Here is a 1,004,770-nt window from a genome sequence, read left to right on the forward strand (position 1 = left end):
TCCTTTTGCATTGGTGGTGGCTATATTTTTTTTTTACGGTAGACTGGGCTCCTACATTAGACACGCAGCCCATTTCCCATACATTTGTTTTGGCTTTTCACACCCTGGAGTGCGAATGGCCATCACCCCTTTGTTAGGAGGCGGACATGGCCCGCAACGACCCACAGCCCTCGCTTCGCTCAAGACTGCTCAGGCTCGGGCTGGTGGCCATTAATCTACTATAGAATGTTTCAAACTTAAACACAAGGTGGTTATTTTGGAGTTATTGTGATTACCCCTACAGGTCTTCATCACAAGGTCTTAAAGGACTGAACTGAGAAATACATTCTCACCCCTCATTTTCTGAATACAATCATCAGTATGCAGGGAAACCTCAATAAAAGCATGTGCATGTTACGGGTCAAGTATCCTACGTTGAAATAAGACTCATAGTATGGTAGTCCGTTTTCAATGCCTGCACATGTGATGTGTATTGCGAGTTAGGGCTTCACAGACATGGTCAAGGTGGTACCCATAGTGGTGGTAATACAATACTGTTTTAATATGTGTAGTTTGGCAGTAATTGAGAGACATGAAAGCAACAGATAAGTAGCCAACGTAACATTAGAAAGTAGTCCAGTGGCATAGGTCACAAAGATGTATGCAATATTGCTGCACATATTGCAGATCATACATCTTACTTCATCATGACAGAATTAAGGTGGGGTGAATAAATCCTGAACATCCGATTATGACAAAATTACTGAACACTCAAAAGCAACTAATTTAGAAAAATAACATTGCAAAAACGTACGTTCCACCCCTCATTCATCCCTGAGGGAAAGATGCAATGTAAACCAAAATATTGGACAAGTCTTTCCTCCCTGTACCCTCCTTGTGGATGTTTGAAAGAACATCAATGATTTAACATTTTAGTGGGGGGGCAGGGGGGGGAATTGATGCTGATGTTGCATGAAATGTCGGGCAACTTGCAATTCTTATTTCCCTTTGTCTCTTTTGTGTTCTCCAATACGTTCTTTGGTTGGTCTGATGGTTTTGCCACACAGGCTTTTGCGAAATAAAAATGTATTGAGCCACCTTAACTGGTTTTCAATAAAAAAATAATCCATTAAAAGCACAGTGACCATCACAAATCTGTTAGACTGTCTCATTTAGCGAGGAGTTAGATGCATCTCCGAGATTGTTGGTATACTATTTAAACAATGAACAGGCTACAAATTGTTGAGACAGTACCTTAAGCACATTAAAAACTTACTTGGTATCCCTTGTGAGTAATCTTCACCCTATACCAGAGTACACCCCTCCTATTAAGGCAGTATGTGGACCAACCCCTGTTTACCTTAATGGCGGGTAAGACACTTGAAAAGAAAAGGAAGCCAAACCTCTTCGAGTTAAGTAACATGGCCACAGCAACAAGGCCTAACTCTCAGATAGAGGTAGCATCTAGGCACAAAGCTACAATTAGTACACATACATCTCTAGAAAATACACTACGCCGATATACTTAAAAAGTATATACTTTATTAAGTCACACAGAAATCAGGTAAAATAAGTACTTCAGATATACATGGTGCCTTTTTGATTAGATAAAAAAACAGTAATGGTCTCAAAGGATTCTCCTTACCCCACTGCTTGTATGTGGGTTGGTCCACAAAACCAACAATCAGGTAAAGCTCCTTATGGGGCTGCACAATCAAATACTGTGTCCTAAAGCCAAACCCAACCCCTGGTATATGGGGACGGCCCTGGACGTGGTGGTCAGAACATAAACATTGGCAGGGTAGGCCGGAAATTGATTCAGACAGGTTTACCTAAAAGAAAATATTCTAAAAATCCCTAAGGCCTACATCAAGACTCCACATTAATGTTTACCCTATAGGGCATGGTATTAAAAATAATACGTATGCACACTGGAGTAACTGGCATCTATGTGTGTGTGTTTTCTGGTGTACACCAGATGAGCACTGTTGCCAGGTGGGATACAACAAATATTTGAACTTCTCGGTTGTTTGAAGCTGCTAGGTGCGGGTTGTGAGTATGAATAAGCGGTGGCCGGTTTAGCGTGCATGTTATCACTAGCCATCTGGGGCGTGTATGGTCAGTGTGTGATGAGTGAGGGTGGTTAAGCAGTGAAAGTGTAAGTACGTTTTGGGTATCAAATTGTGGAATAGCCACTGATCACAGCGTAACTGTGCGATTCGTCTTTGTTGGGGCAACTATTTTCACACTGGCGTGGGGAATGAGTTGCTTCAGAACTGAGTGTGGTAATGTTGGGCCTCTGGGTGAGGAGAGAAAGGATGGAACAAGTTACTTACCTGGAACTATTGTTCTCCAGCAAAGGTCAGGCATGGACTCGTACTGCTGTGTATTCATTATTCATGAGCATCTAACATCACACAACCACAGGAGGTAGCAAGACTCAACAGAAGCAATTAACGCTTACCTCTGGACCAGACTCTGCCAAGCAGTGCTACGCAACCTGGTCGCTTGAGGGAGACTCTGGACTCCTCCATGTGATGCAGCAGAATCTTGTGATGGTGTGCGTGGACCTCCACGTAGCAGCCCTGCAGATGTCCAGCAGGGGCCCACCAGCTAGGAACGCTGTAGTTGCAGCTATCGCTCTGGTGGAATGGGCTCTTGGACGGTCGGGCAGTGGTCGGTTCACCAACTGATGACAGTGCATGATGCAGCCGCAGAGCCACCTTGAGATGGAAGCCTTGGACAGGGCCCGCCCAAGGTTCACTGGACCAAAATTCACAAACAGCTGTGAAGTCTTTCGAAAACTCTTCATGCGTGCCACATACAATTTCAGGGCACGAGCAATGTCCTGCGAGTGCAAGGCCCTTTCATCCGGTGACTAAGGTTTTGGGATAAAAACGGGCAATATACACGGTTCGTTGAGGTGGAATTCCAACATAACGTTCGACATAAAAGGTGCACAGCACCACCCTTGATTTGTGGAAAGCCAGGTACGGATGCTTGGAGGATAGGGCTTGTAACTCACCCACCCTCCTAGCGGAGATGATGGCCACCAGGGAAGCCGTTTTGAGAGGGCCCTGATCTGATACATAGGCTTGAAGGGGCCCCCCCACAGGCCTAGTCAGCAACACGTTGAGTTCCCACGCCAGGGCAGAAGCCTTCACCGACGGGGAAAGAACGAAAAAGTCCTTTGAGGAATTCCTTGACGAGTCGAGGAGACCAAAGTGAAGACCTTCTTGGAGACCTGGTGTATCGGGAGATAGCCGCCAGATGTACCTTGATCGTGGCATGCGCCAGTCCTGCCTTGGACCATGCATAGCAAATATGGAAGAATCTGCAGGCCGTGACCCTCAGAGGGGTATCATCTGTGACTAGCACAACGTAGCAAAACACTTCCACTTGTGACTGTAGCACTTAAAAGTCACTGAAGTCCTGGCCTTGGCGAGGATCACCCTGCAGTCCGCAGGCAACTCATATCCTCCAAACTCTAGGGCTGCAGGTGCCAAGCACTCAGGTTCAGCGATCATGGGTTGTGATGCAGGATTGTGCTTCCTTCTCTGGCATGAAGATCCGGGCCCACTGGTAGCTTGATCAGAAGTGACGCTGACAAACTGAGAAGGTCCGGATACCAAATCTGCCTCGGCCACGAGGATTATACAGCACTGACACTGTCTGAGTGTATTGATGACTCATAGCAGGAGAGGCAGTGGAGAAAATGCGTACAGAAACATCCCTTCCCAGAACGCATTCCCCAGGCTCCTCGGCTGATGGAATTTGCTGGCAAACATCTGGCATTCAGAGTTCGCCGCCATCGCAAATAGATCGATCTAGGGCCTGCCCCACTTGGCAAAGATGTGGTCCACCTGGTCCTGATCTAGGGCCTGCCCCACTTGGCGAAGATGTGATCCACCTGGTCCTGCCAAGGTTCCCACTCGTGGCAGGGGCGCAATTCCCTGCTGAGGGAATCCGCAATAGTGTTCTTCACTCCTGCTAGGTGAAGTGGGACGAGGAACATTTCTTGTTGAGTGCCCCTTTGTTTCCTGATGTAGAACATTGTAGTGGTGTTGTCCGTGAAGATCATCACCACCTTGCCCTTCAGAGACGGAAGGAAGGACTTGAGGGCCCAGAACACAGCCCGTAGCCCCAGGATGTTGATATGGAGTTCCTTCTCCTCTGGCAGCCACAGGCCTCTAGCGTGCAGATGTCTGGTGTGGGCTTCCCAGCCTTCCAGGGAGGGGTCTATGGTGACCGTCTCCTGGTATGGAGAGTTTTGATATGAAGTGCCTTGGGCGATGTTGGAGTGGACGCCCCACCATCTTATCGCCCAACGGAACTTGTCGTCCAGAGTGATCTTGTCTGCCACGTTTCTGGACACTTGGTCGTCCGCACTGTGGCCGTCTTCATTGACAGCTGCTGCACCTTCCCCTGAATGGCCGCTACCCTCTCCACGAGGGTTATGCTAGGCATGGTACTGTATTGAGTCTGGCCCCCAGGAACTGCGCGTTCTGCAATGGTATCAAGCAGGACTTCGGATAATTAATGGAGAATCCCAGATCCGTCAGCAGCTTGACGGCCGCCTCCGTGTCCGCCGGCCATCTCTCGCGAGCAGGCTGGGATGAGCCAGTCATCGAGGTACGGGAATACATGAATCCCCCGTAGATGCAGATGGGCCGCCACCAGTGCCAGGCACTTTGTGAACACTCTGAGGGCCGACTTCAAGCCCAAGGGTAGGACATTATGCTATGTAGTGCAGGGACAGCACTACCAGTTCAGTCAGTGTTTCCTGTGAATAGAGACATAGAAGTAGGCGTCCTCCAGGTCCAATGACTTCAAGAAATCCCCTCTTTCCAGTTGGCCAAGCATGTGCTGCAACATGACCATCCTGAATTTCTGAGACTTGAGGTACTTTTTCAGATGTCAGGTCTGGAATGGGCCTCCAGCCCCAGTCTTCTTTCTTATCAAGAAGTATCTGGAATAGACACCGGAGCCCCGGTGTCGCTGGGGAAACAGCTCTATCACCCCTTTTTGTAGCATGACCGGTACCTCCTCTGAAGGATGTGCTGCTCCTGACTGACCACAGAAGGGATCCGCAGACACCTGTGCTGAAACTCCAGGGTATTGTTACTCACCGGCCGGCGAGTGGTTTGGCTAAGCGACCAGGAAGATTGTACTGGATGTTGCTTGAAGAGCTCGGGATGGAGCCTCCACCTGAGCCTCCTCTCTGTTGAGGGAATAAGCTCTTTTTGATGATATGACACTGAGCTGCACTAAACTACAGACTGAGAGACCGATCACCCAAAAGAGCGGGGAGAACACACCGCCACGGACCCAGCTATAAGAAAAAGACAATTGGTACATTTTTTGGGAAGAGCAAAGTTCACCACAAGAAAAAAGCCTCTCAAAAGCAGAAAGTACCTGGGTCACCCACTCCCCTTGTAATCGGAAAGGAACAAAATGGAATTTCCCCTGTAAGTACAGAGAAAGAGATTAACCTCTATTTTGATGATTCAGATAGGAACTAATAAAGAAAGTCTTACCAGAACAGGAATTGAAATAACCTAAACAATCCAGGTTAGAACGAAGGTACAAAATAATAAACAGGAAGGTTAGTAGGGATGCTATACCAGGGCGGCACGAGGGGCGCACTAGATACGGGTAGGTGCACACTTCTCAGCAAGGCGTCCCTGTGTGCACTTTCTGAAATGAGTCTTTGTGTATAATCAGCAAAGCGTCCTTGCGTACATTCGAGGGAGCAAATCCAAAACAACGGGATGGAGTCGGTATCCACAAAAGAACACTGGAATTGAAGAAGGAAAAAGTACCCAGTACTTGGAGTCAGCTGGGAAGGTGAGGAAAACCAGTTGAAGGCGGTGGTAGTTAAATCAGGACAAAAGGAAGGCAATCCAGTAAACAGGCAGCGAGATCTGATACACAGGCGGGCTAAGGACAGTACAGAATCGGGAAGTAAGCAATCCGTAGGACAGGCAAGTCTGGTACACAGGTAGGTAGAAGAGAGTACAGAATCAGTAAGCAAGCAAACCGTAGAGCAGGCAAAGGTACGGTACACAGGTAGGCAGAAGACTTGAGAAGTCTCAAGGCAGTCCGTAAACAGGAATTGGTACACAGGAAGGCAATGGTTGGAAATGCACAGAAGACGAAACTTCGGGTGCCGGTTGCAACTTTAATCAGGCACTGCAGCGGTAAGGACGCTGCTTCTGATATTCCCGGGAGGCGGAGCGCCATAAGCCCGTCAGAGCTCACGTTCCGAATAGTCGGAACTACACGCAAAAAGTAGGTTTCCTGGGAGTTGTAGGCAAAGGCTGGGTTGTCGATACCTTTGATGTTGTTGAGCCCAATCTCCAGGGTAACCGCGACCAAGAGAAATAAGGGGCTGAGAAACGTCAGATACTGTGGCGAAGTGTCACGACTTTGGTAGGTACCTTGAAAGTCCTACCCTGTTGGCAACGCTGTCCTCCTCCAGCATAGGGAACGGCCTCTGTGAGCTTCATGGGTTGTGGATCTGGAAGGCTGATGGTATAAGGAGGAAAAACCTTTCGAAGACCTGCTTGACTTTACTCTGGAGGAGCGAAAAGAAGAGCAGTGATGCTGAAGGGTGCCCAGGGAACAGGGCGTCTCTGTATCCGCTTTGATAGCCTGTAGGGACTCGTCGACGACCTTCCCGAAAAGGTTATCTCCATCGAAAGGCATGTGCAGTACCTTCGTTTGGACCTCCTGGTGGAAATTCGTGGCCTTCATCCAGCCTTGGCGACGAAGGTAGACACCGTTCCCCATCTGCCGGAACTCTGCATCTGGAACGTCCAGCGCCACTGCGATGGCGTGATCCAATGCTACCTCTCCCTCCTGAAAGAGGGCGATCGCCTTCATACTCTTATCGTCCGACAGGAACTCCAAAATCGGACCAAACTTGTACCACAGCTCCCTATAGTACCTAGGATTGCCAGTGCGTTGGCCACCTTGATGGTGGACGCCGCAGTGTAAATCGCCTTCCTCCCCATGGCGTCCATCTTCTTACCCTTGCTGTCCAGAGAGACTGAAGACGAAGACGGGTTAGATGACCATTTCCTCACGGCCACTGAAACCACCGAATCCGGTGATGGTATGCGACCTCAGGCACTTGGGTGCAGATTCCGGTACATCTTCTCCAGCCTATCCCGCTTGGCTGGAACAGTGCAAGGGTTCTTCAAGAAGGCCAGGCCCTCCTCCCACACGTTGTCCAGGAGGGGCACCGCCATGATTGTCTTCCTCTTGGCCTAGTGTCATGAACTGCCGATTACGTCCATTCTGGACATCCTGGTCCCTGACAGATAAGAGGACTGAATTCCGTGATCCTTCCAAGCGCGGAACACAGCTTGCCAGCATTTACGCGCTACGTTCAACTTCCTACAAAACAGTCACGCCCCCGCGGCTCTGCGCGTCTTAACGCTACCGCTCTGTGTAGTCAGAAGGAAGCCCCGAGCAAACTCCAGCGACACACGTCTGAGTCCTGTTTTCCGATTCCTTGAATCACCTCCTCTCCTATTCCCTTCCTTGAACTTACCCTCTCGGGCATTCCTCCTGGATCTTTTCCTGTGCTCGGGTCACGGCGTTCCGTGCCCCCGAGTTCGGACATTGTTTCCTTCCTGGTTCTCGGTCCTGGATACCTGAACGCTACTTGGCGTAGGGCTGCTATCCTCACGCTGGAATCCGAAGACCTGCACACAGGCCTGTACAAATCCCGGACCGTGCGAAAGAAAACATCCAAGAAAGTCACAAGCAAGGAGAAACAGGTGAGAAGGGGGATACTTGTGACAGATTGAATGGAATTAACCACTGAAGTCCTGAACCTTAAGGCAGAGAACGCTGCTTTAAAGCAGCTAGTCTTGTCTCGTGACTCTGCAGCCAAAGAAAGTGTTCTGTTGGGAGGAGTAGTGGACAAATACGATGGCTCTTCAAAGACCCTCCGTGCCTTCCTTGATCCGCGTTTGGTGTATTTTACCTTCAAGCCCTACTACTTTTCCACCCCAAGAGCAAAGGTGGGATTCCTGATCTCACACCTCACTGGTAACGCCCTGACTTGGGAAACCCCCCTAGTCAATTCGAGCGACGCACTCCTGGATGATTATGATGGGTTCGTGGAAGCCCTAAAAGCCATGTTTGATCGCCCAGAGCTTGTTTACAGCGCCCAAGAAAGACTTCTTGAATTTCAACAAGGATCCCAGGATATGCTTACTTATGTGACCCGCTTTACACTGCTAGTAAAAGAGGCTGATTGGTCCCAAGAAGCCAGCTTCATCCTCTTCAGAAGAGGCCTAAATGAAGAAATAAGGGACGAGTTAGCAAGGGTAGCTCGCCCAAGCTCCTTCCAAGCCCTCATGGACCTTTCCCTACAAATCGAGTTTCGGATCCAGGAAAGAAAGGCAGGGAAAAGAAAGTCTGAGTCAATATCCCAAAAGGCTGCCACAGACCACCATACAAACCAGAGCCCGCTGCATCTCCAACCTTGGACCCAGAACCCATGCAACTAGGGGCCTTCCGTGGACCCATTACCCCACAAGAAAGGATGTGTTGAATTCACACTGGACTATGCATGTACTGCATCTCCGATAAACACCTTGTCAGAGAGTGCCCTATCGCTCCACCACGGCGTTCGGGAAACGCCAGCTCCCGATCCTAAGTGGGGCACAGTTTCGGGAGAAAGGTGTCAGCTCCTCATCAATACCTTCCTTGAACTCTTCTGGACAAAACAATCTTGTGATTCTACAGGCATTCCTATCGCCCTCTAAGAAAGAATCCTACCCCATCCTGGCATTAGTGGACTGCGGAGCCATGGGCATATTCATAGATCATGATTGGGTCACTAGTTATAATATTCCCCATGAAACACGAGAGACTATGCAACCTGTTGAAGCCATTGATGGGAGATTCTTATCTTCATGTCCCATAACCCTTCAAACCAAAGAAATTCTTCTTTCAATAAACCACCACCAAAAGAGGAAAACATTTGATATCATAAGATCTGCTCACTATCCAATGGTTCTAGGCATGTCCTGGCTACAGAAGCACAACCCCTAAATCAACTGGGCAGCAGGCTCCTTGTTTCTTGGTTCAGAACATTGTATGTCCCATTGTTTGTCCCCTACCACGTTACCAAGTTCCTTCGAAGACTCCCAAGAAACCCAGCAATTTCCGGTCACGGTCTCTAACGTTATCCGGATTCCCCAGGCCTACCAGGCATACTCGGGTCTGTGGGGTGGTAGAGCTTGAACAATTGCCGTAGAGAATACATCTGAGGATTGTGCCATTGACACTGAGCCTTCAGCAGTGATTGCCTTCGGAAGAATGTTTATTCTATCCGAACCTGAAAACGGGGCCCTCTGGGAATACCTGGACACCAACTAGGAAAACGGAACTATTCGACCATCCAAATCCCCAGCGGGAGCTTCCCTCTTCTTCGTTCCTAAGAAGGATTCCAAGGAGTTTAGGCCATGTTTGGATTATTGTGGCATTAGGCAATGGGTAATAGTCCTTGAGAGTGCATTGGTTGTAATCCTGGACATCCTGGAAGCAGTGAGAGGTGCAGTCATCTTCACAAAACTAGATCTCAGGGGTGCTTACCATCTTATTCGGATAAAAGAAGGTGATGAATGGAAAACAGCCTTTAGAACACCCTTTGGCCATTTTGAATACTTGGTCATGCTCCTTGGACTTGCTAATGCCCCTGCAATTTTCCAAAGTTTCATGGATCAGGTTTTTTCTGACAGGTTGTTCCTCTTCGTCATTGTTTACCTAGACGACATACTGATTTACTCCAAGGACCATCAGAAACTCGAACACGTAAGGGCAGTTTTACGTTTACGAGAACATAAGCTCCTGGCCAAACCTGAGAAATGTCTTTTCCATGTATCAACTGTTCACTACCTCGGATTTGTTCTTAGCCCAAAGGGGATCGGAATGGATTCGTCCAAGGTCGACTCCATTCTATCCTGGCCTGTTCCAACCACTGTAAAACAAATTCAATCCTTCCTGGGGCTTGCTAACTTCTACAGGAAATTTATACCCGCATTCTCTGAGATTGTGCATCCCATTGTCACACTATTAAAGAAAGATACCCCCTTTCAGTGGACCTCAGCTCAAGACTCGGCGTTCCAACGGTTGAAGTCGGAGTTCACACAAGCTCCCATCCTAGCTCAACCCGACACTGACTGTCCCTTCGTTGTTGAGAGTGATGCTTCCAACTACGCCATCGGGGCAGTCCTGAAACAGTAACTTGGCGACAAGTTAGAACACCCCATCGCCTATCTCTCCCGCACTTTGACTCCCAGTGAAACTCATTATTCCGTCCTGGAGAAGGAATTGTTAGCCATTTGTCAAGCCTTCACCGATATGCGTCATCTCTTTCTGGGAGCCCAACACCCGGTACAAGTCCGTACGGACCATCGGAATTTTCAAGTCCTACAATCCCTGGAGTGCAGAAACAGTCACCAAGCTCGTTGGGCCTTCTTTTTTGCTCAATACCAATTTCAAATCCATTTCCCTGGAACACATAACATCATAGCCGATGCCTTATCCAGGCATCCTGATTATGAAACCCTTGAAGACCGGACCTTTCCAAGATGTTTCCCAATACAATATTTGTAGCTCAAGCAGTTACTCTCCTGGAGGATATTCGAGTCCAAGCTCAGTCCTCCGAACCCTGGAAGGAGTTTAAGAGAAACAATCGCTGGAATCTTAAAATAAAAGACGGATACCTATTCAAGGATATTCGGCTGGTCATTCCCACTCCTGGATTGAGACAAAAGATCACAAGCTTATGCCATGATACTCTCCATTCAGGACACCGAGGCATCACCAACACCCTCCATCTGATGCAAAGACAATTTTGGTGGCCAAGAATGAAGGATGACAAAGACCTATGTCCAGACTTGTGCAATCTGTAACCAAAATAAACATGATAATAAAAGACCAGCAGGTCGTCTCCACCAACCAGCACTACCAACAAGACCCTGGGAAATCATTGCCACGGATTTTATCGTGGAACTACCTTTTTTCAGAGGCTACACGACTATAATGGTTACCATTGCATAGAGGTGTAAAATGAGCCATATGAGTGAATAAATCAAACTACCATCCTCATCTAAACTTGCTGGAATCTTCCTAGAACACATATTCCAGCTTCATGGACTACCTTCCAAAATCATTTCCGACAGAGGGCCCCAGTACATATCCCAGTTTTGGAAACAGCCCAAAGACGAGGCACGTTGAATTCCTAATATCCGACATAGCTATCATCCACAGACCAATGGAGCTACTGAACGAGTAAACCAAACCCTGGACCAGTATCTTCGCTGCTTCGCCACCAAAGTCCAGGATGATTGGTCACTCTTGATATCTGTGGCGGAATTCGCATACAACAATTCGGATCATTCTGCTATCAAGACCAGCCCTTTCTTCTGTAGCCAAGGATTTCATCCTTCAGTCCTACCATTCGTTCTTCCACATCCTACACCAGTTCCTGCAGTTGATTCCTGGATTGAAACACTAATCAATGTACACAAAGAAGCAAAGGAACACCTAGAAAAGGCCCAAAGAGACGTTCAACACTATGCAGACTCCAAAAGAAGACCTGATCCTTCCTATTCAATAGGCGATAAGGTCTGGTTGTCCTCAAGACTCCTTCCTCGTCACCTACGACCAAATAAATTGGCTCCCAGGTATTACGGACCGTTTTCTATAAAAGAAATCATTAATCCAGTGGCCTTTTGACTCCAACTACCAGAATCATGGAAACGGATTCATCCCGTCTTCCACACTTCTCTGTTAAAACCATATATGCAGTCCTCTCGAACTGCTCCAATATCTACCCTACTGATTGTCGATAACCAACTCGAATATGAGGTTTCTAGAATTTGTGACTCTAGGTACCGACGTGATCAACTGCAGTATTTGGTCGAGTGGAAAGGGTATCCTCCCAGTAAGAGCACTTGGGAACCCGTCTCAAACATGAATGCCCCCCCGGCTGATACGAAGATATCGCCTCATCCACCCAGGCAAACCCGGAGGTGCCGGGCTTCAGAGGCATACTGTCATGAACCGCTGATTACGTCCATTCTGGACATCGTGGTCCCTGACCCATAGAGGACTGAATTCTGTGATCCTTCCAACATGGCCGTTTGGTACGGAACGCAGCCTGCCAGCATTTACGCGCTACGTTCAACTTTCTACAAAACAGTCATGCCCCGCGGCTCTGCGCATCTCAACACTACCACTCTGTGTAGTCAGACGTGTGTCGCCGGAGTTCGCTCGGGGCTTCCTTCTGAGTCCTGTTATCCGATTACTTGAATCCACCTCCTCTCCTATTCCCTTCCTCAAACTTACCCTCTTGGGCATTCCTCCTGGATCTTTTCCTGTGCTCGGGTCACGGCGTTCCGTGCCCCCCGAGTTCGGACATTGTTTCCCGGTCCTGGATACCTGAACGCTACTTGGCGTAGGACTGCTATCCTCATGCTGGAATCCAAAGACCTGCACACAGGCCTGTACAAATCCCGGACCGTGCGAAATAAAACTTCCAAGAAAGTCGCAAGCAAGGAGAAACGGGTGAGTAGGGGGGAGACTTTTGACACCTAGAGCCTCTGGTACAGGAAACCCTACTTCCTGGTTTCTTCGGGCATAAGCTGGAACAGCTCGGAGGCTCTGGCGATCATGGAATGGAACAACCCAACCTCGTCTGGTGTGGATGCCCTAAGCTGAAGGGACCCGCTGCCCACTCGATATTGTCTGTCCTGCCCTATCCGTCCCTGTAGCTGGGTCTGCTGAGGGATAGGGAGCCCGACACGGATGTGGAGGCTGAAATGGGGGCATCGGATGGCGCTTCCACTTCTTCCCCGGCAGTTGGTCGAGGAATGGGGTACCATTGGAACTGCCCTTGTGGCATCCTCTTTTGAAATCCAACATCAAGGTGTGGAGGGTTCACGGGATGGAATTTCCATGGCTTGGGCTACAGCCTGGGACTGATCCAGGGCCTCCTTGCCCCCCCCTTGCCCACCCTCTGGGCCTGGAACTGGGTTCTGAGATGGTTTGCCAGCACACCGGAGAAGAGGACACCATCTCCAAGTCACTACGCGGGCCTCGGGCCTGGAAGGGAGGGATACCTTCAGTGCTGTGGGGGCTACCTTCTCAGGGTCAGCCACTTAGAGCGAGTGGCGGCTGCTCGCTTGAAAGCTTATCGACAAAGACTTCTCCTGGGCCGCATGGGCCTTGTTGGGCAGTTCGGCCTTCTTCTCCTCCATCTGCGGTTTCTCTGGCTTCTCCCGCAGTTAAGCCAGGTTGGACGACTTTCTCTTGGAGGAGGAGCACGTTTGCTGGCTGGCAATGGAAGAGGAAGGTGATGTCGATTGCGCCCTGGCTCCTCTGGGACCCGCTTCCACAGCAACCCCAGTGGTCCCGGACTTCCGGTTCTTGGCTTTATCTTGGGCTCCCATGGATGAAGCACCATCACAGGACTTAGAAGACTGCTCCTCGAACCAACCGGCCTTTGGTGAGGAATGCCCCTGCTCAGAGCACGGGGCACAGACCTTGGTGTTCAGCCACGCCGCCAGTCTACTGTGCATGTCCTTTGTCGTCTTCTTGGAGAAGCCACAGCATATTTCGCAATCTCCTTCCTTGTGCTCCAGGTGCAGGCAGTAGAGGCGTTGCAGATAATTGTCCTCCACAAACACATTTCGAAGCCCGCACTTGGTGGAGGACATGAAGAGGGACCATGGTCGGATGCAGCGAATTAGGCCAGATGGCCTTCTGGAAACTTCAACGATCTTCACACTTGAGGGGCAAGAAAATTTACTGACAATGGATCCCTGCTGTCAGCAGATGTAGAGTAGAGCACACAGGCTCTTTTGGAACAAAAATAGAACCTTTTTTGTGCAAAAATACACGAAAAAACATAGAAGGAGCTCACAGAGCAAACTCGAGGACTACCAACAGTGAAGCGTGCTGCAAAATCTGAAGATGGCTGCCAGAGGAGGGGCTTAGGGAGAGGAATGTCATTGGCTGGAGGCAGTATGACCAAGAGGACAGTGATTCGTTTAGAGGAGGAGTATAGTTTGTAAGTAAAAGTGAAAATGTTTTTATTTTTACTGTGGATTCCCAGCCTGACGGTGGGGAATACTCATAAGCATGTGAATCCATGCCAGACCCCATGCTGGAGAAATGGGAAGGCGATATTGTAGAGATTATTGTTGGGGTAGCCCTGTCTGTCTCAAGTGAATGTGTTTGTTTTTCCACACTGGACTAACATGTTTGCTGCATTAAATAATCCAGACCTTCTCAAATCACTAATTTAGGAATTTGGGTTTGAAAAACATTCAAGGAATGGCTTGGGCATTGTGTGGAAAAGACGACGCCCCCAAAAGGGAGGATCAGTAACTGGTTGTTGTTGGTCTGCCTCTATCCCAGAATGTTGAAAAACAGTTTTTTAGCAGTTTCCGAAATGTCAGGTGGTCCTCAGCCAAATTATGGAACGTGATTCCTAATATAATCAAGACTATGACAATGGAGAAAGCTATTCTTCAGAGTTTAGCTTTCCACACCGCCTTGTGTCTATGAGGAAGTCGGTACTTGATCTCAGAGTTCTTCTTGGCTTCTTCTTCGACGAAGACGGTGGGAAACATTTTCAAAATGTAGTCAAAAGCTTTAAGAGTACATTTTAGCAACAGTTACCTTAGCAATAAATTTCAGGGTAATATATTTACAGAATCACCAAAATTAACTACAGTGTTAAAACCATTTACCATTAAGAGAAATGCAGAGCATAACTTAAAATGTATTTATGTCATCTTTGATGTCCTGGGTGTTAATCTTAGCAGTGCACGGTGGTGGCGCACGTTATGGTTGCTTAGCTTACTACAACTAGGGAATTTCTTAGGTTTTTTGGTTTTATTTGTCCCTTTAACTACGTTTTTTCATTGAACTTTATAGTTTTTTTATTAGTGCAACTTAACCATAACGTCCCTTTAACACATTTTTTTCAGTGAATTATATGGGGTTTTACAACTGCATGCTATTTTCCTAGAACTTACTAATATCATACTTACCCCAATATAGCAACATTTTTGTCCAATTTACAAAGTTTCACCTTAATACTCTGCCATTTCCCACCTTCTAGCATCATTTTAAAATATTTCTGGACATTTTTTTGCAACTTTTTTCACTGTTTTTGCATCCGTCGATGTCCGCGTAATTGCGGACCTACGTGCCACGTGACCATGGGGCAGCGTGCGGCATGAAGACATGTCCGCAAACACATCCGCACTTAGAGATCGGGTCTGTTTTTCGGGGACAGTTCAGAACAGCATTTTCGACTGATCTAGGAACTTTCAAGCTCAAAATGTACCCTTGCACAGCTCCTACACCTATTCTTACGCATCCATTAACAATCTAGTTAAAAGCACATACTTGGAAGAAAATTAGCAAAACTGCTATTTATCTTAAAAGTGACATCAGTTATTGCCATCCCTCCTCCCCCAAGAGCCACTGCCACCAGCTGGAGGACCTACACAACAAAAAAAGCTGAGTACTTCTAAAGACAATGAAGAGGACCAAGAAGATGGGTGCTAGAGGTAGGCACTTCCTCTACCAGAGAGAGCATCATGGGTGGAGCAGTTGTTTACCACTGTTGGGAATTGGGAATGTAGCAAAGTGAAATGCACTGAGTGTACTCAGTCGCGGACTACCTGGACAGTACTCCTACGGGACCACCTCCATGCGCTGCCACACCAAATCCAACCACTGCAATGCTCTCAGAAAGGTGGTTCCTTTCTTAGCAAGTAGTAGGCTATCTTCCTCAACCAATACTGAAAGCACACAGCTGGTGGGATTTTGTGTCCCATAGAAGTAGGCTATCTTGCAGGCAATAAAAGAGGCTGTTGATCCATATTGTATTTATTTTTTACATTTTTTTTATTTTTTACATTTGTATAGCGCACAAACAGCCCTCGGGCATCGCAGCGCTATTACTTGAGGGGCACTTAGTTACAAGGGAAGTTGCATGTTATATATACATTGACAGAATATACATTTATACATTTACTTAGCAGCTTAGGTATACATTTAAAGATTATACATTTGTACCTTTATGCAGTCAAGTCGGAATATCTTTCGAAGACAACAGTCCTCTGCGTATACTGCAACACACCACTCTGAAATTGCTTCCTCCAGCAAAGTGCTTTTGAAGATGTAATCAAGGAGCATGAGAAACACTGCCCCCTACCCAAGAAGTAACACATGTGCACCATCTTCCCCTGTCCACCTGCTCTCCATATTAGTGCTTGGTGCCTCCTCCCACGTTTCCCTCCCCACTATACGTTCTAACCTCTCCTGCAACAAAAAAGACATTAAAAAACAACAAAAGAAAGGTTCCTTTAGAAACCACCTTTCACAATTAAACAGAACAAAAAAATCTTATAGACTCCATCTACTTTACATTTTTCAGTAAAGTACATAGACTCAAGATTTTCCAACATTTCCATTAGCATTTTGTGTTATGCTAATGGGAATAATGTGGCATTTGTCTCCATATCAGGAACTGGAACCGGGATAACAGCCCAGCAGTCCAAGTTATCGGCCCAAGCCAAGCAAAGGCGGATAACAAGGGCTCTGGACCGTTATCCCCCATTCCAGCCCCTGAAATGGCTAATGAAAGCCATTAGCACCCCGGTTTCCAAGGGCGGGAACCAGGGGTACTTTATAAACAAATCCTATTTTAAATACTTTTTTTTTGTTTTTCTTCTTCCTACACCTGTAGGAAGGAAAATCTTTTCCAAGATGGCCACCATGGAAGGGAAGGCAGGGGCCCTCTTCCCTTTACATGGCAGCCTGCAGAAGGCGAAGAGAGAACCCTATGACCATATTACCACAAGCACATTTTTTTCCCTTTCAAACCTATCCCACTTTCAAATAACTCTACCACATAGCCGGTCCGAGGTGGATATGGCCACTTTAACCCCATTTGTGTTCCCTCGTGGTCATGGTCAGTAGCCAGATTGTCCGGGTCATGACCTTATGCAATGACCCCGATAATCTGCCAACTACCCATGGCCACATGCTATACCTTGGTGCAAAAAACAGTGATATACCTTTGGTGACTTGCATTATGACACTTGTCAAAGACTAAAACGCTGGCACATTTGCAAAACCATGCTTTGAGGTCCTTGCCAATGCACCTTACACGAGTTTGCTGGAAATCCGCCCATGTTTTATTTTTACAAAAGTGTCAAAATGTATGTACATACAATAGTCATATAACTTAGCCCCCACTTGACAAAACCCATTCAGACTTTAAACAAACATTAAGGGTTGGGTCTATAATCTTTCTGAAAACCTTTGTTCACATTCGTCAAACAGCAACAAAGTTATAGGCCATCTAAAAATGTTGAAACCCCCTCTAATTTAGCCCCCTCTTTCCAAAATCCCACCAAACTTTACAAATACATGTATATCAAGATCTAAAATCTCTTTGCAAACTTGTGTGTAGATTCGTACAAATGGCACCACATTTATAAGCCTTTATAATATTTTGGGACCACCCCCCCTCTGATTTTGTTCCCTCTTGACAAAATGGCTCCACACTTTCCAGAACCATTCAAAATCATGTCGATAATAAAATGCCAGAATCTCATTCAGTTTCATTGAGTGGCGCCAATGTTATAAGCCATCCAAAAACTGCTTTTCACCAACCCAGTAATGCAGAAACGGGTATAGATGTCCACGAACATCTGAAGTGTTCGTGAACATCACAGGACTGTACCCAAACATCCAGTCTGTTGGCGGACTTCAGGGATGCAAAACACTCGTTTTTTGGCTTCATAGGGCCATATCGCCATCCCATCCGCATCACCCCCCACTGCCCCAGAGATTGTTTGACGAGTATGACAAGTGCATTGTTTTTTAATGTTTTTACTGCGAGATTCGCGGACACCGGCGGATGTCTGAGAATCCAACATAGTGGGCATTTCCAAAATTCTGATACACTTCACGCTTTTTACCATCCAATCAGTGGGTGCGTCCGATGACCGCCGACATCACAACGCCCTCTTGGCCAATCGGAGACCCGTCTGCAGTCCGAACAGGGAAGTGATTCTGTGGACCGAACCCATATATTACAAATTTCAATTTGTATCTACATTTGGCTCGTTTGTAAATCTGGTGTAAATCCGTCCAGTCTATTTTTTTTTTTTTTAAACGCACGCTTTCGGGGCTGAGCTGCCGCTCCGGTCGCAAATTTGGTGAAAATCCGTCCTGTGGTTTGGGTTTTATACATGAGCAACATTTCCTTTCCATTGCGTCTATCTAAAAAAACTAACTTTTAGACCCCCCCACAACTTTGCCCTCCTCCCCCACCCCTTGATGACACCTCACCAAACTTGCCAGAACAATTCAGACAGGGCCATATCCTTTTTTTGCAAAGTTTGCTCCCCTGGATGAATCCTTACCAAAGTTAAAAGCCGCCCAAAAAGTGCTCTTCCTACGAGTTGACTAACTTAACCATAACTACAGGGCCTGTAATAATGATACATTACTCACCGCAATCTTATTTCTGATGCTTGTATCTGCTTAGATTCACATGCTATGTATAGGCTGACATCTAGTGGTAGTCGCAGAGTATTACATTATTTGTTTACGAAACTGGAAAAACGGACGTCGACAGGCTGTCTCAGTGATACTATCCCTAGTGTGACATCCACTGTACCCATGGTCCTTCACACATCGAGGATCCCTCATGTCAGAAACAAAACAATCTAAGGTAGGATGAAGTGTAACGTGAGTACAGATGTAATAAAGTAGATAAGTGATAAAGCAAGAAAAACATCTATGCATCTTTTACTCCAAGAGGGGAGGCAGGGTGGGCGCATGTGAATCTAAGCAGATACAAGCATCAGAAATAAGATTACGGTATCCCTTATGAGGCTTGTGGTTCTTCTTAGATCACATGCTATGCATAGACTAGCGAGCAGTATCTGGAGAAGGAAGTGGGTTGTGAGAATGTGCGGCAGCAAATAGATGTTTAGCGCCGCTTTTCGAATGGATTGTGTCCTCCAACGTATTCCACATCTTTCACATGTAATGTCCACAGCTGTGCTACTTCAGAAATTTTTCAGCAGAGGCCGTCCTGCGTCGATGATGTTGGGTCAATGTCGCTCAAAGGCCTCCGTCGAGGGCGACCTCACCGGATGTTATAAATAGGACGCACGGTGCCCGTAGCCTCAGTTATGTTTTTTCCGCAAACGTGTTTGCTTAGAGAACTCGGTGTGCCTTGTGCATTCTTCGTGAATGTCTTCTTCATCTACCCCTCCGACTCCGCGGTCTGGCATTAAGTCTTGATGGGACTGTAAGTCTGAGATGTCGATTATGGACCTGCACCGCATTTGTTTGAGGTGTCTGGCATTTCGAACAGTCGTCGGCGTCATGACGCTTGCCCAGTCACTGAACGCTAAGGTCTTGCGGGAGCGTAAGGGGAAGTTACTGGGTTTAGTACCCCGACCTACCTGTAAGTCCTGAAAATCTGCAAAAGGGATGTCCACCAATGATTTAAGGGGTGACTCTCCTCGTCGGAAGTCGTCCCGGGGATCTTGATCCCGGAGTGGGTCCCGCCATTCGTCGTCCTCGACTAGGCACTCCCAGAAGAGTTGTTACTGATCGCCTTCCTCGTCAGATCATGGCACCGCAAGGAGAGTGGCTTGTCCCACTAAGTCCTCGACTACAGAGGGACTGGAGGCCTTCAGGGAGCAGATGCTGGTGATTTTTCAATCCCAGGGCACAGTTCCGTCCACGCCTTTGGAAGAAGCTGGCAGGGAACGGTCTTGGTCCGATGCTCACGCTGCTTTGGGCCCGGTTTCTCAGCGCGATAATCATCAGGAACCTTTGCGGTCCCGTTCGGATAAGGTTCAGGTTGATCGCCAGCAACGTTCTAGATCCAGGTCTCGGTCTTCGTTCCTGGCGAAACCGCAGAAATCTGGTAAGGGCTCAAGGTCGGCGTTGACTCCGTCAGAGCCGTGTCCGTCGGATACGGAGGCTGATGCTTTGACTTCACACCAGCCCTCTGCACCGTTGACGCCGAAGCCGTCGGCGCCCTCGACGCCTTCGGGGGCTTTTTGCCGGAATTTGCTGATGGAGGTCCCTGGTACTGTGGATCCTCCAAGGAAGGCTAAATCCAGACCCACTTCTGTCCCTAGGTAGAATTTCTTTCTTCCTCTGGATGATATCTATGAGGATGAGGAGCGGTCAGATTTGGAATTTGACCCTGTTGAGCCTGATGTGGCTCCTGTCTTTCCGGGGACAGTCAGTTGGAAGACCTACGCCAATCACTACATGATGCCAGTGCCTTAGATACATCTACTGAGGTGGAGTTTGGCAGGCCTGGGCCTGGCGCTCATGCCGAGTCCTCTTACTCAGTAACCCTAGCCATCAGTCTCCTGTATCTTGGTTGGTCTAGTCCGCCGGATGCATTTGTTCAGGATGGCTTGACTGATATTTTGGATCAAGGTCCGTCCACTGACCCCGTGTTGCCTTTTCATTTGACTTTGCAAAAATGGGTGGCGGCTGCTTTGTAGACCCCAGTGTCTCTTCCAGCGGTTAACAAGTCGTTAACTAAAAAATACCACCCTTCCAGTAGCGACCCCAGCTACCTATCCACTTGCCCCACTCCCGAGAGTTTGGTGGTTCAGGCGGCTACGGCCACCTCGAGGCAGGTGGCATACCCTACCATCCCTCCTAAAAGGGACAAGCGCTTCGATGGTTGGGCACGCAAGGTGTTTTCTGTGGGGAGTATGGCGCTGAAGTCAGCCAACTCCACTTGTGCCATTGCAAGATTTTCACACACTCTGTGGAATTGCTTCTCTCTAGAGGCTGAGCATATTCCGGAGGGGGAAAAAAAGGGATGGGTTCCTTGTTCTTGTGCAAGGATGCCATGTGTGAAGCCCTTCAGTCTGGGTTGAACACGGCCGACAGTGTTAGCCGGTTCATGGCTGCGAGCACCCTTATACGCAGGTTTGCGTGGTATGCGGAAGTCTGGTTTTGCTCCAGATGTACAGGCCCGTCTTCTGAACATGCCCTTTGATGGCTTTCATTTGTTTGGCAGCAAGGCTGACGAGAGCCTTGAGAGGTTGCAGACCTCCAAAGCTGCTGCTAAGTCTTTGACTGCAGCAGTGCGTCAACCAGCCACTCCAAAACAACTGAGGCCATGTTCCATTGTTTGCCGGTTGGGGGCAGAATGTCTCAGCATCTCGACGAATGGCGAGCTGTTACTTCGGATGCGTGGGTTCTGGAGACAAGTGGCCTCATGACAATCCAATGGGAAATCTCTCTTTGAAGCTTCCAGATCCGCTCCTTTTGCAGGAAATCTTAACCCTGCTGGAGAAAGGTGCTATAGAACTATAGTGGAGAGCAACAAGGGATGGTATTCCCCATATTTTTTTATTCCAAAATAAGACGGGAGACCCATCTTGGACTTGCGTTGGTTGATCAAGTTCCTCCGGAAGGACTAGTTCAAGATGGTTACTCTTTCTCAGGTCCTTCAGGCCCTGCCACTTCAAGATTGGTTGGGGTCTTTGGACCTACAGGATGCTTACATTGATGTGCTGATGCATCCAAAGCACAGAAAGTACCTGAGGTTTGCGGCCGGCAGGTTGCACTTTGTTTCGGGTCCTGCAATTCGGATTGACATCCGCCCCTAGGGTCTTCACCAAGCTAATGGTGGTGGTGGTGGCAGTGTATCTCAGGCGAGGGGGGATTCACGTCTCTCCCTACCTGGACTGGCTGATCCGAGCACATTCTCCCAAGCAAGCTCTGGATCATCTCAGTCTCACCTGCTGCTCCTTCCACAAGCTGGGCTTCTCCCTCAATTTCAAGAAGTCGCATCTGACAACACCAACAGCTCCAGTACATCGGGGCTGTGTTGGACACGTCCTTGGGAAAGTGTTCGCCTCCCAAGGTGAGGGCTCATCAAATTGTACAGATGGTGGACAAATTTGAACATGCCCAGAGTCTTCCGGCTTTCCTATTCTTAATGTTGCTTGGCCTCATGGCATCCTGCATTTTTCTTGTGCCAGAGGCCAGACTGCGGATGAGATCCCTGCAATGGGTCCTCAAGATGCATGGTCACAATTCTTAGGCAAGATGTCGGATCCCGTTCAGGTTCCACTCTCGCTCTCACAGGATCTTCTGTGGTGGGCCAGCGAAGGGAATCTGATGAACGGGAGCCATTTTGGCAACCTTGGCCGGTGGTGACGGACGCCTCACTCACTGGATGGGGGCTCATGCCGATGATCTGACTGCCAGCTGTGGTTGGTCTTCGTCAGAGTCCAAACTCCACATCAACCAGTTGGATCTGACAGCAGAAAAGCCTTCAGGGCCAGCATGATGGCTGTCTATGCGGGGGAAGAGTGTCCTGATCATGACGGACAACACAGGGGCCATGCATTACCTCAACAAAAAGGGGGTGGGGGTAGGGTATATCCTGTTGTGCAGAGAGGCAATGCAGCTCTGGTTCAGGGCAATCCAGCAAGGAATTTCACTCTCAGCAGTTCATCTGGCCGGAGAGAAGAATGTGAGTAGGAGTTGGCTCAGGAAGTCCTTCTGGAGACCTTCGCCCTTTGGGGAACCCCAAAAATGGATCTGTTCGCGACCAGTGCCAAACCAGAAGTGAGAGATTCTGCTCAAGGGAATTTCCTCCGAGAGGAGCCTTGGGGGACGCATTTGTCGTGGATTGGTCAATCCCACTTCTGTGCGCGTTTCCTCCGGTCCCTGTCATTCCTCATGTGCTAAGGAGATTGCGGAGGTACGGATCCCACATGATCCTCATTGCTCCAGATTGAGCCAGGAGAGCGTGGTACCCGGACCTTCTAGAGATGTCCATCTTTCCGCAATGCCGTCTTCCCTACCGAGAGGATCTTCTCTCGCGCAAGGAGGGGGGCGGGTTGGTTGGGTAGTGGGAAATCTGGTTCTCCAGCCAGAGATCAAGAGACTCAACCTTCACGCTTGGTTTCTGAAAGGTTGAGATATAAGAATTGGGACCTCCCGGATGACGTGATGGAGGTGTTGCTTTCAGCCAGGCGGCCGGCAACCAAATCCCTGTACCGTTGCTGTTGGCATAAGTTTTGCGACTGGTGCAGAGGACATAATGTCGATCCTTTTCCCTGTTCCATTCCCATGGTTTCTTGCTTTTTGTCCCACAGGGGTCTTCAAGTAGGTGCCCTTAAAGGTTGCCTGGCGGTGCTGTCTATCTTTAAGCGCTTGTCTGAAGAATGTTCTTATTTTAAGATTCCTTTGATTTCTCAATTTCTTAAAGGGCTCACTAATGTGTTCCCACCGTCTCCGTTTCAGGTGCCGGTATGGGATTTGAATTTGGTCTTGATAATCCTGATGGGTGCTCCGTTTGAACATTTGCACTCTGTCTTGAAAGACAAACAGTCTCAAAGGACAAGTTTTCTTGGTTGCAGTTACATCCGCTCGCAGAGTGAGTGAATTGAAGGCACTTTCATCTAAGCCACCCTTTACTGTATTCCACAAGGATAGGGTTGTACTGAGGGTACGTCCATCCTTTCTACCTAAGGTAGTGAGTTTCATTTGAGCCAGAAAGTGGTACATCCTGCTTTCTAGCCTACTCCTCATCCTGGTAAGGAAGAGGAGCGACTCCATAGGTTGGACCCTAGGAGAGCTCTGAGCTTTTATATTTCTAGGATGTCCAGGGTCAGAGTGGACGATCAACTCTTTGTGGGGTAGGCTGGACACAGATTGGGCCAGGCTGTTACCAAACAGACCTTGTCCAGGTGGATTATCCTCCCCATTACTGAATTTTACAATTAGCGGGCACGGACTCTCCTCAGCGTTTGCGGGCTCACTCCACTAGGGGCGTGGCTACTTTCACTGCCCTGCAGCGGGGGAGTTCCTATTGGAAGTCCTGTAGCTGCGTCACAAATATTCCTATCCAAACCTTTGTCAAACATGACCATGGAGCGTATTGAGGGAATAAAGATATGGCCTTTGGTAAAGCAGTTCTTTATTCTACCATCCGATTGGGTATTCTAAACTCTTCTCCCTCCTCAATTTTCTGGTACTGTTTTGGGATTCGGTCAAAGATGTGGAATACGTTGGAGGAACATCCAGTCGAAAGAACGTTACCAGTTGGTAAGTAACTTGTTCTTCGAATGGATTGTGTCCTCCAACGTATTTCACATTGCCCTCCCGGTGTGCCCCTCTGGCGCATTTCCTATGCTATTGCAGCTTGTGCTCCCACAAGGCTATGTGCAGTCAAGCAGGTCACACGTTATGGAGGAAAAAACATAAACTGAGACTATGAGCACCGTGCGTCCTATTTATAGCATCCGGTGACGTCGCCCTGGATGGAGGCCTTCGAGAGACATTGACCCGACGTCATTGACGCAGGACTCCCTCTGCCAAAAAAATTCTTAAGTAGCACAGCTGTGGACATTACATGTCAAAGATGTGGAATACGTCGGAGGAACATCCAGAACGCATTAGGAAAAAAAGTGGACCTCTGGGATTGGCTTGAAAATTTTGCACATATAAGTAGCCTTAAGACCCATCATTTTGTGAAATGTAGACTGTATAATTTAATGAAACCTCAAGCCTACCTATACCTCTGCCCCTCTAGAAGACTTAGACGTTTCATCATCCTGTTTCGATTGGAGCAATTGCCTACTTTGCATACTAGAGGAGCATGGGAGAATATCCCGGCTGACAAGCGTATATGCCGTCTTTGTAAATCCTCAGAATGCCTAGAGACAGCCAGACATCTCACTGAATGCCAGATACTGAAGGACACAATTTTACGTTATTTGGATGAATTCGTGCATGATCCTGCAACCATAGTGCAATAGAGCCAGAATGGCATTTCGCATAACACCTGCAATATGCACTTATTCATTGCACTTTATAATATCTGGCAACAGGTCGAACTTGGCCTGGCCCGTGGACTGGAACTACTTTAATAGTGAGGAGATCAAGGAACTCATAGAGCACTTTATTTGAGACAGAAATTAGCTATGTTTTAAATATACTCATTTCAATTCCAACTTAGACAGAAGTTGGCATGTGTAATATACTCATGTATGATCCTGTGTAAATAGTATAAGGAAAACTGTTTAACTGTTCCTTTTTAGTTGTTTTTATATTTGGTATTGACTCGTGTTTTTGTATATTTCTGTATATTTATGATTTGAGTATAATGTTTTGTAAACTGAAAATAAATTCAAACTTTACACATATTAAAATTTACAATCTATACCACATTAAAGAATTATTATTATTATGAAAGAACGTTACCAGTTGGTAAGTAACTTGTTCGTCCCACCTGTGAATGTGAATCTGCTTTAGAACGTGTCAATGTAGTAACGCTGCTGACACCCCATGTAGCTGTTTGTAAATGGCGTTTAGGGGATGTTTGCCTTTCACACCAAGAGCCCACTTTGCAATAAATGCCACTGTACATTTGGTAGAGTTTTAAGATGGTGTTCTTTGAAACTTGATAACCTTCCCTGTATTTGTATTTTATTGAATTTAGATTGCATTTTAATCCAAAACGCTTTACAAGAGGAACCAACAATATACAGCAAGCATTACATAACAATTGAATTAAACCAGAAAGCAGTACAAAAACAATTTACATTATGGAAGGGGAAGAAGAGAAGGGAGTGGTCAAGAAGAGAGAAGAGATAGTGGATACGAGGAAAGGTGAGAGCAGAAGAGAGGAGGCAGAGGGAGTAGGGAGAAGGAAGGAAGTAATGAAGGAAGAGGATTAGAAACATACAGGACATAAGGAAGGAGAGAGAGAGAGAGGGGGAAGGGAAGTAGGAAAAGGAGGTGTGGGAGAGAGTACTAATAGAATTAAGAGAGGAAGCAAAGGGTTTTAAGGAGGAGAATGAAAGAAATAGGATTTTAGGGAGGTACGAAACTAAGTGAAGGAAGTAGAGCGGATGAAGAGAGGAAGGCGGTTCCAGTGGTAAGGGGCAAGGAGTTGGAAAGAGCGGAAGCGATAAAGGGCACAGGGTGGAGGTGGAGGTGGAGAGGAGAGTAGGAAGAGTGGAGAGAACGAGAAGGAGTGTAGAAAGTGAGGCGGGAGGAAAGACAGGGGAGGCAAGACCATGGAGGAATTTAAATACAAGACAGGAAATTGTATTTGAGCTGGGAATGAAATGGGAGCCAACCTAGAGAGGTGAGAGAAGAGGAGATGGAGTGATGGGGAGAGAGAAGGCAGAGAGAGCGGATGGCAGAGTGGTAGACAGATTTAAGGGAGGAAAGGTGAGAGGAGGGAAGTCCAAAGAAAAGAGTAGAGCAGTAGAAGAGTCTAGAGAAGATGAGGGCGGAGATAAAAAGTTAGGTAGCGTGAAAGGTTAGGAAGGATCGAACTTCACGGATGTTGTAAAGGTGAAAGCGGCATTGTGCTATGGAGACAAACAGTTGTCCGTTTTTCTTAGCGGTTTTGTCTTGTTTACATAGTACAAAACCGCCCTCCTTAGCTCCAGTGTATGGAGGTTTTTCTCAACTGAGTTGGATGTATTTTGAAAGAAAGCGTGTACTTCAATGGATTGGTTAACATGGAACTTGGATATGAATTTAGGTGAAAACCTAGGGTGCGTCTTGTGGATAACAAAGAAAGGGTCTTGCACTGACAAAGCTTGTAGCTCACTAACCCATCTTATTGAGGTGATGGCTACTAGGAAAGCTGTTTTGTATTTTAGGTGTTTGAGGCTGGATTAGTACATAGGCTCGAATAGTGAACCCCTGAGCTTTGAGAGTACAATACCCCCCATTTCCAACCCGCCTGCAGGTTGGGATCTTAGTCTCTTCACTCCCTCCATGAAAGCCTTAACATGAACTTTCCACAAGGACACCTTGTTTTGTGAAGAAGTGCAGGTGGATAGAGCCGCTAGGTGAACCTTGATGCAGTTAAAATAATAAGCCAGAGTCTAGTAAGTGGAGCATGTAATGAAGAATGTGTGAACGAGTACGTTCAAAAGGGTTTGCATCCTTAGATTGGCACCATATTACAAATCGTTTCCATTTGTTGAAGTAGCAGTGCCTGGTGTTAGGTTTGCGTGCCTCCTAGAGGATTGCAATACACCTTTGAGGTCATCTTAATTGCAATACACCTTAGAGTTTGGGCATTTAAGATGACCTCAGACTTCAGGAGTCAGGCTGCCAAGTTCATAAACTGAGGATGTGGGTGGAATGTTGTCCCCCTGTGCTGGGATAGCATGTTGTAGGGCCACGGCAGTTTGATTAGTTCGCACATCGCCAGTTTGAGCAGATGTGGAAACCAAGGTTGTCTAGCACATGGTGTGTTATCAATAGTATGGAAAGATGGCGGCCCAGTGATGGAAAAGGAAGGATAGGGAAACAGGCATCTTTAAAGAAAAGATCATGACCTCCTCCCCCCACTGTGAAGGGCCGAGGCCCATTGAGGCCTAAGTAGGCCACAGTCAAAGTTTGTCGAGACGGTCAAAGTAGTCGTTGCCGCTGAAGAATCTGTCCTTGCAAGCCATCGCGGAAGATTTTACGGTTGTACAGCGTTGAAAGGATAGGAAGAAATCTAACCTTTAAAACTTGTATGATCAAAAGTGTTAGCCAGAAAGAAGGACTCTGCAACTTCGGTCCAACTATGATGACGGAAAGAAGGAACTCTGCAACATGGGTCCAACTATGATGGCGGAAAAAACAATCTGAGGGACTGTGACGCGTGAAGGACCATTTGTACAGTGGACGCCACACTAGGGATAGTATTACTGACACACCCTGTCGAATACCCTTTGAGTTTCAAAAACAAATGTAATAATCTGCATAGGCCGACATCTAGTGGTAGTCGCAGTCTCAGAAATATGGGATACATTACTCACCGTAATCGTATTTCTGATGCTTGTATCTGCTTAGATTCACATACTCTGCAGCTTCCACTAGAGGTTGGCCTATGCATAGCATTACAGTTGTTGTTTTGAAAACTCAAAAAGGGATGCCGGCAGGGCATGCCAGTAATACTATCCCTAGTGACACATCCGCTGTACCCATGGTCCTTCGTGCGTAGAGGTACCTCAGATTGTTTTGCTCACACATGAAGTAGCATGAAGTGTATCTTGAGTACAGGTGTATCCAAGCAGATAAGTATCAGAGAAGCTCATATAACATCTATGCACCTTCTCTCCAGGGAAGCGGGGTGGGCGCATGTGAATCTAAGCAGATACTCACCGTAATCCTATTTCGAGGGGAATGTGTTCTCCGACGTATTCCACATCTATGACAGTAATGACCACAGATGTGCTGCTTCGGAACATCTTTCGGCGTAGTCGTCCTGCGTCGATGACGTCGATACGCTGTCCCTCGAGGGCCTCCATCGAGGGTCAACGTCACCGGATGTTATATCTAGGATGCACGACACCTGTAGCCTCAGTTCCGTTTTTTCCACAAACGTATTCGCTTCAGAATCTCGGCGCGTTCGGTTGTTCTACTTTGAATTGCGAAATGTCTTCCTCTTCGTCTACCCCGAAGTCGGGCTTTAAAAAGTGTTGGGACTGCGGCTCCAAAATGTTCATCACTGCTCCGCACAATGTCTGCCTCTGGTGCCTCGGCGAAAGCCACGCCACAGACGACTGCGATGACTGCCATCGAAGGCCTTGCGGGAGCAGAAGAAGAAATTATCGGTAGGTAGTGTTTCTAAAACCCGTAAGTCGAAATCTGCTGGGCTTTCGACCGACGACTTGAGAGGCGACTCTCTGCGTTGGCACAAGTCCAGGGGGTCTCGGTCTTGGAGTGGGTCCCGCCATTCCTCTGCCTCTTCTAGGCATTCTCGGAAGCGCCGTCACCGGTCGCCTTCCCGGTCCTCGTTGGAGGACCGTGCCAGATGGCGGGTGACTTGTCCGACCAAGTATTCGTCGCCGGCCGAATGGGACGCATTCCACCAGCAGATAATGGCGATTTTCAAATCGCAAGGCACTGTTCCGTCCGCGCCTTCGAGAGAAGCCGGCAAGGAACGAGCTAGAGCCACCACTCACACGCCTTCGGGCTTGGGCGGTCGGCGCGATCATTGGGAGCCGCCGAGGTCACGATCGGACAAGGTTGATCACCATAGCCGTGCCAGGTCCCAGACCTCGACGCCGTTTAGACCGTCGGAGCCTATGAGGCCTTCTAAGAAGTCTTTGAAGAAGTCGTCGACGCCATCAGCGCCAAGGCAGTCGAAGGACACACTCGGGGCTCCGGCCTCGAAGCAGTTGTCGAAGTCATCGGTGCCTCGGTCGACGCCAATTCCATCAGTGCCCTCGATGCCTTTTGAGGAGAATTTGCCGGAGGTGCTCCGGAGGGCTGCGGAAACTCTGAGGAAGGCTCCCTGTAAGTCAGTGAGGCCTGTTTTTGAGCCCTTCTCCTCGATCCAGATTGAAATATAATCCAAAGGTTGGAATAAATCTAGAGGTGGAAGAAGGGTTTGATGAGGAGAGAATTGTGCCTCCGGAGGTTCCTGATGACCTGTTGTCTGGTCACAGTCAAATGGAAGACCTTTGTCAGTCCTTACATGATGCCAGTGGTCTTGACACCTCTCTGGAGGTTGTTTGCCAGGCCTGAGCCTGGTACGCATGCCGAAATCCTCGTATAGGCGTCTCATGTCAAGGGTGACTGAGTACTTGGGGTGGTCAGATCATCCTGAAGAAAATCAACAGATGGAGCAGACAGCTATCCTGGACCAAGGTCCACCCACTCACCACGTGTTGCCATTTCATATGGCTTTGCAAAGAAGGGTGGCGCCGGCTTGGACTGCTCCGGAAAGTCTCCCGGCAGTGAATAAGTCGCTTCCGAAAAAATACCGTCCAGCCAGTGGTGACCCCTGCTACTTGTCAACGCACCCTACTCCGGAGAGTTTGGTGGTGCAGGCGGCTATGGCCCCAGAGAAGCAGGCTGCGTACCCTACCATCCCTCCTGATAGGGACGACAAGCACTTTGATGGTTGGGCGAAGAAGGTATTTTCTTCTGGGGGTATGGCTTTCAAGGCAGCCAACTCCGTTTGTGCCCTGGCAAGATTCACTCACACTCTGGGAATATGCTCAGGCGCCAAAGATACACAATTCCACAAAGAGGAAGAAAGGGATGGTTTTCTAGCCCTCGTGCAAGATGACAAGGATGCCATGTGTGAATCCGTTCAGTCGGGTCTGGACATGGCAGACTGTCAGCCGGTCCACGGCTGCGAGCACTGTGATACGCAGGTTTGCGTGGTTGCGGAAGTCGGGGTTTGCTCCTGCTGAGCAATCTCGGCTTCTCAACATGCCCTTTGATGGTGTCCATCTTTTTGGCAGCAAGGCTGACGAGAGCCTTGAGAGGTTACAGACCTCCAAAGCTGCAGCCAAGTCTTTGAGCGCTGCAGTACATCAACCTCTGCCTTTTCGTCCTAGGGGACAGCAATGGAGGGGAGGTTCCTTTCGGTACTACTCTGACTGGCAGCTCCTCTCGATCTACCAAAAGAAAAGGGGCCACCGTAGGAGTACCAGAGGTGGAAAGCAAGGTACTCGAGGTGCCAAAGCCGCTTGGGCAGTTGCCTCTTTGCCCTCATGACTGAGCGGGCGCGGCTGCGGCAGTGCCTGAGGCCATGTCCCATGGTTCGCCGGTTGGGGGCAGACTGGCGCTGTAACGCTCACCTGGTATCCACGGGGACGTCACTCAGCCTGTTCTGACTGCTTATGACCTCAAACCCTTCCTTGGAGGCTATTCGACTGGAGACTGGGCCTGAAACACAGAGACAATAGGGAGTTAAACTCTACCAATCCTGTGTGCTTGAACCCCTTCTTCCCCGGGGTCCAACCCTTCCCTTACTATCCAAGAAAACAAGGTGAGCAGTGGATCTGTGTTCTCCGTCCTGCTTTCAGCGCCGGGGCACGCTGATTGATGAGGGCTCGTTGCTGCCTAGTTACTTCACTAGCAAGAGTCCGACAGAGAACTGTTCAAAAGACTCATACTTACCTAACTTGGTTCCTTTCCTTCCTTAGATGATGGCCGGCGTCCGGGGATGGCGGTGTGATGCTGAGATAAGTAGCGCTGAAGGTGAGTGAGAGCACGATGCACCCCTTTCGTATTTGCATTGAACTGAGTTCTTTTTCTGTGTCTTTTAGGTGCTGCAACGTTTTCAGCGTGGATGCCGGTTATGAAGAACAAATGTGGTGGGTATGCGCAGTATGCGGCGCCTCTAGATGTTTCCATGCTAACCTGGAGTGTCTTTTCCCTCTTGCAGATGGATGAGAAGTTCCGGAGACAGAGTTCTCCCAGAGCGGCTGGGATTCAGGTAAGCGTTTGAAGCTCGTACAGTATTTAAAAATAAGCGAAGATTTGCAGAATGCTTACTAATGCCTTTTTTCTGTTCTTTTCCCTTAGGAAGCGGTGTGCCGGGATGGGAATGACACCGCCGAAGATGCCTGCAGAACAGAAGGAGCGATGAATGATAGGCAGAAGCGCGGCAAGGTAAGGCTGTTCCTAACGGTGTTCTTGCAGGAGCTGAGCGCAGAAGAAAGATGCAGGCCTACTGGAGACCGATCCGAACACGGTGTCACGCTGCAGGTGCAGAAAACGCAAAGCATGTTTCTCAGCCTGGGTGTGGCTTAAATAGTCTCTGGGCTGAACCACACCCAAAAGACTAGACCGCAGTTCTGGAACCGAAATATGTGGGGGCATCCATCTTGTCCCCATCAATGCACTACAAGTCCAATCCCCAATGTTATCCTATGGGAGTGAGGGAGTCAGACTTGGCGCTTGTGGCACCAGACTCAAAGTGGGTCTTGGGAGGGATGGAGAGGCCCTTGAGGGCCATGTAGGTGATTGTGGCCTGGATCCAGCCTGACATCTTGGAGGGATGGGGACATGAGGGGCAGGAATCATGACAGGCGCAGCATCTTAGAGAATGGCATGCCATTACTTCAGATGTGTGGGTTCTGGAGATCATAGCCCACGGTCTTCCTTTCTGGCAGAGGCCTCACGACAATCCACCGGGGAAGCTCTCTTTGAAGCGTCCGGATCCGCTCCTTGTGCATGAAATCCTATCCCTGCTGGAGAAAGGAGCCATAGAACTGGTGCCTTTAGTGGAGAGGAACAAGGGATGGTATTCCCCTTATTTTTTGATCCTGAAAAAAGACGGGGGATTAAGACCCATCATGGACTTGCGTGGGCTGAACAAGCTACTCAAGCTACTCAGGAAGGACAAGTTCAAGATGGTAACTCTTTCTCAAGTCCTCCAGGCCCTTCAACTGCAAGATCGGTTTGTGTCTCTTGACCTCAAGGATGCTTACTTTCATGTGCCGATTCATCCAAAGTACAGGAAGTACCTGAGGTTCGTGGTTGCCGACTCGCATTTTCAGTTTCCGGTCCTGCCGTTCGGTTTGACCTCCGCCCGACGGTCTTCACCAAGCTGATGGTGGCAGCGTATCTCAGGAAAGAGGGGATTCACGTCTACCCATACCTCGAAGATTGATCAGGGCATGTTCTCCAGAGCAAGCCCTGGATCATCTGTCCGTCACCTGCCACTCCCTCACATGCTGGGCTTCTACCTCAATTTAAAGAAGTCCCATTTGACACCTACCCAGCGGCTCCAGTACATCGGAGCAGTGCTTGACACATCCCTGGGGCTGTGTTCACCTCCCCAGGTGAGGGCTCATCACATTCTGCAGATGGTGGACAAGTTTCAACATGCCCAGAGTCTCCCGGCGTTCAAGTTCTTGAGGTTGCTCGGCCTCATGGCATCCTGCATTTTCCTGGGACCAGAAGCCAGGCTGCGGATGAGATCTCTGCAGTGGGCTCTCAAGATGCAGTGGTCACAGTTCTCCGGCAGGATGTCAGATCCCGTTCAGATTCCGCCCTCGGTTGCACAGGATCTTCTGTGATGGGCCGTCGAAGGCAATCTGATGAAGGGTGCTCCATTCTGGCAACCGTGGTCGCAGGTGACGATCGTGACGGACGCACCCCTCACAGGTTGGGGAGCTCATGCCAACGAGCTGACAGCCAGCAGCCGTTGGTCTCCGTCGGAGTCCAGACTCCACATCAATCTGTTAGAGCTGTGGGCTGTCAGGCTAGCCCTAAAGACTTTTCTGCCATCAATGCGAGGGGAAAATGTCCTGATTATGAGGGACAATACAGTGGCCATCCACTACCTCAACAAAAAGGGGGGGGGGGGGGCAGGGTCACTCCCGTTGTGCAGGGAGGCGATGCAGCTCTGGTTCTGGGCCATCCAGCAGGAGATTTCGATCTGAGCAGTTCATCTGGCTGGAGATGAAAACGCGGCGTTGGACGCTCTGAGCAGGCAGAGCACGGTCTCTCATGAGTGGGAGCTGGCTCGGGAAGTTCTTTTGGAGATCTTCGCCCTTTGGGAACCCCACAAGTGGATCTCTTCACCACCAGTGTCAACCGGAAGTGCGAGAGATTCTGCTCACAGGAATTTCCTCCAAGAAGAGCCTTAGGGGACGCATTCATAGTGGAGTGGTCAGTCCCACTGGTGTACGCGTTCCCTGCAGTCCCCATCATTCCGCAAGTGTTGCAGAGGTTAAGTTCCCAGATGATCCTCATTTCTCTGGCATGGGCCAGGAGAGCGTGGTACCCGAACCTTCTAGACATGTTCATCTGCCCGCCACGCTGTCTTCCCTACCGAGACGGTTTGCTCTCACGGGAGGGGGGTTGAGTTCTCCATCCAGAGGTCAAGTCTCTCATACCTCAGCCTTTCAGATACTAAGCATGAAGGCTAAGGATTGGGACCTCCCCTAAGACGTGATGGAGGTGTTGCTTTCGGCCAGAAGGCCTGCAACGAAATCCTGTACTGTTGCCGTTGGAGGAAGTTCTGCAACTGGAAAGGATCCGCATTCTGTACCCTGCACCAATGTTCCATTGCTTTGGTTTTGTCTTTTTTGATTTCTTTAGCCCATAAGGGCCTGCAAGTAGGAACCATCAAAGGCTTACCTGGCGGCGCTGTCCATATTTAAGCACTCTAAAAGAGCTAACTAATAAGAACATTCCTCAGATGAAACTGAGAAATCAAAGGGCAGATTACTGGGCCTAGTAAGATCGCTGTTTTATCTGTTTTTTCTCTCCCTTGTTCCCCCTCCCTTTTTGCCTGATCGCGCTCTGAAACACTTGGGTACGAGCGCGATATAAATAAAATATCATTTCATTTAAATGTTCTGATTAGTTAGCCCTTTTAGAAACTGAGAAATCAAAGGGATCTTAAAATGTGTTTCTACCGTCACCTTTCCAGGTGCCGGGATGGGATTTGAATTTGGTGTTAAAGTTCCTAATGGGAGCTCCATTTGAACCCTTACATTCTTGCCCGTTGAGACTGTTGTCCTTTAAGACTGTATTTTTAGTTGCGGTTACTTCCACACGCAGAGTGAGTGAGTTGCAGGCATTTTCCGCCAAGCCACCTTTCACTGTGTTCTATAAGGACAGGGTTGTTCTTCGGGTTTGTCCTTCTTTTCTTCCGAAGGTTGTGTCGGAATTTCATTTAAGTCAGAAGGTGATTCTTCCAGTGTTTTATCCTCCTCCACATCCTAGTAAGGAAGAGGAGAGGCTCCATAGGTTGGATCCTAGGAGAGCTTTGAGTTTCTATCTCTCACGGATGATCAGCTCTTTGTTGGTTATGCTGGAAGGCGTTTAGGTCAGGCGGTTTCCAAGCAGACCTTGTACAGATGGATAATTTTGACGATCTCCGAGTGTTACCGTTTGGCGGGTAAGGACCCTCCAGCAGGCTTATGGGCTCACTCTACTAGGGGTGTGGCTGCCTCCACGGCTCTACAGAGGGGCGTTCCGATTCGCAGTATTTACAAAGCAGCCACATGGGCTTCTGTCCATACCTTTGTGAGACACTATTCCCTGGACTCCATCCATGGGCGGGATTTGGCCTTTGGTAAGGCAGTCCTATATTCAGCAATTTGATTGGGCATTCTAAAATTCTAAATTTGTAAACTCTTTTCCCACCTCCATACGTTGGTACTGCTTTGGGAGTCTGTCATAGATGTGGAATACGTCGGAGGACATAATCCCCTCGAAGAACAAGTTACTTATCTTACCTGGTAACGCTCTTTCGATGGGATGTTCCTCCTACGTATTCCACATCAAACCCTCCCAGCCTGCCCCTCTACAGAATTTCTTATGCAATTGCAGCTTACGTTTCCGCAAGGCTTTCTGCAGTTATACTAGCAGGAGATTGGTGCCACACATTCTGGTAAAAAACTACAACTGAGGCTACGGGCGTCGTGTGTCCTAGATATAACATCCAGTGACATCGACCCTCGACGGAGGCTCTCGAGGGACAGCGTATCGACGTCATCGACACAGGATGCCTACGCTGAAAATGTTTCCAAAGCAGCACAGCTGTGGTCATTACAGTAATAGATGTGGAATAGGTCGGAGGAACATCCCATCGAAAGAACGTTACCAGTTAAGATAAGTAACTTGTTCTTCTGATGCTTGTAATGTATCCCTTTTGAGGCTTGTGGAATCTGTTCTAAAACATCTATTTGCTGCTGCCCCTTCTCACGACTGACCACCTTCTCCTAACACTGCTCGCTAATTTATGCATAGCATGTGAGCTAAGCAGTTTGACACCCATTCCAAAGCAAATACACAGGTGGGACAATGCAGTAGTGCTGAGTGAAAGTTTGTACTGAGCTCCATGTAGCTGCTTTGCAAGTGCTGTCTAAGGGGACATTTGCAATAAAAGCCAGAGTAGCTCCTGTGCCCCTTGTGGATTGAGCTCTTGGTGTGAAAGGCAGATGCATACAACTATGTATTCATTATGAAATAAAACACTGACTATTCATCTGGAGATGGCATTCTTGGAAATTCGGTCTCCTTCTCTGCCTGCTGCTACGGAGACAAACAGTTGGTCTGTTTTCCTAAGCGGTCTGGTCTTGTTTACCTAGTAAAGGACCGCCCTTCTCACATCCAGTGTGTGGAGTTTTATCTCAGCTGAGCTAGTTGGATTCTGAAAGAAAGCCGGAAGCTCTATGGATTGGTTAACGTGGAATTTTGAAATAACCTTAGAAGAGAATCTAGGGTGTGTACGTTAAATCAATTTGTCTTTATGGATAATAAAGAACGGGTCTTGCACTGAATGCTTGCAATTCGCTAACTCTTCTTATGGAAGTAATAAACACCTGACTTACAAGACTGCCTTCTTAGTGGCTAAGACTTGAATTATACATAGGCTCGAATGGGGGCCCCATGAGCTTTGCGAGTACCACATTGAGGTCCCATCCTGGCGGTGGATTAGAAATTGGAGGGTGGAGCCTGTTTACGCCCTCCTTGAATGCTTTAATAAAGTACCGTGGTAGAGAAATCTCTCTTATATTTCACCAACGATGCCCTTCCTTTTTTTTTTACAAAGAGACGGGAAGAAATTAAATGACAAATTGTCATGCCTCACTATCACGGATCTAGAGGAAAACTGTAACCCCGAAGGTTTCAAAAAATTCATTTGGGCCATTCATCCTCCAAGTATAAGCGGGTCCCGGAAAATAACTCATCATCAACATCTATTTGATGAAGAAACCTGGGAGCGTAAAAAAGGTTTAAGAAGAGAAAGCAGACGTCTGAAAAGGCTTATAGCAAACCCATCAATATCACACAGAGAATTAAAAAATTTAGCGAGAAACTATAAACAGTGGTCTCGTGCAAGAAACTTCCAGCGTCATCAACAAGACAATGAACAGATGCTCAAAGCTCTCTGTGAAGATAATACTCGTAACTTCTGGTCCATTATAAATAAATCTGGGCAAGAAACCTGACGATAACCCCACTGAATGTAACTTAGTCATGGAAAAGAGCTGGGTGGTCTATCTCACAGATAGCTTCAAGAATACATCCAAGATTCCAAGAGGAGAAGAGGTTAACTCAAAATGGGAGCTCAAGTTTCATGTAAAACTAATAGAGGATCTAATTTTAAAAGCCTCATCAAAAGCAGCAGGACCAAATGGGTTAACTTAACCCAGGTTTTAACGTTGTTTTTTAATACCTGTTAATTTCCTATTCATCCTATATACGGAAATATAAAAAAAAATGCATGTTCCCCCCCATCCTGGAAACAAGCAGTGATCATACCATTCTTTAAAGGGGGAGATCGGTCGATGCCAGAAAATTAAAGGCCAATTGCCCTCCTCGACATTGAAAGTTAACTCTCTCATGATCAACCTCATAAATAGTTTGAGGACTGGGCCAAGCAGGCAAAAACAACTTCTAAATTTCAAATTGAATTCAGAAGGAGAATGCCCACCACATTAAATGGGCTAACACTGTCCTTGCTGTCAGAATATTACAAAGCTTCAGGAGAAGGTCCGATACATGGAGCATGGATAGACTTCTCCAGGGCCTTCGACTTGGTGAGCAGAGATCGCTTATGGGAGAAGCTGAGAAATTGGGGTGCACCGAAGGGCTTGCTGGCCATTCTTTCAGAACTACATAAAAACACAACTGATGGTACGCCTGGATGAGGCTGGGCACCTAAGTAGCCCCATAAGGGTGGAGCAAGGAGTGAGACAAGGCTGCTTGGGAGCACCATACTTCTTCAACCAGTATCTATCAGATCTAGGGCCTTTTTTGGAATCATGGGCAATGGCCAGCCCGAAACTATATGCAACCAAGGTTTTGTGGCTCGCATATGCGGACGATATTGTCCTGATCGACAGAACAGCGGTAGGACTACAACATCTTTTGAATGGCCTAAGCAAGTACATCAAAGTGAACGGCCTTCGGGTAAACCCTAAGAAATCAAAAATCTTGATAATGAAACAACCAAACAAACGAATAAACTATACAAGCTGGTTCTTTGAAGGTGAGGAGATTCAGAGAACGGAAGAACTAGTGTATTTGGGGTTTGTGATTTACGCCTCTCCCTCAATTTATAAAATCGAAGCTGAAATGAGAACAAAAATTGAAGGAGCAATACCACAGAGAATTTGCAAAGCTCCCCAAAAACCTTTTTCATCTATCATACAACTGATAAAGTTTTACATTGCAAAAATAACTCCTGTGTTATATGGTCTGGAGGCCAATCCAATTCTTTGGGAGATAGACTGAAAGCCAGGTATGGAAAAGATTACTAGGATTGCCAATTTTTTGCCAAACTGCCTACCTATGTCGGCCCTGAGGTTCGAACTTGGATTGAAATCCCTGGAACAACAAGTAAATTGGAGATTACTATCACTCTATAGGCTGATAAAAGACCCACAAGATAACTCGCTATACAAGGATATAAAATTGCAGATGCAAGCGAGGAAGTCGAACTCGCTAAAAAATCTAGAAGTAAAAGTTTGTAAAATACTGGCGGCAGCGGATACCTCGATAGAAGTCCTGATGGCTAATCCATTGAAAGTTAAAAAAGAAACATTTTAGTTGCTTTTCTAATCCAGTCCAGAATTTATGAGGCAAATATAACCCAAAAATAGTTTCCTCATAGTGGACAAAAAGCTGGGACAAATGCCGAAATATTTACAAAAACACCCAAGTGCTGACTCAAGAAACAGGATTTCTCCTGTATGAATTAGATTTAGGCGAGCCCTCAGGAATCTAAGTATTCAAAGTCAACACTCTAAAGCCATTTCTTTATGTGATGGCTGTTCAGAACCATCCAAGCAAAGCCTATACCATCTGCTTCGAGATTGCAAAGGAACATGGGATGTGAGAGCCAACCATTTCTACAAATTTGTGGATAAAATAGAATGGATGACGTCAGAAAACTTCTGGAACGTAATGATTTCAGGACACGATTAACTGCCATAATTATTGCAGTTAAAGTTCTGGCAAAAATTGGACTGCTGCAACAAGAGGCAGACATAAAACAGGCTCAAATTGAAAGTTGAAGTAAAGGAACATTGGGGGTCGGTGGTTTTGTAGTAAATTAATTTGGGTTAATAAATGGGCAGGATTGCCATTCTAAACCATGAATGGCAAAGATATGTATTGGCAGATAATAAAAAATGAATGCCCTGTTAAATGTGAAAATAAGGGGAAGAAAGGCAGAAGAGTATATGCAAGATATAACTGTCTCCTCGATCCCCTGTCTTACTGCTATCCTCTTTCTCCCCCCATTATTTCTTATTTTATCTTTTTCGTAATTCGGTTTTCTTGTTTAAAATTCTATAACACTTCAACATATTTACAGCTTAAAAGTGATTACAAAAACATCAATTTCGTTTAAAAAGATAAAGGTCAGATCTGATCCAAAAAAAAGAAAAAAAAAATTCCAGTCATTAAAGTCCACCTGGCAGTTTTATCAGCGTACACCACCACTCAAAGTAGAGTTGAATGGTAACCCTGAGTCTAACAAGAGGAGCATATAATTTAGAATGTGGGATGGAGTACATTCTATGGTTTTCGTGCTTCTTTGGACTGGCACCAAATTACAAATCTCCTCCACTTCTCAAACAAATAAACCCCAAAGACTAGAAACTGATATTTTGACGAGATTTATACACCGCTTTGGGAAATTGAGATGTCTGAACTCTGATTTCAGGAGACATGCTGTCAAGTTCATTGGGTGTGGTTGAGGATCCACTGTTGTTCCCCTGTGTTGTGTTAATAGGTGGGCCGACACGGGAGTTTTATGGGATCGCACATCGCCAGTTTGCGCAGATGTGGATACTATGGTTGTCTCGCCCACATGGGAGCAACTAGGATGAGCGTCATCTGTTTCCCATGGATTTTGTTCACTATTCTGCTCATTAAGGGAGTTCGGAGGGGAAAAGCGTAAGCAAATTTCCCTGACCAGTTCATCCATAGGGTGTTCCCCTTGGAGTCTGGTTTGGGGAACCTGGATGTAAAGTCTGGGCATTGCTCGTTTTCTCCTGTAGCTAACAAATCCAAAGTGGGGTAACCCCACTGAGAGAAGATGTGTTCTATGACATGTGAGACTAGTTGCCACTCGTGTTCCTCTAGCAGACTCTCTGGTAGGGGATCTCTGCTCAGAGTGTTGAGTACTCCTGGAACGTGTTTGGCTCGGTCTCAGTGTCATGAAGATCTTCCTCAGTCAACTCGTGAGGATAAAGTCCCCTTCTTCCTCACCTGAAGCGCTTGGCTCCGAAGACTGAATCTTCTTCCTTCCCTTTATCCGATACTCTTTTTTTTTTAAATGAAGATCTGTCCTACCATGGAAGGAAGCAGCTATGGCCGTAAAGTGTCAGCGGGCCAGTGACCTCGCTTCCAGAGCAGCCAAGAATTAGTGTTTTTTTTGTGCCTGGAGGCTTTTTCCACTAGTTGTTCCAAGATCCAGGTATGATGATAGGTGTCGCGATGGAACACTCTTATTTTTATAAAACATTTTATTATTTTCCAAGAAAACCTAACAACTTACACACACCTCGCCACTGCACATGTCGTGGTCCTGGATAGGCTACTTAACAATCACATAACTTGTAATTATGGGATTTTATGTAACATTACATTCCAACCCACTTGTCCTGCAAATGTCTACAGGGTCTTCAGTCCTCTCCCTCTTCCCATTTTCCCCATATCTTGTTAGCTTTCATTGGATATTTGGCCAGCAATGGAACACAGAATATACACTGCACAGGGCTGTCCATCTCAGCTGCCCATTGCGCCTGGGTCGGGCATTCCGGTGCTCCCCATTTCTGAGCTATGTCGCGTTTTATCAGTCCCACTGCTGTGGATAAGAACAACTTTTACCACCTGTAAGCGTTGTTCTCATCTGGCACCCCCAATAGCAGTATTGTTGGATCTAGTGGTATAGTACGTCCCAAGACTGCTGTCAATTTGCCACAGAATTGTCTCCAGAAGGTTTTGATCCGGGGGCATTCCCACAGGATGTGGATGAAGGTGCCTTCCCCCTCTCTGCACCGTAAACAATTTGGATCAGGGGCCCGTTTCCAGCCATACAGTGCAACCCTGGGGTAATAGACGCAATTAAGTATTTTGAGTTGTATCAAGCAAAGTCTGGAGTCTATCGCAATTTCTCCCAGGTGATGGTCTCAAAAGGAACTCCTCTCCAAGAAAGTGTTCCATGGATACAGGTCTGGTAAGAAGCAATGCGAGTACTGCTAAACAAGGAAGGCAGATTGTTCCTTTGCCTAGGGTTCTGGTTGCTTTTCCCCCATTCTCTTTGGACTGAGTTCTATATAATGGTCAGACCCCCAGTCAGGGATAGACTCAGGAAAGAGCAGCCCCCGGTATAGAAGACTGGGCACAAAACAGAGTGAGCGTAAGCAGGGCGAAACGAAACAGGCGGCAGAGCAGAGAAGCCACACAGAGACAGAGAACACAGGGAGAAGGAGAATAGGAGCACAAACGAGAGGGAGAGAACACGACCGCAAGTGGGAAGCCGCTGCAGAAGGTGAAGGAGAAAGAGAGAGACTGCTTTCCGCCGCGGTTCTCTTGCACCCGCAGAGTGCTGGCAAATGCAAGAAAGCATGGTCAGAGGACCAAAGCAAGGTATCAGAGCACCGCAATAGAGGAATACTAGCAGAGCGCCCTCAAAGGAGAATCATAGAGAGTTTCAAGGTGCCGGCCGCCAGGAGGAGGTGGAATAAGAATCTCCCGGCGGTGGCCATATTGCAAAACCACTAGACCGCGTAGAGATACGCGGCGTGAGACGTGATGGCAAGTTCAATGGAGTCGTCACCTCCACCGATTCCATATGCGCCAGCACCCTGGGAACGTGACGGGCACTCAGACAAGGGATGTCCCCATCCATTTCCATATTTTCTGCACCAGCTTCGACAGACTTGGAGCGTGTGTGCCCCCTTGCTTGTTTACATATATCATTGCAGTGGTGCGGTCTGTTGGAATTTCTAGCAGTATTCAAAGCACTGCAAGCATTCAAAGCCCAACTCATGAACCAGTCGGTTCAAATTCTAACAGGTTGATGTGATTCTGTGCCGAAAAGTGAGTCCACTGACCCTGTGCTGTGTGGTGAAGGTAGTGAGCCCCCCCCACCTGGAGAGTGATGCATCTGTTGTAACGATGGCTTGCGCTTCTGGGTCGTGGAAGGGTTTTCCCCTTAACAGATTTTTCTTTGTCCACCAGCATAGGTTTTGAACTAGTGTTGGTGAAACGACCACTAGATCGTCCCACTGACTGCTTGCCTGAGACCACTGTTTGCGCATGCAACCAAAGCAGGAGTGGTTGGCGAGACATGCGTGTGGGACCAAGTATATGCATGATGCCGCCATGTATGTACGCAAAGCAATGCGATTACTACTTACCTCAGTGTCAAGCCGGTCTCCAGATATTTGCCGAAGCATGTTTTGCACTCTTTCCAAGGATGGAAAGGCCAAGCCTGTTCTTGTGTCTAAGACAGCTCCTAGGAACTGTTTTGTTGTGTTTGGTAGAAGACTTGACTTTTTGAGAAACCCAATTGGAAGAGAAGTTTGATGGTTCTTTGCGTGTTTTGTTTGCAGAGATGGGGTGATTCCCCTATGATCAGCCAGTCGTCCAGGTAGGGGTACACTGGGATTGCCTCCCTCCGCAGGTACACTGCCACCACTGTCAGGCACTACCAATTCAAGGTGCTACCCTTCGGAATAGCTTTGGCTCCAAGGGTATTCACCAAGGTACTGTTAGTAAACTTGCATTTCAAGATGACAGGCATCTTTCATATCAAATGCTCCCAGCGCACTATTTTCATATTTCAGTGTTGCCATGTAATCTCCCTGTTTTAGCAGGGGGATTACCTCATGTAAAGCCACAAAAATTCAGCATGACAGACCTACACCCTACAAACACTTTTGTAGCATTAACACTCAGTGCATAGTTAGATCTTTTTTGGGCACAAGGAAGTAGATTGAATAAATACCCTTGTTTACCTCGTTGGACGGCACAATCCCTATTGCGTCATTGAGAAGCAATGCCTCGACTTCTCCGAGAAGGATGAGCTGCTCTTCCCTTGGTGCGGGGTATGGTTTTTGAAGAAGCTCCACACATTCCCTCCCATGCGTGGGTGAAATCTACAGTAGCAGGAGGTTTTTAACCACGGACAAGTGGGTGCTGAGTGAAATTCATCCCCCTACTGGGGAGGCATGGGAGGGGACCTGTAGCGGGCTGTCATTGCTTTGGAGGTGTTCCTCCACCTCTAGATGTGGAGGATCTCCCCCTGCCGTGGGATCTGCGCTGGCCTCTCTGGTAACCCTGTGCCGCCTGCCCTTGGTGGTTATTCCAGGAAGTATTTTGATTTTGTCCATACCAGGGGCGCCTCTGGGAACTTTGGCCACAAAAGCAGCAAAAATTGTTCCTGCCTGTCTGGCCAGAAGGTTTATTAGTTACTTGCCCGAGGGGCTTGAGGGTGTCGTATTCCTCCTTTGTGGACTTTAGGGCGTCCTTTACCGCTTTGCTGAATAAGACTGTTGTTTCCACTGGCATGTTAAGTAACGTCACCTGGGTCTCTAGCTTAAAGCCAGACTGGCGAAGCCAAGCGTGGCGCTTGATTATGGTCCCTTGAGCAATTATTCGGCCTGCAATATCTGCAGCGTCAAGGTTATTCTTGAGGATGCAACTAGCACTAGCTTTGCTTTCAGCAGCTACTAATGCTCGTTGGGACTTTAATGGTTCGGGAGCTGAAGCTATTAAGGTTGCCATAAATGGGATGACATGGATTTCATAACTTGCCTAAAGTGTAGAATTATTTGCAATTCTCACCCTGGCACGCTACCAAAGTCGCTACCTTCCTTCCCATGGTATAGAACTTTTTGCTCTCTTTGTCTGGGGAGCCTCCGAGGAGGCTAGTGGTGACCCTGCCCTCTTACGTGTGGTTTGACTATGAGCGAATCCGGCTTAAGCTGGCCCCTGATATAAATCGGGTCAGAAGGCGCTGGGCGGAGCAGTTTCTCTACCCGCGTGTTTACATCCCGTGTTTGATTAGGTGTCTCTAGTGAAGGTTGGATTCTTCTCTGGACAGATTTAAACATTGTGGAGGATATTTTGGGAGACCAGAAGGCTGCCACCCAGTTCATCCCAAAGTCTTTGGTATCCAGACACAAGAGATTCAGCAAGACAAAGTGCTCAGCTGCTTTGATTATTATGTGATTGTGGAGGGGTTGATACTGGAGAATCGGGCACTGGAGAATCTTGCTGAAGCGATGAAGAGGCAGATCATTACTATGATGGGGATGATGGTGAGGCTAAGGTATGTACACCTCTGAGTGTTGGTAATCCTCATTATAGCCTTCCGTGTCTGTATTAATGTCATAACGGTCAGGTGCTGCACGAAAACTCTTATCTGGGGGCTTGGCTAAATCAAGGGGCAGAGAGCAGGAAGTCATGGGCTGAGAACTGGAAGCCTGAGTAGTAGGAGGTGTATTTTGAATGTTTTCGAAAGCCTGAGGGTTTTTTCAAAAAGAATTCTCCATATAGGTCCTTCTTTTCATCACCCGATCTATGTCCTCCGCAGTCCATTGGGCTGAACTGGGGATGACACCAGGGAATTGTGGGGTATGAACTTGAACTAAGGGTGTAGGTGTGGTAGGTCCTTTTTCTTAAATACCTCAGCCAAAGAACCCTCTTCCTGTGGGACAGGTATTGTTTCTCTAGAAGGAGTAGACTTGTCTACCCCCTCTAAGGTTAAGTCTCATAGGGACATGTCTTTAGGAGACTTGTCCTTATGACTAGAACTCTTGGGTGAAGATTTTTTGGTATGAGAAACCTTTCGCAGGCACTCGGGGACATGTTTTTTTTTACCAGATGTGACAACCCAGTGTTTTTTGACCTTACAACCAATTTCGACGGCTGTTGTCAAATTTTGGTATTGGGATAGACCTCCGCCTCATCTGCCGACATTCGGTCGATGTTGTTTTATGGGCGGCGTCTCTCGATTTTCAGGGCCTATCATGTGACAATCAGGATCTCGAGTGCCCAGAGGACAGTCCGGGGAGGATAGCTCAGTGGCAATGTGTTCGCCTTGGAAGCAAGACGACACGAAGCAACAACGGTTTGATCCCCGGGTCCGCACTTAGAAACCTCTGGGTATTTAAGCATGTTATAAATACACAACAAAGAGAAAAAATAAATCAATTACGCAACTAAAAAAAAAAAAAAACTATTCCTGTGACAGTGTCTTGATGCCCTCGGCCTGTGTGTGCGCTCTAAAAATGCAAATAAATAAACAGTAAATCTACACATCCCCCCCCTAGACGCCGTATCTGGGCGTTCGGTCGACGCCACTACACATGCCACTAAACACATCCTGGGGTGATGAGTCGGTGCCAAGTGCTCTTGCCGCCCGGTGTCTTCCCCGTAACAGAGCTGCCGGCTTGTCTCTTAGCCAAGTTCCCAAGTGCAAGCCCCCGACCCTGTTCCCAGTTGCCGTCCGAAAAGACGGTGACGCTGCAGTCACTGGATGCTCCCTCCACATCAATGGCAGCCTTGGCCTGCATTGTGTGATGGGCCTAGCGCTTAGACCCAAGACTAAAAGATCGAAGAACTAAGGCAGCCAGGCGAGAAAGCTAATGGGTGGGAAATGCATTGTACAATGACTGCCCCCCCCCCTCTCCCTACTGTAAGGGCCTATGCCTGGTGGGCCTTCTAAGGCCGAAAGTGTCAGTCGAATCTTGACTTCGTCCGACGGCGCTCTTGTTTTTTCCACTGCATTAATTGGTCCAAGTAGGAAGGAAAGGACAGAAAGAGTAACTATTTTTTTGAAACTTGTCATAAGCAAATGGCGTTCTGCTGAAATTGAACTCCGCGCTAAGCGTCCGCTCACGATGGCAGAAGAAAATAGGGACCTTGATGCGTGAAGGACCATGGTTACAGAGAACGTCGCACTAGGGCTAGTATTACTGGCATGCCCTGACGACATCCCTTTTCGAGTTTGAAAAACAAATGTCATACTCCACAGCTTTCACTAGATGTCGGCCTACGCATAGCATGTGATCTAAGCAGATTCCACAAGCCTCAGAAATATATATACATATATATATATATATATAGAACGGCAGCAAAAGATACCAGGAGGTGAATAACGGATGGAGGCGGAGGCACCCTCGGACATCCCAAGCATAGGATGTCCAAGGGTGCCTCCACCACCCACCAGATCCTATGCTTAAGATCTGGAGGGTGGTAAAGTCTCTGCGCCCTTCTAGCCCACTGCAGCGTCCCATAACCAAGCGTAAGACTTTGGTGGCAAACGGATGATGGTGGGAGGAAATGGCACAGAAGACGGTTCCAGCAAGGAAGGCTCAACCCATTAGATGTGAGGAGGCAGGAGTGTTCAAGAAACCTGGACTGGCCCTTCAAAAGCAAAACCCAAACTCAGATACGCCCAAGTCAATGTATGAAGCCTGTATGGCCAGGTAAGGAGCAAGCGACTAGAGAAAATGGAGAAATGGGGACCAGGCAGGGCTTTAGGTACACTGCAAAAGGTGACTGCCCTCAGTCCTTCTTTAGTGATTGGGCCAAAGGGTCAGACGACCAGGCACCTTACTGGTGGTTAGTAGGACTGCCACTGAGCCAATTCATCCCCCACAGGAAGTAAGTGGGAGCTCATTGACTTAAACTGGGCAAAATCAGTTTAAACCAATATAAAAGCTACCATTGTAGGATTACAAAGAGGCCACATGGTCAGAACAGCCATTTTAAGGCTAGCCTGTGATTGCCCTGAACAAAGGAAGCTCAAAAATACAAAATGGCCATTGGCCAAGAGGAGGATTTAAAAATAAAAAACAGTCTGTGCTCCAATGGCTACCCCAAAGCCACATTGGACTACCAATGCAGTAACATGGCTTGCACCCCTAAAAACGAAAGTACAACCGCCACCAACCTACTCCATAGACACCAAATTCTTGCCCTAGATTGTTTTTGAGAGGCACCCATGGAACTAGGCACCTTAGGTGTGACCTACCATACCTTAAGTAAGGGGAAAAGGATCATACATGGGGAGGGCGGGGGACTTCAGGGGAAGTTTATTTGGCCACCAAAACAAAGTCAATGATCCAGAGAAATTAAAGGAAAATGCAAACAGCTGAGGGGCCCTAAAAAGAGACTTACTGCTCTGTAATGGCTATTTGTGGGGATGCAACAGTGTTTACTTGGGAGGTGTTAAGCCCAAATTCCTACCAGTGAGAGTTAGGTCTACATTTTGAGGAAATCCTTCAGGTCTACAATAGGTTGCTTGCTAAACTACATAGCTGTGGTGGGGGTATCAAAGGACCCTCCTAGCACTCAACAATGAAAAATAAAATAAAAACCGGTGAACTCTCTTCAATTAAGATCCTACCGCCTACCATGGAATCAACAGGTGGTTAATGGAACAAATGCAGCACACAGAGTCCATATCAGTTTTGCACACTAATTACTCTTCAATGCCTGGACTACTGCCACTCTTCACATTTAGTAGTTCAGCATGGATAAACTGCAAAATATTATAAAGCAAAGTGGCCAAACTTTATTTTTAGAACAGGATGGCAGAGGCTCTGGCTTTGAAATGACTCCACTAGCACAAAGTAGCTGTTCTACAATACATCTGCTGTGGTCCGGTTCAGCCCAGGAACAAGTGGCGGGAAGGTCACGTTGCCGTATCCACCCTATTCTTTGAAGGCCAGTGGGAGACGCTGGAGGGAGCAAATGCCTCCCAAGCAGCAAGGTGCTTCTGGCAGCGGGCCTGACTGCATTTTGCTTGCTGTCTGAGGTGAGGTGAGGGGTGGACGGCAGCTGTGGCAGAGCTGGAGGAGGGCCGTAGCTTGGTTGTGCCCTGGGAGCAGGTGACTGGAGTCCAATTTGGGCCTTTTAAGGACAGTGGGCCTCATTACAAGTATGGAGGTAGCCATGCCGCTTTTAGCGGCATGGCTACCCCCGGAATTACCGGGCCATTCCGACCTTGGAGGGCCCGGTAATTCCCTTTCCCTGGACCGGGTACATCCCCATTCCCATTTGAGCCCCCATAGGGCTCAATGGGAATGGGGAGGATGCTAACAAGGGGGCCGTTAATGGCAGGCCTGTTGTTAGCATCCTGGTCTGCTAGCGGGTCCCGCTAAGGACACCAGGTTTTACCAGAAGTCTCTAGCGGGACCCGCGAGCAGACCTCGTAATGAGGCAGTAGAGGGTTAACGGTGCTGGCAGCTCTACCGGCGCTGTTAACCCTATACTGCCTGGGTCGTAATGAGGCCCAGTATCTCCAATAATGAGCACTACTTTTCAGAGTTTGACGGTGATGTGGTGGCCCTTATTGGGAGTCAATTGGATATTGGTGTTCCTTTCATCAAATCTCTGTTTGTAGAAGCCGACCCAAATAGTCAATAATACAAACTGTCCATAAATGCCTGCATTATTTTTGCATCCTGTTGGTACTCCAGTTTCTCTGGCTAGTTTTTATACTTGATTTGCCGTTACCGTTTGTCATTCAAAACTTTAAACTGTCCAACCACAGACTTGGATGACAACTGGGGTGAGAAACCAAGCTTTAGTTTGTTTCTTTGTAGAGTGCACCAAGCCCTGAGGCATCTGGGCGCTTATGTTGCAGGTTACAAAATACATACATTTATGATTCTTTTTACACAGGGTACATAACAGCTGTTAAGTAACATATAGTGAGTTTACATATTTACAAGAAAGTAGCGAGTAGAAGGTTATATACAGAACTATGAATACAATAAGTTAGTGTCAATGTGGAGTAGTTAAAGGCCGTTTCATGGGGTGCTACAGTCTTGATCCTGTAGCCAAAGCTTTGCATTTTGTCTGAACTGGTGACAGGAGGGTTCAGATCTTAGTGAAATGGGGAGACAGCTGCCAAAAGCTAGAACTAAGAGTAGGAGGAATGAGCTTCCCAGTCTTAGACTGGCTGTAGGTTGAACCTGGGTATTTTGAGGCAGAGTGGCTCTGGTGGGTCGGGCTGGTATGTTGCGTGAGATACTATTGGATAGATATTTAGGGGCCAGATTGGCGAGGCACATGTGTCTGACAAAAAACCCTTGCTGATGGATAGCCATTTCAGATTGCGTCTGGTTTCGGAAATATGTTAAGACCTAGGTATGTTCATTGCTGCTCTAATGGCACTGTTTTGGGTGACTTGCATTTTGCTTAAGGTTCTGATGTGTTGTTCCTAAACATAGAGCGTTACAATGGTCTAGTTTTGACATGAGTAGTGTTCTGGCTATTGTGATGCAATTTGCCATCGTGATGAAAGGTCTGCATGCAGTAATTAATTTACACGTGTAGGCGGATGAGGAGGCAATTGCGTTAGATTCGGCTCTCTCCCTAACAAGACAAACCATGTAAATGCGCAAGGGTTTTACAACCTTTGAGATTTTGATTGTGTTCCCAATAATGTTAAACTTGATGAGCAATTCACCTCATTTAAGGTTTGATGCGGAGCCTCGGAGGAGCAGCTCTGTTTTATCATCGGTAAGACAGTGACATCTACCTCATAGTCCATGCTTGGCCACCCAGGCTTGAATAAAGGGTTTTGCTATCCGTGTCCTAGTATCTGTGATGGGGATGAGTATGTGGGTGTCATCAATGTAATTGATATAGGTGACACCCAAATAGTCAAGATCATCGAACAGGGGCTTTGTGAACACATTATAAAGTGTTGGGGACACGCAGGATCCTTGGGAACTCTGCATGACACATGAGTTGGTTCGGCAGAGGCTGAAGGTGCAAAGACCCTCAAAGATCTGTTCTTTAAGAATGATTGGATCCACGCATCGGCTTTGTCCGAGAAGGGCACAGCAGATGTTAAGTGGTTGCAGAGGATTTTATGGTTTACCAAGTTGAACATTGGCCATTCTCTTCCTACTAGATCTGTCAGCAATTTGCTTTTGTCCTTTAGGGATTGAATTTGGGTCTTAGGGTTCAGACATGGCACTGAAACAGCCCTGATTGATCTTGATTGTCTGAGGCCAAGTAGGTCGTTAGATGGAGCAGCATACTTGTAGATTCAACAACACCTACAATCAAATACCTTCAGCAGAAAAGGTACATTTGTGATGTGTCTTTAATTAGATGGATTATTGGGATCTAGGGTTGGCGTTTTTAGTAATGGGAGTACCCAGGCATCCTTTAGGTTGTTGGGTACGATGTTGGATTTGAATGAGGCATTATTGAGGGATGTGATGAAGGGGCGAGTTCCTTCACTGCCTCTTTAAGTGCCAGGGAGATATCTGCCCTGCTCCTATTATTAGAGAACATCATGATGAAGCTAAAACCTTCTACCTCTTTAAACAGTGCCTTGGTGTAAAGCGCTCTATAAATAAATAAATCAATAGAGAGAAGGGTGAAGTTCAATTGGTAGTGGGTGTCCCGGACCTGTGTGGTGGGAGCTGGTGACGGGATGTATTTGTGATATGTAGTTTTGTGGACACTTTTTTTTCTTGAAGCATTGAGATTTTGTCTTGCAATGCTTTCTGGCTATTAACTGCACTAAAGATATTTCTTTGTGCACTGTCTGGAGGTGGGGCTGGGGATACGAGTTGTACGATAATGTTGAAGAGTTTCCTGGTACTAGATTTGGCTTTGTGGATGCAGTCATTGTAATTATCCTTTTTGGCTTGGACAATGGCTTCTTTATAGTTGGCAGCAGCTAGTATGAAGTTGTCTTTGCAAAGGTCTCCCTTCTATAGCCAACAAAGGACTTCAGCGTTTCTTTTGAGTTTTCGTAGGGCTCTAAGGTGCGGGGTGTACCATGAATTCAGGTGCACACGAGGTTTGGATTTGCGAAGTTTTAGTGGTGCTACAGTATTGATGGCGTTGAGTAAAGTATGATTATGAAGCTCAACTAAGGCTGATGGATCTGTAAGTGTTGTTGGGGAGTTGATGATTGGCTGAAGTAAGGGCAGTCGATTCTCCACTGTGATGTTTCGGTGCTCGTGGGTGGGGCATGATTCTTTGGGCTAGGTAGATTGTCTTCCTTTATGGTGAAGGAGATTATGGTTCTAACACACCATGCTCATGGTCAGATCACCACATAGACTGGTTAGCTGATCTCAACTGCGATATAAACATTGTGTCCACCTTTCTTGTGAGTTGGTTCAGTTATGTGGTGTAGGAAGCCTAATTCTGTGATTGTATTAGCTAGGGGGCAGGCCTTTGAGTCTTTGGGGTCTTGGAAGCCTAGGTTGAGATCACCCAAAAGGATAACTTGTGAATTTGTCTTGATGTTGGTCGATAGGAGTAAGGAGATATCGTCTTCAAAAGTAGAGATAGGCCCCGGCGGTCTATAGATAAGATGGTCAAGCTCCCAACATCACCATCCGATAGTTCTGCGGACGGCATGGTGTTCTTGGCGCTGGCCCTTAGCCTAGTGATGTTTTGTAGAAGAAGGCAATGTCTCTGCCTTTGGTTTGATTAGCGTCTCTGTCATGGCGGATAATTGAGTATTTGTCAGGGATGGCAACGGTGAGTAGTGGACCTGATGCAGCATGGAGCCAGGTCTATGTGATTGCTAGAAAATCGAGGTCTTGTGATGTTATATAGTCGACAATTTCTAGCACGTGGGCTGGTAGAGATCTGGCATTGATTAGAGCGCATTTGATCTCAGAGAGGGTGTTGTCCAATTCGCATTTGGGATGTGGGGGGGGCATTGAATGCTAACTTCTTTGAGGGATCACTTGCGTTGGGAGTGCATTTGATAGAAATCTTCGATTAGGCTCCAGACTGCATACCCCTTTTACTGTTTTTGGTTGGGCACAGGCAGGTAGTATTGGGTGTTAGACAAGCCTTCTCACACTACTCCCACATCTAGACACAAGCAAGCCCTCCTAATGGTGGTGGTGCATTTGGCAGAAGTTTGGGGGTCACTTGTAGGTGCGGCTGTGGGATACCAGGTGGGGGTGTGTGAGCTGAGGAATGTCCACCCACAGGTGAGATTAATGTGGCTATGGTTACATGATGGTAGCCAGTAGGTGGTATTAGATCAGATGGAGGTAGGCTAAGTGACATAGATGAGCGAACACTTGGTGTGGCGATAAGGTCCATTGTAGGTGTCCGTAAGTATGAGCTTTTCGTTGTGGCTAGGGTGGACAGGTACATAATCGTGAGGCAAATTTGGATGTAAGCTACGGTGGGGGATAGCATACGCATGACTAGACACCTTGGAGTTAAATGCTAGGGTCAGTGGTATGGGGCACGCAGTACAGGCAGCAATAGTGCAATGCCAGTGTGTTAATACAATGCAGGCAATGGTTGCAGTAGTCTAGTAGGGGCTGGGACACTTTTTCATTGCACTGTGAGCACTATGTACATGGCACGCAGTGCAGGTAAAGTTAGCGCAATGCCGGCGCTGGATTCAATGGTCTAACAAAGGCTAGGGTACAATACAATCAAGCACAGCTCACAGTGAATAATACAAAGTACAGGGCACCTAGTGCAGGCAAAGTTAACATAATGCAGGGAACGGGTAATTTAATCTAACAAAGTTTCAGAACTCCGCACATTTCGCGTACCACCTCAGTTGCCCATAACTACTGCAATCATATAGTTCAGTGCCTAGTGGTAGTTATGTAGGAGCTTGACATGAGAATTGGCATAGACTGACGTGTCGAGCACGCGATGTGTACAGGCGAGGTATGGGTGTGCTGGGATGGGACGTGTAAGTCAAGGCTGCTGTTGCAGGCAAAGTGACGCTTAATTACCAGGACTGGTCTGCAGAGCGCTGGGATTGTCGACCGATGCTATTATGGTGTAGTGGTGATGGATATGATGTGTAGTCCATGACAGTGAGGAGACATGCAGGCAATATTTCTTAGACTGTTTGGCTGGAATCAGGGCTATGGATACTGCTTAACCTTCTAGTTGGAATCAGGCAGCGTGGCTGGCCCCTAGGCTCCGTCAGGCCCCAACAGGCATAGACAGGCTCTGGCCTTATGTGGAGGGCCTTGGGTGGGAGGGCCAGCTTGCCCCTTTCCAGTGGTGCAGGTCGGGAGAAAAGGACTTCTGGAGCCAATCAAGGAGAGCGGCAGATCAGCTGATTCGGTTGCTTAGCAACCGGTACACACACACATTGCGGCAGCCATCTTCTGAAGCAAGCCTCGTGCCTCTGCATGGGGCTTCGGGGATATCGAAGTAAGACCAGATTTGCACACAAATGCGCAGGTGGGGAACACTATAGATAGGTGCACATGGGCACAGCAGAATGTAGCAAAATGGGCTACCGTATCGAACAGATCCTCGTTTGAGAGCGCTTCTTCAGATTCTGGCAGTGAGGGATGGGCTCCTGCCCTCCTGAAGTTTATTGTCCAGCATGTTCATTTTAATCCTCAACTTTAATCTTGGTCTATTTGGTACATCATATCATTTTCTTCCTGTATGGTGTTCTTTTGTTCTGGCTTTTTTATTTCTCATTAAGTTACATCATCTTATCATTACAATCCCATTAAGTTTTGTAAAGCGCTTTGATCCAACGCACTATAGATGCAAAATAATAACCTACGCTCAAGACTAGATGGAGGAAAGACACTATGAATTTGAACAACTTTGGAGAGAGTTTTTCATTTTTTCCTGAACATCTAGACAAGTCTAATAATTAGGCTATTGAGACCATTCCCTGCTTGGGTTCGACTCCTCGGGACATAACTGCTTTTTGTAGCCTTTTATATTCCATTCCACAATTACCAAAAGCTACATTCCTAGTCTTCAGGTTCAATGACAGTGGGCAATGCTGCCATGTAAAATATCACCTTAGTGGCCCAGTTCATCATCAAGGCGGTCTTCATCTTTTTGATCATACTGTCTTGCACATAAAAGGCTGAAACTCTCAGATGTGGCAGAAAAGCAACAAGTTCCCTATTAGAGGAGCATAAATGTTTTTGTTGATACAGTCCTGTAAGAACCTTGTTGACCAATGAGAATCATTTACTGTCATTACCGCACCTAGTGTCACAAATCTGTTACATTTATTAGTAATAGCCCCCATGGTAAGAGCCCACTTGGGAATGAAAACACAACAAGAACCAGGATCGGCGAAATAGAAACCAGGAATTTCTACAAAGGAGCCACTGGCAGCTACAACAACTAATCTCTGTAAAAGAGAAGTATCATTTTCAGTAGATTATAGAAACAATTCTTGCTCAATTTGACACTTTTATCTTTTGATAGGCTATTACTATACCCTAGAAAAAGGCATGGTCATGTGTGCAGTCTCCCAGTCTTCAGATTGTTAGAGTACGACTGAAACATTTATTTGTAAAATGTCTTCTAACCAGAAAAAGATGTCCAGTTCTCTCATAGGTGAAAGGAATTCAGACAGTACAATTATTGCCTCCAGCAGGGTTTTAGGATAATTGTTCCAGCACATGCATACCATTCCCAGCTCTAAGTTATGGATCACTTGTGTCGTTGCCATGTGCAGCAATATACACACGCTTGAGAGGTTTCATCTTTCCCACCTTTTGTATGTTGGGAAAGGTGAACAGTTTGCGTTTGTCTTCCTTGCAACTCGCTGAATCTGTTGCCAATATCATGGAAAGGGTCGCTGATAAAATTCGTTCACATGCAATGTCAATTAACACTATCCTAGCAACATTGTTCTAAGGCATTTCAGGCTGCACTTGACGAATGGCTGCCAAAACCTAACTTTGCCAATGCGTGCCATTCCCTCCTACTGTACAGACCCACATGAGCCTCTGGCAACTAACAGTAACCAGAATCATTTTGACTGTCATAGCCAGAATCATTTTGACTGTCAAAGCCACCATTGGCTGTAAACATAGAAGTCATGTATGCAGCCTAATTACAACAATGTATGATCCGATCACAGAATTTTAAAAATAATGGCTCTTCAAACAATACAGTAAGTGATTAGTTACTGAGCGGAGTTCATAATTTCGATCATTTAGCACTAGGCAACTCTTTACTAGCCTATGCTACTGTACAATTTACACTTTCTTTCACTTACCATATTTCTATTTATTAGTGGCTCAAAAGGCACGAGTGCCACTGTAAGAGAATGCATTTGATGGGCCAAGGTATTGGACACATGAAGGTTATATGGTTTGATCTGAAGAGTTCTGAGCTAATCAAAGACTGTCCAGGCATGGTGTAATAGGGAATGATTCATTACTTAAATATCGTCTCCCCTCCACATACAATTGTTTCATTTCTTTAGTCCATACAATCCATACATGTTATTTGTTTGGCTTTTCTGAAAACAACTAAAGATTTGTGCCTAAACTGCTAAAGACAGCAGGACCACCAAATCTGTAAATGCCTGTGTATTCCAAAATGTTTATGCCCTTTACTGCTTGAGGCACTCGCATAAACCTGCTTCTTCAATCAATCAAGTTTATTCGGTTTGGATCATCCATCCAACAAACAGACATATACAGATGGGAGAAAAAAAAAATCATTATTTCGGCAGTAAGTGCATAACATTAAAAGGGACTTTAACAGTCACAAAAAAACCTTCACAGAGGAATTAAGACCAGGAGCTCTAGACAGTTAAAAACTGCCCAGACTTTTTAAATCCCCTTCCTCAAGTACATTGGGCCCTCCTGTCTTACCTGAAAAGACCAAGCAGTCGATTTCCATTCTGCCATCAGGACTAGCAATAGTGCTTGCCTAAGAAGGCGGATGTTGTTATTCTTCACTACCGGCAAGATGGTGCTCCTTCTGATCTCCCCAAACTCGGGGCAGAATAGTAAAAAGTGCTTCCGGTCTTTCCTTGCCGCCCCACACATTGGGCTACTTAGTTCATTGCGGAAACCTGGCCACTTTGTTGTATTCCCCTTAACTGTAGCCAGTTAAACCTGGCCCTCGTTAGGAGCCATCTATGCTTCATTTTTGATGCCCAAACCTGGTAAGGCTGGATCTCATCGACCCTGCTTATCGGGCAAATGTTGGAACAATCAACCTACTCAGAAAACCAAGTTGACCCGTTTTTCACATCCCCGATTCAAAGCCTGCTTGCATACTTTCAATCGCGCGGTTGACAGCAGTGTATTAGGGGGGGAATTCAACCAGAGTGTTGCTGGAACACATAGACTCCTTTATATACATTAGCCATGGAATTTTACTGCAGTTTTCCCTGCACAAGGTGGATCTAATAATAAAATGGCATAAAGTAGCATGCTTATTGGCCCATAGGCGTAACCAAAAATTGCAAGGGGCAGCTGCCCATTCATCTTTTCAATACTCCATCCCTAACTCCCTGTGGACTGATGCGCAAGGGGATGTGCCAGGGAGGCCCATTTTCCTTCCCTTGGAGTTCTGAGGGCCATTGTGTGACCCCATAGTGGGGCTCCGTACAGAGTAGCCACATTGGAATGAGTAGCATAGACCTTCAGAGCAGGTTTCAGGGGCTGTCCCTTAGCAGGTATTTCTCGTTTTCTAATGAGGTCTGACTCATTTTTACAGACACTTTTTTCAGATGAGCAGTGCGTTTAACGGTCTCCAAGTATCTGACCCTTAAATAGTCAAATTCTTTTACTCTCAGAATAATTTCCCCATTGCAAGCCATGGGTCGGATCTTTGCCGGTTTCTTCCTTCCTACACAGCAGACTTAGTAGTATACATTTTTAACCCCAGCCCCTTCATAAAGTCTGCATAGGTGTCCACCAAAGCCTGCAAAGCCCTTGGGGTTCTGGCCATAAGGACCGTATCATTAGCAGAACCGGAAAGATCCCACTACCCAGGCTCAGGTAGTCCATGCGTGTTGTCCACCAAGGCCTTCAGAAGCCCATTAATGTAAAGTGTGAATATGGGAGCGAGCACACACTCCTGCCGTACCCCCATTGAAACACTCAGGACAGTGCCCCCCCCTGTCCAATACAATGTTGGAGACACGTGCCATGTTTTGCGAGTGGATCTCTCGCAGGACCACCAATATTTCCTCTGAGCACCCCAACAACCCCAGCACGGCTCACAAATTAAGTCTCTCGACTTTGTCAAAGGCAGTGCTTCGGTCCATAAAGACCAGGTAAACTGCCTCTCCCTTGCAAAACACAAAATTGGAGACTAGGAGATACAATCTCAATCCTGGTCGGAAACCAAGTTGAATGTCCATCAAGACTGATCCTTCCTCGAGCCAGGACTATGTAACCACACAGGACCCTTCCAAAGATTTTAAATGAGGTGTCTAATCATGACATAGGGTGCTAGGATGCCGGACTAGTGGGATCTCCTGGTTTGAAAATTAGAAAGATAGCAGATTTAAGCAGGCATTAAAGGCAAGGTCAATACCAGTCCCCATAATTTGATCCAGAAATAAATCGGTCGGTATTGCATCAGGTCCTGGGTCTCTGTTACGTGCCTGTGCCCAGATACCTTACAAGACCTCTTTGATTTTGAATCATAGAATCAAATTACTGTTCCCCCTCTCCTCCAGAAACCCCCCAAGCCCAAACAAAGAACCAAAATGCAGCACTCAAACTTCCACCGCCACCTGGGAACTACTATGCTGCTCATTTGGATTATATACCAGCCCCCCCTTAACAAATGACCAGAATCTTTCTTGGGGCTAATGGGACCAACGATGCTAAAAGTCTTGCCAGGCCACTTCCTCAAGCTCCATTTTTCAGTTTTCTATCGCCTGGTGATAACGCGCTCTTGCCCGGATGATCTTAAGAGAGGACCAGTGATTTCAGGGCGTTTAATAGCACTTGTTTAGCGTTCCTGTAGGCTTGGTTGAAATATCCTGCCTCCGATTTTCCCTCTGGGTTTTTTCTCTACCACAAATCCTCCAGTTAGGCCCTCCAGGATGCCCTTAAAGTGAATGCTCCAGAGACCCGAATTCTCCCCCAGTTTACCCTTTGCTTAAGGACAGCTGCTGGTTCCACTTGAGAGGTTGCATTATCACGCTGTCCTCACCCCTGAGCATCCCTCTAATTTTCGAAACCAAGGTGTTATGATCACTATTACCCTCTGCAACCCCCTCAAAACATACTATATCCCTCCACAAGTCTAGGGATACACAAAAATAATCTATTGTAGAGGAGCCCAGGTGGTTATGGAACTTTTGTTTCTCTGGGATATCCGGCTCAATATGGCCATTAACCAATCTCAAGCCCCATTCGATCAGCCATGCACCCAACGCGAGACCCTTTGCACACACCCTATTATCCACCATTTGTGGTTCCTGGACATCAAAATGATCTCTGGAGATACCACACCCCATCCTGAGGTTGACATCACCCCCTCACCTCCCAACTAAGCCTAATGTGACTGCTGTCCCCTGTTCCCCTGGTACTTAACAAACCCCTTGACCTTTTCTAAACGATTAGTCTCCATTTTACATTTTTATAATAGCTCCCATAATGCAAAGTTTATCACTTCTGGGGGGCTCAGGGTCAGGAGCTGTAAAAAGTCCACCTCCGTTTCCACCACCTTCACTCTGCATTTTAGCAGTGCCTCAACCATAATGACCATCCCCACATAGTGCCTGCCCCTCTGATTTTTCTTTGCTGGTATGCCATAAGAAATATACCCATCCAGTAAGGGGATATCAGGGGCCCAGGTTTCCTGAAGGAGGATTATTTCATGAGTCCTCAATAATTCAATATCATCAACCTGTACCAGTTTCCCGATATATTCCAAGATACCACCTTCACCACTGGGGTATCCCTCAACCAACCATACCCCCTTTCATACTCACCAATTCCCGCTTCCCCCTCTCTTGCCGGCCTCTTAGGGTCCCTCAGTCAACTCATCTATGGACGAGAGGGGATTGAATCTATTTTGGGACGGCAGATCCATAGGGACATCATCCCTTCTTTGCCTTGCTGGGCACACAGGGGTTCACATGACAGTATATACAAGCTGGGTGGTCCCCCTGCTCCAGTTTCCTCACACCTAGTTCCATCCACATCTCTTTGGCCGTATATTGGTGGCATATCCCTCGCCATCGGGGAGGGGGGGGGAATAAAGAAATACAGCCCAACCAACCTGCTGTTCTAATATGACATGAGGCTTAAGGGCTAATGGATCCAGATTGAAGTGACCATATGCCTGACCATTGGAGGATTAGAGAACAAGACAACAATACAGTCACCGTCCACCGATATGCGGGTTGAACCTACCCACCCTACTGTTCTGGACATTAGGATTTATACTAGGGCCCACTTTAATCTCATCAGGTTGGTGTTAATCCAGTGTGTTGCTTTATTCATCAGCGGTCTAGTATATTCAGAGAGACCCTTGGGCAGACCCTCAAAGGGGCAGCCACCGGGGGAAGATTTAACATAATACTCTCACTTAGGGCATCTGATGTACATGAGGGTCAAACTGCCTCACATACACCCATGGATGGTCTACACATACCTCCTACCCGTGTCCAAGAACTGCTCACTCTAGCTCCCTGGCTATCCCGGCCTTGATTTATAGCAGTGTCCCCTATGGCCAGATCCACCCTAAACCCTGCCTCCTCCCCCTACTATGGAACGGTGCCAGTACCGGGAGACCCTCTGGTACTTCCTGGCCTGGATCCCTTTCTCTTTCCCAACTTAATTCCTCCACTTTCTGCTTCCAGCCCCTGACCGAATTATCTAAAATGGCTAAAGTATTCATTACCCCACTCTTAAAGGATTGGAGTGTAGCAAGGATGGCCTTAGTGTTCTCCTCCCATTTTGTACTATGGGCCATGTCACGCTCATTCTCATTGGGTGTGCTCCACTGACGAGCCAAATGCTGGTATATTGGCTTAGGTTTCCCCTCCAATAATGACGGTAACAAGCCTTCTCATCCTGTCCCAGCTCTAGCCCCACCACCCCCTCCACTATGTCCCCTTCTTCCAGTTACACTCCTGCACCCTTCCTCACACCACGTATATAAAATCAAGTCCATAAAAGATCATTAAAATATGAGTTTGAAGAGTGCAGATTTGCTGTTTGCAGTATCTTTGAGTGTTTCTCCCCCATTTATAAGCATATCAATGTAAATATTCCTCCTTTGGAGCCTATGGGCTACAATCCAAAAGCAGAGTCAATGCAAAGTTAAAAAGGCTCGAGTATCTGATCGGGTCAGAGTAAAAATCGGGAATCAAAAATCAAAAGACTGGTTCAACTTAAATGAAGTCTTAAAAAAGTCGAACTGCTTCTTGATATGGTTTAATGGCTTGGGTCTAAATAGCAGATTTGTCCGGATTTAGTTAGAAATGTTAGAATGCTGCATGCATGTACGAAAACGGCAATAAGAACAAACGTTGTGGGGGGAGGGGGGTATGCCCGTAGCAGGATTGGCCAATTTACAATTGGCAGATGGGGCTCTCACGCAATAACGTGTGCAATACGTATACAAACAGTGATGTACAAATAAATACATGATGGAACCGGGCCAAGTAAGTCAGTCAGGCTTGTTAAGCCTGTTAGCCGTTCAATGTCATTTCATTGCGGGATGTTTTTTTGCGAATTTTTTTTTTGTCACAAATTATTTTACGAAAAAACGCATTGAATTAATTTATTTTTTGTTTTTGGGGGTTCCCCCCATCTCCATTCCCTTTCAGTTTTCATCTATTCCCAAACACCCACATACATATATATAATTTTCTACCACCCCGCCCCCCAAAGAAATGCAATAGGTTTTTTCGTTAAAAGATTTGCGGTAAAAAAAAACCTGCAAAAAAAAAGTCCCACGATGAAAGGATGTTGTACTCACTGCCTGCCACGAACCACTTCTCCATGCTACAGAAGGTCACAAGGGGACTGGGGGCTGGGGGTGGGGGGGTTACCCTCAATTGCCCCCACTGGTCACAAAAGGCTAACTCAGCGGGGGAACAGGCAGCCTTTTGGTTAGCCTGCCAACCTACCAGAGTGCCAGAACGGCCGGACTGCCTGCCAGACATGCCGTGAATCAGAATTGTGGCAATCACAGGCCCCATATGCTGGACCAGGACAATGTCTTTCTCCAGACAGGCTTCCCCCAAGACTTTTCTCCTGCGACCACCAAGCGGTTTGGACGTTCATAGTAAAGCACTCTCTAACGTCCTTCTGTGTAAAGCCGCACCGATGCAAATCTCTCCAGCGTATCAGCCGCTTCCGACACAATCCCCACCTTCCTGCTTCTTAGAAAATGTTGATAAAAAGGTAGAAAAGTGATTCAGACAGCCGAGTGTGATATATGTACATTTTAATGCCATTTTTATGCTACTTACATAGTAAGATCAGTCACTGCAATTTACATTTTTGAAGATTTCCTTGGCATCCAGAAGGTGCCCATTAATAGACATTTGTGAATATATTTTCATTAAAAAAATGTGCAAATAAATCCATGATTTGGACCTACAATATTTTCATTTGGTCTTTGATTGCAGTTCAATGCAGCTAACTTGTAGAGTTTTTCATATTGGATAAGGATTATCCAAGACTGCCACGCCCGCTGCCACACCTCCGTCTTCATGCTCTGTGGCCTTTGTACGCAACAAATGCCCAATTTGCTCATTCAGAATCATTTCTTTACCTTGTCTGCAAAAGAAGAATGTACACATTATAATTATATGTTAAATCCTTCACTATCTAAGCAAACCTTTTTCCAGGTTTCATCACTTTTCAAATCAACATTTGAGTATGTCCCATCTTTTTAGAGGATGGAGAACTGTGATGAGCTCCAGTAACGTATGACATAATGCTAAAGGAGACGAAAATGTATATTGGAAATCTCTGTCAAAACTCTCACTTTTAATAAGCCCATTATTAAAATTGTGAATTACTCCCAGCTTCTCCTTGCACACACATGAGCAAAGTAAAATGGTTCAGCTAGTTGCATTGCATCACCTTCAGCACGTGGACAGATTTGGGATGCACAGATTGACATTGTACACCCTGTCTATGATCTGTGTGTGCAGAGGTTTATGGAAGATCATTGTCACTGCCTAAAAAATGGCAAATCATTATCAAAAGTAACACCCATATTTCTAAAAGCCTTGGCAGTCTTGGGTGTAGAACCCAACACAAAGGGAAAAGGCAAAGACCGAACCAGAGCAACCTAGTAAATGTACCTCAGACCAATCCCCTCTGCATCCAATCCTGAACCATTCTTCGACAGTCTTCAGCCATCAACAGCATCAAAATGCAGATACACCAACTGCCACATCAGACCACATTTCTACTGCCACATCAGACCACATTTCTGGTTCAGCTATTACAGGGGCAATACGAATGTTAAAAAAGCCAGGGCAGCACTGGAGCGTGCTGTTGGGTAGAATTTCCATCTTGTGTACATTTTGCTGGACTATTGCATTTTTGTCTGAGTGAGGAAAAAGGTTGCCACTCAGGAGAGTCATTCGTTTTCTGCGACTCTAGCAACCCTTTTTGGTTAGTTTTGATAGATGCCACAAAAAGATGGAGGAAAGCAGATTCCGTCTTTTACTATTGCAGCAGCGGAGTGCTGCAGAGTGTTTTGTGTGTAGGATCCTTGCTTACAGACCTTAACGGACACTACAGTCTTTCTTCAGGCCTAATCTGGAGGAGATGTTCCACCTGCATATAATGGCTGCTCCCTATCAGAGCGCTGCAGAGTGTTTTGTGTTCTGTGTTTTTACAGGCATTTGGGGAAGGCCCTGCGGTGTCTGAAGTGCTCGTTTGATTCAAACAGAGTCTTCACTTAATTTAAATCGGGATCATTTACCAAAGGTCTATCCGTTTGTAAATTGGACGGCAGATTAATGGTGACTGCGGGGTATAGATTATCCTGTGGGCCATTATCTTTTACAGGTGGGCTGTTGCGACTGCTGGGCGGGGGCTCGTTCCTTCTGCCATTTGAGCCATGACCAGCACTGCTGTACCAATTCTAGGAAGGTGCGACCCTGCAGGTTTGTCTCATTGAAGGAGGGGTTCGCAGATTGGCTGTTCACACGAAACTCATTCAATTAATTGGACGTTTCCTTCCATTTCGTCAGCTGCTGTTTCGGAGGAGCAGCTTTTTGACTGGCTGCTCGCACAAGACTTATTCATTCCATTGGTCGCCTTCCTCAGCTTTTGTTAGACATTGTACTGAAGGAGAGGCTTACTGATGGCCCACTATTACATCTCCTCTCCATTTAATTGGGTGCTTCGTATTTTCCTGCCTTTTGGGCGTTGACTCATTATAAATAAGGTGTGCGAGTGATTTGCTTTAAGTATCTGTGTGACGGACATGCCATCGTTCCGGTAGTTGCAGGACGTTCAGAACAGTTTGATCATATTCCCAAAGTGGTTGTGCTCTGTAGCTGTGATAGCCTTCTTAGAAGCAGAGACAAAACTACAAACACAAGTGCAGTATAACTGATCCATTATATCATCAGCGTGAAGCACTGTTTAAGTAAGAACTAATACCTATCACTTGATACAGCACTGTGGTAGAATTTGTGGAGTGTACAGCAGCAGATCTGTTGAAAATAAGGAAAAAGGATAGAGCAGCATTAATTAGGCCTGAGATCACATTGGCGCCTTTGATTTATTCCCAAAGGAGGGCTACCATGAGCTGTGCAATGGCTCTGCCTTTAGCCCCCTCCCCTGCAGAAGATGTGAGTGATGCATTTACTGGCAAGGACAAAGGCAATTGAAAAACGAGGCAAAATAAAAGACCATTTTGATTGCAAAAAATAAATGCAATGAACAATTGCCGCCTGAAGATGACGACCTAGATAATCTTCCCCAAACGATACAAAAACAAATTCTAGGCACTGCAAATTCAGAGCCATTATTATTTATAATGCGCACCAGACCCTGGGGCATCATTATTGCCAACTAATGTGAACCTGGAGGCTTTGAATTCCTCTCTCCTGAATACACCCCCCTTTCCTTAATGCTAAGAGAGACTTCGCCCTCTATCAGAACATCTACAGGATGCACAGGAGGGTGAGGGTATTATACCTCAGCTCAGGTGCAAACTTGGTTTAAACCCCCTTCTTGGTCAGATTCTGATTTAATTTTTTGGGCCATCTAGAATCTGTGAAAATGTGTTCTAAATTGAAAGACCAAACAGGCTATTTAAAGACTATATGAGACCAATTGTCCTTTTTTAAAAAGGTTAAGGACAGTCGGACCGAGGGGCAGGAGAAAGGTTGCAGTTTGAATGAATTGGGTAGAATGTTTCCTCTCGAGAGGTCTGGGGTCGGGTTTGTTGGGGATGACTTGGGTGCCCTGGATGTTCCACCGAATCGGGACCCATTGTGGAATACATTTTGGGGGGTTGGGGTTGGTGATCTAAAGCTGGTAGTGAAGGAAAGTTACCAACTTACGCTGGATGACCCAATGGGTAGCAGTTCTTTATTACTAGAGGATGATTCTCTAAGAATTATGGTGGGAACACAAGAGGATGCAGAGAAGGGGCAAGGAGACAGCTTCAAACAGCCCAATCGAGGATGATTCATAACTATGAAGCGTAAGGCGTTAAACAAGGGGCCGGAAATGTGTTAACATTAAAAACCCTCACAAAGGATCCCCTTTTTTTGAGGCACAATCAGGCGTTTGAATATGTCAGTCATTGAATAAGTACATACCCAAGTTGCTCTGCCTTGAAAGCCAGACAGACCCCTCTATCCAGGGTCGGAAGTCCACGCAGGAATATGGGGGTCTAAATAATAAACAGGCATCAAAAGACAGACGAATGAAGAGGGGAAGACGGCAGGGACCCTTGATTGAGGGTCAGGAGGTACATTGTGCAGCAGTACATGATACGACACAGGCTCAATATAGGCAGGATGCTCAGAGTCAAGTTACATGTGAGAGGACTATTAGAGAAATCATTGTGGATGTGTTGCATCAAGAAAGACAGCTCGAGCCATCTACTCAGAGCTGGAAGCCTAAACAGGGCAACGAGGAGTATTCCCAAATACAGGTGACAATTGGCAGGGGCCCTTGATTGATTGCCGGGAGATACGCGAGTAGTACCCCATAAAATGCTTCAGGTTAAACATAGGGTTCGGCTCTTGGCATCCTGCCTTTGTGAGAGGACATTTAGAATTTTAACAGGAGACTGAACAGTCTCTCTAACTAGAGGTAACCCCTCCCAGGAGACTAATACGGTCTCAGAGCTCCAGTCGAGGGCAGCAGAGGGAAAACTGAAAAATATTGCACAGTCAAATGAGTTAAGCCTGTTAGAATTCATGTCTGATAGAGGTGGCCCAGGCACATTGAAAAGTGCCAAAACACATGCTCTGTTCAATCAGGTTCCTGACCTTCGTTTAATCACTGCGAAGGATATCGATTTGGTGGAATTTACCCACGCCTCAAGATTCAATCAGGTTAAACTGGTAATACCCTCTCAAATGGTATTAGAGGTACTACTAAATGCAGCTGCAGCACCTAACCTATGTAAATTGGGCTACGACCTTTCACCCTGTGAAGCAGTTAGGACAGTGATTGAGGCTCACCAGACTTCTCAGGGGTGTGTTTATATCAACAGAGATGGTCATAAGAAGATTGGTAATCAGAACGAAGAACCTTCTGGGAAAACTATCTCTAGTATTAAGTAAGGAGAATGGTGATGGCTAGCAATGTCCTTGAGAGAAGCAATACTGCAATTTAAAGACATTAAAGGGCAACGTTAGCAAAGAGGATTCCCTCTCCTATATCTCTTTGAATGTGAGATTTTTCTTGCCCTACTGACGGACATCAATCTTTGAGAAGGTTTGCAAGAAAGAGCAATCTTCTTTTTACAAGAAACTTGGTTAGTTAATGCCTCCATTTTTGGCTGGTTCACAATTGTGACCGAGCCGGAAGAGCATGGGTCACTGGGACGTCCAGCAGGAGGATTGATAGGGGCGATTCGTAATGGGATGGGGTATAGTGTCTTTACACAATTGATCCATTTTAAGGGGGTGCTATCAGTGGGTACAAATAAAGAGGGTGAAGGAGCTCTTAGGCAAATCTTATTGGTCAATATTTACTGGGGTCCACTTATGAATACAAGCCAGACTAAAGAGAAGCTACACGCATTATTTGAAGACTGGTTTATCTCCTTTCCGGGCGAACAGGTTATTTTGGCTGGGTATTTCAATGCGGTTTGTGAAAGTATGTGGCTATTAGATTTAGATTATCAAGCAGTAGAGTGCGGGTGTAGCAAGGAGGAAAATTATCCAAATAATTGAATGGCTTAGGAATTTAGAGGGTTGGGGGCTCAATATGTTGGGCAAAGTAAAGGCAAACTTCACTTGGCATAGGTTGAATTGTTAATCTGCTACTATGTCTTTGGAACCAAAGCTCTATTAGATCTATGAACACAATTTGAAATTGTTCCCAATCAATCTAGTGATCATAGCATGTTTGTCTAGATATTCGCATGGAATGGAAAGGATTACCTCCTGCCAAAAATATCCGATTTCTAGATTGGTAAGTACGAATTGTAATCGATTTAGCTGGCACAAGGGACATTTTAAGTGATTTAATATGATGATGGTGCAAGACTTTGGGAACTGTACATAAGAAATGAAGTTAGACATACTCCACCAAGTCCTTTACTCAACATCCTGAGCTTGTAGTCGAGTCATTATATAAGGGCCGTCTGAAAAAGCTGCCCTTGAAACTTAAAATTGAACTTCCGAGTTTGTAATTGTTAGGACTGATTTTCTATACTCTGGCCTGCACAGATGTATAGAAGACCAACCTCCAGAGCCAACTGAGTGACCTTTGCAGCTCCAGCCCTCTCTTCTGTGCGACAAGGAAGATCCAGACCCGACGACTTCCTACCTTAGACTGGTCGGCATAATCAGTCTCAAGACCAGCTACAGTTTCAGCCATCTCATGACTAGCTGTGACTTTCCGGGCCTGCAATCTCTGAATACCCGGTGTCATCTGGCACTTCTGCTGTGAATCGTCTCATCAAGTGTGGTTCCGGCTGCAAACCTGTGGGCACCTGTCAAGGGCCTACAAAAACTTCGTCCTGATCGTAGACATACCCTCAATTGAGTCGTGGGCCGAGAGAAGGAACAAAGGCTTCCGGGTGACATCGGTCGCTACTACGAAAGCCTGTGTCGAGCCTCCACAACCTGATGCTGCGAAGATAGTCTCGCTGCCGCCAAATGTTCTTCCTCAAGTCGACAAGGCCAGAGACCCAAATTGGGACTGCAGTTGCCTCACCTTTAGGACGCGCCAGTGACATTGCTGTTCTACACCGAAGAAGGTACTGTCTCACACCTGGGTACTTACCTGGGCAGTTGTCATGTCGCTGTTCTCCTCAGCTTCTGGAGTCATGTTGGGATGGATGATCCAACCGAGTTCTCCAGTGCCTTAGGACAACACTACTAGAGGCAGAAATCCTTCAGGTGACCTACCAAGCCCCCTTGAACTCTTTGAATCCAATTCCATTGATTACCTGCTATGGAAATCATCTTTTGATAACGTATCACTTTGACAGCGCCTGCCTTCCTTTGTTCTGCCGGCCACGGATCACTGGCCCTCCAGTGCCCCCCATCTGACTTGCGAGACAGGTTAATAACTTTGTAGAAGCCTTAACATTAGAAGTCCAACCCTATCCATCAGTATTACTATTTAGTAAATGTTGGTTGCCAAATGATTTGCTAACATGAAGCTACTCTTATTACTTACCCTTTTACCTGCTTCTTACCTAACGGTCTACTATTGAACAGCAAATGTATTATTCTATATATGTGTAAAACTTTCTTTACTTACCTGAATTGAACACTTTATGTACACTAAGGCAATGTTAAAATCACTGTTCAATTCAGGTAAGTAAAGAAACACTGTAGTTTTAAAAATATGGTTATTACGTGTTTCCTTGACTACTAGTGTGCTCAAAGGTCTTTGTACTCACCTACAGTCATTCTCCCTCCTACACTAAGCCTGGCTGCTCGACCATAGCTACCAAACCTTTTAGGTAGTTCAGGCCACACCTACAAGTTGGAACCCTATATACCTGAGAGTGAGTCTTCTACAGTCCTACCACAGGTGGACTTTCTTTTCACCATCTCTTCACCTGACGTGTGGCATGTGTTAGGGAGTTTTAATAAACTCCCTGGTTGAACAGACTCTTTCCATAAGGACAGTGTGAACCCAAGCAAGCATTGACCCTCTTCTGCTCCTCTAACACTCCAGAAGGATACAGTGGTCGATGGTGTCATGAAACCAAGTCTACTATGCCTTCAGGTAGAGGTCATCTGATGCCTTCAAATTACTAGCTTTTTTTGCACAACCAAAATTGCGGTCACCGTCCCACCAATGGCATGGAAGCCAGATTATCAGAAACCAAGTAGTTCATTTCCAGACAGTTTTGAAGTTGACGTGTTTCTTCTGATTTAACAATGTTATAAAATGTAAGGTTAATAAAGGCCTGTAATGTTCTAACTGGTTCCTTTGGATCTAGGATAGGTTTGTCTTTTAATAATGTTAAGATCCATGCTTGTTTCAGCACTAGCAGATAAATGTCTTGTTGCAGTGATAAACTGAGTATTGCTAGATCCTGGAGCAGCTATGGTAAAAAGTCTTTCAACTACTTCAAGCTGCTTGTAAGCCAAAAGGCATAACTAGTTTAAAGAAATTTGGTTCATATTTGCATTCATTTTATTTATAAGGCGCTTCTTCCAAAGTGCTGGCCATACAGTATTGATACGGTTAAAAAAAATCGATGCATCATAGATTACAACCAAAAGAAAGAGTTGGGACATAGTGGAAAGGAGATGGCTTTAGAGAGAAGTACGAGCATCCCGGGAGGATAGCTCAGCGGCAACATGCTCGCCTTGGAAGCAAGACGACAGGAAGCAACAGAGGTTCGATCCCCGCGTCCGCGCTTAGAAACCTCAGGTTATTTATAACGCGCTTAATACCCAATAATCATAGAGGGTTTGAAGGAATAGAGTGAATATGTAGTAGTAAAGCATTCATGAGCTTGGGGACAGAGGTCGAAAGGGGGTGTAACCAGGTGTAAAGGTAATACAGAGGAGACAGAATGGGAGACAAGCTTAGAAGGCTAACCGTGGTTCTTCTAGTATTGAGGACTGAAAATATTCTGTAACTTGGAGCCTTTCCTCCTTAGATGGTTGCTTTGGGCTAAGCTTTTCTCCAATACTCGAATGCGTCTCTTGAAATTATTTTAATGGAAAAAAAAATAACCGCTCTTTTTTAAAATAATATGACCATTGCTTTAAGTGGACCGGGGCTTGCCAAAGAGGAGCCCTGGCAGACTCCAGAAATTGTGTCTGAGACAGGGCCCTGCCGGGGCGCCCTAAAGTCCCCTACTAAACCCAGCCCACAGAAGCCAAGACATTTTTTCTCCAGCCTGAAGCTCTCACGTATAAGCGAACGCTTCAGGCTTTAGAAAAAAAAAGACCTGCCTGCCTTTTCATTGCATTGCCGACCCCTTGCCAGAGACCACTTTCATTTGAAATGCAAGGATCATCACCCTTGTGTCCCAGTTGCAAGGGCAATGATCCATGAAAAGTGGTGCCTGGCAGGGGGGTTAGTGCCACAATTAAGCAGCAACACTTGCCTGATCTGAATGCCACCTGTAGGCCATGGCCCTTATCCAAAATCGAGCCGGGGCTCTTACAGAGGCGTGGCTTAACAGGTGGCATTCAGGTGAGGCATGTGTTGTCTCTTAATTGAAGCACTTGCCCCCTGCCAGGCCACGCCCTTTTTGCACACGCTGACGTCCCCTCCCGCACAGCCCTGGGTCGATTTTACAGGCCACTGAATAGGGCTAATAGACATATGCTGAATTGTCCTTTTTATGTTTTAAATAATCCTACCTCTTTCCACAAGAACTCTTTTGCTTCAGTTAGATACAATAAACACAAATCTTACATTGGCACCCTCCGTCTATATTGCATGCTTTATGGCTTCCTGACTAATTTTGTCAACAGTGCAAGCTACCTCATGTTCATTTAATTTATAAAGCCTATTCGCCCAACAGTTGCGTGATTTAAGTAAGATTTGTCCTCAGACCTCTCCGGACAAGCACATCTCATAAACCCGAAGCACTTGAATTTGATTCCGCTTGTGTTGCGCACTAGGGAAAGCCAGCTGGGCGCTCTGATAGACAGCCTGCTGCACGTGGTCTTGGGATGCAGCTGCACCAGGGAAGTGCATGGGCTCTCAACATTCATGGCATGCAAAGGTTTGAGCTGATCGGTGGCAGCCACGAGACATGCATTGTTCGGATAGGCCTCAGGTAAACCTCTGCATTGGGGAGTGCAGGAGGGGGGCATGTTTAACTAACTTGGGCTAGGATGTTTTGGGTCAGACCAAAACGCCTTATGGTAAAATCTTTGCATACGGTATAGGATCTTAAGCGCCATGATCTTTATTACCTTATGGTTACGAATAGCAAATATGCGAGGACCTTCTTAATATTGTCATTTGTGCTTGTAACAAATGAGATGGTCACTACATTACCCTATCGATCTTTGTCCTCATCCAATTAGAGTTAATCTTGTAATTATCTAACAATAATACATTGACAATACCTATTGGGACCGGTTTCATAAAATAGGTCACCACTCAGCAGGCTATAACTCTTCATTAGAGTGTCGAGCGTTCACTGCATACAGAAGGATGGAACCTCTCTATGCTTATGTTCACATTCACTCATCACACAGTATTCTCGGCTTAGCCACCCCGGACCACTAGGCTTGGCAGTCCCAGCATTACTATTCTGGAGTTTATTAGGCAGGAAAAATCAAACTCATTCCCAGACAACAAAGCCACCATGGGTGAGGGGGGGTTCACTTGGGTACAAACCCTCCTCTTTGCCTGAAGTTGAATTCCAGTTGATTAGCTTAGTTGCTATACATATTCTGATTGACTATTTTGTATGTATTTTCATGTGTTAGGCATTATTGCGCTAACACTAAACCAACATACTATGGGCCTGGTTGCGTTGGCGCTTTACAAATAAATACAAATAATTAAATCTAGTCTATTACACAGACGCACACACTACAATTATTATTATTTATGTTTTTTTTGTAAGAGCAAGGGAGTACTTATTTGAAGGCATTGTTTAACAGACATTATCAATGTACACTATATATTTAACTGCAGTGTGGAACCACAATGCATTTTCGCTGGATCAACATGCGGCCAACAAGCCAAACCCTCCTCCCTTGAATCTGCCTTGCTCCTGCTCGCATTAGCTATTCTTCTTCCTCCGGAGTCTACTGTCTGGCCCGCAACCTCCCCACATATTAAGGCTTTAAAAATGGCCCTGGGGTGCTCATGTGTGTACACATGTAACAAACTTTGGAATTAATATTTTTAGGATGTACTGATTTTTCCTCCTACTCTGAGTCACAACACAATCTGAAACAGAGATGAAACTGTGTTATAACTGTCATAGAACAGACAAACATCTAATCACTCAAATGGAGAAGATTTGGATATTGGAATCAAAAAGATAAATCCTACTGTTTGTTAGGTCCTTTAAAAAGGCCACATATCTTTCGAGGTTTTGGATTGCAGTCTTGCACTGCATACTGGGTTGTTCTGATGGTGATTTCTGGACTCCCTAGAAGCAAACAAGAGTGTATTCCAAGACAGTGAACATCAACATTATAACAACGTGTTTCTCACCTGACATAGACTCCAAACATGCCGAGTTCCGAAATACATTCCGACAACTTTAAGTCACTTCCTGCCTTCAGGAGGTAATTTCTAAAGGGCTGCGGCCTAATCTTGTCCATTAGAATATAAGACGTTCGCTCAGAAGGGTCCTTAATGTTTTCCAAAACGTCCTTAATTTCCTCACCGTAAAAGTTGTTTCCTGAACACATTTAATAGTCAAACAAAGAAATACAAGTTCATGTCACAAACAGTTTGCATGAAAAATAATCAAAAACACAGATTTTCTAATATACAATATTGTAGATAAAAATCAGTAAACTAGTAAAAGCCATAAAAATAATAGCCATGTGAGAAAGGAATCTTTGCACTAATTAGTAAAAGCCATAAAAATAATAAGCCATGTGAGAAAGGAATCTTTAAATCAAATGATGAATCCTCATTATTAGTGCATTCTCCCCTCACCTTGGCGAGAGCCGCTCTCCTGTACCCTGGGGAAGCCAGGCTCGGGCCTGCATATGGGATGATGACAGAATAATAAAAACAAGTTCGCCTCAACGCATTTTAAGATGGAAGCAGTAGGCATACGTTCTCTCTTATGGGGACACTGATACCCATGTTACTATTATCTTTGTGGGTGCAGAATTGCTTTCCTCATAGAAAAAGGCTCTCGCTGCAATGAAAGTTACTGTTAGCTATCAAATGGTGCTGCTTTGTGTCATGTGCTAAATGCAATAAGAGGAGGAGGTGACCCTGTGCCCTTGAAACCTCAGTCAGGTGAATGGTGTGCCTATCGTTGGGGGAGATCAGCTCCAGGACACTTGTTGGAAGATTAACTAAAAAGGAGCGAGAAACATCATTCTCCCCTCACCTTGGCGAGAGCCGCTCTCCTGTACCCTGGGGAAGCCAGGCTCGGGCCTGCATATGGGATGATGACAGAATAATAAAAACAAGTTCGCCTCAACGCATTTTAAGATGGAAGCAGTAGGCATACGTTCTCTCTTATGGGGACACTGATACCCATGTTACTATTATCTTTGTGGGTGCAGAATTGCTTTCCTCATAGAAAAAGGCTCTCGCTGCAATGAAAGTTACTGTTAGCTATCAAATGGTGCTGCTTTGTGTCATGTGCTAAATGCAATAAGAGGAGGAGGTGACCCTGTGCCCTTGAAACCTCAGTCAGGTGAATGGTGTGCCTATCGTTGGGGGAGATCAGCTCCAGGACACTTGTTGGAAGATTAACTAAAAAGGAGCGAGAAACATCAGATTTCACTTACAAAAACATTCATAGAGAAATATTAAAAGTAATCCACTGAATCATAACAAAATTGATTTTTATTTAATAGGTTAAAATCAATCTAAAAGAATTTTTTCTATTACAAAGGAAGAACAAAAATACATTGTATAGGTTAATTGTATTATAAATGGTTTTAAAGTGGGGTTAGTACATAAGGAGACAAAGATAGTATAAACACTTGATGTAAAACAACCAACTCTTACATGTAGAGCATTATATAATTGAACCCGCTCTATCAAATAAACAAGAAAACCTAATTGGTTTCTAAGGTTTTGTGAGAGTCGACATATGTTTCGGCTAATGGCATCAAAAACAATCAGGCAAAGCACAAACACATTGTCTGTTGATGCAAGTATAGCCGTCTTCAGGACAAGAGGAAAGGCACAGTGTAGTTAATTTTGGTAGTGCTGAGTACTTCTTAGTCGCCGTGTTCTTTGACGAGATAAACCCACTATATACAGCACAAGAAGGTTGCGGTTCGCTGCACGGAGTTTCAACGCAGGCAGGTGTCCTAATTACTGGAGGTGTATCGATAGAGAACACGGCGACTAAGAAGTACTCAGCACTACCAAAATTAACTACACTGTGCCTTTCCTCTTGTCCTGAAGACGGCTATACTTGCATCAACAGACAATGTGTTTGTGCTTTGCCTGATTGTTTTTGATGCCATTAGCTGAAACATATGTCGACTCTCAAGAAAACCTAATTGGTTTCTAAGGTTTTTTCTTTATTTGATAGAGCGGGTTCAACTCTTACATGTAGAGCATTATATAATTGGTTGTTTTACATCAAATGTTTATACTATCTCTTTGTCTCCTTATGTACTAACCCCACTTTAAAACCATTTATAATACAATTAATCTATACAATGTGTTTTTGTTTTTCCTTTGTAATAGAAACCATTCTTTGATTTTTATTTAATAGGTTACAATCAATCTAAATTTTGTTATGATTCAGTGGTTTACTTTTAATATTTCTCTACGAATGTTTTTGTAAGTGAAATCTGATGTTTCTCGCTCCTTTTTAGTTCATCTTCCAACAAGTGTCCTGGAGTTGATCTCCCCCAACGATAGGCACACCATTCACCTGACTGAGGTTTCAAGGGCACAGGGTCACCTCCTCCTCCTGTTGCTCTCTTTTTCTGATATATGATCCCTGAGAGTGGTGTTCCCAGAAATTGGATCTTTTCCTAATGTCACTTTAGCTAAATGCAATAATGTGGCCAAGGCTTGAGTGACAGGAGAGGTGTTTTGTGCACCCATGTTTAAAGACTGGAGGGGGGTTTCTGTACTCCTGCCCTCTATATGGCAGAGTAGAAGCACAGCGCACCCCAGCCAAGTTTCTCTATTTGGTAAGCGTGGACAAGCAATCGAGGCTTAAGAACCAGCCTGCATCACCTCCTGAGAGCTTAAGTACAGTGTAGTCCCCAAGCACTGACAAAGGAATGTCCACACACTTATTTATATAAAGAGCTGTGTTACAACTAAGGTTCAAGTTATATATACACCTACAACAACACACTTTGTGCTCAGGCAATACTATAATGATAAATGGACAATTTCTATGTGGTACCACGATTACTCTTTGACTTCATTAAAATGCACCAATTTCTGACAGTTTCAGATGGCATACAAATCAATAGCAAAAGGTATCAACCATATATTTGGGAAGAAAACAGGTGGGTTAAATAAATGGCAGAATACAGGGTCCCTATCACTAGACACAGTTTTGTGTGAGGATCCCCCCCACCTAGGCAACCTGTAAATAAGGTACACTAACAAGCCCAGTCCATATATTGTTTAGCAGAGTCTTGTTCCCTTCTAAATGTGCTACTACCCCAATGTACCTGGTTTAGCAGAGTTCTTCGATGAGTCATCGACAGATCCTTCTTGAGTAAACTCCCTTTAAGACAGGAGCCACGGATCGTTGAGATTCCATGAGGAAAAGGTGACCAGTGTCGTTGAGGCAGCAGCTTCGGTCCTGGTGGTGCTCGTTTGACGCTCGGTCGAAAACGTCCTGCAAAGATAAGGACGAGTGTTCGTTGCCGCAAAGAGAGGACAATGAAGAACTGTAGGCCCAACAAGGGTGTCTGGTCATTGGCGTCTGGCGCCAGCGATCTGGACTCGACCATGCTGGCTTCCGGATCTTCTTGCTGTCCTGGAAGTCTTCGGTTGGTGGGAAACCCACCGGCGGATTCTCCTCAGTTCGTCTGCGACTGGCTTTTTCCGGCGGGACAAAGCGGTCGACGGTGATGAGCAAGGGAGTCCTTGATTCAAAGTTTGTTAGGCAATGGAGCGTTGCGGCTACGGTCGACTAGATTACAGCGGTACCTCCGAACCTCGGTCGACGGCGATGGAATTCAATGTCCGGGCGCTTCAGTTCAGATTCCTCGGCGATCCCCGACTCCGGTCGGCAGCCTTTCCAGTGTCTGACTTCCAGGGAGCCTTGGTGAAGATTAGCTGGTGCATGATGGTCCCTCGTAGCACAGGAAGAGGTCTCCTAGCCAGGTCCTCTCTTGGATCAGTTCCTTGACAGACACACAGCTGTCAGATTGGCGAAGGACAGCAGCAGTAGTTCTTCCAGCGGGCTTCAAGGATAAGCAGCTGCAAATTTCGACTTCAGCTTCTGAACGATTTCCATCAGTGAGAGGTCCCCAGATATACTGTTGGTCTCTCACTCACTCTGCTGGGTCACACTTGGGCAACTAATCATTCAAAAGGGCATTCAGGCAGGCAGGCAGGCAGCCAATCAGGCTCACAGTGCATTCGGGCCATTCTCCTCCATCCAGACACTCAACACGGAATCTGTATTCGGACAAGCACCCAACCATTCAGCACTCCACACTGCATTCATACCAGTTTCGGGCAGGGCTGTCTCATTCTTTGTGTCACACACCAGATGCCAGATATCCATAACATGAAATGTGCATTCGTCACACTCCATTCACCCAGGTCCCACCCCCCGGGTGTACCCACAACATACAGTCATAGGGAAGGCTCCAGCCAGTCTGGCCTGAACTTCCCCCACAACAGCATATATGGAAATTCCAACAGCCAGTCAGGGAAAGGGACAGAGACAGGGCTTCCCGGGACTTTGGGGGAACAAGGCATCGGGCGATGGAGAGCAAGAGGCCACAGGGGCCATCTTGTCTCCCATCAGGAATACACTGATTCCTATGGCAGGGCCTGTGTATCCGAAAATGGAGGATACTCCGAGCACCTGTCAAATTCAGCATGGAGCTGCTACCAGCCCATACCCTGCTCTGTGGGCCACCCACAGGTGCCCAAAAACATACACTAGGGGTACAGGGTTGTACCCCCACCCATGGGTGCCATAAGGGTATCCCCAAGGGTCTGTTCACCAAACCAAAAAGAGGAAGAGCCGCACCGCCAGGAGTCCCACATGAATTCCTGTGCCGAAAATATCACAGAACACACATGATGAAAGGAGTATGGGACAAGGACATGGGGGCCCTATCCCTCCAATGCATTTCCAGCATCACACCATGTTCATAGAAAAGTGAGTTTTTTGTACTCTTGAGGATCTCTTATATCTAAGCACCTTGTGGTCATTTGTTGTCCTTGTTCACCCAATAATTTAAAACTTGCTTTTCCTGCCACGTTATTGGAGAAAGCAGTGGTCCAACTGCAGCAGTCATTTGTGGAAGGCCAAACTATCGTTGACCCTGTGCTGGCAGATTTTCATCAAAGACTAGGCACAGGGCCTGCAATTCTATCCTAGACTTTTTACACAAAAGACCAATGAGGGAGTTGTTTGCCACTGAGAGATCTTAAAATGTACGGCACATTCGACATAGGTAGCTAACAGAGCTTTCCGTTTAAAAAAATATATAAGATAACAAGTTCACATCAGGAAAATTAATGTATAAGCAATGCATCAGTGTGATTAAATGTGCGGGTTATTTGATTTGTTAATGTAAACAGCACTCGGAAAGTTACAGCTCAGCACCCATGGAGTAGAGTCCATAAAGACTGTCACCGTTGTTACAGGGTGAGGTAGATCTACGATTAGCTTTGTATAGATCGACTGATTGCATTAATATTACACTCATTATGAATTTCATAGCATAAAGTGTTGGTCTCGCGCCTTCTTTGTTTTAACAGGTTCATATACAGGAGTCAATCCCACAATGCAAAACCACAATCCCAACTCTAGCCTGTTTAGGAGAAGGATCGAAACAGGTGTGGATATAAAGTTTAAAAATGGGGCGCTTTGTTTTATTTTGCAAGTAGTTCAGGAATTTGTTTTTAAAAAATGGTCCACATCTGTATTTGGCAGGGAGTAGCTTTAAAAACAAAACACCATACGCTTATGGGAGGGCGGTCCCCTGACTTCCAAAATTGGACAAGTAAACTGGAGGGAAAGCCCTATGTATTGGGAAGGTCAGGTTAAGGGCATCGAAAATGCTGTTATACAAACAAGGAACTGACCTTATCCAATCAAAAATATTTAACTTGTTACACACACTGTTTTTTCCGTGTGGTGCTCTACGAACAAAAGGCTTAAGACTAGTACGCCTATGAAACAATAAATGTTGAACCCAAATACTCTGGATATCTAATTAATTTGATATCTCAGGCTACCCCGGAGCATCGAGTGTTGCTGCCTTGGAGCAAAAGACAATATATCGAGAAAATTACTGTGATAGCTTAGTGGCTATTTATTAATTGTACAGTTATTGTTTAGCAAAAAGACATGATCTCCCAAAGGAGCATTTACAAAAAATGGTACTTTCAGAAACAGAAACCATGATCATTAAAGTGCACAGTGAATTTACATCGAATGGTTTTGAACATACATTCTGGTATTTGACAAGAAATAAACATTTGCAAACAAAAAACCATCCGCACAATGTGTAACTGAATCCACAGTCTATATAATGAGTTAAAAAGACAAAGTGAAGAGAAGAAAACAAAAAGCAAAATCCCAACACGTCCTGGTTGTGTGTGATAGGGCAAAGCAACCAAATGCGACCCCCACCAGAGTCTGATGTATTAGTGGCCACGGCCAAAGAACCAAATGTCAAGTCCTAGGGTTTGGAGCCCAGGGCATGTGTGGTTCCAAACCAATGCCAGAGGTCAGGTCCTCCTGGTGACTTGGAGGATCAGCTGGTGGGAGTTTATCAAGAGACCAATCCTAGGTTCAAATTGGACAAAAGGTGCTGCCAGAAATAGTCACGTTATTAAAGCACTTCCCATCATGTCGGGGGCTCAAAGAACGGTTGACCATGGTTATCCGTTTCATGTGGGCTGCTATATCCTTTCAATAATCCTTTATTTATTTTTATTTATTTATTTTTTGGGTTTTATCATTTTTTAATTTTCACCAATAAAGTTTGCAATACAATTAGAAATAAAAAAGCTTAATAAAATTACAAACCTGGTCACAAGATTGAGTCCAAAAGAGAAGAAAAAGAAGAAAAAATCATCTCATAATGCATTACACAACATAAATAAGGAGAAAAAGTAGAAGAAGAAAGAAAATTGAAAAGAGACCAGAAAAGGAGAAGAGAATGAAACAGAAGAATATCTAACTATCATTTGGTAGTACAATTTATAAATCAATAAACACATCCCCATGTAACATGGCATGATCTTGGCTAGCATAAGAGCAAATCAGAATACATTTCAGGGTAATAGTGAATTTGGACACAACACACCAGCATGTTCAGTCACCATGAGACGTTAACCATACACATTGAGAAAGATTCCCATATGTCCATAAACCTTTCAGTCGCTCCTTTCAATTTGCAAATTGCCTTTTCATAAGTGGAGATCGTAAGCAACTCATCCACCCACTCATTGATGCAAAAAGAGTTGGACGACTTCCAAGCCCTAAGAATCATCTTTTTCGCAATCATACAGGCGCTAAGGAACCACATTCTCTTTCTAAAGTCAACATCCTCTAACAATGACACATCACCCAGTACTAAGAGAGACGCAACCATTGGAATGGTGCAGCTCAACACCAAACCTAATCTCTCACAAACTCCCTCCCAGAATACCTTAGTCTTGGGACAGAACCAGATCTGATAACTTAAAAGGTACCTCTTGCTTGTTTGCATTTCCAGCACAGATCATTTTCCAACAAGTGTCGCTTGAACAGACGCACATGTGTCCAAAAGGCCCTAAATAGAAGCTTGGTTTGCGACGCTCTTAAGCCCCAGTCCATGCTCACAAGCCTCTCATTACCACAGCAACGCCAGCATTTTTGGTCAATCACTTCACCCAGCTCCTCTGTCCAGGCATTCGCCGTCTCCAAGTTCCCCTTATGACATGTTCTCAGGACCTTGTACATAGTTGCGGCTGGGTGAGCAGCATGTTTGCATGCCTCTAAAGCTGCCCAAGCTTTGCCCTGGACCGCCAATTGTGCAGGATCCATGTTTACGGAGATGATGCTCTTCAGCTTTCTATACTCTGCGTAGGTGCATTCCGTTAGATCAAAAGTGCGGCAAAGTTGTGCCAACGGGATCCATTCCTCATCTTCAATTAGGTCTGCAATATATTGGATCCCTGCTAGGAACAATTCTGGCCAGAATAGCACTTTTCCATGTAGCTTCAAAGCTGGATTGAGCCAGATCGAAGCCACCGGAAATAAGAAGGGATTGGTTTCAATACAGTTAGACAGGTCACGCCAGCACTCCTTCAAAAAAAGCAGTCAGGGGATTTCGCCTTTTGGACTGTTTTGACACTGTAGATAATAAGGCCTTGGGGGCCAAATGAGATGATGCATTACTTTCTCTCAGTATGTCAACCGTTGGCTCCCCCATCAGTGTCGATAAATGTACACAGATGCCTAACCGTGAAGGCCAAATGATATTCTGAGAAGTGAGGTACATTCATTCCACCATACTTCTGAGATAGCTGCATTTTCCATAGAACAAGTCTTGGGAGTTTCCCGTCCCATATACATTTCTGCATCATTCTATTGATCTCTTTGAAGTAGTGGTTTGGCACTTTGTATTAAAATGAATCTCGCACCTCGTGTAAATTACCTTCTTTCCATGCTTCCAATCAATTGATTTTCCCCCATGTTGACAGCTTCAGGACTCCCCATCTATCCATGTCCGACTGTAGTTTTGGTATGATCACATCAAAGTCCATTTTTGGTAACTTCACCAACTCCGGCCCAATCCAAATTCCCAAATATTTCAATCTGTTTTGACACCAAGTAAACAGGAACTGACTACATGTGAATTGCATGCACAAGTTGTTGATTGGGAGAATTTCCGACTTACCCCAGTTTATATTATATCCAGACACAGAAGAAAATCGTTGAATGTTTTGCACCAAATAAGGTATGCCGAGTGCTGGATCCTGTATAGCCACCAGCAGGTCATCTGCGTATAACCAGATTTTATTTTCATGGTCATCTCTATTATCGGGAGGAGATTGGCATCAGATCGAAGTAATACTGCCAGTTCCATTGAAAAAATGAATAAAGGCGAAAGAGGGCACCCCTGTCTGGTACCCCTGGCAAGGTTAAATGATTCTGATATTAGACCGTTGGTGATTACACTGGCCGATGGATCCTTATATAGAAGACACACCCATTTCAAAAAGCCTTGACCAAGTCTCATTTTCTCCAAGCAATTAAAAAGAAAGGCCCATTCAATACGGTCAAACGCTTTTTCAGCGTCTAGGGATACCACAGCTGCAGCGGTCGCCTGTGCATGCCATGTTCAATTGTTAATAGTAAACGCCTTATATTGTCAGCTGCAGACCTCCCAGTGACAAAGCCGACCTGATTATTATGGATCAACGATGGTATCACTGGCTCCAGTCTTTTAGCTAGTATTTTAGCCAAGATCTTACAGTCCGTATTAAGCTGATCGGCCTATAATTGGCACATCGAGTAGGTGACCTGTCTTTTTTAGGTAGCACAGTTATCAAGAAGTGCCGCATAGTATCTGGCAGGGGGCCAGCATCAAAGGACGCATTGTACACATCACACAATAGCAGCATCGCGCTGTCAGGCAATATCCTATAGAATTCTGTGGGTAGTCCATCAATACCAGGCGATTTGCCTACACTGAGTGATGAAATAGCCCACTGAACATCTTCTATGTGTACATAACCCTCGAGAGTCCTTGTCTGTTCATCAGTTAGGCAAGAGAGTTCTGTGGAGTCTAGGAAGGACTTTACAGCCTCTTGCTCGCAGCTCAATTCCGTCTTGTGGAGTCTTTCATAAAAATTATGAAACAATGTATTGATTCTCTTTTGTTGTGTTTCAAATCCCCCTTCAGGTTTTCTGATTGCAGTGATGATACGGTCACTCTCAGCCACTTTCAGCCTGTGGGCTAAAAGCCTACCGGCCTTGTCACCATTCTCTAAGTAGTTTATCTTCTGCCTAAATAAAGCATAATCTACTTGGTCCGACACGATTTTGTTCAGTTCATACTTCGTCTCCCTCAGTTGGGTTTTAACCCCTTCATCACGGCTCATGACAAATTGTTTTTCCAATTATTTGGCTTCAGCAGATAACGTCTTCATCTTTTCTTCCCTCATCTTCCGGAATCTACTAGATTTCGCCATCAGCACACCTCTGATAAAACATTTAAACGCTTCCCAAATGGTAGAGACCGCCATGCCTTCTGTCCTGTTGTTTCGAATGAATTCTTCAATCTCATCCACAAAGGCCACTCTGGTTTGCTCATCTTGCAAAACGTTTGAGTTCAGCCTCGACCTTGCTCATTTGACCAAAGTACATGGAAGAGAGAGGCATAACGACACAGGTGCGTGGTCTGAGATGTTGATCAGACCTATCTTGGAATTAAAACAGTTTGGTGTCACCTGACCTGAGGTCAAGAAAAAATCAATGCGTGAATATGAGTCATGGCACTTGGAATTGAAGCTATAGTCTCTCTCCGACGGGTGTTCCAGACGCCATATATCATCCATGTGAAATTCGGCGATCAATCTCTCTAATGATCTCTTGCTTTTTTTGGGGTCTCTGGAGCAATCACTGTTAGATCGGTCAAGTAATTGATCCATCACCAAGTTGAAGTTGCCGGCCAACACAATTGAATGAACCTTGCAGTTTTGGATAATTTGTGTAAGTGAATGAAAAAATAGAGGATCATCTGAGTTCGGCGCATATATATTACACAAAAGTAGTATACAACTTTGTATCCTGACTGTAACACAGACAATTCTCCCCTCCATGTTTGTTTATGACTGAGCACGCCCACAATATGTGCAGCAGTTACCCATTCTCTTGACAACAACTCCATCACACAGGCAACCAATCTATTAAGAGATTATTTCAACCTAATGGGTGTTAACAACATGCCATGAATAGTTTCAAAACACTTTTTACTCTGCATGTAAAGAGGAGGAAGGTGCCATTGCCCAAATGCTATTCCACGATTATAGGGGGGCCACGATCTTGCCTATTGAGAAAAGCATCTGCGGGTAGGATAGTAAGGGCCTGGGTCAAACCCTCCAAGTAAAGGAGGTGCAGAATTACATGGATTAATATAAAGGAGGTCTTGTAAACCAGATGACTGCTATTGCTGTCACCTTGCCGCATTGCAAGATAAAGGGGGGGTTAGTGGAGGGAGAGGCAGCTGTGAATCCTGTGGTGTTGATGCTTGCAGGCTAGAAGTACCAAGTCCTGATTGTCAAAGTTATCTGAGGTGGGAAGTGACCGAGCAGCCTTGGGTTTATCACCTAGAAGTGAGACCACAGGTATCAGTTGAGGTCAGGGCTGTGAGGAACTGGTTAGCCCCTAGTGTGGGGGTCTGGGACAGGGATACAAGTAATTGAGCAGGGTTGTTGCTTTACTAATGTAGTATTTGTAAGCAGCTTGCTGTCATGTTGGGGGGCGGGGGTGAGAGAGTGAGGGAGTGTGGTGAAAGGTGGATATAGAAAAAGATGATCTGAATCGTTTAGAAGCAGAGGAGGAATAGTTATCGGAGTATCTGATTGGCATCTTTGTGGACCAAGAAACGTGCTGATCTGCTTTAGTTTAAAAGGCAAGAGTTAAGTTTAGGTTGTGTTACTGAGAAAGGCATACTTGTCCAGCAAACTGCATCTAGATCCCCCTTTCCTTATTGTGGTATGTGATATACAAATCCAAACCGACAAAATAAATATCAGTTTCTGACATGATTCCTTGCTCATCAGAGTTGGATTAAATACTTTGAGGCGCCTGCTCCTCCAACACATATAATTGTCATGCCTCAAGCCAAGTGTGAAATCGGCAATAAAAAGGGATGTGAGGTGGGAGTGCAAGGGTAAGGTCACATATTTGACTTACTAATACAGTAAACTATTCAGATTACTGAGGCATGAAGGAAACAAGAGAAGATCACACAGGGGAATCCATGCCCCAGGAGGCTTGGAGCGGATTCCTTAGATTTCCTAGATGCGAAGTAGATGGGAAGCTTGTTCTAAGTTAGTTAATGGCATCTGGGTTGATATACTTACCATGGTATTTACTTTTACGATTGCAGGATTTTAGAAGAATTTTTTTTTTAATGTAATTTTTGCTTGATGTAGTTCTTAGATTAATTACTTAGTGAACCACATTTCAAATGGACTGAACATTTTGTTAAAGTTATATAATATTAGTTTATGCGACCCTAATGTGTTGTGTATCACCTTGTCTGTATCAGAGGTGTACTTCGTGCCTAAACTTTAGTAAAAACAAAAAACTTAAAGGAAAATAATCGGCTTCATGAGGGTCAAGTGAGCAGCTACGGCATATTTTTGAATATTAGAAGCATTCAGTCCTCCTTTTCCAGAAGGGTCCTAGAGGACCATATTACTAGTGTGCAGATATTAGACCAATAACTAAGCCACCAATAACACAGTGACCATTTATCAAATGTGAAACAGGGTGTACTGGAATCAGGTCTCACTTTAGATACCTAAAAAGCCAGTTTGCTCTTGGCACTAAACTATTGCCAAACAAATGCACCCAAAATTGACATTTTAACTTTCAGGGCTGAAGTCGCAGCATGGTCCCATAAGATGGGCCCATGGAACTGGGTCCATGCCCACGCCCCTTTAAGTTGGTTAAAAATAGTCTACATTGAGGTGGATTTACATCATGCGTTTCAGAGGATGCAGGTAATGGGATTCATCTTGACACATCTCAGAAGAACCATATCTCTTCTTACATTGTAATTTCTTTAATAAAGAACAAATAGTATTTACTTGGGACTACTCAATGACTCATTCCTCCAAATAAAATAACTGAAACAATGTGGGGTAGATCTATTGATTGTTTTATTTTTGACAATATTTTATTTGTACTGCTCAAATTCTTGGCCAAAAATGTAGATGGTAAGCTGGGGTCAGGCAATATGGGTGGTATGTGGGGGCATGTAGGGACAGTGGAGTGCACTCCATGCAGTATCCGCATTTTACCACTTTGACGGCTACTGCATGGAATGCCGTTCCACTTCTGGATAAAACCACAGTTGGCTATCTGGCATATTGAAAAATCACCTTCTTACAAAATCATTGCGGAATAGATAGGATTGTCAGTGTCTGGAAGCCACCCGTGGCACTTGGTGCTCACAACAATAAAATAAATGGACACTGCACCATACGAAATCTGCTATGCAACAGCAAGTACCACTCCTCATCTTCCTCCTCTATCAAACCAGAATAACTAGCAAGTTCCCAACCACAACCTCTTGCAATATCAATCACCCTGCATTAGATTTAGGTCAATCCTTTCTAACGTATCGCCCATCTCTGGTGACATCCATCTATACCCTGTCCATGATGGAGAAAAGGTGGCCAGTTCTATAACACAACTTCGGCATTCATTGTAGGTCTAGAATCCTAGAAAGTCTGGACCCACATTACATAAAAGCCAGACAGAAAAAATTAGCCGATGCATAGGGTGACTTACCTCCTCCCTCCCGCTGTGGTTTGAGCACAAATCGCTCAGGGTTTGCGAGGGCCATTGCAGCAGTTTTATCTCCTTCCTCACCCTGTTATGGAATTAAATACATTACCGGAACAGTAAAAACCCAAATACATAATCTAGTAATGCAAGAATAATTGTACATAAGCAGGTTATTGTTGAAAATTATTATACTTTTGATTTAGGGTCCTCAACATTAGGTTGGTGGCAATGTGTAAAACAGACAATATTTTAAAAGCTGCATGTTTTCATTGCCCTCCTGATTATGGGCCCGAGTGTTTACCAACCGGAAGATTACTGTGAGTATCCTACGACGAACTTGGAAAACATTGGCAGCACTTCCAATGTAGGTCAAACAAGCCCCCTATTAACTTGAGTGAGCACCGCTAGCCAGACCCACCGTAAAGGGTGCGTGAGTGATGTTTTCCCCCCAAAAAGAAAATGTTCACAAAACAGGAGTTGCATTTTATAACATTTTGCACAGAAATTGAAGAAAAAACTATCCAGGGTTTGGAGCACCATTCATGATTTCAGTGTTCAATGATCTTCATTAGCACCCTAAGTGGCGGCACTGGTCAATCAGGTGGCTCAGAACACAGGCTGTACTGTATGGTACAAGACCGCGTTCCGAACTGCAAGGGCAGCCAGCGCAGTCTTCCTTTCACCATTTAGAAAACTACACGGGTACAAATGTTGACTTTTTGTAAAAAAGACAAATATTAAACTTGCCAATTTAACGTGGCCTGACGCCACGCAGTACTCAGGAAGTCCGCTTTCATGTTCATAACGTCACAGACATGAACATTAAAAACTGACCTCCAGATGGCAGCGCTGGCGCGAAAGAAAGGTACGTTTATTTTTTTGTATTTTTTTTAAAAAGTCACCATTAGTACCGGGTAGTAAACTTCCCAGGTACTGATGGCGACATGCCCCTCGGTGGTGTGCCGAACTTTTCAGTAACAGCACTGCTACCCTCGTTCAGGGACTTCCGCTGCACCCAGTCCCTTAACTCGGGCTGCGGGCCGTTACATACAGGGTCGGCCTGAAACCTCAGGGAATATTGCCTCAGAAGAAGAACTAGAAGAGCACCGAGTGCATAAAGCAATTTGGGCATGTTGTGTATCAGACAGCCCAGTGTGTTCAGTTGGCTTCTAGTGCTTTACACATTTGGGCCTGCAAAAGGAATCCACAACTCTGCAGGAGCATTTCTAGATGAGGTCAGATATGTTTATGTTCTTGTAACTATCGTATAGATGGCAGAGGCACTGTTAGGCACACACCATAACACTCCATCCAAGGACTCTGGTTCTTGTAGATGAAAGAAGTGCGTTACAGAGGGAACAAAAAAGGACTAAAATGGACAAATACAAAGAAGCAGCACAGGAATTGAGAGGAAAAGAAAGGAGAGCGCTTAGGAATGGAGGTTGAGGAAAATCTGCGAGCTCAGAATTGGTAGTAGAAAAAGGTGGAGGAACTCCAGGGATGCAGACGGCAAGTAGGGGGCGAAGGAAAGGTGAGAAGAAAGCGTATGATTAGATAGGAAGCAACATGGAGAGCGAGAGAAGGTACTGGGTAGCTCACAAATGTAAAAGGAGAACTGGGGAGTGAGATCAGAGTGGTACAAGGAGGGATAGAGAACTGAACAGCTCCAGAAGCAATGATGTGCTTTGACATAGCGACAAACTGAAGCACATTTTTCTCCAAAATCGGTTTAAGCTAATCATGTAACATCAATAAGCACCTGTAGGATCACACCTGAGAGTGGATTTTGTAGTAGATCAGGAGATGGCAGACCAGTTTGTGGCATTCTTACAGATGTTTTATTGAAAATAATAAGTAAAAGGCCTCACTGTCCCTGGTCTGTGCGTTTCCCTTCTTCACAATCAACGTCAAACCCCCTAGTTAGTATTTTTTAAAGTCCAAAGTAAACAGTCTGTCCTCCATCCAAAACTAAACTGCAGACGAAACTAAAGCCCAGGAGAATGACTCCCTTCTCCTGTAATGGCATCCCAAGCCTTAATATATAATTCTTAGATAATTCCTAGATATGTTCTCACCTTTTCCCTTCCTTTTGGGGACTTTTCCAACTCCCCGATTCCCCTTTCCCTTGACTTTGTAAAGTCTTTTTCTTCTGCCTTTTTGGCTTCCAATTGTCTGTCTTCCTATGGTTGTTTAGCTCCTCTTAAATAGGATATCCTATATCAGAATTCCCCTTTTCTGTTTCACTGATTTGCTCACTGGGGCACATATGATACACCCAATAGGTATTCCTAATTCTCTTGGCCACTTCGTGTATTACTGAGACAAGTAGGATAACTTTAGTATTGTTTCTCATTATCTGGGTTATTTCTGGCATTACTGTGATGAAGATGAGCTCCGTAATGATTCTCACTCTCTCGGTTCTTTTTCGTGTCACTGGGACAAGTAGTATGAGTCCTGTGAGGATTGTGCCAATAATATTCTGTTCTTATCTTTCGTACATCACGATTACTGTGACTAGTAACATTCTAGTACTTGTTATACTTGTGTTCCCTCCGGCATCTCCCGCTGTCCCAGTTACCTCTATTCCATGGTTTGGCGTCACCAGGCCTGCTTGAAGGATAGTGCGAGGGATCAGGAATATAACTCGGACACAAGTTGGACATGGTATTGGCTAAAGATTTATTGATAATAGGGGTTGGGAAAAAGCCTTGCTGTGCCTGCGCTCAAGGTGTTCAACGCCAGACCAAGGGTCTGTGAGCATCAGAATGTCCAAAACAAAACCATCCCATGGCCAAAGTACTATTCTGACCCTCACACTCTAAGGAAATAAATCTTAAGGTGAACAGGATAATGTCTTTGGCCTTCAGTGTTTCAAAAATGTTCAAATGGTTAAAGGAATAAATAACTCCCAACAAAAAGTCTCTCAAAGACGTTGCTCACTAATCCAAAGAGTGTTTCCCTTCCCCTGGATTCTTCTTCACAGCTTCATGAATAATGAATAATGACAGTTCTTGTCTTTACTCTTGTTTAATACCAATGTTATGTATATTTTGGTGAAGCCTGGTGGCGGTGAAGGGTGGCGGCTGTTTGAGCCGCAGGCTGTTAGAGTAAGCAGCTCTGACCACTTCCATGAGAGGTTCTTTGGTGTGGTCCAGGGTGGTAATAAACAAGATCCATGGTTGGGGCCCGGTGAATTGCTCTATGCACCCTGTAGACCAAACCAGACCATAGCTGAGTAAATTCGACTGCAGAGTTTAAAGTTGTAATCGGAGGCCTGACGGGGAGGCTGAATCCAGGAGCTGACACCGGGTATTTGTACTATATTTGTACCGAACTGCGCAGTATTTTGCCACTCTACTGACTTTAAAACTATAGTGGATTTTGCAAGAGTGCCTGAAACTAACATTGACTGTGGACGGACATTTTAAGATTTATGTGGATCCTTAGGTGGGAACCTTTTGCTCACACACACCCCCGTTACTGCAGATTAACAAGTTACTTCTTACCTTGTAACGTTCTTTCGATGGGATGTTCCTCCGACGTATTCCTTATCTTAGATATATCTCTTTCCAGCTTTGCTGGCCTCGGAAATTTTATCTCTCTAGAGGGCGCTGCGCGTCGACGTCCGCCGAGTCGATGTCCCTCGACAGCCGCCGTATCGACGTCGACGTCATCCTGCCTATAAAGGCCGTGCGCAGCGTCTGTTGCTCAGTTCCGTTTTGTAGCCCACAATAATTCTTTCTGGACTCAACTAATCACCCTGAAGGAGCGTAAGCTGCAACAACAAGGGAAGTAGTACTGCAGGGATGGATGGGAGGGTCGATAAGGAATACGTCGGAGGAACATCCCATCGAAAGAACGTTACAAGGTAAGAAGTAACTTGTTCTTCGAAGGGATTGTGTCCTCCGACGTATTCCTGATCTTAGATAGAATACTGCTATGAGAGCCTGTTATTGGAGGTGGGAGAACAGACTTCATGCTTCCTCTTATTGATGAATAGAGTGCAATACTGCCCTTCCAAACCTAGTTTCCTGACTGGAGGAGGAATCCAAGTTGTAAAACCGTGTAAAGGTATGGACGGACGACCATGTGGCAGCCGCACAAATGTCTCGAACCGGCACTCCTCTTTTGAGGGCCGATGAAGCTGCAATACCTCTGGTCGAATGAGCCCTAAGATTTTGAGGGGGCTCTTTTCATGCCAGTTCATAACATTCCAAAATGGCTAAAATAATCCATCTGGAAATGGTCTGCTTAGTTATCGGTAGCCCCAGCTTGTGACCTGCGTAGCCTACAAACAGCTGGTCTGCTTGTCTTATCCTAGCCAGTCTACTAATGTAAAAACTTAAAGCCCTTCTTGGGTCCAGCCTGTGAAACCTCTCTTCCTCTTTCCCCGGATGGGGAGGATAGAAAGATGGAAGGGTAATCTTCTGTGTGATATGAAATTCAGAAACCACCTTTGGGAGGAAATTAGGCTTCACTTGCAGAACAACTTTGTCTTTGTGAAAGATTGTATGAGGGGGTTTACAAGAAAGAGCTTGTAACTCGCTCACCCTTCTAGCAGATGTAAGTGCTACTAATAAAACAGTCTTAAGGGTAAGAAATCTTAACGAACAAGAGTGGAGTGGTTCGAAAGGTGTGCCCATCAGGAAAGTTAGGACTAAATTTAAATCCCATAGGGGAACCTGGAATGGTCTTGGGGGATAAACGTTAGTTAACCCCTTTAGAAACTGTATTACCAAGGGTAACTTGAAATAGGATGGTTCTTCCGCAGTGCGCTTAAAGATGGATAGCTCTGCGAGATAGCCCTTGATGGTGCCAACTTGAAGGCCTGAATTTGCTAAATAAAGTAGGAAGGACAAAACCATTGGTGTACCACATGAAAAGGGATCGATATTCTTTTCCCTACACCAGCTGCAAAATCTGTTCCAACGGCAGCGGTATAAAGATTTTGTTGCTGGCCTTCTTACCGAAAGCAACACCTCCATAATGTCATCAGGGAGGTCCCAATCCTTGTACCTCAGCCTTTCAGAAGCCAAGCGTGAAGGTTTTGATGTCTGGATGGAGAACCTGACCTCCCTTCTGTGAGAACAGATTCTCTCTGAGTGGAAGTTGAATTGGAGGGCAGATGGACAAGTCTAGAAGGTCCGGGTACCACGTTCTCCTGGCCCAATCCGGGGCAATTTGGATCATGGTTTTCCGGAATCTTCTCAACCTCCTGATCATTTGAGGAATGACAGGGACCGGTGGAAACGCATACAGGAGTGGAAACTCCCAGTCCACTATGAACGCGTCTCCCAGAGCTCCTCTCGGGGGAAATTCCCTTGAACAGAACAGATCGCACTTCCTGTTGACACTGGTGGCGAACAGATCCACCTGAGGGGTTCCCCAAAGGGCGAAGATCTCTTGAAGGACTTCCTGAGCTAGTTCCCACTCGTGGGAGACTGTGCTCTGCCTGCTCAGAGCGTCCGCTGTCAAGTTCTTCTCTCCGGCTAGGTGAACTGCTGATAGAGAGATTCCTTCTTGGAGTGCCCAAAACCAGAGCTGCATCACCTCTCTGCACAGAGGTAGTGATCCTACGCCTCCTCTTTTGTTGAGGTAATGCATGGCCACTGTGTTGTCCGTCATCATCAGGACATTCTTTCCTTGTACAGATGGCAGAAAAGCCTTCAGCGAAAGTCTGATGGCCCTCAGCTCTAACAGGTTGATATGTAGTCTGGACTCCGATGGAGACCAACGACCGCTGATGGTCAAGTCGTTGGCGTGGGCTCCCCACCCCGTGAGTGAGGCATCCGTGACTACCGTTATCTCCGGCCAAGGTTGCCATAACTGCTCTCCTTTCAGAATGTTCTCCTGACAGGCCCACCACTGAAGGTCTCGAGCCACCCTGTCGGGAACCTGAAGAAGATCGGTCATTCTCCCTGAGAATTGTGACCACTGAGTTCTCAGTGCCCACTGGAGAGATCTCATTCTCAGGCGAGCCTCTGGCACTAGGAAAATGCAGGATGCCATGAGGCCTAGCAACCTCAAAAAGTCGAAGGCTGGGAGACGTTGGGCATATTGAAACTTGGTGACCATCTGTAGAATATCTTGAGCCCTCACCTCTGGTGGCGAGGCTTTTCCCAGGGAAGTGTCCAGGATCGCTCCGATGAACTGGAGTCTCTGCGATGGTATCATTTGTGACTTCTTTAAATTGAGGGAGAAGCCCAGTCTGTGAAGGGAGTGGCAAACATGATCTAGCTGGATCTGAGCTTGTTCCGAAGATACAGCTCTGATCAACCAATCGTCCAGGTAGGGGTAGACGTGAATCCCTTCCCTCCTTAGACTTGCAGCCACTACCGACATTAACTTGGTGAAGACCCTCGGGGCGGAGGTCAGCCCAAATGGCAGCACTCGAAATTGATAATGAGAGTTGCCAATTGCGAACCTCAGGTATTTCCTGTGTTTGAGATGGATTGGCACATGGAAATAAGCGTCCTGAAGGTCCAGAGATACCAACCAGTCCTGGAACTGAAGGGCCTGAAGGATCTGAGAGAGAGTTACCATCTTGAATTTGTCTTTTCTGAGGAATTTGTTCAATTCTCGCAAGTCCAAGATGGGTCTCAGTCCTCCGTCTTTCTTTGGTATGAGAAAGTAAGGGGAGTACCAGCCCTTGTTTCTCTGCGCTACAGGTACTGGTTCTATGGCACCTTTCTCTAGCAGGTCTAAAATTTCCTGCAAGAGGAGCGGATCTGGAGCTTTTTGAGAGCTGATCCCCGGTGGATGACTCTGAGGTATGCGTAGGAGAGGCAGGCAGTAACCTTGTGCAACTGTCTCCAATGCCCAAGCATCTGACGTGATAGCCTGCCATTCCGCCAGATGTTGAGTTAACCTGCCTCCTACAGGTGTCTTGTGAGGGAAGTCCTCAGAGTGGTTTTGGGGCGGCTGATGCAGATGCCGATGGTAAAGAGGAATCTGCTGTTGCTGCGGCTTTTGAATATCTACCCCGTCCACCTCGGGTAGTTCTTTGTCCCCTTTGAGCCGGTCGTCCTCTACCTCTTCTGAATGCGGAGTAGAAGCGAAAGGACTTGCCTCTCGCAGAGGTTCCTGTGGGACGAAAAGGTGTCTGACGGATTGCAGCGCCTAGGGATTTTGCTGCTGCCTTTGATGTTTGCAGTTTTTCTAAACTGTCATCCGCCTTTTTCCCCAAACAAAGAAGAGCCATCAAATGGCATGTTCAAGAGCCTGGCTTGCACATCTGGGGCAAAACCAGAATTTCTCAACCAAGCAAATCTCCTGGTTGTTGTACTTGCCGCCATTGCTCTGCTGATACTGTCAGCCGAATCAATGCCCGTCTGGAGGGATTCGCACATAGCATCTTTACCGTCCTTTATGATATTTAGGAACGCCTCCCTTTCTTCTCCCTCGGGATGCAGTCAGCCGCTGTAGAAGCACACTCCCAAAGTGTATGGCTAAATCTAGCAAGGGTGCAAGTAGCATTAATAGATTTTAAAGCCATGCTACATGCCGAAAAGACTTTCTTAGCCATAGCATCGTATTTTTTATCGTCCCTGTCCTGTGGGACGGTAGGGTAAGCAGTCTTGATGTCAATAGAAGATGCTGCCTGTACCACCAGACTTTCTGGGGATGGGTGTTTGGACAAAAACTCAGGGTCTGCAGAAGATACCCTGTATTTAGTAGACAGTTTTTTTATTTACTGCCGGGACGACATCTGGGGTTTCCCAGTTCGTCATTATTTTTCTTTGAAGAGCTTTATGAAAAGGTACTACAGGATCCTCCTGTGGACCGTTATCAAGAATATCCGTGAGGTCATCCTGTTGGAAAGCCTGTGAAGGTGTTGACCACCCCATAAATTCTGTAATCCTGGCCATTAAGGCTCTATAAGGGGTTTCAGCATGCTCCCCCGGGTCTGGCCTAGCGAACTCCACCTCTGGGGAAGTGTCTAAACCTCTTGCCTCATGTAAGGAATCATGGAGTTCCTTTAATCTGTGTTCCTCTGAGGATAACTCCTCTAGAACTGGGATTGCAGATCCCTGCAACTCAAATGTCTCTTCTTGGTCAGACAGTTCTCCCTCTTCCATAATTGAGGACATTGTTCTCAATTGGTTTGAACTCACAAAGGGTGTGAAACCCATCTCCAAGGCAGAGGGTGCCAAACTTGTCGTAATCGGCCTCGAAAACGTTGATGTCGTCGACGTCGAAGGCTTCGAACGTGGCGTCGAAAACAAAGGTGGAGGCCTCGAGGTCCTCGATAGAATCGGAATTCTACTTGAGGATATCGACAATCTCGACGACATCGTCATCGAAGACCTGGGATTAGCCAGTGGGTGCGCCGCAACCGTGACTTTCCTTGGCGTCGACGCCGGTGTTGAGGATGGCGTCGAGTCGACAGACCCGTGTGTCGAAGGTCCCTTCGACAACGGCGTCGAAGACACCGACCTCGGCGTCGACGGAACCTTCGAAGAAGGATTCGAGGTCTTTGCTTTACTCGAGGGTTCGTGACGCGCTCGAGATTCTTCCTTCGCCGGGTGCTGCGACTCGCAGCGTTTGACCTTCGGCAGTCTTCGAGGGGGTCAAGGCCGCTTTCTCGAAGACGCTCATCATATTTTTTCGGAATTCCTCCCATTCAGCCCGGGAACTATGTTTCGTGGAGCAAGGGATTCTCTTAGGTGAAACAGAGGAAGAGGAGGACGAAGAAGGGGATCTTCGGCGTCTCCTTTTCGAGTGCTTCGATCTCGAGGAGTGATGGAACCCGCTTCGAGACCTGGAGCGCGAATGGTGACGAGGAGACGAATGTCTCGACTTCGTCGAGGAAGAAGAAGCTTTAGAAGTCTTACCTTTTTCCAGCTTCCCCCTACGCTCCTTCAGGGCCTTAGCTGTCATGGACATACAGTCCTCGCAGTCCGAACAATGGTGTTCAGCTCCCAAACACCACAGATGGACCCTGTGAGGGTCCGTCAGCGACATCTTTTTTCCACAGTCTCGGCATTTTTTAAAGCCGGACCGAGGGGTCGTCGGTTCAGATGAAGAAGCCATCGAGTATGGCTCGAATATCTCGAGGAAAATGGAATAATATCTCTACGAAACTGAGCAACGATATTCCGAGGCACTGAGTAAGCGCGGAAAAACGGAACTGAGCAACGGACGCTGCGCGCGGCCTTTATAGGCAGGATGACGTCGATACGGCGTCTGTCGAGGGACATCGACTCGGCGGACGCGCAGTGCCCTCTAGAGAGAAAAAATTTCCGAGGCCAGCAAAGCTGGAAAGCGATATATCTAAGAAAAGGAATAGGTCGGAGGACACAATCACTTCGAATCAAACTTTTGGGGCAGTAGATTGAATAGTATTTTATGGTATTGCATAGTATTATTTGAGGGTGTTCCCCCGAAGGGTCGCACCCACTGGGACAATGTCAAAAGGAAGGCACCAAGGTCTCTAGCTAGTGCCTCAGCCAGGAAACGCACCACAGAGTGCATTGATCACATTGAGGAGGCCAATGCGATGATTAAGGAGATTGCAGGTTTTCTCCATGATATAGACCCACAAAAACAAACAAATCCAGTTAGCAGTGGAACAGCCAGCCCACTAAGGTCAAACGGGGGATTTGATTGGTGTCCAATTGCGCTGCCCCAAGTAATGATGACACCATAAAACTTGATTAAAGTGAGATGGCCCACCCAGTTGGTAGTGGGAAGAGGGCCCTGAAGAAAAAGCTCAGCATTGACGAGATGCAGGCACTAGCAATAGATAACATGGGCACCCACAAGGCATGCGTAATAGCCATGGTGGGTGTGGGAGAAATGCTACCTGGGTATGAAGTCCTGAACAGCCCACGTCGAAACGAGGGAAAGTCTTACTGCATACCGGTGGAGGATAACTGGGCCCCAAGAACAGTAACTGCCCAGGGTATAGGGGAATTGGGGGAGAATGGGTGGGAAGGGCCGCAGGCGCAAGGGCAGGATGCATTGGCTGATCAGCTAGTCCCCGGAGGTGGTTACTGGCAAAACAAAATTGTGCCACCTTTGTGGCGGGGTGGCAAAATGCGGCGAGACCCTCACTTTGCTTCCCTGGGTGTGGGCGAGGGGCAGAGAGGATCTGCCCCTCCTTGGGGGTGGGGGTGAGGGTGCTGAGGGGGCTGGCCCACAGGCATGGGACCAGGCCCCTGATTCCCCCCCACCCCCAAGTCTGCCCAAAATATGAAAAATTATCTTCATGGTGATTCAGGTTCTCTCCCTCTTTCACAACTGGTTTGGAATGCCTGCTTCCGCAGACGGGCCGGAAAAGCTGGCTGTAAAAGATAGTTGTCACTTGTTTTAGAAGGGGAAGGGCCTACGTGACAACTGTGGTTCTGCCGAGGCGATAGAATTTAAGTACATGCGTAGGGATGGCTGGGTGGGTGTTGTGAAGGAGGGAGAGCCGAGACTAAGAGAACCTGAATCACCATGAAGGTACTTTTTCATTTCTCTGTCGTCCTGGCTCTCCCTCCATCCCAACTGTTTGGGACCAGACTAAAAAGCCTTTGAATAAGCAACGGTGGCTGAGACCGCATGTACAGGATTCAGGCAAACAAGTTGCAGAGAACATCTTTGCCAAATTTTGCATCATTTCTGGACTGTGTCCATAGCATAGTGCTTGCAAAAGGGAAGCGGGGTAGCTCAGGTAGCTGCTTTACAGATATCTACAATGGGAACGTGTCTGGTAAAGTCTACAGATGCTGCCTTGGCTCTAGTAGAAAGAGCCCCAAGTCTCTGCAGAGTCGCAAGCCCTTTCAGTCATAAGCCTTGGAGATACAGGAGACAACCCATCTGGCAATATAAGCCTTTGCTGCTTTATTGCCAGGAGAAGGACTGTTAGGGAGAATTCTCTGTTTAGGCTGAATTTCCCTACCTAGTGAGTCCCCCAGCAGCTTTGCTGGATTTCTTGGGGTTTCTTTTTTCTCCTGCCAAGAGTGAGACCCTTTTTCCCTCACTCTTGGGCATGTTTGAAGAGTGTTTCTTTGGTTAACCTTGTGTTGAATGGGCTATGGGGTCTTTTACTCCATAGGGCCTCATGTGTTTTTGTAATGTGGGTTACACAGCACCCTCTGTGCAGTAACCCAGGGGTGTCCTAGGGACTCCCCAACAGACTCCATACCCTGGGACTGACTACTGTCTCCCAGGGCAGGTAAAGTCTCCAAAGACTTTACTAGTCTTAAATCCTGAACAGAACCAGTACAAACCATCATATTGTGGACGTACTGGCTGGGGCAATTCGATTGCCCCAGGGTCTGTTAGTCAAGGGGGCACGTCTCCGTCCCCCCTGATCGAGTTTTGGCTGGTGGCAGTGGAAACTACTTTTTATATTCAACCGCGAATATTTTCCTATGGGATTTCCCATTGTTTTAGGCTAACACATTTAATTATTTATTTACGGTAGCCTCAAACATACCGCCGGTTTATATATTTATTATTATAACTCCGGTTGGGATTTTTTGCCAAAACTTGATCCTAAAATGGCGTTGGCGTTCGCCTCTGTAACTCTGACCCAAAGTGGAGCCCTTTGTTCCACTTTTGGCGGGCTTCTCCACAGAAGCCCTCCAAAGTGGTGCCACTCTGTCTGGGGTACTTGGTGGAGGGGGATTTAGGCACCCTGGACTGAGTTACCTTGGTAACTCAAGTCGCACTCCGTCCTGATTGGCCCAAGTGGTGAGCCGGCCGGCTCACCACTTAGCATGTTTGAGTGACAGCTAGGCTGGGTGAATGGGGGTTTGCTGCATAAAAGCAGGGCTTTGGGGACTGGAACTTTAGAAGTCGCCACAGGACCAAGAATCCGACGAGGGAAGAGCTGAGCCGACCTGCTACGACGACACCACCCGGTGGAGCCCTGCTGAACCGTCTCACCACTTTTCCCAACGACCGAGGAGAACTCTTAACGGAGTGGCTCCTTCCCTTGACTGGTGGGGACAACCAGTTTTCACCTTCTTTCCGCTCCTTCGAGGTATATCGTGGCCGCCTTGCCCGTGCCAAGCACCCCGGCAACCGGAATACCACACTTTTACCACAACCGCGAAAGTCGGTACAACCCTTTAACCGGAGGACTCCGCGGCTGGTTTCTTCCCGGGCAGTGCAACGACCACCTTCTTCTGCTCTTCAGCGAGATCTTCTTCCCTGACCGACGTCGAGCCTTGCTGCCACTGCCTGGAACAACTGCCACCGCTGGAGGATCCTTCCCGTTTAAGGTACCGTGTTCCGCCTGGCTTCCCTTGCCACCGACTGTACGGGGTAGTTTTAGCCCCCGGCTTTCGAACCTGGGATTGCCTGGGACACCCTGGCTAAACTTTCTAAGCCTCTCTAAACTCTGTCTGAACTCGTTTGCAAGACTCCGACTCCCTAATAACTGTGTGATCTTGGGCACATTTTTGCTCCGTCTGCTCTAAGAGTGGGCCCTGCCTAGTGACTTTTGCTCACCTGTGACTTTGTGCTTCCTTGAACTTACAAAGAGTGTTCTTGACCTTAGAGTGGTGTGTTTATCCTAATTCTGCTCTTTTTCCCTCCCTTCTTTGAACCTACTAGAGTGTCATCTAAAGTTAAGCACTCACCTCTGTTTGAATTATGTGGTGTTAACCAAGAGTTGTCTAGTTAGGAATAAGGGTTGGGACTGCTTTCCATATAACTGTGTTTGAAGTGTTTTACTATATATTGCTAGAGTGTTTTCAACTTATGTGTTCTTAAAATAAATAACTATATACTTCTGAAACCAAGCTCTGGTCAGTGTTTGCTTGTGCTATTGTATTTGAGTACATATTGTGTATACTTTGCATACTGCCTAACTCTTCTTGAGGGAAGTCTGACTGCTCAGCCACAGCTACCAGGTAAATCTGGGTGGTGCAGACTGCTACCAAGTGGGTTTACTGCTATACCTGTAGTCTTAAATCTTTTGCAGTGTTCCCTAAGGGAACTGCACAGGTTTCTGCCTAACAAGGACCACCGTAGGTGCCAAAGAGCTGATATGCTTTTCTAAACAGGTTGGTCCTTTCAAGGTAGAATTCTTAAGTTCTTACTGTATCTAGATCATGCAATTTCTCTTCTGCTGCAGACGCGTGCGGTCTAGGCAGAAAAACAGGAAGACATATTTCCTGGTTTAAGTGAAAATCGAAAACCACCTTAGACGGAAGGGAGGGGACCATACATAAACCAAATTTGTCTTTATGGAACACAATATATGGTTCCATTCAGGAAAGAGCCTGGAGCTTACCAATTCTTCTAGCTGACGTAATGGCAGCTAAGGCGGCAGATTTCCAAGTTAGGAATTCTAAATCGCATGAAGCCATAGGCATTAGGACTGCTAAAACCACACTGAGATCCCACTCCGATGGAGGTTCACAAATAGGGGGATGCAAAGGTCCTCGAAGTGCCATTTAACGGCCTCATTGGTAAGAGAAAAAGACTGTTCTCTATTCAGGTAAGCACCGATAGCTGATAAGTAATGTTTGCACGTGTCTATCCTGACACTGGTGGAAACAAGAAAAGACACGAAGGACATGACATTATCAATGAAAGCCTTTAGAGGGTTAAGGTTTTGTTCTAAGGCCCAGTGACAGAAACGTAACTCTTTGCCATTATGTCGGCCTCCAGGAAATCTTCCACTAAGAAGCAATATATTAGCAATGGTTTGTTCCGACAAATGCAAGTGGGAGAAGGCTAGCTTTTCAGGAACCTAGCCTTCAAGTTGAGTAATTGAGGGGAGGGGTGAACCACCTGCCCCTTCTGTTAAGTCAAAAGATCTCTTCAAAGTGGAAGATCTAAGGGGGGATTCCCCACCAACTCCAGAAGATCTGGAAACCAAATCTGGCAAGGCCAGAACGGGGTTATTAGAATCATTGTCCGGTTGTGTGACATTTTGAATTCCAGCAATATTTTGGGAATGGAAGAGGTGGGAAGGCATAAAGTGTTAGGTTCGACCAGTCCAGATGTAGAGCATCTCCCAGGGACCAAGGACCCTGACTTGTGTTGCCTTGATGCAAACTGCCAACCAAACACACTTTGCCCGCAAAGAGGTCTGCTGATGGATGGCCCCACTTCTGAAATATCATGTGAGCTACTGATGGTTTCAACTCCCATTCGTGCAGAGCGGACTGTAACCTTCTTAGTTTGTCCGCCTGGATGTCTTTCTACCCACTAGAGATGGGATGCCAACAAGAAAATGAGACACAGGGGGCAGGAGCGAGACCCCCTGCTTGCTGATCTAAAACATTGCAGTGGTATTGTCCGTTTGAATTTTCACCACCTTTCCTTGAAGTGAGGGAAGAAAAGATTTTAGAGCGAAAAATATGGCTCTTAATTCCAGGACATTTATGTGGTCCTTCCTTTCCTGTGAGGACCAAAGAGCATGAGCGGTTAGGCTTTGACAATGAGCCCCCCAACCGTACTCTGAAGAGTCTGTTACTATATGGTGAGGGAGAGGTTGAAAGGGAGATCCTGTTAGCAGGTTCTCTGGGGAGTTCCACCAGCGCAGATAGTCCTGAACTTGGCCTGGGAATTGGTTGTTTATTTCCTGGGGATCGGAGAGCTGATTCCAGTTGAAAGCAAGATGCCACTGGGCCGTTCTCATATGGAGCCTTGCAAAGGGAACTAGGTTTATGCAAGAGGCCATGAGGCTCAAGAGCCTTTGAAATCAACCAAGCTGTCAGTGACTGGTGGGTGGAAAACCGAACTATGGTTTGTTGAATAGCTTTCACTCTTTCCAAGGGTGGAAAGACTTTGTGCAGAGTAGTGTCTATAACTGCACCCAAGAACGGATCCTTTGTGAGGGACTGAGTTGGGATTTTGTCACATTCATGGAGAACCCCCGGTTGAACCGAATATGGCAAGTAATTTGCAACTTCTGAAGCAATACCTCCGGAGTCTGGGCTTTGAGAAGTTAGTCGTCTAGGTAGGGATATAGATATGATGTGTATATGCGCGTTATAAATGACATATTATAAGTGATTCAAGGCGTGACGAGGCAAGGGAGGGGGAACAGAGGGAAGACAAACAGCGATCCTACTAGGCCAGGTGTCATTCAGATTGCGCAAGTGCATGGGAAGGGGAAGGGGGAAAGTGCAAGGGAGAGGGGGAGGGGAGAGTGCAGTACATGGGATAATAGACTAATAACATAGTAAGTACTGCCAGCTGGTGGCAAGTGCAAGGGTTAGTGCAGACATCCGGTGTCAAGTGCTGGTAGAGGGACTGTAGGGATACAGCGACAGTCCAGAGTGCGGGGGTTGCCAGGAAGGCAGTGCTGTGTGGGACTGGCAGTGGAGGAGACCTAGGCCCGAGATCAGTGGGTGGGCAGGTAACCAGTGCAGTTTCAGCCAGGGGTTCAGCAGGGGAGAGGAGGAGAAAAAGCAGAAGCAAAGAGAAAGGTTTTGAGGCGCTTCCGGAACCGGGGATGGATGGTCACAAGTTTCAGTGAGGCAGGGAGGCTGTTCTAGAGGGCGGCCCCAGCCGAAGAGAGAGATCTACCGCCAACTCGTTGCTTGGAGAAGCGACTGACCCTGAGGGAGTTGGAGGCGGATGAGCGAAGAGCTCGAGAAGGAATACCTTCAACTCTCTCTTCCTAAATATCTTGAGGCCCCAGAAGGCCTTGCGGACAATGCAGAGGGTTTTGAACTTAATCCTTGCAGCCACTGGGAGCCAGTGCAGGGATTTCAGTCTTGGAGAGATACTGTCCCTGGGCTTGAGGCCAAGAACAAGTCTTGCAGTCCTGTTCTGAATAAGTTGCAGAGGGCGGAGACTAGAGGCAGGCAGATTTAGAAAGAGGCTGTTGCAGTAGTCCAGCCTAGAGAGAACCAGAGCTCTGGCGACAGTGAGCTTCTGGGGGAAGGAGAGGAAAGGAAGAATACCTCTGAGGTGGTGTAGATGGTAGTGTGACTTCTTAGAGACGTCAGAGATGTGAGAAGAGAAGGAGAGTGTGGAGTCGAAGATAACCCTAAGGTTTTTGGCATCACAGGTGGGCGCAGAACGAAGGCCAAGAGAGGCCGGCCAGAGAATGACAGGAAAGGAGGGAGCGGGTGTGCCGATGAGGAGAATCTCAGTCTTACTGGCATTAAGGCAATGATCATTGTCAGCACACCACTCCTGGATGGTGGACGGGCAGTCAGATGAGAGAGGGAGAAGAGGTGGCTGAGGGTAGCCTGAAAATGAGCTGAGTGTCATTCGCATAGCACTGGAAGTTGGGGCAGAGCGCTGCAATGCGGTGGGCATGAAGTGCCAGGTATTGGTTAAACAGCCAGGAAGAGAGGTTAGACCCCTGGGGAACACCACAGGTAGAGATAGAGATAGATGTATTGTCTGCAAACGGAGGTAGGCTGCCACTGACCCCAGAACCTTTGTGAAAACCCTGGGGCCAGAATTTAGGCCGAAGGGTAGACATGTGAACTGGTAATGAGCCCTTCCTATTGTGAATCTCAGAAACTGACGGTGATGTTTGTAGATGGGGATGTGAAACTCAGCATCCTGCAAGTCTACAGATGTCGAATCGTTTGTATGTAGAGAAGCCAGAATCTGAGGATTGGTTTTCATATGGAGAGTATCCAGAGACAGAAATTGGTTGAGGTCTGAAAGGTCCAGAATTGGACGGATGCCTCCTGATTTCTTTGGGATTAGGAAGTACCGCGAGTAAAATCCCTGACCTACTTCCGCTTGGGAGACAATTCTAGCGCTCCTAGAAGGAGTTTTTGAATCTCTTGCAGTAGCTACGGAGATGATTTCTGGAGCTTTGCAGGAGAGAAAGGTGGAATAGCCGGAAGAGCAAGGCGGTAACCATGTTGAATAATATTTAGAACCCACTCCTCTTGAGTAACGGTTTTCCAAAAAGGGAGGAAGTTGGAAAGCCTTCCTGTTACCGGGGAGGTATGCTGCTGGATGATGGTTGGTGCGGAAAGTAAGTACATACCCGGGGGAAGTCAAATAGACTTCTTTTGTTCTTGAGCAGAATTAGAGGCAGAGGGAGGGGCTGATTTATTCTTGGGTCTATACCGTCTCTTTTTGGAAGAGTAGTACGATTTAGCAGAAGTGGAAGAACCACTGTTGCCTTGTGTACATGGTTTAAACGCCTTGAAGTTTTGCTGATATGATAGCTCCATCTCGGTGAAACAGAATTTTAGCTCCTGTGACACTGGCCTTACATTTCTGTAGGATCTCATCTGTAGATGGGTCGAACAACATTTTGCCATCAAATGGAAGGTCAAGCACCTTCTCCTGGATACCCTGGTTAAGGGAAGAGGCAGACAAATATACGTGTCTCCGCACGCAGTGTTTTCTCCTCGGTGGAAAGCATAGTGAGCTAAAGCATGGTTGAGAGCCTCCTGGGGGCCATAAACCCAAGAACAGGTCAAATGGGGCGTGTTCGTACCGGCAGAGGGCTTCCAGACTGCTTCATGCAAATCTTGGGTACTTTGGGTTCTCACCCTAAGTTACCGGGGCAATCCAGACGTGGACCCCTTGCTCGCTGTGCTTAGAGAGGCACAACTCCACCTCACTGATAAGGCCCGACTAAGCTGAAACATGTGTCTGGGGATGCTGTTGGTACTCTTGTTCCTAGGAGAATCTCCTACCATTTCGGTGCTGGACTACCTATGGGTGGGACAAAGACTGATATGTGTATGGAAATTTCTCCTCTGTGGAAAGCATAGGGAGCTAAAGCATGGTTGAGACCCTCCCGGGGGCCATACACCCAAGAACAGGTCAATGGGCCGTGTTCGTACTGGTAGAGGGTTTCCCAGACCTCTTTATGCACTAGTAACTGCCCTCGCAGTTGTGTCAGTTAGGTCTTTAATGACTTGAAGCTGTTGCATAGCAGCTTCTCTGCCTTCAGAGATCCAGAATGAGAACTCGTCTGTGGTTTCCTGAGGTTGCATGTCAGTGAAGTGCTCCAGATTCTCCCAGTTAAGGATATTAAATCCCGCCAGAACTGTAGCAGTGTTAACCTGCCTAAGTTGTAAGGTAGAGGTGATGTAAGACTTGCCTTGGGTCTCCCATGCTTTTGCATTTTTGTCAAGCACAGGAGATGGAGAAGGGCCTTTACCCTTTGTGCCAAGGGCAGCAGAGACTACTGCTGATTGAGCTGGAAAATTTCCCAGAACTATGAAGGGTTTGTCCTTGGGCACCTTGTATTTATTGTCATGGGTCTTGGAGATGTGGGGATCAGAATGAGCTTTCCCAGACGAGCTAGAGCCTTCTCCATAATGGACAATTCCATGGGCAGTGGAACCTAAGACTGCTGTAATGGCAGTTTCCCAAAAACACCAGCCATTTCAGGCTTATCCTTTGGGAGGATTTCAAGAGCCTCCATGGCTTTAGTGATAATGTCATGGAACACCTTAGACTGTGAATGAGTGGTGTCCTCCTCTGAATCTGAGACAGTGTCCATTTTCTGTTTTTTGGGTGGAGGAGCAGGGTGTAACCCTTACCTGGACTCCTCAGGAGCGTAATACCTTCCCAGCCTGTGGGTCTGACACCTTGGAGCCTTCAGGAATCTTTTTATGTTTGAACAAACAAATGACAACAATAGAAATGCTATAACATCTATTAACTGAGATAATACTACATGAGTTGCGTATTCTCTTAAATCACTCCCTTCTAACTCTAGGGCTGCATTCCCTTCACACCTGTGTTATATTATTGTGGAGCTCTGCATCCTGCTTTTCTACAGGGGCGCGTTGAGATGGAGAAACAATGGTAACTTGGGTTGCTGATGAACTCTATAGCTTCTTGCCTTGAAATGTCTATTCTTTTTAGAATGAGTCTTTGCGTAAACCGGTGAAGATACTGTGATCTTTAAGGGCTTGAATTGATTCCTACGTTGGAGAGATCTCGCTAATTACTTTTGTTCTTTTTCTCCTTTTCGCAGGTTCTAGCAATTCAGGGAAAGAATTATGGCTGCAGAGTTAATCAGGATGAGAAAACGTTCTTAAAACGTCTTTGCCAATACGGAGTAACTGCAGCCTTCTAGGTGGAGCGCGGTAACAACTGTGAGGTGAAAACTTGAACCTTCAGGTACATAAACACTTATAAAAACATCTTCTCTGTTAAGTTTGTTTTTTTAATTAAATACCTCTTCTGTTTTCTGAAGGTTTTCGGAAAGCTGAGGAAAAAACCTTCGGAAGATGCGGTGGCTGCCGAAGAAACTTCTGACTGAAGATGCTGCGGCTGTGAGTGAAAAACTGCTGACTGAAGATGCTGCAGCTGTGAATGAAACTACTCGCTCGCAGTCGCAGCATCTTCAGTCAGAAAAGGTTCGTAACTGAAGAAAACAGCATCGGAGATGACTTCTGTCGGGTAGGTCTCTTCTGTGAACTATGGTACTCTGTAGCTTTTCGTAAAACTAATGTCTATATTATCTCATTTTCATCGCAGGTTCTGTGAGGAGAAACGCAGGTAGCATTACCCGCTGTCAGCGGCGCAGATGGGAAGCGCACATTCCAGCGTAGGTGGTGCTTAAGTAGCTCCTCTGCAAATTTTGAATAGAACCGTGCTGCTACTTGTAAATGGGTTTTGCGGAGGCCATGTTAAGTGTATGAAATTACTGTTGAACATCACGGGAGTCTATGGAAGTATATGCTGTGGATGTTGTAAATGCCATATGTGCCAGGCTAATACCCACCTTTGACCTGCTGCTTGATATAATGTTCCCTGCCTAGCCTGACTGCCTGCATGAGGACTATGCTCACTGACTGGGATCATGACAGTGTCCACATTGTCCACTGGTACAGGGCCGGGAGTAGGGTCGACTGGAACCGATCCCTGAGGTAGTACTGGTGACATTTTGTCCTTGATGCTTTCAGCCAAGACTTTGAGGAAGGGCTTAGAAAGCATGGTTTCCAGCACAGTGTTAGTGATGCCATTTGGGAAAGGTTAGGTAGAGGTTCTTCCAATCTGATGAGAAGAGTCAGCCCTATTAAGTGGTTGGCTAGGATTGTAATTGTTCAACACAACTGGTCTAGGAACTTGAATGTTGGTTAGAACCAGTTGGGGTGCAGGTTGTGATGGCACCAGTGTAGGTTGACCCAAATTGTCCTCAGACTGAGAAGAAAATTGAGGCAAAATGTGAGGAGTGTGAGCTCTCAAAGTAGTGCTGAACAATTGTTATGGTGGAACAGTAAGACATTTGGAAGAGTCAAAGTCTTTCAAGTCAGAAATTAAAGTTGAGTTGTCTTTTCTGGCTCTCTGGTACAGAGCCCGAGACAGAAGCCACAGAAGATTTCTTCCATTTGTGTTTTCGTGGAGAATGCAGTGCCGGACTAGATCTTAAATGAGAGTGCTTAGGCCTCTTATGAGAGGTCTTATGAGTTCTCCTCGGCACTGAGGAGCTTGCAAGCTCAACTGCGGTAGTTTTGGGTAAAACATTCTTTTGGTACCGAAGTACCAGAGGTTTTATGTGCAGAAGTAGATTTGGCTTTGTCCGGTACAGTGGAATTGGAACAGACCGAATGAATCCCGGAGGCGCAAGCCTCTGCACATACCTTTGCCTGTTCGGTGTACCATTGTTAGTTTGTCCTGAGTAAATAACTCTTTCGGTACTGGGTGGGTATTCTGTGGCACTTTCCCACCTGGTGGTACTAACACTTTCCCACTCGGAGGTACTGGTGCTTTCCCACCCAGAGGTACTTTCAGGTGAATCGGCTGGAGGTTTCCCCCTGAACGGTTGCCAGAAGACTCTGGAACTGAGGAGGCAGTCTTCCCTTGGGTACCGACAGCCGGTGCCAAAACTATTACCTCACCTGAATATATAGTCCCCCCCCCTCTTACCGATATTGGCCTCCCTCCTGTTCCGAACGAAGACCTTGGTCGCCTTTGTTACCGGTTCCAGCTCAGACATGGAGAGAAGACGAGTCCGCAGAGAGCTCAAGTGAATTCCACAGCAAAATATGCAGGTACTCAACAGGTGATGTATACCCAGACAGCGGACGCAGGCATGGTGGGGATCAGCGCTGAAAAAGGCTTCCAGCAACAGATGCACTGTTTGAAGCCTGTGGCATGCGTAGAGGGAGGCACCACAAACTGAAAAAATTAAATAAGGGAACGAATCACTAGGGAAAAAGGGACGGACAGCTAAAGGAACGGCCCGAGAACGGAGTCGCAGCGCAGCAACCAAATTCAAACCGACCCCGTAGGCAGAAAAACAGGAACTGGGTGTGGACCGTTGGTGACGTGAGGCTAAGGTGTGGGCATGGTGCACGGAGGGAAGCACGTGTGCCATAGGCCCTTCCCCTTCTAAAATTCTTAAGTGACAGCTATCTTTTTTAGCCAGCTTTTCGAGTATTCTGAGGATGTAGACGTTCCCAACCAGTTGGGAAGGAGGGAGAGCCAGGATGACAGAAATATTTGGGATAACTTACTCAGCGTAATCGTATTTTTGATGCTTGTATCTGCTTAGATTCACATGCTATGCATAGGCCGACATCTAGTAGAAGCTGCATAGTATTACAGTTGTTTTTGAAACTCGAAAAGGGGCGTCGACAGGGCGTGCCAGTAATACTATCCCTAGTGTGACATCCGCTGTACCCATGGTCATTCACACGTTGAGCTCCCTCTGATTGTTTTGTTCTGACATGAGGTAGCATGAAGTGTATCTTGAGTACAGGTGAATCCAAGCAGATAAGTATCAGAGAAGCTCATATAACATCTATGCACCTTCCCTCTGGGGAGGAAGGGTGGGCGCATGTGAATCTAAGCAGATACAAGCTTCAGAAATACGATTATGGTGAGTAATGTATCCCTTCTGATGCTTGTGGAATCTGCTTAGATCACATGCTATGCATAGATTAGCGAGCAGTGTTAGGGGCAAATAGATGTTTTAGAAACGCTTGTCCCACCTCTGCTTTGGAATGGGTTTCAATGCAGTAGTGCTGAGTGAAAGTGTGTACTGTAAGGGGACATTTGCGATAAAAGCCAAAGTAGCTGCTGTGCTCGTTGTGGAGTGAGCTCTTGTGTGAAAGGCAGTGTCTTATTTGATAATGAATAGCATAGTTGTATGCATCCGACTATGCATCTAGGGATGGCATGTTTGGAAATGCGGTCTCCTTCTTTGCCTGCTGCTACTGAGACAAACAGTTGGTCTGTTTTCCTATGCGATCTGGTTTTCTTTAGATGTGAGGAGGGCGGTCCTTTACTACATAGTGTGCAGAGTTTTATCTCAGCTGAGCTAGTTGGATTCTGAAAGAAAGCCGGAAGCTCTATGGATTGGTTTACGGGGAATTTTGAAATGACGTTGGGAGAGAATCTAGGATGTGTGCGTAAAACCAATTTGTCTTTATGGATGATAAAGAAGGGGTGTTGCACTGACGATGCTTGCAATTCGCTAACTCTTCTAATGGAAGTAATAAACACCTGACTTACAAGACTGCTTTCTTAGTGGCTATTACTTGACTTGTCCATAGGCTCGAATGGGGGCCCCACAAGCTTTGCGAATACCACATTGAGGTCCCATCCTGGCGGTGGATTAGAAATTGGAGGATGTAGTCTTTTCACTCCCTCGATGAATGCTTTAATGACTGGAATCTTCCACCGCAAAACTTTACTTTGAGAGGTGGTGTACACTGATAAAGCTGCCATGTGGACTAACAAGTGGAGCATAGAATTTAGAATGTGGGATGGAGTACATTCCATGGAGTTTATTTGTTTAGACTGACACCAAATCACAAATCTCTTCCACTGGTCGAAATAACAGTGTCTAGTGTTGAGTTTTCGTGCCACCTTGAGGATATCCATACAACGTTGAGGTAATTTAAGAGGTCCGAACTCTATGACGTCAGGAGCCATGCTGCCAAGTTCATCGAGTATGGTTGAGGATGCACTGTTGTTCCCCCTTGTTGGGTTAACAGGCGGTCCTGATGGGATTGCACATCACCAGTTTGCGCAGATGTGGATATCATGGTTGTCTCGCCCATATAGGAGCAACTAGGATGAGCGTAATCTGTTCTCTGTGTATTTTGTTCACTATTCTGCTCATAAAGGGAGTTGGGGCGGGGGGAGCGCAAGTACATTTCCCTGTCAGTTCATCTATAGGGCGTTCACCTTGGAGTCTGGTTGGGGGAACCTGGATGCGAAGTCTCTGCATTGCTTGGTTTCTCCTGTGGCGAATAATTCCAAAGTGGGGTAACCCCACTGAGAGAAGATGTGTTGTAGCAGACTCTCTGAGCAGAGATCCCCTACCAGAGTAACTCGAGTGGCAACTAGAGTGTTGTGGTGATAGGGACATCTCTTGTCTGAGTGCCCATTTCCATATTTTCTGCACCAGCCTGGACAGACTTTGAGAGTGTGTGCCCCCTTGCTTGTTTACATAGAACATTGCAGTGGTGCTGTCTGTTAGAATTTGAACCGACTGGTTCGTGAGTGGGCTCCGAAAGCATGAAGTGCTTTGAATACTGCTAGAAGTTTCAGCAGGTTGATGTGATTCTGTGGCTTGAAGCGAGTCCACAGACCCTGTGCTTTGTGGTGAAGGTAATGAGCCCCCCACCCGGGAGTGCGATGCGTGTGTTTTAACGATCGCTTGCGCTTCCGGGTTGTGGAAGGGTTTTCCGTTTAACAGATTTTCCCTTGTGCACCAGCGTAGGTTTTGAACTAGTGTTAGTGGGACGATCTACTGGTCGTTTCGCCGACTGCTTGGCTGAGACAACTGTTTCACCAACTACTCCTGCATTAGGTGCATGCGCAGACGTGCGTGTGGGACCAAGTATATGCACAATGCCATCATGCCTAGTAATTGCATTGCTTTGCGTATGCTTAGCTGGAAACCGGCTTGACACTGAGGTATTTGCTGAAGCATGTTTTGCACTCTTTCCAAGGATGGAAAGGCCAAGCCTGTTCTTATGTCTAGAGCAGCTCCTAAGACCTGTTTTTGTTGTGTTTGGTACAAAACTTGACTTTTTCTTGTTTATTGGGAAACGCAATTGGAAGAGAAGGTTGATGGTTGTTTGCAAAGATGGGGTGATTCCCCTGTGATCAGGTAGGGGTACACTGGGATTGCTTCCCTGCTTAGCTGTGCTGCCACCACCGCCAGTACCTTGGTAATACCCTTGGGGCAGTAGCTATTCCGAAGGGTAGCACCTTGAATGGTAGTGCTTGTTTGCTATTTTGAAACGCTAGAGTTTTCTGTGCGCTGGGAACATTGAAATATGAAAATAAGCATCTTTCATATCCAGTGTTGCCATGTAATCTCCCCGTTTTAGCAGGGGGATTACCTCTTGTATCGCTGTCAAGTGGAATTTTTGTGGCTTTACATAAGTGTTTGCAGGGCGTAAGTCTAACACTGGGCGCATACTTAGATCTTTTTTCGGCACAAGGAAGTAGGTTGAATAAATACCCTTGTTTACCTCGTTGGACGGCACAATCTCGATTGCGTCCTGGCGAAGCAATGCCTTGACTTCTTCGAGAAGAATGAGCTGCTCTTCTCTTGTTGTCTTCCTTTGGTGCGGGGGATAGTTTTTGAAGAAGCTCCACACAATAACCTCCCGCTACTGTCGATAGCACCCACTTGTCCATGGTTATTCCCTCCCATACATGGGTGAAGAGTGAAATCCGTCCCTCTACTGGGGAGGCATGGAAGAGGACCAATAGCGGGCTGTCATTGCTTGGGAGGAAGTGGAGGATCTCCCCCGGCCGCGGGATCTTTGCTGGCCTCTCTGGTTGCCCTGTGATGCCTGTCCTTGGTTGTTATTCCAGGATGAGTTCTGATGTCGTCCGTACCCGGAGCCTCTCTGGAAACTTAGGCCATGAAAGCGGCAAAAATTGTTCCCGCCTCTCTGGCCAGAAGGTTTATTAGTTAGTTGCCCAAGGGACTTGAGGGGGTCATATTCCTCCTCTACCGCTTTGCCGAATAAGACCGTTGGTTCCACTGGCATGTTAAGTAATGTCGCCTGGGTTTCTAGCTTAATGTCAGACTGGCGAAGCCAAGCGTGGACACTGGATTATGGTCCCTTCTGCGATTATTTGGCCTGCATTATCTGCAGCATCAAGGTTGTTCTTGAGGATGCAACTGGCAGTAGCTTTGCCTTCATCCACTACTAACGCTAGCTGGGACTTTAATGGTTCGGGAGCCAACGCTATTAAGGAGGCCATTTCATCCCATTTATGGCAAGCATAACTTGCCAACAGTGTAGAATTATTTGCGATTCTTGCTTGGAATGCTGCCGAAGTTGCCACCTTCCTTCCCATGGTATAGAGCTTTTTGCTCTTTGTCTGGGGGAGCCTCAGAGGAGGCTGGTAGTGTCCCTGCCGTTTTAAGGGTGGTCGTGACTACGAGCGAATCCAGCTTAAGCTGGCCCCTCATATAAAGCGGATCTGGGCGGTGCTGGGCAGAACAGATTCTCTACCCGGTGGATTACAGACGTGTTTGATTAGGTGTCTCTAGTGAAGGTTGGATTCTTCTCTGGACAGATTTTAAAATTGGAATGAACTGGGTGGCAGCTTTCTTGTCTCCCAAGATATCCTCTGCAAAGTCTTTGTCTTGCTGAGTCTCATGGATACCAAAGTGTTCAGCTGCTTTTATTAATATGTCATTGTGGAGGGGTTGATTGTCTACTGAAGAATCAGGCACTGGAGAATCTTGCTGAATCGGTGAGGCTAAGGTATACACCTCTGTCTCTTGATCATCATCCCCATCATAGTAGTGATCTGAGTGTTGGTAATCCTCATTACGACATTAATACAGACACAGAAGTGGATAAAGCTCAGGTGCTGTGCGAGACCTCTTTGCTGGGGGCTGAGCTAAATCCAGTGGCTAAAAACTAGAAACCTGAGTAGTAAGTGGTGTATTTTGAAAGTTTTCGAAAGCCAGAGTTTTTTTTCCTTGAAATAATTCACCATAAAGGTCATTCTTTTCATCACCCTATCTATGTCCTCCGCAGTCCATTGGGCTGAACTGGGGATGACCCCAGGGTATTGTGGGGTATGAACCTGGACTAAGGGTGTAGGTGTGGATAGGCCCTTATTCTTTAATGCCTCAGCCAAAGAACCCTCTTCCTGTTGGACAGGTATAGCTTCTTTAGAAGGGGTAGACTTGTCCCTATGAGACTTAACCTTAGAGGGGGTAGACTTGTCTTCATGACTAGAACTCTTGGTTGTTGATTTTATGGTATGAGAAGCCTCTAGCAGGCTCTCAGGTTTGGCACATTTGGCACAAACCGATTTCGACGACTGTTGTCGAATTTCAGTAATGGGCTGGACCTCCGCCTCATCAGCCGAAGATCGGCGTTCCGTTGATGTTGTATGGGTGGCGTCTTTTGGTTTCACGGCCTGTCAGTGGCGATCGGGATCTCGAGTGCCCAGAGGACAGTGAATCTACAGATCTTTCCCTAGACGCTGTACCTGGGAGTTTGGTTGACGGCACCGACTCTTCGCTTCCGGATGTGTGTTTAGTGATATGTGTCGTGGAAGTGCTCTTGCCGCCAGGTGTCGTCCCCGTAAGAGAGCCGCTGGCCTGTCTCTTAGGGTCAGGGGCTTGCACTTGGAAACTTGGCTGGTCTCCGTGCACCTTGCCGTCCAAAATGACAGCAACGCTGCTGTCACTGGATGCTCCTTCCACGTCAATGGCGGCCTCGGCCTGCATTGCATGATGGGCCCAGCGCCTGGTTCTTTGATCTTTAAGATTAATGGGTTTGAAGAACTTGCAGGCTCGACAGTGCCCCTCATTGTGGTCACGGTTAAGAAAAAGGATACACACACAATGCGTTTGTCGATCCACAGAAATCTTTTGTTACATGTGGGGCAGAATCTGAATGGTGTTCTATCCATGAATGGGTAAGGCAGCCAGGCAAGAAAGGGGATGGGTGGGAAAATGCACTGCACAATGATCGCCCCCCGCTCTCACTACTGTAAGGGCCTATGTTTCACCATCACCGTCTTGTGGCCAATGCTGGATTTGACCTTTATGGACTTCATTCATTCAGTGTGTCACCCTTTCTCAACTCTCATGCTGGACTTCCTTTGCATCTTGTACTCATGGTGGCCCTGAATCATGCTGTTCAATCTTCATCGTGTATCCTGGCTTGCAACATTATGTGTTACTACTGACTTCTGCATTGTATTCACTCTCCCCCTCTTGCTTCTCCACTCTTGACTGCTAACTCTCTGTTCTCTCCTCCTTTTCCTATCTCCTCCCCTTACTTTCTTATATGCACTTACTCTATCAGAATTGTCCCTGGACCTAGTATGATAGCAACCTCGTCTGTCTCCTCCCCCCTCCCCTTACTGTTTGTTTCCTCCCCTCCAGAACTTTCTGAAATGTCGTCAGGCCTAGTATGATAGTCGCTTGTTTTGTTCCTGCCCTACCTTTCTGCACCCCTCTCCCTCACCTCTCGTTTTTCTCCGGCTCTACCAGAAATGTCGTCAGGACTAGTATGGTAGTCGCCTGTCTGTTTCCATTTCCTTCCCACTCTCCTCCTCCCTTCCTTATCTATGTCTTAGCTCTTGCACTATCTGAAATGTCGTCAGGCCGAGTACGATAGTTAATTTCACATCCTTACTGTTCATGGCTGTTAGGCAGAAACCTGTGCAGTTCCCTTAGGGACCACTGCAAAAGATCTAGGACTACAGGTGGTTGGCAGTAAACTCAATTGGTAGCAGTATGTACCACCCAGATTTACCTGGTAGCTGTGGCTGAGCAGTCAGACCTCTCTCAAGATGAGTTAGGCAGTATATAGAGTGTACACAATAGGTACAGAGTTACAGTAGAACAAGCAAACACTGACCAGAGCTTTGGTGTAAAAGTATATAATTATTTATTTAAAGACGCTTGTAAATTACACTAGCACAAAGAGAGGTAAATAAATTCAACACACAGTCACTATTATATATATACAACCCTAATTACTTATTAGACAAGTCTTAATGAGAAACACCACTTATTTTAAGACAGAGGTGAGCGCTTAACATAAGATGGCACTCTAATAAGTTATTAAAAAGGGAGGGAAAAAGGCAGAGTTATGAAAGCACACAAATTTCAATACTTTTCAAAGAACCAAAGTGAGGCAGGTTAGGCAAAGTCTACTGGAGAGCAAGGAAGTTCAAATGCCAGGCCCACTCTTAGAGAGAGCAAGCGAAATGTGTCCAGGATCACACAGTGGGGTTATGCTCAAAGAGTCTTTGTAAATAGTTCACAAAAAGGTTGAGATCAGGTCAGGAAAAGTTAGTTAACAGGTCCCAGGCTAACCCAGGTTAGAAAGTCCAGGATTTACTGTCACCCCGAACGATCTGTCGCAAGGGAAGCCAGGCGGGACACAGTACCTGAAAGTGGGAAGAACGCTCCAGCGGGGGCAGTTGTTCCTGGCAGCGGTTGCAAGTCGGTGTTTCGTCCAGAGGAAGAGGTGGTCTCGACGTGGAGGAAAGCTGAAGGTCGTTGCGCTGCCAGGGAAGAAACCAGCCCCGGAGTTTCCCGGTTACAAGGTACCACCCTTTTCTTCACGGTAGTGGTAAACCGTGGTATTCCGGTTGCTGGGGTGCTTGGCACGGGCAAGGCGACCACGAGATGGTCCAGGAAGGCGAAAAGACGGGCAAACTGGTTATCCCCACCAGTCAAAGGAAGAAGACTCTCCGGACTGGAGATCTCCTCTGTCGTCGGGAAAAGTGTTGAGACGGTTCAGCAGGGCTCCACCGGAAGTGTCGTCGTTGCAGGTCGGCTCGGCTTCTCCCTCCTCGGATTCTTTAGGTCCTGTGGCGACTTCTGAAGTTCCAGTCCCCAAAGCACTGCTGTTATGCAGAAAACCCCCATTCATTCAGCCTAGCTGTCACTCAAACATGCTAAGTGGTGAGCCGGGCGGCTCACCACTTGGGCCAATCACACAAGAGCGCGACTTGAGTTGCCGAGGCAACTCAGTCCAGGGTGCCTAAACCCCCTCCCGCACACCCTGTGGTACCCAGACAGAGTAGCACCACTTTTGGAGGCTTCTGTGGAGAAGCCCGCCAAAAAGTGGAACAAAGGGCTCGACTTGGGTTGGAGTCACAGAAGCGAACACAAACGCCATTTTGGAACCAAGTTTCGGCAAAAAATACCAACCGGTGAATTTATATTAATTTAATAAACCAGCGGTATGTTCGAGGCTATTTTAAAAAGTGGTAGCCTCGAACAATGGGAAAATCCCATAGGAATATATTTGCAGTCGAATATAAAAAGTAGTATCCACTGCCACCAGCCAAAACCCGGTCGGGGGGGACTGGACAGTGCCCCCTCGAACAACAGACCCCGGGGCAATCGAATTGCCCCGACCAGTACATCCACAATAGGATGGTTTGTACTGGTTCTGTTCACAATTTGAGACTAGTAAAGCCAATTGTGACTTTACATGCCCTGGGAGACAGTAGTCAGTCCCAGGGTATGGAGTCTATGTTTGGGGGTCGCGACAACACCCCTGGGTTACTGCACGGAGGGTGCTGTGTAACCCACATATCAAAAACACATGAAGCTCTATGGGGTAAAGGACCCCATAGCCCATAAAACACAAACAAAGTCAAAGGAACACCCCAAATCATGTCTAAGAGTGGGAGGAAAAGAGTCTCACTCTTAGCAGGAGAAAAAAATAAACCCCAAAAATCCAGCAAAGCTGCTGGGGGACTCACTAGGTTTGGGAAATTAGCCTTTTCAGAGAATTCTCCCTAACAATGGCCTGCAAGAATGTCATTGTAATTTCCTTTGTTCCCTCCCTTGCCTTGAAGCGCTTTGAAATGCATTGTGTATAGACGCTAAATAAATAAATAAACATATCATATCATATCATGCCCGGTTGGGCCTCCCAAGGCCGATGGTGTCCATCGAATCTTGACTTAGTCCGACGGCGCTCTTGTCTTTTCCACCGCGTCGATGAATAGGTCGAATTCGGAAGGAAAGGACAGAAAGAGTAACTATTTTTTTTTAACTTGTCATAAGCAAATGGCGTATCCTGAAATTGAACTCTGTTAAGCGTCCGCTCACGATGGTGGAAAAAAACAATCCGAGGGTCCTCGACGTGTGAAGGACCATGGGTACAGTGGACATCACACTAGGGGTAGTATTACTGGCATGCCCCTCAACGTCCCTTTTCGAGTTTCAAAAACAACAACTGTAATACTCCACAGCTTCCACTAGATGTCAGCCTTTTGGCTTCAGCGTGTAATTATCATTTTGTGATGCCGGCGCACGTTGCATGTTCTGACGTCATCACGGCAACCCTGAACCCCAGGCCGAGAAGGGAAGTCCTCCCCTTCACTGCCTGGGGGTCAGGTGGTGATCAAGGGAGCCACAAGGAGGGGGGTGATCCCCCCTCAATGATAGGCAGAGTACGGAGAACAAGGTATTTCGCCCCCGCACTGGAAATGTAGTGCAGAAGAGATACCTCGCCCCCCGAACATTTAGTTACAACCTGCCAAAACATTGGCTTTGAAAATATGAATGTTCATACCATGTACAATATTAATATACAATCTTGGGTGAGTACAATTAAAAAAGCTTTGGTTTCAGAATATTGAAATATACATTTTGCATTTGCTTAAACAGGTTTCTAATAAATGAGAAGCACATGCATTTTGACATGGTGCTGCATTTTAGATATCAGTTTTCCCCACTGTTCTCCAGGTCAGTCATTCGAGGATAGCCAGGCATCTTTCCTGCTTCACCCTCCACCCCGAACAATTATGTGCATTCTAGTGTTAATCCTCAAAACATAAGCAAAATCACGAGGTGCTAAAGGCTGTGCACGCTGCTTTTCATGAAGAATAGAAGGAGCGTGCAGCGGCTGAGTAATGCATTTCAAAATAAGTGTGGTCTGCTTTCTCCAGGCATGTGTGCGTGGGGCCAGTGGAAGAGCAAGTGGGGAGGAAAGGTATGAGACCGAGTCACTGGCAGAATGGGGACCAGACAGGACATCAGAGATGCTGCCTGCTCCTAGAATAAGCAATAAGGATTTTCTTGTAAATTATTTTTTGGGGGGAAATCAGGCCTATACCAGGCTGGTCTCAGCTTGGTAACGATTGGCCATTGGCTTGAACCTCTGGTCGAGTGCAAAGGGCAACTTGACCCAAGATGACTGGAACCCAGCTTGGCTTTCCCACATCTACTAAAAAAGGAGAAACAAAGTACCCCTGCAGCAGGCTCCATCTTTCCTGCTCCAGTAGATCGATGCAAGCCATAGACATAGGATATAAAGTGATGTTTAATTGGCATGTAACTCTGGAAGAAAATATACCTGAAAGCCACACATCTCTGTTTTAGGGGCTAAGCAGGAGAATGAAAATGGAGACTACCTATACATATGGTGGTTCTGCCCAAAGTTGCTATCCTACTGCAAGCAGATCCTGCACCACTGACAATATACTTTGGTTCCCCATACTGTGCAAACCAGAGTTACAGATTTTAGGGGCGAGGACCCTCTCACATTTATTTATTTTATTGGTTATTTATAAGGCGCTTACACAACAAGACAGTATTTCAAAACACCACAAGGCATAAGGGAAGGGAGCAAATAAACAATGGAAATGAAAGAATAAATAAGAAAAAAACGGTCCTATTATTTAACATGCCAAATGCAGATGCTTAAGTTAAGCCGTTTCTGGTAGTTGAAACTAGGAGCTCATATTGGCAATTTATTGCCCCGTGGACTGTATAGTAATAGAATCCAATGAAGATTGCCCAAGCGCTCAGCGCAAAAAAAATCAACCAAAAACATGTTGTGAAAGGGAGTCCAAACTACAGCTCCTATGAGACCTAGCAGCTTAGTCTGAGCCTCAGTCCTTCCCAGCTTAGTCTGAGCCTCAGTCCTGCCCAATGAGGGCTCCCCTGCTGGCACAAATCCCTACTGCTTTAGGTCCGTTCCTCTACTTAGACTGTTGCACGTGTTGAAGCAGCTCGGAAAAAGAAAACAGTCTTAGAGAACTCTTTTTGTCCTCGCTATTCTGTGCTGACTTGCACATCTCCTCTTTACTTGGATCCTCTCTCCATATTCTCCCTGCTGACCTCATGGACAATCAATCTCGAGAGTTCTTTTACTCGTCTCCTACGTGAAAAGAGATTGATATTGTTAGGGAGGGGAATTCGCTCATGTTGATATTGATACATAATATACTGTACATTACATCACTTCAGCGAAAAAATTACAGTGGGAGGGATAATGCTCACCTCTGTGTCTTTAATAGAATCAAGACTTACTACGCTGAGTGCTTGGGCAATCTTCATTCTATGACAAGACTGGAGGCAAGCATTATGCTTGTTCAAAGCTTTGTACTACTGCTGAGGCAATATTGGAGACTGGCTTGAAATAGAAGGTTCTGAAAACCGAGTCGCTGGACCAGTCTGCTGCCTTCATGATCTCTTGCAGCGGAACTCCTGCATCAAAAGCCCTGGAAGACATAGCTCCTCTGGTCGAGTGAGCTCTAAAGACAGAAGTGTCAATTCCTGCTAGCTCCATAACCTCTTTTACCCATCTCGCTATAGTGGCAGGAGCTACTGCTTTATATGGCCTTCTGCGCGCTATCAATAGCTGAGTCACATTTCGTGGCCGTATCGCTGCTGTTACTGCCTCATAGCATTTTATGCACTGTGCTACACAGAGTTTGCAGTTATCTGGGAACTATGGGTATGTAATAACCTTGGAGCTCGTCTTAGTATGCTGCACGATATTAAACGCTATGCCGTCTGGATTAAGGGCCTCATTACACGGATGGCGGTAAGTACCGGTAAATCCTTACCGCCTTACTAAGAGGGCCCTTTGCGGGTTGGGGGATTTAACGCCTGCTTTTTGCAGGCGTTAAAAACCAACCCGCAAAGGAACCCAGGGTGCTAATTACAGTACCGCAATTTGCGGTACCGTAATTAGCGCCTTCCCCATTCCCATTATGCCCTATGGGGCAGAAATGGGAATGGGGAAGGGCAATGGTGGAAGGGGGAATTACCGCCCCGCCAACCTTGGAATGGGGCGGTAATTCCCCTTTCTGCCAAGGCGGTGCCAGTATTTTACCGGCATGAACCATGGCGCTAATAGCGCCATGGTTCTCCGCCATCCGTGTAATGAGGCCCTAAATATTTTTCCCGTCTATTTCCAGGGCTTTGACATCTGAAACTCTTCTACATGATACTAGGCAGAGCAATGTGACTAATGTTCCAGATAGTTGTCTCCCTGAAAGAAGGTTGTTTCTTGGCCACTGTTCGAATAAGTGGAGGATCTTATTAACGTCCCAAAGCGATGAGTAGCGGGGGCTTGCTTACTTTAACCCCCTTGAGAAAGCTCACCACTGCTGGGTGCTCTCCTACCGGGACTCAGTCTACTAACTCGTGCCCGGCTGAGATAGCTGACCTGTACACTCCTACCGTCCTAAAAGCTCTGCTTCTAGTAGGTAGGGACGCTAGAAAATGTATGACCTGGACTATAGGAGCTGAAATGGGAGGAATGCTCCTCCCCTGCACCATGGCTCCCAGGCCTGCCAAGCGGAATTATAGCTCCGAAATGTGGAAGGGGCCCATGATACTTTGCCAGGACTTTCAGAGGAAGCTACAGAGCTCATCAAACACCATCAGCGCCTGAAATTCTGCAGGCTAGAAGGGTCAGTGTCCTGTCTTGTATTAGAGGATATGGTGCTCATGCTGGATCAGCTAGGAGATCTGTTCTGTGAGAAATCTTCTGGGGGAAATCCGCGGAAAGTTCCATCAGAACTGGAAAGCAAGCTTCCGATTTCCATTCCGGTGTCACAATGACTAGATCTGCCTTGTCTCTGCGTACCTTTGCCAGTACCCTCGCCAGCATCGTGAAGGGGGGGAAAAGGCATAGCGGGTGTGGCCTGTCCAGCTGTGTAGGAATGCATCTTTCCCTACCGCTTTTGGATCCAGTCTCCAGCTGAGATATCTCGGCAGGTGAGCGTTTAGCCTTGAGGCAAACAGGTCCGTATGCAACAGTCCCCACCTCTGCTGTAATTTGTTGAAGACTGAGTTGTGCAGTCTATAGTCGTTGGAGTCTATTAAGTACCGGGAGTTCCAGTCTGCTACTGTGTTCATCGCTGCTGGAAGATATTCTGCTCTGATGGAGAGCTTCTTTTCTAGGCAGAAGTGCCAGAAATCCTTTGCTAGCTCTGCTAGCATCTTGGACTTCATGCCCCCCAGCTTGTTGATATCTCACCACCTATATATTATCCATCCGTAGTAGGATGCAACATTGTCCCCTGTCCTTGGTAAATGCCTTGACCGCGAAGCAGCCCGCGAGAAGCTCTAAGCAATTTATACAGAGAGCTAGCTCCTCCTCAGACCATTTTTCCCCTGTGAGTGTGGCCGCATCTGGCTCCCCAGCCGGACCTGCCGGCGTCTGATTCTATAATAAGCTCTGGTACGTCTCCAAATATGGCTCGGCCGTTCCATGCCTCCATATTGTGGAGCCACCAGAGAAGCTCCGACTTGCTGTCTTCGTCTAGGGGTACTTGGTGGCGATACCTCCATCCTTTCTGTAAGTATTTGATTTTGAGCCTCTGGAGAGCTCGATAATGTAATGGGCCAGGGAAGATTGCCTGGATAGAGGCTGCGAGGAGTCCCAACTACCCTGACTAGATTCTGAAGCGATATAGCCGGTCTCTTGAGCGCTGTCCTCAGATCCTTCTTTATGGACCTTATTTTTGGTGCCGGGAGCTCTAGCGTGGCCTTCCTCGTATCTAACGTAAAGTCCAGGAAATCTATCCTCTTGAACGGTGTAAGTGCCGACTTCTCTGTGCTGACCAGAAATCCTAGCCCTGAGATCAAGGATGTCGCCCATTGCACTTGCTTCTGCAACCTCTCCTTGTCTTCTGTCATAAACAAGATGTCGTCCAGATAGACGATCATTCGAACTCCCTGCTCTCGTAAAGCTGTCTAGAGGGGCCTCATAAGCTTGGTGAAGGCCCATGGCGCTGAATCTAGGCCAAATGGCAGGGTCTTGAATTGCCATGTCTCGTCTTTCCATACGAATCTTAGGAAGTGTCGGTACTGTGGTGATATGGGCATCGTCAGATATGTGTCTTTCAAATCTAGACGCAATAGCCAATCGTTCTTTGTGAGTAGGTCTGCTAGCAGATGGAATCTTTCCATCTTGAAGTGTCTGTACACTAACCAGCTGTTTAGTTCTTTTAAATTGATAACTGGTCGTATCTTGCCTTTGCGGTGGACCAGAAACATGTTGCTGAGGAACTCTGCTGCATAAGTTTGGGCTTTCTCTATGGCATGTTTGTGCACAAGCGCTTGAATTTCTGTATCTCATAACATAGTTGCTGCTTGCGAGCAGTGCATGCGCGGCGGGGGTTTTGACTGTTGTGGGGTCTCTATCCTCAGACGCATGGGTTATACAAATCGCTCAGGGTTTCCATCTAGAGTTCTTAGCTTGCGCCAATTGTGTATGAAAAGCAAGGTTCTCCCTCCTACTGGAGGGTATCTCGCTGTGCGCTCTCTCACATGTGGCATTGTTCTTATGTCTGAAGTATCCTCTGTGTCCCTGAATCCTCTACCTCTGTTTGGAAAGAAGGCGTCTTGCTGTCGAGTCTCCCAGTATTGGGCTCTCGGGCCCTGCGGCTGTCTGTTGGAGTTGTATCGGCCAGTCGAGCGGCCTCTACATCGACTGGCCCCTGCAAAAACCCTTCTGGGAAGACTTTTCTTATTGATGCCTGTACTTTCTCCAGGGCGGTATAAGCTCCCACAAATGTGCTCATCTCCTTCACAAACGTGTCTCCAAACAGCAAACCTTGTGCTCCCTCCCCCGCTTCATAGGATGCCAGGTCTTCGAGTTTATTGTCTATCTGTAACAGCATTGTCCTACGCCTCTCGGCTGAAATTACACCGCGTTCTCTAGCATGCATACAGCCCGTTGGGACCATCCTGCTAAAATAAACGGGTCTACTGGTTCTCCCGTGTCCTTGGATCTCTCAGGCAGGTCCATGATTTTTGTGATGGGCCCCGTCAGGTCCAGGATCTTATCCTGGCACGACCTGCAGGCACGGTCCATACCCTTTCTGGCATCCTTTCCTGCCTTAGTAACGAAGGTCAGCATGCTAGGGTCCAGCTCCGGGGTATCAGTTACCTTTCCGTTCATTCTGCCCTGAGGTGAAACCTGGTTTCCTTCTCCAGTGGTTTCCGTATTTTCTGAGACATGTACAGCGCCACTCTTGGTGACGGGGTCCACTCCCTGGACCTAGGGAGCCTAATAGTACCTGGCTCAAATATATCAGATAAGTCTTCTTCATCTGGGGGACTCTCCACTAAGCTGGCTTTATTCTCGCAGGTTCTTTTGCGCTGCGATTTTACGCTCTCTTTATCTTGACTTCTGTCGCCATCCTCCTGCTCCTCTTCCTGATCGAACTCCTCTGAAGATGAAAGAGGCAGGGCACTGCTGATTTTAATAGACAAGCGTTCTTAAGCCTGTTAAAGGCATCAGCTGCCTCCTGGGGCTTTTCCACCCCCCCACCCCCCATCGATGAGCCCAGGGGAAGGGTGGTAGAAGAGCGCTTTCTCTCCCAGGCGACTTAACTCTGGCATTTTCCAGAGGCTTATTAGTGGAGGTCCCCTCACCTGGATCATAATGCAAGCCAGCTCTGGTTTCCCAATATGTCCTCCAGGGCCTGTAATCTGGTTGTACTCCTTGAGCCACTGCTCTTACAAGGGAGTCTCCCAATACTTGTTTAAAGCTGTGGTAGAGGTCTATTTCTTCCTCCTCCAGTACCTGCCCCTGGTCGCTGTATTCGCTCTAAGCCTCATCTCCCCCGTCACAGGCCATAATTTGTATATATGTGGAGGAGGAGCGCTGCTGAAGGCACTAACAGCTTGTTAAATTCGACCTGGTTGAAAAACAACAGCTGCAAGGTTGTGCGTTTTCAATTTCCTTATTATTTCTCCCTTTAAAAAAAAATAGGCAATCTGCCTCTCTATCCTTGCTGAAACACTGTGGAACGCTGTGAAAATGCTCTGTTTCCACTCGCGTAGGCTCCGGAGCTGTGTGAAGTCCCTCTCGTTCGTTTTCAGAACGTTAGAGAGAAATAAGCTGATCGCGCGTGCGCAAACAGTTCATTAGTGCGGCACCGGCTCCGACAGACGAGCGGGTCAAGCTGAGGAAACTCGGCTCGGGAATCTTTGATGTTGCGAAATGACGACCGGAGCCCAATGCAAGAGATCGCTCGTAGCTCGGTCGCTTGAATAAGCAAGAACCAAATATGCAGAATATTGAGGTAAACTTTAAAAAATGTTATTGTGCACGCTAGGCGCATTCTCTCAGAATAAGAATGTAAATCCTTTAATGGTAAAGAAATCAAATGGGTACTTAGCTTGTCGGATAGCAGCAAAAAAGAAGAGAAAGAGACCTAGAACAGCAGGGATTTGTACCAGCAGGGGAGCCCTCATTGGGCAGCAGGACTGAAGCTCAGGACTACTAAACTGCTAGGTCTCATGGGAGCTGTAGTTTGGACTCCCTTTCACATGTTTTTGTTGATTTGTTTTTTATGCCCGTTTGGCACTTTCAAACTGTTAAAAAAAAAAAAAGTAAAAGATTTAAAGAGCTGTTGGAAGCAGTGATAAAGGAGATTAAGCACAATGCTTGTCTCCGGTATTGACATAGAATTGTAATTGGGACAGACTCTCTTGCACTTTAGGAGTATCTAGTATTTGTTGCACCATTTGATCCACAATAGGTCAGTGCACCGCTGGTCATAGGCGAGCTCCATTAATGGTCGCATTAGAGGAGTTCACAGTACTTCAGATGAGGACCATAGGTCTCACGCAAACTGAATATTGAATTAAGTGCACTATGGAACAAGTTACTTACCTGTAACTGTTGTTCTCCAGCATGGGTCTGGCATGGATTCACATGCTCATGAATATTCCCCGTCGTCAGGCCAGGAATCCTCGGTATAGAAAAAAATCAGTATCAGTTTCGTTTCCGATCTGTCTTTCTCAGTAGTAACCAATCACTGGTCTCTGGGTCATACTGCCCCCAGCCAATGACTGCCCTCTCCCTAAGCCCCGCCCCTGGCAGCCATCCTCAGATTTGGTAGCACGTGAAGTGGCAGTATGACCAAGTGAAGAGCCGCACAGGGGTAGGCGGGAGGGTTCACATGTGAATCCATGCCAGACCCATGCTGGAGAACAACAGTTACAGGTAAGTAACTTGTTCCTTCTCCAGCATGGGGTCTGGCATGGATTCACATGCTCATGAATATAAGAATACATAGCGGTATACACATGCACAACCACGGGAGGTGGCAAAAGGCTCAATATCAAGCAATACAACAACTCGGCATTAAGCAACTCTTACCTCCTCACCAGGCTCACCTTAGGCGAACAGGTTGGCAGCACTGCCTGGCCGACTCTGGACTCCTCCCTGGAATCCCGGTCGACGCAGTAGAATCTCGTGAAGGTGTGCGTCGACCTCCACGTAGCAGCCCTGCAGATGTCGAGCAGGGGCACACCAGACAGGAACGCTGTAGTAGCAGCGATCGCTCTGGTCGAATGGGCCCTCAGACGGCCTGGCAACGGTCGGTTTGCCAACCGGTGACAGTGCATGATGCAGCCGGAGAGCCATCTGTTAATGGAAGTCTTCGAGAGCCTTCCCTTGATTCACAGGTCCAAAGTTCACAAACAGCTGTGATGTCTTCCGAAAACTCTTTGTGCAGTCCACGTAGAACTTCAGCGCTCTAGCTACATCCAGCGAGTGCAGAGTCCTCTCAGCCGGCGACAAAGGCGACGGGAAGAAAACTGGCAACACCAAGGGCTCGTTGAGGTGGAAGTCCGACGGCACCTTGGGCATGAAGGAGGGGTGCGTCCTCAGCATTACCCTCGTGTCGTGAAAAGTCAAGTATGGAGGCTTGCAAGACAGGGCCTGGATCTCTACCACTCGTCGTGCAGAGGTGATGGCCACGAGGAATGCTGTCTTCCACGACAAACTTCAACGGCACTGAATGCATAGGGTTGAATGGGGCCCCCATGAGCCTAGTTAGCACCACGTTGAGCTCCCACGCCGGGGCAGGGGCCTTCACCGGCGGGAATGATCGGAACAGTCCTTTCATAAATTCCTTCACCAGACGATGAGACCACAAGGACGCCCGTCCTGTAGTTCTGGTGTAACGCGAGACGGCAGCCAGATGTACCTTGATGGAAGCGTGAGATAGGCCAGCCTTGGCCAAAGACAGTAGGTGCGGCAATACTTGAGGGGCCGTAATCCGCAGAGGGTTAATCTTCTGTGCACGGCACCAGACAGAGAACCTCTTCCATTTATGTCCGTAGCACTTGAGAGTTGAGGATGCCCTGGCCTTTGCAAGAACCTCTCTGCAGTCGGCCGGGATGTCGTATCCTCCAAACTCTAGTGCTGCAGGAGCCAGGCCTGCAAGTTCAGTGACTCTGGTTCGTGATGAAGAATGGCACCTCTTTCTCTGGAGAGAAGATCCGCGTCCGTCGGCAGCTTGACTGGCGTGGACGCTGACAAGTCCAGAAGGTCCGGGAACCAGATTTGCCTCGGCCACGTCGGTGCGACGAGGACCATCCTGCACCGGGACCTCTTGAGCTTGTTGACGAGCCGGAGTAGCAACGGCGGGAATGCATAGGCCGTCCCAGGGGAACGAGAAAGCATCGCCCATGCTCCTCGGTTGGGGAAACCTGCTGGCGAACCTCCGGCACTTGGAGTTCGCCGCCGTCGCGAAGAGATCGATCTGGGGTTTGCCCCATCGTCGGAAGAGTCGGTCCACTTGATCCTGGCGCAGTTCCCACTCGTGGCACGAGCGCAGCTCTCTGCTGAGTGAGTCGGCGATGGTGTTTTTTTATCCCTGCCAGATGAAAGGGTACCAGAAACATCCCTTGGGCGACGGCCCAATGCCACAGATCCTGGGCTTCCTTGGGCAGGGGTTCTGGTTCCGCCCTGCTTCCGAATGTAAAACATTGTGGTGGTGTTGTCGGTGTAGATCCTCACCACCTTGCCCTTGAGGGACGGGAGGAAGGACCTGAGGGCCCAGAACGCTGCGCAGAGTTCCAAGATGTTGATGTGGAGAGTCTTCTCCTCCGAGCACCAAAGGCCTCTCGCGTGGAGACCCCCGGTGTGCGCTCCCCAACCTTCCAGGGAGGAATCCGTTGTCACCGTCACCTGGTGGGCCGGGGCTAGGAAACCTGTTCCCGCTGTCAGATGAGCACGGACACCCCACCATCGTATCGCCCGACGGAACGCTTCGTCGAGCGGGATCCTGTCCTCGAAGCTGCCCGTCGTCTGGATCCAGCGGGCGTCGAGGAATTCTTGCAAGGGCCGCATCCGAAGTCTGCAGTGGGGCACCAGATAAATGCAGGAGGACACCATTCCGAGGAGGGACTTGATAGACCTCACTCTGGCCACGTCCGTGGCCAGTAGACGTTGCACCTTTCCTAGGATGGTCCTTATCCTTTCCTCCAACGGTGAGGCCCGCCGCGCCACTGTGTCGAGCTGCGCTCCCAGAAACAGGGCGACTTGCGACGGGACCAGATGGGATTTTGGAAAGTTGATGGAGAACCCCAGGTCTGTGAGCAGCTGGACGGTCTTCGCAGTGTGTTCCACGGCGAGCTCCCTTGTCCTTGCCCGCATGAGCCAGTCGTCCAGGTAGGGGTAGACGTGGATCCCCTGCAGGCACAGCCGCGCCGCCACCGGTGCTAGGCACTTGGTGAACACCCTGGGTGCCGATTTTAATCCGAACGGGAGGGCCTTGAACAAGTAGTGCCGCCCTTTGACCTCGAACCTGAGGAACTTTCGGTGCCTCTTTAGAATAGGGATGTGGAAGTAAGCATCCTCCAAGTCCAACGACGACAGGAAATCGCCCTCCTCCAGCTGTCCCAGCACGTGATGGAGGGTGACCATCCGGAACTTCTGTGCCTTGATGTATTTGTTTAGTCGTCGCAGGTCCAGGATGGGACGCCATCCTCCTGTCTTCTTCACGAGGAAGTATCTTGAGTAAACTCCGGAGCCCCGAAGCCTCTTCGGGACGAGCTCGATGGCACCTTTCCTGAGCATCGCCCGTACTTCCAACAGCAGTTGAGGGACGTGATTTTCTTTCCTGGCCACGGGAGGAATGCGGGGGCACCTCTTCTGGAACTCGAGGGCGTGCCCCAGGGCCATGGCGTCCAGCACCCAACGGTCGGTTCAATCTTGCTTGGAGGCCGCTTTGCCTCCTTGACCACCTTGGCGACGACGGCGGGATCCATCTGACTTGCCGCGTCCCCTGTAGGCCTCCTGCGACGAAGACCTTGCCGCTTGACGGTACGTAGAGGAGCTGCTGCCGGCTCCCTTGGAGGCACCCTGTCTGCCTCTGGAGCTCCGAAAGGACGGCCGTCGCTGTTCGAGCACACCCAGTGCACGGGCCGTCTCCGTGTCCGTCTTGATCGCCTGAAGGGATTCATCAACCGCCTTGCCAAAAAGGTTGTTCCCATCGAAAAGCATGTCCAAAACCTTGGTCTGAACGTCCTGGCGAAAATCCGTCGCCTTGAGCCATCCTCGTCGTCTCAGGCAAATGCTGTTGCCCAACTGACGGAAACCGGTGTCGGCGATGTCCGTAGCCACCGTAATGGCGTGGTCCGAGGCAATCTCACCTTCCTGTAAGATTTCCAGGGCCTCAGCCCTCTTGGCATCCGGAAGGAAGTCCAACAGAGGGGCAATCTTGAACCACAACTCCCTGTCGTAGCGGGCTACAATGGCCAGGGCGTTGGCCACCTTGATGGTCGTCGCTGCAGATGAGATGACCCGTCGTCCCATCGCATCCAGCTTCCTCCCCTCGCCGTCCGGAGGGGAGGTTGAAGTCGAGGCCGATGCCCCCCCGCTTTCTTCTTGGCCGCCGCCGAAACAACTGAGTCCGGGGTAGGTTGCGCCCTAAGGCACAAGGGGGCAGCGTCGGGGACCCGGTACTTCTTCTCGTACCGGTCCCTCTTCGCAGGAGCCGTGGCAGGGTTCTTGAGGAGGGCGAGCCCCTCATCCCAGATGTCATCAAGAAGCGGTACGGCGAGGACCGTCTTCCTTTTAGCCTCGCGCCGCTGGTAAAGGAACCCCTCCTTCTTTTCCTCGGGGCAGAGCTGGAAGAGCTTGGATGCCCTGGAGATCATTGCATGGAAGGATCCAGCACGTCCCGTCATCGCCTCCGTCGTCATCCGTACCCGTCGTAGTCGTGTCCATGCCTGTATCATCCCTGTGAGTAGTGGACCGGGGGGAAGGCAGAGAAGGCCGCAGAGGCGGGAGAGGAGGCCTAGGATGTGTCCTCCTCCTCTTAAGTGGTGGGCTCCCCGAAGGTCCTGGCTCCGGTTCCTCCGTCGGGTCTGGCTCAGGCTCCTCCGTCGGGGGAAGGGGCAACCTAGTCCTTATCTCCGAGCATAAGGACTGGATGGCTGACAAAATGGCCGCCAAGGTGTCCAGCGGCGCCGGAAACGACAGGAGCGAGGGCTCTTGAGGAGCCTCGTCTGCGTCACCGTCGCCCTCGTCGTCGCCCTCGTCGGGATCCCTCCCAACGGGCTGGGCCTCCTCCACGACTTGGATGAGCTCCTCTTCAGAGGTCGTGTCCGTATCCACGATGGCCACCAACCCCTACCCCCCCTTTCCAACGAGGACTTCGTGGGGGTCTTCTCGAATGGCCTGAAAGAAGACTCCCTCCGCAGTGGCAGGGAGACTCTGGTACCTGAGGGCGCCTCCACTGGCGTAGCCTCCACCGGCTGAGCCAGGGCCGCAGCGACATCCTCAATCGAGGTCTTAGCAGGGTGAATTAAGGCCAACGTCACCTTCTGTACGCCTGGGGCCTTCACCTTGGGGGGAGGGTCCGAGCCTCGCTCCCCCTCTGCCGGAATCTTCGAGATCGACCTGGGCCTCTCCAGAAGCTTCGCCGGGTTCTCGGACTTCCTCTTACCCGAGCCAGAGTGTTGGCTCGTGGTCGATGGCGCCGGGGAGGGTGCGCCCTGCCTGGCAGCCAAGGAGCCCGACCTTTCGGCGCTCCCGGTGCCCGCGGACTCGCGGTGCTTAGCCTTTTGTTGGGCCCCTGTCGCCGGAGCACCCTCACAGGACTTAGAAGACCGCCCGGACTTCTTTTTCTTCTTCTCGCCTGGTGGGCTCTTACCTTCCAGCCAGTTGGCGAGACAGAGGTGGCGATCCTTCATGGTCCGCTCCGACATGTTCCCACAAAACACGCAGTCCTTTTCCTTGTGCGTCTTGTCCTCATGGAGACAGTAGAGGCATAACGAATGCTCGTCCTCCTTGAAAACGTTCTGAAGCTGGCATCCAGGGCAGGTCCTGAATGAGGGGCGTAGAAACTCCGAAACGGATCCCCGTTGATCGGAAGTAGAAACGGTGGAGCTTGAGGCTCTATTTAACCGAAAAAATGAGAAAATCTCCTGAAAAAGCGCGAAAACGCAGCAAAAGCTCGAGAGCTAAGCACGAGGACTCCCAACACTTGAACGTGCGGTAAAAATCTGAGGATGGCTGCCAGGGGCGGGGCTTAGGGAGAGGGCAGTCATTGGCTGGGGGCAGTATGACCCAGAGACCAGTGATTGGTTACTACTGTGAGAAAGAGATCAGAAACGAAACCGATACTGATTTTTTCTATACCGAGGATTCTCGGCCTGACGACGGGGAATATTCATGAGCATGTGAATCCATGCCAGACCCCATGCTGGAGAACAGCTGTTATCATACTGTTTACATGTGACTATTGTTTTTTGCACACACTATTGCTTTGTTTATATTACATGTATGTAATGTCCTATGTTTGTTGTTTCAAGTTTCTGAATCCATAGTCATTTTAAATGTATATGCCGATTTTTTTGTAACATTTTCATAACCTAATAATTATTTCTCCTGTCACCAGGTGATTTTGTTACGATTCTTGATTGCTGTCCTCCCGAGTGGGTTTCTGGTGTATTCTCTGTTCTACCTACCTAGGACGACATATGTGGGTATATTATGTGTGTACTGGGAAGTGTTATGTATTTATTATATGCATAGGTTTATGTTCAGGAGGAAGTGGTGTTTTTTTCAGATTCTAGTTGCTGCTCTCCTGTTGTTGTACAGGGTACCCAGGCCTTTTTTGACATTTTAGGACAGCCTTGCGCTGGCTAATGGTTTTTATTAATATACTGGAGGAACAATACTCACAAAATCACAAAAGAACGTACAATGGATAAGAAGAACTAGTTACTCTTACCTTGTAACGTTCTTTCGATGGGATGTTCCTCCGACGTATTCCTTATCTTAGATAGAAATCCTTCAGCTTTGCTGGCCTCGGAAAATTTTTTCGCCAGAGGGCGCTGCGCGTCGATGATCGCCGAGTCGATGACCCTCGACGGCCTCCGTGCCGACGTCGACGTCATCCTGCCTATAAAGGCCGCGCGCAGCGTCCGTTGCTCAGTTCCGTTTTGTAGTCCCCAGTAATGTTTTTGGATTAGACTAATCACCTTGAAGGAGCATAGGCTGCAAACCCACAGGAAGTCATACTGCGGGGATGGATGGGAGGGTCGATAAGGAATACGTCGGAGGAACATCCCATCGAAAGAACGTTACAAGGTAAGAGTAACTAGTTCTTCGAAGGGATTGTGTCCTCCGACGTATTCCTTATCTTAGATAGACTCCCATAGCAGTGGTATTGTGACTGGAGGCGGGAGTAATAAAAGTTATGTTACCCTTCCAGAATGGACAGAGTGTAACACAGCCTTGCCGAATCTAGTTTCTTGACTAGAGGAGGAATCCAGGCTATAGAATTTGGTAAATGTATGTGCGGACGACCATGTGGCAGCCGCACATATATCTCGAATTGGCACCCCTCTTTGAAGGGCTGAGGATGTTGCGATACCCCTGGTAGAATGAGCCCTTAGATTTTGAGGAGGCTCCTTTCCTGCCAATTTGTAGCACTCCAGAATGGCTAAAATAATCCATCTGGAGATGGTTTGTTTTGTTATTGGAAGGCCCAACTTATGTCCTGCATAACCTACAAAGAGTTGGTCTGCTTGTCTGATCTTAGCCAATCTGCTGATATAGAAGCTCAAGGCTCGCTTAGGGTCCAGCCTGTGCAGTCTCTCTTCCTCCTTCCCCGGATGAGGAGGAGGGTAGAAAGAAGGTAATATAATCTTCTGAGTGATGTGAAACTCCGAGACTACCTTCGGGAGGAAGTTAGGCTTCACCTGAAGAACAACTTTGTCCTTGTAAAAGATTGTATGTGGAGGTTTACACGATAAGGCTTGCAACTCGCTAACCCTTCTAGCAGATGTCAATGCTATTAGCAAAACAGTTTTGAGGGTGAGAAGCTTCAATGAACAAGAGTGTAGTGGTTCAAAAGGGGCACCCTTTAGGAAGTTTAAAATTAGGTTTAAATCCCATAAGGGAACTTGAAAAGGTTTCGGGGGATAAACATTAGTTAATCCTTTTAGGTATTGTATTACCAATGGAATTTTGAAGTATGAAGGCTCCTCTGCAGTGCGCTTAAAGATTGATAGCGCTGCGAGATAGCCCTTAATTGTGCCAACCTGTAGGCCTGAATTAGCCAGGTAAAGTAAGAATGACAACACCATAGGTGTACCACAAGAAAAGGGTTCAATATTCTTTTCTCTGCACCAGCTGCAAAATTTGTTCCAACGGCAGCGGTATAGAGTTTTAGTTGCCGGCCTTCTGGCCGAAAGCAACACCTCCATAACATCATCCGGAAGGTCCCAATCCTTGTACCTCAACCTTTCAGACACCAAGCGTGAAGGTTGAGGGTCTTGATGGCTGGATGGAGAACCTGACCTTCCTTCTGCGAGAGAAGATCCTCTCTGTATGGCAGTCGAATTGGAGGGCAGATGGACATGTCTAGAAGGTCCGGGTACCACGTTCTCCTGGCCCAATCCGGGGCAATTAGGATCATGGTCTTCCGAAACCTTCTCAACCTCCTGATCATTTGAGGAATGACAGGGACCGGAGGGAACGCGTACAGAAGTGGGAACTCCCAGTCCACTACGAACGCATCTCCTAGAGCTCCTCTCGGGGGAAATTCCCTTGAGCAAAATCTGTCGCACTTCCTGTTGATACTGGTGGCGAACAGATCCACTTGAGGGGTTCCCCAAAGGGCGAAGATCTCTTGAAGGACTTCCTGAGCTATCTCCCACTCGTGAGAGACTGTGCTCTGCCTGCTCAGAGCGTCCGCTGTCAAGTTCTTCTCTCCGGCTAGGTGAATTGCCGATAGAGAGATTCCTTCCTGAATTGCCCAAAACCAGAGCTGCATCGCCTCTCTGCACAGTGGTAGTGAGCCTACGCCTCCTCTTTTGTTGAGGTAGTGCATGGCCACTGTATTGTCCGTCATTATTAGGACGTTTCTTCCCCGTACAGACGGCAGAAAAGCCTTCAGCGCTAGTCTGATGGCTCTCAGCTCCAACAGGTTGATATGTAGTCTGGACTCCGATGGAGACCAACGACCGCTGATGGTCAAGTCGTTGGCGTGAGCTCCCCACCCCGTGAGTGAGGCATCCGTGACTACTGTTATCTCCGGCCATGGTTGCCAAAACATTTCTCCTTTCAGGATGTTCTCCCGACAGGCCCACCACTGAAGGTCTCGGGCTACTTTGACCGGGATCCGAAGGAGATCTGTCATCCTTCCTGAGAACTGTGACCACTGAGTTCTCAGTGCCCACTGGAGGGATCTCATTCTCAGGCGAGCCTCCGGCACGAGGAATATGCAGGATGCCATGAGGCCTAGCAACCTCAGAAAGTCGTAGGCTGGGAGATATTGGGCATTCTGAAATCTGATGACCATCTGCAGAATATCTCGAGCCCTCACCTCTGGTGGCAAGGCTTTTCCCAGGGAAGTGTCCAGGACTGCTCCAATGAATTGGAGTCTCTGTGATGGTATCATCTGTGACTTCTTTAAATTGAGGGAGAAGCCCAGCTTGTGAAGGAAGTGGCAAACATAATCTAGTTGTCTCTGAGCCTGTTCCGAAGATACAGCTCTGATCAACCAATCGTCTAGGTAAGGGTAGACATGAATCCCTTCCCTCCTTAGACTTGCAGCCACAACCGACATTAGCTTGGTAAAGACCCTCGGGGCGGAGGTTAGCCCAAATGGCAGAACTCGAAATTGATAATGAGAGCTGCCAATTGCGAACCTCAGGTATCTCCTGTGCCTGGGATGGATCGGCACATGGAAATAAGCGTCCTGGAGGTCTAGAGATACCAACCAGTCCTGAAGCTGGAGGGCCTGAAGGATCTGAGAGAGAGTCACCATCTTGAACTTGTCCTTTCGGAGGAATTTGTTCAATTCCCGTAAGTCTAAGATGGGTCTCAGTCCTCCGTCCTTCTTCGGTATTATGAAGTAGGGGGAGTACCAACCCTTGTTCCTTTCCGCTACAGGTACCAGTTCTATGGCACCTTTCTCTAGCAGGTCTAAAACCTCCTGCAAGAGGAGCGGATCTGGAAGCTTCAAAGGGTTGTTCCCCGGTGGATGACTCTGAGGGATATGTAGGAAGGGCAGGCAGTAACCTTGGGCCACTGTCTCCAGAGCCCAAGCATCTGACGTAATAGCCTGCCATTCCGTCAGATGGTGAGTTAACCTGCCCCCTACTGGTGTTCTGTGAGGGGAGACCTCAGAGTGGTTTTGAAGCGGCTGATGCAGTTGCCGAAGGTAAAGTGGCTCCTGCTCCTGCGGGTGCGGCTTTCTTTCCCCTACCCCGTCCACCACGGGTAAATCTTCCTTGGCCTCTTTGAGCCGGTCGTCCCCTGCCCCTTCCATATGAGGAATAGTAACGAAAGGACCGTCCTCTCCACGATGATCCCGAAGGACGAAAGGTATTCTGACGGATAGCAGCTCCCAATGACTTGGCTGCTGCCTTGGACGTTTGCAGTTTCTCCAAACTGTCATCCGCCTTCTTTCCAAAGAGGGTAGAACCGTCAAAGGGCATATTCAAAAGCCTGGTCTGCACGTCAGAGGCAAAACCAGACTTCCTCAACCACGCATGCCTGCGGATTGTGGTACTTGCCGCCATGGCCCTGCTGATACTGTCAGCAGAATCTAGGCCAGTTTGTAGGGTCTCGCACATCGCATCTTTACCATCCCTGATGATGTTTAAAAATGCGTCCCTTTCCTCTCCTTCTTGGAGGCAGTCAGCCGCTGATGAAGCGCACTCCCAAAGGGTGTGGCTGAACCTAGCGAGCGTACAGGTCGCGTTAATAGACTTTAACGCCATGCTACAGGCAGAAAAAACCTTCTTAGCCATGGCATCATACTTTTTGTCATCCCTATCCTGCGGAGCAGTGGGGTATGCAGATGTGCTGCCTGATGAGGTTGCAGCCTGTACAACCAAGCTCTCAGGAGTAGGGTGTTTTGACAAATATTCAGGGTCAGAACTAGCCACCCTGTATTTTGTTGACAGTTTTTTATTTACTGCCGGGATAATTTCTGGCGTTTCCCAGTTTGTCAAAATCCTTCTCTGTAGAGCAGAGTGAAATGGAACCACAGGATCCTCCTGTGGGCCCTTGTCCAGTATGTCAGTGAGGTCATCCTGCTGAAAGGCAGGAGAAGGTGCAGACCAACCCATAAATTCTATGATTCTAGACATCAGAGCTCTATATGGAGTCTCCGCATGTTCTCCTGGGTCTGGTTTGATAAATTCTGCTTCAGGAGAAGTGTCCAAGCCACTAGCTTCCTGAAGTGCATCCTGAAGATTTTTTAATCTTCCTTCCTCAGAGGCGAAAGTCTCTGGCTCTAGTGATGTGGTCCTCTGTAAATCAATATCTTGGTCTGAATCCTCCCTTTCCTCAAAAATCGAGGTTAAAGGGGGATACATTGGTTTTTGGAATGGTATAAACCCCATTTCCAATGCAGAAGGAGCCATCATCACAGGCCTTGAAAACGTCGATGTCGTCGACACCGACGTGAAAGTACTCGAAGGCGCCGTGAAAAGCGTCGAGAAATGTGTACTAGGCCTCGAAGAACTCGAAAGGATCGGAGTCCTGCTCGAGAACGACGTCGACGTTCTCGGCGTCGAGTCGGAGGTCTTTTGTCTAACCGTTGGCTGTGGAGTAGCCGTGGTTCTTTCCTTCACCGGCGTCGATATCGGCGTCGACGTCGGCGTCGACTCGATCGACTGATGCGCCGATGAATCCTTCGACAACGGCGTCGATGGCGCCGACCTCTGTTTCGAAGGAGTTTTCGACGATGGCGTCGATGATGCTTTATCTCCCGATGGCTCGAGGCGCTTTCGGGTTGACTTTTCCGCCGGGTACTGCGACTCGCGGCGTTTAGATTTTTTGGGTTTTTTACCCGGGGTATCACCCTCAGCTGTCTTCGAGGGGGACGAGGCCGCTTTCTCGAAGACGCTTAGCATCTTTTTCCTGAATTCCTCCCACTCAGCTTGCGAGCTGCGTTTTGTGGGGCAATGAACTCTCTCAGGAGAACTCGACGAAGATGACGAAGGGGATCTCCTACGTCTCTTCTTCGAGTGTCTCGATGTCGACGAGTGGTGGGAGCCACTTCGTGATCTAGATCGAGAGTGTTTTTTATGGTGAGGAGACGAACGTCTCGACTCTACCGAAGAAGCTTTCGAGGAAGTTAAAGTTGACCTACCTCTCTCGAGCTTCCCCCTACGCTCCTTCAAGGCTTTCGCCGTCATGGAAAGGCATTCCTCACACTCCGAACTCTGGTGCGTGATTCCCAGACACCACAAACAGACCCTGTGAGGGTCCGTCAACGACATTTTCTTCCCGCAGTCTCGGCACTTTTTGAAACCGGACCGAGGGGTCGTCGGGTCGGAGGAGGATGCCATCGATATCGAGGTAAATAGTAGTTATTATATACGTTATCTTGACGAGAACTGAGCAACGGTGTTCCGAGGCACAACGAAGCGCGGAAAAACGGAACTGAGCAACGGACGCTGCGCGCGGCCTTTATAGGCAGGATGACGTCGACGTCGGCACGGAGGCCGTCGAGGGTCATCGACTCGGCGATCATCGACGCGCAGCGCCCTCTGGCGAAAAAATTTTCCGAGGCCAGCAAAGCTGAAGGATTTCTATCTAAGATAAGGAATACGTCGGAGGACACAATCCCTTCGAAATCAGATTTGAATGGATGCAGTGAGCTTCTTAAAATGGGTTGAGTTGGAGAGCAATTCTGACCAGGTTGTGGAGGGGAGTAAATGGAACAGTCACTGGGTACAATACATAAGTGAACATACATAGATTAAGGAAAACCAACATTAGAAATGTTTAAGGGCAGGTAACCAGTACGGCCGGCTGTGCTCATGACATGACCATGACAGGTGAAGTGTTAGAATGAAGGCAGAGGAAGTGATGCATAAGAGGCAGTGTGAGGAGGTCAAAGAGGCAATGGAGATAAAAGACAATCCCATTCTAACTTTCAGACCCAGCACCCAAAATGTTACATCAGCAGGTCAGAACAAAACTACATGTCCCATAAAACACCACGGGAAATGGAGACCAGGTGGGGAAAAAGATAAAATGAACAAAGGGAAGCGGTATAGATACAGCCCTGTCATGCGGTACAGTGACAGGTACCCCCATAGCAGTACAGGTTGGGATGGACAAACAGTGCCTAGTGCAGGGTGGCGGTGTGAAGGCAAGCTGGCTAAAGGTGTGGGACAAACAGTGCATGGAGCAGGGTGGAGGAGTGAAGGCAAACTGGCTGCAGGTGTGGGAAGTGGGCAAGAAAGGCGGGTGGAAGCTGAGGGGAGGGGAGGAGCAAAGTATTAGTTAAAAGAAGCCCCGGGAAACTCATCAGGTGTCTCTCATTACAGCAGTAGCACTGGCCGGAGACCACAGAGAAGTGGGAGGAATCCCCAGGTGATGAACACTGGGCGTACTAGGAGGCTGAAGGCTCGGCATCGTGGAGATCCTTATCAAGTGGCAGACTCTCTGCCAGGAAAGTCTCGAAGAGCGGCAGCGCCGGGAACACTACCGAAGCGGATTCACTGACAAGGAAAATCTGGCTGTAAACCATTTTCAAAGGACAGTGTTTCCGTGGGTTTACCCTCTCTGTTTGTTTTTCGTTTTTTTGTAACCCAATTTGGACAGCTAAGAGGAGCAAAGGTTAAAAGGACATTCATGCGAACTCTGAATTGATTCACCTTTTTTCCGAGTAAGCCTGCTGAGACACATTTAAGCATGTTTTGTTGTTTATAATGAGAGGCTGTTGGAAAGTTTAACAGCAAGAAATCATACCTTGTGAACCCTGAATTCCGACTACAGTCTACTACTTTACAGGCAGGTTTAAGGCAAGGGGAACAACGTTAGCTAGCAGCCAGAAGAGAGGTAGGTTAAGAGGGTAAACTCAGAGGCGAGGAGGTATGCTTTTAGTTTCGTTTTGAACCAATATGTGCGACTGTTTCTCAGATGTCCGGGGGAAGAGAATTCCATGCAAGTGGAGCAAGAAGAGGGAAAGAGCGGAAGCCAGAGGAAGCACTGGAAGGGCAAGGGGCCACAAGGTGAGTCGAGGAGGCAGAGCGGAGATTACGAGAAGGCTTATAGAGTTGGATAGAGGATAGATACAGTGGTGCCTTACCGTGGATAGATTTGTGAAACAGGAGAAGACATTTTAATTTGGCCCTGTTTAGAATCATCAGCCATCCAGCCTAGTGACGGCATGAGGAAGTAGGTGTTAAGTGAGCGAGTTCAAAGAGTCCAGTTAGTGAAGTTAATGATCTTGTTGAGAGGACAAAGCATAGTTGGGGAGAGGATGATGGCAGAGCAGTACAGTTTAGAGAAGACGAGAGTGGTTAAGAGATGCTTGGTGGTGTTGAAAGGAAGTGGGTGCCTGATTTTCCTAATATTTAGGAGGTTGCAGCGAGCTGCTGTTCCAGTTTTGTAGATGAAAGTAGAGCAGGTGTGAGAAGGGTCATAGATGACACTGAGGTTTCTAGCAGAGGAAGAGTACGCGAGAGGGTCAGATGGGAACTGGATATGCAGAGGAAAAGATGAGAGAAAGCATTTGGCAGGGAAGAAGAGTACCTCTGTTATTGTAGAGGTTAACAACAGAGTGCAAAGCCATCCAATATTTAATGGCAGAGAGACAGTTGGAAATTGAAATAGAGTTCAGAGGAGAGATCCGGAAAAGAGAAGAAGATTTGGGTGTCGTCCAGGAAGAGTTGGTATGAGAACCCAAAGGAGCAGATTAGTGCCACAAGAGCAGAGGTGTAAAGTGGTAAAGAGGAGCGGACCCAAGCCAGAGCCTTGTGGAACACCAGAGGAGTGAGATGAGAGGTGTTGTTGCTCCAGAAGACCGATTTGGTGAGGTGCAAGGTAGGATTCAATCCAGGCAAGGGCTTGATTGCGAATCCCAAGAAAGAGCATTAAAGAGATCAGAGTGAGCAGCAGTGTCAAAGGCAGCAGACAGGTCAAGAAAAATTAGGATAGGTTTGAGTGCTTAGCAGATGAGAAGAAGTTGGACATATTCATGAGAGCAGTATCCGTGGAGTGACAGGAGCTGAAACCTGTTTGTAGGGGGTCTTGAAGGTTGTGGATGTCTAAGAAATTAAAATGCTCGAAAGAGTTGGGTTCAACTGTCTTATCAGAGTAGTGCAGAAGGGGAGAGACAGGGTGAACGTTTGGGTCAGGTACTTGCTTTTGTAGGAGAGGGATGACTGTGGCTGTTTTCACAACAGAGGGAAAGCAAGCAGCGTTTAAGAGTTCAGCAAGGTGAGAGGCCACTGTAGGGGCAATAGGCTTGACTAGCTGAGGACCAAGAGGGTCTGATGTGGCACAAGAGGGTTTAGCTTTCATCAATAGAGATAGCACTTTAGTCACATTATTACTGACAAAGTGGGAAATGGAGAAAGAAGATGATGGTAGAGTAGGCAGAGTGTAAAATGTAGGAGGAATGAGTGTGAGGAAGGTCAGGAGAGAGTCTCTAATTTTGGTAATTTTTGCAGCAAAGTATTCAGCTAGGTCATTAGCTGTGAGAGCAGAGTTGATAGTCAGACTTAGGAGGGGTGAGTTTAGGGTGCCCCGTAGCCGGAGAGGATGGTTGGAGTGAGAGTCAATGAGGTTTAGGTAGAATTCCCTTTTAGCTCCATCAAGAGTCGACGAGAGAGTTCAGGAGAGTTGCAGGTCATAATGCGAGTGGGTACGCCTCCATTTGCGCAACAGCTGACGCATGTCTGTGTGGAGAGAGCATATGAACGGGGTGATCCATGGTTGAGGATGCTGAGACCTAGGGGTGAAAGTAAGCAGTGGGAAGTGAAAGAAGGAACAGGTCATTTACCTGTAACTATTGTTCTCCAGCATGGGTCTAGCATGGATTCACATGATCATGAATATTCCCCATCGTCAGGCTCGGAATCCTCGGTAAAAGAAAAGGTTTCACTTTCACTTACAAACTGTATTTCTCCTTTAAACCAATCACTGTCCTCTGGGTCATAATGCCCCATCCAATTGCGGTCCTCTCCCTAAGCCCCTCCTCTGGCAGCCATCTTCAGATTTGGTAAGCATGTAAAGTGGCAGTATGACCAAGAAGAGCTGCAGAGGGGACAGAGGGAGAGTTTGCATGTGAATCCATGCCAGAACAATAGACCCCATGCTGTGCTGCAGAAGGAACAAGTTCCTTACCTGTAACTGACATGAATTCACATGTTCATGAATAACGAATACATAGCAGTACAACAGTATCTCTCTGCAGTCCGCAGGCAACTCGTATCCACCAAACTCTAGGGATGCAGGAGCCAAGCCTTCAGGTTCAGCGACCCTGGGTCGTGATGCAGGGTTGCGCCTCCTTCTCTAGTGAGAAGATCTGGAACTACTGGCAGCCTGACCGGGGGTGACCCTGACAGGCTGAGAAGGTGCCTCGGCCATGCCAAGGCAATGAGTATCATCCTGCATTGGCACTGAGTGTGTTGACTCATAGCAGGAGAGGCAATGGAGGAAACACGTACAGAAACGGGCCTTCCCACGGAAGGAGAACGCGTCCCCCCCATGATCCTTAGTTGGTGGAATCTGCTGGCAAACATCTGGCATTTGGAGTTAGCAGCTGCAAACAGATCGATCTGGGGCCTGCCCCACTTGAGGAAGATGTGGCCCACCTGCTGAAGTTCCAACTGGTGGCAGGAGCGCAACTGCATGCTGAGGGAGTCTGCGATTGTGTTCCGCTAGGTGAAGAGGAACATCTCTTGACCGACGGCCCAGCGCCACAAGTCCTGTGCTTCCTTGGAGAGTGCTGGGGATTGAGTGCCCCCATGTTTCCTGATGTAGAACATTGTGGTGGTGTTGTCCGTGTGGATCCTCACCACCTTGCCCTTAAGAGATGGAAGGAAGGACTTGAGGGCCCAGAACACTGCGCGTAGCACCAGGATGTTGGTATGGACATCCTTCTCCGGCAGCCACAGGCATCTAGACGTCCGTTGTGGGTTCCCCAGCCTTCCAGGGAAGCGACTGTGGTGACAGTCTCCTGGTATGGAGGGTTTTTAAACCCTGTGCCCCGGGCGATATTGGAGCGGATGCCCCACCACCTTATCGCCCGACGGAACTCCTCATCAAGCGGGATCATGTCCATGAAGCTTCCGGGCACCTGTATCCAGCGATCGTCTGGGAACTCCTGAAGAGGTCTCATCTGTAACCTGCAGAGCCGGATGATGTAGATGCAGGACGACATCATGCCGAGCAATGACTTGATGGTTTGCACCATGGCGGTCTTCATCGACAATAGTCCCTGCACCTTCCCTTGAATGGCTGCTACCCTCTCGTCAGAGGGTGATGTCGGGTCAGAGGGTGATGTCGGGCAGGACACTGTATCGAGTCTGGCTCCTAGGACAGGGCATTCTGCGATGGTGTCAAGCAGGACTTTGGATAGTTGTTGGAGAATCCTAGATCCGTCAGCAGCTGGACGGTCGCCTGTGTGTGTCAAAAGGCCAACTCTTGCGAGCGGGCTAGGAGGAGCCAGTCATTGAGGTACAGGTATACATGTATCCCCGGCAGACGCAGATGGGCCGCCACTGGTGCCAGGCACTTCATGAACACTCTTGGGGCCGACTTCAAGCCAAAAGGTAGGGCCTTGAACTGGTAGTGCACTAACAAAGCGTATAAACTTTTGGTGTTTCCTGTAAATTGGGATGTGGAAGTAGGCGTCTTCCAGGTCCAAGAAGTCCCCTTTTTCCAGTTGGCTGAGAACGTGTTTCAACGGGACCATCCTGAATTTTTGGGACCTGACTTATTTGGTCATACGCCGTAGGCCTAGAATGGGCATTCAGCGCCCTGTCTTGTTTCTGACCAAAAAGTACCTGGAATAGACTCCGTAGCCCCAGAGTCACTGGGGAACCATCACTATTGCCCCTTTTTGCAGCATGGCCCGTACCTCCGCCAAGAGCTGAGGGATGTGATGCTCCTGACGGGCCACCGGAGGGATCCGCAGACACCTTTGCTGAAACTCCAGGGTATGTCCTTGGGCGAGAGCGTCCAGCACCCATCTGTCAGTGGTGATCTTTTTCTACTCGCTGATGAACCTAGTCAGTCAGCCTCCCATTGGGATGCACAGATGGGGGTCCGACGTCCTGATCGGTTAAGGCTTGCTTCGGCGGTGGCATCCTGCCCTGCGGGCGATGCTGTCCTCTGCCACTATAGGCCTGGGAATGGCCTCTGTAGAATTGAGTCGTGGATCAGGGAGGCTGACAGTACGATGAGGAGAAACCTTTGGAGGACCTGCTCAACTTTCCTCTGGAGAACAGAAAAGAGCTGTGCTGCTGTAGAGTGCCCATGGAGCAGGCTGACTCTGTATCCGCTTTGATGGCTTGTAGGGACTGGGCAACTACCTTCTCAAAAAGGTTATCTCTGTTGAAAGGCATGTCCAGTACCTTTGCTTGAACCTCCTGGCAGAAATGTGTGGCCTTCATCCAGCCCTGGCGATGATGGCAGACACCGTTTCCCCATCTGCCGGAATCCTCTGTCCAGCGCCACTGTGATGGTGTGATCCGAGGCTACCTCCCCTTCCCGGAAGAGAGCGATTGCCTCCATCTTCTTGTCATCTGGGAGGAACTCCAAAATAGGCCCAGCTTGTAGCACAGCTCACTGTTGTACCTGGCTAGGTACGCCAGTGCGTTTGCCATTTTGATGGTGGACGCTGCGTTGTAAATCACCTTCCTTCCCACAGTGTAAATCTTCTTCCCCTTGCTGTCTAGAGGGACTGAAGACTATGAGGACAGGATAGCTGACAGTTTCCTTGCGCCGCCAAAACCACTGAATCCGGCGATAGTTGCGACCTCAGGCACTTGGGTGCGAATTCCGACCCCCGGTACTTCTTCTCCAGCCTATCCCATTTGGCCGGAGCCACGCAAGGGTTCTTCAAGAGGGCCAGGCCCTCCTCCCACACGTCATCCTGAAGGAGGACAGCCATGATTGTCTTCCGCTTGGCATCACGCCTCTGGTAAAAGAAACCCTCCTTCCTGGTTTTTTCGGACATAAGCTGCAATTGCTTGGAGGCTCTGGCGATCATGGAATGGAACAACCCCACCCCATCCGGTGGGGATGACCTAGGCTGCAGAAACCCGCTGCCCTTTGCGACGATATCCTCGTCATCGTTGCCGTGGCCGTATCCATGTTTGTGTCCGCTTGGGGAGAGGGGGCCAGATGCGGATGCTTCTTAGCGGGCGGTTGATCGGAGGCCTGGTGGACCACTGGAACCGGGCCCTCTGGTATCCTCTTCTGGATCTCCGACACCAAGGTGTGGAGGGTCGACAGGATGTCCAGAGAGACATCCCTCAGCTGAGCTGGCGTGATCGGAACACTTGGCCCCGCGCCATAGTCGCCGTCCTCTTCCATGTCCTCGTAGACTGTGTGTAAGGACTCCAGGTCCTAGTCATCTGTGGATGCAACTTGCATGGTTTGGGCCACAGCCTGGGACTGATCCGGGCCCTCCTTGCCCACCCCTCTTTTTCCACCATGAGGAGCTGGTGACAGCGTCACCTTTTCCGGTGTGCTAGCAGACTTTGCCAAAGACACTGCAGCAGTTTCGCACCTCAGGGGCAGGATACCTTCTGCGCTGCGGGGGCCACCTTCCCAGGATCAGCCCCCTTAGCCTTCGTGAGAGCAGCCGCCTAGCCCTATTGGCGACAAAGTCTTAACTTGCACCGATTGGGCCTTTTTGGGCCGTTAGGCCTTCTCCCCCGTCCGCGGCTTCTCTGGCTTCTACCGCAGTTTAGCCAGGTTGAACGATTTCCTTTTCGAGGAGGAGTTCGATTGGCGGCTGCCAATAGAAGCAGAGGGTGATGTGGATCGCTCCTGTCCACCGCGGGACCTGCTTCCACAGCAAAGTCGGTGGACCCGGACTTGCAGTTCTTGGCCTTGTCTTGGGCCCCGACTGATGTGGCACCCTCAAAGGACTTAGAAGACCTCTCCTCAGACTGGCCGGTCCTGGGTGAGGCATGGCCCTGCTTGGAGCACCGGGCAGAGGCATTGGCGTTCAGCCACGCAGCCAGTCTACTGTGCCTATCCGTCGTCTTCTGGGAGAAGCCGAAGCATATCTCGCGTTCTCCTTCCTTGTGGTCTGGATGCAAGCAGTTGAGTCATTGCAGGTGGTTGTCCTTAACAAACAATCTGTAGCACTCACTTGGTGCAAGACTTGAAGGATCGTCCTTCCTTCTCCACCATCATGGTCGGAGGGAGCAAAGTAGGCCTGATGGCCTTCTGGAATCTTTGACGATCTTCGCCCTTGAGTGGCGCTGAAATTCCCAGACAACAGAGCCCATCTGTCAGCAGATGGAGAAGAGAGCACACTGGCTCTTTTGGAACAAAAATAGAACCTTTTTTCTGTCGAAAACATGAAAAAACGTAGAAATAGCTCAAAGAGCGAACCCGAGGACCCCCAACACTGAAGTGTGCGGTAAAAATCTGAAGATGGCTGCCAGAGGAGGGGCTTAGGGAGAAGACCGTCGTTGCATGGGGGCAGTATGACCCAGAGGACAGCGATTGGTTTAAAGGAGAAATACAGTTTGAAAGTGAAACTGTTTTTCTTTTATCGAGGATTCCCAGAATGACAGGCATGGATTCAAATGTTCATCAATATTCCCAGACCCATATGCTAGAGAATGAGTTGACAAGTTACTCTCTTACCTGGTAACGTTCTTTCGATGGGATGGTCCAACGACGTATTCCATATCTTTGACAGTAATCACCACAGCTGCGCTGACTTCGGAAAGTTTTCGGCGTCTGCGTCCTACGTCGATGCGCCGTCCCCGAGGACCTCCTCCGACGGCCGAGGTCACCCGATGTGATAAGTAGGACGCACAACGCCCGTAGCCTCAGTTGTAGTTTTTTCCCCCAGAACGTGTGCCACCAGTCTTCTGCCAGTCAGACACACAAGGCCTTGCGGAAACGTAAGCTGCAATCACATAAGAAATTCTGCAGCGGGGAAGGCAGGGAGGGAGCGATATGGAATACGTTGTCGGACCATCCCATCGAAAGAATGTTACCAGGTAAGAGAGTAACTTGTTCTTCGAGGGGATTGGGTCCTCCGACATATTCCATATCTTTGACAGACTCCTAGAGCAGTACCAAAGCAAAGAGGTGGGAAAAGAATTTAGAAAACGAATTTAGCATGCCCAATCAAATTGCGGAATAAAGGTCTGCCTTGCCAAAGGCCAGATCCTGTCCTCGGATGGAATCGAGGGAGTAGTGACGTACAAAAGTATGTACAGAAGCCCAGGTGGCTGCATCACAGATGTTACAAATAGGAATACCCCTCTGTAGGGCAGTAGATGCAGCCATACCCCTGGCAGAATGGGCCCGCAAGCCAGCCGGTCGGTCCGTACCCACCAAGCGGTAACACTCGGAGATAGCCAAAATAATCCAACGAGACGACGACTGTTTTGTCACAGCTTGTCCCAAACGCTTTCCAGCGTAACCAATGAAGAGATGATCGTCCACTCTGACCCGGGACATGCGTGAAATATAAAAGATCAATGCTCTCCTAGGATCAAGCCTATGGAGCCTCTCCTCTTCCTTACCAGGATGCGGAGGAGGATAGAATGCCGGAAGAACAACCTTCTGGCCCAAATGAAATTCCGAAACCACCTTCGGAAGAAAGGAAGGACGAACTCGAAGGACAACCCTGTCCTTATGAAACACAGTGAAGGGGGCTTAACTGAAAGTGCCTGTAACTCACTCACTCTGCGAGCAGAAGTAACCGCAACCAAAAACACAGTTTTAAGAGTTAACAGTCTCAAAGGGCAAGAATGCAAAGGCTCAAACGGAGCACCCATAAGAAACCTAAGAACAAGGTTCAAATCCCAACCGGGCACCAGAAAAGGTGACGGAGGGAACACATTAGTGAGCCCTTTCAAAAACTGAGAAATTAAAGGAATCTTAAAATAGGTACATTCTTCAGACAAGCGCTTAAATATGGACAACGCCGCCAGGTAACCTTTAATGGTACCCACTTGCAAGCCCCAATGGGCCAAAGAAAGCAAAAAAGACAGAACCATGGGAATGTCACATTCAAAAGGATCCACATCCTTAACTGTACCAGTCGCAGAATTTACGCCAACGGCAACGGTACAGAAACTTTGTTGCCGGCCGTCTGGCCGAGAGCAACACCTCCAACACGTCTTCAGGGAGGTCCCAATCCTTAAAACTCAACCTTTCAGAAGCCAAGCGTGAAGGTTGAGGGATCTGACCTCTGGATGGAGAACCTGACCCCCCTCCCGTGAGAGCAGATCGTCTCGGTAGGGAAGACGACGTGGAGGGCAGATGGACAAGTCGAAAAGGTCCTGGTACCACGTCGGAGCAAAGAGGATCATCCGGGAACCGAACCTCCGTGACCTCTGCAGTACTGGCGGGATGACGGGGACTGGAGGAAACGCATACAGCAGTGGGAATGACCACTCCACCACGAACGCGTCTCCTAAGGCTCCTTTTGGCAAGCAGAACCTTTCGCACTTCCGGTTGACACTGGAGGCGAAGAGATCCACTTGAGGGGTCTCCCAAAGGGCAAAGATCTCCAGGAGAATCTCCTGAGCCAGCTCCCACTCGTGAGAGATCGTGCTCTGTCTGCTCAGAGCGTCCGCCGTCTCGTTGTCTCCGGCCAGATGCACAGCCGAGATCGAAACTTCCTGCTGGATGGCCCAGAACTCGAGCTGCATCGCCTCCCTGCACAGAGGAAGTGACCCTGCCCCCCTTTTTGTTGAGGTAGTGCATGGCCACCGTGTTGTCCGTCAGGATCAGGACACTCTTTCCTCGCACAGTCGGCAGAAAAGCCTTCACGGCTAGCCTGAACGCCCTCAGCTCCAACAGATTGATATGGAGTCTGGACTCCGACGGAGACCAACGACCGCTGACTGTCAACTCGCTGGCATGAGCTCCCTATCCCGTGAGGGATGCGTCCGTCACGATCGTCACCTCCAGCCACGGAAGCCAAAACAGAGCCCCTTCATCAGATTGCCTTCGACGGCCCACCACAGGAGGTCTGGGTGACCGAGGGCGGCACCTGAACAGGGTCCGACATCCTGCCGGAAGATTGCGACCACTGCATCTTGAGTGCCCACTGCAAAGATCTCATCCGCAGACGAGCCTCTGGCACCAGAAGAATACAGGATGCCATGAGGCCGAGCAACCTCAAGAACTCGAACGCCGGGAGCGTCTGGGCAAGTTGAAACTTGTGCACCATCTGCTGAATGTGAAGAGCCCTCACCTGGGGAGGAAAACACAGCCCCAGGGATGTGTCGAGCACTGCTCCGATGTACTGGAGCCGCTGTGTTGGCGTCAAATGGGACTTCTTTAAATTGAGGGAGAAGCCCAGCTTGTGAAGGGAGGGGCAGGTGACGGACAGATGATCCAGGACTTGCTCGGGAGAGCTCCCCCTGATCAACCAATCGTCCAGGTAGGGGTAGAAGTGAATCCCCCCTTTCCTGAGATGCGCTGCCACCACCACCATGAGCTTGGTGAAAACCCTCGGGGCGGAGGTCAATCCGAACGGCAGGACCTGAAACTGAAAGTGCGAGTCACCAATCACGAACCTCAGGTACTTCTTGTGCTTGGGATGGATCGGCACATGGAAGTAAGCATCCTTGAGGTCTAGAGACACTAACCAGTCCTAAAGTTGAAGGGCCTGGAGGACTTGAGAGAGAGTGACCATCTTGAACTTGTCCCTCCGTAGGAGTTTGTTCAAACCGCGCAAGTCCATGATGGGTCTCAATCCCCCGTCTTTCTTCGAAATCAAAAAATAAGGGGAATACCATCCCTTGTTCCTCTCCGCTACAGGCACCAGTTCTATGGCGCCTTTCCCCAGCAGGGCTTGAATTTCCTGCGCAAGGAGCGGATCCGGACTCTTCAAAGAGAGGTTCCCAGGTGGATTGTTGTGAGGTCTCTGCCGAAAGGGAAGACATTAGCCGTGGGTTATGATCTCCAGAACCCACACATCTGAAGTAATGGCACGCCACTCTACAAGATGCTGCGCCAGCCTTCCCGCAACCGGCGAACCATGGCTTCATGACTGAGTGGTAGCGGCTGCGGCGTTGCCTGAGGGCAAAGAGGCAACTGCCCGAGCGGCTTTGGCACCTCGAGTACCCTGTTTTCCACCTCTGGTACTCCTACGGTGGCCTCTTTGACTGACAGCTCTTCTCGCTTTACTGAAGGATGAGTAATAACGAAAGGAACCTCCCCTCCATTGTTGTCCCTTAGGACGAAAAGGCGGAGGTTGTCAAACTGCAGCGCCCAACGACTTCGCTGCAGCTTTGGAGGTCTGCAACCTCTCAAGGCTCTCGTCAGCCTTGCTGCCAAAAAGATGTTCACCGTCAAAGGGCATGTTGAGGAGCCGGGACTGTACATCAGGAGCGAACCCAGACTTCCGCAACCACGCAAACCTGCGTATTACGGTGCTCGCCGCCATGGACCGGCTGACACAATCTGCCATGTCCAAACCCGACTGAACGGCCTCACACATGGCATCCTTGCCATCCTGGACCATAGCAAGGAAACCATCCCGTTCGTCCCCTTCGGGAATATGTTCAGCCGCTAATGCAACACAGTTCCTCAGATTGTGTGTGAAACGAGACAAGGCACATACGGATTTGGCCGCCTGAAGTGCCATACCCCCTGAAGAAAACCATTTCTTCGCCCAGCCATCAAAACGTTTGTCGTCCCTATCCGGAGGGATGGTAGGATACGATGCCTGCTTTGCCGGGGCCATAGCCGCCTGCACCACCAAACTCTCCGCAGTTGGGTGCCTGCTGGACAAGTAGCAGGGGTCGCTACTGGCTGGATGGTATTTTCACGACAAAGACTTGCCCACTGCCGGGAGACTCTCCGGAGCAGTCCAAGCCGCCGCCACCCTTCTCTGCAGAGCCATATAAAACGGCAGTACCGGGTCAGTGGGGGACCAAGATCGAGGATGTCCGTAAGATCATCCTGAACAAACTCTCCTGGGGGCCTGACCATCCCAAGTATTCGGTGACCCGAGACATAAGGCACCGGTATGAAGAATCGGCATGAGTGCCAGGCTGAGGCCTACAAAACTCCACTTCCGGAGAGGTGTCCAGTCCACTGGCATCATGCAGTGACTGCCTCAGGTCTTCAAATTGGCTATGGCCCGAGAGAAGCTCATCTGGCACCCTCTCCGGAACCAAGCTCTCCTCAGAGCCCTCATCAACCTCTGAAATGTACTCCAGGCGGTGAGAGGAAGGCACCTGGGGACCAAAGCTATGCCTGACCTTAGCCAGAGCCTTTCTAGGGGCTTCCCCTGTGCCACGGGGCCCCTCCGACACCACCGCCTCGAAAGGCGTTGAGGGCGCTGAACAAATCGGCGCCAGCGTCAAGTGAATCGGTGGCGTCGAGTGAATCGGCGTCAGCTGCAGCGCCGCCAGCATCAACGGCATCGACACAGGCCTCGAAGCCAGAGCTCCGAGCGTGTCCTTCGACAACTTAGGCGCCGACGACCCCCTCGGAGGCAGAGCCTTGAGAGAGACTGTCGACGACCTTGGCGCCACAGGCATCAACGTCTTCCTCGAAGACTGCACAGGATCATGCTGTCTCGAGCGTGTCGAGTACCGGGACCTGGAACGGGCATGGTGAGAACGGTTACCCTTGTCCGAGCGGGACCTCTCCCGCGAGCCGTGCCGACCACCCGAGCCCGAAGGCATGCAAACGGTGTCTCTCGACCGATCACGACCGACCCCACTCAGAGGCGCGGACGGACCGGTGCCCTGAGATTCGAGAATCGCTAACATCTTCTTCCCGAAGGAAGCCCATTCCTCCGGTCGCTTGCATGGTGGGATAAGCGACCCGCCGACGGTCGGAGTCCTCGGAAGAGGACGGGGAAGACGACCGATGCCGGCGCTTCTGGGAATGCCTCCTGGAAGGAGACCCACTGGAAGGAGACCCACTGGACCTCCGACGACGCAAAGAGTCGCCTCTCGATTCATCCGTCGAAAGCCCCACAGACCTCGACTTCCGGGGCTTAGACACCCTACCTACTGACAACTTCTTCTTGTGCTCCCGCAAGGCCTTGGCCATGAGCGACTGGCAGTCGACACAGTCGTCCGTGTCATGGGCCTCCCCGAGGCACCAGAGGCAGGCGTCGTGCAAGTCCGTTACCGACATCTTGGACCCACAGTCCCTGCATTTTTTGAAGCCCGGACGCGGGGTTGAAGACGAGGTAGACATCGTCACGAACAGGCTTTTTCACAAAACCGAACAGGTTCAAAGAACCGAGAAGATTACAACAGAAACTCCAAAGAGTCGAGGTGTACCGAGATTCACGAAGCGAACACGTTCGCTGAAAAAACAGAACTGAGGCTACGGGCGTCGTGCGTCCTACTTATCACATCGGGTGACGTCGGACGTCGGGAGGTGGTCCTCGGGGACGGCGCATCGACGTAGGACGCAGAACTTTTTCCGAAGCCAGCACAGCTGTGGTGATTACTGTCAAAGATATGGAATACGTCGGAGGACCCAATCCCCTCGAAATTAGGGATTGAAAGCTGGAGAAGGCAGTGTTGGTGGAAGAGGTATCGGGTGTGAAGGAGGATAGTGAGAACTGTAGGTGGGAGAGAAAGGGGGGAATGGCAGAAGGTTTACATTTCCTTTTAGTAATAGCTGAAGCAGTGTGAGGAAAGGTCAGAGGTGAAAAGGAGATGGTGGTCGCAACAATTGAGTGTTCAGATATGGATGGCTTGACAGTAGTAATAGTGGATGAAGGATGTGGAGATGAATAAGAGATACAAAAAGCTACCCTCTGTGTGGGTAGGTAGGTTATGGATAGAGTGGTGAGAAGGTCACTAAGAAAAGACTGAAGTTCAGAAGTGGTTGGAAAGGGAAGGTTAAAGTCGCCGAAGGGACAGAGGTGATGTTTAGTGGAAAGAGAATCAAGGAGTTGGCCAAGGTCATCAAAGAATGGTTAGGTGGGACCAGGGGGCCAATAGATGGAGATGATGTACACTGAGTAAGACAGAAATATAGCAGGGACTGAAGTCAAAAGAGGCAGGAGAGGATGTGGCAGTGGAGATTTGCAAGGCATTGAGGAAGGACCAGTGTAGAGAGGCGAGGTGGATAGGTGTTGGAGGAGGTATGGTTAGCTGATCAGCGTTCTTTGTTGGAAGAAGGTGGAAAAGAAATGGAGTACTGGGAGTTATTGGTGTATTGGTATATTGGTGGCATCAAGTAACCACTGTAAAGCTTTTTTTACTATGGAAGGCTTAGTCTTGTCAGAGGAACAAAATGCAGAACTTATCAGCAGACCATCCTTTCTTGTCACTGTCGATTGACTGGAACATCTCTAGCAAAATTGGTAGTGAGAGTTTATTACGGATCAAGAAAAAACAATTGCGTACAGAAATGCACAGGCACTTGATAAAAGAATATTTAAAAGGCAATATAATACCCTAATGCCTTCACATTAAGAAAGAACCAGGTTAATATTTGAATAATTATGAATACAAAGTACCTTTTATTCAGAAGTGTAGAAGTGATTTGTTAGTGCTTACGATTACCATTGCTCAGAGTGAAAGCCAGAAGATTCTTATTGCAAAAGCAGTGTGTTTTTCAGTCAGATCCTCAGATTAAGGATGCCAAAGAGCTGTTGGCATCGATACAAAAGGAGGTTGATGAATTTAAAATGGTCACTACTAACAAAAAGATGGAAAAACGTATTGAATTCTTTAAAAAGTGGTATATCCCTACCTATTGGATGACTTTAACTAAGGTGGAATCCAGGGGGATTCCAGGACGAAAAAGGATATATGAATTGAAGAAAATTGGTAAAATGTTTGATACGTCATCCTCTACTTCCGATTTGGAAACATTCCAAGCTTTCACTTCACATGGAGATGGTCAAAGAGAGGATCAGTCACGTTCTTTTTAGAGACACGAGGGCCGCCAAGTCGGGCGGTGTGGGAGAGGTTGAGGAAGGCCAGCACCTCCACCTCATTCAGACGCACGATGCAGGGGGTACCAGAGATTATCTCGGCCCCTGCCATAGAAGCTGTCTTTAATCTATCTGACAAAGTGTTATCCCGAGCTGAATTGGATTTAAATAAAGGTCTTTCCTTTGTTCTATCACAAGTTCCATAGGGGTATCTAATTGAAACAGAAATGTGCCAATTTCTTTGTAAGATACGCTTGCATTTTTTCTTTGGCGACTCAGAGAAACGTGCTGGTACGATTCAGTGTCTTCTGTTTGAACCCACGTCTACATTTATTTCACGCACCAGAGACTTACTCAAAGAGGTCCTTACATTTGAAAGTGTGGTTATGCACGGTAACGAGTAAATGTTGGAGCGCAAACCTCATGTGAAATACCATCTTAGCAAAGAGGAATACCTAGCAATCAAATCTTTGAAGCTTGATGATTCAATCATAGTCAAGCCTGCCGACAAGGGCGCAGAGGGGAATTGTTATTCAGAACATTGCTCAATATGATTACAAAGCATTTGGGCAACTCCTTAACTATGAGCACTATGTTCTGCTTCAGAGTGACTGTGATGCTGGAAATGCATTGGAGGGACAGGGCCTCCATATCCTTGTCCTGTGTGTGTGTTCTGTTTTGTCTTCTGCACAGGAGTGCATTTGGGACTCCAGGCAGTGCAGTTTTCCCACTTTGTTCACCACAACCAAAAGAGATCCTTGGGATACCCTTATGGCACCCATGGGTGGGGGGTACAACCCTGTACCCCTAGTGTACATTTTTGGGCACCTGTGTCTTGCCCACTGAGCCGGATATGGGCTGGTAGCAGCTCCATACTGAATTTGACAGGTCCTCGGAGTATCCTCCTTTTTGGGATACCTAGGCCCTGTCATAGGAATCAGGGGATTCCTGATCGAAGGAAAGATGGCCCCTGTGGCCTCTTGCTTTCTATTGCCTGTTACCATATTTTCCCAAAGTCCTGGGAAGCCCTGACTCTACCCCTGCCCCTGACTGGCTGTTGGGTAGAAGTTCCATATATGGTATTGTGGGGAAGTCCAGGCCAGAGTGGCTGGGGCCTTCCCAATGACTATGTTGTGGGGACACCCTTGGGGTGGGACCTGGGTAAATGGAGTGTGGGACCAATATGCACTTCATGTTATGGGTGTCTGGTATGTGTGTGTGTGTGTGTGACACAAAGAATGAGACAGCCCTACCCGAAACTGACATGAATGCAGTGTGGTGTGCTGAAAGGCTGGGTGCTTGTCCCAATCCACATTCCTTGTTACGGGTGTCTGGATGGAACTGAATGGCCTGAATGCACTGGGAGCCTGATTATCTGGCTGCCTGAATGAATCCCCTTCTGAATGATTGGCTGACTGAGTGCAAATCGGCAATGTGAATGAGAGACAGAACAGTATATCTGGGGACCTCTCACTTACCAGAATTGTTCAGAAGCTGAAGTCGAAACTTGAAGCTGCTTATCCATGAAGCCCGCTGGAAGAAGAAGAATTGCTGCTGCTTTCCTTCGCCAATCTGAAAGCAGCTGTGTCTGTCAAGGACTGATCCAAGAGAGAACCTGTCTAGGAGACCTCTCCCCGAGCTACGAGGGAACATTGTGCACCAGCTAGCTCATCTTCACCAAGGCTCCCTGGAAGTCAGTCCTGAAAGACTTTTGACCGTAGATCGAGACCACCGAGGAACCATTGAAGTAAGTGTCAGGACGTAGAGGCAGTTGATGACCATCACCGTCGACCAGGGTTTGGAGGACCGCTGTTACCTCCTCGACCGGAACCCCAAAACTCCATTACCTAAGTCACTTTAACATCAAGGACTCCCTTGCCATCACCATTGACCGCTTTGTCCTGCCGGAGAAAGTCAAGGTCGATGAACCAAAGAGAATCCGCCAGTGGGTTTCCCGTCACTCAAGTCCACAATGATGCTGACGAAGATACAAAAGACAGCCAAGGTAGAGTCCCAATCGTCGACGCCAACGCCCTTGCTGGGCCTACGTTCTTCATTGATCTGCTTTGAGGCAACAAACTCTCGTCATCTAGGTGCCCCGCACGCCTCATCTTCGCAGGACGTGTACAACTGATCGTCTACGAGCAACGTGAAGGTCGAAGCTGCTCCCGATGACATTGCTCACCTTTTCTTCATAGGAATCTCGACAACCCATGGCTCCTGCCTTAAAGGGAGTTCACTCAAGAGGGGTCTGTCGATGACCTGTCGAAGAACTCTGCTAAACCAGGTATATTTGGGTAGTGTAACATTTTTAGCAGGAAACGAGACTGTTTAAACATATGGACTGGGCTCGTTGATACAGTTCTGTATGAGGATCCCCCACCTGGGCAACCTGTAAATAAACTGACTCTGGTGGTAGGGACCAATTTTTCTGCCACTGTTTAACCCAACCGGTCTTCCTCCCCATGTCTATTGTTGATTCACTTAACTCTTGACTCCATTAAAATCACCAACTGCTGACAGTCTCAATGGCATACAAATCGAACAGTAAACTGTGGTACCAAATTGACATTGTACATATTTAGCATGATATAACTGATACCACTGATCTGCAACATCTACACAAATCAGTCGGTAAGTCTAATCAGACTTGGCTTAAGAGGCCAACCTCCAACCTTGGAGAATAAAATTCTAGCCAAGAATGCCTTGTCGGAATATAAACTGGCTATTTTCTTGGCCAAGAAAGACTTCCTGGGAAAAAAACTACAATCTGCCAACAATCAACCGAGAGAATTATTCTCCATTATATCAAGGTTCTGTAATCCTACCTGCAAAAATGCAGTGTCAGATTCTTCTGAAGCACGAGCTAATATTTTCAATTCTTTTTTCATAGATAAGATTCAACGAATAAGGGTAGAAATTGAACAAACAGTTTCTGTAAATCCACCGGCACGCGTTAGACCACAAGTGACTGAAGTAAACAACCTACCAAATCAGATCTTACCATCTGTTTTTGATTTCCATCCAGTCACTGAAGAAAATATTTTCCCACTTATTAGTGCTCTCAAACCTACAATTGATTCTCTCTCTCCTTTGCCAGTTTATGCAGCAAAGAAACTGGCACATGATCTCACCCCATTTACTACCACTTTCGTTAATAAGTCATTACGGGAAGGGATTGTTCCGAAGAGTTTGAAACTTTCAATTGTTTCACCTCTACTGAAAAAGCCTTCATTAGATGTTGAGGTACTACAAAACTACCATCCAATTGCAGGATTGCCATGGCCAGCCAAGGTCCTTTGAAAAGGTTGTAACCAACCAGCTCCAGGATTTTGTCGAACATGAATTATTATTGGATAAATTTCAATCTAGATTCCGACCAAATATGGAACGGAGACTGCCCTGCTAGTAGTACAAGATGAACTGTCAAAGGCCGCGGACCAAGAGGAGCTCACACTCCTGGTCATGTTAGACTTGTCCGCGGCCTTTGACACAGTAAACCATTACATTCTTTTGGAATGACTACAGGAGGTAGTAAGAGTATCCGACTCAGCATTGAATTGGTTTAGGTCTTTTCTGACCAACCATCAACAGCGTGTGAGAATGGGGGAGTTCCTGTCGGACCTCATTTGCTTGAACTGTGGGGTTCCGCAGGGATCCTCCTGTCTCCACTGCGGTTCAATCTGTATATTCGGCCACTTCGTGAAATCCTGAGACGCCATAGGTTGAATTTCCACTCATATGCTGATGACACCCAGATTTTCATACGAATTGCTCATTTCCAGGAAGCATTTAGCAAATTAGAGCTTTGCCTGGTAGAAATTGGCAGCTGGATCTCTAAGAATTATTTGCAACTCAGTGCTGACAAAACCGAACTCACACTATTCGGACCAAAACATGTGCTGTCAGCAGCCAAGAAACTGCCTATTCCATCACTTTTTGGGCAAGAGTCTCAAATTTGTATCCAAAGTCAAAAATGTGGGTTGTATGTGGCAAGAAGACCTGGGCAGTGAAGCCCAGGTGGGAGCCAAGATTAAAGCAGTATATTTTGCCCTGCGAAAGCTACGTCAAACACTCCCCTATATACCAACCAAAGATCATGCATCTGTGGTAGGAGCGCTAACTAGAGCCCAATTAGACTATTGCAATAGTCAACTGTTGGGTATTCCTGCCAAACAGCTTCAGCGGCTTCAGAAAGCACAAAACGCAGCTGTTAGACTAATATTTAAGTTAAGGAAAACTGACCATGTATCGCCATTACGCCAGGAGTTGAATTGGCTATCAGTCGATGATTGCATCAAATTTAAGACAGCTTGTATTGTCTACAAATGTAGGTACAGGGGAGCAATGCCATTGATACAAGAGCTAATACAGTCATATCATCCTACGAGACAACTGCGATCATGCGCCAGACATCTTCCGATTATCCCTCACTCGGTTTTCATATCTAGAGGTGACAGAAGATTCTCAGTTTTTGGTCCCAGGCTGTGGAATTCCCTGCCATTACCGCTAAGAACAATGAGCTCACTTCTTCAATTTCGCCAGGCACTGAAGACCTTCCTTTTTAGGTAGACGGCCCCTTGTCATCTGGGAGCCTGTCTCGATCTTCCTCTACCTCCAGTTGTACAAAAAAAAAACAAATCAAATGAATCAAGCATATTCGTATTGCCAAAGCATAAAGTGTGTTATTGATTGTGTATAGATTCGGAACCTTATTTATATAAAGAACTGTGTTATCACATGACAAATTGTGTGGATATTACTTTGTTGGGGGCTTGGGGACTACACTGTACTTAAGAACCAGCCTACATTACCTCCTGAGAGCTTAAGCCTCGATTGCTCGTTCAACGTTACCATGTAGAGAATCTTGGCTGGGGTGCTCTGAGCTTCAAACTCTGCCATATAGACGACAGGAGAACAGGACCCCCCCCCTCCCCCTCCCCCAGTCTTTACACCTAGGGCGGCTGAAACTACCACTGATAGTGCAGGAAGATTGCCCATAAGTATGAAAGGTGGCACCTTGTATTTGTTGTCTAGAGCTTTGGAGATGGGGTAAGCCTCATTCTGATCCACACGAGCTAGAGCTTGGTCTAGAACTGACAGTTCCATGGAAAGTGGATTCTTTGACTGCTGAGATGGCAGTTTTCCCAAAACACCCGCAGCTTCAGGCTTATCCTTAGGAAGGATTTCTAGTGCTTGCATGGGTTTTGTCACAATGTCATGAAACACCTTAGATGGTGACTGAGTGGTGTGTTCATCCGAATATGTGTCAGAGTCTTTGGTAATGTTTTGTTTCTTGGATGGAGGAACAGAATCCTTGTTGTCCACTGATACAGTGATTGGCTCAGGAATAGGATCAGTGGGCACTGATGCCTAAGGGTATAATAGGTGACATTTTGTCTTTAATGCGTTGAGCCAGAACGTCTAAGTAGGGCTCAGAAAGCATGGTTTCCAGCACTGTATTTGTTCTGTCATTCGCCATTTCAGAAGGGCTAGGTTGAGGCTCTTCTAGCTTGAAAGGGGAAGTACAAGAGTCAGCTGGTTTGGATTGTAGATGTTAAAAACCACTGGTCTAGACACTTGGATATTGATTAAAACCAGCTGTGCCACAGATTGTGGCGGTACCTGAGAAGGCTGACCCAAATTGTCCTCAGAGTGATGAGAAAATTGTGGCAAAATGTGAGGTGAATGAAGTCGCACAGTAGTGCTGAATAATTGTTCTAGTGGAACTGTAAAAAATGTGGAAGCATCAAAGTCTTCTGAGTCAGAAATTAGAGTAGAATTATCTTTCTGACTCTCCAGTACTGAATCCGAGATAGATGCCACGGGAGATTTTTTCTACTTCTGCTTTCTTGGAGAAGTCGGTAACGGACCTGATCTCAATTGAGAGTGTTCATGCCTCTTGTGAGAGGACTTAGGTGATTTTCTCGGTACCGAGGAGCTTAAGGGCTCAACTGCAATTATAGAGGATAAGACTTTGTCTTTCGGTACCGAAGTACCAGAAGATGTACATTTAGTAGCCGACTTGGCTTTAGCAGATATAGGGGAATCAGAATGGACGTGTCAAACCCCATAGGCGAGGGCCTCTTTGCATGAACCCTTGCCTGTTCGGTTAAAAGAGGCAATGGAGGGTTTCCCCCGGTACTGTCCTTATTTTGTCTTGTGTAAATAACTCGGTACCGGATGGATCTTCTAAGTACCCCAGAACTGAGGAGACAGTCTTCCTTGGGTACCGAGGGCCGGTGCCAAAACTCTTACCCCACCTGAAGGTACAGTCCACCCCTTACTGATGTTGGCCTCCCACCTGTTCCGAACCGGTCCCAGCTGTGACATGGAGAGAAGACGAGTCTGCAGAGACCTCGGGTGAATCCCACAGCAAAAGACAAGCACTCACCGGGTGATGTATACCCAAACAACGGACGCAGGAATAATGGGGATCGTCCACAGAGAAATGCTTCCTGCAACGGATGCACCTTTTCAATCCTGTCGCATACGGCATACGTAGAGGGAGGCACTACGAATTGAAAAAATAAAAGTGAAGAAGCAATTGCTAGAAAAAGGGATGACATCAAAAAGTAATGCCCTGAAAAAGAGGGAGTCGCAGCACAGCCAAATTCTGACCCACCCAGTAGGTGGAAAAACAGGAAATGGGTGTGGAACGTTGGTGACGTAGGGGTAAGGTGTGAGTCCGGCGTGTACCCCTTCAAAATTTCTTAAAGTGACAGCTATCTTTTAAAGCCAGCGTTTTCGGGCCGCCTGCGGCTGCAGGCATTCCCAACCAGTTAGGAAGGAGGGAGGGCCAGGACGGAAGAGAAACAATAAGTACACTTTACTTTGGCTAAACCAAACCTACTGCATGGTTTCCTTTGGACACAAAGTATATCAATAATCAATGTAATAAAATCCACATTTATCCCAGCGCATGTCAACAGTGTTGAATGGTTTTACTAAGCCCTTAGTTGGACTTCAGAAAAACTGTCCTAACAGAGAGAGTACAAGACTCCACTCTTTGTCTACGCTACCATGAACTGCGGTGGTACAGCCTTCTACTGAGCAGCCAGGCTCATCTTAGGAGGGAGAGAGGGCTATAGAATCAGTACAATTAAATAGCAATACAAATGGTCCAAAGAAACTCTGAAACACTATGTATTGTAAAAAATAAATGGTTTATTTAAATACAAGTAGGCCCAGATAAATCTTGGTGGCAATAAGTACTATCACAGATCATATAAACACATTATATATAAAAACACTATGCTTAACATAAATAGACCAAAGCATATAACTTAATTTGGAACACCTAAGAGAAGTTCTAAGGAAGTCAAAGCAATAGTCACTTTTTAGATTACTTTCAGTAATATAAGGGTAGTAGACCCTAGCAGTTGTACCATGATGCTCAGCAAGAAATCACTTAGTAAAACAACTGGACAATGTACTTTTTGTGAATAGTAGAACACTTATTCTAGAAACAGTAAAACACCTATAACTCTGATTCAGGAAAACCAGTTATTTTAGGGGAGTTGGACCATGGGGTGCAATGTTCAAATACAGTTGCTGTTCAATTCACAGACTAAGGGAAGCAATAACTAACTTATTTTAGGATAACACAGTCATGCTCAAGGTAATGCTAGTGGAAATCGCGGAGTATTGCATTTATCTTTCGAAGATCGAAAAAGGGACGTTGACATGGGCGTTGACTAACACTATCCCCAACGTGACGTGCAGTGTACCCAAAATCCTTCACGCATCTAGGTCCCACTGGTTGTTGTGAAGGAGCCTTATAGAGTGCGTGAGCTACTACATGTTAGGGAGAATTCTCTGTTTAGGCTGAATTTCCTAACCTAGTGAGTCCCCCAGCAGCTTTGCTGGATTTCTGGAGTTTGTTTTCTTCTCCTGCCAAGAGTAAGACTCTTTTTTTTCCCACTCTTGGACATGATTTATGGTGTTCCTTTGAATGTTAATGTATTTCATGGGCTATGGGGTCTTTTACTCCATAGGGTCTCATATGTTTTTGTATGTGTGTTACACAGCACCCTCCGTGCAGTAACACCAGGGTGTCATAGTGACCCCCCACCATAGACTCTATACCGTGGGACTGACTACTGTCTCCCAGGGCATGTAAAGTCACCATTGGCTTTACTAGTCCCAAATTACTAACAGAACCAGTACAAACCATCATATTGTGGACGTACTGGTAGGGGCAATTCGATTGCCCCTGGGTCTGTTATTCGAGGGGGCACTGTCCCGTCCCCCCTCGTCGAGTTTTGGCTGGTGGCAGTGGATACTACTTTTTATATTCAACCGCAAATATATCTCTATGGGATTTTCCCATTGTTCGAGGCTAATACGTTTTAACATAGCCTCTAACATACCGCCGGTTTATTTATTTAATATTAATTCACCGGTTGGTATTTTCTTCCAGAACTCGGTTTTAAAATGGCGTTTGTGTTTGCCTCTGTAACTCCAAACCAAAGGTCGAGCCCTTTGTCCTACTTTTTGGCGGGCTTCTCCACAGAAGCCTCCAAAAGTGGTGCCACTCTGTCTGGGTACCACAGGGGGTGTGGGAGGGGGTTTAGGCACCCTGGACTGAGTTACCTTGGTAACTCAAGTTGCACTCTTGTGTGATTGGCCCAAGTGGTGAGCCAGACGGCTCACCACTTAGCATGTTTGATTGACAGCTAGGCTGAGTGAATGGGGGTGTTCGGCATAAAAGCAGGGCTTTTGGGACTGGAACTTCAGAAGTCGCCACAGGACCTGAAAATCCAACGAGGGAGATGCTGAACCGGCCTGCTACGACGGCACCACCGGTGGAGCCCTGCTGAACCGACTCACCACTTCCCAACGACAGAGGAGATCTCCCGGCTGGAGAGTCTTCTTCCCCTGACTGGTGGGCACAACCAGTTTACCTTCCTTTCTCGCATTCCAGGACGGCTTGTGCTCGAATTGCCCGTGCCAAGCACCCCAGCAACCGGATAGCCACTTACCACTGGACCGCAAGTAAAAGGACCGCTCCTTTTAATTGAGAACTCCGCGGCTGGTTTCTTCCTTGGCAGTGCAACGGACACATGTTTTCCTCCCCGACGAGATCCTCTCTTCCTCCAGACGAAGCACCGACTTGCACCCACTGCCAGGAACAACTGCCCCCGCTGGAGCGTTCTCACCATTTTAAGGTACCGTGTCCGTCAGGCCTCCCTTTCAAAAGATTGCTACAAGGTAACAATAATCCCTTAACCTTCTGGACTGGGCTGGCCGAATTGACCATCTAACTGGTCCCTTTCTTTTTGGTCCAACTCTTTATGAACTTATTGCGAGACTTTTGGGCACTTTGAACCGTGTGACCTTGGACACATTTTGACCGGAGCCTCTTAAAGTGGGTCCGGCCTTGTTAACTTTGACTTTACGGTTTTAACCTGCCTTCTTCTCCTACTGTGTTCGTCCGAAAGTGTTGTGATCTGTTTCTATCTTTGCTCTGCCTTTCTCTCCCTTTTAAACCGATTGATTAGAGTGCCATCTTCGTTAAGCGCTCACCGCTGTCTGAAAATAAGTGTTGCTTTACTTAAGACTTGTCTAACTAATCGTTGAAGGGAGGGTATATCTTTTAGTGACCATGTTTTTGAACTGCTTGATATTAGTGCCAGTGTGTTTTACTAGATGTGTTTTTAAATAAATAATTATATCTCTTTTACACCAAGCTCTGGTCAGTGTTTGCTTGTCCTACTGTGTTCTTTTGACCTATTGTGAATACTCTGTATACTGCCTAACTCTTCTTGAGAGAAGTCTGACTGCTCAGCCACAGCTACCAGGTAAATCTGGGTGGTACAGACTGCTACCAATTGGGTTTTCTGCTAACTACCTGTAGTCTTAAATGTTTTGCAGTGGTCCCAGAGGGAACTGCACAGTTTTCTGCCTAACACTACAGAAGAGAGAAGGTGTAAGAAGCCTATGTTCCTTCTACTCCACGAGGGGAGCAAAGGTGGGCGCACGTGAATCTAAGCAGATACAATCATCATAAATGCTAATACAGTGAGTAATGCATGTCTTCTGATGCTTGTGAATCTGCTTAGAATCAGATACTGTGCATAGACTAGCGAGCAGTACCCGGAGATGGTGGTGGGATGTGTGAAGTAACAGTAGCAAAGAGATGTCTTAGCACCGCTTGTACCACCTGAGAATCAGACCTAGACTGTGTATCCAAGCAGTAGTGTTGTGTAAAGGTGTTTACAGAACTCCAGGTTGCTGCTTTGCAAATGGAATCTAGAGGAGCATTTTCACTGAATGCTATGGTAGCCCCTATGCCCAGAGTTGTCTGCTCTAGGTGTGAAGGGTAGATCTCTCTTGCTAAGATTGTAACACAGTGTGATGCAGTTTACGATCCACTTGGAAATTGCTGATTTAGAGGCAAGGTCCCCTTCTCTACCAGCTGCCACTGAGATGAAGAACTTTTTTTTTAGTGGCTTTGTCTTTTCCAGATGGTAAATAACCACTCTCCTTACATCCATTTATGGAGGCTTCTTTCCGCCACATTAGTTGGGTTCTACAAAAAGGTGGGCAGTTCTACGGACTGGTTTACTTGGAACTTTGAGATAAATATGGGTGAAAAGCAAGGGTGTGTGCCTAAAACCACCTTGTCTTCATGAACTGCAGGCCCTTTCAGTTCAGGACCTACTTGTCACGATTCACAAACTCTCCTTATAGAAGTGATAGGCACCAGAAAGACGGTCTTGTACTTGTAGGTGAGTGCTTTGAGGCTAGCCTTGTGCATTGGTTCAAAGGGAGGTCCCATTAGTCTGGTAAGAACAACATTCAGGTCCCACCCAAGAGCTGGGTTGGAAATAGGGGGATTAAGTATTTTGACCCCTTCCATAAAGGCTTTAATTACAGGAATTTTCCACCATGAAACCTTGCTCTGGGACGTGGTGTACGCCGAAAGCGCGGCTAATTGGACTTTAAGAGAATTGAAAACAAGTCCTTAATCTAACAGGTGGGTTTGGTAGAGAACAATATCATTAGGTGAGCAGGATTGACGCCCTTGACATTACACCAGATAAAGTGCTTCCATTTGCTGGAGTAGCAATGTCTGGTGGTAGGTTTCCGTGCCTTTCTGAGTATGTCCATGCATTTCTGAGGGAGCTGAAGGTGCCCAAACTCTATGACCTCAGAAGCCAGGCTGCTAAGTTGAGAGTTTGGGGGCATGGGTGTAGTGTCTCTCCCTGATCTTGAGACAGCATGTTATACAGGCACAGCAGCTTCCTGGGAGGGGAGACCGACATTGCTATGAGATGGGAGAACCACGGTTGGCAGGCCCACATAGGGGCCACCAGGATTATTGTGACTGGTTCCTGGTGCATCTTGTGCACTATTCTGTTGAGCAAGGGAATCGGGGGGAGCGGAGGGGCGTTGGTTAGTGTAGACAAATCTCCAGACCCTGTTATCCATATCCAAAGACCGTTCCCGTTGGAGCAGTTCTTTGGGTACATAGGGGCGTAATCTGGGCATTGGGCGTTCCCCAGAGTGGCAAATAAGTCGATCTCTGGTAAGCCCCATTCTGTGAAGATGCTGAGCAATATATCCTCCTGTAGCTGCCACTCAGGCTCTACGGGTAGGGGGACATCTCTGCTGTGTACGACCGCCAGAAGATTGAGTTCCCCTGGAACGTGTTGTGACAGGTGGAACATCTTGTGTTTGAGAGCCCATTTCCAAATGTTCTGGGACAGTTCGGACAGCCCTAGAGAGTGAGTGCTGCCCTGTTTGTTTAGGTAATACATGGCCGTAGTACTGTTCCTGAGGACTGACTGTCTTCCCCTGGAGGTGTGTTTGGAATGCCTTCAGGGCCTTGAACACTGCTAGTTCAAACAGGTTGATGGGATTGGCTGCTACTGCTGGAGACCACACGCTGTGTGCCGTCTGATGAAGGAGGTGGGCCCCACACCCCGTTGGAGATGTATTCGTTGTGAGAGTGGCTTCTACTGTGGGGGTGTTAAAGGTTTTCCACTGCAGAAGGTTTTCCCTTGACCACCACTGCAGAGACTGAACGAGGGCTGCCGAGAACCAGTAGATTGTCCCATTGTCCGCTGGCCTGACACCATTGGCTCGAGAGCCACTATTGCATAGGGCGCATGCGCAGACGTGCATGTGGAACTAGGTAAATGCAGGAGGCTATCATCCCCAACAGTCGCATGGCTTTGCGTACGGTCACTCCGGGACTGGCTACATAGTGAGGAATCTGGAACAGCATGTTTTGAATCCTCTCGAGGGAAAGACAAAGCCGTCTTTGATCAAAATTAGAGCCCTCAGAAACTGTTTGACTTGGCTGAGGTCTAGGCTGGACTTTCTCTTGTTGATCGTGAACCCTAGACTGAAGAGATCTACCGTCTTTTGGGTATTTGGTAGTCATGTTCCGTAAGAATCTGCTGTTATTAGCCAGTCGTCGAGGTATGGGTAGACTGGAATGGACTGCCTGCACAGGTGAGCAGCTACTACCGCCAGTACCTTTGTTAACACCCGTGGAGCTAAGGCAATGCCGAAGGGAAGAACCTTGAACTGATAGAACGTACCCAAGCTTCATGATGGAGGACACGCACTGTGTGCTGGCAACATTGAAATATGAAAGTGTGCATCTTTCGTATCCAATGTTGGCATGTAATCCTCCTGCCCCAGGAGTGGGATTACTTCCTGCAATGTTGTCATTCTGAACTTTTGCCGTTTGACATATTTGTTCGCTGGGCACAAGTCTAACACAGGGCGCATGTTGAGATCCTTTTTGGGTACAAGGAAGTACACTGAATAAATGCCCTGGTTTACCTGGTGAGTGGGGACGACTTCTATGGTGCCCTTTGCCTGAAGGATTGGCACCTCTTCCAGCAGGTTTTGCAAGAATGCTGGTGATAGGCATCTGCTCTTTGGTGGATGGTATCGAGGTAGCCGGTGGAACTCAATGTAATAACTGTGGGCGACTGTCTTGAGCACCCCCACTGGTCTGGTGTGATTCCCCCTCCCATGCGTGAATGAATGATGACAACCGTCCCCCGACTGGGGAGGAATGGAAGGGACCTGGAATGGCGAGTTATTTTGATGCCGAGGCCGGGGAGCCTCTTGGGGTGGAGCTTCTGCCTCTACCCTTACCTCTACGCTGTCCTCTTTGCCGATATTGCCTGTTGCCAGATTAACCTTGTCTGGAGGACCCTGGGGTACCTTCAGTGGCACATTTCCCGTGGGGAGATCGGGAGAAGGACTGACCTCAAAAGGAACGATAGTTTGAAACTCCCCGCTTTTGGAAAGGCGTGGCTGTAATCAGATTGAGCGATTTTAGCGTGTCATGTTCTTTTTTAGCTGTTTCTAAGGTGTCAGCTACAGCCTTACCAAACAAGTTTGGCTCTTCTACGGGCTCATTTATCAGGGAGGCCTGAGTCTGCGGTTTGAAACCTAAATTCTTTAGCCAGGCGTGTCTCTTGAGGAGAGTTCCTTGTGCCAGAGTGCGTCCCACAGTTTCAGCGTCTAGTGTGTTCTTGAGAATATTATGGGTCACCTGTCTACCCTCAGAGACGACCACCAGCAGGCATGATCGGGTGGGTTCGGGGACCTTTTAAGAGGCCTTCTTGGAGCCGGCCCCATTGCATGTCGCTGTAACTAGCGAGAAGGGTTGTACTATTTTGCAATTCTGGTTGAATAGGCTGCAGATGTGGTAATATGTTCGCCATGGGCATATTGTTTTTTGCCGTCCTTATCCGGGGGGAGCCTGTGACGTAGACAGTAGCACCCCTGCCCCTTTTCTGGTGGTTGTAACAACCAGAGAATATGGTGTGACATGACCACAAATATATATATATGGTCAGATGGGGAGGGGTGAAACAGTTTCTTTTTTTTTCAACTGTATTTATTAACTTTTGACAAATTAAACATAATACTAGAACTCAGCCTGGAGCCCAGGCCCCAAACCCATACCCCCCCTCAACCCCCAACAAGTCACATATTACGCCACACCGGACAGTTCCTTTTAAGTTCATGAGTTCCGCCCGTCGCATCCCAGACAACACCAACCCAGTCAACCACTTGTTGGCCCCCCCATGAGGGTCACTACATCGGGGGGCGTGCCCCGTGGAGTCTGCACATCCGTCCCTTTAGCTTGATCCTCAACCATGGTCAGGTAGCTCCGGAAGGCCACCCAATAGTCCCTCGGTTTGCAGTTTGACGGAAGAGTTAGGTTGTATTGGGTCTCTCTGCGTTCACAGCTCGCCATGAGGTTAAGCCAGTGGTGGAATTTAGGAGATGCAGACGCCCACCATGCGCGCGCCAGTAGGGTCCTGGCCACCACAGAGGCCATACCGACTAAGCATTTCTCGTTCTCGGAACCAGTTGTAATTAGGGCCAGTAGCCAAACTTCAGGGGAGGGATCGACGGGGACATCAAGCATTTTCGCCACTGCTTCTATGATGCCGGACCAGAAAAACATTGATTACATTCCGGAAACTTCGAGGGAAACAGATTGTGCAGGGTTAGAGGGGAGTAATACATTTGGAGTAGGAATTTAAAATAGATTAGACAGTGTCTATTATTGGAGGAGATGGATTTGGTCTGGGCACAAATCAACCCCCACGGGTCCTCTGACAAGGTTTTCCCCCAAGGTGTCCTCTCATCTGACTCTGTACTGAACTGAAGGAGAGTGCACGAGCGCACGAGCCATACCATACATTGTCGAAATCAGCCTCCTAGTGGACGGAGGTGCGGTGGTGTACGTCAGAAGTGTGGACATAGGGGGGGCATTCGGCAAGTCCGGCCAGCTGGCCCTTAACATCTCTCGCAACCGATAATAGAGAAGCTGCGTGACGGGGTCCATAGCCCTCTAGAAGCAAGGACATCCCAGGGTATGAAGACACCCTCTGGGGCGAGGTCACCCAGTGTATGTACCTGTAGGCCGGTGAAGTGTTAAATATATTTTCATGGGTAAGCGGTTTACCTCGAACATGATATAGCCAAGTCAGGAGAGTACCATTGTGCTAGGCCGGCCCATTTCGCCAAATGCTCCCACACCCTAAGGGAAATGTCTAAGGATGGTACCTCTCTCGCGCAGCCCACAAGAGTCCCCCGAGTACGTCCAACCCACCCCGGGAGTGCAGGCGTGTAAGTTTCCAGAGAGACACAGGGGTGCTTCCCAGCCCAAATTAATTTGAGCATCAGACTCTTTGTCCGTTTCCAGAAGGAAGCGGGAGGCCATATCGGGACGTTATTAAAAATATAACTTCAGGAGAACCACCATCTTCAAAAGCGATATTCGGGCAGCCTGTGTCCACTCTGTGCTCCAGCTATTGCAGCGCTGCGCTATAATTTTCTTCGTACAATTTACTTGGGGACGTGGACACACGAACACCCAGGTAGCAAATACACTGCAGACGCCAAGCGAAGGCATCCTCAACATCTTGCGGAGAGACACCCGAGGTGAGGGGGAGCAGCTCGGATTTGGACCAGTTTATGCGGAGACCAGATAATGCACCGAATTTAGTAATCTCTTCCACCACGGGCTCTAAATTAGTTTGTGGGTTCTTGATATAGAGTAACATGTCATCCGCATATAGAGAAACTATGGACGTGTGTGAGTGAAGTTTAACCCCCTTATGGGCGTGATATTCCCTCAGGGCACATGCCACCGGTTCAATGGCTAGGGCGAACAGAGTATGGGAGAAGGGACAGCCTTGTCTGGTTCCCCGGGACGGGTAGTCTGACTGGACTTAGTGTACACCATGGCCCGTGGAGCTGTAGAGAGCAAGCAAATCCAGTGCAGAAACTTGGTGCCCAGGCCAGCCCGCCAGAGGACTTCGAACAGAAAAGGCCACTCGATCGAATCGAACGCCTTCTCGGCGTTGAGCGCAGCCAATATCATTGGTACCTCAGTATTCACATTGTGCATAAGAGTGAACAACCGTCGAAGGTTATTCTGTGTGGAATGGCCCGGTATAAAGCCTCCCTGGTCTGCAAGGACCAGAGCAGGCATGTGGGGTAACAGTCTGTCGGCAAGGAGCTTCGACAGAATCTTATTGTCGGTGTTCACCAATGACAATGGCCTGTAGGACGAACATTGTCGCGGCTCCTTGTCTGGTTTAAGTAACACCGTCACCAAGGCAGTCCTGGTGGATTCAGGAAGTACACCAGCCGAGCTAGCCGCCTCAAACATACTATGCAGATGAGGAACAAGGAGAGAAGGGAAAGCTTTATATAATTCAGCGGTAATACCGTCGGTCCCTGGGGCCTTGCCGTTGGGGAGGGATTGAATGACTGAGAAATTCTTCATCTGTGGGGGGATTGTTCAACAACGAGCCTACTGCTGGGTCAAGCCATCCCAGGGCAATTCGATCTAGATACTGCACAATGTCGTGATGCCCGGCCGTACTCTAGGACGTAAATAATGCCTCGTAAATAGTGGCAGAATGTGTTATTTATCCCCCCAGAGTCCCTGATGAGGTCCCCTCCCGTGTGTCGACCTCGGGTATTGGGTCTAGGTGGCGTTCCTGCCTTATGGCCCATGCCAGAGTTCGACATGGGCCGTCGCCCTCGCCGTATCTAGCAGAAGCAATCAGGTCACACAAGAATCTCTCCTCGTCAACCATCAGCAAGCGGATTTTTTGTCTCGCCACCACCAGCCTGGCCAGGAGCTCTAGGGACCCATGCTGAGCATAAAGGTCCTTCATACCTTTCAAATCTTTTTCTTTGGACTTAATCGATCTACGAATACACTTCAAGACCCCTCCCTCATGCAAAATGCACCATCCCCGAAGAAACACTTTAAACGCTTCCCAGACCACCCTGGGGTCTGGGACAGAACCTGCATTTATCTAGAAAAATTCCAGAATAGCTTGTCGGATATCTTCCCTAAACGCAATATCCTTGAGCGCTCGGGCTCTGAATCTCCAACTGAGATGCCTAGGAAGGGGGGATGGACCTATGAACTGCACGAGGGCTGGAGAGTGATCAGATAGGGTACGAGGGAGGATAAGGGACTTGACAGATGTATGGGCCAATTCCGGAGACAGGTGAATATAGTCAATCCTGGAAGAGCTCCCGTGTACGCCAGAGTGAAAGGTGAACTCACAGCCATCTGGGTGGTGGAGATGCCATATATCAACCAGTGGGTAATCCGCAGCGATGGCCAACCATTTTTTTGCCGCACGGGAGAGGGACGTCTGCACAGAAGTGGATCTGTCATGTGACAGTGAGATGGCAAGATTACCCACACTATCTCGTATCCGGAGAAAGTTTGTAAATGGTCAGAGCAGGACTGAAAGAACTCCGGGGAATCGTAGTTGGGAACATATACATTTACAAATAGCACAGAGCAACCCGCAATTTCCCCCGCCACCAGGACAAACCGCCCTTCGTCATCAGTTACCGCTTTGTGAAGTTTGAATTCCAGCTGGCGGTGAATATATATTGCTACCCCCCTGGAGTGAGTAGTTTATGCTGACCCATATCTGTGAATCCCCCATCCGGGCAGAGCGGGAAGCTTATGCCCATTCGCTAGTTGGGTTTCCTGAATATATAGAACATTCACGTGGTGGCCTCTAACATAATTCGAAATAAGGCGAGTTTTTCCCCGTTGGTGAATCCTCTAATGTTCCATGTGGCTAAGGTAATGACTATGTTGGATTGGAGTGCAGCACTCCAGTCCAGCGGTCTCGTGACGCATCACCAAAAGTGGAATTAGAAGGATATGCTCTGAGCGGGCAGGTTAGTGTGTAAAGAATTAGAAATTTAGTAGTGGTCATGAACAGATGAATCCCCGGCTCTGCGACCAGGAAAGTCATCCCATTTCTGTCCCGTCACCCACGCCAGAAACTCCAATCTACCGGCTGCTATTTCCTACCCGCCTCCCGCGTAACTTTGTAATACAACCCCAAGAAAGAGAAACTTGCCACTGGGCAGGGGGCGGGGGGGAGGGTGGGGTGCTAGCAGCCGCTGCGCTCCTGCTGTCGAGAGGCCCGTTACCATGCCTGTTAACCCACGGTTATGTTCCTTAGATTTTGTATGGCACCAAGGCTAGCCAAACTATGGGTGACCCCATTCTGCAGAGGGAAGGATCTCCCGTTAGGAGTGGTGACCTAAATTTACTCTGATTCTGTTCAAGACGACTCCTGGGGAGAGGCCCCCAGGTCCGGAAGCTCCATAGCAAAACGCTCCGCCGCTTCCGGGGATGTGAAGAAAAACGTCTTGCCATCATGGACGACTCTGAGTTTGGCTGGATATAGCATTGCATACCGTACTCCTTTCTTCCCGAGGACATTTTTGGCGCTTTGAAATGGTTTTCTCTGATCTTGTACCTGCTGACTGAAGTCCGGAAACAAGCGGATAGTTGCGGATCCCCACTTCAAGGCCCCTTTCTCCCTTGCCGCTCGTAACAGTATGTCTGGATCACGGTAGTTGAAGATTTGTGCTATGATGGCCCTCTCGGGGGTGCTCGGGGGAGGTCTAGCCGCCAGCGAGTGGTGGGCACTTTCCACCATGAAGAGGGGCGTGACCGGTGGATTTTCAAGTACTTATTGAAGTAACTTGTCGACAAATTACTCCATGTTATCAATCGGAGTACTCTCCGCCACCCCTGTGATCCGTATGTTATTTCACCTGGATCTCCCTTCAAGATCATCGTTCTTGGCGACCACGCTTTGCATGGTTTGTTTGAGGGTAGCAACCTCACGTTGAAGCGTGCTTATATTATCTTCGCCCAGACCAAGCCTTTGTTCAGATTCAGACATCCTGCTGCATAACTTCTCTATTTGAACAGCTGAAACATCCACCTTACAGGTCAATGCGTCTATTTTCGCGCCAAGGTTGTCTGTGCTGCCTTTTAAAGCTAACGGGGTCTGATTAAGTTCCGCAATGTCCAGTTGTGAGGGGCCAGGGGACTCCTCTTGTGGAGGGGAGTCACGATCTAATTTCGCGAACTGCTCCATTTTGGCTGGTTTCTTTTGGTTTTCCATCCCGGCGAAAGCCTCCGACAGTTGGGCAGAAGTAGTGGACAGGGTGACAGCCGGAGTTTCCAGGATCCCACCTTAGGAGAGATCCGGGTAAGTGTTTTGAGGTGGCTCGGCACTGTTTTCCAATTATTGGACCTGGGGTGGGGGAGCTTTGTCCAGTGCGCAGAGTGTAGGGGTGGGCAATCCTCAGGACCGAAAGGGCAGCCGCACGCCCGTGGAGAACCAGGGGGGGACCAGAAACAGCTGTCAATAGATTTGGTGAGGATGGCACCTAGAGTCCGAGTGAAGCGGAGCACCTCCCAATGTCAATCCAGGACCTGCACAATGCCAATTGCTCTGGTGTGGGGCAACTATGCAGGGGGTGAATATAGGACGCAAGCCCCTCCAATGCCAGTCCAGCTGGGGCACAAGACCCGCACTCAAGGCGCAGCACGGGGGTAAGGTCTGCACAATTGGGTGTATTCCCTAATCAGATGGGGCCTGCCCCTTGCCGAACCTCCCTCTCCTCTACACCCGGTTCAGGGCGGGCCCCCAGTGAGCCAAGGCCTCAAGGCAGGCCCGTGGTCAAAAAATGGGCGTGAAGGGGCGAGGGGGACACACACACAGATGACACCCTCTGTCCGTGCAGGCTCACCTCGCCCTGCTCGAAGCAGTGTCCTCCAGTGCTGCGCAGGTCGGCACCGACGTTTGGATGTACCTGGAGGCGGAGCAGCTGGTCCTCCCTGCTGAATACGGTGCGCGGTCCCGGGTGCCTCTCACAGCACCCGCCCGAGCAGGAGCCCGGGCCCGGCCCCTCTAAACACCAGTAGAGCCGCCCTCACCACTGCAGCACAGTCCCCAAATGATTCCTGGCGGGTCCCACGACAGGAGTCCTCCACTGCCGCAGCCCGCCACGGCACACAGCGACACCAGCGGCACCCAGGCGAGAGGAACAACAGAATGTCGTGGCGCCGGGGAGCCGCGACGACGGGCAGTCCCCAGTGCTCCAAATGATCCCAGCAGGACAGCCAACAGCAGGCACGCCCCAAAGCAGCAAGCCCAGGGAGGGGAGGATACCCGGGGCTCGGGCGGAGACACCCCTGGTCCAAGGCTCCACAGGCGAAGCGAGTGGTGGGGGATGGGCACCCCAACGCCACGCGGGTCCTCCGAATATCGGCGGTATCCTGTAAATGCGAGGGCCGTACGAGTCCTCTGCCGCCCGGCGGGTGTAGCAGTTGTTCCGCTGTACCGAACGCCTTCACTGACGAGCAAGCAGCTCACCAAAGCACAAATTTATGGACATATGTTACAGCCTTCGACAGAGTGCTCTAAGATGGCGGCCATCTTGCGAGCCGGGCAACAGCGCCCCCCGGGCGAAACAGTTTCTCAACCAGAAGGTTGACAGCCCTTGTGAGGGAAAGAGACAAAGAAGGAGTAAGGCAGTTCTTTATAGAGTTCAGCAGAGGAAAAGCCTGACTAGTCGGATGCTTTTTGTCAGGAATAAGGGCTGGCAGAGACGTGGAGTGCTAAAATATGCCTATTAAGATACAGGAGTGTGAAAAGGATCTGAAAACTACAGTTCCAAGCAGCCTCAGCGTGCCGGGTGGCCCTGCACGCACGCACGTTGCCAGCTGTATGGGATTAAGCACATTTTATTAGCAGGCAACGACGAGTGGCAGGTGTGGCTTATTTTGTTCGTTGGCCGTTTGAGGAGCAGGCATGCCGCACACCGAGGAAAGCAATACGGAACACGGAATGAATGCAGCACGGTAGCGGTATCAGGAGAAGCAAGAGTGGTTGCGGAGCGGTCGGGTGAATCATGGCACATCATCCTTCATCTGGGCAGTCCCACGGGGCTCCCAGACCTAAGATAAGTACAGAGGGAAATTTGTGTTGCTCTGCGAAGTACTTTGTGTCCCGGGTAGTGTTACTGCAACGCATTCCGCGTCTGGGAAGTCCCGAGGGGCTCCCAGACTCAAGATAAGTACTTGGGCCAACAGGGACAGACGTGGGGTGTCCAAGCTGATGTGCATATGTTATATGTTATGTTCTAAAGTAGTTACTGTCTTATATTTTTTGAGAGTTGCGTGAGCAAATGAATACGGCTGTGTGCAGAGAAACTCACGCATACTGCATGGCTAAAAGGACTCCAGGGAAGCTTCTCTAGTGCAAATAACTAGTGGGGGCTCAATATATGTTGTGTATGTTGCTTATGCTGCCCACAGGGCCATGCGTAATTGTATGTTCATGCTGGGAGTAATCCCTATTGTGTTTCATCCCTTTGCTTGCTATATGTGTCTATTGTGAGCGAGTTAGGTGTAGTACAGGTATTAAGGTGTGCTGCTTTCACTATAGGCAGGATCGGGAGGTTAAGGAGTAGCCAGGGGATTGTATTATCTGTATGTCTATATGTTAGACAGGTTAGGTTTTTTTTCCCTGTGCTTCTTCGTCCTATCCACTGTAGGAGTTCCTTACCCTCTATCCGGTGTTCCTAACTCCCCCCCCCCCCATCCTATCCACAACCTCTCCCTAACCCCTCTTCCCCCCACTGGCTGCCATGTGGTGACCTGTTCTATAAAACCAGGTGCCTGTGCCAACCACGATGGGAGGGTCGAATTCATTCAGCTTCCGTGGTTCGGGGGAAAGTGTCGATCTCTCTTCCCTTCCATTAAGTTGTGATTGTGACAGAGAATTTCCTCAACAAAGTCAGAGTCCTGGACAGTCTCCTGCGTAGCAATTTGAAAGTGATCCGCGGCTCTCTTTAGGATGGCATTAAAAACCATCTGGTTATCTATTTGCGATGACTGTCTCTGTTGAGGGGGAAGAAGGCGAGCCCAGACAAATATTGTCTGGGTCTGGGGAATGAGTGGGTGAGAGCCAAGGCACTGGTCAGTTGTGTCCTGTCCAAAAGGATTGTCCTCATAGGTTTACTCTGGTTCTGAATACTCAAAACCCCCCTCCTGATGGGTTTGTGATGGACTAGGAAGCTTATGCAGCTTTGGTGGAATGGGACAGGAGTAGTCCTCCCTTGGTCTCTTGGGGGTTATATCTTATCCATATTATTCTCAAACCTTTGTCTAGTCCACAGGGACGAAGCAGAGGAGTCTGGAGGAGGGAAAGGCTGCTCAGAAGGGGGAGAGTTTCCCGATAATGCCCTAGAGAGGGGCTGGCGGTCTTCAAAGTACTCCTCTCGACGAAAGGGGGTGCTCCTGTGCTGTTCCGCCATGAAATAATAGCCACGAGACTCTTGCATATTTTCAGCAGATGAATACTGTATTTCGGGGGTGCCTGAAGGTGTTGTCGCGGTTGCCGATTATGCCGAAGCCTTAGGTCTGAGCGCACCCTTGGACGATGTGTCGGTAACCGTTTGCTTTTTTATGGGAACGCCCTTATGAGGGAAGCCCAGTTGCATGCCGAGAAGATGGTTGTGGGGAGGGCGGCAGACCTCTAGGTTCGGCAGGCACCGTCGAAGTCTTCGGCGGGCCTGTTGGCGTTTGGCCCTTCTTCGTCATGTCCGTCGAGGAGGCCTTGGGGGTTGTGTGTTTGTCCTTGGGTGGGGCGTGTGTGCCCCTGTCATCGGGTTGTAAACTCCCCATAACAGAACCGGGGACAGGCATCTGGGAACACGAGGGTTCTGCCAAAGGTCTATGGCCTCCAATTCGGAGGCATGGCTGCTGCTAGAGTCCTTGTCATCCGAGGCGACGGTGCCAACTGGGGAACAACTTTCGGCCTTCATTGCATAGGCTGCCCACCACTTTGTCTGCCTATCTTTTAACATCTTGGGATGAAAGAGTTTGCAGGATTTACAGGAACGCTCGTCATGGTCACGAGGTAAGCACCTATTGCATTTGCAATGGCTGTCTTTCCAGGGGTATTTTCCGTTGCACGAAAGACCAAATTTAAATAGAGTCCTCTCCATAGCAGTGGTGAAAGGCAGCCAGACCAGAAAAGGGAAGAAGGGAAAAGGAAATGCATTCTCAGAAAGAATCAACCCAGGGCCCCACTCTCCCTACTGCAAGGGCCTGGCCACGCGGTCGCCAGACATCTATTGATGCACCAGTTGCCGAACAGCAGTGGATGTCTTCGGTGTAGGAGTCCATGAAGCAGTCATCGAAGAGAAGTAGTCGAAGACTAGATAACCATTGGTCGTGGGACAAAGAAGTAACTATTGAACATTATCAACTCTTGTGAGCTCCGCATAAGGCAACAAACTAGTTGGGTGGAAAAAAACTATTTGAGGGTCCTCGATGCGTGAGGGATTTTGGGTAAACTACACGTCACGTTAGGGATACAGTTAAAGTCACGCCCATGTCTACGTTCCTTTTTGATCTTCGAAAGAAAGATGCAATACTCTTTGATTACCACTAGATGTCGGACTATATGCACCACAGCATGTGATTCTAAGAAGATTAACAATCATCAGAACTGTAGTTCTCACAAGGTTAGACAGAGACAGTTAAAACGGGAGCCCTTAGGGCAACCCAGCAACAATAGGCACTTAATGCCAAAAAGTTGTCAAAGAGGATAACTTTTAAAAGACACTATGTATGGGTGCCATTTTTGTAGACGCTCCAAAGAGTAAAAGGTTCTGTGAGTGTGGAAAAAGATTCCCACTCACTGAGGTATAAGGAAAAATAATCCACCAGTAAAAGCAAAATGTTTTGGGGTTGACACAGGTCAGGAAGATTTGTCATTGCTATGAAAATCTTACCCAACAGTGGTGAAAGGTATATCGAGATTTTCTAGGGCTGTGGGGGTTAAGGAAGATTTGTCATTGCTATGAAAATCTTACCCAACAGTGGTGAAAGGTATATCGAGATTTTCTAGGGTGTGGGGTTTAAGGAAGATTTGGGGAATGCAGAGAGGTTGGAGAAGGGAGAGGTGTGGAGTAAACAGAAGGTCACGAAATTGCCAGTGAGACGAGGTGGAAGACTATGTTCCAGGTTGTGGTAACTCAATAAAGGGAAGGAGGTGTGTTATATCTCGTTAACATTAATAAATGTACTGTAGGCATCCTGAAGTATGGAGCAGCAAAAGAAAATATAGTAAGCAGAGAAGGATTCCAACCTGGAGTGTATATTGGCAGAACATGGAATGTTAGTATTTGAAAGAGGAGGGTTGGAGGAGGTGGAGCTGGGGCTGCTGTAACATTTTATTCTAGATAGAATCGCATTGAAACCTCTTTCTGTGTGGAGTACAGCTACATACCTGGCAAAGCAAGAAGGTATGAAAAAAAGTAATAAATATGTGAAGGTGATCTAAAACTGAAGAACCATTGCAAAGAAACTTCCAGAAATGTGTATGTGTGACAAGTGAGCATGGATGGCGTATTGCTGTCTACAGGTATCATCCCAAACCTGATGTTTCTTAAGAAATAATTTAAACAAGAAGGAAAACTGTGTGTGAAAGAGAAGAGTGGAAGGAAAACACTTCCTGCTCAGCTAATATAAGAGGAAAGGATATATTTGGGTAGATGTATTAGAAAGTCACATAAGGTAGAAAGCGATTCAAACTCAGAATCTCTTCAGAGTATGAGCAGAGCAATAAGTAGCTATCAAAACAAAGCTGCAGATATGTGAGCAGCGGCAGATGCAGGGAAAACAAGTCCCAACTGCCTGGCACAGCTATTTTATAGCTGATTTGATAGACCTCTACCAAAAAGAAAGTACCTACGCTATTTCACTGCTGCCAATGATTATAAGAGATATTCATGGAAAAGCAGAAACAATCTATAAACAGCGACTTTGATGCATTTGTGTTCTTAAACATTCGACCAGCAAACTCTTGAATGTTGCCAGAGCCGTTGCCTTATGTACCAAACGCTATCTAGACAGTCAGTCCTACCCAGCTAAAGGAACCATAGAAGATGGGCAGTCATGGAGTTTGACCGGGAAAAGAGTGCTATGACTCATTCCTGCCAAACTTCTAAATACTGCATCATCTCAGCAATGTCTACAGGCTTAGCAGTACACGAGGCAGCTTCCCTCAGTTGTAAACTTCCACGACAATTCAGGGGACCGACTTTTGCAGCATTATACTTGCAACCCCCTGCTAGCTTCTGTCCATTCTTCAATTGAGTAAAACATCAACAAACACCTGTTCTGCTGAGCTTTCAATTAACTAATCTCCTGCCTCCTATTAAGCGGTCTAAAATGCTTTTGCGCACAGCAACTGTTAAGTCGTTTTTGTACCACCCTCTATTGCGAAGGCAAAAGCACCTGGCAGTAAAGGGAAGCCAAACATTCTCATAGCTACAAAGCCTAACTCTGAGGTAGGGGTACTAGGTTGACACAGAGGTAGAATTAGTACACACACAAATCTGGAAAATACACTAAAGTGATATACTGAAATATACACTTTAATAAAATAACACATCAAACTATCAGTTCAACTGAGCACTTCAATCATAATGCTTAGTACCAAGTATATTTATAAACAGTAATGGCCTATAAAAGGACTCTCCTAACCCCAATGTCTATATGTGGGTCCTTTGGCCACATAACAGGGGCTGGGGAGAACCAGGATGCCATACAACCTAAAGAGTGGATAAGTAACAAGTAGCTTGCACAGTGCAGCGTCCTAATGAGACACCCGAACCCAAAAACATGTGGAAAGTCCAAGAATCATTTAACAAATAAATACAGTTACCTTCCTGATACACTTTTTTAAAAAAAAATTTAAATATGTTTTATTGGCATTTCTTAAAACATTAACATAGGGACACAACATTGTCCCCAACCTCCCTTTCCCACCCCCCTCCCTCCCTACCGGTATTAGTGTCTCTGCAGTCCTTAGTGTCCCATGTATGCTTCGGGCTCAGCTTGTAAACATATCTAGGATACAAATGTTATGTGGGCACCATTGTAGCATGTAGTCACTTTGCAGGAATTCTAGGTGTCTCCCCAGTCTGTAGCGAATCGCTGGCTGTCCCCTTGGAGGTTATATGTTAGTCTTTCCATCGCTACATATGTCCATATCCTGTGGAGCCATTCTTGTGTGGTTGGGGGTGACTTTTGTTTCTATTTTTGTGCTATTGCCAGCCAGGCTGCTAGGAGGAACCCCATGAAGTTTCGCTTTTGTGTCTTACTGAGAGTTTTATCTCTGGGGGCCCACATACTGCACATCCAAATTTCTTCTTCTAGGTTGTCCGTTCCCTTGAACATTTCCTGCATCTTGGTTTTCACTTCCGCCCAGAACTGTTGTAGTTCCCCACAGTCCCACCAGATATGTCTCCAGGTGCCTACTGTGTCACATCCCCTCCAACAGCTATCTTGGGTTGTCGGAAACATTTTGTGTAACCTTTCCGGGGTATAGTGCCATTGAATCATCACTTTGGTCCATGCTTCCCTTGTTTGAATTGCCTGTGTCCACTTGGGAATTATATGCCACAGATATGTCCATTGCGTCCTCTGGATTTGGGGATTTGTTTTCCTAGTGTGATTTCCCATTTTTTCATGTAAAACCATGTGATGTTTTCTTCTTGGACGTTGATGAATTTGTAAAGAGAGGAGACACATTTCTTTTCTCCCGTTTGGGTTAGTATGTAGATCTCAAGGGGTTGGACTCTTGTCAGAGCCTTCATAATTCTAGGCGTTGTGAGCCAGTGGTGGATTTGCTCATACTGATATCTGTCCTTCTCAGAGAGGCCTAGTAAATCCTGGCAGTCTAAAGGATCTAATATGCCCTCCCTCAAACATGTCGTCCACTTTCGTGCACTCTGCATCCCTCCACTTCTGGAATGAGCCTTTTTTCTACCCCTTGGGGGGGGGGTCTGGATTGTCAAACATTGGAATGAATGGGGCGGGGTCTATCGTGTGGGTTTCTCTTTTGGTAGCTCTGTGATCCATTCATGTAGTACCCACAGTTGGGCCGCCTCATAAAATTTCCTGAAGTGGGGGAGCGCCATCCCTCCATCTGATTTTTGTGCTGTAAGCGCCTGTTGTGAAAGTCTTGGTGTCTTGTTTTGCCATATATATTTGGTGATTGTTTTTGAGAGTGACTTAAAGAAAGATGCTGGAACCCTTATGGGGAGTGCTTGGAAATAGTAAAGTAATCTGGGCAAAATCGTCATCTTAATGACCGTTATTCTGCCCCACCAGGAAATCTTCAGGGGGTTCCATCTGCTCAGGTCTGATTTGACTTGTTCCATGAGCTTTGTGTAGTTCCCCAAGTATAGGTTTCTTATCGTAGGTGTCAGGGTCACTCCAAGGTATCTCACTCCTTCCTCTGCCGTTTGAAGATGTAGATCTTTCGTTAGCTTGTGGATCTCGTCCTTGTTTCCTGCCATTGTCATTACCAACGATTTCTGCTTATTAATTTTCAGGCCCGATATTTCCCCGTAATCATCTATCAGCTGGATAAGATGCGGGAGCGTCCTATTCAGCTCTGTGATGGTCGTTGTCATATCACCGCATAAGCTGCTGTCTTATGTGTTTGATCTCCCATTTCTATTCCCCTTATATCTGGAGACGCTCTGATTTTTGCCAATAGGGGTTCAAGAAAGATTGCGTAGAGCAGGGGCGACAAGGGGCATCCCTGTTTCGTGCCCCTTCCTATTCTGATGGTATTCGAGAGCTCCTGATTGACTGCTATCCTGGCGGTCGTTGCGTTGTAAATGGCTCGGATCATGTTGATAAAGTCGTTCCCCATTCCCATTTTGTTTAGGGTCGCGAATAGCATTGTCCATTCGACTCGATCAAATGCTTTTTCGGCATCTAGCGAAATTATTGCTGATGGAAGTTTCATGATGCCGGCCTTCTCAATGAGATGAATTATTCGTCTTATGTTGTCGTGGGTTTTCCTGTTGGGGATGAATCCTGCTTGTTCCTGGTGAACTAGTTTGGGGAGTAGTGGCGCCAGCCGGTTCGCAAGGACCTTTGTATAGAGTTTGGCATCTACATTAATTAGGGCTATTGGGCGGTATGAACTCTGGTTTTCTGGGTCTTTCCCCTTTTTATGGAAGACGAGAATCTTTGCTTCGTTCATAGACGGAGTGATGTTATTCGATGTCTTGAAGGTATTGAATAAGGTGGTCAAATGTGGAAACAGAGTTTCCGCATATAGTTTGTAAAATACAGCGGTGAAACCGTCCGGGCCCGGGGCTTTATTCTTAGGAAGATCTCCAATTGCCTTCCCCACCTCCTCTGGTGTTATTGGCGCATCCAGGGCTTTTTTTTCGGAAGGGGATACTGTCGGCAGAGTGATGTCTTTGAGGAAGGCCGCTTGTTCTTGCTCATTCGGGTGGTGTGAGGAGTATAGGTTCTGATAGAAATTTCGGAATACTTCTTTGATGTCTATCGTTTGTGTTTTCTTTGCCCCTTGTTCATCTTTTATGGTTTGCACCGTTTGCTCCTGCCTTCTGCCTTTTAATTGTCTTGCTAATAATTTGTCTGCTATATTTGATTTCATCGCATACCAGTGTTTTGTGTAAAGCAGCTGTGTTTCTGCTCTTTTAGTTCTAATATGGTCTATTTGGCTCTGTATGTGTCTGTATGTTCTCTTGATTTTCCTGGAGGTGTTCTTAGTTAATTCTTTTCTTATTTCTTCCAATTTTTTCTCCAATTCTTCTTCCCATTTGTATGAGATCCTGTCTTTTTGCGCTTTTTAGGCTATTAAATGCCCCCTCATCACCGCTTTGAAGGCTTCCCATGTTGTGCTAGGGGAGACTTCCGGGGTGACGTTGTCCTCAAAGTATTCCTCCATCTTCTCTCTGATAGATTCTCTTGCCACTGGATCTTGTATTACTTCTCTAGGAAGTGTCCATCGCCATAGGTTCGATCTTTTTGTGAATTTGGGGAGTGCGATCCACACCGGAGCATGGTCTGAAAGTGAGATTTGGCCTTTTTCGATGTCCTATATTTCCTCGACCAGGGTCCCAGTTGTCCATATATAGTCTATCCTGGAACTTGTATCATGTACGCGCGAATGGTATGTGTATCCTTCAGTTGTTCCTTTGAGTCTTCGCCAAACGTCCTCTAGCGCTAGGTTTTGCATTGCCTTCTTCAGCGCCTGAGAGGGAGACCCTAGCTGGTTGCTTTTGGGGTTCGAACGGTCTTCCGTGCGACTCCATGCCAGGTTGAAGTCTCCGGTCAGGACTAAGTCCCCCTCTGCGAAGGATTCTAATTTGTTTATCGTGTCCTTCATGAACCCCTCCTGACCTGTGTTTGGAGCGTACAAAGTGGCTAGAGTTAGATGACGGTTATCTATATGGGCCTTCGCGAATACATAGCGACCGTCCTTGTCCATTTTTATCTCTTTGATTCGAACCTGTAAATGGTTTGCAAAGGCAATGAGTACTCCTTTCTTTTTTCCTTCATTGTTTGATTGTAGGACTAGGTAATAGCCTCTTAACCTGAACTGTCCTCTCCTTTTTTTCTGTATATGAGTTTCTTGGAACAAGATTATGTCATATTTTTCTTTGTGCAGAAAATGTTCTATTTTCTTCCGTTTCACTGGTGAGTTCAGTCCTCTAACATTGTACGTTAACATTTTCAGCCCCATTCTTTTAGGTTGGTATGTAGTTTCGTATTGTTTCCTCCTTGTGGGACTCTGTGACGTGCCTTAATACCGGTATTGGAGTGTCTCCCCCTTCGAACTCCTCCCCTCCCCCTTCTGTCCTCCCCCCCCCCCCCAACTTTGTCCCCGAGGAGGGCACTGGGCCCTATGGTTGCTCCAGCGTAGTGCCTTTGCTCCATGCCCTTTAACTTCTCAGGGGTAACAGTTCGCAGGAATCCTAAATCCTGCTTGTGTTGCAGGTTCCAAGGCCGCCCCCCGGCTCGGCCGCACTTGAATTCGCCACCTGCCCTGGCTGTCTTGTCTATGCGGATATAGCCTTTCCCTCCGAGTGTGCCTACTCTCGTGAAGAATGTCTCTCGTATCTTAGCATTTCTCTGGTTTGTGGGATTGGAGTCTTGTTTTCTGTTTCTCCGTTTGCCAGCCCTTCGGTTATCTCCTTTGTCTTCGGGGTTCGCTATCGTTCGAGGTCTCGGGTTCCTGGCATCCCAGGATCTTAAGGCCATCCTCGCAATTACTTACTCTGTGTTGTCTTTCTTCCCATGTGAATAGGAGACCAAATGGGAATGTCCATTTAGATCGAATTTGTTTTTCGGAGAGGATTTTTGTTAGCTGGCTCATTTCTCTTCTTTTTCTGAGCGTTGATTGGGCTAGGTCTTGGAATAGCAGGATTTCTTTTCCGTTCATTCTTATTTGCCCCATTGTTCTGGCCTTCCTTAGAATTTGTTCTTTTTGTGTATTGCGTCACGGCCACTAGTAGGTCCCTTGGGCGAGATCCGGGCTCCCCTATTCTGCAGGGACCTACTCTGTGTATCCTGTCAATTTGGATTTCTTCCTCAGATCCCTCCTGCAAAATTTCTTGGAACACTTGTTGTACTGCCATACAGAGGTCTTTGTCTTCTACTGTTATCGACATATTTTTAATTCTGGTGTTCGATCTTCTAGATCTGTTTCCCAAACCTTCGCATTCGGATTCCAGTTCCAGCGCCAAGCAAGCGAATCGGTCTTGGGCTTCAGCGTGTTGTAGTGCTTCCTCGTCCATGCTCTGGACCGCCCTTTCCAGATTGTCTGTTCTCTCTCCTAGGTTTTCTATATCCTTTATTAGTTCATGTACTGCTTGCTTCAATTCGCCCTTCATGTTGTCAAATTGCGCCTGGGGAGATGCGATGAACTGGTCTTGGAATTCCTTGAATCAGGATTTCATATCGTCCATCGAGGCCATGTCTGACCTCTCTATCTGTTCTGGTGGGTCACCTCCTTTATTTTTCTGTTTGTTTGATCGCTTGGATACCGTGTTTCCTATTCCCCAAATTTGGGTCAGGTCTTGGTCTTGCCTGGATCCGCCTTTATCCGCCACCGTTGCCTGTGACCCACTCTTCGTTCTGATTTTTGACATGTGTTTGAACCTCTTCTCTTGTGTTTCTAGTCTAGGTCCTCTCTTCGGAGTTTCCGGACCTATCGGAGTTGTGGTTATCTTCTGAAGTCTCCTGATTTTGGGCTGTCACGTTATGTCTTTAGGGGGAGCTTACTGGGGCAACTGATTCGCTTCTGTGTTCCCTTCAGCGAGTTCTCCCTTAGTGCTTGTCCGTTTGCTGGGGGTCTGTACTTGTGATGCTCTGAGGGCTCTCACGTACTACCCAGTGGTCCCTGCTTCGATTCTTTTGGGAGCTTGGGTTCTCGGTTACTTGTTTCTTGCCCGGTCCCGAGTTAGCCTATGACTTAAGGCCTCCCCTTTCTGTGTGTGCCTTCTACTGCTGCTTCAGCCCTCCCTGGCCCGTCCCCAGGCCACCCAGAGCGCCCCGATCCGGATTTGTGCTCAGAATGGGAGGGGGGGGGGCTCTGCCGTTGTGGAGGCCCCAAATCTCCTGCGGACTTGGTTGTGGCGCGGGGTTATATGTCCACTTATTATTTCGGGGGGGGGGGTTCTCACCGTCCTCCCCTTCCCCCTGTGCAATTTCTTCTCCGCGCTGGGGAGGGGGGCCTCGCCGCCAATGTCTGGTGGGGGGATATCCCCTTCCCGTTTGTCACCGAGTCTATCCCCCGCCTTGTACCTTTGTTTCGTTTGCTGCTCCGATGTCTTCCTCGAGGCCCTGCAGCCAGCCTCGAGCTCCTCGTTCTCTTCGCGGGGCTCGCTCGACACCTGGAGTAGGGACGGCCCCCGCCGTCTGGCCCTGTCCTTCTTGCAGCCTCGTTTTCCGATGTCCTCCTCCTCGCCCGTAGGAGCGGCGCCGTCCCCGGGCCCGGATCACCTCCTCCGGCTCGCGGTCCGCCTGGGTGTCGCTCTCCGCCCACACTCTCTCCGCCGCCGGCTGCTGAAACTGAGAGCCCGCTTCGCTCTGACAGGGATTCTTCTCGGCTACTTCACGGTACCGATGGACCTCACTCATTCTGCCCGATCTGATACTTTCAGCGGGAGTCGAGCCCCGGAGCGCGGCACGACTCCCGGTTCCGCACTGGGGAGGGGCGGGCCGGCCCGGCGCCCAATCTCATTCTATCTTCCCCTCGTACCGGCACTCGTCAGCGGGGGTCGTCTCCCCCTCCCTTTCTGGGGGAAAGGCGCTTCTCGGATGGCTCGGTGGGCTCTCAAAATATGGTGCTTTATTGTTGCGGCCCGAGCTGGGGGACGGAGCTCACACACGTCTTCCCGGCTCGGCCGCCATCTTGGATTCCCACCTTCCTGATACACTTAATGGAAAAATATACACTTTGCTACCAGTTGCCACCACAGTGTTTCAAGTACATTTACCATTGCAGAAATGAGAAGCATGATTTTAAAAAATCCATATAAAAATCACAGTTAAATACAAAAGTAGTGAAACTGGGTCCAGAGCTCACAATGTGTAAATGTGTAGATGACTCAGGGAAAAATGTCCAGGGGCAGGCAAGTACATCAGGGACACTTTAAGGAGAGTCCCAGTGTCAGTTCAAAGTTTCATAGGAGATGATGGGAAAGTTAAAGGCTCATTCACACTACTTGTGGTAAGTACAGATCTACCCCACACATGCAGATGTTGCAACGATCAATCCCAGAGAAGGCAAAAAGAGACTCCAAGCAAGAGTTGCAGAGGTCGGAAGATGATCCCCAGAAGAAGGTGATGCAGGACAAGAGGACTGTCCAATGCAAGTCTATGGGGATTCGTAATTAGGACTCACCTCCCAAGAATCACTACGTACCAGGGCGACACCCAGGAGTGAACATCGTGAAAAATCAACCTTTGTAGGACCTCAAGGTAGATATTTGGTGGAAACGCCTGGACATCCCAAACTGAAGATCTGGCGCAGTGATGAACTTGTAGCAACTTTCTGGACTCTTGAAGCATCCCACAAGCAAGTGGAAGATGCTGGTGGTAAATGGATGGATGGATACAATGGTAAAACTGACCGAGAAATAGTGGAGGGTTCGACTCATCAGATGTGGGAAGTCACTTGGGAGTCTTCAAGAAACCTGGAATGGACTTCTGGCAACAAACCCCCCAAACTGGGATAAGGCCAATTCACTGCACTTCGTAAGCATTGCCAAGCAGAGGCTTTAAAAACAGCGAAAAAGGTGCAACTTCTTCAGCAGGTCATCAGACCTGCCATCTTCAAGTTCGAGGAATACAGCAGCAAGACAGAGAATTAACAGCAGGGCAGAACCTAAGTATCTCTGTGAAAGCAGCCTGGCCAAAGGCCAGCCAGTCTGGCCCCATCCCTTTTTTGAGACTGAGGCTCAGGTGACCAACCATACTGGTTGGTGACTCGGAATGCCCTTCAGGCAAACCCATCCCCACAGGAAGTGAGAGGGCTAGTTCAGGTACCTAGATTAAACCAGGTAAAACTAGCATGGAGGCTACTATTATAGCTTCACAAAGAGCCCTCATGGTCAGAACAGTCATTCTGAACCTACCTCGTGGTCACATAGGCAAAGGGAAGCCTTATAAAACAAAATGGCCATGAGCAGGATTCTAAAGAAAAACAATGGCTACCAAAATAGTGGTTTGGGCTACCAATTTAATTTTGGCTTCACCAAGAGTGCAAGCCATTTTACTTAAGTACAGCCACTGCCAACCTATTGCCTACAACCAAATGACAGTGACACAATCACTCTAGGGCAGAAATGGGATGCCCGAGAGGCACCTCTGGGACTGGGTCCCCGATACCATATGCCTTATATAAGGTACTAGCAGGTGTACCCTTGCTGCGCACGGTAATTCCTACTTCAGTCCTAGTTTGCAGTTTATTCAATTAACTAAACCAATGCTTCCTTGTAGACAATATTGCTAGTCTTTGCTGTAGGGGCTAGTGTAAACAAATTGTCTTTGTTTCTAACTGTGGCCACATAAAGCTGACCATGAGAAAAGTATGAATAATGTAAATTGACTACAGCCACTTTGAGTTGGAGCGTTGAGATTGCACAGCAACATTATTGGTGTCCCGATCTACGGCATCAAAAAAAGTGCTGTACGTGTAGGGCGGAAGTGTGTAAGCTTGGTACTGTAATTATCATGAGAGATTTGCCATGATGTGACTAACAGCGTGATTGCGGACACTATTGAAGAGATATGCACCGTTTTACTGGCATCCGCAGAACTTCAAAAGTGAGTGTCGTTAATGTCAGCTTGAATGCTGATAGTGTGGAAAGTTTAGGAACAATGAACTGCTGATCTTTTGGAACAAACGTAGAACTACAGCAGAACTGCGGTGCAAAGAGCCATATGGCAGGGGTAAGCATTGCAGACTGCTTACAAAAAATATAAAATCAGAAAAAGTTATAGTTTATACTTGTCTACTACCATGGAACCTACCCGCGTGCCACATTTCAGATTTGTAGCATGTCAGGAAGTATGCTGAATATATATATCTCACTACAAAAAAAACTGAGGGGATGTTATGGTTAAGTTGGCCTACCAAAAACCTGTCCACCACCCCTTTATGCTTCAAATTAAAACTGAAAAACCCCTGACATTCACCAGTTATGGTAAACTAAGCCCCCAACCCTGCCACCACCCCTGTGCACTGCTACCACTAACACCCAGACCATGAAAGATGTCATCTCGAATGTCAATGCTGACATCAATGCTGACATCACTTGTTTAGCCCCTTTCTTTTTCTTCCCTGCCATACATATATATGTACAATCAGTAAAAAAAAAAAAATCACTAAAGGAATGTTATACTTCACAGTGCAACCAAACACCACTGCACATTCCCCCATTATAGTAAGCTAAGCAACCATAACTCACACCATCTACGTGCATTGCTAAAACAAACAACCAGGACATCAAAGATGACATCACAAATACCATTAATTAAGTACCATTAAAAAAAAAGGATGCCTCCAGCGTAATCACTTCACAAAAACTCGGAAGCCTGGAACGACAGTGGACGGACGCAGCAGGAGGAAGGGAGATTACAGCAAAAGAGTGAGTGCAGATCATTTTTTTTATATGAGTGAGGTTTTTTTTTTTGGTATATGGTGCATAAATAATAATTTGTTTCTGTTGTTTTGACTCAGAAATGGCTAGTACTTTGGAGTGGCTGGAGGGGTATTTCCTGCATGGGGAAATGTCTGAAGACAGCGACAATAATGGTACACATTGCTTTGCATATGCAAAATAGTGACCAGTATTTTAGAGGCATTGAACTTATGTATTTTTTTTAATTTTTTTAACAGACCAGGAAAAAAAGACGAAAGGGTAACAAACGAGACAGAAAAAGACAGGATAAAGAGGATAGAGGAGAAAATTGACATACTGAACATCAATTTTCAAAGTTTATGGGGGTTTGTGGAGGACTATGTGAGAGGAAAAGTTCGTTATCATTGCCCCATCTGCACCTGCCCTGCTTCTCCATTCCCTAGTGAACCATCCCCAAACCTGGAACAGGAAAATAGACGTTTTGACGAAATATCCATCCCTTCTTCCCCTCACAAATCTTCTCCTCATAACCAGCCCGTGTTGAATCCTAATTCCCCATATTTGTTTCAGTGTCCGCTTCCCCTGCTATTTCTTTCGATCGATGTGTGTGTTTGAAATGTTTTTGTACAGAAGGTGTAGAGAAAAAGTTTGCGTGTAGAATTAATTTTTTAAAAAGACGCAAAATGTTCGCGAACAGTGCGCCTGTTCGACCTTTCCGCAAGTAATGGAATGTGGGTGCTGTGTAATGTCAAGTAACACGGATGTGATGTGTGACTGCACTATCTGTTGAAATTGTGCGTACATAAACAGAAAGGGGTGTCCAAAGGATATACTACCTCGGCGTACCGCTTGGAAACGAGATAATACATGTTTGTAGAACACACCAGATGTCCGGAATGGGTGTAAAGGAGGAAAATGGGAGTGTGTGAAGGACAGTATAGCGGTCCGTATCGGGCGCAGCCAAAATGGTGCCGTCCGTAGAACAGGCACAGTTGCCGGCAAGTTCGTAGGCAAACAAAATGGAGTTGTCCTAAGGACACAGGAACTGTCCGTACAGTGAACATAGCATGCGTGCACATTCGCAGTAGAAACGCAAGTATTGCGAACATCGCGCCTGTTCCTAACTGTCCGTCTCACTTGTGTCGCACTTTGAAGTAGTTTGAGAACCCAAACACTGTCCGTAGGACACATGTGCGCATGCGCACATTTGATTATTTGTATTTGCTGTCCAGGAGACTTTTATTACTGAGGCGGGTGTGTTGAGGACGTCATCATGTGACCGCACCTACGCTGAGTGTGGGGACTAATTTCCGCGGTTGGTGTGCTTCCGCAACAATACAAACACAAGGCAAAGTATTGTAGAGTGTAAAAATGTAATTTCACACATCCCAAACAATAGGCCACCTCAGGACTTGCAGTGTAAAATTTGTGTACGGCTTTGTAGGGATGAAGACGGTCACGAGGCACACTCCTCAACCCCTACAAAAGACCACACCCCCGAGTGCATCTTCATTGTCCTTCTAGCTATAACAGATTGAGGTGTGTTGCCTTTACTGCTGTAGTGACCAAAAGGAAACTAATCGGTATGGCGTCCATGGCTGATGTTGCGTCATTAGCCTCTGCACCACCCCCAAACCCACCACCGCCTCATCAAGGGCCTGCAGAGAAATATATGGGTGAGGATGTAGAGATCGAGGAAAAAGAGGAAGAGAATGAAGTGGAGGAACTCCGCACTAGGAGCACTCAGCGGGAGTCGTGGGTGTGGCGGTTGTTTTCCGTTTATGGGAATGTACCAAAAGCACGTGCGAACCTGGTGAAGTGTAACCAGTCCGAGGTGGTGTTGAGTCGCGGGAGATTTGGAGCGTACAGTTTTGGTACAACAACCATAAAGCAACACCTCACTTCGTTCCACACTGTGGACATTCGCAAGGTGGTGCCATGTGAAGAGCGTAGTCCGAGTTCCTCCACAGCATCCTCGGTATCCAATCCTCCCACCACAAGAGACACTCCTGTGGGGGAGCGCCTTCCTCCAGCTGCCCCACAAACCATTCGCAATGCTGTTGACCCTTACCTTTTAAAGGTGACAGTAGTGTGCACGGAATGTGATGTAGTACTCTGCAGGGAGGAGAGTTTTCGAAGTGCTTTTGAGGCTGCAGTCACCGAGCACCAGAAGATCTGCTCCTTACCTAAATAAAGCTCACCCTAAATCTTTCTCTGTTCAGTTGCCCTTTTTATATCCCCGTGGCTGGTGTCCCTTCCTTAACCCCCTTTCGCCTCTTCTCCTAGTGTGTCGTGTGCTGTTAAGTAATGAACGTAAAAACAACACAAATTACAGAAAAGGCTCTTTTCAGAGCCGCCTTTCTCAGTATAACAATAGAACTATGAAGTAACGGCCGTAGACCCCAGCGGAATTCTCAAAATGTTTGCGGACAGACGTAGAGGAAAAAAGGGAGGGTGCATGCGGAGCAAACGCAATAAAATGTACGTTGAGAGTAAGTGGCGGCTCTGAAAAGAGCCTTTCAGTGGTGTGTTGTGTGGGTCAAAAACAGTGGATTGGGGGAAACGGATTGTCAGATAGGTTAGTGTGATTGCAAAAGAGGCCGCAATGCATTTTGTACATTGCGAAGAAAAATCTGATTGCCAGCATATGTGAGGTGGTCTCCATCTCTGCGGAAAAAGAAAGTGATGCGAAACAAAATGTTTTCATTGTTGAAAGAGGACATGCCAACATCTCTTAAAAATGCAGACACAGCCATATTCACATTGCGTCTCACCTTCTCCATTTGTGGACCAAACGCAGAAGAACGCAGCCATATGTGCCTTTGGGCAATACGGGAAAAAAGTATGTGACAATTTGGAAACATTTCTATGAGCTTGGCGAGTCCTTCCTTCTTTGCAAATTGCAAATAAATTCCAGTTACATGGCCTAATCTGTTTCCTCCACAATGAATGATCATTATATCTGGAGGACGCTCTGTCAGTAAAGTAACACAAAGAGGTACCAAGTCCAGCCATCTCATGCCAAGCACGCCATGCCAGTGCACTTCCGCATGTGGAAATCCGAGATTTGTAGATAAACTGCAGCAATGTATCCATGAGTCTCCCAAAATCCATATATTCTGTTTTCGAGCATGGAAAGCCATGGCTGTGTGGTCTCCTGTGAGGGAAAAGACGGTCTTATTAAAGTACATTAGTCAGAACACATCTACTGCACTTTATGGACCAATCCCTAGTGCCGCTCATTCTCATTTACATGCGGCTCCACCCTTGAATCCCCGGTGGTGATATGTGCTGACTGCTAACTACCGCCATGTTCGCGGACATGTACAGGATCAGAGCATGACGACGGTACATTAAAGTTCTAATCCCCTTTTTCCCCTTTAAGGTAGGCTCTGAAAAGAGCTGTTTTTTTTATTTTTGGCCAGATACTGTACAGACATCTGGTATTTTATGTATTTTTTGTCCTTGCTTTATTCTTGCAAACATTACAGAACCTTCTCTAAAGCAAGCCTTACGTTCCAAAAGAACATCGTATTTCCCAAAGAAGATAGCGCAACACCATCTCCTTCAAAGTAATGCGCATTGCTTGGAGCAATGTTTTCGTGGCTGCAAAAAAACATACCAACTCGTAGCATGAATGCACGCATGCCGCAATTGACGATACCCCTCCCGATGCTTTGATCTGGACAGAAAACAGAAGTGTTGTTCCATTGTACTCTCGGGAGTAAAGCAGAAAAAATGTCGTTGTTGGGAAGATGGTCATGTGTGCTTCAACCAACTGTGCCAAATCTGCCAACAAAGTACGTGAAGTCAGGTATCCCAAATGGCAAGCGCCGTAGTGCAAAATTACCACATGAGTGATCATTCTACGCATGTCTCTACAAACTTGCAGAATTGCCGCAGCATTGGGCATCAGTGTCAGCGTTCCACACAACCTCCACTCCTCGCATATCAAAATGGTGTGCCACATGCCTACTCGCGGCATAGTGTTGTAAGCCTTGCACAAAAATGTCTCTAAGCATCAAAACCCTGACCCTCTCCACCTCTGCCATCTTCAGTATGCGCACCGTCTTTCCACACAAAAGAGTAATGTGAACATGTGACTGGCTGATGCCTACAGTCGCCTTTCCATGCAGGATTTGCTGTAGAAACCCGTATGTGACACGCCCCACCAGCGGACAAGCGTTGCCTTTGTGCGGCACGTAACTCTTACCCAGTCCTTCCACCCTTTCTCCAACGGTACCAAAGCGAGTCCCTCATTGGACACAACTAAGCGGTCGCACAATCATCCACCAATTACATAGAACATCGCTAATTTTAACTCCGTCATCAACATTGCGCACTTCAAAATTACTGTTGATTCTGAATGCAAGTCGCATACCATTGCAAAGCACCTACTTCACAAGCTACTGTACAAGGATTACGAATTTCTACATACAACTACATACATGTCCACATGCATCAGTATAGAGTACAGGTATGTATATTTTAATCAGAGAACATGTGGAAGCCTTATGATTTAAATTACACAAAATAATGCCACTAAATAACCATAGGGAACAAATAACAACGCTCCCCCTTTAAAGTGCAAGATTGCCGATTTGTCATTCACAAACCGCACGACGGCTTACCGTCTTCCACATAACCTGTACATACGCTGCAAGCATGCCTATTTAGGGCAGACCTCAATTTTGTATGTAAAAATGTCAGAGTTCTGTACTCTGTACGGCCTACAGTAATGCTACTTGCAATGTGATTGTATGAGAATAGTAAGCGCTCCCGATTGTAGTGCTGATATTTTCTTCTGAGGGACATCATGCTTTTCATTAACAAGTAAAAAATGTTTCCCCATCTAGTACTTTGCCCCATCACTTACAAACCTCTCTCATATGCATAGTGCACTTTGTAAAGAACAAGGAATTTCCATACCCTTAAAAGATTTAGTTATTTTGAAGAACTTACACGAATCATACTGCAAGTACTATGCCAAGACTTCACAGAGTGAAGTTAAATGTGCACGTGCACGCGGTTGAAATATGAAAGTTCAATCCTCTGACGAAATAAGCACAAGTAATGTCTGCAGTATCATCACTGATGCAAACACACAAAGTAATTGATTTTGTTTTTTTAATTCGCAGTGAAGACTATTCTTCTGAGAATCAACAGCATCTACCCTGCGACGACATATCCGAAGAAACCTGGTCATCTTGTACAAAAGTAAGTACAGTACAACCTTTATATTGTAACTACTCGTTAGAGAGGCTGCGTGGGTTATTTGTTTATTTTGGGCACCAAAGCAAGCATTGATTTGTAAACCATTCTACCTACAAATATCTATTTATTGAACAAAGAATAACAGGCAGAATGGTTGACAAATCCCTGTGTGTTTGGTACTGAAATAACACAGGTAATCCTTAGAAGTTTAGATTCTGAACAGAAGTTGCTGTAGCAAATTTTGGCATTTCAGTTAATAATGGGTCTTGTCACAAGTAGGCCACTTTGTACTCTCATCTGAAGCACATTGTAGTACTATACAAACAGTAAAGTAGCCTTACCAAATGATTGGTAGAGTTCACTGTACGTTGACACACCATGACAAAGAGCTTTCCCATCAGACTTATGCACACATGCACACTGCACACATACATTGGACAACAGAGCACAGTATACTTTTTTTTCTCAACAGATACCAAAGAATGCCTACCAAAAAACAACTCTGTCGAAAGGAACGCAGAATTAGAGCAAAGAAAAATAAAGGTGCCCAATGTAAGCATCCACCTGTTGTAGTGTGTGTAGAGAATCTTGGTACAAACCAGCTAATGCAGTTGGGTAACATAATAAAGGAAGTCTCAACTACCGAAACTGTAGCTCCTCCATCAAAAAGTGTCACAAAACACAGAAATGTTGTCAAAAAAACAGCTGCCAGTGCAGCTAACAATGTTCCTAATAATCCTGATAGTGTAAGAAGAACCCATAGTAAAAAAAAGTATTTTAGCAAAAATGTTTCGTCACAGAGTCCTTCAGAATCTATTAAGAAGAGGACCAAAATCATCCTCACCCCTTAAAACGTACCGTAGAAAGTTAATTCTACAAGCACTCGTGGACAGTGCAATCCTTCTCAAAAGGAAGTTGTTCATATTAGTGTTAAATAGAATGAAAGCACTAACAATACTAAGTACCAAATTACAAAAGAAACTCAGCAATAAACGGAATGTGAACAAAAATAATTTCTTGCATGTTTGTGGTGGTGAATAGAGTCACACAACAACCACAGAGCCATATTTTAATGAAGAAGTGTACAAACAAAATCAAACACACACAATTGCCATCCATAGCAGTGGACGAGGGTATGAGAATATCAATACTACCATCATGGAACAAGAAACACTGCTTACAAAACTATCTCCTGAAAACTCTGAATTACCTCTCGATTCAGCAAAACCACACCGTCCAGTATACAAATGGCCATGCACATCAATGTGTGCCATTCCAAACAAAGCTTTCAAATCTTTACCTCAGTTCCTCAATCAATATGTAAAAGGTAAAGACAAAAGTAAAATGAAAGTGCTGCAAAATATGGATATTTGTGCAGTGCGGAAAGACACAGGACTAAAAGGACATTCATTAGCCTGCATTTCTGGGCCCATTTGCAAAAGTACCTTCCATGATATCAAAAGAATATCAGTACATCATTCCAATGTAAGATATTTAGTGTATAAAATATACTATGCAAAAAGTCCAGCTTCAGAATAAGGCAATTTAAATACCACTCTTTTACATGGTACACCCAAATACTTACAAGAAGAAATGGACCGTATTCAGAAAAAGTATTTTGGAAGTGAGAGCCACGTAGAAAATGCAACAGTGTTAGAACATAGTAGCGACAATTCTGCACATAGCAACCTTCTACTACACACATACAGAAAAGAAATAGTAAAATTGAAAAGGTCATCGGCTGAAGTACCAAACCATGTGTGTGTGTATTGCCGCAGAACGTTTTACAAAAGGAACACAAAAAATGTGGACATAGCATACAAAATAGAAAACAATGAAGACTCTAAATGGTTTGAATTAGCTTTGTACCTTTTAGCTGAAAACAAATATGAAATAACTGAACACCTAATATGTTGCAGTTACTGTACTGCACAATTAGACAACAACCACACTCCTTCACGTGCTATTACAAATAATTTTGAATTGTTTCCATTACCAAAAATCCTGCAACAGCTCAATTTGTATGAGAGCATAATAATTCAAACAGTTAACCCATTTCAAGCAATTATACGCCTTCATCCAAAAACAGCAAAATTACCTTCCTCTGAATTGGTGAAAGGCATTTGCGGCAAAGTAGTTTACATGCCATTAGATCTAACGGAAAATGTACACACTCTAGGAGTGGAACGTTCAATAGAGCATTCTTTAATAGTCTTGGTAAATGGAGTACCAACAAAGGACAAAAAATTTGGCAACAATTAGTGGATTTACACAAAGTTAGACAAGCATTGCATTATCTAAAAGACAATAATGAGTACTACAAGGAAATAAATATTGACGAAAGCTTAAGTCAAACAACTGAAATAATTCAAGAGCCATCAGAAACTGGACAATTCGAACTTCTGGATCCAGCTACAGTATCCACTCTTTTGGACCATTACACAATTCATCCATTGCATTCCAATGAAAGCATAGATGATGCACTAGAAACTTACCAAATGCGACAAACCAAAGGGTCACCAATGAGTATTTGGGAAAAAAGTATAGAAGCTACGATGATAAACCCACTCAGATTGGGGCATCATAATACCACTCATTACGAATGTATTCGCAAGATCCCAGATTTAGACAAAATGCGGAATACATATTCCACCTACTCTATGAAAGTGAATTAGCAACACTATGTTATGGAGTTGCACACATTCTTCAATCTGGAACACACTTTCAAAATATGTCAGCTAGGCAGTTAATATAAAAAGAACAAGAAAAAGATGAGGTTTTACAATCAAGTATAACAAATTTGTTTGCAAACATGCGTGGTACAAAGGAATACTGGTTCAGACGGCACGGAGACGTGTGTTGCATGATCAGAAACCTTGGACCACCAACTTGGTTTGTTACGCTAAACTGTGCAGAATTTGCATGGGAAGATTTACATGAGTTTCCTACGCATAGCAAACAGCAACAAAAACAACAGATATATTAACACCTGGAGAATTTTGCTCTTTAGATCCAGTTAATGTCTCAAGATATTTCCATCATCGTTTCATTGCAATGCTACACTTTATTTGCAATAAATCTGTTCCTCCCCTTGGAAGTGCTTTTGGAGAAAAGAATATAAAGCGAGAGGAGCACCACATATTCACATGTTGTTATGGATCAAAGGAGCACCGAAATTTGGGCACGACAGTGATAGCACTGTTTTGCAGTTTATCCCAAAATATGTCACACGTGAAATCCCTTCACAACAGACACATAGTGAGCTGCATGGGCAGATTTTACAATTTCAAAGACACAAATGTGGCAAATATTGTCGCAGAAAATACAAAAACAAAGATAAATACTACACCAAATGCCGCTTTGGTTTCCCTAGACCAGTTACAGAAACAGGTGAAGTAAACAACTTCATGTCTTCAGTTCGACATAGTGTTAAAGGTAAATCATCTAAAAACACGTATTACATAAAAAGAAGGGAAGAATCAAAATATATCAATGATTACAATGCAATCATTGCCCTATTATGGAATGCAAACAGATGTGCAGTACATTGCAGACAATTCAACTGCTGTTGCACGATATGTTACAGCCTACTTAACAAAAGTAGAAAAAACAGAGCTGCAAGACCTCTGGGACGACCTAGCATCAGACAAAACATTATCACAGAAATTATACAGCCTATGCATAAAAATGCTCTCTCAGAGAATGTGGGGCCTATGAAGCAGCAGATCGTTTAACCGGCACTGCTTTGTATGGAAAATCAGACAACATAGTATGGCTCAGTCTTGGTCCTGCAAAATCTAGAAAAAGAGTGCTAAAATCATATGAGGACATAGAAACAATTGCCAGAAATGATCCAAACAGCCAGGACATTCTAAAATACAATTTACTGGACACATACTATCCGAACAGGAGTACCACTCTGGAAAGCATGTGTCTATACACGTAGCTCAAAACTTTGCATACAAAAATAATGTAAAACCCGATGAAAGCAAACATAGATATAGAGTGACCAATTGTGAAGGGAGTTTAGTGAAACTTAACAAAGCTTAATTAATCATGTGAAATTGTTATTAAAAACTCCTCAACAGAAAGAACTATATTGCATGTCTCTGTTACAACTTTTCAAACCATGGAGAAAAGAGGAAGACATACTAGATAATTACGAGTGCTATGAAGATGCTTTCAAAGCAAATGAAAGCACTATCACCGATGTGAACTTTACGCAGTACTAAACAATGTTACACAATGAGCAGCAACAGGAAGAAGAAATTCAGGCCCAACTAGATAAAGACTCTTCCGACAGTAGTCAACCTTCTGTAAAAGGAAGTCAAGAACCATTAGGACAACCACTAATAGCAAATGAGGCTGAAGTAGCTATGACAGAAGTAGAAAACAGCATGTATCAGTATCAAGAAGATACAGAAGACTTAACTGTACAACAAGCAAAACTTAACAACGATCAGTGCACCATTTTTGAAGACTTAACAAAACAAATTGTACATGGTGTACAACACGAAAATAAAGAATGTACCTGCCAAAATTACAAACCTATACTGCTGTACGTCAGTGGTGAAGCTGGATCAGGGAAAACATTCTTAATCAAAATTATCAGCAAGTTCCTTCAACAATTGACAAACAACAAACTGTCAGCTGTTGTAACAGCCCCCACAGGTTTAGCTGCCTACAACATAGGCGATGTAACTTTACACCGATTACTACTGTTTCCAGTACAGCATTAAAATAAATTAGACTACTATAAACTTTCTCCAGAAGCTGCAATGGAATTACATAGAGTATTGAAACAAATGAAAATGCTACTAATAGATGAAGTGAGCATGGTCTCCAACCTAATGTTGGCTTTGATTCATCTCAGATTGCAAGAAGTACTTAAAAGTAATAACGAAGAACTCTTTGCAGGGAAACACATTATTGTTTTCAGAGATCTTCTACAATTGACACCAGTGAAAGGTGAACCGATTTTTAAAACCTTAGTCCACAAACTCTGCCGGAAAACTGTTGGTAGCATAGGTAATGTTAACCTTTGGCAACATTTCCAATTAACTGAGAACATGCAGCAATCTGCAGATCTCACTTACGCCAATATCTTAAAAAGTATTAGAGTTGGTGCATTATCGCAAGAAGCACAAGCTATATTGAAAAACTGGCGTATACATGCACTTTATGGCGATAATGCATGTGCAACTGATGTTATGGAACAGATAGCGCACAAAAATGTCAATTGTATGGCCTTAATGCCAACTCTTGCAAGCTATTTCAAATTCAATGAAACAATGTTAAAGAAAGAAATGCAAGCAATAATAGAAATTAGCGCCACAGACAAACTAGACGTACATGGTATGACGGTACCCATGTGTGAGCAAGCCACAACAAGACTAAATAGTTTAGAACATTCAATCTCCAACACAGCTGGGTTGGAAAAAATATTGAAATTATCATTAAATTGTAGAGTAATGCTGAAACGTAACCTTGACGTAGAGCAAGGGCTAGTTAATGGAGCACTGGGCACAGTTGTTGGCTTTCAATCATACCACGTGATAGCAACATTCAGTTTGTAAATATTTGCTTTGATAAAGTTTCAGAAGTGAAAAGGATAGGGTGCTCGATTGCTCGATTCCTTCTCTTCAAAGACATGTATGTACGTAGAGAGCAATTTTCTCTAGCTCTTGCATATGTAGTTACCATTCATAAATCCCAAGGTCTTACCCTAGAGAAAGCATTGATAGATATAGGAAAGACAGTGTTTAAGGAAGGCATCAGCTACGTAGCATTATCACGCTTACGCACACTCGACGGTCTATTGATAATAAACTTTGATTCAAGTAAAGTCAAAGCTGATATTCCTTGCATTCTAGAATACAATAGATTGTGTTCACTGTACACCCCTCATCTGAAACAATACCCTGTTCCAGATAAAGTGAAATGTGGTAAAAGAAAAGTAAGTGAAACAGAAATGCAACAGAATGCAACAGCAAATTCCACAAAGAAAAGAAAAGCTAATGTTTCATCAATTGCTGCAAACATAGAAGAACCTATTAGGGAATGTAAACCAGGCACGTCAAGAAATACCGGAAAATGCACTCAGATACAGAACTTGCTCGCCCATTCAAATTTACAAATGAAAGTGGGGTAAGTTGCTATGCAAATGTAACAATGAATATTCTATTTCAATTCCCACCAATTGTTAACAATATTTACCTGCACAGCACATACCACTTGTGTTTGCAAATGTTAGTGCTGCATAGAAATGCAACAAGCAATCCTGACAACACATACAGTGTTCATGGAGTAAGTCAACAATTGGACGACTGTGCTGGAATGGTGAGATTCACTATGAACTCACAAGAAGAGCCACAAGAATTTCTAATGTACATACTATTAGTATTGGAAAACAAAAGCACACCTGTAAATGAAATCTCCCAAATTTCATACATGTGGAAACATACATGCACTCTCTGTAACAAAGTGATGCAGGAAGAAATCCCAAATGAGCGATTTGTGTATGTTTCCATACCAAATAGTGAGAGCATTCCATTTCAGCAACTTGTACAAAATGCAAACCATGGAAGATTATGTAGTATTTGCAAATCAGACAATCGCTCTACCTTACTGATACAATCACATAGTGCCTACATAATACTTATGCTTCTACGTTATAATGCAGATGGCACCAAAAACAACTGCAAACTGACCGGATTCACACACGTTCAAGTATCACTTGGAAAGAAAACATTTACAACAGTAGGAATAATCTACCATGCAGGAGCTACAACCAATGCAGGTCACTACACTGCATACATTAAAAAGAATTCTGGATGGTTTGAATGTAATGATAGCACCATTCCTCTAAAGCAAAGGTTGCCAGCTAACCTAACAAATGTGTATTTAATGTTCTTGAAGCCAAAATTTACGAAATAATGTGTACTTCAAAATTGTCAACAAAGTTTGTGAAACACAAACAGTTAGAATACGCCCACAGGTATCCAACTACCCAACAGGATGGAAGAATGACACAAATAAATGATTATCACAGGTCGTTGGAAACAAATGCACAGGTATAATATGCCTATAGGTATCTAACTGTTGCTAAAAATTGGCAGGAAGGCAACAAAGAAAACATTAATGGGAAAGATAAATGAAACAGGATAGGACAACACCACAAATGAATGAGTATCACAAATTTGTAGAAACAAATGCACAGTTAGAATACGCCTACTGGTATGTAACTGTTAAAAATGGGCAGGAAGGCAATAAACATAACATTGATCAGAAAGATGAAGAAAACACAAAGCAAAAAACAAAGTAGTTAGTAACCATAGGAAATGAAGGTTTTTTTTTAATCCGACAAGCATTTTTTTCCCCAGACCCAAGGATTAGAAAAGCAAACACAGAAACTGAGCGCAATGCACAGTACACTGGTTGTAAACTAAATATGAGGGTAACAAAAAAAGTTAACTGTCTATTAAGCAATGTAGTACATTTTTAAAAAATTCAAACACTAACGCACCTTTTTCTTTCATCACAGAAATGGAAAAAGTGATACTTCCGCCAAGTACGATAGCCAATTAAAAAAAAGTATGTGGAATCTGAAACAAAGTAAGGAGTAAGTATATTGGCAGGCATTTTCTACACATGGGAATCTGCACGTCTAATCTATGGTACTAGATTAGACATGCAGATTCATCTATGGTACTAATATGCTGCAGTGCCTGTAGGCTGCCCTTCCATCTTTGGTGAGTAACCTACCACCTATGCCTTACAACCAAGGTACAAGGAGCATAGTTCCTATCCACAACCATCGCTGCATATGGAAACCATGGTACTTGTCAATTAGCTGCTTATAAATTTACTTTTCGGACCATGGTCTACAGCCATGAAGGTAAGACACTAGGGCATCAACACAACAAGCACATTTCACCACACCCATATTGACTTGTAACTCCACTCTTGCATGCATGGGCTTTAGCCATGCACCCAAGAGTGCAGGATCTCCCCACAACCGCCTTGGTGATGTGTGGTAGTGGGGTTTATTCTATAGGTGTGTTATCCTTTAGTACCTCTGCCCAGAGGCTTCCTTCCTAGCTGTATGTCTGTAGATCTTACATGGGATGGGTATGCAGTGTCTTCCACGTCTAATACTTACCACTTTGTTCTTAGGTGCATGGCCTTCAGAGTGGCCCATATACTTTTTTTGCAAAGTTTGGTGAGGCATCATCCAGGGGGAGCAAAGTTATAAGCTTCCCAAAAAGTGCTGTTCCTATGGAAACAGCAACTTAACCATAACTACATGGCCACTACCGTGGCCATTATATATATATATATATATATATATATATATATATATATATATATATAGAGAGAGAGAGATAGATAAAAGGGATGTAATGGCAGGGAGGACTTCAGGCGAAGTTTCTCTGGCCACCAAAGAGATCAAGGAAGCAAAGTGGGGAGGAGGTGAGGAAAACATGCGAGGTGCCCCAGAAAGTGGCCACAGAATCACCAAAATGGGAATTCTGGCTTAACAACAACCAATGTTGGTGAATAGATTCAGACATGTATTTCTACTGATGGTTTTGTATGGTAAACAGAATATCTGCAGAATTCATGAGTGCTTTAGCAAAATGTGCGTCTTAACAGTAAGTCACTGGTTTATCAAAGCCACAATGAGTATTGCCGATATCACAGTTGTGCACACTGGGAAGGTAATTATTTTGTACATTCAATACTTATGTGCAAGCTTATCTTACTTCATCCAAAGAATATAGGCCAGCAAACGTGCCTCGAATTCGGGCTATGGCCTCAGGTTTGCTGGCTAGAAATCGTTCCAACGCTCCTGGCCGGCTCAACTCTTGCTGCACCTTTTTGGTCCCAGTTAGTTGTGTGGCAATATCTGGACATTTTACAGCTTTGGACCTTTCCATCAGCAGCCGTGCCTCCCAGCCCTAAACGAAAAGAGACATATCAGCAATCACAAACATCAGAAAAAAGCAAACAATCAAGTTTACAGCATTCAGCCTTGTTATTGTGTTTCATCAACACCACCTTGTATATGAGTTGTGCGGTTGTTTCATTACATTCTGCAAACACATATCCTCTGCCAATACAACCTTCATCCTCGGGCATGAAATGAAAATTAATTTGGTGTGAAATGTAATGCTTAGGCAAAGCACAGATTATTCAAGTCCTACCCCAAGAAAGTGTGAAAGTGTGAACTGTGTGAATAAAGACTAACTGGATTTCTCCAGCATTGGTCAGACTGGGAATCCTCAGTAAATTAAATAAGTATAACTACTTAAAAAAACGTTCCCCTTGGGGAAATGCTACACACAGTCCCATAGGGCCTGGGTAGCCTCTCACTTGTACAGTCTCTCCACCTTCTTTGGTCCCTTTTGGACCTTAACCAATGAGGTGGCAGGGTTAAGCTCCAACCCAGACAGCCATCTTCAGATTTTGAACCACGAAGGCTGACAGTTGATGACTGACTGGAGAAAGGAGCATATTTATATTAAGGGTGCCTGGTAGGCCTTGATCTTCCAAGCAAACAAACAGTGTATATCAAACACAATGATCAAGGCCTTTGTGTCATACACTATTGTTTCAGTTTGTCTACGCTAAGCCACTTCTGATTATTCAACGAAAATATAATTTTATTCACATAACAAAACAATTAAACGTCATTATCATAGCCACATTTTCCAGATAACATTTAGACATATTTTTGTAACCCACATTAACATCTCATTTCATTTTCAGAGACAAAACAATCCAGTGATTACAATTTTGGGACCTATCGTCCACATAGATCAAGTATCGACAGTGCGTTTCGGCCGTCTCAAGAAACATGACTGATGTTCTTAGCACTTACGGCCTTCATCAGGACGTGACCAATTTTCAAATACCACAATGTGTATTCTGTGTCTTGGTAGTAACCAGAACCCAAGCAGGGGACTAGATAGTCCACTTGACTAATCGGGAGGTGGAGTCGTTCACCTGTGCCTGCTGTGTCTAGGTCATTTCGTCGAGTTGCTGACCTCTACTTCTCCGGAGATTAAATACTCTCAAGCTGGGAAGGACCCAAATGGAGAAGGGAGCAGCCTCTCTTCAGGGGAGGACGGCGGGCGCATGTGAACCTATGAAAGATACCAATGCTGCAGAAGGGATACATTAGTCACCGGAATCGTATTTCTGGTGCTTCGATCTGCTTAGATTCCCATGCTCTGCATAGTCCAACATCTAGTGGAAGTCGCAAAGTATTCCAAGATTTGTTTTCGAAACTCGAAAACTGGCAACGACAGGGCACTTTTAGTAATACTATGCCTAGTGTGACGTGTACTGTACCCATGGTCCTTCACGCGTCAAGGTCCCTTTGATTGTTTCTGACATGGGGTTGCATGAAATGTAGCCAAGTACAGATGTGATAAAGCAGAAACAGTGATAAGCCAGAAAACATATATGCGCCTTTTACTCCAGTAGGGGAGGAAGGGTGGGTGCATGTGACTAAGCAGATACAATCACCAGAAATACGACCACAGTAAGTAATGTATCCCTTCTGGAGCTTGTGGATCTGCTTAGATCACATGCTCTGCAGAGATTTGCGAGCAGTATTGGGAGATATAGGTGGGAAGTTAGAAGGTACAGCGGCAAAGATGTTTTAGGACCGCTTGTCACACCTGTGAATCTGCTTTAGAGTGTGTCAATGTAGTAATGCTGTGTGAACGTATGGATGGAACTCTATGTAGCAGCCTTGCAGATGGCGTTTAGAGGGACGTTAGCAATGAAAGCTAAGGTAGCTCCTGTACCTCTGGAAAAGTGTGCAGTTAGGGTGAAAGGTAAGACTTTCTTGGATAGGGAATAGCAGAGCTGAAAGAACTGGTGTATCCATCTGGAGGTGGTGGTGTTAGATATTTGATCGCCCTCTCTACCAGGTACTATGGAAACGAAGAGTTTGTCTGTTTTCCTTAGACATTTTCTTTTGTCTACATAGTACAAGACCGCCCTCCGTACATCAAGTGTATGGGGGCTTCTTTCTGCTGAGTTTGATGATTTTGAAAGAAGGTAGGAAGTTCTATGGAATGGTTTACATGGAACTTTGAAATGAACTTGGGTGAGAACCTAGGATGTGCTTGGAGAACAACCTTGTCCTTGTGTTTGATGAAAAAGGGGTCTTGTACACTGACTCGTTTTATGGGGGTGACATCTTATTTACAAGACTGCATTCCTAGTCGCTGTTTTAGACTGGCCTTGTGCATAAGCCCAAAGGATAGACCCATGATCTTGGAGAGCACAACATTGAGATCCCAACCTGGTGGAGGGTTGGAAATTGGGGGGGTATAGCATCTTTACCCCGTCTATGAATGCCTTAATTACAGGGACTTTCCACCAGGACACTTTATTCTGTGAGGTGGTGTAAGCCGACAGGGCCGCCAGATGCACCTTTATGGAATTAAATAGTAGGCCGGTGACTACTAGGTAAAGCATGTAGTTTGGAATGTTAGCTGGGGAACATTCTATTGGGTATGGTAATTGTGATGTGCACCATATCACAAATCTCTTACACTTACTCAAATATCAGTGCCTGGTGTTGGGTTTTCGTGCCTCTTTAAGGATATCCATACACCTTTGTGGAAGATTTAAGTGGCCAAAGTCTATGACTTCAGGAGCCAAGCTGGCAAGTTCATTGATTTTGGCCGTGGGTGGAGGGATGCCTCCTTGTGTTGTGTCAACATGTTGTAATGGCACAGGAGCTTGATTGGGTTGCAAATCGCCAGTTTGAGCAGATGTGGAAACCAAGGCTATCTTGCCCACATTGGAGCAACCAGGATCAGAGTTACTTGTTCCTGGCGCATCTTTGCACTATCTTACTCAGGAGTGGTGTCGGGGGTGGGTGGATCGTAAGCAAATTTCCCTGACCAGTTCATCCACAGGGTGTTCCCCTTGGACCCTGGTTGGGGAAACCATTGTGCGTTGAGGTTTGTATTGAATATTCTGTCGAAGATATCTGTCGAGTTGCCACTCGTGTTCTTCTGGTAGAGGGTGACTGCTTAGAGTGTCTGCCAGAGGATTAAGTTCCGCTGGAACATGCTGAGATGTTAGGAACATGTTCCGCTTGAGTGCCCCACTCCCAGAAAATATGGGATAGCTTGGATAGACTTTGAGAGTGTATGCCTCCTTGCTTGTTTAGGTAGAACATGACAGTGGTACTGTCTGTGAGGACTTGCACTGTTTGACCCTTGAGATGTTGCTGAGGCCTGCCAAGAGTCCTAGGAAGTTGCTATGTCTTTGGGCAGTAGCTTGTGTCCGCTGGCCGTGGGCTATGTGGTGGAGGAAGTGGGCCCCCATCCGGCGAGTGAGGCATCTGTAGTTGGGATCACTGATGCTGGCAAAGAGCCTCAACCAGGTTTAGCGAAACAACCACTAGATCGTCCTACTGTTTGCTTACCTGGAAAAACAATCTGAGGGACCTCGACGCGTGAAGGACCATGGGTACAGTACACATCACACTAGGGATAGTATTACTAAACACGCGCTGTCGACATCTGTTAGTTTCGAAAACAAATCTTGTAATACTCTGCGACTGCCAGTAGATGTCAGACTATGCAGAGCATGTGATCTAAGAAGATCCATAAGCTCCCAAAATACAGTTACAGGTAAGTAAATAAGATTTCTCCAGCATTGGATCTTTACTAGATTCACATGTTTGAAAAGAATACCAAGCAGTGAAACTAGTATAAATGTGTCTGATAGCTAGACTCATATATATGGGATACATTACTCACTGTAATGGTATTTCTGATGCTTGTATGTACTTAAATTCACATGCAATGCATAGACCGACATCTAGCGGTAGCCGCAGACTATTACATTATTTGTTTTTCGAAACTCGAAAAGGGACATCGGCAGGGCGTGCAAGTAATACTATCCCTAGTGTGACGTACTCTGTACTCATGATCCTTCATGCGTCGAGGTACCTCAGATTGTTTGTTTCTGACATGAGGTAGCATGAAGTATAGCGCGAGAACAGATGTAATAAAGCAGATAAGAATTGTTAAAGCCAGCAAACGTCTATGCACCTTCTACTCCCAAGAGGGGAGGAAGGGTGGGCACATTTGAATCTAAGCAGATACAAGAATCAGAAATACGATTACAGTGAGTAATGTATCCCGTCTGAGGCTTGTGGATCTGCTTAGTTCACATGCTATGCATAGAACAGTGAGCAGTATCAGGAAAAGGTGGGTTGTGAGAAGGAACGGTAACAAATAGATGTTTTAGCACCACTTGTCCCACCTGTGAATCTACTATAGAATGTGCGTCAATGCAGTAATGCCGAGTACCTGTATGTTTGGAACTCGATGTAGCTGCTTTGCAAATGGCATCTAGAGGGACGTTTGCAATAAAAGTCAAGGTAGCTCCTGCACCTCTCGTAGAGTGAGCTCTTGGTTTGAAAGGCAGAGTTTTCTTTGATATGGAGCAGCAGAGCTGTATACATTTCACTATTCATGTGAAGATGTCGATTTTTGAAATGTGATCACCTTCCCTGCCAGGTGCTATGGAAACAGTTCATCTGTTTTTTTTAGTGGTCTTCTTTTGTTTACATATTAAAAAATTGCTCTCCTTGCATCCAGTGTATGGAGGCTTTTCTCAGCTGAGTTTGAAGGATTTTGAAAGAAAGTGGGTAATTCAATGGATTGGTTAACATGGAACTTGGCTATGAATTTAGGTGAAAGCCCCAGTGTGTGTTCTCAGTACCAACTTGTCTTTGTGGATAACAAAGAAAGGGTCTCGCACTGAAAGCTTGTAGCTCGCTAACCCTTCATATGGAGGTGATGTCTACCAGAAAAGCTGTCTTGTATGTTAGTAGTTTGAGGCTGAATTTGTGCATATGCTTGAAGGGGTGACCCATGAGCTTGGAGATCCCAACCTGGAGGTGGTTTGGAAATGGGTGGGTAATGTCTCTTTACTCCCTCCATGAAAGACTTAAAACAAGGTGTTGTGGTGGAAAGTCCCTGTTGTCAAGTGGTGTACACGGACAGAGCCGCTAGGTGAACCTTGATGGAGTTAAATACTAGGCCAGAGTCTAGTAAGTGGAGCATGTAGTGAAGAATGTGTGAAGGAGTACATTGAATAGGGTTTACATCCTTTGATTGGCACCATATTACAAATTGTTTCCATTTTTTGAAATAGCATTGCCTGGTGTTAGGTTTGCGTGCCTCCTTGAGGATTTCGATACACCTTTGAGGTAGCTTTACGTGTCCAAACTCTGATTTCAGGAGCCAAACTTCCAAGTATAATAGACTGAGAATGTGGGTGGAATGTTGTCCCCTTGTGCTGGGATAGCATGTTGTAGGGGCACGGGAGTTTGATTGGTTCGCACATCGCCAGTTTGAGCAGATGTGGAAACCAAGGTTGTCTCGCCCACATAGGAGCACAACCAGGATTAGAGTCGCTTGTTCCTGGTGCATCTTGTGCACTATCCTGCTCAGGAGCGGTGTCAGCGGAAAAGCGTAAGCAAATTTCCCTGACCAGCTCATCTACAGGGTGTTACCATTGGATCTGTGCTGGGGAGACCTGGATGGAAAGTTTGGGCATTGTGCGTTTAGGCTTGTGGCGAACTAGTCTAAAGGAGGATAGCCCCAGAGGGAGAAAACATTGTCTAGAATTCCTCTGTTGAGTTATCACTCATGTTGCTTGGGTAGAGGATCTGTGCTTAGAGAGTCTGCTAGAGAACTGAGTTCCCCTGGAACGTGTTGAGACACTAGGAACATGTTCCGCTTGAATGCCTACTTCTGAATTTTCGGGGATAGCCAGATAGCGTGTGCCTCCCTGCTTGGTTATGTATAACATTGCCATGGTGCGGTCTATGAGGAATTGCACTGTTTGGCCTGTTAGATGAAGTTGGAAAGCTTGCAGGGCTTTGAGCCCCGCTAGATCTAGATGGTTGATGTGGTTTTGGGCTGGGATCTGTGTCCACAGGCCATGCGCTGTGTGGTGCAGGTAATGGGCTTCCCATCCCTGAGTCTAATAAGTGAAGCATGTAATGAAGAATGTGTGAAGGAGTACATGGGCCTACTGAATAAATAATTGATTTTTGTCATTCACATATGTGCCTTCCATCAGATTTACTTTGACAAAGTCCACGGCAGCCACCTGCTCTATATGAGAGCGTGGCCATGTAGAATTGGTTCTCCAATTGGTTCATTTAGGCGACAACCTTCCTTGTCCGATATCTGTATAACTCATTTGTCCCCTTTATGCTTTTGAGTTTCTCCCTTCTGTTATGCGGCTCATCCCGAGCAAATTCATTGCTTTGCGTACGGTTATCTGGCAACCGGCTAGATACTGAGGTATTTGCAGCAGTATGTTTTGCACTTTTTTCTTTGATTGAAACACTAGACCCTCTTCTGTTTTTATGACCGCTCCTAAGAACTGTTTGGTCTCGTTTGGTATGAGCACTCTGGACTCTGGTATTTGAATCCACTTTGGTCGCAGGTTCAAATCCTGCAGTTGCGCTGCTTTGCGGCTTTCTGGGGCTGTGTTCCAGGTATGATTCTGTGTCGGGACAGTGGCAATTTCTCTGCTCCTGGTGAAGGGATCAGGACAGTTCCGCTGCAGCGAATCTTAGGGCACAGGGGGAGTTTGGGGGGCACGACGGGTGACACAGCAGCAAGGCACCCACGAAGTTTTTCACCACAGCTGGGTGACAGGGTCACCGCGTATGCTCGGGTTCAGGTGTACTCTCCTAATTCCAGACCTAGGAATGCTAGGTGTACGAAACTCGGCGGGAGAGTGTTTTATACCCAGAGTTTACAGTATCCAAAGGCTCGAGACTGCAGTGGTTCCAGGGCAAAGGTCCTGTCCGAGCTGGTCTGTCCACTGGGCGGTCCAGGAACACTTCCGAAAAAGGCTCGCTTACAGGTGCAGAGAATAGTTGGTCCCACTATTCCAATGGGTTGAAAAGCCCTTGCAGGCCTTCTAGGTTCGATCAGAAACAGGGGGTCCGACAGGACGAGAGCGGGCTCAGGGTGCCAAACCTTCCAGTGGGTCACCAGCAGTTCCACAGATCTGCTTCGTTGATTCAGGATACTTGGCTCCTTTACTAAGTTTGGTGTGAGCTCAGAAGAACGACCTGAAATGGGTGTAAGATGCCTTCTCTTATCCAAAATCTCTTTCGGGCCAAAAAGAGAAACCAATTGGAGATCTGCTCACATACAGCCATCCCAGACATGGACCAATCAAGGACCACAGTGGTCCCAGTCATCCCAGTACACCAGACATCCTGGCACCCAGGATGTGTATTTGAACTAGACAGCTTCAGCCGACATCCTGGGCGCACACACACAAGGCATGCAGAAGCCTGCAAAATCTACGGTTTGCACGGGAGTCTGCATGATCAAATCAGGGATTTCCGAGTCTACTCAACCTGTGGAAGGCAAAGGGACAAGATGGCCAAAGGACAGAACAAAAGACCTTGTGGCATGGCCATTTTAGGCACTGGCCACTGTCCTGGGCCACACACGGTAAACGCGGTTGGTACCATTGAAAAGAGTTGAAAACACATTAACAGCTGCCACCAGCTCTGTCCAAGGCACACTTGTAGATTCACCAAAAATCATTTGAGGGTGTCTAAGGCCATAAAAATGAAAAAGGGACCCCAGCACACTGTACTGTAAGGTACTTTGTGTACTGATAAATTGTTTCCCTTAGTCTTTCACTTTGTTGCTATTCTTTAGTAACAAAGTCTCCCAGTGCTGACTGTCTTAAGGGCATGTCAGTTTCCCCTTAACAAAATAAGCAAAAGCCCAGCAGAGTACAGCAGAAGGCTGGGTTCCACTGGCAAAGGTCAGGCTAGGATGGTCAGACAACAGCAAAATGTTGGGGGAACACAACTGGAGGGAAAATTACCCATTAATGAAAATCTTTCCCAACACTGATCCCTTGACGAATACGACAATTTGAAGTATTTATCTTTTTTAAGTGGAGCTTCCTTTTGCAGGCCTGTGGAAACTTCTTCTGAATCCAGAATGGATTTTTCATTCCTCTTCTTTGCCTTGGAGGGTGGAGACTCTGCCCTGTCCACTGGCAAAGCTCTCCTCTTTAGAGCTTGCATGGTGGAGGTTGAAGGTGCAGTTTTTGAGGATTCTTCATCAGAAGACATTTGCCTGCTTTCTAGATGTAGCACAAGTCTTCTAGGTCTGTCCTCCAGAGTCTTCATGGAGAAGATCTGACACATTTTGGAGGACTGAATTTTATGTGGGTACAGGCAATACATGCACAATTCGTGAGGCTCTCTAGTGAAGATCACCCTTTTTCCACATGTACTGCAGTTCCTGAAGAGTTAGGACTTCTCCTTGGTTTGGCTGACTGTCACATCATGGCAGAGAATGAAATGCAGGCTGCCAACACAACGTTTTAGGATAGAAAAGGAAAAAAACATTACCTGAGCTCAGAAACGCTAAGCCAGCAAAGGCACAATCCCAATGAAGATTGTAAAAATGAACAAAGCCCGGAGAGCTGAAGAGGATTCCCCTGTTCAGTAAGACCACAGTGAAAAATCTGAAGATGGCTGACTGGGGTGGAGCTTCAGCCCTGTCACCTCATTGGTTAGGTTCTAAAAGGGACCAAAGCAGGTGAAGGGACTGCACAGTGAAAGGCTACACAGGCCCTATGGGGCCAGAGTGTGTAGCCTTTCCCCTAAGGGGAACGTTTTTTAATGTAGTTATGTTAGGGAGAATTCTGTGTTTAGGCTGAAATTCCTAACCTAGTGAGTCCCCCAGCAGCTTTGCTGGATTTTTGGGGTTTATTTTTTTTCTCCTGCCAAGAGTGAGACTCTTTTACCCTCACTCTTGGGCATGATTTGAGTGTGTTTCTTTGAATCTAGATGTGTTTAATGGGCTATGGGGTCTTTTACCCCATAGGGCTTCATGTGTTTTTGTGATGTGTGTTACACAGCACCCTCAGTGCAGTAACACAGGGGTGTCATAGTGACCCCCCAGTATAGACTCCATACCCTGGGACTGACTACTGTCTCCCAGGGCATGTAAAGTCACCATTGACTTTACTAGTCTTAAATTCTGAACAGAACCAGTACAAACCATCATATTGTGGGCATACTGGCTGGGGCAATTCAATTGCCCCAGGGTCTGTTAGTCGAGGGGGCACGTCTCCGTCCCCCCTGATCGAGTTTTGGCTGGTGGCAGTGGATACTACTTTTTATATTCAACCGCGAATATTTTCCTATGGGATTTCCCATTGTTTTAGGCTACTATCTTTATTTAATTATTTACGGTAGCCTCGAACATACCGCGGGTTTATTTAATTAATATTAATTCTCCGGTTGGTATTTTTTGCCAAAACTTGATTCTAAAATGGCGTTTGTGTTCTCTTCTGTGACTCCCACCCAAGTAGAGCCCTTTGTTCCACTTTTTGGCGGGCTTCTCCACAGAAGCCCTCCAAATTGGTGCCACTCTGTCTGGGGTACTTAGGAGGGGTGGGGGGGATTTAGGCACCCTGGACTGAGTTGCCTAGGCAACTCAAGTCGCACTCCATCCTGATTGGCCCAAGTGGTGAGCCGGCTCACCACTTAGCATATTTGAGTGACAGCTAGGCTGAGTGAATGGGGGTTTTCTGCATAAAAGCAGGGCTTTGGGGACTGGAACTTCAGAAGTCGCCACAGGCCCTAAGAATCCGACGAGGGAGAAGCTGAGCCGACCTGCCACAACACCACCACCGGTGGAGCCCTGCTGGACCGTCTCACCACTTTTCCCAACGACAGAGGAGATCTCCCGCCGGAGAGTCTTCTTCCTTTGACTGGTGGGGATAACCAGTTTCACCGTCTTTTCGCCTTCCCGACGTACCTCGTGGCCGCCTTGCCTGTGCCAAGCACCCCGGCAACCGGGATACCACGTTTTACCACGACCGCGAACAAAGGTACCACCTTTAACTGGAGAACTCTGCGGCTGGTTTCTTCCCTGGTAGTGCAACGACCTTCATCTTTCCTCCAAGTCGAGATCTTCTCTTCCCCTGGACGACGACGCGACTTGCACCCACTGCTAGGAACAACTGCCACCGCTGGAGGATCCTTCCCACTTAAGGTACCGTGTCCCGCCTGGCTTCCCCTGCTACCGACTGTTCGGGGTAGATTTAGCCCCCGGCTTTCGAACCTGGGTTAGCCTGGGACACCCTGGCTAAACTTTCCTAAGCCTCTCTAAACTCTTTTTGAACTCTCTGCAAGACTTTCTAAGCCTAGAGTAACTGTGATCTTGGGCGCATTTGTGCTCTGCTCTCTCTAAGAGTGGGCCCAGCCTTTGGACTTTGGCTCACCAGTGACTTTTGCTCTTCTGCCTTGCTAACAGTGTTTCTGAGCCTTAGAGTGGTGTACCTTTCCATATTCTGTCTTTTTCCCTCCCTTTCTCACAAACTTATTGGAGTGCCATCTAGTTAAGCGATCACCTCTGTATGAAAATAAGTGGTGTTTTACTGTGACTTATCTGATAAGGAAAAAGGGGTGTACATATTACAATAGTAACTGTGTTTAGAATATTTTACAACAAGAGTGCTGGAGTGTTTCAAACCGTGTGTTTTTAAATAAATAATTATATACTTTGATACCAAAGCTCTGGTCAGTGTTTGCTTGAATTATTGTATCTGAATGCCTATTGTGTATACTTTGCATACTGCCTAACTCTTCTTGAGGGACGTCTGACTGCTCAGCCACAGCTACCAGGTAAATCTGGGTGGTACAGACTGCTACCAAGTGGGTTTACTGCCAACACCTGTAGTCTTAAATCTTTTGCAGTGTTCCCTAAGGGAACTGCACAGGTTTCTGCCTAACAAGTTATCATTATTTAATTTACTGAGGATTCCCAGTCTGACGACAGGGAATATTTCAGCATGTGAATCTATGAATGGAGAGTCGGTGGAGCTTGAGGCTCTTTTGACCGAAAAAACGAAGTTTTTGAGCAAAAAACGTGAAAAAAATAGCACTAACGCTCGAGAGCAGTAGCACGAGGATCCCAACACATGAACGTGCGGTAAAAATCTGAAGATGGCTGCCAGAGGCGGTGCTTAGGTAGAGGGCAGTCATTGGCTGTGGTCAGTATGACGCAGAGACCAGTGATTGGTTACTACTACGAAAGACAGATCAGAAACGAAACTGATACTGGTTTTTTCTTTACCGAGGATTCCCAGCCTGACGACGGGGAATATTCATGAGCATGTGAATCCATGCCAGACCCCATGCTGGAGAAGTAGGATATTTATACAGAGGAGATTTAAAACCAGCAAAATGAGCTTAAGATATATTTTACAAAATAACTCAAAGGATTCTTTTTGAAGGGTACGATTATTACTTAGCCTGTTCAACCCACAGTCATGACAAGCAAATCATTATTATTGGTTGATATCTTTCAAAATCACATAGATAATTAAGACTTGATCCTAAAGAACTGTGGACAACCACCTCTCTGAAGTGACCAGATAAATATCAGAGACGTCTTCAGAAAGCGAGAAGTGACAAGCAAAAGAGGGAGCCAGGACTCGGGTTCTAAGGAGGAAGAAGGTAAAAGATTTGTACAACAGTCAAAAAGACTATGTAACTGGTTTTTAACAGCGCATCAATGCACAAGGGTTTTTGTGCACTTTATAAATGTAAAAATAAATAAAAGGGAGAAGCAGCAAGAAGATATTTCATGAGAGCAAAACATAAATGACAGTTTTAAGACAGATTGAGTGTGCCATAGGAAAAAGCTTTAAAGCAGACAAATATTTTACTGGTCCAACTCCCTAGGCCAACATTTACCACATCATCATAGTGGGGCAAAATTTACAGACCTGCTCATCGTAGTTGTCTGGCATGTAGCCAATTCGGAAATACACCACAGCAACTTCATGTTCATCTCTATAAAGACAGGTCAATAAATTACTACACTTCATTGTAAAATGATGTTCATAATCAAGTGTTCATGAAGAGAAACAATTTAAAATGAAATGGGGAACATATGCGAAAGGTAGTACTAACACCAACCATGCAGGCACATGTATTTACAACACATCTAGAATCACAGTTTACAGCATTTTAAATTTTGAATATTGAGAGCACTTGTTTTGTCCTTTTATACAGTTTAAACAGATGAATGACATTGCTTCACCCCAAACCAGAATCACTACCGTCCTCCAAATAAACATCAAATACTACAAAGCAACTGCATCAATTTCTCTGCGGCCGGTAGCTTGACCGATTAATTAAAGGACTTTTTTGTGATTCTCACTGTTGAAGTGAAAATCTGTTTTACTAGAGTACTCGAAGAGAAAAGAGAGATCTGGTTTCTTACTTTACTAGAATTGTGAATACTTTGATGACACAAAACCTACCAGTGAGTACAACAGCAGGTCGCTACTCAGTATCCCCTAATGCTCAATCCCCTGGCAATTCTTTCATAAGATGCTGATGTGGAACAAACAGATTCCTTTCATCTGACCCTTCCTGGTAAAAGTCAGGGGTTGGCAGTTAGTTCATGGAATTTCACAAGACTCATGGAGAAGGCGTGGGGACTCAGATTGGGAGAAAGAACCTGGATGAGCCAGATTAAATAAGCCTAACAGCAATTCTTTCCATTAGGGGATGGCCATGTGGCGACTAGTTGGTATGCAACGCCACGCGATGTTCGTTTCTGCCAAGCAATGGCCAACTAACTCCCCCAGTGTTTCATATCTCCAAGATGCTGGGGAGACATCCTTTACCATGACCTCTACAGCGATGTGTTTCTCCTGAACTATATTTGCACCATAACAAGATAAATACCATAGTCACTTTGTATAACCAACTGTGCCACTGTCACAGATGGCCTCAAGAACACACCAACTTCCAAATGAGGTTTAAGGATTTTTATTTCCAACTCTCTGTGCTAGGGTGGGTTTGCCCATCCCTAGGTTAAACGTCCCTCAACTCTGGAATGGTACAAATGATCGGTAACCAATTATCTAAAAAGCTATCTAGCATTAGGTGGTTGCCCAAAGGCAAAATGCCTTATCCATCTAGCCTCCCTCAGCGAATAATCTAAGGTTAATATCCAACAACTTTCCCAAAGTTATGATATATGAATTGTGCCTCACAGACACAAATTTCACTCGCTCTGGTCCTTCTGTGATTTGATATTCATCTCCCTCTATCACTCTTCCTTCCTCATCCTCTGCATCCTGATCTGCCTGCTGTCTATCCCCCTTTCCTTAGTTATTCCTCTGATGTTCCTCTCTCGATGTTCTACCTCCACCCATCGATCTTACTTCCTGCTTCTCTCCCCAGTAAAACAAATGACTTTCCTTCGGTAATGTTCTTTCTGATGGACGTTCCTCCCACTGATTCCTCTAAGACATCTATCTCCCAGCGCAGCTGCTCATCAGAAACTTTTCCGCCGCCAGGAGTGGCCGTGCGGCTCCATATCGGCTCTGCCCAACACCTCTGCGTGCCCCATAGAGGAAAGAACGACTGGGCCAGTATAAAGGTGATGCACCGGTGACCTCAGTTCCACCCTTTTCCCCTAGCACTCTTGATGCTGAGGGACCACAGAACCAAGGTGTACTAGCTACCCCGTGAAGGGAGGCGCCAGTATGGAGGGCGATGAGCTGTCAGTGGGAGGAAGGAATCCATCAGAAGAACAAATTGCTTACCCATGGTAATGTTCTTTCTGATGGATGTTCCTCCCACAAATTCTTCACCGTTTTACAGTCTCTGAATTTTTTCCGACAGCAGAGGGCGCTGTGCAACGCCGTTGTCGATGTCCCTCAACAGTTACCATTCCCGCATCCGGACGGGACGTCTGATAGTATACATAGCACACACAGCACCCGTTGCCCGAATTCTCTGTTTTTTCCTCTTTCTGCTCAGCCATGTCGAGGAATGAAATAACCCACTGACGTTGAAAGAGGTAACAACAAATGTGCTCACAGTCAGAGGAGAAGGCTGGGAGTGCAATGAGGAATCCGTGCAAGGAACAAACATCAAAAAGAACATTATCAGGGGCAAGTGAATTGTTCTTCTAATGGATTGTGGACTCCATGGATTCCTCCTCAGACTCCCATAGCAGTTTGGGAGGTGGGAAAAATTGATTTTAGTGACATTTTTGTTTAGCACATAATATTGTGCAGAACCGCTCTACCGAAGCGAGTTTTCTGGCCCAACAGGGTGTGTAAGCAGAAATGCTTTGAAAATGTGAAATGCTGCAACGTGATCCTCTCTCCATACATTTCCTGCGCTGGTACACCTCTTTGAAGAACCGAAGGAGGTGCCACTGCCCTAGTGGAATGGGCTCGTAAATTATCAGGGACACCCTTCCCAGCAATGGAGTAGCACTCTGAAACGCACAAGATAATCCATCTTGACAGGGTTTGCTTGGTCACGGCTTAGACTAATTTGTGACCAGAGTACCCTATGAATAGTTGGTCATCCAGTCTGATAGATGACATTCGTGAAATGTAAAAGCCAAGAGCTCTTTTCGTATCCCGCCTATGTAGCTTCTCTTTCTATGCCTAGAAAGGTGAGGAGGGGGTAGAAAGCTGGCAATATAATCTTTTGTGCTAGTTAAAATTCAGATACCACCTTTGGAAGGAAAGAGGGACGAACCCTCAAAACTACCTTCTTTTTGTAGAATACAGTAAATGGTGGTTTGCATGATAAAGCTTGTAGCTCACTATACCTGCAAGCGGACGTGATGGCTAATAAAAATATGGGTTTCCAGGATAGTAACCTGAGAGGACTGAAATGAAGCAGCTCAAAAGGCGCGTCCACTCAAGATGTAGTACTAGGTTCAAATCCCAGGACGGAACTAGAAAAGGGACCGGTGGGAATGTATTTGTCAATCCTTTTAAGAATTGTATCACAATCTGCTTCTTAAAAAAGTGTCTTTCTCTGGCTTACGTTTGAAAACAGATAACGCTGCTAAGTATCCCTTAACGGTAGCCTCCGGCAGCCTCGATGGTCTAGTTGCAGTAAAAAAAGCACTGCAGGTGTATTGCAAGAGGAAGGATCTATATCTTTAGCAATATAGCAGTAGCAAAACATGTTCCAATGGCAGCAATATAGGGCTTTGTCTGCTGGTCTTCTAGCCTAAAGCAACACGTCCTACCGGAAAACGTATGGCTCTCATCTTTATATCCAAGTCTCTTGAAACCAGGCATGAAGGTTCAGTGCTCCGATTCCTGGGTGAAGAAGACAGCCTCCCTCTTGTGAGAGTAGAGCCACACTCTGGGGGAAAAAAGAATGGAGGGCAGATGGACAGATCTAGAAAGCAACCCCTCCATAACTTCCACATGGGCCAATCCGGGGCAATCAGGATCATGGCGTTCCCAAACTTCTATAACCTCCTGATGATATGAGGGATGGCGGGGACTGGTGGGAATGTATACAAGATTGGGAATTCCCAAATCACTACGAGCACATCTCCCAGAGCTCCTCCGAGGAAATATTCAACAGAGACAAACAGGTTGCACTTCCTGTTGAAACTGGACACAAAAAGACCCACTTGAAGGGGTCCTGCAAAGGCAAATATCTCTAGAAAGACTTCCTGAGCCAACTCCCACTAACGGGAGATCGCTCACTGCCTGCTCAGAGCGATCAGCCGTTGTATTCGGTAGATGAACAGGTGATGGAGAGATCCCATTTTGTAGTGGCAAAAACCAGAGCTGCACTGCCTCCCTGCACAGTAGTCATGATCCTATAACTCCTCCATTGTTGAGGTAATGCAGGGCCACAGTGTTGTGTGTCATTATCAGGACATTCTTTCCCTGGTTGGAAGGCAAAAAGACCCTCAGCTCTAAAAGATTTATGTGTAATCTTGATTCTGATGGGGACCAAAGTCTGCTCATTGTAAGATTGTTCATGTGTGTTCCCCATCCCATGAAGGAGGCAAACGTGACTACTGTTATCTCCGACAGGGTTGCCAAAAAGGTACTCCCATCTTCCCGTTCAGCTTGCAGGGCCACTTCCGGAGATCCTGTGCAACCCTGCCCTGGAGCTGAAGAAGGTCTGTCATCCTGCCTGAGAACTGTGGCCATTGGGATCTGAGGGCCCACTGGAGTGATCTCATACTCAGCTGGGCCTCCGGCACCAGGAAAATGGAGAAAGACATGAGGCCCAGCAACCTGAAGAAGTCGAAGGCCAGCAGATATTGGGCATTTTTAAAATATCATTACCATCTGCATGATATGTTGAGTCCCCAACTCGAGAGTCAGCCCACTGCAATGAATTGAAGCTTTTGAGAAAGTGTCACCTGGGACTTCTTGAAGTTGAGGGAGAAGCCCAATTTGTGGATGGAGTGCTGTTGAGATGGTCCAAAGCCTGTTTGCGAGAACGAGCTCTCATCACCCAGTCGCCTAAGTAGGGGAAGATGGGAATCCCCTTCCCCCCTTAAATTTGCTGCCATCACTGTCATCCACTTGGCAAAGGTCCTCGAGGCAGAGGTGAGTCCGAAAGGCAGAACTCAAAGTTGATAGTGATGACTGCCAATGGTGAACCTCAGGTACTTCCTGTGCTTGGGTTGTATAGGCACATGAAAGTAAGTCCTGAAGATCGACTGAAACCATTCAGTCCAGGAGCTGAAAGGCCTGGAGGATCTTTGAAAGATTGACTAGCTTGAATTTTTCCTTCATGAATTCCAAGATGGGTTGCAATCCTCCATCTTTCTTCGGAATGAGGAAATAGATGGAGTACCAAGCCTGGTTCTGTTCTGCAACAGGTATCTTCTTCATGGCACCTTTCTCCAACAGAGAGAGAATCTCCTGTAAGATGAACAGATCTGGATTCCAAAGAGAGAGTTAGCTCGGGGCACAATATGAAGGTCTTTGCAGAAATGAGAGGCAGTACCCTTGGGCTACTATTTGTAATGCCCATGTATCGGAAGTAATGATGTGCCATTCTCGTAGATGCTGGGTCAGTCTGCATCCCACTGGGGGCCTGTGAACAAAGTGCTCAGAGAGGTTTTGGGGCTGTGGCTGAGGGCAAAGGGGGGGGGGGTTGTTATCAGGGCAGATTTTCCTCCATGACATCTTGGGGGACGTGCAAATCTTATTTGCCCATGCTTTTGTACAGTCTGACCGTTTCCCCTTTGACTGAAGGAGTAATAACGAAAGGACTGTCCTCTACAGTTATGTGAGGGTGGGTGTTGTTGCAGCTGGTGGATGGCTGCCCCCAATGATTTTGCTGCAGCCTTTGAAGCCTGTAGTTTCTCTAGGCTGTTGTCCGCCTTGGGGTCAAATAGGTAGGACCTATCAACAAGCACATCTAGAAGCCTTGATTGAACATCAGGTGAAACAGATTCATGCAGCTATGCAAACCGCCCGATTACTGTGCTAGGTCCCATTCATCTGCCAAAGCAATCTGATGTATCTATTTTTGACTGAAGGGATCGACAGGAAGCCTCCTTTCCATCATTAACCAGGTTATTAAACCCCTCTCGCAGCTCCCATCTAGAAATGTTTTCTGCAGCGTGTGCAATCACATTGCATAATGTGTAATTATATTTTGCAAGTGCACAAGAGGCATTAATGGATTTTAATGCCATGCTTCCAGCTGAAAAGACCTTCTTTGCAAGGGCGTCATAACGCTTATCGTCCCTATCTCAAGGGAAGGTTGGATAAGCTGTGTCTTTGGATGTTGAAGTTGCTGCCTGTACTACTAAGCTCTCTAGTGCTGGATGCTTAGAAAGGACATCAGGGTCCACAGAAGAAGGCTTGTACGTTATCAACTCCTTATGTACAGCTTGAGTGGTGTCTGTTCCATTATTGGATTTTTTAGTGCTGTATGGAACGGTAGCACAAGCTTCTAAAGAGGACCCTTGTCCAAGATGTCTGTTAAGTCATCCCGAGTAATGTCCTTTGCAGGACAACCCTAAACATTCTACCACCCTGTTCATCACAGTCCTATAGGCTGCATTTGGGTTTGAACGCATATATGGTGTGATAAATGCAACTTCAGGGAAGGTACCCAAGCCACTGGCATCTTTCATGCATGAGGCTAGGTTTTCTAACAGTGATTCTTCTGAAATCAATTCTTCTGGAACATGTGGTGTTCCAAAATGTACATACCCGAAGAGGAAGACATCATCTTCCTCCTTGAAAATGGACAGAGGATTTAAAGAAATCCGTCTTTGATTGGGGTTTACATTTTGAAGTTGACAGAGTTCGACGTCGAAGCTCCCTTCGACTTCAGCTCCTTAGAGGAAGATATCAACTGAAGTCTTTAGCTTCAGTGCTAACTAGGCGGTCAACACTGTCGATACTACTCGAGTAGACATCTTGGAGGGCTTTTGGGTGTGGGGGCAAAGCCTTACTCTATTCCCTATTGGTCTTGGTGGATGCACAGAGATCAACAGCCTTCTTTGGCTCTTTCGTGGGAACAGAAAGGACAGCCTTCGAAAATAGCTTCAACAATTTCTCAGGGAAATGTTCCCATTCGGCTGTCGAGGCAGTCTTCTTGGGAAAACCATCCGACGTCTGTTGGGCAAGGAATCCGAGGATGACGAAGGATGGTGTCTTTTTTTACTCTTCTTCTGTGAACATGAAGAAGAGGGGAGTGGCAGGAATCACTTCTGGATCTTGATCTCGAATGTTTTGAACTTTTTTTTGACCTTTCTGGAGACTTGCCCCTGGTTGAACTCAGAGGATTTTCTTTTTGAAGAGGTGGAGCATGAAGATTTCGAAACCGAACGACCTGGGGTGAGCTTCGACACTTCTCTCCTTCAAGGCCTTACTGGTCATCGATCGGCAGAAGCCGCAATCTATGTGGTTTTTGCTGAGGCATCTGTGAAAAATCCTGCGCGGATCAGTGATAGACATCTTCGAAACACAGTCTGCTCACCTCTTAAAACCTGTTTTTTGTGTAGACTTTGTGATCAAATCACAAGAAATGTAAAATATTACGACATTCATCAAAGAAAGTCACTGAGGCGACTCGGACCGTTCCGAGAGCGTGCTGTGCATGTGGGAAAAAGGAACTGAGGCAATGGTGCTGTGTGTGTGCCATTTATACCATCATCGATGCCAGGTCCGGACACGGGAATGGTAATCGTTGAGGGACATTGATGCCGGTGTTGCACAGTGCCCTCTTCCGTCAAAATAAATTCTGAGACTTCAAAGAAGGATACTGTGATGAATCCAATGATATCATCACTCCCTTTCCTGTGACCAGGGGACAGCATCCGCAGCCTCATCCTGACCCAGCAGGGCGCCTATAGGAGGGAGGGTCACATGGCCGAAGACAACCTAAGGGAGGGAGTGATGGTATCAGCGGGTGAGACATGGTATCCCCCCCTTTCCCCTTGCAGGATGAACCTCCTATTGGTAACACTAATGGCCTATTTGGATTCTTCCCCTGCTCCCTCAATGGAGAGTGTTGAATCTCTCTCCTTCCAATCTGCAGACCAACTCTCAAACATTGATTTGCCATCAAAACCTATTAAAAACCTTCCTCCAATTTGTCGTGCAAGTTATCCAAAAGGGACTACTGTTCACCTTAACCCTGCCACGAGGAAGAGGAATGGAGGAATGCAGCGCAAAAGAAGTCCCGAGCACAGGCAGAACTCTAGTTCCTGGGAGCATGCGCCTGTACCGGGGACCTTTAAAACAGTACCGCCAAAAATAATGGAAGACTGCTGGTGGGAGCAAGCTGCTCCTCTCTGTGCGGTCGACTCTCTGAAAGCATGTGCGGTCGACTCTCTGAAAGCAAGATGGTGGAACCACCCGGTTCAGGTGCCGAGAAGAAGAAGAAAGCAGAGCAAGGAAGACTAAACGCAGCAGGAATGCCAGATACCAGTGCAGGGCTCCTGGGCATTCGCCAGTGAAAGGAAGCAGCAAGACACTTACTTGAGACCTGCGCAAAGCAGGGCAGCCCAGCTGGAACAACGGGAAACAAGGACGTGGAAAACAGATGGTTGCAAGGAAGAAAACACCCAAAGACTGTTACCGGCAGAGTGTGAGAAGGACAAGGAACGCCACAAAGAACAGGTGAGTCCACGGTGGGACGAAGAGAACACCAGGTGTACTGGCGAGGACAAGTTGAGCAAACTAGATTGGAAAAAAAAGCAGTTCATTAAACACGAAAAAGAGAAAGTATATCTGCCAAAGAAGGGAATCTTTGAAGTTTGCCAATATGTGCCAGCTACACATATAAGAAACAGTAACAAGCCAGTACATAACGTACAAAGTGAACTAGCCAATAAGGCTTAGGTGGTGAATTACCAAGAGTAGAAGTGTGAGCAAAACACTAATGAGGCGATATGCCATGGAAAGAATAAATTAACCAAAAGGGCTAATGTGGTGAATTATTAAGAGTGGAGAATTATCAAGAAGGAAAGGCTTGTTGACATGAAATTCCAACTGAACCTTTGGCGCGAAAGAGGGGTGCGCCTGCAGCACCACCCTCGATTCATGGAAAGTCAGGTATGGCTGTTTGCAGGATAAGGCTTGTATCTCACCCCCCCAATCCCTCTGGCGGAGGTGATGGCCACAAGGAAAGCAGTTTTCCACGGGAGAAACTTGATAGGGGGCCTGATGCATAGGCACAAACCACGTTTAGTTCCCACGCCGGGGCAGGAACCTTCACTGGCGGGAAAGATAGAAAAAGTCCTTTGAGGAACTCCTTGACGAGTTGATGAGAACAAAGTGAAGACCTACTTGGTGGAGCAGGAGCTAGCCGCCAGATGCACCTTGATAGAGGCGTGCGCCAGTCCAGCCTTGGTCAAGGATAGCGAGTATGGAAAAATCGGCAGAGCTGTGACCCTCAGAGGGCTAATTTTCTGAGACCGGCACCATGTAGCAAAGCCAACAGGCCGAGGAGGTCCGGATACCAAATCTGCGTTGGCAATGCCGGGGCGATGTGTATTATCTTGCACTGGCACTGTCAGAGTGTGTTAATGAGTCGTAGTAGTAGAGGCAATGGAGGAAACACATACAGAAACATCCCTTCTCACGGGAAGTAGAACACGACCCCCAGTCGTCTCGGTTGGTGGAATCTGCTGGCCAACATCTGGCATTTGGAGTTAGACGCCCTCGCAAACAGATCGATCTGGGGCTTGCCCCACTTGGCAAACATGCAGTCCACCTGGCTCTGCCGAAGTTCCCACTCGTGGCAGGAGCACAACTCCCTGCTGAGGAAGTCCGCAATGGTGTTCTTGACTCCCGCTAGGTGCATAGGGACGAGGAACAGCTCTTGTCCGACGGCCGAGCGCCACTAGTCCTGCACTTCCTTTCCTGATGTAGATCATCATGGTGGTGTTGTCCATGAAGATCCTCACCACCTTGCCCTTCAGAGACTGAAGTAATGACTTGAGGGCCCAGAACACTGCCCAGAGCTCCAGAATGTGGATATTGAGATCCTTTTTCTCTGGCAGCCACATGCCTCTGGCGTGCAGACGCCCAGTGTGGGCCCCCCAACCTTCCAGGGAAGCATGCGGTGTGACCGTTTCCTGGAATTAAGGGTTCTGAAACCCTGTGCCCCGGGCGATGTTGGAGCCGACGCCCCACCACTTTATCGCCCGGCGGAACTCGTTCAGCGTGATCTTGTCTGCGAAGCTTCCAGACATTTGTATCCAGTGAGCGTCCAGGAACTCCTGAAGAGGACACATCTGCAACCTGCAGAGCCGGATGAGGTAGATGCAGGATGTCATGCTGAGCAACGACTTGATGGTTTGCACCGTCGCCGTCTTCATCGCCAACAGCCGCTGCACCTTCCATTGAATGGCTGCTACCCTCTCCTCCGAGGGTGAAGCCAGGCAGGACACCGTATCGAGTCTGGCTCCTAGGAGCAGCGCTTTCTGCGATGGTGTCAAGCAGAACTTTGGATAATTGATGGAGAATCCTAGATCTATCAGCAGCTTCACGGTCGCCTCCGTATGTCAACGGCCAACTATCGCCAGCGGGCAAGGATGAGCAAGTCGTCAAGCTACGGTTATACATGTATCCCCTGTAGATTTCTGCAATGCTGTCAAGCAGAACTTTGGATAATTGATGGAGATGGGCCGCCACCGGTGCCAGGCACTTCGTGAACACTCTGGGGGCCGACTTCAAGCTGAAAGGTAGGGCCTTGAACTGTCTCTACGATCGGTGCTTCCTGTGAGTGAGGACATGGAAGCAGGCATCCTCCAAGTCCCACAACGTCAAAAAGTCTCCTCTTTCCAGTTGACCAAACATGTGTTGCAACGTGACTAGCCTGAATTTTTTAGACTTGAGGTACTTCTTCAGCCGTCATAGGTCTAGAATGTGCATCCAGCCCCCAGTCTTCCTTCTAACCAAAAAGTATCTGGAATAGACTCCGTAGCCCCAGAGTCGCTGGGGAACTACCTCCATCGCCCCTGTCAGAGCATGGCTCGTACCTCCTCAAGGGCTGAGGGATGTGATGCTTCTGATGTGCCACCGGAGGGATCCACGGACACCTGTGCTGAAATTCCCGGGTATGTCCTTGGGCGAGCGTGTCCAGCACCCATCTGTCGGTGGTCTTTTCCCACTCGCTGACAAACCTAGTCAGCCAGCATCCCACCAGGGTGCATGGGTGGGGGCCCAACGTCCTGGTCAGTTCAGGCTTGCTTCGGCACCGGCCTCTGTCCTCTGCCACCATAGGCCTGGGAGCGACCTCTGTAGGCTTCCTGAGCCGTGGATCTGGAAGGCTGACGGTACAATGAGGAAACACCTTTCGAAGACCTGCTCGGCTTTCCTCTGGAGGAGCAAAAAAAAAAAAAAAGAGCGGTGCTGCTGGAGGTTGCCCAGGGAACGGCCCGTCTCCGTTATCCACCTTGATGGCCTGCAGGGACTCGTCGATGACCTTACCAAAAAGGTTATAGCCATCGAAAGGCATGTGCAGTACCTTCGCTTGGACCTCCTGGCGGAAATTTGTGGCCTTCATCCAGCCTTGGCGGCCAAGGCAGACACCGTACCCCATCTGGCGGAACCCTGCATCAGCAATGCCTAGTGCCACTGCAATGGTGTGATCCGACGCTACCTCCCCTTCCTGGAAGAGAGCGATGGCTTCCATCTTCTTATTGTCAGGGAGGAACGCCAAAAACGGACCCTGCTTGTACCACAGCTCCCTATCGTACCTGGCTAGGATCGCCAGTGCGTTGGGCGCCTTGATAGTAGACCCGTGGTGTAAGTCACCTGCCTTACCATGGCTTGCATCTTCTTTCTTCCCCTCGCTGTCCCAAGGGACTGAAGACGACAAGGACGGGTTAGCCGACCCTTTTCCTTGCGGCCGCGGAAACCACCAAATCCACTGAAGGTTGCGACCTCAGGCACTTGGGTGCCGATTCCAGCAACACATTACTTCTATTCTAGCCTATCCTGTTTGGCCGGAGCCATGCAAGGGTTCTTCAAGAGGGCCAGGACACGTCCAGAAGGGGCACCGCCATGATTGTCTCTTGGCCCCGTCCCTCTGGTACAAGATATCCTCCTTCCCGGTTCCTTTGGGCACAAGCTGGAACAGCTTGGAGGCTCTGGCTGTCTTGGAATGGAACGACCCCACCTCATCCAGTTGGGAGGCCCTAGGCTGTGGAGACCCGCCACAACGAGACCGTTGTCAGTTGTCTTCGTGGCCGTATCCATTCCCGTCCCGGTGTCCTGGACTGCTTGGGGGTGTGAACGGTGGGGGGGAGGGGGGAAGGGACCGATGCGGATGTGGAGGCTAAAATGGGGGCATCCGATGATGCTTCCTCTTAGCTGGTGGCTGATCGGGGGACTGGGGGCCATGTCTTGTGGCATCCTCCTCTGAATCTTCGACACCAAGGTGTGGAGGGTTGACAGAATGTCCAGAGACACATCCCTCGGCTGAGCTGGCGCGATCAGAACACTAGGCACCACGCTGTCGCCATTGTCCTCTTCCACATCCTTGTGGACCGTGTGTAGGGACTCAAGGTGCTAGTCATCCATGGACAAAGCTTCCATGGCATGGGGCTGATCCGGGGCCTCCTTGACCCCCCCCTCCCACTTTTCCACCCTCAGGTGTTGGTACCGGGCTCAGAGACAGCATCTCCTTCTCCGGCATGCCAGCAGACTTCACCAAACTCACTGCAGTGGTTTTGCGCCACGTGGGCGGACACCTTCAGCCCCCTTCACATTCGTAAGAGCAGCCGCCACCAGCTCTATCATCGACGAAGACTTATCCTGCGCTGATTGGGCCTCCTGAGCAAGTTCGGCCTTCTCCTCTGTCCGTGGCTTCTCAGGCTTCTCCTGCAGCTTAGTCGGGTTGGACGATTGCTGGCTGGCAATGAAGGCAGATGGTGAGGTCGATCGTGTCCTGTCCACCACGGGACCCGCTTGTGCTGTGACCCCGGCGGATCCGGACTTGCGGCTCTTGGCCTGGTCTTGGGCCCCAATGGACGAGGAGCCCTAAAAGGACTTAGAACACTGCTCCTCGGATTGCCCGGTCCTGGGTGAGGCATGACCCGGCTCTGAGCAAGGGGCAGAGGCCTTGGCATTCAGCCACGCCGCCAGTCTACTGTGCCCATCTTTCGTCGTCTTCTTGGAGAAACCAAGGCAGATCTCGCATTCTCCTTCCTTGTGGTCTGGTTGCAGACAGAGCCATTGCAGGTGCTTGTCTTCAACAAACACATTCCGTATCCCGCACTTGGTGCAGGACTTTAAGAGGGACCTTCCTTCCTTCTCCTCAGTCATGGTCGGAGGACACGAAGTAGGCCTGATGGCCTTCCGGAAACTTCGAGGATCGTCGCCCTTGAGGGGCGCTTAAATTCACCAATAACGGATCCCCGCTGTCAGCAGATGGAGAAAAGAGCACACAGGCTCTTTTGGAACATAAATAGAACCCTTGTCTGTCGAAAAACATGAAAAAACTTAGAAGTAGCTTGCAGAGCAAACTCTAGAACACCCAAAACTGAAGCGGGCGGTAAAAATCTTAAGATGGCAACCAGAGGAGAGGCTTAGTGAGAGGACTGTCATTGGATGGGGGCAGTATGACCCAGAGGACAGTGATTGGTTTAAAGGAGAAATACAGTTTGTAAGTGAAAGTGAAACTGTTTCTTTTACCGAGGATTCAAGCCTGATGACGGGGAACATTCATGAGCATGTGAATCAATGCCAGACCCAATGCTGGAGAACCTAACAATCCCAAGTTAGGGGATAAAGTGCTTGGATAAGGGTAACTGGTTGCACGACCTGTATTAGGTGGACCGTGCGGCCTGTCAATTGCATCTAGACCAGGGTACCCTAAGTAATAAAACCAGGAAAAGCACAATATTGGCTTTGAATCAGTGCAACAAGTTTGGGAAAGAGAAAAACTAAGCTTCTATTGAACACTAAGTTTATTAGTGACACCAGGCTACAAGCCTGAGCAAGGAAGACCGAAGGTTCTTGGGAACATTGTCTTTTGGAACGTTGTCTGTTGTGTACCAGCACCTGCGGCTTGGGGATAGAACCCTGAGACTTTTCTGAGCATTGGGCCTCATTACAAGTTTGCCGGTCCAGAAACAATGGTGCTGGTACCGTTGTTTCCGGACCAGCAAACTACGAGTCTGCGAGCGGTTGCCTGTAAGCCCGCCAGACCTTGGCGGGTGCACCGGCATCATTCATGAATGGTGCCGGTGCATCCGGCCTCCCTATTCCCATTGAGTCCAATGGAACTCAAATGGGAATGTGGAGTCATTGTTACCGGCACCCGGCAATGGGTAATTCCCGGGTCCGCGGGGGCTGTAATGCCCCGGTAATTTCCCATTGTGCCAGTAAAAAAATGACTACCTAGGCGCAGCAATATCCGCTTGCGGGGTATCCCGACGTCTGTCTCTGATGAGGAACTGGGAACCTATGTAAATGACCTATTCCGCTTTATCCTGACCCTCCACAATGAAGCCCCCCTAGAACTGGACAGAGTACACAGAACAAGAACAAGGCAGAGCATAGCCACCCCGCCCGACATACTGACAAGAGTACACTTTTATAGAGTTAAGGAAGAAATAATGCGGGAGGCCAGAAGCTCAGCCCGCACACACTTCAGAGAAGCAGCAATCGCCTTATACTAGGACCCATCAGCCGCCACACTGGCAAAAGAAAAAGCTCTGAAACCTATGACAGAATGGCTCTGTGAGAGAAAGATCATATACCGCTGGACCTTCCCCACAGCTCTAACTTTCACCTGGGAGGCCAAGACCTGGCACATCCTTTCCCCAAGGGAAGCAGAAAGCTTTATGAACCCAGAGGTGGAGGCGGATGAACCTGACAGGGGAGAACCCTGCACAACATCTGCTCTGAGAGAATCCCGGAGATCCTGGTCCCAGGTGGTGAGACGGCGCAGAATCAGAGGCTCCTCCTCCAAAATCAAAAAGAACAATAACCGCTGGGGATGGAACTTCTACACGACCACCCCTTCAGGGCAACTCCACTACCACGCCGCGAACCCACAAGGAATCATCGGCAAATGCAGCAAATTAACAAAGAAGCAGCAGGCGACAAAGCTAAGCTTCTACGCTGCAAGATAACCCTGCCCCCACAAGATGCAAAGCACCAACATGAATCCCACGGAGACAGGGATTCCAAGTTCCCTCCGGTGGCGTAATATACAACTCAAGCAGCCTAGAAAAAACAAATCATATCCAACCACTAAGTTGTACCAGAGTAAGAAGAGGCACAGTTGGCCCAGCCGGATGCCCCGTTGGTTGAAGGCTGGCCCGGAAAACCAGTTATTTGTTTTTGTTTCTTGATGCTTGGGGAGTGGTGAACAGGGTTGGGGGGGGTACTCAGGGAAAGCACACTGGGGGGAGCAGAACTAATATTCAAAAGGAACACAACTTAAAGAACAACATTCCACGCTGCTGAGGCCGCCTCCGGCCCACGGACCGACACAGGGGCATCCGCAAGATCACAGGGGCACACGATACAGGCCACGCAGACACCGCCTAAATGGCTACCAATAATGGAGAACTCACCACGACGACGTGGAACGTACAGGGCCTAAATGCCACGGGAAAAAGGAAATCAGTAGAACACAGACTCTCCCAGATGGCAGCAGACATCGTCTTCAAGAAACCCACCTCCTGGTAGAGGACAAAAAGCAAATAAACTTCTTACGGTACCCAAAACGGTACTTCACCTCTTCAGGACAAAAGAAAAGAGGGATAGCATTATTGATCAGCCGAAACCTCCCACTAACGCAAATTACAGTCAAAAGAGAGCCCGAGGGGATGTACCTCCTACTGAAGGGCAACCTATGCGAGCTGCCAATTAGCCTAGCATTAATATACTGCCCTAACAGTGCACAAGATAGATTTCTTCGCAACTTCCTGCCTATCATATCCGCCTTCACCAAGGGCCACCTACTAATTGGTGGTGACTTCAACTTTACCCCGGATCCGAACATCGACAAGATGTTACCCCCATCCAGGGAAGACTTCGCCAAAGCGCTGGGAATGGCAGAATTCCTAAGGGAGACGGAGACCATTGACATTTGGAGACTAACCAACAGAGGGGCTCGAGACTACACGTTCTTCTCCCACTTCCACAAAGGGTATTCAAGGATCGACTTGCTTCTGGCATCTAGCATGCTCTTTCCATGCATCAAAGATATCCAGATCGGGAGCAGAATAATATCAGTCCACGCACCAGTCATCCTGCGCCTGCGTGTACAGGGGTTGCCTGATCCCCCACAGAGACTTTGTAAACTGTGGGACTACATACTAGCGGATATCGCATCTAGTACGAAAATTGCAGAAGCTCTCACAAAGTACTTCAAGGAAAACATGACGAACGACACATCAAAGGCAATCATCTGGGATGCAATGAAGCCAGTAATCAGAGGGGTGGCAATGGACTGGTCTTCAAGACACAGACAACAAGAGTTGTTGGAGGAGAAAATAGCGGAGCTAGAAGCCAACTCAAAAAGACACCAACCACGAAAACGAGCGAGAGCTCAGAAAACCAAAAACAGCATTGCACATGCACCTGGCAGACCGATCAGCCAGAGCCCTGGCCTATATGAAACAATATTACCTAAACAGCAACAAAACAAACCACTTGCTGGCGCACAAGCTCAAGAAACTGCACTCACTGAACAACATCCCGTGCCTTCTAGACCGGAACGGTAAACGCTGCTATGCGAACTCAGATACAGGAGATTATGACGGAATATCATGTAAATATCATGACAGCCACCCCAAAGGACGAGACGGCGCAGCTACAATACCTAACCTCCATCCCAAAGGGACAGCCGCACCCCCCAACTGGAATCCCTCGAACTCCAAATCACAATTGAAGTAGGGGACACCTTTCGCTCCCTGAAGAACACGGCCCCAGGCCCGGACGGGCTAACAACCCAATTCTACTAGAAGTTCACACACATCCTGGCCCCCCAGCTAACAACATTATATAACTCATTCCTCTCAACTGGCTCTAGTAACCCATCATTGGAGGACTCCCTGACGGTCCTCATACCAAAGCCTGGGAAGAGCCCAGACCAATGCTCATCATACAGAACCATAACGCTGATGAATAATGATGCCAAAGTTTTTGCAAAAATGTTAGCGGGCAGGCTGGCTTGCCTTCTCCCAGACATGATGCATCCAGACCAAAGAGGCTTTATCCCGGGTCACAACACACAAGGCAACACAAGGCGCACCATCAACATAATAGAGTCAGCAAACAGAGCCGGGATGGAACTGGCAGTCATATCACTAAAGGCCGACAAAGCATTCGACATGCTGGACTGGGGCTACATTAGGAAGACCCTCCAGCATTACGGATTCGGCCCAAATTTCATGAAGTGGATGTTAGCCAATTACCAGCACTACTCTACAGCACTTCGAATCAAAGGCACTAGATCAGTCAAAATCAGTATCTCGAGAGGCACCCAACAGGGATGCCCCCTATCACCTCCCATATTCACGCTCTTGATGGAGCCGTTTGCCAGCAGAACCCGCCAGAATACATCAATACACGGGCTGGAATTTAAAGGGGAATCCTACAAAGCAGCCCTATATGCGGACGATGTCCTACCGACGGTGACCCAGATTGAAACGTCAATGAAAGCGCTGTGGCAAGAATTAGAAGCATTCCGGGAAGCGTCTGGATTCAAGGTTAACCTAGCAAAATCAACAGCAATGGCCGTTAATATGCCGAGAGAACTCAGGAACTCGCAAGCAGGCCCATACCCGATCCCCTGGGTGAAATCCCAAATCAGCTACCCGAGTCAAAATACCAAACAAAGCTGAGAGAATCTACAAAGCAAACTTCCCCCCATTGTTTAAAGAACTGAACAGCGACCTCAAACGATGGCAGAAGCAAGATGTCTCGTGGGTGGGCAGGATAGCTGCACTGAAGATGAATCTGATCCCAGACTGCTCTACTACTGCTCGACAATCCCAGCTGCAATCCCGAAGCAGGACATCCAGAAACTACAAGCGAGCGTGCTGGAGTAAGTCTGGGAAGGTAAGAAGCCGCAGATACCGCGACATATTAAGTCCGTGCTTCGGCAGCAGCCAGCCTAGGGGTCCCGGATGTAGCAAGGTACGCCCTTGCGGCACAACCCTCACAGGCATTCAACATGGAACAGAAGCACAAACCAGCCACGCGGGACCAAGCTGGAGCAAGACTGGAGTTGGAGCCCATTGGAATCACTGCTACATATTGCAAAACCGCAGGATTCCCCCTAACTCGGGCCCCTTAGCCGCGACCAGAAACACGGTGGAATGCTGTAAAAGGGCCGTCTGCCTGTGGAACTGCAGAAGCTCTGTGGGCCCGCTCTCCCCGATCTGGAACCACACCAAACTATTTCGACAAATGAAAGGAGGGGGGAATTGAAGTGTATAGCAGACTTTATAGAAAACGGAGCACCCTTAACTTTTATAGCTTGCAAAGCTAAATTCCAGGTCCCCGAAAATGAGAGATTCCAATGCACGCAACTCTGACACTGGCTATCTCACGAAACGATTAGGAAGAACGGGAGCAGAGACCTAACAGCCTTAGAGAGGAGGCTCACAACGCCCCCCCTCCCCCTCAGGCAAAATATCCACTCTGTACAAACTCCTAGACAGATCGGACCCCAGCAAAAAAGAGGCCTATATGCAGAAATGGGAAAAGGACAAAGGCAGAGAATTCGAACCCGAGGAATGGACCCGCATCTGGACTAGAGTACACAAAAGTTCTGAAGCGTTAGCAACAAAGAAGGTGCAATCAAAGTTTCTTACAGGTGGTATCTAACACCTGAGATCCTCAATAAATGCAGTCCATCAATCCCACCACATTGCTGGAGGGGAGGCTCAGACACAGGTTCACTGTTCCATCTCCTATGGTCCTGCCCATGGCCACTCAGTTTTGGAAGGAAGTTCTAGAACACATCAGATCGATCATGGGCCTCTCGATCCCATGGGACCCAGGGATAGTCCTACTGGGAGCTACGGGCGAAGGGCAATTCCCACTCACGGGCCGCATAGCAGATCTGTGCCCACATCTCCTCACAGAGGCTAAAATCTCAATTGCACGGCTATGGAAACAACCAGAAGGCCCAGCGATGTCGATGTGGTGGTCCAAGTGATGGGACATAGCAGTGGCAGAAAAAACTACAGCTTTTCGATTCGGAAACAGGAGCAAGTTTTGCCAGACCAGGGCACCCTTCCTGTACTATACGCAGCAATACCCAGGAATATCGAGAAAGCCTCCAACCCTTAGATGGATGTAGAAGCAGGACTAATTGCGCCACCTAGAAGGCCGAAGGGTCAGACCAAGAGGCCACGGGCCGTGCCCAACCCCCTAAGTAGCAGCTGGTCCAACAGACATAAGACAATATTCCAACCCTCACAGCGGGAGTACAGAGTCTGAACCCAACGAGGCAAAAGGTTTCCTCTAAATAGCAGACTGTGCAGGTAGCGGTCCCCCCATGGTCCCTGCCCGTCCCCCAACCCAACCCAGGAACTTTCATTGTTATGGTTTAATGTTTGTCTGTTCTTTAAATGGCACACTTAAGCCTGGCTTAGTTCAAAGAATGTCTAACGACATATCTGGAAGCGTGTATTGATAAAACTAATAAAAAGAATAAAAGAATAAAAAAATACTGCTGATACTGTCAACAGTGTCGAGACCTGTCTGGAGGGATTTGCACATCGCGTCCTTCCCATCCTTGACTAGATTTAAAAATCTGTCCCCTTCGGGGACATGCTCAGTCGCCATTTATATACATTCCCAAATTGTGTAAGTGAACCTGGCCAATGTGCATGTAGCATTCACTAACTTTAGGGTCATACTCCCTGCAGAGAAAACGTTCTTGGCCAAAGCATTGTAACGCTTGTCATCTCTGTCTGGGGGAATAGTTGGGTATACATTTGGTTTTGAGGTGGATATGGCAGCCTGCACTACCAAACTTTCAGGAGTCAAATTTTTTTGTCAGATAACTGGGGTCACTTCTGGACGCCCTGTATTTGGACGTTAGCTTTTTATTTACTGCCGGAATTAACTCTGGCGTCTCCAAGTTTGTATTTACTTGCCTTTGCAGAGTCGCAAGAAAGTGAAGAATAGGATCCTCCTGGGGTCCTTTATCTAGGATATCTGTAAAATCATCCTGCTCATATATTGGTGTGGTTCTTTTCCACTCATTGTATTCCACCATGTCTGCAAGACTCATCTGCATGATCAGTAGGATCAGGTCTCTCAAATTCTAATTCTGGGGACGTATTTAGTCCACTTGCATTTTGCAGGGACTCCTGTAGAATTCTAATCCTTGATTCCTTTGAGACAAAGGGTTCAGGGACCCCAGGTGTTCCATATTGTAGGCCAAAGGGATGTGAATCAGAGGAATGTTATACCTCCTCAAACAGATGACAGTGATTCAAAGAAATCCTTTCTTGGTAGTGGTGCATATGTCTTTTAAGTACTCCTCGATGGCGGCACCAAAATTTGACGCTGTCGACGTCAAGGACTTTAGTGCCTGACGAGGTGTCTTTCGGCACCAATGACGTCTATGACTTCTTCCTCGAAGGGGATTTGCTCGATTCGGGGGATCCTTCAACTAATTTTTTTTGGGGGTCGAGTTTTTTGACCTGGTCATGGCTTTTGTGAGTCTTTGAGCGGGTCAAGGTCTGATTCTCGACTACTTTCATCATTTTTACTATTAATTTTTCCCTCTCAGCCGTAGAGGCCGATTTCGTCAGGAATTTGACCAATTCAGAGGAGGAACTCTAAGACAGCGACCTATGGTGCCTTTTCTTCGAATGCCACGAAGATGACGAGTGGTGAGAACCACTGCGTGATCTTGATCTCTTGACGAGGAAAAATATTTCTCAACTCATCTGAAGACTGTCTTTTCGACAGAGTCGTCGATGGGGATTTAGACCTACCTGCCGCTAGTTTTCCTCTTCGCTCTTTCAGGGCTTTTAGCAATCATCGATAGGCAGGCCTTACAGTCTAAGGTAGCTTGAGAGGAACCCAGGCACCACAGACGCCTGATGGGGGTCCATAAGGGACATCTTCGCGCCACAGTCTAGCACTTCTTAAACTGATGTCATTGTTGAAGACGCCGATGACAATGCCATTCTAATGATCAAAGATTCTCGTAGGAAACCAAAGCGCACCATATCCAAAGCAATAGCTTTTGCGGAAAAACAGAACTGAAGCCAACGGTCGCTTCATGGGCTTTATACCATCGATGACATCGACATTGAGACGGGGGCCTCTGAGGGACATCAAGTCGATAGGCATCGACACGCAGCGCCCTCTGCTGGGGAAAACATTTCTGAAGCAGCTGGATATGGAAATATCATAAAACGAGGAATACGTAGGAGGACACAATCCATTTGAAGAATAAAGTCTTGAACCAGTTTGTGTAAGTTCCAAAGGGAACAAATGTTCACCAAACAGAAAATCCACGAGTGACAGTTCTCCAGCTTCCAGTTGAAAAGATTCCTTTCCTGGGGGCGCTTTTGCGCAACTGGCAAGATGGTGGCCATTGTGTAAGCTCCGCGAGTGAGGCGAGATCCCTGGCTAATTGCAGCATAAAATGAAGCATGTCTTTCACTAAAACACTGGAGAAGCTATCTGAAGGGTGTGGGCACAACTAATCCCATTGGTGGGCAGATTGCTGCAAGATCCACAGAGAAATCAAGCCGGAAAGTGCAGCGTGCCCATACAGAGTGGACTGGTTGTCGCGGACTGCTAAAAAGCAGGAGACTCCCCCTGCTGGGGTGAAGAGAGTGGCTGACAGCCAATAAGAAGCCCTGCGGCTGTGAACATTGTCCAGGCTGGTGAAAGTGAAGAGAGGAAGAGGAGGAGGCCACCTGCTGAGGTTTATTCTCCGCTCCTACAGGTGATGTCGACTCTGCATCTAAGGGTAAGTTGCTGTTTTGCCAGGTTCTCGCGTGGCTGAGGATTTTACTCCTGCAGACTGGATTGCGGTGAGCGTTACCGGATGAGGATGATTCTTCTGCAGACTGGATCATGGTGAGCGTTACATTGCAAGCAAAGTAACGTGAAGCATGGACCAATGTGAGGGTGGGGTTTAAATAGCCTTGAGCTGCTTAGCCCCGTCTTTAGGTAGTCTGGCTGTACACGCCCAGCCACACCTGATGGAAAATGCTGGACACACTCTGCCACACCTAATGCACGATGCATGTGCAGAACGAGCCTGGCAGTTAAAGAGGCTTAACACTCCACACGGTTTGGCCCTTCTTATGAGCCTGGCACCCCAGAGGCGCCAGGACAACACCCACCTGGCTCCATGATGCATTCCATGGGGAATTCTGGATTCCCCCAAGGAGTCCCCTGAATAGGGGCGGACAGGCATTGGTTCCCCTGACTGGGTGGCCGTGACACAGGGTTTGCTACAATATGGAAAAGGTTTGCCTCTTAGTTTGGGCATTGCTTGTTCTTAGAAAAAATTATAATACAACTTCAGCTTCAAGAGAATATTTGTTCAAGTTACAAGGTTTAAGCCTTCAAAAGAAAACAGTTTTAGGTATACGCGCCCTTTCTGAAAAGGTCGTTATTCTTTAGATTAACACAGATACTTCTACTCCGGTCGGGAAAGCATAATCCATCCACAGAAGCAAGATTGAGCTGAATGGCAGAGCCGGCCTCACCCGACATCGAAGACCATCATAAAAGGCCCAAGACCCATATCTGGGACTATCCGGGTGCATAAAGCGTCTCGGTATAATGCTCGGTGCAACCCACATGTGCTCGTCATTGAAGCTCCTCTCGTCACCACGAGCTCTGCATCCATTCATCCCAATCGGATGTGCCCTGATCACAGCCCCTATATTTGCATCAGAAGGTAAGGGCAGTATAGCCTCCGTCCTGCTTGACACGTATGCTCAACTTTCCTAACTCATGTATGCCTCCCTGTTCTCTGTGCTTGTGCTACTTCTGCGGCCCACAACTTCATCCGCATAAAGTCGCAGGCCCACTTTCACCTTGCTCCTGTTAATTCACTTTTCCACTTTACACGCCACTGCAAACAGGAAATGCTACCAGCTGCATAGCCCTGCAAGCAGCGAATTGGGTCCGGAACACCTACCACTACTACCGTCTGCTGCCCCATCCTATCAGATCCTACCCTCTGCTTCCAGTGGCAGGCACGCAATCCGCAACTCATGCTCTCTAGCACTGCTTCTTCAATGTACAATGTAACTTATGACCAAAAAAACATGGCCATAACTATCCCACAATTGATGACCCAATCGCCTTTGCTCTCCGATCACCATCTCTCCTCATTTCATCATTCCTGCTACCCGGGACAACTTTCTGGAACTTGATTACTTGAGTAATCCCTACTTTTCGTACCTTGGGACTTTGTGACTTGCGGCGTCGAGTTTTTCGACGGTCCGCCCTTCAGTAGTGTGTCGGGAACTTTAATTAAGGCGCTCATTTTAGAGTTTTTTGTCAGCTATCAAAGCATCTTTCGACGTCTGGTTGCAGGAACTAGAGGACTTCCCAGATTTAGACGCAGTGTCGGAAACAGACTTGGGTATCTGTTTCGGGGGCCTGCCATGTGGTGATTGCGACCGTGATGGCCCAGCGGACAGGGAAGGAACAAGTTACTTACCTGTAACTGTTGTTCTCCAGCATAGGTCTGGCATGGATTCACATGCTCATGAATATTCCCCGTCGTCAGGCTGGGAATCCTCGGTAAAGAAAAAATCAGTATCAGTTTCGTTTCTGATCTGTCTTTCGTAGTAGTAACTAACCACTGATCTCTGCGTCATACTGACTACAGCCAATGACTGCCCTCTACCTAAGCCCCGCCTCTGGCAGCCATCTTCAGATTTGGTAGCACGTGAAGTGGCAGTATGACCAAGTGAATAGCCGCAGAGGGATAGGCGGGAGGGTTCGCATGTGAATCCATGCCAGACCCATGCTGGAGAACAACAGTTACAGGTAAGTAACTTGTTCCTTCTCCAGCATGGGGTCTGGCATGGATTCACATGCTCATGAATAAAGAATACATAGAAGTACACACATGCACAACCACGGGAGGTGGCAAAGGCTCAACATTAAGCATTACATCAAACTCAACATTAAGAAATTCTTACCTCCTCACCAGGCTCACCTTAGGCGAACAGATTGCGCAGCACTGCTTGGCCGACCCTGGACTCCTCCCTGGAATCCCGATCGACGCAGTAGAATTTCGTGAAGGTGTGCGTCGACCTCCACGTAGCAGCCCTGCAGATGTCCAGCAGATAGGAACGCTGTGGTAGCTGCGATCGCTCTGGTGGAATGGGCTCTCGGACGGCCAGGCAGCGGTGGGTTTGCCAACCGATGACAGTTCATGATACAGCCGGAGAGCCATCTGGAAATGGAGGCCTTTGAGAGAGCCTTCCCCTGATTGACAGGTCCAAAGTTCACAAAAAGTTGTGACGTCTTCCGAAAACACTTTGTGCGGTCCACGTAAAACTTCAGCACTCTAGCTACATCCAGCGAGTGCAAAGTCCTTTCGGCCGGCGCCGAAGGCGACGGGAAGAAAACAGGCAACACCAAGGGTTTGTTGAGGTGGAAGTCCGACGGTACCTTGGGCATGAAGGAGGGGTGCGTCCTGAGCACTACCCTCGTGTTGTGAAAAGTCAAGTACGGGGGCTTGCACGAAAGGGCCTGGATCTCTCCCACTCTTCGTGCGGAGGTGATAGCCACAAGAAACGCTGTTTTCCACGACAAGAACTTCAACGGAGCCGAGTGCAGAGGCTCGAACGGAGGTCCCATGAGCTTGGTCAGCACCACGTTGAGCTCCCACGCCGGGGACGGAGCCTTCACTGGCGGGAACGATCTGAACAGTCCCTTCATGAATTCTTTCACCAGACGATGAGACCACAAAGACGTCCGCCCCGTGGTTCTGGTGTATCGGGAGATCGCAGCAAGATGAATCTTGATGGACGCGCGCGCCAGTCCAGCCTTGGCCAGCGTCAGAAGGTACGGCAATACCTGGGGAGCCGTAATCCGTAGAGGGTTAATCTTCTGTGCGTGGCACCAGACACAGAACCTCTTCCATTTGTGTCCATAGCATTTAAGAGTTGAGGACGCCCTGGCCTTTGCAAGAACCTCTCTGCAGTCGGCTGGTATGTCTTATCCTCCAAACTCTAACGCTGCAGGAGCCAGGCGTGCAAGTTCAGCGACTTCGGGTCGTGATGGAGGATGGCGCCTCCTTTCCTGGAGAGAAGATCCGCGTCCGCTGGCAGCTTGATTGACGGGGACGCTGACAAGTCCAGAAGGTCCGGGAACCATATCTGCCTCGGCCACGCAGGTGCAACGAGGATCATCCTGCACCCTGACCTCTTGAGCTGGTTGATGAGCCGGATCAGCAATGGCAATGGAAGGAACGCGTATAGAAACAGGGCCTCCCAGGGGAAAGAGAAAGCATCGCCCATGCTCCTCGGCTGGGGAAACCTGCTGGCGAACCTCCGGCACTTGGAGTTCGTCGCCGTCGCGAACAGATCGATCTGGGGAGTGCCCCACCGTCGGAAGAGGCGGTCCACTAGATCCTGTCGTAGTTCCCACTTGTGGCACAAGCGCAGCTCTCTGCTGAGCGAGTCGGCGATGGTGTTTTTTATCCCTGCCAGATGAAACGGCACCAGAAACATCCCTTGGGCGACGGCCCAATGCCACAGAACCTGCGCCTCCTTGGACAGGGCTGGGGACCTGGTTCCGCCCTGCTTCCTGATGTAGAACATGGTGGTGGTGTTGTCGGTGAAGATCCTCACCACCTTGCCCTTGAGGGACGGAAGAAAGGACCTGAGGGCCCAAAACACTGCACAGAGCTCCAGGACATTGATATGGAGGGACTTCTCCGTCGGAAGCCAAAGGCCTCTCGCGTGCAGATTTTCGGTGTGCGCTCCCCACCCTTCCAGGGAGGCATCCGTGGTCACTGTCTCCTGGTGGCCGGGGGTCTGGAAGTCCATGCCCGCCGTCAGATGCGCGCGGGTGCCCCACCACCGGATCGCTTGTCGGAAACTCTCGTCGAGTGTGATCCTCTCCTCGAAGCTGCCCGTCGTCTGGATCCAGCGCGCGTCCAGGAACTCCTGCAACGGGCGCATCCGGAGCCTGCACAGGCGGATGAGGTAAATGCAAGAAGACATCATTCCGAGGAGGGACTTGATGGACCTCACTCTGGCCGCGTCCGCAACCAGCATCCGCTGCACCTTGCCCAAGATGGCCCTCGTCCTTTCCTCCGACGGAGAGGCCAGAAGCGACACTGTGTCGAGCTTCGCTCCCAGAAACAGTGCGTCTTGCGCGGGCACCAGGTGGGACTTGGCGTAGTTTATGGAGAATCCCAGGTCTGTGAGTAGTTGGACGGTCCTTGCCGTGTGCTCCACGGCGAGCTCCTCCGTCTTCGCTCGGATGAGCCAGTCGTCCAGGTAGGGGTAGACGTGGATCCCCTCTCGGCGCAGCTGCGCCACCACCGGTGCGAGGCACTTGGTGAACACCCTGGGTGCTGACCTCAATCAAAAGGGAAGGGCTCTGAACTGGTAGTGACGCCCTTGGACCACGAACCTGAGAAACTTTCGGTGTCCGTTTAGGATGGGAATATGGAAGTAGGCATCCTCCAAATCCAACGACGACAGGAAATCGCCCTCCTCCAGCTGACCCAGGACGTGTTGGAGGGTGACCATCCGGAACTTCTGTGCCTTGATGAATTTGTTCAGTCGTCGTAGGTCCAGGATGGGACGCCATCCTCCCGTCTTCTTCTTCACGAGGAAGTATCTTGAGTAAACTCCAGAGCCCCGAAGCCTCTTTGGGACGAGCTCGATGGCGCCCTTCTTGAGCATCGCCTTTACCTCCAAGAGAAGTTGAGGGACGTGATGTTCTTTCCTGGCCACAGGGGGGACGCGCAGGCACCTCTTTAGAAACTCAAGCGCGTGACCCTGAGCTAGGGCGTCCAGCACCCAACGGTCGGTGGAGATGGACTCCCACACGCTGACGAAGCTCGCCAGCCGGCCTCCCACCGGGGTGCTTCGGTGGGGGCCCGACCCCACGGCCGGTTCAGTCTTGCTTCGACAAGGCTTTGCCGCCTTGTCCTCCTTGGCAACGACGGCGGGGTCCGCCTGACTTGCCTCATCCCCTGTAAGCTTCCTGTGACGACGAACGGGCCGCTTGACGGTAGGTGGAAAATCCGCCGCTGGAAACTTTGGAGGCACCCTGTTTGCCTCCGCCGCTCCGAAAGGGCGGCCGTCGTCGTTGGAGAACACCAAGAGCACGGGCCGTCTCCGTGTCCGTCTTGATGGCTTGTAGGGAATCGTCCACTGTTTTCCCAAACAGGTTGTTTCCGTCGAACGGCATGTCCAAGACTCTGGTCTGCATGTCCTGACGGAAGTCAGTAGCCTTGAGCCATCCACGCCGCCTAAGGCACACGCCGTTGCCCAACTGGCGAAATCCAGTGTCAGCGATGTCCGTCGCAATCGTAATGGCGTGGTCCGACGCCACCTCTCCTTCCTGCAAGATCCCTCGGGCTTCCGCCCTCTTGTCGTCTGGTAGGAAGTCCAGCAGGGGGGCCAGTTTGTACCACAACTCCCTGTCAAAGCGGGCTACGATAGCCAAGGCGTTGGCCGCCTTAATCGTCGTCGCTGCAGAGATGACTCTGCGTCCCATCGTGTCTAATTTCTTTCCCTCGCCGTCCGGCGGGGAGGTCGACGTAGAGGCCGCGCCCCCCCCGCTTTCTTCCTGGCCGCCGCGGAGACGACCGAGTCCGGGGTCGGCTGTGCCCGAAGGCACAAGGGGGCCGCGTCCGGGACCCGGTACTTCTTCTCGTACCGATCCCTTCTAGCCGGCGTCGTGGACGGGTTCTTGAGGAGGGCGAGACCCTCATCCCAAATATCGTCCAGTAGAGGTACAGAGAGGACCGTCTTCCTCTTGGCCTTGCGCCGTTGATAAAGGAAACCTTCCTTCTTCTCTTCCGGGCAGAGCTGGAAAAGCTCGGATGCCCTGGCGATCATGGAGTGAAACGATCCAATCTTGTCGGGTGGGGAAGCCCGGGTGGGAGGTGACGACGGGAGATCCTCGTCGTAAACCTCGTCATCTGTACCCGTCGCGGCCGTGTCAGTCCCCGTATCATCCCCACGTGTCGTGGACGGGGAGGAGGGCTGAACAGGGCTCGATGGCTGAAAAGGAGGTGGAGGATGAATCCTTCTTCTCTTAGGGGGAGGGCTCCCAGAAGGGCCTGGCTCTGGGTCCCCCGTCGGGAGCGGTTTCTCCGCTGGTGGTAACGGCAGTCTCGTCCTTATCTCCGAGCATAAGGACTGTATAGCCAACAAAATGGCCGCGGAGTTGTCTTGCGGCACTGGTTGAGGGGAGTCCGACGGGCGGTCAGGAGCCCCGTCGGCACCCTCGACGTTCTCGTCGTCTCCTACGTCGGGGTCCCTCCCGACGGGCTGGTCTTCTTCCACGCCAACACCGTGGCTTAAGACTTCGATCAGCTCTTCCTCAAAGGTTGAGGCCGAATCCACGACGACCTCCTGCCCCCCCCTTTTTCTTCTCCGTCGGAGGTTTCACGGGGGTCCTGTCGATGGGCATGAAAGAGGACTCCCTCCGCGGTGGCAGGGAGACTCTGAGCCCCGAGGTCGCCACCACTGGTGTAGCCTCCACAGGCTGAGCCAGGGCCGCCGCGACTGTCTCGATAGAGGCCTTGGCCGGATGGATTAAGGCTTTCACCACCTTAGGTGCACTCACCGCCTTCTCCTTGGGGGGAGGGTCACCGCCTCGCTCCCCCTCCGATGGGGCCTTCGAGCTCGACCGGGGTCTCTCCAAGAGCTTCGCCGGGTGCTCGGCCTTCCGCTTACCCGAGCCAGAGCGTTGGCTCGTGGTTGATGGCGCCGGGGAGGATGCGCCCTGCCTGGCGCCCGTAGAGCCCGACCGTTCGGCGCTCCCGGTGCCAGCGGACTCGCGGTGCTTGGCCTTCTGTTGGACCCCCGTCGCCGGGGCATCCTCAAAGGTCTTAGAAGACCGCTCGGACTTCTTCTTCTTCTTCTCGCCTAACGGGCTCTTCCCTTCCAGCCAATTGGCGAGACGTTGATGGCGGTCCTTCATGGTCCGCTCCGACATATTGCCGCAAAACGCACAGTCCTTCTCCACGTGCGTCTTGTCCTCATGTAGGCAGTAAAGACAAAGGGAGTGTTCGTCCTCCTTAAAGACATTCTGAAGCTGGCATCCAGGGCAGACCCTGAACAGCTTTCCGGGCGTCGAGCTTCCCTTCTCCTGGGCCATGTCCGAGATGGGCCTGAGAAACTTCTGGAGTCCTCCAAAAGCGTGGCTCGACGAAATCTTCACCCTTGAGGGGCGTAGACTAATCCGACACGGGTCCCCGTTGATCGGATGAAGAAACGGTGGAGCTTGAGGCTCTTTTGACCGAAAAAAGAGAAATTTTTTGAGAAAAAACGTGAAAAATTGCACTAACGCTCGAGAGCAATAGCACGAGGATCCCAACACTTGAACGTGCGGTAAAAATCTGAAGATGGCTGCCAGAGGCGGGGCTTAGGTAGAGGGCAGTCATTGGCTGTGGTCAATATGACGCAGAGATCAGTGGTTGGTTACTACTACGAAAGACAGATCAGAAACGAAACTGATACTGATTTTTTCTTTACCGAGGATTCCCAACCTGACGACGGGGAATATTCATGAGCATGTGAATCCATGCCAGACCCCATGCTGGAGAACGTTTGGATCTTCCCTTCGACACCGCGTTAGGCTTATCGTGCTTGGTGTGGTGCGAACTTGGGGTGGTTGAGCCGCCGGGTGTCATCCCCGTAGCAGAACCACTGGCCTGCCTGTTGGGGTCGGGGGCTTGCATGCAGGAATCCGCTGGATCCCGATTGCCCTCAGCATCACTAGCGATGCTGATGTTGCCATCGCTGGAGACTCCATTTACGTCCATGGCCGCCTCAGCCTGCATGGTGTATTGGGCCCAGCATTTAGTCTTGCAGTCCTTTAAAGTTTTGGGCCTGAACAGTTTGCAAGACTTGCACTGTTTTTCAGTGGGGTCCCTAGGAAGGCAAAGGTTACACACCCAGTGTGAACGCTTCCAGGGAAACCACCTGTTACAGGCAGGACGGAATTTAAAAGGAGTGTTTCCCATAGTTTATAAAGATGGCAGCCTGGCGAAATAAATGGGAGTACAGGGGAATATGCATTCTCTAAGTGAGACTGGAATATGAAACCCCCCCCTCCATCTCCCCCCCCACTCTCCCTACTGTGCAGGGCCGGGGCACGTTGGGGCCTTTGAAGGCTGCAGGCAAAAGTTGGTTGAGACTGAGTCCCTGTCATCGACGGATGGTCTGGTCCGCGAACCTGTTGCCGGGGTTCTTGCGGTAAACTGTTGTCGAAAGTACAAAAAGAGAAACTAAGTTTAAAATGTTAAGTAATGGCATCTGCCAAGAAGGAACTATGAAGGAAGATATGCGTCCGACTACGATTGCGGAAAAAAACTATCTGAGGGACCTAGATGCGTGAAGGACCATGGGTACAGGGGATATCACACTAGGGATATTATTGCTGGCATGCCCAGTCAACGTCCCTTTTCGAGATTCGAAAACAAAAAATGTAATACTCTGCGGCTACCACTAAATGTCGACCTATGCATAGAAAGTGATCTAAGCAGATCCACAAGCCTCAGAAATATATATATCCCTTGTGCTCCAAGGATCAGGAATGTTCACTCTGTTGGTTAGAGGACTATACCAGTCATCCAGAAAGACATTTCTCCACAAACTCATACACATTTTAATCACAACATTTTATCTGACTTCCATATCAAAGTCTTTCTTTGAAAATCCTCCTCCGAAGATTGAGAAGACCATTGACAATTTAGACTTTCTAGCCTGTAATCTGAAATATAAAGGTTGTTCTATAGGCAGGCAGTCTATTGTAGCCCTTCAGAAGAAAATGAAGATTACATCTAGCATACAGGATTTCTATGGACTAGAGGGTTTTTTGCATCCCTCGCGTATTCCTACTCTGACTCTCTATGGAATCCTATGCTATCCCATTTTTAATAGTCAGAACCGTGGCCCTCTAACAGCTGGCACCGATTCCCCACAGCTAGGCATCTTTTTCTTAACCAAGTGGTCAAGAAAAGCTTTCCTTTACACAATGCGACCTAAGCTGTTCTCGTTTCTCCCATCCTTTGCTATAGTAGCTTGTGCACGTAGAAGCCTGCCTTCTATATACTGGCTGTCTCTTGCACAATTCCACACAGAATGCCTATGCCATTGTTAGCTTTTGCAGTCGAAATTGCCTGATACTTCTAATGCTATACTATAATATTATTCATGCTTGGGAATCTCTCCATGCATTGGGAAGAATGTGCGCAAGTAGGTGGCTGTATTCGTGTTCAGTTAATATTTTGGCGAGCTCAACATTCGCCATAACAAGCTATTCATTGTATCAACTCGAGTACTCAGTCTCTGAGATCCATTGCATCACAGCACCCGTATGCCATTCTGTGCACTTTAAATGAAATGAGTATGGAACAAGTTACTTACCTGTAACTATTGTTATCCAGCATGGGTCTGGCATGGATTCACATGCTCATGAATATTGCCCGTCATCAGGCTGGGAATCCTTGTATTTCTCCTTTAAACCAATTACTGTCTTCTGGGTCATACTGCCCCCATCCAATGGCACGCCTCTCCCTAAGCCCCTGCTCTGGCCGCCATCTTCAGATATGCTAAGCACGTAAAGTGGCAGTATGACCAAGAAGAGCCGCAGAAGGGACAGAGGGAGGGGGGGTCGCATGTGAATCGATGCCAGACCCATGCTGGACAACAACATTTACAGCTAAGTAATTTGTTCCTTCTCCAGCATGGGGTCTGGCATGAATTCACATGCTCATGAATAATGAATACATAGCAGTACAACATCACACAACGACGGAAGGTGGCAAGTTTTAACAGAAGCAAATAACTCTTACCTCTGAAACAGACTCCCCTCATGGGAACAGGTTGCGTAGCACTGCTTTGCCGACTCTGGACTCCTCCCTGGAATTCCTGTCGACAAAGCGGAACTTTGTGAAGGTGTGCATGGACCTCCACATAGCAGCCCTGCAGATGTCCAGCAGGGGCACACTAGCCAGGAATGCCGTCTTCGCAGCCTCAATTGCTCTGGTGCAGTGGACTCTTGGACGGCAGGGCAGGGGTCGATTTGCCAACCAATGACAGTGCATGATGCAGCCGGAGAGCCACCTTGAGAAGGAAGCCTTGGACAAGGCCTTCCCATGGTTCAAAGGACCAAAGTTCACTAACAGCTGTGAAATCTTTTGAAAACTCTTTGTGCGTGCCACATAGAAATTCAGGGCACGAGCAACATCCAGCGAAAGCAAGGCCCTTTCAGCCGGGGACGTTTTCAGGAAAAAAAACAGATAACATCAAAGGCTAGTTGAAGTGAAATTCCGACAGAACGTCCTGCATGAAAGAGGGGTGAGTATGCACACCACCCTCGATTCGCCAAAGGTCAGGCATGGGTGTCTGCAAGATAGGGCATGCATCTCATCCACCCTCCTGGCACAGGTGAGGGCCACAAGGAAAACAGTTTTTTTTTTTGCATGAGAGGAACTTGAGAGGGGCCTAATGCATAGGCTTGAAGGGGGCCCCCCAAATGCCTCGTCAAAACCACGTTTAGCTCCCACGCCGGGCCAGGAGACTTCACCGGCAGGAAAGATCAAAGAAGTCCTTTGAGGAACTCCTTGACTAGTTGATGAGACCAAAGTGAAGACCTTCCTGGAGACCTGGTGTAGCAGGAGATAGCCGCCAGATGCACCTTGATCGAGGAGTGCGCCAGTCTGGCCTTGGCCAAGGATATCAAGTATGAAGAATCTGCGGAGCTGTAACCTTCACAGGGGTAATCTTCTGCGACCAGCACCACGTAGCGAAACGCTTCCACTTGTGACCGTAGCACTTCAAAGTCGACGATGCCCTGGCCTTGGCAAGGACCTCCCTGCAGTCCGCCAGCAACTCCTATCCTCCAAATTCTAGGGCTGCAGGATCCAAGCCCTCGGGTTCAGCACTCCTGGGTCGTGATGCTGAATTGCACCTCCTTCCCTGGTGAGAAGATGGAACAAGTTACTTACCTGTAACTGTTGTTCTCCATCATGGGTCTGGCATGGATTCACATGCTCATGAATATTCCCCGTCGTCAGGCTGGGAATCCTTGGTAAAGAAAAAATCAGTATCAGTTTCGTTTCTGATCTTTCTTTCTCAGTAGTAAACAATCACTGGTCTCTGGGTCATACTGCCCCCAGACAATGACTGCCCTCTCCCTAAGCCCCGCCTCTGGCAGCCATCTTCAGATTTGGTAGCACGCAAAGTGGCAGTATGACCAAGTGAAGAGCCGTAGAGGGGCAGGAGGGAGGGTTCGCATGTGAATCCATGCCAGACCCATGCTGGAGAACAACAGTTACAGGTAAGTAACTTGTTCCTTCTCCAGCATGGGGTCTGGCATGGATTCACATGCTTGTGAATATAAGAATACATAGCAGTACACATGCACAACCACGGGAGGTGGCAAGGCTCAACATTAAGCATCTCTTACCTCCCCACTGCCTGGCCGACTCTGGACTCCTCCCTGGAATCCCGGTCGATGCAGTAGAATCTCGTGAAGGTATGCGTCGACCTCCACGTAGCAGCCCTGCAGATGTCCAGCAGGGGCACACTAGACAACGGTGTGGTAGCAGCGATCGCTCTGGTCGAATGGGCTCTCGGACGGCCGAGCAACAGTCGGTTTGCCAACCGATGACAATGCATGATGCAGCCGGAGAGCCATCTGGAAATGGATGCCTTCGAGAGAGCCTTCCCTTGGTTCACAGGTCCAAAGTTCACAAACAGCTGTGATGTCTTCCGAAAACTCTTCGTTCGGTCCACGTACAACTTCAGCGCTCTAGCGACATCCAGCAAGTGCAAAGTCCTCTCGGCCGGAGACGAAGGCGACGGGAAGAAAACAGGGAGCACCAAGGGCTCGTTGAGGTGAAAGTCCGACGGCACCTTGGGCATAAACGAGGGGTGCGTCCTCAGCACCACCCTTGTGTCGTGAAAAGTCAAGTATGGAGGCTTGTAGGATAGCGGCTGGATCTCTCCCACTCGCCGTGCGGAGGTGATGGGCACAAGAAACGCAGTCTTCCACGACAGGAATTTTAGCGGCGCCGAATACAGGGGCTCGATTGGCGCCCCCATGAGCCTGGTCAGCACCACGTTGAGTTCCCACACGGGGCAGGGGCCTTCACCGGCGGGAACGATCGGAACAGTCCCTTCATTAATTCCTACACCAGGTGATGGGACCACAAGGACGCCAGTCCTGTGGTTCTGGTGTATTGGGAGATCGCAGCCAGATGTATCTTGATGGAGGCGTGAGCCGGTCCAGCCTTGGCCAGCAACAGTAGGTACGGCAGCACTTGAGAGGCCGTCATCCGTAGAGGGTTAATCTTCTGTGCACGGCACCAGACAGAGAACCTCTTCCACTTAGGTCCGTAGCACTTGAGAGTTGAGGACGCCCTGGCTTTTGCAAGGACCTCTCTGCAGTCAGCCGGGATATCGTACCCTCCAAACTCTAGCGCTGCAGGAGCCAGGCCTGCAAGTTCAGCAACTCCGGGTCATGATGAAGTATGGCGCCTCCCTCTCTGGAGAGATGATCCGCGTCCGTCGGCAGCTTGACTGGTGGGGACACTGACAAGTCCAGAAGGTCCGGGAACCAGATCTGCCTCGGCCACGATCATCCTGCACCAGGACCTCTTGAGCTGGTTGACGAGTCGGAGCAGCAACGGCAACGGAGGGAACAGATAAAGGAACAGGCCTTCCCAGGGGAACGAGAAAGCATCGCCCATGCTCCTCGGCTGGGGAAACCTGCTGGCGAACCTCTGGCACTTGGAGTTCGTCGCCGTTGTGAACAGGTCGATCTGGGGTTTTCCCCATCGCCGGAAGAGACGATCCACTTGATCCCGACGTAGTCCCCACTCGTGGCACGAGCGCAGCTCCCTGCTGAGTGAGTCGGCGATGGTGTTTTTTATCCCTGCCAGAGGAAAGGGCACCAGAAACATCCCTTGGGCGACGGCCCAATGCCACAGATCCTGGGCTTCCTTGGAGAGGGCTGGGGATCTGGTCCTCCCTGCTTCCGGATGTAGAACATCATGGTGGTGTTGTCGGTGAAAACTCTCACCACCTTGCCCTTGAGGGATGGGAGAAAGGACCTGAGGGCCCAGAACACTGCTAGGAGCTCCAGGATGTTAATGTGGAGCTTCTTCTCCTCTGGGAGCCAAATGCCTCTTGCGTGAAGATATCCGGTGTGTGCTTCTCACCCTTCCAGGGAGGCATCCGTCATCACCGTTATCTGGTGGGATGGGGTCTGAAAGTCTGTGCCCGCCGTCAGATGAGCGCGGGCGCCCCACCACCGGATCGCTCGTCGGAAGGTCTCGTCAAGCGGAATCCCGTCATCGAAGCTGCCATCGCTTGGATCCAGCTGGAGTCGAGGAACTCTTGCAGAGCGCGCATCCGAAGCCTGCACAGGCGCACGAGATATATGCAGGAGGACATCATCCCGAGGAGGGACTTGATGGACCTCACCCTGGCCCCGTCCGTGGCCAGCAGGCGCTGCACCCTGCCCAGGATGGCCTTCGTCCTTTCTTCCGACTGTGAGGCCAGGCACGCCACTGTGTCGAGCTTTGCTCCCAGAAACAGTGCGACTTGCGACGGGACCAGGTGGGATTTGGGAAAGTTGATGGAATCCCAGGTCCGAGAGCAGCTGGACGGTCTTTGCTGTGTGATCCACGGCGAGCTCCCTTGTCCCTGCTCGGATGAGCCAGTCGTCCAGGTAGGGGTAGACGTGGATCCCCTGCAGACGCAGCCGCGCCGCCACCCTGGGTGCTGACTTCAATCTGAACGGGAGGGCCTTGAACTGGTAGTGCCGTCCTTGGACCACAAACCTGAGGAACCTTCGGTGACATTTCAGAAAGTACGCATCCTCCAAATCCAACGACGAGAGGAAATCGCCCTCCTCCAGCTGTCCCAGCACGGGCTGGAGGGTGACCATCTGGAATTTCTGTGCCTTGATGTATTTGTTCAGCCGTTGCAGGTCCAGGATGGGGCGCCATCCTCCTGTCTTCTTTTTTACTAGGAAGTACCTTGAGTATACTCCGGAGCCCCGGAGCCTCTTCGGGACGAGCTCGATGGCACCTTTTCTGAGCAACGCCCTCACCTCCAAGAGTAGTTGAGGGACGTGATTTTCCTTCCTGACCACGGGTGGAATGCAGGGGCACTTTTTAGAAATTCGAGGGCGTCCAGCACCCAACGGTCGGTGGAGATGGACTCTCACACGCTGATGAACTTCGCCAGCTGGCCTCCCACCGGGGTGCTTCGGTGGGGGCCCGACCCCACTGTCAGTTCAATCTTGTTTGGTGGACGCCTTGCCGCCTTGGCCTCCCTGGCGACGACGGCGGGGCCCTCCCCCCCCCCCCCCCGACTTGCCTCGTCCTCTATAGGCTTCCTGCGATGAGGAGCGGGCCGCTTGGCGGTACGTAGAGGAGCCACTGCCGAATCCCTTGGAGGCACTCTGCTTGCCTCCGCTGCTCCGAAAGGACGGCCTCCGTTGCCGGAGAACACCTTGGGCCCTAGCAGTCTCTGTGTCCGCCTTGATGGCTTGGAGGGACTCATCCACCGTTTTCCCGAACAGGTTGTTCCCGTCGAACGGCATGTCCAGCCCCTTGGCTTGCACATCCTGGCGGAAATCCGTCGCCTTCAGCCAACATCGTCGTCTAAGGCAAATGCCATTGCCTAGCTGGCGGAAACCGGTGTCGGCAATGTCCATTGCCACCGTAATGGCATGGTCCGACGTCACTTCGCCTTCTTGCAAGATCTCCAGGGCCTCGGCCCTCTTGTCATCTGGTAGGAAGTCCAACAGGGGGACGATCTTGAACCATAACTCCTGTCATAGCGGGCCACGATCGCGAGGGCGTTGGCCGCCTTAATCGTTGTTGCCGTCGACGAGATAACACGTCATCCCATTGTATCCAGCTTCTTCCCTTTGCCGTCCGGCAGGGAAGTTGACATTGAGATCGACGCCCCCCCGCTTTTTTTCTTGGCCGCCGCTGAGACGACCGAGTCCGGGGTAGGTTATGCCCTAAGGCACAGAGGGGCCGCATTGGGGACCCGGTACTACTTCTCGTACCGATCCTTCTCGGCAGGCGTCGTAGAAGGGTTCTTGAGAAGGGTGAGACCCTCACGCGAAAACGCAGAAAAAGCTTGAGAGCTAAACGCGAGGACTCCCAACACTTGAGCATGTGGTAAAAATCTGAAGATGGCTACCAGAGGCGGGGCTTAGGGAGAAGGCAGTCATTGGCTGGGGGCAGTATGACCCAGAGACCAGTGATTGGTTACTACTGAGAAAGACAGATCAGAAACGAAACTGATACTGATTTTTTCTTTACCAAGGACTCCCAGCCTGACGACGGGGAATATTCATGAGCATGTGAATCCATGCCAGACCCCATGCTGGAGAAACAGAACTACTGGCAGCTTGACCGGAGGCGACGCTGACAGGCATAGGAGGTCTGGATACCAAATCTGCCCTGGCCACGCCGGGGCGATGAGTATCATCCTGCATTTACACTGTCTGAGTGTGTTGATGACTTGCAGCAGGAGAGGCAACGGAGGAAACGTGCACAGAAACATCACTTCACATGGAAAGGAGACTGCGTCCCTCAGGCTCCTCGGTTGGTGGAATATGCTGACAAACATCTGCCACTTTGAGTTCGCCGCCGTTGCAAACACATAGATCTGGGGCCTGCCCCACTTGGCGATGATGCGGTCCACCGGGTCCTGCCAAAGTTCCCACTCGTGGCAAAAGCTCAACTCCCTGCTAAGGGAGTCCACAATATGTTATTGACTCCCGCTAGGTGAAGAGGGACAAGGAACATCTCTTGTCCGATGGCCCAGTGCCACAAGTCCTGCGCTTCCCTGGAGAGCACTGGGTATTGAGTGTGGCCTTGTCCTTGAAGATCGTCACCACCTTGCACTTCAGGGGCGGTAGGAATGACTTGAAGGCCCAGAACACTGCCTGTAGTTCCAGGATGTTGATATGGAGATCCTTCTCCTCCAGCAGCCACAGGCTTCTGACGTTCAGAAGCCCAGTGCGGGCCATCCAGCCTTCCAGGGAAGCGTCTGTGGTGACCTTTTCCCGGAATGGAGGGTTCTGAAACCCTGTGCCCAGGGCGATATTTGGGCAGACGCCCCACCACCTTATCGTCCAACGGAACTCGTCCAGCGTGATCTTGTCTGCGAAGCTTCCGGACACTTGTATCTGGCGAGTGTTAAGATGGATTTCTGAACTCTGACCTGGTGGGCAGAGGTTCAGAAGGCCAGCCTAGTTTCTTGGAACAGGGTAACCTTCTGGACAAGCCAGACCAATCAAGGTAGTATTGGCGGCGGTCAAGACTAGGTCTCACAAGGGGAGAGGGTGACAAAGACCTCAATGAACACACAAGAGTAAAGGACACTTACAAATCACTCCCAGTCAGGTGTGTATATATATTAAAAATACATGTATTCAAGGCCTTTGACATTCAAACCACAGTAATAATCACAGTAATACTTTTAAACCAACACAATCCTACTAAAATACATATATACAAGACCAATGGGCCTAAAGGGTTAATGCAAGAAATGGGTCCCAACCTGTAAGGGAAATGAAGCAGGCAGTGCAAATAGTCTTTAGGCAATTCTGCAGTATTCGCAATCCTAACTGAAAGGCAGTCCTATCTCTACGATGAGGAGCCTAATGCTCAAATGTACTTGAAATGCTGGCGCACACGATAGTGCAGATGGACGAAACGGCGGCTCTTGTAGGGTCTGTGCGAGCTCAGGAAGGCAGGTGATGTGATGCAGAATAAGTTCCCACTATTCGAGGAGGGTCTCCCCAACAGGGCAGAGCAAGTTCCAGGAGTTGGGAATAGTTTGATAGCTCAGGCTATCTGTGGAAAGGAGAGGGGCCCTCAGTGACAACTCATGCGTAAAAATGGATGGATGAGCTAGGGCCCACTGGTAAGGGTTGTTAGTACTCACCGACCCCATGCGCACTCTGGACCAAACTTCGGCAGTCGCATTCACTTCGGTTGCAGGTTCAAATGCGGGAATTTCTGCAGCTCTGCGGCTTTCAGAGACGAAGTTACATCGTTGATTCCCAAACTGGACAGTAGCGATTTCTCAGCTCCAGGTGGATGGATCAGGCCAGTTTCACTATAACAGGCTTCAGGGGCAAGAGGGGCACAGCAGCAGCGTACCTGCAAAGTTCGTCACCACGGCTGGGCGACACAGTAACCGCGTGTACTCTAGTTTGGGCTCTCGCTCTTTACTCCAGACCTGGGACCGCCAAGTGTACGAAATTCGGTCAGAGTGCCGTGAACACAGAGCTTGCAATGTTCCAAGTTTCGAGGGCCTCCTTGTAACGCACCGGTGACATAGCAAAGGTCCTGCGCAAGCTGGTCAGTCCACTGGTTGGCCCAGGGACACTTTCGAGAAGGCTGACTTGCAGGGTTTGATGAAGGTGGCGAGAATAGTTGGTCCCACTATTCCAATAGGTGGAAGCGTCTTCGCAGACCTTCTCGTTCAATCAGATGCAGAGGGGTCCAGCAGGACAACAGCGGGCTCAGGGTGCCAAACCTTCCAGCGGGTCACCAGCGGTTCCTCGACTCAGCTTTTTAGTTTCAGGATACTTGGATCCTATCCTTCGTTCAGTGAGAATTCAAGAGATCGATATGGTATGGGCGTTTGGAGCCTTCTCTTATCGAGAATCTCCTTCGCGCCAAAACAGAGGACCCAATGGGAGATCTGCTCACATACAGGCACACCATATGTGGACCAATCATGGACCATGGTGGTCCCAGGGATTCAAAGCACACCAGACTCTCTGGCACCCCGGATGTGGATTGGAACTAGACAACTCAGCCCACATCCTGGGGGCACACACCCAAGACATGTAGAAGCCCACGAAAACTTGGCACTTCACAAGAAAATGCATGCCCAAATAAGGACTCACATGGGTCGACCTGGGGAAGGTGAAGGAGCAAGATGGCCAAAGGAAAGGACAAAGAACCACGTGGCATGGCCATTTTGGAGCCAGGCCACCTTTCTGTGCCAAACGTGGTAAACGCGGTTTACATGGCAAGAAAGGGTTAAGAATACATAAAAAGATAAGCTTCCACCAGCCATGTCCATGGCACACCCGCACTTCTCTAAAAAATCCCTTTGATAGTGTCTATGGCCCTTGAAATTGACTAGAGGACCCAAGCGCACTACATTGTGCACTTGTAACATGTTGTAGAAAAGTTGCAACATAGTCAGTACTGGGAGACTGTTTCCCTTAGTCCTTGTCAGTCTTTAAGGGCAGGTCAGCTTCCCCATAATAAAGTGAGCGAAAAGCCCAGTTGAGTGCAGCCGAATGCTATGCTTCACTGGTAAAGTCAGACTATGGTGTTTCAACAAAAGCAAAAAGTTGAGGGGTTACACAACTAGGGGGAAAACTTCACATAAATGGGAATCTTTCCTAACAGCGAGAGTCCAGGAATGCCTGGAGAGGACGCATCTGCAAACTGCACAGTGGGATGAGGTAGATGCAGGATGACATGCTGAGCAACGACTTGATGGTTCGCACCGTGGCCATGTTCATCGCCAACAGCCGCTGCACCTTCCCTTGAATGCCCACTACTCTCTCCTCCGACAGTGAAGCCAGACAGGACACCGTATTGAGTCTGGCTCCTAGGAACAGCACGTTCTGTGATAGTATCAAGCAGGACTTTGGATAATTGATGGAGAATCTTAGATCCGTCAGCAGCTCGACTGTCGCCTCCGTGTCTCTGACGGCCAACTCTCGCAAGTGGTCCCGGTTGAGCCAGTCATTGAGGAACGGGTATACATCTATCCCCTGTAGATGCAGATGGGCCACCAATGGCGCCAGTCACTTCGTGAACACACTGGAGGCCGACGTCAAGCCGGAAAGGTAGGGCCTTGAACTGGCAGTGTTGTCCTTTCATTATGAAGCGTTGAAACTCTGCTTCCTGTGAATGGGGACATTGAAGTAGGTGTCCTTCAGGTCCAGCCACATCAAGAAGTCGACGCTTTCCAGTTGGCCGAGCATGTGTTGCAACATGACCATTCTGAACTTTTGAGACTTGAGGTACTTGTTCAGACGTCATAGGTCTAGAATGGGCCTCCAGCCCCTCGTCTTCTTTCTGACCAAAAAGTATTTGCAATAGACTTTGGAACCCCAGAATCACTGGGGGACTAGCTCTCTCGCCCCTTTTCGCAGCATGGCCCATACCTCCTCCAAGAGCTGAGGGATGTGCTGCTTCTATCAGGCCACTGGAAGGATCTGCAGACAACTGTGCTGAAACTCCAGGGAATTTCCTTGGGCGAGAGCGTCCAGCACCCATCAGTCGGTGGTGATCTTTTCCCACTCGCTGACTAACCTAGTCAGCCGGCCTCCCACCGGGGTGCATGGGTAGGGGCCGATGTCCTGGACGGTTCAGGCTAGCTTTGGCGTCGGAATCCTGCGGGGGACACTGTCCTCCGCCACCATAGGCCTGGGAACAGCCTCTGTAGGCTTCCTGAGCAGTAGATCTGCAAGGCTGATGGTATGAGGTTAAGCCTTTTGAAGACCTGCTTGACTTTCCGCTGGAGGAGTGAAAAGAACAGTGCTGCTGGAGGGTGCCCAAGGAACGGGGCCGTCTCTGTATCCGCCTTGATGCCCTTTAGTGACTCGTCGATAACCTTCCCAAAAAGGTTATCTCTGTCGAAAGGCCTTCGCTTGGCCCTCCTGGTGGAAATTCATGGCCTTCACCCAGCCTTGGCGACCAAGGCAGAAACTGTTCCCCATCTGCCGGACGCCTCTATCGGCAATGTCCAGCCCCACTGTGATGGCATGATCCGACGCTACCTCCCCTTCCTAGAAGAGAGCGATGGCTTCCATCTTCTTGACTCCAAAATCATACTCCGCTTGTACCACAGCTCCCGGTCGTACCTGGCTAGGATCACCAGTGCGTTGGCCACCTGGATGGTACATCCGTGGTGTCCATCACCTTTCTTCCCATGGCGTCCATCATCTTCTCCTCGCTGTCCAGAGGAACTGAAGACGAGGACGGGTTAGCCGACCAGTTTCCTCACGGCCGCGGAAACCACCAAATCTGGATATGGTTGCGACCATGCAGATTTCGGCACCCATTACTTCTACTCCAGCCTATCCCGTATGGCCGGAGCCGCGCAAGGGTTCTTCAAGAGGGCCAGGCCCTCCTACCACACGTTGTCTAAAAGGGTACCGCCATGATTGTCTTCCTCTTGGCCTCGCGCCTCTGGTACAAGAAACCCTCCATCTTGATTTCTTTGGGCACAAGCTGGAACAGCTCGGAGGCTCCGGTGAGCATGGAATGGAACGATCCCACCTCATCCGGTGGGGACTCACTAGGCTGCGGAGACCTGGCGCCCACTGATATCGTAGTCAGTTGTCGTGGCCGTATCCGTCCCCATGTCTGGGTCCGCTGGTGGAGAAAGGGGTGGATTTGGAGGCTGAAATGGGGGCATCAGATGACGCTTCCTCTTAACTGGCAGCTGATTGGGGGGACCATTGGGACCGGGCCTTGTGGCATCCTCCTCGGCTCTTGCAGCATCACACTGCCACTTGGCTTCAAAGTCACGAGACCCATGAAAAAGACTGTGGCTGCCTTTGCCTCCACCTACTTTCCTCCTCCCACTCCTGCAGCTGACTCCCACCGTGACACAGCCCTCACTAACGTCAACCTCTCTATCTCCAACACTCTTGCCCCTGCCATGAGGGTCCGACTAAAGCCTTCCAAAAAGTGTAACTCTTGGTACGACTCCGATCTGGCTGCCCTTTTACGCAAATGTAGGGCAGCTGAGCAGAAATGGAACTCATCGGGCGGACCATCTGACAAACTGGCCTGCAGCCTCCTTCAAAGGCAATATCGACTTTGCAACTGATCCAAGAATAGTGTCTTTATTCAAGCCTGCATCTACGCAGCATCAAACAACAAGGCCAAACTTTTCCAAGTCTGCAAGGAACTGGCCAATCCTGCAGCAGGCTCTTCTGTCACATCCCACCCAGGACCTTTGCTCGGCCCTGGTGGCACACTTCATCACAAAAACCCAAGACATCCTCTCCTCCCTCTATTCTACTCCACAGCATACACCAACGCCGCAGCCTCCCATGGCCCCCCGCCTCTTATTCTCCCCCCTCTCTTTGCCATCACACCTGATAAGGTCACCAGTCAAGTGTGCTCTATGAAGGCCGCCTCCAAACAGGTGGACCCCTGTCCCTCTAAAACCATTAACCATTAAGGACAATATTGACTCCCTTGCCCCAGCATTGGCATTTCTCTGGAGTTTTCCCAACTGCCCTTAAGTACTCCCTTGTGCACCCCCCTTGTGAAACCCTCTGCCGACCCCTCCATTAAAACCAACTACCGCCCTATCTCCATCACTCCTTTCTTGAGCAAACTCCTGGAGAAGTTCCCATCACTCAGCTGACCCTCCACACTGAATCGATTGGCTGCTTCCATGACCATCAGTCTAGCTTTAGAGCATCCAGAGGCACAGAAACTGCTCTTCTGAAAACCCGTGAAGACCTTCTCTCAAATCTTGACACCAACACTCCCCTCTGTACTCATTCTCCTTGACCTCTCCTGCCTTTTCACATGGTTAACCACAAGATCCTGATCGCATGTCTCTGACACCTTGGGAATCACAGGCCAGGCTCTGGCGTGATTAATCTCCTTTCTCTCCAACAGGCGCGGACGGACCGGTACCCTGCGATTCAAGAATCGCTAGCATCTGCTTCCCGAAGGAAGCCCATTCCTCCAGTGTCGCTTGCATGGAGGGATAAGCGACCCGCCGACAAACGGAGTCCTCGGAAGAGGACGGGGAAGGCGACCGATGCCGGCGCTTCCGGGAATGCCTCGAAGAGGCGGAGGAGTGGCGAGACCGACTCCTGGAAGGAGACCCACTGGACTTCCGATGATGATGCGGAGAGTCGCCCCTCGAGTCATCCGTCGAAAGCCCCGCAGACCTCGACTTCTGGGGCTTAGACACCCGACCTACCGACAGCTTCTTCTTGCGTTCCTGCAAGGCCTTTGCCGTGAGCGACTGGCAGTCGACACAGTCGTCCGTATTGTGGGCCTCCCCGAGGCACCAGAGGCAGGCGTCGTGCGAGTCTGTGACCGACATCTTGAACCCACAGTCCCCGCATTTCTTGAAGCCCGGACGCGGGGTTGAAGATGAAGTAGACATCGCCACGAACAGGTCTTCACAAAAAAAACTAACCGGTTCAACGAACCGAGAAGAAAACAGCAAACTCCAAAGAGTCGAGGCATACCGAGATTCACGAAGCGAACACGTTCGCAGAAAAAACGGAACTGAGGCTATGGTTGTCGTGCGTCCTACTTATCACATCGGGTGACGTCAGCCAACGGAGGAGGTCCTCGGGGACGGCGCATCGACGTCATCGACGCAGGACGCAGACGCCGAAGATTTTCCAAAGCAGCACAGCTGTGGACATTACCTGTCATAGATATGGAATACGTCGGAGGACCCAATCCCCTCGAAATAGAGTTTGTAAGTGAAAGTGAAACTGTTTTTCTTTTACCAAAGATTCACAGCCTGATGACGGGGAATATTCATGAGCATTTGAATCCATCCCAGACCCCATGCTTGAGAAGTTTTAGAACCAAACCTTTTCAATGCAGAAACATGTGATCTTCTCATCACTAGATGGGCACCCACACCATTCTAAAGGCAGAGGCTTGATTTTCCAAAGCAGCACAGCTGTGGACATTACCTGTCATAGATATGGAATACGTCGGAGGACCCAATCCCCTCGAAATAGAGTTTGTAAGTGAAAGTGAAACTGTTTTTCTTTTACCAAAGATTCACAGCCTGATGACGGGGAATATTCATGAGCATTTGAATCCATCCCAGACCCCATGCTTGAGAAGTTTTAGAACCAAACCTTTTCAATGCAGAAACATGTGATCTTCTCATCACTAGATGGGCACCCACACCATTCTAAAGGCAGAGGCTTATTGACAGACTACTAAAAGGTATAGAGGTAAGGATCATTCACATGAACAGTCAACTCGGCTCACCACGATCACAGCCACCGGCCTTACCCCTTTTATTGAAACTCTGTCCTCCCAACCTGATAATTGATTGTTTCCAACCTCACCCATGGAAGATAGCTTGTGTTGTGAGAGTTGCAAAACGGCTAGGGGATTAGCAACAACCAGGGAGCAGAAGAGGGTGGAAAGTTTTAAAAAAAAGGGAGGTAGGGGAGACTGGCTGTTGACTATTGCTAGGATTGGAGACTAGGAGGGAGGTAGATTTGTGGCGGAGAACATAGCAGCTGAGAAAAGGTTCAGGGGGAAGAAAATAGGTAAAGAACAAGGTGATGGGGTGAAATATGCACCATGATCCAAAAAGCTTGTATATGCAACTCACACACAGTGGCAGCTATCTTCCATCATGTGAAACAGCACCCAACAGATTGGTTAAATAGTGAAGGCAGTCAGGGCACCCGACTGACGAACCTTTACATACTGTATGGAAGTAGGTAGCACAGCTTCAGCGTTCAGATAGAACCGGGGTCTGAAACCTTCGGCTCACCTAATGTTTTGGACTATAATAGCCATCTGCCTTATCCAGCAAAGTCAATGAAGTGGGCTCATGGGAGTTGTAGTGCAAAATATCTGGAGAGCCAAAGGTTGAAGAGCCTGGAGCAAGGAGAACGACAACTGCAGGTAACAGTGGTGAACTGAACAATTAAAGTGTCAATAGGGTGAACGTATGTTTTATCCAATATCTTTCGGTCACTTCCTTGCTTGATCTAAATCTGAAAGATCTGTTGAAGTGTATGTATGCCATGGAGCTGAATGTGGCTAAATACAAAGGCACCAGAGCAGTTTCCCAAGGGATTACCCTTCACGGTCTCTCCTGTTGGCAACAGCGGATTCTGCTTATTGAGTCCTTGCATATACTAGTGCATTTACCTTTTACAAGTAACAATACATTGGATTGGTTTCACCCTTGTAGCAGTTCCCATGATCTCAAACTTGTTTCAGACTACAATAACACAAAGGTGACATGACTAATGTAATGGATGTAATAGAATGCCTAAAGCCTGCACCAATCGTACTATCTATGGAATCGAGACCAACAAGGAGGTTCATTGATGGACAAGAAAGTGGATCAAAAGTCACTTGTGTACATTCCATCTAACTTTTTGTACCATTTAGGATTTCAGATCCTTTCAGCAGGAACACATCAATTTGTTTTCGATTTATTTATTTTTATTCATGTATTCATATTGCACCAGAGGCTGCAGGCATCAGGGCGTGACAATACAGAAAACATACCAGTATACAGTGCAACAAAACATACAATACATAAAGTCCATACAGAAGAACAGTAGAGACAAAGCAGTAGTGATCAAGTTTTACAAATGTACCACATCCACTACCAATTTCATGTCTGATGATGCTTTGCAAAGGCCCACACAAAGGGCAAATACGAAGGCAAGTTACTTCTGCCACAACCCTCCAATATACAGTCTTTATCTTTCTGGAAACTCTTTATATTTCTGGGAACACCCCTGGTCAATCCTAATCCTTTTAATCATTTTAAGATCAGACATTCTCACTACACCCGGACCAGTCTTCTGGCGCAGCCATGCAAGGACCTTATTCCTCAGGGCGTCTGTTGGTTCCAAACCGAAGGTCTCCACATTAGAAATAATAAAATTCCTGTGATCCATTATGCTTTTAACAGTTGTTTTTACCAGGGGAGTGTGGGGGGAGAGGGTGGTCATATCTAAAGACACCAGTAATGTGGGCATTTTCCTGGCTTTGGCTCTGGTGGTGGCCATAATGAGGATAAAAGCAGGGCCACAAAATTCGACCCACTCCTTCAGAGAAGGGGTATAATATTGTCATGCAAAGACTGCCTCAACCACACCTCGCACTTTGCTCGAGGTGCAAACAGCCCAGCCTGAAACCGGCAACAATTTGGTCAAAATCAGTATAAACTTGCCGATTATTGTTTCGGTTGTGGGAGTGCACCGCTGCCATTGCCATTTCCAACAGACACCGAGATAATTCCCACTACACCTCACTGCATGCTGCGCGGCATCCAGTTTGATGTTCAGAGAGGCCGGAGGAGGTTGAAAAAAAGCTCTGCGGGTTAGAGGAAAGGACCCACAGACCCGGGGAAGAATGTCCGTCCACCGTTCTAGCCATCAAGCCACACCCAAAGAGGACCACTTGCAACAAGCTCACATTTTTCATACGGCAGGCATGTATACATGATTTATTTACACAAACCTGAAAGAAAGGTTTATCAAACAAGCACACAAACCCAGAAAATACAAGTCCACTATTTTTACTGTGGTATTAAAAATGTACTGAGAATGTATTATTTTATAGTGTTAAACTGTAGCAAACACACACATGACATACTTACATATATAGGCTTCTATCCTGATCCAATAATGCTCTTTCAGACACGTCTTTAAGCTTCCTCCGAATAACTCTGATATTTCTTTAAAAGAAGAGATACCCAAATGTAATTGTTTTCTTTTGTCATTTAAAATCTTCATTTTCATAATTCATATTTAGGCTGACCACCAGACAATTAAACGTGATGAGTACAAAAGGCAGTCTCCTGAACTGGTTCCGATAGTGGACTGAAACCGGCAGCCACCTCTCAGGGGATAGTGGCAAACTACCACCATTTATGGGCCTAACATGGTTCCAGACCTTGCCTCAAAACAACTGTAAACCAGCTAACAGCGCCATGCCAAATGGAGAAACCTAGCATAGCCCCTAGAGTAGTGCAAGTCAGTGTCAGTATTTATCCTATGAGATGGTATGTGTATTCATACAATTTTCCCAGTAATGTCAGTGAATTCCATATGCATGCCTGAGGAAATGAGTAGCAAGGCTGTATTAGGAGGTGTTAGAAGGTATTATGAGGTATTTTCTGAATTCCTCTAGAGATGGGTTGAGAAAGACCAACATGATTTTGCAGGGTTTCCACAAAGTTAGAACAAACTCACTGGTAAAAAAATAGACTGAGCAATAAGGCTTCACTCTTAGGAAAAAAGGAGACAGGTGTAAGGCACTGGTCTCACCCCCAAACAGAGCAACTTAACGTGTATGTGGGTTAAACACACAATACAGCTTTAAAAATGTGAATGTAAAAACAAAAAGCAAAGGTTTGAAAATGTATACAAATGTCTTAAAAGTTCGACTCAAGTCCCTTGAGGAACACAGAGTTCAAAGGGAAGCAATGTTTTAAGTTACTTAAAGGGGATTGAAACAGAGTTCGAAATATTTCCATTAACAGCATGGCAGCCAAAAGGTAGGCTGTGGATAGGAAAGTATAAACGTATAGGTCTCTACGGCAAGTCAAGGGCAGCCACACAGCTGGGGCATCAGGACTACGGAACAGAATTTTCTCAGTCCAAGGTTTCACCATCCAGAGTGGAGGGATGGCTCTAAACAAAGGACTTTTGTGCAACGCAAGAATGTGAAGGGGTTGTTGTACAGTGCTCCATGGTTACATGGAATGTTTGTAGGTGACTGGCATGTGCTGACTGCATTGCAACGTGGATTGTTGTGAAAGGACTTCTAGTGAAGCCAGTTATATTGCGCTGAGGGAGCTGGCGTGCCCAGGGAGCTGGGGGTCGCTCAGAAGGATCTTGTTAGAGAATAAAGCTTTGTATAACCTTACCTGGCTACACCTTTATCATTACCTCCACGGCTTTTGAAAGGGGCATACAGAGGAGCATCACATGCCCAACTGAAGATGACCAGCAACTCAGGGTAGGTCCAAGGAGCTGTGGAAGCCTACTTGCAATACTGGCTGCTATGGAGGTCATACAGGGGCCATCAGTGCAAAGGTAGGTTCTTCTGATGGAATTGGGTCCTTGCAGCAATTTAGATATACAGTGATAAGATTCACAGTTCCACGTAATGATAGAGCAAGACCCTCATGATTTTATCTATATGCAAGGCACCAACGCATAATTTGTAAAACAAAGAAATTACAAAAATGGGAGCCATGGCCCAATTATTTTCGAGCATGCCTGTAGTACTGCGGGACAGGCAGCTCCCCACCACTGTTGCCACTACTCACAGGTCCTTCCCACATTGTAAACATATTCGGGGTTAAAGCTACAACTTGCACCAGTTCATTGGGGTTGATGGATGGACTGACTACAGCATGTAAACGATTTACAAATACCAATCAACATATTAGTGCTTCTTTAAACATTGCTTACATTTTGCTAAGATTCTATAGGTGGCAAGTGAAACTTATTAACCATCTAGCCACAGAAAATAGGGAAAAGTGTTTTCCTTCTATGGTAAATTGATAGAGAAATAAAGGCAAAATCATTTCTGAACTGCTTAATGTTCCTGTCAAACACTGCAGCAAGAGCATCTTGGGTAGGTTGGCACCCAATGCAAGTACTGCTGGACAACAGCCTTGCACCTGCATTGATGCTGTTGGCGGTCCGGTGGCCTAATGGGATAAAGAGGGAGGGTAGGCTAAAGTTGTGGACAGGAAACATGAAGGTGTGGGTTGTTCAGGTTAGGTCAGAGGAGGAGGAGGGAACAGTGGACAGGATTATGGATGCAGTTTTAAGAAATGTTTCAGGGAGAAAGTGGTACTGTTTTGTAATGGCTGTCAGAGTAGTAGTGGAACAGTAAGTAGTAGTGTTAGAGTAAGAAGTGAGTGGAAGGTAAATGAGGGAGTGAAAGGCGGGTGATAGTAGAAGGTGGGATGGAGTAGTAGTACTGTGGAGAGAGGAAAGTAGAAGTAGTAGTGTGGAAAGGGAGAACATTCAGCGCGTGGAGGTGGAGAGCAGTAGTGTGGCGAGGGCAGAGTAGCAGGAGAGAGCAGGAAAGAGTAAGATGGGAGGGTGGAGGTAGATTATAGAAGGAGGGAAACACATTGGAGGGGCAGAGGAGGAAGACATAGGGAGAGAGCGGAGAGAAGGTGGGTGGCGTCAGGGAGAGGGTAGTAGGTGGAGGAAGGAAGAGAGTGACAGAGATAAATGATACATTACTCACCGTAATGACTAACGTACTCCTAGTCCATAGTCTCCTTTCCTCCATACTGCATGGGCGTCCCTTGCTAGAGACGGGAAGACAGAAACCTTTTTTCACCAGAAAAAGAAAATCGACTTCCCCTTTAAATTTAGAGGCGCGGGGGCGCAGCCATGGGAGCATGCGCTCTACTGACTCCGCCCACTGGCACCACTCAGTCCCCATTGACGCATCGTCAATATTACCATTGCCAAAAGACACCAGTTTTATGTGTGGGGGGGATGGTGGTACATATGGAGGAAAGGGGACTATGGACTAGGAGTATGTTAGTAAATACGGTGAGTAACTTATAATTACTCCTACGTCCCGTCCCCTTTCCTCCATACTGCATGGGTGATTACAACTGAATGTAACCCCAGGGTGGAGGTGACCCTCGTAAGAAAACAAGTTCCTTAATACTGACTGTCCGAAAGCCGCTTCTGACCTAGAGCCGGCACCCAAACAGTAGTGCTTGCAGAAGGCCGAAGGAGTGGCTCACTTGGCTGCCCTGCTGATGACCTGCCACGGAACGTGCGCCTGGAACGCGACTGCCGTGGGCTTGGCTCCGATAGCCTGGTCATGCATGTTTGCCGGAAGTAGTTTGTGCTTCCCTTCCCATCCCTGAGTGAGCGAGGTGTGCAGAGAAGGATAGCACATCGTCCAACGTGCAAGTAATCGGATCAACTTCCTTTGACTCCGCCCAGTGGCAAAACCTAGTCCATTTGCTTTGTACTGGCTCCTAGTAGCATCGCTCCTAGCGCCCTGTATGAAGTCTAGGTTAGCCTGTGACAGACATAGATGCTTTAGTGTGACCTGCTCAGGAACCACGCTGCAAGGGCTACCTTCTGTGGGGCAGAGTGGATGACCCTGACTCCCCGTTGCGATAGAAGATGAGCTGGGTCCAGTGGAAGGTGAATCAGAGGTTGGTCCGGGAGGCTGAGCGGCTCTGAGACCCATGGTCATGCAGGCCACCACAGAGCTATCAGAATGATGCCGAGGTGACACCCTTATCTTGCAGATCACCCTGTAGACCAGGGAAGTGGGAGGAACTGCATATGCGTTGATGCTGTTCCATTGTAACTAAGGCGTCGCCCAGGGAGCCGAGGCCCTGTCCCTGCCAGGACACAAACTGAGGGCACTTCGTGTTGTACCAGGTGGCGAAAAGATCCACCTGGTGATGCCCACCATCAGTTGAAGATCCCCTGGAGGATCTGATCGTTCAATTGCCATTCGTAATTGTCTGCACGCAATCTGCTGAGTCTGTCCGCCTCCAGGTTGGACTCCCCCGGGAGGTGGATTGCGCTCAAGTGAATGTTGTTCTCCAGAGCCCACTCCCAACGGCTGACTGCGAGGCTGCATACGGGAGGAGACCGGGTGCCACCCTGATTGTTGAAGTAATACATTCTGGTGGAATGGTATAATGGGGTACACCTTTACCTGGTCAAACCACAGCATTTTTGACGCGATTTTTTGCAAGGGGGATATTTTTACAGCGATTCTATCACTGCATACTCAGGAGGCTGCGAAGTGCAGCTGCAATCTTCTCATTTTCAGCTTTGTGTAAGGCACTGCCAGTAAGAATGGAGCCATGAACCCCATTCGGCACAGCCTACCAATCTGCACCTCAATGCCAAGTACAGGCAACTGCAGGGGGATCCACTCTTGCTGTCGGCACACCCTCAGCCACACTCTTGGGTGATTGCTACGGCCTCACTCTACTCCAAGCCTCAGTCGTCCTCGGCTACCTCATCTTCGGCGCTTCTAGGCAAGGAAGAGAAGATCTTGGAGGCGTACGAAAAAAAGTTTATTCCAACACCTCATTGCACCTTCTGCAGTCTAATGCAGACGCCAAACTTGCAGCCATTAACCAGAGGTTTTCACGTGAAAAAGCCAACTTCTTCCAGAACTTCCTGGTGCACAGTTGGACACGCTTCAAGGCGGGGCTGGCAGAAGCTAAAATGGTGGCCCATGACATCATGGAGTCCACCATTGCACATATAGACACCTCAGGCCGTGCCATCTGCATTGCCACAGACATGAGAAGGATGGCCGGTTACGGGTGATCAAGTTCAACCTGCGCCGGTGGAAACGGCCCGTTCCCCTCAACGCGGACATGAGGACTGAGGAGTGGTGGTGGAGTCAGGGGAGCGCATGCTCCCAAGGCTGTGTGCCTCTAAATTTATAGGGGAAGAAGATTTGTTCTGGTGAAAAAGGTTCCGTTTCCCGTCCCTAGCGAGGGACGCCCATGCAGTATGGAGGAAAGGGGATGTAGGCGTAAGGGAGCAGAACATCAGGGTGGGAAAGGAAGAAGACAGAGTTGGGCACGAGTGCCTGGAAGGCACCACTACGTCCCCTAGAGCTAACTGGGGCATAGAGTAGGTCACAACTAGGAAGTCTCTGCAGAGGTTAAATAGATAAGGCACTTGCCTTTAGGCCCTCACAGCCTAAACTGAAGGAGTTAATAATCAGTAGATCCTAAGCTGTGAACCAAGGACACCTGGGTCAGAGATGGACTTGCTATATCTAGACGAGAGAAGGAGGGACGGCCCTTCGAGCCAACTTGGTAAAATCAATAAAAACCTTTGAAGTCGCTTTCGTTGGTGTGTTATTAGGGCCATCTGTGGCAAAAGGCAGAGGATGAGCAGCAAGCTACAGGCAATGCAAGCAGGACAAGAAGACTCAGCAGAGTCGCAGCTGAGACTTTGCTGCTTGACTCATCAGGTGCTATGAGAGTCTTTTCCCCATTGCTGTTGGCGTTGGAGGAGCCAGCTTTTCAAAAAGCCTTTCTGGTGCAAGGAGCGCACAGCGGAGTCGCAGCTGAGTCTTAGCTGTCTTCGCTGGCTGACGGCTGTCATCCCTCGTAAAATACGTTAGCACAAAGATCAAACTCGATGCGAGCAGAACAAGTGGATTGACGTGCTAACTAGTCTACCACAGTCATCTCAGAGGAGCTACAGCGATGTTCCACGCCTTTTTGACGTGTACTATAGTGTGAACTGAACTTCCTGCCAACCCGAGCTTTGTGGGTTGATTGCCGGCCCACACTGCACTGTGGGAACAACACAATGCAACTTCACCTAGTAAAGTTGTGTGAACACGAGCCACGGGTCGCGTGAGGTGCAGAACGAAGATGGCGTCCCCAGCCTCTTCGACAGGATCGAACGTGGAATGCTGGTCCTCTTACGAGGAGAATAATCCTGCAACACCGGCGACTGCTGAATCCATGGTCGGTAATGAAAGCTGGATCTCTCACACCGAAGGTAAGAAAACCTGTCACACAATCGAAATTCCACGCAAATGACGGAAATAACTTTAATGTCTCGAATTCATGTGTTGCTGCTAGTTCTCACTCACCGTCCCCACAGGTGACCGACATAGATAACCTAGCGGCAACCTTGAATACTAACTCAGATGCTGCATTAACTCGGACGAGCCTCACTACGATTGATCAAAATGAATTAGTAACATTGGAAGGTCTTGGTCCGGCTCCAGAGGTTTCCTCTGACATCATTTCTTCTGACATAACTTCTAACTCACTGCCCCCTCCTAGTGGTGAAGACCTTCATTCAGCTGAGTTCTATACCCCCTTTGACATAACGGATAATGAAATATTAGACATCACTGTTCTGTCAAAAAGACCCGAGAGGCAAACTTTCAACTGCTCAAATGAAGCGATGCACGAGATCAGTGGAATTAACTCAAATGACCTACCTGCCAAGGTACCAATAGGTCACGAAATCAGTAAACTCCAGGGCACTAATAAACCACCTGTAATCCAGGATGTAGTGCCTGAAGTAACATAAATGGCTGCTCCTCCAGTACTCGAACCTATTAGATCTCAAAATATCGAACAATATGACAAAACCAAAAGAGTACCGGATAATTCTGCCAATGACTTGAATGCTGCACTCTCACTAAGGGACACAAGTAGGACGGAAGAAGTTTCAAGGACAAGAGCGGAATGAAGGGAATCAATCTCTATGCCCGATGAAGACGTGAACTTTGATGTTGCAGCTCGTGAAGCAAGATTGGCAGAGCGTTTAAAAGCTGATTACCTGATGGTTAAGGAAAAAATATGTGCAAGCTTTTCTAATTTTGCACAGATTAGCGACAAACGAATATCCAATTTCTCAGACTCGGCCGAAAATTACAATGGTGACTCAATGCCGTGGCCTAAGAGTCAAGTACCATTACAAGGTGTAAGAAGCTCCTCATCACTTGAAAAATCAGGATGTGTAGAAGCAGGAGTCCCTGCTCAAAGACTACAAACTGACAAACAGAACTCAGGAAGACGTCAAAACAAAGAAAACACATCAACAAGTGGGCTAGACCACTCGCTTGACTCTGGCCACAAGACAAACTTATCAACTGCTGCTGCTATACAAATCCATAATAATGTTCTGGCTGCTACATCACTAGCACTCATACCCTTTTTTAAACTGTACGAGTTGTTGAATGAGGCTTCCAGAGACCAGGCAGCAATGTTACAGAATCTTACTACCAAAATAACGAAAATGGAAAGCTTCACTGGATTTCTTTAAAATCAGCTGGAACGCGAAGCTGAGCTAACCTTGTGTTGGCAACAGAGACTTAGTGAGCTGAGCTAACCTTGTGTTGGCAACAGAGACTTAGTGAGCTGGCTGCTAGAGATCAAGCATCTAAAAACGATCTCACTGAAGTCCTATTGGAAGCTGTTAAATGGATGAGACATACTGAGCGTGAGAAACCAGTTCAAATGTGCTGTAAAAGGACTGTTCCCCCTAAAATAACAACTGCAAGAGCAACTTTGAATGATCCGTCAAAAAAGCAATCTAAGGACTACATCAAAGCATCGGAAGGGAACCAAGTAAAACAATCTTCCCAAACACCTGTTTCTATTGGAACCACTACTGAACAGGTAGTTATAGCGACCGATGCCCACGATCATCAATCTCCACGAGCAAACGATCTAAATCCGAGCCAGCCCAGTGCAATTGATGGTGAAACATCAAATATGGACCCTGTGCCAAAAAAAGATACAAACATCAACGAGCTTTCAGGACCCAAATCAACAGATGTTAACATGAAAAAGACAACAGTCTTTTCGGCATTTTCTCGGCAGAAAAACAAACAAGTGAAGAGCTGGAGAATACACACAGTGTTTCTCGGGAGCAGAAGAAACCAAAACTAAAAAATAACCCAGCGAAGAGAATATGCCCAAACGTGAGAAAGTTCATACGAAATTTGTTGACCCCACCAAGACCAGGCCTCTTTACTAGGCCCTTAAGAAAGAGTGGTGAGTCTGTAACCAATGAAAATTCAAAAAGTGAAACATCATCGAAACTTGAGTAAACATCTGTGAGATGAGTCGGAGGATAAAGACCCAAATTCATCATCAATCTCGGTAAATCTATGTGACCTATCAACATATTCGATTGAAGACGACACGGATTGCGAAGGCGTCACCTCGAGTCAGGGCAGCAAGCCTTGGGTGCTGAACCAAAGTCACCTGTCAAAACAATCCTGACTAATAGTCAACCGAAGAAAATCTTGGGGTTTGCTCTAAAATAGGCTGCAGAAGGAAATGGCTCGAACGGGCCTTTGAAGACACATGAGCAAACAAAACTGAATCCAAAGCGAACAATAAGCCAACGGAAGAAACAAGCTTTTTCCAGTGATAAGGATATGAAAAACACAAAGGGAAGCTGTTCAACAAACCACAGAAAATTGAATCTTCAAAACATACAAACAGATGACAAGGAAATAAATCTAAACCGTGGAAACGTTATGAGACTATTCAAGTGTATTCCGGCCTTACGGACTATTGAATCCGAGGATATCAAGATTGTTGAATATGCAACTGGGAAGCGTTCTGATCAAGTCTTACTTCACATAAAATCCCAAGCAGTTAAGAAAACAATTCTCGAGGCTACTGATGAATTACTGTTCTTTGGGTTCGAGATCACCACCGAACCCCACGACCGAAACTCAGAAGAGACCGATTCATGTGTGTTGGGGAACAGAGAGGCAGTAACTAACGAAGAAAGGCACGAATATCTTAGAAGTATGACTTGTCAACCCTCGAATCCAAGAAAAACTCAAGGATCAAATGCCTGGGACAGAAACCCCGGCGATGATTATTGTCAACAAATACAACCATGAAATACCGTAGCCAAGGAACGCTGTGTGTTAATTTCATGGAACAAAAGGGGCTTTCAGCATCTATTTAACGACTTCGCAGTGAGCCTAGAAAACAACTTCGCGATTTATCTACAAGAGACATGCCTCAGGGAGACGCCAATGAAAGATGGTTATTCCATGTATTTAAACGCTGCAAGAAAAAATGACTTGGGTCGGCCATACTCTGGGTTACTAACAATGATAAACATGAACAACTGGTGGTCAGTCCTTGAGTCAAAAAATCCTAATTTGTTTTTGCAGGGAACCATATTGGAGTCAAGGGAACCCCATTTTGATGAGCATTCCCATTTGTTGCTGCTAAACTGTTACTGGAACCCTGACATGATTGTCGCCGAAGAGTTCATCAAATCAGTCACTACCATGATTGACGAATATACGGAAATGTATACAAATCTATTGATAATAGTGTGTGGAGACTTGAACTGCTCTTGGTTCAGGGAAAAACAGAAGATGAAAATCAACATCACAATGATGTGGAATGATCTTTCTCCTCGAGGACAAAGATGGAATTCTGCCCTACAATGCCGCAACTGTTCAATGCTAAATGGCAATGTCAAGGGCGACGTCCCACCAAACTTCACTTTGAGCAAAGAACAAAATCAAAAAATCTTAGATTATATCTGGGCTTCAAACAATCTATCCAACAAAATAGAGCTCTGGGTGCTTTACGAGAACAAAAGCGAACATAATGTGTTGAGACTCTCTTTGCTTATGAATGAGAAAAACCTTCGAAGTTCAGCTCTATTATGAGCCAGTAACAGTAAATTCTGGCGGCAACCGATTACGAATTCAAGACCATAAAATACAAGAACTAAACGATAAACTCTTCGACGAACAAAATCATGACATCAATTACGCTCCTCTGCTATTACAATATTTGGTGAAAATGTCACGCTCAGGAGTTGAAGGACAAAGCATGCCATAATTCGAGACCCAAAAAGAGGTGAACATATGCTGGAACTTATTGTGAAACACAAGTGAAGAGAGGTTTGGGCAATATTGAACAAGGAGACTTCAAAATGTAATCCCTGAATTGTAAATCAAATCTCAGCTGCCGAATGGGAATCCTACTTTGGGGTAGTATATAGAAAACCAAAGAGACTGGAGTCTGCCAGAACAACCATTTGTAACAAGTCCTGGAATGTACAAGAATCTGAAGAGGACATCTATGACGCCATCAAGTACTTCAAAAATTTACGGGCTCCTGGTCCGGACGGTGTCATTAATGTGATGCTAAAACAGAATAAGTAGAGCTGGACAGTGTTCATCAAAGCCTTATTTAAAAAGATCGCAGCCCTTAAAGCTGTCCCGAGTTCCTGGTTAAAGGATGTGATTGTCCCAATCTTCAAGAGGGGCAGTCGGGCAGAGCCGTCTAACTATTGCCCGATTGCACTTGTGGACACTATTGGGAAGGTCTTTGCAGCGTTCCTACAACAGAAGTTAGCACATTGGGCAGTTACTGCGAGAATCTGTGACGATCGGCAAACTGGGTCCACTAAAGGAGTTGGGACCGAGGTGAACCTTTTGATACTAAACATACTCAAACTTGACGCGATGAAGGGAAATAAACTATTCCTGGCATTTGTCGATATGAGACAGGCGTTTGACAGTATTAATCGAGACTTGTTGTGGCAGAAGCTTTCTCGATGGGAATGTCCAGACGACTTGTTGGCTCCTGTGCGTGCCCTACACACAGATACCTCAATTCGTGTTCGGGTGAACAATGAGGGAGAACTATCAAACGAGATAAGAACTGGAAAAGAAGTAAAGAAGGGGTGTGCTCTAGCAGCACAGCTGTTTAAACTATTTATAGCCGACATACCTGCCGCTCTGGACCAAGCACAGTGTTTCCCTCCACAAATAAATAACCAACCGATGAGCTGTATAACCTATGCTGATGACCTGGTACTATTAGATTGTACTCATATAGGTCTTCAGTGCCTTCTAAACAAGTTGCATCATTATCTACTACAAAATGATCTTGAAATAAACACATTGAAAACAAAAATAATGACAACTGGCTCACAAGCGGGCACAAAAAACAGAACGTTCTGATGGTATGTAGCAGACGAAACCCTCTGCTTGACCCCTTCAATAAGATACCTAGGAGTGGTTTTTAACACCTCGATCTGCGAAGAACCATGGTATCAAAACTTGACAGATCGTATGACAATATTGGCTCTTCAAGGTGCAAAACTACACCGAGATTATGGAAAATTCTCCACTCAACCAGTACTGACATTTTATCTACAAATAGTAATACCTGCCATAAACATTTGGTGCTGAGGCAGGGTGGAACCTTGACCAGAAGATATGGAGAGTGCTTGAAGGAAAATTCTGGCTAAAGGTCCTTGGACTGCCTCGATATGTCTGAGGATATCTCCCACGCAGTCACGATCATCATTGACTCTGGTGCCACGGGGAACTACGTAGACATTGCTTTAGCCCATTCTCTCAATCTACCTTTAGTGGTGAAAACCCGACCCGAACCTGTCCATGCTGTAGACGGCACTGCTCTAGTCTCTGGTCCCGTTAGGCACCAAATTGCCCCCCTCTTATTGACTATACAAGACATTCACACAGAGACGCTAAGTTTTGACCTGATTACCACACCCCAGTTCGGTATCATATTAGGAATACCCTGGTTGCGTGAGCACAATCCTCTCATTAATTGGCAAACAGGCACGGTCCTCTTTGAGTCAGATATCTGCCAGAGCTATTGCCTCCCAGCCCATCAGGAAGCAGATACTCCATCACGGGCCCTGGGAGCTCCCGCTCATCTCACATTGAATGACGGTGGATCAGTGGTTGTGGATTCCCATACTGTTGGAGGGGTGGTTAGCGGAATTCCCCCTGAGTACAAGGCATTCGAATCAGTGTTCGATCGCGGTTCTTCCGAGGTGCTTCCCCCACACCGACCATATGACTGCCCGATTGAACTCATCCCGGGTTCTGCTGTTCCTTAGGGTAGGATCTATTCTCTGTCCCCCTCGGAAGAACAGGCTCTGAAGCAGTATGTCCAGAACGCCTTACGACTAGGCCACACCCGTCCCTCTACTTCACCAGCTGCAAGCCCTATTTTCTTCGTTCCCAAGAAAGAGGGGGATCTACGCCCTTGCGTGGATTACTGGCGCCTTAATGCCATCACTAAAAAGGACAGGCATCCAATCCCTTTGATCATCCCCCTCCTGGACAGCTTATCCCATGCCTCCGTTTTTACCAAGCTGGACCTTCGGGGCGCATACAATCTAGTGCGCGTCCGTGAGGGCGATGAGTGGAAAACTGCTTTTTGCACCCGTTACGGGTTGTACGAATAGCTAGACATGCCCTTTGGCTTATGCAACGCCCCGGCCACATTCCAGCGTTTTATGAATGACATATTCAGGGACATTCTGGACGTGTACATGGTTGTTTATCTGGACGACATCCTGATCTTTTCGCGAGATCTAGATGACCACGTGCAGCATGTCCGGAAGGTCTTATCCCGTCTAAGCAAACATTCGCTGTTTGCCAAACCCGAGAAATGTCAGTTCCATAAGACGTCTGTTGAGTTTCTGGGTTTCCACATCACCCCTGGGGCCCTGTCTGTGAACGAATCCAAGGTGAGGGCGGTCCTAGAATGGCCGATACCTCAGACGCTCAAGGTCTTGCAGGCCTTTTTGGGTTTCGCCAACTTCTACAGGCGCTTTATTTCGTCCTTTTCCCCCATTCTGGCCCCACTCACGGCTGACTAGCCCTCAGGTACCCTATCAGTGGCGGAAGGAACATCAGGAAGCCTTTGAGTCTCTGAAGACCGCTTTCAACACCGCACCAATCCTTCAGCACCCCAATCCCGAACTCCCATTCATAGTTGAGGCGGACGCCTCTTCCTTCACCCTCGGTGCGGTGTTGTCCCAGACCTGTCCGACCACGGGCAAGTTGCACCCGGTGGCATACCAATCCCGCAAGTTTTCCAGTACTGAGGCCCATTATACTGTGACGGAGAAGGAACTTCTGGCTGTCATCGACGCCTTTCGTGTCTGGCGCCATCATCTCCTGGGGGCCAGGCATCCAATCACTGTCTATTCCGATCATCAGAACTTGCAACAAGACTTGGCCTCCCTGAAGTCCATCAACAGCAGACAGATCCGGTGGCACCTCTTCTTTTCCGCCTTTGACTTTCACATCACTCATCGTCCTGGGGTTACTCATGGGAAAGCGGATGCTTTGTCACGCTCTCCGGGTGGGGTCTCATTGCCAACCTTCCCTGATACTCTTCTAGGCAAGAGTCACGTGATCTGTCTCTGTACTCCCTCTCTCTCATTGTTGGATTCTGTGCGAACATGGACGAGCAGTCACTCTGACCATCTGCGAGATTGGGATCCGGTGTATTGTGACGGCTTGCCTTTCGTGCATGATCGTCTGTTTCTTCCCACGCCCGACACCCGTAACCTGGCCCTTGAATGGTCTCATGATGCCCCCTTTAACGCCCATCCCGGTCAGGAGCGGACCATGGATCTCCTAAAGCGTTGGTGCTGGTGGCCTTCTATGAAGCGCGACGTGGAATGTTATGTCAACTCCTGCTCTGTTTGCGCTCAAGCCAAACAGCCCAGGGGCTGCCCAATTGGCCTGCTGCTTCCGCTACCGGTTCCCCCGAGACCTTGGCACACTTTGACCATTGATTTTGTGACCGACCTCCCCAGGGTGCGGGGTTTTGATACCATCAGGGTGGTGGTGGATACATTCACCAAAATGGCTCGCTTTGTCCCCTGTAAAGGGATCCCTTCGGCCCCGGTCCTGGCTGACTTGTTTTTCGAATCGGTTTTCTCTTTGTTTGGGCTTCCTTCTGTCCTTATCTCTGATCGAGGGTCGCAATTCATGTCTCGTTTTTGGCGAGCTTTGACTAAGCTGCTTGGCATTGATACCAGGTACTCCTCGGCCTATCACCCCGAGACTGATGGGCAGACTGAAAGGACGAATCAATCTATGGAGCAGTATCTCCGGTGCCTTATCTTACAGCAGCAGTCCTCCTGGTTGAGTGTTTTGCGGCTTGCCGAGTTCACCTACAACAACGCAGCTCATTCTGCTACCGGTCTCTCTCCTTTCTACGCCCTCTATGGCCAGCACCCCAAGGTCTTGCCTGTCCCTGACGCTTCTGCCTCTTTGAATCCTGCTGCCACAGCTTGTTTTAGGGATCTGTCTGCTGTTCATGCTCGTACTTTGGTCCACCTTACTGAAGCGAAGGCCTCCATGAAGTCCCGTGCTGATGGCAAGCGCTTGGCTGCTCCTCCCCTTGTGGTGGGTTCCCGGGTGTGGTTGTCTTCCCGTCACCTTCGCCTGGTTGGTTGTCGGAAACTTCTGCCCCGCTTTGTTGGGCCGTATGGGATATCCCAGGTTGTGAATCCTGTGGCTTTTCGCCTGGTTCTCCCGAGCTCTTGGCGCATCCATCCCGTTTTTCATGTCTCCCTTCTCAAGCCTTGCCCTGCTTCCTCCCGTCTCTGTGCCCCGGGGGCCCCAGTGTCCCTGGCCTTTCCTGATGTCTTTGAAGTCTCGGCTATTCTGGGTTCCCGTTGGTTTAGGGGTAGGCTCCATTATTTGGTGGACTGGGCGGGTTATGGCCCGGAGGAGCGTTCTTGAATTTCTGCCCTGGACGTTAACGCTCCTCGGTTGGTGTCCCGATTCCATCGGGATCACCCGTCCTGCCCACGGGGTAGTGGGCCGTTGGGGGGGGGCTATGTTAGACGCTCCTCTGCACATCAGAACACTGCTAGTACCCCCACAACACCTTCCCCGGTTTCCCACACTAGTCCCCCCAGGTTTCGAGACTCACGTGATTTGGTTACCCCACAGGACCGAAAGCTCCGTACCAGGTACAATGTACGTGCCCGGTTGCAGCCCTTCCTGCATTGGCAGTTGCCATGGAGAGCACACAGCAGAAGGGGCGGCAGAACGCTTCCGCATCGAACAGTCGTCCGCTCACGTGACTCAGAGCGGCGTTTCCCACGTGACGATGGAGGGCGTCACGTGACTCGGAAGCGCACAGTACATAACGCTTGATGCACGGAGCACTCACCGCTTCTCAGCTGTCTTTCGACTCCGTTTGGCGCTACGTCTGGACTTTTGCTCTTCTGGTTTACCTTGACTTTGGATCACTCACTTGGACTCCCTCGGATTATCCTTTGTACCTTTGCTTGGGAACTGTTGACTCATCGCTGAACCTCGGCCCGTCCCTCACTTGCCTTCGGATCATCCCTTTGAACTTTGTTTGTCTGCACTACGCCATTGCCCTTTGAGGGCTCACGCTACGTCTCCAAGCCCTTGGTTAAGGTGGGCTGTCCTGTACCCACGTGTGACTCCGGTCCCTGTTGTTCTGGGGACTATCTCTCATCTGAGTCTCGAACCTCCTTCACTAGGTCTCCTGGGTTTTCCAAACACCGGATAGGTAAGATCTTTCAGACCCTGTGATTCTTGTATTCTATTGTAATTGCCTGGTACTTAACCCCGTTCTTTCTGCAGCAGCATCGGCGTTCCTGAGGTTCCGTGGATCCGGGAAGCAACATCTCCCACCTGTGGCTCCAAAGTTCGCACAGCGGGGTTCTTTTAGGTTCCCCTGTGCGTCACTTGGGGACGGAGGTATCACCGGGCTACACGACACTCAAGTCAGAACAAAAGTACTAACAGCAGCTGACATAAAACTAAGAACTTTTAATTGCCTGCCCTCAATTGGCAAAGAAAATTGAAAAATGCAGCTGGATTGTCAACTGCTCTCGACCTTGGTACTGGTGGAATTAGTCTGAAGGGACAACCAAAATATCCAGTAAGCTGCCCATCAAGACATCAAAGAGAACAGTTCTTAAGACTCAAACTAAATGCACTCAAGACTAAAGAGATATTGTGGCGAAGACGCGACAAAAATACAAAAGATAACTCTTGTCGCCACTGTAAGCAACACCCAGAATCAATAAAATACTTGTAGGGCAACCGCAACAGTGATATCTAGACTATTGGGACGGTTTGCTCCAAAAAACAATAATATGGAAGAGTGGAGGTCATATGCGATAACAGGCAATAACATCAAACTCACATGTGCGGTGGTTGACTACATGGATAAAATACTTGAATTGATTGCATAATAAGAGTTGGAATCTAGTATAAAAGTGAAGTAAGAAGACTGAAATTGTCTGCACAGTCCCTTTAACTTTGGCAATCCCTGTATCACTTTGGTTTGAATTATGTCTTTTTTTTTTCCTCTTTGTTACCGTATGAAATAATGAATGATGTTTTCCTTCAATTGGATGTAATAAAAGATTTGGGAAAAAAACTAAGGTTACAATAAAAAAAAAGAAAAAAAAAAGACTACTCAGCCCCCACCATCTAGCTCTGTCCGATGACCACCAGCAGTGACAGGGCCACAAGCTATATCCTACAACAAGATTGCAAATGGATGAGCACTAATGAAACCTAGATAAGTTTCCAGTTACAAGAAACCTTTCTCAAGACTCGCAGCAGTCAGTGTATAGAATAATGGGAGGCTGTGTTTCTCGGTATCCTTGAACTCAAGTTCCAGTGGCCAACTGAGGAATAGCCCAAGATATAAACAAAGGAACCAGCCTTTCTATCCTAGGCATGCAGGATTCAACGTTTTGCAGCGATCCAATCATGGCTGACCAGCCAAACTATTTGTGACATCAATGAGTAGGAATGGGGTTTGGGATTGGGGTTTGGGTGTCAGGCAGACATCTGACACACATCAAACTGGATATGATTCAGTTAGCTAACATTTGAGAGTTCTGCAAATAGCCCGAACAAAGAGCACTACATAGGGTTATTCCTGCCATCAGAATGCGAGGAAGATGCAACCAACAAAGACTGTGGTTTAAGCCCTTAAGTGCCAAGGACGAGGTATCTCGTCCTTGGAATTCCCTCCAGGGTGCCAAGGATGAGATAACTCGTCCTTTTTGGCACTCTGTTTTGAGCGATCCCTGCAGAGCAAGGATCGCTCAAAACAGTAATCCATCCCTGGGCTATGTGAGGGGAAGGTCCCCCCTAACTGCCAGGGGGCTGGATTACCTTCAGTTTCACGTCGGCGTGCATAAAGCACGCGGACGTGAAAGTGAAAGTAATTTTCACAGCAGCAGCCATTTCGGGCTGCTGCGGTGAAAATGAAAGGTGAGTCTCCACCTTTCTCACCTGGGCACGGATAGGGCGTAGAGTGCTCGATCCGCGCCCAGCAATGCCCACTAGACACCAGGGATGTCTTTGAATGCCGGGGGGAGGTAGCGGCTGCTTACAGTAAGCAGCCCCCCCCCCAACCCTCAAAGCACGGGGGCACATATGTGCAGACCCTGGGGGCAGATGGCTGATCATCTGCCCCCAGGGAAGGGGGTAAAAAGAAAAAAAAAGCAAAAAGGGAGATTTGGGTGGGAGTGGGGGGGCCACTAGCCACCAGGGATTTATTTTACAGAAAAGGGGGTGGCCCTCTCCCCCTCACCCCAAGGGGAAATGGGGGCACCCCTTGTAGCCCTCCCTGGGGGCAGATATCTGCTCCTAGGAAGGGGCATCCGACCCCAGGGAGGGCTGCATGAGATGCCCCCCTTATCTGCCCCCAGGGAGGGCTACATGAGATGCGCCACCCCTCCAATTGGGGTGGGAGAGGTGCATCCCCTTCACATTACAAAATTCCCTAGCAGTGTAGGGTGCCCCTCAGCCCCCCCTAAAGTGCAGCCTGCCATTTTCCATTTTTTTCTTTGTTTACCAAACTTGCCTTGGCGCAGAAGGGCACATTGGTGCCCAAACCTTACTGCCCCACCCACTGGGGGGCCTGTGCAACACTTTTTGGTGGCCCTCTCCCCCCCACCTCAAATGGGGGGGGGGTGTACCTCACACAGCCGTTTGTAGGAGGCCCAGGGAGGCCTGCATGAGGTGCCCCCGGCACCCATTTGGGGAGAGGGGCACCAAAAATTGTGGGACAGGCCCCAGTGGGTGGGGCAGTAAGGTTTGGGCACCCTGGGGCCTGATTGGCACACCAATGTGCCCCTCTGCGCCAAGGGGAGATGGTTTACCAAAGGAAAAAAGTGAAAATGGTGGAACGTATTTTAGGGGGGGCTGTGGGGCACCCCAAAGCGACAGGGAATGTTCTAATGGGACGTGGCGGTGAGCCACCCCCCCAAATGGAGTGGGGGCCATGTTATGCAGTCCTTCCTGGGCCCAGATATCTACTCCTAGGACGGACACTTGAGCCCAAGGTGGAGTGTAGGACAGCCCCCCCCCCTTATTTGCCCCCAGGGAGGGCTACATTAGATGTGCCGCCCCTCCAAGTGGGGTGGGGGTGGAGATGTGAACCCCCTTCACATTACGAAATTCCCCAGCGGTGTAGGGTGCCCCACCCCCTAAAGTGCAGCCTGCCATTTTCAATTTTTTTCTTCGTTTACCAAACTTGCCTTGGCGCAGAGGAGCACAGTGGTGTGCCAATCTGGCCCCAGGGTGCCCAACCTTACCGCCCCACAATTTTTGGTGGCCCTCTCCCCCCGACAACAAATGGAGGGGGGTGTACCTCACACAGCCGTTTGTAGGAGGCCCAGGGAGGCATGCATGAGGTGCCCCCGCCACCCATTTGGGGTGAGGGCCACCAACAAATGTGGGACAGGCCCCCCCAGTGGGTGGGGAAGTAAGGTTTGGGCACCCTGGGGCCAGATTGGCACACCAATGTGCCCCTCTGCGCCAAGGGGAGTTGGGTTACCAAAAAAGTGAAAATGGTGGGGCTGTGGGGCACCCCAAAGCGACAGGGAATGTTCTAATGGGATGGGGCGGTGACCCCCTCCACCTCCAATGGAGTAGGGGCCATGTCATGCAGCCCTTCCTGGGCACAGATATCTGCTCCTAGGAAGGGACAACTGAGCCCAGGGAGGAGTGCAGGACAGACCCCCCCCTCATCTGCCCCCAGGGAGGGCTACATGAGATGCGCGGCCCCTTCAATTGGGGTGGGGGTGGAGAGGTGCACCCCCCCTCCACATTACGAAATTCCCCAGCAGTGTATGGTGCCCCTCAGCCCACCCTAAAGTGCAGCCTGCCGTTTTCAATTTTTTTCTTTGTTTACCAAACCTGCCTTGGCACAGAGGGGCACATTGGTGTGCCAATCTGGCCCCAGGGTGCACAAACCTTACTGCCCCACCCACTGGGGGGCCTGTCCCACAATGTTTGGTGGCCCTCACCCCAAATGGGTGGCAGGGGCACCTTATGCAGGCCTACAAGGGGGCAGATATCTGCCCGTAGGAAGGGGCAAATGGGTTTTCATTGGGGGGGGTGAGGTTCAGTAGACCACCAGGGATGGCTTGCAAGGGGGGGGCATGCTTGAAAAGGAACAAGTTACTTACCTTTAACTGTTGTTCTCCAGCATGGGTCTGGCATGGATTCACATGCTTACGAATATTCCCCGTCAGGCTGGGAATCCTCGGTAAAGAAACAATCAGTATCAGTTTTGTTTCAGATCTGTCTTTCTCAGTAGTAAACAATCACTGGTCTCTGGGTCATACTGCCCCCAGCCAATGACTGCCCTCTCCCTAAGCCCCTCCCCTGCCAGCCATCCTCAGATTTGGTAGCACGTAAAGTGGCAGTAGGACCAAGGGAAGAGCCGCAGTGGGGAAGGAGGGAGGGTTCGGATGTGAATCCATGCCGAACCCATGCTGGAGAACAACAGTTACAGGTAAATAACTTGTTCCTTCTCCTGCATGGGGTCTGGCACACACATGCACACCACGGGAGGTGGCAAGGCTCAACATTAAGCATTACAACAACTCAACATTAAGCAACTCTTACCTCCTCACCAGGCCCACCTTCAGGCGAAGAGGTTGCGCAGCACTGCTTGGCCGACCCTTGACTCCTCCCTGGAATCCCGGCCGACGCAGTAGAATTTCGTGAAGGTGTGCGTCGACCTCCACGTAGCAGCCCTGCAGATGTCCAGCAGGGGTAAGCCAGACAAGAACGCTGTGGTAGCAGCGATCGCTCTGGTGGAATGGGCTCTCGGATGGCCGGGCAACGGTCGATTTGCCAACCGGTGACAGTGCATGATGCAGCCGGAGAGCCATCTGAAAATGGAAGCCTCCGAGAGGGCCTTCCCTTTGTTCACAGGTCCAAAGTTCACAAACAGCTGTGATGTCTTCCGAAAACTCTTTGTGCGGTCCACGTAGAACTTCAGCGCTCTAGCTACATCCAACAAGTGGAAAGTCCTCTCGGCTGGCGACAAAGGCGACAGGAAGAAAACTGGTAACACCAAGGGCTTGTTGAGATGGAAGTCCAACGGCACCTTGGGCATGAAGGAGGGGTGCGTCCTCAGCACCACCCTCGTCTTGTGAAAAGTCAAGTGTGGAGGCTTGCAGGATAGGGCCTGGATCTCTCCCACTCGTCGTGCGGAGGTGATGGCCACCAGGAACGCTGTTTTCCACGACAGGAATTTCAACTGTGCCGAATGCAGAGGCTCGAATGGCGCCCCCATGAGCCAGGTCAGCACCACATTGAGCTCCCACGCCGGGGCCGGAGTCTTCACCGGTGGGAATGAACGGAATAGACCCTTCATAAACTTCTTCACCAGGCAATGAGACCACAGAGATGATCGTCCCGTAGTTCTGGTGTAGCGGGAGATCGCCGCTAGATGTATCTTGATGGAGGCATGAGCCAGCCCCACCTTGGCCAGCGACAGCAGGTACGGCAGCACTTGAGGGGCCGTAATTCACAGGGGGTTAATCTTCTGTACACGGCACTAGACAGAGAACCTCTTCCATTTGTGTTCATAGCACGAGAGTTGAGGACGCCCTGGCCTTTGCAAGCACCTCCTTGCAGTCCGCCGGGATATCGTACCCTCCAATCTCTAGTGCTGCAGGAGCCAGGACTGCAAGTCCAGCGACCCCGGGTCGTGATGAAGGATGGCACCTCCTTCTCTGTAGAGGAGATCCGCGTCCGTCGGCAGTTGGACTGGGTGGGATGCTGACAAGTCCAGAAGGTCCGGGAACCAGATCTGTCTCGGCCAAGCCGGTGCGACTAGGATCATCCTGCACCGGGACCTCTTGAGCTGGTTGATGAGTCGCAGCAGCAACGGCAATGGGCGGGAACGCATACAGGAACAGGCCGTCCCCGGGGAATGAGAAAGCATCGCCCATGCTCCTCGGCTGGGGAAACCTGCTGGCGAACCTCTGGCACTTGGAGTTCGTCGCTGTCGCAAATAGGTTTATCTGGGGGTTGCCCCATCATTGGAAAAGTCGATCCACTTGATCCTGACATAGTTCCCACTCGTGGCATGAGGGCAGCTCCCTGCTGAGTGAGTCGGCGATGGTGTTCTTTATTCCTGCCAGATGGAAGGGTACCAGAAACATCCCCTGACGGCCCAGTGCCACAGATCCTGGGCCTCCTTGGATAGGGCTGGGGATCTGGTGCCTCCCTGCTTCCGTATGTAGAACATTGTGGTGGTGTTGTCAGTGAAGATCCTCACCACCTTGCCCTTGAGGGACGGAAGGTACGACCTGAGGGCCCAGAACACGGCTCGGAGCTCGAGGATGTTGATGTGGAGTGACCTCTCCTCCGGGAGCCAAAGGCCTCGTGCGTGGAGATCTCCAGTGTGCACTCCCCATCCCTCCAGGGAAGCGTCCGTCGTCACAGTCTCCTGATGTGCCGGGGTTTGAAAGTCCTTGCCCGCCGCGAGATGCGCGCGGGTGCCCCACCATCGAATCGCTTGTCGGAAATCCTCGTTGAACGTGATCCTGTCTTCGAAGCTGCCCGTCGCTTGTATCCAACGGGCGTCGAGGAACTCTTGTAGAGTACGCATCCGTAGCCTGCAAAGGCGCACCAGGTAGATGCATGAGGACATCATTCCGAGCAAGGACTTGATGGATCTCACCCTGGCCACGTCCGTGGCCAGCAGGCGTGCACCTTGCCCAAGATGGCCTTCGTCCTCTCCTCAGACGGAGAGGCTAATCACGCCACTGTATCGAGCTTGGCTCCCAGAAACAGTGCGACCTGCGACGGAACCAGGCGGGATTTCGAGTAGTTGATGGAGAATTCCAGATCCGTGAGCAGTTGGACGGTCTTCGCTGTGTGCTCGACGGCGAGTTCTCTTGTCCTTGCACGGATGAGCTAACAGTCCACGTAGGGGTAAACGTGGAACCCCCGCAGGCGCAGCCGTGCTGCCACTGGTGCTAGGCACTTGGTAAATACCCTGGGCGCCGACTTCAATCCGAATGGCAGGGCCTTGAATTGGTAGTGCCGCCCTTGGACTACGAATCTGAGAAACTTTCGGTGTCCTTTTAGAATGGGGATGTGGGAGTAAGCACCCTCCAAGTCCAGCGACGATAGGAAGTCGCCTTCCTCCAGCTGTCCCAGCACGTGCTGGAGGGTGACCATCCTAAACTTTTGGGCCTTGATGCATTTGTTGAACTGGCGCAGGTCCAGGATGGGGTGCCACCTGCCCGTCTTCTTTCTGACAAGGCAGTACCTTTAGTATACTCCGGAGCCCCAGAGTCTCTCTGGGACGAGCTCAATGGCACCTTTCTTGAGCATCGCCCTTACTTCTAACAGCAGTTGAGGGACATGATTTTCCTTCCTGGCCACGGGAGGAATGCAGGGGCACTTCTTTAGAAATTCGACAGTGTGCCCGTGGGCCAGGGCATCCAGCATCCGACGGTTGGTGGAGATGGACTCCCACATGCTGACGAACTTCGCCAGCCGGCCTCTGTTAGGCAGAATCCTGTGCAGTTCCCTTAGGGAGCACTACACTAGATTAAGACTATAGGTGAGAGCAATAAATCCCCTTTGGTATCAGTCTGTACCACAAAGATTTAGTTGGTAGCTGTGGGTGAGCAGTCAGACTTATCTCAAGAGGGATATGAGCAGTATTCAGGGTTTACACAATAGGTCTACTGTACTATGGTACAAGGAAACACTGACCAAATCTTTGTATTACAAAATAGTTATATAATTATTTTATACACTTCCAAGAAAACACATGTATCACAAGTATCAAGCAAGGTAAATTAAGTCAAGGAAAAATATACACACTCCCTATATAAATTGTAGGCCAAGTGAACCGGAGTGAAAACTGAGCAAAACGGCACAGTGAAAGCTATACAAGGGATGTTCTGACAATTTCTCACAAGGGAGGGAAAACACAAGTTATTCAGAAATAGCTTCTTATACACCCTAGTAACACTTCCCATGAACTTGTGACCCAGCTAGAGCAAGACAATGCATCAGTATAAGCAGTACCTAAATGAAAACTGAGCAAAATGGCATTTCACAAGATTAAACAGTGGGAATGAAAGAGTAGTTATAAGAACGAGGTGCACCACACAGTTCGAATGGGGAATCAATCTCGAGAGGGCAGATTTAACAAATATAACCAGAGTCAGTAGGCCTGTGCCAGAGTCAGTGGTACAGGGCCAGGGCCCAGGAGCAAAATGTTCTTGTAGCTGCAGTCAAGTCTTTGGTTAACGATTTTGTAAAGGTGGATGCAGAGGGCGAAAGACAATGTTGAGAGAGGGGGGCGGCCAACCCAACAGGTAGGTAAAGGATTTAAAACACCTTTAGTGCTACCGCGAAGAAAGGGTGGCCTGGCGGAACAATGTACCTTTAAAGTGACGAAGTGGCTCCTGCGGTGGCGGTTGTTCCTGGTAGTTCCTGCAGTTTGAGGGGTCCAGCAGAGGAAGAGAGGCTCTCGTCGTGGAGGAAGGTTCGAGGTACTGCACTACCCAGAGATGAAAACAGCCGCGGTGCTGCCAAACAAAGTTTAAAAGGTACGCTCCTTTTAATCGCGGTCCGGGTCGATAGCTGCCTGGCTATCCGGTCTCCAAGTGCAGGGCACTGGCGATTCGACCACGGTAGGTTCGGGAAGGCCATTGACAAACTGGTTGGCCCCACCAGCTCAAGGGAAGAAGGCTCTTTCAGATGAAGATCTCCTCTTGTCGTGTGGAGAAAAGTGGTGGGACGCTGCAGCAGGGCTTCACCTGTGGTTCAGTCGTTGCAGATGTCTTTGGCTTCTCTCCTCTTCAGCTTCTTAGTTCTAGTGGCGACGTCTTGCTCTTCCAGTACTCGGGACCCTGCTTTTATGCAAAATGATCCCCATACATACAGCCTAGCTGTCACTCACACAGTGGAGTGGTCATCTTGGCGGGAGACCCTCCAGCCTATCAGGATAGAGGGCAACATGGGTTGCGGAGGCAACCCTGTCCAGGGGTCTTACTCCCCCTCCCACACAACGGACCCACACCAGACTCAGTGGCGCCGGATAGAGGGTTTCTGGTCAGAAGCCTGCCAAACGGATGAACAAAGGATCCCCGGCCTGGGTTAGGATTGTAGAGAAAGACACGAGAAAGAAGTTTAAAGTTATGGCAAATAAAACCTACCTGAAGCAAAGTTAATATTAAAATGCACCGTTGGTATGTTTGAGGCTACCACTTTTTCTGACAGCCTCGAACAATGGAAAAATCCCATAGAGAAATATTCACGGTCAAATATTTATGGTAGTAACCACTGCTACCAGCCAGAAACTTTAGAGAGAGGGACTTTAAGGTATCCCCTCGAAAATGAACATAGGGGAAAAACTATTAACCCCTCCAAGCACCTCCATAGTAAGATGGGTTGTACTGGTTAAGTTCATAAAAATTGACTAGTAAAGTCAATGTGGACTTTACATGCCCTGGGGGACAGTAGTCAGTCCCAGGGTATGGAGTCTATGTTTGGGGGTCGCTACGACACCCCTGTTTCACTGCACTGAGGGTGCTGTGTAACACATGTGAATAAAGATGGTTCCTATGGGGGAGAGAAAATCCCATAGGCATTAAACATAAAAATAGCCTAGAACACACATAGAAAAAATGCCTAAGAGTGGGAAAAAGAGTCTCACTCTTAGTAGGTAAAAAGAAACAAACCCTTCAAATCCAGCAAAGCTGCTGGGGGACTCTTATAGGTAAGGGAAATTAGCCATTGAATGAGAATTCTCCCTAACAGCCTCCCACTGGGGTGCTCAGGTGGGGGCCCGACGCTACAGCCGTTTCAGTCCTGCTTGGCGCGGCCTTGCCGCCTTGGCCTCCTTGGCGGCGACGACGACGAGATCCTCCTGACTTGCCATGTCCTCTGTAGGCCTCCTGCGACAAGGAGTGGGCCGCTTGGCGGTACATCGAGGAGCCGCCGCCGGACCCCTTGGAGGCACCCTGTCTGCCTCAGGCGATCCGAAAGGGCGGCCACTGTTGCTGCAAAACTCCAAGGCCTGAGCCGTCTCTGTGTCGGTCTTGATGGCCTGTTGGGACTCATCCACTGTTTTTCCAAGCAGGTTGTTCCTGTCGAAGGGCATGTCCAAAACTCTGGTTTGCACGTCCTTGCGGAAATCTGTAGCCTTGAGCGATCCCCGCCGTCGAAGGCAGACACCGTTGCCCAACTGGCGGAACCTGGTGTCAGCGATGTCCGTGGCCACCGTTATTGCATGGTCCGACGCCACCTCACCTTCCTGCAGGATCTCCAGGGCCTCCGCCCTCTTGTCGTCCGGTAGGAAGTCCAGCAGGGGAGCGATCTTGTACCACAGCTCCCTGTCGTAGCGGGCCACAATCCCTAGGGCGCTGGCCGCCTTAATTGTCGTTGCCACAGGCGAGATGACTCGTCGTCCCATGGCGTCCAGTTTCTTTCCCTCGCCGTCAGGTGGGGAGATTGAAGTTGAAGCCTTCGCCCCCGCCGCTTTCTTCTTGGCCGCTGCTGAGACGACCGAATCTGGGGTCGGCTGTGCCCTAAGGCACAAAGGGGCGGAATCGGTGACCCGGTACTTCTTCTCGTACCGATCCCTCTTGGCAGGCGTTGTGGACAGGTTCTTCAGGAGAGCAAGTCCCTCGTCCCAGATATCGTCAATCAACGGCACCGCGAGGACCGTCTTCCTCTTGGCCTCGCGTCACTGATAGAGGAAGCCTTCCTTCTTTTCTTCGGGGCAGAGCTGGAAAAGCTTGGATGCCCTGGCAATCATGGCGTGGAAGGAGCCAATTTCGTCGGGCGGAGAGGCCGAGGGAGTGGTGATGGAAGGCCCATCCCGTCGTCACCACTGTCGTGATCCTTCCCCGTTGTGGCCGTATCTGTTCCTGTGTCATCCCTAGGATCAGGGGAAGGAGATGAAGGCTGAGCGGGCCGCAAGGGCTGGAAAGGCGGGGGGGGGGGGGGGGATGAACTCTCCTCCGCTTGTTTGGAGGGCTTCCCAACGGGCCCAGTTCTGCTGGGTCGTCCGTTGGGGTTAGAGGCAACCTCGTCCTCATCTCCGTGCATAAGGTTTGGATTGCCATCAAAATGGCCACCGAGTTGTCCTGAGGCTCGGGCACTGGCTGTGACGGGCGTGATGGTTGGTCCTCCTCCACAGGAGCCATCGCTCTCTTCGTCCGCCTCCTCTGGGTTCCTCCCGTGGGACCGGACCTCCTCGAACCTCTTGTTGAGGCCCTTCACGACTTCAACCAGCTCCTCCTCAGAGGCTGTATCTGTGTCTGGAACGGCCACCCCCCCTCTTTTTCCACCGGGGTCTTCACGGGGGTCTCATCGATGGGCTGAAAAGAGAATTCCCTCCGTGGTGGCAGGGAAACTCTGGGCCCCGAGGTCGCCTCCACAGGCTTCGCCAGGGCTGCCGCGACTCCCTCAATAGAGGCCTTAGCCAGGTGAATCAAGGCCTTCACCACCTTGGGCGCGCTTGAGGCCTTCACCTTGGGGGGAGGGTCACTGCATCGCTCCCCCTCGGCTGATTCCATCGAGATCAACCGGGGCCTCTCCAGAAGCTTACCCGGGTTCTCAGACTTTCTCGTCCCCAAGCCAGAGCGTTGGCTCGTGGTTGATGGCGTCGGTGAAAGTGCGCCCTGCCTGGCTGCCGAGGAGCCCGACCCTTCGGCGCTCTCGGTGCCCGCGGACTCGCAGTGCTTTGCCTTCTGTTGGGCCCCCGTCGCCGGGGCGCCCTCACAGGACTTAGAAAACCGCTCATACTTCTTCTCACCTGCTGGGCCATTCTCCAGCCAGCTGGCGAGGCGGATCCGACAATCCCTCATAGTCCGTTCCGACAAGTTCTTGCAAAACGCACAGTCCTTTTCCATGTGCGTTTTGTTTCGTGAAGGCAGTAGAGACATCTCGAATGCTCATCCTCCTTGAAAACATTCTGTAAACCACATCCAGGGCAGTTCCTGAACAGCTTGGATCTGGGTGTCGAGGTTCCCTTGTCCTGGACCATGTCCACGAGGTAGGCCTCAGATCTTCTGGAATCCTCCAAGAAGCGTAAGTCGCCGAAACCTCGCCCTTGAGGGGCATAGAAAATTCCAAAACGGGTCCCCGTTGATCGGAAATAGAAACGGTGGAGCTTCAGGCTCGATTGACCGAAAAAAATTAGATAAAACTCTTTGAAAAAACGTAAAATGTTGTAAAAGCTCGAGAGCCATAGCATGAGGACTCCCAACACTTGAACGTGCGGTAAAATCTGAGGATGGCTGCCAGGGGAGGGGCTTAGGGAGAGGGCAGACATTGGCTGGGGGCAATATGACCCAGAGACCAGTGATTGGTTACTACTAAGAAAGACAGATCAGAAACAAAACTTGATACTGATTTTTTCTTTACCGAGGATTCCCAGCCTGACGACGGGGAATATTCATGAGCATGTGAATCCATGCCAGACCCCATGCTGGAAAAGTATTGATTTGTTTTTGCTGGTGTGACCGTGGTAACGCATGTTTTTTGTTTTGTTTACAGCTGTTTCTACGTGAGCAGCTGCAACGTTATGCGAGTACTGTTTTTTTATTATTCTATGGTTAGGGCCCAATGTCAGTGGGGTGGGTGAGATTGGGGCTGGATTGTTGGTGGTGTGGGTGGGAATGGGCCGCCTGGGCAGATATGTTGGTGGGCTGGGACACAATTGCAGGGGCAGGCCACAAATTGCCCACCATGCCAGCAGAACATTGGTGTTTCCCTGGGATAGCGGATCCCTCCCATTTGGGTTGTCCGTCTGCAAGCCCAGGCTCCACCTCTGGCTGTGCTACGTTACAGATGTCACCTCCGGGGAGGAATGGGGATTCTGCCAGGGCTCCCTGGAGCTGCTGCTGTGCTTAGGGGACGGTACACCCACATGGTACATGGATGTCCAAGGCCATCACCTCCAACTGTCCTGGAGTTGCGGCTGGGCTGCATTACAGCTTTTACCTTCGGGGAGGTATTGGCATAAGGCCGGGACTCCCTGGTGGAGAGAAGCTGTAACGCAGGACAGCCAGGGCTCCAGCAAAGTCAGCGGTAATATCCCTGGCCTTGGGCACCCTTCTCCCATGTGGGTCTTCGTTGGGGGTTCTGGGTAATACATTCTAGGCCGATTTGCATAAGTCAGACCTCTGGATTCCCATGGGTGTCCTCTTTTGGGAAATGCATGGGGTTCCCTGTTTTCCTTGCTGGCTTTGCCATCCTAGGTCCAAATCTGTAGGTTGCCTACATGAACAAAATGCGCTGTGCCGAAAGGCTTGGGGTTACCAGTGGGTTACCCTTTTCCTTTTGCGCCCCCGGTAGGTGTACCCACACATGTGAGGTACCGTTTTCATTGGGACACCTGTGGGAACGCAGGACGGTAAGCCATGTGTTGTTGGTGGCGTGTTTCGGTGGGTGAGCAGAGTGAAATGTGCGGAAAATGTTTTTTTTGACCATTTCAGATTTTGCTGGGGTTTCTGGGTAATAAATGATGAGCTGATTTGCGCAAGTCAGACCTCTGCGGATTCCCACAGCTGTCCTCTTTTCGGAAATGCATGGGGTTCCCTGTTATCCTTGGTGGATTGGACACCCGAGGCCCATATCTGTATGGTGTGCCCGTCTGGAAAAAACGTGAAATTCAGCTGTCTGAAAAGGCTTGGGGGTGTTTTCGGATTTACCCTTGGCGCTCAGGTAGGTGCAACCACACATGTGAGGTACCGTTTTCATCGGGACACCTGTGGGAACGCGGGAATGTATGACATTTGTTGTATTTGTGTGGTTTTCATAAAGTTTCGACCCATTTCCTGGTGCCATTCGTCACACAACCCTTTCATTTCATTTCCCAAACGTGCCCTACATTTAGTCGCGGCTTTAGGCACCATACACTTTTGTAACCTGCACAAGCCACCTACCCTTGAAAAGGTCTGCCTGTGCTCTTTCAAAAAATGTATGCTTGCCGTTCCTCACCACATTGGTTTTCCTGATTTACACATGCTAAATACATCTGTTCAGGCCGTAAGCATAAAACTCCTGTGTACCATGGCTCAGTGTTTGGCTTGTGGTATTGCTTGTTTTGTGAAACACTACAAAAAATGTGTGCTTTCCTAACTGCAAGAGTCGGGGGAATGTAGCAGAGCATTGTTTTTCTCAAAATTCATAGAAGCCATTGCCGTACCAAGCCAACCTTGTCCACCACATACCTTTTTTTTGGTCATTTTCCCACTTTTTCCCCAAACTATGGCATTTTCCCCTAACTAGTTGTTGCCCGACCTGCGCAAATTACCCCTTCCTAAACTTGGAATTTTGCCTACTGTTCAGAAATGTATTCCTTTCTGTCCTCCAATTCAGCTTTTCTACCCTTTTCTTCCATTCCGTCCATGCATGTCCAATTGGCAAAAATGGCCAAAATTGCCTTCCTCTCACAAAACGGTTGATAACCACATCAAAATATGTTTTTTTCGTTTCCACTCAACCTGTTCTTGAAAGGCAGGAAATTGGAAATTAGGGAATTCAGCACAGCAAACCATTTGTTCCTAGCTCTTACAAGAAAAAATCCACAGGCTTCTTTGTACATCATTTTATTGGCATTTTTTGAAAAACACAAAATGTTCCCTCTTTTGGTTATTTTCTCTTACTGCAACCTAAGATTCCTGGGTGGCGTTATGACCGCCTACATGTGGGAAAAAAAGGGGCCAAATTTAGCCGAGATATCTCATTTAACAAACAAATTACAAGGCATTGAATGGTTTTAGGGAGAATTATCTGTTAAGGCTAATTTCCCAAACCTAGTGAGTCCCCCAGCAGCTTTGCTGGATTTTGGGGGTTTATTTTTTTCTCCTGCTAAGAGTGAGCCTCTTTCTCCCACTCTTAAGACATGATTTGAGATATCCTTTGACTTTTTAATGTGTTTTATGGGCTATGGGGTCTTTTACCCCATAGGGTTTCATGTATTTTTGTTAAGTGTATTACACAGCACCCTCTGTGCAGTAACACAGGGGTGTCATAGTGACCCCCAAACATAGACTTCATACCCTGGTACTGACTACTGTCTCCCAGGGCATGTAAAGTCACCATTGACTTTACTAGTCTTAAATTGTTTACAGAACCAGTACAAACCATCATATTGTGGAAGAACTGGTAGGGGTAATTAGATTGCCCCTGGGTCTGTTTTTCGAGGGGGCACTGTGCAGTCCCCCCTCGTCGAGTTTCTGGCTGGTGGCAGTGGTTACCACGCGAAATATTCCCCCAGAATATTTCCTATGGGATTTTCCCATTCATATTAAACGCACCACATTTTTGGTGCAATGTTAAAGATACCGCCGGGTTATTTATTTAATATTTGTTCCCCGGTTGGGTCTTTTTGCCAGGACTCGGTTTTAAAATGGCGGTTGGTTCGCCTCTGTAACACCAACCCAAGTCGAGCCCTTTGTTCCACTTTTTGGCAGGCTTCTGCACAGAAGCCCCCAAAAGTGGTGCCACTCTGTCTGAGTCTACAGGATGTGTCGGAGTGGGGGGTTTAGGCACCCTGGACTCAGTTGCATCGGCAACTCAAGTCACACTCTTGTGTGATTGGCCCAGTGGTGAGCCGTTCGGCTCACCACTTAGCATGTTTGAGTGACAGCTAGGACTGATGAATGGGGGTTTTCTGCATAAAAGCAGGGCTTTGGGGACTGGAACTTCAGAAGTCGCCACAGGACCAAAGAATCCGAAGAGGGAGAAGCTGAGCCGACCTGCAACGGCACCACCGGTGGAGCCCTGCTGAACCGTCTCACCACTTCCCAACGACAGAGAAGATCTTCATCCCGGAGAGTCTTCTTCCTCTGAACTGGTGGGGATAACCAGTTCGCCCTCTTTTCGCCTTCCTGGATCGTCTCGTGGTCGAATCGCCCGTGCCAAGCACCCCGGCGGCCGGACAGCCACGCTTCACCACTACCGCAAATAAAAGGGTAGTAACCTTTTAACCGGGAAACTCCGCGGCTGGTTTCTTCCCTGGCAGTGCAACGACCTCCAGCTTTCCTCCACGTCGAGATCTCCTCTTCCCCTGGACGAAGCACCGACTTGCACCCGCTGCCAGGAACAACTGCCCCCGCTGGAGCTTTCTCTCCATTTCAGGTACTGTGGCCTGCCTGGTCTCCCTTGCAACAGACTGTTCAAGGTGTCCCATAAATCCTTGACTTTCTATCCTGGGGTGACTTGGGACCTGCTAATTAACTTTTCCTGAACTGATCCAACCCTTTTTGAACTATGTGCAAAGACTTTTTAAAGTACTATTCAACTGTGTGATCTTGGACACATTCCGCCTTGCTCTCTCCAAGAGGGGGCCTGGCCTATGACTTTTTTGCTCCTCAGCAGACTCTGCCTTTTCTGACTTGCTCTGGTTCTTTTAAAAAGTGTTGGCGTTGTGTGCTTTCCTAATTCTGCGTTTTCCTTCCCTTTTTAACTAACTTATTGGAGTGCCATCTTAGGTTAAGCGCTCACCTCTGTCTGCAAATAAGTGGTGATTTAACTAAGACTTGTTCAATAAGTAATCCGAGATGTATATAGATTGATAGTGACTGTTTGAACTTGCTTGCCATATTAGTGTTCGTGTATTTTACAAGTGTGTTTTTAAATAAATAATTATATACTTTTATACCCAAGCTCTGGTCAGTGTTTGCTTGTGCTACTGTATCTCTGTCCCTATTTTGTATACTGTATATACTGTCTAACTCTTCTTGAGAGAAGTCTGGCTGCTCAGCCACAGCTACCAGGTAAATCTGGGTGGTACAGACTGCTACCAATTGGGTTTACTGCCAACACCTGTAGTCCTAAGCCTTTTGCAGTGGTCCCCAAGGGAACTGCACAGGTTTCTGCCTAACAAATGGCAACATACCGAAATCACCAAAAAAGGCCTTGGCAATGGGGGGAAAAACCCATAGCACTTTAAGGGTTAAAAGTCAAACAAGCATGTCCGGATCACACTAGCTCAGTGAGCGGATACACAGAGGAAAAATAAAATGTGACACATGGCTCCCTGCGCTGATCACCAGAGGGACCATCAGTGTAGCCCAAAAGCTTAAGTTAAGCTGGGATTCGAGGCTTAAAAAGAATGTCAGAAAAGCCAGCAAATATACCTCAAAGTGAGGAAAGAAAAGTAGCAACAAGGCAAACATATAGGATAGTATCTTACAGTTCAGATAAATCAATGAGGAGGGATTCTTCTTACTTAATCGTGGCGTGGCATGCTGCCAGAATATTATAAAGGCTGTACATGAAGGAGACTTCAATAAAAGAAAAAAACATAATAGCTAGTAACCACAAGCCAAAAAAATCAACCATAACAATAAGACTGGCAGTATACTCACATACCTTGTACGGTGTCATGTTTTGTTACATTCATTTTTATTAAGGGTTTCTCTCCAAAGCCTTACCATAATCAGTCTTCAGGTTTCTATGGCACCCTTTGGGCTGATGGTTTAAGTTACTTACCTGTAACTATTGTTATGCAGCATGGATTCACATGCTCACAAATATTCCGTCAGGCTGCAAATCCTCGGTAAAAGAAAAAACAGTTTCACTTTCCTTTAAACCAATTACTGTCCTCTGGGTCATACTGCCCACATCCAATGACAGCTCTCTTCTTAAGCCCCTCCTCTGGCAGCAACCTTCAGATTTGGTAAGCACGTAAAGTGGCAGTATAACCAAGAAGAGCCGAAGAGGGGTCAGACGGAGGTATCGCATGTGAATCCATGCCAGACCCATGCTGGAGAACAAGTTACAGGTAAGTTACTTCAACCTTCTCCAGCCTGGGGTCTGGCATGGATTCACATGCTCATGAATAATGAATACATAGCAGTACAATATTACACAACCTCGGGAGGTGGCAAGGCTCAAAAGAAATAATTCTTACCTCTGGAACAGACTCACCTCAAGCAAACACGTTACGTAGCACTGCTCGGCTGACTCTGGACTCATCTCTGTCGACACAGTAGAACTTTGTGAAGGTGTGCGTGGATCTCCACGTAACAGCTCTGCAGATGTCCAGCAGGGTCACACCAGACCGAAACGCTGTCATCGCATCGATCGCTCTGGTGGAGTGGGCTCTCAGATGGCCGACCAGCAGTCGGTTCGCCAACGGATGACAGTGCGTGATGCAGCCAGAGAGCCGCCTTGAAATGGAAGCCTTGGACAAGGCCTTCGCATGGTTCACAGGAGACCAAAGTTCACAAACAGTTGTGAAGTCTTCCGAAAACTCTTTGTGCGCGTCACATAGAACTTAAAGGCACAAGCAACGTCTAGCAAGTGCAAGGCCCTTTCATCTGGTGATGAAGGCTTCAGGAAAAAAAACAGTTTTCACCAAAGGCCCGTTGAAGTGCAATTCTGACAACCTTCGTCATGAAAGAGGGGTGCGTCCGCAGCACTACCCTCAATTTGTAGAAAGTCAGATATGGTTGTTTACAGGATAAGACCTGGATCTCACCCACCCTCCTGGAACAGGTGATGGCCACAAGGAAAGCCATTTTCCATGGGAGAAACTTGAGAGGGGTCTGGTGCATAGGCCCGAAGGGCCCCCCCTATGAGCCTCGTCAGAACCACGCAGGAGCCTTCACCGGCGGGAATGATCGAAAATGTAATTTGAAAAACTCCTTGACAAATCAATGAGACCAAAGTGAAGATCTTCCTGGAGAACTGGTGTAGAGGGAGATAGCTGCCAGATGTACCTTGATAGAGGCATGCGCCAGTCCGCCGTGGCCAAGGATAGCAAGTATGGAGGAATCTGCGGGGCAGTGAGCCTCAGAGGGGTAATCTTCTGAGACCGGCACCATGTTGCCAAACACTTCCACTTGTGACTGTAGCATTTCAAAGTCGCTAACGCCCCGGCCTTGGCGAGGACCTCCCTGCAGTCCGCAGGCAACTCATATCCTCCAAACTCTAGGGCCACAGGAGCCAAGCCCTCAGGTTCAGCGATCCTGGGTTGTGATGAAAGATTGCGCCTCCTTTTCTGGTGAGAAGATCCAGAACCACTGGCAGCTTGACTGGAGGCAATGGAGACAGGCTGAGAAGGACCGGGTACCAAATCTGCCTCTGCCACAAAGGGCGATGAGCATCATCCTACTTTGGCACCGTCTGTGTATGTTGATGACTCGTAGCAGGAGAGGCAACAGAGGAAATGCGAACAGAAACATCCCTTCCCACAGGAAGGAGAACGCATCCCCATGCCCCTCGGCTGATGGAATCTGCTGGCAAAATTCTGGCATTTGGAGTTCGCCACCGTTGCAAACATATCGAACAGGGGCATGCCCCACTTGGCGAAGATTCAGTCCACCTGGTCCTGCCGAAGTTCCCACTCGTGGCAGCAGCGTGATTCCCTCCTCACCACCTTGCCCTTCAGCGACGGAAGGAACGACTTGAGGACCCAGAACACTGCTCGTAGCTCCAGGATGTTGATATGGAGATCCTTCTCCTCCAGCAGCCACAAGCCTCTGGCGTGCAGACGCCCGGTGTGGGCTCCCCAGCCTTCCAGTGAAGTATCCATGGTTACCATCTCCTGGTAAGAAGGTTTTTGAAACCACATGCCCCAGGCGATGTTGGAGCGGATGCCCCACCATCCTATTGCCCGAAGAAACTCCTTGTCGAGCGGGATCTTGACTGTGAAGCATCCAGACACCTGTATCCAGCAAGCGTCCAGGAACTCCTGAAGAGGTGACATTTGCATCCTGCAGAGCTGGATGAGGTAGATGCAGGGCGACATCATGCCGAGCAATGACTTGCTGGCCCGCACTGTGGCTGTATTCATCGACAACAGCTGCTGCACCGTCATTTGAATGGCCGCTACCATCTCCTCCAAGGGGGATGCCAGGCAGGACACCATATGCAGTCTGGCTCCTAGAACAGCACATTCTGCGATGGTGTTAAGCAGGACTTTGGAAAGTTGATGGACGGTTGCCTCTGTGTGTCCGACGGCCAACTCCTATGACCGGGCCCAGATGAGCCAGTCATTGAGGTATGGGTATACGTGTATGCCCTGTATACGTAGATGGGCCACCACCAGTGCCAGGCATTTTGTGAACACTGTGGGGGCACGCTTCAAACCGAAAGGCAGAGCCTTCAACTGGTAGTGCTGACCCTGCACTACGAAACACAGAAACTGATGTTTCTTGTGAATAGGGATGTGGAAATGGGCGTCCTCCAGGTTCAGCAACGTCATGAAGTCTCCTTCCTCCAGTTGGCCGAGCACATGCTGCAATGTGACCATCCCGAATCTTTGGGACTTCAAGTACTTGTTGAGACGTTGCAGGTCCATGATGGGCCTCCAGCCCCCTGTCTTCTTTCTGAACAGAAGGTATCTGGAATAGACTCAGATCCCCAGAGCCGTTGGGGAACTAGCTTTCTTGCCCCTTTTCGCAGAATGGCCTGTACCTCTTCCAGGAGCTGAGGGATGTGCTGTTCCTGACAGGTAATTGGAGGGATCCACGGACATCTGCGTTGAAACTCCAGGGTGTGCCCCTGGGCGGCATGCGTCCAGCTCCCATCTGTCTGTGGCGATCTTCCACTCGCTGACAAACTTTTGTCAGCCAGCCCCCCACCGGCATGCACATGTGGGAGCCAGACATCCCGGCCGGTTCAGTCCTGTTTTGGAGCTGGCGTCCTGACCTCCAGCTGACAGCGTTGCTGTCCTCAGCTACCGTAGGCGTGGCAACGGCCTTGTTAGGCTTCCCCGAGTCGCGGATCTGGAGGGCTGATGGTACGAAGAGGAGAATCCTTTGGCAGACCTGCTTGACTTTCCCCTGGAGGAGCGAAAAGAAGAGCAATGCTGCTGGATAGTGCCCAGGGAATAGGCCGTCTGTGTCTGCCTTGATGGCCTGGAGGGACTCGCAGACTACCTTCCCAAACAAGTTCTCTCCTTCGAAGGCTATGTCCAACACTTTCGCCTGGACCTCCTGCCGGAAATTAGTGGCGTTCATCCAGCCACACTGTTCTCCATCTGCCGGAACCCTGTGGGTGACGTCCAGTGCCACTGTAATGGCTTGATATATGGGGACTGAGCGACACTGGCAAGAAGTGGCATATAATCACAAAATGAAGAAAATATTGACATCAGGGAAAGGGAAGAGTAGTCAATACGCAGAATTGTGTGCAGTGCATCAGGCATTGAAGCAGGAAGCGCCTGGTTGTTATGTAGAAACAGACTCATGGTTGGTCTGTGGCGAATGGACTAGTTGTTTGGCTGCCAACATGGCAGAAGAATGGATGGTAGATTCATGCCAAGGAGGTGTGGGGGAATGTTTTGGCAAGATATTGCCGAAATGTTGATGCACAACACAGTAACAGTTTATCATGCAGACGCCCATTGCACAACGGACTCATTGGAACGAAGGTTCAATTCTGTTGCAGATGAACATGCGAAAATGTCAGTCATGGACACGAGGTCTGAGAAAGATGATTTGGAAGGGAATGCTAAGTGGGCACAGCAGAAAAGTGGGCATCTCAGAGAAAAGGCTATCAGGTGGGCACAAGATCAAGGAATTAGCATTCCTTTAAGGATCGTGAAAACTGATTTTACAATGTCCGTTTGCCAACATCAAAAACAGAACTATTCCGCATATCATTCAGGGTACTTTGAAATGAGGCAAATTACCTGGACAAATCTGGCAGATCGATTATATCGGTCAGATGCCGATTAGCAGAGGATGTCAGTATACGTGATACGTGGACACGTATTCCGGATACTTAATGGTAATGCCATGCAAGGGAGCTACACAATTGAATACGATTGAATTGTTAGATCAAGTGGCACTGTATTATGGAGTGCCTTTGCAGATTCAAAGTGACAATCGGTCACATTTTAAAGGAAAACCGATTCACGACTATTGTCAGGCAAAGGGCGTGGAATGGATCCTTCACGTCCCGTATCACCCTGAGGCTTTGGGGTTGATCGAGATAATGAATAGTTTGTTGAAAGAACAGTTGCGAAAATCTGGTGAGAGCAATCTGAAAGGGTTGTGTGAGCATGTTTTGGATGCGGTGCAAATAGTGAATAACAGACCGATCGCCAATGGCAACACTCCATTGATGTATATGTCAGCAATTGGACTTGAATGATGATCCAGGAAGCTCCGATTTTGGAGACGTTTGGGTTGATGTCTCTAATACAATGCTCTGTAATTTTACTGTTTTGACTGCCGTCACCTGATCCATGTGAAACTTCCTACAGATTGGTTATTTTCCTGTGGGAACTTTACATATTCATATATTCCTGCTAAAATTTCTGGTGGTCCTTGTGCCTTAGCATGCCTTCACTTAATGAGGTTTCCTCTGCAACCTGCTGTTTGTCATATTGGTTTATCCCCTGACTTTGATTCTAATGTACGTTTGTTATCTGAAATTGAAGTGTTGGCCCTTGCGATTTCTTTGGTGGGGGTTTTTGGTTTAGCTGCTGGGAGCTATAAATCCTTAATTAAGCGGGCTTGTGTGGTAGTAAAAGGTCTCAATGAAACCTCTCAAGCTTTAACAGAGCTATTGTTAGACCACAAAAATTTCAGAAAAGCTATTCTGCAGAACAGAGCCGTTATTGATTGTTTTTGAAGCATAATATAGGTTTCAGTGCTGTTGAATGGATGCGTTTTGATTTGGAAGATCATTCCTGTTCTATTGAGAAACACATTGGTGGGTTGAGGGACCTCATTTCTCAAGTCACTCAAGATCAGGACGGGAGCTGATGGGATCAGATGTTTTCATGGATTCCAGGGGCATTGCGTTATATTTTTGTTTGGGTTTTCGCTGTGCTGATTGTTTTAATTATTTGTTGTTGCATTCCTTGCATCCCGAATTTGATTAGGATGTTTTGTTGGTTTCAGAAACTGACTTCGTTCATTGGGATATGGCAGTTAATTGTCCAAAGGGTGGGATGTAATGCGTGTGTGAAAATAAGCTAAAAAACATGGCGCCAGTGCGCGGCCATTTTGGACATTTACTTCTAAATCAAATGAAAGTCTAGGTTTCTGTGGGCTCAGTTAGAACACATGAGTTATGCCACGGCTGCGATAGTATATTTAGAAGCAGATGAGCTCACCATGGAGGATTGCTGGTGTATTGTGCGTTCATGGACGAGCCAAGAAGGGAGTCAGAGTTGTACAGATGCAGTGATAAGGGGGAGGTTGGAATGAGCACGCAGGAGACAAACTGAGTTTTCCCATTGCTAACTGGATTTTTCCACTCTGTGCTCCCCATGCTTGCTGTCTGTCCTTTGGCCGGGGACGGTTGGCAACCTGAGGTGGGTGGGGATTTCCCCCCCCCCATACGGGAGGAGGTATCCTGGTGGTAAAAAGGAGAATTGGAACCCCGGGTGATTAAGTCTCGCTGAGAGGGAGGACGCTCCACTCCAGATTCCGATAGCACGTGTGAGCACTCTGCCCACCTGCCTTGGGACTGGGTAGTATCGTAGTGGCTGAGATTAAGCTTTTCCCTTGAACTGCACCAATGGTGATGTAACTTTATTCATAGCTATCCTTGTCTGTGTGTGTTTATGTATAACCAACTCTATTTACTCCTAGAGTCATTTATATGCTTATATCTTGTATGAATAAAGGGCCTGTAGAGAGCCGATTATATTCCAACTATCGGTGTAAGTGTGTGTTATTGCTTCCCTGAGTCCAAGAACTTTTAGTCTGTGTAATAGGGTAAGTGGGTCCAGGGTCATTACATGTGACAGAAAAGCAAAAAACCCGGTACACAAACAAATAGATTACATGTTCACAGGAGAATAAAAGGCTGGGTGACTTTGCGCACATCGGTTATGAAGCCAGAACATTATCGGACCATGCCCCAATGATAGCAACATGGCAAAGCGCGTCCCGAGACCCTGGATACCTACCTGGCGTCAGAGGGCGGAAGCTCTGCAGGATGAATTGTTTAATGACTATCTGAGGGACCGGATAGGGGAGTACTTTAGTATAAACAGACAGCGTGGCTTAGATGACAACAGTATGGGATGCATTTAAGGTGGTCACGAAAGAAAGGGCGATTCGGAAAATGGGAGGCCCGAGACCAGACATATTAAAAACCCTGGGAGACCGAAAATAAGATAGCAAAGTCAGAAAATATGAGGGACGACCGCCTGCTGTGTCAGGGCATGTGACAGAACTGAGGCAGAAATGTGCAGAAACATGGGAAAGAATGGGACGCTTTGACTTTGTGAAATACACTCAAAAACTGCATGCAGAGGGACAAACCAGGGAGACTGCTGGTGTGGCTATGCAGGCGGGAAGAACCGAGACACAGGATTAATGCGGTCATTGATGCACACAGAGAGTTAGCCAGGACGTAGGAAGGGATAAACAAGGTGTTTTTTAGATTCTACAAAACTCTATCCACAGACAAGTCCACGGAAAGGAGTGTGAATATAAAGGAGGCCTTACAATCGCTTTGAGCACCCTACAGAGAGACTATGCAGCGTGTGGAATCAAAGTACCCCACTTTGAGTACTGCTACCTGGCGGTGGGGCAACACATAGTGCGCTGGCTGGGGGACAAAGCTTCACAGGACACTTGGCTATTAAACCGCTGCTGAAGCAATACGTTTTGAGGGAAGTATGACGGGCTAATGAGCTTGCTCTGGAGAGTCCCTCCCTGCTGTTGCAATTGGGTATAGACATATGGCAGAGAAGCTGGAACCTCCTACGTGACTCAGATCCATGCTTGGTGCATGTCCCCCTGGTGGGAATCATAGGCAAACTGCAAGGGACACTGGTACAATATAGAAGACACTGGGAGGACAAGGGGATAGCCACGATTGGGGACCTAGTCAGAGAAAACAAAACTATAGCTTTCCAGGCCATGGTCAGCGAACATTGTATACATGAAGGGCAATTCCTGCTATACTTAGACATGGTCAAAAGAATTGAGGAAAGATGGTTTGGTCTGCAGAGTGAAGTGGGGACAAACGAGAAATTAGACACCATGTACGATGTATCACAAGGGGGACACACGGTCTCTAGACTATATGATCTGTTCCTGTGCAGGTTGGGTGTGTCAGAGTTGAAGGTGTGTAACAGGTGGGAGACAGACATACGGAGAGATTTTACAGATGTGGAATGGAAAGGGAACTGCTCTACACCAAGTGAGTATCTAGGAATGCCAGGTTCAAACTCACCCAATTGTATGTCACTCACAGAGCATATGACTCATTATAGGGTGGCAAAACGAGGTGACCAGTCCAAGATGTGCACAGGGTACAGCAGACTTGATACACATGTTTTGGGTGAGCCCGGTAATATGGAAATGTTGGGGGGGATGTAGCGGGGAGGGTAGCATGGGGAGTTATCCAGATGCAGTCGTGGCCCCCAGAGTACTGTTTATTGGGATTGATTCCTAGGGGCGAAAGACGAAAGGCTCACCTGACCAAAATGAAAGACCTGGTTTGTGTATTAGCGAAACACAGGATTGTCATGGCGTGGAAATCGTCGGAGGGCCCTATAATAGAAGCCTGGTGGGCGGATCTAAGGCGATGGTCACTAGCAGAGTCTGCTGGATGGTATGAAGTGGTTAAGAAAGGTATGCATGAAGGGAATAAGGGAATAAGTCCCTGTGGACTGTAACAAAGGGGTCTAGAACAGAAAGGGCCTGTAGTTCACTAACCCTTCTGATAGAAGTGATAGCCACTAGGAAGGCCGTCTTATAAGTAAGGTCTTTTAGACTTGCTTTATGCATTGGCTCAAAGAGGGACTCCGTGAGCCTGGTTAAAACCACATTTAGATCCCATCCAGGAGCTGGGTGAGAAATGGGAGGATAAATTCTTTTAACCCCTTCCATAAAAGGCCTTAATCACCGGTATCTTCCACCACGACACCTTTTGTTGTGACATGGTGTAGGCTGAAAGAGCAGGCAGGTGAACCTTCAGGGAATTGAAGACCAACCCTGTGTCCAACTAATGGGTTAGGTAAAGTACAATGTGTGAGGGTGAGCAATCGATGGGATTGACGCCCTTGGTATTACACCAGATAACAAAACGTTTCCATTTGCTGGCATAGCAATGACGTGTGTTAGGTTTCCTAGCTTCCCGGAGTATGTCCATGCACCTCTGAGGGAGCTGTAGGTGTCCAAAATCTATGACCTCAGGAGCCAGGCTGCTAAATTCAGAGTTTGTGGGCATGGGTGTAGGGTCTCCACCTTGTCCTGAGACATGTTGTACGGGCAGGGTACTTTTACTGGTGGGGAGAGGGACATTTCCATCAGATGAGCGAACCAGGGTTGGCGGGCCCACATGGGGGCCACCGGTATCATGGTAACTGGTTCCTGGTGCATCTTGTGTACTATCTTGTTGAGATGGGGATTCGGGGGGAAAAGCGTAGACAAATTTCCCTGATCATGTTATCCAGAGACTGTTCCCCCTTGGAGCGGTTCTGGGGTACCTGGAGGCGTAGTCTTGGCATTGGACGTTCTCCTGAGTTGCAAACAGATTGATCTCTGGGAAGCCCCATTCTTAGAAGACAGACACGATGTCTTCGTGCAGACGCCATTCGTTTTCTATAGGCAGAGGGAAATCTCTGCTGAGCAGGTCTGCCAGAAGATTGAGTTCCCCTGGAACATGCTGGGACAACAGAAACATCTTGTGTTTGAGAGCACATATCCAAATGTTTTGGGACAGCATGGATAGCCCTGGAGAGTGAGTGCCCCCTGTCTGTTCAGTAATACATGGCTGTAGTGCTGTATGTTAGAATCAGCACTGTCTTCCCTTGTAGTTGCATCTGAAAAGCCTTTAATGCCTTGAACGCCGCTAATAGCTCCAGCAAGTTTATATGGTTGGACGCTCCTTGTGGGGACCACACTCCATGCGCTGAAGCAGGTGAGCCCCACCCCACCCCGGAAGAGATGCGTCTGTCGTGAGAGTGGCTTCCACTGCAGGGGTGGTGAAGGTTTTCCCCTTCAGAAGGTTTTCCGTGCGCTGGCAACATTGAAATATGAAAGTATGCATCTTTCATGGCCAATGTTGCCATGTAGTCCCCCTGTTTCAACAGTGGGATCACCTCCTATAGTGTTACCATGCAAAACATTTGAGGTTTTATGAATTTGTTTGCTGGGTGCAGATCTGCATAGTGAGCGGCCTGGGGTCCCGTCGTGAGGTCCTTCTTGGGTACAAGGAAGTACACTGAATACATATCCTCGTATACCTGAAGAGTAGGGATGACTTCTATGGGTCCTTTCCCAGCAGCGCTTCCACCTCTTGATTCAGGATCTCCAGATGGTCCGGTGAGAGGCGCTGTGAGCGGAGTGGTCTGAATTGTGGAGGTCGGGCAAATTCCACGCAGTACCCGTGGGCGACCGTCTTTATGACCCACTGGTCTGAAGTTATCCCCTCCCATGCCGTGAGAAAAGATGTTAAGCGCACCCCGACTGGGGTGACATGGGAGGGAACCTGGATCTGATGGTCATTTCTGACCAGAGGCTGCGGCTCCTCTAGGATTGGGGCCTCTACCGCGTCGCTGACCCCTTGGTGGGTAGTATGCAGGGCTTCCTGATGTTTGTCCAGCATTAAAGTTTCCTGTGCCATAGTTGTTCTGACTTGCACAGGACTGCCCTCGACTGACAAGCATTACCTCATCTCTGGGGGGAAGGTCTTTGAGTAATTTGTTGCAGGGACTTAAGAGTCTCATGCTCTTTTTTGGCTGTTTCTAGGGCCTCATTGACCGCCTTTCCGAAGAGGTTAGTTTCTTTAATGGGTTTATTGATGAGAGCGGCCTGTGTCTCAGGCTTAAACCCTGAGGTACGAAGCCAAGCGTGTCTTTTAAGTAAGGTTCCCTGTGCCAGAGACCTGCCTGCTGCTTTAGCCGTGTCCAGAGTGTTCTTTATCACATTCGGGTTCACTTGCCTGCCTTCGGCCACAATACTGAGTAGCTTGGACCTGATGGGCTCTGGGACCTCCTGGAGACCTTCCTGTACTAGGTTCCATTGAGCGTCAGTATAACTTGCCAGCAGCGTAGTGTTATTCGCTATGCACGTGGTATATGCGGCAGCCGAGGTAACCCGCTTACCTAAGGCATATAAACTCTTGGATTCTCTATCTGGAGGCGCCTCCCCTATTAGCAAGGGGTACCCTCCTGCCCATTTCCGGGTGGTAGTCACTACCAGGGAATCTTATTGAGGGTCCGAAGGAGCTGGCCGAAATAACTTTTCTATTCTTGGATTCACTGGCCGGGTTTGAGCTGGTGACACCAGCGAGGGGGCCAATCTTCTCTTAATAGAATTAAGGAGGGGAATGGCCTAGCTAGAGGAGGGGTTTCTCCTTAAGAATATCTTCTACAAAGTCCTGCTCAAGCACCGCCTCTTCAGTAGTCATTTGAAAGTGATCTGCTGCCTTCCTTAACATGGCATTGAAGGCCATTTGGTCGGTTACAGGTGAGGCCTGGCGAGCCGGGGTGGACGGAGGAGAATCCAGGCACAGAACATCAGTGTCCTGATCTTGTTTGAGGAGCGTCCATGGGTCCGTCCCCACTTGGTGCGTTTCTTCCCAATTGTCCGTGCCAGCTGCCTGGTCATCATTGTAGCCCTGCCGGAAGGAAGGTTCTTCATCTTCACTGTAAATGTCCTGATAAGTATCCATTTGAAAGATGTCTTCATGATGGACGGGGACTGAGGGCTGATCCTCTTGTAACTGTGAAGCAGATTTAAGATTAGGCTCTCCACAAGATCTTTTCGGGGAAGGATGTTCAGAAAAATAAATAATTTTCTCAAGACGATCCATGCACCCTTCAAATTTCTCCCTTGTCGACTTAGAGGAACTAGAAGGCCCTACGGGTGGAAAAACCTAGTCTTCTGCCCCTTGACGCCGAAATGTGTCACTCAAGTTGTTGGAAAGAGGCTCTTGACTGTGCTCTTAGTTATCGCGAGAATCAGGGCACCATGGCATATCTATAGATTTGTCCGCGGCCTGCCCCATGTCTTTCGACGGAATAGGTATAAGCTCAACCGCCGAAGTAATTCTAGCGATACTGTGTTCGATTTCCACCGACTCGGCGTGAGATAGGGGTTCCAAAGGTCTATCAGTAGATTTACCGCCTACCGCGACGTTAGAGGGCCTAGCGGTAGGTTTTTCGTCTTGAGGCCTAGTTGTAGTTTTTGGGCCTACCAGGCCTTCGGGACCGTCCACGCTTTGATGTGTAAACCTAATTTAGGGGTAGCGCCTTTGTTTGTTTTGGGATGCCCAGTCGTCAAATGCTGCTGCAGATGCGGGGAAGGCTTTGGATCTGAACGATCTGAGGAATCCGCTGACATTTTCGACGCCCCTGCTGGCGCTTTCACCTTTTTCGACGTACCCATCAAAATAGGTAAAGGGGTTGTGTGTTTAGTGTAATGTCTTTGTACGCCCCTGTCGCCGGGTGTTGTCCCTGAAGCAACACCAGAGTCAGGCCTTGAAGGGTCTGGGATGGGCGTGGCGGACCTAGAAGTGTCCGCCTCGAGGTCTATCACATCCGCAACAGATGTTTGGTCATCGGTGGTGCCACCGTCGCTTTCGGCGGGTGTGGCGGTGGGGGAGGAGGCTTCCGCCCACGACATACTGTACGCGGCCCACCGCTTTACACAGCGCTCCTTAAGGGTTTTAGGCCAAAGGAGTTTACAAGCCCCACACCGCTTCTCGTCGTGATCCAAGGGGAGACAGGAGTTGCACGTCCTGTGCTTGTCCTTCCACGGGTATCTGACCCTACACTTAGGGCAGAACCTAAAAGGAGTCTGTTCCATAGCAAAAGGGCAAGATGGCCAGACCTAGAGGGTAAAGAGGGGGAAAGTGGAAAGACATAACGGAAATATGGCCATCCCAACCCCACTCTCCCTACTGTAAAGGCCGGCCACGTGGAGGCTTCAGCCGCCGGATCTTAGGCGCCGAAATCCACTGCCGTAGACGAGTCCCCCGTAGTCTTCGTCGAAGTTGTTCTTGCCGTCGAAATGACTTAAGGGGGAATTACCGACAAGTCGGTTTAGGATAAAAAATGGGCCTCATTACAACCTTGCCGGTCCGGAAAGAACAGTGGTGGTAAAACCGCCACCACTGTTCTTTCCAGACCGGCCGATGAAGAGTCCTGCAGGCGGGAGGTATCACTCCCGTCAGGTCTGAACGGCTGGGTTTAACACCACCCGCCGGCAGGCGGACATGGAAACACCGGCTCTGTCATAGACGGAACCAGTGTTTCCATGGTCCCCATCCCCATGGAGGCGGAATGGTAATACGAGTCCGGCAGTAACCTGCCGGTTTTTCCGGCTCGGTTACCGCTTGACTCGTAATGAGGCCCAATGTCTCTTTTGTAAGAACTCTGCTATAGGGTGACCAGTTATCTGGGCAGAAAAAAACAATCCGAGGGACCTCGGCGTGTGAGGGTTTTGGGTACAATACACGTCACGATAGGGATAGTGTTACAGACACGCCTATGCCAAAGTCCCCTTTCGGCCCCCGAAAGACAAGATGCAATACTCTGCGGTTACCACTGGATGTCGGACCATAAGCACAACAAGTGCATCTAAGCTGATTAACAAGCATCAGAAAGGAGAGTTCCAGTACACAAGGAGAAGAGCGAGGGGTTGGGCGAAGGAAGAAAGCTATCCACGAGTAAGCAACAAAGCAGGCACTACCTCCGATAGCAGAACGCATACCACAGCTAACCAGAAAACTGCTAAAGGTCCCCCTCCCCCCACAGTGACCCAGCATAGTGTGATCCTAATGCCGGGGAACAAAACAAGAAACACCCACCCAAGGACCAAGACGCCGGCAAAAAGTCAAGAACGTCAGCTCGAGAGGTGCTGGAGTGCAAAATAACCGCTGGCTCCTCAGTCCCCCCAATCCCTAGAAGAATCCATAGCAGACTCCCCCTACAACCAACCGCTCCCCGTCCCTGAACAAAATGGCCCTGAATAAGGAGGAGCTACTCAACTGCCTGAAGGGCATGGAAACCAGACTAAAACACGTTCCAAAGCCAAGTTGAGAGAGGATTTCAGTTCTTCCTTCATCAACTCTAAGAGGTCAGAAAAGACATAAATCAACTGGGGGATAGAGTGGATGTGGTTGAAAATGGTCTCTCAAGTATGGCCGAAGAAACAAAGCAAAACAACATCTTACTTGACCAAGTCACCAGGGCCACAAAAAACCTAGAACTCCAAGCGGAGGACCTAGAAAACAGATCTCGAAGATCCAATATCAGGAAGGTGAACAGAGAAAAGAAATTGGTCAGCCCTTTCAAATCCCATGAGCGAGGGAACCCAAAGAAATCACTAGGCAGGCCCGCCACTGGAATGGACGACTGAAGAGTCTAGTCAAGGCAGATAGGCCGCAACAAAACACGAAAACCCTGCACGGAGGAAGGAAAACGGTACATTTTGGAATCTAACTCGGAATATGTACCAATCCCGACATATGGACAAATGGGAGGTGAAAGTGGCCTATGACTTGAATGGGACGGGGGGGAGCACCTAAGACCCCCCAGCCACGGAAGCCTCAAGGGGAGAGACAGAGGGAGGGGGGGAGGGATCCATTTAGGTCAAATAGGGAAGGAAGGGTAGAAAACGTAAATCATTGAGCAAGACAAGTGGCTCAGAACGTGAAGAGGGGAAAGACGATGGCCCCCGGGGCTGAAGGAGGGGGCAGATCCCGAAGGAAATACTGCAAGGCCGGAGCAGAATGCAAGACCGAGATCCCAATGGCGGAAACAACAATTATTTCCCTGAATGTACAGGGGTTAAATTCTCAGAGGAAGCGCTGAGCAATCCTGGGCAGACTTGAAAAGATGCAAGCAGCAGTGGCGATCCTGCAGGAAACACATCTTCTACAGGAGGATGAAAAAAGGATGCAGAATAGGTTCTTCCCCCAACAATACTTTGCCTCCAGTGGATCGAAATCAAGAGGGGAGGCAATATTGCTCAATAAAGAACTGGGATTTCAGAAGCAACACCTGATCCGTGATGCAGAAGGGAGATGACATGCATTACTTACCGTAAAAGCATTTCTGATGATTGTATCTGCTTAGATTCACATGCTGTGCATAGTCTGACATCCAGTGGTCACTGCAGAGTATTGCATTTTGTTTTTCGTAGTCGAAAAGGGGACGTTGACATATGCATGTCTGTAATACTATCCCTATAGTGATGTGCAGCATACCCACAACCCCTCACGCGTCGAGGTCCCTCTGTTTGTATTTTTTCTGCCCTGAGGGAGCCTTCTTAGACGTGAGTGAGTACAGAAAAGAGAGAAAGTAATAAGACGTCTATGTTCCTTCCATCCGAGCGGGGAGGAAGGGTCAGCGCATGTGAATCTAAGCAGATACAATCATCAGAAATGCTTTTACGGTAAGTAATGCATGTCTTCTGATTCTAATCTGCTTAGAATCACATACTGTGCACAGACTAGCGAGCAGTACCGGATTAAGCGGTGGGTTGTTAGAAGGAACAGTAGAGAAAAGGTCTTAATACTGCTTGTCCCACCTGGGAATCAAATCTAGAATGGGTATCTAGGCAGTAGTGTTTTGTAAAGGTGCGACATTTGCAATGAATGCTATGGAAGCCCCAGTGCCTCTAGTAGAATGTGCTCTTGGCTTGAAGGGTAGTTCTCTCTTAACAAGAGTGTAACAGAGTGATGCATTGGACAATCCATCTAGATATAGTGGATTTTGAAACTGCATCTCCTCCTCTTCCCGCTGCCACTGAGACAAAGAACTGATTAGTCTTTCCCAGTGGTCTAATTCTTTCCATATAAAACATGACGGCTCTGCGCACATCAAGTGTATGCAGGCTTTTTTCTCCCAAATTTGATGGGTTTTGAAAGAACGTTGGTAGTTCTATCAACTGGTTGACATGGAATTTAGAAATTAATTTTCAAACCTAGGATGCGTGCGTAGAACCACCTTATCCTTGTGAACTGTTACAAAGGGGTCTAGTATAGAGAGTGCTTGTAGTTCACTAACTCTCCTAATGGAGGTGATAGTTATTAAGAAAGCAGTTTTAAGAGTGAGGTTCTTAAGTGTTGCCTTGTGCATGGGTTCAAAGGGTGAGCCCATAAGCCTGGTTAGTACCACATTTAGGTCCTATTCGGGAGCTGGGTTAGATATATGAGGGTGGATCCTCTTTACTCCCTCCATGAAGGCTTTAATAACTGGGACTTTCCACCATGACAACTTATGTGGAGACGTGGTGTATGCGGAAAGTGCAGCTAGATGAACTTTTATAGAATTAAAGACTAACCCTGAGTCCAATATGCGAGTCAGGTACAGAACAATCTGTGTGGGAGAGCAGTCAATGGGGTTGATGCTCTTACCTCTACACCAGATGACGAATCCTTTCCACTTGCTAGAATAGTAGTAACAAGTGTTAGGGTTTGTTGCCTCCCTAAGAATGTCCATGCATCTTTGTGGGAGCTGCAAATGTCCAAATTCTATGACCTCAGGAGCCAGGCTGCTAAGTTCAGGGTCTGTGGGCATGGGTGCAGCGTTTTGCCCCTGTCCTGTGACAGCATGCTGTACGGGCAGGGTAGTTTCACCGGTGGAGACAGACATATCCATCAGTTGCCGGCCACTAGTATCATGGTGACTGGTTCCTGGTGCATCTTGTGCACCATCTTGTTGAGAAGGGGATTCGCGGGAAAAGCGTAAACAAATTTCCTTGACCATGTTATCCAGAGACCGTTCCCCTTGGAGCGGTTCTGGGGGTACCTGGAGGCGTAGTCTTAGCATTGTGAGTTCTCCAGAGTTGCGAACAGATCTATTTCTGGGAATCCCCATTCTGCGAAAACGTTGTAGACGATGTCTTCTTGTAATCGTCATTTGTATTCTGCGGGCAGAGGGAAGTCTCTGCTGAGTTCGTCTGCCAGCAGATTGAGTTACCCTGGTACATGTTGTGATAACAGGAACATGTGTTTTGAGAGCCCACTTCCAGCTTGGACAGTCCTGGAGAGTGAGTGCCCCCTTGTTTGTTCAGGTAGTACATGGCTGTGGTGCTGTCTATGAGGACCATCACTGTCTTCCCTTGGCGGTATGACTGGAAAGCCTTCAATGCTTTGAAGACCGCCAGTAGTTCCAGCAAGTTGATATGTTTGGATGCTACAGTCGGAGTCCAAACTCTGTGTGCAGTCTGATGGGATAGGTGAGCGCCCCATCCTGTGAGGGATGCGTCTGTGGTTAGAGTGGCTTCCACTGAGGGGGTGGCGAATGGTTTCCCTGTTACAAGGTTCTCCTTCGACCACCACCGCAGCGAGAGAACCAGGGCCTGTGAGAATACCACTAGATCGTCCCATTGTCCGCTGGCCTGACACCACTGGCTGTTGAGCCACTCTTGCATTGGACGCATGCGCAGCCGCGCGCGAGGTACCAAATAAATACATTATGCCATCATTCCTAGCAATCGCATGGCTTTGCGTACAGTCACCTCTCGACCGGCCACATATTGAGGGATCTGAAACAGAATATTTTGGACCCTCTCGTTGGAGGGAAAGACGAGGCCATCCCTTGTTCGAATTAGAGGCCCTAGGAATTGCTTGACTTGACTGGGGTCTAAGCTGGACTTCTCATTGATGGAGAAGCCCAGTTGGAACAAAAGGTCCACAGTCTTTTGGGTATTTGAGAAGCAGGTCTCATAAGAATCCCCTGTTATGAGCCAGTCAACGAGATAAGGGTATACTGGAACGGACAACCTGCGTAGGTGGGCCGCCGCCACTGCCAGTACTTTCATGAATACCCTCGGTGCTGACGCTGTGCCAAAGGGTAGCACTTTGAACTGGTTGTGTTTGCCCTCTATCATGAACCTGAGGTATTTTCTATGCGCTGGCAACATTGAAATATGAAAATATGCATCTTTCATGTCCAGTGTTGCCATGTAATCCCCCTGTGAGAGCAGGGGAATTACTTCCTGTAGGGTCACCATATGACATTTTTGAGGTTTTACAAATTTGTTCGCTGGGTGAAGATCTAGTACAGGGCGCATGGTTAAATCCTTTTTGGGTACAAGGAAGTACACTGAATAAATACCCTCCTTTACCTGTGATAGAGGCACGACCTCTATTGCTCCTTTTTCAAGTAGCAGTTCGACTTCTTGAAGAAGGATGGCGAAGTGCACCAGTGATGGGCGTCGTCCCCTCGGGGGTCTCAAAGTAGGGGACCGACTGAACTCGATGCAGTAACCGTGGGCTATGGTTGACAGTACCCAGCGATATGTGGTTATTCCCTCGCATGCTGGTAGAAATTATGTTATTCCGGCCCCCGACCGGAGATGCATGGGAGGTGACCCGAATCTTTGGGTCATTTGGTGTTGGTAGCCGGGGAGCCTCTAGGAGTGGGGCCCTGCCTCTTCCCTTGCCACGAGATTGTCCTCTCTGAGCATATTGTGCACTGTTTCCTTGAGTGGAGGACCAGTTGCCTGCTGAAGAGTATTGTTGCTGTTGGTTTTGTCGTTGGCCACGAAAAAAGCATCTGTTGCCGTAACCTCGCTTATTAGGAGGACTTGTGATCTGGTCTAGAGTCTTTAGGGTATCAAATATTTTTTTAGCTGTCTCTAGTGCGTCGTCCACCGCCTTACCAAACAGGTTTGAGTCCTCAATTGGTTTATTGATGAGGGACGCTTGGGTCTCTGGCTTAAACCCCGAGTGAGTTCCTGAGCCAGACAAGACACTTGAGAAGTGCCCCCTGGACTAAAGACCGGCCAGCTGTCTCTGTAGCATCCAGCATGTTTTTAATGATACTCTGGTTAACCTGAGTACCTTCTGTCAACAAACGGGATCGTAAGGGTTCAGGAACTTCCTCGAGACCTTCACGTAACTTTCCCCATTGGGCATCCGCATAGCTTGCCAGTAAGGTATTGTTATTGTCAATTCTGGTGGAGAAAGCTGCTGAGGATGTAATCCTTTTTCCCAAGGCATAAAGCTTCTTTCCCTCCTTGTCTGGGGTGCCTCGCTAGTAGATAGCGGGGCCCCTGCCCTTTTCCTTGTGGTGGTTACTACCAAGGAATCAGGTATTGAGTGACCCCTGATATATAGGGGGTCTGACGGTGAGGGACAAACGTTTTTCAATTCTTGGGTTCACCCCTCTAACCAATGCTGGTGTTGAAAGAGATGGAGCGAGTCGTCTCTTGACTGAGGCGAGAAGGGGGATGGCCTGACTAGTAGGAGGTTTCCCCTTAATTATTTTCTCCACAAAGTCTACCTCTGGAGTAATTTCCCTTGTATCATTATCAAAATGTGCTGCTGCTTTACGTAGCAGTGCATTGAAAGTGGGTTGGTCATCCACTGGTGACGGGTTTCTGACCGGTGTGGTCCGAGGAGAGGACAGATCCAGAACGTCAGGGTCTGTAGACGCCTCTGGGGACTGGCAGGGCTGTGACCTACTTATGTCAGGGTCTTCTTCAAAGTCCTTTCCCCCCATGTCTGGGTATTCTTCAAAGCCCTCTGCAGGGTCTTGTAGTTCCTCATTATCTATGAACTCATCATCCTCTTGAAAATGAGTGTCCTCTTCAGTGAGGTCATAAGCCTGAATATCCTCTTGAAGTGTGTCAAAGAGTCTAGGGTATTTGGCCCTAGGGTCTTCATGAGGTATTTCCCTTGGCCTCTTGGGTGTAACGTGTTCAGGGGTGGACATAAACCTATCGAGTTTGTCCATACACGATTGGAATCTTTCTAAAGTCCATTGGGGTAACCCTGAATGGTCTGGAGTTGGAAAGGGGTGCGCTTCCGCCTGCAGCCATCGAGACCTATCCCAAAGCGTCGAGGAAATACTCCCGTCGCCCTCTGAGAACCCCTCTCGCAGTTGCGACACTGGGGGCGTATTTCTAGGCCTTTCTGTTGGCGGGGGGATGTGTTCCGGCATACCTTCCGTCTGTTTCGGCGTCTCCCTGGCCTTGTGAGCGGTATTCGGCGATTGATTCGCCGTCCGTCTTTGAGCGTCAATGGAGACTATCCTAGCTAGTCTTTCGACCACTAAACTGTCTGTCGAAGGCTGAATATGCACGGATTTCGGCGGTGTCGGAACCTCCTCGCCGACGCTCGCTCTCTTACGAGGCGTGTCGTCTGGCGTTTTGGTGATAGTGCCCTTAGTTGTCGGGTGCCCGGCAGGTAGACGCGTCGGCGGCTGCGGGGAGGGCTTGCGACCCTTACGGTTGGCGGAGGCTGCTGGAAGGTCCGGTGTCTCTGTTGGCACTAGGGCCTTCTTCGACTTAGCTGAAGGAGGAGCATGGGTTGTGTGTTTAGTTCTTTGTTTTGCATGTGCGTCGGCGTCGCCGGGGTGCACATCCCCATGAGTAGGGAGTAAGCCAAAACCGTCGGGCCGGGGACAGACGCGGAGGAGCGGGAACGCTCCTTAGAGATGTCAACAACCGCCGATACAGAGGTAGCGTTATCACTGTCCCCCTTGTCACATTCGGCGGCGGCGGGTGAGGAATCAGCCTTCGACATAGCGTAGGCTGCCCACCTCTTGACCCTGCGGTCCTTTAAAGTTTTTGGGCGAAGGAGTTTACAGGCCGCACAGCCGTCTTTGTTGTAGTCGAGGGGTAAGCAGCGGTTACACCGCTTATGCTGATCCTTCCACATGAATTTGCCGTTACAGAGCGGGCAAAATCTAAAAGGAGTCCTCTCCATAGCTGAGGATACAGTTATAAGTGATAACGACCCCGAAGGAAAGGGGGGTGAAAGAGAAAGGCATTCTTAGAACGAAAACAGAAGTGTACACGACCCCCACTCTCCCTACTGTATAGGCCGGCGAGGCCGGGCCACGTGTTCGGCAGCGCCGAAGGATCGCCTCTGTCAAAATCACCGCCGTCTAAGATCTGGATCGGCGGTTAAACAGCTTAGCCATCGAAGGAGGGTAGGGTTTAACGATAACTTTGAAAAAACGAACAAGGGTCGAATAAATGGTATTGGCAATTTGTCTCTTACGAGCTCTGCATTAAGGCGACCAGTGTTCTGGGCGGAAAAAAATCTGAGGGACCTCGACGCGTGAGGGATTGTGGGTACACTGCACGTCACTATAGGGATAGTATTACAGACACGCCTATGTCGACGTCCCCTTTTCGACTACGAAAGATTAACAAGCATCAGAAACCTAGGGATTAAGGGTAAAATCAAAGGGAGACCATATACGATCCTGGCAATATATGCACCCAATGACAGACAGGACGTATATATTACAGAACTTCTGCAGAAAATAGGGAGCTGGTGCGAAGTCCAGACAATCATAGGGGGGAGGGGAATTTCAACTGCGTAATGGATCATAGCTTAGATAAAACGCACCCGTCCATGGCAGCGGACCACAGAAACAGACAAGCCGTGGGGAAATTCTTTAAGGATCTGGGAGTGATTGATACCTGGCGCTTCTTCCAGGACAATAACAGAGCATACACCCACTATTCGGCTGTACACAAGGGATACTCCAGGATAGACCTGATCCTGTTTTCAGCATCCCTAATCCCCCAGGTGACAAAGGTAGAGATTGGGGTACAATATCTATCCGATCATGCTCCAGTAATAGTCCGCATAGAGGTGGAGAAGGAGAGTGGCAAACAGCGCCTGCCCTGGAGGATGAACAACCTGATCTTCGGGACATAGCGCTCAGAGCACACATGAGGAAACCATAAATAACTACTTCTGGGAGAATGACAACAGAGAGGTTGATTGGGAAACAGTCTGGGATACGGGGAAGGCTGTAGTTAGGGGGGAATTCATTGCCCAAGTGGAGGCATATCATAGGGAGAGAGCCCGGATAACTCAGGAAATGGAACGGGCATTGAAGATAGCAAAGAATAATCATAAATCCCATCAAACGCACAAATCGTGGAGGGAGCTAAAGAAGACCCGCGCCCAACTAGAAAATCACACGGCGGATAGAGTGGCACAGTCGCTTTTAAACACCAAGCAATCGTACTATACACATTTTTTTTTTAACAATTTTTATTATTTTAAACAAACACTCCAAACATTACAACCATTTAGGACGTTCGTGATCAATATTAGAAACATTACATTATAAGATGCTCTCTACTGTCCTCACCCCTCCCTCCCCATTAACTCGAGCCATCATAACCGTGCCATCCACTTGAACATCATCAGGTGTCACATTTTCTCGTCAGCTCATCCAAGTCTTCTGTATCATGTAAGGCCTGGTGGGGGTTTGCCATCAATGTCACCAATTGTCTCCAGGCTTCCAGGGGACCTACCTCTTCTTCCCCACCTCTAGTGACTGCTTCATACCAGGCTGTAGTTTCTGCCTCAGCCCACTTCAGGTCGTCTGCCCACCACATCTCTACTCTAGGACGGTGGACCGCTTTCCAGCACATTACGATTCTGTGCTTGGCCAAGATATAGGCCAGGTCCTTCATCTTGCTAATATGCTTTAGATTACGTGGCCTTGGAAAGCTCCCAAGCATACATGCCCAAGCAGACCCCCACATCAAGCGCCACCCCACTGCTGGCCATTTTTGTTTTCAGTTCTACCCAGAATCTATTCACTTCGGGGCAAGCCCAGAACATATGCAGCAGCCCAGCTTCCTCCTCCCCGCACCTGGGGCATCTTTGTATAGCCGAGCCACCAAACCTGGCTATTCTACCGGGGGTCATATATGCTCTGTGGGTGACATATAGTCTCGCATTTCGGGACACTTTCTTGTGGTACGTTTGGGCTCTATCCCATTGTCCATCCGACATGGGTTCCCCCACCTCCTTCTCCCAGTCATGTCTCAGTTGAATCAACTTTTTCCCCGCCTCTGTGCTCAATAGCTCGTATATCCGAGATATTTCGTGCCCGCCCTCCGAGACATCGTACATCATTTCTATGGTGGCATCAGGTTGTTCTGCAAGTACTGTTTCAGGCCATCTTTCCCTCACCCGCTTCATAATCCTGGAGTAAGTAAGATATTGGCCATAATGCACCCCGGTCTCCTCAATTAATCTCTGAAATCCTAATGCTTCCCCCTCCTGCCATATATCTCCAGGGGTGGCCAGGCCCACCGGTTCCCAGTATCTGCGGACTCCTTTAATCAGCTGTGAGTCTCCCCCACATAACACCACCAACGGGACCTGCTGAGAGAGCGGGTCTGGGTCACCTACAGTTCGCCATGCTTTATGCCAAACCTCCCAGCCCAGCACCAACAGTCTCCCCATCTCCGCCACTTTCGCTTTGTGCAGCCACACTGTCTCTTTAAGGAAGTATGGGGCAAACTCACCCTGCAGAAGCCTGGCTTCCGCAGAATCATCTTCGGACAACCACCTAGCCACATATAGCAGCTGTCCCGCCAAGTAATACAATTCAAAGTTCGACAGGTTTATACCCCCCTTGTCACACAGATTTTGAAATTTCCAGAGGGCCACCCTGTTCCTAGAACTGTGCCATATGAAGCCCCTGCACAGGCCATGAAGTCTGACAAAGAAACGTTTGGGGATCAGGTATGGGATATTTACAAAGAAGTGTAGAAGTCTGGGCAAAACCACCATTTTGAGCAAAGCTGCTCTTCCCATCATGGCGAGGGGCAATCTGGACCAAAACACCATGCTATTCCTAATACCGTCAACTGCTTTCTCCGTGTTGTATTTGTGCTCTACCCCGATCTTGTGGTATATGTTTATGCCTAGGTATCGAAACGACTCGGTCTGCCAGGGTATCTGCAGAATGGGCAGTCTTTGGGGTGGAATATTCTTGTATCTCCCCAGGGGGAACACGCTGGACTTCCCCGGGTTCACTGATGTACCCGAGAGGGTGGCATAGCGTTCCATCACCTCCAACACATATTGCAGGTTCTCCTCCGGGAAGCACAGTTAGAGAAGCATGTCATTGGCATACAGAGATATCAAGTGCGTGCTTCCTGCCGTGCGGATCCCCACCTTACCGTATTGTTGCCTAAGGCATATTGCCAACAGCTCCAACGCAAGTATGTATAACATGGGCGACCAGGGGCAACCCTGTATGGTCCCCCTACTGAGTCGCCATTTATCTGAGATTATGGCGCTGGTTTTCACCCTTTCCATTGGGGAGCTGTATAACATCTTGACCCATCTCATATACCCCGGCCCTATCCCGAACCCTTTCAGGGTCGCCATCAACCATGGCCACCTTACTGAGTCGAAGGCCTTGACCGCGTCCAGCGACACAATGGACAACTCGCCCGGGTCCTCCTCTGTTTGATCAATAATATGATGTAGCCTTCTGTGATTGTCCGTGATGTTTCTGCCGGGGGACATAGCCTGTTTGGTCCGGGTGTATCAATTTGCTAATTACTCGCTTAAGCCTGTTGGCAAGCACCGATGTGAGTATTTTGCTATTTTGATTGAGCATCGATGGGGGCCTGTAGGACCCACGGTCCTCCTGCGGCTTGCCCTGTTTCAAGAGCGGGATGATCACCGCTTCTCGAAGGGATTCTGGCAGCTCCCCCTGTTCGTAAGCCTCAGTGAGCATAGCTAGCAGCGGCTGGAGTAGCTCCTGTCTGTACACTTTGTAGAATTTGCTGGGTAACTCGTCCGACCCAGGCGCTTTGCACGTGGGCAGGTGCTGAATCCCTGTCTCCAGTTCATCTGAGGTGATTGGGGCCTCTAAGTCTGCTCGTTCAAGGTCGTCCAGGGTGGGCAGACCCATATCCTCTAGGTTTCCAGCATTTCTTGACCCATGTCTCCACCTGCGTCCTCGTACAAACGTTTGTAATATCTGAGGAACTCTTCATATACTCCCTCCTGGGTATTGCGGATCGGGCCTCCGCGTCCCTGACTTCTCTAATCACCGGTCAGAGTGTCTCATTTTTGTATAACCAGGCTAGCAGTCTGCCCGGTTTGTCTCCATCCGCATGTTGCCTTTCAACATATTTTTTGTAATTCAGCTTACATAACCTATCCCAGAGCTCACTGCTAGTCTGTTGCAACTCTCTCATCTTTGCGCCGTCTTCCTGAGTGGTCCCTCCCCTACGCATTAGGTCCTCTAACTCTCTTTCAGTTTCCTGCAACTCTCTTTCTATACCCCCCTGGAGCCCCTTGGATTTTGATAGGGCCACCCAACGCACCACTACCTTGAATGACTCCCATACTGTTCCCATTGATTGCACGCTGCCTGTATTTAGGTCAAAGTATTCCGTGATGGCCTCCCTCAGGTCTTCTCGGCATCCTGGGTCCTGTAGGGCCTCAGCTCTCAGCCTCCACGTCGGGATACGCGCCCTGGGGGGATGGTGCCGCCACTCCAAGACCAAAGGTGAATGGTCCGAAAGCACCCTAGCTCTATATTCTACGCTTACCATTTCTCCTGCTATCTCGGTGGCAGCGAACACATAATCCAGCCTAGTATGCAGGTCATGCGGTGCTGCGTAGTTATTTATTTATTTTTTTAATTTTATTTGTAACATCTAGTTTTTACAAAAACTTTTATTACAACTTATCCTAAGATCGTTAGTGACGCTTTCCATTGACAATTTAGTTCATGTGTTTTCAGATTAGGACTCTGTCTAGAAAGTTTATCACTGAACAGGTAAGATGTGTCGAGCTTCCACTCAGTATCCGAAACCACAGATCTTCCATCTCTTTGTTTACTGGCTTAAATTTGCTCAAATGGATGGAACGCAACTTGTTTAGGGCCACACATTCAATTATCAGATGTTTTAGTGATTCTGCAAAGAGATTGCCGTGCCGACAGGCTTCTTCAGTATCTGGTTTCATTTTTCTCGTCACCTGCATGTGGTTAGTTTTCAGCAGATTTAATCTGAGTCTAAGAAATTTATCTCTGTGATATCTCGATGGAAATTGACACAGATAGTTTGGCATATTGTCCACTTTATTCTTTGTTGGCCCAAGATTCAATGCTGTCGGCATTGTTTCGAGTTTGTTCACGTTGTCTATCCATAACCATTCTTTTAATTTTATTCTCGCGATCTGTGGGCGATTCATCAGGGTTTCCGTTGAAATATTTGCACTGTGCAAGATGGCTTTCACTTTCTCAGACCATCTTAAGAGCAGCCCCTTATGTTGATGTGTTCCTTCAGATTTTAAGATTTTATAAGCTGGTGCAGGGTTCGACATCTCCATCTTTCGTAGCAGTGACAGAGATTTCCATAGAACTGTTCCGTACAGGCTTTCTAGTGCCAATTCGTGGCGTATTATGGTCATTGAGAGGTATTTTGGCAATCTCAGGACTTGGCGCCAGAATAAGCCTTCCAAGGTGGGCCATATCTTTAGATCCAAGTTCCAGCCTGCTTCTACCCCAAAAGTTATTGTAGGTACCACTTTTTGGGTGTAAAAAGTACGTAGCGGTACTACTGAAAATTTTCCGTATAAAGAGTGTATTCTTGCTCCTTGTAGGGCGAGCATTCGGGTCCGCTGGAATAGATCATAAACCCAGCTCTGCTCACGAATCGAGGTGTTCATCATTATTCCTAAATATCGAATTTCCCTGACTTCTTCAAGAATATTATTATCAATTCGCCATTTGAAGGTTTTTTTTTTGGCGACTCGATCACTGCCAAACCTCATAATTTTTGTTTTTTTCACGTTGATTGATAAATCATTATCAATCATGTAGGATTCAAGCTTTGACAAGAGCCTTTGTAGACCTATCTGGGTCTTATCAACCAATACTAAGTCATCTGCATATATCACATAACTTATTGGATGTCCATTGATTTTTGGGGGGAAGCAGATGACGCTTGCCAATGCAGTAAAGATGTCAGCAATGTAGAGTTTGAATAAGATGGCAGCAAGTGGACATCCCTGTTTTACTCCTCTGGAGCTAGTAATAGGTTTAGACAGGTCTCCACTTGCGTTTAGTCTTACTCTAATTGTTGTATTGGAATGTAGTGCCTTTATCGGTTGAAGCAAGGCGTTTGGGCAGTTTCGCTTTTCCAACTTCTCCCATAATTTAATTCGATTAATTGAATCTAACGCTTGCTGTAAGTCGATGAATGCCATGAATAATTGATCTTTCTTATTTAGGGCATCAAGTTTTAACAGATTTACCAGAACAAGGTTGTTCTCTACTCCCACGCCCTTTGTGAAACCAGTTTGTCTTATATCAGGTAGGTTGACTTCATTGGCCCATGCAGATAGCTTTTTTTGTAAGAAAGTCGCCAGCACTTTGCCAATAGTTTCCAGGAGGGCTATCGGTCGATAGTTGGCGGGGTCGTCACGACTGCCCTTCTTATATACTGGTACTATTATTGCCTCAGTCCATGAGCTCGGTACCTGTTTTCTTTCAGCTATCGCCACAAAAAGTTTGCCAATGAATTTTGACCAGGCATGGCTGTGTTCTTTTAACATAGTGTTACTGATTCCATCTGGCCCAGCAGCTCTTGAGGTCTTTAATTTTGATATGGCCGTTAAAATGTTTTCTCTAGACTCAATTATGTCCCAATTTGTGTTGTTTTTTTCACTCTCTTCAAGGTATGGTGTCTTTTTTCCTGTAAAGACACTTTGAAAGTGCGTTATCCAGTCACTTTCGGACACTCCATTAGACATTAGGGCGTCTTGATTGACCGTGCCTTTATTCAGGATTTTCCATATTTCCCTCGAGTTATTTTTTTTGATCAAGGCCAACATTTCTTCGCCATGCTCTTGATCTCTCTGATAAGAGAAAGATTTTAACCAATTTCGATATCGTTGTTTTCTCTGTTTTATTTGGCACCAGACATTCGCTCCATGCTGTTTTTTTAATTTGGTTATGTCTTTCCTGAGTTGTTTTTTTTGATTTATCAAAGTATGGCTCCACTTATGTTTATGATCTTTATTATTTTGGGATACTTTCCTAGCAAAGCCTGTATTCAGGTTAGGTAACAACGGTATGTAGTTTAAAAGGTCGCCGTTATCATAGTTTGTCGCTTGTATATCATTGGACAGTTTGATAATTTGGTATTCTTTTATCCTTAGTCGATTTCGCCCATGATTTACTTCAAGTGCTTTACTGTTGGTCCTACATTTCTTTTTATGTTTCAACAACCAGGACATTACTAATGGGTAATGATCACTGTTGGTTGTAGGTATAGTTTGAAGATTGGTGATAGTTGCAAACACATTTCTAGAAATCCAGAAATAATCTAAGGTCTTTTTATGTCCCATGTTCACCCAGGTGAAATTTGGTGGTATGTCACCTCTCACTTGACCATTTGCCATCATGCAGTCACGGGCTTCCAATTCTTTTCTCCATTGTGTTCTGTTTTTATTTCCATGACATCCATCTAACAAATTTTCTTTGATGGGTTTCTTATGTTCATCAAACCACGAAATGTTCAAATCTCCACATATGATTATTGCAAGATCCAAACAGGTACGTTGGTAGCTATCTATTATTTGCATTACAGCAGATATAAATACGTCAGTCGAGATTTTTAACGGATTCCAGTACACATTCAAGATTAATAGGTATTCTTTGTTGTTTTGAGTATTCGTGGATTGAAGTAGTGTTCCTTGAACATAACTATTTGGATTCATTTTTTCAGTTATTTCCCAATTTGTTCCTGATTTTATCATTGTAATTAAGCCAGAGAATGGACGTCCCTTGCTGTTTTTTTCTGCTGGGTTTAGCAGTGTTACATATCCATCTTTAGTTGGTGGCACCCGCAACCAGGTTTCCTGTAAGCAGATGGCGAAATTATCAGTTAGATCAACCGGGAAGTCGTTGTATAGATGGTTGAAGCCCCTTGTGTTCCAAGAAATCACAGTCGCAGGCGCATCAATTTCCTTTTTTTTTCTTTCGCTAAAGCTTAGTTAACTTGTTGTCATGGTTCCTTTTCTTTGCATTACTAAGTGGTGTGATTTTTAACTGTCTCCTCAAGCTAACACGTTGCTGTTCTAAGGTTTCTTTCGCTTTCATTTTCTCAGAGATCACTGTTGGTCCTTGGCTGTTTGTTGGATCGTAAAGTGAGATTTCAAATCCCAAGCACAAGAGGTCCTGCTTTGCAGATAGTAACTTTGTACGTACTGCTTGGGAATTTATGTGAAGTACAATGTCAACTCGCTCTTCCGAAAAGTATTCGACAATACGGATGTCGTCGGACCTGATGCTCCTTAGCGCTGGTACTGCATGTAGTAGACGTAAGATGTTTCCACGATTCAAGTTAACATCTGATTCATTTCGGAAGATGTTTTCGATCATGATCTTTTGATAGGATGCCTTAAGTGCTGTTCGGGGAAAATCATGTAAGTCATAAAAGGACTTGCAGTTGTGAGCGGACGTATGTTTTGGATTTAATTCCGAACGAAAGTTGTTTGCTGACTTGGAGATATAATCCGGTGTTCCACGCTTTTGTCCAGACAAAGATTCAACATTTGTTCTTTGTTTCTCCCCGACCTCACCTATATCACTTTTCTGGCTTCCTGTTTTCTTTAAAAGAGGTTTCCCTGATTTTGTCTGTATTGGTGAGTCTGAACTACTTGTCGACATGTTTGTCAGGTCCACAGCAGATCCTCGCGGAGAATCCTCGGCCACGTTATCATCATATGTAGACAAGTTACATAGGTCTTCTATTAGATCTCCGAGATCAGAAGATCTCTGGTCTGATTCGATTCTCATCTGCTTTTTTGGGTTTGCAGGCGATTTGCACTTTGGTTCAGCTGTTATCTCAGCTTTTCCCACTTTACTATTTGTATTTGATTTGCTGGCGCTTTTGTTTACGATAGACTTTGATTTCACCGGCGTGGTCAAATTTCTTATAAATTGCTTTATATTGCTTCTGTGTTTTGGGACAGTCTGAATGTTCTTTTTTTTTTCTAGCTTTTTCTTTGGGTAACTAATTGTCTCTGAGATTGTTTTTTCTTTGTTTGCCGTAATCTCAAGGTTTTTGGCGGGGCCGCTGAAAATGCCATATGATGCTTTTGCGGAGGAACATGATGGCTGCTCAGAACTCTTCCCCGTTTTCGGGTTTATCTCACTGCATCTGTTTCGCGAATCAACAGTTGAATCAATGATTCCCTCCGCCAGAGATTGATTTGAAAAATTAGCAATCTTGTTTATCTCGGGCGTAATTCCATTAGTCCGTTTATTCGGAACCATGGTTGAGCTGTTTCCTGTTATGTCAATGGGAGCTTGCAAGATTGGACCAGTGACTAAGATAATTTTGTTATTTGCATTTTCTGTGTCACGTATTTCTGTGTCCAATTTGCATTGTATCCCTGTGTCTATTTTGTCATTAGTATTCTTAATGGTCTCTCTTTTCTCTACTTCATGTGATTGCATTTGTGTTAATTTTTCAAGCATTTCTTCAATGCGTTTTTTGGATCCTTTATGTTCCATCAGCAGTTGTTCAAAGTGCCTGCTCATGTATTCGGCAGACTGAGTATTTTCGACTTCTTGTCTTAATTGGAAAGCCGCGAATTCTGTTTCGATTTTGTTTATTTTGTCGTCTATGTGTCTCATGATAGCTCCGTTGTTTTGGGAGGATTCGTTCAAGCTTTCATAAAGTTTTATGAATGGAATCAAGGCGAGAGATGTTGCAGCCAAGACGTTATTATGGATCTGTATGGCGGCCGCAACTGATAGGTTCGATTTTGAATCAGAATCTTTACAGTGTGAGCTGCCAGTGTTCTCTTTGCTTGAAGTACTCTGTTCGTTCATAGTGATTGTTGGAGTACTTTTCGGCCGTTGTTGGATTTCCACATCAATTGCTTTTCCCCCCTGTCTTTGCGTTTTTGGGCGAGTATTGGCGATAGTGCAAGGGTGAGTTCCATGACTTTTTGGGCATGGAGTTATGTCAATTGCTGGATTTAAGTTGAGGCGGTCTGCTTTGCGCTTCTGATCCAAAGATGTCTGTTTCAGACCTAACTCTTTGTCACTGATGGTACGTTCTTAGTCGCCTTCAGAATTTATGCCGGAAACAGTTTCCGCAGTGCTGTTATTGCTTGAGGCTCCAAGAGTGAAACTTACTGTTAATCTATCTTTCATTTCTTCAAAATCGGCTAAGAGTCTTTTTGTCAGGCGTGCTTCGCGCGCTGCCAGATCTGTCTCTTTTAGCTGTAATACATTACAGAGGCCTTGTTGTAGACCAAAGGGCTGGTTGCTACTTGTTGCTCCGGATACAGAGTTGCCACTAGTTAGTAAATGTAATGGATTTAACACATTTCCATTGCTTGTCATCGTGGTTGCCATAGTTTGGTTGCAATTCTTGACACCTTTTATGGTTTTTTGTATTGGCGTACTTTCTTTCCGATGGTTTTCATGTGGTTTGGTAGACAATGGAAAAGTGAATTTCAGTGAGTTTGGATCAAGTGCAATGTTTGGCACTTCAAGTGCGAGCAGTTCGTTGTCTGTTACATCGAATGGTGATTGAAATGCCTCCGCGTTTATCTCAATCACTTCTAATGCCTCATTATCCCTGCTTGAATCAACTTCCGAGTGCTTTGTTCCATTCCTCGGATTTTTGTCTAAAGTTAGGATTCTCCTAGCTTTACTGCCGTTATCATCATTGATAGATTGTACGTATGAATTCATAGATACAGTGCGGGCTTCGATGGAGGCTTTGGCCATTCCTTCCATTTCGTTCCTCAAGACCACTAAGCTCTCAGCAGACTCGCGTGCATTTGCAGGCAATGCTTGATCACGCAGGTATAATTGCTTCGGTATTGCCAATAATTCCACATCTGAGTTAGCTAAAATGGTGGCTCTACATGCCTCGACCTGCGTCTTGGCTGGAGCAAGTTCAGTTACAAGTTCATCTGAAACCGGCGCATTCGCCGTCTCGGGCTCCACAAAAGGTGGGGCTTCTATTGAGTCCGGCGTTGCGCCATCTGTGCACTCTTCCGAGGTTGTGGCCGTAAAGCATTGGGCAGTTAAGATGGTAGTTGGAGTAGCGGAAAGAACGGGATTAGTCAGTCCTGGTCTGCTGCTCTCAGCTCCTCCCTCGATTTCATCGAGGGGTAAACTTTGTCTTGCTTCACTTTCCGTTTCAAGGTCACTTCTAATGATACTATTTGAATGCAATTCAGTGTCCATGATTTTACTGTGAGTTAGAGGCAAGGATATTTGGGTTTGTTTTAACTTAAGCATTGTCCACGGCCTATTGTCCCCCATGAAAGTCACTTACCTATAAACTTAACTTCTGACGACAGCTGCAGCAGTCTGCAGCGGACTGCAGCAGACTGGACTCTCTCACGGACTCCACGCGCGCTCCGCGCTCTTCAGGTGTTTTTAAAGGCAATTGTGCTTTTTTTTCTTAAAGGCACACTGGCACACTAGACACTGAAAACAGAGACCGTAGACCGTAGCTGCAGCTCCTCTCTCCTGCTCACACTGCAGCAGACTGGACTCTCTCACGGACTCCGGTGCTGCGTAGTGCGAGTATTGTCTGTCTTTTGGGTGCAACCGTCTCCACACATCCTCCAACCTGTGGTCTGTCAGCAGTGCCCCCAACGCTTTGGCTGCTGGAGTTGGTTTTCCCAGCTTGCTATCTGACCTATCCAACCTGGGGTTCAAGGTGCAATTAAAATGGCCTCCCCACAATATCGCGCCACCTAACAGGGGGCTAATTTTACTATATAGGGACCTAAAGTAAGCTGCAGAATCATGGTTAGGGGCATATAAGTTTATGATGTTCACTTCTCGGTTCTCCAAGAGTCCCTCCACCACCACCATTCTACATTCTACCTTCTGGGTCTGTCGTCGCCCTGAGCAGCTGAAACGGCACATGCGGTGCCACCCATGTTACAACCCCTCTTCCATATGCTGAATATGTGGATCCTGTGACACTTCCCTTCCATTTTCTCCTAACCACCTCCAGTTTCTCTTTGGTGAGGTGGGGTTCTTGTAGTAGGGCTATATCAATATGCTTGTGGTCTCGTGCAAAAGGAATGCGACATTGCAGTTCGGGCTGGACTACCCCTTTGGGGGTGGGACCAAGCCTGATTTGCATATGGTCTTTCCCCTTTTGTAATGGCTTGGCAGGCAAAGAACGATGGTCTGGAGGGTTGCCCAGAGCAATGCCAGAGGTCAAGATTTATTCTAAACCTTCCAGCCATCAACTCTTTTGTTGGGCTATATCAATCCTCAACCTCTTCAAATACATCATTACTTTATTCCGTTTTAGGTAGCTATTGAGGCCCCACACGTTCCAGGTCGCAACTCTAAGGTTACCCGACGCCATTGACTTGATGTCCAACCTCTGCCCCCCGCTTCCCATGTCTTTCCCGATGACTCGGAATCTGGCTCGTTTTCTTCCCAACCCCACTAACTTCCCCATCCCACCCTTCCCCAACCACACCCCACCCCACACACCCCTTTCCCTCCCCGCCCAACCCCAACAAATGCCCAGCTCCATCCCTGGATCTCGGGCCCACCCGAGTCTGGTCCCTCCTCGGAACACCAAGGGCTAGGTCCCCACGGGGTGTCACCGAACTACTAGTGACCTAACTAAGCTTAATGCTATGGGGGTTCTAGGGTTGTCTCCCTGGAGCTCCCGCTCATCCGGTCAGGCTTATTCAGTTCAAACGGATCTTGCAAGCATGTACTTTCAAACACCACATCCCTTATAAACCTTGCTTAATGCTATATTCTAGTCCCAGTGTCTCGCACTATGTCACCCTGGTTGCCACGGCCGCGTATTACTTATCTTCTTCAGCTCCCGTCTGGATAGCCGACTCCTGGGGGCGGCTCTGCATGTCCAGCCATCCCATGGCATCCTCTGGGGTTTCAAAAAACAGAGTTTTGTTCCTGTGAAACACCTTCAGTTTGGCCGAGTAAAGCAGCATACAGTTGTGGTATGTTTCCCTCAGTCTTCTCTTCACTGCTCCTAAATTCATTCTGCTGCGCTGCACCTGCAAGGTGTAGTCTGGGTATGCGGTTATTTTCGCTGGCCCCCTTTTGATCGCTCCACCTTTCCGGAAAAAAAAATATTCTCACAATCTCGGTAATTCAGGATCTTCGCGATCACTGGTCTGGGAGGGGTCCCAGGAGGAGACCTCCTCGTCAGAGCCCTGTGTGCCCTCTAGACAGCAAACCCCTGAGTCAGCGCCCCTCCAGTTATTTCCTGCAGCAACATGGTTTCCGCGTATTCCGTAGGGTTAGGCCCTTCAATCCTTCTGGCAATCCAATGATGCGATGTTATTACGTCTGGCGCTACCTTCTGCTTCTTCCGCTCTCGAGGTTGCCCACCCGCTGCACTAGGGCATGAAGTTCCGATTTGTGGGTGGCGCAATCCGCCGTGTTCGGGGCCATCTCCTTTTCCAGATCCCCGGTGCGCTCCGCCAATGTTCTCACGTCTTGTCTAAGGAGGTTTACCTCCTCCTGGACCGCGCTGACCTTACGATCCTGTGCCACTTTCAATTTGTTCATGGTCAGCCCCAATTTAGTCTCCCAGGCAACTTTCAGGTCCGCAATCGCAGCTAGCATCTCCTGGATTGTGCCCGGAGCCTCTGCAGTCCCAGTGGTAGTTTTGTCCTTACTCCTGGCCCCTTCAGCACCTGGCGATATCTTGGTGTAATCATCTAGTGTAGGCTGCTTGCTCTTCGGTCTCACACTTTTGTTAGCCATCGTGCCGCGCCAACTAGGTGTGTGCAGCCCTGCCACTTCTCACTAGAAGGTCTGCGTTGTGTCGGGCCATTCCTGGTGTATAGGGCCCACGCCGACTTCCTGCTGCGCTCCTGGAATGGGCTGTGTCCTCCCACGTACCAGGTCTAGCTCAGTGTTATTTCACAGGCCTACACTGTGCTCCCCTCAGACACTGGTAATCTGAAGCGTTCACTGGTTCCCCACCCTACTGCTCCAGGCCCTGACAGGACCCCACAGCTACTGGGGTCTACAGTAGTGTCTCCAACGCCTCTTCCGGACCCTGTCCTGGCACAGGCTGCCTTCTGTGCACTATCTGAAGCTCTGCGTATGTCTCAGGATAAACTGCTTTGTTCTGCTTAGTTGTATTAGTGGACCGGAACCCCGTCCAGGCGGCTCGGTGACCCCCCTCCTGTCTCCCGGCTGTTTGCGTAAATGTCTCCGGCCACAGTGCAACCCTCGCCGTGGATGCCACCTTATGTAGGGGGCCCGTGCTCACACACGCATTCTAGGGCTGAATGCGCTTCCTCATGTCCACGTGCGGTGCCGCTGCGGGGCCCAGCTGGGCGCCACCCACGGGGCACTCCAACCATCCAGCGGAGCCCCCAGTGTCCGGAGTGACCTCCACCACAGGCCTCCCTACTCCATTCTTCGTTGTGCCAGGTCGCGGCCAATCAGGGCACACGCCAGGGGCCAGCCGTGTTTCGGCCCCCTACCCGCGGCCGCCCCGGACCGCTTCCAGCACTGTCACTCAGGCGATCCGGATCCCCGCAGGAGCCGGCACTTCTGGCCTTGTCTGGCCCCCCCCGGCTCCAACACCGCAGGGGCTTTCACTCCGCCGGGCACCGCGGGGACCAACCGCGCAGCTCGGGGAGGCAAGTGCAAGCCACCTCGCCGCACCGTGTGCAGTGGCGGCAACACAGCCAGGGGTGCTTCACTTCCAACCCCTGCCGCGTCCGGCAAGCGGTGCAGGGAGGGACCACCCGCCACTTCTGTCCCCGTCTCGGGCCCCAGTATCCTTCACTTGGTCCGACGGGCCCCTTCGAGCAGGGTCTAATCGTACTATATACATGGTGGGAAAGCCAACAGGTTCCTTACAGCTAAACTAAACAAAAAACCCGTAACTACATAGTTAGCCTTAAGAACAAAAAAGGGGAAAAAACAAGGACGGAGGAAGGAAAGTTGGAAACAATGGTCCAGTTCCACAAAGAGCTTCTACACAAAGAAAATCTAAATGGGGCAGACCAAAGATCCTACCTGCTGGCGATCCATTTACCCCAAATCTCAGATCAAGATAGACTTATACTTGGGGGTCAGATTACGACTCAAGAAGTCAATGATGACATCTCATTACCAGGGAACAAAGCCCTGGGCCCAGACGATCTGGGGAATGGCTATTACAAAACTTTCTGAGCACAATTATTAGGGCCCCTTACCCGCCTCTTCAATGCAGTCCGAGAAACTGAATCTGTCTTGTTGGATATGGTGAGATCTCTGACGATACTCACCTTAAAACCAGGAAAGGACCCCACGGAGTGCTTGAGCTACCACCCAATAGCGCTCCTGAACAGACTCAAAACTATATGCCAAAATAAAAGCAAACAGGCCGTCAAGTGTCCTCCCAGACATTATTCATGAGGACCAGGCGGGTTCATCAGAGGGAGACACACCCAAGATGATATCAGAAGGGCCATAGACACAATCGAATGGGGGTGAGAACGAACCAGAAATTTGCAATTGCGGCCCTAGATGCCAAACGAGCCTTTGACAGCCTAGACTGGGAGTACCTAAAACTGGTCCTAGAAGGGTTCGGGTGCGGAGCACAGTTTAGTAAAATGATTCTGGCAAACTTCCAGTGCCCGTCCACATTCTTCTTAGTGAATGGCCAAAAATCAAAACAGGTAGACATCCGTAGGGGTACACGTCAGGGGTGCCCACTATCCCCATTAATCTTTGCAATGGCCAGGGAGCCCTTGGCACTCTAGATTAGAGATGACCCGGACATAAAGGGGGTACAGGTCGGGGGCACACCCCAAAACAGCACTATACACGAACGGCATGATGCTCTATATGGGGGACACTGAGAACACACTGCCAAGGATGATAGCGAAACTAGAGAAATTTGCCACCACATCGGGGTTTGCAATAAACTACTCCAAATCTAAGGCACTAAACATAACAGAGGAAATAGAGGCGATCGAAAACATGAGGGAAAGGTTCCCCCTAATCTGGGAAAAAGACACCTTAGAATACCTGGGGAAACACTTGGTGAGGAAAGGTGAGAACCTGTTTAAAGTAAACGTCCAACCGCTCAGGAAACAACTGCAAACAGATTTGCAGAGTTGGGACAATCAAGAATTGTCGTGGTTAGTACGGATCGCAGCAGTAAAAATGACTCTTCTCCCCCGTCTGCTATATGTGGTGAGCTCGGTACCTACTGAGATTCCACCTCGTTTAATTAAGGAACTCCAAAACGCAACTTACAGATTCATATGGGGGGGGAAGAGACCCAGAATACATAGACGCATCCTGACACGTCCCCCGCTCCTGGGAGGCCTGGGGGTCCCGGACATTGGGAGGTACATTATGGCAGCACACTTGGCCCCAATGCTTAAGTGGGTTAAACAAGGGAACACAAATGGTTGGTGTGGGATCAAACAGGCGGCCACACAGATTCCGTTAATAGCGCTTCAAGCACTAAACCCCAAAGCCTGTGAAGCCAGGGGAAACTATTAGGAGCCACCAAGCTATCCCTGCGCTACTGGGACAGAACCATGCAAATAAAGAAAATCAAACTGAGTCTGGGCCCATTCTCCCCAATAGCACACGATATAGACTTTACCCCAGGCCTACAGCAGAAATTCTGCAAAGGTTGGAAAGGAGCAGATACCTTGACCTTGAGGGACATGTTCCAGGACGGAAATAAGATTCCCTTCATCGAGTGCAAAAAGAAATTTGATATTGGTGAAAAAGAAAGGTTCAGATACACACAAATAAGGCACTGGATCTCCCACCCAGAAGTTAAAAGAGCAGGAACAAGAACTCCAACAGGATTGGAATTAACCATGCAGAAGGGAGAGACAGCAAAGTGGATATCAACAATATATAGACTGCTAGAGGGAGCGCAGCCAGGGGACGAACTCCCGTATAAAGAGAGTTGGGAAAGAGACATTGGAGAACCAATTACGGAAATAGAGTGGGGCCAAATATGTGCCGCAGCTCACAAATCTTCCAAAAGCACAGCAATTAAAGAAGCAGCGTATAAACTTTGCTATAGATGGTACATGCCCCCATACCGGTTACATAAAATAAATCCAGAATATCCCCCGGACTGCTGGAGAGGGGAGACCTAATTCCACATGTGGTGGACGTGTCCTAAAGTAACGACCTATTGGAAAGAAGTATTAGGGCATATCAAAGACATAACAGGCAGGAACCTACCGCTTTCACCCAATATAGTCCTACTGGGAGCTGTGGCACAGGGGTCTTAAGCAGCATTGGGTCACACTGCCACCCTAATAACGCATCTATTGTCGGCAGCAAGAATGACACTGGAAAAACATTGGAAGACTAAAGTGGGACCACCAACGCCATGGTGGTGGGTAAAAGTATGGGGGGGTCATGGCAATGGAGAAAGTGACCGCTATAAAAGCAGGGAAATACCAGAAATACTTGTCCACTTGGTACCCTTTTCAGGATTTTGTTGGGGAAAGAGAAGCCCAATTATATAAACCACGAATCCTTAAAAACACCTATATATCCTAACTGCCAAGAACACGAAGGAAGCAAGACGGAAAAACACAGGAAAGGGTTAGAGATAGAGAAAGACTCTGCGACTTAAAGAAAGGGGATGGAGGAGGGGGGAGGGTAAAAGACCTAGAACACAAATGGGTAAAACCCAGCGGTACTAGATGAATAGTAGCAAAAGAACAAGAATTAATGTAGCTCAGTTCTTTATAAGTTGTATTTTACAATACTTGTTGTACGCCAAATGTCTTTACCTCCGAATGAAAATAAATTAGCTCAAAAAAAATAATAATAATATGTAAAGAATACATTTTAGGCTAGTAAGTGAGGTCACCAGCTGCCTTTTCACATGCTTGGAGACTTTCGTCAGCTGAGTCATTTTTTTCCATGTAGTAGCTACCTATTGGTGTTCTCCATTTTAATTAGTACTGCTTCCCTAGACTATTTTCGATTTGAGGCAACTCCAGAGGAAATGCATTAGGTCTACACTTATCTCCAGCAGTTTTCTTGGTCCGTCTGACCCTGCCTGTTAAGTCTATCAGGCCCCAAGATTGAAGTACTTTGAATTGGGTGAATTTCCGTTTTGCTTTTCATCAGCCTTTGATTGCGCGCACACACACACACACACACAGCGCTTGACAAAAAGGTGTGATAAAAAGAAGAGGTAAATTAACAAATGCATGTGGCTTTGGGAGTTTTTGGCAGAGCAGATGCTTGGAGTAAGACTTTCGATTGTCAAAAAGGTAGTTCCGAAAAGCAGATCTGAGTGCTGAGAGGTCGTGGGCACCAGGATGGGATGAGCAAAAGGTGGAAAGGGGAGATCATGTTGAGCAAAGCAGATACAAGTTTGAGAGGGAAGGGGAAGGACCATTCATTTTTGGGATAGTTTGGGGGAAGTGAGGCGAAGTGCAGAGTCACTTAGCACAGGGCTGAACCTCCCTAATGTGAACAAGTAGATCCTGCTGGAATACTGATCTTGTATTATTGATTTTGGGTGATTAGATTGGCTTAGCACCCCAGTGATCAACTATCAAAATGCAGGTAGCATAGAGAGCTGAAATATCTGAAGACTAAGATTGCGGACTGGCTGCGCCAAAATAGCAGATATGCCTGTCAGTGGGATGCCCTGCAGGATTGTGACCACATGGCGCATGAATCTATGACACTAGGGGTCCCTGTTGGTGGATCACTGGCATCCTTTGATTCACTTCAGAACTGTAAAAGTACACTGTATGTCCGCACAGGCGAGTTGTTGGGCAAGAGGGCCTACCCCTGCAACTAACACAGAGAGGGACACAACAATGCTACTTGCATATGCTCTACATGGAAATAGACAGGGACTAGGCTGGGAAAATGAGGTGGCACAAATAGTGTCACATCCTGGTGGTGGTGCACTGGCCCTGGACTTCACAGATTAACTGGGTTAGGAGTGCCTGAACAGAGTTTAATGCTCAGCAAGTATATAATATGTCCCTCCAGCAGAGAACAACCCTCAACATTTACAACACAAGAAAAATCGTTCATGGATAAGGAACTCCTACATATGAGAACTCATGAAAGGTGGCAAACCACCTAGTAGGTGGTAGATCTCCTCCTTTGGCTGAGGCCTCCCTCTGGAACAGCCTCCCTGAAACTTGAGGAGAATCATCTTCGGTTCCGGAAGCATCTCAAAACCTCTCTTTGCTTCTGCTTTTTCTCCTCCTCTCCCTTGCTGACTTCCTGGCTGACACTGACTTTGCACTGGTTGCCTGGCCACCCTCTGATCTCGGGCCCAGGTCCCCTCCCTCGCCAGTCGCACTCCTGCACTGCCCTCCTGGCAACCCTGCACTTGGGGACTGTTTTCTGTATCCCTACAGTCCCACTACCAGTACTTGACACCTGTTGTCTGCACTTAGCCTTGCACTTGCCACCTGCTGGCCGTACTTTAACTATTGTTATTTATTTTCTTATCCCATGTACTGCACTGTCCTCTCCCACTTCCCACCCCGCATTTCTCCCCCCTCTCCTTTCCATGCACTTGCGCAATCTGAATGACACCTGGCCTAGTAGGATCGTTGTCCGTCTTCCCTCTGTTCCCCTCCCTTGCCTCGTCGCGGCTTGAAACACCTGTGTATAGGCGCGTTATAAATGCCATATCATATCACTAGTAATCAATCTAAAATGGCGGCAGCCTAGAGGGAAAATGCAGACTCGGAAGAGTCCAGCCATCCAATGATCGCCACCATAAAGGAGTCCTGAAAGCATTCAGAACAGGAAATTGTAGAGGCGGGAGTTGACATTTTAATATGGCCCAACCTGCAGAAGGCTACTGAGAAAGAGACAAGTACAGAAGTCAAAGTGACAGAACTGGAAAACAACTCACCCTTGCTACGGAAGCAAAGGAGCTGAAAAGAGCAGGAGCATAGGATGTCAAAAGAAGCTCCTACCATAATATCAGAGTGGTTGGAATACCGGAGGACGAAGAAGAGACAGATCCAAAGAGGGAATTGGACAAATTGCTGCGGTCCTCTGGAGCTGAAAAACAGTCACAGAAATATGTAGTGGGACAAGCCCATTGGGTAACTGCACATCCACATTACCCGGGGGTCACCAGAATGATGATAGCAAAGATTCTTCATACTGTGATAAAGTGATTATCTTGAGGCATGCTAGAATGGCTTCTGCAATAAAAGTAGGACTTCAAAAGACCAAGGAAACCAGCCCTAGTACTGTGTTTTCCCTTGTGGAATATTCCCTTGCTCATTAGTGTCCATGTCATTCAAGAAAACAATCCTTTAGTAAAAATGATCCTTTAAATCAACGATTAGGAGCTGTAATTTAAATTCAATTGGAGACCAGGAAAACATCTGAAAAAAATATAAAACGAAAATGTCAACTATGACCCCCAATCAATGAATTGTGAAAAATATAGAAGACAGTGTAATAAAAATGCAAGTTCAGCGCTGTGAAAAGGTACGCACTTAGCAATTGCGAGAGTAGCACTGTAAAAGGGGAGGGGGCTCCTTTTAATCGCTATACAGCCATGACCAACATAAGAGTAATTTACATTTAAAAGAAATGCAGGAGCACAGCCAAGTATAACCAAACTTAGGGATAGGATGAAACACGGTAAATAGGCCTTACAGCATGCATTTGCAGAAAATGTGTTCGCTTAATCTGCAACAAAGCCGTAGTGGCTGGTAACACATTGCAGGTCGCACGATCCCAGACTGGCATGGTAAGGAGCAAATAGTGATTTTTTTGAAGTCACAGATTAAAACCCATGGGTTCTGTGGACAGGCAAGGAGAGCATTACCATTTTATAATTCAAAATGATTTGCAAAACGCAATTTTTAGATGGTGTCAAAAGAACCACAGTGGTTTCAAATTGCCCCATAGTACTTTCGCCTGGGAAGAAGGTCGAAGAATTCTTAATGTGCAACATTTATACTGTAGTATGTCCGTGGCTCAAGCTCTAGCAGTACTATGGCAGTGAGCCTTTCTCATGAGAATGCAGATGAGGTGACCGGGACGGATGAATAAAGTTGCGCTGGTCATCTACAATGTGGCAAGGGGGGGTTTGGAATGTGACATCACAAATTACAATTAAGGGCAGTGTGGGAAGGTTCGTGGACACAATTACAGGACATAATGTATGTTTTTCTATAAGGGTTCAATGTGCGAAGACCAATCACCTTTGTGTGGGGAGATTTTTTCATGTTGCAAAAGTTCCTAATGTTAATTAGCTAGAGTGGTATAAATGTTTTAGATTGAGGGGCATTCCGTTGATGGTGCCTTTCACACTGTTCCACAATCTATTTGAATATAGCTGTCCCATCTGCATTTGGGGCCTAAATAAATCTGCGTTACTTCTTGCCTGCGTACACTGACTACTTTTGTAATTTTTTATTGTTGAGTCCTGATGCGACCCCCGACACAATTTTGGAGGCCCCCGCGAGATCTCACAGCCTTCAGGCCAGGCATGGAGATTCCAGCCGTGCCCCCATAGGATTGCGGGACAGTGTCCGTTGGCCAATACTAAGCTCAAACAAAGAGAAGGTCCGCGGATGCCAAGCTCACAAAGGTCCGGTACTGCCTTCACTCAGACAGGGGTACAGGCCTTTAAAGGGAGACTCTGTGGTTGAGAGAAGTGAACAATCTCTTAAAAGGATACGTGAGTGCACCAGTGCATGAAATCACAAAGGGTGGGAGGGATTATTTTATGGTGTATAGCGAAGCACCCTCGGAAGTGGTGGATGGTGATTCACTGTGGTAGTCTTAGATTTTAGGTCTGCCGATCCGATAGAGAGCAGATGGACACTGGCACATCTGCGTTACAGCAGAAGGTTGCGTAGTAAGTGGCAAACCTTGTTAGACAAGAGTTGCGCGTAGTGCAGGCAATTGGTATAGTTTCATCATTTTATTTTTCAGGGAAGAGTTTTTAGGGGGACATACACGCACATGTTTTGTGAGTAGCAGCAGTTTATTTTTTAGTGTTGTGGAAAGTGGTTGTAGCATTTGTTTATTGTGGCTATGGAGATGATGGAAGGGCCAGTGCCAAAATAACATGTAAATGTTTACGGAGCAGAGTAACTCAAGTTAAAAGTGCAGTCGATTGCAGAGAGGAGTAACTGTTCTTTTAACGTACTAACGTAGGTCATTGTTATTAAGGTGTCGCGCCTGGTGGAGAAGGCCATTCATGTACTAATACAACATAACAAGATGGCCAGAGTGGGTGAAATTAGGGCAAACTAGTAGATGGTAAGTATAACATTGAGTGAGTGAGATTGATTGAATAAGGTTTGAGAGTTTAAAGGTTGTAAATTATAAAGGAAAAGAGGAAAAATGGAGGGGGTATTGCAACAATAACGATTAATATGGGATAATGACTTCCTATTGGATGGATGCACCGCTTAATCTCATGTGTAGGAAGTTGCCTCAATATCGTGACAACCATTTTCAGTGGGTATATGACACAGTGGGGAAATGTTATAAAGAATGGGCTGGAGAGGGAACGTTCTAAAAAAAATATTATTGACAGTATGTATTCAAATTTGCCGGCTACATACAAATGGTGCAAAGCTTAAAAAGAGCCAGTACATTTTAGGACTTTGAAGTTGTACGAAGAAAAGGAAAAAGGTGGGGAAGGAAGAGGAGGAGCAGGGAAGTGCACCACCCCACCGTATACGATATACCCGTTACTAAAACCAGCTGCAGGATATACGAATCCTAAACGAGTGTCTCAAGATAAGGAAGGAACACATAAAAGGAAAGATGTGGGTGAAGCGAGCACCATTAGTAAGGAGAAGGGGAGACAAATGTTTAATCGACATTAAAATGAGCACCCAGCAGCAACTTGACTTTTCAGGGAAGCTGAAAACGCCATGGAAAGGGAGATAGAGAAAAAAGGAAAAGAACAAGGAAAGGCAGATGACGGCAGGATGCATTCAATTTAAAATAGACAACTAGGGACAGGACCTGGACATTAGTGAAGATGACACAACAGAAGGAGTGCGCACTGCATCAGATTAGGAGGACAGTGGTGACAGCGATCAAAGGGATGATGAATTAGACACGTGCAATTTGACAGACATGAGCAGGGGAAGGAGAAGAAAAAGAGAGAAGAGGAAGCAAGAGAAGTGTCATTGGGGAAATAGGCTTCGGAGTGGAGTGGAAAAACGAGAATAGCAGTTGCGAAAAGACCACAACATTGTAATAAACGCAAAGCTTCCACACATATGCCCCTTTTGCAGAAAGCGAGTGGTGAGGTTCACTACATACCAGGGCAGACAATGGATAGGGACAATTTGGTTTACAGTTTACCTTCATTAATGGCGGGGGCGAGAACATTGATTTATGTTTTCGAGAAAGACAGCAGGAATCCCATTGGCCATAGGAGATATAAAGAGTTTATTGGCAGTCTTGGCCGGGAAGAGAAGTGATAAAATATGGCAACAGACTAGATATGCCGGTGTAAGGCAGAATCCTGTGCAGTGCCCTTAGGGACCACTACACCTGATTAAGACTACAGGTGGCAATACAAGTTTTACCTTTGGTACAAGCCCGTACTAAGTTATAGTGGTAGCAGTAGCAGAGCAGCCAGGCTTATCTCAAGAGTATATGAGCAGTAGCAGAGATTACACAAAGGGACCACAATTACTGTGACTCAAGCAAACACTGACTCAAGGTTTCAAGTAAAAAATATAAGTACATTTATTTTTAAACCATCAGTTATAAACACAACACCTCTATTAAACTTTAAACAAAACCACAAGTTAAATATACTACAACTAACCAATTCAATTTGTACAGTAAGTCTCAAGGTAAGTACCCTGTGTTTGAATGAACCAGTGTTATGAACAAAATACGATACCGCGGATACGGTTGCGATAACTTTTTGACAGTTCGGTCTACTAAATAAACGCGTATCCGTGACATGAAATGCTACCGGGGCAATAACACACTTAGCACCTGAGATACCCAGAGGGAGTTGGAGGCAAAACTCACAGGCAATATTTCGGTTAGGCAGACAGTATCGAGAAACACTCAGAAACAGGAGTTCAAAAGTCAAAGGGTCGGAGCCAGGTTTAGGTGACACCGGAGCCCTGTGCCGAAGATCACACCGTTAGACAGTTCACGATTCCGTGTAGCCAAAAAGTACTTCAAAATTGTCAATGTTCGGAAGCAAAAGTTATAAGAAGGAGGGAAGACAAGGACGAGCCTTGAGGATGAAGAAAAGGGATTCACCCAGTTTCCTCGAGTAGAACACAGTACCTTATTTACACAATGCAGCTGGTGCCCCGGCAGTTCCTGTTGGTTTTCCACAGACCCACGATTCCTGGAGCTTCGTTGTGAAGGAGGACGTCTGAAGGGAGTCTGCACCACACCGGGAAGAAGCTGACAGCAGCGACAATGCAAAGGTGTGCTCCTTAAAAACAGGAGAGGCTCAGCAGGTGGCTATCTGGACCACTACAGCAGTGTGCATCGATTTAGACCACGGCGGAGATCTCTGGCTGAAGAAGATGAGCTGGTTATCCCCACCAGGCTCAAGGGAAGAAGACTCCGGGCTGGATCTTCTCTTAGTCGTCGAAGGGTAGATAGCTCAGGACTGCAGCAGGGCTTCACCGGGACGGAGTGGTTGCAGCAGCCGTCGTTCTCTCCACTTCTCTTCAGTTCCTTGTAGTTCCAGGGGCGACACTGACTTCTAGCCCAGGAGACCTGCCTTTTATGCGCAAAACCCCCATTCACACAGCCTGGCTGTCAATCACGCAGCAGGGGGGTTGTCCGGCCGGGACAACCACCTCAGCCAATCATGGCAAAGTGTGACTTGGGTTTCCTAGGATACCCTGTGCAGGGGGTGACTACACCCCTTCCCCACATTCAGTCTACCTAGACACCCAGGCGCCAAGAGGAGGGCTTCTTTGCAGAAGCCCGCCAAAAGATGGTGAACAAAGAAGGCAAACCTAGTTTGCCGTGCAAAAGTAAAACACAAGAAGGACTTTAACAAAAAGAAATGGCGAATAAACCCAACCGGAGCCAAAAGAAAGACGATTTGGTCAAGCAGGTTTATGTTCGAGGCTAATATAATAGCCAAGAATGGTACCACGTTTATCTAATACAATCGCGTTAGAAAAGTTAGGGTAGATACCACTGCCACCAGCCAAGTCTATGTTAAACGAGCAAAACAATGCTCAGGGAGGTACAGAGAGAAAAGGGGCGCCGATTAGCCCTTTCCAGTACTCCATGTAAGATGGGGTGTACTGGGTCTGTGGTAAAACATGACTATGTAAAGTTAATGGCAACTTTACCTTTCTCTGGGGGACAGTAGTCAGCCCCAGCAAAATGGAGTTAGAGGGAAGTCTAAAAGACAACCCTGGGTTACTACACTAAAGGTGCTGTGTAATCCATACAAGAACAGGGGCACTTGGAGTGGTGTGCGCCAGTGTCCAAGATCACACAATGAGTAACACCACATAGGCCAAAACACATGTAAAAGTGGAAAAAGGTTGTACACTCTTACCAGGTGGAAAAAATAAACTCCAGAAATCCAGCAAAGCTGCTGGGGGACTCACTAGGTGAGGGAAATTAGCCCTAGAAGGAGAATTCTCCCTAACAGCTGGGTAAAATTAAGCTCTAACATACATGATTGAGCACCCTTCAATAGCTATCGAGCACATGTTTGGAAGGCTCCAAGGGAGCTGTATCCAGATATGTCAGACATGGGTTTAATATTGGCTGGTAAAATTAAGCCTGATGAGGACCCCGCAGAATATATACTGTCCATACAGGAAATGCAGAGAAAGGAAACAGTCTTGGGATGACAAAATACCTTTGTTTTACCACATGTTAGTGAGTGGGCCCCCCGCAGATGTGCAGTCATCGCTAGAGAAGATAGTGGGCATTGAGGCAAAAGGGTGGCCTGAAATGCAGGCAACACTTGCACATTACTGCAAAAGAAAGCAGGGAAAGGATAAGGGAGACAGCTGAAATTATAAGAGCAGAAATCGAATTAGTTCAGAAAAAATTGGCTAAAATAAACATGGAAGTAGCAGTGCTCACAGGGACAGTTTTCGATCCACACGCACAGCGAAGGGGGCTCCAAGTGGTAATGGTAATGCAACCAGGAGGGTACACTCAAGTGCCACCCAATCAGCAGTGGGGAACGGTGCAGATACAGCATCAACCAGCATTTATAAACGTGCAGCAACAGCCAGGGGTTGCGCAGACAGGAGGAATAAAATGTTACATGGGACTGTGTCAGATAGGGAGAGGATATTACACACGAGGACAGGGAATGGGGTACAGGGACATGGGACCACGGTTTGGGGGACAGTGCTTTGCATGTGGAAATTGTGGTCACTTTGCAAGGACATGCCCACTAATACCACAAGCAGGGCAACAAGAGCAGCCTTATACACAGGCAGCTGAACAAATACAGATGATACCACAGCAGCAGCTACAGATACAGCCCACACAACCACAGGGTATATCCACCCAGAGATAAGTGCAGGGTGGGGAGATAGCAGGGACCCCAAGTACAGTAAGCATCCTCCAAGCACCAGTACAGACACAAGTACAAGAAGGGGTAACATTACCGGGACAGAACACTGAGCCCCAATAAACTGGAGTGACATTGGTGGGCGGTAATCCATTTACATCAACCGCCCATACATTTCCCCAATAGGGGTGCCAACGGAAAGTGCGAGTGTGTCCTGTTCTAGCAGTAACTGAGGACCCCGAAGAGGAACCGGAAGTAGCAGTTCAGATAGGACAGAGGTTATTTTTCTTTCTAATGTATAGATACTGGAGCGAACAGATCATGCATAAAGGAAGAATGATTTCCATTATCTAACAAACGTTTGGAGACACAAGGCTTTTCAGGGACAATTTTGAAAGTTCCTCTGACAAAAGATTTACCCTTGACAATAGGGACACAGAATATCGTAGCATCATTATTGTATTTGAAAGATACTCCCATCAACATTCTGGGAAGGGACATACTCAGAAAATTGAACGCGACAAGGTGTGCACCACACCCAGAATGTATCCAGCTAGAGTGGCAGTATTGATTCAGGCATACTACGCACAACACGATGAGAGGGATACCCACACACATGGAGGTGTTTTGGGGATGGTTACGAAAAATTGAAGAAAGGGTTCAGCAGTTCACTAAATTTCTGTTCAGGCCACAGTGTCTCTCCTCTGTTAGCTCAGGCACACACACACACTGCTATACCTAGAGGAAGTAGTGGTACGGATGGACATGATAATATTGGTTGCCACTGATGAAGACAACATGAAATGGCATTCAATATTCTGTATTGAGCCAACACAGACATTAAAAGGAGTAAGTGACACAGAGTTATTCACAACAAAAGACAAGGAAGAATGAGAGGTAGTGTTCAAATTGAGCATACCTTGTCCAGTACACATTATAAAAAAGGACAGTTCTGCAGATGACTCGGGTAACAAAAAAATACAAAATATTTGCAGGAAGCTTTGGAAAAAGTGTCAAAAAGTTTATGGACAAAAGGCCCCAAAATGTAGGGATACTAAAAGGGGCCGGGATCAAATTAAAAGGAGCACTATTGCCACAAGTAAAGCAGTACCCCCTTTCTCGAGAAGCAGATGAAGCCATTTATGAAACACTGCATGCCTTACGGCAGAAAAGCATAATACAGGAGAGCGCATCACCTTGCAACATGGCCATCTATTCCATCAAAAAAGCAAAGGAGGGGCACAGCATTTTATACAGGATTTACACACTCTTATTGAGGCAGAATATCCATTGGTCCCAAATCCTGCAACAATTTTTTGCAGCATTCCAGCAGAGGCACACTAATTCACTCTGGTAGATTTGAAGAATGCATTTTTCTCCATCGCACTACACAGACTCCGGGATTCTCAATACGGTTACGCATTGCGGGACCAGGTTCAAACACACTAGAATGCCCCAAGGGTACTGTGAGGGACCTAGCATCTTTAACAGAGTTACACAAATGGATTTGAGTAATTTACAGGTTGCAAGCACAGTGATACAGTACGTCAATGGCTTATTGGTGTGCAGCTCAACAGAAGAGGAGTGTAGAAAGGACTCAGTGACACTACTGACTGCCAGCTGACTAAGGCTACAAATCGGAGAAAGAGAAATTGCCGTACTGTCACAAAGAAGTGGTTTACTTAGGTCAGATTGTGTCAGCAAACAGGAGAAAAATAACACCAGAAAGAGTAGAGGCCATACATAAAACTCCACGACCAAAAACAGTGAAAGAGATGCAGCAGTTCTTGGCACTATGCAACTACTGCGGGGCATGGGTTTTTGTTTACTCCACTTACCCCAGGCCATTGCTTAAAATGTACGGTTGAAGTGGGCGAGAGCTTTGATTAACTAAAACATGAGTTAGCACATACACCAGTACTGGCTACACTCAAATACAAAGACGTTTCACCCGTTATCCCATTCAGATGGAAAGGAAATGACAGCTGTGCTGACACAGAAGAAGGGACAGGAACACAAATCACTTGCATATTACAGTGGATCCCTAGATGCAGTGATGCAGGGACATTTCTACGTGAGCTAGCACTTGCTGCTGCTGCATTTGCAATTGAGAAAGCTTCCACAATAACTATGGGGTGCCCTTTAATTTTATATGTGGAGCATGCCTTATTCACAAAACTAGAAAAAACAAAATCAACATTGGAAACGCCGAGATCTTCAGGGCATGAGGTAAAACTGACAACCCCAGCAATTGAAGTGGTGAGAGGCAGGTCTACAAACCCAGCAGAGTTCAATGCAGAAAAAACAGAGAAGGGAGATTACATGACTGCATAGTGTGCACAGACAGGAGAGAAGGTAACCCCCTGATTAAGAAAGAGGTGATTGAAAGGGGGAGGAGTCAATATTGGAGCTTTTCGTTGAAGGAAGCTCCAGTATTGATCACACCACAGGACAGAGGCATTCAGGATCCGCAGTGGTAGGACACAGACATGGGGAGGAATTGATAGTGTACTCACAGACGCGACTACCAGACCACAACTCTGCAGAAGCAGCAGAACTGGTGGCCTTGATTAAGGCACTGAACATAACAGAGGGTCAGGTAGTGAACATTCAGCCTACGTTATTTCCACAGTGCACTCAGGGCTATCAAGATGGGAAGGTAGAGGGTTCAAAAGAAGTAATGGTACACCTGTTCAGCATGCAGGATTAGTGAGTAAATTATTAGAAATGTTACCATTCCAGCTATAACTAGCTTTAATAAAGTGCAAGGCCCACACAGGAGGGCAAGATTTTATTTCATTAGGAAACGGAAGAGCAGACAGAGCAGAAAAAGAAGCAGCATATCTACCAGAAGGAACACATGTACTGCGCCCTGGAAAAGAGGAAAAAATACCCCTACTAGCAGTGCTAAAAGTGATCAAAGAAAAATATGCTTTACCAGAAAGCTTTAATGCAACCCCAATAACGCAGATAATTTAGTTTCAGGGAGAAGCCTCAGATTATGAGAGTTGTGTAAGAGGAGAGGATGTTCTTAATCCCCAACTGGAATGCAGCATGATAGCACAGGAAAAGTGGTCATGCCAAAGAAATTGTTGCGGGTGGCATTGGAACAGCTTCACTGAAGACTGGTTTGTACCAAATTTGTATGAGAATGTTGCAGAGTTTGTGTATACTGCATGTTATTCCAGAAGTATTTGCTGGCACTTGCATATTGACTATGTTAATATGCAAGAGAGATGCATGTACCTCTGCAGGTACTTGCTTGTAGAGGTGTATCAATTCTCATGTTAGCTTGAGGCTGGCCCCTGTGCACATAAAGACTCCTGCTTGGCGGAAATATTTCTTGTGAGGGAGGTGTTCTCAAGGTGGGGATTCCAGATGAAATTAATTCAGACAATGGTCATCATTTTGCTAGTGATTTAATTAAGGAAATAACACTCCTGTGGATAAAGCATAAATTATGCACGGTTTACCATCCACAAGCCAACAGTTTGGTAGAGAAGATGAATCAACTGATTAAAATGAGGTTGGCAAAGCTTATGCAAACGCCTGGAAAATCTTGGGTGCACTGCTTGCCTTTTGCTTTAGTTGCACTGCGCAATACGCCTGGAGGAGATCATCAATTGACTCCTCATGAGATTGTTACGGGAGGATAATGAATTCACGTATTTTGCTGTCGCGTACAATCTCCGATGGACACTCTTCTTGCATTATGGGGGAGGAATTTGAAACGTATCTCAAAGAACTTACAAAATCCCTTTGATACATATCCTTGCAGACGAGGCAAACATCTCAAACAGGGCAATGGCATAATTTCCAAAGGCAGCACCTCTTTACACAGGGGAGAAGATATTTGTCAAGAATCACATTCGCAAATGGAAGGAGGAGCGCTTCACGGGCCCAAATACTGTGATCTATTCGACACCCATAGCAGTGAAAATCGAAGGGCGGCGAGGATATTATAAGTTACCGTAGTGACTAACGCACTCCTAGTTCATAGTCCCCTTTCCTCCAAACTGCATGGACGTCCCTCGCTAGAGACGGGAGATGGAACCCTTTTCACCAGAAAAAAATCATCCCCTTTAAATTTAGAGGCGCATGGGGGCATGGCCCTGGGAGCAAGCGTTCACCTGACTCCACCCACCAGTACCACTCCTCAGTCCCCTTACATGCATTGACAATATTACCATTTCCTAATTAAATCAGTTTTATTAAGGGGAAGGATGATGGGATGTATGCAAGAAACAGGACTATGGACTAGGAGTTTTTAGTGACTACAGTGAGCAACTTCTAATTAGTCCTACATCCTGTCCCCTTTCCTCCATACTGCATGGGTGACTACAACTGAATGTAGCCACAGGGTGGAGAGTTGACCTTCCTTAAGAAAACAAGTTCCAACTGGCTACCAGGGGGCGCACGGATGAGTCTCATCTCCGCGTGAGCTCCGTGGCCGTGGGTCCTTAAGGTGATCTGAGCCCCCACCTTATGCCCCCCCAGCATCCAAAAGCGTGGAGAAGTCGCCTGAAGACCCCCCCCCCACCCCGGTGAAATTCCGAGCGAAATTGGACTTTGGAAAGTAAAGAAACACGCCCCGTAAGTAGAGCCCGTGCCCGGCAGTTCCGCGACCCATCTGACTCCCGTGAGGCCCACGTAAGATTGGGAGGCGCACCCCGGCCCTGCAGTATGAGGTGCAGCCTGGGCCCCCTCCCCCTTCGGGCGGACCCCCTCTTCCTCTCCAGAGCCCCGCTGCAGAAACCGGGACAGCAGCCAGCGTTGTGTCCCCCGAGCCCACATTGAGGAACGGAACGGCTGTGGGCACGGACTTCGCCCGCCATAGCAGTAAGGTAGGCGGTCGCCCCCCTCCCTCCCTTCACAGGCCCACGCTCAGCGCACGACTGCCCTGTGTGGTCACTGGATCCCTGGTGCCCAGCCCGCGCAGCAACACCCCGACGTCTCCCCCCAACCCGCTGGGGACAGTGTAATGTGTGGGTAGCCCTGCAGACACGGAGCCTGCTGCCCGCGCCGGGTGGAGAACGCGCAAAACCAAGGACGGACCGCGCCCACCCCAAGAGCCTCTGGAGCCCTCACACACACTGAAGTAGTGTGAAGCAAGTGTGTAAAGGGCGAAAAAAAACCCTAACAGTGGGAAAGAGTGACAAAGAAGAACAGGAGGAAGGGTTGGGCAATAGAAAGTGAAAGAAGAGGCCCATAAAGGCTTGGGCCCCCAGCCTATAGCCTGGCAATGCCATAACTGAGGGACTGCAGTTTGCCTGTGAGCTGATCCCAAAGCCACTAAACTGCCCTGCCACAACCACAAGCCTCGACCCCTGGGGTTTCACAGGCCCATGTCGGAGCAACAACCACACCCATCGACTACGGTCCAGCGAAGCCACCTACAGTGGGAACACGTGCTGAGCAAGCTACTAGCCCAAAAGAGAACCTAGAATCACACCCCCACGACCCACATATTGGGACAGGTGACCACACTGAAGGCCCTGTAACAACCCCAGAGGAGTGTTCCCCGCCCCTTCGCTCCATGTGCCAAACATCAAGTGACATAGGCCCAACGCAAGGCCCTGACTGACAAGAAGCACGAGGCCGTCTGCCACGATCACCGGCCCCCGTCTCCATCAGGACAAAGACGCTTGCGCTAGGACCCTGCGGACCTTAGACCCAACCCCCACAAGTAAAAGAATAGTTTGTGATAACTACACCTGCGGGCCACACGCATCTCCTCTCCACCACCAAGGGCCGCGGAGACTCCGGACTCCATCCCCTAATTGGACTCATTTTGGAGACATCTGCATACACCGTAGCGCAGAGGGTTGGGCCCCCGATTCTGGGGCGTGTGCCTCCTTTGCCGAAGTCCCCATCTCATGGACCCTAGGGCGAAACTCGCCAAATTCGACTACTCATCAATCTCACCGACCCCCGACGCCGGGAATAGCGTGACCATGGAATCCGCAGAAACAGACGCAGCGGCCACCAAAGGGGATATTGCAGCTTTGCTCCATGAGATCAAAAATATGGGAGCTAAGCTAGGTGGCAAAATAGATAAAATAACACAGAGAATGGACAATATTCGAAGAGAGGTTAGAAGGGGTTGAGAATAACCAAGCTTCCATAGACACTCTCGAGACCCAAATGTGCCTCAGAATACGAGAGAATGAGAAGAGAGAGGTTGAATGTCGTCTCAAAATGGATGACTTAGAAAACCGCGAACTGAGAAATAATCTACGCTTCTTCGGTATTCCAGAACATGAAGGTGAAACGGAGGAGGACCTCAAACACACCATCCATGATATTATCAAACTCCTGACTGCGGACGAGGATATAGATGAACCCAAAATGGAGAGAATACACAGGGCCGGCTGTCCGCCCGGCGGGCCAAGATCAGTTCTGGCAATATTCCACCGATATCAAGATAGAGCCAGAATATTGGAAAAGGCCACATCTGGAGGCCCCGTTAGCCTTGGGGGCGCCCAGATAACCATCTTTCAAGACCTATCCTTGCTCACGCTGGCACTGAGACATCTATGTAATCCTCTCACGAAATGGCTCAAAGAGCAGGGTACTCGATATAGGTGGGGATACCCTTTCTCCCTCACCTTCAGCATGGAAGCAGAAGAATCCAGCTGGAGATCCGGGACTGCATCGCTGACCTTCTCGGCACGGGTCCCAGGGAAGGAGAAAGCGAAGCCCCCGAACGGAACAGTCAGCCCTGGGAACTCCAGGGTCCGAGGAGAAAAAGAGTGAAAGGTTCGAGGAAGTACAGAAGGGGCAACAACACCCCCGAAAGCGACAAATGATCCTGTCCCTCTGCGATCTACACTCGAAAGGCCCAAGACCCAGAGCTAAAACAATGAGATTTCTAAATGACCCGAGAGAATCAAATGGGCCAGGAGCAGATCGAGACTCGAAGGCGTGGCCTCTCGCAGAGGGAGGACGAACATAGACGCCTGAAGATGAACTTCGAAAACTGCATGTATCAAAATAGATTATTTGTCCTGTTAAAATGTTTAATTGAGTTGTAATAGTTTGGAGGGGGCAGTCCAAAAAGGGGAGCGGGGCTCAAAATATTAATTTCTGGATTTATATGTGCAAAGGACCATGCGGTAACGGTCCCTACTGGTGGTCCTACACCGGACTTGCAACTTCCATCCTGTCCGAATCGGATGCCATCCATTCAACATGAAAGCCCTCATTGATAGGAGGAGAGATGTTCTAAATAATCCGAGGGCAGGGGATACTGTGTTGTATTCCCCAATGGGGCAGGAGGGGCGGGGGGGGGAGAGAAAGGAAAAGCTATTTACTATTATGAAGACCTGGCATACTCTACGGAGCACTCCGATTACTGTGACACCCAGCGACAAAAGATGGGACCCAGCAGACAAAATAAGAACACACCATAATGGCAAATAACATCAATGTAAGCGACAGGCCAACCACAATTAAAATAGGGACACTAAATGTTAAGGGATTTAACTCCCCCACCAAACGGTCACTCGTGATGAGGGAATTCAAAAGGGCAAAGCTCGACATACTCTTCCTGCAGGAGACCAAATACATTAAAGGGGAAGAAAGGAGGATTTTAAACGCCCGTACAGGCACTGATCATTTGGGCTCGAGCCTGCTCAGAAAAGCCGGTCACGGCATCCTGATCGCAAAAAGAATGCAATTCGAAGTCCTGAAAACCTGGACTGATGTGACTGGCAGAGCGCTGGTGCTTGTTGGTAAGATACATGGCACCGCAGTTAGACTAGCTTCTATATACGCACCTAATTCCGGCCAATCCAGGTTCCTACAACACCTGATCCCCAAAGTAGTGCTGGAAGCGCAAGGCGAAGTAATCATGGGTGGTGACTTCAATATGTGGGCCGACCCAACCCTGGATGGACAAGCCGGGAACCCTCTGGCGAATACTCCACCAGAAGCCGGCCGCTCACTAATAGCCAACATGATGGATACCTACAAACTAACAGATGCCTGGCGCCACAAGAACCCACAAGATACTATGTTCACATTTTACTCAGCCCTGCACGCCACATACACCAGAATCGACTACCTCTACCTCATGCCAGAGCTACTGGTCGCGATGTTGGCAGCCGACATATCCCTAATAACATGGTCCGATCATGATATGGTTACGGTTACGCTTGTTCGTATGGCACTCCCTCACAGAAGCTCGAAGTGGCGCTGCAACGAAACGCTTTGGAAAGACTGGATATTCTGTGAACATTTTGAAAAGGAGATAGCCCAATACTTCGACCTAAACAACACAGGCGAAGTCTCGATAAACACAGTATGGGAGGCTGGGAAAGCTACATGGAGAGGAGTCCCGATCCAAGAGGGAGCAGCACGTAAGAGCGCCAACTCACAGAAAACAGGCTAATGAACGAAATATTGCAATTGGATTGCAGTGCGCAATCCCCCGTATCCGATTGAGATCCGAAAATAGAGGAGGCGGCCAGCAAGAGGGAGGAACTGCAGCAGCTGGTAATAGACCTGACCATCCGAAAACTCCAATATTTAAAACAGAAACAATACGAGAAAGGCGACAAAGCCGACACGCTTTTTGCCGCCAGACTTCATGGTCAACGCAAAGAGAGATGGGTGTCAGCCATATATGATGAAACAGAACCCCACATGCACCACCCCCTGACATTCCTGAAGCATTCGCCAACTTCTACGAGAACTTATACACCTCGGACACCCCGACAGACGAGAACGCAGTCGATGAATATATGAACACAATTACCATCCACAGCCTACCCCGCGAAATCGCACAAGCCCTCGATGCCCCAATAACGAGCAAAGAAATAATAGACGCAATCAAAAGACTCCCAACAGGGAAGGCCCCCGGAAATGATGGTTATACAGCGGGATTCTATAAAACTTTTAGTGACACCCTTCTCCCAGTAATGGTCGAGCTCTTCAATCATATCCTCCAAACTGGCACTGCCCCCAAATCCTTCTCCGAAGCTCTGATCACAGTCATCCGGAAAGAAGGAAAGGAACCCACCCGATGCACCTCCTACCGTCCCATATCCCTTCTTAACATGGACGCCAAAATCTACACAAGGGTCCTCACTGCACGACTGGAGACGCAAATGCGCGCTATAATCCACAATGACCAGGTGGGGTTCATACTTGGAAGACAAGGTGCAGACTCAACTCACAAGACCCTCCACCTTATACACGAAGCTAAGAAGATGCCAAACTCTCCAGTTTTTTCTCAATTGATGCCAAAAAAGCGTTTGATAGGGTTGAATGGCGTTTCCTTGATGCTACATTAAAGAAAATAGGTCTTGGCCCCACTCTTCGACGAGGAATCAAAGCTGTATACACCTCGCCCCGAGCCGCTTTAGCAGTGAACTCACAATACTCCCGCTGGTTCAATTTAAGGAACGCAACAAGGGTGCCCCCTCTCCGCAATACTTTTTGCACTATCTTTGGAACCACTAGCACAGACACTGAGAACTAGCAACGGCGTGGAAGGGCTTCACGTATGTGGGAGGGAATATAAATTGGCCTTGTATGCGGACGACATTCTGCTGCACGTGCAGAACCCGATGACATCCATTCCTGAAGCAATCCGCCTCATCAAACAATATGGCGCCCTGTCAGGCTTTAAAATCAACAAGGCTAAATCAATCCTCTTCCCGTTACAAGAACCCACCAACAGCCAAAGAACGGAACTTGAACAACTCGGCCTCTGTGTAGGGGGCCCCACGCTCCGATACCTAGGCATCAACTTGATGAGACATTGTCGAAATATACGAGCCCAACTTCCCCCAACTTCTCAATGCCCTTAAAGCAGATCTTGCAAAATGGCAACCCCTTACGATCTCATGGATGGACGCCTAAATGCCATTAAGATGGTCAGTCTACCACGCTTCCTATATCCATTCCAAGTCCTCCCCATCTCGATCTCAGAAGAATTTTTCAAACAGGTAAAAAGGGCAATAACTAGATTCTTGTTGGAAGGAAAGAATTCTAGAATACCCTACGAGACCCTCATACTACCCAAGGAGCAGGGTGGGGGTGGGCCTCCCCGACATTGAACGTTACTATCAGGCAACGCAGTTGAGAGTCCTTATCCCCCACCTCAGGGACATCAAAGATCTACAGTGGGTCCAGCTGGACAATGACAATTTTGCACCGGTGACGCTATCCGAATGGTTATGGGTCCCCAGACCTCAACTCACACGGAAATTGCAAAACCACCCTATACTGGGAACCATATAGAATATATGGAAAGAGGGGAGAGGGATGGTGGGAGTGACCACATGGCCATCCCCCTGAGCCACCTATGGGCCCCCGGGGTCAAAGAGGAAATCCCGTATCATCCGAGATATCAAACATGGTTTGACGCAGGACTCGAAAGGGTTGGACAGTTATGGAGAGATGACACATTCATCCCAATCACAGATCTCGAAGACGCCCTTCAACTGCATCCTATTTCGATTTTCCTTTATCTCCACCTGAAGGGAGTCCTATCTAGACGGGAGTGGAAGACCAAGATCCAGAGTGTACTCACTCCCTTTGAGAGAATCCTCGACACGACCTCAACAAACAAAGGGCTAATCGCACGCATGTACAATACCCTGATCACCAAAGACCCAAATCCGAACTGTCGCCTCAAGGGGAAATGGGAAAAGGACTTCGATCGACAATTCGATCAACAGGCATGGGAAGTAATCTGCAAAACTTTGTCCCGTATATCCATCGCTGCACAAAACAAACTACATGCCATAAAATTACTCCATGGATGGCAGTATGACCCCAACAGACTATCGAAAATGTACCAGACCAACAGCCCCAAATGCTGGAGACAATGTGGTGCGGTAGCCAATTACTGGCACATGTGGTGGGACCGCCCCAAAGTCTGTATATATTGGAACGAAGTGCTCGGATGGATCAAAGAAATAGACGGTATTGAGAGGGTACCATCCCCCCTCGTGACTATTTGGCCTGGAAGAAGAAGATGAACTAAGCAAAATAAAGGGACTGGCCTCCCCGCTCCTACTCGCTGCAAGGGCCGGTCTGGTTATTAAATGGAAATCGCCTCGCCTCCAACCAAAAAGGAATGGACCGCCATTGAACCAACACATACACAATGGAAAAAATCACAGCAGCCCTCCACGAAAGAGCAGCTCGTCACGAGGAAGTCTGGTGTGATTTCGGCAATGTACACATCCCAAGCCAAAGACAAGCAACGCCGGAAGACCTAGATTCCTCATAAGCCAATAGGAACACGAGGCTTAAATCATCACCCTACAGGAGGGAAACAATCAGGCCTGTCGCACTGTCGTACGATCGACCATATACAACCTTAAAGAGACTGACGTCCCATCTTGCATCAAACACAGAACGTCTGTCACCGACGAAATAGACTAACTTGCCAGACCGTCTTGGGAGGGGGGGAGCAGGAGGGGAACAAAAACGCTTTATACACAATGGGGAACAGATCCTTCGTTGTTAGTTGAAATACTATTGTTTCACCTGAAAGAGTATGTCGATATACCTATGTGAATGCAACATGAGTATACTCATGCACCTAACCCTTGTGTTTTAAAATCAATAAAACTTAAATAAAAAAAATAAAAAAATAAAACAAGTTCCTTAACAATGCCTGCTCAAATGCTGCATCCGACCTGGAGCTGGCATCCAAACAAAGGCGCAGCCCATAGAGCCACCCTGCTGATGACCTGCCACAGAACGAGTCTCTGAAAAGCCACAGCTGTAGCCTTGGCTCTGATTGCGTGGGCATGCATATTTGGCGGGAGTGGTTTGTGCTGCCCCTCATAGGCCTCTTTAATGGCTGCCACCATCCATCTTGCTATGGAGGCTTTGGAAGCTTGAATAGCCTTGCCTTCACCCACCGAAGGGGAGAAAGAGCTTCCAATTTACGGAAGCTTTTAGTCCTGTTCAGGTCGAGTTTTAGAGCACGGCTGATGTCTTGACAGTGCAGAACCCTCTGAGCATCATCCTTAGGGTCTGGAAAAAAGGTGGATAACACTATATCCTCATTCAGGTGGAAAGAGGAGACCACCATTGGTAAGAATATGGGGTGCGTTCTAAGCACCACCTTATCCTTAAGGAAAGTAGCATACAGCTCCGAAGCCACCAGTGCCTGGATTTCACTGACCCTGCATGCAGAAATAAGTCCCACCAATAGGGCTGTCTTAAAAGTGACTAGCTTGATGTCCGTTGATGCCATAGGCTTGAATGGTTTATGAGCAAGGGTGCACAAGACCAGGTTAAGATCCCACACCGGGTGTGGGATCTTAGGGAGGTAGAGCCTGGTGAGGCACGCCAGATTTCTTAATCACTGGATTAGAGGGAAAAAATACCCCCTCCTCAGAGTTCCTGTAGGCTCCGATTGCCGCCAAATAGGTGCAACATGTGTCCACCTGCACCCCTGAGTGTGCGAGGTGTGCAGAGAGGGTAGGACATCGTCCAAAGTGCAGGTCAGTGAATCAACCTCCTTTGACGAAGCCCAGTGGCAGAACCTAGTCCACTTGCTTTTGTACTGGCTCTTGGTAGCATCGCTCCTAGCGCCCTATGTCTAGGTTAGCCTGAGACAGACACGCCTTAGTGTGACCTGTTCAGGAGCCACACAGCGAGGACTAGTTTCTGGAGGGCAGGGTGGATGACTGTGCCTCCCTGCTGTGAGAGTAGGTGAGCTGGACCCAGCGACAGGCTGAGTAGTTCCAAGAACCATGGCCTCGCAGGCCACCAGAGAGCTATCAGGATGACCCAGAGGTGCCGGGCTTCCCTGATCTGGCAGATTACCCTGTGGACCAGGGAAGTGGGAGGGAAGGCATACACGTTCAGGTTGCCCCATTGTATCTGCTTCATGTCGCCCAGAGAGCCCCAGCTCGGTCCATGCCAGGACGTGAACTGGGGGCACCTCCGGTTGGACCAGGGGGCAAAGAGATCCACCTGCGGATGACCCCATATGTTGAAGATCCCCTGAAGGATTTGTTCATTCAACTACCATTCGTAGGTGTCCACACCCAGTCTGCTGAGCCTTTGCGCCTCCAGGTTGGACTCCCCCAGGAGGTGGATTTCCCTCAAGTGCATGTTGTTCTCCAGAGCCCACTCCCAAATGCTGACTGCTAAGGTGTATAGGGGATGAGACCTTGTACCACCCTGCTTGTTGATGTAAAACATACTGGTGGTGTTGCCTGTCTGGATGAGGATCATCTTGCCACTGATCATCGGAAGGAAGGCTATGAGAGCAAGCCAGATCGCCTTCAGCTCTAGCCAGTTGATATGGACCTCCTGTTCCTGAAGAGACCAAACTCAATGGACGGTGTGGTTGTTCAGGGTGGCTCCCCAGCCCTCCAAGGAAGAGTCTGTGGTGAGGATAACCTGTGGTGCTGGTTGCCTGAAGGATCTAGCAATCCTCAGGTTGCAGTCCGTGCTCCACCAGAAAAGGTCCTCGTGGAGAAATGGAGGAATGCTGACAAGCTACGCCTGGGAACCCCGCTCCTGACTCCATGAGGCTGCGAAGTGCAGTTTTGAGCCTCTTGTATGGCACTGCCAATAGACATGCCACCATGATACCCAAAAGATGGTGGTACCATCAAGCTGAGGTACCCGCTTTGCTGAGAAAAGGACCCGTGGCATTCTTGATTGCTGTGATCTTGTCCTCCGAGGGAAAACCTCTCTCGGAGCTCGTATCGCAGATGATGCCCAGGAACGTTCGATTCTGTGTAGGCTCCAGCTGTGACTTCTTGAGATTGATGGAAAATCCCAATTTGTTGAGTGTATTCATGAGGGCGGAGGAGGTTTGACGGCCTGCCTCTGGGGATCTCGTCCTGACGAGCCAGTCGTCTAGGTACGGACAGACATGGTGACACTGGGCCCTGAGAAGGGCTGCTACTGCATTCATAAGTCTGGTAAAGACCCTGGTGGCTGAAATGAGGCCAAAGGGTAGAACCTTGTATTGGAAATGGAAGCCCATGATCCTAAACCTCAGAAAGCACTGATGAAGCTGCCAAATTGGGACGTGTAGGTATGCGCCCTTCAGATCCAGGGAGCACATTCATTCTCCCCTGCACAGTGTCTCCACAATAAGCACTGGGGTAACCAACTTGAACGTTTGAAGAGGGGGGGAAAGGTTCAAGGTGGAAAGGTCCAACACAACTCTCAGGCCAGCCTGGTTGTTCTTGTGTCTTAAAAGGGTGCTAGCCTCACAGACTGCGCTCATGCAAACATAATACACAAAAGTGTTGTATTAGTTAGTAAAGTTTTGGATTAGAAAATACAAATGAGAGACACTTTGTAAGTGTATAAAGTAAGGTTCCTGTATTTTAAATACAGCAATAGACACGTGTATTGATTACATACATTATTGTCTCAAAAGAAAGCCAATTAAACATTCATAAAAAGGACTTTGTCGCGCCTTGTTATTTCAATAGATGTTAAATATACATTCAACAAAAAAAGGAGCTTTATCACATCACACCAACACGTGTTTCAACCTAACTAGGCCGTCTTCAGGGCATAAGTACAATAATAATTAATACAACAGGCCTTTTTTTAAATATGGGCAATCCTGGTTGCAGAGAAAGTCTGGGGAGGAGACAGACACAGCGAGGGAACAAAGGGAAGAAACAGTGTTTTTTTTTTTTAAAACAAAAACAAGAAAAGATGAGTATTATTATAATGATAAACTTCAGCATGTTTGTTTAAAATCATTCCAATGTTACCACTGTTACCACATATTAGCTAGTATGTTCCCCATGGTTAATTATAATTTTTGAGTTATATAAATCCTATAATCAGATCATTCAACTTGATATCTCATGGGTGTATTTGAATGTATAATAGTCATTTTGTTATCAAAGGACTATTGTATAGAGGTTGGGAACCAAAATGTATGGTTAGCCTGTGTCAACTTAACTCATGCGGGCAAGGTCCTATTCCTAAAAATGCTTTAGTGCAGAATTGCTGTGTGCATAACTCAGAAAAAGGTAAAGGCGAAATACCTTGTATAAATATTCGACTAGCGAAATCAGGAAATGGGCTTGTTTATGAGGAGGATATGTAGAACTCATTGGCAGTGCAGCATTGGCATTTTAAACAAGTCGATTGTCTAAAAGGGCATAAAAGTGAAAAGAGCAGTAGTTAGCACCCCATGGGGCAACAGCACACTTTTTTTAAGAGGTGGAAAATATATGGGACTAGGTGAGATTGCACGTCACCTGTTTCATATGTAAACTAACATTTATTGTTACCTGATAAGTGAATTATTCTTTGGCGGTTATAGGTAGTTCGACATCGTCTGGCCGTTTACTAGATTTATGCCGTGTTCTGAAAAGGTTTTAAAATATATATATATATATATATATATATATAAGTATATATATAATATTCCTTACGGTTTTGTTCAAAAGCTAATCTATTTTGTTTAGTTAGCGAAAAGATTTAGTTGTTAGTTTGGTTAACTGTTAATTCAAGTGAAGCTTACTGGCTAAGTTGCAACTCTGCGACTCATTGTCAGGCGCCGTCGGGCAGGAACTGAGGCATCGGCGAGATCTTTACGTTGCCATGGTACCATAGTATTTTGTTCTGGTCACGTGAGCGTCATGAGCGTCACGTGGCCCCGAATGCGCTAAAGGGCAGCAACAGAATTATTATGCGTATTCTAATGACGCTTTCCTTAAGTATATTTGGGACAAAATATTATGAGTACGTTTCTGATGGAGTATTCCAAATATTATGTTCTAGAACACATTAATATGTCAATGTTCGTACATCACCGGTCCGAAAGCCTGTGATCAGTCACATGTCCGCACTTGCTAAGTGACTAGACATAAACAGGAAAAGGTCGCTACCATTTAGAAGAATGGTCGTGAGTTGTGTGGCATACCTGAGTGAAATCTAATTGTATGCGCATTGTTAGTGTGTATTTATTGAATTGGTAAATTTATACACCGCGGGCTTGTTCACATGAGTGTATGTTGAGTACAGGCATGGAATCCCCACTAATTTTTGGAGATTTTGCTTTAGGTACCACTCGGCCCCATGTTAGATATGACAACTTAAGTAGGCAGGATACATGTAGATTACTCAATGTGTGGGGCAAGATTTCTTAAAAGCATTTTGGAATAACGGATACTACTGATGTATTTATACATTGTTTGTGACATTTTCCCATATAGTCAGTATAGTTTAGGTGCTATTAGTTAGTGTTTCGGACACGTTTAGATGCGTATCTTGCATTGGTTAAATTCACTTAATACTAAGGTATTACTTAATGCAATATTTACAGGTTAAACATGATTCGGTGTCCATATAGTTTACAAAAAGACATTTAGCTCATGGTCCTTCTTAAGGCCGAGTGACAGGCATCAGAGTTTGCAAATCAAATCATTTTTGCTTCTTGTTGGCGTAGCTTCAACTCTCTGTCTCCACCTCTTGGATGTGATTGTATCTGCTGTAGTCCGACATATCTGATATCTTTGGCATTATCCATTTGATGATGTTCTTGCCAATGGACAGCTAGTGGTAATCTAATATCTTGACTGTTCAGAGTGTTTAGGTGTTCACGTATACGGAAACAAACTTCTCTTATGGTACTACCAATGTATATTTTTTGGCAAACACATTGTATTCCGTATATAACAAACTTTGATCGACAATTAATAAAATCTTTGATCTTGATTTCCAAGCCTCCATGACATTTGAATAATTTAGTTGGCGATAGTGTATATTTACAAAAATTACACGTCCCACATTTATAAAAGCCTTCTGGTTGAGTCCTCGAAGTTAGCCAGTGTTCCTGTCCAATTGGTTCCGATTTTAGGAAAGGGGGACATAGTAAATTCCTGAGAGTAATAGCTTTAGTGAAGATAATGTTCGGGCGTTCCGGGATATAGTTAGTTAGGTCTGCATCCAAAAGAAGTATATGCCAGTGCTTGTTCAACATTTGGTAAACTAGTTTGCTATCGTGTGAGTATTTGGTGATGAAGTTCACAACTTTGGGGTACATTGTTTGATCCCCTTTCGCTTTGGTTTCTAGTAATGTTTGTCTTGACACTTTTTGGATCGAATCCGATGTTTGTCTAATTAGGCGTTTAGAGTACCCTCTTGCCTGAAATCTTTCGCCAATCGGCTTACATTCCGCTTTAAAGCTGGCAAGTTGACTGCAGTTTCGTCTTGATCTGAGGAATTCTCCTCTTGGTATATTGTGTACAACACTGCATCTATGGCTGCTTGATGCATGAAGAATGGAATTAACTGCAATGTCCTTCCTGTGTGTGCAGGTGTGAATTTCATCTGCAACTGCTTTAATTTTGAGGTCCAAAAACACAATCTCGTGTTCATCTATTTGGGCTGTAAAATTAATCCCAAAGGTGTTGTGATTGAGATAGAATAGAAAGGCCTCAAATCTGTCTCTTGTGCCTTCCCATATGGCCAGAACATCATCAATGTATCTTTTCCAGGTGATAATATGGTGTTGGAAGGGATTGTTGTTGTAAATATATTTGTCTTCAAAGTATGCCATAAATAAATTGGCCAAAGATGGTGCATATTTTGCACCCATCACTATTCCTTTGGTTTGCGAGAAGTAGTCACCATTAAATATAAACTGATTGTGTTAAAATGAAGTGCAGTAGGTTTTTAATTATTTGTACATAAGTGTAGTGAGAAGCAGAAAAAGTCCTGAAACTAAAATGTATTGTTTCCAGTACCAAAATGTGTGGAATAGACGTGTATAGTGCTGTTACATCTAGTGTTGCTAGGGCATATGTTGTTTTCCATTTAATATCCTTCAAGATTTGGAGAGTATGCATAGTATCTTTGAGATATGCTGGGATTTCTAGTACCAGATTTTTAATACTGCTATCAATATAGTCAGCTAGTGCCTCGGTGGCCACTCCTTGTCCGCTCATTATTGGTCTCACTGTTGGTAAATGCTCAAATGGTTTACGAATTTTCGGCAGAAAGTATATGGTAGGCATCATTGGCTTTGACACAGATAGAAATGCTTTTTCATCGTCAGTTAAGAGACCTTGATTGTACCATTGTTGTAGCGTTAGCTGTAATTCCTTCAATGTTTAACTAGTGGGGTTACTGGTGAGCTTCTTATAGCAGCCAGGGGTAGATATGTGTTCCTCTGCCATTTTAATATAGTCTGTTCTGTTAAGAATGACTATGTTTCCCCCTTTAACTGCCTCTTTGATGATAATTGAGTTATCATTACATATGTTTTGTAATGCATCACGTTCATCCCTTGTCAAATTGCATTTTTTGCTGATAATGCTTGATTGAATACAGTCCATATGTGCGTGGATATCCTTAGTGACTGATTTGTAGAATGTATCTATAACATTATCCCCTCCAAAAGGGGGCATACATTTTTATCTTTTTTTATGTTCTTTCATGTCCAGGTTCCGTGAGTGTATGCCAAGTTCCCTTTGTATATCACTGATAGTATTCGGTTCATCTTCAGTTAAGTTAGAAAGCAAATGGATATTCTCAATTTCTTGAATACTTTTTTTTACTTATAGGCGGCATTATTTCTGGCTGGGTAAACGTTATTGGTTTATTATGAAAACATTTTTTCAATTTCAGTTTTCTGGTAAATTTGTACAAATCAATTTGAACCTCTGTCATGTCTGATACGGTGCTGGGTGCAAATGAGAGGCCATAGTTAAGTATTGATAGTTGTTGTTCAGAGAGGTGTTTGTCAGATAGGTTGATTACTAGGCTTTCAATATTGGTTTTGGTCTGGCATTCTTGTGACTTGATCTTGTGAACCTTTGTTCTGTGTTTATCCCTTCCTCGCCTATTTGCTCCTCTCCCTCTTCCTCCTCTGACGACGTTGGTACAGTCAGAGGTTTTGGTCCTAAAGGGACATTCTTTTGGAACCGTACTTTTGTTCTGAGAATTATACATAGTTTGGTTACCTTTCTTGTATCTTTTAATTTCAGCAAGGAAACCTCTTCTTTTGTATTGTATGGATTCAGCTGTTGAAATGTGTACTTGGTTTTCGATGCTCTCAGTAATTTCTGATTCGGAATCCTCATCAGAGGTAACTGGTGATGTAGTTGGAGTTAGAGTTAGTAATTGCTCCCCGTCAAACTTGGGTTGGTAGGTGTACACTCTGTCATTCAAATAGTCTTTTTCATCTCTATAGAATTTTCTAAATTTGCATAGTTTTATTTCATCTTGATATTCTCCTAGTATATGGTACATTTTGGTAACATTTTTCTCTTTTATACTGTCCGCATTTTTCATTTCTGTGATTTCTACCTTGATTTTTTCTATTTCTAAGGTTACTCTTGTGTGTTCTCGCTCTGCATGTGTGACCAATATTTTCATCATATTTTCTGAGCTACAGGTTATGTTAGCGTCCCAATCGGCTGCCAGATCTTGATCGTCCTTATTTGTGAAGTCTGGGAAGATAAATATTCTCAGGCCTCTCGGTATGATGTTCTGTTGAATATAATTTTTGAGAGATACTTGTTCCCAATATTTGTTGATTTCTTTTTTACACAGTGGTTCTAATTTAATACATTTTTGCGCTAATGTTTCTGTAACATTTGGTCTGGTTTTGAATGGGTTGGTATCTGTACCTCTGGGTGCAAATAAAGCAGCACTATCTTCCTCTCGGTTTCTTAGATATTCAGCCATATTGAGGCACTTAGTTGATAATGTGTCCGTACTTGGGACACCGGTGCCGCATTCGCACTTGGGCCTGAAAAGTATTACAACACTACGTTTTGTGGAAAGAGTGGCCCTGGGGGAGTTGTGGGTGCGCACCTCTAAAATGGATAGAACCTTGGTTAATGAAAGCAGTATAGGGGCGGCTGCAGCTGTGTGGTTAGGCTGGTGATTTTCCACTATCACCTATATAGAAATTGTGTCTTAAAAAGGGTGCTAGCCTCACAGACTGCGCTCATGCAAACATAATACACAACAGTGTTGTTTTAGTTAGTAAAGTTAACAATAAATGTTAGTTTACATAGGAAACAGGTGACGTGCAATCTCACCTAGTCCCATATATTTTCCACCTCTTGAAAAAAAGAGTGCGCTGTTGCCCCACGGGGTACTAACTACTGTTCTTTTCATTTTTATGCCCTTTTAGACAATCGACTCATTTAAAATGCCAATGCTGCACTGCCAATGAGTTCTACATATCCTCCTCAGAAACAAGCCCATTTCCTGATTTCGCTAGTCGAATATTTATACAAGGTATTTCGCCTTTACCTTTTTCTGAGTTATGCACATGGCAATTCTGCACTAAAGCATTTTTAGGAATAGGACCTTGTCCGCATGAGTTAAGTTGACACAGGCTAACCACACATTTTGGTTCCCAACCTCTATACAATAGCCCTTTGATAACAAAATGACTATTATACATTCAAATACGCCCATGAGATATCAAGTTGAATGATCTGATTATAGGATTTCTATAACTCAAAAATTATAATTAACCATGGGGAACATACTAGCTAATACATGGTAACAGTGGTAACATTGGAATGATTTTAAACAAACATGCTGAAGTTTATCATTATAATAATACTCATCTTTTCTTGTTTTTATTTTTAAATTTCTCCGTTTCTTCCCTTTGTTCCCTCGCTGCGTCTGTCTCCTCCCCAGACTTTCTCTGCAACCAGGATTGCCTATATTTAAAAAAGGCTTGTTCTATTAATTATTATTGTACTTACGCCCTGAAGACGGCCTAGTTAGGTTGAAACACGTGTTGGCGTGATAAAGGCGTGATGATAAAGCTCCTTTTTTTGTTGAATGTATATTTAACATCTGTTGAAATAAGGCGTGAAAGTCGTTTTTATGAATGTATAATTGCCTTTCTTTTGAGACAATAATGTATGGAATCAATACACTTGTCTATTGCTTCATTTAAAATACAGGAACCTTACTTTATACACTTACAAAGTGTCTCTCATTTGTATTTTCTAATCCAAAAACTTTACTAATACAACACTGTTGTGTATTATGTTTGCATGAGCGCAGTCTGTGAGGCTAGCACCCTTTTACGACACAATTTCTATATAGTAAGAAGTCTGATACGGTGCAAAAGTGGAAAATCACCAGCCTAACCACACGGATGCAGCCGCCCCTATACTGCTTTCATTAACCAAGGTTCTATCCATTTTAGAGGTGCGCACCCACAACTCCCCCAGGGCCACTCTTTCCACAAAACTGGTTGTTCTTGTGTATTACGAAAATCCTGGAGTAGAAGCCTATACCCCGCTGGGGGGCTGGGACTTCTTCCACTGCCCGACTCTCTACGAGCAATTGAATTTCCACCAACATAGTTGCTGTCCCAATCTGTGGGAGTGGAGGAGAGGAAAGGAGAGAGGGGGAGGGAGGAACCGGTAGGCGGTAGCCCATGGACACTATCGAGGATCCAGGGGTCCGCGAACCTTGCGCTCCAATACGGTGCGTGAAGGGCAAGCCTGCCCCCCCCCCAGCGGAGACATGTGGAACTGGAGGGGAGTGTCATGCCTTTTTGCCCCCTCCGAGGATGGAGCTGAGGAGGAGGACTGAAAGAAGCCTTTATTCCCTGCCTTGTGCTACTTATGCCGGTGCTGACTGATCGGTCCGGCTGTCTTGACCTTCGTTCCTGGAAGCCCCGGAACCCGCCAAAGGCTCGCCCCTGGTCGGAACACTGGTGTGCGCCTGGCTGTACGTCTTGGGCGTGGACTCCGTGAGGATAGATAAGGATTTTGCAGTCTGTGAACTGTTTTTCTTCTTATCCCGTTCCTCATCGGTGGTGGAATGAAAAAGGTCGACACTCTCGAATGGAAAGTCCAATTTGCGTTCCTGCACGTCCGGGTTGAACTTGGTGGCCCGTATCCAGGCAGTGCTTCTCATAGCTGTGGCGATGCACATGGCCTGAGGTGTCCATATTGTGGTGCTGGAAATGCATTGGAGGGACAGGGCCTCCCTGTCCTTGTCCTGTAGTCCTTTTTCATTTGTGTTCTGTATTGTTTTCTGCCCAGGAGTCCATGTGGGACTCCTGGCAGTGCAGTTCTTCCTGTTTTTAGTTTGCTGTACAGACCCATGGGATACCCTTATGGCACCCATGGGTGGGGCTGCAACCCTGTGCCCCTAGTGTATGTTTTTGGGCACCTTTGTGTGGCCCTCAGAGCAGGGTATGGGATAGTGACAGCTCCATGCTGGATTTGACAGGTGCTTCGAGTATCCTCCTTTTTGGGATACCCAGGCCCTGCCATTGGAATCAGTTGATTCCTGATGGGAAACAAGATGGCCCATGTGGCCTCTTGCTTTCTATTGCCTGTTGCCTTGTTTTCCCAAAATGCTGGGAAGCCCTTACTCTGTCCCTTCCCCCTGACTGGCTGTTGGGTGGAAGTTCCAAATATGGTGGTGTTAAGTCCAGGCCAGACTGGCTGGAGCCTTCCCAGTGACTGTATGTTGTGGATGTCTGGTTTCTGGTGTTTGACACGATGACTGAGACAACCCTGCCTGAAATTGGTATGAATGCAGTGTGTAGTGTTGAATGGCTGGGTACTTGTCCCAATACACATTCCTTGTTGTGAGTGTCTGAGAGGGAGGAGAATGGCCTGAATGCACTGTATGCCTGACTGACTGCTGAATACCCTTCTGAGTGATTGGTTGCCCGAGTGTGACCCAGCAGAATGAATGAGATCAACTAGTATATCTGGGAGCCTCTCAATGCTAGAATTCATTCAGAAGCTGGAGTTGAAACTGACATTGAAACTGAAGCTGAATCTCGAAGCCAAGCCTGAAGAAGGTTGACTGATGTCTCCCTTCGCCAAAATCCAAAAGCTGCTGAGCCATGGAGACTGATCCAAGAGAGGACCTGGATGGGCGCCCTCTTCCCGTGCTCCAAGGGACCATCGAGCACTGCTAACCTTCGCCGAAGCTCCCAGGAAGTCAGATCCTCGGCAGGCTGCCGACCGGAGACGGGGACCACCGAGGAGTACGAAGATGAGCACCGGACATTCCGTCCACCGTCGTCGACCAGGGTTCGCAAGGTTGCTGTAACCGCTGGAGGCCGTCGAAGCCGTGTTGTCCAGAAGCGGGGACCGCTTAACACCGTGCCCTCGATGACCGGAGCCGCAACGCTCCTTTGCCCAAGACTTTTGATTCACGGACGCGCTTGTCCGCACCGCCGCCCGCCTTATCCCGCCGGAGAATGCCAGGCCGTCGATGCACCGTGGAGCATCCGCCGGTGGGTTTCCCGCCACCCAAAGACCATAGAGATGCCGGACAACTCGACGCCCTTGCTGGGCCACAGTTCTTCACAAACTCTTTGCGGTCCTGAACTATCAACATCGAGGTGCCACGCCTCTTCCTGGCAGGACGTCTTCGCTCCGTCGTCAACGAGCACCGCTGGGACCGAAGCTCCCGCCTCGATGCCGAGGTCACTTTCTTCGAGGGATCTCGAGAATCCGTGGCTCCTGCTTTAAAGGGAGCCACTCAAGAAGGATCCGTTGACGACTTGTCGTCGAACTCTACTATGCCAGGTACATTAGGGTGGTAGAAACATTGTAGAAGGAAATAAGACTTATTGAACAATATATGGACTGGGCTTGTAGTATATCTTTATTTTAGAGGTTGCCCAGGTTGGGGTGGGGGGGATCTCCACAGCTGTGTCTAGTGGTAGAGGCCAGTATTCTGCCAATTGTTCTAACCAACTGCTTTCCTCCTATGTCTATTGTTGGTTACCTTTATTAAGTGATTTGTGTGACATTTGACCAGAGTACAGTTGATGCACTTTAATGAAATCTGATAATAATTGTGGTACCACTTAGAACTGTATATATTTGCCATTGTAGATTAACTGAGCACAAAGTGAGTTATTGTGATACTGTATATAACCTTGACCCTTGATTATATAAAGACTGTGTTTTAACTAACACAGTGTATGGACATTCCTTTGTGGATGCTTGGGGACTACACTGTACTTAAGAATCAGCCTGCATCACCTCCTGAGAAGCTAGGCGTTGATTGCTTGACTACGTTACCAATAATAGAGAATCTTGGCTGGGGTCTTCTGTGCCTCTCCTCTGCCATATAGAGAGCAGTAGTACAGATCCACCCCTCCAGTCTTTACACATATGCGCCACAGTGGACTCTGATGTCCTGAGCCAACATTTTTGCTTCTGCCAGCCCTGCCTTGAAGCACGCCTGACTCTGCCAAAGCCTCTGATTCACGGCTGTGAGCATTGCATCCGCATTAGACTGACAAACTTGTAGGGAGGCGTTGGAATAGACCTTCTATCCATATGCCGCCAAGATCTTCTCCTCCTTGGCTAGGAACACCGAGGACAAGGTGGCCGAGGAAGACTGCAGCTTGGAGTAGAGTGATGCCATAGCAATCACGGAGGAGTGTGGTTGAGGGTGTGCAGAGAATATTCCCCTCCAATTGCCTGTACTTGGCATTGAGGCACCAATTTGTAGGCTGTACCGAATGGGGTTTAAGCCACACCTTTTTGGCCAAAGCGACAACGTCCTTCTGCATCGGAATCCATGTTCTAGCTGCAGGGCATAGAGTGAGGACCTCGGCAAGAACTCCCGCCTCCGGTTGTTCAACCTCAGGTTGCGGAAGCCCCAAGTATTCGGCCAGACCTGCGAGCCGTTCATGGAAGGCCTTGGCCGAAGATGAAGTGTTGGGGTCTGCCTCCTCATCGGTGTCCACCAGGGTGGTACGGAGCAGGTAGATGAGTACTGGATGCCGAACACTGAGGTCTGCTGACCGGAGCGAGAGGCTGGTGTGGCACTGCCTGGGCTGCAGGAGGCAGGGGTGCCGGAACTGTGGGGGGCTGCACGGAGGCCAGAGGTGCTGGAGCCATAGAAGGAATGACTGTGGGCGCTAGCTGTGGGACTGGAGGCAGCATGTCCCTATCACATCCAGGAACATTTTGAAAAACCTGTCCTCACAGGCCGGTGGGGCGCTAGGTGTCGCAGGAATAGAAGCAGGGCCCTGAGGTCGTTGAAGCCTGTGCGTACTCTGCTTTGCTGGCTGCGTGGTGTATCTGCCCTGCGAAGCTGAAGGATATGCTGTGGGCCATGTACCTGGCATAGACCAGTCCCAACTGGAAACTCGTTCTACCTGCTCTCCGAAAGGTGGTGGAGTGGGACGCGCAGCCATTTTGTCTGGTGCGGTGGCTATTTTATTGGGTGCATGCCACGTGCCTGTGTCATGGTGCTTGCCGCGCTGGGCCCGGCCTCCTTCTGAAGGTAGAGCTTGAGGTCTACCCTGCACCTCAGGACGGGGCCTGGTTGGCTTCATGCCTTCGGCTGTGTCGCTGGTAGTGTTGCGTACAGGCGCCTCCTCAGACATTTGTCCAGTAGTAAGGCGTAGCCCCTCGGGTGGACACCCAGTAAAAGAACCTTGCGGTCCCTCAGCGACATCACCGGCAGGATAGTTGTCTCGGGAGGATCGCTTAAGGGCAATGTGCTCGCCTTGAAAGTAAAACGACACGGAGCAACACAGGTTCGATTCCCGTGTTCGCGCTTAGAAACCTCTGGGTATTAAACATGTTATAAATAACCTATCATATCATATAGTGACCCCTCGGCCTGGCGGCCGGTAGCTGAAACAGCCTCGGTACCTGTGCTGGTGCTTGAACCTGAATGGTCCCTCCCGCTCAGACGTTTCCAGGGGAATGAGTTACACTTTCAGGGTGGGAATTAAAAAAGTGGCCCTACTTTGGGCCTTGACTTGTGCTTGAAGATCTTTAAGTCCTCAGGAGGCAATCGTTGGAAGAGCTCCCTCCACTGAGCTCACCTGTTCTTCAGAGTGCGCAGTGTAAGCGCGTCACACGCGGTACAACCCTCTCAGCCGTGATCGTGGCCAAGGTAGCAGAGGAAAAGAGTGTGAGGTTCGGATGTAGGGAAGATCCCCTCGCAGGCTGAATAGCAGCTGAAACCCGATGACGTTGACCTGCGCCGGGGAGGGGCGTGGCACCAGAGGACCGAGTTCCTGGTTTAAAGACCAAAAGACAGAAGACAAAAGACAGTATGCAGGGAAGAATGTGTGGAATTACAAGGCCGAAGCCAAACCCAGGAGCGCTAGTGAAAGCGGTCTGCTCCAGTCGACAGGGAAAAGAGGACTGGGGAGTGGCACCCCTGAGACAGAATAGCGCATACTCCCATGGCTGCGCCTCTACATTTAAAGGGGAAGAAGATTTTTTCTGATGAAAAAGGTTCCGTCTCCCATCCCTAGCGAGGGACGCCCATGCAGTGTGGAGGAAAGGGGACAGTAGGTAGGAGTAGGGTCCACATCACAGACATGGGTAAAGACAAGAGCTCTGCTTTCCCAAGCACATGATGGGATGGAAGATTTATTTACCCTTTTTCTCTGTCTTTAGACTTTACAGAAAACCAGCAAAGGAAAGTGAAAATGTCTTTGAAGAAAATGTTTTAATGAAGAAAAACAAAATAGTTTTTCAGTGTTTTGGAGTATAATGACAATAATATGTTTTAGTTTCGGATTAATACTTTTGGTCCATTTGGTTTTAAGAGCGAAAAGTGGAACACAATTGAATGAAAACATAAATAAGGAAAAAGTAGTTTAACCCCCTGTGCTAAGGGCGAGCTATCTTGTCCTCAGCACTACTTTTGCAGCGCTGAGGACGAGATAGCTCGTCCTTTTTAGCACTTATGTTTGTGTGATTGCTGCAACGCAGCGATCACACAAACTCTAAATCCAACCCCCGGGCTATGTGAGGAGGAGGTTCCTCCTCATGGCCCGGGGGTTGGAATTTGTTCAGTTTCACGTCAGCGCGTGCAATGCGCGCTGATGTGAGTCAATGGAAATTTCACTGCTGCAGCCTTTTCCAGCTGCGGCAGTGAAATGGAAGGTAGGTTTCTTCCCCAATCTCAGCAATTGTCATTCCGTTTTGATCGAGGGAGTTGTCGTTGGAAAGGGGAGACTCTCCCCTTTCCAACAACACCTACCTTGAAGAATTGCTGGGTGCGGATCCCTTGACCTGCGTCCAGCAATGCCACTAGACCACCAGGGATCCTTGTTTGAAGTGGGGGGTTTTGGGGGCTACTTAGTATATATTCGGCCCTCTCCCCCTCCTGTACCATGGGGCAGTACATTTAGCCCACCCTGGGGGCAGATGGGCACACAAATCTGTCCATCTGCCCCTAGGGAAGGAGCAAACCAAAAATATTTTTTTTTAAACTTGGAATTGTTCTGAGTGTGGGGGCTCACTAGAGCATCAGGGATTTGTTATATATAGGGGGGTTCTCTCCCCATCCTGCCTCAAATGGATGGGGCATGTCATGTAGCCTTACCTGGAAGGGCAGTTTTCTAGTGTAATCTGCCAATCTGCCATATGAAGAGGCAAAAGTGTTTTAGTGGGGGCGAGGGGGTGAGTGTCACTAGACCACCAGGGATGGATTTAAAGGGGGGGGCGGTGATCGGAGCGTGATAGTTATGATTTGTTTTTGCTGGCCTGACCACAGATAAAGAATGTTTTTTGTTTGGTTTCAGGTTTTTTTACGCTCAAAAGGATCTGCATTGTTATGCAAGTTGTTTTTTTAAATGCTACGGTTAGGGCCCATTGTCCGAGGGGTCAGTGGGACCCCAGCTGGATTGTTGGTGGTGTGGGTAGGAGTGGGTGTTCTGGGCCAGTATTTCGGTGGGCTGGGACACAATTGCACGGTCAGGCCACAAATTGCTCCCCCATGCCTGCAGACCATTGCTGTTTCTCTGGGAGCGGCTGTCTCCCATGTGGACATGACCCTCCCCAAGTGCAGTGGCAGTACCAGGGAGCCCCAGCAGCATCCCCAAAACCAAGGACATCACCCCCGACTATCCTGGAGCTATGGCTGGACTGTGTTACAGATTCGCCCTCCAGCAGAAGACGGGGACCCTGCTGGGAGTCCCTGTGACTGCAGCTGGGCTTGGACATGGTAGAACTGCATAGGAAACAAATGTCCAAGACCAGGGACATCACCCCTAACCATTCTGGAGTTCTGGCTGGGCTGTGTTGCAGGCTTTTTGCCTCTGGGGAGTTGGCACACTGCCGGGGCTCCCTGGTGGGGGAAAAGCTGTAACACACGCCAGCCACAACTCCAGGATGGTCGGAGGTAATGCCTTTGGCCTTGGGCACCTGTCTCCCATGTGGGTCGACTGTTCCCAAGGCCAGCGGCAGTTCCAGGAAGCCCTGGCAGGAGTGGTTTTGGTGCTCTTGTCACTTTGCACAGTCCTGCACTGGTGGTGCCTCGGAATAGCACTACCATGGAGATTGCATTGCAGGGGAAAATAGAGCAAGTGGAGTAACGAAAATCAATAAGATGGAAAAAGCGTGCAAAGAATTATTTTTCAGAGAAATGCGCAGAAAACTTGGCTGCTATGCCTGATGAATTCAGACTGTTCTCCACAGCTGCAACGTTTTTTACTGCACTACTGCTCCCAGGTGTCCAGGCCGCCGCTAATGCAAAGTGGCTGCAGCTAACTGGATACGAGCTGATGCAGTTGGCAAATTCAACAGCAAAAAGATTTGAATGCAATTAAGGAGGAGATGAGGGGACTACGCTTGGTGGCCCTCCAGAACTGGTACGTGCTGGACCTCCTAACGGCTATCGAGGGAGGGGAGTGCGCAACGTTTGGGAGCATTTGTTGCACAATGACACCCGATGGGGAGGCTTCAAATTGAAAATTGAAAGCAGCCATAACAGAGATCCGGCAAAGTTAACGGAGTGCAAACGAACAACCAGTTGGACAGCATTTTCATTTGGGTACCCATCTGGCTTCCAGACTGTTTCGAGTGACTGTCCCCGCATTGACTCATTCTCGTCACCTTCTGCATCATTAAGAACATTTTTAGATTATATTCCAATAAGAAAAAAGGGCAGTTGATGTTACCCTTAAGTGTTGATAAAAAAGCTACCGAAAAGAACCGTGGTGATAAAGTACTTGGGGAAAATGGGGAAGAGGATCCTGATGGGTGGGTCTTTACACAGCCAGCAAATTTGGAAAACTATCCATTTTGGATTTCATGCCTAAAGGATGGTTGGGAGCAGTTTGGGGAGACATGACAAGATTGTAAATAAATTGGATTCACAAAGATAAAGTAGCAGAAAGGGAACGGGAGGCACAAAAAGAGTTTTAGATCAATTAAAGGGGAGAATAATGTTATAAAAATGGAAGTTCAGCACAGTGAAAAGGTACGCACTTATCAATTGTGAGAGTTGCATTGTAAAAGGGCAGGGGCTCTCTTTAATCGTTATACAGTCAAGACCAATTTACATTTAGAGAGCATTTCTCATGAGAACGTAGATGAGGTGACCGCAACAGATGAATAAAGTTCTGCTGGTCATCTCAAATGTTTCAATGAATTGTCATTACAATGTGGGAAGTGGGGGTTGGATTGTGGTGTCACAAATTATAATTAAGGGCATTGTGGGAAGGTTTGTGGACCCAATTACAGGACATAATGTATGTTTTTCTATAAGGGTTCAATGCACGAAAACCAATCAGCTTTGTGTGGGGAGATTTCATGTTGAAAAAGTAACTAATGTTAATGAGGTAGAGTGGTATAAAAGTTTTGGATTTAGGGGTGTTCCGTAGACAGCGCCTTTTCACAGTTCTATTCTGCAATCTTTTTTAATATAGCTGTCCCGGCTGCGTCTGGGCCTTGAATAAATCTGATACTTCTTGCCTGCGTACACTCTTTTTTGACTACTTTAGTATTTATTTTATTGGTGAGTCCCAAGGCAACCCCCGACACAATAATCAAGAGATAATCCTATATACGAGTCTCCTTCCTACTTTTGCCTGTGATGTCGAAACACATCTAAATATTAAAACATGTTTTTTAAACTGGAACATGGCTGGGCTCATCATCAGTAAGATGGTGCCCTAAGAGAGACAGGCAAAGTGTCGGGGAGAAACGCAGTGTGCCCTCTCCCAGCGACCTAATTGGCTAAATAAATGCAGATGTTAGCAGCGGATGGCTTAGCGCTCCAGCTAGGTGCTTTTCTGGCCTCCAGTGGTGCCCGCATTCTGAAGATCGAGCGTGCTTCTGTCCGGGCTGTTACCCCAAAAAGGGCACTGGCCGGCATGGCCTTTATGTGTGAAACAAGTCTCGGCCGTTAGGTGGCGGATGCAGGCAGCTGTTCTTGGGCCCTGCTGCTGCCGGAGGCTGCGCCCTAATGTCTGCTGGAGGACTGCAGTGGCAAGGCTTTGGATGACAGTGCAGTGCTGCAGTGTGACGCTGCCGACTCTGCGGGGACTAGGGCCTCAAGGCTCCCACAGGTGGCGTGGAGTTGTGCCAGAGTGCAGGACTGTACTATATCGTTGTCTTGGGGAAGCGCAGATGGCTCCGCTGCCCGACTGTGTGCACTACAACTCCCATGCTCCTACAATTCAGAAGATACCTCAAGACACAATTCATCAATGAGTCTCTCCTCAACACCTAGGCCATCACGGCGCCCTTTGCACCACCTGACTCGCTAGACGCTGGCCAACTCGCTCCACTTCGCCACCCGGTACAGCTGTACCCCTCCTCTGTGCCCCTCAGTATCCTACCCCCTGCTTTATATCTGTTATGTTACCACTGAAAAGTGCACCGTTATGAGTCTGTATTGGTGTATACCTCTGTAAAGCGCTCTGCAAGATGTCCTGCCTGTCTCTCCTGGAGCTTCAGTTGCCCAGATTGAAGAGTACTCTGTCGTGCAACTCTGCTGTCTGCCACAAGACCTGCTTACCTCCTGTCCTATACTTTTGAAGCCTTGCAAATTATGATGGCCGCACTGCAGCAACTCCTGGGGAGCTTCCTGAAAAATAAACCTGTGAGTGACAGCTTGGTGTTCGGGGGTGGGGCTTTAGGGCCTCTCTAAGTTTGGTGTATCACTATTGTCTGCAACTACAGTGTCGCCGGGTGGTGTTCTGCAGCTCAGTTATTAGGTGTGCCCTCGTCTGGTGTCTCCCTGGAGATGCTTGCCTATGCCTCAGCCACTGAGTCGTAGTATATTGAGTGCGACTCCTGAGGACTCCTTCCTGGATCATGTCGACTCCTACAGGCGCTATGGCCAAAAACATCCAAAAGGGCAAACAATGAGATCTCAGCAATGCTGCAACCAGCTGACAAAATTGGTGCAGTGAGATGGTGACAGCTCAGGTCCATGGGACTGATCATCTCCCGGCTGTACTCGCGTAGATGCTCACAAAGTAAGATTTACAAGACCTGTCAGTGGAAATTCAGACAGATATTCACAGAAGTACAGAGAAGCCCTCCCACAAGATGTTGCCATTAGATAAAAGTCTGAGGTGGAGCAGCGGGTCTCTGAAGTGGAGTACACGCTATGTGAAAAGTTGTATGAGGTGGGGGAGTGCTCTAACAGTTTGGAATCTCTGGAGGCGCGCTGTGATGCCTTAGAAGAGACAAAGGAGGATGGGGGGGAATTGCTCCGCAGAAACAACATCCAGATCAGAGGTATCCCTTCAACCGTGCGGGATGATGAACTCCCAGACTTCGTGGCAGACCACTTCATCTTGTATCTTTGGGTGGATTTGTCTATTGAATTGGACAGGACTCACCAGACAAGGCTAGAGCTTCCTTGTCCAAGGACAGGCCTCCAGATGTGCTCTCCCGAGTTCACTTCTTTAAACTAAAAAACGCATAATGAATGAGGCGAGGGCCTCACCAGCTCATGTCTTCCAGAACATGTGTCTCTCCCGAAACCAGGATCTCACCTCCACCACTTTGGCGAAACATAGCGCTGTGGCCATTGCTGGAATGGCTGCGGGGTAACTATAGGTGGGGATTTCCTACTGCACTCCACTTCCCGTACTAGGTGAGGAAATGGGCTGTTTGGATGCTGAAAGAAGCAGAGGGCCTGTTGAGGAAGGGGAGGCCGGGATAGAAGTGCTAAATTCTGGCCCTGGTAAGTAGCTGAAGGTGGGCAGGGGAGGAAAGTGAAGGGTACGGCCTGGTAGATCTGGGAGAGTGGGCCCAGTACTGTTGGTGTTAAAAGATATGGTTTTCTTGGGAGGGTTCTCTTGTTTCATCCTATGGGCGGGCTTTCTTACTGCATGTTGTGGGCTGGGGGATTTGACCCTATTCGTTGGGGAGCTGGGAAAGTTGTTGTGATATGATTGTCTATAGGCGCTATATAAATAGACTGTGTTTCAAAGCGCTTGTAAGGCAACTAAAGCACCTTCAGATAGTACAAGTGTGGTTCCTGTACCAATTCTCTGATTGCTGTTTTCTCATTTCTGGTTGAACAATGTTCATTGTTTGGATGGGGGGGGGGGCGGGTTTGGGAGGAAGAGGTTGGGGGGGTCACGTTACGAAGTTTACTGTGGGGTTGGTGTGGAACATACATTACACATGGGTGGATATCTTGGGGAAGGATGGTGAGGTGGATACAGCCAGGCTTTGGGATGAGTTGTGACTGAGGGCGTCACAGATCCAGGGGCTCAGGATATTTAGCTGGACATGTGGAATGTGCAAGGGCTGCATTTCCTGGTGAAACACAAATCAGTCCTTAAGAGTCCTTGGAGTCCATGGATCCTGTGTCAGCCGATTCCTGTCTGCAGACCAGACATCAACAGAGGTCACATCGGATGGCTGTGCCTCTTCCTCCCATAAGAGGTATGTGACTGATGGGAAAAAAATATATTTCGTCAGAAATCGGCTGCTTTGTACAATCTTGGAAAATAAGGAAAAAGAAACCTGAAGTATTTAATTTCCATTTTTTTGTTCTATATGCTCCTTGCTCCCCTGCCCGTGGACCACCGAGCACACTGTCCGAGGTCTGGGCCATATTAGGAGGCCTTTTCTGCCAGCCTCGTGGCACTTTAAAGATGGCGGCCGCATTTTCGTTCACTTAGAAGGCTCCCTGTGTCCTTCTGCACTGGCTACCTGTTTCCTGATTGGTCAGCCTCATGTTTTCTACTGCCTTTGGTGGACGGCAGGCTTTAGCCGGCCCAACCCCTCAAAGGCCCCCTTTCCAAGGCCCAGTCTGTCCCTGTCCGTGCCCGTACATGCCCCGGGCCCTACTTACTGGACCTTCAACCCGTCTGCCATTGGAGATAATTTTTCCCTTCATTATGTGTGCCTTCTGATCTCGTCACCCATCGCGCCATCAGCCGACACTAGTGGCTTCCCCGGCCTTGGACTTCCACCCCCGAGACCCATCAAGACGACAACTCTGGAATGGCCCCACGTTCAACAGTGACTCTGTTTTCACCATCAACCACTATTACTCTCGCATCTTCCTAAGAACTGCCTTGTTATAACTCATCAATTCGCTTCTGCTTTGACTATCCTTTGCCTTGATAATTATTACTTCTTGTAAATTTCTTGCTTATGCTACCTCCCTACCTTACTCAAGCTGTGACAATGCCGTTCCGCTACTGCTATCCTTGTGCTACTATCCCAAGTTGCCTCTCTACTTTCTTTGTCCCTCCTACATTTTCCACTGCTCCCACCTGGTCTCACTAAAGAGACTTGTCAGCATCAGCTCCTCTGCCAGCCAATCAGCGATACCTGGAATTCTTAACCATCACCCAAGCTTATGTTGCATGTTACCTACCTGCAACTGCTTGTTTTGATGTAGCTCCCCATACCATGAGGTCAGGCTTTCCAATTTGTGCACCCAAAGAACAAGTTACTTTCTTACCTGGTAATGTTCTTTCGATGGGATGGTCCGACGACGTATTCCATATCTATGACAGGTAATGTCCACAGCTGGGCTGCTTCGGAAAATCTTTGGCGTCTGCGTCCTGCGTCGATGACGTCGAAGCGCTGTCCCCGAGGACCTCCTCCGACGGCCGACATCACCCGATGTGATAAGTAGGACGCACGACACCCATAGCCTCAGTTATAGTTTTTTCCCAGAACGTGTGCCACCAGTTTTCTGCCAGTCAGACACACAAGGCCTTGCGGAACGCAAGCTGCAATCGCAAAAGAAATTCTGCAGCGGGGAAGGCAGGGAGGGAGCGATATGGAATACGTCGTCGGACCATCCCATCGAAAGAACGTTACCAGGTAAGAAAGTAACTTGTTCTTCGAGGGGATTGGGTCCTCCGACATATTCCATATCTATGACAGACTCCCAAAGCAGTACCAAGCAAGGAGGTGGGAAAGAATTTAGAATACAAATTTAGCATGCCCAATCAAATTGCAGAATAGAGAACTGCCTTTCTAAAGGCCAGATCTTGCCCTCTGATGGAATCGAGGGAGTAGTGATGTACAAAAGTATGTACTGAAGCCCAGGTGGCTGCATCACAGATGTGACGAATAGGAACTCCCCTCTGCAGGGCAGTAGACGCAGCCACTCCTCTGGTAGAATGGGCCCGCAAGCCAGCCGGAGGGTCCTTACCCGCCAAGCGGTAACACTCGGAGATAGCCAAAATAATCCAACGAGACAAAGTCTGTTTCGTCACAGCTTGTCCCAAACGCTTTCCAGCATAACCAATGAAAAGTTGATCGTCCACTCTGACCCGGGACAAGCGCGAAATATAAAAGCTCAACGCTCTCCGAGGATCAAGCCTATGGAGCCTCTCCTCTTCCTTACCAGGATGTGGAGGAGGATAGAACGCCGGAAGAACAACCTTCTGGCTCAAATGAAAATCCGAAACCACCTTCGGAAGAAAAGAAGGACGAACTCTAAGGACAACCCTGTCCTTGTGAAACACAGTGAAGGGTGGCTTAACTGAAAGTGCCTGTAACTCACTCACTCTGCGAGCGGAAGTAACCGCAACCAAAAACACAGTTTTCAGAGTCAACAGCCTCAAAGGGCAAGAATGTAAAGGCTCAAACGGAGCACCCATCAGAAACTTAAGAACAAGGTTCAAATCCCAACCTGGCACCAAAAAAGGTGACGGAGGGAACACATTAGTGAGCCCTTTCAAAAACTGTGAAATTAAAGGAATCTTAAAATAGGAACACTCTTCAGACGAGCGCTTAAATATGGACAGCGCCGCCAGGTAACCTTTAATGGTCCCCACTTGCAAGCCCCTGTGGGTTAAAGAAAGCAAAAAAGACAAAACCATGGGAATGTCGCATTCAAAAGGATCCACATTCTGAACTCTGCACCAGTCGCAGAACTTTCTCCCACGGCAACGGTACAGAGACTTTGTTGCCGGCCGCCTGGCCGAGAGCAACACCTCCATCACGTCTTCAGGGAGGTCCCAATCCTTATACCTCAACCTTTCAGAAGCCAAGCGTGAAGATTGAGGGATCTGACCTCTGGATGGAGAACCTGACCCCCCTCCCGTGAGAGCAAATCATCTCGGTAGGGAAGACGACGTGGAGGGCAGATGGACAAGTCTAGAAGGTCCGGGTACCACGTCCTCCGGGCCCACGCCGGAGCAATGAGGATGATCCGGGAACCGAACCTCCGTAGCACTTGCGGGATGACGGAGACTGGAGGAAACGCGTACAGCAGTGGGAATGACCACTCCACCACGAACGCGTCTCCTAAGGCTCCTTTTGGAGGAAATTCCCGCAAGCAAAACCTTTCGCACTTCCGGTTGACACTGGAGGCGAAGAGATCCACTTGAGGGGTCCCCCAAAGGGCGAAGATCTCCAGGAGAATCTTCTGAGCCAGCTCCCACTCGTGAGAGATCGTGCTCTCCCTGCTCAGAGCGTCTGCCGTCTCGTTGTCGTCTCCGGCCAGATGAACCGCCGAGATCGAAACGTCCTGCTGGATGGCCCAGAACTCGAGCTGCATCGCCTCCCTGCACAGCGGAAGTGACCCTGCCCCCCCCTTTTGTTGAGGTAGTGCATGGCCACCGTGTTGTCCGTCAGAATCAGGACACTCTTCCTGCGCACAGTCGGCAGAAAAGCCTTCAGGGCTAGCCTGACGGCCCTCAGCTCCAACAGATTGATATGGAGTCTGGACTCCGACGGAGACCAACGACCGCTGACTGTCAACTCGTTGGCATGAGCTCCCCATCCCGTGAGGGATGCGTCCGTCACGATCGTCCCCTCCAGCCAGGGCAGCCAAAATGGGGCCCCCTTCATCAGATTGCCCACGACAGCCCACCACAGAAGATCCCGGGCTACCGAGGGCGGCACCTGAACAGGGTCCGACAGCCTGCCCGAGGACTGAGACCACTGGAGCTTGAGTGCCCACTGCAAAGATCTCATCCGCAGACGAGCCTCTGGCACCAGAAGAATGCAGGATGCCATGAGGCCGAGCAGTCTCAAGAATTCAGACGCTGGGAGATTCTGGGCAAACTGAAACTTGTGCACCATCTGCTGAATGTGAAGAGCACTCACCTGAGGAGGAAAACACTGCCCCAGGGACGTGTCGAGCACTGCTCCGATGTACTGGAGCCGCTGTGTTGGTGTCAAATAGGACTTCTTTAAATTGAGGGAGAAGCCCAGCCAGTGAAGGGAGTGGCAGGTGACGGACAGATGATCCAGGACTTGCTCGGGAGAGCTCCCCCTGATCAACCAATCATCCAAGTAGGGGTAGACGTGAATCCCCCCTTTCCTGAGATGCGCTGCCACCACCACCATGAGCTTGGTGAAAACCCTCGGGGCGGAGGTCAATCCGAACGGCAGGACCCGAAACAAAGTGCGAGTCACCAACCGCGAACCTCAGGCACTTCTTGTGCTTGGGATGGATCGGCACATGGAAGTAAGCATCCTTGAGGTCGAGAGACACCAACCAGTCCTGAAGTTGAAGGGCCTGGAGGACTTGAGAAAGAGTTACCATCTTGAACTTGTCCTTCCTGAGGAGTTTGTTCAAACCGCGCAAGTCCATGATGGGTCTCAATCCCCCGTCTTTCTTCGAAATCAAAAAATAAGGGGAATACCATCCCTTGTTCCTCTCCGCTACAGGCACCAGTTCTATGGCGCCTTTCTCCAGCAGGGCTTGAATTTCCTGCGCAAGGAGCGGATCCGGACTCTTCAAAGAGGTTCCCTGGTGGATTGTCGTAAGGCCTCTGCCGAAAAGGAAGACAATAGCCGTGGGTTATGATCTCCAGAACCCACACATCCGAAGTAATGGCTTGCCACTCTACAAGATGCTGCGCCAGCCTTCCCCCAACCGGTGAACCATGGGACCTGGCCTCATGACTAAGTGGTAGCAGCTGCGGCGTTGCCTGAGGGCAAAGAGGCAATTGCCCGAGCGGCCTTGGCACCTCGAGTACCTTTGTTTCCACCTCTGGCACTCTTACGGTGGCCTCTTTGACTGCTAGCTCCCCTCGCTTTACTGAAGGACGAGTAATAGCTAAAGGAACCTCCCCTCCATTGCTGACCCCTATGACGAAAAGGCAGAGGTTGGCAAACTGCAGCGCCCAACGACTTCGCTGCAGCTTTGGAGGTCTGCAACCTCTCAAGGCTCTCGTCAGCCTTGCTGCCAAAAAGGTGTTCACCGTCAAAAGGCATGTTGAGGAGCCGGGACTGCACATCAGGAGCGAACCCAGACTTCCGCAACCACGCAAACCTGCGCATTACGGTGCTCGCCGCCATGGACCAGCTGACACAATCCGCCAAGTCCAAACCCGACTGAACGGCCTCACACATAGCATCCTTGCCATCCTGAACCATAGCAAGGAAACCATCCCGTTCGTCCCCTTTGGGAATATGATCAGCTGCTAAATCAACACAGTTCCACAGAGTGTGTATGAAACGAGACAAGGCACATATGGAGTTGGCCGCCTGAAGCGCCATACCCCCCGAAGAAAACACTTTCTTCGCCCAGCCGTCAAAACGTTTGTCGTCCCTATCCGGAGGGATGGTAGGATACAACGCCTGCTTTGCCGGGGCCGTAGCCGCCTGCACCGCCAAACTCTCTGGGGTGGGGTGTCTAGACAAGTAGCAGGGGTCGCTACTGGCTGGACGGTATTTTCGCGACAAAGACTTGCCCACTGCCGGGAGTCTCTCCGGAGCAGTCCAAGCCGCCGCCACCCTTCTCTGCAGAGCCATATGAAAAGGCAAAACCGGGTCAGTGGGTGGACCGAGATCAAGGATGTCCGTGAGATCATCCTGAACGAACTCCCCTGGGGGAGCTGACCAACCCAAGTACTTGGTAACCCGAGACATAAGGCGCCGATATGAAGAATCGGCATGAGTGCGAGGCTCCGGCCGACAAAACTCCACCTCCGGAGAGGTGTCCAGTCCACTGGCATCATGCAGCGACTGCCTCAGGTCATCAAACTGGCTATGGCCCGAGATAAGATCATCTGGAACCGTAACCGGAACCAGGCCGCCATCAGAGCCTTCATCACCCTCTGAAATGTACTCCAGGTGGGGAGAGGAAGACCTCTGTGGACCAAAGCAGTGCAGGACCTTAGCCATAGCCTTTCTAGGGGCAAACCCCGTGCCACGGGGCCCCTCCGACACCACCGCCTCGAAAGGCGCCGGCGTCGACAGAAAAGGCATCGAGGGCGCCGAACGAGTCGGCGTCGACAGAAAAGGCGTCGACGTCGAGCGAATCGGCGTCGAGCGAATCGGCGTCGACGACAGCTGCAGCGCCGCCAGCATCGGCGGCGTCGACACAGTCCTCGAAGCCGGAGCTCCGAGCGTGTCTCTCGACAACCTGGGCACAGACGGCGTCAACGACCCCCTCAGAGGCGGAGCCTCGAGAGAAATCCTTGACGACTTCGGCGCCACAGGCGTCGACGTCTTCTTCGAAGACGGCACAGGATCACGCGGTCTCGAGCGCGTCGAGGACCGGGACCTGGAACGGGCATGGCGAGAACGGCTACCCTTGTCCGAGCGGGACCTCTCCCGCGAGCCATGCCGGCCACCCGAGCCCGAAGGCGTACGGGCGGTGTCTCTGGACTGATGCCGACCGAACCCACTAGGAGGCGTGGACGGACCGGTGCCCTGCGATTCCAGAATCGCTAGCATCTGCTTCCCGAAGGAAGCCCATTCCTCCGGTGTCGCTTGCATGGAGGGATAAGCGACCTGCCGACGGGCAGAGTCCTCAGAAGAGGACGAGGAAGGCGACCTATGCCGGCGCTTCCTGGAATGCCTAGAAGAGGCGGAGGAGTGGCGAGACCGACTCCTGGAAGGAGACCCACCAGACTTCCGACGATGACGCGGAGAGTCACCCATCGGTCGAAAGCCCTGCAGACCTCGACTTCCGGGGCTTAGACACCCGGCCTACCGACAGCGTCTTCTTGCGTTCCCGCAAGGCCTTTGCAGTGAGCGACTGGCAGTCGACACAGTCGTCCGTATCGTGGGCCTCCCCGAGGCACCAGAGGCAGGCGTCGTGCGAGTCTGTGACCGACATCTTGGACCCACAGTCCCCGCAGTTCTTGAAGCCCAGACGCGGGGTCAAAGATGAGAAAGACATAGCCACAAACAGGTCTTCACAACCAACCGAACAAGTTCAATGAACCGAGAATAGAAAACAGCAAACTCCAATGAGTCGAGGCGTACCTAGATTCACGAAGCGAACACGTTCGCGGAAAAAACGGAACTGAGGCTTTGGGCGTGATGCGTCCTACTTATCACTTCAGGTGACGTCGGCCGTCGGAGGAGGTCCTCGGGGACGGCGCATCGACGTCATCGATGCAGGACGCAGACGCCAAAGATTTTCCGAAGCAGCACAGCTGTGGACATTACCTGTCGTAGATATGGAATACGTCGGAGGACCCAATCCCCTCGAACTGATGTTGCTTGTTTCCTAGTTTAAAGTAGTGAGCCAGAGACAAGAAGGTAGGTTAACCAATAGTATTTTATTCTTACAGCTCACCAATGGTTAAATCTTTGGGTGCAACCGGTCTTCTCCTTAGCCAATTAATTTCACTTAAAGTTCATAGCAAAAAAACAAATAAAGGGTCTTCCAAGCTGCTCGAAAAAAAACAAACTCAAGGATTGCAATATTGCTTGTCCACAAATTAATGCAGTTCAAAACGTGGAGAACACAAGAATGGCAGCCTTTCTTTGTTCGAAAACAGCCGTTGGTACCTTGAAAACCCCTGGAGTAAACTCCTCTTCTTAAAGTATCATGTATTCAGGACTCGAGCGCTTTTACTCCACACGCCTGAATGGTTCAGAGCCTTCTTGTTCAAGCCCTGCTGCAGGTTCTCGGAGCGGGCCGTTCCACACTGGCCTCGGACTGGAATTCAGTAAATAAACAAACTTTGCTTTTTACGCTGTTGTGACTCCGGCGTCTTCATCTGCTGTACAGTCGGATTTGACTACAGGTCCGGTATGGGACACTCGGTTGAGATTTCCTTTTCCCTCTAATGCGCCCACCGATATGGGGTACTGGCCTCGTACAATTCTGAGTCCACTCTGTCAGCCTCCTTCCACTCCTGCAAAATGAGAGACAAGTTGAGCTGTTTTCTGATGCTTTTAACCCCGGTGAGTCTCCTCCCCAGCAATTAGCGTTGGGCATTCCCAGCCCTGGGCTCCTTACACCTGAGGCTAATTCACCTCCTCCCAGCTTCAACTTCACGGAGTTAGCCTTGTATTTAACCCTCGACTGCCCGGAACCCCCATTATATGGAAACGTGGTTTTTCATCTTCCTTGTCTGATTTCTATTCCCATTTTCTGGCTTTTGTTTTGATTATGTATCTGTTGGGGCATTCTGGGATATGTAGTTTGTGTCTTTTCTCTCGTGTCTCTTAGATTTGTTTTGTCCGGTGTGCTAGTTGATTGGTGGGGCATTCTTGGACATGTAGTCTGGGTTTTTAATTGTTCCCGCGTTTCTCTTAAACTTGTCATTATATGGTCCGGTGTGATATTAGACTCATACCCCTCCCTCCTGTTTTGTTCCGTATTGGCTGCTACTGTTTCCCCATCACACCTACCTGCAACTGCTTGTTTTGATGTGGCTCCCGTACCATGAGGTGAGGCTTTCCAATTTGTGTGCCCAAACGTATGTTGCCGTTTACCTACTTGCAAATGAATGTCTCGAAGCAGGCGCCCCACCACGAGTTGAGGTTCTCCTTGCAGATGACCTCTAACTAATGTGAGCTATCTCTGCAAGCTATTACATCTGCGAGCTTATCATGCAATGACTGTAACCCGCTAACTCTGCAAGTAACCAATGTAACCTGTTACCTCTGTAAGTAACCAATGTAACCAACCTTCTTAAGCCAAAAGTGCCTAGAGGCCTCTGTGCGCTATTGTCAATAGTGGGGCTCACCTGTGTTTCGGTGTCCGACTCACAGGAATATTAATCAGTTTCCGTAGGTTCTGTAGTCCAGTTCGGAGTTCCTTTTTTGGGGAAGAGATGGAGTCTGTTCCGTAAACTCGCCACAGTGGTTGTGTTTGGAGGACAGACAGCAAGTGGAGATTCCCCTGCAGAGCCCGTTAAGGGACAAAGCCAGTGGCACAAAAAAACCCTGTAGTCCTTTAATGTAGATAGAGCTGAGTGGAAGTCGCTATAGTTCTTTCTTGATATGGGCAGTAATCTTTTCCTGAATGACCTGCACAAGAATCCAGCAAAAGGCAGGCAAAAAGGTCCAAGCAGGAATCCAGCAGGGGCCAAGGTGGTTAAGTTCCTTTTAGCAGGAATCCAATAGAGGACAAGGCAGGTAAGTAAATCTGAAGTGTGGATTTAAAGAGATAGGTAACTATGAAGGACCAGAGGAAATCCTTAAATAAACAGATCAGCATGAATAAGAAAGGGAGGTTGCGTAAAGCCACTCAAGCAAGAAACAAACAGGAAAGGGAAAGTAACAGCGTGTGTTGATAGAAAATAGAGGACCCAAGCCAAGAAGCACTCACCGTAAATTGTCGAGTTTGGAATAAGAAACAGGTTGAAAACGCATTCCAAGAGAAAAGCTAGACCGCGGTGTGAGCCAAAACCTGGAAAGAAAATGAGCCGCGAGAAGGACAGAAAGGCTGACAGAAAGAGGCACCGGCACAGAGCAGTCGGAAATGCAGAGAGAGGAGTAGGAGGGGTTAACAGAAATGGAATGCCGAGAGCGGGCGGAAAGAAAGCACAACAATGAAGAGAGCCGAGAAGGCGGCTATGCAGGAAACAAAATTATTAAAGAGGACGGGGGGGAGAGGGGTTACGAGAGTAATCTCTGACAGGAGGAGGAGTAGAACACGGAGGGCACTGGAACCGAAGGCACCAGTGTAGCGTAGACCGAAGGATCAGCTGCAATGCACTGAGGGGGCGTGGTTACCCTTAATAAGAAAGCAACTGAATCGGAACTAGAATGCTGCTCCGCATGCCGTGAGGGGTGAATCAATGGCGCTTCCACCTGGACCAAATCTTCCATTGGCCTGCCCTCATGACAGCTATACAAATGTCAAAATAAATAAAGAAGCTAGGGGAGATGTCCTTGTCTATAGGCTTCCTGCAGGAGAGTCACCTGCTTACGCAAGACAAGAAGCGGCTACATACAAGGACGTTCCCGAAACAGCTCTTCGCCTCATGGGGCAAGAAGCGAGGTGCAGCAATATTGTTGGGTGAGCAGATCCCACTGTCAAGGTTGAAGGTTTTATGAGACTGCCAGGGGAGATGTGTGTGTTCAGGGGCTACTCTGGAAGCGTATGTTCACTTTGATATCACTATATGCTCCGAATATAGGACAGGGCGCTTTCTTGGAAGGCTCCCACTCTTCCTTCACAAAGGGACACATTTTATTGGTGAACGACTTCAATCTGGTGCCCAATCCTTTGTTGGACAAGTCCCTACCTGCCACAAGGCTAGACTTTAAGCACGCTGTATCCTTTTCGTCTCTCCTCCAGGAACTGGGTCTGGTGGATGCCTAGCGATTGTTTCATGATGAGGGTAAGGACTTCTCATTTTACTCGCATGTACACAGGGGATTCTCCAGACTGGATCTCCTACTGATCCCTAGTGCAAATGCCCGTCAAGGAGCCGACTTATGAATTTCCCGGGGGGTGCCCAAATATAGCAAGTGACATCACCAGTAGTTATATGACTGCATTTGCACGTAGTCGCCAACTTGGTGCGAGGTGGTGGGGGGGTGCAGAACAGTGGAAACATTGGCTAGCATGTACTGCATATACCAAAGTCAAGTAAGAAGGAGGTTTAAGCCTTCCAGTTGCATTCCAGTAGGCCAACACTGCCCATACTCCACCCCCTCCATAATCATCCAGGTTGTAGTAGCCCTCAAAAGGCAGAGCAACACAACTAGGATGGGAGAACGAAATGCCATCACATCCTGTGAGTGTGTCAAACCTCAGAACAAAGACTGTACGTGTGCCTCATACCTTGGAGCACAATCTCACCATCATCTCCAAGGTCACTCCTCCACATCTTCGGCCTATTTCGGAGTGGTGAGTAACAGTAATAGTCTGCGAATTCTTGTTTTAAGCCTTCTTAGGTGTCCGCTATGCGCCCATCTTCTTTTGTTATAGTTCTGATTGTGGGTCCGGGTCTCGCTTTTATATAACCATGCCAGGGCCCTCCCTGGTTTGTCCCCTCCTGCTTGCTGTCTTTCTATGCACTTTTTATAGTTAAGATTACACAATCTCTCCCAGTGCGCCCCGCATTTTTGTTGCAGCCCGAGTATTACTTCGGTATCCTCTTCGTCATTGCCTTCTCTTCTTAGCGCTCCCTCTAGTTTTGTTTCTGCATCTTGTAGTTCCGCTAATATTCTTCCCTGTAGTCCCTTGGACTTAGCTATGGCTCTCCCTCTCAGTACGACTTTAATGGCTTCCCAGAGCATACCCGCTGTCTCAACACTACCAGTATTGATCTCAAAGTAACTTATTATTTCATCTCTCAAATCCTCCCTAAAAATGTTATCTTTCAGCGCCTCTGCTCTGAGGCGCCATGTTGGTATCCTTGCTCTCGGGGGTCGGTACTGCCATACTAATACCAGCGGTGAGTGGTCTGACAGGACCTTTGCTTTGTATTCAGTCTGCACTATGTCTACCATTAACTCCTGCATGGCAAACACGTAGTCTAGCCTAGAAGAACAAGTTACTTCTTACCTTGTAACGTTCTTTCGACGGGATGTTCCTCCGACGTATTCCTCATCTTAAATATCTCCTTCCAGCTCTGCTGGCCTCGTAAAAAATTTTCTCTAGAGGGCGCTGCGCGTCGACGTCCTCCGAGTCGATGTCCCTCGACAGCCGCCGTATCGACGTCATCCTGCCTATAAAGGCCGCGCGCAGCGTCCGTTGCTCAGTTCCGTTTTGTAGCCCACAATAATTCTTTCTGGACTAGACTAATCACCCTGAAGGAGCGTAAGCTGCAACAACAAGGGAAGTAGAACTGCAGGGATGGATGGGAGGGTCGATGAGGAATACGTCGGAGGAACATCCCGTCGAAAGAACGTTACAAGGTAAGAAGTAACTTGTTCTTCGAAGGGATTGTGTCCTCCGACGTATTCCTCATCTTAGATAGGCTCCCATAGCAGTATTCTATTACTGGAGGAGGGAGTACTGACTTCACGCTGTCTTCTATTGATGAATAGAATGTAGTACAGCCCTTCCAAACCTAGTCTCTTGACTGGAGGAGGAATCCAAGTTGTAAAATCGTGTAAAGGTATGGACAGACGACCATGTAGCGGCCGCACAGATGTCTTTAACCGGCACACCTCTTTTGAGGGCCGATGAAGCTGCAATACCTCTGGTCGAATGAGCCCTAAGGTTTTGAGGGGGCTCTTTCACTGCCAGTTTATAACATTCCAGAATGGCTAGAATGATCCATCTGGAAATGGTCTGCTTAGTTATTGGTAACCCCAGCTTGTGACCTGTGTAACCTACAAACAGCTGGTCTGCCTGTCTTATCCTGGCTAGTCTACTGATGTAAAAAAGTCTACTGATGTAAAAACTTAAAGCCCTTCTAGGGTCTAGCCTGTGTAACCTCTCTTCCTCTTTCCCCTGATGAGGAGGAGGATAGAAAGATGGTAGGGTAATCTTCTGAGTGATATGGAATTCAGAAACCACCTTTGGGAGGAAATTAGGCTTCACTTGCAGGACAACTTTGTCTTTGTGAAAGATTGTGTGAGGGGGTTTACAAGAAAGAGCTTGTAATTCGCTCACCCTTCTAGCAGATGTAAGTGCTATTAATAAAACAGTTTTAAGGGTAAGGAATCTTAACGAACAAGAATGGAGTGGTTCGAAAGGTGTGCCCATCAGGAAAGTTAGGACTAAGTTTAAATCCCATAGGGGAACTTGGAATGGTCTTGGGGGATAAACGTTAGTTAACCCCTTTAGAAACTGTATTACCAAGGGTAACTTGAAATAGGATGGTTCTTCCGCAGTGCGCTTAAAGTTGGATAGCGCTGTGAGATAGCCCTTAATGGTGCCAACTTGAAGGCCTGAATTCGCCAAATATAGTAGGAAGGACAAAACCATTGGTGTACCACATGAAAAAGGGTCGATATTCTCTTCTCTACACCAGCTGCAAAATCTGTTCCAACGGCAGCGGTATAAAGACTTTGTTGCTGGCCTCCTTGCCGAAAGCAACACCTCCATAACATCATCAGGGAGGTCCCAATCCTTGTACCTCAGCCTTTCAGAAGCCAAGCGTGAAGGTTGAGGGTTTTGATGTCTGGATGGAGAACCTGACCTCCCTTCTGTGAGAGTAGGTTCTCTCTGAGGGGAAGTCGAATTGGAGGGCAGATGGACAAGTGTAGAAGGTCCGGGTACCACGTTCTCCTGGCCCAATCCGGGGCAATTAGGATCATGGTTCTCCGGAATCTTCTCAACCTCCTGATCATTTGAGGAATGACAGGGACCAGTGGGAACGCGTACAGAAGCGGAAACTCGAAGTCCACTATGAACGCGTCTCCCAGAGCTCCTCTCGGGGGAAATTCCCTTGAGCAGAACAGATCGTATTTCCTGTTGAGGCTGGTGGCGAACAGATCCACCTGAGGGGTTCCCCAAAGGGCGAAGATCTCTTAAAGGACTTCCTGAGCTAGCTCCCACTCGTGGGAGACTGTGCTCTGCCTGCTCAGAGCGTCCACTGTCAAGTTCTTCTCTCCGGCTAGGTGAACTGCCGATAGAGATTCCTTCTTGGATTGCCCAAAACCAGAGCTGCATCGCCTCTCTGCACAGGGATAGTGATCCTACGCCTCCTCTTTTGTTGAGGTAATGCATGGCCACCGTGTTGTCCGTCATTATCAGGACGTTTTTCCCTTGTACAGCTGGCAGGAACGCCTTCAGCGCAAGTCTGATGGCTCTCAGCTCTAACAGGTTGATATGTAGTCTGGACTCCGATGGAGACCAACGACCGCTGATGGTCAAGTCGTTGGCGTGGGCTCCCCACCCCGTGAGTGAGGCATCTGTGACTACTGTTATCTCAGGCCAGGGTTGCCAAAAATGTTCTCCTTTCAGAATGTTCTCCTGACAGGCCCACCACTGAAGGTCTCGAGCCACCCTGTCGGGAACCTGAAGAAGATCTGTCATTCTCCCTGAGAATTGTGACCACTGAGTCCTCAGTGCCCACTGGAGGGATCTCATTCTCAGGCGAGCCTCTGGCACTAGGAAAATGCAGGATGCCATGAGGCCTAGCAACCTCAAAAAGTCGAAGGCTGGGAGACGTTGGGCATCTTGGAACTTGGTAACCATCTGTAGAATATCTTGAGGCCTCACCTCTGGTGGCGAGGCTTTTCCCAGGGAAGTGTCCAGGATCGCTCCTATGAACTGGAGTCTCTGCGATGGTATCATTTGTGACTTCTTTAAATTGAGGGAGAAGCCCAGTTTGTGAAGGGAGTGGCACACGTGATTTAGCTGGATCTGAGCTTGTTCCGAAGAAACAGCCCTGATCAACCAATCGTCCAGGTAGGGGTAGACGTGAATCCCTTCCCTCCTTAGACTTGCCGCCACTACCGACATTAACTTGGTGAAGACCCTCGGGGCAGAGGTCAGCCCAAATGACAGCACTCGAAATTGATAGTGAGAGTTGCCAATTGCGAACCTCAGGTATTTCCTGTGTTTGAGATGGATAGGCACATGGAAATAAGCGTCCTGAAGGTCCAGAGATACCAACCAGTCCTGGAACTGAAGGGCCTGGAGGATCTGAGAAAGAGTGACCATCTTGAATTTGTCTTTCCTGAGGAATTTGTTCAATTCTCGCAAGTCCAAGATGGGTCTCAGTCCTCCGTCTTTCTTTGGAATGAGAAAGTAAGGGCTTCGCGGCGTGAGAACGAGGCTGAGCCTCGCATTTGAATCTGCTTTCCCGCCGGCAGGCGGATCCGACGGCGGCGCACACGAAGGCCATACATAGGCCTGTTCCTGCGCCCTGGACCCCTCACTCCGTCCCCTTTGCCAAGGGAAGAGGGCAGGAGCCCCCTCCTCACTGCAGCAACCAGGAAAACAGCTGTTAAGCTGTGCGGCATCACCCGATGCACGCAACAAGGCCTGCCTGACCTTGTCTCGCTTCCCTGCCTGACCCCCTCATGCCGGGCGCTTCGCGGCGCGAGAACGAGGCTGAGCCTCGCATTTGAATCTGCTTTCCCGCCGGCAGGCGGATCCGACGGCGGCGCACACGAAGGCCATACAAAGGCCTGTTCCTGCGCCTGTTACGCGCATGGAAGCGCGGCGTGGCCACCCCCCCTGCACAATTTTACTACTCTCCAACCGATAGACTACCACTCGGACAATGAAAACGTACTGTAAGTACATGCCAGCACCGGAGACACTACTGTATGTTTGTAATCTTAACCACTTTACTGAAATGTGCTCCCGGTCTCAAATACTGGTCGCCTACAGACCACATTAGACTGCTGTATTGTGCCCTTTGGTCGCCTACAGACCACATTAGACTGCTGTATTGTGCCCTTTGGTCGCCTACAGACCACATTAGACTGCTGTATTGTGCCCTTTGGTCGCCTACAGACCACATTAGACTGCTGTATTGTGCCCTTTGGTCGCCTACAGACCACATTAGTCTGCTGTATTGTGCCCTTTGGTCGCCTACAGACCACATCAAACTGCCGTATTGTGCCCCAGGGTCACCTACAGACCACTTTGAGGAGCCAGCGCTGTGCCTTATTGTCGCAGCTCGCCCTGACACTAATCCAATATGCAAACCTGTTTGCCCCTCATCATGTTCCCGTTCTGCATTCTCCCCAACCACACACCCTGCTTGGGCCACTACTACTGGCCCCATAACAACGGTCTCAGCAAGCCGGCATACCCCCGGCATCACCCTATCCCATGTCCTACACCGTTCCTTCCCTCTACTCCCCCATTCCCAAACAGCGCAAGTCTTACCCCTAGGACCTATCTGAATACCATCAAGCATCATGCTATCAGCCCTGATCCAATCTCACACCTATTGCCCACTGCAGAGTCACCTCACCACAGCCATACTGAAAAATTCTCTAACCCCGTGACAGGTGCAGCAAGACACTTCCGATTAAGGTCTCGTACTTTCAACCACCCCAACCCAGTCAAATATGAACACACACCTCCCAAACAAATTAGGCCCAGAGTACTTCCCCCTCATCAAAACCATACTCCTAGCCAGAAACCCAACACCACTTCCAAACCAGCCCCGGACACCCCCAATAAATTACTATCCACCTTTAAAGGAGCGCTTATCAATGCCCGCTCCTTAGGGGCGCATGCTATAGAAGTTCACGACCTCATTATGGAATCACAGCTCGACATACTAGTAGTCACAGAGTCCTGGCTCCATCAAGCATCAGGTCCACTACTAACTCTGGCAATCCCATCCAACTACACCATATTTAGAACAGATAGGACCCACTCACAAGGAGGCGGTGTTGCTATAATAGTCAAGACTAAATTACAGCTTAGATCCTGTCCCATCGAAAGTATTGAAGGGTATGAAACATTACTCGTAAAATTCCCCATAAATGCTAAAACTACGATTAATTTAATAGTAATTTATAGAGCACCTAGCCCCAACAACCACCCAGAGACTGAAATTCCGTTGCTATTAGCTCCACTAATAAAACCTGGCTCAAAATACATCATCCTGGGTGACCTTAACCTAGGTTTCAATGACAGCCAAGATGCCAAAGCAGAATCACTTCACTCCGCCCTGAAGGACATGGGCTTCAGCCAACTAGTTAATGCACCCACACATATCAAAGGCAGGACTCTTGATTGGATCCTCTCCCTTAATACCCCCATAACCATTGAGGCCATCTCCCCTCTGACTTGGACCGATCACCATAACATTGTATTTACAATCAATCCCTCCGAACCCACACAAAAGAAACCTAAAACCATTATTACCTATGAAACTAGAAACGCCCGCAAACTCACGCCAGAAAACCTCACGCCTCCTCTTTCAAAAATCCTAGATTCTACCACGATCACTAGTGACAACCCCTGTCTCCTAGCAGACATATATCACAACTGCCTCACTGCAACCATTAATGCTATAGCACCGCTCACCACCAAGGCAAAATGCTCAGACAAGCGATCTAGCTTCTGGTTTAATGATGATCTTATCGCCCTCAGAAGAACCAAACGCGCATGTGAACATGCCTACAGAAAGCATCCTACTGCAGAGGCAGAAAAAGCCTACCAAGAAATAAACAAAACCTATAAAACAGCTACTATTACCTACAAATCAAATGCGTATAATAATAGGATCAGCAATGCGACCTCAGATACCAAGGAACTATTTGCCATTCTAAAAGAATTGGAAAACCCTACCCCAGCTATAAACCCAACCATCCCCAGCAAGGAATGGTGCACCACTATTCAAGACGCACTAACAGCCAAAATTGAACTACTCCAAATAAAGATCACATCCAAAAAACAATCACTAGCCAACAAACCTGCCCTCCTTAATCTAAATCGACCACATCAGGAATTCACCAGCTCCCCCCATTCCACTTCACACCAGTATCCCAAAATGTAGTGTTTGACACCATCGCCAAACTTAAAGCCTCCAACTGCAAAGGAGAGTCTGTTCCCGCATCAGTAGTCAAATCCTGCGCCCACACCCTCACCCCCATTATCACCAACTTCGTGAACGCATCCTTCAATACTAACCTAGTACCAGCTAGCATCAAAGAAGCCTGGGTCACCCCTCTCCTGAAAAAACCTACCCTAGACCCTACTGTGCCCACTAATTACAGGCCAATAACAACTGTCCCATTTCTCCTCAAAATATTGGATAAATTAGCATACAACCAAGTCCAAACTCACCTTGAACAAAACCACCTCCTTGGCACGAGGCAATCAGGCTTCCGCCCCAACCATAGCACAGAAACGGCACTCCTTGACTTAAAAATCCAGATGGATACCATCAGAGACTCAGGAAAACTCTGCATCCTCCTCCTACTCGATCTCTCCGCAGCGTTTGATTTAGTAGACCATAATAAACTGTGCGCCACACTAGCGAAAGACTTCAACTTCTCCACCGAAGCTACTACCTGGATCAAATCTTTTCTTGCTGACCGCACCTCCAGGGTCGCCATAGGTAAAGAAGCCGCCAACCCCATCATAGTACCCATTGGTGTCCCCCAAGGTTCCTGTCTCGCACCAACATTATACAATGCATACACTAAACTCCTCTTCTCAGCGCTAGACGACATGGGTGTCATCTACACCAACTTTGCAGACGACACCCAGATCCTCATCCCTTTATCGGGAGACTACACTCAAGACACCGACACTATCAACAAAATATATGCCATAATCCAAAATTGGATGGCACTAAATAGCCTCTGTCTCAATGATGAGTAGACTGAGGTTCTCATTGTGGGCTCCCAATCCAAAATAGAAGCATTACATGCTGATTACTCATCCATCAACATCGATGGCACAAACATATCAGTACTCAAACAAGTGAAAACACTAGGTGTCTACCTAGATGCCAACCTCACCATGACCAAGCACATTAACGCCCTCTCTTCCTCTACCTCCTACACCGCAAAACTTATTGCTCTCAGTCGCCAATTCTTGACACCCACCAACTGTATCACGCTGGCAAGAGCTTTAATCTTATCCAGGCTCGACTACTGCAACATACTCTACCTGGGTACCTCAAAAGCCAATCTAAAAAAAATACAGCTTATTCAAAATAAAGCCCTTCGGGCGGCCCTTGGATTAAGGAAGTCAGATCACATCTCAAATATTAGAAGAAACCATCGCTGGCTCCCCATCAAAGCCAGGGTCACATTCAAAGCCCTGTGCGTCACATTCAAATGCATCCACTCTTGTGTCCCCATCTACCTCAACCATGCCATCACCAAAAAAGTATCAAAGAGGCCCCTCAGATCTAACAGTCAACTACTCCTAGCCATCCCCCGCTACAAGACAACCAAGGCAGGAGGCAGTAGTTTCCAATACCTCGCACCCACATATTGGAACACTCTTCCCCTCCCCATCAAAAATGAGCAAACGTTCTCAGGCTTCAAGAAATCCCTGAAAACGTGGCTATTTAACCAAGACTAAAATCCCCTTCCATGCTTCAGGAAATATCACTGTACTGAAGCCCTGCATTAAATGTCTTTGTGTATGATTATTTTGTATTCACATGCACTGCGCCCGATTGGCAATTTCTAAGAAATGTTTTAACCAAGCTGTCTGTAACATCGCCGTGGTACCCAAGGGTTTGGGCGAGTAATAAATGCAATAAATAAATAAATAAATAAAAATAAGGGGAGTACCAGCCCTTGTTCCTCTCCGCTACAGGTACCGGTTCTATGGCACCTTTCTCTAGCAGGTCCAAAATTTCCTGCAAGAGGAGCAGATCTGGAGCTTTCTGAGAGCTGCTCCCCAGTGGATGACTCTGAGGTATGAGTAGGAAAGGCAGGCAGTAACCTTGGGCAACTGTTTCCAATGCCCAAGCATCTGACGTGATAGCCTGCCATACCGCCAGATGTTGAGTCAACCTGCCTCCTACAGGTGTCCTGTGAGGGAAGTCCTCAGAGTGGTTTTGGGGCGGCTGATGCAGATGCCGATGGTAAAGAGGCACCTGCTGTTGCTGCGGCTTTTGAATATCTACCCCGTCCACCTCGGGTAGTTCTTCTTTGTCCCCTTTGAGCCGGTCGTCCGCTACCTCTTCCGAATGCGGAGTAGAAGCGAAAGGACTTGCCCCTCGCAGAGATTCCTGTGGGACGAAAAGATGTCTGACGGATTGCAGCGCCTAGGGATTTTGCTGCTGCTTTTGAAGTTTGCAGTTTCTCTAAACTGTCATCTGCCTTTTTCCCGAACAAAGAAGAGCCATCGAATGGCATGTTCAAGAGCCTGGCTTGCACATCTGGGGCAAAACCAGACTTTCTCAACCAAGCGAATCTCCTGGTTGTTGTACTTGCCGCCATTGCTCTGCTGATACTGTCAGCCGAATCAATGCCCGTCTGGAGGGATTCGCACATAGCGTCTTTACCGTCCTGTATGATATTCAGGAACGCCTGCCTTTCTTTTCCCTCCGGGATGCAGTCAGCCGCTGTAGAAGCACACTCCCAAAGTGTATGGCTGAATCTAGCAAGGTTGCAAGTAGCATTAACAGATTTTAACGCCATGCTACATGCCGAAAAAACTTTCTTTGCCATAGCATCATTTTTTATCGTCCCTGTCCTGTGGGACGGTAGGATAAGCCGTCTTGACATCGGTAGAAGATGCTGCCTGTACCACCAGACTTTCTGGGGATGGGTGTTTTGACAAAAACTCTGGGTCTGTAGAGGATACCCTGTATTTTGTAGACAGTTTTTTATTTACTGCCGGGGCGACATCTGGGGTTTCCCAGTTCGTCATAATCTTCCTCTGAAGAGCTTTATGAAAAGGCACCACAGGATCCTCCTGTGGGCCTTTGTCCAGAATATCCGTGAGGTCATCTTGTTGGAAAGATTGTGAAGGTGCAGACCACCCCATAAACTCTGTGATCCTGGCCATTAAGGCTCTATAGGGGGTTTCAGCATGCTCCCCCTGGTCTGGCCTAGCAAACTCCACCTCAGGGGAAGTGTCTAACCCACTTGCCTCATGTAAGGAATCATGAAGATCATGCGTTCTTCAGAGGAAAATTCCTCTCTAATTGGGGTTACAGGTCCCTGCAACTCAAATGTGTCTTCCTGTTCAGACAATTCACCCTCTTCCATAATTGAGGACATAGTTCTCAATTGTTCTGAACTCATAAAGGGTGTAAACCCTATTTCCAAGGCAGAGGGTGCTGAACTTGTCATAATCGGCCTCGAAAACGTCGATGTCGTCGACGCCGAAGGCTTCGAGCGTGGCGTCGAAAACAAAGGCGGAGGCCTCGATGACCTCGACAGAATTGGGATTCTGCTCAACAATCTCGAAGCCATCGTCATCGAGGACCTGGGGATAGTCACTGGGTGTGTCGTAACCGTGACTTTTCTTGGCGTCGACGCCGGTGTCGATCCGGCGTCGAGTCGACAGACCCGTGTGTCGAAGGTCCCTTCGACAATGGCGTCGAAGTCACCGACCTCGGCGTCCACGGAACCTTCGAGGAAGGTTTGGAGGTCATAGTCCTACTCGAGGGTTCGATACGCGCTCGAGAGGTTTCCTTCGCCGGGTACTGCGACTCGCGGCGTTTTTGACCTTCTGGTCTTTCGACCAGAGCATCGCTCTCGGCAGTCTTCGAGGGGGTTGAGGCCGCTTTCTCGAAGACGCTCATCATATTTTTGCGGAATTCCTCCCATTCAGCCCGGGAACTATGTTTCGTGGGGCAAGGGATTCTCTTTGGCGAAACAGAGGAAGAGGAAGACGGAAAAGGGGATCTTCGACGTCTCCTCTTCGAGTGCTTCGATCTCGAGGAGTGATGGGACCCACTCCGAGACCTGGAGCGCGAATGGTGACGAGGAGACGAATGTCTCGACTTCGTCGACGAAGAAGAAGCTTTAAAAGTCTTAACTTTCTCCAGTTTCCCCCTACGCTCCTTCAGGGCCTTAGCTGTCATGGACATACAGTCCTCGCACTCCGAACAATGGTGTTCAGCTCCCAAACACCACAGACAAACTCTGTGAGGGTCAGTCAGCGACATATTTTTCCCACAATCTCGGCATTTTTTGAAGCCGGATCGAGGAGTTGTCGGTTCCGACGAAGAAGCCATCGAGTACGGATCGAATAACTCGAGGTAAATAGGTTTAACCTGACAAAACTGAGCAACAGTATTCTGAGGCACTGAGTAAGTGCGGAAAAACGGAACTGAGCAACGGACGCTGCGCGTTATAGGTAGGATGACGTCGACGTCGATACGGCGGCTGTCGAGGGACATCGACTCGGAGGACGTCGACGCGCAGCGCCCTCTAGAGAAAAAATTTTCCGAGGCCAGCAGAGCTGGAAGGAGATATTTAAGATGAGGAATACGTCGGAGGACACAATCCCTTCGAATGTAAGTTTTGTGGGGCCGAATGATGCAAATACTGTCTGTCCCGTAGATGACGACCCTCCATACGTCCTCAAACCCGAAATCCGTTAACAGTGACTGCAACGCCCTGGCAGCTGGGGTGGGTCTTTCTATTTTCTCATCTGATCCGTCTATTTTCGGGTTTATTGCACAGTTAGTCTCCTCCCCTGATCATCGCCCCCCCCTAAGCACATGCTGAGTTTGTTGTATAGGGTCCTAAAATATGCCGCTGTGTCATGATTCGGGGCATATGTGTTTATGATGTTTATTTCCTTGTTTTCCACCATCCCTCTTATTATAACCATCCTCCCATCCGCTTCAATTGTAGATTGTAACAGCTGGAATGGGACATGCAGTGCTACCCAGGTAATCACTCCTCCTACAACGGTCCCTTTCCACTTCTTCCGGACCACCTCCAACTTTTCTTGTGTGAGGTGAGTCTCCTGTATCAGGGCTATGTCTATTTTCTGTCTGCGCAGATACATCATAACCTTATTCCTTTTTAGGTAGCTATTGAGCCCTCTTACGTTCCACAGGATTACTTTAAGGTCTCCCATGATGCATTAGGACCCTGCTCCTCCCTCCGCAACTACAGTCCAGATCTAGGTTTTCCCCCCTATTTGTAGGCTCGATCTCCAACAAACTTCCCCTAACTATACACACTTCAACTTCCCCAACCACCCTCCCTCCTTCCGCCCTGCCCAACCCCCACACACTTCTCACCCCAACACCCCTCCCCCCCTTCCCCCGGCCCCAACTCCCTCCCAGCTCCATCCCTAGATCTCAGGCACCCCCGCATCTAGCCCTTTTCCAGCAATTGCCCGTACTTGCGGCTCAGCAGGGAGATATCGCCCTAATGGCGGTCCTTCTACTCTAACTCCTGGGGGTAGGTCGACTCAATCTTGTAGCTCCTGTTTTGCACATCAAGCTGAGCGCGCTTGACTCTACCCAATTTACTTTTTGCATTTTATATTCTAGTCCAACAAGTCCAAGTGTCCCGTGTTACATTTTCTCATTAACTTTTCTAGCTGCGCCCCCGTTATCTGTACTACAGTCTCTTCCCCAGACCCCCCCTCCCCGTCTCTTATCATGCATGGTGTTTTTCCCATCACTTATCGTGTTCCTCACGATCTTACTCCTCGTCCCGCTCCGTACAGCCCTGCGCATCTAGCCATGTTGCCACGTCCTCCGGGGCGTCGAAAAAGTGCGCCTTGCCTTTGTGTAAGATTTTGAGCTTCGCGGGGTACAAAAAGCATATATTTGATCCCGGCTGTGCGCAGTCTCCTCTTGATCGCCACATAGCTATAGCGCTGTCTCTGCACCAGCATGGTGTAATCAGGGTATGCAGTGATGGTCGCAGACGCCCTTGTTATCGTCCCTCCTTTCCGAAAGAATTCCAAGATCTTCTCTCTGTCCTTGTAATTCAGGATCTTCACTATAATTGCCCGAGGTGGGGCTCCAGGTTGTGGTTTCCTCATCAGGGCCCTATGCGCACGTTCAATTGCAAATCCTTTTGAGAGCTTGCTGGCTCCTATTTCCTGTAGAATCATATTCTCTACACAGACGTGGGGTCTTGGCCCTCCTCCCCCTCCGGCAGGCCGACCACACCTATGTTATAACGTCTCGCTCTCCCCTCAGCCTCCTACGCACGGGTCTCCAAGTTGGCCACCTGTTGCTTCAGTATGTCGACTTCCTTGGCATTGTTTGTGCTGGTATCCGTGTTAATTTTCACCGCACTCTCTAGGCCACTGGTTCTTTCCGCCAGCGCTCTCACATCTTGTCGCAGCAGGTTGACCTCTAACCCTACTGCATCTATTTTGGTTTCCAGTGCGGTTCTCAGGTCTGCCATTGCTATTCCCCACAAGGTTTTCAATTCCGTGATGGCTGTTAAGATCAAGTGATCTTCTCTCGGCGAAGCTGCGGCTACGGGTGCGGCTGCCACACCTTGTGCTGGGGTGGTGGGTGCCTGTTGCGACTTGGCAAAGATGTCCATTGTGGGCTGCTTGCCCTTGCCTCCTCTACCAACATTGTACCACCCTGTCTTTACTTCAGGGTCCGGCTCCCCTGCAGCGTGAGAGTCTTGCCCTTCCGCTGCTCCTTCTTCGAGGTTGAAGGCCTACTGTAGCACTGCCTAGCTTGTATTTACTTGCGCTCTGTTCCAGTCCGCCTTGTGGGGGGTTGCAACTTTTGTTTTCTGAGCGTCTTGTTTATGGGGTCAATATGCGCTCTGGCGCAGCACTTTTACCATGGCGCAGTTCTTTTTCAGCACTCCCTTGGCAGCTCCTGTGCGCGCTGCATACATCATATGCCACCCTGTATGATGCGCCTTGATCCGACTTTCGTCCTTAAATCCCCAGGCAGTGCAGCATCATACTGTTGCAATGTAGCTTGGGGCAGTGCATCCTTGGGTCGTTGCAGTCTAATCAGACCACCAGTGTCCTATTGTGCGCAATTTCGGTCGTGGACCGCCCTTTCTCGCCTTTCCCATGCAATGTGTGTTGATTGAGTACACTGCAAGCTGCTACTGTTGGTCCCCACTTGCCACGGGGGAGGGCTCCACTGTTGCAGCTGGGCCCCTCTTGTTTTGTCTTGAAGGGGGAGCTGCTTGTTCTGTTTTGCACCCCCTGATTGTCTTCTCCCCCCATGTCGCATGATTGGTCCTTCTTCCTCTTTCCTCTGTCTTTAGAACAACCAATTTCTAGCTAACAATTTAGGAAGGATTGTAGCACATTGGGCAATGTGGCCTGTAAATGCATCAAATTATATTCGCTCAATCACTCTGAGGCATAGCGCTCTGCCACTGTTTTCATCGCTCCAGCAGTGGGATCACTCACTGTGTGGGGGGGGGATGGGGTACCACGACTGCACCGCGTCCCGCCTGAGGGACCGCGCAGTCTAAAGCTCCTACTTTGCGTGGGCTTATGTACGCCCTTATCCCCCGCAGTCCTCTTCTTCCACGACAGTGTGCTTTCACCGCCCGCAATCTGGCCCCCCCCCGGTTCTCGGTGCGGCTGCGGACGCCCGCTCCTCGCTCCAAACTTGTGCTGTATCGCTCTCTGCCCACCGGCTCTTGGGCACTGCAGCACACCGAGCTTCCCAGCGGGCAGGCGGCTACTCCGGTTCCGGCTCCCGCACCTCTGTCGTGCTCCGGGTGCCCGAAACTTTCTTCTCTTTCTTTCCCCGGCTTCGGGGACACCCGGGCCGCCGATGCAATGCGGGCAAGGTCACGAACAGCACCTTCCAGTGTGTGCCGCCCCTTTGCAGCTGCCGCTCCTCGCACTAGGGCGTCCTTCCTTCCGCCTTCGTCGGCCCTCGCATCAGCTTACTTGACTACGTTTCTTTGTTCGGTCACCATGGCCGCCATTTTGTATCCAGCCATATCTGCCATTTTGTATCCAGTCATGACCTTCACTGCGAGCAACAATGTTGCACAGGCCTGTCAATATGCATTCGTTTTCCGCACGGCCTCGCACATCAGAGGCTCCTCATTTATGCTGCCCTGGTATCTTTTTGATGTTGGATTCTTGCTATTACTCAGCGTGTTGCTTAAAATGCCTTGATGGATTCACAGAGCTTCTCAAGAGAGCAGCCTAATCCATGGCTGCTAGGCCACGCCCCCAGCTTAAGAAACACATTAGGTGCGAAAATAATTAAAACTTTGGCAGACCCGAATGGGAGGTATATATTTCTGCAGGTGCAGCTGGAAAAAAGGGTAGATGATGATAGGGACACTATATGCCCCCAACATGGGACAGGACGCTTTCTTATTTCAGACGTTGGGGAAATTGGAAAAGTTTGCAGAATGAGGGGCGTGGCTTGGCAGCCATGGAGTAGGCTGCATCTCCACTGAGCTCTGTGATCCGACAACTGATCCTGAGAAGCGTGAGCTACCTGGCAGCAGATTTCGGCATTAAAATATCACCAGGGGTGCATGAAGGCGTCTGGAAATATAAGCAAGTATCCGCGAGCAGATTGATCCAGGCGAGCGCAAGATCTGAAACTTTGTTGCACAGACAGAGTAGCAACAACAAAGACAACGAAGACAAGATGGCGGCGTATTTGGGACAAAGGGACCCGTGAGATGTAAGGAGAGAAAGCAGAACGGGCTGCCAAATGAAGTACGACAAACCAGCAATTGAAAGAAGATGTGCGCCGTGTTAATGTAAGCATACCCGCACTGGCCAGCAAACACAAGACGACGGAAGGTGCGGTGCCCAGCGGCGAGAGCAGACCGCTGGAGATAGCGGGACACGAAAGGCAGAGCGCGTGGTGGCCGCACGTGAACAAAAAGTCTGAACTGCGGTCCCAGCCCCTGCGTACATTAAGAAATGCGAGGTGGCCCCATGAAATGGAAACAGTGGCGCGAATGAGCTCATGATGTGAGGAACTGATGGCGAGGATGCCCGCTGGCACAAAGGCGTGTAGAGGCTCGCGGTTCGCGAGCTGCGAGAGCAGCGCTGGTGAGTAAGAGGACACCGCAAGACACATAGCTCGCCGCAGCGTGTGCAAACTGTGGCGAGCAAGAAGCAGAGGGCGGGTGACATGGAAACATGCCCACAAGAACACTGGTGCAACACGTAGGACCGTGCTACGTTGAGGTGAAGGTCGATCCGGGTGCGCTGAGCTGGGAACAAAGGCTATAAGGAACCCCGCACATCACACGAACAGCAACAGGCAGCAGCCATGCCAGAGTATAAAGAGCAAGGGGTCGCACAGCACAACGACCAATGCGTGGGGCTGCCTGCACTCGCACAGAGGCTTAGAGATAAGCCTACAAGTAAGGAGCGGAGGGTGAATTCCTGGGAGTGGGGTGCGGACGGTTGTGTGCCCCCTCCCCCCTCTGTGATCGGCAAGGAAGGAGAACTCCTGGAAGGGAGGGCAGAGTGGTGCAATCCCCCACCCCTGAGATGCTGCGCACAGTGGAATGATTAAGCACAGCGACCCTACAATAGACATACAGGCCGTCAAAACAGATTAGCCAGTGGGTAGCATGTAAAGGAAACACTGGAGTAACAGGCGAGCCAGGGGGCAAGGGAAGACATAACATAAGTCATGAACAGAGGCCTGAGTGGAAGGTAATTGCTGCAGTAGACAAAGCGCTGAGATACGGCTTGGGGCAATAATCACTGGGGATCATTGGAACTTTTATCACTGGACGGAAACAGATGATAAATTGTAGCAGTCAGCCCCGACGAGGACAGGCCCTAGGGCATGAACAGAGTGGAGCAATGTCTGAGTGGTGGAAAAGTCAAAGGCAAACAGCCCACGATGGACATCTTTGCAAAGTCACAACAATCCCCCAACCCCCAGCGCAAGGTACAGCGATTACACCGACAGATGTAGCCATTCCTTGGGAGGATAGCGCAATCCTAACAGCCATAACAGAACTGAAAACCTCATGGGGGGCAGCAATGGCAGACATGAGAACCGCATTGGAGAATAAAATAGATGCAGTGGAAATTGAGGTCAACTTGTTGAGACAGGACGTGAGGGCCCTGGCGGAGCGAACGAGTGGCCTAGAAAGTGCGGTGAAGATTAACAGACACTAGCGCAAATAATGCTAAAGATGTCCACATATTGAAGCAGCAGGTAGCTAACCTGGAGAATCGAGCAGGGGAGGCGGAAGGACGAGCGAGGCGCAACAACGTATGGGTGGTCGGACTTCCGGAGGGGGAGAAAGGGCAAGATCCCACGAACTACGTGGAGAACATGATATTGCAGGAGATAGGAGCCAGTGAGCTTTCCCAAGGGTTTGCAATCGAGCGCGCACACAGGGCGCTGATGAGAAGACCTCAACCTGGGGCCCCTCCCAGGGCAATTATAGCAAAAATGTTGAACTACAGAGCCCGAGAGAAGATATTGGAATTCTTCCGGAAAGGAGGGACGATTAAAAAGAGGATCCGCGACCATCACTGCGTATCCCGATTACACCATGCAGGTGCAAAGACAGCTTATAGCTAAGTGGCGATCAAGAGGAGACTACGCGCAGCTGGATACAAATACATGCTCCTGTATCCTGCAAAGCTCAAAATTTTCCACAAAGGCAAAGTGTTGTTTTTTGATACCTCAGAGGAGGTGGCAACATGGCTGCAAACCGCTGTCCGGAACGAGACGAGGAGCAAGTTCAGCAAGAACACGATAAGTGATTATAATGCCATGTAGGGTGGTTGGAGGGAGGAGGGAGCCAGTAAAGGAGCAACAGAACTGGGAAATAGAATATTATCGGGAGAAGTTAAACAAATGACATTTGGACAAGTTGGACTAGAATATAGCCCATGAAATGCACGACGGGCAGCAAAGAAGGCACTTAGACTGATATATTAAGTTGAAGCTATTAGCTGGATAAGGCGTATCCCCAAGTAGTAGAATAGTTAGATCACCATTAGGGTGTTATTTCCCTGTTGAGCCGTAAGTACAGCGTTTGCTGGAAAAGGGCTAGATGGGGGGCGCCTGAGATCCAGGGATGGAGCTGGGCAACAGTTGTGGGAGGGTTGGTGTGGGGGGGGTGTAGTGGAAATTGGGGCAGGGGAGAAAGGGGGAGATGTTGAAGTGTTTGAAGTTGGGGAGGGGGGAAGTTTGGGAAATAGTTGGGGTGCGAGCCTACACCCTGGAAAAACAATATAAGTCATGGGAGACCTTAAAGTAGTTACTTGGAACGTTAGGGGGTTCAATAGTTATTTGAAAATAAATAAGGTTATGATGTACCTGCGCAGGCAGAGAATCGACATAGCCTTGTTACAAGAGACTCACTTAACGCAGGAGAAGCTGGAAATGATACGTAAGAAGTGGAGGGGGACTGTCGTGGGGGCAGCGTATTCAGCCTATGCCAGAGGGGTAAATTTGGGTGGCACGGCATGTCCCGTTTCAGCTATTACAATCTACAGCGGAGCCAGACGGGAGGATGGTGATAATGAAAGGGCTGGTGGAGAACAGAGATATGTATTGTAAACACCTATGCCCCAAATCAGGATACGGCGGCATACTTCAGAACCCAATATGGCAAATTCAGTGGGAGCGTTGGGGGGGGGGGGGGGGGGGCAGTGATCTGGGGGTGGAGAGGGGGGAGACTTCAATTGTGTACTGAATCCGAAAATAGATAGATCGGATGGAACAAGTTACTTACCTGTAACTGTTGTTCTCCAGCATGGGTCTGGCATGGATTCACATGCTCATGAATATTCCCCGTCGTCAGGCTGGGAATCCTCGGTAAAGAAAAAACCAGTATCAGTTTCGTTTCTGATCTGTCTTTCGTAGTAACAACCAATCACTGGTCTCTGCGTCATACTGACCACAGCCAATGACTGCCCTCTACCTAAGCACCGCCTCTGGCAGCCATCTTCAGATTTGGAAGCACGTGAAGTGGCAGTATGACCAAGTGAAGAGCCGCAGAGGGGTAGGCGGGAGGATTCGCATGTGAATCCATGCCAGACCCATGCTGGAGAACAACAGTTACAGGTAAGTAACTTGTTCCTTCTCCAGCATGGGGTCTGGCATGGATTCACATGCTCATGAATAAAGAATACATAGCAGTACACACATGCACAACCACGGGAGGTGGCAACGGCTCAACATTAAGCAGTACATCAAACTCAACATTAAGCATCTTACCTCCTCACCAGGCTCACCTCAGGCGAACAGGTTGCGCAGCACTGCTTGGCCGACCCTGGACTCCTCCCTGGAATCCCGATCGACGCAGTAGAATTTCGTGAAGGTGTGCGTCGACCTCCACGTAGCAGCCCTGCATATGTCCAGCAGGGGCACACCAGAAAGGAACGCCGTGGTAGCTGCGATCGCTCTGGTGGAATGGGCTCTCGGACGGCCAGGCAGCGGTCGGTTTGCCAACCGATGACAGTACATGATACAGCCGGAGAGCCATCTGGAAATGGAAGCCTTCGAGAGAGCCTTCCCCTGATTGACAGGTCCAAAGTTCACAAAGAGTTGTGACGTCTTCCGAAAACACTTCGTGCGGTCCACGTAGAACTTCAGCGCTCTAGCCACATCCAGCGAGTGCAAAGTCCTCTCAGCCGGCGACGAAGGCGACGGGAAGAACACAGGCAACACCAAGGGTTCGTTGAGATGGAAGTCAGACGGTACCTTGGGCATGAAGGAGGGGTGCGTCCTGAGCACTACCCTCGTGTCGTGAAAAGTCAAGTACGGGGCCTTGCATGAAAGGGCCTGGATCTCTCCCACCCGTCGTGCGGAGGTGATGGCCACAAGAAACGCTGCTTTCCACGACAGAAACTTCAACGGGGCCGAGTGCAGAGGCTCGAACGGAGGGTCCCATGAGCTTGGTCAGCACCACGTTGAGCTCCCACGCCGGGGCCGGAGCCTTCACCGGCGGGAACGATCTGAACAGTCCCTTCATGAACTCTTTCACCAGACGATGAGACCACAAGGACGTCCGGCCCGTGGTTCTGGTGTATCGGGAGATCGCAGCAAGATGAATCTTGATGGACGCGTGTGCCAGTCCAGCTTTGGCCAGCGTCAGCAGGTACGGCAGTACCTGGGGAGCCGTAATCCGTAGAGGGTTAATCTTCTGTGCGTGGCACCAGACAGAGAACCTCTTCCATTTGTGTCCGTAGCATATAAGAGTCGAGGACGCCCTGGCCTTTGCAAGAACCTCTCTGCAGTCGGCCGGTATGTCGTATCCTCCAAACTCTAGCGCTGCAGGAGCCAGGCCTGCAAGTTCAGCGATTTCGGGTCGTGGTGGAGGATGGCGCCTCCTTCCCTGGAGAGAAGATCCGCGTCCACCGGCAGCTTGATTGGCGGGGACGGTGACAAGTCCAGAAGGTCCGGGAACCATATCTGCCTCGGCCACGCAGGTGCGACGAGGATCATCCTGCACCGTGACCTCTTGAGCTGGTTGACGAGCCGGATTAGCAGTGGCAAAGGAGGGAACGCATAGAGGAACAGGCCCTCCCAGGGGAACGAGAAGGCATCGCCCATGCTCCTCGCCTGGGGAAACCTGCTGGCGAACCTCCGGCACTTGGAGTTCGTCGCCGTCGCGAACAGGTCGATCTGGGGTGTGCCCCACCGTCGGAAGAGGCGATCCACTAGATCCTCCCGTAGTTCCCACTCGTGGCACGAGCGCAGCTCCCTGCTGAGTGAGTCGGCGATGGTGTTTTTTATCCCTGCCAGATGAAACGGCACCAGAAACATCCTTTGGGCGACGGCCCAATGCCACAGGTCCTGCGCCTCCTTGGACAGCGCTGGGGACCTGGTTCCGCCCTGTTTCCTGATGTAAAACATGGTGGTGGTGTTGTCGGTGAAGATCCTCACCACCTTGCCCTTGAGGGACGGAAGGAAGGACCTGAGGGCCCAGAACACTGCACGGAGCTCCAGGACGTTGATATGGAGGGACTTCTCCGTCGGGAGCCAAAGGCCTCTCGCGTGCAGATTTTCGGTGTGCGCTCCCCACCCTTCCAGGGAGGCATCGGTGGTCACTGTCTCCTGGTGGTCTGGGGTCTGGAAGTCCATGCCCGCCGTCAGATGCGTGCGGTTGCCCCACCACCGGACCGCTCGGCGGAAACTCTCGTCGAGTGTGATCCTCTCCTCGAAGCTGCCCGTCGTTTGGATCCAGCGCGCGTCCAGGAACTCCTGCAACGGGCGCATCCGGAGCCTGCACATGGGAATGAGGTAGATGCAGGAAGACATCATTCCGAGGAGGGACTTGATGGACCTCACCTTGGCCGCGTCGGAAACCAACATCCGCTGTACCTTGCCCAGGATGGACCTGGTCCTTTCCTCCGACGGGGAGGCCAGAAGAGACACTGTGTCGAGCTTCGCTCCCAGAAACAGTGCGTTTTGCGCGGGTACCAGGTGAGACTTGGCGTAGTTCACGGAGAATCCCAGGTCCGTGAGAAGTCGGACGGTCCTTGCCGTGTGATCCAGGGCGAGCTCCCTCGTCTTGGCTCGGATGAGCCAGTCGTCCAGGTAGGGGTAGACGAGGATCCCCTCGCGGCGCAGCTGCGCCGCCACCGGTGCAAGGCACTTGGTGAATACCCTGGGGGCCGACCGTAGTCCGAAGGGGAGGGCTTTGAACTGGTAGTGACGCCCTTGGACCACAAACCTGAGGAATTTTCGGTGCCCCTTTAGGATGGGAATATGGAAGTAGGCATCCTCCAAATCCAACGACGACAGGAAGTCTCCTTCCTCCAGCTGACCCAGGACGTGCTGGAGGGTGACCATCCGGAACTTTTGCGCCTTGATGAACTTGTTCAGACGTCGCAGGTCCAGGATGGGGCACCATCCCCCCCGTCTTCTTCTTCACGAGGAAGTATCTCGAGTAAACTCCGGAGCCCCGAAGTCTCTTTGGGACGAGTTCGATGGCGCCCTTCCTCAGCATCGCCTTTACCTCCAGGAGAAGTTGAGGGACGTGAAGTTCTTTCCTGGCCACGGGGGGGACGCGCGGACACCTTCTTTGAAACTCGAGCGCGTGGCCCCGGGCCAAGGCGTCCAGCACCCAACGGTCGGTGGAGATGGACTCCCACACGCTGACGAAGCTCGCCAGCCGGCCTCCCACCAGGGTGCTTCGGTGGGGGCCCGACCCCACGGTCGGTTCAATCCTGCTTCGACGAGGCTTTGCCGTCTTGACCTCCTTGGCGACGACGGCGGGGTCCGCCAGACTTGCCTCGTCCTCTGTAGGCCTCCTGAGCCGACGAGCGGGCCGCTTGACAGTAGGTGGAGAAACCGCCGCCTGAACTTTTGGAGGCGCCCTTGCCTCCGCTGCTCCGAAAGGGCGTCCGTCGTTGTTGCAGAACTCCAAGGGCCCGGGCCGTCTCGGTGTCCGCTTTAATGGCCTGAAGGGAATCGTCCACTGTTTTCCCAAACAGGTTGTTCCCATCGAAGGGCATGTCCAGGACTCTGGTCTGAACGTCTTGACGGAAGTCCGTAGCCTTGAGCCATCCACGCCGCCTAAGGCAAACGCCGTTGCCCAACTGGCGGAACCCAGTGTCGGCGATGTCCGTCGCAACGGTAATGGCGTGGTCCGAAGCCACCTCACCTTCCTGCAGGATCTCCAGGGCCTCTGCCCTCTTGTCGTCCGGCAAGAAGTTCAGTAGGGGAGCCAGTTTGTACCAGAGCTCCCTGTCGTAGCGGGCCACGATAGCCAAGGCGTTGGCCGCTTTAATCGTCGTCGCCGCAGACGAGATGACTCTGCGTCCCATAGCGTCCAATTTCTTTCCCTCGCCGTCCGGTGGGGAAGTCGATGTGGAGGCCGCACCCCCCCCCCCCCGCTTTTTTCCTGGCCGCCGCGGAGACGACGGAGTCCGGGGTAGGCTGCGCCCGGAGGCACAGGGGGGCCGTGTCCGGGACCCGGTACTTCTTCTCGTACCGGTCTCTTCTAGCTGGCGTCGTCGAAGGGTTCTTGAGGAGGGTGAGGCCCTCATCCCAAATGTCGTCCAATAGAGGCACTGAGAGGACCGTCTTCCTCTTGGCCTCGCGCCGCTGATAAAGGAAACCTTCCTTCTTCTTCTCCTCAGGGCAGAGTTGGAAAAGCTCGGATGCCCTGGTGATCATGGAGTGGAACGATCCAATCTCGTCGGGCGGAGAAGCCCTGGTGGGAGGCGACGACGGTACATCCTCGTCGTATACCTCGTCGTCCGTACCCGTCGCTGCCGTGTCAGTCCCCGTATCATCCCCTCGGGTGGACGGGGAGGAGGGCTGGAAGGGGCGCGACGGCTGAAAAGGAGGCGGAGGGTGGATCCTTCTTTTCTTGGTAGGGGGAACACCAGAAGGTCCCGGTTCTGGGTCCCCCGACGGGAGAGGTTCTGTCGGCAACGGTAGTCTCGTCCTTATCTCTGAGCATAAGGACTGTATAGCCAACAAAATGGCCGCCGAGTTGTCTCGCGGCGCTGGCAGAGGGGAATCCGACGGGCGATCAGGGGCCCCGTCGGTACCCTCGATGATGTCGTCGTCACCTGCGTCGGGATCCATCCCGACGGGCCGGTCTTCTTCCACGCCGAGGCCGTGGCTTAAGACTTCGACCAGCTCCTCCTCCGAGGTTGAGGCCGAATTTACGACGACGCCCTGCCCCCCCTTTTTCTTCCCCACGGGGGATTTCACGGGGGCCCTATCGATGGGCACAAAAGAGGATTCCCTCCGAGGTGGCAGGGAGACTCTGGGCCCCGAGGTCGCCACCACTGGTGTAGCCCCCACAGGCTGAGCCAGGGCCGCCGCGACAGTTTCGATAGAGGGCTTGGCCGGATGGATTAAGGCCTTCACCACCTTAGGTGCGCTCACCGCCTTATCCATGAGGGGGGGGACACTGCCTCGCTCCCCCTCCGATGGGGCCTTCGAGCTCGACCAGGGCCTCTCCAGGAGCTTCGCCGGGTGCTCGGCCTTCCTCTTACCCGACCCAGAGCGTTGGCTCGTGGTTGATGGTGCCGGGGAGGGCGCGCCCTGCCTGGCGCCCGTAGAGCCCGACCGTTCGGCGCTCCCGGTGCCAGCGGACTCGCGGTGCTTTGCCTTATGTTGGACCCCCATCGCTGGGGCGTCCTCAAAGGTCTTAGAAGACCGCTCGGATTTCTTCCTCTTCCTCTCGCCTGACGGGCTCTTCCCTTCCAGCCAGTTGGCGAGACGTTGATGGCGGTCCTTCATGGTCCGCTCCGACATGTTGCTGCAAAACGCACAGTCCTTCTCCACGTGCGTCTTGTCCTCATGTAAGCAGTAGAGACAAAAGGAGTGTTCGTCCTCCTTAAAGTCGTTCTGCAGCTGGCATCCAGGGCAGACCCTGAACAGCTTTCCGGGCGTCGAGCATCCCTTCTCCTGGGCCATGTCCGGGCCTGAGAAACTTCTGGAGTCCTCCAAAAGCGTAGCTTGACGAAATCTTCACCCTTGAGGGGCGCAGACGAATCCGACACGGGTCCCCGTTGATCGGATGGAGAGTCGGTGGAGCTTGAGGCTCTTTTGACCGAAAAAACGAAGTTTTTGAGAAAAAACGTGAAAAAATAGCACTAACGCTCGAGAGCAATAGCACGAGGATCCCAACACATGAACGTGCGGTAAAAATCTGAAGATGGCTGCCAGAGGCGGTGCTTAGGTAGAGGGCAGTCATTGGCTGTGGTCAGTATGACGCAGAGACCAGTGATTGGTTGTTACTACGAAAGACAGATCAGAAACGAAACTGATACTGGTTTTTTCTTTACCGAGGATTCCCAGCCTGACGACGGGGAATATTCATGAGCATGTGAATCCATGCCAGACCCCATGCTGGAGAAACCAAGATAGATAGACCCACTCCAGCTGCGAGGACATTGCAGTCACTATTAGCGGATTTTGGGTTGGATGACGCATGGAGGTCCCACCATCCGCAGGATAGACAATACTCACACTATGCAGCCCCTCAGAACCTACATACTAGGCTAGACTATGTGTTTGTTACACATGAACTAATGGTAGAAATAGCGCAAGCAGAGTACAAGACGAGGGTCCTTTCAGACTACTCGCCGCTGATGCTAGTATGGCAATACCGGCCCCCAAGAGCAAGGATACCGACATGGCGCCTGCGAGCAGAGGCGCTGAAAGACAATGTTTATAGGGAGGACATGCGAGAGGAAATAATATGTTATTTTGAGACAAACACTGGCAGCGTAAAGACAGCGGGCACACTCTGGGAAGCCTTTAAGGTGGTGGTGAGGGGGATAGCCATAGCTAAATCCAAAGGATTAAAAGGTGGGATCTTGACCGAACTACAAGAAGCGGAAACAGAGCTAGAAATAGCGTTGAAAAGGGGAGGTAATACCAAAGAAGACGCTAAAGTAGTACTTGAACTGCAACAGAAATGTGCGGGATACTGGGAAAGATTATGTAACCTCAACTATAAAAAGTATATAGAGAGCTAGCATGCAGGAGGGGATAAACCAGGGAGAGTGCTGGCATGGCTATATAAAAACGAGACCCCTATACCCACAATCAGAACGATAGCGAAGAATGATGGGAGCATAGTAGACACTCAAGAGGAGGTTAATCAGGAATTTGTAGATTATTATAGGCTCCTGTACGGAGACGAGGACGGAAGCAACAGCAAAGAAATAGGAGAAACGTTCGGAGATATTGGATTACCGCAGATTAGTGCGGAAGAGAGAGAAGAGCTAGATGCACCGATTACCCTAGAGGAACTGGAGGAGGTAGTGAGGCAGCTACCCACTAGTAAGACCCCGGGGACTGATGGACTTCCAAGCGAATTCTATAAAACCTACGGAAAAGAGATACTCCCCCAAATACCCCCTCCCCCACCCCCCGCTCTTAGAGATGCTCAACGAAGCATATGAGGTAGGGAAACTACCGGAGTCCCTGCGAGAAGCAGTTATTATACCACTTCCCAAACCTTATAAGCCTGGAAGTGACTGCGGCTCTTACAGGCCCTTGTCAATGTTAAATCAGGACAGAAAAATATTAACGGCAGTCTTGGCAAACAGACTGAGGAGGGTCATCAATAAGCTAATACACCCCGATGTCCCCAATAGGAATATATCAAACAACCTCAGGCGTCTTCACCGAGTCATTGAATACGTGAACAAAGACGCGGGCGAGATGGCGATAGTATCACTAGACGCGATAAAGGCATTTGACTCGGTCAGATGGCCCTGGCTATTTGCGGCCCTGGCCGGGATATCATAAATGGGCTAAGCTATTATACAGCGCACCATTAGCCAGGGTTAAGACAGGAGCTATAATATCAGAGAGATGGCAACTAAGTAGAGGCACTAGGCAGGGATGCCCACGGTCCCCTATGCTGTATATTCTGGCCCTAGAGCCCTTGGCAATATATCTGAGGCAGCAGTATGACTTAATAGGCATCACCATGGAAGGGGAACCGCATCTAATTTCCTTGTATGCTGATATGTTGTTGTACCTACGCTATTCGGAAGAGAACCTCCAATACATATTGGAGGTGATGGAGCGATTTGCGAATCTCTGTGGCATAGCTGTGAACCCCGGAAAGTCCTGTATATTTCCACAGGGCAGGTACAGAGGGATCCCGTTAGAGCAGTTGTCGACCCTGCAGATACCATGGGAGGTTAACACTTTCAGATATCTTGGGGTAGATATATATCATACGGTAGAAGTAGAACATAAACATAATACGGAGGAAACAGTTAAGAAAATGGAGAATAGTATGAAGTTTTGGGGCGAAGCTCCCCTTGGCAATGATGGGACGGGGGGCAATGCTTAAAATGGTGGTATTGCCCAGACTGTTGCACTGCTTTGCGAACATTCCCTACTTGATACCTAGAAGATTCTTTGCCAGGTTAGACAGCATATGTAGAGAATTCCTATGGCACGGGACGAGGAACAGAGTGGCCCTATGGAATTTACTAAATTCATATGAGAAAGGGGGCCTAAAACTACCAAACTACGAAACTTACTATATAGCAAGCCAACTACAATATGTAGCTAAATGGGTCTCCGAGGAGCCGACTTCAGAATCCAGATTGTTCCAAATGGACTGCACCCCATTCTTTTTAAAAGAGGTGATTTGGTTGTCCAAGTCGGAGATAGGATGCCCGAGGATGATGATGCTCGGGTGGGAGATATGGCGGAAAGCCTGTCAGCTGATGGAGAACCCAACCCCATGCTCCCCGCAGATCCCATTAGTCGCTGTGGCCGTAAAAGAAAAACAACTAAGACTAATGATTAGAAAGCACTGGGAACCGGTGGGGATAGCTACAATGGGTGATGTGTGGCAGGAGGGGAATATACGGGATTTTGAGAGGCTGGTGGAGGAAACAGGGTTACATGTGGGATCAGGTATCATGGGGTGGTGCGGCCAATTAAAGAGACGTGGTCAGAAGTAGTACTAGCAGATGAACCGGACGCCACCATAGACATGATATATGATATAGCAGAAGGAGGACATGAAACATCCAGATTATATGAGATGATAATGACCAAAGTAGGGAAGGAGGTGGTGCAACTTAGAATGGACTGGGAAGAACAAGTGGGGGCCCTGATGAGTGATGGGATGTGGGAGCGAGCTCAAGGATATCATAAAAAAAAGTGTCAAGAAACACCAAATTACAACAGATACAATTATATATAACTCACAGGGCATATATGACACCCCAAAGAATATCCAAATTCAAAAACGCAGGATGTCAATCATGCCCCAAATGTAATGAAGAAAATGCGGGAATGGTGCACATGTTTTGGTCATGTCCAATAATAGAGAAATTCTGGGGAGAAATAGCACAGAAAAGGGATCAAAATGGGGGTGGATACAGCATGGGCTTGCCTGATAGGAGGGTTTCCCAGGCCACGTAAACTTAAGCATGTAAGCAAACTGAAAGATCTGGCGAACGTTCTCGCAAAGAGAAGAATTGCTATGGGATGGAAGGCATGTTATAGACCAAGACTGGAGACGTGGTGGAAAGATCTACAATAATGGGCAGAGGCAGAAACTACGGTGTGGCAGGAAGCGTCTAAATGTGGGGGGAGGAAGAGGCTGGAACCTTATTAGGCTGGTGGCAACTGATAGCTGAACTATTTGGGCCCACGCATGAAGAGTTAAGCGACCGGGATCCAACAAGTATCGTAGGAGAGGAATCCCTACTGCAGGATGTAGCAACGGAAATGGAGGGGAGTAGACTTGGTGGGGGGTCGGAACGGGAGAAACAGTGGACCTGGACGCAGCACTGTATATTTGATCATTATTTGCACTGTAAGTTTGGTTTGTATTGTTTGTTGAAAAAAGTAAATGAAATTGTTTTTAAAAAAAAAGTTTGCAGAATGGGAACTCATCCTTGCAGGAGACTTTAACATAGCCTGGGACCCGGAGAAAGATGGAAGTGGCCAGGGCAGCAATAGGGGGCCACATCCATCGAAGGCGGTGCGAGAACTATTAGAAGGAATGGCGCTGGGAGACGTTTGAAGGGCTAAAAAAGGGCAGGATCACGGGTTCACATGTTTTTCCCATGTTCATCAGACTTACTCTAGAATAGACTATGCTTGAGGCACCCCCGAAAAATTAGGAGTATTAATAGCTATAGAGGTACACCCGATTTCCCTGTCAGACCATGCACCGATAAGGATAGCTCTCAGGGGCCGGAAAATTAGCAATCCACTGTGGAATGGAGAATGCCAGGAGAATACATTAGGGACGAGGTCCTATGGGAAACAGTGAGGGATAAAATTGCAGAGTACTTTGCATTGAATGATACACAAGGCGTATACCAGAGTACAGTATGGGATGCCTTTAAGGCAGTTCTGTGGGGGGACTTAATCTCCTTATAATCCCAAAGACAAAAAGAGAAAGATAAATTAGAAAAAGAGCTTGAGGCGGTACTTGGACAGGCCCAAAGAGACCTGGAAGGGAGGAAAAATAGGGGAAACTATAGCAAAGTGAAGAAAGCGCAGAGGCAATTGCGGATGTTTAGGACCTCTAAGGCGGAGAGCACCCTGCTAAGCCTTGGGCAACGCTACTATGTGGGGCCAATAAAGCAGAAATATGCTGGCCAGGCTTTTGAAGCAACAGAGCGGTCAAAGACATGTTGGGGGAATAAAACAATTCGATAGATCACTAGTAACTGACTCAGAGGGGATAGTGCAGTCCTTTCACAGAGTACTATATTTCATTTTGAAACAGAGAAGGGGTTACGAGCTCTATGACAGAGGCAAAGGTAGTACTGTTTGAAAAGCCAAATAAGGACCCCACAAGTCGCGGATCATACAGGCCTATCGCATTACTGAACATAGACGCTAAAATATATACCAGGATTCTTGCAGAAGGAGCAAAAGGGGTTCTCCTAGGGATAATATGACAGGACCAATCTGGGTTTATAGTGGGAAGGCAAACATGGGATAATACCAGAAAGGTGATCCATTTATTAGAAAAACTGGAAATAAAACAAATACCGCCCACTCTGATCTCTTTGGACGCTGAAAAAGAATTTGATACGGAAGAATGGCCAGATCTATATCAGACGATGGAACCAATGGGATTCGGTCCCAAATATATCCAAATGATAGAGGCTAATTATAGAAACCCCTCGATAAGGTGGGCAGTCAACGCTGGCATAGCAGAGGCTATAAGCATAGAATGAGGAACCAGGCAGGGATTTCCTCTATCCCCACACCTATACGCCATCTATCTAGAACCCATACTGGCAGCAATCAGACAGAACCAGCATATTAAGGGGGTTCCATTCGGAGGGGAGACGCATAAAATGGCGGCTTACGCCGATGATAAGCTACTAACACTATTGGAACTGGTGACGTCTATCCCGGCCTTAGTGGGAATCCTTAAAGAATAAGAGGGATTGTCGGGACTGAAAATAAACATTGGGAAATCAGAAATGTTGGAAGTGGGACTCCCTAAAGACATGTCTACGTATCTACATAGATGTTCCCTGTTTTGCTCAACTGGGGGAAGCCTAACATACGTAGCAATAAAATTGACCATAAAGGTTTCGGCGTTATATAAATCGAATTTCCCGGACCCAATTAAAAAAACAAACAGATTATGCAAAGTGGACCCCGATGCAGATATCCTGGCTTGGGCGAATAAATACTGTGAAGATGGTGACTCTCCAAAAGTGTTGTACAGGTTTCAGACTCTGCCGATAGCAGTCGGGGGGTATTTTTTAAAACAATGAACACACTAATTTCTAGATTTGTAAGGCAGAAAAAATGCCAGAGAGTAGCGTTAAACCTTCCGATGACCCCAAGTCAAAGAGGGGGAATAGTGCTACCCAACCTGCCTCGATACTATGAAGCGGCCCAATTAAGAGTGGTACAGGAATGGTTTTCAGACAATAAAAACAAAATATGGGCATGAATGTATAAGAGCTGTGGCGAGTTGCTCGCCAGCCAGCTTACTTTGGCTTCACGGGAAGGAAAGGACCCCGAGCGCTAGGCGCAGCAGTGTTCTACGTACGACATGTGATGTATGGGACAGGCTGATTAAGAAGGGACATCTCTCTTCCATCCCATCGCCCCCTTTACCCCCAAATTTGACAACCCAAATTTCACGCCGGGTACCGTGAGGCGTTCATTCACACGGTGGAAAGAAAAAGGATGTCTAAAGATTAGAGACATGGTATGGGAAGGGGAAATGGCCTCCTTCGAGGACTGTAAGATACACATAGAACTGATGGCAGGGGACAATATACTCAACTGAGGCACTGGTTACAACAGAAGGAGATCTCCCAAGCAGCTTTGAGGCCACTGACAAAATATGAGACATATGTCACCTCTCACACGGGGGACAAACACTTAGTGGCAGACATATGGGATACTGCAAGACTGTCTAGACCAAAAGATATGGCAGTATCAAATATCATGGGAAGGTTTACTGGGGGGCGGACACGGTTTTGGCCGGGCACTGGGAAGAGTTATGGAAGAACATCCTGAAAATGACTAGGTCGCTACAGCTACGGGAAGCCTGGTATAAAATGATGCTACAGTGGCATTATAACCCTAGAAAATTAAATAGAATGTATGGCTCAGTTTTGGCAGAATGCTGGAGGGGATGCAAGGAGAATGGGGATTGGTGACATATTTGGTGGGGGTGCCCTAAGATCAAAGGTTTTTGGGAGGAAGTGATGGGATTTCTGCAAGAGATTGTACCAGAGACCCTGCCTCTCGCATTAGCAGAAAGCCTAGGGGAGCCGATTGAACCCGAGCGATATACCATCTCAAAGCCACAGAAGAGCATTGGTGACCTTACTAATAGGGACCTGGTCAGTAATAGCAAAATAATGGACACAGAAATGCCACCCACGGTGGCGAGTTGGCTCCGTAAACTGTGGGACATTGTAGCGATGGAGTGGAAAAACGTATAAGGTCTAGGGGATGCAGAGAAATTTCAGAAAGAATGGGGAGAGACTATCCTATTTTTTTAAAGTGACTTTGTACAACAATGGTAAACACAAAATATATGTGTATTGGACATTCAGTGCCTGACTTAACACGGTTCAACTTTATGCTCCTGAAGGTGTACAGATCGGCAGACATGTTGTTCCTCAAGGGGAGGGTGGAGTAGAGGGTGGAAGCGAGCGGGGCGTTAGAAAATGTTTGCTAAATGCCAATAAAGAAATACTAAAATAAAAAAACCTTTCAGTTCAACCACGATTACAATTAAAATGCTTACTTACGAAGTTGTTATTGAAGCACTTTAAAATAAAATAATATTTGGAGCCTCAATAGGAGTTCGGCGGAGTGGTAAAAATGGGTGGTAATGCAGTGGTTACCACTGCACTTCCACACTGCCGAAGTACAGGTTTGGAGGTAAGGCAGAGGAAACCCCTCCAGCACAGAATGCTGGAGGCAATTCCTCCGCCTTCCCTCAACAAAACAGCCAAATCGACAGTATTACTGATGGTGGTCATACAGCCGAAATCGCCATGGAGTCCTATGGACTTCAATTAATAGGGACTAACACTGCCTATCGCACTTGTAATCCGGTGGTAATACCACCGGACTAAGTGGTGGTAACGGTAATATCGTTTGGCGGCATCTCAGTTGTATTACCATCGAGATACCACCAAACTTGTAATGAGGGTGATAATGTACCAACACATTTTGGCCATTTACTATTAAACAAGCATGTTTTACTTCACTACACAACTTGAATAACTATGTAGCCCTTACAACTACATGCAAATACACGTATAGTCTGGTATAGAGCTTTGGAATGGTCCTCATCACTTGGAAAAAAGACCCTTCCCTAACTTGGGGGCAGATCACCATCAGACCTTAATAAACACACTCGTTCTATGAGGCTACAATTAATATGCCAGCAAAGAAAGAAGAATATGAGGAATCTTTGATAAAATAGACAACCGAGAATGTTATTTAGCCACGTGTGGCCTAGTCTGTCCTGGCTATTTAGGGTGGCTATCAAGGTGCCAGTTACAGCCAAAGCAAGCATAATGCACCACGAATAATGATGCAGGCAAACTAAAATAAGGCTTTCAAACTGTTCAGAAATGTGCAGTTTAATAAAGTAATATTTTAACAAGTGTGTGGCACAGAAGAAGAGGCCGGTGGCAAACGTAAGATAACATTTGCAGTTCATTTAAAATGATGATGATTATGGCAAAAGACATCTCCAAGTTAAACTGTTACCTCTTCCACAGTTCATTTTCAATTAAACGTTGATCAAATATATTCCTTTGGCTATTTTCAACCAGGAACAGCACAACAGCCCTGTAAAAGATGAAGAAAAATCTGTAATATGCGCACCAAATTACTTAAATCATGCATTGTCTCTGAAAATCTATGCTGAAACAGCGTCTGTGGAAATTAGGATAACCTACTTATCGCCATGAATATTTCCTTGTAATTGATCAGTTAGTCACGTACAATTTAGATTTATTTTTAAGAAGTTCTGCTTGCAATACAGATATGGAAAAGATGTACGCTCATTGGTAACACATGTCAGTAAATCACCATTCTAAGTCATTAAACCTTTTCCAAAACTACTCTCGGAAAGGACACCAGTAAGTAGCATACAATCCAGGCGCCACATGCAATTGGGCTGTTCGACCACTGCTGTAACAAGGAGGGGGCACAAATGGTTCCTGGGATTATCGGCAATACTTCATCTTGCAAAACCACAATGAAAAGGGAGCTGGGTTTAGATTATTCACAGTGAACAGTGTTTGGGTATACACAGTATGTACAGTCAGGCTTCCGGCCCCAGCATGGGACTGAAACAGCTTTAATAGACCTAAAAGCCCAAATTAACGAGCTTAGAGATAAAGGGAACTCAACCCTCCTCCTGCTCTTGGACCTATCGGCTGCTTTCGACCTTGTGGATCATGGGGACCTTTGCAGGCATCTGGACTCAGCAGCTCACTTCTCCAAAGAAGCCATATTATGGATTGAATCCTTTCTTAACAACAGGACTATGAGAGTCTTTTCCCCCCACTGAGGCCGCACACCCCATCCCCATCTTTTGCGGAGTGCCTCAGGGTTCTTGCGTCTCTCCTACGTTGTACATCTTCACAAAGCCCCTGTTCGATGATCTGGACCTTCTGGGTATCACCTACACTAACTATGCAGATGATACACAGATTCTCCTACCACTTACTGGTGATTACGACAAGGATTTGGCCTTGGTGAACAGGGTATATCTCATCATCCAGGCATGCATGGCCACCCATGGACTATGCCTGAATGATGACAAGACTGATATCATTATCTTGGGCACTGCCTCAACCCTAAAAAAACTGGGACCCAAATACTCTACATTCAACATTGACAGCAACCCCATCACGGTCGCTGGTGAGGTCAAAGCCCTGGGTTTCTACCTGGACTCGACCCTTTCCTTTAAGAAACAGGTTAATGCAATGGCATCCGCCACAGCATACACTTGTAGATTAATCAGAGCAGGCAAACCATTCCTGTCCAACAACAGTTGCATTACCTTGGCAAGAGCTCTGTTCTGTCGAAGCTGGATTACTGTAACTCTCTTTACATCGGGGCCAACAAGGAAACCATCAAGAAAATCCAGCTCCTCAAGAACAATGCTCTTAGAGCTGCACTCGGAATTTCCAGGAGAGATCACATCTCTGAATTAAGAAGATTAAACAACTGGCTATCCACGCAGGATAGAATCCAGTTAAAAGTGGCCTCTCTCACATACAAATGTCTAAACAATGCGGCTCCCTGCTACCTTACTGAGAGACTCACTAGAAAAAACCTTTATAAGACCCTCCAGATCATCAAACACCATTTGCCTCTTGGTCCCAAGATTTAAACTCTCCAGAGTTGGTGGACGCAGTTTCCCGGTTAAGGCAGTCCAACTGTGGAACTCCTTACCCCCTCCCCTGCGAGATCAATCTTACCCACAATTCCGGCAGAACCTCATAAATTGGCTCAAAGATTCGGATAGGTAATCTGGCCTATGACTCCATTCTACTTCCTGCTTTACCCTTGTACATAACAATGTGTTACATAACTGTATATAGTATTTTATTTGTATCCCGACTATGTAACATCATCTTATTCTGGATTGCATATCGTATATTATGTAAATGTACTTTCTGTAACCAAGTTGTTTTATGCAATGCGCCCTGATACCCTCGGGTCTGGTGCGCAATACAAGTAATAAAACAAACAAACAAATGTTTGTAAGAAGGAATTGGTGATTAGCACCATTTCGTCGTCACAATATAGGGAAAAAATATTGCTGGGGAAAGCAGCCTAAACTAACCTTGTACACCTGCTCACTAACAGGAAGGGTTAGAAGCTATTTGCACTTTTCTGTAGGGCGATCATACCTTTCATGCAATGGTGTCTGCTCCTCTCAGCACGGCTGGTTTACTGTTAATGAGGTAGTATAATATAACTAGCAAATCTACTACTATTGGGACAGTAGGAGAATATATGTGCTGCAGTGTTAGGCAAGAAATGATGTAGTAACCCTGAAGGAGACTACATAACCCTTGCCCTCTTGGTATTAGGTAACCCACCTATTGGTATAGGTCTGTACTTCACAAGTTGGTAGAGGGACTGAGCAGCCAGACTCAATCTCAAGAGGAGTAAATGTGAGCTGTAGATCGGTAACATCGAAATTCACCAATACAAGTATCCAAATAATACTTACACTCAAGGTTTTCTAGTAAAATAATTATTTATTTAACGGTCAGTTTTAAATAAGCATTCTTTAAAAAGGGCAGTGTGCAACAATAAAAACACACTTCAAAATACTTTCTCAGAATCAAAGCAAAGCTAGTAGATACTCTTTAGAGATGCTTCATACACACTTCCTACACTCTGAGGTGACTTCACTAACTAGGACAGTAATGCCATTGTTATATCACTTTTGCACTTTATAGATTCTGAGGCTGGTAGAAATGAAAGGCTAAGGGAAGGGAAAAAAGGGTTAAACAGGTTTTCAGAGCATAGAAACTGTTAGGGAGAATTCCCATTCAATGGCTAATTTCCCTTACCTAGAGTCCCCCAGCAGCTTTGCTGGATTTGAAGGGTTTGTTTCTCTCCTCCTGCTAAGAGTGAGACTCTTTTTCCCACTCTTAGGCATTTTTGCTATGTGTGTTCTAGGCTATTTTTGTGTTTAATGTCAATGGGATCTTCTCAACCACATAGGAACCATCTTTATTCAAATGTGTTACACAGCACCCTCCGTGCAGTGACACAGGGGTGTCGTAGCGACCCCCAAACATAGACTCCATACCCTGGGACTGCCTACTGTCTCCCAGGGCATGTAAAGTCCCCATTGACTTTACTAGTCATTTTTTATTAACTAAACCAGTACAACCCATCTTACTAACTATGGAGGTACTGGAAGGGGTTAATAGTGTTTCCGCTATGTTCATTTTCGAGGGGGTACCGTACAGTCCCTCTCTCTAAAGTTTCTGGCTGGTAGCAGTGGTTACTACCGTAAATATTCGACCGTGAATATTTCCCTATGCAATTTTCCCATTGTTGGAGGCTACCACTTTTTCTGGCAGCCTCTAACATACCGCCGGTTTATTTTTATATTAACTTTACTCCGGTAGGTTTTATTTGCCAGAACTTTAATATAAATTCTTGTGTCTTTCTCTAAACTCCTAACCCAGGTCGGGGATTCTTTGTTCGTCCTTTTGGCGGGCTTCTGCCAAGAAGCCCTCCTTTCGGCGCCACTGAGTCTGCGGTGGGTCCATTGTGTGGGAAGGGAAGTAGGACCCCTGGACAAGGTTGCCTCAGCAACCCATGTCGCACTCTATCCTGATAGGCTGGAGGGTCTCCCGCCAAGGATGACCACTCCACTGTGTGAGTGACAGCTAGGCTGTATGAATGGGGCTCTTTTTGCATAAAAGCAGGGTCCTGAGGACTGGAAGAGCAAGATGTCACCACTGGAACTAAGAAGCCGAAGAGGAGAGAAGCCAAAGACATCTGCAACGACTGAACCACCGGTGAAGCCCTGCTGCTGCGTCTCACCACTTTTCTCCACACGACGAGAGAAGATCTTCATCTGCAAGAGCCTTCTTCCCTTGAGCTGGTGGAGCCAACTAGTTTGCCAATCGCCTTCCTGGACCTGCCCTGGTCGAATCGCCAGTACCCTGTACTCGAAGGCCGGATAGCCAGGCACCAGTCCACCCGGACCGCGATTTAAAGGAGCATACCTTTTATTCGTCGGGCAGCACCGCAGCTGGTTTCATCCCTGGGTAGTGTAGTAACTCGAACCTTCCTCCACGACGAGAGTCTCTCTTCCATTGCTGGATCCCCTGAACTGCAGGAACTACCAGGAAAAAGCCGCCACCACAGGAGCCACTTCTTCATTTTAAAGTTACATTGTTCCGCCAGGCCGCCCTTTCTCCGCGGTAGAACTAAAGGTGTTTTAAATCCTTTACCTACCTGTTGGGTTGGCCCCTCTCTCAACTTGTCTTTCACCTTCCGCATCTACCTTTTCAAAATCGTTAACCAAAGATTTGACTGCAGCTACAAGAACATTTTGCTCCTGGGCTCTTGCCCTGTACCACTGACTCTGGCACAGGCCGCTTGACTCTGGCTACATTTGTTAGAACTGCCTTCTTTAGATTGCTTCTCAACTAGAACTGTGTTGATGCATCTACTTCTTATAAACCCTTGTTTCTTCCCCTTTCTAAAACTTGTGAAGTGCCATTTTGCTCAGTTTTCATTTAAATATATTCTATACTGATGCACTGTCTTGCTTAAACTGGTTCACAAATTTATGGGAAGTGTTGCTAGGGTGTAAGAAGATATTTCTGTATAACTTGTGCTTTCCTCCCTTGTGAAAAATTGCTAGAGTATCCCTTGTGTGTGGTTTTTACTGTGCCGTTTTGCTCAGTTTTCACTCTGGTTCACTTGGTCTACAATTTAACTAGGGAGTGTGTATATTTTTCATTGACTTAACTTGCTTGATGACTGTGAAAAATGTGTTTTACTAGAAGTATATAAATAAATATATATCTACTTTTTCATACAAAGCTTTAGTCAGTGTTTCCTTGTGCCATAGCACTGTAGGTCTATTGCGTAAACACTGAATACTGCTCATCTCTCTCTTGAGATAAGTCTGACTGCTCAGCCACAGCTACCAACTAAATCTTTGTGGTACAGACTGATACCAAAGGGGATTTATTGTTCTCACCTGTAGTCCTAATCTTCTGTAGTGCTCCCTAAGGGAACTGCACAGGATTCTGCCTAACAGAAACCAATGCATCACCTATGAGGGACAGTAACAATCAAAGTCGATGGAATAGAAGAGTCTGCAGGGAGCCGGGACAACCAACGTCAATTGGAGCAAAGTCTATGGAGCAGAGGCACTTTTCAGATAGAAAAAGTCTTGCACAAAGTTAGAGAGGTTGTTGTAGAAGATCACTGTTGGGCCACAAGCTGTTATGCTTGTGAAAGTTAGAGCTACAATCAACTCTAGAAACGCAGCTACTGCATCTCTGAGGTCTCTAAAAGGTCCTCAGAGGTACTCTGCCTTTCCTCTCCTTCCCCCAGAAGCTCATGGTATCGAAAGCTCTGGTTCTTTCTAGCTTGGACTAATCTAACATCCTCTTTCTAAATCTACCTGCCTCTACTCTCCGCCCTCTGCAACTAATCCAGAACAGGACTGCGAGACTTGTCCTTGGCCTCAAGCCCTTGGATTGTATCTCTCCAGCTCTGAAATCTCTCCACTGGCTACCAGTGGAAGCAAGGATTAAATTCAAAACGCTCTGCATTGTCCACAAGGCTTTCTAGGGCCTGGGGCCTTCTAAGAAACGTGCTGGGGGTAGATCTCTGTCTTCGGCTGGGGCCTCCCTCTAGAATAGCCTCCCTGCCACTCTAAAACTTGAGGAGAACCATCTCCGGTTCCGGAAGCACCTCAAGACCTTCCTCTTTTCTTCTGCCTTCGCTCCCCCTCTCCCCTGCTGATCTGTTCTCTTTTGGCACTGTGCACCTGGCCACCCTCTGTCCTTCGGGCCCAGGTACCTGCTGATCCTGCCACCCTCCCGCACTGCCTCCGGGAAACCCCTTGCACTGGGGTCTGTATCTGTACCCATACAGCCCCCCCCCCTTTTTCTTCCTGCAATTATCAGACCTACCCCATCTGCTGCCTTAAACCTAGCACTTGCAAATTGCTGGCTGCATTACAACTGTTTGTTGCCTTTATTATTTATTTATTGTTATTTATCTGTTTCTCCTCTGCTTCGCACTTTCCACTTCTCCCCCTTTCCATGCATTTTTCCCCTCCCCCTGTCAAAAGCACTTGCGCGTTCTCAATGTCACTGGGCCTAGCAAAATCGCTGTTTTGTTCTCCCCTGTTCCCTTGCCTTGTCACGCTCTGAAACACTTGTGTACGATAGGGATGTAACGGTATAACGGTATACCGTTAAAGATACCGTGAACCACTTAATTGAACAATAATAACCGTCACATTGTTTATACCGTTTACCGTTCATACCGTTAAGTGTGCTTTTCAACCAGATTTGGAAAGGCTGCAGTAAGCAATTGCTGCGCAGTCTTGGTTTTGCACTGTTGGATGTGCCGTCTGCCAAGTAGTTTCAGTTGGATCAGTTTTTAATGCCATTCCATAAACCACACGTGCCTTACACAAAATCAATATGTTAGCAATAGGAAGAATAGATACAGTGCCAAGAAGGAAAAGGGTTTACTTTGGGGTGGCGGCTTTGGGGTTTATTTATAATGGATAATGTTCTCTAAACATATGGCAATGGGGGATTTCGCTGGTTCTATCATTGAATTTACATATAATAAGTCACACTGCGAAATTCACTCATCTCTGCGGGTATTCCCTGCTGCCATACCAAAGGGTAACATGTCAGTGATTACTGAACACCTTTTGGCCTGCAAGTAAACTAAAGGCTGTAACGTAAAGAGAGAGTGCGTGTGTGTGTGTGTGTATGCGCACAAGCGTATACTACCATCAGCCTCCATTGATCTGTGGCATGCAGGTTATCAAGATGGCAACATGTTCATCTTCACCAGTAGCCAGTGGGGGAGCAAAAAGCCTAAATGACCACTTAAGAAAAGCTATTCAGTTTGGTTTGCCAGTTGCAGCAGGCCTCCACCCCACCCACTCCTCTCCACACGTGTGTTTGTGTTTGGTGGAAGCAAGGCATTTCAGTGGAAAGTATGTTGAAAAGCCAAATTCTGGCCCTGGGTGCCTGGTTTTGTTTGTGATGATACATCTGTTAATTTATGACCTTTTAGAAAATATTTGTTAAGATTAGTTAACTGCACCTGCTATACCGCGATAACCATGATATACCGTCATTTGGCAAGAAGGTTATCGTACCGTCATAAAACGAATACCGTGACACCCCTAGTGTACGAGCGCAATAGAAATAAAATATCAATCAAAAGTCACAACTGAGAAAAACAAGCTACAGACAGAGGTAAGTACCCCTTCTTCAGAACAGTACCTTAGGTTGGAACAGGATCAAGCTGGCTTCTGTCTTGGTTGCAGTGTTGCAGATCCTGTGTTCCTGTGCCTCAGTCATGGGGACAATAGGGAGGACGTCTGGAGGACTCCTGCACAGCAATTCAAAGGTCGGCGGCAGCTACAGGTGTTCGTCTAAGCAGCACTACGCGGTTTCAGTGCTCAGTAAATAGCACCACGGCAGATCTTGGACACCGGTTGGACTTCCTTCAATCCTTGAGTCCAGCACTCTGGTGAGGTCTATCGAGCTTGGGTCGCCCTGCTTCGGTGGGTGGGGGTCCTCAGGAGACACCTGGAGCTTTTGGCCGGATTACAGATGTTGCACTCTACTATGGATTTCTCAACCTTTGGCACTGGGTTCCAGTGGCAGCGAAGTAGTACAGGAAGCTGGGGAAGGTCTTAAAGTAAAGTTTGTCTCAGGGTTAGTTGGTCAGACTAACCCAAGAGAAGTAGTCGTCCTCTCCGGAGCTTCTCTTGTCCATCAGAAAAAGGAGTTTCAGCACAGCAGCAGGGCTTCACCGGGAAGTTCAACGGTCCAGGAGGATGCAGCAAGCTTCATTCACAGGTTCTTTGTGCCGGTATTCTTCCCAGTGGACGACTGTCTTCAGTCCAAGAAGCCTCGCCTTTTAAGCAGGTTTCTCACATTCATGCACAGCCTAGCTGTCACTCACACGGCAGGGTGGCTGTCCTGCAAGGGCAGCCAGCCAATCAGGACTGGGTGCATTCAGGTAACCAAGGAGACAAAGGACAGGGTAGTTTCGGGCACCTCCATCACTTACTGCCCTCCGAGACACACTGGAGCCAGAGGCGGGTTTCAGTACTGAAACGCGCCAAATTTAAAACGAACAAAGGGCTCAAAGCTGGTTTGGTGCCCAGAGTAAAACCCAAGAAAGACCTCACAAACAAGAAATGTCAAAAAACGAAAACAGGGGCCATTTTTACACAATGGTCACCCATGGGTGCTATACTGCAGCTGAGGATTCAGCTGGCGGTAGAAAAGCACAATGGTAGGAAAATTAAACCACTGCCACGAGCCATTTAAAGTAGTGAGGGTAACAAACATGTTACATGAGTAAGTAGGAAAAAAGGGGCTACTAAGTAACCCTCCAGCACTCCACATAAGATGGTGTTTGCTGGACCTGCAAAGAGAAAAAGCTAAATAAAGTCAATTTCACTTTACTATTCTTGAAAACTGTAGTTCAGCCAAGAAAAGGTATTTAAACCTTATGAGAAATCTAAAAGGTGCTATGTGTCACCATACAAAAAGCAGATGCCTATGGAGTTTGTCAGACTCCAAAAACAAAGTAAACACACAATCCAAATTAAAAAGTCCTAAAGTCTAGCAAAAGAGCTGGGGGTCTCTAAGGTTGAAGAGAATTAGCACAGAAATGAAAATTCTCCCTAACACTGAGGGGCGGGGCGGGGGCATTGGTGGAGGAGTGTCATGTCGCCGAGTTCCTGGCATCTATGGAACCGCTGGCGACGCAGAACTTAGTTCCGTTCGCCGGCAGCTTTCGGCCACGCCCCCCGTTTCCTGGTTTTACTTTCCTTCTGTTCCTATTGGTTGGGCGCTCCACGGCCCGGTGTTTTAACCAGCCACTTCAGGGTCACGGATGCGTCGCAACGCTTCCGGTTTCGTCCGTTAGCCCTGAGTTGCTTGCTACCTGTTGCTATCTTCCTGGGTTACTCGCTTTTCCGCCGGTCGGGTCCTCGTGCCCAGTCCGGCTCCCCCTCTGTTCTTCCTTCGTCCTTCCGCTGGTCCTATCTGCCTTTCTCTCGCTCCCTTGGCTTTGTTTCACTCGCCCGCCTCTTCTGCCCTCCTTCCAACTTGCTTACCCTCCCTCCTTCCCATCTTCACTTACCGCTTTTCCTCCTCTTGTCTGTTCCACTTGCTCCGTCCTTCTGTTTCCTACTTCCTCTCGCTCTGCTCCGTACCTTCCGTGTGCCAGTTCCCTGCCTTGTCCATTGGACTTGCTCTCGCCTACCTTCTGGATTGTTTGCCGTGATCTTCCGTGTACCAGACTCCGGCCTGTTCCCCTGGACTGCCTTTGCTTACAGTTTTGTTACTTCCACTTCTAGCCTCGTGTACCAGATCCCCGGACCGCTTACAGGACTGCCTGTGTTCTGGGGGGGGATCACTCCACGTGTTGCCTCCAGACACTTTCCACCAGCTCTCACCCTTCAAGGATTCCTGGATCCACACCTCCAAGGCACCAGACGTTAACACAGGGGTTTTTTGTGCCTAAGGCTTTTTCCCCTCTTGGTTGATCCCGGGGGAGGCGCCGCCTGGTCTCCCCCCTTGGGGGGGGGCACGGTTGCTTCCTCCCGGGGCCGTCCCTATCTACATAAAAAAAGGTGCGATCACGAAGAAAGGAAAAGAAGGGTTCTTGGAAGGAAGAAGAAGGTGAGGAGTCGGGGGAGATCTCAGAATCTACACTGTCGGACGAAGATATCACCGACCCCGGTGACAGTTTGCGACGCCAAAAAGAGATGGCCACCCCACAGCAGGTACAAGAACTCGTAGCCGCTGTACAAAGTCTAAGTTTGGAGATGCAGAACCTTAAGACAGCTAACGCCACCCTTCAACAGCGTCTGACGGACAGGGAAAGACCTTTAACCGATTTACCTCCACTTCCCCTAGTGTCAGGGAAGTTCGATGGTTCCCCAAAAAAGGTTAAGGAGTTCCTGGACGCATGCAATCTTCATTTTTCCTTTCGCCCTCAGACCTTTGCCTCAGACCACGCCAAGGTGGGGGTTATGATCACCCACATGACCGGGAATGCCCTGGCTTGGGCTACCCCTCTAGTAAACCAGCCAGACCCGGTTTTACAGGACTACAATGCCTTTAAGGCCTAATTCAACAAACCTTTCTGCGAACAGAGAGTACCTACTTGGCCTCGGAGGACCTCCTTGACATCCGTCAGGGGAATTCTGATCTACTGACATACATGACCGCTTTCAAACAGGTGGCAGCTGAGGCAGGTTGGCAGGAACAGGCCCAGTATGCCATATTTCGGCGAGGTTTAAGGGAGGAATTGAAGGACGAACTAGCCCGGATAGAAAGACCGGTGTCTTTTGCCGAACTCCTGACAGCTGCCCTCCGAATTGACTTCAGAATGACGGAAAGACGTCAAGAAAAGAAGACGACCAGGTTAAGTGTACCCCCTCTCTTGGAGACTCACTCACCCGCGTCTGTACCCTTTCAACGGACCGCTAAGGGGTGGGCCCCAAGGAAGTAACCACTTTAGCCCTACTCGACTGTGGAGCAGCAGGGAACTTCATGGATACCCATTGGGCAGAACGACACGGAGTGAAAAGAATAGCCAAACGAGAAGATCAAAAGGTGGAAGGGGTTGATGGCGAACCTTTGAGCTCGGGTTTGATCACTCACACTACCGAAGCACTTACTTTGTCCATCCAACAACATACCGAAAGTATCACATTCGATATAATCGGGGCTGCTCAGTTCCCCCTAATCCTGGCTATCTGTTGGCTACGCAGACACAACCCCAGTATTGACTGGTCTAGAAACTTACTTAGTTTTCAGTCCTCACTATGCAAATCGGAATGCTTGCCAGAACCAAGATTTGAGACCGTCAAGACCACAAATAGCTGCGAGGTCAGAACAGTACACTGTCTCCCACACTACCTGAAGGAGTTCAACGAGGTGGCAACTGAAAAGATACCCGTCGAGCTCCCTCCGCACCGGCCTGAAGACTGTTGCATTGATCTCACCCCAGGTGCATTGGTACCCTTCGGTAGGATGTTTCCACTGTCTTTAGAAGAAAAACAATACCTCCGAACGTACTTGGACAGCAACATGGAAAACGGGCTCATAAGGCCTTCAAAGTCCCCTGCAGGGGCATCCTTGTTCTTCATCTCTAAAAAGGATTCAAAGGAGTTGAGGCCGTGTATAGATTATCGCGGTCTAAATAAGGTTACCATAAAAGACCGGTATCCTACGCCATTGATCACCGATATCCTAAAAGCTGTACAGGGTGCTACCATCTTTACCAAACTCGACCTGAGGAATGCTTATCACCTACTCCGGGTACAGAAAGGAGACGAATGGAAGACTGCATTCCGGACTCCTTTCTGACTTTCGAATACCAGGTAATGCCGTTCGGGTTGGTAAACGCCCTGTCGGTATTCCAACGGTTTATGGACAGACTATTCTCCGATCTCCTGTGCCAAACCACATTGGTATACTTGGATGACATTCTGATCTACTCTCGCACTCCTGAAGACCATGTGGAACATGTCAGGGAAGTATTCAGAAGGCTCCAGAGAAATCATTTGTCCGTTAAACTCGCCAAATGTGTGTTTTCAGCCTCCTCCATTCCTTATCTAGGATACATTCTGTCAGACCACGGTATCTCCATGGATCCTAACCAAGTGTCTTCCATCATTGAATGGCCTTCACCCACCTCAGTCAAAGAGATACAGAAATTCCTGGGGTTAGCAAACTTCTACCAGTGATTTATCCCTAATTTCTCTCAAAAGATACTACCCATCACCTCACTTTTAAAGAAGTCTGCAACTCCATTCAGATGGTCAGCGGAGGCGGAAGACAGTTTTGGGAATCTTAAGGAAGCCTTCTGTTCGGCACCCATCTTACAACAACCAAACCAACATCTACCCTTCATTCTAGAGACGGACGGTTCATCAGCCGCAATAGGGGCTGGGCTTCTTCAAGAAATCCAGGGTACAGAACATCCGGTGGCTTATTTCTCAAAGACCCTAAACACCAGTCAAAGGAACTACTCGGTCATAGAGCGAGAGCTACTAGCCATGAAGGTGGCCTGTGTAGAATGGCGCCATCTGCTTCAAGGAGGAAGGTTCCCGTTCACCATTCGGACCGATCATAAGAACTTGCAGGTTCTCAAACAGTTTGAGTGCTACAACACTCGACAGGCCCGATGGGCTCACTTCTTCGCCCAATTCGAATTCCACATAACGTACATCCCCGGCAAAATGAATGTTGTAGCCGATTCTCTTTCCCGCCGGTGTGATTACCTGCCAGAGACAGATACGCCTCTTGAACGGATGACAGCACTTGCCTGGTGTCATGACTCTAAACTAGCAGGACACAGGGGAGTGGCTGGCACTCTCGAATACCTTCAAAGACATTTCTACTGGCCTACGATGAGAAGGGATGTAGATCGGTACGTTCAGTCATGTTTCGTCTGTCTGCGGAGTAAGTCATCTAGTCAACGACCAATTGGTCTACTGGAACCAAGTGCTGTACCTAAGGGTCCTTGGAGCACGATCTCTACGGATTTTATAGTGGATTTACCCCCGTCTCAAGGATGCACCTGTGTCATGGTAGTAGTGGATTCATTGGTAGTAGTGGATTCATTTACCAAATTGGCTCACTTCTCCCCATTGCCTGGTGTTCCTACTGCAGCCAAGATGGCGGAAGTGTTTCTGCAAGACATATTCCGGTTACACGGTCTGCCTAACAAGATAATTTCAGACCGGGGTAGTCAGTACACCTCCCGGTTCTGGAAGGCACTGTGTGTCAGACTAGGTATCGAAAGAGCTCTCACCTCTGGATTCCATCTGCAATCCAATGGGCAAACTGAACGCCTGAACGGAACCCTGGAACAGTACTTAAGGTGCTTTATCAACTCCCAACAAGACAACTGGTACACGCTACTCCCTCTAGCTGAATTCTCTTACAATAACTCCACACATACCGCTATGGGGTTCAGTCCTTTTTTTGGTTCTTATGGTTTTCACCCTCGCTCCATTCTTCCTGTCTCGGGCCTCTCTACTAGCGTACCATGGGTAGATTATTCCCTCTCCCTCCTTAGAGAGACACACAAGAAGGTAGAGGAAGGCCTTAAGTCAGCCCAAGCTCAATATTGCATTCAAGCCAACAAACACCGAAGACCTGTACCAGGATGGGATGTGGGTACCAAAGTCATGCTCTCCACTAGATATTTACCTCGTTGGGTACATCCCTCCAAGTTATCTCCCAAATATCTAGGGCCATACGAGATCATACAGAAGATCAACCCTGTGGCTTTTCGCTTAAAATTACCCAACAACCTCAAATGGGTCCACCCTGTTTTCCATGCCTCTCAACTCAAGTCATTTCATGCTGACACATGGGCACGACAGGTTAGACAGGCCCCGATTCCTCAGGGTTCCACTCGGGCGGAATATGAGGTCGCCCAACTCTGTGACTCCAGGTATCATAAGGGCAGGCTGGAATATTTGGTTAAATGGAAGGGCTACCCTTCATCGGAAAACTCTTGGGAACCCATCACACACATTAATGCTCCTGTCTTACTTTGCAAGTACCACTTCTTTCATCCAGGGAAACCAGGAGGATCATCTTATAGGAGGGGGCATACTGTCATGCCGCCGAGTTCCTGGCGTCTATGGAACCGCTGGCGACGCGGAACTTAGTTCCGTTCGCCGGCAGCTTTCGGCCACGCCCCCCGTTTCCTGGTTTTACTTTCCTTCTGTTCCTATTGGTTGGGCGCTCCGCGGCCCGGTGTTTTAACCAGCCACTTCCGGGTCACGGATGCGTCGCAACGCTTCCGGTTTCGTCCATTAGCCCTGAGTTGCTTGCTACCTGTTGCTATCTTCCTGGGTTACTCGCTTTTCCGCCGGTCGGGTCCTCGTGCCCAGTCCGGCTCCCCCTCTGTTCTTCCTTCGTCCTTCCGCTGGTCCTATCTGCCTTTCTCTCGCTCCCTTGGCTTTGTTTCACTCGCCCGCCTCTTCTTCCAACTTGCTCCCCCTCCTTCCCATCTTCACTTACCGCTTTTCCTCCTCTTGTCTGTTCCGCTTGCTCCGTCCTTCCGTTTCCTACTTCCTCTCGGTCTGCTCCGTACCTTCCCTGTGCCAGTTCCCTGCCTTGTCCATTGGACTTGCTCTCGCCTACCTTCTGGATTGTTTGCCGTGATCTTCCGTGTACCAGACTCCTGCCTGTTCCCCTGGACTGCCTTTGCTTACAATTTTGTTACTTCCACTTCTAGCCTCGTGTACCAGATCCCCGGACCGCTTACTGGACTGCCTGTGTTCTGGGGCGGTTCACTCCACGTGTTGCCTCCAGACACTTTCCACCAGCTCTGACCCTTCAAGGATTCCTGGATCCACACCTCCAAGGCACCCGACGTTAAAACAGGGTTTTTTTGTGCCTAAGGCTTTTTCCCCTCTTGGTCGATCCCGGGGGAGGGGCCCCCTGGTCTCCCCCCTTGGGGAGGCACGGTGGCTTCCTCCCAGGGTCGTCCCTATCTACATAAAAAAAATGTGCGATCACAAAGAAAGGAAAAGAAGGGTTCTTGGAAGGAAGAAGAAGGTGAGGAGTCGGGAGAGGGGGAGATCTCAGAATCTACACTGTCGGACGAAGATATCACCGACCCCGGTGACAAGGAGAGAGAGATGTGAGATAGTTGCTATTTGAAGAATTACAAGATTTATCTTAATCAAATGCGTCTTGTCGCAAGATGTAAATAAATTGACTGAGAATGTCCCCTGCTTTAATACCAAATCTTTTTTTGAAGACATGGCAAAATATAATTTCATCATTTATCGGGTCCATATAGCACGATGTATTAGTTGAAGAAACTTGCATAATTAAAGATAGAATGAGGTTGGTCCTTAACTGAGTGCCATCACTGGAATGCCTCCAAAGAACAAGTTACTCTCTTACCTGGTAACGTTCTTTCGATGGGATGGTCCGACGACGTATTCCATATCTATGACAGTAATCACCACAGGTGTGCTACTTTGGAAAATCTTTCGGCGTCTGCGTCCTGCGTCGATGACGTCGATACGCCGTCCTCGAGGACCTCCTCCGACGGCCGACGTCACTGGATGTTATAAGTAGGACGCACGACGCCCGTAGCCTCAGTTGTAGTTTTTTCCCAGAACTTGTGGCACCAGTCTTCTGCCAGTCTGACCACACAAAGCCTTGCGGAAACATAAGCTGTAATCGCATAAGAAATTCTGTAGCGGGGAAGGCAGGGAGGGAGCAATATGGAATACGTCGTCGGACCATCCCATCGAAAGAACGTTACCAGGTAAGAGAGTAACTTGTTCTTCGAGGGGATTGGGTCCTCCGACGTATTCCATATCTATGACAGACTCCCAAAGCAGTAGCAACATAAGGAGGTGGGAAAAAGAATTTAGAAGATAGAAATTTAGAATGCCCAATCAAATTGCAGAGTAAAGGACCGCCTTGCCAAAGGCCAGATCCTGCCTACGGATACAATGGAGGGAGTAGTGACGTACAAAAGTATGGACCGAAGCCCAGGTGGCTGCATCACAGATGTTACGAATAGGAACACCGCTCTGCAGGGCAATAGAGGCAGCCATACCCCAGGTAGAATGGGCCCGCAAGCCTATCGGAGGGTCCTTACCCGCCAAGCGGTAACATTCAGAAATTGTCAGGAGAATCCATCGAGACAAAGTCTGCTTAGTAACAACATGTCCCAAACGCCTTCCAGCATGTGGTTTTGGTGCCTTTTTCTCAGCGTCAAATGAAGAACAAAAAGCTCTGGTAAGGTATTCCTTGATCCCTCAGTCCTGGACTCTGGTGAGGGGACTCTGGATGCTGATTTCTTGCTTCTGCAGGGCCCTCTGGAAGCCTTCGAAGATCTGGCCGGATTCGGACTCCGGAAGACAATGCACTCACAAGTGGTCGAGGTTCCCGGATATTGGGCTTCTGCAGCCTTGGAAAGCCACAGAAAATCGGGGGTTACGCCAAAATAGAGTTTGGCTTGAGGCAACTTGGTCCCACCAGCCTAAGGGTTAGAAGTCGTCCTTTGCGTGTCTTCCCTGACGATTCGAAAACAGGGTCAGCACAGCTAGGGCTTCACCGGGCACTTCGCGGTCCAGGAGGGTGCTGCTGGTTTCTTCTCGTCCTCTGCTTCGGATTCTGTCCTCCAGTGGTCGACACTGCTTTTAGTCCCAAAAACCTTGCTTATTATGCAATTTCCCATTGATTCACAGCCCAAGGCTGTCAATCACAGAGCAGGGTGGCTGTATTTTCAGGACAGCCAGCCGGCCAATAGTAACTGGTTTCACTCAGCCATACCTAGAGAAAAAGGACAGGGACGTTTCAGGACCCTCCCTCAATTCCTGCCTTTCCAGACACACTGGAGCCTGGGCCCGCCACAGGCAAACTAGACAAAGGGCTGAAACCTGATGCAAACAGAGTAAAAGCCTAGAAGAAACTAACTAAAAAAATGGTGAAAAAAGAAGACGGGGGGGGGCAGAACTTTGTAGACAGGTTTTATTAGAAAGGTAGATGAGCATCAATACCAGATAATGAATGTGAATGAGAGCAAGCTTTGGTTGAATGTATGAATGCATATGTTATGTTATGTTATTTTGCACTTATATGGCGCCTTATATACCATTGGTATGGTCTGAAGGCGCTGGTAGGTTGAACGCCCTTGGGAACCGAAGTTCTGGTCAGTAGAGGGAGTAGAGAGAGTCCAATGGTGTGTGTGCGCAACTGGTATGTGTGCAGCTGGTGCGGAATTCCTGTGGTAACTGCTTCCTAGCGGTAGGTGTGGTGGCTGAAAGGTCAGGAGTATGTGTTCGATCTGGCCGGAATTATCCAGACCGAGAGTGGCAGCGTTAGGCCTGAGGAGAAGCCTGGCTGGGGGTGCGAGACCAGCAATGATTACTTAAGAGTGATGGGGAGTGAGCGGTAGATGTTGATATGAGAACAGTTATACCGAATGGTGTCATAGTATCTCTGTGTTCTAGTTGAGTGGTGGTGTAAGGAGAGAGTAAGCGTGGGGTGTGATATGAGGTATGATCTTTCAAAGGATCCATGCATTCCAAGGCATAATACGGATGTCATGCAATTCTGCAATTCGACCGCTCTCCGCACTCCTCCGCTCTCCGCACTCCTCCACTCTCCATACACATTCACTCTCTATACTCATCCGTTCTCCACACTCATCGGCCCTCCATATTCATCGGCCCTCTACACTCATTGGTCCTACACATTCATCCGCCCACCGCATTAATCCTCTACACTCGTCCGCTCTACACACTCATCCTCTATACACACTCATTCGCTATACAGACTCATCCGCTCTACACACTGATCCGTTATATACATTTATCCGCTCTATATACTCATCCGCTCTTCGTACTCATCCGCTCTCCATACTCATCGGCCCTCCACATTCATGGGCCCTTCACACTCAGCTGCCAACCGTGTTAGTGCTCGTCCGCTCTCCACGCTCAGCCGCACTCCACGCTCAGCCGCACTCCACGCTCAGCCGCTCTGCACGTTCCTCCACTCTGCACGTTCCTCCACTCTGCACGTTCCTCCACTCTGCACGTTCCTCCACTCTGCACGTTCCTCCACTCTGCGCTCTCCTCTGCTCTGTAGGCTCCACCGTTCTCCACTCTCTTCCGTTCTCCTCGCTCCTCCTTTCCCCACGCCCCTCTGCTCTCCATACTCAACCGCTCTCCGCATTCAACCGCTCTCTATACTCATCCGCCCTCCCCACACATCCGCTCTTCGTACTCATCTGCTCTCCACACTCATCCGCCAACCGCATTAATCCTCTACATTTGTTCCCACTCATCGGCCCTCAACACTCATCCGTCAACCGCATTAATCCTCTACGCACTCCACACTCATCCGCCCTCAACACTCATCCGTCAACCGCATTAATCCTCTACGCACTTCACGCTCATCCCCTCTCCACGCTCATCCCCTCTCCACACTCATCCGCCCTCCACACTCATCCGCCACCCGCATTTATCCTCTACGTTCGTCCCCACTCGTCCGCTCTACACACTCGTCTGCTCTACACACTCGTCCGCTCTACACACTCGTCCGTTTTCCAAACACATCCGCTCTCAGCAGTCATCCGCTCTCCGCGCTCATTATTACATTGCTCATTTAGTACAGTTTGTCTTTATGGTTTACTTTCGAGTTTATTTAGCTGTAACTTTGTTGCTTCAGGTCGATTGCTGGGTGGGAGTTATTGTGCAGAAGCTAGTTTGGGACCGATTATTCTTAGGGGAAGAGCCAGGTTTTCAGTAGTTTGCGGAAGGCCGATAGATCTTCAGTTAGGCGGATGTGGGATGGGAGCGAGTTCCATAGGGTTGGGGCCAGGGCTGAGAATGATGATCCGCCTAACCTGACTGAGTTTGTCTTAGGAATTACAAGGAGGCCGGCTGAGCTTGATCTTAAGGTGCGAGTGGGGTGGTAAGGTATTAGCTTGTCTTGAAGATATTGAGGTCCAGTTTTATGTAGTGCTCGATGGGAGAGGCATAATGTTTTGAAAGCCACCCTGCGGGCTACTGGAAGCCAGTGCAGTGTCTTAAGGGCAGGGGATAAGTGGTCTCTTGGACCAAGCGCAAGTAGCATTTTGGCTGCCACGTTTTGTGCTCTTTGGAGTTTATTTAGTTGGTAGGCATGAATTCCGAGGTATAGGGGGTTTCCATAGTCAAGTCTTGATATGACGATTGATTGGACCGCGGAGACTCTGTTGGGAAATGAGAGGTATGGAAGGATGCGCCTAAGGTTTTTGAGGTGGTAGTGGAAGGATTTTGAGACATTGTTGACTTGGCACGAGAGTGTTAGGTCGGTGCATCCAAGGTTTTTCACTGTGTTGGAGGGTGTCGGTCATTTGCCCATGGCGGGTGGCCAGGGTAGTGGGTGCGGAAGAAGGTCGGAGTTGCCGCAGACCATGATTTCTGTTTTGGAGAGGTTTAAAAGGAGGTGGCTTTGGGTCATCCAGAGTTCTATGTTAAGGAGGCAGGATGCCAGGTCAGGTCGGGAGTTGGGTTTCGAGTTCAGGAGTTTTAGAATTAGTTGAGTGTCGTCGACGTAGTTGCAACATAGGATATTGTGTGAACAAATTATTTGTGGGAGGGTGATCAGGTAGAGGTTGAACAGGAGGGCGGATAGACATGCTCCTTGAGTGACTCCCGTGCCGACTGGTCGGGCTTGTGAGGTAAAGCTGGAGAGTGTTGTTATTTGGTGCCGGTCTTTGAGGAATGAAGCTATCCATTTAAGGGCGGTTCGACAAATTCCTAGGGAGTGGAGGCGGTCCAGGAGGATTGAGTGATTGATCGTGTCAAAGGCGGCCGATAGGTCGAGGAGGATTAGTGCGGCGCATCCCGCAGAGTCTGCTGTCATTTTAAGGTCATCCCAGATCGAGGTTAGGGTGGTTTCAGTTCCGTGACGTGATCTGAAACATGATTGGCCGGGGTCTAGGAGGTTGTTGGTTTCGACAAAGGCATTTAGTTGAGAGTAGGCGGTTCGGTCAATGAGTTTGGCAAGGAACCTGGTGTTTGAGATTGGGCGGTAGTTTTTGGGCTCAAGCGGGTCGAGCGAAGGTTTTTTTAATAGAGGTTTGACGTGCACTATTTTGAATGGGTCGGGGAAGATACCGGAGGAGAGGGAGGAATTTATGATAGATCTTGCGTGTTCGCCTGCGCAAGTGGAAGCAACATTTCTTTAAGGGTTGTGGCTGGGCAAGGGTCCAGTGGTGATCCAGAGGGTTTGCGAGCAGATAGAAGTTTAAGAAATTGTTCTGGTGATATTGGACTAAAGGATTCAAACGTTGGTTGCGTAGAGGTCATGGCTGAAGGGTTGGCCGGTATGGGCAGAGGGTTGCCCGGAGGCTGTAGTAGAGCCAGTTTGGTATTTAGAGTTTTTGTTCTTTCGATAGCCGTGTTGTAAATGTGGAGGGAGAGTGAGTCACAGAGTGATTGTGTGGGGGTCGGGACGGTTGTATTCCAAGCCGGATTGGTGAATTCTGAGATGATTTTGTGTAATTCTTTGCTTGGGTTTTTGCAGTTTAGGATTCGGGAGTTGTAGTGGGCTTTTTTTGTTTTCTGAATTTCGGCTTTGTATTGATATAGGTGTCAGGCCAAGGTGGTCCTGCTCTCGTGGGTTTTCTCTTTCTGGCATTTGCGTTCTAGGTATTTGTAAATTCGTTTAGTGGTCTTCAGCTCAGGGGTGAACCATCTGGGGAAAGGGCCACGGCGGGTTGATGGTTTACACGGGGGGGGGTGAGTCGCAGGAGAGATGCGTTGAGCCATGAGTCAAAGGCCTCAGGAGTTGGTTGGTTATTGGGACGGCAGGTGGGTAGTGGAGAATGGAGGAGTGCCTCGGCCAGGTCCGGGGTGATCATTAGTTTTTTCCAGCATTTGCATAAATTCGGAGGTTCGGATGCGAGTACGGGAAGGGGGTCGGGTGAGTGGATGATGAACGAGAGCATGAAGTGATCGGACCAGATGATTGGGGTGGGGGGCTTTAAATGAATCAGGGTGTTGGAGCTAAAGATGGCATCTAGAGTGTGTCCTTTGTAGTGGGTCGGGCCGTTTATGTGGGGTTGGAGATTAATTGCATCTAAACCGTCAACCAGGGAGTGTGTCATAGGGTTGGTGGGGTTGTCGAGCCATATGTTGAAGTCACCAAGGAGGGTGAGGTTGGGATGGTTTAGTTGGAGGGTGGCGATGGAATTGCAAAGGTTGTTTGCGAATTGTCTATCGTAGCCAGGGGGCCTGTAGATTATTAGGAAGCTGTGTGAGAGCGATGGGGAGGGGGAAAGTTTAACGAGGAGAGATTCGCAGGATGGGATGGAGGGTTGGTTGTCAATGATTGAGGCGCGGAAGAGGGATTTGAATACGAATGCTACTCCACCTCCTCTGGACGGACGGTTCAGAGGGATGAGGGAGTAGTCAGGGGGAAAGGCTTCACTAGCGATTGGGCCAAAGTCATCGGAGAACCAGGTTTCAGTGATGAACACTAGGTCAGGTTTGACAGAGGCCAGGAGGTCATAGATGCAATGTCTGTTTTTTTTCTACGGAACGGGCGTTAAATAGGATACAGTTTACATCGGCAGGTAAGGTAGGTCTCGGTGCTGGAGCGAGATGGGGCGGTGGTGGAGAGAGTGAAGCGGGGGGGTAAGGTGGGTGCTGCTAGAAGGGAATAGTGGGCGGGCCGTAAAATTGGCAGGTTTCGTGCGGGGCTGGGTGGTTGGGTGTGATAGGATGACCGGGTTTGGGTTGGGGGATTTGAGGGAGAGGTGTGGGCGGTTGGGAGTTTCAGTTGATGAGAAATCGAGGGAGAGGGGTTTCAGGAAGGGGGAGGCCATGGGGGAAGGCGGAGATTGCGGGAGAGAGGTGGTGGGTCGAGGCAGGGGAGGCGAGGAGTGCTGAGAGATTGAGGGGGACCAGAAGCGTTTCCTCTTTAGTTTCTTTGCTGCGACTGGTGTGTGTGTGAGAGGGTAGGGGGAGAGGGAAGCGGCTTCGGTTCGTGCTAGGGCTAGGCGTGCAGTTTTTAGGGAGGGGAAGGAGTGCGGTCGGTGGGGGAAGGTGGTGGGGGTATGAGGGCAAGGCTGTTGGTGGGTGATTTCGGGGTGGGGTGTGCCAGGTCTGATAGTGAGGGGAGGAGGGATGGGCAGTGCTGGCGGGTCGGTGGTGGGGTTCAGGGGATGAATGGTCTTAGGGTGAGTGGCTCGCCATCGTGCTCCTCTGGCTTGGTGTTTGGAGAGGGGAGTGGAAGCGAGTGTGGACGAGGGTGGGGTGGTTTGGGACTGAGTGGGCGAGGGCGGGTCGGAGAGTGGGGGTGGTCCACGGGGCTCGTTTCTGAGAGACTCTGGTGGGGTGGATGCACTCATGATTGGTGCGGACTTTTAAGGTTGATTTAGGAGGGTTTCCTGATTGTAGTTCTAGGATCGGCGGTGTCACGCCTCTAGGCACACTTCTAGGTTCAACAGGTCAGAGACTGCAACGATATTAGACTATTTGATCCTCTCTAGGTGCAATTTGCTGGCAGAGATGATATTAGTTTAATAGGTATATTTCCGAGTCCACCTGTATACCGAGAAGATATTCGGTCAGTTTCTAGATTCAATTTACTTTGAGGGCACTTCTAAAATCAACTTTTCTCAGGGAGGCTATTGGTCAGAACTTCTAAATGCAATTGGTCACAGCTTCTAAATGCAATTGGGTACACTTCTAAATTCAGCTTTTCTCAGAGAGGCTATTGGGCGCAATTTCTAGAATGCAATCGGGTACGGCTCTTAATGCAAATGGATACACTTCTAAGTCCAACTTTCTCAGAGAGGCTATTGATTACAGCTTCTAAGTGCAATTGGGTACACTTCTAGATGCAATTGGGAACATTTCTAATTCAACTTTCAGAGAGGCTATTGGGCGCAACTTCTAAATGCAATTGGGAACACTTCTAGATTCAACTTTTCTCGTGGCTATTGGGCGCAACTTCTAGAATGCAATTGGGTACACTTCTAAATTCAACTTTCTCAGAGAGGCTGTTGGTCACAACTTCTAAGTGCAATTGCGTACACTTCTAGGTGCAATTTTGAACATTTCTAATTCAACTTTCAGAGAGGCTATTGGGCGCAACTTCTAAATGCAATTGAGGACTCTTCTAGATTCAACTTTATTCAGTGAGGCTGTTGGGCGCTACTTCTAAAGCAATTGGGTACACTTCTAAATGCAAATGGTCACAGCTTCTAAGTGTAATTGGGTTCACTTCTAAATTCAACTTTGTCAGAGTGGCTATTGGTCACAACTTCTAGAATGCAATTGGGTACACTTCTAAATTCAACTTTGTCAGAGAGACTATTGGTCACAACTTCTAAGTGCAATTGGGTACCCTTCTAGATGCAATTGGGAACTTTCAGAGAGGCTGTTGGACACTTCTAGATGCAATTGGGAACATTCTAATTCAACTTTCAGAGAGGCTGTTGGGCGCAGCTTCTAAAGCAATTGGGTACACTTCTAAATTCAACCTTCTCAGAGAGGCTGTTGGGCGCAGCTTCAAGAATGCAATTGGGTACACTTCTAAATTCAACTTTCTCAGAGAGGCTGTTGGGCGCAGCTTCAAGAATGCAATTGGGTCCACTTCTAATGCAAATGGTCACAGCTTCTAAATGTAATTGGGTACACTTCTAAATTCAACTTCTCAGAGAGGCTATTGGGCGCAACTTCTAAATGCAATTGGGTACACTTCTAGTGCAAATGGTCACAGCTTCTAAATGCAATTGGGTACACTTCTAATGCAAATGGTCACAGCTTCTAAATGCAATTGGGTACACTTCTAATACAAATGGTCACAACTTCTAAATGCAATTGGGTACACTTCTAGAGCAAATGGTCACTTGAGCTTGAGCTGTGGCGCAAATTATTTGTGAGATTCTCTATTAAATACATTAAAACTGAAGTGTTTTTTTTAACTGTGATAAAATATAGTTTAAAATGTCATGAAAAATAAAATGATCAGTATGAAGGATTGATAAAAGAATATTGTGTCATCCTCGATCTATTGGTCCACATCTTTATGTTTATTGAACCTTACCTGGAGGACAATAGATTTCCAGGCACCCTTTATGTTTTTAATTCCTTCAACCATTCTGACATTTCAGTTAAATAAACTATCTTTTGATTAAACTTGAAATCTGTTGTCGGTGTCGTACTTCATGATGCCTTCACATAGATTAGACCTACTATCAGCTTTATCATTCCTAATATGCTTACACAGAAAGGGAACTTGCATACTGCATTCCTTTCCACTCTTAATGTGCACCCATGTTCTCCTCACAGCCTCAGGTGGCTCTCCCCATTTTAAAACGTGACCAAGCAGGTTCTCTTTCCCTTTCCCCATGATGTGGTCCTGGCTACATTTTTCCAGGAAACATCTTTTCCTATTCTGCTCTCTCTCCTGTGCTCTTTTAATGCTCAAACCAGCAACAGGGATAGGCCCATATGCCCTTATCTGATCTCCATCCTCATCCACATGTCAGGAGTCATCTGTACCATTCCACATGAATTCAGATTTAGCTCTTTCATTTCACTGCAGCCCAACACAGAGGCAAGATATGTTATTCTCACTGCCCTTCATAATCTTCCGGTTTCATTTTAATGGGTGTATGTAGTGCATGGACATATACAAATGGGGGGGACAGTGGAGATGGGCACAGCGTCTACATTGGCCCACAGAGAACCCCATATGGATGAAGTGCAAATTCTGCCCCAGATGTGTGTATGTTTTATGAGTTTGGCATTGCACAACTGTTTTTATTCTACACACACAATTAAAAATACCACAGTGAGACTATGCAACACGTTACCCTCCAACACAGTTAAAAGCAGTTCACCAAAGCAGCGGACAAACAGTAGCAGTAAAGTGGCAAGCGGACACAATATATTACAAACTGCCTTATAATTATGTCGCTGGCACCTGACCTATGCAGTTCTTCCCTAGAAAGGAAGTTATTCAATGTCTCATAAGAATGTGTATTCAGGCAAGTACATAGTTACCGTTTTAGGATGTCCCAAGTTCCCCTGCACAGTGAAGAGAGGATTCCAAGAATGCCCCTCCTAACCCCCATGAGCATGACAGGCCAAAGAGTCAAGACTGCTCTAAGTCACTAATTTTTCAGACAAACCCCGAGTGCACCACTAGCTTGGCACGTTTGCAGAGAGGTATCCCCTCAGATAGCCATTCCAACCATACCCAGTGCATATCCTTACAGATCCAGGGAACCCAACGGGGATCATGGAACCGAACACTATAATGGACTGCATCGATTAAATGCCAATAACAAGCTGACGTCACTAGTGACACCACGACGTAGCATCATTAGACATAAAGCACACTCGCAGCCCTGCACAGCATTACACAAACACACACTCGCATACACTAAGAACATGCTTACACAGTTCTGTAGACCGAGGACAGATACATATGCATACTGTCAATGCCTTTATTATTTTTCTCATTAGCCAAATGCAGGAACGCTGAAACGCAAGCATCAAGAGAACCTGAGCAAGCTTGCAGATACTTATGGCAATTAATTCTATGGAACTACAGGCGTGTATATCGAGCCTGCTAGGACCACATATGACTAACTTATAGGTAACACAGCACAGTATGAGCATGTAGAAATCACACAAGTCTATGGGAAATTACAGAAGGAGAACCAGAACACCAGACAAGGGAAACCGGCTCAGGCTGCATGAAGCGAAGACCGAGCTCGCAGCTAAGGTCAGAGATAAACAGTCACATTACAAGCTCCAAACAACAAGGGACCAGCTGCAGGAAAACTGAATAAATCCTCATAAATGCAGACCCAAAGAGCTCAATGTTGTGATCTATAACCCCGTGATGCAGCCAAACTAGACAATGGGCATTCACCCGTGGTGGGAAGACAAGCCATTCTCAGCAACCCAGACAAGAAGTGAAACAAGTGTTGCACTGTCATAGGCAAATGTCGTCTACTACCAGATACAATTGGGACACAGTCCCTTCACATCACCACAGAGGGCTCAAAACCAAACTGGGTCCCAAGCCTGCGGAGAACAGGTGTAGCCAATCAAGAGATAGAAATCCAGGGGTGGATGGCAGAGGGCAGGTGCCAATGGTAAGTCCACAACCCTGCAACAATATAATAGAACGTTTCTTGGGGACGGGGCAGCTCAGCCACCTGACATGCGAGGGCCAGTAGAATAACTTCTATATGGGCTAGATATAAGTGATACCACTAAGCACCCAATCTGTATGGGGGAGGGCCAAGGTGATGATGCCATTTGAGGACAAAACTGTGAAGCTCGCCTTGGGGAGTGGAGAATTTTGGAGAATTGAGATTGTCCTGTATGATCCCTGTCGGTTTTGTGTAATAAACAACAGTTGAACTTGCCCTTGGCTGAGTCTTCCGTTATTCTGAGGAGAGGGTTGTTGGCCCCTCGAGGGATCAATTCTCAGGCCTCTGGTCCGCACCAACAAGTTGTTAGCAGAGGAGTGGGTTGAGCTACGCTAGTTCGGCACAAAGTCGTCTCTCCCGTGACAGAGCATGGAAGGCTGTGGGACGTCTTGCGAGTTTCGAGATGACGGAGAAAGCGCACCCCTTGTAAAGGGCGTCAGCCTGGGAAATATCCTGCATGCGGTCCGTGAGGAGTCCAGCAGACCAGACAGGTGGTGTGGCAGTTTTGGGAGACGTGGCAGCCGAGCAGCGTCAGCAGATCACTGAGTGTAATACTTACTTACTCATCCCCTCGATTGCCATGTGGCTGTGTCAAGCCACCTGGCAATCGAGGGGATGAGTAAGTAACAGGGGTGCATGGGTGGTATGGAGTATTGGCGAGTATTATTGGAATATTGTCAAGTATTGTTTAGCATTGTTAAGTTTAGTAGGGACAGGAGCAGAGGTAAATGTATTTTTTGTGGGTAGGGCGGATTTGGTTTTGAGGTAAAAGGTTCTGGTGAACAACCAGACTATTGACTCGAGGGCATGGTTGACAGAAGTTATGTAAATATTGTATTTCCTGTGGGTTGGGTGTTTTAGCTCAGGTCATAGATTATGGTATCCCTGTAAGGTTTAGCAAAGGGAGCTGTGTCTGAGAAGGCATTGAATTGTGGAAGGGTGGTGCGCGGCGCACACCCGACAGGTTGTTGTGGAGCCAAAGAGGCGCAAAGAAAGTTGAAAGAAATACCATTGCACTGTGTTTTTTCCCTAACGGGATTATCAAAAACCTCGATTTGAGGTCAAGTAAGAGAATGCAATGTATCGAGGGATGTGCGGCGGTGACACACCCCTACAGCACCTATGCAAGACCCTCCTGCCCTTTAAGGCCAAGATTTGTAAATAAAGCGCAGAATGGACTAAAAGCACACAGGGTAAATTGGCTATGCCATGACTATGTAGAGGAGGAGCCAAGTGCCTATACCGAAAGTCCTGCCCCCCATTTTGCCTATATGTTGCAAACCGGAAATTGCAACATGCACAACGCCAGTAATGATCCGTAGCCACAAAGAGTCCTTGAAACAAGGTATCCATTAAGAAAGCCCTATGTAACACACCCACAGAGAAAGGACAGCCTCTTGAAGGAGGTTCTCGATGAAGTGTGAAGTGACAAAGACAAGAGTCTGGTGACATCACACGGAGCAGAAATGACGCACACAGAGGCTAAGCTGAAGACTAAAGTATATAGACCATATAGAATCTGATGGCGAAGTGAGCAAAATGAAGATTGCACGTGCGTAAATCACTGATGAAAATGCAAACCGTTTTATAATTGTACAGACACTGAAACGCAAGTAGACTAAGTAATCATGAGGCTGGCTATACCTAGTGAATAGACTGCAGGCGGTGCTGCCAATATATATATATATAAATATATAGAATCTGAATGTTCCACGTCATAATTTAACAAATTAGGACCCCATGAACAGAAGGGCCGAAAGTGTGGCGCAGTACAGGAAAACAGCTGATGTCCAGCAAAGGGTTGTCTGGGCCAGTGTCAAGAGTTTGGGCCGCCAAGAACCTGGTTATCTATTCGAGAAGATACAGATATTTATATCTGCTTGCTTCAAGATTAACTTTGTTTCGAACCCAGACTGGGACAAGTTGGCTGTACGGTATAATGATTCCCTCCTTGAGGCTAACCGTGACTCCCGATTACTTTTTTTTTTTAACCAGAGAAGGTCTTCGGGAGTTCGGTTCCTTGTAGTCTGCTTCACCTAATCTGGGCTGCCAGTGCTTTACTTCGTCGGTACTTGCTGTCTTGCAGTCCCTCCTCTCTTCTCGGTGGTCGGATCTGGTACTGGACATGGTGGGGCTTCGCATACCCAATGGTGTCGGTGAAGTTTTGTGGACCAACGGCCACCACAAATTCCCCTACGTGGTCTCACCATCATCTATTCTCGGGTCTCGGTTCTTCTGGATTCTCGTGATTTGGGGTCACCGGAGCTCTGGCGTCCCGCTCTCTACAGTTGAGTGAGTTTGGAACTCGCAGACTGTCATTCCTGCAAGTGTTACCCAGCTCAGTGGCTTTTCTCTCCACTCCCGTTCTGGCTCATCGAGGTTAGGTTAATCAACGTACTTGTCTCAGTAGATTGGTCATCTTCATTTAAAGGGCCATTCTTCGTCCCCGTCTTGACGTGAAAAGGTTACTATGTTTGTGAGCATCCCAGGTAGGCCATAATGTGTTCAGCTTTAGGGAGGTCCTCACATGAACAGCATTCCTTGTCCCCTGAAGGGAGTCTCTCCCGGTTAGGTCCAACTTGCCTCTACCCCTAGGGAGGATATTATGGAGCGGCACACCTCGCTGGCCTCACAGGAAGGCCCTGCCACCTTGGGGAGAATGTACCATTTCCCTCGATACATCACAGTGTATGACTCTTGGCTAGAACTCCACCGACAAAAGGGAGCAAACAGTAGTGCTAGGATGGTGTTGGGATTGGGGCCGGCTACGTGGTGGTTCCAATCTCTGGGTCTGGGACGGCTCTGACAGACTTGCAGCTGGACAGGCCAAACATCCCAGGACAGCAGCCACAGTGACTCCCACAATGAGAATGGACCACCAAGTGAAGCGTGGTGATGAATTGATGGTAAGGGTTCACTGCCACCAGCTGGTCCTAGGCACATCAAAATGGCATAACAAATGTTGACAGACAAAAGTGAAAAAGGGATACAAAGTACCCTGGCAGCACTTAACTGTAAGGTGGTATGTGCTATATCAAAACAGTACAGAAAACACGGCTGTTAGAAACAGTCCCTCTCCACTGGTGTTCTTAAGGACGCAGACACTAGTACTCCCAAGATACATGACCTGAGCAGGTAGGCAGGGGGTCAATGAAAAAGCTGCTGGGGGTTCCATTGAAAACTATGGTGGGAAAATGAAAAAAATATATCTTCCTTAACCGCTAGTGCTAAATTATTTGGTTTCTTTACTTTATTTTACTGTTGGATGGCTTTATAAGTGAAGTCCCCATTGCAGCTGCAACTCCTTTTTAGTGTGATTGCCTTGGTATCCATTTTGGCTCCCAGGGCATGGGTGTCTGTAAAGGACCCCATATTTCCCAAGCTTGAGTTTTCTCAACAAGAAATTGGATTGTGAACTAGGTTGGTGGCTGTTACATGTTTTGGCTACCAGTGTGGTAAAAAGGCTACAGAATGTTAAGCCAATGCCTTCATATGATTGCCATGTAGCTGTCAACTTCATTTTTAAAATCCTACACCCTACCATTTTGATTTGTGGTCTGTCACAAAGTCACCTGCCTAGCTTTGGAGAAATCTAATGGGATGAAGCAAGGGGCCAGGTGCCTGCCCAGTGCCGGCGGATAGGGATCCGGATCGGAGGGGTGGGGTGGGGGGGAGGGAGGGGGGGGTGATGCTGGAAAGTCATTGGAGGGACAAGGCCTCCCTGTCCTTGGCCCGTTTTCATGTGTGCTCTGGATTGTTTTCTGCCCAGGGGTCCATGTGCAGCTCTTCCTCTTTTTGGTTATGGTGAACAGACCCTTGGGGTACCCTTATGGCACCCATTGGTAGGGGTACAACCCTGTACCCATAGTTTATGTTTTTTGGGTACCTGTGTGTGGCCCACAGAGCAGGGTATGTGCTGATGCAGCTCCATGCTGAATTTGACAGGTGCTCTGAGTATCCTCAATTTTGGGATACCCAGGACCTGCCATTGGAATCAGTTGATTCCTGATACGAGACAAGATGGCCCCTGTGGCCTCTTGCTTTGTATTGCCCGTTACCTTGTTTTGCTCTGTCCTTTCCCTCGACTGGCTGTTGGGTGGAAGATCCATATATGGTATTGTGGGGAAAATCCAGGCCAGATTGGCTGGAGCCTTCCCAATAACTGTATGTTGTGGGTACACCCTTGGGAATGAGACAGCCCTGCCGAAACTGGTATGTGTGTGGAGTGTTAAATGGCTGGGTACTTTTCCTAATACACATTCCTGGTTGAGTGTGTCTGGAGGGAAGTTAATGGCCTGAATTCACTGTGAGCCTGATTGGCTGGCTGCCTGCCTGCATGAATGGCCCTCTGAATGATTGGTTGCCTGAGTGTGACCGAGCAGAATGAATGAGAGACCAAACAGTATATCTGGGGCCTATTACTGATGAAAATCATTCAGAAGCTGAAGTTGAAACTTGATGCTAATTCTCAAAGCTGAGCCGGAAGAAGGAGGTGAACCGAGGTTTCCCTTCAACACAATCTGATAGCTGCTATGCCTTCAAGGAACTGATCCAAGAGAGGACCTGGCTAGGAGACCTCTTCCCAAGCTACGAGGGCCCATCGTGCACCATCTAACCTTCCCCAAGGCTTCCTGGGAGTCAGCCTTCGAAAGACTGTCGACCAGAGACAGGGACAGACAAGGAAACTGAAGAGAAGTGCCCGGACATTCCATCCACCGTCTTCGACCGGGGTTCGGAGGACCCATGTAACCGCTGGAAGCCAGTCGAAGCCGTGTTGCCCAGAAGCTGTGCCGCCGACCACCGAAGCTGCAACGCTCCATCGCCTAAGAACACTTTGAATCAAGGACTCCCTTGCTCATCATCGACGATCGCTTTGTCCTGCCGGAGAAAGTAAAGGCCTCTGACGACAGAGGAGAATCCGCCAGCGGGTTTTCCGCCACCCGAAGACCACAAAGACGCTGACGATCCGACGCCCTTGCTGGGCCAAAGTTCTTCATTGACTCTTTGCGGCAACAAACTATCACCGTCGAGGTGCAACGCACTCCTCCTCGTCGCAAGGCGGCCACGACCGACCGTAGACAAGCACCGCCAGGACCGAAGCTGCTGCCTCAATGCCTTTCTTTACCTTTTCCTTGTGGGATCATGACGATCCGTGGCTCCTGCCTTAAAGGGAGTCACTTAAGAGGGATCAGTCGACGACCCAACGTCTAACTCTGCTAAACCAGGTAGATTGGGGTGGTAGAACTTTTATAGAAGGAAATAAGACTAATAGACAATATATGGACTGGGCTTGTCAATATAATTATCTTTACAGGTTGCCCAGGTGGGGGATCCTCATACAGAACTGTGCCTAGTGGTAGGGGCCAAGTATTCTGACAATTGTTAACCAACTTGTTCTCCTCTTCAAGTCTATTGTTGGTTCACTTTATTAATTGATTTGTATGCCATTTGAAACTGTCTACAGTTGATGCATTTTAATGGAATCTAAGAAGTAATTGTGGTACCACATTGGGACTGGATATATTTACAATTTTTAGGATTACCTGAGCACAAAGTGTGTTATTGTGATTGTGTATATAATTGAAGCCTTATTTATATAAAGACTGTTTTCACTAACAGTGTGTGGACATTCCTTTGTCGGTGCTTGGGAACAGCACTGTACTTAAGAACCAGCCCGCATCACCTCCTGAGAGCTTAAGCCTTGATTGCTCGTCCACATTTAGTTTACCAAATAGAGAATCTTGGCTGGCGTGCCCTGTGCTTCTACTCTGCCATATAGAGAGCAGGAGTACATATACCTCCGTCCAGTCTTTACAGGGGGTATGGAAGAGGATCCGCTTATCACCTCCACTTTGACCCAAACCCGGAGGTTGGATCTTTCACATGAAATACCTCAAGGACAAAATCCACTCTAACCCTTGAATTGGAAATATGCTTGTCTCAGGATCCCCCTTTTGTTAGGCGATCCTCTACACACCAGTCCGCTACACACCAGAACACTGCTCACATTTCCCCAACACCTCCTCCCACGGTTCGAGGCTTAAGTGATTCGGTGAACCCAAAGGACCGGAAACTCCGTACCAGCTATGGTGTACGGGCTCGATTGCAACCCTTTCTGCATTGGCAATTGCCTTGGAGAACGTATAGCAGAAGGGGCGGTGTTACGTCTCCACGCCGATCACGTGATCCAGAGTGGCGTTCCTCACGTGACCTTGCTGGACGTCACATGACCCAGAGACGTCACATGACCCAGAGACGCACAGTATAAAGGTCTGAGAGACAGAACACTCATTGCTTCTCAGCTGTCTTCAGACTCTGTTTGGCGTTACTTATTGCTCCACGGTTACCTTGATCACGGAACTCTACCTCGGACTCCTTCGGATACCCTTTGTACCTTTGCTTGGAACTGTTCACCTGTTGCCGGACTTTGGACTACATCCTGACTTGTCTTTGGATCTTCCCTTGGTACTTTACTGAACTCCTATGCTATTTCCCTTCTGGGGATTCAAGTCACGCCTTCACTCCTACAGGTGGCTGATCCTGCATCCACGCTATCTTACGGTCCCACTATTTCAGGGACCGCCGCATCATCTGAGTCTCGAACCTCTACTAGGTTTCCTGGGGTTTCCCAACACCCGATAGGTAAGACCTTTTAGATCCTTTGATTTACTGAAATTGTATTGTAGTTGCCTGGTACTTAACCTCGTTCCTTTTTGACAGCAGCATCGGTGTTCCAGAGGTTCCGTGGATCTGGGAAGTCATCTCCCACCTGTGGCCTCAAAGGTCGTACAGCGGGTTTCTTTTAGTTCCCCTGTACGTCACTTGGGGACGGAGGTCGGTCTACACGACACTCAAGTCAGAACACCTTTCCCCAGAGAAAAGTACTTTTTGCACTGCTGAAGCAGCAATATTTCTTGACATTGTACCTTTATGACTTCTGAATGCGGCAAGTAGTTCAAATCAGGACAAGAAGGAAATCAAACCCTTCACAGTGGCGTGTGAGCCTCCTTTAATGCATAATGGGCAGAGTGCATCACCATCCTGTACTCACTTGACTAGATAAGTATTAAACGCTGATGAACACACAGGCTATGACATGCTAAGAGATGGTATCTTAGAAAGGTGGAGAAGAGATAAAGAACACAATAGCAGCAAAGGCGTTAAGTCAAACTGTGTGCCCAAGGAACTGGTTGGCAAATGTCCTACTGAGACCACGTTCCTTGTAGAGAAATGGTTGAGGAAGGAAAATCCTAGAGGAAGCAACAAAACAAATTAACAGATTGTTTTGGAGCAGTTGCAAACTCCCTGACTCCCACTCAACAAAAGCACATGCAGCAACTTCATAAGCCCACCCTGGAGTTGACCATTCAAACTGCCACCTGCATACAGCAAGGCCATCAATGGAGACAAAATGGCACCAGATCTCCAAGGGAGCAAACTGGAGCCAAGCCCTTTGACGGAGGATTCGGTAACAGCCAAGGGCCCAGAGTATTGCTGGACTTTGGAAAGCAAGCTGAAACCCAGCCCACTTTCCAAAGAAGAAGAATAGAGGAAACAAGCTACCATGGAAGGGACATTGTGAAGTGCTAAGCCTGTGGGAAATCTGGCCACATAGCTTGTGTCCCACCATTCCTCTATCAGAACCATTGCGTATGAGCTACTGCTTCCCTGAGGATACAGACGTGGCAAACCAGGATTGGTGAATAGATCCGGACTATCAATATTGTGTGACGAATCTAGGAAGATAGTAACCTCTTTCCAAACGGGAGCTACCCGAGTTGGGACTAGGGTGGTGAGCCTGCTATGCTTAACACCCCCCTAGGGAACAGGGTAAGTGGTATCCCTTTGGAGGTGGCTCCCACTTAAGGGACAGGGAATCAACGGAAGGGGGCATATGTCACCATCCCTCCTTCCAGACAGTAAGACCTTTATGTAGTATATACGGCCTAGGTTGTGTGATAAGCTAGAACAAATCTTCATTGGCTCCCTGCAGCTACCAAGATCTCCTTACGATTCAGGCTTATTACACATAAATGCCTCTTCAATGCTAGTCCAGTGTATCTTTCTGAAAGTCTGGTCCGACTTCCAAATCGAAGAATATTACGAACAAATAACAGTAATCTCCTGGACCTAATTAACTGTGATTACTGAAGGTGCTTTTAATGCTACTGCACCCTTGTTATGGAACTGTGCCTTCAGACTTGAGAAATATTGCATCTTTAGATATTTTCAAACAAATTCTAAAAACCCATGTCTCCTCTTGAGTGATGTCTCCTCTTGAGTGAGGTTTAGCTCTAGTTCCCCTGGACTTTGATGGCGCTTGCTGCCTTGTGTGCTGTTTTCTTTGTTCTTTGTGCTCTTATGCCTACATCGCCACATTACAAATAACAAATATTATAACCCCTTTAATAATGGCCGCCTTGTCATATGACCTAATCTATGCCCAAGCTACATGAAAAACGATGGAAAGACAAGTAAACCAAGTCCTTAGGAGAGCGTCTCTGGAAGAACCAGTCAGGAGGGATTCTCGGGTAAGTCTTGCAGAGTTTAACTGCGCCAAAGGACACACAGGGCTTGTGGCCGTTACAAGAGAAAGAGTGAAAGACTCAGTGTCATGGGTGGCAGTGTGCACTGGGAGAGTGCTAGAAGGCACAGCGAACAAGGGGCAGAGCATATCTCAGAGAGCTGAGATACAGCAGCAACTAGAGCCACATACCCATATTAAGTGAGCGGACGGGAGAGAACCCCATATTAAGTGAGGGATGGGAGAGAAAAATCGCAGACAGCCACTTGGAGTCCAGTTGATAAGTCGCGTAAGTGGCTCCACAGCGAGAGGTGGACCGAGCAGACATCACAGGCCTCCCGAGGAACACCGCTCAACACAATCAGGTCCACAATTATTTCAGAGAAATGGGAGGAGGGGTGTCAGCAAAGCGAAGAGAGCAGAGAGCCCCAGAGAAGGAAGTGAAAGAAGAAACCCCAAAGTGGGGACTGAGAAAGAGCTGAGCCTCAGAGTGAGAAAAGCCATAAGGAACCCCAGGATGGGGATTGAGAAGGAGTGAAAATTCCTTGGAGTGGGGAAAAGACAAGGACGACCCCAGATAGGGAAGCAAGAAAGATAAGAGTCTCCCAAAGGGAGAACAACTGAGAGAAACCAACCTAGATTGGGTAGAGACATCAAAGACGCATGGGCTGGAGTCTCGGGACAGCACTATAGCACAACACAAACAAACTGTATTACTGGAACTCTAAACATAGGCCAGGACCTATGTTAAGGGATTGGGGAGAAGCGATCAGCCACCCCTTTCAGTGTGTAGTTCTTGAAATTATCATCATCATCATCCCAAAGGATCCGTCAGTCACACCCACTTAGTCACAGCCTCAGAGAAGACGACAGTAACATGGAATGCCGCGAGAGTAACGTTCCTTCATGGGAAAACATCTCTAACTGAGTATCAGATAAACAGTGGTTTCAGGAACCGCCTTCCCACGTCATGCCTAGAGTAAATTAATCTCTACACTGCTCAAGCAGACATTTGCTGACATTGTCGAATTAAGATGTTTGAACATGTTGAGTAGGGAAACCTAGGACAAAAAAGAAGTAAATCCCTTGGCCGGAACCCACGAATCTCCATTCAGGCTTCCCCCCCACTATGCTCCTTCAGTGGGGTCCACATGGGTATCAGGGATACACTAGATTCCTCTGTGGTCCAGGAACTGCGAGTTTGCTACTACCCACTGTGTGTTAGATTCCTTGAAGCACAAGCCCTGTGGACTCACGCATTGTAACTGTGAAAGTTGCATTTCTCTTAGCAGCTGGTAACTATACCACTAACAGTTACCATGGGTTCGGCTGCACACAGAAAAGGGGAGGGCCTTACAGGCATCAAGGTGATGACATCACTTACAATAGTGAAAGATAATTTCAAAATGGTGGCACAGTGCTTTAAAGGCTTGGGCTTAACCTCATTAAGGGGAACCAATCACAGCCCCGTACTCATTCACTATCACAGGTACAAAACCTCAGAGGGAGCAAATTTGCAAGGGTTGAGAGCACAAATCCCCCACAGTCAGGCATTGTGGGTGTTTGGAGTCAGAGCTGTAATATGAGATTCTAAGCGAGTTGCAGTGCAAGACAGGAGATTGACAAGAGGCATGGAGAGAGGATGATGGCAGGGATGAAAGGAGAAGTCATTTTGAGGATGTTAAAAGTGAGTCCAAGAGGAGGTGGAGAGGAATCATCTGGAGTCCGGAGTGATAGCTGAGGAGGATGGGGGAGATAAGTCTTCAAGAAAAGGTGCAGCAGGCCAGCTAGGATCAAACTAGCCAACACCGAAAGGTACAAGAGGTCCCGCTTGGCATAAGGCAAACAGTAGGGTAGAAATCACTATCTGAACATAAGCCCACAGCAGGGGCACAAACAGGATCGTGGCAACAAGGCAGAGCAGGAACAGAAATTTAAGAGAATGGATGTTGATAGGGAGGTCAGGATCCCTGGAGGGGGCGGGGGTGGCAGAGCACTCTCGCATTGTGCTTCTCAGTAGACTCAAATAAGACCAATTTGAAACGGGACAGTAAAACAAGGATGCCAGAAGCCCTTAAACCCGGGACTGAGACTCAGAGGGAGGACTTTAAAAAAAATGCAGAGGAGCAGCGAATTCCTGAAAACCAAACTGTGGGCCATGGGGAGAATGGGAACTTCCTGGATGCTTACGGTAAAGTAATGCAATTAATATTGTGCCTAGAAACACTACAGGTGCGTTATAAATGACTTATCATATCATATCCTTTGCAGTCCAGGAAATGGAGATTACAAGAGGATCCCTGATCTAGAGGCTAACAAATGGTGCAGGATCCCCTCTAAACCTAGATTCAGGGTGGGAGATCTAGGTCAACAGAAGAAATTTTGTAACTTGCATTAATTTTTACATCGATTTAATTTACAACACAGGTATGCTTTTGGGACACACTGTGTATTATTGGAGGAACAGATCAAGTTAAAAAATGCAGTTATGAGTTGGTTGTTGATGCATGTCATGAAGGTGACCTAGTCTCTCTGTTTCTGTAGGCTCTGGAGAGAGCCTACCAAGGTACCCTTTGTGGGAATTGATTGCAGTTTAGATGGGCTGAGGGTCTCTCAGACATCTCTGTCCTGTGCCTAAAGGTATAGAGTTTGGCTGGCCTATCCCGATAGGATGATGGCCAAAACTATGAATTGTGTGCAACTGTGGATTGGTGGGCAGGGTTCCTCTGCCCGTGAGTGAGGGCTGAAGAGGAGAGGTCTCCAAGAACCTCTTCTGCTGCCATGGAGGTTGTACTCTGGCTCTTCTGCGGAGCTTCTCTGTCTCCGTGCTGGGCAATCTACCACAAGCCTCCTCATCTTCCTGCCAGCCTCCTGTGCTAGACATCCTTGCCTGTAGCCTCTGATGCCTTTGTGTCGTGAACTGGACCAAAGGTGCGTGCCACCATGCTACGTAGTTGGACCAGAGTGCTGCTCCAAACAACACTGGCTCCATTCAGGCACACCAAGTCTTGCACTCCTGCAACTGTTCATCATCGAAGAATCATTTCTGATGCCTTGTCCTGAGCCTTTGTCCTCACTTCACCACCCTTGTCCTGGTGGTTAGGGTTACATTTATGTTTCATGTTGCTGCAACTTCTGTGCATTCTGTGCCATGGTTCATCCTGAAGAGGTCTACCTTTGTTTTTGGTCCTTTGACTTTGGTCATGGCACCTTCTGGGGTTCTGTAATCCAAACAGGAGCCCTGAAGAGCAGCCTATCAGCAACAAATGCAGACACTAAAGGTGACTTCTGCACCTGTGGTCTGTGGGCCTTCTTCACAGCAATCCACAACCCAGGTTGTCCTCGCTCAGTCTGACCAATACCCTGTCATTGGTCATGTCCTTGACGGTGTCTGGGCCCTGTTTAGACCCCCCCCCCCATGGCCACCTTGGCCACAACTTGATTCCTCAATAGGCTTTTGGCCCCTCTTTGCAGGTATCCCAGAGTAGGTCTCTGGTAGTCGACACTGGGTCTGTTGGTCTTTTGATGTGGTCCCAAAGAATCCACTGGTAGATGGCTGCTGCAGCTTTCACTCCTTGGGGCCTGGAAGTAAAACGTACTTGTTGACCAACAGCCGGAAATTAAGTATTGCCTTTGTTCCATTCTGTTATATGGACAAACTTACCAGAACTTCTTAAAGTTCCTAAAAGTACCAGTTACAATAATTTACCTATGAAATCTCAGTGTGTTTCCAATGTGGTCCTGGTTTTTAGAAGCCTACCTGTATGTTTATACATTGCCTGATGTCATATACTTATTTGTGTGATAAATCACTGCAGGCCTCATGACGAGTTGGGAGGTATCCTGGGAGTAAATACACCGGGATACCGCCCAACGCTATTAGCGTTACCACAACTCGGTCCAGCACAATTGATGCCGGATCCAGAGTTGCGGTGGCACTGTTAATCCCCATTTATTCGGAGTCCGAAAATGGGCGCAAAGGGGAGGTTTCTACCTCCAGCAATAAGCTGGAGGTAAACCTCCCACTTTCCACCCAAACCTGGAATTGGGCGGAGCAGTAATTTCTACTGCTCCGCCCAACCCAACCCCTGATGAGGCCCTGCACATCATGTTTAAGCCTTTCAGGCTAGATGGGATTGTGTAGCTTCCTTTTTTCTATTGGTCAAAGGTGCTGTTTTAGCTTTACAACACCCAACCTAAAGTACTTGCCTTAATGTGCTTTTCTCATCACATGACTATATCCAGAGTATATACATTTCGGTATATAATATGCAGATTTTGTGGTGTGCTTGTGTTCGATAAACTACCTTGGTACATGCCCTCTTCACATCTAAGAGTGAAGTGATAATGCTCAGTCACAATATCAATTAGGCAGTTTGGACAATCTTGGTGGACATCCTGTGCAGACACTACAGGTGAGGTATTCTAGAATCCCGTACCACAGGGTTTCTGGAAAAGCTTCAGCACCATAGAAGTTTAAAGGAATAGTGAGATCAAAAATATTATTGTTCCGAGGGTTCGGGCATGTGTTTTTAAGCATACGTTGATCGATCGTACAAACCTTTCCTATGCATCTTGCCGTAGTTTCTCATTTTTACACATGCGAAATCAGGCAGCAGGGTGCGGCCATCTTGTGCTAATCTTGTCCGTTGCTGCATCGCCCTAAGGTGAACTGCCCTGGCGGCACTAAATCATATCCCCCGCCCTTGAGGCTGAGATCACTAGACGCGTACCGTCCATTTCACAACACCAACGCACGTCTCGTGTCAACATTCTCTGCGCTTCAGCTAATGACGTGTCTCCATAGAAATGGCAGGACGCCTCTTTCGTCAATAAGTATAAACAGAACGCTTCTCATCAAACATCAGATTTGCTTTTCCAATCGTTTCACTGTCTTTTTTTGAGTATTCTGTGCCTCGTTTCTGTGCTCTGGTCAGCTACCTTCGTTGCTCGTATTCGGTGAGAACAGATACTAGTACTATCATTACTATCTATTTTTATTTTGTCGCATAATGGCAACAATACAGCCCTACCAGTACGAGCCAGAGTATTCCGAGGCGGAATTACTCGAAAGAGAAAGATGCGGAAACAATGGGGACTTCGGAGGACAGTTGGGAGGACGAATCAACAGATCAAGAGCCTGAGCCTAGTCGCATGGACGTCTCCTCCACCTGGTGTACCTGCAATCGGTGTGCGGTAATGCCAACCGAGGAGGAGAACTGCTGCTGCCAAGAAAACGATGGATGCTTGTCCTACATATTGGAAGGCGAGACACGGCTGCAATGTGTTACCGAGCTGCATGACTTCAGGGCAGCCTGCCTCACACGGTCCGTGTTGAGGATTATGATGGTGCTTATGCACGAACTTCGCACAACAGTCAAGTAACAAGTAAGTGTACTGCAGTTGTGATGTCACTTAGGCCACTACATTTCATAGTTGTATTCTATATTGTCGTAACTTTGATCTATCACTGCCAAATGAATGTAGTCTTGCAATTCCATACATCACTCGCGTTTTGGGGAAATCATAGTGGTCTTATGTTTATTTCATGTAGAACCATGAAGCAATATTTCCTTGTGTCCCAAATGTAATGGAATGCATAGTCGTTCAATATTGTGCTGTGTCTACACTTGAAAGCCCAACTGGATTGATCCGTGAAGTAACATTTGTACTGGCAACAATGCCATTGGATACAAGATTGCATTTTCAACTAAGGTTTAATACACTTATCTTGTTCATATAAAAACAGTTTGAATCTTTCTCTTCCACAGGTTGTACAGGCTGGTGGCCTACCATTCGTTTACATGGTGGTTTCATGGGCAGCTTGGACACTGCATTCGACGAGTAATACCCGCCTGTGTCGTTGGTGCCATTAGAGACACATTCCCCAGTGACAGCAGTCAGTACAGGGGATTTTCCTATACTATGCTGCAACCCGAAGTTTATAATGTGTAGTACATTTGTGCCATCAAAATCAGCAACAATATAAAAAACAACAGAACTTTTATGAATGGTTGTTTACATTTTTCAGTGAATCAAGTGTGTCTCCATTCATCAGTGTTCCGGCCCTTTCCTGCATGCCTCTTGGCCGTCCGTCTGTCCCCTACCATATCAATGACTTAGCACCTGTGGCCGTGCCCTCCCAAGGTGGCTGGCAGGGTGGGAACGGCCAAGGTGCCACACACCATGTACACTTCAAAGGTATCTTATGCGCAGGGGCCTAGTGTCTCCAGGCAGGCTCCCATGAAGCAGGTAGTGCCCCTGCTATCCAGATAAGACCACGCCATATACACGTCGTTCATTCACAAACACACCCACTTTTCTAATTCTTTATAAACCCCTTGATATTTATCATGAGAACATCTGTGAGCACTGCAAGTCAACTCGTGAACGTGCAACCTGAGAACATCTGTCACCACTGAAAGTCAGTTCGTCATTGTGCTACCTGTGAACATCTCCCTGTTCTCCTGCTACTAACTACCCTGCTTGCTGAATCGAACTGTTTGTTGGACAAGGTAAGGGCAGGTCACCTAATCATATGTTCTTGATCTCTAAATTTCTATTTCGAATGAATGTACCCAGTAGTGTAATGTTCATGTAATCTCATTGCCATTACCAGTGACTTGAGTTTAATTTGTTCTGTTCTAGATTTATAGTAATTGTAATCTGTATCAATTGGGATCGAATTGCATCCTTCGCGGACCGTGTCTATAAGCATGCTTCCTTTTGATGCATGATAGTACATTCAAGGGACGAGTAACATGTTACGATTTGTGCATGAAAATTATCCTAGAATACATTTAGCTACGCTACACAGGTTTTGCTTCGGTGACCAAAACATAGATTGCATAGAAAAATGTAGGATATAATTCCATCTTTCTCACGCTTTTATGCTAAATATTTTTTTTACGATGTGGACCTTTTCTTTTACAGAATTTCCAACAATGCCTGCATGTATGGTTTACGGTTGCCGTTCTAAGACCCATAACAAACATAAAGGCACAATAATGCATATATTCCCGAGGAATACAGATCTAATAAGAGAATGGGCCAGATATTGCGGATTTGTGCTGGGAGTGTAACGCTCACCTGATTCCCACGGAGGCGCTGGTCTTGGCAGGAAGGTGTCTGTGACTCGAAAAGTGATGTGCAGGACTCGATTGGCTTCTGGGGTCGAACCTCTTCTCACTGTGTGTCGAACCCGAAGGGTGAGGTTTCTGTAGGTGAAAGAATATGGGGGTTAAGGGTCTGGGCTGTTGAATGTTCCTCTCCCTCTCTTCCTAGCTTCTCCGTAGAGCCCCCCCCAGGTCACGTGCTCACCTTAGATAGGTGAATGCTGGACTCTCCATCTGCGTCTGGTGCAGGGTGCCGTTGCCAGTTCCTTCACTGGTGAAACATAGGCCTCTTGAACTCAGGATCGTTACCGTCGTTAACTGCACGAGCGGTGAGTTTCCGGGCACCTTTTTAGTCTTTATAGTCTTTAGGTGCGTGGCACGTTAATATTGAACAGGACTCTGTATAATGCTTTTCCCTTTTTGTCTTGCAGGACTCTGGAGATGGAAGATGGAGTGAAGCGCCTGGAAATGAGTAAGTAAATGCAAGCGCTCAAACTGTCTTTTTCCCTTGCTGCTTAGTCCGTGCTGAAGAGACGCCGGAGTATTTGCAGGCGTTCTATTGTGACGAGCGCAAGTAAATACCTGTCTAATGTCTCTTCTTTTGTTTTCACAGGCGGCGATGCAGCGTGAAGAAATCCGGAATTCGCGGAGTGCCGGTGAGTAATAACAATGCTTTTGTCTTCACAGGCGGAGGTGCAGCGTGAAGAAATGGCCGCAGCCGATGGATCAGGTGAGTAAGCACCGTGTAAAGGTTGCCCTGCTAACCTGTTGTTTCTTGTCCTTGCAGGTGCTGTTGTCGACTGGATACAGGAATGGTAAGTATAATTCTTGCAGGTTCAGGATCGAAAGAAGAAAGGCCGGAACAGACTCGGTGAGCGTTCTGCTGCAGATGCAGAATAACGCGAAGCACGTTTCATCTATCGGGTGTGGTTTAAATAGCCTTGCAGTGATGAGGCGTCTTCCTCCACGGCCCCGCCTAGGTAAGAAGAGAGTTCCAGTTCCAGAAGTGTTCCAGTGCTGTATCCAGGGAGTGGAGCTTGCCCCACCCAGGTAAGAAAGTAGTTCCTGTTCACAGAGGACTTCTAAGTGGCTGGTAAGTAAGCAGCATGGTCTGCTGCAGGTAAGTCCACCCAAGCATCTTCATACATAATATGAGCCCGGCGCTTCCAGTGCCGGGACCGATGACTTTGATGAGCCTGGTGTCGCCAGGACAAGGCCCAAAAGGTCCCAGTGGGGACCGGCTGGTGCCTAAGATAACGGTTAGGGGCCTGCTTCCAAGGATGTTGGGCTGTTCCTGACTCCTTGGAAGCAGTGATCATGACAGGGAGGGCTTGAAAGTAGAGCCCAGGATGGCTTGGGTGATCGATTCCGCATCTGCAGCCTGCACTTTACCACAAATATGTACGACCAATCGACACAGAACGTCTTGTAAATTGCTTCCAAATGCAATTCCAACTCTATTCATGCACACGCTACCTCAGGTGAGTCACGGTTCATGATTTAGCTGTAGGCTTTGGGGTATTGAACAGGTAACTACATGGACAGATTGGTGTTTTAGGTGTAAATGTCCCTTATAATACTTTTCATATTTACAAGATTGTATTGCTTTATAACTAAACCCCATTTTGCTATACATCTGTCCTTGGTTTTAGGAGCATCACAGAAAACTATTTATGGGCACAGAAGAACAAGTTACTTCTTACCTTGTAACGTTCTTTCGATGTTCCTCCGACGTATTCCTTATCTTAGATATCTCTTTCCAGCTTTGCTGGCCTCGGAAATTTTTTCTCTCTAGAGGGCGCTGCGCGTCGACGTCCGCCGAGTCGATGTCCCTCGACAGCCGCCGTATCGACGTCGACATCATCCTGCCTATAAAGGCCGCGCGCAGCGTCCGTTGCTCAGTTCCGTTTTGTAGCCCACAATAATTCTTTCTGGACTAGACTAATCACCCTGAAGGAGCGTAAGATGCAACAACAAGGGAAGTAGTACTGCGGGGATGGATGGGAGGGTCGATAAGGAATACGTCGGAGGAACATCCCATCGAAAGAACGTTAAAAGGTAAGAAGCAACTTGTTCTTCGAAGGGATTGTGTCCTCCGACGTATTCCTTATCTTAGATAGGCTGCCATAGCAGTATTCTGTTATTGGAGGTGGGAGTACTGACTTCATGCCTCCTCTTATTGATGAATAGAGTGCAATACTGCCCTTCCAAACCTAGTTTCCTGACTGGAGGAGGAATCCAAGTTGTAAAACCGTGTAAAGGTATGGACGGACGACCATGTGGCAGCCGCACATATGTCTCTAACCGGCACACCTCTTTTGAGGGCCGATGAAGCTGCGATACCTCTGGTCGAATGAGCCCTAAGATTTTGGGGGGGGCTCTTTTCCTGCCAGTTTATAACATTCCAAAATGGCTAAAATGATCCATCTGGAAATGGTCTGCTTAGTTATCGGTAACCCCAGCTTGTGACCTGCGTAGCCTACAAACAGCTGGTCTGCTTGTCTTATCCTAGCCAGTCTACTAATGTAAAAACTTAAAGCCCTTCTTGGGTCCAGCCTGTGTAACCTCTCCCTCTTTTCCCGGATGGGGAGGAGGATAGAAAGATGGAAGGGCAATCTTCTGTGTGATATGAAATTCAGAAACCACCTTTGGGAGGAAATTAGGCTTCACTTGCAGAACAACTTTGTCTTTTGTGAAAGATTGTATGAGGGGGTTTACAAGAAAGAGCTTGTAACTCGCTCACCCTTCTAGCAGATGTAAGTGCTACTAATAAAACAGTCTTAAGGGTAAGAAATCTTAACGAACAAGAGTGGAGTGGTTCGAAAGGTGTGCCCATCAGGAAAGTTAGGACTAAATTTAAATCCCATAGGGGAACCTGGAATGGTCTTGGGGGATAAACGTTAGTTAACCCCTTTAGAAACTGTATTACCAAGGGTAACTTGTAATAGGATGGTTCTTCTGCATTGTGCTTAAAGATGGATAGCGCTACGAGATAGCCCTTGATGGTGCCAACTTGAAGGCCTGAATTCGCTAAATAAAGTAGGAAGGACAAAACCATTGGTGTACCACATGAAAAGGGATCAATATTCTTTTCCCTACACCAGCTGCAAAATCTGTTCCAACGGCAGCGGTATAAAGATTTTGTTGCTGGCCTTCTTGCCGAAAGCAACACCTCCATAACGTCATCAGGGAGGTCCCAATCCTTGTACCTCAGCCTTTCAGAAGCCAAGCGTGAAGGTTGAGGGTTTTGATGTCTGGATGGAGAACCTGACCTCCCTTCTGTGAGAGCAGATTCTCTCTGAGTGGAAGTCGAATTGGAGGGCAGATGGACAAGTCTAGAAGGTCCGGGTACCACGTTCTCCTGGCCCAATCCGGGGCAATTAGGATCATGGTTTTCCGGAATCTTCTCAACCTCTTGATCATTTGAGGAATGACAGGGACCGGTGGAAACGCGTACAGGAGCGGAAACTCCCAGTCCACTATGAACGCGTCTCCCAGAGCTCCTCTCGGGGGAAATTCCCTTGAACAGAACAGATCGCACTTCCTGTTGACACTGGTGGCGAACAGATCCACCTGAGGGGTTCCCCAAAGGGCGAAGATCTCTTGAAGGACTTCCTGAGCTAGTTCCCACTCGTGGGAGACTGTGCTCTGCCTGCTCAGAGCGTCCGCTGTCAAGTTCTTCTCTCCGGCTAGGTGAACTGCTGATAGAGAGATTCCTTCTTGGAGTGCCCAAAACCAGAGCTGCATCGCCTCTCTGCACAGAGGTAGTGATCCTACGCCTCCTCTTTTGTTGAGGTAATGCATGGCCACTGTGTTGTCCGTCATCATCAGGACATTCTTTCCTTGTACAGATGGCAGAAAAGCCTTCAGCGCAAGTCTGATGGCCCTCAGCTCTAACAGGTTGATATGTGGTCTGGACTCCGATGGAGACCAACGACCGCTGAAGGTCAAGTCGTTGGCGTGGGCTCCCCACCCCGTGAGTGAGGCATCCGTGACTACTGTTATCTCCGGCCAGGGTTGCCAAAACTGCTCTCCTTTCAGAATGTTCTCCTGACAGGCCCACCACTGAAGGTCTCGAGCCACCCTGTCGGGAACCTGAAGAAGATCTGTCATTCTCCCTGAGAAGTGTGACCACTGAGTTCTCAGTGCCCACTGGAGGGATCTCATTCTCAGGCGAGCCTCTGGCACTAGGAAAATGCAGGATGCCATGAGGCCTAGCAACCTCAAAAAGTCGAAGGCTGGGAGACGTTGGGCATTTTGAAACTTGGTGACCATCTGTAGAATATCTTGAGCCCTCACCTCTGGTGGCGAGGCTTTTCCCAGGGAAGTGTCCAGGATCGCTCCGATGAACTGGAGTCTCTGCGATGGTATCATTTGTGACTTCTTTAAATTGAGGGAGAAGCCCAGTCTGTGAAGGGAGTGGCAAACATGATCTATCTGGATCTGAGCTTGTTCCGAAGATACAGCTCTGATCAACCAATCGTCCAGGTAGGGGTAGACGTGAATCCCTTCTCTCCTTAGACTTGCAGCCACTACCGACATTAACTTGGTGAAGACCCTCGGGGCGGAGGTCAGCCCAAATGGCAGCACTCGAAATTCATAATGAGAGTTGCCAATTGCGAACCTCAGGTATTTCCTGTCTTTGAGATAGATTGGCACATGGAAATAAGCGTCCTGAAGGTCCAGAGATACCAACCAGTCCTGGAACTGAAGGGCCGGAAGGATCTGAGAAAGAGTTACCATCTTGAATTTGTCTTTCCTGAGGAATTTGTTCAATTCTCGCAAGTCCAAGATGGGTCTCAGTCCTCCGTCTTTCTTTTGAATGAGAAAGTAAGGGGAGTACCAGCCCTTGTTCCTCTCCGCTACAGGTACCGGTTCTATGGCACCTTTCTCTAGCAGGTCTAAAATTTCCTGCAAGAGGAGCGGATCTGGAGCTTTTTGAGAGCTGATCCCCGGTGGATGACTCTGAGGTATGCGTAGGAGAGGCAGGCAGTAACCTTGTGCAACTGTCTCCAATGCCCAAGCATCTGACGTGATAGCCTGCCATTCCGCCAGATGTTGAGTTAACCTGCCTCCTACAGGTGTCTTGTGAGGGAAGACCTCAGAGTGGTTTTGGGGCGGCTGATGCAGATGCCGATGGTAAAGAGGCACCTGCTGTTGCTGCGGCTTTTGAATATCTACCCCATCCACCTCGGGTAGTTCTTCTTTGTCCCCTTTGAGGTCGTCCTCTACCTCTTCCGAATGCGGAGTAGAAGCGAAAGGACTTGCCTCTCGCAGAGGTTCCTGTGGGACGAAAAGGTGTCTGACGGATTGCAGCGCCTAGGGATTTTGCTGCTGCCTTTGATGTTTGCAGTTTTTCTAAACTGTCATCCGCCTTTTTCCCAAACAAAGAAGAGCCATCAAATGGCATGTTCAAGAGCCTGGCTTGCACATCTGGGGCAAAACCAGACTCTCTCTCCCAAGCAAATCTCCTGGTTGTTGTACTTGCCGCCATTGCTCTGCTGATACTGTCAGCCAAATCAATGCCCGTCTGGAGGGATTCGCACATAGCGTCTTTACCGTCCTTTATGATATTTAGGAACGCCGCCCTTTCTGCTCCCTCCGGGATGCAGTCAGCCGCTGTAGAAGCACACTCCCAAAGTGTATGGCTAAATCTAGCAAGGGTGCAAGTAGCATTAATAGATTTTAACGCCATGCTACATGCTGAAAAGACTTTCTTAGCCATAGCATCGTATTTTTTAGCGTCCCTGTCCTGTGGGACGGTAGGGTAAGCAGTCTTGATGTCAGTAGAAGATGCTGCCTGTACCACCAGACTTTCTGGGGATGGGTGTTTGGACAAAAACTCTGGGTCTGCAGAAGCTACCCTGTATTTAGTAGACAGTTTTTTATTTACTGCCGGGACGACATCTGGGGTTTCCCAGTTCGTCATGATTTTTCTTTGAAGAGCTTTATGAAAAGGTACTACAGGATCCTCCTGTGGACCTTTATCAAGAATATCCGTGAGGTCATCCTGTTGGAAAGCCTGTGAAGTTGTTTACCACACCATAAATTCTGTGATCCTGGCCATTAAGGCTCTATAGGGGTTTCAGCATGCTCCCCCGGGTCTGGCCTAGCGAACTCCACCTCTGGGGAAGTGTCTAAACCTCATGTCTCATGTAAGGAATCATGGAGTTCCTTTAATCTGCGTTCCTCTGAGGATAACTCCTCTTGAACTGGGGTTGCAGATCCCTGCAACTCAAATACCTCTTCTTGGTCAGATAGTTCTCCCTCTTCCATAATTGAGGACATTGTTCTCAATTGGTCTGAACTCACAAAGGGTGTGAAACCCATCTCCAAGGCAGAGGGTGCCAAACTTGTTGTAATCGGCCTCGAAAACGTCGATGTCGTTGACGCCGACGTCAAAGGCTTCGAACGTGGCGTCGAAAACAAAGGTGGAGGCCTCGAGGTCCTCGATAGAATTGGAATTCTGCTTGAGGATGTCGACGATCTCGACGACATCGTCATCGAAGACCTGGGAATAGCCACTGGGTGCGCCGCAACCGTGACTTTCCTTGGCGTCGACGCCGGTGTTGAGGATGGCGTTGAGTCGACAGACCCGTGTGTCGAAGGTCCCTTCGACAACGGCGTCGAAGACACCGACTTCGCCGTCGACGGAACCTTCGAAGAAGGATTCGAGGTCTTTGCTTTACTCGAGGGTTCGTGACGCGCTCAAGAAGCTTCCTTCGCCGGGTACTGCGACTGGCGGCGTTTTGGACCTTCGGGTCTTTCGACCAGAGCATCGCTCTCGGCAGTCTTCGAGGGGGTCGAGGCCGCTTTCTCGAAGACGCTCATCATATTTTTTCGTAATTCCTCCCATTCAGCCCGGGAACTATGTTTCGTGGGCCAAGGGATTCTCTTAGGTGAAACAGAGGAAGAGGAGGACGAAGAAGGGGATCTTCGGCGTCTCCTTTTCGAGTGCTTCGATCTCGAGGAGTGATGGGACCCGCTTCGAGACCTGGAGCGCGAATGGTGACGAGGAGACGAATGTCTCGACTTCGTCGAGGAAGAAGCTTTAGAAGTCTTACCTTTTTCCAGCTTCCCCCTACGCTCCTTCAGGGCCTTAGCTGTCATGGACATACAGTCCTCGCACTCCGAACAATGGTGTTCAGCTCCCAAACACCACAGACAGACCCTGTGAGGGTCAGTCAGCGACATCTTTTTTCCACAGTCTCGGCATTTTTTAATGCCGGACCGAGGGGTCGTCAGTTCAGACGAGGAAGCCATCGAGTATGGATCGAATATCTCGAGGAAATTGGAATAATTCTCTACGAAACTGAGCAACGATATTCCGAGGCACTGAGTAAGCGCGGAAAAACGGAACTGAGCAACGGACGCTGCGCGCGGCCTTTATAGGCAGGATGACGTCGACGTCGATACGGCGGCTGTCGAGTGACATCGACTCGGCGGACGTCGACGCGCAGCGTACTCTAGAGAGAAAAAATTTCCGAGGCCAGCAAAGCTGGAAAGAGATATCTAAGATAAGGAATACGTCGGAGGACACAATCCCTTCGAAAACTATGCTATAGTGCCCTTGGAAATAAGCGTAATCTTTTCGTAATCGGTTGCTTTACATGTCAATTTGTTTAGGTTAGCATTTCTAATTCAAATCTAATTTTCCCTTTACAACTCCATGACAATGCACTGAATATGAAGGTTCTGCAAGGTTCTGCATCCATGTCTTTCCCTGAGTCAACAACAAGTTTGAGCGTGTATCAGGTAATTTTATTTTGCTATTCAGTTCCGGAAATGTATTATGCATGGAATTAGAGATAATCTTATCAAGTTTACGTATCCTGTCGTGTGTTTACATAATGTTTCATTTATGGGGTTTTATTAATATGTACCATTGTCTGCATCCCATTGTGTGTGTTCAATTTCACTTTTTTCATCCATACTAAAACAAGTACTGTGTAACAGGGTGTTGCTGGTACTTCTACTACAATTACATCATCCTTTGAAGCTGATCCAGAGCCTGAGGTATGCGTACTGACAGTTCCCTTGAATGAAAGAGAGTATATCGTACATCTGATACTATTAGACAATGACATTATTATAAACAAGCATCTTTTGCAAAATGCTTGATTGCAACATTAAAATCAGTGTGTTTCGCAGAGTGATCTTTGATCAGGTATCTATGTAAGCCATGTGTGCGAGGAAATAGTTTGATTTCAAATATGATTGACTTATTTTTAATCAATATTCTATAGATAGAAGAGGAGGCACGTGGATCCGAGGTGGTGTACCAACTGGCTGGTGCAGTCGTTACAGTGAAGAACAAAGTTTCACAGAAAATCAAGAAAGCAAGGGTAACTAACAAACAATTGTGATTACAAAAAGTGTTTTGGGCTGGTATCTTCATAACATGCTTTTTTAAAATCTAAAGTGCTATATACTATATGTTGTTCTTACATTTAACAAGTTTTTACAACCCATCTCCTAGAGGCTCAGAAGTAAACAAACTATGACACAGACAGCTACTGAAACCCGAGATGCTGCTTGCCAAACTGATTTCACCATGGACCAACAATTATTTGAGGCGCAGCGTGTTCAAATCAATAAGCTGACTTGAGATGCTTTTGCCCAATGGCCAGAAAATGAATTGAATGTGACCGGCGAAGCCAGCAAAGTGTTGTTGGACCATTTCTACAATCGAGAACTCCACAAGATGAAGATGAAACTGAATATAATGATGATGTTTTTGAATTACTCACAGACCACTTGGCACAATCGGCACCAGCAAAAAAAGGGCCACCCAACAAACAATCGACATTGATGTTTTCTCCGATTCGTGTTCAAATAACACAAGCTGCAATAACAGACTGAAGCCTCAACACCAATGTTCCCTCTTATTATTTTTCACCATGTGCGGAACTTGTTGGCTGTTGTGCGCACATTATTTTCCATGTGCGCAACTGACTAATGAGGTAGCCACTTTGTGGGCATGCGTAGTTAGTGAACTACTATTGCAGAAGAGAGTTTGGAAAGGAATTTCCTCTTCCTAGCCACTGAAATTCTTGACAAATCTTACAACACTTGCCAAACACACAGGCTAAAATAAAATGTCATATGTGATCGTACAGAAAACTCATTAACAAGTCCAACACTTCCAACATCTGCCACACTACCTTGCAAACATTTATGTGCAGAGAAAAATGTATGTTTTATACCGCTGGAAAATCACTTGTGTACTACAAAACCCAAATATCTCGTCATAACTGATGTTACTGTCAAGAGATTCATACAGAATACAACATTTGTGGATGGATTAATGGCAATTAAAAGCAATGTGTCCAAAAACCTGCTGATACGAGTTAAAGTGCCACTTTAATGTAGCAATTCAAGGGCCAGGAGAACATGCTTCTAATCATTTGTGTAAGGATGATAATTGCATCAGAATAACTGCACCTCAGAATATGATCAATTTTTCCTGTACCTCTGCTTACTACCCACATTAGGTTATCTTGTGTGTAGTGATAACACCAGCCTTACAGCTAAGAGACATATGCACCATCCATTTTTACTCCCTAAAAAAATTTAAATGTGCCTAACTAAAACGAGAAACAATATCGTTGCTTCAACCCACAAAGTTCCACTCATATTTTTTCGAATTAGTAACCAGTAGGGCAGTGGCATAGGAAGGAACTCTAATAATATTAATGCCCGATCTCAAGAGGAATTGTAAGGAGAAGAACTTCTTTTAATAAACAAAGTATCCCTATTGTCAAAGCTAATTACTTTTGTATTCCCTGAAAAATCATTTGTCTCCAAGTAGGGAGAAAAATCTGATTAGAGCCCTGCTTGTACCCCTGACATAGGAAGTGAAACGACAGGGCGCTTAATAAAGTCTATAGTTTGCCCACCTTTCCGCACCACAGCCTGGATAAAATTAAACAAGAGCCTTACTGAGGTTTATTATGGAGCCCTGTTGATGTGTGTGTGTGTGTGTATATATTATACTCTTTTAAATTAATAGCACCATTCTTCTGTAACTATGGATACTCCTTTTGTAATTCTGTAAATTGCAGGGAGATAGAGATGTTACACACAGAACACATGGTTATATTGAAAAGTCCTCAGCAGCGGTGCATAGAAAGACAAAGAAGGTGCTGTGTCTAGACCAGTACTAGAATGTCCTATCCTTTAGCAAACAAGCAACACATTTCCTTCAGTGTATGGCCGAAACGTCTGACTTGGTTTTTGAAATGTACTGATTTGTTCATCACCCGCAAGGAGTGATGACCTATGCTCTTCCACCCATACCCTTTCTGGCCCCTCTGCTAGCCTCCAATGCCAGTTGATAGAGCACTGTAAAAAGTGTGGAATTTTAGCAGTAAACACACACTGGGATATTTGCAGACCTACAATACTTTGCATCAAGGCATATTTAATGCCTCAACATATTCTATAAATGTTGAGAATGTCATGACTCCGCATGTACACAATTCTTTTACAGTGCATAGATTGTTTGCAACATACCCCACCCTTATGGCATTGTGTAGGATTACACAGTGCTCAGTGAAACTGTTTCTGTATAGCAGTGAGATACCATATATTGTGTGAAGTTCTATGCCTAAAGGAACTCTGAACACTGGGAAACTATTCACATTCTGTCTGAACATCCGGTGCCCTGATACTTTGGATGGAGTAATCCCAGGCATAGTCCATACCCATTATCCCTTGTAGGCAAAGTAAATGATATTGCAATGTTGCTCTCCACTTATAGGGTAATGTTAGTAATGCTAAAGTAGGAGACGCTGAGCATCACATTTGTCTTCTCAAAATCCTCACAGGGTTAATTAATATTTGAGTTTGATAATGCGCCAATCTGCAAGGGGGCAGTTCGAAGCACTTGCATGACATATGTATGAAGAAGAGGAAGTATAGGATAAGGTTCTATATCTAAGTAGCTTACTTACAGACAGTATCCGATATAAAACAAGTGGATGTATGCACATGTCTGCTAACCGTTCACAGATCCAAGAGTCGAAGAGTCAAGGTGGTCTGTAGCATCTTAATGTGTTCTCGGGCAGAAGTTGGAGTCATAAGGTAAAAGTGGTAGAGTCAAGTTTAGGAGTCATGGGTGGGGAGAAAACATTATTTGGTTAATGTGTGCAGGCATGTCTTGGTTAGATTCTTCTGTTCATGGAGCCAGTCTTTCATATTAGTTTTTAACCTCTTATTTCTTTATTTTACTGTTAGGGATTTTAGGTGTTTAGGGTCACCCATGCACAGTAGTGTAATGCAAATTAGCAGAATATCAAGACTAGTTGCTTATTTTAAAACAAAGAAAATTGCAGGTAATTGCTTAAATCTTTTTGAATAGGTGAGAATTGTCTGTGTGCGCTGCTAAAAATCTTCTGAGCGGCACCCAGAAAGAAGCTGGGCAAGCGCACATGCGCACAGCTTAGAGGGAACATTGCTCAACACAATTGACCGAGGAACTTGCCAAAGACCTCGACTACAGTGCGTCCCGTTAGGCTGATATGTCCACCACAGTTGAGTCACAAACCACATTCATGTAGGACGATAGTCTAATACAGGAGCCCAAATACATTGTATTCGACAGCTGCCTGGTGGAGATTATACTGATGCTGAAATCTGTCCATCCAGTGAGCGGGAAGCCATTGTTGAATGTGACTTGTGTCTCACAAGGCACTAACTTGAAAATTAAAGCCACCTGTGATCTGTGCCATGCAAACTTTTCATGGTACGCTCAACCGATTCTGGGGAAAGTGGCAGCTGGCAATCTACGGTATGCAGCAGCTTTACTTTTCAGTGGCTCTACTTTTAATAAGTTGTCCAGTTTCTGTCAATTTGTGGGTCTCCAGTTCCTTTCTAAAATGCAGTACTACAAATATCAACATGAATATTTATTCCCTGTTATTAGTGAAGCTTGGAAAATTGAACAAATGTCAATTGAAAGGACATTCTCTGACAAATGGTTCAGGCTAGCTGGCGATGGACAGTGTGACAGCCCCGGATTTTCATCAAAGTACTGCACATACTACTTTACGGGCATGGAAACTAAAAGAAATTGTGAGTTCGGTGGTCATGCAGGTGTTCAAATGTAAATCCTCAGTGGCCATGGAGAAACATGATTTCATCAAATCCCTGGAAGAGCTCAAATCGAGGGGAATGCAAATAGATCTCATAGCCACAGACAGACATGTTTCAATAGCCAAGACCATGAGAGAGCAGTTTCCAAATATTCGCCATCAATTCGATGTATGGCACGTTGCCAAATCAATCAATAAAAAAATCTCAGCTGCTGGAAAAAAAAAGGTTCTGAAAATATTTTACAGTGGTCCCAGCCTTTCAACAACCATCTTTGGTGGAGCTCCAAAACTTGTGGGTCTGTGGAAATTCTATAAGAAAAATGGCGGTCACTAATGTACCACTGTTCCAACGTTCACTCTTGGACAGAAAACCAACATTTTCACCAATGTGCACATGGACCTTTGTCGGAGGAGCAGGAACGCAAGAAGAAGTGGTTGATTCCATCTTCACCTCCAGACAAAGCTCTTGAGAAGATCATGTTTGTTAAAACTATCAAGAGATCTGAAAGGACTCACAGAATTCTGTCACACAGGAGATTTGGAGGTGTTCCACAATATGTGCCTAAAGTACAGGCCCAAGAGATTGCATTTTGGCATAGACGGGATGCAATATAGGACATTACTAGCGGTATTAGCTCATAACAAAAACATACAGCGTGAACAATCGAGGACTGCAGGAAACGTTGGGATGCTTCGTTACCGAATGGCCTTTATGAAAAGAAGCAAAAAATGGGTGGCCAAGCCAATATACCAGGAAATGGAATTCGATTTTGTGAAAGATCTTATTTTGATTGTCTTGGACATACATACTCATGGAATCGGCACGATTTTGTCCCGAGGACACTTACATTGCCACAAAACATTGCAAACGTGCCCTGTCCACCGAAAGCAGAGCTCGTGGAACAGTTCTCTTCCCGGTTCAAATGATTAGCAGCTATTAATTTGTTCTACAATGTTTATATAAAGTGTCCAAATAAAGCGTCCAATTTGTCTTTTGAAATCTATCCTCTTTGTCAATTTCTTTTGCAAGAAGTGCCTTTCGGAGAATGACACAGTGTAACGCTGTGCTTTCACACTTCCCAGTTTCGTTGAGCTCTTGTGGGTCCTTCACTGAGCGTGGGAGGGTCAGAGGGATAACAGCATGAAAGCAACTTTGGGGCTCTGCAGTTGCCTTACCAAACACTTGCCCAAATAGCTGAAAAACTATGCGTCCCACAAAAGGAATGAGACCTAGGATAGATAAGATACTTGGCACGCAGGAACTACTGCCTGTAAGCAATACAGCACATCAAAGGGGGTTGCTGGTGAGAAATAGGTGCATTCTGACCTATATTTTCATGGGGACATGTGTTAGTGGTCGTTGCTAATGTAAGGAAGGAGTGGGTCGGTTGAGCCCCCCCATACATTCTACGCGAAAGGGACCACTTGCTCTTGTACTTGTGGGGGACGTCTCCTTTGCCCTTCTGCAGCCATGGGGAAGAAAACCCTGACATAAGCAGAGGTGGGGCTATTGCTAGACACACTTTACTCCATTTTGTGTACCCTCGACTCCAACTTTGGACTAGGCCGTATTCTGGCATTGCAAAGTCTCCCCTCCCCTCACCAGCGCCGCACACAGCGAGCACTGACAGCCCCTACCTTTTTCCTCCTGCACCTGTGCCTCCGAAGTCCCTTTCTCACGGATGCGCTGAGACAAGATGTTGCGAGCAAAGAATTTATTAATTTCATTCTTCCTCTGAGATCACTGTCCTGTGTGTGACCGGGCCAAACCATGACTTGTAGTTCATCCATCTCAACAAGTCTGCTCCTGGACCTCTCACCCCTTACTGCTTGTTCAACCTTGTGCCCCTCCAAAGCTATTCTTTAGATGTACCAGGAGTGTGACCCTTGCTTGCTGACCACCACAGAGTGCCTCCTTATAAAAAACAAGACCCCAGTCACAGTATATTCGGTCCTAAACTAACATGCGTCACTCCACCCCCTTCTCGCTCTGATGTGCCAGACCTGTCAGCTATCAATCCCGACCCCCGCAGTTTACCTCAGGGGCAAGACTGCCACACCCTTCACCTCGCTAGTGACCCAAAGTGGGATAGTACAAACACATGTGTGCAATTTATAGGCCTCTAATATATTCTTAAAAGGTATAGTGATGATCATTATTTAATGCATGTCTAGGATAAGTGTGTAAATCAGTGCGGGGTGTGAGCGCCTTCACTACCGGATGTCTTATCACAGGGGCCGATCTTTGATTTGCAGCCCTCTGAGCATTAAGATTTCAAACGCAGTGGGGGTAGGTGTCAGCGTTACCAGAATATAGGACCAATCCAGAATAGGTATTTGGGAGGTGAGGTTGAAGTGGTGCGTTGGTTAGGGTCTGGAAACCAGATGTGTACAAAGAGAACTGGGGTCATGGGTTCGGGGCACCGCGGCCTGGCAGGAGGGGGTTGCAGCAGGGCTTGTTCTGACATTCTCGTAGGAGCACATTTTGGCAGGGCTCGAGACTCGCTCCTTGCGAAAAATGTTTACGTGTTTTGCTGTGTGAACAGGAGACGGGCTGAGCCGACAGGTGGTGTGGGCTGGCTGTGGGAGTCACTGGGAGAGTGCGAAGTTCTCCAGAGGAACATTATAAATAAGGCATTTGGAAGAAAACTAAATAACTGTTTTCATTAAAAAAAAAGTAAATCACTAGAAATTTTGCACGCCATTGGTGGATGCCAGCAAACAATTTGTTTTTCAAAAATATTTCTAATACCACTATGGTCTGAAGGGCTATTCGCTCCCATTCGGAGTGAAGGTCAGCGCCTTTGAATTTTGCTTGTGAGCTGAGCAAGCCCAAGCATCGTACACAGTATAAGGTTCAATTGTTTTTCGACCTTGGAAGAAAGGGAGGTTTCCGAATGGAATGAATGAAGGGAGGGGTGTAATACCGTCAAATACGATAAGGTTCACCACTCCAAAACTAGACAACGGCACATGTAATTTCATTTTAGGAAAATTCATTGATCTGAACAGTCTCTGCGTTACGCCGAGAGAATGGAAATGCTGAATATTATGTATGTTTTCCTGTAGACTATTTTATAGACGAACGAGTCAAGGTTTCTTTAGCCAACCGTTATTCGCTTGCTTACATTGTACTGGGTTGTTCTTTGTGGCATATTGCAACGACACGCAAAAACAACCTGTGTGTGTACTTGTCTTTGTCCCGGGCACATGGGCAGTCCAGCATCGAAATGCATGTAGCCCACATCTGGGTTCCCCCAGGTTCCATAAACGCCAAATTCTACGCTAATATTTAGTTAAAAAAGCAGTCTATGTGTTCTTCGAATTGTAGCGTCAGCTTCCGCATTCAATTGCGAGCTAAACATACCCCATAGCACTAACCTCTCAAGCAAATTGTAGACTACTTTCCACAATGTTTTCTCTGTGTTCCCATTGTTTCAAGTTTGTGTTCATCATTAGTTTTCACAAGGCGCAGAATTAATGGGTAAAATGATAAATTATAATAAAGAAAGGGTACTGAGACACATTTCTGTTATGTTTTCCAAACAGCTACATCCTACCTTTCTGTGATTGTCATCGATTCCAGATACCAATTGATGGCTTCTTCAAGAGGCAGCTGTAGATACACTTAAATGGCTGGATCACCATGACGCTGTTTTGGGACAATCGCCACAGGCCGATATGCCCTTACGCGGTACCATCGATAAGGAGCAACCTCACATCATTTACGGTGGCCTACTGCCAAGCTGATGCAGAAGACTTGCGATTCACGGTGCGTCCAATGCGCTTCTTATACCCAAAAGGAACACTGTGTGACTCACGATAAACATTTGTGGATCAAGAACAAAGAACAAAATTACCCATTTGCTTGAATATGGCAATCGCCGGATGTTCTCGGAGCATTTATTGTGAAATAAAAGTACTTTACAAATTGTAGAGTTTGGCTATTTCCTTTAAAAGTATAGTTTTATATTCAAAAATGGGACGCGCTGTGTTGTGAGATGATGTGTGTTGATATTCCGGTTCTGCGTCAACTTACGTTAACACGTAGGTGATGACCCGGCGCATTTGGCTACGCTGCCCAGTAACGTCATGGAGATAGGCAGAGAATATCACTAGGTTTGGTGCTGTCAGCCTCAGGGGCAGGGGATATGATTTAGTGCCGCCAGGGCAGTTCACCTTAGGGCGATGCAGCAACGGATAAGATTAGCACAAGATGGCCGCGCCCTGCTGCCTGATTTCGCATGTGTAAAAATGAGGAAAATTATCGTAAGGTGCATAGGAAATGGTTGTACAATCGATCAACGTATGCTTAAAAACACATACCCGAACCTTTGGGACAATAATATTTTTTTTTTTTTTTTTTTTTTATTGTTTGGCTGTATAAAACAACCTTTCAACAATTATAAAAAATGGATAAAACCATATCAAAAACATATTACAATTCAATTCATCAATATATAACACATTTTTAAATTTTGCACCTGACACCCAATATATAAAACATTTTTGTAGCAGCAGCATTTGTTTTTTTTTTTTTTTTTTTTCCCTTTCTTTCTTTCCCTTCTATCACCATTATCTCATGACAGCATTCACAATCACCTTGGATATACTTCATTTAAAAAGGCTGTTGTTGCTAATCTGATTGACATTCTCTTTGTACCAAAAATCAATAGCCATAATTCTTCCATATTAGTTACAGCTTGCGTTGCAAAGCAATTAAAATAGTATTTACAACGTATGACATATAATGCAGGACAGTAGACAATAACATGTTTCAGCGTTTCTACGTTTGCAGGATCCATACAAAAACGGCAGATGTTCTCGCTGGCGTCAATTAGTTTTCGCCTAAATAAAATATCCCTTGTGTGCCACAAATGTAGACGAAAACGAATATAGTCATCTCTGAATTTTGGAGATGGGTATTTTAAAATGTATGGTTCCGCAACTCTAAATTTTTTATGGCCAAACTGGGCAGTGTTCCAATCTTTAGAATGGGAACATTTTTCCAAGGTATATATCCAGTCTTGCCGCTATAATTTAGTTTTAGCCTGCGTTGGATTATGAATTAGAATATCTACGGAAATGTCCGCATCTGAAAGAATATTTATAGCTGTGTTTAGCCAGCATTTTGGGTATTGATGATCTGAGTACAATAAATATTTACCCAAGATACCGGATATGTCTAGACATTGTAATGACAGAATACATTTTCTCAACAAGGCTATCAATTTCCATGCAATAGTACTGTATAGCGATAGCAGACCTAATTCAAAACGAATCATTGCAATGGGGACACAGGTAGGCAAATTAAAAATTGAGCGCCAATATTTTCCTTCTAATCGATCCCACACTAGACGGGGCAGCATCGATGCAGCTTCAGAGCCATACGAGATAATGGGTTTTACTTTCATGGAATAAAATGATATTATATGATTGCATGTAAACTTTCCAAATTTATATAAAATGGCCTTAGATTGGGAAATTAGGGTTTGCAATTTCAATTCAAGTTCTTTTTTAAACACCTTATCATTGTTGCCCTGGGTGATCATAATGCCCAGGTATTTATATGTTGAGGTTAGAAGAATCGACTCCTTTTTTATGTTCCACTTATATTGGAAGTGTTTTGTCATTTTACGATTTTGGCACATCATAATTTGAGTTTTCGTTAAGTTTACAGTCATAGCATTTTCTGCAGTATACAAATATAAAATATAATATAATAAAATATATAAAAATAATATTTTTGAACACACTATTCCTTTAAGGATGAGATGGGAACACTAAGCGGTCCCAAGGGAGTTAGGCCTGTGAGCCAGCTTCGCTTGAGAGCTGGTTGAATTATGCTTTTGGGACACCTATTGCAGACAATGACAAGCACAGACCTTATATGGGACTTTGTGCTATACTCGGGAACAGAACGACCTTGACATCACGTCAGACTGGACGCTAGAGTAAGGCAAAGTATGCTCCATACAGTCACCGCTGATGAGAGGTCCAGTAAAAAATGTTTATCGCAGCTCAGCCACACCTTACAAGATTATTGGGATGAGCAGTAGACCTACTTAAGTGGTTGCTCCGATTTGGAGTTTCTCGGAGCTTCGTATAATAAGGGGCGAGTTACATGAGCTCAGATTTGTTCCCATTTCATTTTTAGCCAAAGATTACAGAGCTTTTTTAAAATAAGCAGTTGTGAGGGACCCACAGCTTAATCAGGATTCCTCAGATACATCATGACGACATATAACGATAATGATGTGTTATTTATATAGCGCCTTAATCCACATATGAAATATATCCCGCTATCTTAACTTCTACCTTAACCTCCTGGACTCCTAATTTCCATAAGTTCCTTAATATACAACCAACAAATGTTGAAGTGCAAAAAAAACAGCAGGGTAGAAATATGAAATGAGTAAAAGGGCAAACTTCTTGATTCATGCATACACAAACTTTAGGATCCGAGCATAGGAGATGCACTATAGTAATATATGTTGTTGGGGAGATTTATCGTGTTTATGCTTCCTCCACTCTCCTAGTGAGACCCCCAGCACTTTTTGCTGGACTTGTGGACCTTTTTCTTTCCATCTTTTCAACTCTTTCATTCTTATTTGCTCTGACTTTTGTAACTCTGTGTTTTAACTTGCTTATGGAATCTGCTTTCCTCCTTATAGGCATCTGTGTTTACTTTTGCAGCACACAGCTCCTTATGCGCAGTGTTGCTGGGAACCCCTTGGGTTCTCCTTTGAGATTCTTTTACTACCCTTAAGTAACTACAGTTCTTAAGCATAGAGGGATACTTTCTATTCTTCCTAAAACTTTATACTATGAGAGATAAGTAGACACCACCTTATGTGAAGTGCTATGGGGATACCTAGTAAACACCTTCTCTCTGCACCTGTGACTTTAGTCACATATAGAACCTTCTAGTTATGGCTGGTGGCAGTGGACATGCTCTACCAACTATTGTGATTATTTTTGGTGCAGACTGTATGCACAGTCCCGGATTGTGCACAAGGGTCACCTATGTGCTAACATGGCAGCTCCTTTTGCTTTTTCACCATTTCTAGCCTGGTTTTCTTTGTTAGCCCATATTCGACCATTCTGTGTGGGGGAGGTCCGTGCGTGTGTTTTGCCCTTGGCAGGAACCCTTCAGTGTCCCTGCCTAGGCTCCAATGTGTCTCGGCTAACAGGAAATGGGTCAGGAGTTTTTCACTCCCCTGCCCTTTGTCTGCTGAATGCAACCCGTGTCAACTGGGGGGGTCCCTGTCCTGATTGGACAACCACCGCCCCTTTCTGTAAACTGCTGAGAGAGATTGCAGAAGAGTGCGTGCTGAAACTGAATAAAAGGTGACGTTCCTAAGGTAAAAGGCAAGTCGACCACTGGAAAGTGAGATAACCGAAGATGAGACACCTGCAGCCCCTTCGCATCACCATGAAGCAACCACTGCTGACATTGCCCTATTTTCTACTCGGCAGAGGCGCGCCGACGAGGACAACTCCTTCCCTTTGGCTGGTGGGACCAACCAGCCCTGAAACCAACTACAAACTGAGCCATATCCCAAGGTGCTGTGCCTCTCCAGAGCTGCAGACTGCGAATACCAGGACACCTCTGACCCATTTACAGTTCATCATCTTTGAGAGGCCAAATCTGTCCAAGTCTTTGCTGAGCTCCAGGTGAACCTCCAGAGACACAATCCAACTCATTCAAGTCCCGCTCACCAGAGTGCAGGACTCCAGGAATCGAACCTCAACCGGCCGAATACGGCCCTTTGTTGGTGCTGAGAAGAAGGTGCCAAAACGGACCAAAGAAGCTGACGAAATCCATGCCAAGGGTCCTCTCTGACTGCTGCTGCGACCTCCTCATCCGAGACGGTCCTCTCGTTTCCAGACCGAGAAATCTGGAGACTAGGCCAGTCACTGCTACAAAGAGGAGAATCCAGACACCAACATTTCTAACTTAAGGTACTGTGGGGTGAAAAGGTATTGCTCACCTTAAACCAACGTCGCTCCAGAGTGTTGGAGTGCACGAAGAGGTGTCCAGGGTGTCCACACTTATCTCTGAACAGAGCTGCCAGCGTGTCCCTTTTGAAAGTCCTTTAACAGGGTCTCAGATGTTGTGTTATTCCTTCTAGTATCTTATCCTAGAGACTGAAAGTATCCTTCTCAGGAATGTTTGCTGTTCTGCTGCTTCATAGGACTTTTAGCCCTCTCTGAACTGACTTTTGCATAGAGTTAGGGATCGGACGTTAAAAGCTTTAGTTTGCTAAGAAACCACCTCTAGAAAATTAAGCTCTGCTACTGTACAACTACCCAACCCTTTTCCTTCCTAAAATACTTTATCTTTTGTGGTTTTGCTAACTAACTACAATTACTGCTCTTTGCGCTAGTCCGCTGTTGTACTGATAATACGGTAGAACTGTCATTAGTGTCAAACTCTAACAATTGTACCGTGAGCAACTACCAACTAAGCAGCAGCCTTTGAAAAGTGTTTATAAGAATTCCTATGTATGTTGATTAAGTGATCAAAGTATTTTAAGACATTCCTTATGTAATCATTATAAATATATATTTTAATATAACTGTTGGTGTAGTGTTTCTTTGGACTACTGAACTAACTAGGCTCAGTGTACTCACCTACACAGCTCACATCTTCCTCATATTATCAGCCTGACTGCTCTGTCACTCTACCAAGGTTCTATGAGTAGTACAGACTGTCACCAATAGTTGGGGACCTATATATTAAAGGGATAGTTTTATGAAGTCTTACCTCAAGTGGAGTTTAGGAAAACTACCCTAACAAATGTCACCCCCCAACCTATACAATCTTAAGGCTTCCTCCAGGAACAGTCAGTTTCCCCAATGAAAGGTCTTCTCTGTGGCAAGAGAAGTAGAGCCACAGTCTCCATTCCGGAGGCAGCCCTGCCATTGCAACACAGAGATATCTAGTATTTGATGCTGATAAAGCATGACTGCTTGGATCCCACAAGATTAGAGCGAACTATACCCAAGTGAGCTAGCAAATGTTTATGCATAGGTCTGACAATCTGTATTTATCAAAGGCAATCGGGAGTATGATCTGATCCAGGCTGTGGTATGAGAGTGAATACCCTATGTAAAGGTGTCCAATGCCAGGCACAATCTTAAAACCCACAAATAGCTGCAACACTTTTGAAGCAAGTACATCAGATTTTGCATGATAAAAATGAATACGGTACCCGAACTGGGCCTAGCTCTTTCACTTGTTTCCGTGAAATGTATTTCTTTTTGAACTTCCTATACAGTGACTGGAGCATCTAGCTCAAAGATATCAGGGCAACCCCTTTGTGAGGGGTTTACCTTAACCTGGAAGGCAATGATTTTGCAAGTCTTTATGAGGGGGGAAAACCCATACAATGTCAAGCTCCCTGGTAACCAGGTCTCTCTCCTTAGCACTGAAGCTTTGGTCAATTTTTTTACCTTAAATTATAAAGCTAGGAGCTTTCCTGCCTCATTCTCACGGGAAAATTGAGCTTTAACCTTTCGCAACATACTATATTTCAGTTCTGTAATTATCTTGTTGTAGCGACAGCTGTGATATGAGAGCTTACCCCAGATTGGTTATTAAAATTAAACATTCCCAATGATTACTCCAAGGTTTTCGACAACCAAAACATTGGGATCCTTTGGTAGTAAGATACTGAATCTGCCATGCTTGCACCCATTTCTGGCAGGTAAACATTAAAACTGTGCAATAACTGGCAAATTATCTGATATCACAAGGCATCCATCAACTCATGTACTAGTGGCTAGCCTGCAAAGATGTAGTCAATCCATGATCCCGATCTACACAACTAGGTCTTCATATCCACCCAGAATTGAGGATCTGGGACTGTCAAACCATAAATAATCATAATAGTAATTGCCTCATTCCCCAAGTGGAGGTTTCCAAGAGTCTACCTTCCCTTATAGTCTACTGCTTGGAATGACCAGAGCCTGGAGGAATCTATGCACAAAGATCACTGCCCAATTGTTTTCCCCCTTGATCACATCACTTACCCCTATTTGCTTTAATTTTACAATCTCATCCAAGTTCAAACCTGTCTCCTGCAGGCATAAAAGCAACTGTTTCAACTCCATAAGAATGACAGGACCTTCTGTCTTATTTGGGCTAGTCATGCCATTTATAATCTGATCATTACATACCCAGCATGCAGTTTGTTAACTAATATACGTAAATGGATACATAATGCAACGAGTATACCTATAAATACAAGAGGTTAACACCACCAAAGTGCCACCAACTATCAGCCAAATTTCCTCAGAGGTTGCAATACCTAAAGAGCGACATGCCCATCGTTAGGGAGAATTTACATTTCTGTGCTTATTTCCTCCCACCTTAGAGACCCCCAGCTGTTTTGCTGGATTTAGGAATTTTTAATTTTAACTCCCGAGTGAGTGCGACCTTTTTCTCCTTCTCTCAATGTGTTTTACCCGATTTGTATTTAGTTTTTTTCACTGTTTTGTGCAGTCTGACAAACTCCATAGGCATCTGGCTTTTTGTATGGTGACACACAGCACCTTCAGTGCAGTGTCACTAATATTAAGATTTAAATACCTTCTCTTGGGTGAACTTCTGTTCCCAAGAATAGTAATGTGAAATTAATCTCACCTTTTCTCTTTGTAAGTCCAGCACACACCATCTTTTGGGAAGTGCTGAGGGTTACTTAGTAGCCCCTTATCCAACTTTCTCATGTAACTATTTTTGTTGCCCTTACTACTTTAAATGGCTGGTGGCAGTGGATACATTTTCACTACCATTGTGCTTGTGTATTGCAGGCTGAACCCTCACCTGTAGCACAGCACCCATGTGTGTCCATTTTGTCAAAATGGCCCTTGTCTTCCTTTTTTTGAACATATTTTGTTTGTGAGGTCTTTCTTGGCTTTTGCTCTGCGCGTTGAGACATATTTGAGCCCTTTGTGTGCTTTGCCTTTGGCAGGCTTCATCCCTGAAGCCTGCCCCTGGATCAAATGTGTCTGGAAGGGCAGGAAGTGAGGGAGGTTCCCGAAACTCCCCTGTCTCAAGGAGTGCCTGAACGAAACCAGTCCTGATTGGGCAGCTGGCTGTTCTGAAATGACAGCCACCCTGCTGTGTGATTGACAGCCTAGGCTGTGACTGAATGGGAAACTTGCTTAAAAGGCAAGGGTTTTGGGACTTGAGGCAGAGTCGACCACTGGAAGAAACATCCGAAGCAGAAATCGTAAAGAGAAGATTGCTGCAAACTCCTCGACCTCGAAGTACCAGTGAAGCCCTGGGGCTGTGCTGACCTTTTTTTCGAATCGACAGAAGATCCGGACAGAACAAATTCTCCCCTTGGGCTGGTGGGACCAACTAGCCCCCTCAACTAACTCCACTTTGGTGCAATTCCCGACTTGCTGTGCCTTTTCAGACTTGCAGAAGCCCAATGCAAGGGTTCGAGTGTCCACAAAGGAGTGCAATGTCTTCCACAGAACTAATACGGCCAAAAGCTCCAGGAGCCTCCTAAGGAAACTCCAGAAGCAGGAACTCCCAAGCCAGAGTCCCCAGTGTCCCAGAGTCCCCAGTGTCCCGGACCAAAGGAACCTGGAAAGTTGAACCGCAGATATTCGATCTGCATCAGTGCTGTTTGCGAAGCACTGAAACCGCCAAGTGCCGCTGAATCAAAGAGCATGTAGCTACCGACGACCATCCAGAGTACTGCCGCAGGAGCCCTCCAGACTTCCTTCTTCTTGTCCCCACGACTGAGGCTCAGGAACCAGGGTCTGCATAGCTGTAGCAAGACTGAATCCAGCTGGACCACTTCTTCTAACTCACAGTGCGACTTCACCAATTCTTACCAAACACCCGTTGCTTCCAATGAGGATGCTTAATTTCACATGGCACCCAGTGTCCTTAGGAGAGAGCAGGGAGGGGACAACAGGAATTGCCCCAAACGCTTAACTTCAGTCATGGTGGGAGTGAAGGGGAGGACCAAAGAATGACCTGGTTAAACTACCAAACCCGCTTCACTTACAGTAACACCCATCTGACCAACTACCTCACTATTATATTATTATGGAAACCTTACAGTTTGCCATCATTCAAGACTGTTTTGGCAATTGGTGCATATTTGGCATGTAAAAAAGACTAGAGCCCACAATACCGAGCAAGGGGCTGCAGTGGTGTCCCCCTGCTTCCCTAGTTCAGTATTATGGGCTTCAGGGGTTGCGGGGGTGTCGGCTGCATATATTGACTGCACAGCCGGGACAAAAAACAAAATCCCAAAAGCTTAAATTACAAAATGCAAAAAAGGGGGCTTCACAATTTTGTAATTCAAGCTTTTGGAATTAGTTTTATTGATGTAGATCCTTCAAGATAACACGTCACTTAGTCCTTCAGCCAAGTTTCTGCTGCAAGGTGTCCATGGCTTCTTGTTTATGTAAATGTATAAACTCTGACACTTTGAAGATCCAAAGCCTGATATTTGGGGTTCCATGTGTTAATATCCCCGCAAAAATATTGCTGTGCAAGAATGGCGCATTTTTTGTGGCGGTATTAACCCATGGAACCTGCGGGGGACACCCCTGCGACCCCATATTTTTTCTAAGGGAGCGGGGGACACCCTGCTACCATTTAAACCTAATATTAACCCCATTAATAATGTCACCAATGGCCTTTCCCGACGACCATATATATGGCGACATTATTGGTGGGGATATTACGCAATAGCATATTTGGTTGACAAGAATGACCTTGACCATATAAGGCATACCATGTAGGATTGCACATTTATTTGTATAAACACCTTACTTCTGTTCTGCCATAGCCAAATATTGAGCAATGTAGATCTGCTGCCCTCCCAAAGAAGTGCTCACGGTTTTCATGATTGGATGGAGCTGTGCACAGAAAGAGAAGAAAGATGAAACGCCTCAGGCATAGATAGTTGCACCGCTCTCGGACTGACCCAAGCTATGGGAAAGTATATTAAATCAGCAATCCACAGAGTTACACAATCTTGGTGATGGAAGTCTGCAGGAAATGTACAGCATCACCAGGATCGGATTGGCTGCTCAGCCTTTCGGCCCGTGGCCGGGCCGAAATCGTCCCTGAGGAGTGGGGGCTGGTTTCTGGCCATGCCTGGGCCAGTTTGGAAGAAAACAAAATTGAAAACAAATATATAATTTTTTCAATTTTTTCTTTTTTTTCTCCAAAAAGCCCTTCATCCTTCTTAGGTCGATAAATGAGTACAAAAACAGGTTGGGTGATATTGTATGCATATTTGTTCTATAAAAAGAGCTTATGCGTAAGTGCTATACAATAACATATTATCATTTGGCCTTGGACGTCTGCTTGGATTCACAGTGATTTAGTGTACTTAGGAACAATGCTATTTGATGCCACTTCCTGTCTTGTCAAGGGGTGAAAGGTCGTGTTTCAACGCTTCCTGGGATGTCACTTTGTGGTGGGGTCAAATAGGTCAAGGGTCGTGAGACGAATGGTGGGCCACTTTTTCGAGGCGAGCAGCAGGCCACTTTGTTGGGTGACCAGACCCATTTCTTGTCCTAGTCCTACCATGGGCATCACCTTTGGAATTCTCTACAAGCCCCTTCTGACCAAGGTTATTCCGCCTGTGTCATTATCTAAATCTGTGGTGCATTTCTGCAGTGTGGGAACCTCCTTCTCAAGCCCCATCTCACAACATCTTCTCCACTGCCAATTCTTCCCTCTTCTTCCACTACACTATATTCATAAGCCATCCAGCTTCTGCAGATTGTTGTTGGCAATAGCCATGAAAGGTTTGAATGGCCCATCCTCCTCCACGAGGGAGGTTTGAATGTCCCATCCTCCTCCGCTAGGGAGGTTTGAGAATGGCCCCATCCTCCTCCGCTATGGTCTCCATCATATTTTCTAGAGTTGTTCGAGAAAAGAGCATGGAGGGTCAGAATAGCAAATGGGAGGGTCACTTTTGGGGTGACTGAGCATGGTGGTCAATGTGGTCGCAGTTTCCTTGACTGACACAAACTGTAACCAATGACTGTCCTAGAGGAGCATGCCGCCAACGCTTGCATTGCCCCCGAAATTAGGGAAACTAAGTAAACCTGGTTAAGGCAGCACTGGTAGCCGTGGTCCATTAAAGAGCAGTATCACAAAACCTGGGAAGATGATACCCCAGATTCACAAGGAATCTCACAGGGAATGCGACCTAACAAGCAGCAAGGATGGAAACATTCAGGATTTCCTGTAATGATTCTAGGCAGGTACCCTATGGATGTCATAAAATGGCAGTGTCTCACATCAGGAAACTAAGATGGCAATTGGACCACATGCTCACATCCAGAGTCCCTTCTTGGTTCTCCATCATCTGTGCTGATAATGTATAGTTATAGCCCAAGGCTATAGGAACACACAATGGTAGAATGCTGGCTGAGCCTTCGCACTGTGCGCGTTTGTGTTACTGTCCATTGCTTTCTGTTTATCTCAGTAATTATCACATGCATGGGCTACATTTCTCACCATAATCGTATTTCTGGTGTGTGTACCTGCTTAGATTCACATGCTTTGTATAGTCTAACATCTAGTGGTTGTCACACAGTATTACAAGATTTGTTTTCGAAACTCGAAAACGGACATCGACAGGGCGTGTTGGTAATACTATCCCATGTGTGACGTGTACCGTACCCATGGTCCTTCACACATCGAGATCCCTCAGAATGTTTGTTTCTGACATGAGGTTGCATGAAGTATAGCGCGAGTACAGATGTGATGAAGCAGAAACAGCAATAACCCAGAAAACATCTATGCGCCTTCTACTCCAGAAGGGGAGGAAGGGTGGGCGCATGTGAATCTAAGCTGATACTAGCACCAGAAATAAGATTACTGAGAGCAATGTATCCCTTCCGGAGCTTGTGGATCTGCTTAGATCACATGCTCTGCATATATTAGTAAGCAGTATCTGGAGAAGGAGATGGGAAGTGAGAAAGTACAGCAGCAAAGAGGTTTCAGGACAGCTTGTCCCTCCTGTGAATCTGCTTCAGAGTATGCATCAATGCAATAATGCTGTGTAAATGTATGGATGAACTCCATGCAGCAGCTTTGCAAATGGTATCTAGAAGGACATTTGCAATGAAAACTAAGGTAGCTCATGTACCCCTGGTAGAGTGAGCCCTGGGGTTGAAACGTAAGACTTTCTTGGAACGGGAATAGCAGATTTGTATGCACACTACTAGCCATCTGGAGATGGCATTCTCTTATACGTGATCGCCTTCCCTTCCAGGTGCTCTGGACACAAAGAGTTGGTCTGTATTCCTCAGAGATTTAGTTTTGTTCACATAGTACAAGACCGCTCTCCGTACATCAAGTGTATGGAGGCTTTCTGCTGAGTTAGACTGATTTTGAAAAAAGGTAGGAAGTTCTAGGGATTAATTAACATGGAACTTTGAAATGAATTTGGGTGAGAACCTAGTCCTTGTGTATTATGAAGAAAGGGTCTTGTACGGACAAAGCCTGTAGCTCACTGCCTCGTCTTATAGAGGTGATAGCTACTAGGAATGAAGCTTTGTAAGTCAGATGTTTAATGCTGGCCTTGTGCATATGCTCAAAGGGTGGACCGATGAGCTTGGAGAGCACAACATTACAATCCCAACCCGGTGGAGGGTTGGAAATTGAGGGGGGGGGGGGGGGGGGTTATAGCCTTTTCATCCCTTCCATGAATGCTTTAATGACAGGAACTGACGCCTTGTTTTGTGAAGTAGTCTAAGCCGACAGGGCCGCCAGATGCCATTTGACTGAGTTGAATACTAGGCCGGAGTCTAGTAGGTAAAGCATGTAAAGTAGAATGTTAGCTGGGGAACATTCTGTTGGGTTTAGTGTTTGTGACGTGCACCAGATCACACATCTCTTCCACATATTGAAAAAGCAGTGTCTGGTGTTGGGTTTTCATGCCACTTTTAGGATATCCATACACCTTTGCGGAAGATTCAAGTGGCCACATTCTATGACTTCAGGAGCCGAGCTGCCAAGTTCATAGAATGAGGGTGCAGATGGAGAGCTGCTCCCTTGTGTTGTTGGGGTGTTTTTGGGGGTGGGGAGGTTTTGGTGGGAAGCGTAAGCACATTTCCCATACCAGTTCATCCACAGGGCCTTCCCCCTTGGACCCAGGTTGGGGAAACCTGGACACGAAGTCTGGGCATTGTGCATCGAGGCTAGTGGTGAACAAGTCTAAGGGGGGGGGGTGTAACCCCACTGTGGGAATATTTTGTCTAGGATATCTCTTTTGAGTTGCCACTCCTGTTCTTGTGGTAGAAAGTATCTACTTAAGAGTGTCTGCCAGAGAATTGAGTTCCTGTGGAACATGTTGAGAGGTTCGGAACATGTTCCACTTGCCCACTTTTCATATGTGTTGGGATAGCTTGGATAGACTAAGAGTGTGCCTCCTTGCTTGTTCAGATAGAACATGGCATTGGTGCTGTCTGTGAGTACCTGCACTGTTTGACCTGTAAGATGTCCCTGGAAGGCCTGAAGAGTCTTCAGTACTGCTAAGAGTTTGAGGAACTTGATGTGTCTTTGGGCAGTAGCACGTGTCCAGAGGCCGTGGACTGTGTGGTGAAGGAAGTGAGCCCCACCCCATCCAGCGAGTGAGGCGTCTGTAGTTGGGATTGCCTGTGCTAGTGGAACACAGAAGGGTTTTCTTCTTAGCAGGTTGTCCCTGGACCACCAGCGAAGACTAGATCGTCCCACTAACAGCTTGCCCGAGACCTTTGTTTTGCTAACCATTCCTGAATTGGGAGCATGTGCCGGCGCGAGTGTGGAAAAAAAAAATGCATGCAGCCATCATCCCGAACAAGAACACTCCTTTGCGTACAGTTCTTTGGCAATCAACCTTGTAGTGGACTTTGAGGTACTTGTAACAGCATGTTTTGTACTCTCTCGTTTGAGGGGAAAGCCAGCTCCTCTTGTTTTTAGAATAGCCCCAAGAAATTGTTTTGTTTGGCTGGGGACTAGGCTTGATTTCTTTTCGTTGATGGAGAAGCCTAGATTGAAAAGAAGGTGTATTGTCTTTTGAGTATTTAGTTTGCAAATTTGAGGCGATTCCCTGGTAATTAGCCAGTCGTCCAGATATGGGTAGAACGGGATAGACTTTCTGCACAGGTGTGCTGCTACAAGTACTTTTGTGAATATACTAGGTGCTGAGGCGATGCTGAAGGGGAGTACCTCGAACTGGTAGTGAATTCCTGCTATCTTGAAACTCAGATATTTTCTGTGCGCAGGGAGCATTGAAATATGCATCTTTCATATCCAATGTGGTCATGTAGTCCCCCCTGTTTTAGGAGTGGGATTACCTCTTGGAGCGTGGTCATGCGAAACATTTGGGGTTTGACATATTTGTTCACAGGGCACAGGTCTAGTGCTGGGTGCATGGAAAGGTCTTTATTTGGCAGGAAGTACTTTGAATAAATACCCTTGTTTAGCTGATTTGCTGGGACGATCTTTATGGCGTCCTGTTCCAGAAGTGACTTTACTTCTTCCAACAATATGCGTTTTTCTTCTGTTGACATTTTCTTCTGTCTTGGCGGCCAGTAGGGTGGTTTTTTTAACAGCTTGATACAACACCCGCCTGCCACGGTGGACAACACCCACTTGTCCGACAGTATCCCCTCCCACGCCTTGGTGAAGGAACAAGTTACTTACCTGTAACTGGTGTTCTCCAGCATGGGTCTGGCATGGATTTACATGCTCATGAATATTCCCTGTCGTCCGGCTGTGAATCCTCGGTAAAAGAAAAAAACAACTTCACTTTAGTTTCTGAACTGTCTTTCTCTTCTAAACCAATCACTGGTGTCTGGGTCATACTGCCCCCAGCCAATGACTGCCCTCTCCTCGAGCCCCTCCTCATGCAGCCATCTCAGATTTGGTAGCACGTAAAGTGGTAGTATGACCAAGAAGAGCCGCAGAGGGGCAGGAGGGATGGCTCACATGTGAATCCATGCCAGACCCTTGCTGGAGAACAACAGTTACAAGTAAGTAACGTGTTCCTTCTCCAGCATGGGGTCTAGCATTGATTCACATGCTCATGAATAAAGAATACATAGCAGTACATACATACACAACCACGGGAGGTGACAAGGCTTAACATAAGCAATTCTCTTACCTCCTCAACAGGCTCACCTTCAAGCTAAGAGGTTGCGCAGCACTGCTTGGATGACTCTTGACTTCTGCCTGGAATCCCTGTTGACGCAGTATAATTTTATGAAGGTGTGCATCGACCTCCACATAGCAGGCCTGCAGATGTCCAGCAGGGGCACATCAGACAGGAACACCATCGTAGCAGCGATCGCTCTGGTAGAATGGGCTCTAGGACGGCCAGGCAGCTGCCGGTTTGCCAACCGGTGACAATGAGTGATGCAGCCGGAGACCCACCTGGAGATGGAAGCCTTGGATAAAGCCTTCCCATGGTTCACAGGACCAAAGTTCACAAAAAGTTGAGAAGTCTTCCGGACAGTCCTTGTGCTGGCCACATAAAACTTCCACCACATCCAGCGGGTGCAAAGTCCTTTTGGCCGGGGACAAAGGCGTCGGAAAAAACACAGATAACACCAAGGGCTTGTTAAGATGAAATTCTGATGGAACCTTGGCCATTAAGGAAGGGTCCGTCCGCAGCACCACCCTCGTCTCGTGGAAAGTCAAGTAAGTCGGCTTACAGGAGAGTGCCTGGATCTCACCTAGACTCCTGGCACAGGTGATGGCCACGAAAAAAGCTGTCTTCCAAGATAGGAACTTCAGCGGAGCTGAATGCATCGGCTCGAATGGGGCCCCCATGAGCCTAGTTTGCACCATGTTGAGCTCCCAGGCCGGTGCAGGAGCTATCACCGGTGGGAATGAACGGAACAGTCCCTTGATGAATTACTTGACTAGACGGTGCAACCACAGAGAAGACAGTCCCAGAGATCTGGTGTAGCGGGAGATAGCCGCCAGATGCACCTTGAGGGAGGCGTGAGACAGCCCTGACTTAGCCAACGGCAACAAGTACGGCAGAACTTTGGGGCGGGGGGGCGTGATCTGTAGAGAGCTAATCTTTTGCGACCGGCACCAAGTCACGAAACGCTTCCATTGTGCCTGTAACACTCCAGAGTTAATGACGCCCTGGCCTTAGCAAGGACTTCCTTGCATTCCGCCTGGAGTTCGTACCCACCGAACTCTAGCGCTGCAGGAGCCAGGCCTTCAGGTTCAGTGATCCCGGGTCGTGGTGCAGGATCGCGCCTCCCTCCCTGGCAAGAAGATCCACGACCACTGGCAACTTGACTGGAGGGGACACTGACAGGCTGAGACGGTCCGGGTATCAGATCTTCCTCGGCCACGCAAGGATCATCCTGCACCGTCAGTTGACTGATGACTTGTAGCAGCAGAGGCAACGGAGGGAACGCGTACAGAAAGAGGCCTTCCAGGTGAAGTAGAATGTGTCCCCCATGCTCCCCGGCTGGGAGAACCTGCTGGTGAACCTCCGGCACTAAGTGTTTGTCGTCGTCTCGAACAGATCGAACTGGGGGTTGTCTCTTTTGAGGAAGAGATAGTCCACTTGATCCTGTCGAAGCTCCCACTCGTGGCACGAGCGCAGCTCCCGGCTGAGGGAGTCAACAACAGTGTTTTTTACTCCTGCCGGGTGAAAAGGAATGAGGAACATCCCCTGGGCAACGACACAGTTCCACAACTCCTGGAAAGCACCGGTGCCCCCCTGTTTCCGGGTGTAAAACATTGTGGTGGTACGCCCTTTGGCACAGCCGTAGTTCCAGAACGTTGATGTGGAGACACTTCTCCTCCGGTAGCCACAGGCCCCTGGCATGAAGATGTCCGGTGTGTGCTCCCCACCCTTCCATGGAAGCATCCGTCGTGACCGTTTCCTGGTACATGGGGCTCTGGAAGTCTGTGCCCCTGGGCGATGTTGGAGCGTACGCCCCCCACCACCTGTTGCTCGGCGTAACTCCACACATTTCGAAGCCTGCAATTAGTGCAGGACTTTAAGCAGGTCCTCCCTTCCTTCGCCCCCATCATGGTCAGAGGGCGCGGAGTAGGCCCGATGACCTTCTGGAAACTTCAACGATCTTTGCCCTTGAGGGGAGCTGAACTTCACCGACAACAGATCCCTGCTGTCGGCAGATGGAGAGAAGAGCAGACAGGCTCTTTTGGAACAAAAATAGAACCTTTTTCCGCAAAAACACAAAAAAAATAGAAGTAGCTCGCAGAGCAAACTCGAGGACTCCCAACATAGAAGCCTTTATACTGACTTTATACTGAGGATTCCCAGCCTGACAACACGGAATATTCTTGAGCATGTGAATCCAAGCCATGCTGGAGAAGGGAGTAGTTTCTTACCTGTAACTCCATTTCTCCAGCATTGGTATCTTTCATGGATTCACATGCTTAGAATATTCCCCGTCGTCAGACTGGGAACCCTCGGTACACATATATATAGTCATTTCCAATAGGAAAAAACTTCTGCCCTATCCCCGTCTGCGTCCTCTACGGGGCCGCCCACGTACGCCCCGTTGGACGTGATGGTATATAAGCCCCGCCCCCGCGGGTCCCTTCAGATTTCGACCCCTCCAAGATAACGGGGGAAAACTTGCTTACATACCAATCTTCCACATTGCAGTCCGGGGAGGCCGGAGGGCGCATGTGAATCCATGAAAGATACCAATGCTGGAGAAATGGAGTTACAGGTAAGAAACTACTCCCTTCTCCAGCATTGGATCTTTCATGGATTCACATGCTTAGAATAGATTGTAAAGCAGTAACATCAAGAAGGAGGTGAGAGTGCAATGTAACTTACATTCGTAGAGACACCCCCAAACACTACCGTTTACACCATGTATGTAAGCAACAACTTATTATACTGATACGAAACGGATTTCCGCCATACAATGCTATGTCATATGACTCAGTATGCACCCCTTGCGCATATATCTACCCGACCACTTATGTTTAGGTCAATAAACTATGTACATTCATGTATACACTCTGAAAAAACAGCTGAGGCCAAATAATAGGCAGCATTATTCTTGAAACTTTGGCTTACCTCATTGAAAAAGGTGGCGAAGCACTGCCCTTCCCATTTGTACCTCATCCGCGTGCTGCTTTTCCAGGCAGTAGTGGCGCGTAAACGTGTGCGGAACAGACCATGCCGCCGCCTGGCAGATGTCCGTCAGCGGAATTCCTGCCCATAGAGCCACGGAGGAAGATGTCGATCTCGTGGAATGGGCTCTGGGACGATGTAGTAGAGGTCTCCCGGCCTTGGAATGACACAGGGTAATCGCCGAGGAGACCCAGCGAGCCAGACCTTGTTTGGAGATAGCCTTACCCCTAGCCGAGGGGCCGTAGGCGACGAATAGCTGTCTGGTGGCTCTGATATCTTGCGTTTTTTGCAGGTAAAATTTTAGCGCCCTTTTGACGTCCAGAGTGTGAAGAGCCTTCTCCGCCGTCGACGAAGGAGATGCAAAGAAAGTAGGGAGTACCAGGGTCGAGTGCTTATGATAGACCGACGGTACTTTTGGGATGAATGAAGGGTTAGTTGATAAAATAACTTTGTCCTTAAAGAACCTCAGATATGGAGGGTCTATGACCAGTGCCTGTAGTTCCGACATTCTTCTAGCCGAAGTGATGGCAACTAGGAACGCGAGTTTCCAAGATAGAAATTGTAGAGATGAAGAGGACATTGGCTCAAAGGGAGGCTTCATTAAGGCAGCTAGAACCGTGTTCAGACTCCACGACGGTGGGAACCGTTTTTCCGGAGGGAAGGTTCTAAACAGACCCTTCATGAAATGCTTCACTAGCCTGTCACTGAATAGTGGAGGGGACTGTCTTCTTCTTGTAAATCTCGAAACAGCCGCCAGGTGTACTTTGATTGACGATGATGACAGTCCGCTCTCCGCAAGATGAAGAAGATACGGGAGGATTTGCTCCGGAGTTACTTCCAAAGGTTGTATATTTTGTTGTGTTTGACACCATATACAGAACCTTTTCCATTTGCTTACATATGATTTGTTAGTGGACGGGGCCCTGGCCGCCTGCAGAATCCTTCGGCAATCAGTCGAGACTTTTAGGTTCCCGAACTCCGAGAAGTCAGGAGCCATGCAGTTAAGTTCAGGCTGTCCGGATTGTGGTGCCACACGGTCCCCTCGTCCCTGGACAGGAGGTTCGGCACTTTCCTGAATGGTATCGGCTGATCCAGCGACAGATGAAGGAGGTCTGAGAACCATGGTTGCCTCGGCCAGCGCGGGGCCACTAGGATGACCCGGCAATTGTACCTGTGGATCCCCTGGATCGTCCTCCGTATGAGGGGAAATGGAGGGAAGGCGTAGAGGAACTTGCCTGTCCACGGAAACGAGAACGCTTCCCCCAGGGAGCCTGTTTGGGGCCATCTGCTCGCGAACTGAACACATTTTCGGTTTCTTTCCGTGGCGAAGAGATCGATCGACGGGGTCCCCCATCTTTCGAAGATTTCCCCGAGTTGAGTGGAGTCCAGCTCCCACTCGTGTATTTGTGACATAGTCCTGCTCAGGGAATCCGCCTGTACGTTCTTCGCTCCCGGTAGGTGGTATGCCACTAGGGAGATGTGGTGTTTTAAAGCCCAATGCCAGATCTTTTGAGCTTCCTTCGAGAGGGTCCTGGATCTGGTGCCACCCTGTTTTATCAGGTAGAACATAGCTGTCGTATTGTCCGTGAGCACTCTTACTTTTGACCCCTTGATGTGTGGGAGGAAAGATTTCAGGGCCCATCTCACCGCCCTTAGCTCCAGGATGTTGATATGTAGGCGAGATTCGGTCGACGACCACCTGCCTTGGGTTTGGTGACGTGACATGTGTGCTCCCCAGCCCGACAGAGAGGCGTCTGTAATGATGGTGTTCTGAAATTCCGGCTCCTGCAGGGGGACCCCTCTGTCCAGGTTGCGCGCCACTTTCCACCATCGGAGGGCTTTGATAACTCGTTCGTCGTCGACTATTATCTTGTCCGACCAGCGGCCTGTGGCCTGCTTCCATCTGTCTGATAGGAACTCCTGTAGAGGTCTCATGAACAACCGGCAGTTCGCGACTAGGTGGATGCACGATGCCATGGAGCCGAGGAGAGCCGCATATTTTCTTACTGACAACCTGCTCTGTAAACGAAGTTGGCTTGTCAGGTGTTTGATCTTCAACAACCTTTCCAGGGATGGTTTCACTAGTCCCGTGTGGGTGTCGAATTGAGCACCTAGGAACTTCAAGCTCTTCGAGGGCTTTAGTGAAGACTTTTCGTAGTTCACTGCAAATCCCAGACGCTGTAGCAGTCGCAAGGTGGTCAATAGGCTGTCGTTGGTCGACGCTGGGGAGGATCCCCTCACGAGCCAGTCGTCGAGGTACGGGTAAACGTGATGCCCTTCCTTCCGCAGCCAGGCTGCTACGGGTGCTAGGCACTTTGTAAAGGTTCTTGGGGAGGACTTCAGGCCGAAAGGGAGCACAGTAAATTGGTAGTGTGTTTGGCCGACTAGGAACCTCAGGAACCTCCTGTGGTGAGTGCGCACCGGAATGTGAAAATACGCATCTTGGAGGTCCAGAGACGCCAGGAAATCGTTCTTTTGGACCGATCTGATTACTTCCTGTAGAGTAAGCATCTTGAACTTTTGACTCAGCAGGGTTTTGTTGAGGTCCCGTAGGTCGAGGATGGGGCGCCACTTCCCGTTTGGTTTCTTTACTATGAAGCAGCGTGAGTAAACCCCTAAGCCTCTCTGCGAAGCAGGGACTAACTCGATGGCGCCTTTTTTTAGCATGAGCGCAACCTCTCGACGCAAGACGCTTAGGTGTGGTTGAGACAGGCGTATCGGTGGACGTCTTGGAGGTCTGGATTTGAATCTTAGGGAATGTCCCAGTCTCACCGTGTCCAGAACCCACCGATCTGTCGTAATTGACTCCCATTCCTCGACGCAACTTGACACTCTCCCTCCTAGAACGTCATTGTTGATCTTTTTGTTTTCCCGTCGACGACGAGTAAGTGGGACGTCTCTTGGAGGCCTGGAAATTTCTGCGTCGGGTCGAGGACTGTGAGGCGCGCCTATAGCCTTGGGACGGATATGAAGACCTCCCGAATGCTCTATCCCTGGATCCCGCAAATCGTGCGTTTCCCGTAGCTCCTCTAAAGGGGCGAAAGGAACGAAAGGGCTTACCGCTTTGGAGAGAGCCCAGTGAGCGCGCCGTCTCAGAGTCCTCCTTCATTCCTTTCAAGGCCTCATCCACCTTTCCGCCAAACAGGTGGTCACCTTCGAAAGGCATGTCGACGACCTTATATTGCACCTCGGGTCTAAAGTTGGTGCACTTGAGCCAGGCCTGGCGTCGTAGAACCACTCCGTTGTTAATTTGTTTGAACCCCGAATCTGCCAGGTCCACCGCTATATTGATAGCATGGTTCGAGGCTTCTTCTCCTTCACGAACCAGGGACATAGCTGATTTTCTGTGTTCTTCTGGGAGGTGGTCCATAATGGGTGCCAGTCTGTGCCACATCTCCCTGTCATACCTGGCCATGATTGCCAGGGAGTTCGCTGCTTTCACTGTTGACGCTCCCACTGACAGGATCTTCTTACCGAAAGCGTCTTGGCGTCTAGCTTCGGAATCCGGAGGGGTAGAGCATTTATGCTGGGCCTTTGCCTTTCTCGTCGCCGCCGCCGATACCACCGAGTCAGGCGTGGGTTGCGCAGAGAGGCATTTTGGCGTCGAATCTGGAACTTTAAATTTTTTCTCTACGCGGCCCTTGACCGCAGGTTCCGAGAATGGATGCCGCATGGTTTGGACGCCCTCTTTCCATACGTGGTCCAGTATCGGTATCGAAAAAACGGAACGCCTATTCTTGCCCATGTGGTCAAAGAGGAAGCAGTCCTTCTTTTCTTCTTGTTGGGTCAAACCGAACTCCTTGCAGGCCTTTTCCATCATGGAATGGAAGGCCCCTATGTCATCCGGTGGAGACGGGTGAATGGGACTTTTCGGAGGATCCACCTCCACATCCGAAACCCATGACGGGTCTCTCGACGGCGAGAGGGAGATACCAGAAGCTGACCCCTGTTCAGAGAGGGAGTCCGAGAGCTCACCTTCTTCCTGGACTGTTGGAGCAGTTGGGCCCACGACCGATCTAGTCGGGCGGTGTGAAGGTCCGGGCTCGTCGACGAGGGGAGTCGTCGGAACAGGTGGGAGCCTTTCGTCCAGGGACTTCAAGAGCGAGTGTAAGGAGGAAAGTACCTCCATGGAGAGAGTAGCCTGGGCGTTTGGAGGCTGGGTGAAAACTTGAGAGCAGGTTGCACCAGAAGGAAATCTGGGCCGTAGCCCCAGGTCTTCCGGGCTCACTATTCTGAAGCCGTCGTCTTCTTTGGAGGCGATCGAAACTGCCTGTTCTTGCAGCAGTGTGTCGGGTAGCCCCATGTCGAACACTTCTGGCCTCCAGGCCTGGAACTCCGTCGATGAGGGAATCGTCGTCGACGATGAGCCCGTTTGAAAGGCGGGGGACTGTGACGGAGTGGGCACTTGGATCGTCGCCGTCGTCGACGGAGGGCCTGCAGGTGGCTTAGGCGGTCCCGCCTTCGCGGAGCTCTCCCTGCGTTTATCCGCCTCTCTACTCGTAGCTGATCTTTTCTGATCGCTCGAGGAGGATTTTGGCCTGTCCTTATCTTTCTTCGACGAAGAAGAAGAGGAAGATGATTTCTTCGTCGATTCTTTCGATGAGGCCTTAGAGGAATGACTTCGAGGCACGTCCTTCTCCGTAGGTCGTGATTTTTTGGCCGGAGGTTCCGACGGATGTGAGCGTCGGGGGGCTTCTGATGTTTTCGCTGAGGCGATACTGCGCACCGATCCTACCTCCGACTGAGGGTACGCTCCAGCGCCGTCGTTCAGCCACGAGACCAGTCGCCGATTCCGGTCCTTCAGGGTTTTTTGGGAAAACCCCTTGCAAATATCACATTGGTCCGCCGAGTGGTGGGGGTGAAGGCAGTAGATGCAGTCAAGATGGCCATCCCCTTCATAAACCTTCTTTAGACCGCACGTGGCACACGGGCGGAAAAGAGGCTTACCCGACATTATTGCCAGCCCAACAAACAAAACTCGTAGGAGTTAGAAGTGGACCAAACAGACAAACTCGCAGGAGTTAGAAACAATTCGATAAGTATTTGAAGAAAATACACGAGGAGATCCCACTATCTTTGGAGACGGTTGAAATCTGAAGGGACCCGCGGGGGCGGGGCTTATATACCATCACGTCCAACGGGGCGTACGTGGGCGGCCCCGTAGAGGACGCAGACGGGGATAGGGCAGAAGTTTTTTCCTATTGGAAATGACTATATATATGTGTACCGAGGGTTCCCAGTCTGACGACGGGGAATATTCTAAGCATGTGAATCCATGAAAGATCCAATGCTGGAGAAAATGCAATACCGTTTTCAATATCCAAGAAGCAGAGAATTTGAATGAAGACGAGACAAAGTGCAACAACAAAACACAAACATGTACAGGTGCTTGAGATGCCAATGCAGAGGAAAACTAAAGCAAGTGTTACCATAGGCAAATGTATCAGGCGCCTCAGGATATGTGCTACTGTGATATACTCGCGCGCTGGACGTAACGTATTCTATTAATAGAACACGCCTTCCGCGGCTCCGCGCATCTCAATGCTATTGCAAAGTAGCGATCCGACGTGTGTCCCGTTGCTTGCGGTATTGTTTCCTTGTAACCGGCTAACAACCCGTTCCTTGCCCCTTCCTTTCCTCCTATTTCCTGGACTCGTGTGCTAGTTGCACCTTTCCTAGTTTCCTGGATTCCTGGACCCGCGTCCCGGAAAATGAACGCACTCTGGAGTCGGAAGAGACCCGGGCAGACTTGTTCAAAACCAGGTCCGTCCGCAAGAAGGCAGCGACCAAGGACTCCAGCAAACAACGGACCCAGGTGAGAAGGGGGGAACTCCTTGACAGCCTCTCATTCCTAACTTGTCACAGTCACCAGCTACCCGCTTCCCCTTCACCTCCCATCACTAATTCATCCCTTCCAGGGTCATACGAGCCCACTTAATACTTTACAAAAAGTGATTACCAATTTTAAAATATCATGGATGCAGGGGAGATTTTTCATATTGCGGCCATCTTTGGTGCCCAAAATGTGTCCTTGCTCTGCTGAACATTGACTCCTAAAACTATTTCTAAACTTTTTGACAGCTTTCCTATTACAGAGAGCCTTGCCTGCTGTATACCACAAACATTATTTTCTATAAGAGAAGTTTATTTCCTTTAACATTGACTTTGGGACACACTAGCCGCACTTGGTCTATCTTGGTGTCTGTTGCTGCCAGTGACACTAACTTACAGGGTGTCATTCCAATACACTGAACTACCAATTTTTGAAAATTACAGTACACAATCGTGCAGTGCTAATGTATACTGGCCAATAATAAAGAAATCATAATGCTATCCAAATAATGCAAAGAAATTCATAGAAAAACTTTGAAAACATTTTGTATTTAAATTATTTGTACTTCTTAATAGAGATTGCAAATAGCTCTAAAATATTCAACCCATAACTCATGACTTATTTCTTCAAAAGTTTTTTTAAAAATCCAGTGCTGTAATATTAATATGTAATATTTCATTTGTTGTAGTGCAATTCAAGATAATATCTCAGAAATAAAAAAAAGACGTGTGCCAATCAAAAACCGTAACTCAAAACAAATGAGGTGATGGCTGGAAGGTTTAGAATTAATCTTAACCTCTGCCATTGCTCTGGCAACCCTCCAGACCATTGTTCTTAGCCTGCCAATCCATTACAGGAGGGGAAAGACCACATGTAAATCAGGCTTGACAGTCCAATCCGAAATGCTAGGCCACATCCCTTCTGCACAAGAACACAAGCATCCACATAGCCTCATTGAGCATCATCAGTGAGGAGTAGCTTGGGTTTCCAGGCCCAGCAGGCTCGGGACCCACGTCTGTGCATACCCGTCCCTCTCAGGGACTTGTGCAAAACAAAAGGTGATGGCTGGAAGGTTTGGAATTAATCCTAACCTATGGCATCACTCTGGGCAACACTCCAGACCATCGCTCTTCGCCTGCCAATCCATTACAGAAGGGGAAAGACCACATTCTTTCAAGAGTTCATTTTTGTATAAGAGGATATTCGCTTTGGCAATTTTGTTGATCGTGTGGATTTGAATTGTGCTCATGTTGTTTCATGAAATGGACCATCTACAGGAGAAGTAGTTTCATTTGATCCTTTGCTGTACTTTGAGGTTCTCTGAAAAGATAGGATTCAGGATAATGATGGGCCCTTAAAAGCATAACATGAAAATCAAAGGTCTGATTTTACCAATGGCATTCAACATCAGAAGTGATCAGATGTTTAGTCGTATTGTCGGAAAACTGACAATGCAATTGCAGAAAATGGCCCTCAAAATAGTTTTCTAATGTTTCTTTCACATCTTCTCACTGAACTCTCAGCCAGTGATCAATTATCAGTGAGCATGTTAACCCAGTGGGCTGTCAAAGTCGCGTTCTCAGCTGATGCCCCTAAAAATATAAAAACAGATCCTGCTCCAGAATGCAAATAAAGTGATTTGCTTTGTCTGGCATCTCATACCTGCTGCTATATTTGAAAAAGGACATAGAAGAGGAAGGTGTAGTTGTGCATGCATGGGGGATGAACAAAAGCATGTGTTGAAGAAGAGAATACGCAGTCATAGGAGAGGGAGATGAGGACTGGAGCGACAGGGATGCTCATGACAAATTGTGTGCCGGATACGTCAATGTTAGGCTCTGGAAAAATATGGTTGGATGGATAATCGGCAGAAATGAAACAGGAACTCTAAGCACCGTATCCTTCAAGGAAATCACAAAGTTCACAATCAGCAATATTATGGCCACAGAGGTGGCTGGGTCACCTTTGAGCCAAAACTAAAAGTAGCCCCTTTACTTTTACAGTCCTCTGCATACATCAGGCACGCTTATGGACGGGCCAAAAAAAAAAAGGAAAACAATTGAACGATGTAAGGAGAAAGGATGGGAGACAACAAAGTGTACAAAACCAAGACTTAAGGGTGGCTTACTTTTCAGACGCGTACAGTTCCCAAGCTTTTGCTATTCCATCCGCAATCCCTTTTGATGGATTGTTAGGCAGTAGTTCAGAAGACTGTTTGTATTTTCCCAATACATTTAAAACATGCCTGAAAAACAAAATGGTTACACTGGGTAAAGACTCACAACATTAGACTAACATTCATACAGCAAGACACCAAATTGTGACCCTTAAGATACTGCAATCACCCAGTTTCTTGCATACTGCATCTGCATTGATCATTCACCGGTAATGTAATGACATGTTAATACTATTCTCATCCATTAGCAACATTAAATAAGAATATAACAAGGGTGCTCAGTGTATCACACCAGCCTAAATCTAAATAAAGAAAAACCCTTCATGACTTGAGCCAACAGTAAAATGTTGAATTGTATTTGCAGAGTAGTGCCCCATCTCTGTGATGGCAAGTGAGAACGTTTCAGACTTCATGATGAAAGCCCTGTAATGCACATGAAGGCCTCGCTCTAATGTGCTGCTGGTAACGAAAATTAAAATGGAGTTTACTGACGGCTCCAAAAGGGATGTTAAAATACAGACAATTCACAGTGCGATATTCACATTTGTGCACAGTAAACAGACTAAATCCAAACAGATTTCAGAAAAAGAAAATATCCTTTTGTGAAACACTTTAGGTATAGCGCTAGAGGATGGTGTATACAAGGAGCACAGTTTATCACTGTGCCATGAAATACTTTTGGCACCGAATGTAAACTCCATTTTCTCTTCAGGAGAAAAGTTTTCAAATGCACTTGGAGATTAACTAGTAATAGACGGCATGCATAAAACATTTGAGACGAGCACCTGAAGCAGTCTCCATGCCTCCTAACCCATTAAGAACTAGGCCAATCCCTGGCATCCATAGAAGAAAACGATTTCAGAAAATAACTAAGTAGAAATGACCAAGTTTTTTTGTTCTAAAAAAAATTGATGGGGGTGGGCTAAGGGTACAACTTGTGGTAGGGGGAAATAGGTGGGGGTTCGGTGGTCGTCCCCCACATAAAAAATAAATAAAGGGGAGACCACCAGGGGGCGCAGGCGAAATGGTAGCCTAACCGTTCGCCGCTCCGGGAGCCAGCTGAATAATGGTGGGGGATCCGATCAAGAAGCCCTAGCCCCGTTTGCAGTGAAAATCCGAGGCGAATTCACCTAGAAAGAGGTGGTGGAGAAAGAGCCACCCCGCCGCTCCCAGCTCGAATGGCGAAGTAGCCGAAGCGAAGCAACAATAACCACGTATAAGCTGCGGCACCACGGCGGCAAGGGACAGCCGCCGCGTAGCTTGCAGCGAAGAAGGTAAAACATGCCAGAAGAACACCTGAGCAGGAGTATATGCCGTGCTACGAACAACACACAGCGGATCCTGCCGGCATCCGAGATTCCGAAGAAAGCGGACGTCACATGAGAAAGCCTGGGGTGAAGGCAGTAGTATAGCACTAAGGAGAGGGGTGAGGGGAATGAGGTTGCCCCACCCACACGGCCCCACTCCTAACCCAGCACTGAACCAAGCCTGCTGAAGAGGCTATAAAAAGCCATACGGGAGGCCCGGACACGGAGCCAGAGCTCGAATGCAGCCCTCCAATTCTATGTCAAGACCGGAGGCTCGGATTATGCTTTCTCTACAACTTTACTGTTCAGCAGCAAAGAAACAGTACCAAAGAACATGAATACAAAATCTAATAAAAACTACAATAACCATGTTTTTCTGAGATTTGTAGTTCATTTCGATTGGTCCTCAACTGACCATGTGATAGTTCCATAAACCAATAAACAAGTCCTCAATGCCTCAAGACTCCTGTCCTCTTTCACATCCTCCTCTTTCTTTGCTGCTCGGCAGCGAGTTAAGTACAACCTTTATATTATTCCTATTACGTGTGAATGTGAGTTAGACTAATTTGGTACGCGAGTGACGCGCGCATTATTTCTGTGTTTGGCGGAGCATATCCGCTAGGTGCAGGCGGCTCAGAGGAGTTGCGGCCGCGACGGGGCTGGTGCACCGGCAGCCGCGCCGACCCGTCAGAGAGGGCACTGTATAACGGAAGGGAGAGCGCGACGGGACCGCGTAGTTCCGGCGCTCTCTCCTTCGTTTTTTCATTGCGATTTTCATTTGGTTGGTGAGAAGCACGAGAGATATTTATTCCGGCGAAAGCTATATAATAATAATACGATTTGCCACAGCACGCATCGTACGAACGTAGCGTCCTGTGGAAGAACTCAACAGCGCCCCTGCAGGCTGTCAGTTGATACCGCACCTCATACAGGCACAGTCCCAGGTAAAACCTGTGTTAACATAGTATTATATCCGTGATATAATCAGAACCAGGGAGATATTATCAAATTACCTACAATCACATTCTGAGAAGCCCTGGTATATATTTGAATACTATCATTCATAACATAAATTCTCCCCAGGGCCTGAGAATCATGAGCTCCTCCAGTGATGAGGGGAAGGCTAGTGTTAGCCAAAAGAGGAATCATTCAGACATGACTGATGTTTTCCAGAAAGCCCTGGGGGCTTCACTGGGACATAATCCCCAGCAAATAGCGCTGATGGAGGATTGGCTCCGATTCTCTCAGGGCATGGAAGAGGTCAAGTGTCTTAAGGCACGCATAAAATCAAAAGGGGGCAGTAAATCAGCCCGTAGGGCAGAAGAGGCCCATGCCCCCCCGGGCTCCCCACCGAAGAAGAAAGGTGGTAAAAGGAAGAGAAAGGGTAAGACGGTGCCTAGCAGGGGACGTGAGTCATCCTCCGATTCCTCAGATGACGGTGAGAATGATTGGCAGGAGGAATACCCTGAGGAAGAGGAAGTGTTATCAATATCCTCATCAGGGGATGAGAGCCATGAAGCGTCAAAGAAAAGGAAGAAGGAGGAGGAGGATGTTGCCGATGAGGGGGATTTCGATCCAGAAGCATTGATCCATCCCAGATCATCAGAATGGGAACCCCCCAGAAGAATTTCGGCATAAAGAAACGCCTGAGGGCGCCCTTAGCCAAAGAGGCTAGAAGCAAGATGAGGGCGGAATGCCCCAGACCACTCCTCCCTGAAGGTGCGGCAGACACTCCCGTAATAGATGATAAAATGATAACTTTTATGAGCAAGTTTACTAAAGATGTGAGGAAGGGTCTTGATAGATCCTGGCGATCGTGCCAGGACAAGATGCTGGATATGACGGGACCCCTCACAAAGATTCTCCAGATGGGAGAAGAAGCGAAAGTAAAAGGGGAGCTGATAGACCCGGCAATCCTTATCGGATGGGCCCAAAGGGCGATATGCATGTTAGGGAACGCTAATCATGCTATAACCACAGAAAGGAGGAGATCTTTGCTAGTAAAGATCGACCCTAAATTGAGTGAGTTAGCCTCCTCAGAATCCGCCACCTCGGCGAAGGGGAAGTTGTTTGGGGACTCCTTTATCAAGGAGCTCACCAAATTTGTAAATTCCTATGCAGCTTTGGATAAGGCTCAAGCCTCTCTTAAGAGAGTTTTCGGGAGGCAGATTATTGGATGGGCCAGCAGAGGAAGGGGTCGTTCGGCTGGCCGGTTCCAATACAATCGATCCTACCAAGACAGAGCGCAATGGAGAGATCATGAGGAGCGCAAACAGACACCTTTCTTCCCATCGAGAGGTAGAGGAAGAGGAAGAAACTGGCGAGGGGAACGTCAGCAAAATAACCCAGGTGAGAATACCAATCCCACATCTAAATATCTTAGAAGTAGGTGGGAGAACTGCTCAATTTCTAAAGAATTGGTTGAATATATCGGGGGATTCCTGGGTAATTCAGACCGCTCAAGGCTTCTATATAGATTTTCTAGATACACCTCAGCAGGAGAAACCACCAAGAGGGATGGTATCGAGCAGGGAAGACAAGATCTTGCTGGAAAGGGAATTGAGAGGGCTGGAAAGCAAAAGAGCTATACGACCTGCATCAGATCAGTCAGGAGGTTACATAAGCAATATGTTCCTAGTAAAAGGGAAACACAAGACAAGACCAATAATAAATCTAAGAGGCCTAAACGGTTACGTGGTGTACAGACACTTCAAAATGGAAGGGATACACCTACTAAGGGATACTCTAATTCAAGGAGACTGGCTAGCCAGGATAGATTTAAAAGATGCATATCTGACTATCCCCATAGCGGAGGAACACTGCAGATTTCTGAGATTCATCTGGGGGGAGGCGACATGGGAGTTTCGATGCCTACCCTTCGGCTTAGCATCGGCACCATGGTGTTTCACCAAGATGATGAAGCCAGTAGTATCATATCTCAGGGCTCAAGGGATAAGACTCATAATATATCTAGACGATCTATGCCTGATGTGCCAAGAGAAGGAGACATTGGTGGAACAGATACAGTTAACAATAGACTTATTAGAAAGCCTTGGCTTTATTATAAATTGGGAGAAATCCAGCTTAGTACCAATTCAGACTATGGAATTCCTAGGGTTCATAGTGGACTCGAATCAGGGAACCCTCAGCCTGCCCATTCACAAGGTGAACGAGATCAAGAAGCAGCTGAGACACACACTAGCGAAGGGAGAACTCTCGCTGAGGGATATTGCGAGATTGGTAGGGCGCCTAGCGGCATCAATCCAAGCAATTTTTCCGGGACCCCTTCATTACAGAGCACTCCAGAGGTTGAAGATTTATCACCTCAGGAAGGGCGCATCATACGAATCAAAGGTGAATATCTCCCAAGAAGTGAGGGAAGAGTTGAAATGGTGGCTCATTCACATGGATGCATGGAACGGGAGAGCCATATTTGGTTCATCCCCGGACCTGATCATCGAATCAGACGCCAGCAGATGGGGCTGGGGAGCCCGATGCGGAGACCTGTCGACAGGGGGCAGGTGGTCGGATCAGGAGACGGTCTCCACATCAACTGCCTGGAATTACTGGCAGGATCTTTTGCAGTGAAATGCTGGACCCAGGAGAAGGTCCAATGTTGCGTTCTGCTGAAAATGGACAATGTCTCGGCAGTCAGATATATCAACAGACTGGGAGGGACAAGATCCAGAATTCTAGCAGGACAGGCAAAGGAATTTTGGGAATTTTGTCTGGGAAGGAGAGTTTCAGTGACGGCAGAGTACCTGCCGGGCCAACAGAACGAAGTGGCCGACTGGAACTCCAGATACCTCAGAGACGCCAGCGATTGGAAGCTGGACGAAGGGGTGTTCCAGGAACTAATGTCTCGGTGGGGTCCATGCCAGATCGACCTATTTGCATCGAGATTGAACAGGCAATTACCCTGGTTCTTCAGCTGGAGACCGGACCCGGAAGCAGAAGCGACGGATGCTTTTCTGCAATCCTGGGGCCATCAGAGGAACTACGCGTTCCCTCCGTTTTCCATGATAACGAGGACGCTTGCTCAGGTGAGACGTCAGAGTGCATCCCTAATCCTAATAACACCGGATTGGAGAGGACAGGTGTGGTTTCCCAGTCTACTGGAATTGACTTATCAGAACCCACTGATTTTACCCAACAGGGAATTAATCATTCGAGATCCTAGGGGCCTCAGTCACCCTTTAGTGAGGTCAGGAGGACTCAATCTCTTAGCGTGGGCGATTTCAGGGGATCTTGGATTAGGCCAGGACTATCGGACGATGCTGAAAACATCATTAACGAATCCTGGGCCCCAGGGACTCAAAGCTTATAGATCAGCATGGGTTAGATGGAGTAGCTGGTGTTTGGAGAGGAACATTCATCCCGATAGAACGGATGTAGTTCATGTAGCAAATTTTTTAGCTCAGATGGCAGCGCAAGGTAAGGCTTACAGGACCATTAATACTGCCAGGTCTGCGATATCGGCAGGGCATCCTAGAGTTGAAGGCTTAGCGATTGGGGAACACCCATTAATTTGTAGACTTCTAAGAGGAGTAAAGATGCTTAAACCCCCTAGCGAAAAATATAGTCAATTATGGGATGTGGACAAGGTCTTGAGATTATTTTTGACATGGCCAGATAATCAATATTTGACTCGTAAAGCAATTTCAGGCAAGTTAGCCATGCTCTTATGTCTGTTAGCATGTAAGAGATCTTCTGATGTTAGAGCTCTGGAGGTTAACAGGAAAAGTATATCCCCTAACGGAGTGACATTTCTCATTTCAAAGAGGACCAAAACGGGGTTGAGATCTATTTCATATGAATCTTTTCCAAACCAACCAAAATTATGTCCAGTGAGATGCTTAGCGACATCCGAAGATATGACAAGGGAAGTAAGGCCTCAGGGGATAACCCAATTATTGATAGCAATTTGTAAACCTTTTAAAGCGGTTAGACCAGCTACCATAGCCAGATGGCTCAGGTGGGTGATGGCAGAAGCGGGCATAGATATTGAGAGGTATGGCGCTCATTCAGCTAGAGGAGCGATGGCTACTAAAGCTTATAATATTGGTGCTAGAGTGGAAGACATTATGAGGTCTGCGGATTGGTCGAATGAATCGACCTTTAAAACTTTCTATTTTAAACCCATGGAAAGTGCAACATCGTTAGTGGTAAGTAAGCTTTGAACAAGCATAATCCGAGCCTCCGGTCTTGACATAGAATTCAGATTTTGCACACATTCGTTACAGAAAGTCATAATTCTATTAAAGACACGGAGGCGAAGGATTATCCCACCCGATCAATCGTAAGAGTGAGATATTTTACATGTCATGTAATATTGTTATTTATGTAATGAATCATACAGGATGTAGAATAATTATGAAGATGTTGTTAATAATCAATGAGTTTACAGGTTATTACTAAATGTGGAATTTACGATTGACCCACCCGGTTTCGGTTTATAGTCACCTTTTAAATTTATGTTTCTTCAGGGACGACATCAGACGGCAAACAGGCAGGAATTTGAGAATGGAAGAAGATATCAAAGACGTACAGAACTCATCCTCGCAAGGACAAAGAAAGAGGAGGAAGTGAAAGAGGACAGGAGTTTTGAGGCATTGAGGACTTGTTTATTGGTTTATGGAACTATCACATGGTCAGTTGAGGACCAATCGAAATGAACTACAAATCTCAGAAAAACATGGGTATTGTAGTTTATCAGATTTTGTATTCATGTTCTTTGGTACGGTTTCTTTGCTGCTGAACAGTAAAGTTGTAGAGAAAGCATAATCCTTCGCCTCCGTGTCTTTAATAGAATTATGACTTTCTGTAACGAATGTGTGGAAAATCTGAATTTTATAACTACCATACTGCACTGGGCACAAGCACACCCGAAGGGAGAGAGAGGATTAAGGTGCAATCCTGCGCAACGGGCATCAGATTCGTACTGTTAGCTGGATCACAACCCCAGAGACAGTCCAAAGAAGCAGTCAAAGAAGGCGGCCAGAGCGCTCCCCTAACCCCTTTTAGGCAAATATCAGCACAAAGGCCCCAGTGGGCAATGTGGACTGAGGGAAAACAAACGCTGGGAGAAGTAAAATAGAATGCAAGCAGAGGAGGAGAAATGGTCCACAGAGAGATCAGAGCCCATCCAGGGGAACTACACAAGTGGGAAGCACCACGGTTGGAGGTGGAAGCCCCTCCCCAGTGAAGCAGCAAGCTTAGAGCTCATATAGGGCCACTGCTACAAAAACACAAGCACCTCAGGCGAGGTGAGCCCCACCCCAGGCTTCGAAGGGAAACTAGGAGGAGAGTGCGTTAAGGACCGCGCCACAAGCACAAAGTAAGAAGAGGCCCCTCACAAGTCTCACCTAGCAGCATATGCAGGGAAGGAGTCACCAAGAAGCAGTTCAGAAGCTCCAGTATCGTCAAACAGATCCCGACATGGCCACTCAGACTTCAGAAGAGGCTACCGTCATACACAAGGAAGATCATGAAATCCCAACAAAGGCCAACATATGTCTTTCGTTAGACGAAATTAGATCCTTGCGTAGCAGTATGACCTCAACAGTTAGTGCCCTCCAGGAAAAGGTCTTTAAAATAGAAGACAAGGTGGAAGCACTGGAAAATTATCAACAATCCACAGACCTCCCAGAAAGGAGGACGGAGTGCCGCTTCCAAGATCTCGAGCAGAAAAATATTGATCTGGTTGCCAAAGATGATGATTTAGAAAACATGGAGAGAAGAGCGAACATTCACAAGGCCTTAAAGAAGCGCCCAACGAAAATCCAGCGAATCTTGAGAACAGAGTTAAGGCCCTAGTGAACTCTCTCTTTGCAACACCACTGACTCCAGAGTTAGCATTTGAGAGAATTCACGGAGCTGGAGGCCCGCCTCACCCCCAAGGCCCAAGTTCTGTACTGACTAAATGTCACCACTACCGGCATAAGGTGGAGATAGTGCAGAGGGCCAGAGAGCGAGAATACAGTGGCTTCGAAGACAGCCGAGTTAAATTCTTTCAAGGCCTGTCAGCAACCACCCTTGCTCAAAGGAGCGACTGCCGCCCTCTAACCACCTGGCTACGAGACCACAGCATCCGCTACAGATGGGGCTTCCCCTTTGCCCTCATGTTTGAACATGGAAATTAGGAATACAGAGTGGTCTCGGGAGAAGAAGCAAGCAATGTCTTGCAAGGTCTAACAGCAGGATCAGAAGAACTCCCATCTTCTTCAGAACTGGCCAGGAAACCTGTCAGCCTCTGGCCTAAAAGAGGAAGCTCCAATGCCACGAGAACATTTAAGAGATTAAACACTCCTTGAAGTGAGAAGTCATTCAATTACTGCGAACATGTATCAGGAACCTGAACTGGAACAGAGCAAGTAAAGTGCTGGGAATGCAGAGACAACACCATGATACCCACCGGTCTGTATTTAGGCACCGGCTGCTCCAATTTCAAACACTTCTTGTTTGCAGGGCTGGGGGATCAAGACAATCATAATGAGAAACCGGGTTGATCAATCGCTAACATGTTGTGATTTTCTTTCTTTTGTGGGCCCCTAGGGTGTCTCCTGTAGTGTGGTCCTATGGTTTTTTTGTAGGGCGCCTCCAGTTTCAAGGGGATACCAGTTTTTCATGGGTCTTCAGGTTTTATATGGGGGGGTAAAGATGAGGGGGTGGGGAGAGAGGGACCATAGGGGTCAGCACAGAGAAGTAGGGGGCGGTGATGGGTTTCAACTATGGGTTGTTCAGAAGTCATGATGGCTGGGGGGGAACCACGTGGGGATCTGGGCAGGCCAAAAAGGGTGGGGTGGGTATAATGCACAGTACAGTTCTGCGACTACAGATCACAAATGTTCATAGGGACACAGAGGGTATGTATTTAACCATAAATGGCACAATTAGAGCAAGGGAGTTCGCTTTGTGCTCAGCATATGCACCAAATACCCAGCAATTAGCATTTGCAAGAGATCTCTTTACAGTGCTGGAAAGGGAGAGAACAGGCATGTTGATTTGCGGAGGAGATTTCAATATAATGACCGGCTCAGCACTAGATTGTGTTTCATTCAGGAAGGGGACCATTCCACCCCGGACAAGTGCATACTTTCAGGGCCTAATTCAGGGGCACCTCTTGGTAGACGCCTGGAGAGCCCAGCACCCACAGGAAAAGGCATACACATTTTACTACCCCTGCCCCCACAACACATTTCTCTGCATAGACTACATCTTTCTAGAGGCGGCGCTTGAGCACGACATTATAAGCGCATCCATAGAGGTCATTGGCTGGCCAGACCGCGACATGGTTGTCCCTGAATTGCATCTAGGTCCAGGCATGGCCACATATAAGAGATGGGTCTGCAATAACACTCTTTTCAAGGACAGACCATTCAGGGAATCTCTTTTTTTTAAACTTCTTTTTATTATTCAGCGTGGCAGCAACAAACAAGCGAACAGCATGAGGCGTTACAGCATGAATAACATATAAACATTGTAGGTGCACAGAGGTTATTACACATGACATCACAATCAGTGGGTACAATCATGGAATGAATTGGGAACCAGAAATCCGTCGCAGGGAGGAGGACCTGGGCCGGTGGGGGGGAAGAGGGCGGGGGGGAAGCATCCGGTGTTACAATCATATCGGACATGTAAGAGCGGAACTTGAGCCATACATTTCTAGGTCTAGAGTGGGCAGGTTGTATATGGGACCAGGCTTCCTCAGAGTCCGAGGCCCAAGTAACCGCCCTCAGCCATTGAGCGTGTGTGGGGGGCAAGGGACGGAGCCAACAGAGTAGGATAGTGCGCACCGCAAGCAGGAGGCATAGGCCAGCTAATTTCTTGGAATCACGAGAGAGACCTGGGAGATGGTGAAAGAGACACACCAGCGGAGAAGGAACAATGGGATGGCCGAGAACCGCAGACATTGTCGAGCAAACTGCCTCCCAAAACTGCGAGAGGCGAGGGCAGGACAGAATCATATGAATGTAGTCAGCGTCGTCATGGTGGCACCTAGGGCAGCTGGAAGGGTGATCCCTGGACATACGATGTAGTCTGGTCGGGGTGTAGTGAAATCTGTGTAGCACTTTGAATTGAATGAGTTTAAAACGGGAGTTAAAGGATACTCGATGTGTGCGCTCGCATAGATGTGCCCAGCGTTCGTCCGAAATCTCAACACCCAAGTCCGCCTCCCATAACCCCCTCAGTCTAGCGAAATCGGGGACAGATCTGGACTGCAACATCGTGTACAACCTAGAGATTTTACCCCTTGTAGGCCCGGGGGAGGTGAGCTCTTCAATAGCTGGGTCATCCGGGGGCGACGCCGGGAATGTTTGGTAATTGCGTTTGAGGGTCCTGCGGAGGGATGCGTATTGAAGCCATGCGCCCTGGTCACTCCTCAGGGGCAACGGGAGATCGGGCCATTCAACAAATATACCCTGGTCAAACACGTCACGCAGCAGCTCATAGCCTGCGTCCGCCCAGCGGCGCACCGTGCCCGATGGGACCTACGGGACCCCCGGGAGGAAATTCCAGAGGGGGAGATTGCCGTGAAAGGCGTATGTAGTTTTGACTAGTTTCCACATTTTCGCCAGAGCAAGGGAAGTGCAAGCGACCGGGCTCTGTGAGTCCAATGCTGAGGAAGCGGGGTGTATCACCAAGGAGCGGATATCACGGTCACAGACCGCAAGCTTCTCAAGTCGAACATGCGGGGGAGGGTCTATCGTATTAAACCAGTGAGATGTGTATTGGATCTGGGATACCAGCCAGTATTTGAGAAAATTAGGGGCACCGAAGCCCCCGTTAGAAATGGGGGTAGATAAGGTATCGAGTTTTAGACGGACCGCACCCGAGTGCCAAAGAAAGGAATTCACAGTGCGGGTCAAGTCCCGGAAAAAGCCCTCCCCCGGCCACAGGGGTATGTTAGTGAACCTGTAAAGCAACTGGGGGTAACACCACCATCTTCAGCAGCCCTATCCTGCCCGCCAGGGAGATCGGGAGCCTGTCCCAGGCCTGGACCCTAGCCGTCAGGTGTGTGAGATATTTCTGATAGTTTTCCTGGAAGGACAACGCCCGTTGGCGAGTCACCGCTATGCCCAGGTAGGTGAATGTTGACTGGGCCCAAGTGAAGCCCAAAGTATCAGGAGGGGGGAGAGTGCATTCTGTAAGTGGGAAGAGAGTGGATTTTGAACAATTCACTTTGAGGCCAGAGATTCGGCCGAACCGAATGATGTCCTCCAGTATTGGGGGTAAATTGATGGAGGGAGAGCGCACAAACAACAATGCATCATCCGCATATAGGGACACTATATCCGCCTGGCCCGCCGTGCGGAGGCCTCTGTGAGCGTGAAGTTGGCGGAGCATATCAGCGAAGGGCTCTATTGCTATGACGAAGATCAAGGGCGAGAAGGGGCACCCCTGTCTCGTCCCCTGGCGATCTCAAAGAGGGGAGAACAGTGGTCGTCAGTGCGAACCCTGGCCACCGGGGAAGAGTAAAGCAATCTGACCCAGGAGAGAAAGGAGGGGCCAAACTTGCAGCTGTCGAGAACCCGCCAAAGGTACCTCCATGAGACCGAGTCAAACGCCTTTTGCATATCAAGGGTGGCAGCTACTGCCTGCGTGTCGGGGCTGATTCTGTCAATTATATTGAATAGGCGCCTCAGGTTCAAGGAGGTGGAGCGACCAGGGATGAAACCCGCCTGATCTGGGTGGATAATAGATGGCAGGAGGGGAGCCAGCCGGAGCGCCAGGGCCTTGGCATATACCTTGACATCGCAATTTATGAGTGAGAGCGGACGGTATGAGCTACATTGCAGGGGGGGTTTGCCCGATTTGAGTAGTACTGTGATAGTAGCCTCCCGGAGTGAAGGGGGGAACACGCCGGACCCCACAGACTCCTCCCAGAGAGCTAGCAAGTGGGGAAGCAGCTGTGACTTAAACTGCTTGTAAAATTTTAATGGTATACCGTCCGAACCGGGGGCACGCCCCGAGGATAAGGAGTCGATAGCGTCCGACAGCTCCTCCAGTGTGAGGGGGGAGTCGAGGGAGGCCGCAGCTTCTGGGGACAGGGCTGAGAGAGGGAGGGCTCTGAGAAAGGAGTCGATCTCCATCACCGGCACCTCATCTGAGTTGGAGTATAGAGTTTCATAAAATGTAAAGAATTCCCTATTGATATCTTGCGAGGAGACAGCCATGGAGCCGTCAGGTCTCTCGAGCCCGATTATGTGTAGGGACTCCGTCTCGTGACGGATCAGACATGCCAGGAATCGACCAGGGCGCTCTCCCTCCCCATATCTCCTCGCCATGCCAGGATTATCCAAAAACCTTTGTTCACGATCCGCGAGGGACCAAAACGTGTCTAATTCCGACCCTTTGTCAGCCAGGCCGCTCGAGGTAGGGTGAAGTGAGCATGCGGCTTCCAGGGTAGATAGTCTGGATTCACTAGCAGCGAGATCCCTCCGGATTGACTTCAGGACCCCATTCTCCTTGGACAACGCAATCCCTCTGATATATGCCTTAAATGACTCCCATAGAGTGGCCTGAGTCGCTACCGAGCCCGTATTAGTCTCGAAGAACTCCTCGATCGACCGCTCGATTTCTGAGCAGAACTCCGGGTCCAATAAGGACAGGGGCTTCAGCCTGAAGCTACGTGGCCGGCCAGGATCGGGACCCCAGCTAATGGTTACAGTAACTGGCGAGTGGTCAGATAGGGTTCTGGGGAGGATCATTAATTGTATAACGCTCTTGACCAGTACGTTGGAGATCACCCATCTGTCAATGCAGGAATAGGAGTCGTGAACTGAGGAGTAAAAAGAGAACACACGGGAGTCCGGGTAAAAGAATCTCCATGCGTCCACCATGGAGAGACGGGGCAGAGATGATAGTGCAGCATAGGCTGCCCTAGAGAGTAGACGGGGCCTGGAACCGGATCTGTCCAGGGCCACGTCAAAAATCGTGTTGAAGTCGCCTCCCCAAAGGATGGGAACCAGGGGGAAGCCTTCGAGGAGGGACGTGACGTGTACATAAAAGTCTGGGTCGTCTAGGTTAGGGCCGTAAATGTTCATCAGGACCACCTCCCTGTGTTGAAGCGTGGCATGGAGCAGAACATATCTGCCTTGAGGGTCTATTTGTGAGGAGATAAGAGAAAACTGGAGGCTTTTGTGAATAAGGGTCATGACCCCCCGGCTTTGGGTGGAGAAATCGGTGAAATATCTATGGGGGCCCCAAGTTTTGGCAAAACGCATACACTGTTCCGCGCGGGCATGTGTCTCTTGCAGAAACAAAATCTTGGACCCATGACGCTCGGTCTGCAGTTGGAGCTGTCTAATTTTTTTGTAATTTCCCAACCCACGTACGTTCCAGCTCATAAAGGTCAAGTCACTCTTGGTCACAGATATGGTGGTGATCGAAGGAGACCGAATGTCAGTACCCAATGGGTCAATTTCACAGTCTTGCCGCACCAAGCCCTGAGCACCACCTCACGGCTCGCCTTCGCTGCCAGAGCCAACTTTTTAATAACAAAAACCCTAACATGTCCCACCCCCGCCCACATCCCCCCCCAAACAGAGGGATGACAATCCCAACCCCCCTCAACCAAAACCAAATCAAAGGCATCAACGCCTGGGGGCCTGAGGGCCGGACTAGCCGCCGTAGTCGGGGCAGCGGCAGATCAGATAAGACAAGGTGTGCCCACAGTGGATCTTAACACATGACTTGGACAGGGTTCTGGCACGTGATGATAAGGCACACATTTGTAAGAATGAACATAACAAGCAAATTACGAAGTAGAGGATCAAGTAACCCCGATGCAGGAAGGCGACCCTGCTCGGCCTCTCCCCGTCGGGACAGAAGGATAACTGCAGACTCGTGAGGAAAGGGGAGAGGTCAGCCAGGGAAATGTTCGTCAATGAACCTGGAGGCCTCCACCGGGATCGTGAAAAAAAACACCTGGTTGCCATGCTCTATGCGGAGCTTGGCAGGGTAGAGCATGGCGTATTTGACTGAGTGGACCCGCAGCCTGCGCTTCACAGCCTGAAAAGTCTTGCATTCGCGTTGGACAGCTGTGGAGAAGTCCGGATAGAGATGAATTCTGGCGCCATCCAGTAGTAGCTCCCCTTTGAGTCTAGCCACCCTGAGGAGGGCATCCCGGTCACGGAAATTCAGCACTCGGGCTATGATGGGCCGGGGTGGAGCCCCAGGTCTGGGTTTAGCCGTCAGGGCTCTGTGTGCCCGCTCAATAGCGAAGTGTGGGGAGAGCTTGGGAGAATCCAAGAGTGAGACCAATGTGCGCTCAACAAAGTCCTCCATCGGTTCGTGCACTTCGTTCTCGGGAACCCCGATGATGCGGAGGTTGTTACGCCTCGAGCGAGATTCCAAGTCCTCGTTCTTCTTCTCTACCTCAAGGACTCGATTGGAGAGAGCGGTGACCTCGGAGCGCAGGGCTCCCAATGCATCCTCGGCGGAACCGACCCGCGTCTCGACTTCTGACACACGGCTGTCAGTCCGCTCGATGTGGGCCTTAATAGAAGATATAGTACCATTCATGTCATCCAGTTTTGAATGCAGTGCGGTGAAGCCCTCGCGAATGAAGTCCATCATATTTTGGGATTCCGGTACTGCATCGGGTGGAGGTGTGGCTGGGGTCTGTACGTTGGTCTCCCCTGACTATCTCGACGCAGCCTTAGCAAACATGTTGATAGAGCTCTGTTTCCTCGCCCCTCCCTTGGTCATCCTGGCGATGTTGTAAGTCAAGTGGGGAGAGGGGGAGGCCCAGGCTCTATGTCACCCGAAGTAGGGCGCAGAGTATGGTGCTAGACAGGGAGTGATGCAGGTGAAGCCGTGGCCGAGAATCCGTGTAGATGCGAAGTTTGTGGGGCAGCCAACACACAGGGACTTTCCTCAACTCCGCATTACCTCAGGAGGCGGGTATGTGTCTCTTCTGTTGCCAGAGAGGTACTGTAGCACACAAAGCAGACTAAAGGACCAACAAGCCCCACCAGAGCTGATCACCATGCCACGCAATTAATGCAACAACACGACCACCAGCCCCGGCGAAGCCCACCGTCTCCCCAGATATGAAGCCGTGGTCACCAGCGCAGACTAGAAGGGCCCAGTCAGTCCAGAGAGGCGCGGGGAGAAACCTCGGGGGCAGTAGATCCCAGGGTTGGGGGCAGAGGCGCCCAGCGAGCAAAATGTAAGCCTGGACCCAGGTACGGGTGGTTGAGAGCGATGTAAGATGGGGGGTTGCCTCCCGGCACAACGCCCAGGCGGCAGAGAAGCCGCGGCCCTGTGCAGAAGACGGATCAGGCAGCCGGTGGGTCGAAGGGCCCGGGCGGAGCAGTGTCAGCGAGATCACCGCGGCCCCCCCTGAAGGCCACCCTGGAGGGAGACACCCGCAGCCCGCGGTGGCCGGTGGAGCGGGGGGATGAGAGAGGTTCCAGGGGGGACACCAGGATCAATGCGAACCGGGGGAGGCGCCAGGCCCGGGGCAGGACAGGCGGCTGATGGGCCCAGAGGCAATTAGTCCTCGGCCCCGCGAATGAGAGAGGTAAGGTGATGCCGCTGCCCAGGGCAAGTCCGCGGGGGCCTCCCCGGCACACGTACCTGGCGTCGCAGGGATCCACTGCACCGCGTGTCACGCTGTCGGCGGCAGCCCCGCCGGAGTCCAGCAGGTGTGGAGAGGGTCCCGGCGCACCAGGCCGCGGGCGCCTGAGCCAGCCCGCGTGTCATGATCTCTGCTTCCAAAAGGTCAGGGTTTTCCCAACTCCCTTGGAAGCAGATCCATAACCCAGGTTCCGAGTGCCAACCAGTCCCAATTGGGACCTTTTGGACCCAGTCCTGGCGCCAGTGGCACCAGGCTCATAAATATGCCCAGTCCCAGCGCTGGAAGCGCCGGGCTCATAATGCTTGGGTGGACTTACCTTCAGCAGACCATGCTGCTTACTTGCCTGCCAGTTGAGCCTCTGATCCTCTTCTGTTTGGAACTACTTTTCCTGTTGGGTGGGGCTGGAGCCACTCCCTAGATTCAGAACACTGGAACTCTTTTGGAAGGCAGGAACTCTTTTCTTACCAGGAACTCTTTTCTTACTTAGGCGTGGCTGTGGAAGGAGACACCTAAGCACTACAGGAGGCTATTTAAACCACACCCGGTGGATGAATCTTGCTTTGCGTTATTCTGCAACCTCTGCAGCAGAACGCTCATCGTGTCTTCTGCATCCGGTCCTGGGCCTAAGGAAAAAGGCTTACCATCCTGAATCCAGTCTTCAGCAACACCTATAAAGACAAGAAAGAACAGGTTAGCATTCCGGCATCTGAAAGGCAAAGGCTTACCATCCTGAATCCAGTCTTCAGCAACACCTATAAAGACAAGAAAGAACAGGTTAGCATTCCGGCATCTGAAAGGCAAAGGCTTACCTACTCTTCGTGCGCTCCGGAGGTCTTCACACTGCATTCCGGCATCTGAAAGACAAAAGTTTACCAACTCTTTGCACGCTCCGGAGGCCTTCGGCGCTGCATCCCGCATCTGAAAGACAAAACAAGGTGCGTTTAAAGACATTGGGGAACTTTAATACTCACGTGCCATTGCTCCTTTCCACATCTAATCCAGTGGGTATTCCGGCACCCTGCAGCCGCTCTGAACTCGTACCTGCAAAATAAAAAGACGGTTAGAGCGCATAGTGAAGCAGGCAACAAGCGCTTACTTACGTGCTTCCAGGCGCTTCTATTCATCACACGGGCTCCATCTTCAACTCACTTCAGCCCGTCATCCGCCATCGCCGGAACCCTGCAAAACAAGAGACATCATTACTAAAAACTTTAAAGACATTTGAATGACTCGAAACTTACCGTTCGTGCAGTAAACGACGGACAGCAGTCCTCTGAAGTCAAGAGGCCTGCGCTTCCTATCCAGTGAAGAAACTGGTTACAGCACCCTGCCCCGAGGCAGATGGAGAGCTCGGCATTCACTTACCTAAGGTGAGAGCGTTAACCTTTGGGGGTCTACAGGAGAGGAGAAGAGGAAAGAGATAGGGACACCCCAATAACCCCAGTTCATTAACCCCATATTTTCTATCTGCAGACATCTTACTCTACACGTCAGGCATACAGTGCACAGAGGTCCAGCCCAAAGAGCCAACCGGGTGCTACACATCACCTTTGAAGATACGGTAGTCGCCCAGTCAAGACCGGCGCCTCTGCGAGAATCAGGTGAGCGTTACAGAACGCAAAGCCTACCGCAAAACTCTCGCCCAGGCGCTATGGAAACCTCGGATACTGACCCCCTAGCCCGGTTACTTGGGGAACTAAGGGCAGAAGTGCATGCAGCTCGTCAGGAAACGAATGCTCTAAGAAGGGAACTAATTATTTCCAAGGAGAGAACAGACAATCTTGCTAGACAAGTGCTACAGTCACAAGCCGGACAGACCCCGTTACCCGCATCAGGGGCAAATCTTCCTTCAACATCCTCTATGAATCCAGTGCAGATCAACCTACCTGGGAATGTACCTCTGGCTCCGCCCGAACGATTTTCTGGTGACCCAAAGGGGTTTGCAGTATTTATCAATCAGTGCCGGTTGCACTTCTTATGCCGGCACGCAGCCTTTCCAACTGATCAAGCAAAAGTAGCTTTTGTACTTTCGTACCTTAGTGGCAATGCGGCAGACTGGTCGATCCCTCTAGTTAATCAAGATGATCCGGTTCTCCATGATTTTCAAGCTTTTCAGCTTAGTATGGAAAAACTGTTCGCAAGACATTCACAGGGGCAGGCCTTGGACAATGAGCTTCTTTCGTTGCGACAGGGTAATCAAGATCTTTTGGCTTATATTGCATCTTTCAATAGACTAATAGTGGAAACTCAATGGCCTGAGGACAAAAGGATTACGCTGTTTTATAGAGGTCTACGTGGAGAGCTCAAAGACGTTTTAGCCCAAGTAGTGAATCCCCCACAAGACTGTTCGGATTATATAGACTTGGTCGTTCAAATAGATCACAGGCTGCAGAACAGGAAGGCCGATCGTTCCAAGTTTGATGCTCGAGTATTTTCCAAACCGCCAACTCCTTCCAAAGGAGTAGACTCCGGGGAACCCATGCAAATAGGGGGTCTGAAAGGTCCTCTAACACAAAGGGAGCGGGAAAGGAGGAAACAGTTGCAATTATGCCTATATTGCGGAAACTCAGGGCACTTTCTTCGAGACTGTCCGGTGAAACCTGCCAAGAAGGCAGTAGGAGCTGCAGTTACCAAAGTTACAAACTCTGAGCAGGGAAACGACCTCGCCCGACAAGAATAGAGGTCCTCTTGCCGAGCGTGAAAACCAGTTCCGTGACCTCGCATTTCGTGATACCTATGGTCCTCATTAGCCCTGATAATCCGGATCGATTACATGCAATTGAAGCTTACGTCGACAGCGGTGCCATCGGCAATTATGTGGATCATGAAATGGTTTTGAGGATTAATCTAACTCTTTGTCCCAAGGCTGTAAAGGACGTCATTACTACGGTGGATGGTACGGAGATAGCCTCCGGGCCAGTAACGCATACCACTCAAGAGGTGACGCTAGTAAGTCAAGATGGACACCATGAGAAGATCGTGTTCGATGTGATCAAGGCCCCTCAGTTTCAGATTATTCTAGGAATACCTTGGTTAGAGAAACACAATCCTCTGATCGATTGGCGAGCAAGAACGGTCCAGTTTCCAGAATGTGTCTCTACTTGTCACCCTCCACCTGGTGTTGCACTGGCCGCAATTTCTTCAGAGACTCCCCAGTTACCTCCCGAATACCTAGAATACCAAGATGTTTTCCGGAAGGATCAGGCTAACTCTCTACCTCCTCATAGGTCTTATGACTGCCAGATAGACCTGATACCTGGATCTACTCCTCCTTGTAGTAGAATTTATGCCCTCACCGAGCCTGAGAACCTTCACCTTCGACAATACCTGGATCAATACCTGGCAAATGGGTTTATTCGTCCTTCCAAGTCCCCTGCTTCTTCAGCTTTGTTCTTCGTTCCAAAAAAGGAAGGAGACCTTAGAACTTGTATCGATTATCGCTCCCTGAACCAGATCACCGTTAAGAATAGATATCCGTTACCTTTGATCCCTGAACTCCTGGACCAAGTCAGAAAAGCATGCATATATACAAAGCTGGATCTTAGAGGAGCTTACCACTTGGTACGAGTAAAAGAGGGCGATGAATGGAAGACGGCCTTCCGCACCAAGTATGGGCTATTTGAATATCAGGTCATGCCCTTCGGACTTTGCAATGCCCCGGCCGCCTTTCAATATTTTATGAACGATGTCCTCAGAGAGCTCATAGATGTATGCGTTGTTGTTTACATTGACGACATCCTCGTTTATTCTTCATCGGAATCTGAACATCGGAAACACGTGAAAATGGTCCTCGAAAGATTGCGTCAACACAAACTTTTCGCTAAGTTGGAAAAATGTGTTTTCAACGTGACTGAAGTTGAATTCTTGGGATTCATATTATCACCTGGCGGAGTGCGTATGGATTCAAAGAAGGTCGATGCAGTTCTCAAATGGCCATCACCAACCTCCGTAAAAGGTGTGCAAAGCATGTTAGGCTTCGCTAACTTTTACCGCAGGTTTATCCCCGAATTCTCTCGAATAGTCCAGCCCATCACTGCCTTGTTAAAGAAAAACAAACGTTTTGAATGGTCTACCGAGGCGGAACAAGTTTTCCAGGATTTGAAGACTAAATTTATCTCTGCACCAAACTTAAAAAACACTCGCCCCGAACTCCCCTACATCGTGGAAACGGATGCTTCAAGCCTTGCCATGGGGGCAGTTCTATCACAAAAGGACCCGGTAACCAATCAGTTGCATCCCGTGGCATTTTGGTCCCGCAAATTCTCGCCTCCTGAAATCAATTACACGATTACTGACAAGGAACTTCTGGCTATCAAGTCTGCCTTTAAGGCTTGGCGGCATTATCTGCTGGGGGCCCGACACACCGTTACTGTGATTACGGATCACCGAAACCTGCAATATTTAAAGACCGCAAAAGCCCAATCCTCTAGACAACTCCGTTGGGCATTATTCTTTGCCGAGTTTGACTTCATAATTACCTATCGACCTGGTACAAAGAACGGTAAAGCCGATGCCCTTTCTCGGATGGGAGTGGAAGAACACTTGGTCAACCCTAAACCTGTACCAATCATTCCCGAACAAAGAATTCTGGGTGTAATCGCCACAGAATCCATAGAGGAAGTTAAGGATAAAGCCAGGCAACTTGTAACTCCAGCAGACATACAGAATTGGCATCTGCAGGGAAAGGACTTTGCAGTAAAGGACAACTTATTGTATTTCCAAGAACGATTATACCTACCCAGCACAGATTTACAGAAAAAAGTAATCTCTTGTTATCACGACTCTTTAATGGAAGGTCATCCCGGTATAGCCAAGACCTCAGAAAAGATCAAGCGCTACTTCTGGTGGTCTTCTTGGAAAAAAGATATCAGAGACTTTATAATGTCCTGTGGAGTATGTGCCCAAAACAAGAGTCAAAAGGAAAGACCAGCAGGCCTCTTACGCCCTATTGACATCCCACCTCGCCCTTGGCATACGCTTTCTATGGACTTCATCACCGATCTACCTCCATGCTCCGGATACAATACGATTCTAGTAATCGTGGACTTATTCTCCAAGATGGCGCATTTCATTCCGCTCAAAGGCTTGCCAACAGCAGCAACTCTGGCCCGAGAATTTCTCGAAAACATCGTCCGACTGCACGGTTTTCCTTCGGTTCTAATTTCGGATCGAGGTAGTCAATTTATTTCTCATTTTTGGCGAAGTTGCTGTCGGTCGGCTCAAATTGATGTGAGACTATCGACCAGTCACCACCCTCAGACCGACGGACAAACCGAGAGGACCAATCAAACTCTGGAACAGTATTTACGCTGCATGCTGCAACAAACTGAAAAAACTTGGAAAGATATCCTTTGGATAGCCGAGTATGCCTACAATAACTCTGTCCATTCGGGAACTGGGAAAACCCCGTTTTTTCTTTTGTACGGCAGTCACCCTCGAACCTCGGAGTTGGATCCCCTCCAAGATCTTGAAACACCAGCAGTAGACTACCTGCATTCTACAATCACCCAAGCCTTTAAGGAAGCTGTTTCTCACCTTCAAAGGGCTAAAGAACAATACAAGAAAGGAGCAGATCAACATCGGAAGGAAGCCCCTCACTATCAAGTAGGGGATCAAGTCTGGTTATCCACCAAATATCTATCTCTAAAAGGGCCACGCACATTCAACCCAAGATACCTTGGTCCCTATTCCATCACTACCATAGTAAACCCAGTAGCGGTCAAGTTGGACTTGCCCCCGCACATGAAGATACATCCGGTCTTCCACGTCTCTCTATTAAAACCCGTGCAACCTCAAACCCGACTAACCAAATCTCCAAAACCTATCCTAGTGGATGGAGAACTCGAGTTTGAAGTCAAAAGCATTCTGGACTCCAAGATCTCCAAATCTAAACTATTCTACCTAATTGACTGGAAAGGCTACGGCCCCCAAGAGAGATCCTGGGAACCTGCTGAATATGTCCACGCTCCTTGCCTAATGAAAAGATTTCACCGAACATTTCCTGACAAGCCAAAACCCCCGGAGAAGCCCGGTTTGGGAGGGGCCTTGAGGGGGGGGTACTGTCATGATCTCTGCTTCCAAAAGGTCAGGGTTTTCCCAACTCCCTTGGAAGCAGATCCATAACCCAGGTTCCGAGTGCCAACCAGTCCCAATTGGGACCTTTTGGACCCAGTCCTGGCACCAGTGGCACCAGGCTCATAAATATGCCCAGTCCCAGCGCTGGAAGCGCCGGGCTCATAATGCTTGGGTGGACTTACCTTCAGCAGACCATGCTGCTTACTTGCCTGCCAGTTGAGCCTCTGATCCTCTTCTGTTTGGAACTACTTTTCCTGTTGGGTGGGGCTGGAGCCACTCCCTAGATTCAGAACACTGGAACTCTTCTGGAAGGCAGGAACTCTTTTCTTACCAGGAACTCTTTTCTTACTTAGGCGTGGCTGTGGAAGGAGACACCTAAGCACTACAGGAGGCTATTTAAACCACACCCGGTGGATGAATCTTGCTTTGCGTTATCCTGCAACCTCTGCAGCAGAACGCTCATCGTGTCTTCTGCATCCGGTCCTGGGCCTAAGGAAAAAGGCTTACCATCCTGAATCCAGTCTTCAGCAACACCTATAAAGACAAGAAAGAACAGGTTAGCATTCCGGCATCTGAAAGGCAAAGGCTTACCATCCTGAATCCAGTCTTCAGCAACACCTATAAAGACAAGAAAGAACAGGTTAGCATTCCGGCATCTGAAAGGCAAAGGCTTACCTACTCTTCGTGCGCTCCGGAGGTCTTCACACTGCATTCCGGCATCTGAAAGACAAAAGTTTACCAACTCTTCGCACGCTCCGGAGGCCTTCGGCGCTGCATCCCGCATCTGAAAGACAAAACAAGGTGCGTTTAAAGTCATTGGGGAACTTTAATACTCACGTGCCATTGCTCCTTTCCACATCTAATCCAGTGGGTATTCCGGCACCCTGCAGCCGCTCTGAACTCGTACCTGCAAAATAAAAAGACGGTTAGAGCGCATAGTGAAGCAGGCAACAAGCGCTTACTTACGTGCTTCCAGGCGCTTCTATTCATCACACGGGCTCCATCTTCAACTCACTTCAGCCCGTCATCCGCCATCGCCGGAACCCTGCAAAACAAGAGACATCATTACTAAAGACTTTAAAGACATTTGAATGACTCGAAACTTACCGTTCGTGCAGTAAACGACGGACAGCAGTCCTCTGAAGTCAAGAGGCCTGCGCTACCTATCCAGTGAAGAAACTGGTTACAGCACCCTGCCCCGAGGCAGATGGAGAGCTCGGCATTCACTTACCTAAGGTGAGAGCGTTAACCTTTGGGGGTCTACAGGAGAGGAGAAGAGGAAAGAGATAGGGACACCCCAATAACCCCAGTTCATTAACCCCATATTTTCTATCTGCAGACATCTTACTCTACACGTCAGGCATACAGTGCACAGAGGTCCAGCCCAAAGAGCCAACCGGGTGCTACACATCACCTTTGAAGATACGGTAGTCGCCCAGTCAAGACCGGCGCCTCTGCGAGAATCAGGTGAGCGTTACACCGCGGCGCGCGGGTTGAAGAAGTGTCCCAGCCGAGGTTGGGGGGAGGCGGACCGCCACCCGGCAGCGTGCACCCGCCGAGGCGGGGGGGGTAACGCCGGCCCCGGGCGAGCCCGTCCGCTCCACCAGAGGGCGAGCCTCTGCGCGGGAGCGCCGCAGCCAAGTGGGGGGATGGTGCAGCGGCGTCCAGAAGTCACGTCCTGGGGATCCGATCTTCGACAAAATTCGGTCCGCTGGGTCCTCGGGGCGGCCGCTTCAAAAACGCATGAGCCGGGAACGGCTATCCAGTGTTCAAATGTGCCGATTCAGGATTCCGAGATCTGCCGGCTCCGGAGCTCGAGACTCAGGCGGCCATCTTGCTCGGCGCTCCCATTCAGGGAATCTCTTGACACTAAGATGCGAGAATTTATTTACGCAATGATATAGGGGATCCCATGAAAGCGACAGTGTGGGAAGCAGCAAAGGCCACCATAAGGGGGCTCTTGATAGTGAGAGGGTCATTCATTAAAAGGGGGAAGACTGCTGTGGGAAGCCCAACTGAAAAAATGCATAAGCTTAAAAGAAGCTGAACTAAAAGGAAAAGGGGGGGACATAATGAAAACTCTGTCTGAAGTCAAAGAGCTTAGACAAGAGCTGAAGGAAGTGTGGAACAGCAAAGTGTTAACCCACCTCTGTTATGTTAAACAAAAATTCTACGAGAAAGGGGATAAAGCACACACTTTGCTCACGGCAAGGTTAAGAGGGCAAAGAGCTGAAGGATAGGTTTATAAAATAAAGTCGCAGACATGGAAACACTGGTTGACCTGGCGGACATAACCGCGCGCTTTCCCCAGTTTTATGGTGAGTTGTATACCTCAAATAGTGCTTCAACTCAGGAAGAGGTCTCGAGGTTCCTAGAACCCCTGGCAATGCCCTCGCTGAGCTCCCCAGACAGTCAAACTAAGCATGCCCATCACAGTGGAGGAGGTGGATGTAGCCATCTCCGAACTAAAAGCGGGATCAGCGCCAGGGCAAGACAGCTTCACTCCAGCACATTACAAGACTTTCAGGGAAGCCCTGTCACCCTTCCTGACCCTGTGGAGTGGCAATTCATGCACCAGGTGCTCAAGAAAGCAAATCTGGGATTGTGTTGGATTAAAGGGGTGCAGGCGTTACACTGCAACACCAGGGCAAAAGTGGTGGTCAACGGTGTAGCATCCCCCTCCTTTGCCCCAACCAGGGGATCCAGGCAGGGATGGCCCTTATCCCCATTGGTCTTCGACCCTAGTAATTGAACCCTTGGCGCAATACATCCGAAGGGACACCTCCATTGTGGGCATCAAAGAATTTGGCACCAAGTATAAACTAGCTGGATTTGCAGATGATGTTTTGGTCTACTTAACGGAACCGCAGCAAACCGTACCAAACCTCCTGTCCAGAATTGAGGAGTATAGTACACACTCAGGCTTCTGCATTAACAAGAACAAAACTATGGTGCTGAACCTGGGAGAGGGGAGTGCTCGCCCTTGCCCAAATCCTACAGCGTGGAGCTTAAAGGAAGCAGCAAACAGCTTCCGATACCTTCGGGTAACCATAACGAGGAAGCTAGCTGACCTATTCCAAGCAAATTACTCACCCCTCTGGAAAGCAATAAAAGGGGACATTCAGAAGTGGGCTAAACGAAACCTTTCATGGACTGGTAGGTTTATGGCGATAAAAATTAACGTCTTACCAAGAATGCTCTTCCTATATCAGTCACTCCTGGTAATTCTTCCAGATTCCTTCCATACTGAAACCAAGCGCGCACTGTGGGCGTTTTTGTGGGACAGGAAAAAGGCCTGCATGGCATATAAAACTCCCCAAAAATAAAGGTGGCATGGCTTACCCGGACTTTTACGAATACTATAGAGCAGCATAGTTTAGAGTACTACTGGATCACCTGAGGGACACTGATAGCAAACAGTGGGTTAATTTAGAGAATGGATACTTTTCCCTGGTCACACTTGGAGAATGGCTTTGGGCCGCCCTTGAGTACATTTACGCGAAGGGCGCAAGAACATTCAATCCTAGGGTTCCTGTGGGCACTAGGGAGGAAAAAGCCAGACATGCAAGGGGTCACCACCTGCCCCCTCCCCAGTTAGAGACTTCATAATCAACCTGATTCAACCCCAATACAAGCAAGGGCTGATTAGGGCGGGCCAGATGTGGAGAGAGGGGTCATTCTTGACAAGGGAGGAATTGCAGGAAGCACAGTAGGGCCTGAAGATCCAACACCTCCCGTACCTACAGCTAAAAGGGGCCCTCACAGACTCTAGATGAGAGGACCAGCTCCAGAGAACTTTCCTCCCCTTTGAAAATGTCCAAATTACACACACACAAGCTCCAAAGGGCTGATCGCAAAACTCTACAGTGCGCTCTTTGAATGAGTACACCTTCCAAGGCCCCGTAACTTGGTAAAGCGGGAGAGGGACTTGGGGTGGGACGACAACCAGGATGGATGGGCCACGATTTTCAGGGCAGTTTGGAGCGCCACTATATCAGTTCAATATAAAAACGCACAACAGCAGGCTTCTCATGCATTGGCACTTAACCTTACAGCGCTTCGCGAAAATGTACACAGGCGTTAGCCCTTATTGCTGGCGAGGTTGCGCACAGATTTGCATCTACTGGCACCAATGGTGGGAGTGCCCTTGTGTCCAGACCTATTGGAAGGAAATCCTAGGATGGAGCCATGATGAAGTGGAGGGTGTAGAAAGGGAGTGCTCCCCCCTTCTGGTGCTGTTTGGAGTTGAACTGGTAGAGGAGCAGCATCAGGTCCTCCCTCACTTGCCTAGGAACTTGCTCCTTGCAGCACAAGTTTGCCTGACCATAAAATGGAAGGGGAGCATGCGGCCATCCAAAAACGAATGGTTGCACAAAGCCAAGGAAATCTACGAGATGGAAAGCCTTGCGGCGGTACTACTGGAATCACACTTGCACATAGACACGCAATGGCTTCTCTTTCTAGAGCACTGGGAGCACCACAAAGCGGCTCCCCAGGGTCCCCGATAGTAAGGTGCACGTAGGGGCGGTAATGGCGGAACACTGACCCAGAGTCCTGAGGGCTCCCCCGGAGAGCGAGTCACCAAATCAGACCATGGCACCAGAGTCAGGAAATGGAATGACAAAGCCAACGGTGAGGCAGTCAGCACAAAAAGGCTCTACGGCATGTGGACTCAGCGAATGACATTTCGGGTAATGTTGTACCTTGTGCCTATTGACCTACACCAAACCTTCATCTCTGTTGTTAAGGGAAGGGGGGAGGCGGGGAGTGGTATATTAGTTTTTTTTTTCGAAAAACAGTTTACCAATTTGTATGGCTCAGACATTGATGAGCAATGTCCTTTGTGCAAATGTTGATCTAATAAAAATATATTTTCCCCCAGAACAGACCTCGATTCCCTCTGTACCGCTCCTGGAAACCACAGGAACAAATACCAGACTAAGAATAAGTCTAAAACACGTAGCATCTCTCCCAAAGACTTTCCACCAAACAACTATGATAGACGAGGAAAAGCTGAATTATGACTGGATATTGATCCCATTCCAGAGAAAACGAAACATAGCAGGGAAGACCTCACACCAACACCATTATAACCCAGAGCTGGCAACCAAAAAGAAAATGTTACGGCAAAATCTCCGTAGATGGAGAAATAATCTCACTCCAGAGAACCTACAAAAAATGAAAAGAGCTAAGCAAATCTATTCCAACTGGAAAAAAACATATGCGCTGACCTTGCAACAAACGGATGCGGAAGCCATGCTAGAAACCCTCAAAACCAATAACCTGAGAAATCTGTGGAACCTGCTAAATAACAATGCCCAATACCAGCAACTGATGGTGTACAATGTCCCTGAACATAAATGATTTCACATTTCTCCAATCTTTATAAAGCTCGGGAATCAGAGGAAAACCAATTAGAAACCCCAGTTTCAAAGAAATTGTCCATCATTTGGGACAAAAACATTTTTTGGAGATGATCAATAAACTCAATGCCTCCCGCTCCCCGGGACCCAATGGCCTATCCAATGCCATCCTGACACAGGCCCTGGAGACATGGGCAAATTTAATGGACCACCTCCGGACTCTAATCAATAAACTTAAGCAGATTCCTTTCACCTGGAATAGAGCAGCGCTGATTCCGATTTTCAAACAAGAGGACAGAGACGACACGTCCAAGTATAGACCCATCGCTCTCCTAGACCCCCTGGGGAAACTGTTCGCCACATATTTACTCCAAAAACTTACTGCATGGGCTAAGGAAACAAACCTCTTTAATACCCGACAAACGGGTTTCACAGCGCGGGAACAAATGTGAACCTCCTGATTCTAAACCTAATAAAGCATGAAGCCATAAGAAACAACTCCCAGGTGTACACGGCTTTCATAGACCTGCACATGGCCTTCGGCGCTATAAACAGGAGCAAACTCTGGAACAAACTTTCAGCATGGAAATGTCCCCTGGAGATCAGGGAACCCATCAAACTACTTTACTCCAACACTTCGGTCACCATTAGACTTACAAAAGAACGTGCCACTACAACTGAAATAAGAACTTGGAATGGCTTAAAGCAGGTATGTCCCCTACAACCTATACACTGCTGACTTCCTAACCCACATTAAAGCCGACACACTTAACCCTCCGAAAATCGACTCTGTCCCGATAACATACTTAATGTACGTCGATGACATTGTGTTACTCAACAAAACCACCTCAGGACTTTAAGAAAACCTTCGTATGACGGAGGAATATATGAATCTGAACGAACTTCATATCAATGTCAAAAATAATTAAATTAACCAAACATACAAGCAAAAACAATCGGTTTACGAACTTCATTTTAGATGACAAAACTTTAGTGGAAGTAAACACCTTTAAATATCTTGGAGTATTAATAAATAAAGAGAAATCGGAAACAGCTTAGGTCAGCTCCTTAGAAGGTAAGATGCTAATGCTATCCAGACAAGGAGTCATGTTACACAGACAATATGACAAGTGTTCCCTAAAACCAATCATTGCGTTCTACCGGCAAAAGGTCATTCCCATCATCACCTACGGGAGTGACGCAATGATCAATACATCTAAATTGGCAAACCCTCAAAGCCTCCTTCTGGTGGAAGATTTTGAAACTCCTGAACAGTTACCCCATGGCCAGAATACGATTCGAAGTGGCATTGCAATCCCTCAATTCCATCGTGATGTGGAAGCAGCTGGATCTTCTGCGCAAACTGAAAAACGACGATAGAATACCGGCAAATAAAATGTTTGTGGGAGATCCCGCACGCTATGAACAACATCTCACTGAATGCATGGAAAGTGGCACTAGAACGTCCAATGGAAAACAAAGACATTACCACAGAAATGCTCATCAACCGGCCGCAATGTGCCAAGGCAAAGATTCAACTAAACGACTGGGCAAAAACAAGAAAAAACAAGATCTGGTATGAAACCTCCATTGTCCAACTGACATTCGTGCGATTAACAAACTCCTTCAATACTTGGCACTCTTTCCAAACCCAGCCATACGTACCACATCCGCCTAAACACAATGCCGACCAGACAAAGACTAGCAAACATCAGACAAATATCTAAGTCAGGGCAATTCTGTTGATTCTGGCTGAACAAGCAAACCCCCGAAACGCTGCAGCACTTAATCATGATATGGCCTGCCCTCGCCTTCAAGAGAGCCATTTTTGGAGATTTCTTTAAGATATCCGCTCAGCAAGAAGAAGGTGACTGCAGATGGATGAAGATCCTAAGAGGACAAGACAGGAAATTGATATACACAGTTGTCCAATTTCTCTGCAACATTTTAGATCCCATCAAAGAACCGAACTCACAGGCCATAGTTTGAGAAAACTTTTTTTGAAACACTCGATAAATCTTGCACTGTATGGGATATAAGAGGTGTACATTTTAAGATATCTATGAGATGTAGCCTTAAAGGCTTAAATGAAAAGGTTATGTTTAAACTATATCATTTTAAAATAAAAGAAATGTAGCTTTGCGACCAAAATAAACTCTGTCCTTTCTACTTTATTTATTTTCCTGGTTATTTCTCAAACATACCTTCCCTCCCACCCTCTCTATGGTTTGTCAATGCCCTCCAAATTCAGTAAGAAAGGATCACTTAAGCTCTGTTATATTTCCATTTATTATCAATGAGAATTGATGAAATTATAGACATTGCAAGGGGACTTCAACAAAATCAAAATGAGAGTCCAATCAAATCTTTGTGACTGCCTGAAGATAAGGGAGTCTTAGGACAGCTGAAAGCAATGACCCATTACTAGCATGCACACATGCATTTTTCCAAGGCAAGCCCTAAATCACCAACCTCAATGCAGACCACCCACCTCTAACACATTCTTACTTGTGCCCCACAACTTCCTGAGAAGCAACTCTAACTGCTGTATTCCATGTGCCCACAATCCGATCAAACCTTGCCTGTATTATTAATCTGTTTACATCCACAGCTGCCTTGTAAGCAGCTCTGACTTGCCACCTCTCCCAAAATCTTGCTTCTTTTTAGTAATATATACAATGTTGGAAGGATATGCATTCTGTGTGAATGATGGAGTTAAGTGGTTACTGGTTCTGAGTAGGAAGAGCAGGCACTGCAGCAGTCCACGTGTTAGGCAAGGCATTGCTATCAATGTGTGGGGATGGGGAATTACGGAATCGAAATGTAGAAGGTGGGTGTGGGGGTGGGTCAATGACTTATGAAATATTTTCTTTCTACTGCTTTCCTCCTATAGACTTCTACGGGACATCCTTTCTTTTTGGTATGGTTTGCCATCTGACCTCACATTTTGGAGGTAAATTAAGCCCTCCACTTGCTTTTCACTCATTCTTATGGGAAACCCGATCAGTTCCTAAGACTATCAGTACTAGGAGACTACTGGATTTCTTGTATTTTGAAAGCAGCACACATCACTCTTGGTAAATGTGTGGGTACAAATACAATATGTCCTCATATGTTTCCACTGGTCTGAATACTCAAAAACCTCCTCCGGATGGGTTTGTGATTGACTAGGAAGCTTCTGTAGCTTTGGTGGAATGGGACAGGAGTCCTCCTCCTCCCTTGGTCTCTTGGGAACAATGTATCTCTCTGAGAAGTCAATGAATTGGGACAGGTTATCCATATAATTCTCAAACCTCCGTCTAGTCCGCAGGGATGAAGCAGAGGGCTCTGGAGGAGGGAAAGGCTGCTCGGAAGGGGGAGATGTTCCTGATAAAGCCCTAAAGAGGGTCTTCAGAGGACCTCTCGATGAGAGGGGGTGCTCCTGGGCTGTTCTGCCACCGAAATAATAGCCACGAGAATCGCACATTTTTGGCAGCTGAATACTGTGTTTCGTTGCACCTGAAGACATCAGCGCGGTTGACGACTTAGTCGAAGCCTTAGGTGCGAGCTCGCCCTTGGACGACGTATCAGTAACCATGTGCTTTTTAAATAGGAATGCCCTTATGAGAGGGAAGCCGAGTTGCATGCCGAGAAGACGGTTGCTGGCGGGGCGCCAGACCGCAAGGTTCGGCAGGTACCATCGAAGTCTTCGGGCGGGCCTGTTGGCGTTTGGCGCTTCTTTGAAGTATCCGTCGAGGAGGCCTTGGGGGTTGTCTGTTTTTCCTTGGGTGGTGCGTGGGTGCCCCGGTCGCTGGGGTGTGAACTCCCCATAACAAAACCGTTGGCATCTGGGAACCAGAAGGTTCTGCTGAAGTGTCTATGGCCTCCAGGTCGGAGCCATGGGTGCCGCTAGAGTCCTCGTCATACAAGGCGACGGCGCCAACGGGGGAAGAACTCTCAGCCTGCATTGCGTGGGCAGCCCACCGCTTTATCCGCCTATCTTTTAACGTCTTGGGATGAAAGAATTTGCAGGACTTGCAGGAACGCTCCTCGTGGTCACTAGGTAAGCACCTATTGCATTTGCGATGGGTGTCTTTCTAGGGGTATTTTACGTTGCATGACGGACAAAATTTAAATGGACTCCTCTCCATAGCAGAGGAGAAAGGCAGCCAGACCAGAAAGGGAAAGAGGGGAAAAGGAAATACATTCTCAGAAAGAATCAATCCAGGGCCCCACTCTCCCTACTGTAAGGGCCTGGCCGGAGAGCTGAGGCTAGGTGGTCAACAGACATCGATCGATGCACCAGTCGCCGAAAAACAGTGGATGTCTTCAGCATAGGAGTCCACGAAGCAGTAGTCGAAGAGAAGTAGTCTAAGACTAGACGACCATTGGTCGTGGGACAACAAAGTAACTATTGAGCAATGTCAACTCTTGCAAGCTCCACATAAGGGTACCAACTAGTGGGCGGAAAAAAATGAACAATCTGAGGGACGGCGCGTGAGGGATTTGGGTACACTACACGTCGCGTTATGGATAGTGTTACAGTCACGCCCATGTCGATGCCCCTTTCGATCCTTGAAAGAAAGATGCAATACTCCGCGATTACCACTAGATGTCAGTCTATATGACCAGCATGTGAATCTAAGCAGATACAATCAGAAATGCTATTAGCTTTTATATGCTGTAGGTTTTTATATTTTATGTTATGCTCATGAATGAATTTTTATCTTTTTATGCAGATTATTCATTGTGAACGGTGATACATATTGGAAACTGATTTGAAAGGTTTTTCTATTTTTCTTCTTTTAATGAATTGTTTATCTGAAGATGGTTGGCTGTCGGAAGCGGCTGAAATTGTGAGTGGTCAGAGGCCGAGCAGCACAGTGCGGCTTGACAGCTACAGGCATGACATACTTTCCTCTTCTTTCCATTAACAACTGTGAACCCCAGCAGAACACGAGTACAAACAAGCACGCGAGCACAAACGTGCAGCAGCCACAGTTGGCTGCAGAGACGTGGAGCAGTATATGCTGAGAGTGCCGAATTCAGGACTGCTGTGTCTGACGAATTCGGAATTAATGCTGGTGAACTTATGGGGGCCACATGATTACCACCCCCACAGGCCTTGCAATGTGAAGCCTTCGGCAGAGTGGCAGGTGCCGTGGGGTAGCTTTGGCCTGGATCCAGGATAAGTGGGCGGCAAGCACAGTGCTGAGTGCACATGCACACCGTCACCCTGAACCAGCTTGTGTATTCTACGGCAGAGAGAAGTGCGCTCTGGGGGCCTTGGGTCTGAGGATTGACAATTGGTTTCATGGCCCTAGCAACCTCTCCCCTATCTGAAACCTTCCTTTCTCCTCCCCCTCATCCTCCCATAGCAATTCACTCTTGTTTCTCAGCACCTGTGGAGGGCTAGTGTGAGAAACCTGGAGGTGTCTCCCTAGCTTGTCCCCGGGGATCTGTCATCCAGGTGGCCAGGACACGACCATCGCTACTGGATCCAGTCCCCAGGGTTGGACCAGTGAGGGAGGATCACCTGAATGGGGGGGGGGGATCCTCGGGGAATGGAAGTGGGACACTGACGGTGAGACGCAGTATCTCCCTTCTTCCAACACCTTTTCCCCAGCCTACCACGTAGCACATTCAGAAACACTGGCACCACTCCCCTTTTTTCAACACAAACCCTTTTGCATACCACAAAAGACAACAGACTAACACCAGAGCCCTTTACCTGACATGTCCCAATACAAGGGTCAGGCGAAGTCAAGCAATTGACCAGAATCACGCACACCCGCCGGCCCTTTCCCTTTTTATAAAGGTGGAACACGAGGGCACAGTACGAGCAAGGCAGACCGCACAACGAGAGCTATAAATGCACTGCACTCCAAGGAGGAGAAAAGCAGCAAGAACCGAAGGGGCGACAAGGAGAGAAGCAACTTTGCCCTTTCCGACCCAGGCCTGCAAAGCCTTTGCAGAAAGAAACATAACACCACGAACAATAGCCAGAGTACGTTGCAGCAGATGTCAACGGTACGCGGAGCATGCCTACGCGGATAAGCAGCACAGAGGGAGACGCCTGCCACCGTGGTACCTGTCTTCCAGATAGAGTGAAAAGCCAATCGGTGCATTCCAGCTGATGAGTCAATGGTGAACCGATAAAGAAAACGAACTGTGGTGAATGAAAGTCGCACAGTGGCACATTGAGGAGAGTTCAAAATACTGTACATTAAAGGGAGGACCAGCTGCAGAGGGGTCCGGCACCACGTAGGTGCTCACTCGAGACACTCTGGTTAGTCCCGTGTTTGTTGAATTACCGATACCAGAAGGCCCTAGGAGAGCGGCAAAGAGGCCCTAGGAGAGCCACAAGGAAAAGGTCAAAATGGTCATACGGTTCTAGAAAAACCACCTTTACAGTCAAAAGCCTTTGACCTGCATGTAATTGGAAAGCTAAGGGAGGTGAATCGTGCATAGTGAATTCAAAGAAAAGAATTGGCAAGAGTGAACCAGACAGAGGGATGCCGATAGAACGGGGTGAAGCCTGAAGTCCCAATGAACAGTGCGTTGATGAAAGTGAACCTTGCAGAGGGGTATCACCAGTGAACTCTTTAAAAAGACCTTAAGACTTGTAAATGTCAGATGAGATGGGTCTGACAAGCCATAGTGAACCCGACGGAGAGAGGCTGGGATCCGTGAGGTGTCTGCGCCTGGAAGAGGGGGACCCAGGCGTGAAGCCATCAGCCAACGTACATTTGGAACAGAACTTCTTTTGTTTATTTTTTAAGCCCATCAGGTCCTTGGGGGGACCGAGACATTTTGTAGAAAAAAAGAGACTTAACCGCGGAAGGTCCTAATACGAGAACCAGAACGGTTATCTTGTGCTGGGAAAGCTCGAAAGTGCGCTGTGCTCAGGACGCTCAAAACGTGGGGAAGGGAGACCCCCGGCTAACAAATCCTGACTTATCATTTGTGAGCACTTCTTTCTTGTAAACCCTATCACACACTTTGTATTTAGCATAAGGATTGCCAATAGGTTTTTCTTAGTATAGGCCCTTTTATTTGACACAACGACACTAGTACTGCCTTATTTTCATTTGATGGTCGTAGATTGCTCCCATCTTAGATTTAGGTTTAGATTAGGCGTTTTTCCAACCTACCTATACAGTTTAAAAAACACCCTTGAACTGTGATCACTTGTGTCCGTCTATTCTTGCTTGCACTAGGAGGAGTGGACTTTAGTCCTTGGTGGGCAGTGAGGACTGAGTGTTACACCTGGGTCGTCATCCACTATTCGCCCCTTATGGTCCTGTGGCGTTAAAGCACACTCAATTCTCTCTAGACGCCTAGCTTTGCCTTTCTGGCAACGCTGGAGGTTGCCTAGAAGCCGCTTACTGGAGCACCGGTCATGTCACATGATCAGCGAGTCGACCGCTGCGCGAGTTCACAGACCCTGCCCCTCGCAGCAATAATAAAAGTACACCTCTCCCTCTCAACGCTGCTTCTAATTAAAGCCTTACTGCCTTTCTGAACTTTTGGATTGTTTCCAAGACCCAGAATTCCTACTTTGACTCGTCTTGCCTGCTCCCTTGGTTGAATTTGCTACGAACATTGCCGACTTGGAAAGTTATCGCACTTCTTTGCCTAACGTTCTGTGTTTGACCTCAAGTTTTCTGACCCCGCTATCTCCCAGCATGGTCTTGTGTGTGCTCCGTTAGAAACTTCCATTCCGGAAAATCACCACGCCTCCGGCATACTTCCTGTGCCCCGCTCTTTTGTCACTGTGTATCCCGCTACACATCTATCACAGCGTGCTGTACCAGGAGCACTTTTGCACGCATTGAAACATCCACACCCGGTAAGCTAAACAGTGATTCTGAACTGTGCCTTCATATCACTTGTCTGTGTTTTCTGTAATTGCCACCTGTTTCATCCACTTACTTGAGACTGTTGTTTATCTGAGGAATACCATTTCAACCGGAAACCTATTTGAAGATCATTCACATGCATCCTTGAACGCTTTGCTGCTTGGTGCACCAACCCCGAATCTAGTAGCGACCCTCGTTCCATCCGGGGAGTATTCCACTATTAACCTTCCAGTTTGTTATTTTACACTGCTATTGTTGTCTGAAGTTGAACCTTTCAATCCTCATTGGGGGGTAAGTTATCTTCCTGTTAGTTTATACTGAACAAGCCACTACCATCTGTAGTAGTACTGAGAGTTAATATTATGTCTTTACTTTACATAGGCTCAGTACCATACACCCAAGCCACCACTATTACAGGTATACACAGAGTCCTTTAGGGTAATTACTTGTACCTTGTTATACCTTTGTGTTAATATTTTTGTGTTTTCTATTTCAGCATTGGTGTGGCGGTGTGGGTGTTCCCCGCTCTTTTGGGGAATCAACTCCTCTAGCTGTATACATTCAAACAGCAGAGAAGTGTATTGCCAGGAAGAGTTTCTTCAGTTTGAGGAGGCCTGGTTCTGGGCGAAATCCTTCACAGGATAGAAGCCCAGCTGTGGCTGAACAGAGTATCCTGACTGGCTCCCTCCTGTCGTACGACTTGGGGTATTCTGAGCAATACCCCAGCCTGTACTGCCTGGTGGTGAGTAACACTGAGACACTAACACACATACTAAAGAGTGCTTCTGTCATGATGGCTGAAATAAAAGCACACAAAAATGATCTACAATTGCAGGCTAATAAGAAGTTGCATACTTGTAGCAAAGATATTTAAGTGATTCATGTATTCGCTGCCAGTGCTTCTAGCAATCATGAAGCAACTGAGAGTCAGTCGACGGTGAAGAGGGATAGGAAGATTACCCCACATTTTGCAACCAAAAAGAAACAGCACAATGAATCTAAGTCAAAAGATATGCAATGAGGTGACCATTTGCGGGTCAGATTCTGGTTACTTACCTGCTACTGATAATAACTTGCTGCTTAACCTCTGGTATTCATTACAGACGGTGGCACAGGTGATACCTCCCCCATTAATTAACCTGGTCACCCCGGATATTGAAGCAGAGCCTAATAAGCAGCAAGCAAAAAGGAATACATCGCTGCCTAATATTAGGCTAAGTACAACATCATTATTATATGCACACTCCACTAATGATGAACAGTCAAGTTAAGATCCTTCTATGGATTTTGACCCTTTAAATGTTCCTATTATTCTGTTTGAATTGAAACATCAATGATATCCATATTCTCATACAAAAGCTTAAGCAATCGCAGGCCCCATGGCCAAATAGCATTGCAAATGTTGTATTTTAAGATAAACCTGAGCAATGGTCCGTGATTTTGCAGATACTGTTTGATAAGGTATGTGCCTTGGGCATGACCCTGAATCGTGGCGATGCTCCATACTAATACCGGTTTATAAAAAAGGTGGAAGGAATAATCCAGCTAACTACTGCCTTTTATCGATGCTTGACGCCACTGGTAAAATGTTTGGTCTATTACTGTTAAAAGCACTGCAAGAATGTACAATTCTGGGACCTTTCCAAACTGGCTTTGGGGCTGGTTCATCAATCACACATCTTGCTGATTGATTCTCTGGCGAGGAAGGCAATGAAAAAGGACGTGTTGCTGCTTTATGCATTATTTGTTGATTTACAAGCCGCTTTTGAAGCGGTCAACCACCCCAGGTTTTGGCGTAAACTGGATGCCATGGGGATTCCATCAAAGTTGTTAATGGCTATCACACAAATGCACGAGCTTGCCTGCACGTTCAGTTGGACGGGAAGGGTCGAGCACTTGTGCAATACCTACATTTCGTGGGTTAAACAGGGCTGTGTGCTCGCTCCTCTCCTGTTTAACTTAGACGTGCCAGCTCTAACTGACCATTTGGCACAATTTAATCGTTGTTTGCCTAAAGTGGAGGATCGGGGGGGCATGTTGATTGGGTCTCCTACGCAGACAGCATAGTGCAATTTGATTATACCTATGTCGGTCTCCGTAGGGCAGCCAATGGCTTGGTGAGATATACTGAAGTTAGTGGTCTGGTCATTAATTACAACAAAACTCAGTTCATGTCTTTTGGTAGAGGATCTCGTATAGACCAGCTAAGAACTTCAGTTGGCAGTGCTGACAGTGTTACAGCAAATAAATATCTAAGATTAGAACTTGAAAGAGGCACATATATTGCAATAAAGGCGGGGAAAATACGTAAAGCCTTATAATTTTTTTCATAATGCGCTTTATACCAAAGAGGTTTCTAATCACGGAACCGGGATTCTAACCTTTGTTGCTCTGCGTCGTCTTGCTTCCAACACAAGCGTGTTGCGACTGAGCTATACTACCCGTGTCTAGTGCAAACCAAACTTATTAAGAAATGGCACATACAAACATAAAACATGGAGACTAACTAGTGGGGCTTTGATTAAGAACACATCCAAAGGAAGATCTACAGTTACTTGAAGAGACATTTCTTCAATTTCTTCTTAGAATTTTCAATCAATCTTGTTTTTCTGAGCTCTTCAGGGAGAGAGTACCAAACCATGTGAGCTGCTGCGAAAAAAGCACCTTTTTTGACTTGAGTGAGTAGACATCTTGGCCCTGTTAACTGTAGTGGATTATTTGATCTATGCATTCTCATATTCGTCTTTACTGACACAGCCTCAGTCAAGTAAGAGGGCCCAGTGCGTGAGGCTTTTGTGCACCATAACCAAGAGGCAGAACTTGATTGTTTCTTCAATGGGTAACTAGTGCAAATCTCTTCTTGTTTTGGTTACATGATTAAGCCCCGCAATCTCTCCGACTACACTGTTTTGTATAACCTGAAGCCTGTCATTCTGATTTATTAATGCCGACAAGAAGACTGCTACAGTAATCTATCATGGACCCAATAATGGCTCTTGCAATTATCTCGCAATTAGATTTTGAAATGAATGGGCGGATTTGTGTGAGCAGTTTTATAAAGTATGCAGACGATGACATCGGGCTGCTCACTTGCGCCTTCATGCTAAAATGTTGGACCAAGAGAATTCAAGGGTTTTACCCTTTAACCAACTAACCTGCTACTTACATCTTATAGCTGTCCAGATACATTAGCAATGGGGTATAACCTGGGAAGGGTGCGCTATTTTTCCTAAACTATGGACATGCAGTAGCATGAGCATTGGGTGGCACCCGTTAATCTCCCAAAATTAGCAAAAGTAAAGTATATTGCTGACACACAGGGCTATCACAGTGTTCAGCTATGTCCTAGATTATCTTTCAAAATGAAAAAGCTTCAAACATTGCAAGTGATCATTTTCATAGACAAGTGACAGGAAATTGAAGTTCATACTGGACATTTTACGACTATTACCACTAGTAGGGGTAAGTGAGCCGCGATTATATTTAACATTAGAAGATTCTCACATATCCAAATGGAATTCTAATCAACTACTAATGGTGCTTACCTACAGGAATTGACTGTTCCAAGAAGTTGGTGAGTTGAAATAATCCAAACAATGATACTATTGAAGATACTTAAATCACCAGGATAACATCACAGCACATGTAGGAAGAGGTTTCACAAAAGCAGTATGACGACAAATGAAATGGTCATGTCACTTTAAGCACACCCATGGTGCTAGAGCATAGAACACAAACATGGGAGAGTAATTGGGCAAAATCTGTCAGATTTCACATGGCACGATATGAGATTATAGACAATCAATAGCTGGATACATTTCAAGAGGAGCTAATGTTGATGATGTATTTAGATATACGCATGAACCCCGAGTACTTCAGAGTCGAGGCCAGCATGGCACTCTTTAGAATTTGTGTTCAACTGACAGACTGTTTCTGCTCTGTTTTTTTCCCCTCATTGCCATCTCACCCGACACCACATTATACAAAGGGTATGTAATAATGTTTTATTTTGAAATTAACTCTGCATTAATCTGCTAATGTTCTGTTACGTGCATGCAACACTGCACAATCAAAACACATGAAATATCTGTTATATTGTATGGTACTCACAATGTACAGCCTTGCTTGAGGACGACCAGAGGTTGAAACACGTGTCGGCTGTGACAGACACCAGCATTAAAACTGGATTGCACACTTGCAATGTTTTAGGCTTTTTCATTTTGAAAGATAATCTAGGAATAGATCAACACTGTCATAGCGCGGTTTGTCAGCAATATACTTTACTTAATCTTATAGTTGTCCCCTAGCTTTTTGATTTTATTTGCTGTCCCTACTACCAGGAGTTCTGTTTTTTTCCTCGTTTAGCGCCAAACCATTCTCCACTATTCATGCTGGAATAATTTCATAGATCTCATTCAATCTTGACGTGTCCTGCTCATAGTTGCTCGATAATGGGATGACACAATGCGCGTCATCCGCATAGTAGTTGAACTCAATGCCCTCGCTATTTAACAACTCAAAGAGAGGAACAGTGAAAATATTATACAAGGATGGCAACTAGGCAAGCACCCTGTGGGACTCCGAAATACATGGTACATGGTAGTGCTTCCACTAAATCGCTACACACCCGAAGCTTTCTTTTTCCAGGAAAGATTCTATTCATGCTGAGGCAGAATCATAGAAACTTGCTACCTCATTCAACCTGGCAATTAACACACTGTGATCCACCAGTTCCAAAGCGGCGGACAGATCCAATAGCATCAGAATGGCCGTTCTGCCCTTATACATGCTACGCAGTAAATTGGATTTAAGGTCTAGCAATGATGTCTCCATGCAATGGCCTTGTCTAAAGCCCGATTGTCTCATGTAAAACCTTATGATTATTTACAAATTCTAAAATCTGAATGTAAGTGACGCGGTCTAAAATCTTAAGTAAAAAAAGGAGTAGTAGTAATGGGCCTATAGTGTAATGCTTCAAAGGGGCACAAGCTAGCCTTTTTTTAACAAAGGAGTAATCCAGGCAGTTTTTAAATGATCAGGAGCATGTCTTTCCAGAAAGGAGGTACTAACAAATTTAGTGAGAACTTCAATCGCCACATGAGAGCATGCTTTAAAAGTCTCTGCTGGTCAGGGGTCCCCGTTACAGTTGGTAGATTTCAGCTTATCGATGATTTCGGATGGTTCGGTCTGTGTTACTGGGCGGAAGTTCAAAACCGGTTCTCCTGTTCAGGCAGGCGTTTTCCTAGTCTGAGGTTTGACATAATCTGCCTCTGTCCTCTTTACCTCACTGTTTTGTTTAATCTTATACAGTTTATTCAACATAGCCTCTTGGATAGATGAGCACCGTTCAGCATTTTTTATAGGCCCTTCATGCGACCGTGGGCATGGGGGTTCGTTCCTTTAGGATTTTAAAAAGTTCTTTGGATTTATGCTGCGCTTCATGAATCCTATAATCAAGCATTTTCTCATAGGTTCTATAATGGCCTTTTTTAAACGCTTTGGAAGCTTTCTTATAACCTCTGTCATCATCCAATTTCGAGTGTCTCCAGTTGAAAAAATATTTGTTTTTCTTTGAATTAAGGATTTGTAACTCTGGTGTAAACCAAGTATTTTCCTAATAGGAAGCAATCTAATTCTTAGGGCTGCAGGGGTACTGACTGCTTTATGTAAAGTCCGATGAATTTCTTTGCTCATTGTGTCTGCGTTGCATAAGATCTCCTCCTTTGCGGCTAGTGGCAGCAGCCATTTCTTCATTGCTTCTGGTGTAAGTTTATTGATGTTTCTCACAGATATGAACTGCTTCATCAATTTAGCATTTTTTATCGGAGTCTCACATAAAACATTCATGTGAATGAAGAAATGATCTGACCAGGAGCACGGGCTCACAATTGGGTCTCTTGTACATACATTATGTGTGGCAATCCAGTCCAGAACATTTCCCTTGACATGTGTGGGTTCTCTAACAAGCTGTAGGAAACCTACATTACGGAGGGATCTTTCCAGGCTTTAGGCAGTTAGATCTTTTTTGCAGCCCAGCCACAAATTCATATCTCCCAGTACCATTACTCTGGTATTAGGTTTAAGGATTGAGAGCAATAGGCTGCTCAATTGTTGAGGGAAGTCCTTCATAACACTAGGAGGTCTATAAAACAGTGTAAGGGAGAGGTGGTCTATCCCTCCCCCCCTTGTCATTCCTGCACAAAATGGATTTTACATGTACCAAAGGTGGGGAGATGTCTCCACTGTTTACCAGACCTTTGGTGCTATATGAAGACTCAATTTTGTGTTGCGCCGGATGCCATCTTTCTACTAGGCCTGAGAATGATCTCTAAAAAGCTGCCTACCCCATGCCCAGCACCTTGCACAGACAGCCCTGGCCCCCTCCATCTCCCTGCCAGCTCTGCACAAACCCTGTTCTCACGGAAGTACAACCATGAATTGTTGCAAATGTTCAGTATCCTTTCATTACGGATGAGCTCACTGCCCTGTGTGTGACCGGAGCCGGCCGCCGCTTATGTACCCATTCATCTCCACAAACCTGCCCATGTCCCCTTTACCCCCTGAACTGCCAGAACACCGTCCACAGGCCTCCCAGTCCTCCATTTCCTTTCATGTAGATAAGCATTTGCCCCATAGTCCCTGGTACTGACCAGTGTAAGGTCCTCAACTGTGTGCCTAATCCTATAGTATAATGCATTATCTTCCAACACTAACATACGTTCACACACATCACACGTTATCCGACGCATCAAACCTCTCGAGGGAGACACCTGGGAGTGGGACTCAGCAGGCAATGAACCCTAGAATTGCAAGGGTTGGAATGCCCATAAATTAGATTTTGGTCTCTTGAAGTGCCTCTATTATGTGATAGTTTTATGCTCACAATTATTCTCTCGTATCAGTGTCTGCTGTTTCGTTTAGATAGCTAGGGTTGCAACGCCTCTCTGCCCTGACCTTCAGCACCAAGGATGAGCCAAGCTGACCCACGTACTACGGAACAGACTCCAACAACAACCAACCCATTGTGGTCATCATGTATAGTCATATAATGTATTACTCTATCCACCAATTGTATCCCAGAATTTTGCACCTATAGTTTGCGTCATTTGTGACGATTTTTCTCCTTATAATGTGCTGCCCATGTATAGTTTGGCAGAACGCTCTCAGGGCAGCAGCGTTCTTTGCGTGCACAATTTCCTTATATAAAACTAGTTTCACTTGCAATCCATCTCCTGGTCTCATTCCCCACTGGGGTGCATCCATTATTTGGGTTTTGGAATAGTGCGTGTTTAGAGGTGTGAGCCTTCATTTGGTAACCCGCTCTAGCGTGATAATTCCTCGAGGCACCCCCATAATTGGGGAGAGATACAGGGCCTCCCCATAAGGGCCGCCTCCCACCTACGGCTGGCAGTCCTGTGGGTCCCGGCTTTGCGAATACCCAACTGCTCGCTGGAGCCAGGAGGGGCCGCGACGGGGAGGCCCAGCCTTTGTAGATAGACTGCGAACAGAGGCTCTTGGAAGAACACGGTCACGTGAGTATTGATTGCAAGAAAAACAGAGTGGGGAAGTGGGAAGATTTGTATGGACCAGATTGATTAAAGGGAACACGCACGGGTTGGATATGAATGGTTAGAGTGAGTGTAGAGAACTAAGCGCTTTTTCTTTTTCATGGGCATTATGTTTTTATATGTATAAGAGGAATAAAGGTGATAAAAAGAGAAGATACAGGATCCTTGCTTCACAAGGGGTTAGAAGGCGGCGCTGCATAGCAATGTCCCGACCAGTGCAGGAAAGAAGAAAAAGCAGAAAAATAGGGGCCTCATATAATTAGTAGTTATTAGTGACTTAGCAGCATAATCTACTATAGATCTGTGGAGGGAGGCCCAGGAGAGGGCAATGGGATGGGAGTGACAGAGTGAGTGTATTACGAGTATTGATCTAAAACAAAGGGGACAACGAACCAAGGATAAAAGGGAATATATTCTAAAATGTATGTTTTCTGTTTAATATTGTAAGTACATTTGTCAGTTGGTCATGTAAAATGTTCAATGGTTTATGTCTCATGTGATTTGTTTTGAAATGTATGAGCAATGAATTGAAATTAAAAGCTATTGTGAAAGTGTTATGTTACATGTGTATACATTAACAGATAGAACCAATAGTTAAAAGTGATAGTGAGAAAGGGCCAGAAGAAAAAAGGAGTTGCAGATTTCAGGAATGGATACCCAACTTTCGCGCTTTTGTATACGCCTCCCCTTGTACACTGACCGGATAAAGAAGTGTAATAGCCAATGGGCAGAAGAAACTAAGGGGGACGGATTGTCCCATGCATGGCCGGAAGAAGGGTCCTTTGAGATACAAGCAGACACATAACATAACATACTAGAACATCTAGCAGCAAAATATGAGTAAACAGCTTCAAAATAGATGAGAAGTGCTTGATTTGTGGACGATATTTGAAGAGACACCCGCTACAAATAAGAGGGAACAGGGACAGGAACCCAAGTAGCAAATCAGGGTGAAGAAAAGAAATACAAGCGGACTGAAGAACAAAAGTAAATATACCCACTGCTCGAGAGACCTGCAGAAGGATATGCTGACCCGGTATATGTGACAGGGGGGGAAGTGCGCCAATCATACCTGTCACTGCATCGCCCCCGCCCTATGTTCAAAAACTACTACCGCTACTCCTGCTCCAACAGGCCCAACCACCCAAGATTTAGAAATAGTACTAACATCCACCCAGGCACAATTGACCCGATTGAGGACCCTGTGCAAAACCACACTACCATTACCTGGGGGAGGGCAACCGCCATTACAGCCACCTATAAAAAGCTCCTCTATTACCAGAAGATGAATGCAAGTCAGGAGACTTCCTCTTCAGGATAGATAGCGCACCCATAAAAACAATTCGAGTAGAACGAGAAGGGGAGATAGGGAGTGTGGGATATGATACATTGGCGTCAGAAAGAGATGAGGAATATTGGAGTGATTTTGATGTGTCCGGAGGGGCAGCAGGACGGGTACCGCCGATTGAACGGGCAACGTCCAAAATAACAGGGGAGGAAGAAGGGTGGGAGGGAAGACTACGGAACAGGATGGGGAGAAAAACATTAGCAAAGAAGAAGGGAAATAAGGTGAGTAGGGGAAAAACAAAGGTGAAATTCCAAAGGCCCCTTATACATATAAGGAGTAGGGCGACCCCATCATGTGCCTTGGGCACTGATGGACACAAATCTCCTCAAAGCCCTCCCACCAATCTCGGCAGGTGCCGGGAAGTGGATATATGCATTTGAAAAGAATACAGCGCGGGTCCCTTTGGCCATAGGGGATATTAAAGGTTTGTTAGTATCAGCAGTGGGTGATCAAGCAGACTCGGTGTGTGCGAAGGCTTGGTTCCCGGGAGAGACTAGGGGAAACGATCTACATGATGGGGCATCATTCAATAATTTGAGGGCACAAGTGTGGGATGCACTGCGGAGAACCGTCCTGAGGAAGATGCTACACAGTTTATTCTTCGGGTGCAGGAGATGTGGCGCGTGGAGACGGGCACGGCTTGAAAGCAATCTACCTCCCTATTCTACTTTATCATCAAGCAAGGCCTCCCGAAAGAGGTACAGAAGGCCCTTGATAAAATAGCTGGGATAGAAGCCAAAGGGTGGCCAGAAATACAAAGCATCATAATGCACCATAGTGCTCCATTGCAGGAGGATCAAAGAAAGAGAAAAAGAAACAGCCCAGAGGAGATTAGCTGAAGAAGCCAAGCTTGTACAAAGTAAGTTAGTGAAGGTTGCGGCAGTAACCGCAACACCGCCCTCAGAGCCCCAAGGGGAAGGGGAAGGGCCAGTAGCAATACAGGAAAGGATGGCGGCAGCTTGTGCAGACAACAGTCAGGGGCAATAGGGAGGAGAACCACCATACATGGGTCCCGAATAGCAAGGAAGACCACCGGCAAGAGAAAGAGGTGGGTACCAACAAGAAAGAGGAGGTGGTGGGGGACAGGGGGCACAAGGGCCAAGAGGGGGTGGGCCAGGACCCTGCTGGTCATGCAGGAGGTGGGTTCAATTTGCAAGGGAATGTTGCATTCGGCCAGTGGAAAATTACCAGAACAACCAAAGGTATCGCAATGAACCACAGTATGGCCACCCCCACCCAGGTAGTCCATATGGGCTGCCCATAGGACCCTACGAACCAGATGGGCAGCCAGACAGCCGACGCATACCAGGATACAACACCCTCAGGCAAACCTCCCACACATTGCTTGCAGGCTCGCCCAACTCATCCGAACCAAGTGATGAATATGCACTCGAACCCAATTGCCACCGCCGCTAATGGCGCACCTGCACCTTATCAGGGCACGTGCGTGTTGAACGAAAATGTCTTCTCTTTCCCGGTAACGAATACCCATCCAGATTAGGACAGCCCACAGAAAGCACTTGCATGTCCAGTCCTATCAACTACCTTAGGTCCAGACGAGGAACCGCTGGTGGGGGCAGAGATCGGTAATAAACAGTTCATCTTTATGGTGGACTCAGGGGCGGAGAAATCATGTCTGTGTGAAGGCGATTTCCCGCTATCTGGCAAAAATCGAGAGGCAGGAATTCTCTGCGGCTGTAGTCATGGTTCCTTATACAGAAGATTTGGATGTTAGGATTGGGGGAAAAAACAGTGCAAGCGCCCCTCCTCTACCATGAAAATTCCACAGTAAACTCATTGGGACGAGACTTTCTCAGCAAGCTGAACATGACCATATCATTCACCGACGGAGGTATAGTATGCTCAACCCCCGGTATGTGCTCCATTCGAACCATGCTGCTGATACAGACAATAGCTAATGAAAGCGCCATACGTGGAATACCTATCAATGCAGACATGTTTATCTATGGCATACAGGTGTTAGCAAGAGTAGTGCCAGAGATAACGCGAAGGGATTGGAGAATACCCTTTGATTTCATTTTCCGCCCAGTGGCCGCCCCCGAGATATTGCCTAGCATTGATCTCTCTTTCTCGATCGTCAAGTACAAGTGTCAGCGAAACATATTGTAGTGATTGGCTTGGTCACACATGGGTGCGAGAGGCGAACAGTGCCTTGTATTGACCCGAGCACACCATTGCGTGAAATAACTGAAGAGCTGTTCACTGACAATGAAACTGATGGGGAGATCATACCGGAAATATGTATGCCCTGTGACATAATGGTAGAAAACCGATGAGTGGTAAACCCCCTCATGGCCGTTGTCAGTGCACTGCCTTCTTTTTGTGACGCACACCTACAGCAAGTGCCGCAATATTGACCACAACACCACATGATGTCAGGCTATTAAGAGAAGTGACTCCCATAAAAATTAAACTTAAACCTTCTCCCTCTCGTGCCAAATCCGGCATCCATTTTGTGCAGCATTCCAAAACAAGACACGCATTTCACTGTGGTGGATCTGAAAAATGCCTTCTCAGTACCACTCGAACCAGACTCCGAATAGCTTACAGGCCTTCACCCTAGGAGGAAAAAGATATGGACATTGCCGGCTGCCCCAGGGATATTGTGAAAGTCCAAGTATCTTCAAAAAAATATTGCACGAAGACCTCGGCAATATTGATGTTCAAAGTACCATTATTCAATATGTCGATGACCTCCTAGTATGTAGTAAAGGGGAAGAAATGTGCTGAGGAGATTCTGTGGCCTTGTTCCAGTCGCTAGCCCAGAAGGGGTACAAAGTGGACAAGGACAAGTTGCAGTATTGTAAAACCGAAGTACTGTACCTAGGTCAATTGATTTCAAAAGATGGTATAAGAATAATACCTGACAGAGCAGCTGTGTGGCCTGCAGCCAGACCACACACGGTAAAAGATATGCAGAAATTCCTCGGCATATGTAACTATTGCAGGGCATGGATATTAGATTATGCCACCCACACATGTCCCCAGTTGCAAGGTTTGAAAGAGGTCCAAAAAGACAAATTGCCGATAATTAGGACATCTGAAATGCACACTGCATTTGACACACTAGAAGAACTGATATGTACAGCCCCCGTCCTAGCCACACCAGATTATGAATGCAAATTCTTCATGTTCTCACATTCCAATGGAACACTAATGACTGCAGTGTTGACACAAAAACATCCTTGGGTCTCAAGTCACTAGCTTATTACAGTGGCACTCTCGATTCAGTCATGCAGCGCCACATGGCTTGCGAACAAGCTCTTGCAGAAGCCGCCTTTGCAATAGAGAAAAGCTCAACAATCGTGATGGGATGCTCCGTCACATTGTTCGTTGAACATTCACTGTTTGCCATACTTGAACGGTCCAAATCCACCCTTCCAACGTAAAGAGCTTTGGCTTATGAAATAATCCTTTCAAGCCCAAATGTCCAAGTGATGCGATGCAAAACAGTAAATCCAGCCACATTCCTTACAGACCCATGCACAGTAGAAGACCTGCAAAATCATGATTGCTCCACATAAGAGGGTGAGGGAGATGACATTACCAAAACAAACGAAAATGCCTTAAATGAGGGAGAAGTATATTTTGTGGACAGATCAACATCCATCTGCCCAGCAACGGGGGAAAATCATGTTAGCGTAGCAGTGGTAAGATTGGAGGAAGGGGGGTTATGAAATACTGGTTCAAAAACGTTTGCCCATTCATTATTCGGCCCAAGCAGCAGAGTTAGTAGCACTCATCGAGGCACTACATGCAGCAAAAGGATGTGCTGTGACAATATATTCTGATTCAGCATACGTCACCACCACAGTGCATTCTGGATTGTCCCGCTGGAGAAGGAGGGGGTTCAGAAGGGCTGATGGGTCCCCCAGTACAGCATGCAGATTTAATAAAAGAACTAATAAAAGCACTAGCAGAACCATCAATGGTAGCACTCGTAAAATGCCTTACCCACACAAACAACAGTGACAAAATATCTATGGGAAACGCAGTGGTGGATGCCGCTGCAAAAGAAGCAGCATATTTCGTAAAACAACCGAACACAGAATTTCTGCTAAAAGGTAAGCACGAAGAACAAAAAGAGGAAGGATAGAACACTCTTCCAATAGCACAAATAATAGAACTCCAGAAGAGAGCACCCCCTACAGGAACAGAATTATGGTAAAAAAAAAAAAGGATGCACACAATCGCCTACTAACCTTTTGTGGAGACAGAATGTGACAGGTAAAGTAGTGAAGCCTGTAGAGTTGTTGCAGGTAGCATTCCAACAATTGCACTTCCCAGCACACACTGCAAAGCAACACATAGCAGCGGATATCCAAGAGGATAGAAGAGCATCTGATGCGCATAGAACAGCAGCAGTTTTGGGGGATGAGTTCAAAGAATATCTCACCCAGCTCACACGCGCAGTACGATGCATCTTGGACCCCCATTCACAAGGGAAAGTGAGACAGATACTACAACACTAGCGTCAGATAGCCCAGCCCAACCTCTGCTGCCTGGGGAGCTCGTTTATGTGGATAGCTTCTTTAAAAAGTGGCACTCACCACAGTTCTGAGGTCCCTCTGAGATGATTTACTGTACCCCCTCAGAAGTACAGGTTAAGGTACTGGGTACACTTGTCCGACATAAGAAAAAACACAAAACAGTGTAGGGACTGATCAGGTGAGTGAAGAACAAGCAAATGTTGCAGAACCTTAAACATTTTTAATAATAACAAAAAGATAAATGACAGCATGTATAAAGGAGAATAGATTGTATCTAACAGAAGATTAAAAAATAATGTACATATAACTTTTAAATCAAATGAGCTCAAGGGAGTAACTCATTTGGATGCACTAGTCTCCTTTAGTTTGCCAAATGGACAATTGCAACAATAACACGTGAGGCCTCCCTAAACTCCCGATACATACAGAAAGAAAAATTGTATATGTATATGTTGTCGATCTGGGCAGAGACCCCACATTTGGTTCTTCTAACCATCAGTAGTACAAGGGAATATTATTAATAGTTGAGTCCCAATTTGTATAAAGAAGTGATGATTATTTATTGGTGTGAACCAACAAGTTCACAGCCGACACGTGCTTTGACCATTAGGTCGTTTCAAGGCTAACTTGTCAGTATCTGGGTTCCTTAATGTAGCAAGTAAGTCTCTGCCAAGTCGATGCAGACAACTCAATGCTGTGCGGTTCCACAATCCATATATTATCAATAAAGTCAATTCCTGTAACTCGTCATGAATTCATCAGGTAAGTACCCCTAAATACTATTGACTCCTTCGCTGTTCATTAATTCAGCCAGTTGGCACATCTTCCTCTAATAAATCAGAGAGTCCTGGTGTGAAGGTTAGCGGTCTATTGCTGATGGCACCAATCTTATGGAATATCCAATTTCATATAAGGTGTTAATACCTGTAACAGTCTTCAATACAGCGGGCTAGATTTTGCGATTCCTCTCTCAACGCGCGTGACACCAATAAATAATCATCATTTCTTTATACAAATTGGGACTCAACTATTAATAATATACACTTGTACTAGTGATGGTTAGAAAAAAAAATGTGGGGTCTCTGCGCAGATCGACAACATATACAGTTTTTCTTTCTACATATAACTTTTGTTTTATTTCACGGTCCATACTATCTTCCTTCACCACTGTCCTATCCTCTCACACTCTCTCTAAAGTAGTAGGCATTATAGTATTGTATTGTTGCCATCTGTCATCTGCCTATTGTACCCCCCGCTACTGATCTTCCTCACCCGACATGTTTTTCTTCCACTCACATCTTGTCCCATCTGCGTATGTATTAACCACACCCCATTTTTTTTTCTATCTCTTAGGTGCAATGATAATGGAACAACTAGCAACTGTAAATAATGGGTTAGTAAGTGGTAGGCTTAGAAATAATAGAATGCCTTCATACAGTTTTTATTGTGCGCTAAAATGTGTGTTCTGTGTTGTTCAACTGATGCTGTTAACACTATTTGCATATTGGGTGGGATCTTTTATCTGGGGGGCCCTTATAAAAGGAAGGAAGGAGGTGGAGGTGACCTGGAGAACTGGAAATAACCCATAATTTGACAACACTATATAAACACACTATATAAAAATGTCACTATGGAAAATCGCTCTCCCGCAATACCTGCGAACAATAACTCTAGCCAATGGCAAAGGGAAAGCACAGTACCACCAACCAACTATATGTTTACCACTTCAGTAGATTTCCAACAACCTGTTATTAATACTACCTCATCCTCTAGTGAACTCGAACATGTACCCCATCCTCCAGTGGTGAATCCTAGATTCTCTTACTATGGGGCTCCTGAAGTGTACCAACAGTATGTAAATACAGATTATGATGATGTAACTGTTAAAATATTCCTTATGTATAGTGAAGTGCCTGCAAACGTTCAAGGGTCAGTGTGTAATATTAATGAAATGTGTAAGGTTTCCACTAAGAAGAGACAATCCCTTTCACATTATCGAAGGCGCAAAAGAGAAGCTAACACACCAGTATGATGCCAATCATGGGTTGGTGTAAGACATGATTTCGGACACCCTAGCCAATCTAATAGTTGGTATTATGACACGAGTATGAATGGTAAAGCCACAAATGGAAGCTGTTATATCTGCTCATTGATCCTCCACGCCTCTGGCACACCAACAATTTTAGAACCCCAAGAGGTACCAATAGTGGAAGCCCAATGTCCACTTCATCTGGCACTATGTCACATTAAGAGTTTGTTCCAGGCGCACACAGTAAAATTACAACTCCAGCCACCTGATGAAAAAACCTGGGAAGGACCAAACTGTCAGAAAGAAACAGTTCTGGCGATGGGAGGTACAAGTTCTGCTGACAACAAGAAACTACAGTCAAACTACAAGCGCAAGGCAGAAGCACTGCAAGGATGAACGGAGAAACAACTGACGTGGATGGACCAAAGGTGTGCTCAAACACGGACCAGGGATGTATCCAAGTTGACATGGGTCCCTGCATTCGACAAACCCATCAAAGTGCAACAAGAGGATACCTACGAACTGTGTTTCTATGGGGAAGGAAAGACTCCAATGGTGTCCAACAGACATTGTAACAAGGAACTCGTCATCCCTGACATGCGAAAGGGGACAGCGGCTTTAATGGACTTTTATTGGGTTTGTGGCAATCGGCGTACATGCATCTCCCGCCTTCTTGAAGAGGCTACTGTACTCGGACGATGCTACATTCTGCCCTACTGGTGATTCCTGAAAAGCATGTAAAGGGGGGAGTGGTACAGCAAAACGAATCAAATATTCCCCGAAGAAGAAACATCTGGCGGTTTACAGCGGAAAGAGACATTCAAATTACATATCTCAAGATTCCTCCAATCTCCTTGCACAAATACCGGATCAATATAAGCTGTTCAGCTCTGCAGAGAATTTTTATTGCATCGCTTGTGCCGAGTGTCCGGGCAAGAACAAATGCCAAATGGTCACAGATTATTAGGTAGGAACTCATTCAGCTGGCAAACGACACTGAAGAGGGGTTCAACGTCATCAAGGTAGAACTGAGGGCCCTGCTGTTGATGACGTTACAAAACCGGTATGTCATCGACCTCTTAACTGGAATGGAGGGCAGGGTTTGGGGAAAAATCAGGAGTCCCTGTTGCACTTTTGCACCCTCTATGAATGCTGAAAACAGAATATTGTCACTTGTCATAGCAGCAGTGCACGAGCTTGGTGAACAAATGACGAAAGAAGGAGGGATCGAGGACGACAGTTGGTTCGCCATGGCATTCAGCTGGGTATAATCATGGCTTGGAATGACTGTTAAGATGCTGGTTCACGTCATTGTCTTCCTGCTGCTATTTTTCTGTGTGTACCAATTAGGGTTGAGGTGTTGCACAAAAGCAGTGCCTAACAGTGTAATGATGATGGTGACAATCGGCAACCAGAACATGACGAAAATGAAAAATGTAAACACCAAGGACGCCCAGGTACAAACTGGTGAAATCAATGAGCCCAAATATCGTATGGTGGCTGTATACAACACTGGAGATGTAGTAGATAATTATTATCACACCACGATTATAAAACCCCAAGATCTTGAAAATTATAAGGAAGTATGGGTGGCTCTATATGGGGATGGAGATGGCATTTACATGACTTGCACCCCTGAAGAATATGCCAGGCGTGGAGAGAGTCTGAGAAATATTTGCAGAGCTTGGATGCCTATAAAGAGTACCTCAGCCTGGCATGAAGCAGTTAAAAGGGCCGAAGAACGCAGACATACTGCAGGAGGGTATTTGTTACCTTAGGAGTAACGAAAAGGGGGAATGTAAGGGAAAGGTGGTCTATCCCGCCCACCTAGTCATTCCTGCACAAAATGGGTTCTACATGTTCGAAAGGGGGGAGTGTCCCCACAGTTTGCCAGACCTTTGGTGCTATATGAAGACTCCATTTTGTGTTGCGCCGGACGCCATCTTTCTACTAGGCCAGAGAATGATCTCCAAAAAAATGCCATCTCCCATGCCCAACACATCACACAGACAGCCCTGGCCCCCTCCATCTCCCTGCCAGCTCAGCACAAACCCTGTTCTCACGGAAGTACAGCCATGAATTGTTGCAAATGTTCAGTGTCCTTTCATTACAGATGAGCTCACTACCATGTGTGTGACGGGAGCCAACCTCATGTACCCATTCATCTCCAAAAACCTGCCCATGCCCCCTCAAGCCCCTGAACTGCCAGACCACCGTCCACAGGCCTCCCAGGCCTCTATTTTCTTTAATGTAGATAAGCATTTGCCCCATGGTCCCTGTTACTAACCAGCGCAAGGACCTCCACTGTGTGCCGAATCCTGTAGTATAATGCATTATCTTCTAATACTAACATACGTTCACACACATCACACGTTATCCAATAGATCAAAACTCTCGCGGGAGACACCTGGGAGGGGGACTCCGTGGGCAATGAACCCCTAGAAATGCAGGGGTTGGAATACCCGTAAATTAGGTTGTGGACTCTTGAAGTGCCTCTATTATGTGATGGTTTTATGTTCACAATTATTCCCTCGTATCAGTGTCTGCTGTTTAGTTTAGATAGCTAGTGTTGCAACGCCTCTCTGCCCTGACCTTCACCACCAAGGATGAGCCCAGCTGACCTAGGTGCTACGGAACCGACTCCCGAACAACAACCAACCCGTTGTGGTCATCATGCATAGTCATATAATTTATCACTCTATCCACCAATAGTATCCCAGAATTTTGCACCATTAATTTGCGTCATTCATGGCGATTTTTCTCCTTATAATGTGCTGCCAATGTATTGTTTGGCAGAGTGCTCTCTGGGCAGCAGAGTTCTTTGCATGCAAAATGTACTTATATAAAACTTGTTTCACTTGCAATCCATCTCCTGGTCTCATTCCCCACTAGGGTGTGTCCACTATTTGGGTTTTGGAATAGTGCATGTATAGAGGTGTGAGCTTTCAACAGTATCATGTTTATAGTGGTTTCAGGTTTCGTCTTCATTTTAAAATGAAGCGACTCACAACCGTTGATAAAAGCCATATCGACTTGCCAAATATCTATTTTTTTCTTAAAGATAGCAGCCACTCCACTGCCTTTGCCTTCTGCTCTGCCTAATGATGTTATAGTCACTTGGGGTCGCCAAGGCTAGCATAGGAACCGCTGCCTTAAATAACCAGGTTTCTGTAATGGCACAGATATCTAGATCAAGTTCAGTTATATAAGAGGCGATATCAGTTGTGTGCTTGGCCGATGATCTTGTGTTAAGTAGCATGACTTTAAGCAAAGTATTCCTAGCTTGCCCATTCTGTGTGGGGCAAGAGAAGTTCCAATTGCTGGGAGTGCTTCCCACATACAGATCAGCCATTTCATGGTTATTTACTCCTAAAGGGCTCAAACTCCATAATGAGTGTTTCCTGCTGCGCCGTCTCACAAATCTCCTCTATCAAGCTCACAAGCGCAGGTGGGGAACAGAGGGATAGTGGTCTCCTTTTACCCAGGTCCATGTCATTGGTTACTATGTATTCCTGATCTATTAATTTGGGTATTGGTTTAAGAACATTATCAAGGGGATTAGGCTCCTGTAAACATCAGTGGCTTCAGTTTTGATGCAATACTCAAACAATACAAAGTTTTTATCCTGCAGTGTTGTATGATTGGATGCCATTTATATTAAAGATCTCATATGGCACTCCTTACTTGGCCTTCCAAGGTCTGTCCCTATTGAGAAGATACGCTTGGAATTGGCTTCCTTGGAATCTCAGGTGACTAAGAAGAGCAACTCTACTAATAAAATCTCTGAAACAAACTCGATGCCTGCTTCTCAGGCTTATGGTGCCGGATAGGCTACTGGAAGGTGGAGGCAATTAATTTGCCCAATAGCCTAAATTGCCTTTTGACCTCTTTAAAAAATATGAATTGGTCCCTAGACAGGTTTTGATATGAGGAACCAACTGGGCAATAAGGTCAGAGCCAGAGCCTTGGATTGTGAATTTCTCACATCTTGAAAGTCTGCGACGATATTGGAGTCATTCTCTATGGTCATATACATTTATGAAGATACAAAGTTATATGTTGAAATGTCCTGCCTATGTGGTTCGGCGATTTCACCTGCTGCTTAGATGGGATCCATTACCTACCCTATCGGGCAATAGCCCTCAGATGAGTATCCCTAGAGAAAGTCAAACATGTCGCGTTTGTAAGGCCCAATTGATACATGTGAGATGTCTCGACATGTCTTGACCGCTTGTTCTGATATGGAGAGGCTTTATGACATATCTAAGATGTTTTTTTATATAGAACAGAGGGACTGTAGGAGGACAATTTTGGAATCACTGTCTTAATTCAGGCAATACATCACTGACGATCGCATTATTTAATGTTTGGAAAGGTGGATTGGAGAAAATAGAGTAGTATAAATGAGAAGCCACAGATGAAGTCAGTTGGCGTGAGTTAAAAAGGGAAGTAATTGAGGGAGATATGTGGTTTGAACATGTACAAATCTGAAATTTTGTATGTCAAAAATTTGAGTATCTGACATTTATGCGTTATGTATCAATTGGTTTTTATGTTTATGTTTTTTTTATATTTCGATGATTTGTAAATGATTGTAATCATTGTTTATGGTATATGTCTCACAAATTCTTTATGATGTGTAAAGATATTTAAAATAGAACACATTATTAATAAATAAATAATAAAGGGTGTTTTCTCCACTGAGTAGGCAGGAAACATGCCAGCTTATTGTATGAAATGTAGGTTAAATAACAAAAGGTTATTTATTTTATTTATTGTGCATTTGTAAGGCACTTATACATCAAGTAAATGGTGTTTCAAAGCACCCACTGGGCAACAGGGAAGGAAAATGGGAATCAAAGGAAAACATGACAATGAAAGAGGTGGTCTTAACTATGCCTTATGAGCATTCAGAGCATGCAAGTGCAGATAGAGAGAGAGATAGAGAGAGATAGAGAGAGATAGAGAGAGATAGAGAGAGATAGAGAGAGATAGAGAGAGATAGAGAGAGATAGAGAGAGATAGAGAGAGATAGAGAGAGAGATAGAGAGAGAGAGAGAGAGAGAGAGAGAGAGAGAGAGAGAGAGAGAGAGAGAGAGAGATAGATAGATAGAGATATAGAGAGAGAGAGAGAGAGAGAGAGAGGAGAGAGGAGAGAGAGAGGAGTGGGGCGGAGGTGAGTGCTAGGAGTAGCAAGGAGGGAAGTGCTAGGGAGTAAGTTGCAAACTGTGACTGGCAGAGATCACTTGGTGAGAGTGGTCAACTGCAAATAAATAAGGGCAGGCCTGTGATAGCACAGACCTGTGGGCGCCTAAGGCAAGTGCTGGGAGTGGTCGTAGGCTGAAGGCGATTCGGGGTGGGAGGCCAGGACCGACGTGGACATATCTCAGCGACTGTGGGATTTAGCAAAGGAGGGAGGGTGGGGGAGGAGGAGGTGAAAAGGAAAATCTTGAGGAGCTTCCCGGAATTTGGGGAGATCTGGCTCAGGGTGAAGAGGAAGGGGGGAGGCTGTTCCATAGCAGGGAGCCAGCCGAGGAAAACTTGTCCACAAGCTTGCTGTTTAGCAAATCATTTCGGATGCAATGAGTTGGTGCCGGAGGAATGTAAAGATCTGGACGGAGTGTATTTAGTTAAAGCCAGTTGTAGAGAGCGTGGTCCCTGGCCCCAGACAGCCTTATGGATGATGCAAAGGGATTTGAATTTGATCCTTGTGTTAGGGAGAATTCTAATTTCTGTGCTCAGGCCCTTCAAGATAAGAGACCCCCAGCTCTTTTTCTGGATGTAGGACTTTTTAATTTTACCCCTGGAGTGAGTGAGACCATTTTCTCACTCATGTTTTTTTACCCGATTTGGATTTGGATTTTGTGTTTTCCCCATTTTTGGAGTCTGAAACTCCGTAGGCATCTGCTTTTTGTATGGTGACACACAACACCTTCAGTGCAGTGTCACAGATAAATCCTTTTAGATTTCTCATAAGGTTTAACTACCTTTTTTTGTATGAACTACAGTTCCCAAGAATAGTAAAGTGAAAATGGCTTTACTTACCTTTTTTCTTTGTAGGTCCAGCAGACACCATCTTATGTGGAGTGCTGGGGGGTTATATAGTAGCCCCTTATCCTACTTTCATGTAACAATGTTACCCTCACTACTTTAAATGGCTGTTGTAACTAGTTTATTTTTTCCTACCATTGTGCTTTTCTACCGCAGGTTGAACCCTCAGCTGCAGTACAGACCCCGTGGGTGAACATTTTTGTCAAAATGGCCCCTTTCTTCTTTTTTTGCCATTTTCTGTTTCTGAGGTCTTTTTTGGGTTTTGATACAGATTTGAGCCCTTTGTTAGTCTTGCCTTTGGCAGGCTTCAGCCCTGAAGCCCGCCCCTGGCTTCATTGCGTCTGGGAGGACAGGATGTGAGGGAGAATCCCAAAATTCCCTCTCCTTTGCCTCTAGGACTGCCTGAATGAAACTAGTCCTGATTGGCTGGCTGTACTTTTAGGACCGCCACCCTGCTGTGTGCTTAACAACCTAGGCTGTGCATGAATGGAAGAAAACTGCTTAAAAGGTAAGGGTTTTGGGACTACAGGCAGAGTCGGCCACTGGGAGAAATACCCGACTAAGTAACAGTTAACGAAGCTTGCTGCAACCTGCTGGACCTTCCTTTTTCATCTCGACAGAGAAGCTACGGACGGAACGACTTCACCCCTTGGGTTAGTGGGACCAACTAACCCAGAGACAAAATCCAGTGGACCACCATCTCCGACTTGCTGTGCCTCTCTGTTGCTTCGGAAGCCCAATGCCAGGGGTCGACTGTCTGTAGTCTAGTGCAACATCTGCCACGGAACGAACCTAGCTAGAAGCTCCAGGAGACTCCCAAGGACCCTCCAGAATCAAGACCTTCAGATCCACAGTCACCTAAGCAGAGTGATGGCGCGAGGGAGCAAAGAGTCCAACCGGGGTCCAAGATCCAGAATGGTGCAGTTTGCGAAGCGCTGAAACCGTGAAATGCCGCTGAACCGAAAAGCTGCCGTCGACCTCCCAAGTATCGCCACAGGAGCCCTCCAGACATCATACCTCTTGTCCTCATGACTGAGGCTCAGGAACAAGGGTCTGCACCGCTGTAGCAAAACAGAATCCAGCTAGACCACTCTTCTTCATACCAGAGGTACTGTTTAGGCTTGGGGTACTTTCCTTATCGCCATTTTAGCTGTGTTCGTCCCCGTTGGGAATTGCATTGGCTTACCTTTTAGAGATGATTTCAACTCTCTTCTCACAGGCTTAACAGCTTATGACCCTACAAGTGATTTTTCTAAAGACTCTCTAACTGTGTGCAAGACTTTGATCTAAGAAGTGCGTCAGATCCATTGCATGTGTCCCAAATGACTGGTTGTCCTGGCTCTCTTAAGACTCTAGTCCATCGCCTTCAATACTGTTTGTCCCTCATAGGTGGCAGCTTGTTGTATACCGTTACTGCTGGGAAAGGCTTATCTAGATTTCATTGGAAGATTTAGTTGTCCTCACATATACTGAGAAATTGTCTAACCTTTTTCCTTCCCCAACCTTTCCTTTCCTTTCCGCAACCTCAATCTGCAAAGAATACCAGTGAGATATATAAATGCCATTACTGTAGGAATTGTAGCATATCCAAAGAATATCCATTATTATGATTCTGGAAAGTAATTTTAAAGTATATTTACATTATTACAACGCATTGCCTTTTTATAGAACGCTTATTTTAAAATTGATGTTAATTAAATAAATAACGATTTATGAATGAAAGTGTAAGTGTTACTTGCCTACTTGTATTTACGGATTTCATTTGTACAGCTCTACAGCTCACAATTACCCCTCTTGAGATATGCCTGGCTGCTCAGTCACACTACCAACTTGTGTAGGGAAGACCTATACCAAAAGGTGGGTTACCTAATACCAAGCAGGTAAGTGTTTTTTTGTCTCACAGTGTGACTGTACCAATTCTTACCTAACACCTTGCAGCAACCAGGAGCCAGTGGAGAGTTTTTAGGGCTGAAGAGGTGCAGTCCCTGAGTTTAGCTGGAGGGGACGTAGAGAGGAAGAGGGTAGATTAAGGAGTAGGCTATTGCAGTAGTCAAGCCTAGAGAGTATCAGAGCGCTACAGATGTTGAGCTTCTGAGGAAAATTGAGGAAAGGAAGGATTCCTTTGAGGAGGTGGAGTTGAAAGAGGGCATTCTTGGCAAGGTCCTGGATGTGAGGGAGGAAGGAAAGAGAGAAGTCAAAGATGACTCCAAGTTTTTTGGCTTCAGATGAAGGAGAAGGGGGAGAACCCATCGAGGGTGGCCAGAAGGAGGGGAAGAAAGAAGGAGCAGGAGTCCCAATGGGAAGGATTTCGGTCTTGATGGCATTGAGGCAGAGATAATTGGAAACACACCATGACTGAATGGCAGATAGGCAATCAGGAATGATGGAGGAGGTAAGGAGAGGATCAAAGGGAAGTTTGAAGATGAGTTGTGTGTCATCTGCATAACACTGGAAGTAAGGGGAGTAGGTGGAAATTAGGTGTGCAAGTGGGGCAAGATAGATGTTAAAGAGCCAGGGAGAAAGTTTGGAGCCCTGGGGAACGTCACAGGTGGAGGTAGAGGTGGGAGAGGAGAAAGAGCCCAGGGTAACTTGGGAGAGACGGTCATTGAGGACAGTCCAGTGCCCGCTCCAAGATACCTAGGATGGAGTGGTTGACCGTGTCAAATGCAGAGGAGAGATCAAGTAGAATGAGAATGGCAGGAGAGTTAGAATCAAGAGATTAAAAGCATGTATTAAAAGCATTCTATAAAAGGGTGTGAGAAACGAGCAACGTGGCCCTCGCCAAATCTGCCAACTACATTACCTTTTTTGGTGAGACGCTGGTTTCAAAAGCTGTCACCTCCCCCAGTGTACTCAATAGCAAAATCGTGTAACTCGATAGGCCTGAATGGTTTTGACTGCTTCATGATAAGCCTACGGAAAACTGCATTCATCATCCAACCTTAATGGCGGCAAAAAATAATCTGAGGGTCGAGATGTGATCGATCATGGGTACATGCACACATAGTATAGGGATAGTTTGCAGGTACGCCCCATCGATGCCCAGTTTTCAAAGAAAAAGAATATATGAAATACTCTGCACCAACCACTAGTCGGCAGCCTATGCAAAGCATCTGAATCCAAGCAGATTCACAAGCTTCAGAAATGTATATGGGATACATTACTCACCGTAATAGTATTTCTGATGCTTGTTATCTGCTTAGATTCACATGCTGTACATAGGCCGACATCTAGTGAAAGCTGCAGAGTATTACAGTTTCTAAACTCGAAAATGGGCTTCAACCTAGGGCGTGCCAGTAATACTATCCCTAGTGTGACGTCCACTGTACCCATGATCCCTCACGCGTGTAGGACCCTCAGATTGTATTTTTTCTGACATGACGTAGCATGAGGAGTAGCGCGAGTACAGAATATCCAAGCAGATAGATAGATAAGACTACAAGCATCCATGCACCTTCTCTCAGAGGGGAGGAAGGGCGGGCGCATGTGAATTTTAAGCAGATACAAGCATCAGAAATACGATTACGGAGAGTAATGTATCCCTTCGGAGGCTTGTGGAATCTGCTTAGATCACATGCTGTGCATAGATTAGCGAGCAGTGTTAGACAAAGGAGGTGGGATGTGAGAAGGGTCATGAGCGAACAGATGTCTTAGAACCGCTTGTCCAACTTGAGTATCTGTCTTGGAATGAGTGTCAATGCAGTAGTGCTGATGTGAATAGAGCTCCATGTAGCTGCTTTGCAAATGGTGTCGAGGAGTACATTTGCAATAAAAGCCAGAGTGGCCCCAGTGCCTCTTGTAGAGTGGGCCCTTGGCGTAAAAGGAAGTGTCTTTTCTGAAAGGGAGTAACACAGCTGGATACATTTTACTATCCATTTTGAGATGGCACCTTTAGAGGCGCGATCTCCCTCTCTGCCTGTAGCTACGGAGATGAACAGTTGGTCTGTCTTTCTTAGCAGTCGGGTCTTGTCTACATAGTAGAGGACCGCTCTTCGCCCATCTACTGTGTGTAGTTTCACCTCAGCAGAGATTTTGTGTTCTTGGGAGAAGGCCGGTAGCTCAATGGACTGGTTAACATGGAATTTTGAAATGAATTTAGGTAAGAACCTAGGGTGAGTTTGTAGAACCAGTTTATCGTTATGAACAGTACAGAAAGGATCCTGCACTGACAGAGCCTGAATTTCACTGACCCTCCTTATGGATGTAATGGCTACTAAGAAGGCAGTCTTATAAGTCAGGTGTTTGAGACTAGCTTTATGCATAGGTTCAAAGGGGGGTCCCATACGTTTAGCAAGCACCACATTAAGGTCCCACCCTAGAGGTGGGTTAGAAATTGGAGGGTGGAGTCTCTTCACCCCTTCCATAAAGGCTTTGACAACTGGCACCTTCCACCATAACACCTTGTTGTGGGAGGTGGTGTAGGCTGACAGCGCCGCCAGGTGTACCTTGAGTGAATTGAATACCAACCCTGCATCCAGTAAGTGGAGCATGTAGGTGACAATATTGGAAGGAGTGCAATCAACTGGGTTGATTTGTTTATTCTGGCACCAGATAACAAATCTTTTCCACTTATCAAAGTAACAGTGCCTTGTGTTCGGTTTCCTTGATTCTTTTAGGATACCCATGCATCTCTGTGGTAAATTGAGATGGCCAAACTCTATGACTTCAGGAGCCATGCTGCCAAGTTCATCGAGTTGGGTTGAGGATGCACCGTTTGTCCTCCGTGCTGGGAGAGTAGGTTGTACCAGCACAAGAGTCTGATGGGTTCGCACACTGCCAGTCTGCGCAGGTGCGGGAACCACGGTTGTCTCGCCCACATGGGAGCAACTAGGATGAGCGTCATCAATTCCCTGTGCATCTTGTTGACAACCTTCCTCATGAGAGGGGTTGGTGGAAAAGCATAGGCAAACATCCCTGACCAGTTCATCCATAGGGCGTTCCCCTTTGAGCCTGGCTGGGGGAACCTGGATGCAAATCGTGGGCATTGTCTGTTTTCACTTGTGGCAAATAGGTCTATAGTGGGGAAACCCCACTGTGAGAAGAGGTCTCCTACGACTTCTTTGTGTGGACACCATTCGTGTTCTTCTGGGAGGGGATCTCTGCTCAAAGCGTCCGCTAGTGAATTGAGATCCCCTGGAACATGTTGAGATGACAGGTAAATGTTCCGTCTGAGTGCCCATATCCAAATTTTCTGGGCAAGCCTGGACAGATTTGGCGAACGAGTGCCCCCCTGTTTGTTTATGTAAAACATTGCCGTCATGCTGTCCGTTAGGATCTGCACTGACAGATTAGATAGGTGGGGTTCAAACGCTCAAAGTGCTCTGAAGACTACCAGAAGCTCTAGCAGGTTGATGTGATTCTTGGCCACTGTGTGAGACTAGAGGCCCTGAGCTGTGTGGTGAAGGAGGTGTGCGCCCCACCCTGACAGGGACGCGTCTGAAGTGACTACGGCCTGTACTTCAGGATCGTAAAAAGGTTTCCCCTTTGGCAGGTTCTCTCTCGTCCACCAGAGAAGACTCTGTACTAGTGTTGGCGAAACGACCACTAGATCGTCCCACTGACCACTTGCCTGAGACCACTGTTTCGCCAACCATTCCTGCATGGGGCGCATACGCGCGTGGGGAACAGGTAAATACATGACGCCATCATGCCTAGCAAACACATCGCTTTGCGGACCCTTATCTGATGACTGGACTGATATTGAGGAATTTGCAGTAATAGATTCCGAATTCTTTCCTCTGATGGAAAGGCCAACCCCTCGAGGGTGTCTAGGACAGCTCCTAGGAACTGTTTGGAGGTGCTTGGCACCAGGCTTGATTTTTTCTCATTGATTGAGAAGCCCAATTGGAAGAGGAGGTTGATCGTTCTTTGAATGTTGGATTTGCAAATTACGGATGTTTCCCCTGTGATGAGCCAGTCGTCCAGGTAAGGGTACACTGGGATTGCCTCCCTGCGTAGGTGCACCGCCACCACCACCAGTACCCTGGTGAATACCCTTGGAGCCGAGGCTATCCCGAAGGGCAGCACCTTGAACTGGTAGTGCTGACTGTCCACCTTGAAGCGCAAGAATCTTGTGTGTGCGGGGAACCTGGAAATATGAAAATAGGCATCTTTCATGTCCAATGTTGCCATGTAATCTCTTTTTAGTAGGGGGATTACCTCTTGGAGTGTAGTCATGCGAAATTTTTGAGGCTTGACATACTTGTTTGCAGGGGGTATGTCTAATACTGGGCGCATTGTTAGATTTTTTTTGGCACAAGGAAGTAAATTGAATAAATACCTTTGTTTACCTGGTTGCCCGGGACGAGTTCTATCGCGTCCTTTGCAAGAAGAATGACTATTTCCTCGAGGAGGATTCTTTGGTGCTCCAAGGAGTGTATCTTTTATCTTGGAGGATGGTCGTGGGGGCGTTCCAACAGTTCGATGCAGTATCTGTGGACAGCACCCATCTGTCTGAGGTTATCCCTTTGCATGCGTGGGTGAAGCTGGAAATGCGCCTCCCCCTACCGGGGATGCATGGGAAGGGACCCTGAGCGGAGCGTCAGTTTGTTGGGAGGCGTACCGCCTCTACCTGGGCTGCCTCTTCCCTTACCACGGCTCCTCTTTTGACCTCTGGCGTAACTCTGGGTAGCCTGTTAGTTGCCTCCCCACGATGTTCCCTCTCTGGGAATTTTGGCCGCGTGAGCGACGAAAATTATTATTCCCTCGTTGGTTCGAGGGTTTATTGGTTAATTGTCCAAGGGACTTTAGGGCATCATATTCGTCCTTGGCTGTTTTGAGTGCCTCCTCTACCGCTTTCCCAAACAAGACATTTGGTTCCACCGGCATGTCGATGAGTGGCCTGGGTCTCGGGTTTGAACCCTGACTGCCTCAGCCAAGCGTGTCTCTTGATGACTGTGCTCTCTGCGATGAGCCGGCCTGCATTGTCTGCTGCGTCAAAAGTCGCCTTCAGAATGCATCCGGACACCGATCTCCCTTCTGACGTAATCTGGGCCAACTGGCCCTTTAGAGGTTCAGGTGCGGAGGCAATGAGGGCAGCTACCTGCTCCCATTGGTGGCAATTGTAACTTGCCAGCAGAGTGGTGGTATTAGCAATTCTTGCCTGGTAAGAGGCCGCTTTCCTTCCTAGCCCATATATCTTTTTTCTCTCCTTGTCTGGAGGAGTTTCAGATGATGCTAGAGGTGTGCCGCCCTCTTCGTGGTGGTAGTAACCACCAATGAGTCGGGTTTAAGCTGACCCCTTATATAAAGTGGGTCGGAAGGGGCGGCCCTGAATAATTTCTCTATTCTTGGGTTGACTGCCCGGGTGAGATTAGGGGTGAGCAGGGAGGGGTCAATTCTGCGTGCGTTGAATGGACTTCAGAATTGGTATGGCTTGGGCAATGGATTTTCTATCCCCCATAATTTCCTCTGCAAAGTCCCTCTCTTCTTGAGCTCCTTGAGTGTCTATCTGAAAGTGCTCTGCAGCTTTAGCTAAGACCTCATTCAGTAGTGGCCGATTATCCACAGGTGAGTCATTGACCGGTGGATCTTTGGGAACAGGGGAGTCGAGACTATAGGCCTCTGCCTCGTCCTCCTCCTCCTCCTGGTCCTCGTCGTCTCCATAATATTCAACCCCTGCTTGGTCGTCCAGTATTTGTATGTCTGGATCTTCAGCATACTGCTGATAAGGTTGAATAGTGAGTGGGTCTGAAATCAGGCCCTGAACTGGAGTCTCATTATGGGGTCTCTTAGTAGGAGGTTGAGGCTCTTTGGAGCCAGAAGGAGTAGAGGTGGCAGGGGTATTCTGATAGCTGAGGAAGTAATCAGGGTTTTTCTCGTAAAAGTTTGCCATAAAGGACATTCTACTCATCAGTCTGTCAATGTCTTCAGAGCTCCATTCTCTGGAGCTGGGAATGAACACCTCTTGTTGTGGTTCCTCTTCTAATCCCGAATCATGTGGAGTGGGAGGGACAACTTTGGGCCTAGTGACAGGGTCAGGGGCCTTGGGCTTCTCAGAAGATTTATGTTTGCTCTTCTGAATATGGTGTCCAGATGCTCTTTTCTGTTGTTTCTCTCCTTTGTCATGTGTAGAGGCATGTTTCCCTGACTCTTTGGCTTTCCCTGAATCTTTCGACACCTGGTATCGAGATTCGGAGGTGGGTTCACTAGGTTCTGTAGTCCTAGAGGGGGGGCGTCGAGACTCAGAGGCAGACGTGGAACGAACTGCCGGAGCAGACTAAGCATGCTGCTTGGGGGTGGAGGTCGGATTTGTCTTTGGACGACCATACCTCTGACTTTTGGAAGCGTGGCACTCTTAGCAATCGTAGCCGGTTGCTGTGTGTCATGAGGCGATCTTGAACTGTAACGACCAGAGGACACCGATTCTGCGGCCCGATCTCTTTGTGCCTTTTTCCTCCGATCACTCGACACGCGTGTCGAGTCTCGGGTGGGGTTAGTCTGCTTAGGTGCAGGTGTGTGGGTAGTGCTCATGCCGGCGGGTGTGGTCCCCATAACTGCCCCGCCAGACAATCCTCCGAGGTCGGGGCTAGTGCTTGGGTGTCTATCGACACCCCTGTGCCCTCGCCGTCCAATACGGCGGCGTTGCTGCCATCACTGAAGGAACCCACAGTGTCATTGGCCTCGAGCTGCCTGGCATAATGGGCCCAACGTTTAGTGGAGTAGTCCTTAAATGTTTTAGCTTTAAAGAGCTACACGCTCTGAAATTGGCTTCGGTGTGGTCCCTAGGCAGACAGAGATTACAGGTATTATGCTTATCTACCCAGGTGAATTTACGGTTGCACTTGGGGCAGAAATTAAATGGAGTACTCTCCATATGTTAATATATGGCAGCAGACGAGTGTATGTAGGAAAATAAACAAGCATGTCCACTCCCCACTCTCCCTACTTGCAGGGCCGAGGCCAGAGGCCTTCCGAGGCCCAAGGTCCGTCGTGCAGTCTCGACGGCTGTTCTTTCTTCAGTACCAGCGTCGACCTTCGGAATCTCGACGTGGGATTTGAGGAACGGAGAATTTTAGATGAATTTATGACAAATGGCTGAAAGCCAGGGAACTCTGCAACTGTGCTTCCGACAAGTATGGTGGAAAAAAACAATCTGAGGGTCCTACATGCGTGAGGGATCATGGGTACAGTGGACGTCACACTAGGGATAGTATTACTGGCACGCTCTAGGTCGACGCCCATTTTCGAGTTTTGAAAAACAATCTGTAATACTCCGCAGCTTCCACTAGATGTCGGCCTATGCACAGCATGTGATCTAAGCAGATTCCACAAGCCTCAGAAATTACATTACTTACCGTAATTGTATTTCTGATACTTGTAACTGCTTAGATTCACATGCTGTGCATAGGCTGACATCTAGTGGAAGTAGTGGAGTATTATAGGACGTGTTTTTGAAATTCTAAACGGGGCGTTAACTGAGCGTGCTTTTAATACTATCCCTTGTACGACGTGTACAGTACCCCTGGTATTTCATGCATCGAGGTTGCTCAGATTAATTTGTTTCTGACAGGAGGGAGCAAGAAGCAGTTGCATGAGTACAAAAAAGTGAAGACCGAAAGAATAAAGGCGAAAGACATCTATGCATCTTCAACTCAAGGAGCGGAGGAAGGGTGGGCGTATGTGAATCTTAGCAGATAGAAGCATCAGAAATACGATTACGCCAAGTATTGTATGCCTTCTGAGGCTTGTGGATCTGCTTAGCATCACATGCTGTGCATAGACTAGCGAGCAGTACCTGGAGAAGGAGGTGAGAAGGTACCGCAACAAATAGATGTCGTAATACCACTTGACCCACCACTGAATATGCTTTTGAGTGTCAATCATGATCTCCTTCTCTACCAGCTGCTATGGTAAAAAAAGAGCCAATCTGTTTTCTTTAGTGGTTTCTTTTTGTATAGGTAGTACATGATAGCTCTCCTTACATTCGGTGCATGGAAACTTCTTTCTGCTGAGTTTGTTGGGTTTCGGAAAAAAGCGGGAAGTTCAATGGACTAGTTAACATGGCACTTAAGAGATGAATTTAGGTGAAAAACGAGGACGTGTTTCTGCAAACCACCTTGTCCTTGTGAATTGTAATAAAAGGATTGTGAACTGAGAGTGCTTATTGATCACTGACCTTTCTTACTGATGTGATGTGATGTCCATCAGGAAAGAAGTCTTATGTTAGGTGCCCAAGACTGGCCTTGTGCACTGGTTCAAAAGGTTGGCCCATGAGTTTTGTGAGTACAACATTTAGATCCCCACAGAGGGGGTGTATTGGAAATTGGATATAACCCTCTTGGCTCCTTCCATGAAAGCCTTAATAACAGGAACTTTCCGCCACCACCCTGGTCTGAGAAGAGGTGTAAGCAGAGAGTATGGTTAGGTGCACTTTGAGGGAATTAAACAATAACCCAGAGTCCATAAGGTAAAGCAGATAGTGTACTATTTGTGAAAGAGAACAGTCAATAGGATTGAAGTTTCATCGATTGCACCAAAGGACAAACGGTTTCCACTGGTTAAAATAACAGCATCTTGGTGTTGGGTGTTCGTGCTTGTTTTAGAATGTCCATACAGCTTTAAAGGAGGTTTAAATGTCCGAACTCTATTACTTCAGGAGCCAGGCAGCCAAGTTCAGAGTTTGAGGATACGGATGGAGTGTTTACCCCTTGTGCTGGGACAACATGTATGGGCATGGACGTTTGAGTGGTATGCACACAGACTGCGTGAGTAGGTGTGGAAACCATGGCTCATGGGCCCAGATTGGTGCTATCAGGATTAGAGTGACTTGTTCCTGTTGTAACTTGTGAACTATTCTGTTGAGTAGTGGTGTTGGAGGAATGGGGGGGGGTGACAGTGAATGCACATTTCCCTGACCATTTTATCCACAGGGTGTTCCCCTTGGAGCCTTTCTGGGGAAACATGGATGCAAAGTCTGGGCATGGAGCATTTTGTTGAGTTATAAATAGATCTATGTCTGGATGCCCCCACTGTGCGAAGATATTGTGTACAATAGCTATGTGAATTTGCCACTCGTATTCTGCTGGAAATTGTAGATTTCAGCTTAAGTTGTTTGCCAGAGAATTGTGTTCCTCTAGAACATGTTAAGATATTAGGAAAATGCTGCGTTGGAGAGACCTTTTCCAATCTTTTGGGCTAACCTGGACAGACTTAGAGAGATTCAGGCCCTGCTTGTTCAGACAGAACATGGCAGTTGTACTATCTGTGAGGACTAGAACAGTTTGACCTGTTAAGTGATGTTGAAAAGCTTTTAAGGCTTTGACGACTGCTAGCAATTCTAGGAAGTTGACGTGATTCTCTGCTGTTAATTGTGTCAACACGCTGTGTGCAGTTTGATGAAGATAATGTGCTCCCCACCCTGAGAGTGAGGCATCTGTTGTGAGACTGGCCTGCAATGGTGGGTTTGTGAAAGGGATTTCCTTTTGCTATATTTTCTCTGGACCACCAGTGCAAAGGCTGTACTGAAGGCTGCCAAACAACCACTAGATTGTCCCATTGACCGCTTGCCAGAGACCATTGTTTCGCTAGCCACTCTTGCACAGGACGCATGGGCAGACGCGCGCGTGGGACTAAGTATATGCAAGAAGCCATCATCCCGAGCAGGTGCATTGCCTTGCGCACAGACCTGCGACATAACAAGGAATTTGAAAGAGCATGCTTTGAACTCTTTCCCTTGAGGTAAATACTAAGCCCTCTTGTCTTTATTAGTACCACTAGGAACTGTTTTACCTGGCTGGACTTTTTCTCGTTGATCAAGAACCATAATTGGAACAATAGATTAATTGTAGCTTGGGTATTTTCCTGACACATTTGAAGTGCGTCTCCTGTTATGAGCCAGTCGTCTAGATAAGGGTACACTGGGATGGACTGCCTTCGCAAGTGTGCCACTACCACTGCCAGAACTTTGGTGAACACCCTTGGTGCTAATGAGATGCTGAAGGGGAGCACCTTGAACTTATGGTGGGTATGCTCTATTGGGAAGCGCAGGCATTTTCTGTGCGCCAGAAACATTGAAATATGACGGCATGCATCTTTCATATTCAGTGTTGCCATGTAAGCTTTCTGTTTAAGTAAGGGAATTACTTCTCAAAGCGTTGTCATACAAAACTTTTGTGGTTTGCAATATGTATTGGCTGGATGCAGATCTAACACAGGACGCATAGCTAAACCATTTTTGAGTAATAGGAAGTACACAGAATACACACCCTTGTTTACCTCGTGAGGTAGAACCAGCTCTATTGCATCTTTTTCTAAAAGAGACAGTATTTCTGCTTGCAGGATCTACAGATGGTTTGGAGACATTTTCCTGCATCTTGGTGGATTATGTTGGGGGTCTTTCTAAAAACTCGATGGAGTAACCCTTGGCCACCGCCGAGAGAACCCCACTGATCCAATGCGATTTCCTGCCATTTGTGGGAAAATGGACAGATGCAGCTTCCTACTGGGGAGACACGGGAAGGAACTTGGATGGGACTGTCATTGCATAGAGGCTGCATGGCCTCTAGCACTGGCAGCTCTACCTCTCGATCTTTTATAGCCCCATTGAAAATTTGACTGGTAAAGGGTGGACTGACCCTGGGAGGAAAACCAAGCACGGCACTGACCCTGGTTGTAGCCCGATTGTGACGAGCGTGGATATCCCTGCCCACAAAAGGAACTGTGTTTATTAAAACAATTTCCTTTGTATATAAGGTCTGTTTGATATGTGACCTAATATTTTAAAGGTCTTGTGCTCTACTTTAGCACGCTTAAGAGCGTCAACAGCTTTGCCAACTAGGATATTGGTTTCAATGGGCATATTCAACAAAGTAGCCTGAGTTTCAAGCTTGAGGCCGGACTGGCGTAACCGAGCATGCAGTTTTAAGAGTGTTCCCCGAGCAAAAACACGACCCGCTTTATCTGCTGTATCAAGATTGTTCTTAGGGATGTAGTTGGCAACCTATTTGCCCTCAGACACACTGTTTTAATGATTTGAAATTTTAATGGTTCAGGAACTGTATCAATTTGTTGTAGTACAGAATCCCGCAAGTGACAGTTATAGCTGGGTAATAAGGTGGTACTACACGCAATGCATGTTTGATACGCTGCTGACGTTGAAACTTTCCTTCCTACGGGATAAAGTTTTTGCTCTCCTTTTCAGGAGCTGCTTCAGCAGAATCTAAGGGGGTACCTGCCTTTTCCTTGTTGTTGCAACAACTAAGTAGTCTGGTTTAAGTTGTCTGTGCAGGTTTGAAGGTTTTTTCTATTCTTGGATTAACTGCTCTGGTTAAGGAGGGAGTAAGTTAAGACTGTTTAGTCTTTGAAGTGACTGAAGGATTGGGATAAAATGGGTTACTAATTTTTTTATCACCCAGAATATCATCTAGACAATCAGTGTCTTGTGGGCTTCCTGTGTTTCAATTTTGAAATGTTCTGCTACTTTAATGAGTAAATCATTATACTATAGCTGATCATGAATTGGAGAATCAGCAGTGGGCTGATGCTAGTCTTCAGGAGAGGTCAAGACGTATATGTCTGGATTGTCATCCTAATAGTCATTTTTAATGTGTTGTTCCTCCTGAGATTACCAAGATGGTGTTGGCCATCTATAACAAATTGTCACATAGGTCTTGGTCATCAGATGGTTGATGGGCAGCATGTGTAGAGGCGGTTTGGGGGTGGGGGACTGTGGGTTCTGTGTGTAACCTCTGTTTTAGCAGGAGGTTTTCGCTCATTAGAAACTGGAAATTGGTCAGGATGTCCAACTACAAAATCTACAAAACCTGAAATTGCATTCATGGTTCTTTCAAATTTTCTTGTGTCCAGTGGCTTGAACTAGGGACGTCTTCAAAGGATCAGAGGTGTCTTTTTGTTGTGAGTGTAAAGCCTTTGTTAATGTAGACGTGTAATGTGTTTGTTTCAATGCACTATCCGAGGGCATGGAAACTATAGGGACTTTTGACAGGCTTTCTTCAGATTTGGCAGCCATTGAAACGTGGTTATGTTTATTTTCCGACGTGCCTTGTTTATGCGGTGAAGATTAGTCTTGGCGCTTCTTTTTCAGCACGTGAAAAAAAGGACTTTAAGGGCACAGTGTCTGAATATATATCGCTCAGCATCTGTCTTTGTAGTTTGTCTTGCGGCAATCGGGTAGACAAGGGTGCAGAGGACCAAGAACGCTTCGAATCTGGAAGGGTTTTCCCGCTTCCATGTGACATGCATGGCCACGTTTGTCCGACAGAGAAGTCGACGAACGGCTAGGGGGTTGTGTATTTAGTCTGATGAGACTGTCTGTCGCCGACTGTGGTCTACATCACAGAACCGCCAGTCTACTTAGGGGAGAAGGGGACTGGCTCTAGGCACTCAGAATAACCCCTGTCTTTGTTTATTGATTTTGTATGGCGCACCAACCCCTTAGGTAGCTAGGCGCAACAGAAATAAGTATACTTAAAGCTTAGTTACATAGTGCAAATGATACAGTAGGGGCAGGGGGCCTGATACAAAGAATACAAAGGAATACAGAGCGGTATAGCGAAGATACAAGCAAGTACAGTGTAGAGGTACAAAGTTACATGGGTTGTATCCCTACTAGGGTTAATGTAGCAGGATAAATCATACATCATTAGAGCGCAGCCAGTTGAGAGTGTTGCGCCTGAAGCTAAGGTAGGACTGGTCAGCTTTGAGATTAGGTAGTAGAGCATTCCAAGCTTGGGCTGCTTTTACCGGGAAACTGCTTCCACAGGATTTTCAAGCTTGAATCTGGGTATCTCTAGGCAGTGGGAGTTAGCCACTCTGGAGGGGCAGGTTGAAGTTCTCCTAGTCATTCTCTCAGTTAGATAAGGGGGGGTAGCATTATTGAGACATTTGTATGTCAGTGATCCTGTCACTTATCTTTAGCCAGTGGTGTTCTCTTCTCATATTACATGTGTTTTATATGAGGTATGTTCAGGGCGGTTCTAAGAGCATTAAGTGTATGAATTTGATCAGTTACATATTTGTTGGCGCCTAAGTAAAGTGCGTTGCAATAATCCAACTTTGATAGAATTAGGGCGTTGGCAAGGATAATTCAGCTAGCTTTAGTTAGAAATGGTCTGCATGTCCTGATGAGCTTACAGGTATAAGCGGTAGATGAGGCCATAGGGCTTACCTTAGGTTTAAGGTGGAGTCAAGGTAAAATCCTAAGGTTTTCACCCCTTTGACTACTTTAATTATGTTGCCATCTATGTTAAATGCAGAGTAGTTGGAGTTGAGTTTTTTTAGGTTGGCCACGGATCCAAGAATCAGGATCTCTGTTTTATCGTCATTCAGGCAGAGGCCATGGCATGCCATTCATGTCTGAATGAGGAACCAAGGCTGTATCTCAATCAAAGTTGCCCGAAAGGGGAATAAGTATCTGGGTGTTGTGTCATCCGCATAGTTTGTGTAGGTGACACCCAGCATGTCCAACTTGTGATATAGGGGCTTGGTAAATATGTTATACATGGTTGACGAGACGCAAGAGCCTTGCAGAACGCCACATGTAGTCTGGATCGGGTCAGCTGATGCCAATGTGGAGAAAACTCTCATTGTTCTATTATCTAGGAAGGACTGGACCCAGGCTATGGGATCGCTCGAGAAGTGGGCTGCTGACGCTAGATGTTTGCACAGGACTGCGTGGTCCACCAGGTCGAAGGCAGCCGACAGGTTGAGGAGGAGCTGCATGGCAGTTTTTCCTTTGTCCTTGAGCTCGTTAATTTGAGTTTTAAGGTCGATTAATGCCGTTTGCGTGCTGTTCTGTGCTGTGGCCTGAATCCGGATTGGCGAGCACCTAGGAGGTGGTTGGCTTCAAGATGGTTCTGAATTTGTAGGTAGGCTACTCTGTCTATTATTTTAAGGAGAAAGGGTACCGTAGTGATGGGCCTATAGTTAGTGGGAATGGACGAGTCAAGGGTCTGTTTCTGAAGTAAAGGTAGAACCCATGACTCTTTGAGGTTACTTGGGACAGTATTGGACGTGAAAGAGGCATTAATTAGCTTTGTAATGAAGCGCGCTAGATCTCTAGCAGCATCTTTCATAAGTTGGGCGTGACAACTATCGCCCTACAGTTGGATGGTTTTAGAGGTGCAATGATTTTTTCTGTTTCCTGAATGGAAATTTTGGTAAATCTAAACAGGGCTACAGCGCTAGTAACTTTAATGGGGCTGGTGAGGTGTGTCTCAGTGAGAGGCAAGGAGGCTTTTTTTTATGGCAATTTTATTTTGAAGTGTAGTTATTTTATTGGATAGGGCATTTTGAATGCTGGTACATCATTGTTTATTTTTAGGTACATTGTTCGGTGGAGGTATGGGGGACTGTAGCTCCCGAAGGATCACAAATAGTTCCTTGGTGTTAGCGCTGGAATTAGAGATTCTGTCATTAAAGAGCTCTTTTTGGTGCAAATTATTTCTTTTTTCTAGCCGTTTGCAAAATGGGTTAGTTGTGATTTGTTTTCCTCAAAAGGGCAGTGTCTCCATATGGATTCTAATTTTCTTTTTTGCAGTCTTAATTCTTTAAGGTGGGGGGTAAACCCGGCATTGAGGTGAGCCTGCTGTTTACTGTTACATACTTTTAGAGGTGCAATAATATCAAGGGCCTTAGTCATGGTGTTGTTGTATAACTCAACGAGGATGTTGGGGTCAGAGTTACTTGGAAGAGAGTTAATGGAGGGTAGGCGGTATGGTAGATGTTTGTCAGGCGTGATATTGTTTTTAGATCTGGTAAGGAGAGGCGCTGCCATAACTTTGGCTTTGGAAACACGTCCATTTCTAAGAAGAAGTCAATTAAATGGTGATCAGTCCACAGTTGTGGAGTTATTTTGGTGATAGTAGTGGTGCAGTTCAAGTCGGCTACCCAATCTAGTGTTCTTCCCTTGATATGCGTTGGAGGAACGACTTTTTGGGTTAGTCCATGCTCTGCAAGTGTAGCTGCTATTGCTTGGGCTTGTTTGTCCTCTGGGTCATTGAATCCCAGGTTGAGGTCACCCAGTATTAGTATTTGCGAGCAGTCTTTAGTTGTTGGCCAGAAGACTAGATAAGTCCTCCTCAAAGGTACCGGTAGTTCCTGGGAGTCTGTATATCAGGTAGATAGTTAAAGTGCGACAGTTGGAGATGGGCACTTTGGTTATGAGTAGTTCACAAGATTTAAGTGTGGGCGAGGTGGAGTCTTATGGCGAGGTTAGTTTTGGTAATAATGGCTAGGCCACCTCCTCTGGCATTGGGTCTGTCCATTCTGATTATTTTATAGTTTTCTGGCACTACTAGCGTTAGGGCAGGACCAGCTGCATCATGCAGCCAGGACTCGGTGACCACTAGGATGTCGAGATCATCAGGGGATAGTAGGTCTGCTATTTTTGTGGCATGTGCCACTAGAGATCTGGCGTTAATAAGGGCTACAGATATAGTGGTCAGGTCTAATGATTTTAGAGTTCCACTATTAGACAGTTTGGGATGGATAGTTTTGTCATTAGGTGTTGGTAGTTTGGGTGCTGACTTGTGCCTAAGTTAGTGGAGTTGTATCTAGTGCGGGAATTTAGATTCTTAATACTGCTATATTCTTAATACTGCTAGTTCTGGGCTCATATAGGCATGGCAATCTGGCTCTGAGTCTATTGTTTCTGTCGGGGGGGCATGGTAAGTAACTAGTTTCGGGCATGTTTGTGTAGATTAACGGTAGGAGGAGCAGTAGCAAGGGCAGCAGGGTCTTTCTAGGGAACATAGTTATGTGGGGGGCGCAAATTGGGCTGGCTAGTCCTGCATGGGTCTGAGCAGTAGAAGTGGGCTAGGCTAGCATAGGCATAGAATAGGCTAGTTCCTCATAGGCGTGGGCATAAGCAGTTGCACAAGCAATTAGCATCGGCTAGTGCAAAACGTACATGGGGTCATGCAATTTAGAGTAGGCCAATTCAATATGTAATATTCAATATGCAGTCGGGTAAAGTAGGCTAGATCAACATAGGCATGGGTGACTGCATTTTAGAATAGATTAGTTTAACATACAGTCAGTTAAAGTAGGCTTGTTCAGCGTAAGCATAGGCATAGGCAGTTAAAAATAGACTAGTTCAGCAAACAGTCTAAAAAGTCTTTAAAATGGCTAATTCAACATGTGCATAGGCACAAGCAGTTTAGAATAGCCTAGTTCAACAGTTAGTTAACATAGGATAATGCATCATAGGCATGGGTGGAAACAGTATAGAATGGGCTAGTTCAACGTATAGCCTGTTAGAGTAGGCTCGTGCAACATATGCATAGGTGTGGGGAGTTTAGAGAAGACAAGTTCAACATATAGTCAATTAAATTAGGCTAGTTCAACATGGGCAAGTGTAAATGCAGTTAGGAAAGTCTAAGGATAGGCTAGTCCCACAAAGCCAAGGGTGAAGGTGATTAGATTGCACATAAGCGTAGATAACTGCGACAATCTGGGTTCAAGCTACCAACATAAGTAAGATCCAGACGATGCAGTATCTCAACGGAGGGCTGAGGCGGGTACGCGGTATTGCCGCACCGGCTAATGTGTGGTACAAACAATAATTTGGCAATACTAAGTTCACTGTGTGGATAGTTGATAAACAATTTCTGCATGACTAGCATGGGCCATTATGAGCCCTAGGGGGTGTAACAAGTGGGTCAAATTTGTACAGTTATGCAGATCTTAGGTAGGGAGCAGTTAATATCAATTTGCTAGCCTCGGCTGCATTAGTCATTTGTATGAATTTCGATGTGCGACCGGATCAATGTTTGTAGTTTGCGCACGGTGCTAGGCAGGTTTGCAGAGTTCAATGCTGTATCCAAAGGCTGGTGCAGTGGAAACGAGTCAAATTATGTTCACTGTCGCCATTAGTTGGCAGGGCGTACGGGGGTGTAGGATAGGTGGGCTATTACCAGCGGTGAACGTTGTAACTGCTGATGGTAGTCTGGGCGCCTCAGCTGCGTAATGACTTTGGCGTCACTGTGTGCCGTAGCAGCCTTGTTCCTCCTCAGATTCCTCTGTGCCTGTTGGGATGTCAATAGAAGCGTCGGCCTGCATGGCGTGGGCAGCCCAACTCTTTGTCCGCTTGTCTTTTAAAGTTTTGGGTTGATAATTTGTTTTTCTGAATGGTCTCTGGGGAGGCAATGATTGCACACACAGTGCGTGTCCTTCAAAGATATTTGCGATTGCAGGATGGACAAAATTTAAAGGGCGTATTCTCCATTATGTAGTGTAAAAAAGTCAGTAATATGATGTGTAAAGGGGAGAAAGAGGGAAAGACATTCTTTGAAATAGAGAAATTCATAAACCCGCCCCCCACCCCCAGCTCTCCCTACTGCAAAGGTCAAGTCTTGGTGTAGGCTGTCATGATCCCTGCTTCCAAGGGGTCAGGACTTGCCCCACGACGTTGGAAGCAGGCCCATGACTCTGATCCCAGGAACCAGCCAGTCCCTATAGGGACCCTCTGGACCTTGTCCTGGCGCCAGTGGCGCCAGGCTCATGATGGTGACTGGTCCCGGCACAGGAAGCGCCGGGCTCATATTAGATAAGAGTGCTTGGTGGACCTACCTGTAGCAGACCATGCTGCTTACTTACCAGCTAACTGGTCTCCTGATCCTTCTCTGCCTGGAACTACTTTTTCTGTCTGGGTGGAGCAGGAGCCACTCCCTGGAAGCAGAACACAGGAACTCTTCTAGAAATCTGGAACTCTTTTCTTACCTGGGTGGGGCCGTGGAAGGAGACGCCCAAGCACTACAGAAGGCTATTTAAACCACACCCGATTGGTTTCACGTGCTTCGCGTTATTCTGCATCTGCAGCAGGACGCTCACCGTGTCAGCTCCAGGAAACCTCCAGCTCCAGATCCTGTGAACACGAAATAACCTGCTGGAATCCAATCTTCAGTCTTCTTCAGTCTTCTGCAGCTCCTGCAAAACAAAGGCACAGGTTAGGCTAAAGTAAAGGCAGTGAATCTACTTACCTAATCCAACGGCAGCATCCAAGGCGCCTTTCTCTGCCTTTCTCTTCCGGCATCCGACATCTGCAAAGAGAGAGAACATCGGTCAGTAATATTCAACTACAAGTTCTGCTTACCTGTGTTACGCCCGTTCCAACTCAGCTCGCGCTGCATTCCGGCACCTGCAAGGCAAGATACATCGGTTAGTAACGCTTAGTTACAAGACTGCTTACCTGTGTTATGTTCGCTTTCAATCGGTTCGCGCTGCACCTCAGCACCTGCAAAGACAAAAGAGACATTACGGAGCATTCTCCAGCGCTAGTGGAGTCTTTCTACTTACGTGCCATTGAAGAATAATCTTCATCGTCACAGCATCTGAAAAGGGAAAGACATAGACTTTACAGACTTAAGACTTTTGAAAGAGAAGAGAACAATGCAAAAGGAACTTTAATACTTACAAGGCACGCTCGTGCATTAACGGCGTCTTCGCTCTCAGCAAATCCTCTGCTATCAAGAGGCAGAGCTCGCATCCAGTGAAGCAACTGGATCCAGCGCCCCTGCACAAGACGCAGGATGGAGAGCCCGGCATTTACCTATATAAGGTAAGCGCAATATCAACCCAGTTCCACGGGGAAAGAAAGGGCGAGAGGGGCTAGGAACTTTCCGAACCTTCCAAACACTAATACCTTGGTTTACCCTTGCAGACATCTCACTCTTCAGCTTAAACTGTCGGTGGGAAGGGGGCCCAGTCCGGGAGCAAAACGAACCCTGCGCCTAACACTGAAGACAGTATCCGCGCCAGATCAAGACCTGCGCCTCCGGGGGAACCAGGTGAGCGTTACAGAACGCGAAGCCTTACCACAAAATTCCCGCCCAGGCGCAATGGAAACCTCAGACACAGACCAGTTGGCCCAATTACTCGGGGAGTTGAGGGCGGAAGTACACGCTGCACGTCAGGAAACAAATGCCCTAAGGAGGGAGTTAGTGGTCTCCAAAGAGCGAACAGACGATTTGGCTAGACAATTGCTGCAAGCCCAAGCTGGACAAACTCCTCTACCAACCCCAAGTGGGGGCCACGCTCCTCCAGCTTCCTCGAATCCGATACAAATCAATCTACCAGGAAATATACCTTTGGCTCCGCCCGAACGCTTTTCAGGTGATTCAAAAAGGTTTGCTGTGTTCTTCAATCAATGTCGCTTGCACTTTTTGTGAAGACCCGCCGCTTTTCCAACGGACCAGGCTAAAGTGGCCTTCGTGCTTTCTTATCTCAGTGGTAGTGCCGCAGATTGGTCTGTTCCTTTAGTGTCTCAAGATGACCCCATTCTCCATAACTTCCAGGACTTTCAAGCCAGTATGGAGAAACTGTTCGCAAGGCACTATCAGGGACAGGCCTTGGACAATGAACTTCTTTCACTACGACAGGGCAATCAAGATCTTCTGACTTATATTGCATCATTTAACAGACTAGTGGTGGAAACCGGATGGCCGGAGGATAAGAGGATCACACTGTTTTACAGAGGTCTGCGTGGGGAATTAAAAGACGTTCTGGCTCAAGTGGTAAATCCTCCACAAGACTGTTCCGAATATATCGATCTGGTAGTGCAATTCGATCATCGACTACAGAATCGGAAAGCCGATCGATCCAGATTTGAAACCCGACCTTTTTCAAGGCCACAAAGTTCTACGAAAGGAACTGATTCCGTGGAACCCATGCAAATAGGGGGTGTAAAAGGACCTTTAACCCAAAAGGAGAGGGAAAGGAGGAGACAACTGCAATTATGCCTCTATTGCGGAAACTCAGGGCACTTTCTTCGAGATTGTCCAGTGAAGCCCAAGAAGAAGATAGTAGGGGCGTCTGATAAAGGTACCGAGAATTCTGAGCCGGGAAACGACCTCGCCCGGCAAGTGTAGAGGTCCGCTTGCCGAGCGTTAAAACCAGTTCTTTGACCTCGCATTTCATCATGCCCATGGTCCTCGTGAGTCCTAAACAACCTAATTGTATGCATGCCATTAAAGCATACATTGATAGTGGCGCAATCGGGAATTACTTGGACTGAGCTGGCCGCCAGGATGAATCTATCTCTTTGTCCAAAGACGGTGAAAGACGTCATTACCACCGTGGATGGGACGGAAATAGCTTCCGGACCCGTAACTCACACCACCATGGAAGTAACGTTAGTAAGCCAAGATGGGCATCAAGAGAAGATCGTGTTTGATGTGATCAAGGCCCCTCAGTTTCAAGTCATCTTGGGAGTTCCTTGGTTGGAGAAACACAATCCTCAAATTGATTGGCGAGCAAAGACAATCCGGTTTCCAGAATGCGCTTCTACCTGCTACCCGCAGCTCTCCACCAAACTAGCTGCAACTGTTTGAGAGTCCGCAACTGCCTCCTGAATACCAGGAATTCCAAGATGTCTTTCGGAAAGACCAAGCTAATTCTTTGCCTCCCCACAGATCATACGACTGTCAGATAGACCTGATTCCCGGATCCACTCCTCCGTGCAGTCGGATTTATGCCCTTACTGAACCTGAAAATCTCCACCTAAGGCAATATTTGGACCAGTACCTGGCTAACGGATTCATCCGTCCTTCGAAGTCCCCGGCCTCCTCAGCTCTGTTCTTCGTGCCAAAAAAGGAGGGAGACTTAAGAACGTGTATAGACTACCGTGCCCTGAACCAGATTACAATTAAGAACAGGTATCCATTGCCATTGATCCCAGAACTACTTGACCAAGTCAAAAACGCCTGCATATATACTAAGTTAGACCTCAGAGGAGCATACCATTTGGTGCGAATAAAGGAGGGCGATGAATGGAAGACGGCCTTTCGTACCAAGTATGGACTGTTCGAGTATCAAGTGATGCCCTTCGGGTTGTGTAACGCACCGGCCGCATTCCAGTTCTTTATGAATGACGTGCTCCGTGAACTCATTGATGTGTGTGTAGTTGTATACATTGACGACATTCTGGTTTATTCGTCCTCTGAGGCAGAACACCGAAAACATGTAACCGCAGTACTGGAGAGGCTCCGCAAACACAAACTTTTTGCAAAATTAGAGAAGTGCGTCTTTCATGTTACTGAGGTCGAATTTCTGGGATTTATTTTGTCACCTAACGGAGTTCACATGGACTCGAGGAAAGTAGATGCAATAATCAAGTGGCCCTCACCATCATCTGTAAAAGGGGTTCAAAGTATGTTGGGCTTCGCCAACTTCTATCGCAGGTTTATTCCAGACTTTTCTCGGGTAGTCCAACCCATTACAGCTCTCCTCAGAAAAAACAAACGTTTTGAATGGTCTACCGACGCAGAACAAGCCTTTCAGGAGCTAAAGACTAAATTTACCTCCGCCCCGATTTTAAAACATCCCCGCCCGGAACTACCTTACATCGTCGAGACCGATGCCTCCAGCCTTGGTATGGGAGCAGTGCTTTCACAAAGAGATCCAGAAACCAACCAGTTGCACCCCGTGGCGTTTTGGTCTCGCAAATTATCAGCCCCAGAAATCAATTACACCATTACCGATAAGGAACTGTTGGCTATTAAGTCCGCCTTTAAGGCCTGGCGGCATTATCTCTTAGGAGCCCGACACACAGTCACTGTCATTACTGACCATCGTAATCTACAGTATCTTAAATCAGCCAAAGCTCAATCCTCCAGACAACTTCGCTGGGCATTATTTTTTGCCGAATTTGATTTTATAATCACCTACCGACCAGGCAATAAGAATGGTAAAGCGGATGCCCTCTCTCGAATCGGAGTAGAGGAACACATGGTTAACCCTGAGCTCGTACCTATTATTCCTGAACAAAGAATCCTGGGTTTGATCAGCATGCAATCCATTGAAGAAATTGAAACCCAGGTTAAACAACTTGTAACTCCAACGGACATACAAAAATGGCAGCTTCAGGGGGAAGACTTCACAGTAAAGAACGACTTATTATACTTCAAGGAACGACTTTATCTACCCTGTACCAGCTTACAAAATCAAGTCATCTCTTGTTATCACGACTCCTTAATGGAAGGACACCCGGGTATAGCCAAGACCTCGGAAAAGGTCAAGCGTCACTTTTGGTGGCCATCTTGGAGAAAAGACATCAGAAACTTTGTCATGTCCTGTGGAGTGTGCGCCCAGAACAAGAGTCCTAAGGAAAAACCAGCAGGCCTCTTACAACCACTTGAAATCCCACCTCATCCCTGGCATACCCTTTCCATGGACTTTATCACCGACTTACCTCCCTGTTCCGGATACAATACAATCCTGGTAATCGTAGACTTATTTTCAAAAATGGCACATTTCATCCCACTAAAGGGGTTACCGTCAGCAGCAATCCTGGCTCGAGAATTTCTTGAAAACATCGTTCGGTTGCACGGCTTTCCTTCAGTTTTAATCTCAGACAGAGGAAGTCAATTCATCTCCCACTTCTGGCGGAGTTGCTGTCGGTTAGCTCAAATTGATGTGAGGCTTTCCACCAGTCACCACCCACAAACCGATGGTCAGACCGAAAGGACCAATCAGACTTTGGGACAGTACCTACGCTGCATGCTGCAACAGACAGGAGGAACTTGGAAGGACATCCTTTGGATAGCCGAGTACGCTTACAATAACTCAGTCCACTCTGGAACCGGAAAGACCCCGTTTTTTCTTTTGTATGGTAATCATCCTCGAACCTCTAACCTGGATCCACCTCAGGATCTGGGAACACCAGCAGTTGACCACCTACATTCAACCATCACCCAAGCCTTCAAGGAAGCTACTACCCACCTTCAAAGGGCCAAGGAACAAAACAAGAAAGGAGCAGATCAACATCGAAAGGAAGCCCCTCAATACCAAATAGGAGATCAAGTCTGGTTATCCACCAAATATTTACCCCTAAAGGGACCACGCACCTTTAACCCAAGATACCTGGGACCCTACTCTATTACTGCCATAATAAATCCAGTAGCGGTCAAGTTGGATTTACCCCATCGCATGAAAATGCACCCAGTCTTCCATGTTTCACTACTAAAACCTGTTCAACCAGAAACCCAATTGACTAAATCTCCTGAAACTATCCTAGTTGACGGAGAACTTGAGTTTGAAATAAAAAATATCCTGGATTCCAAGATCTCCAAATCAAAACTACACTACCTGATTGACTGGAAAGGCTACGGCCCCCAAGAAAGATCTTGGGAACCTGCAGAACATGTACACGCACCCCGACTAATCAAGAAATTTCATCGGACATTTCCTAACAAACCAAGACCTCCGGAGAAGTCAACCTTGGGAGGGGCCTTGAGGGGGGGGTGCTGTCATGATCCCTGCTTCCAAGGGGTCAGGACTTGCCCCACGACCTTGGAAGCAGGCCCATGACTCTGATCCCAGGAACCAGCCAGTCCCTATAGGGACCCTCTGGACCTTGTCCTGGCGCCAGTGGCGCCAGGCTCATGATGGTGACTGGTCCCGGCACAGGAAGCGCCGGGCTCATATTACATAAGAGTGCTTGGTGGACCTACCTGTAGCAGACCATGCTGCTTACTTACCAGCTAACTGGTCTCCTGATCCTTCTCTGCCTGGAACTACTTTTTCTGTCTGGGTGGAGCAGGAGCCACTCCCTGGAAGCAGAACACAGGAACTCTTCTAGAAATCTGGAACTCTTTTCTTACCTGGGTGGGGCAGTGGAAGGAGACGCCTAAGCACTACAGAAGGCTATTTAAACCACACCCGATTGGTTTCACGTGCTTCGCGTTATTCTGCATCTGCAGCAGGACGCTCACCGTGTCAGCTCCAGGAAACCTCCAGCTCCAGATCCTGTGAACACGAAATAACCTGCTGGAATCCAATCTTCAGTCTTCTTCAGTCTTCTGCAGCTCCTGCAAAACAAAGGCACAGGTTAGGCTAAAGTAAAGGCAGTGAATCTACTTACCTAATCCAACGGCAGCATCCAAGGCGCCTTTCTCTGCCTTTCTCTTCCGGCATCCGACATCTGCAAAGAGAGAACATCGGTCAGTAATATTCAACTACAAGTTCTGCTTACCTGTGTTACGCCCGTTCCAACTCAGCTCGCGCTGCATTCCGGCACCTGCAAGGCAAGATACATCGGTTAGTAACGCTTAGTTACAAGACTGCTTACCTGTGTTATGTTCGCTTTCAATCGGTTCGCGCTGCACCTCAGCACCTGCAAAGACAAAAGAGACATTACGGAGCATTCTCCAGCGCTAGTGCAGTCTTTCTACTTACGTGCCATTGAAGAATAATCTTCATCGTCACAGCATCTGAAAAGGGAAAGACATAGACTTTACAGACTTAAGACTTTTGAAAGAGAAGAGAACAATGCAAAAGGAACTTTAATACTTACAAGGCACGCTCGTGCATTAACGGCGTCTTCGCTCTCAGCAAATCCTCTGCTATCAAGAGGCAGAGCTCGCATCCAGTGAAGCAACTGGATCCAGCGCCCCTGCACAAGACGCAGGATGGAGAGCCCGGCATTTACCTATATAAGGTAAGCGCAATATCAACCCAGTTCCACGGGGAAAGAAAGGGCGAGAGGGGCTAGGAACTTTCCGAACCTTCCAAACACTAATACCTTGGTTTACCCTTGCAGACATCTCACTCTTCAGCTTAAACTGTCGGTGGGAAGGGGGCCCAGTCCGGGAGCAAAACGAACCCTGCGCCTAACACTGAAGACAGTATCCGCGCCAGATCAAGACCTGCGCCTCCGGGGGAACCAGGTGAGCGTTACAGAGACCAAAGCTTTGGACTAGGAGATTTTCGCCAAAAGCCACTGAAGGATACCGTCAAAACAATGATAAAGAGCGGACATGAACACTAAAGTTAACAACTTGACAGTAATGGCGTTTGCCAAAGAGCGACCGACCATGATGGCGGAAAACAGGAAAACAACAATCTGATGGACCTCGACGCATCAAGGACCATGTGTACCGGAAACGTCACACAAAGGATAGTATTACAAGCACGCCCAGTCGATGTCCCTTTTCGCATTTTCGAAAACAAGTCATGCAGTACTCAGGACTAGATGTCTGGCTATGCACAGCTTGTGATTCTAAGCAGATTTCAAGCTGCAGAAATATGGGATACATTACTCACCGTAATCGTATTTCTGATGCTTGTATCTGCTTAGATTCACATGCTGTGCATAGGCCGACATCTAGTGGAAGCTGCGGAGTATTACAGTTTGTTTTTCGAAAGTCGAAAATGGGCGTCGACACAGGCGTGCCAGTAATACTATCCCTAGTGTGACGTCCACTGTACCCAAGATCCCTCACGCGTGTAGGATCCTCAGATTGTATTTTTTCTGACATGAGGAAGCATGAGGAGTAGCGTGAGTACAGATAATCCAAGCAGATAGACAGAAAAGGTAAGACTACAAGCAATCATGCGCCTTCTCTCGGAGGGGAGGAAGGGTGGGTCGCATGTGAATCTAAGCAGATACAAGCATCAGAAATACGATTACGGTGAGTAATGTATCCCTTCTGAGGCTTGTGGAATCTGCTTAGATCACATGCTGTGCATAGATTAGCGAGCAGTACCAGAAGAAGGAGGTGGGATGTGAGAAGGGTCATGAGCAAACAGGTGTCTTAGAACCGCTTGTCCCACTTGTGTATCTGTCTTGGAATGAGTGTCAATGCAGTAATGCTGAGTAAAAGTGTGAATAGAGCTCCAAGTAGCCGCTTTGCAAATGGTGTCGAGGGGAACATTTGCAATGAAAGCCAGAGTGGCACCAATGCCTCTAGCGCCCTTAGAGACGCGATCCCCCTCTCTGCCTGTAGCTACGGAGACAAACAGTTGATCTGTTTTCCTTAGCGGTCTGGTTTTATTTACATAGTATAGGACCGCCCTACGCACATCTAGGGTGTGTAGTTTCACCTCAGCCGAGCTTTGCGGGTTCTGGAAGAAAGCCGGAAGCTCGATGGACTGGTTTACATGGAACTTGGATATGAATTTAGGTGAGAACCTAGGGTGTGTGCGTAAAACCAGTTTGTCCTTGTGGATAGTAAAGAAAGGATCCTGCACTGACAGAGCCTGAATTTCACTGACCCTTCTTATGGAGGTAATGGCTACTAAGAAGGCCGTTTTATAAGTCAGGTGTTTGAGACTACTTTTATGCATGGGTTCGAATGGGGGTCCCATGAGCTTAGCTAGCACCACGTTGAGGTCCCATCCTGGCGGTGGGTTCGAAATAGGAGGGTGAAGTCTCTTTACTCCTTCCATGAAGGCTTTAACCACTGGTACTTTCCACCACGAGACCTTGTTATGGGATGTGGTGTAAGCCGAGAGGGCTGCCAGGTGTACTTTCAGCGAGTTAAAAACCAACCCTGCATCCAGCAGGTGGAGCATGTATGTCACAACGTTGGAAGGAGTGCAATCAACCGGGTTGATTTGTTTATTCTGGCACCAGATAACGAATCTTTTCCACTTATCAAAGTAACAGTGCCTTGTATTTGGTTTCCTGGACTCCTTTAGAATGTCCATACACCTCTGTGGTAATTTGAGATGTCCAAACTCTATGACTTCAGGAGCCATGCTGCTAGGTTCATAGAGTTGGGTTCCTGATGCACTGTTTGACCCTGTTGCTGGGACAGTAGGTTGTACCAGGCTGGGAGTCTGATGGGTTCGCACACCGCCATCCTGCGTAGGTGTGGAAACCATGGTTGTCTCGCCCACATGGGAGCAACTAGGATGAGCGTCATAGATTCCTTGTTCATCTTGTACACCACCTTCCTGATGAGAGGAGTTGGTGGAAAAGCGTACGCAAACATCCCTGACCAGTTCATCCACAGGGCATTCCCTTGGGAGTCCGGCTGGGGGAACCTGGATGCAAATCCTGGGCATTGTTTGTTTTCGCTTGTGGCGAATAGGTCTATAGTGGGGAAACCCCACTGAGAGAAGAGATCTTCTACTACGTCTCTGTGAAGGACCCATTCGTGTTCTTCTGGGAGGGAGTTTCTGCTTAGAGCATCCGCTAGGGAATTGAGCTCCCCTGGAACATGTTGCGATGACAGGAAGATGTTCCGTCTGAGTGCCCATATCCATATTTTCTGGGCAAGCTTGGACAGATTTGGCGAACGAGTCCCCCCTTGCTTGTTCAGATAGAACATGGCTGTCGTGCTGTCCGTCCTGATCTGCACCGACAAGTTCAGTAGATGGGGCTCGAACGCCCTTAGCGCTCGGAATACTGCCAGAAGCTCTAGCAGATTGATGTGGTTCTTGGCTACTGAGTGAGACCAGAGACCCTGAGCTGTGTGGTGGAGATGGTGAGCTCCCCACCCAGTCAGGCATGCATCTGTAGTCACCACGGCTTGTACTTCGGGATCGTAAAAGGGTTTCCCCTTTGCGAGATTCTCTCTTGTCCACCAGTGTAGGCTCTGTACGAGTGTTGGCGAAACGACCACTAGATCGTCCCAATGACCACTTGCCTGAGACCACTGTTTCGCCAACCATTCCTGCATGGGACGCATGCGCAGACGCGCGTGGGGGACCAGGTAAATGCATGACGCCATCATGCCCAGTAACCGCATAGCTTAGCGTACTGTTATCTGTTGACCTGACTGATAATGCGGAATTTGCAGAAGTATATTCCGAATTCTCTCTTCCGAAGGGAAGGTCAATCCTTTCTGAGTATCTAGGATAGCTCCTAGAAACTGTTTTGAGGTGCCTGGCACCAGACTTGACTTTTTCTCGTTGATGGAGAAGCCTAATTCGTGGAGGAGGTCGATAGTCCTCTGAATGTTTGACCTGCAAATTCCTGGGGTTTCCCCCGTTATGAGCCAGTCGTCCAGATAAGGGTACACCGGGATTGCTTCCCTGCGTAGGTGTGCAGCCGCCACCGCCAGTACCTTGGTGAATACCCTTGGTGCTGAAGCTATCCCGAAGGGCAGTACCTTGAATTGGTAGTGGCGACTGTCCACCTTGAAGCGCAAGTACTTTTTGTGCGCTGGGAGCATGGAAATATGAAAATAAGCATCTTTCATATCCAAGGTTGCCATGTAATCCCCCTTTTTTAGGAGGGGGATTACCTCTTGTAGCGTGGTCATACGGAATTTTTGGGGCTTGACATATTTGTTGGCAGGCCGTAAGTCCAATACTGGGCGCATTGTCAAATCTTTCTTTGGCACAAGGAAGTAAGTTGAATAGATACCCTTGTTTACCTGGTGTCCTGGGACGAGTTCTATCGCGTCCTTTTCTAGCAGAATGGCGATCTCCTCGAGAAGGATCCTTTGATGCTCTAGGGAGTGCACTCTTTGTCGTGGAGGATGATTCCGGGGACGCTGCAGTAGTTCTATACAATATCCTGCGGATACTGTTGACAGCACCCATCTGTCTGAGGTGATCCCTTCCCAAGCCTGGGTGAAGGTGGAAATGCGTCCCCCTACTGGGGTTGCGTGGCAAGGGACCCTGAACTGAGCGTCACTGTTTTGGTGGAGGCGTGCCACCGCCCTTGTTGGGGCTGCCTCTGCCTCTTCCACGACCTCTCTTGTTACCCCTGCCGTAACTCTGGGTAGACTGCTGGTTGTTATTCCATTGTGTACCTTGTCCCTGGGCATAGTTGCCTCTTTGTGAATTTTGGCCGCGTGGGCGACGAAAATTATTGTTCCCCCTCTGGTTAGGGGGTTTGTTGGTAAGCTGGCCAAGGGATTTGAGAGTCTCATATTCATCTTTGGCATTTTTAAGTGCGTCTTCGACCGCTTTCCCAAACAATAGGTCGGGTTCCACTGGCTTGTCTATTAAAGAAGCCTGGGTTTCTGTCTTGAATCCCGACTGCCGTAACCACGCATGTCTCTTGATAACAGTACCTTCTGCTATCAATCTCCCTGCGTTGTCAGCGGCGTCGAAAGTTGCTTTTAAAATGCAACCAGACACGGCTCTCCCCTCTGCCGAGATCCGAGCCAGCTGGCCCTTTAACGGTTCTGGAGCAGAGGCAATGAGCGCCGCGACTTCTTCCCATTGATGGCAATTGTAACTAGCCAACAGGGTGGTGGAATTCGCAATCCTTGCTTGGTAGGCGGACGTTGAGGCTACCTTTCTGCCAAACCCGTAAAGTTTTTTGCTCTCCTTGTCGGGAGGAGCTTCTGATGAAGATAAGGGCGTGCCAGCCCTCTTTCTAGTGTTGGTCACCACTAGGGAATCTGGTTTAAGATGTCCCTTTATATACAGAGGGTCAGACTGGGCTGCCCGGAAAATCTTTTCAATTCTGGGGTTGACAGCTCTGGTGAGGTTAGGATTCACCAGGGAAGGATCTATTCTTCGTTGGATGGATTTGAGGATAGGGATGGTCTGAGCGACCGGTCTTCTCTCTCCTACAAACTCCTCCGCGAAGTCCCTTTCCTCCTGTACACCGTGGGTGTCGATGTGGAAGTGTTCCGCTGCTCGAGCGAGAACCTCGTTAAGGAGGGGCTGGTTATCAACTGGAGAGTCAGTAACTGGGGCTTCGCTTTGTACTGGGGAATCTACTCTGTAAATTTCCTGCTCATCTTCTCCCTCCTCCAGGTCCTCATCCTCTGCATAGTAATCTGTCCCGGTTTGTTCTTCCATAATTGCAAACTCCTGGTCCTCTTCAGGGAAAACTTGTCCCTGATAACTGGGGAGTGGAGTAGAATATGGAGTGGAGTAAGGCTGAACCTCGAAGGGTTCAGGTCTTTCGACCCGGGGCTTTTTACTTAGCGGGATAGGATCGGAGGAGCCTGAGGGTGTGGCCCCTTGAGGGTTATATGAAAGAAAGTGTTCTGGGTTCTTATCATAAAAATCAGCCAAGGAAGACATCCTAGACATAACCCTGTCTATGTCTTCACTGGACCATTCCCTGGAACAGGGTATTACTTTAGCAGGTGATTTATTTTCAAGGGTAGACTTGTGTTTGCTTGTCTGCTTAGGCTTTACAGGGGTGGAAGGCTGTGCTTTCCGCTGTTTCCCCCCTTCTCCGTGCGTGGAAAAATGTTTTCCCTGTCCCTTGGGGGCCCCAGAGACTTTCGACGCCTGGCGTCGAGGGTCTGGAAAGGTATCTGTGTGCTTCGGGCGTGGGGCCTCACTGGTGTTAACCGCGGTCTCGGTATCTTGGAGCGCGGCCTGGGGGTGGAAGTCGTCTTCGTCTCCCGACGATCGAACTTCCGTTAGTGTGTGTAGCGAGGCACTCTTGGCAAGAGTGGATGATTGCCTTGCGTCGTGAGGCGATCTCGATCGAGAGCGCCCAGAGGACACCGAGTCGGACCGTTCTTTTTGTGCCTCTTTCCGGGAAGTCGACGTCGTCGAGGTCCGGTTGGTCTTAGTGTGTTTAGTGTGTGTTAGGTGTGTAGCGCTTGCGTCGCCGGGGGTCTTCCCCATAGCCGCCTTGCCGGACGACCTTCCGAGGTCGGGGACCTGCGCTCGTCGGCTGTCTTTCGACGCCGTAATGCCCTCGCCGTCCGAAAGTACGGCGTCGCTGCCATCGCTGAAGGCGCCCTCCGCTGCCATGGCCTCCTGCCTGGCGTGGTGGGCCCAACGCTTTGTCGAACGGTCCTTAAGTGTCTTAGGTTTAAACCTACTACACGCTCTGCAGTTCGCTTCGGGGTGATCCCTCGGCAAGCAGAGATTGCACGTGGCGTGCCTGTCGACCCAAGGGTATTTGCGATTGCACTTGGGGCAGAATTGAAAAGGGGTACCCTCCATACGCACCTTAAGGCAGCGGGCTGCTAAGTGTAGGAATATATATAAATGTAACTATATATCAAGAGTGAAGAGTATGTACCACCCCCCACTCTCCCTACTTGTAAGGGCCGAGGCCAGCGGCCTACTAGGCCCGGGCCGAGGCCAGCGGCCTACCGAGGCCCAGATCCGTCGTGCAGCAGTCGACGGTCGATGACTTCTCCAGCCGTCGTCGAGGTTGAGGGTCGACGTTGGGGTGGGGAAGGGAATGAATAAGAATTAAAATTATAATAACAGCAAAAGTATGGCTAAGGCCAGGGAACTCCGCAAGATGCTTCCGACCAGTATGGCGGAAAAAAACAATCTGAGGATCCTACACGCGTGAGGGATCTTGGGTACAGTGGACGTCACACTAGGGATAGTATTACTGGCACGCCTGTGTCGACGCCCATTTTCGACTTTCGAAAAACAAACTGTAATACTCCGCAGCTTCCACTAGATGTCGGCCTATGCACAGCATGTGATCTAAGCAGATTCCACAAGCCTCAGAAATATATATATATATATATATATAAGATACGCGTTAAGGCCTAAATAAATAACTAATTTTGTACACCATCCCTGATGTGTATTATTAAACGTGTTCAGTGTGTGCTGAACTAAACCCTTAACCACTCACACCCTCCTAAGCCTAAGCCTTGCTGCTCACGTCACACTACCCAGATAGAGTTTGGCTAGACATTATTGTTTGTCCATTTTCATCAAAACAGGGTGGCCTCTAATAATCTGTCCTCCGGGCAGACTCTGAAAATCCATTTTAACAGCCAATAAAAAAATATAATTTAAATAAAGTCTTTCAGAGTCCTAACTCAACACATGCATCGGTTATTTTCAGACTCGGCTTTTGAGTGTGCTACATCCAATTAGTTACTGAAATGGAGTGCTCACAAAATGGTTTCATTATTTTAAAGTTGATGTTATATCTGCACAGATCTATCTTGGTTTTAACCATGCCCATAGTATTAACTGGTGCAAAGGTAAAACCAAGACTCAATACAGTTAAGTCTTCTGAAGCCAGGAATATTGGAATGTTCCAAGTTACAATGACATTGCCCAAACCCCCCTACAATACATGCAAATAAATGGGAACAGGGGCAGACTTGGTTTTGAGTTTCACAGACTAATAGTTTAAATGGATCAATACTGGAGAGTCTTGCTCGAGGTCCAAAAGGCAGTTCACTTGTCACAGAAAGTCAAAGTAAAACATGTACTTTCTGCCATGTCATAGACAAGCAATTAGCTGACGAACATGCAATATACCACATGACTGACCGTTAGAACAGGCAGTATGCATCTCAAATAGGCCTATGAGAGAATGAGGCGTTCAGAATGTCATGGGATTTTTAAGCCAAGTGGGTCCCACACAAGTAGGATGTACACATTCCTGTGCTACTCAGAGCATGTGTTTGTGGCGTCTAAAGTGCACTGACACCACAGCTTGTGCGAGTTAACGCACACGATTACAGACTGGAAAATCCTATGAGTACCAAGTTTCAATCATGATAAAGGTAAATAAACCCTTCATTGTTCAATCCTAAACAAAGGACCTTAAATGTTAGTCAAGGTCCGAAGGCACAGTACAAGCACAGCTCAATTGCCACCAGAGCACATAACAGCTTGGAGTGCAAAAACATTTTTAGGCAATCCTAGGATACAAATGTATACATTATTTGGTTGCTCTGTGATGATCCAAAAGCACATATGGAACCATGTCCCTTACTTATGAACTTCAGTGGTTCTTGATGCCAGTCCTCCAAAACTTGCAGCAATGGTGTTGATTTCAATTTGCTTCAGGGATGTATTTCCGTCTGTATCACAGTCAAACATATAGTCGGAGCGATTGAGTCCCAGGAAAACAGACTGAGAAAAAAAAGTACAAGATCTTAACAGCCGAACAAACTTTCTGGGCCAAAATATGTAGGTTTTGATAAACCTTGAAATACAGAAATTGAGAGGGCTTTGACCTGTAAGCCCTTTTTATAAGATGCTAAGAGAGAAGACATTTCTGGCAAAAAATAGTAATAGACATGACATCTATGGTTTGTATTTTTGAAATACAGAAATTGAGAGGGCTTTGACCTGTAAGCCCTTTTGATAAGATGCTAAGAGAGACACAAGACATTTCTGGCAAAAAATAGTAATAGACATGACATCTATGGTTTGTATTTTTCCCTTTACCCACTTCTCAAAAGCAAACAATATTGACAAAATGTTTTTCAATAAAACAGAGTTGCCATTCAGTTTTATTGAAAAACATTTTCTAGACCTAAACATTATCAAAATGTATCTTAACTCTTGGTAGAATACAAAATTAGTTTATTTTCATATGCGTTTCCTCTGTAGTAGTTAACCTTTGCATATGCGCCATATGGTATGCATTTACACAATTTACATCTGGTATTAAGTATTCTATACATACGAAAATCAACATCCAAGTTTGTCCTGACTTCAAAGTCAGTTATTATACTAACAGTAGTGTACATGTACGTAATGTAGATTGCAAACACATACATGTCGTATTCATGTCCATTAATTTAGTGCATGCATTTGACCTCTTCTATGCAAAAGTGGCTGGGTGGTATAAGTGTATGTCGTAAGACTGCTTCAGAGTGTATGTTGTAAGGGCTATGACTGTTTGGTGAGTGTTCGGCATATGTTTTACAGTTTGTACATGTACAAAATAAACATCTGCAATATGTTTCTCATGCAAATAAGATATGTATGTCATAGGTGTTGTAAGGGATGTGTGTGCTTTAAGTGTGTGGCTTAAGGCGTACGAGTTGTGCGTGCCTGGCATGCAAGTGTATTATGTACAGGTAGCGCATGAGTGTTTGATATATAGTCATGAAATACTCATGTAGTTAGGTTTCACTATATTTCGAGTTCATATCTATGGAAGGTGTACGACCATTGTAGAGTTCGTACATGTATGCAATTTGCATCTCCTGAAAAAAACATCAAATGTCAGTCCTGACTCAAAGTTTTCATGTTAATTAGTGTACATGCACAAAATGTACATCTCCCACATGTTGTACAGTTCGCAAATAAAATGTACATTAATTCCTGTAATGTATTATTCACCCCCTGTACGTGTACAAGTTAACATTAAAGTGAGCTGCAACTTTGATATGAGTTCAAAAGGTGCAAGAGACTTGTATGTAAAGGAGGTGTATAATAAATTAGCAGAATGAACGTACCTTTTATATACTAACTGTACACGAATGTGTGGGAGATGTACATGCACACCAAGATAAATTTGAAAACTTCCACAAAAGTCAGGACAGAGAGAGGCCAGTTTTCAGTAAATGTAAAATCTGTACATTTACAACTTTACTACTTTTATATGCCTTCAATAAGGAACAAGTTACTTACCTGTAACTATTGTTCTCCAGCATGAGTGTGGCATGGATTCACATGCTCATGAACATTCCCCGTCGTCAGGCTGGGAATCCTCAGTAAAAGAAAAATCAGTTTCACTTTCACTTCCAAACTGTATTTCTCCTTTAAACCCATCACTGTCCTCTGGGTCATACTGCCCCCATCCAATGACAGTCTCCCTAAGCTCCTCCTCTGGCCGTCATCTTCAGAATTGGTAAGCACGTAAAGTGGCAGTATCACCAATAAGAGACGCAGAAGGGACGGAGGGAGCGTTTGCATGTGAATCCATGCCAGAACCATACTGGAGAACAATAGTTACAGGTAACTAACTTGTTCCTTCTCTAGCATGGGGTCTGGCATAGATTCACATGCTCATGAATAACAAATACACAGCAGTACACCATCACACAACCACAGGAGGTGGCAAGGCTCAACAGAAGCAATGAACTCTTACCTCTGTGTGATGGGCGTCTCTGCTCTTCACAGTTGCACCTGTATTCTAAACCCGCGGTCGCTGACACTGCCTCCTACCAGCATTGGCTACTTGGCCTTGCCACAGTGGCGGTCTAGCCTACAGCTCAGTGATGCTTCGGGGCTAGTCACGCCCCCATCCACCACAACCGCGTTGCTACTCTACACCGTTTGGATACACGCTTCGTAAGTTTGCTTAGGCTCGTGTTTCAGTTTCTGTCACAGGCACTGGCTTTCCCTTTTTCTAACTTTGTACAGTACTCCTCCTACTCTACCAGCATCCGGAACGGGACGCGGACACCTTCTCTACCGTTGCTGCGACTCACCCGCCTTTACGGGTCTCACCTCTCCGCCCCTCGGTAGGTACCCGGTCATTAGGGTCGGCAGAGCGTTACCTTCGTGCCCACTATTAATCATTCCAGATTCTGTGGTTCACAGGTGGCTTCATGGTCGGACGGAGTGTTCCTTAGAAACTACAACTCCCAGGAGACATCATTCCCCTTGGCCGCGTTCCTTTAGTTCATGCCTTTGCAGGCACGCGGTGAGGAACCAATCTGCATCCTTTCCTATTAAATGCTGGTCTATTCCTTCCTACACCTCCTTTTTCTTGTTTAGCTCCATCTCAACCAACTTTGTTCGTCTACACGTTCAAATCAGTGTATGAGAAAGGGCACATCTTTGCCACTCTGGGGTAAGTAATTCCACCTCAGCAATCATTATTCTGGGAATAGCCACCAGTTCCCCAGATTTAACACTATTGAACATCCTCTTCCCGTGTTTGTAGTTAAGAGGGTCCACGCCTAGTCCACTTAACAAGAGATCAACAAGAGATCAAGGGCTTCACTGTCGATCTTCCAGAGTCAACGCACTCTAGCAGCACCCCACAGGGTGTTCTCCCCCACAAGGGTTTCCCTGGGTTCCTCTCAGAGTTCATGCTTTGTGCAGCACCACGGAGGGGTTTCCAAGTGAATTCCTACTACCTGCATAGTCCAGCATCAACCATTGGAACTACAGGTAGGTGGTCTTCCGGGTTTCCACACCACCCGCGTGTTGAAGTGTTTAAAGCATAACACTCTGGAACAGACTCAACTCAAGAGAACAAGTTGCATAGCACTGCTTGGCCGACTCTGGACTCCTCCCTGGAATCCCTGTAGAACTTTGTGAAGGTGTGCGTGGAGCTCCACGTAGCAGCCCTGTAGATGTCCAGCAGGGGCACAACAGCCCAGAACGTCGTCGTCGCAGCATCGCTCTGGTGGAGTGGGCTTTCGGACGGCCGGGCAGCGGTCGGTTTGCCAACCGATGACCATGCATGATGCAGCCGGGGAGCTACCTTGAGATGGAAGCCTTGGACAAGGCCTTCCCATGGTTCACAGGACCACAGTTCACAAACAGCTGTGAAGTCTTTCGAAAACTCTTTGTACATGCCACGTAGAACTTCAGGGGTATCTGGTCTTTCCATCTAATGCCATTGCCTCAAATGCCATTCCATCGAAATTTTTCCATCTAAAAAATGTCCATCGAATGCATATTGTTGGGGGGTAAAGGGTTCATTTTTGTTTAGGTGCATTATAAAGGGTACAAATACAGGGGTTTCGGGGACACCCCCCCCCAAAAAATAAACAAAAAAAAAAGAAAAAGAAAATCTATTAGATGCTAATTTTTTAGATGGAAAAAATTTGATGGAATGGCATTAGATGGAAAGACCATAAACCAACTTCAGGGCACGAGCAAGGTCCAGCGATTGCAAGGCCCTTTCAGCCGGTGACCAAGGTTTCAGGAACAAACAGGTAATATCAAAGACACGTTGAGGTGAAATTCCGAAATAACCTTCGGCATGAAAGAGGGGTGCGTCCGCAGCACCAACATTGATTAATAGAAAGTGAGGTATGGCTGTTTGCAGGATCAGGTCTGTATCTCACCCACCCTCCTGGCAGAGGTGATAGCCACAAGGAAAGCCGTTTGCGATGAGAAGAACTTGACAAGGGCCCGATGCATAAGCTCGAAGGGGGCCCCCATGAGTGTCGTCAGAACCACGTTTAGTTCCCACGCCAGGGCATGAGCCTTCACCGGGGGGAAAGATCGAAAAAGTGTTTTGAGGAACTCCTTGACGAGTTGATGAGATGAAAGTGAAGACCTTCTTGGAGACCTGGTGTAGCGGGAGACATCCGCCAGATGCACCGCGATAGAGGCGTGCGCAAGTCCGGCCTTGGCCAAGGACAGCAAGTATGCAACAATCTGCGGAGCCGTGACCCTCAGAGGGGTAATCTTCTGAGACCGGCACCATGGAGAAAAACGCTTCCACTTGTAACCGTAGCACTTTAGAGTCTACGACGCCCTTGCCTTGGCGAGGACCTCATTGCAGACCGCCGGCAACTCATATCTGCCAAACTCTAGGGCTGCAGGAGCCAAGCCCTCAGATTCAGCGATCCTGGGTCATAATGAAGGATTGCGCCTCCCTCTTTGGTGTACAGTTCTGGAAGTACCAGCAACTTGACCAGAAGCAATGCTGATAGATTGAGTAGGTCCGGATACCAAATATGCCTCGGCTACGCCTGGGCGATGAGCATCATCTTGCATCAACACTGTCTGGGTGCATCGACGACATGTAGTAGAAGAGGAAACGGGGGCATACAGAAACAGATATTCCCACAGGAAGGAGAGCGCGTCCCCAAGCCTCTCTGTTGATGTAATCTGCTGGCAAACGGAGTTCACCGCTATGGTGAAAAGATCGATCAGGGGTCTGCCTCATTTGACGAACAGGCAGTCTACCAGATCCTGACGAAGTTCCCACTCGTGGGAAGTGCGCAGTTCCCTGCCGAGGGAGTCTGCGATGGTGGTTCTTCACGCCTGCCAGGTGGAGAGGGACGAGGAACATCCCCTGTCCGATGGCCCAATTCTACAGGTCTTGAGCTTCCTTGGAGAGCGCTGGAGACAGAGTGCGCCCTTGCTTCCAGATGTAGAACATGGTGGTGGTGTTGTCCGTGAAGATCCTCACCACCTTGCCCTTCAGGGACAGCAGTAAAGATTGGAGGGCCCACAAAACTGCACGTAGCTCCAGTATGTTGATGTGCAGATCCTTCTCCTCCGGAAGCCGCAGATCTCTGACGTGTAGACGTCCGGTGCGAGTCCCCCAACCTTCCAGAGAGGCGCCAGTGGTGACTGTCTCCTGGTATGGCAGGTTTGGAATTCTGTCCCCTAGGCGAAGTGGGAGTGAGAGATCTTGTCCGCAGAACTCCCGTATACTTGTATCCAACATGCATCCAAGAATTCATGTAGGGGTCATATCTGCAGAGGCGGACGAGGTAGATGCAGGATGACATCATGCCCAGCAGTGACTTGATGGCCCACACCATGGCCGCCCTCGCCGACGACAGTCGTTGCACCTTCCCTTGAATGGCTGCTAGCCTCTCCTCCGAGGGCGACGCCAGGCAAGCCACAGTGTTGAACCTGGCGCCTGTAAGGAAGGCATGGTATTAAGAATAGACAGACAAAAGTGATCACAGTTCAAGGGTGTTTATTAAACTGTATAGGTAAGGTGGAAAATTGCTAATCTAAACCTAATTCTAAGATGGGAGCAAGCTACGACCATCAAAAAATAATAAGGCAGTCCTAGTGGCTGTCAGTCAAATAAAAGGGCCTATACTAAGAAAAACCTATTGCCAATCCTTACGCTAAAATACAAAAGAGTGTGGGATAGGATTCACAAGAAAGAAAGAAGTGTTCACAAATGATAAGTCAGGATGCTGTAGCCGCGTGTCTCCCTTCCCCACGTTTAGAGCACGGGACAAGGTGGGAGTACACTCAAGCTTTCTCAGCACGAGGCGACAGTTCCGCTTTGGGTAAAAGGTCTGTCGATGCTTAAGTCTTTTTTCTACAAAAAAAAGTATCTTGCCTTCGAGGACCCGATAGGCTCCAAAATAACAAACAAAAAGTTCCTTTCAATTGTACTTTTGGGTGATACCTTCACCCCTGGGTCCCCCTCTTCTGGGTGCAGACCTTTCTCGACTCTTTGCCTTCCTCCTTCGGTGTTATGTTGTGAGCTGGTCCTGTTGGTCTCACTGGCCATGAATGTATGCATACAGAATGTTGGTGTATGGATGTCAGCACAGGGGAATGTTGAAGGAGTGTGATGCATGAGTGTTCCATGAATGTCAGTTGGGGTCCTGAGCTGGATGTATGAGGATGGCCGGTGGGTGTCTCCTGTATCACTGGAGGTCTACGTTAATATACTTCGCATGAACTATGTAAATACCCCACAAGTAACTGGAATCCTGTATATATGTACTTATGTAAAATAAAGCCACCTGGAATACATCATGGCTCCGCAGCTGGTCGGTGAGTGGACTGTCACATCAATGGAGGGTATGTACAACAATTGGCGAGAGGAAAACCAGATGAAAAAGTAAATGGGAAAGTAAAGAGATGACTACTGCAACGGACAATAAGTAAGTAGAAGCTGTGGGAGGGAAACAGCCCAATAATGACACCCATTGTTCCCCCATATCTAGAATAAACCATACTGCCCAGCACAACGGAGGTTAATAAATGACAATTGGTTTCTCTGGGAGGGAGGCCTGCATTAACAAATAAACAGCAGATATCCACAATAGAACAAGGGTGCTGCTGCCCATATAAGAAGTCGGGTTTCCATTATAGCAGAAATATTACGCCCGAAACATTCCTCACGGAAGGGAGAGCATGCAGGATGAATTATATGCGGTTTAAGTGACGTACGGACTGGTGTTGTGATAAGGGACACGTTACGAGAGGCAGCAGAACTGTTCATAGCCTGGAGGTTGCAGCGTTTTGCTGTCATTGAGGGGGGAAAAAAAACAGAAAATTTTCTGCAGAGGGCGACCTGCATCTATGACGTCGATCTGTTGTCCCTCGAGGGCCTCCGTCGAGGATCGACGTCACCGGATGTTATATATAGGACGCACGGCGCCTGTAGCCTCAGTTGTAGTTTCTTCCCAGAACATGTGGCACCAATCTCCTGCCAGTATGACTGCAGAAAACCTTGCGGAAACGTAAGCTGCAATCGCATAAAAAATTCTGTAGAGGGGCAGGCTGGGAGGGCGATATGGAATACGTCGGAGGAACATCCCATCGAAAGAACGTTACCAGATATGTTAAGTAACTTGTTTTTCGAGGGGATTGTGTCCTCTGACATATTCCACATCTATAACAGACACCCAAAGCAGTACCAACTTATGGAGGTGGGAAAAAGAATATATAAATTTAGAATTTTAGAATGCCCAATCAAAAGGCTGAATAGATGACTGCCTTACCAAAGGCCAAATCCTGCCCATGGATGGAGTCCAAGGAATAGTGTCTCACAAAAGTATAGACAGATGCCCATGTGGCTGCTTCGCAAATATTGCGAATCAGAACACCCCTCTGTAGGGCAGTGGAGGCAGCCACACCCCTAGTAGAGTGAGCCCATAAGCCTACAGGAGGGTCCTTTCCCGCCAAACGGTAACACTCAGAAATCGTCAAAATGATCCATCTAGACAAGATCTGTTTGGAAACAGCCTGACCCAAGCGCCTTCCAGCATAACCAACAAAGAGCTGATCGTCCATTCTGACCCGGGACATCCATGAGAGATAGAAACTCAGAGCTGTTCTAGTATCCAACCTATGGAGCGCCTCTCCTCTTCCTTACGAGGATGTGGAGGAGGATAAAACGCAGGAAGGATCCCCTTCTGGCTCAAATGGAATTCCGACACAACCTTCGGAAGAAAAGAAGGCCGCACCCGCAGGACAACCCTGTCCTTCTGGAACACAGCAAAGGGTGGCTTGGCGGAAAGTACCTACAACTCACTCACTCTGCGTGCGGAAGTAACCGCAACTAAAAATACAGTTTTAAAGGACAACAGTCGCAACGGACAAGAATGTAAGGTCTCAAACGGAGCACCCATTAGGAACTTTAAAACGAAATTCAAATCCCATCCCGGCACCTGGAAAGGCGAAGGTGCAAACAGATTAGTTATCCCTTTTAGAAACTGAGAAATCAAAGGGATCTTAAAATAACAAATGGTACCCACTTGCAGGCCCTTGTGGGTTAAAGAAAGCAAAAAAGACAAAACCAAAGGAATGGAACATTGGAAAGGATCCACATTCTGTACCCTGCACCAGTCGAACAAGTTACTTTCTTACCTGGTAACGTTTTTTCGATGGGATGTTCCTCCGACGTATTCCACATCTATGACAGGTAATCACCACAGCTGTGCTGCTTTGGAAAAATGTTCTGCGTCCTGCGTCGATGTCGATACGCTGTCCTTGAGGGCCTCCGTCAAGCCGACGTCACCGGATGTTATAAGTAGGACGCACGACACCCGTAGCCTCAGTTGTAGTTTTTCCCAGAACGTGTTGGACCAATCTTCTGCCAGTATGACTACAGCAAGCCTTACGGAAACGTAAGCTGCAATCGCATAAGAAATTCTGTATAGGGGCAGGCTGGGAGGTTGCGATGTGGAATACGTCGGTGGAACATCCCATCGAAAGAACGTTACCAGGTAAGAAAGAAACTTGTTCTTCGAGGGGATTGTGTCCTCCGACGTATTCCACATCTATGACAGACCCCCAAAGGAGTACCAAGATATGAAGGTGGGAAAAGAATTTAGAATTTTAAAATGCCCAATTAAATTGCACAATAGAGGACCGCCTTGCCAAAGGCCAAATCTTGCCCATGGATAGCATCCAGGGAGTAGCGTTTTACAAAAGTATGGACAGAGGCCCATGTGGCTGCTTCACAGATGTTACGAATGGGAACACCCCTCTGCAGAGCAGTGGAGGCAGCCACACCCCTAGTAGAATGGGCCCGTAAGCCTACCGGAGGGTCCTTACCCGCCATACGGTAGCATTCAGATTGTCAAGATAATCCATCTGGGCAAGGTCTGCTTAGTAACAGCTTGACCCAAACGCCTTCCAGCGTATCCTACAAAGAGCTGATCGTCCACTCTGACCCGGGACATGTGGGAGATGTAGAAACTTAAAGCTCTCCTAGGATCCAACCTATGGAGCCTCTCCTCTTCCTTACCAGGATGCGGAGGAGGATAGAACGCCAGAAGAATGACCTTCTGGCTCAAATGAAAGTCCGACACAACCTTCGGAAGAAAAGAAGGACGAACCCGAAGGACAACCCTGTCCTTATGGAACACCGTGAAAGGTGGTTTGGCGGATAGTGCCTGCAACTCACTCACTCTGCTAATGGAAGTAACCGCCAAAAATACAGTTTTAAAGGTCAACAGTCTCAAACGACAAGAATGTAAGGGCTCAAACGGAGCTCCCATTAGGAATTTCAGAACCAAGTTCAAATCCCAACCGGGCACCAGGAAAGGTGATGGTGGAAACACATTAGTGAGCCCTCTCAGACACTGAGAAATCAAAGAAATCTTAAAATAAGAAAACTCTTCAGACGATCGCTTAAATATGGGCAGCGCCGCCAGGTAACCCTTACTGATACCCACTTACAGGCCCTTGTGGGCTAACGAAAGCAAAAAAGAAAACCACAGGAATGGCACATGAAAAAGGATCCACATTATTAACCCTGCACCAGTCGCAGAACTTTCTACAACGGCAACGGTACATGGACTTTGTTGCGTGCCTTCTGGCCGAAAGCAACACCTCCATCACGTCTTCAGAGAGGTCCCAATCCTTATACCTCAACCTTTCAGAAACCAAGCATGAAGGTTGAGAGACTTGACCTCTGGATGGAGAACCTGACCCCCCCCCCCCTCCCGTGAGAGCAGATCGTCTTGGTAGGGAAGACGGTGTGGAGGGCAGATGGACATGTCAAGAAGGTCCGGGTACCACGCTCTCCTGGCCCATGCCAGAGCAATGAGGATCATTCGGGAACCGAACCTCCGTAACCTCTGCAGCACTTGCGGAATGACAGGGACTGGAGGAAACGCATACAGCAGTGGGAAGGACCACTCCACTACGAACGTAGCCCCTAAGGCTCCTCTTGGAGGAAATTCCCACCAGCAGAATCTTTTGCACTTCCGGTTCACACTGGTGGCGAAGAGATCCTCTTGTGGGGTCCCCCAAAGGGCGAAGATCTCCAGGAGAACCTCCTGAGCCAGCTCCCACTCGCGAGAGACCGTGCTCTGCCTGCTCAGAGCATCCGCCGTCTCGTTTTCGTCTCCGGCCAGATGAACTGCAGAGATCGAAATTTCCTGCTGGATGGATTAGAACCAGAGTTGCATCGCCTCTCTGCACAGAGGGAGAGACCCTACCCCCCCCCCTTTTTGTTGAGGTAGTGCATGGCCACTGTATTGTCAGTCAGAATCAGGACATTCTTCCCCCGCACAGAAGGCAGAAAAGCCTTCCGGGCCAGCCTGACGGCCCTTCGCTCCAACAGATTGATATGGAGTCTGGACTCCGACAGAGACCAACGACTGTCAACACGTTGGCATGAGCTCCCCATCCCGTGAGGGATGCGTCCGTCACGATCGTCCCCTCCGGCCAGGGTAGCCAAAATGGAGCCCCCTTCATCATATTGCCTTCGACGGCCCACCACAGAAGATCCTGGGCGACCGAGAGTGGCACCTGAACGGGATCAGACATCCTGCTGGAGGCTTGCGACCACTGCATCTTGAGAGCCCACTGCAGAGATCTCATCTGCAGCCTGGCCTCTGGCACCAGAAGAATGCAGGATGCCATGAGGCCGAGCAACCTCAAGAACTCGAATGCCGGGAGACTCTGGGCACGTTGAAACTTGTCCACCATCTGCAGAATGTGATGAGCCCTCACCTGGGGAGGCGAACACTGCCCCAGAGATGTGTCGAGAACTGCTCCGATGTACTGGAGCCACTGGGTATGTGTCAAATGGGACTTCTTAAAATTGAGGGAGAAGCCCAGCTTGTGAAGGGAGTGGCAGGTGACTGACAGGTGATCCAGGACTTGCTCAGGAGTGTGCACCCTGATCAACCAATCGTCCAGGTAGGGGTAGACGTGAATCCCCCCTTTCCTGAGATACGCTACCACCACCAACATGAGCTTGCTGAAGACCCTCGGGCGGAGGTCAATCCGAACGGCAGGACCCGAAACTGAAAATGCGAGTCGCCAACCGCAAACTTCAGGTACTTCTTGTGTTTGGGAGGAATCGACACATGAAAGTAAGCATGCTTGAGGTCGAGAGACACCAACCAGTCCTGAAGTTGAAGGGCCTGGAGGACTTGAGAGAGAGTAACCATCTTGAACTTGTCCTTCCTGAAGAGCTTGTTCAAACCACGCAAGTCCATGATGGGTCTCAATCCCCGGTCTTTTTTCGGGATCAAAAAATATGGGGAATACCATCCCTTGTTCCTCTCTGCTACAGATACCAGTTCTATGGAGCGGATCCGGACGCTTCAAAGAGAGCTTCCCTGGTGGATTGTCGGGAGGCGTCTGCCGGAAAGGAAGACAGGAGCCGTGGGCTAATCTCCAGAACCCACACATCTGAAGTAATGGCACGCCATTCTACAAGATGCTGCGCCAGCCTTCCCCAACCTGCGAACCATGGGACATGGCCTCATGACTGAGCTGAATCGGCTGCGGCAGTGCATGAGGGCAAAGAGGCAACTGCCCAACCGGCTTTGGCACCTAGAGTACCTTGTTTTCGACCCTTGGTACTTCTACATTGGCCCCTTTGACTGGCAGCTCCCCTCGATCTACCAAAGGTCGAGTAGTATCGAAAAGGAGCCTCCCCTCCATTGCTGTCCCCTAGGACGAAAAGGTGGAGGTTGACGAACTGCAGCGCTCAAGGACTTTGTTGCAGCTTTGGAGGTCTGCAACCTCTCAAGGCACTCGTCAGCCTTGCTGCCAAAAAGATGGTCACCATCAAAGGGCATGTTGAGAAGCCGGGACTGTACATCAGGAGTAAACCCCAACTTCCGCAACCACGCAAACCTGCGCATCACGATGCTCTCCGCCACGGACCGGCTGACACAGTCTGCCACGTCCAGACCCGACTGAACAGATTCACATGGCATCCTTGCCATCCTGAACGAGGGCATGAAAACCATCCTGTTCCTCCCCTTCGGGAATATGTTCAGCTGCCAAAGATACACAATTCCACAGAGTGCGAGTGAATCTTGCCAAGGCACAAACTGAGTTGGCTGCCTTTAAAGCCATACCCCCAGATGAAAACACTTTCTTCTCCCAACTGTCGAAGCGTTTGTTGTCCCTATCAGGAGGGATGGTAGGGTACGACCCTGCTTTGCTGGGGTTGTAGCCGCCCGCACCACCAAACTCTCCGGAGTGGGGTGCAAAGACAAGTAGCAGGGGTCGCCACTGGCTGGATGGTATTTTTTTGGTAACGACTTATTCACTGCCGGGAGACTCTCCGGAGCAGTCCAAGCCGCCACCACCCTTCTTTGTAAGGCCATATGAAATGGCAGCACCGGGTCAGTGGGTGGACCTTGGTCCAAGAGTCAGGTCATCCTGCAGAAAATCCACAGGTGGAGCAGACCACCCCAAATACGCTGTCACCCTCGACATAAGACGCCTGTATGAATATTTGGCTTGAGTACCAGGCTCAGGCCTACCAAATTCAACCTCCGGGGAGGTGTCCAGACCACTGGCGTCATGCAAAGATTGACGCACGTCTTCCAACTGGCTATGGCTAGACAACAGTTCATCAGGAACCTCCTGAGGAACCAAACCTTCCACATCCGACCCTTCATCCACCCCAGAGATATAATCCAATGGCTGGAACAAATCCCTGGATGGGGGCACAGAAAAAGGCTCAAACACAGGCCTCACCGATTTACTCAGGGCCTTCCTCGGTGTATCCACCGGTCTCCGGGGTACCTCTGATAAAGCCTCCTCAAAAGACGTCGGGGGAATCGGCGTCGAGCGAGGCACCGACGGCTTCGAGGCCAGAGCCCCGAGCGGGTCCTTCGACGGCCTCGGCGCCGATGACTTCCTCGGAGGCGGAGCCTCGAGAGAGTCCCTCGACGGAGATGGCGCCGACGTATTCTTAGAAGACCTCACAGGCTCCGACGGACTCGAGGGCGTCAGGGACCTGGAGCGGGCATGGCTAGAGTGATCTACCTTGTTTAATCGGGACCTCGACGGCTCCTGATGATCGCGCCGACCGCCTGAGCCCAAAGGCGTGCGAGCGGTGGCCCTAGCGCGTTCCCTGCCGGCTTCTCTCAAAAACGCGGACGGAACGTAGCCCTGAAATTCAAAAATCGCCATCATCTCCTTACAAAATGTGTCCCATTCCGCAGGAGAGGAATGCTTGTTGGGACAACCTACCCGCCCGTCTGGCGGAGTCCTCGGACGAGGACGGGGAAGGCGACCAGTGACGGCGCTTCCGCAAGTTCCTAGAAGAGGTAGAGGAATGGCGGGAACCACTCCGGGACCGAGGCCCCCTGGACTTACGCCGACGCGGAGAGTCGCCCCTCGAATAGTCGGTCGAAAGCCCCGCGGATTCCGACTTTCAGGGTTTGGAAACCCTACCTACAGATAGCTTCTTCTTCCGCTCCCGCAAGACCTTCAACATCAAAGACTGGCAATCGTCACAGTCATCGGTGGCGTGGTCCTCGCCGAGGCACCAGAGGCAGACGTCATGCGGGTCCATAAGCGACATCTTGGTACCGCAGTCACGACACTACTTGAAGCCCGATCGCGGGGTAGAAGAAGATGAAGACATGATTTCTCACAAAAATCAAGAACAAAGAACCAATTCAATCTAGGAGAAGAACCGAGGCGCGCTGATATTCCGAAGCGAACACGTTCGCGGAAAAACAGAACTGAGGTTACGGCATTGTGCGTCCTACTTATAACATCCGGTGATATCGGCTCGACGGAGGACCTCGAGGACAGCGTATCGACGTAGAAAAATTTTCCGAAGCAGCACAGCTGTCGTGATTACCCGTCATAGATGTGGAATACGTCGGAGGACACAATCCCCTCGAAACAGAACTTTCTCCAACGGCAACAGTACAGGATTTCGTTGCAGGCCGTCTGGCCAAAAGCAACACCTTCATCACGTCTTCGGGGAGGTCCCAATCCTTCTACTTCAACCTTTCAGATACCAAGCATGAAGGCTGAGAGACTTGACCTCTGGATGGAGAACCTGACCCCCCTCCCGTGAGAGCAGATCATCTCGATAGGGAAGACGGCATTGAGGGCAGATGGACATGTTGAGAAGGTCCGGGTACCACGCTCTCCTGGCCCGTGCCGGAGTAATGAGGATCACTCGGGAACCAAACCTCCGTAACCTCCGCAACACTTGCAGAATGGCGGGGACTGGAAGAAACGCGTACAGCAGTGGGAAGGACCACTCCACTACGAACGCGTCCCCTAAGGTTCCTCTTGGAGGAAATTTCCTCAAGCAGAATCTCTCGCACTTCCAGTTGACACTGGTGACGAAGAGATCCACTTGTGGGGTTCTCCAAAGGGCGAAGATCTCCAAAAGAACTTCCTGAGTTAGCTCCCACTCGTGAGAGACCGTGCTCTGCCTGCTCAGAGCGTCCGCCGCCGCCTTTTAGTCTCCGGCCGAGATCGAAATGTCCTGCTGGATGGCTCAAAACCAGAGCTGCATCGCCTCCCTGCACAACGGGAGTGACCCTGCCCCCCCCCTTTTTGTTGAGGTAGCGCATGGCCACTGTATTGTCCATCATAATCAGGACATTCTTCCCCCGCACCGACGGCAGAAAAGCCTTCAGGGCCAGCCTGTCGGCGCTCAGCTCTAACAGATTGATGTGGAGTCTGGACTCCGACTGAGACCAACGTCCGCTGGCTGTCAACTCGTTGGCATGAGCCCCCCAACCTGTGAGGGATGCCTCCGTCACGATCGTCACCTCCGGCCATGGCTGCCAAAATGTTGCTCCCTTCATCAGATTGCCTTCGTCAGCCCACCATAGAAGATCCTGGGTGACCGAGGCCGGAATCTCAACAGGATTCGACATCCTGCCGGAGAGCTGCTACCACTGCCTCTTTAGAGCCCACTGCAGAGATCTCATCCGCAGCCTGGCCTCTGGCACCAGGAAAATGCAGGATACCATGAGGCCGAGCAACCTCAAGAATTCGAACGGTGGGAGACACTGGGCATGTCGAAATTTGCCCATCTGCAGAATGTGATGAGCCCTCACCTGGGGAGGGGAACACTGCCCCAGGGATGGGTCGAGCACTGCTCTGATGTACTGGAGCGGCTGAGTAGGTGTCAAATGGGACTTCTTAAAATTGAGGGAGAAGCCCAGCTTGTGAAGGGAGTGGCAGGTGACGGACAGATGATCCAGGGCTTGCTCGGGAAAGCGCACCCTGATAAACCAATCGTTCAGGTAGAGGTAGACGTGAATCCCCCCTTTCCTGAGATACGCTGCCGCCACCATCACCATCAGCTTGGTGAAGACCCTCGGGGCGGAGGTCAATCCGAACGGCAGGACCCGAAACTGAAAATGCAAGTCGCCAAACACGAACCTCGTTTACTTCCTGTGCTTTGGATGAATCGGCACATGAAATTAAGCATCCTTGAGGTCTAGAGACACCAACCAATCCTGAAGTTGAAGGGCCTGGAGGACTTGAGAAAGAGTTACCATCTTGAACTTGTCCTTCCTGAGGAGCTTGTTCAACCAACGCAAGTCCATGATGGGTCTCAAACCCCCAGTCTTTTTTCGGAATCAAAAAATAAGGGGAATACCATCCCTTGTTCCTCTCTGCTACAGGCACCAGTTCTATGGCACCTTTCTCCAGCAGGGATAGGATTTCATGCGCAAGGAGCAGATCTGGACGCTTCAAAGACAGCTTCCCCGGTGTCAAGCTGGTCAGAAATATCCTCCTCTTCTACTGAGGACTCCGTCTCTCCCAACTCCCCTTCCTCCTCACCTCTACTTTTCCACCTGAGTGCCGGCTTCTTCTTTCCTTTTGGTCCGGGTCTCTCTTTTTTTATGTAGATAGGGGCGGCCGCAGAAGGATGCCACAGTGTCACCTTAGAGGTGGACCCTGGGCAATCCTCTGCGGTAGCCAAATGGGGGGAAAAAGACAGAGGCACAAAAAAACCCAAATGGAGTCTCCACGGAATTCAATGTTGATGCTGGGTTCCGGGTTGACTCTGAAGTGCATCCACGTGAGAAGTCTGGTAGATAAAAACGGACACAGGGCGATGAGACTGTAGAAAGGCGGCCCAATGTGAGTATACTGCCGAACTGAAGACGGCTGCAGAGCAAGGCACAAGAACAGAACGTAGTACAGAAGTGTCAGGAAGTAGTAATTCGGGGACAGGCGGAGGTCTGGTACACACGAGATGAGGTATGAAAACAATGGGTAAGGCTGAGCAAATCCAAAGGCAGGCCAGGAGTCGGTACACAGGAAGTCGGGAACAAGATACAACAGGGAAAACGGACAAGACACGGGAAGGAAAGAACAACAAGAAGGAACCAGAGAAATGAAACGGAAGATGGAAGGAACGGAGGGAACGGGAGAAATGGGAGCGAGGGCAGCAAAGAGGATGGGAGAAAAAACAGAGAAGGGAACAACAAGGAAGGGTAGGAAGATGGGCAGGAGTGAGCACAAGCTAGGGCAGGAAGCGGAGGCAACAGCAGCGGCCGAAAACCAAGGGACGTTGCAACGCGTCCGATAGCCGCAAGTGGGGGAAGAAAACAACCGGCGGCAGACGCGCATCAACGGGAACACTAGACCTGCACATGACGCTGCAAGGAACGTGATGGAAACTTCAATGGCGGACAACGTTTCCATCGGTTCCAAACCCGCCATCTGCCCCAAGTCGTGACACTAGGTGGATTGTTGTGAGGCCTCTGCCAGAAGGGAAGACAGTAGCCGTGGGCTACGATCTGCAGAACACACACATCTGAAGTAATGGCTCGCCTCCTCCAAGATGCTGCGCAAGTCTGCCCCCAACCGACGAACCCTGAGACATTGCCTCATGACGGAGCGAACGCGGCTGTGGCAGTCCCTGAGGGCAAAGAGGCAACTGCCCGAGCGGCTTTGGCACCTCAAGTACCTTGCTTTCCACCCCGGGTACTCCTACGGTGGCCCCTTTGACTGGCAGCTCCTCTCGATCTACCAAAGGAAGAATAGTACCGAAAGGAACCTCCCCTCCATTGCTGTCCCCTAGGACGAAAAGTCAGAGGTTGACGTACTGCAGCGCTCAAAGACTTTGCTGCAACTTTGGAGGTCTGCAACCTCTCAAGGCTCTCGTCACCCTTGCTGCCAAACAGATGAACTCCATCAAAGGGCATGTTCAGAAGCCAGGATTGCACATCAGGAGCAAACCCCGACTTCTGCAACCACGCAAACCTGCGTATCAGGGTGCTTGCAGCCATGGACCGGCTGACACAGTCTGCCGTGTCCAAACCCGACTGAACGGATTTGCACAAGGCATCCTTGCCGTCTTGCACGAGGGCTAGAAAACAATCCCGTTCTTCCCCTTCGGGAATATGCTCAGCCGCCAAAGATGCACAGTTCCACAGAGTGTGAGTGAATCTCGCCAAGGCACAAGTGGAGCTGGCCGACTTCAAAGTCATACCCCCAGATGAAAATACCTTCTTCACCCAACCATCAAAGCGCTTATTGTTCCTATCAGGAGGGATGGTAGGGTACGCAGCCTGCTTCGAGAGGGCCGTAGCCGCCTGCACCACCAAACTCTCCGGAGTAGGGTATGTCGATAAGTAGCAGGGGTCACTACTGGCTGGGCGGTATTTTTTCGGAAGCAACTTATTAACTGCTGGGAGACTCGTCGGAGCAGTCCAAGTCGCCGCCACCCTCCTTTGCAAAGTCATATGAAACGGCAACACCAGGTCAGTGTGTGGACCTTGATCCAGGATGTCCGTCAGATCATCCTGATCAAAATCAACAGGTGGAGCAGACCACCCCAAGTATTCAGTCACCCTTGACATGAGACGCCTATAGGAGGATTCGGCATGCGTCCCAGGCTCAGACCTGCCAAACTCAACCTCCGGAGAGGTGTCAAGGCCACTGGCGTCATGCAAGGACAGAGTTCCTCCATCTGACTGTGCCCTGACAAAAGGTCATCAGGGACATCAGGAGGCACAGCCTTCTCCTCATCAGACCCTTCCCCTCCTCTGAAATGTACTCCAAAAGGTTGGAACAAATCCAATCTGGACTCAAAAACAGGACTCACAGACTTACCTTCCTCTGAGGTTCCACAGCCCTCCGGGGCACCTCCAGCAAATCCTCCGCTAACGGTGTCGAGGGAATCGGCGTTGACGGAGGCGCCAACGGCATCGATGACTTCGAGGGTGGAGCCCCGAGAGAGTCTCTCGACGGACACGGCGCAGATGGCGTTGACGCCTTCTTCGAAGGCTTCACAGGTACCGACGATCTCGATGGCGTCGAGGACTGGGAACTGGACCTGGCACGGCTATGGCGATCTCCCTTGTCCGAGCGGGACCTCGACGGCTCCCGATGATCACGCCGACCGCCTGAGCCCGAAGACGTGCGAGTGGTGGACAGAGCCTGTTCCTTGCCGGTTTCTTTCGAGGGCATGGACAGAACTGTGAAAATCGCTAACATCTGCCGGCGGAATGAATCCCATTCGGCCGGCAACGAAGACTTGGTGGGACAAGGCAGTGAAGCTTTTATGAGTGATGTTTGTTTTTCCTGCATTACAAGACGAATATGCTTAGAGAAAAGCACTTTGTACGTGATGTGTGTTCATTCATGGATTCACATGCTTAGAATATTCCCCGTCAGGCTGGGAATCCTCGGTAAATTATACAGACCTTTCCCATAGGAAAAATGTCGACACTTTTGTGTCCTATCTATGTCGTTTTGGGCCGCGTACGCCTGCGCCACTAGGACATAGAGGTATAAGTAGCCCCGCCCCCGCGGCTCCCTCAGATTTCGACCCCCAAAGTAGTATGGGGGGACATCTGGTTTGCATGCCAGGGGAGGCTGGAGGGCGCATGTGAATCCATGAAAGATACCAATGCTGGAGAAATGGAGTTACAGGTAAGAAACTATTCCCTTCTCCAGCATTGGATCTTTCATGGATTCACATGCTTAGAATAGATTGTACAGCAGTATCCCCCATAGATGGAGGTGTGTATGCAAACCAATAACATTATAACCATGAATGCATATTCGTCTTGGCTAGACTTCAAATCATAGTACATGAACAGCTAAAAAAACAACACTTTAAAGTACATTAGCCGAAGGATATACCCCCTTTACTGAGGCCTACCTTATTGAAACAGGTGCTGTAGGACTGCACGACCCATCTGTGTATCCTCAGCATGTTGTTGTTCGAGGCAATAATGCCGGGTAAACGTATGTGGTACCGAGCAGGAAGCTGCCCGACATATCTCCCAGCGGAATCCCAGACCACAATGCCGCCGACGACGAAGAAGATCTCGTCGAATGGGCTCGTGGACGTCTTTCCAGCGGTTTCCCAGCTTTTGAGTGGCAAAAAGAAATGGTAGATGACACCCAGCGGGACAGTCCTTGTTTTGAGATTGCTTTACCATTAGCCGAAGGGCCATAGGCCACAAATAGCTGTCTTTTGTCCCTGAGATTTTGAGTGCGATGGAGGTAAAATTTCAGAGCCCTTCTCACGTCCAACGTATTGGGAGTCCTCTCCGCAGCAGACGAAGGTGTTTGAAAAAACGTCGGTAGCACCATAGAACAATGCTTATGGAACATGGTAGGGACTTTAGGAATGAAATGAGGATTAGTAGCCAACACAACTTTATTCTTGAAAAATCTCAAATATGGTGGATCGATCACTAACGCTTGTATTTCTGACAGACGTCTAGCCGAAGTAATAGCCACCAGAAAGGCCAGTTTCCATGACAGGAATTTCAATGACGACGATGACATCGGCTCAAAAGGAGCCTTCATTAGTGCTGCTAGAACCAGGTTAAGGCTCCAGATCGGAGGAAACTTCTTCTTAGGAGGAAAAGTTCGGAACAATCCTTTCATGAAATGTTTAATCAACCGGTCACTAAATAACGGAGTTCAATGTCTCTTCCAAGTAAATCTCGAAATGGCTGCCAGATGCACTTTTATCGATGAAAAAGACAAGCCTTTTTGAGCCAGGAGTAGCAAGTATGGTAGAAGCTGCTCCGGTGTGATGTGAAGTGGACGTAAACCTGGCTGATCCCCGCACCAAATGCAGAATTTCTTCCATTTGTACGTATATGAGGCGTTCGTGGACGGCGCCCTCGCAGCTTGCAAAATGCGACGACAGTCCGGTGGAATTGCTAACGTACCAAACTCTGAGAAATCAGTCAGACTGAGGCTGTCCGGGTCGTGGTGCCAAACCGCCCCTTTGTCCTGAGACAGAAGGTTCGGGATCCTCTGGAACCTCATGGGCTCCGCTGCTGAAAGATGGAGTAGATCGGAGAACCACACTTGTCTCGCCCAGTACGGGGCCACCAGGATCACCCGACATGGATATCTGTGAATCCATTGCAGCGTCCGACATATGAGGGGGGGAACGCATACAAAAACTTGTCCGTCCACGGGAAGGAGAACGCTTCCCCCAGTGAGTCTTGTTGTGGCCACCTGCTCGCCTATTGTGAGCACTTCCTGTTCTCTCTCACAAAGAGATCTAGAACCGGACGACCCCACCTTTCAAAGACACAGTGTAGTTGTTGATCGTTCAATTCCCATTCGTGTAGTCGATTCATCTCTCTGCTGAGAGAGTCTGCTTGCACGTTTTTGACTCCTGGTAAGTGGAACGCCAATAGATATATCCTGTGGCGGAGGGCCCAATGCCAGATCTCCTGGGCTTCGGTCGACAGAGTTCTGGAGCGAGTACCCCCCTGCTTTCTCAGGTAAAACATTGTTGTCATGTTGTCTGTCATTATCCGTACAACGGATCCTTTTATGCGCGGCAGAAAAGACTTCAAGGCCCAACGCACTGTCCTTAACTCCAGCACGTTGATGTGAAGGCTGGACTCCTCCGATGACCACCGACCTTGAACCTGAAGGGAATCCAGATGAGCTCCCCATCCAGTCAGAGAAGCATCTGTCACCACCGTCATCTGGAACCCAGGTTCCAGTAAGGGCATCCCTCTTGTTAGATTTTTGGAGATTCTCCACCACTGAAGTGCCTGCACGAGCCTGCTGTTGATGGTCAATTTGTCCGACCAACGACCTTGACTCTGTGCCCATCGATCCGTCAAGAATTCCTGAATGGGTCTCATGAAGAGACGACCATTGTTGATCAAGGGTATACAGGAAGCCATGGTCCCCAGCAGGGACATGTACCTTCTCACCGACACTTTGGTGTTGACTTTCCATTCCGATGCCTTGTGTCGTAGTTTCTTAACTCTTTCAATGGATGGTTTTACCAACCCTGACTGCGTCTGGAACTCCGCCCCCAGAAAGACCAAGGTCCTTGATGGCGATAAGGAGGACTTTTCAAAGTTTATTGCGAAGCCCAAGCGCTGGAGGAGGGACATGGTGGCATTCAGACTTCCCTGTGCCCTTTCCGGAGATCAGCCCCTTACTAACCAATCGTCCAGATATGGGTACACATGATGACCTTCCTTCCGTAACCAGGCTGCCACTGGTGCCAAACATTTCGTGAACGTCCTGGGAGACGATTTTAGTCCGAATGGGAGGACCTTGAACTGATAGTGGGTTCGCCCGATGACGAACCGCAGAAATCTTTTGTGTCGTTGACGCATCGGGATATGAAAGTACGCGTCTTGAAGGTCTAGCGACGACAAAAAATCTCCCGGTTGTATCGATCGCATAACCTCTTGCAGAGTTAGCATTTTGAATTTCAGATTCTTTAGCAGTTTGCTGAGAGCCCGTAGATCTAGAATGGGACGCCATTTTCCATTGGGTTTCTTGACCACGAAGTAACAGGAGTACACTCCCTTTCCTCTTTCGGCCACCGGGACCAGTTCTATATCCCCTTTCTGCAGCATAAGCATCACTTCCTGCACCAGTACCTGAAGATGGGATTGCGGCGAGAACACTGGCGGAATGTGTGGTGGCTTGTCCTTGAACTGTAGGGAGTGACCGAGACGTATCGTGTCCAAAACCCATTGGTCCATTGTTATGCGTTCCCACTCGACGCGACGAGACACTCTGCCCCCCAGGACGTCTCGAAACATGTCATTGCTGGGTTTTTGCCTGTCGATCCTTCGCCGACGAGGAGTAGGAGCCTCTCTTTCTTGAGGACTGATAATCTCTGCCTCTACGAGTAGCTTGGGCTGCTCGTCTGTAGCCTTGGGAAGAGTAGGAGGGTCGACTGAAACCTCGGTCTCTAGGTGATCCAAACCGGGAGTTTCTGGAAGCACCTCTGAAAGGAACGAACATTTCTGCCACTTTGGAGGGCTCCGAGTGACCGAGCAGTGTCAGAGTCTTCTTTCATGCCCTTAAAGGCTTCATCAACTTTCTCGCCAAACAGTTGTTCCCCTTCGCACGGCATGTCCAGCACCTTGTATTGCACCTCTGGTCGAAAAGTCGTGCACTTAAGCCAGGCTTGCCTCCTTAACACTACGCCGTTATTAATTTGTTTAAACCCGGCCTCTGCCAGGTCGACAGCGATATTTATGGAGTGATTGGAGGCCTCTTCCCCTTCACGCACTAGTAGCATAGCGGATTTCCTGTGTTCCTCTGGCAGATGGTCTAAGATAGGAGCCAAAAGATGCCACATCTCTCTATCATACCGTGCCATAATGGCCAGGGAGTTGGCTGCTTTCACTTAGTCGCACCGACTGACAATACCTTCTTCCCAAACGCATCTTGTCTCCTGGCGTCGTTGTCCGGCGGGGTCGTGCATTTGTGTTGCGACCTCGCTTTTCTGGCCGAAGCAGCGGACACCACCGAATCCGGCGAAGGTTGAGATGTCAAGCATTTGGGGGTTGACTCCGGAGCCTTGAATTTCTTTTCTAACCGTCCTTTTATCGCCGGTTCTGAGAAAGGATGACGCATTGTCCTCAACCCCTCTTGCCAGACATGGTCCAAAATTAGGATGGCAAACATCGATTTTCTTCTCTTGCCCATATGATCGAAGAGAAAGCAATCTTTCTTCACTTCTTCCGGCGCCAGGAAAAATTCAGCAAACGCTTTTCCCATCATTGCATGGAAGGCCCGATGTCATCCGGCAGAGATGGTTGCGTCGGGCTCTTTGGAGGTTCCATCTCTGCATCCGACTCCCAAGTGGGGTCCCTTGAGGGGGATAATGAGACGTCTGAAAGGGACCCTTCATGCTCAGACTCCGACCGTTCTCCCTCCTCCGAGTGTGGGCGAGAACAATCCTCCACCACCGGGCAAGTTGTAGGTATTCTGGTCGTCGAGCGCGGAGCCGGGCCTGGTTCGGCGACGACCGGCGTAACCTGCGGTACCGTCGGGACACCAGTGTGAGGCAACTGCGTGTCCAGACGCTGTAACAGCTTCTGCAACGTGTTCAACACCTCCAGGGACAATAGAGACTGGGGATTCAGCAAGGAAGAGGCAGTTGGGATGGCACTCCCACTCAGAGTTCCCCCGAACTGATTGCACGTAACCCCAGATCAGTCGGCTGTACGATCGGATCACGGTCATCCTCTGCCGACGAGATGGAAAGGGCCGCTTCTTGCAACAAGGCCTCCGGCAAGATCGGGTCAAAAGCTTCCGGCAGCCAACCCACCGAAGGTGCCACCGTCGACGACATCTTCTCTATAACCGCTGTTTGACCCGCCGAAGTGATCACGGGAAGAGCAGGCCCAGATGGCAAAGAAGACGTTGACGATCTGACCGTCGACGACGATGAAGTTTTTGGCACAGAGCCTTGTGGCGCACTCGCCGGTTTAGAACTCGGCTTGTGGGTCGACGACACTCGACTCGAGGTAGAGCCATGGCGGTCTCCCGAGGAGGATTTCAATTTCTTCTCCTTTTTTGATGAGGAGGAAGAAGAGGACGTTTTCTTTGATGAAGAGTCCCTCGCAAGATATTTATCAGAGGGGTGCTTTTCCGATGAACGTGGTTTCTTCGTCGGGGGCTCTGCCGAAGCAGAGCGACGAGGGGGTACCGGAGATTTAGATCTCGAGGCCGTAGAGCCTACCTCCGATGCAGGGTACGCACCCGCCCCGTCATTGAACCAAGTCACCAGGCGTCTGTTTCGGTCCTTCAGAGTCTTCTGGGAGAAGCCTTGACAGATCTCACACGTGTCGTCTGAATGATGAGGGTGAAGACAGTAAATACAGTCCATATGCCCATCACCTTCATACACTTTAAGACCGCAGGTAGCACACGGACGAAACAACGCCTTTCCAGACATTTTTGAAGGAAGTCGAAGAAAAAAGAACACCCAACCTAGAAAAAATAGTAGATACTCGAGGTAATCCCACTACTTTGGAAGACGGTTGAAATCTGAGGGAGCCGCGGGGGCGGGGCTACTTATACCTCTACCTCCTAGTGGCGCAGGCGTACGCGGCCCAAAACGACGTATATAGTACACAAAAGTGTCAAAATATTTTTCCTATGGAAAAGGCCTATACCATTTACCGAGGATTTATATCATTGGACTGAATAATGAATCGAGGTGCTAGTTAAAGCCTTCCAAAGGATTGTAGAGTACATTTCTCGGGGGTTCTGGAAGTGAACAGTTAATGTATGATCAGGTTCAAGATCCGGTAAGAGTAAACAAAGATTCCATTCGTCGAGGCACTGTGGAGAGGCAATGCATTGAAAGGCGTTACGCAGTTTGCCAATGCCAAGTGACTGCATAACAAAGGATGTTAATGCCAGCGTGATGTAACTTGGAAGTACAAGTTCTAAACATGTTTTATACACAATCTTAAAATGTGCAGGCGGATATATTATTTTTTTCTGCTTTTATATTAATTACGAGTTAAATGGACATTGCAGAATAAAGAAGTAAATTATGTAGTGCACTGCAGGATATGGAAGATAGATAGATTTATTTATGTAACGCAATAATGCACTATGGTGTGCTTAATGATAATATTTTGATATATGTATAGTGCGTGGCCCTGATCAAGCCACCACCCACGTGGACGATTACGAGACTACATTACAGGACTACTACGCTCATATGATGATGCAGCACTGAGTGTTTTTAAGGAGATTTTTAAAGTGAATATCAGAAAACTAATGTCATATTTTAAAGGACAATATAGAAGATTTAATGGGGACACGGAATGTTTTATGCAATTGATTTTAAGTGTTAAAGTTTAATTTACATATGTTAACAATGGCAGAAACATTGGAATATGGTTTAGAAATGCGATTTCAATGCAAAATGTTAGAAAATGTGATTTTAGATTACAGGCAGTGTTGTGGCCCACATAATGGTTATTATAGGGAAAGTGTTTTGCTATTGTGCATTACATATATATAAATAGGATTGCAATATGTTATCCGGTACCTAGTGCCTCATTGTTTTGTTGGTGTTGGGGAGGGTCATAGGGAAAGTGTGTTTCATATGAGAAATGTTTAAAAGTGTGTGGCAAATTGTTGACCAAAAGTGAAATGTGGTTTATGTGGGACATTTTTGAAAGCACTCGTTATCAGGTGCAACTAGGGTGCATCCACAGGGATGGTATTTGCACCTAGTTTTTGTTATAATGGGTTTTAGTTGCCACAAATTGTATAGTTTTGGTCCAGTTTACTAAGAAGTTTGTTAATTGGAACTAGAGTTACGTTGTGTAAGAGGTGTTTTTCACCTAAAAAGGGGTGTCACATTGGGAAATTTGCATAAAGAAAAAAGTATGGAGATGTGCCTCAGAGGTTAATTTAAAGAAAAATGTTATTAGAAGGTACGGATTTGCGCAATATAAAGTTACTATAGGATCAATGTATGGTATCCTTGTTATAGCTATATGTATAAATGTTGGCCAAATATATTTTTTTAGAATGTTCTGGTTATATAGTGTGCTAAGAAGTTTATTTGATACTGCCAGGAGTACTGTTACTTTTCGATTTGTTTCATGTGGGTGGTGAGTGTTGTGTGAAAAACTGGTATGCCTGGTGCGGTGAAACTGTGTGGTGATTGATGTACGGTATCTAGATGCATGTGTTCTTGTATTATTTGATGAATGTAGGTAGGTGTGTTTCTTATGGTATCAATCCTGCTGGGTTTGACTGGTTGGACTGGGTTTGGGAGGTGATTGCATGGTTATGAGTGTGTGGTTGTGAGGGTGGAAGATGTGTGGATAATTACCCCTTCTGTGCCAGCTGTTCTAGGTATAGGCAGCAGCACTCTTGAATGGACGTGGGTTTGGACGTTGGCAGGCGTTAAGTTCCGCGCAGGAGTTTGCATCCTTGAGGCAGGTTGCTTACCTGATCCAGTGTTGGGCGATCGCCATTCTTTTTCCTTTTCCCCACCCGTTTCCCGCTTTTAGTGTATTATTGCTGTGTGGTTAGTTCCCGCTATGGGGGTTTTGTGCCAGAGTGTGACAGACCCTGTGTCCAGGGGTGGCAGGTCTGGATGGGAGGTTGATAGGTGTTGCAGTAGGTGTATGACTGGTGTGCATCTGTCGTGCGTGTTTCCCTGGTGCGTGTTCTCCGCATGAAAGGGAGATGTGGGTCATGACTGTTTGTATGAAAGGGAGATGTTGTGGGTTAGAACTGTTTGTATGAAAGGGAGATGTTATGTTGCAAGCTGGTCCTGTTGGTCTCACTGGCCATGAATGTATGTATACAGAATGTTGGTGTATGGATGATGTCAGCTCAGGGGAATGTTGAGTGAGTTTGATGCACAAGTGTTCCATGAAGGTCAGTTGGGGGCCTGAGCTGGATGTATGAGGATGGCTGGTGGGTGTCTCCTGGGTCACTGGATGTCTACCTTAATATACTTACCATGAACTATGTAAATACCCCACAAGTAACCGGAGTTCTGTATATATGTACTTATGTACAATAAAGCCACCTGGAATACATCATGGCTCCGCAGCTTGTCTGTGAGAGGACTGTCACATCAATGGAGGGTATTTACAACATTCAGGTTCATTCTGGCTTTTTCACAGAGGCCTTCTCCTTGGAATTCAAAAATCTTAATGTCTTTTTAAATTGTTTCCCCGTGGACCTACCTCTGCCGGGTTTGCTTTTGTCAACACACTGTTTCTTGGGACAGACATTGCCACTCTTTATTGGCATCCCTCCGCCGGGTTCACTCTTGAAATTTCACAATTCCTTTTACTTTCTTGTGATGCAGGATTCACTTCCCTTATTTTCTAACAGTTTGTCGGTCAAAGACATTCAACTGTACAGGAATTTTGCTAGAACCCTGTATGACCACTTTGACTCTTCCTCTGCCGTGCTCCTACGGCCTTCTGGTATCAGTAGTTTCACTCAACATGGGATTACCCAGAGTCTTACGAGTGAGCACTCGCGTGGTTCTGATTCCCTCTGCAGCTGACCTTCCCTTAACAATTTTACAGTTCTTTGAACGTTTCTCAATGTGCCACTTTGCGACTTTCATTCAACACAGTTCGGCTTCTTATCGGTTCTCCCCTCGACTCACCGGCTGTGATGAACCGCTTGGCTTTCCTCATATCTGGAGTCAAGGCCGGTACCAATAGCAGGTGTCTCCCTCAGTCCTGCTTATCAGCGTAGGGACGCTCTGTGTACCGTTGACATCTGCTACAAGACAGTTGAGCTATTGTCCGCAGACTTACAATTCGCGGGCCTGGGTCGGAAAGGGCAAGGTTGCTTCTCTCCTTGTCAGGCTTTCGGTTCTCGCCACCTTTCTCCTCCTCTTGAACTGCTGTGCCTGGAGAGCTGTCTCCTCGTGCAGTCTGCCTTGCTCGTCTTGTGCTCTCGTGCTCCACCTTTTATCCCTGTGGGAAAGGGAAAGAGCCGTCAGGTGTGTGTGATCCTGGTCAATGGCTTGACTTTGCCTGACAGTTGCGTTGGTACACATTAGGTAAACGGCTTTGAGTTTGTCCGTCTTTCGTGATGTGCAAAAGTGTTCGAGTCGGAAAGGGGGTGGGGGTAGAGTTTGAGCTTCCCATATAGCAGGATGAGGAAAAGGTATTAGAAGAACGGCGATACTGAGTCCCACCAATCAGTGTCCCACTTTCAAACCCCGAGTACCCCCCATCCAGGTGATCCTCCCTCACTGGTCCACCCCCAGGAACTGGATCCAATAGCGATGGCCGTGTCCTGGCCACCTGGATGACAGATCTCTGGGAATTAGTCAGGGAGACACCCTCAGGTTTCTCATATGAGGAACAGCGCGTTATGCGATGGCATAAAGCAGGACTTTGGATAGTTCATGAAGAATCCCAGCTTCGTCAGTAGTAGGACGGTCTCCGTGTGCTGGTCGGCCAGCTCTCGAGAGCAGGCGCGTATAAGCCAATCGTCCAGGTACGGGTATACACGTATGCCCTGGGGATGCAGATGGGCCGCCACTGGGGCCAGGCATTTTGTAAACACCCTTGGGGCCCATTTCAAGCCGAATGGTAGGGCTTTGAACTGGTAGTGCTGGCCTTGTACCACGAACCGTACAAACGTTCGATGTTTCCTGTGGATGGGGACATGGAAGTAAGTGTCCTCTAGGTCCAACGAAGTCAAGAAATCCCCTTCCTCCAGTTGGCCCAGCACGTGTGGCAACATGACCATCCTGAATTTCTGCGTCTTCAGGTACTTCTTCAGATGGCGCAGGTCCAAGATGGGTCTCCAACCCCCTGTCTTCTTTCTTACCAGAAAGTATCTGGAATAGACACCGGAGCCCCGGAGTCGCTGGGAAACGAGCTCTATCGCCCAGGATCTGAGGGATGTGTAGCCCCTGACGGGGCAACTGGTGGAATACGTGGGCATCTGCGTTGGAACTTCAAGGTGTGGGCGAGAGCATCTGTTGGTGGTAATCTTTCTCCACTCGCTGACAAACCTAGTCAGCCGGCCTCCCACTGGGGTGCACAAGTTGGGGCCCAACGTCTTGGCTAGTTCAGGCTTGCTTGGGCTCCAGCGTCCTGTGGGCGACACGGACCTGCACTACCATAGGCCTGGGAATAACCCCTGTAGGCTTCTTGTGTGGAGGATCAGGGAGGCTGCCTGTATGAGGAGAATCCCTTCGATCTGCTTGATTTTCCCCTGGAGGAGGGAAAAGACAAGCAATGCTGCTGAAGAGTGCCATGGGAACGTGCCGTCTCTGTATCTGGAGGGGCTTGCCGAAAGCCTTCCCAAACAGATTATCATCGTCGAAGGGCATGTCCAGCACCTTCGCCTGAGCCTCCTGACGGATGTTAGTGGCCTTCAACCATACCTGCCGATGAATGCAGACAGTTTCCCATCGGCTGAAAACCTGTGTCTGTGACGTCCACTGCCACTGTAATGGCATGGTCAGATGCCACCTCCCCTTCCTAAAAGAGGGGGAGAGCTTCCCTTTTCCTGTCGTCGGTGAGGAATTCCAGGATCGGGCCCAGCTTGTACCACAACTCTGTCGTACCTGGCCAGGATAGCCAGGACGTTGGCTGTCTTGATTGTGAATGCTACAGTGTAAATTACTTTCTTCCCTATGTCATCCATCCCCTTTCCCTCGCTGCCTGGGGAAACAGAGGACAATGAGACTGGGTTAGCAGAAAGTTTCCTTGCGGCAGCCGATGCCACAGTGTCCAGCAACGGTTGCGACCACAGACACTTAAACACAGAGTCCGGCACTCCGTACTTCTCCAACCTGTCTCACTTGGCTGGAGCCAGGCATGGGTTTTTCATGAGGGCCAGGCCCGCCTCCTAAATGTCATCCAGAAAGGGTACCGCCATGACAGTTGTCCTCTTGGGCTCCCGCCTCTGACACAAGAACCTCTCCTTCCTGGTTTCCTCGGGCACTGGCTGGAACAGCTCAGAGGCCCTGGAGATCATGGCATGGAATTATCTCACCTCGACTGGTGGAGAGACTATGAGGAGCATCCAAATGTGTTGATTCAACGTCCGCCGCGACAAAGTCCTAGTCTCCATCGGTGCCCGTGGTCGTGTCCGTACCAGTACCCATCTCCTGGTCTGCTGGGGGAGTCAGGCCCCGACATGGTTGAGGAGGTTGATGCGGGGGCGTCGGATGATACTTCCTCTTTTTACTTGTAGGCTCATCAGAAGCCTGCGGCGCCTATGGGTGTCGGTGCTGGGGGCAATCTCTGCTGAATCTGTAGTCGACAGAATGTCATTGGGTGAGGATGTAACGACAGAGCGCAACGCCCTGCTCCCCAGTCGTCCTCATGGACCGTATGAACAGAATCTTGGTAGTCGTCCATGGATGCAATATTCATTGGTTGAACGCCAACCTTGGAGGGCTGTTCTGGGGCCTTCCCCCAGCCCCCTTTTCCTCCCTGAGGGCTTTGAACCGAGACCTGGATCGGTGTTGCTGCCCCTCCAGGGGTGCTTACAGCCTTCGCTATTGCCTCTTGCAGCAATGTCGCGCCGCAGGGGTAGGAATAACTTTGCGTTGTGGGAGACACCCCACAGATGCTGACAAAGTCTTTCTTTGCACCGGTTGAGCCAGCTTCTCCTCCACCATGGGCTTATCCGATTCCTCCCGTAACTTGGCTGGGGTGGATGACTTCCTCTTTGAAGAGGAGCTCAATGGTAGGCTGGCTCCAGAGGCGGACGTGATGGTGATTGTCGTTTATCAACTTGGGACCCGCAACAACGGCGAACCCAGTGGACTCGGACTTGCAGCACTTGGCCTCATCTTGGACCCCCATGGATGGGGTGACCTAAACAACTTTCCAGAGTGCGACTGCTCTTCGGCCCGGGCGGTCCTGGACGAGGCATGACCCTGCTCGGAGCACGGGGCAGAGGCCTTGTTCGAATTGAGCTATGCCGCCACCCTGCTATGCCTGTCTTTCGTCATCTTCAAGAAGCCCAGGCATATCTCGCACTCCTCTTCCTTGTGGTCAGGGTGAAGGCAGTAAAGACATTGTAGGTGTTTGTCCTCAACAAAGACATTCCGCAGCCTGCATTTGGTGCAGGACATGAAGACGGTCCTTCCCTCCTCCTCCTCCTCCTGCTCCTCCTCCTGTGTCATGGCCGGAAAGCGCAAAGTAGGCCCAAAGTGGCCTTCTAGAAACGGATGAATCTTCGCACTTAAAGGGCTCGAGCCTACACCGTGAATGGATCCCCGTTGCTGGCCGATGAGTAAAAGAGCACACGGTATCATGGACAAATATGGAAACTTTTTCCGCAAATAAACTCAGAACAAACGTACAAATAGCTCAGAGAGCAACTTGAGGACTCCCAACATTGAAGCGTGCGGTAAATATCTGAAGATGGCTGCCAGAGGCGGGGCTTAGGGAGTGGACTGTCATGGTATGGGGGCAGTATGACTCAGGGGACAGTGATTGGTTTAGAGGAGAAATACAGTTTTTATGTGAAAGTGAAACAGTTTTTTCTTTTACCGAGGATTCCCAGCCTGACGACAGGGAATATTCATGAGCATGTGAATCCATACCAGACCCCATTCTGGAGAAGATTAGGAATTGCCAGCAGATATTGCAATCTATGATCGTAGACCCCAAAGGCCATGTGGAATTAGAGAAGGAATAAGCAAGGCGATACTGCAGGAATTGCTGCATTATAGGTCATCTGCTTACCCATAATGAAGCCCAGGGTAGACAGTGGGCAAAAAAAGAGTAACATGACAGCGAGACAACAAACCCACACATCAGCATACTGAAACCTCGGCTGGCCCACGTGGCTGCTATAATCGGGCTGCTTGATCCTAAAATGGCAGACCCCACGCATATAAACTCAGCCTGTGGAGCTGCAGGCCGACAATGAGAAACAGAAATCGTATCAGGTACACCTGGGAGGGAGGAGGTCTCAAAAGCAATCTCTAAACAGATAAGAGCACAGAGAACAGAATACTGGTTAATCCAGTCAGGCCTTGACTGTTGCAATCTCCCAATAAACCGGAATATAAAAACACAGTCAAGTCCATGGTGAGGGTGTTTGGAGAAGAGCAGTTGAGAATGAGACGGTGAGCTAGAGGAAGGGGATAGACAGGATAGCACAGAGAGGTTGGTATGCAGAAACCTGTGAAGTTCCCCTAGGGACCACTGCAAAAGATTTAAGACTACAGGTGTTTGGCAGTAAACCCACTTGGTAGCAGTCTGTACCACACAGATTCACTTGGTATCTGTGGCTGAGCAGTCAGACTTCCCTCAAGAAGAGTTAGGCCGTATGCAGAGTATACACAATAGGTACAGAGACACAATAGCACAAACACTGACCAGAGCTTTGGTGTAAAAGTAAGTAATTATTTATTTAAAAACACACTTGTGATTTACACTAGCAAAAACAAGGTAAGTAAATTCAGCACACAGTCACTATCATATATATACAACCCTATTCACTTATTAGACAAGTCTTAGTGAGAAACACCACTTATTTTCAGACAGAGGTGAGCGCTCAACATAAGATGACACTCTAATAAGTTGTAAAGAAAGGGGGGGGCAAAGTTAAAGAAGTACACAAGTTTCAATACTTTTTCAAAGAGCCACAGTAAGGCAGGATAGGCAGAGTTCTACTGGGGAGCAAGGAAGTCAATTGCAAGGCCCACTCTTGGAGAGAGCAAGCAGAAGGGGTCCAGGTTCACACAGTGGGGTTATGCCCAAAGAGTCTTGTAGATAGTTCGCACAAAAAAGATGAGATTAAAGTCAGGAAACGTTAGCTAGGTTGTCCCAGGCTAGCTCAGGTTAGAAAGTCGAGGCTTTACTATCACCCCGAACGATCTGTTGCAAGGGAAGCCAGGCGGGACACAGTACCTCAAGTGTGAAGGAAGCTCCAGCGGGGGCAGTTTTTCCTGGCAGCAGGTGCAAGTCAGTGTTTCGTCCAGAGGAAGAAGAGGTCTCGCCGTGAGGAAGGATGAAGGTTGTTGCACTGCCAGGGAAGAAACCAGCCGCGGAGTTCTCCGGTTAAAAGGCACTACCCTTCACTTTGCGGTAAGGGTAAACCGTGGTATTCCGGTTGCCGGGGTGCTTGGCACGGGCAAGGCGGCCACGAGATGCTCCAGGAAGGTGGAAAGAAGGCGAAACTGGTTATCCCCACCAGTCAAAGGAAGAAGACTCTCCGGACTGGAAATCTCCTCTGTCGTCGGGAAAAGTGGTGAGACGGTTCAGCAGGGCTCCACCGGTGGTGTCGTCGTTGCAGGTCAGCTCAGCTTCTCCCTCCTCGGATTCTTAGGTCCTGTGGCGACTTCTGAAGTTCCAGTCCCCAAAGCCCTGCTTTTATGCAGCACACCCCCATTCACTCAGCCTAGCTGTCAATCAAACATGCTAAGTGGTGAGCCGGTCGGCTCACCACTTGGGCCAATCACACAAGAGTGTGACTTGAGTTACCAAGGTGACTCAGTCCAGGGTGCCTAAACCCCCTCCCACACCCCTTGTGGTACCCAGACAGAGTGGCACCACTTTTGGAGGCTTCTGTGGAGAAGCCCGTCAAAAAAGTGGAACAAAGGGCTCGACTTGGGTTGGAGTCACAGAAGAGAACACAAACGCCATTTTAAAATCGAGTTCTGGCAAACAATACCAACCGATGAATTAATATTAAATAAATAAACCGGCGGTATGTTCGAGGCTATAAGAATTAAATAATTAAAGTTGGTAGCCTCGAACAATGGGAAAATCCCATAGAGATATATTCGCGGTCGAATATAAAAAGTAGTATCCACTGCCACCAGCCAAAACTCGATCAGGGGTGACGGAGACGTGCCCCCTCGAACAACAGACCCCGGGGCAATCGAATTGCCCCGACCAGTACGTCCACAATATGATGGTTTGTACTGGTTTCTGTTCATAATTTGGGACTAGTAAAGCCAATGGTGGCTTTACATGCCCTGGGAGACAGTAGTCAGTCCCAGGGTATGGAGTCTATGTTGGGGGGTCGCTATGACACCCCTGTGTTACAGCACGGAGGGTGCTGTGTAACCCACATCAAAAAAACACATGAGACCCTATGGAGTAAAAGACCCCATAGCCCATAAAACACATTGAAAGGTAAAGGAACACCTCAAATCATGTCTACGAGTGGGAGTAAAAGAATCTCACTCTTAGCAGGAGAGAAAAATTTAAACCCCAAAAATCCAGCAAAGTTGCTGGGGGACTCACTAGGTTTGGGAAATTAGCCTTACAGAGAATTCTCCCTAACAGAGGTGAAGAAAGGAGCAGCAAGTGTAGGGTGGGAAGGAGAGAGGAAAAACGTAGGAAGGGGAGGATTCAGGGAAATGTTGAGTCGGGGGAAGAGAAGAAAAGAAAAACATGAAGTAGCAAGAAGGACAGAATGAAAGGAGATCATTAGAGGCATGGAGTAGTTGGAGCAAAGGTGAGGGGCAGAGTTTTGGAGATGGTTCACAGGGAGGTCCAGAACAAAAAGCCAGCACTGCCAAGACAGATGGAAAGATCAGTAGAGCCTGATCTTGGTACAAGGAACAGAGCAAGTACTAGAGAGTTAAAGAGCCGTCTTTACCTGGGCCAAGACATCGATACTGATAAAAACCTAAAAGATCTTGAGAAAGAAAAAGGCTAGCCGTGGGCCATACTCTGGATTCTGGTGGGAGCGAATAACACCATGGAAAACCTGATGGTGATGAGCCATAAAGACAAGAGAACAGCGAAAGATGGAGGAGTTGCCTCTCTGGAACGAGTGACCATCTTGAACTTGTCCTTTCTGAGAAGTTTGTTTAACCAACGCAAATCCAGGATGGATCTCAGTCCCCCGTCTTTCTTTGGAATAAAAGAAATATGGGGAATACCAACCCTTGTTCCGTTCCGCTACAGGCACCAGTTCTATAGCGCCTTTCTCTAGCAGGATCAAGATTTCCTGCACAAGGAGCGGGTCTGGAAGCTTCAAAGAGATTCCCCGGTGGATTGTCATGAGGCCACTATAGGAAGGGAAGGCAGTAGCCGTGGGCTATTGTATCCAGCGCCCACGCATCCGAAGTAATGGCTCGCCATTCTTCGAGATGCTGAGACAGCCTGCCCCCAACCGACGAACCATGGGACATGGCCTCATGACTGTTTTGGAGCGGCTGCGGCAGCGCCTCAAGGCAACGAGGCAGCTGCCTGAGTGGCTTTGGCACCTCTATTTCCCCGACCACCATGGGTACTTTTACACTGACCCCTTTGACTGGCGGCTCCTCTCGTTCTACCAAAGGAGGAGTAAGTAACGAAAATAACCTCCCCCCTCCACTGCTGTCCCCTAGGCAGAGGTTGATGCACAGCTGCGCTCAAAGATTTAGCCTCAGCTTTTGAGGTCTGCAACCTCTCATGGCTCTCGTCACCCTTGCTGCCAAACAAATGCGAGCCATCAAAGGGCATGTTCAAAAGACAGGCTTTCACATCCGGATCAAAACGCGGCTTCCCCAACCACGCAAATCTGCCTATCACGGTGCTCTCATCCATGGAACGGCTAACACTGTCAGCCGTGTCCAAACCCGACTGAAGGGATTCACACATGGCATCCTTGCCATCTTGCACGAGAACAAGGAACCCATCCCTTTCTTCCCCTTCGGGAATAGGCTCAGCCTCTAGAGAAACAGTTCCACAGTGTGTGTGAAAACCTTGCTAAGGCACAAGTGGAGTTGGTCGATTTCAACGCCACACTCCCCGCAGAAAACGCCTTGCGTGCCCAACCGTCAAAGCGTTTGTCGTCCCTATCAGGAATGATGGTAGGGTACACCACCTGCCTTGAGGTGGCCGTAGCCACCTGAACTACCAAACTCTCGGGAGTGGGGTGAGATGAAAGGTAGCTGGGGTTGCTACCAGAAGGGCAGTATTTCTTGGTTAACGATTTGTTAACAGCCGGAAGAGATTCCGGTGACTGCCAAGCAGCCGCCAAACTTTTCTGTAATGTCAGATGAAAAGGTAACACCGGGTCCGAGGATGGACCTTGATCTAAAATGTCAGATCATCTTGCACAAAAGCTTCAGGAGGACTGGACCAGCCCACATACTCCATGACCCTAGCCATGAGTCTCCTGTAGGACGTCTAAGCATGAGCCCCAGGCTCAGGCCTGCCAAATTTCACTTCTGGAGAAGTGTCCAAACCACTGGCATCATGAAGAGTTTGCCTCAACTCTTCCAATTGACTGTCCCCAGAAAAGACAGGAGTCACATCAGGTTTAACAGGGTCCATATCAAAGTCTGACCTTTCCTTCTCCTCATATGTGTCATCAAGAGTGAGGTAAAAGCCTTGCATCAAGACAGAAGAGGGTCTGGAGTACACCACTGGCTTCACAGATTTAGCAGTAGCCTTCCTTGGAGGATCCACAGTATCAGGGATCTCCAATGGTACATTTCGGGCAAAAAGTCCCGAAGGCGTGGAGGGCGCCGACGGCATCAGCATCGATAACGGCAGCGCTGCGGGCTGGTATGAAGGCAAAGCTTTGACGTCGATATCTGACGGGGACATGGCCCCGACGGAGTCGACACGGACCTTGAGCCCTTACCAGGATTCTGCGGTCTCGCTGAAGATGAGAACCGAGACCTGGAAGCACGCCTCTAGAGACTATCCTGAGCCTTGTCGGAACGGGACCTCGAAGGTTCCCTATGTGAGTCGCGTTGAGGACCCGAGCCCAAAGGCGTGCGAGCAACAGTACGAGACCGTTCCTCCGGAGTCGAGGACTTTGTTGGACAAGCCACTTTCCTCGCAGCTCTATCCTCCGAGGATGGGGAAGGCGACTGGTGACGTCGCTTCATAGAATGCCGAGACGAGGACGAATGGCGGGAACTACTCCGGGATCGAAATTCCCGGGACTCCTCCCGACGCAGAGAATCACCTCGAGTCTTCAGTGGACATCCCCTTGGACTTAGATTTGCGGGACTTACTGGGTTTAGAACCCCTACCTACCTGAAGCTTCCCCTTACGCTCCCACAAGGCCTTAGCAGTCAGCGACTGGCATTTGGAACAGTCGTCAGTGTCATGACTCTCACCCAAGCACCACAAACAAATGCGATGCGGGTCGGTAATTGACATTTTAGACTTGCAGTCCCGGCAAGACTTGATGCCAGACCGCGGAGTGAAGGCAAGCGCCCCCACACAGCACGATCGTCCCCGCAATGAGAGACAATGAAGGACTCTCCCAATATGGGAATAAGGCCAAGACAGAGTGCGGTTGAGCGTAAATGGGAGTTTATCAATCAGAATAGGGCATGCAAAGGACTCTGCAAACTCCGAGAGCGCTCTGTCCGACAATAGCAAAGACAGGCGTATATATTTACAAAAAACGTCATAAGAACCTACACACTATAGGGGGCACAAGTTCATGGGGATTGGGTGGCGATGACTAACTATAGGTGCTGCTGTGATGTGGTTGGCTTTGGCTGGAAGACGTCACTGGGCAGCCTCGTGGGTTGGGCTGGGCCTGGCAGGATGGCAGAGTTCATCCAGGCGGTGTTGTGGGGCCATCGCGGCCAGTGGCAGAGATGAATGTCTTTTCCTGACTTGTTAGCCCTAAGCCGTGCACACCGCAGTCATTCAAACATTCTGGTATTATCTTCTTTAGTAAATCTTTCAATAGGTTATACAACAGGTTAATGCAACACAGGAGGAATGTACCTTGTGAGGGGTCTGGAGGTAATACGTCAGGACATGGTTACCAGTGTCCTGTTGACCGGGGCCATAGGTCGAGGGGCTAAGCTTCGGGGCCTGGGACGGGCGGTACATGTCTTACTGCCTTGTTAGAAGTTGTTATGGATGTTCCGCTGTGTGTTGTCAAAGTGTTGGGAGTCCTGATTGCACAGGGCCATAAGTCTGAGATGGTCCGGTGGGTTGTGAGGTTTACGAGGGGGCGCGTGTGTTCAGGCAGAGGTTTACTGCTGTGCTGTAAATATTGCAGGTGGCGGGTGGTGGCCTTGGGTGCTACAGAGGGGGTTACAAGTCTTTCAAGCGGCTCCAGTCTAGTTTGGGGGAGGTAACGCAGCGCGGCGCGGTCTCTGCTCTCATGCCTTGGCAGCCTTCGCAGGGTGGGAGGGGGAATGGCCTTGCACGTATTTCACAAAGGTATCTTCCTCGTGTGTTGCCGATTTAGGTAGAGACATCACAAACATTTGAACACTCTATAATACTTATTCAAAATATTACAAAACATGCATTTAAACTTTGCTGGATGTGTCGTGATTATACCCAGTCGGAGTACCTTATTCATACATTATATTTTTACAAGTGCAGTATTTAGTTATATGCATATATATTTGCAGTAAGTGAGGTAGAGTTAGGGTTGGTGGAGAACATAGAAAGTAACCCGCCACTTGTTCGTGACGGTGGTGGCGCATGTGGGGCCTAGACATGCACACATGACATGCGCCTTCTCATGCATTCTTCACATGGGCCCTTTGTATGGTTACATTCGTTTTCTTGTGTCCTCTAGCAGCATTAGTTCAGTTATGGCACGAGCCCATGGGGTGTAAGTTTTCCAGTCATATACGTAACAAACAGATTCCTGGTGCATGCCGTTATTATTAGTACCCAACTGCAATGGTATATGCTCACCATCGCTTATATCATGGGGGCATGATCTCTTGTAATTATACATCTTACAGGCTTTTTGTAATCTAAGGGATTTTATGAGAGAAAAGCATCCTTTGCAAGTAGTCTCAACATTAATATACAAAGATTGTCTGGCATATAACGACCATTTTACTGTTCTTTTCATTTGCCTAGGCCTGCTGGCCGGGTCATGCTGGGAGCGATGATACACTGCGGGAGGTGAACTGTTACAATGTTAGTGTATTACACTAGCTCATGTCCGTCTTGTTCGTGGGAACGTGCTCGCAGCGGATCTGCCAGGGTGCTGCGGCAACAAGGATGACTGAAACCCTCCAAGGGTGGGGGCCGCACTACAGTGTGCTGAGCTCACACCATCTTTACCAGACAAAATGGTTTCTGGGCCTAGCTGGATTTTAATACATGTGGGCAATTAATACGTGTGGGCAATGTCTCCAGTGGGTGAACCCTCCACCACCTGGGCCCGGGTGGCATGAGGGGACGCCCGAGAGAGCCATAGCCCTCACCTGGGGAGAAAATGCAGGCGAGGGGGGTCCTCCTGGACCAGTCCTCCCCTACATTTCCCCCCTTTCGTTACTAAAGTAACAAATTCTTCAAATCTTCTATCCTCCTACATTCTGCCTCGTCCATCACCGCCTCATCCCATGCAGGAGTTCCTTTGATGGGCATCCATGCTCTGCACACCCCCCTTAAGCTCTCACCTCTCCGGGCATATTCATCTGGGGTACACATTAGATATATGCACCCACCATCTCCTTCCAAATCTACCCAAACTTCCTCATACCATTCTAGTATACGGGGCTCTTTGATGGTGGTGTGCCACAACTTATCTACAATATCTTTATCGTGGTATATAGGCACCAGTTGGTACCTGGGCGAGTTATCTATCCCTGTTTGTACTTGTGCTTCTTGCATCGTTTTTATTGTACCGTGTGAGTTGCCCATTGTCACCATCATCATTGCACCATTTGGTACTGCGTTAGCACAAACTCGAAGACCCACCTGGCACAGGCAAAAAAGTAGAAGGAGGAACACAACAGCTGGTATTAAAAATTTCACAGTTGTTCCAAGCCATGAGGGAACCCAGGAGAAGATGTTGTCGAACCATGTACTCGCTTCTGCTCCACCTTCCATTTTTATTTTTTCTCCTAGGTTGTGGACTGCTTCGATCACATGGGATAGGGAGCCATTCTCTGCGTCTTCAGAAGGTACGAAAGTGCAACAGGCACTTCCTATTTTTCGGCAAACACCACCGTCCATCGCCGTCAACAGGTCCAAGACATACCTGTTTTGCATGGTCATTAGTCGTAAAGCTCTTAGTTCCACTTTAATTATATTAAATCCTTCTTCGGTGTCGTTTGCCAGCTGAATCTATTCCCAGCGTGTTATCTGGAGCTATTTTGCGTTTGCCCTTGCTTGGACACTTGAGACGAGTGAGGCAAAAAATGTTTCTGCTGAGCTGAATAATCGATACTTGTCTGGGATCTGAGCCAATAGTTCTGATGATGCCTTTGATATGTAATTTGATGCTCGTTTGTTACGGGTCAGCACTTCTCCCTTGCTTCCAGAAGACAGGACATACATTTGTGTCTCTGCAGTTGGTTGAGCCACACTGTGCATGTGTTCCTGTGTCCCATCGACGTGGCTTTCTGGTATCACCATTAAGGCTGAGTGCAGAGTGGCCATTGAGCAGCTGCCACTCCATGACTGGGGGAGGTGTAGGTATGCCTGTTTGCCACACACCCAGTACGTGTCCATCAGGGCCGCTGTCCCTTTCCTTAGGTCTGGGATGGTGAGGGTCTTGTTGCAGTTCTTGTTTGTTCCCATGGGGGTCCTCCTTTCTCCTTTAAAGCACAGTTTGTAGTCCATTTCGCTTTGCAGTTTGAACGGTTTTTCAATGGCAGTTACCCAAGTTAGTTTTGAAATGTGTTCTCTCCATACTGGTGTACAGGTTTCCTCTATCCACTGCAATTTATCCGGTGCTACACCTTTTAGTGCTTCCGCTTTGCACAGTACTTCTTCATCCTTCCGCTTGTTGTCGGAAAAAAGTGTCCCTTCTATTACAAAAAATGGTTCTTTCAAACATACCACTCCTGCCGCTTTTGGGTAACACGTTTTCTCGTTCTGCAGCATTTGAAAAGTCACATCGTGTGCCTGGAAGGTGTTCTTAATCCTGCACAGCGTGAGATGAAGGAGACATTGGGCATCCACAATAGGCAACTCTTTGGGTAGCAACACTTTGGGTGTACCTGATGCATGAGGGATGAGGGAACAGACATAACTCTCGTTTGTAGTCTGTTTAGCGGTGGCACTCATGTCTGCATACCACTTATTTGTTTGATGGGGGTGTCGTGGGTCTTCCATCTCATCTAGACCTAGCCCATAGTACTCATCGTACTTTCTCCTCCCTGCTTCTCTCTTTCGTCTGTTGTTCTTGTTATTCGTGTATTTCCCACCCCCCTGGGCAGTGGACAAACTAGACCCCCCTCTTTCATTCCCGCCCCCCTTGGCCCATTCGTCATATAATATTTCGTGCATTGCTAGTAACTTATCGTTTTCTTTCCTGACGTTATCTGGCAGATTGTTTTTTGGGATGGGGGCAAGCTGGCTGGTGGGGGTGTTATACAACCATGATATGGCAGACGGGTTTCGGTCATTGAGACTGTGGGCATTGTAAGTGGATACCCCTGGTGGAGACACTGTGTTGCTCTGCATTCCACCTTGTGGCTTTTCTCTTTGTGAGGTCACAACACTGGATGGTGTGGTATGATACCCCCACACAAGTTTAGTTCCGTCCCATATCAAAAAGTCACCTTCCCTGGTATTGACCCCTGCAGTTGCATTGGGCCCGGTGGTACTGTTAATTGATCCAGTAGTGTTGTTACTCCCTCCCCCCTCGTACATCTCGATAGAGATGAACGCTATAACCCAATATGTAACCAGGCCAAACATGATCATAAAAAACAATGTGATGCATACTGATAATCCACACTCATACGAATATCTACATCTCTCATATACTAATTCTCTCATTCTACTAATTCTATCCGTTGCAGGCTGCCCGTTAGATGCCATGGAAGCTCCTGTTTGAGATATAAAAGTGCATTAAGTGCATGCATGTAAACGTTTTGCTGGCACCATCTGTGCCAATACATTTGACGGGGAATGGAAGCGGGTGGGGATGCGGGGGAGGGGTATTCACAGACAAGGGTATATACAAGCTATAATATTATTATTTCATTAATTACATACCACTTAACAAGATAAAAAAAAGAAATCCCTCACACACATTTTTTTTTTTTTTTTTGTAATATCCTTGTCAGTTATTATTTGCATTTAATTCCAGCGCTGACATTATTCCATTCAAGTCCAGTGCTTAATCACACACTCACGCAAGTCGATATTTAGACATCCTACTCATTTGCATCGTTTGCTGTTGTCTGTGCCTCATCTATCTCCTATTGTACATTGGTGTATGCTTTTCGTACGTCGGTCAAGTGCACCCAGTACCGCAAGCCCTTTACCTTCACTGCTGTGGGCGTGCAAAATACTACCTCGTATGGACCATGGAATCGTGGTGCATTCCACCGACGTACAAAGCTTCTAACATAAATTGAGTCACCTGGCATCAGCTGTAGCTGTTGCTCTGGCTCCGTGACAGATCCTGTTACGTTTCCCTCTTCTCTAGTGAAGGGTGGGGACAGTTGTTTTGATATGGCGCGCGCTGCTCTTGTTAATTTTCTTAGGTAGTCTGTGAACTCATCTCCCAATATTGCGGCGCTTCTGTGAGCATCTGAGTGTTCGCGCAGTGGAGAGTGTGCTGTGTTCATTCGTCTCCCAGTCACGATCTCGTGCGGGGACAAATGGTGGTCTTTACTTGGCTGATTTCTTAGTTCAAATAGCGCCAGGGGTAGACAGGAAATCCAATTTTTCTTCAATGTGAAGCATAATTTTGATAACCTGCCTTTTAACAGGCCGTTCATCTTTTCCACTACGCCATTACTTTGGGGATGATAAATCGAACATAATTTATGTTTTATACCCAGTAGTGTGGTCACTTCCTTGAAAAGTTCATTCACAAAGTGAGAGCCGTTGTCTGAGCGAATTACGTCACAAATTCCCCAGCGCGGGAACACCTCCCTTACTAGGAACTTGGCGGCGCTTTTGCCATCAGGTCGCACGCAGGGTCCCGCTTCCACCCACCTTGAAAATGGGCACACCACCACGATCATGTACCGCGAGCCATTACACCTTTCCCCCATGTCTGCATAATCTATATGTAGTTCTCTGAAGGGGCCGATGGGTTTTGGAATTGTTCCCCGGAGTGTGCGTAATGTCATTCCTGATATGTATATTTGGCATGTTGTACATTCCAGTGCTAATCGAGACACATGCTCCTGGAGACAGGGCACAAACCATTCTTCCTGTATTTCTGCTGCGATGTGTTGTTTGGTATTATGTGCAGGGAAGTGTAGCTGTTGAAATGCTACTTCTAGTAACTGTAGTGGCATTACCACTTTTCCTGAGTTATTTTGCCGCCATAATAGGTCTGTTCCTGATTGGCTGCATCCCCGTTTTGTCCACGTTAGTTTTTCTTCTGCACTAGCTCCTTCCTGTAATTCTAGTATTTGTGATAAAGACATCATGTTGTACCCTTCTGACAGTTCTTCGGTTGTTGTGTTCTTGATCATGAACTCACCTGTGTCGTATTTCTGGAAATAGGAAGCCTCTTTGGCGGCAGCGTCCGCTGCCGCGTTTCCTAAAGACACAACGTCCGTGTTGGATGTATGGGCCTGGCACTTCACTATTGCTACAGCAGTAGGGTTTTGTAGGGCCTCTATTAATTCTTTTAACAATTCAGCATGCTGTACTGGTGTTCCATCTGCCCTTCTGAATCCCCTACGGCCCCATCTTGCTAGACCTCCATGTACTGTTGTCGTCATGTAAGCTGAGTCTGTGTATATTGTTACTGCACAGCCTTTCGCTGCATGTAGTGCTTCTATGAGCGCAATCAGTTCTGCTGCCTGTGCAGAGTAATGTGACGGGAGGCGGTACTGTACTAATGTTTCAAACTCACCTTCCTCTAATCTCACTACCGCCATGCCAACGTGTTTTTCTCCCGTGTCCATATCAATTGATGCGGACCCATCCACAAAGTACACTTCCCCCTCGCTGAGAGCGTTTTCACACACCACTGTGTCCTCCCCTCCTTCTCCTGTGTGGGTTGCGCAGTCGTGATTTTGCATATCCTCCAATGTGCACGCTTCTGTAATGAATGTGGCGGGGTTCACTGTTTTGCATCTCACTATGTGGATGTTGGCGCTGGACAATATGATCTCGTATGCTGTTGCCCGCTGTGTGGTCAGTGTGCTTTTCGATCTTTCAAGTATTGCAAATAATGAGTGTTCCACGAACAATGTCACAGGGCATCCCATTACTATTGTGGCACTTTTCTCAATCGCGAATGCGGCTGCTGCGAGCGATTGTTCGCACGCGAAATGACCCTGCATTACGGCATCCAAAGTACCACTATAGTACGCCAGGGGCTTGTGTCCTAAGGATGTTTTTTGTGTCAGTACCGCTGTCATAAGTGTTCCTTTGCAATGGGAAAATAGGTAAAATTCGTGTCCATAATCAGGGTTTGCTAGTACTGGAGCGCTTGAAATTAGCTCTTTCAGTGATTGAAACGATATGCTCATTTCTTCTGACCATTTTATTTTTCCATTCTCCTGTTGTGCTTCTTTGAGTGCTTGTAGGAGGGGCCTGGTGTATGCTGCATAGTCTAGTATCCATGCTCGGCAATAATTGCACATCCCCAAAAATTTCTGCATGTCTTTCACTGTCGTGGGCTCTCCTACTGACCTTATTGCCTCCACCCTGTCAGGAATTATTCTCTTTCCATCTTTTGATATGAGCTGTCCCAGGTATAGGACCTCAGTCAGGCAATACTGTAGCTTCTCCTTGTCTACCTTGTATCCTTTGTTTGCTAGTAAAGTCAGGAGAGTTGTTGAATCTTTTCTACATGTTGCTTCGTCTTGTGCACACACCAATAAATCGTCTACGTACTGAATAATCGTACTCTCTACCGATAGGTTTCCCAAGTCTTCATGCAATATGCGGTTGAATATGCTCGGGCTCTCACAGTATCCCTGTGGCAGTCTACAGTGTTCATATCTTTTTCCCCCCAGTGTGAACGCTGTAAGATATCTACTCTCTTCTGCCAGAGGTATTGAGAAAAATGCGTTTTTCAAGTCCACTACTGTAAAATGTGATGCTGCTTTTGGGATACTGCATAGTATTGATGCAGGGTTCGGGACTAGAGGGAACTCTTTCTGTATTACATCATTGAGGGGGCGTAAGTCTTGTATCATCCTCCAAGACCCCCCTTTCGTTTTTTTGATTGGATAAATACATGTGTTACATGGTGAGTTTGAAGGCACTATTATCCCTTGTACTAGTAGTGCATTTATCGTTTCTTTTATCCCTTCTTCAGCCTCACGGGACAATGGATACTGTTTGACTCGGGGTAAGATAGCTCCTTGTTTTAGTTTTATTATCACAGGTTGTACTCCATGCAGCAGCCCTACATCATGGGGGCCTGTTGTCCATAATTTGTTTGGTACCAACCTCATGTCGTCATCAAAAAATGACGGTGGTGTTCCTACCACTGCCATCAATTGGACGGGGATCTCTCTGGCTTGGATCAAAAGGTCACAGGGCATCGCTATTTCCATTACTATTTCACCATCTGCTTCTGTGTCTGAAAAGAGATCCTCATCTGTTACTTCGCGTAGGGCGAGGTTGGCGTTTGTACACAGCACGGTGCGCCACTCACATCCTTCTCTGTCCATTCCAATAACAGCGATCCGTTTCGTTGATACCTGCACAGCGTGCAAATCCAACGACACCACTGTTCCTGGTGCTGCATTTGGACACACTATGGGGCGGAAGAGGAATTCTGCTGGAATCCTCCAATCCATGCTTTTTAGCTCTGGAACTATAAGGGCCAAAGTCTTTAGCCCTTCAATAAACATCTCTTCATTTTGTGGCAGCCCTCGTATTTCCTGTGTGGTTGTGTAGGCTTGCACTACCAACATTGCACGCAAGGGGCATATCCCGGTGTAGAACACTATTCCTCCTTCGGTAAATGATATGGTCATGTTAAGTTTACTCATAAGGTCCCTCCCCAGCAAATTTATCGGGGACTGTTCATAATACAGTAAGGGTGCCCTTACAGTCTTGCCCCCTACGGTTACATCCAAAACTTCTGTGTAAGGAACTTCAATTACAGCCCCAGAGAACCCCTGCGTCTCTAACTTCCTGTTAGATAACGGGAACCGGCCCTCCCTGACACATGATTTCTCCGCTCCCGAATCAACCATGAATACAAATTGCCTGTCTCCTATCTGCGCCCCTACCAATGGTTCCTCTGCTGCACTGTGGGTGGTAGATAGAACTGGACACGCAAGTGTTCTCTGTGGGCTGTCCTATGCGGGGTGTCTCATCGCCCCCCTTCATTAAATACGTTACCTGAGACCACTGACATGCCGTTGTAAGGTGCTGGTGCGGGGGCCCCGTTTGCTGCTGTCGCGAAAGGGTTGCCTGGTGTATATTGCATGCTGTCGTTGTTAGGCATGTTTTGTGGGTGGTTCTGTGCTCTATACTGGGCTCCCTGTTGCTGGCCGGCATTACCTTGGCTTGGGTTTCTTAATTGTTGTTGCCCCATTGGGAGGCCATATGGGCTTCCCGGGTGGGGATGGCCATATTGTTCTACCTCTTGGAACCCGTTATTGGGTCTGCCTCTGCACTCTCTGGAATAGTGCCCCCATCGCCCGCAGTTCCAGCAACTTCCTTGTGCACCTCTAGGGCCCTGCCATCCATTTCCTCCCATTCCCCCATGCCCCGTTCCGCCTCCTCTTCGGCCCCTGTACCCACCTCTTCCCCCTCGAGGGGTCCACTCTTGCCACTGCGGACCTCCACCTTGCTCTTGCTCACTCCACTGCCGCTGTCCTGTTCCCGCCCAATTAGTTGCCATCCTTCCTTGTATTGCTATCAGCCCCTCCTCCTCGTCCTCTCCCTCCCTGCTGTGTGGGAGTGCAGCTACTGCTGCTGCGACCTTCACCAATTTTGTCTGTACTAACTTTGCTTCGTCTGCCAACCTTTTCTGTGCCACCTCCTTCTCCCTCTCCTTTATCCTTTTACAATGGTGTATTATTATGCTTTGGATTTCTGGCCATCCCTTCGCTTCAATGCCGGCAATCTTGTCGAGCGCTTTCTGCACTTCCTTGGGGAGCCCTCTTTTTATAATGAAGTAAAATAAAGATGTCGATTGATACCAGGGTGTGCCCGTCTCCGCTCTCCACATCTCTTGAACCCGAAAAATGTAATCCATAGCCTCCTCCCCCTCATTCATAGTACATTGCATCACCGACTGCAAGTCCGGCGTATCTGGGAATGTTTCACGCAAGGCGTCCCACACCCTAGCCCGCACTGTGTTAAAGGAGGCCCCATCATGGCGGTCACAATCTAACGTAACTCCTGGGAAACTGGCTTTAACCCATACTCTTTCAGCCTGATCGCCCACTGCTGATACGAGTAGACTTTTCACATCCCCTACAGCTAGGGGTACCCCAGCAGTATGTTTTTCAAAGGCGTATATCCACTTACTTGCCCCTCCTGATAACGGGGGCAATAGCTTTAATAAGTTGGCTTTGTCCATTTGTGCCCATGGGATATAGTTAGGTCTCCCTCCTCCTCTGTGTATCAACGGAAGCTGTAGCTTTCCTTTCTGTATAGCACCCGGACCCGATTTGGATGCTGATGTTTCTAGTGATGCCATTTTTCCCACTCGGTTCCTTAGTCGTCCCGACCACTCGTCGTCCAGTGTTCTCACTGAACATGTGCCATCCCCTCCTTCGCTTCCCCCTCCCACAGCCATGCTCAACCTGTCACTTTCTTCTAACTCGTCCCCAATGTCGCATAGTAATTCCTCTCTATCCCCCATAGGCCTTTCATCATTGTCAGGATCTCCCTCATGTGCCTCTATTTCAATTATTCGGGTTGGTTCTTCCTCAATTCTGAACAGTATCTCGCCTTTCTTCCACCCCTCTTCGGGTCTTCTTGTCTCGCCTGGCGCTCTAGACGTGCGCCCTGACCTAGTTGCATTAAGTGCTGTTTGTCCGCACATATCTTTTATCCTTGAGAGCTCATCTTTTGCTATTGAGAGTCTTGACTGTAAATCATCTGTAAGTTTCTCTATGTCCACCCTTTGTGTACTCGCCTGGCCTCGCTCCCTTGTACTTTCATATGGTGGGGGTGCAGTGGGCCTGTGGGGTGTAGTGGTTGTCGGGGGAGGTACATACGTTGGATCACTGTATCCTTCTGCGGGTACAGGTTTTTTCAGTATCGGGTACAAACTTATTACCTCTATTGGTGGCGCTACACTTGGCAATTCTTTGATATCTTTCTGTATCATCAGTGGATTGTCTGTAGTGGATGGGAGGTCAGTATTTAATGCTGGTGCTTTAGGCGGTGGTACCTCTTCAAATAACCTCCAGAGGTCTATTATTTCCCTCCTATTTTGCAACTGTTTTCCTTTATATTTCAAGAAAACGCATGTGACCACCATATCCAGAACGCTTTTATCAAATGACCCTCCCTCTGGCCATATCTGGGGTAGCCCCTCTCCCTTCAACTCAGTTACCCATTGGTCGTGATATTTCTTAATCCGCTCTGCGTACCCCGGAAGACTTTTACAAATATGTGATAAGGGTGTTTCTGCCCCCATTTCAGTGCTCTCCTCGTGCTTATTTGTCTCTGTGTGTCTGCAACTACAATATGAATGTAGTATCAATATTATTTTTCGTATTCTACTTCACATTCACTGTTATGCTCGGTTGGGCTCTCCCTCCCTTGACTATTCAATACGAACCTGACTGTACACAGTTTCTACTTTGTTCTCTTTGGAGTACACATACAAGAGCAACCCATCATTTATTTTGACAATAGCAACCCGGAAATCAAAAGGCACTCACTCACGTCACTGTATCACTGTTGCCTTCAAAAAAGTTTCATCCGGTCACACTTACCATGACCATTTGACAATTATGCTTTTATAGCCGTTTTACACATTCGCAACCTCAAATTGTCCCCTGACACATACGAGGTGCACACACCTCTTGGTAACACTCAGTACACCATTCACGCTGCCCTCCCTTTCCTCCCTAGCCGGCTGTCCCTGTCTGTCTTACTTAGATAGATGAATGCGCATACGCATATATTTATATGTTTTAACCTGCTCTCCCCCTCCTAGTAGGCCCCCCTTTCTCTTACGTTCTTCCCAAGTTCGTGCTAATCTTGGTTTTTATTCTCCCCCTACCCTTAAAGAAAAAGAAAAGAAAGAAGTAGTAGCGATCACTAATATATTCTCAGTGTCCCCTTTTGCTGAACACTTTTATCTTATATTTCACTTCGTCATATATTCCCAGCACTAGTCAATATAGCACTATGCGGCGCCGCCTTCCACCCCCTTTCGGAGCTAGGTTCCCGTCACTTCTATCTCTTATTCACCTCGTAATCCTAATGGCCATATGCAAAGAAAAAGAAAGGACATTTTAGAATGATCTTTAGTATATCTTCGTACCCCCTTTTCATTCCCTGTCCTTCACTTCTCTCCCCGCTCCCTTTACAATCGCTCGCACTCGGTACTCACGTGCCCGTCTTGAACCGATAGTCTCCGAAACTGGGTCCGTCCAGGCAGTGTCGCCGTCAGCTCAACAGTCGGCCCCGACTCCGGCGAGCGGTACTCAAAGGGGATTTTTCAACCGGGATCCCGTACCCTTTCTCTATTGAGTGCGCACTTCTTAGTGTACCGGTCGCCGTTGGCGGGCAGCCTCCCGGAGCCGGCTCACCGTGCGTATCCCTTTTCGACCGGAGATTCTCGTGCCAAAAGGGGACGGTTATAACGAGTTTAGGAAGAAATAATATCACGCTATCGGGGTCACCACTGAAGGCAAGCGCCCCCACACAGCACGATCCTCCCCGCAATGAGAGACAATGGGGGACTCTCCCAATATGGGAATAAGGCCAAGACAGAGTGCGGGTGAGCGTAAATGGGAGTTTATCAATCAGAATAGGGCATGCAAAGGACTCTGCAAACTCCGAGAGCGCTCTGTCCGACAATAGCAAAGACAGGCGTATATATTTACAAAAAACGTCATAAGAACCTACACACTATAGGGGGCACAAGTTCATGGGGATTGGGTGGCGATGACCAACTATAGGTGCTGCTGTGATGTGGTTGGCTTTGGCTGGAAGACGTCACTGGGCAGCCTCGTGGGTTGGGCTGGGCCTGGCAGGATGGCAGAGTTCATCCAGGCGGTGTTGTGGGGCCATCGCGGCCAGTGGCAGAGATGAATGTCTTTTCCTGACTTGTTAGCCCTAAGCCGTGCACACCGCAGTCATTCAAACATTCTGGTATTATCTTCTTTAGTAAATCTTTCAATAGGTTATACAACAGGTTAATGCAACACAGGAGGAATGTACCTTGTGAGGGGTCTGGAGGTAATACGTCAGGACATGGTTACCAGTGTCCTGTTGACCGGGGCCATAGGTCGAGGGGCTAAGCTTCGGGGCCTGGGACGGGCGGTACATGTCTTACTGCCTTGTTAGAAGTTGTTATGGATGTTCTGCTGTGTGTTGTCAAAGTTTTGGGAGTCCTGATTGCACAGGGCCATAAGTCTGAGATGGTCCGGTGGGTTGTGAGGTTTACAAGGGGGCGCGTGTGTTCAGGCAGAGGTTTACTGCTGTGCTGTAAATAATGCAGGTGGCGGGTGGCGGCCTTGGGTGCTACAGAGGGGGTTACAAGTCTTTCAAGCGGCTCCAGTCTAGTTTGGGGGAGGTAACGCAGCGCGGCGCGGTCTCTGCTCTCATGCCTTGGCAGCCTTCGCAGGGTGGGAGGGGGAATGGCCTTGCACGTATTTCACAAAGGTATCTTCCTCGTGTGTTGCCGATTTAGGTAGAGACATCACAAACATTTGAACACTCTATAATACTTATTCAAAATATTACAAAACATGCATTTAAACTTTGCTGGATGTGTCGTGATTATACCCAGTCGGAGTACCTTATTCATACATTATATTTTTACAAGTGCAGTATTTAGTTATATGCATATATATTTGCAGTAAGTGAGGTAGAGTTAGGGTTGGTGGAGAACATAGAAAGTAACCCGCCACTTGTTCGTGACGGTGGTGGCGCATGTGGGGCCTAGACATGCACACATGACATGCGCCTTCTCATGCATTCTTCACATGGGCCCTTTGTATGGTTACATTCGTTTTCTTGTGTCCTCTAGCAGCATTAGTTCAGTTATGGCACGAGCCCATGGGGTGTAAGTTTTCCAGTCATATACGTAACAAACAGATTCCTGGTGCATGCCGTTATTATTAGTACCCAACTGCAATGGTATATGCTCACCATCGCTTATATCATGGGGGCATGATCTCTTGTAATTATACATCTTACAGGCTTTTTGTAATCTAAGGGATTTTATGAGAGAAAAGCATCCTTTGCAAGTAGTCTCAACATTAATATACAAAGATTGTCTGGCATATAACGACCATTTTACTGTTCTTTTCATTTGCCTAGGCCTGCTGGCCGGGTCATGCTGGGAGCGATGATACACTGCGGGAGGTGAACTGTTACAATGTTAGTGTATTACACTAGCTCATGTCCGTCTTGTTCGTGGGAACGTGCTCGCAGCGGATCTGCCAGGGTGCTGCGGCAACAAGGATGACTGAAACCCTCCAAGGGTGGGGGCCGCACTACAGTGTGCTGAGCTCACACCATCTTTACCAGACAAAATGGTTTCTGGGCCTAGCTGGATTTTAATACATGTGGGCAATTAATACGTGTGGGCAATGTCTCCAGTGGGTGAACCCTCCACCACCTGGGCCCGGGTGGCATGAGGGGACGCCCGAGAGAGCCATAGCCCTCACCTGGGGAGAAAATGCAGGCGAGGGGGGTCCTCCTGGACCAGTCCTCCCCTACAGGAGTCGGAGGGGTCCAAGACGAAGACATTCTCGAGGAATACACGAGGCACGCCGAGTCTCTGAAGCAAACACTTTTGCGGAAAAAACAGAACTGAGGCTACGGGCGCCGTGCGTCCTATTTATAACATCCGGTGACGTCGCCCTCGACAGAGGCCTTCGAGGGACATCGACCGACATCTGCAATGCAGGACACCCTCTGCCGAAAAAGTTTCCGAACTACACAGCTGTGGACATTACATGTGAAAGATGTGGAATACGTTGGAGGACACAATCCATTCGAAGGGAAGGACCTGAACTTGGCAAGGGAACTCTAGGATGCAACTAGTCCCTTCTCAAGGACACCAAGCTCATACACCCATTACGGATTAGTCTCAGGGGTTCCATGCAGAGGGCAGGACCAGGGTGTTACAAACTGAGAGAACAGCCCAAGGGGGAGGGACTATACAAACCCAAGCACCATATCAGATTTGCACGGTTCAAAATTGCTGGGAGCTATTTAGCTCCTGGTAATAGCCAAGGGGAGCCTAGTTTGCTTGAAACCAACAACTACCAGGAGCTCCTTTTGACTCCTGTGGCAAGTGCTGCCATACATACCTAGCTATTTGATTAACTGTGTATGTTTGGGAATATATAATAAGGAGAATAAAGAACACACCAAAGGGACATTTGGAGGATATTAAATAATATAAAATGGAAAATATGGACGTTAAGATTTGCTGCACACTGTCCCCCAGGAGTAGCTCCTGCCTAACTGATTATGCCCGATACCCAGGAGCTGGTTTTTGCTTCCGGTCGATAAAGGCCAATTTGGATCCCTGGTACTGTATACCATTCTCTGGTATTACTGACCTGACAACAGTCGTATGGATTTCTCATGTTATTTTTGGATAAGTAAACCTGTGGGTTCTGGTTAAATATGCTATGCTGGGCATAGATTTGAGAACCCTATACTTTAACAATTGAACTAATGGTTTTTTATTTTATTTTTATGTTTTCTCCTGTGTTCCTCGTATTGCAATGCTATTGGACTTGTTTTCTTGATCCTCTCCAATCCTCCCCTTTGCCAACCCTAATTTTTCTGTCTTTTATCTTATTGTTTGTTTCACTGCTTCAATTTGGGGTATGATGTTATAATGATTTCGCAATCGATCATTACTTATATGTATTATTGCATTTTTTCTTAAAGGCGGTAGGCGCCCTGTGCTGCCCTATGAAATGAAAGTTGGACTTCCAGGCAGCAGGTACAGCCCAGCGAAGAGGAAGCAGGAAAGTCAGGCTTGGGGGTGGCTCTGCCGGAAACCCTCGCCCGGCGACCTGCCCTACATGTGGTGAGTGGGGAACAGCGTGCATCCCTGCATTTCTCCCCGGGCTAAACTTGGTCCCGGGTGAATTGGGAGTAGGGGGCTAGCCTGCAAATCCATCTTTTGCCCAGAGGGTGGTATATCAAACTGTTGGCCTGGTTTAATGGGCATTTCGTAGGAGTTACCGCCTGTGTAGCGGAGACAAAACCTGCAAATATCACTCCCGGCGGCTGGCTGACATTTGGGGGTATTGCGCATGTATGCAGAGCTGCCTGTGAAAGGCATTTACCCTAATCCTTTCTCCAGAAGATATTTCCTTTTGCTTTGTAGTGGCGGCAACGCCGTGCAGGTTCCCCCCTGGCTGGCCGTGGGAAGGGGTAACAACAGACATTCAAAGTAATATAGTGCAACAGGTCGCAGAGAACTATGCCGTACTGCATTTAGACAGACATTGGATTAGGTACACGATCATTTTGGTCAAAAATGAAAACTGCAAACCAGGTGCTTTGCTGCAATTTTCAGCAATACATATTTGAATAAGGCTTCAAGCACATGCCCGGTGGTAGGAGGAAACAATAGTCCTATCCTAAACAGTCTAATCCTCAAGTGTTTGGCAAGGCGTTCGGAAACAACATTGCCTGCTGGTTTATCGGTGCTTCAGCACTTTTTGGTCCCTGCCACTGAATATCTAGACATGGCTGGATCTAAAGAAGACTTTACCAAAAGCTTTCAGGATTTTCAAGAAAAATTCTCTGCATCTTTCGAGGCACAGTTTACCTCCTTCACTTCTGAAATTAGGCACTCACTCGCTGACTTTAGCAAAGAAATGTACTCTGTAGGGGAGCGCGTTGATACAAATGAGCGAGCAATTCAAGACCTTTTGCATGACAGCAAGTTATTGGATATTGCACTTGAACTATCAAGTATCACACATAATTTGGAAATTCGATACAAAGGTCCAGAAAATCAATCCAGGAACTCCAATATCCGAAACAAAACCTCCCAGAATTGGTGTTGGATCCTGAATTAAAAGATGCTAGAATGCAGATTTTCGTAGACCGCATTGCTGGTGAGGAGCCCACGGTTCCGTTATATCGGGTCCACAGGACGGGACAACACAGAATTACATCCAGAGAAGAGGGTATGGCGTTGCTTCAAATAGAGTACGATGTAGCTACAGGAACAACGGAAGGAGCTGAGGCCACAATGGGACACTGCACTAAACAGACTTAATCAGGTGAATGGTCTTCAACCAATCGACCTAGAAGAAAACCCAAACGGTGTGCAAAAGGAGGATTGAGGACACGTTTTATGGGGCCTAGCCCTAAATCCTCAAAGTAAGGTGCTGCAAAGTGACATCGTGGGGAACTGTCAAAGAAACGGTAAAAGGTACAGTTAAACATACCAGAGACAGAGTGTGACATCCTGGAATCTATCTGCTTTGGTAGCAGATGGGGGTGTTCGGACACCCTGCCCTTAGCCCTGGAACAGAAGGTGATTTACGGCTGGTGGTTCTTGGCCCATGTAACAGTAGGTTCTGCAACTCACACCAGGGGACATTCCGAGGGAGGGTCAGTTGGGGAGGGAATGTTTGTTGGGGGGGCAAGGCGTTTGTGGGAAGGGGTTTCCGCTGTGCAGGGATTGTTTTGAGGAACAGGAGGCACATTTATCAGCCCCATGGTGAGGTGATTAAAGTGCACTTCATTCAAGTTTTGTTCATTAAACATTAGAAGGCTTAATACCCCGCTTAAACGAAGGAAACTTGAAGGCTTGTTGAGGTGCCACCAACCAGATTTGTTGGCGTTTCCAGAAACCCATATTCGGAGTGAGGACAGACGTAGATTGCGTCTGTACCAGTACCCTGTTATTATACAGAGGAATGCTGTGGGGAAGGTGACCGGTGTGCTTCTAGCAATTGGGCTGGAACCCAAATCAAAAGTATAGCATGCACAAAGAGGGCAAATATCTATTTACAATCTTACAATTAAGTTACATTACATTGACGGAGGCCACAATATATGTTCCCAATACAGTTCAGGAATGTTTTTGGAAATTTGCTCTGGGACAACTAGAATCCTTCAGGGAGGGGGAATGATTGCTTTCAGGTGATTTCAATATGGCGTGGGATCCAGCTCGAGACAGCAGTACAAAGACACGATATGCCCAAGATCCCCCCTACAACAAAAATATTCACAACTGGCCCTAGGGGATGTTTGGCTATCTCTTAGGGGAATGGATAAAGGGTTTACTTTTTACTCGTATGTGCCTCATTCATTCTCACGTATAGATTACACCTGGAGCTCTATCCCGCTGTTAGGATGTATTGCGCAGATTACAACTCACATGATAAGGCTATCAGAACATGTGCCAATAACGTTAGATCTGAAGGTAATCAGACTCTGGGCGTGGAGATTTCCATCGGAATTATTGCGAGGCCAAGTTTTTAGGGAGAAAATAGCAACGCAAATAGGGGAGTTTTTTTATTTAAATCTGGTAGGGGAGACTGCGTTAAATGTAATATCGGACCCCTTTAAGGGAGCTTTGAGGGGTGTTTTGATAGCGGAAGAGGCAATTTGACATAAGCATAAAATGGCACTCGAAACAGAATTGGAGGAGGAACTTCGACAGGTAATGAAAACCATGGAAACGAATACCGGTCCAATCACACAAAAAGCGTTTAGGGCCGCTGCTGAAGCTTCATCTTTATCAAACCAAGAAAGCTGAGAAATCCCTGCTTTTCCTTTAACAGAAATATTATATTAAAGCTAACAAGACAGACCGTCTCTTAGCTACCCAACTCCTCCAAAGAGTTGTTTCCTGGACCATCCAGCAGATTCAGCTCCCCTCTGGGGATGCTATTACTGAAACCCCCCACATTCTCACTCAATTTCATTTATTCTACACAGAGTTGTATCGGTCGGAACTCCCAGAGCTGCACTCTCAATGGGAATACTTGGACTCGGTCACCCTACCCAGTCTGACACAATTGGATAGCAAGCAACTTGAACTTCATATAACTCAGGACAAGGTGCTTCGTGACCTTCCGTTAAACAAATCCCCAGGTCCGGACAGTTATCCGGCACTCCTCTATAAAATGTATGGCATCATTTTGGCTCCCAAATAAATCTAATTATATAATTATTTTGCATACTCCGGTAGTATTTCTCCCACTATGGAAGGATATTTCCCAAGTGTTGTGACTTGAGTGTCGTGTAGGCAGAAGAGGCCTCCGTCCCCAAATGCCGCACAGAGAGAACCTAAAGCCACTCTCTGTGCAGCCGTTGAGGACACAGGCGAAGATGTTCAAGTCCGGGACACCGAACCTCTGGGACCCCACGCTGCTGCAAGAAAATGCGGATTAAGTACCAAGCAATAAACAGTAACCACAGTGTTTAGGAAAAACGGAAAGGTCTTACCAATCAGGGTCAAGGAAGAGGTAGTGAACCTAGTGGAGAGGTCCGGGACCCACGTGGACTGAAGTACCCCAAGAGGATTAGTCCTCAGTTGTTCGCCTGTTAGCAGGAACTGTGGAGCTATGAGACAAGAAGTCCAAAGAGCCAAGGTGCAAGAGGGAGATCCAGGAGGCAATCCAATAACAGTCCGTGGTCAAGAGCCGGATATCACTATGCAAACAAATCCAAAGGGGTAGATCCAAGAAGAGTCCAGTCGAGCAGGCCAGGTCGATTCCGTGAGCAGTCAGTGATTCAAAGGTACGCAACGCCAAACAGGATGCAGAGCACAGCTGTGAAGCAACGAGTACCTGGGTTTCTGTGTTTAAGTACTCGCGCTTCTGATCACGTGATGCACGGCTGAGTCACGTGATCGGGCAAGAGCGTCACGTGACCTTACAGTCCCGCGACGCGGAAGCTCAATGCTAGCCCTTCGCGATCCTAGGCGCCAAGGTAATTCCCAATGAAGAAACGGCGTAGCCTGACAGCAGTCTTGTTACGGACCAGGCGTGGGTGCGCTCGCAAAGCGTGTGAGAGTCCACGTGAGCCCCGGAGAAGGGAGGGAGAAAGGGAAGAGTGAGACGGGGGGGGGGGGACCTTGGGGACCACATGGTGTATTGCTGTGTGCGTGGAAGGGATCGTGACAGAACCCCCCCCCAAAAGGCCCACGACCCCGTGGGCAGGAAGGGTGATCCCGGTGGAAGCGAGCCACCAACCGGGGAGCGTGGACATCAATAGCAGGGACCCAAGAGCGCTCCGCCGGGCCATAACCGACCCAATCAACCAGATATTGCAAGCGCCCCCTGCAGACACGGGAGCCCAGGATGGAGGACACCTCGTACTCGTCCGGGGATGCCAAGGACACCGGGGCAGCAGAGGCGCGCAAGCGGGAAGGGGCTGGACATGGTTTGAGAAGGGAGACGTGAAACACAGGGTGGATCCTCCAAGACCCCGGGAGAACCAGGCGGTACGTGACAGGGTTGATTACCCGGGACACCACATAGGGACCCACAAAACGGGGCAAGAGTTTCCTGCAACCCACTAACCTCAAGTGACGGGTAGAAAGCCACACCCGGGAACCCACCGAGAAAGCCGGGCCAACAGCCGCTTCTTATCTGCCTGGACCTTCATGGAAAACTGGGCCTCACGGAGATGTAATGCAGTCTGGGCGTGGATAGAGGACATATCCCTAAGACAGGCACTAGCGGCCGGATTGGTGGAGGCCGCGAGGTCAGGGATCGGCAGCGTGCGGGGATGTTGGCCATAGAGGACATAGAAGGGGGAGAACCCAGTGGATGCATGAACCGCATTGTTGTAGGCGAATTCAGCGTGTCGGAGGGCACGCAACCAAGAGCACTGCTGCTGCAGGATCAAACAGCGGAGATATTGCTCCATGGTCTGTTTCGTCCTTTCGGTCTGACCATCTGTCTCCGGGTGGTAGGCCGAAGAGAACCGGACATCAATACCCATTAATCTGGTCAGAACACGCCAGAAGCGAGAAGTGAACTGAGAACCCCGATCAGATATAAGGACAGAGGGCAACCCAAAGAGACAGAAGACAGAATCAAATAACAAGGTGGCCAGGACGGAAGCGGAGGGAATACCCTTACAGGGGATGAAGCATGCCATCTTTGAGAAGGAGTCCACCACCACCCAAATAGTGTTGTAACCCTGTACCCGAGGTAGTTCTGTAACAAAATCCATGGTTAATGTATGCCATGGTTTCGGGGGTACTGGTAAAGGGAGAAGCAGGCCTAATGGGCGTCCCCTACGGGTTTTGCATTGTGTACAAATGGTGCAGGTATTGACGTAGCAATCCACGTCCCTCTTCATGCCCGGCCACCAACACCAACGTTTCAGGAGGGATAATGTACGGCGTTGGCCAGGATGACCATTCACAGGGGCATTGCGTGACCATTCCATGGCCATATTGCGTGTATCGGCAGTGGGTAAGAATAGACGGTTCAGCACAAACGGGAGACCATCCTGGAATACCGGATCCCACTCTGATAGTTGGTCGGGATGCAAGGACACCCACTTGCGTACCGCGTCCACTAAGGGCACTGAGGGGGTACATAGACAAATTACTTTAGTGTTGTCTAACAATGTGTCAGGGAATACCGGCAGAGAAACCCCCCCGGGAGAGCGGGACAAGGCATCGGCTTTGCCGTGTGCGGAACCAGCCCGATGTCGGATCTGGAAGTCGAATGCCGCGAAGAAAAGATGCCACCTCACCTGTCGACTGTTAAGACATTTCAGGGACGCCAAATCCTGCAGGTTCTGGTAATCAGAGAACACCGTGACTCGATGCTTGGCGCCCAAGAGGTGGTGTCGCCACACGCGGAATGCGTCCATAACCGCTAATAACTCCTTCTTGGTCACGGTGTAGTGTTACTCAGGGGTGGTGAACTTGCGGGAATGGAATGCAACCGGGTGCAGATGACCCGTGGACTGACATGCTTGGGACAAGTCGGCACCAAGAGCGAAGGATGAGGCGTCGGCTTCCACGATAAAAGGGAGTTCTGAGTCGGGATGCTGGAGGACAGGGGCTGTGGTGAAAGCAGTCTTCAGTGAATCAAAGGCCTTCTGTTGTATATCAGACCAAAGAAAGGGAACATTAGGACTGGTTAATGCGGTGAGGGGAGACACGATAGAAGAGAAACCAGAGATGAACCTCCTGTAGAAATTCGCGAAACCCAAAAAGGACTGAAGAGCTTTCAGGTTCGCAGGAATAGGCCAATCCAAAACCGCTTTAACCTTGGAGTGGTTCATGGACAACCCCCCGGGAGTGATACAAAACCCGAGGAAGTCAACATTATCAATGTGGAACAGGCACTTTTCCGGTTTGGCATATAGCGAGTGTTTTTGTAAGCGTGATAACACCTCACGATCGTGGCGCACGTGCTCTTCCAGAGACTGAGAAAAGATCAGGATGTCGTCGAGGTAAACCACGACGTAGACATCTAAGATATCGCTCAGGATGTCATTCATAAACCTCTGGAAGGTCGCCGGGGCATTACATAACCCAAAACTGTATATTCATATAAGCCGTACCGGGTACAGAAAGCGGTTTTCCATTCGTCCCCGGAACGGACGCGGACCAGGTTGTAGGCTCCGCGGAGGTCCAGTTTGGTGAAAATGGTAGCGTGTGTGAGTCGGTCAAGCAAGGGCGTGATGAGGAGAATAGGGTACCGATCTTTCCTCGTGATAGCATTCAGGCGTCTATAATCTACACATGGGCGCAGATCGCCTTCCTTTTTAGGCACAAAAAAGATAGGACTTGCTGCAGGCGAGGTGGAAGGTCGTATGTGCCCTAGGCTCAAGGCCTTCCGAATGTACTCCTTGAGAGTCGTTTCCTCAGATGGTGAGAGGGAATAGATCCGCCCTGTGGGAATCACTGTGTCAGGGAGTAGATCGATGGGGCAATCGCACGGGCGATGTGGAGGCAGTGTTTCAGAGGAACCACGATCAAACACAGTCGCATAATCTCGGTATACCTGGGGAACGTCTGTCACCACTAGCCCGACTACGTGTTCTGATGGTGTTTCATGCGGATCCTGCAACGTAAGATGAGCTATAGCCTGAGCAGGATTGTCGCTGAGTGTGTCTGTGGGAAGACAGAAATGTTGACAGACGTCCGACTCAAAGTGAACCAAACCCAATTTCCAATCAATGAGGGGGTTATGTTCCTGAAGCCAAGGGATTCCCAGAATGAGCCCAAACTGTGGCATGGTAATGAGATCAAAACTTATGGTCTCCCTGTGTCTGGATTGTATGGTCAATAGCAAAGGGGCTGTTTGTTGTTTTACCGGCCCCGAAATCAAAGAAGAGCCATCTATAGCCTGTACTGGTTCAGGCCTGGTCTTGGTCAAGAGAGGCAGATTTAATAAACAGGCCAAGGAAATGTCGATAAAGTTACCCGTTGCCCCTGAATCGATTATCAGAGTAACAGGATGCGAAACGGACGATGTGGGCTGTAGAGTGGCTTGTACATGGATGGGCCGGATATGCCCAAAAGAGGGTGTTGGATTCGGGGTGTACGTGGTATAGCTCGATCCCGACACCGGTACTATGATCGAGCTATCTGAAAACCCTGTGGCTTGAGTTTGGGACGGCGTGGACATTCCTTAACAAAGTGACCTAAGATGCCACAATAGTAGCAGGCGTTATCCACCCTCCTACGTTCCCTTTCTAGGGGAGATAACGGTCTCCTGACGCCCCCGATCTGCATGGGTTCTTGAGAGGAGTCAGAGGAAGGAACTGCCGTGTGAGGTGTGGAGGACTGAGCGAAACCTGCTTCCGCCCTTCTTTCGGACCTACGTGCGTCCACCTGGAGCGACAAGTCAACCAGATCCTGGAATGCAGTGGGTAACGAGGATACTACTGATAAGGCGTCCTTCATGGGATTACTGAGACCCCTATAGAAGACTACTGCCTTCTTGACCTCGGGCCAGGAAGTTTCAGCGGAGAGCTGGTTAAAACTGTCATGATGCCTACCTCCAATGAGCCAGGTCCGACCCATCAACCCCAGAGGCAGGCATCATTTCCCCCCACGGAAGTGCCAGCGGGCCCAAGCTGGGGCCCTTTGTACACAGTCCTGGCGCCTTAGGCGCCAGGCTCATAAAGCTAGACATGTGTTCAAGTGTTTTAATGTGCACTTACCTGATGCAGACCATGCTGCTACATCCAGGCCCTCTTGAGGCCTGAATGGAACTACTTTACCTGTGGGACTACTTTCCACCTGGGTGTGGTCGGGGAAGGATACATACCTGATCGGTGGAAGGATACATACCTGGAACTTCTTCCAAAGCTATTTAAACCACGCCCGATCAGCAACTCACGCTTCGCGTTGTTCTGCTCCTCGCAGCTGGACGCTCACCATTCCAGCTCCTGCATCTGGACTTCAGCCACGCCTGTCAGCATCCTGGGTCGCCTGCAAAGGGAGATGAGAGAATTGGGGAGAAAGAAGACCTTACCAGCTAAAGCTGCATCACGGAGACATCACACCGACGATCCTGAAAGGGAAGACATCATTTTAAAAGCATTTCGCTTCGATCGCTGCAGCACTGCATTTCACTCACCTTTCCTGGGCACCTCCATCTTCAGCAGCGATCATCCCGATCCGCACCCACTTCTCAGAGCCTAGAGAGAAAAAGACAAGAAAACAAGGTGAGAGAAGGAAGGGAATAGGAAAGGCTCAGTTTCCTTCTAAGACTTACCTGTTGGGTTATTCCCATTTCATTTCGGGTCCTGCCGCTTCCTGGCATTCCGGACCCCGGCCCCTATGGGGAAAAAAGACAAGGACATTGAATGAGCGAATGCAAAGACATTACCTGAACGCTCATCCAGAACTTACCTGTCATTTACTGGAACTGCACGTTTCACTTCGGGTCGGCGCCATTTCTCCGGCATTCCGAACCCCGGCCCCTAAGGGGAAAAAAGACATAAGCATTAGCGCTTGCTGCAATAAGACAATGAACATTATTATTAAGCTTGAACTTTTGAACTTGCAACAGAACTCTTACAGCGCCTCACCTGAATAGTCAAGCTTATTTTGAACTCCCATCAAACCTCAATCCAGTGAAGTAACTGGGTTTCAACGCGCCCCTGCATCAGAAGCGGGATGGAGAACTCATCCTTCCAGACCCTAAGGTGAGACTTCACGGGGAATCGTGGAAGGGTATCGTGGAGGGCTGGAAGGGAGTGGGAGGTTTGAGCATTATTCCATCAGTAGGTAATACTCCCTTTTCACGCTCAGGGGAATATTCCTGCGAGCCAGAAAAGACCAGAGTAGAGGGGCCCTTCCAGTCCATCTTCAGAGTCCTGCGCTTCACCACTGAAGAAGCATCAGCACTCGAAGCCAGACCTACGCCTCCGTGGGAATCAGGTGAGCGTGACAGAACGCGAAGCCTACCCACAATTTCCCACCCGGGCGCTATAGAGACTTCCGAGACAGATCAGCTGGCCCAGCTTTTGGGGGAATTACGGGCAGAAGTGCACTCAGCCCGCCAGGAGACTAACGCTCTCAAAAGAGAACTGATCCTATCAAAGGAAAGAACAGATGACCTGGCCAAAAGGTTATTGCAGGCCCAGGCAGGGCACACTCCTTTACCTAATTCCGGAGGTACTTTCACATCAATGGGTTTGAATAACCCGGTTCAAATCAATCTACCTGGACACATGCCTTTGGCCCCGCCTGAACGTTTTGCGGGGGATCCCAAGAAATATGCCGTCTTTATGAACCAATGTCCTTTACACTTTCTATGCAGACCCGGGGCCTTCCCTAACGACCAGACCAACGTAGCCTTTATACTATCTTACCTCAGTGGCAGTGCTGCCGATTGGTCTATTCCATTGGTAAATCAGGATGATCCCATTCTCCAGGATTTTCAGGGCTTCCAGGCCAGCATGGAAAGATTGTTTGCTCGACACTCTCAAGGACAGGCCCTTGATAACGAACTGCTATCCTTACGACAAGGTAATCAGGATCTCCTGTCCTACGTTGCCACCTTTAATAGACTGGTTGTGGAAACTGGATGGCCAGAAAACAAAAGGATCACATTGTTTCATCGAGGCCTGCGCGGAGAGCTTAAGGATGTTCTAGCTCAGATTGTAAATCTACCCCAGGTCTGCGCAGACTACATAGACTTGGTGGTTCAACTTGATCACAGACTTCAAAATAGAAAAGCAGATCGGTTCAAGTACGAAACCCGAGTACCGATCAAAACCCACGCTAACTCCAAGAGTCCCGACGTATCCGAACCTATGCAAATCGGCAGTGTTAAAGGACCATTAACGCAGAAGGAACGAGAGAGAATGCGGCAAATGCAACTTTGTCTGTATTGCGGGACTTACGGTCACTTTATTCGAAATTGTCCGGTTAAACCACCTAAGAAGGCGGTTGGAGCCACTGATAACGATTTATTGACACCCGATTCGGGAAACGACCTAGCCCGACAAGCGTAGGGGTCCGCTTGCCGAGCTTGAAAACAAACTCTTTGACCTCGCATTTTGTCATGCCAATGGTGCTCGTGGACCCAAAACAGCCTCAGCAGTTGAATACAATAAAAGCGTACATCGACAGTGGAGCTATTGGAAATTACATAGACCGTGAATTGGCTTCTAGGATTAAGCTCCCTCTCCGCCCGAAAGTAACCCAAGATGTCATTACTACAGTAGATGGAACCGAAATAGCCTCAGGGCCTGTAACGCATTCCACTGTTGAAGTGACACTGGTGGGTCAGGATGGACATCGGGAAGCAATTGTGTTTGATGTGATCAAGGCCCCACAATTTCAAGTAATCCTTAGAATTCCTTGGTTAGAAACACATAATCCCAGAATTGACTGGCGAGCAAAGAAGATAGGTTTTCCTGATTGTGAACCAACTTGTTATCCAAGAAATCCAGTTATGGGTCTAGCCTCAGCAACTTCCACCCCTGTACAGCTACCGTCAGAATACCAAGAATTCCAAGATGTTTTTCAGAAGGAACAGGCTAACACGTTACCTCCCCATCGGTCTTATGATTGCCAAATCGATCTGGTACCCAATGCTCAACTACCTTGTAGTAGGATTTATGCTCTTACGGAACCTGAGAACCTGCATCTGCGTCAGTATTTAGATCAGTACCTAGCCAATGGTTTTATTCGCCCGTCCAAGTCTCCTGTCTCCTCAGCTCTGTTCTTCGTGCCGAAAAAAGAGGGCGACCTTAGAACATGTATAGACTATTGCGCCCTAAATCAAATAACGATTAAGAATCGTTATCCTCTGCCCCTGATCCCTGAGCTTATCGAACAGGTGAAAGACGCTTGTGTGTACACCAAGTTAGATCTCCGAGGAGTTTATCACCTGGTGCGTATAAAAGAAGGCGACGAATGGAAGACTGCATTCCGCACCAAATTTGGGCTCTTCGAATATCAGGTGATGCCCTTCGGTTTGTGCAATGCACCTGCCGCCTTTCAGTACTTTATGAATGATGTTCTTCGGGAACTTATCGATGTCTGTGTCATTGTTTATATTGACGACATCCTGGTGTACTCTTCTTCAGAATCCGATCACAGAAAACATGTTAGGGCAGTTCTTGAGAAATTGCGCCAGCACAGACTATTTGCAAAGCTCGAAAAATGCGTTTTTCATACCACAGAAGTTGAGTTTCTCGGATTCATCCTGACACCTCAAGGAGTCCGAATGGACTCGCGAAAGGTGGACGCCATCCTCAAATGGCTATCTCCTAGCTCGGTGAAGGGAGTTCAGAGCATGCTCGGCTTCGCCAATTTCTATCGAAGATTCATCCCGGAATTTTCCCGAACAGTCCAACCCATCACAGCGCTCCTAAAGAAAAACAAACGCTTTGAATGGACTCTTGAGGCCGAACAAGCCTTTCAGGACCTGAAAACCAAATTCACCTCTGCACCTGTATTGAAGCACCCGCACCCAGATCTCCCTTACATTGTGGAAACCGACGCATCCAGTTCGGCCATGGGAGCTGTCCTGTCGCAAAGAGACACAGAAACTAACCAACTACACCCTGTGGCCTTTTGGTCCAGGAAATTTTCTCCTCCTGAAATCAACTACGCAATTACCGACAAAGATTTACTGGCTATTAAATCTGCTTTCAAGGCTTGGCGTCACTACCTTCTCGGGGCAAGACACACCATCACCATAATTACGGACCACAGAAATTTACAGTATTTAAAGACGGCCAAAGCTCAATCTTCACGACAACTCCGATGGGCTCTATTCTTTGCGGAATTTGATTTTGTAATTACCTATCGCCCTGGCTGCAAGAATGGTAAAGCAGACGCCTTATCCCGGATTGGCATGGAAGAACCCAATTCGAGTTTAGAACCTGTGCCAATCATACCTGAACAAAGAATCTTAGGCCTAACTTCATTGCAAACTATTGAGGACATCCAAACGCAAGTAAAACAACTTCTAGACTCTTCAGCCTTACTGGAATGGAGTCAAAAGGGTCCTCATTACACCGTTAAGGATGATTTATTTACCCTACTTCCAGGAGCGGTTGTTTCTGCCAAGTAAAGAATTGCAAGAACTTGTTATTGCCCATCATCATGAATCATTAATGGAAGGACACCCTGGTATCGCTAAAACGGAGGAAAAAATCAAACGCCACTTCTGGTGGCCTTCTTGGAGAAAAGACAAAGTCTTTTGTATTGTCTTGCGGAATTTGCGCCCAAAACAAGGGTCAAAAGAAAAGGCCAGCCGGCCTACTTCAACCCTTGGATATTCCACCGGCACCATGGCACACCTTGTCAATGGACTTTATAACTGACCTGCCTCCTTGTGCTGGTTACAACACTATCCTTGTAATTGTGGATCTATTCTCCAAAATGGCCCACTTTATCCCTTTAAAAGGCTTGCCTTCAGCTTCCACCTTGGCCAAGGAATTTCTGGAGAATATAGTTCGCAAACATGGTTTCCCTTCCATATTAGTCTCGGATCGTGGAAGTCAATTTATCTCCCATTTTTGGAAGAAGTGTTGCCAACTAGCACAAATAGATGTGCGGTTATCCACCAGCCACCACCCCCAGACCGACGGACAAACCGAGAGAACCAATCAGACTCTCGAGCAATATCTTCGGTGCATGTTACACCAATCCGAGTCAGATTGGAAAGACATCCTTTGGATCGCAGAATATGCATACAACAATTCAGTGCATTCTGGAACCGGACAAACTCCTTTTTATACTTTGTATGGTCACCATCCTCGGACCTCTGACCTAGACCCACCTCTGACCCTGGAAATGCCCCCAGTAAATCATCTGCATTCCACAATAACCCGAGCCTTCAAAGAAGCTGCAACTCATTTACAGCAAGCCAAGAAAAAGTATAAAGAAAACGCTGATTTGCACCGAAGTAAAACTCCTCCTTACCAAGTAGGAGACCAGGTATGGCTAGCAACGAAACATTTACCCCTCAAGGGCCCGCGAACCTTCCATCTCAGATTCATAGGACCTTATCCCATCAAGGCTATAATCAATCCCGTGGCCTTTAAACTGGATTTACCGTCTAACATGCGTATTCATCCAGTTTTTCATGCATCACTTTTGAAGCCAGTACAACCAGGGACCCGACTGTCCAAGCCTCCAGACCCAGTTCAAATTGAAGGGGAATTAGAATTCGAAGTTAAAGACATTTTAGACTCCAAGGTGTTAAAGTCAAAACTCTTCTATCTAGTTGACTGGAAAGGATATGGACCTCAGGAGAGATCGTGGGAGCCTAGTAACAATGTTCACGCACCTCGATTAATACAAAGGTTCCACCGGAGATTTCCGAACAAGTCAAAACCCCCGGAGGGAACAACCTTGGGAGGGGCCTTGAGGGGGGGTACTGTCATGATGCCTACCTCCAAGGAGCCAGGTCCGACCCAGCAACCCCAGAGGCAGGCATCATTCCCCCCACGGAAGTGCCAGCGGGCCCAAGCTGGGGCCCTTTGGACACAGTCCTGGCGCCTTAGGCGCCAGGCTCATAAAGCTAGACATGTGTTCAAGTGTTTTAATGTGCACTTACCTGATGCAGACCATGCTGCTACATCCAGGCCCTCTTGAGGCCTGAATGGAACTACTTTACCTGTGGGACTACTTTCCACCTGGTGTGGTCGGGGAAGGATACATACCTGATCGGTGGAAGGATACATACCTGGAACTTCTTCCAAAGCTATTTAAACCACGCCCGATCAGCAACTCACGCTTCGCCTTGTTCTGCTCCTCGCAGCTGGACGCTCACCGTGTCAGCTCCTGCATCTGGACTTCAGCCACGCCTGTCAGCATCCTGGGTCGCCTGCAAAGGGAGATAAGAGAGAATTGGGGAGAAAGAAGACCTTACCAGCTAAAGCTGCATCACGGAGACATCACACCGACGATCCTGAAAGGGAAGACATCATTTTAAAAGCATTTCGCTTCGATCGCTGCAGCGCTGCATTTCACTCACCTTTCCTGGGCGCCTCCATCTTCAGCAGCGATCATCCGGATCCGCACCCACTTCTCAGAGCCTAGAGAGAAAAAGACAAGAAAACAAGGTGAGAGAAGGAAGGGAATAGGAAAGGCTCAGTTTCCTTCTAAGACTTACCTGTTGGGTTATTCCCATTTCATTTCGGGTCCTGCCGCTTCCTGGCATTCCGGACCCCGGCCCCTATGGGGAAAAAAGACAAGGACATTGAATGAGCGAATGCAAAGACATTACCTGAACGCTCATCCAGAACTTACCTGTCATTTACTGGAACTGCACGTTTCACTTCGGGTCGGCGCCATATCTCCGGCATTCCGAACCCCGGCCCCTAAGGGGAAAAAAAACATAAGCATTAGCGCTTGCTGCAATAAGACAATGAACATTATTATTAAGCTTGAACTTTTGAACTTGCAACAGAACTCTTACAGCGCCTCACCTGAATAGTCAAGCTTATTTTGAACTCCCATCAAACCTCAATCCAGTGAAGTAACTGGGTTTCAACGCGCCCCTGCATCAGAAGCAGGATGGAGAACTCATCCTTCCAGACCCTAAGGTGAGACTTCACGGGGAATCGTGGAAGGGTATCATGGAGGGCTGGAAGGGAGTGGGAGGTTTGAGCATTATTCCATCAGTAGGTAATACTCCCTTTTCACGCACAGGGGAATATTCCTGCAAGCCAGAAAAGACCAGAGTAGAGGGGCCCTTCCAGTCCATCTTCAGAGTCCTGCGCTTCACCACTGAAGAAGCATCAGCACTCGAAGCCAGACCTGCGCCTCCGTGGGAATCAGGTGAGCGTGACAAAAACGGGTTATGTATTCAATGAGGGAACCCCTACCCTGACACAAATACAGAAGTTCCAGATCTCGAGACTGGACCTTGTGTCTAGTATCAAAAACCCTGGACATCTCGGTGACAAGGAGATCGAAGTCATATAAGGCCGGGTTGTCATTTTCCAACAAGGGGTTGGCCCATGCAGCGGCCATCCCAGCCAGATGGGAAAGGGTGAACGCTGCTTTCGTGGTGGAATCTGGGAAAGCCTGAGGTCGGCACAGAAAATGCAACTTGCATTGGTTTAGGAAGGTCCTGAATTTCTTGGGATCCCCATGGTATCTCTCAGGGGCTGCCAACGGGAAAGGAGTTTGTAGTACCACGGGAACGGGGTTCTGAGGTGGGAGAATCGGAGGTGGAACGGGTTGGGAGACAGGGGGTGTGTCTCCAAATTCTGCATCTGGGGGTAAAGGGTGTCTGACACTTTGTATGTTGTTGAGACGCTGATGGATAACCTTGTTGGCTGCTGCCATATCGGCTCATAGCACTGTAATGGCTTGGACTATAGCAGTCATGGGGTCTTCAGCGTTCCCCTCCATTGCCTACACGACAATAGGCTTCACAGTCTGTTGTGACTTGAGTGTCGTGTAGGCAGAAGAGGCCTCCGTCCCCAAATGCCGCACAGAGAGAACCTAAAGCCACTCTCTGTGCAGCCGTTGAGGACACAGGCGAAGATGTTCAAGTCCGGGACCGCGAACCTCTGGGACCCCACGCTGCTGCAAGAAAATGCGGATTAAGTACCAAGCAATCAACAGTAACCACAGTGTTTAGGAAAAACGGAAAGGTCTTACCAATCAGGGTCAAGGAAGAGGTAGTGAACCTAGTGGAGAGGTCCGGGACCCACGTGGACTGAAGTACCCCAAGAGGAGTAGTCCTCAGTTGTTCGCCTGTTAGCAGGAACTGTGGAGCTGTGAGACAAGAAGTCCAAAGAGCCAAGGTGCAAGAGGGAGATCCAGGATACAATCCAATAACAGTCTGTGGTCAAGAGCCGGATATCACTATGCAAACAAATCCAAAGGGGTAGATCCAAGAAGAGTCCAGTAGAGCAGGCCAGTTCGATTCCGTGAGCAGTCAGTGATTCAAAGGTACATAACGCCAAACAGGATGCAGAGCACAGCTGTGAAGCAACGAGTACCTGGGTTTCTGTGTTTAAGTACTCGCGCTTCTGATCACGTGATGCGCAGCTGAGTCATGTGATCGGGCAAGAGCGTCACGTGACCTTACAGTCCCGCGACGCGGAAGCTCAATGCTAGCCCTTCGCGATCCTAGGCGCCAAGGTAATTGCCAATGAAGAAACGGCCGTAGCCTGACAGCAGTCCTGTTACGGACCAGGCGCGGGTGCGCTCGCAAAGCGTGTGAGAGTCCACGTGAGCCCCGGAGAAGGGAGGGAGAAAGGGAAGAGTGAGACGGGGGGTGGGGGAGCGCCTTCGGGACCACATGGTGTATTGGTGTGTGCGTGGAAGGGATCGTGACACCAAGCCAAGCAAAGTTCAGACTAACTGTGGGTCATATCACCCTATCACACTAATGTGGATGCCAAGATCTACACAAAAATCTTAGCCAATAGAATAGAAGATTTACCTCCCTTGTTAATACACTCAGATCAAACTGGTTTTCTCAAGCACCATCAGACAAATGATAATATTCACAGAACGTGTCATATATTAGAAAAAGTGGGGAAAAATAAGATCCCTGCCGTTCTCGTCGACGACGAAAAAGCCTTTTATCGGTTTGAATGGTTGTTTGTCTCTTTGTCACCTTAGCAAAGCTAGGGTATGGCCGTAAACTTATGGATAATATTCGGGCTAACTGTAAACAACCTATTGCGAGACTATCAATAAACCACCATTTGTCTCTTCCCATCACTTTACAATGTGTCTCTAAACAGGGCTACCCCCTATTACCGTTACTGTATGCAATCCATTTGGAACCACTACTAGCCAAGGTCAGACAGACAGAGGATATCTCACAAAATCGTGGCTTTGGGAAGGTCTGGGCCTAAAAATAAACGATCTCTCGCTCTCACTCTCTCATCTGTTGAGGTACATGAATTAAAGGAATTGTGAGCTCAAAAACATTATTGTCCCGATCGTTCGGGCAAGTCGTTATAAGCATACGGTGATCGCTCGTAAAAATGTTTCCTATGCATCTTAACTTAGGTTTCCTCACTTTTACACATGTGAAAACAACGTATTGGGCTCAGCCATCTTGTGTTAATCTTATCCGTGGATCGATTGCCCGAAGTTCAAGTGCGCTCGTGGCAATAAATCAAAACACCCGCCCCTGAAGCGGACATCACTTGTCCCAACAATCTGCTCCACCTATTTTCATTACGTTCGTGGCCAGTGTAGCTCAACGTGCCACGTCATCACCCACGCCCGTAGAAACAGGAAGATAAACACACACACATCCTCACACAGAGCGTACCTTGCCCTAAATAGCATTTCCGTATAGAATATTTCAATAATAAAATCAACAATAGTCTGCAATGTTGCAAGTGCTTTTATTTTTGAAAGAATGTTCACAAGAAATTATAAACTCCAGGAAACAAATGTTTTTTAATTTTGCAGGTAAGATAGAGCTGATGACCATCGCCTGACTCTCGAGCAACGCAGATTACAATGAACCCTCAATGTTCTTTGTCCTTTTGTGTCCTTGTCGTGCCATATGCCACAACAGCAAAACAATTCAATCACTTCCCTTGTTGCTCCGTGTGGTTGAAGACATTTCTTTTTTTCACTTTCAAAGCCCAATGCTCTTGCATCTCCGCGTTGCTACATCATGAATGCTGACATGTTGCATCCTATTGCCGGAAGCGCCAATGGACATATAGGACCATACCGATCATCCCACATAACGCTGATTGAAAAAACACTGCTTATGGTAATCCTCCAGTGTCGATTGAAGAAGCCATCGGCTGGCACCTGGAAGCTATGGCACGGGTAGTACGGTACAAAGTATCTGCAAACAAAACACAATAAAAATACATTTCAGTAGCCGTTCTTTATACCAATATAACAAGTTACTGTATAACTCATAACTGTTTGAAACCTAATCATAAGCGCAACCAATATTTAAACACATGAATGAAAACAAGGTGTACTACTTGAGAACACGAGTTGCATACAATTTGAGCGCTGTGAAGTAGGTATAGCTCCCAATGGGAGGGAGAACCACATGGAGAAAACGAAGTACAAATATAGCAACCATTCAGCTTGAACCCTGGACAGATGTCATTACAATGAAGCTTGCAAAATTACTGTTTGAAAAGCGATCACAGTGCACACGGACAATTACATCCCCCTACCCCGTGTAAATTAGGTGTTATGCATACAGCTCCCTACTCGTTTTTAATCCCAATTAACAATTTTATGTAAACTTGAACTTACATAATTTCTGGAAATTCCATGGTTCGTTTCGGTCGATGAGCAACCGCTCTGTACCCTGTACCACACACTTTCACACTAACTTGGCGGTACATGTCGCTCTCAATTTATTGAAACTTATCTTTTTTTTCTATTCCTCACAACTTATGTCCTTAGCGCAATTGCTGCCTAGCGTTCAAGGCCGAATTACAATAAGGCACTTGTCCTATTCAAAGGCGGAGATATTTAGCTTTCGATTTTGGCAACGAATGCGGGGGAAAAAAATGAAAAGGCATTGATGCGGTACAGTGTTTCAGGACTGGAAGGACAGCTTGAAACATCCATGTAAAGATAAGTTACGCCACATTAACGTGTCAACATTCACCGTTTGTGTGTGTTGATACAACACACAAGTGTTTATCATCCCTCAAAGGAAATTCCAAATAAAGCTAACGTCACCCATATCCAGAACTGTTTCATTCAACTAAGCAGATTACCTGTTGATGGAATAGCCAGCTCTGGCATATTATCGGGTCTTCCGCAATCTAACTTGTGAAAGTCAGATAGACATTAGCATCCTGTCCCGGGAGAATAGCTCAGAGGCAACATGCTCACTTTGGAAGCAAGACGACACGAATAAACACAGGTTCGAACCCTAGGTCCGCGTTTAGAAACCTCTGGGTAGTAAGTGATTTATAAATAACCTATCATATCATGTCATTAGCTACATGGAGAGATGATCCCAGCTTACACACGCTGCAATCTATAGACGGATGAGCAAAAAACCAATTGTAGCCTTCCGCCTCCTATGTAATACTGTTATGTACACTGTCTTACCAATGAACAGTGCATGTTCAGACACTGTGTGTGATGTCATTACTGGCGCTGTGGCCTTCCAAATTGCACCTGGGTCAGCCCTCTCTGTAACAATCATGCAAGACAGGTGACATAGCATATCCCTGAGCAGAGTGTCAACATGTTTTTAAAATGGCAGTAGCTGAGGAAAGTGCATGATCGTGCCGCTGAATGAAAAAAAATGTCTTCTTGGGATGTCTGTGTCAAGTCAAGAAGGGGCATGAAGCGTTGAAGAATTGGTTCCCACTATTCGAGTAGGGTGTGCCCTTGGCATCAGATCAGTTTTCAGAAGGCTGAGCATACATGGGTGGCACAGAATAACAAAGGCAACATCGAATTTCTCGGACTGTGTCTGCTATCCCAGAACGGTGTGCCTCCAATGATCTCATCTTCATCCAGATGCTCACTGTGTCAAGAGCACTGGTTCTGTCTAGTCCTTTCCAAAGGCACCAACATTCACTCTGTACTCAGAACTTTCGTGATTTTTTTTTTCCTGTAAGAAATCACATACCAGAATGAACTGGACAATATATTTGTATAATCTAGTGAAACTCAGATACTAGGCACAGTATAAACCAATAACCCTGATGAGGGATATCACATTTAATATAGGGGAGTTTGACCAAGGGGTGTAATATTCAATTACAGTTTCTTTTGAATTCAAATTTTATTTTTTGGCATTTATGATTTGGCATTTATAACACCTCCAGATGTGTATGTGAACGCATTTTACAGAGAGCTACAAATCATTTAAATCTAGAACTACGCATTACGACAAGTTCGGATTTTGGAGGACAAAGCTCGTTTGCAATGTTTTGTGGCATTGTATGTTGCCTGGGAACAAAATCAGCTTCCAGTCCATGACTATGCAAAATCCATTTCCTCATATATTGGCTTGGCCACCCATTGTCTGCTTTGCTTTGTAAAGGCCTTGTAGTAACCTGGCACCCCCCAATTTTCCTGAAGTTCTCGCTTGATCCCAACCTATGTTATTGTTATGGGCAAGTACAGCTAGTCTGGTTCTCGCCTCCATATCTTCCATGCCGAAGTGCAACCTTTCGGGCCTGTTCTTTAGGCACATATTACCTCCAAATCTCCAGTGTGACAGAAATCAGTGAGTCCATTCAGGTCTCTCAAAAGTGTTTTATCATACACAATCTTTTCAAGTACTTTGTGTGGAGGTCAACATGGCATCAACCACTACTTCTTCCATTCCGCCTCCCTCGACAACGGTCCATGTGCACATTCATGGAAAATGTTGGTTTTCTGTCCATGCGTGTACGTTGGTACAATGGTGCATCAATTAATGCCATTTCTCAAGTAGAATTTCAATAGATCCATCACAAGTTTTCAAGCTCCACCAAAGATGGTTGCTGATGGACTGACACCATTTTATGAGGTTTTCTGAACCCTTCTTTTTCCCTGCAGCTGTATTTTTTTTATTGATTGATTTAGCAACGTGCCATACATCAAATTGATGCTGAATGTGTGGAAACTGCTCTTGTATGGCCTTCGCTATCGAAACGTGCCCGTCACTCACTGTCACTTCTATTTCCATTCCCCTGGATTGCAGAAGTTGAATGGATTTGATGAAACCATGTTTCTCCATAGCAATAGACGAACATTCAGACACCTGCAACAGGACAGAACTCACAATTGTTTTACTTTCCATGTCATGAAAGTGGTAAGTGCAGTACGTTGCAGAAAATCCTGGACTGTCGCACTGTCCGTCGACCAGCTAGCCAAAAATGTTTGCCAGGGAATGTGCTGTCCATTGACATCTGTTCAACATTGCAAGCATGACAAATAGCAGGGAATGAGAATTCCCTTTGGCATTTGTATTATAGAGTTTTAGCAAGGAACTCAAGACACACAAACTGACAAAAACTGGAAATCTTGCTGAAAGTCGACCCGCTGAACAGTAAAGCTGCTGAACAAAGTAGATTCCCAGCTGGCACTTTGCTGAGCATCAGTTGAGCAGACCATGTAAATGTATTATGGAGGTGGACACAGGTTGCTTGGATTTTCTGGTTGGTGCCTTGTAATACGCAAGACACATTCACCAATGGCTCCCCTCCTATCTTGACCCCAATTGTATGTTCACATGTGAGCATGTGTAGAATCTCTATCAGGCAGCTATCGAACACAATGTACTTTTGCTCCGTTAGTAGCCAATCGTCCTGCAGAACTGATTTTTGTTAGTCGACAGTGGTGGACAAATCCTCAAGACTTTGCAAACTGAAGTCGAGCTCTTGTGCAAGATGGGTCAACTTCATTGAAGCTTCAACCTCTGTCCGTTCATGATGTGATAATTCAACATGAATTGGAGAACCAGCTAACTTTGAATGTTTTTTTGGTAGAACATTTTTAGCGGGTGTAGATTGTGTGAAGGGTCGGCAAGCAGTTGCAATGCATCATCACTTTCTTCATTTTCATGTGTTCGACCTGGCACAAAGTAGCAATGGTCCAGGCTGACTTTGCAAGGGTAGCATGTGACATTCCATTCATTTTCCGGCCACTGGACAAATGCATCACTAGTCTGCTTGCTGACTGTGCCACAGAGCGCCAGATATATTAGCTGCTCCAATGTTAAATCGATTTGGCAAGCGACAGCTTTGGTTTCAAGCCATGTCTGCGACTTTATACTCCTCTTTACTGCTGGGCTTCTAAAAAAATAAATAGAATATGCAGAATGTTTTGCACACGTACAACATAAGATGTTGCAACTAAAAACCTAGAAAGACTAAAACATCTGCTCAAAAGTTTGCTCAAAACAAACTGCTACGTTATTTACCCCTGTTTTCTGGATTTGCTTCGAAACAGTGGCCTTCTCTTTGCAGACGGCAACATCAAGCTGCAAAAACATTTTTATACGGTTTTAATACAGCAAATTTTATTTCAAAGCAAACATAAGTACATATCTACAAATTGAAAACAACTAGTCGGACTGGAAAAGATAGTGACATAATGAAAATGTATTCAGAATTCAATGTGATGCCCAATTTCACTTCATAAATGTATACCCAGGTTGCATGCGCCTCTTCTAAGTCCACATCTGGAGTACATTCTTTGAATAGAGTAAGATACAAAAAAATACAATGTCAGCCAAAGTGCACAGTAAAAGTTTGCATTCAACAGTGCACCTCCAAGCTAAGCATTGTACATAGACTTTGAACCATATACTGTTTAGGGTTGTTGTCGCAAGACAAATAGAACGTTGGTCCTAACATCCAGTTCATATTTCACCCGATATACATCCGAGTTCAAACATGGACTTTATTTCAGGGCACCCTGTAAAACACAGTGATTACAATGTTGCCCTGCACAGTAATTTGCTTTGTAATGTGTCCTTGGTAACTGTTCTGCATTATGCCCAGTGACATACATTTATGTCTCAAAGTATATCCAATTTTGCATGTGCTGTGATTCGTGAAAGTGAAATGTGAATAGAAATACCTCAAGCTGTGGACCTGTTCCAAAAGGAGGACGAAATAGTAGTCAAAGTTACACCATCCACCTATAATGCAGCACTTGTGTTAATACGGATTAAAAAGCAAAATGAAACAGAAGAAATGCAATGCAGAAGAAGGTACATACTGAACTGAAATGCAGACAATGGTACACACGTATACACGCCCATACCTAACGCTTTGTACATATAGCCAGTAATGCACATAACACATTTTTATATGTTTACATTGAAAGCATACCACATGCAAGTAGTTCAATCGCAAAGAGTAGTGTAATATAATTACTTGGTATGTGTATGAGGTTAATGTTGACTCTGGAAAAGAAATTGATGCAGAATCTTGCTCCTTCATTTTCAGCCCAATGTCCGAAAATAGTACAATCGAAAAGGAAAATGAGTAACTGAAAAGTGGACTTCTGCAACGCGATAGATAACATTTCACTTTGTGCAGGTCGGTAGGGCTCACCATTGAGATAGAAGGCGTGTCAGTGGTTTCATCGCTTGCAAGGGTCTGTTCTTCCATCAATGTGCTCTAAGTGAAGAAGGATAAGTCAACCAACACATTTCCCAAACAATTTCTAAGGGGCACTGTGGAAGTTTTCATCAAGGATCACATTTACTGGTTACAGGCTCCAGAAAGCGGGGAAAGATAAAGTATACTAAGATGAAATATTTGACACTTGTGTTGAATCCGGTGACTATGGAAAATGGAGTAATAGAACATTGATGTAGATAAACAGATGGAAGGTAATACTTATTAACGAAGACCATCGTCCTGCATACCAACACACAAACTCAGCGTTCTCTACTCACCTCACCAGCCACATGCAGAAATTGAGTTGGGGTGGCATTTGGCAGCAGTTTAGGAAGAACTTGCGGTCAACATTTTTTTGTGTACCTTGACTGATCGTACATATCCTGGGTGAAGTGCAGGCTGCAGACGCGGAATTGATTGGCCCTCACGTCGGCCAAGATTTCCTGGGCCCTGTAAAGACTGGAGGGGGGTTTCTGTACACCTGCTCGCTATATGGCTTCAAAGCACGGAGCACCCCAGCCAAGATTCTCTATTTGGTAAAACGTGGACAAGCAATCAAGGCTTAAGCTCTCAGGAGGTGATGCTGGCTGGTTCTGAAGCACAGTGTAGTCCCCAAGCCCCCAACAAGGAATGTCCAAACACTATGTTAGTGATAACACAGTTCTTTATATAAATAAGATTCACGTTATGTACACAATCACAATAACACACTTTGTACTCGGGTAATACTATAATGGCAAATATATACAAGTCTACGTGGTACCAGTCTTTAACCATCGATTCCCTTAAAATGCTAAGATGAATTCAACGATAGACACAGAAAGAAGGTAAGGTAAATTAAGCAATGGAAGAATATTGACTCCTGTCCACCTTGAGACAGTTCTGTGTGAGGATCCCCCCACCTGGTAAACCTGTAAATAAAGTGTATTGACAATCCCAGTCCAATTATGCTTAATATTGTCTCGGATCATTCTAAAGATTCTACAACCCCAAAGTACCTGGTTTCATAGAGTTATTCGATGAGTCGTGGACGGGCCCTTCTTGAGTGAGTTAAGGCAGAAGTCACAGGTCATCGAGATTCCTTGGTGAAGAAAAAAGGTGAACACTTTTGTCGATAGAGTAGCTTCGATCACGGTGCTCGTTGACAAATGCTTGTGAATGTCCTGTGAAGATGAGGCGTGCGGTGCACCACAACGGCGATAGTTTGTTGCCTCGAAGAGTCAATGAAGAACACTGGCCCAACAAGAGCGTCGGGTCGTCAGCGTCTGCGATCAGGACGTGACCACGGCTGGCTTCCGGATCTTCATCGGTGTCTTTGAGGACTTCGGGTGGTGGGAAACCCACCAGCGGATTCTCCTTGGTCGTCAATGACCTTGACTTTCTCCAGACCGCCCAAGCGGTCGACTATGATATGCAACGGGAGCCCTTGATTCAGATGTCTTAGGCAGTGGAGAATTGCGGTTACAGTCGTTGAACGACGATGGACTTGAATGTCCGGGTGCTCTACTTCTGATTCCTCAGTGATCCCCTTCTCCAGTCAACAGCCTTTCAAGGGGCTGACTTCCAGGGAGCTTTCGTAAAGATCAGCTGGTGCAAGATGGTCACTCGTAGCTCGAGAAGAGGTCTCCTAGCCAGGTCTATCAGTTCCTTGATAGTCACGCAGTTTTCACATTAGCGAAGGGGAGCAGCAGCAAATCATCTTCTTCCAGCGGGCCTCAAGGTTAAGCATCAAGTTTCGACTTCAGCTTCTGAACGATTTCCATCAGTGAGAGGTCCCCAGATATACTGCTGGTCTCTCATTCGCTCTGCTGGGTCACACTCGGGCAATCATTCAGAAGGGCATTCAGGCAGACAGGCAGCCAATCAGGCTTGCAGTGCATTCAGGCCATTCTTCTCCATCCAGACACTCTCAACACGGAATGTGGATTCGGACAAGCACCCAGTCATTCAGCACTGCATTCATACCAGTTTCGGCCAGGTCTGTCTCAGTCATTGTGTCATACACCAGATACTAGACACCCATAACATGAAATGCGTACTTGTCACACGCTCCATTCACCCAGTTCTCACCCCATGGGCGTACCCACAACATACAGTCATTGGGAAGGCTCCAGCCAGACTGGCCTGGAATTCCCCACAATACCATATATGGAACTTCCACCCAACAGCCAGTCAGGGGAAGGAACTGAGTCAGGACTTCGGCAAAACAAGGTAACAGGTGATGGAAGGGAAGAGGCCACAGGGCCATCTTGTCTCCCATCAGGAAGCCATTGATTCCATTGACAGGGTCTGGGCATCCCAAAATGGAGGTTTCTCAGGGCACCTGCCAATTCATCACAGAGCTGCCACCAGCCCATACCCTACTCTGTGGGCCACACACAGGTGCCCAAAAACATACACTAGGAGTACAGGGTTGTACTCCCACCCATGGGTGCCGTAAGGGTATCCAAAGGGTCTGTACACCAAACCAAAGAGAGGAAGAGCTGCACCCCCAGGAGTCCCACATGAACTCCTGCACGGAAAACAAGAAAACAAGACAGAACATACATGATAAAGCAATAAAGGAAATGGATACAGAGGCCTTGTCCCTCCGATGCATTTCCAGCATCACAGTTGCCCCCCGCCCCCAGACTGAGTATAGGGTGGTCTAACCTCTAACGAGATTGACACCCTCATCCAAGGTCATCTGCGTTATGACTCTTCCCTGGTCTAAGCTCAATGGTGAAGTCTAGCCCTTGCAGGCTAATGGACCACCTGAGCAGTTTCGGGTTTTCACTCTTCATCTGCATAAGCCATTTTAAGGGCTTATATGATATGATGGTTTTTTTATAACATGCTTAATACCCAGAGGTTTTCTAAGCACAGACCCGGGGATCGAACCTGTGGTGCTCCGTGTCGTCTTGCTTCCAAGGCGAGCACGTTGCCCCTGAGCTATACTCCCGAGACATGGTCCATTTGGACCTTGAAGGTAGACCCCGTAAGTTAGAGCCTAAAACACCTAAGGCTCCAAACTATAATGGATTCTCTGTCAGAGACAACCTCCTTAAGGAATCCAACCCTGGTAAAAATGCCCTGGAGCGCCCTAGCAAATACCTTGGCCGTAACCATCCGAAGGGGTATAGCTTAAGGGTACCTGGTGGCATGATCTACCAAGATGAACCGATGTCCACCTGAAGGGAGAATGTTAAGGGGACTGACAATGTCGATGCCAACCCTCTCAAATGGTATGCCAACAGCTGCAGTGGGGCAATGACACTGCCTCCAGTCTTGCCAGACAACTGACAAGTGGGGCTGGTCTTGCAGTGGAACTCCACTTCTACTCCCATCCGGGGCCAGAAGAAATGTGCAGAGAGCCTCTGCTTAGTCTTCTTGGTACCAACATGACCGGCCAAGGGCACCTCATGCGCCGACTGCAACAGGAAAGGCCTGTAAACCTCGGGTACCACCAACCTCTTGAGGGCACCAGGTTCAGGCTTAGTGGGCTCATTACAAAGGAGCTCACACTCCCAATAAATCCGGAAAGACCTAGGCACACGAGAGAGAGAGAATGAGAGACACTCTCTCTGAGCCTTACAGAAGTCGCCCCTAGAGAGCCCCCCCTTCAGCCAGCATGCATTGAAGGTCTTCTGGCTCTTCTCCCTCCGGAGTCAAGTCTTGGGTCACCACTGCATTCAGCCCAACCGGAGCCTAAATCCCGGTGGATGCTGCTGAAGCAGCAGGAAGATAAGGAGCCCCATTCGCAGAGGTAGCCTTCTCATTTTTCTGTCTTTCCTTGGGTTTCCCCTTCGGCTTAGGTACCGGACTCTCAGCCGGATCCGGTGTGACCTGTGATCGGGTGACTACCGCAGCAGTCATGGTAGACCATCCCAAATTCCACCAAATCATTACCTAACAAAATGTTAGCAGGTACTTTGTCCTGAACCAGGACAGAAAGCTTTGCTGTCTTGTCTCCAATGGTAATGTTGACTAAGGCTACAAGCGATAATTTGGGAAGCCCACCAGCTAACCTGGTGGTTCTCAGAAGAGCACCTACATAGTCCTCTGGCTTGAACAGGGTCCTGTCCACCACTGTCATGCTTGCCCCAGTGTCTCTCAAACCAGTAGAAGGCTGGCCATTCAAGAGGACACTTCTTAAAAACCTACGGGTGTTCTGTGGGATTGTAGCCAGTACTTCTTCGGGCACACTAGGGAAATCTCTACCGGGATCACATTCGGTGCTCCCGTAGAGGAGGGGAGGACAGTGGCCTCCACGTCAGGTACGGAGTAAGGGTAGGTCATGCTGACAGCCTGGACTCCAAGTGCCTTACCTTTACAACTCAGGGTCACCCTTCTTGTGGTCCAGAGCCCCACAGTCCCAACAAGTGCCAGGAGTGTGGGGTATGGTACTGGAGCCTCTGGGACCCTGCTTTGCAGCAGGCGGACCACTATTCATACTCCCACCCACATAGGACTTATCCCGACTAGATTTTTGGGTCTTAGGAGAGGAAGGTTTTGGTTTACCCGACTGAATGCTTTTGGGACTCCTCAGACTTCTGAGAGGCCCCCTTTTCTTTGTCCTTGTCCTTGACACTAGGTTCCTTAGGGCACACTCGGTGGGAGACCCACTTGTTAGCCAGCCTGGCCAGCTTAAAGGGATCTAAAATGTTCTAGTCACCAACATATTGACACAGCTCTGGTGAACAAGCTTCCGAAAAATGCTCAAAAAACAAAAAGGTGCGACAATTCAACAAACGTTTTCACTTTGTAACCATCAATCCACCCCATCATGTTCATGTGCGCAGCACTCACCCAGTCAATCCAAGAGACATTCTCTCTTTTCTTATATTCCCTGAACCTTTTAAGGTATTGGGTCAGTGGCTTGCCAAACTTGGCAATCAAAGCAGACTTCATGCACTCATATTGACCCCTTCCACACTCAGTTTCAGAATACAGTCATAACCAGTCTGAGGTGCTCTGCTTAACAAACACTTAGCCCAATCTCTTATCAACATCATTGATTCCACAAGTCATTTCAAACGCTTCAATCCATTGGAGGATATCCGAACCCTCTGCATACACACCAACCAAATCTTTCATAAACTTGGTGGCAGGGGACCTGACAACTGGTTTCGCTCAAGTCTCCACTCTAGCTTTCTGTAGCTGGATTTGCTGACATTCAGTGTCCTCGGTTTTGAGTTCAAGATCTCGATCCTGGAGTTCAAGATCTCGATCCTGGAGTTCAAGATCTCAATCCTTGAGTTCAAGATCTCGATCCTTGAGTTCAAGATCTCTGGCTTTGACTATCACTTGCTGTGCCAATTCCTCTTTCTTAAGTTCAGCTTTGGTTTCCAACTTTTTATATTCAAAGCCCAATATCATCCTTAATAATTCAAGTTCCAAGGCAATCCCTGAAGAAACATTGCTGGGTTTCTGAATAGAGGCAGCAGGAATGGTGGCATTCCCAGACATAGATTCAGTATCAATCCCAGGAGTGGGGTCCTCATTGGTGCACCCCCTCGCCCCCATCATCAAGAATTTCACAATCAGTCTAGTAGTCCACTAGGGCAGCTATCGGCTCAGCCCTAGACTTATCCTCAAAGTCTAACTCCCTGGCTTCACAAGCACTCTGGAGAGCCTCTAAGCTCATCCGAGTCAATTTACCATTCGCAATAGATTCCATTGCTTGTAATGTCGTTATCTAGTACAAAAATAAACCTCAAATTCACAAAGTGTGGATATTTTGTAAGTGGCAAGGTTACAACCTGATTCTTAAAACCATAAGCATCCCACCACTGCCACCAGTGTAAAGACTGCAGGAGAGGGATTTGTACTCCTGCTCTCTATATGGCAGAGTCGAAGCACAGAGGACCCCCGCCAAGATTCTCTATTTGGTAAAACGTGGATGAGCAATCAAGGCTTAAGTTCTCAGGAGGTGATGCGGGTTGGTTCTTAAGTACAGTGTAGTCCCCAAGCACCCACAAAGGAATGTACACACACTGTTAGTGATAACAAGTCCTTTATATTAATAAGATTCACGTTATGTGCACAATCACAATACCACACTTTGTTCTGAGGTAATACTATAATGGCAAATAAATACAAGTCTACGTGGTACCACTCTTTAACTATCAATTCCCTTGAAATTTATCAACTGCTAACAGTTCAAATGGCATACAAATCAGATAGTAAGATGAAATCAACGATAGACACAGAAAGACGACAAGGTAAATTAAGCAATGGCAGAATACCGACTCCCGTCTTCCTAGGGACAGTTCTGTGTGAGGATCCCCCCCACCTGGGCAACCTGTAAATAAAGCGTATTGACAAGCCCAGTCCAATTATGCTTAATATAGTCTCGGGTCTTTCTAAAGGTTCAATGACCCCAATGTACCTGGTTTCGTAGAGTTCTTTGATGAGTCTTTGATGGGCCCTTCTTGAGTGAACTCCCTTTAAGGCAGGTCGTCAAGATTCCTTGGTGAAGAAAAGGTGAACGCTGTTGACGAATGCTCGTGAACGTCCTGTGAAGATGTGGCGTGCGGTGCACCTCGATGATAGTTTGTTGCCGCAAAGAGTCAATTAAGAACTTTGGGCCAGCAAGGGCGTCGGGTCATCGCGTCTGGCGTCAGTGATCGTGACCTGACCACAGCCGGCTTCCGGATCTTTGTCGGCATCTTTGAGGACTTTGGGTGGCGGGAAACCCACCGGTGGATTCTCCTCAGTCGATGCCCTTGACTTTCTCCAGCCGGACAAAGCGGTCGACGATGATGAGCACGCAGAGTCCTTGATTCAAGTGTCTTATGCAGTGGAGCATTGTGGCTCCGGTTGTTGTGCAGCACGGCTTCCAGTTGTCTTCGCTACTGGGCAACGCACTTCAATGGGCTTCCAGCGGTTATAGCAAACCTGCGAAACCTGGTCAACAACGATGGACTTGGATGTCCCGTTGCTTCACTTGGGTTTCCCTCTGCAATCCCCTTCTCTGGTCGGCAGCCTTTCGAGGGGAGCTTTGGCAAAGATCAGCTGGAGCAAGATGGTCCCTCAGTTTGGGAAGAGGTCCCCTAGCCAGGTTCTCTCTTGGATCAGTTCCTTGATAGTCACGCGTCTTTCAGATTAGCGAAGCACAGGATCAGCAATTATTTTTCTTCCAGCTGGCCCCAAGGTTAAGCATCAGCTTTTGACTTCAGCTTCTGAACGATTTCCATTAGTGAGAGGTCCCCAGATATACGGTTGGTCTGTCATTCACTCTGCTGGGTCACTCAGGCAACCAATCATTCAGAAGGGCATTCAGGCAGGCAGCCAGCCAATCGGGCTTGCAGTGCATTCAGGCCATTCTTCTACATACAGACACTCAACACGGAATGTGGATTCGCACAAGCACCCAGCCATTCAGCACTCCACACTGCATTCATACCAGTTTCGGGCAGGGCTGTAGCAGTCACTGTATCACACAACAGATACTAGACACCCATAACATGAAATGCGTATTTATCACGCACTCCATTCACCCAGGTCCCACCCCACGGGTGTACCCACAACATACAGTCATTGGGAAGGCTCCAGCCAGTCTGGCCTGGACTTCACCCTAATACCGTATATGGAACTTCCACCCAACAGCCATTCAGGGTAAGGGACAGAGTCAGGGCTTCCCGGGACTTAGAGAAAACAAGGTAGCAGGTGATGGAAGGCAAGAGGCCACGGGGACCATCTTGTCTCCCATCAGGAATCCACCGATTCCAATGACAGAGCCTTGGCATCCTAAAATAGAGGATAGTCATGGCACCCATCAATTCAGCAAGGGGCTGCCACCAACACGTACCCTGCTCTGTGGGCCAAACACAGGTGCCCAAAAACATACACTAGGAGTACAGGGTTTTACTCCCACCCTTAGTGCAGTAAGGGTCTGTACACCAATCCAAAAAGATGAAGAGCCGCACCGCCAGGAGTCCCACGTTAACTCCTGCGCGGAAAACAAGACAGAACATACATGATGAAGCAATAAATGACAAGGATACGGAGGCCCTGTCCCTAAGAAACTAGAGTGTTGCCTGATCAGAAAGGGTCTTTGAGGAAAGCAGCGTCCTGCCATTTGCATGGAGACACATCAATAACTTGCGGACAGAGAACGTTGAAATGAGACGTGCATTGGCGTTGTGGAATGGGCTGAACGCGTCTAATGAGGTCAGCTTCAGGGGCAGGTGTTTTGATTGATTGCCACGAACGCACATGAACTTAGGGTGAGCGATCCACGGATAAGATTTGCACAAGATGGCTGGCCACGCCCAACACGTTGTTTTCACATGGGTAAAAGTGAGGAAAACTAAGGTAAGATACATAAGAAATATTTTTACGATTGATCACTGTATGCACGAATGATTGGGACAGTAACATTTTTTAGCACACTATTCCTTTAAGGTTGCACACACAATTCGTGTCATGATCTCTGCTTCCAAAAGGTCAGGGTTTTCCCAACTCCCTTGGAAGCAGATCCATAACCCAGGTTCCGAGTGCCAACCAGTTCAATTGGACCTTTTGGACCCAGTCCTGGCGCCAGTGGCACCAGGCTCATAAATATGCCCAGTCCCAGCGCTGGAAGCGCCGGGCTCATAATGCTTGGGTGGACTTACCTGCAGCAGACCATGCTGCTTACTTGCCTGCCAGTTGAGCCTCTGATCCTCTTCTGTTTGGAACTATTTTTCCTGTTGGGTGGTGCTGGAGCCACTCCCTAGATTCAGAACACTGGAACTCTTCTGGAAAGCAGGAACTCTTTTCTTACCTAGGCGTGGCTGTGGAAGGAGACACCTAAGCACTAAGGGAGGCTATTTAAACCACACCCGATGGATGAATCTTGCTTTGCGTTATTCTGCATCCTCTGCAGCAGAACGCTCATCGTGTCTTCTGCATCTGATCCTGGGCCTAAGGAAAAGGGCTTACCATCCTGAATCCAGTCTTCAGCAACACCTATAAAGACAAGAAAGAACAGGTTAGCATTACGGTCTTCAGTGACAGCTCTTCACTTACCTGGTCCATCGGCTGTCACCAACGCCTCGCGCTGCATTCCGGCATCTGAAAGACAAAGGCTTACCTACTCTTCGTGCGCTCCGGAGGTCTTCACACTGCATTCCGGCATCTGAAAGACAAAAGCTTACCAACTCTTTGCACGCTCCGGAGGCCTTCGGCGCTGCATCCCGCATCTGAAAGACAAAACAAGGTGCGTTTAAAGAAATTGGGGAACTTTAATACTCACGTGCCATTACTCCTTTCCACATCTAACCCAGTGGGTATTCCGGCACCCTGCAGCCGCTTCAAACTTGTACCTGCAAAATAAAAAGACAGTTAGAGCGCATCGTGAAGCAGGCAACAAGCGCTTACTTACGTGCTTCCAGGCGCTTCTATTCATCACACGGGCTCCATCTTCAACTCACTTCAGCCCGTCATCCGCCATCGCCGGAACCCTGCAAAACAAGAAACATCATTACCAAAGACTTTAAAGACATTAGAATTACTCGAAACTTACCGTTCGTGCAGTAAACGACAGACAGCAGTCCTCTGAAGTCAAGAGGCCTGCTCCCCTTATCCAGTGAAGAAACTGGTTACAGCACCCTGCCCCGAGGCAGATGGAGAGCACGGCGTTCACTTACCTAAGGTGAGAGCGTTAACCTTTGGGGTTCTACAGGAGAAGAGAAAGGGAAGAAGAGAGAGACATTCAATAACCCAGTTCCTTAATCCCATATTTTCTATCTGCAGACATCTTACCCTTCAAGTCAGACATACAGTGCACAGAGGTCCAGCCCAAAGAGCCAGCCGTGTGTTACACATCACCTTTGCAGATACGGTATACGCCAAGTCAAGACCGGCGCCTCTACGGGAATCAGGTGAGCGTTACAATTCGGATGGGCGCATGACGGGATCAAACTGCTCAGGATGACAAATCCTCAGATCAAAGGGTTATATGAAGCTAACTATCCACCTATGTTGAAAGAAATTAAAACACAACTATCAAGATGGGGGTCCCCTTACTATCTCTTGGCTGGCTAGAATTAACTCTCTAAAAAAGGTTACACTTCCCAAAGTTCTATATATGTTCCAAGCGTTACCTATTTGGGTACCCATAACGTTCTTCCAGAAGCTGCACAGAGCAATCTCTAATTGTATATGGAATAACAAAACTCCAAGGGTAGCTTTCAGTATGTTAATGACCCCCCACAGAGAAGAGCGGAATGGGTCTCCACATTTTTGGAAATGCTACTAGGCAACTCAAAAATGGTGTACTCAAGGATTGATGCACGTGTGACATGAGGAAAAGGTGGATACAGATGGAGAGGGCATTTGGGGGCCGTTGGCTTGGGGATAAATTGTGGTTATTTAAACAACACCAACCTCCTAATATGCATGCAAGTGTGATCAGACGTTTAGTTGAGGATGTCTGGGATACAATAGTCAAGAATCACCAACTGGCGACGTTCCCTTCCCCACTTACCCCCTTATTCTTTAATCCCCAATTCACCCCTGGTCTTGAATCCAATGCATTCATGGAATGAAACATGTAGATTGTGAAAGACTCAGATCTGTTTCAAGGGAATTACCCTAAATCATTTTTACAATGTAAACAGGATTTTGGTCTTTGGGAAGCTAGTTGATTTCAATATTTCCAAGTCAGGCATTGGATCCTTGCCTCACCGCTCCATAAGGCGGCGGTAAGAGATCTTGCACCTTTTGAAAAATTGGTGACATCTAACCCAGGGGATAAACTCTTAACTCAAACTTACACTCATTGTTGGTAGATACAACTCGAAACTCTCAATATCTTATAAATTACGTTGGAATCTTAAATTAGGGGAGGAAGTGCCGGAAGAGGACTGGGATGTATTATGGAAAGAAATACCTACATGTACAAGGTCAATCCAAATCAGAGAATTTTCGTTCAAGTTAATGGTGCAATGGCACTATACGCCTGCTCGCCTAACGAAAATGAAACCTTCCGTTTCAGATAAATGTTGGAAGGAGTGCGGTGGGGTGGGCAATTGGAAACATGTCTGTTGGAATTATCTGGGATTGGGGCAATACTGGGAAGAGGTTGGCAAAAGCATGGTTCAAATGTTTGGCTTGCAAGAACCCAGATCCTTGAGATCATGTCTTTTGGTAGCAGGGTAGAGTTGGAAGAGCACTTTCGACAAGGCTCCAAACAAATGTTGAAGGCATTAGTTATGCTACAATTGGAAGCCTTGTTGGTGTTTGCCCAAAGGTGAAAGACGAAAGAACCACCTCATATCCGTGAATGGTTTTCTAAAGTTTGGAATTTTGTGGCCTTAGAATGGATTAGGTACTCTATACAGGAGCAACATGCTAACTTCACCAAAGACTGGAACATGGTGTTGAACTTTTTGTTGGATGATTACAATGTTGCGTTTTGCCCTCAAAAACTTTGTATATTGGGAATCGCTTGAATGAGTGGACATTGCATGAATTTATTATGCAGCCTATTCCACAGTTTATTGTTTGATGTATGCCCAGCAGAGAAAAGGGGCAAGGAAGTGGGTGTTGGAGGGGGCAGGGTTGGAGTGAACATTTGCTTATTATTAATGCAAAATGCCCATAAAAAATGTTTAAAAAAATAAAAATTCATATAAACAAAGAAAATATTCAACAGCGGAACACTAAACATACTATATGTGTAATTTGTTTTTTCAAACAATTTCAGAGGTCAACATGTATTTTTTGTTAAATAATGTTTACAATAGATACCTGTATAATTACATGATAGTTTGTATACGGTATTTCTTATAATCTTTGATTTGCCTATCAATCAGAAATACATAATTAGATTCATTATGACCATGTCAATTTTCCTTTTCATGTTTCCTATTCTTAAACCTCATAGAATACATAAGATAACAAATCAGAAATCTTCTAATAGAGCACATAATATGTATATAGTCAGTCAATTTAATTAAAAAAAAAGCAAGATAAATCCTATTCAAGGTCCATTCCTCTAGGTTTCAAGGAAAGTAGTTTTTGAATCCAATATATTTATTTTCTTTCTCGCATCTGTTTTTTTTTTTTGCCTCCTCTTGCTGGGATTAACTGCTTTAATATTATAAAGCAAACCTGTACAATATTATGACCCTTTTCAATACAATTTCAGCTACAGGAATTTCATGTTTTTAGAACGAATGTATGATTTATGCTCCACCCACCGTGTCTAAGCCTTTCTTGTTGCCATGTCAACGTAAAAAAAATCCCAGTCATTTTCTACCTAAAATGAGCCCATCAAGTTAAATTGCTCTCGGCATAGACTTTAAATGCACTTAAAAATAAAGAGAACATGCGCTGCATGTTTGTTGCTGAATAGGAGCATACAAATGCAACTCTTTTTAATGGTGTATAACCATTTCTTTAAAATGATTCTTCTAACTACACTTCACTGGATGTATTCCATAAGACAATGCATTACTTACCGTAAAAGCATTTCTGATGGTTGTATCTGCTTAGATTCACATGCTGCGCATTGTCCGACATCCAGTGGTCACTGCGGAGTATTGCTTTGTTTTTCGTAGTCGAAAAGGGGACGTCGACAAGGCGTGTCTGTAACACTATCCCTATAGTGACGTGCGTTGTACCCACAATCCGTCACGCGTCGAGGTCCCTCTGTTTGTATTTTTTCTGCCCCGAGGGAGCCTTCTATACGTGAGTGAGTACAGAAAAGAGAGATGTAGAAAGGTGTCTATGTTCCTTCCATCCAAGCAGGGAGGAAGGGTGGGCGCATGTGAATCTAGGCAGATACAACCATCTGACATGCTTTTACAGTAAGTAATGCATTGTCTTCTGATGTTTGTTAATCTGCTTAGAATCACATGCTGAAGAATTAAAAGAATTAAAAAAGACCCCACATTGGACATCAAAAACACTATCCAAGAAATAACCAGCTTTGCTTTGGAGCAAGGCTGGATCACAAACAAAGAAGAAAAATATCTTAATGCATCGGAGGGCAGAGTCCCAGCCTTTTATGCCCTCCCCAAAATTCACAAGAATGCAACAAACCCCCCAGGAAGACCCATCGTCTCCTGATGTGGTTCCATTATGGAAGCGATCTGTAAATTTATAGATCATTTCCTCAAACCACTGAGCCAGCTGACAAGAACATACCTAAGGGATACGATGGTCACTATCAATAAATTCGAGAACCTTCCCTTCAACCAGCCAACAGATCTATTGGTCACCATGGATATTGCAGCACTTTATTCCAATATCCCGCAGGAAGCTGCTATAGAATGCATCAGGGACCATCTTACTCATCACCTGACAGACAAACGGGTTCCAGTCAACTTTATTGTTGAACTTCTGGAATTAGCCTTGACAAGGAACTACTTTACATTTAATGATGATTACTTCATACAGATCAACGGAATGGCCATGGGAGCTGCTTTTGCTCCGAGTCTGGCGGTTATCTTCATGGCCAGTTACGAAGAAAAATATGTGTTTATATCACAGAACCCATACCTGAGCCACATTTCCAACTGGTTCAGGTATATAGATGATATCATCTTTATCTGGCATGGAACAACGTCAACACTCAATGAATTTCATAAATGGTTGAACCTTCGAACTAAAGAAATTCCATTTACTATGAACTATAGCCATGAAAATATCAACTTCCTCGATCTGAGAATAGAAGTCAATGAAGACAGACTTTCTTGTAATCTATTCAGGAAAGAAACAGACCGGAATACGCTATTACATTATAATAGCAACCACCACAGTAACTTACGGAACAACTTGCCATATGGGCAATTCTTAAGGGTTCGACGTAACTGTACGGAAACAGACCAGTTTAAAGAACATGCAGCGGATCTTGAGCAAAGACTAAGAGCAAGAGGGTACCCGAAGAAACTGGTAAGAAATACCAGTAAAAGAGCACTATACACTCCTCGTGAAAGCCTTCTTACTCCCAAGGGCAGGAGCATTGATAAAGACAGACTAACATGCGTAACTACTTTTGGACAGAATACCACAAAAATCCAGCACATTATCAGGAAATTCTGGCCACTAATACAGTTGAGCCTGCCGAATGAAACACCACCCAGAATAACACTCAAACGTGCAAAGAATCTTAAGGACCATCTAACCCATGCCCGCCTAAAGAAAACATCTAGGACAACCCTCTGGAATTTGAGGGATCTCTCGGGCCATCACCCATGCGGCCAATGTGTAGCGTGTAAATCTACCAAGAAAGTCAAAACGTTCAAGATTGGTAATAAAGATTGGACACTGAGGCACTTTTCCAATTGCAAAACCATCAATGCAATATACCTGATTGAGTGCCCCTGTGGCCTAAGGTACGTGGGTCAGACACAAAGACCAGTTAATAAACGGATAAATGAACACCGTTCACGTATTCGGTGTAAAACACAGAATGCCCCTTTGGTCTCCCACTTCCTAGAGCAACGCCACAACCCTAATGATATGACCTGGTGGGTTATTGATAAATTGGAGAGTAACACTAACATCAAAAATGCTCTGAAGCACAAGGAAGCTTGGTGGATTTTCAAACTCCAGACACTGACACATGGCCTCAATGAGGCAAAAGTGACTTGTGATTAAAAGGTAACTAGAGACTTGTGAGGTCTCACTGAGGGATTGACCATACCCTCTAGACACTCCGTTACTAATCAGCAGTGTGTCTTAGCATCTTACAGGAATAGCAGTCTATCCTTTCGTTTTGATTCACTAAAGGAAGTCTGAGATTTGACCACTGCCATGCCCAGTGTTACACGTCTCTCCATCAGGTGCCTTGTCATCTCACAGGAATAGTAGTCTATTCTTTCGTTTTGACTCACTACAGGATGTCTGTGATTTGACCACTGCCATCCCCAGTGTTTCATGTCTCTCTGGGGCAAATATAGCGGCAGTAGCTCGCCGCTCGATTTGCCCCAGAGATGCATAATATGCATCCTTTCGAACTTGGATGCTCCCAGTTCTCGGGACATCTTACATCGTTCCCCTATGTGTATCCAATGCTCCAAAGCTTTTGTTGGAGAGGGAAAACACTAGCGTCTCTCCGTGTGTGACGCCATTCGCACACGACACCACTCCGTCAGACCGTGTATACAAGTTTGCTACCATGACAACGGGAGCCTCTGTTAGACGCATGCGTGGGGTTCTATTTCTTCCACTAACCACCCACGCATGCGCAGTACATTATTTCCGGGGAACAGCTCCACCGAGATATCAGGATTAGCTCCGGCCATAACAGAGACAAACGTGGTATTTGTCTCCCTCTACCCGCTCTCAGGTAAGCACTTCTACACATCCGGCGAAACTTGCCCCGAACATTCTTTTCACAGTAGGCTGCTCCGCGCCTCTGTCTCCTTATATGTATTGACCCGGGCTCTCCTCTCTCTCTCATAGCTGCCTTCCGAAACTAGGGAGTCGCAGACGGCCTGTTCCATCCGGCAGCACGCCAGCCCATCCAGACCCTGCTACTGCACCAGGGCCTACGCCACCTAAATTGGCACTTAAGGTACTACGCCCGGTGTCCTGCATTTTTGCACTAACTGAATTGCGCTTTATACCGAGCCCTACTACAGGGATGGGTAACATGTAGAGGATGTGACATGGGGATTTCCCCATTCCTTTCACGTCTCTCCCTTCTCTTCTCTCCTAGAATTTTATGTTCTGTGTTACTTGTCCTGATTACAGTAGGACGCTTGAACTTTCACGTGTAGATGCATTTACAAGTGGAACCATACCTGCATGGCATTGACAGCTTTTTAGAATAAAACTGGAATTCCCCCCGACGCGGCGAAGTCCCGTGAACACACCCACAGGTTGGTCCTCCAGCAGCTCCAATATTGTATACAAATCAGATTTTGACTGATTTGGTCAATACTAATATATCAATATCCTTTTATAATGTTAATTCAATCAAGCCAGCACTTTGGTGCTTTTTTAATAGAAATTGAGACCCAATTCTAGTTCTCAACCTTCTTTCCTGCTTTCTCTCGTCTTTCTCTTGCTATCATACAGAGATCTCCAAACCTGAGGCCCAGACGAAGGCGTTCCACTCTTCAGCCGAAACGCCCCAAGGCCAAGCACAATCTGTGCACTGTTGACCTGTACAACCTGATAGGGGGCCCCTCCCCCTGGCATAGACCGATGGTTTTGGTCCTCTAACTTTCCAATTGATTTGTATACCTTGATTTGACCTTTTGCATCTTCTTGAATACAGTGGGGTAATTTTAGCACCTGGCTGTATTGAGGGACGATGCAATCGGTGTTCTTTTTCCTATTTCCCTGGTTGACTGTGTATGAATCACGAGCAATTGTTTTTGTTATACCAATTGGGTACCGCTCTGTTTGAATTTATTTCTTTACACCTGTGGGTTATCCATCTTTAGGTTAGACTTATTGACTAGCCTCTGTTCAAACATGGGGACCAAGTAATTGGTCAGTACACTTATCACAATTGTGTCAAAGAATAACGAAACCATTTTTTGAAATATATCAAAAAGTAAAACCGTATCTGTTTTTTGTTCAGTATGCATCAGTTTACTATTTCCTTTTCTTTACTGCACTATTAGATGATACTAACCCCACCTACTGTGCGAACAATTAATAGTGCTGTATTCATGCCTTATTTCTCTGTTTAGGAATGAGACAGTTTTGGAGTGTATATTTATTTCTTTTTGGTGAATTTGAAAAAACCAATGAATTGCATTTAAGTACTACTGAGTAGAAGTTATTTCCTAGCCTCTCGGCTTTGTCTTGGTTTGATGATTTAACAAGATATTTAAAGGTTATTGAGCTTACGTTTTGAAGCTCTATGTCCAAGTTTCCTTAAAATAGCATGATTAAGACACTCCAACATTAGGAGAGTGTTGACAAGTGTATCTGTGGTTGGAGCCCTTCTTTGTTCCATATAGAATCACATGCTGTGCATAGACTAGCGAGCAGTACCTGGAGTTGGCGGTGGGTTATGAGAAGGAACAGTAGAGAAAAGATTTCTTAATACTGCCTGTCCCACCTGGGAGTCAGATCTAGAGTGTGCATCTAGACAGTAGTGTTTTGTAAAGGTGTGCACAGAACTCCAGGTTGCCGCTTTGCAGATGGACTCAAGGGGAACATTTGCAATGAATGCTATGGATGCCCCAGTGCCTCGAGTAGAATGTGCTCTTGGCTTGAAGGGTAGTTCTCTCTTAGCAAGAGTGTAACAGAGATGCATTGAACAATCCATCTAGATCTAGTGGATTTTGAAACTGCATCTCCTTCTCTTCCTGCTGCCACCGAGACGAAGAACTGATTAGTCTTTCTCAGTGGTCTGGTTCTTTCCATGTAGAACATGACAGCTCTGCGCACATCAAGTGTATGCAGACTTTTTTCCCCCGAATTGGAAGGGTTTTGAAAGAACGTTGGTAGTTCTATTGACTGGTTTACATGGAATTTTGAGATGAATTTCGGTGCAAACCTTGGGTGTGTGCCTAGAACCACTTTATCTCTGTGAACTGTGACAAAGGGGTCTAGAACAGAAAGAGCCTGTAGTTCACTTACTTTCCTAATGGAGGTGATAGCTATTAGGAAAGCGGTCTTAAGAGTGAGGTCCTTAAGAGTTGCTTTGTGCATGGGTTCAAAGGGTGAGCCCATGAGTCTGGTAAGTACCACATTCAGGTCCCAGCCAGGAGCTGGGTTTGCTATCGCAGGGTGTATTCTCTTTACTCCCTCCATGAAGGCATTGATAACTGGGACTTTCCACCACAACACTTTAAGCTGGGAAGTGGTGTATGCAGAAAGTGCCGCTAGGTGGACTTTAATGGAATTGAACACTAGACCTGAGTCCAGTAAATGGGACAGGTACAGGACAATGTGCGTGGGGGAGCAGTCAACTGGGTTGATGCTTCTTCCTCTACACCAGATGACAAATCTCTTCCATTTGCTAGAATAACAGTGACGAGTGTTAGGCTTTCTAGCCTCCCTGAGGATGTCCATGCATCTCTGCGGGAGTTGCAAGTGTCCAAATTCTATGATCTCAGGAGCCAGGCTGCTAAGTTCAGGGTCTGAGGGCATGGATGCAGTGTCCTGCCCTTGTCCTGTGACAGCATGTTGTGCGGGCAGGGAAGTTTCACTGGGGGAGATAGAGACATCTCCATCAAGTGAGCGAACCATGGCTGCTGGGCCCACATAGGGGCCACTAGTATCATGGTAACTTGTTCCTGGTGCATCTTGTACATAATCTTGTTGAGAAGGGGAGTCGGGGGAAAGGCGTAAGCAAATTTCCCTGACCATGGAATCGATAGACCGTTCCTCTTGGATTGGTTCTAGGGGGTACCTGGAGGCGTAATCTTGGCATTGTGAGTTCTCCAGAGTTGCGAACAGGTCTATTTCTGGGAATCCCCATTGTGTGAAGACGTCGAAGACTATGTCTTCGTGCAACTGCCATTCGTACTCTGAGGGCAGAGGGAAGTCTCTGCTGAGTTCGTCTGCTAGCAGATTGAGTTCCCCTGGTACATGTTGCGACAGTAGGAACATGTTGTGTTTGAGAGCCCATTTCCAGATATTCTGGGACAGCTTGGACAGTCCTGGAGAGTGGTTGCCCCCTTGCTTGTTGAGGTAGTAGGTGGCTGTGGTGCTGTCCGTAAGGACCATTACTGTCTTCCCTTGTAGGTGTTCCTGGAAGGCTTTTAGTGCCTTGAACACGGCCAGTAGCTCCAGTAGGTTTATGTGCTTGGATGCTACGCTCTGAGTCCACACTCCGTGAGCAGTCTGATGGGATAGGTGAGCCCCCCATCCTGTGAGGGATACGTCTGTGGTTAGAGTGGCTTCCCCTGCGGGTGTGGCAAAGGGTTTCCCTCTTACCAGGTTTTCCTTTGTCCACCACCGTAGCGAGAGAACCAAGTCCTGCGAGACCACCACTAGATCGTCCCATTGTCCGCTGGCCTGACACCACTGGCTGTTGAGCCACTCTTGCATTGGGCGCATGCGCAGGCGCGCGTGAGGTACCAAATAAATACATGACGGCATCATTCCTAGCAAGCGCATCGCTTTGCGCACCATCACCTCTCAACCTGATACATATTGGGGGATCTGAAACAGCATGTTTTGGACCCTCTCGTTGGAGGGGAAGACGAGGCCGTCCTTTGTCCGAATTAGAGCCCTTAGGAATTGCTTGGTCTGACTGGGGTCTAAGCTGGACTTCTTCTCGTGGATGGAGAAGCCCAGTTGGAACAAAAGGTCTACAGTCTTTTGGGTATTGGAGAAGCATGTTTCGTAAGAATCCCCTGTTATGAGCCAATCGTCGAGGTAAAGGTATACTGGGATGGACAACCTGCGCAGGTGGGCCGCTGCCACTGCCAGTACTTTCGTGAATACCCTCGGTGCAGATGCTATGCCAAAGGGTAGCACTCTGAACTGGTAGTGTTTGCCCTCTATCATGAACCTGAGGTATTTTCAGTGCACCGGCAACATTAAAATATGAAAGTATGCATCTTTCATGTCGAGTGTTGTCATGTAATCCCCCTGTGCTAGCAGTGGGATCACTTCCTGTAAGGTTACCATACAAAACTTTTGGGGCTTGACAAACTTGTTCGCTGGGCGCAGATCTAATACAGGGCGCAACGGAAGTACACTGAATAAATACCTTCCGTTACCTGAGATAGATGCACGACCTCTATAGCCCCTTTTTCCAGTAGCTGGTCCACTTCTTGGAGAAGGATGGCGAGGTGTTCTGGTGTCATGCGTCGTCCCCTCGGGGTTCTGTATGTTGGGGAACTGTTGAATTCTATACAGTAGCCGTGGGCTATGGTGGATAGTACCCAGCGGTCTGATGTTATTCCCTCCCATGCTGGAAGAAAGGATGTTAACCGGCCCCCGACCGGCGATGCATGTGAGGGGACCTGATTCTTTGTGTCACTTGGTGTTGTTGGTGGCTTGGGAGCCTCTAGGGGTGGAACCCCGACCTCTCCCCTTGCCACGGTGTTGACCTCTTTGATTGTACTGACCACTATTACTTTGGTAGTTGTTGGCAGAATATTTAAGTTGTTGATTCTGTCGCTGGCGTTGGCCACGAAAAGAACGCTCGTTGCCAAATCCCCGCCTGTTAGGGGGCTTTGAGATTTGGTCCAAGGTCTTTATGGTATCAAATTCTTTTTCCGCATTTTCCAGTGCGTCATCCACTCCCTTTCCAAAGAGGTTAGACTCTTCAATAGGCTTGTTAATGAGCGCCGCTTGCGTTTCCGCCTTAAACCCGGAATTGCAAAGCCAGATGTGGCGCTTCAGCAGAATTCCCTGTACCAAAGAGCGGCCAGCAGTTTCTGCTGCATCGAGGGTATTCTCAACGATGCTTTGGTTGACCAGAGACCCTTCATTAACTGTAGCCAGCAATCGAGTTTTTAGGGGTTCAGGGACTTCCTCGATGTCCTGCTTAAGCTTTCCCCATTGCGCATCAGCGTAGCTTGCCAGCAATGTGTTATTATTGGCAATCCTAGTTTAGAACGCTGCCGAGGTGGTAATTCTTTTGGCTAGGGCATAAAGCTTTTCCCCCTCTTTATCCGGGGGTGCCTCGCTGGTAGACAGTGGAACCCCAGCCCTTTTCCTAGTGTTAGTCACCACTAAGGAGTCCGGGATTGAGTGACCCTTAATATATAGTGGGTCTGATTGAGAGGGTGAGAACAATTTTTCAATTCTTGGATTAACCCCTCTTACTAGTGCAGGGGTGGCCAGTGAAGAGTTGATTCGTCTCTTAACAGAGGCGAGTATTGGAATTGTTTGGCTGGTGGGGGGGTTTTCTTTGATAATCCTTTCCCCGGAGTCAGTGTCTGGAGTGACCTCCCCAGTTTCGACCTCAAAATGTGCTGCTGCCTTCCTCAGCAGCGCTTTAAAGGTGAGCTGATCGTCAACAGGCGAAGGGTTCCTGACTGGTGTGGTCTGAGGAGACCTGATGTCTATAATGTCTGGCTCTGTAGACCCTGATGGTGACTGCCAGGGATTTGGGTCACCCTCACTTGTGTCTTCCTCGTACCCTTCCTCACTTATGTTAGTGTCCTCATGGAAGCCTTCTCCCTCTTGTTGGTTGTCATCATTAATGAACTCCTCTCCTTCCTGGAAGTGAGTGTCCTCTTCGGTGAGGTCGTAAGAGTTCATATCCTCCTGAAAGGGGTTATAGAACAACTTCGGGTATTTAGCCCTTGGACTTTCTAGGAGTACCTCCCTAGGTCTTTTAGGTGTCCTATTTTCTGCATGAATCGGTCTAACTTGTCCATACAGGACTGGAACTTCTCTAAGGTCCACTGAGGTAGGCCAGTGCGGTCTGGGAGTGAAAAAGGAGTTTCTTCTCCTTGTATTCGCCTAGATCTGTCCCATAGTGTCTAAGATAAGGTGCCTTCGCCTTCTGAGAAGTGTTCTGGCAGGCTAGGGCTTTCCGTCGACGGTGAGAGCTGTCCCAGCCTACTTTCCGGCGCCTTCGGCGTTTCTTTGGCCTTGTGCGCGGTTTTCCGCGTGTCACTTGTCGCCCGTCTCTGGCCGTCCCTAGAAGATATACGCGCGAGGCTTTCGGCGATCATTCTCTCTGCCGAGGGATCGCTCGCCGTCGCGCTAGGTACCGTCGATTCTTTACTGGCAACGTGCGCACTCTTACGAGGTGCGTCGCCGCCTGAGGGTTTCGGGTTAGCGCCCTTATTTCCAGAGTGCCCGGTCGCCTGTCACGGAAGCGGTGGCGGGGAGGGCTGGCGACCCTTACGGTCGGCGGAAGACGTCGGTGGGTCCGGCGCCTCCGTTGGCGCTATGGCTGCCTTCGTCTTCGACGAATGCGTGCCGTGGGGTATGTGTTTATGGGATTTCTTGTGTGCGTCCTTGTCGACGGGGTGTTCATCCCCATAAGCTGGGCGTGAGCCGGGCTTGTCGGGGCCGGGGACGGACGAAGAGGAGCGAGAACGCTCCCTCGAGAGGTCTACAACCTCCGTTACGGGGGCCGTGTAATCACTGTCCTCGTCACATTCGGCGGCGGCGGGCGAGCAATCTGACCTAGACATGGCGTAGGCCGCCCACCTTTTGACCCTGCGGTCCTTTATCGTTTTGGGCTTAAGTAACTTACAGGCCGCACAGCCGTCATCCTTGTGATCGAGGGGCAAGCAACGGTTGCACCGTTTGTGCTTGTCCTTCCAGGTATATTTGCCTTTGCAAAGTGGCCAAAACCTAAAGGGCGTCCTCTCCATAGCTGAGGGCAAGAAGTGTGATTACGACCTCGAAAGAGAGGGAGGGGAAAGAGAAAGGCATTCTCGGAGTGAAAAGAAAAGATCACACAACCCCATTCTCCCTACTGTGTAAGGCCGGTGAGGCCAGGCCACGTGTTCGGCAGCGCGGAAGGATCTCCTCCGCTCGTCCTTCCGTCGAAGATCTTGCTCGGCGGAGAAACAGCTTGCAGCTTCGTCGAGGGAGCGAACTATGTGTTAGATATTAATAATAATAAACGACCAAGGGTTGAAGAAAGGATTTCGCAATGTCTCTCGAGGAGCTCCGCATAGAGGCGAGCAATAACTGGGTGGAAAAAAACAATCTGAGGGACCTCGACGCGTGAGGGAGTGTGGGTACAACGCACGTCACTATAGGGATAGTGTTACAGACACGCCTTGTCGACGTCCCCTTTTCGACTACGAAAAACAAAATGCAATACTCCGCAGTGACCACTGGATGTCGGACTATGCACAGCATGTGATTCTAAGCAGATTAACAAACATCAGAAACTACATTACTGTTGCCACAAGTAGATGTATGATGAAGAGGAATTTTAAACTTCTGTGTGGATGTACAACTGTGTTTTCCTTCAAAACATTATCACAATTCTGGCTGTTCTCACATAGTACTGTGCCCCTTTTCTCAAATTGGTACTCTACATCACTCTTGCACATAGCATGTTCTAATAGATCTCTTATAGATTGACTTTCGATATGCAAAAGCTGATAAATCCTGTGATATAGTATGCAAGATAGGGCCCATTTCAAGCAGTTTCCAATTTCTGTTTATAGTTTGTGGATTTGTTTACTCTGTTCAGAGTATGTTGTTACATATTATTTTGAACCTCCAAGCAAGAAATAATTATAGGAGAAGAGTTAATTACTCAATTTGAGTGCAGGAAATCCAACAACAGGGGATCTGTTACGGTTTGTATTTTTAACTAAACCTAAGAACGTAGTGAACAACTATTCTGTTAAGTTGTTTTGTACACATTCTTGGCCCAAAGGGAGTGATTTGTTAAGAAATATTATGACAAATAACTTGTTTTTGGCATGTTTTGTTTTAACATTCTCTTTTTTAATTTTTCAACACAATGAATCAAAGACATTGCAGAATACTGAGGTTTCCATAGCATGAAACCGGTCACAAAAACTATTACAAGTAGCATATGGGCATACAAAAGAGATGCCCGGTAAAGAGCATGGCCTGTATTTCATCCCATTTACCCCACTACTGACGCTCTCTAACATGAATGAACCTTCCAAAGAGGTTTTAGTTTTGTTAGGGAATCTCAAAGATACAGAAATCTTGAAGATATAGGTACAACAAACAGTTAATATGAAGGTCAAACTGCAAAAAGTAAGCGACAGTCAGTGCATTGTTAAAACAGTCAATCTCATTTTCACAATTATGTTGTTTGACTCTTACCTGAGCAATTCCTTCTTTGAGCACTTGCTTGTAGATTTTAAAAAGATGGGCAATGAAATCATCCACTTTTACAGTACTGAAAATTAAAATAGATGTGAGATGTTAACTAATACATGACATTTAAAAGAAAATGGGTACCAATAATTTGCTGTAGGGCGCTTTAAAGGGTACGTTTCTATCTGCAATAACAAATCCCTAATTAGCAGAGTCTATTAAATAAAATGAGCAGTTGTCATTACTCAAAGTAGAAAGTGTGACATGCATTACTTACCGTAATAGCATTTCTGATTATTGTATCCGCTTAGATTCACATGATGTGCATATGGTCCGACATCCAGTGGTAACAGCGGAGTATTGCATCTTGTCTTTCGGGGTCCAAAAGGGGACATCGGCATAGGCGTGTCTGTAACACTTTCCCTATCGTGACGTGTAGTGTACCCAAAATCCTTCACGCGCCGAGGTCCCTCCCGATAGTATTTTTTCTGCCATGAGGGAGTCCAAGGCTATTGTGAGTGAGTATATAAGGAACAAGTTACTTACCTGTAACTGTTGTTCTCCAGCATGGGTCTGGCATGGATTCACATGCTCATGAATATTCCCCGTCAGGCTAGGAATCCTCGGTAAAGAAAAAATCAGTATCAGTTTCGTTTCTGATCTGTCTTTCTTAGTAGTAACCAATCACTGATCTCTAGGTCATACTGCCCCCAGCCAATGACTGCCCTCTCCCTAAGCCCCTCCCCTGGCAGCCATCCTCAGATTTGGTAGCACGTAAAGTGGCAGTATGACCAAGTGAAGAGCCTCAGAGGGGAAGGAGGGAGGGTTCGCATGTGAATCCATGCCAGACCCATGCTGGAGAACAACAGTTATAGGTAAGTAACTTGTTCCTTCTCCAGCATGGGGTATGGCATGGATTCACATGCTCACGAATATAAGAACACATAGCAGTATACACATGCACAACCACGGGAGGTGGCAACAGGTTCAACATTAAGCAATACAACAACTCAACATTAAGCATCTCTTACCTCCTCACCAGGCTCACCTTAAGTGAACAGGTTGCGCAGCACTGCTTGGCCGACCCTGGACTCCTCCCTGGAGTCCCGATCGACGCAGTAGAATCTTGTGAAGGTGTGCGTCGACCTCCACGTAGCAGCCCTGCAGATGTCCAGCAGGGGCACACCAGACAGGAACGCCGTGGTAGCAGCGTTCGCTCTGGTCGAATGGGCTCTCGGACAGCCGGGCAGCGGTCGGTTTGCCAACCGGTGACAGTGCATGATGCAGCCGGAGAGCCATATGGAAATGGAAGCCTTCGAGAGAGCCTTCCTTTGATTCACAGGTCCAAAGTTCACAAACAGCTGTGATGTCTTCCGAAAACTCTTTGTGAGGTCCACGTAGAACTTCAGCGCTCTAGCTACGTCCAGCGAGTGCAGAGTCCTCTCGGCCTGCGACAAAGGCGACGGGAAGAAAACTGGCAACACCAAGGGCTCGTTGAGGTGGAAGTCCTACGGCACCTTGGGCATAAAGGAGGGGTGAGTCCTCAGCACCACCCTTGTGTCGTGAAAAGTCAAGTATGGAGGCTTGCAAGATAGGGCCTGGATCTCTCCCACTCGTCGTGCGGAGGTGATGGCCACGAGAAATGCAGTCTTCCACGACAGGAACTTCAACGGCGCCGAATGCATAGGCTCGAATGGGGCCCCCATGAGCCAGCACCACGTTGAGTTCCCATGCCGGTGGGAACGATTGGAATAGTCCCTTCATAAATTCCTTCACCAGGCGATGAGACCACAAGGACGCCCGTCCTGTAGTTGTATCGGGAGATGGCAGCCAGATTTATCTTGATGGAGGCGTGAGCCAGTCCAGCTTTGGCCAGCGACAGTAGGTACGGCAATACTGGAGGGGCCGTAATCCGCAGAGGGTTAATCTTCTGTGCACAGCACCAGACAGAGAACATCTTCCACTTATGTCCATAGCACTTGAGAGTTGAGGACGCCCTGGCTTTTGCAAGAACCTCTCTGCAGTCAGCTGGGATATCGTATCCTCCAAACTCTAGTGCTGCAGGAGCCAAGCCTGTAAATTCAGCGATTCCGGGTCATGATGAAGAATGGCGCCTCCTTCTCTGGAGAGAAGATCTGCGTCCATCGCCAGCTACAGAAGGTCCGGGAACCAGATCTGTCTCGGCCACGCCGGTGCGACGAGGATCATCCTGCACCTGGACCTCTTGAGCTGGTTGATGAGACGGAGCAGCAACGGTAACGGAGGGAACGCATACAGGAACAGGCCGTCCCAAGGGAACGAGAAAGCATCGCCCATGCTCCTCGGCTGTGGGAACCTGCTGGTGAACCTCTGGCACTTGGAGTTTGTCACTGTCGCGAACAGGTTTGTTTGTTTATTCACTTTTTATGTGCGCCAGACCCAGGGGTAGCAGGGCGCATAGGCAAGAAAATGCAAAGCTTACAGGTTACATCAGAGCATAGCGTGCAATATAAAATACAGTAATTACAAAGTATACAAATTCGAGAAAGGTCAATCACGTTACAGGTTATATCATGGCAGAATGTACAATAGAAAATACCGTGAAGTCATAGGACACAGATAATTACAAAATATACATGGGACACAGTTAGTTACAAATATACAAGGTTCAACTGAGGGAAATCAGGGTTGTAGGTGACATAGGTCATGTGAGGTCAGTCGAGGTGAGGAGTTCAATCTGGGGTTTGCCCCATCGTTGAAAGAGCCGATCCACCTGGTCCTGGCGTAGTTCCGACTCGTGGCACGAGCGCAGCTCCCTGCTGAGTGAGTCGGCGATGGTGTTTTTTATTCTGCCAAGTGGAAGGGAACCAGAAACATCCCCTGGGCGATGGCCCAGTGCCACAGATCCTGGGCCTCCTTGGATAGGGCTGGGGATCTGGTGCCTGCCTACTTCCGGATGTAGAACATCGTGGTGGTGTTGTCGGTGAAGATCCTCACCACATTGTCCTTGAGGGAGGGAAGGAACAATTTGAGCGCCCAGAACACGGCTCGTAGCTCCAGGATGTTGATGTGGAGAGACCTCTCCTCCGGGAGCCAGAGGCCTCTTGCGTGGAGATCTCCGGTGTGGGCTCCCCATACCTCCAGGAAGGCGTCCGTCGTCACCGTCTCCTGATACGCAGGGGTCTGAAAGTCTGTGCCTGACGTGAGGTGCGCACGGGTACCCCACCATAGAATCGCCCGACGGAACTCCTCATCGAGCGGGATCCTGTCTTCGAAGCTGCCCGCCGCTTGAATCCAGCAGGCGTCGAGGAACTCTTGTAGCAGACACATCCGAAGTCTGCAAAGGGGCACAAGGTATATGCATGAGGACATCATCCCGAGGAGGGACTTGATGGACCTCACCCTGGCCACATCCGTGGCTAACAGGCGCTGCACATTGCCCAAAATGGCCTTCGTATTTTCTTCCGACGGAGATGCCAATCGCTCCACTGTATCGAGCTTCGCTCCCAGAAACAGTGCTACCTGCGACGGAACCAGGTGGGATTTGGGGTAGTTGATGGCGAATCCCAGTTCCGTGAGCAGGCGGACGGTCCTCGCTATGTGTTCAACAGCGAGTTCTCTTGACCTTGCACGGATTAGCCAGTCGTCCAGGTAGGGGTAGACGTGGATCTCCTGCAGGCGCAGCCGCGCTGCCACCGGTGCGAGGCACTTGGTGAACACCCTGGGTGCCGACTTTAATAAGAACGGCAGGGCCCTGAATTAGTAGTGACGCCCCTGGACTACGAATCTGAGGAACTTTGTGTCCTTTTAGAATGGGGATGTGGAAGTAAGCATCCTCCAGGTCCAACGACGATAGGAAGTCGCCCTCCTCCAGCTGTCCCAGCACGTGCTGGAGGGTGACCATCCTGAATTTCTGTGCCTTGATGTACTTTAACCGACGCAGGTCCAGGATGGGGCGCCAACCGCCTGTCTTCTTTCTGACGAGGAAGTACTTTGAGTATACTCCGCAGCCCCGGAGCCTCATGGGGACGAGCTCGATGGCACCTTTCTTGAGCATCGCCCTTACCTCCAACAGCAGTTGAGGGACGTGATTCTCCTTCCTGGCCACGGGAGGAATGCGAGGACACTTCTTTTGAAATTCTAGCGAGCGTCCGCGGTCCAGGGTGTCCAGCACCCAACGGTCGGTGGTGATGGACTCCCACACGCTGACGTACTTCGTCAGCCGGCCTCCCACCGGGGTGCTTCGGTGGAGGCCCGACGCTACGGCCGATTCAGTCCTGCTTGGAAGAGGCCTTGCCGCCTTGGCCTCCTTGACGACGGCGGCGAGACCCTCCTTGCTTGCCGCGACCTCTGTAGGCCTCCTAGGACGCGGAACGGGCCGCCTGGCGGTACGCAGAAGCACCAGCGCTGGATCCCTTGGAGGCTCCCTGTCTGCCTCCGGAGCTCCGAAAGGGCCGCCGTTGCTGAAGAACTCCTAGGGCTCGGGCTGTCTCTGTGTCGGTCTTGATGGCCTGGAGGGACTCATCCACCGTCTTCCCAAACAGGTTGTTGCTGTCAAACGGCATATCCAACACTCTGGTCTGGACGTCCTGGCGAAAGTCTGTAGCCCTGAGCCATCCTCCTCGTCGAAGGCAAACCCTGTTGCCCAGCTGGCGAAATCCGGTATCGGCAATGTCCGTTGCCACCGTTATGGCGTGATCCAACGCCACCTCATCTTCCCTTCCTGCAGAATCTGTAGGGCCTCCGCCCTCTTGTCGTCGGGTAGGAAGTCTAGCAGGGGAGCTATCTTGAACCAGAGCTCCCTGACGTAACGGGCCACAATCGCTAAGGCATTGGCCGCCTTAATCGTCGTCGCCGCCGACGAGATGACTCGCAATTCCATGGAGTCCAACTTCTTGCCCTCGCTGTCCAGCGGGGAAGTGGAAGTTGAAGCCGCCGCACCCGCCGCTTTCTTCTTGGCCGCTGCCGAGACGACCGAATCCGGCATAGGCTGGGCCCTGAGGCACAAGGGAACGGCGTTGGGGACCCGGTACTTCTTCTCGTACCTGTCCCTCTTGGCGAGTGTCGTGGAAGGGTTCTTCAGGATAGCCAGCCCTTCGTCCCAGATGTCGTCGAGCAACGGTACCGCGAGGACCGTCTTTCTCTTGGCCTCCCCTCATTGGTAAAGAAAGCCTTCCTTTTTCTGTTCCTCAGGGCAGAGCTGGAAGAGCTTGGATGCCCTGGCTATCATTTCGTGGAAAGAGCCAATTTCATCGGGCGGAGAGGCCCAACGGGGGAAGGGGAGGGTGATTAAGGAATGTCCATTGTATCATCGCCACCGTCGTCGTCCGTCCCCGTCGCTGTATCCGTCGCCGTATCATCCCGAGGGGCCGGCGAGGGGGATGAGGGGTCCACAGGCCTTGTGGGCACGAAGGGCGGTGCGGGGTGGACTCTCCTCCGCTTGTTCGGAGGGCTTCCCGACGGTCCAGGTTCTGGATCCTCCGTCGGGGTCCGTGGTAACCTCGTCCTTATCTCAGTACATAAGGACTGGATCGCCAACAAAATGGCCGCCGAGCTATCCTGGGGCTCGGGCAATGGCTGCGACGGGCGGGATGGCTGCTCTACTGGGCCCTCGTCGTCGCCATCTTCGATCACCTCAGCAGGATCCTTCCCCTGGAATCGAACCTCTCGTTGAGGCCTTCGAACTGCTCGTTGAGGCCTTTCACGGTTTCCACCAGATCCTCCTCGGAGGCTGAATCCGAGTCCGTAATGGCCACCGCTCCCCCCTCTTTTTCCACGGGGGTCTTAACGATGGGCTGGAAAGAGGATTCCCTCCGCGGTGGCTTCGCCAAGGCCGCTGCGACAACCTCGATAGAGGCCTTTGCCTGGTGGATCAAGGCCCTCACCACCTTAGGTGCGTCCTTGGCCTTTGCTTTGGGGGGAGGGTCCTCACCTCGCTCCCCCTCGGCTCCCTTCGAGATCGACCGGGGCCTCTCCAGAAGCTTACCCGGGTTCTCGGACTTCCTCTTCCCCGAACCAGAGCGCTGGCTCGCGGTTGATCGTGCCGGGGAAGTCGCACCCTGCTTGGCAGCCGAAGAGCCCGACCTTTCGGCGCTCCCGTTGTCTGCGGACTCGCGGTGCTTGACCTTCTGTTGGGCCCCCGTCACGGCGGCGCCCTCATAGGACTTAGAAGACCGCTCAGACTTTTCTTCGCCTTCTCACCTGCTGTGCCCTTCTCCAGCCAGGTGGCGAGGCGGGAACGACGATCTTGCTTGGTCCGTTGCGACAGGTTCTTGAAGAACGCACAGTCCTTTTCCACGTGCGTCTTGTCCTCATGAAGGCAGTAGAGACATCTCGAATGCTCATCCTCGAAAACATTTTGCAATCCGAATCCCGGGCAGCTCCTGAACAGCTTGGATCCGGGATTCGAGCTTCCCTTGTTCTGGGCAATGTCTGTTGAGGTAGGCCTCAGATCTTCTGGAACCTCCAAGAAGCGTAACTCGATGAAAACTTCACCCTTGAGGGGCGTAGAAGAATTCCGAAACGGGTCCCCGTTATCGGAAGTGGAAACGGTGGAGCTTGAGGCTCGATTAAACCGAAAAAATGAGAAAATCTCCCGAAAAAGTGCGAAAACGCAGTAAAAGCTCGAGAGCTAAAGCACAAGGACTCCCAACACTTGAACGTGCGGTAAAAATCTGAGGATGGCTGCCAGGGGAGGGGCTTAGGGAGAGGGCAGTCATTGACTGGGGGCAGTATGACCCAGAGATCAGTGATTGGTTAATACTAAGAAAGACAGATCAGAAACTAAACTGATACTGATTTTTTCTTTACCGAGGATTTCCAGCCTGACGACGGGGAATATTCATGAGCATGTGAATCCATGCCAGACCTCATGCTGGAGAAAGAGAGAAAGTAGTAAGACGTCGATGTCTCTTCCACCCTGAGCGGGGAGGTAGGGAGGGCGCATGTGAATCTAAGCAGATACAATCATCAGAAATGCTATTACGGTAAGTAATGCATGTCTTCTGATGCTTGTTAATCTGCTTCGAATCACATGCTGTGCATAGACTAGCGAGCAGTACCCAGAGTTGGAAGTGGGTTGTGAGAAGGAACAGTAGAGAAAATATGTCTTAGTACCGCTTGTCCCACCTGAGAAGCAGACCTATAATGAGTGTCTAGGCAATAGTGTTTTGTAAAGGTGTGTACAGAACTCCAGGTTGCCGCTTTGCAAATGGACTCAAGGGGAACATTTGCAATTAATGCTATGGATGCCCCAGTGCCCATGAGTAGTATGTGCTCTAGGCTTGAAGGGCAGTTCTCTCTTAGCCAGAGTGCAACATAGTGTGAAGCATTTAACAATCCACCTTGAGATAGCTGATTTAGAGACAGGATCCCCTTCTCTACCAGCTGCCACTGAAACAAAAAATTGTTTTGTTTAACTCAGTGGTTTGGTTCTTTCCAGGTAGAACATGACTGCCTTGCGCACATCTAGTGTGTGTAGGCTTCTTCCGGCCATGCTAGTGGGATTCTGGAAATAGGTAGGTAGTTTAATCGATTGGTTCACATGGAACTTCGAGATGAATTTAGGCGCGAATCTGGGGCGAGTGTGCAGAACTACCTTATTCCTGTGGACTGTAACAAAAGGGTCTAGAACAGAAAGTGCCTGTAGTTCGCTAACCCTTCTATTAGAAGTGATAGCCACAGGAAGGCCGTTTTATAAATCAGACCTTTTAGACTTGCTTTATGCATTGGCTCAAAGGGAGATCCCATGAGCCTGGTCAGAACCACATTTAGATCCCATCCAGGAGCTGGGTGAGAAATGAGAGGATAAATCCTCTTAACCCCTTCCATAAATGCCTTAATCACCGGTATCTTCCACCACAACACCTTTTGTTGAGATGTGGTGTAGGCTGAAAGCGCAGCCAGATGAACCTTTAGGGAACTGAAGACCAACCCAGTGTCTAACAGATGGGTTAGGTACAGCACAATGTGTGTGGGTGAGCAATTGATGTGATTGACGCCCTTGGAATTACACCAGATGACAAAACGTTTCCATTTGCTGGCATAGCAATAACGTGTGCTAGGTTTTCTAGCTTCTCTGAATATGTCCATGCACCTGTGAGGGAGCTGTAGGTGTCCAAACTCTATGACCTCAGGAGCCAAGCTGCTAAATTCAGAGTTTGTGGGCATGGGTGTAGGGTCTCCCCCCTGTCCTGAGACAACATGTTGTATGGGCAGGGTAGTTTTACTGCTGGGGAGAGGGACATTTCCATTAGATGAGCAAACCAGGGTTGGCAGGCCTACATGGGGGCCACCAGTATCATGGTAACTGGTTCCTGGTGCATCTTGTTCACTGTCTTGTTGGGAAGGGGAGTCAGGGGGAAAAGCGTAGACACATTTTCCTGACCATGTTATCCAGAGACTGTTCCCCTTGGAGTGGTTCTGGGGTACCTGGAGACGTAGTATTGGCATTGGGTGTTCTTCTGAGTTGCGAAAAGGCGATCTCTGGGAAGCCCCATTCTGCAAAGACATTGGACACTATGTCTTCGTACAGACGCCATTAGTATTCTACGGGCAGAGGAAAATCTCTGCTGAGCATGTCTGCCAGAAGATGGAATTCCCCTGGAACATGTTGGGACAACAGAAACATCTTGTGTCTGAGAGCCCATATCCAAATGTTTTGGGACAGCTTGGATAGCCATTGAGAATAAGTGCACCCGTTTGTTCAGGTAATACATGTCTGTAGTGCTGTCTGTTAGAATCAGCACTGTCTTCCCTTTTAGTTGCATCTGAAAGCCCTTTAATGCCTTGAACACAGCTAATAGCTCTGTAAATTTATATGGTTGGATGCTACTTGTGGGGACCACACTCTATGTGCTGTCTGCTGAAGCAGGTGAGCCCCCCCCCCCCCCGTGAGAGATGTGACTGTCGTGAGAGTGGCTATCACTGCAGGGGTGGTGAAGGTTTTTCCCTTCAAGAGGTTTTCTCTTGACGACCACTGCAGAGAGAGAACGAGGGCTGGCAAGACAACTACCAGATCTTCCCATTGTCTGCTGGCCTGACACCACTGGCTGTTGAGCCACTCTTGCATGGGACGCATGCGCAGCCGCGCGTGGGAAACCAAGTATATGCACAACGCCATAATTCCAGCAAACGCATGGCTTTGCGCACCGTCACCTCCCGACTGACTACATATTGAGGGATCTGAAAAAATCATGTTCTGAACCCTCTCGTTGGAGGGGAAGACGAGGCCGTCTTTCGTCCGGAATAGAGCTCCCAGAAATTGTTTTATTTGAATGGGGACTAGACTGGATTTCTTCTCATTGATAGAGAACCCCAGACTGAACAGAAGGTCTACGGTCTTTTGAGTGTTCAAAAAATGTGTTATACGAGTCCCCTGTTATGAGCCAGCCGTCGAATTATGGGTAAACCTGGAAGGATAAGGTGTGCTGCATCTACTGCCAGGATCTTCGTAAACACCTTTGGCGCTGAGGCGATGCCGAAGGGGAGTACCTTGAATTGGTAATGCCAGTCCTCTATCATGAACCTTAGATATTTCCTGTGCGCTGGCAACATTGAAATATGAAAGTATGCATCTTTCATGTCCAATATTGGCGTGTAGTCCCCCCGTTTCAACAATGGGATCACCTCCTGTACCGTTACCCTGCAAACCTTTTGAGGTTTTATGAACATGTTCGCTGGGCGCAGGTCTAGAACAGGGCGCATGGTGAGGTCCTTTTTGGGTACAAGGAAGTACACTGAATAAATACCCTTGTTTACCTGAAGAATAGGGACGGCTTCTATGGCGTCCTTTCCCAGCAGCGCTTCCACCTCTTGATTCAGGATCTCCTGATGGTCCGGTGAAAGGCGCCATGAGTGCGGCGGTCTGAATTGTGGAGTTCGGACGAATTCCACGCAGTACCCGTGGGCGACCGTTTTATGACCCACTGGTCTGAAGTTATCCCCTCCCATGCCATGAGGAAAGATGTTAATCGCCCCCCGACTGGGGTGACATGGGAGGGGACCTGGATCTGGTGGTCATTTCTAACCAGAGGCTGCGGCTCCTCTAGGATTGGGGCCTCTACCTCTGCCTTTGTTGCGTTGCTGACCCCTTGAAGGGTAGTATGCGGGGCTTACTGAAGTTTGTCCTGTGTTGAAATTGCCTGTGCCATAGTTGTTTTGACCTGCACGGGACTGCCCTCGAAAGGACCGCCGAGAATTACTTCCTCTCTGGGGGCAGGGGGTGGTCTTTGCGTAATTTGTTGCAGGGACTTAAGAGTCTCATGCTCTTTTTTGGCTGTTTCAAAGGTCTCATCGACCGCCTTTCCAAAGAGTTTAGCTTCGTCAATTGGTTTATTGATGAGAGAGGCCTGTGTGTCAGGCTTAAACCCTGAGGTACGAACCAAGCGTGCCTTTTAAGCGAGGTTCCTTGGGCCAGAGACCTGCCTGCTGTTTCAGCCGTGTCCCGAGTGTTCTTTATTACATTCTGGTTCACTTGCCTGCCTTCGGCCACAATAGTGAGAAGCTTGGACCCGATGGGCTCTGGAACCTCTTGGAGGCCTTCCTGGAGCAGGTTCCACTGAGGGTCAGCATTACTTGCCAAAAGCGTGGTGTTATTTGCTATCCGTGTAGTGTATGCGGCAGACGAGGTGACTCATTTGCCTAGAGCATACAGCCTCTTGGATTCCTTGTCCGGAGGTGCCTCCCCAGTGGCAAGGGGTACCGCTGCCCTTTTTCGGGTGGTAGTCACTACCAGAGAGTCGGATGGCATGAAACAATTTTTCCACTCTTGCGTTCACTGCCCGGGTTTGAGCTGGTGATACCGAGGAGGGAGCCAACCTTCTCTTGATGGAATTAAGGAGGGGAATGGCTTGGCTAGATGGAGGCTTCTCTTTAAAGGATATCCTCTAAAAAATCCTGCTCAGGCACAGTTTCTTGAGTAGAGATCTGAAAGTGTTCAGCTGCCTTTTTCAACATAGAGTTGAAGGCCACCTGGTCATCTACAGTTGAGGCCTGGCGAGCCGGGGTGGACGGACGGGAATCCAGACACAAAACATCAGTGTCCTGATCTTGATGTGGCAATGTCCATGGGTCCGTTCCCTTCTTCTGGGTTTCTTCCCAATTGTCTGTGGCACCCTGCTGTTCCTCTTCATAATTCTGTAGAAATGAAACTTCTTCCTCTTCATTGTAAATGTCCCTATAGGTGTCCATATGGACAATGTCTTCCTGCTGGACAGGGACAGAAGGCTGATCTTCTTGAAAATGAGATGAAATTTGAGGGTTAGGCTCTCCACAAGACCTTTTCAGGAATGCATGATCAGAACAACTGAATTCTCTCCAGCCGATCCATACACCCTTCGAATTTCTCTCTAGTCCATTTGGAGGACCCAAGCGGGCATACGGGTGGAAAAACGTCGTCTTTCTCCCTACGGCGCCGAAAAGAGTCTCTTAGGGTGTCGGAAAGAGGCTCTTGGCTATTTTCATCAGTATCGTGAGAATCGGGGCCCCAAACCGCATCCAAAGATTTTTCCGCGGCTTGCCCTATAATTTTAGGCGGAACCGGGATAAGTCCCACCGCCGCTGTAATCTTCTCGATGCGGTCTCCGATAATCGCAGAATCGGCGTGAGATAATTGCTCCAATGGTCTATCGGTAGGTGTATTACCTTCTGCAGCGCTAAGAGGGCCTAGCGGTTGTTTTTTTTACTAGAGGCCTAGTCGTAGCTTTCGGGCCTACCACGGCCTTCTGGACCGTCGCAGTGTCGGATTTCCGCGTTTCGACATGTGAAGTTTTTGGAGTAGCGCCCTTACTTATTTTTGATTGCCCAGTCGCAAAACGCTGCTGCGGATGCGGGGAAGGCTTTGGATCTGCGCGATCCGAGGAAACCGTCGAACCCGGTGTAGGGGTTGTATGCTTAGTGAGATGAGTTTGTACGCCCCTGTCGCCGGGTGTTCTCCCTGAAGCGAGACCAGAGTCAGGCCTTAAAGGGTCGGGGACGGGCGTGGCGGGCCTAGAAGTGTCCGCCTTGAGGTCTATCACATCCGCAAGGGATGTTTGTTCATCTGAGGTGCCACCGTCACTCTCAGCGGGTGTGGCGGTGGGAGAAGGGAGTTCCACCTGCGACATACCGTATGCGGCCCACCGCTTTACACAGCGCTCCTTAAGGGTCTTAGGCCAAAGGAGTTTGCAGGCCGCACACCGCTTTTCGTCACGATCTAAGGGGAGACAGGCGTTGCACGTCCTGTGTTCGTCCTTCCAAGGATATCTGCCCTACACTTAGGGCAGAATCTAAAAGGAGTCCTTTCCATAGCCAAAGGGGAAGATGACCAGACCAAAAGGGTAAAGAGGGGAAAGGAGGAAAGACATACAGAAAATATGGCCAGCCCGACCCCACTCTCCCTACTATAAAGGTCGGCCACAGGGCCCTACCACGTGGAAAGTCCGGCCGCCGGATCTTAGGTGCCGAAATCCACCGCCGTAGACGAATCCCCCACAGTCTTCGTCAAAGATGTTCTTGTGACCGAAGTGATTTAACGGGGGATAACTGACAAGTCGGTATAAGATAAACAATGTCTCTTCTGTAAGAGCTCCGCTATAGGGCGACCAGTTATCTGGGTGGTAAAAAACAATCTGAGGGACCTCGGAGCGTGAGGGACTTTGGGTACACTACACGTCACGATAGGGATAGTGTTACAGACACGCCTAAGCCGACATCCCCTTTCGGTCCCCGAAAGATAAGATGCAATACTCTGCAGTTACCACTGGATGTCGGACTATATGCACAGCATGTGATTCTAAGCAGATTAACAAGCATCAGAATCGTCCTTCCACGGGTATCTGACCCTACACTTAGGGCAGAACCTACAAGGAGTCCTTTCCATAGCTAAAGGGAAAGATAACCAGACCTAGAGGGTAAAGAGGGGGAAAGAGGAAAGACATAACAGAAATATGGCCACCCGACCCCACTCTCCCTATTGTAAAGGCCGGCCAGAAGGCCTGGCCACGTGGATGCTTCAGCCGCTGGATCTTAGGCGCCGAAATCCACGCCGTAGACAAGTCCCCCGCAGTCTTCGAAGTTGTTCTTGGCGTCGAAATGAGTTAAGGGGGAATAACGGACAAGTCGGTTTAGGATAATCTTATGTAAGAGCTCCGCTATAGGGCAGTTATCTGGGCGGAAAAAAATTATCTGAGGGACCTCGGCGCATGAGGGATTTTGGGTACACTACACGTCACGATAGGGATAGTTATACAGACACGCCTATGCCAACGTCCCCTTTCGGTCCCCGAAAGATAAGATGCAATACAGCATGTGATTCTAAGCAGATTAACAAGCATCAGAAATGTAAAATACATTTTGGAAATGTCATTCATTCACCATTGATTGATGCAGCTGTGTGCACTCAGTCTCAGGGTATGAGGCAACAACTTTGTTGGAAAACAAGCCAGTCTCTGCTCATGCTACTAGGGTGCCGAAGGGTTGCATACAGGAAGCTTTGATATGCCACCTATCCCACTTAATTTAGTGCCTTAACCGAGAAAACTTTGCCTCATGTCACATTATGCAACCTGGATCGCAGAAAAAGAAATCACTTGATCTGATCTAAAGGAAGCGTGGGATGGCACTAAGATGGTGTAAAAATGTGTGCACCTAAAACAGATTCATAAACTGCAAAAATGGGCTTCATTTATAGAAGAACCAGCAGAGGCCAGAAGAACTCGCCGAGAGAAATGCATTTCAACTATTTCAGGAGCTGTTAGGGAGTTTTGCTAAAGTCCACCAAAAGTAGACTCACACTTGGGGCACAGGGCTCCAACTCGTTGTATAGGCTTGAACCACACAAGTATGCTGGTAGCAATGGCTGAGCAGTCAGGCTTATTTTAGGAGGGAGGAAGGGCTGTGTTGTGCCACTTACCTGGTTTGGGAGACGGAGGCAGGGTCCTCGGCTCCAGCGGCTTCCTGCCTGGAGGATCTATCCTTGCTGGCACCTCGGTCGGGTTCCACCGGTCCAGGGCCTTGGCCCCATAGGTGCCACCATAGTCACGGGCCGCCTCATGCGCGGACTGCTTGGAAACCGAGGCTTGTGTTCCAAGCCTCGTTTCGGTTCCGAGCTTATTTCTGGGTTCCGAGGGCGAGGGATCTCCGCGTCTCAAGGCAGTCAGGATCCCGGATTTTGTCCCTCACCCCATGCTTGGTTAGTTTTTCTGCCTAGCCTTTCAGCCTTCATCTTCTTGTCTTACGCTAGGTCTTCCTGGTGGTCTTCAGTCCCGTCCTGTTTTGCCTGCCCAACCTCGGGGCTTGGTTCCTTGCTCCTGGTTCTCTGGTTGGTGGGAGGGGTTCTCTCCTTGGATTCCCGGTCTTCTTGGGTCCTTCCCCTTTCCTGGTACCTGCTCCTCTGCTGCTCCCAAGGTTCTGTGCTGACTTCCTAGCTGTCCCTTGTTCTGGTTCTTTCTGGTGCCCTGCCAGTGCCTGTCCTGCTTATGCCCTGCCTGTGCAGGCCCTGCCTAGTGCCCTGCCAGTACCAGCTCCTTCGAATCCGCTCCACATGCCAGCTCCTTGGATCCAGCTCCACAAACGAGCTTTTCGGATCAGCATCCACAGCACTGAACTTCACCATCGATATTGGTTAACATCTGGCTTTCCCAGTCAGTGCTTGCACTATCCTGATATCGCGTTAATCAGAGAAGCACCTTACCATGACGTTGGGAGTCGGTTCAGCCCTGTCCTGTCGGAGACGGTCAGAAGGGCGTTGGATTGGTCCCTGCGTTGCTCATTCTCCACCAGAAGAATATGTCGACAGACTGGCTGCCTCTCCTATTCGATCTCCAGAAAGAACAGGTAACCAGCATTCACGGGAAGCCTCCTTTAACAGATTGAGATGAATTCCTTCCGTTCCTGATATGGATGAAGTCCAGGAACTTCGGGAAGAACTCTGAGCCTTACGTCTCGAGATGACTGCCCTTCATAAAGAAAACATCTCTCTCTGACAAATGGTGGGTCAAGGACCCAGTGCAGCCCCAGACGGAAAGCGCCATGGCTCACACTACTCCTTTGGAATTCGACGGAGACCCTCGTCGAGTGGCAGAGTTTTGTAATCAATGCAAAATACACTTTCTTTTTCAGCCTGGCCATTTTGCTCACGACAAAGCAAAGATTGGCTACATCCTTGGTAACCTGACTGGTAATGCACTTGCTTGGGCCACACCTCTGGTTTTTTAGGACAACCCGATACTGAATGATTTTGTGGCCTTTGAGAAGGCATTCCTTCATGTTTTCAAATCACCTAATTTTGCCTCCACCGCAGAGAACCAGCTGATGGATCTCCGACAGGCCTCCAGAGACATATTAGCATACATCAGTTGATTCAGACAGCTGGCAACCGATTCTCAATGGCCTGATGTTGCACAGAAAACTCTGTTTCGTCGTGGCTTGCGTGACGAATACAAGGACGAGTTGCTGCACATCCCTGAACCCAATACCCTCCAAGCATTGGTGGACGCATTGACCATAGGCTTACTGTCACTACGTCGGTTATATCATCTTCTTCAGATGAGAACGCAGATTCACCCCCTTCTCCCAACTCCTCACCTTCCACTTTCTTCTTAAGTTTTCCTTCCTTGTGTCTTGAAGGCTTCTCCTTTTTTTTATGAAGATAAGGACGCCCTCGATAGGATGCCACCGTGCCACTAAGATAGGGGCAACGGGGGCGTTCCCACCGGGAGCGCCACCCAGGGAAAAAAGCCAAAGGCACAAAAAACCCCCAAAAGACTTCCTTCTGGTAGAATTTGCGAAGCAGACTGAAGCGCTGGAGAATGGTAGGTGGGGGAAGAGTCGACCAACCAACCGGCACAGGTTGGAACCAGAAGCACAGCGAGGTACCAGGGGAACACCAAGGCAGTTCGGTAGGTAAACACGGGGCTGTAAACAGTAGATCCAGCAAGGTACAAGGGAGTAGCAAAGGCAGTCCGGAGAGCAGGCACGGGTCAGTGAACCAGCAGATCCAAACAAGGAACGAGGTTGCTTCAAAGGTAATCCGGAAGCAGACCAAGGAAGAAAGGAAATAAGGAAGAATGGAAGGAAACAGGCCAGGAGGATAAAATAAGGTAAAAAAGGACTAGAGCAGAAGAGGACAGAAAAAAGGAGGAGGAAAAAAGGAAAGGAAAGGTTGGTAGCAAAACAGGGAGGAAAGAAGGGAAAAACTAACTAGAATCAAGGGAGAGGCAGAGTAACCCTAGCAAGGCAAGATAGACGAGAAAAAATGCTAGCGGAAACAACCACGGGAGCCGCAGCAACACAGGAAGGAACCCGGAACGTTGCAACGCGCACGTAAACCAGAAGCGGTGGTATTTATACCTCCGGCCACGTACGCGCGCAACGTCTAGGACGGCGCAGGGATCGCCAAGCAAGAAAATCAATGACGGACTGTCTCGCCAGCGATTCCATACCCGCCATCTCTGCCGCGATGTGACAGTATGCCCCCTCCTAGAAAGGCCTCCCCCAGGTTTGCCAGGATGGAAATGATAGAACCTGCGGACTAAAAGTGGGGCATGGACGTGAGAGGCTGGTTCCCATGAGTTTTCGGACCAGTGATAACCCTTCCAACGTACCAGGTATTCCAACCTACCCCGACGATGACGGGAATCACAGATTTGGGCAACCTCAAATTCCTCCTGGGTAGAATTTGTGGGCAAGAGGGTTCTTTTGGGCTGACGAGACCAAGTGTCTTCATGAAAACATTTCAGTTGAGAAGCATGAAAAACTGGGTGGACTCTGTGCAGGCCTTTGGGTAGTTTTAATCTAAAGGCCACCGGGTTGATAACTTGTGTAATTTCATACGGACCCAGATATCTAGGGGAAAGCTTGGAAGGGTGTGCCCATCGAGGTAAGTATCTCGTGGATAACATGACACGAGAACCCACCTCCCATCCAGGGACCGGGTTGCGATGTTTGTCGGCCTGAATCTTGTTCCTCTTTTGGGCTTCACTAAGGTTTTGTTTGGCCTGCAGGTGAACGTCCCGTAATATGGCAAGAGTGGAATCTACAGTGGGTAAACTGGTAGATATGTTAGAGACGGGCAGTAGGGCCTGGGGGTGATAACCGTAGTTGCAGAAAAAAGGGGTTAGACCGAGAGTAGAATGAAAAGAGTTATTTTAAGAGAACTCGGCCAGGGGTAGTAGAGAGACCCAATTATCCTGTTGAAGGTTCACATAGCATCGCAGGTATTGCTCCAAGGCGTTCTGTTTGTCCATTGGATTGAGGGTGGAGGGTGGATTGAGGGTGGAATCCGGACGTCAAGGCTCTCTCTACTCCCAATCGGTCGCATAACTTCTTCCAGAATTGAGAAGTATACTGGCTACCCCGATCAGAGATGATCTTCTTAGGTACCCCATGGAGACGGAAGACATCCTTGATAAACGTTTCGGCCATGCCAGCTGCTGTCGGGATACCTGGTAGAGGAGAGAAGTGAGCCATTTTAGTGAAATAATCGATCACCACCATGATGCATGTGCACCCTTGGGATGGAGGTAAGTCTACGATGAAGTCGGTCGAAATGACGTTCCAAGGACCATCAGGAACGGCATTGGGTTCCAAAAGTCCTATTGGTCTTAGACGGGTACTCTTACTACGAAGACAGGTCATACAGGATTGTACATAAAGGTTTGCACCTCTTTTCATATTCGGCCAGTAGAAATGTCTCTGCAGATAGTCCAAAGTGCCTGTGGTGCCCCTATGACCAGCCATTTTGGAATCGTGCCACCAATTTAAAGCCAGTTTCCGGAAGTAGGAAGTAGGCAAATACAACTTGCCTTCCACAAGGTAGAGACCCTCCTTGATGTCGTATTGGATGTTGTGAGGGTGTTTCTCTAACTCATATTTGCCTCCTGAAGCTTCTTTCACTTGACTCAGAAACGTGGTTAGTACTCCTATCCGATCAGATCATGAGCATAATCAGATCCTGACATGTAGTCTCCTCGGCGGGACAGAGAGTCAGCGACAAGATTCTGACGCCCTGGAATGTAGGTAATATCAAAATCAAACTGGGCAAAAAAGTGGGCCAATCGAGCTTGACGTGTGTTGTAACACTCGAATTGTCGCAGTACTTGTAAGTTCTTATGATCGGTTCTGAGGGAAAATTGATGTTTACCTCCCTGTAGTAGATGTCTCCACTCCAAGCAGGCCGACTTCATGGCCAATAGTTCACGCTCAATGACGGAATAGTTCTTTTGGCTGGCATTGAGGGTTTTAGAGAAATAGGCAATCGGGTGTTCTACTCCTTGATGTTCTTCTAACAGAACCGCCCCTATAGCAGAGGAGGAGGCGTCTGTCTCAACAATGAAGGGTTGGTCTTGATCTGGCTGTTGAAGGATGGGAGCGGTACAAAAGGCTTCCTTGAGTTGGCGAATGCTGTCTTCAGCCTCGTTGGACCAGGAAAACGGATTAGAAGATTTCTTGAGCAAGGTGGTAATGGGTATTATCCTGTGGGAGAAGTTGGAGATGAATTTTCGGTAAAAGTTTGCCAGTCCAAGGAACCTTTGGACCTCCTTGATGGAGGTAGGGGGGGGGCATTCCAGGATGGCGGATACCTTGCGAGGGTCCATGGCGATACCCTGACTCGACAATATGAATCCCAGATACGGAATAGAGGCTGCAGAAAACACGCATTTGTCGAGCTTGACCGAGAGACGGTTGTCTCTTAATCTCTGGAAAACCTCTTTGACATGACCTTCATGTTCTTCCGTAGTCCTGGAGTACACTAGGATATTGTCGAGGTAGACTATGGTGGTCTGGCACAGTAAATCTGAAAATAGTCTGTCCATAAAGCGCTGGAAAACTGAAGGGGCATTTACTAATCCAAATGGCATCACCTGGTATTCGTATAGCCCATAAGGAGTCCTGAACGCGGTCTTCCACTCATCCCCCTTTTGAATCCGGAGAAGGTGGTATGCGTTCCGGAGATCCAACTTGGTAAAAACTGTGGCGCCATGAACGGCTTGAATGATTTCGGAAATGAGTGGCATCAGGTATCTGTCTTTAATGGTCACCTTATTCAGACCCCTGTAATCGATACAGGGTCTTAATTCCTGCGAGTCCTTCTTCGGGATGAAAAACAGCGAAGCTCCTGCCGGAGATTTCGATGGTCTTATGAGTCCATTGGCCAAATTGTTATCCAGGTATTCCCGGAGGAAGTGTCTCTCTCTGAGTGATAGAGGAAACATCCTAAAAAACGGGACTAATGCTCCTGGGACAAGGTCTAAGCAGCAATCTTCCGGTCTGTGAGGAGCTAGTTCGCTAGGAGATTTCTCAGTCACTACTTCAGCGTATTCCTGGAGGTGATGAGGAAGGCAGTGGATGAGTCTGGAGTCGTAGATACTGGTGGTCTGGACGGTCTCGAACCTTGGTTCTGGAAGGCATTCGGCCTTACAGAAAGCGGACTGAAAGCTCAGTATGTTCTTAGTCCAGTCTATGTGAGGGTTATGTCTTCCGAGCCACCCTATCCCCAGTATGATAGGGAAATGAGCTGCTCGAATGATATCGAATGAGATCATTTCAGAATGCTGCTGAATGCGTAGGTTTAGTTCTTCAGTGGTGTGTGTGATCATGCCGGAACTCAAAGGTTCTCCGTTTACACCCTCTACCTTCTGGTCCTCTTGTTTAGCCAGGCGGTTGATACCCTTCTGTTCTGCCCACAAGGTGTCGATGAAGTTGCCGGCTGCGCCACAATCGAGCAAGGCCTGGGTTAAGATCTCAGTCTTGCCCAACGTTAAGGTAACAGTAAGAACCATCAGCTGGGAATCCTCTGGAGTACTAGAAGAAGACACCGATAGAGTTGCATAAGGACTTGAGATGGCCCCTCGGGAGTGCGTCCTAACACTTACTGAGGGCGCTCGTTTCCTGAATGTCTTGGTGGGACGTCTGGACAGTCACGCAGCAAGTGATTAGAGGCTCCACAGTACATACACATATTGCCATCTCGTCTCCTCTTACGTTCCTCCGGGGTGAGTGGGGCTCAAGCTGTTCCTATTTGCATTGGTTCCTCTTTGCCTTGTGGAGAAGACGGTACAGAGGAAGGTGACTGAGTCTCAAGGGGAGTGTGACTGAAGAATTTGGTCTTCTTTCTTTCAGACCGCCGTTCTGACAGTCGAAAATCAATCCAAAGAGTGGCAGTTATGAGATCCGAAAAAGATGTTGGGCGATTTATTCGTGCCAACTCGTCCTTGAGATCCTCTCTCGGCCCTCAGCGAAAAATGGCGTACTGAGCCTGTTCCTGCCAGCCAGCTTCGGCGGCTATCTGCTTAAAGGTGGTAATATAGGAGAGTAAGTCTGTGTTGCCCTGTCGGATGTCCAAGAGATCTTCGGATGCCAGGAAGGTACTTTCCGTACGCAAAAAGGTCTGCTGGAGTAAAGTCTTGAAATCATCATAATTCTGTAGTACAGGATCGGGTTGATTAACCAAAGCAGTTGCCCAAGCCAGGGCATTACCCGTCATGTGGGTAATCATGAATCCTACTTTGGCATGATCTGAGGCGAATGTCTGAGGACAGAAGGAAAAGTGCAGATTGCATGCATCGAGGAATTCCTTTACTTGCTTAGGCGAACCATCGAATTTGCCTGACACCAAAGGAAGCAAGGGTAGATCTGAAGAAGGTCGTTCTCTATCAGTCATTCTTTGTTGTAGTGCTGCATTGGCGGCCTTAAGGTTCTGAACTTCCAGGTTAAGGTTTTGGACGGCAGCTACAAGTTCCTGTACTTGCTGTGGAGTTGCCATCTCGGTTTCTTGTTGGCGTTGCAAACTGTCACTAACGTCGGTTATATCTTCTTCTTCAGATGAGAACGCAAATTCACCCCCTTCCCCCAACTCCTCACCTTCCACTTTCTTCTTAAGTTTTCCTTCCTTGTGCCTTGAAGGTGTCTCCTTTTTTTTATGAAGATAAGGACGCCCTCGATAGGATGCCACCGTGCCACTAAGATAGGGGCAACGGGGGCGTTCCCACCGGGAGCGCCACCCAGGGGAAAAAGCCAAAGGTACAAAAAAACCCTAAAGACTTCCTTCTGGTAGAATTGGCGAAGCAGACTGAAGCGCTGGAGAATGGTAGGTGGGGGAAGAGTCGACCAACCAACCGGCACAGGTTGGAACCAGAAGCACAGCGAGGTACCAGGGGAACACCAAGGCAGTTCGGTAGGTAAACACGGGGCTGTAAACAGTAGATCCAGCAAGGTACAAGGGAGTGGCAAAGGCAGTCCGGAGAGCAGGCACGGGTCAGTGAACCAGCAGATCCAAACAAGGAACGAGGTTGCTTCAAAGGTAATCCGGAAGCAGACCAAGGAAGAAAGGAAATAAGGAAGAATGGAAGGAAACAGGCCAGGAGGATAAAATAAGGTAAAAAAGGACTAGAGCAGCAGAGGACAGAAAAAAGGAGGAGGAAAAAAGGAAAGGAAAGGTTGGTAGCAAAACAGGGAGGAAAGAAGGGAAAAACTAACTAGAATCAAGGGAGAGGCAGAGTAACCCTAGCAAGGCAAGATAGACGAGAAAAAATGCTAGCGGAAACAACCACGGGAGCGGCAGCAACACAGGAAGGAACCCGGAACGTTGCAACACGCACGTAACCCGGAAGCAGTGGTATTTATACCTCCGGCCACGTACGCGCGCAACGTCTAGGACGGCGCAGGGATCGCCGAGCAAGAAAATCAATGACGGACTGTCTCGCCAGCGATCCCGCGCCAGCGATTCCATACCCGCCATCTCTGCCGCGATGTGCCACTTACAGAGAGAAGAGGCGAGCGACGTCGAGCCAAGAGGTTTCATCCCAGCCCATCTGTGATGCCATCAGGGTTGCCAGGTCCTGTGGATCCAGGTTCGGAACCTATGCAGTTGGGGGCGATCCGGGGCCCATTCTCTGAGGCTGAAAAGAAGCGAAGACTAACCCATCGTTTATGCTTGTATTGTGGTGCCGCAGGTCACTATTTAGGGCCTTGCCCATTGCATCCTCCAAGAAGATCGGAAAACTGACAGAAGGCAACGGCAGGCCTCACTTCCATTCCAGTCCTTCCACCGATGCAGTCCGTGGCTTTATTGGTTTTGGATATTTGGATTGCTTGGCAGGATAAAGTCAACACACTGGCTCCATTGGATTGTGGAGCCTCAGGCAATTACATCGACGACTCCTTTGTGACCAACAGCGGCATACCTCTCAAACTCAAGGAACATGCTACGATAGTGGAGGTCATTGATGGGACTCCGCTATCTTCCGGACCCGTTGGCCAACATACTGGGGCCTGCGTTTATCCATCAATGAACATCAGGAACAAATCTCCTTGGATGTCATAAAATCTCCCTTGTACCCAGTTGCACTGTGTCTGCCCTGCTTGTCGTAGCACAAGCCACAGATCAACTGGGAAACGCAGACTTTGGTATTCACTTCCAGACGCTGTGCTCAGGAGTGCTGTTCTTCAGGTGCTACACCAACTGCCTTCGAAGAAAGTTCACAATCCATTCAGGATTCGTCTGTTCATCTTTGTACCATCCAGACCATTCCTCAGTAGAATACGGACTTCATCAGAGTATTTGCCAAACCCAGAGAAATACCTCGACCACCTCATATACACTACGATTGTGCCATCGACCTGTTGCCCAATGCGGTCATCCCACATGGAAAGACCTATTCTCTGGCCCCTTCCAAAAAGAAAGTCTTACAAGATTACATTGACGACTGTCTCAGAAAGGGATTGTGTACCATCCAAGTCCCCTACAGGGTTTCCTCTATTCTTCGTACAGAAGAAGGAAGGGAATCTACAGCCATGTATTGACTTTCGGCAGTTGAATGACATCACATGCAAGGATAGGTATGCCTTGCTGCTTATCCGCAACATCATTGAATCCTTGCATACCACTTGTGTCTTCACTAAGTTGGATCTCAGGGGGCCTACCACTTAGTGCGGATCAAGGAACGGGATGAGTGGAAGACGGCCTTCAAGACACCTTTCGGGCACTACAAGTATCGATTATGCATTTTGGCTTGTGTAACGCCCGAGCCGTCTTCCAGCGTTTCATGGATGTCATCTTTTTTGATCACATTGGCATTTTTGTATGGGTTTACCTCGACGATATCCTCATCTTTTCCACCAGTCTGGAAGAGCACATGGGTCATGTCAAGGAGGTACTCCGGAGGCTGTCCCTCAACTATCTGTGCGCTGAGGCTGAAAAGTGCTTGTTCCATCCGGAAAGCATGGAATTTCATGGGGACGTGGTTAGCAGTACAGGAATCAGGATGGACTTGGCAAAGTTACGAGCGATACAAGACTGGAAGCAACCCCACGATCTGAAGTCGCTGCAACGATTCCTAGGTTTTGCACATTTTTACTGCCGCTTCATACCACACTTCACACCCGACGACTGTATTGTCCCATCTGACTAGTGATAAGAAACCCTTCTTTTGGGACGCTCAATCCGAATCAGCCTTCCTTGAACTCAAGAATGCCTTTATGTCAGCACCCATCCTTCGGCATCCAGACGACGAGAAACCTTTCGCTGTGGAAACTGATGCGTCTGATGTCGCTGTGGAAGCAGTCTTGTTGCAGAGGGATGGCGATACAGAAACTGAACACCCAGTTGCCTACTACTATCGGAAACTATCCCATAGCGAAAGGAACTACGAGTTCATAGAAAAGGAACTCCTGGCCATAAAAGCAGCATTCGAAGAATGGAGACATCACCTGCTCGGGGGAAGGTTTCCTGTTGAAGTATGCACGGACCATAGGAATTTACATTACTTATGTTCCCTGCAGTGTCAGACCTCCCAGAAGACTCGCTGGGCCTTCTTTTCTCATTATGATTTCATAGTGACGTACATACCTTGCACCCAGAATCTGAAGGTGGACGCACTTTCACGTTCCCTGGAGAACAATGTGGAAAGATCCGATATCGATGCCCCGCCGATAGCTCCAAAGCATTTTCTGTTTGCACTTGTTCCACATCTGCAGTACCTTGTGAGATAGACCAAGATGGACCAGGCCAGGCCTGGCCCGTTACATCAACCTAGTGTGTGAATGCAATGGTTTACTGTTTTTTCAGGATCGTTTATACTTCCATATTGATAGTCTACAGACGTCTGTTTTGCAGTGCCACCCGATTCAATCATCAGCGGTCATCACAGGGTCAAAGCCACTCGGGAGCTGATAGCTCAACAGTTTTGGTGGCCGGGATGGGCCAGCTACGTGAAACAGTATGTGGAGTCCCGTTCGGTTTGTGCTCAAGCCAAGACCCCACACAAGAAACCTGTGGGCCTCCTGCAGTCTACTTTAGCACCTCCGTACCCATGGCATACCATCGCCACCGACTTTCGAACTGCCACCTTCTAAAGGACATACCTGTATCATGTTGTAGTGGACTGCTTTATTAAGATGGCTCATTTTATCCTGTTTCCCAACATTCCTTCTGCTTCCCAGATGGCACGCAGCTTCTTACATGAGGTGTATTGGCTTCATGGTCTCCCAGAGAAAATACTTTCTGACCATGGTTCTCGGTTCATCTCCTCCTTTTGGAATCAGTTGTGTCGCCACTTGGACATTCAGCGGGCATTCTGTTCTGAGTATCACCCCCAGACCAATGGTCAGATGGAACGAACAAATCAGACCCTTGAGCAGTATTCATGGTGTTACGCTAACGCTGTACAACACAACTGGCTGGAACACCTAGATACCAAAGTGGCATATAACAACTCTGTCCATTCGGCCACCGGACTTAGTCCTTTTGTTTGTTCCTCCGAGATACATCCCAAGCTGCTGCCCTTTCGCCCAGTGTTGCCCAGTTCTGTTCCTTCTGCCGACGAGATGGTGTCCATCATCTGTGATCAACATGAACTGGCAGCTGGTACTTTGGCTGAGGTACGGGAGTGCATGAAGAGGCAGGCCGAAAGGAGACGTTGCCCTGAGCCCACATATCAAGTTGGTGACATGGTGTGGTTGTCTTCACAGAATTTGCAGGTAGGCAACCTGCCCACCAAACTGGCCCCTTGTTTCTTTGGTCCCTTCAAGATAACCAAACATTTTTCTGTGGTGGCTTTCCCCCTCCAGTTGCCCCGTTCTTGGCACATCCATCCTGCTTTCCACGTCTCCCTCTTGAAGCCCTATGTGCATGACTCTTTTTGCCGCTCTGGCTCATGCCCGGCTGCAGTGGATGTTCAGGGGACCCCAGAGTTTGAAGTTCAGGAGATCTGCGATTTGCAGATCCGGCGTGGGGTGCTCCAGTTTTTGGTCGATTGGAAATGCTACCCGGCATGTGATCGTACCTGGGAGCCTCACACCTTTGTGCATGCCCCACGTCTGGTCTGTGAATTCTTCCTTCGTCATCCCTGGAAGCCTGGGGCTCCATGGCCGCCTGGGGCGGTGGGTGGGTGTTGTGCCACTTACTTGATTTGGGAGACGGAGGCGTGGTCCTCGGCTCCAGTGGCTTCCTGCCTGGAGGCTCTATCCTCGCTGGCACCTCAGTCGGGTTCCTCCGGTCCGGGACCTTGGCTCCATGAGTGCCACCATAGTCGCAAGCCGGTGCATGCGCGATCGCCCGAGTCAGGGCTGCCGCGCGTGCGCAGACCGCTTGGAAACTGAGGCTTGTGTTCCAAGCCTTGTTTCGGTTCCCGGCTAATTTCTGTATTCCGAGGGCGAGGAATCGCTGTGTCTCAATGCAATCAGGATCCCCGATTGTGTCCCTCGCCCCTGGCTTGGTCAGTTTCTGTGCCTAGCCTTCCAGCCTTCATCTTCTTGCGCTAGGTCTTCCTGGTGGTCTTCAGTCCTGCCCTGTTTTGCATGCCCAACCTCAGGGCTTGGTTCCTTGCTCCTGGGTCTCTGGTTGGTGGGAAAGGGTTCTCTCCTTGGATTCCCCGTCTTCTTGGGACCTTCCCCTTCCCTGGTACCCGCTCTTCTCCTGCTCCCAGGGTTCTGTGTCGACTTCCTAACTGTCCCTTGTTCTGGGTCTTTCTGGTGCCCTGCCAGTGCCTGTCCGGCGTATGCCCTGCCCTGCCCTGCCTAGTGCCCTGCCAGTACCAGCTCCTCCGGATCAGTTCATATAACCAGCTTCCCGGAACCAGCTTCTCGGATCAGCATACACATCATTGAACTTCACCGTCATTATTGGACACCATTTGGCCTTCTCTGTCAGTGCTTGCACTGTCCTGACATTACGTTAATCAGAGAAGCGCCTTACCATGACGTTGGGAGTCAGTTCAGCCCCGTCCTGTCAGACACAGTCAGGAGGGCGTTGGATTGGTTCCCCATGTTGCTCATTCTCCACCAGAAGAATACGTCCACAGACTGGCTGACTCACCTCTCCGATCTCCAGAAAGAACAGGTAACCCACGTTCACGGGACGCCTCCTTTAGCAGACTGCAGGAAGGTACAAGGAACCTAGAGCATACACATAGTCCAAAGAAACACTGACACACTATAAAGTTATATAAAAATAGTGGTTTATAGGAGGGAGGAGGAGAGGTCAGCCCACTCGGAGAGGAAGAGGGCACCAGACCAGGCGGCCTGTAGATAGTGGCCAAGTGAGAGACCAGGAGAGATGGAGAGTCTGCATACCAGGCATTCAAAAGGAGGAGTAGTGCTGCATTGGAATGATTGAAGCAGGGATCCACTCTGGGAAAATCAAGGCTACACCCCCTCAGGGATGGTTGGTTCTGGGTTCGGAGAGGATCTTGTAGCCATTAGGAAGGACAGTGTCAAAACTAGTGACAGAGCTGGCCGTGAACCAAGCCTCGGTGAAACCGAGTACATCCAAACCAAGCTCTTCCAGGGGGCAGCAGATGTCAGAGGAGTGTTTGACAGCTGAATGAGAGTTCAGAGTAGCGATGTGGAGCAGGTTGCCACATTTCAAGGACTTCCCGTGAGGGCTATAGGCCAGAGTCACACCCTAAAGAGGATGGGCAGAGGAGGAAGGAGAGAAGGCAGGGTAGTCAGAGAGGGAGAAGAGTGCCAGAGGAGTGGCGGAGGAGGGAGACAACAGGGTGGCTAGAGAAGCAGGATGCCAAAGAGGTGGCAGAGGAAGGAGGTGGCAGAGGAGCCAGTGAGGGGTAAGAAGGGATAGGAGAGGAAAGGAGGTTGATAAGGCGCAGGAAGCATCTATCAAAGAGGAGGAGATTAGCCTGAGGGCCCCGGACCAAGACAGTGCCATTTTAGTAGACATTAATGATGGTCTTAGAGGAGTGGAAGGGGGCCAGGAGGGACTCCCACCGGGTTCCAACATTAATAGCAGAAGAGGAAAGAGACCATATGAGGGTCTATAGGCCTGGAGAGGGAATGACAGAGTATGTCGGTAAGGGTGTGTCTGGGAGAAGCACTGGTATAGATATCAGCGATAGGGAGGCCTGGGTTGGAGACCATGATGTCCCTTTTGAGCTTCTTCTTGCCAGGCTTAGTGAGAGGGATAGGATAAAAAGCAGTTGGAAAAGATAGGCGAGACAGAGAGCACCATAGGACGACCGAGGAAGAAACAGGGGGGTGTAGGGAGAGGGTAGCCCTGGAAGGGGAGCAGGGAAGTCACGCAGGGGCTGGGGAGGCACAGGGGTGCACAATAAAAAACAAGAACAATAGACCTACAAATCAGATGTAGTACAGGACCATCAGCAAAGAAAAGAGCACAAAAGAGAACCTAGTAGAAGAGAATGCAGATGTAGTACAGAACCAAGGCAAAGAACAGGGAACCTGGAAGCAAAGAATGCAGATGCAATACAGGACCAAAAGCAAAGCAGAGGTCAGCTGTGAACCTAGAAGTGAAAAATGCAGGGGGCACTGTTGAGCAGCCAAGTAGGATGGCCGCATAGTCCAGGAGCTCCAGCCCCATACTATCCTTTCTGGTTAATTAATCCTAAAATATCCAAGATTAGGATAAACTAAAGAGCTCCCTTGCTGACACAGGCGGTGTGGAGCTGGCAGACCGTGCAAGCCTGTGATCCGTTGCCAATGTGAGGGGCTTGAACGGTAAGCGCATGCGGCACCGGCTACATCTACTACGCGACCTGAGTAAACTAACACCTATACTGCTCGAGGCCTCCGAGCGACATCCTGCCTGCGACTATCGGGGGGCGGCGGACTGGACTTCGGCGGCGAATTGGACCCTGCTACTAGATCTTGCTACGGGCCGGCCGCTGCTACTGCTGGGCTGTTGCTCAGAGACCGCTGGGCGGCTGCCGTATCATATGCCTGTGCAGCCGGTGCAGCCCTGTGTTGGAGGAGACATTGCGCCGACCGAGGCGCTGCATGGATTAAGGGACCTGGTCTTTGCCTGCCTAAACTACTCTGGGTCAGGAATGAAACGCTGCTACAAAACTGTTGGTGAAGAGCCTGAGCATTTGGTTGATCTGTCCTGCTGCCTGCTGGAGTGTGTCTCCACGCTGCGTGACGAGATAGGATCAGCCGACTGGGCAAATACACTAAACTGATGGGGCAGCTTGCATGCCGGTATAGCCGTCCAGCTCGGGACGAATGGAGGTACGCATTTTGACGCGAAGGATCCTAGCTTGGGGGGGGGGGGGGGTGTGCTGGCGACGGCCCTGCGACTGCATGCGACTAAATTTTTGATGTCGAGGTGCACACAGTACTCACCATATTGCTAACATCCATGCCCTCAAAGCCCTCGACATAGTGGGCCGACAGCTGTTCCAGTGAGGGACCATAGACATTTTCCTCCCAGGAACCAAGTGGCTCCCTGGACCGCTGGGGGCAGGCGATTTACCAGTCAACACGCTGTACTTGAGAAGAGGGTGTGCAGCCGGCCCCCTTTTGCTGAATAAGGAGGACATGGCAGCGTGAGTGTGTGACAGTTGGGCGCTTGGGCCTTGTGCACACCTGGTGGGCATGCCTGCTACAACACAGACCCAGGTGTAGCAAACTGGATTTTCCTTGGGCCGTGTGGTCTGAATGCCCCATGGCTGTCTGGGGTCTGCAGGGTTGGTGGGACAGGTCCGGGGGGCCCGCGAGACTGAAAAGAGGGCATCTATGTGCTGAGTGGCCCGGACCAGCACCTACAACTTTCCCCAAGTTTGACCTCAAGGAGACTCCAATATAGTTGCTTATTTGCAACGCCAAAGTGGACACTATAGCGCTCCTGGCTCCTTACGGGGCTGCAATGAATAAGTGGAGTGCCCTTCAGAATACACGTGATGGGCTCCAGCTCAGCGGGACACAGGGCAAACTCAGCCCTCTACATGCAAGATTTGCCTGGGGGATCCTTTTACTGATGGATGGCTGCTCGTGAAGCACCCGACGCTGGATGCCGATGCCCCTAGTCCACAGGGTGCTTCATTAGGGTGGTGCAATTCTACGTTGGAAATCATTGTGCAAGAGGCACCTGCGCAAAGCACAATCGACTAACAAGGCATAATTGATTGACCCTCCTTGAGTGCAACAACAATACGAACGATAGGGTGACCCTATAGTGAAGTCAACTGTGGCAACACCCTCTGGGCACCGGGCCATATAGTAAATTACTCTAGAAACTGTGGGCGCTGCTTCTCCTGTATTACATCCCGCTTAGCACGCGCTGTGAGACAACATGACACAAGGCTCCGGTGGAAAGCAAAAGGGTCCAATGGATTCTTACACTAAGACCCTGGCCAAAGTTCCCGGAACTGTTGAGTCGATACCTGGCGAGGAGCAACCCTCAGCTTTCAACTCCGCGAGAGATGACCACCTCTTGACAGCCATGCAAAATGGATACTTGACGGCATCGTGTCCACTATAGGTTCATTGAAATCCAAGCTAGAAAAGGAGGGTGCTCGCATAATTGAGGCTGGGGCGAGAATTGGTGAAACAGAGGACAAAGTGGGCAAGCATGACCGCGATATAGTGCAGCTTCAATAGTAGCTTCACAAGAGTCGTAATAAGTTTGAGGACTTGGGAGTCGTGCTCACAGCGCAATAACATCTGCATCTTAGGGATCCCGAAAGCGGCCTGCAAGGGACTGATGGAATGCTTTGTGGAAAACCTCTTGAAATCACTGTTCGACCCATCGGAGTTCTCACAGCACTTCCTGGTGGAGAGGGCACATAGGGTGCTGGCTCATGTTCCCAAACCGGGCCCCCTTCCCCCTGGTACCATCCTTCCTAAGCTTCTCAATTACTGTGACAGAGACCTTATCCCGCGTCTGGCAAAAGAAAAATGAGTGTTAAGATATGAATCCTCTGATATCCACATATATCCCGACTTCTCCGCCACGGTCCAGGCTAAGCACAAACTATATGATGCTGTTAAAAAACTCCCATATGCATTATTGGATCTGGCAAAATTGCGCATCCAGCAGGGCGGACGCACCCATTTCTTTGAGAGCCTGGCGGAGGCAGTGGCCTACATTGAGGCCTCTATTCCCATGCCGCTCCCGAGACAGGACCAAGAGGGCAGCCGCAACCCACACCCACGTAACAATGATCCCGACATTATGGAGATCGACTGATCGATGCATACGGAATGGCGTCCTTTCTCTTTCCTATAATATGGATATTCAATTTTGTTTCCAGAAGGCTGCTGGTGTGCAGCCTTCTGGAAACAGCCTCTACTGCTCACAGTGCTCCCCAGGGAATATCCAAAAGCGTTAATGATGTTTAGGGGTTCCATCGTCCAGTTGGGGGGTGATGATGTGGGTGGTGGGATGGAAAGGTGTCAAGTTGGAGCTAAATGACAAAAGCAAAATGTTGTTTTGAAGGGTATATAAGTTATGTTCTAAAGATGGTAGTTACATTGTTAAAAAAAAACGTGCAGGCTGCTCCTCGAGTACACAATACATATTTACTCTACTTTCACTTCACATTATAACAGGCTCTAATTAATTACAAGTACAGCGCCATGGATAGCAAGATTTAATTTATGACGTGGAATATCCGCAGCCTCAACCACCCGATTAAATCACAGAAGGTAGCGGCATACATTAATCGTCAAGCCCCAAAAGTGGTAACGCTTCAGGAATCACACAATCAAGGGAAAATCAATGAAAAGTTTGCAGCTAGCTGGGGTCCCCCACAGCGTTGTTACACCGAATACTCTTCACAAACTAGGGATGTGATAATATTGATACACCGTTCAAACCCGTTTAAGGAATCCAAACGCTGTATAGACCCGCTGGTGAAGTATGTAATTCTGAGGGGAAACTTGGCTGGTGTAGACACCACACTGGTAAATACATATAGGCCCAATTTGGACGTCCCCACATTTTATGGCCAGGTAGTGGGTATACTATCTGGGGGAGCTAGTGCGCCAATCATGTGGGGAGGCGACTTTAATTCAACCCTGGATTGTGTGCTTGACCGCTCCAGAGCAACTCAACGTTAACTAACGAATGCAGGTCACGCAATCTTGCATGTTATGCAACACTTTGAGTTAGTGGATGCATGGAGAGATCACAACGCTGGCGCACACGAGTATATATTCTACTCATCTGGTTGGTCTCTGCCACGTTGATGGCAAGAATACAAGATTGTAGGATCCTCACTCGAACAATCTCGTATCATTCTCCCATTATACTGACAATGCAGTGGGATGGATCTGCCCCCCCCCCCCCGTGCCTTGTGGCACATGCCTTTGGCATGCCTATTGAACCAGGTCTTTTTCGAAACACTCCGCAATGGAATGAGGAGACGTGCGGACCAACACACCGTCTGGGAGGCGTTCAAGGTCTGGGTCAGAGGGGAGAGATTTTTCTATAACCTCGGGTGCGCTCAGGGAGACACTCCGGGAATTAGGCAATGTGGAAAAGCTTGAGAATGAATATGGTGACACACAGGACCGAGCACTATAGGGCCTCATTAATGGTAACCCAGAGAGGTTCCGGGAACTGACAGATCGGGAGGTCAGATTGATGCATTTACCTGTTCAAGAACTTCGATACAGGGAGACAGACCAAGTAGGCTCCTTGCAAGCGCAGTTCGATCCGAGAGGGGGGATGCAACACATCACAGGAATTAGGGGACCCTCTGGCAACTCCTTACTGCCCCTGAGGCAATCAATGATGAATTTTATCGGTATTATGAATCTCTATATTCAAACTCAGACCAATGTACCAGTGCAAAACTAGAGGATTATTTAGCTGAGATACCACTTACGGTGGTGTCGCAAGAGGCGCAACTAGCACTGAGGCAATCGCTAACTCTGGATGAAATGACTGATGTTATTATATCACTCCCTTCCGGAAAGGCCCCTGGCCCCGACGGCTTGGGCATCAGATTCTGTAAGGAGTTTCGGGATATCCTTGCTCCTATGTTGGTGCAATTATGGGAAGAGTCGCTCCAGGTGGGCCGACTGCCCCCCTCTCTTTCAGAGGCAGTGATTACTGTCTTGCTATAGCCCAATAGAGCAGCCACAGATATGGCCTCTTATAGGCCCCTCTCCCTAATCAATTCAGACAAAGATTTTCGCAAAAATTACTATCTACTCGGCTCCTCCCCTATATGTCGCAGCTGGTCCATCCAGATCAATCTGGGTTTGTCGCTGCGCGCTCCACAACATTCAATCTGTGAACACTATTAGGCATTATTTCCCAGATTAACCCACAGGCGCAGGCGGTTGCTGCCTCGCTTGATGCTGAAAAGGCCTTTGATTCGGTCTCGTGGCAGTTCCTACGGTCTTCAGACAGATTGGCTTGGGGGCCCACTTCCTCCAGTTTGTTCACCTGTTAGATGCTTTCCCCATCTGCCAGGGTTCATACTGGTGGCACGCTCTCATCCCTATTCATACTGGGACGTGGTACAAGGCAGGGCAGCCCGCTATCCCCTTTGCGGTCACGATTGAACCTCTTGCCTGCATAGTGCGACTCAAACATATTCACTGTGGTCTTCATAGGACTGGTCTGCCGCAATTAATTTCACTCTATGCCAATGACATTGCTATATAAACACACAACCAGCCTTAAATCTTGCTCCACTACTTGAGGAAATACGTGAATCCTGCGCCCATTCAGGCTATTGTATCAATGAATCTAAATCAGAGCTGTTCCCATTTACTGATGTAACTCAGGCCCCGGCGGACGTGGCTGGGTTCTGATGGGTCCCGGACAGATTTAAATATCTGGGCATAGTGGTATCTCACACACATCACTCCCTTCTGGCTGAAAATCATGAGGTATATCTAACACTGGCGGACAAGTTGGGTTTATGGGCTATCTCCTTGTATGGAAAGCTATCTATACTAAAGATGATTGTGGTTCCTAACCTATTATACTACTTCTCCAACATTCCGGTCTGGCCGGGTCACACCTTCTTCGTTAGGTTGCGGTCCTTGGCAATTGGTTTTGTGTGGGCCCCGGTGCCCCATGGATTAATTGGGAGGGGCTGACGCGAATGTATGAACAGGGCGGCCTGCAAGCCCCAGATTTTGAATTGTACTATGAAGTGGTACAGGAGCAATTCACTGGTTACTGGTACCCCGCTCAAGTACCCCCGATACACGTGGTCCTAGAGGGATTATAGCGCGTCTCCATCGAACCTGAGATCCGTCATACTTGCCAATCAACATGCAGACACATGTACAATTGACCCGGTCCGGATGACAGTGAATGCAAGGGCTAGGTTAGAGACTCAGAGTCTCTACCCCCTACCACTGGGCGATCCCGCTGTGGAACTGCCCGGGCCCCCCCCCCCCCCCCCCCCGACACAAGGATATTCAGAATGCATGGGATACCGATGGAGCATTTACACTATACTATTTGTTCCCAGTTGGTTCTTTTGTCACCTACACAGCATTTACTGAAAAACTAAGCAGTAATACAACCAAAACACTGCAATACTATAGTATGAGAGCAGCAGCGAAGAAGCTGTGGCCCTCCTTTCCCGTTGAGCCCATTGAGTGCAAGCTCTTGGGGACCATGGTACCTAGCAGGGACACAAGAGCACCTAGTAGCCAGGCTATACAGGGCAAGCCAGGGAGCCCAGATATCCACACAAGGGGCTAAGAGAAAGTGGGAATTAGACTTCAACAGTTCGATTGAAGACGACAGATGGCTCCGTTGGTGTTGACATACCAATCTCTAAACGCAAGGTACAGATTAATACAATTCAAAATATTAAACCGGCTACATTATATCCCCATGAGAGTTGCCCCGTTCTCACCCGGGGCGAATGGAAAGTGCCAAAAATGTGGTGCTGACAAGGCTGATTCTATACACATGTACTGGAGCTGCCCACGGGTTACCCGGTTCTGGCAATTAGTAGCTAAGGAATTGCACGTGATTACTGGTATACCACCTACGCTTTCACCCCCGAAATACTTATTTGGTGACATTGGTAAGGCACTGGTTAAGATACGTCGATTGTTTAATATGAGGAGTCTGATCGCAAAGAAATGTATATTACATTGTTGGAAATCAAACGCAGCCCCTGACATTGATGTGTGGCTTGAAGCATTGTCCTTTGTGAACGAGCATGAGGAGAGAGATGTCTCCCTTGTGGCCCCTAGCTGTAGACCTAAGGACATGTGGGAGCCATTCCGCGAATATCTACAGAGATCAGACTCAGCCCAATAACTGTGAAGGGTGATGACGCTCATAGCTTCTCATATCTGTTGTACAATGCCAGTTAACTTGCTATTGCTAAACTTTAGTGTGAACATTATTGAATGCTTATATATGTTGGAGGATTTAAGTCTGTTACTGCACAAAAAACAAGTTACTTCTCTTACCTGGTAACGTTCTTTCGATGGGATGTTCCTCTGACATATTCCACATCTTTGACTGTAATTACCACAGCTGTGCTGCTTTGGAAAACTTTTTCGGCATAGGCGTCCTGCGTCGATGACATCGATAGGCTGTCCCTCGAGGGCCTCCGTCGACGTCACCGGATGTTACATCTAGGGCGCACGACACCCGTAGCCTCAGTTGTAGTTTTTTCCCCCAGAACGTGTGGCGCCAATCTCCTGTCAGTATAACTACAGAAAGCCTTGCGGAAATGTAAGCTGCAATCGCATAAGAAATTCTGTAGAGGGGCAAGTAGGGAGGGTACAATGTGGAATAGGTCGGAGGAACATCCCATCGAAAGAACGTTACTAGGTAAGATAAGTAACTTGTTCTTCGAAGGGATTGTGTCCTCCGACGTATTCCACACATCTTTGACAGACTCCCAAAGCAGTACCAACGTATGGAGGTGGGAAAAGAATTTACAATTGCATCAATTTAGAATGCCCAATCAAATTGCAGAATAGAGGACTGCCTTACCAAAGGCCAAATCCTGCCCATGGATAGAGTCCAAGGAATAATGTTTTACAAAAGTATGGACAGAGACCCATGTGGCTGTTTCGCAAATATTGCGAATCAGAACACCCCTCTGTAGGGCAGTGGAGGAAGCCATACCCTTAGTAGAATGAACCCGCAAGCCTACTGCAGGGTCCTTTCCCGCCAAATGGTAACACTCAAGAGATCGTCAAAATGATCCATCTAGATAAGGTCTGCTTGAAATCAGCCTGACCGAAACGCCTTCCAGCATAACCAATAAAGAGCTGATCGTCCACTCTGACCTGGGAGATCCGTGAGAGATCGAAACTCAAAGTTCTCCTAGGGTCCAACCAATGGAGCCTCTCCCTCTTCCTAACCAGGATGTGGAGGAGGATAGAACGCCAGAAGAATTACCTTCTGGCTCAGATGGAATTCTGACACAACCTTCGGAAGAAAGGAAGGCCGCACCTGCAGGACAACCCTGTCCTTATGGAACACAGTGAAGGGTGGTTTGGCGGAAAGTGCCTGCAACTCACTCACTCACTCTGCGTGCGGAAGTAACCGCAACTAAAAATACAGTTTTAAAGGACAACAGTCGCAACAGACAAGATTGTAAGGGCTCAAACGGAGCTCCCATTAGGAACTTTAAAACCAAATTCAGATACCATCCCGGCACCTGGAAAGGCGACGGTGGAAACACATTAGTTAGCCCTTTCAGAAACAGAGATTAAAGGAACATTCCTCAGACGAGCGCTTAAATATGGACAGCGCCACCAGGTAACCCTTAATGGTACCCACTTGCAGGCCCTTGTGGGCTAAGGAAAGCAAAAAAGACAAAACCAAAGGAATGGAACATTGAAAAGGATCCACATTCTGTACCCTGCACCAGTCGCAGAACTTTCTCCAACGGCAACGGTACAGAGTCTTCGTTGCAGGCCTTCTGGCCGAAAGCAACACCTCCATCACGTCTTCGGGGAGGTCCCAATCCTTATACCTCAACCTTTTAGATACCAAGCGTGAAGGCTGAAGGACTTGACCTTTGGATGGAGAACCCGACCCCCGTCCCATGAGAGCAGATTGTCTCGGTAGGGAAGACGTCGTGGAGGACAGATGGACATGTCGAGAAGGTCCGGGTACCACGCTCTCCTGGCCCATGCCGGAGCAACGAGGATCATCCGGGAACCGAACCTCCGCAACCTCTGCAACACCTGCGGAATGACGGGGACTGGAGGAAACGCGTACAGCAGTGGGAAGGACCACTCCACTACAAACGCATCCCCTAAGGCTCCTCTTGGAGGAAATTCCCACAAGCAGAATCTTTCGCACTTCCGGTTGACACTGGTGGCGAAGAGATCCACTTGTGGGGTTCCCCAAAGGGTGAAGATCTCCAAAAGAACTTCCTGAGCCAGCTCCCACTCGTGAGAGACCGTGCTCTGCCTGCTCAGAGCATCCGCCGCCGCCGCGTTTTCGTCTCCGGCCAGATGAACTGCCGAGATCGAAATGTCTTGCTGAATGGCCCAGAACCAGAGCTGCATCGCCTCCCTGCACAACGGGAGTGACCCTGCCCCCCCCCCTTTAGTTGAAGTAGTGTATGGCCACTGTATTAACCGTCATAATCAGGACATTCTTCCCCCGCACAGACGGCAGAAAAGCCTTCAGGGCTAGCCTGACAGCCCACAGCTCTAACAGACTGATGTCTAGTCTGGACTCCGACAGAGGCCAACGGACGCTGGCAGTCAACTCGTTGGCATGATCTCCCCAACCCGTGAGGGATGCGTCCGTCACGATCGTTATCTCTGGCAACAGTTGCCAAAATAGAGCACCCTTCATCAGATTGCTTTCCACGGCCCACCACAGAAGATCCTGTGCAACCCAGGGCGGAATCTGAACGGGATCCGACATCCTGCCGGAGAACTGTGACCACTGCATCTTGAGAGCCCATTGCAGAGATCTCATCCGCAGCCTGGCCTCTGGCAGCAGGAAAATGCAGGATGCCCTGAGGCCGAGCAACCTCAAGAACTTGAACGCCGGAAGACTCGGGGAACGTTGAAATTAGTCCACCATCTGCAGAATATGAGCCCTCACCTGAGGAGACAAACACTGCCCCAGGGATGTGTCGAGCACTGCTCCGATGTACTGGAGCCATTGGGTAGGTGTCAAATGGGATTTCTTTAAATTGAGGAAGAAGCCCAGCTTGTGAAGGGAGTGGCAGGTGACGGACAGATGATCTAGGGCTTGCTCAGTAGAGCGCGCCCTGATCAACCAATCGTCCAGTTAGGGGTAGACGTGAATCCCCCTCTTTCCTGAGATACGCTGCCACCACCACCATTAGCTTGGTGAAGACCCTCGGTGGAGGTCAATCCGAACGACAGGACCCGAAACTGAAAATGCGAGTCGCCAACCGTGAACCCCAGGTACTTCCTGTGCTTTGGATGAATTGGCACATGAAAGTAAGCATCCTTGAGGTCTAGAGACACCAACCAATCTTGCAATTGAAGGGCCTGGAGGACTAGAGAAAGAGTTACCATCTTGAATTTGTCCTTCCTGAGGAGCTTGTTCAGCCCACGCAAGTCCATGATGGGTCTCAATCCTCTCTTTTTTTCGGGATCAAAAAATAAGGGGAATACCATCCCTTGTTCCTCTCGGCTACAGGCACCAGTTCTATGGTGCCTTTCTCCAGCAGGGATAGGATTTCCTGCGCAAGGAGCTGATCCGGATACTTCAAAGAGAGCTTCCCCGGTGGATTGTCATGAGGCCTCTGCCGAAAGCGGAGACAGTAGCCGTGGGTTATGATCTCCAGAACCCACCCCTCTGAAGTAATGGCACGCCATTCTCCAAGATGCTGCGCCAGTCTGCCCCCAACCGGCGAACCATGGGACATGGCCTCAGGACTGAGCGGACGCGGATGCGGCAGTGCCTGATGGCAAAGAGGCAACTGCCCGAGCGGCTTTGGCACCTCGAGCACCTTGCTTTCCACCTCTGGTACTCCTACGGTGGCCCCTTTGACTGGCAGCTCCTCTCGAACTACCAAAGGAAGAGTAGTACTGAAAGGAACCTCCCCTCCATTGCTGTCCCCTAGGACGAAAAGGCGGAGGTTGTCATACTGCAGCACTCAGACTTCGCTCCAGCTTTGGAGGTCTGCAACCTCAAGGCTCTCGTCAGCCTTGCTGCCAAAAAGATGGACACCATCAAAAGGGCATGTTGAGAAGCCGGGATTGCACATTCGGAGCAAACCCCGACTTCCGCAACCACCCAAACCTGCGCATCACGGTGCTCGCAGCCATGGACCGGCTGACACAGTCTGCCATGTCCAGACCCGACTGAACAAATTCACACATGGCATCCTTGCCATCTTGCACGAGGGCTAGAAAACCATCCCGTCCCCCCCTTCGGGAATATGCTCAGCCACCAACGATACACAATTCCACAGAGTGTGAGTGAATCTTGCCAGGGCACAAACGGAGTTGGCTGCCTTTAAAGCCATACCCCCAGAAGAAAATACCTTCTTCGCCCAACCATCAAAGCGCTTGTCGTCCCTATCCGGAGGGATAGTAGGGTACGCAGCCTGCTTTGCTGGGGCCGTAGCCGCCTGCACCACCAAACTCTCCAGAGTAGGGTGCGTTGACAAGTAGCAGAGGTCACCACTGGCTGGGTGGTATTTTTTCGGAAGCGACTTATTCACTGCCGGGAGTCTCTCCGGAGCAGTCCAAGCCGCCTAGTCATGTTCTGTATGGCAGATTCATATTCCGGGAAGTATTCCAACATGGCTGCCCTATCTGGCGATCATTGCAAACGCAACAGTCTAGATGTTCTATCCTAGGACATACTGCAACTCACTGATGTCACATCCTCCCAAACAGTTTAGCAACAGAATCCTCTAAGAGTCCAGTGCGTTGCTTCTCTCTTAGGAGTATACAAGCGCTACGTGAGTTAGTTTGTTTGTGATTTACCTATCCTTACTTCCTTACTCTTGACTCCCTTTCTGACGCTCTTCATAACCTCGCTAACCCTTCCTTCTATTCTTGATCCGCAGACCGCTACGGCAGTTCGAGAGAAATCGTTACCCGATCTCGGACGATTAAAACCATGCCCCTTAGGAGCGCGGTTTCAGCCCAATTTCACTTTGGTTCGGTATTCAGACCCTCGCTCTTCACAAGGTATTACGTTACGCCCCGCCTTGATCCTCTTTCCATTTGCAGTCTAGGGTAATCTGTTCCCTTTTTCATGTTTTCCTTCTAGCGCGGTTTTTCTACCACGACACTCCAGGCTTACAGCCACACCCCCGTGAGCAGTCTCCGGGTGGCTTCCCTTGTTCACAAACGGGTAGGCGTTTGCGTTTCGTTCTTTGTTGCTCCTTTGGATTGTTGCTATTGTTTTATCATCTTTATCTATTCCTCATCTACCCTGTTTGTATTTATACTGTTCTCCTTAGCCCATCTATTCAGTATTCTTGGGAACGCCAGGCGGCCTCCCCCTTCCTTCATATCTATAACCCAATACACCTTTCTTTCCACAAACCGGGGGGAAGCTATAGAATAGAATATTACGTGGGTCTGACAGCTTGAAAGGAATCTTATTCTACTCTACCCTACTCTAACCTTTACCTTCATATCCAGTCCTTAGTTACTTTCGCTAAGAAGCCTCCAACCACAGAAGACGGAATCACATCCCGCGCAAGAACATCTCGGGGAGACACGCTCTCTAGCAGCTTTCTGCAAGGTTTTATTCCCTGTGAGGGTTTCCCTGGGGACCTCCCGGGGATCAAGCCTTTGTGCCGGATTCCGGAGGGGTTTTCAGGGGAATTCCTAATTACTGCAGGGAAGGTCACAGAGAGATTCATTACTGGATATCACCAGTCCACGGGACATTTCTCTCCGTTAACTCAGTTCAGGTAGGTGATTTTCTGTTTTCCTGCTCTGTTCACCTGGAGCAAATCTCATTTATGTCCAACAAAGTATAATCGTTGACACGCTGCCACCCTTCTTTGCAATGCCATATGAAATGGCAATACCGGGTCAGTGGGTGGACTTTGATCCAGGATGTCTGTCAGATCATCCTGAAACACCTAAAATACCTAAAACAGGTAACCTCATTAGTACTCCAGGTAATTTTAATTTCACAGAACCAAACTTAGCTGAAACATTGTTGCTATTGAAAGATATGCACCCCACAAATTGGCCAGGGTAAATTTTCCCCTCAAAATACATATTGGAGCATGAAGGACTGTTTGCCCCTTTTCTGTGCCGGTTCATAAAGTCTTCTTTTCGTACAGGCTCCATTCCTCATTGTATTAAAAATGTGTGTTACCCCCCTGATAAAAAACCAGGTCTGGATCCATTAGATGCAGCCAATTTAAGACCAATCACAAATACACTATTTTTCCTTAAATTCATAGATAAGGCAGCTACCACACAGCTACAATCCCATGTACTCAACTCTGACATATTACATGTGAAGCAATCAGGTTTTCGAAGCTTCCATGGAACGGAGACAGCTTTATTGCATCTCCAAACATATATGTTGGGTAAACTGGAACATAGCAAGTCGGGGTTGCTGACGTTATTAGATCCATCGGCAGCCTTCGACTTGCTGGACCACAAAATCTTGCTCAACAGAATGGCGTCAGTAGGTGGACTTTCCAAAAATGGCATTTCTTGGCTTAGATCTTTTTTGGAGGGTCGCCAGTCTCGTGGCCATTGGGGTGACTGTGCTTCTGAGCCACAGATTATCACATGTGGAGTCCCCCAGGGGGCATGTCTCTCCCCCCTGTTGTTCAATATTTACATTCTTCCCTTATCTATCGAGTTGGAATCCCCAGGGATTTTTTTCTGTAACTATGCAGATGATTTCCAACTAGTATTGAACATAATTGGGAACTATGTGTCATGACCCACAGAACGCGCCCCTTCTGGACTTCCTGGTCCTTATCGCGATGGGGCTTGTATTAATTGTTTCTCCCAACATGGCCGTATCACATGACACGCCTCGCACCAGCCATCACGGCGGACGTTGTACGTCCCATAAATGTGCCACGGCCCCGCGCGTCTCAATGCTATTGCGAAGTAGCGACCAGACGTGTGCTCCGTAGCTCGCGGTATGGTTTCCCTTGCTTCTTCCAGCTTACCCCATCCTAGTCCCTTTCCTTCCTTTCTTGGTTCCTGGACTTGTGTGCTTGTTGCGCACCCTGTTACTTTCCCGGACTCCTGGATCCCCGCATCCCGGAACCTTGAACGCACGCTGGAGTCGGAAGAGACTCGTGCAGCTTTATTCAAGACTCGATCAGTTCGCAAGAAGGCATCGACCAAGAAATCCAGCTAAGATCGAACTCAGGTGAGAAGGGGGGAACTCCTTGACACTATGAGGCTGACCAACAAACGGTAGCTGAAGCATATGAAGTCATAAAACAATGGATGTCAACTAATTGGCTCTGCTTGAATGCTGCAAAAACTGAGCTGATGCTTTTCGGCTCCCAGCTTGCCCAATTCAAACTAAGCCAAGACTATAATTGTTTTACGATAGAAGGTGCTAAAATTAAAACCGTGAAGAAAGTTGAGACTTTGGGTACCTATATGGAGGAAAATCCTGATAGTGAGGCACATGTCACAGCCATTGCTACCAACATTAATTACCATCTAAAGGTATTGAGACAAGTAGCCCCGTCGATATCGCAGTAATAGAGCAGTAATATTGCCTCACGTGGATTATTGCAACGCACTGTTGGGGGTAGCTAATAAGGCTGACATTAAAACAGTTGCAGAAGATACAAAATGCAGCGGTCAGAATCATCTTCTAGATGAAAAGCTCGGAACCCACCAGTGCGGCCAGAAGAAAACTTCACTAGCTTCCAGTGGCAGCTCGTATCCAATTTAAAATACGCACCATGTGCCATAAGTGTATTTTTGGAAACGCTCCTGCATATTTGAAGGAGAAGATTAACGTCCATCAACCAACAAGAAGCTTACGCTCTTCGGCTGGTTCTTTGTTGGTCTTGCCCCGGATAAAAAAGGTCTTGTGGCTTAGGTCGGGCCTTTTGTATCCGAGGCGTGCAAGCTTGGGACTCTCTCCCGACACAGATGCGCAAGATAGAGAACCACCTTGTTTTCCGTAAACAGTTGTCCTGTTTAGAAAGAATAACTCCAGCTATGTGTTGTTCTACTTCTATCATTCGGCGCCTGGATGCCTGCGGGCTTTGGCGCCTTATAAGCGTAATTAACATAACAAGAAAATCATCCAAACTCAACCTCTGGAGAGGTAGCAAGACCACTGGCATCATGTAAGGATTGACGAAGGTCTTCCAGTTGGCTATGACCAGACAACAGATCATCAGGCACCTCAGGAGGCACAACCCCCTCCTCTTCAGACCCTTCCTCCACCTCTGAAATATACTCCAAGGGTTGGAACAAATCCACCCTGGGAGGAGGAACACAGTAGGGCACAAAAACAGGCGCCACAGTCTTGCTGAGAGCCTTTCTCAGAGCTTCCACAGCCCTCCAGGGCACCTCCAGTAAATTCTCCTCAAAAAGGCGTTGAGGGCGCCGATGGAATCGGTGTCGATGTCGACCGAGGCGCCGACGACTTCGACAACGGCTTCGAGGCCGGAGCCCCGAGCGTGTCCTTCGAAGGTCGCGGCGCCGATGACTTCCTCAAAGCCGGAGCCTCGAGAGAGTCCCTCGACGGACATGGCGCCGATGGCGTCGATGCCTTCTTAGAAGGCCTCACAGGCTCTGATGGTCTCGACGGCGCGAGGACCTGGACCTGGCACGGCTATGGCTATCACCCTTGTCCGATCGGGACCTCGACGGCTCCCGATGATCGCGCCGACCGCCCGAGCTCGAAGGCGTGCAAGTGGTGGCTCTAGCTCGTTCCTTGCCGGCTTCTCTCGAAGGCGCGGACGGAACGGTGCCTTGCGATTCGAAAATCGCCATCATTTGCTGGCGGAATGCATCCCATTCGGCCGGCGACGAGTGTTTAGTGGGACAAGTTACCCGCCGTCTGGACAGGGACGGCGACCGGTGACAGCGCTTCCGGGAATGCCTCCAAGAGGCATAGGAATGGCGGGACCCACTCCAAGACCGAGACCCCCTAGACTTACGCCCAGTAGATTTCAATTTACAGGTTTTAGAAACCCTACCTACTGACAATTTCTTCCGCTCCCGCAAGGCCTTCAAAGTCAGGGACTGGCAGTCATCACAATCGTCGGTGGCGTGGCTTTCACTGAGGCACCAGAGAAACTTTGTGCGGGTCCATAATGGACATGTTGCAACCGCAGTCCCGACACTTTTTGAAGCCCGACTTCAGGGTAGAAGAAGACGAAGACATCATGAATCAAGATAGAAGAACCGAGGCTCGCTGAGATTCCGTAGCAAACACGTTTGCGGAAAGAACGGAACTGAGGCTACGGGCGTCGTGCGTCCTAGATATAACATCCGGTGACCATTGACGGAGGCACTCGAGGGACAGCGCATCGACGTCATCGACATAGGACGCCTACGCCAAAATAGTTTTCCGAAGCAGCACAGCTGTAGCAATTACTGTCAAAGATGTGGAATACGTCGAAGGACACAATCCCTTCGAAATAAAGTTTTTTAAAAAAAGAAGTGACGAATGCAGGCAATTATAATGTGATGCCACAAACGGTGGATAGCAACACAATATCCAGTAGAGAGCAAACACAAAGTCAATACAGTCAACAAGGCACAAAACCCAACAGAAACCTAGAAGAATGCAGGCAATGCAAAGTAATGCCAGAAAAACAGTGCAGCAGGAGATGCGAGGGAGTGCACGCGGCTAATGAAGCAAGTAAGCACACGCGGCCAAGTTGTGAGGGAGCGCACGCACGCAAACAGGTTGAGGGGACCTACGATGCGAGGGAGCGCACTCAGCTAGGGAAACAAGGGAGCGCACACGGCCTAATGTTGCAGGGGAACGCATGGAGCCTGAGTTGAAGGGAGTGCATGAAGAGGGGAGACGCAAGTATGTGGGGGTGGGAGGATCGGTTGCAGGTCCATCTATCATCGTTTTTTGCAACTGTATAATGTACTTATTGTATTTGCACCTTGTTGGGGGTGAGCTGGGCGGCAGAGTTTTAGTACGGATTATATGCATCGTGTAATTCCAATGTGTTTGTTTTTTGTTGTTTAACCTAAAGAAATTTACAAAGAACTTCAGGGCACGAGCAACGTCTAGCGAGTGCATACCCTTTCAGCCGGTGATTAAGGCTTTGGGAGAAAAAAAAAGGTAACACCAAAGGCTTGAGGTGGAACTCAGACCGAACCTTCAGCATAGAATAGGGGTGCATCGAGCGCGGAACAAGATGGCTGCATGAGCAGGGAGCTCGCCACCCCACGGAGCACTAACAAAGTGTACGTGTTGTACACTCCCATGAAAGATCTATTGGAGGCCGGCGCCGGGACCGTAGTGGTGCTGGGCAACAGCAAAGCTGGAGCCACGATCGGGCGCGCAGCAAGGCTGTGACCGAGGGACCTGCTGTGCTGAGAGGGAGAGGAGCGCAGTACCGGCTCCCGGGAGGAGCTCTCGGGGGGTCGGGGGTGGGGGGCAGGGAGGGAGGACTGTGCCCTCGCCAGGAAAATGTCAGCGCCAGGCCCAAAGGAACAGAGGCACCAGCACAGCGGAAGGCTCGCGGAGGGCGCGCAAAGCCGCACTGGCCCCCCTGGGGAGAAAGAAGACTTCCCGCGCATCGAGGCCTGTGGAGGAGAAAAGGACCACCAATAGGTGCCTGGGACCCAGGTTAGGGACAGCTGGCAAACGTGAGGTGAGGAGGCACGGTTGCCCCCACCCCTCCCTCCACCCCCACTGAAGTACGCCACAAGAGACTTGTGGATTGAGGAGAAGACACCCCCAAGTGCCCGGTGGATGGACCAGGAAGGAAGAGCCCTTTGGGTGTACTGGGACTGATGGAAGGAGTGCCCCTGTGGGGTGGGGGGAGAACATAAGGGGACATCAGGGATATTATAGGCCTCCACTGCAGTGAACACCCACAGGCACACCTAAAGGATCAGTCGCAGTAAGCCTAGAGGGGGTGCAGAGCCCCACCTTTTTGCTTTTTTCCCCCCAAAAGATGTGACACAGTTAAGGGGGAAGCTGCTGCGCAAAGAGGAGAAACCACGTAAAAGTCAAGATCGCCTCATACGGAGGGCTCCAAGTGAAGGGTGGATAGGGTGAGCCCCTGGAGGAAGTAGTGCCATGAAGGTAGCTGTGATAGTTGAGGCCCAGGGAGGACTGTGCGGGCCCACGCAGCAGGGGCCCGTCTCCAAGACAGGAATAAAGCTCACAGTACAAGGAACCTACAACCACACAACTGCAAAGGTGACACAGCGACAGGAGATATGGACGTGCAGGCTATTCTGCTGGAGCTAAGGCGTTCCGAACTGAGGTAGAGACCTCCCTGGGGGCCATCGTGGACAGGGTCTCAAAGGTGTAGGACCGGGTCGAAGCTCAAGATAAACGACAGACATATCCAATGTGGCCATGGAAACGAGAGTTAAGAATTGCTGGGAGAGGAGACGGAGCGAGAGAGAGAGAGAGAGATCCACTTTGATAGGGTCCATAGGGGTGCCGGATCAGCAGCAAGACCGTGCTCGGTGGTAGCAAAATGGCACTACTACAGTGACAAAGAGGAGATCCTGCGGAAAGCCAGTGAAGTGGGCGCAATAGACTGGGAAGGAGACTATCACCATTTTTCAAGACCTGTCATCTTACATTTTGGAGCAGAGGAGGAAGTGTTGGTCCCTCACACAATGGCTTCGGGATGGTGGAGTTAGGTATCAGTGGAGATTCCCCTTCGTGCTGTCCTTTGACTACGACGGGGTACATTATGAACTGCTGCAGGGAGACGATGCAGCCTCGCTGCTACAAGAACTTCAGAAGGGGGGGGGACACTGCATGACCATGAAGGCCAACGTAGGCTGCGGGAGCGCTTCAACAGTGCCTTTGCCCAAATGAATGGCTGTAAAAGAGAAGGCAGTGCAAGAAAGTCCAGAACACCACACGTCGCAGCCAAAGGGACATGGATGAAACGGTGCCCTGGCCTCTGGTTGGTGTGCCATTCTGAGCAAGGGAAGTGAAGGTGGGGAAATATTATGTTGAATTGTTCTGTTCGTGTTCCAGGGTTGGGGGCACACCATCCTAGTAGCCTGGAAATGAAGGGGGCGTGGCCAGCACGCATGGAGTGAGGACTGCTCTCCACGAAGCTCCTGCCCATGATCCTGAAGCGCGAACAATCGCGGCCGAAATAATGCACTTTTGACGCTGAAACTCAGCTGAGCCATAGATGAACCACCTCTGGGGGACCGGCGAAAATACCGGAGAAAATCGGAGCAGAGAACACCGAGAACGAAGCGTCCTGAAACTCCCCCCAAGACGTCCAAGATGGCGGCCGGACCACGGGACCCACGACGCTACGGCCTGCTGAGAGCGTAGGATCGAAGGGCGGACTGCGGCCATAACCACACTCCTCCACCAAGCACAGGAAGCGGACGATTGTCGGGCCCCTGCTGCATCGCCCCGAGGAGGGAGAAAGCGGAGAACCTTGCGACAGCCAGAGAGCGAGGGGACCCGGCGCCGCCGCTAGCTGTCCCTGCCGGCCCGCCGGCGAGAGCACACGCGGAAGCGACACACCCGAGCATCGGTGTGGGCCCCAGCTGGAAACCCACGGATCACCCAGCCCGGGACAAGGCCCGGATCAGGAGAGGCAACCGCATCCCCGACCAGCACACCAGAAGTAAGTGCCTGCCATTACGAGCGGACACACGGCCACCCACCGTCCCATCAATTGCAGGGTGCGGCGGCGACCAACGCTCGGAACTGCTTCACACCACCTAACCCCGGGGGGAGCTATCATTCACCCAGCTACCCGAACTGCAAGCCCACGGACAATCCGCTGAGGGTCGCGCCGGGGGGGGCGCCACGGACGGCCGATGACGCGGCTATAGCGGGACTGTGGAACCATCTAACCACCCCCCACGGCCAACGGGGGTGAACACGAGCACCAAGCCAGGGTGTGACTCAGCTCTGAAACGATCCCCAGAGGAGAGATCCTCATAACTCAACGTGGCCACTATCCATAAACTGGCACCGGTAAAACCAGAACCATCAGGCGGTGTAATGTCTCCTCCCAAAGGCAGATCAAAAAACATAACGATGGACGCATTTACTACCCCCAAACCGAAACAACAGATATCACACGCGGAGAACAACATGGCCGAGGCGCCAACACCGACGGCAGACCCTCGTGACTCACAGATCCTTCAGGCAATCGCGGCACTGAGAACAACGGTAGAGGACATGAGGGGGGAGATAATATCAGACCTCCAATTAATAAGGCAAGATGCCCGAAACCTGGCTGAAAGAGTCACCGCCACAGAAGCCACCACACGTGAGACCTCAGAGGCGACGCAGGGACTACAAGCGAAGGTCAAAGCGCTAGAAACAACGGTGGCAAGACTAGAAGCAAGATCCGAGGAAGCAGAGGGCCGGGCACGACGGAACAACGTTCGAATCTTGGGAATCCCGGAGGGCATGGAGGGCTCAGACCCCACAGAATTCATAGAATCATTGCTACTACAGGAAATTGGGGCAGGCAACCTCACCCAGGGGTTCTCCGTGGAACGTGCCCACAGATCTCTCCAGAAACGCCCACCCCCAGGGTCTTACCCGAGACCTATGATTGCAAAAATTTTGAATTTCAGGGACCGAGAAACTATACTGAGGTTCTCCAGAGAAGGGGGAGAGATCAAAAGAAATGATGCATTAGTAGTCATGTACCCTGATTACACGCCGGTGGTGCAGCGAGCAAGAAATTCCTTTGTACCCATAAAGGCCAGACTACGCAAACTAAATCTTAAATACATGCTGCTGTACCCAGCAAGACTTAAAATAATACACAAAGGGAAGGCGATCTTCTTGGAAACCCCGGACGCGGCAAACTTATGGCTCGAACATAATAACCTAGCGGAAGACACAGAGGAACAGGCGAAAAGCAGCAAAAGCTAACTCCGCAAGAGTCCAACGCAAGCGAAATAGAACGTAATGATTGAACCCAGATCCGCATCAAGGAAACAGAAAGATTGGGCAGGAAGCAGGAGCCCCAATCACAAGACAGCTGCTGAACCCCCCCAACAGACAAGGTGTAGTCAACGCAGCTACACACCGCCCGAACCCGAAGACCTGGAGAGGTATGGAAGGCTTGGGAGCCCCCGAGCGTTGTGAGTTTGAAACAACTGCTGGGGGCAGTTTCTTCTTGTTGTTTTGTAATGTTAATCCATTCCCCGGAATGGTAGTTGAAGTAGTTAGTCAGTCTCCAAATGAAGAAGCACAACTGGAGGGCCAGGGGGCCAGAACGGTGGCTGGGAGGGGCAGGAGTCCACGAGCAAGGGTTGACCTTGAGGCCCCAGATGAGAACGCAGACACACCAGGGAGAAGCAAGACCCTCCCGCACCTCCAACATAACCCAGATGGCAACGCACATTAAGATACTGACCTGGAACGTAAGGGGCCTGGGCACCTACCTTCGTAGAAATAGAATCAAATCCTACCTAAGCAGGAAGAAAGTGGACATAGCCCTGATACAAGAGACACACTGTGACAGGGAAGCAAACGCAAAGCTTGATGAGTACTGGGGGGGACAGGGCTTCGGAGCACCTTACTCTAAATACGCCAGAGGGGTTTACACTTGGATCAACCCACGAACACCAATCCACCTGCATAAAACGGAAATAGACCCAGAGGGCAGATACCTCATAATATGGGGCACCCTTGAGCACAAAGAGATTTGCATAGTTAACTCATACTTCCCCAATAACAACATCCCCAACCACCTGAAAACACTGGGTTCCAGGATGGTGCAGTACAGGGAGGGCCTCTTTTTGTGGGGAGGCGACTTTAACTGTGTTCATGACCCAGAACTGGACAGATCCTGGTCCCCACAGAAGGGTCCCTCCGCAGCCACTCTATCCCTAGTCACCTTATTAAAGGAACTGGATCTGACCGACACGTGGAGGGAATTACACCCAGCCGAAAGGGCCTACTCATACTACTCATCACCCCACAAACTCCACACCAGGCTTGATTACTTCTTCATAAGCAGAGAACACCTACCCCAAGTAAGTGACACGCAATACCTAGGGAGGACTATCTCCGATCACTCCCCCCTACTGCTAGACTGGCGACACAATAGCCCCAGACCACCCATCCCCATGTGGAGAATGCCCACCGAGGCCCTAATAGATCCAGCTTTCAGGGAGGAACTACATGAAGTTATAGAGAACTACATAACTGAAAACTCAGGTAGCGTCGAACACGCCAGGACATTATGGGACGCCCTAAAAGTAGTTACGAGAGGGGAAGTTATAGCGAAAGCCGGAGGAATCAGGAGAACCCTAAAAACCGCCCTTGAACAGAAAGAATGTGAGATATTAACACTTGAATCCACGCCAGTGGATACCCCCGGGAGGGAAAATGACCTCAGAACTCTTAGGGAGGACTGCTCAGGGGCATGGGACAGACTAGCCAAATTTGATTTCATAACCAGAACAAACAGAACACACTCAGAAGCGGACAAACCTGGCCGGCTACTAGCCTGGCTTTGTAAAAGAGAGCACCCTAAACACATAACCACGACACTACAGGATGAACATGGTGCAGTGCATGGTACCCAACAGGGCATCAATGATGCCTTCAAAGCTTACTATGCCAGACTATATTCCCATACAGAAAAAGTCCCGCAAGAACAAATCCTGGACACCATAGAAGAAATAGGGCTACCCAGACTATCGCCAACACGATCCGAGACCCTAGACTCTGACATCACACAAGAGGACATATCAGAAGCCATTCGCTCCCTAGCCACATGTAAAACCCCGGGGACAGATGGGCTCCCCCCCCGAGTTCTATAAAGCATTTGAACCTTCCCTGACCCCCCTACTACACCAGGTCTTCTTAGAAGCCTACGAAGAAGGCATCCTACCAGACAGCATGAGAGAAACCTTGGTGATACCAATGCTCAAGCCCGATAAACCTCCCGATAAATGCGACTCCTACCGACCGCTCGCTATGCTGAATTATGACGTCAAAATATTGACGACGGTCCTAGCAAACCGACTCTCCAAAGTGATTGGAGACGTCATACACATAGACCAGAATGGTTTTATACCCGGCCGAAGCACGTTCCTGAACTTGCGAAGGCTCCAACATATCATAGCCCAAACCAACACATGTGACGAACAACTAGCACTACTGTCTCTAGATGCCATTAAGGCGTTTGACTCCATATACTGGGAGTGGCTCATAGCGGTTATGGAGGGATTTGGAATTGGCCAAAGGTTCATCAAATGGGTTAAGATCCTATACAATAATCCGAGGGCTAGGCTCAAAACTGGGAAATACGTGTCGGAAGCCTGGGACATCCAAAGGGGCACTAGGCAGGGCTGCCCACTCTCTCCCATGCTTTACGTTCTGGGATTAGAACCCATAGCAATTTACCTTAGAAACCAGTTCTTTGATGCAGGGATCAGGCTGGCAGGAATAGACCACATCATCTCATTATATGCCGACGACGTCCTGATATACGTAAATAACCCCCATAAAAATGTCCCGACAATATTGGACGTCCTTGACAACTATGCCAAATACTCTGGCATTAAGTTTAGCAAAACTAAATCCTGCTTGTTCCCACTAGCAGGATTAAAAAATAGAAGCACCGATGAACTCCCCAAGGTGGGCGTCGAGTGGCGGACGACGGCTTTCCGTTACCTTGGGATCCAAGTAATGCATACCCCGGAGCTGATGCATGAGCATAACACGAAGGCAGCGGTTCCCATACTTAGGAAATCCATAAAATTCTGGGCAAAGCTTCCATTGTCTATGCTAGGCAGGGCCTCAATAGTTAAAATGATCATCCTCCCCAGATTCCTGTACGGATTTCAAAACGTGCACTTCTACATTACAAAACCCTTTTTCCAACTCCTTGACGCAATAATCAAGGAATTCCTGTGGGGAAACGGCAGACACCGGGTGGCCTTATCTACGCTGGTCCTGCCGTATGAGCAGGGCGGAATTCAACTACCAAACTTAGAAAAATACTACCTGGCGGCCCAACTGAGCCATGTATCCAAATGGCTAGCAGACGATGTCACTTCCGAGTCCCCTCTGCTGCAAGGGCTGATAAAGCCGCTTCGGCTGAAAGAATTGATCTGGGCCCCTAAAAACCTTATGTGCAAACCACCATTCCTGGCAGACCTAGGCAAGAGAATATGGCACAGAGCTATGATGATCCAGCATCTGAAACAACCATACTACCAAGAAGTGCCGATATTGGCTGGCCTGGGCGAAACACACGTTAACCTGAACAACATCAGATCGTGGGAAAGGAAAGGGCTATACACTTGGGGCGACCTCTACATGGACGGCATATTTAGAGAATTTGCCGAAATACGGGAGATGGAGGATATCCACGCCGGACAATTCTTGTGGTACCAAAAGCTCCGGAACATAGCCCGATCTAGATGGGCCACCTGGCCCGAGGAACCGGAGGCAGATCCCTTTCTGACATTGATATACAACCTGAACGATGGCGGGAAGGTAGTATCGCAGATATACAGCATCATGCGCAACATCCCCAACCCTCGAAGCGAAGCAATGAGGGCCCGCTGGCAAATGGACATGAGGCAGGAAATGTCCGACAACGAATGGCTCAGGGCACTGTCGTTCCCGAAGGAGGTGTCAAGGAACCAGAGATTCCGATTAATACAAATCAATGTGCTCTACCGCACCTACCTGACTCCAAGAAAACTAGCAAAGTTTAATAAGAACAACCAAGCACAGTGTAACTGGTGCGGGACGGAAGGAGCAGATCTGATCCATATGCTATGGAACTGCGTTAAGACACAAACTCTCTGGGCAAAAGTGAAGCAGACTTGCGAAGTAGCTGAAGTCACGAGATACAAACGGACCCCAGCGGAATGCCTCCTGGGTAGCTACCCCAGGCTAGCCAAACTTAAACATGCTGTGAAATTGATGGACCTGTTGTGTATAACAGCCAAGAGGACCATCGCCATGGCATGGAAAAAACCTGCGGGTCCGAGCTGTAAAGCCTGGCGCATCGAACTGGAAAGGTGGGCAAATGCTGAAACCAAAGCCTGGGAAGACAGCATAGCCAGATCCACCGAAGAATCAAGCACGGCACTGGAGGCATGGAAAGACACTATGGCTAAAATATTTCGATCCTCCGATGATAAACCCCCTTGAATAATTAACTCGAACACCCTACCGACCCACTGAAACGAATAAACATTGGAATACGGCCCCCCGTCAACCAGGCCATCCCAGAAGGATTCCCGATGGCCCCCCCAAAGCCGTGCCAACCGCCCACCCCCCCCTCCGAAGACGGACTAACCTCCAGCTAACCCCCATAAGGAGACAGTTAATGTTTTTATGTTGTATTAATGTTGTTAACCTTTGTGAATGTAATGGCATGTTACCTGCAAGTAAGTCAGTCAGCCTGAGCTAAAGACCTGACCAATGAAAATGTGTAATGCATATAACCACAAATGCCAATAAACAAATTTTAAAAATAAAATAGTAGCCTGGAAATGTACGGGAGTCTCAGGGAGGCTGGGCTGCTGATCCAAGCCAGGCCTGTACGTCAAAGGCCATTGGTGGGGAAAGTTCACACTTGGGGAGGACTGGGAGGGGGAAAACACACCGTATGTTCAGGGGCTCGAACCACGGCTCACTTGGAGAAAGGCCAGTAACATGTATAGATCTTGCCAAGCAGGGTTATGGCTAGCTTGAAGGCAACATTAAACATAAAAGGACTTAACTTCCTGAACAAGAGGTCCCTTACAGCAAATGCACTCTGTAAAGCTAACCTAGCAGTGGTATTCCTCCAGGAGACCCACTATCGTAAAGGGGAGGAGATGGCCCTGAGGGGGCTAGCACGAGGGCAAATGTACTGGGCCTCGCACGCAGTGCCAAAGGAGGGAGTAGGTTTAGTGCTGGTGAAGGGCAAACAGCTAAAGGAGGCGCAATTTAGGAGGGGCTTTGGGGCCAGATTTGTAGCAGTTAAGGGTAAATTGGAGGGGGAAATGGTCACCCTAGCCTTGGTTTATGCACCAAACGTAAATCAGGTGAAATTCTTGATAAAGGTCTTTGCAGTATTGGAGGACTGGGGGAGGGAGCCACAATTGTTGGTGGAGACTTCAATATGATTCTGGACCCAAGTCACAACTGGTACTCTGCCCAGGGGGGTAGGGAGAAGACAAGGGATAGGACCCACAAAGACTTTGGGTAGTTGCTACAGGATTATTTTTGGGCAGACATTTGGAGAACGTACCATCCGCAACCTGGAAGGTACACTTTCTTCTCCCCGCCACACCAAGCATACACCAGAATCTCTTGCTAACAGTACAGGAGCAGAAAGACCTAACTGCGCAACCTACGGTCGAGACAGTAACATGGTCCAATCATGAAATGGTTGTAGTGGAATGAAACATAGGGATGGACACAAGGGGACACCCAGGTGGCGCTGTAATGACAATCTCTTGCGGGATCCCACCTTTCAGGACTTTATAGAAGGAGAGATTCACAGCTTTTTTGACACGAATAACAATGGGTAGACACATTTAAAGTACATGTGGGAGGCGGCGAAAGCTACCTTCAGGGGCCTCTTGATAGCAGAGAGGGCTCGTAGGAAGAGGGAGAGGGCACTGATAGAGCAACGGCTAAGTGGAGAACTACGCAGTATGCAAACCTCCCTGACCAGCCCAGGAAGATACATGCGCTCTTGATTGGGGAGGTATTCAAGAGGCTACGCTACGCAAAGCAGAGGTACTATGAGAGAGGTGACCAGGTTGGGACACTCCTAGCAAACAGGATACGGGAAGCAAAGGTGGCGGGGAAGATAGTAATAATCAGAGACGGGGAGGACGGGTTCACATGGCAAGGGGTATAGGAGTGCTTTATGGAATATTACACCAACTTTTATACACGACTCCGTGCTGAGGACAAAACTGAGGTGCAGAAGTATTTGGAAAGTCTCCCCATGACCCGGTTCTCAGAGGAGGAGGGACTGAACCTTGAGAGGATAGCTCGTCTAAAGAAGTGAGGCAGGCAATTGCCTGCCTTAAGCCGGGCAGGGCCCCAGGTGAAGACGGGAACACCTCCAGCTTTTATAAGCAGTTTCAGGAACTCCTGGCCGAGCCTTTGGCTCAGGTATTTAACGCTATCGAGGGACCCGGAAGCCTGCCACCCACATTCCTGGAGGCATTGATTGCGGTCATCCCCAAGTCAGGAAAGGACAGGGAGCAATGTTCCTCGTATCGCCCTATCTCGCTGCTAAATGCGGATGCCAAGATCTTTGCGAAAATCTTGGCATCTAGACTGGAAGCGTAACTCCCCAAATTGGTTCACCCAGACCAGGTAGGCTTTGTCCAAAACAGGCAAGGGTCAGATAATAGGAGGAAAGCTTTGCACATTATGGTGGGTCCAAGGTGCGGCGTAATGGAGCTCCAATTTTGGCACTCGATGCTGAGAAAGCCTTCGATCGAGTTAGCTGGCTCTTCATGCTGGCTGGACTGGATCGAGGGTCTATATTCTGCACCCATGGCAACAAAAGTAGTTAATGGGGGTCTGTGAGGGGGTTTGGAACTACAAAGGGGTACCAAACAGGGGTGCCCCCTATAATCCCTACTGTACACCCTGGTTATGGAACCATGGGCGATGGCGGTGCAGGGGGGATCACAATATCACAGGGGTCCAGATCAGAATTGTTAGTTATAAACTGAGCTTATTCGCGGATGATGCTCTGCTCCATGTCACATATCCGCAGGAGTTTCTCCCTCGCCTCCTCCAAACATTGAAGGAATACGGAGCAGGGTTGGGGTTTAAAATGAACATAGGGAAGTCAGTAGTCTTCCCGAGGGGAGAATGGGACCAAGGCGTAAAGGGGTATGTTGAAGGTATAGGCCTACAGATGGAAAAAAATGGGTTCCGGTACTTGGGGATCAATGTCACAAGGGATGCCAGGTACCTCTTTGCGAAAAACTAACTATCTACCATTGTGGAGTAGGGTGCAGGCTGACTTGCACCCTTGGGGGAGGACAAGTCTTTCCTGGATGGCACGTGTCCATTGCAAAATGACACTACTCCCCAAATGTATGTATCTTTTCCAGATACTCCCAACCGTAGTTCTGATCTCCTACTTCAGAACAGAGTGTAGAGCTCTTCTGCACTTTCTCTGGGTGGGCGAGGCCGAGGGTGGCTTACAGCACCCTGCTTCTAGCGCAGGAGGACAGTGGGGTGGGACTCCTCGATCTTTAAACATATTACAGGGCGGCACAGCTGCGAATAATGGTAGACCACCTAGACCCCAGAACGCGAAAGCAATGGGTATACATGGACAACTCGATATTGGCACCAGTGACACTGGGGGAATGGATGTGGGTTCCGCAAAGGGAGATACCGGAGAGAGTGCTGAAACACCCAGTGTTGGAGGGTTTCAGGGCAGTGTGGAAGGAAGGGTACACCAGGTGTTGGTTCACGCCATGGCCTTCTCTGCTTAGTTGCATCTGGACTCCCTCCTTCTGTCCCCCCTCTCTCCGAGGACTGCCTGGAGGACTGTCTAAAGGCGGGCAGCCTCTCAGTGTTCTGCTACTTGCAATTTAAGGGGTGCTGATGGAACATAGATGGGCAAACAATCTGAGACGGGAGCTCATGTCCTTTGAGAAAGCATTGCTGAGGAACACTGATACCAAGAGGCGCATTGCTCGGCTATACGCAGAGCTTAGGAGTGGGGATGTGGGACTGATGCTGCTGGCGCAAGCCAGGAGTGAGTCAGACTTGGGATGGGACATCTCAAACATATTGTGGCATAAGATATGTAGAGCAGTAAAGGGATCCACAGTGTTGCTGCAATACAGGATGCAGGTGATGAAACTCATACGTCATTGGCACTATCTCCCAGTGCCCTAGCAAAGATGCATCCAGGAGCGGACTGCTGGCGATGTAGTCAACCGCACAGCACATTATCACATGTGGTGGGAGTGCCTCTGTATCCCCCAGTATTGGCAGTCCGTCCTGACTTGGCTGGAGGGAGTTGACGGGCGGCGAAGGAAAATATACCCCTTAAGATACTTTTTGGGGTGGAGGTGGATGGACAGGAGGGGGAGGGACACATGATACGTACTCTGATGGTGGCCGCAAGAAGCTACATAGCTCAGGGCTGGAAGCGAAGGGCAAAAGGGAAAGGGAGCAGGTTGCCAAAGCGCGTGCCATATATGATATGGCGAATTCGACCCATTTGTTGGACGAGACCAAAACGAACATTGAAGATGCATGGCTTTTGTTTTTTTTTAAAAGTATGGACACTGATCGGATTCGAGAGAGCCACAAAGATGAACTGTTTGTCAACAGAGACCAGCTGAACAATGGACTTGGGGATGATGGGTGTGAGGGGGGGGTGGTGGGAGGGGATGATAACATTTTTATATCACTAGCGGTTCAGTAGCAATGTGACTACAGGTTAAATTGTGTTACCTAGATGTCAATAAAAACCTATATATATATATTTTTATTCAAAAAGAGGGGTGCATCTGCAGCAACACCCGCGAATCTGAGAAAGTCAGGTATTTTGCAGGATAGGGCTTGGAACTCCCCCAACCTCCATGGTCACAAGGAAAGCAGTTTTCCACGAGAGGAACTTAAAAGGGGCCTGATGCATAGGCTTGAAGGCCCCCCCCCCTAGCCTCTTCAGAACCACGTTGAGTTCCCACACCGGGGCAGGAGCCTTCACCGGCCAGAAAGGATCGAAACAGTCCCCTGAGAAATTCCTTGATGACTCAGTGGGACCAAAGTGAAGATCTTCCTGAAGACCTGGTGTAGCGGGATATCGCTGCCAGATGTACTTTGAAAGAGGCGTGCACCAGTTCAGCCTTGGCCAAGAAAAGCAATTACGGAAGAATCTGCGGGGCTGTGTGTGATGCTGGAAATGCATTGAAGGGACATGGTCTCTGTATCCTTGTTCTTTATTGCTTTATCATGTATCTTCTGTCTTGTTTTCCACTGAGGAGTTCATGTGAGACTCCTGGCGATGCGGCTCTTCCTCTTTTTGGTTTGGTATACAGACTCTTGGGATACCCTTATGGCACCCATGGGTGGAGTACAACCCTGTACTCCTAGTGTATATTCTTGGGCACCTGTGTGTGGCCCACAGAGCAGGATACGGGCTGGTGGCAGCTCCATTCTGAATCGACAGGTGCCCTGAGTATCCTCTATTTTGGGATGCCCAGGCCCTGTAATTGGAATCAGTGGATTCCTGATGGGAGACAAGATGGCCCCCGTGGCCTCTTGACTTCCATCGCCTGTTACCTTGTTTTCCCGAAGTCCCGGGAAGCCCTGACTGTGTCCCTTCCCCTGACCGGCTGTTGGGTGGAATTTTCATATATGGTATAGTGGGGAAGTCTAGGCCAGACTGGCTGGAGCCTTCCCAATGACTGTATGGTCTGGGTACACCCGTGGGGTGGGACCTGGGTGAATGGAGTGTGTGACGAATACGCATTTCATGTTATGGATGTCTGGTTTCTGTAGTGTGACAATGACTGAGACAGCCCTGCCCGAAACTGGTATGAATGCAGTTTGGAGTGCTGAATGACTGGGTGCTTGTTCGAATCCACATTCCGTGTTGGGAGTGTCTGGATGGAGAAGAATGGCCTGAATGCGCTGTGAGCCTGATTGGCTGCCTGCCTGAATGCCCTTCTGAATGATTAGTGGCCTGAGTGTGACCCAGCAGAGTGAATGACAGACCGACAGTATATCTGAGGACCTCTCACTGACGGAAATCGTTCAGAAGCTGAATTCGAAACTTGCTGCTTAGCCTTGAGGCCAGCTGGAAGAAGAAGAATTGCTGCTGCTGTCCTTCGCTAATCTGAAAGCTGTGTGACTATTAAGGAACTGATCCAAGAGAGGAACTGGCTAGGGGACCTCTTCCTCAGCTACAAGGGACCATTGTGCACCAGCTAATCTTTGCCAAGGCTCCCTGGAAGTCAGACCTTCGAAAGCGTGCCGACCCGAGAAGTGGGATCGCCGAGGAAACCGAAGTGAAGCACCCAGACATCCAAGTCCATAGTCGTTAGCCAGGGTTTGCAGGTTTGCTAAAACCGCTGGAAGCCCGTTGAATCGCGTTTCCCAGAAGCGGGGACAGCTTGACGTCGTGCTGCACAATGACCGGAGCCGCAACGCTCCCTTGCACAAGACAATTGAATCAAGGACTCCGCTTGCTCATCATCGTCGGCCGCTTTGTCTGGCTGGAGAAAGTCAAGGACGTCGATAACTGAGGAGAATCCGCTGGTGGGTTCCCCGCCACCCAAAGGCCTCCAAGGCGCTGATGAAGATCCGAAAGCCAGCCGTGGGCACGTCCCAATCACTGACGCCAGACACCCATGACCGGACACCTTTGCTGGGCCAAAGTTCTTCATTGACTCTTTACGGCTAGAAACTCTTGCCATCGAAGTACACTGCATGCCTCATCTTCCCAGGACATTCACAAGCCTTTGTCAACGAGCACCACGAAGATCGAAGCTACAACAGCGTTCACCTTTTCTTCACCAAGGAAGCTCGACGACCCGTGGCTCCTGCCTTAAAGGGAGTTCACTGAACAAGGGCACGCCGATGACTCATCGAATAACTCTACGAAACCAGGTACATTGGGGTCGTAGAACTTTTAGAAAGACCTGAGACTATATTAAGCATAATTGGACTGGGCTGGTAAATACGCTTGTTTTACAGATTGCTCAGATGGGGGAATCCTCCCACAGAACGGTCTCATGGTAATGGGATAGACTGTTCTACCATTGCTTATATTTAACTTACCTTCTTTCTGTGTCTGTCATTGAGTCATTTTACAATCTGATTCGTATGTCATTTGAACTGTTAGCAGTTGATGCATTTCAAAGGAATCGATAGTTAAAGAGTGGTACAACGTAGACTTGTATATTTTGCCATTATAGTATTGCCAGAGTACAAAGTGAGTTATCGTGATTGTGTATATAACGTGAACCTTATTTATATAAAGACTGTTATCACTAACAGTGGACATTCCTTTGTGGGTGCTTGGGGACTACACTGTACTTAAGAACCAGCCGGCATCACCTCCTGAGAGTTTAAGCCTTGATTTCTCATCCACATTTTACCAAATCGAGAATCTTGGCGGGAGTGCTCTGTGCCTCGACTCTGCCATATAGAGAGCAGGATACAGAAACCCCACTCCAGTCTTCACACCGTGACCCTCAGAGGAGTAATCTTCAGAGACCAGCACCACGACGCAAAACTTCCACTTGAGACCGTAGCACTTCAAAGTCGACGACGCCCTGGCCTTGGTGAGGACCTCTTTGCAGTCCGAAGGCAAATCATATGCTCCAAACTCTAGTGCTGCATGAGCCAAGCCCTCAGGTACAGCGATCCTGTGTCGTGATGAAGGATTGTGCTGCCTCCTCTGGTGAGAATATCTGGAACCACTGGCAGCTAGACCGGAGGAGACGCGACAGGCAGAGAAGGTCCGGATACCAAATCTGCCTCAGCCACGCCGGGCGATGAGTATCATCCTGCACTGGCAGCGTTTGAGTGTGTTGATGACTCGTAGCAGGAGGCAACCGACGAAATGCATACAGAGACCACCGTTCTCACAGGAAGGAGAACGCATCCCCCAGGTGTCATGGCCACTGGACAGGAACCCCAGTTCACATCCCCTGAAGGGTCCAGTTGGACCCAGTCCTGGCGCCTTTGGCGCCAGGCTCATAAGAAAGTGTGCTCTGCACACTTTTTTCCTTGGGCACGTGTCATTCCATCTCATATCAGTCAACCACGTGTATCTGGGCGTGCCGTGGCCATAGGAATTAATGAAGCTGTACGTGCAGCATCATTTGGGAGTGGCAGGGTGGAACCATCTAGCAGAGCAAGGGGACCTGGCCAGGACCAGGCTATTTAAGCCTGCCCCAGCCACAGGCCTAGGCTTTGCGTTATTCTGCCTAAGCAGCGTAACGCTCACCGCCGCCTGAGAAGCATCTTACCTGTTTTCCAGTGCAACCATCTCGGAGAAGCCTTTTACCTGTCTCCCAGCAAACCATCTTGGAGAAGCATCTTACCTGTCGTCCAGCGAAACCATCTCGGAGAAGGATCTTACCTGTCCTCCAGTGAAACCATCGCGGAGAAACATCTTACCTGCATAGCCAGCCAAACCATCGCGGAGGCGCAACTTACCAGTTTTCTTCATCAGAACCACTTGAATCATCGCTGAAGCGTCTCTTACCTGCTTGCAGTGACTCCATCCGCGATCAACCAGAGCGCACTTACCTGGCTCGTGGATTACAACCACCGACTGCACGCTTTACCTGACCTTTACTCCTACAGGAGGAAAGAACAAATAAGGTTCGAAACCTAATTGAGACATTGAGACATTTGCTAAGGTTGCGCGCCATCGCATCTAGCGCTTACCTTTGGATTCCAACTAGTCATCTTCTTGGGAACACTTCGAAGTCCTCCACCGGCGCAATGGCTCCGCTGGGCTGCCATCACCTATAAGGGAGAAGAACAAGTTACTTTCTTACATGGTAACGTTCTTTCGATGGGATGGTCCGACGACGTATTCCATATCTATGACATGTAATCAGCACAGCTGTGGTGATTACAAGTCATAGATATGGAATACGTCGGAGGACCCAATCCCCTAGAAAGAGACATTAGTATGAACTTAAATCATGTGACAAGACATTAATACTTATATGAACAATAATATCACATAGACTCCTACCTTAAAAGTGGTTCGGTCACAGCCGGCCTGGGCCCCACATCTATGGACCAGTGAAGCAACACGGTCACCTTGAAGCGCCCCTGCTGATGAGAAGCAGGACAGAGAGCTCGTCCTAACTATATATCAGGTGAGCCTATATGGGTAATTGCTTACCTCATTTTGGCACTAAAGGTCCGAGGGGAGTCACGATACCTCCACACCCTTCTCATTGCCTCTCGTGTTCCCGCAGGGACAGGACCAGCATCCAGAACAGTATACTTGGCAGCAGCTGGGGATGAGAACCGATCCCGGGGAGCCGAATCCACGGAGGGCTCCAACCGTGCCCCAACGTCCCCGCACAGACCAGGTGAGCGTAACACCAGGCTCCTCGGTTGGTGGAATCTGCTGGCAAACTTCTGGCATTTGGAGTTTGCCACTGTCACAACCAGATCGATCTGGAGCCTGCCCCACTTGGCGAAGATGCAGTCCACCTGGTCCTGCCGAAGTTCCCACTCGTGGCAGGAGCGCAATTCCCTACTTAGGGAGTATGAGATGGTATTCCTGAATCCCGCTAGGTGAAGAGTGATGAGGAACATCTCTTGTCTGATGGCCCAGTGCCACAAGTCCTGCCCCTCCTTGGAGGGCGCTGGGCATCGAGTGCCCCCCACCCTGTTTCCTGATGTAGAACATGGTGGTGGTGTTGTCCATGAAGATCCTCACCACCTTGACCTTCAGAGACGGAAGGAATGACTTGAGGGTCCTGAACAATGCCTGTAGTTCTAGGATTTTGATATGGAGATCCTCCTCCGGCAGCCACAGGCCTCTGGCATGCAGACGTCCGGTGTGGGCTCCCCAGCCTTCCAGGGAAGCGTCTGTGGTGACGGTCCCCTGGTATGGAGGGTTTTGAAACCCCAGGCGATGTTGGAGCGGACACCCCACCACTATCGCCCGACGGAACTCCTCGTTGAGCAGGATCTGGTCCACGAAATTCCCAGACACCTGTATCCAGAGAGGGCGTCAAGATCTTGAATCATGACGTTATAAATATAAAAGAAGCCCACGACAAGTTGATAACTTGACAAGGTTGACCATGTGCAGGACATTATCTGTGTATTTAAGTATTAAAAGTGAATAGAGTCCTGAACCATATTTGAACTAGCTGCCAACAGAGTGCTCCATTTTTGAAAATGCGACTAGATTTATTTGAAATGGCATCAGGACTCATCTCTCAACTGCCCAATAGGTCAGTACTCCTGGGAGTCAATAACTCACGTTGTACTTCTCTGTCCTTATTTCAAACGCCTCAAATCGAAGTTACTGTCAAATTTAAGGCAAGCAGGAATTCCACAATAACCGCAATAGAATCAATTAAAAAATAAATCAGAATTGCAATCACAAGGAATTGAAAAATATGTAGACTTGATCTCCGCGGCGTATGCACGTTCCCTTTTTATGGAGTTCAGAACTGGCACTCTTAAGATGGCAAAAAATTCACTGGTAGGTGGAAAGATAGTAATTCTGAACTATGTCAGCTGTGAAAAGCATGCTCAGAGATTGTTACACATATCTTGTTGTTCTGTGAAGAATACGATGACCTGAGGAGAACGTACTTATTATCCTTGTTCAAAAAAGCAGGTGTCAAATGTCATGGCTGCCGCGATGTGCCAAACGACTGCATCAATTAATGACATATTTTGTGGCAGGATTTAGCCATTCAGCTTGGCTACGTAGACATTTTAGAATTAAGCGATTGACATGGTATGATTTTATTTAAACTTTTAAACCTTTCATAGATTTTTTGATTTAAATTAATGTTTCTACTTCAGTGTTAAAACTCTATGTTGGAGATGTATGGGATACATTACTCACCGTAATCGTATTTCTGATGCTTGTATCTGCTTAGATTCACATGCTGTGCATAGGCCGACATCTAGTGGAAGCTGCAGAGTATTACAGTTAGTTTTTCGAAACTCGAAAATGGGCGTCGACATAGGGCGTGTCAGTAATACTATCCCTAGTGTGACGTCCACTGTACCCATGATCCCTCACGCATGTAGGACCCTCAGATTTGAATATTGCATAGATGTGATGCTCTTGTACAGCTGGTCATACCATTGGAGGCTCTTAACCATGTGCCATGTAGGAAGGTTGTTTGGAGGGTGCAGTAGTCTGCCCATTCATTATGCTAATATAGACTTAAGTTTGCGGATATGTTTTTAAGCCATAATGAGAATTAAATGGACAACAGTTGTGTGCCAAAAGAGTCCAAGAATTTAAAAGAATGGCTATTTCAGGAGGGCAAACGTCCATGGTCCACCAAAAGTAAATTAATTCCGGTAAAGTTACATCCTAAATCACCATTTGTTGCTGATAAGAAAAATAGTATGAGTGCATCATAATCCAAGTAAACCTATAAGTAAAGGGGCTTATTGAGAACAGAAACTGCTAAATAACCATGCATCTATGATGATTCCAATTTAGGAGGGTCTACAGACACAATTAAAGCTCACTGTGCTTTCACAGAGGAGAAATCCCCATTTGCATGTCAGTCTGGTCCCATACACAAGGAAAGTCAAGGAACAAAATGCTAGACAATTCTCTTATGAACAAAAGTACGAACAGCACCCAAGAACTATGTATCTGCCTTGTTCGGCATAAACAATCAAAGCCTCGCAAAAAGCTTTTGGGTCCATTTAGATATCTGCCCTTTGCTGGGATGTGAGCACTCAGCAGCCTTGTTGTGTGTTTCTTTACATCCAGGCATGGCAGCTGCCACTGTCGGCAATATAGTCCTGGGAAGACTGCGAAACCCTACACAAGCTTGTGGCTTTCCTCCTCAAATTTCACACTCTGTCAGGAATATCTGTGGCCGCCCATCAGGCCGAGCACTCACGGAGAGAACTACAATCCCTAGAAGGTAGAGTGTGGGGGACGTTTGCAGGTATGCAGTGTAAAGGAAGTCTGTCCTTTTCACCCGTGCTTGCAATTAACGTGGCTCACTCGCTGTGGTTTTGAACAGCTTGCAGAGCCTCCTGAATCTTTGATATTGGTCTGGAGGGTTGGAAAAGGTGAATTTGTACAGCGATCCCATCCTGGGTCGTGGCAGTGATTTTTTCTCCTGTGAATCAAGGCAGGTCAGAGGTGTGAGGTAACGCCTTCCTTGCAGCGCGTCCTCTCTGGGCTGCAGAGGTGACTTTGGGTTGCTACAAGCACAGACAGGAATTAAGCAGTGCAACGTTTGCCTATTGGCTCCCCCCCCCCCGACTCCTGCCCGAGTGCAGGGGCCACAGATAAGTGCTTACCTGGTTAATGTATTCAGGTTTGTATGTGCGAGTCAACACATGAAAGTCAGAAGCGTGTTAGATGTATGGGTGCTTCCTCCCTTTTTTGCCAGATGTTGGAATGGACTTATTCTGTGGTAAAACACGGGGTTGGGGTGGATAGGTCTATGGACTTCATGGGATAAGGAATTATCCCCCCTCCAGGGAGCCAGCATTTATGTTTATATTATGTGCCCCATTTATGTTACCTGCTGGTACACAAAGCGCAATAACAAGTGTACAAGGCTGATGATCCTCTGGTTGAAAATGCATAAGAGTACATGTTTCCAAGTATTTCAAGAGTATACATTGCTAGTTATGAGGGTATTCGACATGAAAGCATAAGATACGAGATCATAGAGAGTCCGCCTAAGCATCAGTGCAGAGTGTCAGGAGAGACTTTCCACAACTCTCCATACCTATCCACGTGTTTCCCTTAACATCTTTCTAGATTTCCACCTTCCCTGTGCCCAACCACAACCTCTTCATAAACCTCTTCCCTCACAATGTGCTGCCTTGATGCGACTGGTACACTCAAGTAGGTATCTCATACCAACCAAGTGGGTGGGTGGGTCGTCCACATGTGGCTTACGTGTTTACGTTGAGTGTGGATCGCACTTAGGGCACTCTGCCCTGACCCAGGGTCTAGCTCCAGGAGACTAGTTAGTTCTGGAACACTCTCCGCAATGCCTGGTGCCATTTTGCTGTGTGATGGATTACCCTTGATCATTCACTTCTCCTTATTGGATTATGCATCTTGCGCTCTCCAACCTTCGTCCCTAACTAAACATACAGCTATTTCCAGTATGCTCTAGCATGTGTTTCTCCTTGGTTGTGATTATTACTCTCCAATTTGTAATCTCACTCAATGAAAGGCTTCTGTGGAGATGGCTGAAACTTTAAAAAGGTCACATCACCATTTTAAAGTCAGACAGAGCTGCCTGTGCCTGAATGCTGCTTCTCCCAGGGAGGTTGGTGCAGGTGAATTTCAGACCAACCTGACACTAAGTGGATGAGCCGCGGTACCAGTGAGAAAGAAGCAAAAGAGGCTACAGAAGGCTCAAGTGCCTGAGCTCACTCTGAAACATCTACGATAACGAGTGAATCACTAGCTCTACAGGATCAATGCAGTGGGGCCACGTGGCTGGGGTCTGGTTTCCAGCTTTGTTTCTGAATGGGAAAGTGTGTCACTGAAGGTGGCAAACAGTCTGGGAGCACCAGTATTAAGAGTTAAGCTGGGGCTTGCGTCTATGTCCTGGTGGGAAGTGGGGGTTTGAAGCTAGTAAATGGGTTGGACTTGCTAGGAGAGGAATAATGGGTTGGACTTGCTAGGAGAGGAATATAAGTGTTTAAAGCCTGAATGTGTGAAGTTTTAGGGGCATACCCCCATCCGTATTACACGGGGAAGGGGGCTGGGGAATGGATGGCCCTTTCCTTTGGAGGGTTGTGTCAGTGGGTATGTGGGGGTAAAGAGGGCCTGCCTTAGAATTTCTCATCTGCCTGCTGTTAAATAGGTGCTTTGTAGAGCCACTTCCTGATCCTGCAGAGTATGAGCACCTGGGCATAAAAAGGAGCTCTGGGGTTTCCACTTCCACAAGGTGTGTGGTCATCCTCAGTCCCAAGACCCTTCAGTGTGTGGAAGGAGAGTCAGGCAGCAACACTGTCACAACTGCTTCCACAGCTTTCTTCCCCCACAGGAGTGCTCACATTATTGCGATTTTGTAGACGATTCACATTTCCAAATGGTGATGCTCATGGCAGTGAGAGGGAGCCAGGCTTTTGGAAATTCAGAGCCTATGAATTTATAGACTAACCAGTCCCCAAAAAAATAAATAAATAAATAAATAAACACTTTATAATAAAAAGGGATTACCTTGCAAGGACTTCTTCCAGGAATCCTTCATCCTGGCTAACCAGATCCAACAGAAGGTTAAAATCTTGCTGAACGGCCTTAGCTTGATCATAAAGAGCTTTTGGCACAAGAGAGGGAAGCAGTGTAAAGGGAGCATAATTTGCCACCTGTGGAGAAAAACAAAAATCAGCAAACCAGGTCTGTGTTAACAGTCTTACAGACACAGAAAGAGTTGCAAGGAATATGTTCCCCCAGTAACCAAAATGATTATTCATTGGTAAACACCTATTGCACATATCCATACATACTTATAAAAACAATTATAGCAGAGAATCCGATGGATACAGTAAAGTATGACCTACATATGGAAATTGTGGTGATAAATTAAGCATTAGCACCCTCAACAAGGGCCAGGTCCAGGCATTAGGTGCCATTAAGCTCAACATAACGGACCTGGGCGGTCAAAGGTTAGACCACCCATAGCAGTGCATGCAACATTATCAATGAGACTAATTCGTACACTGGGAGTCAGGCCACGTCGGCGTGGTCAACTCTAGCGAGGCTACACTAGGCCTTCAGACTTCAGCTCTCACTTGCCAGATGTGTCATGCAACGTCTTGGATATTGGCGTCTATGGCACCGTTGGAGTCGCTACCGCACTTCCCGATTTCCAGCACGCCTTCAACTACGTACATGCAGCGGTCTAGTTCTTTTACGTCGTATGTACGTAGTACTATTTAGGCACGCCTCCTCTTGACATCTGCGCGTTGCAACCTTTCGGTCAGCTGTGTTTTTCCTTTGCTGCCGTTGTTGCGCTACGCTTTGTTCCCGGTCTCTTCCGGTTTTCTTTCCTCGTTATCTTTCTCTCCCTCTCTGCCCGTACTCCCTCCTGTTTATGCTACTTTTCAATACGTGGACCTCAATACGGGTTTCTTTCCTAGCGGCCTCGCCGCATCTTACTTTCACTTTCTGTCCTGCTGCCTATGCTTTGGGTTTTCGTGATTGTCCGAACGCCAATTCAACTACCTCGGATTCCTGTGCCCACATTGGGACGAATACGTTCTTCCACTTGAATCCTGCATCTTCCAGTCCAGCTGCCACATTTCTGAGGGTTTTTTTGCCACGTTTGGCTTTTTCCCCTAACTCGTCCCTCCCGGGAGGGGGGTCCTCAGGGAAGTGCTCTCTAGTAGCCTTCACTGTGGCTTCCTCTCGTGTGAGACTCAAACTTCAAAACAAAAAGGAGAAGGACTACAGATCCCATCGATCCTTGAGCCCAGTGGAAGATGACACGATTTCCTCAGGTGAGGAGGTGGAGGAGGGAAAGTGGGACATTCAGCCTCAACAAGAAAAGAAAGTTGACAGTTTGCAACGCCCAAAAACCCACTATGGCTACTTCATGGCAAGTACAAGAATTGGTAGCCGCAGTACAAAGCCTCTCATTAGAGATGCAAAATATGAAGGCGGAAAACAATATATTGAAGCAGATTGTAGCGACACGAGAACCTCAGTCTACTGACTTGCCACCAATGGCCCTATCCTCGGGCAAATACGACGGTTCCCCTAAGACTCTAAAAGAGTTTCTTGATGCCTGCAGAGTGTATTTTGCTTTTAGAACCCGCACGTTTGCTTCAGACCATGTTAAAACAGGTTTTCTAATATCTAATATGACAGGCAATGCCCTAGCTTGGGCCACACCTCTTGTCACTGGTAACGATCCAATACTACAGGATTTTAGGTCGTTCTTGGAATGATTGAAACAGACTTTTGAGTGTCCAGAACGGTCATTTGCAGCCGGGGAAGAATTGTTAGACGCACGCCAAGGTCAGGCTGATGTTAGGACTTACATTTCTTCATTTAAAAGACTGGCTATGGAGACCGGTTGGTCTGATCAATCTCAGTACATCATCTTTCGTCGTAGTCTTAAGGAGGAATTGAAAGATGAACTGGCTCACTTTCCACGACCTGCTACGTTGCCTGAGTTGATGACTGCTGCTCTACAGATGGAAACTAGAATGCAAGAAAGTCGTAATGAAAGACGGAAGCTAAGACCTTCATTCACCGGACATCCCCCTCCTCTCGCACCTGCTACCAAACGCACAGATGAACCCATGCAGATAGGTTTCACCCGGAGATCATTAACTCCTGAAGAAAGAAAGAGAAGGAGGGAACAAGGATTATGCGCCTATTGTGCTTCTGACAAACATGCAGTACGGAATTGCACTGAATTACCCACCAAGCCGGCGGGAAACGAAAACCCTCGATCCTAGAAGGGACGGGTAATCCAGGGCCCCTTTCGTAGTCCCTATGTGACCATGACAATTGACGCATCCAACGTACCCGAAGACTCACAACTAATGGTGCTAACTGTTAAGGTTACGATCAATGGGTCTCAAGTGGAGACATTAGCATTATTGGATTGTGGGGCCGCCGGGAATTTTGCCGACACCTTATGGGTGGACAAGGTCGGAACAAAACGCATTGATCGAAGTCACGGACAAGACGTCGAAGGAGTGGATGGCCGACCCTTGAGCTCGGGACCTATTCTCCAGACCACAGAACCTTTACCTCTCCGCATTCACGAGCATTCAGAGATCATTATCTTTGATATAATCAGAGCTGCACATTTCCCTCTGATATTAGGAATTACATGGCTACGTCAACACAATCCGAGCATCAACTGGAAGACTAACTGTTTGAGTTTTGATTCAAACCACTGTCTCACCGAATGCTTTCACAGGACACAGAATAAACCAGTGAAGACTTTTTCCAGCCCGCTCCTCTCTACTGTCAGCATACATTCTCTCACCCAGGTGTTAGAAGAGTACAATCCAGTATTTGCCAACAGCACCCCAGCAGTATTACCTCCTCACAGACCAGAGGACTGTGCCATTGACCTGGTGCCCCGAGCTCGGGTGCCTTTTGGAAGGAAGTACTCCGGAGATATCTGGATGATAACCTTTGCAACGGTCTCATTAGACCCTCAAAATCCCCTGCCGGTGCACCATTGTTTTTCATACCGAAACGAGACTCCAGTGACCTTCCGCCTTGTATTGACTACCGAGGACTGAACAAAGTAACAGAGAAGGATAGATATCCCATGCCACTCATCCCTGACATCTTAGCGGTCGTCCAGGGTGCCTCGGTATTCACCAAATTGGATCTGCGCAACGCCTATCATCTGCTCAGAATACGTGCTGGGGATGAGTTGAAAACAGCTTTCAGGATACCCTTCGGGTTATACGAGTATCATGTAATGCCCTTTGGGTTAGTAAACGCACCAGCAGTGTTCCAAAGGTTTATAGACAGAATTTTTTCAGATCTTCTGTTTGTGTCAGTTGTCGTATATCTAGACGACATTTTGATTTTTTCCAAGGACATGCCAGAGCACTTGATTCATTTGAAAGAAGTATTAAAGCGACTCAATCAACATCAACTATTGGTCAAGAAAGAAAAGTGTGTTTTTGGAGTCACAACAGTAACCTATCTGGGCTTTGTTCTCTCACCACAAGGTGTACAGATGGACGAATAGAAGGTAGATGCCATTCTTAAATGGCCTGCTCCATCGTCCGTTAAAGAGGTACAAAGATTCTTGGGCATGGCAAATTTCTACAGACGCTTCATCCAAGGATTCTCCGAGGTTACTCTACCCATAACAAACCTTCTGAAAAAGAATTCTATGCCATTCGTCTGGAACGCTCAAGCAGAAGAGAGTTTTCAACAATTGAAAAAAAAGGTTTTGCAGTGCTCCTATTCTACGACAACCAGATCAAGAGAAACAGTTCATACTGGAAACAGATGCTTCCGCTGCCGCCATTGGAGCAGTTTTGCTTCAAGAAAATGACAACGAAGAACATCCAGTGGCCTATTTGTCTAAGACCCCTTACCTCGAGCCAACAAAATTACTCAGTTATCAAAAGAGAACTCTTGGCCTTGAAGAAGGCATGCAAGGTTTGGAGGCATTTATTACAAGGGGTAAGACATCCCTTTATAATCAGAACGGATCACAAAAATCTGCAGGTCTTACAGTCTAAGGAATGAGTCAATTCCAGACAGGCCTGATGGGCTCATTTCTTTTCTCAGTAGGACTTCAGCATCACATATATCCCAGGAAGTCAGAATACATTGGCCAACACTCTTTCAAGGAAGACTCACCACTCCAGTGCATCCTCCGTTACTCCAGAAAGACTGTTCCCCAGGAATCGAATCATAGCAACCACCCCTATGTTTCTACAACAAGTCAGAGAGGCTACAGCTACGCAAATTGAACCAAAAGGTTTAGCGAAGGCAGAGGGCCTTTTGTTCAGGAAGGGAAGATTGTGGATACCATCCAAAGAATTGCAAAAGAAGGTGCTTGCCTGGTGCCATGACCATAAGACAGCCGGCCACAGGGGACAAGCCAGCACCTTAGATCTGGTCAGCAGGGCTTTCTTTTGGCCAGGCTATTCCAGAGATGTTAAACAGTATTTGGAGACCTGTAGTGTGTGCAACCAGAGCAAATACAGCACTAAACGACCTATAGGTTTGTTGAAACAGGATACTGTTCCTGATCGTCTGTGGAGCCATATTACAACCGACTTCATCGTGGAGCTACCACGTTCTAAAGGTTGTTCCTGTATTATGGTAACCATGGATTCACTCACCAAGATAGCTCATTTTTCTCCCCTTCCAGGCCTACCCACGGCAGATGCTATGGCCGCGATTTTCATCAGAGACATCTTTAAACTTCATGGTCTTCCTGATAAGATCATCTCAGACCATGGAAGCCAATATGTTTCCAAGTTCTGGAAATCTCTATGCAAAGCTCTGGGGATTGAACGTGCATCATCATCTGGGTATCACCCCCAGAACAATGGGCAGACTGAACGCTTGAATTCAACCTTGGAGGAGTACTTACAAAGTTACACCAACTTGGAACAGGACAATTGGGTGGATTTACTACCTACAGCAGAATTTGCGTATAATAACGCCAGTCACTCCGCAAGTGGTATGTCCCCGTTCTACTGTACGTATGGGTTTCATCCCGGATCTATCACCCCTCACTTTACCTTATCAACTTCTCTTCCGGCAGTGGATGAAGTGTTGACTCGTCTTAAAGACACCCATGTGAAGGCTAAGCAAAATTTGACAGAGTCTCAAGATCTATAAGAGACAAGCCGATAAACATCGACAAGAAGTTCCCGAATGGGAAGTGGGTTCCAAAGTATGGCTTTCTACTAAATACTTACCACGATGGTCTCACCCATCCAAGCTTTCGCCACGCTTCATTGGACCCTATCCTATCATTGCCAAAATCAATCCTGTGGCATTCCGCCTTAAATTGCCTCACACTCTAAGACGCATTCACCCGGTTTTTCATGCTTCATTACTCAGGAGTGCAGACCAGACTCGTATTTCTCGACCTCTCTCTGTCCCATCCTCTCCTGAAGCACCGGAATATGAAGTATCACACCTGAGATACTCCGAATATAGAGGTCGCCTGGAACACTTGGTACATTGGAAAGGGTTCTCTTCTGCAGAAGACTCCTGGGAGCCCCTTTCGCATATTCATGCCTCCTTGTTACGCAGGAAATTTCACAGGGCTCACCCGGGCAAACCCGGGGGTTCGAGGGGGCATACTGTCATGCGACGTCTTGAATATTGGCGTCTATGGCGCCTTTGGAGTCGCTACCGCACTTCCTGATTTCCAGCCGCCTTCAACTACGTACATGCAGCGGTCTAGTTCTTTTACGTCGTATGTACGTAGTACTATTTAGGCACGCCTCCTCTTGACATCTGCGCGTTGCAACCTTTCGGTCAGCTGTGTTTTTCCTTTGCTGCCGTTGTTGCGCTACGCTTTGTTCCCGGTCTCTTCCGGTTTTCTTTCCTTGTTATCTTTCTCTCCCTCTCTGCCCATACTGCCTCCTGTTTATGCTACTTTTCAATGCGTGGACCTCGATACGGGTTTCTTTCCTAGCGGCCTCGCCGCATCTTACTTTCACTTTCTGTCCTGCTGCCTATGCTTTGGGTTTTCGTGATTGTCCGAACTCCAATTCAACTACCTCATATTCCTGTGCCCACATTGGGACGAATACGTTCTTCCACTTGAATCCTGCATCTTCCAGTCCAGCTGCCACATTTCCGAGGGTTTTTTTTGCCACGTTTGGCTTTTTCCCCTAACTCGTCCCTCCCGGGAGGGGGGTCCTCAGGGAAGTGCTCTCTAGTAGCCTTCACTGTGGCTTCCTCTCGTGTGAGACTCAAACTTCAAAACAAAAAGGAGAAGGACTACAGATCCCATCGATCCTTGAGCCCAGTGGAAGAGGACACGATTTCCTCAGGTGAGGAGGTGGAGGAGGGAAAGTGGGACATTCAGCCTCAACAAGAAAAGAAAGTTGACAAGATGTAGTAGCATTACATACAGCTCTATGGGCAAAAAGGAGAGATGAGGGGAAGCCATGAGTAAACGGAGAAGAGCAGGGGCGAAGCAGAGGGAAAAAGTGGAGCACAGGCAGAAGTCATGCTTGGCCAAGCCTCCAGGAGGGCAAGGTTCCAGGCCTGGATTTCTGCAATCCTCTTTGCCATAGCTAAACACAATGGTCAATAAAGGGTGATAAAGAAACTGAGGGGCATCATTATGGATAATGAAACAAGGCAACTATTAAGATGGATTTCTAGAATCTGGCCTGGTGGACAAATGTTACCTGAAACAATGCGCCATGCATTAATAACAGTCCTGAGGAAAAAAGATAAATCCGCCACAAGATGCGAGAACTACAGACCGATAAGCCTGATTTATTGCGACTGCAAAATTCTGGCAAAAATGTTAGCTCTACAGTTGGAAACAGTAATAACTCTTGGTCATGAAAACCAGGTTGGCTTTGTCACTGATAGGGCTGTAGCTGACCACATGAGACGCCTGTTGTGGTCGATTGAGAAAGGACATAATCAGCCAGTAGCTAATGCAGTAATCTCGTTGGACGCAGAGAAGGCGTTTGATGAAGTGGAATGGGCCTTCTTATTCTCGTGCCTGAAGAGAATGAAAGTTGGTCAAAACTTTCAACAATCGGTGCAGTTACTGTACAGGAACCCGTCTGCTAGTGTGCTCACAAATGGCCTCATCTCTGATGCTTTCAAATTACATAGAGGCACGATACAGGGCTGCCCGCTCTCACCTCTGTTATTCATCCTGTCTATGGAACCTTTGGCAATATGCTTGAGAGGCGATGTCAATCTTCAACCAATATTTTGTAGCGATTGTAACAATTTGATCTGGTTATATGCAGATGATCTACTGGTTGCCCTCCAGGAGCCAGCTAACTGCATACCTCACATGATGCGTGACATTCAGCAGTTCTCTGTAGTTTCAGGCTATAAGATCAATTGGAGTAAATCTGAAATTCTCCCACTCAACAATTTGTGTCAACAAAACACATGTGCTCGATTTCAATTTAAATGGTGTATCGACAAGATGAAATATCTGGGCATCTGTATTGGCGCTAAGGTGGTAAAGTTACCGACGATAAATTTTGGATTGCTTCCCCCCCTCCCCGTTGAAATCCGACGTGGAGAGATGGGGTCTCTTGAAGCCGTCTACATGGGGGAAAAAGAAATTGTATAAAGATGAATCTAGCTCCTCAAATAAATTATATTTTGTCAATGCTACCAATCAGGATACCAGAACATTTTTTTGAAGAAATAGACAGAATTATGCAAAGGTTCATCTGGGATGGGAAGCCGCCAAGGCTTGCAATTTGGAAATTGCAACTCCCACTAAAGCAGGGAGGGAGGAATTTACAAAATTCAGCGACTATCACCTGTCATTTTCCACGCGCCATCTATGTAAGATCATTGACTCGGATAATGAACGATCACATCATCTGGCATGGGAGTGTAGTGCTGTATCCCAGTTGGATCCTAAAGCTCTGCTGACCATTAAGAAAAGTACATCAAAGGAGGCGAACCCTTTAACTAGTTTCTTACAGGATTGCTGGTGTGAAATTTCCAAACACATGAAAGCAGATCCCTACCGACACTTGGATGCCTCCATTTGGCTTAACCCCGCCTTAAATGTCAAGGAAAAAGTATTTTTTGGTCAGATTGGTTCCTAGCAGGCATAAAATACATTCATGATCTAATAGAAGGGGGCAATTGGTTCTCATACACGCAATTAAGACAATCTCATAACATGGTGGATTGTACATTCGCTGAGTACAGGAAACTGAAGGCTATTGTTGCCAACTGTCTTGATGTGCTTCAACTGCCAACTCAGATAGTCGCCTGGTCAGCCCTACAAAGATGTGCAAGTGCATCTCACCCGGCTGCCACGATGTACTTGTCGAAAGGGAGATCCAAGGCTGCCAGCCATATGGGCAGAAGAGTTGAGCGAGGACATCGATCTAAAATGCTGGCAACGTTGCTGTGGGAATACTCATCCGAGTCTGGACTGGGGCTTTAGGGCATCACAGACAAAAATGCTCTTTAGATCTTACTGGACACCTGCTAAGTTATTTAGGCGGCAACCCTTGGAGGATGATCTGTGCTGGAAATGCAAGGGTACAAGAGGCTCTCTCAGCCATTTGGTTTTGCCCAAAGACAAAGAAGTTCTGAGAGAATGTATGTGAGAGGTTAGGATTGGTTTTGAACTGTAGAGTCCCTCTGTCTGGCTCCTTACCGATTCTAGGCGACATATCTCTGATGGATGAATCCACCTTTGGAAAGAAAACTTGGTTGCTCCATGCTTGTATGGTCGCCAAGAGGATGATATTGAGATCATGGAAGTCAAGCAGCTCCTTCAACATTGATGAGCGAGTGGAAGAGGTTCTCACTATTTCTACCTACGAGAAAGCTACCTACAAGAATACAGGAGTCCTTGAGAAGTTCTGGGACATTTGGAGAAGTTTCCTTGAGGTTTACGGATTATGTAGATCTTTCGTTTGGACTATAGTGTCTCTGGGGATGTTAATTATGATTGCCAATATGTTTACATTTCTCCTTTTTTGAGTTGATGTATGATGCCTTATTAATTGATATGTCTACTGGTATTATATTTTGGTTCTCTATTCTTTAACCTTTTCTCTTTTTTTTCTTCTTCCTATACTTATCTTCTTTTAAAGCTCTTTGCTTAGGATGTTGTTCAGTATGCCATCTTGGTTGTTAACTTATTGTCAGATACATTTGGTTTCACTTTTATTGATGTCATTTGTTTAATTGTTGATGTATTTTGATTCTAAAAATAAAAATGTTGACAAAAAAAAAGGCGGCCACCCTAGTTATAGTCAACAGGGGAAAGCTAAGATTAGCCAAAACCCAATCAGTGTAGCAATGGAGAGCAGTCAAGGCTGTTCTCAGGAGAGTGCAAGTAGAGTCAAGGGTCCACAATGAGTCCAAGCAGTTAAGAACACAATTTAAATTAATTAGACAGTAATGTATACAAATACAGTACTTATTCTAGGCCTTAAAAAGTAATCATGGGTGGTTACAATGTATTAAAAGACTTCAATCAACAATAGAGATCAGTAAAGTGATGCAGTATGATGGAACCAAGTCACAAGTGATATTCCCTAGCTTCAGCAGTCCAATCCCTAAGAGTGGGGCCTTGTGCCCAAAAGTCACAATGCTTCTACCCAGAACTTAACTGTAGCAGCTAACTTACTTGAGTTTGTGATTTTTCAAAAGAAGAGATGCAACAAGGTAAATGGGTAAGTCAAATGTGTACTTATCCTTCAGGTTTTAATACTCTGGTTTGACAACCAAAAAGCAGTGGAATGGAAGGTTACAAGAGACGTGTTCTCAATGTTATCCTATGGAGGAAAGAGGAAGACCAATGCTTTGTGGATACTTACCCCTGACTCCGATTTTCCCAGATGACTGGATGGGTTGATGGAGGGCATCGCTGGAGGTTGGGTTTCCCGTCGCTGGTTCCGGTGAGAGGTTCCCAGGACCTGTGGGTACAAGGATTCTTCAGGTCGGGTCCAGGAGCAGAGTGCAACCCTTGGTGATGGCGAAATGCAGAATGCTCAGATGTAGCCCTCTACAGGACACTTCACAGGGCAGGGAAGGAGGGTTCCAGCAACAGCCACCACGCAGACTACGGCCAGCATCCTTCCAGTCACAGTTGTAGAAGTCCTTCCAGGACAGGATCCCTTGAAGTTCCCTTGAAATTCGTCTGGAAGGAGACTTGTACCATAAGCCAGTGACCACCAAATTTCCGGCTGCAAACGAAGAATGGCGATGGTTTTATCGAGGTAGCCGACTGGAGAGCTGGACAGTCCACCGGGTGGTCCAGTGACAATTTCGATGGCTGGATCCGCGGACACGTTGAGGCTGGTTGGTCCCACCAGTCCAGAAGTTGAAGCACAGCACATGGCCATCGCAGGTCTGGAAGTCGAACAGGGCTTCACCAAACCACATGCAGGAAGGTATGCTGGACCTCAGTCTTCTTCAGATCGTCGGCCTTTCTTCGACGAGGGAGTCTCGGTTTCAAAGCTGATCTGAAGAAATGGCTGCAGGAGTCCTCTTCTTATCCAAAATGTACCTGGAAGCAAGTACAAGCTAAACAATGATAAAGATCTGCATCATTCAAACAGCCAGTAGTTGTCCAATCAGCAACAACTATTTGTTTCCTTCCTGCCCCACACCAAGACTCACTGGCCCCACGGATGTGGAGTGGGACCTGACATTCCCAACCCCTTCCTGGGCGCCACACACACACACAAATGAATCACTAGCCCGCGAAAGGTGCAGCTTTCCCGGGCAGGTGCATGACCATAAATGAGATTTCCTTACCTGGTAAGGCAGGAAGGCTGCCAAACAATATGGCCAAAGAACAAACGAAAATATTGTGGTGGGGCCATTTTAGGGCACTAGCCACAATTAGTAGCCATACATGGTAAACACAAATGTGCACACTAGAAATAGCACACAAATGGTAAAAAATAGAATTGCTGCCACCAGCTCATGTGTAGGCACATACAAAAGTAACCAGAAATTCCAAATGTAAAAGGCCAGAACGATACAAAATATCCCCATTGCACAGCATTGTAAAATGCTGTGTGCAATGTTAAAAAGTTAGAAAAAGTAAGAGACAAAAAAAAGGGAAACGATTTCCCAGTACTGATAGTCTGAAGGGCTGATCAGTTTCCCCCATAGAAAGGAGTTAAAGGCAGGGGATGTGAAGCTGACGGCTTTACCTTCCCCTCAAAAAGTCAGTACGGGCTAAAAACAAAGCAAAAAGATTAGTGGTCCTTAGTAAATTTGGAGAGAATGTTGCCAAAAGAGAAATCTTTCCTAACAGCAGCTATACTTGCAATTCTAAGGAATCCGAAATGACACTATAAAAATAGTGAAATCCCTACATTCATTTGGGAGTAATGTGAATATAAATCAGTACAGAAGGTAGATGGATAGTTCAACAGTTCGTCCAGACTAATAAGTCATTAAGAAAATATATCAATTTATTCACATCGTATTAAAACATAATTAAACTTATCAAGTTCATGAACATACCATGTGGTAAACAGTTTATAAAAACTTAAAACAAAGTTCTAGTGACAAAAAATCCATGTAAATTAATCAGTATATCATCAACGCCTCAGGATTTGTGGAAATTCTATTCAACTGTGGCTATCTCAAGTTGATAAAAGTGGTGATCTAATACAAACAATCAGATAGATCTAGCTCTCGACATATTTCTGTTCTCCGAATTAGTGTGGAACATTCTTCGGGAAAATAGAGTTGGGTGACTGTGACTTTAAGGGTGAATCTGAATTGATCTTCCCTTCTTTGTCACCATTGCTGCTTGAATTCTGGGGAACTGTTGACAAAACATATAAACAGGTATTAGCTATAAGTGCTAAATAACCTTTAAGCAGGGGATAAAGGAAATTAATTACCTCGCCCAGTCAGTGGCTGCAGTCTTCAAATGGATTCCAAGTGGATGGATGAACGATTCAGGTGCTTAGTTAATAATCCAATTCGGGTCATTGGTCTATAGGGATACATATAAATTGTATCAGACTGCATGTTCAGTGTAGAAATGATATTCCTTGCTCTCTCTTCAAACGAGGTATACACTACAAGTGATGTAACAGCGAGTGGAAGATTAATACTTATCCTATTGTAAGCACCCTGAGAGTGTGGGGCAATTAACACCAGTAGACATCTATATTGTACAGGTAAGCAGATACTAAACAGATGTGATAATAAAGAGAGCAAGGAATATAAGTTCTACACTGAACATGCATTCTGCTATCCCTATAGACCAATGACCGAATCGGATTATTAACCAAGTACCTGAATGCTTGATTGCTCTACAGGAAACTAAACTGTACAGAGACTGTGTGCCGTTTCTTTAATGTGTTAATCCATAGCGTCAAGTGATGAGAAGGCCTTGGAATAACAAAAATGGGACAAAAGAGTGTTTGTGCAGACCATCCCCCCCTCCCGACTTCCTTGGACTATTTTTTGGCGATTGTTCAGTACATTTCCTGTCACTATGAGCTGCTTAGGTTAAACGTTGTAGGACAGTGCCAACTGTTATCCCGGGGTGAACAACCGAGTTTGCGAGCACCTGGAGACTGCCCCTGGGTGGTACCAGTGTGCGGTCTAAATCAACATAACACCTCAGAGTCTGAAGGTGGCAGGGATATTATGTTATATTTGAAATGTTCATGCTCTGCGAATTCCCAACTTAACAGGTGTGTGTGCATAAACAGGGCAAGGTTCAAAATTGAGATTCGATGAGCAGGAGCTAAAACCGGCTCCTGGGTGTCAGGTGTCACATTTACATATTTGTAAGGCACCAGTTGGCCCTAAGAGCCAAATGTTACTCCTCGTAGATGTTGGTTTCAAGCTTATCAGTGTAACGTGTATTGAGCAGGCACCATCAACACAGGGAGTTCCTTCCCTCCCCAAGCTAAGTGTCACAATAAACGGTTAATGGCCGTTCTTTTATTCAGCCCTATCAGAGCTGGTGTTGGGATAGCTGGGTGATACAAATTGGGATGATTTGAGAATTTTGGATTTCAGACCCCGCTCCACTAAACTAAGGATCTACACAGTGCTGCGCTAATGATCTACACAGTTTTGCCCCCAAGCCCACTACAGAGAGAAAGGATTTAATGTCAGCAGACTCCCCCCACCTTTGGGTTGCAAAGGGTTAAAGTCTACTTACAATGAAAAACTGTTTAAAGTTCAGGAAAGCCAGCTGCAATTCAGGACCCTCTGGAAGACAGGGCGGGCATCTGGTCACTCCACTCTCAAGGATGGTCCCCAGCTCTTCACCATAAGACCTAGTCAGCTTTTAGGCCTTCCCAGCAATAGACCGCTCCACCCAGATGCAATTCAGCAAAATCCCTTTCTGGTGTATCCTGCAGCTGTCGGATGGTACATTTAAGCAGCTCCCCCCTTTTCCCACAGTGCATCCACTTTATATAGCAGTGATGACCATGAAGATTTCAATTTTGGGCAGAGTTCTCACAAATAGGATTGGACAGTTACCCTTCTTTCTCCTCCAAAGTTCAGCCTTTTTCCAAGGATTGGTTTAGTCTGGGGCAGACATGGCAATCCCCATTTGCAATGTCCTTTTGATTTCATGACAAATGTTGGCAAAAACCTAGTTATGTGTCTAGAACTTTGTGATTTACCAGTAACTGCCTTAATATGGGCTACATTACTCACTGTAATCCTATTTCTGATGCTTGTATCCGCTTAGATTCACATGCTATGCATAGGCTGACATCTAGTGGAAGCTGCAGAGTATTTCACAGCAAGTTTTCGAAGTTCAAAACTGACATTGACAGGGCATGACTATACCTAGTGTGACGTACCCTGTAACCATGATCCCCCACGCATTGAGGTCCCTCAGATTATTTGACAAGAGTGGTTGTAAGCGTGAAGTATAGGTAGAGACCATAAGTTGTGAAAGATTTATGCTTCTTTCTCAAGCACCTTCTACTTCAAGAGGGGAGGAAGGGCAGGGATATGTGAATCTAAAACAGATACAAGCATCAGAAATAAGATTACGGTGAGTAATGTATCCCTTCTAGGGCTTGTGGATCTGCTTAGAATCACACGTTTGGTATAGATTAGCGAGCAGCATGAGTAGAAGGAGGTGGGTTATTAGAAGGTAGCTGTTAGGCAAGATTGTATGCAGTAACCATAGGGTGCACTACAACAACCCTGACCTCCTGGCAGTAGTAACCCAACCTTTGCTATAAGTCTGTACTACACAGGTTGGTTGTGTGGACGAGTAATCAGGCTCATCTCAAGCGGGGTCAATGTGAGCTGTACGGGAGCTACACAGAGGTTCACAGTGACAGGTATTCAAGCAAACACTTACACACAGGGTTTCTTGATAAACACGTGTTAATTTATTTACCAGTCAGTTAATATAAGCCTTCTTTAGAAGGGAGCACTGTAAAACACCACACAAATATACTTCAGAATTACACAATCTCTTAGTTCAGAATCAGTAAACACCCATTTGGGATGGCATACAGCAGAGACCTACGCCCACAGGTGACTTCATTTGTTAGGGTGCTGTTGACATTAATGTATTACTGTTGGCATTCAGAATTAGTTAAGAGCAAGTAAAAAGGGAAAAGATTATTAGAGCAAACAAAACACCACAAATATTTCTTAATCGGGCAGATACTTTCATATCCCCCAATAAAAGTCATTCAGTTAAAACAGGCTAAGCCAAAGTCAATAGGCAAGAGTCTAGATAGGCTGAAGCACTTCTTTGGAGGTTAAGTAGAAAAAAGTCTTTGCACAATGTTTCAGAAGTCTTTAAAGAAAAGATTAATCAATGTAGGGCCACAAGCCGTTTAGACTTGTGAGTAGTAGAAGATGCAAGCAACTCTACAGCAAGAGGTAAGTTCTCTTAGACTTTGTACAGTACCTTTAAAGTGAAGAAAAGATGCAGCAGATGACTCCTGTCCCTGTGCAGCTCTGCAGATCTCACTGCTCCTGGGCCTCAGTCGTGGGGACAAGAGGGAGGACGTCGGGGGACTACTGCACTGCACTGGGACGGTGAAAATGTGCAACCGGCAAACTTCACTTTCAGTGGCTGTTCAGTGTTTCAGCTCCTTGCGTCTACCGCAAATAGCAACACCGCGGTTCCTGGCTGTAGAGATGGACTCTCCTTGTTTCTGGGGTCACACACTCTGTTGAGGGGGCTCAGGCTCAGTCAGTCCCGCTTCTTGGGAGTCAGAGGATCTTCCTGGAGCTTTTGGCCAACTTAAAAGCAACACACACAAACTGGTGTTCCTCTCCCTGGCTCTACGGTTTCCAGCAGCAACTCTGTGGAAATTCAACCAGCTCCGAGATGGATGTCCAGGTGGCTTACTTTGGAGTTGATTGCTCCCACCAACTCAAGGGGAGAAGTCATCCTTGCAGGGGCTGCTCTGTCGATGCAAACTCTGCGTTTCGGCACTGCAGCAGGGCTTCAGCGGACAAACCAACGGTCCAGGAGTTGCAGCAGGCGTCCTCTTCAAGTTCTTCTTCGGTTCCTTCGTCCAGTGGTCGACTCTGCCTTCCAAGCCAAAAGACTTGCCTTTTATACAGTTCTCTCCCTTTCATTCCTGCCTAGCTTTCACTAACTTAGCAGGGTGGCTGTCCTTGCCGGACAGTCAGCCAGCCAATCACCACAGAGTGCATTTGGGTCTCCTAGGAGACTAAGCTCGGGGAGTTTCGGGCACCTCCCTCACTTCCTGCCTACCGCAGAGCAGACACCCTGGAGCCAGAGGCGGGCTTCACTCGTGAATCCCACCTGAGGCAAAACTAACAAAGGGACCAAACCTGGTTTGGCGCGCAGAGTAAATCTCAAGAAGGACCTTTCCACAAAGAAATGGCGAAAAAAGAAGACCAGGGCCATTTTGACAAAAATGCCACCCTTGGGTGCTTTACTGCAGCTGCGAACGCACCACGGTAGTAAAAACAAAACCACTGCCACCAGCCATTCACTGAGGAAAGGGTAAAATAAAAATGTTACATGAGAAGCTATACAAAGGGGATACTAGGTAACCCCTCCAGCACCCTATTGTAAGATAGTGTGTGCTGGGTGTAGAAAGTTACAAATGTAAGTAAAGTCAATTTCACTTTACTGCTCTGGGAAACAGTATTTTATCCCAGCGAAGCTATTTCAACCTTGGGAAATCCAAGCGACGTCCCTGTGTCACTGCACTAAAGGTGCTGTGTGACACAATGTAAAAGATGATGCCTATGGAGTTTGTCAGACACCACAACCAAAAGAAACAGTGTACAAAAATCACATTAAAATACATGAAAGCGTGGGAAAAAGGGTCTCAATCTCTCCAGGTTAAATAAAAACAAGCCCTCAAAATCCAGCAAAGTTGCTGGGGGTCTCTAAGGTAAAGGGAATTGGCACATTTCTGAGAATTCTCCCTAACAGTAGCACTGCAAAGCGATGTTTCAGCAGCGCTTGTCCCACCAGTGTATCACCCCTAGAATGTGTATCCAGACAGTGATGTTGGGTGAAGGCATGTACTGAACTCCATCTGGCAGCCTTGCAAATGGCATCTAAAGGCACGTTTTGCTATGAAGGCTAAAGTTGCCTCAGTGCCTCGAGTTGTGCGAGCGCTGGGCTTAAAGGGCAATGTTCTCTTGGCAAGAGTACAGAATTGGATGCAGTTGACAATCCATTTAGAAGTCGCTGCTTTAGAGATAGGGTCCCCTTCTCTTCCGGGGTCTACAGATACAAAGAAGCGATCTGTCTTCCTGATCAACTTTGTCTTTTGGAGGTAGAACATGACAACTCTGTGTATATCCAGTGTATGTAGACTTCTTTCTGCTGCGTTTGTTGGGTTCTGGAAAAATTGCAGGAAGCTCTAGAGTTTGATTGACATTGAATGTTGATATGAATTTGGATGAGAAACGAGGATGTGTGTGTAGCACCACCTTGACTTTGTGTATAACTACGAAAGGGTCTTGTACTGACCAAGCTTGTAGTTCAGCAACTCTTCTGAAAGAGGTTACAGCTGGAAGGAAGGCCGTCTTGTATGTCAGATGTTTAAAGCTGGCCTTATACATAGGCTCGACACCCCCCACCCCCCATGAGCCTTGTGAGTTCTACATTGAGGTCCCAGCCGGGAGTAGGATTAGAGATGGGAGGGTACAGCTTTTTGACATCCTCCATGAAAGCCTCAACTACAGCACCTTCCACCACAACATTTTATTCTGAGACGTGGTGTAAGCAGAGAGAGCCGCTAGGTGTACTTTGAGTGAGATAAAGACTAATCCCTAGTCAAGTAGGTAGAGCAGGTAGTTGACTATATTGGTCGGTGAACAGTCGGTTGTATTGATAGACTGTGTCCTACACCATAACAAAGAGTTTCCATTTGTTTAATTGGCAGTGCCTTGTGTTAGGCTTGCATGCCTCTGAGTATTTCCATGCACCTTTGGTCTAGGTTAAGGTGACCAAACTCTATGACCTCAAGATCCAAACTGCCAAGTTCAGCTTCTGAGGGCATGGGTGCATCATTGTTCCCTGATCCTGGGTTAACAGGTTGTCAATGCAGGATAGTTTCATGGGTGGTCATAGGGACATCTGTAGGTGTGTGAACTGGGTCTGGCAGGCCCACATTGGAACTATTAGGATCTGTGTTACTTGTTCCCAGTGTAGATTGTGTACTATTTTGTTGATAAGAAATGTCAAGGAGGTGTGGTGGGTTTAGGGGGGAAAAAAGCATATGCAAATCTCCCTGACCAGTTCATCAGAAGTGCATTCCCCTTAGATCCTTTCAGGGGAAACCTGGACACAAAATGTTGGCATTGCACGTTTTCCAGGGATGCGAAAAGGCCTTTCTCTGGGAACCCCCAGTTTGAGAAGACATTGTTTAGTTGCCATTCAAACTCTGGGGGTAGCATTGTACTCCTGCTTAGTACATATGCCAGAGAACCGACTTCCCCTGCCGTCGGATGTTCAGGGCTAGTTGAGACTTCCACCTGGAACATCATGTACCACTAGAAACATGTGATGCAGTGCCTACCGTCAGATGTTCTGGGCTAGTTTGGACAGCCCTGGAGAATGTGCAACCTCCCCCCCACCCAGTTTGTTTACAGTTTACATAAAACATGGTGTGCTGCTGTCCGTAAGTACTAGGAGTGTTGTGGGCGTTAGCGGAGTCTTGAATGCTAAGTGCTCTGAGAATCGCTAGTAGTTCCAGAAGGTTGTTTTTCCTGGCTAGCAGGCCGTGAGCAGTGTGATGCAGGAAGTGAGCGCCGTAGCCAGTCATAGCTGCATCTGTAGTGAGAGTGGCCTCAATCGCATATGTGTGGAAAGGCTGTCCCTTTAGCAGATGGTCGCTGTTCCATCACTGTTGTGATTGAACAGAGGTTGCAAAACCACCACTAGATCGTCCCACAGCCACAAGCTTGCGATCACTGTTTCGCTAGTCACTCTTGTATTGGACACATGCGCAGCCTGGTGTGAGACACTAGGCAGATACAGGAAGTCATAATTCCCAACAGGCACATCGCCTTTTGTACAATCACCTGATGACCGGCTACGTAATGAGGTATTTGAAACAGCATGTTATGGAGCCTCTCTTTTGGAGGGGTAGACTAGACCGATGTCTGTTTTGATAAATTGCGTCAGAAGAACAAGTTACTTTCTTACCTGGTAACGTTCTTTCGATGGGATGGTCCGACGACGTATTCCATATCTATGACAGGTAATGTCCACAGCTGTGCTGCTTCTGAAAATCTTTGGCGTCTGCGTCCATGACGTCGATGCGCCGTCCCCGAGGACCTCCTCCGACGGCCGACGTCACCCGATGTGATAAGTAGGACGCACGACACCCATAGCCTCAGTTATAGTTTTTTCCCAGAACGTGTGCCACCAGTTTTCTGCCAGTCAGACACACAAGGCCTTGCGGAACGCAAGCTGCAATCACAAAAGAAATTCTGCAGCGGGGAAGGCAAGGAGGGAGCGATATGGAATACGTCGTCGGACCATCCCATCGAAAGAACGTTACCAGGTAAGAAAGTAACTTGTTCTTCGAGGGGATTGGGTCCTCCGACGTATTCCATATCTATGACCGACTCCCAAAGCAGTACCAAGCAAGGAGGTGGGAAAGAATTTAGAATACAAATTTAGCATGCCCAATCAAATTGCGGAATAGAGAACTGCCTTGCCAAAGGCCAGATCTTGCCCTCTGATGGAATCGAGGGAGTAGTGACGTACACAAGTATGTACTGAAGCCCAGGTGGCTGCATCACAGATGTGACGAATAGGAACTCCCCTCTGCAGGGCAGTAGACGCAGCCACTCCTCTGGTAGAATGGGCCCGCAAGCCAGCCGGAGGGTCCTTACCCGCCAAGCGGTAACACTCGGAGATAGCTAAAATAATCGTACGAGACAAAGTCTGTTTCGTCACAGCTTGTCCCAAACGCTTCCCAGCGTAACCAATGAAAGGTTGATCGTCCACTCTGACCCGGGACATGCGCAAAATATAAAAGCTCAACGCTCTCCTAGGATCAAGCCTATGGAGCCTCTCCTCTTCCTTACCAGGATATGGAGGAGTATAGAACACCGGAAGAACAACCTTCTGGCTGAAATGAAAATCCAAAACCACCTTCGGAAGAAAAGAAGGACGAACTCTAAGGACAACCCTGTCCTTGTGAAACACAGTGAAGGGTGGCTTAACTGAAAGTGCCTGTAACTCACTCACTCTGCGAGCAGAAGTAACCGCAACCAAAAACACAGTTTTCGGAGTCAACAGCCTCAAAGGGCAAGAATGTAAAGGCTCAAACGGAGCACCCATAAGAAACTTAAGAACAAGGTTCAAATCCCAACCTGGCACCAAAATAGGTGACGTAGGGAACACATTAGTGAGCCCTTTCAAAAACTGTGAAATTAAACGAATCTTAAAATAGGAACACTCTTCAGAAGAGCGCCGCCAGGTAACCTTTAATGGTCCCCACTTGCAAGCCCCTGTGGGCCAAAAGAAAGCAAAAAAGACAAAACCATGGGTATGTCGCATTCAAACGGATCCACATTCTGAACTCTGCACCAGTCGCAGAACTTTCTCCAACGGCAACGGTACAGAGACTTAGTTGCTGGCCGCCTGGCCAAGAGCAACACCTCCATCACGTCTTCAGGGAGGTCCCAATCCTTATACCTCAACCTTTCAGAAGCCAAGCGTGAAGATTGAGGGATCTGACCTCTGGATGGAGAACCTGACCCCCCTCCGGTGAGAGCAGATTGTCTCGGTAGGGAAGACGACGTGGAAGGCAGATGGACAAGTCTAGAAGGTCCGGGTACCACGTCCTCCGGGCCCACGCTGGATCAATGAGGATCATCCGGGAACCGAACCTCCGTAACCTCCGCAACACTTGCGGGATGACGGGGACTGGAGGAAACGCGCACAGCAGCGGGAATGACCACTCCACCACGAACGCGTCTCCTAAGGCTCCTTTTGGAGGAAATTCCAGCGAGCAAAACCTTTCGCACTTCTGGTTGACACTGGAGGCGAAGAGATCCACTTTAGGGGTCCCCCAAAGGGCGAAGATCGCCAGGAGAATCTCCTCAGCCAGCTCCCACTCGTGGGAGATCGTGCTCTGCCTGCTCAGAGTGTCCGCCGTCTCGTTGTCATCTCCGGCCAGATGAACTGCCGAGATCGAAACTTCCTGCTGGATGGCCCAGAACTCGAGCTGCATCGCCTCCCTGCACAGCGGAAGTGACCCTGCCCCCCCCCTTTTTGTTGAGGTAGTGCACGGCCACCGTGTTGTCCGTCAGAATCAGGACACTCTTCCTGCGCACAGTCGGCAGAAAAGCCTTCAGGGCTAGCCTGACGGTCCTCAGCTCCAACAGATTGATATGGAGTCTGGACTCCGACGGAGACCAACGACCGCTGACTGTCAGCTCGTTGGCTACCCATCCCGTGAGGGATGCGTCCGTCACGATCGTCACCTCCAGCCAGGGCAGCCAAAATGGGGCACCCTTCATCAGATTGCCCTCGACGGCCCACCACAGAAGGTCCCGGGCTACCGAGGGCGGCACCTGAACAGGGTCCGACAGCCTGCCGGAGGACTGAGACCACTGGAGCTTGAGTGCCCACTGCAAAGATCTCATCCGCAGACGAGCCTCTGGCACCAGAAGAATGCAGGATGCCATGAGGCCGAGCAGTCTCAAGAACTCGGATGCTTGGAGAGTCTGGGCAAACTGAAACTTGTGCACCATCTGCTGAATGTGAAGAGCCCTCACCTGAGGAGGAAAACACTGCCCCAGGGACGTGTCGAGCACTGCTCCGATGTACTGGAGCCGCTGCGTTGGTGTCAAATGGGACTTCTTTAAATTGAGGGAGAAGCCCAGACTGTGAAGGGAGTGGCAGGTGACGGACAGATGATCCAGGACTTGCTCGGGAGAGCTCCCCCTGATCAACCAATCGTCCAGGTAGGGGTAGACGTGAATCCCCACTTTCCTGAGATGCGCTGCCACCACCACCATGAGCTTGGTGAAAACCCTCGGGGCGGAGGTCAATCCGAACGGCAGGACCCGAAACTGAAAGTGCGAGTCGCCAACCGCAAACCTCAGGTACTTCTTGTGCTTGGGATGGATCGGCACATGGAAGTAAGCATCCTTGAGGTCGAGAGACACCAACCAGTCCTGAAGTTGAAGGGCCTGGAGGACTTGAGAAAGAGTCACCATCTTGAACTTGTCCTTCCTGAGGAGTTTGTTCAAACCGCGCAAGTCCATGATGGGTCTCAATCCCCCGTCTCTCTTTGAAATCAAAAAATAAGGGGAATACCATCCCTTGTTCCTCTCCGCTACAGGCACCAGTTCTATGGCGCCTTTCTCCAGCAGGGCTTGAATTTCCTGCGCAAGGAGCGGATCCGGACTCTTCAAAGAGAGGTTCCCTGGTGGATTGTCGTGAGGCCTCTGCCCAAGAGGAAGACAGTAGCCGTGGGTTATGATCTCCAGAACCCACACATTCGAAGTAATGGCTTGCCACTCCACAAGATGTTGCGCCAGCCTTCCCCCAACCGGCGAACCATGGGACCTGGGCCTCATGACTGAGTGGTAGCGGCTGCGGCGTTGCCTGAGGGCAAAGAGGCAACTGCCCGAGCGGCCTTGGCACCTCGTGTACCTTTGTTTCCACCTCTGGCACTCTTACGATGGCCTTTTTGACTGCTAGCTCCTCTCGCTTTACAGAAGGACAAGTAATAGCGAAAGGAACCTCCCCTCCATTGCTGTCCCCTAGGACGAAAAGGCGGAGGTTGGCGAACTGCAGCGCCCAACGACTTCGCTGCAGCTTTGGAGGTCTGCAACCTCTCAAGGCTCTCGTCAGCCTTGCTGCCAAAAAGGTGTTCACCGTCAAAGGGCATGTTGAGGAGCCGGGACTGCACATCAGGAGCGAACGCAGACTTCCTCAACCACGCAAACCTGCGCATTACGGTGCTCGCCGCCATGGACCGGCTGACACAATCTGCCAAGTCCAAACCCGACTGAACGGCCTCACACATGGCATCCTTGCCATCCTGAACTATAGCAAGGAAACCATCCCGTTCGTCCCCTTCGGGAATATGATCAGCCGCTAATACAACACAGTTCCACAGAGTGTGTGTGAAACGAGACAAGGCACATATGGAGTTGGCCGCCTGAAGCGCCATACCCCCCTGAAGAAAGCACTTTCTTCGCCCAGCCGTCAAAACGTTTGTCGTCCCTATCCGGAGGGATGGTAGGATACGACGCCTGCTTTGCCGGGGCCGTAGCCGCCTGCACCACCAAACTCTCCGGGGTTGGGTGCCTAGACAAGTAGCAGGGGTTGCTACTGGCTGGACGGTATTTTCGCGACAAAGACTTGCCCACTGCCGGGAGACTCTCCGGAGCAGTCCAAGCCGCCGCCACCCTTCTGTGCAAAGCCATATGAAAAGGCAAAACCGGGTCAGTGGGTGGACCGAGATCAAGGATGTCCATGAGATCATCCTGAACGAACTCCCCTGGGGGAGCTGGCCAACCCAAGTACTTGGTAACCCGAGACATAAGGCGCCGATATGACGAATCGGCATGAGTGCCAGGCTCCGGCCGACAAAACTCCACCTCCGGAGAGGTGTCCAGTCCACTGGCATCATGCAGTGACTGCCTCAGGTCATCAAACTGACTATGGCCCGAGGTAAGGTCATCTGGAACCGTAACCGGACTAGGCCGCCATCAGAGCCTTCATCACCCTCTGAAATGTACTCCAGGCGGGGAGAGGAAGACCTCTGCGGACCAAAACAGTGCCGGACCTTAGCCATAGCCTTTTTAGGGGCAAACCCCGTGCCACGGGGCCCCTCCGACACCATCGCCTCGAAAGGCGTCGAGGGCGCCGAGCGAGTCGGCGCCGGCGTCGACAGAAAAGGCGTCGACGTCGATCGAATCGGCATAGACGTTAACTGCAACGCCTCCAGCATCTGCGGCGTCGACACAGTCCTCGAAGCCGGAGCTCCGAGCGTGTCTCTCGACAAACCTGGGCGCCGACGGCGTCGACGACCCCCTCGAAGACGGAACCTCGAGAGAAATCGTTGGCGACCTCGGCGCCACAGGCATCGACGTCTTCTTCGAAGTCGGCACAGGATCACGCGGTCTCGAGCACGTCGAGGACCGGGACCTGGAACGGGCATGGCGAGAACGGCTACCCTTGTCCGAGCGGGACCTCTCCCGCGAGCCGTGGCGATCACCCGAGCCTGAAGGCGTACGGGCGGTGTCTCTCGACCGGTGCCGACCGACCCCACTCGGAGGCGCAGACGGACCGGTGCCCTGCGATTCCAGAATCGCTAGCATCTGCTTCCCGAAGGAAGCCCATTCCTCTGGTGTCGCTTGCATGGAGGGATAAGCGACCCGCCGACGGGCGGAGTCCTCGGAAGAGGTCGGGGAAGGCGACCTATGCCGGCGCGTCCTGGAATGCCTAGAAGAGGCGGAGGATGGCGAGACCGACTCCTGGAAGGAGACCCACCGGACTTCCGACGACGACGCAGAGAGTCACCCCTCGAGTCATCGGTCGAAAGCCCCGCAGACCTCGACTTCCGGGGCTTAGACACCCGACCTACCGACAGTTTCTTCTTGCGTTCCCGCAAGGCCTTCGCAGTGAGCGACTGGCAGTAACCGACATCTTGGACCCACAGTCCCCGCAGTTCTTGAAGCCCGGACGCGGGGTCGAAGATGAGAAAGACATCGCCACAAACAGGTTTTCACACCAACCGAACAGGTTCAACGAACCGAGAAAGAAGAAAACAACTCCAACGAGTCGAAGCGGACCGAGATTCACGAAGCGAACACGTTCGCGGACAAAACGGAACTGAGGCTATGGGCGTCGTGCGTCCTACTTATCACATCGGGTGACGTCGGCCGTCGGAGGAGGTCCTCGGGGACGGCGCATCGACGTCATCGACGCAGGACGCAGACGCCAAAGATTTTCCGAAGCAGCACAGCTGTGGACATTACCTGTCAGATATGGAATACGTCGGAGGACCCAATCCCCTCGAAATTGCTTTACTTGGCTGGGCACCAGAATCAACTACTTTTCTTTTATGGCGAAGCCCAATTGAAACAGCATATTGATTGTTTACTGTGTGTTTTGAAGGCACCTCTGGGAAGAGTCCCTGGTAATTAGCCTGTTCTCCAAGTAAGGGTACACTGGAATGGACTGCCTTCGCAAGTGGGCTGCCACCACTGTTAGAATCTTCAGGAATACCTTGGGGCTGATGCAATGCTGAATGGTAGCACCTTGAATTGGTAGAGCTCGTCTCTCAATTTGAATCCATGTATTTTCTGTGCGCTGACAACATTGAAATATAAAAAAAGTATGAATCTTTCATGTCCAATGTTGCCATGTGATCCCCCATCTTCAATAGTGGGATGACTTCCTGCAGAGTGGTCATGCTGAATTTTTGGGGTTTGACGTACGTGTTTGCAGGGCGCATCTCCAGCAGTGGGCACATTGCTAGATCTTTATTTGTAACAATGAAGTACATTGAATAAATACCTTTATGTTGTTCCATGAAGGGTACCAGCTCGATGGCTCCTTTCTGTAGTAGGATTTGGATCTCCTCAAGGATGTGGAGATGTTCGGAGGACATTCCTCCTACATGCTGTGGCAAGGTGTTTCGAGAAACTCCACTAGGTCTCCTTTGGACAATGTATCGTGCACCCAGTGGTCTGATGCAATTACCTCCCATTGCTGTACAAAAAGAGGGTTATGCGACCCCCGTCTGGGGACGCATGGGAGGGAACGTGGATCGGTCTATCATTAGGCAGAAGGGGCTGCTGTGCCCCTAGAGGCTGCAGCTCTGCCTCGTCCCTTTCCTGCTCTTAGGACATCTGAACATGCAGGCTGTAAAAGGAGGCTCCAGACGTGTTTGCTCCAGCTTGGCCTTGTTTTCTTGAGCCTTGCATCCAAAGGTTTGGGCTTGTGTTGAAAGCTCCCCTCGGAACGAAGGGCTTGTTGGAAATCTGACCAAGGGTCTTGATTGTTGCATGCTCCTTTTTCGCAGTCTCCAACTGGTCATTGATAGCCTTGCCGAAGAGGGTTAATCAAGGCCGCCTGTGCCTCTGGCTTACATCCTGAGTCTCTAAGCCAGGAATGTCTTTTCAGGAGAGTACCCTTTGCAATGACACTTCCTGAGTGGTCTGTGGAATCCAAAGGCATTTTTCAGGATGTTTTGCGAGACCAGTTTATCCTCAGTGGTGATTTTAAGAAGATGGGAGTGTGCCGGTTCCGTTATTGAGTCCAGATGCCGTGAGACCTCATCCCACTGGGTGCTGCTGTATCTGGAAAGCAAGGTGGCGTTTGCTATTCTGGTCTGATATGCTTACCTAGCATATAAAGACTCTTGCACTCCTTGTTGGGAGGTGCCTCAGAGGTTGAGAGTGGAATACCAGCTCTTTCTGGTAGTGGTCACCACCAGAGAATATGGCTGGATGTGACCCCTAATGTAGAGATGATCTGAAGGAGAGGGCCTGAAAGATTGTTTCACCCGTGGGTTAACCGCCCTAGTAAGAGAGGGGGTAGAGAGGGACGGAGAGATCATTTTTCTTGTTAGACTAGGAGTGGAATAGCCTGGCTAACAGGCTTTTTTTTCATTGAGATTATCTTCAACGACGTTGGTCCCTGTGGGACTGGATTCCTCTGCGATGATGCCAAAAGGGTGAGCAGCCTTTTTCAGCAGCTCATTGTAGAGAGGTTGGTCTGCAATAGGAGAAGAGTGAATGCCCTCAACTACAGAGGGGTCCACAGGGCCGACAAAGATTAGGTCTGGGTCGTCCTGGTCGTGAAAGGAAGTATCCTCACCCTCTTGTCCGGCGCCACTGTGAATATCCACTCAGATATCCTGGTCAGCTTGTGTGGACTGCATGTCCGCATAAAGAGATCCTTGTGAAGGCTCCCCGGGTGGCAGGGTTGGGGCAGGCGGAGAGGGTGTTGCAGACACTGGGTGAGGTATAGGAGGTTGCTCAGCAGGCGTTGAGGAAGTGGGCAGCTTACTCATGAAGTCCACAAAGAATGACATTTTACCCATGGTGTCCTCAAACTGTGATTGGGTCGAGGGGGTAGCAGAAATGATGGATCTTGGGGGCTCCGGAATGACCTTTGGGGCCACAAGAGGTGTTACTACTGGGCAATCACTCCAGGGGTGTCTTCGGGGCTCTCCTGAGGACGCTTTTTGGTGAGGGTGGAGGACAGAGGTGAGGATTCATGCTCGATGTCCAGAAGCCTGAGAGGCTGGTTTACCCTGAGCAGAAGGCTCCTTGTGGCGTTTTCCTGGGCGAGAATGTGATTTATGCTTCTTCGGCAGCTGTTTCGGCATCTCTGCCTCAGCCATCAAGCAGTATTTATAAGCGCCTTTCGCCAGAGTGTCTGCATGATCACCTTTTGGTAAGTGCGTAGGCGGAACCACAGCGGGCGCGGGCTGCGTTAAGTCGGTGGGCCAGGAGGCGACAACCAATAACGTGCAGCCATCCGTCGATGGACCCGTCGAGGCACAGCTGGGGGGTATCTGTTTATGGGAAGAAGTGTGTGCTTGTATGCCGGCGTCGCCAGAGGCGTTCCTCATAGCATAGTAGCAGTTGGAGTTGGCCACCACACCACGCTTCCTAGATGGAGATCTGTTTGCTGGTTTATCTGCCAATCTTATGACCTTGCAGTAGACAAAGACTCTTCAGATGACCACATTCTGTGCCACGCTGCTTTTAGCTCAAGGCCGATATGCAGCCAACTTCGGTTCTATCTGCAAGTGGCGGGGGGGGGGTTTGATTGGGGAGTGTGGGGGGGGAGGTCAGCGGTTAAACTGGTAGAGAAGAACAGCTCCACATCCTTGATTAGTTAAATTCAAACGTTAAGCGGTTTTTAAGACCGTTTTATTCTCCATGTAGCGCAGAGGTCTAAAGATCTGCCACCGTCTTGAACGTGCTCTGCAGCATCCCCCCTCCCAACTATGATGGTTTTTAAACTCTAAAAAACAGATTATCAACTAATTGCATGGGTGTGTAGATGACAAGATGGATGGTACTTCTTTATGACACTTCAGGGATACATCTTTGTAGAGCGCTTTGACTCCCTTCAATCACTACACTCATACTGGCAAGGCAATGGCAGTCCACATCACAACTAAACCTGTGTAGCACTTGCAATTGGTCCTTGGCTGCCACCCCTCGGATATCTAAAACACTAGATGCATGCGGCAGAATGGAAAAAATAAATAACGGCTTGCAGTGAAAATTAAGAAACATTTTTGAAAATCTTTTTTTTTTTCAACACAAGTCACTAGTGTGAGCATTTAACCACAGCGATTTTACTGTCTAAGGAGGTTCATTCGTAGCACAAGTCACATTAGTACAAATTCATTTGTGTCTATAGTGCAAGCGCCTCAGTGAAATTCACTTCTTTCTTGAGTGGGTGCTCACACTAAAAATTGCTTGCCTGGGCAGGTAACTATGCGAGGCATTTGATGGTTGTGATTAATCTAGAGAATACGTGCCCTCTCCCCAAGGGGAAGCCAACCCGTGAGGCTAGGGAGGTGAGCCTGCTAAGCTTAACATCCCTTAGGGAACATGGCAAGCAGGATCCCACTGGGGCTGACCCCCCAATTCCCTTTAAGGACAGGCAATCCCTAAATAGGGATATGCTTTTTCCTCCCTGGTCTCAGGAATAGAATTGTTTTGCTGGTTACATGGGAAATGAATTGTCTAAGGGCTTACCACTTCCGTACTCAATGGCTGGCATGGTAGCTTCTCATAGATTTCCACAATCTGAACCGAAGAATGGGCGAGAAGCCCACTCGCTCATTGCCTGGAAGATAAAGACCCAATCAACAGGAGACCAAGAGAGATGCCTGCAGAGTTTAATGGGAGAGACCTCCTCCTTGATGGTATGGCAGACAGAGGAGAGAGTATGCTGCACGTGGCATAGCCCACCAAGGCCAAGCCCGCAGAACACTGACAGCCCTGCCGCAAGTGAAGCTGGAAAGAAAGTCAGTACAGAGGCCAAGCCATGTGATGATCAAACAGCCAAGAACCATACATTGCAGAGGAGCTGGAAGCCCCTAGCAGGGTGAAAAGCACTGCCCAGCCCAGTGAGGAGAACACAGGAGACGCTGAGGAACGGGCGACAACGCCAAATTCCCCTGACCTCCCGAGGAGAACTGCAACGAGAAAGGTACACAGTGGCTCCAGGGAGGCAACGGCGGGGTGAGAGCAACTAGAGCTAAGGCGGGGAGCAGGGAAGGGGGGGCAAGCAACCAGAGCCCAAGGCGGGGGGCGCAGGCAAAGCAACCAGAGCTCAAGGCGGGGGGAGGGGACAAAACAACCAGAGCTCAAGGCAGGAGGGCACAAAAACCAGAGCCCAAGGCTGGGGGGGGGCGAAGAACAGAGCCCAAGTCTCGGGGGAGAGGCAAAGCAACCAGAGCGCAAGGCGGGGGGGGGGAGGAAAAGCAACCAGAGCGCAAGGCGTGGGGGAGCCAAAGCAACCAGAGTGCAAGGCATGGGGGAGGCAAAGCAACCAGAGGGCAAGGCGAGGGGGCCAGGCAAAGCAACCAGAGCGCAAGGCGAGGGGGACAGGCAAAGCAACCAGAGCGCAAGGCGAGGGGGACAGGCAAAGCAACCAGAGCGCAAGGCGAGGGGGACAGGCAAAGCAACCAGAGCGCAAGGCGAGGGGGACAGGCAAAGCAACCAGAGCGCAAGGCGAGGGGGACAGGCAAAGCAACCAGAGCGCAAGGCGAGGGGGACAGGCAAAGCAACCAGAGCGCAAGGCGAGGGGGGCGGCAAAGCAACCAGAGCACAAGGCGAGGGGTGGCAAAGCAACCAGAGCACAAGTCAGGGGAGGGGGCGGGGGACAGGCAAAGCAACCAGAGCGCAAGACGGGAGTGGGGGGGGCAAAGCAACCAGAGTGCAAGGTGGGGGGGGGCAAAGCAACCAGAGTTCAAGGTGGGGGGGGGCAAAGCAACCAGAGAACAAAGCAGGGGGGGGGCAAAGCAACCAGAGCACAAGGCAGGGTTCTTGGGGGGGAGTAGGGGGACAAAGACCCCACGATGGGGTGAAAGGAACCAGGGCCCATGGTGGGCTGAGAGAAACCACACGCCAAAGTAGTGTACGAGACCCAAGACCCCAGGGAGTGAAATACAACCGAAAAGAGCTGTCTGGAGCAAATACCATGAGGTACAATTGTGAACAACAAAGAAATAACTGGTGTGGACTTGTGCACCAGGGGGGTCCCTCAAGGGTGGCAGGTGACCCGGAACTGAAATTAAGTATTTGCCAAACAGACTGTCAAACATCAAACAGCCTTTGTTCAAAGAGATTGAGCAAAGACTGTTACGTTCCCCTAGGAGGGAGTGGTGCGAGAGACATTTTGGTGCCTTCTTCTTCAACTGTGCGATGGGTACAGGTAAACACCTTTCTGATTGTTAGGGAGAATTCTCTGTTAAGGCTAATTTCCCAAACCTGGTGAGTCCCCCCAGCAGCTTTGCTGGATTTTTTGGGGTTTATTTTTTTCTCCTGCTAAGAGTGAGACTCTTTTTCTCCCACTCTTAGGCATGATTTGAGAATGTCCTTTGACTGTGAATGTGTTTTATGGGCTATGGGGCCATTGATTTTAAACGCACCACTTTTTGGTGCAATGTTAAAGATACCGCCGGGTTATTTATTTAATATTAATTCCCGGGTTGGGTCTTTTTGCCAGGACTCGGTTTTAAAATGGTGTTTGTGTTCGCCTCTGAAACTCTAACCCAAGTCGAGCCCTTTGTTCCACTTTTTTGGCGGGCTTCTGCACAGAAGCCCTCCAAATGGTGCCACTCTGTCTGGGGTCTACAGGATGTGTGGGGGGGGGGATTAGGCACCCTGGACTGAGTTGCCTCGGCAATTCAGGTCGCACTCTTGTGTGATTGGCCCAGTAGTGAGCCGCCCAGCTCACCACTTAGCATGTTTGAGTGACAGCTAGGCTGTTGAATGGGGGTTTTTCTGCATAAAAGCAGGGCTTTGGGGACTGGAACTTCAGAAGTCGCCACAGGACATAAAGAATCCGAAGAGGGGAGAAGCTGAGCCATCTACAACGACGACACCACCGGTGGAGCCCTGCTGTAAAGAACTCACCACTTCCCCGACGACAGAGGAGATCTTCCAGGAGAGTCTTTTTCCCTTTGAGCTGGTGGGACCAACCAGTTCGCCTTTTTCGCCTTCCAGGACGTCTCTCGCCCGTGCCAAGCACCCCGGCGGCTGGATAGCCACGCTTCACCATTAACCGCGAATAAAAGGGTTGTACCTTTTAAATCGGGAACTCCGCGGCTGGTTTCATCCGTGGCAGTGCAACGACTTCCAGCTTTCTTCCTCGTCGAGATCATCTCTTCCTCTGGTCGAAGCCACGACTTGCACCCGCTGCCAGGAACAACTGCCCCCGCTGGAACGTTCTCACCATTTAAAAGGTACTGTGTCCCGCCTCGCCTCCCTTGCAACGGACTGTCCAAGGTGTCCTGTAAATCCTTGACTATCCAACTGGGTTGACCTCCAAACCTTCTAACTTTATCCTTCTGAACTGATCCAACCTCGTGACCTTTTCTGCAAACACTTCGAGTGCATTTCCACTGTGTGATTTTGGGCACAGTCAGCCTTGCTTTCTCTATGAGTGGGCCTGGCCTATGAATTTTGGCTCTACAGTAGACCCTGCCTTTCCTACCTTGCTGGGGGTTCTTAAAAATGTTGGTACTGTGTTATTTCCATGCTCTGCCTTTTCTCTCCCTTTTTAAGCGAATTACTGGAGTGCCATCTAAGGTTACACGCTCACCTCTGTTTTGCTAATAGGTGGTGTCTTAACCTAGACTTGTCGAATAATTAACTAGGGAGGTGTATATACTTATAGTGACTGTGTTTGAACTTGCTTGATATATTAGTGCCAGTGTATTTTCATAAGTGTGTTTTAAATAAATAATTATATACTTTTAATACCAACGCTCTGGTCAGTGTTTGCTTGTTCTACTGTATTTTTAACCCTATTGTGTATACTCTATATACTGTCTAACTCTTCTTGAGAGAGGCCTGACTGCTCAGCCACAGCTACCAGGTAAATCTGGGTGGTGCGGACTGCTACCAATTGGGTTTACTGCTTACTCATGTGGTCTTAAACTTTTTGCAGTGGTCCCTAAGGGAACTGCACAGGTTTCTGCCTAACACTCATGGCAGCGGTGGGATTTGTATTGAGTATACATTTTAGTGTGCTTTTAAGTACCTTAGTGCAACTAACCACAAAGCTTAGCACTAAAAAGTTTATTTTCTAAACCTGTCAACCGTGGAAAGTTATACTCAAGAGTCCCTTGCTACAAAAACTGCTGATTGTTTAAGAGTTCTCGGTAAGCATAAGAATCTCCTGACTAAAGGCAAGAAAATGGAGCTAATAGAAAGATTGTTAGCAAACCAAAGTCTGGGTAGTGGTTCAGAGGAGCCTACTCTCCCAGCAAATGTAGATAACAGTGATGATATTGATATATATCAAAGTATTGCTAATCTTGAGGCAGAGTCAGAAGAGGAGGGTGAGGCTGTTGTAATTGTCCCCCCTGGGCCTCTGTCTGCTCTACCAGCTGTACCTACTGGACCTTTGCCAGGTCCCACATTTAGTCCTCAATGTATTGAACTAGAGAAAATGAAGCTTGAATTGGAGTTTAAGAGACTTAATGCTCAAGCAGAACAAAGGCACCAAGAATTAAACCACGAACTAAGGCTCAGAGAAATGGAGCTCAAGCATGAGCTAGAGATGGAAGAAATTGTCTGTTGAAAATGCTTCTCTCCCCGGATCCTCTAGGAGTTCCAGTCCCAAAAGAGCCCAGATGCCTAAAGAGATTGTGGGTATGTATGAGCCTAAGTTGGATGCGTTAGATTGGTTGGCTATGTTTGAGTATAATCATGGGCTCCAGGACATCTCAAGGAATGAGTTACTTCCTTGGTTGTTCTCTAGGCTCCCCCCTGTTGCATCTGATGCGGTAATGGAGTTGGGGAAAGTGGATAAGAAGGATTATGAATGTGTGAAGCTAGCTTTAATAGCTAGATTTGGGAAGACCCCTTCCCAGTACCTTAAGAGGTTTAGGACCCCCAAAAAGCATGATGGTACCCCTTGGGCTACCTGGGTGAGTGAAAGTTTGAAGAACTTAGAGGGATGGATTAAGGGTTACAGGGTGAACACTTATGAGGGAATGAAGAATCGTGTTATGTTGTTGTCAATTTATGATGCCTGCTCTCCTGAGCTCAGACAGCACTTTGCTGATTCAAAGGAATTAGATTCCAGGAAGCTAGCTGAGGCTGCTGACTTGTGGGTTGCTAACAGGGCTACTCACAAGGACTCTGGGGCAACTCAGAAAAAGAATGAGGGGAAAAAGCCAAAAAAGGACTCCAAACAGAAATCTAATAATTCCAATCCCAAAGAGGGCCCCAAACAAAAACCATAAGGGTAAGCCACAAGGGAAACCAAATCAGGCTAGTGTACCTTCTGGTGCCAAACCAGAAGGAGGTCAGAACAAGCCACCATTCCAAAAAGCATTTGGTAAATGCTACGTTTGTGGCTCTACTGATCATGTGAAAGGGGATCCCAGATGTAAGGGTAAACCTTCAGGGGTCCACACTGTCTCCTTAGCCTTCGCTCCAGAGGAGGAAGTACAAATGGCCAGTGGAAACTTTCTACTACTGGCTGATGATCCCATTGGAGTCTCAGCCAGTGTTTCTTTAGTGTCCCTGGGGTTGTGGGAACATGTATATAATTCTATCCCAGATAATACTAAAGAGTATTATAAGGACAGTGTCCAGGTGAATGGTCAGGAGACTCCTGCCATTAGGGACACTGGGGCCAGCATAACTGTGGTGGATGAATCATTTTTCAAGGCAGAGGATGTTGCTAAGGCACCCAACACCTCACCAAGTTAGCTGGAGGGCCTGTGCAGATGCTTCCCCAGTTACCAGTTCTCATCCAGTGCAATGATATGACTGAAGATACTGGTCCGTGTACAATGTGAGGTACCAGGAAGGGTTCTGTTCAGAAATTACCTGAAAACTCTTGGAGTAGTGTCACACACCACCAGACCTCCTAGTAAAAGGTTACAGGAGCTAACCAGACCTGCAAGAGAGAGAAAACCATGAGAGGTTCTTCTCTGGAGATGAAGAAAGATATCACTCCTACTCCACTGGAGTTACTGTCTGCTATATCTGAGCAACCAGAAGCAAAGGGGAAACCCAAGACTTCTAAAAGCAAACCAGCAGCCGGCACTCCAGTGCTTCCAACAAAGACTTCCACTAGGTTGTCCAAAGTTACACCTGTAACTCCACCTCCAGCTGAGGCTGAGAGGGAGGTACAACCCTGTGTGGTTGACCTACACTCTGAAGAAGAGCTAGTAGAAGGCCAAGTACTTATTGGAGATCTGGATCCTGTTGACCATCCTGAGCTGCAGTCTTTACTGGCAGAAGGTGACCCAACAGGGCAGACTTCAGTAAGGGACAAAGAGAATGTCCAACTCTGGAAGGTCTTCGCCACCAGGCAGCTTCTCAGGCTGATTGGCAAGAGCCTGGGAAGTATAGGTTGCACTTGGAAGATGGCCTCTTCTACAGTGAACCGACTGAGTCTGCACCTGGAGACTACAATCGACTTGTAGTGCTTCAAGAAAACAGACTACAGTTCTTGCAACTAGCCCATGAGATTCCTTTGGCTGGTCACTTGAGTTTCAAGAAGACCAAGGAAAGGCTCTCACTCTACTTTTATTGGCCAAAAATGGGGGCTGAGGTAGATAAGTTTTGCAAGAGCTGCCACACCTGCCAAACTTCTGGTAAGGTTGGTTCCAAGAATATGGCACCTTTAGTGCCTCTCCCAGTAGTGGGAGTCCCATTTGAGAGGGTAGGGATTGACATTGTTGGTCCCCTTGATCCTCTAACCTCCTCAGGCAACAGGTTTATCCTTGCTGTAGTAGACCATGCTACTAGATACCCTGAGCCAATTCCTATGAGGACTGTTACAGCTCAGGCTGTGGCTAAGGCCCTCCTTGGTATTTTTACCAGGGTTGAGTTTCCTAAGGAGGTAATCGCTGACAGGGGGTCAAATTTTATGTCCCACTACATGAAAGCCATTTTATGTCCCACTACATGAAAGCCATGTGGAAAAACTGTGTAGTTACCAACAAGTTCTCTACCGCCTACCACCCACAGACAAATGGGTTGGTTGAAAGTTTTAATAGAACAATGAAGAGCATGATAGGTGCTTTAGAGGAACCCCTTAAGAAAAAGTGGGATCTTCTACTGTCATGCCTTCTCTTTGCTTATAGAGAAGTCCCTCAGGAGGGAGTATGTTATTCTCCCTTGGAACTTCTTTATGGCCATCCAGTCAGAGGTCCATTGGCCTCGATTCAGGAGGGGTTGGAGAGTGCTCCTTCCCCCAAGCCAGTCAGAGTGACTGACTATATGATAGGTCTCCGGAGGAGAATGTCACACATGATGGCAGAAGCTAGTGATAACCTGAAAGCTTGACAAGCTTTGGTCAAGCATTGGCATGATCAAAAGGCTAACATGGTTAAGTTTACTCAAGACCAGCTAGTTCTCGTTATGATTCCAACAAGGCAGAGGGCCTTGCAAGACCAATGGATGGGACCCTTCAAGGTTGTGGGAAAACCTGGGAGAGGTGAACTATCTGGTGGACTTGGGCAATCCCATGGAGGCTCCAAGAGTCTTCCACACAAACAGACTAAAGGCGTATGTCTCTAGGCCTGAAGTAGGAGCCTTGCTTCTAGCTTCATCAGAAGAGGAAGAAGAGAGTGAAGATCTCCCTGATCTCATCAGAGGCTTACCCTTGGATGAAAGATTGAAGGAGTTACCCTCTCTTCAAATCTGACACCTGAGCAACAAGAGCAGTGCAGATCTATGTTAAATCAGTTTGCCTCCCTGTTCACACTTTCACCAGGCTTGACCCCTTGGGGCCAGCATGATATACTCACTGGAACCTGTCTGCCAGTCAAAAGCAGAGGGTACAGAATGTCAGAGAATGTAAGGACACACATCAAAGGGGAGGTCAGCAAGATGCTTGACCTCGGGGTAATAGAGCCCTCTACTAGTCCATAGTCTAGCCCAGTTGTGTTAGTACCAAAGGCAGGATCCAAAGAATTGAGATTCTGTGTGGACCATAGAGATCTTAATGCAGTCACTAAGACTGATGCCCACCCTTTGCCAAGGACAGATGAGTTGGTGGATAGACTTGGTTCAGCCAAGTTCCTCAGCACATTTGATCTAACGTCAGGCTATTGGCAAATAGCCCTGACAGACCATGCCAAGAAGAAACCTGCATTTTCTACCCCAGTTGGCTTATACCAATTTAAGGTTATGCCTTTTGGACTGAAAAATGCACCGGCTACATTCCAAAGGATGGTAAATCTGGTTCCGACTGGGATGGAGGACTTCTGCATGGCATTGTTGGATGACATTGCAATGTTCAGCCACTCCTGGGAAGAGCAGGTTAACCACCTAGGACATGTTTTGCAGGCTCTTGAGAAGGCCAATCTGACCATAAAGGCAAGGAAATGCCAGATTGGACAGAGTTAAGTGGTCTACGTTGGGCATGAGGTAGGAGGTGGAGAAATATAACCTTTGCTCATTAATATTGAAGCTGTGCAAAACTGGACAACACCTACTACTCAGACCCACGTGAGAGCCTTCTTAGGCCTCACTGGGTACTACAGGAATTTCATTGAGAACTATGGGACCATAGCTTCTCCACTGAATGTGATCTCCTCTCCAAAACTCGCTAAAAAGGTCAGATGGAATGAGGAGTGCAATCAGGCCTTTGAAAACCTGAAGAAAGCTCTTTGCCAAGCTCCAGTACTGAGAGCTCCTGACTACCACCAAACTTTCATTGTACAGACAGATGCTTCAAATGTAGGTATAGGTGCAGTCCTTAGCCAACTGGATGGGAAAGGTAGGGAGCACCCCATTTGCTTCATCAGTAGAAATCTGAAGGATCCTGAGGCAACAACTGAAAGAGTGTTTTGCCATTGTGTGGGCTCTGAAGAAGTTTAGGCCATACTTGTATGGTTCTACTTTTGTCATTTTGACCACCAACCCTTGAGATGGTTGATGCAAATGAAGGGGGAAAACCCAAAACTACTGAGATGGTCAATGTGCCTTCAAGGGTTTGATTTCACCATTGAGCACAGGTCAGGGTGTCACCACCAAAATGCTGATGTCTCTCTAGGATGTATGTCATCGACTAGAGGTACGAGATTCATCCAGGAGTGGATTAAATCCTCCTGTCCCTTAGTCTGGTGGGGGGGGGGGCGGGGGGGGGAGTGTTAGGGAGAATTCTCTGTTAAGGCTAATTTCTCAAACCTAGTGAGTCCCTGTCATGCCTGCACCATGGGCGCATACATTGGCGATCAATATGGACCTTATTTCCCATTTGCGAGACTTTGGTGCTTTGGTTTTTCCCAACAAACTACACTTACCGCAATGCACTTGGCTATAACTATCTATTCCTGGACATTCCTATTCGTCATCATCGGAACTACAATCCCCAGAAGCCCTAGGGATCAGCTCTGCTTCCACCAGCTCAGGAACAGAGAGGGAGGAGGCAGATTGTATGCAGGTGTGCTGATCCAGGTGCGGCCAATTAGCCTGCCTCTGTGCTGGGCAGGGCGGTATAAAAGCTGCTGCCTGCAGGGGCTCAGTCTCTTGCATTAAGAGTCCTTCCGGCACCTTTCTGCTTGGATCTACGGATCTTGTATGCGGTTCCTCCTTACTCTGGCTTTGGATCCAGTGCCCTGCCGGGCTCTCTGCTTTGCAGCCGATCACGCTCTGCTGCTTTCCAGCTTCCGCCTTTGCCCTTCCGGGTTTCTGCCTTGCAGCCGATCACGCTCAGCTGCTACCTTCCGGCCTGGTCTTCCAGGCTCCTGCTCTGCAGCCTGCCTCCCTCCGGCTGCCTACAGTCCTTGTCCTCTGGGCTCCCTGCTCTGCAGCCTGCCTCACTCCGGCTGCCTACAGCCCTTGTCCTCTGGGCTCCCTACCTTGCAGCTTACAGTCCTCTGCAGCCTTCTACAGTCTTACTCCTTGCTGCCGGTCCTTCTGGCTCCTTGCCGCGCAGTCTGCTTCTCTCTGCTGCCAACAGTCCTTGTCCTCGGGGCTTCCTACCTTGCAGCCAATCACGCTCCGCTGCTTGCTACCTACAGCCTTTGTCCACTGGGTTTTCAGCCTAGCAGCCCTCTACAGTCCTCTGCAGCCTTCTACGGTCAGCGGCCCTGCCCCCCAGGGCTCACTCCTTGCTGCTCAGCCCTTCTGGGCTCCGTGCCGTGCAGCCTGCTTTACTCCACTGCCTTAAGCCCTTTCCCTCTGGGCTCCCTACCTTACAGCCCTGCTCCTGTGGGCTTGCTCATTGCTTTCCTGCTCCTCTGAGCTCTCAACCTTGTTCCTTACTGTCCTCTGCTATCCAATCCTCTTAAACGACTTTCCCTTCATTTCCTTCTGCTAGTTTGCCATCGACTTCCTTTTTCCTGGATTTGTCTGTTAGTATCTTCTCTTGTGCTGTTTGTAGACCCTTCTGTACAGAGCTTGTCTGTTGGTTTCCGTCAGGCAACCTCTGCCCCTTCCCTTGTCTCGTTTCTACGTTACAGACACCCATAGCTGTTGTTCCAAGCCATGAGCAAACAGCGAGGGCCTCTGTTATAGCAAACTGTGCAGAAGGCTAGAGTTTTTCCTAATGTCAGTGGAATACTCTTTGCCATTATCTGCATACATCCCTAGAGGGAATCCATTATGTTGTACCTTATTCCTTGCTACACTTGCCTACTCTTTGTTCTCATTACTTTCAATGTGTGTATACTTATCTGTCCACCTTACTTCGGCAAAACCACCCAAACCCTTCTTGGGTGTCCTGTGCCACTCTTAACAGGGTGTCATCCGTGACAGTCCCCCAGCAGCTTTGCTGGATTTTTTGGGGTTTATTTTTTTCTCCTGCTAAGAGTGAGACTCTTGTTCTACCACTCTTAGGCATGATTTGAGAATGTCCTTTGACTGTGGATGTGTTTTATGGGCTATGGGGTCTTTTACTCCATAGGGCTTCATGTGTTTTTGGTATGTATGTTACACAGCACCCTCGGTGCAGTAACACAGAGTCATAGTGACCCCCAAACATAGACTCCATACCCTGGGAATGACTACTGTCTCCCAAGGCATGCAAAGTCACCATTGGCTTTACTAGTCTCAAATTGTGAACAGAACCAGTACAAACCATCATATTGTGGAAGTACTGGTAGGGGTAATTAGATTGCCCCTGGGTCTGTTTTTCAAGGGGGCACAGTCCAGTCCCCCCCTTGTCGAGTTTCTGGCTGGTGGCAGGGGATACCACACGAAATATTCCACTGGAATATTTCTTATGGGATTTTCCCATTGATTTTAAACGCACCACTTTTTGGTGCAATGTTAAAGATACTGCCGGGTTATTTAATATTAATTCCCCGGTTGGGTCTTTTTGCCAGGGCTCGGTTTTAAAATGGCATTTGTGCTCGCCTCTGAAACTCTAACCCAAGTCGAGCCCTTTGTTCCACTTTTTTGACGGGCTTCTGCACAGAAGCCCTCCAAATGGTGCCACTCTGTCTGGGGTCTACAGGATGTGTGGGAGGGCGATTAGGCACCCTGGACTGAGTTGCCGAAGTCGCACTCTTGTGTGATTGGCCCAGTGGTGAGCCGCCCGGCTCACCACTTAGCATGTTTGAGTGACAGCTAGGCTGTTGAATGGGGGTTTTTCTGCATAAAAGCAGGGCTTTGGGGACTGGAACTTCAGAAGTCGCCACCGGACCTAAAGCATCCGAAGAGGGGAGAAGCCGAGCCATCTACAACGACGACACCACCGGTGGAACCCTGCTGTAAAGAACTCACCACTTCCCCGACGACAGAGATCTTCCAGGAGAGTCTTCTTCCCTTTGAGCTGGTGGGACAAACCAGTTTGCCTTTTTCACCTTCCAGGACGTCTCGTGGTCGAATCGCCCATGCCAAGCACCTTGGCGGCCGGATAGCCACGCTTCACCACTAAACGCGAATAAAAAGGTTGTACCTTTTAATCTGGAACTCCGCGGCTGGTTTCATCCCTGGCAGTGCAACGACTTCCAGCTTTCTTCCTTGTCGAGATCATCTCTTCCTCTGGTCGGAGCCACAACTTGCATCCGCTGCCAGGAACAACTTTCCCCGCTGGAACGTTCTCACCATTTAAGGTAGTGTCCCGCCTGGCCTCCCTTGCAACGGACTGTCCAAGGTGTCCCGTAAATCCTTGACTATACAACTGGGTTGGCCTCCAAACCTTCTAACTTTATCCTTCTGAACTGATCCAACCTCTTGTGACCTTTTCTGCAAAGACTTCGAGTGCATTTCCACTGTGTGATCTTGGGCACAGTCAGCCTTGCTTTCTGTACGAGTGGGCCTGGCCTGTGAACTTTGGCTCTACAGTAGACCCTGCCTTTCCTGCCTTGCTGGGGGTTCTTGAAAGTGTTGGTACTGTGTTATTTCCATGCTCTGCCTTTTCTCTCCCTTTTTAAACAAATTATTGGAGTGCCATCTAAGGTTACGCGCTCACCTCGGTTTTGCTAATAGGTGGTGTCTTAACCTAGACTTGTCGAATAATTAACTAGGGAGGTGTATATACTTATAGTGACTGTGTTTGAACTTGCTTGATATATTAGTGCCAGTGTATTTTCATAAGTGTGTTTTAAATAAATAATGATATACTTTTAATACCAAAAGCTCTGGTCATTGTTTGCTTGTTCTACTGTATTTTTAGCCCTATTGTGTATACTCTATATACTGCCTAACTCTTCTTGAGAGAAGTCTGACTGCTCAGCCACAGCAACCAGGTAAATCTGGGTGGTGCGGACTGCTACCAATTGGGTTTACTGCTTACTCCTGAGGCCTTAAACTTTTTGCAGTGGTCCCTAAGGGAACTGCACAGGTTTCTGCCTAACACTGATATAGAAACAAAACAGGGGAGGGGGGGGGGGATCAGAAAGCAGCCACCATCCTATCATTTGTGCTATACGCCTTAATTGTACCTCGGTTAAAGTTAGTTTATTTTTACTTTATGTGGTAGGGACATAGATCAGGTTAGGTTTCTGAACAACTGACTGACGTTTACTTATAGAACATCGAACACTCTTGACTCCATTCTTTTCGTAAACATAGGGCCAAGAAAACATTGGGATGGCTAGGTTGTTTCTTGATATTCAACTAAAGAACCCTGTTATTGAAAATGCCTCCTTGTCTGCCACCTGGTTCTGTTTTACCACAAGGTACTATTCTGGAATAATTAAAGGCTGGATTTAATCTCATGGCAGAACCTTGAAAGGCAAGAAAATACCTTACATATGGTAACAATATCACCAGTGGTGTGTTGGCATTAAGGTATCAGAGTCTGTACTTGGTATATAACAGCAGCACCTACACATGTGAACCTGCAGCTTTCATATGCACACTACACAAGGCATGCAAAGGCATTACTGGGGCATTTCAAGCTGCTCTTGGCATATAAATGGCAGCACCAGCCAAGTCGATTCAGCAACAGAGATTTCCCTTTAACTGCAAAAACATTTAGACTACTTTGTAAATGTGCTCAAGTTAATTGTCATCACACTACAAAGTCATCATACTATGACTAACAAGGAACACAAGCTGAAGCATATGGTGTCAATGTTCATCTGGCCATAGGAGAACATTTGGGCACAAGAACTCTATACTAAACCAGATACCCATCCCAAGGACACCCACTGTCGATTCTGCATGCCTCCATAATACTGGCATACGGAACATAAAAGCTTAATAAGGAAAAGTGTGACTACCTTCCACATGGCCACAGAAAGGCACAACTTGCACTGGAAAGCTTCGAACTGAGCCATTAGTACACGCTTACAGACTCAACCGGACTCTGAATATCAGATTGATCACCATCAAAAGTAAGACCTTGAAATAACATACCCGGCTGAAAAAGAGATTTGTCACTTAAGTGGCTTTTCTTTCTTTTATCATTACCTCAGATAGATTGGGTTGCTCTTTCGTTCTCAGGATAACTCCTTGAAGTAGGGCTGCATCAATTGCAATTGGAGCGATTTCCTCAATTAGAAGGCGATTATTAAAAACATCGTCCCAACTTGCTGTCATTGTTAATGCACACTGAAAAGAGAAATGTACTTATTAATGTATTAATTCACTAGATTATCCCACCCCATCCAAGTCCGGCAGTAACACTTGCAGTTTAAAGAAAGTAGTAATTAATCCAAAATGAGGCGTTAGCGGTTCTGAACTGTGAATCAGGTGTATGTTCTTATTCTTAAATGGATATGCATGAGTACAATCTACCCAGTTCCAGGGTTGCAGAATAGGTTTCAAGGGATATTTCATACATCGTAGGAAATATTTCACTGTTGCTAATTTGTGGATTACATTTTTAAACAAGCACAAAAGCAGATATATATTACACATTATATGGAGGTACCCAGGTTTGAGAGTTTGTAACTCTTCGGGTTTGGATTGGATTGAATTTGAAAAGGATAATATTTTGGATTGTTATTTTTTATTTTATATGTCAAAACCAAAGCAGTTGTGACTTTGATTTAATCAGAATTGGAAGTCTTTTTTTAATGCTCGGTTTTGACAGTAATTGAATACCATTACTGAACGGTGTTAGCAAAAGCAATGATAGAATGAGCTCTAATTTCTCATGTCTGAACAAAGTTAATATGAGAGCAGAGAATGATTATTAAAAAAAATACTACCGCAAAATTTGATAGAAACAGGAGGATACAGATTAACAAGGGAAATGGTCTAAAACTGGAGGTTATGCAGTCTGAATGTGATGGTAAGAATAACAGTGATTGGATTGGTTTTCTAACTTTTTACCAATAAAACCCATCCGAGACCCTTGTAAGCACCAGAACATTAGATTTAGTAGTGGTCATTTATTCGATTGCTCTTGGAATATGAGAGGATACAACTGATTCCCAGGGAATGCTAAATTAAGTAATATTTTGAGGGGGAAAGGTTTTTTTGCCTCATGGAGGTTTGGTTGAAAAATTAAGTGACAATGAATGGTTATAGGTGCCATCTAAATCCGGCTAAACAAAGGAAAAGGGTATCGACTATATGGGGGTTTGCAGATAGGAGTTAGCAATATTCTCTGCAGTATGTATGAGTTAAGGTCTAGTGGTAATTTTGTCTTGTTGTTTGAATATGACTATAATCATTGGGCCTCATTACAAGGTTGCCGGTCTGGTGAAAACGATGCCAGTGTTACCGTACCGGCATTGTTTACCGGACCAGAGTATCACGACCCGCGATGCCAGTGTCACCGGCAGGGAACCACCGTGACTGGCCTCAACATTGCCGGTATCAACTTTGACACGCGGCAGCCGTGCCAGTGACACTGGCAGGCCGCAGTTAAGTGCACATTAAGAGGTGAACGGACATGCTCTACCGGCATGGACATGCCAGTAATAACGGATACAACAATGCTCTTAACGCCGGCATCGTAGTGCAGGCGTAACAGGAATTTGGTGTGCAGAAACCTGCCACAGGTGGCCACAATCAGCACAAGTGGAGGCAATGAAGTCAGGCACAGCACAAAAGGAGCACACCCACACACGACACCCCTCCCAAAGCCAAAATGCTACCATTAGCACTAGCTTTACTGGAGCAGGAGTACATGCATGAACAGCTACTCTATGAGGAGGCAGTGACCCAGAGCATGCAGTGAATGCGCAGGAGGAGGAGGGCGAGAATGGGCCAGCACATATCCGTCATGACCACAGGCCAGTTCTCAGGTTAAGTTAGTAAAGCCTTGAAGGGTTAATTCTGGTGGGTATTATTGGTGTTGCCCAAGGGTAGACAGGCGGGTACCTTTTCATTCCCATAATAACTATAGGACTTTCAGTTTCATTTAATGGCCGCCTGGTTGTGCCAATTAAAGACTAACCTTACTGGTCTAGCCTTTTGCTGTGTTAGGCTATATGAAGCCAGCCCTTCCGGAGACTCGCGCTTCGCGTCATTTGACTGCTCTGCAGTACTAACGCTTACCGCGGTCTCCCTGAATCCTTCACAGCTGTTTTCTTGTCAGAGCGTTATGCTCCTTTGTTTTAGCCAAGAGTATATAAAGGGCGCCTGGCGAAGTCCTGATATGCCCAGGAGGGTACTTGTAGGTAAATAGATAGAAATCAGGGTGAGAGATCCGAGAGCAGCTGTCCAGTTTTTGAAGCTATTTTATTTTGCCTTCAAAAAGATTTTGCACAGATTAGTATTTTTAAACATTTACACAACTTTCGATAAGCACGAAAGGTTAGGTGGACAGATATTTCTTTTTTTTGCGAAATACTAATGAGTATCGTCCTCTTTTCTTGCGGAGGAACAATCTTCACAGTGATGCACGAGTATACAGTACAAGTGATTGATGACAGAGGGTGTCAACAGTGTGCAGCCCAGGACTGTGATAGGTCCGGGGGTACTAGAACAACAATAGTGAACACAACACTATTCTACAAACACATATAAACAGGGGTTGTGCCACAGAAAATCGACACGACGGGGCCGACCAAGAAGGCGCCTGCAGCAGTCAGGACAGTACATGAGGACGAGACAATGGTACTCCAACCAACCATGACAACGATACCCATCTTCAACCTGTCATCTAGAACTTTGACCCACTCAGAACAAACATTGCTACAAAGAGGGTTATCTTTCGTCCCCGCTACCAAAGCAGATTCCTTCAGAACCGAGGCAGAACTCGGAAGATTCTTCCGTACTCTAAGACTCAAATACTTTTTCGAAATACACCTTCCTAACAAACAGAACTCAGAAGACACACTTGCACAGAATACCACCACTAGCGAAGAAAATACAACAGGACTGAAACCAAAGTCCAATTTTGTACCACCTTCACACACTATTCCTAGTGAATTCGATACTTTCGAGAAGCTGGTTACAACCGCTGTGAACACAAGCATAACCAAAAAGAACTTCTACCACGAAAACCTCAACAAAGAGGAAAGAAAAGCCCTGATCAACCTCAACGAAGACCTATCCATCACCATCAAACCAGCAGACAAAGGCGGCGGGATTGTCTGTATGAACACCACAGACTACAACCAAGAATGTCTACGTCTTTTAGCCGATACTTCCTCATATAAGAAAATAAACAGAGATCCTACCAAGAGATTGCAAGAAGAGATCCTCAGCCTTACAAAACACGCTGAAAACCAGAGCTGGATATGCGAAGATGAACGACATTTCCTCAACAAAACCCACCCAAGGATACCAGCTTTCTATATACTTCCGAAGATTCACAAACATGCCACTCAACCACCCGGACGTCCCATCGTCTCAGCCTGTGACTCACTTTTGGAGCCTCTATCTCTGTACACTGACTTCTTCATGAAGCCATTTATCGGACATATGAAGTCATACATCAAAGACAGCACCGACAAAATGAAGGTCCTACAGAATATACACTTATCCGCCGACTCCATCCTGGCTACCATGGACGTACAGGCTCTTTACACCTCTATCCCCCAAAAGGAAGGACTGGAAGCTTTAAAAATCTGCCTCAACAGAAGAACTGACATCACGTCCACTCCCACCAACTTCATCCTGGAGTGCATCAGACTAGCTATGACCGAGAACTTCTTTCTTTTTCAAAACCAGATTTACAAGCAGGTGAAAGGCGTCAGCATGGGGGCTACCTTTGCCCCTGACGTAGCCAACCTATACATGGCCCAACATGAGGACGACAACATCTACCATAATGACAACCCCTACAAAGTTCACATCTTGCTTTGGCGCCGATACATCGACGATGTTCTCCTAATATGGGAAGGGAGCAAAGAACGTTTGCTTGAGTTCCACAAATGGCTGAATCAGAGAAACTCCCACATACAATTCACCATCGAATGGGATCATCAAGCAGTACATTTCCTGGACCTCCACATCTACCGCTCTGGAGACTCTGTGAAAACAGAACTATACAGGAAACCAACCGACAGGAACAGCCTACTCCATTTCACTAGTTTCCATCCACTAGGACTCAAATACAACCTACCATACGGACAATTTCTTCGTGTACGCAAGAACTGCACGGATAAAGACAAATTCGAACATCATGCCCAACAACTCCAAAAACGCCTAAGCGAAAGAGACTATCCCAAGAAATCCATCAAAATGGCCCGCAAAAGAGCAGCCAACACCGACCGCACTATCTGTCTGACAAACAGCACCAAGGAACCCATAGACCGGACAGTCTGTGTCACCACGTTCAACCCTATCAGCAACTTGTTAAAAACCACCATGAACAAGCATTGGCACCTGATAAAAAACAAAGGCACCTTGAACAAAAAACCTTTATTTGCTTTTAAAAAGAACAGGAACCTTAGAGATATGTTGGTACATACATTTCACGAACCGGAAAAACAACAAGACACACTATGGGGCCTACCGCCCATAGTAGGACATAACTCATGTGAAAAGTGCGTCACATGTCGCTACACCAAGACCAGCAAGACATTCACGCATAACAATTTCATCTGGACAATGCGAAGCCATACGAACTGCGAGAGCAAAAACGAATCTATGTGATAAAGTGTCCATGCGAGCTCATTTACATTGGGAAAACAACCAGACCCATTAAACAAAGGATAAGTGAACATCGATCGTGCATCAAGAACTCCATACAGGATAAACCACTAGTGGAGCATTACAGCAGAAAAGGCCACACCAATGAGCAACTTACCTGGACCATCTTACAACAACTACAACAACAAAGATGAGGAGGTGATATCAATCTAGCGCTCACGAGGCTCGAACAGAAATGGGTCCACAGACTGGACACAGTAAGAACTGGACTTAATATCACCGTAGAGTGGAAACACTTCTGGGACTGAGTGACCCCCGTAGATTCCACTGGCGTTTGTCCAGTACAGGTCGTTCCCGAGTACTGGTTCACATCCTGCTGTCCTCTATCTGACACTGTATGTTTGCATGTTTTTCTTGCAGTTTTTAACATCAACATACATGCCATTGAACAACCGTGTATATACAGCATTGTATGGTCCCGCTTTACATTAATCACATAAGAAACTACACTGCTTATACTGTCTTGCGTATATGTGGATTTCTCCACACTGTCGACCAGGACCACAATACTGATTTATGTATATCGAGCATTCAACATACAACATTGTGTCTACCTCCGAAGGACAATTTTGTGCATAGTCAGGACTTTGTATGACACCATGCTAAATCTCTTACATGTCTCTGATTTATGATTGACTTTATTTCATTTCAAGCCATCAACATCTTATAGTGTCCATTAATCTGCAGCAGTTCACTTCCTGCCGCTCTCCCGTTATACTGAGTCCACAATAGTCCAGCCCATTTTTTAAGTCATCCATGATAGGAACCTTCGGTGCCCCCTCAAGAGCTCACACATACGGGTCATATCTGTTGCTTGTCATGCCTCCTCTCTATTGGCCGAATGTCGAACACCAATAACCACGGCCTTTGCTCAATCCTATCTTTGCCCTAGCCTACTCTCCTTTGGGCACCCCATTGGCTGGCCAGCCCGGCTGGGCTGCGCTTTTAACCTATGGTTTCTGCACTCCTCAGTAGCATCCATTACCGCGAGGAGCGCAGACATTGCCACAACAGGCTTCGGTAAGTCACATTGCTGAATTATGCTCCCTCACTTAGACAGTTCGGAACAGACAGCCTAGGTACCTCCAGCATTTCCTACCTAATGCACTGTCCTTTTATAGTCCCACTCGTGCACTGTAGAAGCTTTTAGCCCTCTTGTAGACATCTTTTAAACGCGCACGACAGCACCATTCTTGCAAAAAGATTGGAAAACTTTATATACCTATAAAACACGGCGATGGCTACAGCCAGCTTCCACCCTGATCCCGCACAAGTACTCCGGACTTTGCACCCACCACAAAATCGTATTGCAAATCTCCTCTTGCATGCTCGTATCACCTTTAATCACAGTAAACTGTGTTTTACAGCCCATAGTTCACCGCGGCGTTTAAACTTGATTCCTGCCACCGACAGGATACCAAATCGATAGCCATTACCTGATCGTTTTGTTGACAAACACCACTCTCACGAGACACCCACACCACCGGTGTTCATCATTCCGGGTCCAACACTCACCACTCCAACACATCCCCTGCTGGATGTACATGGGCCTTGTGTTTTGCTTGAAATACACTGTCTCCCCCACACGTGGGGATAACGGTATACTTACCTTTGTCTCTACAGCTCCCAGAGACCATAGGCATTAATCAATAGCCTGAGTGACCCGATTCATACGAGTCTTCTCATGTCCCCAAGAGTCCGGCAACCATAACAGGACTCCAGCACAGCGTCCCCGCTGCACCACAGCAGACGGTAAGATGATCTATGGCAATACACTCCTAGTGTATTTTTAGGCACCAATCAGCCATTATTTATTAATACGTAAATGAAACCTTAACTACCTGAGGTCCTGACAGCTCTCCCCTTCCCCCACAGATTTCCTTTACGGACAGAACCTGTAGTAAGAAACCATCCTGATGAAGGCCACTACAACCTCGGGCTTAATCCCAGCCCAGCTTGGCCGAAACACCGTTGTGTCGATTTTCTGTGGCACAACCCCTGTTTATATGCGTTTGTAGAATAGTGTTGTGTTCACTATTGTTGTTCTAGTACCCCCGGACCTATCACAGTCCTGGGCTGCACACTGTTGACACCCTCTGTCATCAATCACTTGTACTGTATACTCGTGCATCACTGTGAAGATTGTTCCTCCGCAAGAAAAGAGGACGATACTCATTAGTATTTCGCAAAAAAAAAAATATCTGTCCACCTAACCTTTCGTGCTTATCGAAAGTTGTGTAAATGTACAGCAAAGTACTGTTGGCTGTGTTGGCTTTTGACTGCTGCTGGAATCTGAGCCTTTCAACTTTATCTGTGCTTTCAAGGCGTTCAGTGCGATCGGGTGCTTTCATTTCATTTGGCACTGGAGGACGTCTTTAACAGAGACACCTGGCCTGCCTGGACTTCTACAAAGGGAAAAGGAGGTGACTGTGTGCTGACATTTACATTTACATAGAAGCATACTAGAACACTGTGGGCTTCTTGATGATCGTGTAATACGAAGCAGTTCACTTACAATTCCCTTCTTTGTTTTTATTTTTAAGGTGTGTTTTGTTTGATGGACCTGCCCCCTGACCTATGACGCCTTGCCTGCCCTTTAAAAATCACGCAGCCTAGCGCACACGCGCTGCGCACCCGCGAAAAGTACAGCAAAGTACTGTTGGCTGTTCGCTGGTGAGGCTGGGTTGGCTGGTTTGAGCGAATAGAAAATCTATGGTCCCTTTGAAGTTTTTAGGTTAACATGAGAAAGCAAGCGTTTCCTACAACCTGTACTTTGAAGGTATTGTGAAAACTTAGCTATACGTGGTGTTTTATAGTTTCACGTGATATTTTGGCTGCGACTCCCCCAGTCAGCCAATTCTTATCAAACCCTACATTGGGAGTAGTACACGCGTTTTGTGGACGTGCATATGTGATAGGGCTATCAAAAGGGCTGTTACGGCTGTTTGAGCTGGTGAGTGGCGAGGGGTGAATCAACATTATAAAAATTGACTTGTTTTGTGCTTTAACTGGTTGTATAAGTGGCAAGCCTTGGTTGCTTCTAGTGAAGTGTTGTGAAGTCTCCCACTAACTTGGAGAAATGTTTACCTTATGCACAGGCATGCCACCTAAAGGCGCTAGAAATGATGATTTTGACACTGCATTGGTTACTCCCAAACGTGCTAACAGCATTCCGAGCGCTCCTCGCAGGAACGTATCACGCGCCAGATTGTTATCGAATATGCCGGATATTCGGAAATTTTACCAAGAAAGCCCATCCTTAAGTGTTTCAACAAAAGTGGTCTCTAATGCTGGGCAGGAAGTGCAAAATGTAACTGAGAAAGTGGAGGGTGATGTAAATAGTGCAATAGACTTATGCTCCCCCTCTGATTCCCTGATGATGGCCTTCACTCAGAAGGACCTTTTGGGTGAATTTGTTGTGCCAGCTAAAACGGGACCGATTGTACCACCCCCAGTAAATGAAATAACCACTGTACTGATACACGTACCGGTAACTACCTGTCCACAAGATGGTACCAAAGGAGCGATGGGTGTGACTGTCGTGTGTAAGGAATCAGAGAATGGATGTGCTGATATGTGTATAGAGGAGGCTATTAGGCCTCTGAATTCGAATATGAACAATCAGGACATACAAGCTGGTGATTTGGATGAAGGAGACCATCTTTCGCAATCACCAGTGATGTTTACTGACTCACAACATGAGTCCTCAGTACTATCAATTTCCTTTACGCATCCTACACCACGACAGGGCAGGACTAAAGAAAGAGACATAAATGAAGGTGGAGGGCTAGTTGCAACATTAGGGACAGAAATTACATTACAGGCTATGAATACTGCCCTTTTTACACTGGCCAGACTATATGAATCCTTAGACTCTCGTCTTACAGATCAAAACTTTTTACTAAAATAATTGGTTGAATCAAGATTGATAAATGATCAACGGGAAGTAAGGAATGTCCCGATGATACAAGTGGACAATAAACAAAATGAAATCATACAAACTCAAATAGTAGAGGTTGTGCGAGCGATAATGTGTTTAGATAAAGAAGATCAAGCCAATGAGGTAAAGGCAATCGTTACAAAACCAAAAAAGAAAAAATGTAAAGAACAAACAAATGGTTGTGCGATGCATCAAGAAAAAGGTGAGGAAATTCTAGAGATAAGTGATCAAAAAGAACAAAATAAGATACATTTTAATGTTCCAGAGCATAAGGTGGTCACATCAGATATTCCAGTTTTTAATATATTTTCTGCTCAGAATCTGCAGATACATTCTAAAAAAACTGCTCATAGGACTAAATTATTATCACAAAAGAAGGAAAAGAATCAGAAAATAACGAAGCTGCAAAAAAGTAAAAACTCCAGGCAATTCATAAAGTTATTAACCTTGCCTGATAAACGATTGCAGGATAAAAGTGCTGCAATTGTGAGAAAATATGCGGCAATAGCCAAAATAAAGGGTCTATCAACACTACACTCTCAGGTAGTGAAGGAGAAATCAGACACCTCTCAATCTGAACTAAAATATGCCCCGTTGGATAAATTGGTCCTAGAAATCGGTAAAATGAACGAGAAACAGGAGGTAGACAAAAGAACTGAGGCTAGAATTGGTGAGGTTGATCAATCTTCAGAAGTTGGATTACTCGCACTGCCTAGACCAGAGAAATATCTAACATTAGAAGAGCGCAGAGAAGAAATTGAAAAATCACTGCGGCAATATTTGACACAACCGGTAATGACCCCTAAATACATGGATGAAAACCCTCCAAAGTGGTTAAAAGAGGAGAGAATGAATGTGCCTGTGAACGCTCCGTCGAGTCATTTGGAATTGAATAGGGGGGGTTGTCGGCAGGCAAGTAGAGGTGAGGTTACCTCTGATCCCCTGTGCCCAGAACACTTCTGGCATTAATAGAACTTATAATGGGAGAAACAATGAAAAGAATGAGAGAATGAACGGCAGACATGGTAACTGTAATGAGCTGACTCATGTAAGTTTGATAATGCAGTGCAGGGGGGGGGAATTTGGGGTGCACGATCTAAATAGATCATCAGTTCTAAATATTCTGGGAAATGTTCCACGGCTACAAAGTGTGAAGTCATCAGATTTAGCTCAGATTGAATTCATTCATGAATATGATAGAACGGTGGTTAAGATCTGGATGACATCAGATATGGTAAAGGATGCAATCTGGCAAGAAAGAATGGAAATCTATCAGATGGGTTTCATGTTACTGAATTTGGCTGAGAATACGCAGAGAAGTGAACTAACTCAACCAAAATCGTTCAACATGCCTGAAGGTAAACAATGGAAGCAAAATCCGGTCTCAGTCTCGTATTCCAATATGCCTGTCAAACAATCACGAGTAGTCACCTTTGCAGCTAATGAAGTAATGCAGAGGAGATGATAGCTAAATAACATCACAGGAAAACAACTTGTAAGGGCGGCATCTTGGAATACGAGAGGTAATGCTCATTTGTCCTCCTCGTCTTGGATACAGTTAGAACAATATGATGTATTAATGCTCTAAGAAGTATGGTTGGAATCTGTGCCAGTCTGGGAAAACCATCAACTGGAATCGATACCAGCGACTAGCAAAAATCGTGGTAGACCTAAAGGGGGTCTGTTGGTGATACTCAAGACTGGTAATAGATGGAAGTTGATGCCGTAGCACTCCCCAAATAGGCATATTCAAGTTGTAAAAATTACGCATGGCCAGAAAAACATAGCCTGTGTGAATATCTACTGGAATCATTTGGATATTAAAGATAGTACCTTTTTAAATGATATGGGGGACTGTTTAGACTTAATAGCAAGGGATGCCACGATTAACCACACTATTGTGGCGGGTGATTTGAATATGAATTGTTTGGGAAGTGACACAGGAAAACTATCGGCAACTGCTAGACAATGGAACTTGCTGATGAGTGAAAGAGGTCTAAATATGGTGAATGGTGCAGTATCTGAAGACATTCCCCCTAAGTGTACTTGGCGAAGAGGCAAATCAACGTCTATAATTGATTACATCTTTGTTGATAATAATATGTTCAATATGCTGACTGAGCTCAAAGTTTTAGAGCTTAAACAGAGTGATCACAGCATATTGGCAATTAATTGGCAATGGAATGTCGATTTGATGGGGAAAGCCAAGGATTCATATCACAACTCCGTAGTGGTTTCTGCGAAGGGCAATCGTTTCAGATGGACGCCGCCTATGTTATCAGACCTACTGAAAATCATCTCATATCCAAAAGATATGTTGGAGCCAAACCTATTATATCAAGAGGGGAACTATCTTCCAGCCTTGCATTTATTCAAAAAGAATAGCGTTAACGGGGGGCAGAATGATTATAAAACACGTAGACACGTGAGTGATAATGAGGTGTCCTTAAGAAAAACACAACTCAGGAAGGAGATACGTAGAATCAAGACATGGGATCCTGTACTACGTAAAGCAGCAACTATTAAATTGAAGAACTCATATAAAAATTGGCTAAAACAGCAACGAGCTCATATGATTTCTCAAGATGCAAAAATCATGCTATATTCATTGACAACTAAAAGTTCTGCTTTGATTTGGGGTTTGATAAAAAGTGTATATGTTCCTGTTCAATCTATTAGCCAAGTTAATGCTGTGCCGGAGGAAGTTTGGACAGAGTATTATTCATCCTTATATGCGAGTAGTGTTTGGGCTAAATATCCACCAGGTCAGGTTCCTAAGGGATTAGTACAACTAAAAATCATGGAGGAAGATATTTTATACTATATAAAGAAATTGAGCTCTTCAAGAGCAATCGGCCCGGATGGGCTTTCAAATTCCATGTTAAAAGAACATCCTGAAGCATGGGCTGCCATTCTGCATGTAATATTTGATCAAGTAATTTACACAAACAAACTACCAACCTCTTGGCAGAAATCGATACTAATCCCTATCTATAAAAAAAGGGGATAGAACTAATCCCAGAAATTATAGGCCGGTGGCATTATTGGATGCACCTGGGAAAGTGTTTGCCCGTTTTGTGTTGGAAGAATTTAACCAATGGACCGTAAAATCTGGAATTAATGATCCATTTCAGACGGGCTTTCGCCCGGGGCTGGGAACAGGAGTTAATCTACAGGTCCTTCATGCCATTAAAAAACACGAACTCCAGATGAATCAAAACCTATACATGGCATTCATAGATTTTGAAACCGCCTTTGACTCTGCATCTAGGCCTCTGCTATTCAGGAAGTTAGAACTTAGGAGATGTCCGGAATATGTGAAACATTGGATTCAGGAGTTTCACACGAATACCTCAATTCAAGTGAGAACTTCACTTGATGGCACCCTAACTCGCAACATTCTTACCTTTAGAGGTTTGAAGCAGGGGTGCCGAATGGCCTCCTCCTTATTCAATTTCTATATAGCTAATATAGCTGAGGATTTTAAGACTGTGGTGGCGGACTCTCCACGGCTGGCTGCAAGTGTGATCCCCTGGTTGTTTTATGCGGATGATTTGGTTCTGCTGTCAAAAACAGCCAGGGGGTTACAGAGGCTGTTGGAAGTAGTAGGAACTTTTGTCAAGCAAAATGAATTGAGTATAAACTTGGCAAAGTCAAAGACTATGACGATTGAAAATAAGCACAAGAGAAAGACCGCTCATCTCTCCTGGTTTTTGCAAGCGCAGCGGTTGGAAGATGTTAAGGAATATAAATACCTTGGCCTCAATGTAAATACAACTGAGGCAGACACACCTTATTATAAGGAAATTAGACAGAAAATGAAAACAGCCACTGCCCAGGCTACCTTATTGAATCATAAATATGGAATGTTTACATGGAAACCTATTATCATATTTTACTGCCAGAAAGCAGTACCAACAGTGACCTATGGTGCTGAAACGAGATCCTGGAGAGATGATAGGTTTTGGTCTGTGTTAGAGGGCACTTATTGGAAATCGATCTTGAAGCTGCCCAAATCGGTGTCAATACATTTAATTCGATATGAGTTTGGGTTGACATCACTCTACACAATATATATGTGGAAAATGTGCTGCATATATCGTAAATTTCTTATCTCAATAGTAGAAGACTCAATCATGTATATCTTGTCAACATATATTCTAACGACAGAGCACCATGCGATGGCATTGTGGAGGCGAATGGTTCGAGAATTTTTGATAAAAACTGATGTATCTGATAATATGTTGATCACTAATCCAGTGAAAGCAAAGACCAAAATTCTATTATGGGATTGGTGCAAGACTTATGACCAATGCATAAATAGTAAACAAGGAAATGTGTATAAGGTGGAGATAAAGAAGTTAAGAACAGCTGAATCATACGTAATGAAATTCCCGGGTGCGAGACATAGAGACATGTTCTTGAGATTTAGGCTTAATATCTGGCATACGAGGGATGTATTAGCAAAATGGAAACTAATCCCTGAAAAGATGAGCTATTGTAGATTTTGTAAAATTACTGGAGTGAGGGAAACATTACATCATCTAATAGTCACCTGCCCCTCTCTAATTGAGAAAAGAACTGTGTTTTTTAGACCTCATTTCGAAGATTACACACTATTGTCGAAGGAATCACTGTGGTGGTATTTATAGAATACCAGACTGACCAAAGTCAGAATTGCAATAGTCAACTATTTATTGGCCTTGAAATTAACTGATGACAAAAAATGATCCAATGTTTGATGTGATAGTTGAGTACGATCATTAAGCAAGAATGTGTTCAATCAATGCCTTGGTCATATTAAATGTATTTAACTTTGCAATCGTATAAGGGCGTTGGCTGCTGAAATAATGAAGAATAAATTGTATTGTAAGGGCAAAGAAGATAGGAAGGAATTTTTAATTTAGTTTTCATTCTCACTTTTCTGTCCTTTTACTTTTCTGTGGGCTGTATTGTAAATAGAGAGTTGAATGAAATTTTATTAGTTAGTGTCATTAAGGATTTAGTTTGATTAGATATGATCTGAGGATCGATTATTAGTCATTGGCCAAGGCTTTGGTTATGATTATGGTTATGTTTATGGTTCTCCTTTTTATCTTTGTAAGCTTTAATCTATGTTGTCATGTTAACAAGGTGGAATTGAATTGATATGTAATGCTTTTTATTTTTGTATTTTATATTGAAAAGTTGATTTATCAACTGTAACAATAAAAAAAAAAAAAAAAAAAAAGTTTAAAAATACTAATCTGTGCAAAATCTTTTTGAAGGCAAAATAAAATAGCTTCAAAAACTGGACAGCTGCTCTCGGATCCCTCACCCTGATTTCTATCTATTTACCTTTGTTTTAGCCTCCATTAGTATAGCTTCCCCTCTACAGCCCCCTTCCATAGTTACGGTTCGTGTGCCCCTTATTTCCCTTAATTTTCACCAAGTTGCTAAACCCCGTCACGGACGGTTTATTCTCCTCAGCAATTCAGGGGAAGGTGTCAGCACACGCACCCAAGTACATTTGGTGGTTTTGTCACGTTTGTATTGAATTTTCACCAAGTTGCAATTCCATCACGGACGGTTGATTCTCCTCAGCATTTCAGGAAAAAGGGTGTCAGCACACGCACGCTAATACAGTTTGGTGGCCTTGACACGTGTGTATTTAATTCTATTTACAGATGAATATTCTGAGTTAAAGGACGCCGTTTAGTGGTGCAGTATTTCGCTGTTAATTAGTGTTTAGTTTTCACACGAGACCGTTCTCAGTTAGTGATTAGCTCGTTGAATACGCAACTCATTTTTCATGGTCAGCACTTCATTTTCTAATTTAGACTGTTGAACACACGCACATTTATTATTGGTCAGTCCTATGCTAGTGTGGTGTTTTCTTATGCAGAAGGATTGTTATCATATGACTGAGTGTTTTGATTGTGTTTTCCTTCACTCATACATTTCATGGTAATGTTTTCAGGTACATTCACGGCAGTATTCCATGTCCTAAGATTTTCATTTAAGTGACTTCCACTGTCAGCTAATAGAACTAATTGCAAGCCCTTATTTTTTCCTTCACCGTGACCCTGTTTTGAAGTCACATTAGTCCCAAATTTTGTCCTGCCTCCATTTAACCTCCTCATTCTTCAGGACTAGCGCCCCTGTGTAGAAACAGGATGGAGAACTCAAAAAACTAAAATATCAGGTGAGCTTAGGGAGCTATTTGAAAGATCATTCCATATTGTTCTAGTGGAGAAGAAAGGACTTGTGGGCCCAGTTCTAAGGGAATTTTTCATTTATGTTTCTACAGAAAATTCTCTGGCCTTATTGACGAGAGGGAATTACCAAAGGCTCCAGGGCATCCCCGCAGAGTTTCAGGTAAGCGTTACAATATCCAATGTGCAGGCAGTTGTACACCGCAGGCAGCCACCAATCCCCTGCCTAAGGGACAGCCCATTCAACCTGACCCCTACCCAGATTCAGCCCTGTACCGGCTGGACAGGGACACCATCACCACAATAGTGGACCTCATACACAATGACCTTGTGAGCGTAATCAACATCTGGACAGCCACCCCCCCTTGCTGAAGGTAGTGAGTGTGCTACACTTCCTGGCCACAGGCACTAATCAGCACACAGTGGGGCAGCTGCATGGAATTTCACAACCCTGCTTCTCCCGTGTCCTCACCCAGGTTCTAGATGCGCTCCTGTCCCATGTACGAGACCACATAAGCCTGCCACGGACTGCAGAGGAGGTGAATGCCACCAAAGTTGCATTCCATGCACTTGCAGGCATGCCCAATGTCATAGGTGCGCTTGACTGCACACATATTGAGCTGGTGGTCCAGCATGCTGTGGAGGTAGTGTACCTCAACAGGAAGCTGTTCCGTTCCCTGAATATACAGATGGTGTGCGATGCATGCAAAATAATAACGCATTGCTGTGCAAGATTCCCAGGCTCCACACATGACTCCATGGTGCTGCGGAACTCCACGCTGCCCCGCTACATGGCATGACATGCTGGACCTCGTACATGGCTGTTGAGTGAGTCTAACCACAGGGGCATGACGGGTGTTGAATGGGATGGGGGAGGTGTAGGGGGGCAGTCAACAGCATAAGTAACTTGTCTGCTGGGTGGGCCATGAGGGACGTGGGAACATAGCAGTGTTGCATCAATGAGGAGCGCATGCATGCAAGCATCATGACTCCTGGCAAAACCCATGAACATAACCAGGAATGCGATGAAGTGCAGAGAGTGGGTAGGCCAATAGAATGCTCAGCCAGATGTAGAAATAGACCAAGCAACCTCAGCATTACCAACATACACCATGAACCCTCACACATTGATCAGTTAAAGACTACGCACAGTCAAATTCCCTGAAGTGTGATATCTGTAAATTCAAAGATTCTGCAGCACAGCTGATGCAAGCAGATATGCAAGGCCTTCACAGCCGTGTCTATAAGCAAGCAACAGACATGGAGCTCACACCAGCACATGTATTAGGCACATTAGGAAACCTGTACCACATGTACCATAATGCACCACCCTGTACTGACAATGCATGAAATGGGAAGTCTGGACATTAAATCACGAGTCAGGATTCTCCGCCAGGAAGAAAACCATCAGTCTCACACACAAAATCAGTGGCTGCACTCAGTCCACTGGTATACCGCAGATCAGTATGCCAGTCCTGTTACCTTAAGGGACACCCACAAGTACAATGGTTTGAATATGGAAAAACAGAAACGTACTATTATTCACTACACCCAGATATGGCAGTGAGGTGCGGGGCACATCCAATGTAGCACCATGCTAGCACCCACCCAGACGTATTACAGTACTGTCGCCCTTCACCCGTGCCACATAACCCCATATGACTAGGTCAGATGTCCATAGGTTGTATGTGTCGATGCATATGTACATGGATACCTGTGTATGTAGAATGCATAATAGGGACAGCCCTGTAGCACAACGATGAGAGCAGGCAAATGTGTGAGTAGACACTGTATATGCACACTCCTTTTCCATTGCTAACACAATCATGAAAAGTGAGACCACAGTGGTCTGTAGGACATGATTTGTGCAGGTTCCCATTCAATGGGCCATGTGGCAGCAGCTGCACCTACCACACCACCGACAGGGATCAGCCCCATGTTCACTTTCTGGGCAACAGAGAATGAGAATTGCCTTGTACTGTCATGTCATCCTGTGTTTCTGTATTTTTGGTCAACAACAATGTACAGCCTGTGGTAACATGGAATGTCCAAAATAATCACAAGTACCCTGTCTCTTGCTCTTGACCCCATCAGGCAACCACACAACAGACATGAGGAGGACTACAACTGTGAACATGCACACACTAGCGTGACCATTGAACAGACATTTGGCTTGTTGAAGGCCCGGTTCCGCTGCCTCAGACAGTCGGGGGGGGAGCCCTCATCTACGGTCCAGAGAAGGTGGGCAAAATGGTTCTAGTATGTGCGATGCTGCACAACATGTGCATCCGACGCAACGGCCCTCTGCCCCCGACATGGACATGATGCCACGTGAGGATGATGAAGATGCTGGGATTCCTCAGCACCACCATGGCCATGATGGACATGCCACATGGCAAGCATTAATTGACAAGGACTTCTGATGGAATGTGGAAGACATGGAACTGGGCATGGGTCACACTGGGTGATCACTGTACATAATTAAATTGATACACACAAGAATCAATGTCCAGGCATATGATTTTAACTATGTACAGATTATAATTTTTCAAACTTACACTTCTATCCCCCTGATCTTAGCCCACGCACCTCCCCCAATTACCCCACACCCAATGCCCCAACACCTCCTCCCCCACAACCACCATCCACACACCCGCTGCGACCTCCCCCATAACCCACAAATCCCCTTCCCAACTACTCCATCCACACATGCACTGGTTACATGGCCTGGTTACAGCCCCTTTTTTGTGGATGGGGTGAGCCACCCCCTGCGGCCGATTCAGTTTCTGCGACCGATGCACAGGGCTTCCTTGGGTGGAGCTGCTTGGTGTCGCGGTAGCGGATGGGCCAAGTGGTGTTATGATATGCCGTTGCTCGGCAATTGCAGTCACCAGCATGTTTATGGACTCTGCCATTGATGACATCACCTCATTCCCCTCACGCACACGCCTTGCCAGTTGGTTTACGCCCTCGGTTGCCCTGCCGTGCATACGTGCAGTGTTGTGGGGGGTGTGCTGCATTGTCTGGCGTGTCAACTCAGCCTCAGTGAGGTATCGGCTGACCAGGGCGTGCAGAGCCTCTTGAAGCTCCTCTGTTCGACTGAGGCGGCCCTCGATGTCCCGAATGTTGGGCACTCCGGGCAGTGACAAGGGAAGTGGGCTGCGGGGGAATGGGGGACTGAACACAGCTTCTTCATCCTGTGCTACATTGCTCTGTGTGCCTGGCCTAGTCGCCTCAACAGTGCTGCGTGCTCCTGTGTCATCCTTTGGGCTTTCTGGGTGGGGCGCATGGCTGGGTGGGGAGGAATCTCGATGTTCTGGCAGGCTCCGGACAGGGGATTGTGGGTCTTCTGGCAGGCTCCGGACTGGGGAATCCAGATCCTCCTGCTGATGTGCCGCCTTTGATACGGGTGTTATCGGCTGATGTGCCGGCTTGGCCACTGGTGGTGTTGGCTTGCGGGGATGCTTGGCCACAGGTGTTGTGGACTTGCGGACCCGCTGGCCAGCAGGTGTATGGTGGAGGCGGGAGGGGTGAACGGTAGATGTAGATGCACGCTCTGGTCTTTTGGCGCTGGTGGCTGGCTTCTGGCTAGTGGTAGTTGATTTTGTGCTCTGGCCACATGCTTCAGTGGAGGTGGGTGAGGTGGCTAGTTCACCCTCGCTTTCAGATGATGCGCCTGTGGGGGGACAGTGAAGCAGGGCATTATTGATGTGTGTGAATCCATGTGACATACATCAAAGCTAGTACATTCATAGTCATGTGCATTGTCACGGTTTAGGACATGGCATGGTGCACACATGATTGTCTGGGGGAAGCAGTGTGGGGACATATTTGCAGTGTGGACATGGAGGGCGCAGCGTCTGTTGGCTGGGGTACTGGTGTGTAGTGGCTTGGGCATTGTGGCCATGCGGCAGTGGCTCTGTGACATGTACAGTTTGATTGCGATTAGGATGGGGTCAACTTGTGTGCGTTGCTGCATTGATGTTGAGTCTGCAGGAAGGGACATGGTAGAAGTGATAGGTGGGGGACTGGTGTCATTGATGTGTGCATCTTGCCATGTCATCGATTGGGCCATGTGGTGGCACTGCGGTGACGGCAGCTGTTGGACAGTGATGTGCGCCTGTGCATGCTGATGGTACTTGTATGTGCATTACAGGGGACATGTGGGGTGTGTCAGTGGGGTTTGTTGCCTATCTTTTGGGCAGGTACATACTTGCGTGCAATGAGGCTGTTGGTGTGACACAAAGCAGCAGGGACCTGGTGCGACTGACTTGTCATTAAGACTTCACCATGGGCATTGGGGACACATTTGTGCGATTTGTGATTAAAGTTATGGGCACTCACTGGCATCTCCCGATGACGCTGCTCCTGTCTCCACATCTCCGACCCCCTCTATAATCTCCATGTGTATGACGGAGCTACAGGTTTCCTCCCATGGCTGCAGTTTTATGGGGGATGGCGGACCACCTCCTGTGGCCAGCCCCTGGCTGCGCCCGGCGAGGAGGTTACGTACCCGTAGACCTAAGTCATCCCACCTTTCGGCAGTCTTTCACAGTCCGGGGTGTTGTCCCCACCGCAGACACATTGGTGGCCACTTCCATCCATATCGCCTTCTTCCTAATCTGTGCTGGGTGCCACAGATCTCCTCCAAACACCACATCTGCATGCTCTACCAGTGTGTCCGCGAACATATTGAGCTCCTGCTCACCGAAGCGGGGTTTGCAGCGTCGGACGGGTCCTCGTGTCGCTGACATTATCCTCAGTGTAGCTGTGCACTTGGAATTTCAGTTGCACTCCTGTAGGATGAGGATTGATATGGATTCTGATTTTGAAGATGGTCGCCTGTGGATTTCCCATTCCGGCACGATCACGTTGATTCCGATGACGACGTTTCCGGTGCCGGTATTACCGGTGCAGGTAATTACGGCGTCATCGGTACCGGAGTCAGTGTCTGCAGCATCGAGGATGCCACTATCAGGGGTTAGGGGCCATTACTGGCATGCCGGTGCTACAGTTTCTGGCATGCCGGAATGAGCGTGAACGCTGACTCGGAATCTACCGCAGATTCCGTCAGCAGTGATACACGGTAGGACCGGCATGCCAGTAATTTTCTTTTTTTACCGGCAAACTTGTAATGAGGCCCAATGTGTATAATCCACCTGATGGGTCCATAAATTTGCCAATGAGATTAACTAAATTCACGTCACAGAATTAGATTGTACTTTTTATGCATCTTAGTATTTGAATTTTAAATGTCTTCCTTTTTAGTTATTTACCTTTCTTAGAATGCTGCTATATTTGTAATTGTGCTCGGAAACCTTTACGAGGCGATTTGAATCAGGGTTGCCTCTCAACCCTGCACGCCGCGTACAGCGGGAACTACACTACCCAGGAGGTGTAGCGGTTCCTAGAAGTGCTTTTCACCCTAAACCCGGCGCAAATGGGACCAGCCAGTCAGCGCCAGTCCACGACCAAGAGGCGCAGGAGGGCTTCTTCGGTCCTTCTTACTTCATGGGTCTAGCTGAGGTCCTTGCAGCGATTAATGCAGAGCGTAAGAACTCCTTTTCCCACTCAGCTGTTTTTTCATCAAGATCAAAAGGTAGGATCTTTGCAGTAACTTAGTATGCCGAGTAACAATTTATCGGCACCTATGCGTGCACTGCCACCTCCACAACTGACAGTAATGGACGCTGATGATGCTTATGGGCAGAGAGAGGCCCCTATTGCTGTAGAGGATCCGGTGGTGGCTTGTCCCGACATTACTCAAGCCCCCTCTTCTCGGATTGTCAATACGACCCAGTCCCGAGCTGAATTTACTTCCACACGTAAAAGCGCAAAACAGGAATTTACAGCACTCCACGTACTACATACGAAGATAGTTATTCCAGCTATTGAGCAACGTTGTATGCTACTAAATACCCGTTCTCTAGTCAAGCATGCCATCGAGATTGCCAATTATATAGAGGCAGGGGTGTGGCCATTATCATGAAAGAGACCCTCTCAGTATGGAATCTCCAGGTCTTACCTTAGAGGGAATAGATTCCCTGTACATCAAAATAGGAATGAATGCGGAAACCACTATAAACATTCTTCTCATATATCGTCCCCCTTCTCTTAAGGTAAATTTGGCAGAGGCTATTAACCTTGTGTTGCCCCTTATAAAACCTGCTTCCCATTTCATTATTCTAGGCAATATCAACCATTGGTTGGGTGACAGTGATGACCAGCTCGCAAATGAGTTACAACAGTCATTATTTGATCTAGGCTTTGAACAGCAAGTGGTGACTCCTACGCATGTGATCGACCATACATTGGACTGGCTTGCAGTCCTAACATTACTTGTCATAATGTGAATATTACGCCTTGCCCGTGGTCAGACCACTTTGTGTATTTCACTCTTTCTGTCCGTTCCGTCTGAAATCTAGAAATTTGCAGAGAGGCTTTATGTCACGAAACCTAAAACGACTCACAGCAAATAACATTGAACCTTTACTAGATGGCACCCTTAGTTTCCCGTTAGAAACTTCTCTTCAGGTCATGTCTACCTGCTAATCCTCAAATTTGTCAAATATTACCAATATCCTAGCCCCGCTGAAGCAAAAACAAAAACAACATAACTTTGAAAACAAAAGTAAACCCTGGTTCTCGACTGAGCTTCGAAAACAAAAAACCCTATCTATGAAGGCGTTTTATTCCTGGAAATCATCTCCAGGCCCAGCATCTCTAGCAGCCTATAAAAAACTAGTAAAAGCGTACAAAGCTGCCATATTGGATGCAAAAAAGAACCTCCATAATAACAGAATTGCCAATGCACAGTCAGATGTGAAGGACATTTTTTAAATGTTAAAAGAACAGGAGGTAGTTCTTCCCCTTACGGACCAACTAGTGATAAGAGACAACATCTGGTGTCAATTTATACAAGATGGTTTGCAAAATAAATTGCTTGGTTTTAGAAGGGAAATGCTAGGAAAAAAAGGCTGCTTCCTTTACCAGGTAATAACGATTCTCAGAATTCATTTCATCGTAAACGGGAGGCAACACAATTTTATTTCCAACCAATTTCAGAGGAGACTCTGATGAAAGCAATTGACCATCTCAAGGCAACTCGCTGCAGCGGTGACGCTTGCTCCTCCTTGATTATAAAGACATGCCCTCCCTCCCTGGTAAAAGCAATATGTATATTTGTGTGGATACCTCTTTGAAGGAGGGTAAGGTCCCGGATGACCTCAAACAAACTATGGTCACCCCAATTTTGATGAAACCGGGGAACCCTAGGGATAACCCCTTGAACTATCGCCCCATATCCAACACCCCATTTTTGCTCAAAATATTGGACAGCATTGCTTATGGTCAGATCGCTGAGCGCCTTGATCGATTCCCTATTTTGAATTCCCACCAGTGTGGCTTCGGGAAAGAATTTGGTACAGAGACAGCTCTCCTCGAATTGAAGTCTAGAGTATGGGATCAGGTTGATAAAGGCGCACTCTCTGTCGTAATATCTCTGTACAATCTGCGGCGTTCGGCTTGATCGAACACTCCATTCTAATCTCTAGACTGGAGGAGGTTGCTAACTTTTCCACCATGGTGGTCTTGTGGATCTCTTCCTTTCTGGAGAACAGATGCAGTAGCGTCTGCTCGGATGCTGCAGAGGCCTCACCCATTCTCGTTCCTTTTGGTGTACCGCAGGGGGCCATTACATCCCCATGTTTGTACAATTTATTCTTGGCTCCTTTCAGTTAGAGGGAGTCATGTTTTCGAAATTATGCTGACGACACGCATGTGTCGTCCCCCTCTCATGCGTTGGACGAACTGGAAATAAAGTATTTAACCTCAGAGAAGTGGATGATCGAAAATAACCTTGCGTTAAACAAGGGGAAGACCGAACTGATGATAGTAGGTAGCTCAACCTCCTTCCGTAAGCTAGACCAAGCCTACAGTTCCTTCAGGCTTAGAGACAACACTATCACTCCTTTTCCCAAAATAAAGATCTTTGGCGCGATTCTTGACCAAACTCTTTCCACAAGACCCCATGTAACTGGCGTGGTCTCTGCCTCCGTCTATTACGTCAAACTGCTCTCACATCTAAGGCCCCTCATCACTCAGGCAAGTGCAGAAACGATTGCTAGAGCTATAATAGGGGCAAAGATTGATTATTGTTGTAGCCTTTTTTCGGGCCTCTGGAAGAACGATGTTCACAGACTCCAGGTGGTTCAGAATTGGGCAGTCAGAGTCGTGATCGGTATGTCGTGCCGTAGCCATGTATCAGAAGCTAGGTGCTCTCTCCACTGGCTTCCAATAGAGGCCATGGTTTAGTTCAGGGTATTGGTCATAACCTTTAAGTGTAGACTCGGCCAGATGCCACCTAACTTCAGACGCATATCATTGACAAGGTCTTGCACTCAGAACTATTTGACCCTTCCTCGGTGTAGAACATCGAAAGCAGAGAAGGGTGCCTTCTTTTTGGTAGCGCCAAAGCCTTGGAATCAGCTTCCGGCGACAATGAGAAGCCATAGTTCACTGCAAGCTTTCAAGAGAGACTTGAAAACAATGTTATTTGCTTAAACCCTGATCTAGGGCCTTTCCCCTGTACTCTGCATGGTGTTTCTTAGGCACTTAAATCTATTATTTCGTGTTTTCCTTTGTGGTCTGTCCAAATGTCTGCGCCTTTATGCCTCAGGGTCCATAGTGCACATTACAAATGATGTAATGTAATCAGAGAGAATGTGGATAAAATATTTGACGATATGCAGAATTTATATCCACCAGAAGTTATTGTATCAGGAGATTTTAATGCAAGATGTCCTGATAACAAGGATCAGAAATCAATATACCTAAATGAAGAAATAATACATGTTTGGATTTGTTCTGTGTATTTTGTGGTTAGAATGGGCTATTGAGAAGAAGGCTTGCTTGAAACAAAACTGCTACAATAAAAAAAAAAATGAAGGGAGGGGACAGCACTATTCTTGCAAAAAAGCAATAAAGCTGGTGTTGAATAGGCCGCATTTATTAACACTTGGGATAGGACCATGTGGTATGGATAGATCAAAGGGGACATGCCAGGCTGTAGTGTGCAAATGTTACATTACATCGGATTACAGATTTCTTATCTCTGTTTTATAAAGGTACTTATCTAGAGATGAAGGAAACTAAATTAAGCGATCACAAATGCATATGTCTTGAATTTCTGGGTGAATGTGCAATATAAATTGACATGATATAGGGGACTTAAAGATACATAGGGTTACACACAGAATTAAATGGTCTAATAAGAATATGGAAATATACAATTCAATTTGATCAACAATGGATTTGCATTGGTGCAACGATGGTTGGAACAATTTAACAAATCCCGCACTTCAAAATGCCGTACTTAAAACTGGCAAAGGGTGTTATCATCCAAACAAAATGCCAGACCTCAGTGTAAATAAATGTCTGAGACCTTCGATCCAGTCATAAAACATAGAAAAGCAAATTGAGGAAACAACAAATTACAGAACTTGAAAAGAAGGCTTGCAATTGGTCTTTATAGCAAAACATGGCTACGAAAAGGCAAGCTCATAAGATTAGGCATATCTTTTTCTTTTTAAAATCATAACGCAATTCTTAAAGTATAGAAATGATAAGATGCCTGGAGGACAAAGTAAACATTCTGGGATTTAGTAGCAAGGTCAAGAAAATGATGGGAAGGATAGTCAAATTGTTCCTACATATCGGAAGATGCATGGAAAAATTATTTTACACAGAAATATGCACTGGAGATAAAAACAAAGGAAAAATTATTATTAATATGGCACCTACATAATGAAATAGTGCATGAGGAGGAGGAAATCCTAAACATTTTAAAAATTAAGGACTCCAAGGCAGCAGACCCCGACGGTATTCCCCCGGCATTATATAAAATAAAAGCAGTAGAATGGGCATGTATAATCGCAGCCCTAAAACAATTGAATTAAGCAGAACAATATTCCATTATCTTGGACCAAAAGCGTAACTATAGCCATTTGTAAGAAAGGATCCAGAGTAGAGCCGATGAACCAAATACCAATTTCTTTTCTAGATAGTTCAGGAAAAATATTTGCTTCGTACCAACTGGAACTCTGGTCAAAGGAAAGTGAGATATTATATTTCAAACAAATGGGTTTCAGAGAAGGGATGGGCACGCACATTTGTGGATTCATTTTTAATTGCCTACAGCAAGAATCTGTTGTGCAGCCTTTCTAGATTTTAAGTCAACCTTTGACGGAATAGACAGAAATCTGATTTTGAAAAAACTGGCAAATAAAAAGAAATGTCAGGAGGGCTGTTCGAGCCAATTATCCTACTCCAACTGGGCACCACTACACAATTAAGACTGAAAGGCCTGGGGACTTTTTCAAGGGATATACCAATTGCCCCCTTTCTTTTTAAATCACTACTTGACATATCTGGATGACTTGTTCCAGATATGGGCATGTATAATCGCAGCCCTAAAACAATTGAATTAAGCAGAACAATATTCCATTATCTTGGACCAAAAGCGTAACTATAGCCATTTGTAAGAAAGGATCCAGAGTAGAGCCGATGAACCAAATACCAATTTCTTTTCTAGATAGTTCAGGAAAAATATTTGCTTCGTACCAACTGGAACTCTGGTCAAAGGAAAGTGAGATATTATATTTCAAACAAATGGGTTTCAGAGAAGGGATGGGCACGCACATTTGTGGATTCATTTTTAATTGCCTACAGCAAGAATCTGTTGTGCAGCCTTTCTAGATTTTAAGTCAACCTTTGACGGAATAGACAGAAATCTGATTTTGAAAAAACTGGCAAATAAAAAGAAATGTCAGGAGGGCTGTTCGAGCCAATTATCCTACTCCAACTGGGCACCACTACACAATTAAGACTGAAAGGCCTGGGGACTTTTTCAAGGGATATACCAATTGCCCCCTTTCTTTTTAAATCACTACTTGACATATCTGGATGACTTGTTCCAGAATTTGAATATATATCCTTCAAAATTAGGGGATTTAGGAATCAAGTGGACAGCTTATGCGGATGACAAGGTCGTTTTTGATAAGACATAGATAGGCTTGCAAAAGAGCATAGAACTTATGATCCAGTACTTCAATTAAAACAAACTGGTTTTGTATTTTGAAAAATCAAAATCATGGAGGTGGACTAAAACTAAATGAAAAAATGACCTTTTGTATGGAAACTAGAGGATAAGGTACTGGAGGTAATGAAGGAAAATACATTTTTAGGCTTCTGTGTTTATTGATAAAACAAGCTTAATGAAGAAGGGGAATGTTTAAAACAAAGCATTCCCCCAATTTTAAGTAAAATGAGTGAACTGGATAAAACTCATGGAGACCACTGTGAAATATATCAAGCAAAGTCACTCAATAGTTACATATAGGATGGACATAATCACACTTTCAAGATGTTTGTCATATTGCGGCGGTTTACACTAAGGTATTTATGGAAGCTACTTAAAAGTACACTGGTGCAAGCTATTTCGAAGTGAGCAGACCTTAAATTCTTTGAAAGTCGTAGTTCTGAAGCAAATAATTATGATGTATGCCAAAATAAAATATGCCTCTGGTGATGCCAATAAGTACAGTTTGCTGCAGAAATTACAAGAGGGAAAGTGCACAACACTCCTTGCGTTTTGTAAAGAGAATTATGATTCCATGTAGACAGTTGGAATAGATGAGGGGACCCAGGAAAATATTTCAGCTTTTAGGTAGGAGGTACGAATGAAAAAATATCTTTGGGACAGGGAAATTCATTATACCGAATTCATTGGAAAGATTTCTCGGTCAGTTTATCTACACATTTCTCCTGCTTATAATTATGTACAAAAATACTGGGGAGAAAGTTGGGCCCTTTATAGCCTCTTCTGGCCCTCCGAGACGTCGGCTAGGCTGCACAGCAGTTGAGGAATTGGAAGGGGGGAGGCGGGGAGAATCCAGGTGGCAGCTTAATAACCTCTTAAACAAAAATAAGTATGAATGACAGTTTACCAGATGGGGGGGCATCACCGGCAGGGCTGTTATTTGTAGATCTTGTATATCTCCATGTTCTTGTCTGAAGCCTCATGCAGGTGGTTATGGCATAAAGAAAAAAGTTTGCCATCTGTAGAAGGGCTTTGTAACCTTGTTTGAGGTTGGGTCAGTGCGAAGCCCAGTTTACACCATTTGCTTTTAGGTTTTCTGCTTTCTCTTGAAGAATAGCAAGATCTATATCAAGCCACTGGTTTGTGCATTGGTTGACTATTCTGTGAGGGATTTCCATTTATTAGTGATTTTATGGAGCAAGTTCTTTACAGTTCAAGACAGAAGGCACTGAGGAATAATTTCAAATGTGAATGTTTGTGCAAGTCTAATGTGAAGAAAAGGTGGATTGGTACAAATTGCCATTTGTAATAACAGCAGTGTCATTTATTTTTTGGTGCTGCATGTTGATTAGGATTGGTGCAGCAGGTAAAGTGGTGGTTAGAATATGATAGTCGGCTTTCTCATTTCTCCTTTTTGAAGGGATGGGGCCGATACTGTAGTTGAGATCACAGACAAGCCATCTAAACTTGCTGGGCACTATTGGGAAAACATTAAGCAGAGATGTTTTAATCTAGCTTGCTTGATTGCCAAAAAATGCATATCGAAACTATGCAAATCCAGCATAATGCCCTATAACGACTAAATAGCTATGAGAACTGACAAGTGTCAATGAGCGTGATGATTTATAGAATAGATTTGTTCCATCCAAACAGAAGCCTAAGGATATATGCGAAAGCTTTTGGCTATTGATTGCAGCGTAGATTAAACATTGCATGACTTTCGGCACTTCAAGATGTCGACTGGTGGCTGGTAGACATGAGTGCGTGAGCTCTGTCTCCGAATAGCCCAGACAATAAGGCATTTCTAAATATCCAGCTCTCACCAGGTGGCATTTGCCTAGCTGCAGCACCGGCAACGGTGCAAAGCCGGTGGAGGACCGGGCACTGGTGTCCAGATGTACCCAGGCATGCCAATACAGTTGGCATTCAAACAGCGTGGAACACAGGGACAGCGGGCCCCGGCTGGTACCACGAGGCACATCCATTGAAGGCGGTGAGAACCGCACACAGGGATCGGTACAGCCCGGCGACGAGTTATCCTTGCAGAGGGTTGAAAAAGCAGATTGAAGGGTTGCCAGCCTGGCGGGCGAACTAATCGGGGGTTTAGCATACCTGACCCCAGTTGACGGAAGCAAGGATCACCAGGCCCGTCAGCCATCAACATCGGCGGCTGCCAGGCTGCCCTCAGCGGGAGTACCGCACGGGAGGAGAGCTAGGAAGCGGCAGGCCCCAGGAGGCAGAGGCAAGAAGCCCGGGGGCCTGGCGGCATCAATGGCAGCATTCACCAGAGCATAAGGAAGGAGGCTGAAGGAGCATCAGATCCCGGCGGCAATAAACAGCGTGGCCGATTTTCCCAGCGGAAGCACCGCAGGTGTGGACAGTCGAGGAACGGCGGTCGGCAGGAGGCAGATGCAGGAAGCTTGGGGGCCCGGTGGTGAAACATGTATCACACACCGGAGCGCCCTACTCGTCCTTGGAGGGCCCGCTGGGTAGGGAGGCCCGGGCAGCGGAGGATGCTGACAGGAATCAGTGGGAGGCAGGGGGACAGGTGGGGGGGGGGGCACAGAACTTTCTCCTGATGTGGAGCGTGCCCCCTGGGTGGGGTCACACGTGGCCAGTGCAACTAGGCGGATCAAACCCGCGCTTAAGTGCCACAAGCAGCAATATAGCTTGAGACAGGCTGGGATCCAACTGAGGAAGGTTTGGTGATGCGAGTTCCTTATGGCCTGCAAAGACTGGGAATCTTTGATCGCCCTACCAACACAGGCACTCCCAGGCCCATTTGGAACTTCCCAATCCTGCACTAACACGAATAAGGTGGGGGGAGCAGCAACTCTGGCAGCGGCTGAGAGTCAGACCCGAGCGGGAGCCACGCAGTACCATCGCAAATAGTTTTTTTTTTATTTTTTATTTGTTGTAGCTGGTGAACCAACTTTTCAAATTTTTATATACATTATCATTTAACATACTTAAACATCTTATACTTTACAACGAATATTTACACCCCATTGTAGGCAAATATGAAACAAGTAAACATAATAAAACCACATAAAACAGAATAAACAGAATGATACAAATTGAAAGTGACAGCCCTCCTTGAAGTTACTTAGAACTGACAATCACCATTCACTTTGAATTAATTTGTGCAGAATTCGAGCCGGGGAAAATTAAATTAAGAAATTGCACAATTGCAAGTTGTATAGTCATTCTTGGATTAGAAAACAGACAATTCCATATTTGCACAGAACTGGTGCCACTCTGAACCGACAACTTTCCCCCGAAGCATTTCACTCTGATGTCATGTAATGTGGGGCATTCAATAATGAGATGTTGTAATGTTTCACATTGTCCATTAACTTTACAGTGACGACAGAAATTCTGATCCTTCGATATTACCTTTCTTCTAAACAAGATCTCATTTGTCTCATATTGATTGAATCTGAATCTTAGATATTTCTGTCGGCATGCATGTGACGGGAATTTCAGCAGATACTCTGCTATTACCCCATACCTTTTGATGCCAAAAGCCTCGAGGTTAAAGTCTTTAAGTTTTGTGCAAAGTTCCATGTTGAAAATCCAGTCTGCTTGATGAATTTTATTTTTGGCATGATCTGGATTAGTCAACAGAAGCTCGATCGATACTGAGGCATCAGCAGCCGCATTGAGCGTGTGACTTCTCCACTTCCTTGACATACCAACTTTTGCAGTTAATAGATTTTGGGCTAGTACATTTAGAAAGGTAGGCCTCCCTAAACCATCCAGCATTTTCCGTAGAAGCGCACACTGCTTCCATAATACATGGGCATATAAGGAGACCAGACCCAGTTCATATCGCAGCATGGCCAGTGGTGTACCTGGGGAGAGTGATAGAACATTTTTCCAAAATCTAGCTTCTAAGCTATCCCAGAATTTGCGGTTTTGTGGTACCAAAGCCTCGACACCATATAGCAGAATTGGAATTACTTTGGCCTTATAAAAGAGTACAATGTGTTTCACAGTGAACTTCCCATATCTTCTTAACATGATTTTAGATTGTGAAATCAAAGAACTAAGTTTAACCCTAATTTCAGTTGTCATAGTACATAGGGTTTTCTTGTGCTCAATATATACTCCGAGATACTTATATCTGGCAACTTTAGTTAGTACACAATTTTGGAGGGACCACTCCAGATGATGTTTTTTTGTAAAATTATTATTACACACTAAAAGTTGGGATTTGGCTGTGTTGATCACAAGGTTATTTGATGTTGCATATGAACCTAATTGGTTTAACATGTTTTGTAGGTCTATGGGAGTGCGAGATAGTAATACCAAATCATCTGCGTATAGTAAGTAGGCAACCTTTTGAGATCCTATACGAGGCGCATCAACTACGCAGTTCATTAGTGCAGGGCCTAGATCAAAAATAAAGAAATTAAATAAAAATGAGGCAAGGGCACAACCCTGCTTCACTCTTCTATATGTTTGGATAGCTGGGGATAATCTTCCGCCCATATTTAGTTTAACTCGCATAGAGGTAGAGGAGTGTAGTAAGATCACTAAGTTTAGAAGGGACATTGGGCACTGATGTTGCCTTAGCTTATCTATAAGCATATCTCTATCAATGTAGTCGAAGGCGGATTTAAAGTCAATAAACCCCAAATATAAGGGGAGTCCACCATCAACTTGCTCTGATTGTATCATTGAGAGTGCTAAGATATTCGGTATTGTGCCCATGCCCTTTACAAAGCCTGACTGGAATGGGTCTCTTAGACTATTTTGATCTACCCACTCATTGAGCTCCTTTAATATTATTCTACAAAATATTTTCGCAGGTGCACCCAATAAAGAAATTGGTCGGTAACTCGTTGGTAATTGACGGTCACCCTTTTTATAAATCGGAATTATAATTGCTTCCGTCCATGTTTTTGGTAATTTTTGATTGTTGTTTACTGCAGAAAATATCTTGTAGAGAATTGAGCTCCAGACTTCAGGGTGTTTTTTTCATCAGAGAGTTCGAAATCCCATCAGGTCCTACTGCACACGAGTTACTTGATGTCATAATTAGGTGTTTTATTTCCTTTTGGTCAGTATGCAGCCAGAACCTCAACACCTCTCGTGTATTTAATGTCGAGACCGTGTTTACAGGGTGAAGCATATAGGGATTGGAAGTAATCTACCCACTGATGTACCTCAACTGTCGATGTCTGAAGGTCTAATTGGCGGATGTTATTAGTTTGATTTATTATTGCCCACATTTTTGTGATATTTTTATCAGCCAAAGTTGACAACATAATTGTACCATCTTTTTGATACAGATTGGCTCGATGTCCTTTGACCCAGTTATTGTAGTTCAGGCGGACTTTTTTTATGAGAGTCAATCTAGTGGTGAGAGGAAGCTTTGCCAAACTTCTCACTTCAGCACGATATGCTCTCTTCCTAATGAATATAGAGCTACCAAAACATGGATGTGCCTTTCTCTTTTGGAATTCACAGCCTTCTGTTGGCTATATAATTGCATTGTATTGGAATATGTTAAACCTATGTCTGATGCTTGCCAGTTAGTTGAGGTATTTGAGTCATATAAAATTTGATTAAAATGCCACAAGGCGTTCTCCGACCATCAGAGTCGGTTCTTGCCGCCATTTACCACAAAGCAACCACCTTCAATTAACTTGTGTTTGATATCATTCGCATTTGCCATTACTTGCCAAGTGGCACACAACATGTTATGATCACTTGTTACAGATGGAGACACACAAAAGGAGCACATTGCTGACCATAAAGCACAATGTACATAGATGAAATCAATTGTGGATGCAGAATTTCCTCTTTTCCAAGTTGGTGCAGGAGGGATGTCCGTTTTAAACGCTCCATTCAACATTTGCAAGTTCCTGTGAGTGACCATTGTGTTCCATTGTAACAGCTTTTCACTCTTTTGTGCCCCATTTGTTGCTAAGCAATTCATATTCAAGTCACCTGCTAAAATGAAGTACAAAATCTTATCATCCGCAGATACTATGTCAAATAATGTATTCAAATCCCTAAAGAAACACTCAGTTGTGATGGCTACTGGGTTCCAGTATATATTCAAAATTGCATAGATGTCACCATTAATTACCGCCCTTACAAGTAGCATGTATGCATTCGGCATGGCCCACACCTGTGACTATGATCCCGGTTCGTCTTTCAGCGCCACCAGTAGACCCGCAGAAGGTCTGCCTATTGCGGGCTTCCGAGCTGGGTTCAAGTGTATTTGATAACCTGACCAGACTATGGGACTTAGCAACCAAGTCTCTTGCAGCAGAATTATATGGAATTTGCCTAGGCCACTCTCATCATTATTTAGCAAATGTTTGAAACCCCACGAATTCCAGCTGACCAAGGTAAGAGGGGTTAACTTTGCCAGGTTAGATAGCTAGTTCGAATTACTGCTGCAGCTGCATGCACACGAAGCCCGATCCTTCAGTGGCTGCTTTAAATCTTGACAATTCGCTGTGACAATTTTTGCCCTTGGCATAGATTCCATATTGCTTGACAACTCAGACTCCAAAACACTGTCGATTTCTAAGTCGAGCAGAAAGCCCAAATCAAATCATGAGTTTTTCGCTTGCCATACCAGATTACGAATTGCTGTAGATTGCATCCACACCCGTACTGAATTTAAATTCTTATTGGATGTAAAATATACCAAAGTCAAGTCAGCTGAAGATATATCTTCCAGCAATGGTATATCTGAAAAGATGGCTAATATTGCTCTTCGGTTCAGATCGTATTGAGTACATGGAGCAGGTCTACATTTCAAAATCATGGAACACAGTGCCACTCGAGGAATAACCTTCCCCATTCCCACAGTCCCTTGTGTTTTAATGCCCTTGGTGGAGGTCACATTATTTCTTTTCTCTTTCAGGTTGGGAGCCAAATCCCCTAAAGCATCTTGAATCAGCGCCAATACATCCTTTGTAAAGTCAATGAGTAGGCTCAGTTGTGGGGGTGAAGATAGATCAGATCCGGCCACAGGGGTGGGCACCCTAGGGGTGTTTACATCCAAACTTGCGGCTGGAGTCACAGATGTTACTGTTGCTTGAATCATAGGGAGAGACACTCCAATCTCCGGCCCCTTCTGGGCTTGTTTCACACTCCCCGTGATTTTGTCAACACCATTAAGTAGTTTGCAATGGGTGGTTGATGACGCTGGATCTATGAGTAGAGGAATAGAAAGGCCTTGCATGTAAGCATCTACTGCTCTCCTGATTTCAGATCTGTGGGCTCTTACATCCTCCCCACTATTCCAGCTCGCATCCATAATGTCACATGTGTTGCTCTTTTCAACTGCAAAATTTACTTCCAGACGCTGTGATCCCTGTAGCTCACTATGCGAGATTTCTTTTACCAAGGTGTCTAGTGGTGAATATGGTTGGGCTCTGACTCGCTTGTTCACATTTGTATTGTCATTTGACTCACATTCGCTGGGTACTGTAAAGTTCTGTTGGGAGGCTATTTTTTTTTTCAAGAAGATAGGAGCAATCTTAATGTTAAGATTCCTCAACACCGTAGGATCATGGTCATTCAGTGATGCATTTGCTCTCATCTTTTGTTTAGCTTTCAAAAAGATAGGGGCCAAAGGAATTGACTTCTTTGGATTAGACAGTGCTTGGGCCATCTCTGGTTTGTCAGGGAACATTTCTGTTTGGGATCTTTTCGTAAACATACTTTGATCGACCTTCTTTTTAATGATGCCTGCTTTTTTTTGTGTTCATCGGTGAGTTGAGAGGATTTTACATGATTGCAATTCCTCTGTGGGCCCCCCCCCCTTAATAGATGAGCTGTTGGGGGATGTTAATTCCATAATTTCCATATCATCCTCTATCAGAGTCGGATGATTATTTCCAACTTTCTTTAATAATGAGTTAGTGGCCGAGTTATTTTGCTTTGTTCTACTCTGATTTTTTGACTTTTTCTCCAAGTTATCCTTTTTCCTCTGAGATTTATTTTCTTCGATTCTTTTGGCCCGTCTTGCTGCCCTCTTTCTTATTTTTTTCCTGTCTTGGTGTGGACTTGAGACACCCACTTCTTCTAATGCAGCCTCATGGGAGTCCAGCTGACTGCTGGTATTAGTTGCTGAAGACTTCTCCATTGCGACTCTATGGAGAAGATACACATTCACATTTGCCAGTCTCATGAATTCTTCCATTGTGGACACTGAAAGATGATTCACAGTCAATTGTAGGATCTGCCTCTATAGGCTCTTTTCCTAACTGTTCTTGTGAGTTATGATTGTACAATTTTAATTGGGCCAAAAGACCCTGTTTAAGGGATCTATCTGCCTCTTCAGATTTATGAATGTCTGCAATGGACCTCTGTATTGCAGAAATGTCCAAACCCCGTTTAGTGCACTCCAGTTGCATCAACTGTAATTTCGGCAATACACATGAATTAACGGCATTGCAGCAGCCTGCTACGGAGCTGTCCAGTGCAGCTACTTCTTTTGTTAATTCCATCATGGTTCCAGATTGAATTTGAACTTCAGATTTCAGAAGTTCAAAAACGGAGACCAGCGAATTCAACACATAACTGAGTGCGGTTAATAAGTTGACATTCGACTCCGGCCCCTCAACCAGAATTTCTTCCTGTGTTACGTTTGGACTGATGGCAACAGATATTTCAACCGGTTGGCGGTCCTGCACTGGAGTTCCGAGTTCTTGGTTGTCTTCTATATTTGTAAGATTCAGATGACTCAGAGTTGGATCACCTGTGTCCAGAGCTGAGTGGCAATTGACACATTTGTCCGGTTGACAAACATCTTCTAGGGAGCTTGAAGATATATTACTTGGTCCATATGTTAATTCATCAGGCACCACTTTATTTGCCCCAAAATGCTCTTCTATTTTTTTCTGAATTTTTGTCGATGTTGTTGTGTATTCTAAACCTTTTTTCCACTTATCGGCTAGGGTGGGCTCAGGATCCAAGGCCCCCTTGCATCTGACAGGCGTGGAGACAAGGGGGAGACATGGGTTTATATGCACTAGCGCTTGTATTTGTAACCGCGAGCCCCCCACCAGCAGCAACTCTGGCAGCGGCTGAGAGTCAGACCCGAGCGGGAGCCACGCAGTACCATCGCAAATAGTTCAACGGGGGCACTTACCCTTATAATCCGCAAGCTGCACCCGTCATAGGGCCCGTAAGAGACACTGCCCAATGCCAGGAGGCAAGGGTCAGAGTACACCCTGCAAACACCACCCACCGGCTGCATCACGAGAGGGAGCCCTCCCTCAATGCTGTTCAAGGGACCCTGAAGTCACCCCACCCTTAGTAGCGGGAAGACGCTCGCCTGCACAGCCACACGAACACCATGGCTATGTCCAAGGGGGACCTGGAAGCCCGTTTCAACGACTTCCAAAATAATCTCTCAGCCTCCTTGCAAGCCCAGTTTGCGAAGCTTGCTGCAGAAGTTAAGCAAACAATCCAGTATTTGAAAATAGGCGTTGCAACACTTGACGGGGAGAGCGCTGCAGGAGATAGTGGAGGAAAATAGAAAAACTGAGCAAACACTTTAGGACCTGGTCAGGATCTCCCCACAACCTCGAACTCCAATGCAAGGACCTGGAAAACAAATCTCAGAGATCCAATATCCGTACACGGAATCTGCCAGACAAAGTGGGGGACAAAGATCTTAAGGAAACCATACAACAGATTTTTTCATACCTCCTGGGAGATGGAAAGGTAGAGGAGGTGCATATCGCTAGGGTACATAGGACGGGCCCCAAAAGGCCACAGCGGGGCACACAGCACAAAGACAAACTGGTGGCACTAACGCACAGGACGGAACCCATTACCTACAATGGAGTGGAAATTCAACTACACCAGGATCTAGCCCAGTCAACCTTGCAGAGGTGCAGGGAGATTGGGCTGGTCGTGAGAGCCCTCCAGGCCAAACAGATTAAATAGAAGTTGACCTTTCCTTTTGTCCTCTTTCACATAGGATGGGCACCAGCATAGAATCACCTTGTGCAAAGAAGGCGTGCACATACTACACCATAGCGACAAGGACACTCGACCCAAAGCAACTACCTCCCAACCCCCATCCAGGAGACAATCATGGGAATGGTTCCAAGTGTTTATAGAACGACAAAGGAACCAAAGCCTGAGCATGGGCCCCATTAACAACTGCGCTATGGAAGACCAGCAGTCCAAGCCACCTCGATGGGGTAAACAAGAGATACACTGTGTTTAACACAATGAGGTATGTCGAAGGGGAACTTGGAGTTGGAGGAGCGCCCCACTGAAACTCTTGGAATCGTGCAGGGGGTTTTAGGATACCCCGCTAGTTTACCCTGGGATCAACAGCAGGCCAATTCTGAGCGCTGCTGGCCCGAAGACTCCCTAGGAATTCTGGCTCACTCCAGGGAGTTGGGGACTTAGGGGGCGAAGGTGGAGGAGAGGTGGGTAGAACAGGAATTGCAGTGTCAGGTATGGGGAGCAGCGCTCGCAGAACTCTGGTGCACAATTTCAAATGCTTAACCCTTAATGTTAGAAGGTTAAATTCCCCTACCAAAAGACAAAGTAAATAGATTTCTCTAAAGCATGCGACCAGACACTGTAACCTTCCAAGAGCAAGAGACCTACATTAGGAAACAGGACGGACACAGATTTAAACTGAAGCACTATCCACACACGTAGCACTCTAATGCCCAGGGGGAGGTGGCCGGGGTGCTCATTGCAACACTCAAACCCGGCTTCCCGGGTCCAAGGCATGCAGGTGGGTAGCCAAGGGAGGTACCTATTCCTTAGTCTGCAAAGAGGGTTAACGCCGTTTACGATCGTGACCATATATGCCCCCAACTCGGGTCAGGATGGCTTCATTGGGGCAGCCCTGGAGGATCTGGAGGCCTTTGAGAAAGAGGAAATCCTGCTAATGCAGGATTTTTACCCAGGGAGAGATAGAAGTGCTAGTACCTACCATGGGCAGCCCCATCCCACATGAGCACTCTGCGCTAAAATGGACCACCTGGCCCTGAAGGATGTCTGGACATCACAAGGGTACTGAGAAGGGCTATACCTTCTAGTCCCATGTGCATACATTGTTTCCCCTTACAAACTACACCTGGTTCTTGGTCTCCATGTTGGGTAGTATTAAGGAGGCGAGTATCAGCACCATCCTCCTATCCGACAATGCTCCCCTGACGTTCACGATTGACTTGCCAACTGAGAAGAGAAGTCTATGGAACTGGTTGTTTCCCCAAGGGTTTCTAACCGATAATGTATTAAGGGACGAAATGGAAACTAAAATCAGTGATTTCTTTGCACTCAACGCCTCTCCGGAGGCAATGAAGTGATGCAATGTCAAGTTCACATCCATTTAACCATTCAATTGGGTAAATTACTATAAATGTTCAGTGGCAGCATAGTTCCTGCTCAAGGGTGAGCGATTGTCATTACACCAATCACAGGAGTCACACAGTCTCTGTTATAACATTGGCATACCATTAGGTAGTACTAGTTTCAGGAAATTAGGACTTTCATTAAACATGAAAGAAAATTCTGCTATCGAACCTCAAAACACACGTTTACTTTACTGTGTAATTGGCTAGGCTTTTGTGTCTTAAAAAATAAAATATATACAGAAAAGATAAAATGGCCATACCTTAGAGAAATAATGAAAGGCGTATTGGGGGGACTTATCGCTCTGCATTATATTAACATCCCCTTCTGCAACATGTTTTAGAAGTGAACCAGCTGTAGTGCCTGGGAATTGCTATAGAAATAATGTGGGTCTTCTAAGCCTGAATTCCTTCTAATTTTTTTTTACTGAATTCCTACTAATACTGAAAAGCTTTTCTGATTTGGGCTAGCATGCACATTTTCACTGGTCGCTATCGATGTTATATTCGTTCTATCTTTGAGGATCTTGTGCTGGTGAGGCAATTAACTGTTCTATGTGGGTGGTTCTCAAAGTGCTCCATCTGTGGGGCACATGCTGGGCATAGTCCGAAATTTTGACTGCCGAGCCCTTTGATGTTCCAGTTATATGTGAGTATAACTTGCGCTGCTGTGGTGAGGCCCTTAATTTATCTCTTCAGTGTCGGGTGTTTGCACTGCTCCATCCCATGCAGTTGTTTCTCTTTACAAGTGGAACTTATACTGTTGTAACTCGCAATTGAAGTTGTAATTTTGATTATTAGAAAGTTGGAGTCTGCCTGCCCATGACTTCGATGGGCAGAGCTGAGCAGAACAACATTGTGTTTTTCTTCCACCACCAGATCAAACAAGTTTAAAGAATTTATTTCTTACCGAAAAAAATATTTCCTGGCGGGACAGTCTGTATTTTGATTATAGTGCCCTTGTTCTGGTCAGAGTTTGGGACGCCCTCAAGTTTACACTTTAACCACAACTTTTTCCTGCTTTAGGGCCTCATGCTTATATTCACCATATCATTATGGCGTATATAAGCACAACTGGTTAGAAGCTTTTCAATTTTTAAGGACACAGGGTGGGGGCTTTCAACTCACATAGGCAGTCCTTTTGGTCTTGCCTTTCTTTCTCTTTTCTAACCCTGCTCCCCTTCCCTCTTTCTCATTTCTCTATATAGTATGGCAGAGAATGTTACCCTGAGTTATAGTTAAATTCAGGTTTCAGACATTACAAGGAGGCCCTTCCCTCTTTCATCAGGCAGGAACAGGTTCCAGCAACCAAGCCTCTTCCTCTTCAGACAAATTAAGAAGGGTGTTCGTACAGAGCTACATGGCCACTCTCTTGGGGAGTATTTGAAATCCAATATTATCCCAGCTGGTTTGGTGGTTCATAATGAACCATGTCTTTTTTCTTGATGAGAAGGTATATAAAAACCAATTACAGCTATATAGCCACTAAATGCAGCTGGGATTTAATGGTACTAACACTCTCAACAGCACAACAAATCGGGGCAGTAATACAGAGGGAGCTTGAGGCAGAAGAACTTTAGTTTCGTAACAATACAGCCATAACCAAGGCTCAAAACAAATTGAGAGAAGTAACCAGTCAATTTGAAGACTTTAAAGCTAATACACATGCAAGGAAAAGAAAAAAAGAACTTTACAAGGACATACAGGAGTTTAAAACTGAAAATGATTATCCATATTTAGTAGCAAACTTTCTGGAAATAAGAAATACTGAGAAAAAGCAATATATGTCGAATACCCGTAGGGGATGGAGGAGGTGAGTCACCTTCTCCGACACAAGTAGCTACTCTGAGGGTGAAGACTCATATGACTATGGTTAAGAACAACAACAGCGAGCAAAGGGCCAGAGACCTTTGTTAGGCAGAGGCTACTCCCGGGATCGCACAATGGACCCCTGTTACCCAGAATTGACCGAATGGGGCAGCAGGAGACAGCGACCTAGCAGGAGGCCATACAACAGATAGGGGAATGCTGACAACATATGAGAATGAACCTAAGAAGGAAATTCCAGTATTCAATCCTTCAGACATCACTTAGACATCAATGCAATTACAAGTTCTTTCTAATGGACTATCATTTGTTCCAACGAACCAGACGGATTGGTTCATGTCAGAACTAGAATTTAAGAAATCCTTTAGAAAGCTGAGACTTCAATGCTTCTTTCAGGACCATGACCCTACGGAAAGGGTGGAGGACACAGGTCTACGTATTCCATCTGTGTTTACACCTACCGACAACCAAATCCGCAAGGAGCTTATCCCCTTTAAGAGATGTGTCACAGGGAATTTAAGAGATTAAGCACCCAAAAACATCTTAGACATAATGTATCTAACACAGAGAGAAGCCCTACATAGAAGCCCTATGATGCGGTAAGTAAGCGCTATGCGCAGCGCTGCGAAGTCTTGCCTTTGCTAACCTGTGTTTTCCTTCCTTGTAGGTCGCTGTGTTCTTCAGCACGAGTGGAAAGTCTGGAGTGGTGCCAGCCGAGAGTTGACCAGCCAGGTAAGCCTTTTGAGCAGTTCGTAATTTGTAAATGTCTCTACTGCTTTCTTTAATGTTGCCTCCATCTTCCTCTTTCAGGTCGTTCTGTCCGGGAGGCGTGCAGATTCAAGGACGCTGTTCTCAGTAGCTGCGAGTGTATAAAGATGAAGACTGCAGGTAAGATGCTGCTCCTAATGATGTTCCTTTCGTCTCCTTGCAGATTCTGCTTCTCCGAGGTTTGAGGGAATAGCTGGACACGGTGAGCATCACGTTGCAAGCTGCAAAGTAACGCAAAGCGTGTTGTCTTGCTCGGGTGTGGTTTAAATAGCCCCAACAAAATAGTCCAGGTAAAGTAGTCCCTAGCTAACACACTCAAAACACTAGACCGCATAACTTGGTTCTTAGGAACCAAGCTATGTGGATGCCTCCACGTTGGCTGACAATACAATGAAGTAGTTCCAAAGCACATTGTTTTTCATGGTGTATGAGCCTGGCGCCATAGGTGCCAGGACTGGCCCCATGAGGGCTTTTGAAGAGGATGCCAGGCTCTAGAGGCCCGAGTCCTGACTTCACCTGGCCAATGGTTTGCCAGAGAGGGTTTTGGGGGAGGGTCGTGACACAGGCATACACTCCTGCATAGATAATCTATGTGTTGATATTCTGTTTGTTTCATGCCATTGGCCCAGTATCCATCTAATACACAGGTGATTAAAGATAATTTCCCTTCAGTGGGATTTATTCGAAACGAGTACCACTCTAGACCCATCACCCATGCAGATAGATTGTGTTCCTCTATAGGACTCCACACAGACGTTCTTTGTGATGTGGGTTGCTTTTGCACCACTCTTATACAGTGCACCATTTTGCAAAGTACATTGGGACAGCCTTTTCATAATTACATGGGCCCTTTATTTCTACCCTCCAGGGCCCGTGTCTACACGCTTGTATCCAAATTAGTATTATCAGGACTCTGAGGTACACAAAGTCTAGCCATGCCCCACAGAAGGCTTTACATGCCGTTTCCCCATTTGTGTGAGCAGGCTGCCACTCCAATACGACATCTCCCACTGCCTCTGTCCAAAAGTATGATACGCAGTGACCTGAATCTCACAAAGCAGGTTCCTGTGAGATTATATAACCCGATCTGACCCGCGTTGCCCCTACCTTGGTTACCCTGGCAACCAGCATTTGGTTTGACGTGGAAACAAAGCAATTCTCCCCACTTGCCAGATAAGCACAGATCGACTCCCGTCGTCTCCATTTGAATTGTTCTCTAGGTGTAGATTGTGTGCAGATGGGCACTGATGAATCCCCTCTATCCCCCTCTTCCGCCTTCTGCCAACAGAACAAACCCTAACAAACAAGGCTTCACGCTCCTGTTCGATCGGCACAATTGGTTGCTGCTATCAACACATCTAAGAAGGATTGTACCCTATGAGATCTGTTGCCCCGTTAGTCGAATATATTCTTTAACCCTGTACATTTAGGCTTTTTCTTAATTGCTGCGCCAAACAGTCTCTGGACACTGGGTGTATGTTCTACTATCCTCCACAGGCAAGTAACTGAAGAGTGCCATTTTCGGATCCAACATACTATCTCCCATATATAATGCAGCAAACCAGGTCTCCCGACTGTTAGTGTGGGTCATGACAATGTTTAAGGTATGCACTGGTCGATGGGCGTATAAGGATGCTGGTTTTGTGTGGCACTCTCGCCCTCCACACAATTGCTTTTTCTTATTTCTCTGCCCTTTTTTCGCCACTACCACAGCCCTCTACGCTGGGGAAATCACCCTGTTTGCAATATACAAGACAAGAGAGTCCTAGAGTACCCCCTACGGAGAAGCACCCCTCAAATATTAGAGGATGAGTACACTGAGCAGAGTGTATTCCCAACAATTATTTAGAGAAACCACACATGCGACTAAGGTTCATTTATGGTAATGGTGTTCCTTTTCTTCTTCTTGGTGGAGGACTCACTGGAAACTTTCCTCTGGGCATAAGGTGCATATTTTATATATGATCACGGTGGTTATACTTTAGCTAATTAGTAGTCACTGTGAGCTGCTGTTATAAACTAATTTTATTTTTTCTTTGATCCTCAGGGGTCGCCAGATATTTTCTGGTCCTGAGTAAAGCGGAGCATGAATATTTAGCCGCCGAAACGTAAAGCCCCCTGTGAAGCACTTGTGGCACACAGGGGGTGTGGCTTCTCACTTATAACACATATAGCTGTACTTTACGTAGACCCCTGTTCCATAATTAGGTTTTTCCTTTGGCCCTGTAGTGGCCATTCTAAAGATTAGCAAGGGCTATGATGTTAGAATTTTTACTGCAAATCTAGAACTAATGGTGCTTCCCTTGATCTATCATTTGTTTCTAGCATTCGACACAATAGGAACCAATCAAGTTTTCCGTTAGTTTTATATTTTTTTTATATACATCATTGTAGCATGCATACAAGTGACGTGTGTGTGTATATATATATTTTTTTTTTTAAACAAGAGGAAAGTCATTCAGTCTCTCCCAAAGAGGATGGCATACACAAAAGTCGAACGCCAGTGAATAACTTCTTCAAATCAAATCACCAAAGAAAGGGTTGTGGAATCCTTCAAATATCCAGTTTATTGTGACATCGGCTTACAGATAAAAGCACGATCTAAGGCATTTCATAGCGCTCCCGCTGCTTGTTCACATACAAGAAAAGTTTGTTAAACAATACTAATATATCTACAAACAATTACAGTCTCTATGGTTCTCTTAGGTTGTTGTCCTTTTTCACGTTTTACTTATACAGATCCCAACACATTGTTTCCGAAACGGATAAGATACGGTGGCCATTTTGTAATGGATTTCATTTAAACATACCATGCATTCTACGGTGCAGATAGACTCTGGCCGAAAGTGAATAGACAGCACTAGTACTAAAGAACATTAACTCAAAATGTTGCAACTATGACATTGAATACTTCATTTGTACTCACTTGTTAAAGCGAGATAAAGTACCTTTGTATGTCAAAAGGTAAGGATTGCGGGATTTGATTAGACAGGCTTAACGCATATGTGGCCCTAATGCCGTTAAACAAGTTATCAAACTGGCAAGCAGCCACAGTTTGCCACACCTACAATGCTTATTAGATGTAATCGTAAACCTGTCATTGCCGATCACAAATCCACATGTGTTGCAATATAGCAGAGGTCACCCTCAATTAGAATACTGGATACAAATACATCAAAACAACATGCAATTTAATTGAAGTTGCCCTCAAAAAGTGCTTAGTGCATAAAACGTCCTAGCTGCCAGTACAAGTCGCAAATTGTAAAATACAGTGTGTAAACAATTGAATTGAAAAAGTGCCCAATGCATACATTTTTCCATTTTCATTGCTTATAACGCAAATGCACAAATAACGATTTTATTGAATGCATAACTTCCTATCGTTCCGAGGTGTCCGCTACAGATTAATGATAACTGTCATATTGTATCACGTATTCTTTGTATCAAAGACAAAGTGCGCTTCGCCTAAATTAAGGCCTGTAGATTTTCTGTTGACATAACTAGCGATTACCCTTTATATTAAAAGGAACCTCTATGTCTTTAGTTAGATGGGTGACATGTCAGATTGCTCTGTATCTAAAGTGCATTGTGCTTAACAAAATAACCACATTAATCTATAATCATAAAGTCAGGATATTCAAGATTATCTATAAAAATTCAAATATCTATTTGTTTGAAGAATCAGATTGATCTATTTTTGCAAAATAAAGAACCTGCTAATTACAAGGAACAAAAATACATCGTTGTGATTTTGATTATTAGAAAGTTGGAGTCCGCCTGCCCATGATTTAGATGGGCAGAGCTGAGCGAAATAACGTTGTTTTTTTCTGCCACCACCATTATCAAACGAGTTTAAAGAATTCATTTGTTACCGAAAAAAATATTTCCTGAAGGGACATTCTCTGAGAATTGTGACCCACAATTTACCTGTTCCTTGTGCGATAATCTTTTATTATTGAGACCCAACATTCCTATTCTATGTGAGGAAAGCACGATCTACAGAGATCCATGGTAAACCTTTTCTGTATTAGGAGTGGAGTATGCACTACTGAAGGTTATGTTACACCTGTCTTATAAGTAATTAGCTTCAAATGGAGATCCACATTCCTGATCTGTTCTGTGGGGAATCTTCTACCCTTGTGTCAACGCTGTCAAGTTCGTCACCAAATCAGATAGGACTCGCTGTTCCTCACCTGATTCTTCTGGACTCGATGAAGATTCCTTGGTCCGTCCTTTCTTCTTTTTCCTTGTGGATCTTTTCTTGCAGAGATATGGTCTGCCTCGAAGGGAAGCCACTAGGTCTGCCTGAGTAACTGGCTGACAAACGGCCCCTTACCCGAGGCAGCCACATAGGGGAAAAGCCTATGTAGGGAGAAAAACCCCTGGAAGTGTTGTCTTCGGGCAAATCCAATCGGAGAGCCGTGTAAGGTCTTCAGCGCGGGATACAGTCCTTGAAAAGAAAGAGTCCAATGAGCACAGCAGGAAGGGTTCGAAGTAACAGATTGAACGGGGCCCAAAAGGACTCCAATGAATGGGAGGACCAAGAGACTCCTAAGTATGGAGAATGGCCAGGAATACAGGAACCCCAGGAAGCCAGCAAATCCAGGAAGGGGAGAGCATGGGCAAGCGGAGGAAGCAGAGCCACAGAGATCCAGCCGGGAACCGGAGAGGAGAACAGAGGTTGAGCAAGTGGGAACTCCGCCCCCCTGGCGAGCGAGGAGAAAACAAAAAGGGAGAGCGAGCGGGAGAAAGAAGCAAGGCAAAGCAGGCAAAGTGGAGTAGCAAAGGAAGGGCCAGGAAGGACCTTAACAGCGTCTCACCCGTGAGGCTAAATGAAGGGGTTGCACCGCAGTCTGGGATCGGACTATTCTTATCCGATATGGCGGCAGCCATGTTGAAAACATCTAGCCCTATACATCATGCTTCGAATAAAACATGCTGTGCCAATCAACAGCGGAGAGACCATCGGTCCCACAAGCACCATGGCATGCGGCGTGTGACACCTTGCCTTACACCATACACTGATTTCCACCTGTTCTACATGATTAAAACTTGCTTTGGGGTCGCCCCGGTTCGCCTTTTTTGTTTGTGTGGGGGGGGAGCCTGCTACTCAAGCTGACCTGCTCTGTGCAAGCAAAGAGTTCAAAAGCTTATATTGCTGGTGTACCCGTACTTTATATTCAAGGGAAACTTAAGGTGTTAGTGCTAGTCTTTTCCATTTGTAAGAGGGCGTTTGTGCCTCTGCACCATGTGCTTGATCTGTTAATTGCGAGAGATACCCGATTTTCAGTCACAATGCAGAAAGCTGCCACGTGGTAATTTCCATACAGTTTTAACTGTGCACACGTTGGCTGGATGTCGCATACATTTTAATCTCTTGCAAAGGGGAAAACTAATTTTTACTCTTGCAATCACATTTTCTCTCAAAGTTTAAAAATCGGGAGTAAAATACTTCCACCTTAAAATCTTTTCTGGAGAACTGATAAACTTCACACTATATCACCCAATGAGCGTGACAGTAAGGCGGTAGCCTTCCTGCGGTAAAGGCCTAGGTTAAGGCCCTATTTTGCCTCCTGTTTTCCACACTGTTTGCCGACCCGAGACCCCAACAGACTCTCTCCAAGGTGAGCGTGACATGAGGATCCATCAAACACACTGTTGCTTGATTTAGCACCCCTCAAATCGAAACATTGCATATAGCGTGCTTCTCAAACAATTTACTACACCCCCTGGTCTAGTGTTACGTGCAACTGTAATAACGTGCTATTACCGTCTCTACCTTACGACATCCCGCTACCACTGCTGTTGTGCTTGATGACTTATACCCTGCTTAGACACTTTGTCGCCACTCGAAACTATTGCCAGAGTGTACCCAGAACTATCGATCTGTGCTCTCCAGTGCAATCCATTGGCACAGAACTGTGTTGTGCCTCATGTTCGCTAACAGACCACACTGATTGTGTTGTGCCTTATGGTCACTAACAGACCACACTGATTGTATTGTGCCTTATGGTCGCTAACAGACCACACTGTCTGTGTTGTGCCTTATGGTCGCTAACAGACCACACTGATTGTGTTGTGCCTTATGGTTGCTAACAGACCACACTCATTGGGTTGTGCCTTATGGTCGCTAACAGACCACACCGATTGTGTTGTGCCTTATGGTCGCTAATAGACCACACTGTCTGTGTTATGCCTTATGGTCGCTAACAGACCACACGGACCACACGGATTGTGTTGTGCCTATGGTCGCTAATAGACCACAGTGTCTGTGTTGTGCCTTATGGTCGCTAACAGACCACATTGATTGTGTTGTGCCTTATGGTCGCTAACAGACCACATTTGACTTGTGTACCACCTTATAGTTGCTAGCTAGCTACTACCTGAATCCATATCTGAACTATGCCAGCCTGGCTAGTATTCATCATGTTCCCGTTCTGCATTATGCCCGATTGCACGCCATGTAGCAGTAATAGTTATTGCCCATTCAGCAATGGACTTGCCAAGCTTGGCTGTCCTAGACACCACCCCATTCCCTGCCCCACACCCTTCTTGCCCTCCCTACCTCCTTTTCCCCCCATAGTGCACCTACAGACCATTGCACTAAAACCAGCGGTACTTTAGGTAACCCTCCACCTAACCTCGCGACAGAGGACTACTCAGACAACATCCCAAACTCACACAATTTGCTAGAACATCGCCTTACAGCCTACCCCAACCTCATGACCCGTAATGACAGACTAGGTTGTAGACTCCCCACCTTACTTAGCAAAATGACCAACAATTCCACTAATAAAAACACCACTGTAAACTCTGTGCCACTTAAAGGAGCCTTACTTAATGTTAGATCCCTTGTGGCCCAACCCTACGGAAATTGCAGATATTATCCGTTCTGCAGACCTGGATTTCCTCGCCACCACAGAAACTTGGCTTCATGCCGCAGCAGGTCCCTCTCTAACCCTCGCAGTTCTAGACAACTACTATATCCTCAGGGCTGACAGACCTAATGCCCGTGGAGGAAGTGTAGCACTTATATTCAAATCCTCGCTTGACATTAGATCTGTGACCTCCCTTCCTCTAAATTCCTGTGAACACCTATCCATAAAAATTCAAACTACCCCTAGCAACACAATTACCCTGGAACTAATATACAGACCCCCTGGTCCCATAGGTTCCTTTGAGGAAGATATAACTTCCTTCATAGCTGAAAAATCTAAACCTCTATCACAGAATATTATTCTAGGTGACTAACTTGGGTTACAATGATCCCCACGACACTCCAGCATCTTCCCTTGCTAATGCACTTGGCGAACACAACTACATTCAACTCAACACCTTACCTACACATCAGAAAGGCAGAACCTTAGACTGGCTCGCTGCCCACAACTGCAACATTATATGCAAGAACCCCCAACCACTTATGGACTGACCAATTCCTACGCTCATTTGACATTAGTACTAATAACCTTCTCCACACACAGCGCACACACTTGCACCAGCATGTCTGACAAGAAATAAGCAGAACATCACCGCTGAAGCCCTCATCCCACTGGTCCTACCCACGCTAAACATGATCCCCAACACATCGGACCTCAACTTACTAGTAGACATCTATAATAATGCCATGACCAAAGGTATTGACCTTGTTGCCCCTCTAAAACTACGTAAAAGTAAACCCAAAGCACATCTTAACTCCTGGTACACACCAGAACTCAAAATATTAAGAAATAAAAAGTCCAAAATGGAAACCCTATGGAAAATGAATCCATCAGAGGAACACAAAGTCAATCTCATAAATGCATCCTCCCTCTATAAAAAAGAAATAATTCGCACTAAAAAGGAAGCCTACAATAGAAGAATAAGTAATGCTAGTTCCAGTACTAAAGAATTATTCACTATCCTGAAGGAGTTAGAAAACCCCAATCCACCTATGGACACGTCCGTGAAAGACCAACTCTGGTGCACCAGTATCCAAGATACCCTTGCGAACAAAATCACTGGCCTACAAACAAAAATCGAAAATAAAAGACTACAACTTTCCAATAGTAACTCCACCCCTAGCCCCCTATTCCCAAGCCCTCCCACCACCCCTAACACTAACCAGGGCTTCACCTTCAAAAGAGTAACCGTACTAGAAGTGCAAAAAATCATAACATCCCTCAAACCATCAAACTGCAAAGGGGACAGTTGCCCCGCACAGATCATAAAAGATGCAGCAAGAGACCTCGCCCCCTTCATTTCTAAGCTCATAAACGTGTCATTCAACACTAACTCGGTACCCAACAATCTGAAAGTCTTGGGTCCTCCCACTACTAAAAAAACAGACCTTGGACCCAACCATCCCCACAAACTATAGGCCTATCACAACTGTTCCCTTCTTGTTAAAAATCCTTGACAGAGCTGCTTACTTGCAAATTCAGCATTACCTAGAGTCCAACCAATTACTCGGATTGCGTCAGTCTGGCTTCCGGCCTCAACATGGAACAGAAACTGCCCTTGTTGATCTTAAAAGTCAGATTGACGAAATTAAAGATAAGGGCAAGGCTGCCATCCTACTCCTCTTAGATCTCTCAGCAGCCTTCGACTTGGTCAACCATAAAATACTCAGCAACCACCTCTCCTCTGCCGCCCACTTCTCCCCCTCTGCTGTCACGTGGATACAGTCCTTCCTGGCCAATAGAACCATGAGGGTTTTTTCTCCGGAGGCAGCAGCAGACTATCCCTATCACTTGTGGTGTCCCACAAGGCTCATGTGTTTCACCCACCCTATACAATATCTTTACAAAGCCCCTCTTTGATAAACTGGATTGTCTGGGTGTCACCTATACAAACTACGTGGATGACACCCAGATACTCCTTACCATCTCGGGCAATTACAATACTGATGTAGCCAGGATCAATGAAATCTTCTCCGTCATTCAGGCATGGATGGCCACACACGGTCTCTGCCTGAATGACGAGAAGACTGAACTGCTCATTGTTGGCTCACCGAGCAACCTACAAAAACTAAGTCCCAACTACTCCAACATCATAATTGATGGCAACACCATCCCAGTCGCCAAAAATGTGAAAACACTTGGCTTCTATCTCGATGCCAATATTAACCTCGCTAAGCAAGTTAACTCGACCGCCTCTGCCACTGCCTATACCGGAAAACTAATCAGAGCCTGTAGATCATTGCTCTCCCCCAACAGTTGCCTCACGCTAGCCAGAGCTCTTATACAATCTAAGTTAGACTACTCCAATAGCCTCTACTTAGGTGCCAACCAAGCGATAATTAGTAAACTCCAAGTCCTTCAAAATAATGCGTTACGGGCAGCGCTAAACATTCCCAGGCGTGAGCACATCTCTGCCACTAGAACTACATGCAAATGGCTCACAATCCAACATAAAAGTGATCTAAAAACACTCTGCCTCACTTAAAAAGCCCTCAACTATCTAGCCCCCCTCACCTGACTAACAAATTCACCATGAAATCCTCCACCAGAACCACAAGATCTTCCAATACCTTATGTCTCACAGTGCCTAGATTTACCTCTAAACGAGCCGGTGGCTCGAGCCTCACTGTCCTCGCCTCCCAACTCTGGAACGCCCTGCCTTTGAATATTAAATCATCCAAATCCTTCCAGTCGTTTAGGAAACTTGCCATCGGGTAGCTTCTGACAAAAAGTCAATCTTGAAGTTAGACTCAGCTATCAACTGTATTGCACATGCCTCATTTATGTCATTATTGGTTGCTATCACCTCCACTGCCTGTATATTTTGTATATAATTGTTGTTCCTAGTATATTACTGTTGATCAAGTTGTTCTAGTATCACTGCCTATTACCATGTACTGTGCCTTGTAACTTACTGAGCGCCCTTTTACTCCTGGGTACGGAGCGCTATAGAAATAAAATAAAAAAAACAAACAAACAGTGGATAGCCTGAGTTACACGGCTTGCACATCAACTGCAATCACATTGTTATGTGCTGGCCATTAAATAGCCATCAAACATCCCCGCTGGTTACCGCCTCGGATGCCGAGGGTACAGTCCCTCCCCCGTCACCAAATTCTCTCATCTGTGCTCGGCTTGGTTTCTCTCGTCCTCAAGCTCCACCTCTGGGTTTCCAGCAGTCCTTGACAGCTCCACACATTCCGATCTACTTGCATCTCCCTTCATGGTCCTGCTGAATCAGCAAAATCAACTACAATTTCTCTTGACTGTTTCATTCCCTCTTGCCACGGTGACCATTGATCCCTGCTTCCGAGTGACCACATAGGAGTGACCCAGGGACTGATTTCATGTGGAAGGCACAGCGTGGTGCGGGGGTTCTTTGTGTGGGATAGTACAGTGTCTCCCACCTCCACTGGCAAATCAGTCAGTCCTCTTTGTGATTTATCCGCCGCTGGGTGCCGTGCAGCTCGACTGGATGGCATAGGGCCAGTCCACTCGACCCGTGCTTGGGAAGTAGCGAGCGCACTATAGGTCCCAGAAATGCCTCTGCTGACAGGAATGACGTGAAGGCCTCGTCCAGAGGGTGTCCTTGGTTTTGAGCAATGCGAAATACCTTATTGAGTGTTCACATAAATCGGTAAACATCTCCATGGCCAGCACAGAGTAATACGTCTGTTCGACCCCATAGAACTTAAGTAATCTTGCAAAGTCCTCTCCTACAAAAGGCGGCTATTATCCGACCTCACCGACTGGTAATCCCAGGACAGAGAACAGTTGTTCCAGGACCAGGATGAGCATCAACCGCTGTGGATGCCACAAAATGCACCCGTGGGTACCTGGAGTATTCGTCCAGCACCACTAGGAAGTGATGCGACTGATGAACTGTCCCGAAGTCCAGGCTGAGGGCTTTCCAGGGCTCTGCAGCCTGTCTGGGTATTCCATAGGCAGTGCTCGGGCTGCAGGTCGGGCAGATCTCTCCAGGGCTCTGTCCACTTTGCTTCCAGGTCAGAAAACCATGCCTTCTCCCCCCTCCCCTCGACCCCAGATGGGCCTTTGTTTTGCTAGTTGCCCCACCAATGACTCCAGGAACCTTTCTGGGACACCTAAAGGCTTCCAGAGACTCTGGTGGCTAGTGCTGGTCTTCTGAAGACTAGGTACATAATGCTGGAGTGCCTTATAATTGTAAGGCCTGTGCTCTGATATGTGGCACATCGGTCTCTGTACTTTGGTCTATTTATGTATTGTATTTATTTGTTAGGCGCTTATACAATAAGAAAATGGTGTTTCGAAACGCCCATAGGGCAACAGGGAGGGAACATGGGATGGAAAACAATAGACTGGAGGGTAAAGACAAACCTACTAGGCCTAGTGAGCATTCAGAGCATGCAAGTGCAGAGAGAGGAAGAGGTAGAAAGGGTTAAGTGCTGTAGTGCACGTGCAAGAGCAGCAGGTGTAAGTTCACAGTGTTGTAAGTGCTGAGGAGCTTGCAGCTGTACAAATAAGGTAGGTGCAGGCCTACAGTGGTGAAGGACAGTCAGTGCCAAGGCAAGTGCTATGGGTGGGTGGAGGTTGAAGGCGATTGGGTGTGGGAGGCCAGGGCCCCGCATTGTATGCTTTAATAATTGCTTGTTATAATAAAGTAGTGTGTAACCCTGAATGGGTTACCCAAATGAGATAGATAGATAGATAGATAGATAGATAGATAGATAGAGAGATAGATAGGATACACACTTTTGTCGATGATTTGTAAGTACCATTTATCTTATCTTATGATACTACAAGCGTAGCACGTTGTGACATTATATGGGATACATTACTCACCGTAATCTTATTTCTGATGTTTGAATTTGCTTAAATTCACATTCTCTGCATGGTAGTGGTAGTCGCAGAGTATTACATGATTTGTTTTCGAAAGTCAAAAACAGACATCGATAGAGCGTGTTAGTAATACTGTCCCTAGTGTGACGTGTACTGTACCCATGGTCCATCACGCGTCAAGGTCCCTCAGAATGCTTGTTTCTGACATGAGGTTGCATGAAGTGTAGCGCGAGTACAGATGTGATAAAGCAGAAAACAGTGATAGGCCACACAAAAACATTATGCGCCATCGACTCCAGAAGGGGTGGGGGGGGGCGGACGCATATGAATCTAAGCAGATACAAGCATCAGAAATACGATTACGTATTACGATTACGGTGAGTAATGTATCCCTTCTGAGGCTTGCGGATGCGGCAGAATGAGTCATACGAAAAAACAAACCATCCAATGTATTTAATTTCGCCTGAATGTCATCTAATGCTAACTTCATTACTCAAATTTCCCAGTGTGTTTGTCCATGCCCTTTGTCGAGCAAGTTTAAAATCTGCATCAATAACGGGAAAGAATAGGTATCATTTGCACTGTTGTCAATCAATTCCTCAGATGAGGTAGGAGGATTATCAACCATGGAGCTATTTAATCCTAACTCCCTTTCTAGACCACCCTGCTCGTTTTTTAAATTAAAATCTGTCTTTGTTTGCTTGTTATTTTAGTCTGGAAAGATGAGTAAGTAGATTTGGTGATAGTTTTTAGTAACATTGATCGCTGTATTCCGGGATGAAAGGCAGTCGTGGATGAGGCATGAACATGAGAGCCTAAGGGCGACGGAAAAGCCGATACAATCAAAAGGATCCAAATCCAACTGGGTAAAGCGTGTAAGAACTCACACCAGACACTTCAACCCGTACAAGTTACCCAAAAACCAAAATATTTGAAAGTGTGAAAAGTAACAAAGTCTGTGATAACAACCTTGCACGTTACGCACTAGAAAACAAGGTTAAAGAACAATCCTCACTGCTCTGGATATATCGCCAGTATACACTCTACTGAACAGGTACAGTGTAAGTAAAGAGATCATGAACTGGTGAAAAAGTAAACTTGCCACGTCAACCTTGCATTTTAGCTAGGTTACACGTTGTAAGTATTAAATCACATACCAGCAGTTATAGGCAATCGAAACCACATATAATAATACAAGTGGATTTTCAATAAGCGTACTCTGAAAGGAAACAAAAACCACAGCTAAAGCCAGCTCTTAACACTTAACAATCACACTGGCTTGCGTTTTTAGTAAAATTTCATTACGTTCACTACTTTGCAGAACGGTGAAAATTATTTAGTCACCATTGTTTAGGCACACATCCACAGCTGATAATACAACAGCAATATATAAGAATAGTTGAGTCACCCGTTCCCCATCACCCAAACAGCCAAGACACTTCTGGCACCGTTCTGGTGCGTACGCGCTGGTGTGCGCCCACCGTGGTCAAATAAGGCTTCTGGGAGAGGGTGGGGAGGCCCAGGTAACGCAATGGGAGGGCAAATTGCAGCTCGTCGGGACAAGTTTGCCGCATGGCGAGTCAGGAATGCTTCTTCTTGCGCATGGACCGGGTGCCAAAGTGAACAAAGCAGAGTAACAGTCAAACAGCCAAGACACTTCTGGCACACTTCTGGTGTGCACCTTGATCTAAGCAGATCTTGTGGATCTGCTTAGATCACATGCTCTGCATAGATTAGCAATCAGTATATGAAGAAGGCGGTGGGATGTGAGAAGGTACAGTGGAAAATAGTTGTTTTAGAACCGCCAGTCCCACTTGCAAATCTGCGTTAGAATTAGTGTCAATACAATAATGCTGTGTGAAAGAATGAATGGAACTCCTTGTAGCAGCTTTGCAAATGGAGTCCAGCGGGACGTTTGCAATAAAGGCCAAGGTAGCTCCGGTACCCCTGGTATAGTGAGCTCTGGGTGTGAAAGGTAAAACCTTTGGATAGGGAATAGCAGAGTTATCCATTTGAAGATGGCGTTTTTTTTATATGTGATCGCCCTCTCTCCCACGTGCAATGGAAACAAAGCACTGGTCTGTTTTCCGTAAGGGTTTCATTTTGTTCACCTAGTACAAGACCGCCATCCGTACATTAAGTGTATGGAGGCTTCTTTCAGCCGAATTGGATGGATTTTGAAAGAAGGTATGAGGTTCTATAGATTGATTAACATGGAACTTTGAAATTAATTAAGGTGAAAACCTAGGGTGTGTTCCGAGGACAACCTTGTCCTTATGAATTATGAAGAAATGGTCGTGTACTGATAAAGCCTGTAGCTCACCGACTCGTCTTGTAGATGTGATAGCTACTAGGAATGCAGTCTTGTAAGTTAAATGTTTTAGGCTGGCCTTGTGCATAGGCTCAAAGAGCAGACCCATGAGTTTGGAGAGCACGACAAACCGGTGGAGGGTTGCAGATGGGAGAGTATAGCCTCTTTACCCCTTCCATGAATGCTTTTATGACAGGAACATTCCAACAGGACACCTTGTTTTGTAAAGTGGTGCAAGTGGAGAGGGTCGCCAGGTGTACTTTGATGGGAGTTGAATACTAGGCCAGAGTCTATTAGGTAAAGCATGTAACATAGAATGTTAGCTGGGGAACATTGTATTGTGTTTAGGGTTTGTGACCTGCACCAGATCACATATCTCTTCCACTTGTTGAAATAGCAATGTCTGGTGTTGGGTTTCCGTGCCTCCTTTAGGATATCCATACACCTTTGGGGGAGATTTAAGTGGCCAAATTCTATGACTTCAGGAGCCAGGCTGCCAAGTTCATAGATGGAGGACAAGGGTGGAGGGGTGCTCCCTTGTGTTGTGTTAGCATGTTGTGGGGGCACGGGAGCTTGATTGAGTCGCACATTGCCAGTTTGAGCAAACGAGGAAACCAAGGTCGTCTCGCCCCCACGTAGGAGCAACCAGGATTAGGAGTTGTCTGTTCCTGGTGCCTCTTATGCACAATCCTGCTGAGGAGTGGCGTTGGAAGAAAGGCGTAAGCAAATTTCCCTGACCAGTTCTTCCATCGGACGTTTCTTCTCCTTGCACCCCGATATTAGCATACTTGGTTGAAAAACATTTCACCTTTTAATTTTGACCACATTTTTTTAATTGTATTTTTGGTTGAAATTCGGTCAAATTTTATTAAATATATATGGGGCGGGTAAGGGAATAGGGAGGGGGTTGCAGAGGGTCTCCACCTGCATTTTCAACTGAAAATAAAAGCAAAAGAAATTCGTTCAAATGTGAAAAGTAATGTAAGTAGACCCAAACCTTGCACCCTGGTTGGGGAAACCTGGATGCAAAGTCTGGGCATTGCGCGTTTAGGCTTGTGCCGAATAAATCTAACAGGGGATGACCCCATTGGGAGAAGACTCCATCTAAGATATTTTTGTTGAGTTGCCACTCGTGTTATTTTGGTAGCAGGTAACAGCTTAGAGGGTTTGCCAGGGCATGGAGTTCCCCGGAACGTGTTTCGAGGTTAGCTGCATGCTCCGCCCAAGTGCCTACTACCATATTTCTTGGGATAGCTTGGACAGACTTCGAGAGTGCGTTCCTGACTGCTTTTTCATGTAAAACATGTTTGATTTGAAAGGTGTTGATGAAAAGCTTGAGGAGCCTTGAGAACTGCCAGAAGTTCAAGAAAGTCGATATGGTTTTGGGCTGTGGCATGTGTTCACTGGCCTTGGGCTGTGTGGTGCAGGAAGTGAGCTCCTCATCCCGGGAGTGAGGAGTCTGTAGTTAGGATTGCTTGTGCTGGTATAACACAAAGGGTTTTCCTTTTAGCAGATTGTCCCAGGACCACCAGCGAAGAGCCTGTACCAGGGATAGTGAAACAACCACAAGATCGTCCCACTGACTGTTTGCCTGAGACCATTGTTTCTCTAACCAATATGCATTGGGCGCAGGCGCGCATGTGGAACCAAGTAAATGCATGAGGCCATCATCCCGAGCAAACGCATTGCTTTGCGTACAGTTATCTTGCGACCGGCTTTGTAGTGAGGTTCTTGCAACAGCAAGCTTTGCACTCTCTCGTTTAATGGGAAAGCCAGCTTCTCTTGTCTTTCGAATTGCTCCTAGAAATTATTTTATTTGGCTGGGGACTAGACTGGATTTCTTTTCGTTGATGGAGAAACCCACATTGAAAAGAAGGTCTATTGTTTTTTGTGTATTTTGTCTGCAAATTTGAAGAGATTCCCTGGTTTCAGTCCAGTCGTCCAGATAAGGGTATACAGGGATTGACTGTCTGCGCAAGATTTGCTGCCACTACTGCAAGCACTCTTGTCAATACTCTTGTGCTAAGGCAATGCCGAAGGTGAGTAGCTTGAACTGGTAGTGAACCCCAGCTATTTTTCGCAGATATTTTCTGTGCGCAAGGAGCATTGAAATGAAATAGCAAAGTATTCATCTTTCATATCCAATGTTGCCATTTAGGCCCCCGTTTTAAGAGGAGAATTCCCTCCTGAAGCGTGGTTATGTAAAACATTTGGGGCTTGGCATTTGTTCGCAGGGTGCAGATCTAGGAGTGGGCGCATTGGACAGGTCTTTCTTTGGCACAAGGAAGTACATTCAATAAATACCCTGGTTTACCTGGTTTGCTGGGACGATTTCTATGGCGTCCTTTTTCAGCAGCGTCTTTACTTCTTCTAATAGTATGCGCCACTCTCCGGTGACATTTTTCTGTGCTTTGGCAGGCGGTTGGGTGGCTTTTGTAAATGTTCGATGCAATACCCGCCTGCCACAGTGGACACCACCCACTTGTCTGACGTTATCCCCCACGTTATCCCCTCCCATGTGTGAATGAAGTGTGAAATTCGACCACCTACGGGAGTGTCATGCGAGGGGACCTTCAGCGGTGCGTCACTGTTTGGGAGGGGTGGAGCCTCACCCAGATGAGTTTCTGCCTCTACCTCTGGATCTTTAATTTCCTCTTTGAAAGTCAGAAGAGGAAGATTGGCCTTGCGATGGGCCTCAAGATGAAGACCGTCTGCTCCAAGTGTATCCGGAAGAGTGTTGTGAACCCCGACCACAAAAGCTTCAGGAGTTTGGGGAGACCCATTGTACGTAGAGCTTGTTAATTGGCAGAGGGATTTAAGAATTTAAGAGTCATACTCCTCCTTTGCACTTTTGAGTGTGTCTTCGACTGCCTTATCAAAAAGGACATTAGGTTCTACCGGCATCTTGAGGAGGGAGGCCTGTGTCTCTATGTTAAAGCCAGACTGAGCCAGGCGTGGCTCTTGATGAGCATGTCTTCTGCGATGATGCAGCCTGCATTGTCTGCTGCATCTCGATTATTCTTGAGGATGCAGTTAGATACCTATTTTCCCTCTGATATGGTGTTTAATAATTGTGGCTTTAGGGTTTCTGGAACCACTTGAGCCTGGAGTTCCAAGTCATCCCACTTGTGGCAGCCATAACTAGCTAGGAGCATAGTGTGCTACTGAGGAGGCAATCTTTCTTCCGAAAGTGTAGATCTTCTTACTTTCTTTTGACCCCTAATCCTAATATAAAGTGGGTCTGTGTGTGCTGGCCTGAACAATTTCTCAATTCTAGGATTAACTGCCCTTGTGAGATTAGGTGTAAGTAAGGAGGGCTGTATAAGTCTCTGTACAGACTGTAAAGAGGGGATAGACTGAGCGGCAGACTTCTTGTCACCAAGAATGTCCTCCACAATGTCCTTGTCTCCTTGTGCCTCTTGGGTGTCAATACTAAAATGTTAGGCAGCCTTGAGCAGCAGTTCGTTGTATTGGATCGGATTGTCTACAGGCGAATCTGCCATCGGCTGATCCTAGTGGTCAGGTGACTGGATAGCATAGAGGTCAATTATAGTATTGGGCCTGGCTATATAGATCTCCTTAAGAGCTTGGGTCCTGTGATCCTGAGAGATCAATACCATACGTGTCCTGAGAGGTAACTTGGTAAGAGGTGGCCGGGGACCTCAGGCAGAAGTGCTTGGCTGTGGGTCAAAATGTGGTTTTTTGGCAGGGGGTTGTTTTGCAGCTCATGACTGAGAGGCGTCTCTAAGGGACTTTAGTGCTTCTGGAAGTTTGTCCATGAAGTCAACAAAGCATGACATCCTTTTCATAATTTTGTTGAACTGTTCAGGGGTCCAGTCATAGGAAGGTGGGAAACCTGAAGGGGTAGGCGTGGCTTGGGAGGATGCCTGACCCTTGTGATGCATAGCCCCTGAGAGGCTGTCTACAGGGGAGGAGAAATCTGTAAACCGAGGACCTTAGGAGGACAAAGGCGTTGAGGAGAGTAGGGAGGTGTTTTTATTTAATTCCTGCATTTTCTGCATTTGTTTAGGGCATGTTGATGCACCTTTGGCTGCCTGTTTTTCGGCATGCGAAAGGAAAACTTTTGTGCGCTGTGTCCGATCCGACTTTGGGGGTCGGTTTCAGAGGCCTGTCATGAGGCGAAAGCGTATGCGATGGCCCAGAGGATAGGGGAGGTCTAGAGGCTTTTCCAGACACACCGCAATGGCCTCGACGCTCAAAGATTCCGTCGAGTGTTGGCCGTGGGGTATATGTTCGGTATGCTTGGGCTTGTGTGTGCTACAGCTGCCGTCTACGCCATAGAGCCGCAGGCCTGCTTATTGGAGTCAGGGCCTGTAAATGGGGTTCTGACAGACCCCGGTCGCCTTTGGCGTCACTAAGGACACCGATACTGCCCTCACTGGAATCTTCTGTCACGTCGATGGAGGCCTCAGCATGTATTGCGTACAGCCCAACGCTTGGTTCAGCGGTTTTAGAGAGTTTTCGTTCAGAAAGGTTTGTAGGACTTGCAATCCTTTTCAGGGGGATCCCAAGGAAGACAGTAATTGCACACACAGTGCATGTCTTTCGCGAGGAATTTTCTATGGCAGGTAGGGCAAAATGTAAAAGGTGTTCGTCCATTGTAAATGGAAAGGTCAGTTGGGCAAGAAAAAGGGAAAAGGGGTGGCAGAATAGGCATTCTCTAAAAGGAGCCAGTATAAAAGACCTCCCCCTCTCTCCCTACTGCAAGGGCCGAAGCCCGAAGAGGCACGTGAAGGCCAAGCCTGGCCGTTCATTAAGTCAAGTCGTTGACGATGGAGTTCTCCGTCGAAAGCCGTCGAGCAGTGGATATTGCTGGGGCGAAAGTGGACAATAAAGAAAGAAAAGTCTACGAATTAACTTTTAAACTGGTCAAAGGCATCATCCTACAAAGGAACTTTGCAACTTGCGACAGACCAAGATGGCGGAAAGAAACAATCCGAGGGACCTCGACGCGTGAAGGACCATGGGTACAGTACGCGTCACACGAGGGATAGTATTACAAACACACCTTGTCGATGTCCGTTTTGAACTTTTGAAAACAAATCTTGTAATACTCTGTGACTACCAGTAGATGTAGGAATATGCAGAGCATGTATATTCTCTCTGGCTCTCCCTCTGGTTATGTTTTTCAGAAGGAGCATTTTTTGGGCGGCTAATAACTTTGCCCCCAATGCGGACAAAATCCAACTTTGCAAAAGAAAAGTATTTGGCCACCTCTGACCCATTCTGCAAAGTTTGGTGAGGTTTTGTCAAGGGGGCGCGCATTTATTGGGGGGTTTCAAAATGTGTGCACTCCTCAGACACAATGGCAAAATAAATGTTGCTCACGATTACAGCCCAAACCGCTGGCCAGATTTGCATCAAACTTGTGCGAGAAGCGGCGGCTTGGTCCCGAAAGTGTGCTTTTGTAAATTTGGTGTAAATCTGCCCAGTATTTTTTTTTTAAAATGGCCAAAAAGTGGGTGGAAAAAAGTGCGATATGTGGTTCCGGCCCCGATTCTGATTCCGCGGACACCCCCTGGAGCAATTGGAGAGCTGTGTGATGTTCATGGACATCATACGCAGCCGCTGATTGGTCAATTAAAAAGGTGAAGGTGCGTAAAAACCTTTGAAACGGATGCCATGTTGGTTTCCCGAACAGCACCCGTAGTCTGCGGACATTGCAGTAAAAACATTAAAAAACACAACATTGCACTTGTCAAACAAATTAAGCAAGTCTTGGTAGTTGAAGGGTGATGAGGATGGGATGGGTTATGGCCATAAAAAGCGCCAAATCAGGTGTTTTCTTTCTTCTGCGAAGTCTGCGAACATCACAGATGTTCTGGGCATGCCTGAGATGTTCGCGAACATCACAGATGTTCGGGAACATCCATGCATATTTCTGCATTACAGGGTCGATGAAAAGCAGTTTTTGGATGGCTTATAACTTCGGCACCACTTCGATGAAACTGCATGAAATTATTTTGCAATATCATTTTAGACCTGACCCTGAATGGTCCTGCAAAGTTTGGTGCGTTTTTGCTAAGTGGGGGCAAAATTTGTGGGACGGGAGGGCCCGAAATATTTAAAAGGCTTATAAAGTTGGTGCTGTTTGGCAAATCTGCACATAAGTTTCCTAAATGGCCAGACTACAGTGGCATCCCAGAAAAGCACTCTTGGGCAGGTGGCCATTCAAAAACTTGGATCGATTACATCTTAATTTCTGGCAACTTGCATCAGGGATTACATCATTTTCTATTTTTGAATTGGTGAACAGTGATCATAGACTGCTGAAGCCTATTTGGGTAGGAAAGAGTTATGGGATGAAGGATTTTAGATATTTACCTTACCCAGGCAAGAAACAGGCTATACATCAAACCTTCTGATGTGGAGCATATTACATCCATGTTGACTGACCATATTGCAAATGACCCTTCGAGTTTAAGTTATGTACCTCTGTTAAAGGAATTTGAAAGTAAGCAAGTTCTCTGGCACAAACACACCTACAATAAGGAATTAGTCGAGTCAAGGAAGCTCCCACGCGTAGACCTCAGGAAGCCAAGGTATCTAGCTGGGCATGTAAAGGCAGTACTGGTTAAAAAATGAAGCAAAAATATAAAAACTGGCTGCGTGGGTTTAAAGTTCAACAAATGCAACAGGAAGCTGACTTTATGCTAGAGGCGGTGTAAAAAAATCCTTGCTGTTTTTGGGATTTAATTAATAATATCGGTACTCCCCAAGCTGCACTTCTAGCCAATGTGGTCTCGGAACAAAATTGGGGTAAACATTTCACCAATCTCTTTACCGCGCCGCAAGGAGCAACTTTGAGTACCAGTCAATTACATGATATGAAATGGTGCATAGATTTTGTTAAAGATGAAATTGAGTTCCTAATAGGGAATTTAAATCGGTCACGGGCTGCAGGCCCGGATGGATCGACGAACATCATGCTCAAGAAAGCGCAGATATTATGGGAGGACTTTAGCTATGAACTATTTAAATACACTGTGAATATAGGAAAGATCCCAAAGTCGTGGAAGACAGCGATTATAATACCTATATTCAAGCAGGGCGATCGAGAAGATCCGATAAATTTCACCCAATCGCCCTCTTGGATATTTTGGGTAAATTATTTGCCACCTTGATTCTCAGCCACCTGAACATGTGGGCATCCGGAGCGGGTAGACAAAATTCCCACCAGACAGGATTTGTTAAATGGGTAGGAACCTATTTGAACCTCATTCTCCTGAATTTACTAAAGCTTCAGGCAATGAAAAAGAGAACTTGCCGTTTATTGATTGAAACAAACAAGAATTCAATAATGTCAACAGGATAGGACTGTGGGAGAAATTAGGTTAATGGAACTGCCCCAAAGACCTATTACAACCAGTAATGGAATTATATTCTTCTACGTCAATTCGAGTTAATATGAACTTGGAAGTACAACTGGCTAAAGAAATAAAGACATAAGGGACTGAACCAAGGATGTCCGTTTGCCCCAATATTCTTCAATTTATCGCTCGTGGATTTGTGGGACAGTCAACTACATGTAAACACCTTTCCCCCTAAACTTAATGGGAGACCTTAACCTTGGATCCTCTATGCAGACGAATTGGTCTTGATAGACCAAATGCCAATAGGCCTGCAACGCAGTCTGGATTCCCCTCAAGATTACATGATCGAAAATGATTTAGAGATTCATGTTAAAAAAAAAAAAATCATGGATCTGATTAAATCAGAGCATAACTGAGGTAATTTGGGTGTTAGAACTGAGAGCTAAGGCAAAATTGTTTAGCTGTTCAGGGACAGGCTTTACATACAATACGATAAGTCATTTATAACGTGCCTGTACACAAGTGTTTCCAGGCGCGACAAGACAAGGAAGACAGAGGGCAGACAAGACAAACTATCTTACTAGGCCTTGTGTCATTCAGATTGTGCAAGTGCGAGAAGGAGCTATGGAAAGTTCACTATGGTTCCAGTTCTAGCCTTTTATAAACAAAAAGTGTCCACTCCCCTTACATACGGGGCTGAGACCGGGCTGCAGATTTGGGATGCTGTAGAGAGGATTTTCTGGAATAAAGTTTTACATCTGCCCAAGAGTCTCCCCTTGGCCTTCATTAGATTTGAGCTAGGATTGCCGTCACTCTATGCAACGGTGCTGTGGAAGTCGCTAGTTCTACTGCGGCAAGCTATATTTTGACAAATTAAGCAAAGCCCCTAGAAATCTTAAATAAGGGATCAAATGGTGAAGTGGACTGGCAGCTTAATGGTTAGGGAGATAAATGTAACAAGTGTTTGGACTCTATGGATACCACAATTGAAGCCTTTCTATCCAGCCCCACAGTGGTTAAAAAGAAATTACAACAGTGGGATTGGATAAACGCACAAGATAAAATGAATCACTATAAAATGTCAGGCAATTTTGGTAATGACTGCAGATTGATTCATTCTGTTCCGGAGTGCCTGAAGACATTTCCTTGCCCATACTTTGGCCCCCAATTTATGAGGGTTGGATTCAATTTGTATCCAACTAGGGAGGTACTAACGATTTCTAAGAGGTTGGACATGAATGTACCTACGAGTAAGTTCTGTGATGAGGAAAACGTAATTGAATCACTGAACCATTTTATCACTGCATGCATACCCTTAACAGATGTCAGAACTAGGTTTCTGTACTCCAACTCCAGTGTACCAGATGCCACTTCACTCTCGTTAGAGCAATGGTGGCATATGCTTCTCCTACGAGAAAAAAAACGTGATTTTTGTGGTGGTTACATTTTTGGAGGCAGTGGTGCCTCACGTAGGATCATGATGTTAACTTCTCTGATATCAGGGCCCACTTGTGGATTGTCTTTTAAATCATTGTTGATGAGTATAGAAAGTTTTAAATGTGCGATTGAATTGCCTTTTAAAGGTTTGTAATAAACTAAAAAATAAAAATAAATAAAAAAAGAAATAACCAAAAAAGATTTTAGACCCAGATTTCAATGTTTTTGCAATGTTTGGTGCGATTTGTCGAGAGGGGGCAACATTAGAAGGGGGTCTCAACATTTTTAGATGGCTTATAACGGTGCCGTTTGAAAAATCTGCAAAGATTTTCAGAAAGATTATAGACCCAACCTTGAATCTTTGTGCAAAGTCTGAATAGATTAAGTCAAGGGGTGGCTAGGTTATAGGACTATTTTTTGTACGTACATTTTGACACTTTTCAAAAAATAAAAACATGGACAGATTTGAAGCAAACTCAGGCAAATAGCATTGGCAAGGACCCAAAAGCATGGTTTTGCAAACGTGATTGTGTTTTATTTTTTGAAAAGTGTCAATGTAAGTGGAACAAATAGTGATATACCTTTGCTGACGGAGGTGTATATATAGCCTGTGGCCATAGGCATTGGCCAGGCGATCCAGGTCATTGCCAAAGGCCATGACCCAGACAATCCGGCTACTGGCCATAACCAGGGGAACCGGCAACAGGGTTAAAGTGGACATGGCCACCAGGGACCGGCAATGTGGTAACGTTTTTCAAAATCGGGATAGGTTTGAATAGGAAAACAAATTCTGCTCGTGGCTACAGTCTGAAGTGCTGGACAGGATGGCAGCAAACATTTGCGAGGGGCATCAGCAAGGACCTAAAAGCATCCTTTTGCATATCGGTCCTGTGTTTAACTTTTCTGAAAGTGTCAAAATGTAAGTACAAAAAATAGTGATAAAACTTTGCTGCCTGGGCAGTGGGCCTGGCCCTCGGCAAGGACAAACGTCTACTGTGATTTGCCTATTGGGGAATACGCCATGGCCAAAGCCCATGCCCCATGGATTTTGGAGATTGGCTATGGCGGCAAGCCACAAGTACTGGCCATTGGTCACATTATGAGGGAGTAGTGGACACTGAACTAGAATGCAGGGTAGGTGCAGTGGATAACGTGGGTGGTTTGGTGGGATTGGGTGTAGCACACAAAACAGAATGAGGAACAAAAGCTTCACTGGAGCTGATTACGTTATTGGGCCGTTAATGCAGCCTTAACACTCTCCCTACAAAGGATACACTAACCTAGCCCTTCATGATGTTCCTTACCCTAGCAAGCGCTGATGCACCGACTACGGGAAATGAGCACATGGGGGCAATTCTCACCCTATATCAGCTTACAATGCGACGATTTACACAATGTTAATAATTTTTCTTTCTTCACAATATTTTTATACAGCCATAGATAGTTGGCCCAAACATATTAAAACAGAGGCAGTTACGGAAAAGACCATTTCCCGACTGCACGTTTTGGGTCAAACTGGCAGATCACGTGGGACTCAACGTCAGAAAAAACTGACAATTTAATTGCCCTCCGTGAGGTGTGCCTAGTTGGCCCAATACTAAATTCTAAAACATCTTTAAGGCTATCAACATCACAAACCACTCTCATCGCATAATAATGCACCGGATGTTAAACTCGTTCTCTAAGGTGCATGAACAAATGAATTGTGCGGGAGTGCGTAACGCATCTAAAACAAAGAATCACAGTATCTATAACATTGATTCAAAACAGTTCTTTCTAAAAGTGCATCAGTCCACTTGTGTCACTCTGAATATAGTGACATCTGTGTTGTCTGGTCGACCGGTTTCAATGATGTCTTTCGTGTATCATTCTTCAGGACCCATTATTTCTTCCTTAGACCCAATCTGCAAGCCCCACAGAGGTGAAGTTGTGACATGTTCTGTGAAACAGAATAGGAGAAAGTCAGTTTGACTTCTCTCATATGCGGGAAAAAAAGTGTATGGCATTTCTTAGTTATTCTTATGTATAGAGTGGAATAATTTATTTTCCAATAAACTGAACAGGTCAACTAGTGACATTAAAAAGAGGCTATTTTCACCACACCCCACCACCATGGAGTGTGTGACATCATATCTAGTGTTACAAAGTCCTACCTGTCTGTCTGTTGTATGTGCGAAGGTATGGCACAGTCCCTTTCAACAGTGTTGGCACGTTCAAATGGTTGGATAAAGGCACCAAACTTGGCGCTTAATCTGCAACACAGGGGGTCTCATGTTATATATAAACTGTTCGCATACTCACAAGATAATGAATGGCCTTATCCAGAAGTGTGGTATCTCCATATTTTAATATGGAATCCAATTACCTCACCACTCGTCAGTCTCCCTTCGAAAAGGTGAACCTCTTGCGATATGCCGATCTTATGGGTAATGCCTTTTGGGATGGTCCTGCAAGGAAAAGAATGTAGAACCCAAGTTGCATCAGTAGTCCCAGACCATAATACTATGTCATGCACTACCGTCATTTGGTACATTGGGTCTACACCGAGGATGCATCCACAGAATGCTAATTGGTAAAAATGGTAAAGTTGCTTCCCCACAATGTCCATCCCCTCCAAAAAGGGGAAATGCCTATTGCGACCCTCTCGTGCGGTAGCTCAGTCTGACATCAAATGTACCAACGGGGCTTTTTTGTGGGCTGCTCCATTGACAAACGAACCGTTTCCAAATATATTGTAACATTAAAGCACACGCTTGTACCCTTCCGCGTATACCGCTCATGCTTACTTGTAACTTCCGAATTATCCCCGTCTGGACTTCTCGACTTCTGTTCGCGGTGGCAGCTTCATCGCGGTGAATGCCGCTCTGCGCTTCCGCATATTGTATAGTGTATAAACAATGGTGGTGTCCTCAGCCAATGGACGCCCAAGGCCTAGTCACGTGCTGCAGCGGCCATTTTGGATTGGGCACATCCGTGTGTCAGAGAATGTGATACTAAAGAGGGAACCTGTCTTTGGCAAATCTCTCACATGGGCCATAGGAATGACATCTACTGAAGCGGCCATCATGGGCAGGGCAATTCGCTCTAATATGTCCTGGGACAGAAGACTTTTTCAATTATTTTACGGCTTCCGCATATTGTATAGTGTATCAACAATGGCGATGTCATCAGCCAATGGACGCCCGAAGCCTGGTCACGTGCTTCGGTGGCCATTTTGGATTGGGTACATCCGTGTGTCAGAAAATATGATACTAGGGAGGGAACCTGTCTTTGTCGAATCTCTCACATGGGCCAAAGGTATGACATATACTGGGGCGGCCATCATGGCAATTCGCTCTAATACGTCCTGGGGCAAAAAACGTTTTCAATTATTTACGGCCATTAACATGATCCTGAATCGTCCTGGAGCAGAGGTTGCTATTATTTTTTCCATTTTATGAGTCCACGTTTTTTACAGTTATTTACACAATGAGGGCCTCTGTAAAAAGCCGGAGGGGGAGAGACCAAAAGAAAGGAAGGGAACCCTTGGATATAGGGGGACCCTTACATTGGATTTACTTTATCAAGGCTAGTGTGTTCCACTGAATTTCCTCATTCAACCCATGTCTGACTGTATCCAGACGGAAAATCCACTGTTGTTCCTTTTTGAGGAGTATGTCATGGAAATTGCCTCCTCTACGAGGTGGCCATACTTTTTCAAGGATGGTCCATTTGAAATCATCCTCTGTGTGATGTTCCAAATTGAAGTGGACAACGAGTGGTGCAGTCATTTTTTTGGTCCTCAGACACGATTTATGTTCAATCAAACGTGTTTTAATTGGGCGAGTTGTCATCCCAATATATTTCAGATCACAAGGGCAACTAATTAAGTATATAACCCCTTGGCTGTTACAGTTCGTTAGATGCCTCTGCACCCACGGTGTCTTCCACCCTATGTCAATGGACAGGCTTCATTGCGGTCTGTCTGCACATACTACACATTCCACATGGGTATGACCAACTGCAGTGGGTACATCCCAAAGGGCATTTGTGGCGTGTTTAGGTTCTATTAGAGTATTGGCCAGGCTGTCCCGAATATTCCTTCTCCGTTTGATGGCATAAGTTGGCACCGCCCATTCTGATTTGCCGGTATTTAGAATGGGCCATAGCCTCTTGATTTCTCTTTTCAAAGTGTTGAAGATGGGGGAATAGCTTAAGACTGCCGTGATCATCGACCCATGTTGTTGTAGGGTAGTGGCACGTGGAATATTTCTGGCCCGTTTCTGGGTGTCTTTAACAATTTTTTGTGGTACCCTCTCCGCAGTAATTGTGATTTTAGCTCTCCCGATTGTTGTTGGTAATCGGCAACTTTCGTGCAGGTACGCCTGTAGCGTAAAAATTGCCCAAATGGCAGATTGTCTCGTAAGGCACGTGGATGGTAACTCCCATAACTGAGTAGTGCATTGCGGTCAGTAGATTTTTTATAGACCTTAGAGATTAAACCTCCATCTTCTGCTACCACATGGAGATCCAGAAAGTGTGTTTCTGTTTTGCTACATTCCAACGTGAACTTCAGGAAAGAATTTTGTTCATTAATCCATTAGTGGAACTCGTGTAGTGTTGTCTCATTGCCCTCAAAAATAATGAAAATATCATCAATACACCTCCGCCACACCTTGATGTTATTCGAAAATGGATTGGTGGCGGAGTAAATATGTTCTTTTTCAAAATGATCTACATAGAGATTCGCCAGGCTGGGGACAAAGATGGCTCCCATGGCTGTCCCAGAGATTTGTTGACAGAATTGTTCATTACATAAAAAGAAATTTTTTGTTAGTGCTATTTCTGTAACAATTCATTTGTTCATGCACCTTAGAGAACGAGTTTAAAATCCGGTGCATTATTATGCAATGAGAGTGGTTTGTGATGTTGATAATCTTAAAGATGTTTTAGAATTTAGCATTGGGCCAACTAGGCACAACTCACGGAGGGCAATTAAATTGTCAGTTTTTTCTGACATTGAGTCCCATGTGATCTGCCAGTTTGACCCAAAACGTGCAGTCGGGAAATGTTTTCCGTAACTGCCTCTGTTTTAATATGTTTGGGCCAACTATCTATGGCTGTATAAAAATATTGTGAAAAAAGAAAAATTATTAGCATTGTGTAAATCGTCGCATTGTAAGCTGATATAGGGTGAGAATTGCCCCCATGTGCTCATTTCCCGTAGTCGGTGCATCAGCGCTTGCTAGGGTAAGGAACATCATGAAGGGCTAGGTTAGTGTGTCCCTTGTAGGGAGAGTGTTAAGGCTGCATTAACGGCCCAATAACGTTATCAGCTCCAGCGAAGCTTTTGTTCCTCATTCTGTTTTGTGTGCTACAGTCTATCTGATAACAGAAAGGACACATACCCGGTGGTTGAGGTAATGTGTATTTTAGTCGAATCCCTGTGTGTTTAATTGGTGGGTCTGGGGTCATGGTTGAGCCTCATGTCGTAGGCAATTCAACCATGACTTGCAGCCCCAACATGCACTGCTGATAACGACACACATCAGTATGTGTTGCAAAACATGTTTGTTAAATGAGGTTTAAGGTTCTTTCATATATTTTAAGAGGAATTATTAATAACCTGTATACAGTAATGTAACATCAAGAAACATTTTCACTCATAAAAACCTATGAAATTCATTGAAAGAAACGTTAAAGGGACGTTAAAGCCTTCAGAAATGTGCCAGTTATGGTAAGGTAAGCAACTATAACTCACGCAACCAGCGTGCACTGCTCACGCCACCACTGTGCACTGCTAAGACTAACACCCAGGACAAAGATGACATCACAAATGTCACTGATAATGTCACTGACGACATCACATATGAAATACATTTTGATGAAAAGTCCCTATAAAGGGTTGGGTTTATAATGTTGGTATAAGATGTCAGTGGTGATTGGGAGACGCATCAAGAACTACCTAATGTATTAAAGAATGCACATATCTAAACAAATCATACTGGAGTGTTGTTAATACAGGAACCTAATCATAAAGAAATGGGCAATAGCTGCTGCATGCACCACACAAGTACAATATTTTTAATCTGGTAATTTTGGATAATAAAATAATGAATGCTACCTTATCAGAGTTTTCAGTAATGTTAAACATGGAATAAATAGCTAACAATTCAAGATTTACTACCCAGTTGGGTTAGTAGAATCAATACATTTGAAGACCCAGAATGCATACAAATCAGATGCACATACAGGGAAACTAAAGTAAGGAAGAAAGAAACAACATCACCAGAAAAAGTCAACAACATTAAAGTTAATCGTCATGTATACAAATGAATGCTGTGTTTGAGGCCTGCTTCTTGCCATGTGTATGTACACCATGAGCCAAGACCAAACCCTCAGGAAAGTACTTTAAGAACATACGTCAAGGTTAACGTCTAGATATATAGCACCTTTTGAATTTCCATATTCTGTCAGTGAACAAAAACACCTCGCCTAGATAGGTGATGTTATGAATGATGTCATCAATGTCATTTGTGATGTCATCTTTGATGTCCTGGGTGTAAGGCTAAGCAGTGCACGGTGGTGGCGCGAGTTATGGTTGCTTAGCTAACCATCACTGGTGAATTTCTGGGGTATTTAGGTTTTACTTGTAACCATAACGTCCCTTTAACAGAGTTTCGTCACTAAATTGCATACGTTTGTACTAGTGCAACTTAACAATAACGTCCCTTTAACAACATTTTTTCTGTGAAAAAACATATAAACATATTTATAATTTTTTTTCCCAAGAAAAAAAAACTTTTGTTGCAGGGACATTAAGGTAAGTATGTAATGCAACAAACCCCCTGAAATTCAGCTAAAGCCACCTTAACCTCGAGCCCCCTGTTGTGTCAGTGTGCAAAGCCAAATATATTTTAACACATGAATGGGTACTAGCCATGGCCTTCAGTTATGGACCGTGTCACAACCTTCACCCATGTGCACTAAATATTTTAAAACGCTAATAGACTAGCAACCATAGATGTTGGCCTTTACAAGTGGATACAACTTTCAACCGTGACCACTGTATATTATATACAATGGTCAGGCACTAGCCATGGGCTTTAGCACAATACTAGCCAGTGGCCACAATCTTTGGCTGTGCCCACTATATATTCTAACATATAAATGAGCCAGTAGCCATGGCCTTTATTAGTTTGCACAACTTTTGGCCATGCCCACTGTATATTTTAAAATAATAAAATGCAATAAACGACAAGCTTCGGCTGTGCCCACCGTATATTATATACACTAACCAGCCACTAGCCATGGTCTTCAACACAATACTAGCCAGTGGCCACTGCCTTTGGCTGTGCCAACTGTATATTCTAACATATGAATGGGCACTAGCTATAGCCTTTAGCCATGGCGACTGTCTTCAGCTCTCAACGTTGCCCACTGTATATTTTAAAACAGTGATGGGCTACTAGGCATGGCTTTTAACCATGCACATTGGTATTTAACACTAACCGACCACTAGCTATGGCCTTTGGTACTGGCCAGTGACCCCAGCCTTTGTCATGGTCAAGTCCACGGCCTAAATTGTTATTAAGGTAATAAAACTTTTCTGCCCAGACTCCTGCATTACTTTAGTAATATCCCATACATAATACCCAAGAAGTTTTTTAGTAAATTGAACAGCATGTGTAGGGATTTCCTGTGGCACGGTATCCGAAACAGAGTGGCGTTTTGGAAATTGCAGAACTTTTATGAAAAAGGAGGTATCAGACTGCCTCATTTTGAGGTTTATTATTTGGCAGGACAGTTACAATATGTAGCTAAGTGGCTTTCTGATGAAGTGACCCCTAAGCACAGGGTGCTTGGACAGGACTGCGCCCTGTTTTATTTGAAAGAAATTATTTTGCTGTCTGATACCCGAAATGAAGGGGCGTCCTGCGATGTTGAGGCTTGGATGGAAAGTTTGGCGTAGGGCTTGTCGTTTGATGGAAGTCCCATGCCCGTGCCTCCCGCAGGTACCGCTGGTTGCTTTGGCAGGAGGGGATAATCAGTTGAGGGTGATTGTTAGGACCTACTGGGAATCGGTGGGGCTGGCAACGCGAGGCAATGTTTGGCAAGAGGGATCCATTAAGGAATTCATAGAACTCAGCGAAGAGGCGGGGCTACACACGGGCCAATATGTCACGTACATTAGGTTGGTACGGATGATTAAGAACACCTGGCCAGAGACAGTTTTGATAGAAGAACCAGATGCAGTTTTGGGAGCAATATACGATATATCCGAAGGAGGTCATGAGATGTCAAGACTGTATGAGATGGTGATGGCTAAGGCGGGGAAAGATTTGACACATCTGAGACTGGACTGGGAGGCGGAAGTGGGGGCCCCGATTGAGGATGGGGTGTGGGAGCGTGCCCTGGGCTACCACAAAAAGGTGTCTAGGAATGCCAGATTAAAACAAATACAGCTGTATGTAACGCATAGGGCATACATGACCCCCTTGAGGATATCTAAGTTCCGAAACGCTGGAATACAAGTGTGTCCTAAATGTAACCTGGAGAACGCTGACATGACACATATGTTTTGGTCGTGCCCGATCATTAGGTGTTTTTGGGGAGAAGTGGCGCAGAAACTGGCTGATAAAGGGGTTACTCTTGTCACAGACACGGCCTGGGCCTGCTTGTTGGGCAGGTTTCCTAGGCCACGGAAACTCAGGCATATTGAGAAACTGAGAAATCTGGCGTATGTGCTGGCGAAACGTAGGATCGCCATTGGGTGGAAGAAATGCCACAAACCCAAGGTGGATGTTTGGTGGAAGGACTTGCAGAAATGGGCGGAGGCTGAAACGGTGGCATGGCAGGGAGCGAGTAGCCGGGCTGATGAAGGGGAGGTGGGCACCCTGTTGGCTTGGAAAACGCTAATAGCAGAATTGATTGGAGTAATATCAGATCCAACAGACTCCGAAGAGAACGAAACCCGGCCACAAGTGCCAAACATTGAATGAGAGTGACAAATAGGCTCACAGGGGGAGGGAGGGGTAGTGGGAGCAGTGATTAAGACAACTTGATGTGTAATGGAACTGTTATGATTATGCTGCTCGTTTGGTTTTTGTTGTTTTGTTTGCATAAAATCAATAAAAGAAATTAAAAAAAAAAAAAGGTAATAAAACTTTTCATGAGCTAACTTATAAATTATGTCATGTCTAATTCCATTATTGATGTAATCAGTTATATACTATGTAATTAGTGTTGTCACCTGTGATGTCATTTGTAATGTAATTATTGGGGTCATAGGCTCCTCAACAGGGGGCGCAAAGTTAAGGTGGCTTTAGCCAAATTTCAGGGGTTTTGTTGCGTTAAGTTCTCACCTTAATGTCCCTGCAACTTAAGTTTTTTCCTTGAATTTCAAGGGTTTTGTTGTTCCATAGATTTTTAGAACGCTTAAAGACAACTAGCATGGTCTTCGGCCCATGGTCAGTGCTGCTCAATGTCCATTTTAAAACACTATCAGACCACTAGTTATGGCCTTCAGATTGCAGGCTTTGAGAACCCACAATGTTTTAGGAAATGCGCAGTGAGACTAAATTATTTGCCATGGACCAGACACTTGGTTAAGCAGCATGCTTCAAACGGTACACCCCTTTCCGCACCACCATTCTGCTGTACAGCGATTTGGTGCAGCCATTCAACCACAGTGCCTATTTTGGCGCAACCTTTTCAGCACGAAAGCCATTCCGGCACCTGTTATTTTGGGGTGGGCAATGTTTGGACGTGGCTGACATTGGAGCCACGTCTAAACACCCTCATGCCAAATAAGATCACAGGACTGCACTGCAACAAACCTCGCCACCTCCCTGTTGGGTTGATTTTCTTTTAATTAAATTAATTAGTTAAATAAAAAACAAACAGCCTTGAACCCTAGTCTGCCAGAGTTCAAGGCCCAGCATTTAACCACTAGGCCATAATGGCTTGCTGCTTCACAGTGCATTACGTAGCCTATAATTTAATACAACGATAAAAGGCTAGGTATGAAACTTGTGAGAAACCAAACAATAGCATCATTGTAGCAAAATGGTTAAGTGCTGCATCTCAAACTCCTTTAGGCCAGGGTACTCCAATGTCAGTGTTCAGCATAAATGTGATTTTTTTAATTTCATTTTTTCTGTTGCCCAGAGACGGTGTAGGCCTCTTTTTGAATGTTTGTGCAGTGTAAGGGGGAATGTGTGGTGGGAGGGTGTGCATGCAGTGTGTGCACACATGGTGTGAAGTTGTTTGTGAGGGATTGTGCATGCAGTGTGCATTTGCTCCGTGATGGCAAGTGTTAGTGTGTGCGTACGCGTGTGCACCCGTGTGTGTATATGAGCATTGTGACTGTGTGTGTGTGCACGCATGTGCACCCGTGTGTGTATATAAGCATTGTGACTGTGTGTGCGCACGTGTGTGTGTATATGAGCATTGTGACTGTGTGCACATGTGCACGTGTGTGTGTGTGTGTGTGTGTGTGTGTGTGGGCATTGTGAGTGTGTGTGTGCGCGTCCATGTAATTCGCTAGATGCCCATCCAGTTCTTGTTTTGTATTTTGTGACTTGTAGTTTTGTTCGGTCCATGAAGTGTCCTGTACTACAAGTCTCAAAATGCTAAGTAAAAAGGAAATCTGAATGATCATCTTCCAAACAACAAGGGACGTGTGGCATATAGCAATATATACAACACATGTAACTTGCCTATATTCATGATTTCTCCTGCACCTATATTTGTTTGGGTTGAATGGCAGTAGGGGATCTGCAAGTTGTTTAAAGGAGGAGGTACCTAGTGTAGAATCAGAGGGGGGCGGGGGGGGAGTTAAATATGTAATTTTTCAGCTGGCGAAAGTGAGAATAAGGGGCTGGAGAGGAGTGGTAGCTACTTGCCCCGCCGTTTTCAAAGTCTAAAAGTAGCGCACTATATTAAGGGGATAATGGGACTGTATGGCAAGCCCCTCCCTTGAGCTGCAGAGAAAGTCTTGTTTGCGATGGCTCACATGCATTGGAAGACGTACAACTATTAATAACCCATTGGTAGTGCAGCTCAAAAGACCTTCTTAAAATCATGCAGTGATTGGGTGAACGTTTCCATGAAGGAGGCCACATGGATCAACGACATGCCTGTGAAATCTACACAGTCCAGAATACAGATTGTTTACCAAATTATCCTCTTTTCCTTTTTTTAAATTTTTTTTAATGTATTGATCCCTGGTCTGTCAGAGTTCAAGTACCAGCATTCAACCACTACGCCACAATTGCATAGTGCTTCATTGTGCACACATTTCATACTTAGCCTACAATTTAATATGTCCAATTGTATGAAATGTGTGAGAATCCAAACAATAATATCATTGTAGCATAGTTAAGTGCTACATCTTGAACTCTTTCAGGCCAGGGTTCTCGAAGGCAGCGTTCAGCACAAATGTATTTTTATTTTGTTTTTTAAGTTTCATAATGTTGCCCAGAGACGGTGCAATACATGTTCAATCCTGTTTTCTAATGTTGCAGTAAATAAATGTTTTTCACGTTTAATCCATGTTACAACAAGTAAGGCTGCCTGCAGGTTCATGCCATGCCAGTTGCAACCTCTCGCACCAAAACATCCTTGCGCCAAGAGGTCCCTGCACCCAACTGGCTGTGTCTAACTGGGCGTGCCCAAACGGTACCTGCGGCAAAAAGGTTGCACCATAACAGCTAGGGTCTAACTGGCCGTTCCAAAATGTACCATTCCCGTGCTCCAAGCCTCTTATTTTGCGGCCGGTCTCTTGGTGACAGTTGTGATACATTGCACAACCCCAACTAAATCACATTTAAGTATCACAGAAAAAGAAAAAAAATGACCGGCTGCAAGAATAACATATGCCAAGGTACTTTCTGCACCCATAGCGAAAATCAAAAGCTGGCACCCATGAATAATCGCATACTACTGCTTAGCTTGAAAGTGAGTAAGGTTCCAGCCCCCTCAGGCCAAGTTGCTCTAAGTGGGCTTGTAACTTTGCCTCACTTATTAGGCACCATGGTCTGAGGAGGCTGGCCTTTTCCTCACTTTGAAGCCAAACAGTGTCAGTCCTGGTTACTGCATGGATGTGAGACCCAGGTCGCCAGTGATTTTTCACCCTCGATATTACTGTAGCTGTAAAAATATCTATTTATTTTTATTATATATAAAAGATTGCAGGCTTTGAGAGCTCACAATGTTTTTAGTTAATGCCCTGTGAGATTAAATTATTTACAGAGGATCACACACTTTGGTTAAGCAGCGTGCTACAAGCCTCTTGTTTTATGGCCGGACTCTTGGTGACAGTTGTCATAAATAGCACAACCCCAACTAACCACATTTAAGCAGCAGGTAAAAGGGAAAAAAATTACCAGCTGCAAAAATAACATATGGCCAGGTACTTATGCCCCTATAGCGAAAATCAAAAGCTGGCACCCATGAATATATGCACAGTAAGTGAACATATATCTTAATGGGAAATATACAAATGTAGTTCAGTAGATCTACCCTTCAGACGAAAGTGCGCAAGACAAAATAGCATTGAACTTTAAAAAAAGTAATGAACACCAGAAAAATAACCTGAGAGAAGAAATGTTCCAATAAATATGCTGGCAAAGTATAAAAGGTGTTTGTTCACCTTTTACACCAAGCAATCTGTTGTGAAATATTCTCTAGAAAACTAAATCCCAATACGAAACAAGTGTGTGTGTGGTCTTGAGACTAAGTGTCTGCACTGGGAACACAACAACACGAGTAAAACCTGGTAGCCAAACACTTGAGCAAGTTTGCCAACCTCCAAAAAACCTAAAAGGTGGTGTCCGCCCTCTGAAAAAAATGTTATGCTGTCCACCTACATGTGTCCTTTACTGGTGCCATGAAAACCAGCCATAATTGGGGGAAAATGACTGCAACAGTGTCCAGGACTGCAAACTCTCTTGCCGCATTGTGCACAAATACGCATGACTTACTTTCCCTCTCGTCATTGCCCCTCCTCACCCCAATGTCTACCTTTCAAAAATACTCTGTTTTATAAAGCTAACTTGAAAAGTGCACATACCATAGTGGCAGTCAAATATATAAATCCTTATAGAACTAAGTTATGCAAAAAATGTACAATTGTGGCATTATCCCCCCACATCTGGACTGCAAGACAAACTAAAAGAATGCAATTCAGCAAAACTTTCAAGGTATGACAGTAGCACGGTTTTAAAAAAATAATGTGGATGCTGTGCGTTAGGAGATATTTAAAACTAAGAAAATACATGGCATTCGGGACTGTGGATTGTCTCCCATCCATGCAGTCACCGGGACCGACCCTGCTTAGTTTCAAAGCGAGGAAGGATCCAGCCCCCTTATGCCATGTTTCTCTAAGTGGTCTTTCAAGGTATGACAGTAGCACGGTTTTAAAAAAAATAATGCGGATGCTGTGCGTTAGGAGATATTTAAAACTAAGAAAATACATGGCATTCGGGACTGTGGATTGTCTCCCATCCATGCAGTCACCGGGACCGACCCTGCTTAGTTTCAAAGCGAGGAAGGATCCAGCCCCCTTATGCCATGTTTCTCTAAGTGGTCTTTTAAGGTATGACAGTAGCAGGGTTTAAAAAAAAAATAAAAATAAAAATAAAAAAGAAATGTGGATGCCCATTCGGTCCCCCATCCATGCAGTAAGTGGGATTGACCCTGCTTAGCTTAAAAGCAAGGAAAAAGCCGGCCAGTTTCTCCAAGTTGTCTTGTTACTTTGGCTCATTTACCAGGCAACATGGTTTGTGGAGGCTGGCCCCTTTCTCACTCTGAAGCTAAACAAGGTCTGTCCTGGTTACTGCATGGATGGGAGACATGGATGGCAACCGTGACACTGGTTGTTAGGAAAGATTTCATAATTGTATGTAATTTTCCCTTCATGCGTCAACCCCCAAACATTTTGCTGCTGTTTAGACACCATTGACTGACTTTGCCAGAGAAGCACAGCCTTCAGCTGCACTCCTCTGGGCTTTCGCTCACTTTTTATGGGGAAACTGACATGCCCTTAAGACAGTCAGTACTGGGAGACTTTGTTTCCCTTAGTCCTTTTCCGTGTTGCAACTTTTGTGCAAGATGTAACAAGTGTGCAATGTATCTTACCATACAGCACACTTGGTCTATAGTCATTTCCAACGGCCCGCGATACTCTCGCTTGACTTTTTATGAACTGTGCAGATGTGTCATGGACAGGACTGGTGACAGCTATCTTTCCGCATTAATTTTAACCCTTTCCTGCCAGGTTAACCGCGTTTGGCACGAATAGGTGGCCTGGCTCCAAAATGGCCATGACACAAGGTTCATTGTACTGTCCTTTGGCCATCTTGCCCCTTCACCTTCCCCAGGTCGAGTCGACCCGGGTCAGTCCTTATTTGGTCATGCACTTTCCCACGAATCCCAATGCTTTCGCGGGCTTCCGCATGCCTTGTGTGTGCGCCTCCAGGATGTGGGCTGGAACGTCTGGTTCCAATACACATCCTGGGTGCCATAGAGTCTGGAGTGCCATGAATGACTGTGGTCCGTGATTGGTCCACGTATGGAGTGTGTGGTTGTGAGATCTCCCATTGGGTCCTCCCTGTTTTGGCGCGAAGGGAACTTAAAACTCACTGGAAGGTTTGGCACCCTGAGCCCGCTGTCGTCCCGTGGGACCCCTCTGCATCTGGTTGTCCTAGAAGGTCTGCGAAGACACTTCGACCCATTGGAATAGTGGGACCAACTATTCTCGGCACCTTCATCAGACCCTGCAAGTAAGCTTTCTCGAAGTGTCCCTGGGCCAACCAGTGGACTGATCAGCTTACCCAGTTGCTTTGCACTGTCACCACTGCCGTTTTGAGGAGGCCCTCGAAACTTGGTATACTGCTAGCTCTGTGTCCCCGGCACCCTCACACCGAATTTCGTACAGTGGCTTTCCCAGGTCTGAAGTGAGACGAGTGTGTCAGGACCGGAGTGAACGCGGTTACTGTGTTGCCCTGCCGCGGCAACGTCCTGCAAGTCCGCTGCATTTGTGACCCTCTTGCACCTGAAGCCTGCTGCAGTGAAACTGGGTCGATTCATCCACCCGGAGCGGAGAAATCGCCACTGTCCCGTTTGGGAATCATTGCTGTATCTCAGGAACTGAAAGGTGCCGAGATGTCCTTTTTGCCGCATTCGAACCTGCAAACGAAGTGGACTGAACTGGCGAAGTTTGGGTCCGCTTGCATCGGTGACCGGCGAATACTCCATACCCAGACCTGTGGCCCCTAGCACAAGGGCCCATTTTTACGCATGAGTGGCTCCTGGGGGCCCCTCTCCTTTCCACTGCTATTGCAAAATAGCGACTCCATCCCGAACTCTCCAACTGCCTTTGCCTTCAAGTGGAGATCCTTCTTGAATAGTGGGAACTTGTTCTGCATCACCTCATCCACCTTCCCAAGCTGGTAGAGACCCCTGAAGAGACCCTATTTGGCCCATTGGAACAACCGTGTGTGCTTGCATTTTATGTACTATTGAGCACAAGGCTCCTCTCTTCTTAGAGCTTGGACTGCCTCTTAGTTAGGTGTATTTTCGATGTCGAACTGGGCCTAAAGAATATCTGCACTGCCTGTTTCCTTCCCTTCTAGGTTGTCGACATATTTTGTGCATTTAACCCTTTAGACCCCAATGGTCTTGTATATACATTGTATTGATAGTGTTGTGTTGGTTTACCTAGTGTTACTGTGATTCTTTTGCTATGGTCTAGGTTACAAATGCCTTGTAATAAATATGTCTATATTTTTGATATAACACCTGTCTGGAGTAATTTTTATGTGTCCTTGCTTTGTGTGTTCATTGAGGTCCTTCAGTCACCCTCACCCCTACTGAGACTTAGTCTTGAGCGCCTGCCATAGCGACCCTGATTGGTCTGGCTTGTCCAGAGGTTACCCTGTTCCAAGAAACTGGGCTAGCCTTCTGAACCTCTGCCCCGCCAGGTCAGAGTTCAGAAATCCATTTTAACACTGGCCATGGCCAGTAGCCCCAACGTCACTATAGCTGTAAAAATAACTTTCAGAAAAAGAAAAAAAAACCTGCATCTGTTGGTACTGAACTACACATAACCTCAGCTATCCAGGCTATCCGTAGTCCTTTATAGCCGCGAATATGAGCAAAAAGGCCAGGAAAAGAAATGCTTTCTGCCCCCCCAAGGCCTCAAGTGCCCCCCTCATCTGTGCCAGCTCCCACAACTCCCCACATGGCCTCCTCACCTCCCCCGCCCACAAGAAAAGTTTGCTTTGAGATGTTGATTTTGCTATTCAACGCTACAGAAAGCTTTGTGTTGCAAACTCAGTCCCTAGACACCCCTCCAACTCCCCAATTTCACTTGGTGCCCTCTAGCCGCCCCACCACCTCTATCCGGTTGGCATTTGCATGTTTTTTGACCTGCAAATAGCTTTTTTCCTGTGTTTCACTTTCCCATATCCTCGGCTATCGCCGCGGATATCTCTCGCATTGAGAGAAAAACAAGATGGCGGTTGTTTCATTTCTAAAAAACCCTGGTTTTGGGTAAATCCCTGAGATATCTCTATTTCTGAGAAGGGGCACCCCCTTCTCCATCAAATATTTCAAAAACTACTGCACAGAATAACCCCAAACCAGGCATGTATTGCGAGTCAACGCACACTGCAGTCTGGGGGGGGGGGGCCTGTGGGTTTTTAATCACTTTGGAAATTTCGGCCAACACCATTACTCAAATGAAACGTTATTAATGAAAGAATTTTAAGGGGTTCCTATGGGAGTCCGACTCACCTTAACTATAGGGGAGGTACAGGTACTATAAAGTAGCACTGCCTTGTAAGACAAAGAATTTCTGCTTGCACTTGAGCTAATTTGCATACCTACAATGCCTTGCTGATTTAATGTTTGTTTTAGTTACAAGAACTCCCAAAAATGAAATAATTAACTATTACAAATACAATAAATAAACTTAGTAGGAACCAACTTCATAAGACTCACATTCTGGAGACACATTCTTAAACCACATCAATTCAATCAAGAAGATGCTCTGCACCCTGCAGAATGTATTCATTGGTATTTATGACGCTCTTATGGGGACCAATTAAAGGGTCCAAAATGTTTTCCCATATCCTGTAAAGTGCTATGTGTGTTGCACTGGACTGAGTATTGAGACAGTAAAACCAGAATTTCCGGTGATTTAATTGACTCATAGTCATGTGTTAATGTGCCCAACGTGGTCGTGGAATAGCCATCCATTTCGACAAATGCTCATAATTGTTCGCCCAGTCCCACATCAGTCTTCTTGTAAATGATCCTTTTAACGTAAAAAAACAAAATCACAGCATGTCCAGTCAGGGAACCAGTTTATCGTTTCAAACGGATCTTTAATCAGTGTCGTAAACACATTTTGCCTTTTTCCAAAACCCTACCAGGTGAAACTAGTTTCTAATATAGTACGTAGGTGACACTTTGCCATAAGAAATAGTTCCCCCTCTTCCCTTCATTAACATGGCCCTGAGTGAAGTTAACCCCAGCTCGAATCCTACAAACTCTACTGATGTTGAGCACGGAAGCCCCAAGATGTTATGCCAAAAGAACATTTCGATGGGGTTTTTTTTTTTTATAAATCAAAATGTGTTGGCATTTAAGTTATATCAACACAGAACAACATCAGTACATTTCTTTTGCAGTGCCAACATTACCACCCCGCCACCCCCTATGCCATGGATTCCCAACCTTATCCCCGTCAAAACAATTTGGACATAATTGATAACTCATATCCACATCCAGGTTCATCTCTTTGGTATCCCTGAACCCAAGGCGAATGGATTAACCCCCCCCACCAAACCACCCCCTTGGGTCCCCAGGCCAATCACATTGCCTACCCACACTGCCTCCCCAGAAAGTATACATCTTTTCCACCATAGCCCCTTCACCCTCCTCCGTCCCACCCCTTCTACCTCCCACATGTTTAAAAGAAGGGGAGCCAAGCACCTTCAATACTAATAGATTTAGCCAAAATGTGAGTTAAATATTCCATGTCATATATAGCACAGATCCTGGCAACCCACTCCTTCTCTGTAGTGAGTCGCGGGCTCTTCCACACTTGGGCCAGACAACATCTCACTGCAAACAACATAATATGAAACGTCTGGCCCTGCTCCGTTTCAGGTTCCTCCTCTACGGTCACTCCAAAGACAACCAGCCAGTACATTTGCACCTTAGAGCAGCCCCACCACATGTGTATATAGTCTCGCCTTGCACAATGACATTTCCAACAATGCGGGTCGTATCCTTCTCTCATCGTGCTACCAAGACGGGGGGAATAGTGCCACCTGTGTAACAATTTAGGGGTCTGGTGCCTATACTGGAGGGAGGCGGCAGAGCGACCAGCCCGCCTGCACATTCGTGCCCACAACGTATCTTCAATGTCCCTACCCAGGTCCTGTCCCCACTTAACCCTCGAAGGAGGGTGAGGGGGGATTCCCTCAAGGTTGCCCAGAGAAGTAGTTTGTATAATCCGGCTATTAGCCCTTTGGACCCAGACTTCGTAATCATGAATCTCTCAAAGTTCGTCAGTTGCCTTCTTGAGGTTTCCCCCCACTTCTCCTCAGACATGGCCCCCTTCAATTGTACAAAACTAAAGGGTGATAACTTGCACAGGTCCAGGGCCTCCTCCAGTCCCCTGAAACATATAAAAGCCTTCTCTACCCACAGTTGTCCCGCCCTACTGAGTCCCACTTCATAACATGTTTGAAATGCAAGAAGTTCTTCAATTCCATTCCGCAGTGGGGTGCCCAGATGCAACTCAAAGGTGATGGCCATGTGGTAAGCCATCTGTTGTCCCCGCCCTCCCTCCAGAGAGACCACGCAACCTCCAAGATCGGATGGTGCAGGATTCTGCTCGGGATGCAGGCCCTGGGCACCCATCCAGCGTAACCGGGGACAACACCTCATTGTCCATAGCTACCCATGGTTTCCCCGACCCGAGGTTAAAGTGATCTACCAAGACTCGCAACTGAGTCACTTTGTTATACATTGCCAGGTCCGGGAATCCCACTACCCCTCTTCCTTTGGCAGAATTAATATCTCATAGGCTATCAGATGCTTCTTCCCAGCCCAGAAAAAAAATCGCAACATGGTTTGTTTCACCTCATTTAAGAAGGATGCGGGTATGGATATTGGCAAGATTTGGAACAGGAACAAGAATTTAGGGAGAACCACCATCTTTATAGCGTTCAGGCGCACCATCCACGACAGCCCCGTGCCAGCCCATCTCTCCACATCCCGCTTCACAGCCGCCCAAAGGGGGTGGACATTTCCAGGGAAGAGGTCCCCCTGACGACGGGTCACCTGTATCCCCAAATAACAGAACGTTTCCTTCTGCACCTAAATGGGAGCCCGGCCACATAGTGCCTCATCTTCTGACAGTGCCCTGTTTGCGAATACTACCATTTCCCCAGGTGTACCTTAAAGCCTGACAACGTCCTGTAGCATTTCAGGCTTTCCAGCGCATGAGGGACCTACTCTGAAGGGTTAGTGACATAATAAGGCATCATCCGCAAAAAGGCTCATCTTACAGTGTGTCCGCCCCAACCTCAACCCCCTTAATCTCCCTGTTCTCTAACCGAAGCTGCCCAGGGTTCCATTACCACAGGGCACTCCATCGGCCTGGCGTAGAGGTCCCTGTAGAATTCAGCAAAGCAACCCGCCATCTCCTTCCCTCCCTTTCTGATCCCAAATTCCCTCTACCCCCCCTTTCCACTCTGCAACCCCTCACCCTATTTGCCAGGAGAGTCCCCACGTGTCCCCCCTCTCGTAGCACCTCTGCCGGGTGTACCTCATCCTCTTTACGACCTCCCTAATTAGGACTGTGTGAAGTTCTTGGCTCTTGTCCCTCATTTCGTTCAGCAGAGACTCCCTATCAACATCCCCTCGATTAAGCTGCATGCATATTACCCTACAGTCTTCGCGGAGCTTGATTTATATCAGAGCCCTTTCACGCTTCTTACTGGCCCCCTCTGCAATGAGTAGCCCTCGGAAGGTAACCTTGGCCGCCTCCCTGACAGTCGCCATGCCCATCTCCCCATTATCATTGGTTTTGAAGTAGGCCTATATCTCCTTCCTCAAAAATTCCCGGAACAACTGATACCTCAGCAAGTCATCATTACATCTCCACCTATAGCTCTGCAGGGTGCCCGGGACCCTCCAGCTCACCATCACAAGCTCATGGTCTGACCACGTGATGGCTTCCACCCTTGGGACACAAACCTCACCCTCCTGTTCCTTTGGGATCAGTAGGAGGTCAATCCTTGTGTATGATTGATGTGGAGGGGAGAAAAAAGTATAGCCTCCTGGTCCCGGCCAGGTCTTGCACCACACATCCACCCAGACGTGGTCACACAACAGATCCCTCAGGGCAAGGTTCTCTCTTGTCACCCCTTTCGGCACCAGTCCCTTTGATGACAACCAATCCAGCTGCAGATCCGTTATCAAATTTAAATCCCCCCGGACCCCCAGAGTCATCCCCTCTGCCCACCCATCTAGCACTCCAAACACCCGGTGTAAGAACCCCACCTGGCCTGCGTTTGGCACGTAGAGGTTGGCCGGTGTGATCCGCCTCCCCTCGCATGTGCCTTTGATGCCCAGAAACCTCCCCCCAAAGCCCCTCTGTCTCAATATCCTCCAAATGAAATGACTTGACAAGCAGTATACCCACCCCCTCCTTCTTAGAGGATCTAGGAGAAGCCCGGAAATTCCAACCCATCTCTTTGCCTTTTATTGGTGATTCCGCCCCCGTCCGCCCCGTCGGCAATGCGTTTCTTGCAAAAAGAGTACCATGAGTTTCTGCTTGCAAAACATATTACTGGTGAGGGAATCGCTTGTTTTGAGAATTCAAACCCTTGACATTCAGTGTACCAATCATCCCCTCAACCATCATCCTTCTTCACCCTTTTCCCATTACCCCCTTTGCATCCAACCAGGCCCATGGGCTCCCCACTGTATGAAATCTGTGGTATGTCCTGTCTCCCCACCCCCTGCCCTCTCCCACCCTCCTTCAATCACCCCCTATAACCACCCACCCTTCCCTCCCACCCTTCCCGTGGATTGAGGCATCTGTCCCCATCTCCCAGACATTCTGGGCATGATCAACGAACCATCAGGGATTCGTCCCCTGCCTTGGGTATCATAAAGCAGGTCTATCGATCCTATATCCCTGACCCAGCTGGGGGATAAGTGGCCCTCATTAGTTCCTAATTGGGCCCCGGGGCCCCCACTCACCCCCAACACCTTGCTGTCCCTCCCACAACTGCACATAGTCAACCCTCAAAACATTCTAAGCTTTTTAACAACTGAGGCCTCGAACCGAAGCACAACACTGGTTACCCGCACAACTCCATGAAACAGTCCAACATTGGTAACTCCATAATCAACCATCTCCCCCCTGGTTCCCCTGGACGAATCCGGAGCATTGAAGAGAGGGTGTGAAGAAAACAGCACTAATCCTCACTTTGCCCCTTCAAAAGACCCTGCGCCGTGAGGGGGGGATTTTCTTTTTAAACTTTCGGCTCCTCTTTCCCCTTCCTTTCCCTCTGGGCGAGTCTGGGCCTCTGGGCCCCCGGGGAGGGTCCGGGCCCCGCCCTCCATGTTCCGATGAAGGAACGTCTCCACTGCTGACCAGGTCCTATGTGATACTCTGTATGTTTTCTTCCGCCACCAGATGATGCTTCTCCCCCCGCCCCACTCAAACACCAAAGACAAAGGATTACCCCAACGGTATCTGACCCCCTTTTCCTGCAGCCACCTTGTAAGGGCTCCACACTTTTTCCGCCTCAACAGCGTGTGAGCCGACAGGTCCTGGAAAATGGCCACCTTAGAGTCACCGTATTTTATTTCCCTTAGACGTTTGGCCTTTGGGGATCCTCACTTTGTCCCCATAATAGTACATGCGCGCCAAGACCGTGTGGGGGCTACGGGCTCCCACGCCAGCACAGTGCACCTGGTCAATCATGACCCTTTCACTGCCCTCTATTCCAAGGATGGTCTATATTATGTCCTGCACCTTATGCTCAAGGCCTGCAGGGGGCTCCCCTTCCACCTCCAGCAGACCAAAGAATCGGAGATTGTTCCTTCTCTCGATTTTCAACGTCATCGACCTTGAGGCGCAACTCCTCTTCGTGAGGTTCCATCTCCATGAAGCGAGCCTCTATCTGTGTTTCCAAGAGCCCTGTGGATGCCTGGTTGGCATCAACCCCATCCATTCTGTCTTCCAACGTAGACACCTTAGCCGTGAGGTCAGCCAGCTTCGCCCCCCCCCCCATGTCCGTCCTTATCCCCCTGACCTCCTCCAGGATGGTATGTATGTCCGTTTTATGGAGCCCAGCTCCGCCGGTGCTGGTGGCAGGCCCCCGGCCTCCATTGCATTGCCTTCCATGCTGTACTGATATTTTGCCAAGGCCTCCTTCCAGCACATGGGTTTTCCGCTCCCCCCTTCCTTTATTCGCTGGAGGTCTCGGGTACAATACCAGTTCTCTGCCCGCCACGCCCCCAATGCTCGGTCTTGCGTCTGTGGGTAGAGCGGATGTTTAACAAAAAAAGGGGAAGTGTACCAAGGCAGCCAGGGGCACTCCACCCCCAGGCTATCGCCCCCGTTCCCCCTCCACACAGTGCTTGTCTCCAAGTGGAATAGTTGCGCCCTTGCTGCCGGCCCAAGAGGAGGTGGAGTCTCATAGATGATTTACCTGTCGCAGGGGACGTTGCCACCCCGCACACGTGAAGTCCACTTGACAATTTTGTTCCCTTGTGGTTGGGGGGATCCCCCCAGCCAGGTGCCCAGTTGTTCACCTCTGGGGCTCGTTGTCTCCCGGTCCCATGGGCCCTTCTGTAGTTCTTTGGGGCCCAGCCCCACAGGCAGCACCGCAGGCTGCTATCCTGGTCTCTGTGCTTGGGAGAATGTAGTAACTGCTCACCTCAGGTGGTTCCTTATGGGCCCTGTGTCCCCCTCCTCCACTGCTTGAAGGGGATGCCACCCCCAGTGCCTGTCTATTCCCCCAGGTGTTGTGTGTGGGGGATACTTCATAGCTCCAGCATTCCCCTGCAGGCCCACTACGTGCCTTAATGTCCAGCTGAGTTGCGGCATGTCTCACAGGGCGCCCGGTGCCTCCCAAGTTGCAGGCCACCTCTTCTGTGAATCCACGGTCTCGCGTGGTTTTTGGCCCCACTCCCACGCAGACCGCAGGCGCTGTGGCGCTGCGCCCACAGCCTTCACGTGGGGCCGGGATCCTCCTGCACGCCATTAGGCACCTAGCTCCATATAGAGCGCTGGGGTAGCCTCTGGGGTCTCTCACTGACCCCGTGGGTGACTGAGTTCCCGCACACGAATATCGGAGGTCATAGCATGTAGAAAACTGCTTTGCACCATAATCACCACAATGTTTTCCCAGGCGGGGGACGGAGCACATCAATCAAGCGGCCATCTTGCCTGCACCCCCTGGTGGCCACTTGATTTCAATGGTATTTAACCACTTCCAGTCCTTTAGTGCTGGCGCCTCCAAGGCCGTACAGTAAAGAGGGGCAAAACCACTGATAATAAAGCGCCAGTATTCCCTCCAATGAGAAACCTGCATACTGAGTAGCAAATTTAAAAACAAGAAGTGTTATTGGTTTGGCTTTCCTGGTCTTTGTCACCATTGTTTCCATAACCTGAGCTATTTGACATATCTAGACCCATGTACCTGAATGTTTCAGTAAAGTCAATAACCCCCATCGCTGTGTTCATGGATTGTCTATTTACTTGCTTAGGCAATACTAACATGACTCTTGTCTTCGTCAGGTACACAGGGCCTCATTACGAGTCCGGCGGTAACCTGCCGGTTTTTCCGGCTCGGTTACCGCCAGACTCGTTTTACCATTCTGCCTCTGTGATTCCCGGAATTACCGGGGCATTACAACCCCGGTGACCCGGGAATTCCGGAGGCAGAATTCGGTAGATCCCCATTCCCATTGAGTCCAATGGAAACACCAGCACCATCACAAGATGGGCCCACCTAACCGAACACCACAACTCCCCAGCCTGGGCCGTCGCGGGAGCGCGCCCACACTAAATCCGGCTGGGGACGCTGGAGAGGGCACTGGAGAAGGCACACGCCAGGTGAGAGGCCCTTGGGCCAGGACTTCATGAATAGGCCACTTTCCCACCGGCGTTGAACCCCTTGAGTTATTCGGCTGGCACAACCATAGACAGTCACTCCGAGGGCACCCCCCTCTACCCGGCGTCCCTCCCCACACACTCAGCCGCAACCAACACCCCATGAGTTGGAAGGAAGCCCTCTCCAAGTATCAGTTTGCGGCCAGAGGGGACAAAATGGCATCCTCCCGACCTGGGGGCCATCCAAAATAACATCCAGATGATTTTGGAGGAGATACGTGGGATTCGAACCGACATGGGTGCTAAGCTGGCCGACCTTACCACTAAGGTCACCACCCTGGAGGATCGCGTGGAGGGAGTCGAGAACAACCAGCTCTCCACGGCGATCTTGGAGACACAAATGGAGGCTAGATTCCAGGAGGTACATCGAAGGGAGGAGGAATTACGGTTCAAGGTGGACGACATGGAGAACAGGGAAAGGAGGAACAACTTGCGCATTTTTGGCCTTGTGGAGTCCGAAGGGGAGAGCCCGCAGGCACTGGAAGGGAAGGTCCACGACATAAGAATCGTCATGGGGGAAGAGGCCGACATCGAGATCAAATTTGACAGGGTGCATCGAGCCAGCGGAGGTGGCAGAGGCCCGAGGTCGGTGTTGGTTTGGCTACACTACTATAGGGACAAAGCCAGGATGCTGGAGAAGGCGAGGAACTTCGGTGATATCCAAAAAACAGGCACCCATCATCGGCCTCTGAGGATCACCTGAAGTGACTAACGTTTCATAATGTTTGTTTTTTGGTTCGATGGACCTCCGCGTCGGGCTTGTGCCAGGGGACACGGGGGGGCCACAGGAGCAGGGTTACATCTCACAAGTTTTGTTTAAAGGTTCACACGCGTTCATTCTGATTTAAAAGAGAATGGGTTATCTACATGTTTACACTACCCAGGGCTGGGGTAGAGTCCTTGGTGGTTCATTGACCGTCCCCGAAGAAGATCGGGTGACATGGACGAACTCCTCAAGACAGGGGGGGGGGGGGACGACCACCATCAAGGCCAAAATGGGAACGTTTAGATGGGTCCACAGGAGGCGGGGGGAGAGGGGACTAGCCAGCCTAAACAGGAATCCTTAATTTTTCAACGTGCCATACGCAAGCATTACACTACGGTGAAGTTAGAGATGGACTACCTAGACGATAATGGTTGAAGGCAAGATAGGCACACTCAATGTCAAGGGCCTCCATTCACAAAACAAGAGGTCCCTGACCAGTAACATGTTCCGCAAACAGCAGCTAATGGTGCTGTTCCTCCAAGAAACCCATTACAGATAGGTGAAGGAATCACCCATCAGGGGGAAGGACATCAGCGCCAATTTCTGGGCCTCCCACAGAAACTCGAAGAAGGAAGGCGTGGGGATTCTCTTGAGCAAGACACTCCACCTTACTAACACAGAAACCAAGAGAGGCTTTGGGGGGAGGTTCCTGGGGATCAAGGGTACTTACGAAAGGGAACGCATAACCGTAGCCACCCTCTATGCTCCCAACTCAGGCCAGATAGGTTTCCTAACCCAGATTCTGGGGGTAATGGATGCATGGGCTGAAGGGGCCATGATACTGGAAGGGGGGGGGGGGGACTTCAATCTCATATTGGACCCCGGGCTGGACTGGTGGACGGCCCGGGTGACTGAACCGAAAGGGATACCCAAGGACAACCTAACGCTCCAGACCCTGCTGAGGGAACACTACTTGGAGGACGTTTGGCGAACAACACACCCGGAGCCCGGGGGATACACATTCTTTTCCCCCCCACACCACACCTACAACAGAATCTATTTCCTTTTGACTTCTAAAGAGGGGAGTGGGGTGGCTACAGCTCCGAGGGTCGAGGCAATAACATGGTCCGACCACAAGCTTCTTGTGGCGGAATGGTCGCTCCCCCTATCCCCCAGGTCGGCCCGGTGGAGGTGTAATGATACGCTCCTGAGGGACCCGGTCTTCAGGGAATTCCTGAGAGGTGAAATGGAAGCGTATTTTGAGATAAACGACGATGGGGAGACGGATATGGCGACAGTGTGGGAGGCGGCGAAGGCCACCTTCCATGGTCTCCTTATAGCAGAGGGTTCTAGACGCAAGCAGGAGAGAGGGCTCATTGAGGCCAAGATACAGGCTGAACTCAAGAGCCTGCGGGGTAGGCTTACCCAAGAGGAGGTTGACAAGGAGTCCCTCCTATCGGAAATGCGCGAGAAACTCCAGGGTCTGCACATGGTCCTCATCGGGGAGGTGGTCAAGAAATTGAGATATACGCGACAAAGGTACTACGAAAAGGGGGGATAGGGTGGGGACCCTATTGGCATGTAGAACTAGGGGTTGTAGACTGGAGAGGAGGGTTGGACCTATTAATGATGGGGAGGGCAGGGCTCTCAACAAAAAGGCAGAGATAGTGGGCTCCTTTGCAACCTTTTATAGGGACCTGTACACAAAACAGGAGGGGGAAATCGCTGGAGGAGATACAGGCTTATCTGGAAGAACACCGGCTACCCCGCTAAACGGAGGCCGAGCTGCAGGGCTTGGAGGGGGACATAACGGTGGAGGAGGTGGAGGCAGCTATCAAGAGACTTCAAGCAGGGAAGGCCCCCGGGGGTGATGGATATACAGCTGATTTCTATAAACAATTCCAGCACATCCTGACGGAACCCTTAGCCAAATTGTTCAACCACATCCGTAACAAAGACAATCCCCCCCCCCCCACATTCCTACAAGCCCTCATCTCGGTAATCCCCAAGCCAGGAAAAGACCCCACAGAACGCGGCTCCTACAGACCCATCTCCCTCAAACCTGGATGCTAAAATATTTGCCAGGATCCTGGCCACTCACCTGGAGAAATGCCTGCCCCGCCTGGTTCATCCAGACCAGTCGGGCTTCATATTAAACAGACAAGCCTCGGACAACATGCGCAAAACCCTCAATGTACTGCACTCAAGGGAAACCCGGAACGAGGGGGTCTTCCTGCTGTCCCTAGATGCAGAAAAGGCCTTCGACCGGGTGAGTTGGACCTTCATGGGGGAGGTCCTCTCGGCAATAGGGATGGGCCAGAGATGGTTGGGATGGATGGCTGCACTATATTCAACCCCCACGGCCAGGGTGGCCATCAACGGGATGGAATCAGAAGCCTTTCCCCTAGAGCGTGGAACGAGACAGGGCTGTCCATTATCCACCCCCTCACCCCGATATACGCCCTTGTCATGGAACCCTGGGCGATCTCGGTGCGTAATAATGAGGCTATCACTGGAGTACAGATGGGCAGCTCCCACTGTAAGATCAGCCTGTTCGCCGATGACGCTCTCCTCTATGTTACTAAACCGACACTGACGGTCCCTCATGTGTTGCGGGCACTGGAGCCTCTCGGGGTACAAGGTCAACCTGGGCAAATCTGTGGCTTTTATGAGAGGTCGACTACCGGACACCGAGAGAGAGTATGTGGAGGGCCTTCCCTTCCAATTGCAGAGAGAGGGGTTCCGGCACTTGGGAATCCAAATAACACCTGACCCAAAGGACCTCTTCCCGAGCAATTTCACCCCTTTGTGGACTGAGGTCAAAGGAGATGTAGAGAGGTGGGCGGTCTCGGGGTTCTCGTGGATGGCACGACTCAGCCTGATCAAAATGGTGGTACTTCCCAAATTCCTATTCCTCTTCCAGATGCTCCCCACTCAGGTCCCAGCCGTGTTCCTACAGTGCATGAAACGCACCCTACTCAGGTTCCTCTGGGGGGGAAAAACATAGGATCTCCTACGACGTCCTAACGAGACCCAAGGAAGACGGTGGGGTGGGATTCCCGGACTGCGATACATATTATAGGGCCTCCAAGCTGAGGATTTTGGTCGACCATTTCAACCCTGGGTCAGAAAAGCAGTGGGTAGCACTGGACAATAGGTTACTTGGCCCGGTTACGCTTGAGGAGTGGTTGTGGGTTCCCAGAGCGCACATCCCCAGGCGTGTTCTGGACCACCCGTTACTGGGTGTCCTGTGGTCTGTCTGGAAGGAGGGGGGTTACTATAGATGGCTCACAACCTGGCCTTCCCCACTAAGTTGCATCTGGGCACCACCATTCATAGCTAAGGTTGCGGAGCCGGCCGCGTATCAGAGGTGGTAGGAGGCGGGCCTTGTTAGGGCTTGCCACTTGTGGGTGGGTGGGTCCTTCATGCCCCTTCTGGACTTGGAGGAGGCCCTGGGGCTGGGCAAGCTTTCACCTTTTCGCTACCTCCAACTGAAGGGAGTCCTCTCCGAACCCTCATGGGGGGACACACTCAGGAGGGAACTCACAGACTTCGAGAAAACGATCATCTCCACACGGGGCTCCAGTGGGGTCATATCTCGTTTGTACAAACTTCTCTTGCTTTCGATACCCAGGGATCCACCGCCAGCACGGATACAATGGGAAAAAGATTTGGGCACGGCAATAGATGATAAAAGGTGGACCAAGATGTGCATCCGGGCTCATCGCTCAACAACCTCCCCCCAGTACAGACACCAAGCCCTCAAGGTTTTACACAGATGGCACTACCCCCCACAGTTGATAGCCAGAATGAGTCCGGGCTACGACCCACACTGTTGGAAATGCAAAAAGAAAAAAGGGGACTACATGCACATGTGGTGGTCTTGCCCGAGGGTGCAGTCATATTGGGGAGAGGTCCTATCCTGGGTTAAGGGGGTGGATGGTGTCTCTAGGCCCCTCTGTCCCTGGTTGCTTCTATTCGGTATTGAGGTGGGTGATGACCAGGAGGACACCCAGGGCCACATGCTGCAGGTCATGCTCGTACCGGCCAGGTGCTGCTTGGCCCAGAAGTGGAGGAATCCGCACATGCCTGATGAGAGAGAATGGGTAACGAAGGTGCGGACAATATAGGACTTAGAATTTTTAACCCACGTCCTGGATGAATCCAGATCCAACATTGAGGAACTCTGGCTTCCCTTCTTTGAAAAGTATGAGCGATCGACCTGAGGGGTGAGCCCATGAACTGTTGGCCTGTTTGGGTTTTGAGTCCAGAGGAAATGGAGGACCTACTAGGTATCCGTTGTACAAGGCACGCGCCCCCCCCCCCCGTGGGGTGCTGCTAGGATGAGCCCTAGACTATGTGTGCACTAATCTATTCGACAGTCTGAACTTGAAAAATGCATAACGCGTCCCTGCAAGATAAGCTTGAAATCGGCACCTGTTCACTGGCTAGGGGAGGGGGGGGGGGTGGGCGAGGGTTATTCTTTGAACGTTTTTTCCGGGAATGGCATCGGATTGAAATGACATGTTTGTTGTAATAACCTTAAAAAAAATGCTAATAAAAACTATATTTAAGAAATAACAAATAAAAAAAGGTAAGGGCGCTAACATGCAGCTCTGCCTGACCCATTTGTTTATTTTCATAGGATGAGATAGCAGGCCGTCGTTCCCCAAATGAATACGAGCGGACGTGTTGGAATGTAAAGAAATAATTATTTGGAGCAACCAGTTTGGACATCCCATCCACCTTAGTTTCCTCCAAAGTGCTGTGCCGTTTACCTAGTCAAATGCTGCACAAAAGTCGGATTGCTGAGTCTTTGGGCTGAGACTTCATTCCTTTGCTGGTTGCTGTGTGCTAGTCCTCTTTTGCTGCCCAAACAGTTTAAAAACTGCAATTTCCCGCGGAGCGGCCGCAGAGTCGGATCGCTGAGTCTTCGGACTGGTGGGAGCGGCAAGTATTCCAACTCCAGGGCCTCTCATATCCGGCATTACCTCAACATTACTCCGGTGCTTGAAAGTGGACTGAAGGTTCCGGAGGTGAAGAAGGCGAAGACGGGAAGACTACACAATATAGGCAGGCTGGGGGCTGTGATTGAAAGTATCCCTCCAACACATTTTTCTAACATACTTCAAGTATATACTGGACCCCGAATGAATTTGAATACTTGTAAACTTGAAAAAGCGGGTCAGCAGAGCCCCAATTCCCCCAGCCCCCACACAGCCTTCCTTAAGCTCCTACCAAGTCATAGAAAAGGCAAGGAGCACCTGATAGTGAAGATGGTCTAGTTGGTCTAGAGATCCATCCTCTAGTAAAAAGAACATCTTAAAACGCTGAGGATTAGCACGTTCTAAGGGGGAGGGAAAAAGATTACAGGAGCTTGAAGAAATGAAGCTCCGGAGCTCTGTACTCTCAGATGATGTCAGAGCCCCTGAATGGGATGGCTCTTTTCTGGGAGGCTCAGAAGTAAGAGGGCCAGGGACCATTACAAGCGCCATAATGGTGAATGAACCCCACGTGTCACTAGTTCAAGTGCACGCCCAAGTCAGTGGGATTTATCCGCAGCTTTTGAAGAGCCTGGAAGAGGTTGATAGAGTCGGACCCCAATCCATAAGTAATGCGTGGAAACAGGGTCTGGAGTATACAGTTTCCACTAAGAAGATCCAAAGGAGGATTGAAGACCACTTTGGCCGGAAGAGAAGCAAGAGCCTAAATGATCAAGAAGGGGTAGCTTATTCTCCACCCATGGAAACCTCTGCGAAGCATCAGCAAGTCTCCCAAAACTGACCATGGGGATTTACCAGGAAACACTGTTCAAAGGGGGGGGCTCTGAAAGTATGGACCTATAGTCATAACCAGACATAAACCCTCAGGCAACCAATGTAGAAGATGCAACAAGAAGGGCAACATCTGAAGATGGGGCGACCTTGCAGGCATGTGGGGAAGCGCCGGCGCTCAAACAAATTAAGCTACCATATCAGCCCTAAATGTTGTCCTCAGTTAATTAGTTTCAGTTTTTGAACATTTGAAAGCTGAAGTCCAAACCCAAGCAGGGATCCTATTGGAACTCACAAAAGAGACTTCGAAGTGCGAGTCCTCTCTGGTGGGGATCAACAATGTCCTCAATTCAGTTCTGATCCCAACCATAAAGGAATCCCGACTGGAAATGACAAAAAGCTTGGACCTCTGTAGGGGAGGAATGGCCGCGAGGCCCTCCTCACCTACAGCTTCCTCCCCAGGTGAGGACCATGACTCGGTGGGCGCCCCCTCATGCCACCCGGGCCCAGGTGGAGGAGGGTTCACCCGCCGACGACATTGCCCACACGTATCCTTTCCTTGCATTTACCAAAAATTAGTTAGGCCTAGACGCCATCTTGCCTAGCAAACATGGTGTGAGTTCAGCACACTGTAACGAGGCCCCCACCTTTGGAGGGCCTTTCATGCATCTCTGCCGCCTCAGCAGCCCTGGCAGATCCGCTGCGAGCGCGTTCCCATGAGAAAGTCGGAGATGAGCTAAACCCGAGATGCCAACACGGCAACATTCTATCAGTCACAATGTAATATTGCACCCCGTATGACCCAGACCGCAAGGCCGGGGTAACGGGGAAAAAGCTGAAGCATCACTATCTGAAGAAGGTAGAAAACAATTCAAGTATTGGTATTAATGAACTACCTCTGTTTAAAATGTGAATAAACTATAAAAATGTAACGTTATATGATATCCCTCCAGGTCTGGACTAATGCTGCTATAACCACGGAGAAAGATGTTGACCAAACGTGTAACCCCTATCTGTAAAAGTGTTTTTCAATAGTATGTAGAAACTTGAACTCATATATGTTTTCTGAATCACCCAAAGCGGCGAGCATCAATCTCTGTAGGCCATAACCTAGATATCCCTCGTATAACGTCTAATGTACATACAATACGCACACAATGTAGTGAATATAATGTTAGGTAATGAAAAGGTACCGGAACCGACTGTATTAAAGAAATGTGTAACGAAATTGAAATATATATGTGTGTCTAAATAACGTCAAAATAAGGCAGAACAGTATAAAACTTCTGCATTCACTGATCAGCAACGCACGAGGAAAATACCTTTGTGGATATATGCAAGGCCATTCCCTCTCCCCACCCCACCAAGCCTGCCAGATAAAAAAGCTAAGACTTGTGCCGCGCTCCCTCACCTCCCCCAACCAAGCTGGCGTTACTTCAGAGAGTCAGAGGCCCCGGCGCCGCAACCAAGGCCACAGCCCGCCACCTGTGTTATTTACAGCACGGTAATAAACCCACGGTTGAACCCACTGATCTACCAGCACCCTCTCATAAATCCCACGAACCCCCCAAGAATCCTGACCCCGCGCAAGGACGATCCCCATCATTGGGACAAGACACAGAGACCCATCTATATAATAACTTCTAACGCAGCAGACAGACATGTATCATTCGGCCCAGGCCCCAGAGCCCCGTCCCGCGACCTAAAATACCGGTCAATAGGACACAGGTAAATCTCACCCCAACCGACAACCACCAGACCTCTCACGAGGTGCATTCCTCATGTGTTGCGTTTATTTTATAAGATAAGCTGCTGAAGCGATTTATTAATGAACTTAAATGTCGTTTTCTGAATAACTACAGTGTGCATGGCCTAGGGCAAATGAGACAGGAAAGGTATTCGTCATTGTCACAGGCTGCCCCAGCACATCAACACCGCGCGGATGACCTCAAGCCGGCCTGCCAGGCCCAACCCAACCCACGAGGCTGACCAGTGACGTCGTCACGCCAAGACCAACCCCGCTGCAGCAACACCTATAGTTAGTCGACGCCACCCAATCCCAATTAACTTGTGCCCCCTATAGTGTTTAGGTGTTGATGACGTTTTTTGTATTAGAAATACGCCTGTCTTTGCTATTGTCAGACAGAGCGCTCTCGTAGGTTGCAGAGTTCTTTGCATGCCTTATTTTTGGATAAACTCCCACTTACGCTCACCCGCACTCTGTCTTGGCCTTATTCCCACTACGGGAGAGTCCCTTATTGTCTCTCATTGCGGGGAGGATCGTGCTGAGTTGGGGGCGCTTCCCTTCAGTGGTGACCCCGATAGCGTGATATCTCCAAACTATTTTTCCTAACTCCTTCTTAACGACCCCCTTGTGGCACGAGAATCTCCGGTCGAGAAGGGATACGCACGGTGAGCCGTCTCCGGGAGGCCGCCCGCCAACGGCGACCGGCACAATAAGAAGTGCGCACTCAATGAGAAAGGGTACGGGATCCCGATTGGAAAAAAATCCCCTTTGAGTGCCGCTCGCCGGAGCCAGGGGCTGACCGTTGAGTTACCGGTGACGCCGCCTGGACGGACCCAGTTTCGGAGAGTATCGGTTCAAGACGGGCACGTGAGTACCGAGTGCGAGTGATCGTCAAGGGGAAAAGAAGGGGAATTGGGAATAAAAGAACGGGGAAAGGTAGAGGAGGAGAATTGCGGAGGTCTACTAAAGACGGGTCTTGAAACTTTCTTTATTCTTTCTTTGCATATGGCCATTAGGAGTAAGAAATAAGTGACGTGGTAGAAGTGACGGAAACCTAGCTCCGAAAGGGGGTGGAAGGCGGCGCCGCATAGTGCTATCTAGACTAGTACTGGGAATATATGAAGAAGTGAGAAATAAGTTATTGGTGTCTAGCAAAAGGAGACACCGGGAATATTTTTTAGTGATTGTGCTCTCTCTCTATTTCTTTTTTTTCCATTTCCACGGGGTAGGGGGTGAAAATGAGAAGGGTATAAAGTAGTTAGACTTGTAGGAAAAAAAAAAAAAAAAAAAAAAGTAGAACATCTTAAAAAAGTGGGGACTCAGTAGTGGCACGTACAGACGTGAACACAGTAACCTTAGCAGGAAAACAGGGACAGCTGGCTAGGGAGGAAAGGGAGGAAAAAGACAAAAGTGTGAGTGGAAAGCATTGTGAAGGGTGCGCGCACCGTACGAGTGTTGGAGACGAACGGGTGGCCGCGAGGTGGTGCCAGAGAGTGTGGCCATAACCAGTACTTGATCAATTGCAAGTGAGATCACATAAGAGTGCCTGGGAATGGGAAGGAGATGAGATATGGTGAGTGAGAAGAGATTTGCACAGTGAATAACAGTGGGTGATAATTTTGAGAGGTCCGCTCTTGTCTGTGCCATAAAGGTATACACACGCATATCTACACCTAATCAAAAGTAACGAAGGCGAACGCGGTAGCGCTAGCGATTTAGAGGATGGGGGCTGAAACTCCCTTGTCACACATTTGTAAGAGCTTGCCGGGATATGCTGAACGCATAAATAAATATCATGATCAATGGTTAACAGAATTGAAAGGGGAGGGGTTGCCCCAGATTTGGCCAGAAGGAGGGTCTTTTGGCAAAAGCGTTCTTGATATGGTATGTACATGTATTCGCCTCAAGTATAAGGGGAAACAATGGCAGAATAGGAAGGAGATATTAGATCTCTGGAGATTGTTTGAGGAAGTACCCCCACCCAAAGCTCCAGCACCAAATATTGATTTACCTTCCACCACAGATAATCCACTAATGATCCCGCGAGAGGAAAAGGAACAGCTAAGTACAGAACAACCTGCGGAGGTGATTATGTTGTACCCAATATTACCTAAACCAGCCCCTGCAGCAGGATATAGCGACCCGATTTATGTGCCTCCCCCTTCGACCAGCACACCACAAAGACCAACTGCACCCCCACCATACGAAAACACCAGAGAGCGCGCCCAGGGAGGCACACAGAGGGTGGATATAGAGAAGTTAACGAGTGACTTAGAGTCGAGGCTTACAGTGGCAAGAGATGAACTCTCAAGAATAAAAGACATATGTGAACGCACAGCATGCGCCCCCACACAATCTGGACGCACGTCTAGAGCGTCGAGCGAAAATAGACAAATTGAGGAGGGATGGAAAAAGGGGGAAATACTGTTCAGAATTGAGGAAGAACCGACAAGAATAATAGAAGTGGGGACAGCAGAAGGAAGCATTGGTGATGTCTCACGAGAGAGAGGGATCAGAGAGGATTTGTTATGTGATGTCAGAGGAGGGGTGGATGAGAGTGATAGATTGAGCATGGCAGTAGGAGGAGAAGGCGAGGAGCTAGATGGTGCATGTTCACTGGGGACTATAGAAGATGAATGGATGGGACGACTAAGAAATAGGGTGGGGAAGATGGCGTCATTGGAGTCAGCAGTGACTAAGGAAAAGGAAGCTGCAACGGCAAAAGGGAAATTACAACTCCCATTACTCCACAGGGGGGGCGGGAGGCCAAACTATATATCGTGGGCTCAGATGGATAAGGCTAATTTAATGAAATTACTACCTCAGCTGTCAGGAGGGGCAAGCAAGTGGATATATGCATTTGAGAAACATACCGCTGGTATACCGCTGGCAGTAGGCGATGTGAAGAGCCTACTAGTGTCCGCAGTAGGGGATCAGGCAGACAGAGTATGGGCTAAAGCGGGTTTTCCAGCTGTAACTTTAGAGTGTGATCGTCATGATGGGGCTTCTTTTAACACCGTGCGAGCAAGGGTGTGGGACGCACTGCGGGAAACCTTCCCAGATACCCCTGATTTGCAGTCAGTAATGCAATGTACCATGAATGACGGGGAGGACGCTATGGATTACATTCTCCGGGTGCAGGAGATGTGGAGAGCGGAAACGGGTACGCCCTGGCACCAATCCACATCTCTATTTTATTTCATCATTAAGAGAGGGCTCCCAAAGGAAGTGCAAAAGGCACTAGATAAAATAGCAGGCGTTGAGGCAAAAGGCTGGCCGGAGATCCAAAGCATAATAGTACACCATTGTAAACGGATCAAAGAAAGAGAGAGGGAAGTAGCACAGAAAAGGTTGGCGGACGAGGCGAAGTTGGTGCAATCAAAATTGGTGAAGGTCGCAGCAGCGGTAGCGGGACTCCCACTCATACGGGAGGGAGAGGAAGGAGAGGAGGGGCAAATAGCAATACAAGGAAGAATAGCAGCGAATTGGGCAGGACAAGGGCAACGACAGTGGACAGAGCAGGAGCAGAACGGAGGTCCAACGTGGCAAGAGTGGGCCCCAAGAGGGGGAAGAGGTGGGTACAGGGGTCGAAGAGGAGGACAAGGGTATGGAGGAATGGGAGGAAATGGGTGGCAGGGTCCCAGAGGTCCACAGGGGAGCTGTTGGAATTGTGGGAGATGGGGGCATTACTCAAGAGAATGCAGGAGCAGACAAAACAACGGTTTCCAAGAGATAGAACAGTACGGACACCCCCATCCAGGAAGCCCCTACGGCCTCCCCATGGGACAATACCAGCAACCAGACAACGTAGTACAAAGGAGTAACGCACAACTACACGGACATCAGTACCGAACACAAACCAGCCCACAGAATAATGACAATGTGCACTACACGCCTGGTAACACTTTCGCCACAGTAGCTAATGGGGCACCCGCCCCCGCACCTTACAGTGGAGTGTCAGTAGTTTCGGGGAACATTTTCGATCAGGGGGGGGCAATGAGACACCCCGCATAGGACAGCCCACAGAGAGCACTTGCGTGTCCAGTACTGTCTACGACCCACAATGCATCAGAGGAACCATTGATAGGAGCGCAGATAGGAGACAAGCAATTCATATTCATGGTGGATTCGGGAGCGGAGAAATCATGCATTAGAGAGGGCCGGTTCCCGTTGTCTAATAGAACGTTAGAGACGCAGGGGTTCTCTGGGGCTGTAATTGAAGTTCCTTACACAGAGGTATTGGATGTGACAGTAGGGGGTAAAACAGTGAAAGCACCCTTACTGTACTATGAAAACTCTCCCATCAACTTACTGGGGAGAGATCTCTTAAGCAAACTAAATATGACAATATCGTTCACAGGGAGCGGCATCGTATGTTCAACGCCAGGCATATGCCCCCTCCGTATATTAGCAGTAATACACGGCCACACAATCATGAAAGAGATCAGAGGGGTACCAAGAAATGAGGAGATGTTTGTTGAAGGTATGAGAACATTGGCTCTCATAGTACCAGAACTAAAAAGGGTGGAGTGGAGGATCCCAGCAGAATTCCTTTTTCGTCCCATAGCAAGCCCTGACACTGCTCTTGGGGCAGTACTATCGTTGGATTTGCATGCAGTACATGTATCAACAAACAGAATATGTGTGATTGGTATTGACATGGAAGGATGCGAGTGGCGGACAGTATTGTGTACAAATGCAAATATCCCGCTGAGAGAGCTCTCGGACGAGGAGCTATTTTCTGACACTGAGGGAGATGGTGAAATAGTGATGGAACTAGCAATGCCCTGCGACATTGTAGTTACAGCCAGAAAAACTAAGGTTGAATTAATGGCGGTAGTAGGAGCACCGCACACATTTTTTGATGAGGACATGAGTTCAGTACCCACTAACTTATGGACTAATGGCCCCCACGATGTAGGGTTGCTGCATGAAGTTCAGCCTGTGGTGATAAAATTAAAACAGGGAGCAATACTACCCCGGGTGAAACAATATCCACTGTCGCGAGAAGCAGAAGAAGGGATCAGAGAGACAATAGATGCACTGCTAGCACAGGGTATAATAGTGCCCTCAAACTCCCCATACAACACATGCATTTACCCAATCAAAAAGGCGAAGGGGGGTTCATGGAGGATGATACAAGATTTACGCCCACTGAACGATGTGGTAATGAAGGAGTTCCCTTTAGTCCCGAACCCGGCGACAATACTGTGCAACATTCCAAAAGTAGCATCACACTTCACAGTAATTGACTTAAAAAATGCATTTTTCTCGATTCCCTTAGCAGAAGAGAGCAGGTACTTGACAGCATTTACATTGGGAGGAAGGAGGTTCGAACACTGCAGACTACCACAAGGATATTGCGAGAGCCCAAGCATATTTAACAGGGTACTACATGAAGATCTGGGGAATTTGTCTGTAGAAAGCACAGTGATTCAGTACGTTGATGATTTATTGGTTTGTGCACAGGCTGAGGAAGAGTGCAGAAAGGACTCGATAACACTCTTGACATTATTGGCCAATAAAGGGTACAAGGTGGACAAGGGGAAGTTACAATACTGTCTGACAGAGGTCCTATACTTGGGTCAGCTGATATCAAAGGATGGCAAGCGAATTATACCAGACAGGGCACAGGCGATTAGAACAATTGGGGAGCCCAAAACAGTAAAAGAGATGCAGAAATTTCTGGGTATGTGTAACTATTGCCGAGCATGGATATTGGACTATGCGGCGTACACAAGGCCCTTGTTACAGGCACTGAAAGAAGCACAACAAGAACACAAACACATAGAATGGACAGAGGAGATGAACACAGCATTTAACTCACTAAAAGAGCTGATATCAAGCGCTCCAGTACTAGCAAATCCAGATTATGGGCGCGAATTCTTCTTATTTTCACACTGCAAAGGAACACTGATGACAGCAGTACTGACACAGAAAACATCTTTAGGGCACAAACCACTTGCTTACTATAGCGGCACCCTAGACGCAGTAATGCAAGGTCATTTCGCGTGCGAGCAATCCCTAGCTGCTGCCGCGTTCGCGATTGAAAAAAGTGCCACGATAGTGATGGGCTGCCCGGTGACACTGTTTGTGGAACACTCACTTTTTGCAATATTAGAGCGAACAAAGAGCACATTGACAACACAACGCGCCACAGCATATGAGATAATATTGTCCAGCGCTAACATCCATATAGTAAGATGTAAAACAGTGAACCCAGCCACATTCATCACAGAGGCATGCACCGTAGAGGACATGCAAAACCACAACTGCGCCACGTACACAGGTGACGAAAGTAAGGATCAAGTGATTTTTGAAAATGCCCTGACCGAGGGTGAGGTGTATTTTGTGGACGGGTCAGCATCAATAGACATGGAGACAGGAGAAAAGCATGTGGGTATGGCAGTGGTACGATTAGAGGAAGATGAATATGAGATACTAGTACAACACCGCCTCCCATCACACTATTCAGCGCAAGCAGCAGAACTAATAGCGCTAATAGAAGCATTGCATGCCGCCAAGGGGTGCGCAGTGACCATATATACAGACTCAGCATACATGACAACAACAGTTCACGGTGGGTTGGCCCGGTGGGGGCGGAGAGGGTTTCGGCGAGCAGACGGAACGCCAGTCCAGCATGCAGAATTATTGAAAGAACTGATTGAGGCCCTGCAAGACCCCACGGCAGTGGCCATCGTAAAATGTCAAGCTCATACCACAAATACAGATTTTATATCTTTGGGGAACGCGGCAGCAGACGCCGCTGCCAAAGCAGCTTCATATTTACAAAAAGGTGAAATAGGAGAGTACATGTTGCACCACACAGCAAGCCAAGAGGTCCCCACAGGATACAACATGATGTCCACACAGGAGATAATAGAGCTGCAAGAGGGAGCTAGTGCAGAGGAAAAATTGCTGTGGACTAAGAGAGGATGCAGCAAATCACCGACTGATTTATTGTGGCGACAAGAGAGTTCAGGAAAAGTGGTAATGCCAATTACGCTGTTAGAAATAGCATTTCAACAACTACACTTTCCCGCACACAACACAAAGAAACACATAATGGCAGAGATACAAGAAGATTGGTTTGCACCTTGCCTCCAGGAACACGTCACAAGGTTAGCTCTAGAATGCACGACATGTCAAATTTACAACTCAGGTATGACATTGCGCACACTAAGGGGTACGATACCAAAACCAAGTGGCCCATTCAGAGAGCTCCACATTGATTATGTAGACATGGGAGAAAGGTGTAACGGGGCTCGATACATGATTGTGGTTGTATGTCCATTTTCGAGGTGGGTGGAGGCAGGCCCATGTGCCCGCCCTGACGCGAAGGGCGCCGCGAAGTTCCTAGTGCGGGAAGTGTTTCCGCGCTGGGGAATTTGCGACGTTATTCGCTCAGATAACGGGACGCATTTTGTTAATGAACTATTTAAAGAAGTGACTACATTATTGGGAATAAAGCACAAATTATGTTCGATTTATCATCCTCAAAGTAATGGCGTCGTGGAAAAGATAAATGGGCTGTTAAAAAGCAGATTATCAAAACTTTGTTTTTCCCTTAAAAAGACTTGGATGTACTGCCTGCCTTTGGCCTTGTTTGAACTACGAAACCAGCCAAGTAAGGACCACCATTTGTCCCCGCACGAGATCGTCACGGGAAGAAGAATGCACACAGCGCATTCGCCTCTCCGTGAGCGTTCTGATGCACACAGAAGCGCAGCTATATTGGGGGAGGAGTTCACAGAATACCTGCGAAAACTGACACGGGCAGCGCGCGTAATTGCAAAGCAACTAGCCCCCCCCTCAACAAGAGAGGAGGGGAACGCGACTGAACCAAACAGGTTGCCTGAAAAACCACTACAGCTAATGCCTGGTGACCTTATATATGTCAGAAGTTTTGTGCGGAGGTGGAATGCACCACGTTTCCATGGCCCCTATGAGGTAGCGTTTTGCACGCCCACAGCAGTAAAGGTGAAGGGCCTGCGATATTGGGTGCATTTGACAGACGTACGTAAAGCTTACAGCGCTGCGGAGAGTGAGGTGCAGGACGAGGCACAGGCAACAGCGGACGATGAAGTTGTGCGGAATGAATGATTGGAATTTTGTGTGCATTATGAGATGAACAGTGAACACAATTAGCGCGCAACAAATGTCCTGGACTAAAACATGTACATATGTATATGCAAATTTTCTTTTTTTATTACAATTTTTGAAAGTTTTGCGTGGGGTTCTTTTTCTCTCTCCTGTGCTCTTTAAGATGTTTTTTTGTTGTTGTTGTTTTTAAACTGTCATGTTTTTTATTATTTATATAAATATATATTAAGTAAGGTACGAATAATGATGATTGAAAGGCTACCTTGTCTGTCAACACACCCCCTCCCTCACCCAATCCTATATTTTATCACCGAAACGTTACAACGTGGAAATGTTTACATGTTTGTACTTAATGAACTCTTGTGTCTCAAACAGGATTTATCATGGCATCGAATGGGCAGCCTGCAACTAATAGATATGTTAGATTTAGAGAAATGTTAGTGGCTAGATTGACATATTCATTTGAATGTGGTTTATCAATGTGTGCTATTGTGTTCTTCATCTCAATGTTTTGTCTAGTATTACACTGGGTTATAGCGTTCATCTCTACCGAGATGAACGAGGGGGGAGGGGGGAACAACACCACCCTTGCCCCTGGAACGAAAACAATTCCGACTGTAGGTATCAAAGAAGGTGATTTCTTGATCTGGGATGGATCACACTTTGTGTGGGGATACTATACTACACCACCCACTGCTGTCCTGTCACAATCGAGAACCAAAAATGTAAATAATGACACAATGTCCCAACCTGGAACATACAACAACCGCACGATCCCTCCCGCCCCAATTTCAAACAACGATCTCTTGTTTATTAAGGAGGATGGAAAAGTGATTATGATGACAGAACACAAGTCCCTATATGAAGAATTAGAAAAGGGGGGTGGGAAGGAGGAAGGGGGGCCTGGTTCTTCACCTACTATAACGAAAAAGTACAGAAGAAGGGAGAAAAGTAGGCGGAGAAGAGAGACTGGTGGACAGGGGTATGATGAGTATTATGGGCTAGGGTTAGACAAAATGGAAGACCCACGACACCCTCACCAAGCAAATAAATGGTATGCAGATATGAGCACAACAGCCAAACAGACAACCAATGAGAGCTGCTATGTCTGCTCGCTTATCCCCCATGCATCAGGCACACCTAAAGTGTTGTTGCCACGAGAATTGCCCATTGTGGATGCCCAATGTCTCCTTCATCTCACGCTGTGTAGAATAAAGAACACTTTTCAAGCACACGATGTCTCTTTCAGAATGCTACAGAACAACAAAACGTGCTATTCACAAGCGTCTGGAGTGATCTGTCTTAAAGAACCTTTCTTTGCAATACAAGGGACACTGTTTTCCGAAAACAAATGGAAAGACGAAGAAGTACTGTGTAAGGCAGAAGCACTGAAAGGTGTCCAACCGGACAAGTTGCGGTGGATGGAAAGAACGTGCTTGCCAATATGGAAAGAACACATCCCTAAAGTAACATGGGTAACAGCGATGGAGAAACCCTTCAAGCTACAAAGTGAAATACAAAACGAACTATGTTTCAAGGGAGAAGGAAAAATGGCAATGGGAACGAACAAGAACTGTAACAAAACTCTCACCATCCCAGATATGAAAAAAGGAACAGCAGCACTAATGGACACATACTGGGTATGCGGAAACAAGGCGTACTTGCACCTTCCCCAATCATGGAGTGGTAGCTGCTCAATGGCCACTTTGCATTCAACACTAATGGTGATTCCAGAAAGCCACATTGACAGAAGTAACATGATGAAAGGAGGCTTGAACCAGGATGTAGCTTCTCCAACTACACAAGCGCACCTTTATGTCCTGTCCTCCGGAGGGAAAGGAGAAGAGCTCTCAAGGAACAAGCGAGCCTCGAACTACATATCGCAAGCATCATCTGATTTATTGGCACAGATCCCAGACAGGTATCGCCTGTTCAGCTCCGTGGAAACATTCTTTGCCTCGCTAGTATCAAGTGTCCAAGCAAGAGCAAATGCAAAATGGCTCCAGATCACACGGTGGGAACTGATCCAGTTGGCCAATGACACTGAAGAAGGGTTCAACATAATAAAGGTGGAACTACGAGCTCTGCGACTAATGACCATGCAGAACAGGTATGTTCTAGACCTGTTAACAGCGATCGATGGAGGTGTTTGCCAAAAAATAGGAAGTGCGTGCTGCACGTTCGTACCTTCCGAAGACGCAGAAAATGGGTCCCTGTCCCACGTTATTGAAGCAGTACATAACCTGGGCGAGAAGATGAAAATGGAAGGTGGAGCTGAGGATAGCTCGTGGTTCGACAATATCTTCTCTTGGGTTCCCTCATGGCTTGGAGTGACAATGAAGTTCCTGATACCAATAGTGGTGATCGTCCTTGTGATGTTCTGCCTGTGCCAGGTGGGCCTCCGATGTTGTGCTAACGCAGTTCCTAACGGTGCAATGATGATGGTGACAATGGGCAACTCTGGTGGTACAATTAAGGCAACACAAGAAGTACATGTGCAGACAGGAGCAGATAACACCCCCAGGTACCAGTTAGTGCCTATGTGCCGTGATAAGTTCATAGTAGATAAACTATGGCACACCACTATCAAAGAACCGCGAGACGTAGAACTGGAATGGTATGAGGAGGTCTGGGTAGATCTGGAAGAAACTGGCGACTGTATATATTTAACATGTACACCAGACGAGTATGCTAGGAGAGGTGAGAGTTTAAGGGGGGTGTGCAGAGCATGGATGCCTATAAAAGGAACCCCTGCATGGGATGACGCAGTGATAGAGGAACAAGAATGTAGAAGATTGGAAGAGTTAAAGAATTCGTTACTTTAGTAACGAAAGGGGGGAAATGTAGGGGAGGAATGGCCGCGAGGCCCTCCTCACCTACAGCTTCCTCCCCAGGTGAGGACCATGACTCGGTGGGCGCCCCCTCATGCCACCCGGGCCCAGGTGGAGGAGGGTTCACCCGCCGACGACATTGCCCACACGTATCCTTTCCTTGCATTTACCAAAAATTAGTTAGGCCTAGACGCCATCTTGCCTAGCAAACATGGTGTGAGTTCAGCACACTGTAACGAGGCCCCCACCTTTGGAGGGCCTTTCATGCATCTCTGCCGCCTCAGCAGCCCTGGCAGATCCGCTGCGAGCGCGTTCCCATGAGAAAGTCGGAGATGAGCTAAACCCGAGATGCCAACACGGCAACATTCTATCAGTCACAATGTAATATTGCACCCCGTATGACCCAGACCGCAAGGCCGGGGTAACGGGGAAAAAGCTGAAGCATCACTATCTGAAGAAGGTAGAAAACAATTCAAGTATTGGTATTAATGAACTACCTCTGTTTAAAATGTGAATAAACTATAAAAATGTAACGTTATATGATATCCCTCCAGGTCTGGACTAATGCTGCTATAACCACGGAGAAAGATGTTGACCAAACGTGTAACCCCTATCTGTAAAAGTGTTTTTCAATAGTATGTAGAAACTTGAACTCATATATGTTTTCTGAATCACCCAAAGCGGCGAGCATCAATCTCTGTAGGCCATAACCTAGATATCCCTCGTATAACGTCTAATGTACATACAATACGCACACAATGTAGTGAATATAATGTTAGGTAATGAAAAGGTACCGGAACCGACTGTATTAAAGAAATGTGTAACGAAATTGAAATATATATGTGTGTCTAAATAACGTCAAAATAAGGCAGAACAGTATAAAACTTCTGCATTCACTGATCAGCAACGCACGAGGAAAATACCTTTGTGGATATATGCAAGGCCATTCCCTCTCCCCACCCCACCAAGCCTGCCAGATAAAAAAGCTAAGACTTGTGCCGCGCTCCCTCACCTCCCCCAACCAAGCTGGCGTTACTTCAGAGAGTCAGAGGCCCCGGCGCCGCAACCAAGGCCACAGCCCGCCACCTGTGTTATTTACAGCACGGTAATAAACCCACGGTTGAACCCACTGATCTACCAGCACCCTCTCATAAATCCCACGAACCCCCCAAGAATCCTGACCCCGCGCAAGGACGATCCCCATCATTGGGACAAGACACAGAGACCCATCTATATAATAACTTCTAACGCAGCAGACAGACATGTATCATTCGGCCCAGGCCCCAGAGCCCCGTCCCGCGACCTAAAATACCGGTCAATAGGACACAGGTAAATCTCACCCCAACCGACAACCACCAGACCTCTCACGAGGTGCATTCCTCATGTGTTGCGTTTATTTTATAAGATAAGCTGCTGAAGCGATTTATTAATGAACTTAAATGTCGTTTTCTGAATAACTACAGTGTGCATGGCCTAGGGCAAATGAGACAGGAAAGGTATTCGTCATTGTCACAGGCTGCCCCAGCACATCAACACCGCGCGGATGACCTCAAGCCGGCCTGCCAGGCCCAACCCAACCCACGAGGCTGACCAGTGACGTCGTCACGCCAAGACCAACCCCGCTGCAGCAACACCTATAGTTAGTCGACGCCACCCAATCCCAATTAACTTGTGCCCCCTATAGTGTTTAGGTGTTGATGACGTTTTTTGTATTAGAAATACGCCTGTCTTTGCTATTGTCAGACAGAGCGCTCTCGTAGGTTGCAGAGTTCTTTGCATGCCTTATTTTTGGATAAACTCCCACTTACGCTCACCCGCACTCTGTCTTGGCCTTATTCCCACTACGGGAGAGTCCCTTATTGTCTCTCATTGCGGGGAGGATCGTGCTGAGTTGGGGGCGCTTCCCTTCACCTCTCAGCAATACAACAAGCTCTGGGAGCAAAAAAGAAAGAGAAGGAAGATATAACATGGCAGCTCTCAGAGCTTATGTCTTTTCTGAAATCCCCACCTATTATGTCCGAAAAGGAAGGGGAGCAAATCAGGGAGGAAGATATAGCCCAATCTTTTGATGATAGTCCTTTGTCAGAATCGGTTTTGGAGGATTTTAGAAGACTGGCGAATATAGTGGAGGGGGAGGTAGAAGGAAGCTTAGTCCCCTCCCAACCACCTCCGGAGGAATTTGTTCAGGTGCCGGAAATTGAATCGCAAAAATGGACAAAGGCAACATTTGTCTTGAGGGAGAAGAAGAGCTAAAAAAAAGATTCTAGCAGGAGGGGGTTAAACATGACCCAGGGGCCAAACAAGAAAGAGGACAAAATTAATGAAGGAAAAATTAAGGAAAGCAGATGCAAATGTTTTTCTTGAAACAATATCAAGACCAACACAATTAGCTTGTGTAGGGGAGAACGACCATTTGAACACGTAAGATACATTAAAGGAGGACAAGAGTGGAAAATACCCAAATAAATCCAAACAAGGGAAAACTAGAAAAAAAATAAAAAATGTAGAACAAAGATCCCACCCTTAGTTCTTCAAAGCTCGATGATAACGAATGTGAGTGTGGGCCTTCAAACGGAGCCTATAGAAGGAGTGCTGAGTGGCAGCTCTCAGGAGGCAAATAGTAACACTTTAAAGGAGCCCAGCAACACTCCACGAGTCGCGATGACCAACAATGGTTTGTTAAACAGACAAGGAGCAGGGGTGCGAGGGCCACCCTGGGCCCCAATATTTATCAAGAATAAAAAACCTGCTCCAAAGGAAAAAACTGGTTCGGTTTGGTCAAAAATTGAGTTACAAGAAGTGTCTGTAAAAATAGCCCCGATCTTCACTAAAAACCAAGGTAAAGGAGTGAAGAACACATGCATCACTGAATAAATAAGAATAAAGGCAGGGAAGCAGGCAACAATTTAAATCTTTATGTAGAAGTGCCCTCCTGTTGTGCTTTAAAAAGATCCCGAATTTGTACCTTCCTACCTCACAAGACATGGAATAGGTTTGTTTCCCTAACATTTATGACGGGTATAAGGTGGAAATTGGGTTAACCTCAAGAAGGGCACAAGAGGCGATTTTGGGGGCCTCTAGAGAACTGGAGAAGCAAGGTCTGTTGATGGCGCAAATTCGGGGGGGCAAAATCTATAAAGGGGTGCATTTGGATAGTGAGGGCACTGAAAAACTAGAACAGGAACGGGTTGCGAAAAGGAAACCAGAATCTGTTCAGGGAGGGGGGGGAAGTCTATCAGACAAAATCATCGGATAATGCCCTTTCTTTGCTCTCCGAGATCCTAGGCCAAGTTCGGCAGAAGCTCGGGTTGGGAGAGCATCCTCTTTAGGAAGAGGGAATTCAGTTTTATTAATTGGAACACTCGGGCCCCAATACTTGGACATCTAAATAAATGAGAGAGACTTTGCTGGGAGATACTGACGCCATAACTCTCCAGGAGACCTGGCTTGTGAATGAAATAGTGATTGAGAGATAGACTGTGTTTTCTCTGCCTGTGTCACAAAAGGCGAAAGGTAGACCATTAGGAGGTCTACTGATGGCATTTAAAAGTTCATCATGCAGAGATGTTGATCTCATCTGTAATAACAAAATAGGCATACAAGCATGCAAAGTAAAGGTGAAGTCATCGAAGCCAGACCTTCTGGTGATCATAATTAATGTCTATTGGAACCCCACGTGGTCCAAACTTCAAGATTTTTTGGGTGTCCTTTCAGAGCTGCTGGAGAGAATCAAACTTCCCTATGGAGAAGCGCATATTATTCTGGCAGAAGACTTAAAACACAGTGTGTTATTTTGATGAAGGAGAGTGATTCCACAAGAACACAGAAAATCTCAAGTAATGGAAGAATCTGGGTCGAGTTTATGGATGCTTGGGGCTTGAAGATGACCAATGGGTCAATCCTGGGTGATATGCCATCTGCGCCCACATGGCATAGAGGGAAGTCCTCATCGACCCTAGATTATGTCTGTTTCCTGAGCGCTTTTCTGTCAAAGTGTCTCATTGACCATTAAGGCAGTTGGGGGTAGTGACCATTCTCGCTTAGAATTGGTCCTCTCCGATATGTGGGGTGAGTAATCTGCCAAATGATCCCCAGGCTTCATCAATCAAGAAGGATGGCATACGTTCCAGATTAGGGGGCAAATAATTTAATGGGAATCTATCCACTATTCCTGTTAATATCCAGCAAGGATATCCTTTCATGTGTTTGATGAGGAAACCTGGGAGAAGAAGAGACTGTAGAGTCGGAGGTTGAGAAAATTGAGGAGGGCTTATCCAAGTATAGAAAGGTTTAAGAGCGAGTCCAGGAGTGCAATCTTGGAATATAAACATTGGTCAATGGGGAGGAAGATGTGGCGTTTACAACAAGATGGGCAACGAATGCTAAATATTATCAGCAAAAATATCAGGAATCAGGAATTGTTGGTCAATTATGCATTAGTTGGAAAGATCCCCAAATAGTAACCAACGTAATCTGGGGCCACAAGCAATGTAGGAAGATTATTTAACATGCCACTTCGCAAACCAAACGCAGTCCATGCATATTGTAAATCAAGACGTTGAATGGTTTTTGCCATTTGAGGAACAAGACATAGCTGATCTGATACTAGTTCCTCCAACTCAAAGGCAGCGGGTCCCAATGGCCTTACAGATCAGGTCCCAAAGAATAATGTTGCTCTTTGGGCTAAGTTGTTGTTTTGGCTCTTTAAGGAGATCTTGGAGGGGAAAATATTCCCCAGTTCCTGGAAGACCTCCACCATTAGCCCGTCATTCAATGGGGGCGATCGTTTAAATCCGGCAAACTATCGCCCGATCACCCTCTTTGCCATTGAAAGTAAGATATTCATGAGAATTCTGCTTAATGAATTAGAAAGCTGGGTGGAGAGCGCACACATACTTACAAAGGTCCAAACGGGCTTTAGGAAAGGATACTCCACTGCAGTGAATGGGATAGCGCTCAATATTATGAGTGAGAGGACCAGAGAAAAGGGAAATATTCAGCTCTATTGTGCCTGGTTCGATTTCTCAAAGGCTTTTGTCCAGGTCATTCGAGAACGATTGTGGAATAAGCTCAGGCATTATCGTGTGCCCGATGGTATACTAGCAATGCTAGTGGAGCTCCATAAAAATACTACATTGAGAGTGAGGTTGGATGAGGAGAGAAACCTGTCAGACCCCATTAGAGTTGAAATAGGCTGGGTGTATATGCAAAGGAAAATGGTCTATCAATCCCCCAATATCAAAAGGTGGTGGTTTTCAGGCAACAACGAAAGAGTAGCAGCTTACTCCAATGGGTTCTAGAAGGGCAGGTGATTCCAAGAGTGGAAGAGGTTATCTATCTAGGTTACCTGATTTACGCATCACCCTCGGTGTGCAAGGTTGAGCTGGATGTTCAGGGGAAAATCTCACAGCTGGTCCCCCAAATGAAGAAGATTTCGTTTAGATATTGTAGATTTTCCTTCATCCCCTCGATTACATTTTACATGGCAAAAATAGTGCCAGTTATCCTGCATGAGTTTGAGGCCAACACCCTTCTATGGAGTACTAACTGGCAAAGACTGGAAGGTTCAATTTGGAAAAGAGTACTCAGACTTCCAATGAGCCTGTTCATGTCGTGTATAAGATTTGAGCTGGGCTTTAGATCCTTAAGGGTATTGGCAGAATGGCGCTTAGTCTCTTTTTATTGTTTAATAACAGTAGCACAGGAACATACATTATATGCAGATATTAAGGCACAATTATACAACTGGAATCATTAGTTAGGGATTTGCTTAGTAAAAATCCACTGATGTGGAGACATTGATAGGTAATCCCCTCAAAGTCAAGAAATCTCTGGAAGAGACGGATTAGATCTCAATTGAAAATGTGCGATCCCTGTTGTGATGCTGGAAATGCATCGGAGGGACAGGGCCTCCGTATCTTTGTCCTTTACTACCTTTTTATCGTGTGTTCTGTTGTGTTTTCCATGCAGGAGTTCATGCGGGACTCCTGGCGGTGCAGCTCTCTTTTGGTTTTGGTGAACTGACCCATGGGATACCCTTATGGCACCCATGGGTGGGGGTACAACCCTGTGCCCCTAGTGTATGTTTTTGGGCACCTGTGTGTGGCCCACAGAGCAGGGTACAGGCTGGTGGCAGCTCTGTGCTGAAATGACTGGTGCCCTGAGTATCCTCCATTTTGGGATGCCCAGGCCCTGTCATTGGAATCGGTAGATTCCTGATGGAGACAAGATGGCCCCCGTGGCCTCTTGCCCTCCATCGCCTGTTACCTTGATCTTCCCGAACTCCCGGGAAGCCCTGACTCTGTCCCTTCCCCGTGACTGGCTGTTGGGTGGAAGTTACATATATGGTAGAGTGCGGAAATGCCGACCAGACTGGCTGGAGCCTTCCCAACGACCGTATGTTGTGGGTTCGCCTGTGGGTTTGTTTATTTTATTTATATAGTGCTCCAGACCCAGGAGTAAAAGGGCGCTTAAGGAGAGGTTACAAAAGTACAATATACATAGAATTTGCAGTTATCACATTTATCGAAAAGAAAAATATACAATATATACAGTCAAAGGTAGTTAGAACTAGCAGTTAAACAATTATGTGGCATGTACAATATATACAGTTTGTGAAGAGCTTAGTCTAGTTTGGGATTGGTTTTATCCAGTAGCCAGACATTGACTCGTTTCCTGAATATCTTGAAGGATTCGATCGATTTGATGTTGAGAGGCAAGGTATTCCAGAGTTGAGAGGCAAGGACTGTGAAGCTCGAGCCACCGGCTCTTTTAATGGCAAATCTGGGCACTGTGAGGCATAGAGTGTTGGAGGATCTGGTGATTCTAGTATTCAGCTTCAAAGTGAATTTGTTAGTGAGGTAAGGAGGGGCTAGGTGGTTTAGGGCTTTGTAGGTGACACAAAGGGTTTTTAGGTCGATTTTTTGTTGTACAGAGAGCCATTTGCTGGATATTATGGTGGCAGAAATGTGCTCTAGCCTGGGAATGTTTAGTGCTGCTCGCAGCGCATTGTTTTGGAGAACCTGTAGTATATTGATTATAGATTGGTTGGCGCCTAGGTAAAGGCTATTGCAATAGTCTAGCTTCGATTGTATGAGTGTGTGGGGGTGGGACCTGGGTGAATGGAGTGTGTGACGAATATGCACTTCTTGTTGTGGATGTCTAGTTTCTGGTGTTTGACACAATGACTGAGACAGCCCTGCCCGAAACTGGTATGAATGCAGTGTGTAGTGGTGAATGGCGTGATACCTGTCCGAATCCACATTCTGTGTTGCGAGTGTCTGGAGGGAGAAGAATGGCCTGAATGCACTGTGTGCCTGATTGACTGACAGACTGCTGAATGCCCTACTTAGTGATTGGATGCTCGAGTGTGACCCAGTGGAAGAAATGGGAGATCAACAGTATATCTGGGGACCTCTCACTGCAAGGAATCGTGTTCAGAAGTGTCCAGAGCTGAAGTCCAAACTACGAAGAGTAACTGGAGTGAAACTGACACTTGTCCTTGAAGCCCTGCTGGAAGAGAAGAATTGCTGTTGCTCTCCTTCCTCAATCTGAAAGCTGCTGTGTCTCCAAGGACTGACCCACAGAGGACCTGGTAAGGCGCCCTCTTCCCGAGCTACCAAGGACCATCATGCACCAGCTGATCTTTGCCAAAGCTCCCTAGTAGACAGACCTACGACAGGCTGCCGACCGGAGATGGGGACTGCCGCAGAATCCCAAAGAGAAGCGCCCGGACTGTTGTCCGCCACTGTCGACGGCCGCCGTCACCGACCGGAGCCGCCATGGTCCCGTTGCCCAAGAACTCTTGATCCAAGGACACTCATCTGCATCATCACCGGTCTGATCCCGCTGGAGAAGGCCAGGCCGTCAACACGCTGAGGAGCATCCGCCGGTGGGTTTCCCACCACCCAAAGACCACAGAGACGCCGACGACTCGACGCCCTTGCTGGGCCACAGTTCTTCAAACTCTTTGCGGTCCAGAACTATCAACATCGAGGTGCCCCGCACACCTCTTCATTGCAGGACGTTTACGCTTCCCCGTCGACGAGTACCGCTAGGAGGGAAGCTGCCACTTCACCGCCGAAGTTTACCCTGTTCTCCGTCTGACGCTCGACGACCCGCAACTCCTGCCTTAAAGGGAGGGCACTCAGGAAGGGCCGTCGAATTCCCGACAAGGAACGCTACAACGCCAGGTACTTTGGGGTTGCAGAACTATTGGAAAGTCTCTTGTGAACAATATATGGAATGGGCTTGTGATATATCTTTATTCTACAGGTTGCCCAGGTGGGGGGAGGGGGTGATCTCCACACAGAACTGTGTCTAGGTATCAGGGCCAGTATTCTGCCAATTGTTCCAACCGCTTTCCTCTTAGCACTATTGTTGGTTTCCTTTACGAACTGATTTGTGTGACATTTAACCGTAAAGTTGATGCACTTTAAAGAGATCTAATAGTAATTGTGGTACCAAGTACAACTGTATATTTGCCATTTTAGATAACCGAGTACAAAGTGAGTTATCGTGATATTGTACATAACCTTGAATATTAATTATATAAAGACTGTGTTTTAACTAATACTGTGTGCGGACATTCCTTTGTGGGTGCTTGGGGACTACACTGTACTTAAGAACCAGCCCGCATCACGTACTGAGAAGCTAGGCCTTGATTGCTCGTCCATAGCTACCTTATAGAGATTCTTGGCAGGGGTCCCCCTGTGCCTCTCCACTACCAAATAGAGAGTTGAATTACAGACCCCCCCCTCTGGTCCTTTACACCAGTCCACCACAAACTTCTCGCAGAAAGTACAAAAGAAATTGGGTAGTCTCCCAAGGTATTTAGTTAAATTTCCAGATTGGAAAATTAGAAAGGAATTTTTAAGAACTAGATTAAATGTGTTATCAATTGGAGAGGTATTGGCTAAAAAGGGGCCAAGGAGAGGCACCTGTTATGTTACGCGACTCATGTAAAGAGCCAAGAAGGCAATCTCTAAAATATCTGTTTCTAGATTGTGAAGGCACCTGGGTCTGCAGAGTTGCCATATTCCTGAGATTTGTGACCAGTGAGGAGGGGATGTTAACCGAAATGTTCTGGGAGAGATTGATTTCCAGATATGAAGTAAGATTGACAACAGCGGTGATACAGGTCCTAGAAAAATGTAAGATCAGAGTTTGATCTCTGGGGTCGCTATCCCTGCGAGAACAGAGACTTATCTGGGAGGAAGGGGTACATTGATATACTCGAGTGCTTTCATCCTCTCTCATCTCTTTCAATTGGGGAAGATATGTACAATAATCTTGAGTCACGGATTTATATGTCCTACTATCTGCCCTTTACCTTCCTCTTAGCTAGACTCCTTTTCCTCCTTTCCTCCCTCTTTCTGTATTTTTTTCCTTTCTCTTCTCTTTTCCTGGCCTGTCTTAACAATCTGTGTTATATTTGGTTTATTGCGAGTGTTATTCTATATAGGTTTGATTTCTCTAATGTTTTTATTGCTTCTCCTCTCTTTTTTTAATATATATTAGTTGTGAATATTGTTAGGGAATATAGATCTATTGTTTTTTTCTTAATCTCTCTTTGTAAAAGGTTTTTGTAACCAGATACTAGACCCTGGGCGAAACCCAGTCTGACACGGTTGCAGAACATTACTATTTGTCGGCCATGCTTGTAAATGGTCCAACACACAAGAGGCACAAACGTTCTCAGTGACATCCAAAAGGGAAAGTAAACTGTAGTTCTCTGGGAGCAACTGGTCTACTGCTTTAAAAACATGGACAAAAATTTACCTTTTCCAGGAGACCGGAATTTCACATGTCGAACATACCTTACTAAACAGGATATGTAAGAACCTTGCCCACAGTTTTTTTGTTTGTTTAATATTAATACAGCTGCCGAAAGGTTGTGGCCCAGTCACCCAGGAGTGTTTTAGTTTGGTAATGATTGTGATCAAACTATCCAGGCTGAACTTCAAGGGCCATGTCAATGTCTCTTCCCCCAAAACCTTGTTCTCTCTCCCACATTCATACATTTTTGATTCGATGAAAGCTGTCCAAAAGTGACCCGCAATTGGTTTTAGGTCCCTAGTTTCAATGGAGCCCCTGGCTAGGCATAATACCTGCCACATGGATCTAGGATTCCTACTTCTTAAGGCCCCGAACATAAGCTGCCAATTTGCATTTAAACTCAGAGCCCTCCTTTTCAGCCAGTTTCAGTACTGGTTTTGGATCCTATTTTTCTCATTCAATTTCACAGAGGGGGACTTTGCGTTTGTTTTAATCTTACGTAGGTCCCTACGGAGTAGCCGCTTTGTCATTAATATTTCTAAATCATATGGGCGAACATGCCTTTTATCAGAGGTCACTAACACATTTCCCCTTACCACCATAACACTGTAAGCAATATGGGCTATCCAGGACTCCAGTTAAATTTGCTGTTGGGGATAAAAGTGTGTCAGTGGCAACTTCAAGCAGATTACTCATTACTTGACAGGCTCTGTATATGGACAAGGGACCAGTAGAGACGGTTTCCAGCTTGGTCTGAATTTAAAGCAGCATCACCCATATCCCCTGGCGTATATAACAGCTGGTCTAGATGTAGACTAAATAGTGTGATCACTAAATTTAGTCGGGCATACTTTAAAGATGTTCACGCTTTCCAGCAGTGCACCATTGCCACACAAGTAGCCTGGTACCAGAGTTCCATGTAGGTTTACCTGGACATCACTGGGGGTCCTCCCATTCACAGTTACCAATTCCCACTCACTGAGAAATTGCGACCATTTTTGCCCCTTAGATTTGATTTCGTTTGCACTAATGTACTAGCGGTTGCTATTTTCCGATGGTGGATTTGCCACATTGGGCATTGAAGTCGCCCGTCTCACCATGATGCCATCATTGTGGGCATCACTGCCCTATAACGTTATGATGGGTTCAACGTAATCGAATATGTCACTAGTGCCATGGCTGGCAGGCGGGTCATATTGGCTAATCAGTAGTAAACGCTTCTCTCCAGCAGTTCCCCTGGGCAATATCTCAGCTATCATGCGCACGCTGTTTGGTGCGCTGCCCGAGGCAAAGTTCTTTCAAGGAGCTGCATTCTTATGTGATGCTACATCAACTCTCTCCTGGTTCCCCAAAATGCCGCAGAGGTCTTCCTCAATCCACGTGCATGGATTATGCCTTTCTATCGAAGACTCTCTCTGCAGCGCTTTCCCAAAATGTCCAGCACATTACCATCTTAGACTAAGACCTGGAAGGCAATGACAGGGAAAAGGAACACTGGAGATCCTATTTGGACTGCTTACGGAGAATGAGTAGGTTATTTGCCTGCACTGGTGGCATCTTATCATCAAGCACTTTTTGAATTACTTTGTTCTCATTGGCACGAAGCGTGAGGACAGAGTGTTAGGTATTGCTCTGAGGAGCCTTGTTGAAATTGGACGCTGCTACCATCTAACATGCTGCTGCACTGTGTCTGTGTAAAGCGCAGAGACAGAGTATTAGGTGTTTGGAGTATTTTGGCTTCTGGCAGTGGAGATTACAGTAATACAGGCACGTCAAAGTTAATTTATCTGGATGAATCGGCGAGTGAGACTACGATCCCTCCGATTAGAAACTGAACATTGTAGTGAAGGGAGGCAGGGAGAGTGGGCGTGGGGTGGCCAGAGCTGGTGTCCAACCCCCCTGTGCCAGAGAAAACATGCCAAGCTTAGCGAACCACAATGCTCACCAGTGACACCCGTGTAAGGGGAAGGCGCTTCCGGAGTACACAAAGTAATAAGATCTTGACTCATGCAGTGCAGCAAAAAGAGCACAAATCAAATGATGCCGGTAGTGGATAACCATCAATCAAAAATAAAAGCGTTCTGCTTAAATGCAGCAGCAGTCAACGCGGTGGTGCAAGGAGTTTTTTACATAAATACTCACCATGAAAATGAGGATGAGACCTAGACACAAACATATCTATTGATAATAACGGCTCCCTGTCAAAGCATTCAAAGGAATTAGATGTTCCCGGTGGACGTCGCCTACTACAACAGGCTTTCTTCGAATATTTCTCATACACCTGACTTGGAAAAGTTATTAATTACTTCTGAGTCCTTTTCAAGTGAAAGTGACTCAGAGGAAGAACCTGCGGAGGTGGACGACTCTCCTGTTCATGAAATATAGAACTGTCGTTCCCCTGCAGAGGCAGCCCTGGGCACGCTGGAATCCAAGGCGGATGCACTTTCATGCTATGTTCAAACATGGCGGTGGAGCAACATGCTCTAAAAGGAGATGGCCAAAGTGGAGGAAGTGATATGGAAGGCAAACAGCAAACACCGCCACTGGACTAACCAGTGTGGGGGGGGCGGCAAGAGGGCGGGTCAGTCTCTCCCATCTACTACTAATCCTGAACCAATGACTCCCCTCAATATGCAGGCCAAACCGGCGGTGAGAGCAGGGGGTACAGGCACTGCATAGGCAATGTCCTTGCCACTGCAGGGTGAGTCTCAACAAGAGGTGGCATATGTGGTGGCAAAGTCTGCGTGTGGAGCTCTGGAAGCACTTTGTGCCAAAATGTCCATCCTTAATAGTCACCCTAGCCTTTGTTCGCCCCACAAATACAAACAGTGCAAACATAGGGCTGCTGCACCTCAGGGGCCTCAACAATAATCTTAAAAGAATAAGCAGTCAAAAATGGGGGGACTGCTAGGTGAAGGCATTAAGAGAAGGGACAAAGATTGGGACTAGGGCTGTGGGAGACGAGGCAGTTATGCCTGCAGGGCCTGTTGGACCAGTGGCTTACCCAGCCTAGCTTTGAGTCCCAGCCTCAATCTGGGTTAAGTCCCTCAGACCCAGCCATTAAGAAGAGGCACCCGATTCATTGCTCACGGGCCAGGTAACCACTCACTCGCCAGCACATTCTTTGTCACAAAAAGTGAACTGCTCCAATCTCCCCTCCTCTTCCGTCCTTCCCCAGAGCCTCAAGAACGACTTCAGCTTCTCGTCGTCTCCATCTGTGCTTGTAAGAAGATGGCAACTAAGGAAACAAAAAGGGCCTCCCAAGACCTCCCCACCCCAAGAGTGGAAACTTCACCCGTGGCTATGACTCTGTCAACAGAAGTTCAAATGGCCTTTAGACGAGAGTATTGGAAGGTGTGTGTTGAACTACTGAGCCCTGACCCCCTTGATACCAAGTGGCATGAATTTGAGTCATCTTGGTACACAGACCTTTGCATATTAAGTGTGGTGAAACAAACAAGACAGCGTTGAGCACTTTTTTGAATCGTTCTTGGCTACTGGAGTTATTCTATCTTATTCCAGATCTTTGTACCATCTGGTCTAAGGACATTAAAAAACTACAGCTTCCTTCTATAGAAAGTGACATAAATTGGGCATTGGTAACATGTATTTCCCCCATAGTGGTTGAGCGTATTTGTAACAATGTCGAGGCTCTACAGCAGTTGGGGTTTGAGATGCCTGTATTTTGTCCTAGTTCTCAAAAAGTGCAGTTGAGTGATGCTTCTCAGTTTATACAATCTTCAAGGGTATAAATCCGATTGAAGGTAAACAAGTTCCTCCCCCACAGACAACTTGGCCAATGGACACAGGTACCACAGAGTCCCTGTTGACCCGTCCTTCAGGAGTAGCTGGGTTCCACCTTCCTGCTGTCTTGGAACAGTAGGGGCCATAATTCATTTCTGAACAACCCTGAGTATTTAATTGCCCAAAGGAGGACGCAGTGTTTCTTCGTGTAAGAAACGTGGTTAAATACACCCTTTGAACTTGATGTTTACACAATGTTATTTCGCCAATCTTCATCCCCTTTAAAGGGCCGGCCTACGGGTGGATTATGCATCAGAATCAAGGTGGCTCCCAGTGCATGTGAATATTTTTCCCATAGGCCCTACAGAAATGTTCTGGCTGTCTGCATTAAATATCTATGGTGTGGCCAGGTGGCAACGCTGGTAACAAACCTGTATAACCCCTCTCCCAACCCCCGCTGCGGGCGGGGTGACTTGAAGGCAGAAGGCAGAATGGATAGAAGTGGTGGTGGAGTCCTTCAGAAAATGGCATAGCCAATTCCCAAAGGGGCACCATTATCCAGGCGGGAGACTTTAATGTTGATTGTGTGCAAATTCTGCAAAAGCACGAGGGACGTGGGAAATTAAATGGTGGGGGCTAGGACGAGGGAATGAAGGAGGGCTTTGGCAGAATTTGAACTCGCGCCCCTAATAATCAAGGAGGGGAAAGATCAGATAACGTGGTCCAACTGGTGTCACAGTTGTATAGATTTAATTTTCACTGATCCTGCAATTGCTGAATATAAGGCTGAGTTGTAGACCAAATTAATGACGGCCAGTGACCATATTATATTGTCTCTGAACTGTTTGGGGCACTAAGGGAAAACGAAGGTCTGCCTGACTCACAACTCCTGGTTAATATCCAGGGAAATAGGTTAAGGTGGTCCACGGCCAGTAAACAAAAATTCAATATGAGTTTGGGGAGTGGTGGATATAGGAAGATGGAAATTCAGAGGGAATGTAACTGGGACTTGGGGAAGCTGCTAGTTTTATTTGGGCCCAGGGAGAATAGATACTTACTGAATAGTAACCACCGGTGTCAGATTTGACATCGGAATAGCAAAAAAGAAGAGAAATGAACGAGGTAGTTCGGAAAAATAAAGAGAAGTTCCATGATGTCATGGAAGGAGAAAACTGAAAAGTGTTGCAATTGCCAGGGCAGGCTTTAAGAATTGGCTGAAGGGATTTAGATATTCACTGAATAATGTAGATTGGAAAATCATAAAATGTGCTAATTAAGACCATAACACAAAGAAGTTTTGGCACTACATTATTTCTCTTTCTTGGAAGAGCTCCATTCTATTTCCCGTTTATAAGAAAGGCCCCCGCCACCTAGCTACAAACTACAGGCTCCTACTCCCATTTAGGGAGACCTAATTTCAGGCCCTAGAAGAAGGCTCTTATGCAGTTGAAACGAAACGTCAGTGGACGCTGCACCCTTCCAATCGGGTGCCTTGATTGTCCATCACAAGAACATCTAACCTACAATCTAGACGTCGGCCTATCTATTGGTCACCCTTCTGTCAGACAGCAGTAGACCTCTCTCTAGGTCTCCAACCTCTGAGTGGGGACTCCTCACTACACCTTGGAGACTTTTTTAGTCATTTTGCTATTTATTAGATACACCTAGGGCTCCATGCGTACTTCAAGCCCAGGACTACCCCATTTCTGAGTACAAAGACTGGGCACACCAGCAATCAATGTATATGAATAGAACATATGGTTTGCATACCAGCTTTTCTCATGCTTAATTTTTAGCATTGATAACGCAATGGACTTTCATGTAATGTGGCACTGGATTTGATTCATGAGCCTATGGATGCATGTGGGTATATATAAAGGTGACAACCCACATACTATTTGTTCACGGACCTGAGAAACCTGTGGTGTTCAGTTTTATATCTGTTACCTCTGCTGTACGAAACAGCAGTCACATAAATATTGACAGAGACAGTACAAGACCTGGCTGACTAATTTATTTTGATGTTTGCCCCAACTGTATTACTGGCTCAATTGTATATATTGAATATGTTGTTGTTGCATTGAATTGACACAATATGACACTACAGCTAAATAATAAAAGCGGACCAAAATCCGATGTGTTGAGAGTGTATAGTTTCGGCTAGTACCACAGTGAGACAAAGACACTCTTACCTCACTGACACTTTACAAAGGGATTAATAAATGTTGCATAAAATAAATGCAGCCATTGAATATTGAGGGTAGGACGCCCCCTTGTTTCTATTCCTAGCAATGCTGGACTGTAGCTCAAAAATATTTGCAAATCTCCTATTGGAGTTACTAATATCCTGGGTTGAGGAGAAGGGCCTATTGAATTTCCAGAAAACTGGATTTAGAAGGGGTTGTGGGACCATCCACTCAATCTGGACCCTCCTGACCTTGATCTCCGATATTCAACGTTGTCTGGGAACAAAGCTGCATTTGTGCTTCGTGGATTACTCGGCCGCGTTAGAAGATCGAAACTCTGGGGAAAGTTGTTCTGATGGGGCTTAGATAAATTGCTTCTTTATTTCATCAAGGGACTATGTACCGATACACAGGTCAGGGTCAAATTGTCGCAGGAGGGTGAGCTTTGCAAAGATTTCCCTACCAACTGCCGGTTAAAACAGGGATGTCCCCTTGCACTCCTTCTCTATAACCTATATACATCCGAGATAACCCTGGCACTGAAGGCCGCCAAGAATCATTTGCCCTGGTACGACTGTGAAGGTATTCCTGGTCTAACATACGTGGAGGACATAGTGATCCTGGACCGCACACCCGTGGGTTTGCAGCATTCCCTGGATGAATTACATCTATTTGCTTGGGAGCATGGTCTTAGTCCTGATGCAGAGAAAACTAAAATTATAACGTGTGGGAAAGGGGCCTACAGTTCTTCCTCCTTCGTATGGAATCTAGCTGGCGTTAAATTAGAACAGGTATAGGAATATAGATACCCTGTTGTTGGTATTAGAGAAACACCCGGGCTCTCGTACTTTGAGGATGGGATAACCCACAAGGCCTGGTATAAGTGGGTGTCAATCAAAAGAATAATATACTCCCACAGGGGCCGCTCAATAAAGGGAAAAATCATGGCATATGGACCTCGATTATTCTTTGCATATTATGTGCCTTAAAAGTTTTCGTAGCAAGAGCAATCACCTGGCTCCCTAAACTGGTAGGAAAAATTCTACGGTCACTATTAAGCCTTCCGAGCAGGGTGCCGGTAGAGGCGATCAGACTTGAATTGGGAGTCCCGTCCCTAACATCACTTTGGAAGGCGGCTGCCTCTAAATTCTGGGCCAAAATATATTATGACTGTAAATGATAGGACTCTTTGCTGAGCCGGACCATTACCCACTCGAGCAAGTTCAGCAAATGTATATGGTTCAAGGAACTGGTGAAATCCCATTTTTGGGAAATGGGTGTATATAGCTTCCCTGACTCATGGCTGGAATTCACTCTAGCAAAGTTAGAGGAGAAATCAAGAGACCAAGATACAATACAAGCGCTAAAGCTTTTGGTAAGATTAAGTAGGTTTGAGACCTATTCGCAAAAAGGGTTTCCATTGACAGCCCAAAATCGTTTTGACAAAGCTTTGTGTACCAGCACGGGTTAGATGTATTCTCTCGATTCGACTGTGCACTTTGCCGTCCTCAGAAAACACTGGGGTGTGGGCAGGATTGCCATGGGGTGAGCGACTTTGTTATTAACAGGTAGAAACACCACGGCACATATTAACACAATGTGTAGCGCTTAACACAGTTTCATTAAGGCTTAGTCAATTTGCTCATGGCCCTTCGGACCAATTATGGAGTCCAATTTTTGGTGCCGAGTCACTAGTGATTACAGCAGCGGCTTTCTATGTATGGCGGCAGGCAGCCGACAATTTATTCCTCAAGCTGTTAGCAATACATTTGGGAAAACCAGCATGGTGCATGTTGAAGGTGTTAACATTGTTTATGCATATGTAGAAGTTTTAATGGCGAAAGGAAAAATGCAAGGTATTTCCATTTTATTATTGTGAGAAATAGTGAATTCTTGTGTAACTTATTTTTTCTGTGAGATACAGTGTAAAAAAGGTTATGGTATAACCAAATGCACTTAATAAAAAAATAAAAACTTTAAAAAAAAATCTATCAGGGGAGGATCCAAGATCGCCCCCGGCATGAGTAGACGCGTCTGAATCGCGCTCTCGCCGGGCCGCCAACAAATAAGCACTGCAATGGGCAAATTCCGTGTAGCTCCCGCTCACCTTGTCACCGGAGCACCCCGCAAGGAGATGTGAGAAGAGCTGCCTATTTCTCCCCCGGAAATTCAGGGTTTGGCAGAAGAAACACCCGTGAGAGGCAGCGACCCCTCCCCCGCCGACGAAATCCCGCCAAGCCGTAGCAACAGAAGTCGGCGCAGGGATAGGAGGAGAACGGCTCCCAACGGTCCACAGCCGCCCGAGAGCACACACCAGGCGCCGTGGGAGCAGTCGAGTCCCACTGGACCTGGAGGCGGCGGACCTACGATTGCAGGCTGGTAGCAGAGCCCGGGGCGCGGGCAGAGAGGAGGAGCGGGCAGAGTCCCTCCCACCGGCGGCGACAGCAGGGCCTGGGCGCGGGCCGCGGGGAAGGAGCAGGAGACAGCGGATGATCGCCGCCGCCCCCCCCGTGGGGATACATAACAGGAGGACCCATTGGGGACAGGAGTCTCCCCCCCAACCCCATAACATCTACGGCGGCGGGCCCGGCCGCAAAGAGGAAGCGCGGAGCACGGAGCAGAGGCAGCAGAGACGCAGAGCACGGGATCAGAGGTGAGTGCGCGGATATAAGCGCTCATCTCTCCCAGTCATAAGCGGTCCAGGGCAGGGCCTCTTCGCTGCTCCGGACACAGGAACGCGGCGGCGCCCATCCGCAGCCCTCACTGACATCGGAGAGGCACTGTGCAGGGGGGGGGGCACGGCAAGGCTAAGGAGTGAAATCTTCAAGGGGACAAGGGCCACCCCGGGGTCAGTAAAGTGAGAACAGCACTGAACCCCACACCGAGGCGACACGAAAGTCGATGCCCAGGGGGCTTTGCTCTCGGAGGAGAAAAACATGGAGCAGAGAGAAGTAGCCCATCTCCATATTACAATAAGGCAGCTCCCAAATCCGGCACAGGGAAGCCAGAGCAGCCCCCAGCTTACGAACCGGCGAAGATGTCAAGGGCGAAAGGGAAGGGGGGAGCGTCGCAGACAGCGTCGCAACCACCCAGACAGGATGCTAACCTGATACAAATGTGGTCCCAACAATCATAAAGGATAGGTTGGGGGAAGATCATGCACCAGATGTCACCTCCCCTAGCCAGAGCTCCCTACAGCCAACAAAGGATGAAATGCGGGCATGGTTCGTGGAGCTTCAGGACAAGTTCATGTCCACGGTCCACGAACAGTTTACCTCATTGAGGAGTGACATGAAGCAGGCAGTCCAAGAGCTAAGGGTCGAGGTAGCCCAGCTTGTGGAATGGACGGACACTCTGGAAAGAATTATGCAAAACGTGGAAGAAGAGGCGAAGCAGAGCAGCGAAATACAGGAACATTTGGTCAGGCTGACTCACAATCTGGAAATCCAATGTGAGGATCTCAAAAACCGCTCCCACAGGTCCAATATCCGCATAAAATACATGCCGGAATCGGTGATGGACAAAGATCTGAAGAGTGCGGTGCAGGAAGTCTTTCGGGACATAATAGAGGAGCAGGATGCAGAAACAATTGGGATTGACAGAGTTCATAGAGTGGGTCCGAAAAGGACGGGGGCCCCAGGAGAGAGGCCAAGGGACGTGCTCGCTGCCCTAAACTTGTACCCGCATAAAGAACTGATACTAAGGAAGGCAAGGCTACTAGATCACATTAGGATGAATGGGGTGGAAAGTCAATTATTTCAAGACCTAGCAGCGGCGACACTGTTAAAAAGAAGGGAGATGGCCCCGCTGGTGAAAGAACTCAGATACAAATGGACGTTTCCATTTGGCCTACTATTTGAGTGGGAGGGTAAACATAGAAGAGTGACAACATGTGATGACGGGCTCCAAATATTGGGCGTCCACGCGGAGGAGAGCGGACCAAGAGGGGACAAGTCAAGGGGAGACCCTCTTAAGCGGCCCAGGGAATGGGAGGCGGTAAAACACTTGAAAAAGCAAAATGGTGGGGGAAAAGCAAGACACCCAGCGGGGGAGAAATAGGAGGCTTGAAGGGAACATAGAGGGGATGATATGCGAAGGGGGTAGGCGGGTATGGAAGGACCCTACGATACACGGAATACCATATGTGGGGCGGCCAGGTAGAGGTTCCGGAGGGGACACTATTTGGGTCTGTGAGTGATGAGGGGTTTAGGACTCCCCGCACAGTTAGTCCTGAGTTGTGAGAGGGCAAGGAGCGATAGGCGAAACGCCCTAGCAACCTTAGGTGCCTGGGCCCTCCTCGGGATCAAAGTTGAGTTTCGGTTAACAGTTGGGGGTAAATTGAAGTTCATGTTGGGGGGACAGTTATGTGTAGGGGGGAGGGGTGGGAGGGGTTAGCTCTGGAGGAGAAGGGGGAATATACCGCTCGGTCATAACAAGGGTACGCAGTAATGGCCACCTGAAATGGAGGGGATAAGACTAGTAACTTGGAATCTGAGGGGCTTGAACTCCCCGGTGAAGAGGAACAAGGTGGAATGCATGCTGAGGAGGGAAAAGGTGGATTTGCTCCTGCTTCAGGAGACTCACATCAGAGCCCTGGATGGGGGAAAGTTCGCCTTAAGGGCTATAATATATTAGCACAATCCAACGCCGCTGAGAAACGTGCGGGGGTGATGAAAGCAGTCAGGGGATGCCTTGACACTATGGTGATTGACAAACTATCGGATAAGGAAGGCAGGTTTACATTCGTCAACATCAAAATACAGAATACCACGCCGACGTTGGCATCTATCTATGCCCCAAACACGGGCCAGGATGGCTTCCTCAGAGACACCATGGGGAGGCTGGAGGGGTATGCGAAAGGGGAAATAATTATAGGTAGGGACTTTAATATGGCCTGGCACCCACAGTTGGACCGGAGCGCGGGGGGCCCCCCACCACCAGGCCGCCCCGTCTGAGCGTCTCAGACGAAGAATAGAAGGTATGGCACTTTGTGACGCGTCGAGGGAGCAGAAAGGTCAAACCAAGGGTTACACCTACTACTCGCATGTGCATAACTCAATGTCACGAATTGACTATTTCTGGGTATCGGTGGGGACCCTGGGGAAAATACAAGACATAGAGACAGGCCCTATTTCTCTGTCAGATCATGCTCCACTTTGGCTGGACCTGTATGTCCCAGGGAAAGAGAGGGGGATATGAAGATGGTCACTCCCACAGGAGGTACTGGCAGACCCGGTGCTGGGTGAATCCTTAAGAGAAAAGATCGTTGAATTCTTCAAACACAATGACACAGGAGAGGTCCCCCTGGGCACAGTTTGGGAGGCGTTCAAGGCGGTAATCAGGGGTCACTTAATTGCCATGAAAGCAACGAGGGATAAACAATGCCAGCAATGGGAAAATGAACTGGAAACAAAACTGTCGGATATCCGTGGAAACCTATTGGCAAATCCCACCAGCGAATTAAAGAGGACACAAACACACAGAGGGGCAACTGGAGCTACTCCGTACCAAGAAAGCACAGAGAGCCCTGCTATACCTCAAACAGAGGTATTATATTAAAGCCAATAAGGCAGATCGTTACTTGGCACGTCTACTCTCCTCGAAACAAAAATCAATGACCATCCGGACTATAAAAAACGCACGCGGCGACAACCTGACGCGCACCGAAGACATAGGGGACTCTTTTAGGGAATTCTATCAGGCCTTATATGCCTCAGAGCACCCGAAGCGGAACAAAAACAGCTATCTGGAGTCGATCCCTTTCCCAAAAATTTCAGAAGAGGCTAGGTCAGAATTAGACGCCAAGATAACGGAAGATGAAGTGAAAAAGGCTATAAAAGGATATTCCGCTCAACAAAGCGCTGGGCCCAGACGGCTTCACGGCCGTATTTTACAAAAAATATGCAGAACACCTCACACCCATTCTTACAAGATTACTTAACTCCTTTAGAGATACGGGGATTGTTACCCCATCCATGAATGAGGCTAAAATATTGGTATTCCACAAACAAGGAAAAGACCCTTCTCTTCCGGAATCGTACCGACCCATTACTCTTATTAATCTGGACACAAAGATATATACAAAAATTCTTGCAGCTAGGCTCTCCCCGCTGCTACCCACCTTAATAGACCCGGAGCAATCCTGATTTATACCAGGGAGGCAGACGCATGACAACACAAGAAGGCTAATCCACCTAATCGAGAAAATCAACATGTCCCACACTCCAGCCGTGCTTCTGTCTCTAGACGCCGAAAAGGCTTTTGATCGGGTGGAATGGTCCATGCTCTTTAAAACCCTGGCACGCATGGGATTCGGTGACCAATTTATAAACATGATTTAAACCAACTATTCCTCCCCCTCGGCAAGAATAGCGGTAAATGGGGGAATCACTGAGAGGGTGCGGATCTCCAGGGGAACAAAACAGGGATGCCCCCTTTCTCCGCTCCTGTATGCACTGTTCCTGGGACCACTTTTAATTAAAATAAGGGATTCAGACCAAATCAGGGGGATTGAGATGGCGGGTAGACAACATAGGGTTATAGCCTACGCAGACGATATGCTATTAGCACTCGAAAACCCCGACCTTTCCATACCTGGGGCTATGCACCTACTAGAGACATTTGGGAGCATCTGTGGCCTAAAAATTAACAAAAAAAAAATCAGAAATCCTGCACTTAGCTGGGAGCAGCGATATAACTGGCAGGGAGGCAGGGCGGCTGGCCCTAAAAATTGCGGAGGAAGGAATTAAGTACTTGGGCATAACCCTTACACAAAAGGTCGAGACATTATACAGGAAAAATTACCCCCCTCTCTTGTCCAGAGTCAAAAAAGATCTAGAGCGATGGAGTCCCTTAAATATCTCATGGTGGGGAAGAATCCAATCGATAAAAACAAATGTCCTACCTAAACTGATGTATTACTTCCAATCCCTCCCGATCTCAATCCCCAGATCCTTTTTTAGATCCCTGGCAAAAACAGTATCCTTATTCATATGGAATGGGAACCCCTCCCCCACCCCAAGAGTAGCCAGAGCAGTTCTTACATCCCATACCCTAGAGGGGGGTCTAGCGCTCCCACACTTCAGGAATTATTACCATGCGGCGCAATTATGGGTCCTGAGAGAATGGCTGGGAGACAAGCAGCGAATAGTCTGGGTGACCCAGAACAGGGCAGTAGCAAGAACACCGCTGGAAGAATTATTATGGAAACCAAAGCAGCGCAGACATCCAAATTTATGCATCAGCGAGATCATGAAGACAGCTTTAACCGCCTGGGACGAACAGACGCGTAAGGGGCACTTTACTATGGCAACGGCCCCGTTCACTCCAATATGTAGGAACCAGCAGTTTCCACTGGGGTTGGGGCACAGCGCTTATGAGAACTGGGAGGACGCAGGTTGTAGGAAAATTGGGGAAATGTTCGTGGACAAAGAAGTGAGATTGTTCGCCGACTGCAAGTCAATGTGGAACCTAACAAATGCGGACAGGTACAAGTATGAGCAGCTGAGACATTGGCTAACTACACCTGAGATCAAGCAAGCGGCGACCAGAGAACTAACCGCCTTCGAAAGATTTCTCATCACAAACTCAGGAGAAAGGAAATTGGTCTCTACGCTGTACAAGTTCATAAACACACAGGAGGAAGACAAAATGGGCATACATGAAAAAATGGGAAAAGACTTTGGGAGAGGATATCTCGGCACAACAGTGGCAATCGCTGTGGGCAGACATCCCCAAACTAACACGAGTGGCCCAAACCAGAGAAATGTGGATTAAAATAGTCACGCAATGGCACCTCACCCCTGAGAGACTACAGAGCATGTACCCGCACACGTCGAACCTCTGCTGGAGAGGTTGTACAGACGTAGGCACGTGGAGACACATATGATGGGATTGCCCAAAGGTTAAAAGCTTCTGGTCTGAAGTAATATCCGAATTGAAAAAGATCTTTCCGGAGGCGGATCAATTCAGTGAGAGGCTTTGGTTCTGCGGACTGAAAGGGCAACACGTCAAAACGATCACAAAGGCACACCGGAGAAGTCTTATGGGCCTGGTCATCGCGGCCTGGGCTACCATAGCACAGGGATGGAAGAAACAAGACCCTCCAATGCTATTCACCTGGTTACAAAAAGTCTGGTCCCAATTGACCATGGAAAAGATCACACACAAAATCCAGGGCAGCAAAGGCTCCTTCACAAAATAATGGGGAGGAGTACTGGACTATCTCCAATCAGACTATATGGCTCAATGGTGCCCACATGCCATCAGAACCACAGACTTTTTCACGTCATAACTAAGGATGGAGACACTGAAAAACCAGGATCTCTTCCAGACGGGGGAGGGTGGGGGAGGGAGGATGGGTTGTATTGTTTTTTTGGTTGCGTATGTATTTTGGATCACTAAGAAAATAATAAAAATAAGTTTAAAAAAAATAAATAAATAAATCAGCTGCTATGACATTTCTGCGAAAATCCAGCAGTAGCACCTGAGTGGAGCTTAACTTCTGACTAACACCTATAATTAGATCGCCAGAAAGTCGACCTTTTCCCCTTTTTGGCCAATACTTGGTAAATTACAAATCCATCAACTTGGAAGTTAGTTGTCAACCACTTTTCCTGCAGTATAAAGACCTGAAACTTGAGTAACCTACCCAGAGAAGGCCCCCTTCGTCATAAAATGGGAGTGGCACCTCATATTCTAGGAAGCCAACTCGCATGCATTTGTGGGGACCCTCAACAAACAGTAATAATCTCCTTAACCAGTTCCATCATTTAACATTATCGAAACTGCTTGCTGGAATCATTCTCGCTTTAGATGTAACAACAAAAGCCTCATTTTTAGCTGACTTTTTGCAGTGTTCACAACAGACAGTAGTGACTGAAGAGGTGTAAAGACTGGAAGGGTTAATCTGTACTCTTGCCCTCTATACGGCAGAGTAGAAGCACAGAGTACCCCAGCCAAGATTCTCTATGCAGTAGCAAAGGTTGAGCAATCAAGGCTTAAGATCTCAGGAGGTGATTGTCACGACCCTCGCCCAGAACCCCCTCTGGCAAACCCATTGGCCAGGTGGACTCAGGACTCTGGCCTCTAGAGCCTGGCATCCTCTTCAAAAGCCCTCATGGGGCCAGTCCTGGAACCTATGGCGCCAGGCTCATACACCATGATAAACAATGTGCTTGGGAACTACTTTATTGTATTGTCAGCCAACATGGAGGCATCCTCATAGCTTGGTTCGTAAGAACCAAGCTATGCGGTCTAGTGTTTTGGGTGTGGTAGCCTAGGGACTACTTTACCTGGACTATTTTGTTGGGGCTATTTAAACCACACCCGAGCAAGACAACACGCTTCGCGTTACTTTGCAGCTTGCAACGTGACGCTCACTGTGTCCAGCTATTCCCTCGAACCTCCGAGAAGCAGAACCTGCAAGGAGACAAAAGGATCATCATTAGCAGCAGCATCTTACCTGCAGTCTTCATCTTTAAACACTCACAGCTACTGAGAACAGCTTCCTCGAATCTGTACGCCTCCCGGACAGAACGACCTGAAAGAGGAAGATAGAGGCAACATTAAAGAAAGCAGTAGAGACATTTACAAATTACGAAGTGCTCAAAAGGCTTACCTGGCTGGTCGCCTCTCGGCTGGCACCACTCCGGACATTCCACTCGCGCTGAAGAACACTGCGACCTACAAGGAAGGAAAACACAGGTTAGCAAAGGCAAGACTTTGCAGCGCTGCGCATAGCGCTTACTTACCGCATCATAGCGCTCTTAATGCGCCATCATTTACCAGTGGGGCTCAACCAAACCAGTTCGCCGTGCTGAAGCTCTGCATACCTAAGGGAGAAAAAAAAGATACATTTTAAACAAAGAAAGGCATGCAGGATAGCAACAAAACCTACCTGAACAATATCAAACGGGCTGGCGTCAGTGAAGTAACTGGACCGAACTCGCCCATGAAAGAAAACGCGCCCCTGCAAAGGCAGGACGGAGAGCATGCCTAATTCTACCACAAGGTGAGGAGAGGGTGCCAGAGGGACTGAAATCATACGGGGGGTGGAGGGAGCATACTTACCCCAGTCGGTCATTCTTGAACACAGTCCTCCTGTATTTACAGGCAGACCCTTTCCCGCAGCCACATCAGGGCAAAGCTGAGAAGCATACCAGCGAGTAACACGGCTGGGTGGCGTCCCTGTGGATACCAGGTGAGCGTAACAGAGATGCAGGCTGGTTCTTAAGTACAGTGTAGTCCCCAAGCCCCCAAAAAGTAATGTCCACACAGTATGTTAGTGATAACACAGTTCTTTATATAAATAAGGTTCAAGATATATACACATACAATAACACGCTTTGTGCTCAGGCAATACTATAATGATAAATGTACAATTTCTATGTGGTACCACGATTACTCTTTGACTCCATTAAAAAGCCCCAACTGCTGACAGTTTCAAATGGCATACAAATCAATAGCAAAAAGGTATCAATCATAGATGTGGGAGGAAAACAAATGGGTTAAATAATTGGCAGAATACTGGGCCCCTACACCTAGGCACAGTTCTGTGTGAGGATCCTCCGACCTGGGCAACCTGTAAATAAGATATTAAACAAGCCCAGTCCATATATTGCTTAGCAGAGTCTTATTTCCTTCTATAAAAGGTTGTACTATCCCAATGTACCTGGTTTAGCAGAGTTCGAAGTCGGGTCGTCAACGGATCCTTCTTGAGTAAACTCCTTTAAGGCAGGAGCCAAGGATCATTGAGATTCCTCGAAGAAAGGGTGAACAATGCTGTGAAGACAGCAGCTTCAGTCCTTGCGGTGCTCGTCGACGATCGGTCACGGACGTCCTGTGAAGATGAGGCGTGCGGTACACCTCAATGAAAATAGTTAATTACCACAAAGAGTCAATAAAGAACATAGGCCCAGCAAGGGCGTCGGGTCGTCAGCGTTTGGCGTCGGCGAACAGGACTGAACCACGACTGGCTTCCGGATTTTCATTGGCGTCTTTGAGGTCTTCCGTGGCAGGAAACCCACCGGTGGGTTCTGCTCGGTTCGTCAGCGACCTTGACTTTCTCCGGTGGGATAAAGCGGTCGATGCTGATGAGCAAGGAAGCCCTTGATTCAAAGTGTCTTAGACAATGGAGCGTTGCGGCTCCGGTTGACGAGATAACAGCGGTCCTCCGAACTTCGGTCAACCCTGATGGACTTCAATGTCCGGGCACTTCACTTCACATTCCTCGGCGGTCCCAGTCTCTGGTTGGCAGCCTTTCGAGGACCGTCTTCCACGGAGCCTTGGTGAAGGTAGGTGGTGCACGATGGTCCCTCGTAGCTCGGGAAGAGGTCTCCTAGCCAGGTCCTCTCTTGGATCAGTTCTTGGATTGTGTTGAAGGAAAGCAGCAGCAGAGCCTTCTTCTAGCTGGCCTTCAAGATAAGCATCAAGTTTCGACTTCAGCTTCTGAACCATTTCCATCAGTGAGAGGTCCCCAGATATACTGTTCGGTCTCTCATTCACTCTGCTGGGTCACACTCATGCAGGCAATCATTCAGAAGGGCATTCAAGCAGACAGGCAATCAGGCTCCCAGTGCATTCAGGCCACTCTTCTCCATTCAGACACTTGCAACACAGAATGTGGATTGGGACAAGCACCCAGCCATTCAGCACTCCACATTGCATTCACACCAGTTTCGGGCAGGGCTGTCTCATTCTTTGTGTCACACACTAGATACCAGCACACTGAAAGGCGCAGGAAAGCCCCACACCCTGGACTAGGGTATTAGTGTAACAATATACTGAAAAAATGTCCAGAGGTTGTTTATTTTAAAGGTATCAAAAATGTATTTATTGAGATACATTATTTTCCACAATGGATTAATCATTAATTAATACACACACATTAAATTACATTAAGATTGCAGGAGAGCATAAGACACCAGATAATAAAAACCTTACACAACCATCATTCTTCAACAATCAAACCATCATTTGCAACTCATATCAATCAACCTCATTCACTCACAGTAGAAAATGTGGACTAAAGCTATTAGTACAATGTATATGTGGTAGCATTTCATGAATTAGCCCCACATAATCTTAAATATTTCATTTTCATCCACATAGAATGTGTATCAGCACAACAATTATCCAGAAATGTGCTCTATTCCACGGAGGGGGCACATTCAGCAGAAAATGATAAATCCCATCCCCGGATGTTCTTCTCTACCGGTTTCGACGTTTGAAAAATAATTGAAATAACGTCTTCGTCAGGAGAAACAATTGATACACTACTACCATTGTAAAAAACACATAAATACAACAATTATATGCAGTGATCCACTTTCCGACACTGGCTGGCTCAAGCTTACAACATGCAATTGTTTATACCATCAGTTACATAAAATACATTAGAGGCACCATGTAGTGGTAAATCCCAAGGTGTCCCTAATTGTTCCAGAGTATCCAAAGGGGGTATGCGACACCCCATACCAAAAAAAGAGGAGACCACTGTGTCTCTAGTGGAGTTACACCACCACCACAGTGTGAAGAACCAGAAACACCAAAACTCAACACAGAGGCCAATAAAACCAAAACTGACCTGACTCCCAATGTCATATGCTCTAAATAGTCAACCCTGTAAGTGTGGCTTAAGGAAAATTCAACAGGATTTCTAAATCTGAAATAACATGTTAAACATCATAAGTTAAAGGGCCATAAATTCAATGCTGCCTTAAAACGTTGCAAAAAGTCAATGCACTTAAATGTGAGTGACCAGCCACTCACCTCGAGAAACAAGACTGGAATTGTTCCAGTGGTCAAACAACTATTGCCAGATATTTCACAGATGTTGATGTTAACTCAGCACAGTTAAATCCAAATTCAATTTTATCTGTCCAGGGAAAACAAGAAGAAAGATTGGTTGCCTCAATGTCATGGGGTCATGCTGTTGTTCATAAAGAGACCCTATTTTCACTAGAAAGGGCTATAGTAGCTATGTTTTCAATTGTACTTTAAAATAATCGTACTCGCATTTAAGTTAGTTTGGTTGGGCATGTACTGTTTATTAATTATTATGTCCCTTTAACTGAAACTGTCTGTGATCCCAATTATGCTGCTTTACAGTGGGAGCATCCACATTTGTAATAGTATTGAAATAGGTGCACTCGCGTTTACTGTAGTAAGCAGGTTCTGTTTATAAAATTATGTCCATTTGACAGAAAATGTCTGCGCGATTGGTTGCGGTGCTTTTCGGTGGGGGCACCCACGTTTGAAATGGAAAGCACGTTTGCGTTGAAATAAAGGCACACACGTTTGCAATGGTAAGATATTGAAGTCACGTTAATGTATGTACTTACGACTGGAGCCTGCTGGAGGTAGCCGTGCGTGCTGCCGAAGGCATATTCCGGTCCGAATCTCGGATGCGCGTTGTGTCGGCGGTCACCAGTAAGAATCGGAGCCGAGGTCTCTCCAAGAGTTTCCTGTATCGTATCACAGTGAGCCAATTGCGTTTAAGAGTTGAATGCGTGGCGTAGGACGAGGCTCCCTCAGCAATCATATGATTGCTGGGGAAGTCTGTCACGTGGATCAGGACCATGTTAATCTTTAAAGGGGCCGTATAAATGTGCCACCGTGTTCGAAAAAACGTTTTCTTGCGAATTAACTGTGAAGGCAAACTCCAATTTTAGAACCCAAGATCTATGTGGATGAAAATGAAATATTTAAGATTATGTGGGGCTAATTCATGAAATGCTACCACATATGCATTGTACTAATAGTTTTAGTCCAAATTTTTACTGTGAGTGAATGAGGTTGATTGATATAAGTTGCAAATGATGGTTTGATTGTTGAAGAATGATGGTTGTGTTAGGTTTTTATTATCTGGTGTCTTATGCTCTCCTGCAATGTTAATGTAATTTAATGTGTGTAATTCATTGTGGAAAATAATGTATCTCAATAAATACATTTTTGATACCTTTAAAATAAATAAACAACCTCATTTTTCAGTATATTGTGACACACTAGATACCAGACACCCATAACATGAAATGTATATTAGTCACAATCTACTTTAAAATAGGCAGCGATTTTCCCTGCAGAGGGTATTGGGGACAGTACTGCCTAAAGAGTCCCATTGCGAGGGACTGAACCGTCTTTAGAGTTAATGGCTCTAGACAAAACATTCTTGTCTCTCCTGTAGCCATTTGTTTTCCCAATAAGGTTTGGGCTGTTTCGACTTGCGCAAGTTGTAAATACTGGAAATGCAAGCTACTTTTCCGGGCATAGTCACACCATTAAACAGCCCACACAGGGGGCGTGGCTACATCGCCACAGCGTGAGGCGTATTCCTGGAGGGCTCCTGCTGATCCGCAAAAGATCCAAAAATAAAATGCACTAGGAGTTGGTGACGAGACGCCGTCTTTGAATCTGCAGGCGTGGGAACATAAAGAGGATGCAACGGTGCAGAAACGATACGAAATCGCCTAAGGATCGTTGAAATATAAGCTGAAGAAGATAAGGGGGAAAAAACAAAGTTGAAGATACAAAATGGCGCCCACGGCAGAACAAAGGACTGTCCTCCGTGTGACCGACCTGCGACCCTGATCGAAAGTCAGGCAGATCCCGCTCATGGAAAAAAGCACTAAATACGAAGAAGGAAAAAACAAAAGTGCGAAGGGGGGCCAGTGAGGAACGCGCATAGAAGGCACTGGCCCCAGTTCCGCCTTGCGGGCGTGGAGATGTGGTCTGCGAGGCAGGATTGCATCCCCGACGCCTGGAATTAAACGAATGCCAGACGAGGTGCGGATGGGCTCGGATTTTGCACCCTGACGCCGCGAAGGATCGCAACGGTAGCCTGCTGAAGGACCCGAGGGCTGAGCTCTAACGAACATAATACCAGGATCACACGCGATGGGAGAAGCGGTCCGGGAGTGGCGGGATATATAAACGTAACGAGATAAAGAGCTGCGAGATAAGACAGGCTGGACGGCCGTGGGGGGGAGCTGCCGGCTGGATTCCAAATGAAACATACGGAGAGAGGCACGTCAGCGGATGTTTGTGGAGCCCGAACTCCCACGGCTGCGCCTGCTATTTGCAACTGAAACTGACTATCAGCGCAGCATCAAACTACATTGAGGCCCAGCGGGATACAATGTGGCAGTCAAACGAATTTGGTGCAAAGCTGCATTAGGAAGGCATTACTGAAACACCCGGACGAGGATTTCCGGTACATGCAAGCTGGGCCCTATGGTCGCCGTAGGGGGGGAAAAAAATCAGAGACATAAACATAAGGGCAAGCTGCTGGGCATACCATAGCAGGCGCGCCAACACAGCGAGCGGATGGAGGAAATGACGACAGAGCAACACAGGGCACAGTGTGAATGGTAAGCTATGCAGCGCCACTAACAGCGAGTGCAGGCCTGAGGAAGAATCCACTAGAGCCAAACCGCAAGCAACAGCACCAAAAGAGAGGGAAGCACGGAGGTATACTTAAGACCTCACAGCAGACTTCCATCCACAAGCACACATAGGACAACCGGGAGTGCAGACACTGAGTGTGCATGAACAGCTTGTGAAGTTGATGGCCGCAAACGGGGCCCGCAGAAAAACTGGCATCCAGCTGAATAAGCCAGTCAAGGAAGGTCGTGCTGATCAGCTGAAAGAGTGAGACCAGGGGGCGAACGAAACCCGGGAAGCTTTAAAACCCGCGCATGCCAAACGCACTTGAGCGCTTAGAGGCCACAAAAGGATATCGCTGAAGCCAGGACTCTGATGGCAACACGAAATACACACAGGTGTGAGGACTGATGTAGGGCATGCCACTGAAGAGGCTGGCAGAGCTTTTGAGGTTCTGAGGCCCCCGTGCTTGGGTAAGGCCTTGGATATTGGAACAGAGTGTGCGCCCTCCCCCCCCTACTTGTGGAGCATAAGAGGTGGGCGGACCCACAACATACGACTGCTGCGTCATGTCTAATAAGCCCCTAAGACAAAAAGTGAAGCAACCTACGCTGGACGAATTTGCCAGAACACCGCCGGGCCCGGAAAATGCCAAGAGCAAAGACAAGCCCCCCGCAAGTGACATGGCCGCCGCGGGCACAAATCAAGAGGTCCTGGCTGCGATTGCGGACTTGAAAGCAAACTTGAAAGCGGCCTGGGAGGCCAAGCTCGAAATAGTTGTGTCTGAATTAAAAACAGCGTTGGACCTTAAGGTCGGTGCAGTGCAGGAGGAGGTGAATCTACTCCGACAGGATGTAAGGGCCCTGTCGGAGCGCATGGAGAGCCTGGAGAAGGAAGGGAGTTCGAACACAGCGGACTGCGCCTCACACAAGTCGAAACTGCATGCCCTGATGCAAAGAGTGGGCAACCTGGAGAGTTCGGCGGAGGAAGCGGAAGGACGCGCCCGAAGGAATAACATCCGCATTGTGGGTATACCGGAGGGAACAGAGGGCCATAGCCCCACGGAGTTTGTCGAAAACATGTTGTTACAGGAGATAACCTGAGAAGTTCTGACTCAAAGATTTGCTGTGGAACAAGCACATAGGGGTCTGACGAGGAGGCCGCCGCCAGGCAATCCGCCTAGGCCAGTTATCGCCAAGATCCTTAACTATCGAGACCGGGAAAGGATTCTGGAACACTTTCGCAAAGGTGGAACAATCAAGCGAGGGGAGGCAAACATAACAGCCTACCCGGACTATACCCTGATGGTGCAGCGGAGCCGAATGAACTTCGGGGCTGTTAAAAGGAGACCGAGGGAAGCGGGCCAGAAATACATGCTACTTTACCCGGCGAAATTGAAGGTCTTTCATAAAAACAGAACTTTATTTTTTGACACCCCGGAGGATGCCATGGGATGGCTTGATACGCAGGGTTGCCCCCAGGAGCCCGACATCCAGACGGAAGAAGGAGGCGGACGAGATAAGTAAAGAGTGATGGGAGCACTGGCAGATGGTGCGGCTTAAGACTATGGGACTTGATTATAGTCATTGATGTGGCCTGTTAGTAGCTGGGACCAGAGTAGAACAGATATTGTGTTGTGTGCACTGCGACTGTAGCTTTATTAAGGGGCCTGGCAGGGCTAGTCCTCACACCCCCATTTAGTATTAATAGTTAAGTGGCCATTAGGGCGACTTCACCCTACTGAGCTCTGAGCGTACCAGACGGGGCTAGATGTGGGGGTGCCTGAGATCCAGGGATGGAGCTGGGCAACAGTTGGGGAGGGAGCTGTTGGGGAAGGGATGGGCGGGGGGAGGGGAGGGAGGCGGGGAGTTTGATGTGTATATAGTTTTGGGGAGTTTGAGTTTAAACACGAGCCTACAGGGAATAACCCTAGAATTTTATCTGTATTGCGCAGGTGGATGGGATTGGCCGGGAGGGAGGGAGATGGGTACTGACGAACCATGGGGGATCTTAAAATAGTGACGTGGGATGTCAGGGGACTCAATAGTTATCTAAAAAGGAATAAGGTCATGCTGTATTTGAAACGACAAAAGAGATATTGCATTGTTACAAGAGACGCATCTGACAGGGGAAAAATTGGAGCTGGTGGGGAGAAAATGGAAAGGTACTGTAGTGGGGTCTTCGTACTCGGCCTATGCTAGGGGAGTGCTGGTCTGGGTGGCGCCGCACGTCCCGTTCCAGCTACTACAGGAAACAGTGGAAACTGAGGGGCGTCTGGTCATAGTGAGAGGGTTGGTAGAGAATAAAGAGGTGTGCGTTGTAAACACGTATGCCCCCAATCAAAACACAGCGGAGTACTTTCGGACTATGTGCACCAACCTGAGCTTGTGCGTGGGTAGCGCAGTGATCTGGGGAGGGGATTTTAATTGTGTGCTAAACCCCGAAGTGGACAGATTGGATGACAAGATGGTCAGGCCTGCCCCAGCAGCTAGGGCATTGCAGACGTTGCTAGACGACTTCAAATTGGTAGATGTGTGGAGAACAAAACATCCTATTGAGAGGCAATATTCACATTACTCAGCCCCACAGTAGCTGCACACTAGACTTGATTATGTTTTTGCCACACCGGATGTAATGATAGAGATCGTTCACATAGAATATAAAGCGAGGGTCCTGTCGGACCACTCACCCCTGGTTCTGGGATGGCAATATTGCCGCCCTAGGGCACGGATTCCGACATGGCGCCACCGTGCGGAGGTGCTTAAAGATCCGGTTTTTCGAGAGGATATAAGAGATGAGATCACTAACTATTCTGAGGTGAACACAGGCAGTGTTGACTCGGCGGGGACAATGTGGGAGGCCTTCAAGGTGGTGATGCGGGGTGTGGCTCTCGCTAAATCGAAAGGCTTGCAGGATGGGGTCTTGGCTGACTTACAAAGGGTGGAAGAGGAATTAGAAAGAACTAAAAAGGGAAAGCATAGACACCGAGCTGGTGCTTAAACTACAGCAGCAGTGTATAGAATACTGGGAAAGGCTCTGCAACCTTAATTACAAAAAGTACGTTGAGAGACAACATGCGGGTGGAGATAAAACGGGCCGTCTCTTGGCGTGGCTATACAAGAGTGAAACCCCTAGGCCCCCGATTAGGACAATAACCAGAGAAGATGGGGAGGTGGCAGACACCCAAGAGGGAGTTAATAGGGAATTTGCAGATTATTATAGAGAACTATATGAGGACGGAGGAGGAGGCAGTCGAGATGAGATGCTGGAAACTCTGCAAGATATAGGATTGCCCAAGTGCAGAAGAAAGAAGAACTAGACGCACCAATTATTTTGGAGGAGGTTGTTAGGCAGCTACCTACTAGTAGGACCCCGGGAGCAGATGGATTACCTAGTGAATTTTATAAAGCATATGGGCCGGAAGTGCTCCCCCCAATGTTGGAAATGCTCAATGAGGCGTTTGAAGTGGGACGGTTGCCGGAGTCGCTCAGAGAAGCGAACATAATACCGCTCCCTAAACCTAATAAACCTGGGCATAGCTGTGGATCGTATAGGCTGTTGTCGATGCTGAACCAGGACAGCAAGATATTAACGGCTGTCCTGGCGAATAGACTGCAGAAAGTAATTAGCAAATTAATACACCCGGACCAAACGGGCTATGTCCCGGACAGGATTACTACTCACAACCACAGGAGACTCCATCGGGTGATCGAATGGGGCTGTGACAATGATGGAGAAATGGCAATCGTGTCTTTAGACGCAGTAAAAGCTTTAGACTCGGTTAGATGGCCGTGGCTGCTGGCGGCTTTTGGAGAGTATGGAATGGGGCCGGGGTACATCAGGTGGGCGGAGATGCTGTATAGTGCGCCGCTAGCCTGGGTGCGAACAGGAACAGTGATATCTGAGAGATGGCAACTTAGCAGAGGCACTAGACAGGGGTGCCCCTGGTCTCCGATGCTGTACATTCTGGCTCTGGAGCCCCTGGCACTATACATGAGGCAGCAATACGCTGCGATAGGTATTGAGGTTGGGGGGGAACGGCACTTGATATCCCTGTATGCGGATGATTTGTTATTATACTTGAGATACCCGGAAGAAAATCTTCAGTATATTCTGGAGGTGATGGAAAGGTATGCGAGGTTGTCCGATATAGCAGTGAATCCCCAAAAATCTAGCATTTTCCCGCTGGGCAGTTACAAGGGAATCCCTGTAGAAAGGTTGCCGGTGTTGCAGGTGCCGTGGACTGTGGGCTCCTTCCGCTACCTTGGAATAGATGTGTACCATACGGCGGAGGAGGAACACAGGCGTAATACCGAGATGGCCGTTGGCAAAATCCGCAAATGTATGAGGTTTTGGGAGAAATTGCCCTTAGCGATGATGGGGCGGGGAGCGATGCTTAAGATGGTGGTTCTACTTAGGCTCCTAAATTATTTTAGTAATATTCCACATATGATTCCCAAGGGGTTTTTTGTTCAACTAAATGGTATGTGTAGAGACTTTCTGTGGCATGGTACCCTGTCTTCCCTTGTTCCACCTCCTTGCATGGTGGCGCCTCAATGCACTTGGAAAAACTGCAGAATCGTCGTCAGACCTATTTGCTGTTATCTACACTGTTAATTGTATTATTTGCACTTACTCTGCCTATGCAGATTTGTATGGTTCAGAAATTCGAGGGGTCTGAATGATTTATTTTTTTCCCCCTTGTTCCGTCCCTCCTTGAGCACTTTGAAACACTTGCTTTATGTATAGGCGCTTTACAAATAAAATTGCCATACCGCTTGTGCAGTCTCCTTATAGTCCACCACAGTGCTGGTTTTCAAAGCACCTCCTACAAGTAATAAACAGCACCAACAGACTTCCACTTCCCTCGTCACACTGCAGAACACTTAATAGCCACTTACAGCTCACGCCTCAGCTTGCTGATTTGGCTCTGAAATGGAGGTGAACTTCCAGCGATGGTTACTAGGTGACACAGGGACATGTGTCACTTGGCTCAAATGGATTATTCTACTTTCGCATTTTAGGTGAAATCCTTTTAAACCCACCTTAACTTTGCTGGTGTTCACTTACCTTTTTAAATATTTAAAACGTGTACTACTGTAACACATTTGTGTTCATTTTTCACTCAGCTTTGTTGGTCTTTTTATATGCTTTTTTTGTTAAGTGTCAACTGTACTATACAATAGTTCCCCCTTAGTTCAGACTTACTGCTTGGTCATTGCTACTTAAGAGAGCGGTTTAGCTCAAATTACATGTTATTTCTAACGTGCTTAATACCCCAGGGATTTCTAAGCGCAGACCCGGAGATCAACCCTGTGTTGATCTGTGTCTTCTTGCTTCCAAGGCGAGCACGTTGCCCCTGAGCTGTCTTGGGGTTGTAAAAGCCTTGCAAACACTTGGTTCACTTTTCCACGGGCTACCCCTGGTAGTCACTTTCAAAAACTCTAACAGAGGCCATTTGTTGTGAGGTCACATTTGCTGCCTGGAGCTGCTGCGATTTCATAATAGCGTTGCTGTCTATGTTGGAGATACAGCAGCCAAAGGAGCGGGATGTTTTAACAGCCTGGCTAAGCAACGGAGTCGCTGGAAGCGAGATAAATTAAGCTGTACACTAGCAGTGAGAAAATGTGGTGCTGGTGTGCACAATGGGGCTGTCTAGCTATGCAGGAATGCAATAATGCAATGTAGTATACAGATAAACGCAGTGAGCTAATCTAACAAGAGATGTGAGCACAATGTGGGAAGCTAGCTACCTAGGTGAATACAATGAGGCAACTAGTTATGTCACTGGCATGAAACTAATACAAATACGTAGTCTAACTATGCATGACGGTATGCGGCCATAACACACATTTAATATGAACATGCATCAATCACCATGTTCATATCACAGTGTCATTTGTGTGGCATTGCTTTACCTGGAAGTGTATTAGTCTTTTCATTGGGGGTGACATAAACAGAGCTTTTGCGTCAGGCAAATAGGACGATCAAGCCGCTGCTCTTCACCTGGCGGAGGAGTAGGGACTGGCCGGATGGCTTACTTTATCGAAGCATAGAGGGTTCCTGGTCAGGTGACCCATGTGGAACACCCATCATAGTTCACGTGGGAGGAGGGTTGGCAGAGGAGGCACGGGCGAGGTAGAGAAAACGCTGGCACAGTGAAGTAACTACCACCAGGTAGGTTATAATATGGGTTTATTGAGAAGTTACATAGATGGAAGAATACCGGGACATCCACACACCAGCCAGTACAGCAGACTGACAACTGTAGAATCCCAGAAGCCTGACCCAGCCACCATTCCAGGAACCCTAAAGGTTCTACTCTGATCTCATAACTCCGTTTATGACATATCTCCCTCCTTACATACCATCACAAAACATCCCGAACTCAGCTTATGACACATCTCCCTCCTTACATAGCGTTTTTCACATCCAAGACCCAGATTGTAAAAACGTACCCACCTCCTGAAATAACGTCCCAGATAAACCCATACGAAATAAAGATCCAACACCAGTAACCCTCTGGTGAAACAACCAACTAGAATCAACTTCTAGATAAAACACCCCCGTAACTGCAACCCTGCAACCATAATACCGACCAAACATAACAGCCCCCAGAGCCCTCCCGGCCACTCTGAACTGAGCCAGCACCTCACTGCCCGTACCCAGATTCAAAAATGGGACAGCACCTCGCTGCCCATACCCGATTAAAAACCTCAAAATGAGCCAGCACCTAACTGCCCCCTCGCCCCCCAGAGCCCACCCGGCCACTCTGAACTAGACAGCACCTAACTGCCCATAGACCGTTACCAATTGAGATAGCACCTCACTGCCCATACCTCGTTACAAATGAAAAGCACCTCACTGCCCTTACTCACCAGAGCCCACCCGGCCACTCCGGAAGTTACCAGGGGAAATTCCCCTACAAACGGACACAGACCACCACCACACAAACATATAAAACAAATGAGCACTACATCACAAGCTGGGTCGTACATGGGTACGCACCCACCAAAATGTCACAGTGCTAAAGTCCAGCGCTAAACCCTGCACCCTCATGTCCACGAGGAACAAGACTACTAAACAAACCCCACAGAAGAGAGTCCGCCACCCGCCCCCCTGCAAGGAAAACAATGTCTCAAAAATACAGCACATCACCTTGAACCCCGCACCCACGAGTCCCAATGGAAACCTAGATCAGTGTCCTAAACAACCAGGCCACAACATGAACACCACAATCTTCCGTACACTAATAACGGGCCTTGACCGCTAACATCAACCAAGGCCCAACCCCATTATATGCACTAACCCTGAGGCCACAACACACAACAGCCCTCCCAGACACCTACCATACTCTGTCCTCAGCCGTTGAGAGCGCCTTCATACGCATATATGAACCCCACCAATCACGGTCCAGCTCCCTCAAATGTTCTGCCACGCCGCGGCACTTGTCACATATCTGTTGGTGCAGCCAACCCTTGGCGCACTTAAAAACATGTACCATCCTCAACCAACTTTCCTGAACTGTCACGTCTTCTCCACTTTCTCGAATCATCCTCACCGCTCTACCCAAGACTGGAAAACAATCGCCACCTCCTGCAACCCCTTCCGTCACCGCGCCATGGGACACCTGCCCTTGAGACCGCAGTTCGTGCAATGGGCTCTGCTGCAACATGTGTCCCTTGTAGGTCCGATGGTGTCACACTGACATCCGAAGGCACCACACTGACTTGCCCTATGCCCCTGAGGCACAGGACACAATTGTTTATCCCTGAAGCTCCTGCTACAGACTCCGCTGCGACAACGGATGACCCCAGCACCTCCAGAGAGGTTTCATAAACTTGAGGGTCTGCGCTTTCGGCACCTGCACTGCGTTCCAAATGTACACTGCCATCATCTGCAATGTAGCGTTCCAGTTGTCTATGCTGAAATGCACGCTCCCCGCACACCGACGTCATCAGTCCTTCTGCCAGCTTCGGAGAGTAAACACTCCCATCCACTGCTTTCCTGACTGCAGCAAACATGCCCCCGACCGCCTGTTGCTATACTGTCCAGCTTGCAGTAGGCATCCACATTGTTCCAATATGCCCCTACAGAGACTGGCAGCTCTAGCCAGAATCCAGTCCACTACAAAAAGACTCACTTGGACCTCCTGGCGGCTGCTCCTAGATCAATGTCACCACAGCCGCGGCCCACACTAGCCGGCCCGCTCCTCGTCGGCTGGCGTTTGGATCTCCTGGCGGCTGCTCCTTGATCGCTGTCACCACAGCCGCGGCCCACTCTAACCAGCCCGCTCCTCGTCAGCTGGCCAGCCAACCTCCAGCCTAAAACGCTGGACCGCTTCCACAGGCCACCCCCACTGACAGCCTGCCTGGAACCACAAACTTCCACTGCACAGACAGCTGTTCGTCCTGGCCACCTCAGCCTCCTGTCAGCCCGCCTGGCACACGTACGTATCACTCTATGTCCTTCCTGCACCCTGATAACGCACCACTGCGCCCACTGCTGCTCCTGCAAATGCCTGGGTTGTAGGATCCACCGAGCCAACTCCTTCTGGCCTTCCGGAACTGGCAAAGATGTCACCTCAGGAAGGCAGTATTCAGCATCTGCTGCCCCTTCCCAGCAGCCTAAGCCATCCTCATCGCCAGTGAAGTAACTACCAACAGGTAGGTTATAATGTGGGTTTATTGATAAGTTACATGGATGGAAGAATACCGGGACATCCACACACCAGTCAGTACAGCAGACTGACAACTGTAGAATCCCAGAAGCCTGACCCAGCCCACATTCCAGGAACCCTAAAGGTTCTACTCTGATCTCATAACTCAGTTTATGACACACGGGAAACCATGGGCAGACAAAGAGGGTGTGCAGTGAGTTTTCCAAATGAAAGAGGCAAACCAAACACAGATACCAAAATAAGAAGGCATAAAATGCCCGATAGAGCTCTGACGGCATGCTAAATGGGAGATTACAGTGGAAATGGATCACAGGCCATATAAAATAGCATGGCATGAGAACTCGTTTAGGCATCCCAGTTAAAACAAGAAACTAACGTACTACGATGTGGCGCTTCTCACAGTATTTTGCTGAATGTCAATGTGCCCATCATTGGGTATGCGGCTGTTTGCTACATGGGAGGGCAGACCGGGAAATGGGGCGTCCAATGCACTCCCTGCCCTTCCTGTCACCCGCCCTCATGGCTGCTTTATCATATCAAAATGTAACAAAATTACGAAAAAGGATTGGACGTGGACTCAGTCGAGCGCTCTAGACGGTCTGCCGTAACAAGATTACCTTCTAGCAGAGTTTTTAAAGAAAATCTCCAGAACACTGTGACCAGTCACGCACATAAAGATTTCTTTAAATTAAATGAGTGCCTAGTTCCCATCCGAGAAACCGACCATACCAATGCTCCGCCATGCCTAATCTTCTTCACGTGACTTTGGGCACGCTTCAGTCCCTACCATGCACCTAGCGTCCAATGTCATCTTGTCCCTCATAATGCCATTTTCGTGTATAACCTTTTTTTTCTTCAGGTTTTCAGGTCGCTTGTGGCAGGTTTTGTTTTGTCCGCTTCTGCAGGTGTGCGTGTCCGAAGATTGGAGGGATAACGGAAGGGTCCTGTGGAATGCAGAGAGACGGGTCTTTAAAGTTTATGCTCAGCAGCTGCAGTGCTGGGGGCAGTGTTTTAAGTGGGCCTGTCTCCACGGTCGAAACTCCGACAGGGCATTTGCCTGCCGCTATAATTAAGATAGGGAGGAGCAGCTCTGACTGAAAAAAACGGCAAAAGCAAACTAACTTCCACGGGGTAACCAGAAGAAGTTTCAGTCCCCAGACATGAAACGGTTTATTTATTTACGCAATGTTTGTCGGATACATGAAACTGCATTCTTTATGTATGCAATGTTGCCGACAAACATTGCATAAATAAACATACAGGTATCCGACAAACATTGTATGAATGCTTTCAGAGGGGATCTGCAGGAGCTGTGCTGGGTATGCTTCAAGTAAAAGAAAACGTTGCTTATGGCGAACAGAAATTGGCAGGTTTTAAGAATGAGGTTACATGACAATCCCTTGGTTTAGACCAGGATTTCCCCACAGATTATCTGCTCTCACCATTAACTAGAGTCATTGCTCTTCTTAATGATTCTTGCACAGTCTGCTTGAACCACTCCTCTGCATGAGCTCAGATCACAGTGCAGACTAACATTGCTGTTGCTAGTTTAGGTGCACAAATGGCTGGTATGGTTTGCTCCAGTGTACACGTGCCGATCATCCTGTGTGTAGATGTACTGAGCAGGGTTGGACTGGGCCATAAAATTGTCTCAGGCGCCAATGAAAAAGTGTCCCACAGTTGTAAATGGAATTCATTCCTTTTCTGAACCTGTTTGAACAGTACCCAAGGGGAAGTTTGTTTTTTATAAAATGGGATGCAAATTCTGCATTTTAAAGAATATTTATTCAGTAAGACCGATCGAGATCTGTTAAGTGATTTAGACGACAGTGCATTCAGAAGTGTGTGAAACTACTATCACAGCGTTTTCTTTTCTTACCCCTGGTGTACGTAATGTTTAAAAGACTGCCTTCCATGCTAAACCTCTCGTACCTGGAGAGCTTGTATGACCAGATGAGCAGCGGACCATAGAGATGACAGGCAGGCGACCAGGTGAACTGCGGACCAGAGAGGTGACAGACCAGATGAGCAGCAGAAGAGAGATGATGGGCCAGATGAGTAGCGGACCAGAGAGGTGAGGGGCCAGATGAGCAGCGGACCAGAGAGGTGAGGGGCCAGATGAGCAGCGGACCAGAGAGGTGACGGGCCAGATGAGCAGCGGACCAGAGAGGTGACGGGCCAGATGAGCAGCGGACCAGAGAGGTGACGGGCCAGATGAGCAGCGGACCAGAGAGGTGACGGGCCAGATGAGCAGCGGACCAGAGAGGTGACGGGCCAGATGAGCAGCGGACCAGAGAGGTGATGGGCCAGAGCACCAGATGAGCAGCGGACCAGAGCGGTGACGGGCCAGACGAGCAGCGGACCAGAGAGGTGACGGGCCAGAGGACTGACAGACCAGAGATTTGATGGGCCAAACAACTGCCACAGGAGACGAGGATCACAAAACTGAACTTGACACCATGATTCACAACAAAATGCCCAAGGAGGCGCAGACCACAAGAACTGAATTTAAGACACCGATTGCCCATAAAATGCCAAAGTAGTGGCAGAATGCAAGGACAGAGGAGATCTTGTGTTCTTTGTTGGTTATATATACTACATCCTCTGCCATATTCATGGTCTCTTGGTGTGCCCAGTCCAGTTGTTGTGACATTCTATGTCTTTTCTGTATGTTTATAATTTAGTGTGGCGATTCTGACTTTTGTGACTGATGGACAGCATTTTAGGTGTGTGCTTGTTTTTTCAGCGTATTCATTTGGGAGTCAGCTTTTTTGGGCTTGTTTTGAAGGGACATTCAGTTTGTTTTTTTCTTCCAACCTGGCAACACTGCCCCTCACTGTCTGCGTGAATGCTGTCTAGACTGAACCCCTCTCTTCTGCTGGAAGTTTGCATAGACGACTGCTGGCTGGATCTGACGTACATATATACCTCCTATTTAAATCATAGAGCTCCGGGAGCATGACATTGCTGTGTCACAGCGCGATCACTCCGTTTTTGGCCCTGTGTTCGGGCTCTCTTAATTGCTCGAGATCCCGGTGCTTGCCAACCCGCCCTCTACAGGTAAATAGTTGTAAGCTGAGCTGGTGTTTGGGCCGGCCGGATTTGAGATCCGGCAGCAGATGTGTAGCCGGATCTCAGGATCAGGCCACAGTCAGACACCCCAAGCCTATGTTCTGCGCTGGGGGACAAAAATAAAAAAGGCACCCGCATCAAACTGTTACTTCCTCTGGTGACCCTGTGCAAGTGGTCACAGGAGGAATTTACAATCCTCAGCCACGACCCAGTTTATTTATTTATGGAATGTTTGTCTAATACATGGACCCAGATTATTCATTTATTTATGGAATGTTTGCCGGATACCTGCATCTGACAAACAGTGCATAAATAAATATACTGGTATCCGACAAACATTGCAGGAATAAATAAATACCCCTATTAACATACACAGGATGCAGCCACCCAACTGCTTTCAGAGGGGAGCTGCAGGAGCTTTGCCCGGTGTGGCTCAGTTAAAGAAAATGTTGCTTATGGTGAACAGAAATCACCCTGTTAATAGTACCCAAGGGGGATTTTTTTTAATAAAATGGGATGCAATTTGTGCATTTTAAAGAATAATTACTCAGCAACACTGGTCAAAACTATTAACCGCATAGCGAAGTAACTCATCAGCAGTGCCATGGAAGTGGTTTAAAGTGGAATTGATATATAGTTTTGAAAAGAAGCAACATGAAAGAAATAGGCTGTGTTGAACTATTATTTTGGACATTTCCTTTGATCGGAGGTTAACTGCCAGCTCCGCCTCCTTAACTCTGCCTCCTCGGGCACAACCACACCAAACTCCGCCCTCTCCCAAGCCTTTGTGGGATTCCCCACCAATTTTGTTCCATTTCTACCACTGATTGTAAGCACATATATGTTCTTCAGTGGCTTGTTTGGCCTTGAGCACAATTATAAATCGTGATTTGTATTTTTAACACCCGAGTGTCGACGTGGCTCGAAGTTCCGGCCACTGAGTGGGCACACGTGAACGTTAACAGAATGAGGTGCCCAGAATCAAACAAGGCATGAAAAGCCATTTTATTTACTTGTAGGTAAATAACAACACTTTTGGGCTTTTGCACGTTTTGCAAAGGAACCACCGCCTTAAAAATCCAAAACGTTGTATATGGAAGGCAAGGCTCATCTTAGGGGCTCTGCATTTGTTTGGTCCCATAAGACACACACCAATATATCCAGGCCAGTGTGAAGCCGTTAGGTTTCTCCACTAATTTACCCGTTTTCACTTGTCACCATGGTCGGACTCGGACATAAAAATTGGTCCAGGCACCAATAACAATACTGGCCCACAATCACACATCACAGTCCGTTCATTTTAAGAGCAGACTATGTGAATACTACCCAGGGGGTATTTCTGGGGAAATATGATGCACATAAAACATTTGAACGCATATTTGCTTAGTTGCATTGGCTGAAACTACTGTAGTAACTTATTAAATTGGCCCACTCTGGGCAAAATGAAAGGGACCCATTCTTAGAATCATGGGTTGGCAATTCGGGCTTTGCCCTAATGGCTACTAGTCCAAGCCTGCTGGTCACGGTCTTTACAAAGCAAGTCTTTTGGTGTTTTACTCTAGGATACATGATTTGTTTGTTCATATTTAAGTCTCGATCCAAAGAATGGGAACCGTGTATGCCTAATGTGTGTACAGCACTTCAAAATAGCAAAATCAAACAAATAAAGGCACTTTGTGTGTGAATTGTAAACAATGTTTTGTTAAAATGAATCAAGTGCTTTAGCCCGCATTTCTTCGTGTTATAAGGGCATGCTTAATAATCAGAATTCTGCTGAAATCATTTATTGGCGTCATAGTAAAGGATTCCGTTTACCAGGCTCGATAGCAATGAAGACGTCATGTAAGGCAAACGGAAGCAACGTCATTCTCACGCAGACACTACCCTGGTCTAAAACTTTAGAGACCATCCTGGGGTCATCGAACTACACTAGAAGTCATTCCCACATCATTACGCTGTTAAAGTCATCAGCAAATATCTCAGAATGGTGGGTGACGATTTGCGAATGAGTTTAGGATGACAACTAATATGCCAACATCATCTCTATTTTAGAAAACTCTTTGTTTCTGATGCTTTTAGGATGACTTGCTGATCATGTCAAGAGATTGCACGTTTGTCCCTGATGATTTGGGGATGATTCTGGGATGACCTGCCAATTACTTCAAGAGTATTGCCATGAAATATGTTTGTTCTTGATGATTTGGGGAGGAGTTATTGATTACTGCAGAACATCAGAGTTTCTAGGATGATATGCGGACCAATACAGATTGTCATTCTGCTTTTACTTAGCTGTACTTATGCTGAATGACACCCAACTGTGGCTAGGGTAAAGCTTGAAATTATGTTGGGCCAAAGTGGAAGCCAGAGGCCTAAACATAGCATACACCCCCTGGGTGAGAATCCTTTGCCATCCTAGTCAAAAGCAGGAACCCAGCACCCTCACAATCAATACATTATCATGCTGACTTGTTAGGAAAGAATTGGTGTAGTCCCACTGTGTGAGACTACACAGCACTTATCTGCTTGGTATTAGGTAACCCACCTTTTGGTATAGGTCTGTACTACACAGGTTGGTAGAGTGACTGAGCAGCCAGGCCTATCTCAAGAGGGATAAGTGTGAGCTGTAGAGCTGTACACATGAAATCCGTAAATACAAGTAGCCAAGTAACACTTATATTCAAAGTTTCAGTTATAAATAGTTAATTAACATCCATTTTTAAATAAGCATTCTTTAGAAAGGCAATTCATGTAACAATGTAAATATACTTTTACATTACTTTTCAGAATCAGAGCAAGTTAGTGGATAATCTTTGGTTATGCTTCTTACACAATTCCTACACCCTGGGGTGACTTCAAACAGATTCTGAGGTTGCAGAAAGGAAAAAGGTTAAATAGGTTCTCAGTATATGTGAGGACAACTAAATCTTCCAATGAAATCTAGACAAACCTTTCCCAGCAGTAACAGTCTAAAACAAGTTATCACCTATGAGAGACAAACAATATCAATGTTAATGGACTAGAAGGGTCTGCAGGGAGCCAGGACAGCCAAAGTCAATTTGAAACAGTCCATGGAGCTGAGGCACTTCTTAGAATCAAAGGTCTTGCACAAAGTTAGAGTTTGTTAGAAAATCACTTGTAGGGTCACAAGCTGTTAAGTCTGTGAGAACAGAGTTGGAATCCACTCTAAAAGTAGGCCACTGCAATTCCCAACTGAGAAAAGCATGGCTACCAGACAGTGAGGTAAGTACCCCAAGTCTAAACAGTATCTCTGGTTTGAAGAAGAGTGGTCCAGCTGGCTTCTGTCCTGCTATAGCGTTGCAGCCCCAGTGTTCCTGAGCCTCAGTCATGGGGACAAGAGCAAGGACATCTGCAGGGCTCCTGCGATACTTAGGATGTTGTCGTCAGCTAAGGGCTCCTTTCAATTCAGTGACACTTCGAGGCTTCAGCGCTTAGTAAACAGCACAGTCGCGGATATCGGTTGGGCTTTCTTCACTCCTTGGGTCCTGCACTCGGGTGAGGGGACTCGAGCTCTGGTCGTCCTGCTTCTGGAGGGTCCTTAGGAGACGCCTGGTGCTTCTAGCTGGATTTTAGACGTTTCAGTCGACTACGGATTACTCAACCCCTGGCACTCGGTTTTTGCAGCAATGAAGTAGTACAGCCAGACAAGGAAGATGGTCCAGTGGAGTTTGTCTCTCGGTTAGTTGGTCCCACTAACCCAAGGGGAGAGGTCGTCCATTCGGAGCTTCTCTGTCGAATTGAAAAAGGAGTTTCAGCACAGCAGCAGGGCTTCACCGGGCAATTCGAAAGTCCAGGAGGATGCTGCAAGCTTCATTCACGGTTTCTTCATTGGGTGTTTCTCCCAGTGGTCGACTCTGCCACTAGTCCCAAAACACTCGCCTTTTAAGCAGATTTCTCCCATTCATGAACAGCGTAGGCTTTCAATCACACAGCAGGGTGGTTGTCCTGAAAGGACAGCCAGCCAGCCAGTCAATCAGGGCTGGTTGCATTCAGGCATTCCTAGAGACAAAGGGCAGGGGAGTTTCGGGACACTCCCTCACATCCTGTCCTTCCAGACACAGTGGAGCCAGAGGCAGGCTTCGGGGCTGAAGCCCGCCAAAGCCAAGAAAAACAAAGGGCTCCAATATGTTTCGATGCACAGAGTAAAACACAAGAAAGACCTCACAAACAGAAAATGTCAGAAAAAAAAGACAGGGCCCATTTTGATAAAATGGTCACCCTTGGGTGCTATACTGCAGCTGAGGGTTCAGCCCGCGGTAGAAAAGCACAATGGTAGGAACAAGTAAGCCACTGCCAGCAGCCATTTAAAGTAGGGAGGGTAACATAAAAATGTTACATGAGAATGTAGGATAAGGGGCTACTAGGTAACCCCTCCCCCCAGCACTCCACATAAGATGGCGTGTGCTTGACCCACAAAGAGAAAAAGGTAAGTAAAGTCAATTTCACTTCACTATTCTTGGGAACAGTAGTTCACACAAGAAAAAGGTATTTTAAACCTTATAAGAAATCTAAAGGAATTCTCAGACACACTGCACTGAAGGTGATGTGCGTCACCTTACAAAAAGTAGATGCCTATGGAGTTTGTCAGACTCACAAAACAGTGAAAACGCATGATCCAATTCAGGTCAAAACACATGAGGGATTGGGAAAAGGGTCTCACTCACTCAGGGTTAAAATTAAAAAGTCCTACAGTCCAGTAAAGAGCTGGGGGTCTCCAAGGTCGAATTATCACATTCATGAGAATTCTCCCTAACATGACTGCACCAATATATGCCAGAATTCACATGTACTCCTTCACACAGTATTCATGTTTGCTTTGCGCAAAATCCAATAATCAACAACTATAACCAAAAGTACCTGGAGGATAAACATTTTTTTTAAATGCATAGGATCCAAAAAAAAAGAAGCAATAAACAAACGGAACCACAAAGTCCCATCAACCGAGGCCTCAACTACCCACAACCTATCCAATACAAGCAACAACAAACCACAAACAACAAAGACTAAACCCAAAAGACCAGGAAAAACACCAATCGAAAGAGGACGCCCACTAAGGAACACAACCCACACATCATGCCTCGCCTCAAGAAAGACAAAGAAGCCAAAAAAAGACAACAGAAATATTACGAAATCCCAAACCAGTCGGGAAGGCACCGACCAGCATGATCCCACAACCCCAAAAAACACGACAAACATCCGAGATGGAGACATACAAAGAACAGAGCAAAGACAGACTACAATGCTCGCTACCTGTCCACATACGACAACGTGGTAAACAAAACAGGACAGCAACAACGAACCGACAGCCAACAAGCGTCACGAATACAGACCCAACCAGGGCACCAAACGGAGCACTACGATTAATAAACCATCCCAACCCAGTCTCCACCATGGACAATACCCCAACCAGCACAAGGAACAAATTGGAATCCATCACACTCTACACCCCCTGTATCACCAATACTGGAACAGAGGGGTAGCTACCCTATTTACCATCCAGAATTAACCAATCGGCACTCCTTCTATTGGACATTTCAGCAGTTTTTGACACAATCAGCCACGCAACACTAATAAAAAGATTGATGGAATGTGGCATGAAGGAATCTGCACTAAAGTGGATTACATTATTCCTAACAAACCGACCCGAAAGAACCTACATACCACCGTTCACCTCAAACACCAAAAATATATCCTGTGCAGTCCCTTAGGGTTCCAGCCTCTCCCCTCTACTTTTCAACATCTACATGTGCCCACTGATGAAAATCATTTGATCCGTCTGACTTACCGCCTACAACAACGCAGATGACACAACTAATTGTGAAAACAAGCAGAACACAGGAACAAAATAACAACCCTCAACAACTGCCTCACAGACATGGATGACAACGAACAACCTCAAACTGAACCCCGCAAAAACAAGAAATAATGCTCTCACCCGCAGTGTTCGGAGGGAACCCACAATTGGACTGGCCAATCGACATGGGAACGCAACCAGAGACCATCAATGTAGTAAACAACCTAGGAATACTCATGGACAACGGACTATCACAGGAACCGCAAGTCAACACAATTGCCAAAAAATACTTCCCCCACCTACAACTACTCAGATACCTGATACTGACAAGAATTACCTAGGCAAACAGCCTCTACCTAGGAATGCCAGAAAGACTCACCAAGAAATGCCAAAGGGTGTAAAACACAGCAGCCAGCATCCTATTAAGACTAAACAGAAGAGACCACATCACTCCAGCACTGAAAACACTACACAGGTTATCAGTAAAAAAAAAAGTGCATCAAATTCAAAGCACTCTGCATTGCCCACAAAGCATTGCACAGACAAGGAGCGGAATTCCTCCAAGACAAGATTAACCGGTATCGCCCAGGACGGGAACTTAAAATCAAGCAACGACCTACAAATAGAGGCAAAATAGCACGAAAAAAGGAAATTTGTCGGAACAGCGTTCTAACGTCTAATTGCTAACACCTGGAACAACATGCGCAACAAAAACGCTGCAGACAAACTAGAGGAGGCGAGAGGTGCCAAAGAACTGCAAACAAGAACCTGGCTAAATACCGTCAAGCAGCATCCAAAGGGCCGCCCTAGAGACCACAACGAACTGACAGACTTTACTAACCCTCTTCCCTTCCTGCTCCTCCTACATAACTGACGCCTCTACGCCAGATCTTGGATTAGTCACACTCATAAACATACAGAGAACCATTACTATGCCGACATTCAGAGTGAAACACCCACATAGCCCAAACCCATCTAAAATGCAACAACACACTGACTGAATCCCTTATGGACACTCTCTAACCAGGGTACACAACCAACCCATCATAACCACACAACACTAACACCAACGCAAAACACTATCACACACCTGAGGCATGGATTCTTACCCATACAGTTACAATGCGCAAGGCTGCTCACAGGTGACCACAACTCACGGACGCCAGTTTTGCCTGGTTCTGAACCTATCCTCTCACCCCTTTCCCCCACTAACCCCCCACTTTTTTGCAGATCCACACGAGCGCCTGGAGACTGCCCCTGGGTGGCAGTGGTGTGGTACAAATCAACTGCACATAACATAATGCCAGTAATGATACTATAAGAAAACATGCCCATCATGACTCTGCCTCACACTCCTGTTGGCTTTGCCTTTAAAAATGTCTTGTCACAACTAGAAAACATGTCCAAACACTGCACAATGCAGGCGAGTCAAGATGCGTAATGACGCTTATGTTTGCTTTACCTTTGATACAGTGAGAAAAGCCACGCCACAGTAAGAAATGGCTTGACTGGCTGCCCTAAACGCCAGTCTAGACCCATAATAACACTCATCATGCTTGCTTTGTCATAGAATCCCAGCAAAATAAAATGCCATGCCACAGCAAAGAATGGCTAAACTGGGTGCCCCAAAATGCCAGTGCAGCCACATAAAAGTACATATCAACCTTTCTATAAAAGATAAAACTACCCTATTGCCTAGTGAAGCCTGGTAAGCCTATGGGTGGGGGTGGGGAGGGAGGGGTGAAAATTGGTATGCACTGTTTTATTAATGTTTGTAGCTGAAGTATCTCGCCGGGTGTTGGCTGGCGGATCTGTTGTATGTTGAAATGCTTAATAAAAAACAAAGTAAAAAAAAAACCACACCGCATGTTGTACTGGCATCTATGATGGATACCCCATTAAAAAGTGCATCGTGATTGCAATGGCCACCGAGGGGAGAGCAGCGTGATCATGGAGCTCTCACACCCCCACCCGCCCCCGAGCCAAAGACAATTGATTAAAAGAGCCCTCCCCAGGTGAGGATTTATCAATGTAGGCTGCAGTGGTGGAGTGCAACAGCCCAGATAGTTTGGGGGACGTCAGCAGAGGCGGGTGTGTGGCCTCCGTCTCTGTGGTGTCAGGGGCACTGCGCCTGCAGGCCAAGCTGAGAGATAAGAACCACTCAGGGAGACACAGGATGGCCGAGGATCCAGCGAGGCTGCAAGGCGGGGTGGTGGAAAGCAGCCGCTGTCAGCAGAAGATCCCATCAGGAAGGAGCTGCCTGCGATATTGGAGGCCCACAGGGGCTGAATTTGTGGCGCCCCTGTGGGCAAGCAGCAGCGGGAAGATCGAGTCAGAACTGACCCGCCCCTGCGCTGCCAAAGCGTCTCAGAGAGATCAGAAGGACCCAGAGGGGCCAAACCCGTAGCCCACTGCTGAGAGCTGTGGAGTGGAGAAGAGCACCTGGAGCGGGCAAGAGGCCCCGGAGGGGCCTCACAGAGAAGAGGCAGGAACGTGGCGACCCTGAGGGGCTCGACACTCCCTTGCCCCCCCCCTCGGGCAGGGGGGGGGACCATCACAGGTCAGCGTGCGTCCCGGCCCAAGGAAAGGGTGCAAGCAGGCAGACGCTGGCCAGTGTCGGCAGAGATCAGCAGGCAGTGATCACCAGCTTTGTGCAGAGTTGACACTGAGGTGTGGGGGAGCGGGGCAGTCGGGCCCCTGCCCAAGCTTTGAAGCCAGCACTTTGCAGAGAAGACCAGGGGAGGCCCTGTGGTTTTATAGCCGGAACGGCTGGAGGCCCATTTGAGGTAAATTTTCGATTTTGGAACTGCATATAGTGCCTCAGCTAGCATACCGCCATCCAGGAGCACAGCAAGGGAGACAAGGGAGCAAGAGGCGCACTACGCATAAAAGACAGGGACCGGCTGGGCACCGGCCTCCCCGGGACAATCATGAGGCTGAAAAATGGCTAAAGAGTCCATCTACATCTGTGGTGGGCAAGGAAGAATAAGTGAGAGGCCATTTAGTTGGGCTCAGGGCAGAGTGATCCTGGCACCAAGGCCAGGAGGAGGGTCATTTGAAACCGGAGGAGGACAAACAGTGGATCAACTGCGCACAGTTAGAGGGGAGTTCCAACACCCCCCATCCCCGCACAGTCAAGGGTGGAACCACAAAGCGGCAGAGGGAGGAGGTTCCTACGCCCTGAAAAAATGTCCAGAAGAGGATGCAAAACAATATCAGGGAGAAGAGGCGGGGCAGGGCTCTAGCCCATCAGACCTGCCTACGCACTATGTCCCCAAAAACAAGGGGAAGGACATGCAAGCAGCCCCAAGTCTGTGAAGAAACCAAAGGAGAGCAATCTGCAGAGACTCTGGCACAGAGAAAGCGAGGTACAGGCTGGGGGAGATCAGAGGCAGGAGAAGATAAGGGGACGCTGGCAGGCACTGCAAAAGATTAAGTGGTCACCCAGGACATCCTTCGACCAATGCTTTCAGGATTTTGGGGACAAGATAGCGAACACCATTCAGTCGCAGTTGAGCATTATGCAAGCGGGACTGTCCCACTAGGTGAAGGGGGACATAACGAAACTAGAGGAGCTGGAGACAGTAAACGTCTGCAATCATTAGCCTGAGCATGTATTATCAGGGCAGTTTCTAGTCCATTTGGTGTCCAGGGCAAAACACAAGAAATCGCCCACGCAAGCGCGCCACTACCAAACTACACTGTTAAGTAACTCCTACCCAAGGTCAATAAATCACTGCTTAACAAATGAAATCGGTTTTATTACATCATGATTCAAGAACTTTGCAGTAATTCCTCGGACAAAGAAGAGTACACAAACAGTATATAGTACTTTTACAGTTTTGTGCACATTTTTTGTCTATGTTAAGGGCACCCTCCTTGACTTTGCTGCTGCAAAAGCATGTATTGCTGCTGCATAACCAATTTTTTCAACAAGTTCACTCTCAATTGAAAGTATTGAAAGGGCTGATGGCCTTTCCTCGGCCACTGTGGAGCGCAAGTACGTCTTTATCAGTTTCAATTTACTAAAGCTCCTCTCACCATTTGCCACTGTAATTGGAATTGTTAAATTGTTAGTAAATGCCTCATGGCAACCCACACATTTGGAAACAACCAATGTGTTTTTGTGTGATGAACGTGCTGCAAAACGTGAAGGGGCATAATAGAATTCTTCTGAAGAGATTGCTGGATATGTCTCAGTTCCTCGGCCAAATGGGAACCATCTATATCAGATTACAGTGCACTATCACCACCCTTTGCTAACAATTGCTCCAGGTGCTTGCACAGTTGCACCAGTTCTTTTTCCCGGCAAGAGCTTTATGTTGTACATGAAACCCCAGCTTGTATTGTGCGCAGACAACTGGGAAAAGCGCCTTTCAAGCGAAGTAATTATGGCGTCAATCAGGGTATAAAATATGGTTACTTTAAAAAGTTCTTCTTCATCGTCAGGGGTCTCGTCCTGAGTCTCATACGCAAACATTTTCTTTTTTTTTTCCCTATATCAGTCAGCTGCCTTAATAGTAGGGTGACATAAAAGTATGGCTCTCTCTTTTGTTGTTCTTACAGCAGACTCAAAACCAACACTCCTATAACTTTTGACAAAGGCAATGCAGTTCTTAAGCAGGTCATTGCAGGCCGGCAAATCAATTTGTTTGGACTGCATGAATGTGCTTACAATGTTCACCTGAAATAGGTCATACCTCACAACTTAAGTACAATTATAACTGAAATCTTCCAAGTGTAAAGGAAGGGTGTTAGCCTCCGAGGACAATGTTGGGTCATTGACTTTTTCTTCAATGCTCTTGAGTGCTGTGTGTGTCTCAACAAACTGATGCTGCACTGCTATCAATTCTACATTCCCATCATGTTTCAAAGACCTTTTTCAAGGAAAGATTTTTTTTACATGCTCAATGAGAATGTTCCAGCGTTTGGTTGAACAAACAAACAAGGAGCATCCCAACAGGAAAGTGAACTTGAGTTGTTGCAGAACAACGATTTACTGCACACTGTCTCACTTCAAGGCTAACTACCAGCTGGAAGCCGCTAATCACTGCCCCTGGTATTGTCCTTTTGTCAGCTGGCAGCTCAACAATACAATACGCAATTTAATCATATGCCTAGGTTAGATCATTCTGGCAGTTTATCAACTGTAGTACTGTTCATACACTCTATATTAAAACAAGTATCCAATTCATAAAGAAACAATCACAATTTATTTCAACGGTTGTCACAATTCTGCAAGTTCAATTATTAACATTTTACATGCAGTGAAAAAAATAACAAACATGATTCATCCCTAAGAAACTAAAGTCGCTAAATGAAAGTTAATGACCAATTGCTTTTAACAAAAACTGTCCATTCATTTATACACAATAATTTTGTATGAGTATGATGATAGCACAGAAATCATACAATTTGATAGAACTAATAAAAAAAGACAATCTTGTTGTTCTGTATAATACTTTGAGTTCGAAATTTGATTCTAGCTCTGGATGGAACCTAAAATCTTGCAAATCTACTCGGGGTCTACGTAGGATGCCTATTTAATTATTGGATGGCATCCTTCTCGAGCATAATTGAACCTCAAAATGCCGGAGTGAAGTAAGTTTCGGCATGTGGATGAGATACCCGCCTTCCTCAGGACCGAAGTCAGATGTGCAATATGGACGGCCCCTGAGGAAAAAATGAAGTAAAGCAAAAAGAGGAATATATAAGATTAAGAATATAAATATAAAATCCTGTCTAGTCCAGGCCATCACCAGTGGTTAAACTATGAATAGGAAAAAAGGAAAACCAACTAATACAGTGATCAAAAAGAACAAGTCAGGTGGTTTTAGAAAAGTGGTTAATAAAAACTGCAGTCTAAAAGACTTGTCCACATTGAAGCATCTTTTTTAACAAACAAGGCTAAAAAAGAGTGTTCATTTAAAAACACAATGTTATGCCTAAAGCATCCACACAGTTGCACTAATTTGAATAGTGGGGCCGAATGTGTGAATAAAAGGAGACAAAGCCTACATGGGTTAGTGAAAAAAATATTGGTAGACTTACACGGCCTATAATCTAAAGTTCAAGTTGGCTGGAGTTCTTCCTTGTTCACTGCAAAGTAGAGCTTGTGTATGGGAACACCGCCGATTTTTCAGCAGCTTTATTTTTACAAGTCCTCAAATGGCTGCCCGGCACTAACAAGTCAGAAAAATATATTGAATATGTATAGAAGTACAGATGGTTAACATGAAGTCTGAGTCCTAGGGCACACTGTAATTTAATGTGCTCTGTGCATCGATAGAACATATCTAAAAGGTAAAATACCTTCAAAAACACCAGTATCAACGTGTCCGGATAGCAACGTGGGTGGCGATTCAGAGAAGATGAAAATGTAAACAGCAATGGTCGAGCCTACTCTCCATTTAACAGTGCTCCACTCAGATGGATATATAAATGTCATTCATGCCAGCCTCCAGCGTTTGAAGTACACCATAAAGAGAAACAGATTTCACAGAGGATTTGGAAGCATCGCCAACCACCAAATAATTTATACTATGGCAGCCACATGGGTTAAAAATGCACAGGGGTATTGCTCGAGAACTCGCGCTTGGACTCCTTTGTTTACCCTAATCATGTTTGCACCATTATCATACCCCTGACCACGGCAGTTGTCCATATCTAGACCGCTTTATGACATTTCAGAATACAGACGTTTGCAAGTCCTTCACCAGATGTCTAGTCTGTGGGGCCATACCCTATAAAATATTCTTTCACAGAAATGTCTTTGCCTGTAATACCCACAATTGCTACAGTGTAAGACAGTTGCTTGGTGTGGCTGATATCTGTGGTACAATCCAAAAGAACAGAAATATTTTGCAGCCTTCACCCTTTGAAAAATTGCATTCTTTACTTGAGACCCCATTAAACTAACTTAGTTCATTCTGAATGACATTCCGCAATAGTGACTGTGGATCTCTTGCGAGGTCACTCGATGCAAATGATCCATCATGATCGGAACAAATGTCCTTAGTAGTGCAACAAGGCCTAAGAAATGTTAATTGTTTGGAGTAAATGTTTGAAGAGTCACAAAATGCTAAATTATTTTTGGACAGAAAAACAACTGACAATTAATTTAAGCACAGCCCGCCAACTCTTGGTATCTGCCTGTATTTGATCTTGCATGAGAGAATCCATACCAACAAGTCCTGTGAGGCACCTTTCAGCATCCACCCACTGGATTTCGCATGTTCAGGAGACCCTTCATGCATTTTCAAATAGTTACCAACACGTTTTAGTGCCTTGTTCCTGTTGGTGATCATGACCCTCTAGTGCTTGGGTTCTTGAGGCCTCATCTCTTGAAACTTGTGGCATGACCACAGGCAGTGCCATTTCCTCATGAATGCCTGTTGCCTGGCCTTGGGGAGGGCACTTATCTCCTATCTCCTTCTTTTGAAGAATAAAGACAGTACTTTGGCACTTTTGATACCTTGTGCCACTTGTTTTTACTCTGCCGGTTCGTTGCTCCCTAAGGTCTTATTGGTTTCAACGTTGCATGTGCAAACGCCTGAAGGGTAATGAGGAAGATGGGCTTTGGGGGGCTTTCTGTCGATGGTCAAGGCTAATTATCAGGCGCCCTCTATTAGAGTGATGGTAAACGGGGGTCACCTCCAGAAAGATACCCTTGCAGAGGGGGAAAAAGCAGGGCTGCCCACTTTCCCCAATATTGTATGCGAGTTACTTGGAGCCGCTGCTTCAGGCTTTCCGGGAGACGGGGGAGATTCAGGGTGTCCCATTCGGAGGAGAGCAACATAAAGTAGCAGCTTTTTCTGATGATATGCTGCTCATGCTCACGGCTCCACGGGAATCATTACAGGCGAGTGTGGCCCTCGTAGAGACCTTTGGGGCGGCTTCAGGACTAAAAATGAATGCCAATAAATCTGAGGTTTTGAACTTAATGCTTGGAGTAGCAGAGAGTGAGAGCGAATACCAGCTTCCTGTGGAGCTCGAGTGGGATTCGGTACCTGGGAGTGAGAACTATGGCGACATTGCCAGGTTGGTTCTCGGCAAATTTTCCCCCGCTCCTTAAAGCAATGAAAAGGGATTTTCAAAGGTGGAGAGATCTAAGGATGTCCTGGCTAGGGCGGATAGCCGCGGTTAAAATGGTCACACTCCCGCGGCTTTTGTATCTTTTCCAGGCAGTCCCGCAGCCAGTCCCAGCGAGCTACTTCAGGGAGTTGGGAACGCTGACTAAGGGATTCATTTGGGAGGGGAAAAGACCTAGGGTGGGTGCCAGACTTTTGATGGCTTCAAAGGGCGAGGGAGGTCTTGCATTGCCGAATTTCCGGCGGTATTACGAGGCAACACAGCTTTGAATTATCAGGGAATGGCTGAAGGGGGAGGAAGGGACGCAGGACAAATTATGGGTGCGGATGGACAGGGCCGTTGCGCATCGCAACCTGGCAGAAGTACTGTGGCTCCCGAAATCGCATAGGCCTCGGCACTTGTACGAGAGTTCCATAACTTAACTAATGGCTGATGTCTGGGACAGGCTGGCGGGCTCCTAGGGGATTACCACATTCCCGTCTCCCTTCAACCCCATCTTTGGTAATGGGGATTTCTCACCGGGTTTGGAGAGGGGTGCCTTCACGAAGTGGCAGGAGGGCGGATGGCGGAAATTATGCGATATGTTTGCTGGGGGGGCAATTGTTATCATTTAACGACTGTAAGAGGCACTTTGCGATTCAGGAAGGAGAGAGGTTAAGGTATGCCCAGATACACCATTGGGTACTACATCCAGGGGTCAAGAAGGAGGCCACAAGGGACCCAACATCCTTTGAAAATTTTCTGCTTACTAATGATGGGGCGAGGGGCCTCATCTCCAACATCTATAAGATTCTGGAGGGTTCTCGGGCGGGGGTCAAATGGGCCTACATGCGGGAGTGGGAGCAGATCCTGGGATGTGAGGTCAGTAGGACGGACTGGGAAAAGCTGTGGAGGAGGATTCCTAAACTGGTCAAGGCTTCCCACCTGCAAGAGGCATGGTATAAGATTATGTTTTGGTGGCATTATACCCCTGCCCGGATTCATAGGATTTACCCTATAGTGTCGGGGGTTTACTGGAGGGGCTGTGGGATGGCGGGCTCCGCGGAGCATATCTGGTGGAAATGCCCAAAAATTGCATCGTTTGGGGGGGTGGGGAGTACGGGAGGCTCAGGGGCAGGCCTTCGGGCTGGAAGACAAAAGGACTCCAGCGCAAATCCTTCCAAGACGAACCCCCTCGCCTACGCTTTCTCCCCAGGTGAGGACTATGGCTCCTTCGGGCGTCCCCTCATGCCACCCGGGCCCAGGTGGTGGAGGATTCACCCACTGGAGACATTGCCCGCACGTATTAATTGCCCACACGTATTAAAACGTAGCTAGGCCTAGAAACCATTTTTGTCTGGTAAAGATGGTGTGAGCTCAGCGCACTGTAGCGCGGCCCCCACCCTTGGAGGGCTTCAGTCATCCTTGTTGCCGCAGCACCCTGGCAGATCCGCTGCGAGCACGTTCCCACGAACAAGACGGACATGAGCTAGTGTAATACACTAACATTGTAACAGTTCACCTCCCGCAGTGTATCATCGCTCCCAGCATGACCCGGCCAGCAGGCCTAGGCAAATGAAAAGAACAGTAAAATGGTCATTATATGCCAGACAATCTTTGTATATTAATGTTGAGACTACTTGCAAAGGATGCTTTTCTCTCATAAAATCCCTTATATTACAAAAGCCTGTAAGATGTATACTTACAAGAGATCATGCCCCCATGATATAAGCGATGGTGAGCATATACCATTGCAGTTGGGTACTAATAATAACGGCACGCACCAGGAATCTGGCTGTTACGTGCATGACTGGAAAACTTACACCCCATGGGCTCGTACCATAACTGAACTAATGCTGCTAGAGGACACAAGAAAACGAATGTAACCATACAAAGAGCCTGTGTGAAGAATGCATGGGAAGGCGCATGTCATGTGTGCATGTCCAGGCCGCACATGTGCCACCACCGTCACGAACAGTGGCGGGTTACTTTCTATGTTCTCCTCCAATCCTAATTCTACCTCACTTACTGCAAATATATATGCATATAACTAAATACTGTACTTGTTAAAACATAACGTATGAATAAGGTGTTCAGACTGGGTATAATCGAGACACATCCAGCAAAGCTTAAATGCATGTTTTGTATTGCGCTGAATAAGTATTATAGAGTGTTCAAATGTTTGTGATGTTTTTACCTAAATCGGCAACACACGAGGGAGATACCTTTGTGAAATACGTGCAAGGCCATTCCCCCTCCCACCCTGCGAAGGCTGCCAAGGCATGAGAACAGAGGCCGCGCCGCACTGCTCTACCTCCCCCAACCAGACTGGAGCCGCTTCAAAGATTTGTAACCCCCTCTGTAGCACCCAAGGCCACCACCCGCCACCTGCATTATTTACAACACAGCAGTAAACCTCTGCCTGAACACACGCGCCCCCTCGTAAACCTCACAACCCACCGGACCATCGCAGACTTATGGCCCTGTGCAATCAAGACACCCAACACTTTGACAACACACAGCGGAACATCCATAACAACTTCTAACAAGGCAGAAAGACATGTACCGCCCGTCCCAGGCCCTGAAGCTTAGCCCCTCGACCTATGGCCCCGGTCAACAGGACACTGGTAACCATGCCCTGACGTATTGCCTCCAGTCCCCTCACAAGGTGCATTCCTCCTGTGTTGCATTAACCTGTTGTATAACCTATCGAAAGATTTACTAAAGAAGATAATACCAGAATGTTTGAATGACTGCGGTGTGCACGGCTTAGGGCTAACAAGTCAGGAAAAGACATTCATCTCTGCCACTGGCCGCGATGGCCCCACAACACCGCCTGGATGAACTCTGCCACCCTGCCAGGCCCAGCCCAACCCACGAGGCTGCCCAGTGACGTCTTCCAGCCAAAGCCAACCACATCACAGCAGCACCTATAGTTAGTCATCGCCACCCAATCCCCATGAACTTGTGCCCCCTATAGTGTGTAGGTTCTTATGACGTTTTTTGTAAATATATACGCCTGTCTTTGCTATTGTCAGACAGAGCGCTCTCGGAGTTTGCAGAGTTCTTTGCATGCCCAATTCTGATTGATAAACTCCCATTTACGCTCACCCGCACTCTGTCTTAGCCTTATTCCCATTTTGGGAGAGTCCTTCATTGTCTCTCATTGCGGGGAGGATCGTGCTGTTTGGGGACGCTTGCCTTCAGTGGTGACCCCGATAGCGTGATTTTATTTCTTCCTAAACCCATTATAACCGTCCCCTTTTGGCACGAGAATCTCCGGTCGAAAAGGGATACGCACGGTGAGCCGGCTCCGGGAAGCGGCCCGCCAACGGCGACCGGTACACTAAGAAGTGCGCACTCAGTAGAGAGGGGGTACGGGATCCCGGTTGAAAAATCCCCTTTGAGTACCGCTCGCCGGAGCCGGGGCTGACTGTTGAGCTGACGGCGACACTGCCTGGACGGACCCAGTTTCGGAGACTATCGGTTCAAGACGGGCACGTGAGTACTGAGTGTGAGCGATTGTAAAGTGAGCGGGGAAAGAAACGTAGGACAGGTAACGAGAAGGGGGTACGAAGATATACTAAAGACCATTCTAAAATTTCCTTTCTTTTTCTTTGCATATGGCCATTAGGATTACGAGGTGAATAAAGAGATAGAAGTGACGGGAACCTAGCTCCGAAAGGGGGTGGAAGGCGGCGCCGCATAGTGCTATATTGACTAGTGCTGGGAATATATGACGAAGTGAAATATAAGATAAAAGTGTTCAGCAAAAGGGGGCACTGAGAATATATTAGTGATCGCTACTACTTCTTTTCTTTTTCTTTAGGGGCAGGGGGAGAATAAAAACGGAATTAGCACGAACTTGGGAGAAAAGTAAGAGAACAAGGGTCCTACTAGAGTGGGGAGAGCAAGTTAAAACCTATAAATATATGCATATGCGCTAAGTAAGATAGACAGGGACAGCCGGCTAGGGAGGAAAGGGAGGACAGTGTGAATGGTGTACTGAGTGTTACCAAGAGGTGTGTGCACCTCGTATGTGTCAAGGGACGACTTTGATGTTGAGAATGTGTAAAACGGCTATAAATATATAATTGTTAAATGGTCATGGTAAGTGTGACCGGATAAAACGTTTTGAAGGCAACGTTGAGACAGCGACGTGAGTGGGTGCCTTTTGATTTCCGGGTTGATGTTGTCAATATAAAGGATGGGTTGCTGTTGTATGTGTCCCCCAAAGAGAACAAATTAGAAACTGTGTACAGTCTGTTCCGTGTTGTGCAGTCAAGGGAGGGAGAGCCCAACCGAGCAGAACATTGAATGTGAAGTAGAATACTAAAAAATAATATCGATACTACATTCACATTGTGGCTGTAGACACACACACACAGCGACACGTAAGCACTAGGGGGACACAGAGATGGGGGCTGAAACACCCTTATCACATATTTGTAAAAGTCTTCCAGGGCACGCAGAGCGGATTAAGAAATATCACGACCAATGGGTAACCGAGTTGAAAGGAGAGGGGCTACCCCAGATATGGCCAGAGGGAGGATCATTTGACAAAAGCGTTCTAGATACGGTGATGACATGCATTTTCTTGAAGTACCGAGGGAAACAGCTGCAGAATAGGAGGGAAATATTAGATCTCTGGCGGTTATTTGAAGAGGTACCACCGCCTAAAGCGCCAGCACCAAATCCCGATCTCCCATCTACTACAGACAATCCACTGGTGTTACAGAAAGATATCAAAGAATTGCCAGGTGTAGCGCCGCCAGTAGAGGTAATAAGTTTATATCCGATATTAAAGAAACCTGTACCCGCGGAAGGATACAGTGATCCAATGTACGTACCTCCCCCGACAACCTCTACACCCCACCGGCCCACTGCACCCCCACCATATGAAAGTACAAGGGAGCGAGGCCAGGCTTGTACACAAAGGGTGGACATAGAGAAACTCACAGATGATCTAGAATCAAGACTGTCGATAGCAAAAGATGAGCTCTCGAGGATAAAAAACATATGCGAACGAACAGCACTAGATACAACTAGAGCTGGACGTACGTCTAGAGCATCGGATGAAAGCAGAAGGCCCGAAGAGGGGTGGAAAAAGGGCGAGATCCTGTTTAGGATTGAGGAAGAACCAACGCGAATAATAGAAGTAGGGACCCGAGAGGAAGATGGTGGTAACGAAGAAAGGCTTGGGGGATTAAGAGAGGAATTACTATGTGATATTAGAGAGGAGCTAGACGAAAGCGACAGGTTGAGTATGGCAATAGGAGGGGGAAGCGAGGGGGAGGAAGGTGCATGTTCTATGCGAACCCTACATGATGAGTGGGCGGGGCGACTGAGGAACAGAGTGGGGAAGATGGCATCACTGGGAACATCAGCAGCCAAAACGGGTCCGGATGCAACAACGAAAGGGAAGCTACAGCTCCCGTTGATACATAGGGGAGGAGGGAGGCCTAACTATATCCCATGGGCACAGATGGATAAAGCTAATTTATTAAAGCTATTGCCCCGGTTATCAGGAGGGGCAAGTAAGTGGATATACGCCTTCGAAAAACATACAGCTGGGGTACCCCTAGCTGTAGGAGATGTGAAAAGTCTGCTCGTATCAGCGGTGGGCGACCAGGCTGAAAGAGTATGGGTTAAAGCCGGTTTCCCGGGAGTAACCTTAGACTGTGACCGCCATGATGGGGCCTCCTTTAACACGGTGCGGGCTAGGGTGTGGGACGCCTTACGCGAAACATTTCCAGACACACCTGACTTACAGTCCGTGATGCAGTGTGCAATGAATGACGGGGAGGAGGCTATGGATTACATATTTCGGGTCCAAGAGATGTGGAGAGCGGAAACGGGCACGCCCTGGTATCAATCGACATCTTTATTTTACTTCATTATAAAAAGGGGGCTCCCAAAGGAAGTGCAGAAGGCGCTTGACAAAATAGCAGGTATAGAAGCAAAGGGATGGCCGGAAATTCAGAGCATAATAGTACACCATTGTAAACGAATCAAGGAAAGGGAGAAGGAGGTGGCGCAGAAAAGATTGGCAGACGAGGCGAAGTTGGTGCAGACAAAGTTAGTGAAGGTTGCAGCAGCAGTAGCCGCGCTCCCACACAGCAGGGAGGGAGAAGATGAGGAGGAGGGGCTGATAGCAATACAAGGAAGGGTGGCAACTAATTGGGCGGGAACAGGACAGCGGCAGTGGAACGAGCAGGAGCAGGGTGGAGGTCCGCAGTGGCAAGAGTGGACCCCTCGAGGGGGACGAGGTGGGTACAGGAGCCGAAGAGGAGGTGGACCACAGGGGTACGGGGGAATGGGAGGAAGTGGATGGCAGGGTCCCAGGGGCCCTCAGGGGAGTTGCTGGAACTGTGGACGATGGGGGCATTACTCCAGGGAGTGCAGAAGTAGACAAAACAACGGGTTCCAGGAGGCGGAACAGTATGGCCATCCCCACCCGGGAAGCCCATATGGCCTTCCGATGGGACAACAGCAACTGAGAGACCCAAGCCAGGGTAACACGGGCCAGCAACAGGGACCCCATTATAGAACACAGAACCACCCACAAAACATGCCTAACAACGACAGCATGCAATATACACCAGGCAACCCTTTCGCGGCAGCAGCTAACGGGGCCCCCGCACCAGCACCTTACAACGGCATGTCAGTGGTCTCAGGTAACGTATTCAATGAAGGGGGGGCGATGAGACACCCCGCATAGGACAGCCCACAGAGAACACTTGCGTGTCCAGTTCTATCTACCACCCACAGTGCAGCAGAGGAACCATTGGTAGGGGCGCAGATAGGAGACAGGCAATTTATATTCATGGTTGATTCGGGAGCGGAGAAATCATGTGTCAGGGAGGGCCGGTTCCCGTTATCTAACAGGAAGTTAGAGACGCAGGGGTTCTCTGGGGCTGTAATTGAAGTTCCTTACACAGAAGTTTTGGATGTAACCATAGGGGGCAAGACTGTAAAAGCACCCTTACTGTATTATGAACAGTCCCCGATAAATTTGCTGGGGAGGGACCTTATGAGTAAACTTAACATGACCATATCATTTACGGAAGGAGGAATAGTGTGTTCTACACCCGGGATATGCCCCTTGCGTGCAATGTTGGTAGTGCAAGCCTACACAACCACACAGGAAATACGAGGGCTGCCACAAAAGGAAGAGATGTTCACATTGGAGGATATGCAAAATCACGACTGCACAACCCACACAGGAGAAGGAGGGGAGGGCGCAGTTGTGTGTGAAAACGCTCTCAGCGAGGGGGAAGTGTACTTTGTGGATGGATCCGCATCAATTGATATGGATACGGGAGAAAAGCATGTTGGCATGGCGGTAGTGAGATTAGAGGAAGGTGAATTTGAAACACTAGTACAGTACCGCCTCCCGTAACATTACTCTGCACAGGCAGCAGAACTGATTGCGCTCATAGAAGCACTACATGCAGCAAAAGGATGTGCAGTAACAATATATACAGACTCAGCTTACATGACGACAACAGTGCATGGAGGTCTAGCAAGATGGGGCCGTAGGGGATTCAGAAGGGCAGACGGAACGCCAGTGCAGCATGCAGAATTGTTAAAAGAATTAATAGAGGCCCTACAAAACCCTACTGCTGTAGCAATAGTGAAGTGCCAGGCCCATACATCCAATACAGACGTTGTGTCTTTAGGGAACGCGGCAGCGGACGCTGCCGCCAAAGAGGCTTCCTATTTTCAGAAATACGACACAGGTGAGTTCATGATGAAGAACACAACAACCGAAGAACTGTCAGAAGGGTACAACATGATGTCCTTATCACAAATTCTAGAATTGCAGGAAGGAGCTAGTGCAGAAGAAAAACTAACGTGGACGAAACGGGGATGCAGCCAATCAGGAACAGACCTATTATGGCGGCAAAATAACTCAGGGAAAGTGGTAATGCCACTACAGTTACTAGAAGTAGCATTTCAACAGCTACACTTCCCCGCACACAACACTAAACAGCACATCGCAGCAGAAATACAGGAAGAATGGTTTGTGCCCTGTCTCCAGGAGCATGTGTCTAGATTGGCAATGGAATGTACAACATGCCAAATATACAACTCAGGAATGACATTACGCACACTTCGGGGAACAATTCCCAAACCCATTGGCCCCTTCAGAGAACTGCATATAGACTATGCAGACATGGGGGAAAGGTGTAATGGCGCACGGTACATGATCGTGGTTGTGTGCCCGTTTTCAAGGTGGGTGGAAGCAGGACCCTGTGCGCGACCTGATGCCAAAAGCGCCGCCAAGTTCCTAGTAAGGGAAGTGTTCCCGCGCTGGGGAATTTGTGACGTGATTCGCTCAGATAACGGCTCTCACTTTGTGAATGAACTCTTCAAGGAAGTTACCACGTTATTGGGTATAAAACATAAATTGTGTTCGATTTATCATCCTCAAAGTAATGGCGTAGTGGAAAAGATGAACGGCCTGTTAAAGGGCAGGTTATCAAAACTATGCTTCTCATTAAAGAAAAATTGGATTTACTGTCTACCCCTGGCACTATTTGAGTTGAGAAATCAACCAAGTAAAGACCACCATTTGTCCCCACACGAGATCGTGACTGGGAGACGAATGAACACAGCACACTCTCCACTGCGTGAACACTCAGATGCTCACAGGAGCGCCGCAATATTGGGAGATGAGTTCACAGACTACCTAAGAAAATTAACAAGGGCAGCGCGCGCAATATCGAAGCAACTCTCCCCACCCTTCACTAGAGAAGAGGGAAATGTAACAGGATCTGTCATGGAACCAGAGCAACAGCTACAGCTGATGCCAGGTGACTCAATTTATGTTAGAAGCTTTGTGCGTCGGTGGAACGCACCACGATTCCATGGCCCCTACGAAGTAATTTTTTGCACACCCACGGCAGTGAAGGTGAAAGGATTGAGGTACTGGGTGCATTTGACCGACGTACGAAAAGCATACAGCAATGTACAAGAGGAGATAGATGAGGAGGCACAGACAACAGCAAACGATGCAAATGAGTAGGATGGCTAAATAACGACTTGTGTGTGTGTGTGTGTGTCAGCACTGGACTTCAATGGAATAATGACTGACAAGGATATTACAAAAAAAAAATAAAAAAAATAAAAAAAGTTGCGTGTGTGTGCTTTCTTTTTTTTTTATCTTGTTGAGTGGTATGTAATTAATGAAATAATAATATTATAACATGTATATACCCTTGTCTGTGAATACCCCTCCCTCACATCCCCATCCGCTTCCATTCCCCGTCAAATGTATTGGCACAGATGGTGCCAGCAAAACGTTTACATGCATGCACTTAATGCACTTCTCAAACAGGAGCTTCCATGGCATCTAACGGGCAACCTGCAACGGATAGAATTAGTAGAATGAGAGAATTAGTATATGAGAGATGTAGATATTCGTATGAGTGTGGATTATCAATATGCATTACAGTGTTTTTTATGATAATGTTCGGCTTGGTTACATATTGGTTTATAGCGTTCATCTCTATCGAGATGTACGAGGGGGGAGGGAGTAACAACACCACTGGACCAATTAACAGTACCACCGGGCCCAATGCAACTGCAGGGGTCAATACCAAGGAAGGTGATTTTTTGATATGGGACGGAACTAAACTTGTGTGGGGGTATCATACCACACCATCCAGTGTTGTGACCTCACAAAGAGAAAAGCCACAGGGTGGAATGCAGAGCAACACAGTGTCTCCACCAGGGGTATCCACTTACAATGCCCACAGTCTCAATGACCGAAACCCGTCTGCCATATCATGGTTATATAACACCCCCACCAGCCAGTTTGCCCCCACCCCAGAAAACAATCTACCAGATAACGTCAGGAAAAGAAAACGATAAGCTACTAGAAATGCACGAAATATTATACGATGAATGGGTCAAGGGGGGGCGGGAAAGAGAAAGGGGGGTCTAGTTGGTCCACTGCCCAGGGGGGTGGGAAGTACATGAGCAACAAGAACAACAGACGAAAGAGAGAAGCAGGGAGGAGAAAGTACGATGAGTACTATGGGCTAGGTCTAGATGAGATGGAAGACCCACGACACCCCCATCAAACAAATAAATGGTATGCAGACATGAGTGCCACAGCTAAACAGACAACAAACGAGAGCTGTTATGTCTGTTCCCTCATCCCCCATGCATCAGGTACACCCAAAGTGTTGTTACCTAAAGAGTTGCCTATTGTGGATGCCCAATGTCTCCTTCATCTCACGCTGTGCAGGATTAAGAACACCTTCCAGGCACACGAAGTGACTTTTCAAATGCTGCAGAACGAGAAAACGTGTTACCCAAAAACGGCAGGAGTAGTATGTTTGAAAGAACCATTTTTTGTGATAGAAGGGACACTTTTTTCTGACAACAAGCAGAAGGATGAAGAAGTACTGTGCAAAGCGGAAGCACTAAGAGGTGTGGCGCCGGATAAATTACAGTGGATAGTGGAAACATGTACACCAGTATGGAGAGAACACATTTCAAAGCTAACTTGGGTAACTGCCATTGAAAAGCCGTTCAAACTACAGAGCGAAATGGACTATAAACTGTGCTTTAAAAGGAGAAGGGAGAACCCCCATGGGAACAAACAAGAACTGCAACAAGACTCTCGCCATCCCAGACCTAAGGAAAGGGACAGCGGCCCTGATGGACACGTACTGGGTGTGCGGCAAACAGGCATACCTACACCTCCCCCAGTCATGGAGTGGCAGCTGCTCAATGGCCACTCTGCACTCAGCCCTGATGGTGATACCAGAAAGCCACGTCGATGGGACACGGGAACGCATGCAGAGTGTGGCTCAACCAACTGCAAAGACACAAATATATGTCCTGTCTTCTGGAAACAAGGAAGAAGTGCTGACCCGTAACAGGCGAGCATCAAATTACATATCAAAGGCATCATCAGAACTATTGGCTCAGATCCCAGACAAATATCGATTATTTAGCTCAGCAGAAACATTTTTTGCCTCACTCGTCTCAAGTGTCCAAGCACGGGCAAACGCAAAATGGCTCCAGATAACACGCTGGGAATTAATTCAGCTGGCGAACGACACTGAAGAAGGATTCAATATCATCAGAGTTGAACTAAGAGCCTTACGACTAATGACCATGCAAAACAGGTATGTTCTAGACCTGTTGACGGCGATGGACGGTGGTGTTTGCCGAAAAATAGGAAGTGCCTGCTGCACTTTCGTACCTTCTGAAGACGCAGAGAATGGCTCCCTGTCCCATGTGATTGAAGCAGTCCACAACCTAGGAGAAAAAATGAAAATGGAAGGTGGAGCAGAAGCGAGTACCTGGTTCGACAACATCTTCTCCTGGGTTCCCTCATGGCTTGGAACAACCGTGAAATTTTTAATACCAGCTGTTGTGTTCCTCCTTCTACTTTTTTGCCTGTGCCAGGTGGGTCTTCGAGTCTGTGCTAACGCAGTACCAAATGGTGCAATGATGATGGTGACAATGGGCAACTCACACGGTACAATAAAAACAATGCAAGAAGCACAAGTACAAACAGGGATAGATAATTCGCCAAGGTACCAACTGGTGCCCATATACCACGATAAAGATATTGTAGATAAGTTGTGGCACACCACCATCAAAGAGCCCCGTATACTAGAATGGTATGAGGAAGTTTGGGTAGATCTAGAAGCAGATGGTGGGTGCATATATCTAACGTGTACCCCAGACGAATATGCCCGGAGAGGTGAGAGCTTAAGAGCGGTATGCAGAGCATGGATGCCCATCAAAGGAACTCCGGCATGGGATGAGGCGGTGATGGACGAGGCAGAATGTAGGAGGATAGAAGAATTAAAGAATTCGTTACTTTAGTAACGAAAGGGGGGAAATGTAGGGGAGGACTGGTCCAAGACGACCCCCCTCGCCTACGCTTTCTCCCCAGGTGAGGACTATGGCTCCTTCGGGCGTCCCCTCATGCCACCCGGGCCCAGGTGGTGGAGGATTCACCCACTGGAGACATTGCCCGCACGTATTAATTGCCCACACGTATTAAAACGTAGCTAGGCCTAGAAACCATTTTTGTCTGGTAAAGATGGTGTGAGCTCAGCGCACTGTAGCGCGGCCCCCACCCTTGGAGGGCTTCAGTCATCCTTGTTGCCGCAGCACCCTGGCAGATCCGCTGCGAGCACGTTCCCACGAACAAGACGGACATGAGCTAGTGTAATACACTAACATTGTAACAGTTCACCTCCCGCAGTGTATCATCGCTCCCAGCATGACCCGGCCAGCAGGCCTAGGCAAATGAAAAGAACAGTAAAATGGTCATTATATGCCAGACAATCTTTGTATATTAATGTTGAGACTACTTGCAAAGGATGCTTTTCTCTCATAAAATCCCTTATATTACAAAAGCCTGTAAGATGTATACTTACAAGAGATCATGCCCCCATGATATAAGCGATGGTGAGCATATACCATTGCAGTTGGGTACTAATAATAACGGCACGCACCAGGAATCTGGCTGTTACGTGCATGACTGGAAAACTTACACCCCATGGGCTCGTACCATAACTGAACTAATGCTGCTAGAGGACACAAGAAAACGAATGTAACCATACAAAGAGCCTGTGTGAAGAATGCATGGGAAGGCGCAAGTCATGTGTGCATATCCAGGCCGCACATGTGCCACCACCGTCACGAACAGTGGCGGGTTACTTTCTATGTTCTCCTCCAATCCTAATTCTACCTCACTTACTGCAAATATATATGCATATAACTAAATACTGTACTTGTTAAAACATAACGTATGAATAAGGTGTTCAGACTGGGTATAATCGAGACACATCCAGCAAAGCTTAAATGCATGTTTTGTATTGCGCTGAATAAGTATTATAGAGTGTTCAAATGTTTGTGATGTTTTTACCTAAATCGGCAACACACGAGGGAGATACCTTTGTGAAATACGTGCAAGGCCATTCCCCCTCCCACCCTGCGAAGGCTGCCAAGGCATGAGAACAGAGGCCGCGCCGCACTGCTCTACCTCCCCCAACCAGACTGGAGCCGCTTCAAAGATTTGTAACCCCCTCTGTAGCACCCAAGGCCACCACCCGCCACCTGCATTATTTACAACACAGCAGTAAACCTCTGCCTGAACACACGCGCCCCCTCGTAAACCTCTCAACCCACCGGACCATCGCAGACTTATGGCCCTGTGCAATCAAGACACCCAACACTTTGACAACACACAGCGGAACATCCATAACAACTTCTAACAAGGCAGAAAGACATGTACCGCCCGTCCCAGGCCCTGAAGCTTAGCCCCTCGACCTATGGCCCCGGTCAACAGGACACTGGTAACCATGCCCTGACGTATTGCCTCCAGTCCCCTCACAAGGTGCATTCCTCCTGTGTTGCATTAACCTGTTGTATAACCTATCGAAAGATTTACTAAAGAAGATAATACCAGAATGTTTGAATGACTGCGGTGTGCCCGGCTTAGGGCTAACAAGTCAGGAAAAGACATTCATCTCTGCCACTGGCCGCGATGGCCCCACAACACCGCCTGGATGAACTCTGCCACCCTGCCAGGCCCAGCCCAACCCACGAGGCTGCCCAGTGACGTCTTCCAGCCAAAGCCAACCACATCACAGCAGCACCTATAGTTAGTCATCGCCACCCAATCCCCATGAACTTGTGCCCCCTATAGTGTGTAGGTTCTTATGACGTTTTTTGTAAATATATACGCCTGTCTTTGCTATTGTCAGACACAGCGCTCTCGGAGTTTGCAGAGTTCTTTGCATGCCCAATTCTGATTGATAAACTCCCATTTACGCTCACCCGCACTCTGTCTTAGCCTTATTCCCATTTTGGGAGAGTCCTTCATTGTCTCTCATTGCGGGGAGGATCGTGCTGTTTGGGGACGCTTGCCTTCAGCGTCCGGGAGGGATTGGAGGCAGAAGAACCTAGGAAGGGAGAAAGCTAAAGTTATAATGACTCTTGCCGCAATGCTGTTAATAGCCCAGAGATGGAAGGGTCCAGGGATCCCTATGATTCAAGACTGGTTCCGAAAGATGTGGGAGATAGTGGCCTTGGAATGTGCGACTTACGCCATGGACAATAAGATCCAGCGCTTTGCGGCAAATTGGGGGAATTACTGAACGTTCTCAAAGAAGATTTTAAGGTGATGTGGTGCCCACAGCGATTGAGACTGTTGGATTTGCACTGACTGTAGAATTTTAGCCCGTGTGGACGGTGGTTGAAGGGGTCAAGCTCGTTGCGGGTGGGGAAGGGGTGGGGTGGGGGAGGGGGGAAGGGAATGTTTACTTGTTGTTCTGTGAAAATCACTAAAAAGAGTTTTCAAAAAAAAAAGGCAGAAATGTCCATCGCACATGGCCTTCAGGGGCCTGTGTAGAACTTTTCTATGTAATTCAACCCACAGGACAGGATCTCAAGTAGTCCAATTTCTGGACTGAAATAATAAACCTCATATCAGATTGCATTCTGGTACTTGTAGGCCTGTTTATATAACCTTCAAAGGAATGCAAAATGAAATGCATAAATATGGCAGCTCCCTGTAAAAGTGGATTAGAGAGTGCTTCTTCTGCCTATTTTAAAGAAACAAGAGTGTGAAAAAAAGCATGTGACAAAAAGTCGCCATTGGTCTCACTGCATTACTGGTGGTCAAATATTCACATTTCAGAGTTATTTTGTATGCAGATTACCGTTGTGCAGCAGGAAACATTTACATCTGTCCATGCAAGGGTTCACCCCATAGCGCCAGTTACATATGCATGTAACCCTCCAGAGATCTTTGCACTGCCTGCGTTTTTGAATTCTGGCCTTTTTGCCCACCATCCTTGCCCTGCCGATGAAAGGAGTACCCTTTTGCTGTTCTAAACAATGAAATAAAGATATACAATCAAAGCTCAAACTCTGATCTTGTCAGCGGGGCCGAGCAAAAGCAAACAAACAGTCTCATCAAATATATTCCCCTTGGTTTACGGGGGAACTTCACCATAGGCAGCTTCACCCTGTTGAGAAATCCCAGCTGCACTACTTCAGCCAACTCAGTACGAGAAAGGACTCCTGCCAGGACGAAGAACAATTTGCATGGGGATAAAACTTCAATGGAACCATAAAAATAAGTGTAATTAGTTCCATATGTTCCTGCCCCAAATCCTAACAAATGAAGTTCTCCGAACTGCAGAAAACAGTACCAAGTTTCAAACCTGTCCAATTAAAACCAACAAAGAAGAAAGGTTGCGGCTGAAAGTGCCCATAACAGCAGCAACTTCCAATATACGCTTTCAACTCTAACTGAGAAATGTTTCTGCCGTTTAGACGTTTTTTGGGACAGAACAGAGTAAAACTATGTTTACCCTTTCAGTTGCGGGACAGGGGAATCAGGAACACAGCAAATCGAATGCAATACACACACTCGATCCAACCGAGACAGGTGTCTAGACGTTGGAAAAAAATCTGGGCTAGGAAATCGTAAGACAAAATATTCCCATTTACCCGTTCTTGTCCAGAATGCACTCTGAACTATGCAAACTACAGTTTGAACACCAGCTAAACGCTATGTATAAAGTTTTAAGGAACATTTTCTAAAATGTCAACAGAAGCATCGGGTCGTACCCACCTTCTTTCTGAGTAGTTCTGTGTCACGAACTTAGCAGCACACCAGGACACTTCTGACCCGCACTCAGCACACCAGGGTACCTCTTCTCAACGTCCTACCCAGCAGCAGCATGGTGGTCCAGTGGCACGTTGCTACGGTCTCCCATCAACAAAAGGAGCTCCGTTCTTTCAGTTGCAGCGTTTGTGGCGGCTCTGGCGACGTTGGCAATGGCGGTTGCTGTATAGATTGAGGAATACAGACACACACCACGACAACTCATGTGATGCAGACCCGCTCACGTGATCAAGTAGCAACAACGGGATAAAAGAACACTGGTTATTCTATGCTGCGCTTCTCAGCTGTGTTTGTTCCCGGCTAGTGGCGTTCCTCGATTCCGAATATGACTTAATTGGATTCTGACCTTGTTTCGCTTTCCGGACCTTCTCTTGCATTACCCCCTGGCTATGACAATAATTTGCTGCCTGATCACATGGACTGCTTCAACTTGGCAACAACTACTCAGACTGCCTCATTCCTAATGTTTTGGTCATGGTGCGCTTCAGTTTGTTGTCCCGGACTTTCCGACCTCGGATTCTGCACCCGGATTGCTTTTGGATCTTCCCTTCTTGTATTACGCTTGGCCCTGACCAATTCTTCATTGGGGCCCTTCTCAGTCAAGCTCTGGACTACAATGTCAATCATTCAAGTACCTGGAAGGACCTTGCAGCTGCTGGTCTTTCCTGCAATACCTTGCAGCTGCTGGTCCTTCCTTACTTACCACATTGCACAATCTTGGGGGGGAAACAAGCAGGGATCCTGTTTCACCTCCTCCCTTACATCACCTCCCCAGCTGACCTACTGGTAGGTGCCCTGTTTCTGTACATATCTTAGTGCTGGTTCTAGTGTTGTACGACATTGGGTTTACTACTGTGATTACCTGTTTCCATTGCAGCTACCTGGGGTTCCGGTGCTCTTGTTCCAGCCACCTGTTGCCCCAATAACTGGTCTGCGAGTGGTTTTCATTTACCTCTCTGACTGGTGCTTGCGGACGTAGGTATACGTAGTCTACGCAGAGTTGTATTCCTGACATTCTGCTCACAAGCGAGTCAGGAGGCAATGCAGTCTTTTTTTGTGCACGGGTCTGGGTAGAAAGCAATTGGAGTGTCGGGGTGGGAAACGGGGAATGCTCAAAGGCAGCCGTCTTTTTCCTCCGTGGTGTGTTGTTCCGGGTTACAAAGGCAGGTGGCCACCGGGAAAGGCGCCCTTTTATGCCCCCACCCCAAGTGGCGCGAAAGTTCAGAGAGTACTATGCAAATGCCAGTCAGCAGCTGCCGCTACTGTGCTGCGGCTACTCTCCCCACAGCAATCGCGCCCCACACCCAGGGAAATTTTGCCCTCAAGGGACGGGGCAATTTCACCCCCTGGGGCAATTGCAGTCACCCATGCCTGATATTAAGTCACTTAAACCAGAGCAGGGTCTGTATAGTAGCTGCACAGCAGTTACTGCGTCTGCGAGCTTGCCTGAACTGTACCTTAGATGAGCTTCGGAGCAGCTACCGAGTCTACAATACCAACCACAGGCTGCCCTGTGTAATTTCAAAACCAGATGTTTAGAAATTCACGTACTTACAACGTTTAATTTAAACATGTGAAAAGTACAATACAACGAAGTACAGCTTCAACGTGCATTTCCAGAGGTTGCAAAAGGGCTTCTCTTAACAATATACCAAAGGGGTGAGAACGTCTAAGTCAATGGATGCTAAAAGAAATGCATATAAAACCATAGCTCTCAACCATTTGTGACGCAAAGGCGGGTGAAATCCCCCTGTTTTGTATTTGGCGGGTGAGACGCCCATTGGAATGAATGGGTGTGCAGGAGGCTTGGCGGGTGAGTCGGCCCTTTACAAGGCGACACCCGCCGAATGCGTGTGAGTTGAGAGCTATGTATACAACTCACTACAAGAGGGATCACATGCACCCACCTGATTCTGCCTGGATTCAGGATATGACTTTTCGTCGAGTTCCCATTTGAGAAACGGACCATAGCAGCGCTACTTGCACGTCATCACGTGCTCTGCATCACGTGCTCTGACTGCAACGTTTACTTCATCATCTTTTTTGCACGAGCGGGAAAGCAAGGCAATTACGCGTGGCGCAAGCGGGGCCGGAAGGCAAGGCGTTGCAGAACTCAGCGGGAGAGATTCCTCCGTTACAAAGCTTATTTCGTATGGTAGCGACTAGTTCCATAATTGCCAACATTCTTTGACCAAAAAGATGTAGGATTTTTTCAAGTTTCATAAATAATACTTAGCATAGCAATGACATCACATGCAATTACACAATATACATTGTTGGCACCACTGGAGAATTTTAAAATGAGCAATCCGTCAAACAGCACAACAAGGAAAGCTGCTGAAAGGATTAAAATGTATAATTTTGAATGGTAAGTTACTACCGAATTCAAATACCTAACTTCACAGAAAATAATCACACAGAGCTGGTAGGTAACATTTACCACTGTTCTGTAGCAGCATCCCGGCAGTAGCGCAGGTTGAAGACTGAAAAACACGGAGACTGATACCCTCCTCAGTCTGATAGGCAGATGCTGTGTGAGTGGTATGCTCTGCCAGAGCTGGTAGGTAACATTTGCCACTGCTCTGTAGCAGCAGCCCGGGCAGTAGTGCAGGTTGAACACTGAAAAACATGCAGACTGATACCCTCTTCAGTCTGATAGGCAGATGCTGCATACATGCCAACATTCTGTGACCAAAAATCTGTAGGAATTTTAAAGTTTCAAAAATAGTCAGGCGAGGAGGTAATGATAGGAATTGGGCGCGTCAGCAGCCCATTGTCATTGAATGAGCCCTCCGCCGCGGGTGCATTCAACAACAATGAGGCGCCTGCCACGCCTTCTGCCATCACGCCAGCTCGGGGGAGCCCTTGAAATACTCGCCGGAGTTGACGTGATGGGGGCTAATGGCGCCTTTTGTGAAAGGCACTCGCGGCGGAGGGTCACCCTTAGCCCACCGCCGTGGGCGCCTTTTACATCAAAGGCCTGCATGCTGCGCCTTCTCCCGCTACGCCAGCTCGGGGAAGTCCTTTAAAGACTCCCCCGAGCTGGCGTGGTGGGGGGCTAATGGCGCCTTTGGCCAAATGCACCCGCGGTGGAGGGGCGCTTTTAGCCCACCGCCGTGGGTGCCTTTGACATTAAAACCCTGCATGCTGCGCCTTCTCCCGCTACGCCAGCTCGGGGAAGTCCTTGAAAGACTCCCCCGAGTTGGCGTGGTGGGGGGCTAATGGCGCCTTTTGCCAAAGGCACCCGCGGCAGAGGGGCGCTTTTAGCCCACCGCCGTGGGTGCCTTTGACATTAACAGCCTGCATGCCGCGCCTTCTCCCGCTACGCCAGCTCGGGGAAGTCCTTGAAAGACTCCCCCGAGCTGGCGTGGTGGGGGGCTAATGGCGCCTTTGGCCAAAGGCACCCGCGGCAGAGGGGTGCTTTAGCCCACCGCCGTGGGTGCCTTTGACATTAAAAGCCTGCATGCCGCGCATTCTCCCGGTACGCCAGCTTGGGGGAGCCCTTGAAAGACTCCCCCGAGCTGGCGTGGAAAAAAATGTAAAAAAAAAAAACATTTTTTTTTTTTTTTACAAAAATAAATCGGTAGGCGGTAGGACTGCTTAAAAAGCAGTATCCTACCGCCTAAATCAGAAGGGTTGGCAAGTATGATGCTGTGTGAGTGGAATGCTCTGCCACTTGCCTTCACTGCTGGTTCACCTAAGGTCTGTCCCGGCAAGAGTGCAGGGCAGAGTCATGTAGTTGTCAGGTCAGTGGATTGATCTGAGGCCATCACTCAAATGTATCACTTACCCACCCACGGCACAGATAGATTAATTGCCTTAGAGTGACATAAATTACCTGCCAGTGTAAAACAGTAGGATCTGACACCCAAATCTGTAGGCAGTAGCCTACTGCCTAAATCAGTAGGGTTGGCAAGTATGTAGTTCCTATCCGACAAACGCACCATCGCAACGGCCCACCCACCCTTCGTCACGTGACTTCCTACGTCATCATTGTGTTTTTCCGGAGCAATGAAGCGGTCCCGTAGCACTTTCATTGAGCGCTGAGTCAGTGGGATTCGGGAAGCAGGAAGGCTGTGGCTGCCGGTGCAAGTGGACATTTTCTTCGGGATACCGGGAACGTTTCTGCAAGACCCTGGAGCGTCCAACTTCGTCTTGTCCCTCGTCAATTTTCTGAACGGGAACCGGGACGGTACTGGCTGCCAGGCTCCAGGAGCAGCAGCAGTAGTCTGTGTGCTCTTGGCTGCCAGGCTGCATGTCACAAATAGAACTAAGGGAGGAGGATATCAATCCCCTCTCCCGAACCACAGAAGCCGAATGGATCGACCCTCCCACCGTGGTTGGCACGGGCGCCTGGATTTTTGAAGTACAGGTAGCCGCGTGGCAGCCAATGGGGGGAAGAAGGAGTTAGGGAAAAGGGATGGACTAATAAAGGTAAGGAAGGGAAGACAACTAGACATAAACAGCAAAATCACATACAATTCCTGACTTGATACTGTAATACCCTGGAAACCTAACCTGACTCTCCCTTCATAAACTAGTAGAACATAACATAAGGTTCACAAAACACATGGAGCAGTATACATGATCTTTTGAATGTTAGTGACCATGACTTACAAAGCATGACTTAAAGCTACATCAAACATATAGCAAGCAATGACACTGAGACAACACCATGCCCCAGTTATGGGTTGACACAAACCCCTGTACATAGAACAACGCTTTCCCCTTGTGGAGAAAACAATGTGACTGAGGAATGCAGACTTAGCAGGATTTTGGTCGTTTCTGGTTAGCAATCATATCCATGCCCTAGTTCAGACCGTAGCATCCAAACATATGGTTCATAGTAGCAAGTAGCACAAATTATACTATTAAGAGGACACACTTCAAGAAGGCACACTTAACTAATGGTCCGGATGTTTCCTCAATAACGTCCGGACAATAACGAGTTGAAGCGTTGCTCAATACATGTCACCGCCCCGGTCCCGGAGGACACAGAACACACATAAACACTTAACGGAGTGTCCGGGGCGCCTCCTGCGGCTGCCCTGGACCTGACGGAAGAGAGCGGATCACACATTAGCCAGCATTCACTGCAGCGACTCAGGAGATGCGAAAGCTGTCATGCATGGTCAGCGTTAGTCCAGCTGCCTCAAATTGCCCGCCTCCGCCTCTCACGTCGCTGCTCCGCTGCTGCTGCTGCCGCCGCCGCCGCCCGTGCTCTTCAACATCAATCATAAGCACCTGAGCATGGGCGGGCGGCCGTTAAGAGCACATCCTCCTAATGCAAAGTGCCGGCAGCTGGGTACCAGCGCGCTTCAGAAAACTACACCCATTCCCCATGCCTGCTGGGAATTGTAGTGTCCCCAATCTAGGCAATACACGTCTTCTCCTGTACCACAACCCCTGATTCCTGACACTGCAGGAGCAGCAGAAGTAGTCTGTGTGCTCTTGGCTGCCAGGCTGTAGGAGCAGCAGCAGTAGTCTGTGTGCACTTAGCTGGCTGAGAACACAATCTGCATTTTCTTCTGGAAACCGTGAACGTTCCTGCAAGACTTCAGGTTGAGACAGGGAGCGGAAAATTACATTTATTTAAAAATCATGTTCAGCTTAGTTCTGGGGGGAGGGATAGGGACACAGTGGTGTGGGTTTGGAGGAATGGTTGGGGTACAGTGGTGTGTTCTGGAGGGAAGGTTGGGGCACATTGGTGTGGGCCTTGCGGGAGGGATAGGGACCGGGTGGTGTGGGTCTGGCGGGAGGGATAGGGACACAGTGGTGTGGGTCTGGCGGGAGGGATAGGTGTTACACCTTTTCGCCGATGGCAGCTTAGGCAGCATTGGTCCCTGTGTGGAGCTATGAGTCGAGGAAACTCCGATATAGCAAGGGAATCCTATGCCAGCAGTCTAGTTGTTTCACGTTGCCGTCAGGAACACGTGATCAGTCATCTGATCCCTTTTAAGGAACCCTGAACTCCGCTTCAACGCGTCGCTTCTGCTGAATGTGATGCTCCGTAAGTTCGCTACGATTCAGAACCTCAAACCCTATTCTCTCGACAGCTAGTCAACTATCTTTTTCTCACTAACATTCCTTTTTGTTATAGAATTGTATCTCATCTTGGCCTCCCCACTTCCTCTCCTTTGTTCAGTCCAGGGAATTCCCTCCTCTCTTCAAGCAGGGCTCTCCATTTGATTTTCCGCTCTAGTCAGAAGCTCCGCCTATCGGAAGTAAGTCCAATTCCTACACTTGGTCTTTCTTTTCTTTGTTTAGAACCACACTTACCATTCTCCCTTTTTCAGTTGTTACCCTCTTCTTTGGAATACCACTCTTTCGACTGCCTGGGAATACCCATTCGAAGGATCTAACTCCAGTCATCTCCAAAGTTAGTTCAGTACTTTGCTCATCAATTTACCCTTCATTCTGCTTTCCGTATACTTACCTGTTATTCTCGTCCTGTAGGTCTCTTTCCACACGTCACTTAGAGAATGGCCATCCTGAGAGACAACCAGTCCGGACGTCCTTATAAGAAGACTGATTCAAGATCTCCAGGGTTTTCTTCCCCAGAGGGTTTCCCTGGGGTCCATGTTTCCCCTCACTGATTCTTTCATGTTCGGTACTAGGGGGAACAGGGATTCCGGGGTGATTCTTCTCTTCTGCTGTTGCTGCTCTGAACACATTGGCATCCGATCAGGTTAGTGTTTTTTCTAAATATCCTTTTTTGGGAATTGATAACCTCAACGGAGTTACAACTGTGACAGTAAGCGACGCCCTATAGCTGACAAGATCGGGTGGCAATAACATGGAGCAGCAAATGCAGCAATTAATGGCCGCTATGCAGTCAATGTCACTAGAAATGCAAGCTATCAAGCAGGATAATGCTCAATTAAGGCAACAGGTGACCCGAGCTTTTTCTGAGACTCCCCCAATTTCATTGAGTATGGGCAGATTTGATGGGGATCCTCATAAACTCAAGGAATTCTTGGATAGCTGCACCGTGCAATTCACATTTAAACCCAGATTCTTCCCAACCGATAAAGACAAGGTGGGATTTTTGATCTCGCATCTATCTGGTCCTGCCCTAGCTTGGGCTACCCCTTTAGTTACATCAGGTAACGCAGTACTAGATTCCTACCCAGCATTTGTAAACAGTTTGAGATCTATGTTTAGTCGCCAGGAAATTTCAGTTACTACACAAGAGAAGCTTCTTGATCTCCGCCAAGGAAACAAGGGCCTTCTTGTTTATATCACCCAGTTTAAACAATTGTCCTCGGAGGTTGGATGGCCAGATGATGGTCTCTTAACTTTGTTTCGCTGAGGATTTGAAGGACGAGGTTTCCAAAGTTCCTCGACCGGCCAACTTGGCTGAAATGATAACCCTTACCATGCAAATAGACTACCGACTTCAAGAAAGGGCGCATGAAAAGAAGAAGCCTAAGGGAATCCGTACTCATTCTGATCCTCTGCCCAGTATTCTCAAAGCTCCTACGGGTGAGGAACCTATGCAGATAGGATCTGTTAAGGGTCCTTTAACAAACACCGAAAGAGAACGAAGGAAGACACTGGGGCTTTGTATGTATTGTGGCTCCTCTTCTCACATATTACGTGATTGCCCGATTGTTACTCTGCGCAGAACCAAACCTCAGATGGCGGGAAACGCCAAAGTCCTGCCGTAGAGGGAACCACGGTAGGGAAATCTATTCAGAGTTCCCCACATACTTTAGGAGTGTCTCCTGAACAGCCTGTCTTCCACCAATCTATGATTGTGCTAGTATTGACCTTTAGCCTTCCAGATCGATTAATCCGAAATATCCCAGCTTTACTTGACTGTGGGGCGGCTGGAAACTTTTTGGATGACCAGTGGGCAGCTACAAATGGCATTGCAAGGACTTTTAAATCTTGCTCCACTCCAATCCAGGGAGTAGATGGCAGTCCCTTAATATCTGGACCTATTAGAGAACAGACCAGTCCGGTGACTTGGATGATTGCCTCACATAAGGAGAGTTTGACTTTCGATCTGATAAAGGCTGCCCACTTTCCTGTCATTTTGGGACTCCCTTGGCTACGCACTCATAACCCGTTTATAAACTGGACAGCAGGGACTCTTTTCTTGGGTTCGGAGTATTGTTTAGCCCATTGTATATCTCAAGAGGCAGTTGGAATTCAAGTTCCATCAGAAATTACCAATACTCCCACAACTTCTTCTATTAATCAGTTACAAACAGTGCCTGAATGTCATCAACAGTACCACAAGGTTTTTTCAAAACCCCTTTTTCCCTCTTTACCACCTCATTGTCGGGATGATTGCCACATCGCCCTGCTTCCCGATCAGCCTCTTCCGTTCGGACGGATGTATGTCCTGTCTCAAAAAGAAAAAGCGGCCCTCAAGGAGTATCTGTCATGCGCCGCCTCACCTGGCGCATTTGGCCACACAGACGAGTGTATTCCCGTTAGCACTTTCCCTTTCTTCCGGGTATGGGTCTAGTCTTTCTTTGTTTACTTCTGCTCTTAAGCCCCGCCTTTCCGGGCTGACACTGCGTTGCAACTCACTGCTTTCCTCGTGAGTCTGACGCTGTGTTGCTTTCCTCTTACCTTCCGTTTTTTCCTTGCCTTCCGTTCCTTCTGTGGTTTCCCTTGTCTTTCTCCCTCCGGCCCCTCCTGGCGCCGCTTCCGTCCTTTTCCCTGGTTTCTCTTTTCTCCCGGTTTTCTACCGTTCACACGGCCCTTGTTACCTGCTTGCGGGGACTTCGGCTGCTTTCTTTCCGGAGCCTTTTCCCCTTTTGGCTTCCACCTTGGGTCTCCCCATTTGTTTAGCCATTCCTCTGGACATTTGCAAGTTTCCACGATCAGCCTTCTCTCCTGGTTCATACTTACTTCTGCTGCTGCTGCATTCTGGGAGTCATAGTCCTTCACCGCCAATCCACAGTGAATTCCTTACCTGCCATCTTCAAGAGGTTTTTTTTGCCGGCTGGCTTTTTTTCCTCGTGTTGGACTTCGTCAGAAGGGGGCCCCTCCTGCTTGCCATCACAGAAAGGCAGCAGAGTGGCTTCCGACCGAGGGAGACCCTTTCTCTTCGATCGAAGGTCTAGGAGCAAGATGAAGCAAGAAGGACAAAGACCGGACAACACTGTTACCTCAGGTGAGAAGGAGGAGGAGGAAGGGGATATTGATTCCTGTTGTGGCTCAGAGCATAGCACTGACTCAACTCCTGAGACCAGTTCCGAGCATTTTGAGAGATTGCAACGCCCACGAAACATCATCATGGCTACTGCCGAACAGATGCAGGAGGTTGTGGCTGCCCTACAGAGCCTTACCCAGGAGGTGCAGACTCTGAAAAACGAAAATGCTGATCTTCGACAATCTATGGCTACTCGTGAATTACTACGTACTGAATTACCTCCATTACCACTCACATCCGGTAAATTTGATGGATCCCCCCGGAGATACAAAGACTTTATGGAAGCCTGTGTAATTCACTTTACCTTTCGCCCTCAAACTTATGTGTCCGACAAGGCTCGTATAGGTTTTCTAATATCGAACCTAACGGGCAACGCTCTGGCATGGGCAGCACCACTAGTAACCAGTGGTAGCCCATTGCTCCAGGATTATGGTGCCTTCACCGCCCTATTCAAAACTACCTTCGAAAGACAGGAGACAGCCCAGGTAGCCGGTGAGGAATTGCTGGATATCCGACAGGGTACGGCAGATCTACTGTCCTACATCTCGTTGTTTTAACGAACGGCTGCAGAGACTGGATGGCCGGATACGGCGCAATACACTATTTTCCGCAGGGGCCTCAGGGAAGAACTCAAGGATGAGTTGGCCCGGTCCCCAAGGCCAGCTACTCTTTCCGATTTGATCTCCACGGTTCTCCAGATCAATTTTCGACTAAGTGAACGACGAGGTGAACGGCGCAAGAATCGTGGTCTGCCTTTTCGGCTAGAATCTCCTACCCCTATTTCCTCCTCACCTTCCACAGTACCCGACGAAGCAATGCAGATTGGAACCATGAGAGGTCCTTTGACTGCAGAAGAAAGAAAGAAGAGAAAGGACAACAACCTTTGTATGTATTGTGGTTCCGACAAACACATACTACGAGATTGCCCTCTTGTTCCTCCACGGCGCCAGGGAAACGAGAAACCTCGGAACTAGAAGGGGCAAGGCTCCGAGGTGTACCAACAAGTCCCTACGTAACATTATCAGTTACAACCGGCTTATGGTTATGGGAATACAGCTATTATCCAACAAGGAAAGGCTAGAGGTGTTAGCTCTAGTGGATTGTGGAGCGGCTGGTTGTTTCATGGACATATCCTGGGCCAAACGGATGGGTATAGAAACACAAGAAAAGGAAGAGAACCAAAAGGTGGAGGGTGTGGATGGAAAGCCGTTATGTTCTGGCCTCATCACCCATTCCACCATCCCGATCATTATGACAGTTACCCATCACGAAGAAACCATCCAATTCGATCTCATCAAGGCTGCACATTTTCCAGTCATACTGGGAATCACGTGGTTACGCAGACACAATCCGGTAATAGACTGGATGAAGAACCAAATGGCATTTTCTTCTGACAATTGTTGCCAGACCTGTCTACAGAAAAGGCACTATACCAAAGTTGACACAGCTACTGCGGACCCTGTGGTCAGGACGGCTTCCGAGATTCTCCCCATTCCTGTATACCTGGACAATCTCAAAGAAGTTTTCAACAGTGAAGGTCCACAAGCTCTTCCTCCTCACCGGCCAGAAGATTGTTCTATTGATCTTATCCCGGACGCTCTAGTTCCTTTCGGAAGAATGTTCTCCCTCTCTCTTAAGGAAAAGGAAGTCCTGCGGCCATACCTCGATGAAAACCTTGAAAACGGCTTGATACAACCTTCCCGTTCTCCGGCTGGAGCCTCGCTATTTTTTGTCCCTAAAAAAGATACCCATGAACTTCGTCCCTGCATAGACATTCGCGGTCTCAACAGTGTTACCATACGGGACCGCTACCCTATGCCACTGATAAAGGATGTACTAGAAGCGGTACAAGGCGCAGTCGTCTTTTCTAAACTGGATCTTCAAAGAGCATATCATCTTTTGCGAGTCCGTGCTGGAGACGAATGGAAGACTGCGTTCCGTACTCCTTACGGACTTTTTGAATACCGGTCATGCCTTTTGGTTTGGTGAACGCCCCTGCAGCATTCCAAAGATTCATGGACCGCATATTTTCAGACCTTCTTTTTCTCAATACCATTATATATCTGGATGACATTTTAGTATTTTCCGCCACCGAGACAGAACACAAGACCCATCTCCGACAAGTGATCCAAAGATTGCAAGAACATCATCTGTTAGTTAATCCACACAAATGCATCTTTCAAGCCTCCTTAGTTCCTTACTTGGGCTTTCTCTTGTCCCATGAGGGAGTCCAAATGGACCCCAGAAAGGTTACCGCTATCCTGGAATGGCCAGTTCCCACCTCAGTGAAAGAAGTGCAGAGATTCTTGGGTCTAAGCAATTTCTAACGAAAGTTTATTTCAGGGTTTTCAAGGACGGTTCTACCCATTACCTCTCTTCTCAAGAAAGACGTTAATCCATTTATGTGGACGGAACAAGCCAATCAAGCCTTCGTCCAGTTAAAATCAGCCTTTTGCTCGGCTCCCATTCTTCAACAGCCCGACCAGACCCTACCTTTCATTGTGGAGACTGATGCATCAGCGGCAGCTTTAGGCGCTGTTCTTTTGCAAGAACATAATGGCTTGGAACACCCGGTGGCCTATCTATCCAAGACACTAACACCCAGCCAAAGGAACTATTCTGTTCTTGAAAAAGAACTATTAGCCATCAAAATGGCATGTGAAGAATGGCATCACCTACTCTAAGGCTCAATTTGTCCATTCACTATAAGAACGGATCACAAAAATTTAAAAGTCCTGCAACAGATGGAGTGTGTCAACTCCAGACAAGCCAGGTGGGCACATTATTTTTCCCAATTTGACTTCATCATTACGTACTTGCCTGGAACCAGGAATATCATGGCAGATGCTCTCTCACGAATACCTATTGCAGGTAATCTTCCATATAACATGCCAGAATACATGTTCTCCCCCAAACAAGTGGTTTGTGCAGTCTCGTCGTTTCTTCAAAGGGTTAAGCAAAATATCGCCTCCTGTACCTCTTTGCCTCCCAATGTCACCAGCAGAGATGGTTTGGTTTCAGAAACAAAGATTGTACTTGCCTGACTCATCTGCCAGGCTACAGGCTTTGAGATGGTGCCATGATAATCCGGTGGCTGGACACCGGGGTGTCGCTGGAACCATCGATCTACTCCAACGACATTTTTGGTGGCCCGGTATGCCTAATGAGGTCCAGAGTTTTGTACAGTCTTGCCCCATCTGCAGCAGATCTAAATACGATACCAGGAGACCGATCGGTCTGTTACAACACAATCCCATTTCCGAAAGACCTTGGAACACAATAGCAACAGACTTTATAGTCGAATTACCACCTTCAGAAGGGTGTACATGTATCATGGTCACAGTCGATACTTTCACCAAAATGGCACATTTCACCCCACTTCCCGGTATACCCACTGCATCCGAGATGGCTACCGTCTTTATCAGTGATATCTTCCGTCTGCATGGACTTCCGGCCAAGATAATATCGGACCAGGGAAGTCAGTACACCTCACATTTCTGGAAGACACTTTGCAACAAACTGGGAGTACAAAGAGCGTTATCTTCAGGTTTCCACCCCCAGACTAACGGCCAAACTGAGAGAACTAATGCCACGTTAGAACAATACCTCCGATGCTACATCAATTCCCAGCAGGACAATTGGGTGGCATTGCTACCATTGGCAGAATTCTCATACAACAACAGCAGTCATAGTGCCACCTCTCTTAGCCCTTTTTTCTGTTCTTATGGGATTCACCCCCAAGCTATTAATCCTGACAATTTACAAGCCACTGCCATTCCTTCTGTGGACGATTTACTCGCCAAAATCGCTGACGCGCACAAGACAGCCTATCAAAGTCTTGTTAACGCCCGTCGCCGATACTGCGACCAAACCAACCCCCATTGACTCCAGTCTCCCTTATGGCAGGAAGGAACCAAGGTATGGCTCTCTACAAGGTACTTACCCCGCTGGCTGAAGAGATCTAAGCTATCTCCCCGATATCTGGGTCCTTTTTCAATCTCCAAACGGATAAACCCTGTTGCCTACAGATTACACTTACCTGATCACATGAAACATATTCACCCGGTATTCCATTCCTCTTTACTCAAGGAATGTAGGACGGATCCCTTCGCTCGGTCTATTCCGACCATCACACCTTCCAAAGACGCCAACCCTGAAGAATATGAAGTGGCCTCCGTGCAAGATTCCAGATATAAAAGGGGCAGGTTGGAATATCTCATTCATTGGAAGGGTTTCCCCCATTCAGAGGACTTCTGGGAACCGGCATCACATGTCCATGCCCCTGTTTTGGTCCGAAAATTCCATCGATCCCACCCTGGCAAGGCGGGTGTTATCTCTTCGGGAGGGGGGCATACTGTCATGCGCCGCCTCACCTGGCGCATTTGGCCACACAGACGAGTGTATTCCCGTTATGTCACGTCTCCTACACCTAACACCCCCTCTGCAAGTGCCACACCCCCACCCTCGGCCTCTTGCCGTCCCACTCGCTCACATACACACCCGATTGCACGCACGTGCATGCGCCCGTTCAGTCATCATACCCGGGGGTTTACTCATAGACCTGGCATTTACCTTCCCTCTCGCCCCTGGCAGTTACACTGGAGGCTTCCACATCACCATGGTGCCCTGAATGGACCTCGGAGGATCCGCGCGTCACGCGTCACGTGACTCTCCATTGCAGCAATACTTTCGTATCACGTGATTACTGTCATCCCCATCACGTGATACGTCCTCACAACAACTCCGTATCACGTGACTTCTGCCATCCCCATCACGTGATACGCCTTCATTGGTTAAAGGCTTCCGGGAAACAATGAGCGTCACTTCACAGCTGTTTCCACCTGGATTCCGTGACGCTCGTTTCGCTTTTGACTCTACGGATTTGCTCGACCACGTTTTTTTTGTATCACGGATTGCCTTTGCCTTGCCCAAGTATTGACTTTGGATCACCAGTTATCGGACTTCCTTTACCCAATCGGATTCCTATTGCCTTTGCTTCTTGTTACCTCGTTTTGGAACTGTTGGTTTTCTCGCTGCCTGACCATTGGACTGTCCCTGGTTTGCCCTACGGATTTTGTTTCTTGTCCTGGATTCTTGGTCTCTGGCCTCACGCTGGGCGCTGCCTGTCTACATACCCACCATCTGCCCTCCACCATTTGGGGAATTCCCAACGCCTCTCTGCTGTTATTGAGCATCTGTGCCAACACATTAGGTAAGCCATTTCGGATCATTTCCCTGGGGTTCTTCTCTTGTCAACTGCTCTGTGCTTATCCTATAACCCATTGCCTTACAGCGTTCGAGGGGTCCTTTTCCGGCTGTTCCCGAATCCAGGCCTACGAACCACTTCACCTGTGGCCTCAAAGACCACACAGGCAGTATTTCTGGTGTTGTCTGTGCGGTACTTGGGGACGGAGGTATTCTTACTCTGCACGACCATCAAGTCTGTAACAGACTGTGAAGCCACTGGCCGTCGGAGTATGGATCCCTCCGCCGGGGACCCCGTGACCGCTCTAATGCAGGCCGTAGCAGCTCTCAGGACTGACATGGCCACAGCCACAGCCGCCATTCACCACCGCCTAGACCTCCTACAAAGCGCACATCATTCCCCGTCTGCGGACATCGAGCTTAGGGATACCACCCCTCCAGTCCAGGCCACACCTGCTCCCGCTCCTGCCCCTGTATTGATCCCAACCTCCTCTCCTCTTGCTGCCCCAGAACGCTTTCAGGGAGACCCACGGACCTACCGCACCTTCATAAATCAATGCAGACTCCATTTCTTGTGCAGACCTCAGGCCTTCCCCGATTCGGTTACGAAAGCCGCTTTTCTCTTGTCTCATCTATCTGGCATAGCGGCCACTTGGGTAAATCCGTTCTTAGAGGGCAACCATCCCGTCTTGTACGATTTTGAGCTTCTGGTCACAGAGATGGCTAAAGTGTTTGATACCCGCTACAAGGCCCAGGCAAGGGACCTGGAACTATTGGACCTTACACAGGGCAAACAAACATTGATCGAGTACATCACCCAGTATAACCAACTCGCCGCTGAAACCTCTTGGCCTGAGGAAAAGAAGGCTATCGTGTTTTACCGAGGACTCAGTGGTGCTATGAAGGACGCCCTTTCGGTGGTCCCTGCCCTTCCTTCTGTTTTCACAGACCTTGTAGACCTTGCCCTACAGGTGGACGCCCGCAAATCCGAACGAAGGATGGAATCCACATTTGGGCAGCCATCTCCAGCACCATCTTCCGTCGGTTCCGAGCCCATGCAAATAGGCGGAATCCGCAGTCCCATAACACAGTTAGAACGTGAACGTCGAAGAACCAACAACGCTTGTTTCTATTGTGGTCTAAACGGACATTATTTAAAAGAATGCCCCCGCCGACCGAGAAACAAAGTGCCGGGTTTTCAGAAGGCTCGCCCATGATACCGGGGGCACCGGCGAGCCCATTCACGACCCCCGCTGACCCTGCATTTGGTCCTATTAGACCTGTTACAGTACAAGCCCTACTGAAACCCACCAGAGACATCATTCACGCTGTTCAGATAGTGATCGACTCCAGAGCCACGGGTTGTTTTATGGACATTGCGCTAGCACATCGTCTTAATCTACCTCTGATCCAAAAGGACCACCCCGAACCGGTACAGGCTGTTGATGGCACTTCTTTAGCCTCCGGCCCGATAAAACACCAAACTGCACCTTTAGAGGTGGTCATACAAGGTACCCACAAGGAACACTTATCGTTCGACCTCATTACCACACCCCAGTTCGGGGTCATATTGGGAATACCCTGGTTGAAACACCATAACCCTTTAATCAACTGGGGTACGGGACAAGTGCTGTTTGAGTCAGAAGAATGCCAACATTTTTGTCTCATAGAACCTGAGTCACTCTCATCTCCTGCCTCTATTCTCGGCGCTATGGCTTCCTCCCATATCAGTGACACGACACCTGACGGCACGTCAGCACACACCGTAGGAGCCGTTATGGCAGGCATTCCCAAGGAATACCATGATTACCACATGGTCTTTGATAAAACCGTAGCGGAAGGCCTACCTCCGCATAGGCCCTACGATTGCCCTATCGACCTCCTTCCAGAAGCTCCCATACCCAAGGGAAGGGTTTACTCGCTATCACCATCCGAGGAACAAACCCTAAAGGACTATATACAACAGGCCCTACGGTTGGGCCATATTCGGCCATCCTGCTCTCCGGCTGCCAGTCCTATATTCTTTGTACCAAAGAAAGAGGGCGATTTGCGCCCATGCGTGGACTACAGGCGGTTGAATTCCATCACAATAAAGAACAGATATCCCATCCCACTTATTTCCACGCTCCTGGATAGGCTGACTAAGGCATCGATCTATACCAAACTAGACCTAAGAGGGGCATATAACCTGATCCGAATACGGCGCGGTGACGAATGGAAAACCGCGTTTTGTTCCCGACAGGGGTTGTTTGAGTATACCGTAATGCCCTTCGGGCTTTGTAATGCACCTGCAACGTTCCAACGTTTCATCGATGACATTTTCTCTGATATCTTGGATACGTATGTGGTGGTCTATCTAGATGACATCCTGATTTTTTCTTCCTCTTTGGAGGACCATGTCTCTCATGTCAGGGAGGTCCTATCACGCCTCAAAAAGAACGCATTGTTCGCCAAACCCGAAAAATGCTCGTTCCATGTCAGAGAGGTGGACTTACTGGGTTTCCATATTTCTCCTGGGGGGGCTATCGATGAATCAATCCAAGGTCCGTGCTGTCACAGAATGGCCAATCCCTGGCAACACCAAACAGTTACAATCTTTTATCGGCTTTGCTAACTTTTACCGACGATTCATAGTTGGGTTTTCTTCCATTGTATCTCCCTTGACAGCATTGACTAGCCCTCTTGTCCCTTTTATCTGGACCTCCATACACCAGAAGGCGTTTGATACTCTTAAATCTAGGTTTGTCTCAGCCCCTGTGTTGCAACACCCTGACCCAGACTTACCGTATGTACTAGAAGCAGATGCTTCTTCGTTCGCCCTAGGTGCCGTGCTGTCCCAACCATGCCCTGCCACGGGCTGTTTACATCCGGTTGCTTACCATTCACGGAAGTTCTCCGCAGCCGAATCCCATTACACGGTAACTGAGAAGGAACTCTTGGCCATAAAGGATGCCCTCCAGGTATGGCAGCACCACCTCATGGGGGCAAGGCACCAGACGATAGTGTACACAGACCATAAGAACCTCCAGGACTTGGCCTCGCTTAAATGTGCAAATAGCAGACAGGTGCGTTGGCACTTGTTCTTTGCTGCTTTTGACTTTGTGGTTAAGCACAGGCCGGGTTCAGTCCATGGCAAAGCTGACGCTCTTTCTCGCTCCCCTGGGGGGGAAACGTTGCCTCTGTTCCCAGACACGGTGTTAGGAAAGGGCCATGTCATATGTCTATGCACACCATCCCCACCCATGCTTACGACCATCAAGCAATGGGTTTCCCAACATCCACATACACTCAATGAATGGGATATCGTACTTCAGGAGGGGTTGCCATTCGTCCAGGGTAGATTGTACCTTCCCACGAGCGACGTCCGCAATCAGGCGCTTGCTTGGTCCCACGACGCTGCTATCAACGGCCATCCAGGGCAGCAACGTACTCTTGAGTTGTTACACCGTTGGTGTTGGTGGCCATCCAGGAGACGGGACATAGAAAACTATGTTAACACCTGCTCAGTATGTGCTCAATGTAAGGCTCGTAGAGGACGTCCCTTGGGTTTACTCCAACCGCTACCTGTTCCCCCCAGGCCTTGGCATACCATCTCCATGGATCTTATTACAGACCTACCACGCAGACAGGGCTATGACACCATCTGGGTTATAGTAGATTCCTACACCAAGATGGCCCGCTTCATCCCCTGTACCGGCACTCCCTCAGCCCCGACCCCTGCCCGTCTGTTCTTTAAGGCTGTTTTTTGTCTTTTCGGTCTTCCGCAGGTTATAGTATCGGATCGTGGGTCACAGTTTACTTCCTGCTTCTGGCGTGCCCTTACCAAGCTCTTAGGCATTGATGCTCACTTTTCTTCTGCCTATCACCCAGAAAGCGACGGGCAGACGGAGAGAGTAAACCAGGCCCTGGAACAGTACCTGCGTTGTTTGACCCTCCAGTATCAGGATTCCTGGTTTAACCTACTCCATCTCGCTGAATTTGCATACAATAATGCCAGACATTCTGCTACGGGTTTCTCTCCTTTTTATTCTGTGTACGGTCAACATCCCCGCACTCTCCCATTACCTGACCTCACTTCTGCCACTCCTGCTGCTAACGCCTGTGTTCGCGATCTGGCCAATGTCCATGCTCAAACCCTTGTCCATCTACATGAGGCGCAGGCAGTTATGAAATCAAAGGCTGATAGGAAGCGGACGGCGGCCCCTGATTATCACGTGGGTGATCGGGTATGGTTGTCGACCCGGCATTTACGCATCCCCGGTTGTCGCAAACTGTTGCCTCGCTTTATTGGTCCCTACAGAATCACTCGCGTCCTGAACCCTGTTGCTTTTCGCCTTGGGGTCCCTTCTGCCTGGCGGCTCCACCCGGTTTTTCATACTTCCCTCCTCAAACCCTGTCTTGCTCCTACCCGTATCACTACACCTCCTGCTCCCGTTTCGCTGTCCTCCCCTGATGAGTTCGAGGTCAATGCCATCATGGGTTTTCGTCTTCACAGGGGTCGCCTTCAGTATCTCGTTGAATGGGTGGGTTATGGCCCTGAGGATCGCTCCTGGGTTCCCTCCTCTGATGTTCATGCCCCTCTCCTTGTTGCCCGGTTTCATAGGGATTGCCCTGCCTGCCCACGAGGTCGTGGGCCGTTGAGGGGGGACTCTGTCACATCTCCTACACCTAACACCCCCTCTGCAAGTGCCACACCCCCACCCTCGGCCTCTTGCCGTCCCACTCGCTCACATACACACCCGATTGCAGGCACGTGCATGCGCCCGTTCAGTCATCATACCCGGGGGTTTACTCATAGACCTGGCATTTACCTTCCCTCCCGCTCCTGGCAGTTACACTGGAGGCTTCCACATCACCATGGTGCCCTGAATGGACCTCGGAGGATCCGCGCGTCACGCGTCACGTGACTCTCCATTGCAGCAATACTTTCGTATCACGTGATTACTGTCATCCCCATCACGTGATACGTCCTCACAACAACTCCGTATCACGTGACTTCTGCCATCCCCACCACGTGATACGCCTTCATTGGTTAAAGGCTTCCGGGAAACAATGAGCGTCGCTTCACAGCTGTTTCCACCTGGATTCCGTGACGCTCGTTTCGCTTTTGACTCTACGGATTTGCTCGACCACGTTTTTTTTGTATCACGGATTGCCTTTGCCTTGCCCAAGTATTGACTTTGGATCATCAGTTATCGGACTACCTTTACGCAATCGGATTCCTATTGCCTTTGCTTCTTGTTACCTCGTTTTGGAACTGTTGGTTTTCTCGCTGCCTGACCATTGGACTGTCCCTGGTTTGCCCTACGGATTTTGTTTCTTGTCCTGGATTCTTGGTCTCTGGCCTCACGCTCGGCGCTTGCCTGTCTACATACCCACCATCTGCCCTCCACCATTTGGGGAATTCCCAACGCCTCTCTGCTGTTATTGAGCATCTGTGCCAACACATTAGGTAAGCCATTTCGGATCATTTCCCTGGGGTTCTGCTCTTGTCAACTGCTCTGTGCTTATCCTATAACCCATTGCCTTACAGCGTTCGAGGGGTCCTTTTCCGGCTGTTCCCGAATCCAGGCCTACGAACCACTTCACCTGTGGCCTCAAAGACCACACAGGCAGTATTTCTGGTGTTGTCTGTGCGGTACTTGGGGACAGAGGTATTCTTACTCTGCACGACCATCAAGTCTGTAACACGTTAGCACTTTCCCTTTCTTCTGGGTGCGGGTATGGGTCTAGTCTTTCTTTGTTTACTTCTGCTCTTAAGCCCTGCCTTTCCGGGCTGACCTTGCTTTGCAACTCACTGCTTTCCTCGTGAGTCTGACGCTGTGTTGCTTTCCTCTTACCTTCCGTTTTTTCCTTGCCTTCCGTTCCTTCTGTGGTTTCCCTTGTCTTTCTCCCTCCGGCCCCCCCTGGCGCCGCTTCCGTTCTTTTCCCTGGTTTCTCTTTTCTCCCGGTTTTCTACCGTTCACACGGCCCTTGTTACCTGCTTGCGGGGACTTCGGCTGCTTTCTGTCCGGAGCCTTTTCCCCTTTTGGCTTCCACCTTGGGTCTCCCCATTTGTTTAGCCATTCCTCTGGACATTTGCAAGTTTCCACGATCAGCCTTCTCTCCTGGTTCATACTTACTTCTGCTTCTGCTGCATTCTGGGAGTCATAGTCCTTCACCGCCAATCCACAGCGAATTCCTTACCTGCCATCTTCAAGAGGTTTTTTTTGCCGGCTGGCTTTTTTTCCTCGTGTTGGACTTCGTCGGAAGGGGGCCCCTCCTGCTTGCCATCACAGAAAGGCAGCAGAGTGGCTTCCGACCGAGGTAGACCCTTTCTCTTCGATTGAAGGTCTAGGAGCAAGAAGAAGCAAGAAGGACAAAGACCGGACAACACCGTTACCTCAGGTGAGAAGGAGGAGGAGGAAGGGGATATTGATTCCTGTTGTGGCTCAGAGCATAGCACTGACTCAACTCCTGAGACCAGTTCCGAGCATTTTGAGAGTATCTTCACTCTAATGTACAAAATGGGTTAATTACTGAGTCTAAATCTCCAGCTGGGGCCTCTCTCTTTTTTATCCCAAAGAAAGACTCTGAGGAGTTACGTCCTTGCATAGACTATCGGGGACTCAATAAGATCACCATCCCAGATAAGTACCCAATGCCACTGATTAAAGACATCCTAGAAGCAGTTCAAGGAGCAGCATTTTACACCAAACTATATCTTCGCGGGGCTTACCATCTGATCCGAATCGCCCTCGGAGACGAATGGAAAACAGCTTTTCGCACACCTTTTGGACACTTTCAGTATCAGGTGATGCCTTTTGGACTGATAAATGCACCCGCTGTTTTCCAAAGGTTTATGGACCATTTATTCTCCGACATTCTTCTTCATTTTGTAATCATCTATTTGGATGATATCCTAGTGTTCTCTGCAAATGAGGAGGATCATATACATCATGTGAACATCGTCTTGGAGCGCCTTCAGGCTAATCAATTGTATTGTAAGGCTGAAAAATGTGAGTTTCATCAAGCACAGATCTCCTACCTGGGATTCGTTCTATCAGCTTACGGTATCTCCATGGACCAGAGGAAGGTTTCAGCCGTTCTAGATTGGCCATCCCCCACATCGGTTAAAGAGATCCAACGATTTCTAGGATTTGCAAACTTTTATCGAAAGTTTATTCCTTGTTATTCTGAGACTGTCTTACCCATAACAAGGTTACTCAAGAAGGGCGTACGTTTCAAGTGGGATAAACAAGCTCAACATGCATTTGATACTTTGAAAGGTCTCTTTACCTCTGCATCTATCTTGGTTACTCCAGATCAGACTCGTCCATTTATTGTAGAAACTGACGCTTCTCATCATGCGTTAGGGGCGGTCCTATTGCAACAATCAAGTACTGGTGAAGAAAGACCTGTAGCCTATCTTTCGAAGACATTCACTCATTCTGAAGAAAATTATTCAGTACTTGAAAAGGAGCTTCTGGCTATAAAGAAAGCCTTTGAAGAATGGAGACATCTCTTATTAGGTTCCCCCTTTCCAGTAGTGGGACGTACTGATCGTCAAAACCTTAAAGTACTTCAGCAAGCTCAAACCACCAATAGCAGGCAAGCAAGATGGGCACATTTTTTTCTCCCATATCGGATTGAGTTCACCTTTTTACCAGGGAATCAGAACCTACGAGCGAATGCTTTATCCCGTAAGAATCCTCATGCTACTAGATTCTGTTCTGAAAAAATGTTTCCCCAAGCTCGATTTATCTCCATCATTTTTGATTTTCTCCAAGCCCTTAAAGTGAAACCTCAAATGACAGTCAACTGTGTGAAGGACTAGCTACTTCCTACCAGCTAACCAGAGATCAGGGATTGTATTTTCATGAAGGCCAAGTATTGATTCCTACATACCCATTACAATTGGAGGTTCTTCGAATGTGTCATGACACCCGTGCAGCGGGACATCGAGGTATTCAAACTACTCTTGATTTGCTTAAACGTCACTTTTGGTGGCCTACCCTTCAGTCAGACGCCACAGATTATGTAAAGGCATGCAGTGTTTGCATTCAATCAAAGACACTACGGTCTCCTCCCTTCGGATTGTTGGCCCGCATGCCTATACCAGAAAGACTGTGGCAAGTCATCTCTACTGACTTCATTGTCGATCTTCCACCTTCTTCTCTGAACACTACTATTATGGTCACTGTCGATTACTTTACCAAGAAGGCCCACTTCACTCCATTACCCAAGCTTCCAGGAACTGCCCAGATGGCTAAAATATTCATCTCAGAAATATTTTCAAGACATGGTCTTCCTGATACTATCATTTCAGATAGAGGCCCTCAATATACATCCTGTTTCTGGAAGGGAGTTTGCCAAGCCTTAAGCATCAAGAGAGCTCTAAGTTCAGGATATCATCCCCAGACCAACGGGCAAACTGAGCGCTTGAATCAGACATTAGAAGGCTACCTCCGCTGCTTTGTATCGACTGCTCAAGACAACTGGGTAGAGCTTTTACCTTTTGCAGAGTTCGCCTATAACAATGCCAAGCATGCAGCATTAAAGACAAGTCCCTTCTACTGTTCTTATGGATATCATCCTTCATTTGTGCAATCCATCTCCTCAACCTCCTCACAAATTCCTGGAGTAGACAGTTTGATAGCTGATATACAAGAGGGACATCGAACGGCATGAGTGGCACTGCAAAGTGCACAAGATCATGCCAAAAAATATGTTGATAAACACCGTCAAGCCGAGCCAAATTTGAATCCAGGAGACAAAGTTTGGTTGGCCTCTCGCTTTCCGCCTAAACATCTGATCCCTTCCAAACTATCCCCAAGATTCTTTGGACCCTTTGAGGTACTAGAGCGGGTGGGTTCAGTGGCAGTGTGACTGTCTTTACCTCCCTCTTGGTCTCGCATTCACCCTGTTTTCCACTAGTGCCAGATCAGGCTGGATGTACCAGACCGTTTCCCTCGATCCACCAAACCTTTACCTCCTCCCGTTCTGACTTCTTCTGGGGATGAATATGAGGTTGCCGGTATCTGTGATTCCAGATATCGTCGAGGCCGTCTCCAATTCCTTATTGATTGGAAGGGTTACTCCCCTGCAGACAGAACATGGGAACCAGCATCAGGAGTACATGCACCTCGATTGGTGCGCCGTTTCTTTCGCCTTCACCCGGGTAAACCGGGTTCGCCTCCCCTGAGGAGGGGGCATACTGTTACACCTTTTCGCCGATGGCAGCTTAGGCGGCATTGGTCCCTGTGTGGAGCTATGATTCGAGGAAACTCCGATATAGCAAGAGAATCCTATGCCAGCAGTCTAGTTGTTTCACGTTGCCGTCAGGAACACGTGATCAGTCATCTGATCCCTCTTAAGGAACCCGGAACTCTGCTTCAACGCGTCGCTTCTGCTGAATGTGATGCTCCGTAAGTTCGCTACGATTCAGAACCTCAAACCCTATTCTCTCAACAGCTAGTCAACTATCTTTTTCTCACTAACATTCCTTTTTGTTATAGAATTGTATCTCATCTTGGCCTCCCCACTTCCTCTCCTTCGTTCAGTCCAGGGAATTCCCTCCTCTCTTTAAGCAGGGCTCTCCATTTGATTTTCCGCTCTAGTCAGAAGCTCCGCCTATCGGAAGTAAGTCCAATTCCTACACTTGGTCTTTCTTTTCTTTGTTTAGAACCACACTTACCATTCTCCCTTTTTCAGTTGTTACCCTCTTCTTTGGAATACCACTCTTTCGACTGCCCGGGAATACCCATTCGAAGGATCTAACTCCAGTCATCTCCAAAGTTAGTTCAGTACTTTCCTCATCAATTTAACCTTCATTCTGCTTTCCGTATACTTACCTGTTGTTCTCGTCCTGTAGGTCTCTTTCCACTCGTCACTTAGAGAAGGGCCATCCTGAGAGACAACCAGTCCGGACGTCCTTATAAGAAGACTGATTCAAGATCTCCAGGGTTTTCTTCCCCAGAGGGTTTCCCTGGGGTCCGTGTTTCCCCTCACTGATTCTTTCATGTTCAGTACTAGGGGGAACAGGGATTCCGGGGTGATTCTTCTCTTCTGCTGTTGCTGCTCTGAACACATTGGCATCCGATCAGGTTAGTGTTTTTTCTAAATATCCTTTTTTGGGAATTGATAACCTCAACGGAGTTACAACTGTGACAATAGGGACACAGGGGTGTGGGTCTGGAGGGAGGGTTGGGGCCACATTGGTGTGGGTCTGGGGACAGGGATGGTGCACATTGGTGTGGGTCTGGAAGAAGGGATAGGGACATGGTGTGGGTCTGGAGGAAGGGTTGGGGTACAGTGGTATGGGTCTGGAGGGAGGGTTGGGGCACACTGGTGTGGGTCTGGATGGAGGGTTGGGGTACAGTGGTGTGGGTCTGGAGGGAGGAATAGGGACATAGTGGTGTGGGTCTGGAGGGAAAGATATGGACACCGTGGTGTGGGTCTGGAGGGAGGGATAGGGACACAGTGGTGTGGGTCTGGAGGGAGGGTTGGGGCACATTGGTGTGGGTCTGGAGGGAGGGTTTGGGTACAGTAGTGTAGGTCTGGATGGAGGGCTGGGGCACATTGGTGTGGGTTTGGAGGGAGGAATAGGGACATAGTGGTGTGCGTCTGGAGGGAGGGTTGGGGCACAGTGGTGTGGGGGTGGAGGGACATTTGGGGCACAGTGGTGTGGGTCTGGAGCGAGGGAGGGTTGGGGCACAGTGGTGCGCGTCTGGAGGGAGGGAGGGAGGGTTGGGGCACATTGGTGCGGGTCTGCAGGGAGGGAGGTTTGGGGCACATTGGTGCGGGTCTGGTGACTGGGAGGGCTGGGGCACAGTGGTGTGGGTCGAGAGGGATAGGTTCATAGTGGTGTGGGCCTGGAGGGAGGGTTGGGGCACAGTGGTGTGGGTCTGGAGGGATTGTTGGGGCACAGTGGTGTGGGTCTGGAGGGAGGGTTGGGGCACATTGTTGCTGGTCTGGAGGGAGGGATAGGGACAAAGTGGTGTGGGTCTGGAGGGAGGGAATGGGACACAGTGGTGTGGGTCTGGCAGAAGGGATAGGAACACAGTGGTGTGGGTCTGGGGGAGTGATAAGGACACAGTAGTGTGGGTCTGGAGGGAGGGATAGGGGCACAGTGGTGTGGATCTGGAGGGAGGGCTAGGGACACAGTGGTGTGGATCTGGAGGGACGGATGGGGACACAGTAGTGTGGATCTGGAGGGAGGGATAGGGGCACATTGGTGTGGGGCTGGAGGGAGGGATAGGGACACTGGTGTGGGGAGGGAAGGGTAGGGACACATTGGTGTGGGTCCGGAGGGTGGGTTGGGGCACAGTGGTCTGGGTCTGGAGGGAGGGATAGGGACACAGTGGGGTGGGTCTGGAGGGAGGGATAGGGACATAGTGTTGTGGGTCTGGAGGGAGGATTGGGGCATCTTGGTGGAGTCTGTATTGGAGGGGGCATCGTTGATCTGGAATGGAGGGACACAGCATAAGATGGGGCATGTCAAGGAATGATGGAGCATGTGGGTCTGAGTGAGGGCTGGAGCACTCTGTTGGGAAGGAAGGGTGTGAATCGAGGGATGGGGTATGTATGTCTAGAGAGAAGGATGTTCATTTATGGGAGAGGTGTGAGCATGTGTTTGTCGAAGGGATGGGGTAATCAGGTGTGGGTATAGAGAGAGGGCGGATGGCGCCATCTGAGTGTGAGTCTGGAGGTAGAAGTGAAGCATATGGGTGTGGCTCTGAGAGGTGGAGCTTCTTGGTGTAGGTATGGAGGGACTGATGTTGGTGTCTGTGTGGGTTCGGAGGGAGGGATGGTGGCATGTGAGTCGGAAGGGAGGTGCCATTTGAATCTCGAACATGTGTTTGGAAGGAGAAATGGGGCATTGAGTGTGAATTCGGACATGTAGGGCTGGGGTATCTGCTTGTGAGTGGGGGTATGAAGGATCATTAACAGCGGAGCAGCCGGAGGTAGAGCCGCAGGCCCGACCTCGGTTGCATCCCAGACGTGTGCACCCACAGCCCGGGGCACCTCTCGCAGAGCAATCCGCGGTGCGTGGGCAACCAGGTATTGGGGAGCAGGGATTCCCTTCCACTGTAGGGGTGTCCACGACCCGGCAGATGGACGGGGATGCCTGGCATGTTTGGGTTAACCTGCTGGGTTTAGCCCCAACCACGAACCGGAAAGGGAGCCCCGCGCGGCCCCCTCTCACCGAGTGTCATGATTCCTGCCCCTCATGTCCCCAGCCCTCCAAGATGTCAGGCTGGAGCCAGGCCACGATCACCTACATGGCCCTCAAGGGCCTCTCCATCCCTCCAAAGACCCACTTGGAGTCAGACTTGGCGCTTGTGGCACCAAACTCACTCACTCCCATAGGATAACATTGGGGATTGGACTTGTAGTGCATTGATGGGGACAAGATGGATGCCCCCACATAGTTCGGTTCCCAGAACTGCATGTGCAGTCTAGTATTTTGGGTGTGGTTCAGCCCAGAGACACCTGGGATACCCAGAGACTATTTAAGCCACGCCCAGGCTGAGAAACATGCTTTGCGTTTTCTGCACCTGCAGCGTGACACTCACCGTGTTCGGATCGGTCTCCAGTAGGCCTGTATCTTTCTTCTGCGCTCAGCTCCTGCAAGAACAAGAACACCGTTAGGAACAGCCTTACCTTGCGGCGCTTCTGCCCATCCTTCATCGCTCCTTCTGTTCTGCGGGCATCTTCGGCGGTGTCATTCCCATCCCGGCACGCCGCTTCCTAAGGAAAAGGGAAAAGAACAGAAAAAAGGCATTAGTAAGCATTCAGCAAATCTTCGCTTATTTTTAAAGACTGTACAAGCTTCAAACGCTTACCTGAATCCCAGCCGCTCTGGGGGAACTCTGTTTCCGGAACTTCTCATCCATCTGCAAGAGGGAAAAGACACTCCAGTTTAGCGTGGAAACATCTAGAGGCGCTGCATACCGCACTTATTCACCAAATTTCTTCTTCATAACCGGCATCGACGCTGAAAACGTCACGGCACCTAAAAGACACAGAAAAAGAACTCAGTTCAATACAAATACGAAAGGGTCGCATCGCGCATCATGCTCTCACTCACCTTCAGCGCTACTCATCTCCGCAGCACATCGCCATCCCCGGACGCCGGCCATCATCTAAGGAAGGAAAGGAACGAAGTTAGAGAACTGTTCAAAAGACTCATTATACTTACCTGCCGGACTCTTGCCAGTGAAGTAACTAGGCAGCAACGAGCCCGCATCAATCAACGCGCCCCTGCGCTGAAAGCAGGACGGAGAGCACACTTTTCAAGAAAACAAGGTGAGCTGTGGATCAAAGGGAAGGGTTGGACCCCGGGGAAGAAGGAGTTCAAGCACACAGAGACAATAGGGAGTTAAACTCTACCAATCCTGTGTTTCAGGCCCAGTCTCCAGTCGAGTAGACTCCAGGGAAGGGTTTGAGGTCGTAAGAGGTCAGAACAGGCTGAGTGACGTCCACGTGGATACCAGGTGAGCGTTACACTGACCCAGCTGCTGCGCTTGCCGGTGGTGTGCACTCCTCTCTCTGACCCGCCAGCGGGTGGGCATTCGTGGGCGCACCCTGGGCAGCAGGGAAGCCCCGGGTGGGGGGAGCCGAGGGAACCCTGACTGCTCTCGAGGCGCACCTTCCCAGGCAGACAGGGGCCCGGCACTCCAGGCATGAGCCATGGCGCAGCAGGCTTACTCGACGGGCGGGCATTGAGGTTCCAGCCGCCCACATCTGTGGGCGAGCGATGGCCAAGTCTGCAGGCCCAGCGGGTGACAGTTCCTCTTGCCCAGGTACCTGGAGCTCAGCCCTGTGCAGCCAGGCTGGCCTTTGAAGACTCTAGCGGTCCCACCCGACCCCCTGCCCGTGCTGTTTCTGGCCCGTCTCGCCGTCCATCCATCCGCCCCAAAAGGGGAGCGGAGGGGGTTCGGGAAGGATGAGTGGATCAGGCCGGGTGGACCAGTAGCAGAGCGGCCTGCCTCCATCCCCCTGGGAAGTGCTTTGCTGCTGCAGCAGCAGGCAGGTTTCCCAGGCTGAGCGCCTGTATTATTTATTTTTAAACCCCAATGGTCTCGGTCGAGCTAGACAGGGCACTGGGCTGTCTCGCCACAGGCGGCGCTGCCTCCCCCTGGCCTCTCCTGCACCAGCACGGTCAGGCTGACGTCTGGAACAAAAAAAAGTTGCCTGTGACTCTTGGCGGTGGATCACTTAGCTTGCGCGCCGATGAAGAACGGAGCTAGCTGCGAGAAATTGTGTGAATTGCAGGACACATTGATCAACACTCGGAACGCACCATGCAGCCCCAGGTTCCTCACGGGCTAGGCCTGTCTGAGGGTTGCTTGTACATCAATCGCCCCGGGGTTCGGCTGGGGCTGTCGCAGGGATCCCGTTCCCTTCGTCCCCCTAAGGTCAGACCCCGATCAGCACCGTCGCAGGTTCCCTGGATCTGGTGGGCAGGCTCATTGCCAGCGCGTCCCGGCCTACCCAGTTTCCCCGCCTCGTCCGGGTTTCGGGAGGGCCGGGGGGCTGGCGCACCCCAGATGTGGTGGCAGCGACGGCAGCGGTCCTTAAAAAAGCCTGGTGCACCTTCACCCTACCCCGGGGCACCTGGCCATGCTGTGTGCGGCTGTCTGTGGTGTCCTGCGGCTGCCGGCGCAGGATGGCCATGGAGCGTGGGCCTTGTGACCATGTGGGCTTCGGCTGCAGATCGAGTCAACGCGCACACTGCTGCACCAGAGGCACAGGGCTGGGGAACCCCCGTACGGACCTGAGGCCAGCTGCCCCAAGCTTTGTGCTCCCCCAACTATGGCCTCAGATCAGACGTGGCGACCCGCTGAATTTAAGCATATTACTAAGCGGAGGAAAATAAACTAACCAGGATTCCCTCAGTAACGGCCAGTGAAGAGGGAAGAGCCCAGTGCTGAATCCCCGTTCAGCGGCAGGCGTGGGAAATGTGGTGTACAGAAGACCGACTCCCCGACATTGCTCAGGGGGCTCAAGTCCTTCTGATCGAGTCTCCCCACGCGGACGGTGTTAGGCCGGTAGGAGCCTCTGGCAGGCCGGGATCATGCCTTCTTGGACTCAGGTTGCTTGGGAATGCATCCCAAACCATGTGGTAAACTACATCTAAGGCTAAATACGGGCGCAAGACGGATGACTTACAAGTACCGTAAGGGAAAGTTGAAAAGAACCTTGAAGAGCGAGTTCATGAGGGCGTGAAACCGTTGGAGGTAAACTGGTGGGGTCCGTGCAGTCCGCCCCCAGGATTCAACACGGAAAGTAGGTTGGTCGCCTGGAACGGTGGATGCCCTCGCGGGACTGCAGCTCGGGCAGATCGGGCCCCCGCAGGGCGCTTTTCCTCTGTTGCGGTGCACCATGACCGGCTGGAAGGGCCCAGGGGGCAGGTGGCTCTCTGCTCCGGCAGAGAGTGTTACAGCCCCCTGACAGCAGTTTTGCTGTGCCCACGTGGCTGAGGGAGATTGATCGCTGCCGCGCCCTTCTCCGGAAACCGTCCTGGCCCCTTTTGGGGGTCGCCGGGATGGCGACAGGAGACAGGGCTCCTGATGCGACTGTGGTGGACTGCCATCAGTGCGCCCCGACCACATCGTGCCGCTGGGCGGGGAAGGGCGCCAGGGGTCTGAGGTGATGTCGATTAACCACCCGTGCGCACGTCTAAGGGCCGAATGAAACCCTGTGGTGCAAAGAAAGTGAGGGCCGGCACATGCCGATTGCAGTGGGATCCCGTTGTGGTGGGCACACCACCAACCCGTCTCGCCCGCTCTGTCAGGGAGATGGAGCAGGAGCGTGTGTGATAGGACCTGAAAGATGGTGAACTAGGCCTGGTGGAGCTCCGTAGCGGTCCTGGTGTGTAAATCGGTCGTCCAACCTGGGTATAGGGGTGAAAGACTCATCGAATGATCTAGTAGCTGGTTCCCTCCAGAGTTTCCCTTCAGGATAGCTGGCGCACAGAAACCCCAGTTTTATCTGGTAAAGCGAATGATTAAAGGTCTTGGGCAATTTTTATAAAGCAGAACTGGCGTTGCGGGATGAACCGAATGCCGGGTTAAGGCGCCCAATGCCGATGCTCATCAGACCCCAGAAAAGGTGTTGGTTGATATAAACAGCAGAACGGTGGCCATGGAAGTCGGAATCTGCTAAGGAGACCCGGGGAGGGTTCTCTTTTCTTTGTGAAAGGCAGGGCACCCTGAGATGGGTTTGCCCTGAGAGAGGGGCCAAAGCCTTGGAAAGCGTTGCGGTTCCGGCGGCATGCAGTGAGCTCTTGCTGGTCCTTGTAAATCCGGGGGAGATGGTGTAAATCTCGCACCGAGCCGTACCCATATCCGCAGCAGATCTCCAAGTTGAACAGCCTCTGGCATGTTGGAACAATGCAGGTAAGGGAAGTCGGCAAGTCAGATCCGTAACTTCGGGATAAGGATTGGCTCTAAGGGCTGGGTCAGTTGGGCTGGAGCGTGGCTGGGCGTGTGCTGCAGCTCGATGAGGCATCTCACCAACACCCCACCCCCCGAGGTGGAGCTTCTTGGTGTAGGTATGGAGGGACTGATGTTGGTGTCTGTGTGGGTTCGGAGGGAGGGATGGTGGCATGTGGGTGGGAAGGGAGGTGGCTTTTGAATCTCGAACATGTGTTTGTAAGGAGAAATGGGGCATTGAGTGTGAATTCGGACATGCAGGGCTGGGGTATCTGCTTGTGAGTGGGGCTATGAAGGATCATTAACAGCGGAGCAGCCAGAGGTAGAGCCGCAGGCCCGACCTCGGTTGCATCCCAGACGTGCGCACCCACAGCCCGGGGCACCTCTCGCAGAGCAATCTGCCGTGTGTGGGCAACCAGGCGTCGGGGAGCAGGGATTCGCTTCCACTGTAGGGGTGTCCACGACCCAGCAGATTGGCGGGGACGCCTGGCATGTTTGGGTTAACCTGCTGGGTTTAGCCCCAACCACGAACCGGAAAGGGAGCCCCGCGCGGCCCCCTCTCACCGAGTGTCATGATTCCTGCCCCTCATGTCCCCAGCCCTCCAAGATGTCAGGCTGGAGCCAGGCCACGATCACCTACATGGCCCTCAAGGGCCTCTCCATCCCTCCAAAGACCCACTTGGAGTCAGACTTGGCGCTTGTGGCACCAAACTCACTCACTCCCATAGGATAACATTGGGGATTGGACTTGTAGTGCATTGATGGGGACAAGATGGATGCCCCCACATAGTTCGGTTCCCAGAACTGCATGTGCAGTCTAGTATTTTGGGTGTGGTTCAGCCCAGAGACACCTGGGATACCCAGAGACTATTTAAGCCCCGCCCAGGCTGAGAAACATGCTTTGCGTTTTCTGCACCTGCAGCGTAACACTCACCGTGTTCGGATCGGTCTCCAGTAGGCCTGTATCTTTCTTCTGCGCTCAGCTCCTGCAAGAACAAGAACACCGTTAGGAACAGCCTTACCTTGCGGCGCTTCTGCCCATCCTTCATCGCTCCTTCTGTTCTGCGGGCATCTTCGGCGGTGTCATTCCCATCCCGGCACACCGCTTCCTAAGGAAAAGGGAAAAGAACAGAAAAAAGGCATTAGTAAGCATTCAGCAAATCTTCGCTTATTTTTAAAGACTGTACAAGCTTCAAACGTTTATCTGAATCCCAGCCGCTCTGGGGGAACTTTGTCTCCGGAACTTCTCATCCATCTGCAAGAGGGAAAAGACACTCCAGTTTAGCGTGGAAACATCTAGAGGCGCTGCATACCGCACTTACTCACCACATTTCTTCTTCATAAACGGCATCCACGCTGAAAACGTCACGGCACCTAAAAGACACAGAAAAAGAACTCAGTTCAATACAAATACGAAAGGGTCGCATCGCGCATCGTGCTCTCACTCACCTTCAGCACTACTCATCTCAGCAGCACATCACCATCCCCGGACGCCGGCCATCATCTAAGGAAGGAAAGGAACGAAGTTAGAGAACTGTTCAAAAGACTCATTATACTTACCTTTCGGACTCTTGCCAGTGAAGTAACTAGGCAGCAACGAGCCTGCATCAATCAACGCGCCCCTGTGCTGAAAGCAGGACCGAGAGCACACTTTCTAAGAAAACAAGGTGAGCTGTGGATCAAAGGGAAGGGTTGGACCCCGGGGAAGAAGGAGTTCAAGCACACAGAGACAATAGGGAGTTAAACTCTACCAATCCTGTGTTTCAGGCCCAGTCTCCAGTCGAGTAGACTCCAGGGAAGGGTTTGAGGTCGTAAGAGGTCAGAACAGGCTGAGTGACGTCCCCGTGGATACCAGGTGAGCGTTACACCGAGCCAGCCGCTGCGCTTGCCGGTGGCGTGCACTCCTCTCTCTGACCCGCCAGCGGGTGGGCATTCGTGGGCGCACCCTGGGCAGCAGGGAAGCCCCGGGTGGGGGGAGCCGAGGGAACCCTGACTGCTCTCGAGGCGCACCTTCCCAGGCAGACAGGGGCCCAGCACTCCAGGCATGAGCCATGGCGCAGCAGGCTTACTCGACTGGCGGGCGTTGACGTTCCAGCCGCCCACATCTGTGGGCGAGCGATGGCCAAGTCTGCAGGCCCAGCGGGTGACAGTCCCTCTTGCCCAGGTACCTGGAGCTCAGCCCTGTGCAACCAGGCTGGCCTTTGAAGACTCTAGCGGTCCCACCCGACCCCCTGCCCGTGCTGTTTCTGGCCCGTCTCGCCGTCCATCCCTCTGCCCCAAAAGGGGAGCGGAGGGGAGTCGGGAAGGAT

General features: G+C 47.9%; 1 protein-coding gene and 1 pseudogene across 3 annotated transcripts; one reads left to right on the top strand and one right to left on the bottom strand.

Moving 5' to 3' along the window:
• Window positions 1–60,963: 60,963 nt before the first annotated feature.
• On the bottom strand, window positions 60,964–973,682 carry GSS (glutathione synthetase). Of its 3 annotated transcripts, none has more exons than XM_069651814.1 (13): window positions 973,571–973,682; window positions 793,237–793,377; window positions 751,777–751,922; window positions 685,658–685,733; window positions 585,715–585,854; window positions 494,672–494,788; window positions 412,109–412,189; window positions 257,739–257,816; window positions 210,637–210,703; window positions 198,558–198,752; window positions 84,529–84,610; window positions 71,355–71,544; window positions 60,964–61,313 (listed from the first exon to the last, which is right to left on the bottom strand). In XM_069651814.1, the coding sequence occupies exons 2-13, from the start codon at window positions 793,363–793,365 to the stop codon at window positions 61,190–61,192; spliced, it is 1,425 nt and encodes a 474-aa protein (XP_069507915.1). In that variant the 5' UTR covers window positions 793,366–793,377; window positions 973,571–973,682; the 3' UTR covers window positions 60,964–61,189. The 3 variants fall into 3 exon arrangements, with proteins under 3 accessions (XP_069507915.1, XP_069507916.1, XP_069507917.1); XM_069651815.1 differs by lacking the exon at window positions 973,571–973,682 and adding an exon at window positions 858,207–858,352; XM_069651816.1 differs by lacking the exon at window positions 973,571–973,682 and adding an exon at window positions 837,261–837,427.
• A 26,540-nt stretch (window positions 973,683–1,000,222) lies between these two features.
• On the top strand, window positions 1,000,223–1,000,372 carry LOC138581512 (5.8S ribosomal RNA; annotated as a pseudogene).
• Window positions 1,000,373–1,004,770: the final 4,398 nt, after the last annotated feature.

Source organism: Ambystoma mexicanum, chromosome 3p (genome assembly GCF_040938575.1).
Source record: "Ambystoma mexicanum isolate Mex_15411 chromosome 3p, UKY_AmexF1_1, whole genome shotgun sequence".
Taxonomy (NCBI): domain Eukaryota; kingdom Metazoa; phylum Chordata; class Amphibia; order Caudata; family Ambystomatidae; genus Ambystoma; species Ambystoma mexicanum.

What these genes read in the sequence shown, in the direction of transcription:
- GSS (XM_069651814.1), bottom strand. Translation starts at nt 793,365, where the DNA reads ATGACAGCAAGTTGGGACGATGTTTTTAATAATCGCCTTCTAATTGAG. An exon ending in CTGGAAGAAGTCCTTGCAAG is followed by an intron (nt 685,734 to 751,776) that starts GTAATCCCTTTT and finishes TTTAATTTTCAG; the next exon opens with TACTGTAAAAGTGGATGATT. An exon ending in GAAAATGAACTGTGGAAGAG is followed by an intron (nt 257,817 to 412,108) that starts GTAACAGTTTAA and finishes CTTCTTTTAAAG; the next exon opens with AAATATCAGAGTTATTCGGA.